The sequence below is a fragment of the Cyprinodon tularosa genome, unplaced genomic scaffold, assembly GCF_016077235.1.
Source record: "Cyprinodon tularosa strain WSP-4 unplaced genomic scaffold, ASM1607723v1 ctg28, whole genome shotgun sequence".
NCBI lineage: Eukaryota > Metazoa > Chordata > Actinopteri > Cyprinodontiformes > Cyprinodontidae > Cyprinodon > Cyprinodon tularosa.
The window spans coordinates 1006773-2160205 of record NW_024038985.1 but is presented as its reverse complement, the minus strand read 5'-3'; the positions used below and the strand labels follow the sequence as shown (position 1 = coordinate 2160205).

The following is a 1153433-nucleotide window of genomic DNA, read 5'->3' as shown; positions in this document are numbered from 1 at the left end:
GCTAACCAGTATTTTCGCCCCTTCCCAAAATTACTTCAACGAAAGGTTTCCAGGTGGATATGCGGAGCAAATCCATCTGGTGGAGTCAGGTTAACTCCCTGTTGCATATATTTTAACTTTAACCAGGAGATGACGCTTGTCTTTAGATTTCATTGTCCACATATCATAACAGAAAGAATATTTTAGTACAAATATCATTATATATAAAAAAAATAATTGTATGGGACCAGCCAAGGGCCTATCAAAGAAAGTGGGGAAATGTTTAATATCTACTACTGTAAGAACTTTAATGGTGATTATGCCACCGACTACAGTATCCCCTAAAATAGTTAATTTTTTTTTTAAGAATTTGGCACATAGCATAAACTATTGTTTTGTTGCCTTGACAGCTCTCTAAATAAAATGTTAAAAAAAATTGACGTGAAGAGGGATTTTTGTCTTACATATTGTCATTCTATCATTAGCTAAATCTTTCCATTATTTTTAATTAAACTCGTCTAGTATATGTACTATACTCATAATCACTGTTTTAGTTCAGCTCTGTTTAAGCAACAACTGCAAGAGGCTGTTAAATAAGATTCCACCCCATACACAGAGGAGTCAACATAATTTTCAATATTTGAACTTAAAAGTTGATTTAAAAAAAACATGATTATAAATGTGTAGTATGCCGCCTTGCTCCAGTTTCTCCTCTTTTGTTTACTTGTTGAATTTGTGAGCTTGAAATCTTTCACCTGGAGGCATGAATTAGTAATATATGTGTCAACCTGAGCCAGCAGTCAAAGTGGAAGTGTATTTCAATAAAAACAAACCAGGCTATTTAAAAAGTAATCCATCTGGAGGATTTATTAAGTGCACATGTTAATTTGGGCCCAAATACCATCCCCCAGAAAGCATTAAAAGTGATGCACTCCAAATACAAGCACCGTCCTGCAAAAAGCATTTCATATTTGAATTTCAAATATTAGATGTTATGAAAATTGCTATGAACAGAGGAGGACCATGTTAATTAACCTCCAGTTGGTAAAGAAAATTAAAATGCCAAAAAAATACAGTTTAAAATCTTAGATCAGGAGCAGTAATAAAAATATTTTAAAAAGTTAGGATAGGGATGAAAAGGGGTCCCGAAGTTGAGCTTTAGATTAAAGAGATGGAAACAGAAAGGAGGAGGATGGGTGGAATAAAAAGCAGCTTGAAAGAGGCTCCAGAGAGATCATTGAGAATAAAAGAAAGAATAGGCAAAGATAGGCAAAACGGGCTGATTTTCTAAAAATGGTAACCCTAAACTTTGTCCTGTGAAATTTCAGTTAGAGGCATAAATGAATATGTTTAACACCAAACACCAGAGAAAATGTGCTGCTGGATGGATTTGTAGAGATATTTGTTTTAAATCCCACATAAACTGTTGAGAAAATAAGATTACGCCAAAGGATACACTTTTTTTAACCTTTGTCTGATTCATATTTAACTTTAACTAAAGTGCTTGGCAGAAAATGTTTGTATCTAACAAAAAAATAGGGTTATCCTGAACAATACAGCCAGTAGAGCTGTATTAAAAATAGAGCGTTTTCAATTAAATTCTTATTTAGTTCAAAAAGACTATCAATCTCAAGGTGAAATTGAACAATAATAATATTTCATCTTAACGTGCAGGCAGTAATAACACACTTAGTTGTCAATCATCGGTGTATTAAACCACATATGAAATGATCTAAAAAAATAAATAAATCAGGACCCTGTTGTATTTGGAGGGAATGGTGGTATAAAGCTGGTAATAAGATCATGTCTAAGGCGTGTTGTATTTAACCTAAATAAACGTGGGTATGCTGTGAGGCTGCTTGTGGGGGATCAGTTACAGTGTGAAAATATTCCTGAAATGTCCAGCATTATATATATACACAAAGGAAGTAAAAGTCAGAGTGGTTTTCCATCATCCCACTGCAGGTCAACTAAAACAAACACACTAACAACTGTCCTTGCACATGAAACAACCGAACATGGTGCACCGTGTGCATGATGCACCTGTCGCTTTGACTTAAGCCAGAGAATACATGGATGATGGCGTACTTCCCTACAGGTGATCGGTCACATACACACACCTTTCCACACTTTCCACGTTAACAGTTGTTCCCTTCTTCCTGCCTCAGGCGGCAGGTCTACTTGGCTGACCTTAAGTTGGACCGCCACAGCTAGTTTGCATCAGATGCTTCCTGAAGCGGACCGGTTTATGGCTCCAGTACAACTCAGGTAGTGTAGGGGAAATAAAGTAAAAAACAATACTAAAGGGCTGTGCTATTTCTATACTGTGATAAAGGGAATACAGGACATTTAGCTTTATGGTTCAAGAATTTACAACTTGATGCAAAGTGTTTGGAAAAAACAAAACCAAAAGGAATGTCTGCCAGAGGAACTCAGGTCTATGGAAAGTTTCTCTCACAGGGTAGGACCCACTGTCAGCATTCAACTTCAGCTATTTGTGTTTAAATGATCACAACAGAACCTCAAAATGTCTCAAACCTACTCTTTCATGTCCCTTGATCTCCCAAATCTACCGGGCATTGTAAACTGCTTACTGCCCCCTAAGGCCAGAATCTTCAACCCCACTCCCCAGCAGCAATTATCCTTCATATTTTAGGGCTCTCCCTGCCTCTTCACACGTGACTTCAACAAAATAATGTAACAGGCCCTGGAAACCCTTAATGGTTGCTGAGGAGGTAATATAATTAATATGTTTCAACATTTGCTGGAGCAGAGACTAGTGTAGGACACTGGGTCTCGAGGACCAGGGGTGGCTTAAATGCTTTTTTTAAATGTGTTTTTCTTACTGTACTCATGGGTAAATTTAAGTTAATACCTCTCCCTTGAAACCATTTACTATCTTGTAAAGATAAACATTTTAGGAATAGACCAGATAAATCCAACTCAGTTTCCCTTACCTACACCAGAGCTTTAGCATAGACTCTGAAGGCAAATGAATGACTACAGATATGCACTCTGAATAACAGAATAAAAACAGTTTATAAATGACAAAATAAGTTTCATGTTGTTTCTCCAAGGTTTCCGATGTCTTTACATTAACTGTATATGGGTGACCGCGACTGTATTGGTTAGTATTTTAAAACATTTCAGTCAGGCATATTGATTTATGGTCAAACATGTTTATACTCCATTAGTCCAAACATTCAAAGGTAAAATGATATAAATCTAACCTCAACTCATACAAAAACCTCAGATTTTACCACTTTGGTTTGGGAGTGGCGGCCTTGTGGTTAGGGGATGGGGCTTGGAATGCTGACCCTTAACCCCTCATTGCTCCCCGGGCGCCCCACGATGGCAGCCCTATGCTTCCCAAGGGGATGGGTTAAATGGAGAGGTACATTTCTCCAATGTGAGATCAATAAAGTTCAATAATTAATTAAAAAAGCAGCATAATTATTTTTTTTAAATACTTATTTCTTTTTCCATTTTTTTCCTTTTCATTATTTATCAGAGTCCTCTTTAAATCCTTATATATCATAAATATTTTACCCTGGGTAATTAGCAGATCATTGCAATTTTAAGGCACTGCTTACACTTACCTTGAAGTAGCTACTCTGGAATAGTTTGTTTTGAGGCACAGTATTGCAAATATTGAGTACAAAGTTCCATTGAATTTATTATTTTTTTTAAATATCACAAAACAAGTTAAGTTTCTGTAATCCACCTTTCATAATTTAGATGCTTATTTCTACAGTCACTGCATGCTTGCTCAGCAGGAGGAACTCCTGCAAAGTTGATTAGTTGATGCATTCCTAGGTTTTTGAAATCAGTTCAGCATTTTGGTCAATTTATCTATCTTAAAAGGAATTTGTAAATATGGTTATCTTGACTAGCTCAACTTTAATATTGTTAGCTTTATTATGACTTTAAGATATATGTTGTATGGAATAAGAACTGGACATGGACGTGTTGTCTTGTATATTCTACGGTGTGTAAGCAACCTGTGCAGCAAAGACAACCCATTAATGCAGTTATATGAAGCGGAAACATCCTTTTTTTTAAAGGGAAAAACTCTGCAGATTGCCAGAGCTGTAGCTGGGGAAGAGTGTGGTGAAACCGTTTTACTGTGTCCATTTGACTTAGAATTGTAGACCAGTTGAGTTGTAGACCAAGGTAGAGTCATCTTGAGAGAACGATATCTTAACATTTTATTGCCATAATATGCATAATAATACATACAAGCTGACTGTCTGTACAACAGCTCTGAGCTCAACCCACAACCTGTTGGAGTATCCATTCCTATCCCTCCACTTAGCCTAGTCAGCAATAGATTTGCAGTCTCGTTCTGAAGCCCCACCCCACACATAAAAAGACACCCAAACCCACACACTATGGAAGTAAATTTGTGTTGCTGGGATTTGAATAAAAAATGCCACTGAAATTTTAATGTTGTTTTTTTTGTACTTACCGTTTCAGTGTTAAAATATATTCAGAACACATTTTTGACCTAAAAAAAATTTGTCATTATTTCTACACTGTTGAAATAGCCAATCCCGTTACGTTTGCAAGCTAACGCTAATTCAACGGTGAGTTTATTACTTTCATTTTTCTGTAGTTGAGTTAGTATTAGCTTACATGACCGGGTCCATGATGCTGGTTTTCCTTCCTGAATGCACCACAAGCGTCACGTCACGTGTCACAAGCGTGTGAAATAGAGCCAGTTGAATCTCAGGAGGCTGAAAATGTTGAGTTTGAATTTTAAAAGGTTGAATTTTTTTATATGCAGATTGTTTTTTAACACTGAAAAATTTAACTGAAAAATAAGTATTGAAAATGTTATCACTTTGAAATAGTAATGTGAATTTTTAGCTTGAAGAGAACATAAATGAAATTTCAGCTGTGTAGAAATAATGACAATGAATTTTTTTTTAGGTCAAAAATGTGTTCTAAATATATTTTAAAACTGAAACAGTAAGTACAAACATACAACATTTAAATTTCAGTGGCATTTTTATTTCAAATCTCAGCGACACAGATTTACTTCCATAACACACACCCCCTCCGCTGACCAGGTTGACAGCTTTTGTGTTTGGGTTCAAGTATCAGGTTGACGAGTGTGTCTGCAGGGCTAACCATGATATAGAGCAGCACTGTCAAAACATACAGAGAGCTAAATTCCTGCACATTGACCCAGGAGGGTGATTGGCTGCTGCCTGGTAGGTGTGCTGTTTAGAAGAAAATGGGCCTCATTTGTCAACCGGCACACAAGTGGTGTTAATGGGCTCCAAAGTCGGTGATGCAAAAAAATGTATTAGCACTTTGGAATACATCTACTATGCACAATGTATTCATCTTTTATTATGTAATTACATACTTGAATATGTGTTGGCCTTTATTAATTTTTTATCTAACCAAATACGATTAATTTTTCATGTGGTGAGCATGATTTATTAAAAAGTGGAAATACTTACTTTAGAGTTCAGATTTCTATCATGCATAACTACAGCTGTGTTACACAACTGATAATCAATCTATCTATCTATCTCTCTCTCTCTCTCTCTCTCTCTCTCTCTCTCTATATATATATATATATATATATATATATATATATATATATATATATATATATATATATATATATATATATATATAGATTTCAGAAGGAGAAGAAGCAGTGTTGCCAGAATGGGCGGTTTTTGAGTTATCCTATTAAAACACTTGTCCGCCAATCATTCATCATTACTGGTTCATAGCAAAGCCTCCCTGTCCTTTCTTCATCACTGATTAGCTAATGTCATCTGCCAGGGTGTTTACAACAGAGAACTAGTGTAGTGGCACCACAAATTAATCTAGTGTTAGCAGCAGATGGATCTGGTGTTTTAAACCTAGCACTGATGATTCATGTGTTCTGGTTGGAAGTTGAAACTTTTAAAGGAAAAGTCCTATCAGTGAGGAATTCTCAATGGGTCATTATCTATACTTGAAACTATTACGTTCGCGATGATTTAATGAATTTAGCTCAGTAAATGAGTAAAAAAAAATACAAACAATAATTTTCGCCACTATCATTGAGTCTTGGACCGCCCATGTTCCGGTGTGATGTCACGGTGCGGTAAGCCTAGCGCCATTCTCTCTGCTTTACAAGCAAAATCAAGGGGCAGCTACTAGACACATCTGCAATCAACAACAATTATTGAAGATTTCCAGAGGACTTCACCATTGAAATTCACCAGAGCTATAGTGAAACTGACAATGCCCACGAGCATGGCAGTTGGATGTTGTAATACGTCGGCTAAAATTTACAAAAGAAACAGTTATTTCACCTTTCCGATTCATGATCCTCCACGGACGGGTTCGTCGTTGGATTGCCAAATTGAAGGGGGAGGATTTGCCATCGAACTTCTGGCCAGAGAAAAACACGTAATATGTAGCCAATATTTCAAAGAAGAATGTTTTCAAGATGACTTGGATAATAGCGCGTTGTGACAAACACCAGATACAGCACTGGGACTTGATCAACAGCCGATACCGCACCGTGACGTCACAAACCAGTAGGTGGCAGTAGTGTTCTTTGACAAACATGGATGTCTCTAGTAAAGCTCATTTAAATGTAATTACTCTTAATTGGAAACACTTATCATTTATTAAACATTATGTAACCATTTCATATTTAAAGAACTTTCAGGACTTTTCCTTTTAAGAGGCTGGTGGAAACCGCTGCTATCGGGATTTAGCACTTGGTGCAATTAAACTCCTCACCCTCCCTATATCAAATGAACCAGATGAAAGTGCTTTTTCATAAGTTGCTCTGCTTAAAGATGACTCCAGGAATCACATTGGCCTGCCGATCCTGTCAAGTTTGATGGATGAACTGGATTAACACGGAAATTGTCATCATTCCATCCTCCCCGACAGTCATTGGGGAGATTTCATTCAACCGTGTTTTTGTTTTTTGAGCTGGAAAACCTTGACTTTATCTCACAACACAGAACAAGTTAGGTCTGATTGCTTGTACTGAGCAATGCATGAACATATTTCTGGTGGGTTCACAAGACCCTCATGCTACAAAATGGGTTCTACAATGTCCGCATCTCCTATCTTGTCAAGCAATGATGAGGATTGTTTATATAGATAATTTTATAAGCAGTATTTGATTATTCTGTGTTGTAGTTATAGATTTCCGTCATGTTTCAGGGAACTGCTTAGCAAAATGATATAAACAGACCAAGTAATTGTTGCTTTCTCTGCCATAGTGCAAATATGTCAGCCTCCATAAATGCACACCTTGTCCATATGCAATTATAAATAGCAATTTCTGAGGCAACTAAAACATAAAGATTGAAATTTTCATTTTGTAGATGATGATAAATTTCATAGTATAAATATTATATAATATCTTGCTCTGTATTCATTGAGCATCTGACACCTTCCAGTATATTCTGGACAGAAATGCATGTATTCAGTCTCTTCTACCTCCACAGGCCCATTTTGATGCATAACAGAGCTCTGTTTGTGTGTGTGTGTGTGTGAGACTGCCAATGTCCGGCAGCCTGACACCAGCTCGCCGGTCATCAGGTGCCCAAACCGGTGACCCGTCCCAGCTCGCCCGTCTTCCATCCAATCTACCTGTCACTCCTGCCAATGGCAAGACATGGAGAAATGGATACCGAAACGCTGCTGCATATTGACAGTGACAGTTGCAATTCACAAGCGAGTAGCGGCTTATCTCCAGCGAGCAGCTTCCATTTCCTTTACGCCAGGGAAGGAGAGACAGCCCGAGACGAGGCTAGAGACACGACTCAGACAGAAGTCTATATTCCATCCTCACCTGTTCGCCCTCGGCTTGATTATAATATTTGGCATAAATGTCCCCTGTAGCAGCGAGAGACGAAAGCTTTTAAAGAGAAAAAGGTAAGGGGTGACAAAGATTGCATCTAGCTGTAATTTTGGGTCAGTTTTCAAGTGGACTCTCCAATGTTTTTAAAAAGAAGAGACGCTAGAACAATGTAAGGATGCAGCAGGTTATAAGCCTAAGAGAAAAAGACCAAATACTTAAGAGTCTGGAAGGCTTTTGTTTAGGTAAGAAAGAAGCTCAAGCATGCTAAGAGGGTGCCTCGGGCCTTAAAGGCTACAGAATGTTCTCTAAGCCACTTACTGTAAGTTAAGAGCAGGCCCTGTAAACCAAAGAGAAAAAAAAAAAAACAACTAAAGAAAGCAAGTACTGCAGTACCTTTGAAAACTATCCATGTGGATGCTTTCTTCCCGGGAAGAAATACAACTTACACCTTATACAACATCATTAGACTAGACCACCAGTCCCCTAGATGCAAAGCTGGTGCAGATCTACAGCATTTCCTGCCAGGGACCCCTTTTCCACTAAGCGTGTTTTCAGAGTGCAACAAAAATGCGCAGTTGGATGACAACAGGATTGTAGACTGGTGCAGAGTTGGTGCAGAAAGCAGCCAAAATAGAAAAGTAGCAAGCACTAGACACGTCTGGGACACAGTAGAAACACACCGTAGCACTTTTGCATGGCTTTGACATGCAGTGGAAGGGCTGGTCCATTTACAGCTCTTTGTGAAGTCAGACTATTATGGTTCTCCCCTTTTGGGACTCTGAGATTTTAGTACAGTACTGTGTTTTAGAATTTATTTTAGCTCAATTTATTTGTAATTATGACCGCTGTCGGTATCTACCAGAAGACCAAATATTCTGTGCTACACTAGTATTTTGTGCATGAATGCAATGAATAAGATGGAAGTCCTTTCCCCAAGTAAAGGTGAGGAAGGGATGATATTTGGTGTATATTTGTTAATTGAACATGAACATTTTTTTTGTGTGTGTGTGTTTTTAGTATAGCAAAGTACCTAAAGGACCCTTTAAGTCAACTCTATATACCCAAACCAAGTTCTCATTTAGAGGCTATCAGGACATCCTTTTTTTGTTTGTTTTACAGTTCCCAAGTTTCTTTAAATCAAGGGTAAAACTATTTGGTCAGAGTTGCCTCTGACTGTTCCATCTAAACTCTTAAATAAAACATTAGTTTGAGTTCATAAGATTAGTATTTTTTTCTACCTCTATTCCTGTATGTCACCACAATGGACTTTAATTTACTATACTTTTCATGTACAGCACTTTAAATTGTCTTGTAACAGAAATGTACTTTATGAATGAACTATCTCTGCCTGCTCTCTGCTGTCCTTTTTTATCCAGAAAAAAAATAAAATCAGCACTCTCCTTGGGTTTTCAAGACTTACTTTAGTTCGTAGTACTAACATACGTTACCTATGTAAAGTACCCTATAAAGTTTTTTGGTGTCACAATAATTTCTATTTATTTGTTTATTTTCATTATTATCTCCAATTTCCTCATCTGTCGTTTACAACCTCTCTCAATGAACATGAAATTGGATAATTTTAATGGATGAAACCAAAACGGTTTATAGGTCTTAACACCGGCACAGCAGTCTTGCAACATACTCTCTCATCACATACAAAAAAACATGCAATTTAGTAACTTTATTCTGAATCATTGAGGATCAGGCCAAACAGTAAATGTTTCAGCATTTTGCAGAAGAAGCAGCCTTGGTTTTTCTGCTAGATCATGGCATCTTTTTGGAAATAGCTTCAATCATAAAAGTTATTTTGTTTTTCTGCTGTAGTAATATGAAATAAAATTTTGATAATAGAAGACCTTGGGAATAGATGGCCATCTCTTTGTGCTCCGAGTCTCCAGAAGAAAAGGTACTGCAAATTGAAGAAAAGACATAAAAGCCAAAACTTCAAAAAAACTTTTCCTCAAAGCAATTTGCTTTGGAACGGGAATTCTTCTCCTTTTTGATATCAATTGACTGTTTTGAAAAGATAATTTTTTTGTTGAACACAAACATGACAAGCTTTTCCATCATTTGCTCTATTTTAAGATTGTTCACCCTTCCAACGCTGTATTGTGTGTATATATATATGTATATAAAGTCCTGTAACACTTTTGCAGGTTATCAATTTTAATAATAGTAACCTGATAATAAATAATCAGAAGAATGTCTGATTCTAAAAATGTCTGTTTTGATCAATGTTGAAAAGGGTAAAAAGGATCTAAACAAAAATAAATCTGGATAACTGGAAAATTTGTGGCTCGAAGCTCTGATGACAAAATATTGACCTTTTCTGTCAAGTTTCCTCAATGATCCATGTGACATATTTAAAACAAAATATTTACTATAGTTTCTGCATAATATCAACAACAACAACAAAAAAAGGCTGCCATTTGGCCAATTTTGAGGGGACTCTAGTGTCGCTTAGCGACTGAAGACTAAGGCGGAAATGGCGTATGAGCCAGAATGACAGAGATCTGGGACAGTTGTTTTGTTACAGACGGTTGCTTGAAGAAAGGGAAGGGATACAAAGAAAGGGTCCAAAGTTAAGGCAAGACAGGCTTATTTTAATGACATATTTCAGTAGCAACACAACATGAAGTGAAAGAAAGTAAAAGAAGCATACTGTAATAGGAAAAGCTCATTGCAGTGACACAAAGGTAACTATATAATCAATGAATAACAAAAAATTAATTGCTAAAAAGATAAAAATGTATGATAAAATAAATGATAAGATAATTAAAAGAAAGTTTGACTGCAAAACTTACTATAATACTTAGGTAGTGCTACCAAAGGACATGTTTAATCTTGATTTAAAGCTATTTAGGGGTCTCATCACTTAACCTGACTCCGCCAGATGGATTTGCTCCGCATATCCATCTGGAAACCTTCCGTTGAAGTAATTTGGGAAAAATTTGGGCGAAAATACTGGTTAGCTGATTGGCCTATGTTGGTGATAGACGGGCCAAATAAACCAATCAGATCAACGAAGCATATGACGTACTAACAGAGCGACGACGAAAACACAACCACAAGCCAGGCTACTCTTGGTGAAACCAGTCGGGAGAAGAGCAAAAACATCTTTTCCTCTGAGAAAAGCCTCCAGAGCAGTGTTTTGCTCTTCTTTCAGTGAAGAAATACTCTGTAATTCCCATAAAACTTGCTCGATAGCCACGCTAACGCTAGTTTCATCGGCTGAAGCCGCCATGTTCTTTAGACTGAACTGTCGCGCTTCTCGTTGCGTCACACCTCAACCCGCCTCAAAGCCAACGCTGATTGGACGTTCGTTTGCTGAACGGCTCCAATTTTTCTTTAACGGAGAGTCTCCAGACTGATCTGCGAGTGAAACCTTGAAAGCTTGCGAGATCAGGATGGTCTCACAAGGCTACTCATCACTGGGAGGAAGTAAGAATCAAAAAGAAGAAAATACAGAGAAACGAAGAAGCAGAAGTAGGATACAAGGATAGAGAGCGAAAAAAACAGAGGAAACATATTGAGGGAAAATTATAAAGTGTAAAATCTAAAAATAAAAAAAATATTTTCAATATACGTTTAATATTCTTCCATACTTATCGAAAAATGAGAAAGGCAGGAATCCAATTTCTTACTTTTTTCTAGACTCCATAGGAACACTAATTGGAAATGAATCAAAATGTGTTTGTGAACTGGATTGATGTAAATTGAATTTGGACCAAAATTAATTCTATATAACTGGATAGGGACTCCAAATAAAAAGAGATAAACGTGAGCATTTAGAGCCTAATTAGACAAAACTGCGCTCTGGTTGTGGTTTCATACCAGTGTTAGGTCAGTGCAGTCGAAGCGTCAGATGCCAGAACATGCTTATTTGTAACACGTGACAAAGGATTAAAGTGAATTCAGTCACTGATCAATATTTAAATGCTCCCAAACATTTTTTCTACAAATCAGCACTGACATGTAGCCTCTACTCTTGTGAGCTCCTAACAAGATCTTCTTCCAATTATTCCCCTTGTCAGCGTAAGAACATCAGAACAACGGGGATAATTCAAGTCGGGAAGTGGAAATACAATCTGCCATTCATCAGCTGATAAATACTTCCAGGCTCGCAGCGACAGGACGGACAAAAGACTGAGAGGAGATGAATAAAAGGAGGCCTCTTGCATGTATTTGTTCCTTGCTGATTTCCCCACAGTGGGTGGCTAATCCAGTGTTCAATGCTGTCATGTTAAAACGGCATCATTGATTGATGCGGCAGCCCCTCGTATTTTTCACTCCTGCTGACAAATAATGCACAGTTCCACCACATTCCTGTCATCCCCTACATATAATACACCCCGGACCATGGTATTAGTTTTCTGATTTATCTATTAATATTTCTTAAGCGGTGGCAGAGATGAAAGGAAAGACCATGGCATCCAGTAAATATGGTTGAATTAGGGTCTGCACTGAGGACGAAGGCTCCTCTTACATCTTGCTTTGCATAATGCAGTGAGGTGATGCACTTTGTTTTGTCTCTTCTCTCAGGATAATCATATTATCTGCTGTGGGCTGCCTGCACTCGCCAAGTTTGACTCTCGGCTAAACCCACAATTGATCTTTCCCCTTTTCTGCCCTGCCTTTATTCCTCCATCACTCTCTTTTTTTTTTCCCCACCAAGACATTCCCTCTTCATGCTCTTTCCCTTCTCAGGCAATCACTCAGGCCTGCAGAGATGGGAGGAAAAGGGAGGGTATCAGGAAGTGGATATTTAATCAACTGAGTTAGCTCTGCTGGTGCTGAACAACAAGCACTATCAGAAGCCGGATTTACCAAGTGATCAGCATGGAGCCGGCTCTCAGTTTGGGCTATTGATCACACACTCCCGGCTGCATCACCCTGCTCCTTTAATGAGGCCAATCCGCAGATTTAGAAACTTTTAGGAGAAGGTGGATATGTGGGCATGAACTAATTAGCTGGGAGAGGAAGAATGTCCTGGTTTTTTTCAGTTCGATTGTTTCAAACTTTACCCTACTTCTTTCTCTTCATGTCACGGAAGCTACCTCTGGCTACTCTCAGCCAAATGAGTTCTGCTTTAGACCAAATTAGGAGCAAGTTAACAGAGTTGATTCTATGAGGGAAAAAAGTTGGATATTGCCTTCAATTTACATCATACAGAGCGATTTAGTGCTCAAACTCTGACAGGGTAATGCCGATTGTGGATCTTTTAAACAATTTCTCAAGTTGAAGTCATGCTAATTGAGCCCTACACTACAAAAAGATGCAGGGCCACTGTTGTGACAGGACGGAGAAGACAAAAAGGCAACACCAATTGGCTCCCATGTTAATTGTCTCTTCAAAGCAGAGTGGCACATATTCTTGCACAGTGTCAAACTGTGCTTGTCACAGCCTTTTATTTTTTTCCCCGACCCAATCAAGCCTCAGATGTCTCTGCATCTGCCAAGATCAAATGACACCAACATCCCTTTAAAACAAGAACAGAGAAGCAACCCCTGCATGGATATCAAATATGGAAGTGGGATAAAGGCGTTCAAGGCTTTCATCTTTAAAAGAAACTCGTTGAAGGGAAGCTCCACTGTTAAAAAGTCTACAGCTGTCAGCCAGAAACTCCCTTCTTCCCCACCCATGTGTTAAAAAAGAAAACAAAAGCTACGGAGCAGAAGCCAAGGTAAATTGCTTTGGTGGAGTGCAACACACTGAGAAGACAACTAGTTTTATCCATCAGAATAAAGAGAAAGGTAGTTTGGCTGGATGGTCCATTGTTAACACAGAGACATTGAAACAGCTTAAGTCAGACCCATGGATATAAATCACCTTTCCTACCTTTGCCTTAATCCCAATAATTTTGCAGGAGTTTTAAAGAAAAGTAAAAAAACAGAAAACAAAAAACCCTCAATGAAGTACACTGCAAAAACGATCTAGAAGTAAGTAAAAATGTCTTAAATTAAGTGTATTAACCTTTAACTTGAGTAGGTAAATGAGATGATTGTATTTTTACACTTAAAATAGGATATTTAGATAAAATGCCTTTGAAATAAGACAATGCAATTGTGTTTTCTTTTTTTAAATGAAAATTGTCTTGTTCCATTTGCAAAATGTCTTTTTTACCTTCTCCATTCAAGAACAAAATGCACTTATTTTAAGAAAAAATGACTTGCAGCAAGAAGGGAATTTTACATAAACGCTTTGCCGAGTCTGTTAATCACATCATTTACTTGGAGGTAATTTTAATCATTCTACAGTAGTAGCCATTCAAAATTTCCCCACTTTCCTTAATGGGCCCTTGGCTGGTCCCTTACAATTCCTTTTTAAACATCAATCTTTGTACTAAAATATTCTTTCTGTCATGATTTGTGGACATTAAGATCTAAAGAGAAGCATCATCTCCTGGTCAGACCATGTAATAAAAATATGCATGCCCAGTAGAAGGCCAGTGGCTGGAAGTCGGAGGGGATTTAGCTGCCATTCGGCTGGCTTTTGACTGGGAAGGGCCATTTTGAATGGCTGCTACTACAGCTTACAGCTCATCAAAACAATTTAGTTTCTCAAAACACTAGAAAAGTACAGAAAATTACTAGATTAGTAGAAACTATTTTTTGGTCGACACAAACGTAGGTAAAAGAGGCAGAGCTGGCTCTAAGGCTCTTCATTGGCCTGAATTCAATGAGCTTGTTGCTTTTTGTTTTAAAACATTTTCTTTTACACTTAAACATATTTTTTTATATTCATTTATTTGGAAAGGATTAGCATATCACTTTTATCTAAATATTCCCAAAAGCAAGCCAACTGTTCCCAAAACACCCAAATTGAAATAGTGTTGATTGCTCCTGCTGCGCTATCCGCTAGCTTGCCTGCCAGTTGTCAGTCGACCAGGCATTCGAGGCTGACTATGTTCAAGTGAAAAACGCCTGATTCCCTGCACATAGTTTTCAAATCCCCACAGATTTTTACCAGTAAGTGAATAAACATAGATAAGATTCATTGTAATAATATGGTTTGGCTGAGATTAAGGTTTGTACTTATAAATAGAATAGATTTATTGAACATTTAAGTGTTCTTAGATGTTGGAGAGTTTATCTAGAAAATAACATTCAAATCAAATTTATTTGTATAGCCCTTTACAATAGCCAAATGGTACCCAAACTGCTTTACAACAAAGCCATAAAAACAATACATAACACATATAAAAACATACAAGATAGAATTAAAAGTGCTGTAGTGGTGCAGTGCTGCAGGACATTAAAAGCCTTCCAGAGGTGCATAGAAAGGAGCAGACAGAAAGATGACATCTAAGAGACAGTATTATAGTCAGAATTAAAAGCTAAATTTAAAAAGTGGGTTTTAAGCTTTTTTTTTTTAAAAAGGCTGAGGTCAGTAGTGGTGCGGATGTCAGGGGGTAGTTTGTTCCACAGTCTGGGAGCAGCGACGGCAAAAGAACGATCGCCCCACTGTTTGAGTCTTGACCTAGGGACCTCTAGCAGAAGCTGACCCGAGGAGCGTAAAGCTCTGCTACCATTGCGGAAAGTTAAAATCTCAGACAAGTAAGAGGGGGCAAAGCCATGAATGGCGTTAAAAACAAACTGCAGAAGTTTAAAGTCTAAAACGGACTGGAAGCCAGTGGAGTGACGACAGCACAGGATTAATGTGTTCACATCTGGATGTGTTTGTTAAAAATCGGGCAGCAGCGTTCTGCACAAGTTGGAGACGAGAAATTGACTGACTGAGGCCAACGTAAAGGGCATTGCAGTAGTCCAGTCTTGAACTAATGAAAGCATGGATTGCCTTCTCAAGATCCTGCCGACTGAGAAAAGACTCGACTTTGGCCAAAAGACGGAGCTGGAAAAAGCTCGAGCTGACAACGGAGCTAATCTGTTTGTCAAATTTGAGCCCATTATCAAATGTTACCCCGAGATTTTTGACAAGGCATTTAAAAAAGGGGGCTAGATTGCTGGAGTTTGTGGTGAGAACATTTGAAATTGATGGAGAACCAAACAAAATGCATTTGGTTTTTCTGTCGTTTAAGTGCAAAAAGTTCTGTGACAGACACTGCTTTATATTTGTGATTGGTTAAGATTGGTTAAGCTTTAACACATCTTTAATGAGTGTAAACAAATAGTTTTAGATTTTTACAGGTAGAAATGTTTCACTTTAGCTCAAATTGATTTTTCATGTTTTTAAGTTTTCTGTACAAACAAATATTTACCTGTTCAAGATCTGATCTTCTTACTTTGCATCTTTGCACATGATCATGCATGCAGATTTACTTCCAACCAACTAGCTCAGATGATTAGAAACATACCCGCCTCCACATGAGCTCCATATGAACACAATATTTTTATTATCTATATACTGTATTATGCACACTGTTACTTGCCAGTATACATATTCTTATACGTTTTTACATTGACAAGTTTGAAAAATATACAGCAGGACGTAACACTGTAACGGTTAATTTCAAACCATGAATAATAAAAAAAAATATGCCCACTCACTGTGGAGTGCTCTGCTTTTAGGAACAAATGCAGCTCTAAATGCGCTTTAAATTTCTGGATGATGCAGACTTTTTTTCCAAAACATCAAAACTGTTTTTCATCTACTTATTAATTCATGAGAGCAGCAGTGCAGTGTGGAGGGGAGACATCATTATCTAACCACATGCAAAAAGACCATGGGGGATGTCTTTCATTTTGCAAATGCAGGAAGACCTTGGGGGATTACCCAATCCACATAATTTCCAAACCTCAAAACCTCATGCTCTCATGATCACATAAGGGATTACATGGCTTTGCAGGAACACATTTAAGTATTAACTTCGAACAAAGCTCTAAACTCTTATAACCAAATTAAACACAAGCCTCGTCAAGTTTAAAGTAACAAAGTACTTAGCTGATGTATGTTTAAAAAGTAAACCCATTTTAATTTATCAGCCCTTTCTGTGTTTTTTTTATATCAAACATTCTAATAATAGCTGAATAATGGAGACAATAATTATACATGGCACTCAGCGTCATTGTAATCTGTATTTTTTTTCCAAATTGTGAAGGAATAAAATGTAAAGTAATTAAAATATCACATAAACTTCAGCTGCTGCTTTTATTCATGCATTTCTCATAATGGCAGACTTGGTTTCACACCAAAATCTGCTGCAAATACATCATGCTGTGGAAACTGAAGTGCTTTGTTTTCAGCAGATTTAAAACACTAGAGAAATCTGTATTCAAATCTTTAACAGTTTCTGTTTTATATTGATATCTCTACATCCTGTGATGTATCTGCAGCACTGAAGAGGGAAGAAGAGCATACATACGCATGAAAAATTGAGCTTGTTTTCAAATTCCTCTGTGCATGGATGAACTCAATCGGACATTTTCTTGACCCAATACTGAGGATCTAATAGGGTAAACTCATCATAGCCCAGTTCCTTTAATGTGGATATTTGCATTTCCTGCATATACATCAAGAGAATGTTTCATGCATGGATGAAATGACCCTATTGTACATTGAGCTTCACGACCAAATCTTTTATAGGCATTACAGCACAGCCCGAAAGAAAGTTCACATCAAGCTGGTGTCTTCCCAGGGTGCTTTATATATATCTTGACTTTGCAAATACACTCCTATGTATTTATCCCCTTAAACATCTGCTCTGTGTATTTTATGTTCATAAATTAAGTTTGGACTTATAACTGTTAAAGTCTTTTAGTCATACCAAACACTGAGAGCCCTTAAGTCAATAGCCAAATATAGGCAGTTGTAATCAGGATTCATGCACCAGTATGCAAATTTATTCCCATTTCGTTAACTTAAAAGAAGGAGATAATGAAAGAGAATACATCACACAGTTGTAAATTATTTATATTTTAAGGGACAAAAGATTTACAAACCAAGCTGACCTTGTAAAAAAGAGGAATTTAAAAACAGATGAGACAGTAATTTACGTCAATCAATCCAAATGAAAGACATTTTTGTACTTTTGTATTCCCATAAATATCACACCTACAAAAATATTCCCAAGGGCTTATCAACAACTAATCCAGGAATTTACCATTTAATCCAGGAATTGACAGAAGGACTCAAAACAGCATTGAAAGAACTGCATACCTGACTTCCTCAATTACAGGTAGTAGTTATGATTCAATAAAGATATTAACAACGTTTTCGAATCACTAGAATCATACTTTACTAAGAATTGGACCTTTTATTCAACCTATCCTCATAGGATAGGTTGGTATTTGTTAAATAAAACACAGTCAAACTACCTATATATATATATATATATATATATATATATATATATATATATATATATATATATATATATATATAAAAAACACAGAAAACAAATAGGGCAATTGTTGTTATTGGGTCAGGTTTAGGACACAGGTGTGAATTGAAAATAGGTTGGGGTTAAGGTTAGGATAAGGGTCAGGGTTAGTCTATAGAAATTATTAAATTGAAAAGGCCCCACAAAGATAGTGAGGCAAAATTGCATGTGTGCATAGACTTGCCAAGTAAAACTACTTCATGTTTGTTGTTGCTTAGAAGGTTAGAGTAGCCAGTCATTAGGTCTGGGGATTCATTTCATTTCACAAGGGATGTAAAAGATCTGTGAATCAAAATTCGGGAAACATGTAAAAAGAGACTGAAATATTTGCACATCATGTAAATATAAAGGAAAACAAAAAGATTTAGTTACATTTACATCATTTAAGTAATTTAAATAAATTACTTAAATAATTACATCAGGGAAAAAAAAAATCACACTTTCTCTTGTTTTATACTTGTAGATTTTGATCTTCTTCCAGCATGTCTTCCCTTTGGCTCGTAAAACATCTTCCAGCCAACTTCAGTTTTGGCCAAAGGAAATCATCTGTGATACAGTGTCAGAACAAATTGCCAAGCAGTCATTCTTTCTGCCAAAATGTAAGTTAACTGGGAGTGTTTAACACATGGTAGGAGCACCCTTCTTTCCCTGTGAAGATCTCAGCTTGGACTACAGCTATAAGAAAAAAAAAAAAATCTTAAATTTTGGCTTTTTTGGTTGCCCAGGAAAATTGCCAACATGTGCATGTGTTCCACAGTTTTTGCCATACACTGAGCAACCCAACAAAATAAATCAATAAACAAATGAATGCAAATTATTGGTACACTATGTAGCAATGTAGCCATCTTGAGCTTAATGTGGAAAGGTTTTGTTGTGCAATTAGTTTGATGATGTGAAACGTTTAACTTTGACAGAATAAATCTGTAAAGGTGCAAATACTTATTCCCCTAAAAGCAGGGTGGGTGGTAGATTTCAGGATGCATCTAAGCAGAGGTCTAGGAGAAGTTATGACTGTTGTTGGGATGTTTATGTGTAATATACCCAGTATATGGAGAAAAACAGATATTTATATATGTAATGAAGCCTTTGAGATTTTTCCTCAATAAACATCTGCTTCTGCTTTAAAATCTACTAAAAGTGTGAAGGATATACTAATAACACCATAAGATGCATACATTTACACACCAACATTATCCTGATGATAAATTGTTGTAATGCACTGCTAATTTATTGAACTCACTTGGGGGTAAAAAGAAAAGTTAGAAGACAAAAAAGTTATTTTTGTCATTCTACATCTGTCAATCTGTGTTGTAGCCTGATTAGTGCACGCTAATTGACTCCACTAATCACACCCCCAGGTAATATTGCATGAAACAGAGGGATGAGAGGGTTGAGGAGAGGTGGAGGTTGATGGAGAACAGTGCATTGTAAGCAGTAAAATGGTTGAACAGCTGCAGAAGTCTTTTAAAAGGGAACTCCAGGGAGCTGCTCCTTGTCACACTGCCACAGTTTGCTGAAGAAAGACACTGAAGGCGTAACTTGGAATTCCTACACAAAAAATAAACCTTTTTGTATGCATCAATACTGAGAGGAAGAATGGTTTGTCAGGTTTAGAGAGAAAATATACATCTCTAAGCACACAGTCTGATGTCCGACCATCAAAGATGTAGCATTATAGTGTCCAAACAAGGCATTTCAACTTGCTTATAATCTGGATTTTGACTCGATACTAAACTATAAAACCTTAATGATGAACTTTTTCATCCATTCTGTTGTAGATGTGGACCTGGGGTTGGACTTGTTTTTCTTTTGATAAACCTTTATGGACCTCTATCATCTTGTGTTTGACTCAAGAATACTTTGTTTTTATAAATTTTATTACCAGAGATGTTCAGGGTTGAATTTAACAAATCGTGACCAAATCACTACTTCTCCACCTCCTTGCTTGGCAGTTAAAATTTTGTGTTTCTGTTGATTAGCTGTCTTTGATTTCTCCAAACAGAGTACACTGTTATGGCAAAACATATAAATTCTTCATAAGAGCAATCTTTCTAACTCTTATGGCACGTTAACATGAAAGGTGTGCAAAGACTATGGGGGACATGTATCAAGCTCTGCAATGTGTTTAGTCTCAAATGTTAAGTACATACAAAAAAGCAGACACCAGAATTGGGAAATGTGAACTTTTGCAGCTAGTCATGGCGCATCAACCAAGCCGATCAGAAAAACCTTCTCTCAGAGACGGACACAGCATTCATGTCTTGATCTCTCCTGTGAGCCAGTCGGCATAAAACTATGAAAAATAAAAATATATATAAATTGGTAAACCTCCAGTGTGATTACATAAGAAGCCAGGATAATGTGTATTTTATGTACAAGTAAAAGTAATACTGCTCTAATCTTTAGTACCCTACTAAAATATTTTCTTTCTTGTCAAAACCTACTAGAGGGAAATATTTTGATTTTGATTTTAGATTCTGGTAATTGCAGTTTTAATCATAAAGCTAAAAAAAATTTTTTTCATATACTGTAAACTTTCAGCCTCTTTGAATATCAGCTGGACATTCCAGACAGGCTGGCCGGTTTGAGGGATCTTTCAATGTGATTCCCTGGACTGTCAACGGCCGATATGAGGGGGTCTGCCTCTTGGAGCAAAACCAGAATGTTTAAAGGAGGATCATCATCCTGGTGAAATAACTGCATATATCACATTTTTTAGGAATACTCTCTCTCTCTCTTAATTTACTCCAATCATCAAAGCAAATGAAGCCAAGCCACTCTTTGCAGTGTATCATACAAGACAGACAAAGAACAGAAACAGACTCGTTCCACAAGATACAGTATTTGTCAATCCTATGTCTTATTTATTTTTCTGGTAAGAAGTTTCACTTTATACCTGATCAGTGAAGACTTGTGTTTTAACCAGGGGTCACTGATTTTCCTTTTTCTACCTTTCTCTGAAAGTTGCATGCAATAACCTTGATGCTGAACTTTTCAGACAGAATTTTGCACCTTACTCAAATGTTTTCTTCTTGTAAGTAATTTCTCTTTTTTCAGAATTATGGACCAGTAAATCTCTCTTGGTTTATGTGCAGCAAGTGTAGCTTTTAAAAGGTTAGTCTTGATTAGATTATAAGATGTTCAAGCTTCCTTATGCACTGTATTGGCAATCAAGATAATGCTTGGATTTCAGTGACCCTTACTTTTCCAGTTGAGGGTAGTCATCAGCATTTGTTTACTTAAGAAAAAGCAGAAATAGGTATGAAAAATCACTGAGATCCTCCATTTCAAAAAGGAAGCCACTGACCAGTATTCCACTCTTTGATGTGCTTCACCAACCTCTTTAAGAGGGATATCTGAATGTGCTTATGGAACCTTTCATTTAGAATTTTGTTATCCTTTTAACTTTCACAGTAAAAATGACTCGGCGATGAATGACCACGATGCTGGTAAAAGATTCCCAATCCCCATATTCAGTCTGCTGGCATGCAGCACAGCTAAATAACTAATGAGCGCAGAGTCCCCAAGATGCACAAGATACTCACACCCAGATGAAAAATCAGGCTAGAACATCTGTGTCATCTGTTTCTTGCCTGTGCTCATTTCTTTATTTTGTTGCCTTCCTCTTATGAAATCATTTGTTAAATATGTTTTCGCTGCCTGGCATCCAGGAATTATTCCCATCTACAGCAGAGAATTGTTTTTCACCCAAATGTGCTGTTTCCTTCTGTTTTTTTTTCTTGCCAGTATAACTCATTTGTCTCTGGGTGCTTTTATACGCCCACCGAGACACATTTATGCACACCCTTAAACACAAAAAAAAAACAACTAATAGAATGTACTTGTGGATTTAAAAACAGGAAGAAAAAAGTGCAGCTTTGGGACTTAGACTCCTCCGCAGAAAGACATGATGGCAGCTGATTGTTAAGTAAAACAACTTGTTGCTTTCCATGAATAAAACCAGACTGATGGCTATTTTATTTGTATTGTCTTATATTTCAAATACTGTACCGTAAAATAATGAATACAAGCCCCAAACAAGCATACATTTGGACAATGGAGACATTATAATAAAACTATTACCACCTAAACATGTCCTATATGAAAGAATAGTTGTTAGATCATCCAAAAACAAGCTGAAACATGGCAGAGGCAGAGCTTCTAAAAGATTTTCTTGGCATACCTCACCCTTTCTTGACTGCTCCCTGCTTTTTTGCTCAAGTTTCACTGAGCTGCTCTTGTTTCACATAAGTTGGAGTACAACCTGACATGGGTGAGTGGGCAAGCTCCTTTCCTCCCACGGCTTGGCAGTAATAAAGGTACCTCGGTCCACTGCGATGTGTTAAAAAAAAAAGATTCTGACATGTTAGAAGAAGAAGAGAAAAAGATGAGGATTAGGAAGGATGGAGGGCCAATTTTGGGCTAGCTGGGAATTGAAAGTGCAACCAGTTTGGTGACGTGTAAATGGACAGTCTGCAGCTACAGAGGTTTCCATCGCACTTAGGTTTTCTTGGCTGATTCAACCAAGCATGGAGGGACATGCAGCTGAATTGGGAGGTGTGCAGCTGTAACCTGGTCATCTCAGCTGGGTCTTCTTACCATGTATATACAGTATTTCTGTCTTCAAGGATTTTACTCTCAGTCAAACAAAGTAAATTGATTCAAAACTGAGTAATTTCAACTAAACTCTACCAACTTCCCTGCTTACCCAGCCAATCCCCTCCAACTACCAGCCACTGACCCTCTCCTGGGCAATTAGGTAAACTGTGATTGAATGACAGTGGCAGCCATTCAAAATGTAGCCTCGTGAGACCATCCTGATCTCACTAGCTTTCAAGATTTCACTCGCAGATCACTCTGGCTACTCTCCGTTAAAGAAAATTTGGAGCCGTTCACCAAACGAACGTCCAATCAGCGTTGGCTTTGAGGCGGGTTGAGGTGTGACGCAACGAGATGCGTGACAGTTCAGTCTAAAGAACATGGCAGCTTCAGCCGATCAAACTAGCGTTAGCGTGGCTATCGAGCAAGTTTTATCTGAATTACAGAGTATTTCTTCACTGAAAGAAGAGCAAAACACTGCTCTGGAGGCTTTTCTCAGAGGAAAAGATGTTTTTGCTCTTCTCCCGACTGGTTTCGGCAAGAGTTTGATCTATCAATTGGCTCCTCTTCGTCGTCGCTCTGTTAGTACGTCATATGCTTCGTTGATCTGATTGGTTTATTTGGCCCGTCTATAACCAACATAGGCCAATCAGCTAACCAGTATTTTCGCCCCTTCCCAAAATTACATCAACGGAAGGTGTCCAGATGGATTTGCTCCGCATATCCATCTGGCGGAGTCAGGTTATTCAAAATGTCACTTCCCAGTCAAACATCAGCCGAATGGCAGCCCGCTTCCCTGCCACTTCCAGCAAAATACCTTCTAACTTCCAGCAACTGGAGCGACCCGCTCCTTCTCCTGGGCGTGCATATTTTTTTAACTCTGACTCCACCCTTTCACTGAAACACAGCATCTGACCAGGAGATGATGCTCATCTTTACTTCTTAATGTCCCCAAATCATGACAGGAAGAATGTTTTAGTACAAAGATTGATGTTTGAAAAGGAATTGCAGGAGATTAGCCAAGGAGCAGCCAAGGGCCCATCAAGGAAAGTGGGGAAATTTTGAGTGGCTACTACTCTATGTAGATTACTGAGATTTGCCATGAAGGACCAACGTAGAAAATAATAGATAAAAGGAAGAAAGGTTATGTATGATGTTCAATATTGTTTTAAAAAGACAAATATAAATTGAAAATATTATAAAAAGAAAACACAAGTTACTTTTTGAAGACAACTGTCAGTCATGATTAGGATAATCTTCCTTACTATAGAGCTCCTTTAAACAAAGACCTGTTCATCTCTGCACTTTTTTCTTTAAAACATCCAATAGTAAATTGTACTTCATCTTGTTATGCCAATTTTAACTGTATTGTTTTTTGTTTTGTTTTTCTCCAGTGGTAAAGTTTTCCTTTACACCCTGCAGATGCACCTCAAATTACCCACTGAGAAAAAGAAAAAGGTTTTTCACATTTTGTCTTTTTCTGCTCTATTCACCCCAGGATTGTAAACGCCAAAAGTAGGATTTTTTTTTTTTTTGTATTTGATGGAATTCCAAAAAAGAAAAGAAAAAACTATCACAGATCCAACAGAAAATGGAACAACTATTGGTTCATCCACAATATTACTCCTCTAAATGGATCAAAATAAAGGTTTTAATTTAATAATTTTAATACTCTAATACAATTCCAAAATGGTACAAATTTGTCTTTCCACCTCATGTAGCTGGAGTAATTCATTGGATACCTTATACATTTTTTTTTTTTTTTTGGCTTTTCTGTGAAAATCAATGCAATTTGTCGCCCTTTTTATCATCTTAACACAACAACAAGCAGATGTGAGTGGATCGGTTCATTAAAGTAAACCTAAATACAGAAAGCATTTTAAATAACATCTTGTTCCTATTTGTAAAGATGAACAGAATTTCTTTCTTTGAAGAACAACAAGCAACCTGAGTTGGTAGAGACGCATTTAATAGATCAGAGTCTCTGAAGACTAACAAACCCTCAGTTCAAATACCCTGATGGATGACACCTGTCCGCCAACACATTCATGAATGTAGAAACTAGTTCTTCAGTTACTCAACAAATGCCTACACAAGAAATGTTCCCAATCTGATTGTTGCCACATGCTGCTGAATCTGCTCGTCACTGCATAAAAAATGTTGCATATTGTAAATATACAGAACAAGATGCTTTAGTAGATTAGCTTTGGCAGATGTCTGAAAGCATAAGGAAAAGACATCTTCTTCTCAGTCTGCTCAGTCAGTCTGGTGCTGCATTGCATCTCCAGGAGTTGATAAAAATATACAGTAGCAATGGTTCTCAGTGGATCTTTGTGTGGGAGGCAGGCGGGAAGGAGTCATCATTAGGTTGATAAGTTGGCTGTGTTCCGAGAAAATGAACATAAATCAAAACCTCAAAGACTTTAAAGTCATGTGGGCCAACATGCATTCCAACAAACAGTGAAAGGAAGTTTAAAGTATGATGCATACAAACTAGAATCTGAGATGCATTGTTCAAAATATCACCTTTTCACTAGAAAATGATAGCCTCGTGAGACCATCCTGATCTCGCGAGCTTTCAGTGTTTCACTCGCAGATCAGTCTGGCTACTTTCCATTAAAGAAAATTTGGAGCCGTTCACCAAACGAACGTCCAATCAGCGTTGGCTGAAGAACATGGCGGCTTCAGCCGATGAAACTAGCGTTAGCGTGGCTATCGAGCACGTTTTATCGGAATTACAGAGTATTTCTTCACTGAAAGAAGAGCAAAACACTGCTCTGGAGGCTTTTCTCAGAGGAAAAGATGTTTTTGCTCTTCTCCCGACTGGTTTCGGCAAGAGTTTGATCTATCAATTGGCTTGTGCCTGGCTTGTGGTTGTGTTTTCGTCGTCGCTCTGTTAGTACGTCATATGCTTCGTTGATCTGATTGGTTTATTTGGCCCGTCTATCACCAACATAGGCCAATCAGCTAACCAGTATTTTCGCCCCTTCCCAAAATTACTTCAACGGAAGGTTTCCAGATGGATATGCAGAGAAAATCCAGCAAATCCATCTGGCGGAGTCAGGTAAAGAAAATTAACCATAGGCCAAAAAAGTTAGTATAAATAAATGTTCATTCTTAACATCACTGTTAAAAGGACTTAATTGTTTCAGTCTCCATCCAAAGTTTTCTGCCTAAGACCTTGAATTCATTTTTTTACACTTAAAAATAAAAGTAAAATTCTTAAAAAAAAGTAAAATTGTTATGCAACACAAAAATAGGAACAAAGACAAGATTTTAGATACTGAGAACCATAAATAGATATTCACATCGCATCTGCATGTCTTCTCATCCTGTGCTTTTGCTGTAGAATGCCAGCAACCCCCCCCCTCCCTTTGGTTAAACATTTTTTTCAAACTCGTACTAATTGACAGAGGTTTACCTGCTATAGAGCAGCTGTATACAGAGTAGCAACACAGGTTTTCTTGGTAGTCGTATAATTACAGCTACCAGGGCACCTTGGAAACAAAGTGACCAGGTCTCTTTAAGAAAAAGAGGTTATCAGGTTTGTTCATTAAAGTGCACAAACACAAACAACCGTGGCCAGTTCCGTTGTCTTTCTCATTATGAATAAACACATGCTGCATTGAAAAAAAAAGCTTCGAAAAAAAACGTTGTGTTGATGGGCATCTCAACATTCATGCGTCTCATATGCAACACACTGATAAAAATAATGCAACCGTTTTTGGCATTTACTTAATCATATTTAGTTATTTTAACACAATTGTTTCATGTTAGCAGGGTAGGACATAAAACAATTGTGTAAATGCCAAAAGCGGTTGCATTAATTCCACCATTCAGAAGTTACCTACACATTTTCTTTTTTTGATCATCTTGGTCCAAACATAAACTAATCACATTGCAAAAATGTATAGGGGAATTATTTCTTGCATGTGTGTTGGTTTGCTTTTGTTGCTCTAGAGTAGGTCACCTGTACCTGCTATAGAACTTAGACCATTAGCAGCAGGTTCAGTAAATTGTTGAGATTGTTCCCCATGAGTTTCATGTGCCAGAGATGAACTGCAAGAAAGAATCCAGATCTTTGCAGGAGAAGCAATACTTCCTAATTAACGTCTGTGTTTGAGTATCATCCATTTGTTACAGCTGATGGACTTGACAACGACTATTTGTCGAGCCAGGCGGGGGCACAGAGGCTAAAAGCAGGGTACAAATGGAAGAAAGACGGAGCAGATGGGACAGCATCAGCGGGAACAGAATGAAGCATACCTTCATTCATCATAGCATTACACACACGCACACACACAACCAGTCATTGTATAGAGGGCTTACTTAGAGAGCAAAGCACAACAAAAGGTTTTACTTTTCCATCATATATACATACTCATTAATTGGATGGATTGGAAGGTTACTCTCTCTTCAAAATGTGTTTTATATTAGCAACTATTTTGATTGGATGCATCCAAGTCTTTGTTTCAGTAAATGTTACTAGATTACCTCCGTTATCTCACCTCTATACCTTAAGTGCTAAAAATGGCAATGAGTTGACAAATTGCATCTATCTGCATCCAATGCGGTTAGACTATGGTAACCAGATTTTGGACATTAAGTTCAGGGGCAATAAAAAATAGTTTCAAGGCTGGAAATGGCCAAATATTTGTTGTATGGGCACCCATGGTGTAGATTATTTAAAAGTTTAATGTACATGTTCAGAAACAGAAGCAGACCTGCAACAAACCATTTGTCATGAAATCTTTGTTGAAGGGAGTGCCTCTGCATCATTGGGAATCATTATAACCTAAATGAAAGTATTTTCTCCCAACTTAACTCCACTTGTAACCAGTGATGTGGAAGACTGAAACCTGTAACAGGTCTCTTCCAGGTCATTACACAGCCAACTGTGATTTCATTGGCTGTTCATCCAAACATATTTTACAAACAATGTCACTCCAAGTTCAGAACTGGGTAATGGGAAAGAAAATCCCAGCTGAAGGTCCCAAAAGAAAACTTCAAGGAGGTCAAGCTGAATCATTGGTCAGGCCACACCTGAAACGGCAGGAGAAGTAAATCCAGCTACCAAGCCACACTACTGACCCATTACATCTACAATGGAGACTTAATAAGTTGTATTATTATACAGTATATCATTTTCATTTTTTGACATCAAATAAAAAAATATTTTATAAATAAAGGACTTCAAAAATAATTTCTGTTGGAACAATTACACTGTCTAACTTTCTTTCTTGCAATTCTGATTTAGATATCCATGTCCTCTGTATTTTGTGAATTGCCATCTGACTATGACTTGGAACAGATGTATTGGGTTTCCGTTCAATGATGGGTTAGCTTCTTACTATGGCTTACTGTAATTTTGGTCCCTTCCTCCTGAAAGAACTTAGACTTGGTTCTGGTTTTTAGGCTGCTTGCTAGCAATCATGCTGACTTAAGAGGTTTTGTGGTCACCAACCTAAAGCATTGTTTAAGTCTACATTTAAATAGTTTGGACATACACTTAAACTAAAAGAGTCTAAGCACTACAATTTTCCTATCAATTAAACTTCTGAAGTATATCCATCCTTCCTCCAGCAGTATTCCCCCTGCACTTCCTAGTGTAAATATGTCCACAGTCCTTTTAAGACTTCCTTTGTTTTCTTCCACAGGTAACAATTGTGACTTTGGCTAAATATTTCAGGTTATTGTCATAAGACTGCATGACATGTCTCTAAAATTAAGGTTTTTGGTTGTGTCTGAAATCGTATAGCTGGTAAGGACTTTTCAACAGAAGGGATGTCAGTGTTGGCCATGATACAGAAAGTGCTGTCTGAATACTGTCGGTAGTAAAGGAGGAGATAGAAAAGTAGCCTATATGCTTTTTAATATAGTTCATTTATGGTAGTAAGCTTGCAATGTCCCTCACTGTAGATAAGCAATGGCACAATCCTTTAACGTTTCATTTAAGGTAAATCTAACTCTAGGAAATGTTTCTTTAGAGAGTTTCATTGGAGAGCTTCCACTCTTTTGCTTCTTTCGTGTAACAGTTTTTTGGGGTTTTATGGAATTCCTTTTCCAAAGACTACAGTCCTAGATTTGACCGGCATGAGCAGCCATGTCCGTTTCCGTCACGAAAACCTAAAGGAAGTCCAGCTCAGACTTACAGAGTTCCTGTCCTACCCACAACGGAATTCTTACTGTTGATCTCATCGAATGTAAAGGAACAGGAGCTAGGAGCAATAATTAGACTGTTTCAATGCAGCCTTTATCTCCGAGTACATTTGCAAATTTTGAACAGCTTTTCTCTGTTGCTTTTGAAGTAATGGCTTTTTTTCACCTCTTAGGGGTCTTTTTTCTGTCCGCTGTCAGCAATGACACCAACTCTGTCCAGGACCTGTTCATCTCTGGTACACAACTCTCGCCCTCCGTCTCTATTAATATCTATTTTTTTGCAGAGGATTCCTTTTTTATATATATATATATATATATATATATATATATATATATATATATATATATAGATAGATAGATAGATAGATAGATAGATAGATAGATAGATAGATCTATCTATCTATCTATATAGATAGATAGATAGATAGATACATACACACACACACACAGGCATATATATATATATATATATATATATATATATATATATATATATATATATATATATATATATATATATATATATTAGTGCTGTCAAAATTATGGCGTTATTATCGCGTTAACGCGAGGCCATTTTAACGGCGATAATTTTTTTTACGTGAGATTATGTGGTTTTATGGTACAATTTTCCAAGTACATCCCGCTGCAGCCTGCGAGATGGCGGGGCTATTTTCCCCCAGTGTACGCATTTCCCATAGGCTTCGAGAGCGGAGAGCTCCTCAAGGGAAAAAGACGCTCATACACTGGGTGACGCTAGTGCCTTTTCTTTAAGCCCCAGCACCAACAAACAAGTTGAGTGTCTGGTGCCTAGTAGCAACCTGAAATACACTGAGAAAACTGATTACTGAGGTGAAATGGAATCTGCTACGGCACACTTGCTGTCTGTGTACGCCACAGGTCGGTATCGTGTGTGTGTGTGTGTGTGGGTGGGTGTGTGTGTGTGTGGGTGGGTGTGTCTGTGTGTGGGTGGGTGTGTGTGTGTGTGTTCTCATTTTTGTTAAGAGGCTGAAAAGTAACTTTCTAGAGCATAGACTACCTCCATCTAGTGATGTCGGTCTATTGATTTTGATGTATTGATGGAAAATTGTTCATTATTATCTTGGTTAATTAACATCTAATGTTAACTGTACTACATTTTATAGAAGTAGGGTAAAATGCTTGCCTTTGTTCAAAAGACTGTATTAACTGTAAAGACTGTCTTTTACATCAGCCTGTTTTCAGGGCCTTTTTTTTGGCTACATATTTGTTATTTTTTGCTACATGCCTCCCCATCTTCTTGCCATATGTTTCTATGGCATAAATCAGTGTCTGTGACCTGTTTTCATTTAAAAAAAAGAACATTGGCACAAACCTAGCCTGTATGTATTTTTTGTATGTCATCGAGAGTATTGAAATGATTTTCAATCAGAAAAAAATTTTGCGATTAAAATGCGATTAATCGCGAGTTAACTCAGGCATTGATGCGATTAATCGCGATTAAAAAAATTTAATCGATTGACAGCACTAATATATATATATATATATATATATATATATATATATATATATATATATATACACTATATTGCCAAAAGTATTTGCTCACCTGCCTTGACTCACATATGAGCTTAAGTGACATCCCGTTCCTAATCCATAGGGTTCAATATGACGTCGGTCCACCCTTTGCAGCTAGAACAGCTTCAACTCTTCTGGGAAGGCTGTCCACAAGGTTTAGGAGTGTGTTTATGGGAATTTTTGACCATTCTTCCAGAAGCGCATTTGTGAGGTCGCACACTGATGTTGGACGAGAAGGCCTGGCTCTCAGTCTCCGCTCTAATTCATCCCAAAGGTGTTCTATCGGGTTGAGGTCAGGACTCTGTGCAGGCCAGTCAAGTTCATCCACACCAGACTCTGTCATCCATGTCTTTATGGACCTTGCTTTGTGCACTGGTGCACAGTCATGTTGGAAGAGGAAGGGGCCAGCTCCAAACTGTTCCCACAAAGTTGGGAGCATGGAATTGTCCAAAATGTCTTGGTATGCTGAAGCATTCAGAGTTCCTTTCACTGGAACTAAGGGGCCAAGCCCAGCTCCTGAAAAACAACCTCACACCATAATCCCCCCTCCACCAAACTTTACACTTGGCACAATGCAGTCAGACAAGTACCGTTCTCCTGGCAACCGCCAAACCCAGACCCGTCCATCAGATTGCCAGATGGAGAAGCGCGATTCGTCACTCCAGAGAACGCGTCTCCACTGCTCTAGAGTCCAGTGGCGGCGTGCTTTACACCACCACATCCGACGCTTTGCATTGCACTTGGTGATGTATGGCTTGGATGCAGCTGCTCGACCATGGAAACCCATTCCATGAAGCTCTCTGCGCACTGTTCTTGAGCTAATCTGAAGGCCACATGAAGTTTGGAGGTCTGTAGTGATTGACTCTGCAGAAAGTTGGCGACCTCTTCGCACTATGCGCGTCAGCATCCGCTGACCCCGCTCCGTCAGTTTACGTGGCCTACCACTTCGTGGCTGAGTTGCTGTCGTTCCCAAACACTTCCATTTTCTTATAATACAGCTGACAGTTGACTGTGGAATATTTAGGAGCGAGGAAATTTCACGACTGGATTTGTTGCACAGGTGGCATCCTATCACAGTTCCACGCTGGAATTCACTGAGCTCCTGAGAGCGACCCATTCTTTCACAAATGTTTGTAAAAACAGTCTGCATGCCTAGGTGCTTGAATTTATACACCTGTGGCCATGGAAGTGATTGGAACACCTGATTCCAATAATTTGGATGGGTGAGCAAATACTTTTGGCAATATAGTGTATATATATATATATATATATATATATTTATTAAGGCTGCAACTAACCATTATTTTGCAAATAGATTAATCTGTGGATTATTTCTTTGATTAATCAATTTGTATTTGGATATCCGAAGGTTCCTTAAAGAAGGTTTTTTTTTTTTTTTTTAAGAAAGTAAACCAGGTGGGAGTAGAACTTTTCCACTTGAGGAGGTCTGGAGAGAGCATATTGACAGACGAAATGTTTTTTTTTTTTTTATCTTTAATACAAAAGGTTTTTATGTTTTTTTATTTTTTATTTTATTTTTTTTATATATGTATAATTCTAGCTCTAAGTGGGTTGCTCTGTCAGCCAAAGGCATTTTTAGAGTCTCTATACTCCGTATAACCATTAATAGATTACTACATTTGTTGACAATTATTTTAATAATTGCTTAATTGATCTGATTATTTGCTTCATCCCTAATGATATATATATATATAAATGCATAAACATTTAAATGTAGGTAATTGCATTGTTTATGAATAATGCTCTTAAGGATGATAATGTCCAAAAACAAGACTTTTGCTGTTAGTTTGAACTACAGATAATTTCTATTTTCTTCCACTTTTTAGAGATTTGCAATTTCCTCTTTGTTGAATGTGGGAAAAAAAATGAAGATGGATTCTGGCTGAGGGATCCAGGCATCAATGAGCAACAGCTCCACCCGTGACCCTCTGTGGACCCTCTGCGGACTCCATGCTGGCTTTGCAGTGTGATGTAGGCCCTGCCTGCCCCTGTGAATTCCCTGCCAGGCATGATGGGGGATTAGTTGGGAAACTGTCCGACAATGACTAAATAAACAATGAAAAAACAGCAAGAGGGGAAACAAAAGTCAGCATGGCCGTGACATTGTTTTTTTTTTTTTCTCTACAGGGGTTTGCTGAGAAGACAAAAGGTGACAGCACAAAGAGCTGAGAGGATTATTTTGAAAGTCTTAAATAAATATATACCATGTGAATGTTTATATGACTTGAAACAAGCTTTGATAAAACTCCAGAAAAGATTTTTCAAACAATCCCTGTGGCTTCTACTTTATGATGGGAGAAAACTTCTAATTTCCATACAATCCAGTCGTCAAACTCCTACAAAAAGGCCAGGAGAGTAATAGAGAATTGGTGCATAATGCACCTATTCGCTTCTCATTTCTATCACCACATATTGGAGGCGGCCAAACAAATGGTAATAGAGCTGATGTCTCCATTCGCCCATTCACGCTTATTTGTTATTTATTCATGAAAAACCAAGCAGGGTGCCCTACCTAATGCTGTTTATATCATTCACCCACTCTGTCATACGATTCAGATTGGAACATCTTTTTCTTATTCCTTTAAACAACTTCATTCAAACTTGGATGTCAAGGGTAGGAGAGGAGTTGCTTTTGATTGGGTGAGAATAACATGACAAGGTCAAGTGAGGAGAAACTCAGTCCAGTGTAACCCTAGATATAGTGCATGTTCGATGCAGAGGATTCCTTTTTAGAGCATAAACTCAGGAACACTTTTTCTCTGTATGTCTAAGTATTAATTTTCCTCAAGGATGAGGAGCTGCCAAGAAAATTCCTTTGCAATGCAACTATTATGAGGAAAAGCTTGAAGTTATGGCAGAGCAAAGTAATTACTTCTTTACAGAAAAAAATATAAATAATGCCCTTGCAAAAGAACTTGGAAAACCAATATGTATCCAGGTTTAACTGCAGACCTGCTAAAGGTGTCGAAAAGATAAGAGTTATTGTTTTGTTTTTTTTGTTACAAAATCCCTGCGGCCGCTGAAGAATAATAGTAAGTATAAAATGAATAATAACTATTAAATAAATGTAGGCTGTCACTTCCTGTTCCAGTTGATTCCTTTAGAAATGATCAAACCTGAGACTAACAGCAGTATTTAAAGTTTATTTTAAAGTTTCCGAGATACTGTACTGTATGGGGAGCCACTTTAACTACTTCAGTATCGGGGTTATGTGCTTCACTTTATTAGTTTTAGTGTGGAAGCGAGCAGCAGCATTCTGGATCAACTGCAGCTACCTGATTGACTTTTTAGGCAGACCTATGAAAACAGCTTTGCAGTAATAAATTATATAAAAGATGAAAGCATTTAATAGTTTAACGATGTCTTACTGAGACATTAATCAGTTAATCCTGGAGGTGATTATTAGGGTAAAGAAGGCCCACTTTGTTATATGCCTTTACTTGGCTCTCAGGGTTCAGGTCAGAGTCTCTCACAACATCCACATTTTGAGCCTGAATGGTGGTTTCTAGCTGTATTAAGGTATGATCCAAAAATGATTACCTCTGTCATGATCTTGGCATTGATGGCTGACCTGATTCCTTATTTTATTCACATGCCTAACTTTTCCCGGTTTGCAAATTCCACTCATCTAATCCACCTGCTGTTGCTTCTATATATATACGGCCCAGTCCCAGCTATCAGTTCCAGATTATTGAAGCTGAAATGATTGCTGATGCTCTAGTTCATGTTTTCGTTCTCCAGGGCCAGTGGTGAGAGAGGTTTTTAGTGTTTTCATATTGTTCCTGATTTTCTGATCCTCATCTGCCTCTCATCTACCCAGCACGCTCTGTTCCTGTCTTAGATTAGTGGAGAAAGCGAGTTTTTAGTGTGCCGTAGTGTTCCTGATATCCTGACCTGCTCTGCCTCTCAACCACTGAGCCTATCTGTTCCCATTTGAATGTGTTGAACTCTGCTGGACTTCTGGAACCAGCCTCTTCCTGTATGATCAGTATCCCTTACCAAGCTTTGGCCTCCTGGACCTCTGAGCCTTCCTGTACTGATCTGTTTCCCTGACCTGGCTCGGAATCCTGCTTGCCCTCCAGGACTGCAGCATCAGAAACTTCAAACCCAGTTCAATGAGAACTTTATCCTATTTTTATTCTTTATAAACACGATTGTACACAGAGGCCATTGTTTTAGATCGAAAATTGAAAAGACAGCATAAGATAGGAAATGAAGCAAATACTTGAAATCTTCAGCCCACCTAATTTTAATGACATTTACTTCAGAGTAATTACTCACAAGAATAAAATACAAGGAGCTTAGATAAACAAGGCTTAAGCAGGATCTGAATGTATCTCTCCAACACAAACTGTGGGGGCAGATCATGAGGTGGGTAAAAAATATCCCAATGGTTTTGATGAATGGGAAAACCTGCATCGGAACCTTCAGGTCACACTGTTTCCATAACAGTTGCCAGTATATCAACATATTGGTGTGTTTTTGAAGTGATATGACAAAATAATGTTTCTGTTTTGCTATTCAATAAAAAAAAACATAGAATTATCTACCTCGTCACATAAAAAAACACCAAGAACTGGCTTCTTACTGAATAATGTACTCAAATTCAAGGTCCTTTTTTTTTTTTTTATAGATTTTTAAGTTTTATATTATGCTGCTACAGTAAATGATGAGTAAAATACTTTTTTTTATAACAGTTAAAATGCCTATATTTGTCAGATAAACCTAACAGATACATATCATTGACCAATCAGTCACCACTGTGACCCCCCTCTTCCAAAATCCAGCTTGTTTGTTTAACCTTTAGGAAGTCCTCATTAGCAGCCTGACTCTGGAGAGCCTATTGAGTTGTCAAGAGAGATAAATTAACAGTGTGTGCATTGATTTGACTTAAAACTTGAGCCAGGATTAGGCTGGATGGTCAGTATGCACAATGCAATTACTTTATCACCAAGATGGAGGTTTTCTAAAGTGATTAATCATGGGAGCTCTTTGACTCCAAAGTAATGGCATGAGTATCCAGGAGATTGAATGGGGCATCTTATTAAGCCCAACAGTCTTTACTAATAAAAACACAATCATTGGTTTGTTGTCCAAAAATCTAATATGACCTCTGTGGACCAGATAATTGTCCCTGGGGATCACAGCTGACACAGAAGAAGGTATATAGGCAGATTATTTAAGTTGTTAAATGTATTTTAATGGCTGTATATAAAATATTTAGAACAAAACTCCAAATGAACTTTTACAAAGTTTTCTGCCTTACCATAAATACAGTCTATTAAAATAAATTAGTTTTATGAGATATAGAGGAAGTCTTGTCAAACAACATTGAAGCACAGGTTCTTTATTTGAATCATGTGCTCTCCCCTTTTTTTCTATGGGCTGAATAGTGCTGATGTGTTAAGATCAATGGTGGAAAATAAGGGCAATAGTGGCATCAGATGTAGGAATTTGCACTGCAGAAAAACCCTCTGCAGCAAGCGTTGACTGATGGATCAAGCAGCAGTCCATTCAAATTACCACATTTTTTAATGAGCTTACTGACGGCATGCCTAAGCTTGCGCATGCTATTTGTAAAACCAGTACATGGTCAAATGAGTAACTGAGTTTTTAATATTATCATAAATATTTCAAGGACAGCATTTTTTTTTAAATCAAAATTCCACTCTGTAACCCATCATCAGATGAAGAAGTTTAACCTGCAACAGGAGGGTTGTCAGTTAAAGCCATGGCTCTGGCTGTCTGTTAGGTTTATCTTTATACATCATGTGCATTGTTATTCTGTTAGCCAGATTATTCAGAGTAGAAGGCCTTCCCTCACATTGTGGATGTCGCTATGTGTGCTGGGGTCATCTAAATAGGACAGCCATCTTGTCTTTTAAAGATACACAGGATATGGGCACATCTTGGAGCCGGACTGATAGAGGAGATGTATCTGTAATCTTGGGCATAGAGGCAAGATACATACAGGTCAGGGCATGGATGGCGTGTCAGTTTCTGATACGGACAGCTAAACATCTACATGATCCAACACAGAGACTCATGAGCTATAAGACGGAGAAGATGATTTTGTTCGGGGCTGAATCTTTCCCGGACGCTAGCGGACGTGATTTTTGAGCCCACAGCTGTGCAAGCTCCAAGCAATTTTCTCTGTTGTGTAACGACTCTATCTGGAATAAACTCTGTTACTTTTTTACTCCCATTTTTATAGTCCTTTTTTATATGGTTTTACCCATTTGTAGTTAAGAGTAGTAAGTAACTTGCTCCCAGGAAAAGAACCGGTGGGGAAGTCACAAGGCGCAACTGCTTTTTAGGGGACATAACCTCCTCATTTAACATGTCCTTAGGCTATACACTTAACCTGCATTGCCTACTGATGGTTGCCCGAGGGACTGGTGGTGCCAGTGTACAGCAGCCTCACTTCTGTCAGTGAGCCCCAGGGCAGCTGTGGCTACAGTATAGCTGACCACCATCAGTGTGTTCATGAATGACTTGAAAAAGAGCTATATAAGTAAAGACAATTTGCCATTTACCAAAATTCATGTTTTTTACACAGAGACCTATATTTTCTATTCTTGAAGGGTCACCCAACCACCTGGGATAGAAATGTTAATACCTAATAGTGTTAAAATAAGTTTCGAAAGATGGTCAGCAAATTATTACCCAAATTAATCAGCAAAAACTGGTAGTACCAAGATGTGCCTTATAAGAAGAACAGTGGAGAATAGATGTCACTACTGTCAAGATGAGGGGATTTTAGCAAAATCCTCATCACCTCTGTCTCAGTAATATTATATAGGAGAACAGATCAAATTGTTCAGCATCTATAATGTCTTTTCATCTCCAAGGTTTCCATATTCTTGACACATGGCTCTACCCTGTGAGCTTTCTCCCCATCTAAGCTGAGTGCTGGGGAAAATAAAACTTTTAAGCACTTAATACACTCAGAGTGTTTTTGGTTTAAAAACGCTGAAAGAGTAAAATTGTTTATAATTGATTAACTGTCATTAAACGTCACAAAGAAAAAGACAAGCCTCAGTAAATGCAGAGCTCAAGCTAAACTGCCTCAGGGTGACATGCTGCTTCTACACATCCATATACAATGGTAATTGTAGTGGATGGCTGGCACTGTAAAGTTTGACAGATTTCTGATAATACAACAGAGGAAAGGATGTGGAAATCCTTTGGTTAAAAAAATCAGAGCTTTGTAAAATGTTAAAGAGATGTATTGCAATCTTTAAAGAGCATATCTTAGTATTTTTTAGAAACACAGAATCTAAAAATCTTGAAAGCTTGGAAGATGAATCAATCACACTTGGTTTTCTTCTGGCATTGCAAATGGAAAAGGTTGCAAAAGGAACTTTTCTTGAATAAGAAGAGGCTTTTGGTCAAGCCCAAAAAGACAGGTCTACATGCGGACGAACGGACAGACGGACAGACAGACGGTTGGACCCTCAATAATAGAGTTTTTTTTTTTTTTTTAAGTATCCAAAGAGCAGCAATAAACCAACACTTTTTTCATTGCTTACTATATGGAGGTTGATGCTTTGTCCTCTAAACATAGTGTCAAAAACCCCTGGGTACCTAAAAGATCAGGTTTTTGTTTCTGACATGCAAGTTCATAAGCTACTAAGATGAGCTACAAGCTTGAACACAAACTACTGGTACTGTTACATACCATCTTAGTATTTGATCAAATGACTTGTTTTTCAGACTGCTTACAGAGCACATGTAAGATATGCATGCGTAGTTGTCGAATATGCAAAGTTTTACATAGTAAGGGAAGCAGAACTCTTAGCAGATGGTACAAAAAAAGAAGAAAGAAAGAAACGGACGCTGCTGTGGTCTCTCACTCTCACAATAATGAAATCTCATTACTAAAGTGAAAGTTGTCCAGGCAGACTTAATGATGTCCCACATGGTTGAAGTTGACCCCCTTACGACGAGCCAAGGGAGGTAGAGGTAAAGGAAACACACTGGACTGAAAAAGAGTGAGTGCAGAAGAGACACCAGATCTATAAGTAGGAGGAGATATGTCAAATCTAAATAAATACAGAAAAAGACGGCAAGAGATGAAAGGGCAAAGTGGCAACAAGAGGTATAGAAATTGGGGAGAAAAGGAAGTATGAGAATCAATTTCAGGATAAATGAGGCAGGAAGTAGTAGAGAGAAAAAGTGGCTCAAAAAAGGACTTTAGGAAACATTAAAGAGAATCTCAACTACCTAGACCTTTTTCTGCTAAATGACAGTTACTGAACGTTATCGTCTGTGCTCTGTCCAAATCTACAGTTTTCTTTTTTTTGCCTCTTTCAAGCACGTTCCATAGGTCAATCACTCTGTGCTAATTGGCTAGCAGAGCCAGTGGGCCACATGGTCCCACTGTCCATCTCTGATGTGTTGTCATCCTGCTGCTGCCTACGCACACAGCTAGTTTTCCTCCATGCTAGGATGGTGCACGGCAGCTGCCGGAGAAAACGGGAGCTGCCACCTCCCCAAGGACAAGTCAAGAGATGGAGTGCAACCATGCTTCCATCAAGGCCACCAAAAATACCCGGCACTGTCACTTTAAGCTGCGTAAGGAGGTCGCTGTTGATTGTAGGGAGGAAAAGGTCAGGAAGATTATGAGTATTTCAGGAATATAGGAGAAATCATTGAGGTTTAAATTCTACTTGTATAGATGCATAAATAAATAAAAATGTACAACACGGTTTTAAAAGCTTATTTCACTGGTTTTAATATATTAACATACAGAAAATATAATTAAATCTCTAGAATCCAGGAATATGCTCCGAGTCCAAACTTGTCTATACTTGTTCAGCTAAATTAAAAAAATTTTGGCTGTTAATATGTCTTAATAAACTTTTGCAGTAGGTACTTTTCTATTTCTATTAAACTATGGTTGAAATAGGTGGAGTGAAACACACCAGGTGACATGGAAAATTTTACTCGTACTCGTACTCGTCGTCTCCCGCTTTATCCGGAACCGGGTCGCGGGGGCAGCAGACTAAGCAGAGACTCCCAGACTTCCCTCTCCGCAGACACCTCCTCCAGCTCTGTTGGGGGAAGCCCTAGACGCTCCCAGGCCAGCCGAGAGACATAGTCTCTCCAGCGTGTCCTGGGCCGTCCCCTGGGCCTCCTCCCGGTGGGACGTGCCTGGAACACCTCCCGAGGGAGGCGTCCAGGGGGCATCCGAAGAAGATGTCCGAGCCACCTCAACTGACTCCTCTCGATGTGGAGGAGAACCGGCTCTACACTGAGCCTCTCCCGAATGACCGAGCTCCTCACCCTATCTCTAAGGGAGAGCCCAGCCACCCTGCGGAGAAAGCTCATTTCAGCCGCTTGTATCCGGGATCTCGTTCTTTCGGTCATGATCCAAATTGCATGACCATAGGTGAGGGTAGGAACGTAGACCGACCGGTAAATTGAGAGCTTTGCCTTTTCGCTCAGCTCTCTCTTCACCAGGACAGACCGGTGCAGCGTCCGCATTATTGCAGCAGCCGCACCGATCCGTCATTCGATCTCCCGCTCCATTCTTCCCTCACTCGTGAACAGGACCCCAAGATACTTGAACTCCTCCACTTGAGGCAAGGACTCCCCTCCAACCCGAAGGGGACATGCCACCTTTTTCCGGTCGAGAACCATGGCCTCGGATTTGGAGGAGCTGATTCTCATCCCAGCCGCTTCACACTCGGCTGCGAACCGCCCCAGCGCACGCTGTAGGTCTTGGCAGGAGGGAGCCAGCAGAACTACGTCATCCGCAAAAAGCAGGGACGAGATAAAAAATTGCAAAAAAGGTAGGTAGTATTTTCTTTTACTGAATGTAAATGTTTGTGGTAAATGATAGAAAAGATGATAAAAAAAAAATGCTTCCAACATAAAGAATACTAAAATATCAAAGCAAAATTAGTGGAACGTTAAAATTCATTCTGTTGTGAAAATTCAATGTAATTAATCAGTTTCTGCTTTATCAACCATCAGGGTCCATGTGCTGAAGCACTTACTTGGAAGAAATCAGTCACATGAAAATAGAGGATCTGTCTAATATGCTTCAGTTCATTATGTCTGTATTTTCAGACACCAAGAAATTGACAGACTGAAAACATTAGCAGACCAAATCAGTCTGAAATATGTTAAAGAGCAAAGCATAATAGTCATATTTCAAAAAACATCAAAAAACACCATGAAAACTGGGTCACTTGTTTTGTCTAATCCTCAATAAGAAAAGCTCTTCAGCTTAAAGCTCCCTCTGCCTCCATTATCAATTTATAGCACTGACGTTTTTTTCCCAAAATAGCTGCTAAACCAAAACTTTACTTCTAGAAAGACAGAATTGAGGGTGCAGGACTCCAAACGATGGAGCAGTGAAAATGAAGGTACTCAGCAGTGGGAGAAATCCTTTTGTCCCTACTGATCTGTATGTTTTTCTATTTAAAAAGAAATGAACAGCCCCTACTCTTTGTGGTAGATTTATTTATGCATCAAAAGATAAGAGACAAGAATGTTACGTTAAGGTAAACAGTAGTTTTCTAGTCTTTGAATGAAATAAGGGTTTTATTCCAACCTGCAAGAGAGAAGTTGGGCTCCCTAAAGGTCAAATAAGGGATGCTCAGGATCTCAACCCATTAGTGCAAACAGCACATCTACACAGAATCATTTCTTCCATTTCAACTTCTCAACCAACACGAGGGAGTCTGAAGAGCTGTCAAAAATGTGTCGCTTACTAGGTCTTGCAAAGAAGGTGACAGATGTTGGTGAAAAAATATACAATGACCATGGTCTGGCCTCACACTCAAGATCCAATCAAAATCCCTGCAAGAGGCCTCACCATGAGGTTATGAGTAAGGAGGGAGATTCACCTACGGTTTCAATGATCGAAGAGCTTGTTAATGAGTTGGACGCAGTCACCAGGAACACCTGTAGGTGGCACACTACCCTGTGACTGTAAATTATCTTGCAGCACCACGCACAGAGGGAAGACAGTCATGTAAAAAATTAGGAGCCCCTACAATAGCCTGTATTTTACTAGCATGTCCAGTAGGATGGATGTCGAACATCAGTATGAAAAATAAATCAATAAATTCAAGTTAAATAAATTAAAACAATTTGTGGAAAACAAAACGAATTGGTGCTCCATTCAGGATGACGACTAGAAGATAAGGAGTCCAGGTAGGAACTCAGGTTACCTGCAAGGTATGGAAGTGAAGAAAAATCGAAGCTGTTTCTTTCCACTCAGGTTTAGACCTAAACACACAGCAAGATAAAATAAAAAGATGCTAAAAGTCTTCAAGATCCCCAGTTTTTTAATGCAGGACCTACTGCATGATATTACAAGAGTTGATAAGGACATTTATCTCTATCGAAAGAGAGACTGACCTAGTTTACTGTCAATGGAAAGTGAGAAAGGATCAGACATTTGATTAGAAAGAACAACATGAAGGACAGACTGAAAATTGTCATTAAGAACGCAGTCAATAAGTTATGGAATAATGGTCTGTGAATAGATAGCTCTTAAAACAAAAACACAAGAACATAGACAATATTGGGGATGAAGGAACCAGAAAGCTCAACACTAGAAGAGCTTTTCAGTCATGCACAAAGATGGAAACATCATGCTTTAGACTGTCTTTACCTAAAGCCGCAAAACAATGTGATTACAATGAAGGCCATTTGTATTATTGAGCCTTCCTTCTCGAGACAGAACATTAAAACTGGATCTAGCTACAGGAAAATGACCCAAAACAAAACAATGAGGAAACAAAGCACTATTCCAAGATAAAATACACTGAGGTCAATGATGACTTAGCCATCCCTGGAAGAAAATGAGGCTTTTAGTTGCCAAACAAGATCATTGAGGCCAAAAGGATACAGATTTCTGTGAAGAAGAGTTGACCAAAACCCCACAAGGTTATTGCAAACTTCTACCACAGAGCGAGTCATACAAATGTCAAAACAACTGTGATTGGTAGCACAATATCTCAAACAACTTCTATCACAAGATTATATATTTATTTAATCTTTGCCATTTGGTTAAATTTTTTTTTTCTTTTCATTTCATTTTTTTCATATAAATAAAACAAATCTACTATTGGCTGCTACTCCCCCCCCCCCCCCACTATATCATTGTTATACTTTCTTTCATTTTTATTTCAGCTTTTCAAAGAAACTTAATGTCCTGTTTGTTTGAGTTTACTCACTGGATTCAACATATCACACGCAGCCTCATTTAAAAGGCCTAATATAGACCCTTGGCATAGATCCTACTTTGCATGACAGCTTGACAGTTTGAGGATGCACACCCAGGATGCCAAAAAAAAAAAGAAAGAATAAATTGCATAGCCTCAGGGCTAATACAGCAGCACCTAGTTAGTACATCAGATGTTTATTTTGAGCCAGAAGAAATGTATTTGCTTATAATCCACACGCAGAGAAAAACAATTGGTCATCTGCTATTTCTCCGATAAATTCTGACACCATGGCACCTTGAAAGGTATAGATTTTCACAAATCTTTAAAAAAAAGACCCACCCTCTCCACAACGCTTATTAAACTTGCGCGAGAACATGCTCGAGCCCATTTCTCTGCTGTTTAAAAGTTGCTGTTTTCATCGCCCATAGAGCTTACTTTCCTTAAGAAAATTTGCAATTTTTCCACAATATCAGACTCACCATCTGTAAGTGAAAATAGGGATGAACACATAAGACGGCCAGAATGATAGACAATTAGGAGGACCACTTATTTTGATGATGCACCTGGAAGAAGAACATCCTCCATTATACCTTTACATCTGAGCAATGCAGGACTAAGTCAAGCCCACATCTGTTCTCTAATCACAAGAGTTAGGGAGGATGACAAATTATCTGCATGAGTGTGTCCATGTCCCATATAGTTGCAGAAAGACAACTTCAACCAGGAGGCCATTTTTACCTGGAGTCAGCACTCCTGTAAGGCCTGATTGCCCAAGAATAATGGCCACTTTGGCAACTGTCAATTTTCCTCTAAAAGGAAATTGTCGATGCCCCGTGATTGGGTGAAGCTGTCATTTCCTGACCGACTATTTCAATCAGGGCCACCCTGTTTACTTCATTACAAAGATGAGCCTGACAGCTCAATGGTACTTTCATTCAATAAGCCAAAGTTTAACTTTGAACTCCTGATCTAAAACCTAGACAATTCACAAGTCAGTCTTATAGAGAAGGTGCAGTTTATTCATTTATCAAATATCTAATCTGTTGCCTTGTTTGTTTTTTGTTGTTGTTATGGTTTTTATTCAAGTAATAAGCATATGTATGTCCTTTTAGAGTTAAAAAAGTATGAAGATTATGGACTACAGTATAATAGAAGGCATTAAAAATAGATCCTTGCAGGAAGAACCTTGAGGCTTTTCATAAAATCTGCCTTTGAAAATAAAGGCTGAATGATATTTGGGACGGCTAAACTTTCCATGGGCCCAGCAGCTAAATATGTATGTATTAAACCAAAAGGTCAGTGCTAATGTTATTGTTCGGGGGCAGGCAGGAGCACCAATAAACCGTAGCTGAAGAATGGTGGGTATTATGAGCTTATTTGCCTCCTCCATCTCCTATCAGAGCTATTTCAGACATAATATGAGTGCCAGAAAACAGCAAATCCAAAGAGAGAGGCATCTAAAGCACTGCCAACAGAGAAAATCACAAATGTATGTATATATTCTCTTTTCTTTTAGCCATACCTTGTCTTCACAGTCCAGGGTTGTACTTCTTTATCAAATCTTAGTTGTATAGTTATCTTATTAAATTACATATTAAATGCTCAAAACAGCTAAACACAAATTCTATTATTTTCATTGGAAGTTGGTGTGCAGAACTTCGTTTGATCATTTTCTTTACTGCGATAAAATGCAGAAGAAAAAGTGATCGAGATGCTAAGATGCAGAACAAGAGAAAGGCAGAGGGGGAGTTTCGGTCTTAAATTGGATTAATGCAGAGAACAGATGCAGGATTAAGAAGCTTGAAACAAACAAAAGACAACAGTGGAAAACTGCTCATCCTTTTGAGTGTTTAATCAGAAGGAACGCTTTTGTCATGCCAATAAAAGACACATCTGTTCTCAGTCATCTTGTTTATCCAGTCCATCTCAATGTAACTAATGTTATAAGCTCAAGGTCAAGATAGAAAAACAAATTTTAATCCTGCATAAAATCATCGGGTAACACCAACTCTTTCTTTATTAAAGAAGTATATGTAAGTTTGAATCTTTTCCGTGATAGTAAACTGTGTGGGTGGGGGGGGGGTGTTTGGAGTGTGTGTGTGTCTGTGTGTGACTATGTATTCGTGACATTATGGGGACAATTTCCCAAAGACACACTACTATGTGGGGACTTTAAGTCCTTGGGAGGACCACAAGGAAATGTTCTCTTCTTGGGGTGGGGGTTAGGTTTAGGACTAAGGTGTGAATTGAGTTTAGGTTAGGCTTAGTGTTAGGTATGCGTTGGCAATGGTTAGGGGTTAGACACTCTCTTGATGACCCCCCCCCAGTCCGACGACTAGAGCAGTTGGTTAGGGGATCAAAGGCATTGCACGGGCCGGCGCACGTTTGTTGGTATCTCTCTATAGCCAAGCCAGTTTGTTGAACTTGGAGAATTAGGGTTAGCTTTTAGAGTAATGGCTAGGTTTTAGGGTTAGGGCAAGGCTTAAAATTAGGTTTAGGGAAAGTGTCAGGGTTAGGGATCGGCTAAGTGTAATTTGAGTTAAGGGTCAGGTGTTAGGTTTAGGTATGGATTCCACTAATATTAGGGTCAGTAGCTAATTGATCTGGTAAGCTGATAGTAAGGGCTAAAGTTAGGTTTAGGGCAAGTGTCAGGGTTAGGGATTGGCTAAGTGTGATTAAAGGCAAGGGTCAGGTGTTAGGTTTAGGTATGGATTCCACTAATATTAGGGTCAGTAGCTAATTGGTCTGGTAAGTTGATAAACATGAGAATTAGGTTAATATGTGGGTTACATAGGTTAGGGCCAGGGTCACAGTTAGGCCATAAAAATTAGTGAGAAATGAATGGAATTCAATGGAAGGTCCCCACAATGATAGTGTGACGCAACATGTGTGTTAGTGTGTTTACCTGCTAGGCATCAGAGTAGGGCCCATTTTACAATTTCACCATCTCAATGAGAACCAGTTCTTGTAAAGTCAGGACATTTTGCTCTTCCTCACAAGGTATTTTGCTAATGGTTATGTTTAGGGATAAGGTTTCAATTGGGTTAGAGTTAGGGTGACATATGCATTGGTTAAGTTTAGGGTTAGGGCATAGAAAGGGTTACTGGGAAAGTTCTGCACATACACATTTTTTCACCTTGTCAATGCTTAATATGATACTTTAGATACCTTTTCTCAATTAACACATGACAAGTAAGTAGGGTCATCTGTAGGTTATTACCTTGCATGATTCAAGCAGCAACTATCCTGCTTTACGGAATTAAATAAAACAACGTTTCTGTTTGTTAATACTCCAAGCTCCATGAGGAGCACAAGGCTGCCATTCTAAATTCCCATCCCATTGTTCTAAATTTGTCTCCCTATTTGTTGTCTTTTAGTAGGACACTTGAGTTTAGCTTCCTTGGGTGCTCTACATAAGTTGGACTTTAAACAGCTTTATTATAGAGGTACAAAGAGAACACAATGTTTGTTCCATAAGTTCTAGCATTAAAAGACTACAAAAATTGAAGAAAATCTAACTTCTAATATCTATCAGAAGTGGATTTGCTTGGTGAAAATAGAAACTGGATGAAATGTGTTAAAACCTTGGGTTTTCAGGTTCTACACAGACATGAGAAATACATGCAGACAAGAATATTATGGAGACATTTTTCAGACACATCAATAAAATGAATACATTCTAAAAAAAAAAAAAAAAAGTCAAAGGAAGAATTTTTCCTCACTGATTTAGCCCCTCCTCCTTGAGGTTGAGGAGGACGGGTGTGACAGTCACCTACAGAACCTGTTGCTCCAAGGCTTTTTAATGGTTTGTTTATCTTGGCCTAGAACTCCCCCATTTTGGTTTGCTTCAGAACATAATTTTCAATAAAAGTCAGTAAATATGTTTCTACTGCCATGGACTCTATATGTCATATGTCCTTTGAACCACTTCATTAATTTTTGCACCACTAAAAGCTGCAGGTCAAACTAAGTCTACTGGATGGAGGTATGAGGCTATGATCAGAGGCATTGCAAATAGGATAATATGATCATAAGTTATGCCAGAGAAAACCCTATTTCATAAATAAAGATGAGTAAGCAAGAACATATGCTAACACATATGTTAACGAAGAGAAGCAATCACTAATTTCCCCTGTCAGCTTGTTTCCTTCACTGTACTGTCAGTTTGCAGCTGGAAATATGAACTCAAGGCCACAGCTTTCAGACTGCATTAACAGCTGCAGATAAAGAGGCAAGTGCAACAAGACAATAGCAGAGAATGTAATAGAAACCATGTCCCTACAGTCAGACCAATACAATGAAAAAGCTTTTATTTCAATTACCTAAAGATAAAATAAGATGCTAATAAAAAGTAGTCTGGCCTTTCTAATGTTTCTAATGCATTTGTAAATATTCAATCAAATACATGTTCCTACTAAAATGTGTGTCACATGTAAAATGGTGGTGGTTAAAGGCTCCACTGCTGTCTCCCTAATTACCGTATTATCGTAACTATAAGGTGCATATAAACGTCTTTTTTCCCTCAAAATGTGCGGCGCGCCCTATAGGGCGACAGTGGCGTTGGATGTACGAGTTTGCCCTGAAATCGAAGGATTGACGGTTCAAGCCGCGACTCCGACTTTCAGTGTCGTTGTGTCCTTGGGCAAGACACTTCACCTGCATTGTCTACTGATGGTGGTCAGAGGGCCCGGTGGCGCCAGTGTACGGCAGCCCCGCTTCTGTCAGTGAGCCCCAGGACAGCTGTGGCTACAATGTAGCTTGCCACCATCAGTGTGTGAGTGTGTGCGTGAATGAATTTAGTGCAAAGCGCTTTGGTCAAGTCTTCTGACTTGAATAAAGGCACTATATAAGTACATGCCATTTACCATAGTGCGGTGCGCCCTATGTGTGTTGTTACTGCGGACGTTGTTGAGACCACCATGAGAACGTTAAAGGGGGAAGTGTGGGCGTAGATTGTGTATTGTGTGGATTGTGTTCAGGACTACATAGCCAAGTGTCCTGGGTCGCAATGGAAAAAAAAATCACATCTGTGTTGCTCAGACTGTCACATACAGGTCGCATATGTGCACAAAAAAAAAAAAAAAAAGGGTTTTGGGTCACTTCAGGCTGCTGGGTGAAAGTAGCCTAAATGTTTTTTTGTAAATTAGAGACTCATCTTTGTGTTCTTGAGTCAGCAGTGGATCTCTCTTTGGCACCATCCCATGGAGGCCGCTGTCGCCCAGTCCCTGTTTTTTGTCAAATCATGAACTCTGAGCTTATCTGAAACACTGCGGCCCTGGAAGATTTACATGCACTTAATAAAACTCCCCCAGATATGATTAATCAAAGGTAATTCATGATTTTCAACTGGTCACAAATACTAATATAAATTGTATTTTTTTAAACAAAGGGTCAGATGCACTTTTTAGGTCAATTTTATTTTCTGCTGTATTTATTTCATATATTAAAGAATTTATACTTATGAACATTATCTTTGATATGGTAACTAGTTTAATTATCTATATAAGGCAGCAGTACTTTTTGCTGAACCATAGCTCTAGGAATATCCTACTAGAATAAATGACATGAGAAAGGGTATTTATACTGTCATAAGCAGGGTGATTGGTGTTTAGGATGTCAGCAGTTTGTTGGTCAGCTGCTAGTTATGTTGTAAAAAAAAGTTAGGTTTAAGCTGAAGGAGGCAAAAACAGAGGTGCTGATGAAGAAGCTGCAATGCAATTCTGTCGTTAGGTACCAACAGGTATCTGAAAATGGATTTATTTTGGGACAAAGGATTATAAAACTGTCAACGATATAATCTTAAGATAACTTCTTTAAGGGAGCTTCCAAACTTCCACAGAATGGTAGACTGTATGTACTTGAAATTCAATTCAGTTTATTTATATAGTACCAATTCACAACACGTCATCTCAAGGAGCTTTACAGTTCACCAGATCATACAGTCAAATTTATTTAAAGTTTTCTATCTAAGGAAAACCAGTTGATTGCATTGACTTTTTGACTCGAATGCAATCCCTCACACTAAGCATGCTTGTAGCGACAGTGGAGAGGAAAAACTCTCTTTTAACAGGAAGAAACCTCCAGCAGAACTAGGCTCAGTGTGAGCGGCCATCTGCCATGGCCGACTGGGGTTCAAGGAGACAGAAGCAGAGATACAAAAAGAAGCAGAGATACAAAAGGCAACCGTAAAAGGCGGCCCTGTCCAGATAACACTGGAATAAAGTCAAAGATCTGATTTACAAAAGTTTGTGTAAATTACGCAAACTTGGCAGCATGAGCAAAGCGGATCTATAAATGGGTGAAAACAGGTGCGTGTGAACAATGACTGGAACAATAGGCACAAATGTTGTAACGTACCTCCAATTACAGGATATGCAAATGTTACTAACTACCATCCAGAAGCGATTTATTAATCACCAAAGTCAGCTTCTCCAGTTTAATGGTGGATATTTATGGATATCTTTTTTTTTTTTTACCTTTGTAGCACACTGAGATACATCTGTGTGAATTTTTTTATTAATAATATTCATTGTTATTTTATTAGTATTTGATTTCTTGATTTTTATTTAGCATTTTCTTTGCTTTAGCAATTGAGTGCTCCTTGTTTAAAATCTTTGAAGACCAGACTTGAATAGAGTAACAAAAAACAAGTTGATAAGAAAAGAACTGAAAGAACAGCACTGCAGTGTTGGTTGGTTTATTCTTCTGCTGCTTTCGTCTTTTCACTTCCGTTTGTTTTCACCCAGAGCTTGAAACCGAGGAACTTGTTTAGTGATCCAACATGTGTGTAAATGTAGTCTTAGTTCGCCTCACTGCTTGATTCTTTTAAAAGGCAGCAGCAACGGCCTGCAAATAGACAAATAGCATCCTCATCCTTTCAATGCAGCATCTGCCGGGGATGTGCTTTCAGCAAACCCCTTTTTTGTCTTCTGTTTTTGTTTTCTTTTGCGACTGAATGCACAAGATAACTGATATTAAAGGCAGGAGAAAACAGTTTCATCTGGAGCAAAGATAAGACCATTGGTGCACAACCGCAAGAGACGATAACAGACTCTTCAAACGTAAAGTTTCATTTTTAGATTAGAGACCAGCTGTGTAAAGGCCTCTATAACAGAGCTTCCTTTCCATATGCCTTTTTTTTTGCTGTGCAAATCCTTGATTTGATTAGCTTTTTAAATGCTTTTTAAAAAGCCTGCACAGCGGAGTACACAATTAGATTTAAAGTGATCCCCTTTATGGCTTTATACACTATATTGCCAAAAGTATTTGCTCACCCATCCAAATTATTGGAATCAGGTGTTCCAATCACTTCCATGGCCACAGGTGTATAAATTCAAGCACCTAGGCATGCAGACTGTTTTTACAAACATTTGTGAAAGAATGGGTCGCTCTCAGGAGCTCAGTGAATTCCAGCGTGGAACTGTGATAGGATGCCACCTGTGCAACAAATCCAGTCGTGAAATTTCCTCGCTCCTAAATATTCCACAGTCAACTGTCAGCTGTATTATAAGAAAATGGAAGTGTTTGGGAACGACAGCAACTCAGCCACGAAGTGGTAGGCCACGTAAACTGACGGAGCGGGGTCAGCGGATGCTGACGCGCATAGTGCGAAGAGGTCGCCAACTTTCTGCAGAGTCAATCACTACAGACCTCCAAACTTCATGTAGCTCAAGAACAGTGCGCAGAGAGCTTCATGGAATGGGTTTCCATGGGCGAGCAGCTGCATCCAAGCCATACATCACCAAGTGCAATGCAAAGCGTCGGATGCGGTGGTGTAAAGCACGCCGCCACTGGACTCTAGAGCAGTGGAGACGCGTTCTCTGGAGTGACGAATCGCGCTTCTCCATCTGGCAATCTGATGGACGGGTCTGGGTTTGGCGGTTGCCAGGAGAACGGTACTTGTCTGACTGCATTGTGCCAAGTGTAAAGTTTGGTGGAGGGGGGATTATGGTGTGGGGTTGTTTTTCAGGAGCTGGGCTTGGCCCCTTAGTTCCAGTGAAAGGAACTCTGAATGCTTCAGCATACCAAGACATTTTGGACAATTCCATGCTCCCAACTTTGTGGGAACAGTTTGGAGCTGGCCCCTTCCTCTTCCAACATGACTGTGCACCAGTGCACAAAGCAAGGTCCATAAAGACATGGATGACAGAGTCTGGTGTGGATGAACTTGACTGGCCTGCACAGAGTCCTGACCTCAACCCGATAGAACACCTTTGGGATGAATTAGAGCGGAGACTGAGAGCCAGGCCTTCTCGTCCAACATCAGTGTGCGACCTCACAAATGCGCTTCTGGAAGAATGGTCAAAAATTCCCATAAACACACTCCTAAACCTTGTGGACAGCCTTCCCAGAAGAGTTGAAGCTGTTCTAGCTGCAAAGGGTGGACCGACGTCATATTGAACCCTATGGATTAGGAACGGGATGTCACTTAAGCTCATATGTGAGTCAAGGCAGGTGAGCAAATACTTTTGGCAATATAGTGTATCTTCGGGCCTATTGTCTACTTTATGCCATTATCGTGGTAAAATATCACTGTCATTAAGTTGTAAATAGAGATCATAAGTGGAAGGAGGGTGGTCTAGTGAGTGAAGCTGAAAATAGGTTAGAAAAACTGAGAATGAGGAGCTGCTTGATAAGACGCAATAAGAGGTACTAGTAGAACAGCTGAGCCCCATTTTGAGGAAACTTCCAGGAACAAAAGCAGAATCTGAAGAGCAGGAAGGTAGAGAGACTGTGTTTAACACAAGGGATGTCTTACAATTAAAGATAACTTCATTTACAATTACCCAAATAAAGTCATGGGACTGTTAAACATGAAAGTGCTCACTATCATGTGAAAACCTATTTTGAGTCGGAGTGTTTAGAAGTGTGTGTTTTTTTTTTTTTTAGAAGGTATTAAAGTTCACTGAAGCGAGGCTTGTTTTTTACAATCTCCTCTAAACTGCCACAGCAACACTTCCCTTATGGTTTACTTCTGATTGTTGTAGATCTGTCATGTCCTAAAGCAAAGCAATTACACAATTTTGCTTTTACTTTAAAAGTTTATTTCGGTTGACCCCATAGAAAAGGCTAGAGCACTGGAAAAAATAGAAATCTAGATAAGCCATTTTTTTCTTAAAATAAGTGCAATTGTTCTTGAATTGTGAATGCAAAAGAGACATTTTGCCAATAGAGCAAGACAATTTACATTTAAAATACGAAAAGACAATTGCATTGTCTTATTTCAAATGCCTTTTATCTAAATATCTTATTTTAAGAGCAAAACTACCCATTACATTGGCAAATCATCTTATTTACCTACTCAATTTAAGGGTAAATACACTTAATTTAAGACATTTTTACTTATTTCTAGATTGTTTTTCCAGTGAGTGAGTCACTAAGTGTTTGAGAGATGATTTGAAAAGAAATTGTTTAACTAATCCAAAATCCTATAATTCACTTATGTCCAACAATTGGACTATAAGATGAGCCTCAATTGATAGATCATAGAAAAAAAGGGATATAAACCTGTCCTTACATCCTTGAAGCATTATTAAACATTTGAAACCTCATCTTTCAGTCCCATTAGAACCTTTTGAGAGTGAAAACACAATCATTTCATAATATTCAGCAAGTTTTCTTTTTAGAGAGATTTTTTAGAAGATTCAACTAAGCTGTGAAGCCACTAAACTACCCAGGTGTAAAATGTAATTTTGTCATCTGATGTTTGGAATATTCAGCTTACTATCCCCCCAAGATGTATTTGTAAATTTCTGAAGGACCATAGATAGTAGCATAGGCATGCAGAGTATAACTGGACAGCTTGAATGGAACTAAAGTAGAGAGGTTTTTACTCTTCTTATCTGTTTCTGGTGATTAACCTCCTCTGTTAACTCCTTAGACAAAGGCACAAAAAAATGCTGTGTTATAAATAGGTATATTTTATCTTCACCCGCTGTCTGAAATTGAAATCCCCCTCCGTCCTCATCCAGCACATCAGTGCCGGCGGCCAGTAGAGACAGCCTGAGATATTTCTCACTGTAGATAACAAAGTTAGCGGTAAGTGGAAGTCGTCAGTCATGTTGACTTTGTCCTCATTGTCCCTTCGCAGTGATCATTACCTAACGGTCCTCACTTAGCAACACTTGTAAACAGAGCAGCAGCCCCGTCAGTGTCCCCCGTTAGCACTTGAGCTTGATGATTTGTTTGTTTCATCTGAAAAGGTTAGAGCTCAACAGAATGTGGGTGGGTAAAACACACTCCTCTTAAGTCCACCACCTTCATCTGAGTGTTCCCCCTGGGACTCCTAATGAATGTAGGAGCCCCAGTCCCTGCATGCCAGGCTGGCAACTCCATCACGTGTAATGATATAAAAAAAAAACAGGTTGGAGTCAGAGGTGCAAGACAGCAGTAAGTGGGCTGGTTAGAGTTGGATTCATGGTTAATAAGGTGGTGAGATAATTATGGAAAAAGGTATGATCTACTCGGTCTACAACCCAGAGCTGAAACTATATATATATATATATATATATATATATATATATATATATATATATATATATATATATAAATAAATGAACTAAAAGCCTTATTTTAGTTCATTTCATGCTCCCAATGTTATTTTTATATGCCAAAACAGTCAAAGAGGGATTTTAGTTTGTGAAACATGAGAATAAACACCTCAAAAGCAGATGACCTTGGGAAAATTTTGCTGAAGTCAGTTAACGAATCATTATGCACCAAGAAAGCCACTCGGGAGGCAAAATCTCCAGATGCTACTGGAAAAAGACAAAGGTAGTTTGGTAGATATTAGCCTCACTGTAAGAACTTGAGAGAAGATGTAGACATCTGCAACATTCCCCGCTGAAGACCAGATTCAATAATGTGCTTCCAGTGTAGGAAAAAGTTGTTTTTTATTTCTGTCATCATTTCCTTAAAATCCAGTTAGGCCTGCCTTATCTTCTATTGTTTGCTATTCATCCCTCTTGCCATCCAGATTTCTAATAACACAAATCTGCCCGACTAAAAGCACCCCCCCCGAGCTTATTGAGGAGCACCCTCATATTTTCCCTGAATTTTAACCAGGTCACTTCAAGAAGAATTCTAAAAACACAAGGAAAAGATGCATCCATTCCATCTATGCATCCATTTTCTATCACTCTTATCCCAAGAGGAGTGCTGGTGCCTATCTCCAGCTGCCTACGGGACAGCCGGGAGGCGGGGTCCTACCTGGACATGTCACCAATCCATCACAGGGAAACACAGAGAGACAACCATTCATGCACACACTCACACCTAAGAAGAATTTAGAGACTGTGGGAGGAAGCCAGAGTACCCGGAGAGAACTAACACGGAGAACATTCAACAGAAACCTCAGCACAGAATTAGTCACATTGGGTACATTTACCTTCACCTTGGTCATTATCTTTACCTCCTTTGCAATCATCAATAAAACCCAAAAGAAATACTTTTAACAATCCAAAGGCCTGTTATCTATTTTTAAACCTCATGTCATGATATGACATCATTACAGATAACACAGCAGTGGTCACAGTGATATCATGTGATCTCCTCTTGAAAGTCAAGTAAATATCACCCCTGAGGCAACAGAGCATTAATGCCAAGAAGATCACAAAACAAGGTTCAATACTTACAGATAGCAGAATAATTAAATCCTTATCTCAGGATGAGAAAGAACCTTGATGATGGCGTTAAGGATTTACAAGATAACATCTCCATATCTCCAATAACAAGAAAATGAATTCATTATGTTGAGATAGGATTCCTTTAATAACTGTCAACGTTAATGTTAAACTGTGGATTTATTAAACAGGAAATTTATTTGGAGGAATCCAAGGTGAACATTTGGAGCCTTGCTGGTTTTTTCTCATATGGTTAAATGACATGAGGCTGGATAACAGCATGAGTCGGGAGGGTAAACAGTTTACGTCCCTGCTGCTCGGCTGCTGCCAGGCTCATCATGAAAAGCATTTCTGCTGGACACAATCATTAACACAACATTGTTGCTGGATTCCATCTATTTCTCTGTACCCCTGTCAATGGTGGGATTGTGTAGCAAGCAACCCCCATCCCTGTGGACAGCTGGTAGTCGACCTTCCTGTTAAGTTTCCGTGGTAACAAAGCTGTTGAGCCTCGAGCTCTTACATTACATTCCCATTTGCACTTTGTCAGGGTGGAGGTACAGGATTTGTCTTGACAGTAGGAAATCATGTGTGGGGCGTGGGATTTGGGAAAAAAGCAATTTTTGATAGATGATCACACTGGTGCCACATGGGATGCCCTTCAAAACTAGCATTTCTGTGAAGTTTTACGTATTTCGATTGACAGCCATTGAGATATCCAATTAATTACAGTTCTTTATCATTAATAGACACCTGGGCAGATCATCCAATATTGAATAAAAACAAAAAGATTGTATTTGCTTCTTTGGATTGGATGCAGTGAAGTTATTTTTCAGAGGTTAAGATTTGTAAGGTATGATTCTAAGATGGTAAAGCAGCAGCCATTTAAAATGGCCCTTCCCAGCCAAACGGCAGCCCCAATCCAGCCACTGGAGTGACTCTCTTGCACCCCTCTTGCATATTTTTTGTACTCTGACTCCACCGTTTCACCGAATTACAGCATCTGATCAGGAGATGAAGCTTCTCTTTAGATCTTAATGTCCTCAAATCATGATAGGAAGAATATTTTAGTACAAAGATTGACGTTTAAAAAATAATTGTAATGGACCAGCCAAGGGCCCCTCAAGGAAAGTGGGAAAATTTTGAATGGCTACTACTGTACAAGGGAAAATATTCATCAACAACTCGCATGCAACACTCCAATTAATTTTGGTTTACCTATGCAGCTCCAACAGCAAATGGTGCCTCAATGTACTTATGTAAAATATTGACTCTCAGATCATATTATCATGCTATTATATAGGCAGATTTATGGTTTGCACACATTATATGAGTCTGTGCTGCTCTACATTCCATCAACACCGGCTTATCTTTTAGGGGAAAATCATCCTGTTGAATTACCTAGTTTCTGCCATGCTTTAGCTTTCAGACAACCTAGAATATTTAAGTTAGAGTTTGTGGTCCATTTAACGATACTGAAGTTTCAACTCCTTGCAACAGTAAACCAATAACAAATCATAAGCCCTCCACCACTGTGCTTATCAGTTGGTATAAAGCGGCTTTGCCCGTATTCTTTTTGTTTTTTCTCTCTAAATAGCGTTTTTTTCATCCCTGCCAAGTCCTTTTGCTTTGTCTTTATTGACCTAGAGGAGAGTGCTTCAGATTGCTTCTGGTGCATTTAAAAGCAACCTTACCAACTTAAGTCATGCAGTCAGATTTTTCTTTTTTTATGTACTCAATTGTATTCTGCTAGTAACAGAGGCCTAAAGATTTTTTTTTTCTTTTCCTGGCATGGCACGATCTGATCTGGAGGCTAATTTGTTTTTAATTTGTAAATAGTATTTCTCTCTGCACAATGACTGATAAGCAACATTAGTTTGTCCTCTTTCTTCAATGCGGATATCTTTCTGCCCTTACATTGTGTTAACATACACCTTCATGCTACAGTCCAGCAAACAGACCAGACTCCTGTTTGTAGAGCTACACAGTGAATAGCATCTATGAGCTACTTTCCTTTCTAACTCTCTTTAATGCTGTAAAGGTGAAGTTTTTCCATTCTGTGTTTTATGATATTGGCATGATGCCATTCAATTAAACAGATTGTTGTTGTGTTTTATTTCCCTAGGAATTGGGTTCTCAGAGTAGCACCAAAATAAAAATAAAACGTTCTTCTGTGTTTGCGACTCTGTTTGACCTCCATCATTCTGAACACTACCCAACCAGGCTGTGATTTACATATCACTCACCGCATTAAGCATCTGGCTCTGACCAAACCTTTAGCCTTAAGGGGAATTGACCAAGGTCCTTACTAACAAAACAGATCTGCATGAAGTTGATAAGCTTTTGATAGAGATCAGTATTGGCAACTTAAAATGGGGGGAGATCAGTTTTGCTGATATTGAACTTTCAATTGCTCCTCTTTAACACCAAAAAACATTTATGATTTTTTTCTGCTTGCTTGCTTTAGTTTTTTCACTTTTGTTGCATTGTGAAATGAAAAAGAAAAAAGTAAAAATACTGTTTGTTGTAGTCAATTCAAGCTCCTTCAGTTGCTCTTTGAGCCATAAATGAACCCAAGGAAGCATGCAGAGGAACCAACATGCCCTTGTTCCAGAGGTTCAAGGTCCCACGAGAACACCAACGTTGTCTTTGCTAATCAGAGTGTTTAAGAAGGAGCAGGCAGAAGGAACTGAGAGAAAATGGAGCCGTCAGCACTGCTCCCCTGAGCTACACTGTGGAAGCCAACCATGTAAGAAAACACAAAACTCAGAAAAATACCAGGAATTACATAGCCACTGTATCTTGACTAAGAGTAAATATAGTCGATCTTGTGTTTGTGCTCTAATCAAGATTGTAACGGAAACACCAGTGCAGAAAGATGGTTGTTGACTCTAACAATATAGGACATTGTGCTGAGAGGTTCCTGAGAGATGAAGGAGGGAAACGCACACAGGTTTACACATTAATGTTTAATCACTCCTTCATTCACGGTATTGTTAGAATAACAAATCTAAGTAGCAAGTCAAAGACAAACAAACATTATTACAGCCCAATGTAGCGCCATAAAATCCAGAAGGCTTTCTATTAACTTGTGTGCTTTATGCTTTATGCCAAGTTGGGTTTTAAAACAGCAGTTCACGTTGACTGATTGAACTCATTAATATTTCAAAGTGCACACATGCGCAGATTGGAATTTGAAGTAAGGTGCGATCGGAGCAGTGAATTTGGGTCAGGGATTTAATTACGGCTGTGCCTTCTCTCGGTGAAGCGGCTCTGTGAGCAATGGTGTGGGTGGAGGCATAATGTGTTACTTACATTATTCTCAAAATTAAACAGAATTTAATATGAACAAATGTTTTCATAAAAATAACTGTATATTATCAAAAGTTTTCCAAACACAATTTATGGCAGAAATGTTGCTGAAGCAGAGTATTACGAGTTGCAGTAGAGCACCAGAAATATGCATGAATACTTTCAACTGAGTAACAATTCTGATGTGGCAACCTTTTTTGGATGGCTTTAACCTTAAAGTTTAGGCTGAACTTAGGGATCTTTAAGTGTTTTAGTGCAGAGAGGAATGATACCGGGTTACTTGTAAATTTAGAGAAATCTCTTTATAAATGATAACATAGAGAAGCATAGTTCCACAAGGCTTATATTTAGGTCTTAAACATTTTGATTTATTGATTTATTTTGATATGGAGCATTTAGGTGATTTCCTCAGCAGATTGGGCTTCATTTTAAAAGCTAAACAATTTAATTGGTTATGTGATGTAACGTTCCATTTCGTCAGCTTGAACACTGAGGCCATAACCTTAAACAATATTGTCCATCAATCAAGCTCCAAAAATTCTCTATTAACAGCAGACGGATTGGTTTTACAGGCTGTAGCAGCATATTATCTCAAGTTACAAAATGAAACTGCATTTATTTAGATTTGTCAGACATGGTACTGCATGTTCTTCTTTCTTAAAGACATTTTTAAGTTATCCCTCTATAGAAAAACAGATAAACTGTAAAAATATATGGCCAAAATTCAATTAATTGGATAAAACATTTAGATAATTTTCTCATTATATCTGAGGTCCAGCAATGCTGAGGTACTTATTGAAATCTGTCGTTCACCTTAACCCGTAGTACGAGCCTGCATCATCAATAAGAAAATCTGCAGTGTAGGCTTTAAACAGTGATAATACCAGACACATGTTTCAGTATAATATTTTCAGTCAATGCAAATTTAGCAAAAATCTCTGAACTTCAATTTTATCCAAAGGTCCATCGTCCATGACTGCTTTGCCTTAACCCACTCACACATTCTTTTATTTTGTTTTGTTATTAATGATGGTTCTAGATTTGCTTCTTTTCCCTTTTGTAATTTAAAATGTTTTCTTTTGTCTTTTTTTTTTTGCAAATATTCCTTTAAGTATTAGATAGATAGATAGATAGATAGATAGATAGATAGATAGATAGATAGATAGATAGATAGATAGATAGATAGATAGATAGATAGATAGATAGATAAACTTTATTCCGGACTCATGGTCCAATAAATACATACATAAAAATAAAATAAAAATAGTTAATGATAAAAACACAATACAAGTACCATTATCGATTAAATAGGATCTTTAAGAAGACAGGAATACCAGTGTCTCCACAGCTTAGACTGATATCGGATTGCACTACGTGTGGTATCAGTGAGTGACAAAATAATATCGTTTTCAGATGCATTTAACCTACAAATAAACTTATACATTAACTTTCGTAGAACAGCTTGTAGGGTATTAACTCTTGCTGTGACAAACATCTCACTTGCACTGGACCATCTTGGACGTTTCAAAAGTAACCGCATAGCATCATTATAGGCCACCTGCAGCCTTTGCAGGTTGACTTTTCTATAGGTAGTCCACAGGTGAGCAGTGTACAGAGAGGTACAATATGCATTAAACAGTTCCACTTTGACTTTATCAGTACATGAACCGAATTTACGTGCAAGGGTATTAGCTTGAGCATACAACAATCTACGCTGTCTGCAAATATCATCGTCTGACAGATTTTCTGTGATGATGTGCCCAAGATACTTGGTTTTATTTGTTACGCCCAGCACAGTATTTGACAGCAAAAAATCTGGAAACTCAGTAGATTTATCTTCCTTACTCCTACAGATCATGATCACACTTTTAGATGGATTGTACTTTATGTCGTGTTCCAGACCATACTCAGAGCAGATGTTTAGTAGTTGCTGTAACCCAGCAGTACTAGGGCTAAATATTACTAAATCATCTGCATACATCAGGTGATTAAGTACCGAGTCACCAGCCACACAACCAGTGTGACAAGCTCTCAACTTGTGTGACAGTTCATCCAGATACAAGTTAAAGAGAACTGGGGACAAAATCCCGCCCTGCCTCACCCCATTACTAACTTTGAATGGAGCAGAGACACATTCCCCCCATTTAATCTGCAGTGTTTGCTGAGTATACCAGTACTTCAAAATACGAACAATATACTCTGGTACTCCTTTTTGTGTCAGTTTTGTGAATAGTTTTCTGTGGTTTACCCTATCAAATGCTTTTGATGCATCCAGGAAACACATAAACACTGAAGAGTTCTGCTTATTATATTTATAAGTAATCTCTTTTAGAGCATATATACACATATCTGTGCCCAGCCTAGCCTTAAAACCAAACTGGTTATCTGTAGACTTGATAACCTCTAAAATCCTGTCCAGCAGGATTGATTCAATAATTTTTGAAACTATGCTGGCCAGCGCTATCGGACGGTAATTATCAGAATTGCCAATGTTTCCAGTTTTGTCTTTAATGACGGGTACTAACAGGACACTTAAAATAGAGTCAGGTAAAAGCCCATGAATAAAAAACGATGTGAAACAAATGGAAAGTAGAGGAGCTAGCCTTGCATTTGCATACTTTAAATGTTCAGCTGAGACTCCATCCAGCCCAGTGGCTTTATTGTTAGATAATTTGGAAATAGCTTTATGAACCTCATAAGGCAGGATTTCATCTATATGGTCAACATTGTTTGCAGTGCATGGTTCACTATGGATGCAATTAAATAATCTGCTGTAATGTTGGCGCCACAGCTCCACAATGTTAGCAGTGCCTGATATGCCATCAACCGAACATGGGAGGGATGTTTTGTAGGATGTCATACCTCTAACTTCTTTCCAGAAGCCTTGGGTATTGTTACAGAAGAGTTTTCTGGCCATTGAGTCAGACCTCATTGCTCTTTCATTTTTACCAATATAACGCACAGCATACTTATATTGGGCATTGGTATACTTTTTATGTTCAAAGACAGGCCCTGATCTTGGTCTACCTGCCTCAATCCATTCCTTAGAAGCCTCTCTAGCTCTATTAAAAAATTCAACCACATGGGTATTCCAACCTGGCCTGATCTTATTTTTCTTTTTTATTTGTTTATGAAAGTGTTTAGTTGATGCAATCAAAACATTAACTATTTCATTATACACAGAACAAATGGATCTTATGTGCTCAGGATTTTTACAATTAGCATCTCTACAGCTAACTGCTTCTCTGGGCAAGTAGATATTCCTGAGTGAGTTATCTGTGCACATCGAATAAGATAGCAGATCCTCCTTTGACAGTGAGCTCCAGTCTAAGTGTAATTTGTTGCTTTCAGAGTACTTTTCTGTCATTATTAGTAGTAAAGTGTCTTTTTTTCTACAAAGAAATACTTTATATATATATAACTATGCTTTTATTATCTTTTTGTTTGTTTGTAGGTTTGTGTGTTTCAATTTATTTCCCAGTCAGCTTGGACCTGCTCCAGGTTTCAGACATAGTAGCCTGGGAACAACCAGCATCTCCTCCCACACTCTTTGCTGATTTACCTCCTTGAAGGAGTTTTAGAATCCTCATTATTTTAACTGACGGGTCTCTTTTGCTGGTATCATTTTCTATATTAATGACACAGGAGCAGCAATTCATCAAGCTCTCCAAGATGTCTTTTAACTGTAGACATGTTAAGCTTTTGCAGAGTTTTAAGAATTATTAATTTTAAGGGTGATCAAATAAAGGTTTCCTCTACTTCAACTGAAAAGTGTGAGCTATCAACATAGAATCTTATTAGAGATATATGTAACAAAGCGAGAAGATTCAGCTGTCAAACAATATTTGTTACGCTTACTCTCTTAAAAGTAAATATTTAGATTGAACCCTCAAAGAAAGTCAACTGCTAACCAAAGTGCAATTTTAACATTTTCCCAACTGCAGTAAGGTAAAACATCCTGCACAACAAATACAAAGGCAGCTCTGCACATTCAGTCAGCAGTGAGATGAGTGAAATGAGACAGTCTTCACTGTGAAACGCTGAGAGTAGATCAGACCTATGCAATCTCTCATGTTAGATTAAGTGGAATATCCTGGAGTTCAGTTTAAATTGGATTTCATTTGTAAAAAAAGAAAAAAAAAGCTCAGAGCAGTGACCCGGAGCACTTTATTTTCAGATTGAACACTGAGAAAGATGAGTAACGTGAGTTGCCTCAAAATCAACTTTGACAAAATTGTTCATTTATAAAATCGTTTTTTTTTTTTTTAAGTTTAGCTACAACCTATAAGAGAAGAGGTTATTCAAGAAGTATGTGCAACCTTATCAGGTTTCATAAATTATATATTTCAATCAAAAGCATGTAAAACAATTCTTTAAATTTTTAAGCACAGTAAAACATTTTAAATAATCCAATCCCCTAGAAAGTAAAATTGATGTTTTAAAGTACCTAGTGAACAGTTTTTATGCCTCATTATCATACTAATGTGTCATAAAGAACCTGCCCAACAACTTAAAAAAGCTAATAGAACTCAGAAAGCAACAATTCTACATGATCTAATGTACTTCTATTGATTATTATCTTTATCTAAAACTAATATGTTCCAAGTGATATAATGAATTTAGCGTTAATCAGGAATAAAAATAAAAATTTTCGTTGAGAGTCAGTCCGGGAGCGGCCAATTTTGCCCAAATATAGTAACACCTCACTCCTGACATCTTCCAGCAGTGAGATCACAGTGCGGTAAGCCTAGCGCCATTATACTCACTTTACAAGCAATTCACGAGAGCTATAGTTAAACTGACAATGCCCACGGGCATGGCAGTGATCCTCCATTGACGTTTCGTCTTTGGATTGTCAACTTAAAGAGGGAGGATTTGCCATCGAACTTCTGCCCAGAGAAAAAACACGTAATATGTAGCCAACATTTGGAAGAAGAAGGTTTTCAAGCTGACTTGGATAATAGCGCGTTGTGACAAACACCAGATACAGCACTGGGACTTGATCAACAGCCGATACCGCACCACGACATCACAAACCAGTAGGTGGCAGTAGTGTTCTTTGAAAAAACATGGATGCCTCCAGTAAAGCACATTCAAATGAAAGTCACTCTTAATTAAAAAAAACTTATTTATTGAACAGTATGTAATGATTTCATATTTAAAGTACCTTCAGAAGTTTGAATTCTGAAAATAACTGGACTTTTCCTTTAAAAGAGTGGAACAGCAGGCTCTGCATCACACTGATAACACCAAACCAAAAATATTGCATATTTGCACCATATTTATGAATGCTCTGAACTTCCATATCAATGCCTGTTTTGCACCATGTTTTCATCCCACACTGTTTACATTTGATCACTGCTGCACTTTATGATTGCTGCACTTTACAGCTCTCTTATGGAATGGAAATGTTAATTCACTGTTAATTCATCTTAAAAGCTGTATTAAACCAAATTTTATTTTGGATACATTCGGTGTATACAAAATGACAATAATAGTTATCTATGTCTAAGTCAGGCAGAAATGTTGCATGTTTGCCACCACATAAATGGAAAACATATGCTAATCATGCAGTGCAAATCGCTGGAAGGACGATATACATAATTATTTAATTATGACTAGCGATAAGATTAGTCAAACCTAAAATAGATTGCGGCTGCAGTTTCTGTTGCAGTTTCTGTCAAACTCACGCATAACTTCTCTGCAAAGGAGGCATATTTTTAATGACAGACAGGGTGAACGTTCTATGACTTCTCAAAGTATTTGACCAGTAGAATATTTTTTTTATAAATGTTTTAGAGGAAAATAATTCTTGTAAAAGTTTATTTTCCTCCAGTGTACCATTGTAGTTAGTAGCATCACCCAAAAATATTTACCTTACGGTTTTTTTAGTATGTTTACAAACAGAAAAAATAAATAAAATCTGAAACAAACTGTGAGCTGATAAATTTAAATCTCAGAAAGCTTTCTGTGTTTGCCAGTGGTAAAATGTGCCATTGCATGGCCAAACTAGAAAGCAGTCAGAGAGCATAGACCTCGGCCAAGCAACTCATGTTCCTTAAAATATTAAGGGATCCTCCAGCAAATCATACATACTGGATCAGTATAAAATTTGAAAGGCTCCAAGTGCCCCATTTCAAACAGCTGGAGTGCTATGGTGGAGAAGTTACCTAGAACTTTGGTTGTTATTTTTCAAGGTATGCAGTAGGCATGATCACTGGAAGGAGAATTTTTTTATTTTTTTTTTCACTTTTGATAACAGGCCAGTGAAATTGGTTTCAGAAATTGAAACACTAACTTCTAATGGTTAAGACATTTCGAATGATACAGATGGTTAGTCCACTGTGTTTGAGCCTCTAAGTCATTATACAGGCGACGTTGTGATTATATTGTTTATTTCGTCCAAACAGATACGGTCCTTACTCTTCTGTACAGTACAGAAGGGTCATACCTGCCATCTGTGAGCTGTGTGGTTGTGAATTATAAACTGGGGCTGCATTTGAGATGCACAAAAGGAATCAGCTCTGCTCTCCAAATCCCTGGTGAGAGCAAAATCTTTGTTCAAACAAGGATTAAAATCCACCAGTCTCTAATCTGTTATGCAATGCTCACAAAAAGATCCCCAGGATCTAGCCGCTAATTTAGTACAATTTAATCTAAAACAATGCTTTGGATCTTAATAGAACAGGGCCTTTATATCTTGACTAAAAGGAACTTAACAACTCAATAATTTAAAACTGAGGAAGCCAAAGTGCATCCATGTTAAAGATGGTAGCAAAGGCAATAGGTTTAGAAACGGTGAAAAAACTCAATAAACATGTTATGTTTACAATCTGCAGCAAATATAAAACACTCCAAAAAACAAACAACTCTGCTTAAACCCAGGTGAATATTTCAAGATCAGGTTGCTGGTTCACGTTCATACATATTCAAGTGATAATCTTTATTCTATGCAGAAGTGAGATCCAATGTAACTGTCAGTTAAGTCAGCTCTTGTAAAGAAAATCTGCTAAAGTGATGCATAATGCATTTTCTGCACAATAGTGTTGCTGAAACTGTGGAGACATGATTAGAACATATATAGTCATTTCTACCACAGCTAACGCATGATTCATTATTTAGAATCACGCCTTGAAATAAATGCAGATATGCCCTTGTGCAGCCCATATTGCTATAAGTGCTAAAGTTCAGCACCACGGACAGCGTCAGAGGGGAGCACAGAGCACAAAACAAGATTTGCCAATTCTCTCACTGCAGTAATTATAGAAAGTTCAGATATAACACTGTAAAAGTCATAATCTATTTTTTTTTTTTCAATAGGGCCAAACTTGGATGCAGAGGGTTATTTTCCAACATACAACAACTAAAAATGTCTTCATTTCTAAGATGAAATGTCTAGGACTGTAACTTTACTGTAAGAAAAGATTTATTTAGATATATATTTTTTTCTTTCAACCCGAATCTATAAAAGGTGAGCTTGTGGTTCAAATACAAATCAAAATGTATTTCTATCTCTGTTACTCTAAAAGATTTCTTGTATTTTAATTCATTGTTGTTGTTTTTTTCTCTCATATTCAGCTTATCCAACCTTTAAGACTGTTGTCCACAGCATATGATACAATGACTGAAGTGGTCTCCACAGTTTTCCCCCATTTGGGAAAATAAATAAATAAATAAATGTAAGAGAGAGCGGAAGATTTTGTGGATTAATCAGAGATGGGAAGTAACGAAGTACAAATATTTGGTTACTGTACTCAAGTAGATTTTTCTGATATTTTTACTTTACTTTACTACTTATTTTTATGGTAATTTTTTATTTCTACTCCTTACATTTTACACAAATATCTGTACTTTCTACTCCTTACATTTTAAAAAATTGTCTCGTTACTTTAGTTTTGAATCATTTCAATGGAGTTACCGTTATTATTTTTCACGTCATCAATGCCAAATTCAATCTAATTGGATGGGAATCTACATTGCATTTGACGCACCACTACAAATGAATCGACAGATTCGGCGGTATTCATTCGGGGCAAATCATTGCAGCTTGGTGGCGGTGGCGTTAGCATAGTAGCATGGACGACGAGATGATTGAAAATGAACACAACGGAGATCTAGTCTATTGGCAGACATCCATTTAAAATGTAGGCAACGGCATGAAAAAAGTGGTTTCTACTTCTACTTTTATACTTTAAGTAAATTTACAAGCCTGTACTTTGTTACTTTTACTTGAGTAAAGAAGTTTAATCAGTACTTCCACTTTTACCAGAGTATTTTTTAACAGAAGTATCTGTACTTTTACTAAAGTACGGAAAGTGAGTACTTTTGCCATCTCTGGGATTAATCGAGAACTACATGATCAGTCCTGTTATTTGAATATAAATACATGCTGTTTCAAATATTTCAATGACCTAAATAAATTATGTTAGTATAAAATATGAACAAAAAAAGGACGAGACGAAAAAGAGATGAAAAAGGTTTGACTGTGAGGATTTTAATGTGTTTTACAATAACGCTGGAGGATCTCCCTTAGGGGAGGTCTTGGAGGAAACAGCTTTAGTAAAGAAACCCCAGCATCTCTCACCTCAGCTTAGTCCCTCCAGAGGGTTGTGGTCTGCCTTTGGGTCTTCTCCTAGATAGTTAAGACTGAAAAAACTCAACTGGATTGAGCAAGGATTTCTGAGCAAATCCATTGGAGATTGAAAATTTTTTTTTTTAAAACATAGCGCATTTTGATATTAATGATTTTCTCTTTGTACACAAGACAATGACTTAAGGATTTTTTGGCTAATCTATTCAACTAGTGAAAATTGTCAATTAACCAGCTGATAATCTGATGGCAAAAGGTGCTTAATTTTTATTTTTATTTCTTTTTGCTCTGTTCACCAGGTGAAAATAAACTATGCTACTTGATGACTTCTTGATACTGCAAACTTTCAGACAAAACTTTATAATTTTAAATTGAACAGCTGAATTATGGCTCTCTCTAAGTGGTTCTTTCTGAAAATCTCATCCTTTACATTCTGTCTTCTCCAGTTTAACAATTTGTCAAATACTATATTTTTTGATAATCATTTAATCTAGTACTCCTTGTTAATCAATTATTTAAGCTCTAAAGCTAATTGTTTGCAATTACTGGCTATTAAAGGTAATCTTCCTACATGGACTACGACAGACATAAAATTTAATAAATGAATAGCAATGTTTGAAAGGAGAGATTGCTCAGGAGATATAACATTTCCAATGCAGTTAGACTGAATATACATCAAAATATCCTTCTTAATGCTTTAATTCAATAAATAGAAAGATCTAAAATTCAGATTTTCTTGCTAATCCTTCACTCATCTTTATTCTTGTTATCGACATGATTTTAACACTAAAGTGTTAATGCAAATTCTCAGATCATGAACAGAGAAAATAAGAAACTACTTCACCTAAAGCCTGAATGCGCAGGTGCTCCCTGCTTTTCCAGTGCTTTCAGAACATGTCAAAGACCTTGAAAGGTTAATTATTTGGTACATGATCTGTTTACTTATTTAACCCAAACAACTTTACCTGCACTCTTATCTAGGCCTACACAGCATGTCAGGAAGTGGGCTGAATCCTAATAAATGAGATTCCAATACAGCTCCAACCTTCGCTACTAATGTAAAGTAGCACATTTGGCAAATTAGATATGACAGACAGATTCAAGGCATAAGCTGACTTAAATAGTTTATTAGACAGCAAAAACTCATTGAATACGAAATGTATAAAGTTATTCCTTTTTCTTTTTGGAACTCTATGGAGCATGGATTAACCAGGCTCTGCCCTCCACCATCCATTCCTGTCCACTACATGTCAGTTGACTGAACAAAGGCTGTAGGAATGCATAGCATTAATTTTAAACTTAAACTGCAGCCAAATAGTAGTCAGCCTTTCAAATTTAGAGACTCATAAACATGAATACAAAATAATTGCATTTATTTATCTGCATGAAAGTAACATTTTGCATAAATATATGAGGAATCTGCTGGTTAAGGATACATAAACAAAACGTTAATTTTTGCTGAAACAGCAGCAAAGAACATCAACTGCTTTTGGAACAGAAACAAAAATATTAAAATCTGAAACTAAAATGGCAAACTTTAAATTTTCAATCTGAGATGGCTCGCTAATGCATCAAATCAGAAGTGTAAGATTTGAATTTTCATGAGCTGCTCCTGTTGCTACTTAAAACACAGTGGCGTATGATCTGCTTAATATGTCTATCAAACAAGACAGAAGTTAAAATAACAGCTGAAACTGTTTGCAGTAGCGCTACAGCAAAAGTAGCTGCAACAGAAATATTGTAATAAATAAGGTAATTTGGAATTATTTAAGGAGTAGTTCATTTTATTGACTTTTTTCTGTTACAGAGATGAAAAATATATAATAGCTGAAACTGGGCCTTCACTTCGTGGTGTTTCTTTACATGGCTGGGGATAGCAAAGCTCTTGGCTAGTAAAGATAAGAAAGGTAGAACATGAAAACTCCTATAGGCCGTCACCCCAATGTCTGGGATAATGATTCCTTTACTTATTCACAGACCAACTGTCATGGGAAAAAATAGGATCTAAAAACAAATTTGATCTTTCGGTTAACAAACCATTTGCATAACCAAAGTAAGGAAACACATTCTGGACGTAATTGTTTTTGAAATTTGTCTAGCATATAATCAATTGTACTATATAATCACAACAGTGCAAAAACAAAAACAAAAAAAAACAAAAAAAAAACAAAGCCAATCTTTTTTTCCCCTGATTGAATAAATAAATCTTACATCTTTACCAAAAACCTAGAATTAACTTTTAACACACCACCAAAATAAAATAAAAATCTTTCAATTTTACTACATATGTGAGTAAAAGTGAGAGGCTTGTTTTTTTTTTCTCAAAAAATATTCAAAAGTATTTATATGACCTTTCTGAAAACAATATATATGATAATTTTATCTTCATTGTTCATCAGTAGTATAACAGTAACTGAGCTCATGTATTTGGGCAGGACTTGCTTAAAAGCACACACAAAAATGAAAATAAGCTGACATGTAAAACAACCCCACTACACATGAGGCTACTTACCATGTTTTCAAATTCATGTATTAAAAACTGATAGATATGTGACAATGAATTTGCTAACAGTGCCCTGAAGGGAAATAGTGTGGTATGGGCATAGTATGCTGCAGCATATCTAATGGGAACAAAAAACAACAAAATCCAAAGACTCTCTATAATTAAGCAGAGTGCTTGAAAACATCCCAGAGCGTTTTTTTATTTTTTATGTTTTAAAGTTGTTTCTTTTTAACAAACATTGGTCAAATAACAATAGACAATGATTACAATGGATAAAATATAACTGCTTAACTTCACTTGCTCCTTGAGTTATCTAGTGCTGTTGCAGTCTTTTTACCTCACAGATGTTTTTATTCTGCTTTGGCTTTTTTGACAGATCTTCCAGAAGATTAAGTCCGAGAAAAACCAAAGGATGAACTTCAACTGTCTACTAGATAAAGCAACACCGTTGCTTTAGTAGTAGACATTTTTATCCACTAGACCCTTAACTTCCAGGTTATGCTCAACTGAAAGAAACTAGCAACGCTGCACTGTTGCAAAATTAAACACCCTGATGTGCATTGAAAACTCAAGGCAGATCAATTTTGACAAACAGATTGAGAAGTCATTGCTTGTAAAGAATAAAAAACAGCCCTCCCTCTAGATTAAATCCTTCTTCAGAGAATAAAAAAATATCAGATGAGGTATTGTATTTGCTTTATCACCTAGCAATGATTTTTAGCTTAGTTAACTCTTGTGTTAAGGGGAGCTCAGACTCCCCAAAGAGTGGTGCTTTGTCACATTAGCAGCTTTTAGAGAAGAGCACCCCCTATAGAGCATTGATACATACTAAATCCTGTGTATTGACCTGTAAAATGCTTTCATATAACTCAAATTGAGTTAATTCTTGGGTCAAATATTGCTTTAAAGAACAAAAAAAAGTATGCTAACAAAACAAAATGAAACTGGCAAGAAAAAAGTGAGTTATATCCTATTACCGTATTTTCACGACCATAAGGCGCACCGTACTAAAAGGCGCAGTCTCAGTTATGTGTGCCATTACTGTATTTAACACACACATAAGGCGCACCGGATTATAGGGCGAGGGTTTTACATACAGGTACATGTCCTCTACTACGTTTAAATACCTCAACTGCGTATTTATAAATAGAGCGGGAGCAAAACTGAGTATGTTTGTGCTTTATTCATGTATTTATTACAAAGTATTAATCAAACCCATCGAAGTCATCCTCCTCTGTTTCTGAATTAAACAGCTGCGCTAAATCAGACATGCCAATTTCCCCTTCTTCGCTGTCAGAGTCACTTTCCGTGCCGGGCGGCTCCTCGGAAATGATGCCGGCTCTTGCGAAAGCTCGAACAACAGAGCCAGCAGACACGTTAGTCCAAGCATCAACAATCCATCCGCAAACGGTGGCGTAACTTGCCCGGCGCTGCCTTCCACTTTTCGTGAAACTGTGGTCTCAGTCTGTCATCCATCGCTCCCACGCCGCTCGCAGCCTTACTTTGAACAGCCGGTTCACACCGATGTCGAGCGGTTGAAGTTCCTTTGTCAGACCTCCCGGAATAACAGCAAGCACATTGTTCATTTTTTTCACCTTGTTTTTCACATCGGCTGTGAGATGGGCACGCATGGAGTCACAGATTAACAGTGATGGTGATGAGTGGAAAAAACCACCTGGTCTCCTTACATTCACCTCCCTCAGCCACTCTTTCATCCTCTCCTCATCCATCCAGCCCTTTTCATTTGCCTTATTACGACTCCAGCTGGAAAAGTCTCTTTAGGAAAAGTCTTTCTCTTAAAAATCACCATAGACGGCAGTTTCTGTCCACGCCCACACTTCCCCCTTTAACGTGCTCATGGCGGTCTCAACAACGTCCGCAGTAACAACACACATAGGACGCTATTGGGCACGCCGCACATTTTGAGGGAAAAAAAAGACGTTTATATGCGCCTCATAGTCGCAAAAATACAGTACAATTTGTGAAACCTGAAATTTCAGAAAAATAACATCATGCCTGCAGTTTAACATGGACATATTAATTGTAAGCGCACCAGCATGTACCAATGTATCTGTGGGTAAATAAGTCTTGGTATGACATACAGTAGTTAAAGTCTACCCAAAAGAGTGATTGAAAATCTTGCAATGTTTCTGAATCAAACAAGGACCAAAATGCCTCCAAGTTGGTTAAGAAAATGTCATTTCAAGCAACCTCAAACACTTGATGGAAGTAGCTGCTTACAAAGGTGGAACAAATAAATGGCAGGGTGAAATTTAAACTGCCTTCAGTATTTACTCGAATTATCTTTGTCAAATATAAAGGGTTAACGTCAAAAGAAATAAAAAAAGAAGTACTGAACAAAATATGAAAGGAAATAAATACTTTCTTCCAGTGTCACATAAAGCGAGACTCCATGAGGACATTGTTCTTGACAGGAAAACCCAGACAACCACTGATAAAGAAGTGGATCTCTCCAGGTTGTGGAAAATGGGTGAAAAACCTATTTTTGAGACAAGAGGAGATGGAAAGTCAACAGGGACTTTCTTACTTAAACACTGCCGGGTTCAACCTGACACATTTAATGAGAGCCGCAAACCACAAGAATACGTATTATATTTGATCTACAAAGTGCTTAAGTGTTAAGAGAGTTGTAGTTAACATCACCATTTGTAAAGACGAGCTTCGGGAGCCATTAGGCTTGTCTTGTATTTGACTTTGCGAGTAGCGGGACGTTTAACTGTGCGCAGGAGTCTGAGCAGGTGCCAGAGTGATTATCCCACTGCCCTTTTAACCACAAGCCACATTTCTCATGTTCTCTCTCTCTCTCTTATACACACACACACACGTGCACACACAGGCATGCATTCAGGCAGCAAGGCGACAGACCAACCCACGTACATCTCCTCCGATGTGATAAAATATTCTGCATGACAGCTGTGGGTAGAAAGAAGAAAAAAGATTTGTCTAGGGATTGGCGGAATCCACTCCGTTATGAGCAAAGAACACATGATAAATCCCATTGACTTTACAAAGGTGTCTTTCTTGCCTTCTTCTTCCCTAACCTTCTAAAACCACAAAAAAAGGAAAAGTATTGCAAAAAATATCTAGCCCACAGCTACTTAAAGTCAAATGTTGAGTCAGAGCTTGTGGCAGAAATTCAAGGCATCTTGGCTGAATTATTGTCTCCAAGGGTTTAAGTTAAAGCGCTGCTTGTTGCTGAGCCGCAACATTTCAAGCTACCTCAGAAGCTCTGTACGAGATGAACCCTACCTCTGGTCGACTTATAATGCTGACAGTAAATGTGTAACAGCGAAATGAACATTGGTCTTGTTGAGCTGCTTCTGCTGCTTTTATGTACATTCTAATAGATCCAGTGTGGTGCCACAGTGCAGCAAAGCAAACAAAATATAAAATGGACTTCTATCAAATAAGACAAACTACTTCATTTAAAGCTACACTTCTTGACTAATCTGGTGAATATTGAGAGACTGAACAAGCAGCACCAAGGAAACTGGCTGTAACCAGCAGACAGACAATATATTTCCTCACAATACAGTAGAGCAGGGGTCACCAACATGGTGCCCGCGGGTACCAAGGGGCCCTCAAGGACCACAAGGGGTGCCCTTAGAGTCTTCTGAAAATAGAACAACTCAACAGTGAGCTACGATTGAACTTTCATTGTATTCTGTTGCTCTTCTTTTTTAATCAGTTATAGAACACTTCATCATTTAATCATATATGGCATTTAAGCATTTATAGAGATTTCAAAATAAAAATGTCTAAATTTAAAGAAACGATAAAGATATATTTATAATGTATGAAGTTTAGGTGAACATTGACCCTTGCAATTCATAGGTCAGTATTGGTAGCCCTTCCTGTGACTCAGTACCCCTGAATTAGCCCTTAACTGTAAAAAGGTTGGTGACCGCTGCAGTAGAGGATCTCAACAGACTAAGTGAAATGATAACACTTTGAATACATGAAGGAAAAAGGTCAAATACAACCCTTATGTTCATAACTATTTTGCCCTCTGTTTTTATATAGTTTAGCATGGAATTAATTAATTCTAAAAGTCTTTAAGTACAAGATTTTGGTTTGAATATTTGAAAACATTCAAGCTTTCTTGAAACTTTCCAAAGGAAATGTTTGAATAGCTTGTAATTTAGATTTCATCTAACTTAATAGAAAATTGCAAGTATTTTCGATAAACTAAACTTTACAAACAAAAATGCTTGTTTGAAAAACACATACTGGAGGCCATGGGCAGGGGTTTTGGAAATGTTCCTCTATGTGGTGGAGTGAGGATGGTTAATAAACGTGGAGTGTACCACGTTCAAATAACTGAAGAGCAAAAAACAAAAAAAAAACTCTCTAAAGATGTTAAAACTTCTGCCTGGCTGTGTGTTTCCTGGACTTTTACAGCTGCTTTTTGTGTCTCTGCTTCTGTCTCCTTGAGCCCCAGTCGGCCTCAGCAGATGGCCGCTCACACTGAGCCTGGTTCTGCTGGAGGTTTCTTCCTGTTAAAAGGGAGTTTTTCCTCTCCACTGTCGCTACAAGCATGATTAGTGTGAGGGATTGTATTTGAGTCAATGCCTTGAGATGACTTGTGTTGGCGCTATATAACTAAACTGAATTTAATTGAATTAAAACCTCTATTTTCTCTATCTACATTTAAAACTTCTACCAAAGCTGCACCCTCAAGTTGAATTCCAGGTTTTCTAGGTTCCATTTCCAACTTATTCCAATGGAATAAGTACAGTATGCACTGAAGCTCAAGACTACTAGAGTGATCCTCAATCATCAGGGACGGCGAAGATTTTAAACAAGAAAGGAGTTCTTGCTTCTAAACTAAGCATTCAGGCTGGCCTGAGGTTTACAGCTGTCCACACAGAGGAGCCCAGTGATTTCTGAAAGGTTTTATAATGAGATGTGCCAGGCAGAGCTATTTGGTAACAATAATAAACTGGTTGTTTGTAGGAGTTAAAATGAGGCTCTCTAACAGAAGAATGACATCTGCCATCCTAGGTGGCGGCAGCATCATGCTGTGGGAGATACAGTAACCTTTCATTACATTAAGTGGATTTAATAATAAAGCAGGTTATGCGTGTGAAATTTCTAAAGCTTTTTTCGTCCAATATTTAAAGACTGAGTCTTGGACAAACACCGACATCTGTGCCATAGATGTTAGAAGGAGCAATAATCCTTCCACAAGGAGAAAAGAAAAAAAAAAATGTGCAGGATCAGAGATCACTGAACTAATAGCACCCACATCATGAACTTCCCATCACATCCCCTCCATGACGCTCTATAGACACCAAGGAGCTCTTTCTCAAACAACCTCATTCAGCTTCAGGAAATCACTCCGACCTCTAACAGTTTCACAGCTCACCTCGGTGCCACAGGTCAACCCTTTATTGCCTATCACATCTTTATACATCCATAAATACTCAAACTCTTACAGCTAACTTCTACTTACCTTCACATATTATCCCTTTTCTCCCACAGTCTTCGACAGGTTTACACTGCAGTCATCTATACCTTCACACTTGTCAGAGCAATATAACACTGCAAACATACTTTCTCAGCATCTGGGTACTCTTTCTCTAAAATTTTGATATGAAATCACCCTATTGCAGAAGTGTCCATAGAAGGAGAAATTAAAACATTACATAACTGTCAGATTATGTAAAATACTACCCTAACTATACATAAACCTGTGAACCCGCAGACAGCTGATCTATAAAGGAATTGGTGTGAAAAATCACAAATGGACACTTGATCATGTCATACATGACAAACGTTATACAACACAACAGGGCAAAATACAGTTTCCCGAATGCTTTCAGTGGAGAGCATCTTTTTCTGTGTCACTCTTACGCAACCCAGGCAGAGATTATACTTGCATGCAAAACATGTTACATGCAGAGATCAAAGAAGCAGCAGGATGTATAAGGATGGAGCCACACTGCAGGCTTTTTTTTTGTCTCCGTCACAGCACTCAGAAGAGCTGTGAACATTTCAGTTGTCACTCTAGTCAAATTGTTTCATTTTGGATGCTCTGCTGCAAAGGGTTTGGTCACTTGTGAAATACGATTTAAGAACCACGAATGCCTATCTGACAATAACAATGTGAGACCACATTTGTTAAAGATATAAAAAGAAGAAGATTAATGTAACAACGTTAACTAATACGGTTAAGAGTTATCTTTCAATTTTACCTCAACATTCAGTATATCCGATTAAACTGAAAGGAAGATCAGCTGTCAAAGCAGGACTCTGCATCTTTTATTTAGAGATAGCTGCAAATGGAGGTTGAAAAGGGTCAAAAAGATCTCATTGTACAAGGATATCAGTCAGGAAAGGTTATTAAAACATTCTTCAACATAATATACGCCAGCGGTTCTAAACCCCGGTCCTGTGGGTGCACCGTCTTTCATGTTTTATAAGTTTCCCTGCATCAGCCAGCTGATTGAAATGATTGAATTACAGAGGTCTGCTCTTTAATTATAGTCAGTAATGATAACCAGGAAAACAGTGATGAGATAAAGAGACTGTGGCTATAAGAACCGGGACCAAAGAACCATGGATAGAACATAAGGGCCAAAAGTTTGTGGCCAATTTATGGACTTGATGATGTATCTACAAAGTGTATCACTGATGGCCAAGCTCCATCTTATATCAGAGATCTGATTGTTCCTTATGTTCCTAACAGAGCACTTCGCTCTCAATCTGCAGGTTTACTAGTGGTTCCTAGAATTTCTAAAAGTAGAATGGGAGGCAGATCTTTTAGTTATCAGGCTCCTCTCCTGTGGAACCAACTACCAGTTTTAGTCCGTGAGGCAGACACCCTGTCTACTTTTAAGGCTAGGCTTAAAACTTTCCTTTTTGATAAAGCTTATAGTTAGAGTGGCTCAGGTTATCCTGAGCTATCTCTATAGTTATGCTGCTATAGGCTTAGACTTTTAGAGGACATAGGGACCCCCATTTCATCATTCTGCTTCATTCTCTCTCTGTTCTCCTATTCTGCAGAATCTGTTAGTTCAATCTCTAACCTTCTGCTCTCTCTGCTTTTCCTCAGAGTAGCTTTGCCTCGTCTGTTCCTGTTTGGCTGTGACGTCATCCTGGAAAGAAACATCAGCTGTGCTGCTTCTATCAACACCCTTGTTTATAGATGTTGGAGATCGGCCTGTTTTCCAGTGTGGTCCTGTTTCTCTGACCGTGACTGAGTGGATGTGCTTTCTTCGTCCTCTGGCATGGGAGCTGCCTTGGAGCTCGTCTGCCTGGCTGTGTGTTTCCTGGACGGGGCCGCCTTTTACAGCTGCTTTTTGTATCTCTGCTTCTGTCTCCTTGAACCCCAGTCGGCCTCGGCAGATGGCCGCTCACACTGAGCCTGGTTCTGCTGGAGGTTTCTTCCTGTTAAAAGGGAGTTTTTCCTCTCCACTGTCGCTACAAGCATGCTTAGTGTGGGGGATTGTATTTGAGTCAATGAGTCAATGCAATCAACTGGTTTTCCTTAGATAGAAAACTTTGTATCAATTTGATCTGGTTGAACTGTAAAGTGCCTTGAGATGACATGTGTTGTGAATTTGGCGCTATATAAATAAACTGAATTGAATTGAATTGAATTGAATTGATGTTATCAGATATATACCAAAGCTATAAATGCTAACATACAAGGGGTATGTTAGCATGTATGTTAGCATATATCGGAAAAAATGTCCGATATATAAAGACTCGGGTAAGCGTAGACATTTGAATGAGTCTAAAACACCAGCAAAAAAACTATAGGTTTCCGAGCAAGTTATGCCGTTATAGGTAGAACGCTTACCCGAGTCTTTATATATCGGACATTTTTTCCTCAAAGTATAATAAAACATTATTCTTTTAATGCAAATTAAGTCTGTTGTAAAACTCATGAAAAGACGAGATAAAAACGGAACTGGTCGGCAAAAAAAAAAAAAAAAAAAAAGAACAAGGCAGCACTCAAGCAGCTGCAAAAGTTTCTACTGTTTTGCAAGAAATAAAGCTTTAAAACCCTTCAAAAACTTAAAGAGGAATGTAATCAGCTTTGATTAAACCCTAATAAAATTCTAGCATACGATTCCAAAAAACACCATAAAATGGTTTTGGCAGCATCATAATATGAGTAGCTTCTGCTCAAGTAGATTGGATAATTGTTAAAGTAAAACATATTGAACAAACCCCAAAATGAAATCTTAATGAAAATCTTTTTAATCAATCAAGGGCTGTGGACATAAGATGTCGTTTCAATCTGACAGATATGGAGAGCATTGGCAAAGTGGAAAGGAAAATGTTAGCAGGTCAAGGAGCTCCATAATGATAAATGATACAGCAGTAGCCATTCAAGATGGCTCTTCCCAGTCAAAAGCCAGCTGAATGGCAGCCTACTCACCTGCGACCCCCAGCATAATCCCCTCATTCTTCCAGCCACTGGCCTTCTCCTGGGCGTGCATTTTACTTTTTACTCTGACTCCAGCCTTTCACTGAATTACAGGGTCTGATCAGGAGATGATGCTTATCTTTGGATCTTAATTTCCACAAATCACGACAGAAAGAAAATTTTACTACAAGATTGATGTTTAAAAAGGAATTGTAGGGGACCAGCCATCAAGGAAACTGGGAAACTTTTGAATGGCTACTACTGTAAACTCCTTCCACACAGGAGTAATTCCAAGACAGTCAAATGCATAAACAAGGTGGATGAAGCTTTTTGTTTAACTGAATTTCATTCCTTCTTTCCGGACACATTTATAATTGAAAATGAATTAACTACACTTAGTGCATCTTAACACTAAAGGATAAAGTAACAAACATCAAGATTATTAAATGTAGTTTAGGGTGGGGTTAAGTAGGTCTGCCTTGCTGAGTTTTAACACGGATCAGTGAGAAAACAACTTTATTTCTGATCCGAAGCAGAAACAAAACCGAACATCTATTATTCATCTTCTGCAACTGCTTCTCAGCAGATCCTGCACCTTTTTTTGTTTTTTGCAGTTTTCTTGCACAAACTCTGTGAGGCTCTGTCATCTATTCTTAGTTAGATATGAGCCAAAAAAAATAATAATAAAGCAGGGTACCATCAGAACGCAAGAACTATTTACAGTTTTTAGTGGGTTTTGAACTGCAGCGTTTTTCTCTGCAACTTGCTCTCATTAGACAGACTGGAGCCCATCTAATGAATTTCCCCCGGGATCAAGTGATTGTGAACTCACTTTTTGAAAGTGATACTTTCATAAAAATATCAGCTGTACACCGACTCCCTGGAGAGTTGTGCTGTTGTTCTTCATCTCCCTGTATGACCCTTCTTATTGGTTAAGTACCGTCTTTAAGCAGTGGGAGGGTTGGGCTGTATCTAAATCTCAGTCGCTTTTCTAAATGAGCTTGTTTGATTGATTAAAATAATTTACCCAGACAGGCGGGAGCCAATATATACACCCAGCGAGGGGCCATAATGGGAATCGAGGCAAAGTAGCAATTGTTTTTTAATCTGGCACTGATGAGTGAGGTCAGTAGTGATGATTGAGGTTTAGGTGGCCCATCACAGCTGAGGCAGGTGCTTGGATTTTTCTGTCTGCGCCTTGATGAAATGAAGCGGTAAGAGCATGAAGGCTGGCGTGCCGTGGTGCACCTAAAAACCGCCGCTTAACTACGTTCAGACGCTTGCTGATTAAGAAGTGGAGCATAAGGCAGCTGATCTGCCTAACAAGGACCGGGGAAAAAGGGGGTGAGATGAAAGAGTAGGCGTGTGAAGTCGGTGAAGTGTGTCGCCACCTACACAGCCGAGTCATCTGAGTCAGTGAAGTTGTGAAGCAGACGGCGTGCTGATGGGAAGAATAAGAAAGATGAGCCAGAGCTGAGAAAAAAGGGACTGAACAAACTTGGCAATGGTTTTTCCCCACTGAGCTCCTGTTTACACATATAATGGTTGCAATGCGGACGTGCGCACTTTCAAAGAGGCTCGCCCACATGCAAAGAAGGCAGCGCGCACTGAAGACGCATACATCTACTGAGCAATGAGGGCTTTCAATGCTCACAATCAGAGAAGACTGACTTAATTAAGACTCCTACATACTGGAACTCTGATGGAGTTTTATTTCCCTCCAAGATCTGCGGAACGTCTGCGCTCACCAGGGACCTGCAATGACAACTTCCTTTTCCTCCATGAGTTAGGAGCAACAGCGCCAGGGCTCAGTTTCTTCCCCCCCAAAAAATGCTAAATGCTCCTAATTTTTACTCTTCAACACTTTTAAAATAATGAGAGTATAAATATGACTCCCCATGTGACTTATCCAGATCTGCCTGCTCAGAATTTTAAATGAGGATCCAACCGCAGGCTGCGACACCACAGAGAGGGGTAACCTGAGAACAGTGGAGGCATGCTAAGGCCCGAATGCTAATTAAGATCCTCAAACACATTTCCCTGCTTGGGGTCTGATTAGATGATAGAGAAATGTTGGCTTGCTGTTGCTTTACTCATTTGATGTAGATTCCTTGAACACATTCACAATGCCAGTTTATATCCAGAAATAACAACCAAAGGGTAGAAAGTTAAATAAAAAGAATTTGGATGGAAACTAAAACCTTAATTTCACACAAACCAAGATGACTGTATATAAAAAAAAAAAAATGCGTTGTTAGTCATTAGATAAGCTTCGTTAATCACTTAGGATTAAGACTAATTTGGTTGATTTGAAAAAGCTCTGGGCCCTTTTTTTTAAAGAACTTTTTTGTTTTTTAATTACTGTCATTTCATTCAAAACTTAAACTTGTGTTCAACAGAGGCCCTTAGTTGGTCTGTAATATTGCTTCTGGTGTTTCTGATGGTTTTCAATACAACTGTATATGGAATCACTACTGGGTCAAGTTTGCTTGTTTTGCCATTAGGGGTGGAACAGTTCACAAAATCCACGGTTCGGTTCGGGACTCGGTTTCGTGGTCACAGTTTTCGGTTGAGTATATGTTGATTGTTACACCGAAATCGCATAAAAATTTATGAAATTAATGAAAAAATCCCAAAAAATGTATGAATTGTAATTATTTTTAATGATCCGCGGAAACCCTGATACATTTCCACATTTTGCTGCTATGAATTTAATCATCTCGCACATGCTCTCTACGATCTCCAAGGAACTCAGAGCGGAGCGGACGGGAGCCACAGCGGAGGCTGTAGGCTTTGCTTTGCGTGGGCGGTCTGGAGCGCAGCGGGGCGGAGCGCTGACGGAGTATGTGGGATTTCGGGGTTAGCATGACATGTTGGTCATGTTGCTGTTATCATAAACAAAACGTGTTGCACGATGCTTGCACACTGTTGCACTTTCATCCACAACTTTCTTTCCGCTGTCATCGTAGGTCACTCTAAATGCAAAGTGGTCCCATACAGCAGACCTATAAAGGGCTGCTGGCACGTCTCCCAACTCCTGTTCTTTCCCACTCGCCATACCCACACAATTCTCCACAACAACTGATTTTTTTTCTGCTACCCTGCTTCGCTTCTTCTTCTTGTACACGCTTCGCTTATGAGAAAAAGGAGCAGCGCATGGACCGAACACAACACACGCGAACCGAACTGAAACATTCGAACCAAACGGTTCGGACGTTTTTCATAAACCGTTTCATCCCTAGCAGTGTTGGGCAAGCTACTTGTCCAGTGTAGTGAGCTAAGCTATCAGTTACTCAACAATAAATTAAGCTTCACTACACCAAAGCTACCACCTTAAGAATTATAGCAAGCTAAGTTACACTAATGTGTTAAAAGTAGCTTAACTACATCAGAAGCTACTTAACGTTGAACCAACCTAATGTCAATTCAAAATGAGTCTGATGCACTGGTTAAAATATTTATTAAAGATCAGCCAATGACATAACACAGTGTAAACATTGCTTTATGATCAGCATATTAAAATAAAAACTAAAGTAATTACTAGTAGACAAACTAGTAAACAATCTGCTGTTATTAGAACCAAATTAAAGGTACTGTGTAGTGTTCTACACACCGAGACATGGCTATGAGTTTGCATTCAATGGACATCTCTAGGGAAAACAAAACCCTACAAAAGATCTCAATTAAACAGTTGATTCAAGTAACAGACAAAACTGTTTACAAAAGAAGGTGAAAAAATAAAGAAGCTAATTAAGAGATACATATATATATGTCTCACCATATAATTTAATTTCTACCTACATATTTATTCATTGTATTTTTGGAGGCAATTAATTGAATGCTTATTTATTTATTTATTGAGCATTTATTTATTTATGTATTTAATTTATATACGGTAGAGCTGTTCCTCCATAAAAAATCTTATCTGTGCACAGCCTAAAAACAGATTTATGTAAACATCCTGTCAGGTAAACTAGGCCATGAAAATACAATATCGAAGTTTCACTACTGCTCTCTAATTAGAGTATAGTGGCACATAGATATGGGAGAATTATCCTGCCATAATGCAAGAGCACATAACTTCAATTAGAGAAAAGAATTTCATCTTCTTCTTATAATGCTCACACTCAAAACATGCGCTCTCTCTCAAATATTTTCTCTTCTCTCTCAAATCTGTTTCTTATCTCAGATTTAATGCTTCTTGCACAGATATTTTCTCCTCTCGCTTGCCTCCTTCTCTTCGCGCACAAACCGCGGTCTGTTACGTTCGCAAACCCGTAGGCTCTGCTTGCGGATTTGTTTTGCTCTCTCAGATTGCAGTTGGATCGTCGCCTAGCAACCTTCCCAGCCAATAGAACGACAGCCTCGGAAAGGGTGCGCTTGTTTAACCCTACTGAGTGTGCCTGTGCTACTACGCCACTTATAAGAGCGTCAGCTGAAAACTGCTATTTACAGTAGTTTTGTGGCTGATTGTTGTTTAGAAATAGAAAACCTGGTTTCATTTCTTAGTTTTGCCCTGGATTTTGTAGCGTTTGTGGACGCTACGTCGCTACTTGATCAAAACAATAACGTCGCTACAGGAAAGTTACTTGATAAATAAAGCAGCGACGCTACGGTCAAGCTACTGGAAAATGTAGTTAAACTAATAGCTTCGCTACATGTAGCGGCGCTACTGCCCATCACTGATCCCTAGTTGCCATAGTGATTACAGCCGGTGTTGGTACTTTTAACAGTGAGGCCTGGGACCAGGTAAAACAATAATATATGTTTAACAATAAATTAGTATTTCAGCAGAAGAATGCAGTCTTCAATTACCTGGTTATTGGCTGCTTTTACTTGGGACTTGATATATTACAATGGACTAGATCCACCATATGTAATGGGTCCTCAAACCATTATTGACAGTAATATATTCTCATTGAACTTGAGTTTATCTGAGCCTCGCCATTCTTCTTCCAGACTGTGGGACTTGATCTCCAAAGATAATCTTCATTTCAAAGCAGACACTGAGAAAGGAGGACGTTGGTCCATTACCAAAAGGTCCACACTGGAAAAACAATCTAGAAATAAGTAAAAATCTCTTAAATTAAGTGTATTTACCCTTAATTTGAGTAGGTAAATGAGATGATTTGCCAATGTAATGGGTATATTTCCTCTTAAAATAAGACATTTAGATAAAAGGCATTTGAAATAAGACAATGCAATTGTCTTTTCTTATTCTAAATATAAATTGTCTTGCTCTATTGGCAAAATGTCTCTTTTAAATTCATAATTCAAGAACAATTGCACTTATTTAAAGAAAAAAAATTACTTATCTAGATTTTTAGTTTTTCTAGTGCATTCTTTTTTCATCTTTGTCTGGTTCACAAGTTGATTCAGGATATTTTAATCTTTCACTCTCTTATTTCTCTTTCAGAAACCTTTTTTTTGTTATTTTGGTTAATTAGCTTTTAGTTCAATAATCACATCATACAATATTACTTTTTGATGAGCATAGTGCATTGCCTTTTTTAACTAAATTACTTGATATTTTTTGATAATAATCAAATTTAGTGAGCCACCAAATTTCAAGATAAGTGTCAACAAATAATACATGTCAGGCAATGGAAAGCCTGTTATAAATTTTATGCCATAGGTCTGATTATTCACTTGGAGGAGTATTATTTAACTTTGTAATTTGTAATTCCTTATCCTTCATGAAAATCCACGGATTACTGTGGCACATTTCCTGCAGCTCGTGGAAGTAGAGTCATCAGATAATAAAAATTCAAATATGGTAGGCAAAGCTGGTGAATCACAATCAGGTCGAGTGAATAAAATATATCATGTATCTCCACAGATTACATTCATATGGGTGAGAAACCTTAAGCTGAAAGCACCACTGATGCAAAACCACACAGACTTAAACATGTACAGTAACTAAAATAACAGACCGATTTTTAATTTGAAAATGACTTAATTAGGGAAATAATTCCAGATTTCTTTTGCTTTTTTTTAGCCATCATTCATGTATGAATTAGGACTTTAAAATGTGGATTTTAATCAATTACAAAAAAATAAACAAGCCTTCTAAAATATTTAATAGCACTGTGGAACATAAACATAAATTGCAAATGAACTTTCTTTGAACAAATTTGTTCTGAGTGCAAGCTTATAATTCTCTACTCCTCATGTTAGGTCATTGCCCATTCAAAGGCAATGTAAGGCGATGGAACAACCCTGTATAGATGGATTTATAGTACACTAAAGAATGATTTTGAGTGTACTGTAAACCTCACAGATTGTTACATCAAAGGTAAGACATTTAAAAAAATTTTTTTATGGAATTTTCTTTAAAAAAAAAAAAAAAAAACACCCTGTAAACGCTGAAAGTGTTGCTATGCAATCATGTTTGCAGATCATTTTTTTCTTGTTTTCTTTTAGTGAATCGTGCAGCAATCAGACTGGGGTGTAAAGCATATAATAAATAATTTACACTACAAAGTAGTGACTGAAGAGTGATACAGAGAGAAGCTAAACTCTTCCCTGTTTATGTTATTGTATGAAAATGTAGTTACAGAAAGATTTTCAAACAATAGGTTATTTCTTAGTTTCACTTTTGACTCCAAACACAAATTCAAAATTAGATTTATTTGGATCATTTAATTTGATGAACCATAGATGTACATAATTATTGGTTGATCATTAACCAAATTATGTTGAAATAGAAAAATATATATATATATAACTTTGTTGTCAAATATTGTAGTCCTACCCCATGTTAGGAAGAAAGTGCCAAATTAAATTATAATACTTCAGCACTTCCCTATTCTGTCTTTAGATGCATTTATTTAGACATGTATTACATGTAAAAAAAAAAAAATACAAATTGAGAAAATGGGAGATAGAAGAGAGAATGGAACGCTTCTATATGCATTTTGCATCTTATTTTTAAAATTCAGCAGAAAACAATGACTAGATAACTTTTAGGAAATTCAACATGTGTCATGTGACTGGGAATATAATCAGACAAAAAAAAAAGAAATAAAAATATTTACTGCTTTATGTTGTTTATCAATTCTCATCCAGAGCCAGAATACTGTAATCCAGTTGAATATGATGATATTATCTAGAAACCCTGCAATGCTTTTCTCTGCATTACTTTTGTTTGACATGCAATACAGGAACTGTACAAAAAGGAAAAGAAGCATCCTTGAGAAGAAATGTGGGAAGTAAAGGTGGCCAACAGAGTTGGAAAATGGGTCAGCCAGGTTAAGTACCGTAAGGAGTTTTATCTTTGAGCACCAAGACTCCCAGGCACCGTCTTTCTGAGGGGCTTCTAAGAGCTACGGTCTCAGAAGGCACTGGAGAAGCTCTTAATAGCTCTTCTGTTAGCTTGGCTGGTGCCATCATCCAAATGAGCCATGCGTCGCATGTTGCTGTTCAGGGTTGGACAGATGGACAGGACCAGCTGTTGACAGACCTCTGATGATGGGGAACCAACACCATCCCATGGACTCAGCCTGGTTAAGTCAATGAGCAGAGAGTAAATCCCAACCCTGCAGTTAAACTTTTAACAAAATGAAGTTTGGAGTCCTATAAATGTCCAGATGTCAATACAGAAGGAAGAAGATTATGTCGGTTAGTCAAAACTGTAAACCAAAGAATTTTACAAATATGAAAAAAAACAGATAAGAATAAAAAAACAAAAAAACAACCATAAACAACCATAAAATAATCAATATAAGGCAAAATGCAACAAAAGTAAAGAAAAAAAAAGATTAGCTATATCATGAGCAATTAGCAAAATTGCTCTGAATTTCTCTTTAGCAAACAGATTGTGTAGAGAAACAGCTGTGATGAACATGTAATAAGATGTTAATTACCCATTTGCTCAGTGAAGTGTTTGCCAACAAACCATGTGGAGCTAATGTTTGGCTGCAGTCAAATAAAAGGAAAAAAATCCTTTACAGCCAACAATGTCTGAAATGGCTTCTGTTTTATTTTGTATCTACTGGTTTTAGACATGATAAACTGTCAACAATGTTCAATGATTATGAAGAATCAAAGCCACTTGACACTAAGAACTCATTCTTGGTATTTTATTAATGTCTAATAAATCTTCCCTCTCAAATAAAAATTAGAAAAATTGTATTGCCATTACCTTGAAAAAACAAAAAAATGAAGAAATTACCAATGGATAAAGTTCTTAACATAATATTGTTTTTTTCTGTTTAGGAATTGGAAAAAAAAAAAAAAACATTATGATAACCTTTAAATTTGAGCAACAACAAAACAAACAGCTGAAGATTTCAGCAGGCTGTTTGCTTGTAGCACACATGAATGAGACGGCTAGCTCTACCTTGGTGTGACCTGCTGCCTCTGCCACACTTTATTTATTTATTTATTTATCTATTTATTTCCAAGCTGTCGTCTCTGCAGCCTCCATGTTATCTTTACCTCTTTACCTGATATACATTCCAAGGGAGAAATCCTGCACTATTTTATTTAAAGAATACATTTCAGATTACAAGACATAATCATAAAAGATTAACTATTGGCATATTAAAACACAATGACATCGACTAATGAATGTGAAATAAAATGTCCATGGACCCCTCGAGGTTTTGACCACTAAAGAAAATTTTGATCTGAATTTGTGTAGCATTTATTTTTGTTTAAGTGAAACAAATAGAAACAAAAGTGGTAAAATTATCAAAAAAGCATCCAAATATACAACATATCTTTTGGCATTTATGTTTCGATCTTTTTGTTTTAACTCTTAAAATTGGTGCCAGCATAATTAATACCAAAGATCAATGTGTCCGAAACGGTAGGCAGAAAAAGAACCCAATAACACAATAGTGATGAAAGCAGAAAAAGAATCACAGCAAGCCTCCCATTCAAAAATACAGATGATGCATAAAGTGTAGAAGAGTTCATATGACTATATTTGATGCACCTCTGCTGCTTCCCCAGGATAATGTGTTTAATTGCATCACTGTAAAACTAAAACCCCAAAGCGTTGACTGAATATTTGTACATGACCTTAGGTTGACTGAAGAGCTTTGATTAAGGATTTAATACGATTTAAGATTTTTGGTATGACTTCTGCTGTGAAATAGTGCAAAACTAAACAAAATCCAACTGTAAACGACTCGAAAATGTTGGCATTTAGCATCCTTCAATCACATACTTACACAAGCCCCGCTTTTATTCATGAACTACTACATCAGCAACAAAATATCCTGACAAAAGCAGAAACTGCATGGTTCAAAGTGGACCACTGATATTTTCCGCAAGACGGTTTGCTAACTTCTGACTGCAGCTCTACGTACCTTGATGGTTCAAACAGCTTCAAAGTTGCTCTTTGAAGCTGTTTGAAATTACAATGTTGAATTAACTCAATTCATGCTGATTTATTCAATAACTAACTTGTAATAGAACATTTTCACTCACAGATATATATTAAGAATCCTTGACTTAAGTTTCAGCTGATCAATCATTGAAATGTAACAAAATAAATACATTTTCTTTTTAAGGTTTTGATGATATACATATTTGGTTTTACTCTGGAAGAGGACAGCGATTTGTAAGGATTGTTTTATATTCATGAGACAACAGTCTTTCCAAGAAAACCTGGCCATATAGGGAGAAATCGGTCATTTGTATTCTCAGGCAGTGAATCTAACTCTCTATTTATCAGCGGACAGTTTCTATTTAGTTAGACAGAGATAGAGGCAGGCAGAGAGGAGATCATTTACTGCCACTGACCGTTCCATCTGCTCCAGTGATTGGAATGGACTGCTTTTCATTTAAAGCAAACAATACAAGACAATGAGACCAACCGTTCTCCGCAACGAATGTGAGTTAAATTCTAAATTCTGAGTGAACTGTGTCCCATCACCAGATTTTATAAATGCAGAGGTGAGACTTCTGTGCAGATATGCAGATAAGAAGCTATATTTGCAGGTAGGACTTCCTAATCTGACTGAATGATCAGCAGCTAGATCAGATCTGCCATCATGAGCTGCTCAGACTGCCAAAACCCAAGATTCACAGGAAAAATGGTTTCACTCAAACCGAAGGTCATGAATATGACAGAGGCGACACAGCAGACACACATTATTAGTACCAGCTGTTGATGCTAAATGTAAAACAATAAAAATGGAAGTTCTGTTTTGTCTGCTAGTGTAAGTTGCACTCATCAACCTGATTGTTGGTCAGACATTTTAAAAATTATTCTGATTTATTTGAATTTTACAAAGAAAAACTTTTTGAGGTTGCACGGACTGATCAAAACACAAAAATTTATTAAATGGCAGAACAACATCTCAGATTTAAAAACAGGTTTAAGCAGAAAGGCACACACATACACACATACATTACATACATGTATACATATATATGTACATACATATACATACATATATACATATACATATATACATATATATACATACATATACATATATACATATACATACATATATATATATAAATATATATATATATATACATATACATATATACATATACATACATATATATATATAAATATATATATATATATATATACATATACATACATATACACATATACATACATATATACATACATACACACATATATACACACATACATGTATATATTATTATACTATTAATTATTAATTATATATTATTATATACTATTAAAGTTCAGAATTTTAAAATAAATATCTTTAATGGATCACTGTATTTTAATTTTAATGCAGTGGTTTTTATTGAATATCTGTTTAATTTCCTACTTGCATTTTCCTAACTGAGGTTCTTCTTAGTGTTTATCCTTTATTGATTGCTTACTCAATTGTAGTGAGAGAATACTAACAAAGAAAATCAGGCAGAAGAGGACAAACATTCCTGCAGAGCTTTCTGGTAGGTGTAGTATCAATTGTAGCCCTTTAAGCAACCCTAGTTTAAAGTGCCCTTAGTTAAAATACCTACCCATATCTTCACCACATAAAGTGAAAACTGACATGTGTTTATGTACTTTATGGCTTTTGGCTGTGAAATAAACAAAAAGTATAAACCAGCTTGTAAAGGTCTGTAATACTAGATGTCTACTTTTATAAAATATGTTGCTAAAGTTTTAAGCTGTATGGTAATTATTTGGTGTCCGGTGACTCTCATTAAGACCAGAAAAGTCAATCTAATATGACAAGAGGCATTAATTGTGTTTACAACTTGCATAAAATAAAGAGTAGGATATTAATATTAAATGATGCACTGTGCTACACTTGCACAGGTTTTACAACCTAACAGGACTCATTTCTTGGTATTAAATAAAAGGGTCATGAAGGTCTACTTCATTAAGCTTATATAGCTTTGGGATTTTTGCCACAAACAGTCCGGCCATCTGGCTCGTTAAAGGTCTTCTTCATGTGTCGGGAAACAAATCTGCCTGGTGTTCTTTGTATAGACTGTTTACATGTAAACTGAGGACAGACAGGCGGTTGGTAAAAGGCAAAGGAAAGTTGTGTCTCTCTTTCCGGAACAGATTAATGGTTAATGGAGCAATTTTCTGTCATTAACATATCTAGACTGTATTGGTCTTCACTGTACACAAAGTACTTCAGCTAACTGCTTCTGTGTTCAGCTCAGTTTCTTTCTCAAAAAGAGCCACTGACTAAAGTATCACTGCTAATAACTTTGGATATTATCAGATTTTTTATTTTTGTTGCCATTTTTATATTATTTGCTCTGTGCAAATAATAAAAAGCAACTTTTGTACTCTCAATTTTGCATCTTTCTACAGAAAGCCTCTGAAAAAATCCTTCTGCAAGTCAAGAGTTTCCCTTTTCCAAATTTCTGAATTTACTAAACTTTTACTAGATACGATCAGTGTATTTAGTTTTCTTTTTTTCCTAATCTAAGCAATTAATTTTGCACATGCAATAATTACTATTTCAAAGCATAACTAACCTCCATCAACCAAAATTCTTTAATTCCTATAAAATAAAAAGTAATCATCTGTGTTTATCATATCCGCTCTCATATGTCCTATCAACCTTACCCCAACAGCAGCACATGGACATATTCCTAGAGGGAGGGGTTCCTTTTTCCATCCCAAACTGCTTTAAAGGAATGAGGAAATTGCCTCAAACACTTAATAAAATCAGATCAACTCTCTTGAATACCTTAAATCTGAAACCAAAAATATGATTTATTTACTTGCATTTTACAGTTCGTATTTAGTTGAATTGCTAGAGTTGAATAAATTGCGTTATTCCATCTGATTTAAAGATGATATGATGATATCACAATGATCTGAATTAGTCTGAAATTAAGTTAAACTAAACTGCAACACATATACTGTAGCTGGATTTTAGAAATATTGTCTTTTAAGGGCTCAAGAGTTAAAATATGTTGTAAATCAGTTATACAAATAAAAAGAAATCAATAGCATTACTCTAACAAGGATATTTACAGAAAACTTTCTATCTGTAAATTATTTTAAGTATCTTTAATGTTATGTTTGTCTAAATGTTAAGATAGTATCAATGGTAAGATACTTAGAGTAAAAGAAACTCCTTATCAGGAATGGTTCAATGAACAAAGTGACAAATACACTGAGAAGCTGATCTGAACTGCTGAGATGCTGTGTCACCTTTTAAAATGTCAAGAAAGGGTAAAAAACAAACAAACCTGTTAGCGCAGGATGAAAGATGAAACAAAAGGTTCAGGTGGATTTAATGTGATAGAAGCAGATTTGTCACTGTCTTTTTTTCCCCCTGATATTTTACAAAGCAGCTGTTAGGGAATCTGTTACCATTTAAAGCTACTGAAATGACACTGGTTTGGATTTCTGCCGAGTCATTTTTTCTGTCTTACCCACATTTCCCTATCTAAATTGTTCGCCATCTTTTAAAATAACAGTAGTGCCATGAAGAAGTGCTTATAAATCATATAGTGAAAAGCTCAGAGTAACAAAGCCTACAACATGCCTGAACTCATCTCATCTGAAGAAGCATAAATGTTGACTCTCACATTCTCCAGTTTATGTAACACATACTGACACAATGCTAGTGACTGTTATGAAAGATGTGCAAAACATGGCGGTTGAAATGTAGAGACCTTCTGTGTGTTTATAGCCCCATGGTCTTTTCCAAGTCTAGTGCATGAATAGATAAGCCGTGAAAGTGCAAAATGTGCATATACAAAGCAATGGTATACAAATCAACAATTTCTGATGGAAAAAGGAAAGGAAAGGCAAATAGTTTATTTTGTTCATTTTATAAATGTCAATAAAAAAGAAAAAAAGCTGGCTGATTAGGAATAGATTTCCACTGAAGGGCTTCACGACACACAGGGTTAGATTTTAAAATGCAATAGAAAATACTTTTATTGTCTCACAATGGGGAAATTGTGGTGTTTACAGCAGCAAAGGTTATAGTGGAAGTGGTCACACAATGTGTACCTTAGAAAATTGTGTAAAAATAACAGATAGGAAAAACAAAACAAATAGAGTATTGTACTTTACAGTATTCTTACAATATAATACAGTGTATCTGGAGAATAAAAATCAATAAGAGCTGTGGATATTTTTACAGTAATGAATATGTGAAAAATAGCAATAGTAGGGCGGATTTAGGAAATGTGGGGCCCTAGGCAAAGACAGGCAGGGGGCCCCCTTTGAACCGAGAAGACAGCATAAAATAGACCCATTCTCCAGATAGAGAAATGTTAATAGAATAGACATTAATTATCTGTTCTAGGTTGTGTCCCTCTCTTCTTGTCCCTTTTCTTCTTGTTTTCCTCTCTATGTTTTGTACTCAGCTGAATTTTCATGCTGTCTCTAAAGGAATGGAAGATTTTTTCCAAGCACTAAGCTCACTTAGCTGATTGCTCCTTCCTGTGTTTCCAAAAAGGCCAAAGTAAATAACCCAGTCCTTCTTTTCACTGTAGACAAGCCATGATCTGCTTATCTGTTCTCCATTTTTCATTTGGATGAAATAATAGCTGCATGAATCATGACAGCAGACAAGATAGAGGAGAGCAGGAGGCAGGGTTACCAATCTACTCGCTCTGGAGAGCAGAGTTCGCTGCTTTTAGATGTTGTCTCCAAAGTCTCCAGTAGCAGAAAATAGTCGCTAGATTTGACGCTAGGAGCTTTTTAGAAATCCAAGTGCTAGAGGGGTCTGAAAAGTGGCTAAATATAGCGACTAAAGCGCTAAGTTGGCAACACTGCTCTTTGCATTGTTTGTTTTCAAATGGTTTGCTGCTGTCTCTTTGGACCTTTCTGAACATGTGCAGCAAATGGACTGATCCAATATGGTGGACAGTGAAGGGGGGGGCTGAGACACACTTAAAATTATCAGCGTTCTGATGGCATTTTAGCCAAAGGATTTTTTATCAAAAACATAATTAATGTGCACAAATAAGGAATAGTTGTATTAACCATACATGGAAACACAGTTTTATAGGGCCCCCAGGAACTTGGGGCCCTAGGCTACTGCCTAGTATTGCCTGATGGTAAATCCCCCCCACAGGAGATGTACAAAAAAAAAATGAAATGACAGCATATCATTTAACTGACTAAGACAAACTGTGCAAAAATCAGCATGAATGTAACAACTTAATGAGGTTGTTGGGAACAGTGATGGTTATAAAGTCTGCTGTGAGGAAGGATCTGTGATAACGCTCCCTGATGCATTTAAGGTGCAGTAGTCTGTCTTAGCATTCTGTGTTTTGGGGTGGAGGCCATTACAGGAGGTCTCACAGTCAAAATGGTATCAGCAAACTTTAGGGGAGATGAGAAAAAACCATGATGATGACAATTATCAATTAAGACGTTTCCCTTTTATATGTGTCTTTTACAGTCCTGTTTGAACCTTTCCTTTTTCCTGCTCTGTCCCTCTAGTGTGGACTGGTGTGATGGTGAACTTACTACGCCAACTGGAAGTCTTCAAATGCTGGATTGGAAATTATTAAAAAATCTTTTTAAGCTACGTTCACATTGTCAGATGATTGGCTTTTTTTTTTTTTTTTACAAAGGGAAACCAAATCTTGACCTCAAATTAGTGGTCTGGGGTTGTTTTGTGTGACAGGTGTGCTAACTGATGATTTAGCTCTGTCAAAATAACTTATCAAACGGAGCCAAAAGTCTTCTGGAAAATTTGCTCCTACTTCATCCTCCCTCCCCTTTTTCTTAGAATCCAGCTCTACTGATACAACTTGCTGTCAGCCCATCGCACAGCTGGTGTCTTTGTTGGTTTTGTCCTTAATGATGCTGCTCCAGCGACAAGTTGTGCAGTCTGGCATCTTCTATATTTAGGTGTAACAGGAGTCACTGTCCTATTGAGTTTGTTCAGACTGACATGTTCACATTTTGTATGAGTTCAGAAATTTGAACTACACCAAACTTATTTTCATAAATTATAATATGTGCCAGTTTTCTGGACTCTATAATACTTCCCATTTAATATCAGGAGTCATGGACTTCCAGGTCTCCCTGGATAGAAATGTCCTTGTAGATCCCTTGGTTTAGGCTGTACTGTAGCTGTAGTATTATTAGGCTAATTATAAGTCTGTCTGTGTCGTCATCATCAACAGCACAGATGGTTGACTTGAAGTATGTGAAAGACAAATGTGATTTCCAAAACAAACCAAGTTAAACCGCAACTAAAATAATATTTATATTTGAAAAAATTTTTAGACATTTGGTGCCCAAGATGCATTCAGATCATTAACTCCTTTGTTGCCAAAAGCCCATTAATAACACATCAGAGAATAAGACTACTACTGTATTTTCACAATAAGCAGGCGCCTTCCAGTTGAGTCTGAATAACACACACAAACTTCTCGAGAGCTGTTCCTGGCCGCCGCCTAGAGGCGCCGCCATGATCATCCTTCCCAAATACATGACCTCCCCATACACACAGGTGGTATTACACTACCCTACTTTCCATTTACTTTGATTTATATAGCATTCATTTCTACATTATTAAACTGACCCTCACCTATAAGTCCCCAAAATGTAGCATATTTCTGAGAAATGTCCCCAAAAGGTGACAAAATCATGGGCACACACACTACACAATTGTGTTTGGACAATGTGCCCAGCTGTTTTTCAAATTACCAAATTAATTGAAAATAAAACATTAAAGACTCAAGATTTAGCAAGAAACCATGACAACCATTGATCTACTGCTTTGGGGAGAACTGAGAAAGCAGGGCTCAAACTGTGGAATATCACAGGACTCGTCTGTGTACCTTACTAAACTCCATGGTAAGTATTTACACACACTACCCAATTTACAGTTGACTCAGGCATTGAGAGCAAGTCACTCTCCAAGTGGCTCATTACTTTCCATCTTGGCAACTTGTCAGCTCGGCAGATTAGAGATTTTGGCAGAGCAGAATGTCAAAACACATCAAATTCTCCACTGTGTACCTTGGGTTAAACATAATGAATCTGTCAAAGCTGTTTGCCATAATTTGCCTTTTTTTTTAATATCCCTAAAAGTTTGCAAAACAAGAATAGAAGAACAACAAGAGCCATCAGTCCGGAGGGCTGTGGATTCGGCTTTCACAAAGACAACTTAAAGCCTGGTAATGGACATTCAGAGCGTGCGGCTGAGGTTTCACTTAAACCCATAATGACTTGTTTTTGCAGCTGTACTGTGTGGTTATTTGCCTGGAAAATGCTCCTTTATTTGTCTGTCCAGCAAACATAAACTAAGGCAATAATGGAGCTGAAAATATGCTCTGAATCTGTCATGGAGCAGAGCAAATTGTTGCAGCTTTGTGTCAGTCAAGTGGTATTCTAGTTTATTTATTTGCTCCCGTTTCCCCCTTGGCTCAGCATGGGCTGCTTAGGTATCTTGGATGCATGCAATGGATTTGACTGTGGCAGGGTTAAAAGAGAAAAGTGAAGGCTAAGAAGCTGAGCCTAACCTTTTTTTGAACTCCATGCTCATCCTAATTACTTATTTCTACCAGGGATCCTATACTTCAACTGGTCAACTTGTTGTTAGATTGCAGAAGAAAACCAACCTTCAACTTTGAAACAAACTAAAAACACCAAGTTGGTGTGAAGACAAGGATGGAAAAGACAAGGGATACACGATATAATCGGCCCCCTATCGGTATCGGCCTGTATCGGCCTTAAAACTGAATATCGGACATCGGCCAACCCACCGATATTTAACCCGATATTTGATCAGCTTCTGAGTTTCTAAAGTCTAAAAAAAAAAAAAAAAAAAATACTACTTCTTCTTCTTCCTCAAAAACTTCTTTTTTACAGACTTAAAAACTTCTATCTTCATTTGCTGATATATTGCCATTTAAAAACATCATATCAATCTCTTTTACTAATGAAATATTGCTATATGTCATCGTTATGCTACAAGACCCCGAAAATTCACGAAATTTTGCCATATTTTTATATGTTGATATATTGACGCGGTATCGATCTATTTTACTAACAAAATCTCACAAGAATTTGCAAAATATCACGAGAGTTTGTAACAGAACGATGAAATTTCACGAGATTTTGAAAGTAAAATAGATCGATACCGCGTTTTTAAAAATCAATTTGATATCAGCATATGAAAATATATTTGAGTATATTATTTTTCAAAGTGTCAGAAATGGATAACAAAACTGCTATTTTCAATGGCTACTTATTTTTGTCCAGCTTTAACATCAGTATCGATATCGGTTATCGGCTACATGAGTTTTAAAATATCGGCATATCCGATATCGGCCAAAATCCCAATATCGTGCATCCCTAGAAAAGACGGCTATCAGGGCTGTGTATTCAAAATAAGCTAACATTGTATTTACGTTTTTAACTTAATTTCAGTGGGGTAGGTTAATAATAAGTAGTTTAACCAAGACAATTTTATTGAGTTTCCAGTATAGAGTACAAACAAATTACTGCTTTCTAAACACAATGATGGTGGTGGGGGGTTGTTACTAGGCCTGTCACGATAATCAATAAATCAATTAATCGCACAATAAATAAAAACTATCCACGTCATTTAATTTATCGGCTATATCGTCTCTTCCTGTGTTTTTCTCTTTTTATTGATGACACATCTTATGTTGGGGGGAAAAGCTCGAAATGGAACTGGTTTCAAAGCCGAACGCAACAGCTGCAGTGTGGGAGTTTATTGTCCCATCTTTGAGACAGTGAAAAAGTTGCTGCAGTAACCCATTACCCCTTCCTAACCTATTGTTACTTGCTTCTGGTCAGATTTCTAAAAGAAAGCTGTTACACTTCTGCTTTGCTACCAGAAAGACAGATTTAGTTGCCTCCAGGAATGTGAAAGGAGCCCAATCTGTCAATCTCATCAAGGTTTAGATTTTTTTTTTTTTTAAGGCTACAGTTGGCCAGCTGGAAGCGGCATATGAAGCAACTGAGAGCAGCAAACAGAGGAGCGCTAAATAACCAACTAACATTTGTACAATTTTATTGAAAGGCAAGAGTGCTAGGAAAGTCACAGTATAGCTATTTAAGGGTTTTACTCGAAATTTGCTTATCCAGTAAAAAAAACAAAAAGCAAACAAACAAAAAAAAATCCTTAAATACTCCTTCAAATTTTGAGAAATATAAAAATAATAATGTTATACCTTATAGGCACTCCGTTTATTGTGAAAGTGGTCAATAACAGCCAGGGCTTTCCTTTTTCTAGACTACAAATCTAACAACTGACAGAGTATCTAACAGAACCACGGTAAAATAAAGTGCCTCTTAACTACCAAACTGTAAAACAACCTATTCCCTCTTTTGTACACACACCAACTCACGCATTGCTCCAGCAATCCAACAAAACAGCCTTCTCAGGGTGAGCACACCCTTACATTCAAACCTCTCCTCTTTGTCTGCTGAAGGCCTTCCTGGAAAGTGTTTGCAGAGTTTGATGGGAGGGAATTCACCCCATTGTGTTGGTACTGCTGACTTTGCCAGAACCAAACCTGGAAGCATCTCAGTTATGGACACACTGGCTCGATGCATCACCTTAATTGCTCCTGCCTCACATTTCAGCGGCTTGAAACCATCCTCAGGGCCGACAGCAACAGGATGCACGCTTAGCTTACACCCCCCACCTCCATTATCATTCCCAGTGGAGATCAGAGAAACTGCTTACCTGGAGGAAAACAGAAAGAGAGAAGGACAGAGGTAATCAGGGTTAGTCAAATAGCATTACTGAGTGTTTCGCTCTGCAGATGCTGGTGTTTACTTTTTGTTTGTTTTTAAGTGCAACAGTTCAAGTGAATGTTATCTCCCGTAAACCCATAGCTCACACGGAAACCAGCAGGGAAAACACAATACACATACACATTTTTATATATATATATATATATACACATATCAAATCTTAAAAGCTCAAAAAATGATTTAAATTCATAAATACATGCATACAGTATTGCAAAGTTATCTGAATTTTAATAAGGGACTGTGTGTTTTTTCACGACTAGTTGCTGTTGGAGCTACACTACTGTATAGTAAATGGGGAGAAACACACAAAAAAACAAAAAAATCTTAACCTATAAAAAGTTAAGCCTCATAAGAGCCACATTTTTTTTGTCTAAGAGCAAGGCAGGAAATGAAATCTCAATAAAGAAAACAAAGTCACAAAAATGTGTTAAATCTGCAGCTTATAAATGAACATATTTCAGCTAAAGTTTGTCATGAACCTGATCCTTTTATCTTTGTAGTGTTGCAAAATCTTACCCATACATGGAAAAATGTAAAGCTGTTCTTTAAATAAGACTAAAATATTTCTATATCTTTATTTAGAGGATTTGTTGTATTGAATGATTACGTGATTTCATATTGAGTTGCAATTTTACAAAGTATTGCTAGGATCTATTGGCCATAATTGTCTTTAAAAAAAACAAAAAAACAAATAAGGCAACTATTAAGAATCATCAGTAGGAATTAGCTGTCAAACAGTTGTGATTTTTCCAAGGTTTCCAGTTAATAAAATGACTAAAACTGGGCCTAATTTCCAGACCACTTCTTTACAGCAGTTGCAATTTGACCAGCTTCAACCAGCTTTCCAAACTTCCCAGTATAAGTTTGTTCAAATTGGTCCGACAATATTCATAAAGTATTTGAGCATTTCAAAAATTATCTTTATTCAAAGTGAGATTTAACTTATTTAGCGGTTAAAAAATACCAATGTATGCTCGAAAAGGTATCAGTGAAATATTCAGTTCCTCCAGCTAAGATGGGAGTAATAGAGAGCGGCAGCTTAAATTACCCAAGTGGGTCACTAATGCAGAAAGCGATGGAAATGGAGTTAAGATATTTTAGTCAATCAGGGGATGCATAGCCTTTATTACTGGGCTTCATTTATTCTAAAGGCTCCAGACATTTCTCCTGAATGAAGATTGAGGGAAAAGCATGTAACACTTGGGATGGCAGCGAGAAAAATCTTAGCAAGACTAAAGAGCACGTTGAAGAGGGAATTCATAAGGGTAACTGCATCAATCCAAAGGTCCAAAATCTTTTATTTTCCACCAAGAAAAAGGTCAAGTACGTAGCTCAAGCTAGCTTTTAAGATGAGTCATGGGTCACTGCCCCGGAGAGGTTGTATTGTAGCCTGTATTTTATTATGAAACCTTTATCCAAAAGGTCTATGAGAAACAAGGAAGAAACTCTGATTGAACAAGCTAATTTAATGGTCAGACTCAAAGCTCCGCAATGGAACTATAACAATTTCCACAATGTTTCCCTGATTGAAAATCAGACCAATGGGGTGTGATAAGACTGACGAGCTTATGAATAACAGTCCAAAACCTGAGTGGGAATGCAGAGAGAAAATCACAGTGAGCCCATAACAGCAGACCCTGATGCACAGTTTGCTTTTTCACTTTAAATGTCCCACTCTGTGTGCTTTCAACGAAATTCAGGCAGCTGATTTTTTTAATAGCCTACAGCATCAGTAAAAAGTTTCCTTCGCCTGACTGTAGGCATGTATGTCCTAGCAATTAAGGAGAGGATTTGAAATAGTTATTTGTTTGTTTTGCTTTTTCTGACCAGATTGAAATAGTTTTACAACATTAATTGCAATATGTTAAAATGAAATCAAATAAATAAATAAAAAAATTAAATGTATGCACACAATTATTTACATTAAATCAAAATTGAACATGCAGGACCAAAAGCTACATGCTAGGAGATAAAAGTTAACCTCTACAACATGTTTTTTCTAACTATTAACAAGCAACTGGTATAATTCTGGCTTTAAATTTTGACCGTCTCAAGGAAGCTGGAGTTACATCACCGTGTACTGAAAAGATGCCATCCAAATATAAATCTCCACTCCAAAACAGACATCTTGAAACATACCCCCTATTGGTCACTGCAGCAGGATAATAATCTCGGATAGAAGGATCAGGTCGGGGAATACAGAGCACCTAAAAAGGCTGCTATCTCACCCATACTGATTTGCCAGGTTAGAACCACAGAGCCTTTCATTATCTGATCTGCACCTGGAGCACGGTCTGTACCTTCACAACCACGCACAACCAGAAATACATCCGGGTCACCACTGATTGAGGTGTATGAAGGAATGCAACTACTTATATGCATGTGCACTGTTTTATCCCTTTGGAGGGAAAACAGTTTCAGAGCTTGTCTGTAGGGATGCACAATACAATCGGCCCCCTATCGATATCGGCCTGTATCGGCCTTAAAACTGAATATCGGACATCGGCAACCCCACCGATATTTAACCCGATATTTGATCAACTTCTTAGTTTCTAAAGTCTAAAAAAAAAAAAATATATATATATATATGTATATATATATATATATATATATATATATATATATATATATATATATATATATATATATATATATACTACTTCTTCCTCTAAAAACTTCTTTTTTACAGACTTACAAACTTCTAAAGACGAGGGAAAAAAATATTGATACATTAAAATATCACAATATCTTCATATGCTGATATATTGCCATTTAAAAACACCATATTAATCTCTTTTACTAATGAAATATTGCTATATGTCATCGCTATGCTACGAAATCCCCCGAAAATTCACAAAATTTTATCATATTTTTATATGTTGATATATTGACACGGTATCGATCTATTTTACTAACAAAATCTCACAAGAATTTGTAAAATATCACGAGAGTTTGTAACAGAACAATGAAATTTCACGAGATTTTGAAAGTAAAATAGATCGATACCGCGTTTTTAAAAATCTATTTGATATCAGCATATGAAAATATATTTGAGTATATTATTTTTCAAAGTGTCAGAAATGGATAACAAAACTGCTATTTTCAATGACTACTTATTTTTGTCCAGCTTTAACATCGGTATCGATATCGGTTATCGGCTACATGAGTTTTAAAATATCAGCATATCGGATATCGGCCAAAATCCCAATATCGTGCATCACTACTTGTCTGCTTTATTGTTTCTCTCTTATAAAGACCTACCTGTGGAACTAATTTACTGTTACCTTTGCTAACATCAAAAGCATTAAGGGGATCAGTGCTTCTATCTTCCTTTTGTATTTATGCTTCTGTCTCCTTGAAACCCAGTCAGATTCTGCAGATGGCCGCTCACACTTAACCTGGTTTGGCTGGAGGATTCTTTCTGTTAAAAGGGAGTTTTTTCTCTCCACTGTTGCTGTGTGAATGCTCAGCTTCAGGGATTATTGTAGAGTCAACATCAAAACGGAGGCAAATATCTACTTCTCCACATGCTCATCCAGGATGAGTGTTTCTTGCAAATCAATGACTCAATGCACTCAGCTGTGTTTCCTTTCAAACTTTTTATAATTCTTACGGTATGATCTGGTTGAATCGTATCTGTAATGTACCTTGAGATGGCATGATGTGAAGTGGAGCTATATGAAGAAACTGAACTGAATTATAAAAGGCATGAAAAAATATATTGTGTAAACGTTTAATAACTTTGATGAGAGAATAAATGCATTTAGATTATTTCTGAAAATCCCTCGTCTGTACCCAATATCCTATGGAAATACGTTCCCTGCCCTACTCCTGGCAGTTCATGAAAGTTTTTTATATACAGGTGCTGGTCATAAAATTAGAATATCATGAAAAAGTAGATTGATTTCAGTAATTCCATTTAAAAAGTGAAACTTGTATATTATATTCATACATTACATACAAACTCATATATTTCAGATGTTTATTTTGTTTAATTTTGATGATTACAAATGACAACAAATGAAAATCTCAAATTCATCATATCAGAAAATTAGAATATTACTGAAGACCAATAAAAACAAAGGATTTATAGAAATGTTGGCCAACTGAAAAGTATGAACATGAAAAGTATGAGCATGTACAGCACTCAGTATTTAGTTGGGCCTCCTTTGGCCTGTATTACTGCAGCAATGCGGCGTGGCATGGAGTCGATCAGTCTGTGGCACTGCTCAGGTGTTATGATAGCCCAGGTTGCTCTAATAGTGGCTTTTAGCTCTTCTGAATTGTTGGGTCTGGTGTATTGCATCTTCTTCTTCACAATACCCCATAGATTTTCTATGGGGTTAAGGTCAGGAGAGTTTGCTGGCCAATTAAGAACAGGGATACCATGGTCCTTCAACCAGGTACTGGTAGCTTTGGCACTGTGTGCAGGTGCCAAGTCCTGTTGGAAAATGAAATCTGCATCTCCAAAAAGTTGGTCAGCTGCAGGAAGCATGAAGTGCTCTAAAACTTCCTGGTATGTGGCTGCGTTGACCCTGGACCTCAGAAAACACAATGGACCAACACCAGCAGATGACATGGCACCCCAAACCATCACTGACTGTGGAAACTTTACACTGGACTTCAAGCAACGTGGATGAAGTGCCTCTCTTCTTTTCCTCCAGACTCTGGGACCTTGATTTCCAAAGGAAATGCAAAATTTACTTTCATCAGAGAACATGACTTTGGACCACTCACCAGCAGTCCAGTCCTGTTTCTCTTTAGCCCAGGCAAGACGCTTCTGACGCTGTCTGTGGTTCAAGAGTGGCTTGACACAAGGAATGCGACAGCAGAAACCCATGTCTTTCATACGTCTGTGTGTGGTGGTTCTTGAAGCACTCACTCCAGCTGCAGTCCACTCTTTGTGAATCTCCCCCACATTTTTGAAGGGGTTTTGTTTCACAATCCTCTCCAGGGTGCGGTTATCTCTCTTGCTTGTACACTTTTTTCGACCACATCTTTTCCTTCCCTTCGCCTCTCTATTAATGTGCTTGGACACTGAGCTCTGTGAACAGCCAGCCTCTTTAGCGATGACCTTTTGTGTCTTGCCCTCCTTGTGCAAGGTGTCGATGGTCGTCTTTTGGACAACTGTCAAGTCAGCAGTCTTCCCCATGATTGTGTAGCCTATAGAACTAGACTGAAAGACCATTTAAAGGCTTTTGCAGGTGGTTTGAGTTAATTAGCTGATTAGAGTGTGGCACCAGGGGCCATCAATTTTGAACCTTTTCACAATATTCTAATTTTCTGATATGATGAATTTGAGATTTTCATTTGTTGTCATTTGTAATCATCAAAATTAAACAAAATAAACATCTGAAATATATGAGTTTGTATGTAATGTATGAATATAATATACAAGTTTCACTTTATAAATGGAATTACTGAAATCAATCTACTTTTTCATGATATTCTAATTTTATGACCAGCACCTGTACATAAATGACATATTTCAAGAATAGTTTATATATGTTTTATGTAAAAAATTATTTAAAAGTGTGTTTATTCTGTCTACATTTATTTTCATTTTTTCTTTTATTACTTTCTTTTAGTCTTTAATACAGAGAGATCATCATGATCCGTCTTATAATATGATTAGTAAACCCATTTCTCAGGACTTGCTTACTCTTTGTAACAAATACTTTTTTACGCTTCCTTTAGTACTTTTTTCAGCAGTTATTTTTTACTTTGACTCAAAAATATTTTTAAGAATTCTACATTTGAGTACAATTATTGTTGAAAATTCATGTTAAAGGGAAACCTGTGATTCAAACTCTTGAAATAAATGTCCAAGAAAAGCTAATGTGAAGGTTTTAAAGACAACCACTAAGTTTAATTTATAAATATCTGTTGATAAAATTGCTAGTTTTTACTGTATCTTGAAATAGACCAATTAAAAACATTTTTACATTATCAGTGATGTAGATATCCCCCGGAAGGTGAGGCACATTACAGGCTGAGCTCAGGCAGTTCATTTAAGAAAAAAAAAAAACGGACAAGAAAAATCCAGTTACATATAAAGCCCAGACGGCTCTGTGGGAAAAAAAATGAACATGTCAGATTGAAGGCCTGTCTTTCAGAGAAACAACCTGCAAAGGGTCCAGATGACAGAACACAGGTTCTGATTAGAGCTGACAGGAAGCTAGCCAATTAAAGATCACATCTATCTGCCCTTTCCATTGCCCACGCCTTCCAGTCTGCTCCTGGAGAGTGGGGGCTGCTTCAGTCAGTCAAAGATGATTTCGAGGAGGAGAAACCCTTCAGAAAAAAATGACTAGGAGATTTATTCCTGAGCTGTAAGCAAGCCATTAAATAAGGCCCGAACCCTTCCTAAATCCAGCAAATGGCTGTCCAAATGTTAATTTGCTCAACAGCCTGCAGATGATGCAGAACACAGCTTTCACCTTCTCTTGCCATACATAATTCATGCCATTGACTGGTGAGGCAATGCCACTTTCATGGACCGAGCTCATAAAGTGGTGCCACTTTCACACATCAACCCCAGCCAGTGAATCCGCACCAACTGTGCCGTAACGCTTACAACACAAGTGACGCTGGCGTGAAATGTCCTGAAAAGACACAAGTCTGCTTGCATTTTTTAAACTGGCCTCAAAAGCCTTCTTGATGGTTAACAAAGCAAAATGGAAACTAGGTGTCAAAAAAACAGTAATAGATCTTAATAATTTATAGTTGAAAAAAGAACTAGTGAGTTTGATTTTGTAAACACAATAGTCACTGAAAACAATATTTATATATTGTATTTTGGATTGGGAAAAAATTCTTAAGATATAGAAATACAAGAAAAAATATGTCTTTTTTTGTAAAAAGAATTTTAAATCACACATTCACAAAACAAGAAAAATATTTTGACTAGGGCTTTATCTAAAATAAATCTATAACTGAAGTGAAAAGCCATTTGGTTTAAAAGCAAGCAAATCCAAGAAGTAATGAAGCCAAAACTGCAAAAAATACAAAGAAAATATTTTAGACTAAGATGGAAAAATATTCTCTTCTCTGTAAATTCAGAACTCCTTAACTTGCATAGTTTTAGCAACACCTGGTTCAAATTCTGTAAAAAAAAAAAGAAAAAAAGAAGAAAAAATCTAGTATCCCCAGCTGCTACCTAATTAAAATCCCTAATTAGAAAAAGTAGTCAACAAATTAATTAACGAAATAATAGTTTCTTGTTTATAAAATCACATTTATTTTCCCATTTTTGCCATTTACAATTACTTTAAAACTTATAATCATTTCAAGTTCAGAGTGTGCATTTATTGATGAATTTTATTATTCAAAAGAGTTTTCTTCAATTAAAAAAAGTTGATAAATAAGTTACTAAAATAACTAATAGCTATAGCCTTACTCCTAACTATAACTTTCTAAAACAGGAAGGCACCTTTATACAGTGTATGCATTGGAAGAGAATTTGTAACACCACAATTAGGACATCTCTCTGCAACCTTTTGAAGAATTGTTGACAGAGAACAATTTAATGGGAATATGTGAAATGGATGTGTGGTTATTTTTTGCAACACAGCATGCAGAAGTATTGCTATAAAAATCTGCAAACCATGAAGTGTGGGTTTAAATACAATAGTTTACATTCTGTTACAGTAGTTTGCTGATAGCACAAATCATCTGCTGATGTTTAGAGGTTTTGCTACAACAATAACTAAGATCATGTAATGAAAATAATCTAATATGTCATATGTTTTTCCTCTATATATGAGCCAAATATAGGAACGCCTTTTATTACTGCTGCAATCTGACAATATATCACTATTCTAGCTTTCAGATTGCTTAGGGAAAACAAGATGCTAATTAAAATCACCTTAAGACTTAATGAGTCTTGATGTTATGGTGTTTTTAAGACAAAAGCAATTTAGTCTAAAACCTAATTCTACGTAGAATAAAAATAGAATAAAGTAAAACAAGCACATTCACTGGAAAAATGATCTAGAAATAAGTAAAAATGTCTTAGATTAAGTGTATTTACCCTTAATTTGAGTAGGTAAATGAGATGATTTGCCAATGGAATGAGTACTTTTACTCTTAAAATAAGATATTTACATAAAATGCACTTGAAATAAGACAATGCAGTTGTGTTGTCATATTTTAAATGTAAATTGTCTTGTTCCGTTGGCAAAATGTTTATTTAACCTTCTCAATTCAAGAACAAATGCACTTATTTAAAGAAAAAATGGCTTGTCTAGATTTTGATTTTTTCCAGTGTGTGGAATGTTGTGACAGGCATCTGTACATATCAGACTACCAAAACTGATCAGAACTAGTTGTGCTATTTAATCACACATCAAAACTGCAATGTTGTTTTTGTTTTTTTGTATAATATTGAAATAGCTATTTTGGTTCAGTTTTTAACAGCTCCAACAACAAGTGGTTTGGCTGCAGAGTTTCCTTGTCGTCTAGCCTTGAATGCACTCATGTGCATCGTCCATCGTCGTGGTCCTTTACTGTTCTTAGCTGCAGCTCTTTTATTCTATACGGCGGAGTAAGAAAGTAAGGGAAATATTCTTGTTGAAATTTAAAGTGACAAACAATTTTGTATCTCTTTAATTTGGAAATTGCATGTTTTGAATGTGTGACGTTGCAAATGCAATTCATTGCCCAGTAAAAGAAATTCCATCAATCTGAGAGAAAATATGGGCAGAGCAAATTTAAACACTCACAGTTCTCTTGGCACACCCTACCACTGGTTTAGTTGGGGGGGTTGATGGTGGTTTAAAACTGGTTAGGCAGGACTAAAGCCGCTTCATCACTGCTAAATTTATTGTGAGCGAGCACCGTCTCAGATCTGAAGGTGGGCAGTAGCTATATTAGCAGTTTATTGAACAACTTCTGCCACAAGCTGACTGTCATCACTGGTGTAATACGGGAAAACTGGGTTTACATGAAATGCTTCCAAATCTCTAAGGATCTTGAAGCTTCGCTTGGTCACCAAGCTATTAATATTGTATGACATTCCTCCGGACTTTCGTATTCTAACCGTTTAAAATGCTCCTGGAGAGTGGGGGTAAATTCACGTTGGGTGTTTATTATTTTTTATTTTCTTTCACACTTTCAGAACCTATTCTTAGCTTTGTACATGAAAATAACAATTTTGAGAAAAAGAACATCAGGATCAGAATCAGAATGAGAAATACTTTAATAATCCCAGAGGGAAATCCTTTTGTTACACGCTCCAGTTACAGTTTTATATAATATATACACACATCCAACTATACAATATAATAAAGATAAAACAATAAGATAAAAAGTGATAAAATATATAAAAATATAGCTCTTCTATATATATATATCTGTACGTATATCTGCATATGTAAAAACTAAATCCAAATAAAGTGAAAATCCAAGTAAAGTGATAAATCCAAGTAAAGTGATGCGTGGCGTGCAAAAATAGTGCATTTTTTTGTAGCAATACTTCTATACTATGCTGCGTTGCATTTAAAAATTATATGACCTTTAAAACTTTTTTTTCTACAAATATTCTTTAAAAATGACATTTTTCTTAAAACAAAAATATGGAGGGTTGAAAGTTTTAGTCACACACGGAAAATTAAAAAAACATTATTTGTGCTATTTAGTGTGACCCATTTTTTAAGGATTCCTTCACAGAAACAGCTTTTAGCACACTTCTTTCAGTTTAGTAGAGGGAAGCCTCTACTAAACTGAAAGAAGCCCTCTTTGATTAAACTTGCTGCCAAAAGGCAATCTGGCTGCTATGACTCCTCCTTTCCTCGTATACAAGGAGCGCTGACAACAAAAACAGTGTAAGCAAAAGAAGAGGAGCACTAAGTTGTGACAGCCGTGCCTCCAGAGAGTCTTAGGCTGTAACATGAAATTGTTGTACATCCCTGATATTGAGCCCGACCAGCTGGCCACCATCGCAGGAGTGAAATTCCACTTTGGAAAGAGAGCAGGACTGACAGGTCTTGGAAACAAAACCCACTGTAAACATTTGCAATAATGTCTCAGGGAAGCCAGAGCATAAATTAATATTTATTCTGACAATATGACACAGAAAAGGGCAGGGTCTTATCCCTGCGAACGTAATAGATATTGTACTTGTTGTCACTATAAAACCTCACTAACAGATTGTGTGAAAACATTCAACCAATGCCAAAACAGAAGAACATGCAAAAATATAGCCCAAGGGTCTGGACAAGAAAGTCATGCAAATAAATTATACACTGCTTGACACATACAATTATAGTTCTGCATGTGTCTGAGCAAGTATGGGCCACTTTAGTATTATATATCCTGTTTGAAAACCCAAAATGAAAGAAAATTAATAAATAAGTAAATAAAGAATGAAATCAACAAAGAGAGAAATAGAAAATAACATTTGTATTTAATTGTTTTATTTATCTAGGCAAAAAAAAAATATATCCTGCATTAAGCAAAGTTTGCCTTCTTTAATATTTAATGGACTTTATTAAATCCTTTTTAATAGGATACAACTAAATGATCTATTGCATTTTGCATAATATTTATTTTGCACTGCACTGAAACTTTTCATATTAATGCCCTTTGCACCACTATTTAAAAAACTTGTTGTTTTTTTTTACCTATATCATTACATTCTGATCACTGCTGCACTATACTGGTAATGTTTATTTCACTCCCAACATTACACTGTTGTAAGCTGTATGCAAAGAAAATTCCTTTTGTATATACTCTGTGCATATAAAATGACAATAACGTTTTTTATAAGTCTAAGTCTAAACCATTTTTGTACATTTTTCTAAAAGGTTAAAAAAAAAAAACTTAATTATTTGACGTTTATCGGATTGAGAAGGAAGACTGAATCTCTAACTTCTAGTTACATTGAGTTGGAAATATTTAGTGGCACCATGCCAGATTATGCTATTGCATACGACTATCACCATTAAATACTTGTGACCAACAAAATTAGAGAACTTTAATGTTATTTTTTAAGATCGAGGACTTAAGGGCATTTTTACTTCTTTGCAATCCAAATACAAAAAAATATAAATTAAATAGTTTATATGCTTATTTGCTCTCACTCAGATCCAAAATTAAACACACCATTGATTTAAATATAGAGCATAAAAAAATGTTTATTATTCAATTTACAATTCGGCACATCTTACTATATTTGTGCAGGCTTCCAGTTGCTAGATAGTGGCAAAGTCCTTTCATTGCAGTCAATAAAATTTGTAGATTACAATCAAGAGGCGTCAGAGTCGAATTTTCTACATCGCTAGGGTTGGATGACATTTATGCTTTGACAGTTTACAACAAAAGCAGAATACATTGAAAGATAAAACATGAAATAAACAGCAAATTTATTACTGCTACCTGTATAAATCTAAAATTCATCTGAAGTTTTCGAATCAATTCGAGATCCTGCAGTAAGCTGTTCATTCTACCAACAGACGCCATTAGCAAAAGGAGTTACAGCCAAATTAAAATATATCATTGTGGCCCGAAGTTGTTAACAGTGACATTCTGCTACTTCTATAGTTTCTTCGGCTGTTCTAGAAAGATGTGTTCATGTGGCAGTTTTCTAATAAGGTTTCACACAGGATGTTTTATGACAGTGCCATGTTAAGTGCTTTTCCAACATTTTTGGAGGGAATTCTGCTATTGCTTGGATCTTTCATTTCTTTATGGCATGGCTGTGGCCCACAACAGTCATCTAATAAAGATTTCCATTTTTTACCGAGGTTAATCTGTGGATAAGGTGTAATGCAGAGAAAGAGGAACTTTATCGTGGGCACAGCCTTTGTTTTACTGCAGTAAACACTCTGAGGAATGTTTGGTAGGAGCATATTCAACATACTGTAGATCTATAAAACAGGATAATCAAAGTACAGAGGAGTATTGAGTGAACTATTGTAAGTAAAACAACTGGGACTCAGAAAACGACAGTCATTTGAATTTATAAAAAATTTGAAATAAAACTGAAGTAATTTGAATAACCCTTCTGAAATATTACATTAATAACTAAAATTAGATTTAAATACATAATCTCAATCGTGAAATAAAAACTAAATAATTTTTCTAACAAGTCTTTATAAACCAATATATATATATATATATATATATGAACAATCTTGTGAATTAAAACTTTTTTTTTGTTGAAAGGTTGGAAGACAAACCTGAATTCAAACTAACCAACATTCAACTACATTTTTTAAAACAGCCAAGATATCTAGTTAATCCATACCGTCTGCATGTGGTTTTTAGAATAATTCCTCAGGACCAACTTTCCTGCATATTTTAAAACTTCCTCCAGATGACATTTAACACTATCTTAGGCTTTTGAATATTAACTGTAGTAATCTGTTCACATTCTTCAACGGTTCAAGCTTCTAAGATTTATTTTTTCTGGCCAACACCACATTTTTTTTAGGTCACAAGTAAACTGTAAAATTACTCTAAAATCTACTCTAAAATGAAGTGTTTTTAAGCACTTCAAATAAAAAAAAATAATAAAAATCTGCTGGGTATTTTAAAGAGGTAGTTTTTTGTTTAGAAAGAAAATAACTAAAAGAACATTTTCATTCATTCAGCAATTTAAATCTAACCTCCAACTGACATTGAAGTCACTGAACATTTTATGTATTTATTGAATAGAAATTATTATTTCCCTCTGTTGTGACGTACTCTGCGAACTGTGTGAATTTTAAAAAACAGACACTGGAAAAGGTCACCTTCTCAAATCAATAAATGTACTGCGTTTGTGCCTTAATTTGCAAATATAATCTAATGAATCATTTAACACTGTTTTTTCCTTTTTTGCACAACAAAAGCGGCTACAAGCAGTTTCTGGATCCGATTGGATAACCTCATTCATCTATGATTATTTTTGTCTCTTGATCCATGACATCAGCTTTGTTAATCTGCCATGTACGCTGAACCTTTATCTTGATCCTTAATTTAATTCCGAGTTTGTTCCACAGCTTTACAATACACCACTAACACTAGAGGGAAAAAAGACCTTTCCTAACCTCGTTTTGGGTACATTGTTAATCATGTCCTTCAACTCAGTTGAGGACAACTCCTGCCAGTGATGGTGGCCAAAGGGCAGGCACAGAAGGAGCAGGACGAAATGATAACACCAAAACTGTGTTTCTAAGGGACAACTTGTTAACTCAAAGGCTCATTAAAGCAAAATATGAATCATTCATTTAGGGTGTCAAAAATGTCCTTTTCTGAATCAAATTTAATTTCTTTTCCAAGCCATCGTGACATTTGGAATTTGTCCTTATCTGTGCCGGCAGTGCAGCCCTTCAGGGGAACTTTAAAATCATTCACCTGACACCTTGCCCGGTTCTCCTCATGTCACTATCTCTCTTTCTCTTCTGCTCTGTTCACTCTGTGCTCTTCATTTCTCTCACCGAGTGCAAATCTTAAGACAAGCGGTTTGATGTTCAAAGCAAAGGGGCTTGAAAGTTTTCCACCAACCACCCAGACTTCCCCCCTTCAAAGAAAAACATGAATTGGCTCAAGAAAATTATTCGCAATGGACACAAACAGGAGAGGAGTTCTCCCGAAGGATGAACCAAACCTTTTGCTTATAATATGGTCCACTTGGATGTGTAGAGAGAGTTCTTACTAAAATGACTGTTTTATCTTTATTATTTAGAGATACCTAAAGTCATATTGTTTCCAAGTAAGCTTTTCTAAATTCCGTAAAAATAATTAAAGGTAAGAAAGAGACGTCACATAGCAACGTGCTGTTCATGGAAGTACTGTAATAATGGATGGCAATGTTACTAGGAATGTTTAAAAAAGTTTGGTTAAAAAAAATAATAACGATGGATGTCAGTGCCTTTGTGTTAAAATTGAATTGTTAAGCATTGGGAGCCAACATTATGATGACCACATCACAACAGGAAGAAAGAGAATAATAAAAAATACAAAAAGCATAGCCATCACCAATATACTACAGTGAAGATTGTTGCTTCTGTCAAAATGGCTATGGATATGCAGATGAAACCAGAACGATATAAGATTCAGAGAAAATGCAACAAGACTACAGATGCTTTGACACAATCAGATTTTAGTTTTGTATTGATACAATTGGAATTGAGCCAGTGAGGCTGTCATGGTAAATGGTAAATGGCCTGTACTTACAGAGCGCTTTTGCAAGTCAGAAGACTTGACCAAAGCGCTTTACACCATATTCAGTCACAGAAACACTGATAGTGGCAAGCTACATTGTAGCCACAGCTGCCCTGGGGCTCACTATCAGAAACGAGCCTGTCGTATACTGGCACCACCGGGCCCTCTGACCACCATCAGTAGACAATGCAGGTGAAGTGTCTTGCCCAAGGACACAACGACACTGAAAGCCAGAGCCAGGGTTTGAGCCAATTACCCTCCGGTTTCAGGGCAAACTCCTGCATCGAACGCCACTGTCTGTTATGAGGGGATGACAGAGGGTTGTTATCGGTTGTGGTCAAAAGTCATGAAGGCATTCTAGACCACATAGCTTATTCAGTGACGGATTCATCAATCTCAAGTTACATAGTAAAGTTTTGGGGGTAGGCAGTCCGCACGGAGCATCAATATGCACCAAGTGCTGACTACCAATATTAAAAATGTATTTCATAAAATTCAAATTAAGCGTTCACGAGTCTACGGAAACCGCGGCAGACCAAACCAGACCAAAGTGTGCATTCAGCTCAGCAAAGAGCTCTTCCTCAACACTGAAGTCCTCAGACATTTTTCTTTTGTTGTTTCTTTCCTTGCACAGGTAAACAGCACATTTCTTCTTCTACGCTTGCATTAACGGCAGAGCAGACGCTGAATGCGCACTTTCGTCTGGTTTGGTCTGCCGCGGTTTCTGTAGACTCGTGAACGCGCCTTTAGGAAATCCTATACACTACTGTTTATGCTCTAAAAACATTCTAAATGACTTCGTTTCGAGTAAATTATGGACGCTACCCACTCAGGACACTTGGAATACATTGGACGAGCAGTATGGAGGAATATTGACACGTTTTTTGTGGACTTTTATGGACCTTTCTGCCTCAGGCACCATAGACCTCCATTATTTGAATGTCAGCAGACAGCAAGAAGCCTCCCAGATCTCCAGATGCATTTGAGATATCAAAAAAGTACTCCAGAGTGTTGCTCAGCATGGGGGTGAGTAGAAAATGAAGTCTAATCATGTTTTGGGTGTACTATTCCTTTAAGAAAATATAACCCAGTAAAGTGGCCAGTAAGTATATTTGGGGATTATAAGAACAGTTAAAGGTACAGTGGATGATGTTCTTTTTCTGGATGGATCATCAAAATATGTGGTCCTCGTAAATGTCAATCATTCTGGTGAAATGTTTACGTAAGGTCGTTCTACGTGCTTGTCCCCATTTTCACTTACTGTTGGTGAGTCTGACTTAGTGAAAAAATTTAAAATCTTCTTTTGCAAAGTAAGCTTGTATGAGTGATGCAAACAGCAACTTTTAAAAAAGTGGGCTCATGCATGCTCTTACACAAATTTAATAGGCGTTCCCTGTCGAAAGTGGTCCAGGGTTTCACATGTGCTTTTAAGTGGAGAGTGCAGGTCTTTTTAAAAATTTGTGAACAATCCTCCACTATATCTTTAAGAGTGTGGTTATGTGAGGACAGAAATATAAAAGCAGAACTTCTTTCTTTTCAACATGTGTCCATAAAAAATATCTCTATTTCACAACATATCCATAAATCCTTAGTTTCACTTAGAAAGAACTGACCATAATCTTTTACTGAAGGATGAATTAATGTCAGTAACACATCAAGAATAAGAGAAAGCTGCTCTCCCTTCTTTCCTTTCACAGATTGCTTCTCAGGAGACCTCACAGACTCTCGGTTCTCTTTGTTTGAGCAAGGCTTTGGCTACACTGGTATTTTTGTCACCTTAGGGAAACTAGGAAATCTTTGCCCTAGTAAAATATTTATCTTTGTCCTTTTCTGTCTCCATTAACCTACCTTTGGTTTTGTGTCCTCTGGTGCCACCTGATCCTGTGCTTGATGGTCAAGTGCGACAAAGTTAAGCTAATGCCCTCCTTAGCTGACTCGAGTCCCGGACCTCAATCAGCTTATGGTGGTATTTGACATAATAAATGGGTGAAGAGATAGAGGAAGATAAAAATGGTTGCATTTCCTCGAGTGGGGCGTTAAGGTCGATGATAATGGTTTTTAGATAAAGGACAGAAGGAGCTGGAAGCACGTAGAAAAAAATGGTTTTCTAATCCAAATGACAGTGATGACCCCATTGTCACATTGGGGAATTGTCAGTTGCACCCTCACTGCCCTGGTTTGAACACTTGAAAAAGTCTTGAAACATTTCCAGGTGAAACCATGTCTGCTGAATCCACCTTGGGGTTCTTTTCCTGTCAGAAGAGGTCAGGAGACACAGGGTGTGGTGTGAGGCTGAACATAATAAATGTTCTTTGTACAAGTTGATGTTTTTGTTCTCTATTACATCTTTAAGAACGTTGCAGTCACGTTTTTTTAAAGCTGGAGGTGGGTAAAAGGAATATTTTATGTTCTTTCACAATAGCCAAACAGAAATCAGTATCAGTTACAAAAACTGGAGCACTGTAAAGGAATCATGGCGGTAAATCCGGTTCAGAATGTATAGTGTACTATTAGAGAAAGAATTTTTATGGAAGAAATGTCTGAATCCTTCATCTAAAAAGGAACTCCATCAATCTCTACACCTTTTTTCTGAAAAAAATTGCTCTACACTTCATTTTTCCATGTCTTCCAGGAAAAAGCAAACTCCTTTACAGTGAGTTGTTCATGAACCATGACTGCATAGACCTTTCCAACCCAGCCTAGCCTTGGAGCACAGAAATACATCAAAGGAAGGAAGATAAAAAAAAAAAAAAAGTTTTTGTTTTCCTTTGCCCCTTCAGCCACAGCTCGTCAGGTGCATGATCACTGAAACATCACTGGAGGACAATTTAAATTGAGATTTCATCACACAAGTGATGAAATCCAACTGCAATAAAAACAAGACTCAAAGTCTTGCTTTGAAGGAAATACTTCTCATCGATACACTTACTTTAACATTTTAGTGCTTCATTTCATGTTTCTTGCGTCCCTTAACGGCTTAGATGTTCAAAGTGAGTTTAAAGCAGAGAGGATTTCATATGAAAGTTTATTATTTTGCAGTAATGGTTGTTTACTTTCAATTGTTGAGGCCTTTAATAAAAAGAGAAATAGAGTTTTAGTTCAGAGATGAACGTTTCCCACTCCCGTTGGGAAACGTTTATAGACTCTGTCAATAACAATCAGTAGCATCTACTATCCTTGTCTTCCTGATGCAGGACCACTAAAATGTAAGATAAGATAAGACATGATGTGTGACCTTCTGTGATTTAACATACACCTAAATTAATTTCAATACCACCATTTTTGCAAATTTCTTAAAAACAAATAGCAAAATGTTAACTATGATTTTAGAGCAGCTTTTTCAACCAAGGTCCAGCTTTAAATATTAAAACAAAAGAAGGAAAGACGGATGAATAACTGGATCAGTGGCTGGACAAACAAAGTGTAAATGAATGCACAGATTGAGATATGAATGAATACAACATAAAATAAACTGTGGTCCATTAAATCCTTTTATATGGGTTTGGCCCTTGGTCATTATTAAAAAGCTATTTTTTTAAGTTTAAAAAAACAAAAACTTCAAAATTGCCTTTTTATTTTACCCTTTACTTCTAACCATTTCTTTTGCATAAAACCTGCAAAAACAATCACTTTTATTGGAACTACTTTTCACATTAAATTATGTAGAGAGTATGGCAGAGAACGAAGACCAGAAATAGGGATGTTTTCAGTGATTCATCCACTTCTATACTTATATAGACCTAGAAAATACTTTGATCAAAATCCACCCTTTCCCCAGCTGTGTAGCAACCATCATATAAAGAAAAAAAAAAAAAGATCACAACCCAAACTAAGAAAAAAGAAACTCCTAGAAGATCCTCAAGTTAAGTGTAGTTAAGTCAGTTTGAAAACTGCAAACAAAAGAGAGGTAGGAGGAACAAAGTCGGCAAATAGAGAACACTCAAGGGACGAACACCAAAGATAAGAGGAGGCAGAGTAACTGAGGGAAAAAAGAGCCACCTGATAAGCAGATAAGAGCAGAAAGCAGCGGTGTTGACATTTAAAAGTAAGCGATAGAAGTAGAGATGCAGAGTTGAGTTGCTGCAGTGACAGCTGACAGAATAAACATAGGCTTAGGTAGTGTATATGTTTTACACACTTTCACTTAAGGATTTTATTTGAGGGACAGTTTGGGTTTGTCCTGCTTAGCCTTGTTAAAGTATTCACCATTCAGGCGTCTGCCAAAGACAAAGATGAACAAGGGCTGTGTTCATATTTTAGGCAATCAAATCAAAATCTTCTTTAAGAGATTCATCCCTTAAGACATAAGAGATTCAACCCTCTTATGTCAATCTAGAAATTCATAGATTCATTTTTTATTCATAAAACATTTTGTCAGAGTTTATTTGGTTTTAATGTTCAGCTAATTGATTCATAATGACTTTTTTGCAGTTTTACTTTTATTGCCAATTTTGTCACATCTACAGTGTATGTCACCTGAAATTTTAAAGAATCTAAAATAAACACTCCAAGCCTGCCATAAGTAAATATAATTATTTGTTCAAGACCACACTATTGGTAAGTAAAACAATATTTACTTTAAATTAAGGACAAAAATAAGAAAAATCGTACTACCTTATAGGAAAAAAAAAACAGTCTGTTGCCTAAAGAGTAGAAATACCTGTTCTGCAGTTTACTACTTCAATATTGTCATGCCGAGGTAGCTATTCCTCACAGAATGAGTATTTCTCACATTTTTCACTAAGACTCAAGCTAGATTTGGAAGTTGTGATGATTCCTTTATTAAAATGTTAACAATAACATCCAATTTCAGTAAATTTCATATTCTTAAATTTAAGTTATTCATAAAATGATGCAAGTACAAGAATAGAGTGATTTTTTTGTCCATCAATACGTATTCACCAAACAGGTATCAGTGTGAAAAAGGGGGAAGAATAAATAAGATTATTTTCTTCCTGAGGAAATCCCCAAAGAAGTAAATAAAAACAAAAAAATCCACTGGACTTTGTTTTCCAAGCTTTATAAAGTAGCCCAACAAAGCCTTGTTATGGCTCAGAAAACATGCAAATTGAAAAGAAAGAACAGTTCCACCACTTAGTAATGGGTCGCTGAGGTCCTTGTTGGCCTGCAAAACCCGATACTGTCCTATGCCTCTGAAAAGGTCATCGTTAGGGTCATTTTTGGCCTGGCTGACCAGGCGAGATGTTTTGGTCCCTTGCATAGCGATGGGGTTGCCATGACAGCAACTTCAATCAACTCTATCACTGCTTTGTATGTTTTTGTGAGCTGGAACCTGAGTACCACCTCTGTTTAAGGCTGTTTTTTTCTCTCTCAACATAAATGGCTTCCTTCAGACCCTTTTCAAACCACCTGTCTTCTTTGTCCAAAATGTGAACATTCTGGTCCTCAAATGAATTTCCTTTTTCCTTAAGGTGTAGATGGAATTTCCTGAGGAAAGTCTGCTCCAAAAGTAGAAGAAACAAATCCATCTGGGGTACAACATTTTCAAATGCTGCACACAGACTCTGCAGATTCTTTCTTCATTGTATTCCCTGGTTGATGTTGGAGTATTTTATTCAAAGACAAGTCCTTTTTTATATTTGATACATAAACTGCTGTTTTCCTTCTTCCTCTTTAGGTACAGTACTTTACCTCTTTTACCATAAAACAATAGAAGTTATGGATGATTGCTTTCCATATGCTGATTTATTGTTGAATTTAACACTTTACTCAGCAAAACTAGATTCAAAGTTGTCAGAACCATGACATAGTTTTAAAATGAGCTTAAAATATAACATGTGTCTGTACTTGGAACACTTAAGAGAGCTTAAAGCTAAACCGGCCACCTGTTAATAACCTCAGTCAACATTTTTAGACTTTATTTCTCCAAAAATGAGTTCATCTACATTAAATGCTTTATGTCTTATTATAATCACTGATACTTTAGCAGGTTTGCTGTCAACTAATCTGAATGTAATTTTTTATCAGTGCAATTACATCCAGATGTTTTCGTAGACATGACCTCTGGCGACTAAAAGGCCAACAGAGTGTAGGCTTAAAGCAGAAACTCTAAATCCACAACAAGCTATTCTTTCCAGCCAGAGACTTCAGCTGTCGTCATCAAAATCATCAACTCAATACCAGACTCTATAAGAGATAAGAACCTACAAGTATTCATCCTCTTAACATCTACATTTCCAAGTAGTTCTTCAAGCGAACTTCTAATTATCCACTGCTCCACTTCAGTCAATGTCTGACTCTCACTAAAATACCCTGTTCTGCCATCTAATTCACTGTATTTTGCTATGAAGGTTGCATGCAGCTTCTAAATTCAATGCTCTACTTAATCACAGCAGCTTGTAAACGATCTACAAATAGTTTCCCTGTGTTGAGCAATATCAATCAGTGCTAATTTTATCTGTTCACAATCCAGCAGGTCTGAATAGAAGCAAATAACCCTATTTAATATAGATGCTACCACCCTGTTAGGTGTCTTAATTAAAACTCTGATGTGTTTAGTAATGATCACAATTTAAAGACCAACTTAAAGACATGGTTAAGGAGCCTGGCGGTATTCTGCTAATTTGATGATTCTTCAAATGTCTTTAGCTTAATCTGGAAGCGTATTAAAGAACTGCTAAATAATGGATCGTTTAAACGTAGTTGCCAAAAAAATGCTCAGTTGCTCCACCCTTTTGAAGGGCGCTGTGGAGAGGCAAGGAAGCGGGTCACAACTTATTTGAAAACATGTGACAGAGATATTACAAAAGTCCCAGCTGTCAGAACTCCAGCAAATCAGCAGCATGCCAAAATAAAGGCTGGAAAACAGGACAACAGGGCTGCGAGTGATGGACACGTGTTGACAGGAAGCGTCGCCTTGCTCATCACCGGCGACGCTCTGAGTCATCAGCTCTCAGGCCAGAAGGCACACTAACAGGCCAAGCTGTCAAGTCCGGTGCACTAATCCAAAAAGCATGAATCGTAAGTCAAGCAACTTTAACCTTTTAAAACCAGAGACTGAACTCATTCGTTTTTAGCAGAACAACAATGTCAGCTTGTGACAGAACAGCTCAGGAGTAGCACTATAACAACCCCAGACATTTTCCATCATCAAATAGCCCAAAAATTCAGTCAGTTTAATAAAATTTCTACATTAAGGTGCTTCTTAATAAAAAGGCTGACAGCCTGGACATGACATGAAAAAAATTAATTATGATATAAAACGGAAATCTAAATCCAAATCAAATTAATCAACTGTTCAAAGTTTATTTAATGACTATCATCCAAATTCTAAAGCAGTGCAGGATATATTTATGGTATGAATCAATTTATTAGCTAGAATAAATAGGATTACTTCCTTCAGTTTTGGTCTCCCTCAGCATTTAGAGGAGTTCAAGTATTTGGTGTGATATTGGTGAATACCTGTATGGAGGACCAACTCTGCCATATTTAAAAATAAATACATAAATAAATAAATGCTCAAAAAATATATAAGCATACAATTAATTTCCACCAAAAATAAGATAAACAAAAAAATCTAAGTAGAAATTAAATTATACAGTGAGATATAAATGTCTTTTAATTAGCTTCTTTACTCATTTGCCTTTGTAATATTTACCTTATGTATTTTTTTGTCCTTTATAATCTTCAACTTTATTTTTTAATTACTTATATTTTTAAGTATTTATTTATGTGCATGTTATAATATTTTTGTCTGTTTTACTTCTTCTTTTGTATTTTTTTCCACACGAGGCCGGCGTTTTGGGGGTCTGTAAACGATCTTTTTTTTATTCAGCCTTCAGAGTGGGAAGATTTTGAAACGCCGTTTTCGCGTTTCCATCTTTAAGCTCTAACCGCATTTTTTTTTTTTTACACGCATGCGTCATAGCGTCGCCTCTAAACACGCATGCGCGACACAGTATCACAACAACAATGGCGCCGTACTGTGTTGAATGGTTGCTGCTCATGCTACTCACCCTGCTGTCGGGCTTACAACAGAATCTTCTTCTTCTGGAATATCTCCAGGAAGAACAGAGCAATATCGACGACATAGTTCAGCACCTGAATTTGACTTAACCACGAAAATGGACCCGCAGGGCAACCATGTATAAATATTAGTGCACATGCCCAACATTTCGTCGCTTATTTTTGCTTTGGCACCACAGCGCCACTTACAGGCCTGGCATACATTTTGCAGCGTTTTCATGCATTCGTGTGGACGATCACATTTATTTTACGTCTCCGTCTTTACGACAAACATTCTGGAAAATATCAGCGTTTCGTGTTCGTTTTGACTTCGTGTGGACGGGGCCTTAATTCTGCGTTCCCTTTTTACATTTCTGTATGCATTTCTGTCTCATTATGCAAATGAGGAGGGGACTTGGATTTATTTGTTTATTGTATTTTTGGTGGCAATTAATTGTATGCTTATATATTTATTGAGCATTTATATATTTCTGCATTTATTTTTAAATATGGCAGAGTTGGTCCTCCATATGCCTGATGTGCTCACAGTCCAGTAAAACCCAGGAAGTCCACTCTTTGTCTGTTGTGGTTCAGTCCACACGAAAAAACAAGAAAAACAACCTACAACATGATGGCCAAAATCCAAAAGAGGTAAATACAGAGCCAAGTTTATCACACCAGCAACCCCACCCATCACACCAATAAACACAGCCAGAACCAGCGCCATAAAACACTGGAGGTAGCAGCAGCTGAAAACGGGCCAAGTTCCCTACCGTCAGCCAGTTCAAGCTGACAGCAGACAGAGCGCTCTACAACATAAGATTACTGCTGGGTCACTGCAATTTAACATTATTAAGGCATTCATGCAAAAATAAACCATAATATCCCATAAACCCACAGCACCCTGGTGCTGAAGATTATACTAAGTACACTAGAGTTTTAAATATACGGCAGTGATGGGACTTTCAGCCATATATATCAATATGCCGCAGGTATATAAATAATATATCAATGATGTGGAAATGTTGCTGTTTTACAGTCACAGTAGTCCATTTTGAAAAAGAAAAAAATGTTTGAGGAACATTTAATAAACGTGAACACAGTTGAAGTGGCTTGTTTCATATTCACAGATTATTTAGGTAGAAAGTGCAATGAATCAAACTGACTTGGCTGTATTGAGCAGTACATTTGCTAATGTGCAGTTAGTATGAATGGACTCCGGCCAGTTCCAACTCTTTAGAATGTTCTAGTCAGTGGAAGAAACACAGCAAGAGTCCTGAAGAAGCTTCATTTGCTCTCAGCGGGGTAACAGAAGGCATCCGAGTCATGCCAACTCCAAACTCCATGTACATGTAAGCAGACAGCAAATGCCTCAATTAAAGATCAGGTTTCTAACTTTTATTGCGGATTCTTTCTTTTTCTATTCCTTAGCAGATATAAAAAAAAAAACAGCCTATTGCTTATCATTGTCTACGTTCCACACACTCTGACATATACGTATTTTTTCTTCAGGATGCCTCATTTATGGGAAATGAAGTCAGAGAGTGAAATCAAATCCCTTTCATCTCGTCTTTCCTTTTTTTCCTCCTGTTATGATCACTGTGCTAATGAATCCAACCAGAGACCACGGTATTAGTCCCTCATTTAAGCAAAAGGAACATCCAGCATGAAAAATATTTCTTTAAATTTGCCCTCTGTGGAATAGCAAGCTCTTTCAGTTTCCTTAAACCAAGGACTGTGTGTATTTTTTATCCCTGTTGTTATTCAGACCCACATGGCATGTAGGCAAGCCAGTTTGGTGCTTCAAAAGCAATGCATTGGAACTAAATTATGGGAATGTTAGATTAACATATTCAAGACCCATATTTTGAGTGTCTGGATGCTAAAAGCACAGTCTTGTAGATATTTCAAAGCTATAAATAGGTTCTAAATGTATTTTTCATAACAAAGTTCCCAGACATTCGTAAAAGAGACAGGGCCAGAGCATGAATAAGACTCGACCATGCTTTAGAGAGGGCAAGGGACATTTCTAAATACTTTATTGATTCATTTGTTCACACTATATCCATCTGGAGTATTTGTTTGCAAAAAGCTCAATTTTGTCTGACTAATCGGTTCAAGTTATAGTAGATTTTTTTTTTTTTACATTTTGTGATACTGCCTTAGAAAAGACTAACATAGCGTCCCTCCCAAAAAAACATCTGAAACGATATGCCTTTAAGGGAATAGAAAATAAGAGATCACTAAATAAATGTTTTATACATCCTGATCAATTCAAAGTGTACATGTAGAAATGTAACTCAGATGAATATTGACACTGGTGAATTAATAATATGAAAATATCTTTCTTACATTTTCATTTATTAAATAATTATACACAAACTAAATGCTAAAACTCCCTTGCATTTTTTTATTTGAGATTCGGCTGCAGCAATCAAATCTGAAGTATTCAAAACATCCTTTCATTGAAAGGAAGCAAACCATATGAAAGGTGCTGCATGAAGCGTACGATGAAACATGTATAGTCTACCTCATTTCCTGAAACATTTTTGTTAATTTATTTGTAGACCAGTATTTCGAAAGCCAAGTAAAGAAATACTGACCTCAAACGATCTTTAACTTTCACTCTATAATGCAGTGGTTCCCAAAGTGTGGGGCGCGCCCCCTAGGGGGGGCGCAATGCCATTGCAGGGGGGGCGCGGGAAGCGGTATGGATGAATGAAGAAAAAAAAAAAAAAAAAAGAAAAGCGCTTGCTTGACTGAGCATAATGGACAGTTGTGACACTGCAACCCAGATTTGAGAAGATCTGCAGCAACAAGCAGGCTCACTACAGCCACTGAAAAGATGGGAGGATTAAAGTACAAAGAAAAAACTCTCAGGGAGCTGTTCAATGTTTTCACTCCATTTTGCACAGAGGCCTTTTTAATGTATTGATGATAGCAAAGTTAAATATTGTTACAAATAAAAAAAAAGAAATATGTTTAAAATAACACAGACAACAAAGAATCCTCTTCTAATCTACATTATAGAACTATGAAAAAAATACAGTTACACAAAAGTGTTCCACTGTAAAGATGGTGTAGTTTGTTTTGTTGCAACCTGAAGTGTGAAATAAACTTCAGTGGAGTTTGAAAACAAAATATGTGTATAGGTTTATTATATCTGGTTGAACGATGTGTGTTCAGTTGATTCTTTTTTTTTTTGGGGGGGGGGGCGTGGAAATTTTATTGTAATCCAAAGGGGGGCCCAGAAGATAATATTTGGGAACCACTGCTATAATGGATGTTAGTCTAAGATCCCTGAAACACTGGAAAGGTTTGTTTTACTCTAACATTTAAAATTAAAATCTATATTTGTTTAATTGGACTCAAAGAGTTATATGCTAAATGCACTTGATAAGCTTCTTTGACTGTTTTTGCTTTTCTAAATTTTTCTCTACCCAGCTCCTTTCTTGCAGAAAATAGAGCTGTATGTTCGCAATTAGTCACCACAAATGAAATGCACTCTAATAATCCGGTTTTACACAATTATGAGGATTAATAATTACAAAAATGAATTTACACCATTTTTATCTAGGATTATTTTAGTTTTAATGAAATTTTTAGATTAGCAAAGAGTAGCGATGCTGACAGAAGGTCTCACTGCTTAGCTTAGCCAATTAAAATGTCATAGCTGCATGTAACCCATGGCTGCTTATTGATTGGATAAGCAGATTGTCTCCAGGTAGCAAAGCCAGTCCATCTGAACTGGCTGGCTAAATGTGCCATGCTGTTAATCCGGAAACCCTCTGATCAAATTAAAACGACTGAGTGCATGAAAGAAAAAAATAAATGAGTGCATCATTTCCAACTGGACGAATTATCCTGTAATCAGGGATATTTTGAAAAATGCTTGTACTGCTGCATAAACTTAATTTAAACTCTAACAAGTTCATTAATCATTACTAAAACATTTGTATTTTCAATCACAGATTAAATGTAAATCAAAGCTTATAATGCATGTAATCAGAGATATCAGTTAATTAATGATCAGTTTATGTATAACAATTAAAATAAATAATAAAAATAGGGAAAACCAAGGTGTTGATACAAAATAATACAAATGCAACAGATTTTAACTACAGTACCTTTTGCTATGTGGGCTTGTCAAACCAGAAATACCAACATATTACAACACCTCCATGAAAGTACCTACCGGTACATTATGGTCTAGTATCAGACAATTAGGCAAGCTGATGGAACAAACTTTACGTTTAGGGTTTGTGCTTCTCATTATCTTGGTTTTCAGTTTAGCCAGTGAGGAAATCGAAGTTTTTGATCAGCCTTAATGGCTAAAGCAAACTGTAAAGCTATTGGTTCTAGTTTGATGGATTAGGTAAAGCATCAGAAAAGTAACACAGGCAATGCGGGAACCTTTAAACCAAATTACATGAACTTTGCAAAGCATACAAGACAATGAAAGTGTCCAGATGAACGGATTGGATTCTGATTAGGAAAGAAATAATGTTTTTTTCCCCCCGTGATTCAGTTCAGACTTTTGCTAAAGCAAGAAAAAAACATTTTGGGGGAAGAATTGTGGACACCAAGTCTTTTTTCTTTTGAATGCCAAATCTGACAGTACTCCTAGATAGATTTTAAGGAAAACCGAAAGCAATTCAATGTTAAAGTTAAGATTTTAGGTGTTCTTGTCTGGCTGACCAGGACAATGCCTAAATATAATTATATATGGCAATATATATATTCTATATTACATATATGATATGTTATTGAGACTTTTAAATAAATTTCTGGTATTTCTATACACATTAGAGTCTACTGTATTATCACAGCGTCTGTCACTGAGTAATTCTCAGGCTCAGCTAATTCAACCCGAACAAAAAGCGCCTTGACACATTGGCTATGTGCACACTAGACCACAAACAAGGAGCCTTGCTGAGCGACAGGAGGCTGTGCTCCATGGTCGTAAGCTGAGATTCAATGCAGTTTTTAGAAAAGCTTTAGCAACAAATAATTGCCCAATTTTAAGATGACCAAATATATGTTTAGATAACCCGAACCTTGCAAAATTGGTCCCTGCAAAAGTCTCAGATTTTAGAGTTAAAGGAATAGTACACCCAAAACATGATTAGCCTTCATTTTCTACTCACCTCCATGCTGAACAACACTCTGGAGTACTTTTTTGATATCTCAAATGCATCTGGAGATCTGGGAGGCTTCTTGCTGTCTGCTGACATTCAAATAATGGAGGTCCATGGCGCCCGAGACAGAAAGGTCCATAAAAGTCCACAAAAACGTGTCAATATTCCTCCATACTGCTCGTCCAATGTAATCCAAGTGTCCTGAGTGGGTAGCATCCAGAATTTACTCGAAACGAAGTCATTTAGAATGTTTTTAGAGCATAAACAGTAGTGTATAGGATTTCCTAATAGCGCCCCCATGCGCGCTCACGATTCTACGGAAGCCGGCAGACCAAACCGGAAGAAAGTGCGCATTCAGCGTCTGGTCTGCCGATAATGCAAGCGTAGAAGAAGAAATGTGCTGTTTACCTGTGCAAAGAAAGAAACAACGAAAGAAAAATGTCTGAGGACTTCAGTGTTGAGGAAGAGCATCAGTTCTTTGACGAGCTGAATGCGCTGGTTTGGTCTGCCGGCTTCCGTAGAATCGTGAGCGCGCATGGGGGCGCTATTAGGAAATCCTATACACTACTGTTTAGGCTCTAAAACGTTCTAAATGACTTCGTTTCGAGTAAATTCTGGATGCTACCCACTCAGGACACTTGGATTACATTGGACGAGCAGTATGGAGGAATATTGACAAGTTTTTGTGGACTTTTGTGGACCTTTCTGTCTCGGGCGCCATAGACCTCCATTATTTGAATGTCAGCAGACAGCAAGAAGCCTCCCAGATCTCCAGATGCATTTGAGATATCAAAAAAGTACTCCAGAGTTTTGTTCAGCATGGGGGTGAGTAGAAAATGAAGGCTAATCATGTTTTGGGTGTACTATTCCTTTAAGGTCAACAATGAGCCAATGAATGTTGCCTTTTGACCTTGTAGTAAGTGTGAGTTTTATAAGCACTAGCTAGTCATGCAACTTGAAGTTACAGAGTAGAAGAGCTTTAAATAAAAGAGAATACAGAGCAGAGGACAACCTTGTGATGTATTATGCTATGTGTGCATTGATTCTTTTTGTTTTGACCGACGAAAAAAGTATGGGCCATATCTGTTATCTTTCACTAAAGATGAGATGTAGCAAACAAACAAAAATTTCTATCAACAAACAGAACAACATGATTTGAGGGGGGAGCAGGAGAGGATGCTGTGGCATGACTGAGAGAAGGGGATACATCTTAAACTCCTAGTAAAGAGCTGCCCACAGTGTCAAAAAGGTTTACTCAAAAGTTACATTTTTTTTTAGAACTGACCAGACACCTTAAGGATTTATTTTCAGAACTAGTTATGATTCGTTTTGCTAATTACTGTAGTAATGTGTAACAATTGACTTTCAGGCTCAGGTTTAAGAAAAAAGTTAAGAAGGAATGAGACGGAAACTGAAAAAGGCAAGACCCCCTGGACTTAGAAATATGAGGAAGGTGAAGGAATCATCTGAAAAAATGTGAATCTAATCTGTGGAGCTTGAGGCTACACAGTAAAAACATTAGATTTGCTTTTTAAACAAATGTTTCTTAAATGGTTTAATAGACTTGGTAAAATAACAATCAGATATGAGTGCAGGCATTGATTGTAGGAAATCTTTGCAGCCTTTCTGAAGCTTGATATTGCTTATATTTAAATATTGTCTATAATGATATCTCCATTATTCAATTCAAATTCAATTCAGTTAATCTCAAATGGCAAATACATGTTGTAATTTATTTTCTTTTTTCCCCCAATGTTTTTGTGGATGTCAACTGCTGAACTATATTTTGACCTAGATTTTGGTCACATTGTCCATCCCTAACTCACGGCGATTGGATATTTACATAATATCCCAAAATTTTATGGTTTTTATAACCAAGAGCAATGTCCCATTACAAATGGTTAAAAGAACAAAACAAATTCTTTGAGATATTGAGCAATCCACTGGTTTTCCTTATATAGAAAACTTTGAATCAATTTAATTGTATGATGTGGTTCAATTGCCTCTGTAAAGTGCCTTGAGATGACACGTATTTTGAATTAGCGTTATATAAATAAACTGAATTAGATGCGACACAGTTAAAGAGAATAAAGACGATTTTTATATATACATATATATATCTATAAAGGAGATAAAAGTGATTGATTGATGATCGACAGAGCTTGGCCAATATTTAGATAACACAGTCAAGGGCCACTTAAACAAATGCACCTTTGATCTTGATTTAAAGAAATTAATGGTTTTCAATTCTTTTACAGGTTTTGGGGGAGTTTATTCCACATTAGTGGAGCATAAAAAACTAAACGCTGCCTCTTCATGTTTGATTCTGGTTATGCAAAGCAGCTTAGAGCCAAAAGACTTGAGAAGTCTGGGTGGTAGATTTCCTGACTGCATGTCTGTAATGTATTTTGGTTCTAAGCTATTCAGTGATTTAGAAAACTAATAGTAGTTTAAAGTCTATTCTATCAGATACAGGGAGACAGTATAATTATTTAGCCTTAAGGTGATGTGCTCCACTTTGTTTTGCTGAGGGTGCGGGCAGCAGCATTCAGCTGCAGCTGTCTGGTCATCCTTTCATGCAGGATACAGCAGACTGAGAATTTACACAGGCGTTATTAGGCAGACCTGTGAAGGCATGTTGCTGTAATCAATTTTACTAAAGATGAACACATTAATTATTTTTTTCTTTTCCTGTCCTGCTAAGATATTAATCCTTTAATCCTGGAGATGTTCTTTAGGTGGTAGAACAAATTTATTACCGTCTTTTTGTGCCCCTAACGGATCATGTTTGAGTCTATAACTACACCCTGATTTTTAAGCCTGATCGGTGGTTTCTAGCTTCATAAACTGGAGCAATGTGCTAACTTTTTAACAGTTTTTTTTTTTAGGTTTAAAACTCTGAGTTTTGCTGTGATTCGATTCGGAAAAAAAGAAAAATCAATGTATGGATTTTTTTCTGTACCTTTATCCAGCACATGAATGGGATCATAGTTACCTGTGACATTCTAATGTATATTGTCTGCATAATTATGGTAACTTATGTTGTCATGTATGATGATGCGAGTAAAGGGAGCATGTAGATATTGATCATGATATTAATCACAGAGGCATTACAGAGTAATGTCCATACTCCAGCTATGCAGTAAGTCTGCTTGGTAACTGTTAATAAAGTGGTTCCCTGGAGAACCTATAATCGGTGACATCAGGATGTAAACGAGCTGTTGATGGGAGAGTATTTAAGAAAAAAATAATGCAGTAGAGAATAAGCTTTTATTACTATAACGGCTTTAAAACACACACTTGGCTGTAAAGATGGTGCTTTACAGCTTTACTGTTATTTGTACATTGCAAATAAACTAGGGATGGGCGATAATTCAATAACGATATATATCGATCGATAGACGTGTGGCGCAATAGAAAAAAAGAGGGTCGATAAAAGTTCGATAAAAAAGAAACGCAGTTTTCCTTCCTTCTCATTGTAGCCTAGCATGTAGGTTTATGCTAGTCACTGCTTCCTCCTAACCGATCACAATCGCGGACCCAGGCACGCCGTCACCAAGCGCCGCCCTCTCAAAACACAACACAGAGCACATGAAGATGTCGCAGCAAGGAGAGGCGGAGGAAATTGTTCCAAAGAAGGGTTTTTGTAGTTCGGCAGTCAGGCAGTATTTCGGTCATGGCAAGTCGGACAAAAAACAAACCACAGTCATCTGGAAAATGTGTAGAGAACCAGTGAAAACCAGTCTGATAACACAACCAACTTAGTACGAGTACGAGCTGTGTAGGCCCCGACGCGGCTCTCCTCCGAGGAATCTTCGGGAATTTCGGGAAAATATATATATATTTTCAGTTCTGGGCAGTTTCCCACGTAGTTCTAACAATTGAGAGAAAAATGCTGAGGGGCCAGAAACTTCAAAGTAATAACTCAGGTTAAAGCAGGAAACGGGGGCGGGGGCGGCGGCGGTGGGGGGGGGGCATTTATTTATTTGTTATATTTATTTTGGTCACTTTTCTGGTCACTTTAGTTTATTCTTTGTCAGTATTTAATAACATAACTCAGGTCTCTTAAGTTATTTTTCTTTAAAACAATTCTGTTATGGTTAAAAAAGTTGGTTAAATAAAGATTTAATTCGAAGTCTGTTTGTGTTTTTTATTAAAATTAAATCATTTAGCAATATTATAAAAAGTTCAGGCAGAGCTGCACATAAAATATGGTTTCAAATCTTTTCAATAATTATCGATATCGATCAATATGCATTTTTTTTATCGATAAGCTTTTTTTCTATATCGCCCAGCCCTAAAATAAACTTATTATTGAATTGAGCTTGACCGATATGAGACTTTGGAGGCTAATACTACTATCAGATAATAGCCGATACCCGAGATTAGAGTCCTGCAACGGGTCGGGTACCCGCGGGTCCCCGATGGGTCACCCGCTAAAATGCTCTTTTGCGGGTGAAAAATACAATAAAAATAAACGGGTACGCGGGGTCGGGCGGATATTTTTTTAGTGCGGGCGGGTAGTTGGTGTGTGTTTTTATGGACATCAGAAATGTTATATTAATCAGGCACTGGGGTCACCCTTGTTGTAGTTTAAAGCCCTGCCGGCAGTGTGGGCTTCCCTCCAAAAAGGCCACAGTCAGTGCATACACGTCTGCTGCAGTGTTAAAGGGATAGTTCGGTATTTTTGACATGAATCTGTATGGCATCCCCATCACCAGCGGCATGCAATCACACTGACTTACCCCTGGCAGCGTCCTGTGAGCAGAGTTATCGTCCAGTTTTGGTCAAGCCGAAAGTAGTCCTGCAGGTTTTTAGGAACAGCGAAATAAAACTTTTCTCTTCCCAAAACATTATGTGTTCAAAAGAGTGATATTTTCGCATCCCAAAAACATTGTAGTGGAAAAAGTCACACGTCGTTATCAATTGGTCCTATTTTATCTCTGTTCGTATCAGTGCGCGCCGTCATTCAGACAGCGAGCCCAACAACAGCCATGTCTCCCTCCGCCGCGGAGGAGGGAGACACTGTATTCCGACCTCAGATGTTTTAATGTTACACTGTCTTGCTATACTTGCAATTCACTACTCTAAATTTGTTTTTGTAAAGGTGTAACCAGTAGATAAGTTACATTATTTTAAAGCTAAAATTGTGCTCATTAGACTTTCAAACATGCGCGCTGCTTACACTCAGAAACTTTTTGGGATTCAAAGCAATTTCTTTTGTTTTTACTTTGCAAACAGATTGAATAAAAGGATTTTGGTCATGACTAGGTGTCCTGAACCTTTCATACAGTAGCAGCCATTCAAAATGGCCTTTCCCAGTCAAACACCAGCCGAATGGAAGCCCACTTCCCTGCAACTCCCAGCAAAATCCCCTCCAACTTCCAGCCACTGGAGAGACCCCCTCCTTCTTCTGGGTGTGCATATTTTTTTTACTCTGACTCCAACCTTTCATTGAATTACAGGGTCTGACCAGGAGATGACACTTCTCTTTAGATCTTAATGTCCCCAAATCATGACAGAAAGAATATTTTAGTACATAGATTGATGCTTAAAAACAAATCTTAGGGGACCAGCCAAGGACTCATTAAGGAAAGTGAGGACAATTTGAACAGCTCCTACTGTATTCAGTAAGCTACACATTTAACCTCCTTTAGGGTTGAGAATGTCTGATTTACACGTTAAAAGTAAGAGAAAATATGGAAATAGTTTCTCCAAAAATTAAATTTTCTTTACTCAACACAAATTGAATGAAAACAATCATAGCCCTTTCCCATTGGCCAAAAAACCTGTGTAAACCCGGGAACAATTGGATTTAAATGGCAGTCAGAACGGGGCTGCTCAGTGGCACAGTGGGTAGCACTGCTGCCTTGCAGCAAGAAGGATCTCGATGCCCGGCCCGTGATCTTTCTGCATGGAGTTTGCATGTTCTCCCTGAGCATGCGTGGGTTCTCTCCGGGTACTCCGGCTTCCTCCCACAGTCCAAAAACATGACTGTTAGGTTAATTGTCCTTAGGTCTGAGTGTGTGCATGAATGGTTGTTTGTCCTGTGTGTTTCTGTGTTGCCCTGCGATGGACTGGCGACCTGTCCAGGGTGTACCCCGCCTCTCGCCCATTGACTGCTGGAGATAGGCACCAGCACCCCTCGTGACCCCACTCGGGAAAAGCGTGTAAAGAAAATGGATGGATGGCAGTCAGAACAGTTCACCGATTTGTATGCTGATTTGTTTATATTTAATGGCATCACCACACATGCAGCAGCGGAGGGACAGATGCCACACAGCTTGCCAGCGGTGGATCAGACCAAGCTTTTTTTGTCAATGGGAAGGGGGTAAATGGTAAATGGCATGTACTTATATAGCGCCTTTATTCAAGGCAGCGCTTTACACTACATTTATTCACCCATTCACGCACACACTAACACACTGATGGTGGCAAGCTACATTGTAGCCACAGCTGCCCTGACAGAAGCTGCCGTACACTGGCCCTCTGACCATCAGTAGACAATGCAGGTGAAGAGTCTTGCCCAAGGACACAACGACAATGAAAGTCAGAGTCGGGGCTTGAACCGTCAATCCTTCGATTTCAAGGAAAACTCCTACATCCAACGCCACTGTTGCCCTGGGGCCACATGCAGATTGTTAGCAGGTTAACACATGTTTGAAAAACCTGTGTTAACCAACTAATTTCAGAGACAAAAAGGCTTTAGATACAGTAGCACCTTGAATTATTGCAAAATTTGTCCTTCTTAGTTCGAGATTAACTTCAACCACAGCAGTTTTACAATTGTATTGAAGTTTTCAGTAGCAAAGTACATTAGAAGCCTCTTTACTGGGGTAAAAGCTCTGTTTTCATGTAGGCGGTGCAAAAAAGTTTTGCTAATTGAAACCGAGCTACAAACAAAGTGAACGCCATCTGCTTGACCTGCTTGGCTAATTTATCCAAAGTAACTTAGAGGAAGAAAATAAGAGAACCAAATGCACGGCCATAGCTTTGTGCATTAATGTCACACCATTTTTTTAAGCAGAAACAGATTTAGCAATAATAACTTAACACTTGTGAATCTAAAGTAGGCATTTGCTTCATCACACGCCATCAGAGACCCCCTGTCATCTCATACAGTTTGGGTTGCTTCTCTTTGCTGTAATTAGCTCATTTCAAACAAAACATAAAATAAAAAACACCCAAGTGAAGTTAAATCATACTCCAAAGAGTTCTGCGGCAAATCAGTATTTAGAGCAAGTTTAGCCTCGCTTAAATCTCCAATAACTCCCAGCATGGAAATGCTTTGAAATTCATGTTGGTGATTCCATTTGCACATTGCGAATATGCCTATGTAACCCTCCACGAATGACTGTGGATAAAAGAAGAATTATGCAGCCCAACATGAGCTTTGAAATCGTGTTTAACACTCAGGATCAAAAGTTTCTGTTTAAATATTCACTTGAAAGTGAAGACAATGAAGAGAATGCTAATTTATTGCAAAAAGTTACCAGACAAGAAGGAAAGAATGTCAATTTCAAACCCATTATTCCTTTAGCAAAAGACGTCCTAAAGACAGATATCATTCCCTTATTATAGTATAGTATATTTTTGGTATTTTTTATGAAATATTTTAATTATCTGTGTTCAAGGTTAGACATCAAACTTAACTAATTCATCCAGCATAGTCAGCCGCTAATGAGGTATTTAAAAAGAAACCCACATAATTCAGTTTCTCCTCAGATCATAAACACTGATCTGGGATTTGTGCAAATAAACAATGTTGAGTCAAGTGAATCAAAATAAACAGCACTGGGAGATGCTATATACACATCTGGCAGGCCTGAAAAATATCCATTCCCCAGAATCAAAACATCACTTAAAACGAACATGTATAAAAACTTCAATTAGACCAAAGGATTTTACAAAGAAGCACTGTATGCTGTTTACCAACAGGTGAAACAGTAATTTAATTTTTTTGGTCTCTCTCTAAAAACAAATGTGGACTTCCGGTTGTTATTATTATTAATTATCATTATTATTATTACTAACCTTTTTAAGGCTGAGGGCCACTTCAAGGGCACTGAGTCATAGCAATGGCTACCAATACTGACTGATGGACTGCAAGGGTCAGCATTCACCTAGACTTTGTACATTATAAGCACATCTTTATTGAATATTTTAATTTATTTTTTATTTTAGACATTGTAGTTTTGAAATGATCTACAAATGATTAAAAAAAGAAGTGCAAGAGAATAAAAAAGCATTTCAAACTTAGCCTGCTGGCGAGTTATTCTACCCTGAGAAGATTCGTAGGGCACCCTAAAGTGGTCATTGAGGTCACGTTGGTGACCCCTGATCTATATAAAGCTGATTTAAAAGTCTTCATTTTTCTTTATTATTTGTGAGTTTCTTCTTTGTCTACATCCTCCATCTGTAGGAACCCAGGGCTTAGTTTGGATGTCTTTGAACCAAATAGAAGGCTTATCAGAGTGGTAGGCTATTTTCAACTAACCAATTAATTTTCCAGGTACTGATGCTCTTTGTTGCCTTTAAATCCTGAGTAATTAATGATCAACAGAATTGAATTTCAGCTTCAGGTCTGTTTTCCAGAGAACCACCAATGTAAGCTATGCTGCTCCTAAATGGGGCTGCTACCTTTACAATATTGTGTAATACTGGCATTGTGTTGGATATCAAAAGGTTGTATCAGGACATTACCAGCTTTAATATCCTTTTATTTTAAAGCTGTCTGAATTATTTGGTGATGCTGGTAAAAACATTGAACCATCAGGACAAAGAAAAAAAGCTGAAGTGTTACAGCAGACAGGTAGCAAAGCATCTTAACCCATCCATTTCCAACAATTGTGTCTTTATCTAAGTGTCAGACAGTTGTTCAATATGGTAGCCATCAATCATCTTTACGCTCTAAGGAGGTTTATGCACAAAGAAAGGCACTTGAGATTAGAAACACCTTTGGCTTCTTTTTTCTTTCTTTCATTTTTTCCTTCTGAACACAGGTTGTTTACTTCAACATCACTATGCAGCTATAAGAAAACATGACTCAAAAGTACTTAAATTTTTATCGTTTACCTGAACAATGAACTGGACTAGAGCAACAACCTGAATGCTCTTTACAGGAAGGGGTACTTTCTGACACTGTAGTATCAACAGCTATCTTCTATGGTTCTTTGTTGGAGCAGCTGCTTATCTACAACAAGAAGCAGTAAGATGGTCTTAACAGGAAGGCCAGCTCTGTCCCAGGACGTGCTGGACACAGTGCAAGTGGTGGGAGACATAAGGACTAAAAAATGTGCATCTTGCTTCATGCATCTCCTACCCATGGATGAAGGCGAAAAAGAGCTGGAGAGCCACTTCATTTAAAACAAATGCTGAGTACTAGGTTGACCAAGGAGTATTATCACAGATCTTTTCTGTCTGCAGCTGCTGGTCCTCTAAACTATGACTGGAGGCACAAAACAGGCTTATATTGGAAGGCAACCCAACTGTCATTCAGTGTTTTGGGTGTTTTAACATCTATCCAGAATTCTTTCTCAAATTTTCTGGCTTGCATCAGAGCTATCTGTAGTTGGAGCGCTGATGTATTTAAGCCATTTGGAAGTCCAACCTCCTAGGTACATTATATTAGATGCTAATCAACTAGCCAACCCTTGTTCTTATGGATTGTGGGAGTCTTTCATTCTGCATGGGCTATGTTATTGGATTTGAATAATGCTGGGAGGTCTTCTGTAATTTTTAGTTAATAGTACGACTACTAAATTGTAAATGTTTTAAGCTTACATTGCAATCCTCCCCCTATGTTCAGTGATGTGTTTTTTCTTTTTATAAAGATATGTTCCTTCACCCTTCTGTTGAACCATCTACACTTTTTGGTCTTCTATAAAGACGCTAATGAGAGTGACCTGGCTGAAGAATGGGACCTCACCAGTCACTTTGTCTGCTACGTGAATAAGATTTGATATAATCTGCTTGTTTCCTTAGATACACTCTTTTTATGTTTTAAACTACTTTAGATTCAAATCATCAAGGTCACAGCTGGTGCCTATGTCCAGCAGTCTACACTATAAAAAGAAAATGCTGCTCTAACTGAAATGAACTGGTTCAATTGGTAACAGGTAATTTATTCAATTTGATTCAACTTAATTTATTAAGTGTATAATCTGAGAACTAAAATAAATCAAGCTGGCCAAACTTGATTCAGTTACTTCAGACGGAGAAGAACAGGAAGAAACTTCCAGAAACGGGCTCAGAATTAAGGTCAAATTATCTTGTTTATTTTTGCTTTTTTTATTTTTTTATTTTTTTACAATATTTATATAAATTAAACCTGCTTGCTTTTATTTGTAAATTTGCTTTCGACACTCATAGCTAAGAAAATAAAACTACCTGTAGACATTTTTCATGTGTAGAGACAAAAAAATAAAAAAGAAATCCAATACAAAAGTAAATCACAATTTCTTGCTGTATTTTATTGTTGTGATGCATTTTTTGTAACTAGAATTTCTTTTCAATTCCAAACAAAGAAAATGATTTAAAAAAAAAAGTTCTGTCCTATGAAGGAGAATCTACTGCTTTTAAGATGATTTTTTTTACTATAAAGGTTCAATTTGTAAAGATATTGATTGTGCACTTACCTGAAAAAATAGAGAAATCTCTGTATTATTTTTCCTTTAGAAGAAAGCTTTTGTTTAACTTGCAATATTTTATAATGTAGTTTTCAAGGACCATAAAGAATTTGTTTTGTGTTTTATTCGCTTCATATAATTATTCTTTTATTATTTTTAACTCCCAAATTATCATTAAAATACCTCAAGTGTACAGAATCATGATGGAGATTGCAACCTGGACGTGTTTGCAATGCACTGAAAGAATCTGTCAGAAATAACCAAATACCCAAAATATGGAGCAGTTTTCTTTCTCTGATATTGTCTGGCTTCACAAAAGTAAGAATAAAAAAAATGATCTTTTATCAACTGACTGACACACCTTGTTCTGTTTCACTGACTACTGTCTGACTGCATCACACTTCTGCACATGGAACATGTCTAGACAGGTAATACCGTACACAGGCAGGAATATGGTGATGTAAAGTGTACATCTCGTGACGTGAGGAGGAGGAAACACTTACATTGGCCTTCAGAGAGCTTTCCGACAGCCAGGTTTCATAGTAAGAGAAGAGCCCTGCGCTAAGACATGGCTCCAGGCAACAAAATGGGAAAAAAAAAACACTCTGACAATATTTCATTTTGAAACATGGAAAGCTCAATATGTCCAACAAAGCTTCCCTTTTAAATCCTCTCACAGTGTGAGAGATAAGCATGCAGCCGCTTTTAGAGATGACAGTGAAATGTATTATGCTTTAACAAGAGAAAGGGGAAGTTGGCTGAGGCTGATGTGCTGTTTCACCCCTTCAGAAACAGATTTCCTTTTCTGCTCTACATGCTTTAGACCCATCAGAATTTCACGGTTGGGTCTAAACAGAGAGGAAGCTACTGTGGGGATAAAAAAGAAAAGCCACAAATAGGGGGAAATAATGAAAAATGCATTTATGCAGATACACAGATATCCTGAAAAAAACAGTATAAACAATATAAAAAAAATCCAACAATATGAATAAACTCAAATATTTGGGATTATTTGTAGCACATCATGTTGGTGGGAAGATTTTCAACACAAACAGAAACAAATAAACCTAAGAGAAACAGAATTGGCATGATGAAAGCAAAAACTCTTCCTGCACTCAAACCCAAAGCCTTTGCCTGGTAGGTTTGAACAGGAAAACCAACAATATGCTCTTATGGGGTCTCAGATCTCCCTCACACTTCCACTTATTTAGCCGACTCTTCCAAAGTCCTATTTCTAGCTCATTTTATACCGTCGATGTACTGACTAAAGGAAGAAAATTAAGCTAATTATACCCTGAGGGGAGGCCACACAGATCATGTGGCATACTGTGCTACATCAATGATAAGTGGTGTGTTTCTCTCAACTAATGTGCAGTGTAAGTGTTGGCATTAAATCAAAAGGGTTGAAATGCACTTCTCTTTAAAAAACAAAAACAAACAAAACAACAAAAACTGTACAACCATATGTTGGTTAATGGGAGTGATATCAAATCACTGGTTTTGGATCTTTCCTTCTCTGGAGATTTTATCTTTGAGTCAATTCCATTTTTAAAAAAGTTAACAAAATGTATCTTTAAAATTGCACATCACGCAAAAGAGTTATAAGGACAATTTTAAAGTATTTTATGTACATTTTTCATTTTCAAATTTTCCAGGATGTAGACATCCAAACAGATACAAGCTCAGAGAAATTACCAAAAGAGACAAAAGGTCAGATCATTAACAAACAGCCTCTAAAAGTGCTTCACCAGCTATTAAAAAAAAACGGTGCATATACTTTTTTTCACATGCATTTGCATTGCAGGCTTCGTCCCGGACAAGTCATTGTTTTATCTCCTGGGCCTTTTAGGACCTTTATACAGTTTCTGTTAATTTAAACAGTAAAAAAAAGCTTGAATGTATTTCTGGATGTAAATAGTCATTTGCAAGCTCATTATGTTGAGTGGAAAACGCTCCTAGATTATACAACCTGCTCACATTCTGGCAATCAACAGCACCACTGCCAAACTCCTCCAACTCCCCACAACCCTCCTAAGATTATTCACACAAATAAAAGACTCAGTGTGCCATCTGTTCTTTTCTTTCAAGGGAAAGAAATCATGTTCCTTCCAGTAATTGAGTCCAGAAGAACACATTTTCTGACTGGAAACAGCATTAGTTTCTTCTGTCAACCCAACATCTTTAAAAAAAAAAGGCTGAATCATCATAAACGCACATCAGCGCTCTCATTTATTCAGTGTTTATCATTTTAGCAGCTATGAGCAGCGAAAAGTAGACTTTTGTAGGACTTAAAAATTGTACAATAATTTCTCCTTTCAGCCCTGGCTGATAAAAAGTTTAAACCAAACATTTGTATTTAGAGTTATTCTTCAATATTGATCCCTACCCTAACTTTGACCTTCAGGGTTCCTGCTAAGAAAGAGCCGCCGTACAGTTGCTTAGTCTCTATGTACATATCTCATTTTCCTGACAGTCCTGGTATTCCAAAACGGCACAGCAGCGCAACTTTTTGCATATCACACAATTTATTCTAAATGAACCCTACTGTTTTCTATGAAAACACAGATACACATTTTAGCTATTTAAACGTTACATTGGAAAGAAAAAACTGCTTGGCCTCATGACTGAACAGCTAAAAACAGGATTGGGTTCTTCCCTGTGCTTCAGATGGGGCAAGAATGGAAGAGCTGGCTGAGGGATTTTCAACAACTAGGGTGTTTATATAGACTAGTAAACTAGCGCCACCCACCAACGCCCAAAATCATTTTTGCCTGCGATTTTGGTCAAGCCTCAATCAATGCCCCAGGCCCTAGAGCTGGCGGGCCAATCACAACACAGAGATGTGTTTTGAACTTTTCGTTGGAAAGGCTGCCGGGGTTTTGATCGCGTGAAGACAACGTTGCACGATGCTGGAGAATGCACAAGTTAGATGGCAACAACTGTTGAACAGTTCTCGTTTGACTCAGCTTTGGAATCAGTTTAAGAAGGATTAGTGTTGGATTCAGAAATGTAGATTTGCAAATAAATAGAAAGTGAGTCTACACAGGAAAGAGATTGAAGCAGCTTCTGCAGGAGCGAAAGGAAAAGCCCAACCCAACTTCAAGCTTTCCTTCTCCGAATCCCCTCCTGCAGCCGTCTTTTATTAACAGAACATAACACATGGTTATAAAACAGTATTTGTTCTGACAGAAGAATTGATCAGTTCATAAAGACAAGATGCTCCATCAGAATGACAAGGCAGGATGGTCTCCTGACTGAATCATGAGACAGGAGAGGAGCATCCCCTTGCAAAAATGTTTCATAAGCACACATTAATTTTATAATCATCATTGAATAAACCTAACAATTAGACTTGGGGTTTTCGTTGAAACGTGAGGAACAAAAGGCTCTACGCTCATACATTTTTAAGGACATATTTGCCATTTTACCGACAGACTGTTTGTTTACATTCCCCCACCAGCTTTCTGTTGCGTTTACTACGACACAGTCAGTTGCGCTCATTGGTCAAAGCGGTGGCCAATAGGCACAGACATGATTTGAAAAACAACGGGTTGTTCTCATCAACAATCTTCTGATGTCTCATTCATCGGGGCAAGACTAAATTAAACATTTAATCCCACATTTAGTCTGGTTTATCACGCTAGTATTTATAGGTTTTCCCAAAAAGTGCAACCATGTCCGACGGCATTATCAAGGCTCTTACCTCTCACACATGGACCGTGTGACACATGTATTTCATCAAGTGGAGCAATACCAAAATATTGATACCTCGGAAACCAGAATTTTAGGCTTTAAGATTGACATCCAGTCATTTTAAGTCACATTAACAAGAAAATGCCGGCATTTTATGGGAACTACTTTATCTTCCACCAGGTAAGTGCATGATGCACCAGTATGTCAAGGCAAGCAAAATGCCATACACTACTCAAAGAAACAGCGGCAGATCATAAAAGAAATCATAAGAGGAAATGCTCCATAAAGAGCCAAAATGCAACCTGCAATGTTTGTGGGAAAACAGTGAGAGGTTGCAACAGTGCAACCTAGTAAAACACCCAAGGTTAAGCCGCAATGCAGAATATATAGCATTGATGATGACAGAGGAGGAATACACAGGTGATGCTAGACAGACGTCTCTGACGGAGTCTCTGTGCTTCAGGCAGGTACAGCATAGTTACAGTGAGGATATGTGGAGCCGTAAATGGCACTAAGCTCTGTTGCAGTTGGAGTTTCTCATGTTCATAAAAGTGTTTATAAAAGAAGTGACCGATTTAATAAGTGCCTCCACAAAATACCTGCATTAATTAAGCTTTTTACGCTGAAATGCTCAGTTTAATCAGAATTTTACTGATGAATGATTAATTTACTTTATAAAATGAATCAAACAGAACAACTGTAATAAGACGGCTTTGGTGAACTTTAAAAAAATACTAGATAGTTACAAATAACAGTTAATGAAATATATGTTTAGTTATTTACAATAAGTCAAATTGGTTATAATGTTCAATTAATAATTAAAAACGTGGGTTTTGACAATTTAGTGCAAAAAATATGGTACTCATTATTTAGCTAAATATTTCAATGGAACTTTCTATTAGAGTCACTCAGTATTATTATTATTATCTTTATTTTTAAACATGGGACTCACTTTTTCTGTTTTAGATGTGTTTTTGCTCCAGCAGAATATTGCACTCTTACCCAGCAGCCACCAAGGGCTGCAGAGGCCTGTTAATCATCTGATTATTAATGCAGGGAAACACCCAAACAAGCAGGACAGTGAGCCCCGTGGAGCCAGTTTCAGAACTATTGTTATAGAGCAGTTGCTTTATCTCAACATTCAACAAACATGTCGGGTTTATTTGCCAAAAAGTATTGCATCAGTATTGCCAATACCAGACTGTATTTTACTCAGTATTATCCTATAAAGGAAATTGGTGGTATCAAATTTGCTAACATGAGTAAAGGGAAAAAATCTTGTCATTTTCATATTTTTCCAGTGTGGTCCTGTTTCTTTGACCGTGACTGAGTGGATGTGCTCTCTTCGTCCTCTGGCATGGGAGCTGGCTCGGAGCTCGTCTGCCTGGCTGTGTGTTTCCTGGACGGGGCCGCCTTTTACAGCTGCTTTTTGTGTCTCTGCTTCTGTCTCCTTGAACCCCAGTCGGCCTCAGCAGATGGCCGCTCACACTGAGCCTGGTTCTGCTGGAGGTTTTTTCCTGTTAAAAGCGAGTTTTTCCTCTCCACTGTCGCTACAAGCATGCTTAGTGTGGGGGATTGTATTTGAGTCAATGAGTCAATGCAATCAACTGGTTTTCCTTAGATAGAAAACTTTGTATCAATTTGACTGTATGATCTGGTTGAACTGTAAAGTGCCTTGAGATGACATGTGTTGTGAATTGGCGCTATATAAATAAACTGAATTGAATTGAATATAAAAAAATCAAATAAATAAAAAAAAAATCAGAAAATGTGTCAAATTAGTTTGCTTATTTAGGTTTTATTAAAGTGATTTTGCTGTCAAAAGCTAAATACATCTCAGAATAAAACTTTTGAGCCCTGGCATTAATCAGGCAGCATCAACATGTATAGCTTCATATTTGATAGTAATGCATCTTGTGGATTCTGTTTAATACAAAAAATAAAAACAATTGCTTTTCTATCATGTTCCTTTATCATGAAAGAAATTGGATAAGTTTAAAGGTTAACATTTTTACAAGGAGAAAATTAAAAGTAATCCCACATCAAATGAACACAAATAACCTCTTTCCCATAATGCTTTTCACATACCATTTCCAGATTGAACAAATATCACAGTTTCTGTTTATTAGATGAATATGTCAAAGGTCCATTAGAGTCTGCAGCAGTTAAACCAGACCCAGCCTGCGCTGAAAAAGATGTGTTTCTATAAGCATCAACAATCCTGTAAGCTATTTGAACACAATTTGTGTCCTGCACAGAAACTGCATACTTTTACCTTCAAGCTGGTGCTACAGAGGGCTGTTTAAACAAACCTGCTGCCAGAGAGGCAGTTTCTGACCCCAGGCTGTCTCTCTGATGAACAACTAACATTCAGAGTGCCAAGATCAATAACATGCAATACATACCCATTCAACCAAATATCCCAATTTTTTTATATTTAAAATGTATTTGAGGTTGTGCTTTTGTTTTTCATACATATATTCTGATGAGGTCTTCATCTAGACAAAACAACTGAATTCAAATTGTCCTTATTTGTATGAAAAACTGAGATTTAAGCCAATTGTTAATTTTAAAACATTTGCAATTCTCTGTGCATGTTTAAGGTTCTTTTTTTAAAGCTTTCATGAAGACTTTGTCACAGTTACCTCGATGATTTTTGTTAAATACACACAATTTACAAAACATCTCTGAGATTCTAGACAAAGGATCATTTTCAAATCATTTTGGCAGTTATGGCAGGTAGAAGCAGACAAAGTGGAACCAGTCCCATAATTCTGACAGACTGGTAATGAGTTAACCAGCGAACACTAAGCAAATGGAAGCAACAGGTGGAGGCTAAGGATGGAGATCATGCTGCGTGCCGTTTTTCTGCATGTAGTAAAATCATCCATGTGACACAGCCAGTCTGTCAAAGCAACCACAAAAGGACACATGCTGCCATTCTAGAGATTTGTATAGCTTTGAGTTACCAGGACTTACAAGTGAACTGTAAGCTAAATGATCTTCAATCGCATCAAAGAGGAGAAAACCTATAAGGAGGGAATATAAGAATTATCTTTTATGCCACAGCAGCCTGATATTCGTCTCCGATTTGTTCAGGTTTTATGTCATTATTCACCTTTACATTCTGAATTGCCACTGTGAGGTAGCAATCATCAAAAGGTTCTGTCAAAAAGCCACACGCACTCGCAGTGACTAAGTTCCCTCTCAGCTTTGTCTCTTTGAAATGTGCCCCTGTGCACCTGAGCAGCAGTAATCATCTCTCTGCTGCTGGTATGTGGGTCGAATGAGATCAATGGCTCTTTGGGCAAAGAATCGGACCCTGCATTGCTCTTTTGTTGCCTCTGTCAGAACGTAGGTGGAGGCAGGGATGGGCCTGATGTAAATCAAAAGATTTTCAGTTCACCCGGGGGGGAAGAGGTTCAGACACTATCAGCCCTGGCCATAAGTGACCTTCAATCCCTGAACAATGAGTCATTATGGAGCTCTGAGAGGCCCTAATAGACTGACTGATAGATGAACAGAGGCGATGAGCGTTTTTTAGTAAGAAAGAAGAAAAAAGTAACATTACTCTGTAGAAATGAGTTATGACGGACCTTTCCTAAATACAAAAAAAAAGGATGATGGTCATTTCTTGTTTCCTAATGCTGTGACTTAATTGGCCTTGTGATAATTTTGCATGTCCAAATCTGAGCACTAAAGCCCGACGTACACTGTGTGATTTTCGGGGCAATTTTCCAGTCGTGCAAGTATTTTACGATCGGGCCGACTTTCATCCTGATCGTGCGTTGTAAGTCGTGTAGTGTACAGCGGGTTACGAGGGGCGATCAGCCTCCCACAACCATCTCCCGATAAGGAATCGTGAGGTCGGTAGAATATGAAACATGTTTTATTTTCTCCCGACAGTCGTGGACAAATCGCTCAGGGCGCAAAACAAGGATTCTTCTTTTTATTCCTCCTCTCAGATGTAAACACAGCAGCTTGGCAGGGATGCAATGAGTGAAATGCAGCTCCGTCTGCAAAATCAAGTTGCCAAGGCAGCTCAGTTCACTTCACTATATTGAGTTTAATATTCCCCTTCTATTCGTTTGGCTTCAGGATAGAGGGCTACAGAGCAGCTCCATCTCGCTGCGGAGCCGAGTCCGATGTGGTTTTTAGTCGTACAGTGTAAGCATCTAGATCGCATCAGAGCGTCGGGCCGAACATAAATCCTGAGCTGTAAGCAGTGTTCGACTAAACCCTACGGTTAGTCTTACAGTGTGAGCAGCAGATGCGTACAACGATTGAAAACCTTCACACAGTGTACGCCCAGCTTTACAAAGTTCTATGAAATGTTTTTTTTTTTTTTCTCATCAACAAATAGAAATCGTTAAGGTAGGAGAAGATTTAGTGTGGTTTATTGTCAGACACCAAGAGAAAATAATAAGATTGTCTTCAGAAGTAAATCTGTTTTTTGAGGGGGGACCTTTAACACCTTTTAGAAGTAATAACCCTGGAAAATCATTCCTTCTTAACTCTGTATGCCTTGTGAAAAAAAAGAAAACGCCTTTTAATTAAGAAACATTTAGAGAAACTCAGAGCGTTCTGGCAGTTTGTCCAAAGCAGAGTTTGTTTGCCCTAATTTTCAAACAGTGGAGAAATGCAGAAGTACCGCTAAAAAAGCTCGACTAGTCGAGGCATGATGAGGCCATTAAGGACAGTCTGTCTATATTTATATGAATTACAATATAATGGAGACCAAGAGTTCAATCCGGAAATGTGATTATTAACGTGTGACGTAGAAATAAGTATCAGACCAAAGAGTTGTTTGTTGATATTTTTATCGTCGTACTGTTTTTATAGATTTTCTTCTGTAGGAGGCGGACTGGCTTTGTGTTCCGTATAATGGAGGTATATAAATAAATGCCACTTTGTGTTCTCTTAGATTTCTGCTTGTATGACTTCTTGCTAAAGATGTTATGAGATGAGCTGATGCTTTGTAGCCTGTATCAAGGATGAAGGGGGAGTTTCTAATAGTACATTTTGAGGCTTGTGTCGTTTAGCAGAGAAGCCAATTGTTATATCTGAGGCCTCGTTGCCCAGCCGTACACGTGAATACTTTGGAAAGTGATTTAGATTCCCTGCAAGTTTTAACAGGCATTTAAACAGCCTGGATATTCAGTCAAAATGTGGATGTTTGTTAACGGGGCTCTCAGCTATTGGTTTTGGATAGTTTTAATTGTTTGGATTAGTGCTGAATCAATTAATCAGATTAATCCATTATTGAAATAATCATCAACTAATTTAGTAATTAATTAATCGTTAGCTGGAGTATAGAGACTAAAACATTAATTACAGCAGCAATAATACCAATATTGTAAAAAAAAAAAAGAAAAAAAAAAAAAGCTATATAGATATTTTGAATTTAAGAAAAAAAACCAAAAAACTTCTCTTTCAAATGCTCTATCCAGAATTCCTCAACTAGGAACGTTTTAGTTTCACCTTGATTTATTTCTATCTGAGTTAAAAAAAGAGAGGTTCTTTAAGGAATCTTTGGCTATCCAATTATCAATAAATTAATTGAAAAAATAATCAAAAGATTAAACAATTTGCAAAATAACCGTTAGCTGTGCCCCTAATTTTGATAGAGTTTCAGAGGTTTGGAGAGTTGAGGTGAATTTGGAGAAAGGAGGAGGATTACATACATTTGGGAACGTTTTGACTTGACTTCTTATAGTAACAGGGTTCTAATTACTGCATTTCAGTGTAATGCCCATCTGCTGATATGTTGAATGTTATGGGTGTAACATATGTGTTAAGAGAACTGTTACAAAAAAAAGTATGCTTAGGTCCTTAAATACCTTGCTGTCAATGCAAACATACACGACATCAGCTCTCATCTGTGAGTCCAAGTTAACAAAGGTACCAATCTAAACGTGATGTGCTGATCTGCTAATTCGATCTGAATTATTTCCATTATTTCCTAAATCAACCTAGAATCATCAAGCTAGATTTGGATTTTGGTGTTTTTTCTTGTTTGTTTTCTTCTAGAGAAAAAACACTTAAAGGAGAAGTTCGGTTTTTAACACTTTTAGCCCATTTTCTGTAGTGTCCAGGATGACGTCGAGAATCAAGAATCCACCTTTCGTATTCCATTTTCAGAGTTTTTTAAAGTGTTTAACAGAGACGTTAGCACCTCGACGTCGGAGTACACAGAGTGAAGCGAAAAGACTACAACTGTGTAAACAGGCCCCATTTCCGTTTCCGGTGGCAGCGGAATATTGACTATTCCTACAGAACTCAATGGGATTTACAAAATGGTAAATAAAACACTACAGGAACGTTTTTTCTTCACAAAACTTTTTTTGGAACGTCATTGAACAGCGCTGACGACCCCGTGAGTAGCATATTTAAAAAAAAGAACGTTTAAGGTTGTTTTAAGGACATTATCGGACATGCTCTATGAAAGCCATTCTAAAGCAGCCAGGGGGGGATTCTAAATGAGCCAAAAAGCAGAGACAGGACCAATTGTCAAAATTTTGGTATCGATCATTCGATTTCATCCTGGACACTACAGAAAACGGGCTAAAAGTGTTAAAAACCGAACTTCTCCTTTAACTGCGGAACATCTTAGTTATTCACAGTTTCTTTAGGAATCTAAGATGAGCATAAATAATTAATATGGCACAGATTTGAAGTATTGATTTATAATTAGACAGATTTGTACTTCCAATCAATACTTTTATCTTTAAGACCATTATCTAAATGAATAAATCATACATTTATGATGCAATAAATAATCTAGATTGCATTCCCCAAAGGAGTGTTTTAGTTTTTTGAGGAATGGATTCTTACCTTGAATTATCTGTTACAAAAAAAAGTACTGATCTGTTTTCTAGGTACAGAATGAACGCAATCTGTTCATATTTTGTTGAATTGGGCATGTCTGTTACTGTATGTATTTAGTGGAAGGCAAAAATTCAGTTCTGTATATGAATAGTTTTATTTAGTTTTTAGAGGCAATTTTTTTTTAATCAAAACTGGATTATTCACTTTATTTAAGCAGCATAGAAGCAGAAGTCATTCATATTAAAATCTGACAGTAAATAGACAACTTTTGGCTATTTAGATTTTTTTTGTTTTGTTTTAGTGTAAATTAGATGAAAACATCCATCTGTCGCATTTACAACCAAAATCAGACCAGATACAAATCTATTTCTGTTTGACCCAAAATGACAAAATGTCGTTGATGCCTGAGGTGAGTTAAAATGGTGATACTAACAAGTAAAATCTGTAAATAGATGTGTAAGATTGAAGCCTGTGAGATAGGAGCAGGAAAAGGACAATTTTCCCGCTCCTAGTTCACAAAGCTGACATGAAGTAGGAAGAACAGATACTTAAAATCTATATATACAGGAACCAAACAGCTAAATGTATTCTAAGCATCTCCAAATGGTCACATCCCCAAGGTTCTGGTTAGCCCCAAATATATTCCATGACATTTTTTATTGAAAAAGCTCACTGGATGGGAAAAAAAATGTCTTCAAACTTGGAAAATTGTAATTTTTTTTGGAATTATACAATATTTCTGTATGCTTGAACATATACATAAGTCATGCAGCAAACGTTAGCATGCATAACTTTGTTCTTCATTATTAAAAATACTATAGCCTTATGTGTTTAAAGTAAACATCAGCTTTTTTTTTTTTTTTTTTTTTTTTTTTTTTTTTTTTTTTTTTTTACACTTTTGCAACAAATCTAAAAAAAAAAGGGAGATCATTATTTCTCTATGCTGAACAATAAATAAGCCTCAGCAATATTTACTGTGACAGATAGGGCAACCTTCTTTCGGATCAGACTCAGGGGTCAAATAAGAGTCAGCCCAAGGAATGATCCTGACTCAGCTGTCAGCAGTCGGAGAGAGTGAAGCCTTGGCAAAACCTGCAGCTACCATCCATCAGCCTCACAACACAAGAAAGGAAACAGAGCAGCTATAGCAGCCTGCTGCACATTGGAGCACCTCTATCCTATCTGTGCAATATTGCCTATGCTGACCTCTGTCCACCGGTCCAACCATCACTGATATGGACCTGGGCTAATGATTGTCAATATGCAAATGTATGGATGAATGTATCTTGTTCAAGAAAAAGAGATGCCAGACTGACAGGTGAGAAGATGGTTAACTGACAGAGGTAATATGACACACAGGGTGATGTTTTGCTGGGAAACTCTGGGTGGGCTGTGAAAACTCTGACACATATCACCAAAACATTGTTTCCTACTGTGTAGACACCTTCACAGCAAAAGCAGGCATGATGGCAGTGGCAACTTACAGCAGGAGAACGCACGCTGTCATGGAACGCTTTTAAGTTGTTGTGATGCAAAGTGTTTCTACCACAGCTCATCCTTGCTCTGTTTTCAGTTCTGTAAGACCAGGTTGCTGCTGGTCAGTGACTGCACAGCATGATAGGGTTACCTACTTTTACCCTCCCTTCAAGTTCACTGGTTAGTTTTAAGTGTTACCATTGCTGTAGACAAACTCTGCCCAGCATCGCCACACATATAGCTATGATTGGTTAATTTATAGAGAGAAAATTTAGAAAAGTCAGCAGAGCTCAGACTTCATTAAATGTGAAAAAAAGGATTTTATTAACTGGCAGCATTGTAAAGAATTGCTGCAAAGTCACTGACACTTTACAGGTGAATGCCGACTGCCTCTACACCCTTGCCCAGGTAAAGCAAATTCTGCAAAGTCAGTTATTCTCTGCAGTCAGCTCAGTTTCCTTACATATAAGTTTTATGCCGTAGGATTTGATTTGTCTGTAATGTACCTTAAGGTGTCGTAGTGTGAAACATGTTTTGCCTCAAATCACGGCCTTCTGATCAGAGAAAGTGGGTTCCATGTAGAATGGTGATAGCCACTAATTTTCAAGGACAAGGAGGAACTGTTGCTCAGGGACTAGAATTAATAAGATTTTAAGCATGACTGTGATAAAAAAAAAAAGCGTTAGAATATAGAAACCATCTCAGAAAAGATAAGATCAGATTTGCATGATACAGGCTCTTAAAATGATTAATTTGTGCATGTTTTAATATCCCCAAATTGCTGCTTGCGGGACACCTATGCTAAGTTTACAGACCAAAACATCAGTATTGTTCAGTTAATTGTAAGGTGAGTTTTGCAGTAACTGGAGTTAACATTTTGACAATTTCTGGCAAAACCCCCTAAGATACCAGATTCTTTTATTCTTATTTAGGAAAATCAATGAGTTTACATGTCTGAACCAAAAACCAGGACACTGACAGTTAAAAAATTCACCTCTGGGCTCCCTTTGGCTCAGTGGTAGAGCAGACATACCTCATATGAATGATATAATCTCTTTTTGCCGTTCTCCCTGTCAAGCTGATGAATAAAGGCCGCTAGTGCAACATAAACGACATTAGTTGTTGTAAATGAACCCGTTAACATCATCTCAGTTGCTGAGGGAGCAGCAATGTTTACTTTAGGTAACTCAGACAGGATCTCCTGAAAATATTCCTGAAGAGCCAAAGTAAAGATTTTTCTTGTCAAACACGGCAACAGATCAACTGAATAATATCCATTACATGAAAAGATGTTTGTTTAGAAATTACAAAAAACCTGCCAGTATCCCATGGGCTATGTAATAAAAAGTGGGTTTAAAAAGATGTAATTGTCAAACACTGTAGATGAATACAGCCAATATGTTTGTTTTTTAAACTAATAAACACATTCTCCTCTATATATATATATATATATATATATATATATATATATATATATATATATATACTATACTTAGATTTTCACATGTTGGTTAATAAATTATTCAATTTAAATAGACCAGAATTAAAGGTTTCCTCTTTTGTGGTTGAAGTTTTATCAAACCAACTTAGCCAGACTTGGCAAATGTTTAATGCTTATTCTTTACCTTTTAAAGCATCTTGAATCTAGTGATTGCTCACCATCTGGGATTTGTTCTGAGCTCTCTCTGTTGGCACTTGGCTGGACGGAAGGTTTCAAACTGGCTGCATTTGAAAGCTTAGAGTGTTTAGGATTATAGCAGACAGTTTTTTAGGCTTCATAGTGTCTCTAGGCAACATTTTCTCCTCTGCATGGGTAAAAACGGAATTTCTGCACAAGTGGTGTAAATGTTTCAGATCCGGATTATTTCTATCATCAGTGCGGACTTCTACCATTCACTTGCAAATCTTAGCCGAGGGGGTAAAAGACGAAGCAGAACTTCTTATGTTCTAATATTGCTGTAGCACAAGAAAAAAACTTTCCCTGCACCCAGAAATGATCTTAAGCTAATATTTTTTCACATGCTGGGTGTAGAGGCTGTTTTTTGTCAGAAAAAAACAACAAAAAAGAAAAAAACAAACAAACAAAAAAAACATGGATCTTCAACTGTTAGAGCCTTCAACCCAGCAGCAGATTAAGGGACACAGAGTTGAAAATGTATGACCTTTAATAGCACCTAGCATATCCCATGTCCCCCTGATGGTATGACAGACCATGAGTTCAACAAATAATTTGCAAAAAAATGATACAGTCTTTTCAATTGCAAAGATGACAGCTTTGCTTTCTCCTGAAATTAATAGGCATAAAACTGAAATTAAGCTTTTTACAGGTGCTCCTGACTCAAGTTTAATGAGTCAGGCCTTTTATAGCTGATATTAGTAAATAATCAGGAATTTCTGAGTAGTAAAATGTTACATTTTGCTTATAAGATCAAATCTGACAGTGCGTAGGAAACATGTTTAGTCAAACTCATATTTTTTCAGTCATTAAAACAACAGTCAAGTTGTAGAAAATAAAAAAGCATCATATTCTCCTCTAATTAAGGTAAGGTGGCTTTAAAGGTACAGTTAACAAGCTATAATGAGCATTCAACACTTTAACCAGCAGGTGGTCATATTTGAGCTTTATTAAAACTATAAAAATATATAATACATTAGAGCTGCCGGGGATTTATTTTGTTAACTGTTAAAACCAGATTGCTTTTGTGTGAGGAATATGGAATCTACCCAATATCATCATCAGTTAGGAGATTTTGTAACCAACTTCACTCTATTCACTCAAATCACTCAAATAACGGGGTCCTTTTGAGGCTTTAGATGTCCAAAAAAGGTTCAAGGTTTGATATCTTTCTTGTCAGAACCAATAAAGCAGCTGAATCATTCTAAACGCTTGCGCTAATTGGCGTCAACTATTAAAAATAACATTTAACAGAGTTGGAAGATGAAACTTCTTTAAAATACTAATGGCATACAACTCAATTAAAACCAGACATTTACTATATATACAGTGTATGAAGGGATGCAGATTAGGCACTGCGAACATTATTTATGTTTACTGAATACCAGAAAAATTATACTGTTGCAGACTTTCTTTTTTTATTGAGAATTTACACAACCTGAAGTCCTATAATTAACTTAGAATAGCTCAGATGATGATGCTGGCTTGCCTTCCTCAAGTTTCTTAATTTGTATTCCTCACAACTAATTTAGTGGAGGCCCACTAGTAGATGCATTTAAAGATTACTTAACTAGTTCTTTTGGGGGATTGGATTCGTGAGAAGTGCTAGAAATGACTGTCAGAACAAAGAGGTCTAAAACGCTAACCCAGTACTGGGAAGGTCACTTTGGCTAGAGGAATGGGCAAAAATTCCAGTAATATTAGGAAAACCGTCCTCGCTTGACGGCAACAACATCCATATTCTTCCAAAGGAAAGAGATGGTTTGAGCGAGGGGTTGAGGAAGCAATCTTTATTAACCTGGAAAAACCATCTCTCAACAGAGGAGGCGGTTTAAGACATAACCCAAAGCACTTTTAGGAACAATACCCAGAGGATTCACCTCCCACGTGCCCTCGCCTGACTCATACCTCAGTGAGGTATGAGACCGAAACCACTCTGACGAGGGAGTTAACGACCCGTCAGAATCCCCAAATGACTATTACCATGAGACCTCCCTGGCCAATCCAGTGGGAGGAAACAAAGTTACCTTTTGTTCCCCCTAATTCTTTGTTACATCTACAACATATTAATCTCAGTGCTCCCCACCACTAGTTAGAACTGAAGAAGCCTACTGGAGGCTAAATGTATTCTAGGAAACTTCATGTCCAGTTCCTGGATGACTGAGAATCTTAACAGATAGGAAAACCTTTCATTTGTCCTATCTGTCCTATCTGTTCTACAGCCTTAATTTCGTATTATACAAATAAGAACTAGCAACTTTAAAGAAAAAAAAGAGAAGTTTAGAAGTTGAGTAGATTAAAAATACCTGGTATCAACTGTATGTCAGCAAAATAAAAAGTCCAGTTAATTATAAACTTTAATGGTGAACAGCTATGAGTCCAACATAAAGCTTGACACCATGTCACAGTTATATTTCCACCCAATATCCACTTTATAAAGCATGAACAAATATTGAGCTGCTTACCCGAGACAAACTTAGTGCATTTGTGTGTGTGAAGCAAAGACTCCAGTGACAAATTTGGCATTCCTTCTGAACTTTCATTTGGTGCACATCAGATATCGCCTCCTCCTCCACTTGGGTAAACAATGGGAGGATGAGGATGGGATGGTGACTCACTCCCGGCTGGATGTTGCAGTTCACTGCCATATGAAAGTTTAATCAAAGGAACAGGAGGCATTCATAAAATCTCTCAGGAGAGAGGTGCACAACCACCGACCAGGCAGAGTTGGCGAGAGGGTCTCATATCAAATTTAGCAGTCATTAGGGTTGTTAATAAGAAGAAGCAGCCAATGCTAGTGAGAATGCGGCAAATGAAATGCCCCTCCTCATCTAAGGTCCCGCAGGAGAGGCCAAAGAGAGGCCAGACCTCATAGAGATTATCATAAGCATTTTTAATAAAATCTGTGGTAATGAAAGATAAACAACTGGAAGGCAGGGTGGAAGGGTATTTATTAGAAGTGTACTTTCAGTCTCCCCAGGTATCTTTGCTCCCCCATGGGCCTTTTGTCTGTCAATACGCACTACAAAGTGTTAAATTTACACTCCAAGTATAACAATCAAAGCCAAAGAACAGCTCTGCAAGTGATACAGGTCTTAGGAATGATTAAAAAAACAAAGCAAAGCCCATAAACATCATACAGAACAACTGACTGGAAGGTCAATTGCCATCTTGGGGAAGTTCGAGTCATTTCCCCGTTTGTCCAACATCCCCTGTGTGAATGATGCTGCCAAGGGGAGGTTATCAATGCACAGTGCAGATTGCTACATTTGCCACAAGTGCTCCATAAATGGGAGTATGTCGAGACAAACGACCAATCTGGTGGCACTGAATTATCCAACCGATCTTTTAGTGTGGGAGGAAGACTCCCACATAGCTTTCTCCAAGGGCTTTTGATGAAATGCACCATGTGGAAGGTATAAATGAGGTCAGAGTAGCAAAATAAAAAAGTTCAGTAATTATGTGAGTATCTGAAAGAAAATCTTTCTAAAAGTGATTTCAAAAGAAACTAGACCCCTGGAAAATGTTCTCAAGGATAACTTAAAGATTAAAACTTGTTAGGTAGAAATGGTGTGGCTTTTCTAATATTTTTAGATTAAATTTTTTTTCAATTTAGGAATAAAAACATGTTTTGCCATCTGGCCACAGATAAAAATTGGCAGTTCAAATTTGGTTATGTTAGACACCTGCAAGTTGAGATTATGAAGACTGCAGAGAAGCATGTCATTAACTCTATGCCAGGACCTTGTAGAAAAGGCAGAATGTGATATCTTAAACAAAGTCTTGAAAAATCGAAAAGGGCAAGTTATCACAACAATCTGACCTACAACTGCTGATACAAAATGTTCAGTAAGCGTAACGTTTATATTTTGGCAATAAACGGATGTCATAGAACCTTGAATGATTTAATTTTCTTGATCAGTTTGATCTCATATGTCAAACGAATTATGCGGCTTAGCAGATAGAAAGCGTCTCATTTGCTATTGTTGAAGCATGTAGGTGTACATAGTAGGTTCAAGAAATCATCAGTATGACTCTGTATCTGTTAACAGGTAAGTTGGTTCACTGTTAAGTTACTTACATTTGTGAGGGACAGTTTTTTTTTGTTTTCTTACATAAAAATTCAAAGTCAATATTCAATTTTACTAGATTATCATTCAGTGAATTTACATATATTATCATTGTTTTTTCAGTTGTGTATTTTAATTACCAGTATGAATTTAACATTTTCTTTAATGAGAGGGTATGTTAACTTATTAAAAAAATGCACATGCACAACCCTGTACCCGCTTCCGAAAAGGGAACCCCTATTAAATGTGTGCGAGGGCATGCACAAGCCCATTTCTCCTCGTGCACGCTACACCACCAGTAAGTGAAAATGGGGACGAGCACATAGGACGGCCTTATGTAGACATAACACCAGAATTAATGACAATTAGGAGGACCACTTATTTTGATGATCCACCCGAAAAAAAGAACACCCCCCTACTACAACTTTAAGACTTAAAAATCAGATTCAGTTGAATAATAATAGAAAAGAATAGAAAAAAAATTATTTCATCATCCTTTGTAGTAACAACTGTCATGTACAGTGATAACCAGTAGCAGGGCTGGACGATATAAAAAAAAAGCTTATCGATAAAAAAAAAATGCATATTGATCGATATCGATGATTATTGAAAACATTTGAAACCATATTTTATGTACAGCTCCGCCTGGACCTTTTATGATATTGCTAAATGATTTAATTTTAATAAAGAACACAAACACAGACTTCCATTTAAATCTTTATTTAACCAACTTTTATAACCATAACAGAATTGTTTTAAAGAAAAATAACTTAAGAGACCTGAGTTATGTTATTAAAAACTGACAAAGAATAAACTAAAGTGACCAGAAAAGTGACCAAAATAAATATAACAAATACATAAATAGAATACCATATATGGGAGGGAATAGTACACCACCAGCTTGTGGTAGTTAAAAGATTGTAGGACTAGGCTACCATGTAAATTTCACTCAACAAGAACAAAAACCCAAATCAACTCACCTTTTAGCCTAGCATTTCTATGGGGTATTTTTTCTCTCCTCTATTCTTCTAGAGGTGCTGCTGGCACCTCGTTATGGTTCAGCTTAGTTTCTGCTTTAACCTGAGTTATTACTTTGAAGTTGCTGGCCCCTCAGCATTTTTCTCTCAGTTGTTAGAACTACATGGGAAACTGCCCAGAACTGAATATATATATAAATATATATATATTTTCCCAAAATTCCCGAAGATTCCTCTGAGGAGAGCCGCGCCGGGGCCTAGACAGCTCGTGCCGGTTTGAGCGGCTGAGATGATAAAAAAAAAAAAAGTTGGTTGTGTTATCAGACGTTGTTTTTACAGGTTCCCAACAAATTTTACAGATGACTGTGTTTTTTTCTTACTGACTTGCCATTCCCAAAAAAATGCCAAACTGGCGAACTAAATAAAACCCTTCTTTGGAACATTTTCCTCCACCTCTCCTTGCTGCGACATCTTCATGTGCTCTGTGTTGTGGTTTGAGAGGGCGGGGCTTTGTGATGGCGTGCCTGGGTCCGCGATTGGGATTGGTTGGGAGGAAGTAGTGACTAGCATAACCCTACATGATAGGCTACTATGAGAAGGAAGGAAAACTGCGTTTCTTTATCGAACTTTTATCGACCCTCTTTTTTTCTATTGCGCCACACGTCTATCGATCGATATATATCGTTATTGAATTATCGCCCAGCCCTAACCAGTACTGAGGTTTTTTTCATCACTGTTAATGGATTTGGGCTTACTCTTAATGCGTAGTATATTTAAAGCTTTTAAGCAAAAAAAATATCTTTATAGTTGTTTGGAATATGACTAAGCCAATCAAAGAGCCTGGTTTTCATGTGTTTGACTAATCGATAGGCAGATTGGCTGATGTGCAAAACCCAAGTCAGCTATAGATAACGTCACAATATGAAGCTCTGATTTCCTGAAGGGTTCTTTAAGATCAGTTTACATGGATCAATCAACTACAGCGGGTTGTTCATGCTCTAATGTAGCAAAGAATCCAAAGAAAATCATGCTATTGTCACTGTGTCTGACAGTCATCATGATACTTTTCATCAGAAAAGATACAGTATGTCATTTTTTAGTGAAGATGTAAGGGAGACACCATGGACTGAAGAAACTAAAATCAGCCAGGTCCTTTAGGGAACACTTGCAACACCACCACCATCAACAAAGGCACACAAAATGAGGCTATATTAACAATCTAGGTGCCCTAAGAGCAACTGGATAAATATAACAACTGGCTCTCATTATTCAACTGATTAGTGAACAACGTCTTCTGAACTGGAAAGTTCAGAAAGGTCTTCCTGAGTGCAATTTAATATCAGTTGAAATTAAGCTTTCCATTTCTACTGTAACTTCCAGAGTTTGCCATCTTCAGCATGAAGGTAGAAACTGATCAGAATTGATGAGAGAATGAGAAATATGTTAGAGGTTTAAAATTTGGCCTAGGGGACATTTGCAACCATTTTTGTTAATTAATTTAGGAAAAAAAAAGGATTAAATAAAAAAAAATAATAATAATTAAATGCATCATTCATTGACATTTTACTACTTTTTTGAGCATACACAAAGATTTTCAAACTAATAAAGAAAAAGAAATGTTCATAAAATAAGAAATGTTTTTCAATAATTTCACCACCTTAGATCCTGTATAGAACTACAACATTTATTATTTAAAAAACACAGGTAATGTTGTTAAAAAAAATAAATAAATAAAATAGCATGATTATATTACTGGTGAGCGAGTAAAATAAAACAATATACTACCAAATTATTTTGCATTACAAATAAGGGGGGAAACATTATGTCTTCAAACCCACAGTATTGTCCGTGTGGACAATTTGGGCCTGTTATACAAAAGTAAAAAACTACAGCTGAAATTTGCAGATAAATGTGATTTTATAGCGCAATCACTCAAAACTGCAGATCAGGAATGCAAAATATGCTTAAAACATGATCCATTTTCTACCTTATCCACTGTTTTGCACCTTTCTTGTGTCCATGGTTCCCATAAACTTCAAAGAAATATTCACCAAAGTGTGTGGTTTCACCAGCACAAAATAAGAGTGAAGTAGAAGTAGTTTAACAACGCTCTGAGAAGGAAAAATATTCTCAGCGTCTCCTACTAAACAATGGTGGCTTGATTCCAGGCTGTCAGCTTGACTGTGGGTGTTCCCTGTTGTGTAAAACATAATAGCTTTTAAGTTGGTGACCACTGTGTTAATAATAACAGTAGAAATATAACGAAAAAAGACAGAGGTATCCTTTCAGCTTTAAAGATGTCCAACTAGATATTATGTAGTGACATAATCAATTACCTGAATCAATCCCACACAGAGGTAGAAGGGATCCCACCGAGACCGAAGCTGCACGCTTGCGTATAACGTATAGATTTCCAATTTCTTTAGAGCAGCACATAGTGGTTTAGCAGCAGTTAGAAGAGGACATTTCCTTATTCAATTCAATACTGAAACAAAGAAATTTGTACTTCTGTTGATCTGTCTGATCAGGTCTTACTGAGGTGATGAAAAGTGCAAATCGTTTTTTTCTCAGAAAGTGCACATATGAAATCAGATTACTAAGCAAATGTTTTTATGGACATGTAACGTAGTTTGTTACATGGCCATTTCAAATTCCACACAGGGGAAGACCTGACATATCAGACAGTCACTGACATCCGCTACAAGGAGAGAAGGACCGGGAAAGTTATTGCTACATTAGCTGCCTTTTTATAATTCAATTAAATTGACTTGTATAGCACCAATTCATAACACGTCTTCGCAAGGGGCCTTACAGACAATTCAACAGATCATGTAGTCAATAAATTAAAATTTGAGTTGAAGGAAAGTGGGTAGAAAAAAAAAGTGTACAAAACAACAACCTCAGTCCTGAGGAGACTGTAAAGCAAAGATACTGTATTTGGGAGATCCATAATGAATGCACCTTCAACCACACGGATGGATCCATGACAGGGACTATAACTGTGGCTATCCTTGTCTTGTCTTCGGCTATCCTTGACTTTAAAGTACTTCATCCTTCCTTCTGCAGACAAGCTATATTGAGACCCAGAATTCATTTCACAGCAAGACTTGTAAAAAGAATACACTGATAAATTGAACAAAAACTGGTTAAGTGTTACTGTACTTGAAGAGAATTGATGGAATATTGTCAGGAGGATGATGAGAGATATCAGAACTTTCGTTTAGACGACACACAGAGCACTATCAGATTTTGGGATCCCACACTGGAAAAAATCAAAATCTAGATAAGTCTTTTTTTTCTTAAAATAAGTGCATTTGTTCTTGGATTGAGGAGGTAAAAGAGACATTTTGCCAATGGAACAAGACAATTGACATTTAAAATAAGAAAACACAATTGCATTTACTTATTTCAAGTTCAAATTATCTAATTATCTTATTTTAAGAGTAAAAATACTAATTCCATTGGCAAACTATCTCATTTAGTTTCTCAAATTAAGGGTAAATACACTTAATTTAGGAGATTTTTACTTATTTCTACATAGTTTTTCCAGTGCAGAACAACTCGGAATAACCATGAGCTTATATCCTCCATCTCATGTTGTATTTCATGCAAAAGGAGGGCCTGCCAAGTACAACCCATGTCAATATCTCTATATAATCAATACTAAAGAATTTAGTTATTACAGTACAGTAGCAGCCATTCAAAATGGCCCTTCCCAGTCAAACGCCAGCCGAATGGCGGCCCACTTCCCTGCCTATCCCAGCAAAATTCTCTCCAACTTCCAGCCACTGGAGTGACCCCCTCCTCTTGGGGCATGCATATTTCTTTACCCTGACTCCACCCTTTTACTGAATTACAGAGTTTGACCAGGAGATGATGCTTCTCTTTAGGTCTTAATCACCACAAATCATGACAGAAACAATATTTTAGATTGTTGTTAAAAAAAGGAACTGTAGGGAACCAGCCAAGGGTCCATCAAGGAAAGTGGGGAAATTTTGAATGGCTACTACTATATAGGATACTTACAGTATTTGGATCAAATTGAGCTTTTAAGTGACTGAATTATGTTTGACTAAGTGGTTCAGGGAAAAAATAAGAAAAAAGAAACTGAAACAGCCAAAGAACACGTCTTAATCAGAAAATTTTCATCAGTGCATATTTGTTTGTTGTTTATCCTGCCTACAACGTGCACAGATTACAATTGCTTGGTTGATATTAAGAACCAGTCTTATCTCAAAGGACATAAGAAGCAAATAACATACATTTAAGGCTCTCTATTTTTTTAGATCTTAACACCAGATCCACTTAGCTGCTAAGTTCATTCTAATTTTCCATCCCTGTGGCGAGGGCTAAGATTCCCACCTTGCCTGTTAGAGCTCAGAAATAATATCGCAGGTGGCTTGAACGGCAGGGAAGCCCCAAATCTCTATTATCAGCCTGAGGGAAGAGGCAGTGGAAGGAAGAGGCAGAGCAGACTGCAATATGGTGAGTTTAGTTTCACCTGGCCTCACAGTTTGACCTCTGGACTATGTGTCAGTTTCTCCAGAAGAGCTTGAAAATAATTAAGGAGCAAAAAGTATTCCAAATGTGAAGCAGTTTCAGGTATCGGCATGCATGGTAAGTGGCCATGGGAGTATAATTCAGATTTAACATGCAGAGAAATGGGAAGCATCCAGAAACATGCTGAAAACATTGGAAAACCATCGGAACTTAAGTAAAGGAAGCCAAACCACTGTAGACAATAAAAAAAAAAAGAAAATTGCTTTCCTGTTTCAGAAGGGGATAATATTTTTCATGCATTATAACTCTCATTTACTATGGAACACTATGGGACAGTTCTGTTAATCATTAATTAGCCCATTACAATCTTCATTATCTCTACCGTGAGTTAAATGAGTTCTAGACAGCCAGAGCTGTGCAATAGCTAAAAATCTAGATGGTGTGTTGGGACTTGAAATAACTAAGCAGAACTTTCCAGTTCAGAGAGCATCCTGCAAAGATCCTTTATGTTTATCAGTTTGTTTAACATATTTACCATAAATACATGCAGAATGACGTCAGAATAATGTAAAATAAGATTAAGTTGTTGTCAAAAGCAAGAATTTTTCCAAAAGTTAAATAGTACTTTACTGTTTCTACTATCGTGGTTGTTTTATTGTGGAAAGTCTATAAAAAAGGTCTTGCGATATCTGGCATTATTGTAAATACAAGTTCTACTACTCTCACAAATGTAATAATGTGACTAAATATAAAACCTACGAGGATCTAAGGTAACTTGTTAGATTATAATTTCTAACCCTTCATAGTCATAGTTTGACAGGCCGAAATAGAGTCTCGAACCAAACTAAAAATAAGAGTTATATACATTCTGAAAAAAAATATCAACACACTTTTGCATTTGAATCTTATTTTATTTGTAGTTCATAAAATCATCAAGAGGCAATCTACACTGATCAGCAACAGGAGAGTACTTTCTTACCAACTAGAAGTCCGTTAGGAGAAACATCAACACATGGGTATAAAATGGATATACTGACTGACCTAATAGCAAAAGGAGTTGGATCCTTAACTCTGAAAAATGTATCCACCAGTGAAACCAAACATTAATGGTTTTAATAAGCATTTGCTGTTGATGCAAATGTTTGTGTCTCCATCTTTCCATCCATCAATCCATCTTCCTCCGCTTATCCAGGGTCGGGTCGCGGGGGCAGCAGCTTAAGAAGGGAGGCCCAGACTTCCCTCTCCCCAGCCACTTCTTCTAGCCCCTCAGGAGGAACCCCAAGGCGTTCCCATGCCAGCCGAGAAACATAGTCTCTTCAGCGTGTCCTGGGTCTTCCCAGGGGCCTCCCACCAGTGGGACGTGCCCGGAACACCTCACCAGGGAGGCGTCCAGGAGGCATCCTAACCAGATGCCCGAGCCACCTCAACTGGCTCCTCTCGACGTGGAGGAGCAGCGGCTCTACTCTGAGTCCCTCCCGGATGACAGAGCTTCTCACCCTATCTCTAAAGGAGAGCCCAGCCACCCTACGGAGGAAACCCATTTCGGCCGCTTGTATCCGCGATCTCGTTCTTTCGGTCATGACCCAGAGTTCATGACCATAGATGAGGGTAGGAACGTAGATCAACCCTAGTTTGTGTCTCTAATTTGGTAAACTGGTTAAACATGAAATTATATGCACTACTGCCATCTTCAAACGTTGTTAAATTAACTATTTCAATGGAATGGAGCAAAACCTGAACAAATAATATTAAGGTAAAGAACCCAAGAATATGTATTTAGCCGCAGGTATGCCAAGTCACATTACCAACTAAGAGAAGAAAGGAATTACTACTGTATATAGCAAACAGGCTGAAATGAAACAGTTCAAACATTCCCAGAATGTTTCCCAGAACCTTCTTGCCTTTCTGAAACTCTTGAGTGCTGACTGGAACAGTGTGGCAGTTATCCATGCAATCCTCCTCAATTGGTTCATAAAGGTTTTACCCCGAGAAAAAATGCTGCGAGTTTAGTGCCTTAATATTGGGCATTCCTTTAACTCTACACTGTCTAGATTCAATCCCTAACATCTTAGTTTTCCTTGGAATTCTCAGCTGTTGCTACAGTACATCATGAAATATAATGAAAATCAGTATCTGCTCTCTCCAAGCCTCCAGCTAGTGGATGCTACCAACAAAGTATCAAGCTAGGGATGAATTATTTAGAAAGGAGGTCATATTTCTTCTCATTGTGGGAGATATCAAGAGACAATATATTCAAGAGTCAGCTAAGATGCCCTATACATTCCTTTTTAGATGAATCTTGGTTTTGCTACAGCGCTTTTTAAAGCAACCTTTTTCTGGTTTTATTATCATTTTTGAATAGGAGATAAAAACTCCAGGTTAAAAGGCTCTATGATTGACAGCAGACTAGAACTTAGGGAAAAAATAAAGAGGAACTGTTTCATCATTGCTACTTCACTGGTGTTGTTGTTCAGGTTTAAATAGATTTTATTTGGATGACTTAATCCCCAACATGTTATTGTAACCCCAGAATAAAGTCTCTATTCAGGCCCAATTGTTTGGAAAACTCAACCCCTTACAGTAAAATGATAAAAACGCCAAAAGGCAATCCCTAATAGTTCACAGAATTAAAAGAGCTGTAGCCTAAATATGAAATGCAGATTTTTTCAATCGTTACACGCAGCTACAGGTCACTGTACGAGGAAACGATGTATGTGTAGCACAACACTGATGCGATCTACCTGCTCACACTGCACGCCTAAAAACCACGTCGGAACTAGCTCCGCAGTGAGATGGCGATACTTGGACTCGTCTAATCGGAAGTCAAACGAGTAGAAGAGGAATATGAAGCTCACTAGAGTGAAACATGCTGCCTTGACAATTTTGTGTGCTGAAAGCCCTAAGAAGAAAAGGCGGTGACTTATTTGGACAACGACATGGCTGTGCAAACTTGGCTACTGCAGTCTGTCAATTTTACAGAAAGAACTCCATTCCACTCACATCCCCGCCATGCTTGTGTGTTTACACCTGAGAGTAAGAAGAAGAAGAAGAATCCTTGTTTGTGCATGCCCACCGAGCGATTTGCCGACGACTTTCTCCCGAACTCACCATTCCTGATCAGGAGGTGGTTGTGAAAGGCTGGTCGCCCCTCATTACCCCCTGTATACTACACGACGCATGATCAGGCTGAAAGTCGGGCCGATCAGAAAATTCTGGCACGACTGGAATGTTGCCCCGAAAAGGACAAAAAAATAAATAAAATCGCAGTGTTTAATAGTTTCGTGATTGTGCAGGGTGTCCTGAACCTTCCAATTTAACAGCTTATCAAAGACAGTTTTAGAACAAATATTCACTTAGAAATGATCAACTAAATATAGATAGATTAGCCTTACAATCATCAGGTCATAATGCAAACATTAAGTACCTGTGAAACACAAAATTATTTATTCCATTATTCCAGTTGAAGCTATATTGCAGGTGTAAATTGGAGCTGATTTGTAATAAAGCAAAGTACATTAGCATTACACATTATTTTTGTTTGTTCCAAAAAAGTAAAAAAGAAACAATCCACTGACTTTTTTTTATTTTTACTTTTTTGGAATGACTATGACCTGGATGACTGAGAATCTTCACCAGCATATATTTATATTTTTTAGCCTAAACATGCAAGGAAAAAAATTTTCCTTATGTAGGAACTCATAACTTCTTATTTCTTTCCCTGGCTTCAAATATGAAATCGCAGATGCCAATTTCTCTTAGTTAATCTTAAAATTTGGGATGGACAAAAGGTGATTCATACTTCAGAAATAGGGTACAAAAGAAGAGCTATTGGGTTCAATTTGCCAACTTCAACAGAATTGTTTGAAATGAGTGGAACAGTAACAAAGCTGGAAAAGCACATACACTATGAGGGGAGTTGGGAATGGATGTAGACAGAAATTCTCCAAAGCTTACTGTCGGAAAACTGCCTCAGGGGCTTCACTATCATCTATTTCATGGTTTTTGCCTTCACCATTATTATGGGTGGGGTGGGGAGAGGGCTCCTTCTTAAAAGTAAAAGCAAAGATTGCTTGTGTTCCATCTGACCTCTTCATAATGGGAAGACGATTACACAATGGACCCGCCTTTGACAAAAACTGAAAAATGGTCATCGCTGGGTCTTTCACCAAGAAAAAGAAAAATCTAAAATTAGGAAAGAGATGGCCATAGATTTTATTTAAAGTATAAAAGGAAAAAAGAGCACCAGGCTAGACTCAGGACTCAGTCTATATGGAAATATTGATTCAATAATTGTTGCAGCATGATTAAAAACCACAGCAGAGTCCTCCTTAAATCAATTGAATCTGCATGAAAGTATATAAAAGAAAAGATTTAGTTTTAAAGCTTCAGCACACGTTTACCACCTATGGTAAGTGTGGAGTGCACTGTGTGTCATCACATTCAAAAGGCTCATCTAAGAATTATAGGTGTAGGACCTCTATTTCTTTATTTCAAAATAAAACTGCACTAAAGAAAACTGTTGGGCTAATAAAACATCTTCATAGGAATTCAGCTATCTTCCCCTTTGAAGTCTATTTTTAATAGAAACAACATGAACTAGGTTCTTAAAGGACTTATAAAAAATGGAGTAGGAAAATGGTGGCGGGAGGAACAAAGTGTAAAAGCTAAGAAGTGGATAAAAGAGCAGAAAGCTTGAGAGCGAACTCTGAAGAAAAAGAGGAGGGGATATCTTTTTTTTTCCACTCTGACCCCCTTCTCGTCCGCCGCCCTCCACGCCCCCTTCCCCTCTGGGCAGCCAGGTGGCCAGGCTGGGCACAGACGGCCCTCCTTCCCTTCTCCATGCTGGCCCTTCTGGCCCCTTCCAAATACAAAGCAGCAGTGGTAGGAGGACACGGGCCAGACGTGACACAAAGGAAGGAGGGAAAAGGACTGTTTGAAGGCCTGGCACAAGCTCACCTTCTACATGAGGCATGGGAAGAACAGAAGCTGAAAAGCTGATACAAAAAAAGCTTCTGTTTAGTTGTTTCCATGAAATCTCTAAGTTTATGCCTGAGTAATGTGTTTAGCTGATGTCAGAGCAATTCTAAAATTTAATTTGACAACCAAAGTGATTAACCTGTAGTGTTTATGAGCAATGGGCTAATTTGGTCCAGTACCTCTATTCAACCCAATACTTAAATCTGTTTTGGATTAATTGCCAGGTCAAACCCACCTGCCTCTTTGACATAATTACCAACACCTGTGATGGACAATTACCAAGCATGCAGAAACTAGAAGAAAAAAAGTGGCGGCTGGCCAATAGAGGGCGCTAGAGTGCCACCCCACCCACCCAATGATTCTGACATAATTTTTATTGATTTTTTTTTTTGGTAATTTAATTTGAAAAATAATATATAAAATAATTTGAAATATATTTATATATAATTTTAGATGTGCAAGATGAATATTTAATCTATAATGACAAGTAAAGTGTCATTTCTGTCATAGTCTTGGTTTTGTTATGTTTATTTAGAGTATTCCGCTTTACTTTGCTCCTTGTTTTAGTGTTTAATTATTATTTTGTTGTTTTCTTGTTAGTTCCTGTCTTCCAGGTTTTCAATTTGTTGTCCTCTGCTCCCCCCTTGTGTCCTCTATCCCTAGCTCTGTTTTCTGCTCTGTCCTCACCTGTTTTCCATCCTCTCGTTAGCCCTCTCTTTGTCTCTGTCCCCTTTAAAGCCCTCCCTCTTCAATTCCTGTTTGCTGGTTTCCCCTGATGTCTTCTTGGTTCTGGTTTGTTTGTTATTTTTGTTGGATTTTTTGATTCCTGCCTCTGTACCTGTGGACCTCATTAAACCCACCTAAATTCACCTCTGCCTACTTGCCTCTGCTTTTGGGTCCTCAATCCAACACCAAATCGTGACAATTTCATTTTTCGTGGGATTGGTGATGTATTTCCACTTTTGGGCGCAAAAAACTTTGCCCATTGACACTCGATAAAAGTTGTACATGTGCAATAGCTCCTCTGCAATACAGAAGTATAGGAGAGCTCTGGTGTGCCCTGAGCTAACAGGAAGTGTATTTCCTCACCACCTGCCGACACAGAGCAGACGTTTTGCGGGTGATTGTCAGGTTGAGTTGTGGAAGTTGGAGATGCATTTGAGAGAAAGAGGGAGAGAAAAAAATCTGCAAGAAATGTCCTTTTCCAGAACCTGGTTTAGCTACAAGGCTAAACTTACTGCATGAAGTGAGGCTAGTGCTTTATTCTGTTCCCTTGACTACCTGCATCCTTTCTCAAACGTCAGGATCTGATCCAGCATGGATAAAGACAGGTAGGAAAATAAATCTGGGATTTACATGGAAAATAATAGAATATAGTGTACTTTTTCTAGATGTTTGTTAATTTGCAAGGTTGCTCTTAAATAAACACATTCTCAGAAAATAGTTTTTAGATATTAAAAAAATATGAAGCTGACTAATAGCTTCTCCATTATTAAACTGGTACAGTATTTTTCTAGGTTTGTGACACAATATTGGACCATGCAAAACCCAGATTTGCCTTCACAAAGCCTCAGAAGGGAAATATTTATGTAGACCTGTAGATTAAATTATATTTTGTTGTTTATAAAGTGTTTTTATAATGTTTTTGTTGTTGACATTCATATAAATATGCCTGTGTGAAAACTTAGTATGTTTGATTAGTTTTTGGTATCCGTCTGTTTTGAATTTATAGCCCCCCACCACTGAAGAAAAGTATACAAATATTTAAGAAGTTGAGCTTTTTTTTTTTTACATAAAGACATAGTAAAGGACAATAGAGACACAAAATAAGCATAAATCGTAGTAAAAATGTTACATTCTAAAATCAACAGGAAGTGATTAAAAAAAAGGGGAACTGTGGGATTAATCATTGTACAAAATTCCATCACAAATAAATAGTTCAGGTAGATGAAAGTCTGGCAAAAAAGTTGTAATTTATTAAAAATATACCATTCTTGTTGAATGCATTAATACTGCCACCCACACTTCAGTTTGCACTACTTTTGGAGCGAAAGGGATTGCTGCCTAAAAGTGATAAAACTGATGAGGCCTCCGTGGGCAGGTCTGACCAAGCACAGCCACATGTGCTCAAAGGATAGTTTAGGAAATTACTCTGAACAAGAAACGTCAGAGTTTGCTGCAGAAAGTGTGTCAGAGGTCCTAATATCTAACAAAAGGAGATTTCCATACGTTTTAGTGCATCTAATGTGGGAGGTTGGCTAAAGAAAAGTTACCGCTAGCAAGATCCAGACTCCCCAGGTATGAATAATTCTTTTTAGTTTTAATATCTTTATTTACTATTCATGATAAAAAAAAATCCAAAATATGTACATCAAAATAAGAAATAATTTATGAAGGGCAAAAGCCATTATTTTTATACAATATCATTAGTGCATGTTGCATTTCAACTATTTTATTGGGTTTTCTACTACTATTTGTAACAGGTTTTGATTTATATGCTTTGATTACATCCTATATGCTATTATATAAGATTTATGTAGCGTAAAGATATACAAATGCTTGACTTTATGATAAAAAGCTGAACTTAAACAGAGATTTAAAGGTTTCTTTCAGGCCCCCTTTTTTTTATTTATTTAAAAAAATGGTATATAAGGGCCCTGAAATAAATGTTTTATAACAAATTCTAATTTTAGAAATAAATGACAAATCAGGTAATATCTTGCGTTCCTAAAAATTGCCATTGGGTCCTCTGCTGCTCCTCATTGCTGCTCCTCGCTGTTGCCGATGTTTCACTGCTGTGTGGTGCAGTCGGCTCCATAATACACACAGCTGCACCAAAAACTCATGCTCTGCTATTTGATAACAGCTAAAGCTCATCTTGTAACTCTGCTTTGTCTCTCCCCGATAGTGATTGAAATACATCAAGAGAAACATCCGATTCTTCAGCGTAGTTTGTTGTTTTTTAGCACATGTCAGTTTAAGAGTCAGGGTACTCTTGGTGCGTCATAATAGAGGGCTATAAAATATAAACAATGTTTTTTTATCTAATATTTGGACCAGAGAAGATGTGTCAGATTCCTAAAGCAATAAAAGCAACAAGAAACTTCATCAGTTAAAGAAAAGCTAACTGCAACACAGAAACAATCTATGTTACATTTGTCTTTAATATTTGGCATGTATATTTTGCTGTGAATTAGCGATTTAGCAACCTTTAGTTAGACAGACAGAAGGTGACAGAAATTACAAAGAGATTCAGCTGTTTAGTGATGCTGATGGTGCTAGGTTTGCTAATTCTAATAAAGGTTGGTATACTTTCATTAAACTTTAGCACCCCTGTGTTTTTGAGTTGTTTTTGGATGAACTCTTATAGTCGCTCACGTGGAAACATGGTTATAGCTCTACATCTGAATAATTACTGAATGTTCAAAGATTTAAATTTTATTTTGAGAGGATCTTGCTGCAAGAAGTAGCAGAGTTTGAACTTTTTTCTTCTTAGAAACATCCCAGAAGAATCAAACAGTAGCACATTTTTTCAGACCACTGTTATGTTCTGAAGTCCAGGGTGGCCCCATCCCCTAAACCTCCATAGTCTCAGCCGTGGCCAATTAAAATGGCCCTTCCCGGTCAAACGGCAGCCAAATGGTAGCAGACTTCCCTCCAACTTCCAGCCACTGGAGTGATATCCAGCCCCCTCTTGCATGTTTTTTACTCTGACTCCACCCTTTCACTGAATTACAGGGACTACCAGGAAATGACACTTCTTTTTTAGATCTTAATCTCCACAAATCATGATAAAAAGAATATTTTAGTACAAATATTGATGTTTAAAAAGAATTGTAGGGGACCAGCCAAGGAACAGAAAGTGGGGACATTTTTAATGGCTACTACTGTATGTATACATACCCAGGAGCTGTGTAACTAAAAGTTACTTTTGCCATGACTGTATCATAAAGTGTTGAGTAATTGCCTTTAACTAATTTCTTTTATGTCGCTTTTTGCCCCTCTAAACTATTTCAGATTTCTTAAAGTGACTGAAAACCTTTGAGTGGTAAAAACTACATCATCTACATTAAGAGCCCCATTATAACTAATCCAGGAGGTCACAAAGTGTGCAACTAGGAAGAAAACAATACTGTCTAAAGAGGTGGGATTTGTTCAATTACAGGCAGTTTGCCATCTTTGGATGGTTCCCCACTTCAAAATGACAAAGGTTGACATGGCTGCAAAGAAACGTCCACACAGAGGTAGGAGAGAATCAAAATGCGGGTGGATGGTAGTTTGTGTGTGTTATAAATAAAGTTGCTCATATGAGTATCTATCATGTGTGTTCGCTGTTGGCAGAACTGACTTCATACAAGATCAGGCAGGCTTATGCCATTCATCTAAATTGACGATTTACACTGTAGCATGTCCTTAAATAAATGAACAATTAATTGCAGGTGCTGTTGCCAAGCCTAGAAAAACCAGCTATGAACTGTTTACATTTTTACACAGGTTTAGTTTGGATTGGGAAGTTTTATTATATTAAAATATGTAATGTAAGCGTTTAAAACTATTGGAATACTAATGTGATTTAGTTTAGAAAGCCTTACTTTTTACTCTCACTGGTTGGTAACACCAACAGTGCCCTTGCTCAGGCTTTTTAGGAGTACAGCATCTCCATCAAAGTATCATGTTGTTACTTTTTATAACTAATATGCTTCACTATGTGCTCAGAAGTCTGTGCAGCGATCAATCCAATGCTGACTATGTGCACCAATAACCTGAGGTGTGCAGCTGGAGAATCTTTAGTCAATATAGCTCACTTAGGCTGAAATCATATTTTTCAGCTCCAACAGGGTTGTGTGGACCCAAAGGCTACCGCCTGTACTTCCACGGCAGATGTCTCATCCACTCCATCATCTGGGAGGTCTCTCTTGGCCTTCAGGGGCCGAGCTGTCACTGTGTCAGAGAGAACACAGCGACCCATTGAGCCAGTGTACAGAGGACAAATGGGAAGACGGAGCCAAGAGGCCCATTTTTTATGGAGGAGGACAAAGAATCATTCACCTAAAACTGCAAAATCTCAAGATGAATTTCATTTCTTTTCTAGGAAAAGTCCTTTGCATCGTTTGATGCTGTTGCAGGCTGTGATGTGGATGGTTATTACTCACGGGACAATAGAGAAATAAAGGGAAACTGTCAATACTGTGGTTGGGCCAGAGCCACACACAAAGTCCCCAGTAGTAGCATGTAACATTCACATGCCTGGGTCAGGATACGCTTCCACAATGAAGCTGCTTTCTGGAGCTGAGAAGAACACAACAAGGCAACTCGAGTGATCTGAAGTAAAGACAATTGCAGCCCCGTTGCATCAGTTGGATGCTGGGTCCACGAGAGCATTGCTAGTGAATTCGTCATCCCCAAAGCCAGAAAAAAGGACCTCAAAAGTTAAAGCCCAAACAATGCTCTATGAAGCGATTGATCTTTGTGGCGCAAACACAGTTTCTGAAACAGAAGCTCAGCTAATTGTCATTCAAGCAACACAGAAGCAAACGCTTCTCCTTTTTTCTTCCCCTCCACATTCAGAGAAGTGAGTTAGCTAAAACACATTTCACCGGATTAATCTGGTCCGCCTGGAAGGAGGTGATAAAACGTACTTCAGGCCAGCATCAGCAGGAAGGAACAAGAGGCACAGGATGGGACGGGGTGTGGGTGGGGGCGATCGCACGGAGCGATGACTGGATCAGAGACGACGCAACGATAGTTATTTACTGTCCCCTGCCAAGGTCGAACTTCTATGAAATTTGGGGAAACTTTCACCTAGCCTCAAACATAGCAATGTTCCCAACACTTAATGAGCATCTATACTGAAAAGCTAGCCTTAAAAGAGACAAAGGGGGAGAAAAACGACCAGGAAGGCATCAAGGTCGAAGACAAAAACTTGTCAATGACCCAAATGAATAAAGGCACTGATAAAGAACAATGATTAATTGGGTTTCGTGCATCAATACAAGGCAAGGACAAACAAAAAACCCAGGGATCAGCCTGTAACAGCACACTGTCACCTTAACATTTAGCCCTCTTTACTGCACATTAAACCAACAACAGAGCTGAGATAGCTTAGAGTTAAAAGATGCTGAAGTGATACAACCTTACAGGATCTGCAGGTCCTGTTAAGGGGCGGGCAGCAGCTTTTGACAATCAGAGGGAAACAGAGCACAGGAAGGAGGAGTAGGAGGAATATTTTTAACCAGCCTGGTTACTGATGAATCACCACGGCACCCTGTATCTCCAGGGGGCATTCTCTGACGGGTGGGGTGAGAGGTGCATGTTGCAGGATGGAAGCAAGGGAAATCTCACTTACCTGGAGAAAGAACAAAGAGAGAGAAAAAGACCTTTAGAAACATACAAGGAGATGCAAGCACAATACAAAATTAAATGACTTTTAAGGTAAACACATCAAGCTAAAAGATCACATCAATATTCAGTATTTAGAGAGATACTGAGATTGAACTCTGAATTAAGAAATAAGTGAAATGGTATGTTTCCACAGGCTACATGCATCTCTGTAAAAAAAATTTTCAGAAACAATGCTCAACTTTAAATTAAATGTAGAATGGACAAAATTCAGTGGGGAACTAAAAACAGTACAATTTCCTTTGTTTTCCTGCAACTTGCTCACGTTGTTTGCTTTTTTCTCAGTTTAACTAAGCAGATTTTACTAACTCAGTGTAGGAACAACCAGCCCATCAAGGTCAGCCACAACTTTTTACATCCGCTGTTTGGACATTCTTTGGCATTTTTCAAGAGCAAATTTTATGTTTGGAGCTTCACTAGATATGCATAACACAAAAACTTCTAAAGGCTGATTCATATAGCAAGATTTTGCAATGGACAACGGATTTTCATAACATTGAAGACCCACAAATGACAATAAAAGAACAAAGATAGAGTAGTTTAGGTCGTACAGTGTGCTGTCTCCAGCAACAAGCACTGCAACTCTTAAACAAACTGAGTTCACCCAGAATATTAAACTGTCAAATGGAAAACCTTTGGATTCAAATGTGACTAAACATTTTTGCTACTGTATTGCTTAATATAGTAATCCTGGCAAGTCAAAGTCAAATAATTTAAAAACAATTATTTTGCCAAATATGTGTTAAAACACAGATCAGAAATTGACATTGTCATTTATAGGTGTGTGATTAGCACTTGTCACACAAAGCATGTCAACAAATGATGTGTTTTTGTTCAACTCTGTGAGGTTGTGAGTTGTCATTAGTTTCTGCAATGGAGCAGCAGAGGATTTTTTTCCAACGTCTTCACCGGAGACAGGAAATTTTGGTGGGGAGGGCTGTTGGAGCCATTGTCTCTGATTCTTCACTGACATGAAGTTAGTTTTAGGATTATTCTAGATATTTGCACTCTGGACTGAGTGGATTCATTTTTTTCTCTGAGCTTACATAGACTCTCTATTTGGTGGTTTTCTTTGTTACCAGCAAATATCTGAAAAAAAAAACCTTGAAAAAAAAAATATATATATATATATTTATTTGCAATACCTTTTCGATCTTGTGACTGACAATACTTTTAACAAATCATTACTTCATATCACAGTTCCTTTTTGATCCCATCTTAAAAATTTTCTATCAACATATTTAATAAAAAAACTGCAATCTTTTCCATTCACAAAAAATACATAAATACAATTTAGTAACAAATAATTCAGTCTTATTCAGTTACTCAGTTTAACTTTTTACTTTTAAAACTACCGCAATGTGCTTACAATATTTGGTGATTTATTTTAGAAAATCCACAACCAAGAAGGACTCTTTGAAGGTTTGCAAGTATAGCTGATTTTGAGGTTGTAGCAAAAAACCTGATTGTAAAAAAAAAAAATGCTTTTTAGCATTTTTTTTTCCATGGGTAAAGTTTCCTAGGATATGGTAAATGCTGAGTAATTTATAGCGCCTTTTCAAGTCAGGGGACTCCAAAGCGCTTTGCACTACATGCAGTCATTTACCCATTCATGAGCACAGCCACCAGCAGGAAATGTGTGTGAAGTGTCTTACCCACAGACACAACGGTAGAGAAAGTAATAGCTGGGGATTGAATCAACCGGTTACTGGGCTGATGCCTCCACCAGTTTAAAAGAGTCTAAAAGTGACAAAGATGAACAAAAGCTAAAGGAAGTACGGAGACCTTTTGTTGGCTAATGGGTTTACAAACCAACACCAGTGGGAGTCTTTATTTTTTATTTTTTTCCCTTTATGCTTTGATGCATTTAATGGACAAGCAAAAAAATAAAAAATAAAAATAAAAAATGTAACCAACCCTATTAACATACAAACAAACATTTTGATGTGGATAGCCATATCCACATATGGCTAAGGAAAAACTTTTGATTGAGGCATCTCTTTAGTATCTCCAGTCCTGTTTTAGAAGAAAAAAGAGTCACTTAAAACTCTTACCCAATAACGCTGGTCGATAAAAGTCTTTAATATCTGTACAAGGTACTTTAGCTTATTTAGGTAAAAAAGTAGTTTATGGTTCTCCAGGAATCAATATTGGAGCTTTTGCTGTTTTCAAGGATAGAAAGTAAAAAAAAAAAAAAAAGTATATAATGTTTATTGTAAATTGGCTGTGTTGAAGCAAATTGTATAAAGCTTCTGTTTAATGGTGGAACATAAAGCAACGCACCAAAAAAAACTAACTAAACATAAAGCCATTAACCTTTACCTGATGAAAAACAAGAGCAAACAAAAGCTACATGCACTCTTTCATCCACATCACTGCAAATCTAAACCCAAGCTGTGATTATGTCATCGGTCTTGCATGCAGCTTTAGGAAAACACATATCTGCAAGAACGAGAACATTATGCTCCAGCAGCACACTGCACTGAGACTCACAGGTCAACATTGTGTTAAAAAAGAAAAAAGGCTGTTTTATAGATCAAGGTAATACTGATGGTTTTATATGCTTCGCTTTGACCCAAAACACTGATGGGATTCAGGTGTAACACAGACAGTCATGGTAGGAATCACTGAACTCCGTTTGCACTGCCACCGTTTAAACACTGTCAGCTGGGAACCTGCTTTACATAAAAATGACAGCTAAATAATGTGCAGGTAATTGTTCAAAAGCAGCCACACTGGCATTGCTGTCTACACCGCAGGAGGTTTTGACATTCATAAGTAAGAGTACAGGGCTCAGAAAAATACAGAGACCAGAGCAGATAAACACAGAAAAGGAGATAAGAGACATGGCTGACCACAAAAAAAAATAAAATACACCTTAGCTTAAATTCAATGTTTTTTCAGTTCCACTCTAGAAATATTAAACTATACAGAAATAAACCGATTCTGACAAGAGAAACAAAATCTGGAAAACTGTGACAGGATTCTTAGAAATACTGAAATTAATACAATTATATATAATCTTCTGTAACAACCGACAAAACATTTCAAAAGATAAAAAATAAAGGCCTTTGTGGCCCAACATACCTTATCAAAAAATAAAATTCAGTACAATATCCTGTATAAGTGATTTTGTGCTTTATCCATAACATGCAATTGACTCCCCCTTTACAAAAATAATTTTTTATTAGAATTGTGCAAATCAGACTATAATGCGGCACTAAAATGGCAATAACTTGTGCAATATCCAATGTGCAATAAATATTTAATACCCTGTGCAATAACCTGTTTTTATATGAAATACCCAGTGCAATAAGGTGTGAATGCTCTGTATATACTGTATATACTCCATGCCACTTTTCCTCCTTTTGGCACCTTCTTCTTTTTGACTATTGAGCCAATGTAACGAGTACATTTCTTCACTGTGAGATCAATAACGTCAATCAATCAATCAATAGATAAGTAGCAACTAAACAAGAGATTGCACGAGCACTTTTGTTAAAGATAAAAACAATACAGGCAACATCGTTGAGCTCTTTAGGGGGAAAAAGCCAGAGCACTGAGGCACATGACGCTGTTAAGCAGAGCATAAAGTTATCAGCTTTTGAAACAGTTTCCTTTACTGCATTTTTATTTTTTTATGCATCATTCCTTCAGTACAAAAGTATCTACTGTCCAATAATAGATTCACAGTTAGATTCACTAGAGGATTGTCTTTTTATTTGTTTTTTATTTTTGTTTTTTTATCAGGATCTTAGCAAAAGTTAGGAGACATTCACTGCAACTGCAATATATGTTAATCGGCATCTTAAATATAATTCACAATAATCTAAAGGCCTCTAGAATCTAACTTGCCGTTTTGCTTTAACTTACTGGACATTTAAAACAGCAAAAAAATGACTGTAGTAACAAGAGGGTTTAAAAACCAAAACCTTCCATCTGGTTTTATCTGCATTTATAAATGGAGATAAATATTTTTGGGGAATAAAAAAAACAAAAAAAACGCCTAAATGGAGCTTTAATGTCAGTCAAAGATATTGGTTATTAAAAATGTGCTCTGTCTGCTGAATGCAAGGTGTTGTGGTAAGTAGTTTATGTTTGCCCTGAACCAACAACCAGATGACAGCGGTAACAGTGAAGTGGAGAAAGACCACAACCTTAGCTTCATGTCTCAACTTGCTTTGACAGAAACACAATCCATCTGATTCAAGCAAGCGTAAAACATGGTTAATCGGTTGTGTGACCATCTATCTTGCTGCCAGCCACATGACTTGGATTTGGGACAGCAGAGACACTTAAGCTGAGAGAAGGTTGGGATTTGCCAGAAGTAGTTGAAGGTCATGGAATGGTAAAAAAAACACAGAATGCTTTTGTTTTTTAACTTTTCCTATGAATATCCATAGAAAGCAATTTAAGGTGTAGAAATACAGCATTTCCTGTGTTAAAGGGGTTAAAGCGCTAAATGCTCAGACCAAATGTACACGACATGGTCATGCATTTAAATTTACTCCTTAAAGTTTACTAAATTTATAGAACACAATATTACAAAATATTATATACAAATACCGGTTATATACAAAATTTGTTTTAAAGTATGCAAATGAAGGAATCAGGACAAGAGCTGGAGCTAGTAGGAACTGCAGGATTAAAAGATGTCGGACATCTATGGGTCAGTCCGCCTTCTCAGTGAAAGCATCACATCTGTGGAACTCTTTGCCTCTGGAGCTTAAGTCACAGACTGATATTCGACTTTTCTCCACAAGATTGAAAAAAATGGCTCAAAGACAATCAAGAGTGTGAGCACTAAACTGGCTTGACCTGTACATTTTTTGTTTTTTTTTTGTTTTAACTTCTCTTGTTTTTTTTTATGCATCTGTGTGTCGTTTAGGGCTGGGTATTGTTCAAAAATGTTCGGTACCGGTACCAATACCGATACCTTCACTTCGATACCGGTTCCTGAACGATACTTTTTTCGATACCAGTTTTATAATATCAATTCGAAGAAAAAGAAAATTACACAACATAAAAAAGTACAAATCTTGAGTTTTATTTTAAGCTCTGATTTTTCCATTTACATTTTTCCTCTTACATAAAAAAAAAAAAAAAAAAAATCAGTGTCTAATATTCACTGTAACATTGTGAGGACCTTTTTACTTAGCAGTTTACCATGTCTGACAAACAAGCCCGTTGAATGGGATCCTACTGACAGCGCACCGCTGGTATGTGGGGGTCTGAGCGGCTCTGACAAAGAATATTGGAAGGCTGATATGGATGAACTGACTGCAGTGATTAAGTTTTCAGGTGGATTTTCCCACTTAAAAACATAATAAAACTACTTTATTCCCACTGATCACAGCAAATATAGCTGCAAGGCAAATAAAGGATAGAGTAGCTCCGCCCAACGCGCATCAGAGCCACTTTTGCACCGCGCAGCCAGAGCAGCAAAGCAGCTTCAGCCGCGCGTCAGAAGCTGGAACAAGCATCAAAAAAGGAAGCAGCAGACGTGATTTTGCTTCTCCTGCTGCGTCCAGTTTGAAATTGCAGCATTATTACAGCATTACTCCGCTCTGGCTTTGCTCTGCCCACGGGCTGCTGAGAGGAGGATGGTCGCGCCGGCTGCGGTCCGCTCTTCTTGCAGTCAAACACCGAGCAACTTTCCGGTCTTAAATTGTCTCCGTGCACGATGTATTGCATTGTGCACTATTAGCATCAGTCTTAATAAAGTGAAGCCGCACTTTTGACCTGGGGGGCATTTTAAAGGGTTTCCGCGACGCTCACAACCAGTTCACAACAGAAACACATGAACCCTGGCTGTAGGCGTGACCACCTGTGTATTTTTCCTGGATGACGCAATCACGTTAAGTGTTACAGCCAATCACCGAAACTTGGTACCGAAAGACGAGGCATGTTTCGATACCCTGTAGAACCGAAGCATTTCGGTCGGTACCATAAAAGAACCGAAGTTCGGTACCCAGCCCTAGTATCGTTACTAACCTCCCTCCCCCTTAATGCTAACACCTTTTAAAAGCCTAACCAAGGACAAAGGCTGCAAATTAGCCCATGGCTACAAGCCTTATGTACTTGGACATCGGCCACCTGTTTGGTTGCAATGTTTAATTGTACTGTCCCTGTCAAATAAACGAATAAATAAAAATAAAATAAAAAATATAACTTATAAAAAAAAGAGACAACATTTAGTGTAAAAGTTTCAGTCCATTTTTCATTTTGTTCAGCTAATTCCTGTCAATTAAAAAAGCAGCATGTTGACATTACACTTTGGGATGATGCTCCGGTCAGAACATTTAATCATATAACTTTCAACCTTATAATGTATAGTGGAGTTCAGTACTATTTTGGACTCCAGCAGTCCAAAATGGTGTAAATCGGCCTGTACTAATATAGCGCTTTTTCAAGTCAGAGGACTTGACCAAAGAACTTTACACTACATTCAGTCATTCACCCATTCATGCACAAACTCATACACTGATGGTGGCAAGTTACAGTGTAGCAACAGCTACCCTGGGGCTCACTGACAGAAGCAAGGCTGCTGTACTCTGGTGCCACTTGCCAAAGGACACAACGACACTGAAAGCTTGAACCAACAATCCTTCATCCGACGCCACTGTCGCCCCCGACAGGGCAACAGCACACACACATTCACACTTAAGATCTATTAAGATTTGCTAATTAACCCAACAATCACATTGGGTAGGAATAATTCTTTCTTTAAGGCAATATTTGCTATAAACTGTGCCAGGGTGCAACTATTACCATATGTATCTCGTACAATCACTGCACTTAGGATTATAAATACAAGTATTAGCGATTCAGCACAATGTAAACTAAAACAAAGAAGCTACTCAAAAATCTGAATACAGTACTTTAAAAGCTAAAATTTAAGACTGCCAAAATAAAGAAAAGCTGAGGACCTTCCTTTTAGGAAAAAAAAAAGGAAAATCACTTTCCACTAATATGCAAATTTCAACCCAGCTCCCAGCTTCTCCTGGTCTCTCATTGAAAATCAGGCTATCCTTAAAAGCAGACCAATTTATAAATCTGTCTCATTCTTTCAGTCATCCCAAAAAGCTCTGGAACAACTATAAGGGCTGGAACACTGGTTGTTGGGTAAATTGGCAGGGGAGGTTTCCTGGCCTGTCTCTCCTCACCACAGCAATACAGTAAAAAAGAAACAAAACAGCCTAGCATTGCTGAGGGAGGAAGCACCAATCTACCATTCAATCTTCTGTTTTATCATTCTTTCAGAAAACCCAGGTATTTTTTTCTCTCTCCCTACAGAAATCCCAGTAGGTGGACAAGATTCAATCTGCCACTGTCCGTACGCATCTACACCAGAAATAGGGAATCTTTTCTACAATGTTCTCATATCTTATTTTGAATTTAGCAAAAAAATATTGCAATAGCAACTTAAGTCACACTTCAGTAGTAATTCTGAGATAAAGCAATAAAGCTGAGCTAGAAATCCTGTAGAAACAAAAATGTAGTTTTCAGACTCTCCAAGAAGAATAGCTGGTTTAAGACGGTTGTCATGGACCATTTTCTTTCCACAGTAAGAATGATTCAACTGGATTGAGATCCTTCCAGATTGTGGAATGCATCATTGATTCAATTTCTTTTTTTGTTTTTTTCCCAAGAGGAAGGTTTTAAATGTTCCATCCGTTTGCAGTTCACACAAAGAATACCTGAGCATTTGGAAAATTGACTTTCCTATTAAACCAATTAAACTTGTAAAAAGAGAAAATTTAGCATTTTTGTTGTTGTATCTTCTGTGGACATGGTCTCTGATGCTTTAAAATCTTCCCCTGTTAACAACCTTCATATTTTTTGTGTGCTGTAGATTCAGACAGCTGACAGGGAAAAATCTTTTGGCCAGATTAACGTTGAATGACCTTTTTGAAAAGATCTGTCAGTCTTTGTGCAGATCAGCCTGAAAGAAAGATTGATGTTTGTTTAGCTCGGTTTTCCCATCAGGTTGTATGTCCTTTGAAAAATGTAGTTAGGCAGAACAGTTTTCTGGATTGAAAATTGGTCCAAGTTAATCAATCTTCAATCAAAATAAAAAAATAAAATTTAAAAGCTTTTATATTTTGTAAGAGTGACAGAATATTCCTTACAAAATGGGTGAGATAAAGAAAAATCTCTCTCTTTTTTTATCCATCCATCAACACCCTTGTTTATAGATGCTGGAGATCGGCCTGTTTTCCAGTGTGGTTCTGTTTCTCTGACCGTGATTGGCTGGATGTGCTCCTTCGTCCTCTGGCATGGGAGCTGGCTCGGAGCTCGTCTGCCTGGCTGTGTGTTTCCTGGACTGGGCCGCCTTTTGCAGCTGCTTTTTGTATCTCTGCTTCTGTCTCCTTGAACCCCAGTCAGCCTCAACAGATGGTCGCTCACACTTAGCCTGGTTCTGCTGGAGGTTTCTTCCTGTTAAAAGGGAGTTTTTCCTCTCCACTGTCGCTACAAGCATGCTTAGTGTGGGGGATTGTATTTGAGTCAATGAGTCAATGCAATCAATTGGTTTTCCTTAGATAGAAAACTTTGAATCAATTTGACTGTATGATCTGGCTGAACTGTAAAGTGCCTTGAGATGACACGTGTTGTGAATTTGGCGCCGTATAAATAAACTGAATTAAATTTATAAATTATTTAAATTGTTTAAATTATTATAATTTCAAAAATGTTTTTTTTTAGGGACCAGAGGTGGCCTCATGATTAGAAATCCACAATTTTAATAGAAACAGAGGTCACCAGCAGTACAGATAAGAAAAATCATTACATCCAGGATAAGATTCCTTAAAATTGCCGTAATACTCACCATCAAAGCTTTGTTCTACTGTCAAGCCTTTGCTGAAAATTTTTTTATTTTTGCTAACCAACAATATAAGCCTAAGATAAAGAGTTTTGTCCTTTAAGATGAACACTTATGTATTTATGTTCAAAACCATTATTTTGAAGTTAAAATGGGGTTTAGTTCCAGAGAGGTTTCCCAGTATTGACACATAGCCGGACAGCACGCTGTTGTATGAGCATTTTTTAAGAGTTCTTCGCTGATGTGTTTCATTTTGTTGTTTAGTTTTTGTTTTTTTTGGCCAGCATTTTAGAGATTAAAATGATTTAGAAAAGGAAACTCTTAAGCATTTTTTTTATTCCTCGAAACTGCTGATCAGTTGAAATGGCACTAATGTGCCTTTTCAAACTTATGTAACGATGTGACTTGCAAACACCAACATTAGAGCATTTAAATACATTTTCTTTAGACGACACCAACCGAAAAAAAATGGGACTCAAATAGACTGCCTTTCATTTTATCATTTTTTAGGTCGGAATATTCTTAAAGGTAAGAGGTGATGCATTTAAAAAGATTCCAAGGACACAGTCAATTTAATATTAAATCAATGTTTTTTTAAAGACGCAAACACCTTCATTTAATTTCTATTAAATCCTGTGCTGTATTGAAAATATGTGCAGCAATCTTTACCATCTACAATTGTTTTCTGTCTAATGTAATCTCTACCAAGAGAGTGCTGCTTGAAAAGCTGTCAAAATAGAAACCCTCATATATATGCAAATATGTAAAAAATACAATCTGTTGTGTCGAGGATAAGGCTTAAATAAAACATATAGAGTAAAAAAAAAAAAAAAAGCATGAGCTGATGCCTGGAAAGGCTGAATATTTCTCCCTGAAGTGCTGCAGCTGTTGGCAGAGAGCTCTGGGTTCTTCTTTACCTACCCATGGCCATGTTGTCCCTGTCAGTTGGATGGCCATTCATTGGACTTGGCTTATTTCTCAACAGATGGGATGATATCCTTGCCAATTTTTTAGCCATGCCCCTATAACCTCGTGGAGCTCCCTATGTGGAAGCCCGTCTGCTGACTCCCACTGTGGTCCTCTACAAGGGTCACACAGGGTTAGTCTGCATGAACACTGGACGGAATACTGAAGTCTGGAGAGCTCATGCAGAGCAGATCATTAAGTCAATGCTGAGAAATGTAATTCAGACTCCCTAACCATGTACAGTATAACTGGAAAAACAACACGTGAATGCCAGTGGAGGGTTTGCATTTCAATATCTCAATTTTTCACTGTTATAATGAGAAGCGGATCTCTAGAATCAGAGCAAAGCAGTTTGGCATTTCCAGGACTGCAACAATTATGTTTTAAGGAGTTAGACAAGGATCTACATAGTTCTCTATTATAGTACACACAATTTTAGCTCTATATAAATGTCCCCTCAGCACAAAGGTATAGAAGCAATAAGGATTACAAAGCACATTCAATGCAACACTACAACACCAATAACTCATGCAATATATTATGTGCAATTACTATTTAACACCCTGTGCAATAACCTGTGCAATACCCACTACAATAGCTATATATATATATATATATATATATATATATATATATATATATATATGAATGAATAACAGTAGCACATTTCTCCAATGTGAGCTCAATAAAGTCAATCAATAAGTTAATTCCAAAAGCACAGCTTCTGCCGGGTTCACATGCATGTATAATTTAACATTATATATTTCAAGTTACAAGAATGTGAGAGAGGATTTTCATCCTTATTGATGTTGGAAGACAAATTCATAGCTCATTAATGTAACATTTTAGTGTCAAATACTTGTCTCCATAAAGCAATCTTACACTTTAAAGCAGGAGTGCTACACACTCTGGAAAAGTCCAGAATTAAAATACATTTTAAGTCTGGATAAATATGTCAAAAGAAAGCAGAATTTTTGAAAAAGGTGTGCATTTATTGAATTTATTCCTGCTTCATCTGTCACCATATTTGGCTCTCTATGAATAATCTGGTGCAATCAGTCAGTTTTTAATTTAACAATGAAAATGTTGGACATCTGTCTGTTGGTTTGTTATTTTCTTTAAATATGAATATATTTCACTTTTTCCTTTATAAATTTCACCCATTTATCCATCATGCCGGCCATCCATGACCCAGAGAATGTGTAGGAGTATGTCCTATCTAAAGGTAATAAAACCAGGTATTTGTTTTATTTCTATATAAAAAAGTTCATGGATGATTAACTAATGATTAAAATAAATGTACATCACATGAAGGTTAATATGCAGCTACATTTTGAGCAAGGTTTGATAATGAGATCAAGGTATTGTAACTTAAACCCAACAAAGAAAAAAAAAGCATCTGTGTAGCTAAGTGAGGGTATATGAAACTAAAGACTGGACCATCATACAAAGAGTCTCACTCTTAATCTGTTGCCTACGGAAGGGTCTACAAAAAGATTAGATTAGATTCAACTTTATTGTCATAACATGGGTACAGGTACAAGGCAACGACATGCAGTTCAATGAATGCAGCATGTGCTACAACATATATTGCAATTAGATTGCTTTGATGGTAGCGTCTAACCTAAACTCAACCAGGGCCTGCAGTGATTTTACTAATTTCTTCACAAAAAAAAAGGAAAATAATAGAAAGGCAATCTCTACATTAATATCCTGTCTGGTGCCCAAGTTGTCTCCAAGTAGAACTGATCTTGACAAATATCCTATTTTTAACAAAAAATTACAGAAACTTGGAGGAAAACTGGACACAGAAGAAAAAACTCTTCCTCTCACTGTATTGATGTTTTACCCAGCGTCTTCTTTAGGAAAGCTCTAGCTGTAATAACATCTGATTCAACAAAATAAAAAAGAAATCTTTTTTTCAGGCTTTCCACCAGGCCCTAAAAACAGCAACTATGAAACCGCTTAAAAAACAAAAACAAAAAAACACAACAACTGGGACAAGCTTCTACTGCAGGACTACAGGCCCGTTTCAAACATCCTCTCCTTTTTTATATTACTCAAAAAGTTATGCTTCAATAGCTAAACACCTTTTCTAACAATTACCAGCTGCTTTGATGTCTTCCAATCAGACTTTTGTGCTCACCACAGTACAGAGACTGCCCCTGCCAAGGTGTTCAATTACATCCGTATAAATGCAGACAGGAAAAAACAGTGCTGGTATTATTGGATTTTAGTGCAACATTTTACAGTGTTGATGAATCCATTTTATCACAGTGTTTGGAAAAGCTGGGTTAGACTTTCTGGTACAGCAATGAACTGGTTTATACTGTATCTAGTTGAAAGATAGGGCCTTTTTTGTCTGCAGGTAGCTTTACATTAGAGATGTCAACAAAACCTTGAAAGACAGATTCATACGTCCATCTTTAGAAGAATATATTACTGATTACCACAAAGTTGTCTTCACAGGTCTCCCTAAAAAGTATTGATCAGAAAGTCGAAGTTGATCCAGAATGCTTCTGCCTGTGTCCTGCCAAAATTTACAAAGTGGAGCCCATTTGTAACCCCAGTTCTAAAGTTGTCTCCCCATCTCTTAGAGAAAAGGCTTTAAAATACTTGTTAGTCTAGAAATCACTGAATGGCTTGGCCCCAATATACATTATAGACATGCTGTCTGTCTGCTGTCCTGCCCTCTAAGGCCTACTCTGCATACCCAGAACCAAACATGGAGAAGCAACATTGAGCTCTTATTCAACACAAATCTGGAATTAAATCCCAAAAAAGACAGAGTGACCTTTTACTGCGTTACCAACAATTTGTTGAGTTTCCAGTCGAACTTTCATTTTCCTTTAATATTCACTTTATTATTTTCTATTTTATCCATCATTTAAAGTCTGTTTTATATATTATTCACTTAATGAAATTTGTCACTGTAACTCTCTGTGTTGCCTTTATATGCCATTGCAGTATATTTTTCTTTTTTCATATACAGCACTTTAAATTGCCTTGAAATGTGCTATATTAATAAACTTATCTTGCCTTAGAATCTAATTTGTTAGAGGTATAAAGAATTAAAAAAACAAACAAACAAAAAAAACTAAAGCAAGAAAGTGGCTTACCTATGTACAGAAAGCAATAAGTCCTATTTAGTTAATTATTTACAAAGATAGCATTCTTTAAATGAATCCCCTCTGAGCTCTGTAGGTAAATCTAGAGCTACCTTGGCAGAAGAATGTGTAAATGTCTTCATAACTTGGCTTTACTTTTAAATAAAGGCACAGAAAATGCCTTCTGAGACTATGAGTATGAGAAGTGGTGGATAAAGTCCCAATACAAGGTGAGAGCGAATTTGTTGGCTGATGCAATGTAGTTCCACTGCTTCAATTTGCTTAGCACTGTATCTGTGTTTCAGTTTTTGACATGCCTTTATCCTGACTGCGATCTGTTCAATTTCAAAGCATTTAGGGAAAAGGAGTTGAAAAGGATTTAAATAGTGCAACCTGTCTCTCATTGCTGAAAACCTTCCTTAACAGAGAAAATGAACTCTCTGGCATCAATAACCAGCACATCTGAGGTGATGCCATTCCAATTTAAAAACCTTCTGGATTTTCATTGGCAGTCTCTGAATGAGAGGCCTGCAAGCAGTGAACATGGCAGCCTGAGGCATGGATTGAGGGCGGAGGAGCTCCCAATCCACAATCAGAGGCCGAAGTCACCTCCTCTTGAACTCTCCCAGGACAAGAGAAGGTAGGTCACAAAAAGGTCCCAGGATTTAACAGGAAGTGCCAGCAGTGATAAACTATGCTGCCAAAAAGGAAGAGGAATTTCTCAGATGCGGCCCCTTTTGCAGAATCCGCAGGGAGTAAATGAAAACAAGGTTAATGCATTCAGCTCTTATTACCCATGCTACAAGACTTCAGCTGTGTCGGGAGGCAGAAAAGCAAGAAATCAAAACAGCGAGTGATATGTTGGCTTGTATGCAATAGAACATCATACTGCCAAGAAAATCGGTTAGGCTCGCTGTTTGCTAATGTCTTCTAAAAAAAAAAAAAAGGCAGAACAACTTTGTTTCTTCCCTGTATGCACCTGGGCTGAAAGGTGGGCTCTTAAGGCACCTTATAATGGGAAAATTTTAATGTTATATTACCTTTTCCTTTTTCCCAAAACAATTAGTAGGACTATAGCAAGGATGATACCCCAAAAACTACTCACCAACCTGCGTTTGGGGGTAACATAGGGAGATTGTTTCCAGATAACAAGGGTGAAAAGAGGCCCTTTGTGACCCTGATATAATGGGATGGGTCTTTAATCTACTGCTTTGCTCCCCAGATAGTGTTGTCTTAATAAGTGTCGTGTCTGTGTTTAGATGTAATACCCCCTCTAATAAGTTCTTAAGCTCCCTTCACATCGGATGCCAGCTTAGTGGCTCTGGAATCTCTCAGTTGGAGGTCAGACAGCTCTGCTCCCCAGCTCTCCCTCCCAGATGGACCACTATGACCAATTGCTCTGACGTCAATCACGCTATCCGGCCAAGCCTGCCTGGGTTGAAGCAGTGGGGCAGACTGGCTCATGTGGGCAGGCAGGCAGGGGTCTGGGCATTGTGTATGGCCAATAATCTCTCAACAGGGGTTTCTGGCTCCTGTCTAATTTATCCATTAGTCATGAGGGGTCTTAGGGTCCAGTCATAAGCCCAGTTCAAAACAGGCTGGGGAAACAGAAGCTAAGGAGGTGCTCGATATGGGTTAGAAAAACTTGAGGTTGTAATAATAATCTGTAATGTATATAAGTATTGAAAAACTATTGTGCATTTATTACCTATGTATGCAGGGTACAATGTCTTTACAAAATAAATAAATGGTGATATGTTTGAATTTCAGTCTATGACATTACAAAGGCAGTTTTATCAGCATCAAGCCATGATGGTGTGATGGTTTGATGGTGTTTCATTTGGGTTTGTCACCTGAACATGCTTGGCATATGAGTTCATTCATCTTTTGTTTGTTTTTTTTTGTTTGTTTTTTGTATTAGCAGGTGATTTTATTCTATAGTGATTCCTTTGCCATCAGGTCCTCTGATAATCACACATTATGGTTGATATAGCTGCTGGTGAAGATATATATATATATATATAGCTGCTAGTGAAGCTGAACTAAAAAGTAATAATGATAACAAATGCTTCAAAACAAGTATAAATCTAATGAGTTTTTTATATTGTTACTTGTTTGAAACATCTATTCTGCTTTCTGTTCTGTAAAGGCGACTTTACATCAGGGCAACATGAAAATGATACTATTACTTAATACTGCAACAATAATATAGACCATGAATACCAACAATCAGTAATTCTTCTCTTCTTCTTCTATTGCAACTATTTCTGTAAGTTTCAAAATGTAAGCTCATCCAAATAACTTTTTTCCAACTGTTTTTTATTCTACTATACCAATGGGATCCTAAATAATTAAGATAGTAAGGTTTTAAGAGCACTTAAAAATCTTTATATATATTTTTAAGTGCTATCATTAATACAACAGTCAATTCATATTAGGGTCCAATAGCTGAAACAAAATATTTGAAATATGCATCTACACTGGGAGATAATCAGCATCCTTCTATAAATATCTTAAGGTAAATAACTGCATATAGCATAAGATAGGAACATTTTTAACTGCAGTCAGTGGCTGTTTTCTTTTCTGTTCCGAAGCCTAGTGATGATTTAATTCTGAGCAAAGCAGGAAAGTCAGATTGTCAAAACACACACAGATGCTTAGATTTCATCTTTAAAAGATTGCAAAAGCTCAAAAAGATCAGTTGTTTAGGAGCTCAGATTCTAAATGAACATACGGAAAAGACTTTCACTGAGAATCTGTTCTGAAACGTATTTTTATTTTTAAGTCATTTCAATCAACAGCCGTGCATTTGTCTTACTGAACCCTGTTGCTCCAAATCACATAGTATTGAATTTCAGGTAGCTTAGGCCCAGCTGTGAAGCGCATAGCTTGCCACTGGCTGTACTGCTGGTGCTGAAGGTCTTTGATAATATCATCTGGTGATTCTGTTCTGTTCTGGTCCTATGATTTGCTTTGCTTCCTCCTTCAAAGTGTTTTATTGTTTTATATAGTTTCCAAAAGTTTCTGAAGTATTATTGCATATAGCTCAAATATACAAAATATGAGATCTTTAGTCTGATTTAGATAGCATTGATTATCAACATTTAGAAGATGCACAATGTAACCAGAAACTTGTCATTGTTTTTTTTGAAGGACTTTGAAGGCAACTAAAAGACGACTTACACTTTTTTATATATATATGAAATTTCAGCATGAAATGTTTTACGGCTCATTATTTAAGTTTCTTCATAGAAAAGAACATATGGAAGTGCTAAGACAAAACATTTTTGAAACAATTGTTCTGCACATATTAGATCATTACACACTAAAGCCGGTCATACACTGTAAGATTTTTTTTGCCCTTTTCAGGCCAATTCTCCAGACATGCGAAAATGTTTAAATCGGGCAGGGTTTCAGCCTCATCGTGAGTCCTTTGTCGCGTAGTATACAGGAGGTAACGAGGGGCGATTAGCCTCTCACGACCAACTCCCGATCAGGAATCGTGAAGTTGGGAGAAAATCAAACATTTTTTAAATTCAGTTGGCCCACTTGAGGTGTTTGTTGGACAAATCCTGCCATTGAAGCAAAGGTACGAGCATCTACGAGCCGATTTACCAGAACCTCGAGCACTACATATGCAAATCAGGGAGTTCATCTTCTTCCTCTTCCGGTCATTCCAAAAAAAATAAAAAAATCCACAAGACTTTGTTTCCAAGTTTGAAGATATTCGATTCCCATCCAGGAAGCTTTTTCAATTCAAAATGTCAGAAATAGCAAAGTTTGAGGCTATATACAGTAGCCCAACAAAAGCTGAAAAAGCTTCCTGGATGGGAGGCAAATATCTTCACACCTGGAAACAAGGTCCAGTGGATTGTTTTTTTTTTTTTTTGGAATGACTATGACCTAGATGACTGAGAATCTTCTGCAGCTACTTCTTCCAGATCGATGAGCCCAGCCAGCGCCATCTCGCAGTGTAGATCGCATCCGTTAGCCTCGTGAGACCATCCTGATCTCGCGAGCTTTCAAGATTTCACTCGCCAATCAGTCTGGAGACTCTCCATTGAAGAAAATTTGGAGCCGTTCACCAAACGAACGTCCAATCAGCGTTGGCTTTGAGGCGGGTTGAGGTGTGATGCAACGAGAAGCGCGACAGTTCAGTCTAAAGAACATGGCGGCTTTAGCCGATGAAACTAGCGTTAGCGTGGCTATCGAGCAAGTTTTATCGGAATTACAGAGTATTTCTTCACTGAAAGAAGAGCAAAACACTGCTCTGGAGGCTTTTCTCAGAGGAAAAGATGTTTTTGCTCTTCTCCCGACTGGTTTTGGCAAGAGTAGCCTGGCTGTTAGTACGTCAGATGCTTCGTTGATCTGATTGGTTTATTTGGCCCGTCTATCACCAACATAGGCCAATCAGCTAACCAGTATTTTCGCCCCTTCCCAAAATTACTTCAACGGAAGGTTTCCAGATGGATATGCGGAGCAATTCCATCTGGAGGAGTCAGGTTACGCATCTGTAGCTGCGTGGAACAATCGAAAATATTACACAGTGTATGCCCGGCTTAAGGAAAGCTCTTTAACAGAATCTGTATGTTGACTCTTCTGGTTTTTCACCTAGTTTTTAACTAAGCTAAAGTAACTATTTGCTTCATTCCAATAAAACTGCAGCAAAACAAAGTGTAATAAATGCAGAGGGGGAGTGACCTTGTTAGCTCAGCCAGCAATTATTACCTGGCCCATTTAACCCAATCTGCACAAATCAGTGTAAGTGAATTCACCCCCACCCCTCCAAACCTACAGCCCCCACTACTCTTCCAGTAACAGCTCAAACATCTTCATCTCTTCCCTAGTCCAAATGCACACTAGAGCCTCTGAAAAAAGCCCATAATAGCAGCTCTAAATGCAGATGCAGTGACAGGTAAATGTTGACTCTGAAAAAAATGTCCCATGATGACGAGATTCACCGCAGGGTGACCATTATCCCTGATTCATCATTCTCATATACTGTGGTGCTTTGCGTATTCCTTGCCTGCAGCTTATCAGTAAGAGCCATTCTCTCTCTCCCATACTCTTCTCTATATCTTACCCCTCCTCCTTCTCCTTTTCTTCTTCTTCCTCCCTCTCTGTCCTGCTTCAGCAAACCCCACCAGCCAAATGCTTTTTACCCTAGAAATCTAATGGAAGTGATTTGACTTCGGATTAATGGGGCTGACAGAGGCAAAACGCCAGGGCAGTGCACTACAGTGCCTATTATGCTAAACATAGTCTGCATTGAAGGAGAGGCTGTAGGGCTTCAGACTGTTTGGTAACAGCAGCTGGTGGACGTAAATAATAAAAACACGTTTCTGAAAATCTCCATATAATATAGGAAGGTCTGAGTTTCAAGCTAAAATGCTAAAGTTCACACAGATATTTTAGCTGTTTCATTTTTGGACAGACATAGAATACAGGATGAAGAAAAAAAAGGTAATAAAATGATAAGGCCAGAAAGGGAATGAAGGTAAGACACAGAAAGAAAGGATGGAATCTAGTGGAGAAAAAAAGGAATGGAAGTAAAACATAAAGGCAGAAAATGAAATAAAGAATAGAAATGGGAGAAAAAGGAAAGGAGGGAACATTAAAAGAAGCCATGACCAGAATAATATAGTTAGAACAAGATAAAACAAAATGGGGATAAAGCGGAATGAAGGATATAAGAAAAAAGCAAACAATATAGCAGAATTCAAGCAAGGAAAGAAAACATTACATTAGAAAGGAATAAAGGAGAATTTAGGAAGGGAAAAAAGGAAGAAAAGACAACAGGAAGAAAAACATGACAGAAGGCAGATCATCATATATACTCAGTAGGTTACTGTAGTTAGGGAATGGATGATTAAATTATGAATATTCTTTCCGTCTTTCCTTCTTCAAGTTAATCTATATCTGGAAAATACTAAACTCCAGGTCTGGCTGCAGACTGCATAGGAACCTGGTTAATCACGCAGATTGCTATAATTAAAGGCAGGATATTATGGGCTATAATCTTGACACTCATTTCCACCATCATGTCCCAGTAACCAGTTCTGGATTGATGTACGCTACCAAAAGTGATAATTCTACTTTAGGGCAGCGTCTTCCTGAGAGACAAGGGGATCCATACTCTGAGATCAATAATTAATTGATGTGTACCAACTTTAGAATTCGCCAGCTGAATTTCAAGCAAGTCGCCTGCTAAACCTCTGGCCACATATACACCTCAGTCCCCACATTGCTCTGTTAACACAATATAAATATTAGATTTTGTTTTCCAGCATTCAGGACATGGGTGCCTAGAGGACTTTCTATAAATACACCCTGACAGGCTACATGGCTTTAAAAGTCCCTGTATGAATTCCCTCTGCTTGCTCAGAGTGAAAGCCTCTGTGTTTTTGCAGCTGTGAGGGATGATCTCTGTGCAACACTGAGGTTCGATCTTACTCAGAGGACAGCTTTATTTTTTTTTATTCTCTCTTTCACTTCTTGTGTATACATGGTTTCTCAGATTTAGGAGGATTAAGGGAGCCGAGAATTTTCCGGACATTCATGTGCACAAAAAATACAATCAAAAGAAACCTCAGGGACCCTGCTATCTTACAATCAAAAAAGAAAAAAATATTCCGAAAAGAAAATAAAGCTAATGCAACCAATCATGCCAAAGGTTTGCAATTCAGTCCAATCTTCACCAAATATACAAGAAATCACAGACAGTTTCACCTAAAACCAGCAATCATGGAAGGTGATTGGCTGCATAAAGCCTCCGATCGCTCCAGTAATAAAAACAGTTCCCGTCCCAGAGTTTGTGCTCTGAAAGGTCATGACGAGCAAGGCTGAAATGGGTTTTGACAATAGAAAAGAGCTGAGATTTTCAAGCAACAACCAATTCTGAGGCTTTATTGTGGGGGACATTATTACAAGCATTACACCCTACAATACTGAACTCTATCCTTTTAATGACCCAACATCATCAGAATAAGTGAAGCTGTGTGGAAATTCGCTTCGACAAAGCCTAGGATCAAAATGACACTGATCAACTCAACATGGCACACGGGTGCTTTCTGCTTGGCTCGCTCACTTCACATCATTTTTATTCATTGAATGAGCATGCATGCCAAATCCTTCTCAAAGTTCAAGTAACCAAAGCAATTCAAATGCCATGCTTTTCTGCAGCCTTGGTCAAGCAAGGACCCTTTTCATTACTGCCATAAATGGAAGCAATGTTGTTCCTCCTTCCCAACATCAGCCAAAACCAATAGGGAAAAATATGTTCCAATGCTCCCATTTGCTTGATATTAGCATAATGAGAAACACAACACTTAGTGGCAGGCATAAAAACATCTTGCTGCAAACACCATCATTGTGAGGCTCTAGTTCATAATATATTGATGTTAATCTTTTTCTGGGTGGATCATCTAAATAAGTGGTCCTCCTAATTGTCAATCATTTTGGTGATATGTTTATATAAGACCGTCCTACGTCCTCGTCCCCAGGTAGCCATCTTTTTCTGTGCATGCACACTTTCAGGCGTATAGTTGTGGTGAGCTACGGTTTCAACCAGTCATTGAAGCTCACCTTTCTGACCGGCGGTTCTTTGAAAATGGCTGAGGGTCATAAGAGAAAAAGTGTCTCTGAAGTGTATGACAAGAAGAGAAAGGCGTCAGTAGAGAGAAACAGGACCAGAGTGTTTTTGGCAAATTCTTTCATGTGATGGCGTACACTGAAAGCACAGGTCAGGCCTCCCACTGATGCCTCAGTTGCGATGCTTCTACTTAACAGGTAAAGTTTGGCATTGTATTTGGAGAAATCAATTTCACATCACTGCTAGTAAAAGTTATCTACCGGTGGTGAGTCTGACATGAAGGAAAAATTGCAAATCTTCTTTTGGAAAGTAAGCTTGTATGAGGGATGCAAACAGTTACTTTTAAACAGAGGGTGCACAAGGACAAATGGGCTTGTGCACGCTCTCGCACACGTTTCATAGGTGTTCCCTCTCGGGAGAGGGTACAGGGTTTTGCATGTGCATTTTGTGGAGAGGGCGGTCTTTTAAAAAACTCACGAAAATCCTCCAGTCTACCTTTAAAAGCAGCTTAAGTCATTGAACAGTTTGATAACAGTTTGGGGATATGGTTTGGACACAACCAAACCATTCTTAATATCCTTATGCATCTTACTAATCCAGGTTGAAAAATTAGGCAGAGTTTACTTGTAAATCCTTAGAGTAAAGAAGTGTGCAGATGAAGGGGATAAATATTTAAACATAGAACAAGTCAAATAGAAGACTTATTTATCTAAATCACTGAACTTTTACATAAATTACTGATAAAAACTGAATCCACAAACATTTAATGAAACACTTTAACCTGGTTTTCAGAACTTAGGCAAGTTGGCCAGATAGTCATGTTAAAAAGAGGAAAAATTCCTGTGATGCTTGAGTTTTGTGACCAAGACATGATCTCAGCATGTACTCTCATCTGTCTGATGTTTTCAGAACCACTTTGAGCAGTAATATTTTTAAGCATTTTTTTTTTAGTAAGGATTTCACCAATTTATTACCATATACATCTTACAACAATAATTGCTTAAGTTCATTGACATTTGTAGACACATATTTCAGCACAGGTCTTTGAAGGTCCTGCAAGTGTATTTGAATCAGGTTGAGGGGGTTTACTTTTACTTTCTGATTGCAACAGCTTTATTTTTCATTCCAGCATTTTTAGGGTAAATCTGCTGTTGTATTTGTAGCCAGTTTAAGCAAAATCTCAGCTTTCCAGCAAACCAAACATTCACCTTAAATGCAGCTTTTCATTGATACAAACAATCAGCAAACCAAGAAGACAAGTTCACCAGGCAACTAGTGAACCGTAAAAAGAAGTCCAGCATACTCTCCATCCGACTACCCGACCCTATAAAAGGTTCAAATGGAATCAGAACATCTTTATACTTTGAGACACATTTTTCTGGAAGAGACAATGAGTCCGAGATATGACAAAGACCCACATTAGCCGTTTAGAATTAATTACTTTATACTCTAGGAAGGAGTTAAGATCTTATTCCAGATGACAATACATCATGCATATAAACTGCAGAAATAATTTCCAAACAGAAGCACTAAGATTAGAAAGATAAATCAACAGAACACTTGCCAGGATGCAATTCAGTGGAAAGTCTTCTCTGGTTAACCTTGAGTGTCAATTTAAAGAATAATTTATCTACAATACCTATGGCTGAACAACCCAGCCTGCAAAAATACAACAACAGTGTACAAGGACAAAAAACAAACAAGTATTAAATAATAGCTGTATCAAAAAGATACGCAGAATAAAACAAAAAAAACAAAGGAAAAAATTATCAAATTATTCATTCGCAAACCCAACTGAAGCACAGTTAACTTAAATAAAGTCAATAACATTTCTAATAACAGTTGAACATTTGTATTAAATTCATATAATCTTTCTATTCACACCAGATTGTGTTTTTAACTACCCATCAGGGTGACATACCTCAGCTAAATGTACCCCTTTGATTAGCAAACAGCCAAATAGGAAACAAAAGAAGCTGAGAGATGGTGATGTGTTCGTTCTTTAAACAGTTGACTCTGTAGGGAGCATTCAGGTATTTGTTTAGCGGAGAATCAAGTCTCCATTGGTGTTTGTCTTGCAAAAACAGTTTTTTAAACCCACTGTATGAGCTTAGAGGGGAATTTCCAAACACAAGATTTTATATCACAGATGTAAATGTCTCCAGTTGCATTAAACTGTCAAGTTAATCTGGCCTAACTTTAGTGCAGATACCGAAAGTGTGTGAGCAGCCTGATCGAATTAGGAAGGTAGGAGGAGGTATTTAAAGAGGGAAAATCCAGAAAAACAAGGAGATTTGGGCAGAAAAGACAATCAGATCATGGTTCTGATTTTCTTATTGAGGACGATGTGTTTAAAGAGTCTAAGTCTTTAGATTGTGAGAGGATTGAAACAGAGAATTGTGGGGGATAATTCTAATAAATCGAGTTCCTAGATGTTTTTACTGTATTTAAGGAGATTTGCAAGGGATTTTAACAATGTGTTGCTCAAAATTGGCAAGTAAATGCCAGAATTTCTCTGAGGGAAGCAATCAAGCAAGAAACAACTTAAGTTTACTAGAAACTGATGCAAAGACATTACACTCAATTTTTTCTTTTAGGTGTTTTACTGCATGTGTCTCATATATATATTGACTGTGTATAATTAACTTAAATGAAAATAAAGCCTGTCTGTATCAGAACACAGTCTTTAGATGCCTAAATTGATAAACCTCATACAATGAGTCCACGTAGGAAACTCCAGGTTATTTACTTTTCTACCATTGATCGCACCCTTGCTCTGCACGCAAGGATTAAACGACAATAAAAAAAAAAAGTTTCTTAACTTTTGATGATAATTCAAACAAACAACATGAAAATCAAGTCTGATAAAAGCAAATGGGATGTAGCAGAAATGATCCACCAAAATAAATGTTAGAAAGTCTTGAATCAGTTATTCTAATGCTTCCTGTGTATTAGGTGTGCTTTTTTCCCCTTCTCACATAAAAAGAGTTCATAGTCTAATGAAAAGCAAAGGTTCTATATGAATTTACAAAAAATAAAAAACTGGTTGGTTTCATTATGGATGGATAGATGATGATTGGATGGATGAACTGATTCGGACTCCAGGAATTGTGCCCACCAGGTTTGATCATACATCAACACATTAAATGCAAAAGGGTCTGTCTCATATACATCTCACACCTGAGATTGGAGTGGAAAGCTGCCACTTTATCTAAAAGGCACCAACTGCTCAGTAGCAATGATGTTTTTATGTAGAGTACATATTCGGAGCCCATTTCCTGCGCACAACAGAAGCATTTATTCAGGTGCACGATGGCTTAATAAGAGCTCCTTATTCATTCCTGGTGACACAGTTTGATGGTTTATTGGTGAGCTTTTGGTCCTTCTGTTCAATTCCCAGACTCCGAGGAACAAGCCTGCTGGGTGAGGGGAGGCGGAGTTCTTTGTCTGGCTCCAAACCACAGCTTACCTTCAGTCTGGTGGAGCTTTTTAATTAATCACAAACCTTGTTCCATTACCTGGGGAGTTCACAAAGCAAGAGTCCCTTAAGCATCTGAGCTCTTTTGAAACCTAAAGGCAGCCAGCCTTTTGGACTTGGAGACAAAAGCAAAATACTCTGAATGATAGCTTGAAAACTTACACACATTTCCTCTATAATTACATAAGACAGAGGATTCAGTGAATTATAAAGATCAAATGAAGGTAAGGAAGTTTAACTTGGCTACAAAAGAATTATGGAAACCAATTTTTTTCTGGAAAAAAAATCTGATTAATTGTTACATTTCTCTGACTGAGTAATATATTAGACCTTGTCTTTCATACATGATGCAGTGCCCTTGGGAAACCAATTAAACAAAGTATAAATGGCATTGCGTTACCCCACTGCACACACAAGGCCTTTTCACAGGCCATCTAGTTTTATGCATTGATATAAGAATGCAAGAAATTACAAAGGTTTAATCTGCCAGCCGTTATTACAATGAGACACCTTCATTGCTCCCTGATGTCTTTCTTCTGAAAACAAGTCCAGAGCGCCAAGCTACATGTTGGCAATTCATTTAATAATCATAGAACTGGTGTTAATAGCATTCTTGAGGAGGTAAGTGGGTTGCATTGATCATCGTGCAAAGGAAACCATAAGTACATGAAGGTCAGCTCACCTCCCAATCCCAAGAACAAAGTTTCACTCTCGGGAAATAAAATCTAATGAATAAATTAAACGTTTTGAAAGTTTAATTAAGCTAAATGTTGAAAATGTGTGTGATTTAAACCACTAACATTGCAGCTGAAAGAATAAGGGTCCAATTAATTACAATTTGTCATTGTATAAATCATTAATGGGTTCTGTGAAAAAGAGACATGCCTGACGAGTTAACGCAGAAGGCAGGGGTGCTGATGCATCAGGAATTGTGCAACTACTGTATAGGCCCAAGAAACCATTTGCACCTCACAGTGATGAATAATGAATAGTATCGTTGAACAGATGTGCTACTTAAATCAGATTTTGAGCCTTGAAAACTCTTTAGACCAACTATTGACTAATTTTAGCATTAAATGTTCATGTTTAATAGAATATGAAGGTAAAAATGATAAACGTACATATCCTATTTTAAGCCAACAATGTTAGGTGTTTATATTCAAAAAAGAAATTAGATCTGCAAGAATTCCTTCAATTTATTTCACATATTATCACCATAGACTACATAAGTATGGTCAATTACTGTTCGCATTTTTTTGTTTAGATGCACAAAATACATCACAGAAATCAGCGATATAACAATTTAACCTCTGAAAGAAAAGTTAATTCACTTGGAGATTCATGCCTTAGGCAAAACAAAGTGCTTCACTAGAAAATAAAAAAGTAAATAAAGAACACTGCTTTAGAGATTTTTTTTAAGTGGAAGGGCTAAAGCATAACATAAAAGCAAAGAAATATAAAAAACAAAAAATTGGATAAAAAAAACAGTTTAAACAGTGATAAAAAAAAAAAAATGTGGCAAACCATATCATAGCAGAAAACAAGAAAATAAAATGGAAAAAACAAAGAACCAGTAAATAATACATCATGTTTCTGGACATGGGAAGTGAACTGGCCTGTGATGACCTCTGAGCCAACACAGTTCATAATTCAAAAACTTTTACTCCCCAGAATCAATAACTCCATCACATGACTTCCCAACTTATAAACATTTTACAAACCACCCAAATCTTATCATAGCCCTTAAGATCAAAAGAGTAAATAATTGTGAAGATTGTATGTATTTAACATGCAAACGTCAATATATTTAAAAATAATAGTTTGATAGATCATGTAGAAGAGTGTTTCCTGACATTTTTTGACTTGTGTACCCCTGTCTTATGAGTACCACTCTCAGTCCAAAATTTTGATGACTGCCCAAATGTGGAACGTAAATAACTGATTGTAAAATAAGAATACAATTTACCTTAACTTTTAATTCAAAGGTATAATTGAGGATATTATTTTTCCAGGTGGATAATCAAAGTAAGAGGTCCTCCTAATTGTCAATCATTCTGCCGCTATGTTTACGTATTTTCATGTACCCCTTGCAATGCACTCGTGGACCACTAGGGGTACGCGTAAGCCCTGTTTGGAATCCCTGATGTAGGTGATTGATGAAAAGGGCAGAAATGAAGTAGCCTCGTGAGACCATCCTGATCTCGCGAGCTTTCAAGGTTTCACTCGTAGATCAGTCTGGAGACTCTCCATTGAAGAAAATTTGGAGCCGTTCACCAAACGAACGTCCAATCAGCGTTGGCTTTGAGGCGGGTTGAGGTGTGACGCAACGAGAAGCGCGACAGTTCAGTCTAAAGAACATGGCGGCTTCATCGGATGAAACTAGCGATAGCGTGGCTATCGAGCAAGTTTTATCGGAATTACAGAGTATTTCTTCACTGAAAGAAGAGCAAAACACTGCTCTGGAGGCTTTTCTCAGAGGAAAGATGTTTTTGCTCTTCTCCCAACTGGTTTCGGCAAGAGTAGCCTGGCTTGTGGTTGTGTTTTCGTCGTCGCTCTGTTAGTACGTCATATGCTTCGTTGATCTGATTGGTTTATTTGGCCCGTCTATCACCAACATAGGCCAATCAGCTAACCAGTATTTTCGCCCCTTCCCAAAATTACTTCAACGGAAGGAGTCAGGTTAGAAATGAAGCACTGACCCCTGCATTGAATGTCAGTTTACTCAACATTCCATTCACCAAATAAGTTAAATTGTCGTAGTCGGCAAAGTAAGAAAAACTAATCACTAGGGGTACGCGTAAGCCCTGTTTGGAATCCCTGATGTAGGTGATTGATGAAAAGGGCAGAAATGAAAAGGGCAGAAATGAAGTAGCCTCGTGAGACCATCCTGATCTCGCGAGCTTTCAAGGTTTCACTCGTAGATCAGTCTGGAGACTCTCCATTGAAGAAAATTTGGAGCCGTTCACCAAACGAACGTCCAATCAGCGTTGGCTTTGAGGCGGGTTGAGGTGTGACGCAACGAGAAGCGCGACAGTTCAGTCTAAAGAACATGGCGGCTTCATCGGATGAAACTAGCGATAGCGTGGCTATCGAGCAAGTTTTATCGGAATTACAGAGTATTTCTTCACTGAAAGAAGAGCAAAACACTGCTCTGGAGGCTTTTCTCAGAGGAAAGATGTTTTTGCTCTTCTCCCAACTGGTTTCGGCAAGAGTAGCCTGGCTTGTGGTTGTGTTTTCGTCGTCGCTCTGTTAGTACGTCATATGCTTCGTTGATCTGATTGGTTTATTTGGCCCGTCTATCACCAACATAGGCCAATCAGCTAACCAGTATTTTCGCCCCTTCCCAAAATTACTTCAACGGAAGGAGTCAGGTTAGAAATGAAGCACTGACCCCTGCATTGAATGTCAGTTTACTCAACATTCCATTCACCAAATAAGTTAAATTGTCGTAGTCGGCAAAGTAAGAAAAACTAATCACTAGGGGTACGCGTAAGCCCTGTTTGGAATCCCTGATGTAGGTGATTGATGAAAAGGGCAGAAATGAAAAGGGCAGAAATGAAGTAGCCTCGTGAGACCATCCTGATCTCGCGAGCTTTCAAGGTTTCACTCGTAGATCAGTCTGGAGACTCTCCATTGAAGAAAATTTGGAGCCGTTCACCAAACGAACGTCCAATCAGCGTTGGCTTTGAGGCGGGTTGAGGTGTGACGCAACGAGAAGCGCGACAGTTCAGTCTAAAGAACATGGCGGCTTCATCGGATGAAACTAGCGATAGCGTGGCTATCGAGCAAGTTTTATCGGAATTACAGAGTATTTCTTCACTGAAAGAAGAGCAAAACACTGCTCTGGAGGCTTTTCTCAGAGGAAAGATGTTTTTGCTCTTCTCCCAACTGGTTTCGGCAAGAGTAGCCTGGCTTGTGGTTGTGTTTTCGTCGTCGCTCTGTTAGTACGTCATATGCTTCGTTGATCTGATTGGTTTATTTGGCCCGTCTATCACCAACATAGGCCAATCAGCTAACCAGTATTTTCGCCCCTTCCCAAAATTACTTCAACGGAAGGAGTCAGGTTAGAAATGAAGCACTGACCCCTGCATTGAATGTCAGTTTACTCAACATTCCATTCACCAAATAAGTTAAATTGTCGTAGTCGGCAAAGTAAGAAAAACTAATCAAAGACAATCAAACCCCAGACCATCAAAACCATAATACCCATCCAACAATTGATATGTAATGTAAACTTTACATACTTAAAGCAGCAGGACCAGCTAACTTTTGAAAGTTTGCAGCTTTGTTTGTTTCAACTCCCACTCTGAAATGTTTAAACTAAGGCTGAGGTAACAAGAAATCTTTACTTCAGAATCTATCATGGCATCAGTGCATTTCCACATTTTATGTATTGCTGTTTGTGTCAAGTTGTTACCCTGACAAATAGCTGGCGCTGACTTACAGCTTTCTTTCAGCATCATTCATCTATGAGCAGTGATCCGAACAGGACTCCCAGCAGAGCTGGGTGGAAACTCCCTGCTCTGAAGCAAAACTATAAAAAAAAAAAAGGAACAAAAGACTCCAAGCAGCTAAGCTAAGCAAAAGATTGATGCCCAAAAGTTAAAGTATTTCCAGTCATAATATTGTTATAATAACAAGTTTAAACTGATGCAAGAGATGGTCATTCGAAAAATTATTTTTCAAAGGCTATATGACATGTATGGATTAATCTTTACCACAATCAGTATCAAAGATCTTCTGAGAGTTCATATCTACTTCAAAGCATGAACAAAGATGAAGCCTTGAGTCACATATTATAAACAGTAGGTCTTCTGCAATCAACCAAAATGACAGCAGGCTTTTAGCTAGGAATATTTCACAGGGTGTACACCTTAGTGTATCGCATGTTTAAGCTTTGCGTGGTGTAAGGGTGTCCGGAGGTAAAATTTAGACTCTCTGAAACACCATTTGCTGCATTTTGAGGTGCAACTAACATTTTCCATTTGTTACAGCACTAGATTTGTCCTTATTATTGGAAGCATGTGTGCTTGACTAAATATTATGCTTGACTAGATATTATGTTTCATAGGTCAAATCAAGAAATAAGAAAGTGTAATGCTATGTTCACACTGCATGTGCTTTTAGCATCAAAGAGCCCGCCGCTCAATTTTTGATGCTTGCACATGTTAAGGTCAGACGCGCCCCAAGAGCAAGTAAAGTGTGTCCAGATGAGTCTAATGCTTGTGCTTTTTTCCTTTTTACAGCATTTTATTATCATTACACACTGTCACAAGTACAGAGCAACGAAATTAACTCTCTGTATTTAACCCATACCCTTAAGGAGCAGTGGGCTGCCATTGTGCAGCCCCGGGAGAGCAGTGTGGGGAAGAGTCTTTGCTCAGGGACCCAGAGGGGCAGTCTGTGGGAGTGGGCCATGAACATTGTGACAACTTAACCCAAAGGTTTATTTTAACATAAACCACTGCACTAATGTTTCACATTTTGAAAAGCTTCCCATACAGGAAGAAAGCTAAAAACACACAAATGACAGATATATTTTAACAATTATTTAACTGAATTCACAAACTTTGTTTTAGCAGGGAACAAAACAAATCAGTTTTAAAGCCACAACATAACCAGTGCTAAGTCTTTTTTGCAGCTATTTTTCTTTGTATGGTTTTCTTAGTATGTTTGATTTGGTGATAAGTGGAGGCGTTGCAGAGACAAGGGTGGAACAAAACTGAGAAATACCGGCTGTTTCTCTGTAACTCCATTTTGAAGCTTTGTGTTTCGCGCTTTGCATGTGCGACTCCACTGCCTTAATTCCCATCGTTCTGAGCTTGAATGACTTCTTGCACAAAATCCACTGAGCCTCATGTATGTTCCCTGGTTTTAGCCATGGAGAAAACTCTTGGCTGGAGCCAGTTTTCATTACATTTACACTTGCTCATATTTTCCAGACAAAAAGTAAATGGCGCATCTCCCAAATGTCCCGGCCGCAACAACGCTTTTATTGGTTCAGCTATCGGGACGGAACCAATGATGGCGAGCCGTTATTTTTTTTTTTAATAAAAACAAAAGGTCAATTTTAATGCTTATTTAGATTACAAAAATAAATTAAGACCTACGAAAAACTGATATAAGAAATTTTAATACCAATTAAAGGCCTTAGTTTTATTTTGAAGAATTCAATGCCTTTTAAGACTTTTTACGACCCGTGGGAACCCTGTTCATGTGGCATGTTGAGAAACAATAATTCAATTTATCCAACTCCAGCATCTGCTTCCTGTACAAATGTGAACATTTGAGGGAAGTTTTCCAAGGGAAAATTAAGGCACACCAAGGCTGTATATCCCAAAAAATGACGCCCGTACACATGGTTAGCTAAAAGCCTGCTAACTAGTTAAAATTACACAACTTTGTATGAATCTGTCATTTTGTAACAAGTTGGAAAACCTTTTGACCAGGTTAGAGCCATTATAGCCCTTTTGGTTGAATCAATTTATCACCAAGACAGGACAAAAAAAAAAAAAGTATCATCTCAGAGCCTTCAGGCCTTAGTTGGCATGTTCAACGAAGCTAGTAAGGAAGACAAGAAAAGAACATGTTCATTAAAGGAGGTCATTACAAGACTGAAAAACATGGCTTCATTCAGAAAGGCAAAAGGAGAACACCTCCTGTCTCTACAAAAAGAAAAAGCACATCATGTCCTTATTTTGCAAAGGGGCTTATAAAACACAAGACCGCTTGAATAATGTCCTTTCGATAGACGAAGTGAATAGATGTTTGGTCCTATACATGTCTCCATGTCTGGACACATACAGTATGCACAAAAACTCAGTACTAATGTCAAGGACAATGATGGAATGTTAATGAAATGACTGTTTTGTAACTTCAGGTCAGTTTGGGTCGAGTTAAGCTTGACCCAAACACGATCATGAGAAAAACAATGATGCCAAATACAGCAGCAAACCTACAACAAAAAGGCTGAAGGAAAAAAAATTGATGTGAAGCCTCAAAGCCCAGACCTCACCCTCACTAAAATAATTCCTTCAGAGAGCTCTGCAGAAACACATGTCTTCAAAACCTCAGCAATGCTGCAGAAAAGAGGGCACAGCATTCCGCCGGTGATGTAAAAAGACTGATAAAATCAAACAGAAAACACCATTTGACCAAGTTATTGCTACTAAAGGTAGTTGCACAAGCCCCGGGATCACAGTATGGATTTTAATATTTCACATAACTGTAAAGACAGCAAGTTAGAGAAAGCTTACTGATGGTAGTGGGAGATAAATGTGCAGCTGGACCCTGCTGCCTCAGCAACAGCGCTATAGGACAGGCATGTTAAACACCAAACGAGGCCCAGAGTTCTCACAGGGGCCCTTCCCCTACTCTGATCTCCTGTTAATAAAAGCCTGTCCCGATAAGAGAAGAATATGCATTACAGAGCCTTTGGGAGTAAGTCGTTTTTGCTTTAAGACAATACCAGGCCAAAAAGGGCAGCACAATTTCCGCCCTCATTAATCTAATCTGAAACTGAGAAATGATTTGATGGTGGCACTTCTGCCCTGTTGCATTAATGCTTTACCTTTACCCCTTACACATGCTTGCAGGCAGGCACATTACGCTTCACAGGGAGGATTGTCAGTGGATGGAGAGTAACAGCTATTTGGCAGGATGCAAAAAAAAAAAAAGTATTCTTCATTTCAAGACGGCATCAGATTGAGCCTTCAGACACACTCACTTTCTCTCTCCTTTGTATGAAAATGCCTCAGCAGCAGCAGCACTTCTCTCCATCCTTCTCTTTCTGCACACTTCCAGACAGATAAATGGGAGGGAGTCAGACCGGTTAAGGTTTTCTCGAATGATCCTACTTCCGCACCAGCAAACCAATTACCAAGACTAAGATAAACCCTTCTAGCAGCACACCCCGCCCCCTCACCACCAACCCATCTCTTCCTCCTCTTTCGAGGCACAAAATAAGGTTCAGCCATTGTTATGGCTGTGCGTTTCAGCTGCAGCCCCTGGAGGCTCAAAGAGAAGGAAAAGTCAAAAGTCCGCCTGTAGTCACTTTACCGCCTCGACAATATGACAAGTGAGTACACATAAGCACAAACCACAACACATGTAGCTGCAGCTGCTCCTGAAAAAAAAAATGAAATTTTCCATCCAGCTACTTCATTAGCATTTTTCTCTCTGGATCTTAAAACCAAGAAATGTCACGACCATGCCTGTGGGCTATAAGTTGCAGCACTGTGTGATGACTAGGTCTTGTTTTAGTGCCAAACTTTGGGGGCAGGAACCAAAGCAGCCTTGATTTATTCTTCTCGCTGTACTTTAGCTGGCATCATGATTAATAGCTTGCTAAAGGTATATTTCTCTGTCTCAGCAAAATGCTTCAAATGGACCTTTACCGTATAACAGGTTGAAGATTTATATTTTGCATTTGTACTTTTATTATAATGAACACCAAAATATCATGCTGGCACTTGCAATGTTTTTTTTTTTTTAATGACACCAAGTAAAACTCTGCAGCCAAAGTTAAGATAAGGGTTCAACAACTTTCAATGCTAACTTCATTAAACCCATGGAGACCCCTTAGGATTGCTGACTGTTACTAAAAATCACAGTCTATTCATTGCAGTTTATGTTTAGAGAAAAAAAAAAGTTATGTATTTGTGAATGGAGCTGGAGTGAGAATGTTATGGAACTAACAAGGAAGTGAAACATTGCTGCAATCCTGAATCAGCCGGAGGGCTTTTTTATTACAACTGGTTGTTATGGTGATTGTTGGACGATATCACCATCTGCAGAATAGGCCCCCAAATAAAGTCCCCCATAAAACCCCCAAGAAATAATAAACTTTAACACTTTAAACACTTTTTCTTCTTGACACTAAGAGTTGGAGATGGTTGTTGACCATTTTAACCCTTTGTCACTCCAGTATGATTCAATTATTTTCATGTGTGGGAATCTGTTACTAAGAGACTCCATCCAACAGATAAAATAAAGGATTATTTCTAGATACATGAAATATATCAGTATTGGTATTATTTCAAACTGCTGTGGTAATATTAGTACTACGTACCCTTTTATTGTGAGTTTTATATGTTTGTTAAGAACTGTGGAGCGCTATTTCTGTAGGCGTATGTAAAGTATTGCATTACATTATATATCTTTAAAGTCTCGTTTGGTTTATGAAAAAAGGTCTGATTTGTTACCCTTTAAGGCTGTAGTTCAAACAATAATACACCTGCATGGTGAGTCATCAGCTACAAATGTCCCTTTCTTTGTCAGGTATTCCAAAGGCTGTTTGTAACGCTTAATAAATGTTAAATGAGCGAGGTGTTGCTAAAATCAGAAGGAACTAATTAATGTGAAACCTGATGTGAGAAATTTCTAAAACTAGAACCAACATAAAGAGTACATAATTTAAATTTACCTTAACTGCTTTGTGATATCTTCATAAACACTTTGGGGTAAGTGTAAGTGTGCTGAGTTCAGCAGCTGGTAAGTAACAATTGGTATTGTGACTAGTGTTGCACTGATACCGATACCAGTATCCAGTATGTCCTAAAAGGTGGTATCGGTATCGGCGAGTACCAACAAATAGGGCACCGATACCATTTTGAGAGCGATAAGTTTATTCAACTATTGTCACCCATTCCAGGTAGGCAATAAAAAGTTCTACTGGATTAACTTTGTATTAGATTTTTTCCTGCTTCACAAAGTTAGGCAGCAGCTTGACAAAGCCATGATGGCAATTATTTTACATTATTATGGTATCAGTATCGGCCGATACTGCACAGCCAGGTATCGGGTATCAGTATCGGGGCCAAAAATTGGCATCGGCACAACACTAATTGTGACCAATTGCACGCCATGTCAATTGGTTGGAGAGTTGGCATTTGTTAGGGGTGGCCTGGACACTTAGCATAACTGCTGCACTCCAACTGAGTGTTAAGAATAAAAAAAAAAAGAAAAAATAAACTGTACTTTTAGTTTACAAAAGATTAACAACTACGAAATAACTTTGGGAGTTTATAACTTCTATGCAGAAAAATAAATGAGATTGTTTTAATTCAATGCATAAATGTACTCCTATCCCTGTAACTATTTTAGCAAGCTTTTCTAGATGTTTAAGGGTTTATATGAAGAAAAGAAGTATCTTAACAGCTTAATAAACCTCATTCATTTAAATGCAGCTAAAATGACCTCTTGAAACCACTTTGGAGCTATATGTGCTGCAAGGTCTCATCACACATCTTACTGGAAGCTCTTTAGGGCAGTGGTCCCGAACAACCGGCAGCGGACCGGTACCGTTCCGTGGGTCATTTGGTACCGTGCCGCAAAGAAAAAAGTGTATATATATATATATATATATATATATATATATATATATATATATACTCCCTCGAAAAAGAGATTTTATCTCAAGGGACTTCCTGGTAAAATAAAGGTTAAATAAATAAAATAAAATATATATAATTTATCGACGATCAGAGTCTGAGTGATGTTTTATTTTGAAAAATATTTTAAAAAATTGTGGTATTCTCTCCCAATTACATCAGTCTGTGCCTCTTGACACAGGTTAATTCACCAAAACAAAACTACAGAGCAGACTGGACATCAGGAGCACACTTTGTCATTTTCTCCGATTACGCCTAGATGGGACCGGCTTGTTGTTTTATTTATATGTTGTTTGTAATTGATTTTATGCCAGTCGTATCATTTTACTTGATCATTCCGTGGTGCAAAAAAGGTTAGGGACCGCTGCTTTAGGCTACTTGTTAACAGCCAACTCTTCTTGAGAAGAAAGTAACGTGGTGAAACCGTCCACTGATCCACTAAGCTGCCACACATCTTTAACTGCCGAGAAAGCTTCAGCTATGAAGCAAAAAGCAAAGTAGAATGAAATTTCCATCTGCTTTGTCCAAACACTCATCGAAAGCAGCCGATCCACGTAACACCATTTGACCCTTTTCTTTACAGAACCAATTCTCTGATGAATATGGGTCATTTCTGGGTCACTCTTAAAACTTCTGGCCAAATATGAATGCAAGTCTAACTGAAAAACTGTCCATGTACAGTGAGGCAAAACAGTTTACAGATTAAATACTTCACTATTGCCTTCAAGCTCAGGGCACTTCCACTTAAAAACAATTACATAACGAAAAATGATGGCTCATTGTAATGCAGTAAAGTGCGAGTCCCTGCACCTCTTGGCAGGGTTACAGCTGCTTACCATACAGTTCCACCCACCTATGCGCTCAAGGTTAAACCGACCTGGAGACTGAGGTCTGCTGGGCATTTGGCCACACAGCGTTTGCAGAAACATAAAACCTGATAAATGGGCTCATCTATCTCTGTTGATCCTACCACGAGGTTTGTCCAATACAGTGCTCTGCTGCAGCAATCATAAAAGCCTTTAAAAACTGTCTTTTATGGGCATTGTTGAACACAATGTATGGTTGGGTGTTCTCCAGGTCAAAGTTTAAACGTTAAACTTGATCATAATCTGATTCAAAATGCTAGGATGTACATGTAAACTTATAGTTTGTGAGACTTTGCTTGATCTAACTGTAAATATATCTTTATAATGATTTACAAATTTATCAGCAAAATATTCAATTTAATGCAGTTTAATAATATAGCTGATGAAGATGCCCAGTCATCCAGGTTATAGTCATTCCACAAAGATTTAAAAATAATAATCCCCACTATAATCCCACCATCACCTCATCCTCATCACCATGCAGAAGGTTAACACATTGCTCCTGTAAGCCAGGCAAATAAAGACCTTAACAACGAAGTTTCGGTTTAACCTGCAGGCCAACAAATACCTTAAATACTCCCCATTACAAAGGGTGGATCTGCTTTGGTGCAATTTGCATGTTTTATAAACCATAACAAGGCTTTTGTTGGGCTGTTCTATAGTGGAAATCCACACTTACTGCAGACATCTTGAATTATGAAAGCTTTCTGGATGGGAAGCAAAACTTCTTTAAACTTGGAAAAAAGTCCAGTGGTTTTGTTTTTAAACTTTTTTTGAATTTATTATTACAGCAACAAAACACAATAACGTACTCCAACTAAATGTTATTTACAAAGGTTAATTAGTTAAATCAGATTATACAGAGAGATTGGCAAACATAAAAAAACTAAACATAAGATTGCATAAACACAGTTAACAGTTAATTAAAAAAAAACTAACATCCACCCATCATTGGCTTTAAGTGGCATATTCAAACTATTTGATCTCTATACAATCATTTTGCTACATTTAAAGATCATGGAATTGAAAAAAACTGTTCAAATCCATGGTTTACTTACTCAAATCTACATCACAATATAGCTGCACATATAAGAATAAGTCTTTTTATTTACCATAAAAGCCTGATTTTTTTTTTTTTTTTTTTCAATATTGAGTCCCTCTTCTTGACATTCATTTTAAAATAAAGTGGACTGTTTTCTTTGGCAAAAACCCAACTTTTAAGCTTAGTCTATAGATCTTTAACATAGTTGTGGTTACAACTCCAGAAGTTTAATATTAGCATATCCACATCCAAGCCAGCTTGAATATATGTGTGGGATCATTGTCCTGCTGAAAAGTCCAATTCTCTCTTAAGTTAGAACACTTTCACAGTAGGGCTGCAACAACGAATCGATAAAATCGATAAAAATCGACTTTTAAAAGCGTTGGCAACGAATTTCATCATCGATTAGTTGTGTCGCGCGATTATTGCGTCATCCGCCGCGCCGTCATCACTGCCTCTTGACTGAAAGAGGAAGAAAAAAAAATATGGCAGAGCGAGTCAGCGCTGCAGGTGCAGTGTTGCCAACTCAGCGACTTTTCAGACCCCTCCAGTGACTATTTTTCAAAACAGCGACTAGCGACAAATCTGGCGACTTTTTTCTGTGTCACTGGCGGCTTTTGGAGACTCTTACGTGAAAGCATGTATCGTTCCTACTCTGCCGTGGGGCGCCTCCCCCACCCCAACCGCGTTTTCCCGCAGGAGTCCCTCTCAGTCAGAGCCTCAGCGTCCAGACTGCAAATGAAGCGCGCATGCACCGGGATTAAAGGCGCAAATTGATCACAATAATTAAAATAGCCTGCTCTTTGTAAAGCGAAAAAAGTGATAACATGCAACTTTTTTCAAAAGAAATTAACATGGCACGGAACCACCATGTTTGTTTGGTTTTAAAGTGGGGAAACGTAACGTTAGTTTCTCAGGTAGCTCATCTGATGCTTTCCTTACATTGTTAGTAGGTTACAGACAGTGATAAGGTTGGCTACTTATTTTACTTTTAATTTCATTTGAATTAGCTTAAGCAGCGTTTATATTTTCTTTATAAATAAATTAACTTGCAAATTATGAGGGCAAAGCTTTTAAAGTTTAAATCTTCTGGCAAAGATAAAGTAAAGAAGATCCTGCAATTTATGGAAGTAAAGCAGAATAAAATCCAGCAAGATCAGTAATATGTCAATTAATTATCTGCCACATTCCCATGTAAATATCTGTCTTTGGAGGATGTGTTTTTTAGCACCCCTAGTTCTCTCATTTTTATTCCAAATACAATTTATAATTTGAATCACAGGGCTATTTTTATCTCTATGGTTCAGTATTTTCTCAAGTAGCAACTTTAACTGCTATAATTTCCTGTCTTAAAAGGCAGAACTCTTCTAGTCTAAAAAAACTCATTTGTTGAAAAGGGGGGACCTATTTTTTGAACCCCTTAGGGGCTTTTAAAAACAAAAATGTCTTTTTTTGTGCTTTATGAAACAAAGTAGCCTATATTTTGTGGATGTACAGCTACATTTCTCATGTAAGTTTGCGTAGTTTTAACACAAACATTTATTTTTCATATTGCACCAGTACAGTTAATGAGCAACCTGTACTTGTGTGCTTGTTTGTTCTGTCTAAAATGTTTATTTTGGAATAAAGAGGTAAATATAAAAAATATTTTTTGTCAGATTCATCGATTAATCGAAAAAATAATCGGCCGATTCATCGATTTTTAAAATAATCGTTAGTTGCAGCCCTATTTCACAGCTAACTTTGGTAGCTCTTCTAATCAGTATTCTTTGTGCAATGTCCTGGTACAACTGGTAACTAAAACAGACCCACAGAATGACCCAACAACAGCATGCTTAACAGTTACCTTGGTAAATTTGTTTCCTAGAAGGAATTTACCATGTCCATGTAAGCAGTTGTAACTTTCAACACAGCTTAGAGCTTAAAGGAAGAGCTTAAAGGCTGATTTTCATCTGAGGGTGACTGTTTTGGTCCAATGGTTAAAACTTTGACATAGCTGTGTTCTTCATTGGGGCAATCATCCCAAAAAACATGTTTCACCTTGGAAAAGATAAAGCAAGCCAAAACTGAGCTTCTGGAAGGGCCTTGAATTCAACCTTGCAGAAAAGTTAGACTCTACTTAAAAGTTAGATCATTGCCAGGCAGCCAACTAATCTAACTGATTCTACTATTTCTCTCAAGACTAGTTAATTACTGAGCCAGAGTTAAGCCTGAAAACATACAGTAGCAGCCATTCGAAATGGCCTTTCCCAGTCTAACGGCAGCCGAATGGTAGCCAAATTCCAGCCACTGGCATGACCCTCTCCTTCTGCTGGACGTGCATATTTTTTTTACTCTGACTCCACCCTTTTACTGAATTACATGTTTCATCTTAATGTCCACAAATCATGACAGAAAGAATATTTTAGTACAAAGATTGAGGTTTTAAAAGGAATCTTAAGGGACCAGCCAAGGGCCCATCAAGGAAAGTGGGGAGATTTTAAATGGCTTCTACCATAAAGAAAGACATATAAAAAGCATGTGGTTAAAGTAAAAATTATTAAGAATATTTATCCAAATATTAGGGGATGTGTAGATATATTTGAACTACTATGTTCACAATGGTCACTGACGATTAGGCAAAAATCCATATAGATGTGCAAAAGGAGCTTGCGGGATCAAAGTACTTGCAAAGCAAAAACATGGATGGGAACTGATGCTCCAGGTTCAAAGGTCACTTGGAAAAAAGTGTGGTGCTATAGTGCAAGTTTGATGAGTGAAGCAATTGATCATGAGGGGGTCTACACTTCTCGTTACTCTCACTAGTCCCAAGCTTTAAAGTGTGGAAGCTGCTGAGCAACCTTTAAAAGGCAGCATCAGCAAGATTCCTTGCAATGCAGCCAGAGTCTTTGTATTTATATTCCAAGTTCCATTCTCTCTCTTTATACAAAAAACGGAAGGCATATGGTAAAATAGTGTCTACAAGCAACGGCCATGCTTCAGCCTACAATCCAGAGGCGTCAATTATTTTTCCAAGGAATAAAATGTAATCTTTTCTTAAAGGTAACCTTACCTACTTTTATACACATGGGATAAAATAACTACAGCACAAGGCTGGTTTTGATGTCTAGAACCTTACCTAAGTTATTATCTGAAGACCTTTTCTACAAAGGGAAGCTTATTTGGCACTCTGAATATTCATCAATGCTCATCAACATGATTTTGCCCTCCGTCGCCAGCATCACCGTCCAATTATTTGAGATCCTACTTGCAGAGCTTGAAAAAACGCACTCACATTGCAACCTTAAAGAGAAGTGTGTCGCTGGAATTCTATGTGAAAACCAACTAAATGAGATGGATTATTTTAAAGTGGAGAGAAAAAGTTTTTTTTTCCCCAACAAAAAACATAGTGCCATCTTTTTGTATTCAGAAACCCCAGTCACCATAGAACCAGATCTGATCGAAACATTTGTTTGGCCTTTGAGGAATAGCTCAAGCTTAGTCACTGTATTTAGCATCAGCTCAACAATGGGGTTGTGGAAAAAAAATCAATTTGGCAATATATTGTGATTTTTGGCATCCAAATATAATATCGATCTTTAAGTTTCCAATAAAGATCTTTTAAAAAAAATTAATTTTCCCTAAAACAATGGGGGAATATGCACTACAGTACTTCCAGACCCCTGCACTGGTAGATGGGGCCTTGGAGCCCTTTTGTTGTGCATGTAGTAGAGGCAATCACAGTAGCAGATGCTGAGTGACACTGACCCCAAACATCATGGCTACCAAAATAACAAAATAACTGCAGGCTGTATATCTTCTACTGAATATACAGCACTTATTTTTATTTATCTCTACATTTCCTTTTGATATTAGCTGGGTAGTATACCGCAATACATCTTGATGTTGCAATTTGTGACAATATCGTATTTTGACCCAAGTATCGCGATGCGTATTGTATCACAACACACTTGCCAATACTGACCCCCTAACATCAGTTTTTAATACTTGCAATATATTCTCAATTGCATAGGAGGCTGGACTTTAAAGAGACACGTCTATTCAATAAATATGCTGTGTGTCATTCCTTTCTAGCATTAGTTGTATTTTATCATGGTCCTGGTGGGAGGTGAACCTCCAGCTCAGTTCAAATGACTTGCAGATTTCCTTAAAGTATTGTGCTGATGTAGCTCCATTGCTCTCCCTGCCTGGAAAAAAAATCTTCATTGCATATGAAATGCTTCACTGTGAATGCAAATTTACATTTAATACAATTTTTTTTCTTCCCCTAGTCTTTACTTCCCCAAATAAAGCGATTTCTCTACAACTATTTTTACATCAGACTCCATACAAATCTATCTGCTATCTCCTGTTACTAATAAAACCTTAACACCTCATTATTTTATCAAAGGCACCACCGTTGTTATTGTGGAGCGTGCAATACATCCCACGAGGCCCAACATGCCTAATGGGAGAGTTGGGGTTGTGTCAGATGAAGCATGAAAACACCCCGCCCTTCAAACCAGCTCATCTTCTGGGAGTGAAAGTGTTTATGCTGCTTTCACATAAAAAACCATGATTCATTTCATAGCTGGTGAACAGTGGCCACCGAAAACAGTTGAACTGAAGAAGCAAAAACATTCCCCATTCATCATGCTGATACTTCTTGTGCACTTGATCTGGTATAGACAATTTTATAAGACTTGAGAATGATAGAAATCCAACATCATGATCACTGTTAGATTTCGGAAAAAACATATCGAACAAAAAATAAAAACAAGAGATGGAACAACACATGAACCGGATGATATTTTTTGCCAATATTAGCATTTTACTCTCACGTGTTGGCATTAGGACACAATTGCCCTGTTGTCTTACTGCAAGGACATCTTTAGGCAGAATCAGAGCAAAACTTGCAACAGACTTTACTGTTGTGCAGGAAAGTTCTTAATTCTACTCGCATGTAAGGATCTGCATTCTCCCTGTTAGTTTATATTCCCACCTTAAGCATATTACCCCATCTCAAGGACTAGAGGAGTCAGAGAGCCAGTGTCTTACTTATGTCAATTGTAATGTGACCAAAATTAATTGCCTCTGATTTTGAAAATCCCAAAATTTTGTTCAATTGTGATCATACTGAAAATGCAATTAATTGCTCCATACTAAGCTAGCCAAAATGCTTCTAGATTTGTGTTGGAGCAGGAAGAGAAGGTGGCAGCTGGTCGTTGTCTGCACTAGAGGTAGGACGAAGAAACAGTCCTTACAGGGCTAAATTAACATGGCTTTTTTTTAAAAAACACCGACAAACCTTTATCCTTTGGTAACATTTTCTGTAAATTCCATTTTGATAAAAAAAAATTGAATCTAAAATAAAGCCTGACTAAATTTTGCAACACATGTTAAGAATTGAGACGCGTTAAGAACATGTTGAGAATTTTTACCTCCTACAAATTAAGTGAAGCAAAACTTGAAGGCCTGACAGAATTCAAACTGCAGCAGTTTGATAAAATTGCACCACTTGCCTCTCCAACTTTGACAACGTATACGTTTTGACAGCCGTATACGTCGGTCCGTAGCCTACGGTCTTCAGGTCAAAACCTGCTTATGGTTCCTCGGACCCGTTTTAAAACCCGAGGAGACCGGTCCTTTAAAGCGGTGGCATCCTGTCTTTGGAATGAACTCCCCCTGTCCCTGCGCTCTCTGGACTCGGTGGATATCTTTAAAAAGCAGCTAAAAACACACCTGTTTTCACTAGCCTTCCAAAGCACATAGCGTGTTGTTTTATTCCCTTATTTATTATAGCTTTTATTGCATTTTATCTGTTTTAACTTGTGTTGTTTTTATGTTATCATGTGAAGCACTTTGTGACTTTGTCTGTGAAAAGTGCTATACAAATAAAGTTTACTTACTTACTTACACCTATTGCCTCCGTTTACTCCAAGGCTGCCCTCAAGATAGAGATCATCATTTGCTCCACCTGCGCAATTAGCAATTGGTGTGAACCTACCTTTAGACTATTAAAGGATAACTACTTATATTTAAACATTGAAAGAGGGGTTTTTTTTATGTTCATCCACAAAATGGGAACAAACTGGACTTTGGCTCAGTTTTTCTGAAAATAGCTCAACACCCATTTAGGGGCCTCAATTCTGACAATAACAGTGAAGATACCTGTTCTTGGAGCACATTTTATGTTCTTAAACTGAACGGCACGCACTCCGAAGCAATCTACCTGCTCTCTTGTTTGCACATGCGCAGTGCTTGAGGGTCTGGTAAATGGGTTTGTAGTAGAGATGTCCCGATCCAGGTTTTTGCACTTCCGATCCGATACCGATATTGTTTTTGGACTTCCGATCCGATACCGATACTGGCCGATACCAGCCAATCCGAGCATGTATTTAAGTTTAAGTTAAAGTATTTAGCCTTAGTTGTAAGACTCATGTTGAAAAGGGTTTTAGTACTCTTGATAACATCTAGCCAGCTAAATTAGGTGAGATTGAATAAAACACAATGCTTGGTAACAACAAACTTACCTGTTTATTAAGAGACAAACACAAACTGGACAAAATTATGAGTAGCAATCTGAAATTGCACAGTGAACAGTAAAACCGTAAACAGTTAAAGGTGCAAGTATTACTGTAAGTTTTAATAAAAATGCAAAACAGGGAAACACTGGCGCAAAATAGTGGAATGGATCGTTTCAATCGGCGAAACTGGAAAATACGGACCGGATTTTTTTTTTAAAACTGGATCGGCATTTTACATGCTTTGCCGATACGCATTTTTTTGCCAATATCGGCGTCCCGATCCGATCCACGTATCGGATCGGGACAAGCCTAGTTTGTAGCTCTGCTTCAACAGCAGGATTTGCCCACGAACACCTCACGAGATTTGGCCATAACCCAAATGACTGAGAATTTGTGTTTAAGACTCGACTTGGCAGTTACAAAATTATGTGTGAACATCTTTAGGCTATATTTAATCTACATTAAATCATAAAAAGCTTTATAAAACCTTGGGATCAAATGCACCATTTTCAAAGCAACAACTTGGTTAACTGAATTAGTACAGTATGGAAAGAAGTTAAGTCTTTCCAGCTGTGCAAAATGGAGCAACATATGTAGAGATGTTGCTTTTGTTTCCAGCTTCAAATTGTTAACTTTTCTGTCACACTCTATGATTCAGCTGGCAGCTCCTCCTGATGGTAAGTGACTAATGAACAGTTTCTGTGACACATCAACATTTCCCTATAGTGACAGCAGCAAGCGTGGTCCAAGGTGAAAGTCAATGCAGCAGAGTGAGCTAGTGGCAGCTGTCATCAGAATGCAACAAGGGATCAAATCCATTTTGCTTCAAGAATCTCCACGGATCACTTTTTATCATTATGTTCTTTGAACTGCATTTCCTCTGAAGCAGATTCCAACAGAAAGTCCAACTTACCACGTTATAATGTGTTAATGCATTATTTATTATGATTTGCAAATAAGTCAAATGCAAGTTCTCCTGCAGCCTGAACTAATTTCTTTATTTTCTACCTGTCACTTAAGAATTAAAAAAAACTTAGTTAATCAAAAACATGTAAACAAAAGTGGTCTACTTGTTGAAATTCAACAGCTTTTCCTATTTATTCAGATAGAGCAGTTTGAATTCATGGTACATTTGTCAGTTCCAATAGTGGCATCCTGCAGGAACCTACATCTGTCATGTAGATAGGTACAAGCTAAGAATAAATTGGTCTAAATGCAAGGAAATTCTTTTCAGACATAATAGAGTTAAGTAAATCCCTCTAAATTTAGAAGGAAAGTGAGGGGAACAAACTTTGCATTGGATGTGGTCACTCTATTAGCCTGCTCAACTCAACATAACCCAGGCATGCTTTGATCTGCAGTGATGGGTTAGGGCAGACATGCATGACTGACTTTCTGAATCAGCAGGGAGGGTTTCACAGAACTACAGTAAAGGGAAAAAGGTGGGCGGACTATCCACTTTTCAATGCATTTATGACCATAGAATAAAATAAGGTCTTTTTGGAATATAACTTATATTATTTATCATTGTTATTAAATCCACCCTAGCACAGCATCAAAGCATTCACCCTTGAGATAGTTTGGAGCTTTACCTTTTAAAGTAGCAATGCAACTAGTGATATAAGAAATGACTAATCTCCATGGATCAGAAGCAATCGGCAAATCACACTCTGAATGTTATAGTGGGCAAGAAATGCCAATGGATGGTGCATATGTAAACTTTCGGGCTTGTTTATGTTTAACTTGATGCAATGTAACAGAAACCTCATGTCATGGAGCTCATTAGGAACATGTGTAAAATATATAATGTTTAACATAAACTGGTCAAAGTGTTTATCCCACAAAGTAAAATGACCTAATCTTGCCTGTATTAAATGGTCCAACTTTTTCTCTGCAAAAAAAATAAAAATAATAATAATTATCTGCAATCCTATCAATAAATTCAGCTGATCAAAGTCGAATTAACCACCTCATTTTAAGTTACATTCAAATTTTCTTGACTTCTACCAGAGGACTAATTAAAAAAAATTATATTTTTTTTCCTTCCCTTATTTTAAGTAACAAAAAAAAAAAAGAAAAAAACACAGCTGAACAACAACAATTCTTAATTTTTTAAATAGTATCCAAGTGTCTCCAAAAGAAAGATTGACCAATTCCTCACATGAATATTTTTTCAAGCTCAAAGGGTAAAATAATGTGACACTTTTATATAAAAAACGCTGAAGATTTATAGACTTTGTAAGAAATCCTCAAACAACCAACTATTAAATTGTAAGCTACTGTAAACAATTAAATATTAAGACATAATCCAGAAACCAGTAACGCAAAACATGTAAAACCAATTTAATGGAGCAATATCATAGCTCCATAAACATATCAATCTTTTTTGGGCATTTGGAGATGTTAACTTACAGCAGATGTTAGTCTTGCTCCATCCATGTTTTGAGTTAACTGGTTGATGATTAAACTCAAACATTTTATTTAAAGGCATACTATGCAACATTTTTCAGTTAATTAATGTGTTCTATAACGTTTTGGATGATTAAATGAGTCATTTCAGGTCGAACAAAGGTTTTCTCGGCCGCCCTGGTGGTCTGTAGGGGAAATACCGTACTTGCAATTGCAGGAGCCCTCGGCCCACACCCACAGAAGTCTCAGAAGTCTCATGCATCGCGAGAGTTGGTCTTGCTTTACGGCGAGAACTGCTACACGCCCCCAGTGAAATGCATGCTCGTTGCTAGCGCAGTGGCGATATTTGTGCAGTTATCATGGTTAGTTAACATGCTAAATTTTCAAACTCGAAAATTTGAACAAAATAGTCACTTAGCGCAGTAGACATGGTGATTCTTTGCGTTCGCCTGTCTGCTAAGCTCAAAACAACCGTGCCTGGCTTGACAGAGAAACCAGGAGAACAGCTGAGCATATTTACGACAGTGCACTTTTACTTTCGCCCTCTGGGGGGAGCCTCGCTGGAAAATCCACACCGGTTGCATAGCATAGTTTGTGCAGGTATCCCTAAAGAAGAATGTTTATTTATTAATAATTGACAGCATTATGTGCCCAGGAATTTACTGTGCAACCACCTAAGCTACAGCACATTGCACAGAAAGCAACATTTTTTATGCGTTTAGTTTTACAACTGCTTTATGGTGCGCTTAAAAAAAAAAAATGAGGACACACTTTTGTTTGTTCAAATTCATAAAACACCTCATTTTACGATAATTATTCATGTTGCACAAATGATATGAAAGATAATATCTGGATTATTTATCATCATTTCCTCTACAGCACAGATTCCGGTTGCTATGAGTTGTGACTGAAAACATTAATCAGAACAACATTTCTATCTCCACAATCGCTCTTCTCATTCTTACTTCTGGGTATCTTTTCTATGACTAGAGGCTCTCCTGTCTTTACATTTTAACAGCAATGTTTCTTTATCTCAGGCCTTTGTGCAATTCTGCTGGCTCCATTACCTTTTCTCAACAAGCTCATTTTTTGCCAATGTGCTAATGTCTGAATTTGACTTGTTCATCTATTGTTGCTGTGCTGTGTAGCTAAATGAATCTGCCCGGCAGACAATGCAATGTATTATGCATATTTGGTCTTCTCAGTTTAAGGATAACAGCTCTTGCCATTCAAAAAGCAGGCTTTGATACAGGGATACGTTTTATTGTAATGGACTGTCACAGATCGTTGGTTGTTTCGATCATTCTTCCTACCTTCTCTACAAATGCAGGAGGAGGTCCAAATCTCTATTCAAAGAATTCCAGATTTTTTTTTTTTTTTTTTTTTATGCTAAAAACAAATTAACATGACTACTTGCCAAGCTGCTGCTAAAACTCATCTCTTTCATCCTTCAGGTCTGCTCGACACAAACTGGGCAAATTTCCCACCGAGTCCCAGCCAAACTGTGGAAGATATTTAAAGCAGGTCCCTTCATCATTTTTATTACCATATCTTTGGAAGTTTAAAAGCTGTTTTATTGGTCTTCAAATGTTATTAGGCCACATTCATTGTTGATGAAAAAAATGAAATAAATTTAGTCGGAAAATGCCAGTGTGACTGCTTGATCAGGTATAGTTATACATTTAGTCATTACATCCCTCAGAAGCTACATTTATTTACAAAAAAATACTTTTCTTTGCGCCGTCATGCAGCCATTTGCTCATTTGTAAAAAAAAAAGTGTAGGAGAAAAGGAATCCAGTTTAAAGTCATGATGCAAAGGGCATTGATATGGAAAGTTTCAGCGCAGTAAAAAAATGAAGAAAAAAAATCAGCCATGCTGGTAGTGCACATATGTTTTCAAGTGTAGTGCAGAGTCTCAATTGGTTTTAACAGTTCAACAGTCTGATGGCAGTGGGGAAAAAGCTGTTGCAGAACCTGCTGGCTCTGCAGCGGATGGTGCAAAGCCTGTTCCCAGAGGGCAGCAGGCGCATAACCTCAAGCATAACCTTGCATAACTTCAATCTCTAGATAGCAGCAAAGTGCTTCCAATTTGATCCATATATGTCTTGAACATGCAGCAACTGTCATATCCTGTATTTGACATTGGGCGACATCTTCTGGTGAAGTCACAAATGGGAATGTACAACCTAAACGTTGATCACGAAACACTGAGAATATTGTGCATGTATCACAAGAAACACATTATTCTTAAGGCTGCATACAAAGCACAGCAGTGCAACACGGCAAAGCTACAAGGACAAATACTATGGTTGTAGAAAGGTTTGTCAAGCTAATTTACATATATGAGGTGGCCGAAAAATCTCGATATATCGCAATATTTTTGTTTTTTTTCCCCCGACACCCCTATTGAGGGAGAGTCATATTTATTATTTCCCACCAATACTAAGGATTAAACATACATTCAAACAAAGCATGGATGTAAGAAATTGAGGCTTGGGCCCAAATTTTGAATGAAAATACCAATTAATGCAATACTACAACTATAAAGGACTTACCGTACGCTAAATTTGGTATTTAACTGGCATTACATATTTAAACACTAACCATAAAACTCTAATAGGCCTGTTGAAACTGCATATTTTCCTGCTATTTCAAAGGAAAACAAGCAATTGCATTTAATTTCAATAGTTGAAGCATTATCAGGTAAGTGATAAGATGTTGAAAAGCATATAAATCGTTTTTACTTTTTGATTTTTTAACACTTTTTTCCCCATACTTTCTTACCTAGTTTGATAACTGGCAATTTTTTTATTTTTTTTATACTCTATTAGGATAACATACAGTAAGAGACTCAGGCTTACATGTGTAAGAGGAATATTAGGAGTACTTTTCTTTGAGTGGTCTCAAAATCTGTTAAGTTTCTCAGAGTTATGTCCAAATGAAATCAGAACAAAACAAATTAGAACACAATATATTATATCAGCAGATATTTAAAAATTGTTGCATTTGTTTGCCCTTCAAAAATTTTGAAATTTATTTCAAAAAATAAAATTGATTAAAATGGCAAACTACATTACACAATGAACTAAAACGCAATTGCAAAAGCATGCGGGTGCAAAACGAGATTTTTGGTTTGCTCTACATGATTCAGTTTTAATACAGGAGTGGTAAAGCAGCTGTAGCTTGTAGACTTTCACCTGATTATGGTGGCACAATTTTAACTGTTTTATATTTCCACTTTCCAATGAACAAATGCAATTGGGTTTGGTATCTCTTAATTTGTCTAAAGTGGAAAAAAGAAATCAAGGAATTACTTCTTAGGATTTTTTCTCTATGATTATAAAAATTTGCGGAAATTAAAATTGTTCTTCAACATTTTCTTACTTTAACCAAAAAAAAAGAAAGAAAGTATTTAAATTAAGCAACATTATGTAAGCGAATGTTGAGTTAGAAAGCAAAGCACCTAGAGGAGAAAACACATGCTAGGCACCAAAAATAAAACCCTGGACACTATTTTCAGCGAAACTGATGTTATCTAAAGTTTGATGCATGTCTCACACTTTATGGATTTTGATCATAAAAAAGTAATATTGAGATTTTGTGGCAATAACTTTCCACACAACTTCCTCTGTCCCAACCAAGGTCATTTAATTATCACCTATGAGAAAATTCTGGAAAATGTATGCATAAAATACAAGCAGAAATAAACAGACCATTGTGTTTTATTCTGGGATTGTCCCAGATTTAGATAATTCAGAGCCAGTATTTTATCTTTTCTTGTGATTTTAAAATCTATTCCAAGTGGTTTTCTTGTATACCTGAGAGGACAATTACTGACTGAACCGAGCTAAATAGTTTCACATTGCATACTGTGTTCTTTTAGATTTCCTAAAACAAATTTCCTCTTGCCATCCTCGTAGAGAAAATTAGATAAGTGCCAACTAATAGTTCTGTGAGCCTGTGAGCATATCCTCCTACAGTACCTGAGCTCTGGTTCTGAGCAGGGTTATCACAGGCCTTTATGAGGATTCTTTAATTAATACATTTGTTGCTCATCCTGTCAGTCTTGTCAAGTCTTGCAGAGAGAATGGACCAATTGCAGACCTAATCTGTTCAGATCATTGATTAAACTAGCTCTGTGAGAACCCAACCACAAACTTCTCCACATCTTTCTCCCTGACCAGTCTACTGGGTACTATGGTCTTCATCATGCTGCTTGTTCTCCAATGTCCTCTAACTAACATCTCAGGCTATAAGGAAAATGCATTTAGAATTGGATAAATTGGTTGCAATCGGGGCATGCAGTGGTTAGCGCACACTACCCATGTACGGAGGCTTTAGTCCTCGAAGTGGCTGACCCAGGTTCAAATCTGACCTGTGGTCCTTTGCAACATGTCTCTCCCCCCCTCTCATACGTCATTTCCTTTCAGCCAACTGTCTAGTGCAGGGGTCACCAACCATTTCAAGGCTGAGGGCTACTTCATGGCTATTGAATCATAGGAAGGGCTACCAATACTGGGCTATGAACAAGAGGGGTCAGCGTTCACCTAAACTTCATCCAAATTAAACACTTTTTTATTGTTAACTTTTTATTTCTAATTTTCCTTTAAACATTATAATTTTAAAATCTCTATAAATGCTAAAATGCCCCTATATGATTACTATGATGAAATGCTCTATAAATGATTAAAAAGAAGAGTCACAGAATAAAATAAAATTTAAAACTTAGCCCACTGCTGAGTTGCTGTTTTCAGAAGGCGTTGAGGGCACCCCATGTGGTCCTTTGGGGCCCCTTGGTGCCCGCGGGCACCGCGTTGGCGACCCCTGGTCTAGTGGTTAGGGCAAGGGTGCGCAATTCCAGTTCCTGGGGGCCGGTATCCTTCAACTTTTAGATGTGCCTTTGTTTCAACACACCTGAATCAAGTAATTAGTTGATTGAGAGGACTTGTGAGAAACTGACTGCATACTGAGCAGGTAACTCAGCCATTTGCTTCAGGTGTGTTTGATAAAGGAAGGATGTAAAACCTTCAGGATACCGGCCCTCAGGAACTGGAATTGCCCACCCCTGGGTTAGGGCATAGGGCTTTGAATCCTGAGATTGTGAGTTCGATCCCCCACTAAGACAGACTGCCACTCTGGCTCCCTGAGCAAGACCCTTAACCCCACACTGCTCCCCGGGCGCCACACAATGGCAGCCCACTGCTCCCCAATCGGATGGGTTAAATGCAGAGAATTCATTTCGTTACTCTATACTTGTGACAGTGTAATGACAAAAAAATTTAATTATTAATTATTATTATTTTATTGATTTTCATTTGTATAAATTAATCATAAAAAATTTATAAAGTTTGCCTTCCACTCCAATATGCACAGTACTTTGTACACTCCACACTAATCATGTAGACTCCACTTCTAAAAAAGCATTCACGTTTGTGATTGCAATGTAACAAAAAATGCAGCTGGATAACCTTTTACAAATTGGAATTATATAAGGAAATCTTTCTAAATTCATAGTTTATTAACTTGAGCTGAACTGACATTTTTTAAATTGTATGTTAATCAGACAAAGATACTACAGAAAAGAAATTTAATTAGGGTGACATTAATTGTGAATTGTATCTAAATAAACAGAGTTTAAAAAAACATGAGCAATTAGTATTATTATCTCTTTCACAAATAAGAACAACCACAGAAATCAAATGAGCCTTCATATTATGTTTGATTTTCCTTCTCTGTATCTTTATTTACCTTAATATTAGTCCTAAATGGATATTCTGGCCTTTAGCAATAACTATAGGTTTTTCTATCAAATTGGCCAACTGCATTACTCCTTCAGGCTTAAGCAATGGAATCCATTCACTGATTTGTGGCAAAAGCTAGATTTTACAAAGTTCTGACAAAAAAAATTCTCAACTAAATCTTCATCCTTTACACATAATAATAAAATAAAAAACTGCAGTCCCAGCACAAAATGATAGCATCGGGACACAGCTTTCATTGCAGGCCACTTCTGCCTCCCCGTCCCAGCGTAATCTTTTAGATAGCAGGTCATGAGAAGTCGCAGGCTAATGATGTAGTTGGCAGTTGGTGGGCCTCGGTGGCTTGGCAGTCCATGACCAGTATTCTTCTTAAGCTGATTTACCCAATAAATTGCTGCTCTCGGCCATTTCACATGCCGACATGGAGACAATTAGAAATGTGTGGAGGAGAACCTTTGGCTCTCATTAACTTAGACTTGGACATTTATAAGAGAGGATGAGAAAAGCATTGGGTGGCTCTCACCCATTCTGACAAACTCTACTGTCCCTCTCTATTCCAGGAGAGATGTGTCTCTTACTATATAGGGTGCCAATCAATAAGCTATTGGTTTGGTCCTGGTGACGATATTGCTTTAGTTGCACTCCTTGGACTTGGATGAAGATGATAAATTCAGGGGGACTGGAAAGTGTCAGGGCAATTAAGTCAGTTAAAGTGAGCTCAAGTAACGATTTCCATGCTAAACAGGCAAAGCCAGCGACCTGAAATAACCCTCACACTGGTGGCTTTGTCCATCCGCAATGAGGGAGGTTGCTCAGGAAGTCGTCTCTGTGCGTGACTTCTCCTCCTGTAGGGTTACGGTAATGACTTTGTGAAAGAGCGAGTGGCTCCTCAAGCATGGCAAAGAGTAAAGCACAGACGCCAGCCGCCTGCCTGTCCTTCAGACACGAACAATATTTATCCTGACAAATACTCAGCTACCGAAGCAGGCAGCAGACTAATCCCCCAATGCAATAAATTGTCTTCCATCCATGGCATAATATTTGTCTGCTAAGTTTTCACTAATCCATACGTACTCAGACTAAAATGTTCCTTTGAGAAAATGGTAATTTGGTCCATAAAAAGCAGCTATGTTGATGTGACTCAGCACTGTAAGAAATGATTTTGGTGCCTTACAGATTTGCCCGGTCTTTACTTTTTTTATTTTTTAATCAAAAATAACTTCTCGATTCTATAGGTCTTGATTCTTCTGTGCTGAGAAATATTTCTAACTAGAAATTTAACTATTACAAAATGTAAAAACTAAAAGAATTGGGAGGAACTACTGATCTGCCCAGTAATTACTACAATAAACAGATTAAAAATATGTAAGTGAAGGAAAAGAATGAATAAACAAACCAGAGTAAAAAAGATTAGTTTGATGTGAGACAGGAGATGCTTGGCCCTTTCTCTCGCACTTGTCACCATGTGCTGAGGTTCATTTACAGTCTTCTTTGTCAAACCGTTGTAGAAAGACTTTTAGCATTTATTCAAGTGATGTAAAAACAGGAATCTGGGAAATTCAGAATAAAAAGAAACTAAAAACTGTCATGTTGCTTCAATAAAATTGTAATTTGTAATTTTATGCAGCACTGCTTGAAAATAATTGCCATAAAAAATGCCACAATAGTTTAGGGAATAAAGCTTTTTGGATCTATGGACATAATGTGGGTTTTATAAACAAACAATGAGCAAACCCATCCATCCATCTATCCATTATCTGACATGCTTGTCCCAATTGGGGTCGTGAGGGGTGCTGGTGCCTATCTCCAGCTGTCTATGGGTGAGAGGCGGTGTCCAGCCTGGACAGGTCGCCAGTCCATCACAGGGCAACACAGAGACAAACAGGACATACAACCATTCACTTACACACTCACACCTAAGGAGGATTTAGAGAAGCCAATTAACCTAACAGTCATGTTTTTGGATTGTGGAAGGAAGCCGGAGTACCCGGAGAGAACCCATGCATGCTCAGGGAGAACATGCAAACTCCATGCCGAAAGACCCCGAGCTGGGAACCCAGAACCTTCTTGCTGCAAGGCAGCAGTGCTACCCACTGCGCCGCTGAGCAGCCTGCATGAGCAAACCCACAATGTCAAAATCACAACAGTTTTAAAATTAATCCTGTATGACCAGTAGGGGCGCTGGTGCTCCATTTTAAGATTCCTCTAGAATTGCAAACAAATAAGACAGCGTAATTTTTTTCAAAGTTAAACCCGAGGAATAAAAGGGAACATTTTACTTACATTGAGTCGGTTTTTGTTACCACTGGTTACTTCCTTACATCTCAATATAAGATGATTTAGGTGGACGACGTTGTTTTCTTACAAATTCACACACAAGATAATCAACGGACACAAACACACCAGCACACACACTTATGGAGCCGCAAAAAGAGCAATCTGTCTGCAGATTTTCACCATTTTAAGCTTATGAGTTGATTAAAGTTCCTTGTAAGGACGGGGACTGACCACTGATCTGGTTTGTGCTCACATCAGAGAGGAGGCAAATATTGACAGAATAGATCCTTTCCATTATTTGTAAGTATATTTTTATGAAAGATTACTTGTTTCTGAGTTAGAAAAATATTTAAAATGGTTTTCAGGCACAGTTGACGGTTGAGCTGTCTGTGTCGCCTCCACAACAAGTACCAGGGGCCATTCAGCACTAACCTGACTCCGCCAGATGGATTTGCTCCGCATATCCATCTGGAAACCTTCCGTTGAAGTAATTTTGGAAAGGGGCGAAAATGCTGGTTAGCTGATTGGCCTATGTTGGTGATAGACGGGCCAAATATACCAATCAGATCAACGAAGCATATGACGTACTAACAGAGCGACGACGAAAACACAACCACAAGCCAGGCTACTCTTGCCGAGACCAGTCGGGAGAAGAGTAAAAACATCTTTTCCTCTTAGAAAAGCCTCCAGAGCAGTGTTTTGCTCTTCTTTCATTGAAGAAATACTCTGTAATTCCGATAAAACTTGCTCGATAGCCATGCTAATGCTAGTTTCATCTGCTGAAGCCGCCATGTTCTTTAGACTGAACTGTCGCGCTTCTCGTTGCGTCACACCTCAACCCGCCTCAAAGCCAACGCTGATTGGACGTTCGTTTGGTGAACGGCTCCAAATTTTCTTTAACGGAAAGTAGCCAGACTGATTAGCGAGTGAAACCTTGAAAGCTCGCGAGATCAGGATGGTCTCACAAGGCTAATTCAGCACATCCCCGTGGCCATTACTGAGGGAGCATCAGGCTCCAATAAAGCCACTCGATGATGCATGAGGTGCAGGGTGTGTGGGAAAAGCTTTCTGAATCTTGATAAGACACATTATATTCATTTTTGTTGAACTGTTTTAGAGTTTCAGTCCAGTAAAAAAGACAATTATATTTGTTGTTGATAACATTTCTTTTATGTATAAAGATTGTCTTGTAAACCTTTAAGTGTGTTTATATGTATCTGGTAAACTTAAAGATTTGATTGAACTACTGTAAACACTTAATTTGGAAGAACATATAAATTTTTCTCAAATGGTTCAAAAAGTATATATACTTTTTGCCTTGGTTTAAAAAAGTTGTTGTATTTCAAAAATTATATTTCTGACACATTCCACATTAATTTTTTCTGTATTACAATAATTTTGTACAACTTTTTTTTTTTTTTTACATTACAATTTTTAAGGGAAAAGAGCCGGGATTTTTCTGTATTCAGAAAAAATATGTGTGCAATAGAAAATCGATTTTCATTTTTCTGTGGGTTATTTGCACTTTTTTAGGAGTTGTTTGAATTAAAATAAACCCATTTCATTCAAATTATTAAAACTTGGAATGTAAGGGTTGCAATGACAGAAATTACAAATTGAAATGCGTGAAAAGATGACTTTACAGCATGCAAAAATGTAAAAATTTGTCCTATGATAGGTCATAAAGGGTTAACATCTATGTATTAGTAGGATACTGCTTTTAAATTGAAGTCATCTGCCAAAATCTGAAACATAACTTTTTATTATAGTATAACACATTTATATTTTGGTTATTTTTGAATATGTCCATATTTAATTTAAGGAATTTAGAGCTTCACACATAAAATTAAAGAAATCTGTTTACAATATAAGAGATGTGCAGACCAAAAGCTGATCTCTCACATCAAACCAGCAACCCACCGGTTCCAGGATGAAGCTTACTTTCTAAGCCACTACCACCTGCAAATCTCTGCAACCTTTAGGAAATCATTGACATTTATTCTGTAGAATATATACATGGGGACATCTTTTGTGTTTGCCATAGTAGCTCAACTAGCAATGTTAATTACTAAAAAATTCTAAGGATTGCTTAAAAAAAAAAAGGGTTTTGGTTCGAAAATTTTAATAATAGTTTGTTTTGTTACAAAATCAAACACTATAATCAATCATCAGTTCTTTAATAGACAATTTGGATTGTTTAGAAATTGTATATTTATATATAAAATAACAAAACTAACTGTTGTATATAATATAATAACTGTGTATAATCTAAATAAACTACTGAATAAAAAGAATTCCAGCAGCTCTGAAGAGTTAATATGAATTAACCAAGATTAATTTTAATGGTTGAAAAACACTTCAGTGATTAGAGCATTCACAATATCAAAAGCTGCATTTTTGTCCCTGTGGAGAACCTTTTTAGGGAGAAACTCTGAGTTATGGCCAAGTGTTGATTCCCCAGCGGGCATTAAAACCTGTAAAGCTTTATGTTGTTTTCCTTTAATGTGAAGTTTTTTGTTGGAGCTGCTCCACATGATGCTCTGTTAAAATAGTGGCCTTGGTAAACTGTCAATAAATACATTTCTACCTTAATGATTGCAAGCCATCTATATGGAGCAACAGCGGGATGTCGTTCCCTAGAGAGCAGAGCCTCAAAGAACAGCTCGCACCGCCTGGGAACTTCTTTCTAAAGCAACCTTGGTCTTGGAAAAGGTCATGTTTACAGATAAAGCAGTTTCTATTTCCCATGCAGTCATTTCAGACATCCAATCCGCAGCTGCTCCCTGAAATCCAGTCTTTTTTTGTCTATTCAATTAAAGGTCTATATTTTACACTTACCCAGAAAAAAGAAAAAAAGTCCAATGTCAAAGACTTAAGAGGAACAATCACCATTTAAGAGATTAATAGAAGTAATCCTGCATTTAGAGCAGATAAAAAGGGGGTACTACACCTAATGTCTTGATATGCCTAAAATAGCCCTGGGAAAGGCTAATTATAGGGTCAAAGTAGTATCTTTTTTCTTTTACAGAGATACCACTGTGAAATTTAAGTGTTTAAACTCGTTAACATAACCACAGGGGAATCTTTATGCACCTCCAGACCCTTAATGAGCAAATAAAAGGCTATATATATATATATATATATATATATATATATATATATATATATATATATATATATATATATATATATATATATATATATATATATATATATATATATATATATAAGGGATGCACGATATTGGGATTTTGGCCGATATCCGATATGCCGATATTTTAAAACTCATGTAGCCGATAACCGATATCGATACCGATGTTAAAGCTGGACAAAAATAAGTAGTCATTGAAAATAGCAGTTTTGTTATCCATTTCTGACACTTTCAAAAATAATATACTCAAATATATTTTCATATGTTGATATCAAATAGATTTTTAAAAACGCGGTATCGATCTATTTTACTTTCAAAATCTCGTGAAATTTCATCGTTCTGTTACAAACTCTCGTGATATTTAGCAAATTCTTGTGAGATTTTGTTAGTAAAAGAGATCGATACCGCGTCAATATATCAATATATAAAAATATGGCAAAATTTCGTGAATTTTCGGGGGATTTCGTAGCATAAAGATGACATATAGCAATATTTCACTAGTAAAAGAGATTGATATGGTGTTTTTAAATGGCAATATATCAGCATATGAAGATATTGTGATATTTTAATGTATCAATATTTTTTCCCTCGTCTTTCGAAGTTTTTAAGTCTGTAAAATAGAAATTTTTGAGGAAGAAGAATAAGTAGTATATATATATATATATATATATATATATATATATATATATATATATATATATATATATATATTTAGACTTTAGAAACTCAGAAGCTGATCAAATATCGGGTTAATATCGCTGGGGTGGCCGATGTCCGATATTCAGTTTTAAGGCCGACACCGATAGGGGGCCGATTATATCGTGCATCCCTAATATATATATATATATATATATATATATATATATATATATATATATATATATATATATATATATATATACATACATACATATATATACATACATACATACATACATACACACACACACACACACACACATACACACAGCTAGATATATTACAAAAAAGAGGTAATGTGCCAACAATGTACATTTTACAGGGGGCAGTGGTAATACTATTAAACTCTCCAACAGGTACACAGTACAAGATGGGTGGAATATTAATGGATGAGGAGTAGTTCCATTATTTTCTTATTCAAATCAACAGCTATGCCAGTAACTTAATGCAACTAAACTGCAATCTTGACTTTTTCTCAACTTTGGGTGATCCATAAAATGGCCCCTGCTATCATGTAAAACTGACCTTTTCAAGAACTCAAATAGAGCCTCCTAAAGGTCTGAAAATCAGCTACTGCAATATTTTTGCTCTTTACTCTTCATATATATTTAGAAGCACTATTTCATATGTAGTTAAAACACGTGTTCAGTATTTATCATATTTACCTGTTTAAATGTATTTCAAATAACACCGGATGATTAAAGGTGTATTGTGACTTTATAGCACATGACAATGTCAGTTAAAAAATAAAATAAAATACTGATGGCAATGAAGCTGGTGCACCGCTAATCCAAACTGACTGACTGGATGGAAAATTGGAATCACAGAAGACTGACTAAGTATATAAGAAGTGAAGTCAAATATATGCAGTCACCACAATGCAAGAATCTCGATGATGGCAACACTAAAATTATGGTTAGGTGGAACCTGCTGAGAGACATTTGTTCAAACAGTTGTGGGAGCAATTATTCAACTGAACGTGTGTTTATAAGAGATACTTGTTGGCATGAATCATGGTCCTGAAATGAGATTTTATCAATTTCTGGGCATCCTATGTTAGGCAGTGTTTGATCTATTGCATCCAACAGGCAGATATACAACATTTTCTCGTCACGGAAGAGAGTAGAAGTTAAAGTATTGAAAGGACAGGCAAGGTTAAATTCCAAATTCACAGATGCTCGAGTTCAAAATGAGCCAAAAAGTAAGATCTAACCCTTTTAAATGGTTTTCTTAAGGGAACAAAAACTACTTCAACATTAATGTTATGTTGAGGGATCCATCTGAAAGGGTTTAATGAATGGCCATGCAAATGTATCACCATGAAGCTCTGACAAAATTAAAAGGAGGCACTTAACATTTTTCTTTTTCCTCTTTGGTGTAATACTTAAAGTTGCATGAATAAGAGGCATTTCCAAATTTTACATTTTCACAGGATTTTCAGAGAGGAGACTGGCAGAGGAGACCGGCAGAGGAGACTCTTACACACAAACACTCACAAACATCCCCAGAAAGCCTACAGGTGGTAGATGATAAGCCAAACTACTTTATAAAACATCCACATTCGTCACTCTCCCTCTGCCTTTACAGCATCCATTACTGTCAAAATCTCAGCGTTCCTCGATCCAGCTGACAATTAAACAGGAACTCGGGTGAATGGAAGACACCATCAGCCTGAGTTCTGCATAGGTGAACGTCAATCATCTCATCATAATTACCCCCTCGCACAGTGGAGAAACCTTTTCAGCTAGATACGAACTGTGTATGACTGCAAGCGCTGGATCAACAAAGCTGGGAGTCTGCTTTGGTTGATCGCTCCCACTCCAGCAGATAGATCACACGGAGCTGTTGGCTGTGGGGATGCCCTGCATGCCTCTTATGCAGATATTTCCTGTCACCAAGGATGATGAACCTGTCTGGTGGGCAAACGTGCTTATAGCACTGCTGAAATTTAGATATTTCTTTATGTCCCTAAGAGCAGAATAAGACACTCTGTGCTTCGAATCTTCAACAACTTTTTATACGGATAACAAAACATTTAAATTAAATGATTAAAACTATTTATTGCTCGATTAATCATTAAAGACGATATGATTATCAAATACAGTCTCTGATAGCTTTGGGTAGGGAGAAAGTAATATTTACTATAAACCAGAGGTCTTCAACAGGGGGTCCGCGACCCCTAGGGGGTCCACAGAGGTACTGCATGGGGGTCACGAAAGGTTTGGTTTTTTAGACTTTCTTTTATTTTTATATTCCCCCCTTTTCTACTAATTGAAATTTCTTTAAATACATATTAACATGAATTCAACACACTGTAGTAAAAAGATAAATGGAGGCAGAAGTCAGTCATCAATGCACACATTCAGCAAAACACAGGAGCTCTTTCAAGCATCTGAATACGATATACCAAACCTTTTAATATCTCGAACTATGAGCTAAAATCTGATTTATTAACAATTGATATGGATCTGAAACTTTAAATGCTAAGGCTGCAGCTCTGTTTTCTGCTTAAATTTCATCCTAAATAATGTAAAATCAGAACTACCAGAACAATTTCTACTATTATAAATAGTCATATTAATCTCTGGAACTAAATATGAAATTTGATAAGTGCTTCAGAGGTTTGAAGTCCTTTTTGCATAAATGAGACTTCAATGTCTTAACACAAAGCATGGCCTAGGAGTGAAGGAGCCACCACTCAACGGCAATAATTCATTGAATTAATATTCATTAAACCGGGTTACACGCTGCAGAGTCTGCTGCCTGCTAAATGTTTAAACAACTGAGAACCTATTTAGAAGCTGTTTAGACCACCACCAACATCAGTGCTCATTATCAAAACTTTAATCACAGTGGACAGAGGCTCTGGTTAATTAACACGACCCCGATAAAGGAGAATAGGCTGTTAAGAAGGGGAGTAAACTGGCAGTTTTGTGTTTTACTCACTGTGATCTTTCTGCACCAACTACAAAGTCCAGGATTATTTTCTTTAGCTAAAGATATTATGACCATAAACGTGCACAGATAGCCATGTAGAATAAACTGGGGTTTGTATCAACTTGTAGTGAAAACATTGTAAGCTAAAGTTCAAAGGGGGATGATCTGTTAGACAAAAAATTCTAACTCCAATAAAAAAGCCAAAATTCTTTTTTTTTAAGAGAATCTGCAATAAACAAGAACGGCCTTTAATGACCAATTAAATTATAGGAAGCCAGAGCGGTCACAAACACAATACCTTAATGACCTCTTCCTTTAATGGATGTTAAAGTTTCATCTCAATTAACCCTTTAAAGCCTGAACCAAGAATAAAACAAAACAGAGAATTACCTTTTTTTTGGTTTGAAGTCCTTATTTGCCCTTTTAACAAAATATGTAAAAAGAAAAAACAGAAATACATTTTTGATATTAATAATTTATTACTATGCGATAAGTCAAGATTATTTTCTTCCACTGGCTGTAATCAGGTATATCTGATTGTGTACAGCAGGATTTTGAGCAAAGTCTTTACCATTAAATTATGCAAAAGGTGTCAGACGCAAAACATTTCAGAAACCGTATGTATCAAATATGATACATTTGGCATTAAAGGGTTAAATTTTCACAATTTTAATTTGGAGTCTGACCAACTATATCTCCATGATTAAAATGTTGTACAGAATCATGTATAGAACTCGCTTAAATTTCATTGTATTTTGTGAGACATAAGCAATAAATAGATTTAAAGAATATAATCCAAAAATGTAAATCTTATTTATCATCATAATAATATGCATTTCAATACAGTTGGCTGTATCAATAAAGAAATGCAGGTGAGAATAAACTTTAATGATGTTAACCCTTTAAAGCCTGATCCAAGAATAAAACAAAACAGAAAATTACTTTTTTTTGGTTTGAAGTCCTTATTTGGCCTTTTAACAAAATATGTAAAAAGAAAAAACAGAAATATATTTTTGATATTAATAATTTATTACTATGCGATAAGATTATTTTTTGTGTAGTCTTCTACTGGCTGTTATCAGGTATATCTGATTGTGTACAATAGGATTTTGAGCAAAATTTTTACCATTAAATTATGCAAAAGGTGTCAGATGCAAAACATTTCAGAAACCGTATGTATCAAATACGATACATTTGGCATTATAGGGTTAAATCAGGTTTCACTAACACCTAAACTCTGACCAAGCAGACAATCTTCTAAAAAAAAATTCAAACTGAACGCCAAGATTGAAATAATATTTTAATTTCTTCTGGAAAATACAGAAACCAAATGCCATACCTTATGGGCTGCAGTGATAATTTATGGCCCAGCCACTAGATAATGTGAAGTAGCACAATCACGTTGAAGCTTAACATCAGTTATGACACTGACCTTTTCCTATAATTGCAGTAAAGAAGTGTGAGCCCTTTCATTAGGCCTGCAATATCAAACAGTTTGGATATTTTACACCCAGAAGTGTGATTTATGAATGATTGCTCTGTTTCTGCAAATGGAAAGGTCAGCTGCCGAGCCTGGGACATTTTTGGAAATAAAGTGCTCGGCCAAGCAAATGAAACAAGACAGCGATTAGAATGTTAATATTAGAGTGAAGCGCCGCTAGTGGCATTGAGACGGTGTTGAGCGTGTGCACGGAGTACGAGAGATGCTTCTGGCATGAAGTGGAGCAGCTCAGGAGTATGAAGACGAGAGCTGACAAGCCTGGCCCTCGCATAACCTCTGCTTTCATTACACTGGGCCTAAAACATGAAGCCAGTCCTGTTTTAAAATCACTACGAAAACACCTGGTAATTTCTGAGCAATAAGCGAAGCACTGACAGCTCAATACCTCTTCTCCCCTGAATGAGACCCAACATTAATTCTTCTAAGCAATAATAATGTCTGCAGTGGCAATCAATAAAAAAAAAAATACTGGACTATTAACATTATGAATAACTTTAAATCAACACGATGAATGGGATGATAATATTGAGGACTACTTCATTTTTACAGAGGGTTTTAAGACAGGAGGCCTGCAAAAAATACAACAAAAAAAATCAATGTATGGACAGGACTGAATGGAATTACCATTGTTAGGAAGTGGATGGCTGGACAGACCGTCAGAAAATCTTTGTTTTATATTTTCCATCCTGTTCTGGAGAAGACCTGAAACATTTTACTCACATATTTTCATTTATCCCATAAAATATTGAAATATATATGTGCATATATAAAAATGCCTGTTTGTACACTGCTAAATGTTGGCTACAAAACAGGGCTGCTCTGCTTCACAGCATCTGCTTGTTTCAGCCTTGGGGAAGTCATTTAAAAAGTTGCTAACATCAGTTTTTGGTGATGTGGGGGAAACGTACAGGATGACTCGCAGAATATTGATGAAATATAGAGCAATATGCGCCTGTAGCAAAGCATAAATGGTAACAAAAAAAGCTTCAAATCAGCCTCGGAGAAGTTTTCTCCTATTGTTTATTTCTTAGCAGGTTTAACTTTGCTATAGTGCTGCATAAATATATAATAAAGCTTTTTCAAAGGCAAACTAAATGGATCAAAATGTTGCATTTAGATGTAATTGGTAGATTTTATGTCAAGATGAGCAACAACATGGTCACAACTTCATTAATACAGCTAATTTACAACATGCTGTCTAAAAGGTAACGATTCATTCAGCTCTTCAGAAAAGCTCAGTAACTAAGTAGACATTGTATTCTTTCAAACTCTCCACCCCATCAAGATATTTTCCTGATGTTGCCATATTTAAAGTTGGAGATACCAGCAAAGCAGCCACCGGATCAAACATTTGCTGAGATGCAATGTGATCCCACATGAATGGATGTTGAACTAACAGCGAACATCGGAAGATATAAGTTGTAATAAAGCTTGACATGGTTTAATGATTCATCAGATCCATCCGCAAAACACTTCTATGCGGAAACCCGAAGGCTGAGTCATCCATCATGTTGGCCATCAACAATGCCTGAGCGTGTCAGCCCAAACCCAGCTTGGAGCCTGTTGAACGGGTACAGTAGAGCAATTTTTTCCTGATTACCATCCAAATAAAAAGCAATGGTTTGGAAAATGTGCTGACTCTGGAATGTCCAGCCTGTGGTGATGATGCCTAGGAGCCAGCATGCTCTCTGCTAAGACTTTAACAAAGAGTTGGGATGACTGTGGGAACTGGAGCATGCTGAGAAACAATGCGCCAGACCCGACCTCGACGACCTTTGCCTGCCCCTCCGCCTACTTCCCACTCCTCCAGTCTCCTTCTCAGCCTCATTTTCCTTCCCTTGACAATACAATTTCATATCTAGCTAGCATTTACTCCCTGAATAAATGCTAATGCATAATGACATTCTCCTAATTACAACTTACTGTTGCCTAATCACTCTTTAACATTTAATCTGCTTCTTTGCTTTTAGCAGCATTACACTGGGCCATAAAAGCACCAATTACAGACCATGAGTTGATGTTGACAGGGATATTACAGGGTGATTTATGACTTCTAATCACAACAAACAAATAATCCAGTTTCCTCTAAATACATCTTAATTGTGTTTACAGGTGCAACGAACCTTAACAAAGATTATGAGATTATGCATTTACATGGAATGGGATTTCAAAAGGGTAAATAAACAGAAATGATTCCGATTGGGAGAGAATATTTTGATTCTGAATCACCTGCTCTATAGTAAATTTATATAAAGAATATATTTCAAGCAATGTGAAAAATGGCCATCAGCAACGTCTGAGAATATTTTTAAGTGGATGGATTTGGTAAGCCTATTTAAAACCATCTGAGAATTCACCTAATAATAGCAAGTAATCAATATATATCAGAGTAATGCACTATTAAAAAACCCTCTGTAACCAAATGCAGCTACTGGTCATGAATTATATCTTACATATGGAAACAATATTATATCATAGTTAAGAGTGTGTGAGGTATTGATGTGTGCGAGTACAGTATAGTGTATATTTACAGTTCTCTTACACTACCTTTCATTTTAACAGAGCTTACATAGCCATTATGATCCAGGTCATTTCCCCCATTTGCCATACTGTATTATATTCAAAAATTTTAGCTAAATGCAGTTGCACGGTTTCCAATAACTACACAAAAAAACAAAATCTAGATGAGTAATTGTTTCTTAAAATAAGTGAATTTTTCTTTGATTGAGGAGGTTAAAGAGACATTTTGCCAATAGAACAAGACAGTTTACACTTAAAATAAGAAAACACAACTGAATTGTCTTATTTCAAGTCACATTATCTACCTATCTTATAGTGTTGTCACGATACTAAACTTTTCAACTCGATACCGATACTAAGTAAAATATTCGATACTCGATACGGTTTTCGATACCACAAAAATAAAAACAAAGACTCTAAAATTCAAAAGAAATATTTTCATTACTAAAAAAATACAAGAAATAAATAAAAAAACAATAAGAATAATATTTTGAGGTTGTATGCTGTGCACAATATTAAGCAAGCTTGATAAAAAAAAAATACAAAATTAAAATTAATGTTCCTTCCTTGGCTATGTTTTGCAGACATACCAATGACACTAGCCAAACCAGTTAAAAAAAAAAAATTATTCTCAGCAGCTGCACCTGTTACAAAAAAAGTCTGAAAATGAAAAATGCACAGAATTATTCAATCACACAGTTTTCAGAAGGTGCATTTTCCAGTATTCTGCACTTTAGATGGCTGTATCGATACTTTTGAAAATGAGTATTGTATCCGGATACAACGTTTCAGTATTGACAACCCTACTATCTTATTTTAAGAGCAAAAATTCCATTGGCAAATCATTTCATTTACCTTCTCAAATTAAGGATAAATACACTTAACCCTGTAATGTCAAATGTATCATATTTGATACATACGGTTTCTTAAATGTTTTGCGTCTGACACCTTTTGCATAATTTAATGGTAAAAACTTTGCTCAAAATCCTATTGTACACAATCAGATATATACCTGATTACAGAGGGCAGAAGACTACACAAAAAATAATCTTGACTTATCGCACAGTAATAAATTATTAATATCAAAAATGTATTTCTGTTTTTTTTTTTTTACATATTTTGTTAAAAGGCCAAATAAGGACTTCAAACCCCAAAAAAGTAATTTTCTGTCTTGTTTTATTCTTGGATCAGGCTTTAAAGGGTTAATTTAGACATTTTTTCTTATTTCTAGATCATTTTTGCAAGAGAAAAATGCTACTACTCAGACACATCAAAAGGGTTATTTCCCCAATAAATGCTAAAAACTCAAAAAAAGATGTATTTTTGTTGTATTAATTCATTTGCTGCATTCACTTTTTTTTCTTATTTTTTAAAGTTACCAAATAAATAAATAAAAAAAATCATTCCTTTTCTACAATCCTGTCTGGTTCCATATAAATCCCTCAAAACCACCAGTCCCCTGGGTCGTCTCTCATTCCACCTCACTGGGCCGAGGCAGCAGTGAGTTGCATAAGACTCCAGCCAGACAAATTAATCTGTTCCTGTTTTTGAGGCTGCCATCAGAGACATTAATCCAGAGTCATGCAGTTGCTCTCGAGTTTCATAACGATGCTGACAGCCACCATGATGTTATCCGGCTTGTTTTACTTCCTTCCTGTACCGTGCACCCCTCTCCGGTGGTTGCTTGTTTCTGACTCATCTGCAGGTGTTCTGCAGACACAACTCATCCTTCTATTATTTACTTTATTATTATTTACAATTTGTCCTGCAGTCTAGTTTTATTCTCCTTTCCATCAAGGTAGGAAAACATTACATATTTCCCCATTTAATAACATTTAAGCTGTAAAATGTGAATCGTACTAGTTTGTTCAGTTTATATAAGGTGGTATCATTTAATTTTATCCATATGAATCTACATAAAAGAAGAGATAGTCTGCAAAAAGTTGAACTCATTTAATGCAAATACAAACGTATTGAAAAATGAATGGTTGCCAGGAGTAACAGGCCATTGTCTGTGTGCTGTAAGTTGGGTTTTGCACCTTGCCCCATGTTGACCTTCCATCCTCACTAAATGTTTTTTTGATAGAAGCTTGATTCAAACTGCAGGAAAACAGCTTAGGTTAGTGAGGTAGTGGGTGTACCAAAAGCCTTCCAGTCAATGCCACTCTTCCCATCCAACCATCTAACTGCTGAGCTCTGCCAACACATGTGACTTTCATACATTCAGCTGCATTCATGTCTGCCATTTAACAACCAAGGCCATGAGCCAATCCCAGGATCCAAACCCGTTTTTCACATTTATTTTCCTGAAAGGCATGTGGGATGACACTTTATAGCAGCAAACAAAGCTGATGGCCAGAACCAATCAGACGAATATTTACAGGTTTTAATAGCAGTCAACTGAGGTGCCTGAGACACACAATATTTCTGAATAACTGTTCTGGAAACCCCATTAATTTAATAACCATGCATGGTAGATTATACTGAAAAGTGGTGTAAATGGATACACATCGATATGTCATTTTATATTAAATTCATCTTTGTGGCTAATTTGTATTAATCTAAACTAGGGATGCACGATATAATCGGCCCCATATCGGTATCGGCCTTAAAACTGAATATCGGACATCGGCCACCCCATGATATTTAACCCGATATTTGATCAGCTTCTGAGTTTCTAAAGTCTAAAAAAAAAAAAAAAATACTACTTCTTCTTCTTCTTCCTCAAAAACTTCTTTTTTACAGACTAAAAAACTTCTAAAGACGAGGGAAAAAATATTGATACATTAAAATATCACAATATCTTTATATGCTGATATATTGCCATTTAAAAACACCATATCAATCTCTTTTACTAATGAAATATTGCTATATGTCATCATTATGCTACGAAATCCCCCGAAAATTCACGAAATTTTGCCCTATTATTATATGTTGATATATTGATGCGGTATCGAACTATTTTACTAACAAAATCTCACAAGAATTTGCAAAATATCACGAGTTTGTAACAGAAAGATGAAATTTCACGAGATTTTGAAAGTAAAACTGATCTATACCGCGTTTTTAAAAATCAATTTCATATCAGCATATGAAAATATATTTGACTATATTATTTTTCAAAGTGTCAGAAATGGATAATAAAACTGCTATTTTCAATGACTACTTATTTTTGTCCGGCTTTAACATCAGTATCGTTATCGGTTATCGGCTACATGAGTCTTAAAATATCGGCATTTCGGATATCGGCCAAAATCCCGATATCGTGCATCCCTAACCTAAACCTCACCAACAAAACGTCAGTAAAAAGAAAGACAGTAGTTGTAAGCACAGTTCATCTCTAGTTTAGAGATGCATTGATCAGGCAGGCCAATGTAAATTTAAGTTGTTCTTGGTTTTATTGCAATCATTTCAGAAATATTTTTTAATAATTTTGACCAAATGATGACCAGTCAGAATTGAGATTGTAGAAAACCTACAATTCAGATCTGTGATACTCTGAAAATACTTGCATACCATGAAAATTTGCATCAAAACGTCTGTTATTGCACTCTGCTGTTGTTTTTAATGGACACATTTTGTCATATAGCTCAGCACACACCTTAAGAAATGAACAAATCTCTGCATTTGCTCTCACCCACAGCTTTTCTCCCTCCAAGCAGACTAAATGTGGAGGAACTGTTATGTAACTCCAGCTGTTTCTACGGTTCAGTTAATGTTCTATCAAAGGAAGTCTGCACCATGCTCCGCTCAATGCCTCCGACCCCGGCGGGAGGGTGGGACCTGCAGCTACTGTCACCACATTTTAAGAACTCCTTCAGTCAATTCCCCACCGTGTCAGTTTGCTGGAGATTCTTAAATGGAAAAAAAAGAAAGAAATTTGACCCATTTACAGTATGATGTGTACATGTCAAATAAAGGAAGCCAGTATTTTAGCTTGAGGATGAGTTCTCCAGGTAAGGTCATAAGAGCGCATCTGAATAAGAAACAAATAACTAACAACAGAAAACTATTTGGATGGAAAATATTTTTATGTAAATTTATATTTACCCATCTGTGTGGGAGTCTGGCTCCACCATGTCAAACTCACCCATCAAAGTTAGGGGGCGGGATTAACGCGAATCGAGTCTCTGTAATCGATTTGCTTTGCCCTAATCTGCAGGGTGACCAATCAGGTGTTAGATAACCGCCCCCTAACTTTGATGGGCGAGTCTGACAGATTATTTTAATGGTTTCGATGCACTGCGACACAGGACCATGAAATAATTAAATACACACTGAAATAATTATATATATTTTTTTAATAAAATGAAGACGTATTTTATTAAATTAATGACACATTCATATATTTAATTCCTTATTTATTTAATGAATTACACATTTAATTGTTTATCGCTGTATTTATTTATTTATTTAATTGTGGCACTTATATTAGTATATATTAGTGACGTGGTTTTAATTAATTAATGACACTTTTATTTATTTAATTCCACATTTAATTACTTATTTAATGCTGTATTTATTTATTTAATTTTGGCACTTTTTATCCTCCATACAGGGCAACATCACCAGAGGATTTATTACATTAACGCACAGTCTACTGTGTATATATATATATATTCTATCTTATTTAGTTTTTTGTCTGCACCAACAACACCAAGTCAAATTCCTTGTAAGTGTAAACCTACTTCGCAATAAACTTGATTCTGATTCTGATAAAACCAAAGCAACATGCAGCCTTATTTTCTATAAATACAGCAGAAAGTCTGAACATGCAAATCATTAAATTTGCAATTATTACCATGATTTCAACGGTAGACTATGCATCTCCTGGTCAGGCCACTGCATAGACTCTGTGTGGGCTTGGCAGTAAGATAATTTCATATGCACCACTCAAGCAAATTGGAAAAAAAGTGATTTTATATTTTAAAGACACATACTGTAAATATCTGATTCCAGAGAAGTTCCTCTGAGACAGTGTTGCTCTACAAAGTAAGCAACACTTTTTACTGTAAACTACGATTGACAAAATCCATCACTAATCAAAACATTTATAATGCCTCCTTAATATATTGTACAATGAAGGTAGAATAAGCCATCTAAACCAACCTGTTCATTGACAACCTGCTTATATTTGTTTCTTTTTCTGTCTAATTGCTCTAGTTTTACTGAGTTCAATTATTGTAATGAAACCTTTTTTTCAGCCGTGTCTCAGCATTGTAATCTTTCCAGATGATGTCTTTCTGTAACTGTCTGATTTTATTCTAAAAGAAAAAAAAAAGATGATTTTGGATAATCCAATCAGCTTTTTGGAAAATATTCTGTAGGCTGATGAGGCAAAACTGGGATTTTCTAGAACATATGTTTCACTTTTGGAAGAATCGACATCCATACTGACCTTCAAATACCTGGAGCTTTGCTACTTGACAACCTGCCGCAACTGATGAAATCATGAATTCTGCAATCTAATACTGCGGGAAAGTTTAATCCTTGACTCAATGATGCATCCACATCAGGGCATAAAATATTTCTTTGAAATTACAGGGCTTACATTGAAGGGGAGGAATGAGCAGCCTGGCTGACTGGATAGAGACACGGGGTCCCCGAAAGCTGAAGTATCGGCTTTTTCCAGATTAGTTTTCCAGATCAGTCTAACCAGCACTTCCCCTTGGGGGCAGAGCAGAAGAGAGAACCGTGTAGGAAAGGCTTTTATTCCAATGCAGCTCTGCCAGTGTTTCCATCCCAAAGCTATGGATGCTCAATCTCCGTTCCTGAACCGGCTCCCAAAAACACAGGCTTTCTGCTGTAATGCAGAGTAAATCTCTAATTACAAATTTGGGCTGGAGTTGCAGAAGTCATAATTATGGTGCCTGTTATTATGCAAATTAATTGGCTGATTCCAAAGAATTAATTACCTCTTGTCTCAAGTTTGATTAGCAAATCAGAGTTTTCCGCCATTATTTCTTATGTTTGGGTTTATTTTTGTCCTGGTGGAGTGAATGGAATTAAAAGGAAAAGAAAGGGTAATGCAGATGCAACATGCTTGATGAAAATGAACATAAATGGACAGAAACAAAACAGCAATTCAGCTTTTTTTTTCTCTCAATGTGCCAGACAAAAGATATCTGAAACCTCAAAACCATCCAGGTGACTGTTCCCCCATGCACAAAGTCAGGTCCATAAATAATCTGGCTTGGCACTGCGTACTGACCTAAACCCCTCTGGGATGAGGTGGAATACGAGCTGCCAGCCTGATCTTATAACCCAACATCAGTGAAAAACATCACTAACGTTGCTCTGGCTGAACAGCAGAAAATACACAGCCAGGTTTAAAGACTCCAGAACAATGTCAGAGGTACGGTATATATAGATGTACCCGTTTAAGTGAGGTAAACCTATTGTGAAGCGCTAAACCGACTCATTTGGTTTTAGTAGTTAATTTAAAAGAAAAAACTGAATATATTTTGAGCGTTTATTTCTCATATTTTTCACAATTTTGGCTTACAGCTGATCTAAAATGCAAATTTTGCCTCAAATTGTGAACTATGCCTGTAGCCAAAACTCACACATGACCAGATTTTATTGAATTGTTCCTAAGGATGAGGGAAGGATGACCTGGATGACTGAGAATCATCACCAGCATTATGGCAAGGAAATCATAGTTGTTATTAAATTAGACCAATTATGTTTTAATTATATAAACTTTATGTTCAACAGTCTAATTTATTAAGAGGTGCATCTATTATGCCAAACAGTTTAACATAGTGGTTCTTGTTGAGGTGACCTTAAAGCTGTGGCCAAGCAGTATTTATATTAAAGCTTTTCAGGCGAGTTAAGACACTCTGAGGAAAGAATAAAGTCAATAGTGTCGTTTCTACCTCTTTAAATGCAGTGGCAAAGGCCTCTGCTCCAGCTTTACAGCAGGGGTCAACAATATGCTTCTGGATAGAGTTGTTTTACCTCACCCTCATTGGCATTTCCCAAGTTAGCCCACATCCAGGAGAGCCTGGAAATTGTGGGGCTAATCCCCACCTTGGATCCGACTCAGCACCTTCAGTTCATCTCCAGCAGGAGTTGAAAACAAAGGCCTGGCAAATGAAATGCATGAGCAGAGAGGCGGTGCACAATGTGGTCCACCTGAATAGACTGAAATGAACTAGTCCTGACAAAGCCGAGGGGAATGAGAAAGGGTCCCCATCAATGCTCTGAAGCCTGATTTGCTTCGCTGAATGAGAAACACCTCAAAGCTGGGGAAAAATAAAATCCTTCGACTCCTCGAGTCAGTTTAAAAAATTAGACACGTGCTTTTTATTCTCCAGTCATTATCAGTAGATCACAACAGCACCAAGAATTACCACTTTAATTGCTTCTGTTAAACACACAGGGACAGGCAATATAAGAACTATTGAGTGCAGTGGACTCCCATCTTCAGGCTTTGAACTAGAGGCCGACTTTGGAGGTTCAGTAACAATGCAGGCTGCAGTGTCATGCCAAAACAATCCAATCCACCCAACACATCAGGATCCAGCCTTTGGGTTTCTCCTGCAATAAGCTTGCAGCTGTCAGTGGCAGGGCTAATTACTGGGCCAGCAGCTACACTACAGGATAAATTTCCACATTACGGAGCTCTAATTTTGTCTGTTGGGCATTTAAATTCTTTCTTCCCATGGAAGATAACAGGAGCACAGGAATAGCAATTAAATGCAACTCAACCTTGGTGAAATTACACTCCTGAGAAAGACAGCCAAGTGAGAGCAGGTTCATTGCCTTGTAACAAAAAACAATATGGTGAAAACATAAAACAAAAACAAAAAAACGCCTCCATCCAGCTTTTTATTTAATTTATCAAGTAAGTGTGAAAAGGAAGAAATAAAGCTTCACGGGAAATTAAGAAAAACGTGAAATGTTTATACATATACATATATATATATATACATATATATATATATATATATATATATATATATATATATATATATATATATATATATATATATATATATATATATATATGTGTATGTATGCTCTCAAGAGGAGAATTCAATGGACATCTTTTTTAATTTTTTTTGTTTTTTAACAGACAAAAAAATAATACACAACCACAATGTAATTGATATGGATGAGATGGATGCATGTCTAATTACCTCAAGATTAATGCAAACTTATATGATTACAATCATCAGGTGTTTTACTGAGCTCAAAAAGTATTTAAATATTTCAAATGTGTAAATAAAAGAATTAATTCTCCACGTTCATTGTTGATTCAGCACAGAAACCAAAGTTGCACAAGTCATGCGTACCCCCTGCATTATCAACAGAAATTAAGATGGATACTGAATCAACCAGGTCCTGATTGAGAAATCCAGCTGATTAACTTATAGGAAAGGTTGATTTTTAATCTGCTACTGTGGAGTATGTACGTAGGCGTGTATAAACACGATGCTAAGATGGAGAGACATCAGCAGTGTTCCTAGAGGTGCAACAGTTGTTCTGTATCATTCTGTGAAAGTTAATAAGACCGTATCCAAACTACCTGTTTATTTTGCCTTTGGGAATAACAGAGTATTGCAAAATTGAATTAAATCTTTTTACAGAAAGAAAAAAAAAACATTCAAGATAGAAACCAATCCTCCCAGGAGGAGATGCCAGATTCATCCCAAGGTTCACATACAATCCTTGGAGAAATAGCTAAAAATGGAGGAACTTTCTTTTTCACTCAGTGTTTGTTTTCAGAGTCAGTGGAACCTCAAAAAGACTGGGCACATATATATTATTTGGCAATATGTCAAACTGAAGAATTTAATGAGAGTGTACTTTTTCCCCAAAGAGGTGATACTTATGGTTTCAGGTAAGTTGTTCATCTAAGTACTTTTATACACAAGATAAGAACTAAAGCTTTAGTTTTAAAGGTCAAGAAATGTTCAAGACAGCACACTGATCTGCATGCCTCTGCACACTTTGGGAATTTTAGATTAGAGTACAAACATTTTCTGAATGCAAATCAACCAAACTACAGTATCGATTTCTGTAAAGTAAATGGCTTAATTAGTATGTGGCGAATATGATGACAAGAGGCAAACAAAAGATAAGAACCAATCTAATACGCTTAAAGCTATAGCTCCTCTAAGTGCTCGGCCAAAGCAGCCACAGCAGAAATCTATCCCAGTGGCCAAACAATAACATTGAGATAGAATGATGCACAGATCAATACCAAAGCATGAATGTAGCTGCTGAATCGTCTAATCAATACCAGAGACATACAGTAATTCCTAAGAGCACTTGGCTGCAGGATTAATCTGGGCTTTTGCAGAACAACCAGATGCTCACAGTCAAACCAACTACTTGGTAGTCATGAAGTAAATCTTCACATAAAAGTCTCCAAAGCCATTTATTAAATTATTGTGTATGGATTCTTTGGCTTTTGGTTTTTAACATAATTTGAGTTTCCATCTGTTTAAATAAATTTTAAAAGTCAAAAACTTCTGATTTACCTGTTAATGTTCCAATTGCTAGTTAAGCTTTTGCAGCCATACAGAGGCTAGCCCTTGAAGCAATGGTACATGGTTCAAGTCCAAACCCTAAAACTCTTTGCTGCATGTTGTCCCATTCTCAAAAGAGTTCCTTCCCATCTATGTGCTTCAAAATAAGAGAGGGTTCTGGCTGCAGACCTGCACTGTCAGGACCCTTTGTTGCCGACCTGCAAAATGCAATCTCCTGCATTGAAAGGGCCAGAAGATTATTGTTTATTATGTTTTATTCAAAGCCTTCTGGAATAGTGCATAGCACGTACGCACTTCAAAATGTTATTATAGGAAGAAGCCATATTTTTTTGTTAGGTGAGTAATCACTTAAATGTGCTTTTTCCCCACTTAAAGACCAAGAAAACATTTTTTCCATGTAATTTTTTTTTTGGTGGTGTTACAACATAATTTTTCTCACGTATGTTTAAATTATGACTCCCACTGGAACTTCGCCAAAAATTAAATGCTGCATGAATCACTGTGAAATCTGCTGTTTCGACAATAAAAACACTTCCAAGAAAATAAAATAGACTTTTGTAAGTTTGTTTTGTGTCTACTGTTTTCTCCGGTGTCTTAGGAAAAAAGTTTTGGGGTATTCTGGTATTTAGGTATTCACAAATTCACTGTTGGAACATGAGGCTTAGGTAATTTGAAATCACACACACCCTCCAGTGGCAAATCTGTGTGTGTGTATATATATATATATATATATATATATTTTTTTTTTTTCTTTTTTTTTTTATTATACACATTGTTAAACACATTAGACAAACCTATTTCTATTATGGAGGCCCAGAAAATAAACCTGGGAACATAAAATATTTATTCTAGCTTTTATTTTCCCTCGCTTTTACTTTGAAAAGCTTCAAATACCCTTCGGTTCTGACAGCACGGGGTCCTCACAGTGCTGGTCTGCAACTAGACTCTCTTGCAAAATAAAAACTCCAAGCACCACAAAAAAAAAAAATAATAATAACAATAAAAGGAAGAATTGCCTAGTATATTAAAAGAAAATGTAAGAAAATGTAACTAATATCTTGTAAAACTTCCATGGACATAACCATAGGTCCAACAATGTTTGCTTACTTTTTAGTTTTTTTTTTTTAGTTTCTGTTTGATCTGAAAATATTTCCCCTGCCCACTCACTTTATGGATTCATTCCTAAATATGCCATCGTCTCTTACGGCATCTCCAATACAGCTCTCTTTACTGATGTATCCATCTCAGCTATAGTAGTGGATAAGAAATTATAAAGCCAATTCTGTTAGTCTCATTGGACCAATGCTACATTATGGATCGATAAAGTTTTACTTTCATGACTAAGATGAAAAAATGCTTCTTTTGTTGACATAAATACAATATGCAGAAACTGAAAGTCAAGGCTGAACATAGTCCCCTTCTTATCTCTTTTTCTCTTATAACATGCTTTCACTTTGAGTTACAACGCATTGGAAGCATACCTTGAATGTTGAAAAACCCTCCATTAGTAATCAAGTTAGGTAATGTTGGGGGGAAAAAAATGATACATATATATATATAGTAAATTATATATTTTAAGTATATAGGATTTTTGTCACTTTAAAGAAGGCAAAGTTCAGAGATGATTTTATATCATCTAACTTTTTATATGTTAAATACACTACACTCTTTAACTATATGGATATCCAACATGCAAGCCAAGAGCTATAGGACCGGTCTGGTGAGCGCTACTACATTTATCTCAGCCAAACAGGAGAATCTGGCAGGTTTATTAATTGATTTCTTGCCAATGTGGATCTGCAGTCACTGTGCTGGTCTTACCATTGCCATTCTATGGAATACATCTCTCAATCTCTGCATTTCTTGCTTACAATTTTATCCTGAATTCTATAGAAAGTGAATACATTTTTTTTGCATAACTTAAAAAGATAGAATAGTTAACAACAAGAGAGCTACTGCCATCAACCGAGAGAGATTTCAAAACACCTGAAGAAAATGTTTTGGAGACCAAAATAAAAGAATCTTTCTCCCTGTGATTCAGAAAATCGGGCTTCAGGCTGGCTATGCTGTTATCATCAGAACCCTCTTCTTTTCCTCTGCATCTCCAGCTCCCGTTATGGCCAGATCAATGCACGGTCAATCCTTTCCCTGAGAGGACGCATCGATCCGGTTCCCCGTGCTGACCAGCCTCTAATCTCTTGAAACGGTGTGGTGCTCTGGCCGTTCCTTTGGAACCCGGTATCCTGCCTGAGCTGTGGCCTGGCACGCTGCACAGAAAAGCACATCTGTGTCTGAGAAATCCATTGGCCGTCACTTTGACAGTCTGCTAAGCGAAATGCGCTCGATATCAAGTACACCCCATCCTGTAGTAAGGAATTAGGAGTCTGCTTGGAGCTCCTGTGAATTTATATTGTACATGGAGAGAATATTTCAGCAGTGTTTGAGGAATTTATTTTTAGATTAGGCCAAATGAGTTGTGTTGGATTTTACCAAAAAGGCAACAAAATGTCATTATGTGTGAAGAGCAAACTCTTTCTTGCCACTACTTTGCTTCCATTTTTCCCTCTCTTTGATCATAAGTCCCACATCTTCACCTTTCGTATGATCCTATAGAGACCCTAATTCAATTAAACTCGATGACTGAATTAATGTGTTGCTAAGCATCACAGCTCAGCCCATCTTTCTGTCAGCAGAGATCAGTGTACCAAAGTGTGAACAAAGCCACACCGTCTTGGATGTGATTAATATTTGATGAAGGCTAAGAGCAGAGAGGGAGCCATAAGGTTTGCTTTGGCTGTTTGGCAAAGTGTGAGCAATTGTATGCGACAGAGAGAAAAGGTCAGCTTTGTTTGTCATTAGTGTAGGTCACCACAGAGGTTTTCTTCCCTCGCTCATTTATTTATGCATGCTTCAAACATCTCAGTTAAAATGTTTTTGTTGAAGCCTGGATGTTGGGTTTCGACTAATTCCTTACAAGGTTTTAAAGGACATGTGGTATTGCTATGCAATAATGTCCATAAATAAATAAAAAACAATATGTCTCCATATGCATCTAATTAACAGTTGATTTATGGAAAGCCAATTTTAAGGAGGACTTAAAAGTTGGTTTCTCACAATCAAATTACGGCAGCTGACTAATAAAAATTGGTTTTTAGCAGTGAAATACCATCTACACAGCCATGGGTCCAACTGCAGACAGTTGAGCAGCACACAATAAAAATAATGAACCACACAAAGTTATAGTTGGGTATTAAAAGCTGCATGTAAGCCAATCACAGGAAAGTTTAGTAGAAGGATAACAAGGAAGTGGTATAAAAAGTCTACAGGTTAGCGGGAAATTCACAGGGCTGAGGATTGTGAAGCCAGTGCATTTAATGTTTTATACTACATTTACAAGAAGACTGTAGCTAAAGTCAAAGCTTCTGGAGCCATGATTTATTTTAAGCCATTCATAAACAAGGACAGATCAGAAGCATCTTACCAGTGAGGAGAAAAATGACTGTGCTATATCTCAAAGGTCCAAATCTTCCCAGATTAAAGTCAACTTATCATTGAAAACATGTTTTAGAGCATAGAGCATTTCTATGGCGTTGCAGCAATACAATATATGATCTAGGGCAGATTAATAGTGATTAATCGATTATTGAAATAATTGCCAGCTAATTTAGTAATCGATTAATGGTTAACTGGACTATAGACTCTAAAACATGAATTTAGTTGACAGAGCAACCCACTTAGAGCAGTAAGTAACACCAAGAAGAAGAAAAAAAAAGAAATATATATATATATATATATATATATATATATATATATATATATATATATATATATATATATATATATATATATATATATATATATATTTATATTTATAGACCTGGCACTGACCCTCTCTCCAAATTACCAACCGAATGACTTGTTCTAAACCCTGTGGAGTCACAGTGTAAAAACATTATGCCATTAAGGCCTAAATTTCCAATCTCAAAGTTATTGCAAGCTGTGAAATAAATATAAATAACATATAAATTATCCATCCATCCCTTTTCCGTCATGCTTATCCCAAGTGGGGTCGCGAGGGGTGCTGGTGCCTATCTTCAGCTGTCTACGGGTGAGAGGCGGGGTAAATCCTGGACAGGTCACCAGTCCATCGCAGGGCAACACAGGACAGACAACCATTCATAGAACCTTCTAGCTGCAAGTCTTTAACATTATCAAAAACCCCTCACACCTCCACCATGGACAGTTGTCCCAGCTGCCTTCTGGGTAGAGGCTTTGCAGCATTCAATGCAGGTCCAACAGATTCCGAAACAGCTTCTTCCCCACTGCCATCAGACTGTTGAAGTGTTGAAAAAAACTCTATATACAGGTGCTGGTCATAAAATTAGAATATCATGAAAAAGTAGATTGATTTCAGTAATTCCATTTAAAAAGTGAAACTTGTATATTATATTCATACATTACATACAAACTCATATATTTCAGATGTTTATTTTGTTTAATTTTGATGATTACAAATGACAACAAATGAAAATCTCAAATTCATCATATCAGAAAATTAGAATATTGTGAAAAGGTTCAAAATTGATGGCCCCTGGTGCCACACTCTAATCAGCTAATTAACTCAAACCACCTGCAAAAGCCTTTAAATGGTCTTTCCGTCTAGTTCTATAGGCTACACAATCATGGGGAAGACTGCTGACTTGACAGTTGTCCAAAAGATGACCATAGACACCTTGCACAAGGAGGGCAAGACACAAAAGGTCATCGCTAAAGAGGCTGGCTGTTCACAGAGCTCAGTGTCCAAGCACATTAATAGAGAGGCGAAGGGAAGGAAAAGATGTGGTCGAAAAAAGTGTACAAGCAAGAGAGATAACCGCACCCTGGAGAGGATTGTGAAACAAAACCCCTTCAAAAATGTGGGGGAGATTCACAAAGAGTGGACTGCAGCTGGAGTGAGTGCTTCAAGAACCACCACACACAGACGTATGAAAGACATGGGTTTCTGCTGTCGCATTCCTTGTGTCAAGCCACTCTTGAACCACAGACAGCGTCAGAAGCGTCTAAAGAGAAACAGGACTGGACTGCTGGTGAGTGGTCCAAAGTCATGTTCTCTGATGAAAATAAATTTTGCATTTCCTTTGGAAATCAAGGTCCCAGAGTCTGGAGGAAAAGAAGAGAGGCACTTCATCCACGTTCCTTGAAGTCCAGTGTAAAGTTTCCACAGTCAGTGATGGTTTGGGGTGCCATGTCATCTGCTGGTGTTGGTCCATTGTGTTTTCTGAGGTCCAGGGTCAACGCAGCCACATACCAGGAAGTTTTAGAGCACTTCATGCTTCCTGCAGCTGACCAACTTTTTGGAGATGCAGATTTCATTTTCCAACAGGACTTGGCACCTGCACACAGTGCCAAAGCTACCAGTACCTGGTTGAAGGACCATGGTATCCCTGTTCTTAATTGGCCAGCAAACTCTCCTGACCTTAACCCCATAGAAAATCTATGGGGTATTGTGAAGAAGAAGATGCAATACACCAGACCCAACAATTCAGAAGAGCTAAAAGCCACTATTAGAGCAACCTGGGCTATCATAACACCTGAGCAGTGCCACAGACTGATCGACTCCATGCCACGCCGCATTGCTGCAGTAATACAGGCCAAAGGAGGCCCAACTAAATACTGAGTGCTGTACATGCTCATACTTTTCATGTTCATACTTTTCAGTTGGCCAACATTTCTATATATCCTTTGTTTTTATTGGTCTTCAGTAATATTCTAATTTTCTGATATGATGAATTTGAGATTTTCATTTGTTGTCATTTGTAATCATCAAAATTAAACAAAATAAACATCTGAAATATATGAGTTTGTATGTAATGTATGAATATAATATACAAGTTTCACTTTTTAAATGGAATTACTGAAATCAATCTACTTTTTCATGATATTCTAATTTTATGACCAGCACCTGTATCATGTCACAGACTCTGCATCACTCTGACAACACCAAACACAAAATACTGCATAATTGTACCATAGATATTAATGCTTTGAACTTTCATACCAATGCATTGTTTTTTTTTCTCCCACAACATTTATATTTGATCACTGCTGCATTTTATGGAATAAAAAAATGTTCATTTAGAGTCTGGGAAGCTGTACTAACCAAAATGTGAGTGTATATAAAATGACAATAAAAGTTGTCTAAGTGTAAGTAAATGGTAACATAGTTGTTGATTCAAACATGGATGCGATATCACATGATTGCCTTGAACATATTTTCAAAACATGTTCAAATGATTTTGTTGGGAAGAACATGTTTAATCTATCCATTTTCTAATCTTATTAGTAGAAAAGGACAGTTTTGTGCTTTCAGAATTTAGTCAGGTTTATTCATTAGCGGGTTAAAGGGGATTCTATTTAGAACAAAGCTGCAACACTGTTAGTAAAATATATATTTTTTACTGTACCTGACTTTATTGATTTCTAACATCCACCTAAGCTTACAGGACAGAATTTTGAATTATGGCAGAGGCAACACAAAAGCATTTATCATTGTGAGTCCTATAAATGGCCCCTGGACTGAACTTTGGACACTCCTCCCCCACCTCAGGACACATCTAAAAGCTGTTTGACAACCTGCTATACAAAATCTATTAAGTTGTATTAAGAACTGAAGGCCTATAGCAAAGCCTTCTTTGTTTCTTGATCACCTCAGCACGACCTTAGGATTATCTCCACGCCATTCTGCAATAATGTAGAATTTAATGCAACCAAGAAATTAGATCATATTCTCTACAATAGGGCTGGTGATATAGATAAAAAATAAAGATATTTTTGAACTGCATCACAACATACTACATTTACCATAGTATCTTTTACCATAAACCAATTACCGGTATGAAAAGGCACCTCTAAATTAAAGTTAATCCCAAAAGTCACAAAGACACATTTTTAACAGAGTTAAATATTAACATTAGATCTTCGAAATGGATAAAATTGTCACTGTAATTATATTCACATAACTACACTTGAAACCTAATATAGACTCATCTTATTGCTATCATCTAAATGTTGATATATGTTCCCCAGCCCTAAAGTATATATATACATACTCTTCAATGGGCTTATATTTCAGTACTAAAACCCTTATAGCCCAGTAATAAATTCATAAGTTTCTTTTTTTTTTTATTGTAATCTGTATGTATTAGCAATACCTGCTTAAATATAATCAAAATTCATTCAGGAAATTTACAGGAAGTTCTCTTTATACTTCAAGCTTTAAACATAAGACCTGTTTAAATGACAGAAGACCTTAATGCTACCACCTATGTCCATCTGAACCTCAATCCTACAAACCAGAATTTATCATACACATCAGTCATAAAGTTTTTCTACGCTTATATGACTGAATGAGAGCAACTCCCTGCAGCCAAGTCATAAAATTGAAAAGAGCCTTGCCAGCAGAGTGGGGGTTGCCGAAGCAGCACACGAGTGCCTGCGGTACCAAAACATCACTTTCAACCAATCCATTAAAGGTAATCTTCCCATTACTGCACATTTCCTAATGTGTAATATAGCCTAGCTAAATATAAAGCAACGTTTAACATTATTAGACATCTAGAAAAGCTTTAAAAACTAAAGCTACCATCCTCTAAAAAAATATTGGGACATATATTAAACCACTTTTGCTGCATTTCTTTTGTGTTACAATCCAATATGAACACAGAAAGCACAGTGAAGAAACTATGAATAATAGATTCATTTCAACCATGGGAGCAGAGGAATCAACCTATAGTGGGACAGTATTATATTGATTGTTAGGTAGTAGCTTGTGCATTCAATGTATTACTAGAAGCAACAAGTCAATGACAGACTTTCCTTCAATACAGTGTTTAGCCTAAACAACAAGAAACATGAGTCCAAAGGGAATGAAACATTCCCTAAAGCATGGAATTCAGCAACAATGGGAAAAGGTTCAAAACCATCATGAATAAATGTAACCGTAAAAGTATTCTGCTTTTCTTTTTTCTATCCCAAACACAAACAACTCTGCTGGTGTCACGGTTTGTTTGGAGGTTTTTATGAGGACCCAAGGGCAGAGGCTGACAGGCAGAGGTGAGCTCTTAAAAGGTTTAATTAAAGATCAGGCAGCAAAAACAGGAATCCAAAAATCCAACTTAAAAATGTTAAACAAAAACAGGTATCCAAAAATCCTGCATAAAAATCAAACACAAACCAGAACCATGGAGACATCAAGGGAAAACCATCAAGGAGCCAGGGTGAGAAGAGGTAAGACAAAGAAACCAGCAAAGAGGGACTGCAGAGGGAGTGTATTAATGGCTGACTGAACAAAGGTAGGACTAATGAGCTGATAAGGAGCAGGTGTGACTAGAGCTGATGAGGAAGCCAAGGGAAAAGAACACAAGGGGGCAGCAGAGGACAGACAGAAAAACCTAAGCAACTTAAATTAATCCAGACACACCAATAAAGCTAGAAAACAATGAAAAACCTGGCTAAACTTGAAACTGAGAACTTAAGAGAAAAACAACAGAACCAAGACCGTTACAGCTGGGACTTTACCTGGAGCTCTGTGCTTTGGTCATATGAACACCAGTGGAGTATTTAGAAACAAATACTTAGAGTATATGTTATGTTGTGGGTAGGGATGCACGATATTGGGATTTTGGCCGATATCCGATATGCCGATATTTTAAAAAACTCATGTAGCCGATAACCGATATCGATACCGATGTTAAAGCTGGACAAAAATAAGTAGTCATTGAAAATAGCAGTTTTGTTATCCATTTCTGACACTTTGAAAAATAATATACTCAAATATATTTTCATATGCTGATATCAAATTGATTTTTTAAAACGCGGTATCGATCTATTTTACTTTCAAAATCTGGTGAAATTTAATCGTTCTGTTACAAACTCTCGTGATATTTTGCAAATTCTTGTGAGATTTTGTTAGTAAAATAGATCGATACCGCGTCAATATATCAATATATATATAAAAAAATGGCAAAATTTTGTGAATTTTCCAGGGATTTCGTAGCATAACGATGACATATAGCAAAATTTCATTAGTATAAGAGATTGATATGGTGTTTTTAAATGGCAATATACACTCACCGGCCACTTTATTAGGTACACTTGTCCAACTGCTCGTTAACACTTAATTTCTAAGCAGCCAATCACATGGCGGCAACTCAGTGCATTTAGGCATGTAGACATGAGTGACTTTGAACGTGGCATGATTGTTGGTGCCAGAAGGGCTGGTCTGAGTATTTCAGAAACTGCTGATCTACTGGGATTTTCCCTCACAACCATCTCTAGGGTTTACAGAGAATGGTCCGAAAAAGAAAAAACATCCAGTGAGCGGCAGTTCTGTGGGCGGAAATGCCTTGTTGATGCCAGAGGTCAGAGGAGAATGGCCAGACTGGTTCGAGCTGATAGAAGGGCAACAGTGACTCAAATAACCACCCGTTACAACCAAGGTGGGCAGAAGAGCACCTCTGAACGCACAGTACGTCGAACTTTGAGGCAGATGGGCTACAGCAGCAGAAGACCACACCGGGTGCCACTTTCAGCTAAGAACAGGAAACTGAGGCTGTAATTTGCAGAAGCTCATCGAAATTGGACAATAGAAGATTGGAAAAATGTTGCCTGATCTGATGAGTCTCGATTTCTGCTGCGACATTCGGATGGTAGGGTCAGAATTTGGCGTCTACAACATGAAAGCATGGATCCATCCTGCCTTGTATCAACGGTTCAGGCTGGTGGTGGTGGTGTCATGGTGTGGGGAATAATTTCTTGGCACTCTTTGGGCCCCTTGGTACCAATTGAGCATCGTTGCAACTCCACGGCCTACCTGAGTATTGTTGCTGACCATGTCCATCCCTTTATGACCACAATGTACCCAACTTCTGATGGCTACTTTCAGCAGGATAATACGCCATGTCATAAAGCTGGAATCATCTCAGACTAGTTTCTTAAACATGACAATGAGTTCACTGTACTCAAATGGCCTCCACAGTCACCAGATCTCAATCCAATAGAGCATCTTTGGGATGTGGTGGAACGGGAGATTCGCATCATAGATGTGCAGCCGACAAATCTGCGGCAACTGTGTGACGCCATCATGTCAATATGGACCAAACTCCCTGAGGAATGTTTCCAGCACCTTGTTGAATCTATGCCACGAAGAATTGAGGCAGTTCTGAAGGCAAAAAGGGGGTCCAACCCGTTACTAGCATGGGGTACCTAATAAAGTGGCCGGTAAGTGTATCAGCATATGAAGATATTGTGATATTTTAATGTATCAATATTTTTTCCCTCGTCTTTAGAAGTTTTTAAGTCTGTAAAAAATTAGTTTTTGAGGAAGAAGAAATAGTATTTTTTTTAAGACTTTAGAAACTCAGAACCTGATCAAATATCGGGTTAAATATCGGTGGGGTGGCCGATGTCCGATATTCAGTTTTAAGGCCGATACCGATAGGGGGCCGATTATATCATGCATCCCTAGTTGTGGGACCATTTTCTTTGTTGATCTTAAAACGACGTACAGTAGCAGCCATTCAAAATGGCCCCTCCAAGTCAAAAGGCAGCCAAATGGCAGCCCACCCCCCCCCAACTCACGCTAAAATCCCCTCCAATTTCATTGCACATTTCCTCCCCCCTTTCACTGAATTACAGGGTCTGACCAGGAGATAACGCTTCTCTTTACATCTTAAATGTCCACAAATCATTACAGAATATTTTGGTACAAATATTGATGTCTAAAAAAGGAATAGTTGGGGACCAACCAAGGACCAGCCAAGGGCCCATCAAGGAAAGTGGGGAAATTTTGAATGGCTACCACTGTAATAGATATATCATCTGGAATTGTAAGTCTGAGTATTGAATAGGTTTTTTTCTTTTTCAAAATCTTTCTCAAAGTTTGCGGTAGCAATGGTAATCCCATTGTACATACCATCAGTGTTAATAGAGATGTATTTTTAAAAAGAGCTTTTATAAAGACCTTTTTCTCCTTAATCCCATGAAGTTATTATAAATTATCTCACCCTAACTGTCACACTTTCATACCAGCCCACGTCTAATAAAGTCTATAAAGCCTGATGTTTTCATGTTCTATGTTTTATTTCATATATGCAGCATGTCTTGATGACTTTTACGTGAAAATATTCCTTATGAGATTTTTCTCCATCATAAAAACTCGCTACATTTACACTTGTGAATCACCATGACTACTCTTGCTGTTGCTAAAAGCGACAATCTATGCACATGTGAGCACACAGAGAAATGTGATAAAAGCAGCATGAAGAGCTGTGTCTAACTGTACTATTTATTCCATGCAAGAACACCATCATTCTACAGTGATGGCAGTGTGAGCAGAGGAAAATTACCAGGCTGCCTCTCCATAGGCCTGACTGATTTTGCTCAAAGACTAGCCCACATGGGTGCTCCATAATCCCCTCATCTCCAAGGGGCTCTCATTGTGCTGCCATACATGCAGGAAGTTTAATAAAACAAAACTTCTGAGGAAGCCTGCAATGGGGGACTGTGCTGGGTTGGGCAGACACCAGGCAGCACTCCCTGCTCTATTAAAGTAGGAATACAGATTGGTATATTAGGACATATCTAAGGACTAGAAGTACTTTGAGTAGCTCACAATAAAGCACGGTAAAGTTCACTTTATGAAACGCAGACGGAAGAAAATGAATGGAACAGAAGCAAAGAATGTTCTCCTTTATCTAATGAAATTACCTGAGTTATTCGTTTAAAATGTGAGGTGGGGATAATTTTTTCAGGAGATATGTAGCTGAGTAATTGTATTCTTTTTCCTTTCTTTCCCTGGATCAAATTAGAAATTGCCCCGGGGCAATTTATTTTCCTGCTCTCGGAAGTATCCACATCTATCCTTTCAAGACTAAAACGGGCACACTAGAGAGAGTAGGAATAATTTACAACTGTCTCCTCACGTTTAAATCCTCCCCAGTGGGTTCCACGCAGGATCTAACCTGTGTTTTGTCATATATCAGCAATGACTTGCATAGAGTAGTAAAAGAGTTTTACGATATTTTGTGTTGACTATAAAACATACTACTTTATTATATTTGTGTACACAGCACTTGGCATTCTTATGAGCAAGTTCAAATTAAACCCTTACCTCATACTCGCACACAAATATGATGTCATTGGTTTTATTTGAGAACAGAAACAACAATTATTATTATAGCAGCTAAAAAATGTATCAGGAAAATTTAAAAAACATGTTTTCTATTCAATGAGTCGATGCAATCAATTGGTTTTCCCTAGATAGAAAAATTAACTGAATCAATTTATCTCTATGATCTGGGAAACTGTAAAGTGCCTTGACATGACATGTGTTGTGAATTGGTGCTAATAAATATGAGTACAATTGACTAATATATGTAAATAACTGGTTATCAAGCAATGTTCATATAAAATACGGTTTAAATTTGCTTGTCTGCTTTCTGTAGAGAAATGAGTTTGCCAAACTGATCTAAGCAGTTTATTAAAGATGAACCAATAAAATCAATCAGTAGGTAGAAGACTTCTTATTTGACCATCTTTATATGGTTTATAATGGTAAACCTCTACAGAACATCAGCCTTTGAGTACCGCAGTTGTTCTTGCCTGAGTTAGGTGTAAAAAACGAAGTCAGTGGAAGCACAAATGGTGTTAGAAAACAATAACTAAAAGAAGTGTGATGAATATTCATCCAGGCTGCTTCTTTAAAACACTAGTGAGGCATGAGCAGCTAACAGGAAGCTGAATATTCTTCTGCAGAGCTGCTGTATTTTATACTTCCTAATGAACCAATTTGTTGGAAATGTTAAAGCTAAACTAAAAACCTAGGGAGGTTGCAGTCCAACGCCCGGCATTGCTACCCGTGTGTCCCTAAAATGCGAGTTGTCATTGATAGGATAGGTTGAAATGCGTACGAAATGCGTTCGAAATGCCCACTTTGAGCCCTAGATCCACATTTTAGTTAAGCACGCATCTAATGACATTACACACAATTTATCAGAGACCGCACTGTTCTCTGGCCTTAGTTTAGAGCTTTTCTTGACCTGCATTTGTTTTTTTTCCTCTCTTGCAGCATTTTATCTTTGCACATGCATAGTGCATGTGTGAAGCAGGTTTTGCATTTGCAGTTTGTTTTAAATTAGCAGCATTTATTTTTTTAAGCACCTTTTCTTTTGACATGTTTTGATTTAATATTAGTTGTGCGATTCCATGTACTTGCAGGGTGTGTGCCCTCCTCCACCACCGTAAGCTTATGTTCTGAAATATCAAGTATTAAAATAAAGCATCTTTTAGCATACTGTTACTGTATGCCATAAACAATGATATTAATTGGTGCTTCTTTACAGGCTTCACAAGACCCTCTACAAGACACTCCCACAGGGAAGCATCATCCCACCTCCCACTGTGCTTTAGGATCAAAGGCATCTACTCAGACTCGATTCTCTTTTGACGTGGCTATCCAACATGCCAAATCAGGGAGAACAAGACGACATTGCTAAATAGACTTCATTCCTCAACCCCTGATTAAATTTAATTATGATTAAAGCACATTAGGAACTAGATTGCTGGAAAACAGGTTGTAACATTGTCTTCGTGTCTCCAGGAGGGACTCAGACGTGGATCCACAACCAGGAGACCTCAAAGGACAAAGGCCTCCCAGTCAGGCAATCCGAACATGGAATTATCAAGCAACACAGCTTGAACTAAGCATTGATGAACTTTGGAGATGCCCTAACTTTCCAAAATGAAGATCAGCAAAGGTTACAGGTCTGGCAAAGTTAGGGGATGGGTTTCCAGCTAAATTATTATTTTTTTATGACTTATGATTATTTCATTGTGTTGTGTAAAGCAAGTTAACAAAGCTAAAGGTGACCACATAGCACCTCATGCTGACATGTTTTGAGCTATTTGTAAAGGTAAGATAAACTTTATTTTACTCATGGTTTAAACACCAATAACTGTTTGTTTCCTGTTTTACTCATTGCATTTTATTCCCAAAATATAACAATAGAGTCCTTTTAAATTGAGTCATCTCATGTCTGATAGCTATTAACTTAATTGTTACACCAGAACTCAAAAGAAGCTTGGAATCCTTTCCCTTATTACATCAGAAAAAAAAAATCACAGAATAATCAATTATCTAAGAGGTTAATGATTTCTGATAAATGCAAATCATCTGATAAAATGTTATTTTACCAAATAATGTTTCTGTCAGAGCCTGGCTCGCATTGCCGGCAGTAAGTCGGACTTGTTTCTTATGAGAGTTAAACTCCATGAAGGTTGCCATTCGTCACCGATTCTATTCAGGACTTTTATGGACAGAATTTCTAGGCGCAGCCGAGGTGTTCAGGGGATCTGTTTTGGTGGACTAAGGGTTGCGTCTCTGTAATTTGCGGATGACGTGGTTCTATTGGCTTCATCAGGCCGTGATCTACAGCTCTAGCTGGAGCAGTTCACAGCCGAGTGTAAAGGGGCCATGATGGGAATCAGTTACTACCCTTGAACAACCGTGCCGAGACCGGTCCGAGCTCAGTAACTGAGATAACTTATCATGTGTAAATAGAAAGCAAACTGAACTGAACCGAGCTAGACACAATCGAACCGAGCTAACTGTAGACCAGTTCCAGAGGTGGGCTCAGCTCGGTTTTTCCCTGGCTCGGTTCACTGATAACAAGAGTGCATGAGCATAACGCGTCATCTCCGTCTGGCTGCACTTCCCAATTCACACTCCATTCCAGTAGTTGGCGGTAATGCCCCTCTGGAAGTTGCTTGCCAACCAAAAAAAAAACAGAAAAAGAACAACTATAAACAACAATCGAAATATTGTCCACGCAACATTTTAAATAATTTTTGCCGTCTTCGCCTGACCCTCCGCAAACACCGAATTACAGCAATAATAAACAAGCATAACTTTCTGAATGTGACGGGCGCCACCATTTTTATTTGCTTGATTCCCTCCTTCTTCGTCTTCTTCTTCTTGGGTTTTATGGCGGTTGGTAAACAACATTTGGTGCATTACCGACACCAACTGCTTGATTTCCTCCTTCAATACTGGCAGTAATACCGCAGATCGTCACTAGGAGGCGAGGAGTCGAGGAACCGAGATGGCGTAGTAGTAGTGTAAATGGGGTGTCTCCAAATCCAATACCATGGTCTTGAGCCAGAAAACGGTAGAGTGCCTTCTCTGGGTTGCGGAGAATGTACTGCCCCTAGTGGAGGAGTTTAAGTATCTTGGAGTCTTGTTCATGAATGAGGGGAAGATGGGGCGGGAGATTGAAATGCGGACTGGCGCAGCTTCTGCTGTGAAGTGGGGGCTGTACCGGTCTATTGTTGTGAAGAGAAAGGTGAGCCAAACGATCTACGTACCTACCCTCATCTATGGTCATCAGCTTTAGGTCATGACAGAGATCCCGGATACATGCAGCCAAAATGAGTTTTCTCCGTAGTGTGTCTGGGCTCACCCCTAGAGAAAGGGTGAGAAGCTTAGTCATCGGGAGAGGACTCAGAGTAGAACCGCTGCTCCTCCACGTCGAGAAGAGTACTTTGAGGTGGTTCAGGTAGCTGGTTAGAATGCCTCCTGGATATCTCCCTGGTGAGGGCATGTCACACCAGGAGGAGACCCATGAGACGCTGGAGAAACTCCGTTTCCTGGCTGGCTTGGGGTTTCCCTGGAAGAGCTGGCCCAAGTGGCTGGGGAGAGGGATGTCTGGGCCTCCCTACTGAAGCTGCTACCCCTGCGACCAGATCCCCAGATAAGCAAAAGAAGATAGATGAATGGGTGGACGTTTTATCTACCTCTGTGGATTTGCATTGAGAATTGGTTTAGAAAATATTTCAGTTGTTCTCAAATAGTTAAAAGCTAATTTGCCCTAATTTCAAACTCTTCATGATCAGTTCTGTTACCCCTATGATGAAAACATAACGTTGGATAACCTTTTTCTATATGTTGATATGACTAAATTTAGAGTGAAGCGCTTTGGTCAAGTCTCCTGACATGAAAACGTGCTATACAAGTACAGGCCATTTACCATTTAAAAGCCAATTTGATGTTTTATTTTTCCAATTATGGATTTATAAGAGCAACAATCAAAACAATATGTTTGAAATATGACCTAATGCAATTATGATGAATGGTTTGTAGAACAATAACACACCAACATCTACTATGTTATTTTGGAAGCTATTTTCAACTTTTTCCTATTAAAAAAAAGAGATGCTAATTGTAAAAGAACAAAATATGTATAAAGATTTCTAGCTTCTTTTTGTTAATAAAGCTCATTTTCTTGTCTGAGCCACTCATCTTAATAAAACTAAACTGAAACAGCTAAGATGTTTAATACAGTCTGCTCCCAGATTTTTGAAGTCATGTCAGAATGACAGACCTTAATTAAAAGACAAAACTGCCAGGAGCATGGAAACAAACGTGCATTCTGAATGACTTCTGGCATGAGTTTAAGACAGCCATTTTATAAGGGTTGACTAAATAAATTAATCGGCATTCATCAATATGTTATGCAGCTCACATTCTATATTTTAGAGGATATATGAGGCAGAGCAGTGCGTATAAAGATGGGCCACAGGAAGAATTTGGCCCTGGGGCCAAGAGAATAATTTGACTAGAGCGATCTTATTTAGAAAGAGGAATGTGATGAATTGAGTGGAGATGTTGCCGAAAAAGAAGTTTGACAAGTACATGCCATGAAGTGCTGGCTGCCCTGATATACGGGCAGAGGGATTGGATCAGTTTCGGCATCAACACAATCTACTGGAAAATAAAGGTCATAAAAAATTTAAAAAACGCAAGGATATTTTAAAACTTAGTTTAAAAAGAATTGATGAGTAGCCTTCAGATAATCAGACAACTAAACCACATAAATAACTATTCCCAATCCAATTAGAACTTAAGAGCAGATCTCATGTTTATGTATCGTTACAGAAAACCTGATTTGCTGGTAAGAAGTCTAAGCAATCTTTTCTATTAAATGCCTTAATATTAACCGTCTGCACATGACATCATATAATGTTATACAATAACTGTATATTTAATGCATTGTTCTCTAAACACACACGTCAAACTTGTGTACCAGGAAAACAAATGAAGGGGTGAAACGAGTTTGAATCTACTGTTGCACAATTCTATCAAAGAATCTACCACAGATGTTTCATCTTCTGTTTAATAGCTTTTAAATGCTAAAAATTGAATAGAATTAATCAAAATTAGCGGGTCCGGCGGCAAAAATAACAAGAAGTTGGTATTAATTTGTAAAAATCGCCAGACTTGTGAAAAAAGTACAGGAGCCATGAAAGAAACAGGGAGGAAAATGGTGCCTAAAAACCGAAACAGATAACCTTAAGGAAGAAGTAAGTTAAGACTTGTCCACATAAGATTCCAGATAAGCAAACCAGATGTTTATTTATTTTATTTTTTTAGGTGAATTTTTTACATCCCACATCCAAAAAAATTAAATTAAATCCAAAGAACTTAACGACAAGTTCAGGCAGACCAAGTTTATGCATGTTGATGTGAAATCATTTGTCTAGTTTTACCAAGTACTCCATCCATCTATCGACCCAGCTCTCATTTTATCCATTCATCCATCCAGCCATCCATCAGCCCCTCGGTTCATCCGTCCATGTTGATTTTTCCTTTGTTTTTGTATCTTTTTAACTGTTTCTATACAACATAAAAAGTGTATTATGTACTATTTTAAAGTGGTTTTAGTCTTAGTACTGACATTAAAGACATTTAAGACTGGTTACCTGAAATATAGATAACCTGCTGCACAATGTAACACCACCAAGTCTCAAGAGAAACTGTTATGAGAAACACTGTGTTCAGAAGAAAAACAATGAAAACCCTGGTGTACTTATTACGGGACAGATATGTAAAACCAGCGCCGGTTACATAGAGATGAATATGAGAGAAGTCCATGCAGCAGGACCTGGTTAGAGGCAAGGAAACATCAGAGCCAGGTTGGCTGTATCTCATATTTAATATTCAGATCTGCTAACATTCTGAGTGTAGCATGTGCTTGTTTTCTACTGATAACCTCTGGCTATTTTGATGTCAAATTAAAACAGAAACACACAGGGTTTGCCATGAAGTCTCTGAAATATCTGTATTTGTGAATTCACAGAGCACAACACCCCCTGCCTTCCTTTCTTTCAGGAACTACATGTTCCCCTTGCAGAATGTTCATCCACTTCTTGTTGCATGAATGCCCAAATAATATGTGGCATTCACAGACTGAAGGAGAGCGCTCGCAGTTTTTTAATTATTCATGCGACCTCAAATGAGTAATGCGAAGTATAGCACAGTGATACAAGCAAAGCTTGGTGTTGTGCTTTGTGGTGAAGTGAATAATAGGAAATCAGATCTGCAAAGTTTAGCCGTGTTGCGGGACCTGCTGTCACAGTCTGGTAGCTTTGTCATTATTCCTCTGAAATGACCCACTGTTGTCATTTCTTCCCTCCCCATATTAATGCGATGATGCGGCAAGGCAGACTGACATGGACGTTAGACCCAGCATTTGCTACTTTTGTTCTCAAATGGCACTCCCTGTCATCTTTCAGCACATTAGCTTGATAAAAAACAGAGGAGACTGAAGTGGTAACATCTGTGGATGAAGGGGGAGGCCATCAATTGATTTTCACTGGCTGATCCAACTACATTATTTGTAGTAAATCTAACCACTGACTCAGGAGCTACACCTTAATATCCTCATGTACTTTTCCCCTATGATGAATTCTTTTTACTTATATAACAATATTCATATGTTATTTTTTTGCTCAAGGTTAACAAACTGTTAGAATTTCCTAATGGCCAATACATTGTTCCAACCATTACAACACAAGAGCATATATAAACAAATAAGTCATTTTTTAAATCTAATAATTATTAAAATCTAATATCCGCTAACAAAGTTTAATTGTTTCAGTTTCAAGCTTTCCAGAAAGATCCCTGTAGATTTAAATACGGGATTTTTTTCCTGTGCAATATGCTGAATGTGCAATATTTCTCCACCTGTATATCAGCCATCCGGATTGTATATATTTTTATTTCTTTTTTTTCTTATTTTTATTTTATTTTTCATTGTGTACACTTGCACCTTAATTCTATTTATCTTAATATACTGTATATACTGTATATATATATTGCTTATTCTTAATGCACCTTTTTCCTCTTTGTTTGCACCTTCTGTAACTTCTATGCCAATATGTGACAAGTGAATTTCTCCGCTGTGAGATCAATAAAGCTCATCTAATCTAATCTAATCTAAAAGGGGGAATTTGAAATGAAAAACCTCTCATTTCATATCATGTCACTTAACATGTTCATTGACAGTAAACAAAAAAAATGTAAATGTGTTTTAATGGGAAAAACGTGTTAAGATTAGGGCTGGGAATCTTTGGGATTCCCACGGTTCGATTTAGAATCGATTCTTGGGGTCACAATTCGATTTTTTTCCCCGATTCTTTTAAATCCAAACGATTCGATTCAGAAACGATTAATTTACGATTCAAAACGATTCTCAGGATCTATTCCAATCTGCTGGCATGAAAGAAGAGTACATTTATAAAAACTTTATAATTGTAAATGTTTTATAATGTAAACACCGAAAGGTAAATCCAAGATTTGGATTTATCCAATTCTACCAACAACTCTGGGTGATGTCTTTCGAGATGAGGATGGGAATTTGAAGTACTCCCGAAATACTTAACTTTACCGTTGCAATCTCTGCAAATCGTATGAGTCATGTCAAGCCCTTTCTTACTCGGGTCGGGTTGAAGGTAAAATCCAAAGTGTTTCCAAATGGTTGCTTTTAAAGAACGCGGAGACGGTTGGATTTCTTTTTCTTCATCCTCCATACTTTAGCCGCAACACACAGTAGCTCACACAACACTCACACAGCCCTACACACCACTCTGTAGCCTGCTAGGCTAATGCTTGCATGCCTGTGGATAGCTCACGCTGCTCCTTGGTTTCGCCAAACACTACTGTGCCTGATAAGGCACATCCGCACCCACAAAATATAAATCGTTTTCAAAGAAAACGGGAATCGATGCTAGAAACGCAATTTGAGTTAAAATCGATTTTTTTCTTCACCCCCAGTTAAGATAACCTATTGCTTAAGCAGAGGTATACGTTTTTAGACATAGAGTTATATGTTTTCCTTCTCTACATTTCTTCTCTACACAAGAAAACATATAATGGACTCTGCTTCCACAGGGAAACCTCACTATAGAAATGCTGGTGAGATATTTTCAGCTGAAAAGGTAAGATTGGGGCGAAGCTAATCATTTAGGGACCCTCAGTGCAACTCAATACTTTGTGGCGTCCCCAACCTAAAAATTAACAATACTACAGTTTTTGTAAGTATGTTTCCTTTATTACCAAAATATGTTCAATATAATGTTTTTAAAACAATTGCAATAAAACATGAAATTGAAACCTTGCAGAACTTTTATTTTGCACCATCAATAGTGTTACCATTTACCAGTTTTATACATGTATTAAAAAAACTAATAAAAAGGCCAATAAGTTTTCTGAGCTAAAACATTACCAATTAGTGCAACTAAATGCACAATTAACTATAATGTGTGACTTTGTGTTTTGGAAGGACCTAATAAAACAAAAATAGTATACTCCTGATTTAAACCAAAGTGGACTCTTTCCATAAGGTGCACTGGTAATCTGACAGCATGAACATTTTCTGATAGCACTTTCGAAAATATAATTATTAAAGGCAATAATTATGGTGTGGGAGGGAAAATAATACATGTCGAGAAAGATACCCACCTCCATCGGCACTGTTCGACAGGTCAGAACAGCCGAGGGGTGTATACTGCAAATAAGACACTAAGTGGGTATGTAGGCGGTGAGAATCACGTGTTTTATGTCACATTTCAAACTGATGATACACAGCTGGGGACGATAAACTATAGAACTATTTTTTTGTGGTAACAAGATATGTTCTGCATGTAGTCATTCTCAGCACATTTTAAAAAAATGCCTTAAAATCTGTGATTTCTGACCAATTCCAACTCATTTGTTCAGCATGATGTCCTAGGAGAACCTTTTTAGAAGATATATTTTCTAATTTAAAGTAAAAGCACCATATTGGAGGCAAATTAAATAAATACCTCAAACTCCACCTTTTAAAACCCAACTGTCCTTTTAAAATATGGAAGCTGCCTCATAACTTTCTATATGGAGACAATGTGAGAGAGCTGGAAAGCCCAGTTTTAGTGATGGGCCTCCAGAGATTTATCACCTTTTCCCTTCAGACTCAAGGAGCCTCAAGGCCCATTCAGGCAGGATTAACACAATGCCAAGTGGGGAATAAGATTTCCTCAGCTCCTCTGGTTAATTTAGGCGTATGATCTGTAGTGGACATGGACATTCAAAAGAACAAGACGAACTAAAAAGGCAATTAAAGACAAATAAAGGCTTGTGAATCTGCTAAGAAATCCCTATTCCCAGTGATCACCATCTGTGCAGCAGGCTTGAGTGAATTAATAAAAAGAACTTCCTTCAGATAACTGGAAATACAACAGTGATTAAAGAAATAAAAGGATATAATGGAAATTATAATTAAGGTTACTGACATCATGCCAAATCACAATATTTTGCTAATTTTAGAGGCAAACTTTGAATTTTAGTTCCAGGTAATTCCAATCCAATTATCACTTACATTTTAAAAGGCCAACCACAGTTACATATGATCCACTTCGATCAGCATTTCCCATACAAAGGCCCAACCTGAATGCAGCAAATCAATATGGACTCTTTAAGCTGAAGCAGAACCATGTCAGCAGTCGTCATGATAAGACTTCTCCGAATAGTGTCTGGAGTAAGGGTGGAGGTAGGAAAGTAATCAAAATTAATTATCATCATTAACCGTTTTAAAATAGTAACCTCCCGTTGCGTTGTCCGGCGGGCAGCACCTTCAAAGTAACAAAAGTTGACAGGAGCGATAGGAAACAGGTCCACACATGAGGAGGAGGGAGGCTGCACATGCGTGGAAATTAAACTACATGTGAGCAGAGAGGGAACAACTACTCTTGTGAGACATATTCAGTTGCCGTTGTACTCAATTTGTGCATGTAACATGTTAAACATGGGCATAAGGAATAATTTATGAGCATTTTTAATTGGTAAAGCTTCTCATAGGAATATTTATTGCATGTGTGGACTTTCAGCAGAATCCTAGAAAAAGAAAAAGTGCTAGTGGAGTCCGGTTAATATGAACTTGTTTTGTTAAGGGCTATTCTACCAGCCCAATTCTTTCCATGTTGTAACTGACTTGGCCAACTTTTAGTGTCAGAGGATTGATGTGCCATCTCGTCAAGACTCACAGAGAAACCCTGAAATACATTTTCTTACTGTAGCCTTTCCCTAAAGAAATAAATTGTCATAAAATGCTTAAAGCTCATTTATGCTTCAAATTCATATGTGCACCATATTTCCTAAAACGTAGACATTTCCATTTCACTTTAGCCAGAAAAATCTCAAACAGCTTCAGACAGATTGTGATTTATCTTCTAATTAAAATGTGGTACGATTTTAAACCAATGGGTGCACAAAGGCCAAAGACGTACAAAATGGTGAATGAGTGAAATGACTGGCATAAAAAAGGTAGCCTCTTGAGACCATCCTGATCTCGCAAGCTTTCAAGATTTCACTCGCTTATCAGTTTGGAGACTCTCTGTTGAAGAAAATTTGGAGCCGTTCACCAAACGAACGTCCAATCAGCGTTGGCTTTGAGGCGGGTTGAGGTGTGACGCAACGACAAGCGCGACAGTTCAGTCTAAAGAACATGGCGGCTTCAGCCGATGAAACTAGCGTTAGCGTGGCTATCGAGCAAATTTTATCGGAATTACAGAGTATTTCTTCACTGAAAGAAGAGCAAAACACTACTCTGGAGGCTTTTCTCAGAGGAAAATATGTTTTTGCTCTTCTCCCGACTGGTTTCGGCAAGAGTAGCCTGGCTTGTGGTTGTGTTTTCGTTGTCGCTCTGTTAGTACGTCATATGCTTCGTTGATCTGATTGGTTTATTTGGCCCGTCTATTACCAACATAGGCCAATCAGCTAAGCAGTATTTTCGCCCCTTCCCAAAATTACTTCAACAGAAGGTTTCCACTTGGATATGCGGAGCAAATCCATCTGGCGGAGTCAGGTTAATGTTTTAACCTGGCCAACTTTTAGTGTCAGAGGATTGATGTGCCATCTGGTCAAGACTCGCAGAGAAACCCTGAAAACACATTTTCTTACTGTAGCCTTTCCCTAAAGAAATAAATTGTCATAAAATGCTTAAAGCTCATTTATGCTTCAAATTCATATGTGCACCATATTTCCTAAAACGTAGACATTTCCATTTCACTTTGGCCAGAAAAATCTCAAACAGCTTCAGACAGATTGTGATTCATCTTCTAATCAAAATGTGGTACGATTTTAAACCAATGGGTGCACAAAGGCCAAAGACGTACAAAATGGTGAATGAGTGAAATGACTGGCATCAAAAAGGAATAATACTAATTTGCAGTTAAAGAGAAGAATAAAAAGGGAGGGACTGAAGAAGGGGATGCTACGACGAAAAAGATTATTGTGCCAGACACTCTCTTGGGGATGAGTCAGGAAAACTATGTAAGAAATAATTCCTCTTTTTTATGACTGCTGAGATAGCAACTGCCAATGCTAGGTGATGAACACACTGACTGGGCAGAAGAAACCACCCCTGATGCCAGCTTACCTTTTCTTTTTTAGCACTTTCTTATTTTGCAAAAGGACTGGCCTTAGTTTGAGCTCTAAGGAAAGTAAACTCAATCCAGGTGAAAAATTCCCCTCACCAATATACACTAATGTCATTTAAATTACTGCAGTTAGTCTTTGGTGTGCAGGGGATTTCACAGTCCAGGAAAAAAAAGAAAAAAAAACATGAATGCCAGGAAAATGGATGCTATAGATGAACATTAATGGTTCACATGAAGGAAATAATCTTAGTTTTGTAAAGGAAAAAAAATACAACAATGGACAAATGAGGGTTGACTGTAAGGCTTTGCTATCAATAGAGATTAAAACAGCACTGTTAGTCACATGGTTAACACAATTATCCAATTCTACTCTAACAAGTATTACCCTGGAATGTGCACTCCCCAACACTGCAGTGTCAAAAGACATCATCGCTTCCGCTGATGAAAACCACACTGTGTAGTCTGAACAGCTCCTAGTTACAAAGGAAAAAGCCAAGGGGAGCTCTGATCTTTTAGAAAAGAAAATGAAATTATGGCAACAAATGAAATTAATCTGTACTTTACAGCTCTCCAATCTACAGTTTCTGATCAAAGGAGGGCTCCATTGTTCCCCAGTCAGTACGATTTTTCTCTCCATCCTCAAACTTGGACACGAAGAAAATAAGATGGTTTGTTATTGTGCAGTGGTTGTCTGGTGTTGGAGCAGAACATATCAGTCAAGACAGGGTTACAATAGATGAGACAAAGGACAGAGCTGAGCACAGTAGGGAGACATGAGCCAGTTCCACGGGATACAGTGAGACATACTGGAGGGTATCATCAGATGCAAATTCCCCAAAATGTAATACTAGCTGGAGTGTTATGTAAAATGAAAGATGGGTTCATAGTGAGCTGCTGAGACTGCTGCATACCTGCATTGTTTTCAGAAGGGCATTCATTTCCCCTCCGATGATTACAGCAGAGCACCAGCTGTATTGTTTATTTAGCTGGAAGCTTAAATCATCCACATCGATTCCTTTATTCGTTTATTGTTGAATCCGGCATTGTGTCGATGGACGCAAGCAAAATGGGTCCAATTACAACAAGCAATGTCTCCCTGTGACTCCGGAGAAGAGCGAGATAATAAAGGCCTCAAACTCTGAGGACAAGGGCAATCAAAGACCTCTTATTACCTTCCAAAACTAGCACGGAAAATGCTTTATGCTGTGATCTGGCAACGGTTCACTTTGGAGGTTGAATTAGTTTTGTTAAACATGTAAACTTACAACTACATTATTTGAGGTGTTAATAGTTTGATTTTTTTTGTATTGAGATCGCCATCCCAACACTGCTTTTCCTCTTGTCCTTCTATCATCCATCCATATGCTCACACACGTTTTCACAGATCGCACAACAAATAAATGCGACATTATTACTTTTTCTGAATTACAACAGGGAGTGTTGACTTCTTCGGCACAAATGTCACCACAGAAGTGAACATCTGTCATACTATATTGTACACAACCCAGTTATTTGAAGAAAACCTCGGCTAGGGAGAAAACAAGGGGGAAAAATCTAAAGATTATTTGAGATGTTAAAAGACTTTTGAAGGGGGGAAAAAAAAAAAAAAACAGAATTAGAGGCTTTACTTTGTTTCCAGAATCGGTCGAGCTCCAAAGACCAGAATGTCCTTCACTGCAAAAAAAAAATCTTAAAATGAGTACAAAATGTCTTAAATTAAGTGTATTTACCCTTAATTTGAGTAGGTAAATAAGACGATTAGCCAATGGAATGAGTACTTTTACTCTTAAAATAAGATAATTAGATAATATGCACTTGAAATAAAAAAATATATATATATTTTTTCCTATTTTAAATGTTAATTGTCTTGTTTCATTGGCAAAGTGTCTCACTTACCTCCTTAATTCAAGAAAAAATGCACTTATTTAAAAAAAAATGACTTATTGAGATGTACTTTTTTTGCAGTTTAATTTCACATGTACAACTTGTAATGCAGTTTCTTATCAGAAAATAAAACAGCCTCAGAGACTCAGTCAGATAATATGTGCATGATGTCAAAGTAAAGCTGGTTGTTATATAACAAGGAAAATGGAGTGTATATTCCATGTGTTACCTTTTATCTATGAATAAACAAACCACAGCCCTGCAGTATTCTTTATTACTTATCTGCATTTCTTATATGCTTGCTGTAGGCCTCAACAAAACAACTCTTTAGAACTGAAGAGAATTTGCATTCAGCTTTTGGGTATGACTATTTTGTAAATATGAGGATAAATAGTGAATAATTTGACCCGCTTGCCTTGTTTTATGGTCAGCTTGTTTCACTGCACAGCATAGCACCTTGGCCTGTGTATGTTGCTGTCAATGTGGCAGATTGCTACCCATGCCCAACCTCTTCTAACAATCCCTCAAGAGATTTAGAATTGGAGGGTTCTTACTTGACATCCCATCAGTTGGCGGCTCACTAACAAGTAGGCCATAAACCTTTTTTTCTCCCTTTGATTACACTAAGTGCAGGGAGACCAGATGCGACCCAGCAGTCATCTGTTGGCCTGCCAGCACAGTTGCTCAAAGACTGACGGGGGCAGGAGCGGTAGGAGGACGACGTGGGTCACTTGGGGTCCAACCCCCCGCTTGTCTCCCTCCTTCAGGAATAGAGCCATTGTTCTTCGTTACAGGAGATGCTGCTGCAGGGGTTCAGAAGGAGAGCACGTCCATTTCCACACCTGTTTCCATCACGGTGGGGGTTCTGGCAGCCCGTCTCAGAGCCAAAACCATGCCAGATGATTCATCCAAAGCTCATACCTTTTTTTAGAAGTGCTTCCTGTTTTCTGCCAGCTCACGGTGTTGATAAAAAGATAAACAATTTCAAAGGCAAGGTTTCTTTGTAAATTGAAAAGATTGGGCTGATTGTTGCTGTCCAGGCATAAAAATCTGTAAAAGTCTTTTGATTATTGGCAAAAACTGCAATAAGACTCTGCTGCCTGATCTGAACAGTATGGCCTCACAACCCCATAAAAATCCTGTCTAATAACACTTAAGAAGATACAAAGATTTTGATTTAAACCTCACTACATTGTCTCAAGCCATAGTTCCTCAATATTTAACTGTGAGGCACTAAAACGGTTAATCCAGAGAGGCACTGTACATTTATTACCATCTTAAAAAGGGTAGAGAAAGTATAAAGGACAAATTCAATAAGTTATTTGTCAAAATGCATTATTTTCAAGATTCAAATATCCATCCAAGTTTTTAATGTTCTTTCTAAGTTGAAATAATCGTGAATCGCAAATGACATAATCATCAGCTGATATAGTAATCGATTCATCTTTAACCGGAGTAGAGACTCTGAAACATGCCTTTAGCTGACAAAGCGACCCACTTAGAGCAGTAATTATATCAAAATTGTAAACAAAATATATGAATAATTTGCATTTCAGATAAAAAACAGAACTGTTTTAGTCTGTCAATATGCTCTATCCAGAACTCCTCAAGCAGAAACGTTTAATTTCGTAAAAAATCTTCTTTAAAATAATTAATAGATTCATTGATTAGCAAAGTAATTGTTAAGTGCAGCCCTATATCTCAAAGGAATCAACAAAAATAACAGTAGAAAATATATATATTATCAAAAAAAAAATTTCACAAATCTATGAGCCCATAATTTAAAAACTTGGGAGTTTTATCAAAGCAAATTTGTGATGCCAACAAAAATCAAATATTAAGATTCAATTTCAAATAAAAATAAATGTCATTATTTTTAAATTAATACAAACAGAAATTATAATCCCAGAAAATGACAAATGAAATTTTTTTTTGTATCTCACTTTGGCATCTATTATGGCATTGAAAAACTAGTTAAGTCCGACTTTTTCAGTTTACATGGAAACACTGAATACTAATGATGCAAAGTATTAACAAATCTTTTTTTCCCCAATTCTACAAACTGTTAAAATACTTAATGTAGTCTGTTCAATCAATGACAGGTTGCTAAAGGCATCCAGTATATCAAATTGAAGTTAGACTCAGACACAGGTCTTCTAGCTTCAGCCTGCTCTGCATACCTAGAACCAGAACTAAACATGGAGAAGCAGAATTTAGTTTCTATGCTCCACTTATCTGGAACAAACTTCCAGAAAACTGTAAAAGTGCAGAAAGACTGAATTCCTTTAAATCAAGACTAAAACACATTTGTTTAGGATTGCCTTCCACTGTTCTAGTTAAACAGTTCAACTGTTTTTAATATTCATTTTTGTTGCTGCATTTTTTATTATTTATTTTTTAATTTTTTTCCTACTTGCTTTGATTCTGTTGTATCTTCCTGTATTTTAATCATGTAAAGCACTTTGCATTGTCTTTGTACTGAATTATGCTATACAAATAATTTTGCCTTGCCTTGCCTGCCTTATAACAAAAATAGCAACGTATTTAACCCATTTAGGCCGGGAAAGCATTACCGCATTTCTACCATTCAAGCCGGGGGCGCTGTTGCGTAATTCTACCATTGACGCCGGGAGAGCATATAAGTCAAGCAAGAAGAAAGAAGTTTTTTTCAAGCAAACATGGAGGAGTTTGACAGAGAAGAGTTGTCGGAAGGCAGTGATTTTGAGGAGTGTGTTGGCTTTGATGACGGTATAGATGAAAATGATGACTTTGAACGCGCTGAACCAATCGAACTACCACCGCAATGCACGGAGTGTTTTCAACAGCACACCTGGAGTGAAAGTTGATTTGCCTGCAGACGCCACACCGCTGCAGGCATTTGAGCATATTTTTAATGAAGAACTTTGGATGCATCTTGTTACCGAGACGAATAGGTACAGTGACCAAACAAACCAAACTCCAACAAGAGCAAAGATGGCAAAGTGGTCACCCGTGACTGTGACGGAGATGAAGACATTTATTGGGCTGTGTATGGGCATGGGACTTCTTGTGTTGCCAGTACGAAGAGATTATTGGCGACAGAGTAAACCTCTCTTCAGGACGCAGTTCCCCCAAAATATGTCCCGGGACAGATTTGTGGCCATCTGGAGGTAAGTTGTATGCAATTTATAACACAGACATATGCATTATTATGCATAATAATACTGTTAATAAGTAATCATCAGATAGTTATTTATGTAATGTTTGTTCTTTATTTTAAAAACGTTTTCTATTGCACATTCTCAATGAAGACATGATCACATATGAAAAAATTAAAGGTTGAATTTTTTTTTTTTTTTTTTTGATTACTGCTTTTCACTTTTTTTTTTGGAAGAATTTCAAAGATAAAATATATTTTGAGTTCTATCTGCTACAGAAGCTGAGATATCAATAATTTACTAGGCGTTGACACAGTTGCTGAATTAACAGAAAAACTTCAGGTTTTAGGGGTATTTTTTAAAATCGGCCATAGGTTTTTAAGGTGTTTTTTCCAGGCGTTTTAGGTCTAAATGGGTTAAGAACCCAATCCCAAAGGCCTGCTGAGCTAATTGGTGCTACCATCGCCATAGCTAATAAAAAAAAAGTACATTATAGAAATTTCACTTTAAACAGTTTGTTTAAAAAAGTATTTAAAAAAAAAAAAAAAAGAAGCATGAAAGGTCACCATACTGATACATAGTGCTGAACATCCAGCAGAAGATGACTCCCACCATGGTGGAAATGTACAAATCTCAAAAGGTTTTAAAGGAACATAGCACAAAGAAAACCAAGAATGTGCATCATTTACCCCAAAAGCTCTACAGTTTCTCCAACAATTGCAACCATGTACACTAAAATATGAGGTTTTTCTGATTGTGAGCTGTCCATTACATTACTCCTGACTTCTGTTTCCAGTTAAGGATAATCCATCAATCACCACATTAGGGAACGTGAAGCTGACAGATCATGCAGCCTCAGTTGATATGTCAGCGGTAATGTAGCGGTAAATAACAAATAAGAAAGCAGGCCAGAGAAAGACGGAACGTACTCACTATAAATCAAGACGTCAGCCACGCATTAATCAAGGCTATACGCTCCAAATTAATCCATTTGCTTAGATGTACAGTGGAGCTGTATATCAGAAAAAAGGTGTGACAACAATGTCGGCATAAAACAGTCGGATTGAGTCACAACATACTTCACAGCTATGCAATGAAATGCTCCACCGGGATCTACTTTCTCTCATTAGCCAGTACTCTGAGGAGCATCGTACGTCATGCAGGTTGTTAACAAGCATATCCACATCCACTCAGAGTCCAAGAAGACATGTTAGATTATCTGAGAGAGATTGCATCTACACACAAGGCAGAACTAATTTTCTAATCCAAACCTAACTACTATCTGAGATCAAACAGAAAGGAGCATGTAAAACCTAATATTAGGGTCAACATCAGGTCAAGAGATAACTATATTCCTCCACAGACGCCCATAACAAGCCTGCATGTTCACAAAACATGACACGGTTTATGCTTGTTGTGATAATTGTTAGATTGCTACCAGTGTTCCAGGCCTTAATAAGCTGATGGTCAGAGTATGCTGCGTTAGCATTACTTAACACCTGTAAAGCACCATCCCCTGTTGCTCTAAGCCGATAATCTGCAACACAACTAAATTTAATACAGATACAAAGCCTCTGCAGAAAGATTAAACTGCATACCTTTCACTTAAAGCCATATATAGTGATGTGAAATAAGAAGAGGTCCAAGATTGGAATCTATTTTTGTTCCGATAGTTTGTATTAGAGTCAAATAACACTTGAAAGGAATATATGAATTCATAATTTATGAGGATAGAGAAATTAAGGAAGGAAGGTAAAAGCCTAGTTAAAGTTTAATGTAACGTTGAAGCAAAACTGAATGCAATTTGGGTATATTTTTAACCCAAGACCTGCAGGAATAGAAAAGAAAATTCATCATTATATTGGATATGCCCAAGGTAAAGCTCCCGTGTGAGCATTTTAGCTCAATATTTTGTTTTTTATCGTTTCGTTTGCTGAATATAAGATGAGTCTTTGTGTGATCGCTTTAGTAGTCTTTGTGAAGGGATTCACCATTTACCAGTTTCACTTTCCTGGAGCGAATCACTGAATGAGCTATCAATGCCATTTCAGTTCTTGTCTTAGTTCAGAAAGTACGCCTGACTCAGTGCTGCTGCCTTTCTTGGCCCCTTCCTATACAGAGAAAATGTTATTGTTGCTGTTTAACATGGCTTACCCTTACTATTATTATTATTATTTTTTTTTTTTTTGTTTGTTTGTTATATGATTGAAAGAAGTTTTGACATATCTCCTTATTCCCCCACAAAAAAGTATTCCAGACTTTTTTGTTTTGTTTTTAGGTGCATTTTTTTCTGGATAAAACTATTAAAACTAGGGATGCACGATATAATCGGCCCCCTATCGGTATCGGCCTGTATCGGCCTTAAAACTGAATATCGGACATCGGCCACCGCACCGATATTTAACCCGATATTTGATCAGCTTCTGAGTTTCTAAAGTCTAAAAAATAAAAAAAATACTATTTCTTCTTCTTCCTCAAAAACTTCTTTTTACAGACTTAAAAACTTCTAAAGACGATGGAAAAAATATTGATACATTAAAATATCACAATATTTTCATATGCTGATATATTGCCATTTAAAAACACCATATCAATCTCTTTTGCTAATGAAATATTGCTATGTCATGGTTATGCTACGAAATCCCCCAAAAATTCACGAAATCTTGCCATATTTTACTAACAAAATCTCACAAGAATTTGCAAAATATCACAAGAGTTTGTAACAGAACGATGAAATTTCATGAGATTTTGAAAGTAAAATAGATCGATACCGCGTTTTTAAAAATCAATTTGATATCAGCATATGAAAATATATTTGAGTATATTATTTTTCAGAGTGTCAGAAATGGATAACAAAACTGCTATTTTCAATGACTACTTATTTTTGTCCAGCTTTAACATCGATATCGGTTATCGGCTACATGAGTTTTAAAATATCGGCATATCGGATATCGGCCAAAATCCCAATATCGTGCATCCCTAATCAAAACTACTGAAATTTCAAAAGTAGTTTTTATTTGGTGGCATTTTATTTTTAATTCTTTTTCATAGAAAGTAGTTCTTCTCTAGTAATTCTATGTTTTGAGAGTGACTTTCTGTGTGCCATCATGAAGAGGATCAATGACGGCTGCCAGGTCAACCACACTGACTTTACAACTGCAAGGGAATCCATAGATCAATACCTTCTAACTAGAAATGCAAGTTATTGACTAATCAGTTAATCTTAATGAGTTAATCTTAAATCGACTAATCTTATCAGTGAGTATAAAATTAATCAACACTGGCCATTTTCATAAAAAAAAAAAAATTTTCTCAGGTATCAAAGGGGTCTTTCCATAACATGAAAACATAAACAATACACTGAAGCACATCACTATATTTCACCAAATACATTTTGTCAGCTGTATTAGATGCCTACTAAATGAACAACAATTTGTGTTCTCACACATTATTAAACATAGATACATGTGACAGGCCATGGCAAATCCATGAACATGTCTACCCAGGGCCTATTTCAGTTATTTACAGATCTTGAAAGAGGAGAGTTGACGCTTACCAAATATGTCAAAGCTGTGAAAATCAAAAAAGAATTGCACTCTGCAAAGAACAATAAGGACAAAACTGGCTTTGAAGATCCTTTAAAATCACACTGGAAGCCAGCTTTGTGGTAACAAAAGCTGTTAACTCGACCTTTACCATTGCATTCAAGCAGTGCTTGTCAATAGGTTTCATGTCAACAAACTGTACCATTTTTTTTAAAGATACACATTTGTGCATTGCACAGACGAACATCTTACGGATATCCACAAATAATTACAACAAACACAAAAAGACAGTGAAAATTTTAAAAGCTTGACATTTAAAAACTTGGTAAATGTCAACCGTTCAAGCTTTTTATCTTTACATTTTTTGGTGTTAGCAAGTTGAATCATGACTGCGGCTTGGTCTAAAAGTAACATTGCTGCTACATTATTAATATTTTCCAGCAACCGATCACTCGATAGGTGAGACAATATGTTGAAAGACAGCAGTTTGGTAATTGATGTGTTTATCTGAATGTGGGCATAGGTGGAAGTGTGGAGCATTAGTGTTTACATGTGTTTAAAATCATAGGTGTTGATTTACAAGAGTCTGGCAATGCAGTCGCCTGATCTATACTCATCCTTCATTCATCATTTCAAAATTTTACTTCTAACCAAATTTATTGGTTGAGTCCGAGCTCTGTATTTAACTCCACAATGCGGCAGTTTAATCTTGCACTATGATTCTGTGCAGTATGGCCTAAAAATGTTAGCCTGACGTAGTCCTACTCAATTCTAGTCAGAATATGGGTCTGATACTGCTCCATAGAGCTGTGACTATGGGGCGTGTTTCGAACGAACCAGGGGAAAAAAATGCCTCTGCACTCAATTGGATAGACCTACGACCAATAAGAGCAACGGAGTGCGTGACGCATGTTAAGCGACCAAGGGAGCCAGCTGATAAATTAAACTTTTGCCGAATCCCGTAGGAAGGACGCCAAAAACATCTTTCTTTTTAACAAATGCCTTGATCGCGTTTCTCTGTTCCTCTTTTAAAATTAATTTGCTGTCGATATCTTCTAGAACAGACCTAGTAGCGGAATCTACACACCTCAACTCTCCAGCGGCAGCCATTGTTGTTGTCACCCAAGCGCGCTTTGGTGACGTGGTTGATTACGTTACTGTTGATCATCTGTCCATCATCGTATAAAGCCCGCCCTGACAATTTGATTGGCCCGACCAGATATTGGGCGAGCATACTCGCGCTACTATTGAGCAATGCCAGACCGAACTTCCCGACCTCAAACGTTGTGGGCTGGACTAAGTTCACCCAGGCTATAAAAATGTACCATAGAATAAGCCTTTCAGATCAGTCTATTTTTCAGTCAATTATTGGAAGCTGTTTTTTTTTCCTATTTAACATACAAGGACCAAGGAACAAAAATCTGGATTTAAATTCTATCCCTAACCCAATTTAAACACTAACTTTAACCTTTAAGTATAGGTCGGGCCTATTACCAATTTTGCTTAGTTTGGCTGTAAAATGGTAACTAGTTAATTCATTTTATCTGCCTACATTCCCCTGATACCATGTGATTCTGAACTGAAGTTCAGTGGATTAATAGAAAATTTGTTGGGACATATCTCATATCCATACTGGGCAGATGTCCATCCTGATATATTAATATTGATTTCTTGCCAGGCTGTACTTGTAGTTTATTAGTTGCTCAGCTTTATGGATGTGGTTTCATGTGGATGTTGTGTTTTTGTTTTGCATTTTTTTTTAGAATTTACCCAATTCTACTAAACTTATTTATTGCAGCTGTTTTTTTATATCCAAACTAACAAATACTGTTTTATGCAGTTGTTTTAGACAACTATTATTGTAATTTTGTATACCCAGAGGGTACACAAAATAAAATTTCATTTTGTACAGCTTTCAGACAGTGAACGAGCATCAGTTTAGCAGTGAAATGAACATTTCTATTTCTTAAAGTGCAGCAGTGATCATAATAATACCACTTTAGCGATAGTTTCAAGGTGTTGCTTCATTGTATGTCTCGTACCATGTCTTTCGGTTGTGCTTTTCTTTTTTCATCTCGTTACAGGTGATGAAGCAGTCTGAAAATGTTTTGTCATTGTCTCCTTTCTATCTCCTCTTTCTTTCATCTTTTCTCTTTTTCTTTTTTTTTCTTCTTCTGTTTTTCTGCTCTATTTACATTGCAGTGTCCATATACACTGTAAAACTCCCTGCATAATTATAATAAAGCAATTTATATGCATGAAATGCCATACTGCTACAGTTGTGAAAGTAAAATCTGTTGGGCTCTTTTTGGCATCAAGACAATTATTCTTGTTGCCACATTGCAATGCCACAAGTGCAGCAGATCAAATGTAAACAGCGTGGGAGGAAAAAACAACAACAACAACAAAAAAAAATATGGTACAATAACCTTTGGATAGACCCGCCTTGGTGAGCCAGGCCAATGGCACTGAATGGAGTGGGGTTCTCATTTTCACAGCACTTCCCTCATGAGTGGAAATAAGGAGGTATATGTCTTTAAAAGGTTCCTGTTGCTTTCTGTGAAAATTACACTAATTTTAAGTCAAGGTATCAACATAATTTCATTGCTCTAAAAGTTCCAGCGTAACCAGTGTCTTAAATAGCACTCTCGAGGAAGCTTAGGTGTCATTCAAAAGGGTTGTAGGCCTATAAAATGAGCATATCAGGCTGATTTTCAGTGTAATAATGAATTGTTGTTTTTTTAGCATAATGATCCGTTACACTAAAATACACTGGTATGTGGTATCCTGGTGAAGGTTTTTAGGTCTGACGTCAGTGTATTTCAGTGTGACAAGCCGCTACTGTAAGATTTTGGGTTTTAGGCTGATTTCTAATGAGTCTGAAAGCTCTTTGATTGATATCTGGGCTCTCTACCAAAGGGTTCTGTCAGGCACAACCGCTTATTAGGTACCGTAGTTAATTTCAGAACAAAAAATTCATTAAAACGTTTCCAAAAAGTGAATTGAAAAAAATTTACTTTTTGTATAATGATATCCAGAGTAGCTCCATCTTTCCATAAGATTTGAGATTTGTATTTTTTTTACCGGCAAAAACAGTTGACTTAAAGCTACAGTGTGTAATAATTACAGGGATATACAGTCAGAAATGTAATATATTATACATAACTATGTTATTTATCATCATCTACGAGCTCAGCCTCTTAACCTTAATATTTGCGTTGCCTTAGAATTCGTTATTTATAATTACATAGGAGCGGGTCTCGCAGCCATGGAGGCAGACATCTTTGCGCAACGGCAGCGCAGAGCCAACAAACTAGCGATTGCGAGATCGCCCATTACGCTCGAAAGTAACTACCATTTATTATCTTAAGTCTACATGAAATCTATACCCTACACAGACTAATGAAATACTATCTGTAAAATTATCTATGTAAACAAACCTCATCACTTGAGAAGGTAGGTGATGCAGACGTCGTGGAAGACATTTTGTCCCGTAACGCTCGCCGTACTGTTGGGGGGGAGAAGCGGTGGGGGGGAGATGTTCATGTTGCTGCAGTCTGCAGTCTGACCGCTAGATGTCGCTAAAAGTTACACACTGTAGCTTTAATGAAAGAAATAATTAAATAAGAGCGGACCAATAATGAAGGAGGAAAAGTGTGCACACTCCTAAATTGTTAGTTGTTAAAACCAATTTTTATTTCTTTTTTTTCCCCAGGAGAAGTCAAGAGATATTTCAGTGCAAGACTGCGGCACCATAGGTCCTAAAAGGAGAGTTATCACACATCCTTTCTCCCAGCAGCTGCAACTACAGTTCCTCATCTCTGCATCAAACAATTTCAAAACTGTCACATTGATTTTTTTTTACATTATATGTAGTCTATTGCTCCTTTTATGCACAAATACATATGTGCATTATGCACACTTTTAAAACACACTTCATTTCAGTAAACCTGAGTATACATTTTTTAATAACTGCAGAGGATTTTTTTTTCTGTTGCAAACCTTTCCCTTTACCTGCTTCTTAATTTCCCCACTGTGAGAAAACAAATGATTATTCTGTTCCATCTAATAAAACCAGGGTATTGCAGCATTGTGCGTTTCATATAGTCTCTCAATAACATTGTTTTTTTGTTGTTGTTTTTAATGTCACCGAGCACAAAAAGCAAAATATCCAAGCTTTGCTTGCTACAGTATACAATGCAAACCCTTACATTTCTTTGGGTCAATTCCCTGCATTAGAATATGCCACACCCACTGACATCTAGTTTGTAACAAACAAAAAAGTGGAATCTAGGCAGTTGGGGTTTGGAGGAGTGCATAACCTGGATGGACAGGAACGGCAGCCTGAAATATATAGGTGCAAAGTGTGGATTTTACATTTTTGTATTAGAGAGGGGAAAAGGGAAAAAAGAAAAAACACTGTAAATGCATGGGCACAATGTGATCTTAGAATATGCAGCTGGAGGTGAATAATTTATATGCTTTGTGCCAGAGTGCCCTGAGCTGTGTGTGAAATCAGTGGAGCCATTACCGTGGAGGTAAAGCAGCATTGCTCACTGTCCAAAGATCAGACGCTCGTTTGGTTACTCTGTGGTGCTTTTGGTGAACTTATCACTTTCTTGCTCCAAGAAGGGGGAGAAAAAACACGACTGTGCATCCATTTTTCATTTAAGGGGATAAAACTGGATTAAGTCTTGTGGATAATCCACAATGTGACAAATGTCGACAGCTGCCTCCACTGTCATTCTCAAGAAGCTCAAGAAATGAGGCGTTTTTGTATGTTTTCATGAAGAAAAGCCTCAGCAAAGCACTTAGTTGATGATTCACCGATTGCCTTCACTGATTGTTTAAAATAGCGAACATTAACATAAGCTTAAGAAAAAACCCAACAGTTAAACACTGACTTGCGTGTTAACTATTGCGCGTTATGCCACTTTAGAATGGAAACGTGCAGAGCGCAGAGTCACGCACGCTTCTCCCATATTAGTAGGGGGAAAAAAGCGGAGAAAAATCATTTCTTCACCCTGTGGTTTTATCTTAAGTCTATCTGCTCTCTGAAACCTTCCACCTCAGATTAAAACAGTCGAGTTGAAGCTTTGATGTTTTCTCTGCAAACCCAGCTCCCATTGAAAGAAAACAGCACCGGTGCGCAACAGTAACAACCCAATATTCATTTATTTCATTAACTTCTCTTAAGAGTTCAAACGCATCACTAAGCTTGTCTAGGATATAGCGTGGATCTCTGTGGACAAGCATTAAATTTCAGAAAACATTCATCGACTCAAGTAGATAAACAAGTCGCAACACAAAATCCACTCAATTTCACTCCAGCTCAATTTTGTTTTTCGTGCTCCTTCTTGCACAAAATGCCACATGATGTTTCGTACTTGCTTTGCAAAGCAAGTTATTGTTTGTTTGTTTACAATCTACTGATAATTTCTGCAAATAGGCTACATTTGGCTTGGATTTCCCAGTAAATTGATATTTATTTATTGATTAGAGATCGACTGGAATTAGAACCAGAATTTTAAAAGCAGGGCGCATTCGAGCCTATATATTTTAAAAAATGCTATGCAAATACAGTAATGTGTATTTATAAACACTTGTCTTGTCATTTATCTGACCACAAGAAAAAAATAGATATGGTTTATTATTTGGGCGCACAGATATGAAAAAGGCGCACAAAGAGCGCAATGCCTCAATATTAAATTCAGAAAGATGAGATCAATCACGAAACAAACAGATTAGAAAGGGGTCTTATTAATCAAAACATATCGGCACAGTTATTGTCAACAAATATGCAAACGTAAAAGCAGTCACAATTTTTAACTTGATGATCACAAATGAAATGAACAAAGTTGCGTGTGCAGTTTGCTCTCACACGGTAAGGCTGCTGCATGGAGGACTTTCCACGCTCTGCTGCTCTCCGATTTACAGCTCTGTCTGTTCTAAACATGCAACAAAGTAACCTTTCTGACTAAACAGTCACAGTTAAACCACGGAGAGCATCCGAGCATGTTTCTATGTTCAAAGCAAAGAGAAACATTTATTTATTTTTTAGCAACATTTGCTTAAATGAGTTGAATGGGGAAAAAAGAGGTTTAGCCTCCAGCCAAATGGTGAGCGGTCCAAAGTGATGTATCGGCTAAGCAGCGCCTCTGCAACGCCAAAAACACCCAAATCTACCCCGTTCTGCGCAACGCTTTAACTTTAGGGACGTGTTTTCTCACTTGGTGCAAAACATATCAGCTATATCCAAACAGCTCAGCCGCGCACGGATCCAAATAAATAAATAAACTGCTTATATGGACACTCCTCCGCATCTACATCCGCGGAAATGCGAGAACAAAGGGCGTCCTCCGTCCACAGACAAGCAGCAAAACTCCTACCTTGGTGAAGAGCCGCTGGGAACACGAAGAGAAAGAGAATAGTCGCCAGAGAGCCGCTGCGAGCGTTCGCCATGTTGGACACCTGCTTCCGAATGGCAGAGAGAGGCAGCTTCACCTACAGCGGGACTTGCTTAATGAGATGCGGACAAGGAGGGAGGGTTCTAGCTTGCACACATTCACTTCTTCCCAGCAGGGATACACTGAGCTGCTTGTCGTGGACGCGCTTATATAATATGTACAGATTTAAATTTAGTCTGACCGAAAATATTTTTTATTCAAGGCTTTGCTCAGAGGAAATTAAGCAGTTCTTGTTTTTTTCTTAATCATTCCATCATCATGAAAAGCCATGGCATTTAGTTGTGCTTTTTGCATATCATTGAAATATAATCAAAGACTCCATGGGAAATATGAATGTTTTTCTCACACCTAAATGTTTTAGATCAAACAATTCAATAATACAACACTCAGTCACTCACTTTTACAAATTTATAATAGAAAAAAAACATCCAAACCAATTTTCAATATAGTTTATTACTATAGTGCCACAACACAAGTCATTTCAAAGCACTTTACAGTTCACCAGATCATACAGTCAAAAAGATTGCATTGACTCATTGACTCTTCAGCAATCCCTCACACTTAGCATGCTTGTAGCGACAGTGGAGAGAAAAAACTCCCTTTTAACAGGTAGAAACCTCCAGCACAACCAGGCTCAGTGTGAGCGGCCATCTGCTGAGGCCCACTGGGGTTCAAGGAGACAGAAGCAGAGATACAAAAAGCAAAGACGGCCCCATCCAAGAAACACACAGCCAGGCAGGCAAGCTCTGAGTCAGCTCCCATGTCAGAGGATGAAGAGAGCACATCCAGTTAGTCACAGTTAGAGAAACAGGACTACACTGAAAAACAGGCTGATCTCCAATATCTATAAACAAAGGTGTTGATGGCAGCAGCACAGCTGATATTTCCCTCCAGGATGGAGTCACAGCCAAACAGGGACGGAAGAGGCAAAGCTACTATGAGAAAAGGCAGACAGAGCAGAACATTAAAGATTGAACTAAGAGATTCTGCAGAGTGGTAGAATAGAGATAGAATGAAGCAGGATGATTACAAAGGGTTAGCCTATACCAGCATAACTATATCTCAAGAGATAGCTCAAGATAACCTGAGCCTCTCTAACTATAAGCTTTATAAGAAAGGAAACAGTTTTAAGTTAAAAGTAGACAGGGTGTCTGCCTCACGGACTAAAACTGGTAGTTGGTTCCACAGGAGAAGAGCCTGATAACCAAAGATAACATAACTACCATTTGTTAATTTATTATTTAACCATTTCCCCATTAAGCTCTACTAACCTAAAGGCATTTTACCCAACACTCCTATAATAAGAGGACCAAACAGTATGTTGAGAAATAGCCTAATATGTCTAAAAAATCAACTCAAGGAAGAACTGTCTGTCAGACTAGAAAGGGTAAGATCGCCATTTTTTAGGCTTAGAGATATCAGAGAACAAAAGCAAGAGTCATCACCCATAAATGGAGAAAACATGAAACAGAACAGAACCTTCTCAAAACTTCTGCAGGGAACTATCCAAGAAGTTACAGTAAGCCCACAACAACATCTAAAGCTCTGCAGACCTTACCTACCTTAAGTTAGTAAGGTCAGGGGTCAATATTTATATCCTATCCACCCAAAATTGGAAAAATATCCTTTGGATTGAGAAAAAAAATGGGAAAAATATCCTTTGGATTGAGAAAAGTGGAAATATCTAAAATGTGTGATATATATATATATATATATATATATATATATATATATATATATATATATATATATATATATATATATATATATATATATATATATATATATATATATATAAATATATTAGGGCTGCAACAATGAATCGATAAAAATCTACTTTTAAAAGCGTTGGCAACGAATTTCATCATCGATTAGTTGTGTCGTGCGATTAATGCGTCATCCGCCGCCGTCGTCATTGCCGTGGGGCACCTCCCCCATCCCAACCCTGTTCTCCCGCGGCGCTCCCGCAGGAGTCCCTCTCAGCGCTGCAGTCAGAGCCGCAGGATTGTAAATGAAGCGCGTATGCGCCGGGATTGACGGCGCAAATTGATCACAATAATTAAAATAGCCTGCGCTTTGTAAAGCGAAAAAAGTCGTAACATGCAACTTTTGAAAAAACAAATTAACACGGAATGGAACCACCATGTTTTTTTTGTTTTAAAGTGGGGAAACGTAACGTTAGTTTCTCAGGTAGCTCATCTGATGCTTTCCTTACCGTGTTAGTAGGTTACAGACAGTGATAAGGTTGGCTACTTATTTTACTTTTAATTTCATTAGAATTAGCTTAAAGGTACACTATGCAACCGGTGTTGATTTTCCAGTGAGGCTCCCTCCAGAGGGCGAAAGTAAAAGTGCACTGTCGTAAATATGCACAGCTGTTCTCCTGGTTTCTCCGTCAAGCCAGGCGCGGTTGTTTTGAGCTTAGCAGCGAATGACTAACGCTGCGTTCACACTGGACGTAGCTGGCGCGACAGAAGCAGCGAGTTTACATGCAAAGTCAATGGTTGACGCGCGTCAAGGCGCAGCAAAAGGTCCCGCGGCGCGTTTTGAGCACCAGGCGCAGCACGTCTGAGCAGCTGAAGCAGCGCGTCGGGTGCGTTTAACGCAGGGAGAGAGACACAGCGCTGATGATCTCTCCTCTTAAACAGTTTATTGACGCCTAAATTAACTTAAAATGCAGAAATCTGCCGGCAGAATATGCAGTTTGGATTATTTAGATGAAAAACACCTACCAGCTGCCGCGGTGAACCGCTGCTGATGAAGGGATCCATACTGTTGGCGCCCCGCTGGTATGTGGGGGTCTGAGCGGCTCCGACAGAAAAAATATTGAAGGCAGGATAATAATCTGAATGAACTGACTGCACTGATTACGTTTTCAGGTGTATTTTCTCACTTAAACACATATTAAAACTACTTTATTCCCACTGATCACAGCAAATATAGCTGCAAGGCAGAGAAAGGCTAGTGAAGCTCCGCCCAACGCGCCTCAGACACAGCCGGAGCAGCAAAGCTGCTTCAGCCACGCGTCAGAACTAACTGGTACAATCAGCAAAAATGAAGCAGCAGACGCGATTTTGCTGCTTTTGCTGCGTGAACGTAGCATAACTGCACAAAGATTGCCACTGTGCTAGCAACGAGAATGCTTTTAACTGGGGGCGTGTAGCAGTTCTCGCCGTAAAGCAAGACTGACTCTCACGAGACTTCTGAGCCTGTGGGTGCGGGTCGGTGCTCCTGCAGTTGCAAGTGCAGTATTTCCCCCACAGACCACCAGGGCGGCCGAGAATACCTTTGTTCAACCTGAAATGACTCATTTAATCATCCAAAACGTTATGGAACACATTAATTAACTGAAAAATGTTGCATAGTGTCCCTTTAAGCAGCGTTTATATTTTTTTTATAAATAAATTAACTTGCAAATTATGAGGGCAAGGCTTTTAAAGTTTAAATCTTCTGGCAAAGATAAAGTAAAGATCCTGCAATTTATGGAAGTAAAGCAGAATAAAATCCAGCAAGATCAGTAATATGTCAATTAATTATATGCCACATTTCCATGTAAATATCTGTCTTTGGAGGATGTGTTTTTTAGCACCCCTAGTTCTCTCATTTTTATTCCAAATACAATTTATAATTTGAATCACAGGGCTATTTTTATCTCTATGGTTCAGTATTTTCTCAAGTAGCAACTTTAACTGCTATACTTTCCTGTCTTAAAAGGCAGAACTCTTCTAGTCTAAAAAACCTCATTTGTTGAAATGCTGGGGCCTATTGTTTGAACCCCTTAGGGGCTTTTAAAAACAAAACTACCTGTCTTTTTTGCGCTTTATGAAACAAACTACCCTATATTTTGTGGATGTACAGCTACATTTCTCATGTAAGTTTGCATAGTTTTAACACAAACATTTATTTTTCATATTGCACCAGTACAGTTAATGAGCAACCTGTACTTGTGTGCTTGTTTGTTCTGTCTAAAAATGTTTATTTTGGAATAAAGAGGTTAATATAAAAAATATTTTTTGTCCGATTCATCGATTAATCGAAAAAATAATCGGCCGATTCATCGATTTTTAAAATAATCGTTAGTTGCAGCCCTAATATATATATATATATATATATATATATATATATATATATATATATATATATATAATTAACTATAAATAACTAATTGTCTTATTTTAAGAATAGAAATGCTCATTCCATTGGCAAATCATCTTATTTAACTACTTAAATTAGGGGGGAAATCAGTTAATTAAAGAAAAGTTTGTTTTTTTTTTTAGATAATTTTTGCACTTTAAAATGAAAAATGTATTTGCTGCTGACCAGGCCAGTAGGCAGGTCATCAAACTGGCCAAAGAAAGAAATACAAATACAACACAGACAGTAGCCATAGTGATGGGGACCTCTCTGACAGCAGTGAGGTGTCGCTGTCACAGATCAACAGTTCAGAGCACCATTATCCTATTGAGTCTTTTAACAAGTTTCATTAGCAGACCAAAGGGTTAAGAGGCATAAAGTTTGAAATCTTTGTTTTTTTTCCCTCTAAATTTAAGGACCTTTTATTTCTTTGAAAGTTATATCAGAAGAAAAGAAGAGTCTGGTGTTTCTGATCAGGAGGTTAATAGTCTGAAAGAGATGATGGAGAAAGTCAGAAAATACTTTTGGGTATAATGATGTGCGTCAGCTTTTTATCTAAATTTTTTTGTGTTTTGTTGTGGTGCCACTTTTAGCAATTTACCTAACACAATAACTTTGAATTAGCTAAATATAAATGCACCATGATATATTAAAAAGCACTGCCTAAAAGAATCAATATGTTATTTTTACAAGAAACCCATAGTGAATTTAATAATGAAGTGGACTGGTGCCGAGAGGGGAAGGGAGAAGCCGGTTTTATTCATGGCACCTCCCAGAGTTCTGGGGTGGACCAACACTCTTCTAAGGTTTTTACCCCAAACCCTTTTAAAATACAGCATATAATCTAAGGAAGGTTTATTTTAGTTAAAGCAGGGAGGAAACTTTTTTAGAGGAAATTTGGAAAAGGTTGGCAGATTTGCTTGTCAAAACATCATGCATTTTTAGGTGGGCATTTTTATTGTACAGGAAATTAGTTTTCAGACTGAAATTGTGAGGAACATCTTCCAGCCTCCCAACAACCCCTGTGGCAGTTGGTAGTTCTTACAGCCTAGTAGATGTAAGGAGGAGGATATATAAATGCCACAGACAGCACACATGGTCTCACATCAAAGAGAACCTTAACCATTTTGGTTGACTTGATCATTTCCATTGTTTTAAGCACCATTTTAATGTATTTAAAACATTGCCAACATCTTTTAGAGACCACTAATTGCTTTTAGGGGGTGTTTTTAATCAGAAAAAAAGTTACACAAAAGTGCCTACTGTCATTGAAATCTGGCTTTCACCCATGCTATCAACTTTAGAGAGGCTTTAAGTTCTTTTGCACTGTTTTTAGACAAAGAAAACATTAATTTACTTGTCTAATGGATTGTGGGAACATGGAAAAGTTCAAATAAATCTACTAGATCTGTGAATAAACATAGTTGAGTCTTAGTCCACATGGGTTCAATAGCACATGGAAGCTCTCAAATCTAAAATGCCAGTTTTAGCAAACCTGCTTGAATCTAATGTCCAAGGCGGTAAGTAAGGTCTCAGTGCAGAACAAAAGAGAGATGGATGCTCCATCAAGTTTCTTTAAACAGCTTGGAGAGGATACACAGGCAGAGGAAGGTGATCCCCTCTTTAAGAACTGACCTAGAGCAGCAGCTGATTGAACCAGGCCAGATTAGGAGAAGGACTGAGGATTTTTACTCTTCTTTTTGAGAGTAAGTACAGTGAGAACAAGGACTTTTTAGGTAGAGCTGAAACAGGTTACTCCAGGTCTCTGAAAAGACAACACACAGCTAAAGCTTCCTTTGGGATACCTGTGTGCCATGTTGTCCTCCTTAGCATGCAGTGCCAGAAGGCTCCTGGCAATGATGGACTCAATAAGGGGTTTTACAAAGTATTCTTTGACATCCCAGCACAAGATCTGCTTGAAGTCTACAATTAATATCTGGTCACTGGTTCACTACTGCTTTTCATGTTACATGGCATTAACCTTTCTGCCCAAAAACTAAAACCTGACATGATTCTAGAGTAGACTCTGGCGCAGACACAATACGAGTCAGGAAGCAGTTTAGAATATTTATTGAGAAGTTTTACAGAGATTGTTTGGACCGGCGGAGAGGTTCGTGAAACAGCGGCCTAGTCAAGAACTGCACGGGGAGAGAGATCAATTAGATTCAGGCTGGGGAACTGAGTTATTAAGAGAAGCTGCAAACTCCTTACAGTTCCTTGGAGAGCGGAGCAGATGGAGGGGAGGTTGGATGAGCCCACAGAGATTGAGTTTGGTTGAGATGCTGGGGCTTCGGCTTGAGAGCTCCAGAGGGTGGACAGGCAGGTGAGCAATCGAGGATGGATCCAGGAGGACTGAGTAGAGAACCGGCTTCGAGACTGCAAGGCTTCTAGGAGAGAAGGAAGACAAGGAAGTAAGCTTGAGTCTAAGCACAATGTTCTGTCTTAGGAGAGCTAGCAGGTAGGTTACCACTATGTGGAAATTAACCGACTGGCGTCCCAGGAAATCCACTCCTCTTAATACTGCTCCCTGATTGCGTCCAATTGGAACCAGCTGGAGGCTTTTCTGGGCTGGAGACTCTGAGGAGGAAAAGGTAAGAGAAACCCTAACACAGCTCAGCACACAATCCTGTGGGCCCAACAAAACCTGCAGGACATTGAGAACTTGAACTAGTGTCTGGGTTTCTACTCTGCACTGATTATGAGATGCTCTGTAAATCCCTAGCAACTGGGCTCAGAGAAGTCATGGAGCTGGCCATCCACTGGGATCACACCTACTGCATCACCATCAGGTCATGGCAGATAAAATAATCCATGATTTGGGATGTTATGGAGAGTTCAAGTTTATTGGATCTTAAGCATGCTTGTTTGTATTAGATCAAGAAAAAGCATTTGACCATGTCGAATGCAGCTACAACTGGAGAACAAAAGAAAGGTTTGGGTTCTGAGCTTGGGTTTGGGTCTGATTGTCAAGATCCAGGTGGTTAAGAGCAGCATTAAGAATTTGCAAAAGATTAATTTTGGTCTGTGTGCTCCTTTTAGGGTGCATAGAGGTCTTTCACAAGGCTATGCCCTGTCCGAGATGCTTAAGACACTCTCCCTTGAACCCCAGCTTCAAAAGGTATGGAAGACATATCTTGCACATTCCCATCCCTTGATATTGTGGCTCTTTGGAAATGCAACTTCAATGCCAGAATTAGGCTGAAGTTTTGATTCCAAAAAGCCACTAAGAACATGGAGGAATGTATGCAGTTGTCAGATTTTAATGATGTTTGATGTATTCATTTGAAAGTGTTGGCTGTATCTGACTAAAGTGTGAGCTTTATATGACTCCAAACTGACAAGCATTGCACATAAGAATAATAGGAGCATTGTCATGCGCAACAGCACAGTTAATACCAGAAAAATTATGTTGTAGTTTCACTGCACCAAGGCAGCCATTTATTGTGTCAGCAGGTGCTGTGTACGAAACATGTGAATAAAAGAGTGAACATTTTACTGTGGCATTTTTAGGGAGATTTGACTATTGTTTGGATGAAGATACACAACCAGCAATGGCGGGGCAGGGATGTTAATAACTTGAGGGCAACATTTAATCATACATTAATATCCTCTCAGCTCCAAGGCAGATGACTTGATGCAACCGAGTGCATCAGACTGCAGCAGGGACACATCATGACATGTGCCCATGCAGATTACAGACAAATCTAATGTGCTTTGGTCAATCCCACTGTACTCACATTTCAAAAGATAATTTACCAGCAGCATATTTGAATGTGCCTTAAATGTGACTTGAGGAGGTCAGATCCAGATCAGAGCATTCCCACTTGCTTTAAACAGCCAAACATAATCATTTGATGCCTAGAAACATAACATTTAGGTCAGATTTCCCTTCAATGTGAACATAGCCTGTTATTGTACTTCTGTTTTAAACATAATTCCTGATTGCTGCCAAAAGAGCTAGAAGTTGCCCTCTGTGGGACAATAAATGGTTTATTCTATTTTGTTTTTATATTTTAATCCAGAAACTAGAGGGTCAGGTAGAAGTATATCTAGAAACTACAAGCTAGCAAACCAAAAAACTCGATAGCATTCCTATGCAAGGCAGTGGATGTCATCTTTAGATGAGAGCAGGTAAACTGCTAGTCTTTAACTATTACTCTGGAGGACTAGGATATGTTCTTTAAAAGTCATGATAAGGTACACTTTTGACATATTTCTTTATATTACATTATGGTGTCAAAGTTAAGAAACTCTTGTACTATTACTTGCTCTTGCCATATTCTTCATCCAATACCAAATCACGGTGACTTCAGTCCCAACAGAAACTGCCAGACTTCCTCTTCCATCCCTTGCTGCATCTTCCCCCGGCTTCATCTCAGTGAAAAGTGCCTAGAATATCTCCCAAGTGTCATGATGGGTCTTATACTTTTTGCCCACATGCAGAAACACTCCCAGAGAGAGGATCAGAGTTAAACAGTTTATTTTTTCAGGTACAAAAACACAGTGACAGAAAACTGATATCTCAGCTTGGGGGGTTCCAGCGACCAGGAAACCTGGAATGACTGCACAGAGGAGAGAGGGATTTGGTGAGTTCAAGATTCGTGGCAAAAAAGGCTGATGACTGAAACTCAGATGTAGCTTGGACTCACAGTATGAGTTGGAGGATGGGCTGGGGTTCCGGTTTGTGGAGGCCTTGGCTGGTAGGTGGTGGAGGTGTCGTTGGAGGGCGGACAGGCAGACTTATGGAGGAATAGAGGAGCAGCAGAGCAGACTGTCAACTGGGTTTCTGGAAGAGGTAGGCATTCAGATAAGGTGAGCAGTGAGACTCTCAGCATCACGAGAGGAATCCTTCCAGGGTTTGAAGAACCAGATTTAGCTCAGAGGATCAGTCGATTTCCTGCCGAACATTCACAAAAAACAAGGTAAGAGCTTGTAGTCACTAGACAAACTCAAAAATTCACTCAGCAAAAACTTAGGAGGCCTAGAGTACCCAAAACTGGCAAACAATCTGGCGACGAGGTGGTGACAGTCAGCTGCTCAAAGACTCCTCAGCGGTAATGACCAATTAGCTGCAGGGGTGGGTAATTGAGATGAGAAAGGAAGCCCTCCAGGACAGAAGTGAACCAATGGCACCATCTGGTGGATGAATGGTGAAACTGAAAAAGAACACAAAACTACCCCCACAAACTGGAACCACAACCAAGGACATGGACATTCCACATCCCCAGAGTCTGTTTAATCGTCCGTTGATAAGGTAGCCCAATCCTTTTAGCACGGGTCCACCATGGTTGCCTCTGCAGTTTGTGGACCCACTGGTGGATGGCCTACATTACTCCTTTTGGATTGGCCAAGCAAGGTCACACGAGGAGGAACCATACAACCAGATGCCCAATTACAAACCCCAAACACAGACCTTAAATATGGATAAGGTTTCAAGTTCTATGTGATGGGTGAGATCACGTGCCTTGATTTTCTTGTTGTCATAAGGAGGTTTGAATAACTGTTTGTCTGACCTGTCACCCATAGCCTGTTTGCCTTGCAATACCAGGAGCATTTAATCCCCCATCAACATAGCCTTTCGGGCACTGAAACCCCTCCACCATTTTAAGATGGTGGTTCAAGGAGGGGAGAGACTCCTAAAGGGGAAAGATCCCAAATGGTCATGGCACATACCATATGCAATGATCATGAAGGACCCACCATGGCAGCCCACTGCTCTGCAAGGGGATGGGTTAAATGCAGAGGTACATTTCTCCATTGTGAAATCAATGAAGTTCAATTATTTATTGTTTATTAAGACCTGAATGACTGAGAAATTCACAGGTACTTTATATCATAAGTTGAATATTTCTATATTTTATGTTTGATTGTGTCTTTCTTTGAATCTGGGGGCATGGCTGTGTGTATTATTACATGCTCTGATTACAGGGTTGTTTTAATTTTAAACTTTCATTTATCTGTCACAAAAATTAACATATTACCAAATTTCATACATAATATTTTGTATTTCTATTTTAACTTTGTTTCATGTGTGAATTTGGAGTTTCTACAGGCTGTGTTATTTTTGTTATAATTTATTTAGAAAATAAACTACAAAGAATAGTTATTGAAGTAAATGTATTTAGTATAATGCATATTCTTTCCCTGTTAATTTTTGTAGTTGAAATATAGCATTATTGCTATATTTTTAATGACAGGATTCAATCCAGGATTCAATAAATAAAAACTATTCAGCACACTGTGCACTTAAAGGGCAATGCAGCACTAGTCTATTGATTCTCAAACTCTCTCTTATAGGAAAAGACATGAGATCCTTCAACGCCAACACCTGTGACTCACTCCACACATCCGTAGTACCCCCCCCACACACACACAAACACGCATACAATCTAACAAAGAAAGCAACATCATCCGTTAAAAAAGCTGTGCAATCCTGAAGCCCCCACACTTGACACTCTTCTCATCCTAAAGCTTCACCCCATGAAAATGACAAAAAGAGCTGTTGATGAGGCATATCCCTGGCAGAGCTCAGTCCCACAACCTCGTACTACACTCAGAAGACACCCCCGGGGCATGGTCATTAGCCTTCTCCAACCCAACTGAACACAGCAAATTTTTTCCAATACATATTAAGTGTCCCTGACAGAGTAATGAGCTGACGTTCACTTTTTCTTTCCCAGTATCTTGCCACATGTTTCCTTTTTGAGGTTGATCAGTATGGGAAAAAATGGTTGTACTTACAAAGTACTTACAAAATGTTTCTGGCATCAGTGATAGGTGTCTGCTGCCTCAGGACTTCTTTTTGCAAACTAGGCCTATAAGAATCCCGTTTAAAAAGATCAGAAGTCCAGTTTTATAAGTGCATTTAAGGCAAGGGCGGTATTTTCAATCGTCTACAAAAGGATTTTGTTCTGGAACTTCTGAAAAGGACTTCAATGTTAATAGGTTTTTATTCAAAACATTTAGAACAATTACTTTATAATTTTTTAGTATGGTTTCTTGATGCTTTTACTTTTCACTTTAATATGTGAAATTGTCATAAGTAGTTGTTTGGGACCAAAGTACAAAATTATGCTAAGAGACATCAAGGCGTTTTTCCAAAAATTAATAAAATAATACAATTGCAGGGTAAACAAGAATTAAGGCATGGTGACGTTCAACGAGAGGACATGATGACAACAAACATTAAATGGAAGGCTTAATTAAAAAGCAAAACAGTTGGAAACAATAGGCAAATATGATGAGACACAAGTGAATGGAATCTACTAATTAACTGATGACCCAAACATGAACAAAGAGAAAAAAATAAACAGAATCCATATGAAAAATACAGAAAAACTGATTGAGAGAGCAAGGACTAAACAGCTTAAAATATTAAGAACTATGCAGTGCATAAAATAGAATCAAAAATAAACTGTTTATCAATTAGACAACTATTTTTTTTTGTTTTTGTACCTCTTTGAGTCCATTTATCACTCTGTCCTTTGTTTTTAAATTTGAAAGCAGCAATTAAACAACATAATTTTTTTTTATTTCCATGCATAATAGAAGAAAATGAAGAAAAGTTCCTTTTCACTGTCCTACTATATTAAATATATTGATATTTTATTAGTTTTTTTGGTTCTTCTAACATGTCATCTTTATGAGCACCATCACAGATTACCTCAGCCTGCTGGACGCTGGATGTGCAAGCTGGCTTTATATAATATACAGCTTTTCTGGCACACAATCTACTCCTCAATTGCAGTTTTAAGAATAAAAACATACAGTCAGCTTTAGACATTAAAGATTTGCATTTGGATGAATATGTTTTGGGTAAACATCAGTGTCATCTTAAAAAAGTTTTACAGATATCCATATTCAGTGCACCAAAGACCGCTAAGGCCCTGATAGCATATCTGGGCAGGTGTTCAAGGAGTGTGCAGGACATCTGGCTGGTGTCCTCACAGACATTTTTAACACCTCGCTGGACCAATCCATAGTGCCAGCATGCTTTAAGTCGGCTACCATCACTCCGGTCCCAAAGGAGCCTCAGGTCACATAATTTAAAGACTACTGACCTGTCGCACTGACTTCCTTCATGATGAAGTGCTTCAAAAGGCTGGTTGAAGAACAAACGTCTCCAGTCTCCCCCCAACATTCCAGTTCGTCATCTGACGGAACCGCTCCACTGAGGACACCATCTCCTCCGCTCTTCACCTGAGCCTAGCACACCTGAGGGAGCTCAGCTTTCAACACCATCATCCAACAGCATCTGATAGGCAAACTGGAACAACTGGGCTTCAATACACCCCTCTGCAATTGGCTTCTAGACTTCCTCACAGGCAGACCTCAGTCAGTCCAGGTTGGACAGAACACTTCTGATGTCATCAACCTAAGCACAGGCTCCACCTCAGGGCTGCGTCCTGAGCCCACTGCTGTTCACCCTGATGATTCACGACTGCGTCCCCAGGTTCACCACCAATCATGCCATGAAGTTCGCAGACGACAACAGTAGTAGTCGGCCTCATCAGAGACTACAACAATCAGAACTGCAGAGAGGAGATAGTGCTGCTTGGTGACTTGTGAGTGCTTGTGAGAACAACAGAAAGGATCATTGGGGTTCCTCTTCCCTCCATTAAAGACATTTCATGCCAGTGCTGCGTGTCCCAAGCCCGTAACATCATCAATGACCCCTCACACCTTCACCATGTGAGATGGGAGACTTTTCTCCCTGATGCCCTCTTGGAAGAGGCTTCACAGTTTTCGATGCAAGTCCAGCAGATTCTGCAACAGCTTCTTCCCCTCTGCCATCAGACTGCTGGACAGTTGAAAAAACTTTGAATCAGGTCACAGACACTGCATCACATTGACAACACCAAACCCTTTTTTCCCCCGTGCTGTGTATATTTGATCACAGCTACACTTTAAGGAATGTACATTTTCATTTCGCCGCTAAGCTGCTGCTTATTCACTGTCTGAAAGCTGTACAAAATGGTATTTCAATAAAAATTGTAAGTCTAAGTCTAATTTGTCGTTCTTTTTAACAATGTATTTTCTTAGCTTTCCGGAGAAACATTAACTCACACTAACTTGTTAACCATTGGCTGCTTTTTTTTTTTTAAACAGCAACCTGCTTGACAGAATGAATGATCACTGAGTCACTGATTGAAATCTACACTGATTTTATTTTGAACACACAGCTTTCCATTCATGAGTCAGTCACAATATTCAGGGGCAGGCTTGTTCTGTCATTACTGATGGTTCTTGTCAGGTTTCTGTTTCAGTTATGTTTTTCTTTTGAGTATTCAGTCTTGCTTTACTCCTTGTTTTCTGGTGTTAGGGGTTCTATTTTTATTTTGCTGTGTTCGTTGGTTTTTTCCAGTTACTGTCCTAGTCTGAGTTCTGTTATGTTTTCTTTTTAGTGTTTTATTTTCTCCATGTTTTATACTCCTAGTAATTTAATTAACATTTTGTTGTTATTTCCAGTCTTCCAGGTTTCTATTTGTTGCTCTCTGCTGCCCTCTTATGTTGTCCCTCTTCCCTAGCTCTTTCCCTCTCTTGTTCTGTGCACACTTGCTCCCAGTTTCCTCATTAGCCCCCTCTTTGTCTCAGCCTCCTTTAAAAGCCCTCTCTCTTCAGTTCCCCTTTGCTGGGTCCTCGTCAAACACTGCCCAACTTTGTCAAACTTCCTCCAACTCCATCTTCCTGAGTCTTCCTCATTTTGACAGTGATTCCCCTGATGTCTCCATGGTTTCTGGTTCGTTTTGACTAGTTTTATGTTTGATTCTTTGGATTTTTGGACTCCTGGTTTCATGTTAGTTTGGACTTCGTTTTCATTATTGGATTTTTCCCTTTCATTAAATCTAAAGAAATTCTCCTCTGCATTCCCGCCTCTGCTTTTGGGTCAACAATCCATAACCAAATCCTGACAGTTCTACTGGTTTTGTGTTACTGTCTCCTGCAACTCTCTCTAGTTGGTGCCCTGATAAACTGGTGACTTGCCCATGATGTAGTCCATCTTTTAATCTATAGACTGCTAAAGATAGGCACCAGCGCCCATGTGACCCTGATAGATAAGTGGACCTGATAGAAGATAGATGTATGGATGAATGGATGGATCTGGTTGTTGATGTTGGACTGCTGTAATTTAGAACTCAACTGCATGTTTCCTGCTGTTCAGGAATGTGCAGTTTTAATGTTTAAAGCTTGACAAAAAATAGAAAACATTTTTATGCTCAAAATTATGGAGCACAACATAGAGACCATCATATCAGGAATTCAGCAGCTTATGAGCAGAACACAACCACCTGGTCTTTGCTGTAAAGAAAACCCTGGCTGAAAGGACCAGCAACATAATTTGACCATGACTGATCAACATTGCCACCTATTGGTGCCCCTCAACAAAGGAGAAATTAAAGCATGAGGTGAAGAGTTCAGACTGAAACAAAGTGGAGGCAATAAAATTCATATTACTGAACGGCTTGAGAAAACCCAGAAAATATTTGCATATGATCTTAATTCAATACTTTGTCCTTGTCAACCTCTGCCACCCCAACCCCACCCCCATCCCCACACACACGCTGCAGAAATTATGAAACCCAGCAGGCCAAAAGCATGTTTTTTAACCTGATAGCAGGGCAGCTACATGCAGCCGCGCTGTAAACACAACAGCAGTGACCTGTTTCTGTATCACATCCGTCTCAGACTGGGAAGGAACAGAGACTGCAGTCGGGCCGGGAGCTGGATGCTACTAATATCAGTCACATGACAATGAGGATAGATAGGCTATGAGTTTCAATTTAGGCATTGCACAGTCAGTGCCTTCTTTATCACAGGGGTAGCTTTGGTGGGTTTCTCCAGAGAGAAAAATAACTGCTGCTTGATTTTACTTTTTTTTCTTATTCCCTGACCAGGCACTCTACTTTGATCTGAAGAGATTCCAGGGTGAATGATTAGAGTTGATATACAGAGAAAGATGTTTCAGTTCTCATAGTAACAATTCACTTACCTTTAAGAGAGAACATGCTGTTAATGAAGTTATTCAACACATGATGTGGTTATGAATTTGTTGGTTGTTATGTCCTAAAGATTTCATCAGAATGCCTGTCAGTTAAAAATATTCATGTGTGAGGTATCTTAGGTTCCTGTTATAGAAATCCCTAAAGAAATGAAAATTTTGATTACTCTAATAATGTCATAGCAACAATAATGAAACTTCCGAAGCAGCAGGCCATTGAAATGACTAATTTTTTTATTGAGCTAACTGACGGGATTCCTAAGCTTGTGCAAACTATCTGTAGAACCAGTACCTGATCAAATGTGTTACTGAGTTTTTAATATTATTTTACTTTCAAGGACAGCATTTAAAAAAAAAAAAATTCAAAATCATACTCTGTGACCCATCTGTAACCGATCGTCAGATGATGGAGTTTGCCTGCAACAGGAGGGTTGTCAGTTCAAGTCCTGGCTCCGCCTTTCAGTGTCATTGTGTGTTAGGGCAAGACATTTCACCCACATTGTCTGCTGATGGCGGTTGGAGGACATCGGCAGCCTCGCTCAGTGAGCCCCAGGGCAGCTGTGGCTACCAGGTAGCTTGCCACCATCAGTGTGTGAGTGGATGAATGACTGAATGTAGTGTAAGGTGCTTTGGTCAAGTCCTCTGACTTGAAAAAGTGCTATATAAGTATGACCCATTTATAATTACAATTTTTGCAGCGCAACTGATGTTTTTTGAAAACAAGTTTAACTGAATCTCTGAAGATATCCAGAAGCATCTTGCCTTGCTTTCATGATACTTTTGATAAATAGGTGTTTCAATCCATCAGTAAAAAATGCAATATTGCCAATGAAAAAAATAGAAGAAATTAGTTTATATTTAGACCTTACCTATTTTTTATTTTAAATCAAATTTTTCTTTCTTAACCTAGGCAAAGGTAATAGCTGCAAACCAGTGGTCTGCAAACTGTGGACCCGGAGCCACAGGTTGCAGCTAAAAATGATCAACTTACCATTTAGAGTTGCATATTAGGTTAATAATTTTGCAATATAACTTTTTCCTGCTTGCTGAGTTTTCAGTTGTAAACATTTTTTGCCTGATAAGAAATAAATTTGAGTCTCAATTTTGTAATCTGATTTTTTCCATCTTAGCGTTTTTAATGTTACTCTAAATAATGTCTGCTTCTATTTCTAATCACTTTTAAATTCAGAAGGAAATACAAAAAAAATATGTTTTTCTTTTAATAACTTATACAGGTAACGCCCTTGAAATTACATGTATTTCTTCAATTAGATTAAAAGAAGTGAACCATTCATTAAATGGATTTTAGTCCACTGCGGAAGATCACCTCCAAATCCATAATAAAGGTTTAAGGACTTAAGAGACAACAAACACTTTTTCTTCAATCAATCAGATAAATGCAGTATGTTTGATATGGCCTGGTTCCACCTCTTAAGCATTGGTTACCTGAGCATGCAAGTCCACCAATCATTTGCTGAGGTGAGGATAGTTAAAATGAAGGATAGTGAATGAAGGAATGAAAACCTGGATAAGAGGTGGTCAGACTGAGATGGAAACGGAGGTCAAGCATGACAGGTTGAGCAGAGATTTGTATGGAGATTGATGATGGGTATGGGTAAAAGATTTTGAAGGAAAAAGCTGCAGAGAAAGAATCTGGGTGGGTCCCGCTTTTCAATATGTCTTTACAGCATTATTTGTTTCTGCATTTCCATGGAGAACCTCTATGGCAAAGAGCATATAGAGGAACAAAAGGGGTGGTTTTAAAATCCATGAGAAAAAAATGTGCTTCAGTCTCAATAACTCCAATTCATATTTATGATTAATGTAATGTTTCAGGAAAGACTTGATGTGAATCAGGAAGGATGGAAAATATCATTCTAAATCTGTATTTTATGCAACAGAGTAAACTTATCTGATGTGCATGCATGTGGTGCATAAAGATAATTCATAATTTGGATGGATATGAAAAAGCACAGCAAACAGATCTGCACACAATTATTTATTTCACACGGTGAAAATTAGACATGGTTTTGCTACCAAAGGACAGCTTTTGTCAAATTATGAAGAAGAAAAAATCTATCTAATTTTGATAGCTGTCACCTGTAGTGCAGATGCGCTGTCATAGCCTCACTCCAGAGGAAAAGGTGATGAATGCTGGTAAACAAATATTCAGATTGGTCATTAGATGTATGTTTTAGAATATTATTCTGATCTGAATTTCTCAAAAACCTCCTTCCTGGCCTTTCTTCTGTGTTCTTTTGGGTTAATGGTAATGCTTCTTCTTCAGGGTCTCCTTATTGATCTCTGAGACTTTCAGAGAGTCGCACACAGGTGGACTGTTTTGTTTTGTCAAAATGTTGATGATCTTGTATATTCTTTTTGTTTATTTTACAAATAAGGCTACTTTCGGTTAGTATATCAGATACAATTTGAATAAAATGCACCAAAATGTTTAGTTGGACAGTGAAAAAAAAATATGGAGGATTTTTGTGGGGTTATAGAGTTCTACATCTCATTTGTGGGTAATAATCTTACAGGCAGTTGTTTTATACCATGTTCAAGAAATACAAATTAAGCTTAAACTTATTTTTTTTATGTTGTACAACAATAAGGATTTCTTCAAACTGGAGTCTTCAGCTCTTTACTTAAAGACAAAATCTACTCCAAAGCTCAAAGATTAGGCTTTAATAGATAGCTCTTTTCACACAGTGAATTCTTGACTGTCAAAAGGGCTTCCTCTTTTCCTCAAGGTCTTTAGAGTTTGAAAGCATCTGAAGATGCTTTTTGAAAAACGTTTACCACCTCTTCTATGTAAATAAACTTAAGTTATTTCCTTCTTTTCCTTTTGTTTAGTTCATTATTTAGGCTCACACAATGTGTTAAAGTGAAAAAAAAAAGACATTTATTTCTACTATAAATTGGTACAGCCACTTGAAAATGATGTTCTGCTACAAATAAAAGCTGAAAGAGTTGTGGGCACAGAGAGCACTACAAGGTCAAGTTAAACCAAAGTTGAGAATTTGAGCGAGAATAAGGATCCAAGGTTATTTTGCTTGATATAGTCCATAACAACTGTAACACCAGATTTATATTTCTTTCAGTTTGTATTCAACCACAAAGAAAAAAACAAATTATAATGTAATATTTGATATTTAGGTATAATTTGCAAAAGAATCAAAACCACCTTTTGTGCAGAAATGGTTTCCCAAGACACCTACTGTGTTAAATATTAGAAAAACCCAATTAAAAATGATTTCAAACAAAAGAAGGAAAATAAATGTAATTAATAATACCATTTGAATTGCACAAAAATACATGTTGAAAGCAGTGGCGGCCGTTCCTCATAAATGTCAGTTTTATTCTCTAGAGTGTGTACCTATAAGCAAAACAAATTATATAAACTACATTTCCCTATCTACTGTCATTCATTTGTGGATTTCCACAGACAGTCTCCTACCGTCTCTGTCTTGGGGCGCTGATCAGACTGCCCCACATGTGCAGAGAATCTGCCAATCATGTACTATTGCTCGGTAATTTAATAATTTAATGGCCAATCAGCGTCTCAGAATTTTATGGTATGGGGCGCTGAAAATACTGCCCTTTAACAGGCTTCTGCACCCAATGTGCAGGTGCAAACAATTAGAGGGACGATGGCGAACGTAACGAGCGAGGTGCAGCTTCCACCAAATTCGGTGAGATCCTTATTTATGTACCCGTTTGCCAGAAGAACATCCCTGTTGTAGGATATGAAAATTTCCTGTCATGGTTATTGTGACCAAAATCATCACTGTTACTGTTATTATATAGTATATTAAATCATTACTGTTAAATTTAGTTTATTGTCCAATTGTTTATTTGAATTCTTACTCTGGATTAGTTGGAGACATACACTAGGCTATATCAGCCCCACCAAAAATATTTTTCACCAGCCGCCACTGGTTGAAAGATAATTTCTATTTTAAAAGAAGCAGGGTGACTTACTCCTTAAAAGTGATGCTTTCTCAAACCACCATAATATTTTTATAGCATAAAATGAAGACAAAGTTTAATAGGAAAGGACTTGCAAACTGTCAAGGTTCATTAAGGAATAATTTTCTTCATGAAATTTCCCCCCACATATGAATGTTTCCATAAGTTGCTTTGTACATTATTGAGTTTTTCTAAGGTTTTTATTTCAGCGTAAATTGTATTAATTATGATCAACATCAGTAAACAATTCTGACAATCTTCCTCCTTTTTTGCAAGAAAGTAAACCTAACTGTACTAGTCGTTCCCTTTTTCTTCCCCTGTTGTCCTTTCTATGTAGCTGAAGATTATGCAGTTCATTGACATTCTCTCCGTTTGATTGCAATTTCCTATTCAGCCTTTTGATGCTGGCCAGATTTAAAAATTCTGTTTGTGAACCGTCCATACCTTTGGTCTGTCGAGTGCCTGGCAGGATTGGAGGCTGACAAGCCAAGCAATAGTCACCTCCCCTTGAAAAGAGCCAGAGGTAGTGTGAGGTTGATGCCGTTCAAAGGACTGTTCTCCTCCTTCATCATTATGTGGTGTAATACCAGTGAAACTACTCATTTTGATGATGTGTATATATTTATATATAGTATGATTGGTCATGACTATATTTTTAAGCCTTCTGATTTTTCTGTTTTGCATCATTTTCATTATGTGTTGTTTTACCTAGGTAGCTTTCTTATAGTTATGTAAATAAATAAATAAATTCAAGACAATCATATTGCTCTTAATTAAAAAAATGCTTTTTTATAATGATATATCAGTGTTAAAAGCCCCCCCCCCCCATGTACACAATCTAAAGAGGCCATGGGGAAAAAAGGAAACTTTCTTGAAACAGCTAGTTTTTTTTGTGCAAAATTTTAAGCAAAACTTGGGTAATTACTGTAACTATCCATGATCTATCAAAAGTGGCTTGAAAGATTTCTGTGGTTTTAGGCCCAAAATTCAGGCAGGATGTTAGGCAGTATTATATTATCAGGTATCAAACATGATGACAACAGTTAATGAAACATAGATGTTTACAAAAGGATCTAACAAGAGATGAAAGGGTAGGGGTCCATTGACTATATTTTACCTTTTTTATTTTTTATTTTTATCTTTATTATCTTGTGTAGTTGGATGTGTGTATATATATATAACTGAAACTGGAGCGTGTAACAAAAGTAAATTCCCTCTGGGATTATTAAAGTATTTCTGATTCTGATCTGATTCTGACTCACAAAACTAATTATTGATTGAGAGGAGGTAAGTTAATTGACAAATAAATTGCATGGAAAGTTATGGTGAGAAAGACTGAACAAGCTAACTTTTACAAATTAAACCCAAGCACCATAAATAAATAAACTAAACTTTTCTAAAGCAGGGCATATTTGATTTGATATTAAAATAGAAAGTAATACACAGAATGAAATAGCATTGAATATAATACAATAGATTAGAACAGAATAGAATAGCATTGCATCCTTCTACCCTGCCAATGGTCAACCAGACATCCCACCCTTTTTTAACTGAAAGTTTTGATGTGTCACACCTCAGTAGTTTCATCTTGCACCTCTGCCATGATTCTATTGCTCCTATTGTTTGTAACCAAATCAAAAGATGATGCTGTTCCCATTGCCTCCCCCTTTGACCTATCTAAAGGGGTCAAGTGAAGGGGGACCCAGAGAGACTGAATCAGAATAAGGCACCTGACTCCTAAAGGGCCTTTGCAGAGCAGTTCTGTGGGCATATTTTATCAGTGATGCTCAAAATCCCACAAGAACTCTTGGAGGAAGCTTGTTGTCAATACACTTCCTGGAGCAGAGGAACTTGTGCAAAGGTATTGCCTTTGATCCTTTTTGGAGACCACATAAACACTTAGAGGCAGTTTGTCTTTGAGGAACATTTGGTTCTACTGTAAGTCATCCTTAATCACAAAGAAATACAAAGAGAAAGAGGACATTATGCTTTATAAGAGCACAAGTAAGGTGGAGAAATTTTGTCATGGAAAACCAGAATTTGTAAAAAGAGCTTGATGGCTATCAGGGGAGGTCAAAGTTGAACTGCCTTCACAACCATTTAAAATTACAGGTGGTCAATTAAATGAAACAAAAGATAAAGAATTTAGAATAAAGAAACAACAAATGGTAAATGGCCCTTGGCACTTTTTCAAGTCAGAGGACTTGAGCAAAACACTTTCCACTAAATTCAGTCATTGAACATTTCACGCACACATTCATACACTGATGGTGGTAAGCTACATTGTAGGCACAGTTGCCCTTAGCATCACTGACAGAAGGGGGGGTCAAAGTTGTAGATAATGGCTGCCATACACTGGCCCCACCAACTAACCACCATCAATAGGCAATGCGGCTGAAGTGTCTTGCCCAAAGACGCAACAACACCGAAAGCCAGAGCTTGAACCATCAACCCTCCGGTTGCAGGGCAAACTCCTACATCCGACGCCACTGTCTCCTTCTTTATTGCATTCGTCCTGTTTCTTTAGGGACTTCTAGATCTGCTGGTTCTAAAAATGTACTACTGACAGATGGCATTATCACCAGCAACACTGAAAAGGAAGATTAGGTATGTGATGTTTTTTGTCGTATTTTCATCCTTTTTTAATAGTTAGAAGCAAGTCACTTTAGTTATTTTATAGCTTTATTAATTTTAATTAAACTTTGTTGACCCCAGTCTTTCCTGACTGCATCGGTTTAGCTTTGGAGGGATATTGATTCCTGCTGCAGGAAAAAGCAGTTTTACACAAAAGCTCAGTATGAAGTACAAAAACAGAAATAAGAGCTGCAGAAGAGAAACTAAATTGGAAAATTGAGATATCAGCCTGTCAAAGTTGTCACAGCATTTGATTGTCATGATCCACAGATGGTATTGGGTTGCCTTTGGTGTGGTTTTCATAATTTTCTTGCTGTTAATTATGTTCATTAAAACCTTGCCATATTCAGTTGAAAACTCATTATCAGACATTTAAAAAGTTGCTGCCAAATTAGTCCTGTTGTTTGTATGTTTTTCTGTTAATGTATTTGCGTATTCTTTGAACCTTTGGATTTTTTTAATTAAAGATCATTGTTATTCTATCCCCCTTAATCTAGCATTTTATTTCTGTGTTATTTCAAATATATTATTTTTTATTAGTCTTTCTCTGTCTCCCTGCTTTCCTTCTGCCTCAGATTATCTATGTCATGATGTTACAAAGTTCAGACCCAAATGCAGAAAACCGAACAGAGAGACCAGGGAAAAGGTTTAATGGGTTTTATTGAAGAAGTTAAACAGGGGGAGAAGTGTTGCACTAAACACTGCTCAACCGGAACTGTAAAGTGAGGGGAAGACACAGCGGTTAGTTCAGGCTCAGTGGGGAATTTGACTCGTGAACTTGGAGAAGAGGGTTTTGTTGTCGACTCACGTATCCAGAGAAGTTGTTGAATCCTTGACTCCTGTCTGTGTGCCGTGGTTCCAGTGTTTGTCTGATTCGGTGGAGGGCGGAACAGGGTTTACCCAGAATGTGATTGATAGTTGGTGAACGGAGATACTGACTGCCACTCAGATTTCCTGCGGTACATGAACGGGTCGTAGTGGAGAATTATCAATTTCTCAGTGAGAAGCTCAAACGATCTCTTGGGGAAAGTGGATCCAAACCTCCTGTTTGAACCCCAGCTCAGTTTGAAGCGCAGTTGATCCTTCCAGGGAGTGAAGGTCCGAGAAATCCAGTTTGCAGGATGACTTCCTGCCGAGAGGCAAAGACAAAAACAAAGTTTAACTCAGGTTGACAAAAAGCTCAGCTTGACTCAGCAAAAACTCAGCTTGGCTAGAGTACCCTAAACTGGGAAACACTCTGGCGTCGAAGTAGTGGCAGTCAGTAGCTTAAGAACACTCCGTTTAATGAGATAACCATCAGCAGGTGTGTGAGGAGGCGGACCAGAACCAGGCGCCTCCTGGTGGATGAAGGGAGACAAACACAGAAAAACAAACACAAAAACAGGAGTCTTGACAATCTACTGTTACATTTTTATTCTATCCACAATATGTAAGGTCACTGGTTGTTCTTCTTAACTGGTTTCTCCTGCCTAATACTAAGCAATTACTTTAGTTGAGGATCAAATGTCAATGAAATAAGCGGGAAAGACTCCCCCTTACGTCATATCCTTGCGACAGAGTTTAATTGAGCAACCAAATCCTATGCCACGCTCTCTTCCCTGCGGCACGAGGGCCTCGAAATGGGAGACACAAGCCAGTTTTATGTCTGTGTTTCTCCTGGATTAAATCTTTGAATGAGGTCAAATAAAACCGGATCCAGCCAAGATCCAGGCTGTTAAAGAATAGCCTCTTCCTGAGTCTCGGAAGCAGCTCCAGAGGTGTCTGGGCCTCACTAACTTTTACGAAAGATTTATCAGAAACCAAAGTATCATTGCGTCACCTTTGATTCCCTCAACATAATGTTCCAGTAGAGTCCTGACACTGATCAGTCCTTCTCCAGCTCGAAAGATTTGTACAGGCTCCAGTTCTCATTCATACAGACCCTAAGACCCAGTTCATCCTGTCGGTTGATACCAGGGTAGGTTGTGTTTCCTCTGAAAGATCCACTTCAGACACTTAATGGGCCCTTCTTCTCTAAAAATAAATTCCACCTGAAATCAATTAGAGCATTGGTCACTGAGAGCTGTTACCTATAGAGCTTGTCCTAAAAAAAACTGCGGCATTGGCTTAAGGGAGCAGAGCTTCCTGTAAATAAGCTGGACTTATCACAAGAAAGTAGCCTACCTCCAGACTACAAAGCGTATTAATCCCCACCAGCTTCGATGGTCCTTTTCTTTCTCCCAGTAAAACCTCATCTTAAACTATAGTTCTGGCTCCAAAAACACGTGTGTGTATATATATATATATATATATATATATATATATATATATATATATATATATATATATGAAATCACTTATTTTTATTTAACCTCGTTTAAATAAAGTTATCCTACCGTGTGTCTCAAGTTAAGAAACGTTAAGTTGTTTAAGAGTAAATTACACATGTTGTAAAATGTGATGTAAAACATGCTTAACCCCAATAACAAAATCCATTAAATACTTAATTGTATAATGTGATTAGCTAAGTTGAGCAAAGGCCCAGTAAACCTGAAGGACATAAACCTCTGTGCATCCAGAGACACTTCAGAATACGCTTTATAGATAATGATCCTTTGATTCACTAAATGAATGAGACACAAACAGGTGAAGACATTTTTCGACATTAAAGCAACTCCCTACAGGTATAATAAACAGTTCAAAATCTAACCTTAAAACCTGTAATAATTTTCTGAAATCCCAGCTGTAATCGACTGCAAGGCCCAGACAGGTTGTTGGATCGACCAAGCTCTTTATGAAAGTCATCAATGGGGCTCCTGACTGAAATCTTGCAGCCTTCTTATTGATTTGCCTCAGGTGTTTTTGGAGCTGAGTGCAAAACAGGCCTTATTTGATTGGCAGCAAAGACAACAGCAATGTATAGGTATCTCCTAGTCGATTGAAAACCAGGATCAGTATTCTTTCCGTTACACATTCTACATGTTTGTTTATTACTTCACTAAAACTATAAATAATACCACAACCAGAAATAGAATAATCTGAAACCTGCCTTATGAATAACAGGAACAATGGTATCTAAAGATCACTACAGGGTCACAGGAACTGCCAGAGGTTTGAATTGGTTCAAAAATGTGTATGATGTATGTGCTTTTTGTCCTTTTTTACTAACGTGTTTGCAGGTGTTTGTGTCTGGGTTTTTCTTTGTGATACAATTGAAGATCCTCTATTTGAGATAAGTGATCTTAATGTCTCCTCTGTGTTTTTTTTTTTATATACTCTTGTCTCTGTGAGAGAATAGTAAGCAGAACAGTGTGAATCATTCTTTTCTCTCCTAATTTTGTTTCAAATTACTGCTTTTTTAAGAACTATGTTGTATTGAACCTTTTTGTTTTGCTTTTGTTCCAGATTTTGTACACCACCCAAAGGGCTAGGAACAAGGAAAACATGAACTCATGTTACACTGACAGTTTTATTTGTTCTACCAAAATGAAACTTTAGGTCCAACTTCCACCATGTTTCAGATAAAAAACAAAATAATTAGACAAAAAAAATATATATTTTTTTGCTTTTTCTTAAAATATTGTGTTCAATGTTGGTGTTACCAACTGGCCTTAAACGTTTTGCTTTATTGTACTATTGTATAACTGAAAGAAATTCATCAATTTAAAAAAATTGAGTAGCCTCGTTGAGCCGAGCCTTACATTCCGGTTCCATATTTTCTGAACAGACCACTTTCACATCTGCTATTAAGAGTAGACTTAAACTATACCCTTACTTGCCATATGCAGAGCAGTGTATATACTTCTTTAGGCTTCTTTTTTCATTTTCCATTTTTTCCTGTCAGTGCTTACATTCACTATGGCAGCCTGGTGGTTAGGTCATAGGACTTTGAATCCTGAGGTTGTGAGTTCAAGCCCCCACTGCCACTCTGGACCCCTGAGCAAGACCCTTAACTCTCTGCAGTTAACCCATCCCCAAGGGGAATTCATTTCGTTGCTCTGTACTTGTGACAGTGGAATGACAATAAAGTTGAATTCTATTCTATGTGTTTTCTTGTATTCTTCTCTCCTATAGAAATTGCACATGGTCCACGACTTCTTTGTAAAACCTCTGGCTTGATATTGTTGTACAAACTTTCACAATAATCTTTGGTTTGTTTTTATAGATATCATAGGGGGGCCTGAGTCCAGACATAAATATTTTTTTTTTATTTTTTGGCTGGTTGCTCAGTGGGGAGAGTTGTTGATATGGGTCTGGGATGAGATTGGTTTTAAGAAGGGTCTGGTCTGGGTCATATTTTTGGGAAAGTCCACATTTCTTGTTCAACTTACCTGGAAGGCCTGCATCTTGTTATGATTCTCTCAGTGGGTTTAGGGGAATGAGTGTAATATGGAGGCCTTTTCTTGTCCTTCAGAAGTCTGTGGGGAGACTCTTTGTAATAAACTCTCTATTTGAGCCAACTGCCTGGTTACCTCTGTCTCAGCTGGAGCTATATTTGACAGGATTGTTATTGTTTCTCCATGTTCTTTGTGTAGGGTCAAGGGTGCAGGTGGATGGTTCACATAGTAAAACATTAAATGTGAAATGTTTAGTTGAAAATTTGAAACCATATTTCTTGAAAAGTGTTTTATCCCCAAAGGCAATTCAATGCACATTGTTTTAATCATTGTGTACTTTAACCAGAATTTTGTCTCCACAGAAAACTGTTGCAGAATAGTTTAATATTTAAAACAGTTTAAGAACTTTATTAGTTCTTAGCACTACAAGAGTAAAAACCGTTACAACAGCCTCTGTCTAATTTCTGACTTTTAATTACTCTTACCTTGCACCAAGATCTTCCTACAGGCCGCCAACCTTTCCAAATATCATTTTACACCATGGCAGATATAGTTCTGAAAAAAAAATCAAGTATCTTCCAAGTATCTCTACTTCAAAAACTCCCCATTTGTACAGGTGCTGGTCATAAAATTAGAATATCATGAAAAAGTAGATTGATTTCAGTAATTCCATTTAAAAAGTGAAACTTGTATATTATATTCATACATTACATACAAACTCATATATTTCAGATGTTTATTTTGTTTAATTTTGATGATTACAAATGACAACAAATGAAAATCTCAAATTCATCATATCAGAAAATTAGAATATTACTGAAGACCAATAAAAACAAAGGATTTATAGAAATGTTGGCCAACTGAAAAGTATGAACATGAAAAGTATGAGCATGTACAGCACTCAGTATTTAGTTGGGCCTCCTTTGGCCTGTATTACTGCAGCAATGCGGCGTGGCATGGAGTCGATCAGTCTGTGGCACTGCTCAGGTGTTATGATAGCCCAGGTTGCTCTAATAGTGGCTTTTAGCTCTTCTGAATTGTTGGGTCTGGTGTATTGCATCTTCTTCTTCACAATACCCCATAGATTTTCTATGGGGTTAAGGTCAGGAGAGTTTGCTGGCCAATTAAGAACAGGGATACCATGGTCCTTCAACCAGGTACTGGTAGCTTTGGCACTGTGTGCAGGTGCCAAGTCCTGTTGGAAAATGAAATCTGCATCTCCAAAAAGTTGGTCAGCTGCAGGAAGCATGAAGTGCTCTAAAACTTCCTGGTATGTGGCTGCGTTGACCCTGGACCTCAGAAAACACAATGGACCAACACCAGCAGATGACATGGCACCCCAAACCATCACTGACTGTGGAAACTTTACACTGGACTTCAAGCAACGTGGATGAAGTGCCTCTCTTCTTTTCCTCCAGACTCTGGGACCTTGATTTCCAAAGGAAATGCAAAATTTACTTTCATCAGAGAACATGACTTTGGACCACTCACCAGCAGTCCAGTCCTGTTTCTCTTTAGCCCAGGCAAGACGCTTCTGACGCTGTCTGTGGTTCAAGAGTGGCTTGACACAAGGAATGCGACAGCAGAAACCCATGTCTTTCATACGTCTGTGTGTGGTGGTTCTTGAAGCACTCACTCCAGCTGCAGTCCACTCTTTGTGAATCTCCCCCACATTTTTGAATGGGTTTTGTTTCACAATCCTCTCCAGGGTGCGGTTATCTCTCTTGCTTGTACATTTTTTTCGACCACATCTTTTCCTTCCCTTCGCCTCTCTATTAATGTGCTTGGACACTGAGCTCTGTGAACAGCCAGCCTCTTTAGCGATGACCTTTTGTGTCTTGCCCTCCTTGTGCAAGGTGTCGATGGTCGTCTTTTGGACAACTGTCAAGTCAGCAGTCTTCCCCATGATTGTGTAGCTTATAGAACTAGACTGAAAGACCATTTAAAGGCTTTTGCAGGTGGTTTGAGTTAATTAGCTGATTAGAGTGTGGCACCAGGGGCCATCAATTTTGAACCTTTTCACAATATTCTAATTTTCTGATATGATGAATTTGAGATTTTCATTTGTTGTCATTTGTAATCATCAAAATTAAACAAAATAAACATCTGAAATATATGAGTTTGTATGTAATGTATGAATATAATATACAAGTTTCACTTTTTAAATGGAATTACTGAAATCAATCTACTTTTTCATGATATTCTAATTTTATGACCAGCACCTGTACTTTATAGAGCTTTCTTCATTTGTTTTATTACAAGAACAATTTCAGATTACTTCCATCTCTCTAAAGGTTTTCAAAAATCTAATAAACATCCTTCTTGTTTTTTGTTCTTGTTTTAACATTAAAATATTTTAGTAAAAAGGAGGCTGACCAACAGAATTGCTTACTTTTTTGTCAAGCAGCTTCTACAACATTTTCTTCTTAGTTAACCTATAAGTAAAAAAAACAAATCAAAGAGAGGATCTGCTGATAAATTTTAAATCAATGTATATGTTTTTGGCTGGATGCCTCTGTAGTGACTCAGAACAGTGGGACCCGGTATTCAGCGGCATAATTCAAAAAGCGTTTATGTAAAAAACGTATCTGCGGATCTGCAGTAGTAGCGGCCACGGCATCTAAGGCAGGAAACGCTACAGGAGAGAAACATAAGTTAGTGACCACGATAATCGGATGGAGAATGATTATGTACGCGTGAGTCACTAACGCGGTTTTACAGTTTAGTCTGTGCCCATACAATAGGATCCAGCTGGTTGGCTGACAATACGCACCAGATGCTACCAGAGAGTTCCAGACGCTGAAGCCTTAAAGCTGAAGTCTGTAAGTTTTTAAAAATCACTTTTTTGTCATATTGGCTAAAACTGTCCCTATGCCCAGACAGCAGTACATGTGATATGTAACCTGTGAAAAAAACTGCTTCAATTGGTCCCGCCTACTGCCTGTATTGCAATCTGGAAAGAATAATTCGGGACGAGACAAAACAACCAATCACAGCCAGAGGAGCGTCTGATGGAGTATCAATCACAGCTCACACACGCTGAATCCCGCCTGCTCCCTCTAACCGCTGAACCTGCCGCTGTCGCCCGGCTGCCGCAGTCAGGAGGACGCACGTGGAAGTCATGGCGGAGCGACAGCCACCAGCGAAAGAGAAACTGCCCTTACTGCCCCTGCCGACAACTGCTTACACGGCAAACTTCGGTATAACCAGCATCTTATATCTAGCTGCTTGGAGGTGAGTGTTATCGCTCTTACCGGTTCACACTCCATGCCGCGTACGCTGCTTGGACGCTTCTGGTCGCATGCGGTAGCCGCGCAGATGCTGTGAGAGGAGGTGGGGCATGAGAGAAGCAGAGAGGGTGGGGGAGTGGCGTGAAACCTGTTTTTCTTCAAATTTTTAGTCGAAGTCTGCTCTCTTCTCAATGTTACAGACTGCAGCTTTAAAGGCTGCAATACTGGCAGGAGGTCAGATCCAAGCAGAGGAAGGCAGGATAATCTAGATTGAAGACAGAAGGCAGATCCAGGTTCAGTCCACAGGAAGGAGGTCAGGCAAACAGATCAGAACAGAAAAAAAGGGCAGGTTCAGAGGTCCAAAAGCAAAACGGGTCAGGATCAGGCAATCAGAACACAATCAGTTACACTAGAAAACTCTCACACCAAAAGCTCAAGAATAATCTGGCACGGATTGCTGGGACAAAGCAGTTTAAATAGAAGCAGGAGCAGGTGGGTCAGATGAGCAGCGATGAGAAACAGGCTAGACAGGTGAATAAAATGAGCAATTAAGCCAGCCATCAGCACCAAGATAATGTAATCAGCACATGCAATAATAGAAAGTTGTTTGAAAAAACTATTGTTCTACAAAAGTTTTTTTTTTTTTTTTTTTTTTTTTTTTTTTTTAAGTGACCTGTAGATAGGCTGTTATAGTTGGTAAGATTTTACATCCAAGAAAGGCAGGATTCATTAAAAATTAGTAAAATGCTCCATTGTCTTTGGAAAGTATAAGTTCTGCATCCAAGTGCAAGTCAAAATTGTGCTAATTTATTTTAGGGTTAATTTGGCTCAACAGAAGGTTCTGTGTAAAATAGAACAGACTAAAACCTCCAGGTAGGCCATTTATTTCCCCTGGTTTGGAGCTGGGCCTAGCAGAGGCCTTTGCCAGATTTTAGAAGGGGTCCACATTTGATCTAATTTCTTGTATAAAAACTCTGCCTCTGGACAGAAGTCTTCAGTTGTCTCTGGCTGTGTGAGAAAGACAAACGGGGCCTGCAGTGGTCCTACATTAAGGCAGAAATGTATCTTTGAACGTTAAAGCAGTTACTCTACATAATGTTGGTTGAGCTATAACGTGTTTTCTTTATGTATGTTTTGGTTATGATAAACGTAAAAAACTGTAGAATTAAATTATGCTTGAAATGGGCACCCCCATCAGTAACCCTGCAAGGACAAGCAAGTATAGAGTTTTGATGGATGGATAGATGGAACTTGATTTTTTTGTAGGAGTTTCTCATATTTGCAGAGTTTAAGATGTGTTTCACAGCTGCCTCTCAGATGCTGCCAGTATACACCAATATCAGAGGGAGATTTTCAAGGAAATAAGGTCAAAAGCCTAAAAATAAAATAACTAGAATCCAAGAACAAAATATATGTCAAAAATAAGATTGAAATATTTAAACATGAGCATAGAATTATTAACAATTCAATGTTTGCATTCAGTGGTCACTTCATTTGGCAAATATGTTCAGCTACTTGCAAACACTAACAGCAAATCAGCCAATAACATAATTCTAGCTTTCTAGATAGTTTTCAGTAGCATAATTAAAAAAAGTCGCAGTAGCTAAAATCATGACACCATTTTTTAAGGAAGCCAACATTAGAATACTTCAGTATTTGACTATGCTGCTTGGGATGCTGTTCTTTTGTCATGGCATCTAGCAGTATCCTTTCAACATTGTGTTTTTGAGTCCCTTTCGTTTCCAATCTTCTGGGACATTAATACCCAGCCATCCAGATGTGGTGAGAAGGACTGATTAAAGGTCATTCTGAGCATCAGAACTAGGAAGAGAGGAGAACAAAGTAGATTTTACTCAGCCATAGATATTTTGTGCAGCTTTATTACTGGTTGTTGATTTCTTTGGAAATGTCTTTATATGTGGTATATACTGTGTTCTGGAAAAGAATTGGTGTTGAAATGTAAGCAGTTTTTGGTGCAAAGCTTGACTCTTTGATAAAGGAACTAAAGTACGCGCCTAAATCGGTCAGGATGAGGGAGATTGTCTGAGCCATTCAAATGGATTTAGCATATACAAACAGCCAACCAATATTAAACAAGGGTGTAAATTTGGTTGTTTTCTTTTTATCCTTCATGACTGAGTAATTTCTGGAAACCGTGTACTGGAATTGTGCAGCACAATCACAATGAAAAACACAAATTTACTATTTTCTATAAGACCGGGCAACCAACAGGCATCATGAAAGCAAACAAAGGAAAAATGTCAGCTTGTGTTTTTTTTCTTACTTATCTTGTGTAAAACCGATATCCAGTGAAGCTTTAAATTTAGAAACATCCACCATGATGTCACCCTATAATCTCATCTCAGCCATAAAAGATTTACAACAGGCATTACCCACTTCCATTTATTTGCCAGATCGGTGCATTTTAATTTCCATTAATAAAATTTCTGTAAGCCATTTTTGTGCAGTGCACATTCACACAGTGCACAGTAGCATTTAAAATTTGTCATATTTTTAATCTCCACTGTAATACAAATGCCCTTACATACAAAATGCTCTATACAAGTGAGCATGGAGATTGTTAGACACTTGTTTGTGCAGATTGTTCTTTTCTTTCGGCTCTCTTCCCTCCTCCTTGGGTTAGCTTCTTCAGCCCATGCAGCTGCTGCAAGCTGCCTCCCCCAGGGTTTTTGAGCCAGATTGAGTGAGGCAAGCAGTTATCTAGGATGTGCACAGCTTTGTCATAATTGCCCCCCTCATGAGTTCACCACTACCGTTATTTTACATGCTAAACCTTATTAACAGACGCATATGTTACTGTGCTGCTCTTTTATTGGGCAGCTTTGAACAAAATTAGCTGGGAATGCTCCGGCCTCTGCAGGCAATACTATTAAAAGAGAGGTCCTTGGAATTATGGCTCATTAGTTAATCTGTTTACCCTAGAATAACTTCCAGATTTATTATTGGCAAAAGGGTTAGTTGCTTCCCTATTTGGTATGACCTCATTCTAATTAATTTCAGGATGTAAGTGTAAAGCCAGTAGTCTCTTGCCGATTCTGTCATCTGAATGCAAAAATGTGGTGATACATTGAGAACAAAACTAAAAAGACGAAGCACACTTCTCTATCAGAGAGCTGTGATTAAAACAACGATATGCAACACATTTTCCAGAGATAAATATTGTCTGATGAAATGTTATTTTCAAAAAATGCAGAAAATACAACACTCATCTCCTACTTTCCATATATATTAGTAAGTGAAAATATAGTAACATTTAAACTGATGTTAAAGTGGTTTACTTTACGGTTGTTTTGCATCAATATAATGTATTACTGTTAATTTGAAAGGCAAACCATGAGGAAATTAGCTGCTGTTGATGCTATAATCCATATAAAACACCTTTTTAAAACTTTAACAGGTGAAATGTAATCTGTTTAATTGCAATAACACATTTGAAAAAAATAATGAATTATTTTTATTTGACGCTAAGCAACTGTGACTCACCAGTCAGCCTCTTATCCACTTTGAAAAAGCAACGTTGCAGCATCCAGAAACCTTAAATTACTAAAAAGTCTAAAAACACCAGAACCAAAGGAGAACATGGGTTTGACAAATGACACCAGAAGTTGTCTCCTTATGTGGAACGGAGCGTGTTAACCTCCTCTGCCTCAACTGAATTGTGCAGGCCTGTGTGCAAGGTCCTCTGGGAGTGCGTGTCCTCCTTTGGCATACTGTGCAGTCCTTCGCTGACACAGTGATACTTTCTCCTCATTGATCATAGGCTGGAAGCAGGGCATTGCTCCGGTTTCATCATGCTTGCTGCACTGTCTAACCTATGTAAGGTCATTACGCCGTACAGTCTGGACCGGGACTTTTTAAGGCCGCAAATAAGGAAGACTTATTTTATTTATTAAACACTAAAAGTTGTCTGCTGATTTTCCTCTTTGTTCCAACTTTCCGCTTAGCAGCTAAAAACTGAAATAAATTATGATTTTAATTGTAAATAATGTCAAAGCGTATAAAACATTATCTGTTGCTAGGAAAAAGTAAGATATGATACTCTATGAAAGGATGTGTTATCTTCTAACACATTTTGTAAAAACGATTTTTACATCAATTTTAACAATATTTAAACTCAAACTGAGGGATTTTTTTAATGACTATTAAATTGAAATACCCCTCATATTATATTTGCTTCAATGCATTGGGTACACATGATTATGACACTATAAGTAAACATTTTGCACATCAATTTTTCTTGTTTAAACTTCAGAAATTTGGTATATTATAGTATGGAGGCAAACACTTTCAAGAACAGTACACGCAGAGTTCAATTGGCCCATAATATGCAGATGTTATGGAAAACTCTGTATTTACACCTTAAAGCTTTCTCTCTCCAGTTCTTTCCCTGAGAAGAGATCGCTTGGGACAAACTATTTACATAACACTTCATAATGTATTAAATAACCATGAGACATGACAAGAGATTTTGATAGAAATTGTAATCTTACTAAGATTAGAGAAGTTGTTTAGAGTTACAGAAATCAGCTGCTTATGAACCGGGCTCACATCTTGTTGGAGTGGCCCCAAATCACGTTAAGGAAGCATTTTAAACAACTCCAGTCATCACATCATACTATTTGGATCTGGAGGTCTGTCCACTTTCTCCACCAGAGGGCGTACGAGATCTCCTGGAGCCGGAGCTGATTGCACCACCTGACGCTCGTCTGCTCATCAGGAGATCAGTATTTAAGGAGGCAGAGGAGGCAGTGTTTGCCAGTTATGGTTAGCAAGCCTGAGCCAACCAGCCTGTCTGAATCTCTGACTCCCTGAAAACCTGAACCTGAACCTGATCTGATTTCTCCTTTCTGCTTCCCAGGTTGAACCTGCCTGAAACCAGAAACCCTGAAGAGTTTCTCTGTAGGAAATCTGCCTGTCTGATCTCTGAAGAACCCTGGAGAATCATTCCTGTCAAAGACCTGCCTGCCCGCTCTCAGAAGAATCTGGAAGGGAAACTCTAATCTGTGATCTGCAAACACTCAAACCAAGCTCTGCCTCCGCCAAGCCCTCAGCCTGCCGACAGCCTCTGGACCCTCAAGGTTCCCCCCCTCAGCCGCTAAGCTCTAACTCCAGAACAGGTACTGTCCTGCTCACTCACATCCTGCAAATTACCTGGACATCCACTAACTCCACTGTCCCCCTCTGCAGTGAACCCACTCGTGACCAGTCCTGGATCTGATTAACCCCTGGATCTGTTTATTCCATGTACAGAAATATTTCAATAAACCTTTGAACTTTTCTCCTGCTTCAGTGTGTTCTGCATGTGGGTTAGGAACCTTAAGCCAAACGTGACACATACATGTTTGCAGCTGAGTAGACATCCATGGCTCCAGCGATATCAAAATATTATACTTTGTCCTTAGATCAAGGACACTTTTCTCATTCCATTCCCAAATCTTTGCCACCTGCATAATGAAGATGAGTTTTTATCCTGACAGAGGAACCGTCGCAATTAGATAAACTACTTGGAAAAACATCAGTTCTGAGACACACAACTTGCTGGCATTATTAGGGTTTAACAGACACACAACACCAACAAGAATAATCCTAACTCAGACTTTAGTCCTAGTTTATGGGAGCCTTTAACTTTACATAAGATACCAACTTCTGTTTTCTCAGCACCATCTATTTTGGACTCGCTATACAGGTTTTTTGTGGTTGTATTTATTGTCAGAATGGCGATTAGTCTCAGGGAATGCTAGAAGTGCTTGGTATTTTTTAAGAAGTACTAGTGTTTGTACAATATAATCGCTCTTGAAACACAATATATTGAACTAGAGAAAGGCTGTTTTATCAAAGCTCTTCGTTGCTTTAAAAAAAAATCTCAATTGTTTTACTCTCTGCCATTGTGACTCTCACTAAGCTTTCAGCTCAGCTGTTTGATATCCAGTCATCTCTATAAATGGGGTGCACATTTAATGTAAGGAGCATAAGAAATTGGTCAAATACTTAAAGGGCTTCACTTTATTGATTAAATCTGCATGACTGGCAAAGCTGACTCCGTCTTTTTTTGCAGTATATACAGTATATTACTAAAAGAAATTAATCAATCATTGAAATTATGGGAATCAGGTGTTCCAATCCTGTTCATGGCCTCAGGTGTATAAAATTTATCACCTAGGCATGTAGACAACAAAGAATTGTGAAAGAACTGGTAACTCTCAGGAAATGTGTTAATTGTAGTGTGGAATGGTTATAGGATGCCAACTTTGCAATGAATCAAGTTGTGAAAATTCCTAATTTTTCTACAGTCACTAGTAAGGTGTATGGTAAGACAATGTAAGTGCTTAGGAATGACAGCAACTATGCCATAAAAGGGTAGCTAATCGAAAGTGACGAAGCCTGATCAGAAGATGCTGCAGTGCATAGTGTGAAAAAGACGGCTACTTTCTATAGACTCAATCTCTACATGCCTTCAAACTTCATGTGGCATTCTGATCAGCTCAAGAACAATGTGCAGAGGGCTTAATGAAATGGGTTTCCATGGCTGAGCAGCTGAAACCAAGCCAAATATTACTAAGTGCAATACAAAGGGTCACATGCGGTGGTGTTAAGCAAACCGCCATTGGACTCCAGAACAGTGGAGATGCATCCTCTGTAGTGAGGAATCAAATGTCAGATATTTCTGGGCGCTTTACTTAGCAGCTGCTTAAAGACTCTCTTCTTTCAGCATTTACAAAGCTGCTCCTCACCAGTATTGCCACTGTAATTAATCTAGCAGATGTGTGATGATGGAATGTAAAGCTGCTGCTGCAACATTTTGAGGTTAGAATAAAGCTGTAGCGGCTGCTGTTCCTTGAAACAGGGAAGGCTTAATGGTGTTAATGAAATCGAAAAAGTAATGTTTGCAAATGATAATGGAAACACATAAAACACATTACTACATCAGGTGAAACTAGCTGTCACGAAGCCCTCTGAAATAACTACCTCAAGAAGGGTGTCATAAAGGGAGTTCAGCACAAGAAAACAGTTTTGAATAAATGATTGCTTTTTTCTCTCGCTGTTAGGAATCCAGTTTGTGTGGGTTGTTTTTTTATTTGTTTTCCCTCCACCACCAGGTGGCGCCTTGTTCTCGTTGGTCTTCTCACACACCTGCGGATAGTTGCCTCATTACCGGAGGACTCTTAAGCTGCTGACTGCCACTACCTCAACGCCAGAGTGTTTGCCAGTTTGGGCTACTCTAGCCAAGCTGAGTTTTGCTGAGTCAAGCTGAGTTTTTTGTCACCTGAGTCTAACCTTGTTGTTTTTTTTGTCTTTGGCTCTCGGCAGGAAGTAATCCTGCAAACTGGACTTTTTGGACCTTCTCCTCCTGGAAGGATTCTCTGAGCGTCAAACTGAGCTGTGGATTCAAACAGGTGATTTGGATCAACTTTTCCCCAAGGATTGTTTGGGCTTCACACTGAGCAGTGGATTCATCTCCACAAGAAACCGTTCAAGTACCATAGGAAATCTAAGTGGCAGTCAGGAAACACCTCAACCTGGGTAAACCCTGTCCGCCCTCCAACGAGCAAGTCTATTACTGGAACAACCCACACCGACTGGATTCAAAGAAAGACACCATCTCTGGAAACGTGAGTCCTGTTGCCTTTATTCCCTTTTTCAAATCGAAACACAAATTTCCCTCTGAGCCTGAACTAACCACAGGATCTTCCCCTTCACTTTTTAGTGCCGTTTCGTTATTGTTCAGAGCAGCACTGGACCCTTCTCTACCAGTTCATAATAAACCTGTTAAACCACCTTTAAGTGTGATCATCCAATCTGCTTCAAGCAGACAACTTCATAACCCATCCCCAGCACACCCCTGCTCCATACACATAATTAGAGGATAGCCTGATTGGAAGTGACAGAATTGTATATGTTATTCAAAGAGGGCACTACGTTATTGCTGGTTGCCTTAATGCACAGAGGGCCCAACCTCAACAGGAATTTCAATAGACACTGACAGGGAGGGTCCTATTGCCTCAGAGCAGAGGTGAGATTGCATCCAAGAGTGGCTTAACAGCTAATTAAGGTGCAACCTACTCATGAAATCAAGCTTATTTTAGCACACATTTAGTTAACTTTAATGACTACATTAATGAAGTCCAACAATGTACATGTGACCAATTATTTTATGAAGTTTACTTGTGACGTTTAGCCTCCTGAGTATTCAATGAGATATTACCACTGGAACGGAGTAGCTTGTCACTAATAAATCGTTATATAGATTAAATCTCTTTTTTCTTTGGCAAACTTTCAAACTTTTAACCCTGATTCAATAATGCATGTTTTTTTTATTTTTTATTTTATTTAATACTATATAGATTTCTAAAATATGTCATTGGCCTTTTGGATTGTGTGGATTATTCTATCAAAATGCTCCTGTTACATTGAGTGCGACATTTATAGGGGGTAAAAAAACACAACCAATGACCCTTAAAAAATACTCATGACACAGCCCTCAGGGGCTCTCAATGTTTAATGTTCTCACAAATGGCTTTGATTCTGTTGTGTTAATAAATTAATACTCTTTTTTTTCTTTAAATACAAGGATTTTTTTTTAATGCTTTTTTGTTCAAAGCAGCCTTGTAAAGAAACACATCTGATTCTGCTAACTTTGGGTGCTTGAAGCCAAAAGTAGCAGATTATTAACTTGCTAGAATAGAAGAAGTAAATTAGATAATTAAAAAAAACTGACTATTTATAGTCAGCATAGAGCTGTTTTGGTGAGCATATTTTGAATTATACAAACAGTTTGATTTATTAACTAGGTTGACTAACTACACTGAATTAATATCAATTAATGGATCATTTCTTGCTCCTGGATGGACAGAAGGAAATGATTGATGAGAAAAGGAGATGATGACAGATAAAAGAGCCTGAGCTCTTGAAAAAAAAGGCTTAATCTAAAAGAAAACCTTGAAAGAGGAGAACAGACTGAGAAAAAAAAAGAAAGACGGGAATATGTTCAGTTACTTAAAAAATCCACAGTTTATACCAGAGTTTTAACAGTTTTTGTGGACAAATTGCTTTATGTTTCCTTATTACAGCAACTCTTATAACACTTTTGTCAATAACGTTTGATCTTACTGTTGCGCACTTAACTTACCATCTTTATGGAGTTAGCATTGTGTTTCTATCCAATGCAAGAAAAATCCATCTGAAAGGAGAAAATAATTTAAAAGTAAAATAAATATATATATTGAAGAGCAAATTTTCACACTGATAGCAAAAGCTGATGTTATTTGAAACAGAAGAAAAGGTTTTGAGAGAAAATATTTTGTCATAGAATGAATGAAAGATAAATTGATGTTTGGAAAATAATTTCCAAGTGAAAACAAATCTCTCTCAAAAAGGTATTTTTACTCTCAAAGGAGTTTTTGCAATCAGAGTGAAAACATCTTCTCACAAAAATAGATTTCTCTCTTCAAAACATTTTTCTTCTGTCCTCAATTTCAAAAATGTGTCGTGGGTGGGCCTGTGTTTCTATTGGCCTGTCTCAACAGAATTGACAGCTGAGTGGTGATATAAGATGGTCGAGTTGAACGGTGTTGTGGCTTCCCGATCCGTACCGGTAGCACGATTCGTGCTCAACTACATATACGTTCAGGTTGCCCTAGATTTTAATTGTAAAAAATACCTGACATATTTTTTTTGTGGCGCTAAACCTATTTTGTCCTCCTACCTCATTTCCTGGTTATACTCTTACAGCAGTGTGTTGCAATAAGTTTGTTACAGACCTTTTTAAATTATGCTCAATACTGAAGCGTGGTCTGTGCTACACACTGTGGGTCTTGATACGGCCGAGGCGGCGAGGAAGTGGGGCCGAGTTTAGTCCGACGACAGAGGGACATGAAGGCCAAAAAGAGCGGAGATCCAGGTGAAAAAAGGCTGGTGTATACATGGTGTGTTCTTGAGTATCGAAAACAATCGAATCGTTGAGTCAGGAAATCGATACTGAATCAAATCTCCATAATGGATGTGATTTACACCCCTACTAGATATCCCACTGGCAGACAATTTTGACATTAATGCAAGAGTAGTGATGATGGCATCGACTGAAATGGTTCCAGTGTGTCATATAAACCCATTGTGGAAATGTAGATCCTATAACAGGTCTAATATCTATATATTTTTAAGGCTGTAATATATGATATTATTATTTGTGGTCTAAAGTTGTATTAAAGTTTAAAGTTTTAAATATATCAGTGAAATTAATAAGACTTAAGTTCAAAATGTTAAAATTACAGTTTTATTTACAGAATTTGTTTCCCCTTGCACATTTCCCACGCACCACCTTTTCACATTCAGAAAAAACATCAAATGAGTTGTTTTCTTTGCTGCCACACCTGGCACTGTTTTCTTTGCCTTGGCAAAGCTGGCTCTTTGGTGGCGGAGGGGTTGGTAACCCACGGCTCTCTGGAGCGCATGTGTCATCAATAAGTTGAAGCATTTCTAAAGCCTGTTTCACTGTTAGACTTCTTCTGAAAGCCATTTTTCTGCATTAGCTTCTGCTTTTTTTATGATGAGCACATGATGCTTCAGTGGTGTCTGCATGGCCCTGCTGTATAACCACATGATTTGTGGAAAATAATTGAAAAGATCTCAGATTAAATCAACCATCCAACCAGACTGAAAATATGACAAGCATTTTTTTAAGCAGGACTAAGAGTTTTTAGTTTTCAGTTATTCTGTTTGTTCTTTAGTTCTTTAGTTACTCTCTGTTGCCTCCTTGTGCTTGTTTCCTTCCCCCTTGGCTTCCTTCTAGTTAGTTCCACTCACACCTGCTCCATATTCAGCTCATTAGTCCATCCTTTGTTCTGTTTCCCCGTATATACTCCACCTCTGCAGTCACTCAGTGCTGGTTTCTCTGTTGTTGTTTTGCTGCTTCCTCATCTCTGGCTCCCCATGTGAGTTTTCCCCTGATGTTTTTTGGTTCTTCTTTGTATTTTTGTACTTTGTATTTTTGTATTTTTATCCTCTGTTGCCTTATTAAATCTACAAGACTCACCTCTGCCTCCTGATCTCAGCATTTGGGTCCTCAAAAAACTCCTACCCAACCGTGACAGGGTAATTCTCAGTTGAGTGAGGAGTGATGTAAACATCTATCACACTAATGTAGGAGATGGCAGATAGCTACAATAGAGTGTCTTACTGAAGGTGCTGATTTATAATATATATTAGGGGTGAGGATGTATTTACTTTTTGCTCAGGCATTACTTGTTGTTAATGATAAATTATTCATATTTATGGAATTGTTTGTTGTTTTGTTCTGGTATATAAAAATATAATTAGGACATCAGAATCCTTTTTTTAATACTGTATGAGCAATTAGATGGTTATTGGGCTTACTAATGTATCTGTTAGTAAGTAAAGGGGTAGATGACTGAATTGGTGACTGAATATAAACAGGCTGCACCAGATTGAGCTCAGGCTGGGAAATACTATGACTGCAGCCAGAGGTGAGTGTGGGGCGTGACAATTGATTATTTCATTTTGTGTGGTGTATCTCAGTTCTCTCAAGAGACACCAATAAAAATAAAAACCATACCAAAAATGTTGTATGAAACCTTCCATTACAAGCATTCTTGTTGTCAGTTGTTCCTGGGTCCACAAGTACGGTTCAGTGGGTTGAAACACACGTTACACACGGGTAAAAGCAATACCTTCTGTCATCTGGTTTGACCGAAAAGGTTAGGTTGTTTTTTTTTTCCTCGTTTCACTTAAAGTTTCTTGTTTTAGATTCCTTGAACTAGAAAATGGGAAATCTGTTTTTTGCAATAATTTGGAACAAAGTCTGAACTGGTGTCACACATTTGCCTTGCCAGGTATGTTGACATCCCTAACAGGTCTTTCAGATGCCAATTTATTTACATGGCATATAAAATAAACAAAAAAAAGTTGAATGATGTGCTCCACCAATTCACAATATATTAAATGAAATTACTGGTAAGGAAACACAGAAATTCATAAAAGGTCAATTTAAAATACAATTTCAGAAATATTTAATACAATTATTGAGGACCTTTTAAGGAAAATTGGTCGGTTGAGTGAAGTTACCTGAGTTTGAAAGGGATAAAATTGGTACGATGATCATTCAAAATCGAAACAAGCCAATGAAAAAATCCAATTTCCTTTAAGTCGGTCAGAGATGATCTTCACCCCAGCTTCATGAAACAAGGTGTTAGTAGGATGGTTTGGCAGAATAACTTTGATTACAACAGATATAAGTTCTATATGGTATCTCCAAGCTTTTGCCCCTGAAATTTCCCAGGCAGTGGCCCATGGTACCGGCCTGCTGGCTCAGGAGTCCATTCACTGCAAAAAAAATGAAGTCATTTCTTCTTATAATAAGTGCATTTTTTCTTGAATTAAGGATTTAAGTGAGACACTTTGCCAATGGAACAAGACAATTTACACTTAAAATAAGAAAAAAACATTGCATTGTCTTATTTCAAGTGCATTTTATCTAGATACCTTATTTTAAGGGGGAAACAACTAATTCCATTGGCAAATCTTATTTACCTGCTCAAATTAGAGGAAAATACCTTTAATTTAAGACATTTTTTTACTCATTTTGAGATCATTTTTGCAGTGTGCGCAAACCCACACTGCAAAAACGATCTAGAAATAAGTAAAACTTTCTTAAATTAAGTGTATTCACCCTTAATTTGAGTAGGTAAATGAGACAGTTTGCCAATGGAATGAGTAATTTTACTCTTAAAATAAGATAATTAGATAATATGCACTTAAAATAAGACAATGCAATTGTGTTTTCTTATTTTAATTGTAAATTGTCTTGTTCCATTGGCAAAATGTCTCTTTTACCTCCTCAATTCAAGAACAAATGCACTTATTTTAAGAAAAAAGGACTTATCTAGAGTTAGATTTTTTGCAGTGCAGCTCGATGGGACTTCTTTTTCAGCAGGACAGCATCCCTTATTGCTAGTGTTCACCTCTGAGTTTGGGGTTGGCCATCACGACAGACTGCAGACCCCACGGCTATAGCTATGGCCCACAGCATGGACAGTAGAGACAAAGAAAATGGTCCTCAGGTTTAACATGCCGAGCCTCCCCCTTAAATCTAAGAGAAGCTCTCAGAGGGAAAGATTTGAATACATACCCAAGCAAAGGTTCTGCTAGACATTCTCAGCAGACATTTATCACTTTGACCTGCTCTATCTGCCCAACTTCCCCTTAATTCATCTCAAGCTTTGAAATACTTTTCTGATACACACTTTGCTTACAAAAACAGATGTGATCAAAAACATTTAACAATATATTGTGTGTATTTTTCCCCCCTAAACTTAAATGTTTATCTTATAGTACTAGCTAGAGTTTTTTTTTTTCAATCTGCCTAGATGCATTGGTATGCATCCAGAGTTTTGCAATAATGTCAAACCAAACTAGAATGGTTAACACAACCCGAAAACTTTTCTTTTATACTATTTTTCTCATTATGGTGATAAACTGAATGGCAGAGAATATCCATAAAATCCAACCTTCACAGAGGTATTTGGTGGTGGGCTTTACTGCATCTGGGAGTGGTTTGTAAAGAGACACATGGATATCTGCTGTGAAGATACTGTAGTTTTAATTTTGGCCATTCCACTGAGTGCCTATAAAATGAAATGAACAGGACAGCTCTCTTTGTTATGAGAATAGCAGACTATAACACTGGTTTGAAATGCATTAGTTTGATAAAAAATAAGCATTTATATTTATGAATGAGTCTTTTTCAGCGGGCCCCGTGCTGTATATGAGGAAATAACTTCAAAGTGCCTCAGAAAGCACAGCTCATGTCCATTTGATGTGTTGTCAAGGAGCTTCTGATATAGTGGCAATGAAAAATGTTCATTTCAGCAGTGCTATGGTGTCTCTGTTCATATTTTACAGCATCCGAGAAATAAATCACAAGGTCATCACGCTGTGTATAGCAACAATGTTGTTGGTTGAAATAAAACTTCTTTAAAAAATTGAAAATGTAGCATAATTTACACTTACTGGCGCAGATATGTAGGGATTTACAGATCCCTTTTATGGCTAGAGAATCATCTTACATAACTAAATTAATTAAATCAAGTTGAATGCATTAACTTTGAGTTAGAGTTAACAAGACTGCAAGATCCCAATACATATCTAGAAAAAAAGAAAAAAAAAAGAAAATTTCCTGTCCTAGTTGATATTTTTATTTTAAATGTAATAAATATCTAGGAACTTAAAATTAGTAATCTATACTTATTTTTTCTTTTGCTAACACATCTCACAAGCAGCCAGTCTTTAAAATGGGAACGATAGGAGAGCATACCATTTGAGCAAGTCAAGTGTTTCTTTATAACTCAGGTAATGGTTTTAAAAACTTTCCAATCAGGCCAGAAAAAGCTCTATTTATTTTGTCACTGCACAATGTGTAAATTGGGATAACTGTGTTATGGTCTTGGTTCTGTTAATTTTTCTTGTAGTTTTTAGTTTCATGTTGATCTATATTTTTGTTTTTCTAGTTTTATTGGTTTAATTCCTATTTTGTTGTGTTTTTCAATGTATTTGAGTTCTTTAGCTTTTCTTTGTTGCCTTCTGTTGCCCTCTTGTGTTGGTTTCCTTAGCTCTTTTCTTAGAAACCTTTGTTCACACCTGCTCCCAATCAGCTCGTTAGTCCTCCCTTTGTTCAGTCAACCTTAAATACTCTCCCTGTTCAGTTTCTCAGTGCTGGTTCCTCATCTTACCTCGTCTTTCCCTAGCTCCTCGTGTTTGTTTTTCCCTGATGTCTCCATGGTTCTGGTTTGTTTAACATTTTAAGTTGGATTTTTGGATTCCTGCCTTTGTTTCCTGTGATCGCTACATTAAAACTGCAAGAACTCACCCCTGCCTCCCTGCCTCTGCATTTGGGTCCTCAAAACCTCAACAAACTGCATTGAATCGTCTGGAATCATGTTTGGTTTTATGTCCCTTTTTTTAAAACTATATAAAGGTAAGGTGACCAGATTTCTTAAATCTGGGGATATTTCCAGCTCGAACTTAAAAAGGAGTACATATTATCAAAATTAAATTAGGAAACTGGGACAGTGATGCTTTTATGTTGTTTTACATATTTATTAATATTTAACAAAAAAAAAAAAAAACATAGTAAAATCCAGGAATGTGCCTCTCCATACTGTTAGTATTTCCTAAGATTAATACTATTAATCAATCAATAGTATGTATGGGTGCCATCTGGTCATTCACTCTTCTATATCTTCTTCTCTCTAAAGCTTGTTTTCTTTCCAGCTCTCTTCTGACTTCTGCCTGCTATCTGTTTAACTCTTTTTAAGTTGATTTTTCTTTCTTCTCTTAAACTGATCTTTCCATCAGTGTTCCTATTTTTCTTACACTAATCTAAAACAGAGACATAATACAATCAAAATCCCTTCCAAACTAGTTTTTAATTAGTTTTTACAACATGAAAACTTGCAACTTAAACTAAGATACTAGTTTCACACACAAAAACTTCAAGCAGGGGGAGTCCAAAGTGTAAACAGGAGGCCATATGCTACCCTAAAAAGTGCATATTAATAAATTGTTTATCAAATATCTTAAATATAATCTAATATAATCTAATATCATCTTAAAATTAAGAGACTTAGCTTTTTTAAAAATGCTACAAATTATACTTAAAGCTAAAATCAGATTTTGCCCAATACATTTACAAAAGTTCTTTGTCTAAAACTCAAATGAGAGTAATAATAGGACAGAGTATAATGTGAATAAACAAAACTAGAACTACTTTAAAAACAAAAGTGCAATTCAGTGCAAGGAGTTAACAGCTTGGATGATAAGTTAAAAAGTGTTGTACTACAAACCAGTTTAAAAAACTTTATAAGAATGAAGTTATTAAGTTATTCAATTCAATTCAGTTTATTCATATAGCACCAATTCACAACACATGTCATCTCAAGGCACTTTACAGTTCAACCAGATCATACAGTCAAATTAATTCAAAGTTTTCTATCTAAGGAAAACCAGTTGATTGCATCGACTCATTGACGCAAATACAATCCCTCACACTAAGAATGCTTGCAGTGACAGTGGAGAGGAAAAACTCCCTTTTGCCAGGAAGAAACCTCCAGCAGAACCAGGCTTAGTGTGAGCGGCCATCTGCTGTTATAAAGTTCTGAGTGAATAATCGAGAATTACATATTGTTTGCAACACATATTGTTATCTATGGTATTGGGCCATGAAGAATTAATTTTCGAATATTTGATACAAGACTCCTTACACTATTTTTTTTTTCTTCTTCCTTTTCCTTCGTGTTTAGTAAATATTGTCACAGAATGTCTTTGTGAATTACTGATGAACCTTTGATACTGAGTAAATAAAATGACTAATTGATAATCAAAACTACTGGGGAAAATTTAGAGCTTTTGCTTAACAGAAATCATTGTAGCACAGAAGATATTGTTCCTAACGACTGAATTTCTTTATTATTGTAGCAGTCTAGGGTATTTGCTGATTAAGCTGAAAAGAAAACAGCTGAAAGAGTTATCCTCTTACAAAAGTATAATTAACAACAGAAGAGGAACTCAGCAGGGTGCCTCAAGCATAAATGATGTTCTTCAACTCAACCCCTGCTGCGACAAAATTAAATCGGAGCTCCTTCCAATCTCAGAGTGGGATTCTTGTCCAGGGTATAATATATAGCTCCAGATTTGTTGTGTGGTTTAATTAAATAGGCAAAAATTAATTTAAAGAAAAATTAATGATGGGATGTAGCCTGTGAGCTTGTTTGATATTGCAGCTTTGTATTGCTTATCAGACAGAGACTCATTATTATTTAGTTAGATATCTGACAAGTGCTTTAAGAGACATGTAATGTTTTACCGATCTTCTTATGGGCTATGACTAATGAGAGAAATCTCTGTCTTAATGTACAGTATTCAGCTTCCAGTGCCTTCTACGGTAAGTTTCTAACTACTGATTTTTGACAAACCTGACTAAACGTAGGCTGCAAAAACAAAAAAAGGTAGACAACTACTTCTTTTCTTTAAAGTCTTCTTTTTCTTCGACAGTGCTTCACCATTTGATGCAAATTTTTCAGAAAAGCCATAAACAATTTGCCTCAACAAGCTCTCATCACCAAAGCAATAACTTAGAACTACTTCAAGATTAGTGCGTGATATATTTTTTAGTATTAGGTTTAGAAACTGACTCTTAACATTGTGAATAATCTTACAATGTTTGGCACTTTATATAAAGCTGTGGTGTGCAGAGATGCATGAGAAAAAGCCTAAACTCTTCATGCTAAGTGGCCATAGCAGTGTGCTGCTATCCTTGTATGTGGGTGAGATTTTGACGTTATCCCTTTGCATAAGCTGGTTCGTTGAACTCTAAAATGTCATTCAGCCCATTACAACCAACTGGGTAGTAAACCTTGGTTCAGAGAAAATACCATCAAGGCAAAGCAACACGTTCAGCAATGGTCAAGCAGAACTGCCAATCATCTAAGAGATATCAGACTTTAGCAGACTTTAGACTTTGGCAGATAAAATGAGTATAAATCAACAAAATAATAGTAATTTTTTGAAATAGTATTTTTTATTAGTTCCACTGAATTATTTTGTGATTATCAGAGACTTTTCTGATGCACCTGAATTTGCTCATCAAGAGGGCTTTATTCATCATCGGTTTAGTATGTAAAATTATGACTTATCTGCCACAGTACGGTATTTGTTTAGGAATAGTAAATGTTTTGCTGGGAAACACATTCATATCTAGTCTAACTTTCAGCTCTTTGTCACAAAAAACAACAATAAAAAAACATGTATTTTGACCTGTTTACTGACTACCTCTCTCTAAAATGTGATTTGAACATTTCCTACTTTGCATTTGGTGTGCATACTAATACCATCTAACACTAAAACGATGTCTGCTCATTAATAAGAAACCAGTGCTAAAACCTGTTTTTTAGGAATCAGCAAAAAAGCAATCCGTGAGGTCGCCTTCCCTCACAGGGCAAGCTGGAAGCCAGACACAGGTGCTGACCACACGACGAACTGCTGGGTCAGTTGTGACGCTAATTATACCGAAACTGGGATTGTAAATTCAATTAGCAGCACAGTACAAATCTGCCCAGTGCATTTACCTTTTAAGACATGCAGTGGGAGAAATATGTCTGTGGGGGGGTTGTGAGTTGCTTTTAGTTAGCGGCGGTGCAGAAGCAAGAATTAAGAATATCGAACTAAAAAGCAAGAAGCATATGGACTGCATCCACTAAGAGGGTTGCACTTTTGGCTACATCCCAATCACAGCAGTTGTTTAATGATTGACAGCATGATGTGAACATCCTTTGAACTTGCATGCATTCATTAGTAGGTTATTTGTTATCCTAGATGCCTCCTCATATCAATGATTTTGCCATTGATTATTAAACTGAAAACAGAATTATAAGCTTGTTGTTTTAAAATGTGTTTTCTTAGAGGCTATAAATTATCTAAATGACACTTTTTGAGAGCCGATTGAGATGGATATAGTGTTTCCTCACGGTTGATGACAGTGGATGTGTTCTTAGCTACAATGTAGGAACATGACCTTGGACGGTATGTCAAACCCCCTTTATCACTGAAAATGTCATACCCAAGTTCAAACATGTCAGCTGCTACGACTCAGAATGTCCAGAGTAAAAACACCTGGGTATTCTGCTCACACTTGGCTAAAAAAAGGAGCCAGAATTGGGACAGTGTACGGGCTGTGACAGATGATGTCTCCCACGTCCTCCTGGAACAAATACAGTAAGAACAGCCAGTTGAAGGGTTGTCATCTCCTGCAACAATTGCAATAAATCTATTTGATCATCATCTGCTGCTACTATATGCACTTTTATACAGAACCAGTGCTTTATCAGACAGCCTGGCTCAATATTTTATATAGTACGGGGAACGGTACAGCAGATTTATTTTTTTAAAGAAAACCTGTCTCTATATGCATGAAATATCTTCTAAAGCCCCTAAAGAAATTAATCATATACATTCTCCCTTATAAACTATAATAAATGTGTGTTAAAAAATACACTTCTGGTTGCAGCTCTCTGTTATAGTGGCCCGGATGCTTTGAAAGGTCACTGAGCCCTATGTTCAGCAGTGATGACAACAAAACTTTTTCTAGTTTTAGCACTGCTATCAAGGAGGAAACGCAAATGAGCAAGTTGAAAATGTATCTCCATTTATTATGTTTACCTAAAAGCTAGAGATAGTACTACAGCACAACTAGCTGCTAAAGGTTTGCTGTAATGTATAAAAAAAGTTTGTAAAGATGACCTGCAAACGTTTTACCTAATCAGTGGCCTGTACTTATTTGACTTTGAGATATTTTGCGCTTAAAAACAGGAATTATATTTCTCTTTCTAGATGTGCAAACCTAGTAAAATGATCCTCAAAGAGTCCGGGATATTACAGTGATACTAGGAAGAAATACTAGGCTTAATACTATTATTTAAAAAATGCTGTTGTAAGAAATTATACTAAGTTGAAGGGATTTTGTAACACAATGTACTGCTCATAACATCTTCTACAGAATGTTTTTTGAGTGTTTTTTTTATACATCTTTTATTTGTTAGGTGATTATCACTGTCTTAAATCTAATCTAATCAGATTGAGCTAATGGTATGAAGAAATTAATAAAAGTTGAAATAAATGCCTAGTTGATGTCAATATGGGCCATAATGACATATTTTTGACACCTTGTATCCATACCAAAAATAATTAAAGAAAGCTGGAGATCAAAAGATGCTCCAACATGGTACTGGTAGCACTGAAAGTAAACTAGTATTTTCTATACTTTTTTGAAAGATCAACCATAATACCAATTTTCATCTGCTCCAATAAAGCAAAAAAGAAATAATTCTGATAAAAGAAATACCTTCTAAGCTACTTAACAGCTTACATTCCTGCCAGCTATTGTTTAAAAAAACACTCAGATTGGAAGGGGTCACTCTTTATAAAATGATAGTTCTGACAAACTACATTTTTTTATTCATCCAATATACCTGTCAAGAATGTTTAAGTAAATCCTGCACAGAGCAGATATGTTTTGAATATTTTTGAATGTCATCTGCTCTGCAGGTTTAACTTAGAAACCCCAGACAGAAAAATATAATCGAATTCAAGTGTAGAAAAACATTGATAACCCTTAAGCTTATATGTCATGTTTGACAGATGAGATTCCCTCTATGATCCAAAGGTGATTTACTCTTATATACTGCGGCATACTCTATTTTCACATTTCCCCCTTTAGCCATAGATTCTCACTTTAAATCTTCTTATTGCTCTCTGTCTTGTGAAAAACCTTGTAGAACCATCGTTCCTCATCATTAATATTTATACATGTCCATTGATATTCAGAAACTGTAAGACATCTTTCTGAAGAGTGGCGGAAATGAGAGACCCTGATGTGACCAAGCAACAACACCTCCATTAGCAAACACAAATGACTCCAGCCATTATATTTCTGACTACTTGTAACACTAATACACCATTTTCTTTGTTGGGTGACTTTTAAACTAAAACTGCATAAATGTAGTTAATAAAGTCATTTTCAGATTATTTGTGCAGAAATTACACACCCAGCAGTCAGATTTGGCCATTGTAAAAAGAGTAGATATGCGGTTGTAAATTGGCAGATATTCTGTTATTATGTCAGTTCAGCAGCTCAATAGATCTACTATCAAAATGCTATTATTCTAATTCTACTTGAATAGGATCTTGGGACAGCCCATGATTTTTAATAACTTTACAGATGGATGAGAGTGACGCTAGTTCTCCTTAAATTAGTGTGCAAAACCGAATAAATGGAATTCCTTTAGTTTTAATGGGAAAAATCATAAGTCTCATATATTAATAAACTCTCATATAAAGGGACATAAGACAAAGCATGAAAAAACATTGTTAGTTCTTCCTTTAGATATCAGGAGATTTAGATGGGTACGTAATTTAATTTTTATTGAGGAATAAGCTTTTAAAGGGAAACTTTCTCCGAGTTGTTTTTTTGAACGAACACTAAGAAAAGAAACATCCAATCTCTCTGTTCCCTCAGCTTAAAGGCGTCTGTTATTTATGGTATTTGAAGTCACCCCACATTCGCATGGGAACCAGAATACCACAATGTCTGCCTCTGGACTAAACATATCAAAGACCATTATTCATCTGAAGATATTTCTGAACCTCTCTGATGGATCACATCATTTGTCAAATCAAAGCTGCGGGGAAACAAAGCAGAAACGGACTTGTCCAAAGCTCTGTCGAAACGTACTTACATCGAGTATCTGTTGCCCCAGAGGTTGCTGAGATAAACAATAGAGAGAGAAAGGGATTAAAATGATGTATAAACTTGGTTGTGTGAAGACAACCTTATTCAGAAATCTCCTGTTTCTTATAACAGATGACTAATAAAAAAAGCACAATAATAATATTGTTTTTTGTCCCTTCCAGTCCTAAAATTAAAAATAATGAAAGATACAAAACTGCCAGATATGCATTAATAACTATCATCCGAAATTTTAAATATTTAGAAAAAATATGTTTTAATTTTAAGACCAACCTTTTGGTGTTATTTTGTTATTATTATTTTTGATAACTTCATGTAGATACAATCTGATACAACTATATGAAAAGATATTGACTTTGCAATAAAGTTTCTTTTTGTGCGGTGATTCCCTCCCTTGATAGGCTTCAGAGAGCACGGTTACCTTTTGCAGTCAACAGGAAAGTGCTTGTTGTTCCCAGGTAATTCCCTCACATTCCAAGAATGTCTCCCTCTGCCTGCTCAATCACACTACACCACTTGAGGTGCGGTGGGTTGCTTTGAGGGTTCCCATCTCTGTGCTAAAGTGGTGCCCTGTTCCCCAATTTTACTGTACAACTTAGACACATTTATTTACAACATTTTCATGCATGCAAATGCAAAACATGCAACATCACTGCATCTCACTGGACACAAGTAGGCTTGGATTCTTTTCAGAACACCATTCGCTGTGTTTTGGGGAGGTAACTATAACAAACTCTAACTACAACTCTAAGTATGCCTTGCAGCTCTGACATTACAACCTAGATGACAGGAGGTGACAAAGCCTGCGATTCAGTGTCTTTCTGTCTTTGTTTTCTATGCTGGGGAGAAGAGGGTGAAGGTTACTTAAAAAGGTAATTAGTTATCGTTACTTCTCCCAAAAAAACTAATAACTCACTTACTCACTGGTGAAAGTAACTTGTACTAGCCAAGATAACTACTTTTTATGATCTAGTGTCAAAGAATATGGAAAACTTTCCTGTTACTGGAAATTTTTTGCTGTGAAATGGACGCTGTATTGGTCCATCGTGGTAAAGAGAGAGCTGAGCCAAAAAGGGAAAGCTCTTGATTTCCCGGTCGATCTTTACTCTTACCTTCATCTATGTTCATGACCTTTGGGTCATGACCGGAAAAAAAGATCCCGGATACAAGCAACCAAAATTAGTTCTCTCCAATAGTGTGTCTGGGCTCTCCCTTAGAGATAGGTTGAGGACCTCAGTCATCCGGGTAGGACTGAGAGTAGAACCGCTGCTCCTCCATGTGTTCCGGGCACATCCCACCAAGGGGGGGGGGGACTCAGAGGGAGACCCAGGTCATGCTGGACAGACTATGTCTCTCAGCTGGCCTGGGAAAGCCTTTCCCTGGAGGAGCTGGGAGAGGAATGTCTGGGCCTCCCTGATGAAGTTGCTACCCCAGCAACCCGATCCCGGATAAGCAGAAGAAGAATGGTTTCACAAGTGATTTGCAACATAATTATGTAGATCAGGGGTTGACGTTAAGGATTTTTACTTTCACATTTCATTTCCCCAGAAACAATTTTTACTTGCCCAGTATAATGTTTGATAAATATAGTTCCTAATATTTATTTTTGTATATATATCTATGAAACATGTTTGTTTTTTAAATGTTTTTTGTTCTTGTTTCCAGATTCCTGGTGTGTATATGCATGCGTCAGATAATGAACTCAAGCCCACATTACCGTGTTAACATGCTTTTCAAGCCTTCCTGCACATTCTTTTCAAACTAAACTGCTTTAAACTGTTGAGTGCTTGGAAAAATATAAATTGTAATGTTAAAAATCTAAAAAAAACTTGACAGGTTAAAAACTTACACTACTACTACTCACCAATTTAACATGTTTAGCTCTATAACATTTAAATGCACCACTCCATGTCATGATGGGTCTCTGTGATTAAACCCACACGCAGAACACCACACGAAGCAGGGTAACAGTTTAACAGTTTATTAAAGAATGGTCAACACTGAGTAAACAAAGCACTGGTTCTGGTACTGGTCCGGGACTTGGTTTCACAGAGAATTCTGCAGAGAGGGATTGTTTGGTTAGCCAGGTAGCAGCGAGGATTTCATAGCGTTTGATTATGGTTTGTACCTGGAGAGGTTCAGACTGATCAGTGGGGAGAGGGAACCGGTTGGGTCCAGAGACTGTGGTTCCAACAGAGAATTCAGCAGCAGCAGGGTTTAGCTTCAGGCTAACGAGGTTCAGACCTTGTGTTGTTCTCCTAGTCCTCCCTTGAGAACTTGTTGGAGAATTCAGACTGAGAATCTTCAGGTTTGCCTTTGCTGGGCAAGCAGGCAGGTTCCCAAGCATGACCTCCTCCAGAGCTACAGACTTCAGTCGGGTTTTCCTGTGAGCAGAGAAGACAGAGACTGGTTAGGATCAGAGTTACTCTCCAGAGCAGACAGAGATTCTAAGAGCAGGTTGTGGCTCAGGTTCTGCTAACCAAAACTGGTCAACACTCCGGCGCTGAAGACAGGTCTGGCTGTTGCTTATGTAGGAGGTCTCCTGATGGGCTGATGATCCTCAGGTGTGCAGGAGGCTCCAGCTCAGGAGACCCATAGCGCTCTCTGCTGGAGACAGGAGGCAGATCTCCAGATCCCAACAGAAAAAACATAAAACAGGAAGGGATCCTCGGCACCCTCTGGAGGGCAAGCCTCTGGATCCCAACACTCCAATGTCTAAGAGAAAAAAAATTTAATGAACATTTTTTAATGTATGACCACTGTACAGAAGACTGCCATATGATTGAAATATTTACACTGTGCGCATTTAATTATTATTGTTTTCCTAATCCCTGACAGATCATTTTTTAATCTAGCGTGTATTATAGTATAGATTTAATTCATCATCCTGCTGCTGCTCTGCAGAATTCTCTCCCCAAGGAGAGAAAAATCACGCCATCTAGCGGAAAATCACATGGCTTTTTCAATCACGCGAGAATGTGTACAAAACAACAAAAATGGCGCCGGTAACGCTTGTGGGTCGTTTTCAGAGAATGTCTGTGATTTTAAAGTAATTTTTGAGTGATAAATAATTTTTTTTGCGATGAAATGAAATTTGTACTCTCACGACAATAAACACCACTTGCTCCGGGCGATCGGGCAATGGTTAACATCGAGCCCTACAGATGTGATCAGGTTTTATAATAAAAGAAAAATAATAAGATGCTTTGGAGTCTATTTCTTGCACATTGACAGCCTTTAATTGGCTATAAAATAGGTATGAAGCAGAAAAATACTTATATATATATCTATATCTATATAGATATATATATATATATATATATCTATATATATATATATATATATATATATATATATATATATATATATATATATATATATATATATATATATAGATAGAAAGCATTTATATATATAAAACACTATATATATATATATAAAAATATCAATATCCCTCTTACCACTGATGCCCTGACCTTCCAGGTTTTTTCTAGCTCTTCTCTGAGCCCCTGGTATTTCTCTAGTTTCTTATGTTTCCTTTTTCCTGATGTTGTAGTCACTTGGTATTGCTATGTCAACCACAATGGCTTTCCTCTGCTTTTTGTTCACCACCACTATTACTGGTTGGTTTGCCATAACCATTCGGTGCATCTGTATACACTCTCTGTATTTAACCTATTTCCTTGCCACTGTTGGAGCCAGGGAGCAGTCTGGGGTTAAGGGTCTTGCTCAGTGTTTTAAACTCAGAACCTCTAGGACCCAAGTCCAACGCTCTAACCACTAGGCCACCACTTCCAATTTTGGCAGAGGAATTGGAACACAATGTCCATATGAACATGTAGAACCCATTTTTGCCCAAAAATAAATGCAAAGCTCTATATTGCTGGTGCTATCTCATCTCCACTAAGGCTGCTACCTTTGACCATAGCATGGAAGCTGGGGTGTCCAACCTTGTTTATTAAGATAAGCTGACAATAAAGCAGCTTGCTTTCACAGAAACATGACTATAGAAAAAAAAGTAAACAAATTTAACTTGAATTTAAGGACACAGTTGGGATGATGTTCTTAAGTAAACAACCTCCACTCTTTTTTCTCCGAATGATTGTCATCATGGACAAAGATCTTTTGTTTTAGTTTCTTCTGACAAGAGGAAATGGCAACTTAAAAGATATTTATCCCTGGGAGCATTTACAGATCTTATCTTTTTCTCTTGCTCTTTAAGTATTCACTATGTGGTCACTGAATGGCCTGAAAGCTCATATTGGTGTGGACTTTCCACTTGATTAATAAGAATCTCACCAGCTTCAGCCAGTATCTCAATGAGGCATTTTACTTTGATCAGTGCAATGGTGATGTCATGAGACAACCAAAAGAGGACTCAAATGCAGACTTAACACAGAAAAATTAAAACAGTGATCCTTAAATACAGACCTGGGGTCCGTTTCATGAAACAAGTTTGCTGAAAACTAAACATTTTTTAAACCTGAAATATGGAGAACTCAGAGTTTTCCGTTTTATAAAGAGAGTTTATTCAAGCTCTGTTTCAGTCACAGGGGTAACATTCTCCTGAGAGATAACCTGGTCAGAGGCAGGTTTTTCCTGTACTAAACTCAGAGTACCCTCTGTCTCTGCTCTCCTTACTGTTAGAGTTTTTCTCTTGAGTATCCAGTTTTGCTTTACTCCTTGTTTTTTAGTTTAAAGGGTTTAATTCTTATTTTAATTGTGTTTTTCTGGTTATTTTCAGTTTTCTTGGTTTCTATTTGTTGCCCTCTGCTGCCCTCTTTTGTTCTCCTTTTTCTCTAGCTCTTTTCCTCTCTTGCTCTGTGCACACCTGCTCCCAGTTTTCTCATTAGTAATTTCTTTGTTTCTGTCTCCTATAAATACTCTTGCTGTTCAGTTCCTCTTCGCTGGGTCCTCGTCTAACCTCATCAGTCTTCCTCCTACTCGTCTCTCTGAGCCATCCTCCAGGTTACAGTTCTTCCCCTGATGACTCCTAAGTTTTTGGTAACGTTTGAGTTGCGTTTTCATTTTTATTTTTTTTATCTTTGATTTTTGGACTCCTGGTTTCTCTTTTTTTTTTTTGGACTTTGTTTTCATTTGGATTTCTGGATTCCTGTTTCCTGTGGTTTTGGACTTTGTTTCAGTACTCTTCATAAAATCAACTAAAAATTCCCCTCTGCCTGCCTGCCTCACTGACAGCATAGGAGATTGATGTATCTTTGGTTTGTTTAATATGAGCGACATGCAGATCATTTTTATTTATCTATTTTCAGTTTCCATGAATAACAAATAAAATCATTTTCAAATTACACATATGTAGATGAATTTATTCAGTGGGGGTAAAGGAACTAATTTAGGATTAGGATTCAATCAGTGTTAACAATCTGCTGAGCCTACTGGCAAAATTTGAAGCCATTCTATGGGACGGATAACCTCTAATAACGACTATTTATTGGTATGATAACATCTGAAGCGGCTGCAAACAGAAACAGTATTCACTATGTAAAAGAAGACACAATCAAGCTGAAGAACCCCATGGTACGCTGTTTTGATAGGTATTAGTTTTACTGAATATGTATTCCTAATATCTGAAAAAAAATGTCTTTGTCTAAATGATCATCACAAACAAAATGCCATTTGGTGGTTTGAAAAAAATCTTGAAAACACAAATAAGAAAACATAAAAGCAACATAAAGTTAATTAATGCACAAAAAAACTAATCTTAAATATATAAGCTTAATGAGGAAGTTCTAAAGAGCAACCCTGCAACCACACGTTATTGTTCAGTTTTCAGCATCTAAAATATATGAAAGTCAACTAATTTAGTGATGGATTTGTGACATGTTATATTATAGGTAAGAAACTTCAAGGACCTATTTTCCCTGAAAGCATTAGCCATCTGCCAAAATGATTTCTCAGTGTGGCTCTGAAGTCTCTCCTCACTCATACACCTCTCAGTGTTGCACTGTATTGTCACAGAGGCGACAGCACAGCTCCATTTGCCACTTCACAGGGATCTACATCAGTCTTCTGCTGATGTCTCTGCAAGGATTAGAACAGAGGGAACAATTTCTCCAAAAAGGACTCAAGCTGCTTTCCCACAAGGAAGATAATAGATGCATGCAAAAATGTCAGAAATTTCTCACTACTGTTGTAGCAGCTTTGCTGCCTCCAAAGAGCCAGCTTTCACAGAGTGAATGTGATTCTAGTGGGACCAGGCGGTGCATTTTTTTGTAATATTAAATCAATAAAGTGAAGCACCAAGTTTGGGACTTTGTTTTTTACCTAAAAGTTATTTATATGCTATATTAGGAGCTCATTAGACGATAAGGTACAGCAGCAAGATCTGATAAACAAAGAAAAACTTTAATAATAGGAACTACTGTGCAACTAACGTTTATTTTGATAATCGATTAATCTGACGATTCATCCATCCATCTTCCTCAGCTTATCTGGGGTCGGGTCGCAGGGGCAGCAGCCTAAGAAGGGAGGCCCAGACTTCCCTCTCCCCAGCCGCTTCTTCTAGCCCCTCAGGAGGAACCCCAAGGCGTTCCCAGGCCAGCCGAGAAACATAGTCTCTCCAGCGTGTCCTGGGTCTTCCCCAGGGCCTCTTCCCGGTGGGACGTGCCCGAAACACCTCACCAGAAAGGCGTCCAGGAGGCATCCTAACCAGATGCCCGAGCCACCTCAACTGGCTCCTCTCGACGTGGAGGAGCAGCGGCTCTACTCCGAGTCCTTCCCGGATGACCGAGCTTCTCACCCTATCTCTAAGGGAGAGCCCAGCCACCCTACGGAGGAAACCCATTTAGGCCGCTTGTATCCGCAATCTCGTTCTTTCGGTCATGACCCAGAGTTCATGACCATAGATGAGGGTAGGAACGTAGATCGACCGGAAAATCGAGAGCTTCGCTTTTTGACTCAGCTCTCTCTTCACCACGACGGACCGGTACAGCGCCCGCTTCATGGCAGACACTGCGCCAATCCGCCTGTCGATCTCCCGCTCCCTTCGTCCCTCATTCGTGAACAAGATCCCGAGATACTTAAACTCCTCCACTTGACGATTGTTTTTTCAATTCATCGATTAATAATTGGATAGTGAAAGGTTCCTTATAAGACTTTATACAGAATTTAACCTGGTGGAAATGAAACTTTTTGACTTGTGGTGTTTTGGATAGAGCATATTGACAGATGAAAAGATTTTTTTTTATCTTAAATTGTCATGATCTGCCCTGGTAGCTGACCTTAATTGTTAATTTTACTCACCTGCCTAACTCCACCCGGTTCCTAATCACCGCTCATCTTATCCGCCTCCTTTATTGTCGGTTCAGCCAAGCTATCGGGACCAGATCATTGTTGTATTTTTGTTTGTTAGTCTTAGTTGATGTTCCTGTTCTCGGAGGCCAGCAGGTTGAGAGGGATTTAGTGTTTGTCTTGTCGTCTCCTGATCGTGTCCTGTCTCTTGCCCGCTGAGCCCACTCTGTTCCAGTTTTGGCTTGATTTGGGGGGAGCTAGTTTTAAGCTCCCCTAGTCCTGGCTCTTGGATCCTCACCTATTTTGCATACCCAAATGGAAAAGCAAATACCTGAGTAACCCCAAATTATATGTGTGATACATAATTTGAAAGCTAACACCTTCTAGTTTCTGAAACTATCTAATAAAAATGTATAATACACAGCCTAAACTGCATCACCCAAAACATGTCTCAAAGTCATTTTTTTTTTCAGTAAAATAGGTATTTTCATGCCCTTACTTTCATTAATCATTTCATAGTTTTTAGCTATAAGTTATTCATTTCCTGTAAGAGTTTAGAGCAAGCACCACTGTGCAGTGTACGGTTTAAGCGCTGCCTTTTTGCCTTCTAATTTTAACCCGTTTTTCTCTGGGGCTGTGGTGATTTCTTGGAACTCTCCATATCATCCATTCAACATTTTAAACAGGCATTTTTTTCTCAAAATATGTAAATCTTTAAACAACTTAAGTAAACTTAAGTCAAACATTAAGCGCAAGTAGCAGCTAAAATTAGCCAGTAATGTTGTGTAGTTCCAGGAGGTAAAAATAACAAGCTCACGTAAAACACAATGCACGATTGCCTCCGATGTAAAAAAATAAAAAAATAATCATTTACTGCTGAAATAGTACTGTCTCTTACGTATTTCTCTGTGTTACAGAGCTTGTTTGGAGAATCTCATGCCACAACCACAACAGAGAGCAAGTAGATGAGTGGGGTCATCCAGGAGGAAACACCAGATCCACCAAATTAAAATGTTGTAAGTAAAGTTACTGTCAGCTCTGGGTGCAGAAGAGCTGCACCCCGGATTGTCCTGTCTTTTCTATTGAAAGGGAGCTACTGTGCAAGTACAACTTTTAACGAGAGTCTATGGGAAAAGATTTTTGCGCCCCAAAGATTAAATATTTATCTGTCAATCTAATGAATATATTGATATATTTTGAAATATTTACATTTAATAATTTCATTTTTATTTGTATTTTTATGTCTTAATCCGGATCATTGGGTGGGTGGGGCGGCCATTAGCATCCTCTATTAACCAACCCCCACTGGAAGTGACCAATTGTCAGATCAGCTTCAATTTGAATTTACAACTTGAATAAACACAGACAATCTTTTCCCTTGCAACTGATGATTTATAAATCTGTTTGAATTTATAGTTCTTAATCAAGCCAGTAAAATTGCAAAACACAGAATTGCAAATACTCTGTATCTACAAAAACGAAGTAAGCACAATATTTACAATTAAAGAGTTCTGTTTCTCCTCTTTGCTGCCACCAAAACCCAGTGAATAAATGGAGTATTGTCAAGTAGAGACTTAGACACCAGAACAATTCAGATTAGTAAATGCTACAACCAAAATGACAGGAGCTTCCTGAATGTCTCAAATGAGTAAAAAAGATGTCTTCATATTTCGCAAAGATGCACCAAGTCATCCAAAAGGAGTCCCGACCAAGTACTGAGTGCAGATTCTCTATATTTCTACAATATAAATACATTTTTTAAACGGAATAATATAGAAATTAAACTTTCCAAGAAACTTAAAATTAGTTCATTATCTGTAAGCCAGAGTAAAACTGATGAAAGCTTTTGGTGTTTTTTGGTTTCCATAGAAATGGGAAGTTAAGAGTGAACTAATCTGTCAGGTTATAGCATTGCAGTTTCTAGTGATGACTATTTTTATCATTCTAAAGTGTGTTACAAATTATGTGTATAATTCTTTAACAGAAAACAAAACTATAGTAACCTTTTCACATCATTAAAATTAAAAAAAATTTTTGTTGGTGTACCTGTCTTTTTTGTTGTTCCTCTGTGCAGGTGAGAGAAAGCCTGAACGAGCATCTCTCACTTTCTCCATGCCTCCCTGATATACTCCGTACTGTTGCTCTGCTGCTGAGCCTCATCCTCACCTTGTCATGCAAGTTTGAGTTTGTTTTAATTTTACATCATTTACACACACATAACACATTCAAGCATTCACACTATGCCACTGATACAGACTCTTCCAGTGCATTATAGTTGTTGTTATCGTTTTCTTTTTTTTCTAGATAAGTCTTTTTTTCTTAAAATAAGTTTATTTGTTCTTGAATTGAGGAGGTAAAAGAGCCTTTTTGCCAATGGAACAAGACAATTTACACTTAAAATAAGAAAACACAATTGCATTGTCTAATTTCAAGTGCATATTATCTAATTATCTTATTTTAAGAGTAAAATTACTCACTCGATTGGCAAACTATCTCCTTTACCTACTCAAATTAAGGGTGAATACACTTAAAGAAATGTTTACTTATTTCTAGATCTTTTTTGCAATGATGGCATGGTCTCAGGCTTTTGCAATGATGCCAATCCAACACAAAAAATGGGTAAACTAGTGGAACTTGTGCTTCTGATATATATTTATGATATTGCTTAGCTTTAACATGCTTTTATTTGTTTTATCTCATGCAAACACTGTACCTTACCAAATACATAAACAATGTGAGAGTAAAGCCTCTTGGGAGCGAGTTCAGGGTTGCGTTTTTTATTAAGTGAAAAACGGTCTTTTCAAAAATTTGTGAAAATCCTCCACAATGCCTTTAACTGTAGTTTCATTGCAACATGTTTGAAACCATAACTCTATTAAATGTTTAACTTCTTGCCATCATCTCATTTCTAAGTCCTGAGACAAATCATTTAGTAAGAACAAATGTAGCATAATGTCAGCAGTACGAATTGCAAGAGCAGGGCAGTGACAGCCACTCACCCACACGCTGAGAGCAACTCATCCACCTAATTAAAGCCCCCTCTACAATTATATCCCATACTGTTTGACAAGCATAGTGAACATTTACTTTTAAATGGTGCAATTTCTGTGAGTCATTTCTTTAGTAATTCCTTTAGTAATGATTTAGAGGGCTGATATAATGTTGGTTTCCAAAACATATCATCTAAGATAATGGAAAATTACTGTAAGGCCAGGCAAATCTATTTGTATAACACAAATATCTGTACCATCAACTCATTTGCCCATACTGGTCTTGGCACTGATAGCTGACTTAATCGTTAATTCCTTTCATCTGTCTAATCTGCCTGTTTGCTCATTCCCGTTCATCTGATCCACCTGTTTTCAGCTGCTCTTTATGTTGCCTGTTTTCCTGCCATCGGAGCCAGATTATTCGAGGTGTCTGTGAGAGATTTCTAGCATTCTGTGAGTTTCTGATTTTCTTATTCTGACTAGTTTTTGTCCCTGGACTTCTGAGTTTTTGGTTGCCCCTATTCTGCTCTGTTGCCTGATCAGTTTTTGGACTGTTACCTGGATCCTGGATTCTGCCTGCAAACTACCTTAGACCTGTCATCTGACTCCGGCTTGGATTATCCCCTTGGTACCTCTTCACGTCTCTGATCTTCTGGTCTGGACCCCTGCTTTGTTACCTGCTCTGGTTTCTGCCTCTGGAAACTCCTGCTCTTCAGCATCTGCTGGCTTCTCTGCTCTTAGAACTCTCTGGGCGGCTTCCGCCATATCCTGTTCTCTTGACATCTACTGAATTTTTAACCGGGTTAGTAATTCACATGCTCATTATAGTTCCTTTGAGAATCCAGCAAGCCGGTCGAAGCTGACGCCTTGGAAATCCTGAGCTTCCTGACCAGTATGGGAATTTAGGTGTACAAGCTGACGTAAAAGTAACTGTCGTGCATAAGATAACCGAAAAAAAATATCCACAGATTTTAAGACAGGATTCTTTTTGAAAATAAAAATTTTCTAAATTTTGGGACAATATCATCTGATAAAGATTTCATTTATATACATGTTTAAGCCAGAATGTTTTGACATTTAAATATGATTTTCCTACGACTTTGAACGACAAAAAAACTCATTAAAAATTATTATGCATGAATTTCGGTGAACGATCACCTCCAGTTCATAGGTCATTATTGATAATCCTTCCTTTGACTCAGTACCCATGAAGTAGCTCTAAGCCATAAGTAGACCCTTGACCCGTACTTTGTTCTTCAATGGATATATATATATGTATATTTTTTTTGTTTTTTTTGGCAAGAGAAATGCACTTGTTTTTATACTACATTTGAGCCAAATAACCAGTCACTAATTAAGAGTGCATAATACATACATACATATTTACACTTGTTAAGGATGCACTTTCAGTGTAACACAGCGTAAGAAAAAGAGCGAATATGTCACCATTGTTTACTTATGATGGTTCCACAGGGAGACTCTATCATCTCGTACAGAGTTAATTTGACAGCCATGAACAAACAAGCAGGTAAATAAAGTCAAACCTTAGAAAGCCTCCATCCTCCAGTGGAAAAGGAAAGTGTGTGATGAATTATAAATGCAGATAATCACATCTGAACATCAACAATCCATCTTACTGATTTCTCCTGCAGTGACAAGGCTGCTGCAAATCATTTTGAGTAAATGCACTCTCTTCAGGTTTAGCAGTCATATTTGTGAACATAGCAGTATTTCTAGAGATTAATAACTTGCTCCATATCAGGTTGATTTGGTATTTTAGATGTAGTATGATGTGATCAATCTTTCTTTTAGAGTAACATATGTTTTTAGGAATTTAAGCAGAAAAATGTGCTGCTCTCTATTCCTCATTAAATTCAACATTTTTTTAAATCTATCTCTGATTTTGACCAACAATATCTAAATTTACAACAAAAAAAAACGCCAAAAAACTTTTATCTAATTACATTTTCATTTTTACAACAAAAATAATTTCAGAACTTTTGTTTAGTAAACTTTTGAGAAATCTACAGCTGAAGGCTGCAATATTAAACTTTAAGTTGCACCTGAGGTTGATTTGAGTTCTTTACCAGAGCCAAAAAGGCTAGTTTTTGAGAGCAGATGATATGTAATGGTTTTATCCTGTAAAACAAGAATTATGTCTTATATCTTCAAAAGCTGTCATGTTCTTGGCACAGATGGCTTGATTTGGCTCTATTATTCCACCTGCTCAGCTGTGCCCAGTACTCATTGTCACTCATCAGATCCACCTGTTCCTGCTTTCTATGCAAGCTTCCTGTTCCCAGCCATCGGAGCCAGATTATTCTCAAGCCCAGTGTGAGAGTTTACTAGCTTAGTTTCTGATTACCTGATCTTGACTAGTTTCTGCCGCTGGACTTCTGAGTTTTGGTTGTCCCTGTTCTGCTCTGGTTGCCTAATCTGTTTCTGGACTGTTACCAGGATTCTGCCTGTTTATGACCTTGGATCAGCTTCTGACCATGGCTTGGAAACCCCTTCGGCACCTCTTTGGATTTATTATCTATTAGGCTGAAAACCTGCTCCTGTTTCGACCCTGGTTTTGGATTTTCCTTCCGGACTATTCTGTTTTGCTGCTTGCGTTGGCTTCTGTTGTTGTTTCTCTACTTCTCTCCTGGAACTCTGGGGGCTGCGTTCGACGCACACTATGGAGAAACAGTTCCTCCGGACTTTACTCCTTCTTCTGGGCTCAGAGTGAACATTAAGCAGGGTATTGACTTACATGCTTATTATCGTTTGCGCTGTTTGCTGATTTGCCAACTCTGGTTATGTTTGTGTCTTTCCTGTTTGATCTTCCAACCTGAAGGATCAAACAGGTTGCTTTGAGTATATCATAGGTGGGAAACAGCGGAGTGAATCTGGGCTTGCTTGTATATTTGTATGTAAGCTACAAAAATTAGAGTAGAAATTAAGTAAAAAAAATCAAGAAGAAAGGTTGGAAAGGTTTTGATGGATCTGATTGGAAGGGAGATTCTTCATGCTGTCACTGAGCTCGATAAATAGACAACCACACTGCAACAGGAGGTCTTAAGTGACCTAGGAGGAATCTGGCACCTGCAGCACAATTACAGTTGCTGCTTTATTAGCCTGTTTGTGTGTAAACTTTTGCCTTAATATTAGTACATTAACTGTAAGGTGAGACAGTCAGTAGGAAAGTTCACATCATTTATTCAAACAGAACAGAAGTGCAGAGCTGTGGAACTGCGGACCGCAGTGGCTGCAGGTGCAGGGCATCGCCCAATCACTGACACTCTAGGAGGAGAAACACAGGTAAGTGACCACGGTCATCTGACAGGAGATGTTTGTGTTTTCGAGGCTGACAGGAAAGGGGGTATGAGTGAGAGGGACAGACATGCAGGAAAGGACCACAGGCCAGATTCCAACCAGGGTCACCCGTGTTGAGGACTAAGGCCTCTGTACATGGGTCGTGCGCGCAAACCACTGCCCCACCAAAGCACACCCCATCTGACAGGAGATGATGATCCGAGTGAGTCACTTACCTGTTTTAACAGTACAGTCCATCCTCTATCGTAGGCAGGATCAGACTTTGCATTGCTAACAAGAAGCATCCGATTAGAAGGGGGAAAACAGACTAGACAGGAAAGCTCAGGAATCCAGGAGTCCGCAGTCCGGTCCTGATCCACACAGGAATGGACAGATCAAGGTTCCAGGAACCCACAGAGCATGAAGGCAGGTTCAGAGTCCCCTGCGTCAAGCAAGCAGCTCAGACAGATACACAGATACAGGCAGAATCCAGCAGGAGTCCAAAGGTGGTAAAGGTGAACAGATCAGATGGGTACAGACAGGACCAGTGGGTGAGAGGGAACAGAATTAGGAAATCAGAATCACAAAGGAAACACTGAAACGCTCTCACCACTTGCTAGGTAATAAACTCACCTGAAGAGAAAGGCTCGAGAATTATCTCTTTGCTGGAACAGGGACATGAACCTTCGAATAACAAAAACTAACGAAACAGAATCTACAGAGATCAAACAACAAACACACAATGATCTGGCTTTGATAGCTGGGCTGAGTTGAATATAAAGGAGAACCAGCAGGTGGATGAGATGAGTTAATAATTAGTAGCCGGGCAAAATTAAGCAGGTGAATGACATGAATAATTAAGTTGAGCTATCAGATCCTGACAAAAAAAAAACAAAAACAAAAAAACCAGCAGGAATAGCAATTAACATTATGTCAAATCTGAGACAAAAATGCAGTCATGACACAAAAAACATGCTTTAAATTTGATAATAAAAAAAACAAACTTTACAGTTAACATTTATTATTTTTAGCACTTTGAGATTTTGTTGAAATGTAAAGTGCAATACAAATAAAATGTATTATTATTATTATTATTATTATTATTTTTATTTTTAAAGATTTTCTGTTATTTTTGGTGAAATACATTTTTTGGAAAGATAAAAGATCATTGTCTGTTCAAAGCACAGCTGCAACAGGAATAAAATATTGCAATAATATAAATAACCTTAACATAGAAAAAAAGCCAGTTAGATATGTAGCCTCTTTATAAACACTGTGTGGGGAGATACTGGAGCAATTAAAGTTATTCAAATAAACAGTGTTTTTCAGTACCAAGTTTGCATAGTTGGTGCTTCTAAATAAACTTTGAGGCCTCTTATCCCTTTGAAGTACAGCAGTGAATGCTAACATTCATATATTCATGTCATCTTCAATAATTTGAGGAAGATATGAAAGATATACAATTTTTTTTCCAATTTCCACAAGTTCGACATCATTGGGGATCTGTAAATAAATCGAAATGAGTCCGGGGGGACTTGTTATTGGTTTTGCCACAGCCTTCTTTTTTAGCAGTGCCTTAGCTTTCTGCTCTAACACCATTGTCCCTCATCTACTGTATCATGTTTTTCAGCTCTGCAGCATGCAAAACTAACACACTTGATTATATTCCTTGGTTCATCTGTAGTTCCATTTTGCCATTTTCTGTTTGATCCTTTCTTGCTAGGTTGAGTTCTGATCTTTTAATTAATCATACTGTCATTATCACTTCAAATAGGTACACAACAAGATAATTTTCTCACCGCGACATACTTTTCAGTGTGTGTACATGTGTCTTCAAAAAATACAAAATGTGCAAAACCTCATTGTAAATTCTACTGTGTTTTTTACATGCGTGGATTCCTACCTGTCTGATGTTTACATTGTAATATGCAAAACCTGTGCAGAGTCTCTGCGGGCTACGTGCACCAGAAATAAAATGAAGCTGCAACTACGTCTGCAAGTGGGATTCTAAATTTAACATGCTGTCAATGTCACTGTCTCATTCTCGGTGTCTGTTTGTGGAGAAAAGGCATTTGTCAAAGGATTCACAGCCTCATTCTAGCTGTAAAGTTGTGCGTACAAGCTGTTTATATCAATGCCCAAAGGATAATCCTAATGCTCCTTTTTCAGACAATCTGTATCTTAGAAATATTTTCCAATATGACATGCGGCTATACTCCAAACAGTGTAAGTTTGAAATATTTATAGCAGCAATCATTAACACAGTTTCTAAACTTGGATAAATTGTGTAGTTCTGCTTTCAGTGCTTGTGGAGTGCAAATGAAGACCATATAGAGACTTAAGAAAATCAATGGCACAGCAGTCTGTCAGACCAGATCTCGGCTACACAGGCATTTTAAAACCTCAAGTCAGGCAGAGCATGTTTGAATAACAGCTTCACTTGCTTTCTATCGAACTGCAAGGGTCTATCAAAGAGTCTCTGCTTCATTGTGGTTCTACAAACAAGGGTTTCTATCTCACGCTATCACTCAACCATGTAACTGCAACACTTCGCTTCTGTTCTTTTGGATCAATGCAGCACAAAACAATAAAAGGAAAGAAAAGATTCTTACTTTTAACTATCAAACTAAATTAGATTTATATAATGAACAAAGTTGTGATGACCCAGGAGCATAGCTGTTCAAACTTCCCCTTTTTTCCTTTTCTTAGGCACTAATGACTTAAATGTGTTCTAGTTTAGGTATGACACAGCTGTAACGGTAGGTAGGTATGCGGTAAAGTAAACACAATGCAAGTGCCACTGTAATTCCCATCCGGTACCTCTGTTGCCTCCTTCGCGTCAGCTGGCACCAGCTCACCTGAGTTCTGGAAGCGACTACGGCTGAAAGTGGATTCCTCCCCTTCCACTCGGATCAGACTAAACTCTTAACCAGGTCAGTGACTTTTGCTCCTAGTCGTGATCAGTCCGACATTCTAGTCACTGACGTGAGTTTCCTATCTCTGCAGAGAATCTGGTTATCCGCCCCACTGTCGACCAGCCGCTTGCTGTATTTGTTTATTAAAGCCTGTTTGAAAATCCTCCTGATCTGTCTGTCTGAATATTGGGTCCCAGGTTCTGAGGTCCTGACAGCTTTATCATTCTAAAATCTCTTATTAAAGGTTTGGTCTATAGACTAGATAAATATGTATATCCATTTTAATTATGATTAGCATATTTGTTTCCATCCATCCATCTGTCAATCTTTCTGTCCATCTTGTTCATTTCATGTATCCCAGCTACCCCAGATTGTGATTGTAGTGATTAAAGAACATTAATCATCACACTTAAATACACTGCATTCAACTATTTCATTTAGTTTTAGCATTCATAGGTCTTGAGTTTATCCAGATATCTTTTTATTTGTATTACATTTTCCAACACGCCACTTTTCAATGGATTAAGTTGTCTAGATGTGCTGAGCATGACTCACTAAAGTTTACATTAAGAATCAAAATAGAGAAGAAACATGATTGAAATAACAAAGAAATACATGTCTTACTAACAACAAAGTATGCTAAATGTATGTGATAGAGGCTATGTGAAAATTTTAACCAGAAGTCATAATGTTGCTTCACTTTTCATTCAAGCAATGTCTGAAGGCATCCTGCTTCAAGCCTGCTGCCCTGTGCCACGCCTGCTCTGCGGCCGATTGTCATTCAGGACTCTGCTTTTAAAGCCTCTCCTTCCATGGTTCTGTTTTCTTCCAGTCATGATGCAACCCTCTTCAACCCGATCTCAACCATCATCCTGTCATAATCTGGCCTAATTGCTCCACCTTAATTGGTTATTTCTTTCACCTGCCATTTTCCCTCCCTGCCTCAATTATCATTTATTCCTCTCACCTGTTTCCTTTGGTTTATATTCTGTTCAGCCTGAGCATTCAGGGCCAGATCATTAGATGTTGTGTTCTGTTCAGTTCTGTTTATTGCAAGGCTTATGTCCTGGATCTTGGCGGTCAGTGGAAGGAGGGTTTTGTGTCTATCTTGTTTCCTGTTTGTCCACTGTTCCTCCCCGGCTGAGTCCTCTGGGTTTTTGACTTTTTATGAGGGGGGGGGATCAGTTGTTATTTCAGTAATCCTGGCTCCAAGAAGGAGACCAGTTTAAAGGTCCTGCTCAAGTTCTGGTTCCACATCTTGTCTCTGCTACCCTCTACCACTGAGCCTCCCCGTCTGCACCTGATCCTGTCTACGCCTGTGTGTGTGCGCCTGGTTACGCTTCCGGACTCTGAACCTGCCTGGGAGCTCTAGGATGCCTGGATTCTGTCTGTTCTGTCTTTTCCTGCCTGTTCCAAATCCCTGTCCAGGATCGGCTTCCTGCAAGTCCTCCGGGACTGCTGCACCAGGGACCCTCTGGGTGATGCATGCCGCGTCATTCTTCAGTCCAGCGGCTGGATTGCGCCCCTTTCCAGGGAGATGGACTGGACTGTTGAACCAGGTAAGTGTCTCACTGAGATTATCTTGTGACAGATAATCGTGGTCACTTACCTTTGTTTCTCCTCCAGAGTGTCTGAGATTGGGCGGTGCCCCGCCCCCTTCCTGAAGCATCCGCAAGCCGCAGATCCTGGCAACTCCACTTTTGTTTCAGTTTGTTTATGTTTTTATTTTAATAAACGTTTCGAATGTTCCTACTGACTGTCTCATGTTGAATGCTGGGTCCACCTTTCCCGTTTTATGACACATCCCCATTCTTATTAGGCTCCCTCGCTCCATTCCACCATCATGCCTTGTCATGCCTTGGTAGTTGGAGTGTACTTCCTCATTCATCTACTTGGACATACAACTTACTATGCCTACGCCGTTATGCAAAATCTACATTTCTTATGTCAACAAAATTTCCTAATTGCGGATTGTCTTCTGTGTGAGCCATTCCAGGTGGATTTGAATGTTACTATTTAAATTTATAATAATTTCTCAGGCCCAAATAAGAATGCAGTGACTGCTTTTTTTATTTTAAATTATACATTCCCTCTGTATTAATTAAAAGAAAATACATGGTTTCAATTGTATTTTTACATCTATATAGAGTAATGCTTGAAATAAAAGCTTCATGTTGTTTTAAGCACTTTTAAATAAAAACGTGTCCTCTGGTTGCACAGAAAAGAAACATCTTTGGGTGTTAATGTCGCAATGAATTGTCAGTTAAACACTGGCAGCCCTTTTATTCATGTGCTTGGGGTATATTTATGCAAATATCCATCGCTGTTCCCATTCATCAAGCAGTTTCTAGGTTAAAAGCTTTGCGTTTTTACAGTTGTAGAATACTTTTCATCACATCTTCTTTTCACTAAAGAATAGTTTTCTGTTCTGCTTTCTGACAAGGCTAAAGAGATTTTCTACACAAACCAGAAACAAGTTCAGGACGCTAGAGTTTATCTTGTAACTGGAGGGTGGCTGGTTTGAACCCCACCTCTGTTTGTCTTAGTAGTTGATTTCTTGGGCAACACACTTTACCCTTGGTCAGAGGACCCAGTGACAAATGTGTATGGCAGCTTTACTTGTAAGATATATTACAAATGTGTTTTTCACAACTGGGTGAGTGACTGTATAGTATAGTGCTTCAGGGTTCTTGGACATGATAAAGCATTATACAGCTACGGGCCATTCAACTTACCATTGACCATTCAAGCTCTATATTAAAGCTTCCCTCAATCAGTAAGACCCTCACACAGACCAAACCAGTGAATAACAAAGCCAATAATGGACTGTGGGCACCTGATCTAACCATTGGTGATAAAGTGAAAGCCACTTTCCCTCCAAAGGACTTCTGAAGGAGTCACAAGGTAGTTACTCCAAAATTCAATAGCTGTTTTATAACCGTTTTGCACTATGTGTGCATTAACTGTGAAGCAAAGAAAAAAAAACTTGTTTCCTTTATACTTTGATTTCAGTTAGACACCAGCACATATTGTACCATCTGCATAAGCCTCTTGCAGTGAAATCATGGTGCTTAGTGGCCATATGGGTTCATTTTATGTATTATGTGGTGATATGACATACTGTACTCAGTATGACTATTTAGTGTGCAGATGCTACTAAATCAGGCAGCAGCCCTGCTCTACAGCAGTGCAGGTCTCTAAGCTTGTTAAGGTGCCTCCTATGTGTGACATTGCTGCCACCATTTGGAAGCTTCAATGAATGATTTAAAACCATCTCAGTTCCAAGACACAAGAGCTGTATCACATGGAGTGGACCCTTATTCTAAATCAAAACAATTTAAAAGCCTCCTCCTTATCTTATCCATGAATAAAAATCCAAAATACAGACTGAATAAAAAAAAAAAAAAATCTCACCTATGTTTCCTTTTATCCTCCTGGGTAACCCCTATGCTTATCAATTCTTCAAGTTTTAACAAATTTTCATGACCTACTCCTCCTCTAATTATCCATTTTGTATCCATATGGATACATGGATGCACGATACAAAACACATTTGCCCTGGTTCAAAATTGAAAAGAAAAAGAGAAGATGTCATTCGTGTAAACCAGCTGTGTGTCATGATCTGCCCTGATAGCTCATGTTATTCACTCATGCCTTTCACCTGCTTAACTTTGTCCAGCTCCTAATTATCACTCATCTCATCCACCTGCCAGTTTCCCTTATATTGGGCACAGTTCCAGCTATAATGGCTGGATCATTGTTTGATTTCTGTTTGTGTCCTATCTGTCGGTTTCGTTGGTTAGATTTATTCCCAAGGTTCCAGTCCCCAGTTCCATTGGGAGATTACTCTCGAGCCCTTGTCTTTAGGCGAGTTATTTACCTAACCAGTGGTGTGAGCGTTTCAGCGCTTTCCTAGTGATTCTGTTTTCCTGATTCCGTTCCCTCTAACCCACTGGCACAGTCTGTACCCGTCTGATCTGTTAGTCTAAACCTCGGTTGGACTCCTGCTGGATTCTGCCCATCTGTGTCTGTGTGTTTCTGTCTGAGCTGGATGCTCGACGCACGGGACTCTAAACCCTCCTTCACGCTCTGATGGTTTCCTGGAACACGGATATGTCCCTTCCTGTGTGGATCGGAACCCCTGACTGGACTGTGGACTACTCGATTCCAGTACCACTCCAGTCTGATCTGAATCCCTGTCCTGGATCAGAATCCTGCCTGCTCCCTGGGGCTGCTGCATCGGTTCACTCTGGGTGCCACAGGGTCGCTTCTCGTTGGCAATGCATTGGCTTATCCTCAATATTTTGGAGAAGATGGATTGAACTGCTAAACCAGGTAAGTGACACCCTCTGATGCTGCTTGCATTAAGTTTAGTCGTTACTGTATACATACCCCTAGAGTAGGCCTAAATATTAGGTACAAGTCAGGGGGCAGCTACCCACATCAGACCCCAATCAGAAACCGCCACGATACTGCTGCTTTTGGGAAGTGCAAAATTTAGGTTTTAATTTGAAAGATTGCTTGTGTGGCTAATATTGATACAATTTGTCATGATCTGAGACTGAGGCCAAGACCAAGCCACAATGTTCAGAGACAGAGCCCAAGATCAGGAAAAAGACTAATCAAGACCGGTTTCAAGACCTCCAACAGAGGTGAGCACATCACCACCATTACAACCTTGAGAGACTGACATGAAAACTAGGAGGCAATTAGAGAGTTTATTGACCTTAATTACTATAACTGTTTTCGGTTGTCACACCTAGGCGGAAGACTTATGGCTGGGCATGTGTGATAATGATGGACTGGGCAAATTAATGAAACTAGAGTGTAGAGCTTTTCCTTGCCCCTGTCTGCTCTGTTAGTTTGATCTGTTCTGGACTGTTTCCTGGATTCTACGGGCTGCTGAACTTGGACCTGTTTTCTGAAGTCTGCTTGCTTACTCTGCTCTCTCTCTAGGAACTGTGTGGCTGCGCCCCTGCGAGCTGGGGATTAACCTCCCGTTTTGATGCTACTATTTACTTCGGGATCGGACTGAACTTTGAATTAGGTCAGTGACTTTGCTCCAAGTCGTGATCAGTCCGACAATCCAGTCACTGACCTGTATCTCCTTTCTCTGCAGAGATCCACCCCGCAGCTGACGACCAGCCTGCTCTCCTGTTTGTTTGAAATAAACTCTTTGAACTTTCCCATTGCCTGTCTCGCCTCGAATTCAGGTATATATCTGGTATATATCCTCCTTGGGCTTGGACATTGCTGGTGGACTGGAAGATGAAGGAGTAAGAAAGATGAACTGACTAGGGAAATAAGCAGGGCAATGAAGGGGGTTGAGGGTTGTGGAGGCAGCCCTTGATCCTGATAACACCCATAATGAAGGAAAGTGTCAAAATGCTTTTGGCTGTTTAGGAGCAGAGGTAAATAAACAAAGATGGTTTTGGGTAACTTGGCAGTCTAGATGAGTATGTAAAACTCAATTTCATTTACTTTACACTGACTGCCTTTTATTTGATAATTGCTATTACAAATTTTGTATCTCTTACCATACATTTCACCACCTTATTCTTTTAACAAACGCATTCCTTTTACGTAGATAAAATCCATCTGCTGACTAAAGCTGACAAAGCTTTTCAGCTGACCTACTGAACTCTGAAACAGTCTCCATCAATCCAAAATGTCAAAACTATCAGTATTTTTTACCACTTTAAAGAATTAATCTGTCTTAACCGGTCTTGAGTATAGAGGACCTTAAGCACGAGGCTTTGAATAGAACAGTTGTATATATACTGTGCAGTTCACAGCTGGCCTTCGTGGAAGCTGATTAAAGTGGTAATAAGCCATTCATTTTTTATTCTCATGTGGACTAGGCCTCAGGCTACAGAATTTTTGAAAATGCCCAACACCTCCTTATAACTTAGATCACCTAAAGATTAGGGAGTAAAATTTATAGTTAGGCTGAAACTGGACTGTTACTTTTGTGTGGGATTACTTCAGTCTCCGGATATTTGTCTGATCAAGGTATAACATTTGTCAAGGTGAGATGAACTACTTCAACAAAAGTTCTATTTATTTTACAACATTTCTTTACCGGTGGTATCAATCAATGCAGATGGTGCTACATCCTTACAATTTAGGATATATTGATTTGTCTTTTTCACCTAACACTTTTTTTGTACCGTTTTTAGGCTAAGACAAGAAATCATTGTAATCTTGAATGGCATGTTGACATTTGACTCGTTTTTTTTTTTGTCCTTTTTTTTTTTTGCATTCGCTGATCAAACCTGATATCACAGGCGGAATGGAAAAGAAGACAGTCTTTACCTTTGCTATCTGTCAGCCTGATCCCAAAGGAACTTAGCTTCATTTTCTCACATAAGTGTTTTCTCTGTCACCTCCGACTTCTTCTCATAGACATTGTTTTGTGTTTCATCCTCCTAATAATCAAAAGTTCCTTTATTCTTTTTCCTACCGTTTTCAATCTTTTGACCTCATGGAATTAGATGGGTTTGTATCTCTTTGCATCCCACAATAATGTTATTGCCATATCTTTATGCTTGGATAAAAAAAAACAACAACAACAAAACAAAAACATCAAAAAATGTGTATTTATGCACAGAACTTTAGGTTTTTTTTTTTATTAAGATGTCTCATAATCTATTTACATAAAAGTCAATGGAATGCAATTTGTGAACTCAGGGTTCTAAAGCATTTTTGGTTGTTTTTTCTTCTACTTCTCCACATTTTCTTTATGATTCAAAGGCTTAGGTTAGGTTCTTGTACTATGCACACTATACAACTTTGAGGTCAAAATCAGGCTTTGATTTCAGGTCAGTCATCTGGTACAATTTAACAACTCTTTTTTTGTATTATTATTTGCTTTCAATAAAAGCTAAAGAAACAGAACCTTATGTCTAAAATATGTTCTTTCTCATACTAATTAACCTTAGGATTTCAGCCTTTCAGTATCAAAATATTCTAATCATTGTGGAAATCAAAATTGTCACTATGTATTTTTGCAAGAAGGTAGTGCATATTTAATTTGAAAGTAGATAAATAACTTTTCCCCAGTGTTACATAATCAACAACAAACACCTTGAAAGTTCTTAACCTATCTCAAGCAATCATGAATAGTCCTGTTCAGGATTGTCTTCTTAACACCAAATATTTTGTCCTAATTTAAGTCAAAGGTAAGGTGTATTATTATTATATGATTAAGGGTAACGCTTAGCAAAATAAATAACAAAATAAAACTACTGGATTTAAAAAAATTTTCTGAATAACAAATCTGTCTTGGTACATATGGGTTAAAAATAAATATAGTAATTCTGCTTCATGCTCGGCTAGGGATCTTAGTAAAGACCAATATTGGTTTGTTTCTATTTTGTTTTAAAATTATCTGCTAATATTTTTGTCGGGGTGTGGAGTTGTGTCGTTTTTTTCCTGCAGTTTATGAGACCTTCCTCCAAAGCTCATTTGTAGCACTGATGGTTGAGATGCTTTGCTGCTTGTGTACACATGTTCCTAGTTAGCTCTAAACTCCTTCTGCACTTGTACCACCTTGATGATTTAGACCAGCGTATGCCACTGAAACATCGATGTCGACATACGACATCGTATGCCGAGAAATTTTGAGCATGCTCAAAAATTCCCGACGTATGCCAGCATATGCTCATAAGTGATCCATAAGTTACCTGTAAGTTACCTGATCGTTGACACACGTTAAGTATAAGTTACTCATAAGCCGTGGCATCCAGCTTATCCAAAAACTATCTGTAACTTCTCCTCCAGACCTTATCGCTATCTTATGGTGAGCTTAAAGGTGGGTGTGATGGATCGTCCCTGCGTTCACAACCACAACCAATAAACTTTCTAGCAGACATGACGCGGAATCTGCTAAATACACTGAGTCACTCCAAATGTTCAAAGCTCCACCTCTCAACTCAAAGCAGTCAACTGAGTCTGTCTGAATTTAGAAGTAAAGGTGTGAAATGTCAACAGTGTTGTCATGCAAAGCAAGATCTAATCCACTGCTTCATCATCACTACCCTGTCCATTCTGAAGCATATGTTGAAGCCTTGGTATTGGAGGTAACAGCACTACTTCTAGCACTCCAGACTCCTGGACTACCCTTACATGGTTTCTCTTTTGTTTCATTCAGGATATTGATGCTCCTTTGGATTCTGTTCCTATGCAAATTGTCTTACCACCACAATTCTCTACAAACTTGCTGTGAATTCTCTGGGGCATTAAACTGGCTGGAAGTTACTTAGTCCTCTGCACAATCAATTCTGTTGGAACATGATACGCCATCCTCCGCGCTCTCAAAACTCTTCTACCCTACTCAGCCCCACACTGGAAAAACGATCTAGTAATAAGTTAAAATTTCCTAAATTAAGTGTATTTACCCTTAATTTAAGTAGGTAAATTACATATTTGCCAATGGAATGAGTATTTTTACTTTTAAAATAAGATAATTAGATAAAATGCACTTGAAATAAGACAATGCAATTGTGTTTTCTTATTTTAAATGTAAACTGTCTTGTTCCATTGGCAAAGTGTCTCTTTTTCCTCCTCAATCCAAGAAAAAATGCACTTATTATAAGAAAAAATGACATCTAGATTTAGATTTTTTCCAGTGCAACCACCTCAGGTTCCCTTCAGCCCAAACTTTCGGATTCCATCTCAACTCCTCCCTGCCAGATTCAACTCATCTCCCAATCAAGAACTCTCGCACTCTCTTCTTCAAAATCGACTTGCTTGAAGTTTTGCTTGAATCTAATCTGCCTGTCCTTCCAGAGTTCCTGCCATTCCTGCCCCTAGCCAACTTCCACAACCCAATATCTATATATTCTGTGTAAGAAAACTTTCAAAAAACAGCATTTTCTCCTGAGAATGTTCTTCATGATAATTTGAGCTCATAAAATGCCTATTAGGGTTTTTAATCTATTCTTATGTGGAAAAATGCTGAAACAAAAAATCTGTCTTCTAAAATCAGCTAAAATTGCTGTCAATTTTTCTTTTCTATGGAGGGCAATGGGACATCTAGTTAATTAACTAATGGATGCTAAAATTTTTAGTATATAACATTTGTATTATTATTATTAGGATTTTTCGTTGACACATACTGGCTGTGTTCTTCTTTATAAATGTATGATGTTCTGTACTGGGGTAGGACCCACATGGCTGTTGGTTGAGCCACAAGAAAACCTCCCATAAAATTACAGAAAAAAGCTGCACACTACTCTGGACTGACATGCACTTGCCAAATCTATTTGCTCACCCATCTGAATAACTGAAATCAACTTTATAAATCGCTTCCATGCCTACAGGTGTATAAAATCAGTTGAAGATTTTTAGCCGCAAAGGCTGGATGAACATTATGGAATACTACAGATTATTGGATATCACTTATGGAAGTCAGTGTAGTTAAACAAATATTTTGGGGAGATGGTGTATAAGGATAGGAATACAGACCTTTAAATGAGCTATTACAATATATTTCTGGCAGGAAAAAATTATTCTGACTATCAATGTTGTCAACTTAGTGGCTTTATTGTTCCATCTGTCCCCTTTTGTGTGTCTTATTTAAAAAAAAAACTAATAGCCATTGTGTTACTTGGGACTTTAGGGACTCTGATGTGAAAATCCATTTTGTTCTTACTCTTCTTAAATAACAGCAGATGCTTGAGGGGGACTCTCCCCCATCCAAAATACCTCAAAGGGAGGCCGGATATTACACAGTATTCCCTCTAAGCTACAGTTAGAGCAGATGTTTATCCAGTTTGTGGTTTGTTGTTATGATTTTTGATCATTTCAGTTGTAAATGTTGATTTTGTGCTACAAAATGCAGCACTGCTGTGGTTTTAAATGTTGTTCTGTTGTAGTTTGCAATGTTGACCATAAATAATTAAAAACCTTAGAATTCTAAGCAAATCTATTTTAAACACAATCAAAACTTCAAAATGAAATTGTTCAAAACACAAACTCAGAGAGTTAGAGTTTTTTTTTTCATCATTTGGCATTGACAATAAGCCTGCATAATGGGGGAAACATCATAAAAAAATGATATCAAAAAACGAGGGGTTATTCATAGATCAAATAAGCTGCATTTTATTTAAATTTCTTCTAACATTACAATGTGTAATGATCTTGGTTCTGTTGGTTTTTCTCTAAGTTTTCAGTTTCAAGTTCATCCAGGTTTTTCCTTGTTTTCTGGCTTTATTGGTGTGTTCTAGATTCATTTAAGTTTCTTAGGTTTTTCTTTGTCTGTCCTCTGTTGCCCCCTTGTGTTTTATTTTCCCTTGGCTTCCTCCTCAGCTCTACTCACACCTGCTCCTTATCAGCTCGTTAGTCCTTCCTTTGTTCAGTCAGCCATAAATACACTCCCTCAGTCCCTCAGTGCTGGTTCCTCAGCTTACTTTTCCTCACACTGGTTCCTTGATGGGTTTTCCCCTGATGTCTCCATGGTTCTGGTTTGTGTTGGATTTTTGGATACCTGTTTTTGTTGCCTGTTCTTTCATTAAATCTTTTAAGAACTCAGCCCCGCCTGTCAGCCTCTGCATTTGGGTCCTCACAAAAACCTCCAAACAAATCGTGACAGAAATGAATCTAGAACACACCAATAAAGCTAGAAAACAAGGAAAAACCTGGATGAACTTGAAACTGAAAACTTAGAGAAAAACCAACAGAACCAAGATCATTACGTCTATTATTATTACATGGACATTGAAACTGTGGCCCAATGTAATAAACTGTCATTTTATTTTTTAAATTAAACGTCTCAAAAATGTTTCAGTTTAATGAGATTTACCAGTATTTCTAGAAATAGAATACAATAATCTCCTTATGCTCCATCTGTAAATATTATATTTTTCATGAATGTGATATTATGTTCCATGTCTTGGCAAAAAGTTATTCATCATGAAAACATAAGTCATTCAGGGGGATAAAATTAGCACTTAGTCTTTTTTTGAGAGCCAGACCTTTCGGGAACCAATGAGGCTCTTCTACGACTTCAAAACATCAGATATACACTATATTGCCAAAAGTATTTGCTCACCTGCCTTGACTCACATATGAGCTTAAGTGACATCCCGTTCCTAATCCATAGGGTTCAATATGACGTCGGTCCGCCCTTTGCAGCTAGAACAGCTTCAACTCTTCTGGGAAGGCTGTCCACAAGGTTTAGGAGTGTGTTTATGGGAATTTTTGACCATTCTTCCAGAAGCGCATTTGTGAGGTTGCACACTGATGTTGGACGAGAAGGCCTGGCTCTCAGTCTCCGCTCTAATTCATCCCAAAGGTGTTCTATCGGGTTGAGGTCAGGACTCTGTGCAGGCCAGTCAAGTTCATCCACACCAGACTCTGTCATCCATGTCTTTATGGACCTTGCTTTGTGCACTGGTGCACAGTCATGTTGGAAGAGGAAGGGGCCAGCTCCAAACTGTTCCCACAAAGTTGGGAGCATGGAATTGTCCAAAATGTCTTGGGATGCTGAAGCATTCAGAGTTCCTTTCACTGGAACTAAGGGGCCAAGCCCAGCTCCTGAAAAACAACCCCACACCATAATCCCCCCTCCAACAAACTTTACACTTGGCACAATGCAGTCAGACAAGTACCGTTCTCCTGGCAACCGCCAAACCCAGACCCGTCCATCAGATTGCCAGATGGAGAAGCGCGATTCGTCACTCCAGAGAACGCGTCTCCACTGCTCTAGAGTCCAGTGGCGGCGTGCTTTACACCACCGCATCCGACGCTTTGCATTGCACTTGGTGATGTATGGCTTGGATGCAGCTGCTCGACCATGGAAACCCATTCCATGAAGCTCTCTGCGCACTGTTCTTGAGCTAATCTGAAGGCCACATGAAGTTTGGAGGTCTGTAGTGATTGACTCTGCAGAAAGTTGGCGACCTCTTCGCACTATGCGCGTCAGCATCCGCTGACCCCGCTCCGTCAGTTTACGTGGCCTACCACTTCGTGGCTGAGTTGCTGTCGTTCCCAAACACTTCCATTTTCTTATAATACAGCTGACAGTTGACTGTGGAATATTTAGGAGCGAGGAAATTTCACGACTGGATTTGTTGCACAGGTGGCATCCTATCACAGTTCCACGCTGGAATTCACTGAGCTCCTGAGAGCGACCCATTCTTTCACAAATGTTTGTAAAAACAGTCTGCATGCCTAGGTGCTTGAATTTATACACCTGTGGCCATGGAAGTGATTGGAACACCTGATTCCAATAATTTGGATGGGTGAGCAAATACTTTTGGCAATATAGTGTATCTCCCACTCTCAGTGCATAGAATTAAACGTAAATGTTATCCTTTTTTTTTCTTTAGTGACCGAGTAAGGAAAGATGTTTGGATGTTTAAAAATCAGGTAAATGTGTATTTTCTTGGTTTGGCTGTTCAGCATTAAAAACCTCATCTTTGTTTAGACAGCAGCATGTTATTGCGCCATTAATTATTGTTTGCTGTCCCCGGGTATTGGCATTAGTCCAAGCTGTATATGCCCGCTTCTACTTACTGATGCTCTGAAGTAGTTATAAAAGGAAACCAAAATGTTGATGTGCACACAATTTTCCTGTGCTGCCGGACGATTGAAGTTGTGACATGATATTTTCACTCAAACTGTTTCCCCAAAATCCTGAGATTTTATGTTTTCACTCAGTACTGCTCTCTTTTTCATAATAGAACCCCTAATACTTACTGTTTGTTGAAACTCTGCTTTTTATCCAGTTTTAAATTCACTCTCATTCATTCTCTCACAATGACACACCTGACACAACTCGTCATCCTCTAAAATCTCATGTCTGGGTTAGTTTATTTAGACCACATGCATGAACACACTAAGAAAGCAGGTTGAGTTTTATTGAGTAATACAGACTATTTACAGGTCTTGCAAGATTTAAGGGCTTTAAACAGCAATTGATGTTATAAGGGCATGTAGCATGTATAACTTAAGCTATTATGAAGTACATTATCATTGCCTATGTAATATTTTAGTGATTTCTGGTTGGATGAGGCACTGAGGTTCAAACAACTCTTATGTTAAATGTATCTTACCCTGATATAGTTAGAAAATTAAGTAAAAATCTAATTTTATAGTAAAAAAAGCTAAGTTTCTTTATTGATCCGCAAAATAAATTTGTGAAATAAAATTAGCGATAAATGCAATTACATAAAAACTGAAAGTTAAGATTTATATTAACAAAAAAAAAAGCTTTGCCTGTTTGAAAAATAACATTAGCATCTCGACTACTTTTTATATTTTATTATCTCCCCTTTTTTTGCTTCCAGTGCATGTGTGCATGGCCAAATTTATATATTTTCCGCTTGTAAATAATAGATAATTTTTTGGTTAAGAGAACTAAACAGATGTGATTTGGCTCAACAAAGACATGTTTGAACATTTATATATATGAGATATATATATATATATATATATATATATATATATATATATATATATATATATATATATATATATATATATATATATAGGCCTGTGAAATGTATGTCCACTCCTCTTCAATGGCTGTCATATACTGTATGCAGATGCAGAGCATCCAAAACATGCTCAATGGGTGACATGTCCAGTGAGTATGCCGGCCATGCAAGAATCCTTGCAACATTGGGCCCTGCATTGTGTTGCTGCAACATGAGGTGATGTTTTGCTGTGCATTCAAAATTTAATCTGTAAAATGCACCTGCTATCTTCATCCATAACAGACACCTGCCCATTCCATAACTGAGAGATGGGAAATCGGGGGCCAACAAGTAATCTCCATGTCATGTGTTTGTTCTGCCAAGCTACTGGACCTGGTGAGTCCAATCTGCGCATGTTAATTCACTCTACAGATTTGACTCACCTGATTCAGTGGTTGGGCAGAACAAACACATGATATAGAGATGACTTGTTTACAAATAAACCTTCCTTGTAGAAGATGCCATTTAAAGTCCAAAAACTATTATTCTGTAATAGTTTTCAAGGCCGTAATATGACTACGGTATACGAGTTTTGGGATTATGGTTGCCTTTTTCTTCTTTCCTGCCATATTAAGTTGCAGCACAGTTTCTTCCAGCACATTAATGAGGTGCACCTGCAACTGGTTCGACTCATCAAGAAATAGCTTTTTTAGGAGCATATTGCCAGCCCTTCAGTCCTGATTGTTAATCAAACGTGGCAAACTTTAAGGCACAGAACCTGCCTCATTTCTAACCCCACTCTGTAACCCTCTCACCTTGTCTGTCTCAGGCTTTTGTAGCCCAGCTCCCGGACCAGCCTCATGAGGAATTGAACCATTTGAGCAAATTGCTTCAAAGATCCCCACAGTTATTGAAGCTACATGTAAACACGTCACCACCAGTAGCGTAGTGGTTCCTGGAGAAGTGTGTATACTTGTAGATATATCCAGAAATCGAGAAACAATAACATTTAGGACTGCTCTATGTAGTTTAACAAAAAAGGTCTTTGTAGTATTTACTCATTGTCATATAATTTCTGCTTTTTGATCTCAGGGAGGAAGGATTATGAAATAACTAAATGCTCACCTACAGTCTAGTGAGTGACAAATATTAATTGTGAGCGAACTATTCCTTTTTCCTGAGTCCCTCAACATGGATGACACCTGTTCTCTCATGCAAGTCAGTAGTTTATTTTGTAAAATGTCTCTTTGAACAGCTGATTTGCAACAGTTAGTGTGAGCCAATATTAAAATTGACAATTTAATCAGGAGCAGTTTGTTGGTATGCCGGCCACACATGCGGCCTGTATGAATATAAAATACAGATGAGGTAAAGATGGCATTTCAGTTATTTTTTAAACATTTAAATTAAACATTCTAGATGTGATTTTGACATCCTTGTTCATATTTCAGCTTAGATTTAAAAATAAGAATCAAACGCATCAAAACCAATCAGATAAGATGAAAAGTTGGTGAACTCTTAAAGTTGAAATAAAGACTATTTTAGAGTAACTCATATATATATAGTTACAGTACTTAAATCATATGATGATTGGAAAAAAATCATTCAAATTATTCAACAAAGCAAAATCTATCATGTAATATGCATTTACAACACATCAAAAGTGATATATTCTCCTAACCCAGTACTGTCAAGCTCTGATATGTTATTAACATAATTTACGAGGCCCAATAATAAAAATGGCCCATGGCCACCTAGCGTAGTTGACGTCTTCATCCAAAGTTGTACCGACATCTTTGGCTATGGGCGAAGAGGCACCTTCTGCTTCACTGTTTGACTAGCTTGCTTCATATTACTGATTCTTTGCCAGTACTAAATGCAAATCATTTAAAGTAAACTTGTAAATGTTATTTAATATGTGAGCAACATTAAACTCTGCAAGACCTGCCATTCAGTGCCTCTGATTGGTTCACTGGTTATCATGCTTATAGTTAACCAATGCAATCATCAAATCAGTAAACAATAGGCAATTGAAGCACAGGTGAAGGCTTCAACATCCTAGGAAAAATGAGAAATCTGGTTTCAAGATTCTGCTTAATAGTGCGGATCATAGGGGATTTAGAAGTTGGTATACACAATGCCGATTGAAAAATAAGTGGGTATACGCTGTATACCAGCGTGTACACTTGACTAAACCACCACCTACTAAGTTCAAGTAGACAGTGAAAGTTCTTGTGCAAATTGGGCAATGATGAGCGAAATGAAAGGTGTTTGAAAGGCATGCTTCCTGCGGAGGATGAGGAGAGCCCACCTGCCCCCGCCCATCCTCAGATTGGAAGAATGTGAGAAGAGTGGTGAGAACAGCAGAGAGGATCATCGAGGCTCCTCTTCCCTCCATTAAGGACATTTCTTCCCAGCGCTGTGAGTCCCAAGCCCGTAAAATCATCAGTGACCCCAAATCTTGACTGAATACTGAGGCAGTTTAAATGCCTGTTGAAGTTTGTGGGCGATCTAAACCACTTCCCAAAGTAGTCCCTGTCATGATTTAATCAAGAGCTCAGACCCACATGCAGAAAACCAATATAGAGAGACCAGGGGAAAGTTTAACAAGTTTATTGAGAAGATTGTGATGAATCCAATGTAGCTCTGAACACTGCTCAACTGGAACTGGAAAGTGAGGGGAAGACACTGCGGTTAGTTCTAGAAAATGGTTGACTCTTCGACTCCAGTAGGTGTGGGGGTGTTCCAGTGTTAGTCTCATTCGATGGAGGGCGGACAGGGTTTACCCAGAATGCGGTTGTTTGTAGGTGAACGGAGAAGCTGACTGCCACTTAGATTTCCTGCGGTACTTGAACGGGGTTGTTGTGGAGATGAATCCCTTGCTCAGAGAGAAGCCCCAGACATTCCTTGGGAAAATGGGTTGATCAGAATCACACCCTTGAATCCTCAGCTCAGCTTGATTCTCATAAGATCCTTCCAGGGGAGAGAAGGTCTGAAACATCCAGTTGCAGGATGACTTCCTGCCCAGCGGCAAAGACAAAACAACGAGGTTAACACTCAGGTTAAAAACTCAGTTTGACTCAGCAAAACTCAGCTTGGCTAGAGTACCCAAAACTGGCAAACACTCTGGCGTCAGTCAAGGTAGTGGCAGTCAGCAGCTTAAGAGCGCTCCGTTAATGAGGCAACCCTCTGCAGGTGTGTGAGGAGGCGAACCAGGACCAGGCACCGCCTGGTGGAGGAAAGAAGACAAACACACAAAGCACAAACTAGGAGTCCTTTTTTTTTTTTTTTTTTCTTTTTTTTTTTCTACAGTGTCCTGTCTGGCAATGTGGCAATAAGAATAATTGTCTTAATGCCAAAAAGAGCCCAACAGATTTTACTTTCACAAGTGTAGCAGTATGGCAATTGCCATATAGCTCCACTTGTTTCATGCATACAAATTGCTTTATTATAATTATGCAGGGAGTTTTACAGTTTATATGGACACTGCAATGTAAATAGAGCAGAAAAACAGAAGAAGAAAAGGAAAAAAGAAAGAGAAAAAATGAAAGAAAGAACAGAAAGGAGACAATGACAAAACATTTTCAATCTGCTTCATCACCTGTAACGAGATGAAAAAAGAACAGCACAACCGAAAGACATGGTACGAGACATACAATAAATCAACACCTTGAAACTATCGCTAAAGTAATATTATTAAGTCTGACATGTACTCTGTGTTACCTGAAGATACGGATGTGGGCTTTCTGTATGGAAGTGAATCTCTGAGTACCTGGAGCCAAGCACCTGTAATTGTTTGTGAGGGTGCACTTGTGCATGTAAAGTTTATCCATAAAAAAAATGCTCAATAGTGGTTGTGGAGAGCAAACCAGGAGTCCTAACAGTCATGTGGTATGGCAGTAGCACGGTTTTGGACATCTTTTTTTGGCCCATCCCCTAAATAAAGAAAGCCTCGATAAGCGCTTTGTGGACTCCACTACTCGACACACAAGCTCCTTTTTATTGAGCTTATGTAATATTTTGGTATTTAAAACATTTTATTTTATTTGAGTATTTTATTATGTGTGTAATAAATCTATAATTTTTACTTTTTAAAATAGATAATAGAAATATATTATCCTTATAATGCTCTATTCTACAGAGACACAGCTGTAGGAGGTAAAATTTAACGGTATGGCTTAGAGTGCCTGTCAAGCAAAATACGGTAAGTATACAGTACATTTGTTAAGAAACTCTGACTTCAGCAGGAAAGCAAAAGAAGCAATTTAAGATTTCTGTTTGCTGAATTGACCAAAACATGATGAAAGCTTGATGCGAATAGTCAATCCTGTTAAAAACATTTCACTGGCAAGCTGCAGGAAGTTAATTTCCCCAGTGTCTCTCCTTGTCCAACTGTAAGTCAGTCCATGATGTTTCATCATTCAGGCTTTAAAGGTTGCCTCATTAACTATATCAACAACAGTGTTAGAATGTATACTGTCACCTATTGGTTAATGTCCCACCTGCTGTTTGGTAGAGAGCAGCAAAATAACATACTTGAAGCTTTTGCTGATGTCCATTTGCTTCATGGAAGGCAAAGAAATAAGAATCCCTTAAACAAACAAAACTGGGTTTCAGGAAATAAAAATATCACTGTTATGCCTTGCAACTTTGATGACTACATAGCCTTGTATAAAAAGTTGGTTAAAGAAGAGATCAATTCACTTTTAAAGCATGGCTCAGAATTTCCTATGCACAAAACGAGGCTACCTCACTATTTCACTTCTTCTTGACCCAGCCATCTTCTAGCTTCAAAGCTCAATGCAGATGAGCTTTTTGTTGATATCTTCAGTATTAAAGACAAAGAGAGCAAGATAAAATAGGATCCAGAAAATGTTAATAAATGTTATGTCACCTTGTGAGCTGTATAGTTCACAGGGTAAATTTGACAAAAATGCATGCTTTAATTGTTTAAATAATGTATGGTTATCTTGCTTTAGCACACACAATTCAATGGACATTGACAATCGAATTATATCTTGAGGGCCTGACAGAAATCCTTCTAAATTCTATTTCTCAGGGTACGTTAGCTGTTGCAGGCCTCATTCTCCTCTTAATGCTGACCTGAACATTTATGCCAAAGTTCTTGTTGACTTTAGGTCAGATGACTGCCTTGGTACCTAAGGATTGAACAGTTTTTATCAGGTTAAGATGAGCTTCTGACAAAGTGAGAAGACTGTTGTATGTTATAGAGGGCAGATGACACTTAGAGGGTATGTTTTTTAGTGGTTGCATCCTGCAAGGACCCAATGTATTGGACTTAGTCTGTTAGGGTCCTTGAAAATAAGGAGGCTAGAAGAGTTTTGGAAATGGATTCAAACAGGTCCAGCCTTCTAAGGCTGGAGGCAGAGTACAACCTGGACAGGTCACCAGTCCTTCACAGGGAGTGAATTTCAGCCATTTTGGACAATAACGTGATTTACATTTTTATCTATTTTTTTTTTTTTTTACAATATTGAAATCCTGGGGAATTAGTCAGCATGCTATTCCCATTCAATCTGAAAGGCCCATGAAGTTCAGCCTGACAAAAGCTGCAGCACACCTTTATTTCAGATAAGAACACCCAACTGGTTAACCCTTTACACTCACTGCTGAGATAAATCATTTCACTGTTAATTTCCTTTTTTTTTTTTGCTTTTTTTTTTACTGACAAAGGAAAGCACATAGCCAGAATTAGAATAATGCAGTTGATACAATATTTTGATTTTTCAATTCAATAATATCCTTTGACAGTTAAAGTTTAAATAATGATTTGACCTTCGTTTATTTTTCTTACTTTTTCTTTTTTTCTTGTTATCTTACTGAACTGCGGCAAAACAGTTCATAAATTACACATTAATGTAAGCAAACAGTTACAACATAACTAATAGCTGTGGGCATCTGAGGGAGCAAACTCTGCAGGCAAGGAAATACAGGTTAGTGACCACATAAATCTAACGGAGGAAGAGTAATATTTTGGTCAACCTTCTTTGTTTGATTCACAACAATTTACAGTAAAGTGTATTTAGCTGAAACAAAGTTTAGTACAACTGATGCTTTTTTCTATCTCAAAATATTACAGGTAGAGTCTGTATCTTTATTAAGATTTATTTTTGGAGCAAAATCAAATTCAACAGACATGGATATGAAAAGAGAGGTGATAAAGAAAGAGGATATAAGAACTAATTGGAGAGAAAGAGAGACAGGAAAGAGTGCATGAAAAGACACAAAATACAGCAAAACAGTAATAATAGACCACTCAGAAGATAAACATTACATATACAGTCTGTGTCTTCACACAGTTAATTTTCTCAGGGGTGTGAGTGAGGTGCAATAAATTGTAAAAAACAAAAAGCTTTTGATTAAACACACATTCAAAAACAAGCAACGTTTTTGTTCAAATTTACCATTCTTATGTCATGATCTGGCCTTTTGGCTCCTCCTTAATTAGTAATTCCTTTCGCCTGTTGTTTTCCGTCCCTGCCTCAATTATAATTTATTCCTCTCACCTGTTTCCTTGTGGTTATATTCAGTTCAGCCTGAGCATTCAGGGCCAGGTCATTATTTGTCTTCAAGACCTACCTGTCTTGGTTCATGTCCTGGATCCTGGCAGCCAGTGGAAAGAGGGTTTTTGTGTTTGTCTCGTCTCCTGATCGTCCACTGTTCCTCCCCCGTGGAGTCCTCTGGGTTTTTGGCTCTATATGTGGGGAGGTTCAGTTTTTATCTCAGTAAGCCTGGCTCCAGGGAGGAGAGAAGTTTAAAGTCTTGCATCAAGTTCTGGTTCCACGTCTCGTCTTGGCTACCCTCTTCCACTGAGCCTGCTCATTGCTCATCTGCACCTGATCCTGTCTACTCCTGTGCATGACCATCTGGTCATGCTTCTGGTCCCAGTCAGACTCTGAACCCTCCTGGGAGTTTGTAGATGCCTGGAAGTCTGGATCCTGCCACCTGTTCTGTTCCTGCCTGATCTGGATCCTGTTCCTGTCCTTTCTGGATCCCTGACCAGGATCAACTTCCAGCATGACCTCTAAATCTGCAGTACTTGGGGACATTCTTGGACTGGACTGTTAAACCAGAGTGTCTTTGATTGGGCGGTGCCCCGCTCCCCATCCTGCAGTGTCCGCGAGCAGCGTCTCCACTTTAGTTTTTGTTTTATTTAATAAACATTTTGAACTTTCCTACTGACTGTCTCTCCTTGAAAACTGGGTCCATCTGTCCTCGGTTCATGAAATCTTGATTAGATTTTCCTTTGTCTTGCACTCAACGATAAGACAATTTTCAAAGGCTTAAATTTGTTTCTTTTACTATGTTTGTTTTCTTTCTCTTTTTTACTCCAATAAAAAGTTCAATAAAGAAACTTATTCCTTTTCACCATGGCATTGAGGGAGAAATATGAAAAGTTATTGACGTAACATGCAGTGAATATTATGAACTACACTGATGAAATAAATCAGATAAGTTTGTACTTAGCTCACAGAGAAACAACAACACCTTGTAGAGCACAGCAAAAAATCAAAAGCTTAAGGATTTTTTATTGTAAATAAATACAACTCATAATAGCCACAGACAGGCTTAAATTGGAAGACAACTGGACTTTTGATTAGTTTTCTTGAAGACGACACCTATTAGAAAGAGATGTCAAGGAAGTTATCATTGTGAAAACAGAAAAACCATCACAGAACAGAGGGACAGGATTGTAATTTCAGATTCCAAGCATTTACAATTCAGTCATGGAATTCAGATGTTACATAAGCTCTCCCATTATGATTTAAAAGGAAATGCATTGTATATACTATATGCCTAAATTGCTGCAGTCATATATGTGATGTTAACCAGTGTTTATGTGATAAGACCTGCATGTGTAATACCAAATGTGACCACTGGAGGGAACCTGAGTCCCTTGGTATGTAAGGCAGAGCATTGTATCAGAACGTCTGTTATTCAATACAGTTGAACAGAAACGTACGCTGGTTGTCCCGTGTTTTCTTTCAACGTTTACTTTGAATCACACAACATGGTGTCAGAAGTGTAGACTTCACGACCTGCGGACAAGAGACAGCGTGAATGCCAGGATCTAGTGCCAGACGGCGACAGAGGAGACATCAAGCGAGTATGAGTGAGCGAGAGCAGCAGCAGGGGAACGTTGAAGCGTCGGGGGACCACCACGAAGATGCTAACGTTACAGACCGTTATATGGCTAACGCTGTAACGGAAAGCCAAGGAGCGGCTAGCATACCGTGTGCAACGTTTACCATAAAGCCACCGGAACCGTTTGACTTTTCTAAACCGCACGAATGGGAGAAATGGATTCGTCGCTTCGAGAGATTCCGGCTGGCAAGTAATTTGAACTGTTCTTCAGAGGCTAACCAAGTTAACACGCTAATTTACTGCATGGGTGATGAGGCGGACGACGTGCTAAGAGGGCTAGTGCTAACCCAGCAGCAGCGTTTGCAGTACAATGCAGTGAAGGAGGGATTTGACGGTTACTTCGTCCCGAAGAAAAACGTTATTTATGAACGTGCTAAGTTTAACCAACGAGTACAGCAACCTACCGAATCAGTCAACGCATTCCTCACAGCACTTTATGCCCTAACAGAAAGCTGCAACTATGGTTCCCTACATGATGAACTGCTACGAGACAGATTGGTGGTGGGCATTAGAGACACAGCACTGTCTCAGAAAATGCAGCTGGATAGCCAACTCACTCTCACCAAGGCGATCACCATGGCCAGGCAGTCGGAAGAAGTTCGGCGCCAGCAGACGGACCTGAGGGGGGAAATGAGCACTGCTAGCAAAGTAGCTGTGGATGCACTGCACAAAGCAAAAGGAAAGCAGTTGAACGCGACGCAATTAAAAGCTAAAGGGCTTAAACCGGGACATGCAAAAGCAAAAGCAGCGACTCACACGGCGACGGGAAACAAGGCATGCCACAAATGTGGAAAATCACCATCTCATCCTGCGGTTCAGTGTCCGGCTCGGAACGCTGAATGCCACAGCTGCGGCAAAAGAGGGCACTACGGCAAGGTATGCAGACTCATCAGCTCTGTGAATGAGTTAGCCGAGGACACAGATGGACTGTTTCTAGGTGAGGTGTCCTCGGGTGAAGATCCATGGATGGCTGACATAGGCTTACAGGGCAGAAAAGTGACTTTTAAAATAGACACGGGCGCCGATGTAACAGCCATACCAGAGACAGTATACAAAAATACCATGCCCGGTGCCAAAGACGTTAAAGCCGCCATGAAACAGCTGTATGGCCCTGGTGGTGCAAAGTTGAATGTGCTAGGATCAGTCACCGAAACACTCACCTACAAGGACAGGAGCACCACAGAGAGGATCTACATCGTCAGAGACCTACACGTCGGGCTACTGAGCAGGCCAGCTTCAGTGAGGCTCAAACTGGTTGCTCGGATAGACATGATCGACCAGGAGACGGTGAGGACGACGTACCCAAAACTCTGCGATGGACTGGGGCTGGTGCAGAAGCCCTACACCATCAAACTCAAGCCGGACGCCAAACCCTTCTCTCTCAAAGTCCCACGGCGAGTACCACTACCTCTCATGGGCAAGGTGAAACGGGAGCTGGAGAGGATGGAGAGCCTGGGCGTCATCAGCCGCATTGAGGCGCCAACTGAGTGGTGCTGCGGCATGGTGGTGGCTCCCAAGAAAAACAATGAGGTGAGGATATGTGTGGACATGTCACCAGTGAATGAGTCAGTGTGCAGGGAAAAGTTCATCTTGCCATCGGTGGAACACACCCTGGGCATGCTGACAGGGGCCAAATATTTCTCCAAACTCGACGCAAACATGGGCTTTTGGCAGATACCGCTCTCAAAAGACTCAGCACTGTACACCACCTTCATCACGCCATTCGGGCGGTACCACTTCAACAGGCTACCCTTCGGGATCAGCTCAGCATCGGAGCACTTCCAGAACAGGATGACATCTGAGGTCACGGCAGGCCTGGAAGGCGTCGTCTGCCACGTCGACGACATCCTCATCTGGGGAGACACGAAGGAGCAGCACGACAGCAGGGTGCATGCAGTCCTGGAGCGGGCAGAGAAGGCCGGTGTGACGCTGAACATGGCAAAGTGTGAGTTCGGGAGAGAAGAGGTAAAGTTCCTGGGGCACATCATCTCAGCTGAGGGGGTGAAACCAGACCCAGAGAAGACAAAGGCAGTTCAAGACATGAGGGAGCCGACGAACATCAGCGAGCTCCGCAGCTTCCTGGGGATGGTAAACCAGCTCGGGAAGTTCATCCCCAACCTCTCTGAGAAGGACAAGCCACTGAGAGCCCTGCTCTCAAAGAAGAACATGTGGTTCTGGGGGCACGACCAGCAACGTGCTTTCCGCAGCCTCAAACATGAACTCTCCACAGCGCCAGTACTCCAGCTGTACGACCCAAACAGCCCACTGAAGATCTCGGCGGACGCCTCATCTTATGGGCTGGGAGCCGTGCTGCTACAGAAGAAGGCAGAAGCGTGGCTACCGGTCGCGTATGCTTCCAGGTCGCTGACCGACACAGAACAGCGATACGCCCAGCTGGAGAAAGAGGCACTGGCACTGACATGGGCCTGTGAGAGGTTCAGTGATTTTATCCTTGGAGTGCACTTTGAACTCGAAACAGACCACAAACCTCTAGTGAGCCTGCTGGGAGGCCAGGCTCTGGACGCACTGCCACCACGAATCCAGAGATTCAGGATGCGTCTGATGAGGTACTCCTACACGATCTTCCACACACCTGGGAAAAGCCTTACCTCAGCTGACACACTCTCACGCGCCCCACTGACAAATGCAGTGACAAGCAGCGACAACGACCTGATGGAGGACACCAACATCTACGTCGAAGCGGTGCTGGAGCACCTCCCGACCAGCGACAGGTACCTCACAGAGCTTCGCAAACAGCTGCAGGGCGACAGCGTCTGCGCGCAGGTGATGAAATACTGCGTGGAGGGCTGGCCGGACAGGAACCAGCTACAGGGGCCCGCCAAGCACTACTGGCACGAGAGGGCGTTCCTGACTGTGCAAAACGGACTACTCCTGAAGGGCACAAGGTTAGTCATTCCTGCAACAATGAGAGACACTGTGTTAGACAAAATACACGAGGGACACCAGGGCATAGTGAAGTGTAGGGAGAGGGCTACCCAAACAGTATGGTGGCCTGGGCTGAGCAACCAGATCAAAGAGCTGGTACTCAAATTCAGAGAATGCATCAAGGAGAGGGCCAACCCAAAAGAGCCCCTGATGCCAACCCAACTACCTGATAGGCCATGGCAGAAAGTAGGTGCAGACCTTTTCGTGCTGAAGGACAAAACTTACCTGTTAGTAGTTGATTATTTCTCCCGCTATATTGAGATTGCCCAGCTCAGCCCCACACGATCTACTAACGTGATCACACACCTCAAATCAATGTTTGCACGTCACGGCATTCCAGAGACTCTAATTAGTGACAATGGGCCACAATTTTCTGGGCATGAAATGAAAGCCTTTGCCAGTGACTATTGTTTTGAGCATGTAACCAGCAGCCCAAAACACCCCCAGAGCAACGGTGAGGCCGAGCGTGCCGTCCAAACCATAAAGAGCCTGCTTAAGAAAGCCGGCGACCCCTACCGCGCTCTGTTGGCCTACAGAGCGACACCCCTGAGCAACGGCTACGCCCTGCCGAGCTGCTCATGGGACGGCGCCTGCGCACCACTCTGCCGGTCCTGCCAGAGAGGTTACAGCCAGCACTTCCAGACCTTCGCGACCTTCAGCGGAAAGAGAGGGAGAAGAGGCGAGCAGGCGCACAACACTACAACAGCAGACACAGAGCACGAGACCTGGGTAAGCTGTCACCAGGTGACGACGTCTGGATCACAGACACAGCTGAGCCAGGTACGGTAACATCCGCACACGGCACCCCACGATCTTACCTGATCGCTGGATCACAGGGGACACTGCGGCGGAACCGTTCTCACCTGATTCCTATGCCAGAGCAGAGGTCAGAGTGCGAGCAGCAGCCACTCAAGGTGGACAGAGGTGAAGAGACTCCTTCAGCAGTCAGACCGACTGTGAGCTCACCTCATATCACAAGAACCAGGTCTGGCAGGAAAATAAAGAGACCGGACAGACTTGACCTGTGAAAATAATAAGAGAAAGAAACATATACTTACCTGTGAAATGAAAAGAGAATGTGAGATGCTTACCTGTATATAACAATCAAAAAAAAAAAAAAGAGAGAGACACTTACCTGTTACAAAAAAAAAAAAAAAAAAAAGAGAAAACTGTTTCCAGATGAAAATGAATTAAAATGATGATTGTGTTTGGTTTAAAACTCTGTTTATGTTATGTCAGTTACGTGGCTGAATGCTAAATGTCTGGTGTTATGAGACGTTAGAAATGAAATGAATCTTTTATCTTGAAATGTTAGAGGAAAGAAAATCCTATAAGTTGTACGAATATGTTGGTTACAATGTTCTCAGGTTAACAGCAAACTTAAAAAAGAGTAATCATCTTTAACTTCCAATAAGGTCTCTTTAACTTCCAGTAAGAGGGATGTGATGTTAACCAGTGTTTATGTGATAAGACCTGCATGTGTAATACCAAATGTGACCACTGGAGGGAACCTGAGTCCCTTGGTATTTAAGGCAGAGCATTGTATCAGAACGTCTGTTATTCAATACAGTTGAACAGAAACGAACGCTGGTTGTCCCGTGTTTTCTTTCAACGTTTACTTTGAATCACACAACAATATACAAGCATAAATCAATTTATACAGTCACTAGATGGTCACCTTTGCGCTGCTATTACTATGAAGACTCCCTGAGAAAAGAAGCTGGTTAGTCAGTCACATAATTTGGATGGGATTAGATTAATCCTAGATTATAAAGGGAAAAAAAATACCTGGGTGATATTCCATATCAGAGAGGATTCTGAAATTTTATTCTTTCACCTCTGGAATATTGCAATATTAGAAAGATCTTGTCCAGTGGTGATTCTGGAGAAGCAAAACGCTGCATTCGCTACTTCAAGGCTGGCCTATTGTAACTCTTTATTATCATGAAGTCCACAAACTGTGGTCAGAAGTCTCCAGCTGATCCAAAAGCCCGAGTTCTGATGAAAATTAAAAAGAGGGATCATATCTTTCCTATCCTTGCTTCTCTTCATTGGCTTCCTGTTAAATCCAGAATAGAATTTAAAATCCTTCTTTTCACATATAAAGCCTTAAATGGCCAAGCTCCATCTGATATCAGAGATATGATTGTTCCTTATGTTCCTAACAGAGCACTGCGCTCTCAATCTGAAGTATTGAAGTAGAATCTAAAAGTGGAATGAGAGGCAGATCTTTTAGTTATCAGGCTCTTCTCCTGTGAAAAAAACTACCAGTTTTAGTCCGTGAGGCAGACACCCTGTCTACTTTTAAGGGTAGGCTTAAAACTTTCCTTTTTGATGAAGTTTGTATTTGGAGTTTGGAGTGGAGGAAAAACGTACATAAAGATTGTCTGTTGATGATAGTAAGACTGCATTTTCCTGTTGCCTTGTCTGTTTGTGTAGATGATAATAAGTAACATATACAATATAGTACATTTATATCAGTAAGTCTCTGTTATTATCACATAATGTAGCTTTAACCCCTGTCATATTAGTATGTCACACTATCTACCTTTTTTATTTCTGTATAGTCATTATAAGTAATGATGAGAAACATGTAGCTTCTAAGATTGTGTTTCCTTTCGATTAAGGATATGTACATTATTAATCAGGGGAAAATTATATTACAAAGAAAAGGTTTGGGTTCCACTGGCTTCCCAGATATGTGAGTCATGCTAGGCAGAAGACAGCTGGTGAGGCCTCGACCATTCCAATTACCAGTTAATCTCTACTGGCATTATTTTTTTTTAAGTCTTCAAAGGACCTAGTCTATGTGGGTCAGTTGTTCAAATGATGCAGACCCAAGAAATGTGACACATCCAATTTCTTCTACATTCATATTTAGTCTCATCTTACTTTATGTTTGTAAAATAATCTCAACATATTTTAATATCTTCACTGCTTTGATATATGCTGGCTTAAATGACAGTGCCAATGTCTTTTTTCCTCTACTTTTTCTGTCACCACAGGCTTACATCTCTCTATACAGGGTTGTTCTGCCACTAAATCTACTGTTGAGTTTAGTCAATAGCCAACTGGGGATATTTATATGTTTCGGTCAATAAATGAAATGAGAAAACTCTGAACACACATTTATTATGATCTAATAAAACATATCCTGTTCTGGAGGCTGGAGAAAATATGAGCTAGGCCAGGTACATTTTAAATGCTTCCATTATTGTAAGAATCTAATATAATTTTATGCCTTCAGCCGTGAATACTAACTCCAAGGAGACTATAAATTACTAGCCCAAGTCTTCTTGTATTTGCAACCGCCTTGCATCCAATAACAGGTCTTTCCATGCACTTACTAATAAATCCTTTTGGCTTGTTAACTGTTGCACAGGGAGCTGGTTTGGTGCACAAAGCATTTAACTGCTGCTGAGGGCGCTCTCCTTACGAAAGACTACCTGTTGAGTTTTTCTGAAGTAGTGGTGAATTTCTGCAAACTAATAGAAAACCTGAGCTCAGGTTTTGGTGTTTTTTATTAGTAGTAGCTGCCATGAAACCACAAACTAATTGCAGATGTCCTTGTAGTTAGCTGGTGCTTATTTAAATTCTCATTTCCGCCGAAGAGTGGGGTCAAATGCAAGAGCTTCTCCTGTAACCGAAGGGCTGTCAGTTCAAGCCCAGGATCTAGATTTCATTGTTGTTGTGTCCTTGGCCAAAACACTTCCCCAGCATTCCCTATTGAGGGTGGCCAGAAGACCCGCTGGCACATGTGCAAGGCAGCCTCACTTGGTCGGAGGACTTAGTGGTGTCAGTGTACAGCAGCCTCGCTTCTGTCAGTGAGTCCCAGGCCAGCTGTGGCTACAATGTAGCTTGCCACCATCAGTGTGTGAAGGCCTGAAAGTAGTGTAAAGTGCTTTGGTAAAGTCTCCTGACTTGAAAAAGTGCTATATACAGGCCATTTACAGACATTACGTAAAATCTTAAAATAAAGATTATAATAAAGCCAATAATAATAATATTTGAAATTTATTGATCTCACATTGGAAAAATTCACCTCTGCATTTAATCCATCACCTTGGGGAGCAGTGGGCTACCATTGTGCAGCGCCCGGGAAGCAATCTGGGGTTAAGGGTCTTGCTCAGGTACCCAGAGTGCCATTCTAAGGGAGTGCGGTTTGAAATCAGAACCTTTGGATTCCAAGCGCAATGCCCTAACTACCTGACTATGCCCTAACTACCTCCGGTTAATTGTTATATCCGAGCAAAGGGGAGAATGTAGATTTTGAATAGGAGTGGCCCCAGGAGATAGCCTTGAGGAACCCCACATGTGATTTTTCTGGTCTGTGATTTATAGTTCCCTGCTGACACATTAAAGTCCCTCCCCTTTAGTTAGGATTGAAACCAGTCAAAAGCTGTACCAGAAAGGCCGATCCAGGTTTCCAGATCCTCTAATAAATTGAGTGATCAACAGTATCAAACACTGCTCCGAGGTCCAACAACACCAGCACTGTGGATCTTCGAGAGTCTTGAGTTCATACGGATCTCACGGAACACCTTAATCAGGGCAGTCTCTGTACTGGCGTTGGCAAGGAAACCTGACTGGAAGACATCAAATCAGCTTATCATCGTTAAAAAAAACACAACTTTTTCTAGAAATTTTACTGATCAAGGGTAGGTTTGAGATAGGCCTGTAGTTCTGAAGGACCAATTTGTCCAAGCCTCTCTTTTTCAACAATGGTTTGATAATTACTGTTTTTAAGGCTCGGTGGGGAAAACACCCAACATGAGCGATGTGTTTATAATTTCAATCAAATAAGACTTAAACAGACAACACCTTCCTAATAAATCCTGTGGGTAAAACATCAAGACAGCAGGAAAAGGAGCTTAGCTGCTGAACAGTGTATTCTAAATTTTTGCAGTTTATTAGGCAGAATTGCGACATTTTAACAGAGTTTATTCTAATTGGAGACAGTATTGGTACTGGAGTTTTTGTTGATGTGCAGACTGCTTTTTTAATACCTTATATTTTCAAAGTAAAATCTATTGCAAAAACATTGCAGGCCTTTGTAGATTGAAGTTTTTCTGCCATCGTGATAGGAGGATTTGTTATCTTGTCCACTGTGCCAAATAAGGCGCAAGCATTGTTGATTTTTTTTTTTGTTTGTTATGTCAGAAAAGTAAGATTCTCGTGCATCTTTTAGTTGTGGATTATATCTGTGAAGTCTCTCTTAATAGATTTCATAGTGAACCTGGAGTCCATTGTTTTGCCACCTTTGTTCGGCTTTTCGACACTCCCTCCACTCTTTCCTTAGTGCTGGAGCATTCCTCCATGGAGATTTCATTTTTCCAGAGACAACTTTCACTTTAACTGTAACAGTGGAATTAATAATGTCTGCAACTTTAGAATGTAAATTATAAACCAGCTCATCTGCTGAGTTACGGGGCAAAGTGGATGCAAAAACGTAAGACTGGGTAAAGTTATTAATTGTACTGTCCATGATAACACGCTTTCTTCCAAGATTTCTTTTGGTAATTAGATCAGTGGCAAAAATGGCTTCAAAGTAAAAAAAAATTGGCCAGATATTGTCATTCTAGTAGCACAGTTCTACAGTTTTTTTGTTGTTCTGATGAGTTGCTGTTTAAAACCACTGGTGGGTTAATCCCAATGTTTTGAGACATCAGCAATGTTGGCATAGACAGGGTCGTATCATTTCCATAACCAGCATTTACTTCCATATTGACTTCCAGTCGATTCATTTTCATTTCCAAGATAGCCATCCTCTCTAGAAACTTGTCCAAGTCCTATGAGGTGACGAAAGGCATTTTACTGACCGGGGTTTGAATCTAACCTATGGTCCTTTGCTGCATGTCTCTTCCCCTTTCTTATACCCCCTTTCCTGTCAGCCTACTGTCAAAAAATAACCCTGTAGTGCTGTAAAAGCAAACAAATATATATATATATATATATAATATATATATATATATATTTTTTTTTTGACCTGAATGCTGATTTGACTTTGTTGGTATATGGTCTAAAGCAGGCATCCCCAAACTCGGTCCTCAAGGCCCCCTGTCCTGCAGGTTTTAGAGGTTTCTCTGCTTCAGCACAGCTGGTTATAATGATTGCAGTAGACCAAAAGCCTGTTAATCAGCTTTCAATTAAAATCAGCTGTACTGGAGCAAGGAAACCTTTAAAACCTGCAGGACAGGGGGCCTAGAGGACCGAGTTTGGGGATGCCTGGTCTAAAGAGATGGATGAGCATTCGATTGGATGGGTAAGTGAATCAGTTTTATTCAGTTAAATATTCACCTCGGCTTCATTCAATTTACAGCTTAAATTGTGTTTGCAGCTAAATTGTCGGAAAAAAAATGTAACTTATTTTTTGGGTTAAAACATAACTATACATTCACCTTAAGAGCTAAACTTTAACTGTTGTGTTTGGTCACTAATTTCACCACAATGAAGTGAAAAAGTACAGCAGTAGAAGGAATATATGGAGAAACTAGACCCAGTCTTACAGTCAAGGCCAAAAGGTTTGGAGGAAAGTGGGAAGACAAACTGACTGGACAAACTAAGTTCCATTACCAGCTGAACATCTAGGTTGTGCACTGTCAGTCACTTTAATTAGCAATCCCTGACAAGGCAATATATCACTTGTCAACACTGACTTCTTGGAAATAAAAGCCCTAACCAATAACAGCCTCTATGCCAAATCTTTCAGTTGTCTTTGCTTCAGGCACATAGAAGGTCAGTCACAGCTGGTAAGGTGGGTATAATTAACCTCAAGAGAGCTGGGCGGGAGGCAAGAACCTCTGCCCCTGAACACAGATAAGAACCTGGAGGGCAAAAGGTTGGTCTCCCAGTTTGCATCTATGAAATTATATCTGAAAGAAAAGTGTATGGCCTAAGACTAGAAGCTCATCTGTAAAGTCTCTAATATCTTAAAGTGTGATACCAGTTTGTCAATTGGCTTAACGACAAATGTATTCTGTTTCACAAATTGAATGTTAAAAAATTTAAGACAAACAAAAGGTGTTATTGTTGTCTTTAAAAAATTATGTAAGGAATGATACAATTTTACAGTTAAGCTTAAAAATCATCTTGATGTAAATAATCAAATAAAATAAAAAAAATTGGTAATTTTCAGAACTAGGATGGGTAGACCACAATTCGACACACCTAACATCAGTAGGATTGTATTGGAGAGGAAAAACAGATTGAATTTCTTTACGTGTTTTTTTTCGTACAATTTGTATGACCTTCAAAATAATCAGAATAATTCACACTACAAATGTAGAAATCGTTCAATTGATTTGCATTTACTACATTGTGTTCGGTAATATTGTTTGAATATAGTAAAGTACAGCATCAGTTTACAAAAGAGGGGAAAAAATATGAGGTGCCCCCAGGGACATAAATCAGAATTAACTTGCATATACACATATTAAATTACACTCTTCCATATAATATACTGAAAACCTCACACAAACACAAGTGTGTGCTCTCATATACACTATTAGAAAGCTCTCATATACACTACTAGAAAGCTCTCATATACACTACTAGAAAGCTCTCATATACACTATTAGAACGCTCTCATATACACTATTAGAACGCTCTCATATACACTATTAGAAAGCTCTCATATACACTACTAGAATGCTCTCATATACACTACTAGAATGCTCTCATATACACTATTAGAACGCTCTCATATACACTATTAGAACGCTCTCATATACACTATTAGAAAGCTCTCATATACACTTCTAGAATGCTCTCATATACACTACTAGAACGCTCTCATATACACTATTAGAACGCTCTCATATACACTATTAGAAAGCTCTCATATACACTACTAGAAAGCTCTCATATACACTGCTAGAACGCTCTCATATACACTACTAGAACGCTCTCATACACGCTACTAGAAAGCTCTCATACATGCTACTAGAAAGCTCTCATATACACTACTAGAAGGCTCTCATACACGCTACTAGAAAGCTCTCATACACACTACTGAAAAGCTATTAGCGGATTTCAGTTGAAACGGAAGGTGTTTCAGTGAAACAGGAAGGACCGTCATTACAACGGAAGTTGTTTTAAACGGAGGTCATTCTGGCTAGCTCCGTACATTTTGTGCTATCTCCGGCCGAAATTGTATCAAATAAAATTCTTGATTCATGCTCAGCTATCCGCTAAACAACTCACAGAAGCATGGGCATTACTCGACTTTATTTTTTATGTTTTTGCTTCAACAGAGATCCTTTTCCGGTGTTGTGCGAAATTCTGTTCCCATGTGAAAATCTGTTCCACCTGTGTCGGGAGCGCGCCGCGCATTGCAGCCACATAAGCGGATCTGATCATTTCCCAGGCCTTTCGGATCATTTCTTGGTTAAATAAAAAGTCGTAAAATTATACAAGGTTGAGACATTTAGTTTAATCATCTGTTGTTTACAAAATTATAAAATAAAAAAAATAAATGCGGTTTTCTTATGCTGTTTTGTGTTGTTATTTTAAACGCCAAGAGAATCAGTCTCTTTCCAAGTTTTTTCACTTCAGCCTGACAGACATAAAAGTCAAGTCAACAAATACCAAATTTGTATTTATAATTTTTTATTACTGATATAAGATGATGGGAAGTGCCTGATAGCAGTTCCATAATATGGAAACAAATTAATTTAGCTGCAAATCTTAAACTGTGTTTATTCCTCTCTTCATCAACAACAAACCATCTGGATTCGGTGATATTTGAGCAATGTTTGCCTAAATGAAAGGAGGGGGACCATATATTTTAGCTTTCTAATAGTGTGTATGAAAGCTTTCCAGTAGTGGGTTTGAGAGCTTTCTAGTAGCGTGTATGAGAGCGTTCTAGTAGTGTATATGAGAGCGTTCTAATAGTGTATATGAGAGCGTTCTAATAGTGTATATGAGAGCGTTCTAATAGTGTATATGAGAGCTTTCTAATAGTGTATATGAGAGCGTTCTAATAGTGTATATGAGAGCATTCTAGTAGTGTATATGAGAGCGTTCTAATAGTGTATATGAGAGCGTTCTAATAGTGTATATGAGAGCGTTCTAATAGTGTATATGAGAGCTTTCTAATAGTGTATATGAGAGCTTTCTAGTAGTGTATATGAGAGCTTTCTAATAGTGTATATGAGAGCTTTCTAGTAGTGTATATGAGAGCTTTCTAGTAGTGTATATGAGAGCGTTCTAGTAGTGTATATGAGAGCTTTTTAATAGTGTATATGAAAGCTTTCTAGTAGTGTGTATGAAAGGTAAAGCTTTTCACCAGTTTATATGAACAGTTCTCACTACTTTGTATGAGAGCTTTTGAGTAGATTATATAAGAGGTAAATGTTTTTACTAGTTTATGTGAGAGCTTTTTACTAGTGTTTGTGTGAGGTTTTCAGTATATTATATGGAAGAGTGTAATTTAATATGTGTATATGCAAGTTAATTCTAATTTATGTCCCTGGGGGCACCTCATAAAAAACACCATACTTGTATTATCCAGTAATGTTTGTGTTTTGATTTTATTCTCTCCTTTATTTATTGTTAATCTGCTGACTCTCAGCATGCATTGAAGAGGTCAAAGACTACATCACTTTTTGCCTTTAAATTTAGACAAAACAGATATTGTCATATTTAGATTGTAGTTTCTGAAAAAGAAACTCTTACTTAGATATTTCATCTTTGAAAATAATGTGAGAAATTTGGCACTATTTTTGCTGTACTTGTGTTTCAAACTCTATATTATATAGGTTTACTGTAGTTCCCTTAATTGCCTATGCTAAAAAATATTGCTGGACTGTTGTACTTGACTGTTCCTTTGTATGAAGAATTCAAGCACAAAGTCCAGTTAAAAGCCTTCAGCTTAAACACAATGATGCAGCAAAAGTTTTCAGAAAATTTTAAAAAACAATTTTAAGATTCTCCAATCAAGAAATTAATTTGATAATTGCGTTCTAACATAAAATCCTTAATAACACAGCTAAGTTATACATTTGAGATCTGGTTGTTTGATATGATCCTAACAGAGCAGAACTCAGGTAATTGAACACGAAACTCTGATCTGTAAAGATAGCGATCATGTGAGTCACTAACCTGGTTTTAAGGTCAGTCTGAGCCCCGAGGAAAGAATGGAATACATTGTTTAAGCTATTTTGTATAGCTTAAATAATATTGAAGCAGAAAGTAAATGTTAAGACCCTACAATGACTTGAGTAAAGCAAGCAAACACTCCTTAAAGACAAGAGTTGGAAGTAGCAGGGCAGCTGTAGGAAACCCTATCCTTGAGGCTCTACTCCGACTCCCTAAATTTCTCCATCAAAAAAGGAGATTAATGTACTGTAGATTGGGAGATCCTCTGATAAATTTGATCTGTTGAACAGATGAGCTTCAGGAAATATTTAAGACTTTAGGCAGTAGTATAGACAAGAAAGAAGACGGTGTCGGGTGCTCCGCAGCAGCAAGCAAAGAGGAGAGAGCCATCCTATGTCTCCATCATCTGCTCTGAAAGGAAGAGCTGGATGCTGGTGCAGCACCTGCTCAGTAGTGACACTTCAGCCAACCTCACCCAGCAGAAGGAGCAGCCAAACAAGAGCCCTGCCACATGGTGTCTGAGGCTCCAGCAATCCCACAAGTAAGTGGCAATTCCTCAGAAGGAGAGATATCCTTCTTACCTCCCCTTCAAGATACAAAAACATATCCAGCCATGTCCAAGGGTCCTAGTATGATGGATGAATTTGGTCAGGAGGAAATTCTATGAAGGGAACTTAGAGGTGAGAGCAGGCAGTCAGTTCAGTAAGTACGCCTAATTTATGAACAGAAATGCGGCATGAACAACATTGTTCACCCATCAGGAGTGTATCAAAAGAAAACCAGCAGTTAGCATATGGAGCAGAAAAAAACAAATAATATAGGAACCAAGCGGAAAAAAGTAATACTTAGACTTAGAGAGTTAGACAACTTTTGTTGTCGTTTTGTATGCACGTGCATTTTGTATATGTGTATACAACATTTCCATTCCTTAAAGTGCAGAAGCAATCAAAATTAAAGAGTGTGGGAGAACAAAAACATGGTACAAAACACACATTGATATGGAAGTTCAGAGCATTGAATATATATGGTGCTAATATGCAATGTTTTGGTTTGGTGATATCAGTTTGATGCAGAGTCTGTGACATAATTTAGAGTTTTCTCAACTGTTCAGCTGTCTGATGTTGGTGGGGAAGAAGCTGTTTCGGAATCTGCTGGGCCTGCGTTGAAGGCTGCAATTGCAATCCTAATACAATTGAATTAACTGAAGCATTACTAAAACTAAACACATACAATTATTTTGTAGATATATTTATCTCTCGATTATCTTTTCGATTACTCGATCAATAATCGGATAGCCAAAGGTTCCTTAAAGATTTTCAGGTGCCACTGAAACTTTTCTACTTGAGTAGTTCTGGATAGAGCATATTGACAGATGAAAATATACATATTTTTCTATCTTAAATGAAAAAATGTCATTCTTTTTTTACAGCCTCTATACTCCAGTTAATGATTAATTGATAAATTAATTAGTTGATTATTTCAATAATCGATTAATCATAATTTCTCTGATTAATTGTTTCAGCCTTAGATAAAAATGTACCATAATTATGGCAACATCATCTCCAGTCTCCAGTCTGCCTATCCTATGATAATCAACTATTTATCATTTGTGAAGCAAAAGTCTTGCAGAGTAACTGAGGGCTCTTAGGAATACATAAAAAGGTCTCAATATATCTATACGTTTTGACAACATGATATAGCTGTTGGAGTTAGAGTTGTGGCAGGGCTCTTAGTCTATAAGTGCTTAGCTTAGTAATTCCTCATCAAAACGCCAATTTAAGCCGTTAGTAAAAGGTGGCTCTGAAACCTCCAGCTGCTGCCAGAATAAAGGCCAATAATTGCATAAAAAAAGATTACCATAACCCCAATTAATATGAGAGTTTAAAAAATATCTACCCACAATGCATCATAGGACTCATTTTTTAAATGCAGCAGGACACACTGCATAGATCAGAAACAGGTCCCCTTGTACTAGAAGGCAGATTGTACAAAAACTAATCTATTGGAATTGCGAGTGAGTCAATAACAGAAAAAACTTCAAGATAAAATACATGAAACATAATTTCCATGTCTTTATTTTTTCTGAGTCTAACCGGTATACAGCTAAAATTAAAGACAAGACAATATTAACATTATACTGCAGCTCAGCCTAGTGTACAGTCGTTGTTACCACAAGAAAAGATTTCTAATTTGGAGTTAAAGCAAATTAACACATTTATTTATATATATATATATATATATATATATATATATATATATATATATATATAGAAAATGATAACCGCATACTCTTTCTTTATTACTGAAGATCAAGCATGTTGTATTCACATAAAATGTAGATTATATAATTATTCATGAGTATATTAAGATCTGCATATCTAAACAAACAAGAACTTATAAGGTGCAGTAAGGGCTCAAAACATTGTGAAATTACTACAGGGTTTGGAAAACCATAGCTCATATATAATTAAATTGCTCTGACGTATTACAGTGCATTTTTATTCAAATTAAACCAGTTTATACAAACAGGAGACTTTTTTTTGCCATATTTATTCTCTAAAAGTTTCAGTTTCTGACATGGTAAACACATAGATAACCGTTTACAGAATATGCTCTTCATTTTAGCCAAACTTCTTCAACTTTATTACTTCATCTATACTATTTTTTAGACTCAAATTCAGAGCTGTGACAGCTGTATGTTTATCCTGCAGTACCACCTAGTGTTTATTTTAAGAATTGCCATTGACTGAAAAAAGTACAATAGAAAAATGTTTAGTTTTAAATTTATTGTCATATATTGACAAGAAATATCATTCCCTTTCTAATGAAACTCATGTTCTCTACATGCTGAAGGACAATATTTAGAAGTGATAAAACTAACGTATAATAATACAGAGAAACAAACTAACAAAATATTAGTTTGCGGACCAGCAATATAAAGGATATATATTCATATATAATATAAAGCAGACATGGAAAATCTTGTGCAGTTTAAAATGTATATACACAGCATGTAATCTCTCAGCTGCCAAACATATGTATTGTTGTTAAGCAAAACTTTGGCACATGGTCCAATAAATCCTGAAAACAAAAATTCCTGAAAAACATGTTTTCCAATCAGTTTTAAGTTTCAGGTGAATAATCAAATTAAGCATTTAAACTTTTAATCCCTCTTATTCTTTTAGACTACAGAAAATCTATCTATCCATATTCTCCCGCTAATTCCATCAGGTGGGGCATGTCCAGACGTATCCAGCAGGCAGGGCACACCCTGGACAGGTACATTCAGCCATGCACAGTATGCTGCTCAAAATGTTCTTTTACTACGAAATGGAAGAAGAATGTGTTCATTGACAGGGATATATACATTTATTTCAAGAGGCTGGGTGTCATCCTTGATAGTATGCTATCACTGGAAAAAATCTAAATCTAGCTAAGTCATTTTTTTCTTAAAATAAGTGCATTTGTTCTTGAATTAAGGAAGTAAAAGAGACATTTTGCCAATGAAACAAGGAAATTTACATTTAATATAAGATAACACAATTGCATTGTCTTATTTCAAGTGCATTTTATTTAAATATCTTATTTTAAGAGTAAAAATACTCATTCCATTTGCAAATCATATCATTTACCTACTCCAATTAAGGGTAAATATGCTTAATTTAAGAATTTTTTGATTAGTTCTAGATAGTTTTTCCAGTGTATCCTTGTCCTCTCACATTAACAACCCTACTTGCTCTGCTTACTTTAACTTACCCAATATCAATCGCCTTCGCCCCTCTCTCTCCCTTGGTTCCACATCTACTCTTGTCCATAGTCTTCTCACTTTCCACATTGATTAGTGTAACTCTCTTCTTTTTGGTCTATCTCAAAAATCCTTTAACAAGCTTCAGGCAGTCCAAAACTCAGCAGCTCGCATCATTCCTAGAACCCCCTCTTTCCATCACATCACCCCAGTCATACAGCAGCTCTCTGTCAAGCTCAGAATTCAGTTCAAAATCCTGTTACTTACTTTTAAAGTTATTCACAATCATTCCCCTCCCGATATCTCCCTCTTGCATACTTAGATTTTCCTCTTCTATTCACCTCGTTGTTCCATCCACCCGTCTTAGCACCATGGGGAGCAAAGATTTTTCTCTATGTTCGCCCACACTCTGGAATTCACTCCCCTCTGACATCTCTAATACCAAGTCTTTATCCTTATTCAAATCAAAACCCACCTGTTTAAGTTTGCTTTTTCACTATGGTTTTTTGTTACTTTCCTGTGGGTAGTTTGTGTTGTTTCTTTTAACTATGACAATGTTGCTTTTTATCTCTTGCTTTTTTACCAGTACAGTGTCCTTGGGTGTTTTAAAACATGCTTGAAATAAAATGTATTATTATTGTTTTTCTTTTTGCATCATTTTATCTCTATTCTCCCAATATACTGTATTTGTTAGTTTAACCTCTAACTTCATGCTTTCTCTGCATTTTATCAACATAGTAGCTTCATCTGGTCTGTTCCAGTTTGTGCTGCTGTGTTGAAAAGATCTATGCCTGAAAAAAAAGAAGCTGGCTAGGCAGTCACTTCATTTGGAAGGGATTAAATTAATCTTAGGTAATAAATAAATAAATAAAAACATTGTGTTATTTTTGATCAGCATTTTTAATTTGAATCCCATATCAAAGAGGTTTCGAGAATATTTTTCTTTGGCCTCCAGAATACTGCAAAATTACAAATATGTTGTCCAGGGGTGGACAACATATTTGTAAAAAGTCCCTCGAAAAAATTTGTTTTTTCGAGGCTGGACTGTTGTGACTGACCACATGTGCTATCTGTCAGCCTCTGACATGGGAGTTGGCTTGGAGCTTGTCAGCTTGGCTTTAGTCTTTCCTGGATTTGGCCACCTGTAGAGCTAGCTAACTGTTATGTTTCGTATCCCTGATTCTTTTTGTATGTCTGCTTATGTCTCTTTGAACTCTAGTTGCCACACTGAGCCTGGTTCTACTGTATGTTTCTTCATGTGAAAAGGTAGGTTTTTCTCTCCACTGTTACTACATGCATGCTTTGTGTGAGGGATTGCTGTCCAGTCAATGAGTTGATGCAACCAGCTGGTTTTTTTTTTTTTTTACTCTGAGAACTTTAAAGCAGTCTAACTGTATGATAAATCTGGTTAAATTGTCTTGAGGTGACGTGTTGTGAATTGGCACTATATAAATAAACAGCTGAAATTTGACCTGAACAATTTTTAAGTGTTGATATAAGGTATATTGTCTATATGCACTCCTCAAAAAAAAAAAAGGAGTGGGGAGTGCAGACCACTTCTTATGCTTTTAGGCTGGTTTTTTGTTTACTTTTGAACATTGGTGGTTTTTTTCAAGCTCGTGTAGCATGAGATTGACTCTACAACTAGGGCTGCAACTAACGATTATTTTAAAAATCGATGAATCGGCCGATTATTTTTTCGATTAATCGATGAATCGGACAAAAAATATTTTTTATATTAACCTCTTTATTCCAAAATAAACATTTTAGACAGAACAAACAAGCACACAAATACAGGTTGCTCATTAACTGTACTGGTGCAATATGAAAAATAAATGTTTGTGTTAAAACTACGCAAACTTACATGAGAAATGTAGCTGTACATCCACAAAATATAGGGTACTTTGTTTCATAAGGTGCAAAAAAAGGCATTTTTGTTTTTAAAAGCCCCTAAGGGGCTCAAACAATACGTCCCCCCATTTCAACAAATGAGTTTGAGACTAGAAGAGTTCTGCCTTTTAAGACAGGAAAGTATAGCAGTTAAAGATGCTACTTGAGAAAATACTTAACCATAGAGATAAAAATAGCCCTGTGATTTAAATTATGAGAGAACTAGGGGTGCTAAAAAACACATCCTCCAAAGACAGATATTTACATGGGAATGTGGCAGATAATTAATTGACATATTACTGATCTTGCTGGATTTTATTCTGCTTTACTTCCATAAATTGCAGGACCATCTTTACTTTATCTTTGCCAGAAGATTTAAACTTTAAAAGCCTTGCCCTCATAAATTGCAAGTTAACTTATTTATAAAGAAAATATAAACGCTGCTTAAGCTAATTCAAATGAAATTAAAAGTAAAATAAGTAGCCAACCTTATCACTGTCTGTAACCTACTAACAAGGTAAGGAAAGCATCAGATGAGCTACCTGAGAAACTAACGTTACGTTTCCCCACTTTAAAACGAAACAAACATGGTCGCTCACCCTTCTGATCAGCTCTCTTCACTGCCATCGAAGGCTCCAACGTGTTTCCTTTTCAGGTGCTGCGTCATAACAGTGGTGCTTCCGTGCCATGTTCATTTGTTTTTACAAAAGTTGCATGTTACGACTTTTTTCACTTAACAAAGCGCAGGCTATTTTAATCATTGTGATCAATTTGCGCCGTCAATCCCGGCGCATGCGCGCTTCATTTGCAGTCTGGACGCTGAGGGTAAACTCCTCACTAAAATCCTGCGGCTCTGACTGCAGCGCTGAGAGGGACTCCTGTGGGAGAGGGAGAACGGGGTTGGGATGGGGGAGGCGCCCCACGGCAGAGTAGGAACGATACATGCTTTCACGTAAGAGTCTCCAAAAGCCACCAGTGACACCGTAAAAAGTCGCCAGATTTGTCGCTAGTCTGAAAAGTCGCTGAGTTGGCAACACTGCACCTGCGGCGCTGACTCGCTCTGCCGTATTTTTTTTTCTTCCGCCGTTTCAGTCAAGTGGATGTGATGACGGCAGCGGCGGATGACGCATTAATCGCGCGACACAACTAATCGATGATTAAATTCGTTGCCAACGCTTTTAAAAGTCGATTTTTATCGATTTTATCGATTCGTTGTTGCAGCCCTATCTACAACCCCCACATTTGGCTCAGGTAGTGCAACTCATCCAGGTTGGCACATCAATGCAAGCTCTGGCGCGATGTTGGAGGCAGGTTGGAGGCACTGCCGGGATATAGGCCAGTAAACCAGATGACATGAAGGAGGCTGTTAGAGGGCAACAATCCAGCAGCAATCCAGCTACATCTCCCTTTGTGCAAGGAGGATAAGGAGGAGCACTGAGAAAGCCCTACAAAATGACCTCCAGCAGGCCAGCTGCAGAAACGTTTAGAAACTTACTCCAAGAGGAGGGTATGAGGGCCCATGTCCACAGATGGGGGTTGTGCTCACAGCCCAACACCATGCAGGATGCTTGGCTTTTGCAAGACAACACTAGGATTGGCAAATTCGCCACTGGTGCCCTATGCTCTTTACAAATGATGGCAGATTCACAATGAGCGCATGTGAAAAATATGACGCAGTCAGAAGACACCATGGAGAGTGATCTGCTGCCTGCAAAATATCCTTCACCAAAATTAAGTACCCTGGATTTGGCCTTTCTTATTGCAGTGTTCTGACCAGGGTACATAATGGCGATTCATATTTATGTACATATGTATGTTTGTAGATCCTTTTTAAGCTACCAGTTGACACCCCACTCTGTCTGCTGACTGGAGCACGTGTTGACCTGCATGCAAGTCTACCCAGGGTGAGTCTTGGGTTGATGACAGTGTATAAAGTTTTCAGGGTGGGCAGTTATCCATGTTGTCATAAAGTTAATTTGAATACATAAGTAAGAGAAAATCGGTTTCTGTTAGTTTTTTTTGTTCTTGTGATTTTATTCGTCTTTATCCCTGGTGTCCATTATCTTTCATGTTCACTACAATGAAGCTACTCCCTTTTTTTCATGTTAAACTTCTTTAGCTTCTGGTATTTTCCATGGCTATTGCCATGCCTGTTTTGTTATGTATATTTCGGTGTAAATTATTGTCTTTCTTTATTCACCGTACTGCTTCACACAAACAGTTTGTTCAAATACTTTGAATCAAACATTGGTTGGCTGGCATTGTCTTTTTTAAATGTGAAAATAAAAAAAATAAAGATTTTGAAGCCACATATCTGGGTTTTTGCTTATTTGTTTTACTACATTTGAGCTACTCCAGATATTTCAGAATAGTTTGATAAAATAATTTGTTGCACACCTTCATTATCCATTCTTAAGAATTCGACCAGACCACCCTTTTTTTTCTGTGAAACAGATAGTTTTGTAACTTTCCCAGGAAGTATTGATTGTTGTCACAGCTTATTCATATTAGTGCCTGTTAATGGATGACCTCTAGAAGAAGAGCAGAAAGAAGAGAAAGATGCTGAGAGCAAGTAGATTTATTAATAAAGAGTGCATCAGTTGCTATATTTAATAACTGAATAGGATTTCAGTTCAATTTCCACACATTTAATCTAAGTCTTAATTTAGATAGATAATAATTTCAGAAAGCTGCAAATGGTAAAACAGGCTAAGTGGGTAAAAAAGGATGACAAGGTTTTATACACACACTTTACTCATCTTGTCTCATCAGGCTATAATGTGGCCATTTACCACACTTGTGTATTATCTTTATAATTTTGTCGTGTTTCCCATTTATGTAATTATAAATCCTACAGTCTACTCCTTCACTTTGTCAATGTTTTCTTTGCAGCTGTCTGAAGTTTCTGTTTCATAATGAAGACATTTTAGAATATATTAATATATATTATTACGGTTTCCAGTGCTGAATGTGTTTTGGTGTAAATTAGGTATGGTAAAACAAAAACATTTGAAAGAGAACATAAGGTAGTTAAATTCATACCCATAGGAAATGTGCAAGCAGAGCTGGAAAAAGATGCTTTGGAATGTTGGTCAACATATCTGACCTAGTTAAACAAGTTTAATCAAGAGAAAACAGACAAATTTTCACACTGCAAAAAATGGAAATCTAAATAAGTCATTTTTGATCAAATTAAGTGGATTTTATTTTTTTATTGAGAAGGTTAGTGAGACATATTTTCAATAGAAAAAGACAATTTATATGTAAAAAAAAACAACAAAAAAACAAAAAATAAAAAAAAACAATTGCTTTGTCTTATTTCAAGTGTATATTATCTAATTATCTTATTTTAGGAGTAAAAAAAACTCATTCCATTGGCAGATCATCTTGTTAACCTGCTCAAATTAAGGGTAAATACACATAACTGAAGACTTTTTTTCCTTATTTCTAGATTTTTTTTGCAGTGCACTTGATGTTAGAGAAAAGAGCCCAAAACATTTAAGCTAAATCAGAAAGGTTAAAGGCAATTTGATCAAATACTGAGAAAGTGTGTGTAAAACCTCTACATTTGAAGACTGTTTTGTAATATTCTCTTAACAGATACTCTCTTAGTTGGCTTTTGGCTGTTCTCAAAGAACTAAAAAAATTTATTATAATTTAATGTCAAACTTTGAGAAAACAAATGGTACTTTCTGGCTTTTTAAACACATCTGTTTTATTGATCTGTCTGTCTGTTTGTCTCTGTCTGTCTGTCCTTCCATCCCCAAATTAAAAGCAAATTAAAAATAAATGAACTGTTTTATATGAATGCATTAGTCATGAGTAGTCTATCCAAGAGATTCAGAAAAACTGTCATGGGCATTCATTTCAAAAGTAATTATTATCTAGGAGCAAAGATACTTTATATATGGGGAGTCTTTAGTTTGTGTCTCATCATGTAGCTGTCATCTAATTAGGTTAAAGCAAGATGGTAATCTGAACGTGAATAGTTTAAATATATTTAGAAACATAATGAAAGTGTTTGTTTTTTTGTCTATAATAATTCTGTGTCTAGAAGGAAAGGAGCTAGTACACCTATGAGAAATGTGAAATGTTTGACTTTAACCTTTTGGGAAGTAGGCATCACTCTGTGCATACAGAAAAGAGTGACTAAGGACAACCTTTTTATATAGATTAAGAGTAAGATCACTGAAAAGGCTTTTTGTCTGAAAAAACTAGCTCCAGTCATTAAAAAAAACTTCAAAATTAACAATAATTAGTCACAGAAAGTAGATTTTGAATGAAATTTTAGCTTGATCTAAGATATATCAAGTGTTTCTAGGTCATTAAAGAGCTCTAGGCATGCTTCAAGGCGCTGTGCGAGCTGCCTTTCTCAAAAACCTTCGCTCCACTCACTCAAACCTGCTCCACATTCCCAGAACCAGACTCAGGGCAATGGGAGATAGAGCATTTTGTGCTGCCTCCACACATCTGTGGAATTCCCTCCCTGACACCTTGAGGGCACCTCAGTCCACTGAGTGTTTTAAAAAAGGCCTTAAAACATTTCTTTTTAGCAAAACTTTTGGTCCCCCTTAGATGTTTCTTTTTTCTCTTTTAAAACAGCTTTTATTATTTTATTTTATTTCTTTTATCTCTATGTATTTCTTTTTTAATGCTTTTTTAAATGCTTTTTTGTAGCACTTTGAGGCCTTTTTGGTGAAAAGTGCATTATAAATTAAATTGAATTATTATTATTATTATTATTATTATTATTATGTACGTTGAGAGGGTCTAATCCACTGTTGCCAACTCTTTAGAAAGGAAAGCAACCAATGACTGCCCCCAAAAACCACTAGAAGTTACTAGATGACATCATCACCTTGATTTGTATATTTAGTCATTGTTTGATAGGAGTGCAGACGAATATACACAACGGCAAAGAGAAAAATCTAAATGTATAAAGAACTAAAAATCTATTCTATAAAACAATTTAAAGTCCTCATATTACTTTAACCCCAACCTGTTCCCTGAAAATGTGCTTAAATGCATCGACTGGAAATCACATTTTGAATTGAGGAGCGTATTTTCCAAATTGAATCAAAGCTAAAATATATTGCTATAAGGCGATATCTGTAGATATTATATTTGCTTTTGTAAACATTTATATGACAAAGCCGTGACTGTTAAACTGTGAAATGATCAGCGTTAAGAAATCATTGATTTCATTGCAGCAGCAAGCAGGGCTTTTTGGGTTTCATATAAACTTTTTTTAGCTAAATAGCCAGTAGGCTGCCGTGTGTGATTCACAAAAGCCTTTATTAATGCACGTTTAGTCTGTTTTGAAAAGGTTTGGGCAGCTGTTTCAAATTTTTACAGCAAGTAAAAGTAACATTGCATAGCCTTATAAACCAGACTGGCCCTGATGAATGAGACATCGCAAGATTGTTGATGAGAACAACCCGTTGTTTTTCCAACCATGTCTGTGCCTATTGGCCAACGCTCTGACCAATGAACGCAACTGACTGTGACGAAGTAAGCGCGACAGAAAGCTGGTGGGGGAATGTAAACAAACAGCATTTTGGTAAAAATGGCGAATACGTCCTTTTTGTCATGATGTTACAAAGTTCTGACCCAAATGCAGATAACCGAACAGATAGACAGGGAAAAGGTTTAACGGGTTTTATTTAAGAAGTAGAACAGGGGGAGAAGTGTTGCTCTGAACACTGTTCAACCGGAACTGTAAAGTGAGGGGAAGACACAACGGTTAGTTCAGGCTCAGTGGGGAATTTGACTCGTGAAACTTGGACAAGAGGATTTGGTTGCCGACTCACGTTTCCAGAGAAGTTGTTGAATCCTTGACTCCTGTCTGTGTCCCGTGGTTCCAGTGTTTGTCTGATTCGGTGGAGGACGGAACAGGGTTTACCCAGAATGCGGTTGATAGTTGGTGAACGGAGAAACTGACTGCCACTCAAATTTCCTGCGGTACTTGAACGGGTCGTAGTGGAGAATAATCCCTTTCTCAGTGAGAAGCTCAAAGGATCTCTTGGGGAAAGTGGTTGTTAGTTACCTGATGATATTAAAGCTGGGTGTCATCTGAAAATTACTTCTTTGACCAGTGCCACCCTCAGGAGGCTGTAGAACAGCATCATGTTGAGGGTCCATGCGATTGGAGAGCCCAAGTCTTCCACATCTGCTGTATTGCTTTAAACATCCCAGGAGGAATGAGGCCAAAATTACCTGACTGGGAAAATATTTGTTACCTGATGTTTTTCAAAAACATTACACTAAAAACTGAATTAAATTAGATAATACAGATGACTCATATAATATGTAGGATAAAAAAATATTAAAATAAACAGTAGCTTATTGATGGGTCCGGTAAAACACAGATGCGTCGGTGCATGTATAAGCTTATATAGCAAAACATCAATGGTGCGTGCCTTGTTTCAAGAAAATCATGGGACCGATACAGGAGTTGTTTCTAACTGACACACTAAACTGTTTTTTAAAACGTATTTGTAAACATGATGCATTTACTAAAAAAAATGTCTAATCTTGAGCAGTTCATCATTAAAATTATCAAGAATTTTGGAGCAGCCACAAAGGAATAGGAACGTTTCAACTGCTGTGTTTTTATTTTAATGTTCTCGTTGTCTCATCTTTTTCCTCTCGATAATCACTCAACTTACCTAAATTAAAGTTAATCTCAAATTGACTCTTAGTTTATTTACTGTAAAATATGATTTAAAATCCTAGTCCAAAAGCATCCTCATTCACATTTTTCCCTTAATTTTCAAGTTATATTTTCACATTTTATGTTCACATTATTTATTGGCTGCATCTAAAAATATCAAATATATTTTCAAATTAAACATAAATATGAAATAATACAATATAACCTACAATATTATAAATGACATCATTGTACTAGGTCATCAAATCAATTCAATTTAGTCTGTCAATAAGCTGCCTGTATTGTATTTGAATGTCCAGCAGGTGTCAGCGGTATCAGTATAGTCTGGCAATGTGTCAAGATGCCTCATGAACCCATCACTACTGTGGCTTCTGTTGATGGAATAAAAAAAGTCTAAATCTTATCTATCAACAAATTGAGATCTGCTGTTTCTTCATTCAAGCCAACAGTTATTAAACATTTTAAGGAAGAACAGAAACAGCCTTTGATAATGTTCCTGCCTGTTCTGATCACACAGGATTTCAATAACTACTTAAAGCCTGCAGAATACTGCAGATTATTCACATTTGGTTAACTAAAAACAAGTTACAGACAGTTGAAGAAAACAGTAAAATCTTGAATAAACCTTGAAAGGAAGGAGCCTGAACTGTGATGGGGAAAATAATCATCCATTATCTTCTCTTCTGTTTAAAACAACTGTTCTCACCCAGCGTTAGATGGCCTGAGTGAATCCATTTCGAATATAAGTATAAGAAAATCAGCACTCATGAAAATATTATGATGTAGATTTTTCCGACAAAGCTGTCTTGCACAAGTTAACCAGCAGCTGTGATATTCCGACAGGCACTATTTCAACCTATCGCCTTCTGAGGAGAAAGCAAACACAGGAAAAATATTTCTACGTCCCATTGAGACTGACACCATGAAGGAGTAAAACAATATATTTTCTTGTAAATGACCTGGATGCCCTTGTCAGCCTGATCAGATCAGTACCTGAAGGAATGTCTCATAATGCTGCCTGCAAATCGGCCTGAGGCCTACATAACAGAGAGTCCATTAGACAGGGTGCTGCCAGACGTTTGCTGAAGTGGAACAAACTGAAGGAGTAAAGGAAAGAGGTTTGGTTGAAGTGTGGGCAGCAGGAGGTTCTGACTTGCATTCACCCTCGGTAGCAGCTTGTTGACAGCCCACAGCTGCAGAGTTTAAATGTTTCCCTGCTGCAGCTGCAGAAACTGCTGAAATAATGAAAAATAAATAAATAAATTGTTAAATGTCTGTGAGATAGATTGATGCTTTTGTGCCTACAAAACTTGTTTAAGCATTTTGGTTCATATTTCTAGAGAAATATAATTTATTATAATTGCATTAAAATTCAATTTGGGTTTTTACAATGTAGTAAGAAGCTAAATAAAGGCCAGCACTAAAACTAAGCTTGTAATTATAAAAATGTAATATATGCTGATTGTTTAATAAATATAGGAATACTTAAACCTTTTTCCTCCTTATACTTCATCTTTTGTGCTTACTAAACAAGTTTAACAGTTTTCTTAAAACAGTAGATAACTGGAACATTTAAAATTTATATTCATCAATATATTAATGATGTTGTTTAATCGGTAAACAAACGGCACACAGATCCCTCTTTTAAAGGGGAATAAAGCAGATTTTTTCAATATGGTGGTTATCATTTATCTTTGAAAATAATGGTTAAAACTGCTCAATCAGGGCATTGCTTCTACGAATAGCATACTTTATCTCCTCTTTTTCCCTTTTTCCATCAACCTGTACCAGGAGGGACCAGGAAGAAGCCAGTTCACTACATAAGGTTGGTGCTCCTTTGCTGTCATTTGCTCTGAGGCAGCAAAGAGTTTACTAGAAAGCTCCCTAACCCTTAAGTCAAGTTTCCAAATCAGTAAAGTTAATGCTGTTAATCACCCTCCAGAATAGAGCAGGACAATATGGCCAAAACTCATCACAATATGTTGTATTTTTTCATATCTCTCAAAACAATAGTATTTTGATATTGGTATAAATAAAGAAAAAGGTTCGGAAAGACTGCTAAAAATACCCAAAATAGATGACTGTGCAAACCTAGGACAACACTTTTGTTCATAAATATCCTCCAATATAAAATTTTAAAAATATTTGCTTTAAAATAAAAAAAAATGGAACAACAAATGCTCTAACCATGGACTGTATTGTATATAAAAATATAGTACATTTCATATCACTGTTATTCACTAAAATAATCATTATACCGGTATACTGATACTGATTTATTGTCCACCCCTCCTTTAAAAAAGTCTGGTCAGTTTGAACAGGTTGAAATATGAGGGCATGTTTCCTCCCTGTGAACGTTAAATGTCTTATAAATGGGGGATTTACATGCTAAAGAGCAACAACTGTAAGGAGCAGAATCGTGGTCCTAAAACAACTACATTAATGCTATGGAGCCTACAGTCTAACACGAGAACATTAATTCAATAGAAAATGTAAAGGTCTGACATCAAACATATATGTTCTGAGGAGCTTTGGTTTATTTTTGAAAACTAGGAAATGTCGTCCAATGAGGCTTGACTCTAATACCTGTTTAAAGATGATCAGTGTCAAGTAAAGGAGTAAAAATACCACTTTACTGTACACTTTTAAGGTATCTATACTTTACTCCATTACTTATTTTTCTTCCTCCTGACTTCTACTCATCACATTTTGATACAAGTATCTGTAGTTTCTATTCCTTACATTTTTAAAACGATAGTCTTGGCTTTGATTTAATGTTTCATGTGCTCCATCCGATGCAGATCATTGGTGCTATTCACATCTAGTGAAAACTAGTGTAATTGGATGAGTCATATAACGCAAACACTCATTGGTTAGCTAAAGGAAATCATCAGAAGCAAGCAGGTGTTCTTCAAACTGCAAACGTGAATTGTCTATGCCATGCTGCAATGTAGGATTCAGAAAAAGATGTTGAAATGTCTGAAAGCTCGGACACAGGCGAGAGTGTATCTGGAGATGCAGACGGAGACCAACAAGACCTCCCTCATCCTTGACTCTATCTCTAAGAATTTCTCAAAATAGTCGTAAAATTCAGCTTGCAATTCATATAGCGGCATCTGGATGTTTTTTTAAAGGTTATTTTATACTTTAAGTAGTTTTTGGAGCACATACTTTTTCACTCTTACTTGAGTAAAGAGGTCAAGTTGATACTTCAACTTTTACCAGAGTCTTTTTAAAACTGCAGTATCCATACTTCGACATAAGCAACAAATGTGTTCACTTTTGACACCACTACAGATAATGGACGTTTACATGAAGCAAAGATGTGAAGCATTTCTCAGAACACTTGCTACACATCTAAATATTAGCATGGATATTTTACAGAAAGAGATACATGAAATGAAAATTTAAGTTTGCAGAGAAAAACTACCCCACTGTCTCTTAATTACTCTTTTTTTAATAGCCTGAATATCCTCATTTTTCCCTGAAATGAAATAAAAAAAACAATAAAACAGCTTAAGCTTAGGTTTGGGGGTAATCTTTATAATCCATAAAAATAACAAAACAAAAAAAACTTAAAGTACTTTGGTTGTTAAGTATGATAGGCATGTACACTTCTCCATAAATTAATTTTCTATAATGCTATTCTTTATTTTATAATGTTTAATTTAATCTACTTTGAATGTCACAGCAGTTTAAGAAGAGCATACTTTGGGATCCTTTTGTTAGGAAAAGGATGATGATTTTCATTGATGTACGTTGCAAGGTTAAATGATCTAAGGCTTGTAAAGGCTGGAGGAAAGCGGTTAAAATGGAAGCTCATAGAATCTGCAGATTATAGACAATGTCGGCCATTTAATAATGGAACCGTTTGTAACCAGGTTTATTGGAATGTTACAGCAACATCTAGATTTATGTTTAGACACTTTCTGATACATATTATATCAGATATGAAACATGTGGTAACATGTTGCTCTACTGACGTCATGGAGGAAGTGTAAGGTCCATAAAAGTCCACAAAAAACGTGGCAATATTCCTCCATACTGCTCGTCCAATGTATTCCAAGTGTCCTGAGTGGGTAGCATCCAGAATTTACTCGAAACGAAGTCATTTAGAATGTTTTTAGAGCATAAACAGTAGTGTATAGGATTTCCTAAAAGCGCGTTCACGAGTCTACGGAAATCGTGGCAGACCAAACCAGATGAAAGTGCGCATTCAGCGTCTGCTCTGCCGATAATGCAAGCGTAGAAGAAGAAATGTGCTGTTTACCTGTGCAAAGAAAGAAACAACGAAAGAAAAATGTCTGAGGACTTCAGTGTTGAGGAAGAGCATGAGTTCTTTGCTGAGCTGAATGCGCACTTTCGTCTGGTTTGGTCTGCCGCGGTTTCCGTAGACTCGTGAACGCGCTTTTAGGAAATCCTATACACTACTGTTTATGCTCTAAAAACATTCTAAATGACTTCGTTTCGAGTAAATTATGGACGCTACCCACTCAGGACACTTGGAATACATTGGACGAGCAGTATGGAGGAATATTGACACGTTTTTTGTGGACTTTTATGGACCTTTCTGTCTCGGGCGCCATAGACCTCCATTATTTGAATGTCAGCAGACAGCAAGAAGCCTCCCAGATCTCCAGATGCATTTGAGATATCAAAAAAGTACTCCAGAGTGTTGTTCAGCATGGGGGTGAGTAGAAAATGAAGGCTAATCATGTTTTGGGTGTGCTATTCCTTTAAGTTGTTTTTTTTTTTTTTTGACAAAGATAAACACATCATTTATGGTTATTTATGGCTGAATCTAACGCTTAGAAGTTAGAAGCATACAGTAAAATAGCTAAATAACTAAGACATAAACAGAATTCAAATCTAGATAAACAATGAAATACTTTAAGTGGTGTTTTACAGAGCTCCTTGGAAACAAAAAAGCTGTTGCTTTTTTTGGCTGCTAATGAGTATCTGTGACTTCTATATTTCACTACAACAAAATAAGCTTCACATATGCAGTAATTGATTAATGCATCCCAACTTGCTTTTTAATGCTCTTTTTTGTTAAAAAGTAGAAATAAATAAATAAAAAGCAAACTGTTGCATAGCAATGTTCAACTGCTGCAGCAGAAAATTGAGCCGCCATGCAATGGCTTTTAATGAGCTAATGGGCAGCAGCTGGGAGAATGTCAGGCAGACTGGTGGGGCGAAAACGTGGAGGTCACTCAGTGAAATGATGCAGCCCGTCGCTCTAACAGAAGGCAGAGAGTTTATTTCATATTTTTCATATACCGTACATTAATCATGTTGGTCTTCCTCTGTGCAATCTAGTAATTCCTGCATGTTAAGGATTTAATTTGTTCCTGTTCATCTACAGCTTTTGCAGTTTTTTTTCTTTTTTCTTCCCCTTGGCAGCTATCTTAATCCACTTTTTTATATGAATGTATTAATCTCATCAAAGTGAATCAGTCATCTTGCCGGGGGGTGCTCTGCTTAACGTCCTGTGGATTAGCCTCTTTTCACTGTTCATATTCACTGATTGGCTTGGTTTGAGCTGTATTATCATTCTGACAGCAGAGTATGTTTGATTACTGATATTTCAGTTTGGGCTGCTAAATAGAACATTGGATATTTTGTTCTGTTTTATAAGCCCATAGCTTGGCATTGCTGTTTTTTTTTTTAGAGCATATGTGATAAGAGATTAGTTTAAGGTTAAAATGCTAGAGTATGACTCATTTTCAGGTTAAATCTCACAAAGGTGGATCTCACTTCTCAGCTTCAATTGGAAAACCTATCCCACCTCAGCTAAAGCAGAAGCAGTGTGGTTTTTCTGCTGGCCATGGAGCACTGGTCCAGCTCTACACCCTCTACCGCTAACTTGAGGGTCCATGCAAGTATACCCAACTTTTCCACATCTGCTTTAAGCGCCTGGAAAAGGCATTCAACCATCAGGGGTCCTTTACTAGGGCCATCAGGTCTCTGTATAAATGGAGCAGGAGTCTGGTAATCATTGTAGCGTCTGTTTCTGGTACATGTTGGACTCTGGCAAGTCTGCCCTGCTATTCATAATCCATACGGTCAACAATTCTAGGCCCAGCAAAGCGCTGGAGCAGGTCTGATTTGAGAGCCAGCAGATTTAATCTCTGCTTTTGTGGATGATGTGGCCAAGACTTACAGTATGCATTCTGGGGGTTTGCATCTGTGTGCAAAGTAACCAGGATGGAAAATCAGATCCTCCAAGACAGAGGAGGAGACAGAGTTCTTGATTGGAAAGACATGGCTTGCCTTCTTCAGGTCAGGGGAAAGTTCCAGCTCTATGAGGATGAGTTTAAGTATCTGCAGGTCCTGTTTAAGAGCGAGGGAAGAATGGAGTCAGTGGGAGATTGATAGATGGATTGAATGTGAAAGCTGCACTGATCCAAAACTCTGCTGCCCTGTGTTCTCACTAGAACTAAGAAAGTTAAGCACATCAGCCCAGCATTTTAAGTCTTTACACTGGTTCCCTGTATCTCAGAGAATACTTTAAAATTCTTCTATTTGTCTATACATCTCTGAAAGGATCAGCACTAAAAACATGAAATTTGTCTGTAGTGTATTATCCTTATCACACTCAGGTCATTTAGTTCAAGCCTACACTGTCCACCCAGAACTAGAACCAAACACGGTGAAGCAGCATTTAGTTGCTATCCTCCACTTATCTGAAACTAACTCCCAGAAGACTGCTAAGGTGCTGAAAGCCTGAGTTCTTTTAAGCCAAAGTTTAAAAACCCATTTGTTTGGAACTGCCTTTGACTGTTGAAGTTAAACTCTTGTAGTTCAACTGCTTTAATCTGTTTTGCTACCTGCCTTTATCATGTTTTTACCTTTATTTACTTTTATATTGCTTTTATTTTTCTTCTATTTTATTGTTTCATTCATGCAGAGCACTTAAATTTGTTTTTGCAGTGAATTGTGCTATACAAACAAACCTTCCTTGCCTTGCACCGGTTTGTTTTGCTGAACTGATGGCGTAACCCAACTTTGACTCTATGCACAGTGTAGATAGGAATCAAATATCCCCAAGATACTTGTAAGGATTTGATGAGCCACCTAGAAGCCCTGCAGGCCAAACTGAGCCATTCCAACCTAATGAATACTTATTATCGCCGTTGTCATACTCTGCCTCTCCACTAGATGTCTTCCCAATATCCTCATGATTCCAGTCACCTCCCTCCTACATCCCTCAGCTGTTTTTCCATTATCTAATCATCCCCAGAGTACAGATACCTGGCACCTTGCTCAAACTGGTTGTCAGGTTGTTGTGTCATTTGTTGTTCCCTGCTTGCCCTCTGATAACAAGCTGTTCGCACTTTCTGCCTGCAAACCTTACTTTATATTCAGCTAAATAAAGAACTAAACTTTCCCTGTCAGCCTGGTTATTTCTGCTTTTTTATTTCTTTTTTTGTTGCAGCAAGCCACAAAATGTTCTTTCTACATGGTCTGAATGAGATGTGCTGGATGCTTTTTTTTTGATACCAGAAAGCAATTAAATTGTGTATTTTCAGTTATCCACACTGCTCTATACAGTTTTGTCAAAATGTTTCTCCATGACCACTAAAGAAGTGTGAAACGCATTAAAATAAAAGTGAAATTTATAAAAATAAAATGATCTTTTTATTACAGAAGTATAAATCCCAGGATGACCTTTCATTGAAGTGCATTTATTTTGTGAGGAAAAATAACAAAATGAAATAGTTTCTCACCAAAACACTGGTGCTATGCTTGTAGACAACCTTGCTTTTTAACCTCTTTACAACTATATTCAACCAAGGGCAGAGAACTTTCTCTCTAAAAAGATTTCACAAGACTGGAGCGTACAGAGAATATATTCTTTATGCATTCCTCGTTTAACACTACCTGTATAATGTATAGTTTTTTTTAAGTTTTTTTTTTTTTTTTATAATATCTACTGTAGATTTAGTGACTGGGAATGAAAGAAGTAGGTGAACCATTTCACTGATTTGGCCATATGCAGTTGATTATTTTGCTGAAATAATTTTTAGCTAATTCAATTCAGTTTATTTCTATAGCACCAAATTCACAACACATGTCATCTCAAGGCACTTTATAGTTCAACCAGATCATACAGTCAAATTGATTCAAAGTTTTCTATTTAAGGAAAACCAGTTGATTGCATCGACTCATTGACTCAAATACGATCCCTCACACTAAGCATGCTTGTAGTGACAGTGGAGAGGAAAAACTCCCTTTCAACAGGAAGAAAACTCCAGCAGAACCAGGCTCAGTGTGAGCGGCCATCTGCTGCTAATGGTGACATGCACACCACAAATGTAAAGGCTTCTCAGGCAAAAGCATAACAGGTCCTCAACTTTACTAAACATTGAGCATGTTGTGCTTTTTTATATTTTTACTCTTTGTTATGGGCCCCCGAATGTTTTGTTGCTTAAAAATATCAATCTTATCAGTTAAAGTCACACTGGTCTGATAAAGTCCTTGTAACATTAAGAACAAACTTTACACATTTATATTTTTGAAGGTAGTACAAAATATGTTTTTCTGCATTCACTCACAAACCACCTGTTGGCATTTCAACAGCCCCTAATGAGTGTTATGGAGATTTGGTGAGCCCAAGGCACTGCTGCTGCAGTTTTCTTGTGATGTGCCTTTGAATTTTTTTTTTCTTTCTTACTATACTGCTCATTGTGCATAGAAAACAAATAAATAGTCCTTTTGAGCACTGCAGAAAAATTATATGTAGCTTTGTAAAGTTATATCTACAGTATATCCTCGGAAATCAATAAGTCATTAAATACTAATTGTTGTATTTCTAGAAACTCTAATTAATTAAACAAAATAAAGCTTTATTTAAAAAAAGAATATAGCTTGTTTGTTCTAAGATTGTTGAATAAAAAATAAATGTGAAATTCAATAAATCATGTCTGTCTTATTTCTTCCAAAACCAGTTCAAATATGTATTTTGGATGTTTTTGAAGCAGGAGTTTTTCTGTCTTCTTACCAACCTCTGCAGTTAATGCAGATTAAAAATAATATTTTATTTTTTTTAAAAGTACCCTACTCTGTACAGTAACACTGATGTTCTAGCAGTTACCAGTATGACCAGTTATACCAGTACCAGTTATGGCGTGCATGAGCTTTTTAAAGTATGCAAATAATCAACCAAGCTATGCCGGTAGCATCAAGGGAAAGTTGATATTGCTTTGTCTTCCCCCATTTACATTATAAAATGACAAATGTTAACCAATGTTACAATATTTTGATCAAATATTGAAGGGACAACTACTGTCTTAGAGAAAAGACATGGACCATAAACAGTAATATGTATGTCTGTATATATGTATGTATGTCTGTATGCAGGTAGGTAGGTAGGTAGGTAGGTAGGTAGGTAGGTAGGTAGGTAGGTAGGTAGGTAGGTATGTAGGTAGGTAGGTAGGTAGGTAGGTAGGTTTTAATCTGCCACTAGATGTCCTCAGTTGTCGCTATTCCCAGGTCCTCTTAAACCACCTGCATCTCATTTTTAATCACATCTCCCTTGCAAGCCAATAACCTCTAACATATTGCATTTTTGTAAACTGTTTCACATAAATTATTACTGTTCGCAGACTAAATTTTTGTTGACAGTGCAAAAGCTGTAATAGTGTTCGTATGGAGCTCTATTAAGATGCTAGAAATTCACTTTTGCAGTTACACCTTGAATAACTGTTAACTTGCTTGTTTGATCGAAACTTCTGTTTACCATTCAAAGAGAAATCTTTCACAGGTAAGATACTGACTTCTTACAGCCTCTCAGCAAATAACAACAGAAACTATTCTTCTAAGCACTATTAAGCCAGAAAGTTTCGTTTGTATGCACTCCTCAGACTTAGTTGGATCTCCCCAGCTGATGATTGGGTCAGAAATATTGTATTGTCTTTTCTCCTGTGCCAATTTGATTTTACTTAAAATGTACACATGCTTTGACTTAAATGTTATAGTTTAGGTTCAAGGGTGTTATATTTTGAAGATTCCTACAAATAATGAAAGAAACATACCCATAAAATAAATAAGGTGTAGATCAAGCTGGTATTGAAATTCCAACAAACTTTTCTTTAGATTTTTGAACCCATTTATTTTGGCTGCTCCATCACACTGCATACACTCTCTATTTATCTTGCTGTTCAAATTAATCGACTAAACAGACAATTCTCGAAATGGTTCAGGTCATTTTTTGTGCGTTAACATAAAAATGAACAACTATAAGCAGGTGGGACAACTCCTAGGTCTGCCACTGCTGAGCAGCAGCACCTCTAAGCAGAAGAGCTGAAGGCTGATTCAGCAGAAATAAAGTTCGGATCTCAAATATGATACTTAAAAAAACATCAGAAAAAATAAATGCCAATAGGTCATAATGTATGATGCAATTATTTTTGCATCCATTGCATCAAATTCCCTAATTCCAGCCTGAGGGAACCTTTTATTTATTTTATCTTCTAAGACTAATTTAATAGAATTTTACTTGTCAAGTTGTAAGTTCTTTATTATGCACTAAACTATAAAAATCAAAAAAAGAAAAAACAATTTGCTCCATATTTTTCAGTTTTTCTCGTTTTGTAAGCTGCTGGAAGAATTTATCTTCTCACAATGACTGCGTTGTAGGTATATAAGAACATTCCAAATGTGGTTTAATTACTCATCATTTAAAAAAAAAAAAAAACTATTTTGGACTTTAAAGACTAAAGACTTTAATATTTTTATAAAGCTTTGTGTTTTAAATGAAAAACACTATGTACAGTAAGCCTTCCACTTGAGCCTTTCATTGGACTGAACTAGGCCTTAATCTTAATCAGCTAAACTCACCAGTAACCTGCTTCTACTTGAAAAGGCTATGTGCCGGACACCCCCTCTTGGTACTCCCAGTTTTAATTGCATCTGAGAGCAACACGCAACAACACCACATTCGAGCGGGCGCAGTGAGGATCGGGGTCTTCTCACACCCCTGTTCTCCGGCTGCCGCCTGGAGTCTGGGGCCTGGAGGAAGAGCGGGCCACCTGGTCCGTGGTTTTGGCTGGGGCTGGCTGCGGGGCCTAGGTGGCCTGCTGGTGGCGGGGCTGTCACCTCTGCTCTCCCCAAAGAAGGTTGGATGGAGGGGCATGAAGTGCCTGGTTGAAGGTTTTTTTTTTTTTTTTTTTTTTTTTTTTTTTTTTTTTTTGTTCTTTTCGGGGGGGGGGGGGGGGGGGGGGGGGCGGTTCTGGTTGGGTGGCCGGCGCGGGATGGGTGGGCCCCGGTCCCGGGGGGGGCTCTTGCGGGGGGTGGTCCGGTCCGTGTGCGGGGTGGGGGGCCGGGCTTGAAGCAGGAAAGAGATGGGTTGGTGTGGCGGTGTCGCCGCTCCCCTTCCCCGCACATCCGGATTTTAGGTTCACTTATGGGGTCATCCGATAGTCCCGGGACCGACCACCGGTGTCACCGGGTTTTTGGTCCTGGTATTATTGGATGTGAGTGTTATGTGTGAATGTGTGTCTGCGTTGTTATTTTCTTTATTTATTATTATTATTATTTTATTCAATTTTTTTTTTTTTTTTTTTTTTTTTTTTTTTTTTTCCTGTGGTACGTGTGGGGGCACTTGGGTGGGTAGGCATGTTTGAGTTGGTGTGTTTTTTTTTTTTTTTTTTTTTTTTTTTTTTTCTTTCCCAGGTTGGGGTCTCAACCGCACCCTCTCCCAAATACATCTCAAGTCTCCGCTAAGTGCGGAGCCCATTCCCCCCGTCCTGCTCTCCCTCCGCTGGCTGGCGTCGGGGCTCACCGGTGCACTGGTGGAGCTGGGGGTGGATGCCCGGGGGACTGCTGGCTCATTCCTGGCGGCCTCTCCACTGGCCCCGGCCGGCCGGGGCTTTGCTGGGGCTCCTGTCTGGGGGTGGGGTGCCCTTGGGGCCTCGGATCCCTGGGGCCTGGGACTGGATCCGCTTCGGGGTGGGGCTGGGTGTTGTTCGGGGATTTTCGGGGTCGGTGCCGGTGCCTTCGCTACGATGCCGGTTCCTGGGCGGTGTTTCTTTCCTATGCCGGTTCTGTGGTATCGGTTCGGGGAGGGGGGGAGCTGCGCGGCATGGTGGGGTGCGGGTCTTGGGTCCTGTTTTGGGCTCCGGTTTTTCCGCTCGCACTTCTCCTCTTGCCTATTTATTTTAATTGTAATTATTAATTAATTTATTTATTTACCTATTTATTTGTTATTTTTTTCTCTTTTTTTTTTTTTTTTTTCTCTTCCTCGGTGGGGGGGGAGCGGTTGCGGGCGGGTCGGTGTCTGGTGTCCGCTGTCGCATTGTGGGGGCCCCTTTTTTTTTTTTTCTCTTTTTTTCTTTGGGGGGTTTGGCATGTCTGTTTTCTCGGGGGGCAGGCGGGCCTGCTGGGTGGGGGTCCTGCTGGCGGCGCGCCGCTGGTGTGTGGGGGTCCGGGCGGCTCCGGCGGGGGTAGTGTTGGGGGGCCGGTCGGGGCGGGCTGGCTGCGCTGGCTGGGTATGCGGGTGGGTTTTCCCTCCTGGAGGCATGGCGGGGCTGCTCTGTTCCCACTGATCGCGGCGGGTGGGGCTGCGGGGCGGGTGGGGGCCTGGGGTGGCTATGACCGGCGCGTGGTGGGAGCTGCTCTGGCCGCGTGTCGGGGCCTGGTGCGGGCTGCGGGGGGGGGTGGCGGACGTGGCTGGGCTGCTTTGGCATCGTCCGGTGGGGGGGGCGGCGCGGTTCGCTCCGCTCTGGCTTTGTGCTGCCCCTCGGGCTGCTGGGGGGGGTGGTTGCGCCGGCTGCGGTCTGCTCCTCTTGCGGTTTTGCGCCGGGCGGCTTTTCTGCTCTCGGGCTGATTCTGTGCGCGGTGTGTTTCGTTGCGCGCTGTTGGCATCGGTCTTGGTGGGGTGGGGCTGCGCTTTTGGCCGGGGGGGCGTTTTGGGGGGGTCCTGCGGCGCTCGTGGCCGGTTCGCGGCGGATGCGCATGGGCCCCGGCCGGGGGCGGGGCCGCCTTAGTGTTTTCCTGGGTGGTGCGGTCGCGGTGGGTGTTGCGGCCGGTCGCCGGGGCTTGGTGCGGGGGGGCGGGGCGTGTTTCGGTGCTCTGGGGGGCTGGGGCGTTTCGGTCGGCGCCGTGGGGGGGCTGGTGTTCGGCGCCCGGCCCTACTTCGGGGTGGCCGGCTGCCGGCGGGGCCCGCGGACTCGTCCCCGCGGCTCCCCGGGGCGCCGGCATGGCGGTGGCTGGGGGGCTTCCTCGTGGCTGTCTCTCCTCCTGCCTTGGTGGGGTCTGATTTCCGGGGCTGGCCCCGCCTTGGTGCCTTCGCTTCTGGGGTCCCCTTGGGCGCCTGGGGCTTTGGGTCTCCCGGCGCTGGACTCAGTGCTCTGGGGGGTGTGCCTCTCCGGCTCTCCACAACCACTATTGAGCATTTTTTTCTATGGTTAAAACTTTACATGCACAAGTTCACCCTCACAAACAACTACAGGTGCTAGGCTTCAGGTACTTAGAGATTCACTTCCAAACAGAAACCCCACATTCATATCTTCAGGTAACACAGAGTACATGTCAGACTTAATAATATTACTTTAGTGATAGTTTCAAGGTGTTTGCTTTATTGTATATCTCGTACCATGTTTTTTTGTTTGTGCTGTTCTTTTTTCTTTTTTTTTTTTTTTTTTTCTCCATCTCATTACAGGTGTTGAAGCAGACTGAAAATGTTTTGTCATTGTCTCCTTCCTATCTCCTCTTTCTTTCATCTTTTGTCCTGTTTTTTTCTTTTTCTTTTTCCTTCTTCTTCTTCTGTTTTTCTGCTCTACTTACATTGCAGTGTCCATATGAACTGTAAAACTCCCTGCATAATTATAATAAAGCAATTTATATACATGAAACAAGTGGAGCGGTATGGCAATTGCGATACCGCTACACTTGTGAAAGTAAAATCTGTTGGGCTCCTTTTGGCATCAAGACAATTATTCTTATTGCCACCTTGCCAGACAGGACACTGTAAAAAAAAAAAAAAAAAAAAAAAGAAAAGGCTATAAGAGTTGCAATTAAGGAGTTCTTTGAACCGTAACATGACTTTATATCATTGAACCCTTCTTATAGTGTGGGCAGAGTCCTTAGAAAGATTTCAGTTACTTCTTAAAAATAAGTGACTCGTAAAAGGATGGAGCAAAGGCTGTTTGAAAAGGTGCATGTAGAAAATGTAATGACTGAAAGAAAGATCAACCTGGAGCTTTGGGAGAGACGTAATAACCTGGCAAAGATTAGGCAGGTATGCAACATGAATAAATTATTCCAACTTCTCCTTCAGTACCTCTGGGTTTTTCCTAATCAGCCCACCTGTTGATGTCAAATAATCAGTATTTGCAGCTTTGTATAAAGTACTGTGATATATATGGGTTTTATATTTTATGTTCTTTGACAATCATACAAGTTTTTTGTATCACAAATGAAGCACTCTTATTACCTAAGCACTCTCATTATCTAAGTTTCTGTTTCCTTGAGAGCATGATATAATTTGTTTTTGTACTCACAAGCTCTCGGTGCCAGGCTCTGACCATGATGTAATAATGTTTTTGGTTTCGGCTGTCCACGAGCCTTGGGTGGGATCGGGGGGTGCCCGTTCCATATTTTGGTTTCTGTAATCATGCGCTCCAGGCGTGAGAGGGAGCGATCACTTTTTCTGATTGGGTAAAAGATTTTCCTTTGAAGTTTGGCATAAATGACGGATGGCGGTTGGCACTGGCGGGGTCTGCTAGGGTTGCGTACAGACGCCTAGCTGGGTGGGTTGCTGCCCTGCCAGGATCGACCGGTCCTCCGATCCTTGTTTCACGGTAGGGGGACAATATAAGTTGTATTGAGACAATATAATTTGTATTCAGCACCGTGCCTTGATTGATGTGCTTGCTTTGCTGTTTTCTGTGGCGGAATAAAACGACACATTTTAATTCTAGCAGAAACAGTTTGTGTGTTCATCTTTATTACCGACTAATCCCGATCCTGTCTAAATTTCATAATACATACTGAAATCTCAGAGTCAAGTAATAGTATAAGTACCTCTCCAAAATATGACTTTGGTAAAAGTCCAAGTCACTGACTGAAATGTAAAATCTGAAATGGCTTGTACTTAAGTATAAGAATTACTGTAAAAATAGATGTACTCAAGTATCGTAATGTAGTGAAAAGTATAAGTAAAAAGTAGTGCAGTTTGAATGACATTTTTTTTTACATTTTGGTAAACTTTGAAGGTTAAATTCACTTAAAATAATATAAACAACCAAGTGTAGGATAAATTTAGACTGGCTTTGTGAAACAGGCGTATCCTATTGGTGTTGATGAACAAGCCCAGGCAAGACCAGACTTTGTAGTCAGTAGGCGGGGTCAAAACACTTGCGTTTCTCTCGCTTTTTTTTTTTTTTTTTTTTTTTTTTTTTACTTAGTAACCAAACCAAACATTGAAAATGTATCTACGTAAAAGTATGCAATTAAGTTTGTAAATGTAGTGAAGTAAAAGTGAAAGTTCTCAAAAAAATGTATACTCCTGGAAAGTATATGTCAGTCTTGATCTGTTTGTTCCTGTTTTTCTTGGTTTTCCATTTGTTGTCCTCTGCTGCCCTCTTGTGACCTCCCTTGCTCTGTTTTTCTGTTCTGCCTTCACCTGTTTTCAATTCCCTCGTTAGCTCTCTCTTTGTCTCTGTCCCCTTTAAAAGCCCTCCCTCTTCAGTTCCTGTTTGCTGGATCCTCGTCTAACTTCTGTCTGTGTTCCTCGTCTCTCCCTGGCTTCTAGTTTTGGTTTTCCCCTGATGTCTCCTTGGTTCAGGTGCATTAGTAGTTTTCTGTTGGACTTTGATTCATGCCCTTGGATCTGAGAACTTCAATAAACCGACTTTAATTCACCTCTGCCTACTGGTCTCTGCATTTGGGTCCTAACAAACACCGCCTCATGACAGAATAAAATACTCCAAAATATACTTAAGTGCAGTAGTGAAGTATTTTTACTTTGTTCCTATACAACACTGAGTATTTGTGTATACTGCTCAAGCTCCGAACTTAAATGCAAATGGGCACATTCTACATAGAATACCTGCCAGTCTACTACTGTAAGCTCAACCATAAATTTCTTCACCATGTTTTCTAGGAAGGAGTACCGGACAATAACTGCCTTCAATATAAAAGTTTGTAATTCAAAAATAAGTTATTAATCCCAAAGGGAACCTGTCATGGAACAAGCAATCAGGCAAAGGACAAAAGCGTAGGAAAAATATCATCCATTTATTTTTCTATGGTGCTAACAAACAAAAGAATCAAAATTCAGGGGAAAAAAGGCCCAAAAGAAAATAGCAACTAAGACTAATTTAACCATTGATAACAAACCAGAACTAACCTCTCACAATGAATGCAGGGGTATTTAAACACAAAGGAATAAAGCTAGACAACTAAGTCAAACCTACAAATAACTACAACACAAATTGGAAACTAAAACATTCAAACACAAAAATGCATTTTAAAGCAGTGGATCTTTAAGTGCTTGACAGCTGCTTGTTGGATTCCTCCAATTCCTGGTGTTACTGTACACCATATTTGCTCTCCCAGCTAGTTCTTTTCAACCTTAGCAAAAGAAAAGCAGTTGATCTTCAAATACTGTTCATGGGGTGTTTATTATATATGTGCACCTATTTTAGCCAACATCCTAAAATAAATATGCTGTGTAAAACAAAGATTAAAATACTGACACTGAAATAGTTGGAGCAACCTCCACAGAAAATGTTGCCATAACTCAGTTTTTTTTTTTTTTTTTTTACAATTGTTGTACTGTAGGCAATCATAGCTATATGCAGAAAGGGTCTTATGTAGCTGTCTGTCCTTCACTAAGTATGAGGAGTCAGAGGTATAAAGAGTATAAAGAGTATTGTACCCTGAAGTTTCACGCAAAGTGAGTCAGGCTGAATTGTGTTAAATACGGTAGAGAAATCAAAGAACATGATCCTCACAGAGTTGTCTGCCTTATCTAAATGGCAGTGAGTTTGTTGAAGCAGGTGTATGATGGCATATTCAACTCCAACCCATATTAGCAAACATCCTAAAATAAATATGCTGTGATAAGCAAACTGTAAGTGCTTCCTGATAGCTGCTTGTTTGTCTGCTAAGGTGAATCAACAGAAGGCTCTATGAGGGCTCTGTCACACCTTTAGACAGTGCATACCCAAGTGCATACACTTGATGAGGTAGACAGTGCATACCCGTCCCAGAATCTTTTAAAACACTGCCATATGCTGAACTTTTTATGTATTTTTTTCAATATTGGGAATATACATAGGGTATTAATAATGAGTTCAGGGAGCCTAATTTATGCATAACGCACTGCAGCGTAATGCCCATGAAATGATGCACAAGCCAGTGTCCTAAGGGGGACAGCGATGTGCCCGGAGGTGGCCTGTCTGCATATTAAGATGTCTTTGATCGGGGTATTAACCTAGCTGCTGTTTACTACCCGCCAAAACAAACAATAAATAAAAAGAAAAAAGGTTTGCAGTCACAGCAGATTCAGCGTTATATCTGCTTGGAGATTTGTTGGTCGTGGCCATGGGCGTGAACGCAAGGAGGATCCATCACACTCACCTTTTTGCTCACCGTATGAAGCGGATGCAACCTGGAGGAGAAATTACAGTTTCCTCCTTTGAACCCCGTTTTATAACAAAACGCTGCCAATATGCCATCATACAGTAGCTGTAACATAGAAATGCGTCCAGCGGTCGAATGGAATGTTTCAAACGCATTGATATGCATTGGAGATAAATACCAGATAAGTTACGCACAAGTTATGCACAAGTTACTCATAGGTTTTGGATAAGCAGGACACCACGATTTATGAGTAACCTACACTTAACGTATGTCAATGATCAGATAACTTACCTGTAACTTATGCCCTACGTATGGCATACGTCGGGAACTTTAGGCATGCTAAAAATTTCTGTGCCCATAACTTATCCAACGCTGCCAGCGTTTTTGCCAGATTTTTTTGTACGTCAGGCATACGCTGGTCTAAATCGTCAAGGTGTGAAAGGGGCTTGAGACGTTCATAATATGGGATGCCAGGACACCAGGTCCAAAATTTACTGAGGACTTTTTTTTTTTTGTCTTTGGAACTGGAGCAAGGCAGGAGGTCTACAACATCACAGGAACTGTCTCCATGCTCAGGCTAGGGATGAAGTTGTGCTGTAGAATCTCACAGAGCTGCTTTGCACAGGCCTCAGGATACTGGGGTTGACACCATCAGGACCTGGTGCCTTATTACGATTAAACAGTAGGATTTTATTCACGAACACTTCACGAGTGCCGCCTGAATTTCAAACATGTTTGATTTTCTTCCGAGCTTACGATTCCTAATCGGAAGTTGGTCGTGAGGGGCTGATCGCCCTTCATTACCCGCTGTATAATAAACCAGCGGTCCCTAACCATCGGGCTTGCAGACCGGTACGGGTCCGTTGGTCATTTGGTACCGGGCCGCACTGAAGAAAATAGCTATATATAATTTATCGAAGATCAGAGTCTGAGGGATGTTTTATTTTGAAAAATATAAAAAAATTGGGGTATTCGCTCCCAATTACATCAATCGGTGCATCTGTGCCTCCTGACAGAGGTTAATTCAGGTCAAGACACATAACATCCTATCTTTGTGAAGCGGGATTTTCTGCGGTTACAGCGACCAAAACAAAGCTACAGAGCAGACTGGACATCAGGAGCACACTTCATGTGTCATTGTCTCCAATTACGCCTAGATGGCACCGGCTTGTTTCAGAGAAACAAGCTCAGGGCTCCCACTTATTCAACATAATGGTGAGTTTTATTTTTATACGGTTTGTATTTGATTTTATGCCAGTCCTATCATTTTATTTGATTGTTTTTACCCCCCACACTTTAAAGACTGGTCCTTGAAAATATTATCTGACATATAATCAGTCCGTGGTGCAAAAAAGGTTGGGGACCACAGTACTACACGACACAAGATGCACAAGATCCAAAAAATTCTCGCACAACTGGAGAATTGGCCCGAAAAGGGTAGAAATCATACAGTGTATGCCCGACCTTAGGATAAACCAAAACCTGAGGTAAATATTAGAAAAAATAGATATAGGATTTTCAAATATATACAATGTGAACTGGGTTGTGCCCTGTAACCTTTAGATGCCTCTCTCCTTCAACATACCTATCTCGAAAATTAGTTAATTTGCAGAGCTCTTTAGACCTTGAGTGCCTACTTATAAAGGAGTTCAGCCGTTTAAGTCATTTTAAACACGTGTGTTGAGGATTGAACTGGAGACTACACCTTTGAAAACTCCTCATTAAAGAAAGGTACAGATGAAAAAGATGACTACAAAACTGAAAGACATGGATGCAACAGGTAATATCTCTTCTTCATGTCAAAGAGGAAGAATTTCCTTTAAATTAATTTGAAGATTAACTGTTGCCAAGATTATTTTCATTTTCAGCTCAGAATGCAGTACCGCAGTAACAGGCAAACATATTGCATACAAAACTGTCATGTTATCCTTTAAACATTTAGAAGAAGAAATGAAGGAGAAAATCGCATAGAGTAGCTAAGTAGAAGAAATAAGTCTTCTGTTCCTAACTACTGTTGTATCACATTAATCTTTTTAATTGATTCAGTCTTATTATAATATACAATGAAGGGAAAAAATATCACCCGTCTATCCCTGTTAGACTTGTCTTTTTTGTCACTAAATACAGAATCTAGGAGCATGCTGTATTAGAGCTGTTTACGGTACATCAACTATGTTAGTACTTTAACTAAGCATGCATTAGTAGTGTCTTTGCAGCAAAAAGCCTTAATGCATACAGCTGTGCTGCGTTCCTTCCACTTTGCTACCTTTAGTTGATGACCTTAACAAAAGGTCTGGCTACTTTAACTTCCCTGTATCATAGTAAATTGTTTTGTTCTAACCATGTAAGCAGAGTAAGTGTTATGCTTTGGTCAGAAATACACAAACATTTCAATAAGTACATTTGGTGAGATAATAAGGTGCTTGGACACATAGTTTCCACTTCAGCTGTACATAAAATCCTGCGAAAGATTTTTCTTTTGTTTTTTTTCCCCTCTCACCTACTGTAGATTTATCATCATACCAAAAAAAGTTCCACCGTGAGTAGTTTTTACTAAAATGCATTCTTGCTCATTCTCTGATTAATGACCTCCTGTTTGGATTTAAGTTTCTTGTAATAAAATATTTGTCCCTGCTGCAGATACTCTTTTCAGCAGGTGCAAAATTCCCTTGTCAGCCAGACTTGGTGATCTCATTTCACCTTTTACCAGCCAGTGTCAGAGCCGGAATTGTTTTGAGACTCTCATTCCCACTGGAGTGATACAGGAACAGTCTCATTGCCCAGACACAGTGTCACATGTCTTATTGTTGTGCCTGTCTATGGGGAAGCTGTAGGGTACAGGGTCCTGCTAAAATGTTGACAACCCATGAACCTTTGCAACGGTTGTCATGTTGTATTGTTATAGCATAAACCTCGATATGTTTATCAGGTAGTCATTTATAATGCATCAACATTAATTAGTGTATGATGGTAAAGTAGACAACAAATGTTTTTTTTTTTTTCTAATTTATAAACATGAAAATATAAAATGTGTGTGGCCATTTTATTTATTAACAGATTAAAATTATAAGTTGATGTTTTTTTTAATGAAACTGTCTGATATATAAATAAACAGCTCCCTTCCTTTAAAAAAAACCATGTAAAGTAATAATAGTGTTCTTTTTTTCACACTTAATAAATATTTTTTATTAATCACCCCTCTGAATTTGAACAGTAAAAAACACAAGTAAGTGTGCAAAATTAGGTATCAAGAGTAATGAAAAAATGTCAGTTCTGTCTGCAATGAGACTGTGGGGGATGTCCACTAGGGGTGCTAAAGCTACACCTACAAAGTATACTATTTCACTGCAACAGTGAAAAATAATCATATAATTTATTTATATATAGATTTTTAATTCAGGAGGCATATATATATATATATATATATATATATATATATATATATATATATATATATATATATATATATATATATATATATATATGCATTGTCACTAAAAATATATGAATGTATTCAGTGAATGCTGTTTATTTAATGTGTTCATGCACAACACTGGTCATAACTGTAAACATGTAGTACATGTAGTGCTTTGGACATAATGGGAAATTAACTTTACTGTAAAATAAATAAATTAATAAATAAATAAAAAAAATAAAAAGTTGACTTCTCCATCTGGCTCCAGGCCGAATCTCTGGCTCTATAATAGAAGTAAAAGGAATTTTGTCTTCCTCACAGGTGATGATGAGAGGAAACAGGAAATGGATAGAGGCAGTAATGTCCCATCTACTCTATTGCTACTATTGCTTATATCTGTAGACCAGAGATGTGTTTGCCAAAAAGCAAAAACCTCAAAAATCCCAAAGTGCTGGAAAGGCAAAAATTATCATCTTTACCATCTGGAGCTTTTACTCAGTCCTTTATAAAGCAAAAGCAGGATACGGAATATTTTATCTAGAGTATGACCTTTTAAGCACCAAAATAACATGGAAGAAAGAAGAGGGTGCAAAATAGGTTTCTGTGACAGACACCAGTTTTATTTTTTTCAATAACTTTTTGGCTTGGATCAAGCAAAAAAAAAAAAAAAGAGTGTTTGTTCAGAGCTTCAGAGTTCAGGACAAATATAGTATTTATTATTTTTGGCAATTACTTTGTGTGACAGAATCGGTGCACTGGAGTGGAAATTGTTTGATTGTGTTATGGAGCTGCAGAATAGGTCATCTTGCAAAGGATTGGGTGGCAGACTGCTACCTCATGGTTTATCATCTTAGGCCACAATAGTGCAGATAGATGCTTAGCATCATTGGCTGTGCAAGCAAATGCATTTACCAAATGTTTCACTAAAGGTCCCTTAGACCTTAAAATTAATAATTTAAGATGACCTGATTTTCCTGTAGAGTGTTTTCAGGCCATACTAATTATTATGCTGTCAGATGTGTGTTAAAATACTATTGTTTATATTGAAATTTTCATTCTCTTTGCCTTCTTGCTCTGTAACAGATAGTTTTACCCATTTAGCCGAGCCTGGATGCATGGTTTTAATACTGTGTGAAACTGTTTCAATATCCTTAGAGGATGTGGCATGTTTTGAACATAATTACCAAAAGAGAACTGGCTCTTTCAAAAAGGAACCAGTACCACAGGAAGCTGGGGCACTCAGACTGTAATTGGTGAGAAATAATGCAGGGGCAAAAAAAAAAAAAAAAAAGTTTTTCTTAAAGCTGAACAAGGAGTTTTCTAAATGCTGAACCTCTTTAATGTTTCTCAAATCTGACTGCAAAATTCGATGAGATATAGGTTTAGCACAAAAATCTTGGAATGGTTGAAGATGTGATGCGTTAATTTCAATAGCTGTCTGTATATCTTATGTATAACACAGTATCAGTCAGATTTAGCAAAAATCAAACAAAACAAAGTGTCATGGGGTAATGTGAATTTAAGACTTAAATTCAAATGAAATATTTCTTTAACCCGACATTGTTCCATAGATTCTGAGAGCTGAGGCTGTAAAGAGCCATTGAGTAAACTAGTGTCATCAACAGAGCAAAAAAGTGCTGCAATTCAGAGCCTAATTAGTGCACATCCTCTGAAAAATGAGCATCTTCTGCTGCACTGGATAAGCCAGTATCTTTTTGAACAGTGTATTATGCAGTTTATTTATCTTTTATATTTATAAATTTCATGTAGAACTTAAGTTGCTGAATCTCCACTTCATAATTTCGTATGACTATGGAATATATAGGTTAGAATTATAGCAGAATTAACAATCTAAGATATAAACTGACCGAGAAAAATCTATTTTTAAAGTTAGAATCCGAAGACTAATCAACCTCTTCGTATCTCACAATGCTCCCTAACAGTGATTAAAAAAACAAAACATTTCCTTAAGTATAACTTGCAGTAATGCGTAATTGGCCCCTAAGCTTTATATGAAATAATGAAATGTTTCAGTCTATTGAACATTTTTCTCCAGTGTGAAAGTATAACTTGAGTGAAAATCTAACATGTTTTGCAAAACATACTACTTGTATAAAAGCAACTATCAGTCTTCATGCACAGATTTGTGAAATGTGTGAGATTATGTGAGCAAGCAAACACCAACTGATGTAACACCCTACATGAAAGAAAAATCAATGAGATTATACCTAAAGCTGTAACTCATTAGTTTTGTTATTGTTGCTTCTTCATGTCTCTCTCCTTTCTTCAGAGGTTTGTTATTAAAAGGCTTTGAGACAGCCATGTTTCCCAGAATATTCTCATAGGGCCCTTTAAGAACTAAATAGAGATTCTGGTGGTTTATTATCTTCATTTTAAATGCAGAATCAGTGCATGTTTTATAGTAAAAGGAAGTTTCCTTTCTGCTAATAGTTAAATGTGTGTACGTCATTTAGTTTGGGTTCTAATGCTGTTTGCAAAGATCACATGAACTTGTACCAGGAGACCATTGGTTGTCATCCTTACCTCTTCATCACATGAATTAACCAAATATGTATATCTGTGGGTTTGGGTCAAGTCATTAACCTGTTACCTGCAATTTTTCACATCTTACTCGTATCATAATATCCATTTTTACAGACATATTTTGTAAAAGATGTAGGCAAAGCCTTAAAACACATAAATTATTCCAAAAGGCTCTAGCAATTCCTGGAGTTCTCCAGAGCTGAGCTTCAGAGATGTATCCTTATCCTTTTTTTTATTATTTGTTTGTTTTCCAACATTCCTTACCATCCTCCTCCCTGTGAAAGGTGCCAAAATAAACTGAAGCCTTATTTCAAGCTTGTTTGTCACAGTTCCAGTCATTTTACATGTTTATATTATTAATCTGGTTGTACAGTAGTATCTAGATATTTCCATACAAATGAGGTTTCAGAAAATGCAGATAGTTCTGGTGTTCATTCTAGTTAATGTCACCTTTATGTGGGAAAGTTTGAACTTGCTAGTATTATTACAGTATTTACACAAGTAATATTGCTGGAATTTGATCCTGATTAAGCGCTTCTTTTCTTTTAATGATTATTGTGTTAACAAAAGGGAATAAAGTTTTTACATTTGTATAACAAGTTTGGTTTCATCTAACCAATCAAGGCCTTCACTGGCCATCTTGCGTAAGGATGATGCACCTCATGCAAGAAGCATTCGAATGTTGTTCTTAAATCGCTCATAAGAATGATTTAGGAAAAAAAATGTTGCATTCACCCTTTTAACATATTCTCATTATCAGTTCGTATGAAATCGTAAACATATCAGTGCGCATGCGCAGCCAGCCAGATCAGCGGACGGACGTAAAACTGGGACGGACAAGCTTTCCACAGTGCAATAATTACTTCATGATGTCTCTCACTAGGTTGCTTGCTGTTTTGTATGTTAGGGTTAAGGTCAGGGTTAATTGTATGTTAAATTGTATGTTATTGAATGGTGCGTAAGATGCGCATGCGCACTGATGTCTTGTCTCGAGGCAAGACGTAAAAATACGACGAAATACAACTTTTCGTACGATTTCATACAAACTATTCCTGATCAGCTGTTTTCCAAACCTAGTTTTTCATCAAATGATCCCATTTGTTGTTACTTAGAAGCAATTGTCAATTTTAATTAAGATATATCTTATAATAATAAAATCTACAAGTATACATTTCATTTTTATTTGCTGATCACACAACTGTTGATCACTTTACCTGCAGCTGGCATGTCTGTATCCAGGGACGCTGGTTTAAGTTGGTGAACTCAATGTGAGATCAAGCTACCATCTAAATAACATCTGGAACAGAAAATGTATGTAAGGTTCACAATAAAGTTAAGTAACTGGCTGCTTGAAACTTCTCTAAAGGTGCATAAAGACCAAGAGCGGTATCTGTGGCAAGGGAGGTGGATTGACATAGTATCCCTAAGTAAACCATGCGGTGGTGGGCGGTGTAGCAGCCAGCTGCATGTTGTCAAACAGCGGCACTGCAAGGAGAGAGCAGAGAGGTGACCTCTGAATTTGAAAAATCTGAACTTTTCTGTGAAATCGCGTTTAACTGACCAATAAGGGACTAGTTGTAGTTGTGACGTAGGTTACAGAAGTGTAGCCAAAATTAAACTTTGTTTGTGTTTTTTTAGTTAAAATGGAAACCTGCTGGCCATGCAGGTGCAGTGGTTAGTGGCACGACCCATGTACGCAGGCCTTAGTCCTCGACATGGGCGAGTGGGGTTCGAATCCGGCCTGGGGTCCTTTCCCGCATGTCTCTCCCTCTCTCTCATACCCCCTTTCCTGTCAGCCTACTGTTGAAAAAATTAGCCACTAGTGTCATAGAAACTAAAAAAAAAAAAAAAAAAAAAAAAAAAAAAACAAATGGAACCAGCGACAGACTGGCAACCTGTCCAGGCAGAAAATGAATGGATTGATGGAACCTAAAGCAACAAATGTTGACAAAGGCTGGAATAAAGAATGCTTTGAATATATTTTTTTGTTTGCTTTAAAAAAGATTTTGATTTAGCTCTAGAATTACTGTTCCTTGTCCTCCCTTACCTCCAGCTCATCTGTTTCCAGCACTTCCCTGCATTTATGCTCTCTGCATGTGTAGATCTACACTGGAAAAATGATCTAGAAATAAATTAAGTGTATTTATCCTTAATTTGACTAGGTAAATTAGATAGTTTGCCAATGGAATTAGTATTTTTACTCTTAAAATAAGATAAGTAGATAACATGCACTTGAAATAAGACAATGTAATTGTATTTTCTTATTTTAAGTGTAAATTGTCTTGTTCCATTGGCAAAATGTATCTTTTACCTCCTCAATCAAAGAACAAATGCCCTTATTTAAAGAAAAAGTTACTTACCGGTATCTAGATTTCGATTTTTTTCCACTGTACAAGTAAGTACTGCTGAATCTGATCACCATCCAGACACTGCTCTGGATGAACGTAAGTGGTCTACATGTTCAGTGCTTCTGAGGCTTTTCCAAAAATTGATGTAGTCCCCGAGCTGATTCAAAAGTTGTGCATAGAGAACATCAGTCTGTAAAGTAATGTTTTACATGTGCTTTTATTATGAAGAGCCGACTTGGAGATTTTAACAGGAAAGTCTTTGGGGTTTTAAGGGGTATTAAGACTAGCTGTGACAAAGGCACTGATAACACCTAGTTTTGGGATGCTTTAAATTCATTAAATCACATATGTTCTCATTCCTATACTAAAGTCTTTATGTGCACTATTGTCTCTTGCTGTGTGGTAGATTCTAACATTTTCTATTTAAATGAATATCAACTAGTTTGAAAAAATTATAGTTTTCATAACTAAATCATTATCACTGCTTACTAAAATCTTATAAGTTTCCTGGTTTAATTCCTAAAGGACTTTTACATGTATTTTAAAGTTATTGCACTTTACAGAGAAAGGAAGTGAATAACTTTTTTTTATATATTTTTAAAGGGTAAAACTAATATTGCATAGGTTCTTAAGTAAAAGTAGAATAGTACACGTTAGACATTGTACTTAAGTAAAGGGGTTCAACTGATATATTTACCAAAGTCTATACTTTACACCCATGTCTGTACTTTAACTTGGGCTAGGAGTGTGAAGACTTTTAACACCTTTGGTGAATATTACTGCTTATGGTGCATGAGGTTGATGGAATCCTTGCTAATCCGGAGCACAGTATCATTTTTATTTAACAACAAAACAGAGATTGGTAGCTCCTTAAAGGAAAAGTCAGATAATATTCAAAATGCAACATACACAATGTATTCCAACATCCAACTGCCATGCACGTGGGCATTGTCAGTTTAGCCATAGCTCTGGTGAATTTCAATGGTGAAGTCCTCTGTAAATCTTCAATAATTGTTGTTGATTGCAGATGTGTCTAGTAGTTCCCATTGATTTTGCTTGTAAAGCGGGGAGAATGGTGCTAGGCTTATAAGATCTTATTTTATTTGGGCAGAAATGGCCGCTCCCAGACTCAGTGATCGCAACGAAAATGGTTTTCATTTTTTTTTTATTGATTAACGCTAAATTCATTAAATCGCTGCGGACGTATTAGTTTTAGGTATAGATAATGATCCAATTATTATTCGCTGCTGCCCGAACTTTAAAAAATGTTCATTAAGCGTCTTAGATTTGGTCACTATGAGTAAGATACTTCACTGCTTTGTTGGTGCTCTGTATTGTAGCAAGGCTCTAACATTTTGCATTGAAGACCAGTGGCAAAATGTTTTTTTTTGACAAAATAGAAAAATAAAATACTAATCTGGGGCCTTGAGACCCAAATTCTAAATAATTAGCTATCAGGAAGCAAATTATGGTGCCCTGCACAGGTTTGTGTTTGATCTTAATGAATGTAGGAGGAGGGGAAGAGCAGGTGGTGGATCAATTGACTTTTTCTCATTTCGCAGTACTTTAAAAAATACAGCTAAAATAATAAACTTTTTTTTTTCTTTTTTAATCAGTGTAGTAGCCAAAGGGATGACGAATAAAATCGGTGTCAAATCTTCCATTGCCTACAAAGTATAACTATAGATTTCATGATATGTATCGAAGGCTCTCAAATGTTCTGGGAATGACTATGAATCATTCTTTTCTTAATTCTCTGCAACCATTTTTAATTAATCCGCAAAATGCGACAACTTGCAGAAGTTTACACATTACTAATCTTATTAATCGGAATTAGAGAGTATCATTGTGACCATCTGCTGCCGCTGCGCGCCCTGTTTGGATGCTGCAGCCGCCTCAGCTCGGCCCGCCCCCTCTGTGTGTGTGCTGATCCTGGCGGGCGGAGTGATCCGCGCTAGTATCCGTTCAGTGCGTCTCTGTGCGCGTTGGTGCGATATTCGGTTGCTCCTGTCATTCACTGTGCCGCGGCGCGAACACGGGTAGCGACAAGGACCAAAAATCCATCCTGTTGCAGCTGTTATTTACGTGCCTGGAGGAAAAAAAAAAAAACAACCAAAACAAAATCCATCAGAGGCTGGTTTCTGTTCATCCAGAAGCTCCTCACAAGATCTTCAAGGAGAGTATCTGTGAGACATTACAATGCTTCAGATAAGGGACATCCTCTGGGGACTGTTGTTCACCGGCTGTGCAGGTGAGAGCACTTGTTTCTAACAATAGGCTGTGTGGAGATTAAGTCCAGGCTGTTTTCTGACTGGAGGCAGAGCAGCATCCTCTGGTTGCCCCCCCTCCGGCTGCACTGACTCCGGACAGGGAGTAGAGAGGCTGGTGCAAGGGGCTCTAATTTCATCCACATACAAGGCAGACCCAAAAAGTTTCTGCAGTAAGAGAAATGTCCCTTATCTATTTACAGATGGAGCTTGGATACATTAATTCAATCTAGTTGGACACAGACTTTCATAAAAGACACATTTTTGTTTTCTTAACAGTTTCCTTATCTGTAACTGGTTTTCATTTCTTTTTTCTCTTTAGTAACTGCTTATTTTCCCCAGTCTGAATCCTATCTCTTGGTTTTCTATGAGCTCAGTTGTTGTTTTTTTCTGAGATGCTTGCAGGGACCGCAGGGGGGGACATTTCTGTGGTTCCTTAAATGAAAGCTATCGGTTTTATAACTATAGGCTCCACATCTTAGCCTGCAAATCTTCTTTACAGCGTTTTTTTTTTCTTTTTGTTTAATTTTTTTTGTTTGTTTTTTTTTCCCAAAAAGTCCCCATGGTCTGTTTTTACCCCCCCACGGGCTCTTAGAGACGCGCCACGGATGGCGTGTGTCTCTTTTCGCGGGGAAGCTTTGTTTCAGGCAGATTTAATATAATCAAAATTTCACATTTTAATTTTTTTTATGTTTTACCTAGACCCTTAACTACCAGCTGAATTGACTGCGATTGTGCTGCGCCATCCTCTGTTTTGTATAAAATGAAATAAATTTTAATGCGTCAGTTTAGGATTGAAGTATCCATATGTACCTGCAGTCCAGACAAACAACAATTTGCCATCGTTTTATATCAGAACCACTATTCATGTATTTTTCCTCCAATATTTAAAGTTACAAACTATTTAGAAGCTGTTCTTTTCTCTCTCTCTATGCGCTTTGGCTGCGGCTCCAGACTGGTTTGATCGCAGTTTTCAGTTTGGGCGGTTGGAAAGAAATTCGTCATCCATTGAAGGAAACTCAATGCTCATTCAGTGTATACAATAGGAGCCAATTGCAAAGCTCCCATGGTTATATAGTGCAGGGGACCCCACTCCCCCCCCCTCCTAGTCAAACACCCTCCCCTGCTACTCCCCACCCCCTTCTCTTAGTGCAGCTCAGGGCTCCAAGTGGAGTTTGAGGACCCCCAGGGGTCACTGGTGAGAGGAAAAAGGCAGTTTGATGTTGTTATTCAATTAAGTGGACATTAAAGGTTACATTAATGTTTATTCTGACCTCTGGTTTCTGTGTCACGATTCCTGAATGTGTTCTCTTCTGCATGTACTTCAGTTTAACTCTGTGGAAAACTATTTCAGATTCCTTTTTTTAAACGCTAATTTTGCTTCATTCTATTGTTACCCTTACAGAAGTTACATTTCAATGACTTGCCAATATATGATTAGCTGGTGCAATGGTTATACTTTAATTAAGTTGCCATTTTTTTTAGCACATTAGTTGTTGACCTGCAATAAGAGTCTGAACTCATCAATGGCTTGAACCCCACCAGGAACAAGATCTTTCAGCATTAAATGACCTTTTCTCACCATCTATTTGTGGGTTACTTCACTGCCTCACATACATAATGGTCACATAATGGTCTCTCTAAACTGATATATGGTTATCTGTCTGTGTACTCGTTTGTCTCTCATTGATTGCTAGATGAACTCGTATGTAGGTGCATTGACTTAGTTCTTATGTAATAGGGAGATGGCTATAAAAAAATGTCCTCTTTTTCGTAATTAGGCAAACTGTATATTCTGTGTGGTGTTTTGACCTAAAGTCAGATTATACAGTATTTAGTCCTAAATTGAGTGAATTTAATAACAGGATGTGCTGAATCTGTAATCAGAGAACACTCTTCACTGGTCCTAGCTGGCTTGGTCATATTACACAAAGTTGACTCTGTAAAAAATATGTCTAAAAATAGCAGTATGCTGATGCTAAATTATTATATAACATAGCTTTACTCTTCATATAGAGGACAAACCTAAAAAGGAAAGGGAAAAAAAGTTCAATTTTAGACTGGCAAATAGAAGAGATGAACTCTGACCCTGGGTCCTCTTTTGGTCAAGGTTCTGATGCTGATTAAAATCTATGAAACGTGATGACTGCATTGAATTGGACAAGTCATTTGGACTTTTTACTGATTACAAGTGCTAAATAAGTCCCAACAAAACTTCTGGAGGTTGCTTTAAAACACCAATCACAATGTTACTTTTTGGAACGCATACAGAATTGTCATGATGGACAGTTTCATAGGTGTTTTCAGTGTCAGGCAGAGAATACCAAATGTTAAGAGGCATGATATTTTTAAAGATAACTGTAGGATACAGGTTCTCAAAAACCTACTTAAAAACAAAAATGGGAAAAGGCATAGTCACATTGAATCATTTGGCAATTAAAAAGCTGAGTGAGGAAATAGGTGAGGTTCCTCAAGGCTCCATTGCGATGCCATTATCTTCTTAATGGTATCCATGCTTCCCCATAGCTTTGATTATGCTTCATTTAACAAGTCTTGTGTTTTCTATGTTTGTGACACCATTTAATATAGATGAACCTATATGGACTTTTTGTTATTTGATTGCTGTTATGGGTAATAAACACGACTTACAATGTTTTATATAAATGTTTTCTTCTCTGCTTTAGTTACACTGCCCACAATCCCAAACCCCTCCCCTAAAGATACATAAAAAAGAATATGGAAAAGTATATCTCATTATTCAGTATTGGGTCCATTTTTACTTCTGTTACAATTGACCAGCATTAGCAGATGTCAGTGTTGAGGTCCATAAATGATGCATTCCTACCAGTTAACCACACAGACATGGGCTGTTTTTCAATTCACAGGAACCTGAGTACCGACTGGTGCTCTCGCCGAGTATGTTCTTGACAAGAACACAGGAAATTATGGACTTCGGGAGAACAGTAGCATGCAGCATAAATCTGGGTCAATTGGACTGGAAGCGTACTCGAGGCGTCACCACACGCCGTCTCCTGTTATTAATAGTCTCTAGATTATAAATTCTGACTTTTTTTTTCGTATAGTGGGGGAATAATGATGAACACAGTCAAATAAACTCGAATTAATTTAACATTTTGCCAAATAAAACAAAAGAAATCGCCATCAGAGCCAGCGATACTTCCCACACTGCTATGCAGAGAGAGTTACTCTTGGAGGTCCACTGATTGCCGTGGTCCTCTGAAACATCAGAACTTTTTAAAATTACTCACTAAATCAGTAAATGGGCCATATAGTGACGCTTAAAAGTATAATGAGCTGAAAACATACTTTTATAGAACAACGGCAACAGAAAAGGGATCTTTTTCCTTAATACTCGGAGCTCTGTGAGCGCTAATCTGGAAGCTGCTGCTGCAGTGCATGCTGGGGCAGCTGTCAATCTTAATGCTACGTTCACACCGGACGCAGCAAGAGCTGCAAAATCGCGTCTGCTGCTTCATTTTTGCTGCTTGTACCTGTTAGTTCTGACGCGCGGCAGAAGCAGCTTTGCTGCTCTGGCTGTGCGATGCAAAAGTGTGTCTGACGCGCTTCTGGCGGAGCTACACTATCCTTTATTTGCCTTGCAGCTATATTTGCTGTGATCAGTGGGAATAAATTAGTTTTAATATGTTTTTAGGTGAGAAAATCCACCTGAAGACTTAATCAGTGCAGTCAGTTCATTCAGATTATAATCTTGCCTTCCAATATTATTTCTGTCGGAGACGCTCAGACCCCCACATACCAGCGGTGCGCTGTCAGTAGGACTCCCATTCAACAGCAGCCTCTGGCCAGGTCGCCTTCTCAAGGTTCACAGCGGCGGCTGGTAGGTGTTTTTCATCTAAATAATCCAAACTGCAGGCACCTGGATAATAAAAGCGAACATATTCTGTTGGCAGGTTTGAGCATTTTCAGTTAATTTAGTCGTTAACAAACTGTTTCAGAGGAGTGATCACAGCGCTCTGTATCATCAGCGCAGTGTCTCTCTCCCAGCCAGCTCCCAGATCAGCTTCTCTGATTGGTTGACGCGGCGCATCGAGCAGCAAAAGTTCAATTTTTTCCATCTCGAGCAGCAGCGTGTTTGTGGCGCATCACGCGCGTCAGTTACTTAAACGCTCCCGACGCGCTGCTCCTGCTGCTCAAAACGCGCTGCGGGACTTTTTGCTGCCCCTTGACGCGAGTCGACCATTGACTTTGAATGTAAACTCGCTGCTTCTGCTGCTTCTGCTGCGCCTGCTGCGTCCGGTGTGAACCAGTGACGTGCGGTGAGGTTCATAGCTGGTGAGGCACTGACGTCATCAGAATCAGATTTGCAAATAGATGCATAGATTGACAGCAGTTTACAGGTTATGTTTCACTTCTGCATCCTTACACATACAAACTGTAGCTCACAAAACACACATTTCCTTAAAAAACAAAACAAAATAAACGTTATTACTGTCTTACCTTTACTTATAAATGAATAGAAGTCCTCCTTATCTTCCTTCAGTTTTAAAAGTCTCTCTGTCTCAATGGAGATCACTGCCAGGGAAGAAAGCCTTCCTTGATCCGTCCTGTTCCTGCCTTATGTTTTCAGTCTCTTGAGCACCCCCTGCCATGAGGCAAGAGAACTGCCTGCCTCACCTCGAACTTGTTCTCTGCCGTTTATAATCGCTCATTACACGAAACACGTTACACAAACACAGTTGGTGACAAAAAGCTCTGTACATTATATACATAAGCCAAATTATTAGAAATAAGTTCACATATTACATTTGTTTAAACCATTTTATTGACGCCGTACAGCAACATGCTCTCTCCGCTTTGCAGCCAGCGCAGAGCCAGGGGTTGCGCAATCCAAGGTGAGGCAGAGCTCGCTGCTGCCTCACCGGCATCGCTTCCAAGCATTTGAATGGGAAAATAAGAAAATTCAGCGATTTTGAACAAATAAAAATCGAAATTGGTGAAGCTACATGAAAAATGAATATTTTTTAGTACAAACCACCGGATGAATATAACAATTTAAATTACTTTATGATTATATATTTTCTTTCTTTCCATGATGGCTGGTGAGGCACTGCCTCACCTGCCTCCCCTGACCGCACGTCACTGGTGTGAACGCAACATAAGAACGGACAAGTCTGCTCTGATGCATGCTGGGTAAAGAGGGAGGGGCAAGAACAACATCCGGGGACCTTTCTGTTCTCGTTCTTGTGTTCTTGGGAATCGGAACAGTGCTAGGGTTGAGGCTGCTGATGTTTTTTCAAGTACACAAGCACATGAGAACGCACTAGTACACATATTGAGAAACGGCCATGGACTGGGTCTGCAGAGGTTGATGCTCCATTCTGGGCCCAATTTTCTGAAAGCCTGAGATCATCTAAAAATGTTGGCTACTTTGAAACAGGGGGATGGTGCTCTAATGTACAAATATAAAAGATATTTGTTAGTATGTTAGTTTGTTGCAGCTTTATTATTTAAAAAAGTTAACATCATACTGTATTTCTTTACCATGACATATTTAGCCATGTTACACCCTCACTTATCTTTAAAACATTTCATCTTCCATTTTAAGGTCCTGTATCATTCCTGGATTTAAAAAAAAAGATACAGAATCAACAGATCAGCAATATTTCTTGGCAACTTGCAGACTTCAACTATGGGTCTCCCTTTGCATCATGCTGTGTAGACAGTCATGCTCTACCAAGTAAACCCTGGATGTGTTCATTTTTTCCATATGATTCATGATCCTGCAGAGATATTCTAGATCCCCTGCAATTTGCTCCACCTTGGAGGAATAGGAAAAAAAACAACCAACAGGGAGATAATTAGACCTCTGTGGCTTGGCTGTGCCCTGTTGCAAGGGGGAGAAATTCAAATAAATTGATCCCATTATTTGATAGATTTGATGGAGCTGGGGTGTATTGAAAGGGTAATGACAGCATCTCGCTGTTTTGAGGGCTGAGCAATTTAATTACATTTATTGATTTCCTGTTTCTCATGCAGCTTGCCGATAATTGAATTTTGAGGCTATAGCCATATATATTAGAATGCAGGGCCATGACACCTCTCAGGAAATAACTGAATTATTGCCAGGGTGAATAAGAGATAATTTTGGGAGTGGGCATGGACAATGCTCTTTGTTGCCTGGGAGTCTAGCAGTCTGCTAGACTTAAAGCTCTCTGTTAATCGGAGTTATGTAGGATATCCATAGTGATCAGTGAACAATCTTAAGTACTTTTACTAACTGTTTTGTGGTAGTTCTAGAAAAAAAAAAACACCCTTTGTGAAAAATATGTCCTGCCTAAAGATTTAAGTTACAGGTTTCGACAGAATTGCTGCAGGATTACTTCTGATGCTTCGTTATAAATTAGATTTTTTTGATTGAGTGAGCTGATGTGTACAGGTGTTGAGAGGTTTTTCCATCACTTTGCTGTTTATGGTCTTGAGCTGTCAGCTGCTGGAAAATGAATGTAGGGATGTCTGCCAAAGCAGAAAAAGGCTTAAAGTCACCCAGTGTTTGCTGCACAGCAACACTTAACAACCAACTGCAATGAAAAATATCTGTTTACATATACAGTTGGTATATGTTCTGGAAGTGACTGCTTTTTTGGCAGTATAGATGCATGGTAAAAGCATGTGTGAGTTGCATTGGAAGCTGCTGTGGTATGCTATAGCTTTGACAGTAATTGCATTCAAAATTTATTTTTATCAGTTGTTAATTATCCCTCTACCTGACCCAACATGTCCGTTTGTGCCATTTCCTCCTTGTGTTGATGTAAAACCAACCTGTGCAGCTTTAAATCCCGAGATAAGAGATAATCGATGCGACGGCAGATGCTGAAGTTCATTTAATGACCCTCTGCGGTAGATTTAAAACACTGTATTTATTCTGAGCTCAGGGCTAACCTTCACAAGAACAAGTTAAAACTTAACATTTTCAGAGGAGAGAAATGCACAATTCCTTCAATGCAAAACATCTGGGACTTTTAACTGCTGTGGTGAGTTCAAAGCCACTAAGAAAATAATACAGTCTATTTTTGACTTGGAGAGCTGGAAAAAGTGGCCAAACAAGGGAAAATTATAAGGTGCTTTAAAAAAAATCTAGATTCAGGATCTCCTAAACTTTGCTCAGCACTTGCTTCTTAAATTTAGCTTCTTGTAAGGGAGCTTATTCACAATCTGCATGAAGTTATTTATGCATGGGAAGGAGGAGGAAATGCATGAATTACATAATTAATAAATTAATTATTAGATATTTCTTTTAAAGCTAATTGAGGCATCAGAACATTGCTTCTTATTGCATCATATTTCCAGTAGGAGCTGTTGAATCCAAGATGACAAGAATTTTGAGAAAGCTTCATGTTTTAATTTTTCTTTTAAAAGTTTCTGATTATTTCAAACCCAATCTGCTGGAAACATTTTAATATAAAGTGAAACACATAACCCATAATCAACTGAACACAAATCTGCAAGAGGATCGTCAGAAAGAAACGTTAATATTTTAAATTACATATGATAATGCAAATGTAAAGCTAACAAATAGGCTTGTGGTTTTCTCCTGGTTGAACACAGCTCAGACAACACTGCACTTGGCATGTAAATAAATGATATGTTTATTTATAAATGGAGGGAAAATTGTCGGAACCTTAATCTCTACCCACACATTTCTGTTTTAGGCAAGGTGCCAACTTTGCAAATTGGTGATTTCTTCCTATGTTTATCATTTGCTTATAATTTTACGGTTTTGATTTTATTTTTTTAAGGAAGAGATATTATTTCCAGTGTTTCCAAGACCTGTATGCATTTAAAAATCTCTTGAAACCAAATAATTTCAGCTTGCCCTGTCCGAGTTTTCTCCAGGAATCTCTTTTGGATTCACCCTGTTGGCTTTGGTCAAATGTAAAGGGCAAATAGCCTGTAGTTATATAGCACCTTTTCAAGTCAGAGGAATTCAAAATACTTTAGACTACATTTACTGTAGTTATTCACACACTGATAGAGGCAAGTTTCTACTTTATGTAGCTACAGCTGACCCGACAGACAGATGCAAGGTGTAAGTTATTGTAAATTTCCAGCCTATCTATATCTATTTCAATTTAAAGTTGGCAAAATTATTTCTGCAGCTGTTAAACTGCGATATAATATATGCTATTACAAGTAAGAAATGTAAAATATTTCTTAATTTTGATTCATTTTGCGGTAAAGTAAATTATGTTATAACCTGCCAGATTTAGTGACAGTTCTAGTCCTCTTGCACAGAATACCATAACTCTTTACCATTCTGCTGATATTGAGTAACTGCTGAAGAGATACAGTACAAACCAGACTCAAATTTACTAGTTAACTATTTATGTGGTTGGACTTGGTACATGTAGCAACAGAGCACTGAATTTCACACCACCGATCTCAGTACCAACACGAACAATGTTCAGAACTAGATCTCAGAACTAGATCTCGTAATAAATTAAGTAAGAACTTCAGACGTCAAGGGATTTGACACTTTGCAAACTCTCCGTTTTTCTCTTTTCATGTTTTAAACCGCAGTATTTATTTATTTTATTTTTTTTATGACTGCATGCAGGTCAAGATGGGAGTGGCTAAGTATCGAAATCTTTCAAATTTGAGAGAGAAGTTAAACAACTTTTTTGTTTTAGTTGTTTTTTGTGCTAGTTAAGCAACCCAGCCAATTGCAATTGGCAAAGGAATAGATAATTTTTTATTCTATGCTTCTCACAGCTGTAAAAAAAACTGTTGTTTCTCCAGTCTACAACTACTTTAAAAGGACTTTAAAATCATAGAATTTACATGCTAGTAACTAGGGTTGTAATTTACACCCATCATGGCGATTCGATTCAGTATTGATTTCTGACCCAACGATTCGATTATTTTCGATACTCAAGAATACACCACGATAAGATTCAATTTGATTAATTTTTTTTACCCTACAGGCTAGACAATGTTTCAAATTTGAAATAAATCAATGAAAGCTGTAATATCGTTATGCATTTTATTTGAGAAACAACAGCAAATAACAGAAGTAGAGAAGTTGTCCTCGACCTAGGCCTATTAAAACCTAATTCACTGAAAAATAATAATGCCCCTGCGTTATAGATACTGAAAGGCCTTGCATCAAAAAAATACTGATACAAAATTAGTGCAATGAGTGCAATGCAATACCTCGGCTGCAGAGTGTCGACGTCCCCGCAGACACTCTTCTGCACCTCTCTCAAATTATAGGTGACTGAGACAGTGTCACAGACAGGAAGCGGTCTTGAGAACGCTGGGACCCTTTTTCCCCCTGGATCCCCGCTCTTGTTTGCCGTCATGTCCTTCTGTTGTCGGACAAACTCGCCCCCACTTCCTCACCGCCTCGGTCGTATTTAGACCCACAGCGTGTAGCACAGACCACGCTCAAATTTGAGCATAAATCAAAAATGTTGCGTCAAGCTCACTGCGACACACTGCTGCAGGAGTATAACCAGCCCTTTAAGGAAGCGAGGTAGGAGGGCAAAATAGGTTTAGCGCCACCGCAGCACGGGAGTCAGAATTACGCCCAGGAGCAAATGGATAAAAATAGACCGGAGGAAAAATAAAAACCCATCAGTCGCTACTCTTGCGGATGTGTTGATACATCGGAATGTCGGCTGTTGAATCGATACAAAATGATTATTATTTACACCCCTAGTAGTAACCTGACTTTAGTGTTAGATAAATGTTTAAAGAGGTTTTCTAAGCTTATAGACCCAGCTTGTCCTGACTGTTTTCTCTAAGGAAAGTTAGTGGAAGATTTACCTTATGAGTTAGGGTTAGCTTAACAGAACAATGCGTTATTGTTATCGGACAATTTTTTTCATATTTAAACACATAAAATTCCAATTCTATGTCACCACAACCAATTTAGAGTTTGGTCTTTAGCAGATAATTGTTGTTTTATAGGCCAGAGCAGTGAGAACATGAGCAAGAAAGAAAAATACAAATGAATTTAGAATGGAGTCAAGAAACAGATTTACCACATTAGTGTAATTTGATGTACTGAGAAGATGCTCGACTCTTTACTCCTAATAGATAAAGCTTTAAATTTACTCTTTTGAGCACAGTTTCAGCTTTGAGTTGCATTGGTTCAGTCCATTGCTGCAGCTGCAACAAATCATAATCTGGCTTTTTTAACCTCTTCAGAAACTACATCTAGCAGGAATTATTATAAAGAACATAAATGCTATAAATTAACTGTGGAAGAACCACACCAGGAAAAACCAATGGATTTACAGAGAGAACGTTGTGAATGCAGAAAAGGCCCGACTGGGATTCAAACTACATCCTTCTTTAATGAGAGACAATATTTCTCCATTGGCAGCTCCAGCTCTATTTGGAATTCTTTTCTTGTATGAACAGGGTTTGCATTTACAGTCACTGATTGGTGTTTTAAGGTCCCCAGCTGGTGCTAATAGATTCTGCTCAAAGCAGCGTGTATAATTGCCATTTATAAATACTCTGTTAGCATTCAGACATGCTTGTTGGCATTAGAAAGAGCAGTCATGAACAGCTTTGATAAATTAGACAGGTGAGCTGATGGATTGGTTTGCAGGAGAAATGAGGCAAAAGCTTGTTTCTGTGCAGGTAAACTCATGTTCCTGATCTTGGAAATTAAGAGAGAACTCACACAATAGTTTTAAAATGACACAAATGGAATAAAGCCCTTTGGTGCTTCCTGTTTAGTACAGGTTCTGATTTTGCACCAGCCAGTCACTTGGTTGGAAGGTAATTTAGTCACTGTAGAAGGTGGAGGACTGGTTTACATGTTATTCATGAAGCAAGGATTATAAGTTATCATCCAAGATAGTAGAGCTACTAATCAGAATAATTGGGGTCAAATTGCAAATGTTTTTCTACCAAAGTTCTCAACAAATCTACATACTTGCAGAGGGGCACCCCCCATCTGCTCTGCTTTATTCTGACAGATAGAAACAATTCTCTCCAAAATCGCGGCTTATGAGATTGGCATTCTCAACGTTTGCCTCTGCCACACCAAATGGTTGATGGGAACGTGCAATCCCAACACGTCCTGAAGCCAAGATCCTCTAGCTTCCCTGTGTGGTTTTTAAAGTTGATTAGTTTTTCATGCAGACATAAGTTTTAATTAAATAATGAGGTGGTAGTTTTCATTACTGTTTTGTTTTTTTCTTGTCATTTATGAACACAAACAGATCAAAGTTAAGTACTTACAACATACTTATTGTTAAGGTTCTCTGTAGGGTTTGTTCTAGGAATAAGGAGTCAGGGGGCCTTTTATTGGGGGTTTATGGTTGCTCTAGAAGCCAAACATATTTTTTTGGTCTCCATTGAAGACATTAAGTCGGACTTGTTTCCAGTGCATGTTCAACTTCCCTCTATAACTAGACCTTTTGATGAACTTTGTGGACAGAAGTGAGTCTGGCATGGAGACTAGCAGATTTTGTACCTGCTTTTTTGTGAATGGTGTAGTTATGCTGACTGTCTCTTGCCAAGTACTACAGCTTGCATTTGGGCTGTGCACAGTCAAGTGTGAAGCAGCTGGGCTTAAAATCAAATTTTAAAAGTCAAAGGGCATGGTTCCTGACCAGAAAAAGGTGGCTCTACATTCTTCAGGTTGGAGGAGAGTTCTTGCCTCTAGTGGAGAAGTTCAAGTATCTTTGGGTCCTTTTCATGAGCGAGATTAATCGACTGACATATCTATGTAACTGTTGCTATAACACAAACCCTTCATCAGGCTGGTCTGGTGAAGCGAGCTGAGCCAAAATGCAAGATCTCGATTTACCAATCGGTCTACGTTGCTACCCTCACTTGTGGTGATGAAATCGGAATCACGACTGAAATCAAGAGATCCTAGATACAATCGGCTGAAATGAGCTTTCTCCTTATCATGGCCGCAGTCTCTCCCTTAGAGATGGGATGAGGACTTCAGTTATCTGGAAGAGATTTTCTTAATAAAGTAGCTTCACATTGAGAGTCGGCTACGTGCATGGACATCTGTTTTGGATGCCTCCCTTGGGAGGTGTTCCAGGCACCTCCTACCTTGTAAAGGGGACGGCCTAGATCTGGAAGGACCGTGTCAAAAAGAATACAAGATGGATGTATGGATTTATGTATGAATGTTAGATAAATGTATGAGTGGTGATCAGTTTGTTCAACCATTGAAAAAAACAAACAATATATGGACATACCAACGGATGGATGGGCAAAATTATTTTTAAGGATAAATTCTGGTTTGTGGATTGATGATGAAAACAGATTTTATACAATCGGATGAGCTATAAAGCTAAAAACAGTTTACAACTACTGCAAAGGTTAAGATGGTCTGAAAAGCAAATTAAACAGGTTTTCCTCTATCCATTTTCTCCTCTTGTAGCACAGTGCTTTTAGTTGTAAAAGAGCTGATAATTCCAACAGAAGTTTAAAATGACTTAGCTGGCTGTCCACTTTCCTTCTGGTGGTTAGATGAGGATCGCCAGCCTTTGCATGTTAATCAGCTCCTGAATGGGAACTGTGTGTGATTTTTCATTGTGTGAGCTCTGACGGCGTCCTATGGAGAGCTGAATGTGTGGAGGAAAATAAACAACAGAGGAGGGAACTCAGCTTGTTCTATAGAAGGAAACACTCAATTAGCACCAAGTTTGCATGTGAGAATGTCGCTTTGCAACATCTGAAGTCTTTACCTACATATCTGATCAAAATACGGAACACTTAAATCCCTTGTCAAATTAAAGATGGTTTATGTAACAACAAGTCTTTTAAATATAATATTTAGCTTCTTTATGTTAGATGGAAATAAACTGAATTGGTTATATTTGGACATCTAAATTGTTGAAGTCTTACAATCCTCCCCAAAAATTATTTATTTAGTTGAAAGAACTATATTTTATTACCATTTGTTTGCATAAAAAATAAAAATGTATAAGCAATTCTGATTCTGGTTCAAAACAGGCTTAAATCGGTGGAACTTGGACTTTGGCTCAGTTTTTCTGAAAATGTTTCGACATCTATCCAGGAGTCTTTGGCAGTTGTGTCGGCTCGCACTAGAGCAATATGTAGTTGGAGCATGACAGATTGCACTAGTCCGAATTGACAGAATTGACTAAGACTCCTGGATGGCTGTCGAAACACCTTCAGAAAAGAAATCTGCTTGCTTTGTTCTTGACAATATATTCTTTAATATTAAGCCATGATAGAAATCTGTCTCTGGTCCTGAAAGTTGTGAATCGAGGAGCATTTCTAATAGTATTTCTAATACATGAATAACAAAACCTAATACACGTTTAATAGAGATTATGTACACATTTCAATTTTTAATTATTAGATATTCGATAAGGTGGTATAATTGTCTTCAATTCATTACTAAGATTTCCTTTACAGAGGCTGAAATCTCAGGTGTGCATCTGCTGGTTTAATCTAATAGCTGAAATAATGCAAAATTTACCAAAACGGCTCAATTTGGGTTTTAGAAATGTTTAAGGCAAGGCAAGGCAAGGCAAATTTATTTGTATAGCACAATTCAGTACAAAGGCAATGCAAAGTGCTTTACATGAATAAAATACAGGAAGATAAAACAGAATCAAAGCAAGGAGGAAAAAATAAAAATTTTAAAAAATGCAGAAACAAAAAAGAATATTAAAAACACTCGGACTAAAGAAAATATGTTTTAGTTGAGCTGTTTAACTAGAACAATCGAAGGCAATTCTAAACAAATGCGTTTTTAGTCTTGATTTAAAGGAACTCGGGCTTTCCGCACTTTTACAGTTTTCTGGAAGTTTGGTTAAAACTTTTATTTCTCTGACTCGGACCTTAAAGTGGACTATGATTCTGTTAACAAAAAAAAAATGTACTTATCTTTCAGAACATGACATGAAGTGATCAATTTTAATCCCCATAGTAGTATTTTAAATACAATTCATCCTATACCCAAGGTACAGTGATTTCGTTGCTACCTTAAAAGACTGAGCAGTCTTCATTCCTCTTTTAACTAAATCATTTTGATGAGAGATGGTATCAGGCAGAGACATGAAAAAAAGGCATTACAAGGCCACAAGAGAATGGCATAGATTACTGCAGCTGCAGAGATTTACAGAAAAAATAATAAAAATTCTCCTCACAAGTGACAGGAAATCTATTCAGTTAAGATAAAGTCTCTCATAAAATTACTAGTGTCTTGGATATTGGCAGCCTTGCTATTTAATTTTTACCAACACAACAGCACTTTACAATCTTCTACAATATCGCTACAGAACTGGTTGTATAAAAATAAAAGAAAAAAAAAGGATATTTGAATCTTCTTCTCTATATATTATCCACAGTCCTCCTGTGCTCAGTCAACAGGCTTTTAAAAGGATTTTCGAGTTGATTTGACTGTATTTTCAGAATGTTATTTAAAATGTCTGTGTTTCATAGTTTATGATGCCATGCACCTCAGCAAGTTTCCCTATGAAAGAGAAACAGGCCCATAGAATCACAGATTTTCAACAATTAGGATGCTTTTCAATATATTCATGATTTATTTTTATCACACCTGACTGGAAATTCTTTTGCTAAAAAAATTTACATCTAGGTTTTACTTGATGGATGTGCTAAAATTAAAATAGAAATCTTTAAAAACCTCTTTTAGTGTGCTGTTTACTCAACAAAAGAAGACATTTAGATGCTTGCTGGGACTTTCCTAAACAAAATCCCAACTCCACCAGATTTTTCAGCATTAGAACACCTGCTGTTCCAACTTGCAACACGTTGTAGCTCTTTTTCACTTTTCTGCTGAGCTCTAAGTGAGGTTGCCAAGTCTGGCGAGGATGCCCAAGGTGATGATCGACTCCATTACTGTGTAACAGAATCCCAGTGTGATGCGCATGTCCTCCCTTGAACCGCCTGCAGGACTACAAGAACAGGTTTTATTGGGAATAGAAATTGCATCGATGATCCAGCTTTCTTTCCTCTCAGCACGGTGCACACTGTTATTTATAGATTGTCACTGTCTCAACATCACTGCCCCTCAGGGCTGGCATCTGTGAAACAGATGGTTTTATGTGTCTTTGAAAATCAGAGACGTGTCACTTTCCTGTATTTTAACCTAGAAAAAAAAAACGTTATTTGAATAACTAATCTGGTTCAACCAACCATTAAAAGCATCTCAAGATGGAATAAAATGCATATTTTTAGCTGAAGCAAGAACTTGTCGCAGATCCATTTTTCTTTTATAAGTTATAAAAACATTTTGTTTATTTGATCAATAAATAATTTGAAATGTCTTAAAAAGCTCTATACTCCTAAAAAAACTTTAATATATACTCTACTTAATGGAGTGGGGTGTATTTAGGGATTATAACAAGTAAAAACAGATCTACCACATATGGTTAAACACAGTTTGTTTTCCAAGTTGAGCTGTTTGCAGAAGTGTTGTTTTTCCAGAGTTGTTTCCATGATATGAGATTGTCAGAGAATTTTTGACACAATGAGGGTGTAAATCATTTATCTGACCTCTACAAGAGAATCAGAAGTTGGTGTTTAGTGGTCAAGGCCACCTTTAGCCTCAGTCTGTAATTCAGGGGTAACACCTCTCAGACTAATCAGAGCCATGGTTTCTGGACAAAGGTGGTTTGCCCCTTTCAGGTTAGGGTCAGTCTGTGCCTCAAGCAAAGAAGTTCAAGTATATTGTTGTCTTATTCAAGAGTGATGGTAGAATAGACCAGGAGATGGAAAGATGTAGGAAATGGCAAGACCCTTTTAAAAATCGTTTAAAGCTTCATCATACCTTTCCTCAGTTTAAAAACATTACTAAAGAGCTAGAGGAAGAGCTGGAGTCACCTAAGCTTTTTTCTTCATAGCAAAATAAACTATTAGCTCATGTTGTACATGGTATTATGTACAATGTATTACATAGCTTAAAATCTCATACTATGGTATGACTATTTCGGATATAGATTACCTGTTATAAATGGAAAAACTGAGGCTATAAAATTTTTTTTTTGTCAATGTTTTTGGTCATCTCAAATACTTGCTCCACAGGTGAGAGCGCTACAAATTCAATGACTCAATCTTTAGGCCAGCCCTACTTGGACATGTCAAACACTCATTTGCATAATTGGGTAATCAGATTTTAGGTTTCCATGATTTGAGATCACATCTGTTGAAATGTTGTGATACTGAATTTAGTTTAGTCAACATAATGTTCTCCACTTTCCCTAAGCTATCTGCTTTAACTAGTGGAAAGATGGACAGTGTAATTCAATTCAACTGGCTATGGATATTATTAGTATACAGAGTGGTCATGGATGTTTGTTGAAATAAATTAGCAGATCAAAGATTGTATTCTAAATTGTACCTTCTGTGATCTGGGGCTGTTCTTTTCATGTTGGCTTTTTTGCAATCAATGAAGGACTTTCCCGTCTAATATGGAATCTCTTAAACCCAGCTGAAGACAAAGTTGTATTTTCATTCGCATCTGGTGCCTTTGGAGATCATTGTTTGCCAATGTGTTGGATTTTCACACTGACGCTCCATCTAGTGGTGAGCTAAATTAATTAATTCAAGTGCCCAGTTGGGATAAGAGGTACAGAGTGGTGTTTTTGATGTAAATAAGTTACAAGAATGATCTCTGACAGGTAGCAGCCCCATGTGTTTTGTGCAAGATCTGTCCGTAAGTGTAACGTGTTCCGAGCTCTCCCTTTGGTTATTGATAAAAATGGCAACACCACCCTCCTCATGTCACTGCTTTGCCTTTTGACTCTGATCAGACGTAAGCCATCAATGTTTATGCTGGGGTCCCGGATTTACTCCGTTAACTCCCATGTGCAGTTCCTCTGGCCGGATTGATAGCCAGAACAAGTAGCTGATCCTGGCTATTAAAAGTAAAATATTAACATGATATGGAGCCTTTAAACTTGCCTTTTTTTGTAAGAAAACCAAATGAATTATTAAGCTATATTATGTTTTTTTTTACACATTTGCATAAATGGCTGAATTGTAGAAGCTCTTTAGTCTTGATCTTAAGTTTAAAGCCTAAGGATTAGTTTTGTTTACACCACCATCACCAAACCCCTCCTAAACTACCCCTTCTGTTAAAGCAATTTAAGGGTAAGAGAGATCATTATTTCAATCCCTTCTTTTATTTGGGTCTTAAATACCTTATTTTCACAACCTTTAGGCTCTCCATGTCTAGCTTTTGAGGCTGTGTTGTAATCCACAACACAGTTTAGGAAATCTATCCTTGGAATATAATTTCGCCTCAGGTTGGTGTGCTGTTTAACTGGTCACTGCTGATATTCAAGTGGCCCTTGGCATGGAGGCTTAATTTGTGTTTGCACTTACAAAGTATATCTTTGATGCTGCACCTTGTAAGGCAAAGCAAGGAGCCCCGGAGCAGCATATTGTGGATGTGCTGCAGCTGCCTGATAGCTTTTTTTTCCTGAGAATATTTACTCTATTACAACAGTCTAACCAACTGGGAAAAAAAAGGATAATGCACTTGTTCCCTCAGTGACATGCACAGAATATTTTTTTGTACCCTAGACCCCAAAAACAAGCCTACTAAGTCTATAGAGGGATTGAAGAATATTCGTCAGATTAGTATTTGATGTTTTTTAGTAATGTTTAACCTTCTATAAAATTTATGTTTTGGATGAGGCAACATAAAATGTTATACTAATGTTTGAACGATATAGTTTGTTTACCATATTTCACATTATAACCCATTTGGCATCTGCAATCCTCACATTAACGGTAATGATACAAAGTGTTTAAACTTGAAAGTATACACAAATCTCCCTTTGGTATTATTGTTGTGCATGTTGCCAAATCAAGAAAGACAATAACAGCTAAATTCAAGATGACAAGCAGCATTCAGCCACAATAAGTTGTGCAAATGATCTTGAAGGATGCAGAGGCTTCTTAGGTATTGTTGACACTGTTCGTTGTCTCCTTCTCTAGTAGTTTCCATATTTACAGGTTGCTCTATTTGTATCTTAGAAATTATATCCTGCACTTTGTTTTGGCAACCCTGGAAACTCTCATATGACTGGCTTAGGAAACGGGAAGTAAACATGGGCTACATACTGCAGTGAAGTTGTTCAGCATCAAACCTACGGGTATGAAAGGAGAAAAGCTTGACTTTGCCATTTGTTTATAGGGAATGGTACTTCTATCTCAGGAGAAAAATGCTAATACTTTTGGTTAATTTTACAGTACATTTCTTCTTTATTGCTCATTGAAGGTGTAGGACATTTTTGCAGCTTTATTGGTATTTTGGATTTTTAAGTATGAATGTAATCAGTTTTACATTCAGAGTATGAGGTACTGCCATCCATAAGGTTTTTATTTGACATCTTTATTATCTCACCGAGAAAGTCCCCCATGTGGGCAACCCTGCATGTGATCTCTGCTTGCATAAAGGCATACTATGCAACATTTTTCAGTTAATTAATGTGTTCCATAACGTTTTGGATGATTAAATGAGTCATTTCAGGTCGAACAAAGGTTTTCTCGGCCGCCCTGGTGGTCTGTAGGGGAAATACCGTACTTGCAATTGCAGGAGCCCTCGGCCCGCACCCACAGGCTCAGAAGTCTCGTGCATCGCGAAAGTCGGTCTTGCTTTACGGCGAGAACTTTGCTAACTACAATCTTTGTTATTTAGACACATGCATAACAACTAATGTATGAAAACATGCTAAATTTTCAAACTCGAAAATTGGAACAAAATAGTCACTTACCGCTGTAGACATGGTGATTCGTTGCGTTCGCCTGTCTGCTAAGCTCAAAACAACCGCGCCTGGCTTGACGGAGAAACCAGGAGAACAGCTGAGCATATTTACGACAGTGCACTTTTACTTTCACCCTCTGGGGGGAGCCTCACTGGAAAATCAACACCGGTTGCATAGTATACCTTTAAAACTACCAAATTATACATAGCACAGTAAGATTTGGATATCGATCAACACAAGTTTTTTGATGCATTTTCTTTTCTTTTTTTAAATAAGTCTAACTGACATGTGCTGCCAATTTTATTTGGGCTGATTTTTTTAGGCCCATATTTTTTTTTTCTTCCTCAATTTAAATGAGAAAAATTCCGCCATGATAAAAACCATTGCTACACAGCTCTCAATTTAAACAAAAAGCGTTTTTAGCTAATCAAAGCAAACTCTAACCACGGATAGTAAATGGACAAAACAACACTGCATGCGCCTCACATAATTTCAAGGCACGGCCTACGAATGCACTAATGAATTGGCCAATGCATGCATGTATTAGCCGATACTAATGCATGAAAAAATGCTTATAATAGACAAAAATATTGTCCGGCCGATGTATTGGTTAGTTTTTTGTAAGGATGCGAATACCCACATTTCAGTCAGGCATAATGCAATGGCTGTACACTAGTTTAAGATGCATTGCTCTTAAGATATAATCTATAAATTTCATTGACAAAGTCCCACATTTTTTGCTTGTGGTCTAAAACGTTAATGAAAAAAGTAAATAGTCTTTTTTTTATATGTATACTGTATAAAAAAAATCAGTTTGTTGAGAGATGCAACCAGTCAACCAGGTTCAGCTCAGAGACTGGCTTGAAGGTGAGTGATAAATTAAGTTTATCCATAAACACCTTATGGACCACCATTTAGACCAGGGTCTGTTTTTTCACCTGCTAGCAGATGTATTACCATTTCCCTTTGAGGTTGAGGAATTGTCATTTTAAGTAAGGATTTATATGGGCATGTATCCCACTGTCTCCTAACCCCAGGAAGTGACTCATTGTCATGATGTAATGTCTAGCATTGGCTCTTAGCTCATCCCAGACTCTCCTTGATTGGTCAGCTTCTTCAGTTGTCAGGATGACCTGGTCTTTGCGTGAAGAACAGAAACAACAACAAAAATAAATAAAAACGTCTTTTGGGAGAAGACGATGATAGATGTGTACCTTCACAGTTTCTTGGTAGGGTTGCATACTTTTTCAAATTGCTGTGTTTATTTGCAAAGATATTCTGAGGAAACTATCATGGCTTAGCTTTGAACTGTTTTTTTGGAATGCCACAGCAGAAATAGGAGTGATATTTCTACTTGATAGTCCTCATAAATTACTGTTCTCTGAGATAAGACAGCTGCAAGAAAGGTCTTGCATGTTTTATAAAAGCGTAACAAGGTTTCCTTTTAATAAGAGCCCCTTTCAGACATGAAACGGAAGGCTTTGTTAACAACACCTTCATTATCGTATGCGTGCAGAAACAGGAATATCAAGGTGTGAGGGTTAACTCAGCAGGAAACCAAAGCTCATTGATAACTTCCTTAAAATCCGGGATGTGTTGTTGTGTTCTGTTTTGAATTTATCCTCAGCAATTATGACTTGGAGCATTACAATGCACTCAAATTGTGGGTAAGACTTCAGTTTACTGTTGTAAAATAAATGCCATATGAAAAACAAAACAAAAAAACAATATTCTCTGAAGGACATCACATAAACTAATAATTATTTTCCTCCATTTTTAACCAAATGTGGCTGTGACCAATTGTTAGAAAAGCTTTAAATTATTGTTCTTGACTATATTTTTTCCTACTGTCGCTACACAACATGATTCAAGGAGCCAATCTGCTCTGAATGGTCATTAATTATTCATGTTTGGAGTAAAAGCAATATAACACCCATGTGTGTACTTAAGGCAGAGTGAAAGGGAGGCCTGTTATGTTGTAAAATGGGATTGTACTGTGTTAGTAAAAGGACGTAAAATTTGCAGAGTTTAAACAGATATATTCTCTAAATCTCCCTTTAAAATATTTAGAAGATGGTACAACAATTCTACCTTGGCTAAAAGCTTTATTATAGACTGCCTACATTCTCAGTTTGGGATTTCCATGAAGGAAAGAGATTGCAAGCTCTTAAGAGTATAATGTATTTTACATGACAAAAAAGTTTATCATTTAATGGCAAGTCTGATTGTCTGGAGTTGGAAGAAACACTGACTATAGACCTGTTTCTCTGACATCCCACATCATGAAGGTCCTAGAGGGACTTCTGTTGGTTCATCTCAGCAAACAAACAAGAAGCTATCAGGACCCCCTGCTGTTTGCTTATCGCCGTGGAGTTGAGGCCATCATACACCTGCCTCAACAAACCAACTGTTATTTAGACAAGGCGAACAGCTCTGTGAGGATCATGTTCTTTGATTTCTCTAGTGCATTTTACACATTTCATTCTGACTTCCTTTGTCAAACAATCTGGAAGACTCAGATGGAGGCATCAACAATCACCTGGATCAAAGAGTACCTGACAAACTGACTACAGTTTGTTAGACCGATGGGTCAGCTGTCTAATCAAGAAATTGGCAGATCAAGAGCACTACAGAGGACAGCACTCTCACAATTTTGTTTTACTCTGTATACCTTCTAGTATAAGACAGAGTTCTGTCATATGCAGTCATGGGATCAGTATTCAAGGCAAGACATGGTTGGATTATTCAAAAAGTGAAAAATGCTAAAACAAACAGATCTGCAGTAACAGCAGCTTGGGTGTCTGAAGCAGAAACCTCTGAAGAAAGGAAACACAGGTTAGTGACCACGATATTCTGAGGGAGGATGACCATGCAGGTGAGTCAACAACCTGGTTTAACAGATCAGTCCGTGCCCAGAGAACAAGGTAGGATAAAACAAGATGCGGCTGTAGCCCAGAGTGTCCCAGATGCCGCAGCCTCAGAGGATGGAGAACAAACAGGAGACCAGATCAGAGCAAAAAACAGAAGGCGGGATAATCCAGAGGGTTAAGCCAAAGCCGGAGCTCAGGATACAGAACCAGGATTTCAGAAGTCCGAAGAGGTTTCGAAGGGAAATCCAGGTTGTGACAGGAATTCCAAGTTCAGCAAACAGGGAACTGTTTGTCCAAGGACAGTTTAGGCAAACAGATCAGATGGGAACAGTGAGGCTCAGGGGTTGAGAGGTAACGCTGGAACACTCTCACCACTGGCTCGAGAATAATCTCGCCTAACAAGTGGAAGCAGGCAGGTAAAAAAAGATCAGACAGGAACAAGCGGGCTCAGTGGTTGAGAGGCAGAACAGGAAATCAGAAACAGTAAGGTAACACTGGACACACTCTCCCCATTGGCTCGAGGTAATAATCTGGCCCTGATGGCTGGTAGCAGGCAGCTTAAATAGAGGCAAGAGCAGGTGGATCTGATGAGCCAAATCAAATATATATTTGAAAGATTTGGATGAAAATTGCAGACTAGATCAAATCCCAGGAAAACTGGACCTTTCTTCTTTATTACTGCCTTTTGTTTAGAAAAAAAAAAAAAACTTTAGACCAAAGATAGCCCCTTTTTTTTTTTTTTTTTTTTACCATTTTGTTGGCTTGTACTGATACAAAGTTGGTCACTGATCAACACGGTCAAGCCAAAAACAGTTCTTAGTTACTGGGGGAAGATAAAAATAACAATAACTTACACATGAAGAGGATATTTAAGGTAGTTTTGTTTAGTAGCAGAAATAAAAATAGTGCATTAACATGTGTGCATTAACAAATCGTGTTTTTCTATCTTTGTGTGAAACAAGGTGTGACAAAGACACATCAAGAAGGTGTTGATCCCACAGCAGATGCGCCACTCGCCATGTAGACGGTTTGATCAAAGCCGTGTCAAAAATCATCTAATTACTCAGTAAAAAATTACACTTACAATCTAATATTGGAGGTAGATAAAGCTGAATCTCTGCTCCTGCCCATGAGTAAATCACTAGAGAACACAGATGACCTAACAAAATCAACAGTTTTATGTTTGCCGGGCAGCAGGTGGATTTAAGGTAATGTAATTTGGGATCTGAGAGGAAGCAGCTGGCAGCATAACAGAAATGGTCAGCCGTGAGACTACTCTGTACTCAAATAGAGGATTAAAGTATGAATAACAATAGTTGATGCTTTCAGGGTCTGCATTGTGGACTAAAACGCCATTCTTTCTGGTAAAAGGAATAAAAGTTTTCAGTTGGTTAACCAAATTTCTTTTTTTTTTATTCTTATTAAAATGAACAAAAAGGCTGTTTTTATAAACACAGTCAATTGAGACGAACATAAAAAAAAACTAGTAAGTCTTGGTCTGAATTCTACAATAATTATGCACCTCTAAACTCAGCTATTCAGCTGTAAAAATCTTTAATCCCTCAATGGAAACTGATGATGGGGATAGTCAATTTTCTTAAAAATGTAGTTACAGATTTATGGCAAGACTTAAAAATGAATGCTCAGATATTCTCTATGCAATATGGCTTTGAATTATTTTTAAAGAAGGATTGGTAAAGCTGGTAGAGAGATATCCTAAAATAGTAATTATTAGCTGTAATAAGTGAATAGGAGTACTTGAGCTTTTAAACCCGACTGGTCTAGTTGGGGACAAACTGGTGTCTATTAGGGGTGGGTATTGGCAAAGAAGTCATTAATCGATTCGAATCACGATTCACATGCCACGATGCGATTCTATGCAAGCAACTGAATTCATTCATAGCTGTATTTATTGAAATGACTTTTGGAGGTGTTGCCATGAAAACAAATACTGGACGGAAATATTAGTATTACTGGCGTGGACACACTGACAAAAAGATCTTAGGATTCATCAAACTTAAAATAACAAGGATAATCAGTGCCATTTACATGGCCTCAGTGGTCCTTTTGCAAATTACGTGCATCATATCAATTTCATTTTTACCTTTTTTGTTTTTAAAGCCAGAATGCATCCAAGCATCTGATTTGAAATGTGATGGAGCCGGGGGGGCGAATTTTCTCAGGCACCTCCATGTTTTGTTTACGAATGACTCATCTCAGTATCCCGCGGCCGGACATGCTTGTGACACAAAGCAGCGAGCGTCAACACATCCGCAGTGACATCTGCTGGACTCGAAGTTGTATTCCTCTTTATTTGGCTGATGTGCGCCAACCATTAATGTATTTTATTTGTTCTTTTTTTTTTTATAATCGATTCTTGCCTTCAAGAATCGATGCAGTAGATCACAAAAATTAGAATTGTGATGCATCGTCATGACGATTATTTTGCACACCCTTAGTGTCTATAAGACAAGGACTTCTAAAGCACAGCCAGGATTGTGTAGTGTACAGGGGCAATGGGGGGTGATCTGCCTCTCACGACTACCTCCAGCTCAGAAATCTTAAGGTCAGGAGAAAATCAAACATGTATGAAATTCAAATGCACAAACAAGGATTCTTCTTCTTCCTCTCAGACGAAAACACAGAAGAATGGCGGGTGTGTGACTGAAATGGAGTTCTTTCTGTAAAATTGAGAAACCGTAGTGGCCAGATTTGCTCAGCTATTTGTGCAAATACGTCGTCACTTTAATTTTTAGGACTTTCAGCACACAGAACTGCAAACGTTTCACTCTAGTGAGCTTCATATTCCGCTTCTACTCGTTTGGCTTCTGGATAGACGAGTCCGTGTACCGCCATCTCACTGTGGAGCTGGGTCCAACGTGGTGTTTAGACGTACAGCAGGTAGATCGCATCAGAGCGTTGGGTCGCACAATGTGAAAACAAACATCGTGAGCTGTTAACTTTTAAACCCTGCGGTTTTGTTGTACAGCGTGAGCTGTAGCTGCGTGCAATGATGGAAAAAGTTGTACAGTGTATGCCCAGATTAAACCTGCCTGTAGTGCCTCTCTGGAGAAATCGAGGAACTCTGTCTCCACAAACAGCCCAAAACCATAGGCTAGCTAAGTTGGCTTTAAAGGTATACTATGCAACCGGTGTTGATTTTCCAGCAAGGCTCCCCCCAGAGGGCGAAAGTAAAAGTGCACTGTCGTAAATATGCTCAGCTGTTCTCCTGGTTTCTCCGTCAAGCCAGGCGCGGTTGTTTTGAGCTTAGCAGACAGGCAAGCGCAACGAATCACCATGTCTACTGCGGTAAGTGACTATTTTGTTCCAATTTTCGAGTTTGAAAATTTAGCATGTTTTCATACATTATTTGTTATGCATGTGTCTAAATAACAAAGATTGTAGTTAGCCAAGTTCTCGCTGTAAAGCAAGACCGACTCTCGCGAGACTTCTGAGCCTGTGGGTGCGGGCCGAGGGCTCCTGCAATTGCAAGTACGGTATTTCCCCTACAGACCACCAGGGCGGCCGAGAAAACCTTTGTTCGACCTGAAATGACTCATTTAATCATCCAAAATGTTATGGAACACATTAATTAACTGAAAAATGTTGCATAGTATGCCTTTAAGCTAAATTTTCTTCCTTGTGTAGCATTTTATTTTTTCTTTACACTCCCCCACCCCCCACCCAGGCTAAGGTATGGCACCCCCTAGGGGAGGAGTGCCCCACACTTTGAAAAGCCCTGTGCACTATCAGCGTTTTAAGAGCCTAAGGAGTGGCCCTGTGAGATTGTGTCGCATACAAAGGTGGAGAGTGGCAGCGAGGGGAAGAGGGGGCGGAGGCGTGGGGGCTGTGGACAGGGCCTTTGGAAACAATGCAAAGTGTTGTCAAGGAGGAGCCGCTGGGCTGGCAGGGCACTTAAATCTCAGGATTCATTGTTATCCTCTGTTGTCACTGGGGCTGAGTGTGCATAATGATGCATGCTGAAAGCGATCCGGATTTTCATTCTTTAGATTAAATTAAAAAACGATAGCTGCTCACTTCTAAACACAGGCCTGTCCTCCCAAGCTGGACATTTCCTTTTCTTTATTTGTAATGTTATTTAGATGTTATGAAAAAAAAGCCCTCTGCCTTGAATAATAAGGTTGTTTATGCAGACATATGTTATTTTCTGAGTGAATTCTTAGAATGCAGCAGCTTCCTGTAAACCTAATGCTGTAAAAGGAGTAAAAACGTTTAGCCTGTGTGTCCTGGCCTGATTATGTCTCAGGAGTGAATAGCCACTCTCCTGACTGACAGCTGTCTCACTTTTTATCTGCATGGCTCTTTTGCATAATGTGCCGCTCTGCTGCTTTAATGAACCGGCAAAGCAACGGCAAAGTTCAGTTGCTGCGTAATTATTCTGCTCTTTTGACAGCTCAGAAAGTATGCCCCGCACATGAAAGTTGATACTAAAAGACTTTATTTTTTTTCTTTTGCTTGACGGAGAACAAAATTCACCCTGCTGACAATATACTGTATGACTGTTGGCAGTTGATAAAGAAAAGCTTTTCACACGATGGTGTGTCTCAGCACTGGTGTGGCATTTTCTCCTCTGTATTATTTGGAAGGTGCAATGTTTTTAATGTTTTACTGCTAATGCATAAAATTTGAATATAAATCCCAGCCAATGGAATATATTAGCAGGCAGCAGTTGCCTTATAGCATTATTGTTATTTGGGAAAGTGTGCAACTTGGGAAAGTTTTAATCATCAATAAACTCCAAGCTATACTGTTAGAAGTCTTGTATGATTTATAATTTATTAGCAAAGATCTTGGCTTTTACCGGAGGCTAAAGGAGGCAGTTTTTATATAGAACTAACTGCAGATAAACCAAGAAGATCAAGGATTAACTTACTTACTAAACTGGAGAACAACATTCACTTCCATATTTATTTTCTGTAGGGATGTCTAAATCCATTTTATATTTTTAGCTTGATGTCGGCAAAAAAAAAGGAAGCTGGAATCAGGGCCGTCACTAGGTTTGAGAGACATGGGTGGCTTAGCCCCTAGGTAAGATATTGCGCGCGCGTAGCGCGCGCCGAAATTTTTTCAGTGCACTTTCTAAGGCGCTGTCTATAAATTCATTATTTTAAGAGCAACATACCTGGGAAACACTTCCCTCACTAATGCTACTTCACCAACTAAACTACACCAGTTAAAATGTGCTAAATTACAAAGAGAAAATGGTAGGTGCCATGCATTACTGCATAAATGGAAGAAGGCAAGTGGTTCGCCACTCATCATAAGGGAAACCTTCTACAGAAGACAGTTGTCTAACCAACAGACTCCCAACATCTTCATAAACCCTTAACCTGGCCATTCATCTTTCCCCATCTCCCCTGCACCCACAACCTGTCAGGAACCCCTGTCTGCTTTGCAATAACCCTGTTTCTGTGTGTGTGCTTGGTGTGTGTGTGTGACCTGGACTTTGGCATGTCTTTCTCTACACCTGGCACAGAGAGAAACACATATATGTGAGGAACTTAACAATAAATGCAGCATTATCTTTGATAGATTTCTGCTTAATCTAAAGTTTAACCACAAAATACAAGTTGCATAAATGGACAGTAGGCAATAGGCAATAGCATCATTGCAAAGAAGGATATCCTTGAGACTTTTTCACATCAGTCTGACAAAGTTTTAATGCAAATAAAGGAAGTATTTTTAAGTACAATGTATTAATGAAAACACAAAATCAACAGTATATGAAACGTACAACTTAGAACTATAGTCAACCCAAGGAAGCACTACCATATCACACAGTGTCGCCCTATCAGACTGGTGGCACATAGATATGGGAGAATTATCCTGCCATAATGCAAGAGCACATAACTTCAATTAGAGAAAAGAATTTCATCTTCTTGCACTCAAAACTTATAATGCTCACACTCAAAACATGCGCTCTCTCTCAAATATTTTCTCTTCTCTCAAAAATCTTTGTTTCTTCTCTCAGATTTAAACAGATATTTTCTATATTATCACAGATATTTTTTCCTCTCGCTTGCCTCCATCTCCGCTCTGCACGGGTCTCAGTTACGCTCTGCTTGCGGATTTGTTTTGCTCTCTCAGACTGCAGTTGGATCGTTGCCTAGCAACCTTTCCAGCCAATAGAACGACAGCCTCGGAAAAGGTGCGCTTGTTTAACCCTACGGAGTGTGCCTGTGCTACTACGCCACTTATAAAGCGTCAGCTGAAACTGCTATTTACAGTAGTTTTGTGGCTGATTGTTGTTTAGAAATAGAAAACCTGGTTTCATTTCTTAGTTTTGCCCTGGATTTTGTAGCGTTTGTGGACGCTACGTCGCTACTTGATCAAAACAATAACGTCGCTACAGGAAAGTTACTTGATAAATAAAGCAGCGACGCTACGGTCAAGCTACTGGAAAATGTAGTTAAACTAATAGCTTCGCTACATGTAGCGGCGCTACTGCCCATCACTGCTCCTGTGACAAAACTATTATAATGATGCTAGTAGGCTACAACAACATCGTGTTTTCCCACACCACTGACTTTGTTCACCATGGTAACGTAATTCCTACTGAATCAGACAAGCTATTAGGCCTATATTGTCTCTTTCCTCACTCCAGGTAAAGTGAAGAAAATGTAAACCGCTGACATCAAATGGCAAACTCACCGTATGTATCTGCACGCAACCATAACTTTCCTAATCAAGCTCGATGACTGTGTGGAGATTCAAAGGGCGCGCTGTTGCTGCACTGCACAGCTGCTATGGTCCAGTTGATGGCCGTGTACCACGTGACGTGACGCTGGACGCGGAGCCAATGAAGGAAATGAATATCCTAACGATATTAATAATTGTATAAATAATTGTGTTTGTAAATAAACTAACAGGAACTTATCTTCAGATTAACTTGCCTTCTTGGTGGCTCGTTTTCAGTGCTTTACTGCAATTGTTTGGGGTTATATGGAAAAAAAATCAATAAATAAAAAAATAACAATAAAAATCGCAAAATAATTATGGGGTGGCTAATACCAACGAAGGGATGACTTCAGCCACCCTAAAATAGGTCTAGCCACGTCCCTGGCTGGAATATATCTAAAATTTCAAAAAAAAGCAAACTGATATAAACAGGTGCTTTATCCACTTCTGCTAAAGTTAATATCAAAAATTGGTTAATATTAATCTCATACCTAATGTTACGGAAGAGGATTAGGGCCACTGAAAAAAAAAAAAAAGTTAACTGATTTTTAAATTTTATTTCAGTTTAATATGGGAAAAGGGTCAGAATTCTGACTTTTTTCTCAGAATTCGGACTTTTTTCCTCGGAATTCTCACTTTTTTCTCGGAATTCTGACTTTTTTCTCGGAATTCTGACTTTTCTCAGAATTCTGACTTTTTTCTCAGAATTCTGACGGCTAACAAACATGTTAGCATCAAGCCATAGCCATGTCTGTTTTAGAGACTAGCTCTTTTGTTTTAATGACCTTCTGCTCCTCCATTAATGAGAGGACGCCTTTGGCACGTAATTCGTTTCCTAATTCACTGGCCACCTCAAACAACTCACATCTTTGTCAGTGAAGCTGATTGCTCCCACATCTCTTCCTTCATCGTGCCCATCCATATTAAGATCCAAAATTCTGAGATTAAAGTCAGAATTCTGAGAAAAAAGTCAGAATTCTGAGATTAAAGTCAGAATTCTGAGATTAAAGTCAGAATTCTGAGAAAAAAGGTCAGAATTCTGAGAAAAAAGGTCAGAATTCTGAGAAAAAAGGTCAGAATTCTGAGATTAAAGTCAGAATTCTGAGATTAAAGTCAGAATTCTGAGAAAAAAGGTCAGAATTTTGAGAAAAAAGTCAGAATTCTGACTTTCTTTCCCATGTTAAACTGAAATAAAATTTAAAAATCAGTTAACTTTTTTTTTTTCCCAGTGTCCCTAATCCTCTTCCGTATAATGTTGATGTTTGATCTCTGAGTAAAATAAATTAATCAAGCCATTTCAAACAGGTCACACTTGGAAAATAAGCAATGACAGGAAGGATGACTTGTACTGATATTGATAAAAGTAAATATCTATATTGGTCAATATTCAAAGCTGCAATGTCAGTATTGTCTTGGAAATGAAAAATGTGGATCAGGACACTCCTATTTTACAGGTAGTTACTTTTTCATGTTACTCATATTTTCATCCTTTTGTCAGTGTTTGACATTTACTTCACAGAGGGTCAGAGGATGTGAAAGAAACTATGTCCAGAACAAAGGAAGTGTGTCCTGCTCCATGTCACTGATTTGGTCTCGGGGCGTCGCACCATCAGATGGACTGAACTCAAAAGATTCAACACGAGTGATTGAGGGCTTGGCCTTTTTTTTATCTGTTAAATCTGAGCCAACCGAGGCCTCTGAGATGTGCTGACCAAAAGCTGCAGCTCAGAGGCCTGTCATGTGCTTGGCACATCCACACACAGCTTATGTCTGCACTGCATCTGGTCAACAAACAACCTGCTCTAAATGTTCTACTGGCAGATTTCACATGACATGATATTCAAACCAGATCTCAGTAGTAACCCATGAAATCCACATATAAAAAGAGACTGAAAAATATTTCTTTCACATATTAAGGTATAATAGTGTTAATTGTGTTGTATGCTAGAGACATCTGGTGTGACATCTGTTAGAAATACAATCTTGACCAAGTCCTGGGAAGCAGTTGGAGATCATTTAAACGATAAGACTAAGGGATAAAATGACAATTACATTTGTTGCTTATCTACAGACCCAAATGCATTTAGAAAGCTTAATCTTTCTAACCTTTTTTTTAATCACTCGTGTTTATCTTCCTGCTTATCAAAATATTGTATACCAAATAAGTCTTTAAAAAAATTACAACTAGGTAAACATGTCGAAATTAAAAGATTGGCATTTTGGAATGAAAGCCTTGAAGGTTGGGAGAAATTGGCCCCACATGGGTACAAAATGGATATCTGAATTGGTAAAAAGACAAACTGAGTTTTTTCCTGCTTTGTTTGTATTAGAGCTTTCCATTAATAGAATCAACAGTCTGTATCAGTTCCTGTGATAGCACAAGCATTCTTTTTTTCCCCATTTATAATTAACTAGGTACTATTAGTCCATACATATAATCTAAGAAAGTGCTTTAACTTTTTTAGGACAGAAACAAAATATATTCTTAAAAAAGATTTAAGATTATACTTTTATTTTGAAAATATATCTTGATTATTGATTAATCTGATTTATAATCTGATAGTGAAAAATTCCCTAAAGCTGATTATTTTGCAGACTCAAACAGATGAAACAATTTTTTTTTTTCTTTTTACAATTTTGATATATTTACTGCTCTAAATGGGTTGCTCTGTCAGTTGAAGTCATGTTTTATGCTGCGTTCACACCGGACGCAGCAGGCGCGGCAGAAGCAGCGAGTTTACATGCAAAGTCAATGGTTGACGTGCGTCAAGGCGCAGCAAAACGTCCCGCAGTGCATTTTGAGCAGCAGGCGCAGCGCGTCTTAGCAGCTGAAGCAGCTCGTCAGGCGCGTTTAAGCATCTGATGCGCCGTAAACGCGCTGCTGCTCGAGATGGAAAAATTGAACTTTTGCTGCTCGACGCGCCGCGTCAACCTGATCTGGGAGCTGGCTGCGAGACAGACACATCTCTGTTACAGAGCGCTATGATCACTCCTCTGAAACAGTTTATTGACGCATAAATTAACTTAAAATGCAGAAATCTGCTGGCAGAATATGTTCGCTTTTATTATCCTGCTGCCTGCAGTTTGGATTATTTAGATGAAAAACACCTACCAGCTGCCGCGGTGAACTGCGAGGAGGCGACCCGGCCAGAGGCTGCTGTGGAATGGGATTCCTACTGACAGCGCACCGCTGGTATGTGGGGGTCTGAGCGGCTCCGACAGAAATAATATTGGAAGGCAGGATGGTAATCTGGATGAACTGTCTGCACTGATTAAGTTTTCGGGTGGATTTTCTCACTTAAAAACATATTAAAACTGCTTTATTCCCACTGATCACAGCGAATAGCTGCAAGGCAGAGAAAGGATAGAGTAGCTCCGCCCAACGCGCGTCAGACCCACTTTGCAGCAGAGCTGAAGCACCGGTGTGAACGTAGCATTAGAGTCTCTATACTCCAGTTAACAATAAATCTAGTACCAAATTAGTGGATTATTCCAATAATCGATTTGTCATAATTAATCCGATGAATTGTTTTAGCCCTGCACTTATTCATTATGTTTATTTAGACTCCTGTCTAAATATGGCATTTCTCTTTACATTCTTTGACATTGTTTTACTATAATTTTGTTTCTTCTCCTAAAGGCGATTTAAAAAAGGGCCCTAAAAGTTTTCTGTAATATGGTGACTTAAGCAGATGACTTATCAGCCTCTGACATTCTGACTGTTTGAAGGTACAACTGAAAACACACCATGACCTGATCTTCCAAACACTATTTTTTAGTGAAAAACCTTCCCGTTAAAACGGTTAAAAGCTAAGTGTTGATTTTGGCTGCTGCCTCATTCAGCTCCACTGCATACTGCAGTTAGCCAAGCAGATCACTTAGTTAACCACCCTGTGTCATGGAAACCCTCAAGGACTTTGTTGACTCTGCCTCTGTTAATGAATCTCTGGAGGGTCGAGCTGAGATCTCTTAGATATTCCTTTCTGGATAAATGTGTTGTACGTTAGCACAAGGGAGCTCTGGTAGACGATAATTTTCATGGGAAATTTTGAAAAAGAGGGGAAGGACAACACAATGAGATTGAGGGGACAAACGAGTTGGTTGTTAGCCCTGAGATGCATCAGACCGGTTGGCTAACATGGCAGCTTCCCAAGGACAGAGCCCTCTTTACAGAAGCATTTGCTCATTAGAGAGGACATCTCTCATTGTTTGGAGACTTTAATGAGCTGACGGTGAAGAAACAAAGACAAGCAAATGTGGCCTTTAGATATCCAACTGTAGCAGGACGTGAACGGAAAGAGGCCGAAGCCCTGCTTCTATTTTCTTTATGAAGAGAACACACTCCTCACACATCCAAGGAGATCAGCCCAACCCCCACCTGTTTCTTTCCTCTCATGTTTTTACTACTTATTCTCCCTCTTTCTCATTACTACTGTTGCAGAGAACAATCTCAGGGCACAGCTTTGCAGAGGACATTGAGGAGCTTAATTAGTTCATTCAGAGATATGGCTCTTCTTACTAGCCCATTGGCTTCTGTGCCTCAGGGGGCTTTAAATGGCAGCTCCCTCTTGCAGAAAAGGCTTCAAACTGTACAGAATATAAAATACCTGTCAGGTTAATAAGGGAGAACCCTAGGAACCCTTTTGCATTTATATTTTTACCCGCTTTCAAGGATTCAGAGTGGTAGTGCTACACTATTAGGGCAGCATTAAAAAATAAACTCAATTTAACAATGAAAAAATTCATTTTTTTTTTTTTTAATCATCCAGTCTCCAGCTGAGTTGTAGAAAAAGGAATAAATTCCCCAAAATGTTAGAGGGTGGGGTTACACTGATCTGTTTACTCATCTGGAAAAGATTGTATTGTCCTGCAGCTCATAAGCTGCCATTAAATGTTTCCACACCTAAATAAATTTGACATACTAATCTAAGAGGTTGCACACAAGCAAATTTTACATATTTAGAGAACTTGTTTTTTTCTTATCAAGCAGAATACCCCAAGTTAAATCATGTGTCTGAAAATAGAAATATTCTTATTGTTTTTTTTTACTGGGGGAAGTCAGGATGCACATAAAGAAGAGTTAATATCAGCACAGCTCCGATCTGCTGTCTGTGAGAGAACTCTGATGTGCCGCATCACCTTCTTTGGAGATGATGTTGGAAAAAGCCCTCCCCATGAATCTTTTTGGCGCCAACACATTCCCAGCAAGAACAAGATAATTTTTTTGTTCTTGCATAGTTGCAAACACTTAATCAGTCTTTTACTTCAGCTCCTGTTGAGACCCTTTTGCAGATTTAAAATTCTAAAGGTTTTGGCAGAGATTAAGCATGCGTCCCATCTATGGAGGCTCTGGTCCTCGACGTAGCTGTCAAAGGTTCGATTTTTGGCCAATACATTGAATCTGAATTTCTTTTGAGCGCGGGTGAAAAACTCAGAGCGGAAGCACTGTTGGTTTTTGGGTCGTGTAGTTTTTTTTAAAACTTTCATTATAGTGTAGGCTTCAAGGAAAAAAACTACAAAATGGCGGCGCCAGTACTGGATTTTTTTCATTCTATTTTATTTTTTATTTTTTGGCATCAATCCTAGTTTTTTTTAGTTACTATTGGTTTTCTCCCATCTGCTCCCGTTAATGTTTAATCCTGTACCGTCCCAATCACGTGATCGTTACTAATACTGACTCCCATACCACGGGAATCCCGTGACCCGTGGGATTCCCGAAAAAATGCCAGTCTCTACTCAGAAGTAGTTGACTGGTTTAATGAGATAAGTCAACATTAGCTGAAAACCAAAAAGGAAAACAAACAAACCCATCGTTATATGACTGTTTCAGCCACTGTTTTATCACTGTTTTAATGGTGCTTGATGAGACAGACTGAAGCAAACAGCAGTTATAATATGCACATTATTTGATATATTTTTATTTTAAAAAAATTAAAGCTATAGTATATTTGAACTATTGTCATTTTGCTTCTTTTTATTGGCCTTGTATTTCATTCTAGTTTTTGTTAATGTGAAGGAAAAAAAGAGATTAGAAAAAAAAATCTATAATTTATCATTTGCCCTGAGCTTCAGTTTGTTCTCTATTGGCCCTATAAATAATTTATTAATAGATAAAAAAGTAGAGCATAGCCATTCAATCATCACGACATCTAAATGAGGTATGCATAATCAATTGGCCACTGAGTGTAAATCTGTGGCCATACTAATGCTTTTTCTGATCTGATGGATTAAATTGCTTTGTTCACGTTATAATATAACAGAAAATGAACAAAAATAAATAGGTATTTAGAGTCTAGATATCATTTTCTTCTCTTCCAAATTGGGGATTGAAAGTAATTTTGCTTAAATATCGACAAGATGTTTTCTTCTATCTGCTTCTGGCTTCAAACTGAAACAAAGGTCTGTTAAGGTTCCTCCTTGAGGATCTCAAACTAAATTAGCCGTATCTGATAACACATTCTTTTTCTTGAAATGACCCCCAGAATTGGGTATGCATTGATTGAACCGAGGCGTAGGTCAATCTGTGGCGATGGAAAACTGATACCTAAAATTCAATAGTAGGGAGGGGCTTGTGTAGTAAATTGTGCAATTATGTGATTCTTTTCATCCCATCCTCCAAATTTCAAAGATATTTGAACTCTCATTATGAAGATGGGCCCCATAAAATCGACATATGGGTAAGGTATAGAGTGCCCGCTCTGGAAATGGAGAATTAAGTTTGGGCTGTTAACAATGCTTCCTGTAACACTATCTTGTTTTTTAGAATCAGAGGTGGGTGGGGGGGGGTGTCTCTTAAATTGCATTCAGTTTCTCGGCAACAGGGCAGCAGCTGTGCATGTCTTTGTACCAGTAGGGGTGGAAGGAGCCGGGCGGGGGCCTGCAGCGTGATAAAAGCCCATTGATGCAGCTGTGTTTAAACAGGGACATTCCAGTTCGATCAGTGGCATCAAGGAGCAACAGAGTGAAGGGAAAGAAATTTATAAGATTCCTGCTGACTCTTTTTTTTTTTTCCTTCTTTTTTAAGATATAGAGCTGGATAAACTATTACCAGACATTTTGATACAACCTGAATAGATGGTAGGTTTGTTGTTCTACATGAAGAAATGGGGGAAATTAACGAAGTGTTTTTAAATTTAAAATAAGTTGTAAATTGAAGCTTAGAGAAATTATATTGAAATATCGGTTGTCAAAATAGAAAGCATTAAACTCGTCAGCAGTGCTGAAACCACTCAAGCAAGCTCCCTTTTACAAATCTTAATCCGTTGTGGTTGCCAGATTGAGAATTGATCTAGCCCAGGGGTGCTCAAGTCCAGTCCTCAAGAGCTACTATCCTGCAACTTTTTGATGCACCCCACTTTTAACACACCTGAATCAAATGAGTGGCTCGTTACCTTTCCTCTGCTGGGCTAAATGATGGATTGAGCAGTTCGATTCAGGTGTGTTAGAGAAGAGATGCATCTAAAAGTTACAGGATGGTAGCTCTTGAGGACTGGACTTGAGCACCCCTGATCTAGCCTTTTTTCTTCCCCTAGTCTATTCTGTGAGAAATTAGGGGCCTGGAGCTTATCCCCCGCTGGCATGTGGCTGAAAGAAGAGGACATCCTGGACATGTTACAAGTCTATCTGAAGTCCAACACTGAGGCTTATCAGACCTAAATCTATGGTCAATTTTAATTTAAAATAAGCAAACAATTGGGGGAAAAATTATCAAACATCAGTGTAACACATTTAGTGTTATTTAACTGGTTCTAAACCAGTACCTATGTTTCTGTTCTTATTTCAGAAGTCAAGTTCTATCCCTAAGAGCTGGTGCTATGTTGAAACCAGTGGCAGTCCTGCTTCTGTCAGGAGCTGTAGGATAGATACTTTAATGCATAGATGGCCGTAATCTTGTAATCCATTTATATATCTATAACAGTTACTTTGTTCTTTTTGTGTTTGTTGTAAATATCTATTGGATTGAAATAAAGAGGAGGTTGAATCCGTAAATGAACTCACTGTCATTCATCTTACAAATATACCTGTATAATTCAGAATGTCCATGAAAAGAAAATGATTTCAAATATGATTTATACAGAAAACAAATCCACTATAAACTTAGTATGCAAAACACTTGTTCCTAGTCATGTTTAGTCTTTTTTCATGCTAACGAAAAATCTTTTTCTCTTTTTTGAATTTTACATTAAAATATGCGTTTTTTTAAACCAAGTATTGTGCAAATCAGGTGTTTCCTTATTTCTTTATGGTAATGCACACATCTGCTGAAAAGAATATGCCTGTGTTCTGTCAGATGAGCATACCTCATCAGACCAGCATTCCCATAGTCATTACACATGCGTATTGGATGTCAGATTTGCGTTTATCCCTTTACTTTTGTATGAAAAATAAACTTTAAACCAAATCAACGGGTGTGTCATTTACAAAAAAACAATTTGAGGTGAGATCGCCATACGCTTCAATAAACACCATAAATTAAGAAATCAAATAGTTTTTTTGTACATGACTAAAATACGGAAGATGATTAGGGCTACTGAAAAAAAAAATATAAAAAAAAAACAGATTTTTTTTTTTTATATTTCAGTTTAATATAGGAAAAAAGTTACAATTCTAACTTTAATCTCAGAATTCTGGATCTTAATATAGATGGGCACCATGAAGGAAGAGATGTGGAGCACTCAGCTTCACTGACAAAGATGTGAGTTGTTTGGGAGGGCCAGTAACACATTGGTGCAAAATGATGGAATTAGGAGACTTTTCACGTGCCTGAGGGGTCCCTGATATTTCCTTAATGGAAGAGCAGAAGGTGATTAAAACAGTCATAAGGCTTGATGCTAACATGTTTGTCCGCTGTCAGAATTCATTCAAAATTCTGAAGAAAAAAAGTCAGAATTGCACACCGTTTGCGGTATTTTTCATACAAAACTAAAGGGTTAAATGGGTATTGACTATAGATATCCTGGTCTGACCGGGTATGCTCATCTGACAAAGCACCTGCACAAATTTCACCTGTCTAACTCTGCTTTTTTAGGCACTTGGTAAATTAGATTTTATGCTACAAAAAAGAACATAACTAAAAGCAAAATATAGAAACGTAGCACATCACTAAGCAACTCTGTAATGAATGGTCAGAAAGAAAAGTTTATATAGTAGTAGGGGTGGGTATTGCCAAAGAAGGCACGATTCGATTCGAATCACGATTCACAGGCCACGATGCGATTCTATCACGATGTATCACAATACTTGAATTTTATCGATGCATTGCAATATTTTTACTAAACACTGTTAGAAAAAAATACAGCCATTACCAGTGGCTGACTGAGTATGATCTGGGTAGTGTCTTCCAATTGATAAATAACTGAAAGCAACTGCATTCATACATAGCTGTATTTATTGAAATTACTTTTGGAGGTATTGCCATGAAAACAAATATTACTGTAACAATATATCAACTTCATTTTTACCTTTGTTTTTAAAACCAAAATGCTTCCAAACATCGGATTTGAAATGTGATGGAGCCGAACAAAGTTTCTCAATCTCCTCCATGTTTTGTTTTTGAATGACTCAGCGCAGTATCCGCGGCCGGAAATGCTTGTGACACAAGGCAGCGTACGTCAACACATCCGCAGCGACATCTACTGGACTGGAAGTTGTATTACACTTGTTTTTGGCTGATGTTTTCGCCAACCATTCATGCAATTTTATTTATACATTTTTTTAAATTAATAATCGATACTTGCCATCAAGAATCGATGCAGTAGATCACGAAAATTAGAATCACGATGCATCATCATGACGATTATTTTGCACACCCCTATATAGTAGGGTGTATATATTCAAGCGTGCATATTATATTTTTTAGACGATTATCTTTTTTACATGATACCAACCAGTCAAAAATTTTGAAGTCTAACATATTTGCTAATTTAGATGAATAGCAGTGATAGTGGAATTGAGTACAAAGCTGCTTGCAACAATATTTGCCAGCCAGTTTTCTTCAAATCATGCAGGAAGGCCGCATATATGCATCCTTACTGCGTGGTAGGAAAGTGATGTTTTAGGGAAAAATTTTCAACAGAGGACATCTCGACAATCATTAGTAACTTGTTGACACTTAGTCCTAAAGTAGGGAGTGGAGTGGAGGTGGTGTATAAGGGAGCCACTCTCCACCAGTGTGGCCTCATTAATCACTGTCCTCTTCGTCACTATGGGTGGAGGGGCCGCTTTGTCTATGTTTGGAACGTTGCACAGTTAGATTTGATGCAGTGCTAAGATGCTGCAGCTTGAATCCCAGTTGGCGTGCAGTAAAAAGTCGGATCACAGTCTAATTTAGAACTTAATTAACCCACATGGAATTTATGCCACATCAGCTATCAGTCTGGCAATACAATTTTTCTCAGTATGCTCCCTGCTGCTGTCTGTTCTCTGGTCTCCTATTGTCTGATCAGAGCTGCTTAGATTTCTGGATGCAGAGATTTTTTTTTTTTTCTCCTGTTCTTTGGTAGTAATGAATCCTGCTGACTTGTTTTTGGTACAGTCATTACTCAAGCAGAGAATTTCATAATGAGAATGTGGAAAAAAACAAATTCACATGAGTTTCATTATCATTTGGTTTGACAGAAATGCTTTTCTGCGAGAGATTGATGTAATGGGGCGCTGCTGCTCAGAAATAATGAACCTTGCATCCTGTTAGATTTCAGAATCTGAAGTTTTCTTATTTTATTTCCTGATGTTTGGTTGTTATGAAGAAAATTGCAACTTGTAGATTATCACCTGATATTTCATTCTGTACATGAGGTGTTAAATGAGCTGATTTAGTTTTAGCCTGTATACATAAAAGTCTTGGTGTCAATATGGGACTTATGCCAAAACCTTTTTGTTAGCAGGTTTAAAATCTTTATTTGACTGGTTCGGTTTTGTCCTGATGACTTAACAGTATATACTGCTGTGTTTGAAAAGAGAAAAAAAAAATTAGGAGTCTGTGATTACATGAATCGGATCAGAACCTTGTTAGATGTTTCGCATCTGACTTTGTCACTCTCTCCCCCCAAAAAACTCCCATGATGCTTTGTGGGGAGAGCTCTTGCAAAGCATTCTGGGATATATCTGCCTGTTTAGTAACCATCGATCTACACTACTTTTCATGCTGCATTGTGAGAAATTTTGAGTTCACTACATTTTCATCAATTCTACATTCGGCACTTAAATAAAATGGCGTAACCAATATATGGTGCCCTATGTAGGGGTTAGGGTGGACGTTCAGACACAGCCTGTCTGAATGTCTGAAGTTAGTAGATGTGCTAACGTTAGCCATGCTAAGCAGCAAACTAGTGTGTACGAAAAAGGATCTTAAAGGAAGTGTTTGAATATCAGTAATAATGATCTAATCCTCAGCAGTTGTTTAAAGGTAGTGAGGCAAAATTTGCCCCTAATGAAGTACTGGATAAGCAGTCTGTAAAGGAAAAGTGACTCAGTGTATAAGGTTTCATCTGATCCTTAATTGTGAGGGAAAGTACACATGATTAGGCTTCACCGTCAGAATAGTTTTTAAAATAAGTTAATATATTTGTAAATTCCATTTCCACCTCTGAATTTAGAGCTTAAAGTTCTAATCTATGTATGGTTACACTGTATAAATGGCTAAATATATTTTAATAACTAATAAATTGCATACATAAATCACATCATCCCCACATAGAAATTGTCATACTTGTATTACTGAATTGAGATTTCATAGCACATAAGCTTTTCTTCGACTTTTAAAGTTAGTTTTTGTGTTAAAGTCCTCTTTACTTGTTCCATTGTGAAGGTGTCGAGTTTCCTTTTTTGTTTCATTCTGCACCGCGCATCGGTAAATGCAGTAAAAATCAAATGACAACTTAAGTAGCGCAGCTGACCGAGTGGAACAAATTAACTCCGGCCTTAGGCTTCTGCCACAGTAGCCAGCTTCCAGACCACTCTCTGGGAATTTAGGACTTTCTCCTGAACGTTTCTGCACCTTATAAAAGTGCTCTTAGCATGACACCCATTTGGGAAAGAAAGGACGTTGCTGAACAGACATCTGCATAACCTTCATCAACCTGTTGAATCTTTTCCAAACTGATATTTTCAGTTGTGAAAGAGAGATTGATGAGACGATTGATTCTTTTGACTTTTTTTGCTTCAGTTTCACCACATGACCAAAATAGCTGATTTCTGTTGGATCTCAGAGTAAATATAATGTGTTTTTATTACTCCTGATGCTTAATATATTGGGACCAATGATAAAAAAGGAGAGCTTTTGCTTTAAACTATATTAAGTAAATATTTGATCTCTGACCAAACTAAAAAGAGGCAATAAGCTGACTGAAGGGGCACCATCAGTTTTCAGTGCACTTGTTGAATTTCAATTAATCATATAAATGTCTGTATAAACAAACACTTCATAAATTTCTATATTTATTTCTATATAAATGAATTTGAAATTTTAGATTTGATAGCTTTGCTCAGAAATTTAAAATAGTGTGAAAATAAAAACATAGATCTGTAACATAGAACATGTATCTTCCTCTTGTAACACAGGCCTCCTTAAAAGACACTTTGATTTGACACAATTAAAAAACGATAGGGGTTTGAATTACAAGGACAAAAAGCAAGATTGTAACTATCTATTTAAATCAAAATAGTAAGCTACTTTTCCTATATATGTTTTTTGTAATGTAGGTAGTTTAGAGTCAAAATCTCCAAAGAAAAAAATAGTAAAACTTATTGGTATTAGATAAATTCATAAAATACGTTTTTACATTAGGAAATATTAACCAAATTATGTGTAAAATTAAGTAATCCAATTATCTATTGATGTATCCAGAGGAAAAACTAACCAATCTGTGAAGTTGTAATTAGGGTTTTTCTGATACAGCTCTTTAATTTCTGATAAGATACTGATATTGCAGCTTTGGTTGGTTGATTGATTGATTGAGTGATCTCACAGTGGAGAAATGTATGCATTTCATCAGCTCAAACAGTCAAAAAGAGAGCAAGAAGGTGCCAAAGGAAGAAAAAGGTGGGATATATATAGTTAATGTTATGTTATTGCACTGGGAGTCAAATATAAAGGAAACAGGTTATTGCACAGGGTATTAAACAGAAATTGCACATTAAATATTGTACAAGTTATTGCCATTGTAGTGTTGCATTGTAGAGTCTGGTGGCAGCAGAGATGAATGACCTGTGAAGTATTGGCCTATACCGATATTGACCTGATGCAATATATCGGCACAATTCTTACATACTTTAGTTACCGCTTAGGCAATGTAGAATGTAACGCTACGTTCACACCTAAAGCAGCAAGAGCAGCAAAAACGCGCTTGCGGCTTCATTTTTTATGCTTGTACAAGTTTAGTCCCAGTCGCCTCTTCGCGGTTTGCCGCGGTGGCTGGAAAGCGGTTTTCATTTACGTAAACCAAACTGCAGGCACCAGGATAATAAAAACAAGCACGTTTTGCTGGCAGATTTAAGCATTTTATGTTAATTTAGCTCCCAGATCAGCGCCTCTGATTGGTTGATGTGGCACGTCGAGCAGCAAAAGTAAAATTTTTCCAACTGTGCGTGTTGCGCGCATGATGCTCCAACGCGCACGACGTGCTGCTTCAGGTGCTCAGACGCACTACTCCTGCTGCTCAAAACTCGCTGAGGGGCGTTTTGCTGCGCCTTGATGCGTGTCAACCATTGACTTTGAATGTAAACTAGCTGCTCCTGCTGCCTTTGCTGCTTTTGTTGTTAATGTAGCATTAGAAGACGCTTGAGCAAGTGATTGGACTTAAGAAGAGAACCATAGTCAGCAACCATAGGTATGAATACAATGGACCAACTTATTACCAATTGGTTACATTACCTTAAGATTAGACCGAAGAATATTCTACAACTGAATGAAATAAAAATGGATCAATGAGAAGAAACTTGTGCATGACAAGTTTTGCAATTGGCTGTGGTCGTTGTGATCACATGGGCTTTGTATTTTGGATAAATGCCCTCCTGAAGCATCTAATGTTGATGTGGAGTTCTGGAGCAGAGTGCTTCTGTCAGCCTGCTTATATCTATGATTTTTAGACCTACATCTAAAATCTTACTACTTCTACATCTTGCTTTTATCTACAGAAATTCAAGATGAACGCAAAATATTGTTTATCCAACCACGTGTTGTAATTTTAGTTTCCTTGGTAGAGTTTTGTCTTTAAAAATGCAGCAAGTAGTGATGTCTATTTCTGCAGGCATATTTGGACAGTTTCTGTCTGAATATGCTTTTTGATTTAAAACAAATGTTTTATTGTGGTTTAGACACAAACTAGAGCATACATTGTCTAAACAAAGGAAAGTGAGAAGTTGGGGAAAAATGCACCATCCTTACCCAGTTCATGTTTCATTTTGAAAAAGGTTGTACAGTAGGCTCTTGCCTGAAAAGCTGTGGTAATCTGTCCATGCCACATCTTTTCCTCATCAGAGACTCTGGAGTGTCTTGTCACTGAAATGTCTGAATGATCTTTGCTTTTGAAAAACTAAATGGGAAAAGTAAGGAGGGGACCCAGAGGGTGACAGTAAGCTGCTTACTGACCTGACACCAACTGATGTCAACCCACTCGGCTGGAGATGATATTTGCAGGAAGTCTGTGTTCCCTTTCTTTTTAGAGTTGCTATGACAGTCATTCAAAGTCAAACATAACTTTTGAAATTTAAAAAAGCAAAGATGTTCATAAAGATAGGAAATTACTACGAGTTTTTGGTAGAAACAAAACATTTTTCATAAAACATGGACTGCATGGGAAGGGAGGCACGCCTTTTGTTATACTTTTTAGGGTTAAATGTTATTGGGAAACATTATTGTAAAAGTTTATATAAAAAATATTTCACTGTACAGATTCCTGTTTTAAATGGGTCAAAGGGTTAGAGGCTTGATGGGGGAGCTGTGTTTGGCAGCATGAGCTAACCCTTTTAGTCATTTGATCTATTAAAAATATTGATCAGTGGAACTTTAGAAAGGCTCTACTGAACTGTAACCCTAATCCGGGTGGAGTCGACCTTCCACAGCCTCAACAGACCCCACAGACTATGGCCACATTCAACGAGGCTCTAAAAAAACAATATAAAAGATAACTTTATGTTACAACATAAACTATACATGTAGTTTCTGGGAAAAGTGAAATCTTACCTCAGCTGAGTAATGGAAAGGAACAAAGGCACATGTTTCTCCTGCTAAAATGCTATTTTATTGCTCAAACAAGTGTTTCTTAACTCAGGCCCTGTACTGTGACTTAGGTTTGAGATGTGTCTGTGCTCCAGGACAGCTTATTTGATGGGTTGACTTTACTTCTGAGAATGCCATTTGAGTCAGGTTTGTGACAGCAGGGAAAATTCCTCAAATATGCAGGAAAGTGGTTTGGATTAGGAAAAACAATTGGGCTAAAGACGGATGACCAAACTGTGTCCAGCAGCCATTGACATGGAGAATGAGCCACCAGAGGTTTTTACTAAAGAGGCTGTCAGTTCAGACTGCTTTATCCAAGCATGTTAATTGGGCTGGGTGGGTGGGGTGGGGTGGGGAGCTGGTATGGTTACTCCTATAGTATCCTTTGTTTTAACCCTTTCTTAACTAGAGATGACATCGCCAGTCAATTCAATTCAATTCAGTTTATTTATATAGCGTCAAATTCACAACACAAGTCATCTGAAGGCACTTTACAGTTCAACCAGATCATACAGTCAAATTGATTCAAAGTTTTCTATCTAAGGAAAACCAGTTGATTGCATTGACTCATTGACTCAAATACAATCCCTCACACTAAGCATGCTTGTAGCGACAGTGGAGAGGAAAAAGTCCCTTTTAACAGGAAGAAACCTCCAGCAGAACCAGGCTCAGTGTGAGCGGCCATCTGCTGAGGCCGACCGGGGTTCAAGGAGACAGAAGCAGAGACACAAAAAGCACCTGCAAAAGGCGGCCCGGTCCAGGAAACACACAGCCAGGCAGACGAGCTCCGAGCCAGCTCCTATGCCAGAGGACGAAGAGAGCACATCTGGTTAGTCACAGTCAGAGAAACAGGACCACACTGGAAAACAGGCCGAACTCTAGCATCTATAAACAGCTGATATTTCTCTCCAGGATGGAGTCACAGCCAAACAGGAACAGACCAGATGAAGCTATCATGAGAAAAAGCAGAGAGAGCAGAACGTTAGAGATTGAACTAACAGATTCTGCAGAGTGGGAGAATAGAGATAGAATGAAGCAGAATTATGAAATGGGGGTTAACCTAACCCTAACCCTAACCCTATGTCCTCCAAAAGTCAAACCCAGGTTAAAAATAATAAGCATTGGACTTAGAGATGTCCCGATCCAGGTTTTTGCACTTCCGATCCGATATCGATATTGTTTTTGGACTTCCGATCCGATACCGATACTGGCCGATACCAGCCTATCCGAGCATGTATTTAAGTTTAAGTTAAAGTATTTAGCCTTAGTTGTAAGACTCATGTTGAAAAGGGTTTTAGTACTCTTGATAACATCTAGCCAGCTAAATTAGGTGAGATTGAATAAAACACAATGCTTGGTAACAACAAACTTACCTGTTTATTAAGAGATAAACACAAACTGGACAAAATTATGAATAGCAATCTGAAATTGCACAGTGAACAGTAAAACCGTAAACAGTTAAAGGTGGTATATTACTGTAAGTTTTAATAAAAATGCAAAACAGGGAAACACTGGCGCAAAATAGTGGAATGGATCGTTTAAATCGACGAAACTGGAAAATACGGACCGGATTTTTTTTTAAAAACTGTATCGGCAGTCTGGATCGGCATTTTACATGCTTTGCCGATACGCATTTTTTGCCAATATCGGCGTCCCGATCCGATACGTGGATCGGATCGGGACAAGCCTAATTGGACTTATACAGTTGAGTTTTGGTTTTCATCTGATCAAAGTCAAATTTCCAAAAGAAAACCATTTTATATATTTTTTTGTAATTATATAACTCTCTGTCTAATGAAGTTATTACTTTTATATTTTAAAGCTGAAGTAAAATTTTCTTTTCAGGCATATTATGATTTGTTAAGGTACATCTGCACTTTTTAGTCCAGAAGAAAAGGCAGATGTAGGCGATCGTTATGAAGGGGAATAATTGAGGAGGTGGGGCTGATGGCAGAAGGTGCTGTTGAGCTCTGGAGACACCTTACTTATGTCTGAACCCTGCCTACTGTTCCAGGTTTTGCCTGGTTCAGATGATTTAGTGATTACAGTAAGATGTCATAAACAATAAAAAAAATAATAAAAAGTCCAGCACCCCCCTGCCCTACCCCACAGCATGGCTGCTGGCGGCAGGAGGCAAGGCGCCAGACAGATACACAATGTGATCCCAGAAGCAGACGGAGCAAAATAAAAGGAGTCCCTGGAGTGGAGCAGTGATGAGGTGAGGGGTTGTTTGTGTCTCTGTGTGTGAGTGTGTGGAAAGATGGTGCTTTGAGGGGCCAGGGAGGGCAACCGTGTGTTCTGCTTGACTTCACCTGAGACAATGACTCAGCCCAGCATATCTATGCCACAAGGGTGGGGGTGAAGGTAATAATGAGCAATGAGGATTGAATGCTCTGCAAGCGCAGTAGAACACACCCTTTCGTGTATAAAGCCCACTTTTTAGAAAATGTGCTTTAATTCTTTGCTAAATATCATTAGAGGTGTTATTGGGATGTTAAAGAGAAAGAAAATGCTTTACAAGCATTTGTTAAATGATGGCTAGGTTTTCTTTGTTTTACTTTCATTAATCTGGTTTCATGGCCGAGAAATTCGAACACAGGAAATTAAAAAGAGTTATAATGCAGAACTTCAACCGTCTTATTTTAAAAGTAGTGGTGGAATGCTATTAACATTATTTGTTCCAGTTAATTACAGGGTTTACATATAATTGATCACAATTATTTTCATTTAAATTTAAAACCATATGCTGACAAAATAAACCACCTTTTCAATTCAGAAAACCCTTTTTGTCAATTATTGAATAGTTATATGAGCACAACACATCTATTGTTGTTAATCCAACTATTTGGGTTATTCAGTCATTGGAATATAAACTATAATAGTGTATTTTTTTTAGAAACCCCTGATATTTAATGCAATTTCACTGAAATACTACTTCTATAGCAGCCTGTGATTTGTAGCACAATTTCTTCCAATAGATATGGTTAAAAGAAATATACACACATACATACATACATACATACATACATACATACATACATACATACATAAATACATACATACATACATACATACATACATACATACATACATACATACATACATACATACATACATACATACATACATACATACATACATACATACATACATACATACATAGATAGATAGTTATATGGCACTCAGTATTTGTTTTGAACAGAAGATTTAGAAAGTTTTATTTCTAATAATGACAGTACTATGACAGTTGAGCTCTACATACTGCATTGCCTTTAGGAGCCTAACCATCAATATCAAAATGGCGCATTTAATGCCTTTAAACAATTACCACTGAGGCCACTTTTTCTCCTAAGGCCAGTTACTAAGACATATAATCCATGTTCCTGGTCCTAGTTCCTTCCTAACTTGGGGCTCCAACTTGGGACTAAAATGTAATCAATTAAATTTTAGTCCTGCTTACACTTACGAGAAAACAAGGGTATTATAAGGTGTCCAAATATGCTTTATAAAAAAAAAATAAAAAATAAAAATTGGAAATCTCCTTAAAATGACTGCACATAAATTTAGAGACAATTTCAGTACGATTGTCTATGCAAAATACCAAATTATGAGTCCAGCCATTTTTTCCCACTTATGGTGGGTCCAGAGTCTATCTCCACCAGTCTATGAAAGGCGGGTTACACCCTGGACAGGTCACCAGTCGGTTCCAGGGAGACATACAAAGACATACCACCTCACTCACCCCTAAGTCAAATTTGAAGAAGTCAATGAACCTAACATTTATTATTTTGGATTGTAGTAGGAAACTGCAGTACCTGTAGAGAACCCATGCATGCAAAAGGAGAACTTTAAAGCTTATGGTCTTAAACACAAATGGGGGAGAACCTGTCACGTAGCTTAAGAGTTAAAATTTGAAAATGATTGGAAAACAGCATAGTTATCACAGTTTTTTTCAAAACCTTGTAGAATTAAAGCTATTTCTTAACTGTAAAAGCTTCAGATAAAATGCACACCTACCTTTGCAACCTTTCCTTTTTCTGCCTCTGGGGATTTGCAAGGTCTTCATCAGAAGTCCTTTCTGATTAAATGGGAAACTTGAAACGTTCTGCTGGCATCAAGTAATTTTCTATTAAACTGTTCAAACATGTCAGTGGTAAGAAATTCAGTTTCCCACTTCACGAAATGCAAACTAATTTGGAAATTAAACATATTTGGACACAAGTTTGTTAAACTACTTTGACCTTGTTATTGACCAGTTCAGACTTTATTATTGCTCATGAGAAAAGCTTAATGCTTTACTTTTTTTTTTGGCCTTTTATGTCTCTTCTTTGACTCTGACACGTAGTCATGTTCCTTTTCTGTATAATACCCTTTGCCTATGGTCAGTCACGGTTCCTCTATGCTTCAATTATTAATAAGAAGTTCTGAGCTTTTCAAAGCATGAATTTTAACCACAGGGATCTTTGGAAGGTCTAGATGGTTAGAAAAAAAAAGGTCACATTTTTCTTTTAAATGGTTTAATGTTGATGATGGTTAGGTGAAAAATAACCAAAAACAATCGCATTTGCATTAGTAGCAGAATACACGTCGGTATATTTTAAGGTATGTAGCTTTTAGCTCAGTCTGAACCATTAGTAGTCACCTGCATCCCTCACTTCAAAGTAAAGTACATCTTCAAAAGAAAAAATACACAAAAACAGCATAGAAATCTGTAATCTCTATGAATCTCTATGGGAAGTAAATATACATACAAGCACAACTTTCCATGCTTTCTACTCTTCTCCCATTTCCTCTCTCTCTAGCCAACGGAACATAAGATTTTAGTTTGAATTAGTAGTCCTTACTTATATTAAAGAAGCAAGTTTACTGCTGATGATGAAGCATAGAGTAGGTGACTACTTTATGCTTTTTGAATATCCGAACATATCTAGAAATAAGAAATAAAAATGTTATATTTATTTCCCCTCATACATTTCTGAGAAATATTTGGTTATAAAAATGTAATACCAGCAACCAATTGGACAGAAATTGAATTTCAGCTCAGTGATATATTTATTAATCTAACTGAAACAGCATAATTTAAATTGCAACATCATAAATACTTGATGACTTTTTTGTAATTTGATGCTTTGAAACAAAATAAACTAAATGAACCTCACTCAAGAGAAACTGCTAATTTGATATGCAATTTAAAAATGTAAACTGAACACGATACCAAGCTGTACATATAATAACATTGCATGTTTTAATTTTTTTCCTGTCTCTATCAAGTATCTTGTTCAGTTTTCTCAAAGATGGAAGTAGTTCTAAAATGGATTCAAACCAATGATCGTGCAAACAAACACAATTGCACGTCAGTTTTAACATGCAAAAATAATTAAGATAAAGGAATAGTTAATGAATAGAATATGGAGTTATGTCACTATTTACAACTTTAAGTGGCATAGTTACTACAGCAAATATAGAAATAAAAAACACACCATACTTAGAATGTTTAACATAGGTTAACACCAAGAATGTAATCCTTCAATTTCTAAGGCGAATAGGATTCATATTCATGAGTGGTTATATGTGCAGACTCAAGATTACATTAATCTATGTGCTAAATTGTTCAGAGGTATATTTTCTATGGGAAAATGAATAACTAATAACCATTGGGACCACAGTGTGCAATACAATACCTACATGGTTTACAGTCACCATTTACACGGACTTTGTACTAAGTCTGAACTTGGTTTGAACTCACAGCAAACAGCAGAGGTGGTAAGAGTCTGAAGCCAAAAATACCCTCGCATCATAAAAAAAGTGTAGACTTGGCATATTTGATGTGGGGGAGGTATCTGCTTACAATAGTTCAGAGATTACGTTATTGCTTCAACTGCACAGGAAGGAATCTGCTTATTGAAGCAAAATGTGTTTAAAATAAAGCATTTTCACATCATTTTGTTCTTCTAAATACTTTGGGGTTTCCAAAATCATCTTTTCTTAATGATGCTCACTTGAAAGGAGAAGCTTTTGGCCTGTTTGGCTCCTGGTCATGCTGTGATCCATCGTTTAGATATCCACAGATAGATCACCCTATTATTGGGAAATGAGATATTATCAGGCAAAATAAAATAGTGAACTTTAGAACAAAATGGTCCACATTTAAAAGTCCCATTATAGTACAGGGCTTGAGTTTATTCCAGAACTTAACTACATATGAGTGTGAAATGATGCATGTATAATAAAAAAAAAGTAAAAAAACAAAAACAATCCACTGGACTCAAGTGGGGTGGGCTCACAATGCGGCAATTGAGTGATTCCTTCCCGCTATTATTGCAACCCCCACCCCCTTACTTTGGCACAGAAGACCTCGCCTATTCAGCCAGACCAACAATTCCCTCTAATGACCCCCCTTTCAGAGACATAGACGGGTATGGATCATTGCAGGCTGACAAAGAACCCTAAACGACCGCCATTTCAAAGGGGCGGACCCGTTCGTCCGGTTCAATTTGCATGTTTTCTAAGCCAAAACAAGGCTTTGTTTTTGGTCCACTCTATAAAGCCTCAAATTCAACACTGTTTCTGACATATTGAATTAAAAAAGCTTCCTGGATGGGCAGCGAAATGTCTCTATTTCAAAGTCCAGGGGATTGTTTTTTTTTTACTTTTTTGGAATGACTTTGACCTGGATGAATGAGAATCCTTACCAGCGATACATGTACCGTATTTTCACGACCATAAGGCGCACCATACTAAAAGGCGCAGTCTCAGTTATGTGTGCCATTACTGTATTTAACACACGAATAAGGCGCACCGGATTAAAGGGCACAGGTTTTATATACCGGTACATATCCTCTATGTTCAAATACCTCTACTGCGTATTTAAAAATAGAGCGGGAGCAAAACTGAGTATGTTTGTGCTTTATTCATGTATTTATTACAAAGTATTAATCAAACCCATCAAAGTCATCATCCTCTGTTTCTGAATTAAACAGCTGCACAAAATCAGACATGCCAATTTCCCCTTCTTCGCTGTCAGAGTCACTTTCCGTGCCGTGCGGCTCCTCGGAAATGATGCCGGCTTTTGCGAAAGCTGGATCAACAGTGCCAGCAGACACGTTAGCCCAAGCATCAACAATCCATCCGCAAACTGTGGTGTAACTTGCCCGCCGCTGCCTTCCACTTTTCGTGAAACTGTGGTCTCCGTCGGTAATCCATCGCTCCCATGCCCCTCGCAGCCTTACTTTGAACGGCCGGTTCACACCGATGTCGAGCGCTTGAAGTTCCTTTGTCAGACCTCCCGGAATAACAGCAAGCACAGCGTTCATTTGTTTCACCATGTTTTTCACATCGGCTGTGAGATGGTCACGCATGGAGTCACAGATTAACAGCGATGGTGATGCGTGGAAAAACCACCTGGTCTCCTCACATACACTTCCCTCAGCCACTCTTTCATCATCTCCTCATCCATCCAGCTGCTCGATTTCCATGTTCCTCTGCGTAGCTGATAGCCTTCAGTTTAAACTGTGCTTCATAGGCGTGTCTCTTTGCCATTTCCAGGGTTGTTGAGGTAACAATGTTCTGCATAAAGCACATACCTGTTCTTTTATACACAATCCACGCCCACACTTCCCCCTTTAACGTTCTCATGGTGGTCTCAACAATGTCCGCTGTAACATATAGGGCGCACCACACTATAGGGCGAGCCGCACATTTTGAGGGAAAAAGACGTTTATATGCGCCTTATAGTCGCGAAAATACGGTATAAGCATTTTATTCAAACATTATTGTACCTTGCATTATAAGCTAGCTCAGAGTAAGAGCAGCATATTACTGCTGACCCACAGAAACAAATATAAACCATTTAATTACTTTATTTTTGTCTTGGTAGAATACATATTAAATGACCACAAAAATTTTTTATAGGACAATGATTATTATCCTTATTTAGTATGAAGAAAATATGAGAATCTGACTAAATACTAAAATATAATTACACAAAATTTTACAACAATTCATTCATAGAAATGTGCCCAACCCCTCAACACACCCCTGCTACTCAATGTAGCTCTGAAGAAATGAACAGGCTTTGGGTCAGAGGACTTTCTCTGCCTGCACAGCTGTCAAAGATGGAGGGCTGTCTCTTAATTTACTTCTATGCTCAATAAGTATGAGGTAAAGAGGGTGTTGATTACTATCCATAATAGAAAATGGGATAAAGTTTTATGCAACCAAAGTCAAGGAGTCCAGCTCTGTTCTGCCTTCGGAGCCAGTATTTAGCATCAATTTTATGATATAACTCATAGGGTCAGAATAAATGGTTGTTGTTCTGTATAAAAACATTTGGATCAAAGTTTTAATGCTATGCAAGTTATTCCTATCTGCATGTTTAGATGTTTTTTGTTAAACCAACTGCATGCAAAATCAATGCATTTTACTTATTTTAGTCACACTGCTATACATTATTTTAGCGGCTCCCCATTCTTTCAACATTTGCTGTTTAATTTTTTTTTTTTTTTTATTGCGTTACAGCATATTGTGTTACCAAGCATCTGCAATCATTTGGCAGATATACATTTACTATAGATCTCCATAGCTGAGAAAGAAGCGTTAAAAAAAAAAAAAAAGAAAAACTTTCTTTGCTCCTTGTATTATTTACACTACCAGTGATTTAAACCGAGGCAGTAAATGAGCCATGTTTCCACTTTCCTGCATGATGTTAACCGTTTCAGGGCCTCGGACCATGCAGATTGGCTGCTGTCACCCACCTTACAATGATGCCTTGTTCTCTTGATTTTACTGCCCAGGAAAGTTATGGGAATACCTTCTGTGTGCTTGTGACAGTCCAGTGAACTCAGAAAGGGTGAGAGTCACAGAACTCATTATAAAGAATGGACTAAAACTCGTCTCGCAGGAAGCAGCAACACAAGAAAGCAGATTTGTCCTGCATTTTCAAAGAGTAGATTGAAAGTATGGAACTGCTGGTGCCCTCTCCCAGAAAGACTCAAACAGAGCTTGTATTTTCTATAGGGCCAAGTTGAATAATGCATCTCTGTAGATATTAAAAATCATGAGAAGTTATCTGTGTTTCTGCTTGCTGGCTCCTTTTTCCATAGTCATTCAAGCAGGACCTTACCAAAGCGTGAAGCCCTCTTCCTAAAATAAGAAACAGAATCACCCAGAACTATGTCAGTCCATCACTGTAGAATTATGTTACTGTGGAAATTTCACAGTAAGGATATTGGATGAAATGTATCAGGATAGGATTTGCCTGCTGCGTTTCCGCTCCTGTCTAGAGCTGCAGCAGAATGGGCCTTTCATTTGGTGGGTTCTGCCAAATGAATACGGGAGAGAAGAGTGCATGTTGACATGAAAGACGAGGGTTTGTCAGTTGTAGTGGCATGACTTTAGTTGCTTGCTGGAATGCATGACTGGTCTATTTGGGCTGTCAGTTAGGTGAACAGTTGTAGCTGTGCATCAGTGTGAAGTTCAAAGTGCTGTCCACAGCTTGGAGCAAAACATAAAGGACTTTAGGTAATTGAGTTGTAATGCGAGTATTGCTGGGAGAATTACTGACCACAGAGATTGTCAATTATTTTCATCCCAATAATTCACCACAGACATAATCACTTGGCTTTATTCCCGCACAAGTTTAGTATTTGTGTTACTAAATCAATGCTGCCATTATTCACTAGGTCCTGTGAGTTTGGATTATCTTCTTGTAATTGAATGGTCAACAGTAGTTAATAGTTTATTCAGAGCGCTGTGTTAGAGAAAATGTAATACCCTCACAAAAAGAAAAAGATAGATGCCTCTTGTTCAAGAGAAGAAGACAACGCTGAGAGATTTTAAAGTGTTCTTCAGCAAATTTCTCCTCTTGTAGCTTTTACCGCCGGTTATCCTCCAGTTGTTGAACAGAGAACTCTTTTAAAACGGCAAGTGAACAGTTGTTGCATTGAAAAGGGCTGCAAGTCTGCCAAAGATGTTGGGGGAAAATAAAGCAATCCCCACTGAGAGGCTATTTAAAAAGTCCAGATAATTGAACTTGTCTGGATGCAGCTGCCATCTATTGTCTGGCCAGATGATGGTTGGAGTTCCTGCATTAATTTTCAGCAGCAATCGATAGAAATTCATTGTCTAAAGAAGTTTGCCAAGAGCCCACTTGAAGTCTTGGACAAGTGTTTGGACACTTTTGGACGTCTGAATGTTCTGGACTCAGGAGTATCTTAGAGAAAAAAAAAATGCAGAAAAGTTAAGTCAGTCATTTATTCCAGAAAGAGAAACGTAAATAATAACACTACACTGAGATATTTCAAACAACTATATTTACCATAGTTTGATAGTTGATAATGAAATCCCATAATTCACTCTCTCAGAAGATTTGAATATATATCAGATATAAACCTTTCACAATAAGCAACAAATCAATTGATCAGATGATAGAAATTAAGTGCATGATTCATAAAAATGAGCTAAAAAATTTGTGCTTGCATCTTGTTAGTTTCTTTGTGTCTACACTGTCTAAACTAAAAGAGTCTGGTTGACGAGAAGTTCCATTCCAGTACCGCTGCGTGCAACAATTGAAAATAATCGTACAGCGTATGCCCGGCTTTAGCGTAGTGAGGGTAGCATGAGAGCCTCATGACCAAGAAGTAGAAAGCCAGAAAATTGCTAGGTAAGATTTGGAAAACAGAGATAGAATTGGTTTCAAAGCTGAATGCATTGGAAAAAAAAAATCAAAATCTAGATGAGTCATTTTTTTCTTAAAATAAGTGCATTTGTTCTTGAATTGAGGAGGTAAAAGAAACATTTTGTCAATGGAACAAGACAATTTACATTTAAAATAAGAAAACAATTGTCTTATTCCAAGTGCTTTTTATCTAAATATCTCATTTTAAGAGTAGAAATACTCATTCCATTGGCAAATCATCTCATTTACCTACTAAAATTAAGGTTAAATACACTTAATTTAAGAAATTTCTTGATATTTACTGTATTCCAGTGTGGGAATTTAGATTTGAACCAAAAGAATATATTATTGTTTAAAGCAATAATTTCTCATCTAGAAAAAAATGTGTTATTGTGTTACAGATAAATGAAAGTAATCTAGGGTTGCAACTAACAAATTATTTTGCAAATCGATTATTTTATTGTTTTGATTAATTGATTTACAATCTGATAGCAAAAGGTTCGTGAAAGTGACTTTTTATATTAAACCAGTTGAAACTTGAGGAGTTCTGGATTGAGCATATTGACAAAAAGTTTTTTTGTTTTTTTTTATCTTAAATGCAAAATAAAAAATTCAAAAATAATCTTTTTTTTTTTTATAATTTGAAATAATTACTCTAAGTGGGTCACTCTGTCAGCTAAAGTCATGTTTTAAAGTCTCTATACTCAAGTTAATGATTTAATTGATTTATAAATTAGTTGACGATGATTTTAATAATCGATTAATCACCATTTATCCAATTAATTGTTTCAGCCCTAAAGTGATCTCTTGCAATGTGGCCCTATTAAGAACTGTCAATGTACAGTAGAGTATTTGCTTTCATTTTCTGGTTGCATTGTTCATATATCAGTGGGAGGAGATTATTAACCAGTGGTTCTGCTGAAGTTTTGGACTGTAAAGCCAAGTTACATTGTACAGAACTGCAGCACTTTTCCCACATTTAGTTATATTACAATGTTCTTTAAAATGTTATTGAATTATTTGCTATCCTTAAAGTTCTACAATACCCCATTGTCATGATATCCTATTATGACTATGTGAAATGTTTATTTTTATTACTGCTGCAAATGTTTAACAAATGGTAAATTAAGATTTGTTTAATGCCATTTGAAATAAGGATATAACATCAGGGAAGTGTGCAGCATTGTTTATATCGTTTTGGTGCACTGTTTTAAAAATGCTGGCCTCCCACTCGCCTCCATTTTTGACATTTTCATATGAACAGATTCTCAGTAGTGTTTAGGATAGTATGTATTTGCTGGCGTCACCGTGGAGATTTAACATGTAATGGCACCTTTTGTTGTCGATGCAGGTACCAATTCCTGTTTAAAAATTAAATTAACATATTCATACAGCTTCTTAGCAAAGAGAAACATGAAGCACCCTAAAATTTCCTAGATAATTGCTGCTCTCCGACTTTGATCTTGAAGTTCAGTGGAGTGACACGGGCGGATAATCTTCATTTTCAAATTGGATGTAAATCTTTTGGCTATAGAACGACAGTCTTGTCCCTTGTTCTTTTAGGCCCTGTTAAAACTCTTCGAGTTTTTTCTGGTTAAGGATCAGTTTAGCGCAGGGAATGTGAAAGCTGCAGCTCATATCTGGGAAATGTCTGTTGGTTAGTTCACAGGTTTGATTGACTCATGTTTTTTCCTCCTAAACTCTTTAATTGATTTTGTTTTTAAGTGCTTTTAAGTCTGTTGCAACTCCTGTAGTTTCTGCAATTGTATTTTAATCAGACCTTTTTTCTTTCCCTTAACTTTCCTATATTATCCTTGGCTAGGTCTGGCAGTGATTTACAAGGGTTGTAAAATGATTAAAAATGGTTTCTAAGGCTTAAAAAAATGGATTTATTATGATAAAATTAGCTTGGAACCAAAAAAAAAGTCTCGATGTAAGCATGCCCAAAGTCTGTCCTCGAGGGCGGCTGTCCTGCAGGTTTTAGAGGTTTCCCTGCTCCAGCACCGCTGATTTTCATTGACAGCTGATTAACAGGCTTTTGCTAAACTGCAATCATCAGAATTAGCTGTGCCTAAAGAAGGGAAACCTCTAAATCCTGCAGGACAGCCGCCTTTCGAGGACAGACTTTGGGCATGCCTGGTTTAAGGTATGAAAATTCGTTTTTATTCTTTTTACTGCATTGTTAGCACCACATACTCTATACAGATAATGGAGACTTCGGTTCTTCATTTATGAAGAGGTGATTTTCACTACACCCTAGACTGTGCCAACATTTTAGGAAACTTGTCTGCAAGACTGAGGATTTTGATTTTTAATTTCATCCTGCTTTCACTTGTTTGATACAGGTATTTTGTGGAAATGGAAAATCATGTCTCCAACTGAGCACTTATTTCTATAGCCTATTACAGAGGCGTGATTTTATGTAGAGACCACACATTCAAATTATAATAACATCAACATTTAGAGTATTTAACAGTCTAACAAATATCTGATTTCTAAAATACATTATCACGTACCTGGTACTACATCCAGCTTGTCTCTCATGCTATGATATCAAAGCCCCACCACCAGTCCATTTCTTCACTATTAATTTGAACAGAGCTGGACTATATTTAATTGGAAGCAAAAAACTTGTTACCATCTTGAAAGCTTTTCCCAATTCCTTTGGTGAATTGTTACTGATGGCAAAGATAATATATCCTTTCCTTCTGTCCTGATCCCTTTTCTAGGGTTGCAGAGGATAGCCTTAGCATTTAGATTGTAAGAGCCTTTGGGGGGACTTCTGGAATTTTTTGCAGAGCTGCTGTGTAGCAAGGCCTGGAATTAACATTGATGATCATGTTTGTTCATCTGAATGAGGCTAAAATGGGATAAGGCACCATTTGACTGATTGATTGAGGTTTCTTCAACATGATTTAAATCTGCTCAAATGCACATCACTGGAAAAACAATCTAGAAATAAGTAAAATGTTCTTAAATTAAGTGTATTTACCCTTAATTTGAGAAGGATAACAAGATGATTTGCCAATGGAATGAGTATTTTTACTCTTAAAATAAGATTTTTAGATAAAATGCACTTGAAATAAGACAATGCAATTCTGTGTTCTTATTTTAAATCCAAATTGTCTTGTTCCATTGGCAAAATGTCTCCTTTTCCTTCTCAGTTCAAGAACAAATGCGCTTACAGTAGTTTAAGAAAAAAATGACTTATCTAGATTTTGATTTTTTCCAGTGGCATTAATATACATTTCTTTTTCTTACAGCTAACCAGCAACAAGCTGAATATAAATGTCAGTTTTATATGACTGCACTAGATGATGCTTGATGGTGAGATGTCTGCAGTCAGGTTTCCAAATACAGCTTTAAAGTGCTAAATTAAAAATCCCAGTCAATTTTCCTCATACTGTCTATTTATATTTATGTTCATTTTAGTGCGCCGAAGGCGACATTTCCCGGTTTTCTCCCAGGTACTGTTCTGCTAATCCAAGGGTTTTTACTCGATCCATCTCAGGGTATCAGAGGATGTCAGAGTTCGAAAATGCAATAATAGCTCCAACAGCTATTCACTGCACCCACAGTATGAATAATGTCGTCTCTGAATGAAGAGCAGGTTGATCATTGAAGCAGTTTAGCCACAGCAGAAGAAGACCACACTAGTTCCTCCTAGTGAAATCTAGGCTATAGTTCACACCTGTTCACCAAAAGTAAGCAAAACCTTATTGGGAAAAATACTGCCTGGTTCAATAAACCAGGTAGAGTTGGGGGTAAATAGCATTAAAGGGATAGTTCGGGATTTTTGACATGAATCTGTATGGCATCCCCATCACCAGTGTCATGCAATCACACTGACTTACCCCTGGCGGCATCCTGTGAGCAGAGTTCTCGTCCAGCTTTGGTCAAGCCGAAAGTAGTCCGGCAGGTTTGCTAGACCCAGCGAAATAAAACGTTTCTCTTCCCAAAACATTATGTGTTCAAAAGAGCGATATTTTTGCATCCCAAAAACATTGTAGTGGAAAAAGTCACACGTCGTTATCACTTGGTCCTATTTTCTCTCTGTTCGTATCAGTGCGCGCGACACCATGACCTGACAGCTAGGGCCTACTAACCTACAACAGCCAGATGCATGTCTCGCTCCGCCTAGCTCCTAGCTAGGCGGAGCGAGACATGCATCTGGCTGTTGTTGAGCTCGCTGTCAGAATGACGGCGCGCACTGATACGAACAGAGAGAAAATAGGACCAAGTGATAACGACGTGTGACTTTTTCCACTACAATGTTTTTGGGATGCAAAAATATCACTCTTTTGAACACATAGGGCCGGATCTATCAAAGGTTTGCGTGTATAAAAACGTGAGCTATTTCACTGCGCACGCTAAAAAATGTACAAACTGATCTATCAACAGCGTGCTAAAAGGATTTGGTCTTTAAAACGCGCTAAATAGCGCCTCTTATCCATTTAGTACTTTTTCTGCAATGAATATGCAATATGGGGCGTTTACACGCAAAAGTGCGTCTTGTGGGAGGAGAACATGTAAATATATTAATTTAGCACTCGCAAAGTGATTTATCAAACCTGAAAGCAATTTTGCTAACGGTATCTGACTCTATATTTAACACGTTTCAAAAGAAGGTGCAAATGGTCTGTATGCGTAATTGCGCACACATGGCAGCGGTTATTGCCGCAAGAAGGAGACATTGAAATGAAGCAAGGAGACGCAGAGAACGCATTTTTTCACTCCGTGTGAATATTTTTGGAATGAACGAGGAAACGATCATCAAAACATATTGTTTATCCAGCATTGCCATTTTGGAGCTGCAATTCTAGTGATTTGCTCCTCACAGAGCGTCAGCTGTACTTGTTCCTCAATGCTGGTCAGAGGCATCTCATCTACTGTGCCCCCTCCTGTTTTGTTCGCAGATGTTTTGTTATATGCCAGTTTTTTTTTGGTTCGCCTTCTAATATCCTGGTATCTTCTTTTTACTTCATCCACTGTTCGCAAGGTTTCACCAACAGCGTTTACTTTATTACAGATTTGTTCACATATAGCGTTCCTCTGTGTGACAGTCACACTTCTTTGCTGTAGCTCACTTAAATGTTTGTTGGCTTCATCCACCAACACCTCCATTTCCATGGGGTCGAATTTCCTTTTGCGCTTTCTGCTGTCCAAACTCGCCATGCCGCAAACCACCAAACGCGCAAAACCATCATTTAAATAGGGCGTCTCCAACAGTTTTGCACCTGCCACCAGTTACGCAATCGCTCTTGTTAAATCACCCGCAAACCATGGTTCAGCCCCTCGCGCAAAATTCCAGTTTGCGAGCGCAAATTACTGCACGCAAAATTGGATCTTGATAAATCCGGCCCATAATGTTTTGGGAAGAGAAACGTTTTATTTCGCTGGGTCTAGCAAACCTGCCGGCCTACTTTCAGCTTGACCAAAGCTGGACGAGAACTCTGCTCACAGGATGCTGCCAGGGGTAAGTCAGTGTGATTGCATGACACTGGTGATGAGGATGCCATACAGATTCATGTCAAAAATCCCGAACTATCCCTTTAAATAACACACTACAGGACTGGAACTGTGATCGTGGGAGTGTAAAAATATATGTTTTTGTTAATTTATCTGGGATATCCAACAGCATTTTAACTCTAGTTTAGCTTTGTAGCTTATAGAATTACTTTATCACCACTTGCACCAATCTTGTGATTGTTCTTGAATAGGAAAATGGATCCATCCAAATTTATCAAACTGGAAAGGACTCTTAATTCAAAGTAGAAGTGCATCAGAGGTCACCACCATTTCACCACCATTAGTAATCTAAAAATCATGCAGAGAGCAAGGATGGAGGTACAAAAAGGAGTCTTAATGCTTTCTTTTGTCATTTCTTTCTGGCACAAGATCTACAAACTCCTACAGTCCTTTGTGTGACAGGATGTATAACCATAACTCACCGCACAGATTTGAAAAATAATGCATTACTTCTTTACTTGTACCTTGTTTGACTGCAAATGCACAAACCTCCATATGTTCTAAGTTGTATAATGGAGAGCTTCAGCCATTTGCTACGTTTAAGTACATTTGTTTTTTTTGTAGTTTTTTGCTTATTCAAGGAATAGTGCAGTTGTAATCATCCGTAATCATCCGTTTATGCTTATGTCCGTAAGGCTAAAGGCTGTCCAGATTCAGCTTAGCAGTTCAGAGTTCCTGTATTTTTAATCTTGACCCTGCAAAAGGTAAAGGAAGATAAACTAGAAGTGTGCACCCAACATTTTTTTGAACATTTACCATCTGGAATTAATGCTGTTTGTAAGAACAAAAGGGGGTCAGATCCAGACAAACTCGCGTTAATATCTAAACTACACGGTGCACCACTAGACTGACTTTAGATCTTAGATTTAGACAATGTTTAGAAATTTTTTATACACTGAGTGTATACAAAACAAAATGTCATTTTCTGCAGCTTTCATGACATTTACATTTCGTAATGTGCAGCAGTGATCACATGAAAGACATTTAATCTATAGAAAGTATGGATCTTTTTTTAAAATAAGGAATTATGCCATCCTCCCTTATCCAGGTGTCAGATGCCTTAATCCATTGATTGAGAGGCAGGGTAACAAACAAGTCATCATTCTGTCTAATGGCAATAAAAACAGACAGCCAGAAGTGAGTCTTTTTTTATAACCCCCCCCTTTTTTTTTTTTTTTTTTTTTATAAATTGCATCATACTGTAACTACAGTAAGCACTTCCCTGTTTTTCTGTAATCATATCAACAATCAGCATCAAGTATTGGCTTTTTTAACCTTCTGTGTGTTCAAAAACACTACTTCTATCAAACAACTTGTTATATTTATTATCTTATGTATTATAGCTCTTAATTGAGAAAAAAAACAACAAATTGATCAAAATCTGAACCAAGGGCTAGATCTCAAATAAAATGGGGAGATTTTCTATGCCAGTAAAAATCAAATGCTGTTAACAGGAAAAGTGTGTATTCTGCCATTATAGTGGTGGTATATTTTAATGAAACCGAATTTAAAAATTCCAGAAGTACAGGTTATGTTATTAGAATATATAAATAGCAAGGATACTTACTGATGATGGAAAATATTTTAATGGTCCATTTAGGTTTGTTAAATTTTAAAAGGATTAACCGGTGGGTCAAATGGAGGGTTTAGTTAAGTATGGTTTGAATAACAGAGGGATTTAGGAAGATATCTGTGGAATGCTCCATGACTAACCTTCCCAGCATTTATTGGGCCAGGAACTCTCTCCAAAAATTTCAATTCAAAGATTTTCAGTTTACTTCTTCCTCAGTGCAGTGAGGTGGTGAAGGCGGGTGAGCTCCAATTTTTCTAGGCTATTATCATGACCAGGGCTGCATCACTAACTTCGTCCACACCTTACTCCCTTGAGTGTGATTGATGGGAATGTCCTGCCTGGCCTAGCACTGTGTCATGGCAGACAGCCAAGGGCAAAGACGGATAGAGAGAGGTGGAGAGGTAGAAGGGAGGAGGGTTTGAACTTCATCCATGCCTCTACAGATCAGGATGACCAGACTTTTTACCTTTACACAATACATGGGAGCAAAGTCATCAGCTCTGACAACAGGATGCTGCACCAGTCGAGGCTATAATAGCTCAGGGACACTGGGATGAGGACTGTGCACCCCTGCCAACTAAACAGAGGTGTTTATTGATGGTCAGTTGTAATCCTGGGAGGTTCACATAGAGTTCATATTTAAAGCAGTGGCAGCTGCATTGTGGAGCTGCAGACTCCCTGAGGAACGCATGCATTATCTCTATTGTAATTAGAGGGGATTAGGAAGTTCCATGAGAAGAGGGTAAAAACATGAAATGCATGGAGCCGTCCTAAGGAGACACTGTGCAAATCCAATATTGGAAATTAACGAGCTGGATTTAATAGAAACACTGTCTCCAAACTCCTACACCTGTTTTGTTTTCCATTATGTACTTTACCGGTAACACAGAGCATGCCGTTCCTGTCGAGTTAGCTGTCAACTACCATTATTACCATAGCCAGTTCAGCTTCTTACAAAATGGCTTGGTCGTTTGGTTTTATTTACTTAGGCTACTATTTACACATGCCCTCACTTAGGAAGTAGTTTTTAAAGATAAGTCTTTTAATTTTAGAATAAATATTTTTGATTAAAAAGTTAATTGAAATTGGAATTTCTTGTTTAAACAAAAAATCGCATTGGCTGCAAACGGCCATACTGGTGCATCTCTATCATTTATGACACCCCAATGTGCATAATTAACATGAATCTTCACTTGAGAATCTCTCTCTTAACTATGCCTGTAATGCTGATTTATTAATTAAGGATGAGCTGTGGAACTAAACCTCAATTATTTGATGTTTGGGTTAAAACTGTGTCTAGTTAGTGCTGTGATTTGAAGCATACTCTATCTGAAACTTTTATCTAGTTTTCTCAAATTCGGATGAACACATTAGACCAACATAACAGTTATTATTCTCAAAGATGGATTTTGACTGTTGCCTTGGTGACGTATGCTTCATTTATACGGTGTGTGGGAGCAGCTCCTGAACAATATGTTTCCTAAATGAGAAAACCTGAGCATGAACATAAACATTTTAACTAAAAAAACATAATCTTGTCTGATACTATGAGGCTAAACCTTTAACATATCCAAATTTAATTGCTTTGAGATTATACTATCCAATGCAGACTGAGGCTTTTGGATAATGTCTCCTTTTCTAGTTTTTATACTAGCAGTACAATGTAAGATTCTGGGCCTGATTGAAGTTTGAGGTGTTCAATTTCAAGCTCACTGGAGAAGGTTGACACCAGCAGAGCATAATTGAAAACACTTCTCAAGGTCATGCTCCGTATAGATCAGAGGAGTCGCTGAACAGCGGAGATGACAGAAACAGAAGTGAGAGGGAGTTATTGGCCTCTAAGCAGGCAGATCATTGCAGAACATTCGGGAAAAAAAAAGGTGGATTATTAAGCAGACAATCCCTGTAGCAAATAATAAATACAATAAAAAATGTTAATAGAAACAGTTGGCCAATAAGGTTACAATTACAAAAAATATAATAATCATAACATACATGGAGCTTAATTTTGAGAAACGGGAAGAGGTCTGTTTCTAAAAATATACAGGATTTTGAAGTCAAGAGTGAAATTACAGCTCTGATCTTTCCTGGCAGTTCAATCCAAAGAATTTGGGCCTAAAATAGAAAGCTCGATTATGTATTACAGCAGCTTTGATGATTTATATACTACATTTCATTTTAGCTACATTAATAGTCCATAGCAGAGTCAAATAGGAGGTTTTACAGAGAGACTTGATAGTTTTTATTTTATAAAATATTTAATATTACACAAGTTGTTGTTGCACATTTATATTCCAGATGTGTTGGTAAATATGACACTGTGGTAATTTTGCTTAAGGTTTACATGTTTCTAATCTTATATAAAGAAAAAGTCCGGTCAGCAAGGAATAATCAGTGGATCGTTAGTTAAGATAAGATAAGATAATCCTTTATTTGTCCCACAGTGGGGAAATTGCAGCATTGCATCACAGTGAACAGTACAGTAGGAAAAAAGAAGAATACAAAATATAAAAAATATTTAAAAATATATAAAAAAAATATACATTAAGTACTGTATATACAGACAAGACCATCACACTTGGTGTGAACAGTTAAATGGCTAAGGCTAAGGTTACAAACACTGGTATAAAGTGACAACAGTAAAGTTCTGTGCAAATGATTGATTGTATTAAATTTTTGCAGAGTTAAATAGGTATGAGTGACGTATACAATAGATATGCAATAATAACAGGTAAAGTGACGGTGGACATATGGTTGATACGGAGCCAGCATTGTTGGTTGTACAGTCTGACAGCAGCAGGAAGAAAGGATCTGCGGAATCTCTCCTTTATACAGCGAGGGTGTATCAGTCTTTCACTGAAGCTGCTCTCCAGAGCAGAGAGAGTGTTCTTCAGGGGGTGGTCCTCATGGTCCAGCATAGACATGAGTTTGGACAGGGCCCTCCTGTCCCCCACCTGCTGTACAGAGTCCAGAGGACAGCCCAGGACTGAGCTGGACCTCTTGATGATCTTGTCTAGTCTTTTTCTGTCCCTCTCTGTGATGCTGTTGCCCCAGCAGGCCACACTGTACAGGATGGCTGATACCACATATAAATAACACGTTCATGGTGATTTAATGAATTTAGCGTTAATTGGTAAAAAAAAAAATAAAAATGTCCTTGTGATCACCAAGCCCGGGAGCAGCCATTTTTGCCCAAATATAGTAATACCCCACTCCTGATATCTTCCGGCAGTGACGTAACGGTGCGGTTAGCCTTGCACCATTCTCCCCGCTTTTCAAGCAAAATCAATGGGAACTACTACATATGGGACACATCTGCAATCAACAACAATTACTGAAGATTTCCACAGATGATGGAAGGCCCACAGCAGGCCTTCATATTTAAAGCTCTTTTTTTTAAATAGAAAAGGACATTTCCTTGAAAATGAAAATAGTCCTCGCAAAAGCAAGAACAATCAGTCTGCATGATTTTGTTGCTAAAGTCTCATGATTTTCTTCCCCTTTGATTCTAAAACAATGTTTTCCTTCTGTTTTTACATGTCTTGATTAACAAAGGTATTTGATTTAACAATCTCTCCATGGTTTGTCATTCTTTCCCCATCTGACATTTACCTCAAAGTCAACACTTTGATTAACCAACCTGACACTTTAATTAAATAACCTGAACCATTAAAAATCAACTTCTTTGATCTTCTAACTATGTTGTGATACTATTACTTCATCGAAATCATAACAAAGTGATTTTTCATTTTTGTCATGTATGATTCTGAAGAAATCTGCTCTCTGGGCAGCAGCCTCTTCCTGTCCTAAAAAAACGAGTGTTCATCACTATTTTAGGTAGAACACTGATTACCACTTCAGGAAGCACCTAGCCTGACTGTGCTGTGCCTGCGCAGTAATTAACCTTCTTCTTTGATGACAGCAGCTCTTCGTCTTTAGCTAGTGTCTAAGGCAGGCGTGGCCAAAGTCGGTCCTCGAGGGTCCTACAGGTTTTATAGGTTTCTCTGCTCCAGCACAGCTGATTTTCATTGATAGCCAATTAATGGGTTTTTGCATAACTGCAATCATCAGAATCAGCTTTTCTAAAGCAGATAAGCCTTTAAAACCTGCAGGACAGCCGAGTGGTTTAAAGGCATACTATGCAACATTTTTCAGTTAATTAATGTGTTCCATAACGTTTTGGATGATTAAATGAGTCATTTCAGGTCGAACAAAGGTTTTCTCGGCCGTCCTGGTGGTCTGTAGGGGAAATACCGTACTTGCAATTGCAGGAGCCCTCGGCCCGCACCCACAGGCTCAGAAGTCTCGTGCATCGCGAGAGTCGGTCTTGCTTTACGGCGAGAACTGCTACACGCCCCCAGTGAAAGGCATGCTCGTTGCTAGCGCAGTGGCGATATTTGTGCAGTTATCATGGCGGAACCAGCGAGAAAACAGCGAAAGCCCATTCAGTGCTCAAGGTACAAAACCACAGAAATCAGAACCCCCTTCCCCCAACGACAGTCGGATAAATGTATGGGAAACTCCAACTTGGCTAACTACAATCTTTGTTATTTAGACACATGCATAACAAATAATGTATAAAAACATGCTAAATTTTCAAACTCGAAAATTGGAACAAAATAGTCACTTACATGGTGACATGGTAGACATGGTGATTCGTTGCGTCGCCTGTCTGCTAAGCTCAAAACAACCGCGCCTGGCTTGACGGAGAAACCAGGAGAACAGCTGTGCATATTTACGACTGTGCACTTTTACTTTCGCCCTCTGGGGGGAGCCTCGCTGGAAAATCAAAAGCGGTTGCATAGTATACCTATAAGGTATGAAATAGATTTTTTTTTTTTTTCATTTGAATGCAAGAAGTTTGCATCACAGTAAGGCCAAGGGTCTTTCTTCTAGGGTGGAAAAATAGCACCAGTATACTAATGATAACAAATAAATACTCTGTAGTGCCAATGTAATATTTTATCATGTATATAGATATAGCTGACTTTGAAAGGCACGATGAACCATTATACAGTAGCAGCCATTCAAAATGGCCCTTCCCCATCAAAGGCCAGCCGAATGGCAGCCTACTTCCCTGCAACTCCAGGAAAATCCCCTCCAACTTCGAGCCATTGGAGTGACCCCCTCTTGCATATTTTTTTTCCTATGACTGTATCCTTTCATTGAATAACACGTTCTGACCAGGAGATGATGCTTCTCTTAACATCTTAATGTCCACAAATCATGACAGAATATTTTAGTACAAAGATTGATGTTTGAAAAGGAATTGTAGGGGACCAGTCAAGGGCCCATTAAGGAAAGGGGGCAAATTTTGAATGGCTTCTACTATAATCTTTTAAATTTAATGGCAAGTTATACTAAAAAAAAGATAAGAATAAAGAAAGTTTCCGATGATATTAAGCGGATCCTGGAGCTGGGTACTCACTGAACAGGCCTGCTGTTTTCATTGCTGTATTCTGTGCCTGTCACAGTTGTTTTTATGGCCTGTTGGTTTGATTTAATGTTGTTTCTTTTGCAAAGTGACAGAGTAAACAAAGAAGCTGCTAAAAAGACATGGCATAATGGCTTCATTAAAGTTAGAGTATCTGTCAGATAAGTACGACTGCTAAACAAATCCAGACTCCCGTGGGGTTTACCCAAATATAAGACGCTCATGGTTCATTTCATCTAACACCTGAACACTGCAGTTTTAATCTACAAAATACAGCTTGCTTTTTTGTCTCTCTATGCAGTTTTGCATGTAATAACAGTCAGAATTTTGTCGGGTTGCATACAGTGAAGTCTGCAGGGAACAGTGGAGCGGATGTCAATTAAAAAAAAACTGAGTTCAGCTTTACTTTATTTTGCTTGGTCAAGTTCTGACCACTTGAGCCCCAGAGAGGAGGATTACTGGAGTCTTAAGCTCCAGATATTTCTTATGTTTTCCATGGCTCTAATTAATCAGGGCAGGGTTGTACTATAGGGCTTAGTTGGCCCCTTGTCAATTTGCAGCCATCAGCTTGCTTAAACACGCCTCAACAGGACCCACGTTATCAGCGATAGATAGCAAGCATTTAAAAGGAAAAGCTCTTACAAGCTGATGAGATGCTAAGCAATATAAATGCAATCAATAAAGATTTGTGGTTGGGAATGGAAGATGGCAATTTTGGCCTCCATACTGAAGTGGTCTGATTAGATAATTGGCCCGTTTATTATTAACGACCATTGCTTTTATATGAATAGTTTTTATGGGGAAGCCCTACAGGACAATGATAAATTTAATCTTCATATTTCACTATTATTACTTTTATTGGAGAAACCCACTTTTTAAGCTTAAGTAGTGATTCATGTCATGGTTTATAGCTAGAGGACCCATATACAGAAAAAGGAGGAAGGAGGCAACAGACCTGTGGTGAGAATTACGAAATGCACGAGGGAAAACTGGAAACGCCTCCAATATTTTAAAAGTAGTATCACTTAATTAGAGTACCCCTGTTCTTTTTGGTTAACACAAACAGCAAATCGACATGGTAACAACTTAATGGATTTCAGCATCTTTACAGACTGATAAAGGTTGAACCCAGCATTAAGAGGGTGGAAAAAAGGCATTTTATACAGCAGATGGAGAGATAGTCTACTGTACTCAAAGATAAAACACAGGCAATGGCTGCTTTTGTTATTATCAAGGTGTAAAGAATACCATCTATGATTGCACAGGTACAACCTTGAAGCAGATGTGATGTAGCAGCAGATGATGACCTTGGGAACCTCTCCTGTCAGCTAAGAACAGGAAATTAAGACTGCAAATTGGATAGACTCACCAAAAAGATTGTAAGTGATTGGAAACATTTTCTTAGTCTGAGGCTGGGTTGCAGCTGCAACACAAATGTTCACCAAGAATGGCTCCATCCTGCACTTTATCAATAGTTAAGGCTGGTGGTAGAAGTATAATGATTTGGGGAACAATTTTTTTTGGTGCAATTTGACTCTTTTTTTTCTTTTTTTTTTTTTTGGCATTATTTTCTAGCTAATCTCCACCATTTAAACACCTAACCATATATTTGTGCTCCAGCCCTTAATGACCAAAGTGTACCAGTCACCTGATGGCCACTTCCACTGGGATAATTGTCGGTCACTAAGCCCAGATCATCTCAAGCTGCGCTTAAATTAGATACAGAATTAGAAAGGCCTCATTGCCAGTTAATGTTTTGCACGTACAAGAAATTTGTTTTAGTAATGAGGTGCTCTATATGGACAAACACACATACAGCTAACATAAATAAATTCAGGGATTATATAACTTGAAATAAACACATGCAAGTGATATAGAAAGGTCATAAGAATAGCACAGGTATTTGCAGAGGAAGAGCATCTCGGCAGATGGTAAAAATAAACTTAGAATGTGTAAACGCAGGTGCTAAGGTGTTGCTTTTTCTTTCTTTTTTTAATCCTTTAAGAGGAACAGTGTCAATGAGGGATCTGGGCCTTGTTAATGAATGTAGTTGAAGATGGAAAGAAGCTGTTTTTGAAGAAGGAAGTTTTGATCCTCCTTCCAGAGGGGAGAGTCTCAAAGGGTTTGTCCAGGATGGGAAGGGTCAGCAGCTATAAAGGTTAAAGAAAACAAATTCAGCCTATCTAAGAAAGTAGGGAATTGCTGTTTAACTTTGCTAGGGTAACCTCTCTGAGACATTACCCTGGCACAGATGGATTAATTACAAAATGAAGTAAACAAACTAAAGCTACATTTCCAACAGAAAAAAAACTAAACAACATAAGACATGTTGAGGTTGATCGATACAACAACAGTAAAGACTGTTATAAAATACCTAACAACAACAAAAAACTGGATTTAGAGATATATCTTATCTCTATACCTTTTTTTTTGTACTTTTTGATGATGGTGAGACAATAAATCTCACTATCATAGACAAGGCCTTGTATGAGCCTTGTCAAACCTTGGAAACCAAGTCCAGTGGATTGTTTTTTAAACTTTTACGGAGCAACATCAAGTGCAACAAAAAAAGGCTTAAATCAGAAGGCAACCGGCCTCTTGCTCAGATGTTTTGATACCTATCCAGGAGTCTTTAGCCCCATTTACACTACCCTTGAAAAAACGATCCATGCCGAGACCGGTCCGAGCTCGGATCAGTTAACCAGGCCGAGCTCGGTTCTGACGACCGTTTATACATCACGCTATCTCGGTTCCTCGACTCCTCGCCTCCTAGTGACGATCTGCGGTATTACTGCCAGTATTAAAGGAGGAAATCAAGCAGTTGGTGGCGGTAATGCACCAAAAGTTGTTTGCCAACTGCCATAAAACACAAGAAGAAGAAGAAGACGAAGAAGGAGGGAATCTAGCAAATCAAAATGGTGGCGCCTGTCACATTCAGAAAGTTATGCTTGATTATTATTGTTGTACTTCGGTGTTATCTAAATTCCCATTATTTAAAATGTTGCGTGGAGAAGATTTTAATTGTTGTTTATAGTTGAAGAAGTTGTTCTTCTTCTTCTGTTTCTGGAGGGGCATTACCGCCAACTACTGGAATGGAGTGTGAATCGCGATGTGCAGCCAGATGGAGATGACGCGTTCTGCTCATGCGCTCTTGTTATCAGAGAACCGAGCCAGGGAAAAACCGAGCCGAGCCCACCTCTGGAACTGGTCTGCAGTTAGCTCGGTTCGGTTGTGTCTAGCTCGGTTCAGTTCAGTTGGCTTTCCATTTACACACGATAAGTTATCCAGTTACTGAGCTCGGACCGGTCTCGGCACGGTTTTTCAAGAGTAGTGTAAATGGGGGTATAAGTCAATTCTGTTGACTCGCACCAGAGCAATCTGTACCTGGAGCTCTGATGCATGGAGGTCCATCCTTCAAGCACATTCCAAGTAAGATGAAAATCAAATGGCCAAGAACAACAGTTGAATTGATACAATCAGTTCACCAATTTCTTTGTGGAATTTCATTTCAGCATGAAACCATGTATGAACCAACAAGCTGCATATTGTTTTCTTCTATGGAAGTAGTGCAGAAATTATGAGTCATAGGGGATATATTTGAATGCAGTCATTAAAAGGCTAGTTTGAAAGACTTTTTTGAAAATGACGCTTCTATTGTTTATCAAGTTCTAAATTACTATACTTGATGTTGTTGCAGTTGTTCTGAAGTTGTTTTTTTTTTTAATAGATTGGCTTTTTTTATTGACGTTAAAGTCTTGTTGAATATGTGGTTTCTTTGAAATCAACCTTAGTCTGTCTGTTGATGCAGTATTTTGCTTAGAAAAACTGGTATTTAGACATCCTTCTATTCTTATTCTGGTTATATAACTGAAACGACCAGAATAATTGTTTTTCACTGAACAGACTAGTCTGAAAACACTTTATACACTTTTACTAACAGAATGATTTAATCTCATTTATACATAAAACTTTAATGAAAAGGAAATCAAGGATGTTTGAAATGCAAATCTAAATCTTAACTTGCAGTTTCATAAAAGCTGGTATTTCTCACTAATCCATGTATTAAAGAAACTGCTTTTTTCTTTCTTTTTTTCTTTTTTGTGAAGAGTGTTCTAGCAATTACTGGTTTTACTTGTCAGGGAAAACTGGAAATCTTAGGGAAGCTTAAAGCCTGACTACATGGTTCTCCATGTATTTTAACATTAGAAACTCCAAACACTACGTCCGGTTTAGTGTCCAAAATTCTGCCCCTTCAGCAAAGCACTGGAGTCTCATGACCTGACTTTACTTTTTGAATATTTTAGTTAAAAACGAGAGGGAATATTATTTTGTCACTTATGTTTGAATTGGTCCGTCATCTGCTGCTCATTCACGGGTCAGCAAACCCACATTAACAGCTTTAGGAAGTGATGCCTCATTGGTAAACTAAATGAAATGGTCATTTTTTTAATAGCTTACTCCATGGGAGGAATAGGAGATATTTGATGAAGCACATCTGTGAGCAGTTGAGAGGGAAAAAAAGCAAGTACCTTATCACTGTGCAGCTGATGGGTGCCTGTCTTCTGTACAGATTTTTTTTGTTTAGAGCTGCATGCTACAAGCAAGCGATAATTACTGAGTCTGACAACTGCTAGGTGCTTTCAGAGGGATTTGTCTGTCAAGCTTGGCAGATAAAACAATTTCTAAAGTAAAGCATACTCGGCAAGAGAGAGCCAAACTAATTAAGGCTAAAAAAAAAAGCTAAATCCTAAATAACAATGTCAAAGATGGTGAACAGACCTGACATTTTCTGTGTTGTTGATGCTTTACAGTTTGGCAAGCAGGTATGTTGGTCAGCAAAGAGGGAGAAACAGTGTTGCTAATGCCTGTTTGTGAGGTGGAAGGCATTACATATTTTAATTCTGAACAAATAAGGGACCAAAGCATTTATGTGTAGACAGAGATAATAAAGAAAGCTTAACGCCACATAGACTGATAAAGGGAATATTATTGCATCAAGTAAGTCAGTCTTTCCAATTATATATATTCTACAAATTAGTTTGAAGTTTGAGATATTTTCCATAATGTATAGTTCATGAACGCAGTTTTTATCTTTGCCTGTATGTCTAACACTTTTTCATTCTTGTGACCATAAAACAACAACAAAAAAAGGTTACCTAAAAATAATCCTAGACTTAGACATCCTTTATTGTCATTTTGTATACGAATGACAATAGTGTGTGTATACAAAACAAAATTTTGTTTTGTACAGCCTTCAGAAGATTTCCATTTCTTAAACTGCGGCAGTGATCAAATGTAAACAGTGTGGGAGAAAAAACATGGTGCAAAAATGCACATGTATTAGGGACGGAATGGTTTATGAAAACCGTCCGAACCGTTCGGTTCGACTGTCTAGGTTCGGTTCGTGTGTGTTGCGTTCGGTTCATGCGCTGCTCCTTTTTCTCATAGGCAAAGCGTTTACACTCCAGAGCAGAAGGTGGCGGTACTGTGACCAAAGCCAACCACCAGTAGTAAACAAGAAGAAGAAGCGAAGCAGCGTAGTTGTGGAGAATTGTGTGGGTATGGCGAGTGGGAAAGAACAGGAGTTGGAAGACGCGCCAGCAGCACTTTATAGGTCTGCTGTATGGGACCACTTTGCATTTAGAGTGACCTACGAAGACAGCGAAAATGAAAGTTGTTAATAAAAAAATGCAACAGTGTGTAAGCATTATGCAACATGTGTTGTTTATGCTAACAGCAACATGACCAACATGTCAGCTTAGAGATTTTCCTAAAAATCAACATATACCGAACCGAACCGAAAACCGTGAGCACAAAACCGTGAACCGAACCGTGGATTTTGTGAACCGTTCCACCCCTAACATGTATAGAAGTTCAGAGCGTTAATTGTATATGGTGCAAATATGTAGAATTTTGGTTTGGTGTGATGCAGAGTCTGTGACATGATTTAGAGATTTTTTCAACAGTTCAGTTGTCTGATAGCAGTGGGGAAAAAGCTGTTGCAGAATCTGCTGGTCCCGCATTGAATGCTGTGAAGTCTCTCCCCAGAGGTCAGCAGAGAGAACAGTCCATGGTGGGGGTGTGAGGGGTCAATGATGTTCGGGGTCAAGCCACGCAGAGATATCTCAATAGTGGAGGCCTAAGTAATGGACTCTGTTCTCCTTTTTCTCAAAAGCATGAGGGTCAAAGCAAAAAATAGACCTCAAGCATTGTAAGAAATATGACACCATGTTAGCTAAAACACAAGAGACACAGCATTTGTTTTAAAACATATCTTTTTTTGTCACTGACTTACAGTGTTGAAAGAAATATCATTACACTGCTACCCTCATGTCTTTTGCTACAGCTCCATGTTTTTCTCACTTTGTGGATAACCTTTCCCACTGTGGCTTTCTGAAGTCCTAAAGCCTTTGAAACTTTTGCATTCTGATAAAATTAAATGATTTTCTTTCTTTTTTTTTATCCATTCTTAAATTTCCTTTGGATGTTATTATTTTTTTAATCTATCACCACCTCCTGTTGTCAAGCAGCTTTTAAAATGATTTCTTGTTTTTACTATTAATTATTGGAAAAATGTCCTTTATCTTTCCCTTCTTTGCCATTGTAAATGACAAACTTAAAAACATGCAGCAATGGGTTGGCATTATTCTACAGATTAATCAGAAACACCCCCTTAATGTCTCTAGCATCTTATTAAAAAATAATCAAAATATTCGGGATCTATTACAGAAAGTTCAGTTAATTCCTAATAAATGCAAACAAAAATCTCAGGGAGAGCCAGATTCACCTCGGATAGGTTGCCAGTCCATTACATGGATCTTAATCGTTAAAATAGCTTTTAAATACAGCCTATATTGAAAAAACAAGTCATGATGCAATTGGTTATTAAAAATTCAATGTAAAGATGCAGGGGCATTGTTATAGGGACCGATTTTCTAAAATAAAACATTATTTCTTGTCTTTAAAACTATCTCCTTGTGATAAGCTTTTGAGATTTTGGAAACTTTATTCAGCACTGTAAGGTTTGCAGACGGAGGCAGAAACCTTGTGGACTTAAAATGGCCAATGAGGCACAGAAAACAAACTAATAGAAACATAATAATAAACATAATAAAAACATAATAGTCGATACAAAAATTTAAGAGCTCTGTTTTTATATATAAATATATATATATATATATAGAGAGAGAGTGGTGAGAACAAAAAAAAAAAAATAAGTTGCCTAAATAAAGACAAAGATTTAAACCTTCCACCAATAACTCTTTTATTTTTTTTTTAAGACAGAAAATGTCTGTTTGCAACACCAATTAGTGAGGAGGTAAATCCCTCACAAGAACTTAGAAAAAATACCCTTGCATTAAAAAACCTCACTGCTTTCGTATGTGGATTTTACTGGCAATGATGTTGCCAATTGAGAGAAAATGGCACCACACTCTCTGTTACTGCTAAGATTTGACTTAAACAGGGTGTCTCAGTGGAGTGTTGTTTACATCTTAGGTGTCACAATGGCAGCCGGGCGTCACTCAGAAGCTGGTTGTAACAGAGCCCACAGATTGTGTTTCTTTAGAGTAACATGCTGTTAAAAAATGACTGATGCATTGGAAATAATATTGGATCTTTGTTTTAGAGCCATCACTCACAGGTTTGTGACAGATTACTGATGAGAATCACAGCTATTTCCCGTCTTTCCCTGGAGGAATGTGTCTCTTTGGGGCGGGGGGGTTATAAGTGTTAGTGATTGCAGGGGTGACATTGACAAAGAGCGTTTGTTTGTGTTGTTCAAATGCATCGGTTAGGCACCTTGTAAGACATCTCCCTAGCTATTTTGCCGAATGGTGTTTTTTGCGCTCGAGTGAAAACACTCAGTTGCTTATTTTCTTTTCACTTTTTTAACCAGAGCAAAAAAAAAAGAATGTTCTTCTGTTCTTGAACTTTATTCTGTATTTCCATTTAATCTGAAACCATTGCACATCGGTTTGCATCACACTGAGGATCTGGTCCAGGAACTCGCCACAGTACAACAAAAGTAAGAAAATGTAAAGCTTCGGTTGGCACAAGCTACTTCAGGTAGTTGCTTATTGTGTTAGTACTGTATTGCATCAGTGTTGTGCCGATGAAGATAAAACCTAACAAAGGGTTTCTATTGCTACTTTAATCTTCCATGTAGTTTTTTTCTTCACCTCTTATTATTTATTACTCCAGGAGACATTTTGCAATTATGTCTTCTCATTCATGCCCTTATTTTTATTTTTTTTTTTAAACATTGTGTTTATGTGTTTCAAGGCTCTGAAGCCATCAGCACATCACGTTACCGGCAGTCCAGTAATGTGGTACAAAATCAAAGTATAAACGTTTCTTATTTTCATTGTTTTGGCATTCTTCACAGCCACTGGAATCCAAGGGCATAGGTTTGATTTCAACTTTGGTAGGGACACTGTTGGTCTGATGTCATTGGTCCTATGCAAAAATGTGCATGCTCGTTTTTTATGCTGGACGTGAAAATTAGGGTGTATTTCGTTTAAAGAGAAAAGCAGCATTTCTTGCTACATTTATACAAATTTTATAAGCACTACACACACTAGATGTTTATCAATGACTGACGCTTTACTGGCTCTGATGAATGAGGAAATAGGACTTTTTTCCACTTTGAAAAAGTTTGCATTTGAAATTACCTAAGACAGTAGGTAAATCTGTGCCTATTTAACAGAATAGGCACAGATATGTATGTTATATGTGGATTTATACTTTGTTTTGAAGATATAGAATTGTGCAGAGGTTTTCCTCATGGGAAATGCTGTCTTCCTTCTGAAAAAACAACACAGCTTTTGTCCACTGGGGGAAAAAATAGACTAAAACTAAAAGTAATTTTCATAATTAATTTCTTTTTACTTTCAAAAAGCCACAAAGCTGGAGAGCAGAAGGTTTTAACGGCCATTACAACCTGAAGTCTGATGCCCAAGTCTCCTCAGCTCTTTGTATTCATATGTTGCAGCTCTGCAGCTGAAAATAATATGAATACAGATTCACAGTGACCATTCCGATGCTCATAATAATTTTCAGCAAATTGATAACTGTCACTGCCTGTGTGGTTTATTCATATTAACCTGTTAAGCCCCATGACCTAAAACTGGACAAAATGTTTTTTTGCAAAAGTTCTTCTTTCCAAGCCATACATCTGTGTAAGTATATATATAATTTAAAATGTTGAAATTGGAACAATTACCTTTAGATAAGGACTCATAGTGAGTTTGTCAACAATCCAAGGGTTAGGGCCGCTACTTAAATGGTCAGTTTGATTTGGCTTTTACACTATTTTCACTACCAGGACAAAATCAGAACTATAGAGGATCCTATGGGGATGCTGAACACATTAGCACTTCTAACACACCATATGTCTATCCTGAGCAGTGATTCAAAAATAGGATTTAAAAGTTTTTCAAAATGGCATAATAGAAAAAAAAAAAAATGTAACTCAAAGTAATGATTATATTTTCTCTTGGCAGGTTTTTCAACCGGTTTTAACAGTCGACAGTCTTCTTTCCCTCGAGGAGTTTGTTTCTTTGAAATCCATTCTTTCTGTATCAGTGCCTTGACCTTTGGTCATGCATTAACTGATGTAGGAGAAATCTTGTCATCAGATAATTTACAGGAGGACATGAGGGTCATTTCCTCTATAAACCCCACTAATGATGTTTCAATTGAATTCACTGCTATGCAGGACTAAAGACTGGAGTTGAGATAATGGATGTTCTGATTATGCATCTGGTAGTCTGGCATATAATATGATTGTGTATGTATTATTCGATTACGGAAGCTTATTGATATAAAAATATATTACATTTACATCTCCAACAAGGCCAATTTGGAAAAAGATGACATCCCTATAATTATTAACCTATTGCTTTTGTAAGACATACCTATTGTGGTATTTAATGCCACTTGGCTGCTTTGTCTGTGATACTTCCCATACAGTTTGCATAGGTTTAAAAATTTTGATTTTTGTGAGTGAGTGTGGCTATCAAGATTTGCAACGTTTTATTTCGTTGTTGTTTTAATTGTTATTCCCCCTGAAATTTGAGTGGAGTCACTGATTGTTAGCTTTACAAAGGGCACAAAAGGAGCTTCTATAGAGATTCAAATGCTTTCAAAAATAGAAAAAAAGAAAAACGAAGAATAGTATTCTTCTGTTTTTCTTCTAAACGAAGAAAAGTATTCTTCTGTTTTTCTTAGCATAATTAACAAGCACAAATCTAGCGCCACAAGCCTGTTAGTTTAAAGTCTATTAAAAAGTTGAGCAAGCTTGAAAGTTTACGTCAGTCTTCAATGACTAATGCCTTTCATACGTTTTCAAAGCTGCTAATTTGTAGAACTTTAGACATGGCTTAATGTTTGAACAATACTCAGGAGGAGACAGTGCATTCTTTTAAATACCATGCTGAGTTCTAGCTCCGAGCTCATTAGCTTAAAAGTTGATCGACTCTGTGTGCAACTGTTTTGATAATTGCATCAATTTAGGCCTTGAAATTTATTTTTTCTTTTCTGTTTAAAATGATGATTGGATTTGAATGATTTGAAAAACCATTAATGAAAGAGAGATGCGGTGCAAATTAATGTAATGTTTTCTCTTTCAGTTGTAAAGTGTGGCCTAAAACCGCAAGAAAGAAAAGTTTCTTTTGTCCTTACATTTCCACACAGCTTTGGAGCCAAATGAAGAGTAGGCAGGATCAGCATGATATCCAGAAACTGAATACATATACTCTGCTAAGCTTTAAATCTTTGCCTCCACACTAAAAGCCTCGAATAACCTTGGACCTGGGCAACACGGATTATAAATTACAGATAGCTGCAGAGCATTTCACATGCACCACAAGAAAGTCACAGCTATTAAAATGCAGTACAACAGGAAGCTGGGGTAGAAGTTTGTAAAACGTCTGTAACCAAACAAATCTAATGGAGAATATTAAAGAGTTTGAAATTTTCCAATAAGTTTTTTCAAAGGATCTTTTCCACAATTTATTCCCAAAACATGTTTGGATGTTGAGCATACAGCCTTTTGTGTGCATCAACTTATTAAATTGCACCAGCAGCTAAAGGAAAGATATGGTTGCATTTACCCTGTTTAACTCTCCAATATCTCAAGAAAGGTTTAAGGTTAAAAAGTTTACTGGCTTTGACATTGCTTTTTGTGCAACAGACAGATTTCTAGCTTAGCAAACAGGGACTGTTCTGCAGATAACAGCAATGCAACAACAACAACAGTTGGAAAATATTACCTTTTTTGTTTTTGTGTTGTCATGAGAACCAGTCAGGGCCTGGATGTGGATGTGAAGTGTTGTGAAGCAGCACGGCACAGATTAAAGCTACAGTGTGTAATAATTATATTAAGTTACTGACAGAAACACAATACATTATGCATATTTTTTTTATAACTATCTACAAAATGAAATCCTCAATCTTTATTTGCATTGCCCTAGAAATTGCTATTTATATTTACATCGGAGTAGGTCTCACATTTATGGAGGCAGAAGCCTTTGCGCTATGGCGGCACAGAGGTGACCAACTAGTGATTGTAGAGATTGCTATTACGCTAATCTGACTGCGGCAGGTTAGGACTATATAAACTCTATATCTTACACAGATTAATAAAGAGCTATTTAAAAATTAATCTATGTAAACAAACCTCGTCCTCATTGGACCAGATAAGTGATGCAACCAACTACCAGTTTTGGTCCTTGAGGCACTTTTAAGACTAGCCTTAAAACTTTCCTTTTTGATAAAGCTTATAGTTAGAGTGGCTCAGGTTATCCTGATCTATCTCTATAGTAATGCTGCTATATGCTTAGACTGCTGGAGGACATAGGGACCCCTTTTTCATCATCCTGCTTCATTCTATCTCTATTCTCCCACTCTGCAGAATCTGTTAGTTCAATCTCTAACGTTCTGCTCTCTCTGCTTTTTCTCATAGTAGCTTTGCCTAATCTGTTCCTGTTTGGCTGTGACTCCATCCTGGAGAGAAATATCAGCTGTGCTGCTGCCATCAACACCCTTGTCTATAGATGTTGGAGATCGGCCTGTTTTCCAGTGTAGTCCTGTTTCTCTGACCGTGACTGGCTGGATGTGCTCTCTTTATCCTCTGACATGGGAGCTGGCTCGGAGCTCTTCGGCATGGCTGTGTGTTTCCCGCATTTTACAGCTGCTTTTTGTATCTCTGCTTCTGTCTCCTTGAACCCCAGTCGGCCTCAGCAGATGGCCGCTCACACTGGAGGTTTCTTCCTGTTAAAAGGGAGTTTTTCCTCTCCACTGTCGCTACAAGGATGCTTAGTGTGAGGGGTTGTATTTGGGTCAATGAGTCGATGCAATCAACTGGTTTTCCTTAGGTAGAAAACTTTGAATCAATTTGACTGGATGATCTGGTGGAACTGTAAAGTGCCTTGAGATGACATGTGTTGTGAATTGGCACTATATAAATAAACTGCATTGAATTGAATTGATGCGGACGATGCAGAAGCCATTTTGTACCATGAAGGCCTCTGTGTTCTTGGAGGGAGAAAAGTGGTGGGAAGATTTGTTTGTCTCATCTTAGTCTGCAGCTTGACCATTGGATGTCACCGAAAATTAAGCACTGTAGCTTTAAGCTTTTATCAATCAAAATCAACAATAGAAAAAATAATGGTGACATTGGATCAAGTAAGGAATGCTCTTTGGAGGTTTGTGTTTGGCTTTTTAAAAGGCCGTTTAATTAAGACCTAAAAAGGACCGTTCAATTATGCATCAGTTTCATTCCTCTTAGCTCCAGAAATGACCCAGCCACCTACCGTCTCTGGTCAGCCTCTTGCTTGGATCTACTGCGGGCGACAGTGGCGTTGGATGTAGGAGTTTGCCCCGAAATCAAAGGGTTGACGGTTCAAGCCCCGACTCCGACTTTCAGTGTCGTTGTGTCCTTGGGCAAGACACTTCACCTGCATTGCCTACTGATGGTGGTCAGAGGGCCTGCTGGCGCCATTTTACGGCAGCCCCGCTTCTGTCAGTGAGCCCCAGGGCAGCTGTGGCTACAATATAGCTTGCCACCATCAGTGTGTGTGCGTGAATAGGTGAATGAATGCAGTGTAAAGTGCTTTGGTCAAGTCTCCTGACTTGAATAAAGGCGCTATATAAGTACATGCCATTTACCATTTACTGCTGTCCTTCTCCAAACACCAGCCGTTAGCTTACAGAAGCAGGCTCCTGCCATCCACTACCTTTCCCTTGCTCTGGTTTCGTCTTGCTTCAGTCTACTTCTGCCCTCCTCCACTCTCCTGCTATCCTCTTTAAACTCGAGAACAGGGCATGGAAAGCCCACTCTGCCTTGCTTGGGTGCACTCTCTACCTGGGTTTTTGTTCTGATCTGTCACTGTACCTGTCAGAGTTCAACCTTACCTCTATTGTCTGGGTGAATTTCCGTAGCTCCTGGACTCCCCAAACTGGGAGCCTCTCTGAAGGATCTGGGGAACCAAGAGACATCAGTGCCGCTGTTCGGCTCTCCATAATGAATACAAGAATGCTCTGTAAAATCCAGGTCCAAAATTAGCAAACAGCAGATAAAAGCTCCTTCTGTTTGATGACAGGTTGAAGCAAAAGGCATGGAGCTCGTAGCCCAACATGACAATTGCTGGCAATATGTCAGAATCAGCCAATTTTGTTGTTAAAATTTAGAGTTTTTAGCTTGGTACATCACACACAGGTATGCTTACTTGATATACTTTGATATTAATCTTAAAGGTATTTCAGACTGATTCTACATGTGCTATCCAAAACTCACCTTTTCTGTGTTTTCTAAAAGCACAGAGGGAGAGATGTAAACGGTGCACACTGTGTCTGACTGCTTGGTTAGGTGGTTGCTTGTGTCTTCTATGACCTTGACTTGAAACATACTTATTCAAACCCAGTCAATTTGTCAGGAAAAAAAAGAAGGCCAAACTTTGTGGTCTAAAGATGTCTCGGTTGCTGCTAAGCCTTTTATCTGTGCATGCGTGTCCTGCCACTGGCACACTTTCTGCTCTGTTGTGCTTGTTTCCAGCTGTCAGCTTGGACGCCACCACAGAGTTAGCTATAGCAGTATAGAGGAGACATGGTGGTGACTCCTTTAAATTACAAGGATAAAAGCCAAAGGCTCTTTTTTTTTTTTTTTACAGTTCAAGCTGCAGTGCTTCAAATAGAGAACATGCTCTGTGGCTTTTGATTTGTATGCTGGCTCAGACAGACCGACAGGCAGACTTTCTTCATAAAAGGTGCAATAAGCACAGACTTCTGTAACTGAATGACTGAACTTACTATTAGAATATTTTTGATCATTTTTTTCAAACAAGAACAATGTTTATGAATTAATATACATGTGTGCATGTAAGTATAAATCTACATTTTATATAGTTTTTTTTTTCATTAGCTGAATTCATTAATTCAGTTTGAACTTGTTGGTGAACAAAAATGCTTGTGTACTTAGTGAGAAGAGCTTCAGTAAAGGGTGACTGAATGCATTGACTTTAGACCGTTTATACAAAGGTTTCAAAAGAAAAGCATTTAGTTGGTTCACTTTAAAGTGGTAGTTAACTTTAAAGAAGAGATATTTTTTCCTTCTAAGTTCTTGCAGGGAGACATTTTATTTAATGACAGTGTTTCAAATGTCACAGCTCCATATTTATTTCTCTAGTCACCATCAAAACTATCTAAGGAGCATCCGGCAGTCTTACCAAATCAGTTGTGGCAGCAAAACTTATTTCTAGACCGCTCACTGACCACAGTTATTTACAACACTCTTGTTTTAAAGTTAACAATTTTCTGAAGAAGCTGAAGACATTGCTCAACTGTTAACTGCTTCATTCATTCCTGCAGAAATGTTTTTTTATATATATTTTTCAGTAACTGAGTTGGCAGCCAACCACTGAGTTGGCCCATATAGAGCATCACTTCTCTCTGTTCTGTGTTTTTGAAATTGAAAAGCATGGCATATCATTAGTCAATGTCAGTATGTGGGGAGGGACTGCATTGGTAACCTCATCTTTCGTCAACTAACTTTTTTAATTAACTTTTAATAATAGGCAAATTGAATCATATATGTTGGCTAGCAAACATTTTGTAATTATGTGGTAGTTAACCCTTTAAAGCCTGATCCAAGAATAAAACAAAACAGAAAATTACTTTTTTTTTGTTTGAAGTCCTTATTTGGCCTTTTAACAAAATATGTAAGAAGAAAAAACAGAAATACATTTTTGATATTAATAATTTATTACTATGCGATAAGTCAAAATTATTTTTTGTGTAGTCTTCTGCCCTCTTTTATCAGGTATATCTGATTGTGTACAATAGGATTTTGAGCAAAGTTTTTACCATTAAATTATGCAAAAGGTGTCAGACGCAAAACATTTCAGAAACAGTATGTATCAAATATGATACATTTGGCATTATAGGGTTAAGAATGCATACTGTAGATGGTAACCTATTCAAAGGCCAACTTCAAATGTAAATGTGTGCACTGATAACTATCACCCCAAGTCTCAAATACAGTGTGCCTTCACCTAAAAATACTGTTTGATCATGTAAACAAGCCATCCTAAAAATCGATCCTCGAGGGCTGCTGTCCTGCAGGTTTTAGAGGTTTCCCTGCTTTAGCACAGCTGATTATGTTGATTGCAGTTGAGCAAAAGCCTGTTGATCAGCTTCCCATTAAAATCAGCTGTGCTGGAGCAAGAAAACCTCTAAAACCTGCAGGACAGCGGCCCTCGAGGACAGACATTGGGGATGCTTGACGTAAATCATTGGGTAAAACCTAATAAACATATGACATTTTAAAAAAGCAAGCGGATGACAATGATCATTCAGTGCAATTTTTTTTTATTTCCTGTTGCATGGAGTATCGGGGGGGGGAAGAAAAAAGAATGGTGTATTATTTAATGGTGATTGGATAAATATTTACTTTGTTATCCCCCAGTGAAAGGAACTCGGGTGCTGCCACTTTCAGTGGAGCATGGAGAGATACAAAATGGTAAAAAAAAAATGAACAAAAGACAAGAATGGGATTTTATAAAAAAGCTAATTATGCCTTTTAGAAGAGAAACTTATTGTACAGTAGGGCTGCAACAACGAATCGATAAAATCGATAAAAATCGACTTTTAAAAGCGTTGGCAACGAATTTAATCATCGATTAGTTGTGTCGCGCGATTAATGCGTCATCCGCCGCCGCCGTCATCCGGGGGAAGAAAAAAAAATATGGCGGAGCGAGTCAGCGCCGCAGTTGCAGTGTTGTCAACTCAGCGACTTTTCAGACCCCTCCAGCGACTATTTTTCAAAAAAGCGACTAGCGACAAATCTGGCCACTTTTTACGGTGTCACTGGCGGCTTTTGCCTGCGGTGGGGCGCCTCCCCCATCCCAACGCCTTTCTCCCTCTCCCACAGGAATCCCTCTCAGCACGGCAGTCAGAGCCGCAGGATTTTAGTGAGGAGTTTACCCTCAGCGTCCAGACTGCAAATGAAGCGCGCATGCGCCGGGATTGACGGCGCAAATTGATCACAATAATTAAAATAGCCTGCGCTTTGTAAAGTGAAAAAAGTCGTAACATGCAACTTTTGTAAAAACAAATGAACATGGCGCGGAAGCACCACTGTTATGATGCAGCACCTGAAAAGAAAACACGTTGGAGCCTTCAATGGCAGTGAAGAGAGCTGATCAGCAGGGTGAGCGACCATGTTTGTTTGGTTTTAAAGAGGGGAAACGTAACTTTAGTTTCTCAGGTAGCTCATCTGATGCTTTCCTTACCTTGTTAGTAGGTTACAGACAGTGATAAGGTTGGCTACTTATTTTACTTTTAATTTCATTTAAATTTGTTTAAGCAGCGTTTATATTTTCTTTATAAATAAATTAACTTGCAAATTATGAGGGCAAGGCTTTTAAAGTTTAAATCTTCTGGCAAAGATAAAGAAAAGAAGATCCTGCAATTTATGGAAGTAAAGCAGAACAAAATCCAGCAAGATCAGTAATATGTCAATTAATTATCTGCCACATTCCCATGTAAATACCTGTCTTTGGAGGATGTGTTTTTTAGCACCCCTAGTTCTCTCATTTTTATTCCAAATACAATTTATAATTTGAATCACAGGGCTATTTTTATCTCTATGGTTCAGTATTTTCTCAAGCAGCAACTTTAACTGCTATACTTTCCTGTCTTAAAAGGCAGAACTCTTCTAGTCTAAAAAAAACTCATTTGTTGAAATGGGGGGGCCTATTGTTTGAACCCCTTAGGAGCTTTAAAAAACAAAAATGCCTGTCTCTTTTTGCGCTTTATGAAACAAAGTAGCCTATATTTTGTGGATGTACAGCTACATTTCTCATGTAAGTTTGCGTAGTTTTTACACAAACATTTATTTTTCATATTGCACCAGTACAGTTAATGAGCAACCTGTACTTGTGTGCTTGTTTGTTCTGTCTAAAATTTTTATTTTGGAATAAAGAGGTTAATATAAAAATTTTTTTTTGTCCGATTCATCGATTAATCGAAAAAATAATCGGCCGATTCATCGATTTTTAAAATAATCGTTAGTTGCAGCCCTATTGTACAGTCAGTAAAAGTAGCATAAAAATAGCACCTTATTAGGATAAAGTTAAAAAAAGAAAAGGAACAAAATGTACATCTAACAATTACCAACTGATTAAATGGAATTTGTTAGGAGCAGTGCTGGTAATAAAGTCCTGTCGCTTTAGAAGGAGGAATCTGAGATGCTTCTTAGTGTGCCTAGAATGCCGTAGTCTGTCATTGGGAGACTATGATCTTTCCAGGTAGTCAACAGCATCATGCATTGGGTGGGAAACGTGCTACAATAATGTTTTTTCTACCAGAATCTACCTGTTTTATTATCTGCAGTGGATGGTGGAGGTATTCTAGAGCAGAGGTGCAACATGCTAACCTCTGGAAAAAGCAGATTTTGCTCTTGAGGACTCTTAATGGTAACCGGGAAACATAAATGAAGAAATAAGTTAAATTCTCAATTGCTGAATGCACCATGGCTAAGGACTACTTCATTGGTGTGATTGCAACAATCTTCATTGTGGAAAACTATTACTGAGACAAGGAGGGTCAAAGTTACAGTTTTTTTAATGTTTTTTTAATGTTGTGGAAGCAGTTTGATGCAGTTAAATTGAAAACCTCTTACACAACTGTCAGGTCTAAGCACCTAAAACATCATACATACATACATACAGGAAAAGAAAGAAGGCACAGAGACAATTAATTTAGTTTTACTCGCGAGGAGAGTAGGAAGAGACTATGGAGTTTCCAAATCTTCAACCCACTCTGCCGGTCTTCAGCTTTCTCCTCGCTATTTATTAAAGTCAGGGCATGTCCCTAATTATACAAGCTGAGGTTTAACTAAGGTAGAGGGAAACAAAATGATCTTACTTTAAACCTCAGCACATATGTTAAAACAAAGCATGTGGTTGTTTTACAATTGAATTGTTCCAAGAACACATGTTTAGAAGAAACATGTGATAGAGGATCTCCAGGCCTCTTTCACAACCCGTCCGTTGCATGACCTTTATCTGGAACGATCTTTAGCAAGAGTTAATAAAGGATGAATCACACATTATACATCATAATAGTTCATCAGTACAAAACCCATGAAATACAAACGGAGTATAAATAAAATAATTCTAATAAAAGCAAATAATTATAAAACGGCATCCAATTATTTTTTTTTTCTTTTATTTACATCCCCAAAAGTTAGGGGAAAAAAGTTATTTCTCTTGCATATCTCTTACAACTGTTTCCCAGAAAAACATAGTGGTTAGAGCAGTGTGCTTGTGCTCTGAGAATGAGGTTCGATCCCCACAGCCTGCAGTCTGGGTTCCTGAGCAAAACCCTTACCCCACACTGCTCCTCAGGCACCACACAATGGCTGCCCACTGCTCCCCAAAGGGATGGGTTAAATGCAGAGAGTGAATTTCCCCATTGTTGGACAATAAAAGGATATTTTTTTAATTTAAAATTGCAATTTTCATTGATTTTTTTAATTTTTTTTTTCATCCATCCCATTTAAAAGGCAAAATAGTGAAAAGAGAAAAAGATCTCTTAGGGGGAAATACTTTCCTGTGGTACCATACCTTTATATGGTGGTAATTAAGCCAATGAAAAGTAAGTCAGTACAGCTAAAAGGTGCATGAATGTGATCCACTTCTCTTGCAGGCAAGCCATTAATATTACCACTCAAATGATAAATGGTATGAACCTTCTCAGGGTAAAAGGTGATGAGAAGTAAGGACACAAGCTACAGATCCCCTCAGTCTGTCTTTATTTAAAGGTCAGTTCAAAATAGGAATCCTAATAGGAAGTCATATTGTGTCGACTGTGTAGCTGTAAAGCTCAAAGCTGCCGGCTTCATTCATGAAGATATCATAACTAATTGCTGTTTATAACTAAGTTCTCATTTCCTTTCTTTTTTCTCCAACTGCTACTCCTTTGGGTCCACGGTTCACATCATCTCATCTTATCATCAAAAGGTGAGTCTCAAATATTTTACTGTATAAATAAATAATTCATAAATTTATTAAAGAATGGAAAAACAAGGTGCAAAGACATGTGGCTAATTTTTGGAATTTGGTACTAAAGACTCTTGGTTTATAGATTGTTTTTTTTGTTTTTGTTTTTTCTGTAATTCAGTCAAATTTAGAAAAATGCAGTGATCAGTCTACATCCGAAAGATGAATTTGTTTTATAAAAAAATCTAACAGCTGAAGCTCATTTGAAAAATATAATTATGAAGTTTGAACTTATTGTGGCTTTTATATGTAGAATAAAATTTATAGACATCGCGGAGGACCATGATAAGGGACTGTTTAGTTTTTGGTAATTGGCTCTTAAGGGGAGGCCAACATTTTATTAGGACGAAATCAACTGAAACTATAATTTTAACCTAAACTGATATATGTAGATGAGGGTATATTAGTTTAAAACGACAAAGGACAACCACAAACCCACCAAGCAGTTAATTTAAGTTGCTGCTCAAACTTAAATGAACTGCTGTAATTGGTTATAAGTAACTGAATCAAGTTTACACCAGATCATTTATTAAGTTAAAAACTTAAATTAATTAAATTGGCCAAACTTAAATTGATTGTTACCAATTAAAGCAGTTACTTTGAGTTGGAGCAGTATTTTATTTCTAGAGTGCCGCGGATTCACCAGTGTGAATTATTAAAGCAAAGCTCCTAATAGATTACATTGAATCCTTAAATGGATATTAAAATGCCTTCGGGAGAAAAGTTGAAGACGAGATAAAAAAAAATAAATATGAAAAAAATAACTACATTAAAAACGAAAATTATAAAAAAAAAAGAAAAAAAAGAAAAAAAAACACATTTTGAGGAAGTGTCCCTCATTTTTCAAGTCTAAAATAATGATTTGACACTTTTCGGGTCACAAGTTATAGATAATTATCATTTTTTGATCAATTTTTTTTGGATGGCCCAAACAATAATGTATGTGACTGGAAGGAGCAGCTGGCCTCCTCCACACAACCTTCCTCTCTTTTCCCCAATCCTTCTGTCTGAAGGCAGTTGAGAGATCTGACCACTCTGTCTCAAAATGATCCACACAGTGATTGCTCTGCTCGCCATGTTTGTGTCGCTTGCTGCAAACTACCAGAGTGCTGCCGTCAGTCACAGCTTCCACCACACCCTGCACCTCCCTGCACATTCTGTTGTCCTCTGGGCCCATCATTCTGTGGCGGAATTCTTCAATTTACATGTGGCACAAAGTACAGCTCTGTTCTTTCAGCCATGTTGCACACCCCTATACTGTGAGGATGTTTACAGTCAATAGTACCTGTGCATTATTAAAGTTGAATATTAAGTACATATTTTTCACCTCATATCAGCAGCTCAATTGTGGATTCTTGCATACATTGAAGTAATCTTACATATCAATGACCAGTATTCATGTCTACATAACAAGTAATTGAATCGATAAAAAAAAAACTAATCAAATCAAACTATAAAGTTCTTGTTTCCAACATCATGGCTTTTTTTCCCCTAAACGTTTCCTTTATTTATACTTCAAACCTGGAAAAGAACCTCTGCAGAACTTTATGCACTCTTTGTCATTTCTGAAAATGTTGTCTTTCTGATAGTAATCCCATACTTTCAATTCAAATCAGTTATTTTTGGAAAGTGTCCTTTGTTTTTCTGCCACAGTATCTTTAATCCAATCTAACAGTAACATTTTAAGACGGTTCTTTTGGCAATAGAATTTATATTCGGGCATTTTGACCACTCTAATCTATGTTTAGCATTGTTTTAACATTTGTTTCTGCCTTTGGGGGTTTTGGTAAGAATCTCTTCTTTCTAATTACCATGTTGTCGGCACAGCAGCTCGTGTTGGACTTAATGGTATATCTCAATTAATGCTTGTCTTAAATGAATCTAGACCACCTCCCTGTAATTATCTGCAGTAAATACACGTTTCTGTTTGCAGTTAAAGATGTATGACCATTTAGGGCCCTTTGCCAAAAAGAATCAAGTAGCTGATCCAAGTAGTTTATGAAAACTCTTTCTTGTCCTGGTGTTTTTGACTACATTGCTGTAAACATCAGTCATACAAATAAAAAGGCTGATATAACCCTCCCAGCATTCTTTTAATTGTTGGGATGTTGTGAACATGACAGCTAGTATAGTGATAGGACATGACTGTAATGGTTTTTGGTGATATTGTTTCAGGGAGTAAGTGCTACACACACACTCTCTTAGAACTCCTTGCAAAGTTGCAGTCTCTCATTTCAAAGAGCTCATAAATTTTACAAGCTTCCCCCATTTGGATTTCATTTTAACTTTCCAAGTCTGGGTGTGATTAAGCTGTTTCACTTGTCTCTCTGGATGCTGTCCAAGGCCCTCGCCGCATGAGTCCCCGCCTTAAATGCTCCTGTCTGCTTCTGGCTGTCTGCCTCTGTGCATATGTTGAAAGGACAGGACCCCCCCACCAGCTAAACCCACTGTCCTTAAGTCCGCGAGTCTTCTCCATGGGGAGTATCCAGTGTGAACCTTCAGCTCTGTGAAACGATCCGTCATGGAGCTTTCCTTTTAGCTAAAATGCAGTACGGTCTGGTAATATTTAAAATTGCATGTCGACCTCAAACACTAAACTATCCACCAGGAGTAATCTCAGCACTCAGAACTGTGGAAAATGTGACTTTGCTTGGGTTTTGCACACACTTATCTATGTTGTGCAAATGCTCAATGTGTTTGTTTAATAAACCCAAAGGTTGTTTAGTAATATTATATCCTGTCTTTCTGTCTGTCTGTCTATCTCCATAAGAAAATGGGTGAGATTGGGTTCATTAAATCAAAGAACATCAAAAACATCTAGTATTTTGGGAATAACTAAATCCCCCCCCAAACATTAACGGAAAACCTGAGACATAAGATTCAAAATTTGACTGATTTATTGTTCACAGATCCCAGTCTTCAAAACATAGTTTTAAATGCATGATACTCATATCTACGTATTCAAACAGAAAATATACATCCATCCATTTTCTTTACACGCTTTTCCCAAGTGGGGTCGCGAGGGGTGCTGGTGCCTATCTCCAGCAGTCAATGGGCGAGAGGCGGGGTACACCCTGGACAGGTCGCCAGTCCATCGCAGGGCAACACAGAGACACACAGGACAAACTACCATTCATGCACACACTCAGACCTAAGGACAATTTTTTAGAGAAGCCAATTAACCTAACAGTCATGTTTTTGGACAGTGGGAGGAACAGAAAATATACAATTCAGGTTAATCAAATGGCGCCACATGTCACCTAGGCAATTTACAGAGAAGTTGAAAATTGAAATATTGCAAAATTGTGTAGAAATTTAGCCTCGTGAGACCATCCTGATCTCGCAAGCTTTCAAGGTTTCACTCGCAGATCAGTCTGGCTACTTTCCTTTAAAGAAAATTTGGAGCCGTTCACCAAACGAACGTCCAATCAGCGTTGGCTTTGAGGCGGGTTGAAGTGTGACGCAACGAGAAGCGCGACAGTTCAGTCTAAAGAACATGGTGGCTTCAGCTGATGAAACTAGCGTTAGCGTGGCTATCGAGCAAGTTTTATCGTAATTACAAAGTATTTCTTCACTGAAAGAAGAGCAAAACACATGCCCTGGAGGCTTTTCTCATAGGAAAAGATGTTTTTGCTCTTCTCCCGACTGGTTTCGGCAAGAGTTAGCCTGGCTTGTGGTTGTGTTTTCATCGTCGCTCTGTTAGTACGTCATATGCTTCGTTGATCTGATTGGTTTATTTGGCCTGTCTATCACCAACATAGGCCAATCAGCTAACCAGTATTTTCGCCCCTTCCCAAAATTACTTCAACGGAAGGTTTCCAGATGGATATGCGGAGCAAATCCAGCAAATCCATCTGGCAGAGTCAGGTTAGTAGAAATTGCTCTTGTCATCTAGAAATAATCATATGGAATCCAGATTAATTTCAAAATCTTTAAACAGTCTTTCAGGTTAACTTTGATGGGATGCGCCAGGAAGGCAACAGAAGCAGGGTTGCATTACATGCTTTGGTTGCAACTTTTCTTTTCTTTTTTCCCTTTTTTCCCGTCAAATGCAACCTCACAAATGATGCAAAAGGGAGGAGGTTATGTGTGGATCTATGTAATAACAATTGGATGGATGGATAAGATTTCATATTGATTATATATGGTAGTACGGCTAGCTCTTATAGCTGTTTGGTTGCTTTAGTCATGATAAGAAAAAGCAACAGCGTTTTGTTCCTCAGCCTTAATAAGAAGAGTTGAGGGGCTCTTGATAAATGAGGATAGTTTCCCTTTAATAACTTAAGTTATAAGGTACTCTGTTCAATTTGTGGCTATTAAAAGCATCACCTCTGTGCCTAATTGTGTTTCTAATAGATTAAATTAGAGCAAAACATTTTTCTTTCCATAGTCATTTACTGACACGGGTTGGTGACCTCACTGCAAAGTGATGTGCTCCAACAAGCTAACAAATGGAGTTCTAATTGAACACCAATCACATGTCCCTGACTTTGCTCAATGCTGTGATCTGGGGGCAGGACTGACAGCTCTTTTCAAAGTTGTATCAGTGGTACATCCTTTAACCATTCATCCGTGTGTTCGGGGATGGGCGGAAAAGATGTTTGCAGATAGTAGGGATAGGGGGAAAATAGAGGAGAGGAAGCAAAAGAGGATTTCTATTGAATAACACCCTACAGCTTTCCTTTTTATGATTTCCAGAGATTGACAATCACATTATAAATTCTCAGTTATAATGTATGCCAATCTTCTAATGCAGAGAAAATGTGTGGAATCCTAAAAAGTATCTAATAAAAAGATTTTCTGTTTGAAATTACAAGGCCATCCTGAATAATTTTAGCAATACTGCATATGGCCATTTTCTACAGGATACATTTTAAAATGTCTTAACTTTTTTCACTGAGCATTGCTTAATGTGATGGCATAACATTAAATTAATAATAGACGTTACTTGGATATAACATAAGAGACTCCGAAAGCCACCAGTGACACCAGAAAAGGCGCTAGATTTGTCGCTAGTCGCTTTTTTGAAAAAAAAAAAATTTGCTGGAGGTGTCTGAAAAGTTGCTAAATATAGGGACAAAGTTGCTGAGTTTGCAACACTGTACTGGGAAACCGGGCAGCGAGGGCGGGGGGTCCCACCCTCCTTTTATAAACGAGGGCAGGACGCGTGCTTCGAAAAAGATATAACTGCCGCTTGGAGTGGTTCTCGCCCGGGAAGTATAACCGCCACTGACCATGGAGGTCAGAAAGTTAGAATCAGTTTGGTATGTTAGAAGTTGATTAGCTTGATGAGATCAACAACATGGCCTATTGATCCACAATCCAACTTAATAGCTCTATTGGCCAAAAATGTATTTTCACTTATCTTAGTCAGATTTCCCGCTCTGGCGTCTCTGAATTTGATGAGCGAAATGTATCAACAAATAAGTGACGTCTATGAGCTTCTTCCTGTCGCATGGTTACAGCCGTAAACAATTTCTCTCTATAGCGCTGGGTTACGGGCGGTATGAAAGTACAGCTGTGGAACGCTCCGATAAACTGACAGATCTTTTTGTTGTTGTTTTCTCTCTCTTTGTGTGTCTATACAAGACTGTGGCAGGCAAAAAATAATTGTCCTTTTTTTTACTCTTTACGATTAAAACTTGCTTGATGATCAGACTGACTCCTCAGTAGTTAAGTGTTGATGCATCTATAAGCCTGTAGCCTATTTCTCTCTCCAGAGCCTTGAATTGTACTAGTGGCTCTTTTGATGCAAAAATGACCAAAGAAGTTTTTGTGTGTCAGTTTGCACATGACTTACAAGACGTCCTAAAAAAAAAAAGAGAAAAAACTGTAGCTGGGGTTGAGTTTCAGCTTGCAAGTGGTAAACTTTAACATTTCCATATCTTACACACAGGAATTGGCATCATTTGGTCAGCAGAAGTATTTTAAGGATTCTTTTTTTAATCCTTCAACATCAGGACACACTTTTCAGGTTTTATAAAGCTGAACTGTGTAATCTAAATTTAAGTGAAAATATTAACTTTGCTCAGCCTATAGTTTTGCAAATCTGTTCAAAACCAGAAAGAGTAGCTAGTTTGTTTGATCTAAACTGTGCTTGGGGTATTCCTTATTGTTGAGTAGTCCACAGCTAGTGTCAAGAGGTGTGGTTGTTGGGCTTCAACTGCTACGCAGAAAATCAAAGTTATGGATTTTAAAAGAAAACCTCGGGTGCAAGGTATGGTGTCCAGCGCTCTTCTTCTTACCTCATTGCCAGCACTCAGAGGCCTTCTAATCGGCTGGAGTCACAATGCTGAGAGAGAGCCCAGCCAGAAAGTGAGCAATTAGAATGTTTACTCCTCAATCCACATACCACCTGTGAGCTCCTCTGGGCCTACCCTGTTATTTTTCTGCATGCTCTCAGCTCATTGGACAGCTGTGAAGGATTGCGTCAGCTGCTTGCGACACATGGTACTCCCTTCCATCTGTTGCCTACATTCTCAGCCAGTTGCAAAGCCGGTCACCTCCAGCGACCTTTCTCTCCCTAGTATTTTTTTTTTTTTCCAAGTACATGGGCTGTTCCACTTCAGCCATGCCTTAATGACCCCTCTACCCCAAAGTCATCAGGATCCCAGCAGATTTTCCACACCCATTTGTAACGCTTGTTAAAGGCTAATGACAAGGAACTGACTATATAGATGTAGAAAGATGTTACCAGAAGAGGGTTCGTTGAGGAGCCCGAGGTGTGAATAATCACAGAGACAAAAATAAGGTTTAACTAGTTTTGTATTAAAGTGGCCAAGACACACACAAAAAAAAAAAACAACAAACACACAAACATTAATAACAAAACAGTTTTTGATTAATTGTCCCCAAGGTTCAGTTAGGTTAGATTGTTAGTCCATACGCTATGGTAATCCAGGGTTGGGAAGAGAATAGTTTTTATCCTTATAGGAAAGAAGAGTCTGTATCCTACCGCACAGGTAGAGGTCTTAGCTCGCCATCTTCAGTTGAATTAGAAGAAAAAAAAGTTGTTGTGAACCAGATTGTAGTGAGGGTGATGTCCTTTTTCTGGCATAAAAAAAAAACCTGACCTAGAATGGTCAAAAAAAAACAAATGAGCAGTTGTTCTTAACCAATGAGATCTGCATGTTTAAAATATGTGTGCATTAAATTTTGGAACACATTTATACATGCAGATAGTTTTCCATATTTACACATTTTACCAATATATATACAAACATATATATATATATATATATATATATATAGCTATAACAAATAACTATATAAATAAAGAAATAAATCGTTTAACAGATTATCACAAAAGTTTTAGATACTCAAAAACACATTGTAATCAAGTGCACTTTTTTTCCCATAAATCATGAATATTCAATGTATATAAAAAAAAAAACTCTTTTCCAATTAAATTACTTGAGCAGAGAAAAATACTCAAGCAGATCTTAAGTTCTTAAGTTGCGCAACAAATTCCACAAGTACGTAGCTACATTCAAATATTTATTTAATTTTCAATGAGGTAAGAGGAAGGAAGAAAGAAAAAAAAAACTAAACCTCATTGCTTTTCTAATGATCCAGTCAAAAGCTGGAAAAAAAGGGGCGCTTCTGTTAAACTAAAATGTAAAGCAAAATTCGGCTTGAATGTAAATTAAAAATAATTTATATTAAACAAGCAGAAGCGATATTTTACACACTACAAACGTAGTTCAAAATTCATAATAACGCTGGGACTCAGCGCGGCAAGGAATTAAGTGGAGGCAGCGGTACAAACAAAAGACGCAGATCGCGGAATATAAACTTAAATCTAGCCGCTGCAAACAAAATAAATGACCCGAATCGGAGTTAACAACTCACCGTTGAAGGGATGACAAGTTGATCTCCGTCTGTGTAGTGGTATTAATGAAAGACAACATGAGCGGTTTGGCCCAAGTTGTGAGAGAGAAGCGAGTCTGTAAAAAGTTACGCTTGGTGAGTAATCACACGATGTTAGTAAACATTAGGAGATTGGTTTTGTAGCGTTAAAACACTCACCCAAAAGACAGCTTATAATATTAGATCTTTAGGAAGATCCAGTAGCTTTTTTTTTAAACGAGACGCCAACAGAGCATGCAACAGCCACAGGTGGGGAATGGAGGAGGGAGTGGCACTCTGACTCCGCAGGTAAATAGAGTTGGGGTGATGTCGCACAGGGCGTGGCCCGTCAAATTAAAAGGACTTAGGAGCTGAGGGCTACACGTTCCCCCCCTGAACTCATGTACGGCCCTGTACATGCAGCGGGCTGACGGCAGACGGCTTGTTTACTGGTAAGGGAAGGTTGGACCTCATCAATTTCAACAACATAATTAAAGGCGGTGCTTAGTCCATGGAACAAAGATTGGATACTTTGGAGCAGTGGATGGCCCAGCCTGGAGTATTGGAACCGCTCAGGAGGACGACGTGTTCGGATAGGTCGATGGCCTGGTGGTTCGGACCCGGGACTGGACAATTCAAGCTCAGGGGGTGAGTCAGATTCAGAGACAATGCTGACGGGGTCTGGAGTTTCCGGATCAGAGGAAGCGCTTTCTTCAGGCTCCAGGTTAGCAGCAGGTCTTAAGTCTAAGTGAGTATTTACAGCTTCAGCTAAGTGGTCAATGGTTTCTTGTGACGATTCAGATTCCGGTTCACTCTCAATCACACGAGGCCCCACTTCCATCAGAGGTTCTTCAGTCCGGGCAGACTGTGGTTGCTGGCCAGGCGGGACCACAGCTGACTCAGCCGGATGAGCAGAAGTGGGCAATTCGATTATGGATGTGAATCTGACTGGTTCTGAGATGGAGAGAGGTTTAACAGGAATCAGTTCTTCTTCCGACAGGATATCTTCACCACCATCATCAGGAGGATTGAGAGGTGTGCTTTCTGACGGTAGGGAATGTGTCACTTTCTGTTTGATTTGTTTGGCAGGGGCTGAGAGGAAACCACAGGGTAATAGCAGGTCTCGATGGAGTGTACGTACAGGACGGTCCTTGTTTTCTGGCTTCACGGTGTAGACTGGAAGTGGACTGGCTCTTTTGATGACTGTGTACACATCTGGCTCCCACCGATCAGCAATTTTGTGTTTTCCCCTTATTCTCACATTTCTCACCAGCACACGATCTCCCACCGACAACTCTGAAGGAGTGATGTTCTTGTCGAAACGGGTTTTGTTTTTCAGCATCAGCTTCTCAGAGTTCTCAATGGCAATTTGGTAGCTTTCTTCGAGGTGGGCTTTCAGCTTTTCAATGTACTGAGAGTGAGAGGAGTGCGTTTTCTCTCCCAATGGCAGTCCGAAAGCGAGATCTATTGGGAGGCGTGGCTGACGTCCAAACATAAGCTCATAAGGGGAGAATCCTGTGACATCGCTCCGGGTACAGTTGTACGCATGCACCAGTGGTTTTACAAAATCTCTCCAGTGTGTCTTGTCGTGATCATTCAAAGTTCCCAGCATGTCCAGAAGGGTGCGATTAAACCGTTCTACTGGATTACCCCGAGGATGGTATGGGGTGGTACGGATCTTGCTGATTTCTGCCATTGCACAGAGTTCTTTGATAATACGGCTCTCAAAATCAGGTCCTTGGTCACTATGGAGCTTCTCAGGGATGCCGTAATGTACCAGGAAGTTGTCCCATAAGCACTTTGCTACGGTCTTCGCTTTTTGGTTTGGCGTGGGAACAGCGACTGCATACTTTGTGAAGTGGTCAGTTATCACGAGTATGTCTTTGGTATTGCTCCGATCAGGTTCCAACGACAAGAAATCCATGCATACCAGTTCCAAAGGTCTTGACGTTTTGATGTTAACCAGCGGAGCTGCTTTGTCTGGCAGTGTTTTCCGTCGGACACATCTTTCACAGTTCTTTATTTTGTTGTGGACATCTGCAGACATACGAGGCCAGTAAAACCGGGATCTTGCAAGGTCAAGCGTTCTCTCAATGCCCAAGTGTCCCATCTGATCATGCAGCTGGTATAATGCTTCAGAGCGACATTCTTCAGGTAGCACAAGCTGGTATGTGGTTTCACTCCCAATCTGCCTTCTCCGTACAAGAACATTGTTGTGGAGCTCCAGTTTTGTTAGTTCTCGCAGGAGTAAAGGTAAGTCTGGAAGTTCGTCCCTCAGAGAAGTAGGTGGACTTTCTCCTCTTTCCAACTGTGCAACAACATGCTGTATGACGGGATCGGTGTGCTGTTTGGCTGCAATTTCATCAGGAGAGAATGCAGGTATGACGGGTGAGGCAAACTGTATGTCATCAACAAAACTGTCTGGCAGACTTCCTGGATCAGTGGTGAGTGTCTGGACCAGAGCAAGAACTTGGTCTTCAGCAGTGGAACCATACACAAGCTGTCGGTCACAAATGGCATGGACTGTGTGCTGGTCTATGGAGACAGGTGAGGAATCTTGTAGGTGATGTTGGGTGAACCTTAAAATTCTCTCACGCTCTTTTTGTGTCAGGTGGTCATCTGGCAACACCTCATGCGGTCGACGAGAGAGACCATCTGCGTCAGCATTTTGCTTTCCTGCTCTGTAAATAATCTTGAATGAGTAGGTGGAAAGGGCAGAGAGCCACCTGTAGCTCGTTGCATCCAGCTTTGCAGAGGTAAGGAGGTAGGTCAAAGGGTTACTGTCTGTGACCACTGTAAAAGGTGTGCCGTACAAATAGTCATTAAACTTTTCGGTCACCGCCCACTTCAATGCTAGGAATTCCAGCTTGTGTGCAGAGTATCTGGCTTCACTCCGAGACAGGCCCCTGCTGGCATAAGCAACCACTCTGTTCTTGCCGTCGTGTTCTTGGTATAAAACAGCACCAAGTCCTGTGCAGCTGGCATCTGTATGCAGGGTGTACGACTTGCTAGGATCGGCAAAGGCGAGAACAGGCGCTGAAGTGAGCTTTTGAATGATGGTCTCAAAGGCAGTCTGACATGCAGGGGACCAGCGGCCACCGAAAGGCTCTTTTGGGTTCAGGTAGGTCTGGGATTTTATCAATGGTTTTCGTTTTTTCTGGTTTGGTGGATAGCCTGAGGTCAGCTCATTCAGTGGTTTGACGATGGATGAGTAGTCTTTCACAAAGCGTCGGTAATAACCGGCAAATCCGAGGAATGAGCGAAGTTCCTTGAGGTTCTGTGGGACTGGCCAAGATGTTAGGGTGGCAATTTTCTCTGGGTCTGTCTCAACTCCATTCCTCGACACCACATGTCCGAGATACCGCACAGATGGCTGGAAAAAGACACACTTCTCCACAGACAACTTCAGGCCAAACTCCTTTAACCGCAGCAAAACCCTCATCAGCCGCTCTTCGTGCTCTTCCAGCGTCGGAGCGAACACGATTAAATCATCGATGAAGACGAGTGCTTCTTTGAGGTTTAAATCGCTCATGCACTTCTCCATCAACCGCTGAAAAGTGGAGGGCGCATTTGTAACTCCTTGCGGCAAGCGGTTAAACTCCCAGAAGCCTAGAGGACAGACGAAGGCGGTTTTGCATTTATCAGATTCCTCCATCTCGATTTGATAGTAGCCGGACTTCAAATCTAGGACGGAAAACCATTTTGATCCGGACAGGGCCGTAAAGGTGTCTTCTAGCTTTGGCAGAGGATATGCATCTTTGATGGTTTGAGTGTTTAACTTTCTGTAGTCTATGCAGAGTCTTACGCTGCCATTCTTTTTGCGCACCACAACGATGGGGGAAGCAAATGGTGAGTCTGATTCACGTATTATGCCAGACTCCAACAGCTCTTGCAAATGTTGTTTGACAGCATCCAGGTCTTGTGGGTGGATGGGCCTGGGTCTTTGCTTAAAAGGTGTTGGGTCTGCAAGTTTGATCTGGTGCTTTACTTTGTCAGTGCAACCAAAATCAAGGTCATGGTGAGCAAAGACTTCAGGAATGCTATCGAGCTTGGAAATAATACGTTGCTTCCACTCTGGGGAGATGGGTGAATCAGCAAAATTGTAGTTCAGCTTTGACTCTGATGACTTTAGGCTGTCTTGCTGGCACACACTCTGTTGCTTGTGGAGGACTGACTGGAAGGCACACAGCTCTGCGATAGCAGCACGGGCTGGAAGGATGACATCGTGGTCAGACTCATTTGTGATGACAACTGGGAGATGGCACGGTTGGACTGAGGGAAGATCCACCAGGCATGACTGGACCATCAGGCCGCCGGGCAGGGAGAAAGATGTTGGATGCTGGATAACGACAGACTTCTCACCTTGTAACACTGGAGCGATGGATATAGCATCCATGACAATGGTTTTTCCAGCTGCGAAGGTCTGTGGACTGTTGGTCTGTAGCTTTAAAATGCCATGGTGATCATCAGTGGCAAGCTTGTGTCTTAGCTCTAGGATCTTCAGCACAGCTCTATGCCCATATGGTACTGGTTGGAATTCGGAGTCTTTGATCTCAGAGTGTTTCTCATACACCACATCCAGTGTGCTGGTACCAATGAGGACTGAGGGCTGTGATGATCTGAAGTCAGGTACCACCAATGCCAGAGTGTTCACATTCACTGACTGTCCCAGGAACTCAGCAGGAAAGGTAATGTCCAACTCCACAAATCCTAAGTAGGGCACAGCTTGTCCGTTTGCACCTTCCACCTCCAGCAGGTTATTTAGGGGCTTGATCTCGTGGTCGGACAAATATGTGTTATAGAAGGAGTGAGTGACAGTGGTAACCTGGGATCCGGTGTCAAACAAGCAATGAAAGTTTGAGCCTTTTATCTTGACCTGTCCTATACTTTTTGTTCCAATTAATCCTTTGGGAAAGGAGTTTCGTGGTGTAAAACGTTGATTTTGGGGACACAATTCAGTAGCAGCTTCCACCTGTCCCTCCGAAGAAGCTGCATTTAGTTTAACTGTTTGGAGTTCTTAGCGTCCCATGCTTGCTGCTTCTGTTTCAGCTGTCGGCGCTTTTGTTCAACAAGGCTGGAGTTGGCTAAATTTGTGCAGGCAGGAACAATATGTCCATCTTCGCCGCACTTGAAGCAAAACCAAGGCTTGGGCCTGGTGGAGACATTGACTTTTGGCTTTAACTTACTCTGCCGGTAATCTGGTGCAGAGGCGGGAATTTTCTTCGCCAGCAAAGCAGACATCTGATTTTGCAGTTTTACCATTTGTTGTTTCAGTTCATCAATGGCGCTGGTGTCCGTGCGGCCACAGACACAGGAGGATGCACTCTGAGACTGCAGGTTGGCACGATGTTTCGAGGATGTAATGTGTTTCTTCATTAAGGACTCTTTGGCCAACTGCCTGTCCTCTTCGATCCGGAGCAGGAACAAAAGTTCGGAGAAGGTAGGTGGATTGTCTTTTTTTTGCTCAAGCTGTAATTTTGTAATGACAACATTGTCCCAGCATCCTCTGCAGAACTGTTTCAATAGATGCTTGTCAGTGTCTCTTGCTGGGATTCCGCCCCGCTTCACAACTGTGCTCAGTGTCAGTTGCAGTCTTTGCAGGAAGGAAGACCCTCGCTCTCCGTGGTCCTGAAGAGTGTTTAGGAACTGAGCGAAGAGCTCTTCTCCATCCTGGACAGTGGCAAAGGCTGAGTCGAGCACTTGGGTGAACATGATTGGTAAAGAGTTGGGCCCCAAGCTTTTAACAAGGTCGGCAGCTGGAGGGAGCAGGCTTTCTAGAATGCGCCTTGTAACGTGCAGTGGCGACAAGGTAGGGTCAGCTCGCAAGAGTTCAATATGGGAACGCCATGAGTCGTAATCTGCCTCATTACTTGGTTTAGGAATCCTTCCAGAAAATGTTCGTAGGCGCAGTGGGGACAAGGATTGGAGGCTCATGTCGTCCTTTCTCACAATGTGCTCCACGACAACCCTCTGTACTTCTGGGGGATTCAAGTCGTGTCCAGAAAGAGAAATCAGCTGTCCTGGATTGGCAGCTGTATTGACTAGAGGAGGGTCTGCTGATTGGCCAGTGGAAGAATGACCCACCGACTGAGAAGTTGATGGCATCTGAGACACAAGGGTTGAACCTGACATGGTCTGCCCCGTCTCCAGTACATCAACTGTAGTCTCTTGTCTCTCCTCATCTTCATCATCATCATCATTTCCTCCGACTTCTGCCAGATGTCCACTTATTTGATCCATTACCTCTTTAATAACTTCTTCAAAGGGTTTTCCACATCGGTAAGCAATGCGTTTGAGCTCATGGAGGTAATCAGTGGAAGGTACAGTGGGGGCAGGAATGATGGCAGTACTCCCCCCTGTGGCTGTGGCATAAAGTTCATCCGCAAGTAGTTTTATTTCACAGACTAAACCAGACTTGCTCTGTGATTCAAATTTATATGGCAAAAGAGGCTTCAATTTATTCAAAGCTGCGTATGTATCATATTCAACAATCAGGTTTTTGTAAAAAGAACTGTCAGAATCTGTAACAGTAAATGCCATTTTTAAATCCCCATAAGTACGCAAATAATCAATCAACTCATCATCTGCTTGAGTGTTAGTCACACCGGTAGCAAAAACACAATGGGAAACCTCAACCCCTGTTTTTTCAATGAAATCCATTTCAGACACTTCTGATGCAAGTTTAGTCAAAAAACAAAAAACAATCTCAGTAATTCACAATGAATATTCACACATCAGACTCCTGGCTAGCTTGCCAAATGTAACGCTTGTTAAAGGCTAATGACAAGGAACTGACTATATAGATGTAGAAAGATGTTACCAGAAGAGGGTTCGTTGAGGAGCCCGAGGTGTGAATAATCACAGAGACAAAAATAAGGTTTAACTAGTTTTGTATTAAAGTGGCCAAGACACACACAAAAAAAAAAAACAACAAACACACAAACATTAATAACAAAACAGTTTTTGATTAATTGTCCCCAAGGTTCAGTTAGGTTAGATTGTTAGTCCATACGCTATGGTAATCCAGGGTTGGGAAGAGAATAGTTTTTATCCTTATAGGAAAGAAGAGTCTGTATCCTACCGCACAGGTAGAGGTCTTAGCTCGCCATCTTCAGTTGAATTAGAAGAAAAAAAAGTTGTTGTGAACCAGATTGTAGTGAGGGTGATGTCCTTTTTCTGGCATAAAAAAAAAACCTGACCTAGAATGGTCAAAAAAAAACAAATGAGCAGTTGTTCTTAACCAATGAGATCTGCATGTTTAAAATATGTGTGCATTAAATTTTGGAACACATTTATACATGCAGATAGTTTTCCATATTTACACATTTTACCAATATATATACAAACATATATATATATATATATATATATATATAGCTATAACAAATAACTATATAAATAAAGAAATAAATCGTTTAACAGATTATCACAAAAGTTTTAGATACTCAAAAACACATTGTAATCAAGTGCACTTTTTTTCCCATAAATCATGAATATTCAATGTATATAAAAAAAAAAACTCTTTTCCAATTAAATTACTTGAGCAGAGAAAAATACTCAAGCAGATCTTAAGTTCTTAAGTTGCGCAACAAATTCCACAAGTACGTAGCTACATTCAAATATTTATTTAATTTTCAATGAGGTAAGAGGAAGGAAGAAAGAAAAAAAAAACTAAACCTCATTGCTTTTCTAATGATCCAGTCAAAAGCTGGAAAAAAAGGGGCGCTTCTGTTAAACTAAAATGTAAAGCAAAATTCGGCTTGAATGTAAATTAAAAATAATTTATAATAAGTGCGTTAACTTTTCTAGTTATGATATAATAATTGCAAAGAATCAATTCAATTCAGTTTATTTATATAGCGCCAAATTCACAATACATGTCATCTCAAGGCACTTTACAGTTCAACCAGATCATCCAGTCAAATTGATTCAAAGTTTTCTATCTAAGAAAAACCAGTTGATTGCATCGACTCATTGACTCAAATACAATCCCTCACACTAAGCATGCTTGTAGCGACAGTGGAGAGGAAAAACTCCCTTTTAACAGGAAGAAACCTCCAGCAGAATCAGGCTCAGTGTGAGCGCCCATCTGCTGAGGCCGACTGGGGTTCAAGGAGACAGAAGCAGAGACACAAAAAGCAGCTGCAAAAGGCGGCCCCGTCCTGGAAACACATAGCCAGGCAGACGAGCTCCGAGCCAGCTCCCATGCCAGAGGACGAAGAGAGCACATCCAGCCAGTCACGGTCAGCGAAACAGGACCACACTGGAAAACAGGCCGATCTCCAGTATCAATAAACAAGGGTGTTGATGGAAGCAGCACAGTTGATGTTTCTCTCCAGGATGGCGTCACAGCCAAACAGGAACAGATTAGGCAAAGCTACTCTGAGGAAAAGCTGAGAGAGCAGAATGTTAGAGATTGAACTAACAGATTCTACAGAATAGGAGAATAGAGAGAGAATGAAGCAGAATGATGAAATGGGGGTCCCTATGTCCTCCAGCAGTCTAAGCCTACACTGCAAAAAATAGAAATCTCAATAAGTTATTTTTTCTTAAAATAAGTGCGTTTTTCCTTGATTTGAGAAGGTAAGTAAGACACTTTGCCAATGGAACAAGACAATTTCCTTTTAAAATAAGAAAAAACAATTTTTTCTTCTTATTTCAAGTGCATATTATCTAACTATCTTATTTTAAGAGTGAAAATACTCATTCCATTGGCAAATCATCTTATTTACCTGCTCAAATTAAGGCTAAATATCCTTAATTTAAGCAATTTTTTACTTATTTCTGGATTGTTTTTGCAGTGTATAGCAGCATAACTATAGAGACATACATTTCGTAAATACTCTTATTTTGCTGCAGCATCAGCTTAAATTTCTGGGGGTTGTTAGATTGAATATAGGTCGTTTATGGGTGTAAGATTTTTAATCTTTTTACAGATTCACAAATAGATTGAGGTGTTGGCCTTGCTAACACATGGATTAGCTTTGATCAAAACTAGTACCCTGTACCTATTGCTGGGTATTTAGTGTCCATCTGCTGGAGAGACCAAGTTAATTACTCCTCTTCTATCCAGCCCCACCCATTTTCTAATAAACTAGCAGGGTAGCTTTCCAAGAAAAGCATCCCAACAGCATGATGCTGACATCACTTTGAAACTGTTAAGAATATTGATATTCCTCTTTACGCAGCTAATTTATGTTGGCTTAGAAATACAAAAAGCTTTATTACTGATCGTATTTTACCAGAGAATCATCGGCCTATTCTTTGATCTGTACCCTAAATACTTTCAAACTACGAACAGAACTTCTTGATTTACTTTTCACAGCAGCTTTTATCTTAGCATGATTTTAAAGATTAGATGTGTAGAGTAGATGTATTATATTTCCTCTTTGGACCTGGAAATCACAAAATGTACTTATTGGGTACCTTCTGAAAGCATGGATTGGTAAATCACATACTTTAAAATCCCAAAAAAATTTAACATTAAGTTTAGACTAGATTGTAATGTAACAAGATAGTTAGTTAATGAAGAAAGTAAATGGTGCCATAACCCGTATATCTTTAGAATAACCATGATGTTCTTTCAGCATTGACTGCAAAACCAAATAAAAATGAAACCTTTTAGTCTAAGCATTACAACTTTTAACTTAACTGCTCAGATTGATCAAACCAGAACCTTTAGAGAAAAATAACACAAAAGGCTACTTAGTATAATCTAAGAATTAAAGGTAATTACTTTACTTTTAGTGTTATCCCCTGACCATTGTAATGTGCTCTCTAAATGTCATAGGCAAGTTTCTAACCATCACAGATCTCCATTTGCAGTTTTTTTCTCCCTCCTACTCATAGAAAATTATGTCCTGTACTAAATTAAGCATAAAAATTATTGTAATTCAACATATGGATGAAACATCTGACATCTAAAGAATGAGGGAGCCTTAAAACAAACTCATAGAAAAGTAAATGTAAGTTTTCATAGATTTTTGATCCAAATTCTTTTCAAAATTAGTATTTTACAGGAAGATCTGCTTGACTCTGTGTGATGTTTTGGTTCAAGAATGAGGAGACAAGAGGAAATAAACAAGGCTATCAGTATGTGCTACAGTAGCTCTGCCCAAATCACTCCAGTTTCCTCTGAGCGTAGGTGTAGACCTAATTGCACAGAGGCTAATATCGAGTTAATGAAAAAAAGATGCCATGGGCCCTGACAGGGATAAAATTTATACACGACAGCAGCTTAGACAGAGGCTTTAACTGTTAGGAAGGGAAATGGATGCTGACAGGTTGGGTCATTCTAAAATGGTGGGTAACAGGAAGGAGCAAATCAGGCACCATTAAATTGTTCTAATAATTCTTTTTCTACTTTACAAAACCAAAGGATTGCATAAAATCATTGCAGAATTGAGGCTTACATTTCACATATTTTGCAGTTTGTCAATAAACTGTATTGTAATATAATGTTCAAATCATGTAGCTATGCACTAATGCATTAACCTGACTCCGCCAGATGGATTTGCTCTGCATATCCATCTGGAAACCTTCCGTAGAAGTAATTTTGGGAAGGGGCGAAAATACTGGTTAGCTGATTGGCCTATGTTGGTGACAGACGGGCCAAATAAACTAATCAGATCAATGAAGCATATGACGTAACAGAGCGACGACAAAGAGGAGCCAATTGATAGATCAAACTCTTGCCGAAACCAGACGGGAGAAGAGCAAAAACATCTTTTCTTCTGAGAAAAGCCTCCAGAGCAGTGTTTTGCTCTTCTTTTAATGAAGAAATACAGTGTAATTCCGATAAAACTTGCTCGATAGCCACGCTAACACTAGTTTCATCGGCTGAAGCCGCCATGTTCTTTAGACTGAACTGTCGCGCTTCTCGTTGCGTCACACCTCAACCCGCCTCAAAGCCAAAGCTGATTGGACGTTCGTTTGGTGAACGGCTCCAAATTTTCTTCAACGGAGAGTAGCCAGACTGATTAGCGAGTGAAATCTTGAAAGATTGCGAGATCAGGATGGTCTCACGAGGCTACTAATACATTAAAGGTATTGTGGAGGTTTTTTTAAAAGACCCACCTTCTCCACTTAAAAAAAAAAAAAGCGGTTGCCAGAGCATGCACGAGCCGATTTCTCCTCATGCTTGCCCTGTTTAAAATGTGCTGTTCTCATAGCTCATACAAGCTTACTGTGTCACCATACAGCGGGGACTATAAAGTGGACTTTGTAGTGAAGTGAACTCTGTTAACTGACCGTTGGACAGATGATCACTAGTTTTTGCACGGTTGGTACTGCACTATGGGATATTCTGAGGCCTTTCTTTTATTCTCATACACTTCATAGACACTTTTTCTCTTACGACCCTCTGCCGTTTTCAAAGAACCGCGGTGAGAAAGGTGAGCTTCAATGACTGGGGGGTTGGGCGGTAGACGGCATAATCAACAAGCAAAAATGTCCTGATGCCTAGCGACATGTTTAGGATAGAAAACCCATAGAAAGAGGACACCCCCGGTGACCATGAAGGGCCAACGGTAGGAGATGGATGTATGGAAATACAAAAAAACCTTGTGGGACACAGAAGTTTATACTAAAAATAACGAAAAAATACATTGCATAAATTCTGAATAGATTAGAAAATGAAAATATTCCATACATGTAAGCTATACTTAAACTGTATACAAGAAAACGGGTAGAAAGTGCTTTAATGTAAAGCAGAGAGTGCCTATAAATCGAAGTCTGGGAATTTGCCATCAGACTTTAATATCCCACACTTAAAAAAATCGTCATTGACAGAAAGCTACTGGAGTTCCTTGTTTCCTGCAGCCATTAATATCCACAGCAACTCATAAAAAAAAAAAATGAAATAAAAAAAAATCTTATGAGTTAAAACATTTCATTTGAACTGAATTGCATTAAATTAAACTTAGAGAATACACCATCAGTAATTGATGCTGCTCTTTGGTTGACATTATTAGTAAACTCACAAAACTATTCTCGCGATTGAGCCTACCTCCAGCCCCTTCACCACCATCGTAGCTAAAGCATCATCTGAGTGTCTTTCCTCTCAGACTCTTACTGCATTCCGCGTCTCATTTAAACCGGTCTGACAGAAGACCGCCATGTTGAGCCTGGTTCTCCCAGAGGTTTCTTCCCAATGGGGAGTTTTTCCTCTCCACTGTCACTTCATGCTTTCTCATCATGGACAGGTTCTCTCAACCTGTGTTATCCAAACTGGACTTCCATCTTCCAGTTCCCTGAGTGAAGCTCTAGTATCAGCTCACGCAATCCACTGGATCTCCCCATAAAGCTCAGCAGACCGTCTCGCTAACCAGCAGTCTACAGACTGACAGCCCTATTCTTTGCTCCTGTTCATGCATATCTATCAAAATTCAGCGCTATGTTTCCTGCTGAGGTCTGAGCACCACAGACCGAGTAATTGTATGAATAAATTTCTTCTAATTGTCTTTTCTCTCAGTGTGAGTTTTTCAGATTGAAATAAGAGTAACTAAACATAACTTATCATGTTTGGAAAAACAATTACAAGTTTAAATCATGGCTGTTGGCTTCATATTTTTTATTTTAATAGGTTTATGGCTCTAAAGCTCATTTAACATTTAATATATATTTGACCTCTGTTCCTTTGGCATCTATTACCTCTATATAAAGTTTGCAATGTTTGCTGAATTAGGTTTTTAAAGGCAATTATCATTGATAAAAATAATCCATAACAGGTTAGTGCGTTTTTATATTTGCAGTGTAACGCCTGAAGTGGTTTTAGTGGTTAAAGATGTAACTGATCCACTTCTACAGATTTCTCAGCTGCGTAATTCAGTGTACCGGGCTGTTGAGTTAAAATACAGTCACAGTTATGCTAAAAAATCCGGCTGGCAGACCTTTGACTGACATCTGGGCTTCCTCGACAGCCCATTTCAACACAGTCACTGGTTAGGCTGAAACTTTTAGAGTTACAATGGAATTATGCCACTACCCTGACTTTTAATGAGCTAAACAGCCACAGAAACTGTGTTTTTATACATATTTCCCCTTCTTAATTGCACATATACATGAGGAGAGCACTGTAAGAACACAAACTACATAAAAAAACATAAAAAGCTGTGTTTCTATTCCGGAGATCTGCTTTTAATGGTCTGAATTCCAATTTTCTTTGCAGATGAATGTATATTTTATTTTCTGTTAAATACAAAACTCATGATAGCTGTTTTCTTCTATGCATTTTAGAAAATACGACTCGTATACCTTAATGGTTGGAAGCAAAATGAGCCAATGATCTTGCTCTGTTTACTCATGAATGTGTGCATTGGGGTTGGAAGGAGCCGTGCTGATAGCCTCCTCCATATGGTGCATCCAGACAACGCGGTCGGAAAGCAATGCGGTCAGGAATCTGCTCAGCTGCTATTTTGTGCATTGGAAAGTGATGGAGTGGGAGAGGCGGTAGGTGGAGTGTGAGCTGGAAAGTCTGATTACTTGGTTCCACCCACATTCATCACAGGGAGTCTGGTGTCTGCATCTAATCAGATCACTACTGAAAGCTCCACCAAAACTTGATTAAAGGCCAGACTTTTGTGTTTTACTAGATATCTTTTCCACTTAGACAGCCTTTTACCACCTGCCCCTGTAAGCCTATACTCTGCCTTGATGTTTATGTACATCCTCGTTGGCTTGACTGTTACAAAAGTACTTTATCTCTCTCTCTATCTTTTCTTGCTCCGCCTCCACACTAAAATTTATAGACCATAAATGGGCAAGACCTCTGAAACAAGAGAGCACTGGGATAGGGCTGCTCTCCGGGAAATCTAGAGAGCCGATAATCTGTGCTGACAATCTCATAGTTGGGTCAATCAAATCAAAACATTGTATCCATCAGTGTAGCTATTTCCTACTTTAAAGTAACATTTCTCTACAGAAGAAAAAAAACAAACTCAAGTTTCTGTGAGCACACCCAAGGATCTTTTCAATAATTAAGTGTAGCAAACTTAAGTTTCTGCTCCACAGCTTTTATCTACTTCTTTTGGTTAGATTTTGCCATTTCAGCTCAAGCATTGAGAAGTCTAGAGGGGACAGTTGGGTATAAGAAGGATTTCGTCTTTTAGTGCATGCAGGCTGATTAATTAGCTGACATCAAAATGCCACTGGGAAGACTTTTTACAATGCGAGAAATTTATAGAGAGATTTGAAAATATTCAGCCCAACTTAGTGTCGCAACAGATGGCATGGACTGTAACTAGAGCCTGATTAAGTGTTGTAAATAGAATGAGAAAGCGAGAAACAGTTGCCCTCCTGCTGAAATAATGTTTGTCTGTAGTCGCACATAAAAATTCTGGCCAGTTGTCTGATCATCATCTATTCTAAATGGTCATATATCCTTGCAGATTTGCTGGGGGAGCTGGGGCCTGTTTCCATCTCCAGTGGTCACTTAGCATAAGCCTGTTTCTTACTCTCCAGTCTGACTGACACATGGCAACTAGTCCACCTTAAAACTAAAAATGTATTATTTTGATAAGTGTTGCAGTTTGGTGTTTTAAGTATAAATCTGTATTTGTATCATGTAATCAAAATCGTGAGGAGCATATTAGTTTGTTCATACCCATTCATTTGTTTTTCTTCTGGTTGTTTTGTTGGTACTAGAACCCTTTATATATTTAAATCAAAAAGTCCTGGTGTAAAATATAATGGTTGTATTGTAAGCAGCAATATTGAAGCCTAACTTATATCGCAATATTACTCCATGTTTTGATTGCAAGTTTTCCGTTTTGTGTCGGTAATGTAGCTTTTGAAAGACATTGTGTCCCACCCCTATGGTTGTCTAAAATGTTCCTATGCAGTGTAGCTTAAAAAAGGGATTTCAAATACATTTTATATTTGTGGAACATTTAAAAGATTTGTTTTATTCCTATTTATTTGACCTGGACACTGAGAAAAAGTTGCTGCTGCTGAAAAGCAAAACCATGGAAGGGGTGGTAAAATTATTGTTTTTCTGATATATGATTTAATTGCAATTGAGTGAATTAGAAATGACAGATTGCAGTGAAAAGTGAAATCCTTGGTCAAACAACATATTTTACAGATTACAACATATGTGACTTTATGCTCACAAACGTTTATCCCATTTTTATTCCAAATAGCGGGTTAACCCAGGTTTTGCAAGTTTTGAGTCGTCCTGCTAACAATCGGCATTTGCTCCATTACTGTAGGCAAAAAAAGCTTGTTCTAATACCTCGCTGGCAAGCTATAGGGTATATGTCCCCCGCCGCTGCATGTCAGGTGACACCATCACCCTGGGTTAGCGTTAATGATGTTACCAGTACAACAATAATCAGGAAAGTAAACAATGGACAACAACATGTCAGGAATCCAGTGCGTAATCAGTGCGCTTTATATTTTCACTCTTTTTTTTCATGTTTATTCGAATTTAAACATAATTGTTTTACCTTGTTAGATCAAAGGCGACTGCAGCGGTGTGTTGACGTGTGTACGTTATGGTCTTGTGTTCCCACTGCATGCTGATCTGAACGAAGGAGATTTTAACACGTCGCTTGCCCAGTTGTTTGACTCTTGTAGAAATGGGTCAGTGAGCTATCCCCACTGTCACTAAAAGCCTATTGTTCCCAGGATTAAACAGGTTTTTAATCAATGGAAAAGGTATTAGTTTTGGATGTTTGCTTTCTTTAAAACCACAGTTCTAATTGTTTCTTTATCCTGAGGCAATTCCAGTTCAAGTAGAGATGGTGTTTGATGCATCTGGAGAACTTTTCAATTTTCTCTTTACCTTCAGGAATCTGATTAGTTTCTCTTGTAGATGATCTTTGATAAAAATAGAAGAGTCTTCATTCCATCCCCCACTGTGTTGCAGAACCTGTCGCACATCTTTTTATTTTTAGGATATAGAAATGTCTTTTTGTCATAAATATATTCTCCTTTCTGTTTACTAAAGGTTTTCAAAAGAAGGGACACTATAAGGTTTTTTTTTTACATCTATGGCTTGCCATTGTCATGGTTTTGTTTCTGTTTAAATTTTCTTTTTGAGATTTCATTGGTTTTATTTCCATTTCGTGTTATTGTTTTTTTTTTTTATATTTGACACAAGAGGGCAACAGAGGGCAAACAAGAAATGCATAAAAATCAGTCTCCTTCTCTTAGCTCCCTTCTAGATTCTTCTGTTCACACCTGCTCCTTGTCTGCTAATTAGTCCTCCCATTTTTTTCTATCTCCCATATATACACCTCCTGTTCAGTCACGTTTGGCTGGTTCCTCATCATTTATTTGCCCCTCATGTGTGTTTTCCCTGATGTCGCCTGGATTCCAGTTTCAGTATCTGTTTGTAGACCTCAGCTTCTGTTGCGCTTTGGAATTGTATTAAATCTTCAAGAATCCTCCTCAGCTTCTGTCTCTGCATTTGGGTCCTCTTCAGATCTGACAGCCATAAACAATAGGGAATAGCCTAATAACCTATTTTTTAAGTCTTTCAAATGTATCTCTCTTAACTATAGAATGAAAAAAGCAAATTGGCAGCTTTGTCCCTTTTAGTATATCAAAACAACATTCCAATATATGCTATGTGATGTGAGATCAGTATAATATATTACGACTGGATTGGCTTTGTACAATCTTTGTACCATTGTTGTTGATCTTTCTTTGTCAGTATATATTAGAATTGAGCTCTTGGTTTACTGATCGAGTCCAGAGAGGGTCTATAGAGGCAAATAATGGTTACAAGATTAAATCTTTTTTATCTAAGATAGAAAGGAAATTGTGCTATTTCTTCCAGATATCCTTTAAGCCTTAATGTTTTGTTTTGTTTTTGGAAGGAGAACCTGTCCTTGTTATCTGATCTGTTGAGACAGAATTCAAATCTTCCCTGACGTACATTTGTTTTGCATTTATTAGATCAAAATTTACCAATATCTTGTGGACTGCTTTGTATGGTGTAGATACCTCAGTATAAATTGTACCTATATTAAAATACATTGATTCTAAAGGGTTCCCGAAAAGTCTGCTCCCCATTGTTGTTTCCCACAAACCATTCACTGAACTCCCTGTGCCCTCAAGGAGGCGCCTGCATTCATTATGTTTCTCAAGGCTATCTTTTCTCTCAGAAACGTCAGGACTCACAAACTCAGCCACGAAAAGTAAAACACTTTCAAAATCTGGATCCCTGCACAGTGCGCACAAAAGCAAGCTGAAACATTGTGCTTACATCCCAGGTCCCTATTTTTAAGATATCTTCACAGTGGCTGATCTTGGCGTTTAAGAGAAAAGATGCCGGATGCCAGACGTGACAGTTCGCTTCCTTCCCCTGGGCACTTTGTGTCAAACACAGACAACACCTGGTCTCAAGTGGAGAAGTAGGTGTAGAAAACAGAAAAAAACCCCAACTTATTCCAACTCATAAAAGAGCTTCAGGATACAAACATGTATTCTAGAGAAATAACCACAGTGACTGCTTTCACAGAAAAATAATTTGCAAATGAAGTGTGCATTCAGACATCAACATCTTCTGAGTTTTTCTCTGGATGCATGCATGCATTAAGACACACACTGCCTTGCTAAATGATCCCTACCCCTTGATTTCTTTCATTTTTTTTTACATTACAGTATTAACTCATGAGAATCTCAGTTCCTTTGAATCAATACTGCAGTTGGAGAGAGATACTATTTGTGCAGTTTTCACAGAGAGGTTCCAGTCTTAAGTGCAAACGGATTATTAGAAAATGCCAAGGTAGACTCACATTTCTTACTTACCATCAGTGCCTCAGAAGTCCAATGTACAGTATCCTTTTACAGGAAAATATGATCATGCAGCTCAACAGCTGTTAGAGAAGCGCATTGTAGCCAACATACTGTAGCTGGTCTTCCCATCATATTGCAATAGATAAGCTGGTACAGACCTGAGTCTCAAACAGTGATGGACTCAGAAGTGCAAGTCCAGTCTTGATTTTTTAAAGCACAAACATTAATATCAAGGGTATAGTCTTGATTCTTGATAATTATGAACATCTAATGTGTTGCTCCAAACTAGGATTGTCAAACGTATCGATACTCAAAAAAGTATCGATACTGAAACATTGTATCCGGATACAATACTCGTTTTTAAAAGTATCGATACAGTGCCACCACCAGTGGCACCTAAGCAGTCATTCATCTAAAGTGCAGAATAGAGGACAATGCACTTTCTGAACACTGTGTGATTGAATAATTCTGTGCACTTTTCAGTTTCAGACTTTTTTTTTGTAACAGGTGCAGCTGCAGTTTTTTATCAAGCTTGCTTAATACTGTGCACAGCATACGACCTCAAAATATTGTTCTTATTGTTTATTGTATTTATTTATTGTATTTTATTTATTAATGAAAACATTTCTGTAGAATTTTGGAGTCTGTTTTTATCCTTGCGGTATCGAAAATGGTATCGAGTATCGAATATTTTCCTTAGTATCTGTATCCAGTTGAAAAGTTTAGTATCGTGACAACCCTACTCCAAACAGTCATGAATATAACACAAAATCACAGTTGATTTCTCTCTTTTAGACCTAAGGAACCTCTGTTTTCCTCTGAGTCTTGTCCACTTTTTTATGCTACAAGCATGCTTAGTGTGGGATTGCCTTCAAGTCAACAAGGCGATACAACCTTCCTTAGATAGAAAACTTTAAATCAATTTCACTGTATGATCTGGTGAACTGTAAAGTGCCTTGAGATGACATGTGTTGTGTTTAGGCACCATAGAAAAAACTGAATTCAATTGGATATAAAACAGAACATAAAGGATGGCTATTCTTTTTTTCCAATTTTCTTCTCTTTCTGTTTCAGACTTATTGTAAACAAAATGAATCTAATAAACTTCCAAAAACTGTCCCCATTAAAATAGCGGCTGTTGAATAGCACTCGGTAATATAAAATATTTTCCCTAGCTTATAGTCCTGACAATGAAATCAGAACCGGTAGTTCACTATTCAGTTAAATCCAAAAAACTGAATCAACAGATAAAAGATTGATCAGTATATCACGAACTTTAAACTTTTAAGGATTTTGGAAAACATTCACTTTTTTTTATTTAACAATAGCAACAAACAAAAGCAGTTTGACAGATTATTTTTTAGACACTGCTAAAATATGAATATATCCAATTCTTTAAATATGTACATTTATATTTGACTTAGTTTAGCCATTAAAATGAACACCAAATGTGTTTTTAATATATCATGTTTAACTACTCAGATTAAAATGTGTATAAATGTAGTTTTTGTAGATTAAAATACCAACATGCTAAAACAGAATTGATCTAATACTAATGAGATGATTAGGATGTTTACTCCATTGATATTTAGTCATTTAATTAGAATCCAAGATGTTTGACTTTCAACAGTGAGCATTCAATTGTGGCAATAGATACTTTTGGGGGGGAAAAGGTAATAAAGGATTGGTTAATCAATCTGGACTTGCATCAATCAGCCATGGCCAGAATAAAATAAATGAATAAATTGACTTGATTTATTACAATAGTAAACTTTCATTATTAATCATTTCTTTTCCAAACTTCTGGATTTGTCATAGAAATCCCAGTAGTTTCTGTCCTCTGGTATTCCACCACATTAGTTTAACAATCAGACCTAACATTGAGTTTGCTCACCCCTCTTTTATGCAAACAAAGACAAGTAGACGGTTTGAGTCATTCCTTTTTTACCCGCTTGGCCTGGAATACAAAGCTTAAGAAACCCTTGCTGGCTCTGAGCATGCAGTGTTTCCCTATGGCTAGAGGGGGTTGGGGGTGGGGTGATCAAGCACACGATAAACAGTGAAAATGACTTTAGAGCCCAGAGGACGGCTAAAACAAAATGAGCTGACAATACTCATTTTTGCCAAGCCCGATTAAGATTGTTATGATTCCAGTAATGATTTTCCCTCAGCTGTAGGAAAGTAATTAAGCCTAATAAGAGAAATGCTACAACATTCCCTGCTATTATTACAGTACTTTACTTTGGATACAGGTGAATGCTTTATCCTGTTATTTCAACAATGAGATAAATTAAACAGATGTGTTATCCATGTTTGTGTATGGGCTTCTACAACTTTCCAGCAAAAGCAAACTTTTTGTAAAATATTTAGTGTGATATTGTGCAGTTAACTACTTTCTCTGCATACCCTATACAGTAAAGTCATTTATCTTTCATGCACATTGGACTGTTTACTCTTCCTGCTGCATTGTGATGAGAAGGGGGAAAAAAGCACTTTGTTTATAATTAATAGGATCGAACGAGTGGCACAGACTACATGTGGATAAGCTTGTAGGACCGTTGAGTTAATCAGTGAAGTTCATTATTCTCATGAGGCTGCAGCATTTTCAAAAGATGTTTTCTAAAAGGTAAAAATCTTAATTATGATCTTCTAACCCCCCTGGGCCAGTAGCCTTGTCGAATAACCTTGTTTATGCAAATTAAACAAAATTTGTTTAAAAAATTAGGAAAATTGTTGATCAGTCACTATCACTTCCAGTTTTTTTATGCATCCAAGCTTGAATATAACCTCCAATAAAAAAAGAAGGAATTGGCATATACAAGAGTAAACAACAACATTTTTAAAATTTTTAAAGGAAAATTATTTCCATTCTTAAAATTATATGAATCTTCTTAAATCACATATTTTATGGCACAAAAAACAAATTTGACATTGTTTTTTAACTCTTTATGAAGTCTACAAATATACAAAAACAGGAATATGTGTATATATTCATACGTGTATTATTTGTAAATACATGTATGGCATTCGCAAATATTAAATGTGCATTCATGGGGTTTTACATTTTCTAAATGTATGGTTAGGGCTAGGGTTGGGCACCAACCAGAAATAGAAGTTTCCTAATATCAGCAAAGAGGAATCCTCTGTAATGTGTTGGAAACCATCTAAAAAATGTGGCTTAATGTTAATCAAAGACTTGACAAGTTGAATATGTGTGACATTGGCGATCGATTATACATAATATGCAATAGATTATAATATGCATTAGCACATGGCTGACAGGATTAAAGACAGCCAAACTCATGAGTCTCATAGTGCACCTCCTACAGTGAGAGTGGAGCCTTTAATATAATTTCTTTATTTTCACTTTACATACAGGTGCTGGTCATAAAATTAGAATATCATGAAAAAGTAGATTGATTTCAGTAATTCCATTTAAAAAGTGAAACTTGTATATTATATTCATACATTACATACAAACTCATATATTTCAGATGTTTATTTTGTTTAATTTTGATGATTACAAATGACAACAAATGAAAATCTCAAATTCATCATATCAGAAAATTAGAATATTGTGAAAAGGTTCAAAATTGATGGCCCCTGGTGCCACACTCTAATCAGCTAATTAACTCAAACCACCTGCAAAAGCCTTTAAATGGTCTTTCAGTCTAGTTCTATAGGCTACACAATCATGGGGAAGACTGCTGACTTGACAGTTGTCCAAAAGACGACCATCGACACCTTGCACAAGGAGGGCAAGACACAAAAGGTCATCGCTAAAGAGGCTGGCTGTTCACAGAGCTCAGTGTCCAAGCACATTAATAGAGAGGCGAAGGGAAGGAAAAGATGTGGTCGAAAAAAGTGTACAAGCAAGAGAGATAACCGCACCCTGGAGAGGATTGTGAAACAAAACCCATTCAAAAATGTGGGGGAGATTCACAAAGAGTGGACTGCAGCTGGAGTGAGTGCTTCAAGAACCACCACACACAGACGTATGAAAGACATGGGTTTCTGCTGTCTCATTCCTTGTGTCAAGCCACTCTTGAACCACAGACAGCGTCAGAAGCGTCTTGCCTGGGCTAAAGAGAAACAGGACTGGACTGCTGGTGAGTGGTCCAAAGTCATGTTCTCTGATGAAAGTAAATTTTGCATTTCCTTTGGAAATCAAGGTCCCAGAGTCTGGAGGAAAAGAAGAGAGGCACTTCATCCACGTTGCTTGAAGTCCAGTGTAAAGTTTCCACAGTCAGTGATGGTTTGGGGTGCCATGTCATCTGCTGGTGTTGGTCCATTGTGTTTTCTGAGGTCCAGGGTCAACGCAGCCACATACCAGGAAGTTTTAGAGCACTTCATGCTTCCTGCAGCTGACCAACTTTTTGGAGATGCAGATTTCATTTTCCAACAGGACTTGGCACCTGCACACAGTGCCAAAGCTACCAGTACCTGGTTGAAGGACCATGGTATCCCTGTTCTTAATTGGCCAGCAAACTCTCCTGACCTTAACCCCATAGAAAATCTATGGGGTATTGTGAAGAAGAAGATGCAATACACCAGACCCAACAATTCAGAAGAGCTAAAAGCCACTATTAGAGCAACCTGGGCTATCATAACACCTGAGCAGTGCCACAGACTGATCGACTCCATGCCACGCCGCATTGCTGCAGTAATACAGGCCAAAGGAGGCCCAACTAAATACTGAGTGCTGTACATGCTCATACTTTTCATGTTCATACTTTTCAGTTGGCCAACATTTCTATAAATCCTTTGTTTTTATTGGTCTTCAGTAATATTCTAATTTTCTGATATGATGAATTTGAGATTTTCATTTGTTGTCATTTGTAATCATCAAAATTAAACAAAATAAACATCTGAAATATATGAGTTTGTATGTAATGTATGAATATAATATACAAGTTTCACTTTTTAAATGGAATTACTGAAATCAATCTACTTTTTCATGATATTCTAATTTTATGACCAGCACCTGTGTATATATATATATATATATATATATATATATATATATATATATATATATATATATATTATTGTCATGGGGAGAGGCTAGTGCATAGATCTTGGAATCCTGAGGTTCTGACTTCGAGCCCCACACCTACTGGCTGCCACTCTGGGTCCCTGAGCAAAACCCTTAACCCCCGATTGCTCTGCTGGCGCCCCACGATGGCAGCCTACTGCTCCTCAAAGGGATGGGTTAAATATAGAGGTAAATGTCTCCAATCTGAGAACAATAAAGTTCAATTATTTGTATTATTATTAGTTATTTATAGTAACGTTTACACAAAGTTAGACATAAACAGAACTGAATTTTATTGAGAAGTTCATTCAATTTCAGCCAGATAAGACTGTAATGTCAAAAAAGAAGCACAGGAATAAAGAGGAGTGAACTTGTGGTGGGGGTTGGGACTTCCTGTTTGGGCCTTCCTATGATTAAAACACCTGCACACCCATGTGTGGCAGTTTTGGCACACAAAGGAAGAGACTGGCTTCCAGCAAACATGTTTCAGCTCATGGTTTAATCACCAGATACACAACTGTTAAGAAGAAAATAAAGTTAGCTATTATTATTGTGTTGTATATTGAAAAAAAAAAAGTTGAAGTTGAGTTAGAAGATATTGTAATATGGCTTGTGGCCTGGTAATATTCAGTTTGTTTGTGCTTATGGGTGAGCCACAGTGAAAATGTTTGATTTAAAAATGTTTGTTTTGAACAAATTCAGATTCTGTTGGTCAAATTGTTTGTTTTAAACTAATACACTTTTGTTTGTCAATTTGTTTGAAAGGTTTTCAACCTAAATCCCAATCCTAGATCCCAAATAAAAAACAAAATGGAAAAGGATTTGAGTTGTGCCTAGCGTCCTTCTTGGTGATGACCAGCCGTTTTCAAGTTTGGGCAGGAGCTGAAGCTAGAAACCCCACATAACTTGACACTGTGGTTAACTATCTCATTTATAACATGTAAACTTTTTTTTTTATCCTCCCTCTTAAAAGAATTAGAATTGAGAATTGATAGGAACCAGAGTGGAAACAAGGACTCTGAACCAGAATTGTTAAAATTCAAATGGACGTAACCCTAATTAGGGATTAAGTTGATTTACCAGTTCTAAAAATGGCAGAATTATAATAACAAGTGATAGCAAACAACAACAAAAAACAATTGTCATAGATACATTTAAAGGGGAAAATGTTTTCCAGAACTCCATTTGAAAGATCACATACTGTTACCTCCAGCCCTGCAAAAAGAGCCATGTTGCACCTTTGTTCACGTCTCATTATGCAAAGTAATTTGGTCACAGAGCTCATGCTGTTCCATAGTTCCAGCTTAACACAGTGGGGTTGGTTGGTAGTGTTTTGTTCTTCCATACTAAGTACCCAGTCAAGTGTTTTTCAGTTCTCTTTATGTGCAGCCTCTTTATAGCTGCAACCAACCGACTAAATAGAAGCCATGTCAAAAAAGTATAGTTGTGTTTTCTGCATTAACATTACTTCTTTAGCCCCAATGCTTTCTCACAAGTCCAAGTCTACTGGTTCATGTTGGTGCTTGCTGAAATGTGCTTTTGTAACCTTGGACAGCACGACCATACTGCATCTCAAAGCACTGAATTGCACCTATCGTCCACGGCGGGCTCTATACAACCCTCTTTCGTGGAGTCTAGTTGAACCCTATTGATCTACGTGGCTTTTCCCTCCACATCTTGCATGCTTTTGTCCAGGCAGCTGTGCACTTCTTTGTGTCCTATTCCTTCTAAGAGGAGAAAAGGAGAGAGCCCATATGTCACCACCTGCTCTTACTGCTAGGAACACTACCACTGAAGAAGGCAAACCAATCTCTGCTGCAGCTATAACTAGATTAGAGGCCCATTTGAGCTATTACCTCATAGGCCATAAGATGTTCCTGAAATGCTTGATGCCATTTGGGGGTATAAACAATAAAGTGTGGCTATAGGTAACAACAGACCTGGTGCAAATTTGCTTTGCAATGATTTAGTTTTTGTCCAGAACATTGCTCCTATCTGTCACCAAAGGAGAGGCTAGCCTTGAGGCGTAGCTTCACCCTGTTTATCTGGTGTACTGCCGCCGGTACCAGCCTCCATTTATTGTCTGTGTGAACCTGTTTAAAAAAGGCCAGCTGCATCAGCCACGCTCTTTAAAAGGGGATGTTTTATTGGTGACATTTTTCTAATTTATATCCCACTCGGGCCCCTTAAGGAGCATATGAACCTGAGACACACAGTGTGAACCATCACTCCCCCCCATTTTTTCTTCGTTCCCGCAACAAAAGATTTAAGACCATACTCACTTACAGCTGCAAAGAGACACACATTCATTTGCAACGGGTCAAGGACGGGTCTAAAACGGGTTAAATCAAGTGAGATCAGAATAAAAGATTAACTGACGAAATCCTTAAACCTGTTGCTCTTTTTACATTTTTTAGATTGTTTTTAACACATAAATAACTCCTTGGAAATTCTTCCTTTTTCACTCTGCACTTTTACCTATCAGTTTTTTTTTTATAGGAATGGTCCAGTATGAAATTGTTACCTAAACTTGAGTTAAAATGACATTGTTTAACAAATATGGATAGAATTTAACAGTATTTATATTCTCTCAAAGAACCTACAACAATCTGTAGGATGAACCAGTTGATTTTATGTGAAATATTGAAGCAGCCATTATCATCCTGTTGCTACCATGGCCTAATCTATTTATCAGCAGTTATTTTGTATTCTCTTAAATGCTGTTTTATTGAAATAAAAAAAAATGTAAGAAAGAAGGGGCAAACATTAAAGGCGAAGTCTGGTGGTATTCAGAATTCAAACTTCTGAAAGTACTTTAAATATGAAAGTATTAAATACTGTTCAATAAATTATAAGTGTTTTATTTAAGAACAGTTTTCATTTAAATATGCTTTACTGGAGGCAACCATGTTTATCAAAGAACACTACTGCCACGTCACGGGTTGAGGTGGGATGCAATGAGAAGCGCGACAGTTCAGTCTAAAGAACATGGCGGCTTCAGCCGATGAAACTAGCGTTAGCGTGGCTATCGAGCAAGTTTTATCGGAATTTCTTCACTGAAAGAAGAGCAAAACACTGCTCTGGAGGCTTTTCTAAGAGGAAAAGATGTTTTTGCTTTTGTCCCGACTGGTTTCGGCAAGAGTAGCCTGGCTTGTGGTTGTGTTTTCGTTGTCGCTTTGTTAGTACGTCATATGCTTCGTTGATCTGATTGGTTTATTTGGCCCGTCTATCACCAACATAGGCCAATCAGCTAACCAGTGTTTTCCCCCCTTCCCAAAATTACTTCAACGGAAGGTTTCCAGATGGATATGCGGAGCAAATCTGGCGGAGTCAGGTTAGGTTCTGTCTACATTTGATAAAAAAATTCAGCAAATTTCCAAATTCCAATATCGCATTCTTGGGTTTAAGTAATGGAGCAGATGCTGAGACGCACAATACTTTAGATATAACTGAGTTTGTATCCGCAACTGTCAGAGTCTCTTGGTTTTGATAGCCTAAGCCTTTGATTTTAAATTAAAATAAAAGCTTGCATAAGAAGCAGGTGGTCTGATCAAAACCAGCACATGTAGTTGCTTGATATATGAGGATGTGTGCTTTATTTTAAGTTTCAGCAATTGTTTGAAAAATGTGCAAGTAGCTGTCTGATGTTTTAATTAATCTAAAACAGATAAGTGCAAGTATGAGTCACTTTGTTTTTAACATTACTGGCTAAGAGGCAGAAGCGAAACCACAGCCTGCCATTAGTGTAAATTTTTATCCCCTCCTATACTCACGGTGTTGGCACACAGATGCAGTTCAGTCGCTCCTGAAATTCCAAACGCAAACCCACATCTGTTAAGTATTTAACTGTTTTTCAAGAGGTTTTCCCTTTCTCTTCACCGGCGCGCTTTCAAGTATACCTGTTAGATTCCAAGCAGCCAACTATCTGTATCAAGTGCATCACTGAACCGCTGCAAAATTACACTGTGCGCTTATCACACCGGGCATCATTGACACACAATAATTCCATATAAGTGCATAAAGCTAAGCATACTGTATGACTGAACTTAGCAGAACAGTGAACACATATCTACTCTCGTATCAGTGCACAGGCTTTTCTTGCTGTAGGTAGCAGGATTATGCTCTCTGTAATAATTTCTATTGAAAGGGCAATAGCACATGGAATGTAAATTCCATCGAGGAGCAGTAATCACATGAATAAAACTACACTTTCACTGCTTCTGTATTGAGGCTTCGATGGCTCTCTTTTATAGAAACCAGCTGTGACCAACTCATGTTGATGAAAAGATTATGAAGCTGGCTTTAATGTATGTTCTTCGGCACTACAGTCACTGTCTGCTCTCTGAACCTATCATTCTCCTGCTATACTTACGATACAAATAGATTCTCTTTTTTTATTCCAGCTATGGAGCGACTATTCCCAATATATTTAAAAATTCCTTTGACCATCCTCATTTCTCTCCAGCTGTGCATTCTAAAAGGGAATGTGGAAAAAAAAAAAACCTGAAGGCGGAAAAGTTGTGGTTTTTTATTGTGCATGACATGCATGGAAAGTAATGCCTTAGAGTTTTCACAGTGAAGAGTTTAACAGATGACCTGATAGAAATTAGATACATGCCTGCTCAGTTGAACCTACACTTCTGGGTGGGATGCAGAAAGAAAACAACAAACTTTGTGCCTAAGTTCGGGGTGTAGCTTTTATTTATATCCTAGAACAGGAGTAAATATGCATGTATCTGACTTTCACAGTCCATTCAGGATTTCACACACTGATTTTATTGCCAGTTGTGACTTTCGTGCATTTTTTTATTTTACAGAGAATAATGCATTGGTCAAAGCTTGATTTCTATTTTCAGATATTTGCTTTTAAAAACTTGTTACCTGCTGAAACTAGTTTTTAATAGATTTAGATGTAGATTATCTTTCTTTCTTTTACCTTTCTATCTCCTCTTTCTTTCATCTTTTCTCTTTTTTTCCTTTTTCTTCTTCTGTTTTTCTGCTCTATTTACATTGCAGTGTCCATATAAACTTTAAAACTCCCTGCATAATTATAATAAAGCAATTTATATGCATGAAACAAGTGGAAATCTGTTGGGCTCTTTTTGGCATCAAGACAATTATTCTTATTGCCACATTGCCAGACGGGACACTGTTAAAAAATTATATTATCTTTATATATAATATAATGTATATAAAAGGGCAATTCTAAAAATTTTATAATAAAAAAAGATAGTTTATAGTAATGTAAAATTGGCATATTGTTTTGTTTGTCTTAAGAGCAACTGAGCTTATTTTTTTCTTTTACCAGTTAGTTTTGCTTTTTTCACTACTGATATGAGAACTTACAGATTATATATCATCTTGCCTTCCTGAAAGAAAAAAAAAAAGTTAAATGGTGCAATTGAATTCCACCCACATTCGATTTGGCAAATCGGCAGAAGAAAAATTATTCGCTACGTAGCAAAAACCTTATGGAGTTTGGCAAGAGAACGAAAAGTGATCTCACCAATAATGGATGGAAAAAAGATTATGAGGAGAATCGGTGCTTTCTTCTCTCGAAGCAAATGGAAACTTATTAGTTACTTCCTGCCTCTTGTCTAGACGGAGTTAACAGTCTTGGAATGCCATTTGAAACATCAAACTGGGGTTCCGCTGCATTGCTTGACATATTTAAAGATTTGTCCTTACAATCGAAAAGGAGGAATAAAATAGTTTAACAGTGGCTCAGTCCTGCTGAGGCGAATCTTTGGTTTTCATCTGAAGCTCCTTGGGGAAAAGCTTGAGTATTTTTAGCTTTCTTGCACAGGGGAGCCGGCATCTTAAATTATTCATGTTGAAAACTGTTGCTTTACACCATGTGTTATCTTAAAGTGTTTTGTTAAGAAACAGATTTTAAGGCCAAATTGAAGCAATGTAACCATAATCCCCATGTCGACTTCTGAGAGGAGAGTCTCTTCTTGGAGCAGACTGCCGGAGGCCCTCCTGATCTTAAAGGCGTTATGAAACAATAACAAATCAAGACACCCGAGCAGAGAACACAATTCCCATGGCTGATAACACTTGTCACACTTAACCTTTTTGTCCTGACAAATTTTCCTGACACAGAATTGTCAAGCTTCCCATGCTCCAAAAACTCCTTTTATTCACCCCTGTCTAGTTGGCATAGAATTAAGTGGCAGGCATGTAAAAGCTCCCTATGAGTCCAAAAGAGGAGGAGGGGGTCGTGTGTGGGTCAGAGTGGAGGCCCGCAGAGCTGAAGGGCGCCGACAATCTCTGGGAAAGTGGAGCAGTAGAATACTTGGTCATTTTTGATTCAAGACAAAAGCCTAAGTTGTCACCTAACCTTTGACCTACTGTATGGTACATTTACCAGCATCCACTGAGAACCAGAAATTAGTCATGTTGATAATGTCTCCTTTGAATTGCCGACCCAGGAGTCAAATTCATGCCTCTGTTTAAGTGGGTGTAAAATGCTGTTTAAATTTCTGGCATTGTATTTTCAGCCTACTCACTGGTTTATTCAACACATATAGAGGAATCTGCTTGAAAATTAGAATATAAAGCATGAAAGAGAAAGGAAAGAGGAGCGGTCAGTGCTGTTATTAATATATAAAGGTTTAAAAAAAGCTGAGGTTTTCTCATCTAAAGCTGTCCATCATACGGTTTATTCTATTCAAAGTGTGAGCAGAGTTTTTCTTTTTTTATTGCTGTTTGGATGAATACAAAGAGAGCCTATCTGACCATATAAAGTAGACTAAAGGACCTCAAAATAAATCTTTTATTTTAAAGGCATACTATGCAACATTTTTCAGTTAGTTAATGTGTTCCATAATGTTTTGGATGATTAAATGAGTCATTTCAGGTCGAACAGAGGTATTCTCGGCCGCCCTGGTGGTCTGTAGGGGAAATACCGTACTTGCAATTGCAGGAGCCCTCGGCCCGCACCCACAGGCTCAGAAGTCTCGTGCATCGCGAGAGTCGGTCTTGCCTTACAGCTACACACCCCCAGTGAAAGGCATGCTCGTTGCTAGCGCAGTGGCGATATTTGTGCAGTTATCATGGCGGAACCAGCGAGAAAACAGCGAAAGCCCATGTCGGAGCGGGCAAGAGAGAGGAAAAGGGCTCTCTACCGCAGTAGACATGGTGATTTGTTGCGTTCGCCTGTCTAAGCTCAAAACAACCGCGCCTGGCTTGACGGAGAAACTAGGAGAACAGCTGAGCATATTTACGACAGTGCACTTTTACTTTCGCCCTCTGGGGGGAGCCTCGCTGGAAAATCAACACCGGTTAGATAATATACCTTTAAGAGCTATTGAGCTAAAAAAAAATTCTGGAAGGACAGATGAAACTATTTTATTGAAACATTTTAGCCAGGAAAGGGTTAACAAAGCTTTGTTACACTAGTTTTAACTTAGTAGGCGTGTTTCTTTGAACTTTTTTTTTATGCACTACATCTTTCCAGATGTTCCTACTCTGTGCATAATCACGGCTGGAAGAAGCATCGCCATTACTAACTGACATGTTTTCTTACAAACAGCTTCCCAGATTGATTCATTAAAACTTTCTTTCATTACTAATCTGTGGTCAGTGGTAGATTGTAGCCTCGACTTCCTGTTTACTACAGCCATGCATTACAACATAAAATGGTTGACGACGTAAGTTGCTTTTTGGGTGCTTGGTTAAATTGGCTTCAAACCAAATGGAGACGCCACAGATTTACAATTTTTTATTTTTTTTTCAAACTTAAAATTTGAATTTCAGTTGAATGGAAAAAAAAGCTTGTGAGAAGCATTATTCACAAACAAAGGAAGCCACGTGTTAGGTTTATTCAATGATGATTATAAAATTAATGTGTGTTTATGAAACATTTGTGCAAGGGGATGCTCCACTCCTGTCTCATGATCCAGTCAGGAGACCATCCTGCCTTGTCATTCTGATGGAGCATTCTGTCTTCGTGAACTGATCAATTATTCTGTCAGAACAATACAGGTGCTGGTCATAAAATTAGAATATCATGAAAAAGTAGATTGATTTCAGTAATTCCATTTAAAAAGTGAAACTTGTATATTATATTCATACATTACATACAAACTCATATATTTCAGATGTTTATTTTGTTTAATTTTGATGATTACAAATGACAACAAATGAAAATCTCAAATTCATCATATCAGAAAATTAGAATATTGTGAAAAGGTTCAAAATTGATGGCCCCTGGTGCCACACTCTAATCAGCTAATTAACTCAAACCACCTGCAAAAGCCTTTAAATGGTCTTTCAGTCTAGTTCTATAGGCTACACAATCATGGGGAAGACTGCTGACTTGACAGTTGTCCAAAAGACGACCATCGACACCTTGCACAAGGAGGGCAAGACACAAAAGGTCATCGCTAAAGAGGCTGGCTGTTCACAGAGCTCAGTGTCCAAGCACATTAATAGAGAGGCGAAGGGAAGGAAAAGATGTGGTCGAAAAAAGTGTACAAGCAAGAGAGATAACCGCACCCTGGAGAGGATTGTGAAACAAAACCCATTCAAAAATGTGGGGGAGATTCACAAAGAGTGGACTGTAGCTGGAGTGAGTGCTTCAAGAACCACCACACACAGACGTATGAAAGACATGGGTTTCTGCTGTCGCATTCCTTGTGTCAAGCCACTCTTGAACCACAGACAGCGTCAGAAGCGTCTTGCCTGGGCTAAAGAGAAACAGGACTGGACTGCTGGTGAGTGGTCCAAAGTCATGTTCTCTGATGAAAGTAAATTTTGCATTTCCTTTGGAAATCAAGGTCCCAGAGTCTGGAGGAAAAGAAGAGAGGCACTTCATCCACGTTGCTTGAAGTCCAGTGTAAAGTTTCCACAGTCAGTGATGGTTTGGGGTGCCATGTCATCTGCTGGTGTTGGTCCATTGTGTTTTCTGAGGTCCAGGGTCAACGCAGCCACATACCAGGAAGTTTTAGAGCACTTCATGCTTCCTGCAGCTGACCAACTTTTTGGAGATGCAGATTTCATTTTCCAACAGGACTTGGCACCTGCACACAGTGCCAAAGCTACCAGTACCTGGTTGAAGGACCATGGTATCCCTGTTCTTAATTGGCCAGCAAACTCTCCTGACCTTAACCCCATAGAAAATCTATGGGGTATTGTGAAGAAGAAGATGCAATACACCAGACCCAACAATTCAGAAGAGCTAAAAGCCACTATTAGAGCAACCTGGGCTATCATAACACCTGAGCAGTGCCACAGACTGATCGACTCCATGCCACGCCGCATTGCTGCAGTAATACAGGCCAAAGGAGGCCCAACTAAATACTGAGTGCTGTACATGCTCATACTTTTCATGTTCATACTTTTCAGTTGGCCAACATTTCTATAAATCCTTTGTTTTTATTGGTCTTCAGTAATATTCTAATTTTCTGATATGATGAATTTGAGATTTTAATTTGTTGTCATTTGTAATCATCAAAATTAAACAAAATAAACATCTGAAATATATGAGTTTGTATGTAATGTATGAATATAATATACAAGTTTCACTTTTTAAATGGAATTACTGAAATCAATCTACTTTTTCATGATATTCTAATTTTATGACCAGCACCTGTACTCTGTTTGTAACCATGTGTCATGTTCTGTTAATAAAATGCCCTGTGGAGGAGGTTCAGTGGGAGACGGTGTGTTTGAGTCTGGGGTTCAACTGTCTCTCCTTCCTGCAGGAATTGTATCCATAATTGTGTATTTCAGTTCTTCTTTTGCAAAAGCCTACATTTTATGAACCCGACACCACGGAACAGTAGTGAGGCTCTATAGCAGTGGCTAATCTACTAAAGTTATTCTGAGAGCTTTGAAGGCTCCTCCAGGAGGACTTAAAATGACCTAGAAAAACATTCAAAGAACATATTGTAGACCTCTCTCCCTATGTCAAGATGGCAAGAAAGAGACTGGACAATCGTAGGCTCCATGAAAACGAACAGAGCTTTTTAGAAAGGAAACATCATTCTGATATGGACTGATTTTCTGCTTCGGGGCCTTGATGACTTGCCATAATCAATGGCACCACAACTTCTGCTCTTAAACTGAAAATGTCCAAAAATGTGTCCATTTCCATAAGTTTTCTGATCTTAAACTTGAGCAATCCCATTAATCCATGAGGAAGCAAACAGAAAGAGAAGTTAAGAATCTGTCCAGACTAAGCTGGGTTCGAGTGCATAAGAAAAGCTTTATAATCGGTCAAGGGTCCCATCAGAAAGCATTTTAAACCAACTGAACCAGAGTGAATTAATTTGAAGCCAGCTCGTGAGTTGTCTCTGTCATGACGCCATTTTTTGTGTTTATTCAGCTTATCCTTGTCAGATTTTACAACTACTCTGATGATTTAAAACATTTTAATGAAAGAGAAGTTAAAATAAAAAAGCCTAGTACCTCGGTATTGGTAACTCACATAATGCCTGCTAGAAAGATGAAAGAAAAGCAAAACATAAAACATTACATTAAATCCCCTGAGGGTTTTGGCTGATTATACACAGTGTGACAAAGTTTACACGTCTGTGCCATTGGTTTGTAGATTGGTTGTTTTTCCTGGAAAGCTGAAGTTGTAGAGCAATCACTTTGGGCCTCTATAGCTATGCTGAATGATTCCTGAAATAGGGCTTTGAATTCTTAGGTTCAGGAAATCCAAAGTAGTGGTAGTCAGCATGTGGGAATTGTTCATTTTTTCCTGATGTGTTAGCCAGCAGAGGGAGGGTTGGTTAGAAGTTTGCTCTGTTGGAGTTTATGCGAATGCCTGATCAGCTATCCATGGTGTCTGAGGGGGGTAAAAAACTCAGGTGACACATGAGCTCTCTTATGTGATTTCTCATGCCTCAGAGTGGGAAGCAACCCCCAGGATGTGAACACGCTTCAGTTGAGAAACCTTGAAGCCAGTATGAGCACGAGGCTTTTTGGGCACCGGTCCCAAACTGACAGAGAATGTAAAAAAGGCAGAAGAAAAGCTATCTGTGAACATTCCATATGTATTAAGTGTGTCAGTATGCAGTTTTCCTAATGTGGAGACTGTATGGAAATCATTTTTGCCACATAGAAAATGTGTCTTTTAGTGTTAGTCTATTCCCAAATTGCTCTCCTCAGGGGTGAACTGTGCTCGCCGATGGTGAGCGTTTCTGTCCCTGTTGCTAAGTACAAATAAATCATTGCTTTCATCCTTTATAGCATTGTGAACCTAAGAGGCTGCTCATTGGTTGTGAAATTTATCTTCCTCTAGCAGGTGGTGGGGAAATCCACACAAGGATGCCAGCGCCTATACCAAATTTTACACAGTCGTGTTTAAAATGGCAATCACATCTCACTGTTGTTGTTGCTCCCTTGTGTCCTTTTATAGGTTAGAAAAATCCAGATTATTACAACCTGTTTCTGCTGGATCCATCCAGTCTTTTAGACACTTGTTGTACATTTGACATGCATGATTAAGAGACTAACCATTCCCGAGTTACCACCTTTTTCTGGATGGGTTTATTCTCCTGATGGATGACCTATTCCATGGTACTCTGGCCAAGCTGTGAATTAAGTTTCCTCATTGCCCTGTTCTATTTGTATGTGCCATCGGCAGTCATAATTGGGAATGTCAGTTCTAATTGGGCATTCTCTGACCTTTCTATCAAGTACATGCAATAAAACGAAGGTTTTCTGTCAAAATAAGCACAGTGAACTGCTATAAGTCTGGATGTGTACGTTTTCTCGGTCTGAATACAAAGAAGTTATTCAACAGCTTAAATTCTACTTTTAATATATTAAGCTTTCAGGTAGAAAAACAAAGAGACCAATTCATCGGAAAATAAAAATGACTAAATTTCTTCAGTGAAAAAAATCTGTTCATACATTTTATAATACACCAAATAAAGAGTGTAGAAGGTTTACCTAGTTTTATACGGAAGAAGATTAGGGCCAGTGGGGAAAAAAAAAAAGTTTACTGATTTTTAAATTTTATTTCAGTTCAGTATGGGGAAAAAGTCAGAATTCTGACTTTTTTCTCAGAATTCTGACTTTAATCTCAGGATTCTGACTTTAATCTCAGAATTCTGACTTTAATCTCAGAATTCTGACTGAATTCTGATAATAAAAAAAGTCAGAATTCTAAGATTAAAGTCGGAATTCTGAGAAAAAAGTCGAAATTCTGAGAAAACAGTCGGAATTCTGAGAAAAAAGTCGGAATTCTGAGAAAAAAGTCGGAATTCTGAGAAAAAAGTCAGAATTCCGAGATTAAAGTCAGAATTCCGAGAATAAAGTCAGAATTCTTTCCATGTTAAATTGAAATAAAATTTAAAAATCAGTTAACTTTTGTTTTTTTTCCAGTGGCCCTAATCCTCTTCCGTAGTTTTAAACCCAGTTGTAAATTAAATAATTATAGGATAATGGGAACTTAAAATTCCCTATGAAAAAAACAAAATAAAAAAAGGACTAAGTATTTTGCTTATTAACCAACAAAGTTTTTTAGTGATTTAAAATTGGGCTCCATTAATTATTATTCTATTAGACATTTTTACTAATTAAAGAGAACGTTAATGCACCAACTGCTTTTGGAAAAAGTCAACACAAGTGTTGGTTTTTTAAAACAAACGGGTAGGAAAACTTGACCTGTCGCCCAACATTTTACTAAGTTTAAGCAAAAAATTAAAAACAAACTATATCTTATGGTTCTTTTGTCTAAGACATGGCAAATTTATTTTCAACAAACCTTCAGAATCCCATTTTTAATTGCTGTTGGTTAAAATTGCCACCTTTTACCATTACCAGATAGTTACTTTTACTACTATACTTTTTTCTTTCTAGACAAAGTGTAAAGCGTACCTTCTTGCCTCCTGTCTTCTAATCCTCTATGCTACCCATGGTTAAACAACCACATGACTCATTAAACTGTCTGAGAAACATCTTGAGGATTAGCTCCTACCTGCAACAAATTCTTCGGTGCACCTAGATGACAAACACAAAAAACATAAACCCACATTTCACCATGTTTATAATATCGACAGTAGATATGAAATTTATAAAAGGTGATCAGTCATTGTGATCCATCTTTGAGGAAAGGGCCTTTCTGGATGGATAAGTCATGGAATTGGTATTCCTCCTGTCCACACTGTGGAATTGATTTCGTTCATCCACAGCTCGCTTCTCCCTGGTTAATGGGTAATTAAGCGGGCACAGGAGACCACATGACTGACTGAGGCTGCAGTACTGAACAACTGTGGTTGTACAGGTATAGCTGTCAGGGTAGAAGACTTCCAGAAATTAGCACTAAGATGTATATATGGTAGAGTGGTTTCAAACATTTAAATTGCTTCCCAGACATTGCACAATACCACAACCATTGGTAAATCCATTAGGTATCCCTGTTTAATTGCTTCATTAAACTAGCAACAAATCAGCCATTTGCGTGGTAGCAGGTGAAAGCATAGAATTGTGTAGATATAGCTCGACAGCTGTACTTTAAACTATCTTGGGAAGAAAGGGAAGTTATTTGACATCAAACCTGGGGTGGTGGTAAGTACAAGATGGGCCAGTATAAGTGTTTCAGAACCTGTTGGTCTACTTGGAATATTATAAACAACCATTATTCAGGTTTTAAAAGAGAATAGTCTTAAAAGGATAGATATCCAGTAACAGCAGTTATGCAAACACAAATTCCATGTTGACGTGAGAGGCGAGAGGAGAATGTGCATTGCAAAATAAAATATCTAAATGCATAGCATGCAGACCTTTGAATTAATTGAGCTATAACGGTCTCCCTCTTCTTAATCTAGGTAGGATTCTTCCAATGATGTCTCACAAATACCGGTAGCTTGGCACAGGGAATATGATAACTGTATGCTTGAGCTGGAAAGGTCAGTGTGATAATGTTAGAAATGTCCTGGTCCAATTCTAGTGAACCCCATCTAAGATCTTGGATAAGCTTTCCTTCCTGATTTTCCTTAAGGATGCCACTTCATTGAGTTTTAAAGCAACATTTTAAGCCAGGGTTCCCGCGGGTCCTTAAAAAGTCTTAAAAGGCATTAAATTCTTCAAAATAAAACTAAGGCCTTAATTGGTATTAAAATGTCTTAAATCAGTCTTTCGTATGTCTTAATTTTTAAAACATCATTACATCATTTAAACATCGTTATTTTTATTACGATTTATTTTTGTATTCTAAATAAAACGTTAGAATTGACATATTTTTTCTTTTATTAAAAAGATAATAATGGCTCGCCATTATTGGTTCCGTCCCGATAACAGAACCAATAAAAGCGTTGCTGCGGCCGGGACTTTTGGGAGATGCACCATTAACTTTTTGTCTGGAAAATATGAGCAAGTGTAAATGTAACCAAAATTGTCTCCAACCAAGAGTTTTCTCCATGGCTAAAACCAGGGCACATATATGAGGCACAATGTATTTTGTGCAAGAAACGATTCAAGCTCGGAACGATGGGAATTAAGGCAGTGGAGTTGCACATGCAAAGCGCAAAACACAAAGCGTCAAAATGGAGTTACAGAGAAACAGCCGGTATTTCTCAGTTTAGTTCCACCCTTGTCTCTGCAACGCCTCCACTTATCACCAAATCAAACATACTAAGAAAACCATACAAAGAAAAATAACTGCAAAAAAGACTTAGCACTGGTTATGTTGGGGCTTTAAAACTGATTTGATTGTTTTGTTCCCTGCTAAAACAAAGTTTGTGAATTCAGTTAAATAATTGTTAAAATATATCTGTCATTTGTGTGTTTTTAGCTTTCTTCCTGTATGGGAAGCTTTTCAAAATTTGAAACATTAGTGCAGTGGTTTATGTTATAATAAACCTTTGGGTTAAGTTGTCACAAGAGGGTTTTTCTTGTGTTTCTTGTGAATTTGGTCTTAAATCTTTATTTCAAGTAGCATTAAAAAGTCTTAAAAAGTCTTGAATTTAGCTTGCCTTATGCTCTAGGAACACTGTAAGCACTGTCCACTAAACTAATTTTAATGTGCTTGGACACGATACTCTGAAATGACCTTTTTCAGGTTTCCTTGCATGTGGAGGGTGTCGGATAATGTGCTAGACAACTATCAAGTCTGCTACCGTCCTTAACATTGCATACGTAGGATATAATATAACACCCTTTTTGTTATTTATATCTCTACTGCACATAACCCTACCTTAAGAAGAATCCAACAAACCAAAGAAACATATTTAATCTTATTTTAGAGCATTTGAGTTTATTTTCTAAAGCTAACAAACCAGGACTTTTACCCAATTAATCGGATTGCTTTGAAAATAAATTAGCACCAATTAGTATGAAAAGAAAGCCATTTGTGTGGTCTTAACATCAGCTAAAACAAAAAAAAATATTCGATTTTTAAACCAAGCAAGATTATTTTTTTTTTTTTTTTTTTTTAAGCCCAAATGATTCGGTAAAGAAATGTGCTGCATCTTGCAAACTCAACGCCTACCAATTGACTTATATTCATACAACTTAAACCAAGGCAGTCATCAAATATGTTCCATACTGCGCCAGCACGTGCAAATAGAAGTTGAATGTGAATGACAGGGATAACTTTGATGTTAAAAGGTAGCAATTGAACCTTTGAACCCTCTGACTACATTCCTAATCTAATTCCAAAAATCCACAGGGGAGTGTTTCTCTTCAAAACCAAAGACATGCAGCAAAGCTGGCCACAGACACACTTTGAAAGCGAGTTTGTTGAGGCAGCTGCTGCTGAAGGTTTCATACAAACCACAATCCCCATAACCCCTTCATATTCTCTGGAAGATGTTCAGCCAAAAAAAAAAAAAAAAAAAAATCAATACTTGACTTCAAAGTAGCCATCTACATAATGTTCACAATGGCTGGTGTATTTGAAGGATATTAAGTGGTTTGAATTGGTGCATTCCACAGGTCAGAACAAACAGATGGAGCAGATATCTTCTTATCCATCCTGAATAAAGACAACTTTCGTTGGCATGAAATCCTTTCATAGAATCAACTCAACCTCTATCCCTGGAGGTCTGCTTGTGTTTGTTTCTGCGCCTACCTTACAGCATATAAGTCTGGTTGGGATCAGATATCATGGCTGCAAACACTGTTGTACCTGAGATTTTCTTCCAAAGGAAAACTTCTGTTGGCTGGTGGGAAAAAAAGCAAATCCTTCTCAAAATGTGGATTCTGGTGATGGGAAAAATGTAAAATCATGGAAAGATTGTTTTCTCTGTAAATTTACATTATGTTAACACTGTTGAAATTCAGAGCAGATGTTACCAGCACAAGTAATTTGTACACAAGCAGCTTTTAGCACATGTACAGCTGTCCAACAATTAAGTTATGCCTACAGCATTGAAGTACTAATCACAAAGACTTCAGTTTATTCAGTCTTTATTAGAAAATCCTTAGAACATAATGAAAGATTAAAGAAGAACTAGTCCCATGCGTTGATCATGCGTCATTTTGGAAGCATTTTTCTATAAACTGTGTTTAAATGTTGAAGTTTCTGGGGTCTTTATGCATTCTGATGATCATTTTTTACATAGTTTTATAGCTTTGTTCACAGCTCATTTTGACAGCGCATATATTGAATGTTTTAGTCATAGTCCTTTGACTATAATGTAATTCAATTATAGTCATAGAGCTTTGTTTAGTCTTTTTCAACAAAATATTCTAGGAATGCACGATATTGGGATTTTGGTCGATATCCGATATGCCGATATTTTAAAACTCATGTAGCCGATAACCGATATCGATACCGATGTTAAGGCTGGACAAAAATAAGTAGTCATTGAAAATAGCAGTTTTGTTATCCATTTCTGACACTTTGAAAAATAATATACTCAAATATATTTTCATATGCTGATATCAAATAGATTTTTTAAAACGCAGTATCGATCTATTTTACTTTCAAAATCTTGTGAAATTTCATTGTTCTGTCACAAACTCTCGTGATATTTTGCAAATACTTGTGAGAATTTGTTAGTAAAATAGATTGATACCGCGTCAATATATCAACATATAAAAATATGGCAAAATTTCGTAGCATAACGATGACATGTAGCAATATTTCATTAGTAAAAGAGATTGATATGGTGTTTTTAAATGGCAATATATCAGCATATGAAGATATTGGGATATTTTAATGTATCAATATTTTTTCCCTCGTCTTTAGAAGTTTTTAAGTCTGTAAAAAAGAAGTTTTTGAGGAAGAAGAAGAAGTAGTATTTTTTATTTTTATTTTTTTAGACTTTAGAAACTCAGAAGCTGATCAAATATCGGGTTAAATATCGGTGGGGTGGCCGATGTCCGATATTCAGTTTTAAGGCCGATACCGATAGGGGGCCGATTATATCGTGCATCCCTAAAATATTCATTTTTATTTAGCCAGCTAAGTTCTTTGTAAGGGCATCTTGTATGTTATAGAAAATCGCTTTCTTTACACCTAGTATTTAGAATGAAATTAACGTTACATCTGCAATTTGTGGAAATGCATATAAACTTTTACTTTAGATGACTTTTCATCCTACAGTTTTATTGGTCTGTATAGAGCCCTTCCTATAGTGTTGAGATAATACATTCATGCAGAGGTATTTATTTGTTTAGAACTTGCATAAATGTAGATTTTGCATTTTGAAAGACCAAAAACTAACCTGGTCATCTTGTGAAAAAAAAAATGCCTGTTTCCATGTTTGCATGACTGAGGGGTCTTTTCTGAAATTGTAACAACAGACTTCCTCCTCTCTATGTAGCTTGAATGCACCTCTCTGCCACCATATTGCTGTGTTTACCTGACATGAGTTGTTGTTGACGGTGTTGGGTGTGTTTCTGGCAGTACCACTAATGGTTCGGAGTCACTTACTTTAGCACTACCTGCCCAGTCTTTAAGTGCTTCAGTATATAAGGCCTAGCCTGCCATCAACGAGCTTTTAATGAGCCTCACATGCTCTGTCTTCAGCGGTCTTGTGCAGTAAGTGGGTAGAGATAGCATTGCTTAGGACATTCTGGTTGTATTTATGTTAGAAATAAATCCAGGTCATGTAAAGCTGGACTACATATGTATTTATCCCCAAGTTCCGAAATGTCTGTAAGCAATGCCATAATTATTTTTTGCAACAATGAGAAAGGTTCTTGAAGATCTCTTTGGTTTTAGCTACTCTGAACTGCTTCCTGGTAATGGGAAACCTCATTAGACATTAGAAAATCGGTGGAGGCTTAATCAGCTGATATTAATTACCACCAATGGGGAGCAGGGTTGCTTTCTAAGTACTGTCAGATTGCAGCAATTTTCTTGCTCTGTGTCCTCCTGGTTTTGTTGATTTATTTAGCGCGTATCCATGTCTCATTTGACTTTGTTACGCATAACAAGATTAAAGGATTTGTTTTGACAACAGTTAAAAATTTAGAGGAGTTAACACGTTAAACGTATTAACTAAAAATATAATGTTCAATACTTATTTTTCTTAACATATTTCATCACAATAGGACCTTAACTATCACTTTCTTTCTTTTGAGTTTTATGTTGGATTTGAGCTTTCTGTATTTTGAAATTTAGAATGTCTATAACAGTATTTTTTCTTGTTGGTTAACATTGATAATTGTTAACCAGTTTTCTGTGTACTTTTATAGCATATCCAGTGCTTTTAATGGGATTTTTCTCTATTGAGTCAGATCTCTAATCTGATAACATTCATAAGGCACATTTTGTTTTTTTCCTCCAATGCTTAATCTGGAAAGGTCACTACAGCAGAGAAAGTTTAAAGACCACATTTGCATCTTAGGTCTCTTCTTTTCAAGACCAAACCTCCTGATTTATGATGGCCTCATATAAAGCCCATTTGGGATAAAAGCTGGACTGACAGATGCAGAACTGTTTTAAGATTTATGATTAACACTTTTTTTAGTTGCCAGCAAATTATATCAGGCTATTTGCACTATTTCAATGAAATGAAAGGTTAACCATTTGAATAACTAAGGAGCCATAAATACTTTTACAATTTCAACTCCATCCATACCAGTATTATTTCAAATTAAAGCAATGTTTTGTAAATATGCTTAAAAACTTTTTTAAGGGTCTATGTCATTCAAAATCATCTAGTCTGAGCTTTGCTGATGCTCTTCCTTTATCACAATTGAATCCAAAGTAGGTTTTTACTTCATTCAATCCTCTCTTTGTCATTGAAAATGAGTGAACATCACCTTTAAACGTAGAAAAACGATCACCTGCCCCCTCTAGGATGCACCTAGCTTGACCGTGCCGCTGCCCGCCGGTAAATATGCCCTCTTTCTGGAACATAGGGTGAACTTGCGAGCCAGAGCAGGTTTAGATCAAGAAACTATCTTGCAGTAGCTCTTTCTGTGCACAATGATAAAATATATTTTTAGCTTTAGAAAACATTGGAGTGGTGTTTATTTTTTATTTTTTTATTTGCAAGAGGTTTTTAAATATTTTACCTCCATAAAAAAAAAACAGCTAATCTTATCACCAGAGTCATTGTGATTTCATGCTGTAGAGATGGACCAATACAACATTTTTCCAACCCAAGTACTGACACCCTCTTTTGGCTACTTCTACTAGAGCTTGCCTGGCTGCTGCTTCCACTACTCCTTTAGCGGCTGCTCCAATGGCTTCTATCGCTGCTTCATCTGGGGGCTTCTCTTAACTTCATCACCACATACTGGGCTGGTGTATTGTGTACAATCTGTCTATTAAAGGGAAAATTACACTATTAGTTCATTACTATCCAACACGTCTATCGATTAGAGTACCCGCATGTGGTATCGGGCTTGTTACAGAGGCATCCCTACCATAGTGCAGTGCTCTATGGCAACGTCATGGAATGAGTGGCAAGTTTATGTCTTCTAAGTTGGAAGAATAAAACTAATATTTCAAAACATTTTTTTTCTCTCTGCAGTTGTAAAGGCAATGGCTAAAGTTACTTGGAAGTCTTAAATAACATGATACAGGAACTTTTGAAGAGTAGTCTTATTTCTCCCAGTAGTCCATTGGACGGCCCTTTTTCTTCCTTGCTTAATAAAATATACACTGAACATAACATCCATTTAAAATAAGATAATAAAGAATGGCAGGAATAATAAAGTATCCAATTAACTACCTTGTTATAAAATTAAATCCAGAATTATTCAAGCGCAGTTTTGCAAATGAGTCACGATCACAGCTATTCTACCCGATGTGAGGTTGGGCCTGACAACTTTACAGGTGCAGCAAGCATCACGGCAGTGGAACTAATTTTACCATTTTAATTAAAAGAAATAATTCATAGTTGACTGGGTGGTAAAGAAGTAGAGTTCATAGAGCACAACTTGCATCAGGAGGAGAACACATCCTTATTTTGGAGTTTATGAAACCCTTGCCTCATGTAACGATTAACTTTTCCACATTCATCGACATTGCTACCACAAAACATAATGCCATTTATTTGGATTTGTTTTGTGAGAAACTGACTCTACATGTGGAATGCTTATACATTAGAAGAGAATTGTCTTACTTTGTAAATATTTCAGAAAAAACTACATGGAATTATAGCATCAAGCCTTTTAAGTTTTTCCTCTACCAAGTTTTTAAATCTAATGAGTGAGATTTTTATAGTACTATTGTCATTTTAAGTTTTGTTTCAGATTCTAATATCAAATCCAGACTCTACTTTGACCAGATCAGTCTAATGCTTAGTAATGCTTGGATCTGTCTAAACCATTGCATTGTACCTCTGGCTGTTTTTTTTCATATTGGTTATCCTTTTGAAAGCTGAAACTGCACCCAAGCCTTGCTAGGCCATAATGCAAAATTTTGATTTCATCCGACCGGGACACCATCTTCTACATTATTGCTGTCTTTCCATCATGGCTTGTGAGAAACTGCGACTACAGCTTCTTCTGGCTTTCATTTAACAGTGATTATATTCTAACCATTCTTCTTGAGCTAAAATTTGTAAAGTGCTTAACTAATAGGTGTCCTGTGGACAAATTATCCTATTATTTCTGTAGCCCAGCCTGTCGGCTTTCGGAAGGATAGCCATGCTTTATGTCTCTGATAATGAACAGAACTCTCTGAGACATGTTGGTCTGGTGCTTAAATTCTAAATAAAATCTAGTACTGGTTGCTGTGAAACTATATTAGGCACAGACTAAAATAATCTATACCATAAATAACCCAATAGTTTAAGGTAAATCAAAATGTAGTAATAACCTTCCAGAGACTTTTCCAGGGTCAATATCTACCCTGATAATCAGATTAAACTTAGACTTTGAAATGGACAGCTTTGGATTGTGAATCCTGAAAACATCTATTGTTCAATATTTTTTCCTCTACATTTAAATGCAACTAATTATATAAAAAAAGAATATTTAAGTGCAATTTAATTTTTTTAATTAATGTATTCGCAAAGGTCTGTCATCATGGGTTTTAAAGATCTGACCCACATGCAGAGAACCACTCAGAGACCAAGGGTAAAACTTTAACAGGTTTATTGTAGGTTTGCAAAGACTGATGGATATTTAAATGCTGGAACTCAGTGGATTGGTGAACCGGAAGCGGAAACTCTGAAGGGGAGATCACAGTGATCAGTTCAGGGACAGTGGGAAAACAGACTGAGGCTTAAATATTGCTGGAGAGGCACTCACTTTTGGGGGGCTCTTGGTTTATCCTTGGATCCAATTTGTGGGGGTTTAATCCAGAGAAGAGGGAACTCGTTGGAGAGCGTACAGGCAGACATACGTTGGACCCAGAGGACTAAAGGAGCGGACTTGGTTTTCCAGGAGAGCACTTTAACGGATCATGTGAAGGTTTTTCCCTTGCTCCATGAGACTCAGTAAATCCTTCCAGGGGTAGAAGGTCCAGGTTTATCCAGTAACACAGTAAGTCTAAGAACAAAGACAAAAAACAAGTTAAGACTCAGAGAAACAATGCTAAGGTTAGACTCTGCTAATCTCAGTTTGGTTAGGTACCCAATACTGGCAAATACTCTGGCGTTAAGGTGGTGACAGCCCGCTGCTCAAGTACTCCTCTGGTAATGACCCAATGAGCCGCAGGTGTGCAGGGAGGCCCAACAAGTACAGGGCACCGCTTGGTGGTGGAGAGAGGAAAACACAAAAAACAACCCACACAAACTGGAATCCAAATACAATCTCTGACAGAAATTAATCATTAAGCTGTAGCTGCTCCTGAAAAACATCAGTTTCGGATAAAACGATGAAGTTCTTGTAGTTTGTCTATTGGAATATTAATATCCTTATGAAAATAAAAATAATCTTTGATCAGATTAAAAGTAGCTCCAAATTCTTCTAAACTCTAATAGCTTTTTACTTTATGGCTGTAAAATGTGGTGTCTAATTTGTCCTCTTTGATTTGTGAGATGATGAGAAAAAAAGGAATGTTTTTTTTAATTTTACTCATGGATTTTTTTTTCTCTCTCTCTGTTTCTTCTGATACCATGACATCAAATGACCTGTCTCATCTGCGGCATCAAGGTAAGAGAATTATGTCCTTATTCCTCCAAGATACTTTAAACGACAATGGTTGCCTGCTACATGGTCGGCACTTATGAAATAAATCTACCTTTATTACTCATTGTCAGCACTCATTATTCAAACTCCCTAAAACCGTTCAAGGTTCTTTGTAGAAACGATGGAGACTGTGGTGAGTTCTCTGAACAGGCAGTCAGATGAGGAAATATGTGTCTACATTGGATCCCCATTCTGTCACCAACATTTTTCAGACGGTAGCAGCTCATTGCGGTTTCAGTGCAGGGCTCAGCTCTACTGTTTTTCTTTGCTTTTTACTGTACCCACAAAGTCTTCATTCTGATGGCTCTGAGCGAATTTCTGATGTTCAAAGGAGCCCTAGTTTTAGCTTCCCCTGCATCTTTTCAGGCTTAGAAAAGTAATGTAGCCTCCATATCTCATCCTGAGTGAAATGCCACTTTTATAGCTAGTCTTTTATGCCCCCCCCCCCTCCTCCTACAGATTTGAATTCCCTTTTATACTGCTCTTCGTTTCCCCAGACTAGTAGGGAGTGACTGCATACAAAGTCTGTTTATACAGTGGTTTCACTGATGTTTCACTGTTTGCTCAGTTATCTATCATCAGGTCAAGGCATATTTTCTGGGTTGCAATAGAAATCTTTGGATGGATGAATTGGCAATAAAAACCCTTCCAGATTTTAAGATGCAATCAGATTTTTAACCTTAGAAATTACCTTTCATGACATTTACGCCCAGTTTTATTTTATAAATTGTATTGTATTACATGCATATCAATATTAAATTTAACAAACCTAACAAAAGAACATGCAGAATATAGTTAGTCCTTCCTTCTTAATTTGTAGCCACTTCTAACTAGAGAGTTCCAGGCTGCTGCATCTACTCTCAGTGCCATCTGCCACCAATAGGCCTACAGTAAACATATGGCAATTAGTAATATGTTTAACAAAAAATCTAATATTTTCTTTCTTTAAAAATTACATTTGTAAATATATTTCTCTCGGTTTATAATTTTTCTTCTGTTATTTTTCAAACCGTTTATTTATACAGCACAAAATCACAACACATGTAATCTCAAAGCACTTTGCAGTTCACCAGATCATAGTCCAATATTTTCAAAGTTTTCTATCTAAGGAAAACCAGTTGATTGCATCGACTTAAGGCCCATTCATACCTCACGTTTGGCCTGCACGTCCGTATTTCTGTCCGTACGTTCTATCCGTTGAGTCCTTCATACCTCCGTCCGTTGAGGTGCGCAATAACCCGTATTTCCTCTAGGTGGCAATGCTGGGCGCCAATGATTCGTCATTGATCAAAACATGGCGATGGTCCAAGACCTGATTCTGTTGACATTTTGTACTAAAAACTCAATAGCGCCCCCACCGTTTCCGGTAGTATTGCTCCGTATTGATCCGTTTCGTTCGTAAGCGTAAGCTCCCAATTTTCGTGTCAAAGTACGGACGAAATCGACGGTTAGAACGTATGAAACACTCCACACGTATCCGTATCCGTCTTTTACGTGAGGTATGAATGGGCCTTTATTGTCTCAAAGGCAATCCCTCACATTAAGCATGCTTGTAGCGACAGTGGAGAGGAAAAACTCCCTTTTAACAGGAAAAAACCTCCAGCAGAACCAGATTCAGTGTGAGCTGCCATCTGCCGAGGACGACTGGGGTTCGAGACGACAGACGCTGACATAGAGAAAGACTTTTGACCTTGAATTTTTACAACACTTTATTTACACAATTCAAAACATATAAACAATTATTAATTTAAAAACAAGTGTCAGTGGGAGGCAGACAAGCTCCAAGCCAGCTACGAGTAAGAAGGAAATGGATGTACACTTAAAATTAAGGAACAAAATGAGAGTAGCAGACTACAAAGGACAAATTTGCAACATACTGTATGAGCAAATATTAAAGTGCTTGATTGCTAAAAATAGATTATAAAAAATACTAACGACAAATGCAGCTGAGCAGGATGACTTGGAGAAATAGTCCTGAAATATATGTATATATATGCATGAAAACCCCAACAGACTGTTTAGAGGACTAAAACAGATATTATGCATTTAGAATTTAAATATCTGCTTCTCAGATTTTTAGATCCCAATTAGACCTCATGTCTTTGCTTTGAAATTAAAGCTCAGCCTGGAGTATTCAGGCTGGGCATAGCCCAGTAGTTTATCCTTTTGTTTCTTTCTTAAGGGTTGAATTTAAATTCAAGTTGTTTTATTTTGACTTTAGGCCACGATGAATTCTTTGTCTAACTTAAAACGTATTTTTCATGCTGGGCGAACATGCTGTTGGTTTAATAATATTGCAAAGCTGGGTGGGTAACTGAGCTGGAAAGTGAGCATGATAATATTCAGTTGTCTTTATCTTGGTTGAAAACATGAATCACATATTTCTTTCCAATCCCTAAATAAAGTGTTATCTTATTGCAGAAAGGATCCTCTCCATGCATTCAATTAAATTATAATAGTGGTGTGCAGAAACATTTGTGTATGCTGCTACTGCACAAGGGCTTTCGGGGGCGACATGGATGTAGTTTTACCTCTGGGAGACGGTAAGGACATGGCGAGCAGGCTAGAGGACATGTTCGATGCAAATATGTCTCGCCACGTCCCCTGCTCTTCTGCCGAAACAATAGTTCAGATTCTATTTGACATGGATGAGTAAGGCACTCTCTTTCTGCCTCTACCGCTTTCTTTCTCTCCACTGAATATATATCACAGCTGTCAAAGAGGGCTGAGAAAACCCACTCTAAATATTAGCAGTCTACTGCTTTGTCTTTTGTTGCAAACTATTCTAAAGCCACAGAGGCCCAGAGAACAAGATAGAGATCCAGTCCAGGCTGATACCTCTTTAATGGCTGAATGAGTGGCAGACACACATCTCTGTTGAAAGAGTGTTCTGTAAATGTCTCTGGGATGTTGTTTTTGAGCGTTTGACCTTTGGAGAGTCATCTATGTGCCATTCTGCATCAGTAGAAAATATAACCTAAGAGTGATGCGGGTTTTATTGAAAGGCGTGCCTTTGAAATTTCATTTTTACATCAGTCAAGTGTCAAACATGGTGGTTTCCTCTGAATTTCTGATATCTTATTCAAATCTCAAAGTCGAGAGTTTGGTCAATTCCTCGAGTAAACAGTATTTTTAGGGATGTAATGAGCTCATGACCCCTTGTTTGTATCTGGAGATGTTCCCATCCAGGATCGTTGAGTTCTGCTCTGCTCTCACAGTCAGAACTCGTATATTTACAAATCATAATAGCTTCCCATCCAAAACATCAGTTTTAGTTGAACTACTGTCAACTCTAATCTTTTACTGGTTTGCTGATAAAAGGTCTAAAATTGTTGCATCAGTACCATCACCATACTGTAACTGTGTGAAGTTGTATGCTGGGGAAGATTCTCAGTCATCCAGGTCATTGTCATGATTTTTCTAAGGCTTGGACCCACATGCAGCAAAGCCAAACAGAGAGACACAGTATAAAGGTTCAATGGGTTTTATTGAAGAGTGTATGAGTTCGGTGCAGAGTTCCTCCGAACTCCTCCGGAAACTGGAAGACGTGGGGAAGACAGATTGATAGATTCAGGCTCAGTGGGAAATTGGAGTTGTTAATCTTGAAGGAGAGGATTTGATGCCACTCACGTTTCCAGAGAAGAAGAGACACGTGGACTCCAGTCTGTGTGTTGGTCTTCCAGGGTTTGTTTGATTCGGTGGAGGGCGGAACAGGGTTTACCCAGAACTCGGACGGAGTGGAATGATGCAGCCGCTGGTTGCAACTTAGTTTTCCTGTAGTACTTGAACGGGTCGTGGTGAAGATCAGATCAGAGAGTGATCTCAGCGTGCTCAAAGGTGGCTGGATCCAAACCTCCTGTTTGGAATCCGTCGCTCAGTGCAAGACTCAGTTGATCCCACTTGGGAGAAGGCGGTCCGAAAAGGTCCAGTTTGCAAGAAGGCTTCCTGCCGAAAGGCAAAGAACAAACCAAGTTGAGACTGAGGGAGAAACAAGCGCTCAGTAAAACTCAATGTGATGCCAGCTTGGCTAGAGAACAAAAACTCAAAATGCAAAAACTCAGATTAGACTCAGCATAAACAAGGCTTGGCTAGAGTACCCCAAACTGGCAAACACTCTGGAGTCGAAGTAGTGGCAACCAGCAGCTTAAGAGCAGACCGGTGATGAGGCAACAGCTTGCAGGTGTGTGAGGAGGCGAACCGGAGCCAGGCGCCTCCTTGTGGTAGAAGGGAGAAACACAAAAGACAAGACAAACAGACGAACACAAAAAACTGGGATCCTGACAGTCATAGCCATTTAAAAAAAAAAGTATTAAAAAAATAAATTAAAAAAACCCCGCTGGTCTTGGTTTCCAAGCTTCGAACTCGAGGCTAATTCTGACATTTTGAACTGAAAAAGCTTCCTGGATTGGAAATGAAACGGCTTCAAACCTAGAAAAAATGTCCAGTGGATTGTTTAACTTTTTTTTTGGAAAGATTAGGCTATAACCTTTCTCATTTATATAATGACATAACCAAATCTAGATTTATTGGTTATTTAATTCCAGAAATTATTGAATTTGATATATACTCAAACTAATTATCATTTTATCCTATATAAGTTTAAGAAGCTGTAGCAAAAACTGCAAAACAACATAAACTGCATATGAACAGCAGCAAACAACAGAAAGCTCCTTAAGAAAATCACAGAATCTGTTTTCACAGATTGTCAGTAAGAAAAAAGAACAAACAAACAAAAAATGTGTAATATATGTTAACTTTAGATTTGTTTTAAAAGGGGTAAAATACATGACTGGAGTTTCAAAACAAGTCCTCCTCCTTCCATCTTTCTCAGTAGCCCAATCATATGAAAAACATGAAGATAATTATGAAAGTCCTATACATCCAGGTGTTCTTACTTCTCTTTTAACACAGCTATAAACCTTCTTGGAGTCCCCCTAAATAGTTATGTCATTATCTGTACATATATTTTGGAAGAAAGTACAGATCTTAGTAATGTTAGAGTTGTGGCACATCATCTCCACTTTATGCATGATGAATCTTCGCCTTTACCCCTTCACCGTTTGACAATGACACTGGGATCGGTCTGATGGTCTGCAAGTTTCTAGACTATGGCATACCTTTTTTTGAAATACAATGCTGTGGTGAATGATGTAAGGACTTATTTGATATTGGTCATAGTCAGGAAAAGATGAAAAATAGTTAGATGTTATCTCTTAAAATGTTTTTATCATTATACCTGTCCGAAACGGTTTTACTTTTAGTTGGAATTTTAATGATTGTTGATTTTTCACACAATCAAGGTAAGTGAACACACTTATGGAAGCACATTTATTCCATATTTGACTTGAACAGATTAGAGGTCATAGGATGAAAAATTTATAAACTTATTTATCTTTGCTAGATTTTTTTTCATACAAAAACCAGAGCTTCTGTAGACGTTTAATGTGCAAAGTTATGAATGAAAAATAAACTGCAAAATGTTTTAGCACGTGCAAACCTGCAAAAGACAAGTAAATGTAGAACTCAATAAAATATACCGTTTAAAACAGCACTTTGTGTGCATTAAAGCAATAGGAAGATACATGATATCTGGATTCTTAAACACATAACACATGCAGTCAATCATGGCAGTATCCAATGACTGCAGCTCTCCCATCACCCAGCGATACTGCTGGGCCTCTAACCAGCGAGGGGCTGAGGTGAACGCATTAGAAGCCAGAATGGAGAGAGAGCAGCACAAAAGATGTCTGTAATGCAATAAGAATGAATAAAGGGTTTTTTTAATAAGGAGGCCTCGCTTCCTCTGATGTTCCCTCTGCCAAATCCAATTGTTCAATCATTCTGAGTGGGAAGTGGGAGCTGTGGGGCCTCAGAGCTGGGTTTACTGGAAAGTTGGGTCAACGAGGTCATAACACAATCAAATAAGCTGTAAAGATATTTTTTTTTGTCTTTTTAAATTTCCCACTATGTAAAGGTTAAACTCACATGTACCTATAATTAAAATTGGATCTGCTGCACCAGTTTCTCACTTATCGTTTGTTGTTCTGTTTTTTGGTTCTATTTGTTGACTGACTTAATTGATCAGTCTAGTTTATTAATAAGTTTTGTCTTTATTCAATTTTGAGAGCAACCTTAGCTTTAATTAATTTGATTAATCCAGGTTTTGGGAGATTACATAGCCTAGCCTGATATGTATCTTTAACAAACAAAACAAAAAAATCACCTCTAAGCTCTCTAATTACATTTGTATAATGTAATTTACTATAGAAAAATACAGAATGCATAATTTTGCTATATTTACATTCAAAATGTTCAGAAATGAGGGCCCCATTTGGAATTACCAACTACTCATACAATTGTCCCATTTTCTTTGTGTGCATTGGTTTGATGCAAGACAACTCTGTGTAAAAGTTTGCACCTATATATTGTGTTGATTGTCTTAATCACGTTTGGAGACCCAAATTAGACCTTAATAATGTGTCCAACTGTTTTGGGCAGATTTGTGGACTCAGTCATGATGGTGTCGTGGGAAAAAAGTATTTTACTATTCATCCTAGTTAAATAAACGGCACATTTATTCATATCTTTGCAAGGAGAGAACAGTCATCATACAGCCCTTATGGCACAGCATTCTGCTCTGTTCTGATCTGGGCAGCGTTCATTCCCCCTTACTTACAACAGTGGAAAGCAGTCAGAGTCAAAACATATTACAAACACTTTGGTTAAACAGTAAAATGTTATGAATAAACCTTGAGAAATAATCTGATTTGTTATGGGAAGAAGCTATGTCTGGTCTACAAACACCATCCTGCAGAGAATGGTGTGGCCTTGAGAGAGAAACAGTCTGAGTGAAAACTTTTATAGTGAGTAAATAGGATAAATTAAAATATAACAGATAAAAATTTTCCGAAAACAATGGCAATCTCTTATTTTTCTGCTGTTTCAAATCTGGTGCCTGTGAAGGCCACCAGAGTGCAGTCAACACAATGTTATGTTCAAGAAGCCAGTTTTAGACGATGGGAACCATCAGACGATGGGCCAGCTGTGGTCATAAAGAGATGGACACTATCAGCTGCTGTACTCAAGTTGGCTGTGAACTTTTAATAATACCGTTTTCCCTAAATAAGAAAAATCCCTTAAATCCTACCATCTGAATATTGCAGCTAAACATATGACTTGGTGAGCTATGTCAGTTACCGTCACGTTTTAGTGAGGTTGTGGACCATAGGTAGAAAAATGTTTCCCAATTTCAAGCGACCAAATTGGAAGTTATGCTGCTGTAGATCATCAGCCTGAAAGTTTGCTTTATTATGCTCTCAAAATTTGTATTCTGCAGAGACTGGTTGTAACATTTTAAGGAAAAGAAATTATTACATTAAATGAAATTGTGACTGTTCAATAAATGATAAGTGATTTTAATTAAGAGTAATTTCATTTGAATGTGCTTTACTGGAGACATCAATGTGTGTCAAAGAGCACTACTGCAACCTACTGTTTTGCGAAGTCAGGGTGCAGTATCGGCTGTTGAGCAAGTCCCAGTGCTGTATCTGGTGTTTGTCACAAGCAGAGAGTAACGGATTAATGACATGCTTTTTCTCTGGCAATAAGTTCGATGGCGAATTCTCACCCTTCAAGTTGGCAATCCAACCACAAACCTGTCTGCGGAGGATCAGGAATTGGAAAGGTGAAATAACTTTATTTTCCACTTTTACCCGATGTATTCCAACATCCAGCTGCCATGCACGTGGGCATTGTCAGTTTCACTATAGCTGTGGTGAATTTCAATGGTGAAGTCCTCTGGAAATCTTCAATAATTGTTGTCTATTGCAGATGTGTCTAGTAGTTCCCATTGATTTTGCTTGTAAAGCGGGGAGAATGGAGCTAGGTAGTAACTGCCAGAAGATGGCATGATGGAGGTGTTAGTATAAGCAAAAATGTCCGCTCCTGGACTCAGTGATTGCGCTAAGAAAAAAAAAAAAAAAAAAAAATATATATATATATATATATATATATATATATATATATATATATATATATATATATATATATATAGACACATATAACACTGATCTGGAGAAATTATTGCTTTAGTCTAACATCTGAACATGGCAACTCCTTCTATACAGGACCTCACTGAGCTTTTTCATTAACTAATTAGAGATATGTTAGATGAAACTGGGATAAGGAAGCTAGAGTATCTCATCAAATATTAATGTTAATGAGATGGGAATAATTGATCGCATTGATCTCTGAGTCATAGCAATGTGGAAGTTATCTTACTGTGGGAAAATTGAATTGCTGCAAGGGGGCAATGAAAAAAAAGACAACCAATTATAGTTTAGAATTTATATTTTCATCTGAAATGTATATTTAACAATTCAAATCAAAAGTAAAATAGTTTATTGTTCCAGATTTAATAGTATTCAGATGTTTAATTAGTAACATAAACTTTAAAATATATGATACATTAAATAACTCATTTGTATGGTTATTTATTAATAGGATATTTTTATGTATTTGTTCGAATATATGTCTACTCATTTAATTTAGTCCTTCTTGGGCCTCCATAATTGCATATCTTTCACTATGACACATTTAAAGTCACTTAAAGGTGCTTTTATCTCAATTTTGATGCTCCGTTCAAACTGAAGCTAATTGTTTTATCACCACACCTTTCAGATTTGCATAAAAAAAAAAAACAATATGAATAATCTTGTCTTAACTTCACAATCCCTTGCCTTGTTTTAATCAACATGTAAAATGACAAAGTTAAATACATGATTAATTTTAAAAAGGTGGAAGCAGTGTGAATATCTTTTTAAAGGCACTGTGGCATATCATTCTTAGAAGGATTTTTTTCCTCTTACACTCCACAAACAACCTATGCATTCCCCTCACACGCAATTGGGATTTGTTGTGCTGCTCTTTAGTGCTCACAAAGGAATGGAGTATTTCATTTTGGTGGTGTTGCTGCAGGGTACAGCGATTGTTCTACGGGATTAGATTAAGATCAACAATTGCCCACCATAAAGGGAGCACAATGAATCATTCTGTCATAGATCATCCATGTGTTTAAAAAGGCTTTCTGTGCATTTTGTTTTCAGCGCTCTTTTTGGACTTGCACATCTGTTTCAGTGCATTTACACTTCAGCTCTAATTGGGCCAAATAGAGGCTAATAAATGCTGAAACAAACAACTTTCACAACATTTTCGATGACTGATGCATGTTGTAATCTTTCAGCCACTTTGAGAGCTTTTGCTAGATCCTTCTGCAAGAAATCTTTGGCTTGTTTTTTTTGTCCTTAATAAAGTTTAGTTCCTAATGCAGTCTTTGATTGCCAGTATGATAAAAACTGCTTCTCTAAGGACTTTTCAGCAGTGTGGAACGAGCAATTCTATAATTAAAGTTATTTACTGCAGAATATCTTTAAACTAGTCTAGAAGTACATTTTGTAGGATATCGGAATGTACCATGCGGGTATCGACTTAACGGTTTCCAACTTTTTAATAACTTCACCTGCTTAGATGGTCCATTGCGAGTTTAACTCCAACATATGACAACGGAAACAATAATTCAGAATTGTCACTCTAAAGTTCCTGTTCCTTTTTCAGCCAAACTAATGAGGCTTTAACATTCCGGCTCAGGGAATTCGAACAGTTATCACAGTTCTGCAGTCACATTTGAATTACTGCCAGTGACTATCTCAGCAAGGAAACCCTATCCTATGAAGCATAAGGGTGGATTAAAAGCCAGTAACTCTGGTCAGGCAGCTGATTCCTCAAACTACCTCCATCTTAATTGACATTCCCTATTCAGCCATTTAAAAGATGTGTAATTGCCTCATTGGTCCACAGTGTGAAACAATTTGTGTCGCATTAGAGCGGGGAAAACTGTATGTGTTTGTTTCGCACAGCTGAGTAACTGTCTCAGTCTGGACTTATGGTGATAGAAAATCACAAAGTAGTGGCTCCTTTTAGATGTTAGATGTAAAAATGTTAGCTGAATGACTTAGATTCAGGGGAAATATGTTTCTAGCCTTTTTAAACAAATATGTTTTCGATTTAATTATGCTATTGCATGTCATTTGGTCTGTGATCCATAAGTAACGGCAGGTGGCAAATCAGACAAAAGCAGTTTTAAGATCATAAAACAGAAAATAGAGAAACCACTTGTAATATTAGCTGTTTGTTTAAACATAAAATACTCCTTTTAGTAACTGCTATAGTCTCATAATGGGGAAGTTCTTATATGACAACTCAATCGAACACCTGGATTCCCCTTTGCTGCTAATGTAGAAAGACACCAGCTTCCAGATTCTGTTTGATTCTGTTTTATCTTCCTGTATTTTAATCATGTAAAGCACTTTGCATTGTCTTTGTACTGAATTGTGCTTCACAAATAAATTTGCCTTGCCTTGCCTTCCAGCAGTGTTCCCTAAGGCGGCTCCTCATCATGGCCAAAGGCCTTCTGTTCCTTTATATTCTTTGATTTGAGGGCTGTAGAAGATCCAGTCCTGTGATGCATTGGTGTTTTCTGTTAACTTTGAAATAACTTTAGATTATTTTTCTGTTTAAAAGTATAATTATTTTCACTTACAGTAAGCATACGCATAATTTAGTTTCAGCTTTCTGAAAGACAGCAGGACGTTTCTCCCAGGATGCCATTATACTCAATTAGATCGAAATGCTTCATAAAAGAAAAGAAAACACATTCATGAATAACAGTAATACAGTACACACATTGTTATATTCCAAACATTAGGTATCAATTATGAAGGTTTTTTTTTTTTCTATACTAATCTCTGAACAAGCTACAGGATTTCTTATTTCCAAATAAATTACAGAAAAATATATTTTTTTTTAATTCACAAAGGTGCAACCGTTGTTGATGAATCAGATTTAAGACCAAATAGACTTAGACAACTTTTATTGTCATTTTTTTATACACAGAGTGTATACAATTTTGTTTTGAACCGCTCTCATGAAACATGCAAAAATGCATTGATATGGAAGTTCAGAGCATTAATACTATATATGGTGCAAATATGCAGGGTTTTGGTTTGGTGTTATCAGTGTGATGCAGTCTGTGGTAGGCTTGTCCCGATCCGATCCACGTATCGGATTGGACGCCGATATTGGCAAAAAAATGCGTATCAGCAATGCATGTAAAAATGCCGATCCAGTTTTTTTTTTTTTTAATCCGGTCCGTATTTTCCAGTTTCGGTGATTGAAACAATCCATTCCACTATTTTGCGCCAGTGTTCCCCAAATCCGGTCCGTATTTTCCAGAACACCTTCAACACACCCACAGGTCTTTTTGGGTCTGTCTCCCGGCCTAACCATTAAAACAGGTGAATTGGAAGATAGCGGGGAAAATGTCAGCCGTGTGGGATTATTTTATCCTGCAGGATGTGTAGATGGAGACTAGGCGTGGAGGAGATTGGGGAGTATAAGGCATTTTTGTGTAACAATTATTTGCACTGATTTTTTTTTTTAAGCAGTGTCCTTTTTTCAAGAGTAGAGTCCTGATTCTAAGTTAATAGACTATTATCCACTCTTGTCTGTTTTGCATTTTTATTAAAACTTACAGTAATTCTTGCACCTTTAACGGTTTACGGTTTTACTGCTCACTGTGCAATTTCAGATTGCTATTCATAATTTTGTCCAGTTTGTGTTTATCTCTTAATAAACAGGTACGTTTGTTGTTACCAATCATTGTGTTTTATTCAATCTCACCTAATTCAGCTGGCTAGATGTTATCAAGAGTACTAAAACCCTTTTCAACATGAGTCTTACAACTAAGGCTAAATACTTTAACTTAAACTTAAATACATGCTCGGATAGGCTCGTATCAGCCAGTATCGGTATCTGATCGGAAGTCCAAAAACAATATCGGTATTGGATCGTAAGTGCAAAAACCTGGATCGGGACATCTCTAGTCTGTGGCATGATTTAGAGTTTTCTGAACAGTTGTCAGTTCTTGCCAGCTGTCTGATGGCGGTGGGAAAGAAGCTGTTGCAGAATCTGCTGGACTTGCATTGGATGCTGTGAAGCCTCTTCCCAGAGGGCAGCAGGGGGAACAGTCCATGGCGGGAGGGATGAGGGGTCATTGATGATGTTACGGGCTCGGGACACACAGCGCTGGGATGAAATGTCCTTAACGGAGGGAGGAGGACCCTCGATGATCTTCTCCTGTTCTCACCACTCTTCTCAGTTTCTTCCAGTCTGAAGCGCTGCAGCCTCCACACCATGCAGTGAGACAGCTGGTCAGAACGCTCTCTATGGTGCTGCTCTAGAAGGTGGTGACGATGGGTGGTGGCAGGTGGGCTCTCCTCACCCCGGGAAGGAGAAGGGCTTTTGTGCCCTTTTGACCAGTGAGGTTGTCTGTGATGTTCACCCCCAGGAATTTGGTGCTGCTGACCACCTCTACAGCTGAGCTGTTGATGAGCAGTGGAGCGTTATTAAAAATGTAACTAATACTGATATTATTATATTTTAAATTGCAATCTTGTTTTGACAGTTCTTAGTATTTAATGATTGTTATACTGTATATTTTTCCCTTTATTTTATTAAGAACACACATTACGAATTCAACTTGTTGCAGTTCTCAGTCATATCCTAAGATGAATACTTCTTCCTCCTTTTCAAGGTGACCGATTCCACCCAGACACTTTGGCCCATAAAATGTAGCCACCTCACCCCTTTTATTGCTTTTTACTCTAAAACATGGCATTTTTCTCTGTAGTCTTGCGTCGCTGTTCGACATTTTGATGTGACGGCCGCCGCAAACCTGTCTGCTCAGTGGAACCGCTGCGAGGTTAATGGCCAGCAGCTCCTTAACAATGGCAGATTTGTTGCTTTTGTGATCTGCAACAATGTTGTTACCTAGCAGCAACATATTTTACATGCATGCCTGTTGGAAATAAAAGAGTATCATTATTTCAGCCTAATGCAACCCGCATATTTCAGCCTAATGCAACCTGCAGGGCGAAAGAATAAGTTTTCTTTAAGGTTGTGTGTATCAAACATTTTGAGGGGAGATGGGATTTAAAGGCTGATTAACAGTCACCATTATATCCAATTGAACAAATGTCTTTTATAATGAATGTCTACAGGTTGTTAAAATGGACACAAGGTCATACAAATATAAAGATAAATTCAAAGAATGTTTCTTTTATCACATCTAAACGGAGTTTTATCAGATTCCCCCGATATAAAGCTTGCCCATGTCCTTGAAAAACTGTTGACAGTATAGTAAGTGGAATCTATTCAGCGTATGAGAGGATTTATTGCATTTGTGGTAAATGGGATCTTGGTTTGGACCAGAATAAATTAAGCTCTGTAGAGAATAAAGTGGCGTCTGATTTACAGTATGTAGCTGGAAAGGCAATATTGTGTTTATCATTGCTTCCCAAGTGAGGTATCGCAGCTAATCGCTCCCACTGGATTTGCTCTCCTCTCTCATAAACAGGACGTATAAACACCAGAAACTGATTACTTTGTCTGTTTATGAACCAATCCTCTATTTGGGATGCGTTTTTTCCTTTTCTTTTATTTCAGCTGTCAATATACTGGGGTATTTTGATCTCGGGGGGGATATTTTTGCATTCAGTTAGAAATTCTTTTTAGAGCTTCCATAAAGGTCCCGGAGTTCTTTTGATGCTTTTCAAAGCAGCACCTTACAAACAAACCCTACAGTGTCTGACCAAAGGCAGCACACCTGATATTGTTCTGCAGCAGCAGCAAATGATTGGCTAGAAAAACAATGTGCAGGAGGCGCATTGCTTCCCTACCGTAGGTTCTTATTAAGGCAGGAAGTTTTGAGGGGATGCTCCTACATTTGAACAATGTTAGAAAAAATATACATCGAAAAATGAAATTATTATTTATTATTGTGCTTGTATGTTAATAAATAAAACATAACTTATTCTAGTGTGGCTGGAAGTTCGGGTTCTTTCCTTGGAGAGGAGCTAGGTATCCTGATCTCTTATTCACATATGTTAATGCATGGAGTTTGAGAACAATTGCGAGTTTTTAGAAGTTTTTTTCTTTTTTTTTATAAATTATTATAGGAGGCAAGTCAAAAACAAATCTATGGAAGTAAATCTGTGTCGCTGGGATTTGAATTAAAAATGCCACTGAAATTTAAATTTTGTATGTTTGTACTTAGTGTTTCAGTGTTAAAATATATTCAGAACACATTTTTGACCTAAAAAGAAGTTCATTGTCATTATTTCTACACAGTTGAATTTTAATTTATTTTCTCTTCAAGCTGAAAATTCACATTACTATTTCAAAGTGATTAAATTTTCAATACTTATTTTTCAGTTTAATTTTTGAGTGTTAAAAAAATCTGCATATAAAAAAACCTGTGACCTGAAGTAACCCTTCTTTTTTTACACTGAAATTAGACGCCGAATTTAAGACGGTGAAATAGAGCCAGTTGAATCTAAGGAGGCTGAAAATATTGAGTTTGAATACCTGCCTCCTGCCTCCCTTGTCAAGTTTTTAGCCAATCACAGCAGCAGTAGCAGCTTGATTTGTTTCACATCTAGGACAGTTAACTGATAACTGATAAAACTGGGGAAGTCATATTTGTTTTGCTTCAATTTTCCTCCTCCAGTTGATGCGTTGGCATCATACAGTACATGTCACTCCATTTCATTGGTCCAAAACATTTCTGCATAGAGGCTAATGAATCCGCTGGCTCCTGACAAGATGTATTTTCGGGAGTTTTTGAATTCACAAGTCTTGCATCAATTCATCTTTCTTGCAAGGTAGCCTAAAGTATGGGCCTTAGATAAACATTAAGATGCTTGAAAAATAGCTAAAATTATGCCCTTAGTATGGATGGTTTCAGCCATAGCTTTTCACACGTAGCTTTGAAAGGCTCCATTATCTGAGGGTTTGTCATTAGAGAGGAGCCTTTTTTTTCCGTATCCAGATAAAAACACTAATTTTGCATCTGATCACAGTTCACAATTTTGCCTTGGCACCTTCATTCCTATTAGGAAAGGATTCAGAAGTTGACCTGAACATTTTCATTTGAACTATGTATTCCTTCTGGACTGAGAAGTCCATGTGATACTAAATAATTACCTGGTAAATGTGCTGCAGTAGGGCTGGGCGATATAGAAAAAAAGCTTATCGATAAAAAAAAAATGCATATTGATCGATATCGATAATTATTGAAAAGATTTGAAACCATATTTTATGTGCAGCTCTGCCTGGACTTTTTATAATATTGCTAAATGATTTAATTTTAATAAAAAACACAAACACAGACTTCGAATTAAATCTTTATTTAACCAACTTTTTTAACCATAACAAAATTGTTTTAAAGAAAAATAACTTAAGAGACCTGAGTTATGTTATTAAATACTGACAAAGAATAAACTAAAGTGACCAGAAAAGTGAACAAAATAAATATAACAAATAAATAAATGCCCCCCCACCGCCGCCGCCGCCGTGTCCTGCTTTAACCTGAGTTATTACTTTGAAGTTTCTGGCCCCTCAGCATTTTTCTCTCAATTGTTAGAACTACGTGGGAAACTGCCCAGAACTGAATATATATATATATATATATATATATATATATTCCCGAAGATTCCTCGGAGGAGAGCCGTGTCGGGGCCTTCACAGCTCGTACTCCTGCGGGTGTGAGCGGCTGAGATGATAAAAAAAAAAAGTTGGTTGTGTTATCAGACTTCGTTTTCACTGGTTCCCGACACATTTTCCAGATGACTGTGGTTTGTTTTTGGTCCGACTTGCCATGACCGAAATACTGCCAGACTGCCGAACTACAAAAACCCTTCTTTGAAACAATTTCCTCCGCCTCCTTGCTGCACATCTTCATGTGCTCTGTGTTGTGGTTTGAGAGGGCGGCGCTTGGTGACGACATGCCTGGGTCCACGATTGTGATTGGTTGGGAGGAAGCAGTGACTAGCATAAACATACATGCTAGGCTACAATGAGAAGGAAGGAAAACTGCGTTTCTTTTTTATCGAACTTTTATCGACCCTCTTTTTTTCTATTGCGCCACACGTCTATCGATCGATATATATCGTTATTGAATTATCGCCCAGCCCTATGCTGCAGAGGGTTAAGTGATTCCCTCTTGGATCTTTTGCATCTGATTCTAACATCTCACAGATGTTTGTGCATTTTTACTCGGTTGTAAGAAATTTTGTTCAATCGATGTTAAGAAGATGGAATTGGGCTTTTGTAAAGACATGAAGTAGGTAACGCAGTGTTGCATTTTTATAGATCTGAATAGATTCAAGGATTTCAGTGTCTTTGAATCTGTTTGCTAAAATGCGCTGACTGCTGTTTGATTGTGTTGTCTGTTGATTCAGAAGGTCACATTGGAATTATTGTTCTGAACCTAAGCATGGTTTTTAAAATAACATTGTTAAATAAAGTTATATTTAATATTAATCAGAGTAGAAAAAAGGATTTTGGAGTATTTAATATCCCCTGACAGTGTAACAAGATAATCTGTATGAGAGACCAAAAAAGAAAACGTAATAATGCAACACACACATTTTTTTTTTGACATGGCAGCCATGCACTGCAAAAAATGTTAATCTAAGTTAGTAATTATGTCTTAAAATAAGTGGATTTTTTCTTAAATTGAGCAGGTAAGTTAGACACTTTGCCAATGGAATAAGACCATTAACATTTAAAATAAGAAAACAACTGAAGTCTCTTATTTCAAGTGCATAATATCTAATTATCTTATTTCAAGGGTAAAAATACTCATTCCATTGGCAGATGATCTTATTTTCCGACTTAAATTAAAGGTGAATACACTTATTTTAAGACATTTTTACTCATTTGTAGAATATTTTTGCAGTGTGTTGGATTTAGAGACCAGTGCTGAAGGGAAAGCTCCATATGTTCAGTTCTTGGTCCAAACTTTAGGGCACAAATTTAATTTTGACTTTTACAAGTACGAGTACAAATGAAGCAAAGCACTACTGGCTTAAAGAAAAACGTAACTAATGGAGCTGTTACGGCACAGTACAGTGGGGTACACAGTTGTGCCAAACTTTTTCTTACAGCTCAATTAAAGCTCCTCTAGACAGAGACTATTGGAGAAAATTCAGTGTTATTGGACTTTCCAAAAACTTCAAGCTCTGAAGGATCTTTAAGAATAAGCTTACTCAGCTGGAGGCCTCTGCTTTGATAAAACATTCTGTTTCAGTTATTTCCAGTATTGTCCTTTTTCTCTGATGTCCTCTAATCTGTTGTCTTCCTCTCTTCGCTTTGACATACTTGCTTTGTTAAATCACACATGTAAAATTTAAATGCACTTGCCGTGCTTGTTGCAGAGCTTTTTGTGACATGCCCTTGATGTATACGACAGGCATAAAACTAATTTATAATTCCGATTCTTCTGGGGAAACTGAATCAGAAAGCTTAACTTTTCATTTTTCCCCACTCTTTTTTTTCTTCAAATTTATCTTTTTTTACATTCATTTCCTCTTGCCGTTTATTGCTTGATCTTTCTTCCTACCTTTATCCTCTGTTCTCTGACTTTGTTCTATTCTGTCGTTTTGTTGTTTTGTTGCCTCTCTCCCACTTTGTCTCCATGTCCCTCATTTCCTCTCTCTAGGGGAGTTTTGGATCAGAGAGGCGCTTTGCTGCCAGGCTGCCACAATACTTCATGTTAATAAAACAGGATAGTTGGAGGCACCGTTGGGAGCTGCACAGAACATTTTTTTTTTCCCAGCCAGTTTGCCGTGCCTTGTTTTCTTGCGGTGGGAAATAGTCCATATCTGTTACAGCGCAGTTCCATCACCATCAGGGAACACTTTCTTGTTGCATTTCGATTCAAGCTGCTGCAGATTTAATAGTGAACTTCAGATTAACTTTTTTTTTTTTTTTTAGTTGTAAGCTGGTACAAAATGGGAGTAGATTTGGAGTTAGAAGGAACAAAGAACAATATTTTATTTTGTTCCCTTGAGCAGTTTATTGCAATCTGCACATCTCAGCACAATAATGTGATGTTAAATAGAAGTAATGCTGTGCAACAGTGACTTTCATTGAATTAAACCTAATTATTTATTAGTCATCCCAAATTGTTGCCTCTAATAATTTTGTTTCTCTCCATTATTTCACCTGAAACATATAAAGCTGATATTTGAGTAAAAAGGTTTCCTATTTATTTTTCATAAACTTGAGTCACTTTCACAAAGGATAGAATTTTATATTTTTTAAAGCCTTGCGTACTAAATGCTGCTTTCACTCGACAAGTGTTTTATCCTTGTGAAATACAAGTTTTGATCAATGTCACACTTCACTCCATCATTTTCAAGGAAAACACAAACCAAGTGGTCCCAATAGATATAAATTTAATAGAGCAGCAAGTGTGCAACATTTGTGTTTTTGCAGTTTGCGACTATAGAGTGCACGTAATGCCAATGTGGAAATACATCAGAAATAATCGTAGAGAAGCTAATGTTGCTGGCCATTATTATCTGCAGCGTTTACATAACTTGTTCATCATATAACTGAAAACTTTTTAAGGGAAAAAATAACAATAAATCAAGCTAACAAGACACAAAAATTTCATCCACTTCACAAGGAGTTAAAGTACTTTTTTTCTTGCTTTTACCATTGTTTTACTAAAAATATAAAAGCCTCTAGGATTGAAAATGGCGCTTTAACGATCTGTATTTTGTAGATATTAGTTTCCTTTTTTTTGTTAAATTCCAACAATATAGCACTTTGCAAAGCAGACTATTATTTATTTATTTATTTCGAACAGACAGTAAAAACAATCAAGAAAGAAAGAAAATTTGAATGAAAAAAACTTAAAGCTACAGTGTGTAATAATTACAGGCATATAAAGTCAGAAATTTAATATATTATACATAACTATGTTATTTATCATCACCTATGAGCTCAGCCTTTTAACCATAATATTTGCGTTGCCTTAGAATTCGTTATTTATAATTACATAGGAGCGGGTCTCGCAGCCATGGAGGCTGACATCTTTGCGCTACGGCAAGCGCAGAGGCAACAAACTAGCGATTGCGAGATCTCCCATGACGCTCGAAAATAACTACGGCAAGTTGAGAGAGATGAACTGAGACGGTACTGAACAGTAGATGGCAGTATTATGCCTGAGAAGCGTTTAGTCTGCCTGAAACCAAAGAAGAAGAAGAAGCAGGTATACTGCGCCTCGGTAACAAGAAAGGTAAACAAGGCGGCAGGCGTGAGTGACTTTGCAAACTGTTTGGCACTGTGTGGCCAAACATCAGACGAATGGAGGATCATGCCTACTCTGTATCACAACGAAAAGCGGCGGACACCGAACCCCCATCATCTAAGAAGCGGAAACACGACGAGAATAAACGCAAGAGTGACAAGAAACGACAAAAAACACGGATCAACATTGGCACGGCATTTACACGATGGAAGTCACTGATGGAGGAAAAAGGTTTTCAAAGTGACGCACAAGTTACCAGTTTTCTCTTGGACAGGTAATTAATCCTATACACACAATTGTCTAATATCACTGCAGTTTTTGGAGTACAGGATGCTCAGACCTGTCTAAAACAATAACATGCTGCGTGATGATGCTGTTACTCTCCAGTATACTTATTCAGCAACGTCCCTGACGTTTCATAGGTAATGATTCAGTAATTTTCTGTAAAATAATTTTCTGGATATATACCTCGGTTACTTCTCTCCGGCTCCTTTGGAGATCTTCAAGCCTTTCCTCCTCTGCTCTCACCCCGCTGGCTCCCCTCTCCCCGCTGGCCCCAGCTGCACGCTCACCCCGGCCTCTCTGCCCTCTTACTCTCCCTCTTCCTTGCCTTGTAACCCCCGTGCCACAAACAAGACTTGGACTCTGTAAACGGGGAATATATATTCTTCCAGCGAACACAATCTCGCTGTTAAACTAATGACTACAATTACTTCGTCTGTTTATATCACCATGCAAAGCAGCTCACCAAAACGTCACAACGACGTAGAAAAAATAACGGGTATATTTATTATCTTAAGTCTACATGAAATCTATACCCTACACAGACTAATGAAATACTATCTGTAAAATTATCTATGTAAACAAACCTCATCACTTGAGAAGGTAGGTGATGACGACGTCGTGGAAGACATTTTGTCCCGTAACGCTCGCCGTACTGTTGGGGGGGAGAAGCGGTGGGGGGGAGACGTTCATGTTGCTGCAGTCTGCAGTCTGACCGCTAGATGTCGCTGAAAATTACACACTGTAGCTTTAAGAATGAAAATATAAAACAAATTATTTTGCCCATGTGACATGCAAATTTTATATTTTCTGTTCGAAAAGGAGCAGGTAGAAGATACATCTTACAATGTCCTGCCCCTTTCCTACTTGTCAATTTATCATCCATTAACTGTCAAAACATCAAAAAACCAAAAAAAAACACTTGTTTCCATTCCACATGATGTTTAGCCATGTACAATTATTTTAAGTACTATTTATGTCATCAATTACATTATAGACTATTAAACAGTCATCTTATATAGCGTATTTTGAAATGAGCTTGGTTTTAATCAGTTTTTTAAATTGGTTTGCATTAATAATTTTTTTAAACTCGTCATTCAATCCATTCCAGACATTTACTCCACACACAGATAAACAAAAACTCTTCCTGGTTGTTCTAAAGTGTTGTTTTTTAAAGTATCCTTCACCTCTTAGATTATAACCCCCCTCTCTGTCATCAAACATTTCCTGTATATTGTGTGGAAGTTTTTGATTTCGGACCTTAAACATGAATTGTGAAGTTCTAAATATTACCAGGTCCCAGAATTTCAGTATATTTGATTTGATAAATAACTGGTTTGTGTGTTCCCAGTATTGTTATGTCATGAGCAGCTACTCAACTGGCTGACATGAGTGCAAGTTTTTCCAAGTCCCAGCTATCAGACTTTGCTTTTCACAGAGAATTTATAAAAATCCAAAGAGCTCCATGTCAACTTTTACAGATGTCAATAAGTAGATGTTAAAGTTCACCACAGTTGGCAAAATGAACAAAGATAGTTAGTATAGAAAGAAAGGAGGGTCTCTTAAAAGGAAAGCAGAAACTTTTTCTCAGTTTGCATAGCTGCGACTGAAGTAACTACACAACTTCTACAGGAATGTTTTCTTAGACAGGGAAAACCAAAGCTTAGTTGTCGGTCCATCAGAGGGACAATGATCCCAAACACTGGATGGCTTAAAAAGAACTTCATTATGAGGCGGTAATGGCCCTGTCAAGGTCCAGACTTTAACTCTGTTTTAATGCTGTGGTCTAACCTCACTAACACAGGGAATTTTATCCACAATCTGCTGTAAGCTTGGTGAAAAAACAGCACAAGCAAAAATGTTTGAAATTTAAACTGAAGTAGGAGACAAATATCCTTGTTTTGTTCCTAAAATGTTTTTTTTTTCCAGCTGCTGTAAAGTTAAACTTTTGAAAATTGGTTCTGTTACATGTAATTTGTAAGGTTGCTTTTATCTGCTCATTGTGCCACTGTCACATGCCAGTTTCCACCACTGGGAGACAATAAAGTTATTTCTATTCCATTCTAATATACATCAACATCAGATGAGTACAACTATGTTTTTTTATTGTCATAACTGTGTCAGAGATGGCCGTAACCGTTACCACTTTGAAATGTCACAAGTTCTAGTTAAATACCTAATTGTCCAGCCTGAAGATTTTTTGTTACATTTATTGGTAAACCAGACCTGCATCCTTTCCCTCGCCCTTTTTTTTCTTAATCATTTGGTTGAAAGTATGTGGGAAATGTGGAAAATGCAGCTGTCTGGAACCAAGGTTTTATTTCCTTTTTTATTATTTATTCTTGGCTACTGTAGACACATGGCTCTGTGACAGGATGAATTCAGTGGGAGAGGATCTGCACTCTTATGGATTGGTTGCTCTAAAGTGAAAAAGAAAGCAAAAAAATAAACTAAAAAAGAAGGCCAGTTAAAATTATATTTTAATTTTGTTTTGTCGGTTGATCACCCCCTTGTGTTTTTCACTGCTACTTTCAACAGAGCCAGTTTGATAAACGATTCTTCCAGGATTTAATCGCATTCCCGACTATTTACTGTTGATCATCCAACAGCCTGTTACACACAGACGTGCACTGCTTAGCAGTAACATGAACACATCAGTGGCTTTGGATGCAACACCCATGGCCGGGAAGCAGATGGTGTATTGATCCAAACAGTGAGTTTATTGTGACCTTCAATTTATGACCTTTAACTTGGCTGTTAGGCTTTGCTCTAATGATTATTCTATGCCAGAGATGATTGAAAGATACAAGTAGTTTCTCTGCAAAACATTGAGTGCAAAAATGTTTGCTTATTATGTTGAATATAGTTCAATGGACGAATTATACATGAATGATAAAAACAATTGTAGAACAGAAATGTCAATTTTTTTTTATTATCAAGCCTTAAAGTATGCTATTCAGGTATGGAACATCCTATGCCACCACTGCATTTGATTCAGAGCATGCTGATGGATTCTGCTTAACAGCTAAGAGTGTGCAAAATAATCGTCATGACGATGCATGCAATTCTAATTTTTGTGATCTACTGCATCGATTCTTGAAGGCAAGAATCGATTATAAAAAAAAAAATAATAATAATTAAGAAATAAAATACATTAATGGTTGCCGCACATCAGCCAAACCAAGTGGAATACAACTTCCAGTCCAGCAGATGTCGCTGCGGATGTGTCACAAGCATGTCCGGCCGTGGGATACTGCGACGAGTCATATGAAATAAAACATGGAGGACACTATGAAAATTTGCCCCGCGGTTCCATCACATTTTGTCAGTGTGTCCACGTCAGTTATAGTATTATTTCTGTCCAGTATCTGTTTTCATGGCAACACCTCCAAAAGTCGTCTCAATAAATACAGCTATGTATGAATTCAGTTGCTTTCAGTTATGTATCAATTGAAGACACTATCCAGATCATTCCCTGCCAGTCGGCCACTGGTAAGGTTTGTATCTTTTTCTTACACTCTTCAGTGAAAATATCACAATGCATCGCAATATTTCAAGTATCATGATGAATCGTGATAGAATCGCATCGTGGCATGTGAATCGTGATTCAAATCGAATCATGACTTCTTTGCCAATACCCACCCCTAGTAACAGCCAATCTTGCCTACATCATAAGTCCTGTTACTTGTCACAAAATAACATAAAATAAACCAAAAACCAAAAATGTTGCATATTTATTATCCAACCCGTATAAATATGTCTTGCCAAAATACAACCTGTCAAGATAATGGTCTAATCAGTGTTGACCAGGACGATTTACACAGCTGCAAACAAAATGAAGACCCACTTGGAGGGTGTATTCTGACCATCTGTAAATAAAAAGTATATCTTGTTAAATTACTGGCATCTCTGTGGATCATAATCCCTCTACAATATCCAATCGGCTCTTGTTTTGTGAGATGTTCTTTGGTGTGACCCACCAGCTCCTTTGCATCAATTTGCTCTTTTTTATTTTTTAGGTTTTTAGATTGCTCTTTTTTTCTCTCATCATTCTTCGTTAGCTACAGTTTACTTAAAAGGGAAATGATGAAAATAAATGGAGTGAAATTTTGCATAGATAGGGTGAATGTAAGTTGCAATGACACATATAAGCAGATAAATGTCAGAAAGTATGCATTCATTAGACTTCCTTGGACAGCTTTCTTTGCTGATGCCTTAGGAGTTGTAGTGGTTTCTGGTTCCTTCACAAGTTCTTTTTGATCTCCCACATCTGAAGGCACATACTATATAATCGATATCCTCTGGACAAAAGAAATACAATTTCTTTCACAGTTTTGCTCAGTCCAGGTACACCCTACTTTCAGAAACAGTTTCCCAAGTCTTTAACTGCAAGCTGAGAAATCTCTGCCTGAATTTGACCCTCGGTGGAAAAGCCTGCCTCTCGGTCATTCCCTGAAGAGAGCGGCAGCATCCAGCCATATTGTTATTCATATAGTGTGTTCAGCTGCTGAAGACATTGTCATGGCAACCGGTGGTTCTGTTGTTGATGATGTTTATTGAATCCTGTGTGTGTATGTGAGTGTAAGGTAGGCTTGATGTTTAATTTTTAAAGTGGCAGACATGATTTAAATCCATTAAGGTTTAAACTGCTGACAACAGACTGGCACATAACCATATCTCTATTTTCTATCTTTCTGTATTATTCAAATAACCTAAGTTGAGCAGTGAATTAGAATTTTTAGTAACAAAAGAGAAATCATATATATAACAGACCTCTAGATGTGCTCTTAAGGCGATATTATCCTTACCAGATTTCTAAACCTTCGTTTCCAAGGGAGAATACATTTATTGGCATAAATTTGCATTTTAAATTGTTTTATAGTTGCTTCATGATCTTTAAGTGAGTCACTAATTCAGCAAGCTATGCCAGAACAATCATCTTCCTTCAGGTTTTAATTTTTTTTTGTTTTCAGGAGATAGAAATGAATTGTTAATGAGACTTAAGTGTTATAACAGAGCACTGGCCATGTCAGATTCATGAATAATATGACTGTTTCTGAGGAGTTTATTTACCTAAATCTTAAAGAGGGGAGCATAATAATCACATCCAGGATTCTTACTTTACCCTATTGACAAAGATTTAAGTATGAGACACTTTGATTTATTGCTATGCAGTATTTAAGATAATCAATTTCCCCACCCCTTTTTAGATAAACATTTATTTTATGAAAAACTTGAAATAAGGCAACAAAATAATTCAAACAAATTAGTACTTTGCAAAGTTAGTCACTAACTTAATTTGGTGTCAACATTCTGCATGACAGCGCGTCTCAACAGCTTGGTATAGAAAAAAAAAAGTTGGACTTATTTTAGTTGTTTAATTCTGAAAGTGATATTTTTGTAAGGAATTTTATATGACAGAGGGATATTAGCAAAGCTTATTGGGAAGATTTGTTAAAATTCATGCAATTCAATTCTGTTTAATTATATAGCGCCAATTCACAACACATGTCATCTCAAGGCACTATACAGTTCATCAGATCATCCAGTCAAATTGATTCAACGTTTTCTATCTAAGGAAAACCAGTTGATTGCATCGACTCGAATGCAATCCCTCACACTAAGCATGCTTGTAGCGACAGCGGAGAGGAAAAACTTCCTTTTAACAGGTAGAAACCTCCAACAGAACCAGGCTAGTTCAAGGCTTGCATTGGATTTATTTTATAGGAATTGTTAAAACAAAAATTTAATGCTGTTAGTTTTGTAAAAAAAAAAAAAAAAAAAAAAAAACCTTTCCTGATATAGGATCATTGTAGCGCCTTAATGAAAGTACTCGGATTAAGATCTGGGATTTTGGTATACAGGTGCTGGTCATAAAATTAGAATATCATGAAAAAGTAGATTGATTTCAGTAATTCCATTTAAAAAGTGAAACTTGTATATTATATTCATACATTACATACAAACTCATATATTTCAGATGTTTATTTTGTTTAATTTTGATGATTACAAATGACAACAAATGAAAATCTCAAATTCATCATATCAGAAAATTAGAATATTACTGAAGACCAATAAAAACAAAGGATTTATAGAAATGTTGGCCAACTGAAAAGTATGAACATGAAAAGTATGAGCATGTACAGCACTCAGTATTTAGTTGGGCCTCCTTTGGCCTGTATTACTGCAGCAATGCGGCGTGGCATGGAGTCGATCAGTCTGTGGCACTGCTCAGGTGTTATGATAGCCCAGGTTGCTCTAATAGTGGCTTTTAGCTCTTCTGAATTGTTGGGTCTGGTGTATTGCATCTTCTTCTTCACAATACCCCATAGATTTTCTATGGGGTTAAGGTCAGGAGAGTTTGCTGGCCAATTAAGAACAGGGATACCATGGTCCTTCAACCAGGTACTGGTAGCTTTGGCACTGTGTGCAGGTGCCAAGTCCTGTTGGAAAATGAAATCTGCATCTCCAAAAAGTTGGTCAGCTGCAGGAAGCATGAAGTGCTCTAAAACTTCCTGGTATGTGGCTGCGTTGACCCTGGACCTCAGAAAACACAATGGACCAACACCAGCAGATGACATGGCACCCCAAACCATCACTGACTGTGGAAACTTTACACTGGACTTCAAGCAACGTGGATGAAGTGCCTCTCTTCTTTTCCTCCAGACTCTGGGACCTTGATTTCCAAAGGAAATGCAAAATTTACTTTCATCAGAGAACATGACTTTGGACCACTCACCAGCAGTCCAGTCCTGTTTCTCTTTAGCCCAGGCAAGACGCTTCTGACGCTGTCTGTGGTTCAAGAGTGGCTTGACACAAGGAATGCGACAGCAGAAACCCATGTCTTTCATACGTCTGTGTGTGGTGGTTCTTGAAGCACTCACTCCAGCTGCAGTCCACTCTTTGTGAATCTCCCCCACATTTTTGAATGGGTTTTGTTTCACAATCCTCTCCAGGGTGCGGTTATCTCTCTTGCTTGTACACTTTTTTCGACCACATCTTTTCCTTCCCTTCGCCTCTCTATTAATGTGCTTGGACACTGAGCTCTGTGAACAGCCAGCCTCTTTAGCGATGACCTTTTGTGTCTTGCCCTCCTTGTGCAAGGTGTCGATGGTCGTCTTTTGGACAACTGTCAAGTCAGCAGTCTTCCCCATGATTGTGTAGCCTATAGAACTAGACTGAAAGACCATTTAAAGGCTTTTGCAGGTGGTTTGAGTTAATTAGCTGATTAGAGTGTGGCACCAGGGGCCATCAATTTTGAACCTTTTCACAATATTCTAATTTTCTGATATGATGAATTTGAGATTTTCATTTGTTGTCATTTGTAATCATCAAAATTAAACAAAATAAACATCTGAAATATATGAGTTTGTATGTAATGTATGAATATAATATACAAGTTTCACTTTTTAAATGGAATTACTGAAATCAATCTACTTTTTCATGATATTCTAATTTTATGACCAGCACCTGTATAAGAATATATTATATATAGTCCGCATTTTGGATGCAATGTGCTATTCCTATTTTCAGAGAAACTGAATGTTTCAGTTTTTCATCAACTGTCAACAATAATTTCTTTGTGGCTTGATGTGTTCTCTTCATCCTCTGACATGGGAGCTGGCTCAGAGCTCATCCACTTGTCTGTGTGTTTCCTGGAAGAGGCAGCCTTTTACAGTTGCTTTTTTGTATCTCTGCTTCTGTCTCCTTGAACCCCAGTCGGCCTCAACAGATGGCCGCTCACACTGAGCCTGGTTCTGCTGGAGGTTTCTTCCTGTTAAAAGGGAGTTTTTCCTCTCCACTGTCGCTACAAGCATGCTTAGTGTGAGGGATTGCCTTTGAGTCAATGAGTCGATGCAATCAACTGGTTTTCATTAGATAGAAAACTTGGAATCATTTTAACTGTATGATCTGGTGAACTGTATTGAACTTTACTTGACATGCTCATAAACTTGACCTGCACTGTTTAAATTGACAAGGCTAGTTTGGCACAATACAGGTGCTGGTCATAAAATTAGAATATCATGAAAAAGTAGATTGATTTCAGTAATTCCATTTAAAAAGTGAAACTTGTATATTATATTCATACATTACATACAAACTCATATATTTCAGATGTTTATTTTGTTTAATTTTGATGATTACAAATGACAACAAATTAAAATCTCAAATTCATCATATCAGAAAATTAGAATATTACTGAAGACCAATAAAAACAAAGGATTTATAGAAATGTTGGCCAACTGAAAAGTATGAACATGAAAAGTATGAGCATGTACAGCACTCAGTATTTAGTTGGGCCTCCTTTGGCCTGTATTACTGCAGCAATGCGGCGTGGCATGGAGTCGATCAGTCTGTGGCACTGCTCAGGTGTTATGATAGCCCAGGTTGCTCTAATAGTGGCTTTTAGCTCTTCTGAATTGTTGGGTCTGGTGTATTGCATCTTCTTCTTCACAATACCCCATAGATTTTCTATGGGGTTAAGGTCAGGAGAGTTTGCTGGCCAATTAAGAACAGGGATACCATGGTCCTTCAACCAGGTACTGGTAGCTTTGGCACTGTGTGCAGGTGCCAAGTCCTGTTGGAAAATGAAATCTGCATCTCCAAAAAGTTGGTCAGCTGCAGGAAGCATGAAGTGCTCTAAAACTTCCTGGTATGTGGCTGCGTTGACCCTGGACCTCAGAAAACACAATGGACCAACACCAGCAGATGACATGGCACCCCAAACCATCACTGACTGTGGAAACTTTACACTGGACTTCAAGCAACGTGGATGAAGTGCCTCTCTTCTTTTCCTCCAGACTCTGGGACCTTGATTTCCAAAGGAAATGCAAAATTTACTTTCATCAGAGAACATGACTTTGGACCACTCACCAGCAGTCCAGTCCTGTTTCTCTTTAGACGCTTCTGACGCTGTCTGTGGTTCAAGAGTGGCTTGACACAAGGAATGCGACAGCAGAAACCCATGTCTTTCATACGTCTGTGTGTGGTGGTTCTTGAAGCACTCACTCCAGCTGCAGTCCACTCTTTGTGAATCTCCCCCACATTTTTGAATGGGTTTTGTTTCACAATCCTCTCCAGGGTGCGGTTATCTCTCTTGCTTGTACACTTTTTTCGACCACATCTTTTCCTTCCCTTCGCCTCTCTATTAATGTGCTTGGACACTGAGCTCTGTGAACAGCCAGCCTCTTTAGCGATGACCTTTTGTGTCTTGCCCTCCTTGTGCAAGGTGTCGATGGTCGTCTTTTGGACAACTGTCAAGTCAGCAGTCTTCCCCATGATTGTGTAGCCTATAGAACTAGACTGAAAGACCATTTAAAGGCTTTTGCAGGTGGTTTGAGTTAATTAGCTGATTAGAGTGTGGCACCAGGGGCCATCAATTTTGAACCTTTTCACAATATTCTAATTTTCTGATATGATGAATTTGCTGCTTCCTGCAGCTGACCAACTTTTTGGAGATGCAGATTTCATTTTCCAACAGGACTTGGCACCTGCACACAGTGCCAAAGCTACCAGTACCTGGTTGAAGGACCATGGTATCCCTGTTCTTAATTGGCCAGCAAACTCTCCTGACCTTAACCCCATAGAAAATCTATGGGGTATTGTGAAGAAGAAGATGCAATACACCAGACCCAACAATTCAGAAGAGCTAAAAGCCACTATTAGAGCAACCTGGGCTATCATAACACCTGAGCAGTGCCACAGACTGATCGACTCCATGCCACGCCGCATTGCTGCAGTAATACAGGCCAAAGGAGGCCCAACTAAATACTGAGTGCTGTACATGCTCATACTTTTCATGTTCATACTTTTCAGTTGGCCAACATTTCTATAAATCCTTTGTTTTTATTGGTCTTCAGTAATATTCTAATTTTCTGATATATGAATTTGAGATTTTCATTTGTTGTCATTTGTAATCATCAAAATTAAACAAAATAAACATCTGAAATATATGAGTTTGTATGTAATGTATGAATATAATATACAAGTTTCACTTTTTAAATGGAATTACTGAAATCAATCTACTTTTTCATGATATTCTAATTTTATGACCAGCACCTGTAACTCAACTGTTACCTTTGATTAAGAGAAATAATCGTTTGAAATTTGTGTAATTAACCCATATGAATTTCACTTATTTCTGAAGCAAGTTAAGTCCTTATTTATATTCTGATTTATTAATATTTAGCTGCGTTTACAGCTGTGGAAATGTAGTTGAATAGTTAGAAGTCATTCTAAGCTATTTACTCACTATGATCAACTCATGGCAACTCTCATTGAAATGCATGGTGTAGAAGGTCAGAGGAATCCCATTTAGCTCTATGGATGTGATATCTTTACATTGATTATTAAATTTGTCATTTTCACTTTATGTGTAAGCAGCCTTGGTCTAAAAGATAAAAGCTAGTGGAAGACATTAAATGAGGGAGAACAGTTATTCTGTAATACAGACTGACATGCAAAAGCAATCTACCATTGGATTATACAGCATAGCTGCAGCTGTAGATTACACTTGTCCATTCAGTTTATAACACTTTTAACTGATAATCCCTCTCACATGCTTTACGTCTGGTCTAGACTGCACTCAGAGGTGAGATGATTATCATATCAAAGGGAGCTTTTATAAATAATTAGTAGACAGGATTTCTGCCTAAGTTATGCTTAAGATCAAAGTTGGAAACCCATTTTATAAATGAGGCCCCTGGTCACAACACAGTACGGAGAGAAAAATAAAGTTTACATAAAAAGAACAAGAGTTCAGGTTGGAGATTATGGAAATATAAGCAGCACTTGAGGACATAAGTTGATGGCTTCCTCCTTTGAGAGGTGAAACATTCTGCTGCACTTCAGCTGCGATTCATCATCTGGCTTCCCTCATGGCATGCTGTGGGTTTTCAGAGTGATGGCTGTGGGACACAGCCCACTTGTCCCAGATTGTTTTTTGAAACTACAATAGAAGCAGCAGTTAACACTCACTGTTTCTTCAGCCTTGACAGCATGTGGTTTGACTGAGTAGCATTTAGGGTGTGGCGTTTATAAATCCAGCAGTTATTTCTTTGCTCTATGTGTAAACCTTTGGTTAATTACAGTATTACATTAAGGAGTTATAAAAGAAAAATTTAGAATGTTTTTGTTTCTAGTAAATAATTTTATTGTATGGACATTGCAGTATTAGGAACGTGTAGGCTATTTCATAAAACCAATTCAGCAGATTTAACTCAACCAGTAGGTCCTATGACTCCTTCTTTCATGGATTCATTAGAAAAACATCAACTGGAAATTTGACATTAATAATAATGAATTCATAATGAATAGAGAATGTTCCCTCTCTGTCAAAAAAAAATAATACAACCACAGAAATTGTTGTAAATTGTTGGTTCCCCTCAATGCCGCTGCCAGTGTCCTCACTAAGACTAAGAAAGTAGAGCACATCACCTCAGTTCTAAAGTCCTTCCACTGGCTCCCTGTATCTCAGAGAATAGACTTTAAAATACTTCTGTGAGTCTATAAACCCCTGAATGGCTTAGCACCTACATACATCACAGACTTGCTGTCAGTGTATCAACCCTCCAGACCACTCAGGTCTTCTGGCTCCAGCCTGCTCTGCATACCTAGAACCAGAACTAAACATGGAGAAGCAGCATTTAGTTCCTATGCTCCACTTATCTGGAACTTCCAGAAAACTGTAAAGGTGTGGAAAGCCTGAGTTCCTTTAAATCAAGACTAAAAACACATTTGTTTAGGATTGCCTTTGACTGTTCTAGTTAAACAGTTCAACTGAAACATCATTAGTTCAACTTTATTTTCTTTAGTCCAACTGTTTTTAATATTCTTTTTTGTTTCTGCATTTTTTATTTAATTTTTTTCCTACTTGCTTTGATTCTGTTTTATTTTACTATATTTTAATCATGTAAAGCACTTTGCATTGTCTTTGTACTGAATTGTGCTATACAAATAAACTCAATAAAAGAAAAACCAACAACAATCACAGAAACAACTTAGTTCTGGTAAAGGTAATAATGAATACAAATTCTATGGATTGTAATACACCTAGTGGTGCAACCTGGACACATCTTCAGTGACTCTCCCGAGATCACTGGGTGTTTCGGGTCTTAGTCATACACCCTCACTCGGGCGACCCAGCCGGGGGTGATCAGTTCCCCGACTTGTGTCCAGGTAGCGCACTACGCCACGCCTCCCCCCTCCTCAACCAGAGCCACCGTGAAGCCTTTTCAGCTGCTTCCAAGATGTTCTTGGTTGCTCTTCGTCTCTGCAGACCGCAAATCCCTAGGAGTCCAAGGACACGGTGTAGAGATCTGCCTGCGAAGCCCCTGCAGCCCACTTCAATAGGCTCACAGCGGGCCTTCCAGCCATTCCTCCGGCACTCAGCCACAAGTTCTGTGTATTTAGCCCTCTTCCTCTCCTGGGCTTCCTCTATTCTGTCCTCCCAAGGAACAGTTAGTTCCAGCAGCACAACCTGCCTGGTGGAATTTGATGACAGCACCATGTCCGGGCGGAGTGTCGTGGCTGCGATGTAATCCGGGAATCTCAACTGCCTCCCCAGATCGACCAAGAGCTGCCAGTCCCTTGCTGTCGTGAGCAGGCCCCCTTGGGTCTTCTTGGAGGGTTGCAGTTTCTCCCCTGCTCGAACAAAGGCAATCATGCTCCTGCTTAGAGGTTGACTCTTGCTGGTGTTTATGCCAGTGCAGATGGTATCTGCTATTGCCCGCAGGACCTGGTCATGGCGCCAGCGGTATCTGCCATCTCCCAGGGCCTTTGGGCAGCAGCTTAGGATGTGCTCAAGAGACCCTTTCCTCTGGCAGAGCTGACACGCAGGTGATTCTATCAGGCCCCAGGTGAACAAGTTAGTGGGGCTTGGGAGGACATCATACACCGCTTGGACGAGGAACCTGAAATGATGTGGCTCCGCCCTCCATACATCAGTCCAGGTGATCTTACAGCTGGAAACATGCTCCCACTTGGTCCAGGCCCCCTGCTTGCTCATGCCCACCACCCTGCTGAAGCGAGCTTCTTCCACCTCTGCCCGAACCTCCTCTTGGATGAGTTTACGCCTGTCCTTCCCTGTCACTCTGTTGTAGCAGGGCTTCGGGTTGCTGCCCAGCCCTGCCCGCCCTGTGGCCACTGTACCCACCATGGTGCTGTGACGCAGCCTCGCCTCGGCTCTTTCCACTGCGACCTTGGCACGCCACTTCCTTCCAGTGTGGACCTCTATCCCTGCTGAAGACACCTTCCCATCAGTGGAGTCTCTGTAGAGAAGGACTTCTCTAGCCCGGGCAACCTTGAACTCCTCTGACACGCTGCTCAATGGGAGCGTGAGCTTGGTCCCATGTCCAAACAGGGCAATACTGCTCAGACTGCGAGGCAAGCCCAGCCACCTGCGCAGGTACTGACTGATCTTCCTCTCAAAGCCCTCCACGGTCGTAAGTGGGATCTCATACATCAGCAAAGGCCAGAGGAGACGGGGCAGGATGTTGTGCTGATAGATCCAAGCCTTGAACATCCCAGGAAGTCCAGACTTGTCAACAGCTAGGAGCCACTGGTTAAGGTTGGTGCTGGTTGCTTGCCGTGCAGCGGTGTCCTTCAGATCACCAGTGAAGAGCTTTCCAAGGCTCTTCACTGGTTTTTCAGACACAGATGGAATAGTGGTATTTCCCAGGATGAAGCGGAAGCGGTCCGTCACCTTCCCTTTCCGCACGACCAGGGATCTGGACTTCCCAGGCTTGAAACTCATCCTTGCCCAAGAGATGAGTCTATCCAGGCCTTGCAGCAACCATCTGCACCCAGGCACTGATGTAGTAGTTACCGTGAGGTCATCCATAAATGCTCGGATTGGTGGCTGCCGGGTACCAGATTTGGATAATGGACCTCAGCACTCTACTTCTGCTGACTTAACCAACATATTCATGGCGAGGGCAAACAGGGAGACAGAGATCGTGCAGCCAGTGATTATTCCTTTTTCCAGACGGTGCCAATCCGATGTTGATGCCCCTGAGGACACCCTGAGACTAAAATCTTCATAATAGTCCAGGATGAGGTGCCGCACCTTCTCTGGGACATGATATCTGCTCAGGGATAATTCCACCAACTTGTGCGGAATCGATCCATAAGCATTGGCGAGGTCCAGCCAAAGAACCGCCAAATCACCCCTGCTCTCTCTCGCCTCACGGATCAGCTGTGTCACTACACCAGTGTGCTCGATACACCCCGGGACTCCTGGCACACCCCCCTTTTGCACAGATGTATCGATGTAGGAGTTCTTCAGCAGAAATTCCATGAGACGGTTGGAAATTACTTTAAAGAAGGCCTTGCACTCCACACTGAGGAGGGATATTGATCTGAACTGCTCAATGTTCTTTGCGTTTTCCTCTTTGGGAATCCATACTCCCTCTGCATGCTTCCACATCTGGGGCACCTTCCCTCTTTTCCAGATAGCTCTGAAGATCTTCCACATACGCTTCAGCAGGCGGGGGCAATGTTTGAAGACCTTGTATGGGACTCCACTGGGGCCTGGTGCTGATGCAGCTCTTGACGCTTTGATTACCTCTTTGACCTCCTTAAAGGTGGGTGTTCTGGTGTCAAAAAGTGTACTGGGTTCAGATGGGCATATCAGGGCTTCACAGGGGCCAAGGTCTTGGTCTCTCATGCCGTCACTGTAAGTGTTCCTTAAGTGGCGGTTGATGTCTTCCTTCGGACATGAGAGCTGGCCACTGCATTTCTCTCCCAGCAGTTTCTTTGCAAATCCAAATGGGTTTGCGATAAAGGAGCTGCGCTTGCGGGCCCTCTCCTTGCCTCTCTTCCTGTGCCACTCAGCAAGGCGGAGGGTGAGCAGCGTCTCCCTCACCACAATCCTTAGTTCTGCCAAGGCCTTCTTCTCTTCGTCACTCGCCTTCCTGTACTGGTACCTTAGTGCCCTCAGCTCTTGTCTGAGTTGAGCGATCTTTTTCTCACGCCGGTTTGGAATTGCTACATTAGTTGTCTTGGTGGCACGATGTTCCTTGATGCCAAACCTGTCTGATGCAATGCTGATTATGAATGTGCTCATTGTCTTGAGCCTCTGGTCCACATCCCCCTTCGCTGTTACTTCTAGGGCTGAATCAACATCCTTATCAAACTGAAGCCACTCCGACTCCTTGTTGGCAGCGGGCCACAAAATCTGTCGATGTTCTGAGGCTCTGCTTTGGGGCGTCGCCGGTAGTGCATGGAGGCTCTGGGCACTGTGGGGTGACTCCGGGCCCGGATCCTCCTCCGTCTCACCAGATGCCGTACTGGGTACTGGCACTGTGCGTTGCTCCACGGGGTTCCTTAAGCAGCGCATCTTGGTCTGGTGAATCTTCAGACCTTTCAGATTTTTGCAGACCTTGCCACATTTGCAGACTGCACTCGTCGTCAACTGTCCGTTTGCAAGGGTCGTTACCATAGAATCCGTCCGTTTGGGGTGCTCATTCTCCCCCCCTCTCGGGCACCCCTGGGGGTATAACTCTTTAGGGTTCTTCGTAGCGTTGTTAGGGTGCTCCCTTGCGGGAGCTGCAGTTCAGGATGCTACCCCTACCTGCCCCAGTTGCCGTCTCTCCGAGCTGTCCTCTGTCTCTCCAGATGTCACCACACTTTCGGGGTTGTCATCCAGTCTTTCCTGAAAGTCAATGGCTCTGCCATGTTGGATTAGGATTGTAATACACCTAGTGGTGCAACCTGGACACATCTTCAGTGACTCTCCCGAGATCACTGGGTGTTTCGGGTCTTAGTCATACACCCTCACTCGGGCGACCCAGCCGGGTGTGATCAGTTCCCCGACTTGTGTCCAGGTAGCGCACTACGCCACGCCTCCCCCCTCCTCAACCAGAGCCACCGTGAAGCCTTTTCAGCTGCTTCCAAGATGTTCTTGGTTGCTCTTCGTCTCTGCAGACCGCAAATCCCTAGGAGTCCAAGGACACGGTGTAGAGATCTGCCTGCGAAGCCCCTGCAGCCCACTTCAATAGGCTCACAGCGGGCCTTCCAGCCATTCCTCCGGCACTCAGCCACAAGTTCTGTGTATTTAGCCCTCTTCCTCTCCTGGGCTTCCTCTATTCTGTCCTCCCAAGGAACAGTTAGTTCCAGCAGCACAACCTGCCTGGTGGAATTTGATGACAGCACCATGTCCGGGCGGAGTGTCGTGGCTGCGATGTAATCCGGGAATCTCAACTGCCTCCCCAGATCGACCAAGAGCTGCCAGTCCCTTGCTGTCGTGAGCAGGCCCCCTTGGGTCTTCTTGGAGGGTTGCAGTTTCTCCCCTGCTCGAACAAAGGCAATCATGCTCCTGCTTAGAGGTTGACTCTTGCTGGTGTTTATGCCAGTGCAGATGGTATCTGCTATTGCCCGCAGGACCTGGTCATGGCGCCAGCGGTATCTGCCATCTCCCAGGGCCTTTGGGCAGCAGCTTAGGATGTGCTCAAGAGACCCTTTCCTCTGGCAGAGCTGACACGCAGGTGATTCTATCAGGCCCCAGGTGAACAAGTTAGTGGGGCTTGGGAGGACATCATACACCGCTTGGACGAGGAACCTGAAATGATGTGGCTCCGCCCTCCATACATCAGTCCAGGTGATCTTACGGCTGGAAACATGCTCCCACTTGGTCCAGGCCATGAATGAATAAATGAAAATCAGATATTGCTTTTCAATCATGCTTCAATATAATCCTTAAAAAAAATAAACTCATGAAACAGACCTGGACAAAATTGATGGTACCCTTAACTCCATATCTTTGGATGCGATTACTGCATCTGTCTATGGCACTTCTGCACCTACACTCCAAAAAATGGAAATTTAAATAAGTAATTTTTGCTCAAATTTAGTGCATTTTTTCTTGAATTGAGGAGTTAAGTGAGACACTTTGCCAATGGAACATGACAATTTACATTTAAGAGAAGAAAAAAACAATTGCTTTGTCTTATTTCAAGCGTATATTATCTAATTATCTTATTTTAGGAGTAATTATACTAATTCCATTGGCAGATCATCTTATTTACGTGCTCAAATTAAGGGTAAATACACTTAATTTAAGACATTTTTTACTAATTTCAGGATGTTTTTTTGCAGTGTATCAGCAGGTGTTATGTTTCACCCCACATAAGTAAACTGCTCCAATTGTCTGATGTTTGAAGGGTGCCTTTTCCAATTGACATGTTTTATCTTCTTCTAAAGATGCTCGAATTGGGTCAGGGCTCATAGAAGACAACTTAGTAATGGTCCAATGTTTTCCTCTTAGCCATTCTTGGGTGTTTTTACCTGTGTGTTGTTGATCTTTAAAATAAATCTTTTTAAAATAAAGATTTCATTGAATATTACATGAATTCAAGATACCCTGTGCCAGATAAAGCAAAGCAGCTCCAGAACGTCACGGAGCCCCCTCAATTTTTCACAGTAGGGACTGATATGCTTCATTTTTCCATCTGTGAGCATAGAGCTGATGTGACTTGTCAAAAAGTTTCATTTATCTCTTGTATGTCCATAGGACATTCTCCCAGAATATCCTGGTCTGTTTTTTTTTTTATGATTTGTTTTTTTTACAATTGTGTCATCCTTGGTCATCTCCTATTAAGTTCACTTTGGCTCAAACAACGATGGATACTGCAATCTGAGACCAATGTTCCTTGAGCTTGAATTGAACACCTTTCATCTGTTTATAAGTTTTTCTGGGCTCTTTTGTCACCAGTCGTATTATTATTATTGTACTTGATTTGTGATCAGTCTTCCGCCTGCGGCCACGTACATGGAGGTTGGCGTCAGTCCTCTAGAATTAAAATATCTGAATAATATGTCCAACTCTAATCAAAGTAACATCAAGCTGCTTGGAGATGGTCTTATAACCTTTATCTTTAACATGTTTGTTAATAATGTTTTTTATATTCTCCTGACATAACTATTTCCTCAGCTTTCTGTGGTCCATGTTCAGTGTGGTACACACATCTCCAAACAATTTAGTGACTGTCTGTAGCCACATATATAGGCCCACCGACTGATTACAAGATTGTAGACACCTCTAATGCTAATTAGTGGACACACATTGATTTAACATGTCCCTTTGGACACATAAATTTTAGCCTTTTCTAGGGAGCAGAGGACAAAGTAGCTTGCCAAGCTGATGATCCAGCTGATTAAAGGTGTTGCTAAGGCATGTAAACATTAATTACACCTAAACCTTCTACTTGCAATAAAATATGGAATTCTTTGCTTTCTATTATAGTGGACGTTCGGGCCTATATTTCTGGTTGCAGAACCTTTTAAAGTCACCATACGATGCGTACAGTTAACTGAACACAGAACTGATCAAAGTGGATCAGTGGGCTGGTAGTTTTTTAATACTTTGTTCAGCTGTGGTCTGAAAACTCACATGATAAATACATTTTTGTTTTCCTTTTCAAAATAAAAAAAAAAAGTTTTGCCGGTGTGAATTCAGCAAGGAACCCCTTCTGCAGGAAAGTGACTAATCACATATGACTGAGTTCAGTTTCCCTGTTTGATGTTGGACTAATATTTGTAATCCTGCTGAGGAAGCAAATCTCAGCCTTGTTTATACGGTATACCCCAGCGCGATGCGTCAGTGTGTAAACACTGTTGATCAACATCAGCTCCGGAAAGCATAAAGCTCTCTTAGTGGACACCTTTCCCAAGGCTATAGATTATTGGAATGAAAGGAGGAAAATCAAACAGAAGTTGTGACTTAATGAATATTTACCTCGCATGACTGATCAGCTCTTTCTATCACCACTAGTTTCCTGAATGCACCATTAGAATCACCTTTTTCTCACAATGTCTCAGGATGGCATGAACCATTGCTAATACTAGCTAACATGATAAAGCAAAAACTATCATATTACATCACATTTATTAAAATCTCTGCCCATTGCAGATCTGGTCCCTTTTAGCTTGCTTACTCTACTTCCTGTTTACTACAGCCAAGCATAGCATCAATCTAATATATAACAGCAATAGGCTTTGGATACCCTCGTTAGTTCACTCCAATGGATGAAAAAAAGTCTATTTGACATTTTGTTTTATTGGACTTTTTAATAAAAGTTTTATCTTTGCTTGATATTATAATGAAAAGGTGTTTCCTACAAAACCTTCTCAATTTAAAGCATATAATGCTGTTATGTCTTTAGCACTTCAATTTAGCTACCTATCCAGCCATTCTACGACTAGCATATGGAGAGTAGGGATGAGACGGTTTATGAAAACCGTCCGAACCGTTCGGTTCGACTGTCTCGGTTCGGTTCGCGTGTGTTGCGTTCAGTTCATGCGCTGCTCCATTTTCTCATAGGCGAAGCGTTTACACTCCAGAGCAGAAGGTGGCGGTACTGCGACCAAAGCCAACCACCAGTAGTAAACAAGAAGAAGAAGAAGCAAAGCAGCGTAGCCGGGTGTAGCAGAAAAAAATCAGTTGTTGTGGAGAATTGTGTGGGTATGGCGAGTGGGAAAGAACAGGAGTTGGAAGACGCGCCAGCAGCACTTTATAGGTATGCTGTATGGGACCACTTTGCATTTAGAGTGACCTACGATGACGGCGGAAAGAAAGTTGTGGATAAAAGTGCAACAGTGTGCAAGCATTGTGCAACACGTTTTGTTTATGCTTACAGCAACACGACCAACATGTCATGCTAACTCCGAAATCCCACATACTCCGTCAGCGCTCCGCCCCGCTGCGCTCCAGACCGGCTGCTCAAAGCAAAGCCTACAGCCTCCACTGTGGCTCCCGTCCGCTCCCCTCTGAGTTCCTTGGAGATGGTAGAGGGCATGCGCGAGATGATTAAATTCAAAGCAGCAAAACATGCGGAAATGATCCAGGGTTTCCGTGGATCATTAAAAATAATTACAATCCATTAATTTTTTTGATATCCTTTCATTAATTTTATTAATTTTTATGGGATTTCAGTGTAACAATCAACATATACCGAACCGAACCAAAAACAATGACCACGAAACCGTGAATCGAACCGAACCGTGGATTTTATGAACCGTTCCACCCCTAAAGAACAGTATAAAATATTCACTCTGAGGTTTTCATTTAACAATAAATCAATTATGAACATGAGAGGTTTTTGAGGACTCACTGTAGGTTTAGGCGGTTTCTATTATTTTCATAGGATGTAATGTTTGACAACCTTTTGAGTTAGTTTAGCCTTTAAACTGTAGGATAAAAACTTCTTGCCTCTTTTATTCTCTCAACTGAAAAACACATCTTAAAGAGGCGTTTGCACCCCTCTAAACAGTTTGGACTTCCACTCCAGAGGCTTTATAGAGCTTATGTTTTGTTTATTGCAGGTAAATATTAGCTGAAGTTAGAGCAACAGTGAGTTGGAAAATACAAGGCAGCCATACTGCCAATTTACCTTAATCAGCCAGTAACTTGACTCTAATGAAGCTTCAAAAAGCTCAACACAAGTGATTGCAGAAGAAAAATTTTGCCAGAACAGTCCAATAACTTTAAGTTTTTTTTTTCATTTGCTCTGCTGAAAATCAGAATGCATTAACATGAGCTTGCAAAGACCCCCCATGCCCAGCTTACATTTTAAAGTTGTGCAGTCTCAGTATTTTGAAGTCTGTCTAAGAGCTTTGAGTGGAAGGTTTCAGTTTACTGCTATAGAAAATATGAATGGTAGATGGTCTGAAGTTTGAAACTCCAACACATGCCTTAACTTACAGTAAGTGCTGATTGACATCAGCAATATAAGCAAAGCTTTTCTGCTTCAAATTCTACAAAAGCAGCTATTTAGAACATTTCATTGCTATGTGAAAAAAAAAAAAACGATTGGGAAAACAACACAATCACAAAAAAAGCTTAAATCTGAGGCAACTGGACCTTTGCTCAGTTTTTCTCGAGGTGTTTTGACTCCTACCCTGGAGTCTTTGTCAATTCTGTCAGCTCGCACAAGAGCACTCTGTAGTTGGAGAGCAAATTTTTTTCTTTCTGTTTTCCTCTCTGTTAGATGCAATGTTCTTCCAGCTAGTTCTTTCTGGCCGAATTAACAAATGCCCAGTTTAGATAACCACGTGCTTCGACTGATTTCCTGACACGTTTGTGTTGTTTTGTTTCTTCTCTGTAATTAGGGAATACATCACAAAAGCACAAACATTTCAGGAAATCACTCAAAGCACCAGATTTCGCACACTGGGGATTCATTAAGTTGGTCGAAAAAACTAGCAGGAAAAATAAAACTGCATCCAACGTAGGGGAAAAAACAGATATGCAAAAACATATGTGTCAAGAGTTTGTAATAAAAACCCAAAAAGCCTTTTATCTAAACAACATACTGGTGAGTTTCAAACCCAAGAACACATTCGGCTCAAGAGTGGTACATCCAAAGAAAGAACACGCAAAGCAAAGGTGAGAAGTGATGCTTATTTTTTGTTTTTATCAGTTTTTCATTAATTGTCACAAGCACAGGGCAAGGAAATTCACTCTCTGCATTTAACCCATCCCCGTGGGAAGCAGGTGGCTGCCATTGTGTGGCGCCCAGGGAGCAGTGTGGGGTTAAGGGTCCTTTTGCTCAGGGAGCCAGAGTGGCAGTCTATGGGAGTCTGGCTTAAACTCAGAACCTCTGGATTCCAATCACAATGCTTTAACCACTAGGCCGCCACTCCCCATGCCACTCAGTGCATTGATGACTGTTCCAACTCCTATACTAGAGAAACTAAACAGCAACTACTCAAACACATGGTGCAACACAGGAGAGCCACTTGCTTTTGGAAATATTCAGCTGTACCCTTACACTTTGACAACCAAAATGTTCAGATTATGGATAGAGACAACAGATTGTTTGAAAGGCCAGCTCTGTGATTGGATGCCCTCTGGAATCAGTGCAGGAGATGGGAAGCAAAAGGATCCTAACTAAATTAATATCTCTGTTGGATAAGGTCTCCCACCACATGCATGAAGCTGTTCCAGAATTGGAGAACTGCAGCACCCTAAATGCATCACAGATCCTTCCTCCCAGAACCTGTAAGACTTTATAACCACCACTGTTCCCAACAACTTCATTAAGTTGTTACATTCATGCTGATTTTGCACAGTTTCTACCTTAGTCAGTTAAATAACACGCTGCTGTCATTTTGCACATGTCTGATGTTGATGCTATTTTCAAGTATCCATTACTGTAAAAATGTATATAGCTGCATATTGTTTTTTTTTTCCCAGGTGCACAGTTTTATATTGTTAAAAACACTTTACAGTACAGTATTGTATTTGTTTATCTTTTAACTCTTCACTATAATGTTATTCTTATACATTTTTTAAAAGGTCCATATTTGTGGGACCATTTCTTTCTATAATCTTTTTGCTGCTGTAAATAACATCATTTTCCCATTGTGGGACAATAAAGGGATTTTCTATTCTAAAGAGGTGTGAATGAAGCCATTTCTGTTGAAAGGGAAAAGCCATCACTGAAAAGAAGGCTGTATTGCACTTTCAGCTCCTAGGCATTCACAGTTCCTTCCTGGAACTTATTCCAAAGAAGTTGCTCAAGCACAAATGGCCAAACACAAAACCCATACACAACATACTTATACAACCTAAGAGAAAAAATAGTGGATCTATGATTTGTATCTGACTGTTGCTTAGGAGGATGGACCTCCATCTTCCTGAAAACATCAGCACCCCAAGTACACAGTGATGTGTAGTACAAGTCAAAAGAATTGACAAAGACTCATTGATAGGGATCGAAATGAGAAAAACTGAACGAAAGTGCGACTTTCTCCGATTTAAGCCTGGTTGGTGGTTGCCATGATCAGGATAAGGGAGAATTTATGCAGGCATGACAAAAATATAAATGTCTCTTGACTTGTGAAGCCAGTTCCCAGTCTTGAGTGACCAGTAATGTAAGTATTTATTTAATTTCTACTTTTTTGGTATGAAAATTTGCACTAAATGCTGACACTTACAGAAGTGAGACGATTGCATAGGTTTTTTACCTTTGAGAACAAATATATTGCAGCTTTAATACATCTGTTGATATACTTACAATCATTCATCAGTCATGTGAAGGGTTTTTTGGCTCAGAGATACTGTATATTCCCTTTTGGTCTGTCACCGACAAACACAAACTTAATGAAAGGAGTTGCTCCTCAGAGCAGCAGCACATCTGCTATGGTCAGATTTAATTCAGCTGTCTCATTAATTACCCAGGAAATGAGAGACATCAAGAGCTTTGTGATGGAGCAGGCAGTTTAAAAGGAAATGGCATAAAAGCGGAACCAGAACCTTTAGGGGTCAGTTTAGGGTGTTATGCAGTTTAATGTAGCAGCAAATCTAAGCGTGGGCTGCACAATGTAGCTCATAAGCCATCGGCAAGCTTTCCAATGCTTGGATCAATGAGGGACAAAGCAGTACAAGCCCATTAGTGAATCATTGCTCTTTCAAGCTATTGTGAAACTCTTTCTAAGCTTTCTCTTTCCAACACACACACACATCGCACACGCCTCCAAACTGTCCAGCTTTATTTATCTTCACCGTCACATAAATCAATAGCTGCTGATTTGATAGCAAAACTGCACTGATAATCATCCGGCCACTGCTCCCATCCAGATATGTGCTCACATCCAATCTAGCTGTTCAATTTCCAAGTAGCAGAAGAACTGAGTGTGCGAGACAATTCAGAAGAGCAGAGGATTGTTGCTGAAATCTGTTGGGATATTCTGCAGCTTTTTTAAAACCCTGTGTGATCATTGCTTGAACAAATACCGTTATCTATTTAAATTTCATCACTTTCAGGGAGGATATCTCACAAAAGCTAATAAAACACACCTTGCAGTATGAACACCAGTTCATGCAGAACAGAAACTGAATACAAAATGCTATTACATGAAGAGCCTTTTGTGTTTGATGACACGTTATGACAGAATTTCATTACAGCCCGCTAGAAGAGATATGGAGTCAGACCTTGCTAACCTCTGTTATCCCCTGTCTTCTCAGATATCTTTGTGATACACCTACACTCTTATCATCTTGATGGTCATAGTCATCTTTTCCATTAAATTAACCCTTTCTCTTTTCAAAGCTAATTTAAAGTACCAGATTTAATTGCGCTGTTACTTTACTATTCTTTTTTTGTTTTAGAGTTTAATTTTTTTGGACTCCACTTTGGGATTGAGTTGTCGTGAATTATTTAATATGGAATGAAGTGGTCTTGAATTCCAGATTTTGAATGACGGCTAGTTTTGTTTGCTTAAAAAAATGGTAAACATAGGAATTCCAGTAATGATTCTTATCTGTTCTACGTAATTATTAGCCTGACGTAGTCCTACTCAATTCTAGTCAGAATATGAGTCTGATACTGCTCCATAGAGCTGTGATTATGGGGCGTGTTTCGAACGAACAAGGGAAAAAAATGCCTCTGCACTCAATTGGATAGACCTACAACCAATAAGAGCAACGGAGTGCGTGACGTGTGTTAAGCGACGCATAGTTGTTGTCAACAAAAATCAAAGCACACCTAGAATAAGAAGATGAGCCTTGATCGCGTTTCTCTGTTCCTCTTTTAAAATTAATTTGCTGTCGATATCTTCTAGAACAGACCTAATAGCAGAATCTACTCACCTCAACTCTCCAGCGGCAGCCATTGTTGTTGTCACCCAAGCGCGCTTTGGTCACGTGGTTGATTACGTTACTGTTGATCATCTGTCCATCATCGTATAAAGCCCGCCCTGACAATTTGATTGGCCCGCCAGATATTGTGCGAGCATACTCGCGCTACTATTGAGCAATGCCAGACTGAACTTCCCGACCTCAAACGTTGTGGGCGGGACTAAGTTTGGAATGGCACCCAGGCTACGCAATTATATAAGTTAAAATTTGTTTTTTTCCCTCTCAAAATGTTAATCATTTATACATTTTTTGGTTTTGTTTGTTGGTGGTATTGAAATGGAAGATGGCCGACTCATTGTTTATTAAGGGCAAATCTCCAATGGGGATGGTTTTTACCCAGATGTTATAAAAATATGTGTATAGATATGTATATTGAGAGAGAGAAAGCTTCAAGCTGCAGACACAAAGCTTTCCTTTATCAACATGATCAACTCAAGTCCTGCATTTGCATTTGTATGGACTTCAAGTTTTATTTGAGTAAAGCGTTTTTCTCCAGTGAACCCAGAATCTGGATCACAGCGACCCACATTTTCCAGACAAAAGCTTAATTTGAACAGCATGTATTTGGCAGTCAAAACTGTGCTGAGTGGGGCAACATTTAGAGGTTACACCAAAACAAAGGAAGGGGATCATTACTAATTCTTTTGATTGTTTCTTTTAGCATCCTTTAATTTGAGCTTTTATATCCTCAAACTCATGTATTCTCCGGTTAGCTTGAATTATACATATGTATAACAAATTAAGGATACAGGTATACCTCTCATGGTTTACCATGGCGTTTAAAAAATATATATAATTACTGCATATATGACTGTTTAATAGGACTAAACTGGAAAAATAGCAATTATAGTCAGTTAGCTTGTTTGGATCATTCCTCATGAAATACAAGGCATTATCTTGCTGAAATTAAGCTAATAGTTATTTTTCCTTTTTGCTTCATAAAAAAATAATACAGTAAATTGCAACAAAGCAAGGAATGATATAAACCTGCAGGGCTTTTGTATAGTTTTCAAGCTGTTATTGCTGTTTTAAATATTTTCAGACTACATTCCAATTAACTAATTTCATTTTTGTTTGCCCCTAAATTCAATTCAAAAAAGTATTAATGCTTTTGCCGAAGATTCTTGGATAAAATAGAAATGTAAAAACATGCAAAGAGTAAGGTGTTATGTTCTCAAATCTTTAACAGAAGGTAGAGTGAAAATGCCAACATTTAAATGTATTATTATTCAACAGGAGCTTGTAGTTATTGCTCTTTTAACCCTTTAGTGTAATCTGTTTTTCTTTCTTTTTATCCGTTGTTAATTATCATCCAACATGAAAATGGATATGAATTGAATATTAATTTTTCTTATAGATAACATGTCACATCAGACATGTCTACAGGGTTTACAGGGAACCCAGAATAGAATCCTGAATACGGCATGAAGATCATTTAACATAACAAACATACCAAGTCTGTGAGAAAGTATGACTTTCTGTGTAAAGTTTAGATATCGAACCAGGTGGAAGGATATAAACCTGAGCTATTTTTTCAGTGACAATTATATTAGACTTTGTATTTGTCACTGAAAGATTGTTTTTAAACCCTCTGCCTAAAATTAGTTTGCAAAAATGAAAAAGTCCCTTTATGTCTCCTGGTTTTTGTTTCCGATCCTCAACTGCTCTATTTCATACTGCAGTGATTAATGTTTACCTTTGTTTCCATCATTAATAATCGGCCTTTCTTCATACAGAAGAAGCAAAATAAGGTAATGTCCGTAAGGCTGTCATGCCAATCAACTCAAACTGTCCCACAGCTTCAAATCAAGAACCCTTTTTACTCTCTCTAGATAAACCCAGCATGCATGAACCATTTGGAGGGCCTGTTTTAGTTGCAAATCCCTGTATTTTACATTTTATGTGTATTTTCTTACCTTCCTGTCACTGTTGCTCTCAGCTTCTCGGCTCTTTTTAGCAACTCTTTCACTTCTCTTGGGCTTTGAGTTCATAAAAGCTCTCCTCACTTCCTGACATGCAGAGAAAAAGTTAAGGGGGGGCAGAGATGCGGTCTTCACGTTGAGCAGCAAACCCAAGAAGTAAAGTGATTAGATCCTAAAAACCAAACTGAAATGTATCCTACCAGGGGCAATAAAGTTGTCTAAATGAACTGAAGTAAAACTGCAACAAGAAACTAACACCAAACAATTATGGTAAAACATAAATATTTTCAGAGGCATAAGATTCAACAATTTAGACCAGAAAATAGGGCTCTCTCTTTAATGAGCTGCCCGTCCTAGGCTTATTAAATGTAATTATTTACCAAATCTTGCATCATCTCTCTATTTACTGTGTTTGCTCTTTAGTGAGATTGACTGGAAGGACAGAAGGTCCATATGAGAAATCTAGGCTTCCCTCTTTCCATCCACAATGTCCAGTTCAATCTGTTTGGGGAAAATCATAGACCAGAAGGTCTAATGGGCTCTCCTGTTTGCAGGATATGCCTTCAAACCCCCAGAAAAAGTCACCCAGGTGACATTTTGATCAGTTACACTGCAAAAAAAGAAATCTAAGTAATTCAATTTTTCTTGAAATAAGTTATTTTTTTCTTGAATTAAGCAGGTAAGTGTGAAACGTCGCCAATGGAATAAGACAATTTACATTTAGAATAAAAACAAATGCATTGTCTTATTTCAAGTTCAAAATATCTAATTATCATATGTCAAGAATGAAAATATTTATTCCATTGACAGATCATCTTTTTTACCTACTCAAATGAAAGGTAAATATATTTTTTAATGCTTTTTAGATAGTTTTTGCAATTTATCTGAAAGAAAAAAACCCATTCACATTGTATTTTATTTTATGTAAGCAAATATTTTGTATTTTAACCAAACAAAAAAAAAAGTTATATAATCATTTGCCATCTATGTTATTTATATATAAAATAGCCTTTTAATTTAGTGCACATTTTACAAAAAAGTAAATAAAAAACTTTATTTTTAGTTTCTGCACAAGCATCTGTGTTCTAGACTTAGACAACTTTTATTATCATTTTGTATACCCATAGTGTAAAATTAACAGAAAATTTTCTGGGTTTTTCCATAGCTTATTCCAGGCATCACCAAACTCGGTCCTAAAGGCCCCCTGTCCTGCAGGTTTTAGAGGTTTCATTGCTCCAGCACAGCTGATTTCAATTGAAAGCTGATTAACAGGCTTTTGGTCTACTGCAATCATTATAACCAGCTGTGCTGAAGCAGGGAAACCTCTAAAACTTACTTGGCCTTCAAAGAGTATTTATTAAATGCATGGGTAAGCTCACAGTGTTTGTTTCTTTTATTACTTAAAGTGTGAAGAAAATAGATTTTATTTTTTATGAGCAATCCTAGCAAAAAAAAAAGTGAAACCTTCAATAAAACCTGATGCCGTCTTGACTGATGTGTCTGAATGAGGCAAGGCAACATTACTGGTGTCAAGGTATTTAAAGGTTTAAAAAATTGAGTTATATAACAGATTTCTTTTGATTTAAAGTTATTTCTAATAAGATTTCAAAGAAAGTGCTGGAATGCCTGGAGTATGTTTTCTTACACTAGGGTGAACAATGTAATTCATCCTTGACGCTCACTCACTCACTATAGTGTCAGCTCACTGATAGTTACCTAAAAAAACAATCAACCAATAACTTTATTTCTCCCCAATGAGGCAAAAGATGGTGCCGCAGAGGGAGCAACAAAAAATATACATATAAAATATGGATTAAATTGCATAATATAAAAACATACATGTATACTGTAAAGGAAAAGACTAAAATCAATCAATCGATCTAAACACTACAGGTAAGCTACCTTATCCTCTTGGAGTTGAGTACTGTAGGTAAATTGCAGAAGGAACAAAGGAATTATAGTATGGGTTAGTTTTTTTTTTTTTTCTCTAGTGGAGTCTGAGCAATAAACCAGATGGAAAAAAATACAATTGATCATGTAAAAAAAAAAAAAAAAATGGCTGTTGTGGTTAATGGTACATTGACTTTACTTATATTGCATGTGGGACAGTCTGAGGACTCGGGCGCTTCACACTAAACTATCATGCATCCATTTACACTCACCTTCACATTCTGATACATGTTGATTTATCTGGTTTTAAATATTCATAAAAATAAACCTGAGCCTTCTTGGTTCAAAACTAAAGTAGCACCGCAAAGCAATTTTACTGAATCGCTAGTAAACTAGTCAGCAAGCTAAGTGCTGGTCACTAATAGCCTGATGTAGTCCTACTCAATTCTAGTCAGAATATGAGTCTGATGCTGCTCCATAGAGCTGTGATTATGAGGCGTGTTTTGAACGAACCAGGAAAAAAAATGCCTCTGCACTCAATTGGATAGACCTACAACCAATAAGAGCAACGGAGTGCATGACGTACAGTATGTTAAGCGACGCATAGTTGTTGTCAACAAAAATCAAAACGTGCAGTTGCACGTCTAGAATAAGAAGATGAGCCTTGATCGCGTTTCTCTGTTCCTCTTTTAAAATTAATTTGCTGTCGATATTTTCTAGAACAGACCCGAATCTACACACCTCAACTCTCCAGCGGCAGCCATTGTTGTTGTCACCCAAGCGCGCTTTGGTCACATGGTTGATTATGTTACTGTTGATCATCTGTCCATCATCGTATAAAGCCCGCCCTGACAATTTGATTGGCCCGCCGGATATTGCGCTAGCATACTCGCGCTACTGTTGAGCAATGCCAGACCGACCTTCCCGTCCGCAAACGTTGTGGGCGGGACTAAGTTCGGAATGGCACCCAGGCTAGGTCACTAAGCTGCTTATAGTCAAATAAAATCAACCTCATGTTTTTAAAAAAAATTCTGCATCTCTGTAAAACAAAAAAAAATTACATTATTTTACATCTTTGTGTATACCAAGTTCCAGTATTCTTCAGTAGATTTAGTTTTCATGTTGAGAACCATACTTTTATCAAGTCCAGTCATACTCTGTGTTACTCTTTGGTAACATCTTCTATAGTGGTCTCCCTCTTTAGCATTTTACTTCTGTTTCAGGTATGGTGATGCTACACATCACATCAGTGTCTCCATCTGTCAAGGCAAACGAGGCGCGGCTGTAAATGCACGCCAGACTCATGTCTACCTCTCACTCTTTCACCCAAAACCCCATCCTCCACATATGCAACAGTCAGGATCAATATTTTTCCATTAGCTACAGCTCGGAGATTGGATGGCAGTAGTGTCACAGATGGCAGAGCTGTAAAACAGTGGGCAGTAGTGGCCGCCACTTAGTTAATTACAAGATATCTGGTTTAATTCTCCCCTGAGGAAAATGGAAAAAGAAAAAGGGTGATGCAGCATGTCCATATAGAAGCTTTACTCTCTATATTTCAACCAGAAGAAAACTGTTTCCCTTAAATGATTCACTGCATTTCTGTATAATAATAATTCCAACGTCAAAGCATCCTTAAAGAGGGATAGAGAAATATCTTTCAGTTGATCGATTTAACCAATAAAGCTTTAGAAAAATTGTATTCTGTATAAGAGTAGCATTTGCAGCTGAACTTGTGCAGCCAGATCAAAATCTCGGAGTTGCACCCAGACATTATCCTCTGACACATATTTTTTTATCAAGCATAAATTCAACATTTTAGAGTTCAGAACAGGGGTATCTTTCTGTGCAGACAAATGATAGACGTGTTTTTCGGTTCAGGGCTCATTTTAAGTCTCCCTCTGTTGCTGTGTTGATAACCTGGCCTTTATGAGCTGCACAGATGACTCAGGATTTGGTCGGATTTTCAATTTTCTGCCGATGCTTTTGAATACACCTACTGTAAAATAAGCGTTTAAGCACACAGAAGAAAAGGTCCAATCAGCATGTAATTTGGCACACATCCATCCCAACAATGGGTTTAAAAAATGGTTCGTTTTGGAAAGAGCTGACAGATCTACAATAGGTGCTAGAGCAGGGATGTCAAATGCAAGTCTTTGAGGGCTGGTATCCTGCAACATATATATCGCCCTGGTCCAACACACCTGAAGCGAATGGCTTAATTATCTCCTCAGTTAAAGTCAAGCTGTCCAAAGACCTAAAGGGCCAAATTATTTGTTTCAGATATGTTAAAACAGAGACCCATCTAAAAGGTGAAGGAGGACATTCCAAGGAGTGGATTCTGACCCAGTTTTTATTGCAGCATCATAACTTCAAACTGAAATAAAAAAATATAAAAATATATATATATACATATATATACTTGAATGCATTACATTCAGTGGCTCCTATACTTTTATTTTTGGACAATATGTTCTATATTTAAAGAAAAATAAACAGCAGGAAACCGCATTGCTATAAAATAGGTCACAATCACCATTTAATCACAAAATACTTCTTTTTGTGTAATTATTCTAAGTATAAAAATGTATCTTAGTGTGTAACGGAATTGAACATTGCCATTAATTATATTTTAAATTACCTATGAAAATTGGTCAAACAACTAGTGGATTTCTACCATGCCCCTCTCCAATTACACTGACCCCCCCAACCCCCTCACCTTAATTCATTAAGTTAATCAGACAAGAAATAATCCACATCCCAGATGCTTTTGAATGTAACCTTTTCTCTCTCTCTCTCTGCTTTTTTTTCCTCCCATACTGTATATTTGACTTTAGTTTTAATGAAACAATTATCAGCTAAGGTTACATAACATGATTAAAGTAAAAGAAATAATGCTTTTAGAACAGTTGTTTATGAAGGCAACAACATACAGTAGGCTCTAAAAATGCTTTTTACTGATCATTGCGATTGTTTAGCCTTATGATTAATGCTTTAATATGTGAAAGAAGTTCAAATCCAGCTGAAAAATGACCTTGATGTGAGTAGAGGCTTTTCAGTGAGGGGTCAGGCTAGGTCCCAAACCTTAACCACGTTTTTCTTTCTTTGCTGTGAAATACATTTTTCAGACATTGTTCCAAAATTCTGCTTTTCTATATCAGACTTTTATTATTATTATTATTATTATTATTATTATTATTGTTATTATTATTATTATTATTATTATTATTATTATTATTATTATTATTATTTTAAGTCTCTTTTATATCCACCTCTATTTTCCCTGGCATTTGATCCAGTGTTAGTTGTTTCTATTAGTTTGCTCTGTTTTATGGTAAGTTCTCTCTCAGAAACTGAATTTGAATTCCCTTGCATCTGGTATGCAAAATTAAATGTATATGATTTAAAGTGAAATACCCCAAATTGAAACTAAGTATTTTAATTTGACACTAAATGAAAGCTGTATCTAATTATTTAAAAATAAATCAATTTGTTTTGTATTTATAGTTTAAGTTTAGTTCTACAATTCAGTGGTAAAATTCAGATTTGTTTTTTCTTGCAACACATCGAGGTCCTTGAGAAAGGCTTAGGTAATATAAAACACTGATTCGCACTGTGCATATGTTGTAGCTTGATATTTTGGCTGTTTTTTGATCTGGATAAGTGGATCACACAGCAGCTTGGCAGATGTCTTGCATCATGTCAAATGACCACCAGAAAACTCCAAGGTAGGCCTGTCACCATAACAAATTTAGCTAGAAAAGACCCAGAAACAATGGCAAAAAATGATAATTATATCATTTGGTTTGGATCCAAAGTGTGTTCCCACACTGCAGCTGTCGTCTTCAACCTCATCTCTGTTTTTTCTCCGCTGTTATTTTTTGATTTTTCTACTCCTCAGTCATTAGGGAATCCTATTTGCATCTCGCCTCTGAAGTTGAAAGAGAAAAGGATGCAAGGAAAGCAAGCATGGAAGCTTAAATTTGATCATGCTCATTTGAATTTATCATGCAGTTAATTGATTTAATGTTGACTGTGTTTATACTACTTGTTGCTCTTAGCTTAAGATGTTTAGCACAGTGCCATACTAAAGTATAGCATGACATTAGACAACCCCTATTTTCCTGAATAGACGGTGACATACGGTGACATTTGTTTATTTGATGCTTGTGATGTTTGTAGTGAATTTAAAACAAACCTGAGAGTTTTGCATTTAACATACTGTGAAGCCGTCTTTAGTTCCTCAGGTATTTCTCATTGACCTGGATGTGTGGGGGGAAAAAAATTAAATATTAGAATTAAAGATGAATTGTAGAAGTGAGAGTGAAATATAACTTTTTTAATTGACTAAAACATAAATGTATTAGATAAATTAATGTTTTAAAGCAAATTAGTTCAGTTCTCATTATAAAAGACAACTTTTATTCACACTATTAAATACAGTAAAAATTTTACGGAGCCCCTAAAGGGACATGGAGGGAAAAAATATACTTTTGAGAGATCCCGCTGTACTTTTGCGAGATCCTGCAATACTTTTGCAAGATCTCGCAAAACTATTGCGGGATGTCGCAAAAGTATTGCGAGATCCTGCAAAAGTATTGCAGGATCTCTCAGGCAAATACATGAATACAGGAATACTTTATTGTTTATTAAATTTTTATTATTTTTATTATTTGTGAATATGATGACGTAGACCAGAACAACATAATATACCCTTAATCTATTTACTGTTTCCATCTACAGAGGATAGAGATACCAAACAAACATAAAATATTGTATTATAACAGAAATACTGTTAATCTTTTACATTTTCTGACATGTTAAGATCATGATTAAAGTCGTCATTTGAGGAAAAATCATGAACTGTTTCACTGACTTCTTTACAATGTGTCTGATTCACTGCACTTCTGTCTGAAGAGAACCCTAGTTAAGCAATTTTAACATGACATATTTAATATGCTTTACATAAGGTTTACATAAATGTTTCTAATCTAATTCTTTGTATTTACTGTCTGCTGCAGCTTTTAATTCATTTAACAATATTAAAAAGATATTATTTCACCCATGAACCTTAATTTAGGGTATTAAGCGCTTAATAAAGACAATAGACTGACATTTGTAGCAAAAATGTCCTTGATAAGAATAAGTGTTTAAACTAATTTTTATTAGAGAACCAGCAATTACCCAAAAAATAAAATATACAAAATATATTTTTAAGTAAGCTTTTATTGAAGAAGACTTTTCTAAAGTGGAGATAATCTGATTAGTGATGCATTTCACTACGTTAGGAAAGAGAAGAAAAGAAACTGGTGCACATATCCCTCCACGTCTGGAAAAAGCAGGGCATGCCATTTAGACTGTGAATGGCAGCATTGTGGGAATGATAATGACACTGGATGCTTCTATTTTTGTTCTGAAGTTAGTATGTCATTTCTATCCCTGGGATAACTGGGTGGGTAGGCCCTTCAGCTGCTCCTCTGTCTTTAGATGAATAATGATGGCAGACACATCATCCATTATCAGTCTTCTAAATCATATCAGCACATAATACAGCAGAGAAAATATTATGAAATCTTGGACGTCTACATCTACAGTGTACTTGTAGGTAGACGTATCAAAACGTATTCATCTACTTTGCGTATTTTATCAGCTTTGTTCAGTGTACAACAACTGGCAGGCGGAACCGCACTCTAATCATACCCAGTGGGAATGAACAAGTTGCAGCTCAGACCTTCTGCATGCAAACCATCTTTGTTAAGGATGTTATCAGCTCGCTGCACCGGGCTTCTGTCCTGTTAGTTCTGCTGAGGCTTATCTGTAGAGATGATTCAGTGATGGTGGTAGCGTTCCAGATATCATACTGGAACAGCAGCGGTACCACATTCTGGTGGCGTCAAAGTTTTGCTGCTATGATCTGCCACAAACGCCAGCAACAGTCTGGTCAAAACTTACTAGTAAAACATTTTAAAGGATATTAATTTGACTGACAAATACATGAAATGCATATTTGGTAACATCTTTACTGCATCTTTTTATTGTTCTTCTTGTTTTGCTGTAGTTTTTTTTTTCTTTTGTTTCAGTTTGTTTTGTTTTTCACATTCAGATGTTGCATTAGATCATGCAAAGCCGGAGACAAAGATAAGCTGAGCAAATACTGGAAGAAATTTGCAGATAATTTTATTTTTAATGGAAAACAAAGCCATCAAATGGCTTTAAAGGATTTCTTTTACTCCCTATGTCATCACCATGGAGGAATTTTGACCACCTACTCTTTATAATATTATTAAAATTTGCCATATTGGTAGTTTTTCAATCATAATCATGTTTAAGAGGTAAAGAAAACACTTCCAGATTGAAATATATCGATTAACTGTTTCTCATCTGTTCTAGATTTTCTTACGGATTGCTGAAATAATTCTTTTTATATTGCAAACCCTTCTTCATAGAGTTAGCTTCTGTTCTGATTGTGCCCTTTGTAGACTGTGGTTTGAGTTTATTTTTAAGTTCTCAGTTACACTTTTATTTATGTTATCCTGAGTTTTCTTTATCATTGGTTTCTTTTTCACTTGTTTTATATTTATGCAGTGTTGTATTTTTTAATTTACTCTGTTTCCCCCTTGTGCTAGTCTGCTTTCCCTTAGCTCCTTCTAGTTACTTCTGCATACGCCTGCTCCCTATCAGCTAATTAGTCCTCCCATTGTTTCTGTTTCCCATATATACACCTCCTGTTCAGTTAGGAACCCTGTCACAACTTGTCGTTTGAGCCAGCGTATGCCTCACATCCCGGAATCTTCTAAAACGCTGGCATACGCTGAACTTTCTTTGCATTTATTCTATTTTGGCCATATATATATAGAGTATTCATAACGAGTCCAGAACTTATGTCTAAGGACAGCCTAACTTATGCATAACGCATAATAGCGTAATGCCCCTGAAATGTCACAAGCCAGTGTCCTGAGGGGAGCGGTGGTGCGCCCGGTCTGCATAAAAAGATGTTTTTGATTTATTGCCTTAAATTCTTATTGTTAATATTTTGCACATAGGCCTTAAAATCTGAAAAACTCCACAGCTCAAGCTGAGTGTGCTTTTTGTTCCAGGGTTGGTTCCACAAAGAAAACGGTTTCAACATCATACCTCATATGAAAACTTGAACAAAATATTGTCTCTGTGCTAGACTGCAGGACAAAAAAAAACAATTATAAAAAGGAATGTAGACAGGAGCTACGGGGCAAGAGCAGAGAAAGTATGATACAAGGTTTTTTTCAGTTGAAACAACTTTGTTTTTAGAATAACTTTGAATTATTAAAACCCGCTCGCAATATTGGTTGCACTAAGTAACTTTGGCTTGTCAGCATTGAAACCTTCAAAAGGTTTAGTACATGAAATGAAACCCTTCAGTATAAGAAAAAATAACCTGGACTGGTCACAATAGCTTTGCTGCATTTGTAAATGTCCAAGTGCTCAAGTTTATAAATTGATAAAAGCATTTCTCTCTGCATTCTGCTCAACAATGCAGGTTTTAAAGTCTTTCCAGCTTTGCAAAGAGCAACAAATATTTTATCAATACGATGCAAATAAATGGCAAGGCCAAATGATCTGCCATGAAACTGTACTCTTAACTTTTCTAATCTCATAATGTGAGCTCTCTCAAACTGACAACTAATAACTTAAAGATGTGCATAGTTTGTCATTTGCAAGAATACATCTTTTTGTTTTTAAGATTTCCTTGCTAAGTGTAATTTCTTTCTCTGTATGTACAGTAGCAGGCATTCAAAATGATCCCACTTAGTCAAACAGCAGCCGAATGGTAGCCCACTTCCCTGCAACTCTTAGCAGAATCCCCTTCAACTTCCAGACACAGGAGTGACCCGCTCCTTCTCCTGGGGCGTGCATATTCTTTTATCCGACTCCACCCTTTCACTGAATTAAAGGGTCTTACCAGGAGAAGCGCTTCTCTTTAGATATTAATATCCTCAAATCATGACAGAATATTTTAGTTCAAAGATTGATGTTTTAAAAGGAATTGTAGGGGACCAGCCAAGGACCTTTTAAGGAAAGTGGGGAAATTTTGAATGGCTACTACTGCATATGTTATGTATGTAGAATAAATAATCATTAATGGTAACCTAAATAAATACAAAAAGAAATCTTTAGGTTGTTCTTTTATATTTCAAGGAGTAAAAATGCTATCTTATACAACCCGGCCCTATTTGTATAAAGGACAGAATGCACTGAATCCGATTTTGCGTCAAATCCGACAGAAAATGGATGAGGTTGTACTGTAGCATTTAGCTCTCATTAAAAGACAGTGGGGATGATCACACCCAGCATGATTTTATGCCGGGGGCTTGCACAGGTCCAACTCAGATAGACTCCAGGTCTATTTTAGGTAGACTATGCAGCAATTCAGCATAATTTCATGGGTCTGACAGGAAGAGAGACGTGGTCTGGATATAGTAAAATAGTGATCCTTTTTCATTCTCACAAAAAACAAAATCAAACAAAAACACCGCTGCCATTTTCTGCTCAAAACCAGAACCAACAGTAACAGAAGCTCGTTACATGAGAGTAAAACTAGTGCTATGGATCGGAATTACCTGAACTCAGATGAGCCGTTTGCTCAGACAAAAATAAGTAGGCGATAAACAGGCTGACTAGAAAATAGTCATCAACAAAACTGTCTGTCAAGGAGTTTTCATTGTCGACTACTAATAAAAGCACTAGTCCAGTCCCCGAGGGGAAAACATTCCTGATTTCGTAATTCGGCCCATTCTTTCATCATCAGCTTTGCTCAGCCCTACATCTTCTGCCGGGGTCTGACCAACAAAATATTTATATTTATTCACTTCAGTAGAATTTAATTGCTTCCTTGTCTCCTATTAAGTCTCTCCAGGTTGAAGTACATGTTGACATAGATAACGATGTAAGAAAAAATAAAAATCAGCTTCCAATGTTGGTTTGATGAGCTGCAGTGGGAATAAAGGGGTGAACACACAGGCTAAAAGCTTTGACTGAGTTCTGTCCCTGTTGATCACCCCAGGAAATCATGATGATTACCCAACGTTCCCTTCACCCAGAGGTCCTAATTAAACTGTTGCTGAAACAGCAGAGCCTGATCTCACCAGCTCCACCAAGATTTGGCTGTAGGAATCTGTTTGAAAATAAGGTGACGTGTTCTTTCCCCAGGGCTCTGTCTTTCAGAGTTTTCTATTAGCCTCTTAACTTTTAACTGGTGAGGGGACTGGGATCTGTTGGAGTGCAGCAGAAGCTTCTTAAGCATTGCTTTGACTCTGTGGTGTCATAAGCCAACTTCCATGGTGTTTTTATTTTATTTTTTTTTTAGCAGAATGTTTTCTATTGCTGAGGGTAGGAGTCTTAAGCCTCATTCACACAGACTCCCTAATCCATTTCATTAATTCTCCATTCCAAATAGAAACCATTACAGTCAACATGGAAATTCTCACTGCCTGTGAGCTGCTCTGGCATGATGGAAAGCCCTCCTCATTGGTCTCTCAGAAATAGGGACCAAGAGCATGAACTTCTCCTGCAGGCATCCAATCTGGATTGCTGCATGGTGCAATTTTTGCTAGATGAGAGAGAAGAAATGAAATGTATTTGGTATAAATGAAAGTTTTGATAAGATCACCGGGAAGGCCAACTCTGCCCTAGTATCCCCACTCAACGCAGTGTGGGTGGTGGGTAGGGCTGGGTACCGAACATCGGTTCTTTTATGGTACCGAACGAAATGCTTCGGTTTTACAGAGTATCAAAACATGCCTCGTCTTTCGGTGCCAAGTTTCGGTGATTGGCACTTAACGTGATTACGTCATCCAGGAAAAATACATAGGTGGTCACGCCTACAGCCAGGGTTCATGTGTATCTGTTGTGAACTGGTTGCGAGCGTCGTGGAACCCCTTTAAAATGCCCCCCCAGGTCAAAAGTGTGTCTTCACTTTATTAAGACTGATGCCAATAGTGCGCAATGCAACACATCGTGCACGGAAACAATTTAAGAGCAGAAAGTTGCTCGGTGTTTGACTGCAAGAAGAGTGGACCGCAGCCGGCGCGACCATGCTCCACTCAGCAGCCCGTGGGAAGTGCAAAGCCAGAGCGGAGTGAATCATGCTGCGTTCACACCGGACGCTAACCTGACTCCGCCAGATGGATTTGCTCCGCATATCCATCTGAAAACCTTCCGTAGAAGTAATTTTGGGAAGGGGCGAAAATACTGGTTAGCTGATTGGCCTATGTTGGTGATAGACGGGCCAAATAAACCAATCAGATCAACGAAGCATATGACGTACTAACAGAGCGACAACGAAGAGGAGCCAATTGATAGATCAAACTCTTGCCGAAACCAGTCGGGAGAAGAGCAAAAATATCTTTTCCTCTGAGAAAAGCCTCCAGAGCAGTGTTTTGCTCTTCTTTCAGTGAAGAAATACTCTGTAATTCCGATAAAACTTGCTCTATAGCCACGCTAACGCTAGTTTCATCGGCTGAAGCCGCCATGTTCTTTAGACTGAACTGTCGCGCTTCTCGTTGCGTCACACCTCAACCCGCCTCAAAGCCAACGCTGATTGGACGTTCGTTTGGTGAACGGCTCCAAATTTTCTTCAAAGGAGAGTCTCCAGACTGATTGGCAAGTGAAACCTTGAAAACTTGCGAGATCAGGATGGTCTCACGAGGCTAACCGGACGCAGCAAGAGCAGCAAAATCGCGTCTGCTTCTTCCTTTTAGCTACCCATTCAACGGGCTTGTTTGTCTCTTGAGAAAGCAGATATGTTAATCTTTCTAAGAAGAAAAACTGCTAAGTAAAGAGGTCCTCACAATGTAACAGTGAATATTAGACACTGACTTGTTTGCAACTGTTCTTCTTCACTAAAAAACATTTTTTTATGTAAGAGGAAAAATGTAAATGGAAAAATCAGAGCTTAAAATAAAACTCAAGATTTGTACTTTATTATGTTGTGTACTTTTCTTTGTTTTCTAATTGATATTATAAAACTGGTATCGAAAAAAGTATCGTTCAGGAACCCGTATCGAAGTGAAGGTATCTGTATTGGTACCGGCACCGAAAATTTTTGAATGATACCCAGCCCTAGTGGTGGGAGCCAGAAGCATTATATAAAAAAATAACATTTCCGTTGGACAATGTCTCCTTCGCCATAAGGGGAGCTGTTACAGAACTATAGAGCCATTTTAATAAAAGACTGGTCCACCCTACATACACCAAGGTGTCATAGCATTATCACTACCAGCCTCTGCCAGGCTGTAATTTTGTTGTTGGCTGTTAGACAAACCTGATCAATTTTCTACATTTCTGTTGATAATTACAGTTTTTTTTTTAGTGTTAAGGTCTGTTCCTGATTATAAGGCAAATTATGAAAGTGCCTTTCTTGTTTTTTAATCCATCCAAATTGGTTGCACATTTTATTTAAACAGTGTATTATTTTGATAACTGTGGAATATTTTATCTTCTGTTGTAATTGTTTCCTTTGCTTCCTGCTGAAAGACCATAATTTCACCCACTGTTGGACATTTTTTTTTTTATTCTTACGCTTTTATCTCCCTGCCTGTAATTCTCTCTAAAGTTTTTTTCAGTTCCAATCATTAATAACAAAATATACTGAGTAAAGAGTACAGATTTTTCAATAAACCAAAAAATGTACCAAAATCTATTTAGATAAAATAAAAGCCTTTATTTTACTGGAAAAACTATCAAGAAATCTGTAAAAATGTATAAAATTAAGTGCATTTACCCATCATTTGAGTCGGTAAATGAGATAGTTTGCCAATGGAATTAGTATTTTTACTCTTAAAATAAGATAATTGGATAATATGCACTTGAAATAAGACAATTCAATTGTGTTTTCTTATTTTTAGTGTAAATTGTCTCGTTCCATTGGCAAAATGTCTGTTTTACCTCCTTAATCCAAGAACAAAAGCGCTTATTTCAAGAAAAAATGACTCATCTAGATTTTAGTTTTTTCCAGTGTTCTGCATGCTTACTAAAAGCTCATCCTGCTTACTAGGCTCTCATGTACATTCTAAACATGTCAGATAACAGCTACTATTCCTAAAAATGGTTTTAGTATTTTGTCTGCGCATCAAAAAAATTTTAATATTATACATTTTTTTATAATTCATAAAACCTGATCAGTCCAAAAACTTCTTTTGATAACGAAACAGTCTTGGATTAGAATGAAATTTTCCAAAATACTTTATTAAAATTTAGCATTCTGCAAAATCCTTTTTGCAGAAGTATTGAAACAACATTTCGATCCTTTGTTTTTTTACATGAATCATAAAGAAAACTTCTTGAAATCGTCCTGCGACCTTAGTGAGAGAGACCCACCCTGGTGTATATGTAGAAACCTTGCTGGAACGTCAATGTGTGGGTTATGTTTATATGTGCCTCCTGGCTCCATTTATTTTCAAAGTGGGTTGGTCCGTCTTTATTTCCTGCTGTCAGGGACACATGTGAGGTCTGTTTGTTTGCCTTCTCTGCACTCTTTAAAGTTCGACAGGGTTCTTTGTGTTGGTCACAGGTTTCTTGGTTCAATCTTTGGTCATTTTCTCTCTGGAACGGCTTCTGTTGCAGCTTTTGACTCATGAACAAACACATCTGCCTTTAAGAATTAGTGTGGGGACTTCCAGGTGAGATGATGTGGATGTTATTTGGGTTAAATCTGCTGAAAGGCTGCGAGCTAAGGTTACACCGTTTGTTTATCTTCACTCTAAAAATATGTAGATGGAAATATGTGCTACATCCATATACTTAATTTGATACCTTTTGTCTAAACAGGTTACAGGATATTGTGATGTAACCAGAGATTGTAAAAAAATGAAAATAATTAGACTTTTTGATTAAAATCCTTCCTAAATGGATTGATTACAGTCATGTATAGGGCCTGAGTGATTCTAGTTACTTCTGTTGGATAGATCTGCTACTACTTGCTTGTGTAAGGAGGGAGCTGATGTTGAGCAGGAACATCTGCAAAAGGAAATGAAGGTAGTGAAGGAGGTGAAAGGATATGACATTAGGAAGTATCATTTTACAGATTTTCCTTCCATTATATCTCCCCAAGACCCATTTCATGATGGAAACCCAACAACTGCATTTAGCTGCTTTTTATGCTCACATATCAAAAGAAGAGCTAAAATTCACACCGTCACAGAAGTATTTTGGTGATCGATGGACTCAGCCACATTTTTCAGCATGTCCACCAATAAATAAACTCATCTTTTATTAGGCAGCATAGTGTTACATCAACTGTGTTTAAGTTTTCCTTCTAACCTAGCTGGCCTCTACTCTGCCTGATGAAAAGACAAACATTGGTTATTGTACATCGTTATTTAACCATTTATCTAAAGGAAATCATTAGGATAGGAGTTGTCTTGTTTTAAAGATAAACAAAATAATATATTTTGTCATTTTATCTTCACCCAAAGGAAGCTGGAAGTTTTAGTGCATGATTTAGAAACTCTATTCGATCTAAACAAAATATACATTAATTCAAATTTAATTCAATTCAGTTTATTTCTATAGCGCCAATTCACAACAAATGTCATCTCAAGGCACAGTTCACCAGATCATCCAGTCAGATTGATTCAAATTTTCTATCTAAGGAAAACCAGTTGATTGCATCAAGTCATTCACTCGAATGCAATCCCTCACACTAGGCATGCTTGTAGCGACAGTGGAGAGGAAAAACTCCCTTTTAACAGGAAGAAACCTCCAGCAGAACCAGGCTGGTTCAAGGCTTACGTTGGATTTATTTTATAGGAATTGTTAAAACAAAAATTTAATACTGTTAGTTTTGTACAAAAAAAAAAAAAAAAACGTTCCTGATGTAGGATCATTGTAGCACCTGAATGAAAGTACTCGGATTAAGATCTGGGATTTTAGTATAAGATGGTATTACTTTAATCCAAGCCACATTTAAGGCTTTTTACAAATCTTAAACAGGAGTGAAATTAAATTAGGAGTAACCTCAATTTTCAAAGGCTTTCCAAAACCTAAAAATACAAAAAAAAAGATTAGTTTCTTCTTTCCATTCCTCTTTTCTTTTCTTTTTTTTTCTGTTATACTATTGTACCAAACTAGCCTTGTCAACTAAAACAGTGCAGGTCAAGTTTATGAGCATGTCAAGTAAATTGTTTAAAGAAAAAGTGAGAGAGACCTTTGGAGAATAGCCCCAGGAGATCGCTTGTCTGGAAGTTATAAACCAAACTTACATTTATTATAAACATTTGAAAGACTAGAGTGCTGTCATTTTATCCGTCAGTGTAGTCAAAAAAAAAAAACATCCCCTCACAAGTTTAGTCCACAACATACTTCTGTCCTAATAACACAATTAAAGTCCACTTTATCACAATATTGAGTCTCTTAGCTCCAATGTCTCAACAAAACTTCAGTGTAATTAATACAGTTTAAATTTGGAGAGGGAAAGACAAAACAGGAAAGACAAAGACAAATAAACCTCTAAAGTTTCAGAACAGTTCAGGGTTGCTGTCATAATATTGCAGGACCAAGTTTAAATCCAGTTATCAGGAAATTAGGAGAAGACTTGAAAGATTGGTGTATTTTACTTTCTGTGGTTGTTACCCGAGGGTTTCTGAGAACTGGCATAAGAAATCCCAGAGAGATCTATGCCTCCAAAGCCAGGATATTAATGTGATTCATACCGTCTTTTTAGATTTGCCTTGGCACACATATATTGAACTTTCTTGACAATAACCAATTTGAGTAAGAGAGAAAGACGTCAGCCGTTTGAAGCTTCAGGATACCAATAAACTTGTCTGCAGTAAAAGAAGCAGAAAAATAATGCTGGAATGCCTCATTCATGCTTACAATTTCAATTTACTGCAGTTAAATGTGTGTGCTTTTCCAGACATAAGTGCAATATTATCTTAAGCTTGATATCTCAGGATTTGTTGTCCCACCATTCAGTTTACATTAAAACAGGATAAAAAAGGAAGGGGATTTGCACATGGTGGGATGGTGACTGGCACTGAAATGGCAGGAATTTAAGGCAAGGCAAGTTTATTTATGTCGCAGATTTCAGTAGCAAGAAACTGCAAAGTACTGTACATGAAGAAAAAAAGATTAAGAAACCTATATTCTAGTAGCATAAACGTTACAAATAATTGAAGATAATGAAAAAGAATAACTGAAATATAATTACTATACCAAAGGAATGATAGAATAATTGATTTAAGGCAGGAAACCCCCAAATTGGAGAAGCAGAACCAACAGATACCTTAAGTAACATCTGACATCTAATTCCAGAGTATGGCAGTTATGGAACAGCTAAGCAAATACAAAGATCACTCAAAGTCCCTCAGTTATACCCATTTCACACTGGCCAAAAAATACTTTTAACCCTGGGAACAGTTGGCTCATGATGACAATGGAAACAGCTCACTGACCTGTGTCAATCCAGGTCAAGCGACTCGGCAAGCGGCTCAGCTCTCATTGCCATAAGGTGGGAACATCTGATCCGGGTCGACCCCTTAATTTACTTGGTACCATATAGTGCAATATACGGGCGTCAACACAACGCGGCAGTCACATCTGATCTAACAAGTGGAAACATCTATGCTTATATTTGATAAAAACAGCGCAGCAGTTTCGGAGGGACGAGACAATGAAGCGATAAAGCACACTTACTGGCTCCCTTCCATGTTGCTTTCAATTGTTTACTTACCTTATTTCTTTTTTTTTTTTTTTACAGTGTCCTGTCTGGCAATGTGGCAATAAGAATAATTGTTTTGATGCCAAAAATAGCCCAACAGATTTTACTTTCACAAGTGTAGCAGTATGGAAATTGCCATACTGCTCCACTTGTTTCATGCATATAAATTGCTTTATTATAATTATGCAGGGAGTTTTACAGTTTATATGGACACTGCAATGTAAATAGAGCAGAAAAACAGAAGAAGAAAGAGGAAAAAAGAGAAGAAAAAAAAGAGAAAAGATGAAAGAAAGAAGAGATAGAAAGGAGACAATGACAAAACATTTTCAGTCTGCTTCATCGCCTGTAACGAGATGAAAAAAGAACAGCACAACCGAAAGACATGGTACGAGACATACAATAAAGCAACACCTTGAAACTATCGCTAAAGTAATATTATTAAGTCTGACATGTACTCTGTGTTACCTGAAGATATGAATGTGGGGTTTCTGTATGGAAGTTTCCTTATTTCTGTCGCACTGGTGACATCATCAGCGCTACCCAGTGTGATGATGTCACCATACACGGAGTAGAATCAGAAATACCAGAGGGAAATTACTTTTGTTACACATAAGTTTGTGGGAGGGACAGAGTCCATGCAGCTTGCCAGCGGTGCATTAACTCACTAATTTCCGTGTGAAAGAGGGTTTAAAGACCCAAGCTTCAGACAAAGAGCCACCCACTCTACCCAGGAGTACAAGGGGTTTATAATAGAGCTTTTTTTTAAGGTGCATACATAAAGAGAGATATATATGCAAATATATCTCCCTAAAAATCTATTTGTACTTAATGGGAAATAGATATATGCTTTGTAGGGTTGCTTTCCTTTCACACAGAAGCTTTTCTGCTTACAGCTGCTGGAGATCAAACATGTTTTGCCCTATTATCTAACTGAGCCACACAGGGGCTTGGTCACCACTTTTGTGCAAAATTGTATGCCAACCTAATAAGTGCAGCACACTCTGTTCAGGGCAAATTTCCCAGTAGCCCATCTGAAACTCAATTATGTGACTTTCGTTTTTATATTAAATATGCAAGAACCTAATGGGGCGAAAATAAGGCCACGGTCTAAAGAATGTTGCCATCACGGAAATGGTTACAAAACTTTTGCACATCTCTTGCATTCATTAGGCAGGCTCACTATCAGCTTCCTATTTAGAGCATATTTATTTCACCACCAAATAACTAACCAGGCCGGCACCTCCCATCATAAAACAAGCTATTTCATTAGGCTACATTTACACACACAAATAAAGCTAAACTATGAATGGAATGAGGCAAGAATTCAGCCACTCAGCTGGTTACACAATTCACTCATGAGAAGCGAACTTTTGCAAGATGTTTTAAACGAGATCTCATGAACTCTTCCTTTTTAAAGCTGTTTGAAGAGTACATTTTGTTGTACTTTACTGAGTATTCCATTCATGTGCACTTTCTCACACCTTCCCGTGTTACAACCCCAGCTGTTACTACTGTGTTTAATGGGTTATTATGTGATAAACAAAGTACTGCATTCATATGAATGGAGGGAAAACTCTGAAAGTAGGGTGTACATTTTGCTCGGTGCCTTAAGCTCCTGAAGTGTTACAGTCTTGTAATTTTTTTAAATACATTTTGTACCAAATGTTTTTAATCTAACTTGAGTTTAAGATGAGAAGCAAGTTAGGTGATGCCAATCAAAGATTAATCGTTAAAATAGTAATGGAACCGTGCAAAAAGCTAGTCAGGGTTTTTAATCCAGAATTCACTGCTTTTACATTATTCAACTTTTTTTTGTTGTTGTTCATTATCGAGAAGAGTGGAATACAGTACTTATGATCTGTAATTATTAAATAGAATACAAATGATAAGCATTTATTTACTGATTTTATAGTTTTATAATTTAAGAACTTCCTCTTTAATTTTCAATTAAAATTTAAATTATTTGTCTAGATCAGGCATCCCCAAACTCGGTCCTCAAGGCCCCCTGTCCTGCAGGTTTTAGAGGTTTCCTTGCTCCAGCACAGCTGATTATAATTGAAAGCTGATTAACAGGCTTTTGGTCCAATGCAATCATTATAACCAGCTGTGCTGAAGCAGAGAAACCTCTAAAACCTGCAGGACAGGGGGCCTTGAGGACCGAGTTTGGGGATGCCTGGTCTAGATAAAAAATTGGATCTGAATTTGCCATGGATAACAATAGCTTTTAATGTGTCACACCCTTCGAAAAACGTCAGAATCCCTAATTTATAATCCTACTTACACAACGGTGGTTCCTCTGTTTTATTTTCCAGATTAGAATTACTCATATTTGTACTTCCATCTGCAATCTGTCTGCCATCATTTATCTATTGCTTGTGTCAGCGACTAACACTGCTGCATGTACATTTCAACATATCGCCTTGACAACATCATGCAAGTAATATATCACACTGTCACTGATGGAGTCTGTTACTCCCAGCTTTACTTTGTCCTTGATGGCAGCACTCTTTCCTAAACTGTAATTTATCTGCTGTTCGCTTGTCACTTTTGTTTATTATCAGACTTGAATTTCTCCCATAGCAATAGCTGACCTGTTTAACATGAACTAAATAGGAAAGATGTTGGCTTGGCAGAGTAATCCCCCTTGTGCATGATGAAATGATATCCAGATAGAAAAGGCAGAGAGTTGCTATTAAATTAACTAATTAGTGAAGAATTTTCAGCGGTGTGAGCAATATACTGAAATGCGAGGAGGATTTCTGTATTTCTACCACACTTTGCTCACTTTTAAAGGAACCAAAATGGTCACAGCAGTAATTTTTCATAGATTCGAGTTTCCTGCAGTTTCCAGTGACCATATGCTAACCTTATGGTTTAGTGATTAATAATGCTTTAAAAGTGTTTGTTTATATATCACTAATTCACAAGACTAACGTTAAAGATTCTAGTCTTTAATACTTTATGTCCTAATCCAAATGCAAACAAATTGAATAGGAATTCTAACTGCTTAATGGTAAAAAGTAATCAAACCAGGGAGTTACATTAAATTAAGTTTTCCATTTTTCTCCAAATCCTTCTTCGGAATAAGCACGCAAATATTGGTAGCTTTTTCTATGACTAAACACTGTAAATCAGCCAAAGATTTGTGGTTTAATAAACAGACCCGTACAATAAGGCATGCCTGGCAGCATGTGATCAGCAAATATAAAGATTACAGACTTTATTGTACATATTTTTGGATTCGTGGAAATAAATTTCAGAATATGGATGCTTAAAAATGCTGAGACACAGTTAAATTTAATGTCAAGTTCGAGTGCGAGCCACGCAAACGAGCTGAAGAGTGCTGCAGTTCTGTGTTTTGGCCACAGGGGGCACCATCATTAGAAAACGTGGTCGTGCTTCTTTAATTAAAATGAATTCAAATGCACAGCCTTCGTATTTTTAGGAGAATTGACCTTTGCCGTTTCCATAGTTATGAGTATACAAAAAAAATAAAAAAATGAAATATGTGTTTGTGTCTTTTAAGGAACCCATAAAAAACCACTTATGGAGATGAAATATTAATCAAAATCTTTTTTACACTGCAAATAGAGATGCACACTTTTAGACTTGTATAAAGGAATTTCAAACTGTTGCTTGATTCCTTTGGGGGGGAGAGGCTGTGAGAAAATCTATTAAAAAAAATACCCACCTAACTTGACAAAACAAAAATAAGTGCTTAAATCGAAGGATCCGGTACTAAAGTGAAGCAGGCCCAAAGGCTTTTCTGCCTAAAAACCTCTTCTGAGAAAAAGAAAAGAATAAGTTGCTCTCACTGCTTTTTGCTGAATGATTGATGTGATGCTATTGTGGTAAGGAAATACATTTCTACTGACGTAAAAACTGTGGATTATTGAAACGTTTCTGTTTCCTAAAGCCTTTTGATATTTTTGTTCTATTTTCTGTTTTTCTTATTTTCTGTGTTACTCTGGTTTCTCTTAAAAAGACAATGCTCTCATTAAAAGGAAAAAGTGGCACTATTTTTTATTTTATTTTTCTTACAAAGCAGTAGCTAAATAAAATGCCAGATTGGAGTATTCTCAGAGTATTCTTTTTTTTTTTTATTGAATCATTAGAATGACAAATTATTTTCTGCTGAGTCATCCATTGGAAATAAATTGTGGTGGAAGATGACATGCACAAAAAAAAATATTATTTTACCAATGTATATATGTACTCAAAAATATATATTTTAAACAGTAAAAAAAATTATGGAAACAATTATTGCTTTCTACAGTAGCAGCAATTCAAAATGTCCCTTCCCAGTGAAATGGCAGCTGAATGGCAGCCCACTTCCCAGCAGCTCCCAGCAAAATCCCCTCCAAATTCCAGACACTGGCCTTTTCTTGGGCGTACATGTTTTTTTACTCTGACTCCACCCTATTTCTGAATGACTGGGTCTAACCAGGAGATGACACTTTTCTTTAGATCTTAATGTCCACTAATCATGACAGAAAATAGTATTTTTGTACTAAGATTAATGTTTAGAAAGGAACTATAGGGACCAGCCAAGGTCCCATCAAGGAAAGTGACGAAATTTTGAAAGGCCACTACTGTATGTGTATGTTCACGGTAGCTGAAATGGTAGTCCCAAAAATCTCATTGTATCCGTTGTAGAATATGATGACAATAAAGGCTTTTTAACTTTAACTTTAACTGTATGTACATAATACTTGATTGTTGCTTGAATTAGTACATCAGTGTAACATGCCATGGAGGTGATCTGCTTGTGGTTCTGCCGAGGTATTTAGGAACCACAGGTTGCTTTGTTAGCAGCTTTCAGCCATCTTATTTCTCTTATCTTTTCATTACTTCATAAATTGTCACTGAGGTTTAAGTCAGGTCACTTGGCTAGTCAATGGAATCAGCTTTAAGTATCATAGAAGTGTGAAGGTGCCAATTCTTCCTGGAATAGAATAGTAGTATGTATAATAAGCTTGTTGGAAAAAGGAAGCATGAAGTGCTCTAAAATTTCCTGGTACATGAATACACTTCCACTGAAGTCCACTGACACTAGCAGATGGCATGGCATCCCTGGCACACACATGTTCACTATGGATCTCAAACATCTTGGGTCCCTTCTTTCTCCAGACTCTCGGACCTTGAATAGTCATTCTAAACCAGAATAGGGCAACAGTTAAAGTGAGACACTCCCTTTTAACCAGAAAAAACATCCTTGGTATATTTGGCCAATCTGCCTTGACTGGCCATAAAGGCGCTATATAAGTACATGCCATTTACCATAAAGGGAGCATGTAGACACATGAGCATTGATGAATGCCAGCATCGTCTTTGATAATACAGTAGATTACGTGTTGAGACCTCGGGTTGGGTTGGAAAACTTTTTTAAGCCAGTGTGTCAATGTCACAATCAAAGGAAGAATTCCAAATATGTTGATTATGAATCTATTAAAAACACTGTGCTGAAATTTGAAGACATATTTGGGAGAATGCCAAATATGACTCTATATTTATGCTGTCTGAAAGCCCATAAAAGATGCTTTGTTTAAAGATCAACTGGGATTCATTCACATTCGGCTTATGATTCATCCAGATTGGTGCACATTTGTAATATGAGGTATTGGGCTGCTTGAAATAAAATTCCCCTTTGTTTAGCTAAGTTTGTGTCAACATAGTGTCTACCCTGGGGCATTGTGTTAACAGCAATTAGAAAGTGACCAAAGCCCAGTAAACATCTGCGGTAAAATAGCTAAACACAAAGGCACAAAGCAAGGTGAAATGTTCTGTGGTGTATTCTTTTGCTCTTTTGCATTTGACTTCTTCAATTTACACATCACCCTTACACTAGCTACATGCAACATTAATGTGGTGTTGTTCTTGAGGTAGCATATCCAGATAGAAGTTTTTTTTTTTTTCATCCAAGTATTCATATTTCATAAGATGCTCAACTGCAGTAACTATCATCCACTGTTATACCCACAAAGGAAAACAAAAGAGCAACACAATGACAAAAGAAGCATATTTTAGATCGATAAGAAAAAGGGGTAGGGCAATATGCTTTACTTTACTTAGAAGACGTGTTATACAGATCTCTCATATGCATCTTCTTACCGCCTTTTCCAGCCAACCCTTAAACTATCCATCAAATAGCTGTACAGATTTCCAAACCGAAAATTAAAGGGGGGGATATCCAACCCCGAAAAAAGGGCAAATGGTTCAGCTTTTCCTACTTACCATCGCCCATCCAAATTCTGACAAACTGCAGAACTGTTCTTGGAAACAACTGTGAGGAAATAGAAGTTCTGCCTAGGCATTTTGTCGAGAAAGCTACAAGAACACATACATACAGCACAGCCATCATCCCCCCAATACCCTCCGGTAAAGCTGTTTGCATAAAAAAATACAATGCTTACTGGTTGTGGGACCAGAATAATGAATTACATCTAAAGTACCATTCAGAAACAAAGGATGGTTTTTGATTTGTATTGTATGCTTCTTCAAAATGTTGCTTTATAACCTTGGTATTACAGTAGGTTTTAAAAAAAGTAGTCTAACAATCAAAGCAATATAGTAAAAGAGATTTAAGTTAAATTCTAAGAAAAACAAAGAACAAAAGATTGAAAGAGCTGTCTATTCTTTACGATGAAGATCTGCCTCTATTGTGTTGTACCACACAGATTAATTGATTAGTTAACATTTAAGTCTCACCCCAACTCGACATTTAGGAACTGCTGATTTCCTGTTATTACACAACAGCTATTAACTCCGAGCAAAACATTACTCACGTCTAAGTGAGAAATTCTAAAGAATCGAAACATCCAGTAGCTACAATATACACTCACCGGCCACTTTATTAGGTACCCCATGCTAGTAACGGGTTGGACCCCCTTTTGCCTTCAGAACTGCTTCAATTCTTCATGGCATAGATTCAACAAGGTGCTGGAAGCATTCCTCAGGGCGTTTGGTCCATATTGACATGATGGCATCACACAGTTGCCGCAGATTTGTCGGCTGCACATCCATGATGACAATCTCCCGTTCCACCACATCCCAAAGATGCTCTATTGGATTGAGATCTGGTGACTGTGGAGGCCATTTGAGTACAGTAAACTCATTGTCATGTTCAAGAAACCAGTCTGAGATGATTCCAGCTTTATGACATGGCGCATTATCCTGCTGAAAGTAGGCATCAGAAGTTGGGTACATTGTGGTCATAAAGGGATGGACATGGTCAGCAACAATACTCAGGTAGGCTGTGGCATTGCAACAATGCTCAATTGGTACCAAGGGGCCCAAAGAGTGCCAAGAAAATATTCCCCACACCATGACACCACCACCACCAGCCTGAACCGTTGATACAAGGCAGGATGGATCCATGCTTTCATGTTGTAGACGCCAAATTCTGACCCTACCATCCGAATGTCGCAGCAGAAATCGAGACTCATCAAACCAGGCAACGTTTTTCCAATCTTCTATTGTCCAATTTCGATGAGCTTGTGCAAATTGTAGCCTCAGTTTCCTGTTATTAGCTGAAAGGAGTGGCACCCGGTGTGGTCTTCTGCTGCTGTAGCCCATCTGCCTCAAAGTTCGATGTACTGTGCGTTCAGAGATGCTCTTCTGCCCACCTTGGTTGTAACGGGTGGTTATTGGAGTCACTGTTGTCCTTCTATCAGCTCGAACCAGTCTGGCCATTCTCCTCTGACCTCTGGTATCAACAAGGCATTTCCGCCCACAGAACTGCCTCTCACTGGATGTTTTTTCTTTTACGGACCATTCTCTGTAAACCCTAGAGATGGTTGAGTGTGAAAATCCCAGTAGATCAGCAGTTTCTGAAATACTCAGACCAGCCCTTCTGGCACCAACAATCATGCCACGTTCAAAGTCACTCAAATCACCTTTCTTCTCCATACTGATGCTCGGTTTGAACTGCAGGAGATTGTCTTGACCATGTCCAATGCCTAAATGCACTGAGTTGATGCCATGTATTTGGCTGCTTAGAAATAAAGTGTTAACGAGCAGTTGGACAGGTGTACCTAATAAAGTGGCCGGTGAGTGTAGATTGAAAGCTTTCCCCTGGGTTTGGGTCTTTAGGCGGTTATCAACATTTAGCATTTGAGCCTTAGGCCAAACCAGCAGTACAATGTTCACACACTATTATTACGTCTAGTAATGAGTTTATTTTGTTCATCCTTCTCCCTGCCCTTGGGTTATGTGCTTATACTTGAACCTAATCTCATTCTAATACATGAAGTATTTTGCTTCAACATTTAGCTGACATATCCATTTATCACTGTAACTGACTGAGATGGCCTGGAAGGAAGTGATAAAACTTGGCCCAAGTTTGACAGCATCCAGGGGTGAATAACGTGCTCTGTGTTCGACAGGAAGCTACCAGCTTTTCTTTTTTTTCTCCCCAAAAGTTGGGGCCCTGCTGGGTAAAAAAACAGTGAAGGACTCTAAATTTTCACATGTGATGTTTGTTTAAACTTAGCAAAAGTAGACCTGTCATCTATGTCACAACCACCCTAGACTGATGGTTTGAAAAGTCACATTAATAAGATTAAAATATTATACAAGTTTAGCTTCTGTATTCTACATTAACATTTAAGTAAGAAAACCTGAGAATTCCTGTTAATCCATATAGATATGTTAGCTGTTCTGCTATCTACATTACTAGGGAAAAGTTAGATGGATTTCTGTAATTATGCAGTTTTAAGCAGTTTTTCTGTATTATGCAATTTCATGCTGTCTAGAACTAATGCTAAGTTGCAAAATAATGATTTTTTTTTTTCTGGTTCTAAACCCAATGATCTATGGAAAGAAAAATTATAATTCAATCCGGATATAGGTTTTTGCTAACCTGTCTCCGCCAAATGGATTTGCTCCGCATATCCATCTGGAAACCTTCCGTTGAAGTAATTTTGGGAAGGGGCGAAAATACTGGTTAGCTGATTGGCCTATGTTGGTGATAGACGGGCAAAATAAACCAATCAGATCAACGAAGCATATGACGTACTAACAGACCGATGACGAAGAGGAGCCAATTGATAGATCAGACTCTTGCCGAAACCAGTCGGGAGAAGAGCAAAAACATCTTTTCCTCTGAGAAAAGCCTCCAGAGCAGTGTTTTGTTCTTCTTTCAGTGAAGAAATACTAACGCTAGTTTCATCGGCTGAAGCCGCCATGTTCTTTAGACTGAACTGTCGCGCTTCTCGTTGCGTCACACCTCAACCCGCCTCAAAGCCAACGCTGATTGGACATTCGTTTGGTGAACGGCTCCAAATTTTCTTCAACGGAGAGTCTCCAGACTGATTAGCGAGTGAAATCTTGAAAGCTCGCGAGATCAGGATGGTCTCATGAGGCTAGTTTTTGGCATTCCTTCAGTAGAAATTTTAAAAGGATGATTTGCATCATCTCATGGTAGCCAAAAGAAATGACAACCTCAAAGTGTGATGAAAAAAATGTTCACGATTGGCTGGTGGCATGTTAATTAACACTTCATCAAGTCCGGAGCATAGTCACCCAAGCTTAATACTGGGGCCATGTGCAAAGAGCAAGCTGAGCCGGTCGGAGAAGCGTTAGTGTAGTTGGAGTTAGAGCACCCCAGATGCTTATTGACTGCATTCTCCATTTGGTTACTATGCACTTAAGACGGGAGCACAAAAAATACAGCATGTTATAGTAGACAGGAGGTCTCGCCTTTTCCTCTACCAAATTTTTTTATAACCTCTGCATACTGGTGTACTTTCACCTATGTTGATATATCACAGTTATTATGAAGACTCCAACTCTAGTACAAGCGCAGAAATATAAAAGTATGTATTTGTTTTATTTAGTAATGAGCTGGACATCAGGTAAAACATTTATAAGATTTTAAATCATTGGTAGTTTCAGTGTACCTGAAAATAATGACAGCAGTGAAAAGCAAAATAGAAGGCAGGCTCTCTGGAAGCATAAAGAATTGTAACATATGTTTGATCACAACCTAGCTACAGTAGTGGTCTTGCTCAGAGACACAGAGTGTTGGCCTTTGGGATTCAAACCAAGGAACTTGCAGCCTTTCTATTCACAAACACCCTGCTCTAAACACTAGGCCACTATGTCCCATGGCTTATAGCTGATCAACTTGGTAGACCTGCAGGTTGAATACTTAGAGAGAGCAGTGATGTGATTCATGAAAACCAGCTAATGTTTTCTATTGACAGAACCAAAAATGTAAATAGTGTTGTCAAGCAATGCACCGATTTCAGATGTTTTTTTAAAAACAACTCTTGCCTCAATGGCCTGGCTGCTGATTCACTGTTTGAACTTTCTGTTGATGTGCTGGCTTAAACCTGTGGGTCTTGCTTTATCCTCAGCCTTGGTTTCTTCCTTCCTTTGAAGCATAAGTTTAGTAGTTCCAAAACCCTGGACCATTTTGACTGTTTAAGGCATTAGTATTTTATTTTAAAGACACCAATGCAAGTATTCTTTTAGATCCTGTCTAGAGAATATTTAGGATAAAAAAATTAAAAAAATTCTATGGAAAATTTTAATGTGTCTATCAAAGCCAAAATTGGCCTCGAAGAGCCATGCAATCATTGATATTTGTGATGTTTAGCTGTGTGGGTTTTGTTCCTCTAAGCTATAATAAAAAGTCTCTTTAGATATTAGAATTCCAGTCATCCTTTCTTGACAAGGCCATTAAACCAATTCCTGTTTGATATAAATAAAAAAAGGCGTTCAAAAAAGCCAGATCTTAATTTAGATGTGATTTACATCCTGGGGATTTTTTCTGACCTGCTCCAAACACCTACAATGACTGATTATAAAATGACTTTTTTTTAGCCTGAGCATTTAATTCTGAGGCAATTTTTTCTTTCAATCTTAAATGAAAAAAACATTAGTACAGTATGTTGCCTGGAATTTAGTAATGAATCGAAATAAATACAAAATAAAATCATCTAAACCTGTATTTATAAAACTGGAGCTACTCTGAGTAATTACCTTATAATCACATTTAAATTTGATGAATTGGGAACAAATACAGATGAAAATTATAGTCAGACTGACTTAAATTCTTCTACTTGGTTTTCATCAAGCCAGCTGAGCTGCTTTGATGAGCTCAGTGCGAAAAACAGCAGATCTCAGGCTGTTCTTTGCTTCCAGGATGTTCTTCTGCGTGGTTTTGGTGAACTTCCATGTACCTCTTGCGATGCACTTGCTGACCACTAGGGGTACGCGTACCCCCGGTTAGGAGTATCTGTCTTAGAGGATTTCCATGCATGTTGATGGTAACTGGAAAAAGAAAGTTGAAGTTGATGTGAGACTATAGCCTAAACAATAATGATAATAATCTTTAAGCAAAAACAACAACAACCTCATTCTACATTTAGGTCCCTTCAATCCATAATGTCTATATGAATACGTTTTACTGCCATTGATTGAAATTAGCATTGATTACTAGCTTTGATTACTTTGTTTTTTGGCTATTCTTGTTTGCGTTGGTTCTCTCTGAATCATTTATTTTATCTGTTTTAAAGTTTAATTACCTTTAGATACTCAGATGGTCGTTTAAGGAAAAAATAAAAACCTCTATTCTTTGGTAGATGAGAATTCCAACATGTAATAAGCAGGAGGTCCTGCATGGGTGGTTTCGTTACCATTACACCAACCCTGAAGTCCCCTGAAAGAAAGAAAATGAACAGAGAACAAGCTAGAGTGGGAAAAAAAGGGAAGTCTTATTAGTGAATTCATAAGTGGTATGTGGAGTGCTTGGCTGACTGGGCTGCTGTCACTGCAGCTTGAATTAGGAGCAGCTTCCAAAGCATACGGCCTTCCTTCTGACCTGCTTGCCTTCTCCAGGAAGTCACCTATAAGTATCCACATGCATGAGCTACATGTCAAAACATGTTGCCACAGTGGTGTCATAAAGCCTCTTCCTCTGAAATATGTAACAGGGTCAGAGAAATGAAGCACCCTGCTGCAGTGCAGCTGTTTACTGCTTCTGTAAGCCTTAATAAATCCATATGGAGCAATAAAGTCTGCTCTGTAGCACACCTTCTACAGCTTTTAATCAGTCACTAATCATTCAGTTTGAAAATTTCCAGGTCTGATATTTTGTATTTACACAAAATACATTTACAGACAGGCATGATTTAGTTTGTAGAGTTAAAATGTTGGTACAGTGATCCTTCCTCACATACCTTTTCTGTTGTCGAATGTCCATGTAATAAGACCAGTGACTGGAGCTGACTCTTGTTCTGTCAGTCAAACCGGACCAACATAATTCAGTGCCAACCACACTCTTATTGAATATATTTTCTTTGCTGATAAAATTCTGAGACATGTTGCCTGCATCAATATTCAGTACCCTTACAGTAAGTCAATACTCTGTGGAACTACTCTCTGAAGTTAAAGCTGAAAGTTTGTAGGTTGTGTGCCTCTACCAGCTTTGCAAATAGAAGCTGAATTTTTATCAGTTATTTTTGTCAATATATAAAGAGGTCATTTAGACTGGATGAAAAGTCTCTGTAAATCCTATTAAGTCTTATCAATACGGAAGAGGATTAGGGCCACTGGAAAAAAAAAAGTTAAATGATTTTAAAATTTTATTTTAGTTTAACATGGGGGAAAAAGTAAGAATTCTGACTTTTTTCTCAGAATTCTGACTTTTTGCTCAGAATTCTGACTTTAATTTCATAGTTATAACTTTTTTCTCAGAATTCTGAGTTTAATCTCATAATTCTGAGTTTAATCTCATAATTCTGACTGTTTTCTCAGAATTCTGACTTTAATCTCATAATTCTGACTTTTTTCTCAGAATTCTGAGTTTAATCTCATAATTCTGACTTTAATCTCATAATTCTGACTTTAATCTCATAATTCTGACTTTAATCTCATAATTCTGACTTTTTTTCTCAGAATTCTGACTTTAATCTCATAATTCTGAGTTTAATCTCATAATTCTGACTGTTTTCTCAGAATTCTGACTTTAATCTCATAATTCTGACTTTTTTCTCAGAATTCTGAGTTTAATCTCATAATTCTGACTTTAATCTCATAATTCTGACTTTAATCTCATAATTCTGACTTTTTTTCTCAGAATTCTGACTTTAATCTCATAATTCTGACTTTTTTCTCAGAATTCTGACTTTAATCTCATAATTCTGACTTTAATCTCATAATTCTGACTTTTTCTCTCAGAATTCTGACTTTAATCTAAGAATTTTGGATCTTAATGTAGATTGGCACCATGAAGGAAGAGATGTGGGAGCACTCAGCTTCACTGACAAAGATGTGAGTTGTTTGATGTGGCCAGTGACACATTGGTGGAAAATGACTGAATAAGGCAACTTTTTCGTGCCCGAGGGGTCCCCTCATTAATGGAGGAGCAGAGGGTCATTAAAACAAGAGAGCTAGACTCTAAAACAGACATTGCTATGGCTTGATGCTAACATGTTTGTTAGCTGTCAGAATTCTGAGAAAAAAGTTCGGAATTCTGAGATTAAAGTCAGAATTCTGAGAAAAAAAGTCAGAATTCTGACTTTTTTCCAATACTAAATTGAAATAAAATTTTAAAATCAGTAAACTTTTTCTTTTTTTTCCAGTGTCCCTAATCCTCTTCTGTATATCAATCTCACTACTTCTAAATTATTTTCTAGTTTAGATCTTGAATAAGCCATTCTAACACATAAATGTATACCTTAGATAATTTGCATTGTATGTTTGTTAAAAATTTTCCTGTATTTAACTCTGTCCAGGTATTAACCGACTGATGTCTCTTGTTATAGTAAAGCAGTCCCATAGAACCAGACTGCCATCACTGTGTTTCATATGGATTCCGTATTTAGGATTATGTGCATCGTTAGTTTTCAATGTAAACCAAAAAGCTTTTTATTTTAAGCTGTATTCTAATTTTATTCTAATCCCTATTTTGTCCACCTTACAGAGCTGTTTGTAAGCATAATATGACTTTTTTTTAAAGCATTCCATCTTGCCATTTGACAATCAGGATCAGCTTTGTTGAGTTCCTTGCCTCTGGAAATAAATCTTGCCACAGATTGTGCTATCTGAGCTGTGATCATTTGCAGTCCATGAGGAGATACCTGACGTGCCAGTTAGGATGGATATCCATGTATTTTTAGAGCTGCAGTTGGTCCATCTTCTCTTTATGTTCACATAATGGATTAAAAGGACGTCTGGAAGATGCTTTAAAGCTAGGATTCTGTTTAAGAACCTAATCCTGCTTTAAACTTCTTTTGAACTTTCTCTCTGACCTAACTGCTGGCTGTCTTGGTTTTCATCATGCTTTTAATTCAGGATTGTTCTCTGACAAACCTTTGAAGCCAAAATTTGAACATGTGAATTGATACTAGGATAAAATTACACACAGGTGGACTATGTTTAATAATGGAGTAACTTTGGAAGATATTTAGGAGCACTGGAATTTATTTATGGATATCAGAAAATAGGCTAAGTTAATTAGCTTGGTATCAGTTTGAATAATTTTAGCGGTTCTGTTTGTCATTAAAAAAACAAAAACAACAAATGCAACATGTTTAATGCTTTAATTTAAAATCTTTTTTGTAAATTCAGTGTTATTCTGTTAGACATGGATCCCTTTAATCAACCTCAGACCAATCCATGCTAAGTTTAATGCTACAGGCATATATTTCATGGTGCCAATTCCGGGTTGCATTATTTGACCATTATCTAATTTGATTGTCTTGGTTTTTTAAAAATTAAAATAGAAAAAAAAATGCATTCAAATTTAGATGTCCAATTTGTACCAGAAATGTCATTTGGTGTTTCTTTGACTTATTAAGCTGAGTAATTGCATGTACTCTAGGGATTTAATTAAATATATGTATCCACATTTTAATCAGGGAAAACGTTTAATAAGACCTTTGGGTGTCTTTTCTTTGGGAATTATTTGTTAGAACTCTAATAAATGAAGTCAGTCCCAGTGGAGTTAAAAGATCAAGCGTGTATTTCATCTTGGCTGTAGAAGTTGGCATTTAGAGAAACTTTATGATTAATATGTTGTTCAAGATCTGTTACTGTACTTTAAAGGTTTGTGAATACCAAAAGTGAAGATCGGTCTGGATAGTGCAAACTAACCCATTTGCTTGTTTTCCCTCTCAACACTTCAGGGTTGAATTTATATGTAGGTGTTCAGATAATACTCTTACCAATAAACATTGTGTAGCGGAAACTCAACAACGCCAGCCTTTTTAGCTTTTTTGGTGTTATGATGCAGAAAACAGGACATAACCGATTCAGTTATTTGCAGATCAACATGTACAATTTCTTAAAAGCAACACAGAATTAAACATATATATATATATATATATATATATATATATATATATATATATATATATATATATATATATATATATACATATATATATATATATATATATATATATATATATATATATATATATATATATTATATATATATATATATATATATATATAGAGAGAGAGAGAGAGAGACAGAGATAGATAGATATTTAGCTGGCAAACATAAGGCCAACTACATGCCACATAGTCCAGCATAAGGTCTGCATCCAGAAATTATTTACAGCTCTTCACTTTTTCATACATATGTTCTGTAGCAGCCTTATTCCAAATTGTATTGGCTTTATTTCTTTCTTAAAAATTTGATGCACTATGTTTTTTTTTTTTTCCAGAAAAAGTTTAATAGAAAAGATTCATTCAATTTTTATTCATTACACATTGCAGGTTTCCCTAGTTTTTATGCAGTCCTATACTATCCAGTACTTCTAACTCTGTAAGGTGGTTTCATACTGTAGCGTATTGGCAAGCTACGAGTTATAATGATATATAATGATCCGAGTTATAATGATGTTTCATAGTGGTAACCGTGTGCAAAAGGAAGCTGAGCATCCCCTAACAGATCCCCTCGAGGAGCAGTGGGCTGCCATTGTGCGGCGCCCGGGGAGCATTATGGGGTTAAGGATCTTGCTCGGAGACGCAGAGTGGTAGTCTGTGGGAGTGGGACTGAAATTCAGAACCTCAGGATTCCATGCTCTATGCTTTAACCACTAGGCCGCCACTCCCCTAATAAATACTTGTGGAAAAGTATTTTCTGACATGATGTCCAACCGTGAGAACAAAATAATTATCTTTTCATGCAATTAATGCAAATATCTCACTTTGATAGTAAATCTACAGATTAGTATGTCATAAATTGTATTAGTTACATATCACAAACAGCAATGTTTATGAGTAACTTGAAGTGTTTAAGTTATTTATAAACCTGAACAATAAAATCATAGAAGAATATCAAAGAGTAACTGACAGTGATGTTGGTATTATTTATAAATTATGATCTCAAAGCACATCAATGCCACCTGACAGCATGAGTGAATCGATTTAGCAGATGATCAGACAGGGTGTACAGGAAATGGCTCCTGCCATTCATCACTTGGCTAAAAAACATACTGTTCCATTTTGACATCATGCCATTTATCATAAGTATACACAGCATGACCGATACAAGACGGCGTAATGACTTTATCAATAACTAATCATTTGTGACTGCTACATAAAAATCACTGTTTTCCTTACTTTCAAAAAGAGGATCTTATGTTTTTTTTCCATGCAAACAGATAACAGCTTGTCAAAAACGCAACCTTTATCAGCTGATCTGGGGCATGTCTTCAAACTAAAGCACATGTCACCAGTGGAGTGTAATATCTGCTGACAGGATCAGCAGGTTAAAAAAGGGAATCTGTCATTTTTGCATATTTCCTAATAGAAGCAGTCACATTAGGTGGATGGTAATTTAATTGCGACGACGGTTCACTGGTGGAGAAAGCGCTTGTTTGCTGCATAGAATGTAGTCAAAGAAGACCCCAACAGGATGTCCTCATTGTCATACAAATGAGTTTTTCAATTGAAGAGATGCGATCATGGACCCTGAAGCCATTTGTCATCCTCTTATTTGCACTCTCTGGCTTTTTTCTTAGACAGAGCTATCAGTTAAATTGCAAAGGAAGTGGTCATGCAGCAGAAACAGAAGGTGATGACTGCAGCTTCTTCTGTGTGATGAGATTTCACCAGATAAAAAAGGCAGCATTCCGATAATGGAACAGCAGCTTATAGACTACCTGCAGCGGTCACACTCCTACATTTTCCAAATGGTTTCTGCTGCACAGCATCTTGAAGCTGCAGCACTTCCTCTTTTGTGTTTCTGCCTTTGTGTTATGACTGTTTGTCTTTCTCAGTCTTTTGAACTGCGGTGATTGTCATTCCTCATGTACATTTTATTTCAAGCAGAAACAAACCTAGTTGAGAAAGGCAAAAACTTCCCTTTAACAGCAGCAGGATTATCTGTCATTCTAGGAACTGAAGTGAACCTTATGTTTCCATCACAGGAAATGCAGAGCCGCTGTGTTCTTTTTATACACTTTTTTGTATTTGTGAGTATTAATAACTTAGTATGTTTTTCTTTACAAATTTGTTCTATTTTTTTTTCTATCACTTTAAGTGTGAACTAGAAGCTTTCTCTTCCACACAGTCTCAGGTTTGTTTTTTGAGATCATGGGGTTCTAGCCTCGTGAGACCATCCTGATCTCGCGAGCTTTCAAGGTTTCACTCGCAGATCAGTCTGGAGACTCTCTGTTAAAGAAAATTTGGAGCCGTTCACCAAACGAATGTCCAATCAGCGTTGGCTTTGAGGCGTGTTGAGGTGTGACGCAACGAGAAGCGCGACGGTTCAGTCTAAAGAACATGGCGGCTTCAGCCGATGAAACTAGCGTTAGCGTGGCTATCGAGCAGAGCAAGTTTTATCGGAATTACAGAGTATTTCTTCAATGAAAGAAGAGCAAAACACTGCTCTGGAGGCTTTTCTCAGAGGAAAAGATGTTTTTGCTCTTCTCCCGGTTTCGGCTGGTTTCGGTAAGAGTAGCCTGGCTTGTGGTTGTATTTTCGTCGTCGCTCTGTTAGTACGTCATATGCTTCGTTGATCTGATTGGTTTATTTGGCCCGTCTATCACCAACATAGGCCAATCAGCTAACCAGTATTTTCGCCCCTTCCCAAAATTACTTCAACGGAAGGTTTCCAGATGGATATGCGGAACAAATCCATCTGGCGGAGTCAGGTTAATGGGGTTCATGGGAAGCCTAACAAAGGAAGATGTCATTCTGATATAGGAATGGTGGAAGACATGTTCAATGGCTGTTTGTGTATTTTTATTGACAAACAAGTAGCCAATCCACTTTCGACATTAGGCAAAATGGATCAGCTAATGTTTTGAAGGCACCACCATGGCCAGAGTTTATGTATTTTAATGTTTTAGAATGCCATCCATCAATTAATTCATTTTAGATTAATCTGGAAACGTAATTTCTGAGAAAAAAACCCTCTTATCCAGAATTTTGGTATGGTTATTTTTTGTTGGGTTTTTTTTTCAGGCAAAATTTCTACAATGTCAGAGAATATCCTAGTTCACTAATTTATGACACATGGAAAGAATTTATTTATTGAAGAAAGATCTTATGAATTTACAAAATCCATCCATTTTCCCTCACGCTGATCCCAAGAGGGATCGTGAGAGGTGCTGATGCCTATCTCCAGCTGTCTTACGTGCGATAGGTGGGGTACAGCCACAACAACCATTCACGCACACACACTCACACCTAAGGAGAATTTAGAGAAGCCAATCAACCTGACAAACATGTTTTTGGAGTACCTGGAGAGAACCCACACATGCGCAGGGAGAACATGCAAACTCTATGTAGAAAGAGCCTGGACCATGAATCTAACCTGGAACCTTCTTGCTGCAAGGCAGCAGTGCTACCCACTGCTCCACTGAGAAGCCAGGATTTATAAATTCAAATTTTTAGCAGAACTTAACATCTATCAGTCCAGATTGTACAATTTTTCTCCAACAATATAAACAATATAAGTCTATTTCAATCCAGTTTCCAGCTACCTAGATAAATCCAATACAATAAAAAAACAATGATAATAACTTAAAGAAAAAAAAAAAAAAAAAAAAGAAAATATATATATATATATATATATATATATATATATATATATATATATATATATATATATATATATACAGCATCTAAGGAGTCTTAGCCAACTGAAGACACATCAAAACGCAGATGTGGTCCAGGCATGCTTTCTTTTGAACAGAAAACCAAAGAAAGCACATGTTGTTTTTGCCATCAATTTCATTGTCAGTAGCTTTCTTCAGGTAGAGATCCGCAGCTAAACCAGAAATACTTTATAATGTAATGCATATTGAGTGCTCTAAAATAAGATTTATTTAGGCAGAAGCTTTTTCGGTGGAGTCCAGATGTGCTTTCTATAGAAAAGGAAGAGTCTAGCTTTGCTAAAGATTTTGTCTAAGAAAGAGACACAACTAGAAGGATATGAAAAAGGAAAAGAAACCATTCATAAATGTATGGCTCCAATACGTATCTGTACTGCAAATGAATCTCTCCTGGTTGCACTAACAAAATGCATCATCTAACATTTCTGTTTTTGTTTCTATAAAAAAAAACAGCACTACAGATTAATATTTATTAGGTAACTAAAAATTCTATTTAATAGATTTAATAGGCTGTGTTTCATCTCTGTGTGTGCTCTCCCTGTATAGATTATATTTAAAATAGTAAAAAAAAAATTATAATTTTGCATTTTGCAAAGAAATTCTGTACCAGCCTGACAACAGTAAAAAGAGTTAGGGAGTTATAGCCTTTCTGATAATGGACAACAGCTCAGTCAGCACAGACACTCTGAGGTCGGAGTCTTCACCAGCTCCCATCTAACCATCATCCATCATCCATGTTTGTGTTAGCAGTAGAGGAGAACTGGCTGTGAAACGTCTGTCTCTTCTAGGAATGGGATTTTCTTCTTTGCTATTTCTTTCATTCCTCCGATTGATCCTTTTTCTTATAACGTCTCCAACCCTGCTTATCCTTTGCACACAAACAGCCCTCTGCTGCATTTCATTCAGTCCTTCCCCTCCATCCCACGGTGAAATTCTACCTTACAACGACCTAGAGAGAAAAACTTTATCTAAAGATTTTTCTGTCGAAGAAAAAGACATGAACTTAACCACAGCTGCCTGCTGGAGCATTACCAATCTGCAGAACATGAAATGAAACAACAGCCTGTCATTAGTATATGGATCTGCCACAGTTCATTTGCTTTGTTTGGCTGTATTAAAGCACTGAGTATGTGCTGCAACATACTTAATGTGCATTTCCTGCCTCCCATTTATTCAGTTGAAATATAGATATTTTAAATGGCTTTTAGATTAGAAATTGATTATTGTGATGGTTGATATTATTTACTCTTTAATCTAGAAGTTATGCATCTTATGTTAACAAAACGCAGTCATGCACTGCACTGCCACTCTTTTCAATCAGATTACTTTTTAATAGAATTTTACTTCATGCTACTTCCTTACTTTTGACTTCTGTACCCCAATTTTCAAAATCCTTTTCACATTTTTTTTGTTTTTCCAAGTTAAGTAAAATGCCCTTTTATATACTAAAAGGTATTGTTTAAAAGAATTCCTCTTGTAGACATTACAGAAATAAATATTGAGAAACTACAGTGGCATAATACTTGCTATTGTTAAGGCTCTATTAAAGGATTAGTACACCCAAAACATGATTAGCCTTCATTTTCTACTCACCCCCATGCTGAACAACACTCTGGAGTACTTTTTTGATATCTCAAATGCATCTGGAGATCTGGGACTGTGGACTTTTATGGACCTTTCTGCCTCGGGCGCTATGGACCTCCATTATTTGAATGTCAGCAGACAGCAAGAAGCCTCCCAGATCTCCAGATGCATTTGAGATATCAAAAAAGTACTCCAGAGTGCTGTTCAGCATGGGGGTGAGTAGAAAATGAAGGCTAATCATGTTTTGGGTGTACTATTCCTTTAAGCATGTTATATTCAAACGCCAAGTTGCTGGTGTGGTCCTTGAAATATGCTGATAACTGTGGAGAACCCAATCAGTTTGAAAAATGTTAAATATAGACAATGGGTCTGCTTGCCCATATCAGCTGATCTTTTATCTGGCTCTGCATCTTGAAATCCTGCTTTGACCACAAACATTCAGAATTCGAAGGTTATTGAAGCAGCAGAAAATATCCCCTCCTCGTGTGTTTATACACCTGCTCTGTTTTTATGGAATTTGCTTATCGTGCATGCTATCTGGTGCATTAACCCTAAAATGCCAAATGTATCATATTTGATACATACGGTTTCTGAAATGTTTTGCGTCTGACTCCTTTTGCATAATTTAATGGTAAAAACTTTGCTCAAAATCCTATTGTTCACAATTAGATATACCTGATAACAGAGGGCAGAAGACTACACAAAAAATAATCTTGACTTATCGCATAGTAATAAATTATTAATATCAAATGTATTTCTGTTTTTTCTTTTTACATATTTTGTTAAAAGGCCAAATAAGGACTTCAAACCAAAAAAAAAAGTAATTTTCTATTTTGTTTGATTCTTGGATCGGGCTTGAAAGGGTTAAAACTCTGACTTTCATTGCACCTGTGAGTGAGTGAGTGAGTGAGTGAGTGAGTGAGTGAGTGAGTGAGTGAGTGAGTGAGTGAGTGAGTGAGTGAGTGAGTGAGTGAGTGAGTGAGTGAGTGAGTGAGTGAGTGAGTGAGTGAGTGAGTGTGAACATTATGACCTAAAAGTTGGTCCCACTGATGAAGAGGTGAAGTGAAGGGTGGCCTGTGTGGTTAGTGGATCAGCTAATCTACTCGACTTAGATTGCTAAAGATTTCCATGTGGGTTCTGATAAGAAAAATATCAGAACAGAAGCAGATATAGATAACTGTTAAGTTATCAATATATAGATAACTAATGCTAAAGCAAGATAACAGTGATGCTCTGCTTTAATTAGCTGACAAAATGAGAAAGAGAAAAGTCTGTTCATATTCTGAATTCAAACTTCTGAAAGTACTTTAAATATGAAATTATTCCATCCTGTTCAATAAATAAGTGTTTTTAATTAGGAGTAATTTTCATTTGAGCTTCCATGTTTGTCAAAGAACACTACTGCTACCTACCGGTTTGTGACGTCACGGTGCGGTATCGGCTGTTGATCAAGTCCCAGTGCTGTATCTGATGTCTGTTTGTCACAACGCTGTATTATCCAAGTCATCTTGAAAACATTCTTCTTCCAAATGTTGGCTACATATTACATATTTTCTCTGGCCAGAAGTTCAATGGTAAATCCTTCTCTTCAAGTTGGCAATCCAACGACAAACCTGTCCGTGGAGGATCAGGAATCAGAAAGGTGAAATAACTCATTCTTTTTCACTTTTACCCGATGTATTCCAACATCCAGCTGCCATGCACGTGGGCATTGTCAGTTTCACTATAGCTCTGGTGAATTTCAATGGTGAAGTCCTCTGGAAATCTTCAGTAATTGTTGTTGATTGCAGATGTGTCTAGTAGTTCCCATTGATTTTGCTTTTAAAGCGGGGAGAATGGCGCTAGGCTTACCGCACCGTGACGTCACTGCCGGAAGATGGCAGGAGGGAGGGGTTACTATATTTGGGCAAAAATGGCCGCTCCCAGGCTCAGTGATCGCGACGAAAATTGTTTGTATTATTTTACTGATTAACACTGAATTAATTAACTCACTGCAAACGTATTCGTTTTAGGTATAGATCCATTGATTATTCCTTGCTGACTGGACTTTTCCTTTAAAAAAAACCCATTTGGAAAATCATAGAAGTTCAATTCAGTTTATTTATTTAGCTGCAATTTACAACACATGTCATCTCAAAGAACTTTACAGAGACAATTCAGTTCCCAACTACAGTATCAGACAGCTCTGTCCAACTTCAGTACAGATTTTTAACCCTGCCCATCAGCACAGTCGTTAGCCCCCGCCCACATTCCAGGTGAGGTGCTGCTCATCTTGAACATTGCACCTTATATCACCACATCTGTTGAGACTGGCCAAAAGGAACACAAGCCCACATCTTTCACATCAAGAGAAAAATCTGATTCGAGAGCAAAGACTTTAGAGAGAGAAATCTATTTTTGAGAGAAAAAGTTGTCCCTCTGAATTCAAAAAACATAATATTTGATAGTCAAAGTAAATTTCAAATAACCCCAGTTTCTGCTTTCAGTAAGAAAATTAGTTTTCTCCAATATATTCATTTTTATTTTAAAATTATTTTCTCCTTGTAGATACATTTTTTTATTGAATTTAATAAAAGCACAAAAATAACTTAATGTTACCTTAACCAAATTTCCATTTTTAAATAGCTGCTTTAATCTAAAATATACACAGCATGCCTGTTTATGAGCAACTCGTATAGCAATGGAACACATTTAAGCAAAACTTTCATTCCATGTTAAAGTAAATTCTTCCCTTTTTAGTGAAGGAAATAAAAACTTCTTGAGGCTTTAGCGGCTTAACATCCTGAGTGATTATTTTTTCCAGGCTGTTTGGGAAAGCTGCTTATAAAACAGGTTTAAGGCATTATGCCGTTACAATTTTAAAGCACTCCTTATATACTCTGCCTTCGTTTTTGCTTCATAGCTTAGACGTCTGTTAAAGTGGGGAGCTTAAATCTTGCAGCTAGAGATGAATTGGCAGTTATTTTTTAACAAAAGAAAACATGAATTTCAAAGTATATTTAATATATTAAAACAGAAAAGAAAGATAGTAGTTTCTATGTGCAGCTAGATTTTTGCCATAAATATATATATTTTTTTACAGGTGAAGGGAGTAACAGGGCCAGCTATATACAATTAAGATATATGAAAGTTTAAAAAGACGATGGTTCAAAAATGCACAGATTCTCCATTACACTAATTGTTTGGTTTAAAGTCTATTGAACTAGATGTGGATGAAAAAAAATTTAGATATCTCAAAGCTTCCTAAGTAACAAAGAAGGCTAATTAACCCTCTGAGCAGCTTGCTGTACTTCCACCACCTTGTCAAAAAAAAGAAATCTAGATAAGTAATTTTTTCCTAAAATACATCCATTTGTTCTTGGATTGAGGAGGTAAAAGAGACATTTTTGCCAATGGAACAAGACAATTTACACTTAAAACAAGAAAATACGATTGCATTGTCTTATTTAAAGTGTATGCTATCTAATGTTCTTACTTTAAGAGTAAAAATAATCATTCCATTGGCAAACTAGCTCATTTACAAACTGCAAATTAAGGGTAAATACACTTAACATAAGTAATTTTTTCTTATTTATAGATCGTTTTTTCAGTGCAGCATTTGTCTTAAAAGAATGCTCAATTAAAAAAAAGGAAAAAAGAAACCACCAAATGGAGTGTTTACTTTATTTTTTGCCAGAGTCTATATCATAAAATCTTAATACAATTGAAAGAAAAATTGTTGATTTAGTTCTAGTTAAGAAAAAAACATTAGATTCATATTATATTTTTCTTGGTGTCTAATTTGCATGTGTGTGTAACAAGAAGCAATAATATCTGTTTTCACGGATATCATGACTTAGACAATTTTTATTTTCATTTTGTCTACACAGAGTGTATACGAAATAAGTATCAATATACTTATTAGTCCATTAGTCCAATATGAGGATGTTGTTAGTAGTCTTTATCTCACATTCAGTTAGCAGACATCAATTTCTTTTATTTCTTTTTAAACAATTTATTATATCTCCTCAGAGAGCAAGAAGTAACAGCTAGTATGTGCCGCTTGACACTAACTGATCCGTTCCGGAAGCACAATCTGTACCATCTGCCCATTTGCACATACGCAACTAGATATACATCCGGGTCACCCCAGATTACTTTGTACAAAAAGACCTAAATTACGTTTTTTCCTTCATAAAAATATAAACATACTAAACTATAATTTTCTGTAAAACTTTGAAAAACAATCCACTGGACTTGGTTACCAAGATTTGAAGACCTTTCACTTCCCATCCAGGAAGCTTTCTCAATTCAGATGTCTGAATCCGCAGTGAGTTTGAGTCTTTATATGGACAGACTTTATAACGACCGACCTTCAGAATCATAGACAGGTTTCAGATATTACAGATATTATAACAACCCACTCATTGGTTTCCTTTTGCATGTTTCCAAGCAATACAAGGCCTTGTCTATATAAAGACTCAAACTCACTGTGGATCCAGACATTTGAATTGAGAAAGCTTCCTGGAGAGGTGGCGAAACGTCTTCAAATCTGGGAAACTAAGTCCAGTGGATTGTTTTTTAAACTTTTACGGAATGACTATGACCTAGCCTCGTGAGACCATCCTGATCTCACGAGCTTTCAAGATTTCTCTCGCTAATCAGTCTGGAGACTCTCCGTTAAAGAAAATTTGGAGCCGTTCACCAAACAAACATCCAATCAGCGTTGGCTTTGAGGCGGGTTGAGGTGTGACGCAACGAGAAGCGCGACAGTTCAGTCTAAAGAACATGGCGGCTTCAGCCGATGAAACTAGCGTTAGCGTGGCTATCGAGCAAGTTTTATCGGATTTACAGAGTATTTCTTCACTGAAAGAAGAGCAAAACACTGCTCTGGAGGCTTTTCTCAGAGGAAAAGATGTTTTTGCTCTTCTCCCGACTGGTTTCGGCAAGAGTTTGATCTTGTGGTTGTATTTTCGTTGTCGCTCTGTCAGTACGTCATATGCTTCGTTGATCTGATTGGTTTATTTGGCCCATCTATCACCAACATAGGCCAACCAGCTAACCAGTATTTTCGCCCCTTCCCAAAATTACTTCAACGGAAGTTTTCCAGATGGATATGTGGAGCAAATCCATCTGGCGGAGTCAGGTTAACTATGACCTGGATGAATGAGAATCTTCATCAGCATAAACTATAATGGGTTTAAGGTTAATACTGTATTTTTCCTGAGAAAATAAATGCCTTAAAATCCTCTCTGTTTTATCAGTCATCTGTGCCTGATGTGCACCGGAATGCTGCTTCTGGCAGCTAACTTTTTCGGCTTTAGATTAAAACAAAAATCTTGTTTTTTGAGTTCTATTTTTTCTTTTGTGTTGACATTATGGTATATATAGTGCTTAAACTAAAGAAAGAAACAACTAAAATGCTTATAACCATGGTTTAATCATATTTTGTCGGACTACTCTGAGCATATCTGTTGATGATGTCAGACAAGCAGAAAAGCATCAAATTGTCTCGTAAAAAAATGATAAATGCAGTGTAGCATTATTTATGATTTAAGGATGAAAATAAGTACTTTTAGTACTATAATAAAATTATTTATGGCAACCTGGATGAATATCTGCTTGAACATGAGCAAATAAGCTGATGGTATGGATCGTGTAGTTACACTGCTCTAAAGCAGATTTCTGCCATTTTCAAATATTAATCTCAAAAACTCAGCAGCAGATAAGACTGTTTTATAAATCTTTCTCCTGCTGTCATTTTTCCTGTCATTAATTTAAGAATGTATTTTGGAGCATTTCAGCAACTGTAGTCCAGCAATTTATTACTATGAAAAATAACTCGTGGTGTCAACGTTTCTAAAGTAGCATTTGTATGAATCTTTGTATATTTTTCCAACTTTGCTGATTTGGAATTGGTTTCAGTTCTACAAATAGCTCAATTCTCTCACCAATCTATTTTAAGTCAAGGGAAAATGCTTATGTCACAAATCTAATAACACTTTTCAATATTGTTATGCCTGCTGGAGTCCCCTGAGGAGATACCGGAATATTGTCTGTTATATTTTACTTTAAGGATATTAATCAAAAAACGAAGCCTGACTGGAGATAAAAAATATTTACATTAAATGGAGAATTAAAGTAAATAAATGTTAGTTTTTATCCAAATATGCTGCTTTTATAAAATCTTTAAACATTTTCATATATTAAGATGTTTTTTTTTCTCCCCCAATCAGGACATTTAGATCTCTAGTTGAAGAGGGAAAGTTTTCCATTGTTTAATTTAAACATACGAGCAAAGGTTATAATGATGGTACCTGTTGGGTTTATTCAATGATGATTATAAAATTAATGTGTGCTTATCAAAACGTTTTGCAAGGGGATGCTCCATGATTCAGTCAAGAGACCATCCTGCCTTGTCATTCTGATGGAGCATCTTTTCTTTATGAACTGATCAATTGTTCTGTCAGAACAAATACTGTTTTGTAACCATGTGTTATGTTCTGTTAATAAAAAACGGCTGCAGGAGGGGATTCGGAAAAGGAAAGCTTGAAGTTGGGTTGGGCTTTTCCTTCCGCTCCTGCAGCAGCTGCTTGAATCTCTTTCCTGTGTAGACTCAATTTCTATTTATTTGCAAACCTACATTTCTGAATCTAACAGTACCTTAGTTTAATCTGTTTTAAAAAGGTTTGCTGAAAAGAGCTCCATTAAAAAAAATCAGTAGTGTGGTCAGATACGATTTAAATGTAACCCTATGGACTATGCATACAGCTCTGTTATGAAAACAATAACACCATGTGAACCACATTCATTGTCTCTATGAAGAAGCATGGTAGTGGCAACATTATGTTAGGAGGCCTTTTTTCAGTATCTCAGTTGATGGGAAGATGAATGGAGCTGGATGCAGGAAAATCCCAGAAGATAATTTATTGGATGCTGCAGAGAATTTGAGGCTGGGCTGGAGATTCACTTTCTAGCAGGACAATAATTCTAGAGCCAGAGTTCAGATGCAATCAAACTAATCTGATTGAATGACTCCATAGAAAACCAGACCTAAACCATCTCTGAATCTACCTTTTGAGCCATTTTTGGTAACCAGAACAGACCTTTTTTTCTCTGCTGTCAGAGCCATGCCCCAAAAATATCTGGAGCTGTATTTGCAACTAAAGATGGAGCGATTTAGGGTAGCTGATTAAAAATGAAAAAAGCAGATTTCACTATAGTGTACCACTACAGTATGTGATGGTCTTTCACATGAAAGGCAAGTAAAATACATTTATTCTATGTCTGGTTCTGTCAAAATATCGACACAATTTTGAGTATAAAGAAGAGAGAACTTTGTAATTATCAGTGGAATAGGAATTATTTATTTGAATAAAAAGTACTATTTTTACAGCAATCATCACATCTTATGGATGCCTTCTGTTTTCTGCCACCTCAGCGATGTGTTCTGAGATTTTTGCCAATACTCTGGTTGTGTCTGACATGAGAGCTCTGTTCCCAGGGGTTAAGCATCATTCATATTCATACTGAGTGCAGCTTCAGGAGTCAAGCATTCTGAGCAACAACTGTCTGCCTTTTCCATGCATTCCTCTTGTTCAAATATTTATTTTTTTATCCCATTTAAATTGAGCTATAAACGGGAAAATGCCTCGACATGGAAAGGACAAAAAAACAGACTTTAAAACAAATGAAACCAAGACTTTGTCCTCAGTTTTATTTTTTAACTTAGGTTTCTTGAATTAATTTACTTCAGTCTGTTGTAGGAGCCTAATCCTTTCAATAAATGAGTTTGCCCGTTTGATCCTGTGTTTTAGAAATGTCTAAGACATTGTGTGTGAGGCAAACAATAAGGTTAAATTTGTTATCCGCAGGTTCTGTGTTGTTGTTTTAGCAGATGGAGTTTTTATTGTTTCTGCTCAACTTGTCATAGTCTATGGGCTTACTTTGGGATTTTGTTTTTGGGGCTTCATTTAGTTTTTGTAGTCTTGCTTTAATTAAGTTTATTTAGCATTGGTTTATTCAAGTTTGCCTTATGTTTTGTGCTTCATTGAAATTGTGCTCAAAGCAATTTGTGACTCTTCATCCAACATACGATAACAGGCTACTTCCTACTGAAGCTAGAGAAAGACTAATGTTGTTGACTTTGGAGACTCATTCACATACAAACACAAAATTAGATATTTTTTTATCTCTCAGACAATATATCACACTGCAAAACCTATCTAGAAATAAGTAGAAATTTCTCAAATGAAGTGTATTTACCCTTAATTTGTGCTTGTTAATAAGATGATCTGCTAATGGAATAAGTATTTTTTACTCTTAGAATAAGATAGATAATTTGCACTTTAAAGAAGACAATGTTGTTTTTTTCTTATTTTAAATGTAAATTGTCTTGTTCAAGTGTCTCTCTTAAATCCCAAATAAAAAAAATGCATTTATTTTAAGAAAAAGATTACTTATTTAGATTTCAATATTCTACAGTGCAGGAGTCAGGATCATTAAGATATATATATATATACATGTGTATATATATATATATATATATATATATGTATGTATATATATATATAAGTAAATGTTAAATAAAACTAAATGCCTTTGTTGGGTTTTATGTTGATGTCTCATTATCATCTAAGATTAAGCTGCAAACATCTAAACAGCAGAAAATAAAATGTGTTTTTTTGTTGTTAAATTTCTTATACAAACAGCAAACTCTCAAAACAGGATAACAATTACAGAATGAGTAGCTGATATCCCAGAATACCATCCAGGTCTCTTTGGGATCCATGGTGCTTGAAAATGAGGTGTAATCGGGCAGTGGAACTAGAGATATGTAAACAAATTATGCGTATGCTAATCATGACCATTTGGCATAAAGATGCCAGAAAGAGAATTAGATTTTGGCTCTAAATCCATTAAATCTAATTTGCTTAGGTTCACTCAGTTTTGGCCTAGAACCAACTCAGTGCTGATGTCTCTGATTAAGGCCTCATGTTTGTGTCTATGAAAGCTTGAAGTACTTGATGGTCAATTTTATAACTCTGGCAACCAATCTGAGTGCTTTCTTTAAATTATTTTCTTTTTCCAAAAAAGAGATGCTTATCAGCCTGATTAAAGTGCAAAAGTTGAAAGCGTTATAAACAACAAAAAGGGTGATTTGCTATATCCAAAACTAATGCTGAAATTCATTTATGATGGAAACAAGATGTCAAGATTAAAAAAAGGAGATGTCATCAGATATAATACAGAACCAGCTATTCCATTTCCTTTTGATCTGAAATATTATTAATGTCTACATCTAAGAGGAGCACATCCTGCAAAGTCAATGAGTTGATGCAATCAGCTCGGTTTTCTTAGATAAAAAATCTTTTAACCAAACTGAAAATATGACTCAATTGAATTATCTTTGTAAAGTGTCTTAAGATGACGTGTTGTGAACTGGCACCTAAGGAGTAAAATGAATTGAGATGAACTGTATTAGATTGTCTTACAGCTAAAATAGTTTATATTGTAAAATTTCAAATAATCGGATGAAAAAACGTGAGCATGGTTGTTATATATCAGTCACTATGCCTAATATGTATATATGTGAGTCACATAAACAAGTTTGTCTCCGCAAACCAAAGAACAAATTGATGTCAGGTCCAAGGTCTTCTCCTAAGGAATGGGAAAAAGAGATATGCTCCTGCAGGTCTAATTTATAACCCGCTGTGCACAAAGCTACTGCATCACTGTCCAGGTCTGAACTCTAAGCAAAACTTCATGTTAGGCAGGAGATAAAGCCAATAGGAGTGAAGATAAAGGCCGTTTAGGGTCTATACTGAAGAGGAAGAAATAAATACATCTCTCTTGTTCTTTCCTGTGAACAGAAAGTATTAATTCAGTTAAATTCAGTTTATTTATATAGCGCCAATTCACAACACATGTCATCTCAAAGCACTTTACAGATACGGGGTTCAACCAAATCATCCAGGCAGATTGATTCAAAGTTTTCTATCTAAGGAAAACCAGCTGATTGCATCGACTCATTGACTCTTCAGCAATCCCTCACACCAAGCATGCTTGTAGTGACAGTGGAGAGGAAAAACTCCCTTTTAACAGAAAGAAACCTCCAGCAGGACAAGGCTCAGCATGAGCGGCCATCTGCTGAGGTTGACTGGGGTTCAAGGAGACAGAAGCAGAGATAGAAAAAGAAGCAGAAATACAAAAAAAACAAGGTTTTTAAATAATAATTAGGTACATTGATAATTTCTAGAATAGATGCCACCCTATTTTTCTTTGAATACTCTACAGCCCTTTTTGATTTAATTAGGTTTGTCTTTGTTCTTAAATTCTGTCATCAGTCTTCTTTGATAGGTGTATTTTATCGTGCTAATAATATTTGAGGTCTACATGCAATGGTTCACTCCATCATTTAGAAGTTTAATACAGCTCATGTATACTGCCCTATTGGACTGACCCTAGGGAGTTATTAGTCATTAAAAAATTGTTTGTTTTTTGATGAAAAATTATTCTTTATTGGTTTTCGATGCAACCTTCAAATTAAAAATGGGACCCTTTTCACCTTTTTTGAAAGATTTTTTTTTTTTTTCAAACTATATTTATATATATTATAGCTTTAGAATTATTGTGTGTGTCTCAGAAGCCTCTCCATTTTTTTTCTTTTTCTATTGTCCCACACTATCTTTACAGTTTTGGGAACAATCATCACTGTAATAGTATTTACAGAATATACATGTTTGACTATGTAGTTTATTCCTTCATTCTTCTTTATGGCATTTAAATACAAGTGTGAATTCCAGAAACGTGTTTTAAGTATCAGTCCATAGATATATAACTATGTAAGTGCTTATATAGATATTTACCCGTTCTGTTACAGCTTTTTAATCCATTACATTTTAACTTATTACAGATTCATACCTCTACTTTAAGTGCTGCACACACATTGTTAAAGTAGGAGTGTTTGTTTGGAAAAAGTTCAAAGATTCTATTAAGCACAGCCGGATCTTTGCAAGAAAAAAGTGAGAAAATCACACTTGAGAAAAACTCACAGGTGAACGCTTCAGTAACAGTCGACAGTGAGTGAGCATGTAGAGAGGCGGAAAGACAAAGCTAAAGTGAAATATTTCCCTAATCCTGTGAATGATGACTCATCGCATTATTCAGAGTGGCAACGAAATTTCAAACGGAGATGAATCTTGTAGTACTGGTGCGTTGAAAAAGGAGGGAAAAATGACACACGAATCGCTCAAGGCACACTTTCTGCATTAGGAAGCCAATCTGGCAGAGCGTGGAAGAATTGTGAAATTCAATAATTCAGAGAGAAATTACTCCTCTGAAAGGAAATATGAATAATTCAGTGTATTATGACTTAAATGAACTATCAGCTGCATTCAAAATGGAAAGGGGGAATTATGATTAATTCCACGTCTGGATTAATAGTGTTTTAGTCAGCGTGTCATCTCGCATCAGCATGTCTGGCTGTCCACTGATGAATTTAGAGACTTAAAGAATGAAGAAAAGAAACTTCAGCTATTGGCTCAGTGCTAGTTCACCTGCTGGGTTTTGTGACTGATGAATAAAGCAATCGCAGAGTGCTCAGTCCAGGGAACAGACCTTTGTGATGGCTCAACGCAGGGAGTGCACTCTTCCGTAAAGCAACTGAGGTGATTGAAGGCAATGCATATATTCATTCTACCATAATGACTTAAAAAGGGAGGTCGTTTTCCACTCCAGCTCGGCATGCAACCTTCAGTGGTATACAGGATGCATACCATGGGGGTAAACATATAGCAGCTCTAAAGCAGTGAGTAAATACTCATTGTACATGATGATAAAATAAATCTGTCAGTAGAAATATTAAGCTTTTCAACCTGTTATTGCAGGCCAGAGTATTTTCTAAGTGATGTAATGGGAAAGAACTTCTGCCTTGTTGGATGAAAAGTTGTTAAAAAAAATTAGATCAATGAAGGAAAGCAGAATGTCTGAGGAAAGAGCAGAATTTTAAGGTAGGGAAATGTATAGGAGAATTATCCTGCCATAATGCAAGAGCACATAATTTCAACTTGAGAAAAGAATTTCATCTTCTTGCACTCAAAACTTATAATACTCACACTCAAAAAATGCGCTCTCTCTCAAATATTTTCTCTTCTCTCTAAAATCTTTGTTTCTTCTCTCATATTTAATGCTTCTTGCACAGATATTTTCTCCTCTCGCTTGCCTCCTTCTCTTCGCGCACAAACCGCACTCTGCTCGAGTCTCAGATACTGTTACGCCCACCAAGGACACAACATATTTGAGGACACGAGACAAAAATGAGGGTTCAAAAAAAGATATTTTATTAATAAATTCTCTCCGTTTTAGTTGTTCTTGGTTCGGCTTCTTCAGATGTTCTGCGAAGAGAAAAATAGTTAACGGCCCTCAAATCCCGTGCCCCAAAAAAAGAAAAAAAGAAACCCAAAGTAACAACAGAAAGTTGGACCTGGCAGGCCGATCAAACAGAATAAAACGGTACAGCAGGGGGCCAACCCTATACAGGGCCGTCGAAGCCCCTACTGGTACCGGACTAAAGGCAAAAAATTACCTAAGCGAAAGAAAAATCGAAAACAGGACTACCGGTCCCGCCAGGCCAAAAACCTCAAGAAAAAAGTAAGAAAAAGGTAACAAAAATACCACATGGCAGGCTGGAACGTCCGCTGCAGGCCGCAGCGACAAGACAAGTGCGCACCGCGCACGATGGAGCAAATGAAGCAGGTGGGAAGTGGCGTCCAAACGAGGTTGGAAAGGAACGCGCAAGGAACGCGCTAACGTGCTGAAAGCCAGCCTATTTATAGGCGGACGACAGCACCACAAATTAACATAATTGATTTACTAAAAGAATCCTAAAATATATTAACAAAAGGATCCTTCAACTAAAGTTTATAAGCAAACGAAGAAAAGAAATGGACAAAAATCATAATGTGCCTGGGGCACATAACACCCCCACCCAAAGACTCTGAATGGGGTCCGAAGCAAAGCTCAACCCATTCAGAGAAAAAAAAAAGGAAAGCGGGACTACAGTCGTGAGTGTGCGTCGGCCACTACATTGTCTTATCTTCACATAATAAAAACACGTTAAAAGGAAAGCGGGACTAGAGTCAGGAGAGTGCGTCAGCCACTACGTTGTCCCCTCTTCCTACAATAAAAACGCGTCACATAGCTTTCACATCCAAGACATGATCTAATGCGCTCTCAATGCCACCGAGCGCGCAAACACAGCTGATCCACCAACTCCAGTCTGCGTTCTTCCAAAAACAGCTCCTTTTCCATCAAAGCCAGCTGTCCTAATTCGATCTGAAGTTCCTCTAAACGACACGGATCAGCTGCAAGTGAGGTTTTATTCGGCGATTCATCAAGACTCTGTGCTAAAACTGCAGCAGGAAAAATATCCTTCGTGCACTCACTAAAGACATCTAATGTGGCTCCTCGAGCACTCATCCAGGTCAGACTCCATGTCCACCCCTGGAATCTAGCCACACTAAACAGGAACACTCCATCCAATGTAGGCTCTCGAGCAAACTCATCCAGGTCAGACTCCATGTCCACCCCTGGAATCTAGCCACACAAACTGTCAAGCACACATACAAAGCCACAAAAAACACCAGAGCCAAATCGTCCAATCCACAATAACCTCAAAATGCTCGGCTTCCCGTGCATCTGCAGCTGCCCCGACACCTGCGTCATCTCGTTCACTGAAAACACAACTGATAGAGTTATGCAGAGCGGGCGCACGTTCAGCAACAGATCCTTTGTGCATTTCTGCAAAGTGTCCAATGTGGGCCCTCGAACAAACTCATCCAGGTCAAACTCCATGTTTACCCCTGGAATCAAGCCACACCAAATCAGGGACACCTCTGCACAAACAAAGCTACAGCACCACCAGAACCGAATGCTCTAATTAATCGGCGCAACGCGCGTCAGCTGCGCAAAAACACACACAAACCCAGCACAACCGCCAACAAACAATAACCAACCGTAGGACCCGACCTGTCTCCAAAGCACACTTTGTTTAAACAAGCCCCCATAAATATGTTACGTCCACCAAGGACACAACATATCGGAGGGCACTAAAGGCAAACTTTGTTTTGACAAGCCCCCAAAAATATGTTACGTCCACCAAGGACACAACATATTTGAGGACACGAGACAAAAATGAGGGGTCAAAAAAAGATATTTTATTAATAAATTCTCTCCGTTTTAGTTGTTCTTGGTTCGGCTTCTTCAGATGTTCTGCGAAGAGAAAAATAGTTAACGGCCCTCAAATCCCGTGCCCCAAAAAAAGAAAAAAAGAAACCCAAAGTAACAACAGAAAGTTGGACCTGGCAGGCCGATCAAACAGAATAAAACGGTACAGCAGGGGGCCAACCCTATACAGGGCCGTCGAAGCCCCTACTGGTACCGGACTAAAGGCAAAAAATAACCTAAGCGAAAGAAAAATCGAAAACAGGACTACCGGTCCCGCCAGGCCAAAAACCTCAAGAAAAAAGTAAGAAAAAGGTAACAAAAATACCACATGGCAGGCTGGAACGTCCGCTGCAGGCCGCAGCGACAAGACAAGTGCGCACCGCGCACGATGGAGCAAATGAAGCAGGTGGGAAGTGGCGTCCAAACGAGGTTGGAAAGGAAGGCGCAAGGAACGCGCTAACGTGCTGAAGGCCAGCCTATTTATAGGCGGACGACAGCACCACAAATTAACATAATTGATTTACTAAAAGAATCCTAAAATATATTAACAAAAGGATCCTTCAACTAAAGTTTATAAGCAAACGAAGAAAAGAAATGGACAAAAATCATAATGTGCCTGGGGCACATAACAGATACGGTCGCAAACCTGTAGGCTCTGGTTGCGGATTTTTTTTGCTCTCTCTTCAGAATTTCTTGGGTTATCCATAAGTACTGAACTTTGCTGAATCGAGCCACAAAACTACTGTAAATAGCAGTTTCAGCCGACGCTCTTATAAGTGGCGTAGTAGCACAGGCACACTCAGTAGGGTTAAACAAGCGCACCCTTTCTGAGGCTGTCGTTCTATTGGCTGGAAAGGTTGCTGGGCGACAATCCAACTACAATCTGAGAGAGAGAGCAAAAAAAAAATCCGCAAGCAGAGCCTACGGGTTTGCGAACGTTTCTGAGACTCGAGCAGAGCGCGGTTTGTGCGCGAAGAGAAGGAGGCAAGCGAGAGGAGAAAATATCTGTGCAAGAAGCATTAAATCTGAGAGAAGAAACAAAGATTTGAGAGAGAAGAGAAAATATTTGAGAGAGAGTGCATGTTTTGAGTGTGAGCATTATAAGTTTTGAGTGCAAGAAGATGAAATTCTTTTCTCAAATTGAAATTATGTGCTCTTGCATTATGGCAGGATAATTCTCCCATAGAAATGTTAAAGCGACATCTAAAATCAGAAAAAAAGGAAAGTTATCTTCCAAGTGGACAATGATCCAACTGCGGTATGATTACAACAAAGTCAATGTTTAGAGTTGCCAGCACAAAACCTTAATTTCAGTACAAGTTAATTCGTAAAGCCAAATATAAATCTATCAGTCTGATCATTCTGGCATCTAATAATACAAATTATTTTTGCAATCCTACAGTAGAAGATATTCAAAATGGCGCTTCCCAGTCTAAAGCCAGCCGAATATCAGCATAATCCCCTCCAACCAGCCACTGGCCTTCTCATCGGCGTGCATATTTTCTTTACTCTGACTCCACCCTTTCACTGAACTACACAGTCTGACTAGGAGATGATGCTTCTCTTTAGATCTTAATGTCCACAAATCATGACAGAAAGAATGTTTTAGATGCTTAAAAAGGAATTGTAGGGGACCAGCAGGTACCGGCCAAGGGCCCATCAAGGAAAGTGGGCAAATTTTGAATGGCTACTACTGTAACTGACCTTTAGTAAAAAAGAAAATTTGCATCAAGATCTAAAGGTAAATGTTAGAAAATGGGATAATTTATTTTTAAAGGTAGCGCTGGTTTACATGGTGGCTGTTTTATTTTTGCTTGTCTTGTATCAGCCGCTTGCCTCAGAAACAGGGTCCAACTAGACTGATTTGTTGCTAAATACAAATATTGACACAGTTACATACTATTTGAGTATTGTATTGTTGAAAAACTAAAATCTCAGTTTCCATGTTGAGTGTGATACACACCATACCACCAATAGCACAGTGACTACCTGTAGCCCTTTATAAAGTTTTTGCCCTCAATCATTTTTTCAAGATTTAACATACAGCCCATAATTGGTGCATTAGAAAACTGTAAAAGCATCAGAGCAAGTAAAGTAAAAAAAAAAGAAAAAGTTCATCATAACACCAACAACAAACCTCAACTCAACTGTTTTTTTTTTTGTTTTTCTTTGTCGTCTTTGTAGTTGTTGCATCATTAGCACTAAAAGGCAGTAGGAGCCTGGTTCGTGTATCAAGAAAACTGTCTGCTCTTTGCCACCTAGAAGCTAATTAGGGATAATATTTGCTCCATTTCCACTTTGGGAAAACTTGAGTCAGATCTGATTAAAGCATTCCTGGAGTTGAAGCAGTCCTTCTTTTAGACAAAGAACTTTACACAGTTCACGCTTTATATAACCAACCAGCTGCGTTTCATTTCTTGCTAGTCATCATGTTTCTTTTTTTTTACACCTATTCTTTTCTTTATTTTTCTAATGCCTTTAGGCTTCACCTTTTCGCTTAGTCTTTAACGTCACAATGCTGTGAATTATGGGTATTGCCCTATGGCAATAAAACAGAAATGGGAAGTTTTGAAAAGTTTGCATGAAGGTGTCTAAACAACTGAAGTGGTGCACTCACTGATGACAGGTTGACTGGAGATCGGGCTTCAGGGCAGAGAGAAATAGATTGTCTGACCATGTTAATGTGGAAACTAATGTTTATCCAATTCCCATTGTTTTCTTTATTTATTTAGACAAAAATATTTTTTTATTTGCTAGTTTTTGTCTTGGTGTCTATAAAGACATGCCTATTACACATTCTGAGATTTGTGAAATTAATTTAACCTGGATATGGATTTTCTAAAAAACCCCTATACAGCTTTCCAGGACAATTTCAAATGCATGAAAAGGTGACGTTATTCAACATTATAGAGGTACTGTAAAAACAAAAAACAAAAAAAGCTACTGGCTGAACTTGCTGTGGTGTTGTGATTATTTTTAAGATTGTAACCTAATTATCATTGTTTGATCAATATTGACAATATTAAAGTAGATGATAAGGTGATTATGTTGCAGAAAAAAAGCATACAGTTATTTTCAGATAAATGATCTTATTTTATCTTTGATATTTTTAGATAATAAGTTTAGATAAGTGTTGCAACTAAATAGGGATCCTTTTCAGATTCTTTTGGGACAGTGGAACTAAGCTCTTTACAAATCAATGTTATCTCAAGATGGCATTACATGGTTCTCACAGAAGCTAGTTTATAAATGTGTTATCTCAAGAGGAGATTCTGAAAGTAAGTATCCAAATTTAGCTTTTGTATTGCTTTTCTGATACTTCTTATTTTAGCATATCATGTTAGAGGTAACGTAACTTTGGCTGAAACAATTAATTAGATTAATCATGATTAAATTATTATTGACATTATCGTCAACCAATTTAGTAATTGATTAATCGCTAACAGGAGTATACAGACTGTAAAAAATGCCTTTACCTGACAGGGCGACCCACTTAGAGCAGTAATTATAGCAAAAATTGTAAGAAAACAAAATGTAAACATTTTTCATTTAAGGTTAAAAAAATATTTTTCATTATTCTCTATCAAGAACTCCTCAAGTGGAAACATTTTAGTTTCACCTGGTTTAATTTCGTAAAAATCTTCTTAAAGTAACCTTTGGCTATCCGAATATCAATCAATTCATCGACAAAAATAATCAACAGATTAATCGATTTGCAAAATAATCGTTAGTTGCAGCCCTAAATGTAACAGAAGAGTTTGTAATCTGAATGACTCCTAATACCTTAAAAAAGATATTAAAAAAGTAGAAATAATTATGCCATTTTAACATAGTATGCTATGATAGCAGCAATAATAATGTGTTGTTTGATGACAAAATTAACATAAAATCTACATAGTAATCTAATATGTGACATCATACGTTGAAAAGCTTAATTTTTTGTGATGAGACTAAATAAATATCATAAATGCATAATGCAGAGGATACTTTTAATTTTGTTTATCCCAAAATAATGTGAGAAAATCTTATCTCTGATCCATCATTGTAACTGTAAGGACTGACATGGCTGTTTAAGGCTCAGACTAATATTTGCACAGATGAAAAAAGACAGCAACATTTGTAAAAAAGGAAACATAAAGTGCTTTTTTATTTTTATTAAGTCTGAGAAAGTGTTTTAGAAAAGTTCAAGGAACCCTGTAAATGTGACATTTTGATTTAAGCATATATAACAACCATAGCTCACCATTATAGCAATGTGCTACGAATGTTCTTGGTTCCATTTACTTTGTTTCATAGAGAAGAGACCAACAGTATAACTTACAAAGTTTATGCTTTTCACAAAATTGAAGAATATCCTCAGCTTGTATTGAATTTGTTTCAAAGTTTTGAACATTTCTCTGGTTAAGAAACAACAGGTATTCCTTAATTCCTTTGTCATTGGTTTGTTCAAAATATGCACTGCATCGTTTGTTTTATTGATATTCTGACAATTGAAAAGGCATGAAAGAAGCTCCAGCATAAAAGGAAAACCAAATCTGTGGAAGATTTTGTTTACCCTCTTGAAAAATCAATTGCCCTCCTGCTGGCAGAAGGCGGCTCTGTCACGTCCAGAGCTCAACTAGTGATAAAGCACTTTCCTACTATTCTAAATGGATCGCCTGCTTACTTCCAAGGTCACTGCAGCTGCCATCTGTGACTGAGTGTATATGTTTGTGTGAATGCCAAAGGCAGAGGTTGACTTTGATTGCAAATAAATTGGCTGCTGTGAATGTGTATGCAGAGTTCAACGCTGGCTCTTGAGTTTATAAATCATTGTTTTGTGTATCTCAGTGACTGGTGTTTTTCTGTCAAATATTAAACACAGCAGTAAGATATCCTTCTTTAATTTGCTGATAGGTTAATTAAGAGAGATGTTCCCCAAATGTTTGCTGATTTCAAAAACTGCTTTATCACATGAGTTGGCTTTCCATAATGAGGCCTCCTTTCCTTCACATTTAGGTCAGATTCTGGTAAGTGACCACTAAGCTCTATCTGACTCCTCCTGTCCCATTTTCTTGCAGTGCGGTTGGGATTTGACTGATTTAGTGCGACACTTTGGTTTTGAAACAGCTTCCCAGAGGCCAAAACTCTGCTCTAGTTTATCTGCACTTCTTCAACTATATATGCATTGGCAAAGTTACACTAGCACATGAACTCAGTAACTGAGATTTACAATGGGATGAACAGCTTCATAAGAACTGTGGTAAAATTATATTCATTTTATTGACATTCTTTTGATATCTCAAACATGCTGCTAGATAGATTAAGTGAACAATTCACTTTAATTTAAAGGATTTCTGCCATAAAACACTTGGAATAGTTGGTTTAGAAGTGACCTGTTCAAAGTCCCTATCTGATCCTGGGGTGGGGTGTGACCTTAAACAGTCTTTTTAAGATTTGTTTTAATCGTATGTCTTGGAATAAAAACATATTAAATACAAAGTGGAAGAAAATCCCTCATGTACGGAAGAGGATTAGGGCCACTGAAAAAACAACAACATTTTTTTCATTTTAGTATGGGAAAAAAGTCAGAATTCTGACTTTAATCTCAGAATTCTGACTTTTTTCTCAGAATTTTGACTTATCTCAGAATTCTGACTTTTTTCTCAAAATTCTTACTTTAATCTCAGAATTCAGAATAAAATACAATAAATAAATACAATAAACAATAAGAATAATATTTTGAGGTTGTATGCTGTGCACAATATTAAGCAAGCTTGATAAAAAACTTAAATTTAAATTAAGTGTTCCTTCCTTGGCTATGCTTCGCACACACACCAATGACACTAGCCAAACCGGTTGAGAAACAAAAATAATTCTCAGCAGCTGCACCTGTTAGAAAAAAAAGTCTGAAACTGAAAAGTGCGTAGAATTATTCAATCACACAGTGTTCTGAACGTGCATTTTCCACTATTCTGCACTTTAGATAAATGACTGCTTAGGTGCCACTGGTGGTGGCACTGTATCGATACTTTTAAAAACGAGTATTGTATCTGGATACAATGTTTAAGTATCAATACTTTTTTGAGTATCGATACTTTTGACAACCCTAGTTAGCATCAAGCCATAGCCATGTCTGTTTTAGAGACTATCTCTTGTTTTAATGACCTTCTGCTCCTCTATTAATGAGGGGACCCCTCAGGCACGTAAAAAGTTGCCTAATTCCGTCATTTTCCACCAGTGTGTCACTGGCCCTCTCAAACAACTCACATCTTTGTCAGTGAAGCTGAGTGCTCCCACTCCTCTCCTTTCATGGTGCCCACCTACATTAAAATCCAAAATACTAAATTGAAATAAAATTTTAAAATCAGTAAACTTTTTTTTTTTTTTCCAGTGGCCCTTATCCTCTTCCGTACTGATGTGATGTTAAAGACTGATTAACAGTTATTGCAAATACTTGATAGCAGATGTTTCTGCCAAGTGTGGAGAAACCAGTTATTAGGCTGAGAGGCAAATTATTTTCTTAAATAGGTCCAAGTGGTTTTAAATAGCTTCCTTTTCTAAATAAAAGCATAATTTTCAAAAGGTTATTTTGTTATTAATTTGTGTTTATTCTGAAGCATGTAAAAGTCATACCAAACCAGTGCCTTTTTATACTCTACTTTACGGTATGTTTACCGGGAACTGCAAAAGGGTTGTAAATCTGCTGATTTCAGTCTTTGTCCTCTTTGAAGGTGACATTAAGCATTAAAATTCTGTTTGCAAATTACATTCTTCAAGCATTAATACATGATTACTGAATTCAGTCTCTTCAGTTTAGCCCTCATATTATTACATTTTCTTTATTCACATTGAATTGGTCCCAGATGACGCTCAACAGCCAGACAATGGCTAATTCATCAGGGTTAATTTGCTGTATTGAAGATACAGATTACCTGTGGAGGTGGTTTCTGCTCTTTCATTTCTTTCTATTTTCTTTCTTGTAGATGTATCTAAAATTTTATTTTCCTTACATCTGACCTCTTTCTTTTTTTTAGTGTTTTTTTATTATCAATTATTGCTAAATTCAGCAAATATCAAACATGCACCTAAATTATTATATCCTTTGAACTAGATTACTTGATTTATTTGTAAACCAAGGAAAATAACTACGGAAAATGTTATTTTGGTATAATTCTAATAAATCTTAAGACATGAATTTTTTGGCAAATGTTGTTAATGACTCATTACCATGCGTACAAAAAAAACGATTGTAGATAAGCTATGTTTAATGGGCTTTAATCTGTCTATAACGAGGTATAAAAGCCATTGTTGGTAATGACAGGGTCAATACAGCTCCTGTATAGAAGATGTAGTCATGTTAAAGATTTTCAGTTGAATAAGAATCTGTTGTTTGACTGGAAAGACTGTAAGAATATCCATAATATTGAATATGAAAATTAAACCAAAGAGTTATGAGACCTCAGTCCAATATTTCCTCCAATGTCAGCTTCAGTTGCCACTTGGCAAAATCTGTGGGCTTCTGTTTATTTAGCAAGCTAGTCCACCAGTGGGCCTCACAGGTATTTTTTTAATGTTTGTAGACGACTGTGTTAATGCTGTTAATGGTGGGTCTCAGAGGGGCTGCTTATTTAGTGTCTTCAGTATAATTTATGGCACTACCCTCCAATAACTATAAGCAATCATTGAAAAGAAGAGCTTCTCCATTAGCTCAGTCGATTATGCATATTTGCACAAAGTTTTTCTTGTCACCTTTTAAAAAAAGCAATCCACTGGACATGGTTTCCAAGTTTGCATGTTTTCAGTTTGCATGTTTTCTAAGCCAAAACAAGGCTTTGTTTTCAGTCCACACTATAAAGACTGGAACTTAACGCTATTTCTGACATTTTGAACTGAATGGTGGCCTAGTGGTTAGGGCATTGAGCTTGGGTCTCAGAGGTTCTGAGTCCCACACACTCCCATGGATTGCAACTCTGGGTCCCTGAGCAAGACCCTTAACCTCGCACCGCTCCCCAAGCGAGTGCCCCACAATGGCTGCCCACTGCTTCCCAAAGGGATGGGTTAAATTGAGAGAGTTCATTTCGTTGCTCTGTACTTGTCACAGTGTAATAACAATAAAGTTGAATTATATTCTATTCTTTAAAGATGCTAACTATCCATCCATCCATTATCTGACACGCTTGTCCCAATTGGGGTCGCGAGGGGTGCGGTTGCCTTTCTCCAGCAGTCAATGGGCGAGAGGCGGGGTCAACCCTGGACAGGTCGCCAGTCCATCGCAGGGCAACACAGAGACAAACAGGACAAACAACCATTCACACACACACTCACACCTAAGGAGAATCTAGCAAGAAGGTTCTGGGTTTGATTCCTGGCCCGGGGTCTTTCTGCATGGAGTTTGCATGTTCTCCCTGAGCATGCGTGGGTTCTCTCTGGGTACTCCGGCTTCCTCCCACAGTCCAAAAACATGACTGTTAGGTTAATTGGCTTCTCTAGATGCCAACTAACTGAACAGTAAAAAAATAAATAAATAGACACAGTATTTAGGAGAGATGATACTTCCTTTATTCCCAATAATGTTAAAATGTGTACCATGGGTATTTAGCCAGCCAGGTATGACATGCCTTCCATGTCTCACCCATGTAAGAACTGCCTGAGGCAGGTATTTAGGCCAAAAAAGGCAGTTGCAAAAGTGAGTTTGCTAGTATGTAAGTTGTTACGGTGTTCCCTTAAAACAAACCTGCTGTAGTCATTAGCTGCTACTCTGAAGTCAGCTTTTCTTTGGGAGCACATCATGTCTGTCTGTTGGTAAAAAAGTTGCTGTTACATCCCACTTTCCAGCACATCAGGGGATTGAAATCTGCCACATTTTTGCTGACCTCAAGTCCTTCCTATACACTTCTTCTTTTTTTTTTTTTTTAAGAACTAAACATTTGTTTGCTTTGCCTTTACCCCAGTGGTAGTGTTAGCTCCCACGGTTTATAACTCACAAAGTCATTTCTGCTCACACCACAGCTCACCATAAATATGCGCTGCTGTTCTGGAGAGGGAGGCAACATTTTTTGTTGTATACTGGGCTCCCACATTTGCAGCAGTAGGCGTGACTTCCGAATGTTTCATAACAGCAAACACAAAAGAAAATAAATCTGCACATAAGGAAACAAATAGTGTTGCGGCAGGGATTATTGTGCAGTCTCATGCTCATAAATGAGTGCTATGCTCTGCAAAGAGATAAATGTTTGGAAAACATTTTAATATCTTTACGTTACAATGCCTTCCTCATACATTTTATTTAATTTTTTTTTCCTCATTTTTTTTATCTGGATTAATCTCGAACCCTCTAAAACTTTTAGTCTAAAACTCTAACTTATATATTTTGACTTTAAAAAACAAGCAATTCTGGCTTATTTTTGGTGATTTTTATGACTTTGTTTTAACATAGAAACATTTATTAATCTATCTAGTTATTCAATTTTCCCTAAAAAGTTTGCTTCAAGCAGGTTTGTTTTCTCTGAAATCTTAAGCATAGTGATGTCTCAGGTTTTTTTGGGGTACTGTTTGTTTACAGGGGTGGAGCTAGGGGGGGACCACAGGTGTTTTGATTTTCCACACGTGGATTTAATCCCCACCGAAACCAGCAGTTCCCCTCAAAAGAAGAAGGGGACAACAGTTTTCCTCTAGTGGAGTGTCTTATTATTATTATTATTTATTTTTTTTTTGTGTATTATTAACGATTAAAAGTTCATCATTTAAATCAGTGTATGCTGATGTAATTGATAGCTGTGCTCAGTTGTCCTAGTTTTGTTTTTATTATAGAAGAGTTGGTATCTCAATATGATCTAACAGCTTTCTATGCAATAGGAATATCTGCTCATGCCATTTGATGGGGATATAATGCAGATCACAAATAATCATTTTAGACAGCTTAAGCGAATTTATGTGGGTTTATTCATTAGCCAGAGCTTCTTAGAAATGTAGTCTGTCTTTTGTAATTTATTTGGAAAATTCATATGTGGTGCTTATTTGTTTTCCTGTTGGTACGATGTGATTAGTGTTAATTTACTCTGAGCTAGTTTTGGAAGGTATCGGTTTTGGTTTGGCCACCCCTCTTAGGTTGGAGATCCCTTACTCTAGCCTTACTCTTACATCTAGCCCTGAGTGTGACCATGGCAACACACTTTGATGTTAACATATGTGTCGTTTGTTGTTTAAAACTCACTGACTGAATAAATTATATAAACTTGAACAATGCTTATAGGATGCGGTTTTATAAATTTGTTCCCATAGCTGAGACACTTTGAGGCCCAACATTGCATCTCTGTTGTTTTCAATTCTTAGCTTACATGCTATGATTTTGTTCATGTGTTGAAAAACTGAATCAACACGTTATAATTGTGGATAATAATGGTCATTATAAGTCACATAAACATTGATATCCATCTCTACATCTATGATTAAAATAGGCTCATTACTCATTGACATGCAGAAACAAAATGAATCCATGCTTACCTCAAACATGCATTTAAACATTTACATAGACACTTGTTCAGTCTACAACTTCCCAAAGTGCATTTACGGTAGTAACTTTAAATCAACCCCATAGTGGCTTTGGGTTTGCTTTCTCTTGTATAGCAGGTTGTGTTTCTTAAGATGCTCATGTTGCATGGCATTTCTATCACCCAGCTGACCAGCTGTTTAAAGGAAAATGTTGAGGAGGGGGTACTTTGACTTTACTTTATGCAGCTGGAGAAAACCTTGGTAGCTTCTGTTTTTTTTTTTTTTTTTTTTCTTGTTTTTTTATTTTGTTTTTTATAATTTAAAACTGAGGGGGAAAATGTTCTGAAATCCCCACCTAATGAAAATGTATTATATATTGATACTGGAAACAAGCCCACGTCCACATACAGTATAGCTTGCTGTTACGGTTTATAAGTTACAGTCGAGTTCTACAGCTTTAACTAATGTCATGCATGCATTTTAATTCAAAACTATACTGCCACGTAGGTTTACCTGAACCAGAATAAGCTTGAAATAATTTGACATCTCCCTTTTCTTTTCTCTTTTTCTCTTTTCACATGTCTTCTGTTGATTCCCAAAACCATCTTTGCTTTGGATCCTCACTGATTTTCACCTAAAGGTAAGAATCCTCCAACAATGTCTGGCTTTCCTACACAGAATTTTTAGATCTATAAATTGTAGTTTATTAGAGAGTGGGTCTTTAAAGCTATTTCAGTTTCTTCATGGTTTGTGTGGGGATTTTCTTTGGTCGTCACATCAAATATAATAGCCTTCCCCTTGAGCAAAAAATATGTTCCTGCAATGCGTTAAAACTAACCATTATTATTTTGACTTTAAGAGAAGAAAATACTTAATGGACTTAACAAAGAAATATAACCGTATGTATACAGTATGTTTCTATGTGGCCTATACTATAAAGAGTAAGGTAAATAATCCTCAAAATATTTAGTCCATACTGACATCAAATCACCTTACAGTTCCTGTCTGTTTGGCAGCTGTGCCGTTATAATGTTAGTATCAAAACATCCCAAAAATGCCTAATATCAGATTCTGTAAGGATCTGGTATGCTTTGCTGTTATCGTATTTGTTAGGTTTATTCAATGATGATTATAAAATTAATGTGTGTTTATGAAACATTTGTGCGAGGGGATGCTCCACTCCTGTCTCATGATTCAGTCAGGAGACCATCCTGCCTTGTCATTCTGATGGAGCATTCTGTCTTCATGAACTGATCAATTGTTCTGTCAGGACAATACTCTGTTTGTAACCATGTGTCATGTTCTGTTAATAAACGCTCTGTGGAGGAGGTCCAGGGGGAGACAGTGTGTTTGAGTCTGGGGTTCAACTATCTCTCCTTTCTGCAGAAATTGTATCCATAATTGTGTATTACAGTTATTCTTTTACAAAAACCTACATTTTATGAACCCAACAGTATTACAGAGAGGTTTTTTTTTCATGTTCAAGGAACCAGTTGGAGAACTATGTGAAATGTTGCATGAAGTAGCAATGATGAGATGGGTTCACTTTTATCATAAAACTGACCTCACTGATAGTGAGGAGCCTCGAGTGTGTCAAAAATCATCCTCACACTCCCGTCAGCATTAAAAATTGATTCAAGGAAGGATGGATCTATGGTTTTAGATTGTCTACTCCAGATTCTGACCCTAGCACCTGATTGTTGCATCTAAACTTGAGACATGGTAGACATTGGGAATGGTTCAGAAATCTGTTACTATGCTACGTCGACCAGCGTGTCAATTTTATCCTCAGTCTCCTGACTGAAATGGAACCTTGAGTATATCTAGTCATCAGGTTCAATGCATTCACAAAACATGCTTAAATTGGAGACAACCAGACTTTCGTTCTCTTTTTCTGAAAATATTTCAACGCTTGTGCCAATAGAGTAGAGTAGAGTACTGTAGAGTAGCGTAGAGTTCTCCTGCTCTACTTCGCAGTTCGGTTGCAATTTAAGCCTGTTCTGTGGTTTTCTTGACCCGGATGACAGTTATTCTGAGAAGACATTCCAAACTTCTTGGTTCTAATTAGAGATTTGACCCTTTTAAAAAGATTGGAAAGCTAGGGACAGTCCATTAAATATCCCTGGAAGAATTATTGGGTAAGCATTGAATCCCAACTGTTAGCAGTTGAATATCTTGATTACTACATTGTTAATTAATTATTTTTGCCCTTTCCGGCCGTCACTGTTTTACATGGGTAAGAAAAAATGTAAATGTACCTGTTCTTCACCCTTTTTAATGTACCAGGAAAACAGCTTACATAAGAGCAAATGTCAGACTAAAATAATGATTTTTAAAAAGTCACCACATAAATGTTAAAAGGATCCTGTTTCCCCATTTTCCTTTGTACTTTGATATCAGCAAAATATCTTTGTTTGTGTAGCTGCTGATTTTTCAGGCCATTCTCTGTAAACCTAAGAGATGGTTGTGGGTGAAGAATGGAGGGATAAACGGTTTTTAAAATCCTCATATCAGCTCTATCCATAACAATACCATGTTCAAAGTCCCTTTTCTTCCTCATTCTTATACTCTTTTTGAACTTTATCGAGGCATCTTTACCGCTAGAGCTTTTAACACACACTGAGTGGCTGCAATGTGATTACATAATTTTTAATTGAACAGGTGCAGCTAATAAAGTGGCTGCCGAATGTACAAATTAGTTTAGATCAGGTCAAACTCTAAGTATTGCTGCCTTTGAAAACAGCAAAACTTCTTCATCAACTTGTCATTGTAATTTGGAGGTTTTATAGCTCCAAAACTGCAATGATTCATTTTTCAGAACTGATTAACCCAGACGACCCTGTTTGCAAGGAAATCAAAGCACATATAAGCCGCTTGATATTACCAGCATTTTTTGTAGCTCATACCCCTTTTAATGAGGGTACCATCCAATTAAAGGAAATCACAGTACACGTTATACGATGAGCCACATCAGATCCGGAGAACGTGCTCACCCTTTAAACCATAAAGTCGGAATCCCCCCAGGAAAGCATTCGATGTTTAGACTGGCACAGAGCTCCACATCTGTCACGGATCATAGAGCAGGACAGAAAAAAAAAATCCCTTATCTCTTTGTTTCAGTCTTTGAATGGTACTGAATATCAAATGAAGTTCTTTCAGAAATAAAGGATCAAACTGAAATATTTAATCACATCTAGCATGTATAAGGGCTCAAGATGGGCTGATGCTCAAGATTACAGTCTGTCTGCATCCTTCACACTGACCAAACACGTCTCCAACACGGCTTTATAATTTGCGGTGCAGGGACGACAGGAAGTCATAAACAAAACAACTGAAGCACTTGACTTGCTCTGCCAAGTTCAGCGGCCTCCTCCTGACTTCAAGCAAACACTTGGAAACAACATGCTGCAACCACACAGACTTCACGGCTGTTGTTTAGTCCCATTTAAAATGTCTTTCTGCCTCTGCTGGATCAGACACTGTTATTAAACAAAGAAAATTTAATTAGACACTTGCTTAAAAAAAGGGGAATGTGTAGAAACACAAACATGGGGAAAAGACTATGGCTTTATTCTTTCTTTATCTCCTAAAGGCCTAGCATTGCAGCCCTGAGTCTAATCTCTTTGTTTTAGCTGGCAACGTTTTCCCTTGTGTCCATCTCTGCTTTGTCTTCCAGCCATTTATCTTGAATACAGGGAAATAGGCTATACACAAAAACACTGTACCCTTGTTTAAAGAGAAGCAAAGGAGGGCACTGTTAATGGGGACATAAAACCTTGAGATACCAGAACCTTTCTTGACAAAGCTTTCTATTGTTTTGTTTTATGTAGTGATGTTTTGATAGCTATTACAATACTGGCACTGGACGCTGCCCTGTTTCTTCTAAAAACAATAGAAATGACCTCGATGGCGTCTTTTAGGTTATATCAGTAAACGCAGCAGCCGGCAGTTGTTCTTTACATCTCTGTGTGCTGAACCTTAGCCAAGGTCAGAGTCAAAGAAAGTGAACGTTGGGATGCTTATTAATGAGATTCTTGAAGAGAACTAACTGAAGTCTACCTTTCTAGTATTGGAGGGGTTAATTCAAAGTAATTTAGTTTATTTTAGTGCTGTCAAACTATTAAAAATTTTAATCGCGATTAATCGCATAACAGTTAACTCAAGATTAATCCCAAATTAATCGCATATTTTATCTTTTTATTTTATTTGGGCATTTTAAAAAATGCAAATGGTGCAATAATGTAAAAAAACATGCTTATACAAAAATTCACATCACATGTCATCTCAAGGCACGTTACAGTTCACCAGATCATGCAGTTAAATTGATTCAAAGTTTTCTATCTGAGGAAAACCTGTTGATTGCATCGACTCATAGGCTTGAATGCAATCTCTCACACTAAGCATGCTTGTAGTGACAGTGGAGAGGAAAAACTCCCTTTTAACAGGAAGAAACCTCCAGCAGAACCAGGGTCGACTGGGATGCAAGAGACAGAAGCAGACAAACAAAAAGCAGGTGTAATAGGCATCCCCGTCCAGGAAACACACAGCCAGGCAGACGAGCTCTGAGCCAGCTCCCATGTCAGAGGATGAAGAGAGCACATGACATCCAGTCACGGTCAGAGAAACAGGACTACACTGAAAAACAGGCCAAGCTCCAACATCTATAAACAAAGGTGTTGATGGCAGCAGCACAGCTGATATTTCTCTCCAGGATGGAGTCACAGCCAAACAGGAACAGACCAGATGAAGCTACTATGAGGAAAAGCAGAGAGAGCAGAACATTAGAGATTGAACTAACAGATTCTGCAGAGTTGGAGAATAGATAGTTGGAGAAGCAGAATGATGAAATAGGGGTCCCTATGTCCTTCAGCAGTCTAAGCCTATAGCAGCATAACTATATAGATATCTCAGGATAATCTGAGAAACTCTAACTATAAGGATTATCAAAAAGGAAAGTTTTGAGCCTAGCCTTAAAAGTAGACAGGGTGTCTGCCTAACGGACTAAAACTGGTAGTTGGTTCCACAGGAGAGGAGCCTGATAACTAAAAGATCTGCCTCCCATTCTACTTTTAGAAATTCTAGGAACCACTAGTAAACCTGCAGATTGAGAGCGAAGTGCTCTGTTAGGAACATAAGGAACAATCAGATCTCTGATATCAGATGGAGCTTGGTTATTTACGGCTTTATAGGTGAGAGGAAGGATAGCAGCAAAATCTCTTGAAAGCATAAGATAACAATAGAGAGGATTCCATACTTTCCAGTATTTGCTGTTTAAATCTATTGCACTGCTTTCTGCCCCCTACAGATTAACACAGGTATAACAAATTAATATAAGATTCAGAATAGCTGTTTTCTAATCTCTGTTAGAGCCTGTAGTTAACGTAGGTTCAACCACACCTTTAAAGATTATATTCTATATGTCAGGGAGAATTTTAAGCTATGTAGTTTTACGCTTTTTTTCTTTGTTAGCTTATTCCCTGTGTTTTCTTTGGTAAAAGAACAGGGATTCTCAGGCTGCTGACCAGCAGTGCACAGCAGAGGGGCATAGAGGGTAAGAGATGCCCCACTGTATGCTCCAAGGAGCAACAGAAAACTCCACCTCATCACGTTGTGGTTTAGAAGTGTGCATAAAATCACACCTAATAGGCAAATCTGTTATGTTAGAAGAACCCTAGGCTGTTGTTTGAAGATTCCAGTAATGGGAGTTGGAGGGAAGTGGGCTGCCATTCGGCTAACCTGACTCTGCCAGATGGATTTGCTCCGCATATCAATCTGGAAACCTTCCGTTGAAGTAATTTTGGGAAGGGGCGAAAATATTGGTTAGCTGATTAGCCTATGTTGGTGATAGACGGGCCAAATAAACCAATCAGATCAAGGAAGCATATGACGTACTAACAGAGCGACGACGAAAAGACAACCACAGGCCAGGCTACTCTTGCCGAAACCAGTCGGGAGAAGAGCAAAAACATCTTTTCCTCTGAGAAAAGCCTCCAGAGCAGTGTTTTGCTCTTCCTTCAGTGAAGAAATACTCCGTAATTCCGATAAAACTTAGCTAATAGCCACGCTAACGCTACTTTCATCGGCTGAAGCCGCCATGTTCTTTAGACTGAACTGTCGCGCTTCTCGTTGCGTCACACCTCAACCCGCCTCAAAGCCAACGCTGATTGGACGTTCGTTTGGTGAACGGCTCCAAATTTTCTTTAACGGAGAGTCTCCAGACTGATCTGCGAGTGAAACCTTGAAAGCTCGTGAGATCAGGATGGTCTCACGAGGCTACCATTCGGCTGCCATGGGCCATTTTGGCTGTTACTGTACTGACTGACAACAGATTCTATTTATTTTTTAAATAGCCAGAGCATAGCTTTTTAAAGCACAAATACATTGATTTATTATAAAGATACATTTTACCCCAAAAAGGGCCTGTGGGCAGTCCATTAAGAGCGTTATTGAAAACGATGCTGCTCCAGCTTTCATTGACTGCAACAATTTTTCTTATATCTTTTAAGTCACATTAGAGCAATTTTTGCTTTTGCAAGTGTAGCTACAACTCCAACTTTATTTATGTTTTGACATGTTTACAGTTATTGATGCACTGTTTTTAGTGTCTACTCACTAACTTTTGGACGAGGATTAACTGAACTTCATTCTTTGTGGCTAAACCTGCTTTTTAGACTTTTTTTCTCTTTTAGCACTTTGTGTTGTGCTTCTTTTCAGAGATATCTGTAAAGTGTGTTTTTAAGGATAGATGCGAATGAAATCTTTCAGTAGGGTCAAAGTAAATGTCTACTTACCCCTCCAGTTCACCTTAGTGAATTTGTGGAAGGGAGGTTTAATTATATATTTTGCCTTGTGAAGAGTAAAAACATCTTTCGGAGTTTGATGTCTCTTGATTTTATCACCTTGAAGAGCATCTACGAGAAATTTGCTTATTTTATTCATTTATTTAAAACTTTAAATGTAATTTAAAAAACGAATAAAAAATTTATGGAAAATATTATTTCGACAAAAAAGATGCCACTTAGTCGGATTTTCACCTTATGGAAAAAATGTACTTATCGTCTCTTTATATAGAGCACATTCTTGTAATGGTTAAGGCTCTTTTAATTTACTGTCCAAGCTTGTCTTGAATTGCGGTTTTGACATGAACCGCTGCTCTCTTTGTTGCTTTTAATGTATATCTTAATGACAGTGCGCACAGTATTCACATGATGGTCATTAGACGGGCTGAAAGCCATCACTGTAATGGAGCCCATTTAATGTAATGTATCTCTCATCTGATGAGGCCTAATATTGAAACAGCAAACATAAAATGATCCTACTTTGTAAGAGACCACTTAATCACAACTTTACTAAAATTAACTGTAAAAAGCCATTTTATTGCACCAAAGAGCCAAGAATAGTTTAAACACTACTCCATGCACACAATTTAAAATTGATAACACTCATAATAATTAGACAAAACGGAGATCATTAGTTTTTGGTGCTCCATAAAAGAAATGTACTTGTACATAAAAGTCTATATTGTTGGATAAAGACATTTAATCAGTCAGCTGGTCTAAGAGCACTAAATCTAAAGTAGACATTATGCAAAGTGTTCCTAATTGATTATGTACGTAATGATGCGAGTCATTTATGGGTGTTTTATGTTTTTTGCTGCATTCACATTTTTATTCATAACAGACCCATTTTTGATTACAGTGTCAGTTTTCTATCTCAAAGCATTTTTCTTCACAGATGAGGGGTGGGTCTAAGCGCTGGTGCAGTGATTAGGACTTTTATCTCAAATCAAGCAGATAGTATTTTCAAAATCTGTCTATGTGGAGTTTGTATCTCCTCACTGAGCTTGTGTGGGATGTCTTTGCATGTTTCCTGATAACCTCGCAAAGCATGAGATTTAAAAGAAAATCCATTTTGCCACCCACCATCTAACTCTTGTTTTGTTTTATAATCAGAAGGAGTTTTCAAAAGTTAGAGCCAATCAGCAGTGCATATCAACGCTCACAGATCAATGTTTAGATGTAATGACAGGCTGGTGTTTATCTCCTGTTTAAGACCTGGTTCAAATTGGTTCCGTTTGGCTCATATTGATAAGTTCTCTCGTATGCAGGTATAGACAGATGCTTTGGTTTCTCACCTAAAGGGAATATCTGGCTGAAAAATTAAAAGCATACTTTATCTTTTCAAGAATATCCGAACAATCATCTTTGTAAACAGACTAATTCTACAATCTGACACAAATTATTTCTGTTAGACAGACATTTGTTATCATTTAAAATCATTCACCAATGTAAAAACTTAGATTGTCATTTCTCTGTTAGCAGCTGATGGCTCTAAATCAAGGTAACTGCTTACTTAATTGCATATTTCAAGCTCATCTCCAATTTAACCATCCCTAATGATAAGAATTTTCCAGGATATTGCTGCTACTAAGATGTATTAAAATGCATAATTTATCATTTTTATTTCTTGGGATTTATATAAAAACTAATTTGGGTGTTTTGGTTAAATGGAGAGCAATGGAGACATGTCTCAATTCAGTCATGTTGTCTCAAGTGATTAAAATTTCATCCCAAGTTTGATTCAGGTTTTTTTATTCATTAGGTTTCTTTATCATTTCACATAAATGGAAAAAAAAATGATTGTTAAGTTAATGTTTCTAATATTTAAGCTTATTTGAGAAAAAAAATGTAAAAGCATAGGTAATATAGTACTGCTGTTAAAGACTACATAATCATAGAAAGAGTGTTGATCTGATGCCAGCAGATAGTGATACTGAGCCATAAAAGGTCATTGCTAAAGAAACTGATTCTCCACAGCGTGCTGTAAGCAAGCCTATTCATATAATACCCAAATAAAAAAAGAAAAGAAAACAAGTGGTGTTAAAATCTTTTTTACTTTTTAATGCCACTTGAAATAAAAATTTAAGACCAAATTCACAAGAAACACAAGAAAAACCTGCTTGCGACAACTTAACCCAAAGGTTTATTTTAACATAAACCACTGCACTAATGTTTCAAATTTTGAAAAGCTTCCCATACAGGAAGAAAGCTAAAAACACACAAATGACAGATATTTTTCAACAATTATTTAACTGAATTCACAAACTTTGTTTTAGCAGGGAACAGAAAAAAAATCAGTTTTAAAGCCACAACATAACCAGTGCTAAGTCTTTTTTGCAGCTATTTTTCTTTGTATGGTTTTCTTAGTATGTTTGATTTGGTGATAAGTGGAGGCGTTGCAGAGACGAGGGTGGAACTAAACTGAGAAATACCGGCTGTTTCTCTGTAACTCCATTTTGACGCTTTGTGTTTCGTGCTTCGCATGTGCGACTCCACTGCCTTAATTCCCATCGTTCTGAGCTTGAATCGCTTCTTGCACTAAATCCACTGAGCCTCATGTATGTTCCCTGGTTTTAGCCATGGAGAAAACTCTTGGCTGGAGACAATTTTCGTTACATTTACACTTGCTCATGTTTTCCAGAGAAAAAGTTAATGGTGCATCTCCCAAATGTCCCGGCCGCAACAACGCTTTCATTGGTTCCGCTATCGGGACGGAACCAATAATGGAGAGCCGTTTTTTTTTTTTAAATAATAGTTTAAAAAAAAAGGTAAATTTTAACGTTTTATTTAGATTACAAAAATAAATCCTAATAAAAATAATCCTATTTATGATGTTTTAAAAATTAATACCTACGAAAGACTAATTTAAGACATTTTAATACCAATTAAGGCCTTAGTTTTATTTTGAAGAATTCAATGCCTTTTAAGACTTTTTAAGGACCCGCGGGAACCCTGAATACAAACCAATGGACGATTACTGTAGGAAATTGGCTAAGACTATCACCCTCCTTAAGCCCTACTTTAACCAGAGATGTATGTATTTGATTTTTAAGAAACATGGCTATTCTCTTGCTTAAGGATCAAAATACATCGTTTTATATGAATGTACATTTAGCATTTAATCTAAAATTCTAGGTTCCAGAACCTAAAATTGGAAAAGTTTTAATAAGAACATAATCCAAGTTGCTCTGAGCCCTTTTTTGAACTTTGCTCAGTCACTGTTGCTCTAGGGAGCCATGTCATCTGCTGGTGTCAGCCTAGTGTGTTTTATCGCATCCAGATTAGGAGAAGTCATATGCCAGAACATTTCGTAGCACATTACACTTCCTACTATTTCATCTGAAAAGTAGCCACGACCCCCATGGGAAATCTGGAGGAGTCACAAAGACTTGCTGCGCAGGTGGTAGGATCTCTGGAAAGGACAACCTATCCCTTCATCCGTCCATCTATGTGGAGAGGATATCCAGTGAATAAATGAAGGACAAACGAACAGTCCGTCCTTCCAGCAACAGAAAACTGCAAACCCACAAAGACATGGCCATCTACCTAAACTGACAAATTTGGCAAGGAACATATTAATTAGAGAAGCTGCTAAGAGAGTCATGGTAGCTGTGTTTTGCATCATGTGCATCTCAAATATCTGCATGCAGCTGCCAACTTAAACTGCTGATTGGTCTTTGAAAAAGTTAATGCGTTCAAATCAAACCCCATTGAATGTTGACAGAACCACTGCTAGTTGTTATCTAAACAACTGAAGAGGAAACCAGAATTTACTTTGCGTCTTGGCTTCTGTACAGAACAATGGGACCATTTGTATCACAATAAAGCCGAAGCGCTTCCATGCCCTCGTACAAGGAGTAGAAAATTGCACTGAAAGACACGCTTTACACACTGCCGCTTTACACTCTGGTGTTCAGAAAAATGTCAGAAAATTTTAGTTAAATGTCATTTTGAGCGACACGCTTCAGTTTTCTGTCTCCACCTGCCACCCTGTTAGGCTGCTTTTGCACCTGAAGCACTACTCATTGCGTCCTATTCATAGGATTACCAGAGATGCAGGTGTTTCCATAGCAACTGCAGTAAAGGCAGCAAATGTGCCATAGTGGGGCCTGGTGGCTGTAGTGTGTTTCTTTAGTGCATGTGTAGAGTTGAACTACACAGGAAGAGAGAAAACGATAAGCATTCAAGAGTTTGTGCTTACCTTTGTATCTCTTGTTAACACTTAATGGACACCATGGCATTGGATGATGGCAATGTGGCCATTTCTCATTTAATTTTCTGTCTTAGTTTTGCATGTGTCGAATCTGGTGCTCTCTGTAAGTGTGAGGACAGGTCAGGATTATCCCAGTGTTGGTCTCGTTAAGAACCTTGGCAAACAGGCGGAGTGTTTGGAAAGAAATGTCTACACCGAGACAATCCTTTCCTGAAAAGACTGTTGAAGCGTAACGGGCATTAGCAGTGGGTGACATCATCATTATGGAGAGCAGTTTTATGATGTAATTCAGCAGCTGGTAAATACCACCCTGGGTCTAATTTAGATGTGTGCTCATTTTCATATCTCTTATGATCAGTTTCCTTTGTTTATTCCCTCAAGGAACACACTGGAGAGGCAGGAGAAAAATCTGGGAACATGTTTTAAATCTAGATGTCACCATAATAAATCGAATGGGCCAAATTGAGCTCCTTGCGGTCTGAGAAGCATGTTTTGGCCTCAACTTCTGATTTGAAGCTTTGAAACAAAAACATCTGCTCAAATCTACTTTATATTGTTAGTTTGCAGCTCAAAATGATTGCCAGAAAAGATCATGGCTGTATCATTAATGGTTTGTCTGTTTCAGCAAGAGAGGCCAAATTGAGCTCTTTGCGGTCTAAAAAGCGTGTTTTGGCCTCAACTTCTGATTTGAAGCTTGGAAACAAAAACATCTGCTCAAATCTACTTTATATTGTTAGTTTGCAGCTCAAAATGATTGCCAGAAAAGATCATGGCTGTATCATTAATGGTTTGTCTGTTTCAGCAAGAGAGGCCAAATTGAGCTCTTTGCGGTCTAAAAAGCGCGTTTTGGCCTCAACTTCTGATTTGAAGCTTGGAACCAAAAACATCTGCTCAAATCTACTTTATATTGTTAGTTTTCAGCTCAAAATAATTGCCAGAAAAGATCATGGCTGTATCATTAACGGTTTGTCTGTTTCAGCAAGAGAGGCCAAATTGAGCTCCTCTCCCTGTGAAAAGCGCGTTTTGGCCTCAACTTCTGATTTGAAGCTTGGAACCAAAAACATCTGCTCAAATCTACTTTATATTTTTAGTTTTCAGCTCAAAATGATTGCCAGAAAAGATGTCACCATACTAAATCGAATGGGCTGAAAAGACAATTATGGCTACTTTTTATTAACATTGTCATTGTTAAAACAGAAACACCCAATGATTAAATTTCCCAAATTATTGGCAATATCTTCCTTAATCTATTCAATCATTGCAGAGCGAGCTCTTCCCCTTATATTGCTTGAGTTCACTGACTTATTCAGAAATTCTTCCATTTTAGTTAGGTGCAGCTCTTGACTCTTGCTGGAACAATGAAATCCATTCTGTTGTAAATTTGTTCACGTGTTTGGGGTTAGTTGTGGAATAAATATCTTCACAGTTTACTATAGAATAGTTTATTATAAAGACGAATCCACTGTCGATCTGCGACTGCAAACCCTCACCTGTCCACCCTCATGCTGTCCTGCTCTGCTGAGGTACTTTTGTTGATATGTGTTTAGTTGTATCCAAACATGGACCTGTAGGTTTTGGCCATATTATCCTTTATTTCACTGCAACTGGCCAAGTGAGCCGAGGAGTCATCTTACTATAAGAAGGTAGTGAGTTGAGGTTTGTCCGACTACCATGCATATGGTTTAATTTGAACTAACATCATGCAAACTGAGGCCAGTGGTTCCAGAGTTGGAGCTTTTGTGTTTTTACACAATGCAGTCTGTCACTCAACCTACAGTAGAGAGTTTAGCTACAACTGACCAATTGTTAATCACGATTGTCTCACCGAGTTGCATCTCCTTTTCTGCCCACAACTTTGTCACACTGGAAAAAAATCAAATCTAGATAAGTAATTTTTTCTTAAGATAAGTGAATTTGTTCTTGAATTTTGGAGCAAAAAGAGACATTTTGTCAATAAAACAAGACAATTTACACTTAAAATAAGAAAACACAATTGCATTGTCTTATTTCAAGTGCCTTTTATCTAAATATCTAATTTTAAGAGTAAAAATATAAATTCCATTGGCAAATGATCTCATTTACCTACTCAAATTAAGGGTAAATACACTTAATTTAAGAACTTTTTACTTATTTCTAGGTCCTTTTTCCAGTGCAGGATGTATAAATAACCAATGTATTGCTGTCTTAGGGTTGGCAACATTACTTAAACAGTAACTAGTTACAATTACTAGTTATTTCTCCCAAAAAGTAGCTGAGTTAGTAACTCAGTGCACAATCAAAGTACCTCGTTTCTAGGCAAATCATTTTTTATATTAATAAATGTTGATCATTTTTTCTGACCTTCTTGTTTTTATATACAATAAATTCTACTGGGAGGTCAATTATGAGATATGAAATATGAGATATTATATTCGATTAATAAATGAAATAAGTAATTGATTAATTAAAAGGATAAATTTTCTTGAAACATTGTTTACTAATCTACACCATTTAACTGTATGTAGCTTTGATTTTTTTGTGTTTACTACTAAGAAACAATGAAGCACATTAAATGTTTTAGAAATGTATATTTTCTGCATGTTATCAGACTTTTACTGGCTATAAGATGAAAGCTGAATAAAAAAATAAGTAAGTATTCTTTTTTATAAAACTAAGCAGGAGTAACTATTTCAGAAGAAAAAGAACAGGAGGTTTTCTTTTAGTATGAAAAACTAACCCAGCCAGCTGTCATTCAGTGGTTCTGACACTAAGATGATGTGAGGAGTTTCATTAGATCAGAGCTTCTTGTAACCGACGTGGAAGAAGTTTTGTTTTCTGAAATATTAGCCGGTCACAGGAACATTTAGCCTTTGACTTCAGTGAACGCTTCCAGTTTAGAAAACATGCTGATGAAGATTCTCAGTCATCCAGGTCATTGTAATTCCGTAAAAGTTTAAAAAACAATCCACTGGACTTGGTTTCCAAGATTTGATGACGTTTCACCACCTCTCCAGGAAGCTTTCTCAATTCAAATGTCTGGATCCGCAGTAAGTTTGAGTCTGTATATAGACAAGGCCTTGTATTGCTTGGAAACATGCAAATTATAACCGACGAGTGGGTCGTTTGGTTCCATTGTTAGCCTGTAATATCTGAAACCTATGATTCTGAAGGTCGGTCATTAAAAGGGGGGGATTGTCATTAAAGGGGGGGGATTGTCTCTTGTAATACCTGAAACCTGTCTATGATTGTTAAGGGTCGGTCATTAAGGAGGTATTGTTCACCGGCTGAAGACAGGAGGTGATATCTGGAAGGGATCATCTCTATAACTGAATTGTACGTTTTTGGAAGCTGGAATCTGAGGCCCCGTCCACACGAAGTCAAACCCTGGCCTAAACGCACAAATTTTTCACCAAACCAGCCTCTCATCCATACAAAGCCGGCGTTTCGGGGGTCTGTAAACGATCTTTTTTTTATTAAGCCTTCAGAGTGGGAAGATTTTGAAACGCCGTTTTCGAGTTTCCATCTTTAAGCTCTAACCGCATTTGTTTTTTACACGCATGCGTCATAGCGTCGCCTCTAAACACGCATGCGCGACACAGTATCACAACAACAATGGCGCCGTACTGTGTTGAATGGTTGCTGCTCATGCTACTCACCCTGCTGTCGGGCTTACAACAGAATCTTCTTCTTCTGGAATATCTCCAGGAAGAACAGAGCAATATCGACCACATAGTTCAGCACCTGAATTTGACTTAACCACGAAAATGGACCCGCAGGGCAACCATGTATAAATATTAGTGCGCATGCCCAACATTTCGTCGCCTATTTTTGCTTTGGCACCACAGCGCCACTTACAGGCCTGGCATACATTTTGCACCGTTTTCATGCATTCGTGTGGACGATCACATTTATTTTACGTCTCCGTCTTTAAGACAAACGTTCTGGAAAATATTAGCGTTTTGTGTTCGTTTTGTCTTCGTGTGGATGGGGCCTGAGACCACCACCTCTGTTTAAAGTTGGTTTAGAGGTGGTGGTCCAGTGGATTGTTTTTCTTAAACTTTTACGGAATTTAGAAAACATATGTGGGGAGCTTTCCTCCATCGCCTCTCCTAAGTGTGTGTTCAGCAATAAAACACAAAATGTAGTCTGTTGTTTTTCTTAAATATTAGCTAATAAGGCAAAAAATGCCTCCACAAATGCCTCAGGTGACCCTGTCAGCTGCACTATCTCTTCTATTACTGCTTCTTGTTTGTTGGAGGTTGGTTCACCCTGGTTTCCCTTTTCCAAGTGGGTGAAGCGACCTTAAAATGAGCATCATGTCGGCTGCTTGTCGTGGGTTGACATTGGGGGGAATGCATGCTGCCTGGAATGTTTTCCACTTGGGAGTGATCTTTCATGTCATGGAATTGAGCCTCCTTTGCTTACATGTTATCAAGTTGCATCATGGGGTTTTTCCTTAGCCTTGTGTTTACATAGATATATATGGTCCTGAGTGTCAAAAAGCTCAGCTCTTGTTGGAAAAACGATCTAGAAATAAGTAAACAATTCTTAAATTAAGTGTATTTGCCATTAATTTGAGTAGGTAAATGAGATAGTTTGCCAATGGAATGAGTATTTTTACTCTTAAAATAAGACATTTCGATCATATGCACTTAAAATAAGACAATGCAATTGTGTTTTCTTATTTTAAGTGTAAATTGGCAAAATGTCTGTTTTACCTCCTCAATCCAAGAACAAATGCACTTATTTTAAGAAAAAATGACTAATCTAGATTTACCGGTAGATTTTTTTTTCCAGTGGCACAGAGAGGATCACAATTGGTGATTGGTTAATCCAATGGAATTGATTGCATCACCTGACTATTCCTTTTTTTTTCACATCTGCACTGTCCTTGCAGAAACCTTCCCTTTTCCTGTAAGATCTGCACCAACCCATAAACACTCCACTTGTTTTCTTTAGAACATTGCATTTTATCCACCCCCTCTCTCAGAACCTGTATCGAGTAGCACACCTTTTCCCACGCTTGCGATAGAGCTACAGCTCACTTTGTTTGTCGCTCAGGTTGTTTGCTATCCATCTGTGAATCCTTAAACATGCAGACAAAGAGAAATGTCAACAGCTCTGAGTTATTTTTAGTGTTGATCGCAGATGTAGGAAGTCTGACCCTATCAGCCAATCACCAGCATCCTACCCTCAATTCTTTGTCCTAGCTTTAAGCCTTACAGTTGTTAGGAGCACTTAAATTTAGCTAACTAATAACCTTAGTGAATGTTCTAGCTCATCCAGTAAGAATATGAGTCATTTATGAGAGCTTTTTTTTTTGCTGATGACCTTTAAGTTTGAGCCCTATAAATGCTGAATATAATGCATCCAGCCATCTGGAGTCCTATAGAGCCTAAGTGGATTGAAAAGTGCATGAGGCGATAAAACAAATAATTTATTGGACTTCATTTCATTTTCAGTTTTTTTTTTTCGTTTTTTTCTGCAACTCTTTTATTGTTATTATGCATCATCACGTCTTAGATTTAAAATTCTACATTTTGGTACTGTTTAAAGCAAATTATATAAACATAAACCTTTCATTGAATTTTCAGCGAACATATATGAATTATTTTTTAAAATATATACATGATAAATACATTATATTCGAACAATTTATGATTTTCACATTGTGCGCTTTTCAGTGTCTTTTACTGCTGTGTCTAAAAAAACACGATGCATTGAATGCATGAGAGTATATTTGAAAGCAGATATGGGAGTAAAGTATTTGGCCTCATCCCAGTGAGATGATTAAGGTGGATTCTTCTCGACATGAGATCATATCTGCTTCCCAACAGTGGATTTACAGCTGGGGTGCTCTCAATTAGGCAGAGAGATTAGATTGCTCACCACCAGCAGATAAGAAGTGATAAGTATAGTAAGACTCGACTTTTCAGTTTGGAATTAAGCATGTGGTTTGAATAGGGAATGAGATTCCAAAAAACTGATTGGAAGGAGAATTTTTCTTTTTTTTCTTTCTTTTTTTTACTTTCTTAGCTGTTTAAATAAGTATTATTTGTTTTAATATCATTTGTGTTTGACTTTTTTTTCTAATATTACCTATAGAGGTGGAAAGAGTACTAAAAAATTGTAATTGAGTAAAAGTATCTTTACTTTGCCTAAATTTTACTCAGAGTAAAAGTAAAATTACCCCTCTCAAAATTTACTCAAGTAAAAATTACTTAGTAACTTTGAGTTATTTAATGCAAAAAAGGATGAGTCATGAATCAAATTGACCACAAGGTGTTTTAATCAATTTCAAGGCGTATTTCAGTGGACATCCACACTTGCAAAAGATCAGCTGGGCTAAAGAACATGCTTCCTCATAGCACAAGGACAGTCACAACCTGTACCATAAAGTGCAAACAACTTTCAATCCTACTGTCCAACACCATGATAGGAATAAAGAAATTTAAACTACATTTTAAAGTTTTCAAAATGCACACAAAATTAAATGCCCAAAAGATACCAGAAATCAAACTAAAATGCAAGAGGATGCCACTGTTATTAACAAGCTCCTCATTTCATGATTTTAACTGACACTTGTTTTACTTTAATAGTGATTTTTAACTGTCACTCATTTTGTTATATCAATTGTTTATATGTTTGAATTGTATAAATAAAGTGCTGTTAAAAGTCAAAAGTCTTCTTCTATATTTTAATGGCGATTAAGTGTCGGTGTCACGATTTGGTGTTGGATTGAGGACCCAAAAGCAGAGGCAAGTAGGCAGAGGTGAATTTAGGTGGGTTTAATGAGGTTCACAGGTACAGAGCCTGGAATCAAAAAATCCAACAAAAAATAACAAACAAACCAGAACCAAGGAGACATCAGGGGAAACCAAACTCTAGGAGCCAGGGAGAGACGAGGTAAGCAGACAGACGTTAGACGAGGATCCAGCAAACAGGAACTGAAGAGGGAGGGCTTATAAAGGGGACAGAGACAAAGAGAGGGCTAACGAGAGGATTGGAAACAGGTGAGGACAGAGCAGAAAACAGAGCTAGGGAAAGAGGACACAAGAGGGCAGCAGAGGACAACAAATGGAAAACCTGGAAGACAGGAACTAACAAGAAAACAACAAAATAATAAACACTAAAACAAGGAGCAATGTAAAACTGAATACTCTAAATAAACATAACAAAACCAAGACTATGACAGTCGGTTCCGTGACACAGGGGTTTAAATTTCCTGCCGCATTTAATTTTTTCATCATCAGTATTTTTTTATTTATTTTTTTACTCAGTAACGTGAGGGGGTTTTAAAAGTAGCGAAGTAAAACTACTTAGGTTAAAATTTACTCGAGTAAAAGCAAAAATTACATATTTCAAAAACTACTCAGAGAATTACTAATTACTCATAAAAAGTACTCAATTACAGTAATGTGAGTAAATGTAATTCGTTACTTTCCACCCCTGATTAGCTTTCTGTAAAAATCCCCAAATAATATGTTGTAGTTTTTACACGTTGCTCCTTTTAGATCAGGCATGCCCAAAGTCGGCCCTGGAGGGCCACTGTCCTGCAGGTTTTAGAGGTTTCCCTCCTCCAGCACAGCCGTTTCACAAGTTCAGCTGTGCTGAAGCAGAGAAACCTAAAAAAAAACCTCCAGGACAGCGGCCCCCAAGGACTGACTTTGGACATGCCTGTTTTAGATCATTTGGGCCAAGGTGGGAGCTAAAAGGTGTACACTGCAAAAACAATCGACAAATAAGTATAAATGTCTTTAAAAAAAGTGTATTTACCCTTAATTTAACTAGGTAATTAAGACGATTTGCCAATAGAATGCATATTTTTACTCAAAAAAAGATAATTGGATAATATGCACTTGAAATAAGACAATGCAATGTTTTTTCTCTTATTTTAAATGTAAATTGTCTTGTTCCATTGGCAAAATGTTTCTCTTATCTCCTCAAGTTAAGAAAAAAATGCAGAAAATAAAAAGTTAGATTTTGATTTCCTTCCAGTGTATAAACATGAAATGTTCACTAGTAGCTGAGAAAGAAGTTGCATCTTGTTGCATATAGTCTGATTTCTGCAGCTGCAACATCAGAAGCTGCATTTACATGAAAAAGCTCATGCTGAACACAGGGAGCATACAGACACAAAAACCGAGCCCTCTTCCTCTATTACCGCTACATTTATCACGCTGTGCGTGCGCTGTGGTGTCCATGCGATTCAGCCGCTTCCAGAAAAATACATTCTGATGTGCTGCAATTGGGATATTGAATAAATGCATGGTTGAGTTGTTATCCTTTGGGAATTTAGAATAAAGGGTTATTTAAACAAAAGTAGCTCTTATTTTAAAATGAAGAGTAAATGGATAAGCAGCAGGAGTGAACCCGTAGATCTTATTCACTGTACAGTATGCACAACGCTCTGGGGTCACTTTTCATCACAGCAGCCAAAATGAACAGTTATGAAATGAAAGTTTTCTTTTACCTTCTTTTGCAACAAAAACAGCCCTCCACAAAACTCAAATTGAAAAAGAAACCTTCTTGTTAGCAGGTGGCTGTAAGACAATAGCTAGCATTCAACAAAGAAAATGTCTAATTATAACTTCTCTTTTACATCTAAAACAACAAATATTTACCAAGAACAACTGTTGTGTCATCTAAGAACATATTTCTGCTTATAGATTAAATTGCACAAAAATGTATTTATATAGCAAATTCCATGTTCTGTATAGAGCACGAAGGCTTACGTAAAAAGGTTTAGATGCATTTAAAAATCTAAAAGAAGCAAACAAGAATAAAGGGTATAGTATATGTTTGTATTAAAACATTGGGGGCATAAAATAAATAAAATTTAGCAGCCTTGAAGCATTCAGAGAGTTTGTTCCACATTGCGGGGGCATGACTGCAAATCGTGCAGTACCATTATACACTGCCAATCTGTATTGTACTTATTTCACTCATTAATTACACAGTATTCATTTTAATTTAGATTTTTTGTTTCTAGCAACAATTAAAGTGGGGCTACCTATGACTCAAGGCACTATCTAAAGCCGGGCACACATATTTTCAATCGTTGCACACAGCTACAGCTCATACTGTAGGACAAAGCCCTGTAGTTTCTTCCTACAGTTCTGATCAGTTCCGATGTTCTGATGCGATCTACCTGCTCGTAGAGTACATCTAAATACCATGTCAGACTCTGCTCCGCAGTAAGATGGCACGACTTGGACTCCTCTATCCAGAAGCCAAACGAGTAGAAGAGGAATATGAAGCTCACTAGAGTGAAACGCACTGCCTTGGCAATTTGTGCAATTTTGTGCTGAAAGTAGGGATGCACGATATAATCAGCCCCCTATCGGTATCGGTCTGTATCGGCCTTAAAACTGAATATCGGTCATCGGCCACCCCACCGATATTTAACCCGATATTTGATCAGCTTCTGAGTTTCTAAAGTCTAAAAAAATAAAATAATATTTCTTCTTCTTCCGCAAAAACTTCTTTTTTACAGACTTAAAAACTTCTAAAGACGAGGGAAAAAATATTGATACATTGAAATATCACAATATCTTCATATGCTGATATATCAATCTCTTTTACTAATGAAATATTGCTATATGTCATCGTTATGCTACGAAATGCCCCGAAAATGTATTATTTATATTTTTATATGTTGATATACTGACGCGGTATCGATCTATTTTACTAACAAAATCTCACAAGAATTTGCAAAATATCACGAGAGTTTGTAACAGAACGATGAAATTTCACGAGATTTTGAAAGTAAAATAGATCGATACCGCGTTTTTAAAAATCAATTTGATATCAGCATATGAAAATACCTTTGAGTATATTATTTTTCAAAGTGTCAGAAATGGATAACAAAACTGCTATTTTCAATGACTACTTATTTTTGTCCAGCTTTAACATCGGTATCGATATCGGTTATCGGCTACATGAGTCTTAAAATATCGGATATCGGCCAAAATCCCAATATTGTGCATCCCTAGTTCTAAGCCCTAAAAAGAAAAGGCAACGACGTATTTGGGCAAAGACATGGCTGAGCAGATGTGGTTTCTATGGTCTCTCAATTTTACAGAAAGAACTCCATTTCACTCACACCCTCGCCATCCTTCTGGTTCTTGAATGAGATAAAGAAGAAGAAGAATCCTTGTTTGCGCACTGAGCGATTTGCCCATGACAACCTTACGACGGCCGACTGAATTTCTAACATGTTTAAATTTCTCCTGACCTTATGATTCCTGATCAGGAGGTGGTCGTGAGAGGCAGATCGGCCCTCATTACCCCCTCTATACTACACAACGGACAATCATGCTAGAAGTCGGACCAATCGAAAAATTCTTGCATGACTGGAGAATCGGCCTGAAAAGGGCAAAACACGTAGAGTGTGAACTTGGCTTAAGTTAACACATGCAGGTAGAGTCTTTAATTAACTTAGATTTTGCTTTTGCTTGTGATGTTTCATTTAGGGCAGGTTTTCCAAGTGCTGGACCATCTTAAAGGAATAGTACACCCAAAACAAGATTAGCCTTCATTTTCTACTCACCCCCATGCTGAACAACACTCTGGAGTACTTTTTTGATATCTCAAATGCATCTTGAGATCTGGGAGGCTTCTTGCTGTCTATTGACATTCAAATAATGGAGGTCTATGGCGCCCGAGGCAGAAAGGTCCATAAAAGTCCACAAAAAACGTGTCAATATTCCACCATACTGCTCGTCCAATGTATTCCAAGTGTCCTGAGTGGGTAGCATCCAGAATTTACTCGAAACGAAGTCATTTAGAATGTTTTTAGAGCATAAACAGTAGTGTATAGGATTTCCTAAAAGCGCGTTCACGAGTCTACGGAAACCGCGGCAGACCAAACCAGATGAAAGTGCGCATTCAGCGTCTGCTCTGCCGATAATGCAAGCGTAGAAGAAGAAATGTGCTGTTTACCTGTGCAAAGAAAGAAACAACGAAAGAAAAATGTCTGAGGACTTCAGTGTTGAGGAAGAGCATGAGTTCTTTGCCGAGCTGAATGCGCACTTTCATCTCTTTCATCTGGTTTGGTCTGCCGCGGTTTCCGTAGGGTCGTGAGCTCGCATGACCTGCTGGTAATTCAGCTCATACTCTCCTCATCTGCTATTGTCATTGTCAGCTGTTTAAGATAATCATGTCAGCCCCTTGCAGTAAGATACTAACAGGAAGGTTTGCTCTCAAACATTTTCAGATCAATAACTTGTGCACAGCCTCTGATGCAGTTTTAAAGTGTATGCACATCATAAATGCTTGAATTTTTAAAACCTGACAACAAAAAAGCTCATCTTAAAAAGGAAAGTATCGGCCCGCACTTGTATAGCTCTTTATCAAGCCCAAGGACGCAGAAGAGCTTTTCACAGTGATGTCGCCGCTGCTCAGTACACAAGCGAGAGGTTTTGAGTTTAAACAAGAAATCTGATACTGTTCATGAAAAAATATAGTCAAATGGAGTCCAGCACATGATTATAAAACAAAACGCAGGACAAACAACCGTCCACGCAAGCACTTATGCCTAAGGGACATTTTAGACCAATCAATTAACCTAATATTCATGTTTTTAGCCTGTGGGAGGAAGCCAGAGTATACTGAAAAGAGCCACACAGTCACAGAAAAAGCATAGAAATTTGAAGCAGAAAGGATCTTTTCTGTTCAACCCAATATGCCTTGTACTTCCTGTATATGTACTCTATAAAAACCGCAGCATGCTATTCCAGACCTCAGCCAACCTAAGGCTGAGCATAGTTACTGTTCTGTTGCCTTAATATCTTTGGCAGAAATTCTCAGGTTTAAACAGGGTACTTGAAATCTAATTAAGGTGACTGCCTTGAAATAAAAAAAATTACATAATATTTCACTCAATAACTCAGTTTTTGTATAAACAACCTTGTGTTGAAATGCTAACTATCAGAGGATGATTTATCTTTTCTGTGGTTTGATGGACTTTCCAAATTGTTCTATTGTCCGTGATGGAAAATAAAATAAAATATTGAAATTAATGTAGAACATAGGAAAAGGTTTCAGATGACTAGGAAAGAAAAAAGTAATAAAATAAACGTTGACATTTAATGCGTTTTTACAAAATCTAACTTTATGTTCTAAGAAGAGTAGGGCTCCTTTAAGAATCTGTTTATTTTAAAACGAAAGAAAATGTTTTTTTGTTTTTTTTCATACAAGCAGTAGAAAAACAAAAACAAAAAAAAAAGTTTGATAAGATCTATAAAGTTTTCCTTTTTGTACAACAGATAAATCATTATTGTTCTCATCTGACTACCCTCGGGTCTTGTTTAAATTACCTCAGCATGAATGACAAAAAAAATAAAACTCACTTCACTTTAATAGCTTTTCCTGCTCGCACTTCTAACCCAACAGAAGCAGAAATATTTAATTGAAACGCTGAAGCCGTATTATGAAAGAAATGATTAATGTAAAAAAATAGAATGGATGATAAATGAAGAGATTTAATCTAGAGGCAGGAAATCCTGGTGCATTTGATGAAAATGCAGACCTTAACCAAAGAGAGCTGCAATCATAGTTGATCCACTTGATTTAAATGAAGTTTGTTTTATTCTGGAACAATGGTTTTTACATCCATAAGGAGGAGGCCAGTTTGTTAAAGCAGGGAGGTTAACTGCTCAGCTTACTGCCTTAAAGGGAAAGCCAGAGAGCAAAAGCTTTAGAGTGAGAGGCCCAGTGCTATCTATTTATCAGAATCCACTGAGCAGCTCTTGAGATACCTCAGTAGAAGAAAAAATGAAATAAAAAAATGACCCAAGAGTAGATTTCCACCCACTATCGGCCACATCTATAGTAGACATTAGTCTGATGTTAAGTGCATTTTGAAGATATTTTCTTAGAAGTTTGAAGATTGGTCCTTCTGTGGTCTTTTTTCCTATTAAACACCTTTTTTTCATTCGCCATATCAAAACACCTTTAAATAAGGTGCTAAAATTAGCGACCAGAGCTAAAGATGTTTTGGCTTTTATGCTTAGAGGAGCCAGTGTCAGGGTTCCTGTGGGTGTGTGTGCGAGTTATGCATCACCTCCAGAGAGGATCTTGGTATAGAATCTAGGTTGTCTATACAGATGGAGCTCATCAGTCTCATCAGAGTGCTGGGCTTTAAAGGAAAAGTCTGGTCATATTCAGAATACAAACTTCTGAAAGTACTTTAAAAGTGAAATTATTACATATTGTTCAATAAATAATAATTGTTTTTTATTAAGAGTAATTTTCATTTGACTGTGCTTCACTGGAGGCATCCATGTTTGTGACGTCACGGTGCGGTATCGGTTGTTGATCAAGTCCCAGTGCTGTATCTGGTGTTTGTCACAACGCGCTATTATCCAAGTCATCTTGAAAACATTCTTCTTCCAAATGTTGGCTACGTATTACGTAATGGCGTAATTGCTAATCCTCCCTCTTCAAGTTGGCAATCCAATGACGAACCCGTCCGTGGAGGATCAGGAATCAGAAATGTGAAATAACATTTTTTTTTTTCACTTTTACCCGATGTATTCCAGCATCCAGCTGCCATGCACGTGGGCATTGTCAGTTTCACTATAGTTCTGGTGAATTTCAATGGTGAAGTCCTCTGGAAATCTTCAATAATTGTTGTTGATTGCAGATGTTTCTAGTAATTCCCATTGATTTTGCTTGTTAAGTGGGGAGAATGGCGCTAGGCTAACCGCACCATGACGTAACTGCTGGAAGATGGCAGGAGGGAGGTGTTACTATATTTGGGTATAAATGGCCGCTCCCAGACTCAGTGTTAGGGACAAAAAATAATATTTTTATTTCTAAATTCAACAAATCACAGTAACAGACATCCCAAGTTCCAAAAACTCCTTTCATGGAGATGCTTAACCACATTAGTTCCGCCACCGTTCCTCACCTTCACTAGACGTGGATATACTTTAGCATATTCTGCTGTAAAATGAGTCCTATATTTTCGTTTTTTTTACCCAAGGATTCAACCTCTGCCATTTCACAGGATCCAGTCGCCTGGAACGCTCGTTGAACAAAGCATCACTCTGGACAGATACGCTGCACAGGTTTCACAAGTAACCTCCTCCCCACACCCCGCTCTCTCTTCTTGTTCCTGCGCAATCGCAGTAGTGCTAACTCGCACATGGTGCACGAATTATTGTATTGCCTGCACACTCTCACTCGCATAAAAAAACTCAACCTACCATAGTCTAAAATCCGGGATAATTTATCCAACTCGCGGGCATCTGTGAACAACTATCGATATCAGGGAGTTCCCGGAACTTCCAGGAGACTTGGGATGTCTGCAGTAAGCATATTACTTTTAGGTGTAAATAATGATCCATTCATTATTACTCATTGACCGAACTTTTCCTTTAAAGAGCAGTAGAGCCTTTTCTCAGTGCTGGTTTCGTGTTCTTTCGTCGCTTCCTTGTCTTTTGCTTCCATTGAATATTTTCCCTGAAGTTTTTGGAATTTGTTTGTTTTTCAGTATTTTTATATATGTTTTTTTTTTTTGCCTGAGCTGCCTGTTAGTCTTTACTAAGTCAGCAAAACTTACCTCTGCCTCCTCTTGTCTCTTCGTTTGGGTTCTCAAAAGCCTCGACGCAACCTGACAACCAGTGCAGTTAACCCTTACTTCTATTAAATGATTTGACTTTTCTATACCATTCAGCCTCCATAATTAAACAATATGGAAAAATGTTAGGATCATGGGTAGTTAGAGCACCATACAGATGTTCTTTTTATATTTTAACCCTCAAATTCTCATTCCAGCCACTTCAAAAAAACCAACATTCCACAACTTTCTGCCTCATCGACATGTTGGGCATTTTTTATTTACACCACAGACAGCTTTAAGAACAAAGTCAAATGGAATCCTTTAATTATAAAACTTGCATGTTCCCCATTTGTTCAGACTTTACATCATCAGGAACATGATATTGCTTTCTGACATATACTAAGTGCATTTCTATGTTCATCCTGCTTTTTTTTGTGCCAGTATGATTTGGTTTTATAGCATATTTATGAAACGAAGCGTAGCCAGATGACTTAACGTGAGTCACTAGAGGAATTACTAATTGAAATGTGTGGGTGGATTGCCATGGTATGTAAAAGGGTAAAGCAGTGGATTACGGCTGGTTCAAAATGCTGCATTATGTTTTGATGCTTTGCATAACAAGGGATGATGCTCATTTTAAAACACAACATCCCTACATGCATATAGCTGCAGGAACTATTATTCTTAATAGATGTGTTTTTATTTTTCTATTGGATTTTGAAATGTCTTAAATTTATTTTAGTTGCTCCTGGATTCCAACAACTCATACTGAAGCTGTTTCTTTAATAATGCATTTAATAGTACATCATGTTTTTGGGTGGCTCTTTAACATTGGGTTTACATAACATTTCACTCAGTGTTTTTATCTTGCCTGAAGTAAACCCCTGTTGAGTTCTTTTGAACACTCTCCACCAGGAAACGACAAGCTCTTTTGAAGATGACACCAGCTTCAATTTGGGAGATGTGGGGAATAAACTTTCCTCTAATGTCTCTGTGCATTCAAATCTTAAAGGAATAACATTCCCTGCAAGTAAAGTGAAATAAATTCTCGTATTGATTCCATCTTGGAGACAAGTATAATACTTCAAAAAAATATAACTTTCACTTTGAAATGTTAACTTTTTCATATAAATTCCTTAATGCTAAATAATTCACACTAGTAGACTTGAAAGTTATTTATTCATAGTATTCATCAAAAAATATGTTTCATTTCGAAATATCAGAGATATTCACCTCCTTGTGGTACTATGAACTGCAATGAGAACCAGCATGTGAATTTTATATATATATATATATATATATATATATATAAAAAACTGTTTTCTCACCCCTCGTGGGGTGGTATGTGTCATCCTCAAGCTCGGGTCCTCTACCAGAGGCCTGGTAGCCAAGAGCTCACTAACCGCATAGTTGAATTTTACAGAAATTGTATTATTTTAAATGGTATTTTACTCTTGTTTCAGATCCAAATTGTTTCAGATCCAAATAGAAATAGCAGAAGCATTTTTTCTGAGGCAGTTCAAACTGGAATGATCCCAGCATGTTAGATCCCCAAACTATTAACTAATTTAGATATTACATTTCAATGATCCAGCTTATGATCTTTCTGACAGTGATGATTCCCAAGGATTTATATGGTTTTGTTAGCTATCTTTGAGGGCTTCAAGGTTCACTCCTTTGAGAATTAATAAAGAGCATCTTCTGCTTTTAAGAACGTGACAGCAATGGTGACTAAACGGCACTATATACCCTGTAATGGGAAGCCTGGTAGTCAAGATCGCCTTATGAGCCATTAAAATGCTTTAATAGTGAGTCAATCAGGACTGGTTTGACCCTGTCTGTGTCCATGTTGCTGTGATTTAACATTTGGACAAGAGATCCTTTCCTTGTAATATGAGCTGAATGATCTCTGTATGGAATGCTGTAAAAAATTGTTCTCCACTTTGATATTTCTGCCATGTTAGCTTTTTTGTCACACCTAGATGCTTAGGGTTTCAAAATGTCGATATCAGAAACAGATAACTTAAGCTTCAAAACTTATCTGATGTTTTCGTTTCATTAAAGATGTCCTGGTATGCTTCAAGTTTGAAGCCAATTTGGGTCACATTGAAACGTCTCAATCAGATTAAGGTTCAGAATGATTAATTTGTCTAAACCTATATGGATAAATTATCTGGTTTGCTTAAAATTGTTGTCTTATAACCGGGATAAATTATGTTCTTGTTCTGTAATGCTATATCAGCTGTATGCCAGATTTACTGGTACAAAAATCATTCTTTAGTTTTTTTTCTTAAAGACTTGTAGATAATTATATTTTTTGATTACTGCCTGATGGGATTTATCAAGTCTAACTTAACGTAAGTGAACACCCAAAATGCTTTATTCTTGGTTCTTCTCTTACCTCTTGCATGAGCCATCAATAAAATTACAGAAAGCGTTGAAGTAACGGGGTTTACCAATGTTCCTTTTTTTTCATTCCCATTTGGTCTCTATTTAACCACTGTCTTCATTCGATAGGTATACTTAATCTTGTATATGTACAGGTAATCAGAAGCTGGTGTTGCAAATAAAGCTCACTGCAGCTTTTCAAAGGATGCAGATTATCTGTTGATTCTAGGGCTGCAATTAACGATTATTTTGCAAATTGATTAATCTGTCAATATTTTTTTTCTATTAATCGATTAATAATCCGATAGCCAAAGGTTCCTTAAAGAAGATTTTATATTAAATTAAACCAGGTGAAAATAAAACTTTTCCACTTGAAGTGTTTTGGACAGAGCATATTGATAGACGAAAACATTTTTTTAATCTTAAATGCAAAAGTTTTTATATATATTTTATAATTTTGATATAATTACTGTTAAAGTATTAATGTTTCTGATTCAAGTTGTTTGCTCTGTCACCTAAAGGCATGTTTTAGAGTCTCTAAAGTCCATTTACGATTAATCAAATACTAAATTAATTGAAGATTATTCCAATAATCATTTTAATAATTCATCATTAACTGTATTTTAGTTTAATTTGATTACTTGCCCCTTTTTTTTCTTTTAAAGATCTGACAGCTGTCATTAAGGGCCGCGCCTTTTATGGCAGCAAGGCTTCGGACCCAGCATCACCCTTGGATGAGCTGTACTGAAACTCAATTTTCCTTTTGGGTTTAATAAAGTATAAAAAATAAGACACCTTAGGGAGAGAGAAAATATGTTTTTCATTACCATATGGTATATATTGTTGTTATATTTGTATAGCTTTTATTTCTCAATAATAAAAAAAGAAAGATAACTGAAAAGTTCATATGAAACTTTTAAGAATTTTTGAAAAATTTAAATGATTAACTCCAGCAATGTAAGAGGCACAAGCAAAGCCCATGTTTTATTTGTTTCCTGAATCTGCAACTTTCATCATCTATGACACGCCATATTTTCTTAGAGTAAATAAACAGAAGCAGAGATCCACCCCCCCTCCCTTTTTTTAAGATGAAAGAGGAAACTTTGGCCTAGGCAGCAAGGTTTTCTGGGGACAAGTCACAGGAACAGATGCATCAAACAGTCAGCTTCCTAAGTAAGTCCTTAAGTCTATCAGAATGTTATTTGGTGCTTTCCTCTCATTCTACTTCTTGAAATTAAAAAACAAACAATAAAACAGCATGCTGCCAAAAGTGGGTGCATGTGGCACCGCATGTTTATATTTCAAGTGGGAGAAGCAATTTTAAGAGCACACAGATTTGTCTCTTGTTCATTTTATTTGCATACATGCATAATTGGTCTAAGGGGTTGCTATAGATACCACCATAAGTGAGATTAAAACCTGACAGCGGCCGTAGTCGAAATAAATGACTTTGGGAATTGGGGCGCGTTCCACATAATCATAAAACTGGGGTAAATTTAGCTGCCCTCAGAAAAGAGAGAGCTGTGGGAATCTGAAACTCACACTGAGGACTAAGTGGCTTCTGTGGGTTACTCAGTGTTTCTCACTTATCCTACTGTCTAAAAAAAAAAAAAAAAGCGTGAGAATTACAAAAAGATATTTGGGCAAAATAGATTTTGTTTTCTTTTAAATCACTTTTGCAGAATAATTTCACACTCTCAAATCATTTCTTAAACGCATTTACCAGCCACCAAGTACAGTAGAGCTGTTAGTAGCCATAAGCAATTTCTTTATATAATCCAGTTAAATTCATCTTAATTTATTTATTTTGTTTCCATTAATTGCAGTAAAGCATGAATAACATACATTTTTATTCAGCATGGCAGTGGGAGTTGTTGTTGGTGGAACTTATAATCAGGGGTGGAAAGTAACAAATTAAATTTTCTCACGTTACTGTAATTGAGTACTTTTTATGAGTAATTTGTAATTTTCTGAGTAGTTTTTGAAATATGTTATTTTTACTTTTACTCAAGTAAATTTTTACCTAAGTAGTTTTACTTTGCTGCATTTAAACCCCCCTCATGTTACTGAGTAAAAAAAGAAAAAAAAAAAATACTGATGGTGAAAAAATTTAATGCGGCTGGAAATTTAAACTTGCGTAGCCCTGCCTTGCAATTACCCATTGTCTCATAATCCAGTGCTGCGCTTTGGAAGATGGCAGTTGCTAATCACGATGTAGAGAGTATGGATGAGGAAAAGCCCGAAGAGGAAATACATTCTGGTATCTTTTGGGCAATTAATTTTGTGTGCATTTTGAATACTTTAAAATGTAGTTTAAATTTCTTTATTCCTATCATGGTGTTGTCTGTTGGACAGTATGATTGAAAATTGTTTACACTTTATGGCACAGGTTATGATTGTTCTTGTGCTGTGTAAGTTCCTTAGCCCAGCTGATCTTTTGCAAGCGTTGATGTTCACTGAAATACGCCTCGAAATCGGTTAAAACTCCTTGTGCTCAATTCGATTCATGACTCATCCCTTTTTTGCATTAAATTACTCAAAGTAACTAAGTAACTTTTACTCAAATTACAATCTAAATAAAGTAATTTTGTACTTTTACTTGAGTAAATTTTGAGATGGGTAAACTTTAGGCAAAGTAAAGATACTTTTACTCAATTACAATTTTTAAGTACTCTTTCCACCTCTGCTTATAATAGTAGTTTTATATGTCCATAATGATTTTATGCTTAATCTGTTGTAAAAGCTGATATAAACTTTTTAAAAACAATATTTCAAACCTCTTTACAAAAGAATAGTTCAGTCTAGACAGCAATGCAGAGAATAAACATAAAACCAACAACAATGGAGCTAAAATGACCAAACGTCCTTATGAGAAATTTCGTTGGTTTTAAATTCCAGGATAAAACGAGAAGAAAAGAACGTTCTGACCCTGAAGGGAGCTTTTAATGAATGATCCATCAAGATCATAATGTTCCTCCTAGTGGTTAGGGCATAGAGGAATCCAGAGGTTCTGAGTTCCAGCCCCACCCCCACAGACTGCCACTCTGGGTCTCAGAGCAAGACCCTTAACACCAATTTGCTTCTCGGGCGCCGCACAATAGCAGCCCACTGCTCCCCAAGGGGATGGGTTCAATGCAGAGGTAAACTTCTGCAATATAAGATCAATGAAGTTTAATAATTATTATGGTCTTCCATCGGTGTATTTGTCTATTTGTCTTCCTTCTTTAATGCTGTTCATCCATCCATCCATCCATCCATCCATCCATCCATTCATCCATCCATCCATCCATCCATCTACTTCTTTTAAATGTAGATAAAAGGGTCAAACACAGTGAAAAATGTTCAGTTTTCATTTTCATGCAAGACCTACATAAATGCTGAGAGTTTAAAAAGCTAACACACACAGCCGTGACCCGTGTCCCTCTGCGCTGCTATGTTTTGCTCTTCTCCTCCCCCTGAAGCCTTGGCTGCTTTTACAGTCTACATGTCAGCCCCTGGGAACCTCCCTTTGTTTACTGTGGCTACTAAAAGACAATAGATGCTTTGGGTAAATCAGACCAGTAAAGGTATTTTTCTTACCATAACAAAGCCAAGGGCCACACAGTGGTCAGTGTTGCCACAACCCGAGCTGCACTCTGTCATATAAATCTTTTGTGTGAATAGTTTGCTGCTTTTACAATCACGTGATCCACATACACAAAAGATATAAACCCTGGAAAAACCCAAAGACTCACACAACTTCACCAACATTGGACCACAAATATGCAGACAACAATTTAGAGTTTTAATGCTGTTTTGTCGTTTTTCTTTTTTTTTCTCTTTTTTTAACCAAATATTTACAGTACAGTATTAAACTAATCGTTCATCTGCTGCAACTGGAGACCTTTTCCAGCTCTAGTTGCACTGCTGATGGGGGCGAATGATAGCATCACTGGCAAACTTCTCTTTGTGATTTTCTGTCTCTATCACACTTCACCCGGGCTTTTCACAATAAAATCAATATCCTATTTTGTCTGTTACCCCTGGTCAAGCCAATAAACTTTCATTTAAAGTTTTTTTTTTCTCTTTCTTTCCTGCTTCCTCTTGTTTTGCTCCTCTAATCCCTGAAGTCTAAATTGGCTCTTTACAGCAGCTTTGAGATTTCAGTGATTATCAGTTTTTCATTTCCTCAAATAAATCGCATGCTGAAGGTCATTAGGTTTACCTTCATTTTCTTGGCTCTGGTAAAGTATTGCTACCTCACAGGATTTCAATATTCCAGACGGTGTTTTTCTTTGCAAATATAGCATCTCCTTGTATTAAATCGGAGAACTAATCAAAAACAAGTACGGCTCAAGGTATGAAAATATTTGGTGGGTTAAGATTAGCGAGGGATTCATCTATTTACTCTAGTAAATTTGAAAACAAACTGCAGTAGAAACCTGGGTAATAGCTGATCCTTTTTATTCCAGCTACTAAAGGGAAGTAAGAACTGTTTGCACATTTAGAAACAAGCAGAGCTGAAGAATGTTAATGAACTAGAAAGGAAGGGTTAGATTTAACCTTAAGGCTTGTGGTGTGTTATTTCATTCTCAGCAAAAATAATTGAAATAGTTATTCTAAGCATTACTATTTTTTATTTCTTATTAGATTTTTTTCACAATATCAGAAACCTTGTTTTGAAACTAGGGATGCACGATATTGGGATTTTGGCCGATATCCGATATGCCAATATTTTAAAACTCATGTAGCCGATAACCGATACCGATGTTAAAGCTGGACAAAAATAAGTAGTCATTGAAAATAGCAGTTTTGTTATCCATTTCTGACACTTTGAAAAATAATATACTCAAATATATTTTCATATGCTGATATCAAATTGATTTTTAAAAACGCGGTATCGATCTATTTTACTTTCAAAATCTCGTGAAATTTCATCGTTCTGTTACAAACTCTTTTGATATTTTGCAAATTCTTGTGAGATTTTGTTAGTAAAATAGATCGATACCGCGTCTATATATCAACATATAAAAATATGGCAAAATTTCGTGAATTTTTGGGGGATTTCGTAGCATAACGATGACATATAGCAATATTTCATTAGCAAAAGAGATTGATATGGTGTTTTTAAATGGCAATATATCAGCATATGAAGATATCGTGATATTTTAATGTGTCAATATTTTTTCCCTCGTCTTTAGAAGTTTTTAAGTCTGTAAAAAAGAAGTTTTTGAGGAAGAAGAAGTATTTTTTATTTTTTTTGACTTTAGAAACTCAGAAGCTGATCAAATATCGGGTTAAATATCGGTGGGGTGGCCGATGTCCGATATTACAGTTTTAAGGCCGATACCAATAGGGGGCCGATTATATCGTGCATCCCTATTTGAAACGTTTAGCTGAACTGCAATCAAGCTTAGTTGTGAGTGTGATACTGACTTAAACCGTCCCAATAGGAAAAGGAAGCAGAAAGTGGGTGTCTTGCGGCTTTGTTGATAGCAGCGGTCAGTAGAGACAGCTGGGACTGTCACTTTGTGAGGTTAACAACAGATTGAGGAGAAGAGGCAGCCAGCAGAACAATTGTTTTCTGCAGCAAAGGATGGCACTACTAGTTAAATTGTTCCCACAGGGAGTCAATTGCTGATTCCTGTCATTTGTTATTTTGTGGCTCTGAACTGGGTCCAATTTTGTACTTTTTATGCTGTTTGAAATAGATATTGCCATAATTGGGTCCGCTTGTCACTATTGTAATATTATGATAGTTATATGTTGCTGAGATTTTGGGTAGATTGGGGTTAAAATTCTTCAAATTTACAGCACCTTCTATATTGCCACCCCTGCTAACGATGTGTAAAAAGCCTAGAAATAAATCATTTTACTACACAAGCATATCAGACTTTAAAAAAAAGAAAAAGAAAACGTAGAATAAAATATAAGGTGAGTTGAATAATTCAGCAGAGGAAACATCTTACATTAATTCATAATTTAATATAATCAAAAAATCCATTATTTCTGTTTCTCTAGGGAATAAATTTAATGTGATACAGAGGGAAATTGTTATGCCACTCTTCAAAATGAGACGGATAAGAGAGGATGACTCAAGTTCATCCTGACAAGAAGCACTGTGGAGGATGGATGGTAATCAAGTAAAAAAAAAAAAGCTTAATATGGGAGCACTGCAGCATAGAGTGGCATCTTGAGGTCACCCTTTTATGCACACCTTTACCATGTGTTGCGATGATTGTTGATTGGGCTGTAATATAAAACTGGGAAAGACATTAAGACTGGATTCCCACTGTTTCAATGATGGCTCCTCATGGCTTTACTCTGTTTGCTGCCCAGATAAAAAGTATTAACTTGGGATAGAACATTATGTTCTGGTGAGTAATCACTGTAGTTTGTCTTTTCAGTCTTTATTCTCCTCCTCTGAGTAGACAGTGTGTAAACCAATGGATTATGCTTGAATAATATTGTAAACTGTGTGTAAACTAAAGAGGGAAGATGTGTGTTATTCTTAGCTCCACAATACTATGAATGGAGTGCATATCTGGGAGGTCCAAATGGGTCATGGAGGGGTGAAAATCCCTTTTTTTGGGGGAAATATTTCAGAAAGAGTGCGATTCTCTTTCCCGCTTCTTAGCAGCTTTTTAGCATGTTAAAAAAAACTTATTGAAAGTAATATTTGTGGTTATAGCATTGGTCTGTATTACACATTTTATACATAATGTATCCTTATGCAGGTTTTTCTTAGCCTCGTGAGACCATCCTGATCTCGCGAGCTTTCAAGGTTTCACTCGCAGATCAGTCTGGAGACGCCGTTAAAGAAAGTTTGGAGCCGTTCACCAAACGAACGTCCAATCAGTGTTGGCTTTGAGGCGGGTTGAGGTGTGACGCAACGAGAAGCGCGACAGTTCAGTCTAAAGAACATGGTGGCTTCAGCCGATGAAACTAGCGTTAGCGTGGCTATCGAGCAAGTTTTATCGGAATTACAGAGTATTTCTTCACTGAAAGAAGAGCAAAACACTGCTCTGGAGGCTTTTCTCAGAGGAAAAGATGTTTATGCTCTTCTCCCGACTGGTTTCGGCAAGAGTAGCCTGGCTTGTGGTTGTGTTTTCGTCGTCGCTCTGTCAGTACGTCATATGCTTCGTTGATCTGATTGGTTCATTTGGCCCGTCTATCACCAACATAGGCCAATCAGCTAACCAGTATTTTCGCCCCTTCCCAAAATTACTTCAACAGAAGGTTTCCAGATGGATATGCGGCGCAAATCCAGCAAATCCGTCAGGTTAGGTTTTTCTATGTTCACCCAGCAATCTCAGTAATGGTAATTGTTTGCAATGCAACACCTTTATGATTATATCCAACAGAATGTAGTTGCATCCAGTTTTATTTTCCACTATAGTCCATCAAAGTAGTTTTAGAAGGAATTGAAGCTCAAAGTAAAAAATCAAAACCAAATTACTCATTAGAAATATATATTTACTCAAGCGTCAGCAAATAAAAAAATTTACAACATATTACAACTATGTGACAAAAAAATGGAAACTTATGGGCCTTAAAATTGAAACAAATGGGTCATGGAGGGGTGAAAATCCCTTTTTTGGGGGAAATATTTCAGAAAGTGATTGATTCTCTCTTTCCCGCTTCTTGGCAGCTTTTTAGCATGTTAAAAAAAACTTATTGAAAGTAATATTTGTGGTTATAGCATTGGTCTGTATTACAGATTTTATACATAATGTATCCTTATGCAGGTTTTTCTATGTTCACCCAGCAATCTCAGTAATGGTAATTGTTTGTAATGGTAAACCTTTATGATTATATCCAACAGAATGTAGTTGCATCCAGTTTCATTTTCCAATATAGTCCATCAAAGTAGTTTTAGAAGGAATTGAAGCTCAAAGTAAAAAAAATCAAAACCAAACTACTCATTAGAAATATATATTTACTCAAGCGTCAGAAAACATTACAATATTACAACTATGTGACAAAAAAAGGCAACTTAAATATGCACAATTAAATTTCAAAATCTGGATCTCTGAGTGATAAAATCTAAAATGTCTGCAAATATAAACTAGGCTTATGTCCGACAATAATAACCTGACAGAGTTTTGGAAATATCTCTCCTCTTTTCCTTCATCTATTTTCCTCTCAGTCCTAAGTGATCTCTCTACATTTTAACTCCTCGCTCTCCTCTCATCTGTCCTGTCAGTGCTGCTACTTACATCCTCTTTTCAGCTTGTTAACCATCATAAGCCAGGCTATTTGCCTAACTAGCAAGCCGATAAGAGAGGCATGTTTGGAGGACGTGGAAGAAATATCGCATTTTATGTTACAACCTTGCACATGATAAATGACTTGCTGGCTTTCACACAGTGGTGCAGTTTCTTCATCAAGCATGTCTGACCTGAAAACAGACCTGCACAGAGGTGCATGGGGGGTGTTGTGATCTTAGGAAACTGGTTTGATAAATGTTGCATATTTATTAGTTTTTTGGTTAAAAACTGTACACTAATTATTTGGGATGCCATCTATAAAGTATGTCCCCCCGTATTTCCATCTATTGTCATGATTCTGCCCTTTGTGGACTTCTGTTTAAGTTTCTTTTTTAGCTTTCAGTTATTTATGTTATTCAGTTTTTTGGGTGGTTTGTTTCTTTTCCATTTGTGTAATTTTTAAGCTGTGTTATTAGGGGGGCCACATGCCGAAGGCATGGCCCACCTACTACTATCTCACATATTTATTCCGCGTATTATACTAGCTTATAGTTCTCCTCGCCACCAAAACTTCGGCACCTAACTAGTCCCGCACGGTTTGGCGGATCGGGCCCAAAGTTGGCACACGCGTCGGGACCAATGGTGCGATGCGTGCTTGTATAAAACTTTCTCATTAGTCCGAAGGTTCGCGAATTATTAGCGAAAACGTCGCAAAAAAAATCCCATAGGAAATGAATGGGGAGAGGGAAAAAAAAGCATAAAAAACAGCACTTCACTGTGTCGGCATACATTCATGTAGAAAAACAGTTTAAAGCTCAGTTTGTAGATAAATCCTTCGTCTATTTAAAACTGAAGACGGCATGTTGATAACTGCTACGGTTTTTGTATAATCAGACCTCAAGCGCCACAAAGTTTTAGCAAAATCCACCCTTCTAGAGTGGAGAGACTGAAAAGCTAGAGTGTGAGGCAGCCGTTTTTTTAAGACCAAAAAACATTTTAAACTCGCCCTCACGGCCACATATTTATAGCTAGAGTCACCATTTTTGGTCAGTTTGTAGACTGAAATCTCTGGACCCACACAATGTCTTCGGAATTACGGTAGGATTAATACTTTTCCTTAAAAACCCTCCAGACCGACCTAAAATCGATCAAAATCAGAGCCGTTTTTCATTGGTTTTGGAGCAGCAGTGGGGAGAAAAACGAATGACATTATGTGTTTTCAACTCGTCATAAATATTTTTCTGAAAGACACACATACACCAAAGTTGGCATAGTTGGAGTCGAAGGATGGCTGACGGTCACGGTGAAAGAATCTTTTGAATAACTCATACGGTTTTTGCTCAGCAGTCGTTTGTTCGGAGGACATTTTAAGCACCAGAAAGCTGGGTGACAGTGAGCTGCTGTAGCTAGCTCAGTTAGAAGCTAAGGACTGAGGACCCGTTTTTTCTTATTCTTTCTCTTCCCATTCAGGTTGTAGATGACCTACAGCCATGAAAGTTACTCCAATTGAAGACAAGATATAGCTGTCGCTTAGATAAAAAGAATTTTTCAGATATCATTTATGGTTTTTACTCAGCAGTCGTTTGTTCGGAGGGGTGCTTTAGCAGCAAAAAGATGAGAGAGGAGCTGCTGCAGTTAAACCAATGGTAGGAGCAGGTGGGACCCACCATTTTGTTTGTGCTTCGTTTTGGGTTGTGAAAGACCTACAGACATGAAGGTTACCCCAGTCTGAGACAAAGGATAGATGTTTCTTTCACTGAAAGAATTTTTCAAATACCTTTTACGGTTTTTGCTCAGCAGTCGTTTGTTTGGAGGGTAAGCACCTGGAAGCTAGCTGACAGTTAGCTTCTGCAGCAGCCTGCTAGTGTGCAGCTGCTGACATCTTAGTGTGAGGCGGCCGTTTTTTTAAGATAAAAGATTTTGTTCTTGCCTCACGGCCACATATTTGGAGCTACAGTCACCATTTTTGGTCAGTTTGTAGGCTGAAACCTCTGGACTCACACAATGTCTTCGGAATTACGGTAGGATTAATACTTTTCCTTAAAAACCCTCCAGACCTACCTAAAGTCGATGAAAATCAGAGCCGTTTTTCATTGGTTTTGGAGCAGCAGTGGGGAGAAAAACGAATGACATTATGTGTTTTCAACTCGTCATAAATATTGTTCAGAAAGACACACATACACCAAAGTTGGCATAGTTGGAGTCGAAGGATTGCTGACGCTCACGGTGAAGAAATTTTTTGAATAACTCATACGGTTTTTGCTAAGCAGTCGTTTGTTCGGAGCTGTTGCTCCCATTCAAAAAAGCCTGAGAGCTAAGGAACGATAGTGCTGCGCTTTTCTCTCTGTCACTGACAGGCTCGTTAAGCGTTGTCAAGGTAACCGTGCTTCAAAGAGATTTTACCTCTGCTGTTTTAAACAGCACATATTAATCTAATGGAGGGTGAAAGCACTGATTTAACATTGGGAAATGGATACTATATGACTGCTGTCCATGACACTTCCCTTGCCACTCAACACTGATAGACTTTCAAAATAAGACTCCAGGGACCCTACAAAATAAAAGCCTCTATATTTTTTACATATATTTATTGCCCTATATGGCTCAACATTATGACCCAAACTCAACCCCATTTTAGAGAATAGACTCTAGGAGACTGTTTAAAACACAACCTAAGGCAAATTTCAAAATAAAAGCCTCCCATTTCATCTTCATCTACTGCCCTAATAACATGGAAAAAGAGTGATTTAACGATTGGAAAGTCATCAACTATCATTGCTGGGTCTGAACATTTTCTCTAAACACAACTCTGTTGGACTTTCAAAATAAGACTACAGGGACCCTACAAAATAAAAGCCTCTAGATTATACTAATGCAATAATTGATGCAAATGGCTCAACATTATGACCCAAACTCTTCCAGGTTGTTTTTATTAGACTCTAGTGACCTTTTCAAAACACACCCCAGAGCAAATTTCACAATAAAAGTCTCCCATTTACTCTGTAATACAGCAGCTATTCACCTAATAACATGGAAAACCAGTGATTTAACATTTGGAAATGGATTCTATATCACTGCTGGGCATGACCCATCTTTTGATGCACATCCATGATAGACTTTCAAAATAACACTACAGGGACTCTACAGAATAAAAGCCTCTTCCTTATACACACTCATACATTCTGGCATATTGCTCATAGCCATTGGTGATTTCATCACTGCAATGGCTCTTAGAAGGCGGGCGAAGCCCGCCATTGGTGATTTCATCACTGCAATGGCTCTTAGCAGGCGGGCAGAGCCCGCCATTGGTGATTTTTTTCATCGCTGCAAGGGCTCCTAGCAGGCGGGCGGAGCCCGCCAACTGCGCTTTACCCACTGCGGTTCAATATGGACAACCCATATTACCCTTGTGCATCATATGCTGTGCACGTCTATTTCCCAGATTTCAGCACAAGTGGCACACAGCTCTCTTTGCCCATGACCTAGCCCTCTTTCCTTCCCTCAGCAGCCCTCAAAGGCGTAAGCAGTTGGTCTGGGGAGCCCCAATGTCACTTGCCAGGGCCGTATTGGCCCAGTTACCCAGACGGGCAGTAGGTGGCCCCCCTCAAAATTTCTTTAGAAATTTTCTAGTTTTCTAGTTACTCTCTATTCACCCCTTGTGTCAGTCTCCTTTCCCCTAGCTCCCTTCAAGTTGCTTTTATCCACACCTGCTCCCTATCGGCTGATTAGACCATTCTGATTAGACTGGCTGAATAGACCAGGTCCTCCAAACCTTGCAAACCAAGTCCAGTGGATTGTTTTTTTTTTACTTTTACGGAATGACTATGACCTGGATGACTGAGAATCTTCATCAACATATTGCACTCCATTTTGGGAAAGACACCCTCGAAATAACGAATAAATATGAGAAATTGCTCATCAGTTTCAATTTGCATTTTTTTCAAGCAAAACAAGGCCTTGTCTATATAAAGCCTCAAACTCACTGCAAATCCAGACATTTGAATTAAGAAAGCTTCCTGGAGGGGAAGCAAAACGTTTTCAAACCTTGGAAACCAAGTCCAGTGGATTGTTTTTTTAAACTTTTACAGAGGTCCTTCACCCTTTTGTACAGGGGGTGGAGGACCTTGTCTATCCAGCCAGTCCAACAATCCCCATTAACAACCGACATTTCAGAATACTAGGTGGGTATGGGGTATTGCCGTCTAATAAAAGAAGACAAACGACCCCCATTCGTGTATCCCAAGTTTTCAAAACAGAAAAAAGGCTTTGTTGGGCTACTGTATAAAGCCTCAAACTCAACACTATTCCTGACATTTTGAATTGAAAAAGCTTCCTGGATGGGAAGCGAAACGTCTTCAAGCTTGGAACCCAAGTCCAGTGGATTGTTTTTAATTTTTTTGAAACAGATTGATGTGTTTTAAATATGATTCTCTTTAAAGCTGTAGACTATTCTCACTAGGGTCTCATGAAAGCTCTTGAAAATTGGGCCCTATGCAACAACATTGTCCTATTCTTTTTGTAAATGTATTTAATTTTTTCTCCTACTTTGGGCTTTTACCAAACCACCACATCAGGTTAAAAAAACTTTCTTTACTGCAATAAATGATCCTCATAAACATGACATAAGCCAACTCAACCTGTGCTCCAGTTAGGCGCATTCTCGAGAAATATAAATGTGCATAATTGCCTCCCTGATTATTCCAAATAAGCAAAGAATTCCCACAGCTTTGTGAATGAACACACAGGTTGTATCGTAGAAATGGCATTGGAGATGAAAAAGAAAAACTTTAAAGGTTCGCAGATCAATCTGTTGTCTGAGAGCTGAGCAGCAGAATTAAAGGATAAGTAAAAAGCCAATATGAGTTCAGCATCAACCAACACAACACAAGATTCTGGAAAATCTCCTTTTAAGAAACCAAATATTCAGCCTTTAGTGTAATAACAAATCCCAGGAGGTGCCATAGAAGTAAATGTCTTCCCTTTAGGGGAGTTTTGCTTAACTTCCCATTAATTTTCTATTCCAGATGTTATTTCAACAGTATGTTGATCTCTGACTGTTCTTACTTTTGATGAAATTACATTTATGCTGCAGGTTTAGTGTCAACAGGGAATAAATCAAGAAAAAAAAAAGAATCTATAATTGCAGAGTTATATAATATAGGATGATGCAGCCTGATAAAATGGCCACATATTGTAAGTAAAACAAATGTGGTCAATGAGAGAAAAGCAAGTATTGGATAACAGCTGACTGATGGGGCAAGACTCCTACGTCAAGTCTGGAGCACTCTTACAATTTATTCATACCTGAGAGAAGATTAGAAATAAGAGAAAAATGGTGAATGCGACATTTTGTCCTAAATCCCTGCTACGAATAACTTAAGAACAAATGTATGCGTATGAACACCTCTTGCATGAGGCCCACCTTGGAAATTGAAGACCAGTAATTGATGCAGAGGGATGTCTAACTGCTTTCAGATTCCCCCACCGACCACTGGATCTCTGCAGCTCCTCCCGACCGAGGTTCTTGGCTGCATTTCTAATCAGTACCCCACTCACATTTGTGTTAATCATTAAAATAGCTTGGCAAAAAGTAGCATACACTAGAGTTGTACACCAGTGCTGATTGTGACTAAGCACTATTATTGCTATTATTTTTTCACTGGTGATATGAGACCATCATTTCATTCATCAGAAAAGCAAAACTCCCCAGCTCTTTGACTGATAATGCAGTTTATTTACACAATATTGAGTTTGCAAAAGAAGTAGAGTCATCTTAGAGGGTTGTCTGTGGGTTTTTTTAAGGAAATTTTTTTTTAAGCCATCAATACAGTGCTTCACTAGTGCTGCTTCTTTTCTGTCTCTGACTGTTCCCGTCTCCTCACACTGTGTCTTATCTTCCCTCTTCCTTTTGTACATTATTTAACAATCTGAGCAGTGAATATGCGATAATAGTGTCTCAGCATCCAGCCGGACCACAGAGACATGTTATTTTTAACAATTCCATTTGCCGCATTCATACAACTAAATAATATATGTGGTGGCAGTGCATACACTCTACTGGATGCAGAGGGATGCAGATGGGAGTCATCAGTATGCCAGGAGTGTCATTAGGATGACACCATCCTCTGACAGATTGTGGCTTTCGGACGAGTTTCACTGTGGAGCTCTTGCTGTGAAAATGAGTTAGAGTGGAATGGATATGTGGTGCGAGAATCTGATTTCACACTCTGTCTCAAATTCACCAACTCTGCTCATTGATTTTATTTCTTCATACTGTATGATTTTTGCTGAAACATTGAGAAGAGAAATTCAGGCGTCGCTTTTAACATACGAATAATGGGATTTCACTCAATTACATTGATGTTTGTGAAAAAATAAAACGTATACTGTAAAAGATATTGAAATAATTGTAGAGGAATGTTACTATCTCACAAAATGATAAAATAAATGTAAAAAACATGAAATAAACAGCTGGGAACTTGCCTAAAACATGCAATAACAGCAGCAGCAAAGAAATGTTACCGCTGATTCTGTTTCTCGAGCACAACAAAGGAAGCAGTGCTGTTATATATATATATATATATATATATATATATATATATATATATATATATATATATATATATATATATATATATATATATAGGCACTGTATAGATTTATACATACAACACACGCAAGGTCCTATCTGTTTATTTATTGCTTCTTTTTGACCCAAATATTTATAATGCTTGATCCAATTATTAGCCATGTTTAGTCCAGACAAATATGAACAAGGTCCACATTAGTCATATGGAAGATGTTCCTCCTTTTAAAGTCAGATATTTAGACATTCAGGTCTGGTTTACAATAAAAACAAGGCTATGTTTTAAAAGTAACACTAAAACAAACTGCACACCCGGATAACTAATGTTGACAAGTCACCTGGATCCCCCTTAAAGCTACAGTGTGTAATAATTACAGGGATATACAGTCAGAAATGTAATATATTATACATAACTATGTTATTTATCATCATCTACGAGCTCAGCCTCTTAACCTTAATATTTGCATTGCCTTAGAGTTCGTTATTTATAATTACATAGGAGCGGGTCTCGCAGCCATGGAGGCAGACATCTTTGCGCTACGGCAGCGCAGAGCCAAAAAAACTAGCGATTGCGAGATCGCCCATTACGCTCTATTTATTATCTTAAGTCTACATGAAATCTATACCCTACACAGACTAATGAAATACTATCTGTAAAATTATCTATGTAAACAAACCTCATCACTTGAGAAGGTAGGTGATGCGGACGTCGTGGAAGACATTTTGTCCCGTAACGCTCGCCGTACTGTTGGGGGGGGAGAAGCGGTGGGGGGGAGATGTTAATGTTGCTGCAGTCTGCAGTCTGGACGTTAGATGTCGCTGAAAATTACACACTGTAGCTTTAAATAAGAACAGATACTTTTGGTGTCCTAATGATTAAATCAACAACCTGCAGGACTAATAAGCTTTATGCTTTTTTTGTTACAATTCTACTACAAACCAACTGCTAAAACCTGCATTATTAAATTATATTTATTTTCATTTAAAATATGTTGTATACATTAGGTGTTTATTAAATCTGTACAATTTAAGCTAGATGTCAAAACTTCCTCTTTTTAAAAAAAAAAATACCTGAGGAAGTAATTAGTTTCTGTTCATATTCAAAGTTTCTGGTTGTTTTGAGGGGCTACAATGTTGATACTCTAATGTAGTTAATGTTCACAGTAACCACCAAGGAATTAACAAATTTCGTCTTTGTTGTCGCTTAAAGAAGATGTTTGCTCCATCCTGCTCTGCATTGACAGAGATATGGTTGGCGGTAAAATCCCAGTAGATTATCAAAAAATAAAAACAATAATTTTCGTCCTTCCCTCGGGACCCCACTTGGGAGTAAGTGTGTTAGAAAATGGATGGATGGATGGATGGAATTTCGTCGTGATCACTGAATCTGGGAGCGGCCATTTTAGCCCAAATATAGTAACCCCTCCCTCCTGCCATCTTCCAGCAGTGACGTCACGGTGCGGTAAGCCTGGCGCCATTCTCCTCGCTTTACAAGCAAAATCAATGGGAACTACTAGACACATCTGCAATCAACAACAATTATTGAAGATTTCCAGAGGACTTCACCATTGAAATTCACCACAGCTATAGTGAAACTGACAATGCCCACGTGCATGGCAGCTGGATGTTATAAAACATCGGGTAAAAGTAAAAAAAAAAAAATTCCTGATCCTTCATGGGCTTGAAGGATCAGAAGTTGAAGAGGGAGGATTTCTGGCCGGAGAAAAAACACTTAATTAATCCGTTACTCTCTGCTTTGCATAGTGAACTGGTCGTCACCATTATGGATAATAGCGTGTTGTGACAAACACCAGATGTCACTACTACCACCTACTCTTTGACAAACATGAATGCCTCCCCTAAATTACATTCAAATAAAAAAATTACTCTTAATTAAAAACACGTATCATTTATAGAACAGTATGTAATAATTTTATTTTCAAAGTACTTTCAGATGTTTGGATTCTGAATATGACCTTTCCTTTCGTACTCTAATGTAGTTAATGGTCAAAGTAACCACAAAGTAACTCACAAATTTCGGTCTTTGTTATAACTTAAAGAATATGTTTTTTCCATCCTGCTGTGAATTAACAAAGATATAATTGGTGGTAAAATCCCAGTAGATTATCAAATTCTTTATTACCTGAACCAGCTACCCTGCGCATAAAGGTGCATTAACCCTATAATGCCAAATGTATCGTATTTGATACATACGGTTTCTGAAATGTTTTGCGTCTGACACCTTTTGCATAATTTAATGGTAAAAACTTTGCTCAAAATCCTATTGTACACAATCAGATATACCTGATAACAGCCAGTAGAAGACTACACAAAAAATAATCTTGACTTATCGCATAGTAATAAATTATTAATATCAAAAATGTATTTCTGTTTTTTCTTTTTACATATTTTGTTAAAAGGGCAAATAAGGAATTCAAACAAAAAAAAAAAGTCATTTTCTGTTTTGTTTTATTCTTGGACCAGGCTTTAAAGGGTTAATTTCTCTATACTTCCTTATTCTGATGCTCGTTTGAAAAATAAAAAGTCAGTTTCATTACATCTTAATCCCTAAATACATTAATGTGGTGCCATTCTATTGGTTTATAGACATTTTATTTTGCAGAAGTGTTCCTAATAAATTCCCCAGTGAGAGTCTGACCCTAAAAGGTTTGATTCAGGTGTAGTTTGTTCATGTTTATAACTGCATCCGTGCTTATTGTAACCCACTGGGATATCTAGTTTGCTCTGACATGATGAGGCATGAGGAGTGCAGGTCACCGCACAAGCATAGCTAGTGGACAGCAGCATGTGTTGTATAACGTGGACCTTCCAGTATGGTTGCTGGTGTCACTTGTTCCCCCTTTGGGACCAAATCAGATGTTTTGTTCCAGACAGGTTATTAAAAAGTTTGTTGGAACTTTCAGAACTATTCTCAGCTTCAAACAACCATGTGTTCAATGCATGTGATTGCATTTTGTTAATTATTATTATTTTCTCTATTTTTTTCCAGTTGTTAGTCGTTGCAACAGGTGGAAGGTGTTCATTGTCATTGTTGTGGCCCTTTACTGTGAAATGAAGCCATTAATAGTAAACACTGTAATTAACTCAGCAGAGCAGAAAAAGCATCACATCGTTTATTTAAATGATTGGAAGCCTCTTTGTTCCTTTCTGTGCTCTTATTTTCAGGAATGGAGGTGGAAAAGTTTGCATATTAAAATTTCATTACCAGCACAGTTAGTTTGACACTCATACTAACTTTACAGCAAATTGTTTTTTTTTTTATTGTAAGTGGCTACTTCAAATAGGCGAAGATGAGGATGGGAAATAAAATGGAAAGACACACAAAGAAGATCCACCCTTTTATTGCTTTTTGCATCAGAATAAAGCCGGAGCCAGGCTGCTCTGCAACAGCGAGAGCTTGCAAATATTTAATCAGCGGTTCTCTGGATTTTGTTGATTTTGGTGTCAAATCAGACGTTCTTTTAAAAGATTTATCTTAGAAAGAATAGGACAGAACAATCCAATTAAAAAGGAGTCTGTCAGGAGCCAAATCTGTCTATAGTTAATATGAATGCTCAGACTTGCGGCTTCTCCCTCCATTACTCAGAACAGCCAGGAAGCTTAAGATAGCCTTTTTTTTTTTTTTCGCTGTAAAACCAGACAAACAATTATTTTTGCCGGCCCCCTCCCCCCACCACATTTTTTTGTGTATGCCTGGATGTATAGATCAAACGACAGGCTATTTTTCCAAATGTATGAGTTCTGCATACCCAGTGTTCATAATCATGTTAAACCAGACATATTTATAGAAAGACAGTCGTGAAATGGAAAGGAAAAATGTGTCTGATGCATTTTCAGCAGAACCATAAATCAGTTGGCATGTGTTTCATAGTCAGCACACAATCGGTTTTCTTTCAGTTGCGTATGTTTTAAGTAAAGGCTTTCTAGGAGAATCGTTGTAAATAATGGTGATTAGAATGAAGTGCTGTTGGCCACACTGATTAAACTAAAGTTAAGTACAGCTGCGTGCCTAATGAAGTTGATATAAGGCTAATGCACATGATGAAGTTCCATTTACTTTAGTTGTCAGTGCTGTAACAAGGTCAATCATGCCATGCCTAATCAGGTCATGATATTTATCAGACTGATTCAGAAACTGTGAACTGATGCAGGAAGAAAGCTTTAAAGGATTGACCCTCTTTGTTGCTGCTGCACATATCCTTTTGTTTTCCCTCTTTGTCCCACTTCAGTTTAATATCATCAAAGAAATTTTAATATCTGACAAAAAAATATGAGTTAATACAAAACACAGTTTTTAAATGCGGTCTTACATTTCTTAAGAGAAAAAAAAACAACTAAAAACTGATGTCATGGATGTTAAGGTTTGTACTGCATGAGGGCCACTGACTTTACTAATCATAGCTCTGCCTGCAGGGAATGTTCTGGTAGATTTTCTTTCAATTCTAAGACCTTAAAGGAATAGTACACCCAAAACATGATTAGCCTTCATTTTCTACTCACCCCCATGCTGAACAACACTCTGGAGTACTTTTTTGATATCTCAAATGCATCTGGAGATCTGGGAGGCTTCTTGCTGTCTGCTGACATTCAAATAATGGAGGTCTATGGTGCCCGAGACAGAAAGGTCCATAAAAGTCCACAAAAACGTGTCAATATTCCTCCATACTGCTCGTCCAATGTATTCCAAGTGTCCTGAGTGGGTAGCATCCAGAATTTACTCGAAACGAAGTCATTTAGAATGTTTTTAGAGCATAAACAGTAGTGTATAGTATTTCCTGAAAGCGTGCGCCAGCGCGTTCAGGACGCTACGGAAGCCGGCAGACCAAACCAGATGAAAGTGCGCATTCAGCGTCTGCTCTGCCGATAATGCAAGCGTAGAAGAAGAAATGTGCTGTTTACCTGTGCAAAGAAAGAAACAACGAAAGAAAAATGTCTGAGGACTTCAGTGTTGAGGAAGAGCAGGAGTTCTTTGCCGAGCTGAATGCGCACTTTCGTCTGGTTTGGTCTGCTGCGGTTTCCGTAGACTCGTGAACGCGCTTTTAGGAAATACTATACACTACTGTTTATGCTCTAAAAACATTCTAAATGACTTCGTTTCGAGTAAATTCTGGATGCTACCCACTCAGGACACTTGGAATACATTGGACGAGCAGTATGGAGGAATATTGAAACGTTTTTTGTGGACTTTTATGGACCTTTCTGTCTCGGGCGCCATAGACCTCCATTATTTGAATGTCAGCAGACAGCAAGAAGCCTCCCAGATCTCCAGATGCATTTGAGATATCAAAAAAGTACTCCAGAGTGTTGTTCAGCATGGGGGTGAGTAGAAAATGAAGGCTAATCATGTTTTGGGTGTACTATTCCTTTAAGAAGTACAAACTGGAACAGTGATGATTAACACATTAAGTTTAACCTTATGTTTTTAATTTTTTATTTCTTCTGACTGGAAATAATCAGCTGGAGCAGCTCAGTCGGACCTGCGACTGTGGAAGGACAGAAAGATTAGCCTGACTGCAATGAGTCTTTGAAACCAATGATGAAAGTAGTTTTAAATCCTTGCTGGTCCTAAAAAGAAAAAGAAAATGTTCTCACGCCTTGCAACCATTTTTACTGATTACATTTTTGGGGATATAGACCTACACATATGATACATAATGTTACACAGGGGTTGACGTCTAGGATTTTTACTAGGGATGCACGATATTGGGATTTTGGCCGATATGCTGATATTTTAAAACTCATGTAGCCGATAACCGATATCGATACTGATGTTAAAGCTGGACAAAAATAAGTAGTCATTGAAAATAGCAGTTTTGTTATCCATTTCTGACACTTTGAAAAATAATATACTCAAATATATTTTCATATGCTGATATCAAATTTATTTTTAAAAACGCGGTATCGATCTATTTTACTTTCAAAATCTTGTGAAATTTCATCATTCTGTTACAAACTCTCGTGATATTTTGCAAATTCTTGTGAGATTTTGTTAGTAAAATGGATCGATACCGAGTCAATATATCAACATATAAAAATATGGCAAAATTTCGTGAATTTTCGGGGGATTTCGTAGCATAACGATGACATATAGCAATATTTCATTAGTAAAAGAGATGATATGGTGTTTTTAAATGGCAATATATCAGCATATGAAGATATTGTGATATTTTAATGTATCAATATTTTTCCCTCGTCTTTAGAAGTTTTTAAGTCTGTAAAAAATAAGTTTTTGTGGAAGAAGAAGTAGTATTTTTTTTTTTTTTTTAGACTTTAGAAACTCAGAAGCTGATCAAATATCGGGTTAAATATCGGTGGGGTGGCAGATGTCCGATATTCAGTTTTAAGGCCGATACCGATAGGGGGCCGATTATATCGTGCATCCCTAATTTTTACCACTGAACCTTTGGGCAAGTGACTTTCACATTTCATTTGCCCAGAAACAATTTTTACTTGCCCAGTATAATGTTTGATAAATATAGTTCCTAATATTATTTTTTGTATATATATCAATGAAACATGTTTGTTTTTTAAATGTTTTTTGTAATTCAGTATTTTTTAAGTTTCCAGGTTCCTGGTGTGTATCTGCATGTGTCAGATAATGAACTCAAGCCTACATTACCGTGTTAACATGCTTTTCAATCCTTCCTGCACATTCTTTTCTAACTAAACTTTGCTTTAAACTGTTGTGTGCTTGGAAAAATATAAATTGTAATGTTAAAAATCTAAAAAAAAACCTGACAGGTTAAGAACTTAAGATAAATCACAAGACAGAAGTCAATGTCACAAATGAATAACTTATTTTAGAGTCACAGTATGTTTATACAAGATAATACTATTAATATAATGTGACTTTTCTAGAGAATCATTATACATAGTTATTTTATACAGGGTTTCCACAGTCTTACATCATTTCAGAATTCCCTGACTTTTAACAGACTCAGGATTAGTTTTCCCTGACAAAATAAATGCAGCAACAAGACAATAAAAATAACATAACAGGTCACCAATCTAACATGTTTAGCTCTATAACATTTAAATGCACCTCTCCAATGTCTGAGAGAAAAAAGTTTAATGAACATTTTTTAATGTATGACCTGCATCACTGTACAGAAGACTGCCATATGATAGCGCTTTCTAGCTTGGTAACTACATCAAAATTACTGCTAGGCGGACAAAAATCACGCCATCTGGCGGAAAATCACCCGGCTTTTTCAAATCACACCTTTTTCAAATCATGCGAGAATGTGTACAAAACAACAAAAATGGCGCCGGGAACGCTTGTGGGTTGTTTTCAGCGAATGTTGGTGATTTTAAAGTAATTTTGAGTGATAATTTTTTTTTGCGATCATTGCACTTGCACGGCGGGCAAATGCAATGAAATTTGTACTCTCTCAACAACAAAAACTACTTGCCCCGGGCGATCGGGCGGTGGTTAACATCGAGCCCTGTTACATTATATATTCAGCTGAGTTACACTTTTGGGTTTTAAATTTTGTTACTTGGGCTTCTTAGTATCGCAGTGGGTAGCACTGCTGCCTTGCAGCAAGAAGGTTCCAGGTTCAATTCCCAACCTGGGGTCTTTCTGTATGGAGTTTGCATGTTCTCCCTGAGCATGCGTGGGTTCTCTCTGGGTACTCTAGCATTCCTCCCACAGTCCAAAAACATGACTGTTAGGTTAACTGGCTTCTCTAAATTCTGCTTAGGTGTGAGTGTGTGGGTGAATGGTTGTTTTTCTCTGCGTTGCCCTGCGATGGACTGGCAACCTGTAATAATAGTAATAGTGGCTTCATGCAGACAGTAGAATAACTGTTGATTATGTTAAACTCGTGTGGGGCAATTGAAGCTGGTCATAGGAGACAGGAACCATATTGTGGTAGACTACAGGAAAAATATATATATAAACTTGTCAAAATAGAACATCAATCTATTAGATTTTGTAAGGTAAAATTCAGCTCATTATATTTAGATGTTTCCTTTTGAATTGTAAATAAACATAATCCTTCATGAAGCCTTTTCCATTTTATTCCCACATTAAACATTATGTTTACCTATGATTTAAGGATATATAAAAACAAGCATACAGGGAGCTTTTTATCCAGTATAGATGGTAAAAAAAAATCTTGTTAGAGTTTAGCATGGACAAGACTTTGGAAAGAGTGTTTGATATTTAAATGCTGTAGACCAGTCTCACTGTGAGCTCAGATTTGTAACTGCACAGAAGTTGTTGTCACAAGATGTTTTAAGAACTGGCTCTGATTAACACCTCTAAATCTGTTACCTTTGCAGTTTATTTTTAACCCCTATATAAAACCTTAAGGAATTGCTGGAGATTTTTAGTTTAAATTTTAGGAGAAACATGGAAAAATGCACTGGGTATTTTTTTTTCTATAAGGGTTTGATTGTTCTAATGCCTTTAGATACTTATTTCCCCAGTCATTATTTGGAAGAGTGTAATTAATTCTTGAGTTAATGTGTTTTTTTTAATGTAAGGAAATCATATGTTTAGAAGAAAAATACAATTTAAATTCTAAATCTAACAGTGGTATGAACGATTTAGAATAAATTGTATCTTCAGCAGTGTAGTTGGTCCTTGTGCTGTTTTTCTTTATACCAGCTGAAAAACTATTTTTTCTTCATTTATTATTTAAAATTGATTTTTTTAAATCATTACAGATTTTCTTTGTGGTTGCAAATCAATTTTCACATAACTAAGAGCCCTTCAATGCCATTAGCTATCACAGCATGCTGTCCATAACACTGTACCTATAATTTTGTTATTTTAGCATGCCTGCAAATTATTACAAGACAAAGAAGAACAAAGACCTCTAAGAGTATCTAAAAAAACAGAAATTGTTCATTATGAAAGAGAACATTTTCACCTTCGCTGACAAGAATTATTTTATTACAAAAGTATTTCAATTACTTTTGAGTCATGGTGGGGTGTTTAATTATATGCGGTTAAAATGGACATATTTTTGTCTATTTTTGAATACTATATTAGATCAAAAGTCAACATAATCTTTTATGGTTATATCATATCCGATTGATTCCACAGACCATTTCTTTTATTCATGTTTTGTGTATGCAGGGGCGGATTTAGGAAATTTGGGGCCCTAGGCAAAGAGAGGCAGGGGGCCCCCTGAGAAGAAAACACATAAAACAGACCCATTCTACAGATAGAGAAATGTTAATAGAATAGACATCCATTATCTGTTCTAGGTTTTGTCCCTCTCTTCTTGTCCCTATTTCCTTTCTATTTATCTGCATTCTGATGGCATTTTAGCCAAAGGATATTTATCAAAAACATAATTAATCTGCACAAATAAGGAATAGTTTTATTAATCATACATGTAAACAGAGTTTTATGGGGCTCCCAGGAACTTGGGGCCCCAGGCAAATGCCTACTATTGCCTAATGGTAAATCCCCCCCTGTGTGTATGCAACTATTTTTTTTATTTAAACTGATCCTCTGAGATGGATGGATGGACTACTGTACTCTAGTAACTGATGTAAAGGAAATGCAGGAGAAGCATTGATGTCGCACCTGTTTGAGACTGTCTTTTTTTGTGATCAAACAATAAATGTTTTATTTCTCACTATTTGAGAAGAATTACAGACACCCCGTTGAAAAAAAAGTTTGCATTTTTAACAGATCTTTGTGGATTTTTGTTCATGGAACAAGAAGAAATTTAAGTCAGGTAGAAAACCAGAAAATGCCTTAAAATTTTAACCATTTCAGGAAATCATTATAACATCTAAATTAATTGTAGATAGTTCTACCACCTTTGGCTGGAAGGTTTTCAGTGAATTGCTTCTTGTAAACATCTACCCTCTGTGACATTGCACTGAGGGTTATTATTGAGGATATTGAGGAGTTCCTTCAGCTTCAGCCATTTCACTTCAACCTTTTTCAATGCACTGGAAAAAAACAAAATCTAGATAAGTAATTTCTTCTTAAAATTAGTGCATTTGTTCTTGAATTGAGGAGATAAAAGAGATATTTTGCCAATGGAACAAGGCAATTTACATTTAAAATAAGAAAATACAATTGCATTGTCGTATTTCAAGTGCATATTATCTAATTATCTTATTTAAAGAGCAAAAATACTCATTCCATTGGCAAATCATCTTATTTATCTACTCAAATTAAGGGTAAATACACTTAATTTAAGAAATTTTTACTCATTTTTAGATTGTTTTTGCAGTGTGAGATTGCATTTTGAGCTTTGGCTAGGACAAGGACTAAAGCATCCTTTGGTGCAACGTTACATTGCTGGATGATCGAGACATGATGATCCAGATGCGCTTAATTAGATTCAAGTCGGGGAAACGTCCATAGATTCAACGCCTTCATCTTCCAGGAACTGCTGGCACACTCCAGTCACATGAGTTCTAGCATTATCCTGCATTAGGAGGAACCCAGGGAGAAGTACACAAGCATATGGTCTCACAAGGCGTCTGACGATCTCATTTCGGTGCCTAATGGCAGTCATGCTACCTCTGGTGAGCACCTGGAGGGCTGTACGGCCCTCCAAAGAAATGCCACCCCACACCATTACTGATCCAGTGGCAAACCAGTCATGTGAAGGATGTTGCAGGCAGCGGATCACTCTCCACGGTTACTTGAGATTCTGTCACATGTGCTCATTATTAACCTGCTTTCTCTGAAGATGAGTGGAAAATTTGTCAATCCTAGTGTTCTCTGGCAAATGCCAAGCATCCTGCACGGTATTGGGCTGTGAGCACAACTGATGGTGGTCAGAGGACCCGGTGGCACCAGTGTACGGAAGACTCGCTTCTGTCAGTGAGCCCCAGGGCAGCTGTGGCTACAATGTAACTTGCCACCTCTTACAAAGGCTGAGGTAGCGGTCCTGCTGCTGGGCTTGTACTGTACAGCCTTGTTTCCTGGTAGCTCCTTCAACATGAGGACACTATGCTGACAGATACAACAAACCTTCTTGCCACAGCTCGCATTGATGTGCCATCCTGGCTGAGCTGCACTACCTGAGCCCCTAGTGTGGGTTATAGAGACTGTTTCATGCTGGTAAGAATGGGAAAGGACCACCAACATTGAAAATGAGCAAACTTCAGCCAGAAAGCATCGATTCTTAGAACAAGTCTTTGTTCCCCACCGGCAGAACCAATCCTTTATTGAGTGTGTCTGTCTAAATGCAGATAATTACCACCTGTTATCTATTCCATGTTCACAACAGCATGTGAACTTGATCGTCCATCGGTGTTGCTTCCAAAGTGGACAGTTTGATTTCACGAAAATGTGATTTAATTGAAGTTATATTGTAGCAGTGTATTTAATTGTATTTAATTTCAAAATGTTTAAGTCATTATTAAATCAATTACCATGATCTGCTAAAAATGTCCTTCTTTCTGAATGTCTCAGACCATTTTACAGTGCTTTTCACTTTCATTTTAACAGTCAGAAGCACCAAACTTAAGATTTGAGGTTATATGCATTGCAAGTAAAGAACCCGTTTCAGATTTTATCCTTTTGAACTGCAAACAAATGTGAGTTTTTTCTTATGTATTCCTTAGCACAAACATTTGTTATAGAATTTTATACAGGTCGCTTCTTTTTCCAAGGCAGTATTCATCAGTATACAGTACGCTTTTGTTTCAACTCGATTGGACTACTGTAATGCACTTTATCTGGGTGTCAGTCAGTCGCTGCTCTCACGTCTGCAGCTAGTACAAAATGCTGCTGCACGACTTTTGACAGGTACTCGAAAGAGAGAGCATGCGACCCCTGTCCTGGCCTCACTTCACTGGCTGCCTGTATATTTTAGGATTCATTTTAAAATTCTTATGTTTGTTTTTAAATCATTGCATAATCTTGCCCCAGCTTACCTCTCTGAGCTTCTTCATCCCTACGTACCCCATCGGTCTCTCAGGTCAGCAAATCAGCTGCTCTTGGAGGAACCGAGAACAAAAAGGAAGCTCAGAGGGGACAGGGCTTTCTCTGTTATGGGCCCCAAATTATGGAATGACTTACCTTTGCAGGTCAGAGAGGCCCCTTCTTTGTCCATTTTTAAAGCTCGTCTTAAAACCCATCTATTTTACTTGGCTTTCAACACCAGTGGGATCTAGTTTTAAATTGTATGTTTTTTTGTTTTTAAACTGTTTTTAAATTATTTTTATTATGTTGTGTTCTTAAACTGTACAGCACTTTGTATCAACTGTGGTTGTTTTAAAGTGCTTTATAAATAAAGTTGGTATGGTATGGTATGGTATATTACAATATACAAATAATTCAGTAATATTGTACTACTCTTAACAAATAGGTATCCTAATTGAATGTTTACAATAAATTAACTTGTATCTTATTTAAAGTTAAACGTAGTTGTATGTGATCTCACTGATGTTTTTGTCTTGCATCTTATTTCCAATGATTCTCTGTTTGGGCGTGTCAACCCTTTTGAAACATGACTGATTATGACCACTAGTAAAAACAACATGACCCTGTACAGCCTGTTACATTTGAAATATATTACCTGGAACCCATTTTATTGTATTGGACTAAAATAATTCAGTGTGAAACAAGGAAAAAGCTAATTTTCTGAATTGTGAATCTAAACCTGAGATAATTATTCTTAATTATTTTTCTGTAAAATATAGATTGCACAAGATGAAATATCGTCTACCTGACACCCAACAAATGATCAACATTAGATGTAGCAATAGAAAACCATATGCAATAGAATATAGCCTAAAATATAACATAATAGTGGCCACCCTGCATGCTTTGAAACACATATTAATGTTTAGAAAAAATTGCAATCTAATAAAAATCTTTTAAAGGGTGTTCCTTTGTTTTCTGATTAATTTTTGCAAGAGGTTATCAGGTTGCAGACTTTGACAAAAGTGTTTTACGGTGTTTCTTACAATAGAGTTTCAAAGTTCATGCGTGTCAGGGTGGCACAGTGATTAGAGAGACCTCCCCTCAACTTAAAAGCCTGCCTAAGCACTGCTGGGCTTATGAGTGCTGCTGGGAGGCAGACAATGCTTTGACCTTCCAGGAGAGGTAGGTGATTGAACAGAAGAACTTCTCCTGCAGATCAGTGTCACAGAAAAGAGGGTCTATTATCAGCAGCCTGACTGATTCCCAGCACGACTCACGGTGAAAGAATTCAACAAGAAAAAAATGTAACAACAAAAAAAGTGCTTTGCTTTAGAAATACTGAATATCAAAATTCTCCATAGAGAGCAACTGGTTTTCATTGTGTCTGTTTCTCTAAAAAGGTTTTTTTATTTTCTTTTTGAAACACTAAAAACTTTTTGATCTCAATAAACGATTGGAAAAAAAAAAAAAAACATTTAATTTTTTTGTTTGAGATCACGATTTCTTTTTTAAAATGGAAAAAAGCTTTCCAAAACCAACCTGGCTCAATGTTAAAAATAATTTCCCTGCTTAATAAATTAGCCTCGGATCACTGCTTTCTTTGGTTATGTTTCACCGACTAGAATAAGGCTTGATTCCTTCCTGACCTGCAGAATCAAGAAATCAGTTGATTGGAACCTTTCTGACATGGCTAAAGATCTGGAAAAATCAACATATCTTTCTTACCCTGTATGCAAGATAATTTGTTGTGAGATTTGTGAACTCACAAAGTCACAAAATACAACTTTCCAGAAGCCAACATGCATTAACCTCAATACAGATTTGTTTTAGAGTAATGTTTTAACCTGTATGATGTCAACCAGAGGCGAGAGGCTGAAGCAAAGCAAACATGGCTGCATTGGTAGTAGCTGGAATACCCTCTATTTCTTTTTGAAAAATGAGCAAAAAGATGCCATTCGTCCCTTTGTAGATGGGAAAGATGTTTGTGTTCCTCCAGAACAGATTTGCTAAGAGTTTGATTTATCAGTTAACTCCGCTATTCGTGAAACAAATCAATAATGTGATACATCAGCTGCTACTGCTGCTGTGATTCGCTAGAAGATCGACATAAGTTGTGTCACTCAGGGATTTACCTAAGCAGCTTGAAAAATTGTACTGAATGTCCCTCCTTTTACAAACCATTGTGCACAGGAGCCTTTTCAGATGGATGCCATGTAGAATTCAAACTGAACTAAACAGAACAACTTGGCTCATGCCCAGTTATAGAAAGACAAATAATTTATAGATTTAGATCTGATTTAGATGCTGCGCAGTGATTATCAGAAGGCTTTTCATTTGATGGCAGTTTTTGCTACACTGCAAAAACAAATTGAAATCTAAATATCATATTTTCTTTAAGAAAGAGATTTTTTTCTTGAATTGAGGAGGAAAGAGACATTTTACCAATGGAACAAGACAATTTTCTCTTAAAATAAAAAAAAATAATAATTTCATAGTCTTATTTCAAGTGCATATCTAATTATCTTGTTTTAAGAGTATAAATCAGAGGTCATAGATTGCCGGTTCTGTCATGTTGGGCTCGAGTCTCCTAACCCACATGCAGAAATCACTCCAGAGACAGGAAATAAAATAGTGAGGTTTATTGACAATAAATTCAGACAAAGATAAATGGATTCCTTGGTTCGTCAGGCTGAACTCAGGGGGGCAACTAGGGGAGGACAGAAATGATTAGTCTGGATCCAGGAAACTTGCTGTTTGGATCCAGACTGTTTGGCGGTTTTTTGGGATTAATACCTGTTTGGGGGGGTGTTTCAGACCGGGGGGGGGGGGACCTTGAGGGTCCAGAGGCCGGTCGGCAGGTTGAGGGCTGAGGTCAGAGGCACAAGGGGATTCAGAATCAGGAGACAGATCAGGGTTAAAGCAGCTCAAAGTTAGCCGGTACCGTTACTGGCAACACTCTGGCAGAGAAGTGTCCGCATCCTCCTCCATTTATACGCCTCCAAATCAGAAGATAGAGAACAGGGGTGCAGAAGTCGACTCATGCCCTCAGGAGGAAGGTCTCAGGCTCCCTCTGGTGGAGAAAAATTGACAAACCTCTGGATCCCAACAGGTTCGTGGTCTGGATCCGGACTCACCTGCTGGCTAATCCGGACCCAACCTGATCTTGTCCGACGACAGTGTCTAACGTCACCTGAGCCGCTTCTTCTGTTAATATGGTAAAGCCCTCCGGAGCGCCCGGCTCCAGGCTGCACGTGATCCAAATGAGCCAATGAGCTGTCAGTCTGGGTTGCTGCTGCTGCTACTTTTAGACACAGCAGGCAAACCTGTGGCAAGCCGGGCGATGGGAAAGAAGGAGAAGACCATGAGAAAAAGAGAGCAGAGAAAGTGTGGACTGCTGGAAGAACTGCGGTGAACTGGTGAAAGAAAAGTGAAATGGCGTGCTCAAAGATGACCCTGCACATTTAGAGGATGTTTGGCTCAACCTGCTGCTGTGAAGCAGGATTCTCCACCATGAACGGAATCAACAATAAATCTGGATCCAGGCTCAAAATGAGCTCCTTGATATGTGCTTGAGAATGGCTTAGTCTCCATTCAAACCCAGGTTTAAAGCCTTGCAGGGCAGCATAAAGCCCACTGCCAACATTAAGACAGAAAAAAGAAAGAGAAGGAAACAAACGATCAGTTCAGGCTTTATTTAAAATATATGAATCAGAAAATTGTCTATATACCAAACTGAATGATTGTTGTTTTATTTCAGTGTCAAATTCATTTTAAAGTAACAGATCATTAAAAATGTCGCTGGACCTTTACTGGTTGATAATTTTCTTTATTCGGACCCAGCTGATTTTTAATTGGTTACTCCTGGTATAAATCCTCATTCCATTGGCAGATCATCAACTATTCTCTGACTCAAATTTAGGGTAAATACACTTAATTTATGCCATTTTTTCTTATTTGTAGATCATTTTTGCAGTGTACTGAGGACAACACTGATAGTTTTTATGCTCAGATGGAAATTATATTTCCATAAGAGACTAGGATGGGTTTGGTTTGCTCTTTTTTTATTACTTAGTTAACTGAATGACATAAAAATAAAAAGCTTTTTGGATTCAAGAATGGTCTTTCTTAAATCAAAATGTGTTTGATCAGAAAAAGAGAAGAAAGATTAGGGGGCAAATACTATTTCAGTGCATTGTCTTATTTCTAGCTTTGGACTTGTGTGCGTGATCGAGTGAATGTTGTCTCACATGCTGGCCTGTTTGATGTTTGCTCTCGTCTTACGTTCAGATTACAAATACGCCGGGGGAGCTCTGCCCATGTTGAGAGCTGGATTAAAGTATCGGTGTCGCAGCTGAAGGATAGCCAAGTTACAGCTGTGCAAGAGTGATAGACAGGGTTTCAGTTGTGAGAATGGGTTGTGTTTTAGTGGTTCATGTCTCTGCTGAGTCTTAGACAGTGAAGAGGTTCAATGAAGGTTGCGGGAAAGTTCTGGAGTCAGTTGCTAAATGTAACGTGCTCTGGTGATGAGTTTAAACCCTTATAAATGGATGCTCTTTTGCCTGTAGAGAAGTTGTTAGCTGAAACAGTGCATGTCCACAAATGGACAGGCTCAAGAGGATTTAATTAACAAGACACTCTCAATTATATAAAAGAGTTTTATTCAGTATGAGGGAGATGGTGAGCTCCTCATCAATTATGGATCCACAACCACATCCCAGAGGTTATGCTTCTGTTTTTTTAATATGTTCTGACTCCTCATTTAATTGCAGTCAAGCTTGTAAATGACTTTCAGTGTGCATTTAAGTCTATCTGTGTGGATGGTACTGAAAGGGCTTATCAACAGCACAAAGTCTCTCTTCTTTCAGGGACAATGTAGGGAATGGGCACAGATTTGGCCAGAGGCTATACAGGAATTGAAAAAAAGATTCAGTTGGATTTGAGCTTATTTTCTATTCATAGATCCTGTTATATCGAGGGCCCAAAAGGGTCACTTTGGAATAAATAAAGCTTAATTAGATTTAGCTTGGACACAAGCCATACGCTGTATCAACATCTATGTGAGCCACTTGTTCTTGTTTTACAACCACATCTTTTAAGTGCAGGGAAAACTATGCTTGTATTTTTTTATTGAGTGATTTCTTTTTCTTTGCAAATTAATATTCCAAATGTGTGGTTAACTTACATGTTATGGTACTTTGTGGATTCTTCTTTCTCTGCATTAAAAGTGCAAGTCTTTTAGGCTAAGTCTCCTTCAGCTTTGCACATCAAAAAAATTTTTTTTTTTTGGTCCATTCTTCTTTTCAAAATAGCTAAAATATATTCAGAATAATCAGAAAAAAAGGTTCAACTGCATTAATTCAAGAACAAACTGTTTATTTCCCAGTGCTGTGATGGCAGTGGGCCCCTATAGTTAGACACTTGGGGAGCAGTGGGCTGCCATTGTCCGGCGCCCGGGGAGCAGTGTGGGGTTAAGGGTCTTGCTCAGGGACCTAAAGTGGCAGTCTGTGGGAGTGGGGCTTGAACCTAACCTGACTCCGCTTGATGGATTTGCTCTGCATATCCATTTGGAAACCTTCCGTTTAAATGTAATTTTGGGAAGGGGCGAAAATACTGATTAGCTGATTGGCCTATGTTGGTTATAGACAGGCCAAATAAACCAATCAGATCAACGAAGCATATGACGTACTAACAGCCAGGCTACTCTTGCCGAAACCAGTCGGGAGAAGAGCAAAAACATCTTTTCCTCAGAGAAAAGCCTCCAGAGCAGTGTTTTGCTCTTCTTTCAGTGAAGAAATAATCTGTAATTCCGATAAAACTTGCTCGATAGCCACGCTAACGCTAGTTTCATCGGCTGAAGCCGCCATGTTCTTTAGACTGAACTGTCGTGCTTCTCGTTGCGTCACACCTCAACCCGCCTCAAAGCCAACGCTGATTGGACGTTCGTTTGGTGAACGGCTCCAAATTTTCTTTAACGGAGAGTCTCCAGACTGATCTGCGAGTGAAACCTTGAAAGCTCGCGAGATCAGGATGGTCTCACGAGGCTAGCTTGAACCCAGAACCTCAGGACTCCAAGCACAACCATTAGGTCACCACTTTCCAAACTTCTCACCTACCATCTCACTTACAGTAAACACAGACACACCCCCACAACACTATCTGGGAGCATTTTTGCAAAATTTTGAAAGGCTAAAATGTAAATTCTGGATTAATCTTAGCTTTTTTTTTATTTATTTTTATTTTTTTTTCCTACTTGCTTGGATTCTGTTTTATCTTCCTGTATTTTAATCATGTAAAGCACTTTGCATTGTCTTTGTACTGAATTGTGCTATACAAATAAATTTGCCTTGCCTTGCCTTGGGCAGCTTCTACCACCATGGCCTGATATAAACTATAAACAGGGTTTCCAATCGCTCTCTACTTTCCTATTTACAATTAAGGTCAGCTAATGCATGACTTGTTGTCCTGCTGACATATTTACCCTCCTCTGATTAATTCTCCCTTTATGCAATCTGTCATTTTTGCTGTACATCCATGTCTTTGTAGAGTCGTTTTTCATCATTCCCTCTTCATCTTCAGATGATGGGTTAAACCGAGCTCTGATGATGCTAAAAGCTTTGGATATAGTTTCATATCCTGGCCCTGCTTTAAACTTTTCAGCAACTTTCTTCCTCACCTGGAATGTTCCTTGGTCTTGGTGATACTCTCTGCCTACTAATGTTTTCTGAAGAACATGTGTGGCCGGAAACATAAAATGCATTTATATGGAGTTTAAATGGCACACTGGTTTGCTCTCTTCACTAAAGATAAATACAATCATCAACAAGAATAGCAGAGTGTGTAGCAGATGTAAAATGATAAAACCTCAGAAAATAAGTCATTTCTTCCCTTCTTTTCTGAAAACACCTCTTGAATTGCTTCCCATTTTTCCATCTAACCTCGTCTGCAGAATTATAGTAATTTTCTTTTGTTCTGCTCCTTCACATTTCCGGTCTAGTTCAACTCAGTGTTTTTTTTTCTTCTCATTGTTCAATTTGAGCTCTGAAAAGCTTATTTGATGAAAGCACTTCATAAAAAATGATGTTCATTATATTTGTCATATGTTGCTCAAATTTAGCAACAAGAAACCGAGCCCTAAACCTTGTATTCACTTTTTGCACATAAATAATTAATGCCATAAAAGAAAATCACAGGACTCATTGAGTACGAGGAAGACAAGCTTCAGCTGAGTTCATTTCTGAAAGTTGATATGAAGCAATTGCTGCACTGCAAAAAAACATCTAGAAATAAGTAAAAGATGTCTTAAATTAAGTGTATTTATTCTTAATTTGAGCAGCAAAATAAGATGATCTGCCAATGGAATGAATATTTTTACTCCTAAAATAAGATAATTAGATAATATACACTTGAAATAAGAAAAAGCAATAGTTTTTTTCTTATTTTAAATGGAAATTGTCTTGTTCCATTGGCAAAGTGTCTCATTTGCCTCCTCAATTCAAGAAAAAATGCACTTAATTTGAGCAAAAATGACTTATTTAGATTTTCATTTTTTGCAGTGTGCTAGTAATGCTTCTTGGATCATTTAACCACCGTCAACAGTTCAGACCAAGCTTGTGGCTCCATGAAGGAAGTAAAACAACTGCTCCTGAGAGAAACACAAGGCTGGGAAGTTTGTACTCGAAAGCTTTTGATTTATAAGTGCAGACACAATAATTTAGGAAATCTGTTTGGTTGGATATTTCAAATGTAAAACAAACAAAACAAAAACAATTAATTCAACATGCTTTTCAGTCCTGTTCTCTATGACTGCCGAGGATAATTTCATTAGCTCATCAGCATGTTGTCAAGTTTAGCTGAGCCTTGTTAATCATTCACTCACACAAATCAGGTTTTTGGCAAAGCATCTCGAACATGCAACACAATCGGCCACATTTGGGAACCATAAAAATGTTTTACTTGTTTAGTCTATGTTCGACTCAAAGCAGGATCAATGAGTTATTTTCAAATGGACAGAACATAACTGAGCACTGCTTTAATTCACTGATGTAATCGATGACCTTTTAGTCTACATCGTTTTTGTGATTTCATTTTTAGTTTTTGCTTTGTTCTAGTTTCTGAAAACAGCATTTCTTGAAGTTTCTGTTCAAAGAGAGTCCCTTTTCTGCTATCTTTATCAGACTGTATTTTTTGCTCATCTGCACCGGTGTGTTGGTAGATATCAGCTTCATTCATTGGCAGGGTCTGTCTGCACATGTGTTTTATTGCATGGATGGGAGATGGCATTTGGGTCAGCCCTCACAATCAGGGTTGGATATGTTCTTTAAAGCTTTTGCATTTTTCAAATGTCAAACAGTCAGGTAGGAAAAGAGAATTCATATATATTGTAAGTAGAATAATGTTAGACTAATGTTGGGTAAACATGGGGATAGTTTCAACCGTAACAGAAAAATGGAGAAAGAAATAGGCAGGAATGTGTCAGGGGAATATACCTCAAATATAGCATTTTAAAAATATTTCATTTGAAAAAAAAGTACATAAAACCAGAACATCATTCATTATGTAACATAATCATGGACTTGAATATTCTAAAATTCACATCACTATTGCCGATTAATATTATACTGCTATATAAATATATCAAGACTGAATTATTGTCCACCCCTCTCTAGTTCCATGCATAACATTTCTGTCACATCTTGTGGGAAACCGGCTCCCTTTAAAACCAAAGTGGAAAAAGTATATATCACAAAAAAGCTGTTTGTTAGTTTAAAATAGGGCCAGACGATATGTGTAAGTCTGCAGTCTTGCATTGCCAAAGGAAGCAGGTTCAAGGAAGGCTGTCTTTAATGCCTTACTACCACGGGTGGTTCTAGACAGGGGTCAACGGGGGCCAGGGCCCCTGTAGATCAAGTCCTGGAACCTGTTATGGCCTCTGTACTGAAGACATAATACTCAAAGAAATTCTAATGATGATATGTGCTGAAACAGACAGGGTTACTGATAGATCCTTTGGATCTATTTTATTTTTTCTTTACAAATTCAGTTTTATTAACTGTTTAACCCTGAAATGCCAAATGTATCATATTTGATACATACGGTTTCTGAAATGTTTTGCGTCTGACACCTTTTGCATAATTTAATGGTAAAAACTTTGCTCAAAATCCTGTTGTACACAATCAGATATACCTGATAACAGCCAGTAGAAGACTACACAAAAAATAATCTTGACTTATCGCATAGTAATAAATTATTAATATAAAAAATTTATTTCTGTTTATTCTTTTTACATATTTTTTTAAAAGGCCAAATAAGGAATTCAAAGGACTTTTGTTTTATTCTTGGATTGGGCTTTAAAGGGTTAAAAACATACCATAAGTGGTATTGAGATAGGATCCCAGTTTTCATCTGCTAAATGTTTTTTGTCCAAAACAAATGTAAAAAAAAAAATACTCTACTTTTTACAGCTAATTTTACAAAAAATTCTTAAATTCTAATCCAGATTTTAATGAAAACTGTAATTTCAACATAAATTAAGTAAAAAAAAAAGTTAAATTCCTAAATTCTGAATACATATTGACCTATTAAGACATTTAGAATTTTAATGAAACCTAATTGAATAGAAATTTCACTTCATGCAGCTATCTTAATTTATTTGAATCCCTTGGCCTGTTTTATTTATTTCATGCTTTTCTGTGCCCCCATGAAAACATGCTGGCCCCCTCCTGGCCCCCCTGGTACATTTGGTCTAGAACCGCCACTGCTTACTACCAGAGCTAACCTGAATTATATAGCCGACAGTGTCAGGTATTTAAAAGCAATACTTAACAGTGTGTGACATACTTTTCTAATAAAACCTCCTCTCCCCAACTACTGCAACAAATAAAGCTGTACTTATCCCTTTTTTCAAATTTGTTTCACTGTCTCTGGCAGCAAAGATAAATGTGGTACAGTGATATTGCACATGTTGATACAGCTGTGAGTGAACCAAAAGTAAATGCTGATCACATAATGTGCACACATCAAACTTCACATTGTACTGAATAGAAATTAAATCATAGTGTGTCGTGAAATAGTCTTGTAAGATTGCAAAACTCACACAGCATAAGAAGGCAAATAAGCTTAGATGTTAAATGAAACCGCTCTATTTTCCTCATCATATACATGACTTAAAGATTAAGTTAGAGATTTGAGCGTCAGGCCTCGAGTCAAATTCAAGTCAAGAGTCTTTCTCCTTGTTACCTACTGTAAGGACCGTTGAAATCTAAAGATTCAGCAGCTCAGACCTCATTTCTATTCACTGTCAGGTGTGTAACACCTTTAGAACAAGTGATCAAATTTACTGTGAAAGAAACTAAATGTTTGCGAGTTGGTGTAAAGCTGCACACTTGGAGAACCAAGCAATACCACATCCCCAAAAAAAGTTTAATTAAACCCTTCTTTATGTGAAAATATAGGAATGAAACAAAAGATGAGAAAGGATTGCATTTTGCTTCTACTTATAACCTCCCTCTTTGTTTCCCTGATTGTCAATCTCTTGATAAAATGTCCAACGATTGAGATGCTGTAAATGACTGCTGCTGTAGGTGTAATATTGGTTTCTTTGGCATTAGTATGCCAGAGACATTCTCAAGCTGTGCAGTGATTATCAGCTCGGTGTGATGCACGGCCACCTCGGGGTCAAACAACGAAAGAGGCTGTGGGAGCATTGGTTCAGCCCTCCTGGCCTCATTAGTTAATTAGAGTGCAGAGTGATAATTCTGGTCTAACTGACATTTTAGCATTTCAAAAACAACGCTTACAGGCTTGCCAGTGTATTAAAGAAGTAGGTTCAAAGTTGAAAAGAAAAAACAAATTTAAAGTTAACAACAATGGATGGGTTTCTAAAGATCAATCCATGTATTTAACCAGTATTATTAAGACTGTATCAACTCTTAAATGTAACTTTTATTTTATTTGAGGCTTCATCTATCTAAAGAGAAACACATCGTACATTTTCATGTGTGCGCAATATGCTTTATTTCTCATACTTTATGTTTATTATAGGATTTTTTTTTTGTTGTCATGCAGTGCCAAAAGAAAAAAAAAAAGCTGAATGTAGAAAAAAAAAACTCTCAGTCTCTGCATTAAACTGACCACATCAACGCTTTTTTTTTTTTTTTTTGCACCTTGTTTTTTTCTCCAAATGCTTACATTTGATCACTGCTGCACTTTAAGAAATGGCTATGTTCGGAGAGCTTTACAAAAGAAAATTTCTTGCATACAAAATGACAATAAAATTTGTCTAAGTCCATAATTATTGATGTGATTCCTGCCATACAGGTAGCATCGTGAGACCATCCTGATCTCGCGAGATTTAAAGGTTTCACTCGCTAATCATTCTGGAGACTCTCCGTTGAAGAAAATTTGGAGCCGTTCACCAAACGAACGTCCAATCAGCGTTGGCTTTGAGGCGGATTGAGGTGTGACGCAACGAGAAGCGCGACAGTTCAGTCTAAAGAACATGGCGGCTTCAGCCGATGAAACTAGCGTTAGCGTGGCTATCGAGCAAGTTTTATCGGAATTACAGAGTATTTCTTCACTGAAAGAAGAGCCAAACACTGCTCTGGAGGCTTTTCTCAGAGGAAAAGATGTTTTTGCTCTTCTCCCGACTGGTTTCGGCAAGAGTAGCCTGGCTTGTGGTTGTGTTTTCGTCGTCGCTCTGTTAGTACGTCATATGCTTCGTTGATCTGGTTTATTTGGCCCGTCTATCACCAACATAGGCCAATCAGCTAACCAGTATTTTCGCCCCTTCCCAAAATTACTGCAACGGAAGGTTTCCAGATGTATATGCGGAGTTACCCTACACCCACCTTACTTCCACTATTTAGAGCAAATCTCTTCCCTATTTCCTGACATATTGCCAGGCCTCTGTGGTATTGCTGTTAATTACAATGTGCCAGGGGATTTGGCCTAACAGAGAGACCCTTTAGAGATTCAGCTGGTTGAAGCGGAATCATTTTCAGGTCAAACCTGGTTCAAACTGATGGGAAATGTATATTATGATCCACTTCAGTAAATATGTTAATTTGTATGTCGCGTGAATTCTAAAAAAAAAAACAAATAGAAACATTTGACAGCCTTTTTTTAGTTAAACTTGGCATTTTATATGTGTCAAGTTAAACCAGGAAAGGGCAAGTTGACAGTTTCTAATGTCCACCCGCCTGGAGTGCTTTTAACATAAATCAAGCACTCCTTGGCTATTTCCCCCCCAAGCTCCAATTTACAACAAAATGCACCACTGGTAGGACATGATGAGAACATTTGTGTATTCAAAGATTTATATTTTATATAGTAAAGCCAAGGGAAATTGTGTTTTTTTGACAGTATGTCTTAGATATTTTGAATTGAAAAAGCTTCCTGAATGTGAAGCAAAAAGTCTTCAAACTTGGAAACAAAGTCCAGTGGATTGAATACTAGTATTGTTAACATTTGCTGTGCCAAGGTAAAAAAAAAATAAAAATAGGGCTGGAATGTGTTTTGTTTTTAATAAAGATAGGAAATGCAAAATGAACCAAGCTTTTATTTAAAAACAGAACACTGTCTAGACAAAAGCAAAGGGGAGTATTACTGAGACAGAGAAGGAGACAACCTAATTGGATGACTGAATAAAAACAACTTATTGTTAACTAATGCCTATAGTGTCAAAATAAAATTACTTTATTAGAATATATAATTTTAGATCTACCTGGGGAACTTTAAAGTTTTTTTTCAGTTAGTTTAGATTTTTTTGCTAGTCTATATTAGGCAAGGCAAGGCAAATTTATTTGTATAGCACAATTTAGTACAAAGACAATGCAAAGTGCTTTACATGATTAAAATACAGGAAGATAAAACAGAATCAAAGCAAGTAGGAAAAAAAATGTATAAATAAATAAATAAAATAAAATAAAAAATGCAGAAACAAAAAAAACAATATTATAAACAGTTGGAAGTTTTTGTTAGATTACATTTATTTATTTGATGATTTTTTTTCCTTTTTTTTGTATTAGAGAGAAGATGAGGGATTATTTTGTGAAAGTTTCTACTTAAACTCATTTAGATTTTTTCCGCATAAAAATTTCAACTTTGTGTTTTCCTATTTGTGTCCAACACATGAGATAATATCTGCTTGATATGTTACATTTTATGTCTCTTCTGTAATTGCAAGCTTTGTGGAAATTTAACAGGTGTTTTACTCTTTTTCTTCTTTTTTTTTCATTTTCCCAGAACATTTTTTACCTGTATAAATAAAGGAAATATATATATATATATATATATATATATATATATATATATATATATATATATATATATATATATATATATATATATATATTCTGTGCCGTTTCTATTCAGGTGGAGATTTTGAGGGCCACAATCCTATACCTCAGATTAAACATATTGTTCTTTGAATTATTCTCTTCTCCTTCAAATTCAGCCCTTTTAAAATTCTTTCATATTATTCGCACAAGGATGGCTATCTTTTGTAGAGTTTTATAAGTGCAGCGGCTTGCACAGCTGAAAGAGAACTATAGACCTTTGCCCTGTGTTTTATAATATTTAACAGTTTTGTCCTTTAGTCTGACTGGCTCCACGAGTATCCTTTTAACAGCACACTTTTTTTTCCAGTAGCTCCAGTCCATTATGATGTCCTTTTCAACCTTTTATGCCGCATTCAGTCCCAGCTTTGTAATTATATGCTGTTATAATAAGATGGCTAAAAATACCATATTAAAGAGGGATAATTTACTGAAATGCAGGCAAGTGTGAACACAATTTTTCCAGGAGGGCTGCAGATAAACTTGTGCAGTAGATCAAACGCAATAAAATCCAACCCAACCCCAACAAACCTATTATCTGTCCCAAACCATATGCAAATACTGCACATGCATGCTCAGCCATTAGCTCTAAATCTAACCTTTTCACAGATTGGCTCATTAAGCAAAATTTGGCAGCATTCAACGGATTGTATGAACTGGAGTAGCATTGAGAGCAAAACTGAAATATATTTGTTTATGATACCTACTATTTGTTTTTAAATTATGCTAGACGACACAAAGAAATGGATATTAAAAAGTCAGCTGTGTCTTCTTTTGTTATAGTTCTCCCCTTTTGGGACTCTTGAGTTTTTAGTTATTTGTCATTCTGTTTTGTTGAGCTTTGGTATATTTTCCATTATGTTATAGCAGTCTTTAGTTACTCTCTGTTGCTCCCTAGTGCTTGTTTCCTTTCCACTTGGCTTCCTTCTAGTTAGTTCCACTCACACCTGCTCTATATTCAGCTCATTAGCTCATCCTTTGTTCCGTTCCCCTTATGTACTCCACCTCTGCAGTCAGTTAGTGCTGGTTGCTTGTTGTCAGTTGCTTCCTCGTCTCTGGCTTCCCACGTGAGTTTCCCCTGCTGTTATCTGTTTTTTTTTTGGTTCTTTGTATTTTGCCTTTTTGGATGTCTGCCTCAGTTTTTTTTTATTAAATCAACAAGAACCCATCTCTGTATTTGGGTCCTCAAGCAACCTCATCCCCATTGTTACATATTTTTCTTTATTTAGAGCTAATGATTTCTTGGAATGTTTACTGCTTCTATTTCTATAGCAGCTAATGGTACTACAGAGCTAATGATTGATTCATATACATTAATCAAAAATACCAGTCCTGAACCTAGAGCAACTTCTTAACTAGTCCTGGAAATGGACCGGTTTGCTTTTTTACTGCCACAGAGATAATTTGGTGCAATGTCATCACACACATTGAATGGTAAATGGTAAATGGCATGTACTTATATAGCGCCTTTATTCAAGCCAGGAGACTTGACCAAAGTGCTTTACACTACATTCATTCACCCATTCACACACACACTGATGGTGGCAAGCTACATTGTAGCCAAAGCTGCCTGGCGCCACCGGGCCCTCTGACCACCATCAGTAGACAATGCAGGTGAAGTGTCTTGCCCAAGGACACAACGACAATGAAAGTCAGAGCCGGGGCTTGAACGGTCAACCCTTCGATTTCAGGGTAAACTCCTACATCCAACGCCACTGTCGCCCCTCATTGACAATAGCTTTAGTCTAAATTGGTCATTTGGATGCTTTGTCTAAAAAAAAATGCACCATACAAAATGGAAAGGCAGTCAACTAGACCAAGACAAATTAGACCCTACTCCAAATATTTGTTGTGATGAAAGAATCTCTTGGATTCTTGTATTTGATCTATCTGAACAAAGGATTTACATGGCCTTCCATAAGTTTTAGAAGCTGAGCTTGTTTTCTATCTTCTCAGTAAGGTTTTTATACCAATAAAGTATTCAGAAACTTAGAGGGACCATGGACAAATCAACTTTAGTAGATCAAGGATCTAGTATGTTTGTTTTTTGAGGTTTTCATTCCAGAGGTATAAAAACCTCAACTTACTGTGCTCCTCCTCTTCACCGGTGACAGATTTGTTTAAAAATATAAGCCTGGGCTCTACTATGTTTTTATGTTGGAAATATTTAGGGACGTATCAATTTATCTATGAACCAGGAAATACAAGATCTCATTTGTTTCTTCTTTGTTTGCTCAGCTGGCGAGCACTAGCACTATTAGCTCAGTTTTCAAAAAAAGTTTTTCCACAAGTTTAATTAACACAACCTGATATAATAAAAGACAAGCTATCACCAAACGGACTGAGTAATGGTGTTTAAATATTTTAAAGAAAATAAATAATCTACAAAAACTGCAATGATTGCTTTCAAATTGAAACGGTAAAAAATTACAGACCCTTAGCTTGCAGTGTTCTGTTTCTACTCTGGCATTTCCTAATTGCTGAAGAACTAAACTACAGACTGGAATTCAAAACCTGGTCGTCACATTATTTTTGATCAGTAGCTCTTTTCCATGATCGTTTTTATTTACTTTAAAACTCATTTGGGAGTTGGATTCACGTCCGAGACCATGGTGCTGCAATTACCTGTTTTTTTAAAAGTTGCGAAAACGGGAATGTTTGTGGGAAAAATTTCTTTTCTAAAAGTCGTACTGCCCTCGTCCCTTATTTAAAGTTATTGCATTACATCATATGTCATTCCTGTGCTCGTATTAAATAAATAAGTGGGCATGTTAACCTTATTTAAAGGCTGTAATGATTGTTTATTGTTTAGTAAATCACCAGCCTCCAAGACCCCCTGTTACCCTTGGCAACGCTATCTTTTTTCCTGTCAAGCTCTCGTTGTCGGCATTTCACAATAAAAGCACAGGTGAAACTTTAAATCACGCTGTTGCTAAATAGTTTTTTATGAACAACTTTGGTTGAAGCCAGACGCAAATCTGATTAAGTCGGCGGTACTTCCTTGTAAAGCTACCCATGCAGAAAGCACCGATGCTGGGCAGTGGGCAGTGACAGACCAGGCTCTGTGCTGGACGTAAGCAAGGATGATAAACATTCCTTCTAAGGCTAAATTGAAATGGCTTTTTTTAAAGCCACCTTAAAACCACTTGAGAGCCTTCTTTATTTCGACCTTTTTTAACATTACATTCGCTGTTTTCCAATTTAAACGAGAAAAAAGTGTTACCTGATTGGCTGCCATGTCACGATTTCATACAAAGGTTTCAACTTCAGCAAACACTGCTCCACTCTCTTCTTGCGGTGCTGCTGTTTGACAACACCTCAGTGAGGGCGGAGCAGTGAATGCTCACTGCGTGGATTTCACCTCTGGCCGCTTCATGACCTTTCCCTGAGCAGGTTGCATAGGAATTCTATGCGTGCCACCGGTTTAATTATTAAATATGTACTCACTTATGATGAAAGCAGCAGCATCTTGAATACAGGCATCAGGCATGATTGTGTTAATCCGATTTGTAATTCTTAACACATTGAACTTGTATTTGCTGCTAATATTCCAGACCATTTAAATAAGGGCCACAACATTCACAATATATATATTTTTTATTTTTTATTTTAAGTTAACTGTTGCAACTGTTCATATTCCTGGGATGGCTTCTTTGCAAGTGTCCCTCTGAGGCTTGCTGTCATAAAGTCATACAGTATTGCAAATTCGCTGCTGTGTTTTGTTTTTAAAGCAACTTTGAGGTCTTTGAATATTTCACATGCACATATCAGAAAAGAAAATTCAACTATGAGGTTTGAACCCTTTGAAAATGTATTATTAAACATACCAAATGAACATGGCAAACACAACTTCAAATTAGAAGCAAAAACTTTGGCTAACAAGTAAAATATCTTGAACTTATACAATTCCTGTAAGTAGCTTGAAGTGCCTGATTTCTTATTTGGTTTCAAGGGGTTAATACTAGGTTCAACATACATATTTTTAAATTGTTATCTTTAAATGTAAATATTCAAAAAGACAAAAGAAAAGCTTTTATTGAAAAAATATCTATGCGCTGATCACATAAGGAAAAATAGCTATACCTTAAAAGAAGGTTAAAGGAACTCTAGTTGTTTGACTTATATAAAAGTGGTTAATAAAACAGTTTTTCAAAATGATTGATGTGGTGCACACCATAACTCTTACTGTGTTTTTTTTCCCCCTTTCTTAATATTGTATAATGTGATTGGATGTCAGCTAAAATTGTCACTGAGTAAGGGCACTGATGATAAATGGGAACCATACAAAGCTGCGGTGATGAATAAGTGAAGATCTGAGAAGGAATCGTTTTTTTTTTTTTTGTCTTTACTGGCAGACATCAACAAAAGAGCTCATAGAAACAGCTGCTTAATGTTTGGAGCTGTGCCTTAAAGCACAGCAGGGTAATGATAAGTGGTGGTGCCTGCTTGAATTGTGATTTCAGAAGGTTAGTTTATCTTCCTTGGAAAAACAAATTGGAAACATAATGTTAAAAAACACTTGTCTTAGATGACTGAAATACCATCTGTTATATTTGTTGTTCTTTTTGCAATTTCCTGTTTTAAAGAATTTCTACTTATAACTTATATTTCTCTTTGTCAACAACATTATAATTACTCGTAGCAATCCACCATACAGTCATTTAGTGTCACTGATCCAATAATAACCAATTAAAAACAAAATGAAACAAATAGATGAACATAGTTATACCTTTATAAATGGTTTTTGAACCTTGCCTTTTACACCTGTAAAGCAAAGGAAATGAAAAGGGATGAAAGTGACAAAGAAATTGCAGGGAGTGAAAATTGGTTAGATCATATAAGATATGATTCATCATGTTGTCAACGAGGGAACCAATACACCACGACAATAGAACAAGAAAAGAAAAAAACATTGTACCATAACACAAAAGCAAAAATGCTTTTGTATTTTTACTTTTTATATGTCAGGGATGCTTTGAAATAGACTTCATTGTTGAAATGTTCTTAGCTAATCAGGTTTTTCTTTTAAATGTTTAAATGTATACCTACTTACCTACTGACAGCACAAACAATAAAAAGAACAAAACAAAACAACTCATGAGCTAAATGCATTATCAATTCATTCAATATAGAGTGACAATATTTAGATTTCCATAAAGGACAATTTGCCAAGCAAAGTCATCCTGTCAGACAGGCTTCGCAGAGGTTAATGAACGTGCTTCACTATACCTAAAAGGTACAAATATATACCTTATAACTTCTGTAGTAAAATAAAATCAGTAACTATCAGTAAAAAAAATAGCTCTCTTTTATATTACATAAATAAAATAAATAATGTGCGACATTATCTCAATACAGCATCCTCTGTTTTCCCAGGTCTAACAAAGTACTTAGTCAACTTTGCAGAATAACTCTCACCTCGCACAGCTTTTTTGTTTTTCCAGTTTCCATGTGAGCTTTGAGATATCCAGCACCTTTTTTTAGAGATTTAAACTTGTATGCCAGCTTTGCACTCAGTACCAAATAACAATAAAAGTTGTCTAAGTATACTGAGCAAAGCCGACTCAGCCCATACTGACAGGGTCATTATAGTGGGGGATTTTAACACCAGTGCTGACATTAAAGGTGATAGCTTCAGTGCAGCCTTTAATGCTATCTTAAATGCTATTCGCTTTGTTCAAAATGTAAATAGTCCCACACATTCTCATCTTCCTACTTTGGACCTTGTGATGACATATGGCATTGAATGTGAGGAAATAACAGTAACACTAATGTAACAGTAATAAAGGTTGATTTATTCATATACAGTAGTAGCCATTCAGAATTTCCCCACTTTTCTTGATGGACCCTTGACTGGTCCCCTACAATTCCTTTATAAACATCTATATTTGCATGAAAATATTTTTTCTTTCATGATTTGTGAACATTAAGATATAAAGAGAAGCCCCATCTCCTGGTCAGACCCTGTCATTTAGTGAAAGATTGGAGTCAGAGTAAAAAATATGCAAGCTGGAAGTTGGAGGGGATTCTGCTGGGAGTTGCAGGGAAGTGGGCCGCCATTCGGCTGGCACTTGACTGTGAAGGGTCATTTTGAATGGTTGCTCTTGTAATTATGGGCCCATGGAAAACAGTGAAAACCAGACATTTTCATGAATTTATAAACATTACTGTGAAATGTTCAGGCACAAAAGAAGACATTTGGTCCCCCTGATTTAATAACACACTGATTTGTGGAAATATATTTGCTCTAGCAAAGATACATTAATTCACCACTAGCTGTAAACAGCATGAAAGCATGAATGTTTCCTGCCTTGTATCAATGGTTTTAATGGTAGTATGGCACAATTTTGGCTGTCTTACCACTGCTTAATCACACCAGTCTGTATATAGTTATAGACCATGTGCATGATTTTACGGTCACAGTGTGACCTTCCTGTAACAGCTACTTCCAGTAGGATTGTGATGCATGTTGTGAAGCTCAAATCATCTCAATCTTGTTCATTTAATATAACATTGAGATCTCTGTTGTTCAGTGATATCGACCAACACCAGTAGCGAAACTCTGGGTTACAATGCAATAAAACTCTTCCATCATACATGGGCACCTAGGGCATTGTGATGCTATTATGTCAGTACAGTCTAAAATCTATCAGAGAAGTTCTTACACAAAGAAATAAGGCAATTCTGAAGGCAAAGATTTGTTGCAACCAATGCTGACAGTGTGAGCCTAAGGAAGGGACCATTGAATGTATGATTTTAATATCTGTTTTTTCATATGTTGTCAGGAAATGTATCCAGCTGGTTTTCCATGTGTGAATATTTTCTTATAAAATAGTGGAAATTCCACCAACATCTGCTGCTTCCTTCTGAACATAATTAAGCATAAATCTGTGACACTAATTTAGAAAGAGATGAAACAGTAGGAGCTTTCTCTAGAAATGTGTTTCTGTGTGAACTGCTCTGAGATGGTAACGCTGGGTAACTGCTCTGCTCTTGGATTCTGCTCAAGTCCTTGGTCTTAATACTTCGACTTTTTCAGAGATAAATAAAGCTAAAAATCAAACAAGGCGCATTTCTGTTTATGGGCGTTGTAAATTCACCCACAGGCGCCTCTCAAGTGTGTGTGCCATAGATGTATGCTTCCTTGTTAAGTTGCAGAGTGCTGTCTGTCTGCCCTTGCATGTTGTGTGCTTGCTCTGACATGACTTGCATGTTAAGCACTAACAGCTGATGCTTGTAGCCTCCCCTGTAATGGAGCCAGTCACCAGCAGCGGCCCTGCTCCTCTTAGACATACAGACCTTCTTATTCACGACAGAGAAAGAAGCTGCCTAAAATTATATATATTTTTTTTAACTGAACTTTCTTCTTAATTATCTGTGTTGTTTTTGTTGTTTCAAAATCCCTCACTAAAGCATAAATTTTAAAGAGGACATGTTACTTGTGTAAATATTTTCACTGTTGCATAATATGCAGATAAAGAACTTTGCAGTTCAGTTGCTAAATGCATGTTTACACAAGCAGCCCATAAAGTACTTAATCCTCTCACAAGAGAATGGCCACCACTCGCATCTTCTCACAGTGGTTTTAGGTCATTGTTGCAAAAACCTCACAGGCATATTTGCCTCAAGGTACTTGGGAGGATTAGGAGTGTATTAACACACCATTCCTGAAATCCCATCTGAGTGAATTTTAAGTGGCCTAAACTGCTTAGGGGATTTTTTTTTTCCATTCTAAATTTACCAATATATCTAGAATCAAGTTATTTCATAGAATATGTCATAGATAGTCCTCCAACTAACACAATCACCTGCTGCAGCCTACTGCAAACAATGCACCAATTCACCAATTACGTAAATGTTGACACAGCAACCAATCAAAGTACGGACAAAGCCATTAAAGACACGTAATTCAACATGCAACTAACTTACAAAACCTTTTGGAAATAGTCTCCTGTTATTCATTTGTGATGATCTGAATATGGCGACAGACTGGTCACCTATCCAAGGTGTGCCCCGCCTTTCGTCCATAGACTGCCGGAGAGGCACTGGCCCCATCGCAACTTTTACAGAATAAGTGGTAGAAAATAGATGGATTTGAATATGATTTGACGCAGATTTCTATCATTTGGAATGTTTCATGTTAGACTGGAAAAGATTAAGATCTACAAAATAGATCTTCAAATAGATATGAGTGCTCTTAATCATATAAAGTTACTTTATATCAGGTATCCCCAAATTTGGTCCTCGAGGGCCGCTATCCTGCAGGTTTTAGAGGTTTCTCTGTTTTAGCACAGCTTATTCCGATGTTAATCAACTATGAATGTAAATCAGCTGCGCTGGAGGAGGGAAACTTCTAAAACCTGCAGGACAGCGGCCCTCAAGGACCGACTTTGGGGATGCCTTCTTTAGATGTATTATGTGTAAAATGTATTTGCATTTTTATGTCAATGCACAAAATGACTGTATTTGGGTTTTTTAGAGCTTTTGTAAGTAGTGTCAATGAACAGCACATCTGTTCAGGAACAGAGTTGATCAGTTTGATCTTAAAAACAGCCATATCTTTGAATGATATTGTGCAAACTTGAAAAACGTAATCACTGTGTGGCACTGAGAAACAACAAAGTACAACAAGCAGCTTGTGGCTCATCTGTACAAACTCTATGTCACACATGAGCTAATATGCTGTGGCATTTTGAGCTTCTGAATTCAGAGTGGTTTGTTATCCTAGTCTTCTGAGCTCAAATGAGCCCGGCTGCGGCTCAGGAGGTCTACTTGATTGTAAATAACACATCATCTCCTATTACTGTGGCACCAAATACTGCAATTCTGCTGAAACCAGGAGCGTCTCCAAAGTTTATGCGGTTTCCTTTCATCTCTGTGGCATAAATTACTGCAACCACATTTTACTATGCAGAGAGAAAATGACATCTAATGTCTCCTTTTCACGTATTATTTTGCATGTAGAGTGACACAAAGCAGCCCACTTGTTTCTTTGATGAGCATGCTGAAGACCTTTCCTTGTTTGTTTGGTGGTTTCTCTTATTTTTATGTAAAAATGGCAAATGGTCTTACACACATGCTCCTTTTCAACTCTTCCCACAAATTATCTGTGAGCTGAGATCACGACTTTGCGAAGGCCACTCCCAAGCTTTGGCGTTCTTGTTCTAAAGCAATGTGCAAGTATCCAACTGCTTTGCTTAGACATCATCTATATAATAGACCCATGTGTGTCTAATCATTTGACTGATGACCTGTGATGTGTGCATTACTCCCTCTCTGAGAAAAACACACCTAAGTCATGATGCTACCACATATGGTTTCATCAGACCACATGATGCGTTTAAAGGAATAGTACACCCAAAACATGATTAGCCTTCATTTTCTACTCACCCCCATGCTGAACAACACTCTGGAGTACTTTTTTGATATCTCAAATGCATCTGGAGATCTGGGAGGCTTCTTGCTGTCTGCTGACATTCAAATAATGGAGGTCTATGGCGCCCGAGGCAGAAAGGTCCATAAAAGTCCACAAAAAACGTGTCAATATTCCTCCATACTGCTCGTCCAATGTATTCCAAGTGTCCTGAGTGGGTAGCATCCAGAATTTACTCGAAACGAAGTCATTTAGAATGTTTTTAGAGCATAAACAGTAGTGTATAGGATTTCCTAAAAGCGCGTTCACGAGTCTACGGAAACCGCGGCAGACCAAACCAGATGAAAGTGCGCATTCAGCTCGACAAAGAACTCATGCTCTTCCTCAACACTGAAATCCTCAGACATTTTTCTTTCGTTGTTTCTTTCTTTGCACAGGTAAAAAGCACATTTCTTCTTCTACGCTTGCATTATCGGCAGAGCAGACGCTGAATGCGCACTTTCATCTGGTTTGGTCTGCCGCGGTTTCCGTAGACTCGTGAACGCGCTTTTAGGAAATCCTATACACTACTGTTTATGCTCTAAAAACATTCTAAATGACTTCGTTTCGAGTAAATTATGGACGCTACCCACTCAGGACACTTGGAATACATTGGACGAGCAGTATGGAGGAATATTGACATGTTTTTTGTGGACTTTTATGGACCTTTCTGCCTTGGGCGCCATAGACCTCCATTATTTGAATGTCAGCAGACAGCAAGAAGCCTCCCAGATCTCCAGATGCATTTGAGATATCAAAAAAGTACTCCAGAGTGTTGTTCAGCATGGGGGTGAGTAGAAAATGAAGGCTAATCATGTTTTGGGTGTACTATTCCTTTAAGTTCTTGCATCATTCTAAATTAATGGATGTGTTCATGCTAAGTAACATTTTATCCCTTGTTGAGTCAGGACATTTTCACAAGGACTTCCACTCTTAAGTTTATGCATCAAAAAAATTCAAACACAAAATTCTTTGTATATTGTACAACATGGAACTCTTTTCCTACTAATATAATGGATAAGCATTTAAATGCTGTTCTACTTTGTTTTTTGTATTATTTGAACAGGTGGATATAATAACTTTAAGGATGTTAAAATTAGACCCAAGGATACACTGGAAAAAATCGAAATCTCGATAAGTCACTTTTTCTTAAAATAAGTGCATTTGATCTTAGATAGAGGAGGTAAAAGAGACATTTTGCCAATGGAACAAGACAATTTACATTTATAATAAAAAAAAAAAACACAATTGTAATGTCTTATTTCCAGTGCATATTATCTAATTATCTTTAAGAGTAAAAATACTCATTCCATTGGCAAACTATCTAATTTACCTACTCAAATTAAGGGTAAATGCCCTTCATTTAAGAAATATTTACTTATTTCTAAATCATTTTTCCACTGTGGAAAAAAAAAGGCTTGTTGACATGCATGATTCTTATTCCTTTTCTAATATCATGGTTGGTCCCTCTTGATTAACCCATGATATCACACAAGCACTGCAAAAAATTCAAATCTAAATTAGCCATTTTCGCTTAAATTAAGTGCATTTTCTCTTGAATTGAGGAGGTAATTGAGATACTTTGCCAATGGAACAAGACATTTTACATTTAAAATAAGAAAAAAAACAATTGCTTTGTCTTATTTTGAGTGTATATTATCTAATTATCTTGTTTTAGGAGTAGAAATACTCATTCCACTGGCAAATCATTTTATTTATCTGCTAAAATTAAGGGTAAATACACTCATTTTCAGAAAGTTTTTACTTAATCCTTGATGGTTTATGCAGTCAGGAAAACTGGGACATTCTAATGTTTATATCTTTTCCCCCAAACTCCCATTTAGACATTTAGGAAATGAAAATGGCGTGCAGTAACTAAACTTAATAATCAAGTATTTTGATTAAATGTTTAACTTGAATCAACCTTTTTTAATCATATCATTTCGGTTAAATGTTTTTATTCTCTTGAATCTTGTTCATAAATTATTACTTCCTCTAGTTTATGTTCTTTTCTTATATTTCTGTGGCCTTTTCATACACAAAACTTTGAATTATCTTGGCATGGAAATGTGCTATATAAACAAACCTGCCCTGCGTTTCCATTCCTTGCCTTACCTTGGCTCAGAATGAAGCTTGACTTTCCAAGATTAATTTCAAGTCCCAGTTTCAGGATACGTGTTCATTACTACTTCAAACCATGTCCCATATCCTTAAAATGAGTGCAGAAGTTAATTTGAATGCAAATACAAATATTTATGAAGCATCCAGCTGTGCTGTGCCAAATTTCCACGCATCTGTACATCTCATTGGATAGAATGGAACTCAGAAAGTGTTCTTTTTGACTGACTAAAAAAAACGCTCTCCTCGAAGTATAGATTAAATTAGTTTTTGAGAGATTTTCTTTCCTGCAAACCTCCAAAGAGCCATGTGGTAGTATGCTGATCTGAATGATAGTGAAGTGCTACGGCGATATGACTGTTTGTAGCAGTGGAGTCTAACCAAAGTGAAGGATGAGTGAAAGGACACTTGAAAGCAGGTGAAGGGTTTTCCTTTTATTGATGACTGAAATCAAGAGGCAGTCTAAAATGATCCATATATAACAGGCTGCCGTGTCATCAAAGACAATTTCCAGTCTCATAAAGGTTGACTCTAATATAGAAGAACTAATATTATCTAACCCTATTTTTCATAGATTATGGTCTGAGTGAATATATGGCATTGTGTCTGTGAGCAGATTTTGACTCACTCAGTCACATCAGTTCATCAAGCTTCAATATCATGTTTAAGATTATGCAATGTTAGATCTTAAATAGTAAAAAGCCCAGACTTTCAGTTTCTTTGAACGTTTTATCTAATTTATATAACCATCCAGCTGGGAAACTGCTGATGTGATTTGGATTACTGTCCTGCTATGTAACCCAAGTATGACTGAGCTGAAGGTTACAAACAGATGGTTAATCATTCTCTTTAAGTTTTTATAATTGTTTTTCTAAATGATAGAATTCATGGTTTCATAAATTAATACTAATAAATTCCAAAGAGCTTCCCAAATTAAGAAAAGCAAACCAGAAGTATCACACAGCCACCATTTCAATGTGATATGTTGTTGTTTTTTAAGACGTTGCTTTGATTTCACCCCAGATGTAGCAGAAACAGTATCATCCTCATCTGCTAAAGAGTATATTAGAAAAACTTTTGCACCGTTTAAGGCTTTGGGTCCCCTTTTTTAAGTCTTATCGTTTGAACTGGGAACTCGGACTCAGCAAGTAAAACTCAAAGACTTTATAGATAATGTTCTGTGTTCCTTTATAAATGCCTAGATTAGATGTATGTGAGCTTTTGGAGCAATTTTGGTGGATTGTTTAGAAGGTTTCAACATGTTCCTCGTTTTCTTAATTTTTGTATGATGATTGATATACTTTAGCCTACCTGATGTTGTCAGAAGGGTTTTGTCTGAGTGATTTCTTTGTTCAACTTGTTTAGGTATGACAAATCAAACTTGATACAGTTGTGTAAAACATATTGGCATAGGTAATTCTTTATGTAAGGTATATTACTTTTTCCAAACAGATTCCAGTTGGTATAGCACTTTTTTTGCTTGATAAATGAAACTATTTTTTGAAAAGTGCATTTTGTTACTTAGGTTAGGTTTTGTTAATGATGATTGAACTGGGTTAATTTTCAAATAAGCAATCAAATGGCTCTTCTAGGGAGTGTTTTTCACAACTTGAAATTTCAATATAAAATCTAATTTGCAAAATGGGATTTCAACTTAGGACGGCTTTGTAAATTAACCGCAATACTATGATACGATTCCTAACTTTTTTACAGTAGTTTTCACAACCTCCCATTGTTGATATTAAATGAAAATTATAGTATTTGGCAGAAAATATTGTCCCAACAAAGTCTGTCTTTTGTTTGACTTGTGAGGCTGAACAGCCGCTCTTTCTTGTAGAGAGCGCTCCAGTGGCCTTGGAAGGCAAACAGGGAAAAAGGTTCTGGGAATAGCTCTCTTTCCCACACCACCTGAGCTCATTTCTGTTGTCTTTACTGTTGCAGATATCATCATTTGAGTTTATGGCCTGGCATCTCAGTCTAAGGAGGCATTGTTAGAGTTTATAACTTTTTGTATCTGTGATCTCGCTAGCCGAAGGAAGGAAACGGATATGCTGTTGTCTTTGTATCGACCTCCAACCTGTGTAAGCAAACATTCTGAGGGTAGTGGTTTTCCATTCCTCTGAACCGGTCATGCTGACTTGGAACAAAGACCGGTGTTATTCACTCAGGAAGTAATATTAGAAAATTTGCATGACTTTTTAAAAAGCTGAAAATATATTTTTTTCTCTTTTCAAGGTGCTTAAAAGGCCAATATAAAATATATATATATATATATATATATATATATATATATATATATATATATATATATATATATATATATATATATATATATATATATATATATATATATATATATATATCTCACCTAAAGCCTCTTAAATTAACCATTTAGTTAAAGCTTTGTGTACCTCATGTTCCAGGATGTGTTTTGTTTAAACAATTAGGAACCATTTTCACATGCATTTCGTAAAAATTCAAAAAATATCCACTGGACTTGGTTTCCAAGATTTGAAAACGTTTCCCCACCTCTCCAGGAAGCTTTCTCAATTCAAATGTCTGGATTCGCAGTGAGTTTGAGTCTTTATATAGACAAAGCCTTGTATCGCATGGAAACATGCAAATGGTAACCAATGAATGGGTCGTTTGGTTCCATCGTTAGCCTCTAACAGACATGTGCAATGTGGAGTCAACAAGTCATCTCCATGTCATGTATTTGTTCTACCCAGCCACTGAAGCAGGTGAGTCCAATCTTCACCGTGAGTTAACCTGTGCAGATTGGACTCACCTGGTTAATTGGCTGGGTAGATTAAATACATGACATGGAAATGACTTGTTGACACCACATTGCCCATGTCTGGCCTGTAATATCTGAAACCTGTCTATGTTTCTGAGGGTCGGTCGTTAAAGGGGGGGGATTGTCTCCTGTAATGCCTGAAACCTGTCTATGATTGTTAAGAGTCGGTCGTTAAGGAGGTATTGTTCACCGGCTGGGGCGGGTAGGTCCCTCGTTCCTCTGTGATGGGGTGGGGGGTTTGGTGATATTTGGAAGGGATCATGTCCGTGATTGAATTTTATGTTTTTGGAAGCTGGAATCTGAGTCCACCACCTCTGTTTAAGGTTGTTTTTTCCCTCTTAACATAGATGGCTTCCTTCACGCCCCTCTCAAACCAACTATTTTCTTTATCCAGAATGTGAACATTCTGGTCCTCAAAAGAATGTCCTTTGTCCACAAGGTGTAGGTGTAGTGCGGAGTGTTGTCCAGAGGAGAGCGCTCTTCTGTGTTGGGCCATGCGTCTGTGGAGAGGTTGTTTGGTTTCTCCAATATAAAGAACAGAGCATTACTCACTGCATTGAACAGCATATACCACTCTGCTCATATTCTTCTGGGGGTTTTATCTTAGGATGCACTAGCCTCTGTTTAAGGGTTTGGTTTGGCTTGAAATGTACTGGGATCGTGTGTTTGGAGAAAATCCTCCTGAGCTTTTCAGACACTCCAGCAACATAAGGGATTGTGATTTTCACATAGAGTTTTTCAAAAAGAGAGAAACAGCTTATTGGTGAAATACTTTCATGATTTACCACATGCCTGACACCTAAATAACTTTACAGTAGTAGCCATTCAAAATTTCCCCACTTTCCTTGGCTGGTCCCCTATAATTCCTTTTTAAACATCAAGCTTTGTACTAAAATATTCTTTCTGTCATGATTTGTGGACATGGAGATTTAAAGAGAAGCGCCGTCTCCTGGTTATACCTTGTAATTCAGTGAAAGGGTGGAGTCAGAGTAAAAAAATATGCACACCCAGGAGAAAGAGGGGGTCACTCCAATGGCTGGAAGTTGGAGGGAAGTGGGCCACCATTGGGCTGGCGTTAGACTGGGAAGGGCCATTTTGAATGGCTGCTGCTTTACCAAATGCATATAGACATTACATGTAAGCTTTTTACATCTAAATCCCACACCCAGCCCCTAATCATAGCATTTTGGCTCAAATGGGACTTCTTTCTGTGATCATGATGCCTTTTAGAAATCATGCAACTGCACAGCTGTGAGAGCCTCTTCTTCATTCCAGATGTTTTTTCCATAGCTGTTGCTTTTTCAAAACATCAATGGCATCTTTTGATGGGATGATAGCTGGCTACCTGTCTTTGAATAGCATGTCCCCGCCAGTCGTTCTCCTGAAGCTCCCTGTTAGAATCCAGCTGAGGCTGACTAACTCATTTGTGTGAAGTGGTGACGTGTTGGAGGCTCAGCAGGATTTCTCTGTTAAGCTTCGGATCTCCAATAACTGGCATTTTGCATCCCGTTCTTTTACTTCTACGTTAATGGTAGAGAAGAAAAAGGTCTTAGAGGAAACCGTGTTGCAGTCAGCAGTGATTCAATTTTCAAAAATGTTGAGGAACAAGCAGAAATGATTTCCCTTTTCAACACCTTTTACTCAGTTTGCTTAATTTGGGATTTTGATTTCCTGGAATACGGGCAAGAACAAACACCAGGTGCACTTCCAAAATCTTCCCTGTGTCATTGCTTCGCTTTGGTTAATGCTTAAAAGCATATGAGGCTCATGGAAAAAGGATATTCTTGGATTAAAAAGATTATGTGTTTCCTTAAACCTGCCAAGAGGAGCAGAATAGGAAAAGCAAGTAGTGTTTGGAAAGGCTTCGTTTTAAAGACTAAGCAAATAAATAAGTTTATGTTATGTGCCTGGACTTGTTTATGACTGCTTGTATACAGATCATTTGTAAAGAACAAGTTATTCTAAAAGAATAGCATAAAATCAAATCAGGACACAGCTTCATCTGATTCCAGACAAAAATTCTGACCAGAACCATGAATATCATAAACATCATCACCATAAATCTTTAACCCTCCTCACCTCTGAGGTTAGGAAGGAAACAACAGTTTGTGGAGCTTAAGAACAAAGGTCCCGCATAGCTTTATCTCTTACACTATGAGACTCTTAAACCACAGGCCTCACATGAAATATCATTTAGCCACCATCTTAGCACTGGTTACACTTGGTGTCTTTATTTAATGTGCAATATATACAATTTCAACTAAATTAACATCTTGCGTTATTACAGTAGTAGGCATTCAATATTTCCCCATTTTCCTTGATGGGCCATTGGCTGGTCCCCTACAATTCCTTTTAAAACATCAATATTTGTATTAAAATATTCTTTCTGTCATGTTTTGTGGACATTAAAGGAATAGTACACCCTAAACATGATTAACCTTCATTTTCTACTCACCCCCATGCTGAACAACACCCTGGAGTACTTTTTTGATATCTCAAATGCATCTGGAGATCTGGGAGGCTTCTTGCTGTCTGCTGACATTCAAATAATGGAGGTCTATGGCGCCCGAGGCAGAAAGGTCCATAAAAGTCCACAAAAAACGTGTCAATGTTCCTCCATACTGCTCGTCCAATATATTCCAAGTGTCCTGAGTGGGTAGCGTCCAGAATTTACTCGAAACGAAGTCATTTAGAATGTTTTTAGAGCATAAACAGTAGTGTATAGGATTTCCTGAAAGGGCGCACCTGCGCGTTCATGACGCTACGGAAGCCGGCAGACCAAACCAGACGAAAGTGCGCATTCAGCGTCTGCTCTGCCGATAATGCAACCGTAGAAGAAGAAATGTGCTGTTTACCTGTGCAAAGAAAGAAACAACGAAAGAAAAATGTCTGAGGACTTCAGTGTTGAGGAAGAGCATGAGTTCTTTGCCGAGCTGAATGCGCACTTTCGTCTGGTTTGGTCTGCCGCGGTTTCCGTAGCGTCGTGAACGCGCTTTCAGGAAATCCTATACACTACTGTTTATGCTCTAAAAACATTCTAAATGACTTCGTTTCGAGTAAATTATGGACGCTACCCACTCAGGACACTTGGAATACATTGGACGAGCAGTATGGAGGAATATTGACACGTTTTTTGTGGACTTTTATGGACCTTTCTGTCTCGGTCACCATAGACCTCCATTATTTGAATGTCAGCAGACAGCAAGAAGCCTCCCAGATCTCCAGATGCATTTGAGATATCAAAAAAGTACTCCAGAGTGTTGTTCAGCATAGGGGTGAGTAGAAAATGAAGGCTAATCATGTTTTGAGTGTACTATTCCTTTAAGATCTAAAGAGACAGTGTATTCTCATTATCAGTTCGTATGAAATCGTACAAAAAGTTATGCACAGTAATTTCGTACGTTTTTGATGTTTTTTTCGTCGTTTTTTTACGTCTTGCCTCGAGACAAGATATACTTGCGCAGGCTCATCTTACGCACCATTCAATAACATAGAATTTAACATACAATTAACCCTAACCCTAAGATACAAAACAGCAAGCAACCTAGTGAGAGACATCAAGAAGTAATAATTGCACTGTTTTTCCCAGTTTTACGTCCATCTGCGGATCTGCTTTTTTCGTCTGTCTGGCTGCGCATGCGCACTGATCTGTTTTTTCGAGGAAAAACGTCCAAAACGTACAAAATACTGTGCATAACTTTTCGTACGATTTCATACAAACTGATAATGAGAATATGTTGAAAGAGAAGAGAATCTGGTCAGACCCTGTAATTCAGTTAAAAGGTTGAGAGTAAAAAAATATGCAGTGGCTGGAAGTTGGAGGGAATTTTGCTTAAATTTTGCTAGTTAAAGGGAAGTCGGCTACCATTCGGCTGGCGTTTGGGAAGGGCAATTTTGAATGGCTGCTACTCTACATGTACAACTCCCATGTATTTTGCTTCTTTTATGTTGCATTTTCTAATAATTCAAAGATAGCTATGTTTTCCAATTTCCTACGTTTATTAAAATTACTTCCTTCCTCTTGAACCTTTCCCTGGGCCTGTTGCTACAAAAGCTCCTCCAAATATGTTCTTGCTGATGCAGATCTCAACAACAAGATAAGTGTTGTGCTTTGAAATTGTTGCTACCTATTCTGACTCCTTCCTTTGTCCACTACCTCCTTAACAGCAGAAGCTCTTGCAGCGCTGCTGCTCACTTAACTGACATTGCTTTCTTTTCCATCAGTTAAAAAGGAGCAAAAAGCAAAACAGAGTTTTTTATCATAGTATTACGACAAGTATGTTTTTCATTTTGACAGGACTTTCCCTGGTTAAATAGATTAAATATGTGGATGTAGTAGTGGTGTGATATTTAAGGGAGTTTTTGAAGTGTAACAACGCAAAATCTAAATTCCTTTACTTAAATAAATTAATAAAATGAAAAAATAAATAAATTGAAAATGTCTTCCTTACCTAAATGTATTACTTTATATTTATATAATTTAGAGGAAGCGTTTCTATTTAAACAGTTTTGGAATCATGCATCGTAATCATTTATATGAAATCTGTAGAAGGCTTGTAACAGTACTATTTCATAAAGAGCAGCATATAAATATGGAAGAGGATTAGGGCCACTGTGGAAAAAAAAAAAAGTTAACTGATTTTTAAATTTTATTTCACTTTAGTATGGGAAAAAACTCAGAATTCTGACTTTAATCTCAGAATTCTGACTTTTGTCAGAGTGACAGTCAGAATTCTGACTTTTGTCAGAATTCAGTAACAATTCTGAGATTAAAGTCAGAATTCTGACTTTTTTCTCAGAATTCTGACTTTAAAGTCAGAATTCTGACTTTAATCTCAGAATTCTCACTTTTGTCAGAAATTCAGTAACAATTCTGAGATTAAAGTCAGAATTCTGAGATGAAAGTCAGAATTTTGACTTTTTTCCCATACTGAACTGAAATAAAATTTAAAAATTAGTTAACTTTTTTTTTTTTCAGTGGCCCTAATCCTCTTCCGTATATAAAAAATATAAATTATTAAAAAAATTTTTAGTCAGGACCTGACTGTCACTTTAAATTACAAACTTGATATGACTACCTAAGTTGAGGTACATGACAGTCTGGTGAGGCATATTATTATTAATGATGTTATTAAAAAAATGGTTGAAACAGTGAAGTACTATGACAATATACGGTACTAAACTTAATATAGATCCAGTAAAAAAATTTTAAGAAACGAGATGCTACAAAAGCACTAATGAATTTTAATGTGTATTTATTTCACTATAAAAGTAGATTTTGCTATGGTTGCCCCCTTTTTGGCCCATGCACCTGCCTCAAAAAATGTCTATGCATGTACCTGTATATAAAAAGAAAAATGAAAATAATAGATTATGTAATACTTTCCTAAGATGCATTTTTTTTTCTCTCCATCTTGTTCTTTTGTATTTTCAAGTGATATTTTGCTGAAGCAGAGCTAGTCTCGGTGAAGTTCAATTCTCTAAAATGTCAGACACGTTGTTAAAAGGTCAAAGGTACATTTTTAATGTGTTCATAACAAAAGATGAAACCTTTCAGAAGAAAATCTCAAGGATTGCTGCCATCTCAGACTTTGCTGTTATATGTTAAACCTTAAATCTATGATAAACCTTGAATCAAGTCAATTTCTAGAACAAGTGTAAACAGATTAAAAATGAATTTTACATGTGCGAATGAAAATGTTATTGCCTTGTAACACGTGTCTTAGCTTTGAGTCAAAACCCACAAACCATGCAGACTGAGATGTTGCACTCCAGTGAGCATAAAAATTTCATCCCTGAGTTTCGTCTACAGAGGCGTTTTGGCTGAACATTGTGGGTTCTTTGAGCAGGCGAGGCGACAGAACTTTGAGCACTGCTTTATTGTGCTGTGGCCCCGTGTCACCGCTTCTCGAGATGAAAGCATAAAGGAAAAAACTAATGTATATTTTCTTCTTCTTTCCTTTCTTTTCCTTACTCAGCTGCCATTCAGGTGCAAATCACTCCATCGCAAGGGGAAATCAGTGTTGGAGAGTCCAAGTTTTTCCTCTGCGAAGGTAAGAACTGCCAATTAATCCATAAATATTCCCAATTGGAGCCATTTTTAAACTATTTTAATCAAAGGGGAAATTATTTAGCTGCTCATATTTATGTCATTATATGGAAATATGTGTCATTCAGGAGGTTGAGTGCACAAAAATCTTTGGGTCTGAAAGGAGGTGACTGGAGTCTGCAGGAGGGAGGAAAAAGGAACCAACCCAGCCAGGCTTGGCTTCAGTCGCAGTCAAGCAAACATGTCTGAATATTTTGAGGCAGCTCTAAATACATTCAGATATGGAGTAACAACAGCAGCTGGGCCACAATATCAGCTGTGAGCTGGCATAATACTTTATATTTAAACACAATTATTAACATGAATCCACAGCAGTGCTATATATGGTTAAAATCTATAAATTAACCATCAACACAATTTTAATTTAGTAGATAGTTGCAAAGAAATTATTTGTATGAATTTCCCACATTACTGCCACCTACTGGCATGTCTGTTTCCAACTAAAACTGCCCCCCTTGTCAATTTTTTTTATGAGAGTTAGATCTCTTGGCTTTAGTTGAATAATCCTCTAGTCTGTAAACAAGTCTTAGCTGTTTGTATATTAATCAAGACTAGGGAAGTTTTATAGATTTTATGGATTCTGTCCTTGTCTTAAAAACTGGGTTAGGAGAAAGAAACATCTGAAAGATCATTAATTTTCTTTAGGGTAGCTTTGCAGGGAAGGGGTGAATTCAGTTGTCTTAATTTCTGCTAAACAAATCATAAAAGTTAACTAGCACACATTTACCTATTAGAGATCCCATAGATTAACTTTTATCAAAAAACAAAGGTTATCTTTAAAGATTGGCTTCCTGAACACTAAAAGAGTCGGTTCTCATTATTAGTTTGAGCTGATTCACAATGTTATTTCTCTTAGTTCACACAACTCTACATGATAAAAAAGTATAAAATATTTGCAATTTAACTGGCTATGCATTTGCCCTATCTCTATCTAAAGGTAAATATTGCAAATGTCTATATATTTTTAAGTATTTGTAAGACATTTGACTTTAAAAATATGATTGTATTCTTATAGAAAAAGAATCAAACACTAATCACAGGTATAGTTTACAAATACTGTAGCTGTTGCACACAAACATCATACAATGCAGAAGTTTAAGTTCTTCATCTGGGGCTCTGAGAAAAATGAGCCGTATTTTTTGTTCTACTAAAAACAATGGCTTCTATGATTTGTTAAATACTACAGTAAGTTGACTCTCCAAATAAGCCCATATATACTGTCTTAATTGCTCATTGCCTGGGGATTAATAAATAAAGTGAACAATGCCTAAGAGAGCAACTGATCTCATTACAACCAACAATCCCCGGACTCTTAAAGAAACAGGGGTTCAAAAATGGCTACTTTTCTGACCTGTAAGTGTGTATTGGCCTACATACAATTACTGGACTATAAGCTGCTACTTTTTCCCATGCTTTAAACAATTAAATTATATGTTGCTGTAAAAACTAATATTATAACCAAAATCAAAGTTTAGGTTATTGGAGGTCAACAAAGTGTCAGTTGAGCAGCTAGATTCAATACTGACATAGGCTGATATAACTTATATATATATATATATATATATATATATATATATATATTAGTGCTGTCAAAATTATGGCGTTATTATCGCGTTAACGCGAGGCCATTTTAACGGCGATAATTTTTTTAACGTGAGATTAACGCTATGTGGTTTTATGGTACAATTTTCCAAGTACATCCCGCTGCAGCCTGCGGGAAGGCGGGGCTATTTTCCCCCAGTCTATGCATTTTCCATAGGCTTCGAGAGCGGAGCTCCTCAAGGAATAAAGACGCTCATACACTGGGTGACGCTAGTGCCTTTTCTTTAAGCCCCACCACCAACAAACAAGTTGAGTGTCTGGTAACTAGTAGCAACCTGAAATACGCTGAGAAAACAGATTACTGAGGTGAAATGGAATCTGCTACGGCACTCTTGCTGTCTGTGTACGCCACAGGTCAGTATCGTGTGAGTGTGTGTGTGTGTGTGTGTGTGTGTGGGTGGGTGGGTGGGTGTGTCTGTGTGTGGGTGGGTGCTTGTGTGTGTGTTCTCATTTTTGTTAAGAGGCTGAAAAGTAACTTTCTAGAGCATAGACTACCTCCAACTAGTGATGTCGGTCTATTGATTTTGATGTATTGATTGAAAATTGTTCATTATTATCTTGGTTAATTAACATCTAATGTTAACTGTACTACATTTTATAGCAGTAGGGTAAAATGCTTGTCTTTGTTCAAAAGACTGTATTAACTGTAAAGACTGTCTTTTACATCAGCCTGTTGTCAGGGCCTTTTTTTTTGGCTACATATTTGTTATTTTTTGCTACATGCCTCCCCATCTTCTTGCCATATGTTTCTATGGCATAAATCAGTATCTGTGACCTGTTTTCATTTTAAAAAAAGAACATTGGCACAAACCTAGCCTGTATGTATTTTTTGTATGTCATCGAGAGTATTTAAATGATTTTCAATCAGGAAAAAAAATGTGTGATTAAAATGCGATTAATCGCGAGTTAACTTAGGCATTGATGCGATTAATCGCGATTAAAAAAATGTAATCGATTGACAGCACTTATATATATATATATATATATATATATATATATATATATATATATATATTTCTGCATAACAAAATTTTTAATTAAGTCATAGAAACAAAGTCCTTGTGGACATTTTAAAATGACAGTTTTGTTCTGCAATAATGAATGGCTTTACTATAACTATTAGAGCTTTCTGTTTTCTTTATGAAAGGAGACAGCATTACTATTTCTTTTACAAACTAAAACTCTGTTTATATTCTGCTTCGTGAAAAATAAATAAGAAGGAAAAGTTTTTTGATTTTTCTTATTCTGTCAGTAAAAAAAAAGGCCTCCTTGACAATACATATATATTATTCATATCACTCTCTTTTATCCTACTATCCATATTCCTCACATCTTGAAAATAAATGTTTCCCTAAATTTAAAGACTTCTTTGGAGAAATATTCAAGGTATTTCTTATTTCTTGCTTCTTTTCATTGATCACTGTCTCACATGGTATCCTAGCAGCATCAACAGTTTTTCATTCTGTTTTAGTTGTTCAATATTAGTGCTGATTTATATCAGGATAAAGCTTAATTGATCTGCCAAAAGCACTTTTCCTCACTCCTTTCCCTTTGTGTTTGTTTTACCTTACATTACTAATTCATATCTGGTGGATGCACCTTACAAGACGCTTCTTCATAACTATACTGTCTGTTCTGTTTTACAGTGGTCGGGGATGCAAAAGAAATTGACTGGTTTTCCCCTACTGGTGATAAGATCCTCCCAAATCGGCCAAACATCTCTGTGAGTTCTACTGACGAGGCCACATCGGTTCTCACCATCTACCATGCCACTGTGGACAACGCTGGTACTTACAAATGTATCGCAAAAAATGGAGACAAGGAGGCCCAAGCTACAGTTCAAGTTAAAATCTTCCGTAAGTCATATCTAATTTTAACAGCTTTTTTCCAGAGACTTTGTTTAAGCATTTCCGTCAGTGTTTTTCTATATTCCAATTAGGTATGAACTGTTCTGAGCCACCCATCCACACCTTAAGCACTCTTCAAGAAGCAGACAGACGTCACAGAGGGTTATTCAAGCCATACTTCAGTATTACTGGGAAATCCATATGAGAAATAGTCACTCATAGAGGCTATATTTATGAAAAATATATAAATGTGCTAATCATATTAAATGTTAAGGCAAATGAACACTTAAAGTGCTGTAAGAGCTAATTGGCAGGCATGTGGAAATTAAGTCGCATTATATTTATTGTAACTCCAAAGTGAAAACACTGGCACAGCTTCCTTTAGACGGGCTCTTTATTAACGCTGTGAAATCGACAGAAATAGAAGACAAAGTTTTAGATATCAAAACATTTACCTGCCACTTCGGAGGTCTTTAACAGTTAAATTCTTCCTCGTCTACTCTAAATTAAAATATTAAGTAATTAAAACACCATAACCAATAACCTTGCAAATATTACAAACATAACTACAAATACCTTGACAGCTACAGTAAACACAAGGCTGCGCCACATACAGTAGCTCTGTTCCAAGCTTCTGCTCCTTCTGTGTTTATTCAAGTCGCGTTGCTTTTCATATATACACAAATCTTGCGAAAACTTTCAACAAAAAATAGCTCAACACAAAAAAATAATGCAATCATTTTACACATTCCCAAAACGTGAACCAAACAACATAAAATACATTGTCTTAACTATGAGAAATAAACATACATTTTTCCAAGAAATAAATTATTTCACTGACACTTTTGACGCATTTATTATAATTGGTCCTCTTCATCAAACGAAGCCTCGAGATGTTTCACCCCATTTCTCACAGCATACTAACATCACTACCAGGGAAGACAAATATTTGTGATCGCTACAAGTGACTCTTAGATCTGTTGCATCTGGTTTAAAATGCAGAAATGGTCAACCCATTTTTGGTAAAGATGTTGTCCCATTGGAAACATTATCAGCTTGTATTGCTAACCAGTTAGCCTGATGGAAGATACTCATTAATAGGTCCAGGTAGGTTTTGACTTTAAAGCAGGAACACAGGTTAGTTGGGTTTTATATAATTCTTGATAGATGTTACAATCACAGTAGCAGCCAATCAAAATGGCCCTTCCCAGTCAAAAGCCAGCCGAATGGCAGCCCACTTCCCTGCAGCTCCCAGCAAAATCCCGTTCAACTTCCAGCCACTGGCCTGAATTACAGGGTCTGACCAGGAGACAGTGTTGCCAACTCAGCGACTTTGTCGCTATATTTAGCGACTTTTCAGACACCTGCAGCGACTCTTTTTCAGAACATTTTTATTAGTTTGAAAAAAAGATTAACAATAATTACCATTATTTGCTCACATTGTCATTGATTCTTTGTAGCCTTTTTTTGTTCCATTTAGATTGTTAACTGTTGTTGTTCAAAATGTTAATGTTTTACCATGATTTTTAAGCTCCTTAGTGGACCACAAGGGGAAAAGAAAAAGTAAAAAAAAAGTTGAAAAAAACATATATATTATGCAAATTAGGCAATGATCGACCCGGACAAAGAACATCCTCCTCTAAACCTTTAACTCCATATCAAACAGTTCATTAAAAAAAAATAAAATAAGGTGCATCTTGGAATAACTTTAGCCTAAGAACCTTGGCATTAGAATTTGTTTTTAAAGTAATGTTTTGGGTTTTCCTGCTATAATTTAAATTGAAAACAAAATTCTCCCTTTCTCAACAGAAAAGATCACCTTCGTGAATGCAGCGAGTCCACAGGAGTTCAACGAGGGTGACAGCGCTGAAATCATCTGCGATGTGGTTAGCTCGCCGCCACCCTCAATCATTTGGAAACACAAGGGCGTCATAGTCGATTCCTCCAAAGATGGTGAGCCAGTTCAAAAATTACGGTTTCTGTGTTAGAATTGCTTTCTCACCTTCGGCACTCTATTCTGCCCTGTCCTCTTGACTCCCTGAGCAGTCGCCTCTGCTTCATGCCATCGCTGCCTGCCAGTTCATGCTTTCCAATCAATTTTCCCCTCTCTGCTCACTCTCCCTGGTCCCTTTGCCTGTTATCTATGAAAGAAGTAAAGTATTTTCTGCAGGAGGCGGTTTAGATCTCATAGAAGGCACTTGGAAATTATTTTTTTTTTTTCAAGCTTGCAGGAAGAAGTTTTTTCCAGCTGAAGGAGAACTAAGGTTTATTTTACCCAAACAGGTAGAAATGTTGCACTTAACAAAAGTAAAGAAAGAGGAAAAGCTATACAGGTGCTGGTCATAAAATTAGAATATCATGAAAAAGTAGATTGATTTCAGTAATTCCATTTAAAAAGTGAAACTTGTATATTATATTCATACATTACATACAAACTCATATATTTCAGATGTTTATTTTGTTTAATTTTGATGATTACAAATGACAACAAATGAAAATCTCAAATTCATCATATCAGAAAATTAGAATATTACTGAAGACCAATAAAAACAAAGGATTTATAGAAATGTTGGCCAACTGAAAAGTACGAACATGAAAAGTATGAGCATGTACAGCACTCAGTATTTAGTTGGGCCTCCTTTGGCCTGTATTACTGCAGCAATGCGGCGTGGCATGGAGTCGATCAGTCTGTGGCACTGCTCAGGTGTTATGATAGCCCAGGTTGCTCTAATAGTGGCTTTTAGCTCTTCTGAATTGTTGGGTCTGGTGTATTGCATCTTCTTCTTCACAATACCCCATAGATTTTCTATGGGGTTAAGGTCAGGAGAGTTTGCTGGCCAATTAAGAACAGGGATACCATGGTCCTTCAACCAGGTACTGGTAGCTTTGGCACTGTGTGCAGGTGCCAAGTCCTGTTGGAAAATGAAATCTGCATCTCCAAAAAGTTGGTCAGCTGCAGGAAGCATGAAGTGCTCTAAAACTTCCTGGTATGTGGCTGCGTTGACCCTGGACCTCAGAAAACACAATGGACCAACACCAGCAGATGACATGGCACCCCAAACCATCACTGACTGTGGAAACTTTACACTGGACTTCAAGCAACGTGGATGAAGTGCCTCTCTTCTTTTCCTCCAGACTCTGGGACCTTGATTTCCAAAGGAAATGCAAAATTTACTTTCATCAGAGAACATAACTTTGGACCACTCACCAGCAGTCCAGTCCTGTTTCTCTTTAGCCCAGGCAAGACGCTTCTGACGCTGTCTGTGGTTCAAGAGTGGCTTGACACAAGGAATGCGACAGCAGAAACCCATGTCTTTCATACGTCTGTGTGTGGTGGTTCTTGAAGCACTCACTCCAGCTGCAGTCCACTCTTTGTGAATCTCCCCCACATTTTTGAAGGGGTTTTGTTTCACAATCCTCTCCAGGGTGCGGTTATCTCTCTTGCTTGTACACTTTTTTCGACCACATCTTTTCCTTCCCTTCGCCTCTCTATTAATGTGCTTGGACACTGAGCTCTGTGAACAGCCAGCCTCTTTAGCGATGACCTTTTGTGTCTTGCCCTCCTTGTGCAAGGTGTCGATGGTCGTCTTTTGGACAACTGTCAAGTCAGCAGTCTTCCCCATGATTGTGTAGCCTATAGAACTAGACTGAAAGACCATTTAAAGGCTTTTGCAGGTGGTTTGAGTTAATTAGCTGATTAGAGTGTGGCACCAGGGGCCATCAATTTTGAACCTTTTCACAATATTCTAATTTTCTGATATGATGAATTTGAGATTTTCATTTGTTGTCATTTGTAATCATCAAAATTAAACAAAATAAACATCTGAAATATATGAGTTTGTATGTAATGTATGAATATAATATACAAGTTTCACTTTTTAAATGGAATTACTGAAATCAATCTACTTTTTCATGATATTCTAATTTTATGACCAGCACCTGTAATCTGATTTGAATCACGTCTAACAAAAGAACCGTTGCAACGAAGGCCAGTGAAGTTTGGCAGGTTAGCTAATGGCTGGCTTACCGAAAGCTTTTTTGTATTTCTCCAGGAAAGCAGCGTCCATATGTTTGAGAGTTAATCATTTGGTGAAGCTCTTCCCTCACAGCATGATTGCTGACTGTTGCCTGATGTCTGTGATTTCAATAATTCACTCAATTGAAAAATCTTTCTCGTTAGCATATCAAATGCTTCCTGCTTTTAGGATTGATGGGAAGTTTCGGTCACCTTTTTTTTTTTTTTTTTACTATCAAAAGAAGCCATAATTAGCTTTGATTCAGAGTTACAATTGATTGTGATTTTCTTTGAAACTTCAGAAACTGTTCCATAAAAATCATGTTTTTCCTTAATGTTGATCTCTATTTTTGAAATAAGGGTAGCTTAGGAGATGTAATCCCTGAAAAACACTGTTACACCCTCATAGAATTTGGTGCAAAAATACAGCAAACATTGAACGATAAAAATTGTGTTTGAAAAAGTTTGATATACATATAAAAATAACTTTTATTTAAACTTAAGCATAAGAAGTTGGGTGCACATTTTTGTAGACAAATATGGCACACATTCCATTCAACTTTAATTTTCTTGAAGGACTGGAAATTCTGCACATTTTATTTGCAACACAAAAGCAAACTTTATCAAATCAATATTGAAAATGAAGAAAATTGAATTTTATGCCACTGAAAAAATGCTTGTGTCAGGGTTTTCGTTTTGTTTTTTGCAAAGGTTTAAGAACTTTGTTTTGCAGTGTCTAGACATTAGTAATGTAAGCAGTCTTTCTGAGAGCTGTTTACATGTTTGTTGCAATAAGGCAACCTGCTTTGGTCAAAGTTTATTCTGTTAAAGATTTATTGATCTGTAGTTTCTCTGTATTTCTCGCTTCAGCCTTTAGAACAGCATGTTTGAGGTCAGGCCAAAGAGTGTTCATTTGGATTAAGGTCTTGGGTTTGCACTGGCTGCTCCATAACAAGTTAGTCTATTTTGATATGAAACTGATAATTAAAGCAAAGATCTGCACATATATTTTCTGATCTGATCCATGATCCCAGATGTCCAATAAATGATTAAACCTGCTTTGAGAAACCGACCCCAGGTTTGGAACTGTTGGTTATTTATAAGCTCACAGCTCATGATGTATGCTTTTACACTGTACGGCCCGACGCTCTTATGCGATCTAACTGCCCACATTGCACGTCTGAAAACCAGACTTCGGACTAAGCACCGAGATATGGCGCTGGTTCAACTCGTCAATCTGGAAGAAGAAGAAGAAGAAAGATGACTCCCTTGTTTGTACACGTGCAGTGCGTGAGGTTCTAGTAAATCGGCTCATAGATGCTCTTAGTTCTGCTTCAACAGCAGGATTTGCTCGTGAACAACTTACGACGGCCGACTGAATTTGAAGCATGGTTGATTTTTTTCCCACCCTTAAGGCCCCATCCACACGAAGTCAAACCCTGGCCTAAATTCACAAATTTTTCACCAAACCAGCCTCTCATCCATACGAAGCCGGCGTTTCAGGGGGCTGTAAACGATCTTTTTTTTATTAAGCCTTCAGAGTGGGAAGATTTTGAAACGCTGTTTTCGCGTTTCCATCTTTAAGGTCTGAGCGCATTTTTTTTTTTACACGCATGCGTCATAGCGTCGCCTCTAAACACGCATGCGCGACACAGTATCACAACAACAATGGCGCCATACTGTGTTGAATGGTTGCTGCTCATGCTACTCACCCTGCTGTCGGGCTTACAACAGAATCTTCTTCTGGAATATCTCCAGGAAGAACAGAGCAATATCGACGACATAGTTCAGCACCTGAATTTGACTGAAGCACGAAAATGGACCCGCAGGGCAACCATGTATAAATATTAGTGCGCATGCCCAACATTTCGTTGCCTGTTTTCGCCTATTTTTTGCTTTGGCACCACAGCGCCACTTCCAGGGCTGGCATACATTTTGCAGCGTTTTCATGCATTCGTGTGGTCGATCACATTTATTTTACGTCTCCGTCTTTAAGACAAACGTTCTGGAAAATATTAGCGTTTCGTGTTCGTTTTAACTTCGTGTGGACTGGGCCTAAGATCCCTGATTAGGAGATGGTCGTGAGTGGCTGATAGCCGTTGTTATCACCTGTATACTACGCAACGCAGGAAGCAGGATTAGGCTGAAACTCGGGCGATCGAAAAAATTCTCGCACAACTGGAGAGTCGGCCCAAAAAGGGCAAAAACTTGTAAAGTGTATGTCCAGATTAAAGTGCCTTGAGACGACGTGTGTTGTGATTTGGTGCTATATATGCTAAATAAACTGAATACAACTTTAGACCTCAGTTTCCTCAAGATATTAGTGAGTGTTTCAATTTGCCCCTCACACCAAACGTCTAAATCCTTTTACTATAAGTAAAGTAAAGTTTTTGGAGCAGATCATGCAGGTGTGAACCTAGTTCAGGACCCTAAAATGGTATTCCACAAATTTTACCTGGATCTCATGCATTGAATTACTAATTTGATATAGTTTTGCTGAATTAAAGATTTAAAAGTACTTTATATTTAGCAAATTAGTTACTTTATGTGCCAAAAATGGGAACAGTGTAAGCCAATCACTTATACATATGGGGTGAATATGTACACTTTGGCTGTCTTTCTGTAAGTTTCCTACAGCCAAACATAATCTTTTTTTTGGCTTTTACATATTTTATCCACTCTGTCTTGACAACAAATGTAAGTGAAATTGGAAGTGTGTGTGCTGAGAAAGAAAAACGGCTTTGTTTTATACTTGAACCATGTCAGTTTGACCTTTAATGCTACCTCTTCCTCTGGTGACTGCTGGAAAGCCTGAACTTACCACAAAAGCATTGCTTAGCCTGCCTCTAATCTTGGACCTTTATCAAGGAATGTGTTTTCCATTGGAGAAAAGAAAAGTCTGCAATTTTGGCCAACGCCAAAATTACTTTTGTAATTTTCCCCAGCGCAGCAATTGACCAAACCATATGTTTAAATGTTCACAAGAGCTGCATATCTAAATTATCTCACTGAGTCAAAAAGTGGGATCCACATCTCTTAATGTAAATGAGACAGAAGACTGCACTGTTACTTTTCAATATGTAGTTAAACATACACATTTCGAGCTTTAAGATTCAATATTTTATCAGCCTCAAAATCCTCTCAGACTCGGATTCAGAAAAAGTTCTTACTGCTCTGCCACAGTTACACTAATACTATTTGAAGGGATCTTGTTAGCCTCCTGAATTATGCAAACAGAAATGTAGTGAAAGAAAATGTTTAATATTCCAAGCTAGCAGCTCTCCCAGCTTATAATCACATTAATCAAACAGCACACGTCCCTTGAGTTTAGACAGCATGCCACCTTTAAAGACAAGCAGAGAAATTGAAATCTCATTTAAACTTTCCAGAACTTAAAGCTGCTACATAAACTTTTGGAAAGCAGCTTCCAACTTTCAATTTGTCATTTTTATTTTATTTTTTTATCTAGTTTGTATATGTTTCTCAATATGGGTTAATATTTTGGCTGCTCAGTGTAGCAGTGGGTAGCACTGTTGCCTAGCAGCAAGAAGGTTCCAGGTTTGATTCTCAGCACCAGGTTTTTGTGCAAGGAGTTTGCATGTTCTCCCTGTGCATGCGTGGGTTCTCTCCGGGTACTCCGGCTTCCTCTCACAGTCCAAAAACAAGACTTGTAGGTTAATTGGCTTCTCCAAATTCTCCTTAGTTTGGATTGATGGTTATAATTGTCTCAAACAGTATAAAACACACAAAAACGTAGGTATTTAGATGGCAAATAAAATGGAAAATCAAAATAGGTAAAATGAGAATGTATGTGATTTTAAATGTTCCATGGTTCAGGATCAGGAGCAGCTAGTCTTATATTTCTAATTGCTGATTAACCCCTTAGACCCAGAGGGTTTAAGGAGCTAATTCCACCTGAAATTACATATGTGAATTAAAGCAAGTACAGGTCCCAGACTATAAATTATAAATACAATTGTTTGCATTTGTATGACAGAAAGACGTAGATGAATATTTTTTAGGTGGAACCACTATTTTAAATTTCACCATGTCTGATTTGAAGGTGATTATACAAAGAAAAAAATTAAAAATATTTAGACACCTGCAAAACACCATGAAAGCCCCATTGAAATTCAATGTTTATGGACAGCCATCTATTGTCACAAAATGGACTGGAGAAAGAAAATATCCAGTTCTTTTGGAGAAAAATCGGTTCTTTAGGCCAAAGGTGAGATAAGAATAAGAATACAGTAGCTTGAATTCCTACTAATTACAACAGAAATAGAATATGAGTCTGAGTGCATCAGTTTAACTGCATGGGCAGCACAGCAGAAGACGTATCAACGTGTCCATCTCGTCATATAAGCCTAGATGTGGACATTTTTAGATTGAAAAAAACAAAGTAAACCCTGTTAAATTAATCACAATATCGGCTGCAACATTTAGAATGAAGGATCAGAATTTGCCATAAACAAGACAATAGTGTGGATCTCTCCTACCTCATATTAAAAAAATGAAGCAGGCTGGAGAGGGTGTTGTCTTTGTATGTGAGAATATCTTGACAGGTTTTAGGCCCTATAGTGAGAAAAGAGCAATACTGAACATGTGGTTTGCCTGTATGGCCGCAGTCTATCCATCTTTGATAGTGAATTTGAGGTGAATAATGCATTGTTGCACAAAATCCAAAGCAACTCTATTATATTAAATGTAAAAATAAGTTTACTGTACTCCTCCAATGGACTTCCCAGTCACACCGTCTCAATTAAATGAATATTGTGATTTGTGTGGTTTTGAGGCTCTAATCATGAATATCTAAATCTAGAGAAGTCATTTGTTCTTAAAATAAGTGAATTTGTTCTTGGATTGAGGTGGTAAGAGAGACATTTTGCCAATGTAACAAGACAATTTACACTTAAAATAAGAAAACACAATTGCATTGTCTTATTTCAAGTGCATATTATCTAATTATCTTATTTTAAGAGTAAAATTACTAATTCAATTGGCAAACTATCTCATTTACCTACTCAAATTAAGGTTGAATACACTTAATTTAAGAATTTTCTACTTATTTCTAGATCGTTTCTGCAGCAGCTGACAATTCAGAAGAATCTGCCATTTAACCCTGTCAGTATGGATCAAGATTCCAAACAGACACTTGTTGAGGCTGTGCTATGGAAGGTTAAGGAATTTCTGAATGTAAAAGGAGTTTCTTCATATCTACATGTATAAAAACAGCTAGTTATCTAACACCTACTGTAGGCAGTGCAGTTTAAAAAATAAGAAAGGTGAGCTGAAACACTAATGTTTTTCTTTTTTGTACCCCCCTCAGTAGTCAAGTGTTTCATTATAGTCAGAACACCACAGGTGCAGGCAATTTAAAAGACGCAATTAAGCGAAGTTAGCAATGGATTCCAAAAGTACCTCTGCATGGTCAATGGGAATCAAGAGGGAATTAATACCTTTAGAGGAGTGAGCAAATTATGGACCTGCATTTGAAGTCCATGGTAGGGCTGGGTACCGAACTTCTGTACTTTTATGGTACCGACCGAAATGCTTCGGTTCTACAGAGTATCGAAACATGCCTCGTCTTTCGGTACCAAGTTTCGGTGATTGGCTGTAACACTTAAGGTGATTGCGTCATCCAGGAAAAATACACAGGTGGTCACGCCTACAGCCAGGGTTCATGTGTATCTTTTGTGAACTGGTTGCAGCGTCGCGGAACCCCTTTAAAATGCCCCCCAGGTCAAAAGTGCGGCTTCACTTTATTAAGACTGATGCTAATAGTGCACAATGCAATACATCGTGCACGGAAATAATTTAAGAGCAGAAAGTCGCTCTGTGTTTGACTGCAAGAAGAGCGGACCGCAGCCAGCGCGACCATCCTCCTCTCAGCAGCCCGTGGGCAGAGCAAAGCCAGAGCGGAGTGAATCATGCTGCTTTCAATATGGACGCAGCAAGAGCAGCAAAATCTCGTCTGCTGCTTCATTTTTGCTGCTTGTACCAGCTTCTGACGCGCTGCTGAAGAAGCTTTGCTGCTCTGGCTGCGCGGTCGCAAAGTGGGTCAGACGCGCGTTGGGCGGAGCTACTCTATCCTTTATTTGCCTTGCAGCTATATTTGCTGTGATCAGTGGGAATAAAGTAGTTTTATTATGTTTTTAAGTGGGAAAATCCACCTGAAAACGTAATCAGTGCAGTCAGTTCATCCTGCCTTCAATATTTCTGTCGGAGCCGCTCAGACCCCCCCCATACCAGCGGTGCGCTGTCAGTAGGATCCCATTCAACGGGCTTGTTTGTCAGACATGGTAATTTTTCTAAAGGAAAACTGCTAAGTAAAAAGGTCCTCACAATGTAACAGTGAATATTAGACACTGAATTATTTATTTTTTTATGTAAGAGGAAAAATGTAAATGGAAAAACAGAGCTTAAAATAAAACTCAAGATTTGTACTTTTTTATGTTGTGTAATTTTCTTTTTTTTCGAATTGATATTATAAAACTGGTATCGAAAAAAGTATCGTTCAGGAACCGGTATCGAAGTGAAGGTATCGGTATTGGTACCGGAACCGAAATTTTTTTAACAATACCCAGCCCTAGTCCATTGGGAGAGTCAAGTCTTGGAAAAACAAATTGAATCAGTTCATGTCTGTCACTCTTCACCTAAAAAATGTTGTTGTTTTTTTTGGTTTTGTTTTTTTGTAAATATGAAAAAGAAATCTCCTGGCCTCTGTTCCAAAAAAAAAAAAAATTCTATGCCTTTGCAACTCAAATGTTATTTCAATCTGAAAAACTCACAGAGAGAGAAAGATGCATTTAGAAGAGTTTATTGATACAATAGTTTGAACCTTGGCGCTCAGGCCTCGGCAGGAAACAAACGCTGATTTATACTTTAATGCAGATAAACTGATGTATCAGAATAAGGATATTCCCCCCGGGCCTGAAACTGGTGGTGGAGTTTAGATAGATGAAGTTTGGTTAATCCATAGAGGCTGGTATACAGGGTGATGCTTGAGTTAGATGTCACTGAATGAACCAAGTTTGCATAAACTGTCCATGAACTGTCCACGAAGAGCAAGCATGAAGCGACTGTGGAGAGAAAAAACTCCCCTTTGGGAAGAAATCTCTGGCAGAACCAGGCTCAACATGGCGGTCTTCTGTCGGACCGTTTAAAGTGACAGGGAACTCCATGAAAGTCTGGAGGGACTACACACTGGAGGTGAGGTTGAAGGAGCATCGAGGAGGAGTCGGATGAGCTTACTACAATGGTGGAGAAGGGGATGGAGGTGGGTTGTCTGAATCAAAAACCGACATAGGAGTGACGGATCTTGCGCTTGTTGAAGAGCAGGCCTAGAGATGATTTGGAGTGGCTTTTAAGTTGTGTGCTGGAAGATGATTGGCATCGAGGAAATGTAGCTTGAAGCGGATTGGCTGCATCGGAGGCGGATCATCCTCAGATTGAATGGAAGTAATCAGAGTTTCTTCAGTTGAATTTCCGCCTTAGCTTCATATTGACTTTCTCACTATAAGAAATTAATTATTGTAAGAATATTTAGAAGACTGGAGCATACACATATGTATCTAAGTCACAGTTGACTGACCCCATTGCATTTGTCTTTTGCAGCTGAAATATATTTTTTGTCTTAAAACACCTTCTTATTAACGTCCAATGCGATCCTACCATTGACTTTAAAAGTTATGACACAAATGTAATTTTAACGCTCTACATGTCAACGTAGTATATTTACTCACAGAAGTACAGACCGCGCAGTACTATTCAAACAATTATCTCTCTCATTATGGATTTTTTTTTTTTTGTAAATAAAGTTTTTAAAATAAAACAACCATAGCATGTAGAGAAAGTGCACATTTACAAAATAAGGGACGGAAGGAAAGGAAAGTAGTAATCTAAAAATTTTAAAAATCTAAAAGTTGAAAACTTACATGTACAGTATGTTTATATTTAGGAAAAAAGCAACAGATTATTTACTAAAATGAAAAAAAAAAGCAAAACAGCAAGGATGTAATCATTAACTGAGTTTGTTATGAGCAGTGAAGGATGTCAAGTCTAAAAGCCTTTGGGAAGAAGGATCTGCAATTTCGCTGCTTAGTTAATGTTGGTGATGGAATTAGTTTTATTTTAAGTGTAAGTTCTGGCACTTGCAGCTGGTAGAAAGCAGGATTTATAATGAAGTATCATTCATGATTGGGGATATTTCATGCAATATCAAGTTTTGTAGCAATATTAGCAGAAATACAGCTTTGTATATAGAGTCTAATCAATGAATACTGGTTATATATACTGGTTTATATATAATAATACATATATTGTCTTATGTATATATATATTTTTTTAAAGGTATACTTTATTATCTTGTGGTATTTAAAAACATCAATCAAATTCGAGTTGATAATTAACAAAATGCTTCTAACAAGATAATAGATTACTTTTGTGTGTTTAACCTTTTTATGCCATTGTGCACTTTTGATTTCTGTTATTACATTACAGTAACTTTACGATTTGGGTGCATGAAAGAAAAAAAAAAGGGGGAAAATTGAATGTATTTTTTAAATAATTGTTGTTTATGTACACTTGCATGCTGAACATACTTGAGTTTCACCTTTTTTTCTGTTACGTCCAAGTAGTAGCAGTGTTGAATATTTTTGAAATGTTAATACTTGTTTCTGTATTTGTCTTTTTTTCTTCCCCCTTTAAGTCCGTTACAAATTCATGGAAAATGGCCACCTGGTGATACGTGGCATCAAGAAGGCTGATGAAGGAACGTATTCTTGTGAAGCTCGTGTTAATACCAGGGGAGAAATTGACTTCCGGATGATAAAGGTCATCGTTAATGGTAAGCATTCCATCTGTGTCTGCTTTGGCGCTCAGCATGAGCAGTTTCCCAATGAGTCGCTACTTTGCCCATAATGGCGGCGTATGATTAGGATGACTGTCTGTCAGAAGAATCATGCTCTTTTAAAGCTGAAGATGTGAATCACGGTGTTGTGCATCCGTCCCCCTGTCCTACTCTGTCTCACTTTCTGTTTTTGCAAAGCAGATAAATTAGCTCAGTGTGTCTCTGAATCTGTAGGTGTTACTTTATTTTATTTTCCTTATGCAATACTTTTTGGTACTTGGACTGCACTCCAGATTTTTCAGCATTTAATCGAAATCATCCCTCAATGTACCCAACAGTTAAGAGTACCACAAACTATTTTTTTTCATAAATACAAATCAATAGTTGTAGAAAAAAAATAAGAATAAAAAATAATAGTAAGTCATGATTACAGTTGAGTATTGTGTGGGTTTTAATGACATGTATTGTGAACTTCTTTTTTCTTAATATAGTCCTTCCTACAATCCGCCCGAGGAAAGCTGAAGTCAACGCCACAGCGGATGTTGGGGATGGTGTCTTGCTGGCCTGTGATGCAGATGGCTTCCCTGAGCCCACTGTTACCTGGACACAGTATGTCATTTTTCTGCTTTTCCTTTTTTTCTATAAAAAAATAATTGCCTATTCTGCTGTATGTCACAGTAAATTCACAGTAAATGTTGGTAATAAATACTTGAACAGCACTGGTTGATGGCCTGGTATCTGCATCCTCCTCCTCTTCCCTTTCATGAATGTCATCTCTGTCATTTGAATCCAGTGTTCTAGCTTTTGTGCAGATAACGTTCATATCCAGCGTAACGTTCTTTTTCTGCAGTCATTAATCCGGAAAGCTAAAAGATTCCTTACCGTGATCATGTTGCGGACAGTTGCAACCCCTTTTGTATCCCTATTCAAACTTATTGCTGCTGTCTTCCTGATGTTGTTTTCCTCCTTCTTTATGGAACAAACGGAAGAGTCATTAATTCCGTAATGGCCGCACAGCTTCTAACCTCCTTTAGCATGTAGAAGTTTAAATTTTTCTGCGATAATTAGCATCTTCCTCTGCCTTTTCGGCCCGTCTGCAAGTGCCTTTGTCGGTGCAGAACGTTTTGTCGACATTTTTTGGAAAAACTTTGCAAACTTAAATTTTGCAAGCTGTTGTATGTACATGTACACCGATATTTAAATATTAAACCGTAACGTTATCGACACACAGGTAGAGAAGAAGCGTGGAGACTGTTTAGCCAATCAGAATGCAGAACACAATGCAGATCCATGAAGCAGTGAGGCCATGAAAGGGTTCACTGTATTTCAAAAACTAAATTCTTTTGATGATGAGACAAAACTTGTAGGTTACAATGATCCTAATCCGATATGAAGAATCAGATCATAAAATTAAATATATATCAATATATTATATATATATTGACTAACATGGTTCCTGATCCTGTTGTTTCCAGTTTCCTCGCATTTCCAGAAAATGTAAGCTTATTTCATGTGTATGCTTTGCATATTAGTATCATTTGCAAACTCATATTAAGTATAATGTAGATTTATTACCTACAAATCTGTGTTCATCAGATGTTTATGTTTGAGTATAATAATAATAATGGCTTTAATCTTTATATACAGGCCTAATTCAAAGTATTCAAAAGTTAGAATATTGGATTTAAAAAATTGATATTTAAAAAGGAGTTTTAATCCAGAAGTCTAATGTTACGGCCTTGCAGTCCCGGTTAACATGGCTCTATTGTCTAGATTATGCTCTGTGTAACCCATGAAATGCCATCAAGAACGGTTTTCCTTTTTCACAGCACCGTAATGTAAAGCTACTTTCATTCTGTAACCTTAAAATAATTTTGAAGCAAATCCCGTCTTAGAAGGAAACTCAGATGATGGGGCCTACAGCTAGAGTCAGTAAAATTAGAAGATAACCACATAAATGTATCCTCCATAATTAATTATGCCAGTTATATACTTACTCTTTAACCAGATTTGTATTACATATTTTGCGGTTAACTTGTTTCATTGCTTTAAAAAATGTTGTTAAAATTAAAATCTTGTAAAAGCCACTCGTCATAGTCGAGCCTAAGGAAGGACAGTATTTGTAGGCTGCTCAGGTTGGGATGTAAACCTTTAACCTTTTATCCTTCTTCCCTCTCCCTCCTACAGTAACGATGTCGTCCTTCAAATGGGTGAAAAATACAGTTTGAACGAGGATGGTTCTGAATTGGTAATAAATGACGTCCAGAAGGTGGATGAAGGAGATTATACTTGCATTGCCGTCAACAAGGCAGGAAGGAAAGCCGAGATCGTCAGCCTGAACGTGTTTGGTAAGAGAATATCTCTGTCTGTGTAGTTTTTGTTTTGTTTGTTTGTACCCCCCCCCAATCACTCTGGCCTTCCTTTTTACACTCATTGACATTTGCTGCACAATCTTTTCCTTTAAATATAGCAGTACACACGAACATGATGTACTCAGCATGCCGTGTTCAAAAGTAATTAAACCACCTTTCATGTCATTTAAACATACATTAGTATAGACTTTTACTTTAGAATGTAACTACATTGATAAACTTTGGACGCAATTCTAAACTTTGTTCACTACCCACGGTGCCTCTTCATTAGAGGGCAATGCAAGTGTTAGAAGTGAATGTAAGTTTCACCCAAAGATGTTATTTCTGGCGTTGAGTTCGAGGCTATATACAGTAGCTACTGGGCTACTGTATGAAGCCTCGAACTCAACACTATTCCTTACATTTTTAATTGAAAATGTAATAAAAAATAAATATTGATACATTAAAATATCACAATATCTTCATATGCTTATATATTGCCATTTAAAAACACCATATCAATCTCTTTTACTAATGAAATATTGCTATATGTCATCGTTATGCTACAAAATCCCCCGAAAATTCACGAAATTTTGCCATATTTTTATATGTTGATATATTGACGCGGTATCGATCTATTTTACTAACAAAATCTCACAAGAATTTGCAAAATATCACGAGAGTTTATAACAAGACAATGAAATTTCACGAGATTTTGAAAGTAAAATAGATCGATACCGCGTTTTTAAAAATCAATTTGATATCAGCATATGAAAATATATTTGAGTATATTATTTTTCAAAGTGTCAAAACTGCTATTTTCAATGACTACTTATTTTTGTACAGCTTTAACATCAGTATCGATATCGGTTATCGGCTACATGAGTTTTAAAATATCGGCATATCGGATATCGGGCAAAATCCCAATATCGTGCATCCCTAATAAGAAATGTAAAAAAGAATATCTAATTGAATAAAATGAGTATATGAGAAAACATGTAAACATTATCATTATTTTGTTAAAACCCTTTAGTGCAATAAAGTTTGTTCTGTGGCTGGCTTTGGAGGAGCCACAAAAGAGGATAGGAGAAGCATTAAGCAGCTGCTTTGTCCCCAAGCACAGTGGGGGCCATTATAACACGTCCCTGTGGAATTGTCTTGTGATGGTCTTGTGAGAGAGGGTGTTGCAACACTTAGAGAGGAAAGTATAGCAGAGCGAAACTGCATCTTCCTTCATCTGTGTTCAACTTTATCAAACAGTTGAAGAAATACAAACAAGCACAAAAAAATTGAATCAAATAGCAAAAATCTGTAATGTTTTCAAAAATGTGTTTCTGGCTGGAAATCCGGATGACGCATCCAAATTAACAAACCAAAGGTTTCCATAGGAGATGTTATTTGTATCGCTGGCATCCCAGTGGCTTTGATGAAATGGTTGCATCTGATACTATGATTTTAGAATCAGTTGCTTCAGAATTAAATTACTGGTGGATTTGTTTTATTGCCTCACCTATCTTCCTAAAAGATAGGTGAATAATGTTTGGAGAGCTGATAAAGCACATCAAAGGGAGTGCAGTTCCACAGTATAAAATCTAATGTGTAGGCTGCAACTAACTCAGCCTCCCGCTGTGTCCCGATGCGTCTGGAGAAGCATTAATACATTCTGTTCTGTTTCCAGTGCTGCCCAGAATTACCTACTTCAACAACAACACTGCCTCTGAGTTTGATGAGGAGGTCACCCTGACCTGTGAGGCCTCGGGTGACCCCACACCCACCATCTCCTGGAGATTTGGAGACGCAGTTTTCATTGATGGAGAGCAGGTACACCGCATTACTTTTTACCCTTGAGTTGTTATTTGTAATCTGTTCTGACAAAAAAAAATTCTCTAAATATTTTTGCCTCCATATGCAGAGTTGAGAGCATCAGCAGTGGTTGAATAATAAAAGGAAACTCCAAATAAAAATATAATTTCTTTATTTTAGCATACTTTCAATTGATCAAATGTAAGCTAATGTAAAAAAAAAACATATGTTACAGGGTTATAAGAAGCAGAAAAAAATCTGTTACCATAAATCGTCTCAGTTTTAAACAGTTACTTAGATCTTTGTAAATAATTTAGTTCCAGCATTAAGATAAAACATTAATTATCCCCAAGTTCAGCCGCCCAATTTTTTTTTTCCTGACATTTGCTCATTTCCATCCTTGATCGAAAGCCTCAGTTTAGGCAGAGGTGGCAAGGCTATCAATGAGGAGAAGTCCCAAATCTCACATCATTAATACTGGCTTTTGTGCAGAAAGCCACAAAAAAAATCTCCTAAGAGATCTTTTGGGAGGACATCCTGTGATCTAAGTAATCCTAATTCAAACCATTTAGCCATAACACTCCAAAATCTTTGTTTGGCACAAAAAAAAAACAATGAAGGGACACCATCATACCATCCTACCATTCATCACAGTGGGATGACTGGTAGGACTTATTTTTTCTGATGAAACTAGAATTTCTGCCTAGATGGATGAATTCATGTACAATTATAAGTTTACCACTCAGTTATGAACCAGGTCTTCTTTACCAGACAAAAATGTAACCTTTGTTTTGTGGCTAAATACAGTTTGAAGCTAAATTTCGCAGAAAATCTGTGAGGTTGCAAGGAGTGGACAAGCTTTTGCATAGATTTGGAGAACTTTTGCAGTTCAAGTGGGCAGATACTACCACATTAGGGCATAGGATCTTCAAAACCTTAGAAGGAAATTTAAAAAAGCAAAGAACTAAATGCTTAAATTAAAGGAAAATTTTGATATAACAACATATTAGTGTAAGGTTATACATACACTTGGAGCCAGGTTGTTAAAGGCTCAGTTCCTTTTATTTTTTCCTTTTGCAGCTTTGTTTCTTTTCAGTTTAGTTGTATTGAATATACTTTATTTCATATTAAAGAAAATATTTTCGAAGTTGTTCATTATGCTGTAAATTGTGTAAGGCACCAAAGCCAGACAGTGGGGTATAGCAATTACACCAATTGTATAGCCACTTAAAGGGTAGAACAAGAAAACTAGAGGAAGCATTATGTCAATTATCACAGTGGTTATCCAGTGCAATTGAACTTTTTGCTTCAGAAAACCTTTTTTTGGGCATAATCACTTCATAATCACGGTAAAAGCAACCTTTAGCTTAAATCCAAACAAGCTTAGTCTCAGCTAAGACCAGAGAAGCATTTAGCCACCACTTTCCTTTCATTCTTTATTATGTCTCCAAAATGACTCTAGTAAACTATATTTCCGCCATTTCCCAGAGAGCAGGACAATCATCTCAAATTGTTTCGCTTCATTTCATAGAGAAACCTGCGATCATTTCATCAGCTGAGTTTGCTCATTGTAAACTCCAGAGTCTAACAGCTCTTTAAACTGGTCACGTTCTGCTCTCAAATGGTTTTAATTTTTAATAGACTCCATAGTGAATGCCAGAGGCGAGTGTGTGCAGTTTGCCATAAAACCAATTTACAGGCAGTTCTTTGCACTGGTACTTACCAGTGTTAACACTCAGTGTATTCCTATGAAGTTGAAGTTGTTAGCTCCTATGGAGGGTCTTTTTGTACATGCGCTCTGAAAAGCCAACAGGATAATTAAGTGTGCGCAGGCTAAAAAAAGCGAAAATCCATTCATTTTACATTAGCCCTAATTATTGCTTTTATGAGATTATTTTTCCCTGCTTGTGCTCATCTGTTCAGCACTATAATGACCTACTTTAGAAGTGAGTAGGCTCCGTTTTTGGAGATAAACATGCAATACTAAGTAAGCTGCATTACCAATGGGGTCTCTGTTGTTTGTATTTTTAAATGTGCATTTTATTCAATATTTTTAGAAGCACAGGAAAGCAAAAAGGTTTGAAGAAATAGAAATGAAGACTTAGAAATATCAACAGTCAGTATCTTATGAGTTTGGATTTATGTGGATTTACTGATTTCTGGCACCTTTATAGTTGCATTTAAAGAAGAATTGCAAGTATGGAGGACCAACTGTGACATAATTAGAAATAAATAAGTAAATAAATAAATGTTCAATAAATAAATAGACATAGAAATAAATGAACAAAACATATTAGAAATCTAAATGAATGTGTGCTTTATTTAGTTTTTCACTTTATTTATTTCTGCTTGTGCTTTTCCCATTTTTGTATGAATTTTGCCTCAATATGCAACTTAGAAGAGACTGCCTGTTTATTGATTAGATTACACAAAATCTACTGTATATCAGTTAGCTTAACTGAGGCATTTATTAGCTTTGTAAAAAATGTTTTTATACTTTATTTGTTATGTGGGTGATCTGAAAGGACATGTGTTTATTACCCCATTTACACTACCCTTGAAAAACCGATCCATGCCGAGACCGATCCGAGCTCGGATCAGTTAACCAGCCCGAGCTCGGTTCTGACGACCGTTTACACATCACGCTATCTCGGTTCCTCGACTCCTCCTAGTGACGATCTGCGGTATTACTGCCAGTATTGAAGGAGGAAATCAAGCAGTTGGTGGCGGTAATGCACCAAGAGTTGTTTGCCAACCACCATAAAACACAAAAATGTTTTATTTAAAATGTTGCGTGGAGAAGATTTCGATTGTTGTTTATAGTTGAAGAAGAAGTCGTTCTTCTTCTTCTGTTCCCGGAGGGGCATTACCGCCAACTACTGGAATGGTGTGTGAATCGGGATGTGCAGCCAGACGGAGATGACGCGTTCTGCTCATGCGCTCTTATCAGAGAACCGAGCCAGGGAAAAACGGAGCCGAGCCCACCTCTGGAACTGGTCTGCAGTTAGCTCGCTCCGGTTGTGTCTAGCTCGGTGCAGTTCGGTTTGCTTTCCATTTACAAGCTCGGACCGGTCTCGGCACGGTTTTTCAAGGGTAGTGTAAATGGGGTGTTAGTCAGCTACACAGATTGACACAGATGTTCAGTTGTCTGTTATGCTCGTTCGTCCCCAACAGAAACCGTAGCCTCTGTGTTTGGAGTTCGCACTCAGCTGGAGAAACAAATTCAGTCTCCATTTAACTTATAACTTTTAATATTAAAAAAATAAATAAAAAAGTGGAAGAATGGTGCTGTTCACCTCATGTTTCAGTTAGTGGGTTAGGAAAGATGATGTTTAATGTTCTCCCATGGTATCATATGTGAGGATAAAACTTGATTAAACTTAATTCATAAAAAAACACATACAGCAGTAGCTGTTCAGAATTTGCCTACTTTCCTTGATAAGCCCATGTCTAGTCCCCTAAGATGCCTTTTTTAAACATTGATCTTTGTACTAAAATATTCTTTCTGTCATGATTTGTGGACAATAAGATCTAAAGAGAAGCGTCATCTCCTGATGAGACCCTGTAATTCATTGAAAAGGGGGAGTCAGAGTAAAAAAAACATGCTCACCCAGGAGAAGGAGGGGGTCACTCCAGTGGCTGGAAGTTGACTGCCATTTGGCTGGTGTTTCACTGGGAAGGGCCATTTTGAATGGCTGCTATTATAGTTTTCATCAAGAAAACAGCTCTGTGTTAATCTCCAGATGTCTGATGTAAATACTATACTATGTGCTCTGATCGTTGGAAAACTAGCAATTCTCTACTGCAGCGCTGCACTAAATAATTAAATATAATGTATTCCACAACCTTCAGTTGGTCAACACTGGCCTCACTTGATATAAATTATACTGGTTTTGGTAAATAGGCCCCCAAATATTTTCTTCAATCATCTGCTGACAGAGAGAAACTTCAGAGTCAGCATTCGGCATGCGTAATGATGCGCCCAGGTGTGCCTTGCGTTATAGAGTACAGATATAGTAGAAATCGTCAGGGCAGAGACCGACATAACAAATCTACTACTGTATAATAGTTATGGCAAACAGTACGGACTATAACTGTCTGCAGAGTAGAATAGAAACAAATGAATAAATATCAAAACAAAGAATGCAAAATAGGTATTTGTTCCTGCAGCTGATTCATCAAGGGTTAAGCTGCTGTAGTGCTTGAGGGGTGTGGGGCTTATTATGATGCGTCATCATTAGGGATGGGAATCGAAAACCGGTTCCTGTTAAGAACCGGTTCCGTATTTTCCGATTCCATGGCATCGTTTGGCAGCTCGCTGAATGATTCTTTTTTCGATTCCCGCAGCACCAGAGCCTAGAGCGCCGGCTCTGGGGAGCACGACTTACGTCACGTTTTTTACGTAAGTTACGCAACTTACGCAAGTTACGCAAGTTGGAAGAACTATTCGAGGAGGAAGACAACGAGCTGCGGTCACTTTGTGAATCAAAGCCCCGTCTTTCCTTAGCCCAGAGGGTAGATCAGGAAATCCAGCTCTATAAAAGCTTGCCCTCCATCCCCTGCAGGGATAGCGCCACACTGTGGTGGTGGAACAAGCAAGATACGCTGCCCTTGCTATCTGGACTGGCTGAAAACTACCTCTGTGTGCAGGCTTCCTCCACCCCATCTGAGAGGGTGTTCTCCATGGCTGGAGACACCATAAGCCCTGAAAGATCCCGTATCCTTCCAGAAAAAGCAGATATGCTCATCTTTCCGCAAAAGAACTGTTAATTTTCCCTACTACTGTTTTATAATTAGTATTTTTTGTTATTTAAAATAGGTTATTATCCCATCATTTGTTATTAGACATTGTTGGTTATTAAGTTTGTTCTTGTATTCATTTTTCATTTAAACACAGATGTTACTCCAGTTTCACATTTCCTGTGGACATCTTGATCTTGTTGAGTTTGTAAGATTGTGCAATAGTTAAGTAAACAAAGTTGATTCTGATAATCAAACTGTTTGTTCTCCTTTTTCCCCCAAATTGGAATCGAAAAAAGAATCGATAAAGAATCGAATCGTTTCATAGAATCGAAAAGGGAATCGGAATCGTGAAAATCTTTTCAATTCCCAACCCTAGTCATCATTACATACCATCCAACTGCTTATTTTTATGCATTTGTTTCTATTGTCTCTCTCTTGGGATATCTGTCTAAAATCTATCAATCTCACAGTTTGACAGCTGCTATGACCTATGTCTACTGATTAGCCAATAGAAATTCAGCTGCTGCTGAAGATGCACCCCATTATGATCTGATAGCGAAGATTAATGTGATGTGGATGTTCCTTTTTTTATGATCCACTGGAGAAAGGCATGCACAAAAACCAGCAACCAGTACATCATACAGCATATCTTCATTATATCAAAGATAACAACTGAACATCTGTCCATGTGTGCAGCTAAATCATGTTCTGTCAGAGCCTCCACATGACAAATGTATTTAGGAGTTACAGCAAATAAAGTTGCTAAATGCCTCAGTTCAGCTTACTGTTTACCTCATGACAGGTAGCCATCTTTGGTGTGACTGCAGCTCGGCTTGGTAACATGTAGATTCCATGCAGTCTAACCAACTCATAGGCAAAAACCGTCCCCTTAAGACCCCCTCCTCATTTGCTTGATGAGGCAGGAATGAATACATAAATGGGAAAAAGACAGAGAGAAATAAATAGGGTGGAAGGAATAAACTGACTTAAAACATTGAGAGAAAAACTAAAACTGTATGCAGAAATGGATACATTTAAAGACAAGTCAATGATAAAGCTGAAAATTATAATAATAGCAAATAAATAAGGTTGTTATTACAAAGGTGAATAAAAAAATAAGCTAAGGAAAATACATGTTTATATTGTGTACATGTTGTCCATTTGATTGTAAGCCTCTTTGTTTACGGAGTAGATTCCTGTTTCAGTGTTTAGTTTTAATTATCAGTGTTGGTCCTACATATTCACAATGGACAATGCAAACACTAAAAAAGTAGATGGGTATTTACACTGAAGTACTAGAACAAACGGAAAAAAGGAAAGTTAAGTTACATCCAATTGATTAATTACACTTCAATTGATTTTAATAACAAACACAGTTTGTAAAACAATTTTTAATATATTAGTACTTGCCTGCAAGTATTTTCTATGAATAGCAAAAGCAAAGAAAAATGTAGAAGCAGTATTATTAGTGGATTAATCCTGGAAAAAGATATAGCTTATCTATAATATACAGAAGTACTTTGTAGTTTAAACACAAAACGTTAAAGCATACAAAGTTTATTTCGGCAATAACGACTTCTTATCAAAGGGTATTAGCCCAGTTTCCTTAGAATATTAACTAGAATTAAAACAGTTTAAGTATTGCTTTAATTCATCAGGAACAACTGTTTGTTCAACTCTCCTGTTGAAATGAATGTTTCCTAAAAATCCAAACCTTATTCAGTCAAATATTTACTGAGTGTAAGTTTCCTTTAAAAGGTTAGAACCAGTGGAACCATGCCTTTGCTTTTTGTCCAGTAAATTGTTCATAGCTGTTTAAGCTTAAAATCTCCAGCTGTTGATTCTCAGATGGTTTTAAATAAAAATAAATGATCACAGAAGTTTGTTCTGTTGTTTTGTTGCTCAACTTACCCATCTGCTGCGTCCGCTTCCCACATAGTTGGGGGTAAGTTGCTTCAGAGAGGTTATTTTCTCACATTAAAAATAAATATTATCATAATACTGCTGCTTTAAACTTGTGGATTTAAACAAAAAAGAATAAATTTGTGTTCCAGATCATGTTAAATACAATAGAAATGTCTGTTTCATTTGATATTAAAGAAACATTGAAACTTTTAATCTCTAAGCTCCATTCCCTATAAGTGCAGGTTTATCCTGTGTAACTGTATAAAATTGATGGTTCACCAGCTTCATGTTTGAAAGAGTTACTGTGTCATTCTTGGGGCAGTAAACAGGCATTGCACAGAACACCTGTCCTGTCGTTTCCCAAAAGATGTAAAGATATTTAGGCCACAGTGGCCTACTTTGGTCCTCATGTATTGTCCCCTGCTCTGCTGTGATGGATGATGGCCTAAAGCTGCCACATGAAGGAAAATCTTACATGACATTCACATCTAAAAAACTAACCCATGGTCATTATTTACGCATAACCCTTCAAACCATGAAATAATAATCATAAGATATTTTTTTTAAGTGGAGATGTCATTGAACATTATGGCAGATGGAAAAAAAAAGAAACAAAAATATAAATAGTATTATTTGTGATGTATTAGGCAATAAAATGTCACTTTTCTATTCACTAAATTTCTTTGTCTTATTGTATAAGATATATAAGATTATATAAATATAGAAGTCTCAAAAACTTGTGTCAAATAGGATGCCTTTTGGTGTTAAAGGGTTGCGGCTTTTGGTGTTTTTGGCAAGTCAGCTTTACATGTATAGACCCATTTTAACACCAGTTAAATAAATATGCTTTACTGTAAAGTAGAGGTAGGTGTGCTGTTGTCAGTGTTGGGCACGTTACTTTGAAAAAGTAATTAGTTATAGGTACTAGTTACTTCTCCCAAAAAGTAATTAAGTTAGTAACTACCGTAACTCCTCTAATATTGGCCTGTATCCCATTAGCGGCCGGGTCTCTAATAATGGCCGGCCTCGCTGTCGGCGGAGGTAAATAATGGCCGGACTTGTATACAGGTATTAGAACCAACGGTGTTCCTGGGCAGTCCTCAACAATCTGTGATAGTAACACACAAGTACCACAGGGGGGCAGTGTTTGCTAATGAATCCAAGCCAATAGCATGGGAAGTCCCATCCTTACACAGAGATCGCAGTGGCCTTAAACAATCGTTCTGATCTGAAAGACACATGTGATCACCGGTAGGTCTGGTAACCAGGCAGCGTTAAAATGACTGAATTTTGTTGCCTTCGTTGTTCTGAATATACGATACTGGTAGCCTACTTCCACTTTGCCTGCCTTAAATAACATTTCATTGTGATGGCAGAACAGTTTCCATTAATTTTTAAAAAAACTTTGTTTTGCAAGTCAGTTTGTCCGAGATTCCCTTCTGTGTCTTTTTTTTTCTTTTTTCGTATTGCCGTGCAGAAAAATTGCAGCTGCTGGAAGATGTCTGAATAATGTTCTGTATATCGCTATGGTAACAGTACTTGTTCACTAAATGAAGCTAGTATTTTATAGGCTCAAAGAGACACAAAATCTGGTTTTTATTCATTCCACTGGTAGAATGTTGGATCAAATATAAATAGAGGCCTACCTCTAATTCTGGCCTCCTTCCAATAATGGCCTGGACCAAGATGCACCTGAGTGAAATAAAGGCCCCGGCCTATATTAGAGGATTTACGGTAAGTTACTCCACAACAAAAGTAACTAGCTACTAGTAAAAGTAACTATTGCATTAATTTTGCGAGTGTATGAAATTAATAACTGGGGATGTCTAATTCTGAAATCCTGTGTTTGGGTTGTTATAGATACTGCAACATGTAGCTATATCCATCCATCCATCCATCCATCCATCCATCCATCCATCCATCCATCCATCCATTCATCCATCCATCCATCCATCCATCCATCCATCCATCCATCCTTTTCTCTTTCTCCATATAGGCTAATGATCGTTCACGCTCTCCGTAGTTCCCCTGTGGCGTGAGCACAGGGCGGGCTGTTATGCGCCTTTGGCGAGTATGCGCGTTTCCTGTCGCTTGCGCGGTGAATCGTGCCGCCGCGCTGTGCGAGATGCAGGGGAAACCGTATCTGATGGGGAAACGAAGCTCCACGTAACACCAGTATTTCCATCTGGAAAGCGCTGTTTTGCCGTCGGAGTCATCCTCACTCTCCATCCTCCCCTCTCTCATGACGAGCGCACGAGTCCTATCATGAAAAAAGGTAAATTGTGTAACGTGCAGTAACAGGGTGTCGGCAATTGTAACTGCGTTATAGTTACATTAAGAGTAATCATTTTGATACTAAAAAAAGGTAGCGGCGTTAGTAACGCCGTGACTTTCAACGCCGTTACTCCCATCGCTGACCGTTGTATGCAGTGATCTTTTCAAAGGGAACCAGTGCAGTTATTTAAGGACAGTGTAAAATGGTATATTCTCCTGGTGTTGCAGAAGCAAATTGGAGCAGCTACATTTACCCGCTTTTTACTAACAACTGAATTCCTGTTGAGTCGAAATTCTGACCCATGCACTTCTAGATATTTTGGACTATATGGCCCACTATTGTGGGAGATGTTCCCCATAATCAGAGACAAGGAGGTAATATATACATTTTAAAAAGATGCTCAAGAAGGGACCACTGAGGAATCCATTTAATCATTGGTCACTCAGATTTATAACAATCAAATAACAATTTTAATACCAGTCCATGTAAAGATTGGTGTTAGTTCAGCACACGTTTTCTGACTAACATTAGATTTTTAGATCACCTAAGTGAAGTGCAGCATTGGAATCAAGTTATAATAAGTTTTACATTCTTCCCTCAGTTGTCATTTAAGAGTTTTGGATTTATAATCCAATTAAAAGGTTTATATATATATATATATATATATATATATATATATATATATATATATATATATATATAAATTAGTGCATTTGTTTAAAATAAGAAATCTGTTACCTTTTTTAGTTTGATGCAAATCTGTTGTAGCCAGATTACATTTGTTTAATGTAATTTGACCAGTGCGTTTTTTAGGGCCTCTTTAGTGTCATGGTGTTACAAAGTTCAGACCCAAATGCAGAAAACCGAACAGAGAAACCAGGGAAAAGGTTTAACGGGTTTTATTGAAGAAGTTAAACAGAGGGAGAAGTGTTGCTCTGAACACTGCTCAACTAGAACTGTAAAGTGAGGGGAAAACACAGCGGTTAGTTCAGGCTCAGTGGGAAATTTGACTCGTGAACTTGGAGAAGAGGATTTGGTTGCAGACTCACGTTTCCAGAGAAGTTACTGATTCCTTGACTCCTGTCTGTGTGCCGTGGTTCCAGTGTTTGTCTGATTTGGTGGAGGGCGGAACAGGGTTTACCCAGAATACGGTTGATTATACGGAAAAACTGACTGCCACTCAGATTTCCTGCGGTACTTGAACAGGTCGTAGTGGAGAATAATCCCTTTCTCAGTGAGAAACTCAAACGATCTTGGGGGAAAGTGGATCCAGCCTCCTGTTTGAACCCCAGCTCAGTTAGAAGCTCAGTTGATCCTTCCAGGGGGTGAAGGTCCCAGAAATCCAGTTTGCAGGAAGACTTCCCTAAACTGGCAAACACTCTGGCGTCGAAGTAGTGGCAGTCAGCAGCTTAAGAACACTCCGTTTAACTAAGAAACCATCAGCAGGTGTGTGAGGAGGCGGACCAGAACCAGGCGCCTCCTGGTGGATGAAGGGAGACAAACACAGTAACACAAACACAAAAACAGGAGTCATGACATTTAGGGCTTTTTATTTGTGCTTGATTAAAAATAATCCCATACGTGGAAAGTAGAATGCAAGATTTGGATTATTTTAGCTCAAAAGTTTAAGATATATAGTACATGGGTTATATATAAAGAAAAAAATCTAAGCAAACAGCTGTTCTTCAAAGCGGTAGATTTGGAAGCACTGGCTAAAGTTCAGGTCAGAATTTTTGACAGAGATAAACAGTCAAAACTAAACTGTGTGCACTAATTGTTATATAATCCTAACATTAATATGTTAGATAATTTATGAAAGCATTGGTAGAATAAACCGTAAGATCAACCAGAGACATTGATTCAAATAAAAACCTTTAACTGCCTTCATTGGTATTACATTTTCCAAAGACGTTAAGTGGTTTCGACTTGGCTTGAGTCTCTGCAGTTTTCTCCTATTAACCATGCAATTTATCACTGCCAGAAAGTGGAAGCAATCACGGCTGCATTGCGAGTTTCTGAATCTTATCTTCCACCTGCATGACAGTCTTTGCATTGCCCATCGCTGCTCACAGTTGTCAACAAATGTCCCCCCATTCACAGCCTGTCACCACCGACCCATTTTCCTATTCATCACTGTCACAAATGTTTCGATTTTATGTTCGCACGCTCAGAAAATTTCTCTAATTATATGGTGATGGTTCTCTAATATTCACTGGATTGTGATTCATTATTGGGCTTCTGTTTGTGACACTTTGTCATCTGTTTTCACGTCCGTCAGACATAAAGAGGACAGTTTTATTCATAATGATGTCCAGTGGCTGTACAGTAATTTAACAGAACAGGCCCTACTTATTTTTGTATTACTCTCAGGTTCTTTTTAAGAAAAGCTGGCTCCAGCATCACTTTGCGACTTTAAATTGAGGATTTCCAGCATCAGGTTATTTTTCCGGACCACTGTTGGAAACCCAGGAAGCTGCAATTAGAGAAAGTGCAGATTAGGAAGGAAAGGTGTCCAAGTGCCTGCAGTCACTCACCTGTAATTAGTTTAATAGCCTTGTTTTCCACTGCATAGCCAATTTCTTTCTACAATACGTTAATTAATAACTAGCTGAGAAGGTTTCATGCAGCGTCAGGGAAATAAGATCCTCTTCAGCATTCTTGCTGAAACAGTTCAGTCTCTGTTTGCTGCTCCACTGATGTGACTTTAACATCTATTAATCTGACGGAAAAAATCTTTAACTTTGTGACAGCTGGTGTATCTGATCACTGTTTTAATGAACTTAGTTTCATTTGTTTTGTGGCAGGTTTAATACTGGAAAAACTAAGTGCTTGGCAGGTACAGTAAATTGTTTTATTTCAACTTACATACAGGTACACTAATTGTCACTGTTCATTTCAATTGTTTTCACACCAAATTCCAAATTTTGGATAAAAGGATTTCCAAGTTTTTATTTTATTTTCGAAAGTTGTTTGAAATTTTGTTTTGCAGTTTTTATACATGACATATCTTTTTGTGTATAAACTAAAACCTTCAGCAGAAAATGGGAATTTGTAAGTAATTTTTTTTTGTGTCATTAAAAATTTGTAATACTTCATTATTGTCATTTTAAGGGACAAATCTGATTCAAAAGTGAAGATATTTAGACAGTTACTAAATTGTAGTGAGTTTGGGAAAAGGTAAGTTGGTCCTCTAGAAGCTAACTAATAAGCTCTTGAAATTGAGGCAATGTTTGCAGTTTTAACGAATCAAACCACAATTGATTGCATGTTTGACATACAGAAATATATGGCAGATATTTCATGAAATAAGGAGGTAGGAGCTATTCAAATCTTCTCCACTTACCTTGATGGGCCCTTGGCTGGTCCCGTACAATTCCTTTTTTAAACATCAATCTTTGTACTAAAATATTTTTTCTGTCATGATTTGTGGACATTAAGATCTAAAGAGAAACGTGGAGTCAGAGTAAAATAATTTGCACGCCCAGGAGAAGTAGGGGGTCACTCCAGTGGTAGGAAGTTGGCTGCTATTCGGCTAGCGTTAGACTGGAAAGGGCCATTTTGAAAGGCTGCTACTGTAACTACATACAGTACTAGTGAATAATGCAGTGGCAATAATGAAAGCATAAGAAACAACTGGAACTGTGATGAAAAAATCAAGATGTTATCTTAGAGTACCACTGGGGAGCTTGGAATGGAAGGTGGTTTAAGGATGGTTTACATGCAAAGATGTAAAAATTGTTGGGAGAGCCCCCACTGTTTCTGGTTTTCCTTCTTATATTTTCACATTATGAAATAAAGGATAAGAGACTGTTTTCACGCGTTATGACGGCTTGTCTGCAACACCAACGGTAAAACCACCGTGTAGCTCCACCCTTGCTCCTTTTTTCTCATATTTTTCCAAAACAAGAGAACTTCCTGGCAATGCTCTGGAAGCCTAAACAATTTGCAAAGTGTGTCTAAATCAAATCTTACCTAAAAACAAACAAATAAAAATTGAAATATGTCCTAAATTTAGAACATCAAATTTTACTTCTATGTTCTATAAATGAGCCTTACACGGACCAGTGACAATATAATAAATCAGTGATTGAACAGTTTTGGTCAGATATTGAGTTTTTCTCCAGCCACACAAGAACAGCAGACCATACATGCACAGATTCCACTCAGAAGATTTCGCCATCAAACAGGAGATCTCACCGAACCGCTCAAGATGCACACAATTATGAATATGAATTCAAGTTTGCAATGTTTTAAAGGTAACAATGTTCAGCTTTGGGTAAAAAAATGGGTATGTATAAACAAAAGGCAGGTGGATACAATAAAACATTTTTGCTTGAATGCAAATTATTATTTATAGTTTATTATGTATGAATTAACTCTTCCAAGTATTTTTCAAGCATGCAAATGAGGCAGCTTAGTCTGATTTGAAAACACCAAAGGAGGATAATTTGGATGTTTACTGTGGTGTAAAGATCATGCAAATATTCCCAAACCAAGCACTGATAGCATGTAATGTTCTCGCCATCCCTGCATTAAGCACAGCTAGTGAAAGAGGCTTTTCTTCTGCTGGGGGGGGGGTGTGAATCAGGAAAGGAGAACACAGCTTAACAAAGATGGTGACTGTTGAGAAAAATGTTTTTCTGAAAAATAAACTCAAGAGCAGGGTTTCAATATCAGTGGTTAAACATCCTAGTTAATAAAATATCAGGGCATCTTGGAAGGGGAAGATTGGCATGATTATCTCGCAGTGGGACTCCTACTTGGACATCACAAAGGTTCGCTGTTGGAGAACAGCAGCATCTTAGGCTAAGCAAGTCTGCCCAAAAACATATTTGAATGCTTTTTACATCTTTATGGGGGTTCCTATACTCTAATGAGCCTTACAAAGCATGGATAAATCTTATTTTAAGGCTATTTCAACTACATTTCTGTTTTAAAATCAGGAGTTTTCCACAGTATTGCAACCCGTAGTAAGTTAAGTCTGCTATATTTTAAACAACTTATATAAACAGTAGTACAACAGCCTTCAGTTAAGATCCATTTTGATATTTTCCCCCATGAGTTTTTGGGGCTAAAGCATTAAAGACAAAGAAAATCCACTCTGCCCTCTCTCAGTGAATCCTGTTAAGAAGCTGATTCATCCCACTGTATCTGCCTTTGCTTCCTCTGTCTTTCTTTCCAGGCATCTTGGACACGACCAGAAAAATATGAGGTATTGCTAAAAATATCCTAACCTGAGTCAACTAATATCCCAAACTTACACTGTAGACCTCCCTTTTTACCATTTCCATTGCAGAGGTGTTGTTATCTAGCCTGCTTTTAGTATGATTTAGACTTGAACTATACGCATAATGTGTAGGTCATTAGACACATAGTGCAGTCAATTTAATCCAATTAGTTCCAGTAAACACTTTAGATTTACTCTTTTACTTCTTGTTGCTTTTTGTTGTCCTTTGATCTGATCTTGTGATCAAGAAGCAATCTGAAAGTAATTTTAGTTATTTTCTTTGTGGCCCTGCTGCTATTTCTACTCCAGGGTCTGGTGGTTCTTGCTCCTCGAAATCCTTTTTGTGAAATGAAAAAAGGCACAGTTTGCTCTGCCCTGAGCAAGCTTTTGGTCTAACTCGCACAAATCCTAGCACAGTGATTGCAAATGGTGCATCCACCCATTGGGGGCCAGGGGCCTGCATGTTTGGCTTTAACTGCACAGTTGGATGACTCTTTCAGTCACCTGGGAACTCGCTGCTGTCATATCTCTGGGTCAGTTCATCCAGATGAGAAGAATGTCTCCCGTTTCCCTGGAGGTCTATATACCATTTTTAGTTTTTCTTCTCCAAGTTTTGAGATACTTTTGTTCGAAAAATTACGTAATTTTTATATGATATTATTGCTTTTTAAAAGCACAACATTCAAACTGGATTGTTTTAGATTTAAAATTGAGGAAAAGGGTTAATTTTACAAATAGTTGCAAGTTAAAAAGCAGTGAGGCTTAAGTAGAAGACATGCAGTCTCTTGGTCCGCCACAGACCCAACAGAAGACTTAAATCAAACTGACACCCACTAACATATGCACTCATATAACCAAAAAATACTGGTGTACCTCAGTGACATAGTATATAACCTAAACTTTAATTCTTTGCACTTAAATAGTTCACACAGTGGAACTATTAGGTGTAAAATATATCAGCCAGTTGATTGTGGTCGTTTTGATATTTCTGGCTAACAGCAATTTAAAAACACATGTTCTCAAAAAGTTGCAGTATTACATTATCCTAATTAGAAATTATGTTGATACAAATATGTTGGCCAGCAGAATAGTAATTTCCAGGGAAATGAATAGTGTCTGCCTACAGTACTTGGTTGGGCCTCTTTTTACATGAATCACTGCAGTAGTGCAGCGTGGCATAGAGGAGCTCAGCCTGTGGTTCTTATCAAATGTTATGGAAGCCGAGGTTTTTTAGAAGCAGCCTCTATGCATTCTGCATTTTTGCCTCCGCGGTGTCTTATCTTTTTCTAAAAAAAAAAAAAAAAGCATCTTTATTCAGGCCAGTTTGCCAATCAGTACAGAACCTACCATGGTGATTTATGCAGGCATTGATACCTTTGGACGTGTAGACAGGTACCAAATCCTGTTGGTAAATTAAATTAACATCTCTGTAAAAAAAATAAATAAAAATGTTTAGCAGAAGGACGCATGAAGGGCTCTAAAATGTCCCAATAGATAGCTACCTTATTATGGACCAACATCAGCATCAAACATAGTCAACAAAATAATCTCTAAATGTGCAAACATGACACTGGACCACAAGCAGCTCTCTTTTTTTTTTTCTGTTTATGAGTGCAGGTATTCGTTTGATTCCCACTTTTTACAACTCTCCCACACATTTTCCTTCCACCCAGCTTTCCATTTAATGCCTGGATTTATCACTGACTAGTTATTTGGCATGATGTCCTTCGACAGTTTGCTCTTACTTGAGGAGGGCAGGCAGGACGGCACTTAAGAAATTTTCCCAATTTCAGTTTAATTCAGTTTATTGATATAGCGCCAATTCACAACACATGTCATCTCAAGGCACTTTATAATTAAGCCAGATCATACAATCAAATTGATTGAGAGATTTCTATCCAAGGAAAGCCATTTGATTGTATCGACTCATTGACTCGAAGGCAATCCCTCACACCAAGCATGCTTGTAGCGACAGTAGAGAGGAAAAACTCCCTTGTAACAAGAAGAAACCTCCAGCAGAACCAGGCTTAGTGTGAGCGGCCATCTGCTGAGGCCGACTGGGATTCAAGGAGACAGAAGCAGACATAGAAAAAGAAGCATAGATACAAAAGGCAACTGTCAACCAGCTCCACAGGCGGCCCCGTCCAGGAAACACACTGCAAAAACAATCTAAAAATGTCTTAAATTAAGTGTATTTACCCTTAATTTGAGTAGATAAATAAGATGATTTGCCAATGGAATTAGTATTTTTACTCTTTAAATAAGATAATTAGATTATATACACTTGAAATACGACAATGCAATTGTATTTTCTTATTTTAAATGTAAATTGCCTTGTTCCATTGGCAAAATATCTCTTTTATCTCCTCAATTCAAGAACAAATGCACTAATTTTAAGAAGAAATTACTTATCTAGATTTTGTTTTTTTCCAGTGCACACAGCCAGGCAGACGAGCTCTGAGCCAGCTCCCATGTCAGAGAATGAAGAGAGCACATCCAGCCTGTCAGTCAGAGAAACAGGACTACACTGAAAAAACAGGCAGAGCTCGAACATCTATAAACAAAGCAGTCTAAACCTATAGCGGCATAACTATAGAGATAGCTCCGGATAACCTGAGCCACTCTAACTATAAGCTTTATCAAAAAGGAAAGTTTTAAGCCTAGCCTTAAAAGTAGACAGGGTGTCTGCCTCACGGACTAAAACTGGTAGTTGGTTCCACAGGAGAGGGGCCGATGCATGTCTACACCATAATATTGCTACTGCACAATATTACTGAAACAAAGTATTTTGTATTAGTCAAATTATCAAAGAAACCGAACTTTAATTTTAATTTGTTCTAAGCCAAAATTATAAAAATTACAAATAATAATTAATCAGAATCAAGCCACTTTGTGTGGAATAAATCTCTGTAAGATAAGTGTCAGTTTTTGGATTTAATTACTGAAACAGTTTCTTTTTCTGTTACATTTTAATCCTGATAGCGGCATCTATTTTTTCTAAGACGACTGTTTTCACTAAGAAACACCACATTCAGAATCGTTTGGCCTAACTGCTTCATTTTGTGAAGGATTCTTAGATTATTAAAAATGAGGTTTTTGTTTGACACAGAGCAATACCAGAGTCTGACCATTAAGGAGTCACCTCGGTAAAAATTTCCTGGGAGCAGGTTTATGGATCTGCAGGCTAAATGTACATTTAATGCAGAATAACTTAATTTATTTTGTAAAGATTTTTCACTCTTAGTGTAACCTTGTAGCCATTAAGAAACATGACCAGAATAGCTAGAGTTTATGAAGACATATCACCTTTTCCCGGGAAAAGATATTAATTTTCATGTTTTTGCTGCTAAAGTGAGCTTTTTGACTTCAAAGGACATTTTATTTCTTTGTCCTGAATGTATAGTAGCTTTGGACCATCTACTTTAGATGCTTTAGAAGTCTTTTATTCCCATTTTAGCTTATTTATCATTTCTCTAATAGTTATTTTTGTAAGGTTAGATAAACACACGTAAAAATGAAACACATAGCTTTTAAATGATCTGATAACAATTGCGAATGTTTTCTTATTCCTATAGATGAGTTAAACGGTCTTTTCTACAGATAGATGAAACAGCTAAACTCCCATCATTTGGGTTGATTAGATAAAGATCCAGACCAGTAATGATTATGATAGAGTTGATAGCTGCCAGGTGCAGGACGGTTCCTATCAGACACAAGTGAGGGTAGATAACGATAAGAACAATCAGCTGCAAAACCATCCTACAGTCAGCCCAGACGATGTCTAAAAGTCTCCTCAAAGTTTAGGATGAATAAATCCGAAACAATATTTTCTGGGTTCTTATCAGTTCAACACTTCTCAGTGCAATCGCATCAGAATAATGCTTTGCCCGAAACGTCCGCCCTAACCCCTAAATCCATCAATCACTATATAGAGCGGGGACTATATAGTGGACGTTATAGTGAACTCAGTTAATGACCGTTCAGACAGATGATTTTTGCTTCCTGTTGGTCACATAACTCCTGCACCACTGCATAATGCCTGCGCCATGTTTTTTATTAGTTGCCTATGGTTACAGCGGACCGCTGTGACAGCAAGTCTCATAATACTTTGTAAGGCCAGCTCTAAGGGCCAAGCATTCTGGGATATATCTGCTCGTCCTGTAAGCATGGATGATAACTACTTTTCAAGGTGCATTGTGGGAAATTTTCGAGTCCACTACTCATCTAAAATGACGTTACCAGTCTATAGTGCCCTATATGGTGATTAGGGCGGACATTCGGATGCAGCTGACGTCAAATTCAAATTTATATACAAACAGCACTATATTAATAAATTAAAAATCTGGGAACCTTTCCAAATTTTTTTACATTACAACTGCAAGCTGTAGACTATTTGTCAGTTTATTGTTTTTGTTGTTTCTGAGTATTGTTTATGCCGCCTATGTCTGGTCCACATATGCCATGAAGCAGCAAATGCCACACCTTAAAATGATGCAGTATGCCTTATTTAGGCTGATTAGCTACACAAGTGAGGCTGATAGGCAATCCATGAAGGTTGATTAAAGAGAAAATGATTCCAATACATCATGTGGCTCCTTTTTTGAGCTCCGATCCTTTCACCTTTTGTGGGGTAAACAATAAAAACATTTCAGAGTAGGAACGGAGCTCCAAACTGCCATGCTGAATCTGGACAGCCTTTAGTCTTCTGAACATTATTACATGACACTCACAAAGTCAATGCTTGTCAAATCAGGACTACAGCTTTCTGGGAAATAACTACCGTATTTTCACGACCATAAGGCGCACCGTACTAAAAGGTGCGGGTTTTATATACCGGTATATATCCTCTACTATGTTCAAATACCTCTACTGCGTATTTAAAAATAGAGCGGGAGCAAAACTGAGTATGTTTGTGCTTTATTCGTGTATTTATTACAAAGTATTAATCAAACCCATCAAGTCATCATCCTCTGTTTTTGAATTAAACAGCTGCACTAAATCAGACATGCCAGTTTCCCCTTCTTCGCTGTCAGTCACTTTCCATGCCGGGCGGCTCCTCGTAAATAATGCTGGCTTTTGCGAAAGCTGGAACAACAGAGCCAGCAGACACGTTAGCCCAAGCATCAACAACCCATCCGCAAACGGTGGCGTAACTTGCCCGGCGCTGCCTTCCACTTTTCGTGAAACTGTGGTCTCTGTCGGTCATCCATCGCTCCCACGCCGCTCGCAGCCTTACTTTGAACGGCCGGTTCACACCGATGTCGAGCGGTTGAAGCTCCTTTGTCAGACCTCCCGGAATAACAGCAAGCACAGCATTCATTTGTTTCACCATGTTTTTCACATCGGCTGTGAGATGGGCACGCATGGAGTCACAGATTAACAGCGATGGTGATGCGTGGAAAAAACCACCTGGTCTCCTCACATACACTTCCCTCAGCCACTCTTTCATCATCTTCTCATCCATCCAGCCCTTTTCATTTGCCTTAATAATGACTCCAGCTGGAAAAGTCTCTTTAGGCAAAGTCTTTGTCTTAAAAATCACCATAGGCGACAGTTTCTGTCTATTTGCGGGCAGCCAATCCACGCCCACACTTCCCCCTTTAACGTTCTCATGGCGGACTCAACAACGTCCGCAGTAACAACACACATAGGGTGCGCCGCACATTTTTAGGGAAAAAAAAGACGTTTATATGCGCCTTATAGTCGCGAAAATACGGTACAAATTTTTTTTTTTCTGGAAAACTGAAGAACTACAAGAACTACAAAACAAAAAAAAAGGTTTTTTGTTAATGCTGCCGTTTCTTTGCTAATGTTCTATGTAAGGCCTGAAAAAGAACTGATGCATTTATGGTGAGATTAAAGTGCACACAGCTTTTGTTTTTTTAATAGCTCTTTGCCAAAGACATGTGGTTGCAAAGGTTCTCATTTAGGGATATCAGAGATGTGTTTAAACTGTAAAACTTTTCAGATAAACTAATTTTCCTCTCATGCTGTGGATTAATGCTGGTATACCAGGTCAAATGGTCCATCTAAAGTATGATTGAACCCATGACTGCAGTGCAATTCGTCCAAGTTGTGCATTTAAGGAAGCAAAGAAGGTTGACCTTTAAACAGAAGAACGATTTGATCAATAATAATCTGTTTGTAGAAGACACTGGGTTATATCTGTTGAATGGAGTGTTCAAGTGATCTTTCATCAAAATTAGAAAAGGTCAAATAACCATGATATATTTATTATGAATTTTACTGGACCAAATGAGGGCTCTAAGAAGAACCTCAAAAAACATCACATAGAATTTGCAGTAGCTCTTACAAAGTCCTTTAAAATGAAAGGATTTAAATATGAATCTAGTTGAAAACTTAACCTGTATTGTTTTAGTGCATAATGTTTTAGTTCATTAGACTGTTTTTAAAGCAGATGTTATACTATAACTTTTTTTTACTTTTTTTCTAAGTTCTAATATTCCAGGTTTGTGAGCTAATCGATTTAAATGTGTTTAGTTTTCTGGCAAAGGGGAGAACGGGACCTGAGATATTTTGGCAATGGTCAAGTAAAAATTGTCTTTGAAAATTGTCTTTGAAAAAAACTAAAAGCTCATGGAAAAAATAAAAACAAAAGTATTACATGGTCTACTTGCTTCTGCTTGAAATAGAGAAGATCAGTCATTTTCACCGCTGATAGCTATGCTTCAATATAGAATAGAATATTAAAGAATATAAAATCCCTTTATTGATTGATCCAGAATGGGTAAATTCTGGTTTTACAGCAGCAAAAAGATTATAGTAAAAGTGGTCACACAAATGTGTTAATACTGTGCACCTGCAGAATAAATGACCAATATACAGCTGTGGACATTTTTACAGCAATTGATATTTGAAAATAGCAGCAACATCCGAGATGTGCAAAATGACAGCAGCAAGTTATTTAACTGACTAAAACAGAAACTGTCCAAAAATAAGCATGAATGTAACAAACTATCGAGGTTGCTGGGAACAGTGATGGTTATAAAGTCATACAGCTGCTGGGAGGAAGGATCTGTGATAACGCTCCCTGGTGCATTTAGGGCTCAACAGTCTCTCACTGAAGGAGACAGACTGCTGCTAAGTTAAGGCCCTATTTATATTTATAAACGACAGACTCCTTTAGTTTCACACCTTGACTACCTATGATTTTTGAGACTTTAATTGAGTCTTTTAGTGTGGGACCGCTCTGTTAGTCAGCTGTCCAGGAGTACAAAGCAAAAGGTTGGGGAGAATAAATCACCTTTAACTGCTTAAATAAAGTTTCAACATTTTATCTTAAAGCTACAGTGTGTAATAATTACAGGGATATACAGTCAGAAATGTAATATATTATACATAACTATGTTATTTATCATCATCTACGAGCTCAGCCTCTTAACCTTAATATTTGCGTTGCCTTAGAATTCGTTATTTATAATTACATAGGAGCGGGTCTCGCAGCCATGGAGGCAGACATCTTTGCGCTACGGCAGCGCAGAGCCAACAAACTAGCGATTGCGAGATCGCCCATTACGCTCGAAAGTAACTACGGCAAGTTGAGATAGATGAACTGAGACGGTACTGAACAATTGATGGCAGTATTAAAATTATCTATGTAAACAAACCTCATCACTTGAGAAGGTAGGTGATGCGGATGTCGTGGAAGACATTTTGTCCCGTAACGCTCGCCGTACTGTTGGGGGGGAGAAGCGGTGGGGGGGAGATGTTCATGTTGCTGCGGTCTGCAGTCTGGACACTAGATGTTGCTGAAAATTACACACTGTAGCTTTAAGGATTTCTTCTTTCTGTGCTCCATTTATGTTGGAAATAAAAGTTATCTTTTAAAAAAGATATCCATCATATCGGCATATTATTTTCCAAATGAATCCAATTCTTAATTCTATCCTTCCTAGTGAACATTTAGTAATATTCTGGATATCTGAAGTAAACAGAAACTTTTATTTTGAAGTTAATTATACAAGGATTATAAGGAAGTAGTGATTCCTCCATAATTTACAACATGGCTAAAGGTTAAAGAAAGAAATTAAACTTTTTAAATTGTGCTTTACTTTAGGGATGCTATGAGTTTATGTTAAAAAGGATTTCTTCGCATTTTATATTGTGTTAAAACTTCTTTCAGTCATAAGCAAGAATTAGGCTGGTTTTAATTGTATAAAACATCTTAGTAACCACACCAATCACGTTGCTTTACACAATGAAAAAAGTAGAAAATGTAAGAAATGCAGGGGAATAATAAAGGGAAAATAAGGATTATTCATAAGTATAAAAAATAAATCGATTTGAAAAACCTGTTTTAAGGAGAAACACTTTGACCGTAGAAATTCCGTTGAACATTTTCTCTTTTTATATTGTTTTAGCTGTGAATTAAAATGCTCAGAATAAAGTGAGCGATAAAATTAACTATTAAACTCAGATGATCATTAATCATTTTCTTAAAGTTGAAGGTATTCTTTGTCTGATAGGATTTCTCAGTTAATTTGCTTTTGAAAAATTACCAGAATAATAAGAGAACAAATATTTATCCAGACTTGGAAAATCCTATGAACATTTGGCAATCTGTCTGGATGATCTGATTGAATTGTCTCTGCAAACAGCCTTGATGTGACATGTGTGGTGAAGTAGTATTAAATTGGTATACAAATAAACAGATTTGAAAATAGAAATATTAATTATGGCAACCCCTTGGGGGAAAAAAAATTGCTTCCTGGTCTGACATCTAAATTTATGTTATAAAGAAAATCAAGATTTCAACCTCTACAACTCTGGTTTAACTTTTGGTTGAGCTTCCAAAAACATAAATGTACCACCTCCATTAACAGTTTACATAAATATGATAAGCATAGGTGTTTCCATCCATTACACCCTTCAGGAAGAAGACTGGCTCTTTGTTCCCAAATGGGATGAGCAAATCAATCCAGAAACAATATCTATAAATACTGAAAAGATGCATGAGCTAAAGCTAGAAAGTAGAATTTTTTTTAAATATTTGTACACGTTTCAGGGTTTTATCCACCTTTGTTTCCTTTACTGTAATACTTCTTAAAAATGGGACATGTTTATGAAGTTTTTATATTATGTACTTTTCATTATAGCTGTTATGCATCTTTAAAAAAACAAGGTGCTCATATTAAAAATTTCTTGCCGTCCCATCTCTTTCAAGTTCAGCATTAAAATCAATTTGATGTGAAATCAAGCTGATAGATTCACATCCTTTATTGTCGGGGCTGATGAATTAATCGTTTTTAAAGGTCTGCCCGTTCGCTCCTGTTTCTGCTGTCTCATTAAAGTATTATTCTCCATTAACCTTTCTCTGTTTGCATTCAAACAGGCTGCATGGTTGCAGTTAGACAAGATTAATGCTGCCCTTTTAAAATGTTTCAGGACACTCCTCTGCATCTTGTAGTAAACAGCAAAACATTTTCAACACATGTGCATCACATCTTTCTGTAAAACATAACCGCTCATGCTGTATTTCTGGAACTGAAAAAATATGGGTAAATAAATATAATGCATAACACCTGAAGCACAGAGCATGCTTGAATTATTAATAAAACACAGTGGAAGCTGGAAGGTAGATGTATGTCCTCTGCTGGTCTGTGTGGGAAGAAAAGCCTTTACTGCTCAAGTTATTTTATAGCCATATCATTATTATTTGTTTTATATTGGACCTTTTGCATGTCTGATCCCCACTGGCTGCTGTAATTCAAATGAATGAATCCTACAATGTTTATGTCTACTGCAGATGGCATGGAAAGAAAGAGGAAAAGGAGGCTGTCAAAAGCCAGTATAATGTAAAGCAAAGATCAAGGATCAGGCCAGGTGCATAGCTTCATTATAAAAACGAGATGAATACTTTTAGTGTACTTGGTTGCTGGTTGCACACCTGTGCAGAAACCCTTTGGAGTAAGAAAAAGCAGAGCAGTAGGTCCATTAAAAATTATCCTCTGCTGAAAATAAAATCGCGCATTTACAGGCTAATTTCCTTTATTGTTTTTATGCTTCTACAGCTGTAAGTATACTGCTTTTAAAACCCCAAAACAGCCTCCAAACAAGTAATGATGCCAATCAAAATGAAGAGCTTACCGTTTTTCCTTTTTACACAGACTGACTTCCAGTTGAAGCTATGAGTTATTTACTTATAGGATCTTGCGGGTGCAGACAGAATACAGTGCAGTACCTTAAACCCAAGCTACACATAAAGAATTGGATTTGAGGATATGTATCGCTGAAGTTCTTCTAAAAGACAAAAATTCTATATAACTTTAGATTGCAGTAAAAATACATTCACTGAAAATTCTAAATTTTTAAAATTATTTTGTGCAGGTGTTGGGTCTTTGGACTGTATTTAACTTTTCTACGATCATTTCTACTTTACCTACTTACTGAAATGTTGCAATCCGTGGTGTAAGCTTTTGTGCATCCTTAGTTTTAGAAACTGGTAAAGCTTAACTAATTATTGTGATAAACTCAACAGTGAAAGGACTAACTACTATATTATCCATTTGTGGTGTTGTTCAAGTTGTAATAACATAATAATTAATGCATCTAACATCAGTAACATCAATAAAATGCTGGTCCAGTTACTTACACTTTTTCACATTTTTTGCCTTTTTGCACAACTAAACCAACCAGCCTTGTTTTTACCCTCCTTATCTTGTTGATGGTGTCTTGTTTTTACTGCAGGCCTCTGTTTATATGTGTGTTTAATTTTTTTTTGTGTGTTTTTCTATAGAGCCTTGATAGGAACGTTGTGGTGCGAAGCCACGCACGGGTATCCTCCCTCACCCTGAAGAATGTCCAGTACACGGATGCTGGTCATTATCTTTGCGTTGCCAGCAACTCAATTGGTGAAGACAACCAGGAAGTGTTCCTCGAAGTGCGCTGTAAGTCACTCAACTTGGCCTCTGCCTTTCAGCCCATATATGGACAAAAAGATAGTTCAGGACTTATTCTATGTGATTGTTTTTAGTTATTTTACATGTTCTCTCATGCCGCAACACCTACCCCAACCCATGTTTTAAATATATATATATATATATATATATATATATATATATATATATATATATATATATATATATATATATATATATATATATATATATGTATATATGTATGTATATATGTACATATGTATACGTATTTAAATATATATGTATATATATACACACACACATATATATATACGTATATATATATGTCACAGCTCTTCTGTTAGCCATCCCGTCACGCACTGATCGGATGCCAGACAGTTGGGTTTAAAAAAAAAAGATTTACTGTAAAGAATGGTAGAGAAAAACAAATACTCTGGTTAGCCTCCCCTCTGGTTCACCAACAGCTGTAATGCAATAAAAAGTCCAGTAATCCCTCGGATACCCAACTCCAACTCTACAAAGAAGATGGCCAGACCGGAGCACTCACCATAGCTGGGGGCCAAACAGCTTCTGTGGAATTGTCAGCTGTTCCCCAGTATTTATAGGCCAACCAGTAGGGGGCGCCAAAAACCACTCATCACAAATAATTATAAAACATATTTTAGTAGGATTTAATCTACATCTTCTAAAACCCGTTATACATATACACTATATTGCCAAAAGTATTTGCTCACCTGCCTTGACTCACATATGAGCTTAAGTGACATCCCGTTCCTAATCCATAGGGTTCAATATGACGTCGGTCCACCCTTTGCAGCTAGAACAGCTTCAACTCTTCTGGGAAGGCTGTCCACAAGGTTTAGGAGTGTGTTTATGGGAATTTTTGACCATTCTTCCAGAAGCGCATTTGTGAGGTCGCACACTGATGTTGGACGAGAAGGCCTGGCTCTCAGTCTCCGCTCTAATTCATCCCAAAGGTGTTCTATCGGGTTGAGGTCAGGACTCTGTGCAGGCCAGTCAAGTTCATCCACACCAGACTCTGTCATCCATGTCTTTATGGACCTTGCTTTGTGCACTGGTGCACAGTCATGTTGGAAGAGGAAGGGGCCAGCTCCAAACTGTTCCCACAAAGTTGGGAGCATGGAATTGTCCAAAATGTCTTGGTATGCTGAAGCATTCAGAGTTCCTTTCACTGGAACTAAGGGGCCAAGCCCAGCTCCTGAAAAACAACCCCACACCATAATCCCCCCTCCACCAAACTTTACACTTGGCACAATGCAGTCAGACAAGTACCGTTCTCCTGGCAACCGCCAAACCCAGACCCGTCCATCAGATTGCCAGATGGAGAAGCGCGATTCGTCACTCCAGAGAACGCGTCTCCACTGCTCTAGAGTCCAGTGGCGGCGTGCTTTACACCACCGCATCCGACGCTTTGCATTGCACTTGGTGATGTATGGCTTGGATGCAGCTGCTCGACCATGGAAACCCATTCCATGAAGCTCTCTGCGCACTGTTCTTGAGCTAATCTGAAGGCCACATGATGTTTGGAGGTCTGTAGTGATTGACTCTGCAGAAAGTTGGCGACCTCTTCGCACTATGCGCGTCAGCATCCGCTGACCCCGCTCCGTCAGTTTACGTGGCCTACCACTTCGTGGCTGAGTTGCTGTCGTTCCCAAACACTTCCATTTTCTTATAATACAGCTGACAGTTGACTGTGGAATATTTAGGAGCGAGGAAATTTCACGACTGGATTTGTTGCACAGGTGGCATCCTATCACAGTTCCACGCTGGAATTCACTGAGCTCCTGAGAGCGACCCATTCTTTCACAAATGTTTGTAAAAACAGTCTGCATGCCTAGGTGCTTGAATTTATACACCTGTGGCCATGGAAGTGATTGGAACACCTGATTCCAATAATTTGGATGGGTGAGCAAATACTTTTGGCAATATAGTGTATATATATATATATATATATTAAGGGTGGAACAGTTCACAAAATCCACGGTTCGGTTCACGGTTTCGTGGTCACGATTTCCGGTTCGGTTCGGTATATGTTGATTGTTAGCATGACATGTTGGTCGTGTTGCTGTTAGCATAAACAAAACGTGTTGCACAATGCTTGCACACTGTTTTTAACTACAACTTTCTTTCCGCCGTCATCGTAGGTCACTCTAAATGCAAAGTGGTCCCATACAGCAGACCTATAAAGTGCTGCTGGCGCGTCTTCCAACTCCTATTCTTTCCCACTCGCCATACCCATACAACAGATTTTTTTCTGCTACACCCGGCTATGCTGCTTCGCTTCTTCTTCTTCTTGTTTACTACTGGTGGTTGGCTTTGGTCGCAGTACCGCCACCTTCTGCTCTGGAGTGTACACACGTCGCCTATGAGAAAAAGGAGCTGCGCATGTACCGAACGCAGCACGCACGAATCGAACCGAGACAGTTGAACCGAACGGTTCGGACGGTTTTCATACACCGTTCCATCCCTAATATATGTATATAGTTCACGCAATAAATCCAAAAAAATTGAATAAATAATCACATGCTACTTTAAGTTTCATACCAGCATTTATTTGGTTAGCCAAATGTTTCATTCTGCATATGTTTTAATGACTTATGTAAACATATGATACCTTTTGAAAAAGACTGAAAATGTCTCTAATGGCTTTGTTTATTTTACAAATGAAATCATAGATTTTGACTCTAATGGAGATGTAATACTTTCCCATACCAAACAAGTGACTAGGGAACTTTCCAGTGTCTACTTGCCTCATTTCAACAAGAGAAATGGTTTAGCAACTAGGCTGGGTCAGTGGTACCACTGTGATTTATTTATTTTTTTTACCAGCAGAAACAAATACCCATTTTTTAACATCTCCTAAGGAATCCAATGCCTTTTTTGACTTTTTAAATAGCTATTTTAAAGCTCAAGTATAATTTCTTTTGACAAACCTCTACTGTAAGAGTTTAAGATAGCATTGATTGATTGATTAGTTGGTATATTTGAACTGGTAGGGCTTGATAAATGTTAAATGCAGGTAGTTAAACAAATAAAACAACTTTAACAGTTTAACTTCAACAGTTAAAGGCAGTTCTAAACAAATGGGTTTTTAACTTAGACTTACAAGAAAGAGTTTGAGGATACAAGAAGCTGAAATGATAGATCTCTAGGGTCTCTTAGGGTGAGGAGCTTTATCGTCCATCTGTAGAATACTTGAAATCCGACTGCAAGGACTTTATTTCCTTTCTACCTTTGAAACTCATCCAAATCCTTCAGACTGAGTTGGAGAGAGTGTAACTACAGTAGATGAATGTGCACTATTGGACCTTACTCGGGTAACTCAGGTGACGTAATCTCAGAATTAAGATTAATTACCAAAAAAAGGGCTTCACAACACCTTCATCAGGTTGGCCAGAGAACTTTACTTTTACAAACTGGACTTTGTCATTTGTTTTATGTAATCTAATATTGAAATCTGTTCCTTGAAGAGGCAAAAAACAGATAATTACTGTATAATTGGAGTAATAATCTCTGATACCTTTGTGCTTTAGTTCAGAGGTGTTATCAAAATGAACCATTGATGCAGTTGTTTGAAGGCTTGCAGAGTAATCAGCAAAATAATCAGACAGCTGAATCAGTGTTGCCAAGCAATTATCGATAAGAAAGGTACTTGTTTTGAGTGCAGCTCTCACTCCATGTCCTCTGTCTTCACTCCAAACAATGAAGATGTAATCCGTCTATGTGGCACGCAGCATGATCCCTTTTATTAGCTGCTGATGTTTGGGAACAGAGAGGACCAACTTGTTAAAATAGTTTTTGTTTTTTTTGTTTATTTTAGCTTATTTCACATTGAGGTATTGAAAATTATTGATTTGGCAGAAATTCTATCTTTTACAAACTGAAATAAAAGTTTTAAAGCTAGATATTTTTTTTCTAGTCCGAGATTAAACCAGACTAATCCTTACCTTTTTGAAAGAGAGCTTTTTCCTCCTGTCTCTTATATACTTTTTAAAGTAACCTAGAATTACATTTTCATATTTATCCCACATCCTAGAATAATTGAGAATGGCTACCATGCAGAAAGCAGCATGGAACGTTGTTTTCGAGTGTAGCCAGTGGTTTTCAATAGGATACTGCTTGAATTTTGGAAGTTTTAATTCAATTAGCATTCGCTATTAGCATGAACTTTTTGTTTTTGTTGTTTCCTTTTTGTTATTTTAGATACTCCAAAGATTGAGGGTTTTGTGGCATCTTGGACATGGGAAGGAAACCCAGCCAATTTATCCTGTCTGGTGACTGCCAACCCCAGAGCCTCGGTGGTTTGGTACCGAGACGGAGTCGAGCTGCCAAGTGTAAACTCAACCAACATACGGATCTTCAACACCCATAATGCCAGCCATCTGGAGGTGATGCACCAAACATCTTTATTTGCTATCCTGCAATACAAGAGCTAAGAAAGATGGGGATACACTCTTAAAAAAATAAATATAATACCTAATCATGAAGATCACTACATATTTATTATTATCATAGTAGGCAGTCGCACACACTCTCATTGAGGATCGAACACCAATAAACGTTATAGCTTAGAAAGCTAATGACTCAGCTTTGTTTTCAAGCACATAATGCAATTGGTTGAGTGGAAGGAAGAAGTTTGGTTGAAAAGGATGCACAAAAAACAACAATGGCTGACAGATTTTATTTTCTTATCAGCTTTCAAAAGTCACAGAATTAAACACTTTTTACATATATAATCTTAAAAAGTATTACCCTATGTGGAATGAATCTGTATACTTGAAATAAATGACCTTTTCACTGACACTTACTGTATTATTTCACTTATAAATTAATAAGATGTACCCATAGTGACTCTGCTTGTGTTTCATCCTGTGCATATCGTGTTTTCAGCTTTCTTTCTTTCTACATCTTAGATTACACCTGAGTCCCAAAGTGACTTTGGAAGCTACAACTGCACAGCAACTAATGGAAAAGGCACCGATTCCAAGGAGTTCGTCCTAATCCAAGCAGGTTGGTTCACTGAGGGGTTAATACATGTAAACCAGTGAATGCATAGAAAATTAATGAAGATTAAATTCAATTTAAATACATTTCCCCATTTGTTTGGCTATTATGATTAAACTATAGTTTTCACTTCTGTGGAGCCAATTACCATGAGATGATTTAAAAGGTTGTAGCAGAGATGTGCTTTCCCCCCCTACAAAAAAGACGGATGTATTATATTTGGTAATTGAAAGGTGGGCAACAGAAAATAAAGTTGCAGAACCCTGTGATGTTCTGCTTTAATTGGAGAAGGAGAGATAAAACGCTAGAATCACAGCCTGAAAATAAAGCTTTAAACTCTTCTCTTATTCTGCAGTGAATTTGGTCGGACCTAATTTCATTTTACATGCAAATTGCCTTGGACCCCTTGTAAATGATAGGTCACTAAGGATCTCTAAATGGTGTGTGGCCGAATTAATTGTGGTGACACCTTTGGTGTCATTGTGTTATATCCTGTGGGCTCTTTGAGGTAATTTCCCTGCTTCACTGTGAAACGTCATCAGTTGAGCTGAAGTGGCTTCCTACAGCCGTTGGCCTTTCATGCAGTCTGTATGTCACAATTTGAAGTCAAGGAAACGAAAACATGCTCAAGGAATTAATTTTTTTTCTGAATGTTGGGGTTTATGTCCAAATGATGAGAGTGAGTAGCTTTTGACTGTTCGTTGAGCCACAGCTGCTAGAGTGGCTAAAGCAGAGACTGTTCCCCCCAAGAAAGTAAAATCATCTCTGTTGCAGAGGAGGCCAGTAGTGCATTAGGATACAGACAATCGCCTCCATAAATAACCTAACTGCTATGCAGAAACCATAGCCTCCAAAAACATATGTGCCACAACTATGGTGGCCAGATTTGGGTTACTGAAAAGGAGTACACTATTTTTTGGGGGTGGGGCGGCCAGGGATGGAGTGACCGAACCCCACTTGTCGACGGTATGATTCCCTAGCCTTGTGAGACCATCCTGATCTCGCGAGCTTTAAAGATTTCACTCGCTAATCAGTCTGGAGACTCTCCGTTGAAGAAAATTTGGAGCCGTTCACCAAACGAAGGTCCAATCAGCGTTGGCTTTGAGGCGGGTTGAGGTGTGACGCAACGAGAAGCGCGACAGTTCAGTCTAAAGAACATGGCGGCTTCAGCCGATGAAACTAGCATTAGCGTGGCTATCGAGCAAGTTTTATCGGAATTACAGAGTATTTCTTCACTGAAAGAAAAGCAAAACACTGCTCTGGAGGCTTTTCTCAGAGGAAAAGATGTTTTTGCTCTTCTCCCGACTGGTTTCGGCAAGAGTTTGATCTATCAATTGGCTCCTCTTCGTCGTCGCTCTGTTACGTCATATGCTTCGTTGATCTGATTGGTTTATTTGGCCCGTCTATCACCACCATAGGCCAATCAGCTAACCAGTATTTTCGCCCCTTCCCAAAATTACTTCTACGTAAGGTTTCCAGATGCTGCATATCCCCATGGTTTCCAAGATTTGAAGACGTTTCGCCACCTCTCCAGGAAGCTTTCTCTTTGAAATGAATTCCAACATTTTAATTGAGATAGCTTCCTGGAGAGGTGGCGAAACGTCTTCAAATCTTGGAAACCAAGTCCAGTGGATATTTTTTAACTTTTATGGAATGACTATGACCTGGATGACCAGGAATCTTCATCAGCATACCTGCTGCACTGTAGTCGACCAAAATCCCGGCTGATTTTGAAATTCCCCAGAGACATTTTTTTTAGGTATCAAAAGTAGTACATGTTCGGGAAAAATAGGACGTCTTGTCACCCTAGCCACAACTCTTAGGGTACTGTAGCCCTGTTTTCAAGACTTACAGTAGAACATCCACAGTTCCCAATAGGATAGCATCTTGTCGTCTCCTTTAAAATTTCCCAGGCTTGTAGTTACAGGCAGTGTCCTTTTTGTAAAAACTCTCCTTATAGTCCAGATTCTTGGCCCACTCTTTCACATAATTTCTACAGGTTTTGGACTCTGGTTGTTATAGTAGAAGGATGTGACTGGTGAACCATTTCCTAATTGATTAAACAATATTTTTATGGATCATTAAACCTTCAAAAGATTCAATAAAAACAGTGTTCAGTTTTTCAATAGAATTCATTAAATATTTATTTCAAATGCCAAGGTTCAGAAGACCTTTGTGATTTAATAAAAAGACAGCCCTCACAAATATTTAGCTGGTATTTTTTTAATAACCTGTGTTTTTATTGGACACTCATGACTCAAAGATGCCATTATTAACTGTAATTTTCTACTAGTGATTGTTTTTCGCCCCCTAACCTGCACCCCTCTGCCAGTGTTTTTGTTGGAAAGCTAAATTTGGCTCCTTGTTCTGCTTCATTTCAAATTTTTTTTATTCTTACTCTGTACAGACCAGTAGCTATAGTCTAGTGGGTTTTTTTTGTTGTTGTTGTTTTTTGCCCTGGCTTACAAGGATCAAACTATTTTGCTGTCTTTTCTGATTGTACAGAAAATCTCCCTTTAATGTGTGTATTACCCACTTATAGGTAACCAAGGGAGGAAGACATAGATCTTTAATTTAAAGTATCAAGACACTATATTACATTATATTACAACTTTAAGATAAGATTAAACAATGGTTATAAGATGAAGCTAACATCCACCTGACAGTTATGAATCTTGGTGGACTTATAATCCATCATGACTCTTTATTCTCTTCCCTGGAGAGTATAAAGACAAAGCCAGGCTCTGCAGAGCGCTGTTTTTCAAACATCATCAAGTCCTTTAATCATGACTCAAAGTGCATCGCTGGCGGGATCTGAAGCTTTTGCTGGAAACTCATTTAGATAAGTCTAGCGTCTCCGGTGTCATTCGGTTACCGGATTGTTTTGGGCTCCTGAGAGGAAATAAATGCAACACAGAAAAGGTTTAATGAGACATGAATCCAACCTTGTTTTTTTAAAAGTGCTTCTCATTTCAGATGTTTTTAAACATATAACAACAGAGGTGTATTTCCAGTGTGAGACAGCTTTCCTCATTTAAATGGTTGCATTATATTAATCGAGGTAATAAGCTTTAAAGAAGAAATTATCAGTAAGAGGTGATTATTAGGGGAGTGGCAGCCTAGTGGTTAGGGCATAGGGCTTTGAATCCTGAGGTTGTGAGTTTGATCCCCCACTCCCACAGACTGCCACTTTGGCTCCTTGAGCAAGACCCTTAACCCCACACTGCTCCCCGGGCACCACACAATGGCAGCCCACTGCTCCCCAAGGGGATGGTTTAAATGCAGAGAAGTACACGTTTCAGCACGGCACCAGGCAAACAAAGGTGGGTGTCTTGGGCCATGGATCCCTAAGGGAAAAGATATCTGAAGAGAACAGAGGATTCAAAGAAGAATGCATTTTTCTTTGTAATGAGAAGTTCTCAAAAAATAAAAAAAAGTAATTTGGAAAGGCATTTTCCAGGAAAATATGCTGATGAAGGTTCTCAGTCATCCAGGTCATAGTCATTCCGTAAAAATTCAAAAAATATCCACTGGACTTGGTTTTCAAGATTTGAAGACGTTTCGCCACCTCTCCAGGAAGCTTTTTCAATTCAAATGTATCCGCAGTGAGTTTGAGTCTTATATGGACAAGGCCTTGTATTGCTTGGAAACATGCAATGGTAACCGATTTTCCAGGAAAAGTATGCTAAATATGAAGCCAATCACAAAGTTTGGAGTGAGACAAAGAGTGCGATTGCAAAACTTCTGGATAAATTAGAGGAGCACAAAAAAGATTTAAGAGGTGGATTGCATCTCCTAACTCCAATACTGCTGTTAGTTTTGTGCAAGCATGGAAAACCATCCACAGATTGAACAAGTAGTGCTCTTTTTTTCTTTTTTTCCCCTAAATCCTCAAAATAAAAATATCACCCAGGAACGCTGGTGGAGGAGGATATGGGATTTCAGGGTTGGAGAGCTCTGCTCTGATGGATGTCAGCTCCTGCCTTGTTCCTCGTGACTCAATCAGTTCCTCCCAACAGAAACACGTCCACCATAGAAAGATTCCTTTATCGTGTTTATATCATTTCATCAATGCAACAAAACCTAAACCCTGCAGTGAAATGGCGTGCGGTGAATTCAACGCGTGAGAGCGTTCACTGCTCCTCCCTCACCTCATGCTTGACATTTGCTCCATGATAAACATTTAATCATGAATGCTTATTATATATTTAAGCCCACATAGTCCTTTTTTACAGTGGACTGATACACTTAGAGTCCATGTTGCCATACCTGGCTTGTATAAGACTCCTGAAAGATTTGTTTTTTGCTTTTTTGGTCCAATATGGCTCTTTGAATATTTTGGGTTGCCGACACCTGATTTAGGTGTTAGAAAATTCTCACCTTTCACATAAGACCCTCATAAATGAAGTGTTAAAACTGATTTAATTCGCTGTAGGCACTTTATAGAAAAACTGTTGTTTAATTTAAACTTCTCTTTGCTATATTTTTCTACCTGCTGTTGCAGATGTGCCGGGGTCGCCTATAATCGAAGAAGTGCAGCCGTTCTCCAGCACAGCAAAGGTGGTGTTCAAGGAACCTGTCAGCAGTGGCGGAGTGCCGGTTTTAAAGTACAGAGTGGAATGGCGTCTGCCTGGTAGGGAGTGGAAAAGTGAGGAGTACAAAGCTGAAGCAGGTGAGCTATTTCTTTTTTTCCCTGGAAAAGAACAAAGACAGAATATTCATAATCTTTTGGTGTAATATATTTTAACAGTGAAGGTGTTTTTTTAAATGCTGAAGTGATAAAAATTTGTTTTTCATGGTGTTAAGAGTGAAATCAAAAAGTCAGATCCTCTCTTATATAAGTATAAAAACTTACTTTGACAAAGAATAGTTAGTACAAGAGGTCTCCTAACAATAAAGGATGCTCAATCCTTGCTGTTGATTTTATATTAAAAGTTAAATCAGAACCTGCTCATAATGATTGATTTAGCTTATTTAAAGGTATATTATAGAATGTTCTTTTTCCCAGTGAATCATAAAAATAAGTGTTCCTCCTAAATGTCAATCATTCTGGTCATATGTTTATGTAAGGCCGTCGTGCGTGCTCGTCCCCATTTTCACTTACCGGTGGTGAGTCTGTGCACGCTCTCGCACGCGTTTAATAGGCATTCCCTCTGTGGAGCGGGTACAGGGTTGTGCATGTGCATTTTTTTAAAGTGGACAGGGCGGGTCTTTTAAAAATCTGGGGAAACTCCTCCACTATACCTTTTAAATTGAATGCAGACTAACCAAAATAATTGTTTGGTTTTGCAAAATCTTTCACCACTTTTTGAAACATTTCCAAACGCGCTATGGCAGGGGTTACCAATTAAAAATCAGTGGGGTCCAAATACAGAAAATCATCAACCAATAAAGGTCCTTTTCATTTCCTGATTCACATGTCTTATAAAACACCTGAACTGAGCGTTTGTTATTTTTCTTTCTTTTGTCTGTCTTAATGTTGGCAGTGGGCTTTAGGCTGCCCTGCAAGGCTTTAAACCTGGGTTTAAATGGAGACTAAGCCATTCTCAAGCACATATCAAGGGGCTCATTTTGAGCCTGGATCCAGATTTATTGTTGATTCTGTTCATGGTGGAGAATCCTGCTTCACAGCAGCAGGTTGAGCCAAACATCCTCTAAATGTGCAGGGTCATCTTTGAGCACCCCATTTCACTTTTCTTTCACCAGTTCACTGCAGTTCTTCCAGCAGTCCACACTTTCTCTGCTCTCTTTTTCTCATCGTCTTCTCCTTCTTTACCATCGCCCGGCTTGCCACAGGTTTGCCTGCTGTGTCTAGAGGTAGCTCACATAGTTACCCAATCTGACAGCTCATTGGCTAATTTGTATCACGTGTAGCCTGGTCTAAGCGCTCCGGACGGCTTTACCGTACAAACAGTAGAAGCGGCGCAAGTGAAGTTAGACACTGTCGTTGGACAACATGCAATAATTTATAAATCTTTTAAATCAGGTTGGGTCTGGATTAGCCAGCAGGTGGGTCCAGATCCGGAACACGGTCCGCTAATCAATCACCTCTGCGCTATGGTCTTGCCTTTATGTTAATTCCAGCAGTACTGCAAATTTAGACCTTTTTTGCATTAGCTGCTTCTACAGCTATCGTACTACTTACTTAAATTTTCAATATAAGGACTGTCACAATAAGGTAATAGCATAAAAGCCAATTTCTATTAATACGATACCATGTAATCTGAACCTTGAATATATATAATTATCCTGTATCCCATACCCCACCATGTTTACTTAAAGAGCACTTTAAAGAATTAATACAGTGCTGACCAAAGTGCTGCACAACAGATAAAACACAAAAAATCAAAGCAATTATTATTGTAAAAAAAAGAATACAATAAAAGCAATATGACATAATTGTACAATCATTTAACAGAACTATTGTTGAATTTGCTTTTTGTTAAAATCTATCTTTTAGAAACCACCAATAGCATCAGTTCAACTGAATGCTGCTTTAGTGAATTTTTGGTAAATCAATGATTAGCCATTTTTACATCAGCAAGTTTGTGTCCTAATATGAGTGAAATATAACAGAACCATGTTATAAAATAGAAACTGTTATATTATTCTGTTCTATGATTACATATTTACACTTTTATTACCAATTAATTTTAGCTTTGTTAAAATTTTCTCACTGCTCATATTTACATATTGAGAAATTGTTCAATTTATTCGCAAGCTGGACCGATTGTAACATTTTCAATTTTAAGCAGTAATGGTAAATTGTATATGTAAATTGTAACATTTTAACCCTGTAATGCCAAATGAATCATATTTGATACATACGGTTTCTGAAATGTTTTGAGTCTGACACCTTTTGCATAATTTAACGGTAAAAACCTTGCTCAAAATCCTATTGTACACAATCAGATATACCTGACAACAGCCAGTAGAAGACTACACAAAAAAATTATCTTGACTTATCGCATAGTAATAAATTATTAATATCAAAAATGTATTTCTGTTTTTTCTTTTTACATATTTTGTTAAAAGGCCAAACTTCAAACCAAAAAAAAGTAATTTTCTGTTTTGTTTTATTCTTGGATCGGGCTTTAAAGGGTTAAATTTTAGGCAGTAAAGGTAAATATGAAAGGCTTTCAGTAATGTTTCACAATCGGGATTATTTTGTGTCAGTGCATCAGCATTGCACCAGCAGGTAATCCAGACATGACAGTAGCTGAGCAGGACAAGAGGTAGACCACAGTCTAGTCTAGATGACAGCAAGTTGAGACACTTGACAGGCCCCAGATAAAAATCCCTGTCCTCCTGACGGCTTGTGGCGCTCACAAATCTGGACGGTTTTCATCTTCCCTGCCACATGGGATATATCATTCAGCAGCTGACAGGCTCAGCTGTCAGCGCCAGGGCCCGAGAGCTGCTCCTCATGCAAACATGTTCGCATAGCTGAACACATGGGTGAACAGTAAATGCTAGCAAAAATCTTCAGCCTTGCTACAACATCTTCTCTGCCTCAGAGAACTTGAAGTGCTTGTAAAGCACACACATTGAAAAGACATTTTCCAAGCCTTGTTACTCTCCAAAATCAGAAAGAGTACACTTGAGGTAGATGAAGCAGCAATATGCCAGAAAAGAAAAGAATCCAAGTTTGGCTGAGTGTTTCAACAGAAAGCCCCTTGTGTTTTTCAAAGTATTGTGAAGTGGAGCTGCCGTCACATGTTGAAAAGCAGTGGAATAGTGACTGCATCTCACCAACCATGGTGGAATCATACAGCTTCCTTATGTCCACAAAGAAAAATTAAAAAAAGATGCAAATTAAATAGAAAGGCTCACCACCAAAAGTTATCTGCATTAGAGAAGATATTTTTGTGTGTTGTATTTTCAGCAAAACTTTAAAGCTGTGATATATTTAAAATGGAGCCTAGGCGGAAGTTAAACTGAATAAACTCGTTACTCGCCTTCATCCGCCTCCGACACAAGCTAATCTTTCCTGGATTTGCTCCGCATATCCATTTGGAAACCTTCCATTGAAGTAATTTTGGGAAGGGGCGAAAATACTGATTAGCTGATTGGCCTATGTTGGTGATAGACGGGCCAAATAAACCAATCAGATCAACGAAGCATATTACGTAACTCTTGCCGAAACCAGTCGGGAGAAGAGCAAAAACATCTTTTCCTCTGAGAAAAGCCTCCAGAGCAGTGTTTTGCTCTTCTTTCAGTGAGGAAATACTCTGTAATTCCGATAAAACTTGCTCGATAGCCACGCTAACGCTAGTTTCATCGGCTGAAGCCGCCATGTTCTTTAGACTGAACTGTCGCGCTTCTCGTTGCGTCACACCTCAACCCGCCTCAAAGCCAACGCTGATTGGACGTTCGTTTGGTGAACGGCTCCAAATTTTCTTTAACGGAAAGTAGCCACACTGATCTGCGAGTGAAACCTTGAAGGCTTGCGAGATCAGGATGGTCTCACGAGGCTAAAGCTAATCAGCTTCTCCACAAAAGCCCAATCAGCATCCAAAGTTATCTTAAAAGATCTCCAATCCACAACTCTGTCTGCTACCCAAAGCGCAGGCGGTGGTTGCGCTATGTCTGCCTTCAATTCGAACGACCCCATTTCAACCCACCTCCAGCCCGTCCTCCACCATCTTAGCTAATTCTGAAAATTTTAAAAACCAATCCACTGGACTTTGTTTTCAAGGTTTGAAGACGTTTCGCTTTCCATCCAGGAAGCTTTCTCAATTCAAAAAGGCTGGATTCCCATTAAGTTTGACACCAAAAAAACAAGGCCTTGTATTGCTTGAAAAGAAGCAAATTGACCTGATGAGCGGGTCGTTTGGTTCCATTGTTAGCCTGTAATATCTGAAACCTGTCTATGATTGTGAAAGGTTGGTCGTTAAGGGGGGGATTGTTCATAGCTAATGCTTCATAAGAGTTTCATTCCTCCCAGAGTCTTATTGCGTTCCTTATCTCATCTCAACCGGTCCGGCAGAAGACCACCATGTTGAGCATAATTCTGCCAGGGGTTTCTTCCCATTAGGGAGTTTTTCCTCTCCACTGTCGCTTTATGCTTGTTCATCATGAAGCAAGCTGAACGTCCATCTTCTAGGTTCCTGAGTGAAGCATCCAGTGCACTGTATCAGCTCAAACAGTCCACTGGATCTCTCCTTACATCTCAAACACACCGTCTGACCAACTTCATCCATCTCCACTCCACCACCATTAGGCCTGGGGGCAAAAAACATCCCTGTTCTTTACTCCTGTTCATGCTTATCAAACAAAATTCATCACTATGTTTCCTGCCGAGGTCTGAGCATCAAAGACTAAAGTAATTGTACCAATAAAATTTCTCTAATCGTCTTTTCTTTCCTTATGAGTTTTTCAGATTGAACTGTGTTCTATTGCTCTGGTCTCTGTGATATGCTCCACGGCTCTATCCCTGTTAAAGATCCCAGACATCCCTTTTAAACTCATGCAACGCCAGTGTAGAATCATTTGTTTTAACTTTTGCTTTTCTCAAAAATTAAACTGATGAATTTCGTATTTGTTTGTAGTACAGACCTCTTCATTCTGCAGTCGGATGTTTTGTAGGAGCACAAAGGGTAACAGGGACTGAGTAGAGCTGAGATTGTAACAACTGCGAGGCTCCGTGGAGATAACCTTTTCCAGAAGCAGCAGGAACCAAATTACTGCAGGCGGCCAAGAAATTTCATCAAAACATGAACTGTTTCAGCGCTGACATCAATTTTAGCCCAGCGCTAAAAGCCCAACTCTGAATCCATCTGGTCTAATGCTTTCTAGTTGTATGTAAATGGATTTCTCTGAAACCTCCTCTGATTGAGATGTTAATCTAAGACAGGGCGTCAGAGTAATGGAGAGATGTTGCACAGGTGGGGGCTTTTGCATAGCTGAAATTGGCTCTTGGCTATGAAATTACTCTTCTTTGTATTGCAGAGTGGGGTATCAGCCAAGTGTCTTTTTATAACACGAGTTAGGAAACACATGCATGTTGTGCGTGTAGTAGCTGCCTGAATCCTAACATTGTCTAATTAATTTACCTGATGCATGAAACTTGCACTCAGCGACTGCACTCATAGAGCTATTGATTGGGTTACTATTGTTCTACACCTGATGGGCCTCAAGTTTCAATGGATCTTTAATTTAATTCATTCCCTGCAATTAAATCTGTATTGGGAGCCACAGTGCTTATTTTTTTCACCTTTTGTCGTGCTTTCTTCCTCCTCTCATTTTTTCCAGTTTCACCAAAAATGAGAGCTCTCCTCCTGATTCTTTTTTTTTTTTTTTTTTTGTTTTGTGCAGCTTTCCTACAGAGGAGATGTCTGTGACTATATCGTTATACTCTGCCTTGAAAATTATTATATCAGTCTAATTTTATCATCATTTTGGTGATTTTACTGTACAATAATAAAATATCAAATATGCAAATGATAAACCTACACAAACCACAAAAAAAGCTTCAATTGGAAGGCAATAAGACTTTCACTCAGTAAAAAAGAGGGGGATGAGTGTAGTTTCAGCTTCCAAGCATTTACATTTCAGTCATAGAACTTATTCCCAAGAAGTTAAATAAGCTCTCCCAATATGATTCAAAAGACTAATCACATAGCCCATGCACAGCAAAAGGTTCGAACAATCCAGAAGAACAAAGGGTGGCTAATTGATTAGCATCTGACTTGGAATGTGTCCAGGAGGCTGGACCTCCATGCTGCTGAAATACAGCAGTTCTTACGTTGTAGAGATTACTTTTAGGAACGAAATTGAGAGATTGTTTAGAGAGTTCAGCATTTTTACCTTCTCTTCTTTGTGGTTGCCACTATTCACCAATAAATGAAATAATATTGGTCAGCTGGCTCTGATACACATGTGGTGCTTTTGGTTGACTCCATATGGTTACATGTGTGGAGAGAGGAACAAGAGGTGGAAATTTGTACCAAACTTTGAATTGAATTGACTAAGGGAAAATTGAACTTTGGTGAGTTTGGGGTTTTATTAAATCTACATTTTGTAATAATCTTGGTTCTGTTGGTTTTTCTCTAAGTTTTCAGTTTCAAGTTCATCCAGGTTTTTTCCTTGTTTTCTGGCTTTATTGGTGTGTTCTGGATTCATTTAAGTTTCTTAGGTTTTTCTTTGTCTGTCCTCTGTTGCCCCCTTGTGTTTTCTTTTCCCTTGGCTTCCTCCTCAGCTCTACTCACACCTGCTCCTTATCAGCTCGTTAGTCCTTCCTTTGTTCAGTCAGCCATAAATACACTCCCTCAGTCCCTCAGTGCTGGTTCCTCAGCTTACTTTTCCTCACTGGCTCCTTGATGGTTTTCCCATCAAGGATGTCTCCATGATGAACCAGAACCATGATGTCTCCATGGTTCTGGTTTGTGTTTTATTTTTATGTTGGATTTTTGGATACCTGTTTTTGTTGCCTGTTCTTTCATTAAATCTTTTAAGAACTCAGCCCCGCCTGTCAGCCTCTGCATTTGGGTCCTCACAAAAACCTCCAAACAAATCGTGACAGAAATGAATCTAGAACACACCAATAAAGCTAGAAAACAAGGAAAAACCTGGATGAACTTGAAACTGAAAACTTAGAGAAAAACCAACAGAACCAAGATCATTACACTACGTCTATTATTATTACCTGGACATTGAAACTGTGGTCCTTTGTAATAAACTGTCTTTTATTTTTTAAATTAAACGTTTCAAAAATGTTTCAGTATATGAGATTTACCAGTGTTTCTAGAAATAGAATACAATAATCTCCTTATGCTCCATCTGTAAATATTATATTTTTCATGAACGTGATATTATGTTCCATGTCTTGGCAAAACGTTATTCATCATAAAAAAAACATATGTCATTCATGGGGATAAAAGTAGCACTTTGTCTTTTTTTGAGAGCCAGACCTTTCAGGATGTTTTAGGAGAACTGCCATCTAGGGAAACCAACCAATGAAAGGACACTAACTGAGCTACATTTAACAGTTGTAAAAAGTAATCTGAGCCATATTTAACAGTTGTAAAAAGTAAATAGAGCAAAAAAGAGAGAAAAGGCCAACAGCAGATTCATTCCCTATCCACACATATAGCTTTGTACACAGATGTCTTGAGAAGCTATTAATGGAAAGAAATAGGATAAAGGGCAATGTTCTTGTCCAGGGCTAGTCTACACAGCTCTGCCCTGCAAATTCAACATGAAAACCAAGAATGAAGAAAGTTCAGACTAAGCTTGAACAAAGAACCAATGAGGCTCTACTACGACTTCAAAACATCACATATATCTCCCACTCTCAGTGCTAAGAATTAAATGTAAATGTTGTTATCCTTTTTTTTTGTTTAACATTTTTAAGTTGGATTTTTTTTGGATTCCTGTTTTTGCTGCCTGATATTTCATTAAATATTTAAAGAACTCACCCCTGCCTGTCAGTCTCTGCATTTGGGTCCTCAAACCACAACTAAACCCTGACAATAGAAAAACCAACAGAACCAAGATCATTACAGATTTTGGGTATGCCATATCAGTCTTATGGGTCTATGTAGAATTTGTGGTAGAAACAGTAGGCAAATCTTTACAAATAAAAACCAAAATGTTCAGGAAATCATTTATCTCTTTTGTTCCACTTTAGAATTTACTTACATTTGTTCTGACCTATTTCCTGAGAGAACTATGTCTACTTTTCCGAGATACTGTGTATTTACACGTCTTGATCAGCGTTTGTTTTAAACATAATCTGTTTATAGAATAAATATTCAGAGTGGCTATATTTTTATCAATTTACATTACGGTTTATCATATGATTTATTCAAAGAGTAAACTGCACAAATCAACTTGAAATACATGTAATTTTGCAAAAGACTTGATTTTCTTGGGGATTTTAGGTCAGGGGTGCTCAACTTCAGTCCTCAAGAGTTACTGTCCTGCAACTTTTGGTTGTATCCCATTTTTAACACAAATGAGTGTTAAAAATGAATCAAATGAGTGGCTCATCAAAATGGCTCTGCTGAGCTAAATGAGAGGAACTGAGCATTTAAATTCAGGAGTGTTAGAGGAGAGATGTATTGAAATATTTCAGGATGGTAGCTCTTAAGGACTGAACATGATTTCATTATCAGTTATGAGTACACATCTGTTATTGCATACATAAAAGAGCCCAGATGCTTTGCTCAACAGATTCTTAATTGTCCAAAAATCAAATCATCAAAAGATAAAAAATCGGATTAATAAATTTTATCAATCAATTGCTGAGTCCTAGTGCAAACCAATGAAGGGGAAGCTTTATGAAATGCTAAAATAAATACATAATAAATAAAAATTATGATGGAATCGAATAAACACAATAAAAATTTACATATATGATTAGTTATTGGTTCTTTTTGAAAGAATTACGTTCTACCTAAAGCTAGTTTCTCCTCAATTTTGTGACCAGGATTAAAATGAGCAGCAATTTTATATCACGGGTTTATTTAAGAAAAAAACACACAAATCTTAAGTTTTTTATTCTGTTTCCACAACCTAAATTAGTAACTAGTGGTGACCCTTGTTCTTTTTCTTTTATTCTTGTTATTTAGTGAATAACCTCAGCATCTTTTAAACAGACATGACCAGCGTGATCATCGACGGACTGAAACCAGAGACTACCTACGAGGTCAAGATGTCCGCCATCAACGGGAAAGGCGAGGGCGAGAGCAGCCGTACCAGCCTTTTTAAGACGGAGCCAGTCCGTAAGTTCATCCTTGACCTCTCTAATCTCTGCTCTAAGCAAGTGTTGCCCTGACCCTGCAGCTTTGAACCTAATGCAGCTCACTTCCCCGCCTGCTCACATCCAGCAGAGCCCAGATGCTTCGCTCCTCTTTTCTCATGCCAAACCCCACTGTAGTCTTTTACCATCTAGGCCAGATGACAACAAGAAGTGAAAAATCTCCCACCATTTCATAATTTTCATCATAATTCAGCCGCTTAACATAATATGTATGGTATTGTGTGTTTCAGTCCTTATACATGTGCAAGATTCCTCACAGCCAAGGTGATTTAGTTAGACTTTTCTTTTTGGAAAGTTCATGCACATTCTTGAATCTGATTTACACTTTGCTGCAGTGAGATACCGCCTCTGTATTTATAGATCGCTGGCAGCATGAATTTTTGATATCACAACCACAGGTCAAGTCCTCCTGAGGAGTGTTTAGATGTTGTGATAGTGAAGACAGTGCGTGATAAAGAGCTGAGGCATTTCAGGAGTCTTTGAACAGCTTTTTTTTTTTTTTTATGTGTTTTGATGAAAAGGAGCAATGGCATGTAAGGGAGGGAGAATATTAGGAACACGGTGATCTCCAATTTTTTTTTTTTCCTAAAGGGGTGCTTTTTTATGCAAGCATCAATCTCAGTGTGTCCTCTCCAAATAAGTACATCACTACCACATCCTTTCCTTAATTCTGCATCTCCTACATAAAAACATGATGGTGTGCTACTAAGAAAAATATATAACTTTTAGGTTTCTGGTGGTTCCCAGCACTAAGGGTTAAGTGGGAGAAATACAGGGTCAGTTTAGGAGTGAGCTGCAGGACTTAATTGTGCAAACATTCTTAGGGTTTATTGTAACAGGATTAATATGTTACAATTATGAACATTGCAATAAAAACAAGAATTCAACGGAAATTAATTTAAATTATTTTATTGTAGAATAGTAACAAAGATGCATTAAGGTCAAGCTTACAAAATGAAGCTACTTATACCTAATTCAGTTTTCTGCTGCTTTGCACATGCAGCCAGGCTATAAGATACACAATTTCTTTTATTTTGCAAGTCCCACCTGTTTTATTTAGGTCATCAAACATGTAAAGCATCCTGCTTTTTTACCACCACCAGTAAAGATGTGTAAAACCCTTTGAATAAATATTTTATTGCAGTTGCACAACACAACACCCCCTAGTAATGTGATAATACTGACTGTGCCTTAATTTGTGTTTTTATTAGTTTGTTTAACCTATTGATTAGTTCTATTATATTTTTATCTTTTTATGGAAAACTAGTAAAAAGTACCACGCAAAAATTATTAAATTAAAATGTCTGTTTTTACATTTAATACAATTCAATTCAGTTTATTTCTATAGCACGAATTTACAACATGTCATCTCAAGGCACTTTACAGTTCACCAAATCATGAAGTCAACTTTAAGTTTTCTATCTCGTGAAAACCAGCTGATTGCATCGACTCATTGACTCTTCAGCACAGTGGCGGCTGGTGAAAAATATTTTTGGTGGGGCTGATATAGCCTAGTGTATGTCTCCAACTAACCCGGAATAAGAATTCAAATAAACAATTGGACAATACATACAATTTAACAGTAATGATTTAATTTACTATATAATAACAGTAACAGTGATGATTTGGGTCACTGTGACGGGGTTCTTTGGCCTCCAAGAATCCAGTCTCAGTCGGGTTACCGGTGTTGGTGATTTATTGAGCTCAAAAACTCAAAACAGGGTGCAAAAGAAACTAAACATATACAAGATACTCTGGGCCTCAGCCTCCCTCCAGTTACCAGCAATGTAACAAAGAAACAGAAAACAAAAATTGCCACTTTTCTTCCCACAGCCCTCATTAAATAGTTTAAGCCCCTCACCTCAGGGTCTCTTATTTCTGATTTCTTCTCATTAATCAGTTTTGTCCATATATTACCTCCACAAACAATTGATGTACAAAAACAAATAATTTTTACAACTTAATTCTTTTACACAGATTCATTGACTTATTCAATTACACCAAACTGGGTTTGAACCCAGCAAAGACGCAGCCAGACTGAAGATGACAAGTCCCCGCATAAACACGTACACACCCACACCCCCCACATACCCACACACACACACACACACACACACACACACGGCTAACCCCACTGAAATATTAAGTGTGCACCCTCAATAGCAGGTAACCAGGACAGCTTGTGTGTTTTAAGTTAATAGAGCTACTGATCTCAGCGCGAGTGTATTGGTCCTCACAAACACAGTATAACAGGAATGTGTGTGTGGCGCGCAAAGTTAGAGAGGTTGTTTTAAGCGACGAGGTGGATTCGTCACAGTCACAATAACCATGAAATGAAATGTTCATATCATACAACAGGGATGTTCTTCTGGCAAACGGGTAGATAAATAAGGATCTCACCGAATTTGGTGGAAGCTGCATCTCGCTCGTTACATTCGCCATCTTCCCTCTAATTGTCTGCACCTGCGCTTGGGTTCAGAAGAGAAGCCTGTAAAAGCGCAGTATTTTCAGCGCCCCAATACCATAAAGTTCCGAGACGCTGATTGGCCATTAAATTCACCTAGCAATAGTACATGATTGACAGATTCTCTGCAAATGTGGGTCAGTCTGATCACAGCCCCCAGAACAGAGACGGTAGGAGTCTGTCTGTGGAAATCCACAAATTAATGACAGTAGATAGGGAAATGTAGTTTATATAATTTGTTTTGCTTATAGTTACACAGTCTAGAGAGTAAAACAGACATTTATGAGTTAATTTCTAAAAATATATTTTACGTTTCTCTCTTCTTATCAGGGAGGGCGGTGCCCCAGCGCCCCCTATGGGCCGGCCGCCACTGCTTCAGCAATCCCTCATACTAAGCATGGTTGTAGCGACAGTGGAGAGGAAAAACTCCCTTTAAACAGGAAGAAACCTCCAGCAGAACCAGGTTTCAGTGTGAGTGGTCATCTGCTGAGGCCGACTGGGGTTCAAGGTGACAGAAGCAGAGATAATGCTAGGAGTGTCACAGATTGTGACACTAGAAAGTTGGAAAATATGGGTAATGCTGTCAGATTTCTTATGTTTTTGTCAACAATGGGTGGTGAGGTTGCTTGAGGACCCAGATGCAGAGACAAGTGAAGCAGGGATGAGTTCTGAGAGGTTTAATTGTAGACCCAAAAGCAGCAGAAATCCAACTTAAAATATAAAACAAACCAAAATCATGGAGACATCAGGGGAAAGACGAGTCTAAAGAGCCGGGGAGAGTGCGAGCAGAGTAGACTATACAGCAACAAGAAGGAACCAGCACTGAGTGACTGCAGAGGTGGAGTATTTAAGGACAACCAAACAAAAGGATGGACTAACGAGCTGAATGAGGAGCAGGTGTGGGTGGAACTGGCAAGAGGGAATCCAAGGGAAAAGAAAACAATCACAAGGGGGCAACAGAGAGTAACTAAAGAATGCTTGAAGATCATGGAAAATAAAAACAAAAGAACTGATAACAGAAAACTGAAAACTCAGTCTCACAACAAATAAGAACCATAACAGTTTTTTTTTTTACTGAATTAATTGATGTAATATAAAGTTAGTTTTTTTTTTACTTTTTTTTTTGCAATATTATTTTTTGCTAGTGTGAAAAAAAAAACCTTTTTAAAGGGTTTTGCACATCATAACCAGGAGTGCAAAGTAAAAGTTGCTCAAATATTAACATATTAAACAATTCATATCAAAGAGTTTTTTTTTTATTTAGAACCCTAGTTTACCCTAATTCTAGACCATTAACTGGCCCCAGGTCCACTTTTTGAGGTTGATCAGTCAACTCCTGTTTGGACACTGGTGCAGCTCACTTTTGATCCAGTCCCCATCTGACCCAAATACAGGAAACATGCATTTCTTTGATCTAACAATGCACCGTAGCGGGACCTGAAGCCATCCCTGATCCACTGTCTTATGCTGAGCAATGCTGCTGCAGGTATTTAGCGGGTAGTGCAGCGAGCACACTGTCTCCTCAGCCTGATTTACATACCACTATGGGCGCTCCAAAATTAGAAGCAGTTTGGCAAATTAGCTTTTCTTGGCAGTCATAATTATTTTTAAGCTGTAATATCACTAATACGCAGCTCTTACAACTTGAGTAGTTTTCTTCCATTTACTGATCTGTGATCTAGTCATTCCTGTCCAGTAGGAACAGTGATTTTCAGACATGTGTAGAAGTACAGCTGAAATCCACTATCATCCAGACATCGCCTCTGGTGGAGGTGATGCTATTCTCAAAGCTGATTCCATCTCTGTGGATCTGATGAACCTAAAAATGCTAACAGCTTTGTTTGGCTTTCTGAAGTAAAAAACAGTGCCAATTGCTTTGTAATACATGTCCGCCTTGATGAGATGAAACCATCGACAAGCAGACTTTCAACTGCCCTGTGAAATGCCCTTCGCTGGTTAGGTGAATTTCAAGGCAATATGACATTTATGCTAATATACGAGGTTTAGCTCCTAAAGTGTCCTTATGTTCATGTGGAAGTTTTGGTTTGGTTTTCAGCTTGTATGCTTCCCTCTCTCATACTTGGCAACATGTTTTTATTTTGACAAATTTGGTTAGACCAATTTTCCGTTTGTTCAAAGAGACACTCTTGTTAATTAAGTTATAAATTGGGTGCTGAAGACAGTGTTTTTTTTTTTTGTTACATTAACCAGGTAGTGGTGGAATCATTGTTGAGGATAAAGTTGTTTGCACCTTTGATTAAAAAAACAAATCAACAATCCCTCAGTAATAAAGTAGCTGTTTTAAGTCTAGTTGGAAGTGATAGAAACAGCACAGTGCATTCTTGACAGATATTAATATTCCAGGGCTTACAAAAGAGTAAAACAAAATATATGTAGGCTTAATTTAATTTAATATTTATTTAATATTATTTCTATCCTTTGTTGCTTTCTCCATGTCTTTGTTCCAACTTTATTTTACTTGGCTTGTTAAAAAGAGTGACACACAAGTCAGTTAGGTTTTAAATCCTTGTTTTTATTTCATTTCACCTGTTTTTTTATTATCACAAATGTAGTTTTTTTTTTAGCGAAGATTTTTGAGATATCTTTTTAGGTTTTATTTATAAGAATAAAAAACATTTATTAAGCAGTTTTTCAGTAATTGGGATATAATTAAATTATCATACAGTTCTGTAATTTAATGCAAAGTTAAGAAGATGACAGATACTGGAGCTAACGTTACAGAAGGCAGCTATTTGAGCAACTCAGGCCTTTTAAACACTTCAGCTGGATTGCATATTTGTCCTTATCCAAGACAAATATGCAGTCATTCATGCAAAAGTAGAAACTACCATGTATTAAGTTCATATACTGTACACTATATGGACATGGTAGTTATAATTTTTTTATTGAATTAATTTTGTGCTGATGTGATATAACCAGTTGTCTTTTATGTAAAAAACTTGTCATCGAACTTAAACGTATAGAGGATGATTATTTCCGGGTGGATCATCTAAATAATTGACCCTCCTAATTTTCAATCATTCCGGTGATATTTTTACATAAGGCGGTCCTACGTTCTCGTCCTGTTCGCTACCTTTTTCTGCGCACTTTCAGGCGTATATCTGTGTTGAGCTACGGTTTCAGACAGTCATTGAAGCTCACCTTTCTCACCGCGGTTATTTGAAAATGGCCGAGGGTCGTAAGAGAAAGTGTCTACGAAGCGTATGAGAAGAAAAGAAAGGCCTCAGAAGAGGGAGATATATCCCATAATGCTTTGTAAGATCTCCTCTCAAAGCATTATGGGATTCGCTGTCACAGCGCACCACTGTGACAGCAAACGACTAATGACAAAGATGGAGCAGGCACCATGCAGTGGAGGTGGGGTTGCCTGATGAACGTGGAGCAAAAAGTAGTGATCTTCTGTTCGAACGGTCAGTTAACTGAGTTCACTATAAAGTCAACTAGTGATTGAGAGGTTTAGGGGTTAGAGTGGATGTTCAGACACAGGAAGCTTGTAAGAGCTATGAGAAAAGCAACTTTTAAACAGGACGTGCACAAGGAGAAATGGCCTTGTGCACGCAGCATTTGTTTCCTCTCTGGAGCAGGTACAGGGTTGTCTATGTGCATTTTTTTTTTTAAAGTGGAGAGTGCAGGTCTTTAAAAAAATTCAGGAAAATCATCCACTATACCTTTGACTCATAATGATCAAACTTAAAGGATAAATATAAAAATCCACGCTTTGTGAATCATTTATTAAAAAAAATATAATTCGAAAAAGCATTTATTGAGGTTTGTCATGTTTAGGTTTCAGGTTCCTAACCCACATGCAGAACACTCGTCAGACAGGGAAAAAGTTCAAAGGTTTATTGAATAAACACAGTACAGATGATAAACAGGTCAGGGGGTAATCAGATCCAGAACTGGTCACGACTGGGTTTAATGCAGAGGGGGACAGAGGAGTTAGCAGATGTCCAGGTAATTGGCAGGATGTGAAGGCGCAGGTCTGTACCTGTTCTGGAGTTTGAGCAGAGCGGCAGAGGGGGGGAACCAGGAGGGTCCAGAGGTAGGCGGCAGGCTAAGGGTTTGGTGGAGGCAGAGCTTAGTTTGCAGATCACAGATTTGAGTTTCTCTTCCAGATTCTTCAGAGAGCAGGCAGGCAGGTCTTTGACTGGTTTGATTCTCCAGAGTTCTTCAGAGATCAGACGGACAGATTTCCAACAGAGGAAATCTTCAGGGTTTCTGGTTTCAGACAGGTTCAACCTGGGAAGCAGAGAAGACAAAACAGATCAGGTTCTGGTTCAGGTTTTCAGGGAGTCAAAGATTCAGACAGGCAGGTTGGCTCAGGCCTGCTAACCATAACTGGCAAACACTCTGGCGCTGGAGTGAAGCTCTCCACCTCCTTAAGTAGGGACCTCTTGATGAGCAGATGGAAAACAGGTGTTGCAGGTGAGCACCAGCCCTCAGGAAGGGATCCTTGGCGCCCTCTGGTGGGCAAACCTCCGGATCCCAACAAGGTTAACCTGCAGCAGCAACACCTGTGAATTGTAGTGTAAATTTGTTGCAACTGTTCCAAGTCTCCCTCACATTTTAGCTGAGTTTATAACAGAGGACTGCTAAGAAGGATTTATCTTCATTAATGGATAAAGAAAAAGATTATGGGCTCATAATTTGTTATGAATACAGTCACCTGTATTCAGTCTGGATAAATGAAAGGTCAACAAGCGTTTATTTGTTTTAAAACTGATAGTAGAATGTTTTCAAGGATTTTTATTTCTTATGTATTTAGGTATTTTTTTTTTTTTGTTTAGCTCAAATATTTATGTTCCTTTTTAATAATTGCATCATAGGTCTTCTTAGTCATATTATTAAATCATTAATGACAGCTAGATGCTGATTTTCTATTAAAGAACATGTATTTCTTACAATTGGAAATGGAAATATTTATTCTTAATAAATGTAACATATATCTATCTCTGTGTCCATTCAGAGGTATTTTGACCTTTCTGCTTCAAGATTAATTTAATTTAGACCCCACGGTCATGAATAGATTCCTGTGTGCCTCTGTAGCAGCCTTTGTGTCACGCTGTGCGTCATCACCTTGCTACTCCCGTAGAAAATTCCCCTTTAACATTTTCCTTACTGTGCCTGCTTCATGACTGCTATGAAGATGCTTCATGAGATGTTTTGTCATACTTTTATCATACTGATTTTAGATATTTAAAGATGGTAATGAATTACAAAAAAATAAATGTTTCTTTAAAATTATTCTTCTCTTTATTAAGAAAAAAAAAAGCTATCCAAACCAATTAGGCCTCGTCTGAAATTCATATTTCCCCACCCCAGGTAAATTATGAAGAAAATGTAAGGATATGTAATTTTTATCTGATTTTACTGATATCACCAAGGCTTTATACCCTTTATGTTAAAGAATTTGATAAAATAGAACCGGTATGTTGAATAGTATTTGACCTACATTACATAAGTAGACCCATGATCTAAAGCGGTGGTTCTCAGAGAGTGTGGAACAACCCGTTATTATGAAATAGGAAAATGTGTCTAAATTAAATACTTTATGGGCAAAGAGGGACACATTCATCCAGATTAGCGGCAAAGATTATTTGACAGTTATCCCAAACACTTGATGGCAGCTGTTGCTGCAGCAGGTTAACTCTTGAGATCTATAGAACTTAAAGGGTGTAAAGGGCTCATTCTTTTCAGATAGTCGTTGGTTTTCAATATTGTCTCAAAAGTTATCCTGTCTTAAAATCTGGGGGGGCTTTCATTATTTTATGCAGGCCAGTTAGTTATACGTGACCCTATACACCTAAATTCGGCCAATCATATATCAACGGTCTGTCAATCACATTTTTTCGGTCATAACATCTTGATTCATATGTCGCAGCTAATATACGCAACGGTTGAAATAAGAAATCAGAATCATTTCCTTTCCCATTGAGTTCCGTCCCAGTGTTCACGGGGATGGACGTCTGTGTCTTCGGCAGGCGTAGAGCTAACAGAACTGGCAGCGTTGCGAGGCAAGGGCTCAAACATGTACGGCTGGAAGCCTTCTACACCAAACCAAGCTTCTGCCGCCCTGGCGTCCTCTTCCACAACATCTTCCTCCCCGCTTTCCTCCTCTAAATAAAAAATGGACTCATCCACGACCTCCGACACTAAACTCTCCTCCTCTTGCATGTTTCCGCTGTCCATAGCGTTCCTTGACAGTGTCGTTGCTAATTCACCAATTTAGTGCTAATAGGTTCCCAATGAATTTTCCCATTGGGAACCTGCTAGCACTACGTTGCTAACTGGTTAGCAAGATGCTTCCGACAAACCGCCCACAACCAAAAAGCTTGCGAACCTTTCGCCACAACAATCCTGACCTCTTAATAACGACCAATCACATTCACCTTAGTCACTCGTGTAAAGACTTGCACCACTCCGAAGAATTCGAAAATGCAACGGTTGGAACAACCGTTTCCCTACGACTTTATCACAATCTTTTAAAAATTGCATTTTGTATCTACTCAGGTTCTTTATCGCTTTATGCTTATGTTGGTGGTCTGAAACAATAAGCGGTAAGAGGTCAAGAGGGGAGTAAATATTTTTTCATCTGACTGTATGAGGGGATTTTTTTTTGCTACTTCTTATGTTATTATATTGCTAGGCTAGACAAATATCTCTAATTAAATATACTTTCCAAGTTTGTGTTATCACGGTGTGTTTTTCAAAAATGCAAAAAAAGTAAGCAGGTATTTGTCTGAAAATGCTCAGTGAGGCGGTATAGAAGTTATAAGGTTAACAATGCAGCAGGACACCCTGCTGCATCGCCCTTTATCATTGATCATATTTCTCATTTTATTGTTTCTGTTCTCTTTGTGTTATTTTCTCATGTTTCTTTTCCCTCCATCTGTTCTGTTTTCCACTGGACTTCTCAGACTATTCCCTCACAAGTAAGTTTCTTTACTCCATTTCTTATTTGCTTATTTGCTTCTGTTTGCATCATTCCCATGAGAAATCCCTCATTATTACCGTAACAATTCAAATGAAAACACACACTCTTTAACTGTATACTGTTCTCATTCATCCATCTGATGTGCGTATAAAGCCCATTCCTTTACTATCAAATTGATTGAAGATTGTTTTAGAACAGTATGATAGTAGTAGTTATTGAATCTGTTTGGTCTGAGGAGTAGCAGCAGTTTTCATCATCTTAGACTCATCAGAGACATGACTATTAGAGATAGCATCAGTCATGTAATAATCAATGTGCAATGCCATTTTTTTCTTACCAGTAGTGTAAAAGCTGTTTTTTTGCAAAAAGAAAAAAATAGAAAGTCTGTAAACTGTCATCTTGTTTCTGTCGTAATTCATTACACAAGAACATCTTTATAAGAGCCAAGCGTAACCTCAATCGAATCCAAAATGCTGTAAATATTATGCCCTGCAAAGGGTATATATACACCTGGGATGTCTCTGCATTTTATGTTACACATATAGTGACACTTGATGATATAAGTGGTATATAAACGATTCAAAGGGGAAATGATTTCAATAGAAAAATCAGTGGGGCATGCGTAAATATTCCTTTTTTTAATCCTAAATAAAGTTTACTGGAAGGAATTTTAAATTAGGGTAGGGCTCTAACCAGTTTTGGGCAAGTTACTTTAGAACAAAAGTAACTAGTAATAATTACTACTTACCTCTTAAAGAAAAGTAAAAAAAAAAGTGGCTCGGTTACTGCTCAGTGAAAGTAACTAGTTACTAGCCAAAGTAACTATGCAGTTAGTTTTTATTGTCTAGAGTCAGAGATGGCAAAAGTACTCACTTTCCGTACTTGAGTAAAAGTACAGATACTTAAAAAATACTCTGGTAACAGTGGAAGTACTGATTAAACTTCTTTACTCAAGTAAAAGTAACAAAGTACAGGCTTGTAAATATACTTAAAGTATAAAAGTAAAAGTAGAAACCAATTTTTTCATGCCGTTGACTACATTTTAAATGGATGTCTGCCAATAGGACTAGATCTCCGTTGTGTTCATTTTCAATCATCTCGTCGTCCATGCTACTATGCTAACGCCACCGCCACCAAGCTGCAATGATTTGCCGCGAATGAATACCGCCGAATCTGTCGATTCATCTTGTAGTGGTGCGTCAAATGCAACGTAGATTCCCATCCAATTAGATTGAATTTGGTATTGATGACGTGAAAAATAATAACGGTAACTCCATTGAAATTATTCAAAACTAAATTAATGAGCCAATTTTTTAAAATGTAAGGAGTAGAAAGTACAGATATTTGTGTAAAAATGTAAGGAGTACAAGTAAAAAGTCGCCATAAAAATTAGTAAAGTAAAAATATCTGAAAAATCTACTTGAGTACAGTAACAAAGTATTTGTACTTCGTTACTTCCCATCTCTGTCTAGAATTGAAGAATATTGAATCTTAAATGCAGCTTGTGGTTCAGTTATGGAATATAAGGCATTTATTATCAACAAGTAAATGTAATAAATAACTCAATGGTCTAAATATCTGAAAACATTGAAAACTAATTTGCATTATTTTGATGTGAATGGTTTGACAGGCAAGTTGCAACATGATTATGTTCAGTAGATGTGATCCTGTTTCTTGCTTTTCAAGAAATGTAACAAAAAGTAAAATATATACTTTGCAATGAAAGAAACAGGGGTTATTAACAAGGGCTATTCCAGAAATAATATCCTGGAAGGATTGTATGATCCCAGTGTTTTTGCATGAGAAAATGTAAACCACGCAAATAAAATCATTATAGCCCTGAGAAAGTGAAGAATGTGTCTTAATTAAAGGCAACCAGTTGTCAGTCAGTGTTATAAATGATGGGCTGAGCTTCTTTAGGTTACAGCTTCTGACGGATGTTGATAAAGTCATTGTTGCTGCACATAATGAGCAAATCACAGAAATATTTAGCCTTCAGTGAACGCTTTATTGTAGGAACGCTGTCACTGAATCAGTGGCTCTACATCATCGTCTTTCCTCTGTGTTCATGTAGAAGTTGCACACAGCTGTTGCTGCATGCATGTTGCTAGCAGGGATTACTCCAGAAAACTGTAGTCCTTATTTACATGCGTTAAGTAACGAATAACGAATCTACTTAAAGCATAGTAGTGACTAAAGATTACTGACTTTTACAAAGTAATTAGTTACAGTGCTAGTTACAGGAAAAGCAATGTATTTACTGTAACGTGTTGCTTCCAAGATTTTAATATCTTTAGAGCTCTTTTAATCCATCATCCGAGTATGGAACATGAATGGACGTCTTGCAGACCTACCAAGAGATGGATGTCCACTTTAACAAATAGGCAGAGTAAGGATAGTATTTATCTAAAAAAACAGTAATGAGCCCTTGGCATCCATAGCTGAGTTGAAGAATCTATTAACAGGCCTAAACTCCACAAATTTGACTTTTTAAAAGGTTATTTGATGTTGTCCCCAACAACTAAACCCTAAAGCTGAAGCTAGGTAGGAGAAATGGCAAACAAATTAAAACTCTGGTCAGATGAGACCATACTTTTTGTCTTTTTACAAAAATTCTTTGTAGTGGAAAACAACTGAACAAGCACCTTCTGGTGAAGCATGGGGTGGCAACACGTTACTCAGCAGGCTTGGACTGGGAACGATTTTCAGCCCTGGCATAAAATGTTCATAAACTGCCTGAACCAAAATCTATTGATCTCTTAGGTCATGAATCTAAAGAAGAACATTTTTTACCCACAGACGGCCATCCTAAACTGCCAGATTGGGAAACATCCCAACCTGGCAACAATGCACGTAACACAGTAAACTTTAGCCTTTAGATGCAAAATCCCATCATGCACAGCAATTTATTTTTGCTAAATATTCCAACATAAATTTGCCAAATATAAGAGGAAATTAGTAGTTTGGTTTAAAGAAAGTTTTAGTTTTATTATAATCTAGTTTGTTGCAAGGATTTTACAATTTGAAGAAATACAAAATTACACCATTTGCCAACCGTCACAAGGATGTGCATGACAAGGAAGGGCTATATATACTGCTTGCATCATTTAAGTAAATAACGTTGCATTACTTCTTTGAGTAGGTGCTTTGGCCGAGAATAAGTGTTCGGGCCGGTATGATTTAAGGAAGGCCGGCCCTTGCACGCTGAAATTAGGACTGGCCCACCGGGCAAATGCCCGGTATCACAGATTACCAGTGTAAGCCTGCTACTCAGTAAGCACAAAGAGATTGCGGCAGGATGAGTGGCATTAAAGGAACAGTCCTAAGTGATCATCTGTCAGAAGCTGCAAAAGTCTTTAGAAAATGAGGTGGAGACTCATCTTCCAACTGAACATTGAACCTAAATATCCAGCCAGAGCTACAAGGAAATAGTTTTGGTTTAAGCAAGAAGAACATTATAAAATTTAAGTTTCAAGCCTAAATTCAACGAAAAAGTCTTTTAAAAGACCAAAAGAATTAGGTTAAGAAATAATTTTTCAGCAAACCAGCCTGAACTTGAACTATTTTGTTAAAGAGAATAAATCAAAAGTTTGGTTTCTAGAAGTGTGATCTTGGTAGAGACATAGAGCAGTGGCTTTCAGTTGTAAATGTAGATCTAGTTGACCAAGTAAAGATGGCTCTGCAAAGCATCATCCCATATAAGCTGAATACAAACACACACCACAGTCTTCAGGCCTCGAATGTAAGAGCCTTTCAATTCAGGTAGTTGTGATTATTTTGGGCAAGCAATGTTTGTGGTTTTGATGAAATGTGAAGTTCACAGAGTATAAAAACAATCGGAGAGCATTGTAGGTAAACCAGGGATGCATTTTTTAAGAGCTCAACTTAATTCCCAGCTTAGTCAGTACAAAGAATTATATAATTTCAGCATTCAGGATATATAATGCCGGTATGATGGCAGATATGGCCTTCATGAAAACATCCTTAGCTGTTTTTTGTTTGTTTTTTTGTGTACCGACTCTTCAGGTTTACCTTAACTGAGTTTAGCCATATTATATTATATTCTGTATATATTATATAATTTTAAGCAATATATAGAGCCAAAGTTTCAATAAAGTTGAAATGCGTCCATAAAAAACAGCAATTACAATCAATCACACCACACCTAAAGATGTGAAACTGAAACACATTGGTGCAGCTTACTGTACAGTAGCAGCCATTCAAAATGGCCTCTCCTAGTCATACGCCAGACGAATGGCAGCCCACTTCCCTCCAACTCCCAGCAAAATCCCCTCCAACTTCCAGCCACCAGAGTGACTATCTCTTGCATACAGTATATTTTTAATCTGAGCCTTTCACTGAATTACAGGGACTGACCAGGAGATGATGCTTCTCTTTAGATCTTAATGTCAGCAAATCATGGCAGAAAGAATATTTTAGTACAAAGATTGATGTTTAAAAAGGGTTTGTAGGGGACCAGCCAAGGGCCCATCAAGGAAAGTGGGAAAATTTTGAATGGCTACTATTTTTTTATTTACTAATTCCTTTATTTAACCAGGAAAAGTCCCATTGAGATTAACAATCTCTTTTTCAAGGGAGTCCTGGCCAAGACAGCGGCAAAAGATTACATTACAAATTACATTACAGTTTACAATTACATCTATCTATAATTAGAAATTCATAAAACAGTTACAAACCATAGATCTCATTTCCATACCTTTGAGCAATCGTTTAAAATGTCCGATTGGAATCAAATCCTTCAACTTCCAGTCTTTCTGAAGATTGTTCCATGCTGTGGGGGCAGAGTACTGAAAAGCTGTCTTTCCAGCTTCAGTGCGGACACTAGGTACAGACAGAAGCAAAGACTCTTGAACGTAGAGAATACAGTCCAGCCGCTCTTGGTTGAATGTACTCACAGAGGTATGAGGGGAGCAGACGCAGAATACCCTTATAAATGATCATATACCAGTGAGTGATTCTACGAGTCTCTAATGCTGGCCAGCCCACACGTATGTAAAGTTCACAGTGGTGTGTGCGAAGCTTACAATTTGTGATAAATCGTAGGGAGGCATGGTAAACTGAGTCTAACATTTTTAGAACTTGATCTGGGGCATTGATATAGATTGGGTCACCATTGTCCAGAATGGGTAAAAACGTTGCAGCTACCAGTCTCTTCTTCGAATTAAAAGAGAAACAAAGCCTATTCCTGAAGAAGAAGCCAATTTTCAGTCTGAGTTTCTTTATCAATTGTTCAACATGAGGTTTAAAATGTAGACTTACGACTTTCTAATGTAGCCAATCTCCAATCAGAAGCTTAAACACATCCGAAGCAACAGCAGTTGTTGCATGGGGGACATTTCTGCAGTTTCTAAACATAACTGAGCCCTGCACTTTCTCTACTAAGGACTCCCATCTCTCTTATGCTGTTTTCACCATTTTTCAGTTGCATCATCGATGCCACCTGCTATTGCTGCCACCAGCATGGCCATTAGTGAGTATGCAAGTCCAGCAGTATGTGTCTCACCTATTTGTCCTACTTACTTGGCTTCACAGTTAGCATAGATGCTAGTTAATATGTGGTGTGGCTCACAAGAGGGAATTGTGCCTCATATAATAATCATAACTAATCCAACTGGAACTATGTCCACTTCTGGCAGTTTATTTTTGATTTTCTCATTGTGTTGATTACTTTTTGACCCAACTAACACTTGTTTGTTTTGTATACACTCATGTATACAAAATGACAAAATAAATCTGTCTAAGACTCTAAGTTTAAAAAGGACAAGCTAAGTGGTTGAACGGGGTTCCTACACATTCAAAGTTGCTTACTTTTTGAGACTCAAAAACTTTAGCGGATTTCTAGAGCCAATCAATTTACTTAAAGCATAGCAAAAACATTTTTATAGCGATGGATGGATGGATGGATGGATGGATGGATGGATGGATGGATGGATGGATGGATGGATGGATGGATGGATGGATGGATGGATGGATGGATGGATGGATGGATGGATGGATGGATGGATGGATGGAGGGATGGATGGAATATAAAAAGGTGGAAGGATTTGTTTGACAGTGAACTGATGAACATACTGATGTTTTATTTCTTCAAACTAATCCAGTTTACATCGTTTTAGTTTTTACTCCTTTTCCAGGCTGCATAGGAACCCTGTTTATGGTTATTTATGTGTATTTATGTCGACTTCCTTATAGTTACTCATAGCGTGATTGACATTCCTTCACAGTGAATGAATGATTTAGAACTAACATGCTGTTTCTAAAGGTAGCTGACAGGGTATTAACATGTCGCTGTAAAGCTTGTTGATTTGAATCTTTACTTTCATCAAACAGCATGTTTACCTTTTTGTGCTTTGACATAAACTCTGATCCATGTTTTTGGGCTAACCTTTAGTACAAATCAGAAGAAATTGCATTAATGTGTTTGAGCAAGATTCTAATGTATAGTTGGTATAACAGTGTAAGACTGTACCATTTAACAAATTTATTTCTAGCAGTAAAATTGAAGCCATAGACCAACCTGGATGTTGAGATCAGAAAAAGGGGAATGATAATAATGCTTCCAATCTCAATCTTTGTTATATGTTGGCTCCTTTTCCCACTTTAGTCTTTATCATATCATTTTCATAGCACTCCTCCAAACCATGAACATACATTGACATACAGTATTTATTTATTTTTTGTCTTGTTTTGTGATGATAACTCTGGGAATAAATCCTCTAGAGATTGATAGTAGCCCAACAGATTTGCTTATTGCCATTAGGTCCATGCTTCTATATGAAATTTTATTGAAAATTATTTTGGGAGTTAAACCAAATACAGCAACCACAGAGAAGGGATGAGAGGTGAGAAAGAATGAGGTGGAGACAGTAAAGAGTGCATGACAAAAAAATAAATAAATAAAACAGCTAAAATAGAGCACAGAAGATATACAGTAACTCCTAGAAGTTTGCCTCCAGACCTGTAGAGGAACAGAAAATAGAGAATAGAACAGCAAAAAGAAGACAACGAAAGTAAACATAAAGAAAAAGCTTAAAGAGCAGCAGGTATCTTAGATATCCATGTATGTTGGAATCAGAACCTATGGTGATTATACAATATTAATCTGGCTTGTATATAATGTAGCTGAAGCTTAATAATGAGTATTAGTTGGATCCATGAGCACCTGTAACCAAGCTCCTGTGCTATCTATGCATGGCATGCTGCTGAATAACGGATTTAAAACAACCTCAGAGTTAAAATATGTTTATTACATGCTGTAATGTTTAAGACCTTTTTCTGGTCAGCTTTTGGAAAAGTTGCTTCCTGTAGTCACATTTCAGCACATTCAGAACAACAAGCTCAATTTATTTTCTTCCACTAATGCAGGATGTAGATCCATTTGATTTATCTTAAATCTTAGACTTGAAAAATTTGTTTATTTTCTTCGAAGGGCCACAGCCTCTCTCCATCCTAACGGCGGTGGGTGGTCTGTTTAAATCCAGTCACGTCTATTGTCCACTTCCATCAGGATTTTCTCCCAAGCCATCAGCTCTTAAAACTGCTGAGAAATCCATTTGGTATTTTCTTGGTTTAATCTAGATTACTTAGGCTTTCAGCATAGAGTTTTTGTTTTATTTGATTTTGTGTTGTTGGAAGAGTTTTGGAAGAGAAGGCTTCTGTTCTGAGGTGTTTGCTTTCTATGGCTTCGGAAGATTTGTTTAATTTTATTGCGAATTATTCCTGTTGCCATTAAATCAAAAGTCCGCCTTTTCTGTTCTTCTAACACAAGCCCAATAAATACAGTTAATATTTTAGGTTTCATAATCAGTGGATGAAAAAAATAAAAGAGTAAAAGTACCCTTGCAGTTTTTTATGGCGCTGTGTATTGATCAGCCAGACTATCTATGTTATAAAATACACATGCAATTTTCCATTAAAGCTTTATCCTCATTATAGGGAGCATTCTTTGCTCATTGGTTCAGTGTTCAGCTCTGTCTCATTCTTGGACAAAGGTACCAATAGAGCTATTGCTGCCATTAACCTTTTGACCTCTTTTTTTTCTATTTTTCCTATAGAAGGTACTACTGTTCTAGTTTATCTTTATCTTCTTCCTGGACAGAATCCTTATGAAACTAATACTACAGTTATTGCTGTAAACTCTAGTTGTTATTCTTCCCTACAGATCGTACTCCTTGCTAAGCTATTCCTTATCTTTCTCCTGTCTAGAGCCCTTAACTGAGCTATTGCTACCATTATTGTTGCTCTCACTATGATTATTATTTATAGAAGAAGTGTTCGCACCGGTTTTGGTTTTGATAAGATAAGCTAAGATTAGATAAGATAAACTTCATTGTCCACAGAGGGGGCAAAATTTAGTTCTTCACAGGTTTTATTATTTTCCCAGCCTTCTTTCTTTTGTTTTCTGTTCTGTAACTTTAACAGAACCTGGCCCTGTTGGATAAGCATTGGTCTTTTTCTGTCAATGCCATTCTTGCTCCAAATGGAGAATTGTTGCAAAACCTTTGGGGTAGCATTATAATAGTTGTGTTTAAGTATATAAAAATAATAGATAATAATAGGAAATTTAGATTTTTTTTTTTATACAAAAAAAAACCTGCATATTTGCTCAAATATTGGGGTCTGCAACCTTTCATATCCAAAGAGCCGTTTTGCCCAGAGTACGACCAAATAAAAATTGTTTAGAGCCGCAAAATATAGCGTCATTTTTTCTAGAAAACTTTTTTTTTATCTTGCATAGGAAATTAGTTGTTGCCATCTCAAACAATCAATTCATATATTTTTAATGTTAAAACGTATAATTTTCAAGCTAATTCATAGAAAAATGTCTCTTAAAACATATTTCTGGTTCTTTTAATCTCATTCTTTTCCATCTTATAAAAAAAAAAACGCTTAAGCTATTGATACCGGTATATATTATAGTAAATTATTTAGCTCTTTATATACATTTTAGCCACTATTAAGAGCCGCTGGAGAGGGTCCAAAGAGCCATATGTGGCTCTGGAGCCGCAGGTTGCAGACCCCTGACTCTAGGACCTAGACTGACCTGTGCCACAACTTTGATTTATTTATTTTTTTTAAAGTGGGCTTATGTGCATTTTTTTCTTTGAGAAAGCCACAAATACATGCACTGAACAAGAGGTAGGACAGAAATCACAAACACTAAATGTTTGCATTTAAGAAAAACAAAACTCACTCCACACTGACTAACATTTTTGAATGAAAGTTGCCTTCATGTATGATTTAACCACTAAATAGATTTCACACTCAAATATTGACGCTTAGTAAAACCCGCTGTGCATCACATACTGAGGTGATAATGGTACCCCTTTCATCATATGTGGACAAGATGTACAGAAATGGTGGATTCCATGTCCTGGATGCGTTCCTGCTCCACCATAGCTGTGAATTAACTGAATATGCAGCTTAATATGCCATACAGCTCTGCAGAAGCCTTTTAATGAATCTTGCATTCGATTCAGATGTGTTGAAGTAATGAAACATTTAAAGCCTGCAGAACATTGGTCTTGATGTTTGACACCACAGTTCTAGATTGTGAATGTCTGGGAAAACCTTTAAGATATTCTCTCTTATGTTTAGACTATTATTGGTTGATCAGGAGACCAAAATCTGCATATTTCCTTTTAATGATTTCATGCCATTTAAACACTGCTACTATATATTAGTTTTGTCTTATACTTGAACTAATAAAATAATTGTATTAGTTGACTTAAGCTGCCTCATAACTCTAGTAAAATTTTAAGGACTTTTTTTAAAACTAGGGATTAATCTGATCTTGTTTTGTTGAAAGTTTTGTCTCTAACATTTTCATTTGTTTTGTTTTTTGTTGACATGTTTTCATCATTTCCAAATGTTTTGTATGTTTCTCATGTGCCTCCCCAACCCCCTCTGCCCCACTCTGTTCCTTCCATATTTTCCTTCGATCAATCATGTCCGTGTGCATCATGTGACTTTGCCATGCGGCTTTTGCATGGTGCTGACGATGTGGTCTTCGGTGATCAACAGAAGGTAACACAATTTTGTCCACAAACAATTTGGAAAATTAGATGGAAACACTTTAGATCCATTGTCATTTCTGCATTTAGCGTTGACATAGAACTGCTAAGCATGAAATTATTACACTAGAAATATTTCATGATGTCATTCTCCCTCATACTTTTCTTTACATAAAAAATGACTTTTTTTCCCACTACCTTTCTACAAACGCTTTAGAATAAGTTCTAATTTCTATGAAAACTCTTTGAAAATTTTAACTTTAACTAAAGACCAATAAAATAATTTTCAACACAGGAATCATTCTTAAGACTGAACAGATGTTTAAGAACAATCATACTGAGACCTATCCAGAATTTTAGCACAAAATGTAGCCTTATTTCTTTTAAAACACTCCTGCACCAGAGGAACATCAGCAGGATCTTAACTGAGCTTTGGAAAAAAAATAAAATCTACTGTATAATTCCAGAAGGAAATATATTTTTTATTTCATTTGAAAATCCATTGTATGAAGAAAGCTGGTAGAGGAACAGAATCCAAATTTCTAATGTTCATTGCTATGTTGAACAGTCAATGAAATGGCATCTGCTGGAGTTTAGTGGGTTTTACCATTTCTAAAATGAGAGAAATCGACTATAAATTGACTATCAGTAAATTTTAAATTTCTTCACGACCCTCTCTGCTGAAGAGCTTTTTTTCAAGATGGCTATATTATTTTATGGTTGCTCTGCCAACACCTAACCTGACTCCGTCAGATGGATTTGCTCTGTATATCCATCTGGACACCTTCCGTTGAAGTAATTTTGGGAAGGGGCGAAAATACTGGTTAGCTGATTGGCCTATGTTGGTGATAGACGGAACCAATCAGATCAACGAAGCATATGACGTACTAACAGAGCGACGACGAAAACACAACCACAAGCCAGGCTACTCTTGCCGAAACCAGTCGGGAGAAGAGCAAAAACATCTTTTCCTCTGAGAAAAGCCTCCAGAGCAGTGTTTTGCTCTTCTTTCAGTGAAAAAATACTCTGTAATTCCGATAAAACTTGCTCGATAGCCACGCTAACGCTAGTTTCATCGGCTGAAGCCGCCATGTTCTTTAGACTGAACTGTCGCGCTTCCCGTTGCGTCACACCTCAACCCGCCTCAAAGCCAACGCTGATTGGACGTTCGTTTGGTGAACGGCTCCAGATTTTCTTCAACGGAGAGTCTCCAGACTGATTAGCGAGTGAAATCTTGAAAGCTTGCGAGATCAGGATGGTCTCACGAGGCTAGCCAACACCTGCTTTATAATCTCAATACTTTACTTAAATCCAATAGAGTCTGTGGCTCAGTGTCAGGAGGAAGATGAGAGTCACAAGATTCAATGATGTTGCAGAAGGAAGGCAGGTTGCTACTAGTGTTGCCCCGATGCCATATTTTGGCCCCCATACCAATACCTGGCTGTCCAGTATCGGCCGATACCGGTACCATCTGTTTGAAACTGATGTGTGTGTTTATATAAAGAACTGCATGCTACTAGGATGTAAAATAATTGCCATCATGGCTTTTTCAAGCTGCTGCCTACCTTTGTAAAGCAGGAAAAAGACTAATACAAAGTGAATCAAGTAGAACTTTTTATTGTCTACCTGGAATGGGTGATAATAGTTGAATAAACTTTTGGCTCTCAATATTTTAGTGCAGTATCGGTATCGGTGCAACACTAGTTGCTACCTGGGCTTCATGACCACCTCTGCGACACTTGAGTGCGATTTCCTCCATGACACACTGCAGTGAGGCAAATTATACAAAAGGAGCCGACTGCAGGTCACAAAGAGGATCCTCGGTACCGGATTTCTGTATCTGTTTATTTTTTAAACAGATTTTTTAACAAGTCTCATGGAATATTTTGATTTTCAGAGAAACTAAAGAGCAGAGAATTAATGAATGTTTTCTCTTTTTGGAGCACAAAAGTAAAAAGTAACAAACCAAGAAATTACTCAAGTAAAGGTGAAAACATATTCAGTAAGAAGACTAGACAGTACTGAGAAACTAATTATAATATGTGATTTAATATTTGTAAAATCTAATGGGTAAAAAAAAAAAAAAGTAAAATGCAAATTATGCAGAATTAGGATTCTTTTCAAATACATAATTCCAAAAAATAAAATCAAGATTTCAATCTTAAAAAACCCTTTTGGAAATGTTATCATTTTTAAATTAAAACTTATCAAACAATGATTATTGTACTAATTGATAAAGATATTTTGATATAATTGTAGTTTCTCTGGTGCATTTGTGGTTAAACTAATTTGCTTTCTATATTCAGTGAAGTACATAGGGTACAATGGCCACAAAATTTGCTCTAGTAAAACTAGCAATACTTTAAAAAAATAATTTTCAAAGAAATTGAAAAGTAGAGTTTAGTAGAACAACTCTGTAAAATACATTTAGTTTAAAAACTATAGTATAGTATAGTAGGTCAAATCTTAAAATGCATCTGTTGCTATCTGCAGCATTATTACCAATAAATATAAATCCCCTCAAGATACATTTTGTACTTTTTCACTCTAAACAATCAGAATCTCTTCTTGCTACAATGGTTTTATGAATATTGACAAGTTTGCATTTCTGCAGCATGTGGGTTGAATTTCCTCTTTCCTGTCAGTAATTCCTCCTTCTCGTTTCTCCATATCTTCAAAATCCCACTCCTGTTTGCATGTGTTGTATCCTTAGTGTCATATCTTCTTCATGGTAATATGATAAACAGTCTTAATACGGTTAAAAGAATCACTGTTCAGCATCAGACCAAACTATTAACATAAAAATTAGTGTACTTTTTGTGTTTCCAGCCACTGTTATTTTTTCAGTCTCTTACTTTATGCTGGAATATAGTGAAGGGTGTCGTCTGCTGCACGTGGACTCTCACCGCCTACATGCATGTCTATTAAAAGTCATGGCTGGTGGGCATTCCACGTGCTCCACCCTCTGTGTGTGGTACCTATTTTCCAGTCTGCAGTCTGAGCCTTTCATCCTAACCACTTCTCTTTCTCTCTCTGATTGTTAAAAAGTTTTTTTTTTTTCCCCCTAAATCCAAACCAATGTTTTGGGGATAACAGCAAAGAATGCTCCAGTGGTTCACTGCTCCTGCTGTTGCTTTTACTAACACTTTCTAATTTATTTCCAGCCTCATTCATGCTCATGCCGGCCTGTTGAATTGTAGTTTGCAGTGCACTAACCTCAGAAATAAGAGCCCTTCATGCATATTCATCTCAGTAACTTGGAGCGCTTCCTCTGATTTGTAGAAAATTAGAAATATGTGCAAGAGATTTTTTTTTTTAAGGATTATTCAAAATTATTGCATGAATTGTGTCTCCTCTTTTCCGCTTTCCAGAAATGAATTTTGACCTATGTGTGCTGTGTTATTTAAATGTACATAACCAATCGGTTAACAGCTAATGGGTTTTTGTTTTTGCTCACAATCTCTTCAATCATCACAATACCACAAGAGAAGAAAAAAAAAACATTCCCAGACAGAGACAAAAACACACCGAGAACCACACTGACCTTCCCTCCCATAAGCCTATGTAAATGTTATTAAAAGTAATAGGATAACATGTCCAATCAAGGCCTACAGGCTCATTATCCTGCGACCGAGCAGAAATTACTCAGGAGGATGGAGCTGATAATGAGGAGATTTGAGGAGAGCAGCACCTCAGTCAGAGAGGCAGCCATTCAAAGCCCTCATGCTGTCCTTCAAGTGATATTCCACACACTCTATAATGATCATCTCTATTTCTAGCCTAAAAAAGTGTTTTAAATTAGCTGTTTGCTTGTTTTTTTTTGCCAAAGAGTTCTGGAGTGACACAGTGAGGAAAAGGAACCCAGTTAGCGCCTTAAAAAGGAGTGCTATCTCCTGTTGAACATGGGTGGTTTGGTTTTTTTCAGTATTCCCCATAATTTGAGTAAAAAAAAAAAATATTTTTTTTTTATTATGATTTTTGTCACTTTCCAATTACTTAGGAAAATATTTTAGTTCACCATCGAAACACTTATTGGCCCCACAAGGTACAGATATAAACAATGCCTGGATATAAACGTTTCTACAGGTAGTCTCTGACATAGGACTGAATCTATGGGGACAGAATTGTTGCTTTATTATTTACAAATGTGTGTGGAGAGTTGTATATCTGTATCTCGATTTGTGCGTGTGCAGGGGGATTTGAAAATGTGTAAATGAAACTGTAAATGTGTGAGGAGATTTGTGTGTCTGTACAACAATCTGCAAATGTGCAAAACTACTTGTGTGTGTGTGTGTGTAATCTGGTTTGCAAATGTGTAAAAAAAATCCACAAATCTGTATTCAGATTTACAAATCTGTAGTAAGATTTGCAAATGTGTAGAACAATCTGTAAGCACACACAGAGACACTGTGTCCCAAGTATTTTCGCTTCAACACCCAGAAATACAGACACATCATTGGTTACAGGTCCAGCGGTTTCTCGGTTAGCTCTCTTTACACACGTGATTTTTGCTACACTTCTGCCGTGTGAGATGCACAAATGCGTAAAAGGATTTGTATCTGTAATATGGGGATTTGCTGCCCTGGGCGCAGACTCACAGGCTGCCTCTTCCTCTTTTTTGCCCCGCTGCGGGAGTTGACAAGGAAGGGTGGCTGCTAACAGCGAGATGGTTCGAACGTTTGCGGCTAAAAATAATCCCAAAAAAAGGAATTTTTTCTTTTTTCTTAAGTCGCTTACCCGCTCACATATTTGTAGATCTGAATACAGATTTGTGGATTTTTTTACACGTTTGCAAACCAGATTACACACACACACAAGTAGTTTTGCACATTTGCAGATTGTTGTACAGACACACAAATCTCCTCACACATTTACAGTTTCATTTACACATTTTCAAATCCCCCTGCACACGTACAAATCGAGATACAGATATACAACTCTCCACACACATTTGTAAATAATAAAGCAACAATTTTGGCCCCATATGAATCTTTTATAATGACATTTCTTTTGGTGGGAGGAGGTCTGAAGCTTAGTTGCTCTTTAAGTTTGCCACTTGCAATAGATGCAAATCCCTGCAGGACTTGGCTTTATTGGGCTCAGTTATTATTAACTGATTAATTTCTTAAGCTCCTACTCCTTATCTTTGAATTTGATTTACATGTTTCTTTTTAGTCATTGCTGTCATAATTTTTTTAAATAACACGGCTGTAGTTACAGCAAAATTGGAACCTGATCTAATTTACACTTTAGTATCTGAATAGCTGCAGAGTGCTTGCAGTATGATCCTTTGTGCAGCATGTGGCAAACACAAAGCTGAGCATTAAATTAGCGAGTGCTATTGGTGAGTTGTTGACGTTCCATTGTAATGGCATGGAAGTCAATTATAAAGTAATACTGGACATGTGTAGTATATAAATAAGATCTTGAATTTTCAGCATGTCTAAAGCAAACCATCGGCTTTAGACATGCTGGGTAAAATGTTAAATATTTGTTCTAATTGCAGATCAGGCCAAATTTAGCCAAGTAGCCATTTTCTTTAGGCTATTTTTTACTGTGATGCATAAAAAAACATTAATGTTATGGTGTTTAATTGTTTCAAAAGGAGATGTTGCAATATTGGAAAATTAATATTTTAAAGCTTTTAGCACAGCTTTCTTAAGCCCTTCAACACTTTCTAGCACCAATTCACCGATGTTTTATAAAGCTTAATCGCCATCATAATCAGCTCAAGTCAGACAAAATGTTAGACTCCTTTTGTTATAGAATATTCTCTTTATTAAAAATCAGTTTTTATGATATATTTTAAAACACATTTTTTTATAGATTATATACATTACTTTAAAATGCACAAAGTCTGTGACACATTTGAGAAATTTGTTTCAGAGATGAGATGCTACACGTAGACAAGGATACATACAGTTACCATAAATATGATAATATACAAATTTAAAAAATGCTATTTGAAGAATGATGCAACTAATTGTAATGTGTTGTTCTTGTGCAGGGGAACCAAATGCTCCCTTACTAGAAGTCATGCCTATAAAGAGCAGTAACACTGTGAAAATCAAGTGGACCAAGCAGGACGACGGTGGATCTCCAATTAAACACTTGCTGGTCAGATACAAGGCTGTGAGTATACCGGGCGAGGAGGTGACATGGTGCCACTTTGCATCTTCTCTATTGTTTTCACCATTTAAGCAAGAAATAATGAAAAGATCCTTCTGGCAAATGGAACTAGGAAATACCAGCTGGGTTTTATCATAAGGATAGCCGCCAACAGCAACACAACACATTTAAATTCACTTAAATCTAAGTCATTGTTTTAATGCTACAATTTGTATCGTCTTGAAACAAACACATGCTCACAGACTGGGTTCTGCCAATTCTAAATGAGCATTTTTCACTAGGGAGAAAAGAAAATTATCAGTAACACCTAATCCCTGCTTGGCTTTTGGCCAGTGGTTTGCAACGGTATTACTATTGTTTCCTTTCAAATTGAAAACACTCCATTTGACTTTTAATGTACTTTTTTCTTTCAACTGGCTTACCTAATGTTTGGTACCTTGCTAGTCAATGCACTGTAGTTATACTAAATACTAATAACATAAAAGCATTTATTTACGTAGCCAGAAAGGTCCCAGTGAGTCCATCCAGGTAATATTATACCTCAAACTGAAATAGGTCCTTGTTTGAAACAGGTAAAAGAAAAATGAATCAATCAATAATCATCAATATGAACTGAGATGAAAAGCTTATATCGTGAGACATTTTCCAGCCATTTTGCACAGCGCTACTTATGGCCTTTTTTTCCCCCTGCTGTAATTCTATCAGACATTAACATTATATGTTTTAACTCAGTTCTAAAAGCAAAACTGCTTACTTAACACCAGAATAAAGCAAGCTGTCTGTTGGACAAAGATCAAGGCTTTGCTATGGTTGCTAAAGAATATCAATATTGCTGTTTTGAGACTGCAATTTCTTAAAGACAACGATTGTCTATTTAGAGGTCATACAACCGGTTCAGTGCCATGGTACATGTTTTTGATTCGGTAGTTTTTGCTCTTCATGAGGTTATCTGTTTTTGAAGAGCATCAGTCAGTCTTGCAGCAAAGCATACTTCTTTTTCACTGAGGGCTCTTTTAGTCCATCTAACCAGTCCATGTACTGGACTGGTTAGACCTTATAATTGGATATATACTTTTGCTTGAAAGTTTACACACCCTCCCACTAAAGAGAATGATAAATTCAAACTATTAATTGAATTTACAAAAAATCTGAAAAAATAACCAACCGACAACCAGTCAACTGGTCCAGAAGTCTTACTGAACATTTCTGGAAGGTTACAAAAAAAACTCTGAATTCAGTGATTGCCTCAAAGTTTTGCTCAACACATTTTTTTCAGGATCTCCATGATGATTGTTTACATTATTTATGTATTACATTATTTTTATATATATATAAATAATGTTTACATTATTTATATATATATATATATATATACATACACATATGAAGATTGTTTACATATGAGGATTGTTTACATTATTTGTGTATATATATATATATATATATATATATGTATATATATGTATACGTGTATGTGTATATATATGTATGTATATGTGTATGTGTATATATATGTATGTATATGTGTATGTGTATATACACTATATTGCCAAAAGTATTTGCTCACCTGCCTTGACTCACATATGAGCTTAAGTGACATCCCGTTCCTAATCCATAGGGTTCAATATGACGTCGGTCCACCCTTTGCAGCTAGAACAGCTTCAACTCTTCTGGGAAGGCTGTCCACAAGGTTTAGGAGTGTGTTTATGGGAATTTTTGACCATTCTTCCAGAAGCGCATTTGTGAGGTTGCACACTGATGTTGGACGAGAAGGCCTGGCTCTCAGTCTCCGCTCTAATTCATCCCAAAGGTGTTCTATCGGGTTGAGGTCAGGACTCTGTGCAGGCCAGTCAAGTTCATCCACACCAGACTCTGTCATCCATGTCTTTATGGACCTTGCTTTGTGCACTGGTGCACAGTCATGTTGGAAGAGGAAGGGGCCAGCTCCAAACTGTTCCCACAAAGTTGGGAGCATGGAATTGTCCAAAATGTCTTGGTATGCTGAAGCATTCAGAGTTCCTTTCACTGGAACTAAGGGGCCAAGCCCAGCTCCTGAAAAACAACCCCACACCATAATCCCCCCTCCAACAAACTTTACACTTGGCACAATGCAGTCAGACAAGTACCGTTCTCCTGGCAACCGCCAAACCCAGACCCGTCCATCAGATTGCCAGATGGAGAAGCGCGATTCGTCACTCCAGAGAACGCGTCTCCACTGCTCTAGAGTCCAGTGGCGGCGTGCTTTACACCACCGCATCCGACGCTTTGCATTGCACTTGGTGATGTATGGCTTGGATGCAGCTGCTCGACCATGGAAACCCATTCCATGAAGCTCTCTGCGCACTGTTCTTGAGCTAATCTGAAGGCCACATGAAGTTTGGAGGTCTGTAGTGATTGACTCTGCAGAAAGTTGGCGACCTCTTCGCACTATGCGCTTCAGCATCCGCTGACCCCGCTCCGTCAGTTTACGTGGCCTACCACTTCGTGGCTGAGTTGCTGTCGTTCCCAAACACTTCCATTTTCTTATAATACAGCTGACAGTTGACTGTGGAATATTTAGGAGCGAGGAAATTTCACGACTGGATTTGTTGCACAGGTGGCATCCTATCACAGTTCCACGCTGGAATTCACTGAGCTCCTGAGAGCGACCCATTCTTTCACAAATGTTTGTAAAAACAGTCTGCATGCCTAGGTGCTTGAATTTATACACCTGTGGCCATGGAAGTGATTGGAACACCTGATTCCAATAATTTGGATGGGTGAGCAAATACTTTTGGCAATATAGTGTATATGTATGTATATATATATATGTATATATATATGTATGTATGTGTATATATGTGTATATATATGTATATATATATATATATATGTATGTGTATATATGTGTATATATATGTATATATATATATATATGTATGTATGTGTATATATGTGTATATATATGTATATATATATATATATGTATGTGTATATATGTGTATATATATGTATATATATATATATATATATATGTATGTGTATATATGTGTATATATATGTATATATATATATATATATGTATGTGTATATATGTGTATATATATGTATATATATATATGTGTATGTATATATATGTGTATATATATGTATATATATATATATATGTATGTATGTGTATATATGTGTATATATATGTATATATATATATATATATGTATGTGTATATATGTGTATATATATGTATATATATATATATATATATATATATATATATATATATATATATATATATATATATATATGTATGTATGTGTCTATATATGTATATATATATATATATGTATGTATGTGTATAGCGCCACGCAAAGGTGGAGATCTATGAAAAACTGATTTGGCATTAAAATGTGTGGACCCTCAAGCCAACTCTGAACCATCCGTATGGGAAATTGGCGACACAGATGGTGCCCTGGGTGGGGGACTGAAGCATGATAATGCCGTAATATCTCCCAGACATTTTTTTGTCTCTTAATTTTTAACCAACTTTTGAAATCGCAGTGTCATATATGCTGTCCCTCACACAAATTAAATATAGGTTCATAAGGTCAATCCACAAATCAATATTTAAATGTAGTACATTTCTATTAACATTTAAAAACAGCCAAACCACACTTGTATAATGATGTGCGATGGATGCAAGGGACTTTGTAAATGGGAGACTTAGGAGGAAATTCGTGTTTAGTTTCCTGTCACAGGATGATCAGTGATTTATCAGAATAAAACATCTTCAAAAGAGGCAAAAAAAATGGAAAATGTTTCATGTCACAGTCAGTTCATCAATTAATTAATCCAAGGAAAATTAGGAAACCTCTAAACGTAATGATCTGATGTTGCCAAAACGTGACCTTTTTTGCCCACATTAAAACTTATGGATAGGTTTTCTGCTTTCCCATTTTTTGAAATCAATTACAGCTGTTAACAACTCTGTGGTTCCTGTCACCTCTTACCAGCACAAATCCCCCCGCAGGTGTTAAAAGTAATTAGCAAATATAGATTATCTGCCTAAAGTGGCTTTTAGGTACAAAATCATTCTGTCAGTGTATCCATACATCTGTGTTATCAGTCAGAGATAATCCCAGTACTGCCTGGATCTTTATTTTATGCCATTAGTTTATCGTCTGAAATTTGCTAAATTGTTTATAGGCATACACATCTTGTTGTTTATATATACCTCTGAGATAAAAAATGTTAAGTAAAATTCACTGTGTCTTTATACACTGGAAAAACGATCTAGAGATAAGCAAAAATTTCTTAAATTGAGTGTATTTACCCTTAATTTGAGTAGGTAAAATAGGTAGTTTGCCAATGGAATGAGTATTTTTACTCCTTAAATAAGATAATTAAATAATATGCACTTAAAATAAGACAATGCAATTGTTTTTTCTTATTTCAAATATAAATTGTCTTGTTCCATTGGCAAAATGTCTCTTTTATCTCCTCAATCCAGGAATAAATGCACTTGTTTTAAGAAAAAAATACTTATCTAGATTTCAATTTTTTCCACTTCATTCACTAAATAGACCCCATTTTGATAAATTTAAGTAATTTAGAGAGGGGAAAATTTAGTTTTGACTTAATTTTTGATGCGATTCGTATTCACAATAAGGTATTTTATATTATCCTGAGCAGAGTAATCATTCCTTTAACTACACATTGCTGACATTTGTCCTGTTTGTTTTCCTTCCTCAGAAGCATGTGTCTGACTGGAAACCAGAACTGAAACTTCCCCCTAGGAGCGAGTATGTCATTCTGAACGGCCTTGATTGGAATACAGATTACGAGGTCCATGTGGTAGCAGAGAATCAACGGGGCCGATCCGAGCCATCCATCACTTCCTTCAGAACAGCCACAGAACCCACCGCCATCCCAGGTACTACTTCCATCATCCTTCCTCAAGCCTTCTCACACATTATCATCAGTGCATACAGGCTTCCACCGTGACCAAAGAACCTCTGCTATCAAAGCTGCAAATTTTTGTTCATGATCTGACCTGAATAATCCATCCATACATGATTTCTGATCAGTGGGAATTTATTCATAAGACCGAGACAAAGTAGTGCATATTTGTGACATGAAAGATAACACATGGCTCTCACATTTTTCTGAAAATGCAAAATATTTTAGAGTTTGCATTTTGTTCAAATCCTTTTACTTTACACTGCAAAAACGATCTAGAAATAAGTAAAAATTTCTTAAATTAAGTGTATTCACCCTTAATTTGAGTAGGTAAATGAGATAGTTTGCCAATGGAATGAGTAATTTTACTCTTAAAATAAGATAATTAGATAATATGCACTTGAAATAAGACAATGCAATTGTGTTTTCTTATTTTAAGTGTAAATTCTCTTGTTCCATTGGCAAAATGTCTCTTTTACCTCCTCAATTCAAGAACAAATGCACTTATTTTAATAAAATAATGACTTAGCTAGATTTAAACCACTAAAATCCAGGGCAAACTTTAAGGGAGAAGGTAGTTGAACAAAGAGGGAACCAGACATGGTGACGAGAAAATTATGTATAATACATGTGTGGAGGAAAAGGAAAGTATTAAGTGCAGATAAGAGCAATTGTATAAAAGTAAAGAGTAGCTGAGGTGGCTGAAAGGTTGCTGAGATAGAAAGACAACAGAGGAAATTGATAGAAAACCATAGCAAACAGGGAGAAAATCCTATCCTATCCTTTAAGATTCACAACACGCAAAAGTATGACATAAGAAACAAAACACAAAGAAACTGACTAAGCCAACAGGCAGTACCTGCCTCTAGTCAAAGGTTCTTGTAAAGTTGTTGTAATAGAGAACGCTGCAGCAGATCCCACAGCAGACACAGTATACATTGACTATATAAAGTAAATCAGATTGTTCAACTTACATACATTTTGAATTTCTCTTTTGGATATATAAAGACATTTTAAAATAGATTTGACCCGAATTAAACAGAGTCAGAGGAAGGCTGGAATTTTCTAGATCAAAGCATAATATTTAAAAAGGTCCAGTCAAAGTCCAGTGCTAAATGTAGCTGAGGATCTGTGTTAGCTAGTTTTGCAAAAGACAATGGATAAAAAAACGTTAAGTCCAAGATCTTTAAAGGTGGGAGAGACAAATTTTACCCCAAAACCTTGATTAATATGTTAAAATATTAATATTTGGACATTCCTGAGTTAGCTCTGTAATTAAAAAAAAAAATGTATTTAAAAAAAAATTTTTGCCGGGGAACCAAAAACTTAAAATAAATAACTAAAAATTTTTATTTATAATAAATAAATAAAAAGAAATAAATTTGTTTACATTTGTGTGTACAAAATAAAATCTAAGTCTAATTTGTTGACCTCAGTTTGAGGAAAATGTAAGCAACTCATGCTTTTTTTATTACAGTATTTTATACATGTTCTTTCCCCTCACAAAATGCACTACTGTATGCTAGTCTTTCACAAATATCACAAAGATACCTTGAATTTTTTAAATTCTGCAATGACTAAAACAAGTGAAAAAAAAAAAAAGGCATTTATATTTTTTGGATCTCACTTCATTACCGTATGACATGGATGTTTTATCTTAAAGAGCAATCGGACCTCATACATCTTCGCTTTGCAGAGTTGGTCACGGTTAGCCTTTGCTCTGCTGTTGTTTTCACTATAAACCTTTTGACCTTGGGCTGCCTCCCCAACCCACTAAATCTAAGCAGTGCAACAGGTTACATACCTGAAGATTGCACCCTTTTTTTCTTTGTGTTGCCCATTTAAATTATTCATTTTTCATATCTTCCCTTTTTGATTTTCTTAAGAGTAATTAAATCTGAGTTTATTAAGCATGACATCCAGTTAGCTCCTAGAAAAACAAATGAAAATGTTTCTCAATTATAAAATGGATTTCAGGTTAATAAGGATGAAATTATTACATTACCTCACATCTTTTTTACATTACCAACATCATAGGCAAAAAATTAACTGCTTTTAAAGATGTTCAATTATTGTTTGATTAAAATATTATGAATAATTACAGAAATTATAAGTAATAACCTCACGTTTCAAAATGTTTGTTTACATTTATTCCGGCGTTCTGTCAGATGAGCATACCTCGTCAGATTGAAAACAATGATGTCCACAGATGCTGTCCATCCAGGAGCCCTTTTCATAAAACAGGATTTACAAACTCAGACCCGGTTTCTCAACTCTGAATTGATCTAGCCTGAGGTCGAAAACTCCGTTTTCGGTTTTACAAAGGCTGCTGTGTGTTAGTTTATTCCACTCTGAGTAGGTCCACTCAGAGTTCAGTAACCTGACCCCGCCAGATGGATTTGCTCCGTATATCCATCTGGAAACCTTCTGTTGAAGTAATTTTGGGAAGGGGCGAAAATACTGGTTAGCTGATTGGCCTATGTTGGTGATAGACGGGCCAAATAAACCAATCAGATCAACGAAGCATATGACGTACTAACAGAGCAAAGACGAAGAGGAGCCAATTGATAGATCAAACTCTAACCGAAACCAGTCGGGAGAAGAGCAAAAACATCTTTTCCTCTGAGAAAAGCCTCCAGAGCAGTGTTTTGCTCTTCTTTCAGTGAAGAAGTGCTGTTTAATTCCGATAAAACTTGCTCGATAGCCACGCTAATGCTAGTTTCATCAGCTGAAGCCGCCATGTTCTTTAGACTGAATTGTCTCGTTGCGTCACACCTCAACCCGCCTCAAAGCCAACAGATTGGACGTTCGTTTGGTGAACTGCTCCAATTTTTTTGCAACGGAGAGTCTCCAGACTGATTAGCGAGTGAAATCTTGAAAGCTCGCGAGATCAGGATGGTCTCACGAGGCTAGTATGGCAAGCCATTTCGACATATCTCAAAAGCGCTCTCCTATATTGTTCCCTGTGTACATCATTAAATAAGATTCTTCCAGCTCAAAATCACATTCCTAGTTGGAACTATAATAATAGACTTTTTAATGGTCATTGTAAATAGAGTAGATAAAAACTCTAAAGTAGGTAAATAGTAAATAAAACAAGGTTTTAAATGAAGCAGCTGTTATCAGTAAAGATATGCTTATTATCAGCAATAAGAAACCTACTAGAAGGTAGAGGAGGGAAAGCCTGAAGTCCTTCTATGGGACTGGTGCACTTTGTGCAGTTGTTGTCTAGAATGCTGTTATCATCCACTACAATGTGCTCTCATCAAGCTGTGGATGGATGTGATGGGCTGTGAGGTGAAACAGTAGCGTCATATAGATAACTTTCTGAATATGGAAGTATTGTATTACAGACTGTGTGGCCCAGTTAGGTGGGGATGCAGCCCTTACAGGCTTATTTTGCATGGTGCCTCCTCCAGTTTAGATCAACATTTGCTGTTTTTAAATGAAATACCTAAAAGGCAATCGCTGGCTGTGCATGGCAAAATAAAAATAAAAATGTTATTTTCCTTTTTTATTATTTGCTTTCTGGGCAACAGCCATAAAGCAGTGGGAGGTTTGGATCTCTTTTAATTCTACCATTGCAGAAGTTAGCCTTTGATTTAATCCAATTCTGTTCCGCCTTTAATGACTGTAACTACTCCCATTTAACTTTGTTTTGTTTCAGTTTATTTTCGTCAGACTAAATGATTTATTTATTTTTTTCTATGCTCTAAGCTACGCTGAACTAGTTTTAGCTAAACAAATAGCTTTGGTCTATTTTTAGATGCAACATCTGCATTAAATCAGACTTTTTCTTTTTCGCTCTCCTGCAGCTGCTTCTGATTAAACGTACTCAAAACAGCTGCGGCTTTATAAACAGACACACAACTTCAGCTTCAAATCCTAATGCAGTGTTACATAGAGTACATTACAGCTAAGACTCCATTTTTTTTATACAGTTTAAACTTTTTTGCCTCAGACATGCACTTATAATAGAGGTTTCCTGGTTTTAATCGACTGTTGGAAATTGAAATGTTATCACCTGTACAAATGCATGTCAATGCATCCTAGTTCACATTAAAATATTCAACTTTTTTATGACATAGATTCATTATTTGTAGAAGTGATAACTAATTATCTTCATTTGATGATTCAAGCTTTTAGCTAATGAAAGCATAGAATTTAGTTTGGCAGCATTATGAAAATGTGTTATGGCCGACAAAACAATGGAAAACAATGCTGACTTCACTGTTTACCAGCAGATAGTCATCCTAAGAAGTGTAAGTGTCTAAAAGGTATTTCAAAGAAGTTGGATGTTCAGGGAGTCTTTTATCAGTACATAGTCCTGAAAAGTTTTGTGGAAGGAAAACATTGTTAAAGGTATGAAAGAGGATTTTTCTCAGAAATTAAGTGTCCAGATTAATCTAAAATGACTTAATTGATGGATGGAATTCTTGCATCCATCTATTTAGTTGATGAAAAAAAAATATCATAAACTCGGGCCATGCTGGCGCCACTTTGCCTATTGTCCAAAGCGAATTGGCTACTTGTTTGTCAGTCAAACATCTTGCGTACATGCCCCCGCTGCGTTATTTACCTAGGCTCCAAGCGTAACTCATACGCTGTTTGGCTAGCGGTCCAACATTAGGTCGAAGCACGAAGAACTCCTATGCTTGTTTGGTGCTGCAATTTTTTTTTTTAGCTATTTGTTCACTTTTGTGTAAACTCGAGCATCAATGGCCGAAAAGAATCCTGACAAACCTAACTGGAAAACAAAGCCTTTTTTCAAAGTAGCTTTAAAGTAGAGACAAAGTGGGAGAGAACAGAGCCGGATGAGTCTGTGTTTAGGAGAAAGAGGGTCTGAAAACGGATATTCTGGTCGCAAAACTTTTTTTTTTTTTTTCTCAGTGTCCTGTCTGGCAATATGGCAATAAGAATAATTGTCTTGATGCCAAAAAGAGCCCAACAGATTTTACTTTCACAAGTGTAGCAGTACGGCAATTGCCATATTGCTCCACTTGTTTCATGCATATAAATTGCTTTATTATAATTATGCAGGGAGTTTTACAGTTTATATGGACACTGCAATGTAAATAGAGCAGAAAAACAGAAGAAGAAAAAGGAAAAAAGAAAAAAAAAAGAGAAAAGATGAAAGAAAGAGGAGATAGAAAGGAGACAATGACAAAACATTTTCAGTCGGATATATGAAAATGGATATTCTGGTCGCAAAACTTTTGCTGGCCAGGTAAATTACCTTTAATTCTGCAGCAAGTACTGTATTTAATGACGTCGGCAGAGACTTCTTCTTATATAGATTTCCTGCTGACTAGGTGCATCCTGGCACTTTGCTGCCTCTTTAGGTGAAATACAAAATTACGTATAAATTACATAGTCGTTTCCAGCGTAGAGGACTTTTGCAAAGGGGAGGGCACTGACGCATGCGCACTATTTAAAAATACACAAACAGCAGGTGGACACCACATAATCTTTTCATGCCTTAAAGGAAAAAGCTAACAGTTATGACTACCGTCCATGCACTCAATATAGACTCTGTAGGGCTTACTGCTTTAATACAGATGGCATGTAAGAAGCCCACATTGTAATCATATCTTTCATGTCTATTATAAACTTTTTTACACAATGAAAGGTAGAATTTACTTCTAAATAGCTCTGATATGTGACTTTGGACCTGATAGACCACCAATACCTGCAGCTGGCAGCTCCTTCAGTCATAACTGACTGTGTCACATACAGTAGGGATTAAAGATATCTAGATTTGGCCCATCTGCCCCATGCTTGTGCTTTTCCCTTATTGCCTCTGCATGTTATTTTACCAAAGTTTTTCCTTTTCTTTACAACTTTCCATTGAAATGTAAAACACCAACCCGTGATTCTTTTTTTGTAACTGAATTGTAGAAAAACTAACTTTAAAAATGTCATACTTCATTGACATGTAACTTTCTGAGCGCCCCATCTTTACTTTGACAAGTCTGTGAAAAATACTGACAGTCATCCAAATCTCCTGAGCCAAGGTTGAATGTGAAGTAAAAGACAGTTGCTAAGGATCTGTATAATACAGTAATATATATATATATATATTTTTTTTTTCTGTCCATTTTGTGTGTGTAGATTCAATTTTTAATGTGATGACATAATTTCTTTGAATTTCACTCTTGAGCCTATTGAGCTATTTATAATAAACCTTGCAGCATGACCTTATTCAATAAATGGCCATTCCCTCTCTGCTGAAAGAAAATAGGACAGGGGTAGCTTCCAGTTAAAGATAAAATGTTTCTTTTGAATCTATGTATCTGAAATATAAAGAAAAAAAAGAACCCTGAATCACAAACAATGAAGATCCATACATAGCATTTCAATCTCTTTGGAAAAAGTCCTTCAGACTTTTGTTTAAAAGCTAAGCAAGTGAAACGAGAACATAAGATCAACGTATCTTAGGAAAAAAATAAATTTTTCATAAATGTTTTGCTTAAGAATTTGTCTACTTTCTGTATTCGGATATTTACAACTGCAGATTAAATACCTACTAAAGCATCTTTCAAATACTTGTTTGATATAGAATATATTATATCAAAGCATATTAATAAAATGAAAATATGAACAAAACACATTTTTCTGGAGAGTCGGCGCCAACTTTCCACCTTAAATCATGACAGAAACAACTCTTTTTTTTTTGGATGACAACATTAAACTTTTCTTTCTTGCTTTTCATCTGTAGAATAGTTCAAAGACACTAAATATAAATATTAGGCCCTTGATCCTAAGTTTCCTCTCATAGCTTTAGTCAGGAAATGTCTCGGTAAAAACTGAATATATCAGGAGGAGGTAAAAATTTACTTCATTTCTTTAAGTCGTTACTTACGAGTAATTTAATAACCAAATTCCAATTGATTTGTTTTCTACTTTAAGGTTTTTATATGATTTTATATACAGTACAGCAGCTATGCCTGATTTCAAACCTTTACAAAAGATTGCTGCCTGAAATGCCTTCCTTACTGCTGCCATCCCCCATGACCTTCCTTTCTAAGACCTTCCATCCATTTCTTCCATAAAATATAATTTCCTGTGCTACTAACATACTATGGCTTTTTTTGTATTTTTATTTTTGATTCTCTGACGTAGAGTTTTCTTTTATGTTCCTCTGTTTGAGATAGCTTTATAGACTTGAATTTCTGGATTTCTGACCTATTTTTCAATCTCTTTGTCCCTTTTTCCTCCTGCTTCCCTTTTCTCTGTGTCTTCTCCTTGTCTTCATGTTTGATCTCCTGGGCACCTATGGACCATGACATTACCATAAACACAATTTTCTTTCTTTTTTCTTCTATTTTGTTATTTTCTGTCTTTATGTCATACTTGCTGACTATCATTTAAAAAAATATTGTAAAAACTGCCTATATGTCTGTATTTTTGGTCAATAATTTCAGCTACCCTGGGCTGCCAGTGCATGTCTTACAGTCTGGCAACTCTTCTACTGTCAGTGCTGACTTTGCTCTTGCTCTCATAAACTGATTTTGTTCGAGGAGAAAGAGGAGAATCTGGACCTTTTGAAATCTATGGGTTCAGACTCCTTTGCTTTCTATGCCTTCTGACCTTTGTGCAGCCACACACAAGCTTGGAAACAAAACAAAAAAAGTGAAGACCGTTGGTTTCATTACAGGGTGCCCAGTACTTGCATACTTCAAATTTGGGATTTGGGGTTAGATTGCCTTTTTCATCTGTTTTCATGTTGTACAGTGTTGTGAAAAACATTGTGGCCTCTTAAATTTATATTCCTTTTTGCTTTTATGTAACATTTAAATGTTTCAGATCATCAATACTTTTTTTCTAATGTTTAAAAGTAATTGCCTTCATTGGTAAATTATGGCTAATGATAAATATACCACATTTTTGGACAGCTGCTCATTCCCAGCCCTGATTATTGCCAGACCTGTAGGTTCAACAAATCAATAAATTACAATGTGGCTGACGAAGCAAAGAAGGCCAAACATCAATGACCCCTCTAGGAGGTTACAGATAAACCAAGAACAACATCTAAAGCTTTTTAGGCATTGACTCAACAACAACAACAAAACAAAAAAAAGCTGGACAAAAATGCTTCTATAGGTGAATTCAAGGCCAAAACCATACATTTACTAAAAAAAATATCAAGTTTTTTGTGGACAACACCAACATGGTAAGATACATACAATGTGATAATTCTGCCATAATGTAAGGAAAATTAAATGGAGCAAAATATAATCAACTTTTTTACAGTGTTAAAATTCAAACAGATTACCTGGGGTTTAAAAAGTTTTAACAAAAAAGTTTTGCATAAAAGAGGCATTGCTGAGGTAGAGGGGCAAAGTGTTCCACCGTTTAGCAGCTGCTACACTACGTAAAATCAGAATTAGTCTTGTGTTTAAGCCTAGTTTTGGGAGCAATTACTGGTCAAATGATCTAAGTGGGTAGGTTTGGGTAGGTTTTTTAAGAATGCAGCAACTCACAAAGGTAGGGTGATGTTAGGCGATTTAAAGCTTTGAAGGCAAGTAATGAACTTTAAGATGGATCCTGATCCGTATAGGCAGATTTGAAAGTGGAGGTGTGATTTTTTTTTATTTTTTTTTTTTGTCTGAAAAAATGAATCACCTTAATCTTAAATCTAAAGGACCTGGTACTGGGCCCAGAGGGCAAAACCCACTTTTAACCTTTTTTAAAAATTGGTCAGACCTGTTATTGGTCATTGGTCAATTGGTCATATTTTTTTAGTCTTTTTACGTTTTAAATACTCTCAGTGGTTTTATAGCACTTTAGCCAGAGGAGATGCAACTTAAGGCTCTAACATACAGGTGCTGGTCATAAAATTAGAATATCATGAAAAAGTAGATTGATTTCAGTAATTCCATTTAAAAAGTGAAACTTGTATATTATATTCATACATTACATACAAACTCATATATTTCAGATGTTTATTTTGTTTAATTTTGATGATTACAAATGACAACAAATGAAAATCTCAAATTCATCATATCAGAAAATTAGAATATTGTGAAAAGGTTCAAAATTGATGGCCCCTGGTGCCACACTCTAATCAGCTAATTAACTCAAACCACCTGCAAAAGCCTTTAAATGGTCTTTCAGTCTAGTTCTATAGGCTACACAATCATGGGGAAGACTGCTGACTTGACAGTTGTCCAAAAGACGACCATCGACACCTTGCACAAGGAGGGCAAGACACAAAAGGTCATCGCTAAAGAGGCTGGCTGTTCACAGAGCTCAGTGTCCAAGCACATTAATAGAGAGGCGAAGGGAAGGAAAAGATGTGGTCGAAAAAAGTGTACAAGCAAGAGAGATAACCTGCTGGTGAGTGGTCCAAAGTCATGTTCTCTGATGAAAGTAAATTTTGCATTTCCTTTGGAAATCAAGGTCCCAGAGTCTGGAGGAAAAGAAGAGAGGCACTTCATCCACGTTGCTTGAAGTCCAGTGTAAAGTTTCCACAGTCAGTGATGGTTTGGGGTGCCATGTCATCTGCTGGTGTTTGTCCATTGTGTTTTCTGAGGTCCAGGGTCAACGCAGCCACATACCAGGAAGTTTTAGAGCACTTCATGCTTCCTGCAGCTGACCAACTTTTTGGAGATGCAGATTTCATTTTCCAACAGGACTTGGCACCTGCACACAGTGCCAAAGCTACCAGTACCTGGTTGAAGGACCATGGTATCCCTGTTCTTAATTGGCCAGCAAACTCTCCTGACCTTTTCCCCATAGAAAATCTATGGGGTATTGTGAAGAAGAAGATGCAATACACCAGACCCAACAATTCAGAAGAGCTAAAAGCCACTATTAGAGCAACCTGGGCTATCATAACACCTGAGCAGTGCCACAGACTGATCGACTCCATGCCACGCCGCATTGCTGCAGTAATACAGGCCAAAGGAGGCCCAACTAAATACTGAGTGCTGTACATGCTTATACTTTTCATGTTCATACTTTTCAGTTGGCCAACATTTCTATAAATCCTTTGTTTTTATTGGTCTTCAGTAATATTCTAATTTTCTGATATGATGAATTTGAGATTTTCATTTGTTGTCATTTGTAATCATCAAAATTAAACAAAATAAACATCTGAAATATATGAGTTTGTATGTAATGTATGAATATAATATACAAGTTTCACTTTTTAAATGGAATTACTGAAATCAATCTACTTTTTCATGATATTCTAATTTTATGACCAGCACCTGTATATTGTCATAAACAGGACAGATGGACCCAGTATTCAAGGTGAGATAGCCAGTAGGAAAGTTCAAAACGTTTATTAAAATAAAAACATAAACGGACGGAACAGAAGTGAAGCCGCCGAGGATCTGCGGCTCGCGGTGACTGCAGGAGGGGGCGGGGCACCGCCCAATCGCATTTTGGTTGAGGGATAAACACAGGTAAGTGACCGCGATCATCTGACAGGAGATGATTATAAGAGTGAGTCACTTACCTGTTTTAACAGTTCAGCCCAATCCCTGAAAGGGGCGCAATCCAGCCGCTGGGCTGCAAACTGACTAAGCGTGCGTCACCCAGAGTGTCACCGGTGCTGCAGCCCCAGAGGATTGGCAGGAAGCCAATCAGAGTCAGGGGAAGACAGATCAGACAGAAAAAGACAGATCAGACAGGAAAAGACAGATCAGACAGGATCCAGGCTTCCAGGAATCCCAAGAGCTCTGCGGCAGGTTCCAAGTCCGACGGAGTCCAGAAGCATGACAAGGCAGACACGTACAGAAGCTGACAGGCTCAGATGAAGACTGGCAGGCTCAGTGGTTGAGGGTAACAGAGACAAGACGTTGAACCAGAACGTGATGGTTCTGGTCTCCTCTGATCCTCCCCGCATTCCGAGCCAAAACCCTGAGAACTCCGCAGGGAAGAAACGGTGCATGATCAGGAGACGGGACAGACACAAAAGCCTCTTTCCACTGGCCGCCAGGATCCAGGACATAAACCGTGGAATAAACTGAACAAAACTGAACAGACAGTAACAGAAAACAAATAATGATCTGGCCCCGATCGCTCAGGCTGAACCCAATACAAGGCAAAGGAAACAGGTGAATGAAAAAAATGATAATAACAGCAGGGAGGGAAACGGCAGGTGAATATATGGTTAAAAAATGCCAGTGAGTTTTTGGCTAATGTACTTATAAAATAGAAAGACATACTATTTAAACAGACCACGTCTTTTTTTGGACATTATTAGATGTGGTAATTTCCATGGGGAAAGAGAGTTATAAAAATACCAATCACTTTTGTAGCCTTTGTCCATTGAACACTGTTAGCCCTTTTAAATCGCTCTGAAAAAGGTTGATGATACACTGTCTAAAGGTAATGTACAGTATAGGCAGACTGAGTCCTACAATGAAAATCAGCACTTGTAATTGGCCAGATTCAATTATATAAGGTCAAAAGCAAACTAAAACACCTTGTGGATCAAATATGATTCAACTGGTTATGGCCTAATTTTCTGCAGTAATAGGAAAGAAGTAAAATAATAGAATCTGAGGAGTTTTATATGTTTTTGTAAGGATTTTCAGGGTGTGCTTTACTGTCAACTTAAAAAAAATATGCAAATGTTTTTGTTTTTCCTTTGTTTTCAGTTCATTTATAGTGATTCCACAAAAAATATGATTTTACATCATAAATTTATAATGGTACCAAAAGGCTGCAATTGACCGAATAGTTGTGGAGTTTCTTGATATATTTGTTTACTTTCGGAAGTGGGATTAATGTCTCTTTTTGATTAACTGATTATAAAAAATTCAATTGATATATTCATGAATTACAAAACAATTAATATCTGCAGCTCTGAAATCATAGTTGCACATGATCTGAAGCAATTAAATGTGACTAATAAGCAAAAAGGGAAGTCTAAATCTTTTTTTTTTTCCACACAACTGTATATGAATATATTTGGGAAAGTGGTTTTCTGAATGTTTGTGTTACCAGTTGAGGTTGGCATTAAAGCAATGCAGTACTGTTGCTTTGTCTTATAATTGAACACTAACACATTCATAATGCCTTAATGCGATTTTAATAGGGGTGCGTTGTTCATAAAACTTCCTTCTACTGCTAAACAACTTGTTGTCTGAACAGAAAACAGAAAGTATAGTTTCCTTAGTTTTTTTTTTTTTTTTTTTGCCTGTCTGGCAAAGACCTCATTCCACAGATATGCCACAATGAAATAAAGGCATGAGCACAGCATGAAAGCTGGCAAAAGGCATGATCCTCTACTCCAGAATATGCAATGAAGCTGCTTCATTTCCCCTCTCTCCACCGCCTCTCCTAGTCGAGCATTATGAATGTGTTAAACTGGAAACAAGCGCAAATCCTGTCCCTAATTCTTTTTGGGCTCCAACTGGAAAGACAGTGTAAAGGTAACTTTGGTTTTAGTCAAACAAATCTTTTTTTATTTTCTTTGCTTTTTCACGTGATATTATGCTCATTTACAAAAATACACTTATTTGACCGCCTTGTTATGAAAAGATGGAGTGTTATGAAGGAAGAAAAAAAAAAGATGATCATGTTTTGGGACAAAGTGTACATAGTCTTTTCAAACTAAAGAAGTACCAGAAATCTGCTGTTATTTTGACAGTTCATGGTCTCTTTTTACCTAAAATCCACAAACTGTCTGAAAACATAAATGCAACAACTGTCTAATGCTAAGAAAACCATTTCAAGAATGTGAAATTATTTTATTCTTTGAGACATTTTTGTAAGTGTATATCAGTGTGTTTCCATGTAACCATTGTAGGTTTGAAATAAATTCTTTGTTTTTGTTTCAAGATAGCCATGGCTTCTCTTGGCTTTAGTGGCTGAACCAGCTGAGGTCACTGAATCCTGTTTTGAGCGGCTCTTTGTGAAATATATTTTAGTCCCTTTTTATTTATATGCGCTGTAACGTAAATAGAATCTGCACAGCGTTTCATCACACCTTGAGAAAATATGAGCCTGGACATTCACTTTATTTGGATTAGAATAGAATAGAAAATCCATTTATTGTCCCACAATAGGGAAATTGTTGTGTTAAAGCAACGAAAGGTCAAGCAGAATTTGTACAAACAATGTGGACCAATGTGAAAAATAACAGAATAAGTGACACAGTTAAGAAAATAAACAAATAAAGTACTGACAGTGTTTTTACAATGCAAATACTGTGCATTTGGAGAATAAATAATCAAAGCTGTGGACATTTTTACAGTAATGGATACCAGCAACAGCAGAGATATGCAAAAAATGACAGCTGCATGTTATTTAACTGCAAGACAGAAACTGTGTAAAATCAGCATAAATGGATAACCTAAATAAATAAGAATATCAATAGTAATTCAAATCAATACAATAGGATGTTAGGTTTGAAGTCATTAGTCACAGTCATGTTTCAGACTTTTATCTCTACTAATTTGCTGATTGTTGTTTGCACCTGAGTATGGAGGACCAACTCTGCCATATTTAAAAATAAATACATTTATTTTTTTGTCCTTTATATATATTTTTTTACATTTCTGCCTTCCCTTTTTACATTTCTGTCTGCCCTTTTAAAATTTCTGCCTGCCCTCATTTCTGCCTTCCCTTTTTACATTTCTGCCTTCCCTTTTTACATTTCCGTCTAACATTTTTACATTTCTGCCTTGCCTTTTTACATTTCCGTCTGCCCTTTTTACATTTCTGCCTTGCCTTTTTACATTTCCGTCTGCCCTTTTTACATTTCTGCCTTGCCTTTTTACATTTCTGCCTTCCTTTATTACATTTCCGTCTGCCCTTTTTACATTTCTGCCTTCCCTTTTTACATTTCCGTCTGCCCTTTTTACATTTCTGCCTTCCCTTTTTACATTTCTGCCTTCCCTTATTACATTTCCGTCTTCCCTTTTTACATTTCTGCCTTCCCTTTTTACATTTCCGCCTCCCCTTTTTACACTTCTGCCTTCCCTTTTTACATTTCCCCCTGCCCTTTTTACATTTCCGCCTGCCCTTTTTACATTGCTGCCTTCCCTTTTTACATTTCCGTCTACCATTTTTACATTTCTGCCTTGCCTTTTTACATTTCCGTCTGCCCTTTTTACATTTTTGCCTTGCCTTTTTACATTTCCGTCTGCCCTTTTTACATTTCTCCCTTGCCTTTTTACATTTCCGTCTGCCCTTTTTACATTTCTGCCTTCCCTTTTTACATTTCTGCCTTCCCTTTTTACATTTCCGTCTGCCCTTTTTACATTTCTGCCTTCCCTTTTTACATTTCTGCCTTCCCTTATTACATTTCAGTCTTCCCTTTTTACATTTCTGCCTTCCCTTTTTACATTTCCGCCTCCCCTTTTTACATTTCCCCTGCCCTTTTTACATTTCCGCCTGCCCTTTTTACATTGCTGCCTGCCCTTTTTACATTGCTGCTGCCCTCATTTCTGCCTTCCCTTTTTACATTTCTGCCTTCCCTTTTTACATTTCTGCCTTCCCGTTTTACATTTCCGTCTGCCCTTTTTACATTTCTGCCTTCCCTTTTTACATTTCTGCCTTCCCTTATTACATTTCCGTCTTCCCTTTTTACATTTCCGCCTCCCCTTTTTACATTTCTGCCTTCCCTTTTTACATTTCCCCCTGCCCTTTTTACATTTCCCCCTGCCCTTTTTACATTTCCGCCTGCCCTTTTTACATTGCTGCCTACCCTCATTTCTGCCTTCCCTTTTTGCATTTCTAGCTTCAAGGACAAAAAAAAAAGAAGCTAATGAAAAGAGTTATATATATTTATGTCTCACTGTATAATTTAATTTCTTCTTACATTTATTTGTGAATTGTATTTTTGTTGGTAATTAATTGTATGCTTGTATATTTATTGAGCATTTATTTATTTCTGTATTGAATTTTAAATATGGCATAGTTGGTCCTCCATACCTGCGAAAAATTGCAAGTTTTTAAGATTATTTGAATAATACACAAGACAAATAAGAATTGTTTTGGCTTGCACGATTAAAAACAAGACTGATGACTTGACAGTTGTTCAGCAGACGGTCAATTAGATCCTCCATAAGAAAAAAACAAAACAAAACCCTGAAGGTCACTGCTTCTTCTAGGCAGATTGATGGCGGGTTGAGAGATAGCTGCAGCCTTGAAAGGACTGGGAGGGTGGGGGTGGGGGGGCAAAGCTTTGGGAGGAATTTTATGTGAGATTAAAAAGGTGTGAACTGCAGCTGGAGTCGGTGCAAAAAGAGTCGCCACACATAACGAAGGACATGGAACACAATGGTCACATTTTACATTTCAATACAAGTTCTTTTAAAGGTGCTGCTTTCTTTTTCACTTGGCTGCTGCCCACACTGCCTTCATTGCTGATACCTGCTGTAATGACCATAATATCACTGGCAAGAGACAGCAGAACCTGTTATGCAGACAGCTGAAGGTCACTATGACATCAACCCGCGCTTCTTGAGCACTTTAGCTGAATTTTTTTGCTTTGATTTTTATTAAGGAGGATTTCATTTGATTATGAGCAGCTAGGATTTACCTGAACAGTCAAATGGTTTGCAGTTGGTCCAACCTCTTCATTTTGAGATGACTGACATTCTGATGTAAAATAAAATGCACTAGAAATACACAAAACAGCACATAACCCAGGGTCCTGATTTGCATCATCATCATGCAGGATGGGTGCAAACTCCCCAATGACTGCACATGCATAAAAGTAATAAAAAAACCTATTCAGGACACAGCTGAAAGAAGTTATATTTAATCATTCCCTTTCTATGTCACCCTGGGAATTTGCCTAGATGGCCCATATCAGAAACAGCAGCTCACAATTTCTTCCCCTCCCCTCGACTCTTGGTATTTACAATGTTACTCTGTTAAACTAAATATTAAAGAAACATACAGTACCAGCCATCCAAAATGACCCTTCCCAGTCAAACGCCACACGAATGTTAGCCCATTCCCTGCAACTCCCAGCAAAATCCCCTCCAACTTCCAGCCACTGGAGTGACCCCGTTCTGCATATTTTTTTACTCTTAGTATGATGTTTCACTTTAGATTTTAATGTAAAAAATCATGACAGAAAAAAAAAATTTGTACAAATATCAATGTTTAAAATGGAATTGTAGGGGACCTGCCAAGGGCCCATCAAGGAAAGTGGGGACATTTTTAATGGCTGCCACTGTACAAACCAAGAGAGGTCGATAAAAGGCCCTGTGTTGAACTTAAAGAGTTATGCTTTTTCAGGCATCTGTTATTTTATTTTATTTTTTTCCTGGAATGGCCATCTTATTACTGAGAAAGTCTAGAAGTAAATGGAGGAGATGTTAGAAGTACCCTTTTAATAGTTCTGACCAGTAAATGTTGCTTCAAAAAGGCTCTCAGATCCAAGGTTACCCAAAGGTCTGCACAGTACGGATCTATTTTATACTGTGCTATTAAAGAGCAGCAGGATGATAAAAGATCAAGAGGCATAAAAATATTAGAATCCCAATAATGTGTACAGAGAAATAATTAGAAAGCCTTTAGGAGACTTTTTATGGGTGTTGTGCTGCTTATTCTGGAGCTGATATTATTCGACAAAAGGTGCAATTATGCTTAAAAAATCTGACTGTTCCAGTTACCTGTCAGCATTTGCATTGAATTCTTAAAAAAGGTACCATGTGCTTAAATCCCCATTTGACAAATAAGCTCATTTCGAGGACATTATTATTGAAAACAGGCACATTTCAGAGGTTTTTGAGTTTGATTTATAGCTGTTAAAGCACTTAGGGCCGGATCTATCAAAGGTTTGCGTGTATAAAAACGTGAGCTATTTCACTGCGCACGCTAAAAAATTTACAAACTGATCTATCAACAGCGTGCTAAAAGAATTTGGTCTTTAAAACGTGCTAAATAGCGCCTCTTATCCATTTAGTACTTTTTCTGCAATGAATATGCAATATGGGGCGTTTACACGCAAAAGTGCGTCTTGTGGGAGGAGAACATGTAAATATATTAATTTAGCACTCGCAAAGTGATTTATCAAACCTGAAAGCAATTTTGCTAACGGTATCTGACTCTATTTTTAACATGTTTCAAAAGAAGGTGCAAATGGTCTGTATGCGTAATTGCGCACACATGGCAGCGGTTATTGTCGCAAGAAGGAGACATGGAAATGAAGCAAGGAGACGCAGAGAACGCATTTTTTCACTCCGTGTGAATATTTTTGGAATGAACGAGGAAACGATCATCAAAACGTATCGTTTATCCAGCATTGCCATTTTGGAGCTGTTGGAGGAACTCCGAATGGATTTGGAGCCAGCCACAAGGAGGACCCACGCAATACCAGATATCACAAAACTCCTTGCAACATTGCACTTTTTTGCATCTGGGTCATTCCAGCGTACGGTTGCAGCGAGAACTGGGATCTCCCAATCTCGTTTTTTCAGAAGTGCTGTCCGACGGGGTCGGGGTTCTCCCCCTGCGCCTGTGGAGCAACGTGCCAATGCTGCGGGGATCTCATCCACAGTCACAGGCCAATACAAAACACCTGGTTTTTTTTTTGTTTTGTTTTTTACTGCAGCACATACCACCTTAGGGAATAAAGGTTGCCAATTTATATATATATATATATATATATATATATATATATATATATATATATATATATATATATATATATATATATATATATATATATATTTTTTTTTTTTTTTTGTTGGGGGTCACTGTAAGATTTAAAATTCTTAATGCACTAGTTTGTACAGACTACAAACTACTTTGCCGCAAACCACCAAACGCGCAAAACCATCATTTAAGTAGGGCGTCTCCAACAGTTTTGCACCTGCCACCAGTTACGCAATCACTCTTGTTAAATCACCCGCAAACCATGGTTCAGCCCCTCGCGCAAAATTCCAGTTTGCGAGCGCAAATTACTGCACGCAAAATTGGATCTTGATAAATCCGGCCCTTAGTGTGACTGAACATGTAAAATCAGCATATTCAATGACTGGTTATCAAAGCTAGATGAAATCTGAACCTAAGTGTCTTTCCATTAAATACAATATGCGTTATATAACACTGCTCATAGGTTCAACTTTGGCTAAACTATACTGGTGCAGGTCACCGTCATCAGATCATTTGGATAGAAGGATATTGACTTACTATAGATGCTGCTTTTGAACATTAAACCTGTTTTAAAATATATATTTCCATTTAAAAGCAATAAATATGAAATATAAAAATGGCATAAAATATTTCCTTTGGGGATATTTACACTTCTGGTTTAGCAGCAGAATCAAGTTTATTTATTAATTTTTTTTGTCAGAAATTAGATGTATAGAGATATAGATATAGATATAGACAGATTTGTTTGTCATTTTGTTTACACAAGTGCAAAACAAAAAAAATTCATTTGGATCAACTCTGGACAATTTAATCTTTATTAAAAGTGCACTCTTATTATAAACATATGACTGTAAATTTACATTTCTAAATTTTTTTTTATTATTTTTTTTTTTTTATTGTGGCATGATGAGGTAATTTGCTTGAAACAAGCATGAATACATGAAAATATTCATACCCCCCATAGAGAGTAGAAATAATCTCTCAAAACAAAATACAAGGGAATATCGGTTTACAAATACAAGTGTGTGTGGCAAGTACTACTATTACCCTTATTAGCAGAATTAGTTATACAGGCAAAATGGGCAAACTTTTGAAATGTATAAATGAATTTCAAAAGAATCCCCGGCCTGTTGTTAAAATTAGATTTTTGTTTTATCTAACTGTCTCTGGCACTGCTGGTTAACCTAAACAAAATTCTGTCTCTAGGAAAATGAGTTATCACCCCCCCTAGATCTCCTCCTTGTTATTTTAACCCCTGTGATTATCAGAATGTACGGAGTAATGGTAAGGCTGGTCGGTGTAGATGGATCTTTATGCCACTTCTATAATATAATAATAAAGTAAATGGCACAATAGCTGTGTCCATGCTGTCTATATGGAAAGCTGCTCAAATTTTAAAGAATTTATGTAGCTTAAAACATTCCTTAGCTTGTGTTTCCTAGATGTTATTAATTACATTGGTTGATGTTCTGAATGAAATAAGCATATGATGCACAAGTGAATGTACAATAAGCTGGAGTTAATCTCAATACTAAAATTCTCCAAGAGACATTTTTTTTATGATTTTATTAAAATAAAAGACAAAATAGGAAATATGATTCTGGCATCAAATAGCAATCCATGTTTAAAGTTTAAAGTTGCCTGAGCCACTCATGCTGACCGATCCATGACAAGTTTCCAAACATCTTAATCAGAGAAGGAAGCCTGTTCCAAGCATTGCTCTAAACACAGTTGATGCTTCTGGCATTTTAATGGCAGCGCAGCACCACACAGTGGCAGGAGTTCATAAAAAAATATCCAAAAATAAAATACAGAATAATATGGATCAAAAGAGAATATAAACGGACACAGAGTTTTGTCTTTCAGACAACAAATTTTTCTTGATACATTAGAATGTCAGCAGATGCTAATATAATTCAATTAATTCCATTCAAAAGTTGATCTTGTGCATAATTCATTGCACACAGAAAAAAAATCAGTAGGCAATGCAGGTGAAGCGTCTTGCCCAAGGACACAGAAAGCCAGAGCCAGGGCCTTAACCGACAACCCTCCGGTTGCAGGGCAAACTCCTGCATCCGACTCCACTGTCACCCCTGACTATTTCCACTCTGTTATTAGTTAGAGGCTCCTTCTGCATTAATTATTGCATCAATTTCAGCGTAGAATGGCAATCAGTTTGTGGCTCAGTTTGTGTTTTTTTTTTTTTTTTCTTACACCAGATAATCTGTTGTTCTTGTTTCAGCATTGAGTTAAAACAAGAAATGGGACAATTGTAATCGGTATCATGTACAAAAAATACAAAAAAAATTTAAATTGGTCTTTTTATTTGAAATTTTATGATCAATTTCTTCTACATTCCTCTAGATGAGCCAAAATGCAGTAGACTATCAATACGTCTCTCTCTCTGACTGAAATTAATTCTGAAAATGGATCTTTTAATTATATTTCTATAAAAAAATGTGTACCTGTAGCCTGCAACTGCACCGGCTGAAATTCTCATCTATCTTCAAATAACCTGGAGTCACTCCTGAATGCGATGGACAAAAGAAAAGGCTGTAAACCAGCAGAATTATTCTAGTATGAAATCTTCAGGGTTTTTAAGTATAATTTATCTAATTATCATTAATTTGTTTCCCTTTTAACCTGAGTTTTATATGAGTAAGATATTAAATCATTCATCATAAATATTTGTTTTCTTGTTGGCAGCATAAATGTTTAACAGTAGTTTGTCACATAAATGGGCACCAAGTTCCATACAAAATTTGAAACCATAATTTTAATTTATAAGGTTTCATATTTCATCGGATTAAACTATGTTAACTAATCATGGGTATAAATTATTGACCTTTCAGACGTGTCAAAATGTGGGTTTTAAAACTAATATTTATAACGGTTGTCATCTGCAGTCTTCTGGGTAGTTGGCTCAGCCCTGGACCTGCAAAGGCGTGTAAGCAGAGATGGCTCTCCTGATACACATATTTGAGCATTTAAACTCTCAGTACTGAGCCATGCTGCATGACTTACTGCTCCTATAAAAATGCAAATTGATCTATGAGCAGAGGAAAAACATTGGTTGTCTGTAACACCCTGTTGCCATCTGTAAGTACACATAGCAGAAACACGCTTCTAATGTTCTGATCAGCCAAGAGTAGAAACTACCAGTAAGGGATTTTGAAATTGAGATGGCAATAGGATGCTGTTCCTAAGAAAGGGTGCTCTACGAGTAAATGCAAACTGGAAATATGAAGGATAATCTTGTTTTTTTCTTTCAGATTGTTTTAGTTATTTTCAATCTGTCACGACTCTGAACAGAGGACCCAGTATTCGGGCAAGAAAACACAGTGGGATTAATAAATAAGTGTTTATCTGCAGTTCTGCAATAGCAGCGGCTAGGGTGTCTGAGGCAGGAACCTCTGGTTTAAAAATACATTCCATGCCCAGAGAACAAGATAGGATCCAGCCGGTTGGCTGCCAACAAGATGTGGTGGGAGCTGCCCAGAGCACATGTAGGAGTCTGAAGTCAGGTCAGGCAAACAGATCAGAACAGGAACAGGCAGGGCTCAGAGGTCAAGGAGTCCAAAGAAAGTTCAGGCAAACTGTCTAGATGGGAACAAGCAGGCTCAGTGGTTGAGAGGCAGAAGAGGTCAGGATCAGGAAATTAGAAACTAGCCTCGTGAGACCATCCTGATCTCGCGAGCTTTCAAGGTTTCACTCGCAGATCAGTCTGGAGACTCTCCGTCAAAGAAAATTTGGAGCCGTTCACCAAACGAATGTCCAATCAGCGTTGGCTTTGAGGCGGGTTGAGGTGTGACGCAACGAGAAGCGCGACAGTTCAGTCTAAAGAACATGGCGGCTTCAGCCGACGAAACTAGCGTTAGCGTGGCTATCGAGCAAGTTTTATCGGAATTACAGAGTATTTCTTCACTGAAAGAAGAGCAAAACACTGCTCTGGAGGCTTTTCTCAGAGGAAAAGATGTTTTTGCTCTTCTCCCGACTGGTTTTGGCAAGAGTTTGATCTATCATTAGGCTTGTGCCTGGGTTGTGGTTGTGTTTTCGTCGTCGCTCTGTTAGTACGTCATATGCTTCGTTGATCTGATTGCTTTATTTGGCCTGTCTATCACCAACATAGGCCAATCAGCTAACCAGTATTTTCGCCCCTTCCCAAAATTACTTCAACGGAAGGTTTCCAGATGGATACGCGGAGCAAATCCATCTGGCGGAGTCAGGTTAATTAGAAACACCAAGGAACTCTAAAACCCTCTCTCACCACTGGGTTGAGAAAACAAGAAATAATCTTACCTTGATGAATGAGAGCAAGCAGCTTAAATAGAAGCAGGAGCAGGTGGATCAAATGAGCTGTGATTAGAAACCAGGCAGAGTTAGACAGGTGAATGGAATGAGTAATTGAGCCAGTCATCAGTGCCAAGATCATGACATAACATTCCTAGACAGTTACCCAACAAAGAATGGCCAGAGAGAGACAGGGGAAGAGATAAGGCTAAGGTCAGGAATCTAACCAAGAAAGGATATGTGGGGCTCCTGCTCTACTGCTATAACACTCTGAGTTCAGTTTTAAATTATATATACAGTGCTGCAACACAGCCTAAAGGTAAGGTTAAATTGCATTAAAAGCCTATTTAGCTCTGATAAAACAGTCATTGATTTAAATGTTTAATTCTCTAAGTAGTGATTAGGATCTCATTTTTTAAATGTTAAAAGCTTGTATTATTAAAAAGGTTCAGGTGCAGAAATGTTGGTTTCAGTATGAGCAATTTGAATCAATAGGAAATACCTTGAGAGAAATTATGCTAAAATGAAATCTCACTGTTTGAATTTGAGTGTTCTTCAACAGTTGTTTTTCCACAAATTAAATTTGGTTTGCAAATGATGGCATTTCATTCTGGCTGGGTGGCAGATAACAAGAGACCAATTTCACATGAGAATGATCTTCAAAGAAAAATGTGGTTTATTCCTCTTTTATTGCTTAACAGGACCTTTACCGGGATTACAGCACTATTCCTTCCGGCTTATGGTTCTTAGTATACTTATCAGGAGCTTAGATATCAAAGTATTTCTTTCTTAGTGGCTGCAAACAGCAGTTCAGAAAGCAGGTTCCCATTAAGTTCCCAAAAACTTAAAAAAAAAACAAAAAAAAACCCACTTGTCATGTTGGGCTTCAGGTGCCTAACCCACATGCAGAAACACTCGTAGACTGGGAAAAAGTTCAAAGATTTATTGAAGTAAAGCACAATCAATAAACAGATCCAGGGTTTACAGATCCAGGACTGGTCACGAGTGGGTTCACTGGAGAGGGGGACAGAGGAGTTAGTGGATGTCCAGGTAATTTGCAGGATGAAAGTATGCAGGTCTGTACCTGTTCAGGAGTTTGAGCAGAGCGGCAGAGGGGGGGGAAGCGGGAGGGTCCAGAGGCTGTCGGCAGGCTGAGGGCTTGGCGGAGGCAGAGCTTGGTTTGAGTGTTTGCAGATCACCGGTTAGAGTTTCCCTTCCAGATTCTTCAGAGATCGTGCAGGCAGGTCTTAGGCAGGATTGATTCTCCAGGGTTCTTCAGAGATCAGACAGGCAGATTTCCAACAAAGGAAACTTTTCAGGGTTTTCAGGTTTTCAGGCAGGTTCAACCTGGGAAGCAGAGAGGAGAAAACGGATCAGGTTCAGGTTTCAAGGGAGTCAGAGATTCAGACAGGCAGGTTGGCTCAGGCTTGCTAACCATAACTGGCAAACACTCTGGCGTTGGAGAGAAGTCCTCTGCCTCCTTAAGTAGGCCCAAGGCTGACGAGGAGATGAAAGACAGGTGTTGCAGGTGAGCACAAGCCCTCAGGAAGGGATCCTTGGCGCCCTCTGGTAGGCAAGCCTCTGGATCCCAACAGACAGCAGAAGCCCTCAGAAAGGGATCCTCGGCGCCCTCTGGTGGGCAAACCTCCAGATCCCAACACCACTAGATTTTGTTTCCAAGTTTGAAGACATTTTGCTTCCCATACGGGAAGCTTTTTTAAATTAAAAATGTCAGAAATATTGGTGAGTTTGAGCCTTATTTTGGCTTAGAAAACATCCGAACAAACAGGTCAGCCCCTTATGAATGGCCAGTCATTTGGGTTCTTAACAGTTACCATTAAACTTATGCAAAAGCATGATCTTATGTTAAAGGCTCTTTCTAAAAAAGTTTTAATAGAGGCTACTTCTTTTAGGGAAAATGACACAATATTGTCATCCAACCACTAAGAAAGGTGCCTATATATCTTCTAGGGGAGTTTTCCTCTTATTGTCTTCCATGGCACCGTTAGCGACCCATACAGAGCTGTAATATGTCACGCCCAGGGTTTTAAAGTAGGCAAAATAATTTTTTTTAAATAAAAATAGCCATACAGCATTATGCTGTTTAGTAAAAACATATATAATCTGCCAGAGGTACTAACTTGTAACTTCAACTTTCCCTGTAGTTTCCTCCACTCTGTTCCTAAACTCTGGAACTCTTTCACATCAGACATAAATAACATAGATACTCTTCCTCTGCTAAAATCCACACTTAAAACCAGCCTGCTCAACAATGTTTGTTTACCCCTCAATGATCTATATGACCTAGTGCATTTTATCTTGTTGTTCTGTCAATTTTTATTTTGAAATTACCATGAGTATTGCAAAAGACAACCACAGAATAAAGGAAATGTCGTCTTTTTATTATTATCAATAATGATAATACAATTTATTTAAAAGGCACCTTTCTTGACACTCAAAAAAATAAAAACATGTTGGCATAAGCAAAGTCAAAACAGAATAAATACCATTTCAAAAATAAAAAGGCTGTGACAGGGAGATTGATATTAAATAGAATAGGCATTATTAAACAGATTAATTTTGAGACGTGATTTGAAATGGAGAAGAGAATTGTTATTATGATTAGTCATAATTGTACTGCATTCTGTGCTTAGGAGGCATTTTGGATATTGGATAATGTTCTGAATTTCCCAGTCAGAATTCCAACGTAAAAAAACAAAAAATGTCAGTAATAAAAGGATAAGCATTGACTAAAAAAAAAATTAAGTATGACCCATTTGTACAGTATAATAATATACTGCAGATGTTTCTATACAGAGGAAACAATTACTTAAAAATGCATGTTTGTTTTCTTGATTGATTTGTGGTGTTTAGTTTTATTCTGTGTTATGGATTTACTCTCTAGTTTTTCTTTTTATATTTTTTACTTAACAATCATCTGAGGATAGTCATTGTAAATTAGCAAAGGCTTTAATCAGAATCAGACATATTTTAATAATCCCAGAGGGAAATTATTTAAATAATCCCTGAGGGGAATTACTTTAAATCTTAAATTCCATTTCATAAGACTAACACTGAACATAATACTATAAATACTATATAGTAGTACAAGAAAACTAACAAACTGAACTTGACATCTGCAGGTATAAGTTTTTTTATTAAATAGAAAATAAATGAATATTTAGAAAATACAAAGATCTGTCTAATAGGACATTTTTCCACTATCATCCTCTACCTTCCAAAATTAAGGGAAGCATTGCAAGAATGCCAGAGGAGGATGTATATGAGCAGTCCTCTGTGAGTTATGTTGCTTAGTGCACATAGAAAAGAAGTAAGTTGTTGGATTCAGTCCAAACTCAGTTATCAGCAACATCTGGAATCCATGACGGACTTTCACCCAGATTCCAGACTAGCAGAATAATAAGGCCAGCAAGGCTTTTGGTGTTTATTCAACTCTCAAAACTGTATGAAATCTGAGGGTAAGTTCATGTAACTAGCAGCTGTTGAAGATATAAATCATGTTCTTCCACATTTTTTTTTCATATCCTTACCTTTAGTTTCCTCCTCCAGATATATCTTAGCTCCTAGAGCAGGGGTCACCAACCTTTTTAAGGCTGAGGGCCACTTCAATGGTACCAACACGTAGGAAGGGCGACCATTACTGTCCCATGAGCTGCAAGGGTTAGCGTTAGCCTAAACTTTGTTCATTATCAACATATTTTTATTGTTTCTGGTAATTTCTAAGCTTATTTAGACATTGTCATTTTGAAATCTCTATAAATGATTAAAAAGAAGAGCAACAGAATAAAATAAAATTTCAAACTTAGCCCACTGGTGGGTTGTTCTTTATTTAGAAGACTCTGAGGGCCCCCCATGTGGTCCTTGAGGGCACCTTGGTGCCCACGGGCACCGCGTTGGTGACCCCTGTCCTAGAGCATAGACTGTAATACTTCTACAGAACAATTTAAAATTGGTTTACTGATTGATTCCAAAAAAGTTAAAGAACAATCCGCTGCACTTTTTTTCCAAGTTTGAAGACGTTGCGCTTCACATCCAGGAAGCTTTTTCAATTAAATTTGTCAGGAATAGCGTTGATTTTGAGGCTATACACAGTAGCCCAATTAGCCCTTGTTTTTGTTTAAAAAACATGCTAATTGAAACGGACAAGCGGGTCCAACGCTTTGCCTACAAAGCTCCATACCTGTGTATGTCTATAAAAAGGGGGGTCGCTAAGGGGAATTGTTGGCCTGGCTGAATAGGCGAGGTCTTTTCTAAACGAAAAAAAAAATGGCTTGTTGGGCTCCTCTGTATAGCCTGGAACTCATCACTATTTCTGACATTTGCATTGAAAAAGCTTTCTGGATGGGAAGCGAAACGTCTTCAAACTTGGACACAAAGTCCAGTGGATTGTTTTTTTTTTTTTTTTTACTTGTTTGGAACGACTATGACCCGGATGACTGAGAATCTTCACCAGCATGTTTACTGATTCATTTTCACTGTCTTGTTAATGTTTAACAATGTGTATCTATACAGTAAATGTAGAGTAGAAAATGCAAAAATGGCGCAGTTGAAGGATTTTGCAGTTTACAGGAGCAGGATTTTTAGAAATGCACCTGGTGGTGTATCAAACTGCTTGCACTTCCACTCTGCCAGCTGGTTTCTATGGACTATAACGTCTGAGTGTTTCCTTCCCAAACTCAAAGTGTTCACTTTGACCTGAAGCATTGCATTCAGAGAATCACTGTGTCCCTCATCACTTCTCATCACCTCTGCCCTCCCTGTCTAATTTCCACACTGTCCCCTCTCCTTCATGTTGAAACTCTTTTCCCCCCTCTTTCTTTTCTGTCGTTTGGTTCGTGTTTCCCCCTCCACCTGTCTTTTACTCTTTAGGTTCTGGAGATGCTGCAGCCGGTGGCTCCGGACTCGGCACCGGAGCAATTGTGGGAATCCTCATCGCTGTTTTCTTGTTGCTACTGGTTGCTGTGGATGTCACCTGCTATTTCCTCAACAAGTGTGGACTCCTCATGTGCATCGCTGTAAATGTCTGTGGGAAGGCTGGCCCAGGTGCAAAGAGCAAGGATATCGAAGAGGGAAAGGCAGCGTTCTCGTAAGTTTATTTATGTTTTTAATTTGATTCAGTTGAGGACTTTTTTATTTTATTTTAGGGTCTGTAATATATGCACGGTTATAACCTGTTCTCAGCTCAGGAACTAGGACCCGTATGATAACTGGTTGTTCAATAGGTTTGCCTAAATAAAAGATTTACATATATATTCCTGCAAAAAGGTCTGATGTTGCAGGGGAAGGTAATGAAAAGTGTTTGGAGCATGCTCTTGTTCTGATGCCAGATTGTTTCAGCCTTTATCCAGTCTTATGTAGAAGGGTTGCTCATATCACAGGTTACGGTATTTGCATTACAACAAGGACACTTAGCAAGGTAGAGTGAATACACAAACTTGAAGAGGGGGAGGGGGGCTTGCAGGAAAACTGGAATTCTCTGGGACTTCTAGTGTTAATGTAATTATTTTTCTAAACCTCTTTTGCTTGAGTTTAGTCTGCTGCAATAAAATATTTTAAGTATTATTTTAATTTTTTTTACTCATCCCAATCAGGTATACCAAGTATATATAGACTTAGACAGACTTTATTGTCATTTTGTACACAAAGGCTGCATACAAAAGGAAATTTTGTTCAGTGCAGCTCTCAAGATATTTCAATTTCTTAAAGTTAACTTAAAGACTGAGATATGATTAACAGTTTTCCAACATTCAGCGTTTTTTTATATATATATATTTATATATATATATAGAAGGTTTTCTAAAGATAGCTTTTTCTCTAACAGTGTATTCTAAGTAGAATGTTGTTAATACTATTAGGAGTCACTGCTAGAATTTTGGAGTACAATATTTATTAATGCAACCTTCTTGAAATCCATTTCATCCTTTGTTTGATCAAAGATTTAGCTCTATATGCCAACCTGTATCTCATTATGGAAGAAATGCAAACGAATAAATATTTCAGCCAAAGCTTACATAAAACAAATCTTCAGAGGGTTCGCCATGCTGCAAACAAAGTAGCACAGTCGGGATCTGCAGAGATGTTTTGCACCTTCAGATCTCCGACATGTCGTTCCCTGCCAGCAAACACTTTAAAGCTGAACACAATCAGAAAGTCGAGTCTGGCGGTACAGCTAAGCCCTAAGGGGGGAAACCTGCAATCAGAGCACGCAGGTTGGTGGAGGCGGAGGATGATCAAATATTGGTTTGAATCAATGAGACAGGGTGTTTGATAGCTGAACAGACAATCCATGTGTGTCTGATTGTTCCGGCTCATTTTTTACAGCAGTTTTACACGGCTGCTGATCATATGTGAGGTAACCATGTGTTTGCGGATTGTAAGAGCAGTCTGAGTTTAACACAAACATGCTTTCATTTCTTTATGCGTTTGTTGTTTTCTTTCTGACAATAGGCAAGATGAGTCTAAGGAGCCTATTGTGGAAGTGAGAACAGAGGAAGCAAACACCCCAAACCAAGGAGGAGGGGTTCCGACTGAGCCCAATGAGACCACCCCACTGACAGAACCAGAGTGAGTAGAAAGCAGCTTAATTGGCTTTTTGATAAGCTTGTCTGTGCAGCTAATTGGTTGATGGGGACCTTGGATAGTAGCAGTTTATTCAAGCTAAACATAAATGTAATAAAATATGTTTAAAATTTTTTCATAACCAATGAAAAACCAGCTTTAATGTATATTATTAGAATTTTATGTGATAAATCAACACAAAGTAGAGCATAATTATAGAGCGAAAGAAAATTCATAGTACAAGAATATTTAAAATTGCTCTGTCTGATATTGATTGGATGGAGAAAGCCTGTGAGTATAACATCTAGAGCTAATTTCCTTTTGGATTAAGGTTCAAACTTTGAAAAATCCATTCAACCACATTAACATATAAACCATTCCATCTATCTCTGGCTACACCTAAACCATAGTCCTAAACCATCCACAGACTCGCACGTTTTCCATCCATTAACTCGGATTCCCGGTCAATCCCAAAGAAAGGCATCACCATACCCTGATGCTTCCTCCACCATGTTTCAGGGTTGGAATAGTGTGTCTGATTCCACCACAATTGACATTTTGCATCAGGACAAAATGGCAATGTGGTCTCATCTTTTCAACGCTTGCTATGTCCCTTCCATAGCTTGTGGCTGGAAGTAAAATATGTCTTTTTATGGTCTTCTGCTTGAAAGCTTCCTCTATCATGGATTATCCTGTCAGCAGATTCTCCAACCTGAATAATATATCTATGCAGCTCCTGCAGAGTTGCAACGAGTCCTTCCTGATTTTTTTTTTTCTCAACCTGCCAGTTAAGGTGGACATCCACGACTTGGTTGGTCTGCAGTTGGTTCATTCTGCTCTTTTTTGTTCTTATCCAAACACTATATGCATTCACTGAAGCTTCATTTATACTCTGATTAAATTACACACAAATGGACCCTATTTACTAAAAAGTAACTGGTTATACAGGATCTTATTTAGCAGAGTCTGAGTAAAAAAGGGGTAGAACAGAAAATGACGGCACATTTTAGATTTAATTTGAAAGCAAAGTGTCGATCATTTTCTTTCCACTTTCCAATAATGTTCTACTCTGTGTTGCTTAGCCACATAAAAAGAGCCGAATGTTCCCTTGCTTTTCTTACTATGAGGGACAATAAATAGAGAGACACATCAGAATTTTATATTTTAGGCTAAGTAGTTGCATTTTCATGTCCCACAATAAAAGAGCGCTATATGATAGGAAACTGTTTAAAGGGACAATCATGCGATGGTTATTTTGGAGTACAGTCGTGGAGTTTTAACAACACAAAGATAAAAGAAAACAACTGATGTATTAAAACCAATACCATTATCCATAATGTAGCATTTCAGGGGTTGATGGTTGTACTGGACTATATTGCAACAGGATTTATGGGGCTTTACGTGATTCCAGAACAAAACATCTCTTTAGTCTTTATAAAAGGCTGCGAACACGTCAAGTATAGCATCTCCTTTGTCCTTGAAAAACTGCATGTCCTTCCTTTTTATTTATTTTTTGGTTTTACCCTCCAGTATTTTGTTTCTTACATTTTGATTGTATAGATTTTTACTTTCTTCACTTGAGCACAAAAGCACTTACTACCTTGTTGTTACCCTAACACTTTTCTTTTTTTTTTTGGTTCTGTGCTTCCTCTCTCCTCCTCCTTCACCTCCTTCCTGTTTTCCCTCTGACTCCCTGCCAAACAGACCTGCTGCTGCAGATTCCCCACACCCCGTGGTAAACGTACTCCCCTCCACTGCTGCTAACTCGGTTACTGAGAGCTTAAGCACGCCGCAGACTAACCCCTCTGACTTGAAGCCTTCTCCTAAAAACACCACAGAGGCCCTTTCCAGTTCCCCAAAAGCTGACCCTGAATGCAATGTTGGACCCCTGGTTGACCTCAGCGACACACCCAAAAAAGCCCCTGCCTCCAGCCCTCCTTTATTAGAGCCAGTTAGCCCACCTTCTGCCAATGCCGACGGGCCACAGAGTCAGTGTGAGTCAGTCAAAGCTCCCAACTCCACCCAGAGTAAGGACTCACAAGTAGACGGCTCAAGCAAGGATACCAGCAATGCCCCATGCTCAGACTCCACCTCATCAGGCCAAAACGAGTATGAACATCTTTGTTTCTTTTATTACCCGCTTATATTCTACTCATGTGTGCTGCCATTCTTTTTTGGAGAACTTCACTCTTAAATAAAAAACAAAGCAAAATTTCCGTGCAGATCACACGGAACAGCAGCATTACAGTCCGTTAGCACAACTTGATATAGATGAAACACATGATATAGATTAATTACGCACATAGTGTGTTTATTGCTGTTAGTTTAGCCGATCATTTGCTACAAATAAAAGAAAAAATCCAACTAAAAAGTTAAAAAAAATCTAGGAAGAATAAATATAACATGAAAAGAAAAACATATTCAATACTGCTATATAATGGGCTATATATTTAGTAGTTCTCCAGCATCATTCAGCCCACTGTTATCCACCATGGTGGGGATCTACTGTGTTTCAGCTAGTTCAACGTCTCCTTAGCCATCTATTGGGACATTTTAGAGGACTTTCAGCACCCTTGCCAAAAAGCTTTTGCTAGATGCTCATTGAAAACCACAATTGGTACTTTGGTTTCATTGATGGGAGCCAGTTGCCAAATTTCCCTGAGCTAAATCCCACAGAGACTATAAATTGCAGTGGAAGATGAGAGACACCAGAACTATGATCTGCTCCATGCTACACTGCATTGATGCAGTAATTAATGCAAAAGGAGCCCAGAGCAAGCTCCTAGAGTAGATATTGTTTAATATATGGACATATATATTCAATTAGACCATATTGCTTTTTCTTTTTTATTGTACTAATCTAATATTCTAATACATCTAATATATTATATTCTGTTTTATTCTAATTAGCTGTCACATGGTGTGAAGTTGATCTGTATGGTTCATCACTTTAACTTTTGACTCAAAATAAATTAGAATATATTCACTTTCAATGACTTTACTTGTTAAATGCAGCTGTTAGATGTCATTTCACTGAAGCTCACTCACATTTAATTCTAGTAAGATCTACAGAACGCTGCTAAGTTTTGAACAAATGTGATTTAATGTAAAAAACTGTTAATCATAGGTGGAAATTTGATATGAAGAAACTAAAACATGCAGCCTAAAAAAAAAAGACCAGTCATTCACCCTTACTAAAATAATGTGGTTTTAAAGCCCTCACACTGGCTTTAGATCAAAGTGTGAAAAACGTTTTAAAAGTCGTGCAAATTTGATCAGCCTTATCACATTTCTTCAGCTCTTAGTAAATCTGCTGACCTGTGGAAGATATTGATGGTATTGATCCCGCTCTGAAATATCTTGGACCATTGGCTCGTTACCAGGATCCAATAATCATTAAGCGTAGGCAGAGACCCAGCAGCAGAAGCTGTGTTTTAACTGAATCAATCATGTGGGTGAAGGAGCACAGCTGTGGCTGCAGACATTCTCCACATTTCAGAGGTTAGAAGAACTCAGGCCTACAGTAAATATCCATAAATTCTTCAGTGGAAAAGAAAATGCATTAGTTACACATGCATTAAAAAATAAGTTGGAACATCAGCACTTGTCAATGTCAGGTTTAGTTTAAAGACCATTTAAGAGTGAAGTTTCCTTAAAGGTCTCCAGAGGTTGGCCATCCAGCTGAATAATCATCCTCTGCATGCCTGTCGCCCTCCATCCACCGCCTCCATTGACCACCTGTTTGTATATTAACCTCACAGAGACATGCTTTCTCCTTCCATAGAGCTTGTTAACTCTCATCACTGCAGGTCTTCTCTGTGGTTAACCGCTCTCCACTTTAAGTAACATGTAGCCGCCGCATGCAGTTTGTTGTGGAGCATACCTCATGGTAGCTGGAAAGATTTAAAAACTGAAACATTTTGAAAAAACTTGAAGAAAAAAGACATTTCTGCATTGTCACAAAAAAAAAAAAACTACAAATCATTATTATTTATTATTTTTATCATTTATTTTTCCATTAAGAAGCACTATGTTTTTTTTGGTTTATTATTTTAATACAAATAAGCAAAATTCATAAAATGAATGAAAAACTGTAAAATTCTTTTAAACATAATTAAACAAAGCCCTATGGAGTTGCACATAAGCTCAAAAAACATTTATTTAACAAAATAAGGAAAAAAGAATTAAATGATAGTAAATAAAATAAAACTGGACAATACATTAATAGAAAAAACTCAAATAAAAATATGTATCCCTTGCGATATTACGCTGTACAAGTGATCTCCTTCAGGGAAATTCTCGTTCCAGTAGCTTATATAGAGTACAAAGGGTTAAAGCAAGATGCCATTAAAGGTAAAAATATGACAGACAATATAAAAAGTGTGTATATAGTACAAAAAAAGCATAAAAAAGAAAAGTTGTAATGTCCTGGAATATGATTCCTTTAGATATAAACATATCTGCACAGTAGAGAGCTAAGGGAAGACTACTCAGTAGTTGACTTCGGTTATTGCACTTGCACTGCAGAGATATACTGACCTTACAAATAAGTAAAAACATTAAACAGTCTAAACAGTAGTTGGCATGTGTTATTGCACAGTGAGAGAGAAGAATATTGCACATAAGTGATAGGGTTGGAACGGTTCACAAAATCCACGGTTCGGTTCATGGTTTTCGGTTTGGTTCGGTATATGTTTATTTTTACACTGAAATCCCATACAAATGAATGAAAAAAATCCAAAAAAATGTATGGATTGTAATTATTTTTAATGATCCGCGGAAACCTTGGATTATTTCCGCATGTTTTGCTGCTTTGAATTTAATCATCTGGCGCATGCCCTCTACGATCTCCAAGGAACTCAGGGGGGAGCGGACGGGAGCCACAGCGGAGGCTGTAGGCTTTGCTTTGTGCAGCCGGTCTGGAGCGCAGCGGAGCGGAGCGCTGACAGAGTATGTGGGATTTCAGGGTTAGCCTGACATGTTGGTCGTGTTGCTGTTAGCATAAACAACACAATGCTTGCACACTGTTGCACTTTTATCCACAACTTTCTTTCCGCCGTCATCGTAGGTCACTCTAAATGCAAAGTGGTCCCATACAGCACACCTATAAAGTGCTGCTGGCGCGTCTTCCAACTCCAGTTCTTTCCCACTCGCCATACCCACACAATTCTCCACAACAACTGATTTTTTTCTGCTACACCCGGCTACGCTGCTTCGCTTCTTCTTCTTCTTGTTTACTACTGGTGGTTGGCTTTGGTCGCAGTACCGCCACCTTCTGCTCTGGAGTGTAAACGCTTCCCCTATGAGAAAAAGGAGCAGCGCATGAACCGAACGCAACACACGCGAACCGAACCGAGACAGTCGAACCGAACGGTTCGGACGGTTTTCATTAACCGTCCCATCCCTAATAAGTGACAATAGGTAATGTTTGCAGAAGATGTCCAAAGAGGGGGTGCTGACCCTTGTCCCTCTTTCAATCACCTCCTCCTTCTTCCAAGTGAGGAGGTGTACAGCTCGATCTCCCACTGATCAGGCTCCTCTGAGTAGTTAAAACAGTGTGCAAATAAAATGTATTAACACAAAGTTCCCTCTGTCAAGTTGGGTAAATTAGATACTAGAAACTGAAATAAAATAGTGAGATAAAAATATAACTGAGTTAAGTGATTAAGTAAATTAGTGTGTGAAACCTTCATGCCTCTGCCATTTACAAATTATATTAAACAAACATGATCAAAAGTAGATACAATAAGATTAAAAAAGATAGCTATAGGTTTGACTTCTTCTGACTACAGAGTGCACTGCAAAAAACATCTAGAAATAAGTAAAAAATGGCTTAAATTAAGTGTACTTACCCTTAATTTGAGCAGGTAAATAAGATTATCTGCCAATGGAATGAGTATTTTTACTACTAATACAAGATAATTAGATAATATACACTTGAAATAAGACAAAGCAATAGTTTTTTTCTTATTTTAAATTTAAATTGTCTTGTTTCATTGGCAAAGTGTCTCACTTATCTCCTCAATTCAAGAAAAAATGCACTTAATTTTTTGCAGTGTGGGACACTTTACTCACCTGCTCTTGTTTTAACTTTAAATTGAATTGTTTGCTGGCCAGTTGCCAGGTTTTCCAAAGGTTAGCATTAACTTACCAGTCTAGAAGGAATTTGGAAACTTCCCCATGACACAAAAGCTCAAAAGCTTGACGGATTTTCATCCTCGTTTTGCTTTGTTTTTTTTGTTTTTTTTTTGGGCTTGAACCTGAGAAACGTATGGTGAAGAAGAAGCCATTTTTCTGTGCTGTCATGGAGCTTCTAGGATGTGGCAATATCTGAGATCCACCTACTGTTCCTACACTACAAAAACGATCTAAAAATTAGTAAAAATGTCTTAAATCAAGTGTATCTACTCTTAATTTAAGTAGGTAAATAAAATGATTTGCCAATGGATTGAGTATTTTTACTCTTAAAATAAGATAATTAGATAATATGCACTTGAAATAAGACAATATAATAATTTTTTCTTATTTTAAAAGCACAGTTTCTTCTTCCATTGGCAAAGTTTCTCACTTACCCCCCGTAATTCAAGAAAAAATGCACTTATTTTAAGGAAAATAGCACTTATTGAGATTTTAATTTTTTGCAGTGTATAGTTTCATCCTTTTGAATCAATGTTGCCATTAAAACTAAGCTCAATTTCTACATATTTTGGACCCGTCAAAATGTTTATAACAATTATTTATAAAATAAAATAATAATTGAACTTTATTGCTCTCATTTACCTCCGCATTTAAGTGGGCTGCCATTGTGCGGCGCCGGCGGAGCAATTGGGGATTTAGGGTTGTATACTTCTTTTTTTATCAAATTAATAAACAAATACAGTAAAATACCGATTGCATGAAAATGAAATGAAAAAACTTTGGTTGTATTTATGATTTAAGGACTTATTGAATTCCACATAACCTTTTCTAAGTTTTAACTATAATCAGTTCAAATGGAAATAAGGATATTTAATAATATATAGATGATATGTGAATTCACAACTAGGGATGCACGATATTGGGATTTTGGCCGATATCCGATATGCCGATATTTTAAAACTCATGTAGCCGATAACCGATATCGATACCGATGTTAAAGCTGCAAAAATAAGTAGTCATTGAAAATAGCAGTTTTGTTATCCATTTCTGACACTTTGAAAAATAATATACTCAAATATATTTTCATATGCTGATATCAAATTGATTTTTAAAAACGCGGTATCGATCTATTTTACTTTCAAAATCTCGTGAAATTTCATTGTTTTGTTACAAACTCTCGTGATATTTGGCAAATTCTTGTGAGATTTTGTTAGTAAAATAGATCGATACCGCGTCAATATATCAACATATAAAATTATGACAAAATTTCGTGAATTTTCGGGGGATTTCGTAGCATAACGATGACATATAACAATATTTCATTAGTAAAAGAGATTGATATGGTGTTTTTAAATGGCAATATATCAGCATATGAAGATATTGTGATATTTTAATGTATCAATATTTTTTCCCTCGTCTTTAGAAGTTTTTAAGTCTGTAAAAAAGAAGTTTTTCAGGAAGAAGAAGTATTATTTTTATTTTTATTTTATTTTTTTTAGACTTTAGAAACTCAGAAGCTGATCAAATATCGGGTGGGGTGGCCAATGTCCGATATTCAGTTTTAAGGCCGATACAGGCCGATACCGATAGGGGGCCGATTATATCGTGCATCCCTACTTACAACCCATATTTTTGGGCTCATTCTTAAATATTGTCAGTTTAATGGCCAGCCTCAGGAACGCTTTACAAATATATGAGTTTTTAATGAAGCAGCAGCCGGTTCAGTTGAGATGTTGTAGAGGAGCTTTTGGATTTTGGTTGTGAGATTGGAGACGTTGCTAATTCCTGACAGCCTGTAAAGCTGAGAAGAAAACTGTAGTAGGAGATGAATTGCTGACAGCCATTCATCTTTCTCCTCTTCCTCCATCTCTTAATTTGCTCACCCGGCTGCTCAGAAGAGGATGTAGTGATGAAGAGCGAAGCATTTAGAGTTACTTGGATGCACTGATCTTGTCAGCTCAAACTGAGTGTGATGAAAGCCAACTTGTCATTGGAAGGATTTTACTTCACAGCTCAGACAGGCCTGAAGCAGAGTTCTCCCACTGTGCTCCCCTCCTTCAAAATTGGCTTTTTCACTGGCGTAGTTTCCTTCATTTGCAAGCTCTCTGCTTGCAGAAAATAAAAGTCTGCAGACTGTAAATACTCGCATACAGGGACTGCAGTTTAGCATTTTGCCTGTTTTTAAATAAAATTAAGAATTCAATAGAGGGGTTCTAAAGTCTTGGGCTGTGTCCGAATGTCCGCTCTAACCCCTAAATCCCTCAATCACTATATAGAGCGGGGACTATATAGTGGACTTTATAGTGAACTCAGTTAACTGACCGTTTAGACATATGATCACTACTTTTTGCTCCCCTTTGGTCACATAAATTCGCCTCCATTAAGCGGCGCCTGCGCCATCTTTGTTATTAGTCACCGCCTATGGCAACAGCGGGCCCCTGTGACAACAACGCTTTGCGAGGAGAGCTGTCCGTGCGAAGCGTTCCAGGATATATCTGCTCGTCTAGTGACCATGAATGGTCACCACTTTTCAAGGTGCAATGTGAGAAATTTTGAGTCCACTAGTTTTTCATCCACTAGATGTTTGGACACTCATTTAAAATGGAGTAATCACTAATTAGTGCACTATATAGTGATTAGGGCAGACATTCGGACACAGCCATGGTATCTCTAGCCAATAGACAAAAACATCAATAAAGGGCTGAACAGTTTGTTTGATATATTACATGAAAAACAAACCAATAAAACAAGATGTAAGTTTAAACCTCATCTTTTTTTTTTAAATAAAATTATTTTTGGAGATAATTTATGCTAAACATTTGTCATGAGGCAGTAAATGTGTGATAAACTGTAACAATTCTGTAGCAACAGGCAGTTCCTGCTTTGGTTTGCCCGCTAGGAGCTGTTATTTTAGCAGTTTTCTGTTAAAATGTAGTTTCTTATAGTTTTATCTGGACTTGAGCAGACCTTAAAAACCAGCTTAATTGCATTCTGATTTGTGGAAGACAAAAAAAAAAATCATATTTTACTGCTTATAATAATAATAAATAAACTTTATTGATCTCACACTGGAGAAATTCACCATTCAGCATATCCATCCCCTTGGGGAGCAGTGGGCTGCCATTCTGTGGCATCCAGGGAGCAGTGTGGGGTTAAGGGTCTTGCTCAGGGACCCAGAGTGGAGGCTGTGGGGATCAAACCGGGTACTTGCAACCTTCTCAGATCACAAGCGTTCTGCTCTAACCCACTAGGCCAACACCTCCCCAAATGATCAAAAAATGATTGTGAAAATCTTTAGAAAAGTTAATTATTGTCTTATTTGCTCAGGCTTGAATAGTTATAGAACACTAGACTCATGTGGTTTGGACTAGAAGAAAGTTTTAAATACAAAACATCCAAAAAAACTTTTTTAACTTTTTGGAAAAACTGTCATTTTAAGTTTAAGTCATAATTCATGTTTTTTAAACATCAGATTTATGTTTTTTCCTAACAAAAGTGTCTTTATGAGAACTACATTAGTTCAGAAACTGTTTTTGTTTTGTTTTTTAACAGCAAATTAAACTGATGTCCTTAAATGAACAATAAACGATAATTCCACCTTAAATATAAAATGACTTTCTCCTTTTTAAACCACAATGTGGTTCCATAAAGTTTTCATCTTTTAATGAATTAATTTAGAAGGAAATGCATTAGATTCATTTTAATGTGGACTAAGTTTATTTTCTTTGAAAATCTAGTTTATTGAATTGAGAATTACTAAAAAAAATACTTTTTTTAGTTTAAAAAAAAGATTTGTCTCCTTCATGTCAGACAACCAGGTCTTTAAGCCACAGAGCAATTTAACACAGATTTACATTTATATGGGAAACATTTTTAACAAGATGAAATTTTTACTGAAATTTAATTATGTTTTTATATGTTTCCCATGTGAAATGCAAAACACTAACCAGTGGTTCTATTTAATTTATAAATTTTTTTGCACAACAAATAAACATGATGCATTTGTTCTCCATTTTAATGTAATGCATTAGTCATTGTTGCATGACATGAATTCCCTGTGGAATGCTCTTAAGTCTGATTTGTAACCATTAACGTTAATTCTTAACACTCGTTTTAACTCTTGGCATGATAGAAAACTGTAGCGATGCGAGAGGCAGCAGGGAGGACAGCAGAGGCGAAGCCCATTTTTAAAATGACAGAATGTGATGTATGGCTTCAAAGCTTCTTCCAATTGTGTCTGAGCTCAGCTGAGTCCAGATGGCATGTAATCCTCTAGTGTATTGTAGTCTGTGTTGTAGGCTATGCCTCAGTCTTTCCCTCCCTCCAACACTGTGTCTACTGTACCGGCCCTGTGTCACTTCACATCAGCATTCATTGTTCCTGGAAAGTAGCTGTGACATCCATGTACTCCTGCTTGATGTCTGGCTAGGATAGTGAGCTCAATCCCATTATGTGTGAAATGCATTCAGTTCCAGGAGCGAAAACAACAAATTCCTTCAAAGCATTTTGCATGTTTTCACCCCTTTTCTTTCTTAGAGGAATTAGAAGAGAGAAAAAAAGCTCTGAGCAGACAGTTTAGCAGTGAAAGGAGAGACTTATCGATGCTAAGGGAATCTCCCGTTTTCTTTCACTTTCTTCCGCTCACTCTTTTTGTTTCCACCCATAGAGGGAAGACGGTGAAGGATGAAAACACCAAAGCCGAGACGGAGGTGAAGAACGCCACGACTGAGGTGAAGACGGTTCCCAACGAGGCTCCTCAGGCAAACGGCAACGAAAGTAAAGCGTAATCACCGCCTCCCGGAAGCAGGGAGAAGAAGGACGGGGAAGGGGTGTAGTTTGGATTGGGAGAGTTTGGGGGAATGGGCTTTACAGGTTAAAAGCTGGGCTGGTCACAGTCACTGAAACTTCAACACAATTTCACACACCATCCCACTGCATTAGAAACAGCAACTAGGAAAAAAAAATTAAAGTGTCTGCTGGAAAATGACCAGGTACAATAGACATAAAAGCCTTACTTTCTTTTACACCCATTTAAATCAGTCATTGTAAGGAATAAATATTCATGCATCCATTTCACCAATTGTCTGTTAACAGCAGAATAGCATCTGTAGTATTTTATCTAGATAAAGTTGGTTGAATTGTAGCTTTACTTCACAGATTTACTGCCTTTAAGATGCACACAAATGTAAGACCGACTCTGCTACTCGTCATTATGGGGTTATGGATTTGGGTCTTCTTTTTTTACATTTTTATTTTTGTTTCCGTAATGTTCTGATTGCCGCTTTAGCTGTTTTTAATGTCTTATTAAGCATGTGGGGTTTTTTTTGTTTGTGAAGTTGCTGTATTTCTGTACATTCGTATGTAATCGGGTTTGCTTCGTTTTTTCCTCTTACCTGCGTTTCACTTCATCTCATCTTAAGTCCCAAAAACTGAAAAATTTTCGTGCAAAGTATTCCCCTTGATGTTAATACTGACTGCTTTTTGTTTTTTGTCTCCTAAAAATTTTCTTTGCGTACAGTTTAGACATGGACCAATCAGAGGTTTTTACAGCCACTGATGATTTTAGCAAGCCAGTTTTCTCCTGATTAACTACAGTTATGTATTCCAAATATTGCTTCATGTTTTTCATGCCATCATGTTAAATATAAAAGACTAACATCTCTAAATTCAGTACGACTTTTGTCCAAAGGAGAATGTTGCTAGTTTACCTTACTACACATTTGACGCTGTAACAATTACTCTTGGATCACCCCATTTGCACACTTGCCAAAAGAATTGCAAGTTCTGCAACTCTTGTGTCTTGTAATCTATAAGGCATTGCATCAATTAACCGATAAGGATATTACTTAAGCTCATGCTAATATAAACAAACCCCCTAAGTTATATTGGGACGATGGTTGAAACTGAAAGTAAAACTGAATGCATTCTGATTAATTCTATGGCTTGATGCACAGAAACCCAAATTTAGCCCCATAAAATGTGCATTTTTTTATTAATGCCATCTTAGTAAATTTGAAAGAATAACATCTCTGAATTCAGTATGATTGATGTTGAATGCTCAAAGGCAGTGTATTTTTTTTTAACTCCGTTCCTCAAGGCGCACTGCTCGGCACTGCCCGGCTTCAGCATTACTGGATTTCAGCTAATGGCCAATTAACTAGCTTTGCTGAGCTGCAGTCATTGAATCTGTTGTCTTTCAGCCTTTATTCTACTGTAATCTCTGTCAGGCTTTAAAGGTAGCTGCAAAAAAGCTTAAAATTTGTTCTTATAACTGTTGGGCTTACTCTAGCCTCATTTTTGTCCCCTTTCTACTGCAGCAAAGCCCACTTTGGTCCCTCTTACCGTAGGTACACTTGGTAGTACAAAGATATTAGTTAATCTATTGAAAAATTTATGGATTTTGAATCACTAATTTGATTACTAGCTGTTTTTATGTTTGCAAATTTCATTTTTTTTACTGGCTTCTTGGACTTACTGCATGGTGGATCTGGTTGCCTTGCAGTGTTGTGAGCTGTCAGTTCTTTCAGTGATTAAATTTACGATTAAAATGCAGATTCTTGGGTCCTTTTTTTATGCTTTATCATAATATTTCTGTCATGGGCAGGTCTTTTATTTTGAAGAAAACAAAGTTAGAACATAGAAGGTTTTGGGTGGTTTCCATAAGGATTGAATTGTTATAGATCATTGTAGAGTTGTCAGCGCTTGCATGTTCGCCTGTACACAAACTTAATTTTTAGGAGACAATGTTTTGTTTCTTTTCTTTAGATTAGTTACAAGTTTCATTCTTTTTATGAACTTTTCCTATTAAATTCTGATGTTGATGTCCTAAACTGTCTTCATCATTTCTGAGGTATCCCTAAAACCAACCTTAATAATCAAATATTATGTGGCCAAATATATTGGGGTTAATCGATAAACATGTAGAATTGAGACCAATAAAACTCAAGATAAAGAATTTCAATAATAGGAGTCTGACTTTAAATTTATTGGTTCATTTCATTTTAATACAAATGTATGGGGTAAAAAAAGGAGAAAAAAATAGGTTCTCAAAAATCGAGCTAATTTTCAACAAAAAGGTTTGTGCATCATCATTTGTTCGTTGAAAAAATGTCTTTCTCTGATTCGGCTTTGTGCATTTTTCTTATCAAATACAACAGTTTGCAGTAGCAGTAATTTTTGCTTAAAAATATCCATAAATATGTTTGTAACTTTAGGTGTTAACTGATAGATCTGGGTGAGTAGCAGCCAACAGCAAGATACACAGATAATTTCCATTAATTAATTTAAGCAATACAAATGATTAATTAATATTTAGACCAACTATCTTCCAAGTCTTATATGATAAAGATGAGTAAATGTTTTTTTTTTTTAAACAATATGTCTACTTTCTGTATCATTCTAAATTATATGTTAATAGAGGAGTCAAACCAACACCTGAGGTCTATTACCTGGGGACTCTAAACTCAACTCTATGTCAATTTGCTCCGGTTAATCAGTTTGATTTGTGACTTTTCATTCATTCAAAGCCAAATTTTACATCTTTAATAAAGATTTCTGGTTTTTATTTCTATATTGTTTATTTTATAAACTATCTCCACAGCCCTGATTCATAAATATAAATATATTCTGCAGGTGTGCTACCATACTATTGCATTTTCATGTTATCAGAAGATATTTTTCCAAATGAGAATATTGCAGGTTTACCTTACTACACTTAGCACTGTAATAATTCTTGGTTCACCCTATTTGCACACTTACCATAGATTATTTTCATATGCCAAAAGAATTGCAAGTTCTGCAACTTTTGGTCTTGTACTGTATAAGGCACTGACACAGATGGGATTTTCATATTGCATCACGTAACCGATAAGGATATTATTTAAGCTCATGCTAATATAAACAAACCCTTTAGTCATATTGGGACGATGGTTGAAACTGAAAATAAAACTGAACTCATTTTGATGAATTATATGGCTTGATGCAAAGAAACCCTAATTTAGACCCATAAAATGTGCATTTTTTAAATACTATGATTAAGACCTTCTTTTCAGAGCCTTTTTCTACCTATGGGAACATTTCTGACCTCACAAGGTTTAAGTTCTGTTCTTGTTCTGAAAATCCGAGCTAAAGGTGAGGATGCATCAAGACAGAAAGTTGGGATTTTAATCCACATTTTTTTAAGCACACAGCTCACACGATAGTGATTGCAAATTAATCCTTTTACTATAACTTAGCATTCAGCTCCTCACACTTTTATAGAATTTAACTTGAAGATTAGACATGTGCATCTGCTGTCCTGATCAATCTAAAAGGCCTTGCTGGAAAATCTCTAAATCTGTGGTCTCTTCCTCTTGGCCTGATTTACTGCTCTGGTGTTTTATGTGCATTCCTGCTTCAGCAAAACTCAATCAAAGTAGAAGAAAGTCACCAGGCCTTTTCCAAACCCGATGACAGGCTTTATAGGTTATGAATCATTTGATTCAGCTCTGTTAAATTAGGGGTGTGTCAAAAAATGTGCACGGTGGTAGATCTTAAGGACTAGAGTTGGAGAACCCTGCTCGAAATTTTAAATTGTTAAAAATTCAATAAGATAAACTTTTTCAATCTAAACTTTACAAATGAACCCTTATGTTTTTGATATCTGACAAGTAAACAACACTGTAAATATGATGAACTATTAGGTGATCAGTTTATTTAATAGTCTGCTTTCCCCCAAATGTTCTAACATTTTGTCATTCTTTGGATTTTCTACCCTTTTGTTTTGAATTTTATCCACAAAGGGACACAAAATGTGTCACTAGCAGTTTTATGAAACATGAACTTTGCAATATTTCTGATTTTAAATGATGAAAGTCTTTTTTATCATTTTAACAATGAAGCACCCCTTCAGAATTATTTCATTAATAATGCATGCAATTTTTTTTTATACGTTTAGTTTTGCTGTGACATTGTTAAAGTGAGATAGAGAAGCCCGTTGTTCATAATAAAAATGAAAAACATGAGAGAACTTGTCTTCTAAGCTAGGCTACCAAACCCTGTTCTCCCCATAGCAACAGAGATCTGGTTAAAAAAGTATAAAACTTTGAAATTCTTTCCAAAATTCAATGTTGACATTTTAAGAAAATACATAAAACAGATTTTCCTCAGTGAATAAATCTGCCCAAACTGATGGTTGGACTTTTCATTTTTTTTTTTTACAAAGAGAGATAATGTGCATCTGCAGGTAAGGATTGTTTAACAAGCCAACGAATAAAAATTCACTTCAATCATACTTTTTAAATCCAAAGGAATTTTTTTATTTTTTTTTTTTAAACCCCAATCAAAACTAGATATGATTGCTGACGTGTTCACGTCCAAAATATAAAATTTTCAACATTTGAATTCTTAAAATTAGTTTCCCAAAAACCTAAGAAAAGGTGAATATATGATATCTGGGTGTCTTTAAGATTTTGATTAAATCAAAGATCTCTTAAAAGGTGATACATTTACACCCATACTTAGAAATACATTTGGTCTGTTTATTGTAAAAGATCTCTTCTAAAAAATGAAATTTGAAAAGTTAAAAGAGATCAGCAGAAATCCGACCTCCTTATTATGTAGAGTGTTGCTTCCATCATAGACTGGGATCTACATCAGCGTGAAGTGTAAACACGTTGTGCCCACTGTGTTGTAGACTTTAGTTTTATTGTGAAATCATGTAGCTGATAGTGTGGAGTGAAACTGCTGGCAGCAGCATAGAGGTGCCAGGCAGCAGCAACTAGGACAACTGAGTGCCTTTGAAAGCAAAAATGGACGACATGCATCCCTTCCTATCAGTTCCTATGTTACAAAGTTTTCCATTTTTATTCTTCTGTCAGTTTCCTTCTTCCAATACAAAAAAAACCGAGCTGTAAATGATGCTTATTCAAATTTCACATATTTACTATATTATTCTGGTTCCTTTTTATGTGTTATTGTTTTCTTCTTGAAATGTAATCTTGATTCAAAAAATGATTATTTATGCAGATTTGTCATTCTATTTCTTTGATAACAAATCTTTCACTGAAAAGCGTAAAAATTTCCTTCACTGTTCTGAATCTTGCAAAAACAAACCAATGAAAAGGATCAAAAGAAAACATTTAACACTCGAATTTGCATCACATGCAAACTGCAGACAAAACAAGGACATGGAATTTAAACACATGCTCAAAGGATTAGCTATGTCTGAAACAGCGTGTTTTCTAAGAGAAGATTTTGTTTTCACATGCATTTCTTTATGTTTATCAAGTGTTTGTGTAGCTTGCTATGCTCTCCCAATCCTAATAAAACAAACAAACAAAATGCTGTTAGAAAAGGGAGGAATAACTACATTGTTCTTGCCTGAAATTGTGTGGAAATGTAAAATTAAAAACACAATATAACTTGTTTTCCTTTTTCTTACCTTAGAGTTATGTGTTTTTTTTCTAAATCAGCTAGAGCTTGTTCAGATTTTTCTCACATGCAACAGTAAGATTTGCTTCTGTTTATTTTATTTTATTTTGGGAATAAAAAAATAAGGAAAATCTACTGCCAAGTTCCTGTGCCTCACAACAGCAAAAATGATTGGTAACATCAATCATGCTCGGAAAAGCTGGTCACTGTCATTGATCAGAACTCTCTGTTCTCCTGCCTTTCTCTCTGTAAACAGCAGCCTGGAAAGCTTTTCCTCTGAGTGTCTGTTTGTTGACTTTTTCCTGGTGTAAATATGGAATACTCACAGAGGAATGAAGGAAAACACATTTTGACTTCACAATCTGTCAGAAATGTTTGTGTTCAATAAAGTTAAAGGGAAAAAAACAGACTAGCGTTGTGAACACTTTTTTTTTTACAAATATATTTGATGGAATCAGAATGAAGAATTCAAAGAAATGCTGCGAAGTCTTAACCTGACTCCGCCAGATGGATTTGCTCCGCATATCCATCTGGAAACATTCTGTTGGAAGAAATTTTGGGAAGGGGCAAAAATACTGGTTAGCTGATTGGCCTATGTTGGTGATAGACGGGCCAAATAAACCAATCAGATCAACGAAGCATATGACGTACTAACAGCCAGGCTACTCTTGCCGAAACCAGTCGGGAGAAGAGCAAAAACATCTTTTCCTCTGAGAAAAGCCTCCAGAGCAGTGTTTTGTTCTTCTTTCAGTGAAGAAATACTCTGTAATTCCGATAAAACTTGCTCGATAGTCACGCTAACGCTAGTTTCATCGGCTGAAGCCGCCATGTTCTTTAGACTGAACTGTCGCGCTTCTCGTTGCGTCACACCTCAACCCGCCTCAAAGCCAACGCTGATTGGATGTTCGTTTGGTGAACGGCTCCAAATTTTCTTTAACGGAGAGTCTCCAGACTACGGCAGAGGATTAGGGCCACTGGAAAAAAAAAAAAAAAAAAAAAAGGTAACTGTTTTCTAAATTTAATTTCAGAGTTCTGACTTTTTTCTCAGAATTCTGACTGAATTCTGACAATAAAAAAAGTCAGAATTCTGAGAAAAAGTCAGAATTCTGAGATTAAAGTCAGAATTCTGAGAAAAAGTCAGAATTCTGAGATTAAAGTCAGAATTCTGAGAAAAAAGTCAGAATTCTGAGAACAAAGTCACAATTCTGAGAAAAAAGTCAGAATTCTGAGATTAAAGTCAGAGTTCTGAGAAAAAAGTCAGAATTCTGAGATTAAAGTCAGAGTTCTGAGAAAAAAGTCACAATTCTGAGAAAAAAGTCAGAATTCTGAGATTAAAGTCAGAGTTCTGAGAAAAAAGTCAGAATTCTGAGAAAAAAGTCCGAATTCTGAGAACAAAGTCACAATTCTGAGAAAAAAGTCAGAATTCTGAGAAAAAAAGTCAGAATTCTGAGATAAAAGTCAGAATTCTGAGGAAAAAAGTCAGAATTCTGAGAAAAAAGTCAGAATTCTGAGATTAAAGTCAGAATTCTGACTTTTTTCCCATACTATACTGAAATAAAAATTTTTAAAAATCAGTTAACATTTTTTTTCTTTCAGTGGCCCTAATTCTCTTCCGTACCAGACTGATTAGCGAGTGAAATATTGAAAGCTTGCGAGATGAGGATGGTCTCACGAGGCTAGCAAAGTCTTCCTTACGCTGAAAAAAAAAAATTAACGGATTGAGTCAAAACAAATATAAATAATAATCAATAATATTCTTTTCTTGGAGCAGAAATATTCTGATTAAAAGTTAAAATAATTTTAAACACCTCCAAAGTTCAAATTATTTATAGAAAATGGTTTAAATTGAATTACATTTCAGTCCAAGTATTGTTTTAAATTTAGCAATTTAAAGGTATAGTGGAGGATCTTAGCGAATTTTTCAAAAGACCCGCCCCGTCCACTTAAAAAAAAAAATGCACATGCACAACCCTGCACCCGCTCCCAAGAGGGAACGCCTATTAAACGTGTGCGAGAGCGTGCATAGGCCCGTTTCTCCTGTTGCACGCTCTGTTTAAAAGTTGCTGTTTGCATCGCTCATACCAGCTTACTTTCCAAAAGAAGATTTGCAATTTTTCCACTATGTCAGACTCACCACTGGTAACTGAAATGGGGACAAGCACGTAGGATGACCTTACGTAAACATATCACCAGAATGATTGACAATTAGGAGGACCACTTATTTTGATGATCCACCCGGAAAAAGAACATCCTTCACTATAGCTTTAAATAATAATAGTTTACCTGTAAATATTCAAACAAGTTCATCACCTTCTTGCTATTCCCGATAGTTCACCTATATATGAAAATGAATTACATTTATGCAATAAATAAATAAAATTTAAAAACAAACAACTTGTTTTTGCTTAATGAACATTAAAAGCCAACAATCTCAAATAACAGCAGTTTAACAGATGCAGTGACATAGGCCTGTTGAGATTCTTAGTGTCCTTAGAAAAATTGCATAATTTTACAGTATTTTTACAACATATAAAGCATATGTATAGTGATACAGTGATACAGGTGTTCTTGGTCCTTCAACACAATGTAATTCATTGATTATAGTACAAAGGTTATGATATTGGTGTCTAATAGAGAGAATAAACACTGGATAAATGTGAATAATTTTATAAATTTAATCAGAGTTCTTAAGTAAACCTTAAAGCTTATTCCACAGAATGAGATACAGAATTACATTAACATTTTTTCTGTTCTACTCGTTATGCAGCAATATTTGGAGACCAATGGTAGATGATTAATTAGTTGTGTCATCTGCTGCAGTAGCTAACCAGCTGCTTTACATGCTGCTCTAAGCTTACAAACCATTGATTTAAAACATCAGTACGGGTGATGGGTGAACATTTTTACTCATGAAGAAAAACTACAGTAGCCTATTTTTAGCCTAAAGTGTGCAGCAACAAGTCATAGAGGCGAAAACTGGGGTATAAATTGACACCAAAATGATCAACCTTTAAATCTATAGGTAAAAAGTCACATAAAAAAATGTAAACCTAAACCATCACCTGACAGGTGCTATGATAATTTTTGCTCAAAGAAGCTGCTCTGCTCAGTAAACAGCATAACAACTAATCCTTGACCTTGATAAAACATAAAAGCTTAAAACAACACTGTGTAACTTTTAGCCACTAGGGGCGCTAGACCTATAACCTCCAGATTTAGCTCCATGAAAGGGAATGGCAACAATTCACTTACCAAAAAATTAAAAACTCTCTATCCATATTTTGGGATCTGTTGGTCAGAAGTCATAAATCTGTTTCTAAGGACAAGGAACATCAATATGTGAAAAATAGCTTTATATTGACTAGAAGTAATTGTATATATCTCAAATAAAGCTGATACCTTGGTCAAAAGTTAAGCAGTGCTGCTCAAATGACTCAATCACATATATTTATACATTAATAAACGTTTATTAAACAATAAATATCATTACTCGGTTTATTTTTCATTTCTTAGTTTTGATTACAGTAATGTTAAATGTATACGCTTGTAGTTCCCATAATAAAGTTCCCAAAAGACAAAAATCTGCAAAAACCTATGAATAGCTCTCCATTTGTAATGGGCTTCCTCAATAGTTTTAAATGGGAAATTAAGAAAGATTTGGTTTAACCTCCCTTCATTTAGTTAATACAAGAAAAAACTGGAACATCCTCCATGGCTTGTTCCAGTTAAATGTTCTGCGGTAAAAAAAATATATATATATATATATATACCAGCTCCCATTATATTTATTTATTTATTTTTCAAGAAAGAAAATCAAACAACTAAACAAATAGAAGAAAAAAAACATACACTGACAAAAACATGATCAACCTATATTGACTTTTAACACAGTTTACCTTAATCAAAATGTAGTTTTAGGTTTTGACCACCAGAGGGCAGCATGGCTCCAGTTGTGACAGGCCTAATCCTCAAAGTTTAGGTACATGGAGGAAATTGTTGGTATAATTCATTTAGGAGTCAGTAAATTTGACTGAGATGATTATGATTTTGGTTCAGGCTTATTTATACATCCTTTTAGGTAATTTGTATTCTCTCTTTAAGACTTTTGAATATGTCCAATGTTTAAAAACCTCCAAAAAGTGTATAAAACGCATTTAAATCCTCTGTGATCCTCTAGAATAAATGCATTCAAATGCAAATGCTAGTTGTTTTTTATTTCTCCAGTTTTAGATTTTAATGCTGCTTAAAAACGTTTATTAAGGCTTCTTTTACTAATAATATTGGAGAATAATGTTTTCTATCATTTTAACGGTAAATGATAGAACTTGGTCTTCAGCACTAGGCGTCAAAAATTAACAAGTCTTTAAATCCAGCTGGATTACAATATAATTCAACAACATTTTGGAAGCAAATGTAATTAAGCTAACGTAAAACTTTCTTTTGTGAAATAAATAATCTGTTTTTTATACCCATTTTCTTTCCCACTCATCCAAGTAAAAATAATTATATTCTTTGAAAATCTTTTGTGTTGTTTTGTTGCTTTTATCTTTATTTTTAGCAATCTAACCTGATCTTAGCTGAAAAGGAAGTTTTACTGTTGCAGTGCAGAAGTTTTTTTTTTGTTTTTTGTTTTGCTCATTCCTAGAGCTAAAACCAAGACTTTATTTCTTTTAATCTTCTTTCACCAGTTGAACAAACACTGACTACATTTCCATACAAGTGCAGTGCCGCTCTGCTTCATAAAAGCAGCCAAATAAGATTTTCATATGGGTCAGGAGAACCAAACAATTCACCGTCAGACTCAAAGCACTGTGTCATTCCTCCACAGATTGTCATCATTTCACAGCCCAGCCGCTCTCATCCCCCCCTTCAGATCTGCACAGAGCAGATTAGGGCCCTGTGCAGCAGCACTGTCCCTCCCCCGGACAACAACAATGCAGCAGTGTGGCTCTCTTTGCCTTCATACTGATGCTGAGCCCTGATAGTGGCTCAGACCTCAGCCTTGTGGCTTTTACCTGTCTGAACTCACACACAGAATTAAGTTCTGCTGTAAGCTGTTTAACACACTCTGCTACTGTCTCATGTTTAAAGAGGACATTATTCAACATGGAGTGTATAGAGTTGATTAGCGAATGCTAGCGGCAGTTTTTTTGTCTTTGCCAAACTTCCATGTGCAGCATGTTTCTGCCATTCATTCCTTGTCTAACAAACAGCTGCAAACTTATTTTGTGAGAATATTGACCTGCAAATAATTTCCCACTCTCTAATATTACAAGCACACCTTATAAAGATGTGTGGAAACTCTAAAACAAATTAATTTCTTAGTGTAGCAGCACAAAAAATCCTGAAAACTCAACAGCCCCAGATCATCGCAATGCTCTGAGTCTATTTTTCTTATCAAGTATCTCAGATATTTTAAGAGTGCATGGCAGAAATATTTTTTTTAAATACCAGGAAGGAAAAAAAAGGGAAAATGTGTCATAACTGGCTCTGCGAGCAGGATAATGATTTAAAACTTTAACAGAGTAACTTGTAAGAAACTAAATCATATTAAATAAGAGATGCTAGTACAAAAAGAAAGACAAGGAAAAGAAGGTTAGAATGTTTCTCGCATTTTAACGGATGAGACACGACATCCATCTTATCCCTCTTATTTAAAATGAAATATTTCATTTGATCAAGAATAAATATTATCAGACAAGGAAAAAGTGAGTATACAGATATGTTTTAAACTAATGATTTTCTATATTGATTGAAAAATATCCAGCCTAATCTGCTCTTGAAAGAAAAAGTTATTCCCTTCTGGTAAAATCATGAAATAACTGTAATTAACCACAAGTTTAGGAATAATGAGCTCAACTTTGTAAGCCACAATTAGGCCTGATTATTGTTTAACCCTTAGGATCAAGGAAAACCAGAGAAAACCAGGCTAAAAGATTTGAAAAGACAGCACATTCAGTCAACAACAGATGGGGAACACTGTCATTATTGTCTATCAGTTTGGAGAGGGTTACACATCCATTTCTAAAGCTTTAGGAATGTAGAGAAGCAGAGTAAGAACCTCAAAGTGACCAAAATTGTTCCAAGAGGGCACTCACAATTCCTGCAAGAGGTCAAAGAAGAAGCTGAAGATGTTAAATAATTCCAAGCTAGAGGAAAATCACCAAATGCTGCCTCCAGCCAACCTGAAGCTCTTCATCCACGTACATAAACTTCAACCACAAAAATGGAGATATTAAGTTTTTCACTTTGTCTCCAGAATAAGAAAGGAGAGACTCTAGGAAAAATGGAAATGTCATTCTATGATGTGTTTTAGTTTCCCATTGAACATCTGAAGCATATTTATCTGCATGGTTTGTATCCTTCCTTTGGGTATTTGTTTATTTATTTATTTATTGTTGTCTTTGTCGAGGTGTTTTAGTTTTTATTTCTCCTCTCTGGGATTCAGATTGATACTGCCATGGCGATATCATTTCATTATTTTATTTTTGCATGTGCTCTGGCCCTCATCTGCTTGTTCCTATTTATGTAAATAAATAAAAAGAATGTCTAAAATGCTGCAGGATTCAGTTGCAGGAGTTCAGGTCAATATTGTACAGCTAAACATGGTGGTGGTAGTATGATGGCCGGGGGCTGCTGTGTTGCTTCATAATCTGGTTATATTTCCGTTACTGTTACTAATTTCTGATCTTGAATAGAAGGCAAGGCAAGGCAAGGCAAGGCAAATGTATTTGTATAGCACAATTCAATACAAAGACAATGCAAAGTGCTTTACATGATTAAGATATAGGAAAATAAAAGAAAATCAAAGCAAGTAGGAAAAAAATAACTAAATAAAATAGAATAAAAAAATGCAGAAACAAAAAAGAACATTAAAAACAGTTGGACTAAAAATAAAAAATAAAAAAGTTGAACTAATGATGTTTCAGTTGAACTGTTTAACTAGAACAGTCGAAGGCAATCCTAAACAAATGTGTTTTTAGTCTTGATTTAAAGGAACTCAGGCTTTCCGCACTTTTACAATTTTTTTGGAAGTTTGTTCCAGATAAGTGGAGCATAGGAACTAAATGCTGCTTCTCCGTGTTTAGTTCTGGTTCTAGGTATGCAGAGCAGGCTGGAGCCAGAAGACCTGAGTGGTCTGGAGGGTTGATACACTGATAGCAAGTCTGTGATGTATTTAGGTGCTAAGCCATTCAGAGATTTATAGACTAACAGAAGTATTTTAAAGTCTATTCTCTGAGATGCTCTACTTTCTTAGGGCCGGATTTATCAAGATCCAATTTTGCGTGCAGTAATTTGCGCTCGCAAACTGGAATTTTGCGCGAGGGGCTGGACCATGGTTTGCGGGTGATTTAACAAGAGCGATTGCGTAACTGGTGGCAGGTGCAAAACTGTTGGAGACCCCCTATTTAAATGATGGTTTTGCGCGTTTTGTGGTTTGCGGCAAAGTAGTTTGTAGTTTCTACAAACTAGTGCATTAAGAAATTTAAATCTTACAGTGATATATAAAGAAAAAACTTTGGCAACCTTTATTCCCTAAGGTGGTATGTGGCTGAATTTCTACTTCACTGCAGTAAAAAAAAAAAAACAACAACAAAAAAAAAGGTGTTTTGTGTTGGCCTGTAGAAATATGCACATACCAAATGGCTCACAAGAAGTGACAGTGGATGAAATTACTGCGCTTACGCATCCCCGCAGCATTGGCATGTTGCTCCACAGGCGCAGCGGGAGAACCCCGACCCCGTCGGACAGCACTTCTGAAAAACGAGATTGGGAGATCCCAGCTCTCGCTGCAACCGTACGCTGGAATGACCCAGATTCAAAAAAGTGCAACGTTGCAAGGAGTTTTGTGATATCTGGTATTGCGTGGGTCCTCCTTGTGGCTGGCTCCAAATCCATTCGGAGTTCCCCCAACAGTTCCAAAATGGCAATGCTGGATAAACGACATGTTTTGATGATCGTTTCCTCGTTCATTCCATACATATTCACACGGAGTGAAAAACTGCGTTCTCTACGTCTCCTTGCTTCATTTCGATGTCTCCTTCTTGCGACAATAACCGCTGCCATGTGTGCGCAATTACGCATACAGACCATTTTCTTTTGAAACGTGTTAAATATAGAGTCAGATTCCGTTAGCAAAATTGTTTTTAGGTTTGATAAATCACTTTGCGAGTGCTAAATTAATATATTTACATGTTCTCCTCCCACAAGACGCACTTTTGCGTGTAAACGCCCCATATTGCATATTCATTGCAGAAAAGGTACTAAATGGATAAGAGGCGCTATTTAGCACGTTTTAAAGACCAAATCCTTTTAGCACGCTGTTGATAGATCAGTTTGTACATTTTTTAGCGTGCGCAGGGAAATAGCTCACGTTTTTATACACGCAAACCTTTGATAGATCCGGCCCTTAGTCTTAGTGAGGACATAGGCAGCAGCGTTCTGGATCAGATGCAGCTGTCTGATCCACGTTTTAGGCAGACCTGTGACACAGAAGGTAGAATATCTGGCCATTAGACTATGAAATAAAGCCAAAACTGGATTTAGATCCATTTAAATATTGTGGTATGAGCCTGAAGCAGGTTGTACATTTTGGAAAAACCTCCAGTAGCAATTCTGCTAAGCAAAGTGGGTCAGTACTCATCCAGGTACCACTTATCACAAATACCAGCATTGGAACTGGTAAATATCAGGTTTAAAGGGAATTTTGTTTTAGTTTTGGTCCAGATATTTTTCCCCCTATTTAGAAATGAAATCATTGTTGGAAACAGTTTTGTTTAATTGATTCATTTATCATTAGCTTTTTATCTATTCAAGTTATGATTTAACTGTTACAGTGTGTCACTAAGTATCATTTCATTACTGCTGAGCCTGACAGAAGAAGTGCAGCTGCCAGTTTCAGACCCTCTGATTTTAACTCACCCTCAGGAGATCTTATTTCCTATGTTGGTAGAATTAGTAAAAAGGTATTTCTGTACAATGATAGTCTGTGCTTCTTACTGAAATAAGAAAACTACACAAGAGAGACAAATCTTTTAATATTCATGTTAAGCTCTCTGTGTACAGGCTGCTGCTGCAGATCTGACCTTATGTGTTTTATTATAGTAAGCACGTTTAAATGATTGGATTTTTGCTCTACTCTTAGATACCGAGCTGCTTTCCTTTTTCCGCTCTGAAGCCGACTGTAAACATTGAACCGCTGTCAATTGAGCTGAAGTGATTGGATGAAACAGGAGGCCGTGCTTCCCATCAAAGTCAGCTTTGTGGAAAGATTTGAATGCAGTCTGGAGTTTAGCAAACCTTGAGCTGCAGCCTGGTTCAAAATAAATTTGAGTGGATGTTTGCTCAGTGCAATCCCTTGCCCTTTTCTTTCCACTTTCTTTCAGATTTCAGAGGAAAAAAAATTATTTCTGAAAAATATTTGTTCCCTGGTTTTGCTGAGCAACGTCTCCGTCTTTTCATTTCCAGGCTGCTCCTGCCATCGTGGCTTTTTCCCCCTCTTTGCTTCAACACAGAGGCAGCCAAGCATGCATTCCTATCCAGAACACTCTACTTCATCCCTGTTTCCCAACCTTTAAATCACATCCGTGTTGCATCACAGCAGATGAGCAGACAGACATTTTGCTCTGATCCTCCCATGCAGAGAACTCCTTTTCTCACGAGACGTTTTATAATAATTCCAGTGGCCACAAAGAATAAAAAATATACAGTGGGGCAAAAAAGTATTTAGTCAGCCACCAATAGTGCAAGTTCTCCCACTTAAAAAGATGAGAGAGGCCGGTAATTTTCATCATAGATATACCTCAACTATGAGAGACAAAAAGAGAAAAAAAAAATACAGATAATCACATTGTCTGATTTTTAAAGAATTTATTTGCAAAATATGGTGGAAAATAAGTATTTGGTCAATAACAAAAGTTCATCTCAATACTTTGTTGTATACCCTTTGTTGGCAATGACAGAGATCAAACGTTTTCTGTAAGTCTTCACAAGGTTTTCACACACTGTTGCTGGTATTTTGGCCCATTCCTCCATGCAGATCTCCTCTAGAGCAGTGATGTTCTGGGGCTGTCGCTGGACGACAAAGACTTTCAACTCCCTCCAAAGATTTTCTATGGGGTTGAGATCTGGAGACTGGCTAGGCCACTCCAGGACCTTGAAATGCTTCTTACAAAGCCACTCCTTCGTTACCCGGGCGGTGTGTTTGGGATCATTGTCATGCTGAAAGACCCAGCCACGTTTCATCTTCAATGCCCTTGCTGATGGAAGCAGGTTTTCACTCAAAATTTGATGATACATGGCCCCATTCATTCTTTCCTTCACACGGATCAGTCGTCCTGGTCCCTTAGCAGAAAAACAGCCCCAAAGCATGATGTTTCCACCCCCATGCTTCACTGTAGGTATGGTGTTCTTTGGATGCAACTCAGCATTCTCTCTCCTCCAAACACGACGAGTAGAGTTCTGACCATATGATATTCTCCCAGTCATCGTCTGGATCATCCAAATGCTCTCTAGCAAACTTGAGACGGGCCTTGACATGTACTGGCTTAAGCAGGGGGACACGTCTGGCACTGCAGGGTTTGAGTCCCTGGCGGCGTAGTGTGTTACTGATGGTAGCCTTTGTTACTTTGGTCCCAGCTCTCTGCAGGTCATTCACTAGGTCCCGCCGTGTGGTTCTGGGTTTTTTACTCACCGTTCTTGTGATCATTTTGACCCCACGGGGTGAGATCTTGCGTGGAGCCCCAGATCGAGGAAGATTATCAGCGGTCTTGTATGTTTTCCATTTTCTAATAATTGATCCCACAGTTGATTTCTTCACACCAAGCTGTTTACCTATTGCAGATTCAGACTTCCCAGCCTGGTGCAGGCCTATAATTTTGTTTCGGGTGTCCTTTGACAGCTCTCTAGTTTTGGCCATGGTGGAGTTTAGAGTGTGACTGTTTGAGGTTGTGGACAGGTGTCTTTTATACTGATAACGGGTTCAAACAGGTGCCATTAATGAAGGTAACGAGTGGAGGACAGAGGAGCCTCTTACAGAAGAAGTTACAGGTCTGTGAGAGCCAGGAATCTTGCTTGTTTGTAACTGACCAAATACGTATTTTCCACCATATTTTGCAAATAAATTCTTTAAAAATCAGACAATGTGATTTTCTGGATTTTTTTTCTCATTTTGTCTCTCATAGTTGAGGTATATCTATGAGGAAAATTACCGGCCTCTCTCATCTTTTTGAGTGGGAGAACTTGCACTTTTTATATATTTTATATATGCACTCTATATATGTATATATGTATATATATATGTATATATATATATATATGTATATATATATATGTATATATGTATATATATATGTATATATGTATATATATATATATATATACATATTTTTTACTTTATTATCTGAAATCAGTTTAATCCCATCCAAATGAAGTGACTGGCTAATCAGTTTCTTTTTCAGAGACTCTGGTCCAAAGACTATAACTTCTGTTTTGTCTGCATTCAGAAGCAGAAAGTTAAGAGTCATCCAGGTTTTTATGTCTTCAAGACATGCCTGTAATCTATGTAATGGGTTAGCTTCATCTGGATTTATAGACAGATATAGCTGGGTATCATCAGCATAACAGTGGAAATTAATCCCATGCTGTCTAATAATTCTACCAATTGGGAGCATGTATAAAGTAAAGAGAATTGGTCCTAGCACTGATCCCTGTGGTACTCCACAGGTAACCTTTGAGCGTGTTGAAGATCTATCATTAACATGAACAAACTGAATTCGATCAGATAGATAAGATTTAAACCAGTCTAGTGCTGTTCCTTTAATTCCAACAAAATATTCAAGTCTTTCTAAAAGAATATTATGGTCAACTGTATCAAATGCAGCACTAAGATCCAACAGGACGAGCACAGATACAAGTCCATTATCTGAGGCCATGAGAATATCATTAGTGACTTTCACCAGAGCTGTTTCAGTGCTATGATGAGCTCTAAAGCCAGACTGAAACTCTTCAAAAAGTTCATTATGGTGGAAGTGATCGCAAACTTGTTTGGCAACTACTTTCTCAAGAATTTTGGATAAGAAAGGAAGATTGGATATAGGTCTATAATTGACCAAGTCATCTGGGTCAAGAGACGGTTTCTTAAGCAGAGGTTTAATTACAGCAACCTTAAAAGCTTTAGGTACATATCCCTGTAACAGAGATAGATTAATCACATCTAAAATGGAGGAGGAGATCAAAGGGAATACCTCCTTAAATAACCTGGTTGGAACTGGATCTAACATACAAGTTGAAGGCTTAGATGAAGACAATAATTTTGCTAATTCAGAGAGTTCAACTGGATCAAAGCAGTCTAAACCCAGTTCAGATTCCATGACTACCTCAGGTACAATCGCGGATAGAGGAGTGCTTATGATCTTATTTTTAATAAGATCAATCTTATTTATAAAGAATCCCATAAAGTCATTGCTGCTAAGAGCAGGTGGAATGGACGGTTCAACAGAGCTATGGCTCTGGGTGAGTTTGGCAACTGTATTAAAAAGAAATCTAGGATTATTCTTATTCTCCTCTATTAATGAGGAGAAGTATGCTGCTCTTGCTTTACAAAGGGTCCTCTTATACAGCAGTAAACCATTTTTCCAGACTAGGAAGGACTCTCGCAGGCCTGTGGAGCGATATTTTCTCTCCAGTTTCCTAGCATTTTGCTTCAAAGTACGCAGCTCTGCATTAAACCAAGGAGCAAGCTTTCTATTTTTAACGGTTTTCATTTTCAAAGGAGCTGCGTTGTCTAAGGCAATACGCAGAGAACTAGCAACCCCATCAACAAAATCATCAACCTGTGAAGGGGAATAAGCTAAACTTTTGCACTCTGCAGCACTGCTCAGTGACACAGAGGAGAGAGAAAGTGAAGCAGATTCTTTAAAATTTATAACTGCACTATCTGATAAAGATCTACTAAAATTGAACCTTCTTTTGGGGGAGGAGAACTCTGTTAAAGTAATCCTGAAGGTTATTAGAAAGTGGTCAGAGAGGACAGGGTTGTGAGGAAATACTGTTATTTCTGTATATATATATATATATATATATATATATATACATATATATATATATACATACATATATATTTATATATATATATGTATATATATGTATATATATATATATAAATTGCTTTAAAAAACTACATATAGTGCCTTTTAAATTCTTCCTGTCTTTTAATATTACAATAAAAAAGTCAATACAATATTTATATTTGGTCATTTAGAATCCAGTGGCATGTCTTTGCATCTGATGCTTTGCATTGCAGATCATAATGTAAGCATTTGTTGGTTTCAAATGCTTACGTAGGTTTCTTAGGCTAAGGAAACCTACGTAATAAATCTTTCTACTCATTGATCTTCAGCTGAGGTTTTGAGATCTAAAGCTTCTGATCCTGCAGAAAGTTGATTACCTCTGCATATTATATGTAGATCCTGCTTTGGGATTTTATGTGGCCTATCACTGTACGGTTAAGTTGCTCTTGTTCTTTTTTGCACAGATAGCCTACTAGCATGGTACCATGCCCAAATTTACTGAATTCGCATTATTTCAGAGGTTCGTAGAATCAGTCTTCAGGTCTGCATCCTGGATGTATACAGTACCTTGAAGATTGAGAATAATTTTGCCAAAATAGTGCATTCTTTTACTACTTTGAACCTAATTATGGACCCTAAACAGAAGCGAGACTGTTTATAGCAGAGGTACCAGGACCTTTACTGTAAATATGACCAGCACTGTAATACTGGGAGTAAATATGTGGTCCCTTTGCAAGTAAACCCTGCAGTGAACTGGCATTTTCTTTCCTTAGGATGACCAATGACCCAAATCCCTCCGCGTCTCTGTATCCCATTATTCCTCTGGTTCTCTCAGAGAACATCACCAGGAGTTTCAGCAAATTACAGAACTCTTGCTTTTTGATCAGCAAATCTCCAAAACAGGGGGGGCTTCTTCAAAGAAATAACTTCCCACTTCACTTCTTAAGCTGAACAAAAACTCCTTTTAAATGAATGGCTTTTGCTCACAGCTTGAGGCCGCAGCTGGCAGCATTGTTGCCCACTCCCATCCTCTGGTTACGAAGCGGACAGGCAGAGGATGAAGGGACGACAGAAGAGGGGGAACTCAACAGGTACACACATGAAACAACCGCAATTATTGCACTGAGTCCTCTGTCGGCACTAAGGTGTTGACTGGTCTATTTATCTTTCTTTTTGTTATTTTGCTTCCTAAGGGGTCTGTTGAATCTGCAATTACTTTGAAATCCCCAAATATTGTACAAACAACACAACAGGCCATGAATTAGCAGATAGATAGATAGATAGATAGATAGATAGATAGATAGATAGATAGATAGATAGATAGATAGATAGATAGATAGATAGATAGATAGATAGATAGATAGATAGATAGATAGATAGATAGATAGATAGATAGATAGATAGATAGATAGATAGATAGATAGATAGATAGATAGATAGATAGATAGATAGATAGATAGATAGATAGATAGATAGATAGATAGATAGATAGATAGATAGATAGATAGATAGATAGATAGATAGATAGATAGATAGATAGATAGATAGATAGATAGATAGATAGATAGATAGATTTCTTATTTAGAAGCTTCCTTTAACATCCAGCCATTGGTCTTTACCACATATAGATGTTCTGTGTTGAATCAGGTTAGGGTAATGAAATAAAGAATGAGTAACAGTTAAGCTCTTAAGATTTTAAGAGATATTGTTATCCCTGGGAGACAATATTGGGTAACTTTACCATAGTTAAAATAAAGCCAGATCTACGTTTTTATTTTGCTGCCATATAAGACTTTTAAACTTTATCAGGAAGGCTAAATGAATGGGCGGAAAATGTTTTTTTGCTGTTATCAGTAGAGGCTCTTGTAATACTTTGTTTAACCTGGAAGTTAAATAACAACCTGAACCCTTTTTCTTTATTGCCTTTTTAAACTTTTAAGCCACTTGACCGAGTAAAATTAGTTACCATGGAGATGAAGAGCAGGGGAATAAAAAAACAAAAATCTTTTTTTTTTTATTCAGTAATTCAAAAATCATAAAATCCTTTTTATAACAGATTAAAGTTCGTCTTTTCTGGTTAGAAATTAATCACATCAAAAGTAAATTGGGCTCTTAAAATTGGACTCTCTTTATAAAATAGAGAAACATCTTTGCAAAACTTTTTTTCGTTTCACCTTAACTTTAACATTTATACACTATGTGCTTAGCCATTCGCTGGTGCTTTTTTCTCAATATACCTTTCAGCTTATATCAGTGCAAGTTTGTCTTGGAATTATTAATTCATTTTACTTATGAAAGTTTATGAAACCTATCATCTTATATGGAATATTCACTGGTGAAGATTCTCAGTCTTCAAGGTCATAGTCATTACAAAAGAAGAAAATTAAAAACAATCTACTGACATTTTGAATTGAAAACTCTTCTTGGATGAGAAGCGAAACATCTTCAAACTTGGAAACAAAGTCCAGTGAATTGTTTTAAATTTTATTTTTTTGGAATAAGGAATATTATTCCCATGTCTTAGCCAAGCAAAGATTTAGTTTTAGACTCTGCTTCTGCCTACGTAGTACATAATGTCGGGATGGTTGAAGGTTTTGGAAGATGGCTGGCTGTGTTTAGGATGGTACATAATATATATCCAATTTGAATAAAACTTCAGCTCCAATAAAACGGAATCTGACCCTCGAACATGATACTGCCACCACCATGCTTCACTAAGGGTATTTTTTAATTTGGGGAAAAGGGTGCCATTAACCCTCAATCATACTGATGCAACAAATATGTTTTAAAACTTTATCAAACTTTCCTTTTTGATAAAGCTTATAGTTAGAGCGGCTCAGGTTATCCTGAGCTATCTCTATAGTTATGCTGCTATAGGCTTAGACTGCTGGAGGACATAGGGACCCCCATTTCATCATTCTGCTTCATTCTCTCTCTATTTTGCTATTCTGCAGAATCTGTTAGTTCAATCTCTAATGTTCTGCTCTCTCTGCTTTTCCTCAGAGTAGCTTCATCTGGTCTGTTCCTGTTTGGCTGTGACGCCATCCTGGAGAGAAATATCAGCTGTGCTGCTTCCATCAACACCCTTGTTTATAGATGCTGGAGATCAGCCTGTTTTCCAGTGTGGTCCACTTTCTCTGACTGTGACTGGCTGGATGTGCTCTCTTCGTCCTCTGGCATAGGAGCTGGCTCGGAGCTCGTCTGCCTGGCTGTCTGTTTCATGGACAGGGCCCATTGGGCCCATTTTGCAGCTGCTTTTTGTGTCTCTGCTTCTGTCTCCTTGAACCCCAGTCGGCCTCAGCAGATGGCCGCTCACAATGGGCCTGGTTCTGCTGGAGGTTTCTTCCTGTTAAAACAGAGTTTTTCCTCTCCACTGTCGCTACAATCATACTTAGTGTGAGGGATTGAATTTGAGTCAATAAGACGATGCAATCAGCTGGTTTTCCTTAGATAGAAAACTGATCTGGTTGAACTGTAAAGTGCCTTGAGATGACGTGTTGTAAATATGGCGCTATATAAATAAACTGAATTGAATTGTAAGCATACAATAGAAAAATATTTGATGGTTCAAAGTGCTGCTTTTATGCCAAACATTATGTTTTTAAATGCTAAAATTAAATGAAAAGTAAAGGATTTGAACAGATATTTTTAAAATTGCTAGTAAATATGATTTATGGCATTTAATGTGGGATTTTTTTTTCATCTCTCATCTGTGATGACTGAATCCGATTTCATGTTGATTGTACATTTCTGTACAATACAATAAGACCTGAAAACATTTAGATTCAATGCGGGTTTTTTTCCATCCTGAATGATTCCTCCAGCTACTGGAAAAATTTAGAATAAAAAGGAATAGAGACGGAGGAGCGATGAAGGATTAGTCGTTAAAGGCTTCCCCACAGTGAGTAGGACTTCTCTGTTTTTACCAGAATCACCAGGAACACTATAAGGTGATTACTGCCATCGGTTCACTGGTTAAGCACTATAGCTCATCGAGGCTTCACTGGCCTGTCTCTGTATAAAAGGAAAAGAGTTTTTACATGCTTTTCGTTTCCTAGCAAAAGATATTAAAAGGGAAAAAAAGAGAAAATGATTAAGAAGTTTTGATGCCGGCTTTACCATTTCAAGACAGCTGCCTCCTTACAGTTAATGTCTGTCTATGGTAGAAACTGGGATAGGTTGACAAAGAAACAGTAGATAAAGCAACAGGAGATGCTTGTTTATCTGTAGAGGAAAATCAGCAGTGGCCTAGCAAAGGGAGATTAGGGTACAACTCATACCAAGACTAAGTAATAACATCTACCCAGCTGTTTGGAGAAGGAATTGTTTGTCTATTCAGGTTCCTTACAAACACATGCATGACCTGCAGTAACCAGTGTTTTCTCCCAGCAAAGACAACGAATAACTGAATAAGCCTGATTGTCTGAAATATTACTAATGACAATACAAAAAAATGCTTTATTCATGTCATAAAGCAGAAAAGTTTCACATCAGCATTCGTTTTACGGTAGATAGATAGATAGATAGATAGATAGATAGATAGATAGATAGATAGATAGATAGATAGATAGATAGATAGATAGATAGATAGATAGATAGATAGATAGATAGATAGATAGATAGATAGATAGATAGATAGATAGATAGATAGATTGCACTACGTGTGGTATCAGTAAATGACAAAATAATATCGTTTCCAGATGCATTTAACCTACAAATAAACTTAAACATTAACTTTCGTAAAACAGCTTGTAGGGTATTGACTCTTGCTGTGACAAACATCTCACTTGCACTGGACCATCTTGGACGTTTCAAAAGTACCCACATAGCATCATTATAGGCCACCTGCAGCCTTTGCATGTTGATTTTTCTATATGTAGTCCACAGGTGAGCAGTGTACAGAGAGGTACAACATGAATATATAAATGATACAGCCTGTTTCAGAATCTCCAAAGTAAAAAATCTTTTCTAATCAAACAATTTTAGTTAATACATTTTATTTTAATAAAGCTTTTGCAATTTATTCTTATTCTTTCTTATATGAAACAAGAGTTGCCGATGTCTCTGAGTATCACAACAGCCACAAAATCACAGGAATTGAGCTAACCTGTGGAAACTGTTTTATTTTGCTTTTTGAGGGCTTGCATAAAATAATGCCTCTCAAAATTTGGTGAACAATTTGCTTGTTTGTTCTAAGTCTAACCTTCTCTCTGTGAGGAGCAGAACAGCCATGGGGAGTGGGAAGTGTTGGCCTGGTGGTTAGAGCAGTGTTCTTGTGCTCTGAAAAAGTTACAAGTACCCGGTTTGATCCCCATAACCGGCAATCTGGGTCCCTGAGCAAGACCCTTAACCCCTAAACTGCTCCCCAGGTGCCGCACAATGGCAGCCCACTGCTCCCCAAGGGGATGGGTTAAATGCAGAGAGTTAGTTTCGTTGCTCTGTAATTGTGGCAGTGTAATGACAATAAAAATGCTGCGAAAAAAAGAAAAAGAAAATTTAATGAAGAGAGTTATTTCTCCTTTGTGAGATCAAAGGGGTTTACCCAGAATGCAGTTGTTTTTAGGTGAACGGAGAAACTGACTGCCAATCAGATTTCGTGCGGTACTTGAATGGGTCGTAGTGGAGATGAATCCCTTTCTCAGTGTGAAGCTCAAACGATCTCTTGGGGAAAGTGGATCCAAACCTCCTGTTTGAACCCCAGCTCAGTTTGAAGCACAGTTTTTTTTTTTTTTTCCAATATATTTTATTGAATTTTTCTCTTTTAATGTACAATAAACTTACAAACAAACTTAACATTGCAGACATGAACCTCTGCATACTAGCATTCACTCACGCACTCATAATTCAAACCTGCATTTGTTCAAAAATACAAAACTCTTTAGATTGTGATACAGAAAAAGTAATAAGACAATATGGAATAAAACTGTATTCAAGTCATCCATTTAATAAGCTCCGCCTTCAGTCTCTATAATCCTCATATATGGCTCCCAGAGGTTCTCAAAGTCTTGTTGTTTACCCTTGGCGATATATGTTAATCTTTCCAGTCCGAGTGAATTTGCAATTTCTTTTTTCCAGAATCCCAGGGAGGGGGCGTCCATGCTCCTCCAGTATAATGCAATAAATCTTCTGGCTTGAAGAAGTCCATAATCTATCAATTTGGTTTTTGTCTGTGATTGTCTAAATTCCACTGGGTATATTCCTAGAACACAGATTTTAACCTCTAATGGGACTTTAACCTTAAACACTTCAGATAGACACCTAATAACCTCCCTCCAAAACTTCTGGATTTTAAGACATTCCCATAAACAATGGAGAAGAGTTCCTTTTTCAAGTAAGCATTTAGTACACGTGTCTGGAATATCACTGGACATATGATGAAACCTAACTGGTGTTATATAGGTTCTCATAAGCCATTTATATTGCAGGAGTTTAAATCGTGTGTTTATCGTTTGTTTTTGCGCTTTTAAACAGGCCTGGTTCCAGTCCTCCTCATCTATATCTTCAAGAGTCTCTCTTCTCCAAGCGTCTAACTTGTCAATTGCTGAATCCTTAGAGGAAAGCATCAACAGATTATAAAAAACCGACAGAAAAGCTTTCCCTTTTAAGTCCCCAACACAGATCTGTTCTATTTTTGTTAAGGGTGGAATATCAACTATTCCTTTCATTTTTGATGACATATAGTTTTTCAATTGTAAATATTTAAAAAAATGTTTTGGGGGTATTAAATACTTCTTGCTTAGCTGGTCAAATGTAAGCAACATGCCATCAGCATAAAGATCTTTAACTTTCTGAATGCCTTTGGTTTTCCATATTTTAAATCCTCCATCATTTTTTCCAGGGCGGAACCTTTCATTACCCCAAATCGGAGTAAATTGTGATAGTTCTGGTTGGTCACCTACATGTTTATGTGCTGCGTACCAAGTTATAATTGTATTTTTTAATAAAGGGTTCTTTGTGTTATTTTTTAATGTCTTTATGTCTGAAGAATATATGAAGGTGTTTAATGAGAGATCTGGAACAGATTGCTGTTCAATATCTACCCAAGCTGGAGGCGCCATCTGGCAGAAGTAATGGGTGGCTGATGTTAGTTGGGCGGCCATATAATACCATCTGAGGTTGGGGACTTGAAGTCCACCTCTTTCATAGGGCAAATAGAGTAGCTTTAGACGGAGTCTTGCTTTTCTATCACTCCAAATAAATTGATTAAATAATTTGTCCAAATTGTCATAAAATGAATCTGACAGTGGCAATGGAAGTTTTTGAAAATAGTCTTGTGATTTTGATATTCAAAACACTTCCTTTGGTTGTCTTCTCCATATCAGATTATTAAACTTACTGTTGAATAAAGAAAAAAAAAATAAATGAATAAGTAAAGATAGTACTGAAAACGCAGGTTTGTACATACAATCACACATTCAATCATATAAAACACAGAACTTGTCATGAACAACCCCCAAAAGAACTTTTGCATTTCCATGTTCGAAATGCCTCCCCCTCCCCTTAAACCAAGTATATGGAGGACGTTGATCCACACTACTGAGGAGCAACTAGTCAACGCGACCTCACCTAAACTCCACACATTAGACAGTGCAACTATAAAAATAAATTAACACTATTAACCCTTGATAGAACGTTAGTACCTTAGTTAAGGCTTAACTTTTAGTATTGATCCAAAAAAAAAAAAAAAAACAGTTCAACTTACACTTAGAATTAGAATACGTGAGCACATATCAGTAATCAGCTATGTTTATATGAACTGTCCACTAACTTAGAACTTATCCTGCTTATGTTCCTGTTGTTGATCAGTTAGAGCAGGAATAGCCACATAGCATGTCTTATCCGTGTACCTGTTTCTCAACCAGCCAGTCTTTCATGACTCACTGCTCAGAAACATCCGCTATGCTCATTTTGGAAGAGACTTGTAAAATTGTTCAGCTTCTTGAGGTGTTGAGAAGAGATGTATCTTTCCACCGTGGAGGATCCGAAGTTTACAGGGATTGTGTTGGAATCCGCGGAATGCACCGATGTCAACAAAGAGCTTCACCACCGGGTGAAACCCGCGTCTGATCCGCACCGTCTCCGCAGATAGATCCTGTGCAAACGTGATTTTGGCCCCATCTTGTATAATATCTCTTTTCCTTGCCTCTCGGTACACAAATTCCTTCTCCGGGAATTTTAAGAAGCGAATCAGAACTGCTCTGCCCTGGTTAGATTTCCCGGAGGCCGGTGTACGGTGTACCCGCTCCAATGTGAATGACTTATCAGGCGCTAGCTCCAGCCACTTCGGTAGCATGTTGCTAATAAAGTCAAAAAGTGGTTGTCTTCCCTCTGCTCCTTCTCGAATTCCAAAGACACGCAGGTTCTTTCTCCTTCCTCGGTTTTCCAGGTCATCTGTTTTAGCCTCAAGGAGCAGGATTCGTTTCATAGCCGAAGTCAACGTTGTTTCTGCTTTTTCAACCGAACTTTCTACTTCGGCAACGCGAGCCTCGGCCTCCTCCACATGAGCCGCCTGGTTTAAGAGGTCTTGTTTAACCTCAGACACTTTAGCCTCTAGTGTAGTCATAGCGCTCGCCATTCCAGTCAGTCTTTCATCTATACTATCTAGTTTAACTCCAAAATCCGACCGGAGTAGTTTTAGCTCTTCCAGCACTTCAGCTATGCTAGCCATATTAGCTTCTTCGCCGCACGTTGCACTCGGTGTTGTTTTGATGGCTGTCTTGCGTCTTTTTGAAAATATTTCGCACTGTTTCACAGACGACGCTTTAGACATATCAGTGTCGTATTTTTCTAGCCTAACTTGCAGCTTTTACAAGGGTTTTAAAAGAAAGTTTCGAACACTGTCCTCGGAGTTCTTCACTGTGCTGCCATCCCGGATCTCGGTCACGTGACCCCCCCGTTTGAAGCACAGTTGATCCTTCCAGGGAGAGAAGGTCCGAGAAAACCAGTTTGCAGGATGACTTCCTGCCGAGAGGCAAAAGACAAACAATGTTAAAACTCAGGTTGACAAGAACTCAGTTTGACTCAGCAAAACTCAGCTTGGCTAGAGTACCCAAAACTGGCAAACACTCTGGCGTCGAGGCAGTGGCAGTCAGCAGCTTAAGAACACTCCGTTAACGAGGAAACCATCAGCCGGTGTGTGAGGAAGCGGACCAGAACCAAGCGCCTCCTGGTGGAGGAAGGGAGACAAACACAGAAACACAAACACACAGGCAGGACTCCTGACAGGGATATTCTATAAGGACTTTTAGGACAGTAAGGACTTTTAATTTTCTTCTAAGTGATGCTTTTTTTTTTTTTTTTTGTAATTTTTGCATTATCTGGTTCAAAATTGTTATGTATGTTTAATTGGCAAGAATAAAATTTGAAAAAAATGGTTGAATACGTGTAGCGTCGTTCCCTTGAAATGTACTTTGAATGCTGTGTTTTGTGACACTGGTTAATGTTTTTATTGGTTCATTTACTCGGTATGTTATTTGCTTTTTGCATATTTAATCTTTGTTAATTAGATAGAAACCCTTTTGGAATTATATATCAAAATTTTGCGCCTAAAAGATCACATTAAATCAGTTACCATTTTCCAATACTTTAAATCTGTATTTCATATTCTTTTTTATTTTACTGTATTTTCTTTACACGTTTAGTTCTTCCTTTCCCAATACATTTTTTTTCTTTTGCATTGTTTTGATTTAAAATAAAAGCTACACATATTTAGCAGTATTTTCGCCTTTCTTTGGGTAATTTGGCCCAACAAAGATGTCAGTGCAATCTCCTGTGAGAGGAAAGTGGTTATTAAGCAGCTCTTCAAGAAAGGAATCAGACGACAGTGAGAAAAGCGAATTTGCCAGTGATTAAGTGGTGAGTGGATGGGAGTGTTTGTTTGGTATGTCTTTAATAGGATTTATTGTAAGTATTTATGTGATGAAAAAATGCTGGTTTTGCATTCTTAGAGAAGCAAAAGATTGTCTGTGTTTCAACATACGGTAAAATTCAAACCCTCTCAGGCAGCTGATCAGCGACCTCAGCTTACAAGCAGGATTTCTGCAGTTTTTAATGCTTAGAAACATAACCACAGCTATTTACATTAACATTTAAAATAAGATGTATTTGTGCACAAAGCAAAAAAAGATTGATTACAAAAATGTTGAGGGATGTAAACAACTTATTAGAGGATCGCATTTATTAAGGTGCCAAATACCAGAAGCTTTCGGAGAAATATTATTTTACTTTTTTCTTGAAAGTCAGCAGTTGCAGGTTCTTGGTATGTTAGCACTGATGGGTTTTTGCTTAAAAAGCTCAGATTCAGTTATTGCTCAGGTAATAAAGTGCAAAATGGTGTCACAGATTGTAGGAATGTCTTATCTGTGTACTTAGAAAGTTAAAGCTAATCCTATGTTAAGAAAATACTAAAAAGATGTAAAGGAAATACAATTTGTGGTGAAAAAAACCCAAAAAAACTCCAATGTATCTTTTTAGACCGTTATTATTAAATACATTACAATGAATAAAATTGACTATTATTTGTTCCCCTAAAGAGATGATGGTGGTGAGGACATTGTTTAATAAATGCTACGTTTGTTCTTTTATATTAAATATGAAAGGAAATATTTTCAAATCTATTAAATAATTACAAGATTAATCACTGGGATTATTTTCTTCTGTTACTTCTGAGAGATGCTCCATAGACTTCCTCTATGGAAGTCTGGTGGGAAAGGCGTTGTTCACTGTACAGTGAAATCCCTTTGATTTATAATGTGTCTGTCTCAACCACTCTCAGCCTGCTGCTCATCAGGACGACCTGAGGTCTGGGAAAACATTGATATTCTGTCGACTTGAAGAGGGACTCGCTCCTCTAAGATCCCTGCTTCTCTGCTGTGATTCCTGTTTTTTCCATTGCAGAAGATCACCTGACAGTAAGTGAGTTTAAATGGGTTCAAATATGTTAATTATTAATGAGAAAATTACCCAACGGTGGTCCGCGAGGGGTTTAGTTTTTGTCTCAGCAGGTTTGTGCTAAAAACAAGTGGGAAAGCAGAATCTGTTTGGATCTTAAAACTTAGCAGGATGTACTAAGAAATTAACAGTTCATATAGTGATAAAATAATTATGTAAACTATGTCAAACAGACGTATCATCTTCCTTTTGTGTTTTCACAAATGACACAGACACCTTGAGGACTTCCTCCCTTCAAGACGTCAGATTTTCCTAAGAAGTCTTGTTTTTTTCAACACATCTTTGCAAACTGACTACTAAGTTTCTGTAAACTTAGTAGTTTAATGTTTTTCATAAGTTTCATAAAAATAAAAATAAACCATCTTGGAAAAACAACCCACAATTAAAAATCATTGTTTGTCATTGCACTTCAAATAATAGCTTTTAGTGACATTTGTATTTAGTCATTTATTTACTGTTTGACGCTGATATAACTGTTTCCCAGTATCAGAGATGAAATGGGATGCAGGAGCCCATTTCTTTCAGTTATTCTACAAAGTAAGGAATACAGCTTCTGCTTTGTTCAGATTAAAGAGAGGCTGTCTATACTGTGTTGGAGTTGAAGGCACCATGACCTCTTTAAAATACCAGTACATTTTAAATATCAGCCTGTTTTTTTTTGACAGTAACAGAATATTTGTCAGCATGTCATTAAGCAGGAAAATTATCTCAAATGATTGTCCAAATCTACACAGAAGTGTTTCTTTGCTAAACCTTCTCTGCTGAATGAATATGCACAATTTAGGCTAGACATACATTGATAACTTGTCAGGCTGAGAAGAGGAGGGTGTGTATTGAAAACTGAATCAAAGTGAGTGGCATTAACGTCTAAGGCAGGAACCTGTGCGGGTAGAGACAGCAGGTTAGTGACCCCGTCTTTCTGGAAGTGGATGATAACGAGTTTGTGAGTCGCTAACCTGGTCTTATAGTTCAGTCCGAATCCTGAGGGTGAGGATGGTTCTAGCCGGCCGGCTGCTAAAGTGGTGTGGCGGTCGCTGCAGAGAGTCCCAGATGCTGATGTATTGGAGGTCCTAAGACAGGCAGGAGATCAGAAACAAGCAGACGAATGTAGGCAGGATAATCCAGAGAACGAAACCAAAGCCGATGTCTCTGACGTGCTCAATTGTCAGAGCCAGGAGGTCAGAGATCCAGTGAGGTGCCCAGGGAGAATCCAGGACAGAGTCGGGTCGCAGTTCCCAGTATGGTACACAGACTGGCAGAGATCCAGCAGGAGTCAGAAGACAGGTGAGGCAAACAGATCAGATGGGAACAGGCAGGCTCAGAGGTCGGGAGGCAAAACAGGTCCGGTAATCAACATTAGGGAACCCTCGTCTCACCAATGGCTCGAATTAATCTGACACTAATAATTTGTTCTGAAGGCTGGGTAAATAGAGACTAATGGAGGTGGGTCAGATAAGCAGGTAATGAGAACTGGGCAGAGTGGGCAGGCATTAGTGCCAAGATCATGACATAACATAGATGTAAGTTAGACAAAATTTAAACTGAAAAAAAATAAACAGTTTTAGGTGGAGTCATACTGTAAGGATCTGCTTTTCAAAGATTTGAAATAAATGGCATTACATTCTATGTTCATTTTTTTAGTACTGTATGTGCAATAAGTGGTATTGCAGGAGAGCTACAGTACAATGATTGCTGCACAAATGTTTACACTTGCAAACTGTTTTGGTTCTATCCATTAAAATGAGCAGACTGTGTGTTCTACATGCAGTTGAGAGTGGTTGTTAAAGAAATGTGAGGTTCTAAGCAATGTAGTTGGAGATAATTATGATCACTATTATTTTAAAGATAATAATTCCAATACAGTAGTGTTTGTAGAGCATTTCACTTTGGTACACTATTTCTAACTGTTACAAAAGTAAAGAAAATAACAAGGTAATAATAATCAAATTTAGTCGTAAAAATAACAACCACAAGACCATATTTGGAAAATTGCTTTGTAAGTCTAAATGTTTGCATTTGCATATCCTCCACCTTTCAATTTGCAACATTTGGTGAACGGGTGTGCACACGTAAATCCTTTTGCACCTTCTTTGAAGATCTGCTCTGCATCTACAAACACGTTTGCACCTGTTTTAAGACTCTCAAGCCTTCTGAAGACCAGGCCCTAAGTCGGTACAGTGCCCTTGGTATAAGGTGTCAGGTGCTTTTGTTTTTATTGAATGCATTAAAAAGGTGTTGTTTCTTACGAATACTGTAAGCCCGAGACAATGCATTAACGCTGCTTAATGATAAGCTTTGGTGATCACTGAATGTGAATGCTGCGGCATCTGAGTGACGCCATGAATGAAAAACAGATTGCCATGAAATACGCATGGCTGAGAATCTGTTTTTCCACCTTAAATTTACAAAACTATCAAGAAAATAGATTTTTCAAGCCATGTTTATGTCTCACATGTATGTACACCATCTTTTTTTAGTACATGGTTATATTTATTAGTTAAGCTACAGAATAAATATCCCATGTTTACATGTTTACTGCAGCACCTTTAATCATTTGTTTGTAGTACATATTTTTCACTTTTGTTGTTTGTGTTTAGATGACAATATTTTTAACACATGTACCAATGAAGGAAACCTTCCACAAACGTTTGTATTTTATGATGGGATTGTATATGATCAACCTAAAGTTGTGCAAAGTGGATTGAAAATAACATATGTATTGGTCTGGATGTGTGATGTGCATTTATATTAGATGCTTCCTGTCAGTACAGAACCATCTTCCCCTGCAGGTACAGCTGCAAATCTTAGGCATTTTAATCTTATGCTTTGCACATTTTCAAGCAAAAATTATTTTCCCATTTGAAAAAAATTTAAGCTCAGCAACACTATATAGAGATTGTCTGTGAGTATCAGTTAAATACACAGGATATTAATTTTTAATTACATTTTGGTCTGGGCTTTTATTAGTCCATACCAACACATGAATATGGATTAACCTCAGCCCCAGGCTCCAGTCTGTTTTCCAGCTTTTAAAAGTTTTTTTTTTTTCCTGAACTGTCTTGCATTTAACTCCCTCAACCTGATTTTCTCCCCTGCTAATAATAATAAATAAATAAATAAAACAAGCATTTCATAAGCATTATGCTACCACCATGTTTCGCTAAAGGGTAAGTCTTTGCAGGATGGCTTTCTGTTGTGTGAGTTTTCTGCAACCAAAGCATCATGCATGTAGTTCTAAAAAGTTTATATTTGGTCTCATCTGATCAGAGCACCCCCTTCCACATGTTTGCTGCTTCCCGCACTTGAATCAGGCTAAACAGTTATTTTGATTATTATTCTATAAAAGAGAGTAAGAGCTGTCCGGTTGTGTCACGATCTCGGCGCTGATGACTGGCTGAATTGCTCATTTCATTCACATGTTTTAATCTGCCCTGTTTCTTATCACTGCTCATCTGATCCACCTGCTTCTATTTAAACCACTTGGTCCCAGCCATCAGTGCCAGATTATTCTTGAGCCTTTGGTGTATAGCAGCGGTGCTAAAGTCCAGTCCTCAAGAGCTACTATCCTACAACTTTTTTTATGCAACCACTTTTAACACACTTGAATAAAATGAGTGGCTTGTTACGACGCCTCTGCTGAGCTAAATGAGGGGATTGAGGCTTTAGATTCAGGTGTGCCAGAGCAGATGCATCTTAAAGTTACAGGATGGTAGCTCTTGAGTACTGGACTTGAGCACCACTGGTGTAGAGACTCTTCCAGCGTTACTTATAGTGTTCTGTTTGCCTTATCCTGACCCGTTTCTGTCTTCGGACCTTTGAGCCTGCCTGGCCCTGTTCTGATCTGTTTGCCTGGCCTGTCTTTGGGCTCCTGTTGGATTCTGTCTGCTCACGACCTTGGTTCTGCCTCCTGACTATCCATCTGGATTATTCTGCCTTCTGTCATCTGCTCAGATTTCCTGTCAGTTCTATGTTCTTCAAGGCTTTAGCATCTGGAACTCTGTACTCGGAATGAACTTTAAGCCAGGTTAGTGACTCACGCATCCAGATCATCCTCCATCAGGTTTTCGTGGTCACTAACCTGTGTTTCCTCTTGCCAGAGTTACCAGCCTCAGACGCCCTAGCCGCTGCAGATTTGCTAACTGTCCTTTTAAATAAATGCTTTTGAAATGGGGTCGCTCTGTTCTGAGTCATTACATGTGAAGGGATTCTCCTATATATTAAACTTTGGATATTCTGCAGCTCCTCCAGAATTGGCATAGGACTCTTGGCAGCTTAATCACTACAGTTAAGTGGTGTTCTCTTTATAAATTAAAACGTGCATCATTCAAATCTGAGCATAGGGTTCAACTGGCTCTATTGGGCTTTAGTTAGAGGCCGAGAATAAAGGGGACTGAATGTAAATGCTTGTCACACTTTTTCCAATACTTCCACTTTACAATTATGCACTAATTCATGTTTGACTGATAAATAAAACCCTATTTGAATTTATGGAACCTTCTGGTTTTAGCATTAGAAAAGCTTGAAAAGTATAGGGGCTTTGAATGTTTCTGCAAGGCCTTTTAATATTATTAGATATCAATATATGATATATTGTATTAATTCAATGTCAGTTTCTTTCTATTTTTCCGGTTTCCCACCTTACTATTGTGAACTTGCTGTTATCTATCATTGGATTGTTAAGAGATTGATAGTAGTGTCTTCAAAATGTACTCTTCACCTGAAACTGACCAAACAAGTCCAGTTCATGCGGTTTGCCATTCCTTTGCCATTTGAGACAACAGAAGTATTGATCCAGAGGATTCTCTTAAGCGCTCGGGTTTGTCCTCTGAGGGTGCAGCTGAAGGCTTCGAATAGAGAAGTAAAGAGGCACTTGATAAATAAAACACCTAGGTCAACAGAGCCATTTCATCCATTAACCTGAAGCAGGTCTCTCTGCATGGGGAAGGGAGCAAACCTGTAACTTTGGTAAACACAAACACAGTGGTCATTCAGGGGTCACAAAAGGTAACCTGAGATAGTTTTTGCTGGTAGGGAATTTTTTTAGTGATCATGATTATATTCGGCCTTAATTTCCCTACCTTGTTTTTTATTTTTTTCTGAAGTTTCAGGAAATAATTTCTAGATAAACAGTTTAAAGAAGTATAACCAAACTGGTTGTAGTTAATTTAAACAGTATTATGAGTTTGAGAACGAGAGGTTAAACTTAGATCTCAGTTGTGCCATTTTTGGCTTTGCACATAAGCACAAGGTGACCGAAAGGCATCCCCTGGCCAAATCCAATGGAGGTCAGAGGTGGAGGTCAGGGGTCGGAGAGGCGTGGCCTTGGTGCCAGAGACGCCCCCGGGTTTACACAAGTGTAAAAAGAGTCCATTCAGCCGGGCTTCGTGGACAGAGTATCACAAAGGTCCTCTGTGTGGGGCCTGCGCCCCCACCCACTCACACCAACACACATACACACACTGTCACAAACACACAACCTTTCCAAGCACCACGTCCACACAGGATACAGACAAAGGCGGTGTTTTTGGTGTACGTTTCAGCAGAGCTGTGTACATCTTAACCTGAAGCCATTTACAAAATATTCCCTTTGTTTGTTGACCTTCTGCAGAAATGCTGCAGAAACACTTACAGTTGACAGACATTTTTTTTTTATCTAGATCTGTTTGAAATGGTGCTCATTTAGACAACAGCACAAGTCATACTGAAACCATGATGCAAAATAAAACACAAAGAAAGATAAAAATGTATTTCCTTAGATTAAATTCAATCAGATTTGATATCAGTTAGAATATTAAAAACAACACATTGTAACAGTATTGTTTATATATTGTTTTTGAAACCTGGAAAACGCAACGATTCAGAGTTTTGACTTAATATGGAATTAGTGATTTTTTGTATTTTATACACAACAAACTCTTCCTGTTTAAGATGTGTGCTGATTATTTTTTAATCAAAAAGGAAAAAGCAGTAGAGAAAAGTGTTTTTAGCTAAGATTTATTTTCAGTAATGTGGCTTAAATAAGCCATTACTCCCTGCTCTAATTAGCTTGACTCAAATCAAGTCGAATTAATTTGTGAATCCGTTTTGTTAAAAAGTAAATAACTCAAACAAATTAAAAAAGTGCTGCTAGAATTAACCTTAGTTTGAAAAAAGTCTGCCTGCAAGTCCTTTCAATGATTCTCAGTTTTCTGTCAGTGAACTTTTAAAGGCCTTAAAAGGCTCTGTAAAACCAGCATGTCCTTGTAACTTCCTCCTAATTTCTTGTGCCTCACTCCAGGTAATAAAGTTTAACCAGTGTCACATATTAGATAACATGCTCGGCATATTAACTTCAAACTGAAACTATTTCTTATGTTTGGAAAGCAGTATCTGTACTTCCTTTACTTTGAAGAATTGATCCTACTTGTTTAATTTATAATTGCATAATGTTTCTGTTTAGTCTTAATAGTCCGGGACCAAACAATCGACTTTGTCTCTGTATTCTAGATATTTTGATGTAGATGGTGATTACCTCAAGCTAAATCAAAAATTACATTTTACTCATTTGTCCAAACAATCGGAGAGAGAGAGATGCACCGCAGTGTTTTTTTTATGTATTAGATCTGATTTTTTTCATCTATCACATGAAAAATGTAACATAAAATTAGATTTATTCTATGAAGTACACTGATTGAGGGTGTCTGTCAGTACAAAGCAACACTATGCATTCCGGTGAGACATGCCAAATTGATTACTGCTCTACTTTCTGTTCTTCCTAAGAAGACCATGCCTCCACCTCTATTATTGCAAAATTCAGTTGCAAGCTGCAGTTCGACATCAAGAAACACATTTCCCAGATTATAGGGTCTCTATGTTTATCTGTACCTCTGTATATTTAAAGCGCTGCTTATGTTTTTTAGACGAATTACGAGTTTTTATTCTACCTATATATCTGATCAACACTTATGCTTTCTTCTAAGAAAGGCCATCACACAAAGGAAAGAATATTGGGACACAACATATATATATATACAGCTACTTATCTGTATTTTCCCCTCAAGTTTTCTTTTAATTATTGTTTTATCTCTATTTCTCTTCTTGTGGTCTATTTCTCTCTGGTGATCTTAATGATGTTTTTTTTTTTATTTTTTAATGCTTTTATTAAAATGCACATTTATTTGTATGAGAAATGCTGTATAACTAATGATTGAATCGATAATAGGACTGAGGTTGCTGTAACTCTGGTTGCAAGTTTATCAGAATAACGACTGCGTCCTTCTTGTGCATCCGTTGTTATTTCTGTGTTTTTCTAAATTTGTTAGTAAATAAAGCCCTTTTGATTGTGTTCTCTGAGGAGAAATTACTAGAATTTAATCTTGCTCTGAATGGGTTTGGTCATGGACCACCTCTTTCATCGCTGGCATTGCAGGATGTGCAGACACTGTTAAGAAGTGACATCAATTGTTCCTATTCAGCTTACTAAAAGTTTTGCAGTACTGCCGGCACATGGCATACACATCTGTTTATGTCTGTCTATCTATCTATCTATCTATCTATCTATCTATCTATCTATCTATCTATCTATCTATCTATCTATCTATCTATCTATCTATCTATCTATCTATCTATCTATCTATCTATCTATCTATCTATCTATCTATCTATCTATCTATCTATCTATCTATCATCTATCTATCTATCTATCTATCTATCTATCTATCTATCTATCTATCTATCTATCTATCTATCTATCTATCTATCTATCTATCTATCTATCTATCTATCTATCTATCTATATGTGGTCCTGTCTTTAGGGGCTGTTAGCTTCTCATGTTGTCATATCCTGCAGTACGTTCTTGTTTACATAACCACTTTAGCACCTCTGTTGTTATTAGAAATATACAGGACTTTATTTACACCTACACTGAGCAAAAATAATTTGTAAAACAGAAAAATAAATATTAAGAAATTCCGAAAAACTTTGTATGCAAGCAATATGAGCTGCTAGCATATAGATTTAAATAATTTCATATCACCTGACATCCACTCATAGATATTGTCTACACAACTGGTACATTTTTTTCAGGTAATTTGGACTCATGTTTGAATGATAGTGAAATAAAGTGCCTTGTTATCAGCATATGTATGGTAAAATATGTCGAGTTTCTCAATAATGTGAGCCAGGGAGCAGCCACTGAATCAAAGGGGTGGGTGAACGAAGCCTTGGAAATCCTACATTGCCATTTATCAATACAACTCCTCCTCGTCACTTGGATTTATGATTTCCAATGAGACAATTTATTCCTTGTCTACCTTTAACTATCTTACCAATTTAGCATATGGAAAGTATGTCAAAAATTGATCTTATTTTACAGATTTATCATATTTTTGGAAGAAAATTGTGCAGCTTTTTTGAATTGTTTAATACAAGAACCATAGAACCCTAACCCTGGTTAAACACAGCTTCAAAATAAGACAGCAATCTGGATAGATTTTTATATTCATTAAGTTTTTAAAATGTAGAGCTGCATTTGATTGGGGTAGCAGTTAAAGTAGATATTGCATTTCCAAATGATGCTAAAAAAAAGAACCCCCCCGAAACATCACATTTTAATCTGGAGACAAAAGATGAAGCGTTATCAGAATTTAAAAACCTTCATTGTTCCAAAACATGGCTTAAAACAAGAAGAAAGTGCACCTTTGATTAAGTATAATCAAGGCTGTGTTCAAATATTTATGGTGGACTGTGGCAGAAGCTTCACTCAGACCAGCATTATGAAAAGAACATCATCATCTAAAGCATTTTCAATAGAAAATCTATGACTTTATTCAATTAAAATCAAGAGAGTAAAACAAAATAAGTCAAATAATTCAAACAACAATAGACAATGCAGTTAAATTGTTCATAAAATTTTATTTTTTATATATATTTTATTTGTTAATAGTAAAATTAAACAGTTTACTGGCACCCATAGTAATTGCAAACTCTATAAACTTAATATAAAGTGCAATCAATTTTAAATTAATATTGCAATATTATAATTAGAGTTTTTTGAGCATTTTAGGACCCTTTTGCATCACTGTTTGGCACTAAATCCCATATCTCATTTTTTCCAAAGATATTAGTCAGGTAAAACGATTTAATCAGAGCTCAATAAGAGAGCCGGCATGCGATCCTTTAATTAATGCTCAAAATGCAGCAAATATTAGAGAGGTTCTTTAGTGGTGAGGCAGTACAGTTTTAGTTCTGCTTTTAAAGGTAACAGCAGCAGAATAGTTGTTGTTTGAGCAACTTGAATGAAACACGTGACAACTTTTGGTGCGATTAGATGAAACATATCGCATTTCTCACAATGCAGAAGTGTCTGCTCTCAAGTTCCTTTTAAATATTTTACATATGCATCATATAGCAAGCATTCGGATAAAAAAGAATGCCTGTCAATCTACATATACAATTCTATATTTTCGTAAAATAGTTAATCTGTGAAACAGTATTTTTTACTTACTGTAGAAGTATAGATAATACGTTTGTTTCTACGTTTCTTTATATGCTTTTTTTGGCTGATAGCATAAAGGCAAAAACTCCTTATTGGCTAGTCTCATACAGCTAGGTTCAGCTTATGATGAAGAAGAAATACAAAAATCTGATGCTTTTTTTAATTATTTTTTACATTTCAAAGTATTTTGACAAATCAAATGAATTACTTTATACTTCATTAATGTATTGTAGCTTTTTAAGTGTTTTATCTGTTGGGCCGGTGGAGTTTCTGCTTCATTATAAACATACTTTCCCTGTATGATTGAAATTTTTTCCAGATCACCTTGTTCGTTTGGTTTCCTGTGGACAAATTTGTGCAGAACTCCTGATTGTTTTTCCTACATCTTAAATTAATAAATACATTTGAGAAAAGAAGGGCACATTTTTTTTTTTTGATGATTTGTTTTAATTGGAATACCGTAACACAAACAATTTATGCATTATGCATCTGATCCTCATTGGTCTGCAGAAACAAATCCCAAATAAAGCTCTTCTCTGAGGAGAAGCACACGTGTCTCACTGTAGACAACCAGCCTCCCAGACTTAATGGCCTATTTTCCAACCCCAGAACTTGCTCCGTGCTCTGACTGGTGGTATTATTTTAAAGTGCTCCAGAGATCTGTCTTCTATAATTTTACCCTCATCCTCCTAGCCCTCAGTAAAATGGTGGATTATTGCCAGATTAAGGGAGTGCCTTTTTCTTTATCCCTGGGTAAGCCTGCACAGCATGCAGATCTGAGGTAATGAAGCTCTCTGTGATCCATGTCTGGATGAATTTACAAAAAAAGAAAAAAAAAATCCCAAAGCACAGCTGTATTTGAAAGGAAATGAATTTTCCTTGGAAGGCATCTTCAGACCTGTGTTCTCTGTTTCCCCCCCAATAGAGAAAAGCGAGTGAAACAAAGCACTGATTATATCTTGTTTTAAAGGTGTTAAAATAAAGACATCTGGATCAGTTTCTGTAAGGAAAGACAAACTAAACCTGAAGTTTATTGGGAACTTAACCTGCTACTGACTGATAGAAAGGAGCTGGTTCCTACCTATTAAATCAATGCCAAAATCAATTATTATAATTCAGCCAGAAAAGATTCCAACAGAAGACAGGCAACAATTTGAGTTTTTTCAAAAATGAGAAATATAGCATTTAGCACTTAGGCTTCAAAGGAAGACATAAGCATCGAGAACGATGATGTAATGATTGAGCAAATGAATTAGGATCGGTTTTCTGACACTGGTGGTGGAATGGAGCCTGAAAGAGGAAGGGAGACTGATGAAAACGAGGATGATGGTGGAGATGTTGTGGAGGACGGATGCAGCTTGATGGTGCAGAGAGCTGTTGCTTTTTTAAACCAGAGTCCTGGATTTATAATTGGCCATGTGAGAGGTGAGGCTAAAATTAGTCACCTGAATTGTTGATCAAGCTTCATAATCTGGTGTAAATCACTTAAAGCTACAGTGTGTAATAATGACAGGGATATACAGTCAGAAATGTAATATATTATACATAACTATGTTATTTATCATCATCTACGAGCTCAGCCTCTTAACCTTAATATTTGCGTTGCCTTAGAATTCGTTATTTATAATTACATAGGAGCGGGTCTCGCAGCCATGGAGGCAGACATCTTTGCGCTACGGCAGCGCAGAGCCAACAAACTAGCGATTGCGAGATCGCCCATTACGCTCGAAAGTAACTACGGCAAGTTGAGAGAGATGAACTTAGACTGTACTGAACAATTGATGGCAGTATTAAAATGATCTATGTAAACAAACCTCATCACTTGAGAAGGTAGGTGATGCGGACGTCGTGGAAGACATTTTGTCCCGTAACGCTCGCCGTACTGTTGGGGGGGGAGAAGCAGTGGGGGGGAGATGTTCATGTTGCTGCGGTCTGCAGTCTGGACGTTAGATGTCGCTAAAAATTACACACTGTAGCTTTAAAGAAAACACAATTAAAATTTAATTACATTTATTTTGATTTTTAAAATCCATTATTTAAAATAAAATCCATATTTTTAGAGCTTTCATTCAAGAAAAAACAAGAAATAAAATTATTTGCCTAACAAGCTACTTCTATATATATACATTTTGAGTTTTCTACATAAACTTGTCATTGTTATTTATGGTTTATGTTATGGTTCTCCCCTTTTTGCACCTTGAGTTTTTAATTTTCAGTTTTCACTACCTAAGTAATTCTGTTTTGTTGATCTTTTGATTATTTTCCATTTTGTGTTATATTTAAACCCCCTTTAAGCCCCCTTTTCCTGTCTCCTTTCCTCTAGCTCCCTTCTAGTCACTTCCATCCACACCTGCTCCATATCATCTGATTACCCGTCTTTGTTCTGTCTCTTGTATATACTCCTCCTGTGCAGTTCTTCAGTGCTGGTTCCTGTTTTTAGTAGATCTTCGTTTCTGGGTCCTGATGTGATTTTTCCACCAATGTTTGCTGCTTTTATGGTTTTCAGTAATTTTGTGTATTTGAATGTTTTCCTCAGTTTTTCATTAAACTTACAAGAACTAATCTCTACCTCACTCATCTCTGCTTTTGGGTCTTCAAGCAACCTCACCCCCCATGTTGACAGTTTAAGACAATGAGAGCCACATTGATTCTCAAAGACACAATCTAAACAATAATAATGTTTTTTTCTTTATGTCAAATACAGTCTGAGAAAATTAAGTTTTCAATCATCCTCCCATCCATCGTCTCCCACTTATTCCATCAGGGTCGTGATTTTCAATCAATGGTTTCATTACTGAGGTGCATAAAGCCATTCATACCAACTGGGTTCTAAATAATCACAGCTCTTATCAAACCATAAAGCTTTTATTAAACACTTTACAAAACTGAGATTAGTTTCCCAAGGCACACCAGGCCTTATTACAGCTGTACTTATAAAGTCAGGAAACGTCTTACTTGGAACCTGCCTGTTCTGGTACAACTTCACTAACCCCAAAGTTAAAGAGAAGGTCAAAGACCAAGCGAGGGGAAGACTTAAAGTTAAATTAAAACTATAGAAGCTAAAATGTCGTCATTGTTAATAGAGTTGTTTCAAGCGTTGCTGGACTCTTCAGGTCACCAGAACTTAAAGTAAACTAAAAAGTCTCAGAAAGCTACATCATGGCCCAAACTAAAGAAATTTAAGAAGAGTTGTTTGAATGTCAATCAGTCTGGAAAGGATTAAAGCATTATTTCAAAGGCTTTCAGACTCCGTGCACAAGAGTGAGAACCATTCTCTTGGAATTAGGGATGCACGATATTTGGATTTTGGCCGATATCCGATATGCAGATATTTTAAAACTCATGTAGCCGATAACCGATATCGATACTGATGTTAAAGCTGGACAAATAAGTAGTCATTGAAAATAGCAGTTTTGTTATCCATTTCTGACACTCTGAAAAATAATATACTCAAATATATTTTCATATGCTGATATCAAATAGATTTTTAAAAACGCGGTATCGATCTATTTTACTTTCAAAATCTCGTGAAATTTCATTGTTCTGTTACAAACTCTCGTGATATTTTGCAAATTCTTGCGAGATTTTGTTAGTAAAATAGATCGATACCTCGTCAATATATCAACATATAAAAATATGGCAAAATTTCGTGAATTTTCGGGGGATTTTGTAGCATAACGATGACATAATGCGATATTTCATTAGTAAAAGAGATTGATATGGTGTTTTTAAATGGCAATATATCAGCATATGAAGATATTGGGATATTTTAATGTATCAATATTTTTCCCTCGTCTTTAGAAGTTTTTAAGTCTGTAAAAAAGATATATATATATATATTTTTTTTAGACTTTAGAAACTCAGAAGCTGATCAAATATCGGGTAAAATATCGGTGGGGTGGCCGATGTCCGATATTCAGTTTTAAGGCCGATACCGATAGGGGGCCGATTATATTGTGCATCCCTACTAGGAATAAAGAAAACATAGAACACAACTGATCAGTTTGTAAAAAAAATACCCAAAAAACTAAGTGACAAGCCATCCAAGTGGTTAAAAAGGAACTTAAAATAAAAAACACAGAATGCTAAGCAGGTTTCAGTTGCTCAGTTAAAGCAGTTATAAACTCAACGATGAGAAAGAAAGGCAAGGCAAAATATGCCTTTATGGAAGAGACTCAAGGCCAAAATCCTTTCCAACAAAGAAATAAACAAGGTTTTTTTAATATATATATATAAAAACAAAACATATTATATACCTGCCATTCAATATCAGCATCCTAAATTTTGATTTGATGTTTTCTTTTCAAAGTCAAGCCTCCAAGCTGAAGGACTGAGTGATGCACTGCAGATGCTGTCTGACCAGTTTTCCTTTAGAAAGTCTACCCAGACCCTGACTCTTCACTTTATCCTTCACTTTATCAACCTCAGCTAGCAGAGTGTTGATATGACCCTGAGGCCGACGAAACGACCAAACTCATCAGCATGTATGATATGTTCACAAGAAGGCTGTTAGATCCTTAAAGATATGTTTTTTTGTGCTTAAAAAGCTAGGTGTTGAATGTAAACTAAACAAAAAAAAAAAACACCCAATACATGTTGGTACATCAACAATTGATTTAGTAAGATGTGATTGGATCACTTGATAAAAAAATCAGGAGCCAATCATATATAACACTATTTTTGGGGAACACAGAGATGTCCGATGCGAATTGGATTATACATAAATCACTGATAAAATCCTCCCGTTTCTAAATGCTGAACACTTTGCAAATTTCGCCAGAATAAGAGCTCATATGGAGCCGTTTAAGGGAGCATTACAAAAGAGTTGAGAGGAAAATTAAACCATAGCTAAAAGGTTTCTCCCAGTCAGCATTAAGGCAGAAACATTCATCAAGTTTATATCCAGAACAGCTCTAACATGGGCTCTTAGTAAATAAAAAAATAAAAATAAAACGTTTAGGAGTTTTATCAGGCCAAACAATAATGAGGTGTACCATCCATTACATCACTGGTCATCTGTCTACTGAAGAAAGAAAAAGAGGAGAATTAAAGCACTCAGGACTGATTATGCACATAAAAATGATGTGTACAGGAAAAATGCCATTTTTTATATATTTGAAAAAAGTTAATCAATTTGTTAAAGCAATAAGTTTTCTTATATATGAGAAGATGAAACTGTTGTTCACTCATCAGAATGTTATTGGTGCGATGAGGCAATAGGTCGTGTCCCAAAGCAACAAAGTAGACGAGAGCATCACCCCCGAATATACAAAATAATGTTGATACAAAGTAAATACAGTGAATTTTCATATTTTCATGCAAATATCAGAAGTACTCTACTTTGACTGTTAGAAAGAGTTGCTACAGCTGTTTCAACTGCCTTTATGTACGGAAGAGGATTAGGGCCACTGAAAAAAAAAAGAAAGTTAACTGATTTTTAAATTTTATTTCAGTTTAACATGGGAAAAAAGTCAGAATTCTGACTTTTTTTTCCAGAATTCTGACTTTAATCTCAGAATTCCAACTGAATTCTGACAATAAAAAAGTCAGAATTCTGAGGTTAAAGTCAGAATTCTGACTTTTTTCTCAGAATTCGGACTTTTTGCTCAGAATTCTGACTTTTTTTTCAGAATTCTGACTGAATTCTGACAATAAAAAAGTCCGAATTCTGAGAAAAAAGCCAGAATTCTGAAATTAAAGCCAGAATTCTGAGATTAAAGTCAGAATTCTGACTTTTTTCCCATACTATACTGAAATAAAAAAAAAATCTGTTAACTTTTTTTTTTTTTCAGTGGCTCAAATCCTCTTCCATATTTATGAGACTCTGTTGACAAAAACTGAATTTATTTTGAAAATGTTGTTTGATAAGAGGAAGGATTCTGAGAATGTATTTCAGGTCTGGAAAAGCACCAGGCGAGGAAAATAATGGATCATTCTACACATTTAATGAAGCATCAGCAAAGAGAAGACATTGTCATGATTTAGGAATGATACCCTCAAAACTACTAAGATGGTGGATAGATGGGTTGCCAGACGGTTGTATGGAAGTTTTAGACATTGGAATAAGAAATAACATTCAGAACTAAATAATAAGCATGCAGCATATGCTCCAATACCACACTTATCCAGATGAGGACAATACTGAAACCTTTATTTTCAAAAGCTTAAAAAAAAGTCAGGGAAGTGTTGACCAAGTGGTTAGAGCAGTGTGCTTGTGCTCTGAGAAAGTTACAAGTACTCGGTTCGATCCCCACAGCCTCCACTATGGGTCTGGGTCTCTTATCAAGATCCTTAACCCCGGGCGCCGCAAAATGGCAGCCCACTTCTCCCCAAGGGGATGGGTTAAATACAGAGGTAAATTTCTCCTGTGAGAGATCAATAAAGTTAAATTATTAATATTAAAAGCTTTTTAGGAACAATTTGAATGCATTTTTAGTTTTTTTTCTTCTTTTTTGTTGTTATATTTTTACTTAATAAATATTGTGTTGGTGCTCTTTACAGTATCTATCTATCTATCTATCTATCTATCTATCTATCTATCTATCTATCTATCTATCTATCTATCTATCTATCTATCTATCTATCTATCTATCTATCTATCTATCTATCTATCTATCTATCTATCTATCTATCTATCTATCTATCTTAGGTGTCCCCATTTTCAGATTTTACCACAGACCCTTAACTCCTCTGGATGCGCCCCTGTCCGTGTTGATATTACAGCTGTTGGCTACTGTACTTGTGTTCCAACAGCTGGAAGGGGGCAGAGTCAGTCACCTTTCATTTCCTACACTGTAGCCTGACATGAGACAGCCCCCTAGGTGTCTCACTTTCTCAGCGTTTGGACGGAGCGCAGCTCAGCGCCCGGCTGCCTGCCTGCCTGCTGCTGCTGCTGCTGCTCGTCTGGCTGACTGGCTGCGTTGACGTCAGCACCGTGTTGATTTGCTGAGGCGAGAGAAGAAAGGAGTTAGTGCGTGTTGAGAGAGCGGGTACTGCGAACTGCCTTACTATGCTGTAGCCCCAACCCCCGTGCACTTCACGGAGTCAAAACGTGCAACTTAGGTGAGTACCGACCCGGTAAACGCAGCTGCAGTTTCCCGGCGACAAGTGCCAGACCCACTACCCTGCATGCGCGTCCCACTGTTTATTCCGCGTACTTTCATTCACCATATGGGATGTTTTGTTTTTTTGTTTTCTTTTTGATGCGTTTCTGTTTTTGCAGCGCTCTGCTCGCTGCGCTTGTCCTCGCTCAACCTTTTGCGCTGAAGTTGCCAGCGGACGCCAGTCCGGCTCAGCCAAGTTGAGGAGTTCTGGCTTTGGAACAAGTGTGTACCTGATTGCGCTGCAAGGTGTGGAAGTTTGCATTTAGCCGGTTTCAGAGATGTTAAGGTTGACGTGCCCCCCCGACACCACCCGCCCCCCCCATTCCAACCCCACCAACCAGTCCAACCTGCATCTCTTTCTGTGCGTGTTGTCTGGTTAGTATTCTGTCAGAGGACGTGGGGTCTGGCTGCTTCACCGGGAGCCAGACACCACATGACGCGCAGCGCAGCGTCACTTTGATTGGGGAAATCGGCTCGTTTTATTTGACTAAATATACAATTTCCACTTAAATGCGCTCCTTTTTCCCCACCAGTGTCTCTTTACGCGTCAGCTTGAGTCATTGAAGCTTAAGGTGACATCACGGTTGAAAGCTAAAGATGCCGGTCTTTATTCCCAAAACAATTCAGAAAAATCCGTCCTCCGCTCTGACAGGCTGTTAATTGATTGGCAGCCAATTGGATATTTGATTGATCAATCGCTGTGAGAATAGAAGCGATGGTAAATTGATTTGTTATCGAATGTGTCTGATCTGACTCTTTCCCTTTTCACTCCTTCCCTTTTATCTCCTCAGCAGCATTAAAGCCCCTACCTGCCCCCCTTTCGCTGGATCCGACTATTTCATTTCGCCACCTGCGCGTCATTCCGGTTCCCCTTTCTGTCTCAGGTGGACTTATATCTATTTACACAAATGCTCTATCTCTTTTTAGATTTGATCATTTCTTTTTCTCTCTCTCCGCGCTTGTTGTGTGTCAGTGTGGAATATTGAGCGCTGTTTATCCTTGTTGTGGCGCGTCAAGGCGCGCGATGGCAGACAACCCGTGATCTGATCGATCCTGCTCCTTCTTTTCTGTAAAGTCTCCCTAATATGGTCATTGTCAGCGATCTATACTGTCCTCTAGGGAGACGATCTCCACCGCCTTAATGTATTTAATCTAGTCCCCGCTCCCTTTGCATAATCTATAACCTTGTGTATAATTTGTCTGCTGCGGCTGCCTCAATATAACGCCGTCTAGACGCTCCGCAGCCTTCTTGTTTATTAATAGAGACCAGACTAAAGTCGGTCTTAAGGGGAACTTTGAAGAAAGCCACAGAGCGCAACAAGCATTGATCATTTACGGAGCTGTAAATCGCTCCTATTGGCAAACATGTTATAAAGATAATCTAAGGTTTTGAAGCATAATCTGTGTTTACAGAGAGGGGGGGGGGGGGGGGGGGGGGTTCTCCCAGTCAGAGGAATACCTATGGTTTCATCATTACCTTCACTCCCATCGATTTTAGTTCCAACCCACCCTCCCACAAAAAGACAACCCGTCCATCCAGCGCTGGGATCATTTTCTGGCTGCAAACAATAGGTGCCTGTATCATTTTACATCCCTTCCAACCTGTTTTAATATTGGGCTATAATATAATGTTTTGATATTTTTGTTTTTGTTTTTTTAGGTTGAATTGGACTTTTCAAGAAGAATAATAGGATATATTCATTTTTTTTCTTTTGTGGAGGTGCAAATTTTGTGGTGAGACGTTCACTTTACCTCTGTTTTTAATCTATATGTTGAACAATTGGGCAAAGTTACAAAATATTTTTAAATTTGATTAAATTTTGAAACGTGAGATGAACTGATGCAGGGAATTTCTGCCCTGTTACTCTGGGAAAAAAAATAATGCAACCACTTTTGGCATTTACTTAATCATATTTAGTTACTTTAACATAATTGTTTTATGTCCTACCCTGCTAACATGAAACAATTGTGTTAAGGTAACTAAATATGATGTAAGTATTTGCCAAAAACGGTTGCATTAGGTGTTTCTCACTTTTTTATTCTTTGACCTTATATGAAAAGGTCTTACAAACAGGATGGAAGAATTAAAAGAAAGTTTTAGAGAAGTGCCCTAAATTAGCTTTTTCCCCCCGTGCCGTACAATTGTTTATGATTTAGGAGAACGATGGTGAAAAAAAATCTAATTTGCATGATCTTGTGCTTGTCGGTACTTCTTTTCATATTTCTGCTGTTTCTGATTTTGACCGATGTATTTTTCTTAGACAGTAAACTTTAAATAGAAGAAAATACCTAGTTCAGAATCCCAAAGAAAATTAAGAAATTACAAGATAAACTTTAAAAGATAACCCTATTTTAATTTGAAATGTATAAAATACCCATTTTAAAAGGGCAATAGTTAGGCATTCAGTGTGCTACACTTTCATTTAATCAATAAGGAACATTGTTTTGATTTTTCAGTATTTGACCACCAGATCCAGTCTTTGGCTGTTTGATAGTTTCTAAGTATTTTCTTTTTCAACCAAAACTGTCCTATTTTTTTTTTAAGGACTCATCATCCATTAACTCAGACAGAAACAGGGTCAGTGGAGGTACTAGCTGCTAGTTGTTTCTTAAATTCATACCTTATTGCAACAATATTATTCAATTGAACGCAAAAAGCAGTTTGCTGTAACTTCCTGTTGAGCAAATCTGAATACAAAGATTTCCAATTTTAAAGTGCATGTTGCCTCAGGGCTGCTAATTGAATCTGGACCTGTCCTCATTATTTAGTGTGGGTCAAACATGCTATAGAAATGAGGTGGAGCAACATGTTGCCCTGTTAACTTGGATAATGAAATTACAGACAGTCAACAGACATGTTCATTCATTTGAGATTTTAAGCGCCTGAGAGCAGAGCAAAGCAGAGCGAAGCGGAGAGGGGCGTTAAGTGCAGCAGTGTTGTGTGCCTTTGCCTCATCCTGCTTTCTTTTCCACCCATTCCTGGCTGCTGCTCTCTGCTCCAGTCTGTGATGAGAATACTGAGTAAGATGCTATTTAATTTCAGAAAGGCTGTCGACGCTCGCTGCGAGCCAAGTGATGGAGTGAACGTCCCGCAATTCACTCTTGTTTAACTGGTGTACATCCCCATCAGATAGGCAAATGAAGACATCTTTTTAGCATAACATATGTCGGACTGATTGGTATGCAGGGTGAGCCTGTTGGACAGCCAGCAAATTGTCTCCTTTTAGAAAATACTGTCAATACCCTGAGCACATTTCTCAGAACAATGCAGCCGCACAGATTGTTTACCATCCCTGCAGGATATTTGCAATCTGAGACTCCAGTGGCCTCACACTTGGATTTGCATAATAAATTGTGCTATGATTTGAATACATTCACTGTCAAATAAGATATATTCAAAAAGTAAATTTGAATCGACTTAATATATGGAAGACAACGTTCCACTTGTTGAGCTTGGAGCTGCTGTGCCACAAAAACAAGTGTTTTTCTTTGACAGTTTTCTTCTTTTGTGTGTGTCTGTTGCTGGTTTAGATCATCAAACAGATTTAGACATCAGACCAAGAAAACCTGAGTAAATAAAAAATGAGCTTTTCAAACTAGACATTATTTTCTTCTGGGAAAAAAATCCTACAAACCCCCCCTAGCCCATTTTGCAAAAGCATTTGTTCCCTAAACTAATAAATGTTTGTACCTCCTTCGCAACAAGTGCAATGAAGAGTTTTACTTTAGATCCTTGTCATCCTGCATAACCCAAGTTAGCAGGGTCTGACAGTATAAAGTTGTTAACATCTAATATTATGGAATACATTTGATCAAGAATTAAAAACAAGAATTATGTGAGGGGTAAATCATTTGTCACAGTCATGGTTGTAATCTATTAATTTGTTTTATTTGCAGGTAATACTTGTTTACAAAGAGGGCCAAAAGCTCTCCTGAACGGGGGAAGGCAAGCCTCATGAGTCGGCCTCGTGGATTTCATCGACAAAATGGATTTAACTAAAATGGGTATGATCCAGCTCCAGAACCCCAACCATCCCACCGCTCTGCTGCAGAAGGCCAACCAGATGCGTCTGGCTGGGACTCTTTGCGATGTTGTCATCATGGTGGACAGCCAAGAGTTTCATGCTCACCGGACTGTGCTAGCCTGCACCAGCAAAATGTTTGAAATCCTCTTCCATCGCAGCAGCCAGCATTACACCCTGGACTTTCTTTCACCAAAGACTTTTCAGCAGATTTTGGAGTATGCTTACACTGCCACACTCCAGGCCAAGGTTGAGGACTTGGATGATCTCCTTTATGCAGCAGAGATCCTGGAAATTGAGTATTTGGAAGAACAATGCCTCAAGATCCTGGAAACCATTCAGTCCTCGGATGAAAACGACGTTGAGGTCAGCGCTAACGACGGCAGCACAGAGGAGGATGAAGAACGTAAAGGCCAGAATGGAGCCAAGATCTCTAAAAAACATTCCATGGAGAGCTCCTATTTGTCAGGTACCCAACAATCTTCCAAAATGTCTGGTGTAGTAGACCAGAGTCCCTCCGTCTCTACTTCCTTTAACGTCTCCAACCTGAGTCCCACCAAAGCTGCAGTGGACAGCCTGATGAGCATTGGCCAGTCTCTGCTGCAGCAAGGCTTTGGTGGTGAGCAGCTAATCCACGCTAACTCTCATCACCTAATGTCTGAGATCAAGACTGAAAACATGCAGGTAGACATGAGTGGAAACGGCCACGAAAGCCCTCAAAACATGGAGTCCAGTGCCTCCAGCAATGGAGACCGGAGCGGAGAAGACCGGAACCGAGATGGTCCTGGAACCCCAACCAGAAGCAGTGTGATCACCAGCGCCCGGGAACTGCACTACGTCCGCGACGAAAACATGGTCGACCACCAAGCTGAAGTCAGTCAGATGGGTCTGGAGGCAATGGCGGGAATGACAGAGAAACATCTCGCCTCGCTATACTCCCTCCCTGTTAATCACAAATCAGACGCCATGATGTCCATGCCGGTGTCCATGGCCTCCGCCCTCCCCATGTCTCCAGCTCTGGCTATGTCTATGGACTTCAGCACCTATGGGGGGCTTCTGCCACAGAGCTTCATCCAGAGAGAATTCTTCAGTAAGCTGGGTGAGCTGGCAGTGGGCATGAAGCCGGATGGCAGGAACCAGCATGAACGGTGCAACGTTTGCGGTGCAGAGCTGCCAGATAATGAAGCTGTAGAGCAGCACAGGTAAGTCTCTCCTTGATTTGCTATCTACTGAGTCCAGCCTTGACGTTTGACCCTGAAACTTCAAAATATGCATTATGTTAGACGTCTCTAAAGTAGGTCTTACTGGACACTGCTGTTTTGTAATCAAAATATTCTTCAGTTGTGTGTCTTTAACTATATTTACACTAGTGCATATTTTAATATGCAGCCTCTCTTAAAGTTCAACCATTGTCAGTAGTACAGCAGAGGCTGCTAGTTTATTGTCTGTCTTTAGACAGAAGTGGGACTGCAACAGTAGAGACAAGTGGGCTTTAGAAAAAAAAAATTAGGTTGAAGAAATGCTCTGTTTGACCATATCAAAAAGAGATCGTAGACCAGAGAGAAATTTTGTATTCATACTGGACAAAAGCTGCTTCTGAGAGATAGTGAGGTGTATGAAATGTTGCTTTTCCAGTCATTATGAAACTAGATTTTACAACAGTCCAACAGAAAGCTAAACTTAAATCACTGAAAATATTGAAAGGACCAAATTACACGTGTACTGATGCTGTCATAGTTTCTATCAGCATGCAGATCTTGAGTCAATATAAAACTTAACAAACTCTGCAGGGGTTAAATAACACCTGACTGCATTTCCTGTGTTTGTTGAGATTTAACTGTAAAATATGTTTAAAAAAAACACACAAAAAAAAACAATTGAGGCAGTTCTCTGAGAGAACTGTCACATATTCATGTATCATGGAGTCCTACACATGTTATTTGGCGAACAGTAATCTCTTCAACTGATGTTTTTACTTTATTTCAAAATATCATACAGTTTATGCTTATGTATACAGTTCTGTTTATTACGTTACGATAACTGTATTGCCTTGCTTATGCTCTCGGCAGAAACATGCCTGCATGTACAGTTCTTGGGGGCATGTCCCGTTGTTTTGCCAGTTGCACACTTTTTTGTGTACTGTCCACCTTAAGCCTTAGTGGCACTTGTTAAACAGGAATGACAGCAATGTAGAGTCTGAAAGCATGTCTGGTTATACAGGCATAAACACAGAAAGAGAATATGTATCACTAGACCTTTGATACACTTGTAAAATGGCAAGAAAGTTCTATTTTTGCAGAAGAATGTTAGATTTAGTTGTAATAGTAATGTACTTCCTCTATACCTCTTTTTCTGTTGACAGTTGTTAAAAATAGGTTGCTTTATCAGCAGCACAATCTACTATTGAGAGGAATCACTGCAGGCCCTTAAGGCAAAGTATACACCAAAAGGGCATTCTTTGTGGCCGAATTTTCTTGAAATAGCTGCTACTTAAAAGATATGATCATAGCTTAGACCTTCTCTAGTCACCAGCTGACCATTTACTGCTGAATCTTTGCCATTCTGGCTTTAGTTCCAGTCATGGGAATGTTACTTTTCTGTTTTCTTTTTTTGGTTTTAATTTAGTTTTTTTTGTATTCCTCTAAGTAATTCTTGTGATAACCACTATCACCAAGGCTTTCAGAGAGACGGTTCTACAACAGCACATTGTCTTTAAATAAGATCCATTTGTCTGTTCTGTATGACTATCTTAACGGTTCAAACTTTTTTACTGTTGCTAATATAAACACCCTCCTTTCAAGTAATGGCTGCTTTACACATGATCACTAGGATGCATGTTATGACTGTTGGATCAGTTGGTTCATTGTTACTCCCTAAAGCTAAAAGTAGTAGTATACAAGTATACAAGTCTCTTTTGTTGATGCATAGAGATTGTATTTGTACCAGGAAACTGATTGATGTTGAATTGCTATTTTAAATATATCTTATTTCTTATAATTATGTGCAGATCCCACTGATATACTATTAAACACCTCTGGTTATTATTCAGTGAGGGAAAAGTACTTGGCATTTTGCCAACAATCATTTGATACGTTTTGGGGGTATTTTTCACTAAGAAAGAAATCCCTCCAGTTACCTTGTGCCACGTTTGAAGAGTTCACATCATTTTGTTTTCACACAAACTGCAGTTGTCCTTGGCTGACAGCTCCAGCGAGGAGATTCCCTTCTCCAGTAACTGCTATGCCTGCCCAGGTGACTGCCGGAGCAGCGCTGTCTCAACATTGTCCAAGACCATTAGTCACACCTTCCAATATGTGGGCAGCAGCCATCGCAGACACTTACTACTGTGGAACCCCCTTGTCCTGGACCGTACTCCTTTTCCCATAACTGCACAAGGGGGTCCTTTATTGGCTTGATAATTGGAGTAGACGGTCAGCTCAGGAAATGAGTGCTGAAGCTGGGCTCTGAGACAAGGAGGTAGTTCTAGGAGAGGGGAGTGGCAGGAGACGATATATCAGCCCTGCAGCTTTTTAAACCGGTTGATTCACTCGGTGTTCCTTACTGTGTGTTTCTGGGATTTTAACAGTCTGAGTTCTCCCTCAACAGGAGGCATTTTCCTGCATTCAAGGCCACCTTCTCACCCTGCAATGTTTGCTTAGATCAATAAGAAAGCACAGTGGTTAAAGTTCAATACCCCCCTACCCCCAACCTCTTCTCACAACTTACAGGTGGTTCTGTCCCAGCCCCTAATGGAGCTGCTCCCCCACCAAAAAAAAGAAAATATTGGAAATTATGGAATAGCTTTTACTCATGAGAGAGTCGTCCTTGTTTAGAGCCTCTCACTATGTTTCTCCGCCATTTAATAACAGCAATGAAGTCTCTTACTCCTGTGGCGCTGGCAATTACTTCTGAAAGCGTTTCTATTTGTTTGGCCTTCGTAAAAAGTGCCCATTATTCATTATATAAAAGATGGAAATCCACCACGGACCGACACAATTTTGCTTTATGGGGAAAAAGGTAAACATTCAGGTAGATTTCCAGCTGCTAATGATCAATTCTCTTCAAGCACAAACAGCTTTAAAAACCCGCTTCAACCTCTATGTAAGAGGCAACAGTGTAGTCACACTTTTTTTAATGGACAAGCTTCACCAGATTCTGTTTTTTGGGGGGAGGTGGGGGTGTCTGAAATAGTTGCCTGTGTTTCAAGAGGAATTTCATCAATTCGCTCAAGCTGGGAAATCTTGTATCAAAGGAGATTTCCAAACCGTTTCATGCATTGATCTTCCCGCTTTGCACCGTAGCATACTAATGGGTTAATTTAGTCTGGTTGATACACCGACACGACACTGTTTAATATTGCATGCGCTGTCCTGACAGCCTCCTGAAGTGTAGAAATCAAACATTGCATCATCCGCAGCCGTCCGCACATGAAAGTGCCGGCGCGCGAAGCAGAGAAGCCTGATAATTCAGATGCTCTTCATGTCCTCGCAAATTCCTCCGTGGGTCATTGAGCAGCGCATCAAGTTGGCGCCTCATCTTCTTTATCTCCGCGTATATCCCGTCAAAGACCTCAGGATTCTTTATGTTCTTTTTTCAGACAGGCAGAGTTCTGTTCTTTTGCACTAATTACACAACATTTCCCCACAGCCAGCGTGTCAGGGTCACCTCTGCTCTGCAACCCCACCCTCCACCCCAACGACAAGCACATGAAAAAAGTTTAACCTGGGTGCACGCAGGTCAAGTCAGAACATGAGTGTAATTGTTTCCAGATGTGGCACGGGTCAGTGCTGTGAGGTGTCTGTGTGTGTGCTTCAGTGTTGCAATGAATGCATCAGAAAGTACCCACTTCCTGAATAAATCTGCCCTCTGCCCTTTTCCATTCCTCTCTGCCCTGGATTATATCAGAATGAACACCTACACGAATCCACTTAAGACCGGTTCCACAAGGACTAAGAAGCATGTTTTTTAGTGCAAAATAGGCAGGAATGAATAAAACTGGGATATTGATGTCCCAGGTGAATATATGTACAAGTTTTAAGATAAATGCCTTTTTTATTGCCATCAAAAAAATCTAAAGGCTCCAACTTTATTCCCTTAATAAAAAAAAAATGGCAGTTTGCAAGCAATCTGAAAATCATGGATGGCTTGTGGCACGCCGATATCTTTTAAAGAAACTTGTATAGATGACCAATTAACCAGCTAATATCTACCATTCCATAAGAAGGTAAATTATTTGAAAAATAAAAAGTTTTAGGAATACAGCAGAATGTAGGTGTTTGCTTTTTAAAGCTTTACTCAAATATATCGTATACCGAAACAATACATATCTGATGGGGATTGCTTTTCGTAGCAGGCAATATGTTTTTTTATTTTATTTATTTATGTCAATATTTATCATGCGGTATATTGTTTTTTTATGTTTGAATAATTCAAGGCTTTTATTCTATCGTGTAGACAAGAGTGGGAGATACTTTAAATGTATATATACAAAAAGATATAAAAATGTAAAGACTTCTGCACTTCATTACCAATTCTGTTTGACATTTATTACATTTAAAAGAGGAGCCTGAAACTGAATGTAGGGCCCACTCTTAAGGACCTGAGGTCAAGTTTTCTAAACATCAGCAATCCCCCAGCTGACCACAACTTTTCCTTCCTCCTCCTCTCCGACAAGCCGGCACATCATCACCTCCTCACTGATAAGTCATAGGTTTATTTCTGAAGGGCCGCTCAGCCTAAACGTTGTCAGGGCTTCAGGCAGACAGGATTACTGCAATATTTTAGTAACCCTCACTCTAAGAAAGTAACCAACACTTGGGAGATTAACGGCTAAATGCATATGTGAAATGGGGAGCTGTAGGTGATTCTGCAAAGGCAGGGTAACAGCTGAGGAAAGGAAAACCCTTTCTGTTTGGTATTCTAAACTCAGCAGCCAGTTCACAGAACAGCCCTGACTCTATCTCTTTCACTTAATCGTCTATTTTCATGCAAATGACTGCCACATGGTACATCCCATATGTGAAACAGAGATTTTTCATTGTAAACCTTTAAAAAAACCCAGAGATCAATTCTAGATATACCTTAACTCATATTTTATGCTGCTATGTTGACTAAAATTTAAGACGCCATCCTTTTCCTCCCCCTCAGCTTATTGTCTTATTGTCATAGTCTCAGGGTGTATGGTGGGCAGAAGTGGTGGGAAATAATCACCCCCGCATTAACCTCTGCACGCGCACACACTCTTCATTACTTTTCACACACATTCCCTCTTTGGCTGCAGCAGGCAGCTCCCACTCTTCCATTTCCTCTTCTTTTGTGGCAAAAAAACAGGGAGACGAAGGGAGCTCTAATACCCGGGGCCCCAGGTGTTTAAACAGCCAGCCCAAGGCCCTTATCTGTGCAGATCAGAGTGAGACAGATAACCCTTGGCAATCCTTCCTAGTAAACCAAGAGCTGATTGAAGCCCGATAGCGGTTCCAATACGTTTGCTGCAGGTGATAACGAAGTATGCAAACACAGGTATATAAAGGCTGGAGAGGTCAGTGGAAGGTATAGAGATTATTTCCAAACATGCTCTGACCCTTGAGTGGCTGCTTTAGCCACCATCAACCATTAACTAGCCCATTTTGTAGTAGCCACACTATGAGCAAGTAGACCGTTGGGTTCAAGTGGCCATAAGATAGTAGCAGCCTGCAAAACTTTAAAGGTGAAAAGTAGTTGTCAGATTTATTTTGGAAAAGATTTTGTTTTATCGGACTGGATCTTCTATTGTATTTTTATTTTATTTTATTGCAATGCCATGAACCACCTGTTTGTATGTGATGTGTAGAGTATATTACAAATTATAGAATGATAGTGGCAGCGCATTTATATACTTTCAGGTTGACGTCTATGTCTTGCAAGTAGGTCAGTAGTGGGTCTACCTTCCTACCATGTTCAGATGATGTGTTGAACATTGCTTTGGGAGATATTTAACCCTGTAATGCCAAATGTATCGTATTTGATACATACGGTTTCTGAAATGTTTTGCGTCTGACACCTTTTGCATAATTTAATGGTAAAAACTTTGCTCAAAATCCTATTGTACACAATCAGATATACCTGATAACAGAGGGCAGAAGACTACACAAAAAATAATCTTGACTTATCGCATATCAAAAATGTATTTCTGTTTTTTCTTTTTACATATTTTGTTAAAAGGCCAAATAAGGACTTCAAACCAAAAAAAAGTAATTTTCTGTTTTGTTTTATTCTTGGATCAGCCTTTAAAGGGTTAAAAAAAAGTTTTATACTATAACCTAAACCTTTTCACAACTTTATCCTGGCCTCACTTCAAAAAAGTGAGTCATGTTTTCTTAAAATAAAATAATTTAGTCTTAAATTAAGCAGGTATGTAAGATACTTTGCCAATGAAATAATGCAATTTACATTTATAATAAGAAAAACAACTGTTGTCTCTTATTGCATAATATCTAATTATTTTATTTTAAGGGTAAAAATACTAACTCCATGAGCAGATCTTATTTACCTACTTAAACTAAGGAGAAATTCTAATTTTATGACATTTTTACTAATTTATAAATAGTGCTTGCTGTGCCATTTGCTTTGTGTCTTGGTCTTCATTTTTCTGGGATGTTCTCTAAATAACCTCTAAAGCCTTCCACAGAGCAGCTGCTTTAAGAGTGCATCGCACACAGGTGGACTCTGTTTTATAATTCTAAAGGCAATGGGTTGCAGTGAATTTTATATATATATATAATATGGTGGGAACAATGAGAAGATGGGAAACAAAGAAGCACAAGAAAATGCGGTTTATTAAGAATAGATACAATGACTGGAATATTCAACAACAATTACAGAAATGCCAGCTTAAATATATAAATTGTATTAAGCTATTGTAAATGTCAAATGTATTGTCATCCCATTAGCAGCTAAGTAAGCCTCAGGAACAACAAGCATCTTAGGAGTAAATTAGCTTTTTTATTTAATGATGTACATCACCGAGTTGGGTGTGTAACTTGAGTTCCAGCAGAGGTATCAGTTTATGACTGAGCGGTTGCAGAAAACTCACAATGACAGGTGCCATGTAGAAATGACAGACACCCAGAGCTGCGAAGCTGAACTTTAATACAGCAGCCGTCAGTGTTAGTTGACAGCACTGCCTGAGCTGTCTTCCTTTAACTTTACCCATTCAAATAAAGACCCACTGTGGGCTGTAATAATGGACACATAAAAGAGATCTAAAGCTTCGATATGGCACATACCTTCTCAGGCTGCCTTTCAGAAAACAATGCATAATCCCCAAAAAAAAAGAGATTGAAAAGAGCAAATGGCTCATGGTTCTAACCTGTGAAGCTGGAAGCATTTTGCCAGACAACAAAGCATCCATTACATGGCAGTGGATTACCCCCTATTTGAAATCACTCAGCAGGCTTGGTCTTCCCGGCTTGCACTCGCAGTTACAGTACATTCTGTTGTAATAATCCAGTAGCACAAAAACTCCCACTTAAAGAAAACACCTCTTCAAAAACCTGAGCCACGGACAACAGCGGAGGGCTATTTGACGTTTTCTTTTTTTATCTTCACACACAGGTTTTTTTTTTTTGTCCATATAGGCCATGCGGTGTTTTTTTGTGCCCCTCAGGAGAACCCAATTTGACTTAGCCCTCAATGATGGCCGCGGCTGAGGCAGCTGCTGGCTGAAGCCCAATTACAGGCAGGCTTTAAAAGGCGACGGTTGAACCGTAAAGATTTACACCGCCATCGCTCTGATCTCAGATCTGGGCTCTGTCCTCACTGTCAGGATAGGGAGATGTATCGATTAAAGACTTAACGCTGGGTGGGGATACATCATGTGGAATCAGCTGCACATACACACAAGCGCACATCTCAAGACGGATTCAGTGGTAGATTGTTATTCAGGCCTGTGATATCATCTGGTCAAATTGATTGTTTTAGATTTGGAAATGTTGCAAAAAGCATCGCCTGAGAAAGGTGGTAGTAGCTTTAATGTAAAGAACGAGGTTGGCAGTAAAGGGGAGCGATCTGATCAGCAGGGTGATTAAAACACCTTTTTTTCTAAGATAAGAGTAAAGGGATACACTTGAGTGAAAAAAATTTAAGTGTGGCAGTAAGGCCCCTATCTTTTTCCTCCTGGGGCCACTCTGGTCAGGAAAGAGTTTTGGAGATACTGTTATAGACTTTGACTGAGTGTGCAGCAGTGCAAGTGTGCAATGTGTGTTTGATTGTACAGTATTATGAAAAAGCATATGCTGCAGTTTGTAATTCATCTAATTCTACATTACTCTAGTGTTTAATGTGCACTAGTGAAGCACAGGCCTAATGAATGTTATACTAATCTAAAAACGCAGTTAGATCAAAGGGGTCTAGCAATATCAAGCACTCAAGATGTCAAAAACAAACTTATAATGCATAATTCTGATGAAATTCATGAAAAGTTTTGGAGAAAAAAGAAGTCCAGAGTACAAAGCCTTTTGTAAGGTTTTGGGAAATATGCAAACAGAGATGTGGAACAGTGGTTATCCAGTCCAGTGGGTTGTCTGCCAAAACTACTCCGAGAGGACATTAACGACTCACCCAAAAGGTCAGAAAATAAAACGGAGCATATAAAGCTCGACAGGCTTTCTCTGATTGCACAATATGAATATGAGTGCCTAAACAAATAAAAAAAAAATGCTGTGAAAAAGTTCAGAAACAGAAACAGAACCCCAGCTGTCTCACATTTACAAAAAATTATTTTATGATCCCCAAGAGTTTCTTTAAGATTTCTGTGGAAGTTTTTAAAAGATACACATCTTTATTCTGGTGTAAAACTAGAACGGTTCAGAATGGGGGGGAAAAGAAATATTATACAAACAGTGGTAGCCTCATGGTCCATTGGTGCTTCTGGACCTGGACAACTTACCTTAAAGGTACACTATGCAACCGGTGTTGATTTTCCAGCGAGGCTCCCCCCAGAGGGCGAAAGTAAAAGTGCACTTTCGTAAATATGCTCAGCTGTTCTCCTGGTTTCCTCGTCAAGCCAGGCGCGGTTGTTTTGAGCTCTGTCCAGAGCCCTTTTCCTCTTTCTTGCCCGCTCCGACATGGGCTTTCGCTGTTTTCTCGCTGGTTCCGCCATGATAACTGCACAAATATCGCCACTGCGCTAGCAACGAGCATGCCTTTCACTGGGGGCGTGTAGCAGTTCTCGGCGTAAAGCAAGACCGACTCTCGCGATGCACGAGACTTCTGAGCCTGTGGGTGCGGGCCGAGGGCTCCTGCAATTGCAAGTACGGTATTTCCCCTACAGACCACCAGGGCGGCCGAGAAAACCTTTGTTCGACCTGAAATGACTCATTTAATCATCCAAAACGTTATGGAACACATTAATTAACTGAAAAATGTTGCATATTATGTCTTTAACTGTTAGCAATATGTACCCTGCTATTAGCAGAACATTTTGAAGGAAAATTTCCAGCTATCAGTTCATGATAATAAGCCCAGGCATCTATATTTGGGTTATCATTCGAATGAAACCAGTATATCCATCTCTAAATGACTCATTCATTAGATAATTAAGCTTCTAGATTGGCTGAATCAAAGTTTGGACCCAAGTCAAACTAAAATGCTAAATGATCTATTACAAGGCATTTATGTTCAAAAATTCCAGTGTTGCCAAATAGAAAAAAATTATCTTTTAAGGTAATATCATATATCAAAAATGTAGATGCGTAGAGTATGTTTTATCACAAACATTTAACAGTTCATCGCAATGTACTGCAGGGTGTGTTTTCTCTCTTTTGGGATTGGGGTTGATGTCCTAATTGCAACTTCTTATCAGGAAATGCAAATGTGTTATCGGTTTCAACTTCCTGATTTCTATCTTGGGCCCCAGAAGCTGTTGGTTTATAAATAAATACACATTGTGCAATTTTTTAAGAAGGCTTGAGAGATATTTGGCAAATGTTTATCTCTGTTCGAATGTCTTCACCTTAATATGCTTCATACATCTTTGTCAAGTCTCCAGTTAAAATCAGCAAATCCAATAAATTTTACTTCTGGTTCATGGCGCCCCTTTCCTCTGTTCTCCTGGTCGCTCTGGGTTCTAATCCCATCAATATCCCATTAGCATCCCCTCTCTGGGTCCCCGTCACATGAAAGAAGATGTGTTGGTTCCTTCTATTTGATTCTATCAGTCTGGCAGACTGTGAGGAGGGCGACCACAAAGAGAAAATGTGCTCCAGCCAAAGGGCCAAACCAAGTGTGCTCACAAATATCCTGTGTGTGTGTGTGAGTGTTAATTTGTGTGCGTGAAATGCTGCCATTGCCACCTCGGAGGCCCCCTAGCCTCCCTGGGAAGTATCAAAAACGGAGCCCTTCGTGGCTTAAAGTGGGAGAGCTTCTAATTAGCCTCTTTGTTGCCACTTGAATGGTTCGCCAGAGATTGGCAAGGGGCCCCAATGGAGTGATATCAGCACGCTATGAAGCCGGTCTTCAAAAAATTAGCCCCTATTCTCTCTAACGTCACCTGCCACAAAGGAGCTCTCAGGTAGGAAAATGAGGACATAGAAACAACATGTAGGTTTTTTATCCAACTCTTCATTGCTGGGGGCGTCATGTTGCCTCAACAGGTGGATTTAGGATGGAATACTTATCACTCCTATGATGAAGTGGTTCCAGTCTTATTCATGTAAATGAAATCGTGTCAAAACAACTCCCAATGTTGTTGATCACCGTTCCCAACTTTTCTATTTCTACACAGTTTTTTTACTACTTATATTGCATAATTTAAAAACAATTTAAAGGAAATGTCCGGTCAGCAAGGAATAAACATTGGATCCTTATTTATACCTAAAACTAATATGTTTGCAGTGATTTAATGAATTTAGCATTAATCAGTAAAAAAATAAAAACAATATTACACTGAGTCTGGGAGTGGCCATTTTTGCCCACATATAGTAACACCTTTTTTTTTTTTTTTTTTTTTTTTTTTTTTTACTTTATTGAGCAAATGTACAAAACAAACAGGTTTTGTATTAAGGGACAGCACATCAGAGGGGGAGATATAAAGACTTGCACAAGAGTTACACAATAATTGAACTAGACAAAAAAAACAAACATTAAAAGGAAAAATTATTTGAAACAGTCAAAGTCGATAAAATACAAGTGACAAGTATTAAATAAAAAAAATGTTATTAAATCTCAGTAAGAGGTTTCAGGTATTTTCTATAGCTATCAAAAAACATGTTGTTCTTTTTATTTTTAATCAGTTTGAGGGATGCAATCAGAGAGTTCAACTCTAAGAGAAAGTGAGTAATGTTAGGAATCGAGTTTGCACATTTTTGTTTGTGAATGAAAAATTTTGCATATATAATAAAATTAAGCATATGTTCAAAGTCACGATGTTCAGAGTTATTGTAATAGCAGATAACATCTTTAAGAGTTAGTGTGCATACAATTTTAGTTGAATGGAAAACAAAAGATTCAAATATAGTAGCCCCTCCCTCCTGCCATCTTCCGGCAGTGACGTTGCGGTGCGGTAAGCCTAGCGCCATTCTCCCCGCTTTACAAGCAAAATCAATGGGAACTACTAGACACATCTGCAATCAACAACAATTATTGAAGATTTCCAGAGGACTTCGTTGAAATTGACGAGAGCTATAGTTAAACTGACAATGCCCACGTGCATGGGCGGTTGGATGGGGGTAAAAGTGAAAAAAAAGAAATTAGTTATGTCACCTTTCCGATTCCTGATCCTCCACGGACGGGTTCCTCGTTGGATTGCCAACCTTGAAGAGGGAGTTTTGCCACTGAACTTCTGGCCAGAGAAAAAACACGTAAATAATCCGTTACTCTCCCCTTCACATAGTGCACTAGTCGTCGCAGTCATGAATAATAGTGTGTTGTGACAAACACCAGATACAGCACTGGGACTTGATCAACAGCCGATACCGCACCGTGACGTCACAAACCAGTAGGTGGCAATAGTGTTCTTTGACAAACATGGATTTCCTTTAAAAACCCTGTAACATTAATTGCGAGCATAAGATTAATCCGTGGTAAGATTTTATAATAACATTACACGTTTTTTTTTTTTTTTTTTTTTTTTTTTTTTACTTTATTGATCTCACACTGGAGGAATTTACCTCTGCATTTAATCCATCTGCTGGGGGAGCAGTGGGCTGCCATCGTGCAGTGCCCAGGGAGCAGTGTTGGCTTAAGGGTCTTGCTCAGGGACCCAGAGTGGCAGTCCATGGGAGTAGGGCTTGAACTCATAACCTCTGGAACCCAAACGCAATGCTCTAAGCACTAGGCCACCGCCGCCCTATTTCTTTTTTTCTGTATTGGGTTAAAAAAACAACACTTCAAAATATTATCTGCACCCTTATCCTGTTACTGTTATTAAAAAGCAAAAATTCTGAAACTTTTCTGCTGTGCCCAACAGTGTAAAGAATCTTGATAATAAATACCCTCACCTGTGTGTCATGAACTATAAATAAAATAAAGAGTTTGGCAGCTTATTTTCAGATATCGACAGGACTGCCACTGATAAGGCAGTACTTTTCCACAGTGGTTCTATAAAGGCAGTGGAAGCTACTCTGGAACAGCTCCAGGAGTGGGCGGAGTTTTCCCAGAGTAGCGTCCAACTGCCTAAAAAAATTAAAATGGCACCAGGCACTTGATTTACTTTATTTATTTTTATGCACAAGTGCGTCGCCAGAAAACTTCTGCTTTTTACAATTTGTAAAAGATTCCAGGATGGGAAGTGAAACATCTTCAAACTTGGAAAACAAAGTCCAGTGGTTTGTTTTATAAACTTTTTTTGGGGACATTTCTATAGTTTTTTAATAGATTTTTTTTTTTACTTTAAAACTTGAAACAGTTTCTTTATAAAGGGACATGTTATGCATATGTGTCCAAGCATTAATATTGTAAGAATAATTTATATTTAATTATAATATACTGTTTCATGTCTGTCTTGATATTATCTAGAAATTAGTATTGCATTTCACCCAGCAGTAAAATATTGGTTTTAAGTTGTTTCTTATTCAAAGGTGAGTTACTTCCCTGACTCGTTAAGCAGTTACTTTTGATATATGTGATTGTCTTATCTCTCAAAAAAATAAAAACATTAAAAGGAGCTGAGCCTGTGGCAGCTGCCATACCGCTCGGTGAGCGCCCTGGCAGGAGCACAATGAATGTCAAAGCGACTCGTGGCTTTAACGCTGACCGACACGTTTTAAGCTCCGCTGTAATCCAGGAGAGATCAGTTGGGTAAATCATGGCATAAAGCTTAAAACCATAATTGATTTATGTATTTGCTGACCGAAGACGCCTGGAGAGATTATCGAAGGGAGAGAGCTGATGATGGATGTGGCAGATCCCCCTGCCCCGCTCGCTTAGGCAGACTGCTTACAAAGTGGAGGATGAATTCAGTTTAATGGAGATATGCCTGCTTAGAGAAGAAGAATGTTTAAAGAATAAAAAGATGCCTCATTAGTTTGGTATTTTTAGGAGAATTCCATTTTTTTTTTCTGTCTTCTTTTTTTAGTTCATAAAGCATAACTGATGAGGTCCTAAATCTTTGGCTGGCACAGTTTGGATGCGTTTAGCTGTTTTTAAGTATCTGTAAAATGAATGTCTTCTCCAATCCTATTCTGGAGTTTGAAAAAGTATTACAATGTTTATTTTTTATTTTTATTGTAGTTCATCAAAAACATATTGGCGCGTACTGTATTTGTGTGTATACATTGTTTCTATTCAGATTAAAATTATTTAGATTAGGGCTGCAATTTAAGATTATTTTGCAAATTGATGAATCTGTTGATTTTTTTTCTCTTCTTTTTTTGATTATTTGATCAATAATCTGATAGTTAAAGGTTCCTTAGAGACGAAATTAAACTAATTGGAACTTGCGGAGTTCTGGATGTAGCATATTGACAGAAAAAAAGCAGTTTTAATCTTAAATGCAAATGTATATATATTTTTATTACAGTCTTGCTATAATTACTGCTCTAAGTGAGTCACTCTGTCACCTAAAGGCATGATTTAGAGTCTATATTCCAGTCAATTATTAATCAATCACTAAATTAGTTGACGATTATTTCAATAATCAATTAATCATGATTAATCCGATTGTTTCAGCCCTAATTTAGATCTTGTTTTTTACTGTGACATATTTAGTTAAATTTCAACCACCTAAATTGATAGTATTAAGCAGATGTTTTTTTGTTGTTGTTGTTGTTATTGTTTTGATGCACTATGAATCTTCTTTGTTGTGTTTACTGCTTACTGTCGGGCATCTCCAAGGTCTTTCCACATTGTTTCCAGATTCTTTTGTATTTGTCTGGTTGTCCCTGAGCTTTGAAAGGAAAAAGTAGGGTTATAAAAGGAAAGATAAAAAATAAAAACAGAGCAGCAGGGGCGGGGGGGGGAAGCCATTCAATTTCCTGGACTGATCGCTGAGGCGGGCGACTCTGACATGTCATGACTCAAACGGCATCATTTCTGCCACTGCTGTCTCGCCACTGACCTTACAAATGATGCTGTAGGCTCCTGCCATATGCCATTAAGCATGCGGCAGGATGGGGCTTAATCCCGTTTCATACGTGCAGAACTGTCTGCAGCTTTCAGTCTCTTCTCTCACCTTTCGGAAAAAGAAAAGCCGATTACAGCAGCAGTTTTTCCCCCCTTCTCTTCCTGCCCTGCCTGCGTTTTATTGCCTCCTGCAAGTGTTGGTCCGAGGCGAGGAGCTGAAGCTTTCCTAACAGGTGTTTGGGTGCTTATCACAGATGTCTCTGCCCTTATCTCTGGCCCTCAGCTTCCTGCATCCTCTCTGTTGCATGCCTTAGAGTGGGGATATATTTCACTTAGCCTCTGACCTGAAACCTTCCTCTCTATCTTCCCTCCTTGTGCCCGCTTAAAAACTCACGCTCAGAAGAAGTGGCTCGCTATGACAGGATGTGGCGTTTCATCATCTCCCCCTTTCTTGCATTTTATTGTTCTTATCTTTATCTGTGTCTTCCACAAAGCCAGGAAGACAAGACAAAATCACAAATTCCTTTAGAATGAGAAGCATCAAATTATCCAGAGTATTATTTTGTTAAATTTGGTGATTATTAACCATTTAGGCCGGTTATGCACTTTAATAACATTTCAGATGTTTTTATTTTGTTTTGTATAGAATTCTGCATATCTTAGCAGAAATTGTGCATTATAATAAAAAAAAATCAAGCTTTACCCTCCAACTAGCAACAGAAAGCAAAAAAAAAAAAAAACCCCAACAAAAACAGTCCAATAGATTTTAAGCGGAAATGTAATGGTGGCTTCAGCTCTGGTTTAGCTTTGATGATTTTCTGTACCAAGGAGTTTGATCCAGCGTTTTGTCAGAGTGATTGGTCTCAGCCTTTCGCCCCACCTCCACATTCCCCCTATCCTCCCCTGCTCCAAAGTCTCACAGCGGGACAAAGGCTAAAGTGTCTGTTGGATGGGGTTGTAGTGGTGTTGCAGGGTGGTTGGGGGCTTCGGGGGGTGAACCCCTTCAAGGACCTGACAGGAGCCTTTTTTTCCACCCTTAATCCCTATTCTAAGTGGGCACGAAAGAGAGAGACCCACAGTCTTAACACCCTTGAGAGAGTCTATTGTGAGCAGCAGGCTCTGTTACAGTAGGATGGATGCTGGGGTCTTAGCACAGATAAACCAGGGCCAGGCAGGTTCCCCGTTATTTACTGTAGGGTCTTTCATTGGCCCAGTGAAACAGGAGCCCACAGCGGCGGTGGAGGTGGTGGCGGGGATTCGGGGACAGCCACTGTTTGTGCTCAGCCAGGCCTCCAGTACAGGTCAAAGAGCACGGGGGTGGGGCCGGAGGGGTTACAGACCTGACTTTTGTCTGTATGTTGGGGGAGTTGCTGCAGGAAAAAAAAAGAGCTGGGGGGGAAATAGCTGCCTATAATAACTTTCAAACACAACCGCCTGTAGTAGGATGAAAAGAAACATGGACATAATGAAAGTTTTATACATGTGTGTATTTTCATATTACATCAATAATGTAGCTGGTTCTATATTTCTATTTGTTCGTGAAGCAATAATAACAGAAAATGTATTAGAAAACACCAGAACACATCGCTATCCTTTCAATACATAAGAACAAAGAATTACTTTTAATGCAAATGTCATTTTTTTAAATTGGCTACTTTGTTGCATCATTAAATGCTTAAATAAAATTGATTTAGGCCCAAAGAAATAAAAATATTAATCACCCCCTTGACTCCTGTACCATATCAAATTTTCAAGACATTTAAGACTAAAAAACTGTTGTACCGCAAGTAATTCTAGTTAACAGAGCAATGGATTCTTAATTTAACAGATATATATGTCCTTAAAAGAATATTCTGCTTTAAAAAGACGGATTTTGTCATTTCTTTAGCTAATTCTTATTCATATTTCATCCTGAAGGGATGCAATTTTGCTATATTTTTAAATTCTAACACATGTATTCTGAGTTACTTTCCATAGTTACCAAATGATTTGTTTGATTTGGAAATGAGCCTTAAACACATATTTTTTGTCAAAAAACTTATCGGTGCACTAATTGCTTCTTGAACAAATAAAAAATATATATTCAACAAAATAAATTTAATCTAACCTAATCTACATCTAACTTTAACCCTTAAAAGCCTGATCCAAGAATAAAACAAAACAGAAAATTACTTTTTTTTGGTTTGAAGTCCTTATTTGGCCTTTTAACAAAATATGTAAAAAGAAAAAACAAAAATACATTTTTGATATTAATAATTTATTACTATGCGATAAGTCAAGATTATTTTTTGTGTAGTCTTCTGCTCTCTGTTATCAGGTATATCTGATTGTGTACAATAGGATTGTGAGCAAAGTTTATACCATTAAATTATGCAAAAGGTGTCAGACGCAAAACATTTCAGAAACCGTATGTATCAAATATGATACATTTGGCATTATAGGGTTAAAACAAAAGTAAATTTATTGGCTGTTGCGTTTACAGACATTGAGAAATAAGAAATATAAGTCTTATTTTTGTAGTTTTTGATGTTGCATTCTTAGTACCTATTAAAGTTCAAACTTCCACGGTGAAGTTTGTCAACTATTTTTAGGATTTTTATTTCATAGGGAAAATTAGGCTAGAAATGTGAGTGGAGGTTGTCATATTTATAAAGTAAGTTGATCAACATTTAATATAATTTTATTTTTAATGTTATCCAAAAGTGACAAACAAGTGCACAGGATCATAACCATTCACATAAAATCCAGTTCAGCCCATGAAATTCCATCCCCAGCCACACCCCATCATAAACCATTCAGTTCAATTTGATATAAAAGTAATTCTGAGAAATGATGTCAATCATTTAATCCCGGTTATTAAGGTGATTGCATGAAGTTGGTGAGTTTGCAGGACTCTCTGATACTGAGTAACCAAGCTTCTGAGGTTTCTATTCTCTTCAAGTGGACGTTCATCTTTATTAGTCCAATAGTATTTCTGGCACTCAGTTAAAAAAGTTATTTAAAAAGGTAACGATGATGCAAGACCTGCCTTGATTATCCTGCCTTTACTCGGTGACCCATTTAAGCATAGCACAAAATCGGACAAAAAATACCAAAACAAAATCCAACTATCTGTAACCTGATGCTCCAGCTGTGTTCTCTGCCATAATCCCCATTTTGTGACAAATCCAAACCCCAAATGGTCCAATCGAGCATGCTCTTACTGCCAAGTAACCTTAATCTCACACCTCAATTACAGCACAGTTTTCTGTTTACCGTCTTTTATTAAGAAATGAGAAGTTACGCAGGGGCCAACAGAGATCAACAAGGGGAACTGCCACCATCTGCCAGAAAACTCAATCTTAATCTGGCCGTAATCTTTAAATCAACCTTCCATATTATCAGGCACGTATAGAAAGGAAAAAGCACAGGCAGAGCTGTGCAGCAAGGACAGCGGTCTTAATGGCATTCATTTGCCAGAGCAGATTTAGTTATTTTTACTTGGACAAAGGCAGGAAAGGTTAAAGGTCAGCGAGAGAGAACTTTACAGATGAAGTGGGGTGTGTTGATGGCAGGAGGGGTGTATGAGTTTCATCTGACCCCCACGCCACCACCATCTTTCACCCCCTTTGTCCTTAGGGTACACAAAGGATTTCAAACTGTAGTGGTCAGCTAACCGCAGCTAAAGATTTGAATCCAGTCGGATACGTCACCGACGGCCAATCAGATGGAAAGTTGGTAGTTTGGCCTCTAAAGAAATATTTTTCCGAAACAGCTTTTCAAGATTCAGCCTCATTATTGTACAATTTCCAGATTTTGCACTTCATTTGAAAAAAATAACTGATTAAAAATAGGCTTTAATTCAGCTGCGTGGCATCATTAAAAAAGAAAATAACCTGTAAAATCATATTTATTTATTTTTTCAAAGAATAGGTATTTAAAAATAATTTTATCTGACTGGTTCAAATCAATTAATCAACAGCAAACATAAGCTGAAATTCATAGAAGTTTTAGGAAAGAAATTCAATTAATAAATAGATAACACTAATTACTTAGCCTTAAGGGGAAAAAAATGACTTGTTTGAAAAAGAAAATCCTCCTAATACCACTACTAAAATGACTACTAATAAAAATAGTAATAATAAAAAAATGTAATAAATGAACAAATAATTTTGATGGTAAAAATAGCTGCTTATTAATTTATCTAGAAGTGATAAACAGCAGGTGATATAAGTCATCAGCTAGTGCCGTCCTCCATCCATCCAGAAGCACAACTACTGTGGCGGCAAACATTAAAAAGACCATAGAGTAAGTAGACATATTTAAACCGTACAGGAAATTGCAAAAAATGTACTTATTCTATGATCGGAGGTGTGATGTAAAGTGGCTATTTATCCTCACATTTTCTCTGCATCTGGCTTTTTCTTTTCTAAACGCGGGAAAGTGATACAGGTTCTTATGTGGATGTCAGAGTACAATATAGGCTGCATTAGAGTCTGGCAAAGAGAAAATCCAGAATGGCTTCTACATCTTGTTTTTTTTTTTCTTTTTAAAAAAATGCCCAAATATGGTTATAATAATTACATAGCATTTATTTTTTTATGTATTTGGTGAAAGACAAAAAGTTCACTTTGCATTTTCATAGTTGAAATAAAACAATTCCCTGTAAGAATTTTGGAATCTTTATCACCAATCACCAGCCTATGACAAAGGAAGGATATTCATAATTACACACCAAAGTCAGTCATTAAAAAAATAATAATACTCCACTTGCCTTGAAAGCTTTTTTAAATTTTTTCAAAAAAGTTTTTTTTTCAGACATCAGAATGGACATTACACAGGCTGGTTTTTATTTTTTTAAATCCCCAATCCCTTTTCACTTGTGGTAGTGATGATGAGGATTTTATATTTGTACAGTGTACAATGACGCATAACAAAATAGGAAACTGAAATGAATACAAAGTTATAGCAAAAAATACTTTCACCTGTAGTTCAATGTGATCTAGCATTCATTTTGTTGGTATTATCATATTAATTAAGCAGGATATTATCTTAGCAGTGAAATAAGATTAAAATGAAAAGTTTTTTTTCAGAGCTTTATTCAGTAATTGGTCCAATACTGAGCTTTGTTAAATACTTCAGCAGATAGAAATCATTCCTCAGATTCTTTAGGAAAGCAAATTCGGTCAGGCTCTCCTTTTCAGATATTAGAACATACATTGTCCCTATCACAACAGAGAAAAAAAATTGTTACGGTTGATTGGCTCATTGTGATGGTCCGCAATATGGCTGCCAGGCCTGTACCAGCACTCAGAGGTCAGTGGACACGGTGCAGCTTTCACATGGCCCAGAGGTCCTGACCCCCACCTTTGCTGGTCATATTCACCCCCATTTTCTTAGCAAGGACCGCGGCCCTTTGAGCCCGGCCCTCGGCCCCCTGCGGAGCGCGCCCCTTCACCACATTAATAGTGGCACTGGAACTAATTGCCCAACCTTAGATGTGCTTGAGATCCAGATTGCCATTGCTGCCAGGGCGCCACTAACCCCCTCAACATCTAAACAGAAGAAAACCCTCAAAAGAAGAATTGCAAAATTGCTGTTTTCCATGCCTGGTCCTCTGCTAAATCGCTCTTGGTTTCAAAGGGCTTCTTTTATGCCTTTGTGTTACTGTATATTTGCATCTATTGAAGCTTGTTTTCAAAACATCGCCCTCCCTTCTTCTGCCGCACCCTCCATTTTCATCTTGTCATTTAGCGATTGCCCGGTTTCCCTTTTCTTTCTGTAGGAATAGTGACATGTACTCACTATGTAGCTCTTTGGCGAAGACCTTCCCACACATCCCAGCCACCGCCATTTTGTCGCCAACCCCGTCAGCCACTAAAAAAAAAAAAAAAGGCGCCAAATAACCCTTTTGTACCTGGCACGAGATTCGCTTATCCTTCCTATGATTCAGAAATGGATTTGTTTTCAGCAGCGCTTTGGGCCGAGAACTGCAGCCGTGGTGTAAAGTGGTGTCTAGCACCAGACTGTTGCTGTTCACACTGTCATGTCTGCCGTCTCTGCTGTGCTGCAGTGAGCGTCACACGAGTTCAAAGAGACACCGAAAGAGAGGGAAGCAGCCTGAGAGGCGTTTTATGATTTTATTGGTCCAGAGGAAGCATTGAAGTGAAGGTGTTGTCTGTGCTAATGTCTTGTAATGTCACTACAGAGTGCAGCAGCCGCCTCGCTGGTGAACAGTAGTCCTCTGATTATTTATTTCCACAGCTCTTCATTAACTCTACTATTTTTAGTAGTGGTTGTTTGAGTGTTGCATATCATTAAATTACGTAGAGTTCAAATGTGTTGATGTTTAACTAGTAAACATGTGTGATATAATTTTAGTGAAAATCCTTTTTGAATTTGTGAAATCAAACCTTAAGGAAGTTGCAGTTTACCAAAAGCTATGCAGGGAACATGTGAAAGAATGTGCTCTGGTCTGGTGAAATGTACATTTTGAGCCTGCATGTCCCTCAAAGTTTGGTGGAAAAGTATAACTGCATACTACCATGAGCATATTCCCAGGGTGAGACATGGTGGTGGCAGCATCTGGCTCTGGGGTTATTTTGTTTTAGGAAAGACAGGGAAGCTGGTCAGAACAGATGGGAGAATGGAGCAGCATTATTGATTTTGAGAAAGAAAGCCTTCAAATGGCTTGAGAATGAATTGAAGGGTCCGTGCAATCATTTAGATCAGGGGTCTTCAACGTTTTCCAGGCCAAGGACCCCCAAATTGATGGCTAGATGGAGCGGGGACCCCCTAATTAAATATACGGTATGAAATGATGTTCTATCATGGGATTATTAAAGTATTTCTGATTCCTGGTTGATGGGACAGGTGTTGTGAATGAAAAGGTGCCCAGCTTGAAAGAGCTCCTGTGTGTCTGAATGTGTGCATTGATGACTAAAAGACATCTTCTGCCTCCATTTATCTGTTTACTACAGTCTGTTGAATTCATGTTAATGTGGATTTAAAGACATTTCAATTAGTGGAAAAAATTGCAGGGGGGAATATAAAAAAAAGTCTAATCAACCAAAACTTTCGCGACCCCCATGCAGTAGCTCCGCGGACCCCCTCTTGAAGACCTCTGATTTAGATCATTGCATAATTTTTTTTTTTTTTTAAGAATAATTGTCTTGATGCCAACAAAGAGCACAACAGATTTTGCTTTCACAAGTGGAGCAGTACGGCTTTTGCCATAATGTTCCTCTTGATTTATGCACATAAATAGCTTTATTATAATTTATGCAGGGAGTATTATAGATTATATGGACTCTACAATGTAGGTAGAACAGGAAAGGGAAAAAAAAAGGAAAAAGAACAAAAGATAAAAGAAAGAGGAGATAAAAGGTAAATGATAATGATTTTTATCATGAGTTGGATCTTAAATCAGATAAGAATATGTCACAAGATATGAAAACTGATTGATCAAGTCAATTCAGACTAATCTATGTTTTTATCCCCTTACTTCACAATTATGCTATATATATATTTACATATATATATATATATATATATATATATATATATATATATATATATATATATATATATATATATATACACACACACATATATAGCATTTATTCTGAAGCAAAATGGAGCTATGATTATTTCACCCAAACAGACCCAAGAGTGTATTTGAATATGCTATATGAACTGAATCTTGCCCGGATAAGATGATTTATAAGTGGATTTTATTATTTATTATTATTATTTCTTTTGAGGTCCATTCTAGATTATCCCAGAAAACCCAGACATATATTAAGAGAAAAATAGAATTTTTGAAATCTAAAACTTTAATCATTTTAATTCCATAAATGCATTTTAGTTCTATAGTAGATCATTTTATTGCACGTATAGGGATAGTTACCTTGACGTAATAAAAGCCTAACATCTAAAGAAAGCTTTTTGAAAGAAAAGTTCTTGATGTTGTTTGCATCTCCTTTTTTTAAAGAGAGCTGCCAACCCTTGAAGCTGAGAAGTCAGTCAGCTCGGTTTCAGCGTAAAGTTTTATTTAACATGATGGCGTGGACTTGATGGATCACATCTATTCTGGTGTTATGCCTCTGAAGTTGAAACATCCTTGAGTTTGTAATGCAATAATCTGAAGACATTGCTCCTGTGTTTATCACCTGCAATGTCAATGCAATTTGTTGCTCTTGTAGGGGAAAAGTATTTCCTCAGCTTGTGTGGATGAAAGGCATCTTTGAATAAAACTCCAAACATTGTCCATACACTGTCACAAAGAAAACATCAGGAGTAAAGGGAAACCATTTGAAGGTTCAAAGTCTCCTGCAACTTTACCCAACTGAGTTATTTTCTTTCTTGACAAAAAAACTTGAAATGCAGTCATGTTGTTCAGTTGACTTTGATACGGTGGTTTCGTATGATGTCAGAAACCCTCCATGCTGGAAGAAAGATCCACAATAGACCGATTTACCAGACTTTTCTTGAGAACTTGTGTTATTGGTGGTGCTGTGTTTCCATTGGCTGGACAGACTGAGAACACTTTTAGAGGGTATTTACAATACTGGTCTGGTCCAGAGATTGGAATGTTTCAAAGTTGCACCAGCAGTGGTTGAGAAAAGAGGAAAGAATTAAGAAAGTCTAACGCATCTCTTGGTCAGGACTAAAAATAGATATTCAATCTCCTTCTGTTATCTAGGATTGTCAAATAATTCAACCCTCGATTGGAACAATTAAAAAAGTAAGTTATTCTATTATAATAATTTCCTCAAAATGTAATTTAACAAATTTACATGTGTCTGAACTGTTGCATCTGAGCACAAGTTCTACAAAGAAGTTTCAAGAGGGTTGTGTTTAACCTTACCATAAACTAACCAGTAAGGTGTATAAATTGATAACAATGCTGGTTGTTAACTATCCAAACATACAGTAGCAGCCATTCAAAATTACCCTTCCCAGTCGAATGCCAGCCGAATGGCAGCCCTGTTAGCCTCTTGAGTAGCAGTATGTGGGAGCGGGGCTCCAACTCAGAACCTCAGGATTCCAAGCTTTATGCCCTAAGCACTTGACCACCACTTCCCACCACTTTATATTTGTTTGCCTAGCTCGACCTCTGAATAAAACTTTTTTTTAGTTCTCAGGTATTCAGTTTATTTTTCCTGTAATGATCAAAAATAAAAGAAAAAAAGCTTATTGAACTAATGTAATTTTACTGATTGCTAAGTCTGATTGGTTAGAGAAACTGTCTGTTAAAAGTTCCATATCTAATTATATTAATAATAAGATAATCGGAAGAAAGAACTATGATACAAAAAGTAGCATAAAAAGTATTAATAGTTGCATCTTTTAGAGAATTTGTAGGGTGAAAAAAAAAATTATTCAAGAACTCAAAAGAGTTAACAAGAAGCAATCTGCAGATATTTTAAGAAAATGTTTTGATGCTACATCCACTGTAATAAGGCCATCCTCAACCAGAGATTATGTCAGTCATCTTACCTGGACTAAAGGTAAAGGAATAGATCTTATTACCTGTTATATAACTTTTCATTGCATCTATCCTTCAGAAGATTCTGTTTACAGATCAACAAAATTGTGTCTTTCAATTAATAAATACATTAACAAGTACCGTGATTGATATTTTTTTTGCTCTTTTAGTAGAACAAATAATCAATGTTTAATATATTTAGTTAACAGATTAAATTTGACCCAGTAAAGTAGATTAACAGTAAAAGCCCAGATTACCCCTTAAACACAAAATGAGAAATTAAGATTTGTAAATTTACCCTCAGAAAAGAAATGAGCCTGCATGTTTTAACAAATGAATGACACCATCACTGTACAGGTGCAACACATTTTGCACCTCAGTAAGTAGAGTAGAGCGTATACTTGAATGTTTGAGACATTCTTTAGTCAGTTTAAAAAGAGAAGTTGGAGAAAAAAAACTCTATTTGACTGTGAAAAACTTTCCTTCTTCAGTATTGCATAAATGAAATTGTCAGAGAATGTTTGAAATCTTCTGAATAAGTGCTCTTGAATTTGTAAGACAAGCTTATGACCTTGTAAAAAAAAAAAAAAAAAAAAAAAAACCTTAAAGGGTCGGAGGCACAACGACTAAGAGGGTGAAGAAGACATGAGTGTTTAACATTGAATGTGGCACTTGTGTTTAACTTCAGACATTTTTTTTCTTAGAACTTGTTTATCTCATTCATGGACCTGTTTTAGTACCAGCACAATGTGACCTCCAGATAATACAAAGTTTCTTCAGAAACATAAGAGCTTTCCTGCAATATTAGAGCCCCATTTCACTCAGATTTCCGCAAATGCATCCTTTATACTTACTATCCATACTTACCTGATAAGGATGTATAGAAGCTTATTATTTAAGAAGAGTAAATGTAATACATTTCATGTATTCCACATTTTAAACTTGGATTTTTCTAAACTACCAGAACAATGCTAACCTGACTCCACCAGATGGATTTGCTCCACATATCCATCTGGAAACCTTCCGTTGAAGTAATTTTGGGAAGGGGCGAAAATACGGGTTAGCTGATTGGCCTATGGTGGTGATAGACGGGCCAAATAAACCAATCAGATCAACGAAGGATATGACGTACTAACAGAGTGACGACGAAAACACAACCACAAGCCAGGCTACTCTTGCCGAAACCAGTCGGGAGAAGAGCAAAAACATCTTTTCCTCTGAGAAAAGCCTCCAGAGCAGTGTTTTGCTCTTCTTTCAGTGAAGAAATACTCTGTAATTCCGATAAAACTTGCTCGATAGCCACGCTAACGCTAGTTTCATCGGCTGAAGCCGCCATGTTCTTTAGACTGAACTGTCGCGCTTCTCGTTGCGTCACACCTCAACCCGCCTCAAAGCCAACGCTGATTGGACGTTCGTTTGGTGAACGGCTCCAAATTTTCTTTAACAGAAAGTCTCCAGACTGATCTGCGAGTGAAACCTTAAAAAGCTTGCGAGATCAGGATGGTCTCACGAGGCTAGAACAATGCAGCTGTATTAAAGGAAGATTTTATTTTTGTGGTTCTTGTACGCATTTACAGTAAGTGTAAAGGGCGCTGTGCCCTTACTTCCACAGTCATAAAGTGGGGTTGATGGTAACATCTTGCATCAGAAAAAAGAAGCTTGCTGTCATCTATCTGGACATGTTTGATAGAAAATGATGGATGAGATTCATAGAGGGGCATAGAGAGACAGTCAGACCAAACCAGCTGGTTACAACACACTCCTCCATATTCCAAACGGCCGCAACAAAAAAAAAAAATGCACCAACCTACCCGACATATTAACACCATCCCTGTTAATTACTCAGAACAATCTTGAATTCTTACAGCAAGTCTAAAGAAAATCCAAAAATTCAACCAGATCTGACTGTAATTTCACAGATTTGATTGAATATTTGTAGATCAGGTTTCAACTTGCCTTTTCTGGCTGCAGTGAAAATGCAACCAAACACAAAGATGTTAGTAGAATAGCTCAGGAGAGCACACACTCTAAGAGACTGATGTCTACGCTGAGAACATCCTGTATTTTTCAGCCCCCGCCTTTAGGTTTGGAGATCACTTGGCCATGCCACCGTGTCGCTGTCACCGTCTAATCTTATTGTTAAGCCCCAGGCATTGCGCTCGGTCCTGGCTGCCCACATCTGAACAAACACCCTGAGAGAGCAAAAGGCACCATCCTTTCAGTGAGGTGACAGAGGAATGATGAGCTAGGGTGGGAAGTCTTAGAGAGAGTGGAGAAATATACAGTTCAGTCACCTGTCTTGATATTCATCTGGGGAGGTTATGAACAGATTCTTCTACCACCTACGAGTGATACTGCTGTGTCGCTTAAGGCAAGAGCAGAAACGTATATATACTCTGGGTTCATACAGCAAAAAAGTTAGCTCTTTCTGCTCCTGAATACCTGGAGGAAATTGGATTCCTACACAGTTTGGAAAAGTGTGGAATTGAAGTATTTTCCAAATAGTTTCAAACGCTTTCATATAGCTTCTGCCCTTGTTTGCATCCATCATCCTTCCAGGATGATGGATGCAAACATAGATGCATAGATGCAGGATTGCAGTTTAACTTGATCAAAATTTGTCCCTTTTTTGCCTGAGAAACATGCATGAGAAAAATGGACCCATTCATTATAATCATGTTTGAGCCAATTAAAGCAGTCAGGTGTGTTCTGTTGTTCTGCTTTCCCTTCCTTCAGCTAATTTGTATCAAAGCTAATTAAAATTGGTGTATTTTGTCCAATGCACCCAGTGCAAGTCACCTAGTAGGCTTTGTTTGGAGAACTGGGGTTTTGCCAACAAGAATGGCTCCAGCAGAGCCCATTAAAAAGGAGGGCTCATTTTCATGCTTCAAAATAATGCCAGGGAACAATCACAGTCGTATTTAATAAAACGCATCAGAGAGATGGACTTTCGGCCAAAACAAACCTGCCAAGTGCAACACCCATACTGGGATGAATCAGAGAGGAATGCATGCAACATGGTTATGATAAAAAGATAAGGTGACTGATTCCACATGGCCATGTTGAGGCAAGGAACTGTTCAGCGTCCCTTTCTGCTGTTATGTTTATTTTAGTGTTGCTTTCAATAGTTCAGCAAACTGGACTGTAAATGCCACAGAAGAACCATTTGACCACAGAGAGGAGAAAAAAGGTTTGAGTCTGCACGTGCGCACGGATTCGTGTGTCAGCAGCTGCTTTCTTTAATAATAACGCATGCTTGTGGTTTTTGACACTTACTCAGCATCTGGAAAAATAAATCCAGACCTTGAAAAGAGGAAGCGATAGTGGCACAGAGGAAGAGGAGTTCCCTCCAGCTCCTCTTGATGGGTGGTTTGCGATCCCTCGCATGGACCCACTGTTATTCTTGTAGGCCTTTTTGTACATCATCGACGTTAATGGGGTGCACCAAGCCTAAAAACGTAGTGATGGAAAAACAAAGTCTAATATTCATTTAACAAAAGCAGGCTTTTAAGTTAAATCAATCAAATTGGATTTAGGTGCAGTTTACTACACAGGAGTCTTTGATTGCCAATTAACAAATCATGGTCAACTTACCTATTTGTCAGTTAATACCCTTTCTTTGTACTCTTGTGTTACATTGTTGCTCTTTCTTGCTTCAATTTTGGACATAAAAAAATCTTAATCTACAATCAGGACAAGATAATATATTTTTTTTATTAAAAAGATCACAGTAATGAATATATAAATAATAAAGACAGGTGCATTTACAAAAACTGGAGTGAACAATTATGTTTGCAGAGAGGATAATCGAAATCCCTCCATCCATTCTTACACCCTTTCAGCTTGCTTTTTAAGTTTCATCTTTGTTTGAACTGTTGATTATGGTGGGAGCAAGTTACGTTTCTTTATTGTGCATCAACAACAAGGCCAAACCTCCCCTTTAAAGTTTTCTAAAATTGGGTATTACTATCTGGAACCTGTATTTATCTCTATTCTGATATATTTTTTTGAGTCTGATACCATGTGGGCTTATTAGTTCAACTAAAATATCTGTTAGAATCTGATGCCGATCAATCTAGAATCGCCAGCTTTCATTACCAACGATCTCCAGCAATTATTTTGAAATGATTTGTTATGACAACCATGTGGTGTTCTAAGTGCCTTTTATTAAGCTGATGTTCAAGTCCATTAAATGTTTCATGCAAAACCACTTAGAAAAACAGACCCTACTTGTCTAGTTAAGCCTTCCATGCTTTGGCGGCCTATCTAAGGGTTCTTAAGTTCCAGTCGTTGTGGTCTGCTGTCCTGCACTGTTTAATTTAAGTAGAATAAATGCATTAATGTTTATTGATTTTCTGTTTTTTAATTCATGAGATTGTTAACGTTCTGGCATTCCATACACTTTTTGGGTGTAAACCCATACTGACTCAACACTGTGGAGATCAGGCCTCTGTGGGAGCCTGGCCATCTGGCGCAGGCCTTATACTTCATGTTGCTAAAGATGGCATTTTATGTCACCGCCAGTTCACTCAGGGTCATCATATGCAACAGAGTAATTATTTTTGGATGGAGCATATATCCCCTTGAATGGAATCCATAAATATATATATATATTGTTCACAACTTCGTTTAGGCACACTACAGTAGCAGCCATTCAAAATGGCCCATCCCAGTCAAACGCCACGTGTGGTTCCTTTTAGGTCTTAATTTCTACTAATCATAAGAAAGAATATTTTAGTAGAAAGATTGATGATACTACTGTATATTTATTGGGCTTGATGCTTTGTTGATATTGACGGTGGCATTGCAGAGAACACAGGAACTATTGAGACATAGTGCTAAGATGATATGTAACTAAGATCTACACTTCGAGATAAACTCTATTTTCCTTTGGCTGAATCACTGGGCTAAGCCAAGGGTTTTTAAAGTGTTGGAGCATGAGCCTCCTTCAAACCAACCAACTGACAAGTCAATCTTTTTCTCTTTGTGTTTTGACCATTTTTAATACACATTCCCACAACTAGGTTAATGTGAAGGGGATGGGAAAGCCTACCTGACTTATTTACAGACCACACAGCCATAGGTGGGCCAAGTGGGTTATATGCTAAATTATTTCTTGCCTTTTATTTTCTTCCACACGCCTTGCCCCCCCTAAAAAACTCTGCTCTACGCTTCTCTATTGAAACACCTCATGATTTTGTTTATCTGAACCTTAAAAAGTCTATGAAATTTTTGACTGAATGTTATTTTCTTTATTTTTGAAAAGAATTGGGATGTCCTATTTCACTTTTAAGCATTAATCTATATTATGGAAAATATGTTTTTCAGAGAACCTTTGGGTCAAAGAGAGTGCATTAAAAAAGTAAACTTTCATCAAGACAGAATGAACCAGATTTCCTAAAATGAATTAGGAAGTTTGTTGCCCTTTAAAATGAAAAAAATAAAATAAATTCTATAGTTATGGATTTGTTAAATCAAAATGTCAGTCAGTGCCCTCTGAATTTACTAATGTTTGCTAATCTTTGTTGCTCTCTTATAAAGGGTTGAAGAGTCCTTCAACAATACTGCAAACACTGGCCAATTTAGTAAACGTAGACCTGAGTCTATCCCTCCTAAAATGAATATTCTAATACTTGCACATATCCCACATCTATCTTAGTTTTCTTTTTCATCTCCATCATCATCTCTCTATGACACTGTGACCTGTAGTATCACCAAATTATATCACTTTATATTTAGACGTCTGTCTAGCAGGTGAAATATACACTATATTGCCAAAAGTATTTGCTCACCTGCCTTGACTCACATATGAGCTTAAGTGACATCCCGTTCCTAATCCATAGGGTTCAATATGACGTCGGTCCACCCTTTGCAGCTAGAACAGCTTCAACTCTTTTGGGAAGGCTGTCCACAAGGTTTAGGAGTGTGTTTATGGGAATTTTTGACCATTCTTCCAGAAGCGCATTTGTGAGGTCGCACACTGATGTTGGACGAGAAGGCCTGGCTCTCAGTCTCCGCTCTAATTCATCCCAAAGGTGTTCTATCGGGTTGAGGTCAGGACTCTGTGCAGGCCAGTCAAGTTCATCCACACCAGACTCTGTCATCCATGTCTTTATGGACCTTGCTTTGTGCACTGGTGCACAGTCATGTTGGAAGAGGAAGGGGCCAGCTCCAAACTGTTCCCACAAAGTTGGGAGCATGGAATTGTCCAAAATGTCTTGGTATGCTGAAGCATTCAGAGTTCCTTTCACTGGAACTAAGGGGCCAAGCCCAGCTCCTGAAAAACAACCTCACACCATAATCCCCCCTCCACCAAACTTTACACTTGGCACAATGCAGTCAGACAAGTACCGTTCTCCTGGCAACCGCCAAACCCAGACCCGTCCATCAGATTGCCAGATGGAGAAGCGCGATTCGTCACTCCAGAGAACGCGTCTCCACTGCTCTAGAGTCCAGTGGCGGCGTGCTTTACACCACCGCATCCGACGCTTTGCATTGCACTTGGTGATGTATGGCTTGGATGCAGCTGCTCGACCATGGAAACCCATTCCATGAAGCTCTCTGCGCACTGTTCTTGAGCTAATCTGAAGGCCACATGAAGTTTGGAGGTCTGTAGTGATTGACTCTGCAGAAAGTTGGCGACCTCTTCGCACTATGCGCTTCAGCATCCGCTGACCCCGCTCCGTCAGTTTACGTGGCCTACCACTTCGTGGCTGAGTTGCTGTCGTTCCCAAACACTTCCATTTTCTTATAATACAGCTGACAGTTGACTGTGGAATATTTAGGAGCGAGGAAATTTCACGACTGGATTTGTTGCACAGGTGGCATCCTATCACAGTTCCACGCTGGAATTCACTGAGCTCCTGAGAGCGACCCATTCTTTCACAAATGTTTGTAAAAACAGTCTGCATGCCTAGGTGCTTGAATTTATACACCTGTGGCCATGGAAGTGATTGGAACACCTGATTCCAATAATTTGGATGGGTGAGCAAATACTTTTGGCAATATAGTGTATCTATGCCATTAATGCCTATCCAAATATTCCTGCAAGCATACCACTGTGATTGCATGCAATGTTGTTGCGCTCAGGATTGCATTTTTTGTTTCGCCAGATTTCAATAATTTATTAGAGCTATTTTAGACTTAAACAAAGCAGCGCTGTCCAGAAGTAATTGCTTAACCAGAGAAAGCGGGCCTAAACATGATGTCACTATCTGTATCTGCCGCTTTTGTCTCTGCATGTCGTTTCAAAACTAGAAATAAGCCGTTACCCTGAACTGACACAGCACTCATCAAACCCCCATACACAAATACACATCACACATACACACCTACTAACACCAGCTTCCTTCAGACTTCGATTGACAAGTGCAGAATGGATGCCTCTGTTGATGCCATTGTCTGGCAGTTAAGCTTTGTGTCGTTTCCCTCTTGCACAAAGGTCATTCATCATGACAGCATAAAGCTCGGGCCATTAGTGGTTGATGAATGACCCGGCCTACCGGTCAAGCCTTGACCTCCCTCATTTCATTGGCCCGGTTGGGTAATCTACTCATTTTCTCAGCACTTGAGTTAAAATTTGGTGGAGCCGTGAGCCCCCAGTCGGTCGGGCTTTACTGTATCTCATTTGCCCAGTGGCAGGTATTGGTCACACCCCACATACATACATTCACTTATGGACAAAAATACACACAGAACCACACACACAGGATGCTTTCTGTCCTTATCTCTGCTGCTTTTAGGACAGCTGTTGAGTGCAAGAAGCTGACCTCTGACCTCCAGCACCGCCAGGCTCCTTCCCTCCCACCAATACCAGTACGACCAGCATGGCAACCCCCACCCCTCTATAAATTCCTTCCACTTCCAGCTCTGCAGCATTTTGTTGTCCGTCTGGTGTTTGTCCAAATGAGGCTTTTGAAACATCCTGACTTGACTCAGTGTCTCAAAAATGCTGACATATCCTGGCAGGCATTTTTAGATGTTTTTTTCTGCTTTTTTGTCAAAAGAACAAAACATAAAACTCAAACTTTCTCATGGTTCAGTTTTCAAACACACCTCATGTATGTAGGTAGTGTCAGTCAACAACTTCTAGTGTAAATTCTTTCCCTCTGACATATATGAAAGACTCCACTGCTTTTAAGGTCATGAATTGAACTAAAAAACAAAACAATCTGAGCTTATTTATTTATGTCTGTTATGTCCTGTCTCCTACAGAGCGATTAGAAACCTTTTTCTCTCTCTATGCAAATCATGGGGGAGGATTTGGTTTCCATCTAGTGGACTTTACTGCATTTAACATACAGAATGTATACAGAAATTTCTGCTTAAAAATACAAATATCACCCTGTAAGACAGAAAGTGTCAAAATCCAGCTTAGTCACAACTTAAAAAGTGGTAGAAAAAGTCAAACTGACATCATGCTTTATAATGTTTTAAAAGCACTATATGTTTTACAACCCAATATGTCTGTAAAACCTTCAGTGTTTTTAACAATAGATGCCACTTTTATGTAGTATTGTAAAACATACTGCAATTCTTACGTTTGAATGTATTTAAACGTAACCCAGGCTCATTTGCTGCTTTAAACACATGCTTTAGTGATGGCTCGAGGTGGAAAGTGTGTTATCAATTATTGCTTCAAGATGGCCTGGAAAGCTGGCCAATGTGAAACCTGGAGCTAGGCTCATTTATATCACATCTTTGATTGTTTAAGTGTTGAAGTTAAAATGACAGAGCAGAATTTAGCCTGAGGGCTTCACAGTAAAACATACAATCTATTAAAGTTATATTCCTTGAGTTCTTGTGAGGTAAGCATGCCAAATGCTGTTGGAATTCAGTTTACAAATATATCGGGGAAAGGGCTTTGGACTGAATTAGCAATTTCATAAATGTTTCCAAATATATCCTGGATAAAAATTCAGAAAGTGTTACTTAAAACCTTATTAAAGGTGCATTTTCTCATTGCATATTTTAATAAACTTAAAAAAAAACTATATATTCATAAGTTAATGTATATTTTTGTTGTGTTTTAAAGATTAATTATAAATAAAATATGTTTTTACCTTTAGGTTATGTTTAATAAGTATTTTATTTTTTGAATTTTATACCTGCTAAATTTGTGCCTGAGACTCTTCATAGCTTTGAAACAAATATTGATGTTCCAAATAGCCCCAATTGATTAAATCTAATATAAACTTAATAGTTAAAAAATTTGTTATCTTTAGATTTCAGCATCTAGCTGTAACTGCAGGCTAACATGATTTGGTGAGAAAAAGGAGGTAATATGATTTTAGGCTCTAAATGTTACTTTACAACCAGAATTGAAAATACGACAGCTTTCTGTTCACATAAGCACGTATTCTAATAAATTCTTAAACAGTTGATTGGGGTTTGTGAATAGATAAAAGACAAATGGCAATAAAAGTGCTACAATGATCTTGTTACACTTTCTAAGTATATTCTATCTTCTTAAGGACAAAACTTTTTGAATTCATTAATTAAACTTAAACTTAAACCATAATTAATTAAACGAAACAAATGAGTGGCCAAAGCTTTAAACACTAAAGACTTTTCTAGAGGATGCCAAGTAGCTAAAACTTTTTTTTTTTGCCATTTTTTTTTGTTGCAACTTTATTAATTGGTTTGAAATTATGGTTCTGCTGAAGGTTTTTTCCTGTTAAAAGGAAGTGTTTCCTCTCCACTGTCGCTACAAGCATGCTTGGTCTGAGGGATTGCTGTGGAGTTATTGAGTCGATGCAATCAACTGGTTTTCCTTAGATAGAAAACTGAAGCAATTGACTGGATGGTCTGAACTGTAAAGTGCCTTTAGGTGAAATGTGTTGTGAATTGGCGCTATATATATATACACTATATTGCCAAAAGTATTTGCTCACCTGCCTTGACTCACATATGAGCTTAAGTGACATCCCGTTCCTAATCCATAGGGTTCAATATGACGTCGGTCCACCCTTTGCAGCTAGAACAGCTTCAACTCTTCTGGGAAGGCTGTCCACAAGGTTTAGGAGTGTGTTTATGGGAATTTTTGACCATTCTTCCAGAAGCGCATTTGTGAGGTCGCACACTGATGTTGGACGAGAAGGCCTGGCTCTCAGTCTCCGCTCTAATTCATCCCAAAGGTGTTCTATCGGGTTGAGGTCAGGACTCTGTGCAGGCCAGTCAAGTTCATCCACACCAGACTCTGTCATCCATGTCTTTATGGACCTTGCTTTGTGCACTGGTGCACAGTCATGTTGGAAGAGGAAGGGGCCAGCTCCAAACTGTTCCCACAAAGTTGGGAGCATGGAATTGTCCAAAATGTCTTGGTATGCTGAAGCATTCAGAGTTCCTTTCACTGGAACTAAGGGGCCAAGCCCAGCTCCTGAAAAACAACCCCACACCATAATCCCCCCTCCACCAAACTTTACACTTGGCACAATGCAGTCAGACAAGTACCGTTCTCCTGGCAACCGCCAAACCCAGACCCGTCCATCAGATTGCCAGATGGAGAAGCGCGATTCGTCACTCCAGAGAACGCGTCTCCACTGCTCTAGAGTCCAGTGGCGGCGTGCTTTACACCACCGCATCCGACGCTTTGCATTGCACTTGGTGATGTATGGCTTGGATGCAGCTGCTCGACCATGGAAACCCATTCCATGAAGCTCTCTGCGCACTGTTCTTGAGCTAATCTGAAGGCCACATGAAGTTTGGAGGTCTGTAGTGATTGACTCTGCAGAAAGTTGGCGACCTCTTCGCACTATGCGCGTCAGCATCCGCTGACCCCGCTCCGTCAGTTTACGTGGCCTACCACTTCGTGGCTGAGTTGCTGTCGTTCCCAAACACTTCCATTTTCTTATAATACAGCTGACAGTTGACTGTGGAATATTTAGGACGAGGAAATGGATTTGTTGCACAGGTGGCATCCTATCACAGTTCCACGCTGGAATTCACTGAGCTCCTGAGAGCGACCCATTCTTTCACAAATGTTTGTAAAAACAGTCTGCATGCCTAGGTGCTTGAATTTATACACCTGTGGCCATGGAAGTGATTGGAACACCTGATTCCAATAATTTGGATGGGTGAGCAAATACTTTTGGCAATATAGTGTATATATATATATATATATATATATATAAACTGAATTATTATTAGAAAAAAAAAATTTCAGTCATTCAAAATGTTCTATGGTCCTACCTTTTTTGGGGTCTGTATTTAATGACCACGATGTCTACAGGTTTACAGAGATTGATGTTTGCTTGGTTGCAAGAAAATGCAGGATTTGAATTGGCCATGCTTTGAAATCTTTTTATGATATATATTTTTCTTATATGTCTTTTTTTTTTAGAAAAATCACCATATCAGACATGTTCTAAAGAGCATGGTCTTTTTTTCCAGTTTTGTACTTCATAATCAGTAAGTGATGGATGTAGCTGGTGATCACCTATACCAAACTGCTCCTCCACTGTATACTGATGAATGGGCAAAATATAAATGTCTGTTATAATAATTCTTTTGAATAATGATGATGTTAAATTATACCTAAACACTTGAATTGAAATGAAATTGAAACTACTGGTAGCTCACTGGTAATGTTAATAGTATTTAAAGTAGTTTTGTCAGAATGTAATTTATATACTTTCTGAATCAGGATTAGTTTGTCTTGTGAACTAGGTTGAGATCAAGTTTTGTCTCAGTATTAGTGAACTGAATGTGCATCAAATCTAAAATATGGGGACAGTTTTATGTATTGACTTAAAAGCTAAGTATCTTATGCTTTTAATTCTAACATAATATTGTAAAAGAGATGTACTTCTGCTCAAGGTTATCAAACCCTTAATATGCTTTTATTCTGAATGAAAATCAATGCCTGCTTATTCCCATGCAAACATCCACCTGCTCTCTCTGACCTCATTTTTACATTCTCTTCTATTGCTGCAAGAACATTTACTGAGTACCATATGAAATAGGAATTAACTGAAGTGTAAAACGCCAAGGAGGGCGGTAAGAAACTGAGAGAGGCACAGCAAACAGCACTTGACCACTCTTAACAAGTGTGCCTGCTCCCACCAAATTCAAATTAATTAATTAGAATCCATCATTAGCAAATTGACTGTCTCCGCTGATTATCAAATTCAGTTTCTTTATTAGAGGCAGCTGCAGCGCCGCCACCCCGATGTGGGGTGTCTGCACTCTGTCTGAGGCCGGTCACTCAGCTCAAGAGCTGCACTCATCCAAGCGACAGGAACAGTCCTCTGTGAACTAACAGCTAGACAGAATAGATGATGATGAGTCCCCCTGCTAGAGTGTGAAAGTACATTCTTGGTCTCAGCAACTGTTGTGTATCAGAAGTATCATTCAGCATCGAGGTTGAAAGTTCATGGTATCGTAGTTGCATGGGTCCTCTGCACTTATAAGCCTCTGCTTAAAATGAAAACATTGCAGACTTCTAATCATTTGCGACAGTTGTATTGATTTCTCTATTTTACACAAAACCTTTAATTGAAAGGGATATACATATTTGCAATAAACCAGCGCATTCTTGTTTTGGACTAAAACCTGTTTAAATCAGCTTTCTGTCCTGCTTGTTGAGCAAGAATTTCATTTGTCTGTTGTGCATTCATTGCTGGTATGCACAAGCAGAAGTCATATGATGATTTGAAACGGCGATAAAATGGGCAAATGAGGAAACAATTGTCTCATTGACCTCTTGACTGACGATTTTCTGACCTTAGTGACATTCTGTACCTCCACGCAGTTATGCAGCCATCACAGATAACCCTGTGCACCATGGCGGAGCCAGAAAGCCAAAACAAAGCAGCATATATGCAAATACAGTGTATATGATGGTTGACCTTTAGTGGAGTCAATGGATATCTAAGCTTCATGCCTGGAGTACCAAGAGTGAAAATAGTCCACAGTATGAGGTTGATGGCTGCCTGTTGGACTAAATACATGGGACTGTGTAGGGCCATTGTGACCAATGTCTTTGTCCAGTCGGTTCACATACCTTTAGTTGTGCTTTGAGTGAGGAATGCACTCCCTCGGGACAATTCCCGACCCTGAAAACAAGGGCCAACATAAACACCCATGCCCAACCCCCACTCTAGCCCTCACCCACAATTCTTCCCACCTCTGTCAAAGCTGATAATGAGGTTGCAGCAGGATGATGACTTATTGAAAACCTATAGAAAAGTGACATCACACCTTCAACTGTTGGTAGTCATTGTAATTTCTTGCTTGAACTGCTTCGATCCTTCCCCAAGGTTTACAAATGACACATTTTAAACAGAATTGGTAATGACCGAAAGGGTTTGTCACTTCATAGTGTTAGGATGCAACATGTTGTGTAAAAGTGGCATGAATGCCAAAGGGTGAGTAAGCGTTTGATAACCACCTGATTAATTAGCCAGACAATCTGTTTTCGTACAAGTGAAGAAAAATGCCAAAGTTCATATAAACATGAATTATTTTAAACAGAAAGCATAGAGAGGGAGATCTGGAGCCCTCCATCCCAGTCATCTTACACACATTAGCTCTCTCTGAAGAATTATTTTGTTCCTTCTCACCACTGTATATCTTAAATGATGTTATTTATATTGGAGAGTGGCAACAATTCCAAATAAGGGGACATTTTTTTTCCCCACTTGCAGTTTATCACATGTCTGTTTAGTCAAAAAAAGTTTAATACTATCCAAACTAAGCTAATACTATGTGAAATATCATTTTATTAGTTAGAAGAGCCTAGCACACCAGTCTAGTGCTATGGACATGGGTAATAACACCCTTTACCTAATGTCTGTAACATCTGCCTTTAAGCATTAGTGATAGTTGGATAGGTCTGTTCCATGTCTAAGGAGGATTTTAGCCCCTCTGTTCCCGAATGGTATTAAGCCACATTAGAGGATTTTGGAGACTTAACAGCCTGTTAAATGTCATAGACCACCATCTTGGCCTAAAGTCTTAATTGCATAACCACTGTGAAACCTTTCTGCCTTTTTGAGCCTTTAAAGGAATTCTTCATGGGATGTATTCAATTGTTGTGTTGTTGTATAATGCCAGTGTGCTTGAGTTTAAGTTCTCAAAGTTCCTTGGTTCTATGAATTATGCAAAGTTATATCAGCTAAGCAGCAGCAGATAATCACCCTACCAATACATTGTTTGACCATTAGTATAGAGGTTGATTTTCATCAGATTTAATGAGACTCCCGGTCTTTGTCTTTTTGGATCTAAGAATGTTTCCCCAAAAGTCACGGGAATCATCAAGATGTTATTTGGTGAAAAGACTAAAGCACTGAGGCCTGTAGAGCCTTAGTTGCTGTTCTGGGATTTCTCGGCAACTGCTTGCATTGCGTTTCCAATGCTTTCTTGGTGTAACTTTGAAAGGCTTCCCCCACCTAGGAAGGTTTCCACTGCTTCATGTTTCCTCATTTTTGCAAATGATAACTCTCGTTGAGGTCCTCTGATTTACAAAATCCTTAAAACTGTATCTTTTGGATTTAATAAATAATGGTGACTTGACATTAACACGTTGCTTTAAAAGGTATTTTAGTCTACTTCATGTTAAGACCAATTATCCATACCCTGTTGGATATATGTAGGTTTCTTATGATTTAACATCAAATCTTTGGTTAGAGTTTGGGCTGACTGAGCCAAGCTCCGCACAGAATTTTATTAGGATTATGGCAAGGAGGCCTTCCAACCTGAAAGACTTGGACCTCATTACCCCAAACCAATAATCAAAAGACGTGGAAACATACAGAAAACTGCATAAGATTACGGAGAGGGGCTGGGCTGCAGTTATGATGATATATTGTTTATATTTTTTTGATTTTCTATTACCTCTTGGGAGAAATTTGTGAGGAGGCTCTTTTTTTAACCCCCCTGTTGGTCAGATCAGGTGTTGCATTTGTAAAAGGATGCCTTGGCTTTTTAACGTCGCAGTTCTTTTGTGTCTCTTATTTTTGCTGCTTGATTAATGCAGGTAAAATAATAACTAGTTTTCTTGAACAGAACATGTTAGATTGATTTTAAAGATAAGCAAAGAGAAATATGAAACTAGACTAGATGAGTTCTGAAAATAACAGGGAAGCCATCACTCTTGGCGGCAATTTATCTTGATAAAGGTCTGAGGATGACTAAATGAATGGGACGTGACTGGAAACTGCTTTTATAAGAATCCTTTGTTTTGGAAAATGACTTTAAAGTAAGATGCCTGGTGTCTCTGTATATTGGCTTTGCTACTGGCATTCCATCAAAGCCAGTCACATTGAATAGCAACATTTAATAAGTTTGGACTCTTTCTTTAACAGCAAGTTGGGTTTTTTTTTTAGATTCCAATAATAATCAGTAAGATCCTAAAGATTCCTAAATACTTTTATTTTGGGGCCAAGCTGCATCAAACCAATACCAGTCATTCAGCAGCTCTCTATCAGAGCAGTTGACAAAATTTACTTCTGAATAAGTGAAGACAGAATGCGTTGGAATAGGCCTCAGGTTAGAAAAAGGCGATACAACTCGGTATGACTGTTTTTCATACCCCTGTATGCTTTCTTTACCTCCTTCTCTGCATGTATCTAGGCCCACGCTCTCTTGCACATCTGTCGGCATGTATCCGCTGCTCAATCGCTCTCCCTGGGCCACGGCGGGTTCCCTAACAGCTCAGTGTGGCTCTTCCATTAATCAAAGACACTTCCAGTGTCCCATTACAGAAACACTGCTACTCAGCCTGTCTGAGGCTGACAGCTCACCAATTCATCTTCTCTGTGGAGGAAAAAAAAGCTATTGTGGCATGCCAGTCGCCTCTACCTGTTCAAACGGAGGGCTGTTAAGAGTGCAGGAAGACCCCTCTGAAATTGTTTTCTCTGGGTCAGGCAAACAACAAAAAAAGGTAAATTGCTTGTCTCAGGTAACGCACAGGGGGAGTCAGCTGGTGGCAGGCCGCAGACTATTGGGGGGATGTAGAAGGAAAGGGTCAGCGACAAAATAAGAGGATTGAGATGTGTATGTTAAGAGGCAGAATTCAATGAGAAGCAGTGATGCATTTTAGCAAAACGATCTAAACGCTGCTCTGACACCACAGCAGACCCTCTGCAAGGGCTGGCTGCCACTAAGTACATCTCCTTATTCGTCCCCTGTAGCCTGCAGATGGCAGGCCAGGGTGTTTCGGTTCCTGGCTATAGAGAAACCCTGTGAAGAAGTGTGCAGCTCCAATATATTTTCTAAAATATGGCCAAGAAGATGTTTTCCATTTCAGAATCCCTTGTCAAAATCTTTGTAATGTTGTGTTTTGTAGCCTACATTTGTTTAAATAAAAAAAAAGTCAAACCACAACAACAAAACAATGCAAATCCAGTGGTGGTATTCTCATATTTCCTTTAAATGTAGAAGGAAAACTTCCATTGCTGTCAATGTAGTGCAGATAACAAAGTACACCCCTTTGGCCTATATAGGATTTAAGTAGGAAAAGTAGTAGGTAATTGAATGCTCTTGATTAAGACATTTTCTATGTGATTGGATCTATAAATGCCGTCACAAGACAATGGAAAAGATCATAGCGATACAACTGTCTGTAGCCATCAGTCAGGTGGGGATCATAAGGCCATTTCCATACTGACTAAGTTCAATCATGATTCTAAGACGAAATAATATTCACAATTGATAGATATTTAAGATTGCCACCAATGTTGCCATAAGTGGACGTCCTAGTCAATTGAGTCCAAGTCCACTCTGTGCAAACTAAAGCTGTGTTTCAGAGATTATAGAACTAGGGTTAGCATGAAAAATGTTGGATATGAAGCGCAACGAAATATTGGAAGAGAACCAAACCTAAGATATGTAAAAAAAAAAAAAAAAAAAAGATGCCTCTCACTAGCTGTCAAAAACAGTGATATTGAGTTAATGATTGGGGCTTGTTTTGAAGCCATAGGACCAGGGCACCATGTAGTCAGAGAACACCTGTGTAAGCATTGTAGGATCAGATTTGTTTGAATACTGAAGCTTGGTCCAAACTGGCTCATTACCAGAACAATGAGCCCGAATGCAGAAGCAAAGTCTACAACAGAAAGACGAAAGAATCCAAGATATTTAGTTAAGTGAAGCAAGATTGAAAAGAGCGGTCTTAGAAATGTCTACCGTTGCTTTTTAAAGCAGCTCAAGCTGTTACTCATGAATTAAAGGTATAGCTAATTTTGGAAAAGACACCCTCTCCACTTAAAAAAAAAAGCACATGCACCACCCTGTACCCGCTCCCGAGAGGGAACGCCTATTAAACGAGTGCGAGAGCATGCAGGAGCACATTTCTCCTGGTGCACACTCCGTTTAAAAGTTGCTGTTTACGTTCCAAAAGAAGATTTGCAATTTTTCCACTATGTCAGACTCACCACAGGTAAGGGAAAATGGGAACAAGCGCATAGGATGGCCTTACCTAAACATATCACCAGAATGATTGACGTTGAAGAGGAGCAATTATTTTGATGATCCACGCGGAAAAATAACATCCTCCACTATACCTTTAATAATAAACTAGGCTTTTTTGAGTTTAGTTTATCCCATAGTCATAATTTTAAGATAATGCAGTGATTTAATTTTACAAATTACCTTGTCTTACCGAAGTCAGAGTAGCTGGATGTGAGAGAAATTGTTGGCTTTTAAGTCGGTCATTCTAAAGTACTTTGCTGGTACCCTGCTGTAAACAAACTGCACTGTGTAGTTTTAAAGATGGAACATTTTAATTTTAAAACAACATGGAGATATCTAGTTTAGTATTTTAAAGTTCTTGGAATAAGAGAGGTGGTGAATGGCTCATTACCCAACTAAGGTACAGCCTGAAAAGCAGGACAAAAAAAAACCTTGCCATGATTTGTCCATTTCCTGACAGCCTTTTGAGATTACGTTGCTCTAGTTAAGATCAAATCTTTCTCTTTTAATGAACACATGGATGAAGAAACTGAGTGAGGCCAAATGAGAAAGGACAGCTCTTTCCCTCCCTTCTCCCTGCTCCTCATCCCTCGCTCCACTTGATTGGCATAATGAGGTGAAGGCTAGTTGGCACAAAGCTGCTCCAGGGGGCAAATGGAGACATTATTATTTTGTGTGTTTGTGTCTATGTGTCTTGGCAATCACACCCTAGCTCCGCTGGGCTATTAATTACCCTTTCTGTAACATGGCATCTGCTGAGACAGGGCGATTGAGCGAGCACTGTCGACAATGGGGAGGACTGCTCTCTCTCTGGCTCCCGTCTCCGCGGACCCCAGCTGCAGTTTTGCTCTGTGCTTATTGGATTCTATCTACATGTATGATTGATTCAGCACCTGAACTGTGCTTTTCATGACGAGCACACCAAACAAACACAATATGCAGAGGGGGGGGAAACACCCCAGCTGGCAAATATTTAACTAAACAGCAGACTCGCTAAGATGCCCGCTCTGTTGAAGTACACTGGGATGTTTTAGTGGCAGCTGTTTGCTTTTTGTGCTCTGGAAAAGAAAAAAGACAGATTCTATCAAAAGGAGGGATTGATCAGATTAATTTAAGGGTGTGGATTTCAAATAAATTGACATTTAATTAGAGTATCAACAAAAATGTTATATATCAAGAAATTTGACTTGACACAGTGATATATTTAAGAAGTTGTATATTAAACAATTGTGATGATTGTGGTTTATAGCTTCCTAAAACTTTACATTTATTTTCTCCAAAAATAAATATTTGTTCTGCTAAGCATATTAAAGGAAAGTTCAGAGGAAGGAAGAACTGTGGATGAAAGCTTCAAGCATTTGTTGTTAAGTCATTGATATAACTCAGAAAAACAGAGGATAGGAATTTCTTGACTTAAATTTTTTTTCTATTGATTTTCTTTAAGTTGTTACTAACATAGAAACAATAAAGTAGGTTGTTTTCCCCCCAGAAAATAAGAATCTCAGTTGAAAAAAGGGTAACTCTTTCTTTTACAGTACACCAGTAACCATTTAATTTAATTTCTAGGTAACAAGAAATACTTTATGCTAATACTTATGCTAATACTTTTTAATACTTACCAAATGTTGGTAAGTGCTGCGATTCAAATTTTAGGCGGACAAGGTTAAGTCAAACTTCTTAGATTTCAAACTTTTATTACCAGGTAACTCAGTCATTTTACTGACAGCAATAAATTAATGTGTTATTATCTAGTAACAACCAGTTTATTACTTGCTATATAACAGAAAGCCAAACCTAGAAGATGGTAAGCCAATCTTCTTTACTAAATTTTATTTATATGTAACTTGAGTTCAGTTTTAAAATGCTTCAATTACCTGATAATAAGTTATTTTGTAAGCCGTTGGTAGAAATCGTTATGTGGTAACCTAATGGTAATTACCCACCAAAAGTGTCCAATGTAACATAATAACATACAATTGTAAAAATTACATTCAGATAATTACTTTGAAATTACCGTATGTACCTTCATTTTGGGGAAATTACCAAATAAGGTCTTGTTACCAAGTAATAGCGTTTGACTTGCTATGTTATTACATGTATTTACATGGTTATTGATAGGAAAGTGCCGTATTCAAGCATTTTAGAGTTCAATGGAAGGACAAACTGGGGGGGGGGGTTCATGCATTATTTGTGACAAACCACTGAGCCAAAGACAGTGTTTAAAGCATTTTCCTTGAGACACGGGCGGAAAGAACTACAATATTCCTAAAGTTCTCATTTACAGTTTAAGTTAAGCTTTGGATTAAAACTATTGAGCTTTAGGTGTTTGAGTTTAGGTCAGTTATAAATTCATTTTAACTTTAAAGTATTTACTATGGATGTTTGAAATACTGTTAAAATGTGCTCTAACAAAGCATATTTAGAGAGTTGTGAAGAAAACCCCACATGAACTAAGCCGAGTTTAGTATTTTCAAGCCCTAATCCTTTAGGGCAGCAGATGCATCACATGAAATATACTCTTTAAACTAGATTTTGAAATGACTTTTGAGTAACGCTGATATAATTAAAATGATATTTTAATATTTCTGTCTTGGCAAAGATGTTGGTTTTTCTCTGTCCTTTGTACATCTTCTATTACAGTAGTGGAAATGTACTCTTTTGTTCTTCGTGCTCTTTCTTAACAAAAAAAGAAGGTTGTAATTTTGGTAGTTGTTAAGGCTTTATACAGATTTCTTCAGTTAGAGTAAGAACATCCAAGCTTGTTACTGGTCTTTCATTCAGCTTAGAAGTAAGTGCAACAGTCGTGCTTAAAAGGGCTTGCTAAAAGTGGCTTTCAGTTAGTTAGATGTGCATAATAATACAGCAGAGAGTCCCTGCAGAGTGTGCTGCTAACTGATCCAACTTTGATCTGCACTGATCCATCCTAAGAGAAACAGAGGAGTGTTTCTGTTTATTATGCATATTTGCAAAAATCTCCGCTCTTCAGAACGAGCACCGAGCTCAGTGCAGATTTCTTGAACATACAGCACAGGATAATGAGGGATTATAGAGAACAAACATGACTTTATTCAGGGAGGGCCTTAGGAGCATCTGTATTCACTGACATCAACTCTAATGTTTTTCTGGATGCATCTTCTTTTTATTTTTTTCTCATGGCAGGGCGGTTTCTCCGATGTTTTTTTTTTCCCATGACCTCAGATTTACTTTCTTGTTTCATCAGTATTTAAAAAGTGAAAAGAGATCAGGTTAATCCTGTTAAACATGTGTATTTTGAAAATGTAAACTCTCAGATTTTATAATGTTAGCTTTTGTTGGTAATTGTCGGTGCTTACACTCGGATGTTTTTGTAGTTCCAGCTGCACCTAACACTGCATTATTGGATTCACCGGCAAATTCTACAAAATCTAAGCTGTTAAAACGAACATGAACGATTTAAAAAATCTGAAACAAGCAGCGATAAAGATAGTTTGTCCAAATTAATCCAAAAATTACACTTTAATTGACTGCTAAAGTCTCTGAATGAAATCCCTTCCTGATGAGCATCTTAAAGGAGCGATACGGATTAATGACACCTAGTGTTTCAAATTGGAACAACAACCAAAATGGGTGACCCCCAATCCCCCCCACCTCCTTTAAAATTGCCAAGAAACACAAGGATGTTTTAGAGCTAAATTCAACATGACGCCTAAAGACCACTCAGTCACAGTAGGTTACTCTGTAAATGCTCTTAAAGGATACAGAGGATTCATAGGTATTTTTTAAGACTGCTTTTCTGGCCTCCATGTTTACAGGCTGCAAGCTTTTTTGCCAACATTAAATAAGAAATGCTTCTTTCTATTATGGCAACCCTGGAAACTCTTATATGATTAGCCCAGGAAGCAGGAAGTAAACACGAGCTATAAATTGCACCGATATTGGTCCGCACCGCATCTCCTGCTTAGAAAGGAAAGAAAATTTGACTGACACATTATAGACAGAGGCGACCGGTTATTTAAAGGGAATGATATTTCCATCCAGGGTTACAATGAAAATAATTTTGGCTCATTTTACGATCAATTTCTTTGTTATTGTTCCTTTTTAGTTTAGTTTTTTGCTATTATGTCCTACTTCAGACCATGGTGGTCGCCACAAACCTGCTTCTTAAAACATTCTTGAGAAATCTCAGCCTCCTCATTTCACTGTCAACAACCTCAAGCTCATCACTGTCATTTAGTTGCTGTGATGCAGACTCATACTTGTGTTTGAGCAGTTTCCTGTTTAAATATGGAGTGACAAAGCAATAATTATTAGGGATGCACAATATAATCGGCCCCCTATCGGTATCGGCCTGTATCGCCCTTAAAACTGAATATCGGACATCGGCCACCCCACCGATATTTAACCCGATATTTGATCAGCTTCTGAGTTTCTAAAGTCTAAAACAAAAAATAAAAAAACTACTTCTTCTTCTTCCTCAAAAACTTCTTTTTTACAGACTTAAAAACTTCTAAAGACGAGGGAAAAAATATTGATACATTAAAATATCCCAATATCTTCATATGCTGATATATTGCCATTTAAAAACACCATATCAATCTCTTTTACTAATGAAATATTGCTATATGTCATCGTTATGCTACGAAATCCCCCGAAAATTCATGAAATTTTGCCATATTTTTATATGTTGATATATTGACGCGGTATCGATCTATTTTACTAACAAAATCTCACAAGAATTTGCAAAATATCATTAGAGTTTGTAACAGAACGATGAAATTTCACGAGATTTTGAAAGTAAAATAGATCGATACCCCGTTTTTAAAAATCAATTTGATATCAGCATATGAAAATATAGTTGAGTATATTATTTTTCAAAGTGTCAGAAATGGATAACAAAACTGCTATTTTCAATGACTACTTATTTTTGTCCAGCTTTAACATCGGTATCGATATCGGTTATCGGCTACATGAGTTTTAAAATATCGGCATATCGGATATCGGCCAAAATCCCAATATCGTGCATACCTAATAATTACGGCGTTGCAGCAGTCATTAAAATCTGCTTGAATACAATTCGTTGAAACGGTTTGAATTCAAATATGTTGAATTCAACAAAGATCCTTCTAAAAATAGTTTTTACCGTTTAAAATAATGTGTAAATTCTTTCCACTAAACCCTGACAATATGCAAAGAGGGAGTTGAATGGATTTGGTTGCAGTTGTAACGGTGTAGCAGCTGAGGTGGCTAAATTTAAGGTTTATGATCTTTATTATCTGTCCATGATTCTCAGATTTAGCAGTCCTGTTTGTTGTTTACATCCACATCCTGCCCCCTGTCTGCTCCCACTACTACACACACTCTCACACACACAAATGCACAGCTCTGATGAGTCACAGCATTAGCAGTCATATCGATTTCTTCGTCTATGCTCCTCCTAACCTGTTAAAAGGGAAAAGGTCCACCCACAGCTGTCTCAGTGCTGCCTCAAACCACAATAGCAGATTAATAATCTCATAGAGCCGTTATGTAATTAATTAATTGTTAATTGTAATATTATGATTCTACTGAATTGATTGCATGCACATTTGGAACCTTACATTCAATAATTATCATTATGGATGTCGCAAAGTTTTTTTTTTTTTTTTAGGGACTTATTGAAATCCTTTTTATCTTAGATGATTAAAAAAATGGAAAATTGCATTGATTCCTGATGAGAGATGAGAGATCAGATGAGCTTTATTGATCTCACAGCGGAGAAATTCACTGGTCACATATTGGCATGGTAATTAAAGAAGAAGGTGCAAACAAGGAGGAAAAAGGTGCATTAAGAATAAACAATATATATATACAGTATATCAAGATAAATAAGGATTATGGTGCAAGTGTACATGTCTCACACACAATGAAAAACAAAATAAACTGACTAATTGTGGCTTTTTCCTCTAAGCCAGATGTTTTCAAAAATATCAACACAAGCTGGAACATACAAACACAACTTAGGCCGTTCCATTATGGGAAAATAATTATTTTAGTGTAGTCTTTATTCAACTCATGTTTATTTAAAAAATGAAGATTCATTGTGTTTAGAAAAAAAACAAGTTGCACTTTTTGAAAAATGAATTGTTGCTTTAGTTTGCTAAACACGGCCGCTGCTGCTGTCTTCACATCTGTTTTTGACCTGTAGCCCATTTTATTGTGATCAAAGGTGATTCTGAAACAGCCATTTCATTTTGTTTGTTTCATTAAACACAATAATTTGATCAAAGTCCTTAAGTTGTTAGTCTGAATCTGTTTGGGTTTGGTTTTCGTGCTCTCAAAAAACCCCAAAAAAAAAACAAATTAAACAGCTGAATTAGATGTCAGCTGCAACGCTGTCGACAAAACCTGTTGGCTGTCTGAACATTTTTTAATATAAACATATTTTATCATCACCGTCAATCCTCAAATAACCAAAATAATCTCTGTAAATGATAGTAGCACCACTTAGCTTGACAGTAAGTGCAGTTCTAAGCTTTTATAGCCATTTCTAGACTTACCCCCCCCCAAATATATTCTGCCCAATAATCTTAGTCTTCGTCTTTTCTAAGCATAAATCATTTCCTCAGAGTATATTTGAATTCTTCATAATAGAAGCTGCAAAGTTTAGTGTCAGGATTTAAACTGAAGCTTCTGTTCAGGGGAACATTTATTAACTGCTTGGTTTTTTCCCCATCATTCCTCTGGAATTTTCTTTAAGAAGGCCCATTTAAAAGCAAAATATGCTTAAAAGCAAAGTCAAATAATGGCAAAGAATTTAAGATGGTGTCGCTAAGGGACTGGTAGCTGAAATTGGTTGGGATGTATGTATATATTTGAGCCTTTATATATATAGCTTATACATTTACTTGTGTGTAATTCACAGTTGTGTATATCACAAAGTTCCCAGATGTTTCCACCAATGTTGAAGCCACAGTATGAAGCGGCGGGTAGATTAACTGTGGGATAACACATTATCAGCTGACTGTAGCACCGTGTGATGTTTTCCCTCGCCGAGGTCGGGAAGCATTGCTTTCGAGTGAAGAGAACGACCCCAGCCTGACTTCCAGACGCTACTATTTCAGTGTTCTGGCCCCGTGGCCAAAAAGCTGTCAGCACATATTTTATCCTTTCGCTCTCACAGTATATTTTCGTTACTCCCTCTTCTTTTTTTTTTGGAACGCTTGTCTTGCAGCCACGGCACCTCCCCTCTGTGTACATCGGAAAGGGATGGACCATGTTGCACTCCGAATTTGTCTTGTTAGAAATGTTTTATAATGATCTTTTTAAAATTGCTCTGTTGTTTTTGCCTCATATCAGTGATTGGATCCATTACTTACATCCACTTTGCAGCTTACAGGGATGCATCTATGTATTTTTTTTTCTTTCCCAGATTGCAGCATCATTGATATGCTGTTGGTGGGACCTAAGAAATTGAGCAGCAAGTTTTCCAGCTCCAATCATGTCTCATATTCCATGTATCTGCTCTAGATCTGTGTCTTTAAAGACCCAAACTAGATTATTGTAAGAAAGGCCGGTCACACATCGCTCTGTTATTAGATAGATTTCACACACGCATCCCAAAAGTCTCACATGACCCTCCACTACGCAGGCTCTGATTCAACCCGACAGGAATTCTTGGCACAGACCGCCCACTCCTTTCACTGGCTGCTGTTCAGCTGTCATACTCACTCACTGAAGTTTGCTCTGCTTAATCGTTGTGCACAGATGACGGCGCTAACGCAAGCTGCAGCAATCACACGCAGCATGTTTGTCCGTAGACAAACTGAATAGTAAAGGTCAGACATGAGGCTGTGAGGAAAGATGTCAGGAATAAAGCTTCTGCAGCATAATAAGCTGTGAGAATTCCCAAAGTCAGGTTTAAGAACCTGCAGGGAACATCAGTCTGGCTGTTGGAAATGGGAACGTTTGTCATGCTCCATTATGTTTGGGTTTCCTTGAAGCGAGTTTTGTCTCCAGTCAGTCAGATCTAATGCAGTTGTAATCCTTTAAGGGTATCACTTTATTTAGTTTTACAAAAATGTGGAAGACACATTTGACGTCGCAGGTGAGCTATGAATTACAGATCGCTTGTAGTATTTCAGACACACTTTACTTTTTGTTGTTCAATAAAATCTACGCTTTGAGCATTTTTATTGGCATTTTTAATAATTTATACTTTTTGTTTGTACTTTTTTAAGAGGATCTATTGGGCAGATACATGTTCTCTCTGTATGAAGTTTATCAATCCTACTTATAAACCAATAATTCCATCTAAAAATAAATAAGTTATGGCAAAAAGAATTGCATCACCGAACATCTTCATGCATTTATCCTGCAAGTGTGTTTTTAACAACCAACCACCAATTGTGACTGATCAGAGGAAAATGACTAATTTCATGTCATTAATAAATGAATAATCTTTTTGTTCTCTTTAACTTGATCCCATTAACAATGACTGGGGTGAGTATTTAGTGCATCTTGTTGGAATTATTGATCATAGTTTCAAATGGATGTGGGGTTTATCAATTCAGTCAATATATTCTGAAATGTGTTTATTTGTTATAAATATTATATAATATATAAATAATCTCACAAAATAATTAAAACAGCACCGTTTGACTTGTTTAACAGCAGACATGTAACTAATAAAAACGCAAGGTCTATTATGACTTCATTACAGCAGTCAATGCCACTACTGCCATTGTAATTAACATAGAATATTTGATTAGAATATTATAATATGTCTAGAAAATCTGATATCTCATTGATAGATCGGGCGAAGAGCCTTTGTCAGCTTCTAATATACATAATTCTGGTTTTAAAACAGCAATTTCAGGTGACCTGCGAATAGTTGAATATGACCAGATGGACAAATTAGTCTTTCTTTCGGTGATGGGAAGGTTCCTTGCTTCTTGCAGCCAGCTGATTGGAAGTGTGCAGCAACATTTGGGGGAGGAGCTATTAGGGGTGTAAATCACATCCATCATGGCGATTCGATTCAGTATCGATTTCCTGACCCAACGATTCGATTATTTTCGATACTCAAGAATACACCATGATTCGATTCGATTAATCTGTAAATTTTTTTATTTTTATTTTTTACACCTTACAGGCTAAACAAAGTTTCAAGTTTGAAATAAATCAATGAAAGCTGTAATATCGTTATGCATTTTTTTTTTTTTGAAAAAACAGCAAAGAAGAAAAGAAAAGTTGCATAAAAAAAATACTGCAAAAATACTGCAGAAAATCAGTGCAATTCAATACCTCGGCTCCAGACGCCCCGCCCCCTCCACAGACGCTCCGCTGCTCCTCTCCCAAATTCTAGCTGACCGCAGACAGTGCCGCAGACAGGAGGCCGGCTTGTTTTGTTTTTATGACCGAAATTGCAGAAAACAACTCGTGAAGTTTGACCCGCTAGAAGAGCGAGGTGCGCGAGAACGCCGGGACCCTTTTTCCACCTGGATCTCTGCCCTTTTTGGCCTTCATGTCCCTCCGTCGTCGCACTAAATTCGCCCCCACTTCCTCGCCGCCTCGGCCGTATCTAGACCCACAGCGTCTGTGTCTGTGTCAAGCTCACTGCGACACACTACTGCAAGAGGATACCCAGGAAGCGCAGTAGGAGGGCAAAATAGGTTTAGCGCCACCGCAGCACGGGAGGGAGAATTACGTCCAGGAAAAAATTTATGAAAATAGACCGGAGAAAAAAAATTAAAACATGAATCGATTCTCTTGCGAACGTATGGATGCATCGGATCGTCGGCTGTTGGATTGATGCATCGATACAAAACGATTATTATTTACACCCCTAGGAGCTATACATTATCTGGTCAAAATGACTTCAAAAGGCAGTGTAACAAAGAAGATGTCTCTTAACGTTTCTTTTATGCTTTGTATGCAGAACATGAGACAAACATGTTTACCTCATGTCTGCTTTCTTTCACTGAAAAATTCAAAACTTAAATTTTGAAGTAATCTTTTGTTTTGAAGGGATCTCTGCATTTGTGGGGCTTTCATAAGATAAGCATGCGTGTAGAGAACAGGAATATCAGAGTGGAAACAGCCCGAGTCTGTCAGGAAGGAAAAACAAACACTATTACGGCACTCTGATGTGTCCTGGAATACAGCAAGACTATCACAGCCCCCCTCATCCACTCTCCCACCCCAACTTCCCACCCCCCTGGACTCGCACTCTGCTGAGATGAGAGCGACTTGTTTACTGCTGCCCCACAGAGCTCTGTCTGGGGCTGTTTAGGTCGCCCGTGGGTGCTGTGCTGCTCCTGGAAGGCGGACGTGCGGTGAATGACAGTGCACATGGCTCAGTGCCACCGCCGCCACCTGAACCTCCCTGCGCCTCTACACACACATACACCCAAACAGAGGAGTTTGTGAGGTCAGACATATCAAAACAACCTGCCTGCAGCCATCTCCAGAGTCAAAATAAGCCTCTGGAAGCTCACCTGTTTTTTCTTCTATTAAATCCTTTTATTTCCCTTTACATAGAAACAGACAAACACACAGCTTCTGTCCTGTTTTCTACAGTATGTCTCTTTTTTTTTCCTGCATAAGGAGCGCTGTACAGTAAATCAATCCCAGCCGTGTTGCATAATAGTGTGAGGGCTGTGTCCACAACACCAAAATAATCGTCTTGTCAGCTGGTCCCTTCTGGCTGCCATTGGCTCCAAAACCTAAAAATCACAAGGTCCTTCTCTTGTTTCCAGACAAACAGCCGTGTTTACACAGATCCGTGCTATGAGGCACGCTCTGTGCTGTTGACGAGTTGTTGACGGGGTGCCAGCGTTTTTTCCCAGATAAGCAACATCTGGTCAAAAGTAGTGGTCACAATGTTTGGAGTATGTATGTGCATAAACAGGACACCGCCCCCCTGCGCACGGCTGGTTATGATGTGTAGTAAGCCCTTAAATACTTTCATGGCACCCGTGTAATCTCAGGTATTATATAAAATGCAGCTTATATGATAAGCATCGGTGTAATCATATCAAGCTCTACACTTTTAACTGAGTAGTTTTATTTGGAGGGGGTTAGTAGGAGCAGGGAATCAATCTTGGTTAGGAAATGGCTCACACTGTCAATATAAACCTACCATTGCATACCCTCATGCTGACCTGTCATTTTGACCTAGAACCATTAGCCAGAGCATCTCTGGAGCTCGGAAACTCTAACTTGAATCCTTTTCAGATTTGTTTTTTCAGCTCTTTCTCCACTCTCTTAGTTTAAGTGCTTCTTTTCTTCTTCTTCCATCGCACATGTTGCCGTCATCTTGTTGCGAAACGCTGCTTTTATTGATGTAACAGGTGCTTAGCTTGACTGTGGCAGTCAAAATACCACATCTTCTCCTCTGTTTGGCTTTCAGAATAGGAAGCTAAAGTTAGACATCTTTGAGGTTTTGCTGCCAATTGATGGAAGGTGATGCCGATGCATTATGCATGAAGAGAGAGGGAAGACTTTGTCTGGCTGCTTTTTTTAGACCACCAAAGCTTTTCTACAACGCACACACACCCGGCGCTCTGTAACCTCTCGCAGATCAAGAAGGCAGGATGCATGAGAAGAAACAGGAGTGAAGCAAACTGGCAACATTGTTGAGAATAAAAAGGAGGGGGAAAAAAGGAAACGACAAGACGAAACAGAAATGTTGAGGCGCTATTTTCAGACGGCGGGGTCGTTTGATGCACAAACCAAAAGAGAAGCATGAGAGAGGATGGTGGTGGTGGTGGGAGGAGGGGGGGGGGGGGGTGACAGGGAGCAGCAGGGCTCATGTTTGTCTTAGAGATGGGCTTTAACAGAAATACTTTCTACATCTGATCCTACATGCCCTTCTTTGTCTTTGTTCCCGCCGTTCCAAGTCTTGAGCGAAGGTGTCTTCAGGTCTGCTTCAAACGAGGAAGAGAAAAACAAAACGAGGGAAACTGCGTACGACAGGTTATTTGCAGGCAAAAGCCGAGCTCTCTCCTCCTCTCTCTGCTTTCAGCTGCACTCTTTGCAAACACCATTTGCTGCCCTCAAAAGTGTGAAGTTATTTTCTCCCCTTCCGTCTAATCCTTATTTAACCAAGCTGCTTGACTAAGTGCACGCTGTCATTTATAGTAATGACCGAGGGGAGAAGCTGCAGGGAACTGCACTCAGAAGCACTCACACCTGTGTGCTGCCCTAAAACCAACACACAGCCGCAGCCTGTAACCTCTACACACTTTCAGATCACTCACAGATCCCCTCACTGCAAAGTTGCCCGCAGGAGTGGTTCTTAAACTTTTTATTGAAAGGACCACCTCCGTAAATACTAACGTTTTTTCCTGGTGACTATTTAACAGCCATTTCAAAATTAGTAAGACAGATGTTTCAGCTCATAAAATAGGTGAAAAAAAACTTAAATGATTGATTGAAAGAGGTGCTTTACTTTAATTATATGGTCCCTTTTTAGAGGAAATATAAATGAACTCTTTACTCCCTGACTGTGTGTGGGTTTTATGAAAGAGTTAAGCTCATGTGTTTTACATAAATAATTCTTCTGAAATAATTAGGGATGCACGATATTCGATATGCCGATATTTTAAAACTCATGTAGCCGATAACCGATATCGATACCGATGTTAAAGCTGGACAAAAATAAGTAGTCATTGAAAATAGCAGTTTTGTTATCCATTTCTGACACTTTGAAAAATAATATACTCAACTATATTTTCATATGCTGATATCAAATTGATTTTTAAAAACGGGGTATCGATCTATTTTACTTTCAAAATCTCGTGAAATTTCATCGTTCTGTTACAAACTCTCGTGATATTTTGCTAATTTTTGTGAGATTTTGTTAGTAAAATAGATCGATACCCCGTCAATATATCAAGATATAAAAATATGGCAAAATTTCGTGAATTTTCGGGGGATTTCGTAGCATAACGATGACATATAGCAATATTTCATTAGTAAAAGAGATTGATATGGTGTTTTTAAATGGCAATATATCAGCATATGGAGATATTGTGATATTTTAATGTATCAATATTTTTTCCCTCGTCTTTAGAAGTTTTTAAGTCTGTAAAAAAGAAGTTTTTGAGGAAGGAGAAGTAGAATTTTTTTTTTTCGACTTTAGAAACTCAGAAGCTGATCAAATATCGGATTAAATGTCAGTTTTAAGGCTGATACCGATAGGGGGCCCGATTATATCGTGCATCCCTAGAAATGATCTGTAATGCCAGAGAGAAATTTAAATAACCCTCCCTTTTCATAATTTTTTTTATACTTTTCTGTTTCTTCTGTGTATGCGTGTAAATGTGGATCTAGCATAAGCAACATAAGAAGTTTGCTGTGGTTTGTTTAGCGTTGTTACCTGGTCTCCAAGCAGCAACGTTCACTGACCTGCAGGAAAGTCCCCAACAGATGGAATCACTAGGCTAATGTTAGCACCCATCAATGAATGGTGTAAATCAGGAAGTTGGACCAAATTGAGCGTTTGTCCCTGTAGGCTTTTTTAATTTTTACAAAGAGCCAGCACAGAAAAAAAACAACCAACAAACACAAGGAACTTTCTGACTCCAGATCTTCCTGCAGGCTTTAACTGAGGCCTAACACACAAGTTTTAACATTAAAAAGTCAAATTTTTGGATGTTATCATTGAATATTTTCTATTGTTTTATCTCCATCTTTCTCCCTAAGCTTTAGCATCTTGTTCATTAAGCTCTAGATTTGATTTGAACAGGTTTTCCAGCTGGCCAAATGTAGGGCGGCACAGTGTTAAAGTTACAGCAGTATTAGTGGGTTCAGTATCTATATCACACATAGCGACTGTTTGCTATCCAATGCTATACTTTCCAAAAAAGTAAAAATTAAAATAAAAAAAAAGTAAAAAAAACAAGCCTCTGGACTTTGTTTTTCCGAGTTTGAAGACATTTCGCTTCCCATCCACCTACGATATGTTTCCCAGCAACATTCTCTGATCATACTTTTTAGAACAAAAAAGAAACAGGGCTTAAACATTTAGGTAAAGTCATTAAGAACCTGCAAGCAATGTCGATATCATCATATATTTTACAGTATTTTTTCTAAATAAGGACATGTTGAGGAAAAATAGCAAACTTTTTCGGTTTTGATTTTGCAATAAGCTGAAAGTCAGAAGACAATAAAAATGTACGCTAAAATTATTCAATGCAAAGTTTTACTGATTTTATAGCTTTATATAGATTTTTATGTTGGCTTTACTGATTTTATAGCTACTTAGTTATGCAAAAGGTGAATTATAGTACCAACGTTTATTTTTTTGCTTTTTAGTTTTCCTATATGTTCATATGAATGAAACCGTGTAAAATAAATGTATCCTGCCGGGTGGAAAATTTGTTCTGCAACCCTCCAGATCCGTTTCTTCTATCAGTGTCATCTCTTTGCTCCAGCAAATTCATTCGTTGAAGCAGGAAATAACTTTACATTGAGAGGAACTGTAAAAGACTAGTTGTTTTGGCTTTGCTAGTTACACTAAAGGGCGTTAGGTGTGAATCCTACCATCTAAGCTTTGAGAAATCCAGGTATCAACCAGGCTTAAGCAGATATAGTCCTAATGCTGGGGAAGCACAATTAGAAGTGCCCTGTTAGGGATTTCCAGAATTAAAAGGAAGTTCTTTTAACTGAACTGGCACAAAAATCTTATTTTTGGAGCAATTTTCCATTGTGGTCGATGTTTCTGTGTGACGCAAACAGGTAAAAGTCATGTTTAGGAAACCTTTTTTTGAAGATAACATTTTTTAAAATAAGATTAAAAAAGTTGTGCTCCTCCACACCCCCATATGAGGCAAAAATATCCACATAAGATCAATTTTAAATAACAAGTGAGGAGCTGTTAAGATTTGTGCATTTCAGCCGATTGGAATATAGTGTCATAATTACTGTCTAATTCTATCAAAACATTTTTAACTTGCATACAACTTTTTTCTCAGAAATTGGAATGTTATTTTAGAACAATGAAAGAATATGTTGGTGAGGAATTGACTTTTATCTCACAGAAGAGCTCTAGATCTCTAAGCAACTGCCAAAACCAATTTCTCATCAGCCAACATGAGCTTTTAGCATTGTCTGATGTTAAAGAGGCTTAACATAAGGAATGTAACAGTTATAGCCCCTATCCGGGTTATCTGTCTGTTTTTCCCTCACTTAAGTTGTAAAACTTCTTATTACATCTTACTAATATTATCTCAATTATAAAGTTAAACCTATAATTTTTTTTTTCTAATGAACCTCTTCCTTTTACTAAACTTTCCATTGACATACTGTAATGAGATACAACACTCATTAATTCATTATTTTTAGCCTTGTGAGGTTAATAACTTTCATTTTGACCAGCTGTAAAACACTATGATCATGTAGGCTCTCCTCTCTTGTTTTATTTTCCTTATATACTTTTTGTCCTTATAATAAAAAAAATAATTGTGGCTTTTCATAAATCTAAATAAAACAAGAAATCACTCAGTTTTTAATTTATTGAATAATTTTTTTTCCTATTTAATTACTAGAACAAAATCTATTTTCAGTATTTTAATTCAGGGAAATCTAACTCTATTTTAAGGCCCTTATTCTCAGCAATCTGTAAAGTTGCAGTGAAATAGTTGTTTTCAGAAATAATCACTGTTGGTAATTTCATCATTCTTGTTCTGTTATTGAAATCATTCATTCATTATCTTTCAAGGTGATGTTTTACTTGTATTTCTAAGTAAAATAAAAAGAAAGCTTCTGACTAATATTCTAGTTGCTGTCAGGCAACAGTGCAATCCCCAGAAACACCCAGCAGCTGCTCAGCCTCTTAAACTTGCTGTTTAATTACTTGGAGGATTTTGTATGGTATCCATCTTTCTAGACATGTAACGGGTTAATACCGTCAGATTTCCAAATTCACTTTGTTATATTTTACGACATAATTCTGTTTCCTAATAAGGGTAACATCGATGCGGATGTATACATTTTGTGCCCTCGTCTCAGGTCTTAAATTCTGTTCACTTTACCTATAATTTGCCATCTAAATGTATTCAATCCAATTTAGGCCAAATTCAGTTTAGTTTGGTCCGTGCATTTTATTATAATCTCATCAATCAGTCAAGTCCAATTCAATCCAAATCAAAATCCATTGCAAAAAAAATTTAGTAGACCCAGTAAGTAGCAACATAATATCTGAAGTAGTACAGTTTGTTACATCAAGTCACAGCAAATATTATTGAGGAAGCATTTGGTGACAGTAGAGAGAAACCACTCCCTTTGTAATGGAGAAAAACCCTTTCTGCACAACCAGGCTCAGTATAAGCAGTTAGCTGCCAACACTAATTGGGAGGTAGGTTGATAAGAGATGAAGACAAAACAGTGATTTGCCGGATGCTTTTTGTGGAAAAGAAACACAAGATTGCAAATAGACAATGACAGCAATAGCATCATCTGTGGCTTCACACAGGAAAGAACCACAGAGTATCTTCTATTGGGAACAAAACAAGCCCAACTACAGCTTTTGGTGTTATTTGTATCTTCAACTGTCCTGAAATATATAGATAAAAGCAGAGAAAAAAAAACATGAAAGTATTTAACATCTGTTCTATATAGAGGTGGATTAGGGCCACTGAACAAAAGAAAAAAGTTTTTAAACTTTATTTCAGTTTAGTATGGGAAAAAAAGTCAGAATTCTGACTTTTTTCTCAGAATTTGATTTTTTTCCGAGAATTCTGACTTTAATCTCAGAATTTGATTTTTTTCCGAGAATTCTGACTTTAATCTCAGAATTTGATTTTTTTCCGAGAATTCTGACTTTTTTCTCAGAATTTGATTTTTTTCCGAGAATTCTGACTTTAATCTCAGAATTCGGTCTTTTTCTCAGAATTCGGACTTCAATCTCAGAATTCTGTCTTTTTCTCAGAATTCGGACTTCAATCTCAGAATTCGGACTTTAATCTTAGAATTCTGACTTTAATCTTAGAATTCTGACTTTAATCTCAGAATTCTGACTTTAATCTCAGAATTCGGTATTTTTCTCAGAATTCGGACTTCAATCTCAGAATTCGGTCTTTTTCTCAGAATTCGGACTTCAATCTCAGAATTCGGACTTCAATCTCAGAATTCGGTCTTTTTCTCAGAATTCTGACTTTCTCTCAGAATTCTGACTTTTTTCTCAGAATTCTAACTTTAATCTCAGAATTCGGACTTTAATCTCAGAATTCGGTCTTTTTCTCAGAATTCTGACTTCAATCTCAGAATTCAGACTTTAATCTTGGAATTCTGACTTTTTTCTCAGAATTCTGACTTTTTTCCCATACTAAACTGAAATAAAATTTAAAAATCAGTTAACTTTTTTTTTTCAGTGGCCCAAACCTCTTCCGTAGTTCCACAATGAATGAATTGAAGGATGAAAAATCAGCAGAGGAGGGTCTGATGTGTTCGACCTGGACTTTCTCTTTAAACAGCTTCAGTCTGGACTTTGAGTCTCTGATCTGAGGAATTCATGCGGTACTTTTAAGTTAAATGTGTGACATTTTGCCTCTATGATTTAGTTTACATGTTTTTTTTCTATTAATTCAGGTTTATACCCTGTAGAACCTTTGGTCTGAGACAGTCCCATCTAAAAAACTGAGCCAAATCTATGTTGTTTTTTTTTTCAATTTGACACTATATTTACAGTTTATAACAGGTTGGAGAGACATAACACGTTCAGAAAAAAAATTATATTTCTCTATGTCAAGCATGACTGATTGTGTTTTAACATCTCTCTTTGCAACCCATTATTATTAGAGCCATTTGTCATAATGACATGCTTTAACAAAATTGGGCATCATCTTTCCCTACTATGTTGACACCCTGCAGACATATATATATATATATATATATATATATATATATATATATATATATATATATATATATATATATATATATATATATAGCACAGAGGTGATAAAACCTGTTACTATTCATTTATGTACGTTTCCTTCTCTTTTATCATGAATGGGAGGTATAGATGTTTTTCCTTGCCAGACGCCCTGGAGCAAATTTAGCCTGGGCCTGGTGTCTGTGATATTATAAATAACTCAATAAGGATGAAAATCTCCCAGTTCTCCTGTCTGTTCTCTTTTCCTCCTGCCCTACCACTCATCTATGCTCAACACGAGTGCCTCGGCGCTTCGTGTGTGTGGCTTGAATTTATATGAATGTCTCCCCGACGAGGGACGACGGGGGCCGGGTCATTGATATGTGCAGCAGGACTCTGGATAAACAGCCCTCGCCGAGCGGCATTACGGCAGCCTTGCCTGATACATTTAGATTGAGCAAAGACAGAGAGGTGGGATGATAGGAGGGCGGTGGAATTGGACGGATGAAATGACAGCAAAGAGAGAGCAGCTTTCTGCTTCTCCTTCAGACAAAATGGATTCATGTAAATGTTAAGAACCTGCAGAGCTACATCAATAGACAGGAGTTTGCTTTAGAAGGCGACAAATAAATGAGGAGCTGTATCAAGTTTTTGCCTCATCTACGCTGAGATCAAACTCCTTTTATATTTTTCTAGATCTTTTGTTTTTATGTTTTCTTTTATTCTCTTCTCACAAACCAAAAAGTCCTGTTAACAAAGGTCCTCTGGATCTTCGCTCTTGATGTCTCTGTTGGAAAAACTAGAATAAGAGGTGGCGGCTGCACACTGGGCCACTTAAGGCTGCATTAGGATCAGCCACCAGAGTGTCACTGAAATGGTGTGTGCATCATTTCAGCTTTGTTTGCAATGACAGGGGAGTCATGATGCAACAGTCATCCTGCCCAGTATGCTTTTATCTTCAGACGGATACTTGCTTTGTTCAGGCTCTTATTTCTGCAATGCATTACACCACTTTGTTGGTAATTCAAAGCTCACTGGTTTGTCTTTTCTACTGTTCCACTGTTGTGTTGGATAATTGTTTCGTGCTACTATTTTTCTACTCGATTCGATCTGCAAAATATATTTTAGCTAGATGTCGAAGCACTTGCATGTTGCAGCTCTGTAAATAAAAAATAAAACAGTAGACAGGCTTAATTAAAAACAGGATAATTTTGTAAGATTGTTGTAGGCATGTAACAATAGTTCATCTTGAAAGTCTGCTTGACATAGCAAAGATCCGGTTACTGTTATCTTAGCTTCATCTGGCTAACAGACAGGACCAGAATGTCTATCACACTTTTTCCCTCCACTAAACTTTTGCTAAATTTAAAATTGCTAGCTGGTTTTGCGGGTTGCATGTAAAACTTTGAACTGAATTGTTTGCAAAAGCTCACAGATGCTTTGGAATAGACTTATGGGTTGTCAGTTCTTTAATCTATGTAGAATCGTTTCGAAATGCCACGTCAAATTTCTAAATATTCAGCCTCATATGCCAGGTGTGGGAGTGATGGCCTAGTGGTAAGGGCTTGGAAACCTGAGGTTGCATGTTTGAAACCCACTCCCACAGCCTCCACTCTGGCTCCCTGAGCAGGACCCTTAACCCCACAACGCTCCTCGGGCGCCGCAAATGGCAGCCCATCGCTCCCCCAAGGGGATGGGTTAAATGCAGAAAGTGAATTTCATTGCAGTTTACTTGTAAAAGTGTAATGATAATAAAACGCTGGGAAAAAACAAACAAAAAAAAAAGCATTACAAAGGTTTTATTTGGCTGGATTGACCCTCCCAAGGATTAAAGAACAGTGGCTAAATTAATTGATGCTTTTTCAACTGTTTCAAATATTTGGTCAGTACCACAGGTTAACTTCTCGTGAGCCTTGTGAGATCATCCTGATCTCGCGAGCTTTCAAGGTTTCACTCGCAGATCAGTCTGGAGACTCTCCGTTAAAGAAAATTTGGAGCCGTTCACCAAACGAACATCCAATCAGCGTTGGCTTTGAGGCGGGTTGAGGTGTGACGCAACGAGAAGCGCGACAGTTCAGTCTAAAGAACATGGCGGCTTCAGCCGATAAAACTAGCGTTAGAGTGGCTATCGAGCAAGTTTTATCGGAATTACAGAGTATTTCACTGAAAGAAGAGCAAAACACTGCTCTGGAGGCTTTTCTCAGAGGAAAAGATGTTTTTGCTCTTCTTCCGACTGGTTTCGACAAGAGTTTGATCTATCAATTGGTTCCTCTTCGTCGCTCTGTTAGTACGTCATATGCTTCATTGATCTGATTGGTTTATTTGGCCCGTCTATCACCAACATAGGCCAATCAGCTAACCAGTATTTTCACCCCTTCCCAAAATTACTTCAACGGAAGGTTTCCAGATGGATATGTGGAGCAAATCCATCTGCCGGAGTCCGGTTAAGGATAACTACCTTTAAAAAAAAAAAAAGATTCTGATCAATCTAATTCCTATAGACCAACTAAAGATTTATCTAATAATGTTTATTCCTTTGTTAACTTTTTTTCCCCTGTTATAGCGTACTGTGCAGGTTACCTTACTTTACCTTTATAGCTATAATATGAATTAGAGGGTGGGAGTGGAGCTTGTTTGTTTCCCTCACTGAACGTCGCAGTAGTTATGATTTATATTCAGCCAAGTCGGCGGCAATATGAGGAGTAAAAAAAAAAAAAAAAAAAAAAAAGGTAGTAAAAACTTCTGAATTACACTCAGCAAGCTGTTACGGCTCAATAACACGGGCCTGTAATTGTCTCACATTTCAGTCGCACACACAAGTGAAGTCAAACAGCCCTTGGTTAGGATTGTGTTTTACGAGGAGGCACACCGCACGAGGTGATCAGCATATGTTCTGTTGACATAAATTTAAAATTTACTGCCGCTGCCAAAAGTGACTGCTGGACAAAGTTGATTATTAACTGAGTAAATGGCCTGAAAGAGTTTTATGAGAACTTCCTTAATGGCTACAGTCAGTCTGTTTCAAATCAGTCTCCATCCCTCCCACCGTGCTGGCAAAAATATCCCCGCACACATCTTTCACCTTCTATCTAAGAAGAAAAGCATGAGTAGATGGTTTAATCTGGTTTTCAAATGTCTTTTTGAAGATCAGTAAACAAATCCAACAGGTTAATAGCAGGCAGCACCAATGAGTTATGCTGTTGTTAAAGTTTTTGATGCTTATACTCCTAATCCTAGTCCGTCATCTTTGATTTTGGAATAAAAAATGATTAGAAAAATTTGCAGAAAACAGACAATGGGAAAAAAAATCTAAATTTATGAATTTGTTTTAAAAAAATATGTATCCATTTGTCTTTTTGTGCATCCATCTGTTGATCCATGCATTTAGGACTGCAAGGCATAAAATATGACAATGGTAATAATGTTAGTAAACATTTAAAGCTACAGTGTGTAATAATTACAGGGATATACAGTCAGAAATGTAATATATTATACATAACTATGTTATTTATCATCATCTACGAGCTCAGCCTCTTAACCTTAATATTTGCGTTGCCTTAGAATTCGTTATTTATAATTACATAGGAGCGGGTCTCGCAGCCATGGAGGCAGACATCTTTGCGCTACGGCAGCGCAGAGCCAACAAACTAGCGATTGCGAGATCGCCCATTACGCTCGAAAGTAACTACGGCAAGTTGAGAGAGATGAACTGAAATCTATACCCTACACAGACTAATGAAATACTATCTGTAAAATTATCTATGTAAACAAACCTCATCACTTGAGAAGGTAGGTGATGCGGACGTCGTGGAAGACATTTTGTCCCGTAACGCTCGCCGTACTGTTGGGGGGGAGAAGCGGTGGGGGGGGGGGGGCTGTTCATGTTGCTGCAGTCTGCAGTCTGAACGCTAGATGCCGCTAAAAATTACACACTGTAGCTTTAAGTTGTGATATATAATTAACGTCTGAATATATTTCATGCTTTTCTCTCTCGCATCTATGATTCCACCATCCTGTGACCAATTTTGGCAATGACATTAATCTGTGTTGTGAGCGTTTGCTGCCATAAGACTTTGCAAACTAGCTCAGTTTTACAAGATACTAAAAATGAGATTAGCCAAAAATTATTGCACTTGAAACTAGGGGTGGGCATTGGCAAAGAAGTCATGATTCGATTCGAATCACGATTCGCATGCCACGATGCGATTCTATCACGATGCATCATGATACTTGAAATATTGCGATGCATCACGATGCATTGTGATATTTTCACTGAACACCGTAAGAAAAAGATGCACCCATTGACTGGCTGAGTATGATCTGGATCAATTGATACATAACTGAAAGCAACTGAATTCATACATAGCTGTATTTATTGAAACTACTTTTGTAAGTGTTGCCATGAAAACAATTACTGGACACAAATATTGCTATTACTGGTGTGGACACACTGACAAAAAGATCTTAGAATTCATCAAACTTAAAATAACAAAATAAGGATAATCAGTATGTTTACATGGCCTCAGTGGTCCTTTTGCAAATTATGTGCATCATATCAATTTCATTTTTACCTTCTTTGTTTTTAAAGCCAGAATGCATCCAAGCGGGACGAATTTTCTCAGTCTCCTCCATATTTTGTTAACGAATGACTCGTCGCAGTATCCCGCCGCCGGACATGCTCGTGACACAAAGCAGCGGGCGTCAACACATCCGCAGCGACATCTGCTGGACTGGAAGTTGTATTCCACTTGGTTTGGCTGATGTGCGCCAACCATTAATGTATTTTATTTGTTAATTTGTTTTTTTAGAATCGATTCTTGCCTTCAAGAATCGATGCAGTAGATCACAAAAATTAGAATCGCGATGCATCGTCATGACGATTATTTTGCACACCCTTACTTGAAACAGTCCTTGGAACACTGATGTTGTAGTGATGATATAATATATATATCACACAGTTTCCATCCGTCCGTCCATCCATCCGTCCATCCATCCATCCGTCCATTTAAGGGAACCCTATGCTTTACATATTTAGAGAAATGTTTTTCCATGTAGGGGTCCCAAACTCTAGTTTCCAAGTTATTTTAACAGGCGTTGATTTCAAACATTTAACATCATTTAAAGTGCTGTTTCTCTGACCAGTGCTAGTTGTTGCAGTTAGATTAAACACTCTCAGCTAAAGACACAACGTTTTTCTCATCAGCACTACATTTAGAGTGTTAAAAAAAAAAGCAAAGCGAAATGCTGGTTCCACTTTGAGTGGCCTTAATAAGTCTGTCCATGCCTTATCTGTGCTCTGTCTGGGGGGCACAATGGTCAGATTGAGGCACAACACAAAAGGCTTTTGAAAGTCTTGGTGCTCTCTGTGTGTTGCGGCTTGCCGCTTACGTGTGTTTCGCCTCTTATCGGTGTAAAAGTAAGTATCTCACGTATAACCAATCCTGTAGCTTTGCTAAGTTTTGCTTTATCAACTGAGGAGATGACCTATCATTTAAAACCCCCAATTTCTGATTATTTTAAACTGCTGTACCTGCATAGAAGATAAAAAGCCACAGGTTGGTAAACCCGAGAAATATGCATAAGTTTTAGTGCAGCTGTTTATTTGAACATGGTGAGGTAAGCATTCCTGAGTATGAGTCGCATTTGCCGTCTTAAGTGGAATGCAGCGTAGCTGTTAGGCAGTTGTTGTTGAGTCTTAGCTCTATGTTTGTAACTGCAGCTGTTTGTCTTGATATTGGCCTTTCTGTTTGCTCACTTTCTTGGTGTCCAATTCCTCTGCTGCTTGTATGATGGGATAAACTAAATCAAAAGGTTTGGAGGGCTGCAATTTAGCTATTAAATTGAATTTCAAATTCACTATAACTTGTTTAGGTATCTAGTTTCCTGTTAACAGGAGATGGTAGGATGGAGCAGGAGAGAAATCAAAGGATTGGTGTCTGAGTTGTATCAATTCATTTTTCAATTCAGTTTATTTATATAGCCACAAATTCACAACACATGTCATCTCAGGACACTTTACAGTTCAACCAGATCATACAGTCAAATTGATATAAAGTTTTTGTAATCTAAGGAAAACCAGTTGATTGCATTGACTCATTGACTCAAATACAATCCCTTACACTGAGCATGCTTGTAGCGACAGTGGAGAGGAAAAACTCCCTTTTAACAGGAAGAAACCTCCAGCAGAACCAGGCTCAGTGTGAGCGGCCATCTTCTGAGGCCGACTGGGGTTCAAGGAGACAGAAGCAGAGATAGAAAAAGCAGCTGCAAAAGGCGTCCCCGTCCAGGAAACACACAGCCAGGCAGACGAGCTCTGAGCCAGCTCCCATGCCAGAGGATGAAGAGAGCACATCCACCCAGTCACGGTCAGAGAAACAGGACCACACTGGAAAACAGGCCGATCTCCAGCATCTATAAATTGTTGTTGATGGAAGCAGCACAGCTGATGTTTCTCTCCAGGATGGAGTCACAGCCAAACAGGAACAGACGAGTCAAAGCTACCATGAGAAAAGCAGAGAGAGCAGAACGTTAGAGATCAATGCAAGCTTTACTCCAGTGGGTTGAGGTTAAAGAGCTGGGCCATAAAGTAAAGCTCTTGATTTACCTCTTCATCAGCATTCAGATCAGCTGCTTTGGTCATGGGATACATATAATTTTCAGAAGAGCCAGATCCTGGATCCAGGCAGCTGAAAGGTAAATATTGTGCATGGTGTATGGACTCAACCTCAGAGATGAAGTAAGGAGCTCCATCTTCAGAACAGCAGTTCAAAGTAGAGCCACTACTCCCCCCTCAGCTAAAGAATGAACTGAAGGTGGTTTATTTATCAAGTGACCCAGGAAGTAACTTGATTAGATACCCAGGAAGTCACTTGAACGCCCTTTTGACTTCCTTTTGGACCCCATTTTTTGGAAGGTGACCCACAGCAGACCTACCTCCCAATTAGTGTTGGCAGCTACAGTAACTGCTTATACTGTGCCTGGTTGTGCAGAAAGGATTTTCTCCATTACAAAGGGAGTGGTTTCTCTCTACTGTCACCAAATGCTTCCTCAAGAATAATTGCTGTGACTTGATGTAAGAAGGTCTTTGTTTGGAAACGCATTGAAACATCCCAGAATGAACGGGACATTGGGATATTTCTTGCCAGCTACAAAGTATCAGCCAGATATTATCCAAGGTCATGCAACAGGTACAAGAGGGAAAACTAGTCAGTATGTTCAACTCTATATTCCTCTTCTATAGAGATATACAATGACAATCTTTGGCCAGAAGGAAATTATAATCTATCCAAAAAGTTCTTGTAATACCCCAGGGTCTCACTCCAGTGGATGTTCATGACCATCAGACCAGTTTTTTGAGGATTCCTACAATCCTCTGTGAAAACTCTGTGTCCACCTGGAGCTAAGCCTGGGGATTTGACTCCGGGCAACTTCCCAAAATGGCCGGATGCTCCCTCCACCGGAGGAACCCAATCTCAAAATAGGTTGGGCTTGTGTGCCACGTGAGCTGGGTGGCATGGCAAGATTTCACATATAGCTGGTAGTGAACTAATGGGACTTTCTTTGCCAGGTGCGTCTATAATACCTTTCTGTGAAATTATTTCTCTGGCCGTTTTCTCTCCTGTCTACTTGCTTGGATAGCAGTCCCTCTTCATTTGATTTCCAGTTTCCCTATTTAATTTGTTACAAATTAGTTTTAATAACTTGTTCGTACATTTAACATTCAGATTTCTTTTAAGGCTTTATGCAGCAATTAGTTATGATTCTTCTGCTTGGCAGCTCAAACCTTTGCAACCATTGCAGCGGAAAGTTCTATAACCTCTGTCTTTGTCTCATCATTGCCCGTCAGATTTGAGGTGCGCAAGAAAGCTGTAAATCAATTTGGATTTGACACCTGACATCAATCAGTCATGTTTTGGGAGAGCAGCACTCCCTTCGCCTTGGAGATTACGAGAGCTGCGGTGATGGATGGTTGTCATCTCCCCCAAGTTGAGCGGATCTCTTATCAAGGGCATTGTTTCTCCAAGAACTTGCTTGGCTAATCGCTCTGTGCCAACTGATTAAACAGTGTGATTGCTGAAATCTTTGTCTTTTCTTTCACATGAATGTTGAATCATATGCTTTTCTTTCTGAGCTACAATTGCAGTCTCACCACCCGTCTAGGTTTTGAGTCAGGCTGTGTGAAACTGTGACCTGGGTGGAATATTAAACTAAAACAGCCCCGACCTGAAGAACAATCCTCCCGCTGGTGGGTGTGTGAATGCTGTCGCTCTCAAGATGAATTATTTGAAGTATTTAGGAGGCTTAAACTCTGTTGCAGTTGTTTGCAAATTCTCGTCACCTTAATTGCTTTAGAGCGCTGTTTCAAATATCTCTTAAGAATGATACGCGTTTTACTGGGCGACGGGGTCCTTGAAGGTTTCGTAACCAGGCGGTTGAAGTAATAGTCTCTCTGGTTGGTTATTTAGTTACCTGGCCTCTAAGGCCTTTACCACATAATCAAATATTGACCCTTCGTCTTGTGTGACCCCGTGAACCTAAACCCTGTCGGCCTAATGACTGTCCGTTTGGAAACAGACAGATTTATTGGCAATCAAGGCTTGAACCCTCTTATAAAACCGTTAGCTGTCCCACAACTTTGCATGTGAGAAATGCATTATTTGATATGCTGCAACTTTGCTTGATTTTTACTTTGACAGCTCCCAGTCAACCTGCACTGACCTGTAGTTGTCAATTTATCCGCTGATTAAGTTGTCCTAAAAAGAAATTAAAGCTGAAAATGTTGGTTTTGTCCAGCAAAATCTTAGACAAAAACTAAATTATATTCAATATCTAGGGTAAGTATAGTCTTATACATAAGGCGCTGCTCTTTTCGATCCAATTTGATGCTAAAAGGTTTTGCTGTTTTGATCTTTGCATATGACATTTTGTGTAATAAACTGAGCAATTTGCATTTGCATTTCAGATCCACCTTGTGTGCTTTTCATCATGAGTTCATAGTCTATAGCAAGGGTGGGCAATTCCAGTTTGCAATTTTAAGATCCACCCTTAGTCTAACACACCTGATTCAAATGGCTGAATTACCTCCTCAGTATGCAGTCAGTTCCTCTAGATTTCTCTCAATCATCTAATTACTTGATTCAGGTGTGTTGAACCAAAGGCACTTATAAAAGTTGCAGGATACCGGCCCTCAGGAACTAGAATTGCCCTCCCCAGGTCTATAGCTGCAAAAGGAGGTCATGTGATACCAGCAAGAGGTTCCTTAAAATCATTTTGGTTTGATAAGAGGTGTAATCTGTCATATTTTATAGGACCTGATTTGGGTTATCATCACAACTAATGAAAATTTTTATTATTCCTATAATATGTAATTAAAAAATTTAAGATTTTCGATTTTACAGATTTTGTTTTATTAATTATCAATCAAACCACCAAGACAAAGAAACTAATATGCATTTTTTTTCTATATTGAGTCTGTTAGCTTTTCAGAAGCTCCTCTAACTGCTGTCAATTACTTTATTATTTGCTAGATTTTAATTTCTTGAGATCTGAGCATGAAGCGTTGCTTCCTATTGCAGGCAGACTCCGTTGGAGTTTGCTAATTTGATTAAACACTTTCATTGAATTCATTAAATCATTTGAAAACATCTGTCTAAGTTTCATCATGCTACTTTGGTGTTAAACCTTAAGTTCATCTAAAAAAAAATCTAATAAAGAAGAAATATGTATTTTTGGCAAATGAAAATGTAACAAAGGACCCTGGGTTTGGGGGGACTAAACAGAAGATTTGAATATAAGGGAGACACAAACAAGGATTAAATTGATTGGTTTTCATAAAAACGGTAACCTACTCTGATTTCTTTTTTCTCATCCACAGAAAGATGCACAGTGGAATGAAGACCTACAGCTGTGAGCTTTGTGGGAAGAGCTTTCTGGACAGCCTTCGTCTACGGATGCATTTGCTCTCTCATTCAGGTAACAATAACATAAGTACTTTTGTCAATCTTGCATTGTAACCAACACCTTTAGCCTAATTAGGAGAAATAAAATTTCAACTTTTGTGGAGATAGATAGCTTCTTTTTTTTTTCATGAAAATATAAATAAAATGGTTTGTGTCCCTGTATGGGAACAGGAATCGAATATGGGTCATTCTTTGAATAAGACACCTCCTGAGCTTTTATAAGAATCTGGTTTCAGAATTCTAGCCAGAAATGACTTTACACACACTGGGTATTTGGAGTTAAGAGTTACAGGTGATGTTTAACATAAATTAAATGTAAGAATTTAATAAATCAAAGAACTCATCCAGATGCAGCAGGACTTAATTTGGCATCTGAACCTTTTCTGATCAAAGTTGATTTAAGAACCACAACGCAAGTTTATACGACTTACTCTAAGAGATCTGAGGGCTAAAACATTAGGGGATGTTTTGATGAAAATTGCTAAAGTGTTAAACTCATGTTCCAATGTGGCAAAGAAAAATAATGGATAAAATTGAATTGAATCAATAAATACATAATTTCTAGATAGTAGATTCTGTTAACCTCAGAAATGCTGCATTTGTGTGCTTGGTGTCTGACATTTTAGATTTAGATGACCAAGAATAAAAACCTAAGTATAACATCACAGCAGCCTTTCATGTTTCACAGAAATCATCAGAACCTCCATTTTTTTCAGCGCCTCTGGGTATGAAAAAATACAGAAATAAGTGTGTATTTTATCGCAGTAGTGCTGTATAATATATCAAAGTGAATATTATAGTAAAGTCCTACCCTTAGAAATAAGCATGTTCTTTTAGATTGCTGGTTCTAAAATAGCCCCCCCACCAACCCTTTCGAAGAGAAAAGTGGATAAAAGGATAAATGTAACAATATTTTATATTTATGCTTTAAGTCTAATACCTAATCCATACATTCCTGTATCGCTGTGTATAGAAACAGTGTGATATAGAAGTCTATTTCCTTATGTTTCTTTTCAAAATTAGATAATTAGAAGCAAAATATATCCTGTTGAGGCATTCGATCAACCTAGTCTATGATATGGGTAAATCGCAAAAGTTTTTTTGCAGAACTCTTATTAGAGAAATATTTATAAAGTTGAAAACACCTGAAGGTGTATGAAACTATGCTGGACGAGAGCCTGTGTTCATCATCCCACACATAGTGAAGGCAGATGATGATGAAAGCATCATCATCATTGTGGAAAAACTACAATGGAATAAAATAACTTTAAAACTATAAAACAATAAATAAATATCTGGCATTCAGCTGTACATTCGCTTATAGTGAACCAAGGGCAATCACACAAACTCTTTAGCAGACGGAAGCTCCGTTCCATTTCTTTTTAATCTTCTGGTGGATACGGAGCTCAACAAAATTTGAAATATTGCTGAAAGGAATCTTAGTCATTATGTTTCCATAACAACCATTAATGGGTATCAGTGTATTGTTGTCCTACCGTCCCAAACATAAATATGTGGATTTTTTTTTAAAAATAGAGATATTTTACCAAAGACCTTAGAAGGTTTGATCCATTTCTTCATGTCTTTCTACATTTGCCCATTTTCCGTCTTTAGGACTCTGAATAAATGCTGTTGGTAGCACTAGATATTAAACAATTAAAACAGTTAGATTACTGCAAACAGGGGCAACGTGACATAAAACAGATGTATGGAAAAGTATCCCACTCCCAGTGTTGAGCTGATTTCTCTTCTATAGAGACACACATATTTGTTGAAATTTCTTGCCCTTACACTTTCCAGCTCATAGGTGCAGTAGGGACATTCCCCAAACAGATACTGAAAACATACTGGGAGCTGAACAGTTGAACGAGAAGCGCTGACTAATTATCTCCTTGTTAAGCAGCTCTGAGGTACCTTAACTCAAGAGAGGCTTGCATAGTTTTATTCAGTCTCCCCGAGGCTTTAAATGTTAAACAGTTAGTGCCAACTTACAACAGTGAACCCATGAAGGGGTCTAGTCTGACACAAATAAACTCAAACCAAACACATCTAATTCTGATCTCCTCCTTTAAAATGAAAAATTCCCACATTCTGAACAATTTAAAAGTCTTCTGCAGCAGATCGGTTACTACATTTACATTGGAAATAAGTGTGTTATGTTGATCAGTTTGGATGATTCTTTTAAAGTTCCCTATTTATCTTGTATATGCTCCATCCAAACCGCTCTTTTAACACCCTATTTTCTCTTGCAAGCTCCATACAGTTAGCCTCGTGAGACCATCCTGATCTCATGAGCTTTCAAGGTTTCACTCGCAGATCAGTCTGGCTACTTTCCGTTAAAGAAAATTTGGAGCAGTTCACCAAACAAACGTCCAATCAGCGTTGGCTTTGAGGTGGGTTGAGGTGTGACGCAACGAGAAGCGCGACAATTCAGTCTAAAGAACATGGCGACTTCAGCCGATGAAACTAGCGTAAGCGTGGCTATTGAGCAAGTTTTATCGGAATTACAGAGTATTTCTTCACTGAAAGAAGAGCAAAACACTGCTCTGGAGGCTTTTCTCAGAGGAAAAGATGTTTTTGCTCTTCTCCCGACTGGTTTCGGCAAGAGTTTGATCTATCAATTGGCTCCTCTTCACCGTCACTCTATTAGTACGTCATATGCTTCGTTGATCTGATTGGTTTATTTGGCCCGTCTATCACCAACATAGGCCAATCAGCTAACCAGTATTTTCGTCCCTTCCCAAAATTACTTCAACAGAAGGTTTCCAGATGGATATGCGGAGCAAATCCATCTGGCAGAGTCAGGTTACAATGTTTGTACTAAAATATTATTTTTGTGATAATTTGTGTAGAGAAAGGGTGATGGAGTAAAATAATATGCACACCCAGGAGAAGGAGGGGGTCACTCCAGTGGCTGTAAGTTGGAGGGGATTTTGATGGGAGTTGCAGGGAAGTGGGCTCCCGTCTGACTGGGAAGGGCCATTTTCAATGGCTGCTTCTGTATTTGGCTTTCCCTGCCATCCCAAAGATTAAGACGGTTTAACTGTCACTGTTTTGGATACAACATCCCAAAAACCACCTGATTCACAATCCAGAATTATGGGGAGAATAATTACAGGAATAATTAGTTTGTTCATGTATCACCAGCAGTTTAACTGTTGCTGACACTGATGCTGACAGCCTTGCTATGTTTTTGACAAAGATGAATGACAAACTCATGCTGTGCCAGTGAATTGGCTCAGCACACAGCTCAGTGTGTCACAAGCAGAAGTTGCTTCGAGCAAATATTCACTGTTTATTTTTAAATTACACCCCGTTTTCACAATCCTCACTGCACAAACATGTGACAATCCCTCTCACCCACCCACTCACCAAACCCCCAACCTCCCTTCGTCTCAATCACTTGTCAGATTACAAACGATGAAGATCTGCAACAAAAAGCAAATGGTTTACAAATTACTGCGTGTCTCCAGATACTGTATATGTTACCTTTAATGTGTTTAACTTGGAGGCATCTGTTCTAAAGCTGGTATTAACTTACGCCTTTTCTTTAAACTGTATATTTAGATTTTTTTTTTTTTTTTTGAATTTGCACAAAACTCTTTAAAAACTCAAAACATTACCAATCTACTTCCAGGTAATACATATAATTTCTTAAAGCTCTGATCTGCCAATTAATTTGTTATTTATATCTGGACCAGAGCAATGTCACACTATGTGTGTAGCAGAGATTGGGTGTTATGCTACGGAAGAGGATTAGGGCCACTGGAAAAAAAAAGTTAACTGATTTTTAAAATTTATTTCAGTTTAGTGTGGGAAAAAAGTCAGAATTCTGACTTTAATCTCAGAATTCTGACTTTAATCTCAGATTTCTGACTTTAATCTCAGAATTCTGACTTTTTTCTCAGAATTCTGACTTTAATCTCAAAATTCTGAATTTAATCTCAGAATTCTGACTTTAATCTCAGAATTCTGACTTTTTTTCTCAGAATTCTGACTTTAATCTCAGATTTCTGACTTTAATCTCAGAATTCTGACTTTTTTCTCAGAATTCTGACTTTAATCTCAGAATTCTGACTTTAATCTCAGAATTCTGACTTTAATCTCAGATTTCTGACTTTAATCTCAGAATTCTGACTTTTTTCTCAGAATTCTGACTTTAATCTCAAAATTCTGACTTTAATCTCAGAATTCTGACTTTAATCTCAGATTTCTGACTTTAATCTCAGAATTCTGACTTTTTTCTCAGAATTCTGACTTTAATCTCAGAATTCTGACTTTATTCTCAGAATTCTGACAGCTAAGAAACATGTTAGCATCAAGCCATAGCCATGTCTATTTTAGAGACTAGCTCTCTTGTTTTAATGACCTTCTGCTCCTCCATTAATGAGGCGACCCCTCGGGTACGTAAAAAGTTGCCTAATTCCGTCGTTTTCCACCAATGTGTCACTGGCCACCTCAAACAACTCACATCTTTGTCAGTGAAGCTGAGTGCTCCCACATCTCTTCCTTCATGGTGCCCATCTACATTAAGATCCAAAATTCTGAGATTAAAGTTAGAAAATTGAGAAAAAAGTCAGAATTCTGAGATTAATGTCAGAATTCTGAGAAAAAAGTCTGAATTCTGAGATTAAAGTCAGAATTCTGAGAAAAAAGTCAGAATTGTGAGAAAAAAGTCAGAATTCTGAGATTAAAGTCAGAATTCTGAGAATAAAGTCAGAATTCTGAGATTAAAGTCAGAATTCTGAGAAAAAAAGTCAAGTATTATGCAGCTTTATACTTAAACAGTATTTTTAATTCATTTTATAAATATTGATCAGCAATTTTAGAAATAGCCCTTCTATATGTTGTGAGATGTATATCGTACATATTTATCGCCTAGCAGGGATATTAGTACAAGTTCATGTGCAATTCATTGTTATCCTCCTGCCTGAGAAAAATAAGGAAACTAGTTATATTATTGTGTAAGGTAAAGATGTATAATACAATACAACCTTTATTGAAATAATTTTATTAAGGTAACAATTATATCCCAATGAAAAATATGTCCTGGTACCTTACAGTATTGGTGCCCAGTTCTTGATCAGAACTACTTCTTAGTGCTGCAACTAACAATTATTTTGCAATTCGATTGATCTGTCAGTTATTCTTTTGATTAATCGATTAATAATCGGACAGCAACAGGTTAATGAAGATTTTTATGAAAATTAAGATAGATGAAACTAAAACTTCTGGATAGAGCATATTAACAGAAAAAAATATTTTTTAATCTAAAATGCAAAATGTTTATATATAATTTTGATAAAATTCCTGCTGTAAGTTGATCACTCTGTCAGATAAAGCCATATTTTACAGTCTCTATAGTCCAGTTAATGATTAATTGATTATGTTAATTAGTTGACTATTATTTCAGTTATTGATTAATCCGATTAATTGTTTCAGCCCTACTTCTTTCACATCAATAAACGCATCAGTACAGCTTATTCACCCTTTCCAGTAATTTCTTTTCTTCCACTAAACTTTCCATTAATATTCTTGAATCACTAGCTTCCTTAGCAATGCCCTTTAGTTTTATAGCCTTCTTGAGTTCAGCATGATAGACTTTTGTCAAGCTAGCAATCTCTGCTTTAATACAACTTTATGATTATTTTTATGTAATGCAATTTTTTTTTCCTAAGGAAATGATTGTGGATTAAACCACAATCATCAAAATAAGCAGAACAATAAACCAATATATGAGTTTTACTTTTTAAAACAATTTTAAATTGGAAGAAACTGTAGTGGCCAGCTTTGTGTCGCTGAACAAGGTACTTGACATCTGTTTTCTATGAATTAGATCATAATTAACAGGATTAAAGTAATATTTTCCAGTGTTCTTGTTTTGTAAATGAATAAAAAGCAGATTACAGAAGTGACCTCTCTAACCCGTGTAGCATCTTAAAGGTCAAAGACAAATGAAGTATAATCTCATCTGTTCTGCATTAGAAAATACATCCTATAAGAAATACTTTGGTTTAATCCTGTTTTTTAAACTTCAGCGTTTATCGTGGGTCTAATTTACTCTCAGCATTTACTAATTAATGATCAATACATTTACATTTGACTCCACATTAATAATTAGATCAACATGTATTGAGGTCTTTTAAAAGGACTTTTAAAATGTTCAGAATTTAAGCTGCTGTCACTGATAGAACCTCTGCTGTTAGATGATCAAATGGAAAAAGGAAGGGTGAAAACTCTAGGAAGAACCACATACTCCACCATGAGAGAGGCAACTGAGCGGAAGATGTGGGCAGTGTATTTTTAGCAACAGTGGCAGCAAGTGCACAAACTTTTTCTCTCCTTTTTGATTCTTTCTTCTTTCTTTCCTCTTTCCACGTAAGGATGTCTCGATGCGCGCGACATCAACCTGTACTGTTGCACACATCACTGTTGATTCATCGCCGCTTTGGTCTGGAGTTAAAGGCAAGCCGAGCGCTTCTGTCGAGAGGAGCGACAGTTAGGAAAGAGACAGCGCAGAGACAGGGCTTCTTTGATAGTTTTTGTTGTTTGTTTTTTTTCCTTCATTTTTTTTTTTTTTTTTAAAGCTCCTCCGCCTCCACCGTTTGACTTTCAGGGCTTATTCTCAGTCTGACACCGCATCTCGATTTTTATCCTGTCTCTTTGTAATGATGACACTTCACCAAGTCCCCAAACCTTCAGCTTGAGCCTGCCTCCAAACCCCCCCCTCCACGCTTCCTTCACTGCTGTCGCCATACTCTGTCAGCTCTCTTCACTAAAGACAGAATATTGGGGTGATGAGGCGAGAGGCTTCTTGGTATGCGTGGCGTGTTGTGGATGTGCAGCATTTCAGACGCCCCTCTCTTTCTCTGTCTGTCTCTCCCTCTCTCCCCGTCTTACTGTCCTTCCGTCGGTCTCTTCTGTGTTTGTTGTACAGAAGATTTGGCAGCTCGCCCGTCTGGGCAGCGTGCCACCTCTGAAGGTACAGTATGTACAGTCTATCCTCTGCCAGCGATTTCATTTTTGTTTTTGCCTGGCCTTGTTTTGTCTCGGGCCACGTGCTTTCTTTTTTCCGCTGTTTGTATTGTTTTTATCTCCACATGCTGTTTAATGTTTGACAGGCTTTGTTGAGTCAAGGCCTGCATGTAACAGGGTTGGGGACTGTGACTCACAAGCATTGCTTTTATATTTTTTGACAGGGCCTTACATGAGTATTCAGAACTGTTGAACTTTTCCCCATTTAGACACAAACATTTTTTTTCTTAAATGAATATTTTATGTCAAAGATTATCCCGATGTAGCTCACAATATTGACTTACTCCCCTTTCATTACCAAGTAAAACCACATAGCCTGGTGCAACCCTGTTTCGTATGGAGATGCTGATGTGTTCAGGCTAAAATGTAGTCTTGATTTTCTGCCACACATATAACTTTGTACAGTAGCAGCCCTTAAAAATGGCCCAGTCAAAATCCAGCTGAATGTCAGCCCACCTCCCAGCAAAATCCCCTCCAACTTCCAGCCACTCGCCTTCTTCTGGGCATGCATTTTTTTTTTTACTCTGACTCTACCCTTTAGATCCTAATGTCAACAAAACATGACAAAAAGAACATTTTAGTAGAAAGATTGATGTTTAAAAAAGGAATTGTAGGGGACCAGCCAAGGGCCCATTAAAGGCACACTATGCAACATTTTTCAGTTAATTAATGTGTTCCATAACGTTTTGGATGATTAAATGAGTCATTTCAGGTCGAACAAAGGTTTTCTCGGCCGCCCTGCTGGTCTGCAGGGGAAATGCCGTACTTGCAATTGCAGGAGCCCTCGGCCCGCACCCACAAGCTCAGAAGTCTCGTGCATCGCAAGAGTCGGTCTTGCTTTACGGCGAGAACTGCTACACACCCCCAGTGAAAGGCATGCTCGTTGCTAGCGCAGTGGCGATATTTGTGCAGTTATCATGGCGGAACCAGCGAGAAAACAGCGAAAGCCCATTGAGTGCTCGAGGTACAAAACCATAGAAATCAAAACCCCTTTCCCCAACGACAGTCGGATAAATGTATGGGAAACTCCAACTTGGCTAACTACAATCTTTGTTATTTAGACACATGCATAACCAATAATGTATGAAAACATGCTAAATTTTCAAACTCGAAAATTGGAACAAAATTGTCACTTACAGCAGTAGACATGGCGATTCGTTGCGTTCGCCTGTCTGCTAAGCTCAAAACAACCGCGCCTGGCTTGACGGAGAAACCAGGAGAACTGCTGAGCTTATTTACGACAGTTGCACTTTTACTTTCGCCCTCTGGGGGGAGCCTCGCTAGAAAATCAACACCGGTTGCATAGTATACCTTTAAGGAAAGTGGCGAAATGTTGAATGGCTACTAATGTATGTAGCTTTTCTTTTAGTCTTATCTGACTAGAACATTTTTATTATTTGTGCCTCTTACATAACTAGCAAAGTGGCGAACTGTGACTGTCCTCATTAATAGCTTATCAAATAAGGACAGATTTGTTTAGTGCGGAAATAATAGTAGTTCTTTACACTCCCACCTGAGCTGTACGCTTCTGCAGCTTCTCAAAATGAGGCCGTCATGATGTCGTCATTAACTGTAAAGTGTAAAGACGACAATTATTGTGAAAATTGCTCTCCTTTTCCCTGCTAAAGAGCAGCATGCACACATCATGCTGTCATCACCATATATCGGAGTGAGCAGGTATCAGATTCTGGCAACAAAGACAAAAAGATATTATTTTCCTTATGCATCTCTGTAGATGAACACCTCATATTTCCATTTACAATATTACGTCTCTGAAATATATTTAAGGTGGCACCGAATGTATTTTGATCTGTTTTCTTACTTCTGTTTTTAGTAAAATTGTCGGGGAAATATTAGATTTAGCTAAACTTTATTGCAGAGTGGGAGTATAGTAAAAGACTGGATAAGTTTCAGAAAATCTGCTAATTAGGGCATTTCCCACCAGAGGATCTGCCTTCAGTACTACTTCCAATTATATTTTCAAAGACTTTAAGGAAAGATTTTTTTTTTTTTATTCCAGCTACGCAACTTTTAAAATCAAATTTTTGGAAATATGATACAAATGAATAAACTGGCTTAACAAAAAATATTATTTTGTGGTAAAATTACATTACATTTTAGTTCTGTAATCATCTAGGCTAAAATGTAGTCAGAAAATAACATTGTAGATATTGAAGATATTTTTACACCCTGCAGAATCTGCATGCAAAATGCAATGATGTTGCATCAAGGAATCAGATGTTACATTTTAAATTTAACCCCTGCTCACCCCTGCTTTGGTTCTACAATGCTACTGTACTGTAGCTTTAATATGCAAAAAGCACATCTCCAAAGAGTACTTTTAACTCCACCCTTGCCGGCAAATATGTATGCACTCTTTTGGGTGTTCATTAAAAAGTATAATGGTATAATTGAAAGTATTTTTTCAAGCATAAATGTTTCTAAAGTAGAATGATGTTTGAATATAATTTTGAACCTAATCTGTTGCACAACACTTGGGAGAATGATGAGCCGCTCTGCTCTGTAGAATTACTTTAATTGAGGTACATTCGAGGAATGTAACTTTTTAAAGTAATGAAACAGCATCTTAATCAAATCTAACTCAGCCAGTGCCTTTTTTTGGTCACCCATTTGCAGATTTAATTGGTGATGGCTTTGGTATCAGCATTGATAAAAAGTAAATATAGTTGTTTTGTGGCCTTTCTTCTAAACTACTGTAGTGCAATAGTATTTTGAAAACTTGCATTCTTTTTGTTTTGTTTTTGTAATTTATGTACTTCTGATGATCAAAAACAAAATGAAAAACAAGACAAATACTTTTTCCCAGCACTGTACCTATATTATTATTGTCAAGGGTGTGACTTTATATGACAACAATTGGAAAAGATTTATCACTGTTGTATAAATGTCTAAAGAAATGGCATTGAACTGATAACAGAGGTTCTCAATAGGTAGTATAATTCTGGAAGACAACTGCATACTGCAAAATTAAAAAGAAACAATAATCTGTGTAGATGTTAAAGCTTAAAAACACATTTTTGTTTAAAGAACTCTACCAGAACTAATTTAGTCTTCCTTCTGCCCTTAGCCAGCTGTTTACCTTGGCTTCTTCATGCATAATCACTGCTCAGATCCAATGCCAATCAGGGTTTAGAAGCAAAACGCCTCTATAAATGAGAATATTTCAGTAAAAAAAAATGCTGTGAATTTAAAAATATGGTGAAAGAGCAGCCTTCCTATTGAGTTTTGCCTGTTTCCTTCTTCGTGGTGCTTTGCCTAGCCTATTCATCTCTCTTTGCCAGCTCTTCTCTCACAGTGATGACGACATATTTGTGCCGGCAGGTCTGGATGTTCTGCCAGCATTCCAGCATTTATGATCGCTCGCAGATGTGAGTCCAGGAACACACTGTACTGTACCCAAACCCAGAAATTAATGAAACTTGTCTGACTTCCAGGCCACAAATTCCTAAATGTGCGCGTGCGCTGGTCTGACTGTGGTGCATATGCATGACTGAGACAAGAGTCAGGGAAATCAAGGGAGGGGAGGGGGGGTGCTATTAAAAGCAAGTAGCAGGAAATGAAGTAGATCAGTAGAAAAAAAATTGTTCATTGGTTTGCAAAAACATTTTTATTTTGTTTAACTGCCAACATTCTCTACTGAATTCCAATAATCCCACTAGTCAAAAGTCTTTAGTTACAAGTAATTAATTTAGTTTCACTAAACCAAAACTTGGCAATTAAATCATTGAAGTTTTTTGTTTTTTTTTACTGTCTTTGCTCATCAAGGAACTCATAGATTTGCTTATTCTTTATTGCAAAATTGGTCAAGGTTAGTCAGATTGGATGTAAGACATCAGTAAACTATTTTAAATTCTAGAGAAGAATTCTTGATTGGGTTTAGGTCTGAACTTTGACTAGGCCATCCTAACAGAGAAATATGCTTGGATCCAAATTATAATGGCATAGAGTGTCGCAGTGCAGCAACTGACAGTTTTTTTCCCGCAGCAAAACACTGTCTCACCAGAAGGACGGTGTGTATCGAAAGTAATCTACATGTTTTTTTCCCCCACATTTTCATTTGGGAGTGGTGGCTTAGTGGTTAGGGCATACAATTTTGAATCCTGAGGTTCTGAGTTCGAGCCCCACTCCGACAGACTGCCACTCTGGGTCTCTGAGCAAGACCCTTAACTCCTGATTGCTCCCCAGACGACGCACGAAGGCAGCCCACTCCTGCGCGAGGGGATGGGTTAAAGGTAGCAGTAAATTTCTCCAATGTGAGATCAATAAAGTTCAATTATTATCTATTTTATTATTCTGCATGTTAGCCAAAAAAGTTACCAATAGATCTTTAAGGATCTAAGAAAAGCACCTTCTTCCCCATGACTTGCTGCGTCTTCAGCATAGGATCAGGAAAATTGTATCGAGGACTTCTAATAACTTTGTGTCAAAAATGACTTTCTGCTTCCAATGGTTACAAAAATGTTAGCTTTGTGGAGGGCATTGCTTATCTTTATGTCATGGCAAATTCTCCCACCTGAGGTATCAAACTCTCTAACTTCTCCAGCGTTACCATCAGCCTCTTCCCCGCTCCCATGAATAAAGCTCTCCTTGCCCAGCCTGTTGGTGTAGTGGATGTCCATGTCTTCAGGGGTTTGCAGTTGGTCCATCCTCTTTCCATGTTCAGATGATAGATTGAAAAGAGCAATGCGAGATGTTTAAAGCTTGGGATTTTGTTTTAAAATGCAATCCAATTTTGGCTTTTTCCAGAACTTCTTTCCTGACCCGCTTTGTTCTTTGGTCTCCATGATGCCATTTTCTGTCACACTTAGATTAAATTCTATCCTGGCAGAATGTATTAATCAAATGGCCTTTAATAAGATAATTGGGCTAGTTGAATTTTATTAACCGGTATTAGAAATAAATTGGGTTGCATGCAAATTATTATTTAAAATCAGTATCTCCTTTCATCCTTTTATTACTCATGTAGCAGTTTGTGTTGGTTTACCACATACAATCCAAATAAAATACATTAAAAGTTGAAAGATATAAATACTTCTAGAAACCACTGTATATCGCAGCTGTTTTTCTTACTGTTCCAAGCATAAATTTGCTTGACAGAGAAGACCAATAGTGGTAGCTCATTATTTAGAGGCCTTACATTACTCCTCTGCAACTTAAAACTGGCATTGCACCTCTTGCCGTACTTCCCCTGACCCTGTTGATTTACGGTTCCCAATAGTGGGGGACTCAGACCACTCAAGCACTCCCAGCTGTTTTGTATTACACGGCAAGGCACAAGTGAGACGTGACACAGCACAGGGGTCCACTCATAATACAGCAGCATGAGGCGTAGCTGTCAAACTAATATTTTTAGTAGCCTTCAGAGACTTTGGAGTGGGGAGGGTTCGGGGGGGGGTTGCTTGTTAGACTCGTGTCCTGAGCAAACGCGACTTCATTGCAAATATGTTACACTGGAGCGAGTGCCCTCCTTAAGCTAGAACTCTGTGTGCCTGTGCTCTGGGCTTCTGGGAAAAAAAATGAGGTTTTGAAGAAATAAAACATAAAAATAGCTGGACTGAACAGTATGTGAGGGATTATCCTCCCTGTGATAAAGTCTCTGGATGAGCAGGCTGCCAGCTGTATGTCTCGATCCACTTTCAGGTCTGATGACTTGATGCTGTATATATCGTCTTTTGCTATTGTCCCCACCTTACATCTGCTGCAGTGTTTCTTGGAAGTGATGCTGTTGGCATTAACTGTATTTCACACTCCCAAAAACTGCATTGCCTACATTCAAAGGTAGTTTGGAATCATTGATATTAACTACTTGCAGTTTAGTAATAGATTTGACCTTATTTTACTCCCAGAAATGCCTTATTTCATTATAGTGTAGCTCCAAAAAGGTGCTGGAAGGATTCCTGAGAGATTTTGGTCCATTTTCACATAATAGCATCACAGATGCTGCTGATTTCTCAACTGAACGTCTATGATGCTCATTTATTGCTCCCCTATGGTCAAAGTTTTCTAAAACTGGTTGTAGAGCAGGGAATTCACTAGCCAGTTAGGAAGATCATATTCTACTAGAAATGACCAATTACACAGGGTTACATTGCGAAGCATAAAGGGATGTGGATCAGCAACAATACTATGAAACCCATCCTTAATTGATTGTCTGGAAAGATCCCTCACACCATCAGTGTGTTCGAATCAGGCGGCTGGGTCCTCTGAAGGATCCGGCCTACCTGGACGAAGGCTATGAAAATGGGGAGAAAGTAAGAATTCAGCTATGAACAAGTCGAGCCTTTACAGCTGTCACCACCCATGAGTCATCGTAAGCTCTGTCACATAGCAACCATGAAAGTTGACGCAAAGAATGGGGGTCAAATTTCTCACTACTGTTTTGTATGCCAATGTCATTTTCGAAATTGCAGCAGTGCTGTCGTCACAGGTATCAGATTATAGTCTTCAAACTGCAGAGATGTGCTTAATCTGTGCTTAAATGTCAGGAAAACCCATTCCCCCGGGGACAGGGAAAACCTTACAATAAACTAAACATTACCCGCGACATGTCTGACTTATGGATGGAACGGTTTATGAAAACCGTCCGAACCGTTCGGTTCGACTGTCTCGGTTCGGTTCGCGTGTGTTACGTACGGTTCATGCGCTGCTCCTTTTTATCATAGGCGAAGCGTTTACACTCCAGAGCAGAAGGTGGCGGTACTGCGACCAAAGCCAACCACCAGTAGTAAACAAGAAGAAGAAGCGAAGCAGCGTAGCCGGGTGTAGCACAAAAAAATCTGTTGTTGTGGAGAATTGTGTGGGTATGGCGAGTGGGAAAGAACAGGAGTTGGAAGACACGCTTTGCATTTAGAGTGACCTACGATGACGGCGGAAAGAAAGTTGTGGATAAAAGTGCAACAGTGTGCAAGCATTGTGCAACATATTTTCTTTATGCTAACGGCAACACGACCAACATGTCAGGCTAACGATCAACATATACCGAATCGAACCGAAAACCGTGACCGACCATGAAACAGTGAACCGAACCGAACCGTGGATTTTGTGAACTGTTCCACCCCTAGTCTGACTCCCTAACCATGCAAAATAGCAATTTTAGTTAATTTAAGACGAAAGTATTCAAATATTTGTATTATATTAAAATTCACTTACTATATTCACCTTAGTTCAATAATTATTCCCTTTTTGCTCTGAGTACCAAACAGCCGGCTTGTTGGACTTGCAATGAATCATGGGATATCCAAGGCTACGTAGGATACACTGACCCATCCTTTCAAACGGGCAAAAAGAAGACTGCATGTGTTGGTCACATATGAAGGAGTCTTCAAATACATGTATATATATATATATATATATATATATATATATATATATTCTTTAAGCTAGAATGGCACAGGACACGTTCATCAATATGTCGTTATGCTAACCAGAGACAAAATTTGGCAAACCATTTTTGACCTCTCATATTGACTTTCTTACAAAAACGATACTATTTTTTTTCAAATATGAAATCCTTAACCTAATTTAAAAAGATTTAAAACATATTAAAAGTTCCTGAGAATTATAGCAGTAATAAATAAGAGGGAAAAAAATGTCCCAGAAGAAACCACTTCTTGCGAAACGAATGGCTCCAGCAGATTAGTGTACGATCCAATAACTGCTCTCCGTTTTTTCTGTAGCGTTGATAACTCCAAAGCCTGTCGATCAAAAAAGTTAGAACAAAAGCTAAAAGTTCACTTTTCCACCCTCTCTGTTTTCTAAGTATATGTGAAAAAAACCCACTAGGACTTGATCTTATTCCTTTTATTACAGGGATATTGCAGCTTTAAATCCTTTTGGTTGCTAAGTAGCGAGTGCCCCTGTGCTCCCTTAATGGGCTTGATTTGGTATTCCGCTCTGATGCCAAGTCTTATTTTTGTATGCGAGACAAAGTGTTTTGATGGAGGGTGATTGCTGAAACGTCTGTGTGTCTACCAAAGGCTGTTTTGTGCGTCTGTGTGTGGAGAGTGAGACTTTTATGGCCTCTCTGAGTACAGTACACTGTGTGCCTTCTGCTCAAAACAAGAACACAGTCGATTGAATTTTGGATTCGCTTCATCATCCCTCCCTCCTCCCAGCAGCTTTGTTGTCAGCAAGCAATGTGTGTGTGTCTGAAGGAGAGATGTGATTGCTTGCAGTGTGTACATGATGTGAGTTAGTGTGTGTGTGGTAAAAGTCAATTACTGCAAAAGGCTGCCAATTAATTTGCTCTCCTGGAAATTCGAGTGATACTGTAGAATGCACACACCCATAAACATGTGTGTGCATGGGAATCAAGCACACACACCCACACACATGAACATACACCATTAAGTCAAAAGGATATAGAGGACTCACTAGCTGCAGACGGTTGTTTGCTCCAGAAAGGGATGTTAAAAAAAGTGTCTTTTAGGGGCCTTACAGGATGAATAGTAAACTATGCTCAAAGGGGATAAAGTAGGATTAGGTGGAAATGCTCCGTCTGGTCTGGAGGTGTATTTATTTGGACCGAGGGTCCCTCAGAACATCTCAGGGTAGCAGGATGGCATTAGAGGAGAGGTTTTCACTTAAGTCATCTGTAACATTTGTGAGCCTGTTGGGTATATAGAGAGTCTCCACCATACAAGTGACTCAACTAATTGATAGAAATATTGCTGCTGAGATATATCCACAGCTTGCTGTTAATGTTAATAATTGTCATAAAGAATTGTGACCCACGAGGAATAGTATTGGTCAAATTAAAAGCAAGGATGTAATTTTATCCCTTATCTCATCTGTTAAGTTAAGTTGGAGAGGTGAATTTAAATGTTATAGAGCTAAACATGTTAGATTGGTGACCTGTTATATTATTATTGTCTTGTTGCTGCATTTATTTTGTCAGGGAAAACTAATCCTGAGTCAGTTAAAAGTCAGGGAATTCTGAAATGATGTCAGACTGTGGAAACCCTGTATAAAATAACTATGTATAATGATTCTCTAGAAAAGTCACATTATATTAATAGTATTATCTTCTATAAACATACCGTGACTCTAAAATAAAAGTTATTCATTTGTGACATTGACTTCTGTTTTGTGATTTATCTTAAGTTTTTAACCTGTCAAGTATATTTTAGATTTTTAAAATGTATATTTTTCCAAGCACACAACAGTTTAAATCAAAGTTTAGTTTGAAAAGAATGTGCAGGAAGGATTGAAAAGCATGTTAACACGGTAATGTAGGCTTGAGTTCATTATCTGACGCATGCAGATACACACCAGGAACCTGGAAACTTAAAAAATACTGAATTACAAAAAGAAACATTTAAAAAACAAACATGTTTCATTGATATATATACAAAAATGAATATTAGGAACTATATTTATCAAACATTATACTGGGCAAGTAAAAATAGTTTCTGGGCAAATGAAATGTGAAAGGGCAAGTAGTAAAAATCCTTAACGTCAACCCCTGATATGTATAGTTATTGAACTCGATAATAAATATAAAACAGGTTATTGCACAGGGTATTGAATATAAAATATAATAACTTAAGTTGGGTTACAGAAAGTGGCTGAACACCATATGCCTATTTATTCGCAAAAAATTGGCAATGTCAATTGCAATTCAGCTTATTACACACTACTAGTGACATGCAGGAACACAAGTCTAGAGGAAGTTTCTTTGGAGAAAGAGAAAAGCAGAATGCATTATGAGGCTGTTCTGGAAAGGGACATATTTGAACACACTGTGAAAAAGTGAACGACGTTCTGTGATACATGGCTGAAAACATACTGTAAGCAATGTAGCCCTTCCTTGGGAAATAAAAAACAAGTAGTGCAAACAAAATTATCTGAAAAAACTTAGCCAGTAGTGCTTTTAACAATAATTTTTTTTTTTAAAGTATAAAAACAGAATAATAGTAGCTGTGACCAAGCCTGTGGCTCCAACTTTCCAAAAAGAAATGGTTTAATCTCATGGGCAGCATCACAGAAATGCCAACAAATGCAGTAAAATTAGATGATGATGCATCTTTTTTACATATTTGCTTGTCTATATCACTCATTTCTCCTTAAGAGGTACAATATGAGGCATTATTTCCACTTTACAGGATATAGTATTGATTTTAATGATGTTCAAAATAAATAATTGAAGGTTTTTTACATTACACACACTATAAATCCCTTCCACAGTACATTTTTAAAAAGAAATGAAAATGCATTCCTATAAATCTCAAACAAAATGACTGAACATGGATCAACCTGCTTCTAGAGGTATTGCGTCTGTCTATAACCTCCTGATTGACAAAATGGGCATGAAAACAGTAAAAGCAAATAATGTTTGTGACATTAAGCTTAAAAAACCCAAATGTGATCAAAGTTTCCCAGAGAAACTCTGTGTGTACGTGGGAGTGTGTACTTGTGGTACTGGCAAGATCTATTTGTTCAGCTCTGTATTGTAATTAGTGGTATTTCCCACATCCAGAGGAGGAGGAGGACACATCATGTGTATCTGGACTGCATATTTCAATATAATCTTAGTTCCATTATTATTCTTGTTTATTTTCTTTTTATCCTCTTTACAACACAATCATTGCAGGAATGCGCATGCAGACCTGTGACTTCTCAGGTCAAGGCCTTATTTGTAGAAGGGGCAGCGAAAGGATGCCTGAACGCATCGTGAAGCCTTTTTTCAAATAAAATATGAAGGAGAAAATCAGCAATGAAAGGCAGGTTGTACAGCGGGGGGAGATAAGGTTGTGAAAGCAGAGTCTAAATTTAAATCGTAATTGGCCGACTTCCACAAGCTTGTGGGCATTTTAATGAGTCATAATAACTTCATTTAAAACCAGCTGAGCAGAAAATAGATTGGAGAGGAGCCTGTGACTAGTATGGATTTGTGTTGCTTTGTGTGGGGTGGGTACGTGTGTGTTGGGTTGGGGGTGGGGGGGTTTAACACAGGGTTTCCTGCATTGAGCCCAGACTGTAAAACTCATATGAACATGAGGAAGCATACATAGAAGCAGACAGTCCCCTGATGCAAGAGTCCCATTTTCCCCCCCTGGGTATGTGTGTTAGTGCAATCAGTACATATGTAATATGTTAGCAACTACCCTGTTTGGCTTTAATGTCACCGCTTCTCTGCTACTATTATTTAGATACTTAAAATTCTGAGGTCTAGGAGTGGAAACATATGATATTCTGGTTTTTATGTAAAGATTTAAGTCAAAAAGATGCTTTTTTAAATTTAAACTTGAATTTAATGACAGCAGCAGCCATTTAAAATGGCCCTTCCCAGTCAAATGCCAGCTGAATGGCAGCACATGACCCTGCAACTCCCAGCAAATTCCCCTCCAACTTCCAGCCACTGAAATGACGCCCTCTTGCATATTTTTTTTTGACTCTGACTCCACCCTTTCACTGAATTACAGGGTTTGACCAGGAGATGACGTTTCTCTTTAGATCAGGGGTCACCAACCTTTTTAAAGCTGAGGGCTACTTCATGGCTACCGAGTCATAGGAAGGGCTACCAATACTGACCTATGAACTGGAGGGATCAGTTTTCACATACAGTAAATCTCATCCATTAAAACTAATTTTCATTCTTATTTTATTCATTTCTAATTTTCTTTTTAATATTGTCATTTTGAAGTTAACACGATGAAATAATACATAAATGATTAAAAAAAAGAGCAACAGAATATATATATAAAAAAAAAAAACTTAACCCACTGAGTGAGTTCTTCTGTTTTCAGAAGACGAAGAGGGCCCCCCATGTGGTCCTTGAGGGCCCCTTAGTGCCCGCGGACACCGCGTTGGTGACCCCTGCTTTAGATCTTGATGTCCACAAATCATGAAGCAATATTTTAGTACAAAGATTGATGTTTAAAAAGGAATTGTAGGAGACCAGCCAAGTAAGGAAAGTGGGAACATTTTGAATGGTTACTACTGTATAGTGTTACCTGTATTCAGTATTCTTTGCTTCATAAATTATAGAACAAAATGCAGAAGACAGTAGTTTCTAATTAACCTCATTTGCAGAGGATCTTCTCTATTCTGACAAAAAAAACACAAAAAGCTGTTCCTTCCTGCTGCTTATTTGATCATTCTGAGCTTTCTGTCGGTCAGAAACGCTGCTAGTAGTTTCATAAAAGTAATGCTGTCTTGAAAAATATTTCCAAACTGTTAAACATATCTTTTCTTTAAGCTAGGGCCTACTTGAGCCAACTGTCAGTGTTCATTTACATTGTGGAAGTAGCACGACTGTGTTACTCAGCTCCAGACAGCTAGAAACGACTAATGATTTTGCTAACATCTATGGGAAGGCGAGGAATGAGAAAACTTTGGTGATTTTTCCAGTTTTTAAACTATAATTAATGCAAAAAAGGGGACAAATTATTCATATTTATTTTTTTATCCAGAGTATGGTCAGCAACTGTAATATGTAATTTGACAGCCACTCGGCTTAATGCAAACTACATGCCAATATGTAAACAAAGTGCATTCATCATTAGGTGTGAATATTTGTTCTTTCCTTTTTCTTAGTAACCTTTTTTCAAACTTTTTTTTGTTTTTTAAGTTTCATTTATTCAGGACTTTTAAGTCCTTTATAATGGAGATTTCTTTGCAAAAATATTTGGTGTTGTACTAAACGAAGCTGTTTAGAAGAAGAGTTTATGTGCATCCAGCTGCATTTATCGAGACGAGGATTCAAGGAGGAAAAAGAAGTGTCATCACATTGAATTAAGACTTTAAGCAAAATTAATATTGTGCTTTTTTTCCTCTTAATCCATCCGAAGAAAGCTGGAGACTAAGTAGGACCTCAGCAAATCTGACCTTCAGGTCGAGCTGCCAAACCTGTTGAGAAGCGATTGTTATCCTGGAGATTGACAGCGTGTGACTGTCAGGTTACTAATCTTGTTTTATACATTTCTGCAGCATTATCCCCAACAATAAAACGTTGTTGTGTCAATGACACAACAGTGTGTCATACATTTGCTCTACAGCTATTAGATTGTTTCTGTCTGCCGTCTTTTTTCCGTAACCAGCCAGTGGTATTCACTGACATGCAGAAATTGAAGTCAGCCACTCAGATTTGACAGCTTCTTCATTGTGTCATGACAGCGCGAATAATTAGGTAGGTTTTACATGAGTGTCGACAGATTTTCTTGAAAGCAGTTGCAGGCTCTGCTCATACTTTTTTTTTTTTTTAGCTGAATTGCAAAGCTTTTAAAAAAGGCTTTATTTAGTAAAATAGATGCATTATTTTACAAAGATCTTGGGCAAATCAAGTGATAGTCACATGAATTTGTCATTGGAGGGCTTCTCTATCATCTTTTCCCACTCAAATCAGCAGACAGCATATCTGCCATTTATCATGCCCTCTTTTATACCGATTATTATAATTCACTTTTAAGGTTTTTCACTTTTTTTTTTTTTGTGCATTTCTAAATTTAAACAATATTATTTTTCTTGCAAAGCATCTATGAGTGGAAGCCCAAGATGGGGCAATTGTTTGTGACACAAACCGTAATGAAAGTAAATATTCTCTCAGGCACCACACTTTATTGCATTATGTAAGTTGGCCAATAGCTCTGGGAAACTTTTTAGATCAATTTCGCAGCACAGATTAGAGAGCTATGAATCCCATTTATGGAAGAGATCCCTCATGAAATGCTCTTTGAAACTTTTATATTTTTGGATGACGAGAGAATGAACTCGGCTAAGCAAAGATCTGCCGACGGCACTTTCATGTGGGGGGAATAAAGAGAGCAAGAAAAAGTGAAAGGAGACAGAGAGGGAGTGAGGCAGAGGGAAGAGATAAAAGCACTCCCAAAGCCATCTGGAAGTAGCCAGGACACACAAGGATTGCTTTTATGCTGCTAATTCCACTGGGAGGTGCGACATAAAAGCAAAGCATGGATATTGTGTTATAACTGTTGAAAACAAGCAAGTGGCTTCAGAATACTAATAGGGCTGGTCAGAAGCAAAAGCACTTCAATCCGGGGGTAAACAGGCTTTTGGAAAGTCCCCTAGAGGATCTTTGTTGGGGGGGGGGGTTTGAGGGTACAGAACATATTGATTTGCAGCTATTGTTGAAATTCTAAAACCCTCACAATTTCAAACACCTTCTAAAATGTTAATAGAATTGAAAGGTTTCATCATCTGTGTGATTGCTTTGCAAACTTAACGTGATTCTACAGCTAGCAATTAACCCTGTAACGCCAAATGTATCGTATTTGATACATACGGTTTCTGAAATGTTTTGCGTCTGACACCTTTTGCATAATTTAATGGTAAAAACTTTGCTCAAAATCCTATTGTATACAATCAGATATACCTGATAACAGCCAGTAGAAGACTACACAAAAAATAATCTTGACTTATCGCATAGTAATAAATTATTAATATCAAAAATGCATTTCTGTTTTTTCTTTTTACATATTTTGTTAAAAGGACTTAAAACAAACAAAAAGTAATTTTCTGTTTTGTTTTATTCTGGTATCGGGCTTTAAAGGGTTAATAGGAGCTGTCATCCACAATTAAATGCTAGACATCCTAACATGGGTCCTTTTTAAGTCCCTTTTTGTAATGGGGGATAATATCTGCATTTAATAACTCTGCAATGATAATAATTTTAATTTAAAAAATTGCTTTTATTCCAAGGCTTTTATTTTGAAAAATAGTCCACAAACATGACATGCATTTATTAGAAACTAACTAATTTTTTTGAAGCAATTTAAATTCTAGCTACACTATATCCCTGAATCATTGTATTAAGGGACACCATTAGCAAGATATTTTTGATGTTGTTTAAATGTAATTGCTGTTTTTGAGACGCTATCGTATCGTATTGCGTGAATAATTAAGATTTTAGTCTATTGTTGAAACTGAATACCATGATATATTCAAGTATCAGTGATGTATCTTTTCTTTTTTTTACCATTTTTTCTGGTTTTCTGTCGGCCACTGCAACTGATTACAATCAATCCTAGTTATACATATCAAGTTGGCATTATTGACTGATTTTTTTTTAATATATTTAATTTTTTTTTTTTACAATTTTTTGTTGTAAGCCTGTAGTATTTAGCTTCTATACATTAGCTTCAGCATCCAGGAAAAAACTCACCTGCTTTTAAGACATAGGCTACTTGAAAATTCATTTTATAATCCTACTTGAATTATTCTTAACTTCCTTTTAAAAATATATTCAATATTCTTTACAGCATAATTTAACAGTCAAACAGTTTATTTTAAAATCAGGTAATACACATTAATCCTGCTTTTTAAATATTCCTTCTAAATATTAATATCCGACCATCAGATGTTGCTTTATACCAACTGCATATTAGTTTATTGCACAATTACAAGAATGTGATACAAATATCTAGAGACAGAAGTGTAAATAGGTCACAGCAGAAGAATAATAATGTTGGCAGTCAGCTCAGTGATTCCTTAAGGCAGTCTCTTTTTTGTATAACTAACTCCAAGTGTCTGTGCCTATTGAACCAAACCCACTCTGCGTGACTCAGAAAGAGGTTCTAAAAAAAACTTAAAAAAAAAAAAACTGCTTTTTCAGATGCGATATTAAAATGTAGATATGAACAGTATTTTAGGGCAAACTATTTTTGTTTTATTTCACAAATCACAGAGTTGCAACTGAAGATGGGACTACCCTCCAGTTAAGATTTCTAGCCTTGTTTCCCTTCAACTGAAATTTGAATTTTAAGCAAACTTTTAAAAGTTGGAAAATAAGGAAATGAGAATTTTCAGTGTTTTCATTTGTTTTGATGTGAATTAACCAAGCAACGCAAAGTCGATTGGCATTCTTGCACTGACCACAGATCGCTAATGCATTAAAGTTTTAATGAATGTGTTGCAATCGGGCAAGTTTCCTTACGTTAATTTGTCAGCTAGTGATGGCAAAGTTTCCTCCATGTTGGAAAGCATAATAAAAAAATCCTAGAGGATGCTGACATTGAAAACAGCTGATCAGTCATTAAAAAGCTTGATGCATCAGAACTTATTTATGGGCTGTTTTCAGCCCACAAAGACTTTTTCACAAAAAAGCCCACCTCAAGCAAGTGTAAAAACTTTTTTGCAAATTTAAGTTCAGTTAATTTGAATTTTGCCATTTCTATCAGGCTTTCCTGATGCGATACTTTAACATTTTTAAAAAGCTGATGGAAAAACACTATTGAGACAATCAGCAGTATCAAATATTGAATCCACATGAAATTAAAGCAACATCTGGATTCTAGCTATTGCTCAGTTGAACCTCTGTTGTTGACATCTATGATATAATCTGCATTCTCACTTTTTTTAGAAGAAGCATAAGCTGGTTGTGTAGCTAAAGCTATTTCATAAAGGCCAGCTTTTTATCCTTACATGCATCAAATACTCTCTTTACTGATTCATCAGGGCGTCTGATAGTTGATATTGCAGAACAGGAATAGTCCAGTAGAGCTGCAAAGCTGCTAGTCCTTAACAAGTTTTCCTATTTCACTTTAACTTTTATAATAAGTTGATAATCACATTTGACTTGCTGTTTAATATGCCAAATTTAGCAGCTGTCATCATATGAAAATAACCAGTGCAATTAATTAACATGTACTGTTAACACTAAAATGCATAGGCATTACAAAAGCATATCCTAAAATAGCTAATTTAATAAAAAAAAAAATATTTACCAGACTTATTACATATTTTATTTATTTTTTCCAACATTAATCATGCAAGAAATGTTTTACTTCTTTTAAAATACAACAGAAAATAGCTTATTAGGAAATCTGGGTAAAAAGGCCTCATAGGTTTCCAAACCAGACATCTTATAAAACACCAAACGAATATCATGCACTTCAAATAAAACAGAAGAAAGTGGATGTTCAAAAATAGATTTTCCCACGTAAGCTTACACAATAACAACAAAACCCGAAGTGGAGGGTAAAGGCCCACTTAGAGTAACGAGAGGACAGACAAACTCTTTGAACCGAAGAGTCACCGTTTGGCCTATTTCTTCCTCAGCTGATCCTATCCCACACACACCACCATCACCACCTCCACCCACACATAAACGCATTGCTTCCCAGCTTTGGCTGCCTGCCCAGAGCTGTCATTGCCTCTACAGTATGACTTCTGCTGTATCTATATCCAGAGCTATGGGGATCTCTGAACACAAAGCGGCATGTCTGCAGAAGGAAACGTGCTCATACATCCTTAACACAACACATTTTTTTATGTGTAAAATTAAAGACATAGTCTATGTCTGTTGTTTCTATGGGAAATCGTCTAAAAAGACTTTCATGTTGTATTTTGCTTAACAGAATAAAAGCAGCTGGGGAAGGCAGTCAGAAAGCTGAGTTCTTGTTCTGACAACTGATTGGATCTCAATGTCATCTGTGTTCTTGGCCTGAAAACAATACCCATGGACCCCCCCTCCCCCATACTTAACTTTGCTCAGCAATTTTAAATCTTTATTCTTGACAACCCATTTGCGGAAAAACAGATGACTTCATGGAAAAGAGATGGTAACCTCTGAAAGGTGTCATTTGGCAGATAACATAGGCTTGATGACTAAAAGTTGTGCGGTAATTTCAGGAAAGTTTATTTCCTTTAATAGCCCATGTTTGAGATTTCCCTAATTTATCCGATTTGCTTGTTTGAAGTTCGGACTTATTAGGTTTTATGTGGAAGATTTAACAATCTGGAGGGAGAGGATTTTGGAATCCAGCTAAATAACAAGTATGTAAATGAATGCACCTGTGTGCAGTAAAAAAAAAAAAAGATGTTTGGAGCATTTTTATGCTCTTTCGAGACATTTGGATTTCCTCTGATCAGCATATCAGTCATGCCTTCAGGGCCTCATCTGGATCAGTTTTGACATTTTACAACATTATTTACAAAAAACACATGGAGACTGCATATATAGAAAACATTTTAGATAATCCAACCAAATTCAATGAAAATTATTTAGAAAAATCTAACTCAACTTGATGTCATTTATCAATGAAAAAAAATTTAAATAATAATCTAACTACTTATTAAATCATTAATTATGATTATAGGATTTAGCATAGGCTCTGTTTAAGAACATGAAATTGGCAAAAATTTCTTACAAAGTAACACATCAATCCCTAATCTTAAGAAATAAAAGATGGACAATAAATTAATTAGTCTTAAAATGATTAAAAAACGATTTGTGTTGCCTAGAAACCAAAGTGAAACACAGTTAAGAGTCATTCTAACACCCAGAAGAGTCTTGAACACTCTTGGGATTGGTCAACCAACCATAATGGCTCTAAGAGTGCATAAACTTTTTCTGAGTAATGATTATAAACCTTGTTCAGAGATGATATTCTGCATAATGAAAGGTTGTTTGAGCCACTGTTTGCATTTTAAGGAAATGTCTGGTCAGCATGGAATAACCAATGGGACATTATTTATACCTAAAACTAATATGTTCACTATAATTTAATGAATTAATCAGTAAACAAATAAAAACAATAATTTATGTTGCGATCACTGAGTCTGGGAGCGGCCATTTCTGCCCAAATATAGTAACCCCTCCCTCTTCCATCTTCCAGCAGTGACGTCACGGTGCGGTAAGCATAGCGCCATTCTCCCCGCTTTCCAAGCAAAATCAATGGGAACTACTAGACACATCTAGCCTCGTGAGACCATCCTGATCTCGCGAGCTTTCAAGGATTCACTCGCAGATCAGTCTGGAGACTCTCCGTTAAAGAATATTTGGAGCCGTTCACCAAACGAACGTCCAATCAGCGTTGGTTTTAAGGCGGGTTGAGGTGTGACGCAACGAGAAGCGCGACAGTTCAGTCTAAAGAACATGGCGGCTTCAGCCGATGAAACTAGCGTTAGCGTGGCTAACGAGCAAGTTTTATCGGAATAACAGAGTATTTCTTCACTGAAAGAAGAGCAAAACACTGCTCTGGAGGCTTTTCTCAGAGGAAAAGATGTTTTTGCTCTTCTCCCGACTGGTTTCGGCAAGAGTTTGATCTATCAATTGGCTCCTCTTCGTCGTCGCTCTGTTAGTACGTCATATGCTTCGTTGATTTGATTGGTTTATTTGGCCCGTCTATCACCAACATAGGCCAATCAGCTAACCAGTATTTTCGCCCCTTCCCAAAATTACTTCAACGGAAGGTTTCCAGATGGATATGCGGAGCAAATCCATCTGGCGGAGTCAGGTTGAGACACAGCTGCAATCAATGATTATTGAAGATTTCCAGAGGACTTCACCATTGAAATTCACCAGAGCTATAGTGAAACTGACAATGCCCACATGCATGGCAGCTGGATGTTGGAATACATCGGGTAAAAGTGGAAAAGAACTTATCTATTTCACCTTTCTGATTCCTGATCCTCCACGGACGGGTTCCTTGTTGGATTGCCAAATTAAAAACGGAGAATTTGCCACCGAACTTCTGGCCAGAGAAAAAGTGCGTCATTATTCCGTTACTCTCTGCTTCGCGTAGTGCACCGATCGTCGTCATCATGGATTATAGCGCGTTGTGACAAACACCAGATACAGCACTGGGACTTGATCAACAGCCGATACCGCACCGTGACGTCACAAACCGACAGGTGGCAGTAGTCTTCTTTGACAAACGGTTGTCTCCAGTGAAGAACGCATTTCAAATGAGATTACTCTTAATCAAAAACACACATCTTTTATTTAACAGTATGTAATAATTTCATATTTAAAGTACTTTCAGAAGTTTGTAGTCTTAATATGGCCGGACTTTTCCTTTCAGTTTTTCCTCTGACATGAAGGAAAACAATTGTCCAATCATAAGCAATTAATTATTTGATCGTACCACTCTTTGTGAACCCAACCTATGGGTGTTTGTGATTGACAGCAGGGTTTTCCCAGTTTCTTCCACAGCTCTACAGGGTATAGCGTCCACAAACGGATCACCTTCACAATCCCTTGCAGTATGGAGGCTAAAGCCAATGCTGTTTGCTCTAACATTTTAACTCCCTCCACGCCTTTGTCTAAGTTTTACTGCTCAAGTGTTCACTGTATTCCCTCCTTTCTATCCTGGCCTCAGGACCTCAGCCTTAATAAACCTCAGCATGGCCTTTTGACAATGTGTGACTTGAAAGCAGGAAATAATGGGCCCTAAACACTAAATTTTTTACAAGTTATTGACCTGGGGAAAGGGAGGGGAGGGAAGGGTGTGTGTGCATGTATGGGCGGGTGCGGGTTTGATGGATTGTACATGTTGTCTTAGCTGTTTTTGGAAAGAATTATGAAGATGAGGATTGCTACTTTCTACAGAGTTGGGCTTTTAAATTGTTATATATAACAAAATTAATGCAGTTTTATATAGTTATAACAATAGTCTCAGGACGATCTTTGCTTTAAACTCTCCATTGCTGGTCATTGGTCATTGTCTTTGTCCCACTGCAGAAATTAATGAAACCAAAACAACAAGTGTTGTTTTTGTTTTTATTTGCGCCATTCCTTCAAACCTCAGCCAATTGCTAGAACCCCCCCACACCCCCAAGGCAGAAACTACATCCCAAATGAGTTTTCTGCCTCTCTCCTGCAACCGTCATTTTCTGTCCTCTCTTCAACTATAAATGCATTTACAGCTCTGTAAAGTGAATGTCAATAGCGGGATTGCCAGCAGCTGGTTAGAGTTTGTGGTGCTCATAGGGGTAAAGGTTCAATGGTTGGTCAAAGCACAGGTTGAATGAAGCTAAGGTTATATTTTATTTTATTTTAACTACTCACTTTTGTAAAGTGGTCATTCAGGCTTCATGATAATAGAAAATCAGGCCATCACAAAATAGTTTAATCTGTTTTATATACTGTCTATGTTAAAAAGAAAAAATCTAAAAACTAACTACTAATAGTATAGAAACCTATTTCTAGGTTTAGCCTTTACTGAAGGTTTTCTAATTTTACAAGAAATAATCAGAATTAAGTTGACGTAGTTAATGCTAAAATATTGCATGAGGTTTTCAATGTCAGTTTTTAGTAGGGTTGGTGATATGTCTTCAAAATAAACTCTTCAATTTTTTTGTTCGTACCAAATTTGATAGATGTATTTTTCCTCTAAATTTTAAGACAAAAAAAAAATAACAAATTGCATAAATAACTTTTAAAAACCTAGCTTTTAATTGAATCTACCCTTCTGGGGGTTGACCTTAATTTTAAAGTGCAACCAAATCCAAGCTGTGAACTATGCTCATAAAACAAGTTGGCAGGAAAATATCGGCTGCTGGTGGTATTACCCAGTGAGCTGGTTTATCAGTTAAAGCAAGGCATTATTAATTAATAATATTTTTTATTTAAATTTATTGAAACATTGCCTCTGCCTTTAATCCATCACCTTGTGCACTGGAAAAACGATCTTGAAAAAAGTAAAAATGTCTTAAATTAAGTGTATTTATCCTTAATTTGAGTTGGTAAATGAGATGGTTTGATAGATAGCTGCCAATGGAGTAAGTAAAAATAAGATAATTAGATAATATGCTCTTGTAAAAAGACAATGCAATTATGTTTTTTTTATTTTAAGTGTAAATTGTCTTGTTCCATTGGCAAAATGTATCTTTTATCTTCTCAATCCAGGAAACAAATGCACTTATTTTGGGGAAAAAATTACTTATCTGATAGGCACCAGCACCCCTCGTGACCCCAATTGGGAGAAGCGTGTCAGATAATGGATGGATGGATGAAATTACTTATCTGGATTTAGATTTTTTCAAGCTCTATGTCCTAACCACTAAGCTGCCACTCCTGCTATTCAACAAAATAAAAATCAATGTCACTCTGAGCTCATGAAGCCCAATTAATACATTGGTGGTCAAAAATCCTCATTTTCCAACAATTTCCGACATTTTCATAAATAGAAACTTTATCGATAAAATCAGTTGATGATCCAACCTTTTTGTAAGTGGATGTGTTATCTCCCTGCTGTTGCAAGATGAATTTTAAAGCATAACCTTTAGACAAACTTACTATTTCGGTCACTCTTCTAATTGACTCTTTCTCAATAACTTTGACCAGGTTATACATTAACAACCTGCTCTGCTGACCTCTCTAGTGTATGTTGGTTAACCTTGAACCAATAGTTGCACTGATTGGTTAAGAGCCCCAAACTTAATATTAGACACTGACATCAGTTATGGTTACTAAATTGTGTTGACATACATTCTTTTAGCTGAGATGCTGTTGTAAAACTCAACAATGTCTATTCAACAGTGATGGCTGTAAAGCAACAAACAGAAATTTTAGTTATTTTTGTTTAGAGTATAAACTAAAAATCCTCCTCTCTGGCACACTATTTTTTTTTTTTTATAGGTAATATATAGTTGAAACATAATCGGTGTAACTAGAGATTTAAAAAAAAGTGTATGTGTGTTTTGTTTTTTAAAGGTAGGAACATAGGTTTTTTTTTTATATTATTTCTTATAAATGTATTTTGATTGTTTGTTTTTTTTTTTATCAGATAACCAAATTACATCTTATTTTCCTCTGAAAAAAAAAAGATTTATGCATTATATATTATATTTGACTTTAAGTTCCCTTTCATTTACAGCTTTTTTTAGAAAACAAAAAACAAAACAAAAAACACATTGACCCATTTTGGGCCTTTAAAAAAAAAGTCCATCCATATTTAAACACCTGTAAACTTGGCATGGGCAAAATAGATTTTTGTACCAGGTGCAAACAAACAGAGTAAGCTTTTCTGTGTTTTATTATTGATATTCAATGTTTTCTATTTACATTTTAGTTGGACTATCTTTTTATTTGTTTGCAGCACTTTGAGTTACTTAAAAGTAAAGTGCAATATAAAGAATAATTTGCCGAGAATTGTTGTTACTTTGCAAAATAATTATAAGCATTGCTACATCCAACTCTATGGCTAAGAATTTAATCTGTTTTGTAAGGCTACTATCAAATGCTAGTGGCATATACGATTAACTCTTTTAAAAAGAGTGTGGCCCTTATAATTTCTATGGGATATTCATATTTTCTCTTGGAAAATTAAATGTTTGCATTACTGCCTTTTTTTTTTTATCAGAGTTTAGCTCATACCATGATCTTTATTCAAACCTTACCAGTTAGCAGTCATGTATTAGACTAACCGAAAGGGTTGTTGCAAAAGCCAGGCAGAATGTGGAAAAACTAATTATTGCATCACTATAAGAGTCTACTGTAATGTAGTACTGTAACAAAACAAAACGTCTTCTGTTTGTGTCATGGTTGGGTTGTTTTAACCTCATGTTCTTTTTTTATTAAACCAACATTAATTAGTTCATAGAATTTAAAGGTTTCATCACCTGTCTGATTGCTTTGCAAACTGGGTTTGATTCCAAGGCTAGCAATTAATAGGATTAATTAAATGCTAGACATCCTAACATGGGTCATTTTTAAGTCCCTTTTTGTTAGAAGGATAGTATCTGCATTTAATAACTCTGCAAGGATTTTGTTTTAAATTTAAAAATTGCTTTTATACCAAGGCTTTTATTTTGAAACAGAGCCCACAAACATTACATGCATTTATTAGAAACTACATTTTTTTTGAACAATTTAAACTTTAGCTACACTATGTCCCCCAATCATTGTATTGAAGAACACATTAGCAAGATTTTTTTTATGTAATTTTTGTTTTAGAGACGCTATCTTATATTGTATGAATAATTAAGATTGTAGTCTATTGTTATTCAAACTGAATATCATGATATATTTAAGTATCATTGATGTATCTTTTCTTTTTTACCATCTTTTCTGTGTGAGTAAAGTTTGTCTAGCTGCGACTGCAACATATTGCATTGTTCCCTTTATTCAGTTTCTCAACGTTTCAATCCTAGTTATACATATTATTGCAAACCGATGACTTCCTTACATGGTTTTAAAATATAGTTTTATTTATATTTCCAAAGCTCAACCCAAATTTGAGAAATATTTTGATTTCATGGGCAAGTTAAGGATGTCATTCCCTCCATTTCTGCCCTTCAGATCACTGTGTGGCTTTTTAATAGAAATGCTTGAAAATATTTTGTGAATAAATGAATTGAAACTTACAAGATGTGCTTAAGGAACCATCGAATTCCTTGTAAGCGTAATTGTTATACACAGTACAGGTGCTGGTCATAAAATTAGAATATCATGAAAAAGTAGAATGATTTCAGTAATTCCATTTAAAAAGTGAAACTTGTATATTATATTCATACATTACATACAAACTCATATATTTCAGATGTTTATTTTGTTTAATTTTGATGATTACAAATGACAACAAATGAAAATCTCAAATTCATCATATCAGAAAATTAGAATATTGTGAAAAGGTTCAAAATTGATGGCCCCTTGTGCCACACTCTAATCAGCTAATTAACTCAAACCACCTGCAAAAGCCTTTAAATGGTCTTTCAGTCTAGTTCTATAGGCTACACAATCATGGGGAAGACTGCTGACTTGACAGTTGTCCAAAAGACGACCATCGACACCTTGCACAAGGAGGGCAAGACACAAAAGGTCATCGTTAAAGAGGCTGGCTGTTCACAGAGCTCAGTGTCCAAGCACATTAATAGAGAGGCGAAGGGAAGGAAAAGATGTGGTCGAAAAAAGTGTACAAGCAAGAGAGATAACCGCACCCTGGAGAGGATTGTGAAACAAAACCCATTCAAAAATGTGGGGGAGATTCACAAAGAGTGGACTGCAGCTGGAGTGAGTGCTTCAAGAACCACCACACACAGACGTATGAAAGACATGGGTTTCTGCTGTCGCATTCCTTGTGTCAAGCCACTCTTGAACCACAGACAGCGTCAGAAGCGTCTTGCCTGGGCTAAAGAGAAACAGGACTGGACTGCTGGTGAGTGGTCCAAAGTCATGTTCTCTGATGAAAGTAAATTTTGCATTTCCTTTGGAAATCAAGGTCCCAGAGTCTGGAGGAAAAGAAGAGAGGCACTTCATCCACGTTGCTTGAAGTCCAGTGTAAAGTTTCCACAGTCAGTGATGGTTTGGGGTGCCATGTCATCTGCTGGTGTTGGTCCATTGTGTTTTCTGAGGTCCAGGGTCAACGCAGCCACATACCAGGAAGTTTTAGAGCACTTCATGCTTCCTGCAGCTGACCAACTTTTTGGAGATGCAGATTTCATTTTCCAACAGGACTTGGCACCTGCACACAATGCCAAAGCTACCAGTACCTGGTTGAAGGACCATGGTATCCCTGTTCTTAATTGGCCAGCAAACTCTCCTGACCTTAACCCCATAGAAAATCTATGGGGTATTGTGAAGAAGAAGATGCAATACACCAGACCCAACAATTCAGAAGAGCTAAAAGCCACTATTAGAGCAACCTGGGCTATCATAACACCTGAGCAGTGCCACAGACTGATCGACTCCATGCCACGCCGCATTGCTGCAGTAATACAGGCCAAAGGAGGCCCAACTAAATACTGAGTGCTGTACATGCTCATACTTTTCATGTTCATACTTTTCAGTTGGCCAACATTTCTATAAATCCTTTGTTTTTATTGGTCTTCAGTAATATTCTAATTTTCTGATATGATGAATTTGAGATTTTCATTTGTTGTCATTTGTAATCATCAAAATTAAACAAAATAAACATCTGAAATATATGAGTTTGTATGTAATGTATGAATATAATATACAAGTTTCACTTTTTAAATGGAATTACTGAAATCAATCTACTTTTTCATGATATTCTAATTTTATGACCAGCACCTGTATGTTCTCTAGACTGCTTAGACCAGAGTTTATAAGAGGATTCTATAAAAGGTGTTTATAAATGGCTGACTAATTAATATCTGGTTCTCAAGCTGTAGAAAAAATGGTTCCATTCAATATTTTTAGCAGCATTAACTCACTTACTTCCTCTACATACCGGAGGAACTCCAGGTGGTTCCTCTGGCCTCAAATTCAACCTGGATTTTTTTCTTTCACACCAACACTTGGAGCAACTCACAAACACACCTAATCCAGCCACACTGTGGCCCGAGCACAAGGAGACGTGTGAAAGGCTAATTTTTTCCTGTATCTCTTTGAATTGGCGTCGGATGGGGTGAGGGTTGAAGATGGAGTTAAAACATGTGATACCTTTTACCTCCAGGGGTAGCCACAGAAGAAGGGAGGCCATGGTAAGGAAAGGATAGCAGCTGCTCTTTGTTGTGCAGTGTATTTGCTCTTACTGGACAAGAAGATGTTACATAAAAGTTTAGCAGGTGATTGTGTGTTCTATCGTTCATCCAATCTCAGTCTTTTTAATTCCACCTATAACCCTTTGCAAATTTCAGCGATCACTTCACAGATGCAATAGAAGGACGGGTTTATATCCAACCATGGTCATCAGCCTAAAATGCCATTTCCCAAAAAATAAAGTTGAAAGACAGGCTTTATGAGATTTTACTGAAAACCATTAAATCTGAGCGGTAAGCTATTGAGGAACTCATTTATGTTATCTCAACATAATTGATTGAAAATCTATCTATAATCCAAAATTCTGGGTAAAATAGCCCAAAATTGCCTGGTTTAAAAGAAGGAAAAGATCTCACCAGAAGTAAGCATTATTATCAAATGAAAAACACAACGAATGGGCTCTAAAAAAACGACATAAAATCGCTCATTAAAACAAGAGGAATGAACAATTTCTTTGACATGTTTTCAGAAATGCAAACCAATTCTATCTTCTTTCATCCATGCAACTGCTAGTCTATTGACAGCAATCTGTAAGACTGACGACGTCTAGTGCCATAGAGATTCTGTAGCTCCTGATTAAGCAATTTTGGACTCAGTCTTGCTGAAAAACTAAATCGTTTATCTCTCAGGTTTTAGCAGACACTAGGCGCTTTTTTTATTAGAACTGTTACAGAAATAAGTTTACTGTATTGTGACAGAAAATCTTTAGTTGCATCTGAATTGAATTAATCGACAATCGTGTAATTGTCCACAAAATGTTACTCCCACCTTTGTACAGTTGATGTCATCAACTATTAAATGGTTATTAGCAATTATTAGTCCCATATAAGGCCTTCAGACTGTGCCTCTCTACCCTCTAGAAGGTTACTTATCGCCATAAATATGCACACCTTAATTTTCTCTTTCTTTTTACCTACTTTATACTTTTTATCTACTTTATTTACAGCCTGCCTTCTTTTTAAAAGCTGTGTTTTAAAGCTTTGCTTCAAGTTTCAGTCACAGAGATTTAATGTGGTATTTAAAAACAACTCAGTTTACATAATATTGGATTTTTTTTTGGGAGGGACTGATCGATTTGAGCGATATGCTGATTTTTTTTTAACAATTGATGAAGAACTATTAGAATCATGTTCAGATTACCCACAAATAGATTAATCTGCGGGCAAAAAGGAAATTACTTTAGGGTTAGGATTAGGATTTATTCGGTGATAACCTACTGAGCCTACTGGAGGGGAAGAGGCACAATCTGAAGCCATTCTATGGGACTGATAACCGCTAATAATGGCCATTTATTGTGACGATAACAGCCGAAGCGGATGGTTGAAACGATATTCATTCTCTTCAGTAACCTCTCTGCAAATGTTAACCCCTCGCTAGGGAATTACCTGGTAATTGTCAGAAATATCCTTCAAAGAAAGCTGAGCTTTATTTCATATTTGCTATAAAAGATGGCAGCAGTGAAGTCTGTGACACTAAACATTAAAAATGAATCTTTATAGTACTTTATAAAGGTATTACAGTAGTTTAAAGCTGTGCACTCCTATGCAACCGGGCTACTGCTGCATTCTTTCCCTTTTTATATGATCCCTGCCCTAACAGGTTTGTTTATCAGCTGCATTGTACAGCATATATGTCACATAAAGGTTGTATTTAAAAATGATTTATGACGGTCTTCATTTTTCACATGACTGTACGGGGAATTGTTATAAAAGGAGCAGAAGGACAGAAGTAACTGCAGGAAAGGAGGGAGGAGCAGGAATGACTGTGGACTCAGATGCCTTCTATCTCCTGGGGGGCAAAAACTCTGGAAATGGCTCCGTCATTGAGGGAAAGTACGACAAATGAAGGGGAGAAATAAACAGTTGGAGTGAAGGAAAGGGAAGAGTAAGGGCAGAAAAACTGTCTCCGACCTACTGGACAAACAAATTGGTTTGTTGGCAAAATGGATTAAGAGGTTAAGCTGATAAAAAAAGAGGGTGAATAATGTTTTATTGTGAGCTCATCTATTTTAAAGGAGGTTGAATTTAGAGTTTTTTTATGTGGAAGTGTCTTCTGTATTTTCCCCAGACTGTGGGTGTGCATATGTGTGTGTGTGTGCATGCATTTGAACGCTCTGCAAGTCAATATTTGTCTGCTTTGCCACGTCCCCAGACATCCCATGCGGGACACCAGACCGTAAAGCTGTCAAATGCGACCTGAATATTCTCTGTCTTCATCTGCTTCTTTTTTTTTTTAACCCTCCCTCTTCCTCGTGTTCACTCGCTTCCCTTTGATTTCTTTTTCTTTTCCGTCGATAACAATATCATTGGGAGCAAACTTGTTTCTGTGCGTTTTGATGGCTTGCACACCTCCCTGCTCCCCAACCCACCCCTCATGAAAGAGGAAGATTATCTACTCTTATCTATATCACTGTGTTTGTTCACATCATAAAATCTTTCTCTGCCTCTGAGTCGCTGATATTTCTAAAAGCAAGTGCATCTCTTGCACTTCATTTATAGAACATCGCTGGTAAAGTATCTCTATTTGTAGCTACTGTATCAACATTATATTTAATTCATCTGCAATAGGTTCTTTTCTCTGACAGCTGGCTGCATTTAGCGGATAATTGTTTATTATATAATGGAGAAATTCCTTCACCACCTGGGCTGCTGGCCTTGTCTTGGTGGCCTTTTAATTTCCGTTATTACAAACAGCTTTTTTATGTTTATGAAAGCAGCCTTTTCCTGCTGTTTTTTCTTTTCTTTCTAATGGATTACCATGAAAACATGAAAAGTAGATCCATCTGTAGTTTAAGCAGAAGAAGCTGTACTTTCATTCTTTAAAGGAGTTTTTGGGCTACAAAACCTGGAAAGGGTTTTTTTTCCCCTCGTGGCAGAATTTCATGAAACATTGAATTAAAACCAGTAACATTTTCTCTGCTTCGTATTGGTTAGGACCACCTCCTGATCAGGAATCCTTAGTGAGTCCGACATGTGATTTTTAGACGTACAGTATGAGCAGGTGGTTCGCATCAGAGCATCAGTTCGCACAGTGTGAGAACATGAATTGTGACCTGTGAACTTTCAAACCCTGCGCTTTCGTTGTACAGTTTGAGTTGTATCTTCGTGAAACGATTAAAAATATTGCACATTTTATGCCCGGCTTAAGTTGAGTGTTAAAAGTATAGAGGCTCCCCCCAGAGGGCGAAAGTAAAAGTGCACTGTCGTAAATATGGAGCCTTGCAGCCTTCTTTTTCTTTTAGCTCTCGCCAATCGGAAAAAGCTTGCCCGATGTTCACCCGTCTACGACTCCTCTCTCTGTCCAGAGCCCTTTTCCTCTTTCTTGCCTGCTCCGACATGGGCTTTCGCTGTTTTCTCGCTGGTTCCGCCATGATAACTGCACAAATATCGCCACTGCGCTAGCAACGAGCATGCCTTTCACTGGGGGGGCGTAGCAGTTCTCGCCGTAAAGCAAGACCAACTCTCGCGATGCCGAGACTTCTGAGCCTGTGGGTGCGGGCCGAGGGCTCCTGCAATTGCAAGTACGGTATTTCCCCTACAGACCACCAGGGCGGCCGAGAAAACCTTTGTTCGACCTGAAATTACTAATTTAATCATCCAAAACGTTATGGAACACATTAATTAACTGAAAAATGTTGCATAGTATGCCTTTAAAGCATAAATCAAGACCAACTGGACAAGTTTAACGACAAGAAGCTATTTCCTTCTTGATCAGCTTTGTTGAGCCTCTGCAAGTAGGAGCATCGGACTGTTTGCGAAATACTCAGTCCAGCATGTCTGGCTAAAATAATCATACATTTAACGTTGCTTGAACTTTCTTCTCCATAATAGGAAAGACTTTATCAAGTCTTCTGACATTTAGAGGCATTGAGCTGCTGCAATTTGGCCAACATTTGAGTCATAAGCAAGTTACACAGGTGTATCTGATAAACTGCCTGTCTATAAAAAGAAGACACAGGTAGTGAGTCATTAAGGAACATGTTGGATGCATTTTATAATTAACATGTTTATTGTCTGAATTTAGCGCTGATACAACAAAGCTTTCTGATATCTGGCCTTTTTTTCACTTTCTTTCTGAACGACTTTATCTCTAAAAATGTACCTACTAAGTTGCTTGCCATTATAAGGATGCGGCTGTCAGAGGATTACCTGCCTTTGCCTTCTTGAATATAAATCCCTCTAAGTTGCCACAAAGACCTGATTCACAACGTGTTCGCTACGTCTTATTTTAAACATAGCCGTTGTCTGCCTGTGTGAGTATGTCTGTTCAGGGAGGGTTTTATTATTTTGAAAGGCGGTCTGGCGCTGGCCCAGACTTGATAAATAAAAAATAGAGGAGGGAAAAAAATCATGCCGGGAGGAAGGCGGCACACACCTACTCCACCACAGGGTACAGGCAGTACCAGGGCCCTGTCCTCTCCAGTTGGCAGCCTGTGTGCTGCTGTACCGCTGATAAGAGGCTGGTGTAAATAAAACTGTACGGCAGAGCACGACATAGCGCTGAAGGTGGAGCGCAGGAGGGCAGGAGAGAGAGAGAAAAAGCATGACGTGTCTGCACTCGTTGTTCTGACGGCATACTGTGTCTGCGTTTGTTCTCAGGGGTCTGTGTTTTTTGATATCTGAATGTGGAACAGATTTACTTTTAGATGCAGTGAATGTGGATATTTCTTTGTCGTGTAGGATTTGGTTTTGGCTTATTTTGCTATGATGATTTTTTATTATTACAAAATATGTTGTTTTGATGCCTGTGAGATTTGGTCTGCGGATGTCCTCAGCACTGTTTAAGTGCTGTAGATCTGTGTGTGAGGATAGGGGGGAGGGTAGTTTGTCTGTGTGTGTTTAGGGTTTTTTTTTTTTGCTGTTTTTTGCTACTGAGAGTACTTCTTTACATAAGCCAGTTATGTAGCCTCAGTGAACAGCCAGGCTGTGTTTTCGTTGTAACTGTGCTTGTCTGCCTGAGACACACACTCACATTCTGTCTCACTAAACCGCCGATCTCTCCTCTGCCCTGTTTAAGCTGTTAAAAACCACTGAGTGTAATATTGGTCAGCCATTGACAGATGCACTGTAATTAGCCTTTTTATTTTCCCATTTAGCCCCCTTTCCTCTGACTCCCGAGGACAGATCGTTCAGCCACTTTCTGTAGAAATATGTCCTCCCTTCCAAGCATCAAGAGCCACAAATTACCTGGAAATGGATAAATTCAAAAGATTTAATTATCAATAATTATGTCAATGCTTAAACACATTTATTAAATGCACAATAGGTGAATATTGAAAGGACTAATTCGTCTGTGGTTAAAGAAGCTAAAGCTTCATATGGGAGGATTTTTTTTAGAGGCTATAGGAAAAGACAGTTGAACTTGAGGGTGGTTCAATCCAACAGTTTAATGTCTTGGAAAAGAAAAACTGGTCTATCTCTGGATGTTTGGTTTAAGGGGGAGTTCAGATATCAATATAGTCATCGTCTCCTGAACAGAGAAGGCCTAATAGGAGGACTTCAGGGTGCAATCAGGTGCATCATCATGGTGATAATCCCAAGCGGATAAAAGCTTCCTGATACCAGATCCACTGGATGCCATAGAAAATTCCACATCTCTGCAACGGCTCTAGCTACTCCAATGCTTTCTCTACATTTTGTTTAAATAACTAAATATTTTGCTTAAAAATATTAGTTTTTAAAGCACAGGTGAACTGACATAATTTATGATATATCTATCCTGTATTATTTTTGCTGACAAAATGTATTTTCTACGGAGCCCCTAAAGGGACATGGAGGGGAAAAAAAGAACTTTTGCGAGATCCCGCAATAGTTTTGCGAGATCTCGCAATAGTGTTGTGAGATCCCGCAATAGTTTTGCATAATCTCGCAGAAGTATTGCGGGATCTCGCAAAAGTATTGCGGGATCTCGCAGAAGTATTGCGGGATCTCGCAGAAGTATTGCGGGATCTCGCAGAAGTATTGCGGGATCTCGCAAAAGGTTATTTTTTGCGAGATCCCGCAATAGTTTTGCGAGATCTCGCAATAGTGTTGTGAGATCCCGCAATAGTTTTGCGAGATCTCGCAGAAGTATTGCGGGATCTCGCAAAAGTATTGCGGGATCTCGCAGAAGTATTGCGGGATCTCGCAGAAGTATTGCGGGATCTCGCAGAAGTTTATTTTTTCCCTCCATGTACCTTTAGGGGCTCCGTAATTTTCAATAAACTTTTGAAAAAAAAATCATTCAGGAAAAAAAAGACACCACTGACATATAGTGGAGGAAGTTCTTCTTCCTGGTGGATCATTAAAATAAGTGGTCCTCCTAATTGTCAATCATTCTGTTGATGTGTTTAGGTAAGGCCGTCCTACGTGCTCGTCCCCATTTTCACTTACTAGTGTTGAGTCTGACATAGTGGAAAAATTGCGAATCTTCTTTTTTGGAGAGTAAGCTTGTATGAGTGATGCAAACAGCAACTTTTAAACAGAGCGTGCACCAGGAGAAATGGGCTTATGCATGCTCTCGGTACAGAGTTATGCATGTGCATTTTTTATTATTTTTTTTAAGTCGAGGGTGGGTCTTTTGAAAAATTCGCGAAGATCCTCCACAATACCTTTAAGCTAAAAAACCCACAACCGTTACCATGACTCTCACATGAATACACAATTCCAACATGTCCAACCCTTCCATAAACATATGCACAAATGGCAACAAGGAAATAAACAATTATTTGTGTCGACCCAGTTTTTTTTTATAGGATCTATATGGATTGTTAAAAAAATTACTAAAATCACCTGATATTGTTGTTAATGGTTGTATATATCGTGCACCAATAAATGAAACTATGAACACTTGTTGCCGGGAAAGTTAGCAGAAATCCCAAAATACTGATATATCACAGCAACTGGCAATCATGCAGCCAAACTAAATCCTTGTATAGTGCAAAAGAAATTTGCTTACTTATTTTATTCTTATTAATACATTTTAGCCTCTCTTTTGATATTTAATTCTAATTAATCATACCATTGCAGACATCATACATGGGTCTAAATAGCACCAATCTTTTTTTCCTGACAGGTGATTCCTTAGATTGTCTTCCACCAGTTATGATTATGGAGGTAAATACCTTGTAGTTACCTCATGTTCAGCCACAGTATTTTTTTTTAAAGCTTGGTTACCATATTTCTCTCAGATAAATTGGATATCCTATGATGAATATATGATTTATTTTAATAAATTTCAACATTCCTTAATGTCTTCTTCTTTTGTTCATCCGTGCGTCTCCGTGGAAGCTCTAAGACGCATTTCAGTTTCTGTGCAATCAGATTCTAAACGTTGTCACACCCTCCAATGCAGCGGGGTGTTCAGGACTCTTGACTCTTTATTTTTACCCATCCTTGCAAAAGATTTTTTGCATAACTTTGTGGTTTCCGCTAAAACATTGCATGTTTAGTTCTGTTTTTGTATTTGTTATTTTGCAAGTTAAACACAGTTAATGGTGTAAATATTTTTGCAAAAAAAAAAATGGAGGGGGGGGCAAAAAAGCTTTGGTTGTTGAAGGAGAAACACATTTTCCTTAATCTGCAATGCAGGACGAAATGTTTAATTCTCATGTCAACATGGTGACCTACTTTTTGTGTGTTGCTGTGAACAAAGACTGGCTCTGTAACTCTGATGTTTAATTCTGCATCGTTTGTCTTTGATGAAAGATTCTGTTTGGACTGTGACTCCCTCGAGGGGGGGGGGGGGGGGGGGGGGCATCTGTTGCAAACTAAGCATATATTGTTGACTCTACCTATGGAAGAGATGCAACTGGGATGGAGAAGTCTGAAAGTGTCCATACAGTGACAAAAAATATTTGGTCTTTGAGAAGGGGTTCGGAAAAGCATGGCTACCCCCTTCCTCTTCCCCCGTCCGATACTAACAAGGCCTCTTTTTGTCTCTGACGTATTATTCTGAATGACAAAGCTTCTGAATGGCGGCATTATGAACTCACACTGCTGAAGAGGATGATATGAGTCTGATAACTGAGACATATACCCATGGTACCTTTTCTATTTCATCTCTTTTTTTGTCATTTTTTAATCAATTCCTTTAAATAAAATAATTTTTAATCAATAAATATATAAAATGAGGGATACGGACCGGAGATTCCACTGCATTTGAATTGAGACCCAAAGGCTACACAAAGTAAATTCATAAATTAATCAGTTTGTAAAAAGATATGAAAAAAAAAATGATGGAAAGTTTTTCTTATTCAAATATATAACTTAGGTTTTTATTGTATTGTATAAAGTTGTTAGAATTATTTTAAAATATTGTTGTAATGGCCTTATGGTTATTTGTGATGAGACCTTTGACTGGAATAAGCATGTGGACAAATAAAGCCATTGCAATGCGGTGCAGGGAAGTTACAGAATGAGCGCTTATTGTGTCAGGGGGAAATTGCAGTCAAGTGAATGCACCATCACTCGCTTGTGAGGCTTTGTGCCGCTGCTCATTCCTCCCCTTGTTCTTGTGGCAAAGTGCTGCCGCTGCCGTTAGCTTAAAATAAATCAGAGCCAACAATCTCTTTTTTTGTTGTTGTAAAGTGTGACAAAAATGAATCTACAAGGAGCATGGGTTAAAAAAAAAAAAGAGAGCAACATTCGTTTGAAACCGTTTTAGCTTAGATTTTAGGTTCGTATGCCTTTAAACAATTTTGCTTTATAGCATTTTAGGTTTCAAGGTTGTTTTTTTTACCCTGTTTAAAGAAAATCTAGCTTTTTGGAGCATAATCTGGTGTAAATTAAACTGTCGCTCCATTTTTGTCGTGGGAGTCAATTAGAAAGTACGACAAAGACAACTTTCTCATGTTTTATATATGTTTCTGTGGTTTTTTCCTATTGTTCATTGCACTTTGAGTTAGGCTACGTATGTAAAGTACACTATGAATAATATTTTGTATTACCATTATTATTTTTTTTTATAATTATTATTATTATCCAACTTCACGGCTTCATCCATCTTTGATGGCCACTCTGAACTTGTAAGTGGCAATCTGCCCATTTTATTTGGCGGATTTCAACTTATTAAATGTGCAAAATAAATAAATTGTGTACAATTTAACTTACCTTATCCCTTTAAAGCCCGATCCAAGAATAAAACAAAACAGAAAATTACTTTTTTTTGGTTTGAAGTCCTTATTTGGCCTTTTAACAAAATATGTAAAAAGAAAAAACAGAAATACATTTTTGATATTAATAATTTATTACTATGCGTTAAGTCAAGATTATTTTTTGTGTAGTCTTCTACTGACTGTTATCAGGTATATCTGATTGTGTACAATAGGATTTTGAGCAAAGTTTTTACCATTAAATTATGCAAAAGGTGTCAGACGCAAAACATTTCAGAAACCGTATGTATCAAATATGATACATTTGGCATTACAGGGTTATGTGGGGTCTTTGAAAAGATTGAAATTTGGAGCTCTTTAACCTCTTACACCCTCAGGGGGTATAAATAAATTTCTGCCTGACAAAAACACACAAAAGTAAATCACTTATAGCCTCACAGCTTTTAGATTTAAGAAGAAACTTTTGGTACGTCTGTAAAGGTAAGATGTCATAGAATGGTTTTCTGGTGTCAGCACCATTGTAGCTTTGACGCTGCCTGAAATATTAGGGACAAAAAACAAAATATTTTGCATTTTTTGAACCTCGCCAAAATTTTCTTTGAAATAAACATTGCAAAACACTACCAAAATATTATTTATAGCACAAAAAAGTAGTACAGACTTTTAAATCTAAATGTTGTGTAAAAATATACCAAATTTGGACTCAATCAGATGAATCATATTTATTTTAGAATGGTATTAGTGAGAAATTTCTTAGGCGGAGAGGCCATTTTGGCACACTTATCCAAAAATGTCACCAAACTGTGCCAAATGTGTTTTTTTACATCAATACTGGGGGTTTGTTAAAATTACGAGGTCACGTAGCAGCTGGACCCACCGGTGGGTCCGTAGGGTTCTAGGGGTTAAATTGAGGTTACCCCCCAGAGATGATAATTAAATTAAAATGTATTTCTTAAAAGTATTTTTTTTATTTTATTATATATTATGTATTTTTTTATTTTATTTTTTAAATGTAAAATTTGAGGCCGGAAAAATAAGATCAGTTAATTGAATTTGGTTGTTAAAATATAATTTTTGATTTTTAAGCATATTGACCAACTGTAGCAAATGGTGCATTTCTTTTAAAGGAATTGTAGTTTTTCATATTTTACTAAAAGGAAGTGCAAGTTTGATGAAACATGCCAGAGGTGTCGGAAGCTCTTCAGATGGGGAACCCTGTAACTGTCCATCTTTTTCACAACTTTCACATTTTTTTTCTTCATTAAAGAAATTTGTCTTGCTTTGAATTGTGGGAGAAGTATTAAAAGCCCTCTTTCAGCCAGCTGACTGGTGGCTGCAGCATTATGAAAGGAATTGGCTGTGTTATGCTTTGATCCATACATCTGGAGAAAACTCTTGTGACTTGGGGACTTCTTTGTTGCATCTTTGAAAGGACATGTTAGCAAATGTTTATCAGTTTTAACAAACTAATTTTAAAAAATTAGCTTCATGGTGTCACCCATACACGGTCTCTATACTGTAATTATAATCATGATAATAAATGACTGATAATTTGAAGTCTCTGTCTTCTATTAGATAGATAACCATCTCAGTCTGCAGCTCCAGAAACTAATCTGACTAAATAATGTCAAGAATATGGGCCTATATTTAAAAAAGGAGTTCTTTGTCATAACATGTAAGACAGTGCCAACTGTTGGAAGTTTCCTCTCTCCTTTCCCTTTGCATGTCTTTATGAAATAACTGAGTTGTGCTGCAACAGCAGTTGTGCAACATTTCAAAGGGGGAAGCGAAAAGGGAAGCGCCATCAGTTGCATGTGGCACCTGATCACCACACTATATCCCCCTCCTCCAAAAGCACACGCTAACTCAACAATAGTTGTGTAATTATTTTTTTTGTCCTATGTCAGCTAAGAGCTAAATCTGGGGGTGAGTCAGTGGTTCCTCCAGTAGCGACAAAGACCCCTTACTTTTGCTTATTGAGATACTTTCCTGTTGTTTTTTTTTCCTTTTGGAATTGTATTCTCTCAGCATTTAATCTCTTTCAGAGCATCTTTCTATGTTTTGTGTTATAAAACAGTGAAACTTAATTTGGACTCCATTTTGACTCTGCAGGCATGTATATCATTTAGACCATATATAACAAGACAAACAGCATGACTCCCCCATTACCCTGGTTGCCCTCGCTTTCCAAGCTAACAAGTTCTCCGTCTTGTGATCAAAGGGGCCTTAAGATTTATCCCTTTAATTTGGCACTGAAAATGGCTGATGGAGTCTATTACCAGGCAGAGGGGCCCCTCTGTTAGCACTTAGCCGGCTAACCGGAGCGACGGGCATCTGGCTGGGTGGCTGCCTGGCGGTGTGCACCCCAACTTCTTGAGCTCCTGCCTCTCCTCCCCTTTTTTGCCCTGCAGTGACCTCACACAGCTCCTTTCTCCTTGAAGCAAGGCACCATGCAGGCATTTCCCCCTAACCCAATAATTTATGTGCTTGTGCCACAAGCAGGGGCGTGCTCTGCACTAAAATCCCATCCCTGGCCCATTTAGCACACTTCTCTTGGCCTCCCAGAAGACTGGTTATGGTGCTCAATCACTGTCTGAAAGTCACAGTTATTACTTCTAACCATGCAAGTGTTAATCTAACTGACACTCTGTTGTTGTTACTCACTGCAGAGGGAAGTTATTAAAACATTTACTTTTTTTTTTTTCTTTAAAAAGGGGCACTAAGACAGTCCTGCAGCTATTTCAACAAAGACAACATCTTTTTGGCAACATTTGATCCAGGTCAGCAAATCCCAATATCATTGGAAAGTGTTGGCTTTACGTTTTGTGGCTTTGAAAAACAAAATATTTCAGGTGGCTTTTGTTTTCCTCTTAGTTTTGATTATTTCTCATTAATGCTAATTGCAACAAGACATTAAGACAAGTATATCATCAAAGGAACTGTGATCCTACTAGTCAGTTGGCATATAGTTTACATTGTATGCATGTGCAGTATATGCACTCATTTGGTGAAACCTTCTTTTGCATAAATTCTTGTGCAAGTTCAGTGTAGAATGGTGATAATTTGCTTTTGCTGATGTGCTTTATTTTCATTTCCCCCAACCTTTCATTAAAAACCCAGAACACACTCCTCTTACAATCAGATTCTGTGCATATAGCTCTGTATCCTCACCGTGGATGGAGCTGATGACTGTGCCAATTGTCATGTCAGCATTTTTTTAAGGATTGTGTAGCCATAACATACATTTTCAGTTAAAATTGCACAATATGCTCTATAATAGTAATCACTGCAAGATTAATGTGTGAAAGATCACACTTGCAAAGGAATGTTTTGTTGCAGTGTTTGGATTCTTGCTCTGGATCAGGGTAAGAGGTTAACTCGCAGCTTAAACTAATACCTCAGTTAACAGTTTAACTTCAACAGTCAAGGCTTTTCTGAACAAATAGGTTTTTAACTTTGACTTGAAAGAACTCAGGCTTTCAGCACTTTTAGGGAGTTTGTTCCTTTTAAATGGAGCATACGAACTAAATGCTGCTTCTCCATGTTTGGTTCTAGTTCTGGCTGGAACTAGAAGACCTGACTGGTCTGGTAGCTTGATACACTGACAACAAATCTGTTATGTATTGAGGTTCTGATCCATTCAGTGGTTCATAGACTAAAGGAAGGATTTTAAAGTCTATTCTCTGAGCTACAGGGAGCCAGTGGAAGCAATTCAGAGCCGGGCTGATGTGTTCTACTTTCTTAGTTCTAGTGAGGACACGGGCAGCAGCGTTACAGATCAGCTGCAGCTGTCTGATGGATTTTATATGCAACCTATGAAGACACTGTTTCAGTAATTAATCTGATAAAGATACATAAATTAAATACTTTTTTTAGCTCCCGCTTGAACATTAGTCCTTTAATCCTGGAGATGTTCTTCAGGTGATAAAAGGCTGACTTGGTAACAGCCTTTTTGTGCCCTTAAAGTTTCAGATCTGAGTCCATAATCACACCAAAATTTCGGCCATAATCAGTTTGATCAGCTGTGTGCTAATCTGGATCTCTCCTCTTTTCTTCCGAACATTATTTCCTCATTCTTGTTGTTTTTCAGTTGTAGAAAATGATGGAGCACCCATACGTTGATCTGCTCTACGCATCTAGCCAATGCACTGATGGGTTCATAGTCACCTGGTGACATTGTGATGTAAAGCTGTGTGTCGTCTGCATAGTTATGTTAACTGATCTGGTTGTTTACCAAGGAGAGCATATAGATATTGAATAGGAGGGGCCCCAGAAAGGGGCCTTGAGGAACACCGCATGTGACATTTCTGGTCCCTAATTTAAAGTTCCCTATTGAGACATAAAGTTACTGAAGTAAACAGATGAATCACATCCCTCTGCTCGAAATGAAAACTGAATATCTAATATTATTCAACTTTTTAATAAGTTAGTGATGAGCTGCTCTGGATACTTGCTCTCAATAACGAACGCTGATGAATAGTTGACCTACATTGTGTATTTACTTTGATGTAATCCATCAGTTTGATGGGACAGAGGTGAAGTTGCTCTCCTGTGGTCGTAAAAGTGTCCCACTTGTTTTCTACAAGGGCAGTCGATGGAATCGGATCAATATATGGAAAGAGTCCAGTGAACTTTTATCCAAGTAGCTGCAGCTCCTGGAAGATAAAAAAATAGACATACAGCAATGATGAATCAGATGCATCAGCAGCAACAAAGGCAGGTAGTGATGAAAGCAAATATGGCACTATAACGATGAAGCGATGAGGGAATCCGTGTCTATATCTGTGTTTCTTTCCTCCAAAGGTTAAGTGGATGCTTTTGCAAAGCTAATTCAACCATATGCTCATCTGTGCAGTTGACACTAGTTCACACTGCAAAGGGTCTCTTTTGAACATGCAGCCAAACCCAATTTTTCTCCACAGCTCAGCATTTAAAAAAAAAACTTTCCAAAACTGTAATGCATGCTGTGATATTGCGGATTAATCCGGGATTTTCAAGCTTTTTAGGTTGCATTACAGTGGCTCATGATCTAGTCACAATCACATGTGCACCATCCCGTCTTTTGCATAACTTGTTGCATAATGGCCGTGCCGGCTGGCACACTTTGTCATGTTACAGTGCGTGTCGTTTCTGCTTTTGGTGGAGCTTATTACAGTACAAGCCGTTCCCCAATGTCACCGTGGTTACAAAACCACACCAGTACATCTCTCTCCTACTTATTTTCTCTCTGTCATCTAAGAATTGGCTTCCTGTTTTCATTTCGTACTCTATCTCTCTTTCTCTCTCTCCCCTTTGTGGAGGTGTCGTAACCCAGGAGGCCGAGCCAAGAGCAAACCAAGGTCTAGTCGGGGGGAGATAGCTCTATGCTTGTAGTGGAAACACACACACACACAACATCCAGATGTAAAAAAAAAAAACTGTATGTATGTTTGCGTTGGTTTGATGTGTGATGTGTATGGCATGTATGGAGCTTGTTGCCAAGCCATAAAAAGTCATTTGTCTCAGTTTGATCTGATGTGCCCTTCAGCAGTGCCCTACATGGGTGTATATGTGGGCCTCCTGTTTCTTCTTTTATTGTTGTTTAGTTTATATAAAGTAAGCTGTGCGATGGCTGCGCACCCTTATATTCTTTCATAAACAGAAGCAACGGGTTGCTTCTGTTTATGAAGCAACCCGTAGTAGGAAAGTTGCCAGATATTATTTTGAACGTGCTTAGAGGTAAGCAGTGAAGATGTTACTTGAAACATTTTTGATTTACTATATGAAGGGAGATTAAAACGTCTGTATAGACCGAGTTTTTATACCATTATTATAAAGACCTTATGATGTCAAACATGGTATTAAATTTACATGCAAATTGAGACATTAGGAGATTATAAGATACCTGAAATATTGGGATCATGACATAAAGGAGATAAATATGGGGCAATGATGGAAGAAATCTTGAGATTGAGGTGGTGGTCCACCTTCTAGAACAACCCTAAATATACAACCAGAGATGCAAGATAATTAGTGATGCACTGATTAACTGGCCAGCTGGGCAATTGGCCCAGATTTCATTTTAGTTGATTGTCTTTTGGCTCAATCTTACAGCCAATCAACCAACCTTATCTACCTCTGCAAAGATCTGAAAATAAGCCACTTTCCTTGTTTTATATTTGAGTACATTACCTCCTGACATGTTAACAAGTCATTTTTTGCAAGTCCAAGTCAAGTCTCAAGTCTTGAGAGCTCAAGTCCAAGTCAAGTCTCAAGTCTTTAGAGCTCAAGTCAAGTCTCAAGTCTTGAGAGCTCAAGTCCAAGTCAAGTCTCAAGTCTTGAGAGCTCAAGTCCAAGTCAAGTCTCAAGTCTTTAGAGCTCAAGTCCAAGTCAAGTCTCAAGTCTTTAGAGCTCAAGTCCAAGTCAAGTTTCAAGTCTTTAGAGCTCAAGTCAAGTCTAAAGTCTTGAGAGCTCAAGTCCAAGTCAAGTCTCAAGTCTTTAGAGCTCAAGTCCATGTCAAGTCTCAAGTCTTTAGAGCTCAAGTCCAAGTCAAGTCTCAAGTCTTGAGAGCTCAAGTCAAGTCTCAAGTCTTTAGAGCTCAAGTCAAGTCTCAAGTCTTGAGAGCTCAAGTCCAAGTCAAGTCTCAAGTCTTTAGAGCTCAAGTCCAAGTCAAGTTTCAAGTCTTTAGAGCTCAAGTCAAGTCTAAAGTCTTGAGAGCTCAAGTCCAAGTCAAGTCTCAAGTCTTTAGAGCTCAAGTCCAAGTCAAGTTTCAAGTCTTTAGAGCTCAAGTCCAAGTCAAGTTTCAAGTCTTTAGAGCTCAAGTCAAGTCTAAAGTCTTGAGAGCTCAAGTCCAAGTCAAGTCTCAAGTCTTTAGAGCTCAAGTCCAAGTCAAGTCTCAAGTCTTGAGAGCTCAAGTCAAGTCTCAAGTCTTTAGAGCTCAAGTCAAGTCTCAAGTCTTGAGAGCTCAAGTCCAAGTCAAGTCTCAAGTCTTTAGAGCTCAAGTCCAAGTCAAGTTTCAAGTCTTTAGAGCTCAAGTCAAGTCTAAAGTCTTGAGAGCTCAAGTCCAAGTCAAGTCTCAAGTCTTTAGAGCTCAAGTCCAAGTCAAGTCTCAAGTCTTTAGAGCTCAAGTCCAAGTCAAGTTTCAAGTCTTTAGAGCTCAAGTCAAGTCTAAAGTCTTGAGAGCTCAAGTCCAAGTCAAGTCTCAAGTCTTTAGAGCTCAAGTCCAAGTCAAGTCTCAAGTCTTGAGAGCTCAAGTCAAGTCTCAAGTCTTTAGAGCTCAAGTCAAGTCTCAAGTCTTGAGAGCTCAAGTCCAAGTCAAGTCTCAAGTCTTGAGAGCTCAAGTCCAAGTCAAGTCTCAAGTCTTTAGAGCTCAAGTCTAAGTCAAGTTTCAAGTCTTTAGAGCTCAAGTCAAGTCTAAAGTCTTGAGAGCTCAAGTCCAAGTCAAGTCTCAAGTCTTTAGAGCTCAAGTCCAAGTCAAGTCTCAAGTCTTTAGAGCTCTGGTCCAAATCAAGTCTTAAGTCTAGAGTAGGCCTGTTGCAATATTAAATTAATCGCACAATAAATTCTAATCACATGATTAATAAAAATAAGTTCAATAATTTGCGTGCTTGCTTGTTTCTCCTTGTGTTTTCATCTCCTTCACTGAGACGGTATAGCTTAAAGGTCGCTATTATATCTATGGAATGATCATTATCTTGAACTGGTAAGTGAAAAATGCATGCTTATATGTCATGTAGTGTTGTCACGTAGCGTCAGTGACGTCAGTGCTACATGACTGTTTGACAGCCCCTCTGCCGTTTTTTTTTTTTAAACCTCTGCTGTGTGTGGGTAAGGCGAGCGGCGATCAGTCAAGTTAGTAAAACAAAAAACACTTACGGAAATCGCGAGTCTCGGTCGAGTCTGAAGTCCTTCAAATGCAAGTCTAAGTCGAGTCTGAAGTCATTAAATATGCCACTTAAGTGCGACTCGAGTACGAGTCACAAACTCGAGTCCCCACCTCTGCCTCCTGTGCAGTTAAAAATAATTACTGTTTCGCATAACAAGTTTGGAAATATTGAAGGTATATTGTGAGCTTATAAACATTTACCTTCAGCTATAGAAAATAAGAATAAAACGATATCTGTGAGTATCAGCAGATCATGATCATCCAGATAATTCTAATCTATGCCTGCCATAAATACTGGTTGGGATCAAATCAGAGGGGAGTATCTGTTCTACTCTACACAGCTGAGTAATATGTAAGCATGCAGAAGCGAATAGCACTCTTGTCTACATTTAGGTTAATGCTTAATCATCTTTATCAGGCTACTTCTGTTGTTGCTTTTAGAGCGTGTGTAGAAGAAACAGCTTTTCAGAACTCGTGTCTCAGGAAAGAGACGCCCACTGATAAAATGTACATATTCATGAAGTCCGAGTCTGACCAGTCTGAGGGCGGATAGAGGGATTTATCAAATTAATGACAACACATCCAATAAACAGTCAAATGTAAAATCAACTCCCTAAAAGTATACGTTTTTTAAAGCAAGTTATCAAAACAGAATGCAGATTCTCTGACAGATTAAATAGCGAGTTAACATGTAGAGCTTATGTAAAGCAAACAAGCTCTTATCCTGAATTAAGTATATTTTGTTTTTGGATTTCTTCTGCCAAACTACACATATATCAGCCTCAACAGACAGACATGGTTCCTTATTTATCCGCATCTGCTTATGCAGTTTGTTCGCATAAATTGCAAAGGTTATTATTGGTATTTTTATGTCAAAAAAAGGTGGAGAAAAAAACTGAATTTTCCTATGTATTTTTGATATTATGCTCCAGATTTTTAATTTTGAAATGCTCACTTATTTTCTGCCTTTTTCTTGCCGTCCAGCCGGAGAGAAGGCCATCGTCTGTGACCAGTGTGGTGCCCAGTTCCAGACTGAGGAATCCCTGGAGGCTCACCGGCAGATCCACACTGGTATGTAGGATATCAGACATGCTGTAAGGTAGACGTAGCATCACGGCTCCTGGACTGTGTTTCAAATAAGCAAAAAAAAAAAAGAAATCTTCATAAATTAGGATTCATGTTTACTACGTGAAGCTGTGATGTTTTTGGCTCATCCACCCTTCTGCAATCAACCTTTTTCTGACTAACCGCTGCCATGATTGACAGACAGATCGCATCATCTCGGATTAGTCCCACCCGTCCTAAGTCAAGACAGACCCAACACTAATCAACAAGCTGAGAAAACTTGGCAGGCCGACGTTGTTTATCAGCTCACGGCTCCGAACACAGGAAGACGAGAACGATCTAGGTGCCAAGATGTAAATAGGAAGAAGTAAATCCCTGTTCAGCAGATGTGTGGTTGGACCAGAGTGGTTTTTTATTACTGCTGACGAACTGCTTTAATTTTAAGAGTTGAATGTGTCAAATCTTTGCGGTAGATGTCCAGAGATTTGGGACTGTTTTAGATCATCCATGGTTTACCATGTAAAGAAGTGATAAAAACGTAGAAACACACATCATTTATATAGAAGATAATATAGTCTTATATAGACTAACTTTCCAATTTTGGCCCTATCTTTTTATACTTACTAATACCTGCAATTGGGTGTGTGGTCTTTTGTGCTTGAGGTTAGATGGGAATAATTTAGATCCTGATGAGGTCTAAGATCATTTATAGATCAAAGCTCTTTAACTGAGCTCCTTTTCAGTCTGAATATCCGCGTTTCAACATCCTTTCTCTTTATTTCTACTCTGTCACAAGAGGACTTAAAAACTGCTCGCAGCTGCAATACATCTGAAAAAAAATGTCCCCTCAGATGTACTTTACAAGAAAAATTAGGTTTTAGAATCATTTTAAAGCTTATGAAAAACGGCCTGTGCATTTGCATGTAAAGTAAGAGGAAAATTACTTACACATGACAGTTGGAGCATTAATATTCGTATATCAAAGATATGCAGACAAATGCAGCTCTCACGGAGGGAAAATATGAAACCATAAATATTTATAAGTGTCAAAAAAAAAAATCTTATTCATTAGAGGCGTTGTAATTAATTGAAACTGATCACATTTCTATCAGATAAAATATGTTGAGAGGTTTTTTTTTTCAAAATAAACACGTTTTCTATACAGCAAAATCATTAAGTAGACATTAACGTCAACAGTTATACCATGTTAGCTGTTTTGGCTCTGAATATTTTAGTGTGCCTTTTTTCTTTCTTTAGCCCTAACGTCCGCATTTGCAGTAACATGTTTTGCATTTAGGCAATGGTGATGCTTAAAGTGCTGCAGTACCCTTCATGTGGTGCACTTTTTGAAGCTGGAGTGTCAATTAGTGTTGCCAGTAGTGTAGAAATAATCTCTTATTACAGGCGCTAATTTCTGTCAACCATGTTTTCTGTCATTATAATCAGAATGAAGCAGTTAAATTTGCCATCCATCCAGCAAGAAGGTTCCGGGTTCAAATCCCGGCCCAGGATTGCATGGAGTTTGCGTGTTCTCCCTGAGCGTGCATGGGTTCCGGGTACTCCGGCTTCCTCCCTCAGTCCAAAAACATGACTATTGGGTTCTCTAATATTCTTCTTATGTATAAGTGTGTGTGTGAATGTTTGTTTGCCCTGTTCGTCTCTGTGTTGCCCTGCGATGCACTGGTGACCTGTCCAGGGTGGACCTCTCGCCCGTAGACAGCTGGAGATACTGGTGAGGGCACCCCTCGCGACCCCGCTTGAGATTATCATGATGGAAAATGGATGGATGGATGATAAATTATAAGCTTTTTCTACATAATAGAATAGGGTGACCATATTTTCATTTTGAAAAACCAGGACACCTTGGAGCGGGGGGCGGCGGTGGGGTATTTCTGTTCCCATATTAACAGTTGATTTATTAAAAATGCTTTTCAGTAAAAGTCAACAGCAATAACTCCAATAACAAATGATAATTTTATTCAAAATTTATATATTAAAAATGCTTAACAATTCCTGTAATGAATGAATAGCACAATGAAAGAAATAATGTCTCATCTAAACATCCCTCACTTAACAATAAAAGTTAACAATAACTCTCAACTCCCAATATGATGATACTCAGCCTCAGCAATGAACGAAATAATGTCTGTTCTGTAGGTTATTGGAGAAAATAAACAAATGAGCTAATTAACAAAAAATACCTCTTTTGTAGCAAAAATAACTCAAAATGTACCAAAAAACGAACAAACATATCAATAAACTATCTTTACTTCTGGTGTCCAAGTGGCTTTTCAGATCCCTTGCACCTCCATTGGACACCGAGACATATGTGCCTGCTTTGCACACTGTGCACAAGGCCTCCCGTTTGTCTCGACCCAGTCTGAAAGTGGGGAAACTCTTTTGTAAATCGTCGGTAAACATACATTTGCACTTTTGCATGTTGTTGGCGTACTGACAGCCACGCTATCTATATTCTGATTAAGAACAAGGCTGCCCGCACTGACGCGGCTCAGGGGTGACGTCACACGCAGCGTCGTGCGCAGCGCCCTAACGTCTGTAAATTTAATGGTCCAATGAAGGTAATTTAAAAAAACAGGACATTTCCTCACTTTCTAAAAAAAACCTGGGAGCCCGGGACAGGACGTGAAATACGAACATGTCCTGGGAAATACGGACGTTTGGTCACCCTATAATAGAACATAAAATGTTCCAGAGAGGTTGGCTTCCCCGGTTTTCTCTTCATGTTTTTGTTGTACATGGTGTCAACAGTAACGAAAGCTGCACTAGTCAGGCTCTCTTCAACAGCTATTCAGCTGGTTAATTTTTTTATTGATTTAAAGGTCCGCCTGGTAACTGTCAGTTAGAGCAAATCTGTGGATCTGTCAAAATGCAGATTTGAATCGTTTTTTCCGCTCTCAGTTTGGATTCAAGATATGATAAAATTTAGTCCCTTGCCATCTCCTTATATCGTTAGGTTTAATGCTCTTCTCTCTCCCTGGGCTTATGACTGAGGGGTTTCTTACTCTCTAGAAAGAAAGAACAAATCTTTTCTCTCCTGTCTCTGTTCTCTTTTCCCCGTGGAAACAATGCAGAGGTTCTTCTTCAACCTGTATCTTCTCTCAGACTTCTATTATTATGTGGCAGACAGGAAACCTGTGCTGTATAAAGTCTGGCAAAGCACCATAAAGTTCATAATCAGATATCTATTCTAGAATACTCCTTATCTAATTTAGATTATTTAAATGTAAGCAGTCTTTGTGAGATCTTGTAGAAAATTTCACATTTCACTCATCCACATGTGGACACTGTCCACTAAAGGGTACAGCAGATGAAAGGTCAGGTCATCTAACTACTCAATCAACATCCACATCTCTTAAACATGTCAAACAAAATCAGATGTGAGACAGACGCCCCTACCAGGCCAGAACCTTTCTATTGTTATTATCGTGTGTTTTAGTTCTCGGACCCTCAGGCTTCGTTTGCACATCCACACATATTCTCAAGACACTCCTCCTTATTCATTCAAAGGGGGACTCTGGTTTGTTGGAGGCAGGATTTAGGATCTACCCCTGAGGGGCTCGCCCTCAGCAAGCCAGCTTGTTGGAGGTAAAGAAGGGTTAAACGGGGCTAATGATTCAACAGCCATAACAGCGGAAAGGAGCACTCTAAATATAGGCATTTCAGTCTGGAACGAATGGCAGGGGTTGGTTTGGAGAGGAGGGGAGGGGGGGCTACAGCTTCAGCCATGTCTCCCTGCCAGACAACTACAGCAGCAGCAGTAATAGTATAGTAATCATCCGTGTGTTAAGCCCCTGCAAGGGCTCACACTTTGAGAAATGGGCCCTGGTAAAACATGACACGACGCTTTAACTGCTCTGCCTGATTCCCACTTTCAGTTCCTTGTTCTCTTAGACATTCCAGCCACTCCACTCTCTCATTCCCATGTGTTTGGCTCTGTGTCTAAATACCTGGTTCTGAAAAAACCACCTTCTCCAACATTTTCAGATGTTGTTAAAACAGATTTTGCTTTCCCAGTTACTCTGTTTCCCATCACTTCCAGCACCGCTACCAAATAGAACCCCTCTGCAGCAGGATGCTTTGTTTCCTATATTTATTTTCAAGTTACAAAGGTAAAAATAAAAAATAACTAATACAAATGTTTAATTTAGTTCTGCATAAAGTCTGTGCTATGATTTAGGCCAGGGGTCTACAACCTTTAATAACCAAAGACCAGTTTTTCCCCCCTGAGTCCAACCAAGTAAAAGTTTTTTTAGAGCCGCAAAATGAAAAATATATATATATATTTTTTTAATCTTGTATAGGAAATGAGTTGCCATTTTTAACAACAATTCATGTATTTTTTAGCTTTTAAAATAATGTTAAAACGCATAATTTCCAAGCTAATTCAAAGAAAAATGTCTCTTAAAACATATTTCTGGTTCTTTTAATCTCATTCTTTTCCATCTTATAAAAAAAGACTAAAGCTATTAACATTGGTATCTATTATAGTACATTATTTTGCTCTTTATATAAATTTTAGCCACGATTAAGAGTCACTAGAGAGGGTCCAAAGAGCCACATGTGGCTCTGGAGCCGAAGTTTGCTGACCTTTGATTTAGGGTTAGCAGACTACATGTTTTTTTTGTGAGCATGTGTTAAATATTTTATATGGTGACATTCAAGGGGTAAGTTTCATTCATCCGGTGAGCTAAACGGTGTTCTGAGGGTCGACTCCCTTTTAGCCAGCTGGCCTGTTTCCAGGATTGACACATAAAACGACTAGCGGCGTACAGCAAGCGGCCTCTCTACTGTCTTTTTTTTATTTAAAGATGCTCCAAGCCTGTTTTCTGGCAGGTGCAAAATTTATGGGGGGTTTTTTCAGTCTGACCTATTGGCTCTGATTAAATTTTATAGACTTTTGCACAAATTACACAACATAGTTGTAATTGAACCTATATTAGCTATTAAAGCTTTAAATGTGTTTCTCTATTTTCTTTAGAGCAAAACATGTCTGTTTTTGAGCTCTTTTACCCTATTTCCTGTTCTCAGACTGGTTTCTTCTGGGTGATATATCGATTCCAAATCGTCCAGCAATAATCAAGCCTGGGTGTCCTAAATATTAATATATATATTATACAAATTTATGACCTTAGGATTCGAACAGCTCAAATGCTTCATAGAATACCAGCAGAAATCTAATGTTGCCTACTGGTCATGATTGTACGGAAGAGGATTAGGGCCACTGAAAAAAAAAAAAGTGATTGATTTTTTTTTATTTTATTTCAGTAAAGTATGGGAAAAAAGTCAGAATTCTGACTTTAATCTCAGAATTCTGACTTTAATGTCTGACTTTATTATTGGACTGAATTCTGACAATAAAAAAAGTCAGAATTCTGAGATTAAAGTCAGACTTCTGAGATTAAAGTCGGAATTCTGAGAAAAAAGTCGGAATTCTGAGATTAAAGTCAGAATTCTGAGAAAAAAAGTCAGAATTCTGAGAAAAAAGTCAGAACTCTGAGAAAAAAGTCAGAGTTCTGACTTTTTTCTGATACAAAACTGAAATAAAATTTAAAAATCTGTTACCTTTTTTTTTTTCCCCACTGGCCCTAATCCTCTTCCGTACGATTGTAACCTACAGTAAATTAGTTTTTTTTTTTTTATGAATATGTTGGGTTAAAAAAGTTATTCTGTCAGCATTAATGTTCTCAGAATTATTTTGTTTTTTTTCACAAATTTCTTATAGAAGCACTCGTTACATTTTGGTACACAAAATAAGCGACTGCTTTTTGGATAAGTCAAAAAAGAATTTTACTAAATTCTCTCTAAAGGGTTAAATCGTTGCTTTTGTAGAAACCATTTTTATGTATTCTTTGCATCAAACAGAAAGAGACCTTCCCTGACAGAACATAATTCAATTTGAACAAAGCAGTTTGACTTTTTCTATTTGATGCTGTAAACAGAACAAACAGCATTCTTAGTGAAAGATTCGTACAGTGCCCAGGACACACAAGAGGAGGAGTGTGGTTGAAGGAAGAGGGTAACTGTTGGCCATCAAAGCCAGATTTGATCTCTGGCAGCGTCTTGGCAGAGCTTCAGCTGTTGGCTAACGTTCCGTGATGACAATATTTGACCTCTGCGGCTGCCCCGCTCTCTCTCTGGCTCATCTGAATAGGAACTATTGTGGTATCTCCTCCGCTGGCCTGATCAGCTGCAGGCTGAATCAAACGCTGTTCCCCTCCTATTTCCTTAGACCTTCAGACACATTTGCCTGTACTCACCTCTAAATACCATTAACCACCTATAATGTAACGCTCTTGGAGAATGTGTGTACACAAACCTCTGTCAGATGTTTTTAGGGTGTTTCTGAATTTTTTGTTTGCAGCAAATAGTTCTTGTCTCATGTTTTTCCAGCTACGTTAGCTGGAGAATGAATATAAGAACTATTGTTTACAGTTTTCATTTTAATCCGTACACTGAAAGAAAAAACATTTTCAGGTAATGCAGCTCTTTTTTTTGTGTTATTCCAGTTTTGTTTTTCCTATATATTCCATTATTTCCAAGTTTTTCTGAAAAAAAAATCAGTATTTTTTCAGCTGTTACACCAGTTCTAATGTTTACCCATTTGCCTATTATACAGTAGCACGTTGTATTTTGCTACCAAAAAAAAAGATTATTACATTTATTCCCATGATAGTGGGCTGTGTTTATTTGTTCTCTTCTTCATTATTAGAATTGATTTGAAAAACAAATGAATTTGCAGAAAAATTTGCAAACCTATGTGCCAAAATAAAAAACTAAAAAAAACTAAATGATTAACCCTTTATATTCCTTCAAATATACAGAAAGAATCACTAATTAAATTAGAAAATTTACCTGACTAGAATATAACTGCATGTGTCCTAAACAAATATGCACAAAACATTTAATTAAGTAATTAATTTTATGTTTTTATGTTGCATAATATAACCAGATATACTTTGCATACTTAATAACTTTATTGTGCCTTATTCATTTATTATATAGAGTTTTTATTATAAATAAACTTTCCATGTAAATTCTCTATATATGCAACAATCATAAGATTTTTTTTTGTTTTGTTTTTTTTAGCAGAGATCTTTAATTCTCTCAATGCGATCTACTAGTTACGAGCATCGTTTATGAAATATTACTTTCTCTGTATTTTTTTGGTAGATGCAGGCATAACTCTCTTGTTATACATAACCAGTGAGGGATGAATAGGATAATAGTTACATTTAGAGCCTGAATTTAATTTTGAAAATTAGCTGGTTTGTTTGTGTCCATCATTTCCAGTTCAATCTTGGTTACAGAAACACAAAGTACTAATTAAGAAGGCCGATTTTTAGTAGGACAACTCTCAACAGAATGGACGAAAGACAAACTCCAGTTCAAATAGTTGCTGTGAAGTAAAATTAAATATGAATCAACACTTAAGTTTAACATTGAAAAATGATTTAAGGTAAAAGATGACATGGCCCAATTTCCAGAGAGAGAAGTACTTCCTTTTTTGTAAGGTTTTACTTTTTAATTTGTGGGAAATAAGACATTAAATAAAATATTATTTCCTTTAAACTGTCAGCAAAGGCTGGAATAAAGGAAGGAACTCTAAAGAACTGGTTATTATTAATGTCGTAGTCATAAATGCATTCTGTTTTTCCTTGATCCTGAGAGACTTGATAACAAGTGTTTGAATTTTTGCAAAAAAAATGGAATGAATATCGTAGTTAAGAATCATTTCCGTCTCTTTTGTCGTCTTATTGTTTTGTGTTTCCAAAGCTGTTTGAAAGTGAATTTTGTCCCATGCCGTGCTCGTTTTTTTAACGAGGCCACATCTAACATGTCATTTTCAGGCTGCTTTTTTCCAGTAAAGCCTCTCCCAGTTGATTTTTCTCTTTACTTCTGCCTTCGTCTCCGCAGCTCTGTCGGCTTGATTCATTTCTTTCTCTCCAGTAAATCGCTTTGGTTCCCTTCTATAATTTATAGCTCTTGCATTTTATTGGTAAACCCGCTGTGCACACATTCAGCTTGATTTAAGCTTTACTTGATGCTGCAAACCAAAAGGTCAGGAAACTTGCTCACAAACAAAACTGTAAGCAAGACTTTGAAGTTGAACATTTATTTTGCAAAATGCAAAAGAAATGCACATCTCGTTGTTAAATATTGCTGTAGTTAGTATCATACATATGCATTGGAAATCATCAAAAGCTTACTGAAAACTTGCTACTTAAATTGATGCAAAAACTTAAATATGTGTCGAGATTTTCCTTCATAATAAATTTAAGTGATTATTTATGTCCCTTTATGTTAAATTGTTTTCTGTTAGGGGAAACAAAAGGTTGGATTTCAAGATAAGTCGAGTAAAAAAGATTTATAATCCAAAACTGTAATGTTATGGCCGACAAAATCAGTGGGAAGATTAGACTTTGCTGTTTTAAAAACAATAAAATCTACCAGAATCAGTCTAAGTCACACGAGGTCAGTGCTAAGAAACTGGTTGTTCAGAGGGTTGTATGCATAATAATGGAGTCTTAAGTGGAAGAAAAAGGTGAACAAGATGTTTCCTGTGGCCGGACATCACACTTGAATTGTATTCACACTCAAAAACATTGAGGACACGAGCTACAGTACAGATGTTCTCTTGTTATTCCACTCCTAACCAGAATCATTAAAGACAACTTAGCAGTGTGTTGGAGGACTATTGGCCTTAAATAATGTTTTCAAAAAGTGAATTTTAAATTTAATTTGAAAATCAAGGCCCCGGAGTCTTGGGCAGGTGTACACAGAAGAAATACCAGCAGCTTTATATCGAGTGTGACATCTCCTCAGTGTGTGAGATTTAGAGCACATTTCATATGCTGCAGTTCGTCCACTGTGTTTCCTTAGGTCATAAGTCAACTGAACGATCCACCAGGTATTAAAAAACTTAATACCTCTCTTTAACACAAGGGTTTATGGTTAAGCTGATTACATTTTCCAGAAAGACCTGACAATGTTTCACACTGCCAAAGGTACCACACTGGAAAAAATCGAAATCTAGATAAGTCATTTTTTCTTAAAATAAGTGCATTTTTTCTTGGATTGAGGAGGTAAAAGAGACATTTTGCCAATGGAACAAAACAATTTACATTTAAAATAAAAAAACACAATTGCAATGTCTTATTTCCAGTGTATATTATCTAATTATCTTACTTTAAGAGTACAAAAACTAATTCCATTGGCAAACTATCTAATTTATTACTCAAATTAAGGTTAAATACACTTAATTTAAGAAATATTTACTTATTTCTAAATCGTTTTTCCAGTGCAAAAAATGGTGTTAGTGTGCTTGACTGGCCTCCAAACTGGCTTAATCGGAACCCCATAGAGAATCTACAGTAGTAGCCATTCAAAATTTTCCCCCGATAGGAGAATATTTGTACCAAAATATGCTTTTTTATGATTTGTGGACAGTAAGATCTAAAGAGAAGCGTTGTCTCCTGGTCAGACCCTGTAATTCAGTGAAAGGGAGGAGTCAGAGTAAAAGAAATGCATGCCTAGGAGAAGAAAAGGGAGTCACTCCAGTGGCTGGAAGTTTGAGGGCATTTCGCTAGGAGTTGGAGTGAAGTGGGCTGCCATTCGGCTGGCGTTTGACTGGGAAGGGAAGCCATTTAGAATGGCTGCTGCTGTATAGATACCTGTATTGTCAAGAGGATTAAGAGACACCAGGAGCAACAATGCGGATAACTCAAAGGTCGCTAAAAAAGCTACCTGGGCTATTGTTTAGCAGGACTGCTTTTGTGTGTTAAAAGTTCTTTTTAACAGACTGACTTATGAAGAAAACTTTCCAAAAAACAGACACAAAGTCAGTTTTTGAGTAAATCCTTATATGAATTTTACTTATTAAAACTATCCAATTGAAACCAACCTTTCCATGCTCATTGTACTCATTGGAATGCACATATTAATTAGGGAGCAGAGTTGTGATTTGCAGGGAAACCTGCACGTTCAGCTGCTGAATTAAGGCCACAGTGAGCAGTTTGCAGTTATCCAGCATGAACTGTGAGTAGCACTAGAAACAACAGGGACTGCATCTCCCATGTGACTAGTGTATAAATGAGTTTGGACTCCACAAGCCTCGGAAGAATTTGTTGTCTGACTTTTGGTGTTCCTGTTTATACATGACTCATCCCTGTGAATGCTCACTTACACACACACACACACACACACACACACACACACACATAGATTAATACGCTGGAGAAAATCCAAATGTAATAGACAGAGGAAAGCTCTTTCTCTCGTCTCTTTTTCCTCCTTTTCTAACTTTATCTCTCTTCGCCCTTTTGTTATTAAAATAAAGTCTTGTAAAGTAGAAAAAAAATATGCAAACCGTGGAGTGGCAATAGCGGGTTTAGCCAGTGGGAACACAGCGTGATTCCAGCAGGCCTCAACCGCAGAGTAAACACTTTCTTTTCTGAAGCCAGAAATACTTTGGCTCGAGAGAAGAAGAGAGGGAGTTCTGAAAAAGGAGGAAAAGAAGATGGGAGGGGAGACGGAGTACAAGAAAACTGTTGCGGTTAGACATAAGGAGCTCTTTCAGCCATATTACGTCCTCATTTTGCCTTTTCCCTCTTGGAAATTGTTCACACAAATAGTCTGGCAATTAAATAGCAACACACACAGTCAGACCGGTCATGTCACTCAAGCAAATTAGGCCAATGGCAGCGCTACACAGGGGTCACGTCAGAAGTGCCGATTGTCTCAATCACATTAGTCCAGCACTGGCATCTGTTTAGCATTTAGTTAATTGTGATGTTATTAAGTTGTCAGTGAGCATTAGGGCGGCGATAAGCAAAGCAAATATTCCTGCAGCCCAGACAGGCAGTGCTGTGCATGTGTTGCATTTGTACACAAAGGCAACAAACCCTAGTCATTGCAAAACGTTGATGTTACTGCCTTCAGTAAGCTTACTGATCAGAACAAAACGAGCGTCATAAAGTGAATTTTGGTGCAATTATGAGGCACTCCGGTTCAGTGGCGCTCTTTCCAGTCGAGGGCAGATGTGCATTAGCGTTATGACTTCTGATTACCAAAACGTTAGCATGTAGAGCTTCCTGTCGGTGTCATCTGCTAAGTCAAAATGCTGATTAGTGCTGTGCTCCTGCTTGTCGCTTCAGCATCCCTCCCATAATTGAGCAAGCTGTCCTCCGTCTGGGGGAGATTATCCGTCTGTGTGTCTGCGCCCCGGCTGTCAGAGAGCATTCTGGCAGCAGAACTGGATATACAAGGCCAAGACTTGCAGAGAAAGATTAGAATTATCAGTGCTGCTCAAACTGACACTAATCAACATTAGTGGTGTAATGTTTACTGAACAATACATTAAACGCATCATGAATAGACACTGGGTATAGACATTAGTTGCATATGGAGGTATGTAGCGGTTTCAAAAGCCATAATTTTGGTTTTTATGTCAAAAGATCTTATGAATCTATTTGTGAAATTAAGTACAAATTTATGCTGCTGAGCTACCCTCTGCATAAAATTCTCCCATTTGTTGATTTCTGTCAAATTTATTGTAAGAGTGAAAAATCCTTACCCTGCTAAGGAGGTTTTTCTTGCTGCCATTCCAATTTTGGCCTGGCTTCAGTTGGACCAAATGTCTCATATTTGACTGAAAAATACTTGATGCAGAAGAAATCTCATGCATAGCAGGAAACTGAGCCCAAATCTACAGCCTTTCTCCACCGTGCTTGAGAGGTGGTATGAGGTGTTTGTTCTTATTGGCTGTATTTCCTTTTCAAACAGACCTAGGGTTGTGTATTATCTAAAAACCTTTCTTCTTGGTTATAATTTACATATGGAAAAATAAGATAGAAGATGTTATTTTTAGTTGAAACTTACAAACATAAGACATGCTGCTAAACTCTTTTTTTTCTTTAACACTTCCAAACCGGCCATACTTCTGAGAGTGTGATAAAACTACTCTAAAGGTCAATAAATAATTCCCAGGAACAGGGAACTGGGTTCTCTTCCCCAAGCCTGCAAGAACAGCGTGACATCATTTTGTTCTTGTAATCCTGGTTGGGAAGTTCTTAAGTTATTCTTGACACATTTTCTTAATAGAACAAACCTTTCTTTTGTAGGGTCCAGGAAAAATGGAGGTTAGGTTCTGCACTAGCAGTAATTCTCCACTTTACATCTTGTGAAGACTGAAATTTTCTGGCAGGAGACTTTTTTGTTCTTTATCTTGGAACCTTAAGTAATAAAACAAAGTTATCTGTTTTTAATGAGCATTTATTTCACTTCAAATGCAGCGTATTTATTCTGAGATGATGATCTCTTGGGTTTTTGAGAATTGTATCTCATTCTTGAGGAGAATGAGGGCTAAGAAGTCCGCTCAGAAGATTAGTAGCTGTCTGGAAGGATTTTTACTTAAATAAATTTATTTTTTGTTCATAGATCTTTAACTAGATTTTCCTGCAATTTACATATTTTTTTCAAGTACTAGATTATTTCCAGATAATTATCTTTCAGGAAATTAAATATGCCAAGAGTACAGACTCAGAATTTCTCTCTACATTCGCTTTAATTTATTAGATGCAACTATTCCTCTGTAAACAAACACCCTTTTCTTGTCTCTTCCCTTCATTTCTTTATCCTTGGCTCTCCTTCTCTCTCTCTCTCTCTCTCACCTTCCAAACCAAGAAGAGTACAAGTGGTGGGAGACACTATCGCCAGCTAAATTAAATCAAGCAGCACTAGCCAGACTACAGTCACTTCTGCTGCTAACCTCCCCCCTTTTCCCTCCACAAACAAATTTTTCCCCAGATAAGATCTAAATGAGTTTTCCTAGGCGGAGGGAGATCCTCGCGTTGGCTGATAGATACCCAGCACAAGGGCTACAGTGTGACCAATGCTCTGTTGTAATCATCCACAGCCACTATAAGTGTTATGCACACCAGTGTGAATAGAGGATGTGCGGCTTGTGTGTAAATGAGATAAAACGTGTGAATAAACGTTGGCACTACCACATTTCCCTGCACCCGGCGTCACTCATTGAGAAATACCCAACTGGGGCTCTGTACCTTGGTGCCTCATTGCCGGGGCTTAATGTCAGGGTGGGCACGGCTGCTTTGAGGTATCGCCACAGGAAGCTAGGAACAACAGCATGTCAGAGAGGGGAGGTGGTATTCTTATAAGCTGGGTGGGATCCAACAGCAAATTGGGATGTCCTTGCAGCACAGCAACAGTTTGGCTGCAGGAGGATCCCCACATGGACTCATCATTGTAGTCCGAAGGCATCACCCTGCACATCCAGGGAGAGCAATAAAATGATGTGGTATGGGGCACTGGGTGGGGGTGGATTATAGACTCCCAGAGGGCTCTGCGATTCACAGGCCAGAAAATGGAAGACAGCAGGACACACTGCAAATCTGGCCAGCCAATATCCTCTATCCCCCATATCCCTCCTCCGACCCTGAGGATGTGTCTTAGCCTTGTGTCACAATGCAACCCCAGTGAGCGCGTCCCGTTTTCGGACAATCTTAACTCCCTTGGATGCCGCCATTCTCTCGTAGCATTTGCATGTCGGCCGCTGTGGCTTTGTTCGAGATCTGCCTGGTTAAGGGAGAGAAAGAATAGATAAGGAAAGAGACAGAGCAGAGTGGAAATCAGCATCCAGGGAATAAAAAGGCTGCTTTTGTCCTGAGGTTCCCTACTTTCAGATATCCCATCACATTATAACCTTGGTGAGGCGAGGACTTTGAATATAAAGGGGTTCGCCCAAGAGAGCAAAGCGAGAGAAAAAGAGACATGGAACATCGGAGCTACATTGACAATAGCTGAGGTTCTTTTGTCCACAGCATTATTTGAAGTAAATCTCCCTCTGTAATTAGATTGGAACTGTTTGTAGACATCTTAGGAGAGCACATCACATTTAAAAGCAGCAACATACAAGGGGCCTTTTAATTTACAGTGCAAATACCTTTCGATTAGCGTGAAGAGAGCAGGGGGGTGGCAGAGACTGAGCAAGAGGGACAATGGGCCAGTCTCTAAAGCTCTTTCTTTTCTCCTGTTGTTGTTTGAGAGAGGGAAGAGGCTCGAGCAGCTCTCCTGTGTTCCTTAATTGTAAAGCAAGGAGATTAGTAAAAGTGCCTCCACCTTTCACCCTAAACAAAGGTACCCTCGGATCCAGATGCCTGGCGACACAAGGTTTCACACCAGTAAGCTCAGCCACAGCCTTCCCAACACAAGCTCCTCAAGATACAGGTGTACCTTCAGTCTGAATATCATTAAAAAGGTCATTTATTGAGATAGTTTAAATAAATTACTTATTTGAATATAGCAAATTAATTCAATATGTCATTCAAGATTTTGTTTTTGTTGAGATTTTTACAGCATTAGCGGCTTATTTATTGTACAGTGGGTAGACAGGAAAGGGGTATGAGTGAGGGGGAGAGATATGTGGCAAAGGACCGCAGGCCGAATTCGAACCCGCGTCGGCCACGTCAAGGACTAGAGGGCTGTGTATACTCCCACAGCAGTGTGTCACTGTTAGCTTGTCGCAGGTCTGATGCAGATATTTTCGATTTATGCACAATTTTGAAGCGAAGGGACAATCACATACTAGCTAGGATTGTAGGTGTTCGAGTGTCGGTGGGACGAGCTTGTTCGCAGTCTACAACCCGTCATCCAACGTCAGACGACACACTGTTCACCCGTGAGAGTTCCCGAAAGACTGGCCGTGGCACCACGTGTTTTGGCTTCGGGTGCAAACCAACAGAGCTACAAACTAGCGTCCTGTACGGTGTCTGGCATAGTGTCCGAGGTGTGCCAGACATTGTGTACGGCACTACTGCCATTAGGTACCAAACAGGAAATACGCATAGTATAGAGACGATATGGAATTCATCAATCAGAGGCCTCCTTTCTTTCCTCCCTGTGACGCTTTCTGCTGTCTGTCTACTGTCTGCGTCACCTACAATTTTGGGGAGGTGCACCAGAGGAAGAGCGGGGGTGGAGGTGGGCGAGGATCGTATCTGCGTTAACTGCAATACACACGCAGACAACATGGTTTCTGAGCATAAACCAGGATTAAGGGCTTCGTAGATTGGTCTTGCATGCTAACTGCTGTGCCAGGAACTACGCCCTAGACTCAGCACTTCTTTTTGCATGGATCACCTCATCAGTGTGGCATTGTATTGAGATCAGCTTGTAGTTTTGCTGGGGTTTTTAAAAAACTGAGGCTATAACCTAGTGGCGGCCTTCAGCTTCTCCACCTTGTTGTATCGGTGAGTCTCATCATCCACTTGACTACACCTCATAGATTATCCATGGGGTATAGGTCCGGGCAGTTTACCCCTGATACCATGGTCATTAAAGCAGGTACTGTTACTTTTAGAAGTGTTTGCACATGGCGGCTTAAAAATGTAATTGTCTTCTCTGTAATGTTAGTGCTTTTGTGTTTTTTTCTCCACTAAACTTTGTATTTACTGTCGTGCATGCGACACCTTGTGAACAACCGTCTACTCTACAAGTGGCTTATCATGAAAACACCTCTAAAGTCTGTTCTTAGATCTATATTTTAACTAAATGTGTTTTAATCTCTAGCAATGCTTCTACAACCCTGTCCAAGCCTTTCCATGCCCCTGTGCAACTGACAGCATTCGTAATGGCTCCGAGCAGCCTCGCTAATGAAAATGGTCATTGGTCCTTACTCCAAGTCGGTCTCTCAGACTCGTATAAAAGTTAATGTACCCATGACAATGACATTCAGACGACCGTTTAGCTTTGGACAAATGCTGCGTTTCTTGGTGGCAGGAGCAGCTGGGCACGCAGAAATGTCCTTTTACACTGCGTGCATCTCAATCAAACGGCACTTAGCAGTGTCATATTGATTATGGGAGCTTAACCCCCGTCAATCTCTAATGGCTCATTTTGGCAGCATTCCTAAATGAATCGACCAAGGCTCAACAGGAGGGGGAAAAAACTGCTTCTTCTCTTTCATTGTGCCATTCATTTCCAGGATAAGATGGGTATGTTTATTATTCAGGGGACAAATGCAGGTTTGTGTTTTATATTTGTCTTCTTATGCTCAATAACAGGAATTGAAGTGTGGGGGGGGTGACATTTAGACCTAATTATTACCTCATTTAAATGCGATCAGCTCCCAGTTGATGAGAAACCTGAATTTATTGCTGAAGGTAATGAACTATAAGTAAGAGCTCAGAGTAAAAACTAAGAGGTTTTGATATCATTTTCTTTATAGCAGATATTTGTGCTTAATATCTATAAAGGTATATACTAAGGGGTTTTTTCTGTTAATATCAGAAAATTCAGGATGCCTGTTTTTTAAGAGTTTAGAAGCTCTCATTGGATCACCGTATCCTCTCTCTTGCTTCAGTTTTGAAGAGTTATCCAATAATAAATTATTTCAAATATTTATTGGCTTATTTTGATACAGTAGCAGCCATTGAAAATGGCCCTTCCCAATCAAACACCAGCCGAACGGCAGCCCTCTTCCCTAGCCTCGTGAGATCATCCTGATCTCGCAAGCTTTCAAGGTTTCACTCGCAGATCAGTCTGGAGACTCTCCGTTAAAGAAAATTTGGAGCCGTTCACCAAACGAACGTCCAATCAGCGTTGGCTTTGAGGCGGATTGAGGTGTGACGCAACGAGAAGCGCGACAGTTCAGTCTAAAGAACATGGCAGCTTCAGCCGATGAAACTAGCGTTAGCGTGGCTATCGAGCAAGTTTTATCGGAATTGCAGAGTATTTCTTCACTGAAAGAAGAGGAAAACACTGCTCTGGAGGCTTTTCTCAGAGGAAAACATGTTTTTGCTCTTCTCCCGACTGGTTTCGGCAAGAGTTTGATCTATCAATTGGCTCCTCTTCGTCGTCGCTCTGTTACGTTGATCTGATTGGTTTATTTGGCCCGTCTATCACCAACATAGGCCAACCAGCTAACCACTATTTTCGCCCCTTCCCAAAATTACTTCAACGGAAGGTTTCCAGATGGATATGCGGAGCAAATCCATCTGGCGGAGTCAGGTTACCTCTTCCCTGCAACTCCCAGCAAAATCCCCTCCAACTTCCAGCCACTGGAGTGACCCCCCTCCTTCTCCTGGGAGTGGATGCTTTTTTTTTATCTGATTCCACCTTTTCACTGAATTACAGGGTCTGACCACTAGAAGATGCTTCTCTTTAGATCTTAATGTCCAAAGGAACTTTAGGGGACCAGCCAAGTGCCCATCAAGGAAAATGGGGAAATTTTGAATGGCTACTTCTGTAAATATTTACGTAGCATTTGTCAAATACTCTGGGTTCCTGAGCAAAACCCTTAACCCCACACTGCAGTGGGCACCCCATGATTGCAGCCCACTGCTCCCCAAAGGGATGGGTTAAATGTAGAGGTAAATTTCTCCAATGTGAGATCAATAAAGTTCAATTATTATTATTATTGGTTATTTCCAACTAAACAGAACCAGACATGAACCACTCGAGAACAGAGATCTATTAAAAGTGAAGCAGTGTAGAAAATGTTAGCCAATTCTTGTTGTCATCATCTCCAGTAACTGGCACATTAGAACATGTTAGAGGATTAAGTCACAGCTGCTGTGGTTTTCTGAATGTGTGAAAAAGGTCTTACCCAGAAACTCAAACCACTATTTCCCTATTAAATTCTGAATTGCTTAACATATTTATGAAAGAACACATTTGAATTCAGAAAGCAAGGCTGAGCCATAAAGTTTACCCACAGGAAGTATTTAAATTATCTAAAGTTTATTCTTAACTTTACAGTGGTGTCTTTTTTTCTATGTTCAGTACTGTATGTCATCATCCACTGAATATTTTAAACATTTACTTTTTATTATTCATTTTCTTTATAGTTTATGATCAGATATAAGAGAATGTGAGTGTGTATTTTTATGCACATTACTGGATTTAAACACATTTTGTTTCCCTATCTATGATTCAATTGCAACATTTCAAATTTTGTAATTTGTTGAAATAAATGCTCCAAATTAACTCTTACTAATAAGTTATTACAAACCCCACAGTTTTTTGCATACAATGCTCCGTTGCAACCCAATAAAAACATTTTGTTTTAGTAAAGCTAAATTTAAAATGCACTTTGTAACTTTAACCAACCTAATGCCAAGATTTTGTCTAAGTATCCCTGCCTTTTTCATTTTTGTATATTTACTTGCCTAGGTTTTATAAAAAAAATAATAAATTTAGAAAAAATGTTCAAATATATATTTAGTTGATGATGATGCAACTTTGGGCTTACTTTTACACACAGTTACAACTACATTTGGTATTACAATATTTTTCTTGTAGCAGCATTAATCCTATTTGAAAATGTAAATGATCATTATTCTTTTTTTTAGGTACAGTTATTTAGTTTTTTATCATTATTATGATGCTTCTTCAGAAGATTGGATACTTCAGTATTTGCTAAAAGGTCAACACCTTTTTTTTTCAGTTAACATTTCACATTCCTTTTTTTTTTCTTAAATATGCTTTGTTTTATACCAAAACCATAATGCCATCCTTTTTGCTGCGGCCTATCAAAAGTAAACTTTGGACAATTTCCACCGCCTTTCTCTTTCATTACTGTGCCAGTTGTTTAATTATAACTACTGCTCTAATTATAGATATTTGCAGTATTTTCAGAGAGTTTTTTTATATCCGTTATTTGACTTATGAAGATTTAAACACGTCTGACTTCCTTCAATGGCACTTTTTTTCTTTTTAATTTTTTTACTCTTTAAAAACAGGAAGTGGAGAGAATGTCATCAACTGACATAAAAGAATTTATGAACTTAATAGGGATTTTCTAGATATTACTTGGAATGTAGAACCTTTTTTTTTTTTTTTTAATCAGGAGTGTTTTCCAGCTCAATGAATGTAGTCAGATTACAGGTGGAACGTTTCCCCTTACGGCGATGACTGCAGAAGAATAATTTGTCAAGCTCCATCTCAGCTTCTCCTTGTGAACATTAAGATTAAGCAGTTGCACAACGCAATTGTCACAGTTTCAGGCGCAGTAGGAGTGCGACGTGGAGCTGTCACTGCATCGGGTTCGTCTTGGAGGTGGCCGGCCGAGACAATATTCCAAGAATGAACTCAAGTGGGACCCATTACACCCTTCCGAGGGCAGCGGCTTATCAGTTAATAGCAGGTTTCCCTTGGAGAGCAGATTGTTTTGATAGATGGCACCTGGTTAGGCCTTTGTAACTGATTTGCAGAAAAAATAAAAACCTTGACTGTGTAAGGGAGAAAACGACAGAGCGTTTTTGTCTTTAAGGGTTCATTTATACTTGAAGGCAGATGAAAAGGATGGGGGAGGGGCTGCTGAACTTTCTGGTTTGACTCCCTTTTTTTAAGTGAACTGTCACCTGGAGTAGTGAGTTACAACCAACGGCTTACTGTTGCACATTCCTCATGTTTTCTTAGTTTTCTTTGGAGAAAATACCGATTTTATATAAATAATTTTCAGCAAGATTGGAATATGTTCATGTTAGGTTTTAATCTAGACCTTAAAAACAAGTTTTCTTAAATCCAGAATAAAAGATGAAAATCTTTTTTTCAATTAAATTTTATTGCCTACACTGGAAAAAGTTATTTTTTCTTAAAATAAGTGCATTTGTTCTTGAATTGAGGAGGTAAAAGAGACATTTTGCGAATGGAACAGGACAATTTACATTTAAAATAAGAAAAACATAATTGCATTGTCTTATTTCCAGTGCATATTATGCAATTATCTTATTTTAAGATTAAAAATACTCATTCCATTGGCAAACTGTCTCATTTACCTACTTAAAATAATAATAAATACACTTAATTTAAGACATTTTTACTTATTTCTTGATCATTTTTGCCGTCTACTTTAAAAGTTATTAGGTATTAGTGCACTGCAAAAACGATCTGAAATTAAGTAAAAATTTCTTAAACCAAGTGTATTTAGCCTTAATTTGAGCAGGTAAATAAGATAGTTTACCAATGGAATGAGTATTTCTACACTTAAAATAAGTTAATTAGATAATATTCACTTGAAATAAGACAATGCAATTGATTTTTCTTAATTCAAATGTAAATCATCTTGTTCCATTGGCAAAGTGTTTCATTTACCTCCTCAACTTAGGATAAAATGCACTTATTTTAAGAAAAAAAATGACTTCTTTAGATTAACATTTTTTGCAGTGTGGTAGATTTTTTTTAAATGAAAAAAATTAACACATAAAGGAAGTTATGTTCTCTGACCGCAAAGAAAGTAGAGCACTACGTTGTCCACCTGTCATCTTTATTCCAGAGCAGCTTATGTGTCACAATTCAAAGGATCCGAGACCATTCTGTCTTAAACCGGTTCAGCCAGATCCAGGAGCCTCCAACAGAAAATCTTTTGTTTACCATCCTTCAGGTTTAAGATTCCTCAAGGATCAAGAAGTTTTGGGCTCTTGGGTTATTGCTTTTACACCACGGAACACAAGTCTTCTCAGGAAGGCTACTTTCCTTAGCAGACGGTGTGACAGGGGTCAGGAAAAACAGGACAGAGTCAAAATGCTACCACTGATGGTTAAAGATGAGTCGCAAAATAAAATTAAACTTAAAAATTGACTTTTTTGTTTAAAACGCTGAGAGACACTAAAAATAACACCTTAGTGAGGCGAGCTAGTGTGAGCAGAGCTGCTTTTTGTTTTACTTCATTTTTGGTTTAAATGTAAATGTGAAATTAATGTGGCATTTAATTATGTAGTTATTCAAATTCAGATCGGATTAAAGTGAACTGTGCAGCCAGCTGCTCGTTCTTTGCTGACCTTCACTAATTATTGGGTAACATCCTGTTCTGCACCAGAGAAGCATACTTAGGCAGCAAAAATAAAAGTTGAGCACCGTTCAGTTTTGTAAGTCCTTTCTGATCTTCTGATTATGTTTTATCGCCCAAAAGTAGTTTGTGTAAATTGTTTAAAAAAGTAAGAAATACCAGGAATGAAATAAAACAGGTGCAAGATTTGATTTGTTTAAATACAGCAGAAAATGAAATTTAGAAAAAATGTATCCCCATCTGTGCATCAGAGAATGTCTGTTCATGCATTTATGGACTAAAAATGTTTAAAATTTGGTTGCATTTGATAAAAAAAAAAAGAAACAAATACCAATTACCAATTCATTTGTGCATAATAATTAAAAAAATGACACCATTTCTTTTATAAAATTTTTTTTTAAAGTCAGAAAGTTCTTCACCAAAGGTCAATAAATGTAGGTTTATTTTCACAAGCATCTCACAATTTGGGTCACGAGAGTAAGGCTGCCTCACTCAGATCAAGGCTACATGTTGGCAGCTCTAAAACACTGACCCTTTTGCACTTCAGTCGCTTTTTAAATCATTTGGTGGTATGCTTATGTTAACTAGCCTTTTGCAAGAAAGCCAAGCCTAGCCCTTCTTGTCTTGATGTCTTGATGCTTATTGCTTCAGTATTTCCACATAATGCTACATCCTCATGATGTTGCAAAGTATTTTTTGAAGTGCATCAGTTCCTTGTGCAGTAGAGTTGATGCTGCACACTAGACATACAGTAGGGTGGTGTTCTTAGTCTGCAAAGCTTCTCCTTTTTTCACAGATGTAACAATCAGCTTTCATTGTACAAGGCACCAAAACATGGAACACATTACCTGCAGAACTGAAGGGAGAGTCAAACTGGGTCCTTTTTAAACATAAACTTAAAGACTTTTTATTGAGAGGTCAGTCATGTGAACATTAATAATCTAACTGACCTGATTTTATTTCTGTGATGTTTTTAATGTGTAATTTGCTCTGTTGTTCTTGTGTACAGTCACTGTGTTTTGTGTAAAAGCCTAACTGGGGACAGACATTGAAAATTAGCCTTAGCTAAAATGTTGTAGTGTGTGACATGATGCATGAAACATACTTGTCCCTATCAAATAAACGAATGAATAAATAAATAAATGCTCATTATGGACAAAGAGCTGACATGTTTAGTACCTGTGCATATCTATAGACTGTAATGCAACTCTTTTAGTTATATTTGTAGATAGATAGATAGATAGATAGATAGATAGATAGATAGATAGATAGATAGATAGATAGATAGATAGATTCAAAATCAGACAGTAAAATAAATCATGAGTAAATATGATCTTAAGGCTTAACTATAAAGTAAAAATATATATTTTTTTAAGATGCACAACTAAAATTTTGTTAATTTCCCATATTATTACTACTGACCACTGCCAGCCTTTAGACCACTAAGGAAACTTGAATACCACAAATATCATTTCATGTATTCAAACATTTCTTCTTAAATGATTTGAATAAGATCAAGTTTTAGTTCAGATTAAAATGCTGTTTTACTGTCTACTTGTGTCGTTATTAAACTTGTTAATTTTGAAATAATGTAAAGGGATACCTCAAAATTGTTAAAGCAAAGGTCCTAGATCTTTTTCCAACTTTGGTATTTTTACTCCCAATTTTCTGTTATGTAAACATACTCAGTTTATATGAAGCACAATTGAGACACCTTAGCTGCGAAAGAGAGATGCAGAAGCTTAGTTTGTTTGTTCTCAGTCTAAATTTAAAAAATGTTAAGTAGCTGAATGATTATGAAGTTAGGGATTTACATATAAAATGTGTATGTGTACATAGAAATAGTGGAGCTTTCATTTTTTAACCCCCACCATGGTTAAAATAAAGGTTTCCTGCAGAGGAATGTTTGTTGGGGGGGTTCTGCTGATCGGTGTCCTCTTACAGTCCGACTGACCAGCAGGCTGGGCTGGAGGAGGTGATTGATTGGGTGGTGCTGGGGCCACCAAGGACCCTTTTCTGCAGCTTTAGAGGTTAGGGGTCATCTCTTCTGCAAATCTGCTTCCTTTTGTACAGTCGCAATACAGGGAGGACGGTGTCACATCACCCCCCCCCCACACACACACACACACTCTTCTCTTTTTCTCCCCCGGCCCTCCGCCCTCTCATCTTCACCATGGGAAAATGGGGGAGGCATCAATTAAACCTTTTTTCCTCTTTGTCTCTATCCTCTGAAGTTGCTCTTAAAAAAAAAAAACGCAAATTCTTTAGGGTTAGATGCAAAGAAGCGCTCAAGGCCAAGCCGCAGAGCTTTTACAAAGAGTTTGTTAAGGTTTCCTGAGAATAAAACTAATGATAATGGTGTGAACAAGCTGTTGGAGAAACAGCCTCTAATGGATTACTTAAGATAGCAATTAGCTGTACACTAGTACCACATATCAAGATCTAAGTGGCCTAAAATAAGAGTCTTGCATAAGGATGTCATGTTATAATTCCACTCATTAATAAATTGAATTGGTTTAGATTAAACTCAACAGGAAGTTATGAGTAAAGCTCCAGGTTTCTCTCCTCCTTTTTGCAGAAAATAGCTGCTTTAATGACTTCAAAATATAATGCAACACAAACATAGATGTAAATTGTTGCAGTTGGTCAATGTTTAACCAGAGTTTTAAAGAGGAGTCGGGAGATATGATCCTAGTTTGTGCAAAAGGTTTGCCGAGGCAGAGCGTTGCAATTCAGAAAATGTGGCCGGTCCTTGGCCCTTGGGGGCCAAGTTTTTGTGGTCATAGGACCAGGATTACACTTTAACCCCAGCACCGCCAGCAACCAAACCCACCCACCCCCACCCCATCTCCTGGCTAAGGCCTGGGGTCAGGTGAAAGGCCAGGAATCTTAAACAGGGTGGAAAAGAAGAGGGGGGGGGGGGGGGGTAAAGGAGAAAGTCCGCCTTTCAAAGATTCCCGAACGCTTTGACGTCCTGTATTTCATTTGAATTCCACTTCGGAGGATCGTTCTATCGGGCTTTGTTCCTTTGTTGCTTGCTAATTAGAACATGCACATCACTTTTTAACATGTTTACATCCCCATCGAAGTCTGAGCTTTTGATGAAGGAATTCTGAACTGAAAAACACCACTTTAATGTATTTTAAAAAAAGAATCTAATGATTAAAGACAACAGTTGATCATGTTTATTTCAATGCTAAATCAACGGATCTTTTTTAAATCTATGTTTAAATTTTGGTTCAGTATCCTGCACAAAAAGCCAAGGTTTTCCAACAGAGGAAGGTTTTTATTCTATCAGCAAAAGAATTGGCAATAGATCTGAGGTTTACCTTGATGCCAGATGCTGTCGCTTACGACTCACGGACAAGGTTTATTCGCAAGCATTGTTGTTCGAAAGTTGTATTTTCATTTTTCCTTCCATTTTTATAAGATGAAGGTGAAGATTTACTGATTTAGGAATCAAAACACTTTCAATTCATTTCTGTGTTGTTTCATACTTCAGGTTTTAGTCCCCAAATCCGAACACATGCAAAATTTTAACAAATATTCAAAGCCAACAGAAAATAAAATGGATAAAACCTTATGCCATTTAATTGCTGTAAACAGAAAAGCGTTTAAGTTTATTTATAAGAAGAGCTGGCTTCTTGAATAACAATATATGGGTCTCGTATGTCACTGTTTTTTGAGGTTTCATAAACTAAAGAATAGATTTCTGAAAAAAAATTAAAATTTGTTACCTTCATAAACTCAGTTTTTAAATATAAAAACCATCTCCTATGATGTAGACCAAGCGCAATCACATTTTCTTCTGTAATCATCATCTGATGTTAATAAAAAATATTTTTATTACATTGAAATAACTATTGATAGATATATATAAACAGATCAATATTAGTTAGATATTAGATACATTTTGAACATGTTTCTGTGATGTAGTTTTGCCGTTATAGCTCTACTTGTGCACTTTTTTTGCACATCTATGATTTTCCTTGGTTAAAATCTGATGTCAAATAATTCATTTACGATGATTAGTCTCTTATTTTGGTTCAGCTTTCCTCTGTCCATCCCAACCTGATTACCACCAGGATTGTAGTATCAAGGAATCAATTTAATCAAAGCCAAAAGATCCTTAAAAAAATGACCTGATCCAAAGAAATGCCTATAGAAATGGTTGCAAAGTAATTTCTGAGCCTCTGGGTTTTCAGAGAACTGCTATGAGAGCTCATATTTATATTATGGAGAAAACATGGAACAGTTATGAACTTTGCAAGCAGTGGCTGGCCTAGAAAAATCTGTACCGAGAGTAAAATGTCAACTCATCTAGAAGGTTAAAAAGAACCCAGAACAACATCTGAAGCTGTTGCAGGCCCTATTTTCTCACTTAAGGTCAGAGTTTGTGAATTAGCGATGAGAGGAAATAAAATGACCAACTTCCATAGAATAGTTCCCTGTACATCTTAAAATATTTTTCTGTTATATTTTGTTTAGAATTAGCTCTAATAATGACAGGAAAACACGGTGATGGTAGAGTGATGGTCTGGGGAGCCAAGCTGACCATAAACATGTCCAAGAACTACAGGGCAAAATTAGTATTTTTTTTCTAAAACCATGCATATCTTCCATTTTTAAAAGGAAATTAAATGTATGCACTATGTTTAAAATAGAGTTTATGATCATTCCCACCATCTATAGGAGGTGGATGACATGCTGTAAATGTTGGAACTGTGGGTTTTGCTCATGATTTAGCTGAAAAATCCTAAATGAGACCATCCAAGCATCAGTTCATGAGCTTTCTTCCTCCACACTTTGGGAGGTCTGCATCTTAAAAACCAAAAATAAATTTTTAGAGTGACATAAATCAAAGTTCAGATTGAGATTGTATTAAATAATAGAAAAGAAACTTAATTTAGGCGCAACCTTCTCTACTGAAACCTAATCTATTTTAATTAGATCCTTCTTTCTCGGTTGTTGAGAAAATACTTTTGATTCTCATCTGTTAAAAAAAGAAATCATTTTTTTAAAGAATTTAATAGATACTCTTCTGGTATTGGAGTCTACGGAAGAAGATTAGGGCCACTGGAAAAAAAAAAAAAGGTTAACTGATTTTTAAATTTTATTTCAGGTTAACATGGGAAAAAAGTCAGAATTCTGACTTTAATCTCAGAATTCTGACTTTATTCTCAGAATTCTGACTTTTTTCTCAGAATTCTGACTTTTTTCTCAGAATTCTGACTTTTTTATTGTCAGAATTCAGTCAGGATTCTGAGATTAAAGTCAGAATTCTGAGATTAAAGTCAGAATTCTTAGATTCAAATCAGAATTCTCAGATTAAAGTCAGAATTCTGAGAAAAAAGTCAGAATTCTGACTTTTTTCTCAGAATTCTGACTTTTTTCCCAATACTAAACTAAAATAAAATTTAAAAATTAGTTAACTTTTTTTTTTTTCCACTGGCCCTAATCCTCTTCCATAGGAGTCTGAAAGTATGATCTGTTTGATTTTTTTTGCTGCTCTGTCCTGTTTAAGTCTGACACAATAGTTGGGTTCCCTCCTGACCACCCATGTGTCTGAGCAGAGCTTGTGTTTGCATCTGGTGTATGTTGCCGCTGAGTGCATCTGGCAGCTCGTTCTTGGGCCAGATGTACTGTGGAAACGATGGGGGTCAAGGTTTGGAGAACTCCCCGTTACATAAAAAAAAAAAAGGTGTGGATTTATAGCAGCGGCTCTGGGTCAGGGGTGCTCATGCTCCCTGCTTTCCACACCAACACTATGATTTCCGGGGATCTGACAATGGAGAAATATGGCTCGCGGAGGTAGAGGAAGAAGAGCTAAATATAGAGATGATGGGGCAGAAGTTAGGTGATGGAAAGGAGACAGAAGCAACATGAAAGCATTATTTTCTGGTTCGTTTTTTGTTTTTGTTTTTTTCTCCGAGGTGTTTTCTAGGGATCAACCACTTATTTTGAGCTTAAAGCTTCTGATTTTAGAGTTAAAGTTGTTATAAATACATCTAATCTTAACAGCCCGCCAGCCAATGACACAATTGTATAACATTACACTTAAAAGTTAAGTGTGCAAAGAATTCCACTGATGCATCCTTTAATCAGAGTCCGCTACTGTTAAAGAGACAGTCTGATGAGCGGACGCTGATGCAAACACACATCCAAACATTTACAGTCAGAATGCAATGCAATCCTAAGATTTAATGTGTTCCTGAAGAGTTTCATTTGCAGATTTGACTAATATTTACAGAAAGAAGAGAAGATCACTTGTTGCGGTATGCTGGTCTCCTTGCAGCTTTCCTCTGTATATCTGGGCGAGCACAGCAGCCAAACTGCTCGGTTAACCCTCACCCTTCACTAACAAACACATGACCCTCTAAACTATTTTCTAATCTTTATTCTGAGCCATGAACTGTATCAGTGGTGGACAGCGAGGCTTAACCTATAACTCATAAGAGGCTTTTTATCTGGAGGGTAAACTCCTGTGAACTGGGAGGTCATGTGAGGACTTTTCCCATTCCCTGTGGTTGTCTAATGGGAACCAGTGGAAACTGAGGAGCGCCCCCCGCTGGACCAACACACACACATACAAATTCTATGTCCCCACTACTGCAACCTAGAATGACACTGGTTGATGCAGCTTTATTCTCCCCCTTCCAGCCTGCTGTTTATTCAGATGGGACTTTATGAGGTTGTTTTGTTGCTATCATTACCGTTATATGATTATCCTCCACTAATCTCTCCAATGTGATATTCCTGCAGGACCAATTTCTGGAGCAGGATCGTTTCTTATCTACATGCTTTTTTTCTTGCTTTCCTCCATAGACGGAGGCTTAGGAAGATGATCTTTTAGTAATGATTTAATTTCTGCTTTCATCGAGGCCCAGTTTGACCGTAAACTAAAGGGAAACATAAAAATAAACCGATCTTTACAAACACAGAATTGAAAAAAACAATGTGCCACATAAATGATTAGTGTTTTTTATATATATATATATATATATATATATATATATATATATATATATCAAAGATGCTTCTATTACATGCTAACTGTAATAATCTCGTTTATTCCATAAAAAAATAAAAAATAAAATCTCGTTTATTCTCGGCAGATGAGTAATTATCCAGTCTGGCCTACAATTACCCAAAATGATTGTAAAGCAATACTTCTCTGCTCTTTTTTTTTCAGGCTGCTGCTCTATATGGTAAAGTTAAAAAAGAACAAAACTTTGAAAGTATATACAACAAGTTAGGCTTACAAGTAAAGTAGGTCACATGGTTAAACATAAGTAACTTACAAACATAAATGTAGTTAGTAATTAAATAAGAAGCACCAATGGAATAAAAATTAAATAGAAAATAATAAGTAAATATATAAAAAATTACATTAGAAATGAAACAGAATACAATGAATGAAAGAAAAAATAAATAAGTAAATAAAAAAAAAAGTGTTACTGCATTAAAAAGGTTCCACCTATTAATAAATATGTCTTTTTGAAGCCTCAGGCAATAAGTTATTTGTTCCATATGATAGATTTCCCAGACCTTTTCAATCCACATTTTGTATGTTGGCGGGTTTGCAGGCTTCAACCATTTAACTGTGATGCATTTAAGAGCTGCAATCAGTAATATTTGTAGAAGGTATTTTTTTCCTCTTCCAGTAACGTGTTTTGGTAATAATCCAAAAAGTACCATCTCAGGGTCTTTGTTAAAGGTTTTCTGAAATACTTTTCTGAGGGCCTCGAATATCTCGTCCCACAGTTTTCTCAATTTAGGACATTTCCAGAATATATGAGTATGGTTGCCGATGTGTGACCCACAACTTCTCCAGCATTTATCTGAGTGCATGGACCCCATTTTAGACATGACAGCTGGTGTCCTGAAGAAACGTATTATCTTCCTACTTCTCTGCTTTTAAAGTTTATTTTATTGTTTTGTGTTTATTTTTAATTAGGGATGCACGATATAATCGGCTCCCTATCGGTATCGGCCTGTATCGGCCTTAAAACTGAATATCTGTCATCGGCCACCCCACCGATATTTAACCCGATATTTGATCAGCTTCTGAGTTTCTAAAGTCTAAAAAAAAAAAAAAATAAATATATATATATATATATATATATATATATATATAATACTTCTTCTTCTTCCTGAAAAACTTCTTTTTTACAGACTTAAAAACTTCTAAAGACGAGGGAAAAAATATTGATACATTAAAATATCCCAATATCTTCATATGCTGATATATTGCCATTTAAAAACACCATATCAATCTCTTTTACTAATGAAATATTGCTATATGTCATCGTTATGCTACGAAATCCCCCGAAAATTCACAAAATTTTGCCATATTTTTATATGTTGATATATTGACGCGGTATCGATCTATTTTACTAACAAAATCTCACAAGAATTTGCAAAATATCAAAAGAGTTTGTAACAGAACGATGAAATTTCACGAGATTTTGAAAGTAAAATAGATCGATACCGCGTTTTTAAAAATCAATTTGATATCAGCATATGAAAATATATTTGAGAATATTATTTTTCAAAGTGTCAGAAATGGATAACAAAACTGCTATTTTCAATGACTACTTATTTTTGTCCAGCTTTAACATCGGTATCGATATCGGTTATCGGCTACATGAGTTTTAAAATATCGGCATATCGGATATCGGCCAAAATCCCAATATCGTGCATCCCTATTCTTAATCCAACTGCCTTTATTTTATTGTTTTTACTCTTTTCATTCTAGCTCTATAACACTTTGGAATAACAAAATTGTTTATTTAATGTGATGCAAATTAAATTAAATGTAAATTATTTCTTCTTTTATGGTCAAGATCTGCTGAGATAACTATCTTGCATACCACTAAAGTAATTTTTATCTATTATATTTATTATGCATAATTTATAATTTGATGGAAAATCTTAAGTAATATAATTTTTTTGTCATTTTTTATAAAAACCAACAAGTATAAGTCAGTCTTTCTGAGCAGGCTTGCAGCTTAATAAACCTCCTGCTCACAGCTTGCAGCTGAAGGTTGCCATGTGTGCCGCCGCTTTATTTTCCATGATTGGTCATGATTTCTAGGACCCAGATTATTACAAAACGGCTAAATTTGTCTTACTTGTAACCAAAAAAAAAAAGGAGTCTTATTTCAATCAACGCACAGGAAGTACACAACAGGTGGGGGAGGGGAGCGCTGTTTTACATTGTGCTCCTTACAGATAAAGGAAACTGATAACTGACTTTTTTTTTCTTTCATCTTGTCAAAAGAGATTTAACCTTTAAGAGTAAGCTTAAAAGTATAGCGGTAAAAATGTTTTGAAACCTTTACGCATAAAGTCCTAACTTCAAACTGTAGATGATTGAACATTTTTTTGACACTCCAGGTAACCGTTTGGAAAATAATCTTGTTATCCAAACTTTCAGCTCTTTTATCTCATAAATTATTGCTCTTTATATAAATATCAAATTTAATTTAAATATGTTTATATCTCTTGCTAAACATCTGATTACTTCAGACATGATCTCTTATCCATCCTGATTTGAAGACTGGAATAAGCAGAATTGTGCCTCATCATGTTGGTAACGCAGGGAAACGGAAGGTCAACTGCCACTTATGAACATTTCTTGAACACTCTGATTAATTTTTTCAGATGATCGAATTACAGCAAAGTGCTTTAGCTACATTGAATTTAAAGGAGTTGTTAGAGGAGCCACTAATTAGAGAACAGGGGACATTATTGTAGTGTTTTTTTTCTTATGTCGTAATATTTTTTTGTTTAATAAAGTTACTTAAATGAAATGTATATTTTTCTTTTTTTTCTCGAATCTTAAATTATGGTTCTGGAATAAAAAAAGCAAAAGGAAGGGCTTTATATATATTTAAATGTGATATTTATGCTCCTTTTTTGTTGTTTCTAATGATGCTAAGCCCCTTTTAAAGGTACAATCCCAATTTTGTTTACTATAATTTTACAACAATACTGGATGTAGCCACAAGGCCTGAATAAACAGAACAAGGTCGGGACTTGATCACATATGAAATTGAGAGAACAAACCCTGTGCTCCACCTCCCCGCCGCCCCTTCACCCCCCAAAATCAATTTCCTTTAAATGGAATTAAGTGAGATTGAGGCGCAGCACTGTATTAGTTCTTCTAAAAGCAACCCTTGCAGCAGCTGACACACATGCCGTCTGCTCCTTTAACTCCTCTCCATCAGCTGCCGCTTCCCTCAAAGCAGTTTGATCGACGCGCAGCTGATCTATAAATACAGGCTTTTAGTTTTTCTTTTAGTCCATGGAGTCAAGGCAGCCGCTTGGAGTTTGGCCTCAGGGTCACAGCTGCCTGAAGTCCTCCTTCACCTCCTTTGGTCGTTCACTCGCTCCTCGTCCAGTTCAGAAAAATTTCCTCTGAACTTCAAGCTAATGTAATTTTGAAAAGGAAAAAAAAACTGAAATAAACATTTTTAGAAAATAACTTTTAAATAATTTTACAGATCAGTTTGAACAACTTTAGTGATTAAAGAAAAATAAAAAGTATTCCAAATGAGTTATGGGACATAAAGAATCATTAAACATCCACCAGCTTAGTTTGCTGTGAATGAGAAATAAAATTTATTTTATTTAATTTAAGAAATGTTTTATTTCAATCCTTAACGTACATTAAAAAAAAACTGCAAAGCTTATTTAATGGGAACATTTCCACATGGTAAAATTATATCATTGTTATATTAAGCATGTAATTTTTTATTATTTTCTGCCTCCTTTGGTCTTTGTTTTTTACTTGTTTTCTTGTTCTTAAAAAAAAATTTATTATTACACTGGAAAAAATCAAAATCTACAGTCATTTTTTCTTAAATAAGTGAATTTTTTCTTGAATTTAGGGGGTAAGTGAGAAACTCTGCCAATGGAACAAGACAATTCACATTTAAAATAAGAAAAAACAAATTCATTGTCTTATTTCAAGTGCATATTATCTAATTATCTTATTTTAAGAGTAAATATCCTCATCCCATTGGCAATTAATCTTATTTACCTACTCAAATTAAGGGTAAATACATTTAATTTAAGACATTTTGACTCATTTCTAGATGTTGTTTGCAGTGTAATATTTAATATTAGATTATTTAATAAGATAAAGTGTTCCTATGCATGTAATTAAAGTTAAATTAATTTAAAAGATTAGACTTTTGATTCTTCTTTTCTCTATTTGAAATCAATCTTTTACAATGATATGAAGTTAGTGGATAGCGATGACAGTAATTTATACCTTAAGCAGTAAAGGAGGTGGGCAGAATATTTATATAATACTTTTAATAAACTCAGAAGTAACCCAAAGTTCTTCCTTTTTTTTACTTTTAAATTTACTCAATATTCTTCCTATCACCACTTTTTCTCTCGCTCTGTAGTTTGTCGGCCTGTTTTGCTCATGTATTACTTTCTATTTCTTTGCTTTTAGGTTTTCTGCCTTTTATTCTCCCTTTTCCATCATTTTTTTCACATAAACTAGTAGATTTTATTCTGATTACCTTATTTTTCTCTATATATATATATTTAAAGTATTTATCTCGAGGGACCTGATGAAGGCGACAAATAGGAACGACCATAGAGTCCTGGCCCAGCTGCTTGCTCTCAGGGTGTTGGCTGCTGTTTTCCAGCACAGGGCACACCTAATTTCCATGCTTTTTTTTTTCTTCTGGTATAAAAAGAGGAAAGAACTCTCCTGTTTGTACGTTAAATGCAAACACTCTGTAACAATGGAGGCTTGTAGTGCACTGTGACTTTTTTTCCTTGGACCTCCATCCCTGGACTCATCCTCTGCGACTCCCTACAAAAGGCCTGTGTTAACTACATTAAGCCGACCCAGAAGCATGCCATCCCCTTTGTACCTAATACCTTTAGAGTTCAGCAGCGATTCCGCCATGCTTTTCTCACAGCATTCATCTATGATTTGCTCTACCTTTTTTTAAATTGAGAACAACAGATGAGCCTCCAGCGCCCCCTCATTTCTGGCCCCACCCACCCTTCCTTTCCCTGCTTCTCTTAGTCTGAGAAAAGAAAACAAACACCCCATTCCTGCTTGACATGTCTGTGTGCTGCAAAGGATGATGGGTGCTGGGGATGTGAGGAGTTTAGGGACAGTAGAGTGAGGTGCTAAAAGCCTTTTGTCCAGCCAGGAAAGACGATGTCAGCAGCCAAAGTGAGGAGGGGAAACGGAGAGGGAGGGTGGGAGAGCTGGGGTCATTTGGCTTCAGCCCCTCAGTGTGTGTGGGTGTGGGTGTGTGTGGGGGGGGGGGGTACATGTGTGCAGGTTGAAGGACCTAAGAGCCTGTGACTAATGTGGGTTTGCAACCCCATCACCCCCCCACCACCCTTTAACATTGTGCGTCTACACTGTCCAGATGGCCAGTTAGAGGAATAAAACCTGGGAAGGCTGGGATTCAAAGTTGGGATTCCAGTACAGAGAAAAGAAAAACTGGGGGAAGGGGGGGCGACATTACAAAAAAAAATCTCAAAAACATGGAAATTTTACTGGACCAACAAGAATGCTGTGTGGGATTTGCAGAAAAATGACTAAATTTGACCCAGGGGGAAAAAAAGGGAGAAAAAAAATGCATGAAAATGCGAATGAGTCTGCTAGAAAAGTAAAACAGGGAATAGAGAAACTCATTACCATTATTACGTGATTAGCTTAATTGTGAAAAATTCCTGATATCAGAGTTTTTTGTTTTGTTTGTTTCATCCGGGGGAAAAAACAGATAATATCACCTAACTTTGGAGGTTTTCTAGCTAATATAAAACATATTTTATACAAGGAACTGACAATACCTTTGCTTTCCATAAAAGTATTTTAAGGCAGAAATATTAGTAAACATATTATTATTATGAGTAACTTCATTATTATTAGTTGTAGATATGGCAATTTTTTATTACTCTTAAAAATAGTAGTTGTGGTCATCATTAATGTTGTTCAATTTAATATGCTGTTATTTTTATTAATAATAGTTTGAAAAAATATGTCTCCTAAAATGATAAATATTATTACCTAAAAAAAAAATAATAAATTGTATTATTTGACAAGGACTTATCTGGAAAAGTTTTGTGTATTTAAGCCATTTTTAATTGTTTTTATGTGAAAATAGAATGTTTTTATTACTACTATTCCTACCACAACAGAAATGTTTTCAGAAATAATTATTTTCTCTTTTGATTATTTTCCTGGTATCATCAGATTTAGAATAAAATGGGAGAAAGAGCTGAGAGCATTGTGTCAAGGATTGTTGTTCCGTTTTCTATAGTTAGGTGACATTTTTCTGACTTTTTATTTGTTAGATCTCAGCATCCTCTGCAGCCTCAGTTCCTCGGCAGCCGCCTAGCATCTTTAGAACTGTAGAAGTTTAGAACTTCAGATGTTTGTCTTCTGCTCCATCACAGAGTTAGAAAGGCATCAGATCTGTCATATACGCTCAGCCGTTGCATGACAATGAGCCAAAACCTGCAGCTGGAGTTCAGTTGCACAGCTTCAAAAGTATTTTCATGCCGATTTATGCCCCGTCCCCCCAGAGACACGGTCTTTACATCAAACCTGGAGTTAAACAAAATATTGATCCGATTTAGGATGTTTTCGCTATGGATGAAGTTAACTGTTAAAAAGCAGTTCTTTTCCTGATTTTTTACAGCATTATATATTAAAATGGCATCTAAATTTAATTTGGTTTTGATTAAAAAAACTAAATTTATTTCGAGAGCTAAAATCAACATCAATTATCCACATTTTTACAACTTTAAAACGGTTTTAGCAAAAGTAGGCTTCTTTTCCTGCCGAGTTCAGCGTCATTAATCCTGGAGATGGGGATTAACATCAGCCAGATTCCCTGATATATTTGGAGTGAAAATGTCTCCATTTTCTGTTAAAGAGAAAAATAGGTCGGCGCTCGAATGCTGTGCTTCATCTGTAAACACACAATTGAGCATTTCTGTTTGGAGGAAAAAAAAAAAAAAAAAAGAATGATCAACCCATGCAGATTTCTCGGCGGGATACCCGAGCAGCTCTCTGAAAGCTGTCATTTATTTTCATTGCTTTGCCGCCGTAATGGACTTCGCTTGAACGACATCTTTGTATTTAACCTTGAGGATGAAGCATCTGAGTGCATATGCACATTTATGTGGCCGCAAATACACACAGACACACACTTTACTATCATAATGATCATCTCGAGTACCGTTTTTTTTTTTTTTTTCTCTTTCTAATACCACATTTTGGTTTAGTGCTCTCTCTTTCTCTAAAGAGCTGCAATGAAAATCCTCTCCAGCTTTTTAATTTGGGTGAGCCATTAATGCTTAATGGGCCTGCAGTTTTTTTTTTTTATATCATATGGCCACATTAAAACGAATGTTGAATGTGAAACTTGATGCAGATTTTTAGTCCCAGCAACAAGTAGCACTCTGTCCAGCAGTTGCCAGAATCCCGTATCAGAGACAATCTAGAGGCTCCAGCTTTCCAGTCTTCAAATCTACGGAAGAGGATTAGGGCCACTGAAAAAAAAAAAGAGGAAACTGATTTTTTTATTTTATTTCAGTTTAACATGGGGAAAAAAGTCAGAATTCTGACTTTAATCTCAGAATTCAGACTTTTTTATTGTCAGAATTCAGTCAGAATTCTGAGATTAAAGTCAGAATTCTGAGAAAAAGTCAGAATTCTGAGAAAAAAGTCAGAATTCTGAGATTAAAGTCAGAATTCTGAGAAAAAAGTCAGAATTCTCCGATTAAAGTAAGAATTTTGAGATTAAAGTCAGAATTCTGAGATTAAAGTCAGAATTCTGAGATTAAAGTCAGAATTCTCCGATTAAAGTAAGAATTCTGAGATTAAAGTCAGAATTCTGAGATTAAAGTCAGAATTCTGAGATTAAAGTCAGAATTCTGAGAAAAAAGTCAGAATTCTGAGATTAAAGTCAGAATTCTGAGAAAAAATTCAGAATTCTGAGATTAAAGTCAGAATTCTGAGAAAAAAGTCAGAATTCTCCGATTAAAGTAAGAATTTTGAGATTAAAGTCAGAATTCTGACTTTAATCTCAGAATTCAGACTTTTTTATTGTCAGAATTCAGTCAGAATTCTGAGATTAAAGTCAGAATTCTGAGAAAAAAGTCAGAATTCTGAGAAAAAAGTCAGAATTCTGAGATTAGTCAGAATTCTGAGAAAAAAGTCAGAATTCTCCGATTAAAGTAAGAATTTTGAGATTAAAGTCAGAATTCTGAGATTAAAGTCAGAATTCTGAGATTAAAGTCAGAATTCTGAGATTAAAGTCAGAATTCTGAGATTAAAGTCAGAATTCTGAGAAAAAAGTCAGAATTCTGAGATTAAAGTCAGAATTCTGAGAAAAAATTCAGAATTCTGAGATTAAAGTCAGAATTCTGAGAAAAAAGTCAGAATTCTCCGATTAAAGTAAGAATTTTGAGATTAAAGTCAGAATTCTGAGATTAAAGTCAGAATTCTCCGATTAAAGTAAGAATTCTGAGATTAAAGTCAGAATTCTGAGAAAAAAGTCAGAATTCTGAGAAAAAAGTCAGAATTCTCCGATTAAAGTCAGAATTCTGACTCTTTTCCCATACTAAACTAATTTTTTTTTTTTTATCAGTTAACTTTTGTTTTTGTTTTTCCAGTGGCCCTAATCCTCTTCCGTACAAATCCCATCAGACTTTGTAAAACAACTTTTTGTCAGGAAATACTGATGACATCTATATATGAAAATAATGTCAGATTTTAGTTTTTCCCAGCCTCCAGATACCACAAGTTTATTTCCACTTTTTTTTTAGGCCATTTCAGGTCACCTGTTTCTGTTAAACTTAGGAATGAAATGCTTATGACTTTACATTAAGGACTTTTCCGATTTTGGTAATACCATATTATAAGGATTTTAGCATTGAAAGTGTCCTTGACTACTATGCTATTTATAACCTTTATTTTGCATCCAACAGTCAGGAGATAGTAAATGATAACTGCTGTTATAATTTAACCACCAAAGAGTGTAAAAGGTTAAATATAGCTGTAATTTAGACTTTAGAGCTGTGCAGTGAAAGCTGTATAAATTATGTCCTGACTTCATTCAGTCGTAAATAGCAGAACTAGTTCTTTCCTTCCAGCAGCTACTATAGCATCTTAAGAAAGGTAACTTTCAGCTTTTTTTTATTTTTATTTTAGTCCGCTTTCTGTTTAACTTGTTTCCAGTTTATCGGATTATATTTGCCAGAAGTCGTTTTATAATCGCCATTAATAAAATGGGGCATTTTGCTTGATGCAGGGATGGGAGCGGTTTTAGTTTCCCAAAAAGCCTCAATTGCAGCTGAACTGAAACAGAACCTTCAACATTGGATTGCCCAGAATTTAAAATGTGCTCTGATCTGCAGAAAAACATTTTCTTTAATGATTCAAGCATCTTAAAGTTTGCTCTGTGATTGTAAAAAAAAAAAAACACATGGTTCTAACTACTGGGTGCATGGCGTCTTTCGACTGCAAGTTGTAACTTGGACCTTCTAATGAAAGGAAACTGTATGATAATAACGATATCTTCTCTGTAGCTGGTTCTGGCTCAGCACCAGTTGTACTACTGCCATCCATCCTCTCACCCCCTCCTGAAGGAGTAAGAGTAAGCCAGCTGTCATGGTCAGGGCTGGCCTCAAAGCTACCAAGGCCAGCTGTAGTGCAAGAACTGTTCCCTCTCATTTCCACATCATTTATCTGCTCCCACTCCACCCATCCACACCTTTCTCACCCTCTGCCAGTCGACCAACCAACACTGTCTGGGTTTTCTGTCTTTTCCCCTCATAAAGCCTGATTTTCTGTGCAGTTGGTTAGCTACATGTGTTCAAGCCTTCACATTTTTTAAACATGTTTAACATAAAAACGACAAAGTAGAGATTCATTTTTTCTGTAGGAAAGCCATGCAAGGCAAGGCAAGGCAAATGTATTTGTATAGCACAATTAGTAACAAAGACAATGCAAAGTGCTTTACATGATTAAAATACAGGAAGATAAAACAGAATCAAAGCAAGTAGGAAAAAATAAATAAAATAAAAAATGCAGAAACAAAAAAGAATATTAAAAACAGTTGGACTAAAGAAAATATGTTTTAGTTGAACCGTTTAACTAGAACAGTCGAAGGCAATCCTAAACAAATGTGTTTTTAGTCTTGATTTAAAGGAACTCAGGCTTTCCGCACTTTTACAGTTTTCTGGAAGTTTGTTCCAGATAAGTGGAGCATAGGAACTAAATGCTGCTTCTCCATGTTTAGTTCTGGTTCTAGGTATGCAGAGCAGGCTGGAGCCAGAAGACCTGAGTGGTCTGGAGGGTTGATACACTGATAGCAAGTCTGTGATGTATTTAGGTGCTAAGCCATTCAGAGATTTATAGACTAACAGAAGTATTTTAAAGTCTATTCTCTGAGATACAGGGAGCCAGTGTGAGGACTTTAGAACCAGGGTGATGTGCTCTACTTTCTTGGTCTTAGTGAGGACACGGGCAGCAGCGTTCTGGATCAGCTGCAGCTGTCTGATCCACTTTTTAGGCAGACCTGTGAAAACACTGTTGCAGTAATCAATTCGACTAAAAATAAACGCATGGATTAGTTTTTCCAGATCATGCTGAGACATTAGTCCTTTAATCCTGGAAATGTTCTTGAGGTGATAGAGAGCCGACCTTGTAATCGTCTTTAAATGCTTTTGGAGGTTCAAGTCTGAATCCAGCACTACACCTAGATTTCGGGCCTGATCAGTGATTACTAGCTGAAGCGACTGAAGCCGTGTTCTTACTTTAGATCTCTCCTCTATTGGTCCAAAGATTATTACCTCAGTTTTGTTTTTATTTAGTTGAAGAAAATGATGGCACATCCAGGCATTGATTTCTTCTAAGCATTTCCTCAGTGCTTGAATTGGTTGATAGTCACCTGGTGACATGGTGATGTAAAGCTGTGTGTCGTCAGCATAGTTATGGTAGCTGATGTTGTTGTTTTATTAACTGAGCGAGAGGGAGCATGTAGATGTTGAATAGGAGGGGATCCAGGATGGACCCTTGGGGAACCCCACATGTGATTTTTGTCATCTCTGATGTAAAGTTGCCTACTAACACAAAAAAGTCCCTGTCCTTTAAGTAGGATTCAAACCAGTTGAGAGCTGTACCAGAGAGTCCGACCCAGTTTTCCAGGCGTTTTATTAGGATGGAGTGTTCTACAGTATCAAATGCTACACTGAGGTCCAATAATACCAGCACTGTGGTTCTTCCGCAGTCTGTATTTATACGGATGTCATTAAACACCTTGATAAGGGCGGTCTCTGTACTGTGGTGAACCGGAAACCTAGTGGTGTAATCTTCCAATAAAGAAAATAAATGTTGTTGAGCGATTGCCAAAATGATTTCTGTATAACGTTTTCCACCTGTTATTTAGGGGAGAAGTCAGACATGTAAAAGAAGGTGGCCTACAATCACCACTACCATGGTGAAACACGGTGGTGGCAGCATCATCATGTGATGAACAGCTTCCCTAAACTGACTCCGCCAGATGGATTTGCTCCGCATATCCATCTGAAAACCTTCCGTTGAAGTAATTTTGGGAAGGGGCGAAAATACTGGTTAGCTGATTGACCTATGTTGGTGACAGACGGGCCAAATAAACCAATCAGATCAATGAAGCATATGACGTACTGACAGACCGACGACGAAAACACAACCACAAGCCAGGCAAAAACATATTTTCCTCTGAGAAAAGCCTCCAGAGCAGTGTTTTGCTCTTCTTTCAGTGAAGAAATACTCTGTAATTCCGATAAAACTTGTTCGATAGCCACACTAACGCTAGTTTCATCGGCTGATGCACTGGATCGCCCTATTCTATTTTGATAGTTGATCCTTTCTGAAATTTACATTTTGAGCAACTGTCTTATTGTTTATTTCTTTGATTATATCCTCATTTAAGATAAGTGAACAAAAACTTGTTTTAGGTTTTTGAAAGGGAGGCCGGGTTCATCCAGCACCTAAATGAAACTAATAGAAACTCGATCCTTTCTAGATTGACCCACTGTGGTGCAGAGCGAGGCCCAAACACAGCGTTCTCCCTCTGTTTCCTCTTCCCTCCCTCCTTCTCTCCTCTTCTTGGTATGAATCTGCCGTATCTCATTCCCCAGCGCTAATTCCAATTTAATTGCCAGTAGCCTGAAGCCTCCTCAATAGGAGTAACAAATGGTTTGATTCTGTAGACTTCATCAGACTGCATTTTAAATGCGACACAGTAACCCGGTGCGAATGCCAATGAAGCCTGGCGAGTAGCTCCTCTGTTTACTAATTATCCTTTTTCTTACTCCGAGCCGCACAGCACAAGTTGTCTGATTAAATCGGATTTGTGGGGATTGGTGGGGGGGGGGGAGTTGGTGGGCTGGTGGGAGCTCCTGCGGTGGTGTTGGTGGAGGTTACGGTTGGGGGGCCAGCAGGATTGGATGACAAGCATAGGCCATCTTTTTAGCTTCACTACGACAGCAGGGGGGCTGGAGGTGCAACTGTAAATCATGAAAAGCGTATTTGTCTGTGTTTTCCGTTATTTCCTGGCTTATACTGTTAATAACCTCGGCAGTCGGTGCTGCTTTGAGAAAGAATAGAAACAGAAACCGAGAAATTTTCCGTTAAATTCTTAAAACTGAAGAAATTATACGTTATAGTAGTGAAAGCTGACCTTGATCAGCATAAAATATTCAGATTAAATACAAAAGGTAGCTTTGGTGATGTCTTTATTTGAGAGAGGACTATCCAACCCAACCTGAATTAATATTAAGTATTAATTATTAATACTTAATATTAATTAATTCACCACATGTTTGAATAGTTTCATTTAAAATACAATGTGTCGATAATACAAAGTAGGCTGACAGACCTACCAACAGTTAGGCATTATTTCCAAATGGAAAAAAAATGTCTGCCTTCCGACATTGCCCCCGAAAAGCACCATTTGACGGATTGTTGGGTTCAAAAATGTAGGTTTGTAAAAGAAGAACTGAAATACACAGTAAGGGATTTTCATACAGCTCCTGCGGGAGGAGAGACGGTTTCCCCCAAGGCTCAAACACTCTGTCTCCCCCTGGACCTCCTCTGCAGAGCGTTTTATTAACAGAACATGACGCATGGTTACAAACAGAGTATTGTTCTGACAGGACAGTTGATCAGTTCATAAAGACAGGATGCTCCACCAGAATCACAAGGCAGGATGGTCTCCTGACTGAATCACAAGACAGTGGAGCATCCCCTTGCTCAAATGTTTCATAAGCATACACACATTATTTTTATAATCATCATTGAATAAACCTAACACGGATCCAGTTAGAGTAGCTGTTCACTATTCAGCAAAGAAAAAAAACAACAACAAAAAATCCACAGACTTGGCAATAATGGCCTCGTGTGGAGACTTCCAAAGCCAGAACCAATGCTAACGCAAAAGACCACAAAATATTGAATATTGACACACGTATTTCAGAAAAATAGCAAAGCATTTCAGAAAACAGGATTTAGCTTAAGGAGAAAACATGGTAGTGGTAGTGTGTTGATGTGGGGCTGCTTCATTGAACCACAACTTCTGCTCTTTTTTGACAACATCCTGATGGAGAATTGCTACTTTTCAAGTGGCCTAGTCAAAGTCCATTTTTTTATTAAACAGGCCATTGTTGCCTAAAGATTATGTTTAATTTATTCAGTTATGTTTATTGATATCAAAATTAACTTGATCTTGAAAGATTTGAGTTCCAATTTATTAGGCTTTAGCGGCTTTTTTCCAGCACTCTATTAGATATTTATCGGCTAGACTTAAAGCAACTCTTGTGTGTTAAGAAATTAAATATTTCAATATAAATATACAGAAATTTCATTTACTTTCTTTGTGTGTGAACATTCATAACAAAGTGCAGGTGATATTTATATCCCGTTATTGACATAAGCTGCTCCTCATTGTATTTTAGTTCAGTGGCATATTTACTTTTGTTAATAATGGAGTTGTGGTGTTCTGTAGTGATTTCATCCCTGCAATGCAATGTTTGTCCTTCATAACCTTCCGTAGACCCCGAACGGACACCAGAGCTTATTTAATGATGTCATAAAGAGCAGGAAATGCCACTTTACAGTAGGCAGGGAATATGGCACAGCGTCAGAGGCGCCGTGCAGATGAGGAAATCTGCATGGCTATAAAGACCTCTCCCTGTCAAACTAAATGGCCGGTTGAGCTGCCATATGGTTGTGCTGACATTATCTCTGGGTAATTAATATGGCATCTCGCCTGGCATCTGGTGGCATTAATCTAGCCGGGAGCCGTTCATCTTACAATGTCAGCGCCGCTGCAGGCCCGACGTGAATTATCGCTGCTAGGTGAAACAAGGAGGCAGGGACAAGGAGGAGAAAAAATAACATCAACAAAGGAAAGACAAACAAAACAGACAGTATTTTTTATATATATATATATGTAGCTGTCTCATTTGCTTTTTTTTTACTGAAAAATATATGACCAGATAGATATTTATTTATTTATTTATATATTGACATTTAATCAATAAAAGCTATGGACATTGCTTTGCAACAGTAGGAGGATTTTTTTCTATTATTCAAAATGTGCTTTCTAACAGCGTTACGATTATGAGACAGTATGATAACCTAGAGTAGAAATACCAACATAGAATATTTAAACAAAAATGTATAATATACTGTAATCTATTTACTTTTTTTAGCCCTAGAAAGTAGCAAATGTCTTTATAACTGATACAATTACATGGCACATCTTTTAGTTAAAAAATATTTTAGTGAAACTTGTTTATTTTTCTGCTTAAATAAATTAAATCCTCAGTTTAGTAATAATTTAATTGATAATGTAATTCTACAGAATTGATGACATCAACTCCAGGCCAAAAACCACCCACAGTCACATTAGGGAGTGACTGTATGTTAGCATCACATGATGTATTCAATAAGTAATTTCTGGGCAACCAGTGACGTCCAGGAAAGGCTGGATGGCAACTGAGGAAGATCAGTGACGCTGGAGAGACAGCTGACCTCCAGGAAAGCCTGGCATGGGTGCATGAGGCTAGCAACCTTATGTACAGCACTCGCAAGAGGGCACCAAATCAAGCTACGAATGACCACAATGAGCAATACCCCCAGAGTCTCCCGAGAGGGGGGGAGGATGAGAGACTCGCAAGGACGGACACATCGGTACAGACCAGGACTGATACACGGTTAACGAGAAGGCTCACCCAAACCACACTGACAAGGACGGCACCAGAAGTGCGATGCCAATGTGGCAAGATATGCAAGAACACCAGAGGGCTAAAGATCCATCAAGCCAAGACCAAGTGTGGAAAGGAGGCAATTTTGTTGCAGCGCAGGGTGGAGACACCTCGTCAGACGCAGGAGAACCCCAGTCAGGAGGCACCCCACAGCACTGGAGATCTCTTGGCAACAGCTTTGCCTTTGAACCACACAGTGGTCAACTCTGATGCCTCCCAGCAACCTCAACCTGCAAAGGACAGAATAAAATGGCCGAAAATGAACAGCAACAAGGAGTGGCAGCAGCTGGATGAGGACCTCTGTAAGATTCTTGAAACTGCTCTGGTAGGTGCAGCAGAACAGAAGATGGCAACGATGACAGCAATCATCTATAATGTGGCCAAGGAGCGGTTTGGTGTCGAGGATAGGAAGACCAGTACTCCTAATGTCCGGCAACCAAATCGGAGGGAAAAGGAGATGCAGAGCTTGCGGAGAGAGATAAAGGCACTATCCAGGCAGTTCAAGAATGCCACCGAAGGGGAAAAAGAGGGAATTAGAGACCTAACATCAGGGCTTCGTGAGCAGCTTCGCAGGCTAAGAAGGGCAGAGCAGACACGGAAGCAGAGAAAGAAGAAGGGGGCAAAGAGGGCACAGTTCATCAAAGACCCTTATAGGTTCACTAAAACCTTATTAGGAGAGGCAAGATCAGGATCACTCAGCAGCTCTAAGGAGGAGGTTGAAGAGGCTCTGAGGTTGACTCACTGTGACCCACAGAGGTATGAACTTCTTAGCAGCCACCCAAAGATCATCAAGGTGCCACCCCCCTCAGAACCTTTGGTGACCAGAGAACCGACCTGGAAGGAAGTGGAGGAGGTGGTGAAAAAGGCAAGGACAGCATCAGCCCCTGGACCAAGCGGAGTGCCTTACAAAGTGTACAAGAAGTGTCCACTTCTGCTACGTAGACTTTGGAAGCTCTTCCGGACAATCTGGGCAAAGGGCAGCATACCAACTACCTGGAGAGTGTCAGAGGGCTGCTTTGTGCCAAAGGAGAAGGACTCTTCTGAGATCGGCCAGTTCCGCGCCATCTCTCTGCTGAGTGTAGAAGCCAAGATCTTTTTCTCAGTCTTGGCGAGAAGAATAACTAACTACATGACAACAAATGGATACATTAACACCTCGATCCAGAAGGGGGGGATTCCAGGGTTCTCTGGATGCCTGGAACACACCACCATCCTCAGCCATCTGATCCAGGAGGCCAGGGGGAGCAAGGGCAACCTAACAGTTGTCTGGCTGGACCTCGCAAATGCATATGGTTCCATGCCCCATTCTCTCATCAACAAGGCTATGGAGCAGTACCACATCCCCGTCAAGATCAGGCAGATGATTAACAGCTACCTGGGGTCATTCAAGCTGCGGTTCCAGACTGCCAAGTTTACCACCACATGGCAGCTACTGGAGAAAGGCATTGTAACAGGATGCACAGTATCCCCCATTTTGTTCATCATGGGGATGAACCTTCTGATTACAGCAGCAGCAGCAGAGGCCAAGGGACCAGTTACAGCAGCAGGAAGCAGACAACCCCCACTGAGAGGATTCATGGATGACCTCACCATAACAACCACAACGCATGTGCAGGCAAGGTGGATCCTAAAGACTCTCGGGGCTTTAGCATCGTGGGCAAGAATGGCTTTTAAGCCCAGGAAGTCACGGAGCATGGTGATAAGGCGGGGGAGACTAACAGAGGCTTTCGAACTGCATGTCCAAGGAGAGCAGATCCCTACAATCAGGGAGAACCCCATTAAATGCCTGGGGAAGTGGTACGATGACACCCTCAGTGACAGAAACAACATCTCTGACACTGCAAATCAGGCGGACGAGTGGCTAAGGAGGATTGACAAGTCAGGCCTACCCGGCAAATTCAAGTCCTGGATATACCAGCATGGGCTCCTTCCAAGACTTATGTGGCTGTTGACAGTCTATCAAATCCCAGTGACTGCAGTGGAGGGAGTGGAGAGGAGAGTGAATAAACATCTCAGGCGATGGCTAGGTATCCCTCCCAGCTTCACTGCAGTTGGGCTCTACATTAGATCAGGACAGCTCCAACTTCCATTTTCCTCTGTGGTGGAGGAGTTCAAAGTGGCCAAGTGCAAGGTCGCAATGATGCTCAGAGACTCAAAGGATGAGCAAGTAAGCAATGCAGGAGTCACAACACGAACAGGCCGTAAGTGGGCAGCCGACACTGCAGTCAGACAAGCTGAGAGCTCCCTGGAGTTGAGAGACATCATTGGTAGTGTCTGCATTGGTCGACAAGGACTGGGAACATCTCACTTCACACGGTGGAGGAAGGCAAGCGTCCAGCAGAAGCGGGAGATGGTACAAGTGGAAGTTCGTCACCAGGAGGAGGAGAAAAGGAGGGCTAAGGCTGTGGAGCTGGCGACCCAGGGAACATGGACCAGATGGGACCTCCCAAACAGAAGGGTCACATGGACTGAGCTCTGGAGGCTGGAACCTTTCCGTGTTAGCTTCCTCCTGAGATCCGTGTATGACACGCTTCCATCACCAGCGAACTTAGCCAGGTGGGGCTTGAGGGAGGACCCGCTCTGCAAGTTGTGCAGAAAGAAGGGGACACTGGCCCACATTTTAGCAGGGTGCCAAATCGCTCTGGCCCAGGGGAGATATAGGTGGCGGCATGACCAAGTGCTTCGAGTGATGGCTGACATTTTCGAGCAGGCTAGGAGAAGACCACAGCCAATTAAGCTGCAAATACCATCAATGCAATTCATCAGGGCAGGAGAAAAGCCACTCTCTAATAAAAGAGCCAGAACCAACATCCTCCAGGGGGCACAGGGGTGGGAGATGAAAGTCGACCTGGGGAAGAAGCTCACTTTCCCACCCATCGTCCAGACCACCTTGAGGCCTGACATTGTCATCTGGTCAGAGCAAGCCAAAAAGATCATCCTGGTGGAACTGACTGTGCCTTGGGAGGAAGGCTGTGAGGAGGCCCATGAGAGGAAGAACCTAAAATACCAAGACCTCATCATGGACTGCAAAGACAAAGGCTGGCAAGCATGGCTGTTTCCAGTGGAGGTCGGATGCAGAGGATTCCCAGCACAGTCAATGTGGTCTGTGCTCACTGCACTTGGAATATCTGGCAAGGAGAGGAAGACAGCTGTGCGCAGGATTGGGGAGGCAGCAGAGAGAGCCTCATGCTGGTTGTGGTTTAAGAGGGAGGAGGGGGGCTGGAGGCCTGGAGATGATGGGCAGTGACCTGGCCACCACTGCTGACCCGCCAGCTGGAGGGTGTAGCGGTTAAGGGTCGAAACACCCTGTGAAGGTTGGGCACCGTCTGATGACATCAACTCCAGGCCAAAAACCACCCACAGTCACATTAGGGAGTGACTGTATGTTAGCATCACATGATGTATTCAATAAGTTATCATTAGTTTATTTTATTACATTTCATTTTTTCCTTGATGATTTTCATATTATGTACCTTATTCTGTTGCTTACAGCATTTCCTTTAGATTATATCAATTATTTATATGACATTTTATTCTAGTTATCTAATCATTTTTAGGAGTTAAGTATTCTGAGGGTTATTTTGCTAAATATTTACATGCTTTTTATTGCTTCAACTGCTTTAAAAGCCCTCTATATATATATATATATATATATATATATATATATATATAGATTAGATTAGTGTTTTGGTTTGTAGCTTTTTTAAGGGAATTTTTAGTAGAACATTATATAGCAAAATGATATTAGCTAGTTAATTATTCAAGCAATTTGATTTATTCTGGTATCCAGGCTGCATTCAGCTGAATGTCAAGCAGGTTCATTCTAGTTTGGAAGCTGTTGTGATTGATAGTGCCTGATGAAGTTTTACACCACAAATTTGTTATGTTTTTCGACTAAAAAGCATTTTTTTAAAGGCCAATTTTCGTCTTTGTAACCCTGAGGTAATATGCATGTAGGCCTTCATTCAGCCAGCTTCCTTGCAGTGCCCAGCTGCAGGTGCGTCTGTCAACTCCATGCCCAAGGTCAACACTAAGGCCAGAATGGAATCTCATCTGAAGATGGTTAATAATATCATTATTAGTGGTATCATTATCGTTGTTGTCGTACAGCGGTGTAGCTGTGTTGTAGGTCAAGAAGTTGTTTGTTATGACCTCACCATCCTGCAGCACTGATTTGTTTGAACAATGTTTAGCTAAATTGTTTTCATGTTTAAATGTTTGCTTCAGCCTGGATTGGACTAAATCAGTTTCTGCCTGGAAGATTAAAGTTAATGCTTTTCCTCCAAAGATGCAAATCTCTCTCCTGCTGTTACAAAAGTCAAGTTTTCTTCCCTCCCTCCATCTCTCTGATCAATACATTATGCTTATAGGATTTAGATAAACTAGGAGTAGAACAAGCGTTCTAGCCTCTTTTCTGTCTTGTATGGTTTGCTCAGTCTTAAAGACATAAGATAAATACCCAGAATGTTCTGTTTAGCTGTCCGTTGTTTCTGCTCAGTGATTTGATGTTAAAAACAAGAATGAATAACCAGATATGTTGAATAAAAGGCCTTGCTTTTTTATTAACCACAATCAGGCCCGTTTTTCTAAGCAGACCTGATGCATTTTGTGCTAAAAACAGAATAAACACTTTGGTCTTGTTTGAAAACTTCTTTAATACTGTTGTGTTCCGCACTAAAAATCGTCAAATTACCCGCTGTTCCAGAGGAGATTTATGGAAATTGAATGCAAAAGAGACTTCACGGCCTGCAGAAATCTTCAAAGTTATCCTGACTTGATCCCTGCTTTGAACCAAGATTGTTTTATTGCCAAACTGTTACCAATAAAAGCTTGCATATGACAAACAGGAAGTCATTTGCTAAGCTTGTGCAGGAGCATGATGTAATTCAAATGCAACACATGTTTTCAGAACCTTTTTTTCTCACTTTTCTGCATCAGTTTTGTTAGGTTTTATCTGTGAAGAACATTCAGTCAATGTATGGAAGTTTCTCTTTAAACATTTCAATGGTGAATTCTTGAGCCTAGGGGAAAATTTTAAGTTGTTTTTTTTTTAAGGCAAAAAAAAAAGGCTGGTGTTGTTTTCTCATAATGACAAACCAATCAATACGGCCTCAATATTTATTGCAATAATTTGGTGAAATAATTTTGTCCTTTCTGGCAAAGGTACCGGTAAGATAAGACAAAAACATATGGAAAGGGTCAATTCATTTCAGTTTATTTCTATTGCGCCAATTCACAACATGTCATCTCAAAGCACTTTACAGTTCACCAGATCATCCAGTCTAAGGAAAACCAGTTGATTGCATCGACTCCGTAACTCAAATACAATCCCTCACACTAAGCATGCTTGTAGCGACAGTGGGGAGGAAAAACTCCCTTTTAAACAGGAAGAAACCTCCAGTAGAACCAGGCTCAGTGTGAGCGGCCATCTGCTGAGGCCCACTGGGGTTCAAGGAGACAGAAGCAGAATTAGACTCAGTAATTGGCATCTTTCTTTTTGTCAGAAAAAATCCTTAGCTAATAAATATACACACATTATAAAATATCTGCCAATCTATTTGGATATGCATCCGATTTGGAAGAGCATTAAACACAAGAACGCTAAGTCCTCTAGTTTGAATCAATGCCCTTGTTGTAACAGTGTTGCTGGCAGCATGAAGATGCTGGGTTTAAATCTTTCTGCATGAAGTTACACCTTTCTCCTATAGGTTCTCTGCAGGTACTCCACCATCGTTCCATAGTCTCTCCAAGTTGACATAAGCAGTGAGTGTGTGCAGGATTGTTGGACTTAAAATGACTGCTGCTGATAAGCACTACTTCCTCTTTCCTTTGTTCCATCCTTCTATCCTTCCTTCCTTTCTCCTGTTCTTCCTTGTTTCACTCCTCTTCTCCTTCCTTTTGTCTTTTATTTTATTTTTCCTAGGGTCGCATTTCACTCTCTTCTTGTTTCTTCATTGTCTCCCATGTATCCTCCTTTGTGTCTCTTACCTCCATCCTTCTCTACGACCTTCCCCTGTAAATCTGGGTCTTGTGACCCTTTTACATAAATCTGACATGTTATTAAGCAAACTGTAATTTTCCCGTCATTCTTTTTGAATGAATATATTCCAAGGTTGGTGATTTCATATTTCATGCCCGGAGCTGTATATATGCACATAAAGAAATTAACTTTAACCTGGAACTCTTGAAGGTTGCTGCACTTTTATCTTTCATTGAGTAAATGCAAGAAAGCAGGAGGGTCCCTCCAGGTCGAAACATGCCACGATAGAAATGTCCTTATATTTGATCTGAGACCTTTTCCTGTTAATGTGAAACACTGGAAGCATTTGTTTCATGAGGACACTTGTGTCACCACTGACGGCCAATGGAAGTACTACTTAAGCCGACCTTTTTCAGAAAAAATGTGACCTGATGTGCTATGAGACCTCGTCGCCCGTTAAGAAAAATAACGGGAGCAGCAGAGCACCAGGAACTTCACCTTTTCTTGTTTCTCACACCTCAAGGTGCCGACACATGGGAGGAGGGTTATTGTGACTGGTGTTTGTAGTAACTTGCAGTTATACGGTGGCAAAAAGCAGCACTGAGCCAAAGTGGGGGGATGAAGGTTGTTGTGACTTTGGAGGTAGATTCACTGGCTGGTGAAAAGCAGAGAAGATGAGCACAACAAGTAAGGCCTGAAGAAAACAATCACTGATGTTTCTCTCAATGGGAAGTTTAAAAGGTTAATTAGGTAGATCAGTGTTATGGAAACTCCAAACCAGTAGGGAGTTCCCATCTGGTGAGACGCTGCAACTTCTCTATGTTTTGTCACATCATAATTTCTAACCTTAATGTATTTGTGAAGACCACATGCGACAAACCAAACACAGAATAGTGCATATGTGTAAAATACCAGAAAATCCCATATGGTTTTCTAAATCAAAAAGTATGGCATGCATATGTATTTACCCCATCTTTACTACTGCTAAATACCATCCAGTGGAGCCTACAGCCTTAAGAAACTGTAACTTAAAAGTATAGTGGAGGATTTTTTCGTATTTTTGAAAAGACTCTCCACTTTAAAAACCTAAAAATGCACATGCACGACCCTGTACCCGCTCATGAGAGAAAAAAGGCCATTAAATGTGTGGAATTGCGTGCATTTTCCTCGTGCACGCTCTGTTTAAAAGTCGTTATTTGCATCGTTCATACAAGCTTACTTTCCAAAAGAAGATTTGCAATATGTCAGACTCACCACCAGTAAGTGAAAATGGGGACGAGCACGTAGGACGGCCTTAGACAAACATATCTCCAGAATGATTGATTGGTGGGGGTGGCAGCCTAGTGGTTAGGTCATAGGGCTTAGAATCCTGCGAGTGTGAGTTTGAAACCCACTCCTATAGACTGCCAATCTGGGCGCTGCACAGTGGCTGCCCACTGCTCCCAAAAAAAGGATGGCAGAGAGTTAAGATCCCCATTGAAGTTACATTTATTAATCTTTATTAATCTTTTATTAATTAGGAGGACCACCTATTTTGATGATCCAACCAGAAAAAGAACATCCTCCGCTTTACCTTTAATCTCTGTTTACATGAAGCAGCTTTTTGAAAACCCTAGTAGATTAATAATGAGCAATAATGTTAGAGGGAGGTTGGAGTTAAATGTTGCACAATCCTGAAATAAAAACCAGATAGGGCTGCTAAAGACTTTCAAAGACGAAAAGTAAAGCCAGAGCCTAAGAGTGGTTTAGATAAAACCATATATGCATGTGTCATAATGGTCAAACTCCAGCGATCCATTGTGAATCTTAAGAAAAAAACTTGAACATCAACATCAGAGGTAAACACCATTTGAGAACAATAAGCAAGAATATTGGTAAATGGATGTTTGAGACCAGAAGAAATATTCTGTAAAGTAAAACCAAGCTCAGTTTTCTTCCTTTTTGCAAGTGTGTGCAAAATTAGCTTGAACCAATTTGAATTTGCATGTTTTCTAAGCCATAACAAGTTTTTGTGCTACTATATGAAACTTTTAACCTGACTCCGCCAGATGGATTTGCTCCGCATATCCATCTGGAAACCTTCCGTAGAAGTAATTTTGGGAAGGGGCGAAAATACTGGTTAGCTGATTGGCCTATGTTGGTGATAGACGGGCCAAATAAACCAATCAGATCAACGAAGTATATGACGTACTAACAGAGCGACGACGAAGAGGAGCCAATTGATAGATCAAACTCTTGCTGAAACCAGTCGGGAGAAGAGCAAAAACATCTTTTCCTCTGAGAAAAGCCTCCAGAGCAGTGTTTTGTTCTTCCTTCAGTGAAGAAATACTCTGTAATTCCGATAAAACTTGCTAGATAGCCACGCTAACACTAGTTTCATCGGCTGAAGCCGCCATGTTCTTTAGACTGAACTGTCGCGCTTCTCGTTGCGTCACACCTCAACCCGCCTCAAAGCCAACGCTGATTGGACGTTCGTTTGGTGAACGGCCACAAATTTTCTTCAACGGAGAGTCTCCAGACTGATTAGGGAATGAAACCTTGAAAACTCGCGAGATCAGGATGGTCTCTCGAGGCTATGAAGCTTTGAACTCGATGCTAATTCTGACATTTTGAATGAAATAGCTTCCTGGATGGGAAGCGGAAGGTCTTCAAATGTCTGCTTCCCATCCAAACTTTTTTTAATGTTTTTGGAATAATGATGATCTGAATGACTGAGAATCTTCACCAGCACATATGTCACAAACATCCCAATCAAAGTTTTTGATTGTACTGTGACAATTTTATTTTCGAAAAAGTCTTAGCGGTGTGAATTCTTTTGGACCACAGTGTATTTTCACTCATTAAGTAGGTAAATTTAAAAATCTGAGTTTTCCTAAATATTGCTCATATTTTTTCCAGTGTTGTTTTCTCTGCTGTTGGATTTATTTATTTTCTCTTTACTGAGTTGAAATTTAATTTAAAAAAAAAATCCAGCAACAAAACAAAAAGCTCAAAGTGGAGTGTTTTCTTTTCAAGCATTGATGTCTATTCTCATCCTCCCTTTTATTTTGCATTTATGAAATGACTTAAAAGCGAGAAAATGTTTTTTACAACAGAACTTTTTATATCAAGGTCTGCTTGGAAGGTTTTTGGAGAGGCTAAACCCTCCAGTTAAAGAGATTAATTGTTGTTTTCCTCCTGTTAGCAGTTGAGGTTTGAACACTTGTGCACAACATGAATCACGTTTAGATGAGCTGAAGGTTGTAAGTTGGAGTTTATAAGCAGCACTTGAAGGCAGGTTTGGGACTGTGTTTCAGCCTGAGAAGCTACCAAATGAATGTAGGTGTGTGAGGATACCGATGCCTACATTTAGTCACTGTTCTGCCCTCCGTGTAGATAAACTATACCGTAGAATAGATCGCTATTGACGGGAGCAGGCAGTAACAGAGGTTGAGGTCTGTTGGTAATGGCCTGTGATTGAACACCTTGTGCGGGGGTCCCGCTGCTTGCTGCCTCATTAAATCTGGCAGGTCCTCTGTTCGGCACGCTGCATTGCAGGACACCGTCAGCACACATTAAAGTGTCTCAGCTGCGGCACCATCTAAAAAACATGCATTCAAGATGGATTTCAGGCATCATAACAGCTTTAGCATGTTTATGTTTTTAATACATTTAATGTATTTATTTCTGTAATTAAAAGCATTGCTTAACGACTAGTGTCAACTTCTGCATCACTTAAGGAGTTTTAAACTTTCTTATTGACCCAATCGGCTACATTTAAATGTATGTATCTTTGTGAATTTAAGTATTATTTTCAAGACATGCCTTCAAATGTTGTGCAAGACAGTGCTTTTCCCACCAGCGGCTGCAGACTGCTTGGAAGCTGGCTTAAAAATAGGGCTTATGTTCCTATATATTGGTTCATAGATGAGAAACTGATAAACTAATTGTTTGTCAGCACATGGTAACCACCTGGTTATTAGACCAGAAACGGCTAATGTCATTTAGCTTTTATACAGAGGGAGAAAAGCTAAACCATTTTAGCAACACGGTTTAAAGCACGAGAGATTTAAGAGAAAACTGTTTGTCTAAAGAAAGAGAATTTTAGGCTAAAAAGAAACGCACAGTATAATGTGAAATTAAACAAATGCTTAATATCCACCCTTATTAGTGTAATTCTGTAATTTTAGGTTATTGGCAGTGCATCAGTAAAGCAGCCGGTGTTCTGTCAGATGAGCATACCTCATCAGACCAGCATACCCATAGCCAATACGCATGTGCAAGACGTCAGATTTGCATTTATCCCTTTAGTTTTGTATGAAAAATAGACTTTAAACTACTTTAATGGGCGTGTATCCCTGTAGTCATGTACAAAAAAAAAAATTTTAAGGTCAGATCACCATACGCTTTTAAAAACATCAAAAAGTAAGTAATTAAATATTTTTTTTGTACATTACTCAAGGGATACATGCCCGTTGAGATAGTTTAAAGGGTTTTTTTTTTTTATATAATTAAAGGGATAAACTAAATTGATGATTGGGTATTGACTAGGGGTCAGAACGGTTCAGAAAATCCACGGTTCGGTTCACGGTTTCGTGGTCACGGTTTTCAGTTCGGTATATGTTGATTGTTAGGAAAATCTATTATGTCTTGTATTGTACAACACATGTTGCACAATGCTTGCACGCTGTTGCACTTTTATCCACAACTTTCTTTCCGCCGTCATCGTAGGTCACTCTAAATGCAAAGTGGTCCCATACAGCACACCTGTAAAGTTCTGCTGGCGCGTCTTCCAACTCCTGTTCTTTCCCACTCGCCATACCCACACAATTCTCCACAACAACTGATTTTTTTCTGCTACACCCGGCTACGCTGCTTCGCTTCTTCTTCTTGTTTACTACTGGTGGTTGGCTTTGGTCGCAGTACCGCCACCTTCTGCTCTGGAGTGTAAACACTTCACCTATGAGAAAAAGGAGCAGCGCATGAACCGAACGCAACACACGCGAACCGAACCGAGACAGTCGAACCGAACGGTTCGGACGGTTTTAATAAACCGTTCCATCCCTAGTATTGACTATGCCCTACCAACTAACCAGCTAATTTTATACTTCTTGTGTTACTCTATAGGGGGCAAAGTGACAAAAAATGTATTATAACTTCACCAGGAGAACTACTAGTGAATGCTGTAGTCATGTATTTAATAATTGATTTGATAACATCACAAAATAAATTCATAACTAGTAGAAATGTTGTTCTCCTAAAAATAAATAAATAAATAAATAAATAAATACATTTAATCTGCTGTTAAAGACCACAAATATACCCCCTTGGTTATTAAAAAGAACACATTTTTACATTTTTTAATATGTAGTTGGTGGTTTTTTTGGCCAATTTTGAACATCTATAAATTTTAAGATTGTTTATGGAACAAAAAATATATAGCAGAAATAAATATTCTTAGTTTTTTTTCCCATCTCTTTATAGATGCACTTAAATATATATTTTCCTAAATTTTAGAGGAACAAAAAAAATACTTAACTCAGGTGATAGATGTATAGTATTAACTTAAGCAATAACAAAGAGGTAAATTATAAGAAGGCTGATGAAATTCTTTCTGCTATGTTTTTTTTTTCCACATATTTATTTTTTTTTTTGCACAGACTAAATAGGCTACAGTTTAATAACCAAATTTTCCGGTGCATGCTGAATGGCTTTTCTTAACCTTCTCGGTGTTGATGAGGGCGTTGTATCAGGATGCTTAACCTACTGCACATCGAAACTCATGGAAAGTGTTCAGCTCAATGACCGGCCTCTAAGCCTTGGGTCATTTCTCTGCTCCTCGCCCATCCGGCCACTGTCACCGCCCTTCAGGGAGTATTCCTCTCCATTACCTGCCTGTGTCCATCCCCCACTTAAATAACAGCAGCCCTGCCACTTCAGAGCCATTACTATGTTGCTAGTGCAGCCGCACACACCAACTAAAACAACCACACAGGCCTTTATTAATAGATGGCATGAAAGTAGTAAAGAAAGAGGCTGGTTAGATGAGATAAATAATTCCCAAACAGGACTGGGACTAAGCAACCCCCCCTCCCCCTTCTCCGGCTCCACCTATCAGGTGTCACTTTAAGCTGACTCAATTTTACACTGTAATGGACCTCCCGGTTCAACTACTTTTCTCACACCTTCTCTTCCTTTTTTTATCTCTCGTCCACTCTCTTTATCTATCAGCCACTGACAACACCTTAACTCACTTTCCTGAGACACACAATTATTCCCTATACTGACTGTATACTTGGGGCCACTTAATTTTTCTCTAAAGGTAATCGAAGTTAGCACCTTGCCACAAAACGGCTCTTTGGAGGCAGCCGGCAGAAATTAAATTAAGTTTCAAACCAGTTTCTCGCAAACAGTTCATGGATGAAATATCAAAGATAACAACTGCAGTGTTTGGCTGGGTCAATTCTTAGTCATCCAGGTCATTGCCTATAAAAAAGCCTTTTAGCTGGAGGGCTTGGGTTCCAATTCTTTGCAAAGTTTTGACACCTTTTTAGGAGTCGTGAATGTGGTGTGGGAAAAAATCGATTTGGCAATATGTCGTGATTTTTGGCGTCTCGATATAATATCGATCCTTAAGTTTCTAATATCGATTTTTTTCAAATAAATTTTTCCCTAAAACAATGGGGGTATAAGCACTGCTTCCGCACCGTCGCCTCGGTAGATGGGGCCTTGGAGCCCTTTTGTTGTGCATTTAGTTGAGGCAACCACAGTAGCAGATGCACAGTGACTCGAACCCCAAACAACATGGCTACCAAAATAACTGAATGATGTATATCTTCTACTGAATATACAGCACCTGTTTTTTGATCTCTAGATTAAATTTTCATATTAGCTGGGTAATATACCGCAATTTATCTTGATATTGCAGTTTGTGACAATATTGTATCTTGATCCAAGTATCGCGATGCGTATTGTATCCCAACACCCTCTACAGTACTCACCCCTAGTCGAGAAATGTGTTTTCTCTTACTAAATCGGACCGAATTAAGGATGTACCTCCAGGTGCTTATTAATGCTGAAACAATTAAGCGTATTAATCATGATTAATCGATTACTAAAATAATCGTCAACTAATTTAGTAATCGATTAATCGTTAAATGGAGTCATGGGCGTAGGTTTGCATAGGGACCATAGGGACATGTCCCTACCAAAATTTTGGACGGACCCATTTGTCCCTACCAATAATTGGATGTGAACAACATGTTTATAATTTACTATACAGCAGCCGCTTCTTTTCCTCTCGCAGCTTCTCTGCCTGGTAGCTGCAGCTGCTGCTCTCTCCTGTCCCTTTCACATAGCAGCGCATCAACTGTGCTGCGCGGTTTAACTCTCTGATTATTCTGCCTTAAGTTCCGCCTTCTCTCTTTCTGATTGCGTTATTTCTAGTCTGTATGTGCGCGCGCGGGTGCTTGGAGCGCGAAAAAAAAAAGACACTAAAATAAATTAATATTGGGCTACGAAACTAGTCCAAATAAAAAAAAAATATTATCTACGCTAAAACAGGCGAAAGCTTCTGACTGGAATTCTGTAAAGAAGCAGGAGAGAGTTTTTTGATTTGTGGAACTTGAGAAATGTAAGTTAACAACGTTATGATTTCTTTTATTTTATCTTTTAATCAGATAGCCAAAGGCTCCTTAAAGAAGATCTTTTAGGAAATTAAACCAGGTGAAACAGAAACGTTTAAACGTTTCCTTTGGAGGAGTTCTGGATGGAGAATATTGACAGACAAAAACTTTTTCTTTTTTTTTTACTTCTTAAACGCTAAATGTTTACATATTTTTTTACAATCTTGGTATAATTCCTGCTCTAAGTGGGTCGCTCTGCCGGCTAAAGGCACATTTTAGTGGCCCTATACTCCAGTTTACGATTAATCAATTACTAAATTAGTTCACGATTATTTAAATAATTTGTTAATATGATTAATTGTTTCAGCCATAGATAAAATACATGAAATTAGCTACACAGAGTAACTACAGCCCAGATGTACAACTTCTAATATTAATATTTTAAATGCTCAGTGTCAGTTCCTCTTCTAGTTCCAGTGCAAATGTAAATACAATACATTTATTTGCTGTCCCTTGAATGTATTATTTTGCATGATCCAGAGAGAGCATATTAGATTAAAAAAAAATAAGAGTGGGGTTTACCTCTGTTTACCTCTGCACAATTCTATATCTTCAGAAGAAAACACAGGATAAATCCACATATTATAGACTATATTTGGTTAAACAGACACTGTCTTAGTCGCAGGTAAATTTAAATGCAATCCTTTTCAAAGTGGAAAAAGTCCTAATTCCACATTCATCAGTGCCAGTTATGCTTTAAATATTGATAAACAGCATCTAGTGCATGTAGTGCTTATAAGATTTGTGTTAATGTAGCAAGAAATGCTGCTGTTCTCTTTAAACAAAATGAGCCCTGAAGCTCACATTAAGCATAAAAAAGAGCATGCATATTTTTGCAAAGGACCAATGAAACTGAAGAATAGTGTCCCTACCAAAGCTGAAATCAAACCTACGCCCTTGAATGGAGTACAGAAACTGTAAAACATGCCTTTAGCTGACAGAGCTAGCTTAGAGCAGTGATTACATTAAAATAGTTTAAGAAAAAAAAAAAATATATATATATATATATATTAACAATTTGCATTTAAGAAAAAAACTATATATATTCTCTGTCTAGAACTCCTCAAGTGGAAATGTTTTAGTTTGCCCTGGTTTATTTTAATTAAAAATCTTCTTTAACCCTTTAAAGCCCGATCCAAGAATAACACAAAACAGAAAATTACTTTTTTTTTTGGTTTGAAGTCCTTATTTGGCCTTTTAACAAAATATGTAAAAAGAAAAAACAGAAATACATTTTTGATAGTAATAATTTATTAATTTGTGATAAGTCAAGATTATTTTTTGTGTAGTCTTCTGCAGGCTGTTATCAGGTATATCTGATTGTGTACAATAGGATTTTGAGCAAAGTTTTTACCATTAAATTATGCAAAAGGTTTCAGACGCAAAACATTTCAGAAACCGTATGTATCAAATATGATACATTTGGCATTATAGGGTTAAAGGAATCTTTTGCCATCCCATTATTAATTGATTATTCAAAAAAATAATCAATAGATTTATCAATTTGCTAAATAATTGTTAGTTGCAGCCCTAGTGCTCATAAACATCAGTGCTCTGGTGGTGCAGTCCTTGGAATGATCTTTGCCGAAGCTTCCACCCATGTTAAGATTGTCAGCTGTTTTAAACCTTTTTTGCCATTTGTAAATAATCTCGTTCTTTATAGTAATGAACTTAATATAGTTGAAAACCGTAATGTAACCCTTCCTAGATTGATGGGCAGCAACAGTTGCTTGTCTAAGGTCATTGCTAAATTCTTCTTTTCGTTGTGTTTTGTGCTCTAGAGCAGCCAGATGAAAATACCTCCAGTTTTTACAGTGATGCACGCTGATAATCATTTAATCAGCTTTATTCCTCATTGACACTTTCTTGATGAAATGTTAGAGTGGCATCAATGACTAAATGTTTTTCCTATGTTGATGGTCAGGTTTTTAAATATTTTTTTGATAATAGGTCCCTTTGTTTTCCCACTCTTTATGGGGGCCTATGTAGCTCCGCCGACTTCAAAGTGGCCCTTTTTTGTTGACTGGTGCTTCCACTTTTTGTTTCCAAGCTTTGTTTTTCTGTGAGGTGTGTTTGTATCTGGGTTTCATATTTCCGCCCTGCTCAAGCCCAAAGGTCAAAGGTGTGTTGACCTTTTACATTCCACAAACCTTTTCTCCTCTAATTCCCCATATTTGGCCAGAGCCTGTGTGAGGCCAGGCTCAGTCCCTCCAACTGCTACCCCCTCTCTCTTTATTTGACTCTGAACTAATTACACAACAATAATAAACATCTTTTTTTCAGTCATACACATGAGAATTTATTTAGTTTTTTTCTTTGGTTTTCAAAAAATTATAGTAAACACAGGATTATTTATATATGTGTGCGCTAAACTGGTTTAATGGAAATAAAATTACCTCATATTTGAAGGGAAATTATTTTAAATGGACTACAGCTAGGTTAGAACTCTCCATAATTTGTCTATAATTTGGTGAAATTGATTTCAGAATAAAAAAAAAAAAGGGATAAATGTCAGATTCACAGTCAGTCACTTCACTATACAACAAAACTGGGACAGAGTTTGGATTTTTATTAGAAATCAAAACTCTTACACCTAAATATAACCAGAAACATTTTACTTACTCATTCATATTTTACTGCATCAGCTTTGATGTACTTTTTTCACCATATTTGTGATTTTTGTGTTTTACCTGCCAAAGGGTATGCACACTCCATACAATATTTTCAATCATTGTACTAAGCTACAACTGGAAATGTATGATGTAAGGTTTAAAAGTTCACAGTTCCCGATATGTGTTCTTACTGTACTGCCTGATTCTCCTAAGCTATCTGTTAGCTCAGTCTGTACATCCCTTTATGTCATAGACAGAAGGGTGTATCAGGAAGTAAAGTTTGTAGCTCTGCTTCAACAGCAGGATACGCTGGTGAAAATTCTCAGTCATCCAGGTAATAGTCAGTCCAAAAAAGTAATAAAAAAAAAGAATAAAATAAAAACAATCCACTGGACTTTGTTTCCAATTTTGCAGTTGGTTCGCTTCCCATCCAGGAAGCTTTTTCAATTCAAAATATAAGAAATAGTGTTGAGTTCGAGGCTTTTTCTTTTTTAGTAGCAAGCTTGCAGAACCCGAACAACTGCCGATTCCTAAGCGGCGGACCCGTTCGTCTGGTTCAGTTTGCATGTTTCAAAAGCTGGGCATACCGTAAATTCTCTAATATTGGCCTGTATTCCATTAGCGGCCGGGACTCTAACATTGGCCGGTCTCGCTGTCAGAGGAGGTAAATAATGGCCGGTCTCTAATACAGGCCGGGGCTATAAACGTTTTTTCTGGGCATACCTCAACATTATACTTGTGGTAGTAACATACAAGTACCACAGCCCTGCGCGGCTGGACGACAGGCCCTGACTGCTGCCCGTCTGCGCGAGGAAGAGAACAGACATGCAGCAGAACATGAGGAGGAGCGCGAGTGATGAGGAGATTAAAGGGAGAGATGAAGAGGAGGAGGAAACTGAGGAGGAGGATTAAACAGAATTGGAGGATTTTTTTTTTCTTTTTTACTTCAAACCAAGCGAGACATGGTTACTGTACTTTTTCAATAAATGAACCTAGTGTTTTATAGGTTCAAATAGACACAAAATCTCATTTTTATTCATTCCACTGGTAGTCTGTTTTGCTCAAATAGCAATAGAGGCCTGTCTCTAATTCTGGCCTCTATCCAATAAAGGCCTGGACCGCGATGCACTTGAGTGAAATAAAGGCCCGGGCCTATATTAGAGGATTTACGGTACGCTGTGCGTTTTTTCTAAATCACTGCACACAGCTACAGCTCACAGCTAACAATGTTTGTTCTCACACAGTGCAGCACGACGCTCTGATGCGATTTACCTGCTCACACTGTACGTCTAAAAACCATGTAGGACTCAGCTCCGCAGTGAGATGGCGCTGCTCGGACTCGTCTATCTGGAAGCCAAACCAGTAAAGGAGGAACATGAAGCTCACTAAAGTGAAATGTGCTGCCTTGGCAATTTTGTGCTGAAAGCCCTAAAAAGAAAAAGCGGCAACGTAATTGGACAAAGACATGGCTGAGCAAACGTGGCTACTACGGTCTGTCAATTCTACAGAAAGAACTGCATTTCATGTTTGATTTTCTCCCAACTTCACGATACCTGGTCGGGAGTTTGTAGTGAGAGGCTGATTGCCCCACGTTACCCTCTGTATACTACACGATGCACGATGTATGATTAGGCTGACGCACAACTGGAAATTCAGTCCGAAAAGGGCAAAAAAATCGCAGTGTAAGCCCGGCTTAAACCCAAACATGGCTTTATGTTTGGTCAATTCTATAAAGCCTTGAACTCAACACTATTTCTGACATTTAAATTGAAAAAGCTTCCTGGAAGGGAAGCGAAACGTCTTCAAACTTCGAAACGTCCAGTCGATTGTTTTAGCATTTTTTGGAACAGCAGGATACGTTTACGATCGCCTCACAAGGGCAGACTGAATTTCATGTTTGACTTTTATCCATCCGTATGATTCCCGATCAGGAGGTGGTCTTCACACGATGTAGGACGCACAATGAGGCTGAAACTCGACCCAAACAATTCTTGCACTACTACAAAAAGCAGGGGCAGATTTAGGAAATGTGGGGCCCTAGGCAAAGACAGGCAGGGGGCCCCCTGAGAAGAAAACCCATAAAACAGACCCATTCTACAGATAGAGAAATGTTAATAGAATAGACATCCATTATTTGTTCCCTCTCTTCTTGTCCCTTTTTCCTCTCTATTTATCAGCGTTCTGATGGCATTTTAGCCAAAGGATTTTTATCAAAAACATAATTAATGTGCACAAATAAGGATTAGTTGTATTAACCATACATGGAAACAGAGTTTTATGGGGCCCCCAGGAACTTGGGGCCCTAGGCAACTGCCGAGTATTGCCTAACTGCCTAGTATTGGTTGCCTAACTGCCTAGTATTGGTAAATCCCCCCCTGACAAAAAGGCCCGACTTAACTTGTAGGGTCAGGAAATAATTTAAATAGACCTGTCTGACAACAACACATCATGCTCTGATATGAAAAAAATAAAAACATTAAGAAAAGTCTGAAAAGAATTACTTAGTCATATGGCTGAGATGTTTAAAAAAAAAAAATTGCCTTGAGTATCGACAGAATAAACTAAAGTACCAGCTGAGGTTCTTCATTGTACTGTAAGGGAGATGGGTTCGGTTTTTAAGTTTTGCAGTATTTTAAAGGCTAACTAAGCTGACAGGCATGTCTATTCAATGAGGATCCTGAGAAAGTTTAGCTTGGCTGTCTTTATGACTGCAGATTGTAAGGATATTTGAAGTTATAAGTGTAAGATTTATTTTGATCCCCCCAGAGTATTAGGTTTTAGTCTCTCTTCATCATCTTCTAATACACGTTGAACTTACTAGATGATTCCCTGAAACTCCTCTTCACCTTTCCTCCCATCATCATCTTCCAGAAACATCTTCCCCCATCGTTCTTTGGCACATACAGCTGCCACAATGGTGATTGATCTGCTGTGGACGCTGTCATGGGCCCTCCTTTTCCTCTTCCTCCTCCTCCAGTGGTTATGAACATGAGGCGGGCTGCTCCTCATAGATTTTTAAATTAGTGTCAGCTTTGCCCCAAAGATGTGTTATTGACTGATGAAATAGAAACTGAGCTCCAAACACTCAGTCCTTCCCCAGAGTTTTCCCCAGCCTGGTAATTGAAAAAAGTGTGAAAAGAGTGTGTGTTCGAAGCAAAAAGTGCAACCCTGCGGTGTGTGTTTGTGTTGCTTGCAACTGTGGGCTCTTTATCTCTGCTGGAGAAAAATGCTCCATGCTCGCTGGAGTCGAGATTCGTTTGAAGTATTGCATAGGAGATCTTTATCAATCTGCACAATCCCTTGAAACATTAGAATTGTGTACAACTTTAATCCTATAAATACAGTATGCAGCACATAAGCCTTTGAGGGAACAGTTAATAAAATGTAATGTGTCAGAGCCCCTGTGTTGTTGTGTATACTGTCACATTATTCACTGTGAGCAGAGTGTAAGGCTTGTGTGATTTATTCATGAGCACTATTTAAAATATTCACTCTCATGTATTACATATCATATGTGCTGCAGAGATCATTACAACAGAAGATGTGGCATTAATGAACAAGTGTAAATACTCCAGGATTCACACCTATATCTGAGGTGATGAGCAGCTTGATTTATGCAGCTCTCACCTGAATACTTGTAGTAATTACCAACATAACCATCCATTTTCGTTCACGCTTTATCCTTGCTGGGTTGGCGAGGGCTGCTGGTGCCTATCTCCAGCTGTCTATGGGTGAGAGGCGGGGTCCACCCTGGACAGGTCGCCACACTCACGCCTAAGGGGAATTTAGAGCAGCCAATTACCTAACTGTCATGTTTTTGGACTGTGGGAGGAAGCCGGAGTACCCGGAGAGAACCCACGCATGTTCAGGGAGAACATGCAAACTCCATGCAGAAAGACCCTGGGACAAGAATCGAACCCAGAACCTTCTTGCTGCAAGGCAGCAGTGCTTCCCTCTGAGGCACTGCCCCATTTAACAACATACCTTTATTTCAATTGCAGTTAAACAAGCGTGCATTGGAAACGTAACTATCATAGCTAGTTTTATGCTATAAATTCTGACTTTTTCTTATGAGAAAAACACCTACCCTTTAAAAGTTGCTAAATGCTATTTAGGGCAAAATAAACGTCCTTTGTCTTTAAATTATCTGGTCATTATCAGGCTAATTTTAGAAATCATTTAATTTCACATCAGGGGCACAAAATCTAACTCAGGGATTTACTTTGTTTCTTGTAAAATAGTTAGAAAGATGAAAACAGTCTTGCAACTGGGTTCTCTTTAACATTACTGTTGTAGAAAATGGCATTTTTCTATAAATATGTAATTTTACAATTTACAACAATTTATAATGTCTGACATAATTTGAAGATGAACTGTTGAGACATTTGTTTTTCCAGGAGTTAATAAATGAATGAAATTAATCTTACAGTAACATTAAATGTGAGCATGCTAGGATTTAAAGGTTAGCATTCCAGACTGGTCTGTAGTGTAGTGCTAGCATAAACATGCTAAACTGTTAGCAGGCCTGAGCTGATAGTTTTACCGTTGCTGTACTATACCATGCTAATTGTCACTACCCGATGCGTACCATCGGCTCATTTGTGCTTGCTTTACCAGATTTACCTCCTCTAAAATAAAACGCGTACTAAAATATTTGTTAAATGGTAATAATGTCTTTCCTAAGAAAACAAATGTATTAAAATCCTTTCTGTTTTATCACTTGTCTGTTCCCGATCTGTCGGGAAATGGGGTCCTACGCTACTTTTTCGGGGAGCTAACTTTTTCGGCTTTTGGATTTAAACATAAATCTTGTCTTTTTTAGATTTACTTTTTCCTTTCGTATTAATGTTATGGTATGAAGTACGTAATCTAAATATAGAAACGACTAAAGTGCTGATAAACATGGTTTAATCATATTTTGCCGGACTACTCCTAGCATGTTTGATGACGTCAGACAAGCCGAAACCCATCACTTTTTCTCAGAAAGGAGAAAGCATTTAGTATTTAGTGAGTTAAGGATATAAATAAGTACTTTTAGTACCATGATTACATTATTTATGCAGCCTGGATGAATATCTGCTTGCACATGCGAAAGTGGTGATGTTATTGGTATCTTAATAATAGGGCATCTTGGCTATTAGTGTTAGCTATTATGCTAAAGTTAGCAGATGTATGGAGATATATCTACATTATTGCACTGTGCCATCCAGCTCTCCACACTGTTGCACCTTTTTTTTAACTCATAAATGTTCTGTTGCATCATGTAGTTGATGCTAATTAACCATTATATACCGTTAATATAAATATAATATAAATATATAATATGTAAAATGATCTGCCACCTAAAAAGCAACAGAACAGATCAGTGTTGATGGTGCAGACAAATTTGATATATCACATAATCTATAGCTTTATACAATATAAAACATATATTGTGGATATTTATGCTAAATTTGTGCAATTTGTAATTTCTACCAATTTAGGTTTCTTCTTTTGGCATGTAAAATATATTTTAAGTGAATTTACAACCAAAATCTGTAATTTATTTATTATTTATTTATTTATTTTTATATTTGGAGTTGTTTAGATTAAGTTGTTAATTGTTAGACCCTCCCATTAATTTGAGTAATCAAGAACCAACATTTTTGACACCTTTTTTAGAGCAAACATTAAGTTAACATTATTTTTTGTTTCTACTAAGTTGCAATTAATTTTTAATAAATATTTTGTCTTTGCTTTTACAATTAATAAGCCATGTTGGAAGTGCGTACAAAGCCAAAAACCACCGGTTACCTCAATTCAATTCAATTCAGTTTATTTATATAGCGCCAAATTGACAACACATGTCATCTTAAGGCACTTAAGCATGCTTGAAGCGACAGTGGAGAGGAAAAACTCCCTTTTTTCCAACCAAAAGCCTCCTAAGGCCTTTGTTGGAAATTTTGTTATCATTTTCAAAACAAGGCTGCGACAACATACTATGTACTATATACAATATATAACACATAGCTATATACTATATACACAGTAGACTGTGCGTTAATTTAACGCAGGGAGATAGTGGCAGTGTCACAGGGGTCTCTGGGTCTTGTTGATAAGGCTGGTAGCGAAGGTCACCGTCCTGGTCATTTGCATTGTTAGCATACTTTTTTTTCAGATCAACTCTGGTCATAACCTGATGTTATTCTGACCACATTTCCTTCCCCATTAATTTCCTTCAATATTAATCTAGATGCACATTGGCACACAGACTTGCAAAAAGCCAATAAAAAGATATTGAAATAATGTAATCTAATCATCTCTGATTAACCTGTGACCCTTTTTTTTTGTATTTCTTTGCAGGATCTGACATGGCCATCTTTTGCCTTCTTTGTGGGAAGCGTTTCCAGACCCAGACAGCACTGCAGCAGCACATGGAGGTGCATGCCGGCGTTCGTAGCTACATCTGCAGCGAATGCAACCGGACGTTCCCCAGCCATACTGCACTCAAACGTCACCTCCGCTCTCACACCGGTCAGTGAATCACTCGGTATCCATCGTCTGATAAGACGCTGACGACTTTAGTGCTTCTTTTTCCCGTCTTGCTGTAATGTTAGCCTTCATTTCAGCCCAAATTCTGAATCATTCAGCTTTTACTATGCAAAATAAGGGTTTTTAACATACCCTGTTTTCCAGAATTGAAACTGAGCAGTTTTTTCGGGGGGGACTTATAAAACTTAAAATATCAAAATATATGTTTATGACTGATTGTTATGATTGTTCTCCAATTAATTCCAGGTATAGGGGAAACAAAACTGCCATAAATGCTGGTTTGGTCATATTTATAATGCCTTTATGTGGTAGCCCACATGAAAATTAGACATAAACTCCCACTCCACTGAAAGGCTAAGATTATTTATAATACCAGATTCGCAGGGGTGAGGTAAACTTTAACCTTTCAACATGGCGGAGAGCAACAAAACGATTCTGTATAGCGAATATTGCATTGATAAATATTCTCTCCTGTTGTGATTTTTTGCCTAAATGATAAGAATATATATTTTTTAAATTATTCACCATTTAACATGCATTTGATGCACCTCTTCTTGCTGCAGCAGATGAATTAGGAAGTCTATTACTGTCTTGTCCAAGTAGCAGGTCAGGATAATCTTTGAATCCAACATGTTTCTCTTCTCTAGCAATTGAATACAATGCGCTTGTAATTTTCAGGATCATCTTTACCAGACCACATGAATCCAGCATAAGAGTATAGATTGTGGTTTATATTTTCTAGGATGAAGGAAGATGGGTTTCTTTCCCTTTGTCTGACAAGCCTAAATTATAGAGATAAGTTTATAATTAATACAACAGGACAGAGAAGGAGGGACCTCGTTATTGTTTCCATCCAGGCACACAAGCCATGTGTAGCATCCTCTGAGCAATGATAGAAAGAAGAGTTGCGGTTTTCCCATACATTTATATATAAATCCGTACATTAAACTTGTAAAAACTGTTTCTTCTCAGCTTTGCATTAATGGATTATGTGGTTCTGTTGAGGTCTTTAAGTCACGACCTTCAGCATGTGCTAAAGCGGTTCATAGCAGAGTGTGAATCTTCCAGGATGAGCTTCAGATCCTCTTAGTCTGAGACTTTATTATGCTACACAGCTTGCAATTTTCATGGCTAAGTCTAGACTTCTTTATGGAGAATATTATTTTTCAAGCAGAAACCGTAGCAAAAAAGTCCTACTTTATTAAAATAGACTAAACTTTAACCTTTTCTCCAAATCAAACTTTAATTGAAGATGTTTATCCACTGGAAATCCGCCTCACTTTGTAGTTTCTTTGTTTGTTTTTTGGGGTATCAGAATGCCAGACAAATTAAAATTTAATTCGCTTCAGGTTTTTGTGCAAGGACTACAAGGATTCTCATGTTTGAATATAGCCTGCAGTATGATTCCAAAGTACAAAGGCGTGTTTTTATTTTAGGAAATTTTTCTCAGTTGAATAAATATCATGAATTCAGGTCAGTGTGGATGCATTCTGCAGCACTCAAGGGGAGGTTATTTACAGCGACTGTTTTGCTTTTTCTTTCCCTTTCCATCAGTCCACTATAATTCACTCAGCGTCGGCTCCCAAGGACAGGACCAGGATTCTAATACATTTTTTCGTAGGAGCAGAGGTAGCCTGACAGATGCGGCTATTCAGAGCAGAGGAGGAGAAAAACGAAAACACGGCCATGACAGAATATGAACACATGGAAATGAATCCCATTTCAGCAGCGAGGAAAAAGGCCCTCTTTTTCTTCCCTCTTTCTCTCCGTGTCTCACCCAACCGCCTGTCTGTGACCTTAAATAACAGTCTCACTGTCAGAGCCTATTTAGCTCACCGGCTCGCGGATAAATATTTGAAACGAAAGGCAGTGAGATGAGAGCAGTCGGCTCTATTTACAAGTCAGGCAAATACACCATTTGTGTGTGATGGTGGTGGAGGCTGAGGGGATTCGTGGTGGGGCTGTTGGAGCCGCCCCATACAGTAGAGACACACACGTGTTCGGTAGAGGACACACGCAGCGTCTCTGATCCACCTGCCCACCCCGGCGATGCAAATGTCATCTTAGCTCGTCGCTGGAGCTGCAGATGAGACTCTACAGCCTTTTTCCACTTTGAACCTCATCCCACTGTGGGCGTGTGCTAAATCTCAATGAGCCAGCCGTAAAAGCAGTTGTTTGATATGATGCAGAGGCTTTTGTCGGGGGATTAAAAAGTCAGTCTCTGACACAGCCATCATATTTGCCAAAAATGGGTCCTAATATAACCTTTAAATAAAACTAGAGGGCTGTTTCTCTACAATCACTCTTTGATGCTATTAATACCTTAATGATTAATAGTGGAAAAATACTGATTTAGACAAAATACTGAAAAAGCAGGTTTGCCTAGAAGGATGAGTCCTGTGGCTGTTGACATAAAACATGTTATGTTTGGACTTCTGCAACCGCACATATCTAATGTCGCTTGGGTCTGGTTGCGAACCTGTTTTGCTGGTATGCTTCTGCACCGTCAGTCTGGATTTCTTGGGACCTCCAGCAGTTTTCTGCTAAAGTGCAAGGGAGAACTTCGGCGGATGGTCACGAGAACTTCGGAGGCACGGGCGGGAGTGTTTACCTTCCAAAACAACAATGGCGCGTCTGCAAGATATCACGATCACGGAGATGGATCTAGAGTTGCTAGACATCAAAGAGGAACAGGTTCTGTTAATGGAGTTGGAAAAAAGACCCATTAACCTTTCGTTGTAGTTTTCCATTATAGTTGATCCTTGGTTTTTAAAAATGGCGCACCCCGGCACTGAATCGAGAAGGTCGACCACTCAGACAGCCGGAAAGGCATACCGAGGACCAATCACAGCTGCTTTTTGTCTGCGTATTTATGCTTTAGGTCTGTGCGGGTCTGCGACCGTCCGATGCATAGTCAGGATTTTTTTGATGTGCGCGACGACAGTTACAGAACCTCTGTGCGGGGGGCTTGGTCGTAGCTTCGTGAGACCATCCTGATCTCGCGAGCTTTCAAGGTTTCACTCGCAGATCAGTCTGGAGACTCTCCGTTAAAGAAAATTTGGAGCAGTTCACCAAACGAACGTCCAATCAGCGTTGGCTTTGTGGCGGGTTGAGGTGTGACGCAACGACAGTTCAGTCTAAAGAACGTGGCGGCTTCAGCCGATGAAACTAGCGTTAGCGTGGCTATCGAGCAAGTCTTATCGGAATTACAAAGTATTTCTTCACTGTAAGAAGAGCAAAACACTGCTCTGGAGGCTTTTCTCAGAGGAAAATATGTTTTTGCTCTTCTCCCGACTGGTTTCGGCAGGAGTTTGATCTATCAACTGGCTCCTCTTCGTCGTCGCTCTGTTAGTACGTCATATGCTTCGTTGACCTGATTGGTTTATTTGGCCCGTCTATCACCAACATAGGCCAATCAGCTAACCAGTATTTTCGCCCCTTCCCAAAATTACTTCAACGGAAGGTTTCCAGATGGAGCAAATCCATCTGGCGGAGTCAGGTTAGTGTGGTCGTGCACCGAGACAGATTTGATGTTTGCAGAGGCTATGCGTCAGAAGCATTGCTTGGTCTTTAGTATTTTTAGATATGAACCAGAAGTTATTCTAGGTACCTTATTATTGGATCTAGATTATAACAATTAAGAGTTACAACATAAGAGGATATTGGGTCTTTGGCTCAAAATCAGTAGCAATTCTGTTTACAAATGAACTAGAATGGTAGTAAGGTTGCCCTCATCCTCATTTAGGTGATATTCCTTACATTTTCTATAGGTAAAGTTTGCTGAGCAATAACTTGCAGTGTTAGCAGGTCTTTAATTTAAGCACTGGTACCTTTTACAAGCAAGGTCTAAATGGTCTAAAATGCTGACTCTGAACTTGACCACCCAACAGCATGGCTTCTTTTCCCCCCAAAATCTTCCCTTTATTTGTAATTCTTATTCCATTACAATTATAATTCTTAAACTTATCCATAAAGCTTGACACCTGCATAGTAATTTATTCTCGCATGAGATCACTTGTGTTAGACTTCCAGGCACAAAGACATAAAGCAAATCTCTGCTTTCTATGTGTGTTTTCGTATTTATTTTTTTTTGGTAAAATTGGTCTCAGTTTTGACAAGAATCCCTTGTAAATACCAAAATCTCAGTATTCAACCCCTAATTTTAATGTATAAATAGTGGCAGCTCGTCTTTGCGTGGAAGCTTTTTAGATGCAGCTCGGTAGTTAGGCGAATCAGTATTCAGTCGTATCAGCTGACAACAGAAAGCACTTTTAGGGACGTTCATTGCGTCTGCTTCATTTTACCTGTCTGCAGCCTTATCTTTTGAAAGCAGTCTTGCAGCCACCGGCTCTGACACTGGATCCCCATTTAAAGACTAGAAGTGGGAAAAAAAACTGATTTAATGGTGTTTATTTCAGCCTCTTAATCTCTCCATCACGGCTGCTGTCCCTTACAGAGTTGCTTATTTCTCCGTCTCCACCTGCAGTTTCATCGCCTCCTCTGGACATACTATCACCACCCTCCTTCCTCTTTATGTAATTCATCTTTATAGCATGTGTACAGTACAGTTTAGAGTCAAGCACTTGTGAACAAACACACAATGCTGGCTCACAGAAGTGTAGACATGGCAGCTGTGCTCTTCCCTTCCCTAAGCTTCACAGACACACAGAGGGCAGACACTCTTTACAGATCAGGCCTTCATTAATATTCTGTTGTTGTGCACTGTCTGTGTGTAAGTGTGTGTGTTTTTTTACATTCTGAGCCAATTTGCTGTCTGCCATGGCGGGGTTGTTTTGTGTTCGCAGCTGTATTTGATAGCGCTGCAGCCAGACAGAGGGAGAAAGAAAGAGAGAGGGGACTAAAGCCAGTTCTGTCTTGGCAGAAACGTGGCCCGGTAATTTACAGCCTCTTACCGTGTATAATGGACACACTCCGTGTGCCCATGGGCACCCTCAGCGGCCCTTTGGGGTGTCAAAAGAGGTGTTTGAGTCAGGGGGGGGAGAAGACGCAGGTGGTGATGCTTGGGGGCACCCCTGGGTTCACATGGCGCGTCCTCGGTTCCACCTCACTGTGCTGGGTCCTCATCTGTGGCGTCCCCCTCCGCCATGCGGTCACACTAGAGAGAAAGAGAAATGAAACAGAAATGGAGTGGAAAGAAACGGGGATGGTGGCAGTTATATCGGACGGACAGACTAGGTGTAACCATCTGAAACGGTGGTGAGAAGATCTTGAGAACATCTAGTCTGTAATTTCACATCATCTCATAAAATCACAGAAACGTGTCTGATTTACATAAAGCTCCATATTACGTCTCTGTACTGTAGCGTTCCCAAGGGCAGTGAGAGGAGACGGAAACAAGGCTTCACCTTGGCTTATTTTGTCTATTTCAATAAAACGCACGATGCCCTAATGTCACTTTTATTCATGGTGATATCATAATCTAAAACAGAGAATGCATAAAACAACTATAGTTTCCTTATATCTAATAGAGAAATTATGATCTGGTTCTACGGAAGAGGATTAGGGTCACTGAAAAAAAATGAACTGATTTTTAAATTTTATTTCAGTTTAACATGGGAATTCTGAGATTAAAGTCGGAATTCTGACTTTTTTTTCTCAGAATTCTGAGATTAAAGTCAGAATTCTGACTTTTTTCTCAGAATTCTGACTTTAATCTCAGAATTCTGACTTTTATATCAGAATTCTGACTGAATTCTGACAATAAAAAAAGTCAGAATTCTGACTTTTTCCCCATACTATACTGAAATAAAATAAAAAAAATCAGTTAACTTTTTTTTTTTTTTTCAGTGGCCCTAATCCTCTTCCGTATGGTTCAAATGAATTACCTTTAAAGGAAAAGTCCGGTCAGCAAGGAATAATCAATGGATCATTATTATACCTAAAACTAATACATTTGCGATCACTGCGGCTGGGAGCGGCCATATTTGCCCAAACATAGTAACCCCTCCCTCCTGCCATCTTCCAGCAGTGACGTCACGGTGCGGTAAGCCTAGCGCCGTTCTCCCCGCCTTACAAGCAAAATCAATGGGAATATTTTATTTGGAATTATAGAATATAGAAAAGAACTCCATTTCTTTTTATGTAATCTTTTGCTTCTGTTGGCCAAATTTTATATCCATAAAAGTAAAATTACCATAACTCATCATGGATCTCTTTCTTAAAGAAGGCAACAATTTATTTCTCTACATTATCCTTTTCCAATAACAAAAAGGCTTTAAATTCAAAATATTTATGTAATCCCCTTACATGCTTTTATGTCTTCTATGTCTAGCTTTACTCAATCAGTCTACTATTTTTACGTTTATTCAGTTATCTTTTATTTATTATTAATATTTTTGTTCAAAAGCCTAGCCTAGAGCCATTCTCCCCGCTTTACAAGCTAAATCAATGGGAACTACTAGACACATCTGCAATCAACAACAACTATTGAAGATTTCCAGAGGACTTCACCATTGAAATTCACCAGAGCTATAGTGAAACTGACAATGCCCACGTGCATGGCAGCTGGATGTTGGAATACATCGGGTAAAAGTTTTTAAAAATTAGTTATTTCACCTTTCTGATTCCTGATCCTCCACGGGTTCGTCGTTCGATCGCCAACTTGAAGAGGGAGGATTTGCCATCGAACTTCTGGCCAGAGAAAAAAAAAATGTGTCATTAATCCGTTGCTCTCTGCTATGCATAGTGCACTGGTCGTCGCCATCTTGGATAATAGCGCGTTGTGAAAAAACACCAGATACAGCACTGGGACTTGATCAACAGCCGATACCGCACCGTGACGTCACAAACCAGTAGGTGGCAGTAGTGTTCTTTAACAAACATGGTTGCCTCCAGCAAAGCACATTCACATGAAAATTACTCTGAATTAAAAACACTTAACATTTAAAGTATTGAAAAGTATGTAGTAATTTCCTACTTAAAGTACTTTCAGAAGTTTGTATTCTGAATGTGACCGAACTTTTCCTATAATAAATCATCAATGCTTCTCCCTACAAATCCTGTACAATAAAAGGAACTTAAAATTATTTTTATTTTTTTTTTTGCTTAATGTGTGACTAGAAACATGATGATTACATGGTGTGCCGCTTTTGCCTTACAAAAAGGCCAAGCTCTTCTAGTCACTCAGCAATTTAGGGAAAAAAAAAAGGGAAACGTGTTATTAAAAGAAGGGAGGAGATTGTCACATGAAACTTTCTTAAGTAGCTTTTTTTTTTACTTTAACAAAATAAAAGAATTGCTTTGGTGTTTTCTCTGAAAAATCTGATGCACGAAAGACTTTGACTTGGATTTGGGCCCACAAAAAAATAAAAAATCTTAATACTAATCAAAACATCTTCAACATTTTTATTTTGTATTGATTTCACCCTCAAGTACTTTGTTGACTTTTAAACTCAGCAGGATCTATATCATAAAATCTATTATTACAAGCAGTGCAAAAAAAAACAGAATGTCACTCTTAAATTGTACATGGTGTTCAAGTAGGATAATCTGTTCCAAGCAAGTAGTCTGTTTAAATAAGAAAATACATCTCTTTAGCAAGATTTAGCTTCTTTTTTAAACCAGTACTAGACATTTGCAAAGCAAAAGACATTAAACATAAATAACCCTCCATAGACCTCCTTTGTGCATTAGCATTGCATTCACTGGACTGATAGGAGGTCCCTAATTAAAGGCAGGTGAATCTGAACTCAATTATTATTCTTGCAGCATCGTGCAAGCCCACCGAGCTCTGTGATGGATTGTGATCTCTGCTGTGGATGAGACGCTAGAAAGAGCACAATGTCTTACAGCGGGAGCCACTGATAACTTCATGCAGACAAATAAAGACTGTCACTTTTATTGATTTTTACCCAGCCCCCACTGCCAAAGCCATATACACCCACATCTCCTGCTCTATCCCTGTCTGAGTTTTATTCCTATCCCTTCATCCCCATCGCTCCCCTTTAATGGAAGTGCATCCAACATCATCCCTAAGGCATCTGAAAACGTTTTCCACCATAAATGTATAACATTCCCATAATGTGATCAGACTGGAGGAGGTGTGCATTTTATATTCCACTTTACTTCCATTTTTCTCTCTTGACCTTAAATAAACCAGCTACGGCCATACATACTGTATGTACTTACATAAAATTGTAAATAAAATATGTGGATGGCAGCGAAATTGTCAGGGCAGCGGTGGAGGCACATAACGAGAAATGCAATTTATTCCCCGGCACGTTGCTGCTTGGACAGGCAGATAATGAAAGGCATAGGTCATTGGTTGTGACTTAAACCTGCAGCAGTGAAGCAAAATACTTTAATAAATATCTGCAAAATCACTCGGATGGAGAGGATAACACGTAAGGTGGCAAATGATGCAAGGAGCGGGTCCTCATCAAACACGGGAATACAATTAGTCTTTGGGCTGCCGTGGAGAGACTCCCCGCAAATCATAATATCTCCGGACGCTGACATGTGAATATCCATTAGAGCTTCCCATTAGAAGCATGTGCCGTGACAGCCTGATGACATAAATGCAATGGCTTTTTTTAGAATTTTCATTTTAAAATGTAAACGTATAGCACATCCCCCAATACCCAGGTTTCTAAAATAGTTTAGTTATAGTAGGAAATTTTTTCTTTTTCAAAGATGGACAGATGTTTTTTCTCCCATCACAAAAAAAAAAAAAAACAGAATTCACAGTAAGATAGTGATCATCCATCAGTTTTTATTTTTTTAATCTCCATTTGAGCTCTGGACGCATCCTCTGTTCTGTTCTCAAGCTTTTTAGAGAAAGTGACATCTTTGTTTTTTGTTGAATTAGGAGCTGAATAAACTACCTGATGACAACCCATCTCTCTAGAATTACCACATTTATCAGTGGTGTTTTCTATTAGTGTATTGTAAATAGTCTGTCTGTATGCTCTATTATACATCTGATGGCTGCTGAATAGCCAAGGCAGGCTATAATTATAAAGGCTTAAAACAAAGCACAGCAGCAGTGTGGGTAAATTGTAGAAAAAGACAAAGGATGCTATTTGTCTGCTAGAACTGAAATGGATATCCATTAAAGCATGCCTGTTGTTTGTGTATAACTGCATCCACATAGTAAGGATGCTTTTTAAGCCATAAGCTCAGCTGTCATATTATTCGGTATGCGTATTAGGGCAGGGTTTGCAATTTATCTCTTCTTATTGAAAAATAGCTTCATTTTTATCGTATACATCTAAAGATGGTAAGGAGTTCTAGTAAATGTGTCTTTCTGTCTCTGCACTACAGCAGGGGACCACCCGTTCGAGTGTGAATTCTGCGGGAGCTGCTTCCGGGACGAGAGTACACTGAAGGGCCACAAGCGCATCCACACCGGGGAGAAGCCCTATGAATGTAACGGCTGTGGGAAGAAGTTCAGCCTAAAACACCAGCTGGAAACCCACTACCGTGTGCACACAGGTACTGCATCCAAAATGAGTGCAGAGGGAAAAACAGAAACTCTGTTAGGAGGAGGACTAGGTTCATTCAGACTGACATCTAGTGAATACTGTCTGAAAAAACAGCCACATTATGTATTGATCAATTAACTGTAACTCAAAGACTTGAGATTAAATCCGAACTTGGAAGGCATCAGAAAGCCAAATCAGATCTCAAACTCCAGTAAGGCTTCAACGTGTATATAAACCTAATGGATATATATATTTTTTTCTTCTGATTAAGTCACTGACATAGTAACATTAATACTTAAATACTTTAAAGTCCAAAGCATAATATAAAATCATGGTCTGACTTTAGAAAGACAAGTTATTCCTAGCTTTAGTGAGCTATAAACAAATAAAATATGGTGTTTTTCAAAGGTTACAAAAAGTTTTTTTAATTCAAAAGATTTAAAATATAATATAGTTTCATAGAGAGCAATTCTGTCTTCTTAGAGTGCGTTGGACTTTTTTAAAAATTGCACTATAATAATGCAAAAGAAAAGAAAAAAAAAAGAATCAATGTAAGTTTGCAAAGTTTATTTTGCCTCTTTGTATTTTTCAGAAATTAGTATTTTTGTATGTTTTAAGGGAAGAAAAAATAAAACAAACAACCTGACCCTGTGTAGAAAAGTAATTGCCACCTAAACCTAGTGGCTTTGGATGTTCCAGGTTGGCTGCAACTCTGGTTGGACTACTTTTTTTTTTTATTCCTTTATTTAACCAGGAAAAGTCCCATTGAGATTAGTCCTGGCCAAGACAGCGGCAAAAGATTACATTACAAATTACATTACAGTTTACAATTACATCTATCTATAATTAGAAATTCATAAAACAGTTAAAAACCATAGTTCTCATTTCCAAACCTTTGAGGAATCGTTTAAAATGTCCGATTGGAATCAAATCCTTCAACTTCCAGTCTTTCTGAAGATTGTTCCATGCTGTGGGGGCAGAGTACTGAAAAGCTGTCTTTCCAGCTTCAGTGCGGACACTAGGTACAGACAGAAGCAAAGACTCTTGAACGTAGAGAATACAGTCCAGCCACTCTTGGTTGAATGTACTCACAGAGGTATGAGGGGAGCAGACGCAGAATACCCTTATACAGGTGCTGGTCATAAAATAAGAATATCATGAAAAAGTAGATTGATTTCAGTAATTCCATTTAAAAAGTGAAACTTGTATATTATATTAATACATTACATACAAACTCATATATTTCAGATGTTTATTTTGTTTAATTTTGATGATTACAAATGACAACAAATGAAAATCTCAAATTCATCATATCAGAAAATTAGAATATTCAAAATTGATGGCCCCTGGTGCCACACTCTAATCAGCTAATTAACTCAAACCACCTGCAAAAGCCTTTAAATGGTCTTTCAGTCTAGTTCTATAGGCTACACAATCATGGGGAAGACTGCTGACTTGACAGTTGTCCAAAAGACGACCATCGACACCTTGCACAAGGAGGGCAAGACACAAAAGGTCATCGCTAAAGAGGCTGGCTGTTCACAGAGCTCAGTGTCCAAGCACATTAATAGAGAGGCGAAGGGAAGGAAAAGATGTGGTCGAAAAAAGTGTACAAGCAAGAGAGATAACCGCACCCTTGAGAGGATTGTGAAACAAAACCCATTCAAAAATGTGGGGGAGATTCACAAAGAGTGGACTGCAGCTGGAGTGAGTGCTTCAAGAACCACCACACACAGACGTATGAAAGACATGGGTTTCTGCTGTCGCATTCCTTGTGTCAAGCCACTCTTGAACCACAGACAGCGTCAGAAGCGTCTTGCCTGGGCTAAAGAGAAACAGGACTGGACTGCTGGTGAGTGGTCCAAAGTCATGTTCTCTGATGAAAGTAAATTTTGCATTTCCTTTGGAAATCAAGGTCCCAGAGTCTGGAGGAAAAGAAGAGAGGCACTTCATCCACGTTGCTTGAAGTCCAGTGTAAAGTTTCCACAGTCAGTGATGGTTTGGGGTGCCATGTCATCTGCTGGTGTTGGTCCATTGTGTTTTCTGAGGTCCAGGGTCAACGCAGCCACATACCAGGAAGTTTTAGAGCACTTCATGCTTCCTGCAGCTGACCAACTTTTTGGAGATGCAGATTTCATTTTCCAACAGGACTTGGCACCTGCACACAGTGCCAAAGCTACCAGTACCTGGTTGAAGGACCATGGTATCCCTGTTCTTAATTGGCCAGCAAACTCTCCTGACCTTAACCCCATAGAAAATCTATGGGGTATTGTGAAGAAGAAGATGCAATACACCAGACCCAACAATTCAGAAGAGCTAAAAGCCACTATTAGAGCAACCTGGGCTATCATAACACCTGAGCAGTGCCACAGACTGGTCGACTCCATGCCACGCCGCATTGCTGCAGTAATACAGGCCAAAGGAGGCCCAACTAAATACTGAGTGCTGTACATGCTCATACTTTTCATGTTCATACTTTTCAGTTGGCCAACATTTCTATAAATCCTTTGTTTTTATTGGTCTTCAGTAATATTCTAATTTTCTGATATGATGAATTTGAGATTTTCATTTGTTGTCATTTGTAATCATCAAAATTAAACAAAATAAACATCTGAAATATATGAGTTTGTATGTAATGTATTAATATAATATACAAGTTTCACTTTTTAAATGGAATTACTGAAATCAATCTACTTTTTCATGATATTCTAATTTTATGACCAGCACCTGTAAATGATCATATACCAGTGAGTGAGTGTACGAGTCTCTAATGCTGGCCAGCCCACACGTATGTAAAGTTCACAGTGGTGTCTGCCAGGCTTACAATTTGTGATAAATCATAGGGAGGCATGGTAAACTGAGTCTAACATTTTTAGAACTTGATCTGGGGCATTGATATAGATTGGGTCACCATAGACCAGAATGGGTAAAAACGTTGCAGATACCAGTCTCTTCTTCGAATTAAAAGAGAAATAAAGCCTATTCCTGAAGTAGAAGCCAAGTTTCTTAATCAATTGTTCAACATGAGTTTTAAAATTTAGACTTTCATCAATTAAAATTCCTAAATATTTAAAAGATTGAACCCTTTCTATCTCTGACCCATGCAAGGTGACAAGAGGATAGCTATTTTGCAATTTTGTCTTTGTTTTTGAAAATAATACCATTTTAGTTTTATTTGCATTTAAAGAAAGATCTAGTTTTAAAAGCCTGTTCTGAACCGAATTAAAAGCAATTTGTAAAGTAGACTACTGTTCTGCTGCCTAATCTATTGGTCACAAACTGATGGCAATTTATTCTCCTTCTGATTTTTATAAAGTAGTAGAATGCACCATTTGTAATTCCATCAGTTAATGTCTTAAAACTGCAAAGGAGCTCCAGAGTCCATCACTGTGTGTCACTGACACGTTTGAAATGTTACCTCCGTGTCAAACCTTTATTAAAGTTATTTGTCCACAAAACATATTTCCAAAAGTCTTGTCGAAATAACTTTTGGTAGAAACGAGAGGCCTGATTGTTCTCTATAGTCTGAAGTTGTTCTTGCAAGGATAATATTTTGCCCAGCTTTCTAACTTATAAATGAATCTTGCACTCTAACCTAAAGGTTCTTTATCCTTATTTTAGACCTTCCAAAGTCAACTTAAGGCATATATGATATGTGCCTTTGGCACAAAATGGTATTATTATTTTTTTTATAATATATTAGTTGTTTTTTGGTGCTTTTAGCTAGCCTGGGTGCCATTCCAAACTTAGTCCCGCCCACAACGTTGGAGGTCGGGAAGTTCGGTCTGGCATTGCTCAATAGTAGAGCGAGTATGCTCGCACAATATCTGGTGGGCCAATCAAATTGTCAGGGCGGGCTTTATACGTTGATGGACAGATGATCAACAGTAACGTAATCAACCACGTCACCAAAGCACGCTTGGGTGACAACAACAATGGCTGCCGCTGGAGAGTTGAGGTGTGTAGATTCTGCTATTAGGTCTGTTCTAGAAGATATCAACAGCAAATTAATTTTAAAAGAGGAACAGAGAAACGCGATCAAGGCTCATCTTCTTATTTTAGGCGTGCAATTGCACGCTTTGATTTTTTGTTGACAACAACTATGCGTCGCTTAACATACGTCACGCACTCCGTTGCTCTTATTGGTTGTAGGTCTATCCAATTGAGTGCAGAGCCATTTTTTTTCCTAGTTCGTTCGAAACACGCCCCATAATCACAGCTCTATGGAGCAGCATCAGACTCATTCTGACTAGAATTGAGTAGTACTACGTCAGGCTAGCTTTTAACCACCCCAAAAAAGAAAATATAATCTCCTAGATTGTGACGCCACCTCTTCTGGTGTGAGAGGTTTAATCTAATAATATATTGATGATGGATACCTTTGAAATAGACTCCAAAAGTTAAGATGAAAAGAAAACTCCATTTTTAATTGCTGGTCTCTGAGAAAACCTTCCTGCTATCATTACTCAAACTGTTGGTCAGTCTTTAATGGTCATTTTTAAGCAGCTCCTATGATATAAAATTTGTGTGCTACTGAGAAACTTCAGGATATCAAAGTTCTGAGGTCGAGACAAGACAGATGAATATCAGTATTACTGTGATACAGTGGACGAATGTCTCAGAAGACTTGGTATTGATCGCAGTATATTTAGAGCCCCATAAAGATGTTGACACAGTGATAGGCTAGGTGCCCTGGAGAATGAGTGCATGCTGCAAACTCGATTGAGTGAGTATAGTCTACCACGAGCGCTCAACAGGGTGGCACACAGCCAAGGGTTTATGCTCTCTCGCCATCTTTTTTTTTTCTCCTCTCCAACACACACGCACAAACTCCCAGCAGCACCCTCCCATCTCCCATTCAATAAACCAGCTGTTAAGCCACACTATCAAGGCAGCCTGTCCAATAATTGGCTCCCCTCCGTCCACCCTTTCGCCTTTTGTATGAGGGAGGGGGGGCCTTGCGTTAAGCCGGGGAGCAACAGCAGATAACAAGAGCGAGTGACAAGCTCACAGTCAAAGGCCACCTCACACAAAAGCAGCTGCTTGATGAATCATCGACATTGGCAACCTAACCCCTACCCACCCCACGCCTCTCTACATATCCCAAATGCCAATGGCTGATCAATACCAAGGCACCATTTGCAATTCATTATTAGCTGATTATTTGAAGGGACTGTGTTTACAGTCTGGTTATCAATATTAACATCCTGCATGTGCTCACACCGATATAGAATAGGTTTGCAGCACTGTAACGGTCAAAATGACACCATTTATCAGGCCCCAACCCCGAGGTCAAGGTTAACCTGGGGATTCTCCGGAACTGAGCAGCAGAGGCGAGTTTGTTGTCGCACACATGTGGGTACTGCGAAAAAGGTGACGGCAAGCGCCGGACCAGATCACTTCTGATCAGCCTTTTTCAAATGCCATTGGTAAAGGTCAGCATTTACATGTCTAATTTGAGTCTGTCAGCTTGAGCGCTGGTGGATTATTCCCTGCCATCACTCAAATCATTAGCACGTTTAGGACGGCCGCTGCTGCCAAATTGAAATGTGCCCGTTAAACATACCAGCCCCCACAGCGAGAGGCACACTGATTTATAACACCTCCAGGAATTTAAAGTGGCGGGAGCTTGTATGTGATATATCATAGATAATTTGGTGTTATTACTTTTTTTTTATTAGTCTGATATACACTTTTGCAATAAATTTGTTGGATTTGAATATTATATTGGAAAGGATTTGGTCATTGTTGGGGTGTGGTGATGGCTCAAGGGTAGAGCACTTGGCTCATTTTTGTAAGCCTTATTCCAAGATGCAGCCATTTGGTTTGAATCCTTAACTGCAGACCTTTGCCCACTCTTCTCACCATCCCTCTCTTTCCTGTCTAGCAACTGTTTAAATCAGGGGTCACCAACCTTTTTAAGGGTACCGAGACGTAGGTAGGGCGACCAATAATGAGCCATGAGCTGCAAGGGTTAGCATTAGCCTAAACTTTGTTCATTATCAACATATTTTTAATGTTTCTGTTAATTTCTAAGCTTATTTAGACATTGTCATTTTGAAATCTCTATAAATGATTAAAAAGAAGAGCAACAGAATAAAATAACATTTCAAACTTAGCCCACTGGTGGGTTGTTCTTTATTTAGAAGACTCTGAGGGCACTCCATGTGGTCCTTGAGGGCACTGCGTCGGTGACCCCTGGTTTAAATGAAAGACGCTAAAGTCAAGAAAATAGCTTCAAACATGAGGATAAGAAGTAGAACTACTGTTGTACTTTTTTCACACCTTTAAGGTGTACAGATCTTTTCCATTTTTTTCCATTCCATATTCTCCCACTTAGTCCTTGTCAGGGTTGTGGTGGGGCCGGTGCCTACTACAAGCAAGAGGCGGGGTACACCCTGAACAGGTCGCCAGTCTGTCGCAGGGCAACACAGAGAAACTCAAAGACACACAACTATCCAAGCACACACTCACACCTAAGGAGAATTTAGACAAGCCAAATATGAATCCCATGTATGAATCGCATAAGATCGAACATTTCCATGCCTATTGTTTGTGTAGACAGGGATGCAGTAATATGAAAATGTGGCCAATATCCGATATTAATATTGCTTTAATGCCCAATAACTGATATTTATCAATATTATAAATCTTTTCCAAGATTTCTACACCATGACAAATAACCAAACCACTAATATTTGTTAAACAGCACTCAATCCTGCTGCGTTACTCATCCGTGACCAAGCAAATACCACATGGCCGACCACATCCCCTCCATCTTCATCCACATTATCAGCAGCATTTGAATAACACTAAGTATTATAATGAATGTCTTCAACCATCTTCCCAACATCTTTAGGTGAGAAGCCATTCGAGTGCAAGCTGTGCCACCAGCGATCCAGGGACTACTCGGCCATGATCAAGCACCTGCGCACCCATAACGGCGCCTCGCCCTATCAATGCACCATCTGCCTGGAGTACTGCCCCAGCCTGTCAGCCATGCAGAAGCACATGAAAGGTCACAAGCCTGAAGATATCCCCCCAGACTGGCGCATAGAGAAGACCTACCTGTACCTCTGCTACGTCTGATACGGGATCGGGGTGAAAGGAGCGAGGAGGGAGGGAATGGGGGTAGAGAGGTAAGGGGGAATGTAACAGAGCAGGTAGGAGGTCCTGAAGAGTAAGGAATGTTAACTAGAAGATGCGTGAAAAAAGGAGGGCTTGTGTTTTTTGTTTTGTTTAGGGGTTTTTTTACATGTAAAGGTGGTGATGGGGAGCTGGGTATAGGGGCAAAGACCAGGGAGGGGCTAAGAGACTTGAATGTGGAGTTGTTCTCCGCTATGTGTCGGATTCACCGGGTCATTCACTACACCTGGAACTGTGTTACTGGTTCAGGTCATTTCTTGCAAAAACACAAAGCAAGTAGGCTACAAAGAAGTGACTCTATGGGTGCCGCACTGATAAGAAAGCTGATTCTCGAGGGCTGTCTGCCTGCACATCCTTCCCTTAGTTCCTTTTTCTTTTTCTGATGCACCTAATTTGTAAAAGAAAAAAATACGACCCCAGATTTTCAAAGATTTGAATCGTCTATTATTGTCCTTGATTTTTGTTTCCTTTCCCATGCCTAGAATTTGAAAGTTTTTTGTGTCCATTCCCGAATCCCTCCAGAAGCGATGGCGGCTCTGAGACAGCCCCTGAGAATCAGTACGAGAGCCTGCAGGCTTATGCAGTAGATGAACCGGACGTGTGGGACTATTAAAAATGCTGCAAACCAAGCACTCATTTGGTTATGAGCAGGGAAGACGCTCTCGCTGCTTCCCCCAGGAGGTCTCCCCAGTTTCTTCATCAGTCTTCCTGGGTCTGCATCTCTTTTTCGAGTGCGGGTTAAAGACGCTCGAGTCACCACTGGCCTCTCAGGGCCAACGACTTTTATGTCATTTTTTTTTTTTTTTTTTTTTGTTTAGCTCTGCATCATAGTTTATCATGGCTTGATTGCACAGGTAAAGCAAACTACGACAACAGTCTCTGTTCGACGTCAGCAAAGTGTATAAACCCTTCGATGAAATATAACTCGCTATCATAATATCGCACAATAAAAACCCAGACATATTCAGCAAATGATAACTGGAATGCTTTTACCCATGCGCATTTATCCCGATGTATCTCACACTAACAATATCCGACATAAACTGACTCATAACAGTAACGCTTTGACTGCCAACGATCTGTCAACTCACCACGGTCGGGGGAAATTAATCATAAGGGGAGAAGGGTTGTCGTCTGCATGAGTCCTGTGACTCTGACTGTTTGTAGTGAATGTGGAGGAAGTGTTGAGGATGCCTTAGCTGCACAAACTCTGACATTTGTCAGTTTTAAGGACTTGATATGGCAAAAATCCTGAATGTGAACGTCTGAAAGCAAGGTGCGCATAAGGCTCTGTGGAAATGCAGGTTTATTCTGTCTGTTTCGTGTCAGAAACCTAAAATTGCCACTTTTAGACTTTTTTTGTTTGTACTTTTTTTGCCTAGAAGTCATAAAGACAGGAAACCGGAAGCATCTTTACCATTTGAAATGTGCCCTTCTGCTCAGTCCTTCAAGGGAAAAGATTGCTGAAATAGTCACGGTTGACATCTCCCAACTTTCTGCCGTTTTTAAACTGTGGCATGTCCAGTCACACGAGTGATTGTCATGACATCTTCTTGGGAATTACATATCCAAATGGCAGGTGTGGAGGGGGAGATCAGAAATCACTGATTGAATGAGACACGGCCAGGCAGTGAAAGAAATGACAGAGTAAATGGGCTCTTTCTGTGGTTCCATCTGTGCGCTTTGTCCCTCTTTGTCTCTTATTGTGTTTCTTTTTTATTGACCTTGAGTTTGGGCTCAACACGTTGTACTTGAATTACCTCTCGCTCTTTTTTTTTTTCATGTGACCTCATGTTTCTTGTGTATTTTATAATTTTTCCCTTGTGTTTGGCGTGTATATTTTGTTTTGGTTGATGCGTGTCAGAGAATGCGTCGCAAAAAATGTGATAAGGTGGAGAGGTCTGCAGAGAAATTAAGTGCCACAGAGAAGAGATTCTGTTTCTTTTTTTTTTATTTTATGTTTTCTTTGTTACCAAACCTGGTATTATTAATTCTGTTTAAGGAGCCGGATGGTTCATTTGTTATAAAAGCTACCTCTAAGTTGTTTTCACATTAGTATTATTTTTTTTTTTTTTGCAAAAAAGAAGACAAAAAACATTTTTTTGTCGTGTTTTTGTTCTGCATTATTTGTCAAAGCTAGTTCATCTCACGCTTTCTTTCAAGTTGATTTATGATTGTCTCTGTTTTCAAGTAAAGTATATTAAAGGGTAAAGCAGATGTGGGGCAGGATGAGAAAAGTCATTCGAATGGATGTTTATTCTTCTCTAACGTTCTCCCCTGCGCCTCCGACAACAGGAGAGCAGAGAAAAAATTTTTTTTGAAGCCTTAAAGTGACGAGTAGGACAGAAGAGTTGTGTTACTTTTTGAGAGTGTTTAAAAACAAGAATTTAAACTTGAACATATGTGAATAGAGTTGTAGTTTTGTAATGTGAAATAATGAGAAAAAAAACCCCAACATACTGATCATGACGTTAGTTGAAAACGCTGCAGCGCACAGGGCAGGTCATATTTGAAGCAGAGCGCGTTGGACAATTTGGAAGTGCAAAGCGTAATCGAAAAAAACAAGAAAAGATTAAAAAACCAGAAGGTTAAAAATAGAGCTTCTCCCTTTGATAGAAGCAAGAGTGTTTGTTTCTGAACAAGAGCCAACAGAGGCAATTTGATATATGAAAAAAAATTGTGATATTTTTGTATTCCGTGTCGGTCCTTTTTTCCATTTTTGTGGAGGGTTAAAGCAGGGCACAAATAATATTTGTATTTCTTTCTTTTTTTTACAGTTTTTTTCCCTCTTTCTGGGTGTGAATCATTTTTGCCTTGCTCCTCTTTGATATTGTTGGACAAAAACAAAACAACAACAAAAAAAAAACGGTGTGAACATGTTGTAATAAGTGTCGCTTTCTGGATGTCAGTTGCATTGTCGGTGAAGGACTAAATCTATCCACCACCAGTTTTACGAGTGTGTGTAAAAGTTACGGTTAAAAAAAAATAAAAGAAACAAGACGATACAAAAAGAGAAAAAAAAAAAATATCGGAACGGTAGACAGGGGGCGCTGCCAAACCGACCAATTAGTACTTCGACTTTTTTAATTTACTTTATTATTTTTGTACTTGAAAAAAAAAAAAAGAAGGGATGGCATGTCCCATTGTGTCTTGCCATTTTATTCTTAAGCACTGTGAGCTGAGGGGAGGGGGGGGCCCTTCAGATAACATCCACCTACTATAATAATAATCAAAAAAAGCAGTCACAGTTCAGTCTAACCTCCACAATGCAAGACCTGTTCAGTCACATTATCTTTTTCATCGTCCTCTGAATGTTTTCTACATGTTTGTGTGTATGAAAAGAATGGTAACTGTGTGAGTGAGTGTGTTAGTGAGAAAATGCACTAATCAGATACAAGATAAAATGATATTCTATGCCACTTTTTTTTCTGTTGGGGAAAAAAAATTATATATATAAATATATACATATACATTGGCATTGATATAGTTCTTCCCTCAGTGTTCCTCGGGTGTTTCTGTACTATCTTTGTGCCTAAAAATGGAAATTGTTCGACAAAAATAATCCATCTGTATCTGCTTTTGTTCTGTATTTCCAGAAGAATATAAAAATGTTGTCTCCAGCACCCTAGGGATGTCATGAAGCTCAATTTATGACTTCTTTTTTTTTTTTTTTTTAGAGCAAATTATGCTATAAAATCTCTGGATTTACTTCTTTAAGCTGTACCCTGTTATTGGCATCCGGAAGCACTTTCTCTGCCGCCAGATATAAAAAGAACATTTGGAAGTTCATGCAATTATTTGTCTACAAACAGCAGATTTTTTTTTTTTTTTTGAGAAAATGACTAAAAAACCTTCATAGGTGTAGGTTGGCACTAGGGTTTTTTTTCCCTTCTGCTTGGTTATGTTTATAAAAGTACTTTTTTTTAATCCCCTTGTTTTACAAAATGCATTTATCAGACGGGGATGTAAAATTTGGTCCGAGAGGAATCATGGCATCCCTGGAAGCTGGCGCTCTGTGTTTTTGGTGTGGTGTTTTCTAGAACAAAGTAGCCATTTTCATGCAGTGTTGCAGTGCATGTGCCATTGAGGTCTAGACTAAAACTGTTTTGAGTAACAAAGCACCAAGACATTGTATTTTTTTATATTAGCACTGAGGACCAATTGCCCTGTCGGACCAAGCGTGACAAAGCTTTTTTTTATGTTGTTTTCTTTCTTTTTTTTTTTTTTACCCCCTCGTCTTTCCCTGGCTTTGTCTGTGCTGCTTCTCTCCATTGTTGTGACAGCACAAGTGCCAGTCGAGTTGCTCTGTATTAAGAAAATAGTGTTTTTATTATGATTTGAATTGTTTTAGTTTTTGTCTACCTCAGCACCTAATCTTAGCCTAATGTTAGAAGGTGCCCAATTATTTTTTATTTTCTTTCTGTTGTTCTCGTATTGTTGTCACTTGTACAAAAAAATGAAATTAAAAAAATTGTTTTTGACATTTTTTTTTTTTTTTTGCATTAGAGCTTTGCAAAGGTCCTTTGTCTTTTCTTCTGACAATGTGCTATTTTATTTTATTTTTTTTCGGTTTTGTTTTCCCGTGGCAGTACGTTTCCTGTTTAAGTCGTGGCACCAATCTACAGCCACCGTCTGTTGATATAGAGGTTGTTTTCTTTATTTTGTTTCTTTTTTTTTTCTCCTTTTTGGTTTTTTTTCCATGTAGATTCAGACACATCTTTGTAACATTTCAGTGTTCTCTGATGGAGTGTTGAAAAAAAAAATAAAATAAAAACGAAACTTAAAAGATTTCATGCTGCAGGTTCTCTTCTCCATGTTGTCAATAAAGTCAACGTTGTACCTTTTGATGGGAAAATATATTAAAACTTTTTTTCAAATCCTACTAACTGTACATT

General features: G+C 37.8%; 3 protein-coding genes and 3 long non-coding RNA genes across 7 annotated transcripts in view; 3 read left to right on the top strand and 3 right to left on the bottom strand.

Annotated features, from left to right (window-relative positions):
* LOC119786802 (cell adhesion molecule 1-like) overlaps positions 1-281233 on the bottom strand; it is a gene marked incomplete at its 3' end in the record, with an annotated part of 539389 nt that extends 258156 nt beyond the window's left edge. Inside the window, exon 1 of the mRNA XM_038290356.1 lies at positions 281052-281233. Coding sequence (XP_038146284.1) covers positions 281052-281124 — 73 coding nt within the window. The remainder of the gene's footprint in view (positions 1-281051) is intronic.
* A 141739-nt stretch (positions 281234-422972) lies between these two features.
* On the top strand, positions 422973-896071 carry ncam1a (neural cell adhesion molecule 1a). The gene is made up of 18 exons (XM_038290373.1): positions 422973-423284; positions 759984-760058; positions 763363-763572; positions 765373-765516; positions 776289-776426; positions 776921-777038; positions 778617-778777; positions 780459-780601; positions 805490-805640; positions 809856-810040; positions 810566-810662; positions 815161-815328; positions 824258-824383; positions 849882-850006; positions 854732-854912; positions 881693-881909; positions 883271-883387; positions 894186-896071. The coding sequence occupies exons 1-18, from the start codon at positions 423233-423235 to the stop codon at positions 894304-894306; spliced, it is 2529 nt and encodes an 842-aa protein (XP_038146301.1). The 5' UTR covers positions 422973-423232; the 3' UTR covers positions 894307-896071.
* Positions 516234-518066, bottom strand: LOC119786822. Its single transcript, XR_005281239.1, has 3 exons — positions 517619-518066; positions 517442-517536; positions 516234-516663 (listed from the first exon to the last, which is right to left on the bottom strand). It is a non-coding gene; the product is annotated as an uncharacterized LOC119786822 (long non-coding RNA).
* LOC119786823 lies at positions 522287-524631 on the top strand. Its single transcript, XR_005281240.1, has 2 exons — positions 522287-523247; positions 523318-524631. It is a non-coding gene; the product is annotated as an uncharacterized LOC119786823 (long non-coding RNA).
* Positions 896072-940331: 44260 nt separating the features above from the next.
* Positions 940332-1151589, top strand: zbtb16a (zinc finger and BTB domain containing 16a). 2 transcript variants are annotated; one of them, XM_038290363.1, is made up of 8 exons: positions 940351-940487; positions 940648-940774; positions 944426-945752; positions 1014679-1014776; positions 1065944-1066030; positions 1131761-1131931; positions 1141232-1141402; positions 1148252-1151589. In XM_038290363.1, exons 3-8 carry the CDS (start codon positions 944515-944517, stop codon positions 1148479-1148481), a joined length of 1995 nt encoding a protein of 664 aa, XP_038146291.1. In that variant the 5' UTR covers positions 940351-940487; positions 940648-940774; positions 944426-944514; the 3' UTR covers positions 1148482-1151589. The 2 variants fall into 2 exon arrangements, with proteins under 2 accessions (XP_038146290.1, XP_038146291.1); XM_038290362.1 differs by lacking the exon at positions 940648-940774 and having other exon boundaries at positions 940332-940487.
* On the bottom strand, positions 1020816-1025107 carry LOC119786808. The gene is made up of 3 exons (XR_005281235.1): positions 1024899-1025107; positions 1023312-1023368; positions 1020816-1021243 (listed from the first exon to the last, which is right to left on the bottom strand). It is a non-coding gene; the product is annotated as an uncharacterized LOC119786808 (long non-coding RNA).
* Positions 1151590-1153433: the final 1844 nt, after the last annotated feature.

What these genes read in the sequence shown, in the direction of transcription:
- zbtb16a (XM_038290362.1), top strand. Translation starts at nt 944,515, where the DNA reads ATGGATTTAACTAAAATGGGTATGATCCAGCTCCAGAACCCCAACCAT. An exon ending in GCATTTGCTCTCTCATTCAG is followed by an intron (nt 1,014,777 to 1,065,943) that starts GTAACAATAACA and finishes CTTGCCGTCCAG; the next exon opens with CCGGAGAGAAGGCCATCGTC. An exon ending in CCACTACCGTGTGCACACAG is followed by an intron (nt 1,141,403 to 1,148,251) that starts GTACTGCATCCA and finishes CAACATCTTTAG; the next exon opens with GTGAGAAGCCATTCGAGTGC.
- ncam1a (XM_038290373.1), top strand. Translation starts at nt 423,233, where the DNA reads ATGCTTCAGATAAGGGACATCCTCTGGGGACTGTTGTTCACCGGCTGT. An exon ending in GTTGTTCACCGGCTGTGCAG is followed by an intron (nt 423,285 to 759,983) that starts GTGAGAGCACTT and finishes TTCCTTACTCAG; the next exon opens with CTGCCATTCAGGTGCAAATC. An exon ending in GAGGGAAAGGCAGCGTTCTC is followed by an intron (nt 881,910 to 883,270) that starts GTAAGTTTATTT and finishes TTCTGACAATAG; the next exon opens with GCAAGATGAGTCTAAGGAGC.